Source organism: Urocitellus parryii, chromosome 4 (assembly GCF_045843805.1).
Source record: "Urocitellus parryii isolate mUroPar1 chromosome 4, mUroPar1.hap1, whole genome shotgun sequence".
In the NCBI taxonomy this organism is placed as follows: Eukaryota; Metazoa; Chordata; class Mammalia; order Rodentia; family Sciuridae; genus Urocitellus; species Urocitellus parryii.
In genome coordinates, this window is record NC_135534.1 from 119348859 (window position 1) to 120502291 (window position 1153433).

Sequence of the window (1153433 nt, forward strand, 5' to 3'; positions counted from 1 at the left end):
ATTTTGTCATTTTTAAATGCAGAGTAATACTCCATTGTGTATAAATGCCACATTTTTTTAATCCATTCATCTATTGAAGGGCATCTAGGCTGATTCCACAATCTTGCTATCGTGAATTGTGCTGCTATGAACATCGATGTAGCAGTGTCCCTGTAGCATGCTCTTATTAGGTCTTTAGGGAATAGACCGAGAAGGGGAATAGCTGGGTCAAATGGTGGTTCCATTCCCAGCTTTCCAAGAAATCTCCATACTGCTTTCCAAATTGGCTGCACCAATTTGCAGTCCCACCAGCAATGAACAAGAGTGCCCTTTTCCCCACATCCTCTCCAGCACTTATTGTTGTTTGACTTCCTAATGGCTGCCAATCTTACTGGAATGAGATGGTATCTTAGGGTAGTTTTGATTTGCATTTCTCTGACTGCTAGCGATGGTGAGCATTTTTTCATGTACTTATTGATTGATTGTATGTCCTCTTCTGAGAAGTGTCTGTTCAGGTCCTTTGCCCATTTATTGATTGGGTTACTTGTTGTCTTATTGTCTAATTTTTTGAGTTCTTTATATATTCTGGTTATTAGGGCTCTATCTGAAGTGTGTGGAGTAAAGATTTGTTCCCAGGATGTAGGCTCCCTGTTTATCTCTCTTATTGTTTCTTTTGCTGAGAAAAAACTTTTTAGTTTGAGTAAGTCCCATTTGTTGATTCTAGTTGTTAACTCTTGCGCTATGGGTGTCCTATTGAGGAATTTGGAGCCTGCTCCCACAGTATGTAGATCATAACCAACTTTTTCTTCTATCAGATGCCGTGTCTCTGATTTAATATCAAGCTCCTTGATCCATTTTGAGTTAACTTTTGTGCAAGGCGAGAGATAGGGATTCAGATTCATTTTGATGCAAATGGATTTCCAGTTTTCCCAGCACCATTTGTTGAAGATGCTATCCTTCCTCCATTGCATGCTTTTGATTTTGTCATTTTTAAATGCAGAGTAATACTCCATTGTGTATAAATGCCACATTTTTTTAATCCATTCATCTATTGAAGGGCATCTAGGCTGATTCCACAATCTTGCTATCGTGAATTGTGCTGCTATGAACATCGATGTAGCAGTGTCCCTGTAGCATGCTCTTATTAGGTCTTTAGGGAATAGACCGAGAAGGGGTCAAATATAAGATAGTTGTAGTTTTGTGGATTGGTTACTGTGTCCTCTATTCTATACCATTGGTCCACCCGCCTGTTTTGGTACCAGTACCATGCTGTTTTCGTTACTATTGCTCTGTAGTATAGTTTGAAGTCTGGTATCGCTATACCGCCTGATTCACACTTCCTGCTTAGTATTGTTTTTGCTATTCTGGGTCTTTTATTTTTCCATATGAATTTCATGATTCTTTTATCTATTTCTACAAGAAATGCAGCTGGGATTTTGATTGGCATTGCATTGAACTTATAGAGAACTTTTGGTAATATCGCCATTTTGATGATGTTGGATCTGCCTATCCATGAGCAGGGTATATTTTTCCATCTTCTAAGGTCTTCTTCTATGTCTTTCTTTAGGGTTTTGTAATTTTCATTGTATAAATCTTTCACCTCTTTTGTTAGGTTGATTCCCAAGTATTTTATTTTTTGGGGGGATATTGTGAATGGAGTAGTTGTCCTCATTTCCGTTTCAGAGGATTTGTCGCTGATATACAGGAATGCCTTTGATTTATGCGTGTTGATTTTATATCCTGCCACTTTGCTGAATTCATTTATTAGCTCTAATAGCTTCTCTGTAGACCCTTTTGGGTCTGCTAGGTATAGAATCATATCATCTGCAAATAGTGATAATTTAAGTTCTTCTTTTCCAATTTTTATCCCTTTAATTTCTTTCGTCTGTCTAATTGCTCTTGCCAGTGTTTCGAGGACTATGTTGAACAGAAGTGGTGAGAGAGGGCATCCCTGTCTTGTACCAGATCTTAGAGGGAATGCCTTCAATTTTTCTCCATTCAGAATGATGCTGGCCTGTGGCTTATCATATATTGCTTTTACAATGTTGAGGTATGATCCTGTTATCCCTAATTTTTCTAGAGTTTTGAACATAAAGGGATGCTGTACTTTGTCGAATGCTTTTTCTGCGTCTATCGAGACTATCATATGGTTCTTATTTTTTAGTCTATTGATGTGGTGGATAACATTTATTGATTTCCGTATATTGAACCAGCCTTGCATCCCATGGATGAATCCTACTTGATCATGGTGTATAATTTTTTTGATATGTATTTGAATCCGGTTCGCCAGAATTTTATTGAGAATTTTTGCGTCAAGGTTCATTAGAGATATTGGTCTGTAGTTTTCTTTCTTTGAAGTGTCTTTGTCTGGTTTCGGAATCAGGGTGATGTTGGCCTCATAGAATGAATTTGGAAGTTCTCCCTCTTTTTCTATTTCCTGAAATAGCTTGAAAAGTATTGGTGTTAGTTCCTCTTTAAAGGTTTTGTAAAACTCTGCTGTATACCCATCCGGTCCTGGGCTTTTCTTAGTTGGTAGTCTTTTGATGGTTTCTTCTATTTCTTCTATTGTTATTGGTCTGTTTAGGTTGTCTATATCCTCCTGGTTCAATCTGGGCAGATCGTAAGACTTAAGGAATTTATCTATGCCTTCACTATCTTCTATTTTATTGGAGTATAAGGCTTCAAAATAGTCTCTGATTATCTTCTGCATTTCTGAAGTGTCTGTTGTGATAGGGGTAGAGATAATACCATGCATCTTATCTGATCATAATGGAATGAAACTGAAAATCAATGATAAAAGAAGAAAGGAAAAATCAAGCATCACTTGGAGAATGAACAACAGGTTGCTGAGTGACATATGGGTTATTGAAGACATCAAGGAGGAAATTAAAAAATTCCTAGAGTTAAATGAAAACACGGACACAACATATCGGAATCTATGGGACACATTGAAAGCAGTCCTAAGAGGAAAATTCATTGCTTGGAGTTCATTCCTCAAAAAAAGAAAAAACCAACAAATAAATGATCTCATACTTCATCTCAAAATCCTAGAAAAAGAGGAGCAAAACAACAGCAAAAGAAGTAGAAGGCAAGAAATAATCAAAATCAGAGCTGAAATTAATGAAATTGAAACAAAAGAAACAATTGAAAAAATTGACAAAACTAAAAGCTGGTTCTTTGAAAAAATAAATAAAATTGACAGACCCTTAGCCATGCTAACGAAGAGAAGAAGAGAGAGAACCCAGATTACTAGCATACGGGATGAACTGCATTCTTAGCTCTTTTTTTTGTTTTGTTTTGTTTTGTTTTGTTTTGTTTTGTTTTGTTTTTTGAGATGGGGTCCTGCTAAGGTCTTGAGTTTGTATCAAACTTGTAGTCTTCCTGCCTCAGACTCACATGTAGCTGGGATTATGGTTGCATGACACACCTCCAGCTTAATGTAAGTTTGATATGACAGAAGAACTTTGATAAATTAAGGTCAAGAAGTTGGGGAAAACTGAATCTTTGGGACAGTCATATAGAAATATGATCAAAGGACCAAAAACATCTGATGTGATGGTAAGAAACTTGTGGTAACTTAGCAAGGCCTGGTGATTCAGCTTTTTCCAAATGGCCCTATATGACATTTCTTTCTTACAAGTATGGTGAGAACACCTCTGAAATAACTTATTTTGGCTTATCTGCTAGGCTTTATGACTTGCTTTAGGGAAGAATAGGCTAGAAGGACTCTTATGAGATTTAGTGTCCCAGTTCCACAGATTTCTCAATTTCCTTCAACTCAAAATCATCAGTATGTCAATGTGCCTTACTTTGGATAGCGTACACTGAACCCTATCAGAATGTTAAAAATTATAAGTACTTTGAGAAAAATACAAAGCAGGATCAGTAATTTGTCATGTTCCTCTCGACTAAAACACTCAGGGTCACTCCAGGTGAACTGGGATGCATGAAATAATCACACTAGAGACAGAGAAACATTTTTCTTTGGGTTCTGTGATGGCTCCTCTGACCTTAAGAGTCTGCAGAAAGAGGGGAGAGAGAGAAAGAGCACATTTTGATCCCTTTTATTGAGGAGAAGCCGTTCAAATGAGGCAAGGGTTCAGGTTTCAGGGGGTCAAGTCTAGCTTCCTGATGACTGCTGTCAGCAGGTTGACTGACATCTAGGAAGGCCACACCAGGCAGAGCAAGAGAAGGGGACACACAAAGAAAGCTTCTCTGGAACATTTTGTCTCAAACAGGGCAAAGGGGTAGTATTACAAAGAAATAGGTTAGTGTAGCTCCTGAAGACACACCCTCTACTTCCTGGGCTGGGACAAGCCCAACTCACCAGGAAATGTAATGATCAGTTAGAGCCTGTTGCTTCAGGATGGAAGGCCTAGGTCATTCAGAGTGACTCCCACAGTAATTTAGACTGCAGAAGGCTGGGGATGCAAATTTAGATGAGATCACCAGGGTAGGCCTCATTTGAGGGAAGACGGGAGGAGGTGACATGCAGATAGGTGGGAGAGGAGCACTCTAGTTAGAGGGAAGTAGGCAAGGCAATGCAGTGAGGAAAGTAAGAAATACAAAGTGACTGAGCTCTGGGCTTTCTGTTAGATTGTATATATTTTTAGAGGAAAAACAAGCTATCAAGAAGAACTCTTGTCTGAACAACTTGACAGACCAATCTTCTCTCCACTGGAAAAGGAAAGAACAAGAATAAATACATTATGGGGAGAAGATCAGGGGTCCAACTTTGAGCATAGCAAGTTCAAGATGTTGATTTATATCCAAGTAGAGATGCTGAGATGGAACTTGAATATTCAATTTGATGTTTATAAGAAAAGTCTCCTGAAGACGCAAGACTGATATTGTTTGAGTCATTGGCAAATAGACTAAAATAGTCATAAGACTGGATGAAGTTATTAATAATGAGAACTCGAATCAGAGCCATCCAAAATTAAGCAATTATATAAAAGATGAGGAATTGGCAAGAGTAAGGGAGAAAACATAGCTAATTGGGAGGAAAATCAAGAGACTTTGGCACTTAAGAAATTAAACAAATAATATGTAACAAGGAAGAACAAGAATATGTAAATGAAGAATATTCAAGCAAGGTTCTCAAATGCTGTAGACAGGTCAAAGGCAGTAGATCTGAGAATTAACCATTGAATGTAACAATGTGGATGTCATCTGTGACCTTTATTGAAGAGATCATTTAAAAGAATGATGAGCAAAAACCCTCTTTGAGAGATCTGAAGAGAGAATGAAAAGAGAAATTTGTACAGCTGACATAGGTAAATAACTCTTTGGAGCTTTTTTAGCAAGGGGCTCAGAAAAGAGAGGGAGAGGGAAAGAGAATAACATTATGTTTGTTTGCTCATGGAAAATACCCTACAAAAAAGAAAAAAAATGATGTAGGAATGAGGAGAGAACTGTATAAATAAGTCCTCAAGCAAGGAAGATGAAATGGGAACTAATATAGAGCTGGAGAGAGTGGCTTAGATAGGATAAGTAAGGAATTTCTAAAAACAAGTCTTGGACATTCCCTTCCATTTGAAAACTTTTAGTCATAACTGAGCATTACTTTACATATTGCTCGGACACCTATTTAGGTTATTATAGTATTCTTTTTATTAGTATATTTGAGGATTAGCTTATCTTGTGTTGAACATTGCAGAATCTCATGTACAATTATCTTTAACATTTTAAGAGCTTTGCTTCTGTGTTTACACGTTAGATTCGCTTATAATGTTTTATGGTCATTGTCCAGTTTGGGTCAATATTATACTACTGCTTAAAATTAGTCAGATAGTTTAGCCTTAAACAAAAATCTATACCTAAAACAGTCTCTGTAAGGCAGAAATTATCTCTTTATTGGAAATTTGTTGAAACTTATAAACTATTCGCAATTCTTTTCTATGGTGAAAGCTCTAGACAAATGGTTCAATTCCTTCATGATTATTAGTATATTTATATTTCATGTTTCTTTTGGAACCAATATTGTCTTCTGTATAAATAAAATATACATATTTATTATATATTAAATGAAATATATTATAAAATAACTGAAGGTATATATTATATAGATATGTATTTCATTTTATATGTTAAATGGTGGTGGAAACAAATTTGTTCAATATATTGTCTCATCTGCACTATAGTTATGTCATATGTTTCATTTTTACTGTATTGGAAAATGCATATTGGAATATAATGTTTTAAAAAGTATCTTATCATCACATTCTTTTTTTTCCTTACATAGACTTATGAAAAATATTATCACACAGATGTTATTTCTAATTCCAGGAGAACTTATATAATTGTCTCTGATTCTTGCAAGATCTTTGAGAACTGAATCAGAAGACAGATATAAAATGTGTATGGGTAAATTAAAATATTAATAACTAGTGTAAAATGAGAATATTTGATTTCTGACAGGTGACAAAAATTGTAATAATCATGACCTTGAAACTAAGAGGAGAATTTCTTTTAAGTAAAGCTAAGAAAGCAATTTTATGACATAAGTTTAAACCTAGATACAATTTTAAACATTTTACTAGATCTAGCTTAAAAGCCTTTGTATCTACAAGTTACTTAAAATTTCAAATTATTTAATATTGAAATTAGTAGCCTATGATTTCTTCCAACTTTAACCAATACCAACTCAAAGTACTTGGGATTTATACTATTCTACTTACACTTCTTCCACCCCCTCCCTCTCTTGTTGCCATATGCTTTCTATTTTTTTATTATTTACAGAATCAACTTTTGGTTTCATTAAAAATTTCTATAGATTCATTTAGTTTTTTGTACAGATTATTTTGCTTTTGTTTTTTATTACTTTATTCATTTGTGGTATGTTTTTCTTAGTCAGGATTTGTGATTGAATGCATAAATCATTAATGAATAACTTAAGTTCAATAGTTTTTTTTAAAACTTGCACATTTAAGTCATAAAATTCTCACTAATTTCTACTTTCACTGCAACCTACAATTTGCATATATTGACTTTCTTTGTTATTTGTGTCTAGCTATATATAAGCCTATTGTGATTTCTTCTTCACTTCATGAGTCCTGGACATCTTTGCTAGGAAAAGGACTCAGTGCTGCCCTCATGGATATTTCAATCAAGGCTGGCAATTTTATTAAGTTTCAAAATGGAACTGGGTTGAGTTAGATTTGGATTTTGCAACAAGAACCTCAGACTTCTAACAAATTCTTGCATTCCTTTCTTCTGTGACATATGCTCTAATAGTTCTTTTACTTCAGTATACATTCACTACATATATCCAAACGTCTTGTCCTCTTCAAAACATGTCCTCATTTCCCAGTTCATTCAAAATCAATGTGATAGACTTTCACTGAAATCACCCTCAACTCCTTTTCTTTCCTTCCCTCATATTCACCTGGAAAGGTTCCTTTTCTGGCACTATCCAAATCCATGCCTTTTCTGTAACTTTTCCAGAACAATTGGGAGCCACCAGAGAAATAGCCAAAACTTATTAACTGAATTTATTTATTTTATTTATTTGTTTATTTATTTATGGTACCAGGTATTGAACTAGGCACTCAACCATTTATATCCCCTGTCTTATTTTGTATTTTATTTAGAGACAGTGTCTCACTGAGTAGCTTAGTGCCTCACATTTTTGCTGAGGCTGGCTTTGAACTTGTGATCCTCCTGTCTCAGCCTCCCTAGCTGCTGGGATTACAAGAGTGTGCTACTGTGCCTGGCTAGATTTATTTGCTGACCTGATCCTCAGGAACACTTAACATCATCTGGAAATTCTTCTAATTTATTCTTTTATTGTACTTAAATACACATAACATGAAAATTACCATTTTAACAGTTTTAAGTGCAAAGTTCATAGATATGAACTTTTGTTGTGTAATCATTACCACCATTTATCTCTAAAATATTTCATCATTCCATACTGAAATTGCACTGCATTCCCTACAGAAAATTTTACTTATTAAATTACTCCCCTCATTTATCCTCTGACCAGCCCCTGATAACCAACATTTTACATTGTCTCTATGAATAGAACTACTATAAGTACCTCATATGAGTAGAATCACACTATGTTAGTTCTTTTATGACTGACTCATTCCAGGTAGCATGCTTTCCTTAAGGTTTACCGGTGTTGCAACATGTTTCAAAATTTCCTTTCTTTTTAAGGCTGAATAATATGGCATTGATCTTTCATATCACATTTTATTTATCCATTCATCTCTCAATGGACCCTTATGAGGTTTCTAACTTTTGGCTGATAAGGAAAAGACTGTTATATGCATGAGTGTATAAATATTTGAGTCTCTGTTTTCAGTTCTTTTGTTTATATCCAGATGTAGAATTGATAGATCAGATGATTAAATTTTTAAGGAATCTCTGCACCACCTTCTACCATAGCCACGTCATTATATATTCCCACCAGCAATGCATAAAGGATCTAATTTCCTTATATCCTCAGCAGTACTTTTCTAGGTTTTTTGTTTGTTTTTGTTTTAATTCTAATGTATGGGTAATGATAACTCCCTGTGCTTTTGATTTACATTTCCTTAATAATTAGTAATTTTGAAATCTTCTTATTTGCCTATTGATCACTGTATATTTTCTTTAGGGAAAAATAACCATTCATGTTCTCTTCCCATATTTTATTTATTTGTTTACTTTTTGTTGTGTTGTATATAATATTAAACATATGATTTGCAAATATTTTCGCCCATTAAATGTTTGCTTTTATACTATTGATAGTGACATTTATTTTTTTAAAATTTATTCTATTTTTTTAACTTAATGTGCTATTGCTATTTTTGTGTCATTCCCAATAAATCATTGCCATACCTAATGTCACCAAATTTTCCTCTAAGTGTTTTACAATTTTAGCTCTCATGTTCAGGTCTTTAATCCATTTTCAGTTATTTTATATGTGATTTAAGGTAAGGGTCTGATTTTATTGTTTTCACATGGATATTTAGTTTTTTCATCACCATTAATTGAAAAAACATCTTTCTTTTCCCGTTGAATTCTCTTGGAATACTTACAGAAAACCTTTTGACCATATACATGAGGTGTTTGTTTTCTCCAGACTCTCTATTCTATTCCATTTGCCAGTATGTCTACCTTTATGACAGCACCATTCCATTACGTCGCTTTGTAATGAATTTTGAAATCAGAGAGTGTGAGACTTTCAAATATGTTAATTTTCAAGAATTTTTTTTTCTTTTTGCTGTTTAGAGTCATTGAAGTTCCATAAGAATTTTAGCATGAAGTTTTCATTTCTGTAAAAAATGCCTTTAGAATTTTGATAGAGTGGTTCTATTGGATCTGCACATCACTTTGGGTAGTATTGACATTTTAACATGAAGTCGTATAATCTATGAACATTTATTGACATCCTCCAATTTCTTTTAGCAATGATTTATAGTGTTCAATGTACAAGTCTTCTGCTCTTTGGTTAACTTTATTCCTGAGCATTTTATCTTTTTTGATATAATTGCAAAATGGGATTGGTTTCTTAATTGGCTTTTCTGATTGTTCCATTACTGTAGAGGAATGCAACTGATTTTTGCAGGCTGATTTGGTATTCTGAAGCAATACTGAATTTATTAGTTTGTGTGTGTGCCTGTGTGAAAGAGAGAAAGAAAGATCAATTTTTAGGACTTCATACATATAAGATCATGTCTTCTGCTAGCAGATAATTTTAACTTCTTCCTTTCTAATTTGAGCACCTTAAATTTATCCTTCACTCTTTGTAGCTCTAAGTAGAAATTCATGTACTATGCTAAATCAATGCATTGAAAGTGGGTGTCCTTGTTTTATTTTTGCTGAAAGGAGAACTTTGTCTTCCACCATTGAGTATGATGCTAATTGTGGGGTTTTCACATAAGCTTATGTTAATGAGGTAGTTCCCTTTATTCTTAATTTTTTGCATGTTTTTATCATGAAATGATTTAAATTTTTCAAAATGCTTATTCTGCATCAAATGATATAAACATTTTTGTCTTTATTTTGTTGTTATTGTTTATTTACTTGATAAATTTTTGTATATTGAACCATTCTTGCATTCTAGAAGAAACGTCTACTTGGTTGTACTGTAAAATCTTTTTAGTATGCTATGCATTTGATTTATTGGTATTTCATTGAAGATTGTTGCACCCTATTTATCAGGAATATTGTTTTGTAGTTTTGTATGCTTGTAATGTTTTTAATGTGTCTTTTGTATCAGAGTGAGGTTGACTTAATAAAAGGACTTACTATGTGTTCTCTTTAAGTGTTTGTAAGAGTTTGACAAATATTAGTGTCAATTATTCTTTAAGTGCTTGGTGGAATTTAATGTAACAATTAGGTACAAAGCTTTTGTTTTTTAAGAGGTTGCTAATTACTTATTCAATCACTTTACTAGTCATAGGCTTTTTCTGACTTTCCATTCATTCATGATTTATTCTTCCTTGTTTATTTGTTGTGGTTTGAATCTGAAAAGTTATTCAAATGCTTATATGTTAAAGACTTGGTGACAATTCTCAATGTCCAGAAGTAGGGAGTTTGGGAAATGATTGAATCATGAGGGCTCTAATCTTACCAATGTATTAATCTATTTGATTGATATGTTGGTTGATCTGAATTGTCGATTTGATTGGATTAAGAGATGCCTAAGGTTAAAGGTTTCTAGTTGTGTCACTGAGAACAGTTTTAGAAATGATTGGCCTTAGGGGTAGCAAACAGGAGACAACTCACCCTAGGTGTGGGCAGCAGTCCAATAGGTTAGGAGCCTCAGTAGAACAATGTCAGAAGAATAAGGAAGCATCAGCAGAGACAAACTCAATTCTTCTTGGGTTGTTGCTTGGGTTGCTGCTGAGACCCCCTGAGGACATCAGACTCCAACTCCTTCACACTTCCAAAGTGGATTCTGACAAGTAACTCTCCCAAGAGTTTCCAGGCCTTCCATCCTGGGCTGGGGCTATATCCATGGATTCCTTTTGTTCTGAGATTCCAGTTACTTTGACTGAACATTTACTTGTTCCTCCAGCTCTCCAGCCTGCAGCTGGCCAATGTAAGACTATCCAGTTTTGCTCCTGTAAACCAATCTAATAAACATCCTTTGAATATTCATACCTACATGTAAATCCTGTTGGTGCTGTTCCTCTGGAGAACAGAACAATGGATTGATCATTTGAGTGGACTACTGGGAGGAGGTGCTTACTGTAGGAAGGTTGGTCATAGTTGGAGGAAGTAGGTCACTGGGGACTATATCTTGTCCCTGCTGGCTTTCTCACTTTCTCTGATTTTTGGATGACATGAGCTGTGCAGCTTTTCTCTACCACAACTTTTCACTGTGATATTCTGCCTCATTTGAGACCTAAAACAATGGAGTCACCCAACCATGGACTGAAGTCTCTGAAACCATGGACCAAACAAATCTTCCCTCCTCAGGTATTTGTCATAGTTAGGAAGAGCTGACTAACAATTTTCTTGAAAATGTTTTCATCCAATTTGGATTATCTTATTTTTTGGTTTTGTTTGTTCACATGATTATCTTCCATACTTTGTTTTTCTCTAAAATCACTAGCAACATCCCCATTTTCGGTTTTAAATTTAGTTATTTGAATCTTATCTTTTTTTTTCCTTAGTCATTTTACCTAAATTTTCTTAATTTTGTTGATTTTTTTTCCAAAAAGCCAATTCTGAGTTTCATTGATTTTCTTTATTGGTTTTATCTCTTCTATTTTGTTACTTCTGAGTTTTTATTATTTCCTCCCATCTGCTAGCTTTCTGTTTGGTTTGTTTTGTTTCTCCCCTCTTTCCTCTTTCTCTCTTAAGATGTAAAGTCAAGTCATTGATTTTAGACCTGCCTTTTTTAAAAATGTCAGCAATTAGATCTATAAAACTATAAACATCTTTCTTACATTAGCACTGCTTTTGCTGAGTTCCATACGTTTTGGAACGTTATGTTCTCATTTTTATTTGTCTCTAGACATTTTCTAATTTCCATTGTGAATTCTTCTTTGGGCCTTTGATTATTTAGGAATATTTTGTTCAATTTCCATGTTTTTATAAATTTCTCTTTTCCTCCTAGTTTTGATTTTCCAGCTTCATTTCATTGTGACTAGGAAAGAACCACTGTATACTTCATATATGTGCGTGTGTGTGTGTGTGTGTGTGTAGGTATATATATATATATATATATATATATATATATATATATAATTTATTACAACTTGTTTTGTGGTCTAGAATATGATATATATTAGATAATGTACATTCAAATAATATGCATGTGTATTGTGCATTTGAGAAAAATGTGTACTCTGTTAGTGTTGGTCAGAATATTTTGTATATAATTATCATTAAATACTTGCATATATACACATATGAAATGTAGATCTATAGTATTGTTCAAGTTGTCTATTTTTAATGATATTCTGAGTGTCTTATACATTATTGAGTCACCCACTTCTATTTTAAAGCTATATATTTCTTCCTTAATTTTAACAATATTTGTGTCAAATTGGAATTTAGTGCATGTATGATTGGAATTATTATATCTTCCTGATGAATTGCCCCTTGTGCCATTTTGTACTATTCTTTGTGTCTTACAAAATTTAATACACTAAATTCTATTTTTTCCTGTAGTCATCCCTGTTCTCTTTTAGCTAATTTTCCCATATACTATATTTTTCTCATTCTTTGTCTTTCAACATGTTCAGATATGTGAGTCTAAAATGAATGTTGCAAAGCAAATTGTTGGATCCTGTTTTTCTCCCCCTAAACACACAACTTTGTTTTTCTATTATTTTCCTCTTATGTGTATAGCTTAGTGAATTTAATCTGTTTAATTTGATCTCTGATAAAGAAATACTTAGCATTGTAATTTTTCTCTTGGTTTTCTTTGTGTATTATAAGGTTTTTCTCTCATTTTCTGTATTTCTATCTTACTTCGTGGTTCTTTGCTTTTAAAAATATATATATTTATTTTCTAGTTTTAGGTGGACACCATATCTTTATTTTACATTTATGTGTTTCTGAGGATTGAACCCAGTGCCTCAAGCATGCAAGGCCAGCACTACACCACTGAGCCACAACCCCAGCCCCATCTTTGCTTTTTTGTAGTAACACATTTTAATTGCCTTCTAAATTTTTGTGTGTATTTTCTACAGATATTTTATTTTTTGAAATGTTTTATTTGTTTACTTTCTTTGTGCATTCTTCCAAAATGCATTTTGATACATCATATATAAGGGAGTATAATTTCTCATTCTTCTGGTTTTACATGATGTAGAATCACATTGGTCATTATAGTTATATATATGCTCATAGGATAATGATGTTGGATTTATTCTACTATTCTTTCCACCCCCACAACCTTCCGCACCTTCACTTCCCTCAACCTAATCTAAAGTAACTCTTTTTCCCTCGCTTCTTCCCACTGTGAATTAGCATCCACATACTCATACATTGCTGATGGGAATGCTAATTGGTGCAACCACTATGGAAAGTGGTATGGAGATTCCTCCAAAAACTTGGAATAGAACCACTATTTGACCCGGCTATCCCACTTCTTGGTTTATACCAAAGGAGTAAAAATCAGCTTATTTCAGTGATATAGCCACATCAATGTTTATAGCAGTTCAATTCAAAATCACCAACCTAGGTGCCCTTCAATAGATGAATTATTTAAAAAAATGTTTTACACACACACACACACACACACACACACACACACACGATGGAATATTAATCAGCCTTGAAGAAGAATAAAATTGTGGCATTTCCCGATAAAAGGATGGAGCTGGAGAATATCATACTAAGTGAAATAAGCCAATCCCAAAAAACCAAAGCCAAAAGTTTTCTCTGAAATGCAGATGCTTACAGATATTTTCTTTTTGATTGCTATGTGAATTACATGTAACATCTGGAAGTTATAACAACCTATTATAAACTAATACCACCTTTAATTCAGTTGCATAAAAAATTCACTACCCTATAATCCCACTCACTTGGTGTCATGTTATTTAGATTAATAACTATATTTTCACGCATTATGTAATCACTGAAAAGATTTCTAATTATTTATAATCTATGCTTTTATTTTAATAAAAAATTAGAAGTGGAGTTACAGACTTACTTGCAATAATATTTTTATGCTTTTCTTTGTATTTATACTGACCAAGAATCAAATCTATTCATCTGCCTTAAGTTGTTATTCACTATCCTTCCATTTCAACTCAAAGAATTCCCTTGACATGTCTTCTGGAGCAAATGTACTAGTAATGAACTCATTCAACTTGTGTTTATCTGGAAATGTACTGATTTCCCCCTCATTGTTGAAGAATAACTTCAAAAAATATAGAATACTTGGTTGATGGTTTTCTTCTTTCAGCACTTTAAATATATCATCTCAGTGCTTTCTGGATTTTACATTTTCTGCTGAGAAATCCACTTATAATTTTATTCAAGTTCCCTTGTTTGTAATAGTTTGTTTTTCTTTTACTGTTTTCATGAATTTTTCTTTGTTTCTTATTTTTAAAAGTTTATTATAGTGTGCTTTGCTTGGATATTTGAGTTATACTTGAAATTGTTAGAGATATTTGCATTTCTATATCCACGATTTTCTTCAAATTTGGGCAGTTATCAGACATTATTTTTTTCAACCAAACTTTCTGCCCTTTTCTTTCTATCTTTCTCTCTCCTCTTGAAGACTCCCATTAAATGTATGTTGGAAAATTTTGATGATGTCCCATAAGGCTCTTACACTCTGTTGACTTTTTCTTCTCAGACTCAATAACTTTATGTGGCCTTTCTTCCAAGTTCAGTGATTTTTTTTTCTACCCATGTAAGTCTGCTATTGAACTTCTCTAATAAATTTTTAAATTTAGTTTTTGTATTTTTTGGCCTCGGTACTTCTATTTGTTTCTTTTTATGATTTTACTTTCTTTGCTCACATTTTAATTTATTGAAATGTTGTTTTCCTGATTTTATTTGGTTATTTGTGCTTTTTTTCTTTACATCTTACATCATATTTAAGTCCATTGTTTCAAAGTCTTTGCCAATCAAAGGTCACATATTTTCTCTGATATTAAGAAGCTAATCCATAATAAAGCAGGGGATAAAAATAGTAGAAGACCAGAGGAGTAGATAAAGGGGAATGAAAGGAGTGGAGGAGGGATAGGATAGGTAAATTTAGTGGAATTATGAATCAGACCTAACTGTCTTATGTATACATATGAATACACCACAATAAATCTCAGCATCATGTACCTCCACAAGACACTAATTAAAAAAAAAAAAAAAAACTAGAAGTACATAGCAGAAGGATCAGTAGAGTAGAGAGAAGGGAACAGGGGGTGGAAAGAAGAGCATGGAAGGGGGAAATACTGGGGGCTGCATTAGAACAAACAATATTCCATGCTTATATAATTATGCCACAGTCTATTCCATTGTCATGTATAACTAAAAAGAACCAATGGAAATGAAAAAAAAAACCAACAAATTTTTGTCAAGTAAGTCATGCCTGTTTTTCTTCAAGGATGATTTCTGGAAAATTATTTTGTTCTTTTGAATGGGCAATGCTTTCCTGCTTCTTTGTTATCATTTTGTTTGTTACCATTTATTGAAAGTTAAGCATTAAAAATTAAACATCCGGGCATGTTGGTGCATTCCTATATTCACAGTGCTAAGAAGGCTGAGAGAGAGCATTTCAAGATCACTTTGAGCAATATAGTGATTCTGTTTCAAACAAAACAGAACAAACAGAAAGCAGCCATCGCTACAAAGGCTTTGTGTTCTGATTCCATGCAGCAAAGGCCTTCATTAATAAGCAGGGCATATTCTAAACCTTGAGATCATCCGAGGGGAAAAGCTTAAATTAGCTTAAGGTCTTTTTTGATCATGTATCCAGGGTATATTTTTTGTGTGTGTGGGGTCAACTTTTAAAACCATTATTTTTCTGTGTGTCTGGCTGGGCATAAGGGTCCTGATTTTCTGAACAGACTTAACCCAACTTTTCTGGTCTCATATGTTTTGTTGTGTTTGTTATCTGTCACATCTCATCCAGGCATCTGTGTATTTGCATTCTTCCTGAAGCTTTCACGGATGTACTACAGCCTTCTCTACAACTTTTTCCAAACTGTGGTGTCAGCTTTGCCACTATTCCCTGTCTATGCTCTTTGTTATGAAATACAAAGACCAAGTTTTTAGGCATTCCACAGAAAATTTAGATCATTGTGAATCATATCTAGTCTACTCTTCCATCTCTGGGAAGGAACCAGGAGCTAGGCCACCTCCAACTGCACTATGCCAACCAGGCCATGGGACAAGGGAAAGTAAAACTGTGATAAAATTCACTATCAGTTTGAATGTGCATTTTCCCCAATTGGGTGTTTATGTGGATTCCGTAGATATTTTTCTGTTTTTAAGAGTTTCCATAAAGTTAATTAGCCTGTTTTTAGTTGTGTTTTTAATGTTTTCATGGGGTTCCTGAGTTCCTGAATGACTTCCTAGTCTGTGCTGATGTCACTATTCCCCACTCGTTGTTCTTTATGTTTTGTGGATGATTACTTTACACATTTCCTCTCTTAAATAAAAATTTTCAATACCCTCTTCCACCCCTCACTTATAATAACAAACAGTTCACACTAGAAAAATCTTTGTTGAAATGATGTTTTGAGTAGCAGTGCTCCAAATACCAAAGATACATTCATAATTTTTCTATATTTGCGTGCATGCGCGCGCGCACACACACACACACACACACACACACACATACATACACACCAACAGAAATAAAAAGCATAGCACATCCATGAAAATATTAGGTATCTCTGTTGTGGGGCATACTGTATTATATGGACTGAATGTTTTAAGTTCCCTCACAATTGATATGTTGAAATCATAACCCTGAAGTTGCTAATGTTGAAAGTGTGGTCTTTGAAAGGTGATGAGGTAATGAGTTTGGAGCCTCCATGAATGGAATTAGTGTCCTCATGAAGAGACCATGTCCTTACAGTAAGGATACTACCATCTATGAATCCAGAAGTAGGCCTTCAGGAGATACCAAATATGCCTGGGCATTCTTCCTGGACTTTCCAGACCCCATAACTGTGAGAAATGAATTTATGATGTTATTAGGTATCCAATATATGGTATTTATTATAGCAGCCCAAATATACTCAAACATAGTGACATTGTAAAGCACAACTTGCTACATTTTTTAAAAAAAATCCATCACACTAAACAAGAGAGATAGGATGGGTGTTCATCTGGTCTCTGTTGATATTTTACTGCTTTCCAGAGTCAAAACCATGTTTGCATTTGGTAGGTAAAATATATACTTGATTTTGGAGTATTGTTTTAAAATATTCATTGAGTCATCCAGAGCTTTCCAGAGAGTGTTTTGTAGTAGATTCAGAGTGCATTACATGCTTTTCTGCCCCAGGACTTTTATAATTCAGGTACTAGAAAATATGGAATAAATGTCTAAAAATTTTTTGACAAACTCCAATACAAGCCACAGAGCAGATACCTAAGATCCTGGAACAAACTATGACTTCTCTACTACCTTTAACATAGAGAGTAGCTCATAGTAAGGTTACTGGAGTATAACAGATATTGAATACCTAATCAGAGAAAGTTAAATGACTGTAAACAGCAATAGCAGATGAGCATGATGCCAAGTCCAAATGCAGGCATAGCTCAAACTTTTTTTAAGTTTTATCTGCTAAGTAAGTCACACATGTAACTTAAAGGCAAAGTCCAGGAAAGTAAATTCTACCCACTCTGAGGGCAAAGTACATTTAATAATCAAGTTTGACACCAGTGGAATTCTCAAGTGTACTACTTTGACATAGGTAGAGTGCTAAAATGAATATTTTTAACAATAATATATCACAACTACCAAATTATTAAACTGGACTGACTAAGCTGAAATTATTCATGGAATAGTGAATAGAATTTGGCCCACATTCAAGCAGATGCAAGAAGTACAATTATGTTTCACAAACAGATGTTATTTGTATTTTATATCATACCTTTGGTCCCTCCACTCACACCTATGGTCTCATTGTGAAGTGAGAAGTTTCCTATGGCCATCTGACAAAATAGCAGAAGAATTTGATTTGATTTCCAGGTATCAGTAAAAAAAAAAAATTTTGGCATTGTAAGAAATAGACACTCGCCTCATCACCCCAAAGGCATGACAAACAGTATTAAAGGGAAACCTTTTGGGGGGTAGAACTAATCATCTTGCATAGAGCGGAGAGCTGTTCAGAAGGAAAGGTACAAGCTAACTCCTTAACAAATGGCTTGCATGATTAGTTAGCAACGATAGGAGTAAGACTAGATGTTTATAAATAAGGAGATTTGGGGATAAAATATGTAGATTGTCCTCTGGAAAGGAATACGAAGTATCTTTATCTCTTCTATCTCTATTGATGCCCAGTAAAGAGCATCCATGGCAGAGAGCTTCAAAGAGAAAAGTTGAGGAGAGCTATCTACATAGTGCCTCTGAAAATATCAGAAATAGAAACATGACACAGTTTCTTGGGTATCTACAAGTCATTTGGCAGAAATTGAGTCCATTTAACTGTTTCCATCTTGGAGAAGCATTAATTTGCCTTTATTTTAGTATAGATAAATATGTCCCTGCATCTCTACCTATTCCCACCCTCCATGGCTTACAGCATACCTCATGTGGACACATAGTATCATACAAGGATGATTTGTATCAAAAAACATATTTAAAACCAAAAGATATTTGGCCATGGTCTAAGGACCATAAGTTTCAATACTTTCATCTATTTTATCACCCAGAAGGAGTCAGCCCAAAATATTAGTGGAACAGTTAACTTTTCAAAAGGTTCAGCGGAGGCACACTATATGACTACTTTCCTCCATGAATCAGTTTGTATTATACCAAGCATAGATGCATTATTCTGTTCTCCAGCAGCTTAATACATGGATATAGGAACCAATGGCTTGGAATAGGATGGTTTCTTTCAGTACCACAACCAGTTAGTATTCCAGTTGCAGAATTTCTGTTTTCTGTCTCTTCAACCTTGAGTTATCTTAAGATAGAATTTCCAATTCCCAATCTATGGAGAATTGGAGAGTTCTTCCAGGAGGTACAATTGTCACCTTGTTAATTTGGGCTTCTCATGTGAGGGTGAAACAGAAGGGCAAAAGAAGTTAATAGAACTGGTGGGGTTAATTGGCTTTGTTTATATGAGGGGATAGAATTGGTCCTGCATAATAAGGATAAATTAGTTGGTTACTTCATTGAGATATCTCTTAGAACTCCAATGCTTAATAACAATGGTTTAATAATCAGTTATAGAAAACACACCCAAAGAAGTGCAGAAAAAAAAAACTAATCTCTTGGATCCCTTGGGGAGTCAGACTCTGGATTATGACAGGCCGTCCATGGGTTGCGTGTAAGTCACTGCACATAGAAGCCTAGTGGATAGAAACATCTGATGTCTGGGAATGACCAGTGAACATTTTCTCTGGTCAATTGGGCAGGGACATTGTGAATTTCTATACTTATCTGCCATGACCCACAACCCCTGAGATATGACCTGCCAAAATACCAATCAATCTGCATGCTGCAAGACCTTATCCTTGCCTTTGATGTACTCCCTTAAATAAACCACTGGAGCTATCTTTCTTTTGTCTAGTTCTAGCTCTTGGGTGGACTGGATGTATCAGGGGCTCCACTTTTGTAAATGTATTTCTGACTCTTAACCTTTTGTTCTTTACTAACTACTTTATAAGTTTTCAGATGGCTTATACCTTCCTTAGTGGGAAAAAAAGAACCCCCCAATGAGACACTGGCCATCACCTCCATTACTGGATCACCCTACCAGATATGTACCCCTGGCCAGAACAGTAGTTGTCCAGGAGTAAGGTGAATCCAGAATTGCTGGAAGAGGAAGGAGATGATGGGGATATCCTGTAAGCTTGGGACCAGCTGCAGTGGTGGCTGCTCTCCACCATCTACCTAGTTTGCTTAAATTTTTCAAGAATTCACAATGCAACAAAACCTTAATGAAGACTTTCAAATTGCTAGACTTGTGTTCCCACTCCCTGACTTTAGGGGAAAGTGCAAAGGTGTTATTTTCTCACAAATCACACATGCACAGAAGCATGTAAAGTGTACCTTTTCTATTAAAGGAGGGGAATTCAATATAATAGGTAGGCACCTATTATATATAACACTTACCTCTACTACTGTCCTGCCGCAAAGCTCTACTCCTCAACCACTGTCACAAAACTTCATTCATGGAGTGTATAGCCTCTACTAATGCTTCCCAACTTTGATGAAACACCGTGCTTTAAATAATAGGACTCACTCCCTAAGTGGACATTAAAGTGGTTAGATGACCACTCAAAAGTACAGGGATTAGCTAGGTGTGGTGGCACATGCCTGCAATCTCAGCAGCTCTGGAGGCTGAGGCAGGAGGATTGTGAGTTCAAAGTCAGCCTCAACATAATAAACTCAGTGAGACCTTGTCTCTAAATGAAATACAAATTAGGGCTAGGATGTGGTACCAAGAAAATAAAAAAAAAAGTGCAGTGGTGTTTATATTATATAGCAAACTTGAACCAATGGAAAGCAGGAAATGGAATCAAGCTGAGAAGATACATTCCCCTCATCCTTCTCCCAGAGGACTACTTGGATGCAAAGTTTTTGAGTGTATACCATCCAATGAAACCTGTGTTAAGTGGCAGTAAACCTAGAGCAACCTGCTGTCTTGTCCACCCTCGCTCACTGTGAAGCAGGAGCCAGCAAGGTAAAGCATAAAAGCATTGTATTCATTTAGTTTGTTAGTATCTTATTGTTGCTCTGCACATTTTCCTTATACCCACTATCCTGTGTCTGTAACTCCCAAGAGGAGATTCAACAGGTCTCATTGTCTAAGGAATCCTGGCCAAAAGTTGAGCCTTCTTCTGCACACATCCATTTCTACTTCCTTCCTCTGTCTCCCCAAATGAATTATACATATTTCTAACAAAAGACAACTCTGCTTCACAGTTAGGTCCATCTATGTTTTGCCTACTTGTCTCACGTCATTGTTTTCCAATTATTGTCTCTCTTTCCTGAATTGTCTTTTTCCTTCTCAACTGAACCATTCTCAGCAGATCTCAAACATGTTGCAACACTCCCATATTTAAAAACCTGTGCCTTATCCTCACCTCCTCCTCCAGCTACTGCCCATCTCTGAGATATTTTTTAGCAAAATTTATTTAAGTGACACTTGTTTCTACTTTTCTTATCATCTATTATTTTGTTAAAACATCCCAAGATTCTGTCCTCAGCACTGTATTTTCTAAAACTTCACATGTCAATATCCTCACCTTCAGAATAGAATTTCCCCCCACAAATATGTTGGTCAAGTTTCATTTGATGTAGTTGATGGTTGCCTCTTTCAAATACATTGTATTCTGGGATACCACTTGTCCTTCCTCTTCCTACCTCAATGACAACTCATCCTCATTCCCTCTTTCTTGATTAACCTCTTGTTCCTTGCCTGTGAGGGTTGCATTACAGATCTCTTCACTCTCTATTTGTGATTTCTCATTAGGTTATTTCTTCCAGATCCTGTTTTTCTATTTATCTATATCCTGATAGCATCCAAATTTTTGTCCTCAGACCCAGTCTTTCCACAACACTTGCATGTCAAACAAAAATCTCTAATGAATCCTACAAGCCTGTGTACACACACACACACAGACTCCTATATGTGCACACACACACACTGAGAACACACTCCTTTACTCACTTCCAGAACAATGTAATACCCCTTTTTGATTTGGTCTCATTGGAAACTTATGAGGCATTATTGATCACTCTTTCCCAGCATAATCTATTGTCAATACATCATTAAATCTCATTTGCATTCCTAAAAATAACTTTTAGATCCTGATTTTTTTTATGGTCTCCACTGAGAGCATGTAAGAGAAGTCACCAAAATGTCTAGCCAGGATGACTGCAGTCATTACAAATCTACCTCCTTATTTCTTCCCTCCCTCCTGCCTCTTTACTTCCTTCCTTGCTTTTACTTTCTTTAAATTATAATGATTTTCTTTCAATTATAATTGATATTTTACTTATTAGCCATTTTGCTTCAAATGGTAGATTAGATCATTTTATTATTAGTTTACAAACTTTCAGTAATTTCCCAGTTTACTTTGATAACACAAAACAAATTAATATTCTTATTATATTTATAAGATCTTACTCAGTCAGGACACTGGCAACTTTTGTCATTTCATCAGTTAACTGTCTTAGGCAGCTTGGGCTCAAACCCTTGGAGTTTCTCCAACATGCAAGTGTAAACCTGTCCAAGGAGTTTTGCATCTCCTATTTTGTGTATTAGTAATTCATTTTCCTAAGATCTTTATGGCTTGCTCTTTACAATATTCATATCACTGTGCAGTTTATCTCCTCCTTTTTGGTTTTTATAGTAATTTATGTTTCTTCGTTCTTTATGTTTCTAAATAGCATTACCACTGCCAATATCTTACATATTTACTTAATATATTCTGTCTTTACCTTAGGTCCATGAGAATTGACATAATGTTTGTTCATCTTTGCATCCATCTAGCACTTAAAGAACTAATTGTATCATGGTTGGCATTGATAAGTATTTGCTGAATGAATAGATTACTAAATGAAATGACTTAATTGTTCTTTACCACTAATACACATATTCATGCTTAGATTTATTTATTTATTTATTTATTTAAGCCATCTGCTCTTTTCCGTGTGCTTATTTAAGTTTTCTTACCTTAGGGATTTTAGGCTTCTACCAATCGCTGCATTTTTTTTTTCACATTAAATATTGCAAAGTTGAATTTTCTTATTTATTTTAATGTTTTGAATTATGAACTCACTTTGCAACCATTTTCCTCTGTGAGAGCTCCCCCTGTTCTGTGGATTATCAAACCACTTTTAAGAGGTAGTTTCACAATTTCTTTGCCAAATTGTTACTAATTTTGCAGATTCAAAACCAATTCTACTTAATACAAAAGTTTGAGTTTTGCATCCTACTGCAGTCCAGACTAGGGATTTCTTGCAGCTATCATTGTTTTATTGTGGTCTAGACAGAGGTATCACATCATGTTTTGTTTTGTTTTGTTTTTTTCAATTTGAAGGGGTTTTCTTTGAGTGACAATATTTTAAGGCACTTAGTTTTATTAAGGAAGAAATTTCAGCTGCCCTATACACACGGGACTGGCAACTGATTGGCATTGCATTAGTTGTTAAGGCCTCTATAGTCTACATCTTTTCTATTTCTCATCACTAGTTCTGTAATTTCAGCATCTATACACTTTGTCTGTGTTTGGAATAATGGAGTTAGTTTCTTTTTTTTTTATTTCCAGTCTCAGTTACATAATTTATTTCTTTTAAAATAATTTATGTAGAAATGTTATGTGTTTGAATTTGAAGGTGGCTTCTGATATTAGTTCAGAAGAGTCTTGACTAGAAACCTCTACCTTCATTTAAAATTTCTGGGATAACTCCATGGACCAGCATTTCTCAATGTATGATTGATGGTTGAAGAGTGGTACTTCATGGTAGATTATGGTGAGACTCTGAAGAGACACTTAGTATTTGGAAAAATTTCCAATTATCTGAAGTGAATTAATAGATGGTGTATTAGTTTTTTTTTTTCTGGCTGGTGGAACAAATTACCACAAATGTGGCAATTTAAAACAATATGTGTTTATCTTCTTACAATTCTAAAAATCAGAAGTCAGAGAATCGGACATTATTGGGAAGAATCATAGTGTCAGTAGGATCACCCTGCCTCCAGGGGCTCCAAGGGAGAATCTATCCCTTGCCTTTTCCAGCTTCTGGTGGCTCATTGCCACATCACTTTAATCTTGAAACCAGAATCTTTGAATTTCTCTGAGCTTCATCTTCACATTGCCTTTTTTTCTATGTCAAATTTCTCTCTGCCTCCCTCCCATAAAATACTAAGGTTTGAATATCCCCACCAAAACATATGCTGAAATTTTATCTCTCTATTTGATATTAAGAGGTATAGACAGGTGGGACTTTCAACAGGTGACTGTGTCACATGTCCTTGGCCTCATGAACAGATTAGTCTATTCATGGATTAATGAGTTAATAACTTATCTTAAAGGTGGATCTGTTATAAATTTCAGTTTGGCTCTTTCTCTTGAACGTATCCATTCAATGTGATGTCCTCTACCACCTCAGGACACTTCAGAGAGTCCCCCACAGCAAGAAAGGTCTTTTCAAATGCAGTTCCTCAAACTCCCAGCCTTCAGAACTTTGAGCTGGGTAAACCTATTTTTTTAAAATAAATATCTAGTCTAATTTATTTTGCTATTGCAACACAAAACAGACTAAGGCATATGAGTACATATGATTGCATTTAGAGTCACCTGGATCAACCAGGATAATCTCCTCATCTAAAGAACCTTAACTTAATCATACTATAACCTTCACCCCCGCTTTTTCATTTGTTTCTTTTTAGTTTGTTTCGTTATATAAGATAAAGTTTGTAGACTCCAGTGTTTAGGACATGGATATTCTTTGCCAATTTTTTTTTTCAGTCTATCTACCACAAATGGCACTGGTGAATTTGAACAAAAAAAATATTGTCCTACCTCTCTCAGCATCCCCAAAATAATATCAGAGGGAGAATGCAGGAATGATCAAACATATGTGAACAGAGACCAGGAGAATGGATCTATACAGAGGGGATAGAAAAGGATATGAGCCGAATCACAATGAGAGTGCATATCAGAGAAATTAGTGTTTTGAGATGATCCTGTTACAGGGGAAATTCTAAGATAAATGTTGAATACCAGGAAGATGATGGAACTTCCTTTGACATCCCTCATTCTACATAGCTTAATCGATTTCTTGACAACACTATTTACTGGTAGAATTAAAACAGTTAACACTAGCTATGAATAGCTAATGGGGGAAAAGCCTGTAAAACTTGTTATGTCGTGATCTTCTATTTGAGATTAGAAAAGTAAAAGTCTACTACTTTGGAGGCTCTCTGAGTGGTAGGAAATAGAGATGATGTTGAGATATGAATTTTAATTCATCCTAGACCACAAATTCCACTATTTTTCCCCAAAGTGGCAGAAGAAAGTAGATCAATTATTTTCATTCTCTTTGCTAAAAGGTATGTTGCCTAGTTTTAATATTCTATCTCAAGTAATTTTAATGCATTTCTTGGAATATTCCTCCCTTTTCTCTTTTGTCTTTAGGGACTGTCTCCTAGTAATTCCAGAAGCATAACAAGCTCATAGATCCTGAGGACTGGGGCTACACAGAGATCAATACATTCATTTCAAGTTCACTAGGATCAACCAAAGGTCAATGAAGGTCCCTCAAAATAAATTGAGACATTTTCTTCTGGGAAGAATGTATTTCCTAAAATTGGGGAGGAGAGAGAGGAGGACCCCAAACTACAGGGGTCACATAAAAAGAAAGGAGGGATCACATAATGTTCAATAGACCGCAAAGTTCATCAAAATAAAAAAAAAATAGAGATTAAGTCAGAACTCTAACAAATTAAGCACACTAGGAGATATTTCCTGTACAGAAAAGAGAGAAAATTCTCAACAAATGCATTAAAAGTATTTGAGATACAATATAAAAACTAGTCAATGTACCTTTTAGAAGTGAGAGTCCAAATAATTGACCCACTTTGTTCTATCACTGGGGAAAAAATACTGGGGAATCAGTGGTCTAGGATGCAAATTAAAAGTGAAGGAAAAACCTTTTCTCTCAACCTTTTAACATGATCTCTGAATATTTCCAACCCCTTATAGGGCCTTCAAGGTAGCGGAGGTCTTCTTTCTAAATGTAAATAAACGCTGAAAGAGCAAATGTACTGGTCATTTGCAGACTTCAGTGTCAGTATCTTGGATAAACTAAGCACATCTTTTCTCCACTCCAGTTCTCAGGACTAAAGTAAAAACTTTTTTCTTTCTTCCCTCCCTTGCTCCTTCTCTTCCTTTCTCTCTATGTCTTTTTTTAATTAAATAATAATGTTTATACATCTTTATGGGGTACAGTGTGATGGTCTGGTATATTTATATAGTATGTAATGAACATCTCAGGATATTTAGGTTATCCAGTGTCTTCAAACATCTACCATTTCTTTGTGATAAGAGAGTTCAAATACAGTACAATGTTGTTAACTATAACCTCCTTGTGTATGTAATAGTAAGCCAGAACTTATTCCTCCTATTTGGTTATGACTTTGTGCCAATTAGCCAGTCTCTCCCTGCATCCTCTCTCCCCTATCCTTCCTGGCCTTCAGTGAGCACTCTTCTGCTCTCAAATTCTATGAGCTCAGCTTTTGTAGATTCCCAAAATGAGTGAAATCATGCATTATATGTCTTCCTGTGCCAGCTTATTTCATACATTATGATCTCTAGGTCAATGTGGAGCACCCCTAAGAAGAGAAAAAGAAAAGCTAGACACTGAGGCTGTGAGCTTTAGTCAGCTTCCAAAAAGAAAGGGAAACTCTCTATCATGTACCCAGCATACTCATGGAAATTATCTCATTGAAATTTCCTCACCAACTCTGTGAATGGTAGGACTACTACATTTTATAAATGGAAGAGAACCTCTAAGGGACACAGACTGTTTAGGGTCATGGTAGGCAAGAAGCCCAACTATGTCTCTACATCTTATATCATGGTCAGGAGCATTCTCAGCAGGGGTTTTGGAGGGGCTGGATTAGAAATCACAAAAGAAATGGTAATTTGCATTTCAAGTGGCTCACAAATTGGATGAAGGAGGTAGTTAAAATCCTCTTCCCTTATTTTGCTCCCTTTGCAAGGTGGGGTATGTATTCCCACTTTCTTGATCTTAGCAACATTGCTTTATGTTTAAATGACCCTGTTCTAACTGCCACCCAGGGCAATTTAAGGACAGGAATTGTGTACTATTCAGTGTGACCTGTTCCTGCTTAGCACAGGGTTGCCTCAAAATAATTGGTAGTAAAATGACAGGCTCTATGAAGGGATGAGTGTGGCAATAGTTCCGAGCATCATTTGTATCCAGCCAACAGTTATAAAGTGCCCTCTGCTCAGGCACTGTGCCAGGTGCTTACAGACAAGTTTTGTTCATTAATTCTCACATAACACTATGATACAGTTATGATTATTATTAATTAACAGATGAAGAGACTGAGGTTCAAAGAGATGAAATGATTTGCCCGGTGTTTCATAGCAATTGAGGTTGTTAGGATTTGAGCATGTCTGTTTTGTGGCTCCTACTGAATATCTTCCCTCTGTGGATACAACTCCCTATCTGAACCAGCAGGAGAAAACATGGTCTTGCACAATGGGAGCTTGAGATAAAGAAAAGAAAGAAAAATACCTAGGGATGCTTTAAAATACATCATGTTCAATGCCAATAGGTAAAGGGCCAACTGACCAACACGCTGGGGAGCCATGGGAATTTGAAGCGATCCTGGGTAACTGGGGTTAATCAGAGAAGGCCAGCCTTCCTAAAGGAGGTGACATTTAAGCCAGCAGAGCCAGCAGGTCTGCAATGCAGAACTCTCTCGCTGAAGAGCACGCTATGCTCACTTGGAAGTGGGTGTAATTAAGTCCTTCCCTGAGCAGCTGCAAAGCATGCAGGTTGCTGGGACTGCCGCTGGTGTATTGCTAGTGCCCCCCTGTGCACAAAGGAAGAACTGAGCGGTTGATGGGGCAAGCTGGGGTGGCACTGCAGCTACCTCTTCACTTCATCAGGAGCATGCATTTCATTCTTGACTCTCCCAAATGCCAAATTTTGAAACCCCTCCTTTAGTCTCAGCAGTGAGACTCCCCTTTTCTGCCTCACCTGATGCAGCAGCTAGCAAGCTTCTGTCCCTAAAAGTGCTTTCTGAGTTGTCTCCTGCATGTTCTCCTTTTGTAGGTGTGCTCTGGACTGGATAAGCTGGAGATTTTCCCCAGGGACAGAGCAGGATTTTTAAATCCCTGGCCAGAGGTCCCTGCAACAAAGACAACCTGGATTCCTTCAAAGAGCCCTGGGCTAAGCTCCAGAAAATGTGAACTCAAAATGTTTGTGTCTTGCCTAACTGTTTCACTGGGCATTTGTTGTCTGGATTGCTGTTTCTCCATCTACAAAATGAGCACTGTCTCATACTGGAGTTGACCTGTCTTCATCCGGTGCATTGCTCCCTTCTACATCTTTCTTTAACTTGATGTGACAGTAGATTTTCTCACCTCCTCTCCCCCATTGCTCCTCATTCTCTCCTTCCATTTGAAATCAGTAATAACCAAATGAATGTTTTAATGGGTTAGATGGTTTATTTAGACCAGAAAATAAAAGAGACACTGAGATTTCTCTGGCTTCAGTGTTAGATTCTATGTAATAATTAGCTCCCACCGTGAAGATGACCACACTTTTGTTCCTTCATTTAGTGCAGTTCAACATATATGTATTCAGTGACTGTTATATGAAAAATGAAGTACTTCCCTCTACCTCCCAGCAAACTGAGAAGCTAGAGGAATTCACCCTTGTATCTTGATCACTGTGATAAAGTTGTATCTTCACTATGTTTACAGCTCTGTAAAACAATGTATCTATCTAGACAAGAGTATGAAAAAATGTGAAAAAAATAATAAAATGTAAGAGGCATGTTGACTTGATAGTGTGTTGGGAAGGTAAGAATGGACAGCTTTGAGCATTATATTTTTTTTCTATGCAAATATACACATGGACCATAGTCAGTATTTATGGGTATAATAAGTTTAATAGATACAGAGTACCAGAAAATTGTGGCAGCAGGGAGCCACTTTCATAACAGCATGTAAAACGTCTCTGTACAGATGGCCCTTCAATGTCAGCCTTGATGGAGGAAGTTCACATACTCAGTGAAGCAGGCCAGGGAAAAGAATGAATAAATGGATTCATTCATTCATTTATTTGTTAATTCATTCATCTTGGAGATATCCACACAATTAATTCATAGTCCTTTCCCTGAAGGAAATCATAGTGGGAATCAAACACAAAAGAGTCAAGAAATGTTCTTTGCCAGGTGAACACAAACCCAAGATGTGTTTTCTAATTAACAATTAATGGTAGCTTGCTATCTTGACAGCTCATTGTTTATAAGCAATCTTCCAGTAATCAGTATTATTATTTATTATTAATATCATTATTCACTCTGTTATCTATTGTGGTTACTCAGAGAAGGGAAGTGGAGTAAAAGAGAGAATTAAGAAGAGGATATTTTAAATGGAAATCTGAATAAGGATTATAAGCATGAAAAGAAATCGCCAACTCTTAACATGTAAATGAGCCCCAGAGTCACGCATTAACACCTTAGCCTCCCTGACCTCTACTATCCTGAGGGCAGTAAATGGGGTGGTCCATATTATTCTCCTCTCTCCTTCCCTGAGAAACTCACTGCAGCTTCATCTCCTGCTGTTGGGCTGTGCTGACCAAGGCCTGATCTTCCCCAGTGGTTCAGATGCATGGGACGTTCTTCTCCTTTCACATACTTTTCCTATTTGCCTCTGATCCAGAATGTTGGCCAAAACTGAGGGGAAAGGGCTGGAGTGCTGTGGATATCAGCAGGACTATCTCCTCACCTCCTTATTAGATATCCAGGGCAGTGCGGGGAGAGACAAATCCCATCCTCTGTCTGCATTACCCACTAATGTCACCAAGGAAACTTTACAGAGGGACAGACTCCTTAAAAGGAGGGGTTCTGCTGACTCTAGCCTAGGAAGACACCACTTGTAAGCTTTCCCCGTTCTACTTCACTGGCAGTGCAGAAACCTGGGCACTGAATAGAGGCACTCTCAAGTCACTGAGCCGCTCCATTCTTGGCTTCCTTTGGGTTAATGTAAGATTTAGTCTGATAAAAACAGAAAAACAAAACTCCAACTTAACCCCATTTCCACCTTTACTACCAAAATTCTTTTTCTCTCAAGGACTTTAGGTTTAAAGTTCATAGGAATAAAATAAGTCCCTTTGCCCTCTTCCCCATCCCACTTCAAATAGCATTAAGCACTCCTATAACAAAAAAAAAAAAAAGTGTGTCTTTGAAAAGTCAAGAATTGTTATTATATGGTGTGACACATGCTGCCATCTTTAATAATTTTTTTTACCTTAGTCTACAAGCAAAGTTTCTATAAGAAGAATGAGGAAATTTGGTGGAGAAGACTGACAAAAATCAGATTTTCTTTTTCTTTTAAGAAATGTATTGAGGCTGAAAACAAACAACAAAATACCTTTTAACAGAGAGAGGACATCACAGAAGCACCCCCCCCCCCGACATCTATTCATTTCATGTTTTAAAACAAGTATATCTCAGCATTAAAACTGAACATGGGAAAAATAGAATGTGGGGCAGAGCACGACAAGGAAGGGTTAAACACCTCTTTTCTTCTTCAGCGAGATGCTCTGGGGACACTAGAAGAACCCTGGTCAATAGACAGATATATTGACTTGTTATTATTTAAAGTTGTTTAACCAGGTAGAGATAAACGAAAGCTTTCAGCAGCTGAACTATCACACAAATCACAATTAAGGTGGCATATGTGTTTGGAAGACGTAAAATCAATTCCCGCGAAGATAATGTTTTAGTCTCTATTTGAACTTGAAAACAGAAGTAAATTTTCAGCGGCAACAGCTGGGCTTGCTCCATCGAGGAGGCTCTCTATTAACTGTACAAGAAGGGCTTTTATTACTTCTTCTAATGGTTTTCCTCTATGGTTTTGTCTTCATCAAAAAAGCCAAATTGATTGCTGGGGTGCTGTTTACGGATGTGGCCAAGAGGATGGAGGCAGCTGGGCATCAGCTCACCCCAGTGCTTGGATAGACCTGCTTCTTTCCTGCTGCTGTCTATTGTTTATAAAAGAGAACAATGCAAGCCTGGGGCTGCTGGGTTGATGGGGTTGGGGAGGGAGGGGTTTTGTTATCTTCTCAGCTTTACCTCCCTAGATACTGTCTTCCCAAGAGCTTGACTGAGTAGGGGCTTGTGTTAGGAAAGGCAGGGAATTTGTACATTTAGAAGAGCTTTCAATGACAACTCAGCAACAGCATATGAAATCATCTGTGCTACTGCTCATAGAACTCCAATTCATGTCTATTTGGAGTTTGATGCTTATCCTGATCGGAAAATAGAATAAACTGCAAGGCCTGATGTGGCTAAAATGAATAATGTTTCCATATTTATGCTGATTAAGGGTTGAAGTATTGGGAGTGGAATCTTTATAGTAAATGCAAGTGTTGGGACTGGGTGAGTGCAAAAACAAACAGGAAAAAAAAATTGATGATGTAAGTGGTCAAAGTCTTTTGAGAATCATATACCCATATTTCTTCCAGTAGAATGTGACCTCTAAAGACTCTTCCTCCTACATTTAAAATTTTAACCATATGAAATTGTACATGTATGAGTGTGTGGGGGGTGTCCTCTCAATTTTATTTTACACTCTTGGAAGCAGAGACTACATTTTGTGCCACTAGAATCTTTATTGGATCTAGAATACTGCCAGAACATAGCAGATACTCCTAAAAGGGGGCCATGGAAACTGGATTATTACTGGTCCAGTGACCTATATCTAACTCTCCTGAGTTAGCCTTTGCATTCTGTATAAACAATAGTTCATGGGAAATACTGCCAAGCTAATGTCTTGCTCACTTTTTGTTACCCCTGTACATAGGCATGATTGAAGACTCAGTGTATGCTGGATGGAAATGAAGGCAGGACAAAGGTGGTCCTCTTGGGGGTCATAAGGCTTATTGATGAATAAGAAGAATAACCCTCTGGGGAAATAGCAATGAACCAGGAGCCAGGGAACCTGGATGACAGCTCTCCTCTGCCTCTGACTACTTGTGAGATGGGGACCAGTCATTGACCTCTGTGTTGTAGATGCTTATCTAAAAACTACGAATGCTGACACCCAAAATTCTTATAAAATAAATTGTCACAAACATAAATGGTTAGTATTACCATCCAAGATAAAGCAACAAAGAAAAAGCAAGAATAAAAGAGACTCTGTGCTCCATTGCTCCATTCAGCCCTAATTCCTTTCAGATAAAGAAGCCAGTGAGGAGCATGGAGGTTGCCTTCTCAGCGTCTTCCATATCCATATGTTTCTTTCAACATCTTGACCACTTCTGCATTAGACACTCATGGTCACAAACAGGAACCATGCAGAGCACGCTCGCTGCACCTTCTCTACACTTCTGGTTCTGAATTTTTCCTTTTCATTCTATCCACTATATCTCTACAAGGCCTCTGCCCAAAGGACTGTTTTGTTATGTTTTTCTTCAGCTCAAAAGCCCTGAGTTCTGGCTGGAGTTGTAGCTCATGGTAGTACACTTGCCTAGTATGCAAGAGGCTCTGGGTTCCATCCCCAGTAACTAACACAGAGAGAGAGAGAGAGAGAGAGAGAGAGAGAGAGAGAGAGAGAGAGAGAGAGATCACACCAATGCAGGTGTTGGAAAAGGAGCAAACATACAAACTACCTGTTGTCTTTTAGCATGGGGCAGTGGTGGGTGACCAAGGAAAAATGATAAACAGATGGATACAAGATGGACAGAGAATTGATGATAGAGAGGCAGATGGAGAGTTGGGTAGATATAAGATATTTTATATAGAAATACACACTTAAATTATATAATTATACCTCAAATCAGTAGTTCTATTTGCCTAAATGGAGTAATATCTAAGTCAGTAATGTTTTGTAGTTTATAATCTTTCTATGCTGCCATTTTTATTAACTTTTCTTGTTTTGTTCAAACTAAGAAACAGAAAAAAAAGAAAAACTATTTATTCTTAATTTTATGACACTCTGTTGTGCATGTAGAGCCTGGAATTAACTATTTCCTCTCTTTGGTTCTTCATAGGACTGCAAGGTTCCCTCTGATCTGTTGTTTCCCTGAGGCTCTCAGAATCCTGCAGAGTTCAAGGGCTCACATGAGCCAACACCACAGAGCTTGTTCCACTATGAGAAGATGGACAGGGTCAATGCAGAACAGCACAGCCATTTCCTGATCCTAACCCTGGAGCCAAGAGATTGTCTAAAAACTTATGTGTTTTCTTCAAATAGATAGAAACCCCTGACCTCCTTTCTGGAAGCTCACAAAGAAGGCAGACTTACCAGAGACTTAAGCGACCTGTTCTGTGTTCAGCAAAGAGTGTCCAGTGTGTTTTGGAACATGAGGTCAACTCTGCGGCCAGGAGGCAATTTGGTGTCGAATTGGAAAGAGCATCAGTTTGAATCAGATGGACCTGCCTTGGATTTTCAGCCTTGTCAGTCTTTGGCTGGGAACCTGAGTTTCAGTAAGGATAACACATGTCCCTTTGTTTGTTTGTTTTTTTTTTTAATACTATGTGAGCTAACACACATGAAGACCCCTCACCCAACTTGTGACTTCAGTGTGTATGTATGTATATATATATATATAAATGTTAGCAGCTTCTGCTCTTCCTCTGCTCTCCCCCACCTGCCTCTTCATGTACACACACTGTAATCATCACACTGCTGTTGTTCAGGGATGTGTCTGGTGAGTTATGACATTCTCCGATAGACTTCATCATGGCACTGCAACGAATCAGGTGTCCCCAGCCAGTATCCCTCACCCTCACAGCAACTTCTGTCTTTTGTCTTAGTGCTTCCTTAACAGATTCTCATTTCTTAAGGTAAGAATGAAGAGGAGGAATAGGAGCAGTTTGAAGAGTGCTGAAATTGCCTACAGAATAGAGATTAATACAGGAAAAAGTGAGACAGGGACAATAGGGATTTCTGAGAGTAACTCAGCAAGAAATTCACATCAAAAGGCATATATTCAAATGAGCAGACTAACTCAGTACTGGAGACTGGAGCCACTTTTTTTTTTTTTTTTTTTTTTTTTTTGGTGGTGCTGGGGATTGAACCCAGGGCCTTGGTGTAGGTGAGGCAAGCACTCTACCAACTGAGCTATATCCCAGCCCCCTGAAGCCAGTTTTGCACAAACTGGAAACTATGAGACAGAAACAAATTGCAAGTGTGTTTGTCCATGCTGCTGTAGAACTGAGATTAAGACTGGTATACAACTGAGATTAAGACTGGCTGCATTAAGAAGAGTTGGTACCTGTGTATCTGAGGACCTCCAGTGAGTCCCTTTACTGTCCTTGGCCAACTCAAACACATAGGGACTATTTCTCTATTAAGCTGATTCCCCAAAGACCTTTAGTCACAAAAGAGATAGAAACGGAAGTGATTTGGTCTTTCAACCAGAGCAACTGTTCTTGAAAATCCACCCTGTAGGAAACAAGATCACAAGCAAAAGAGCCCAATCTGCTGGCTGTGATCCTCAGGGACAGCCAACCAGGAAGGCACCAGATATTCTGTATGCATTTTTAGTTTGTTTTTTTATACTGAAATGACTGCACCAAAGCACAGGACAGGGGGAGAAAGGGAGTGATCATTGGACACACAGAATCTGGGCACTATGCTGGACTTCATTTCATGGGATCCCAACCACAACTCTAAGAATATGAACTTACATTATGCCTTCTGGACCATCAATGTGTGGTAGGTAGGAGTGGTTTGGAAGAGGAAGAAGAGAGCAAAAAATGAGGAATGACATTAAGGAATTGGCTACCTCTGTGACAAACTTCTATAGGCAAAAGCAGTGCCAGAGATCTTTTTTTTAATATCACATCTCTTCTTATACACACTGCATAACCTTACCATGGAGTCATTACTTACTAGCTCTGCTGGGTGTAGGGGGAAACTGAGGTTAAAAAACATTATACTATCAACTTCCAGGCAGAATCCGGACTTAAACTCAGCTTTCCCTGAGCTGAAAGACCCTGCAGCTTCCCCTTTTAGGCAGTATACACATGGACCTACACTCATGTGGCTATGTGTGGGACATATACTGATAAGGCCATTTGAATACAGCCAGACACCCTGGCTTCCTCTCTAGTACTAGGAGGATCTCTCTGGGAGCACTGAGTACAAATGGAACAGACTAAACCTAACTCTATATTCTTTTTTTAAATTTTTTTTTATTTGTTTTAATTAGGTATACATGACAGTAGAATGCATTTATGCACTTTGATATATCATACATAGATGGGATATAATTTCTCATTTTTCTGAGTGTACATGTTGCAGAATCATATTGATCATGTAGTCACATTTATACATACAGTAATAATGTCTGTTTCATTCTATTATCTTATCTATCTCCACATTCCTTTCCCTCCCCTTCCATCACTTCCCTCTACCTAATCTAAGGTAACGCTATTATTCCTTAGTGCTCCCTGCCTTATTGTGAATTAGCACTATATTCTTGAGTCATTCAAATGAAATGCATTCCTCTTAATCAGAGGTAGGCGCTCTGATGAGACTTGGAAGCATAAAATCCCTCCTTGAATTTGCAAGTAAGCATCAAACTATATGGTAAAATCACAAGTAGAACTTGCATCACTGTAATATATAGGTAAATTGTTAAAAAAATAGTCTGAATCTTCTCTAGTTTCAGTGGTTCTCACAAAAACCTAGTGGATAATGGTCTGACCTTTTGTGTAGCACAAGAACCAAATCCCATCTGGGAGGTGGGACAGCTGGGCTGTTTTCCTCCTTCCCTCCTTAAATCATCTGTTACTTCCTGACTGCCTAATCAGAGAACTGCTCTCCACCCTTCCAATGAAACAAGCAATAAAAAACAGTACCTTTTTAAGGCAAAATCAAGAGATAGAGGAAATGGAGGATGAGAAATGAATTGCAGATGGATGATCCAAGGAGCTAAAGTTCCTATGGAATTAAAGTGGGAGGCAAAGAAAGGAAATCAGGCATCCCTTGTGGATGGCAGTGGATATAATTAGATGACTCAGGAAAATGCTGATATTGCTTAAACATCTCCACCTGGAGGTTCTACAGATCTTTGAATATGCCAAAAACTGCATGGAATCATATCCTCCTTCTGAGTGTTCAGAATCACTCATCTTCCACCCATTTGGCTCAACTGAAAACATGGACTATTTCCCATATTTGGCATCCTCCATCACACCTGCCTCCAGTCCCTTCCATCAAATTACCCCTCTAAAAGCCATCCCAACTTGCCTGCTGCTTCTCATTTCTCCTCATCCCTTCTTACCTGAAATATCCCTAACATGTTTTCCTCCTATCATTTTAACAGATGCCTACTTAATCTACCTGTGGTCCGAGAGATCTTTCTAAATTGCAAACATAATCTGGTCACTCCACTGAAATCCTACAGTGTCTTCTCTTTTTCTTTTCTGGGAAAATCCAGCTTAATATTCCCTGTAAAGTTTTTGAGGATCTAGACCTTGCCCACCCTTTCCACTTTTCTTTTGCCATACTGCATTGGCCCTCCCCCTTCTTGGGGGTTGTCTGCACTTGTACTTTTTTGACGTTGCTATGCTTCTTACACCTCTATGTGCTGGTCAAGGATGCTCCTCTGCTGTTTGCCACTTGCTTCTTTTCTCTCCTTTTCCCCGGGGTAATTTCTTTAAGCCTCAGCACACACAACTCCCTTCCAGAAGAGTGACTGAAGTTCCACTATCTGGGTTATGTGAACTCTAATGGGCTGGTCTAGCCCTTGCATAACAACCTAGCATGCTGTATTGGGCTTTTATATTATTTTGGGGGGTTCTGGGGATTGAACTCAGGGCTTCCTGCATGTTAAGCATGTGCTCTGCCACTGAGCTTCAGCACCAGCCGGTATTGTACTTTTAAGTCTGGGCTATAACACTCTTGAAGATAGACCCTCTCTCCAGTTTGTATGCTCTGTCCTTGTCTTTTATAACTACATAATACCTTTTTCGAAAAGTAAGTTCTGTTCTTTCTATTTTTTTCTTCAACACTCTTATGTTATCCTACCAGAAAAATATCTAATTGATGTCAATTTCTAAGCCTGTGTCCTTCAATAATCCATGTCTCAGAAATATATTTCTGCTTTTTTTAATATTTATTTTTTAGTTGTAGTTATACACAATACCTTTATTTTATTTATTTATTTTTTATGTAGTGCTGAGGATCAAACTCAGGGTCTTGCATGTGCTAGGCAAGTGCTCTACAGCTGAGCCACAATCCCAGCCCCTGTATTTCTGTTTTTAATTTTAACAAAGAAATAGCATACAAAATATGAGTTTATTTTTCACAAATCAAATCTTATTGAAATGAAAGCTCAGGAATAGTGGCAACATTGAGTAAAGTCTGAGGGAAGAACACAAAAACTAATGTTTAATTTACAGCTAACTAATATGTACCACATACTATGCTAACTCCCCTATTTACATCTAATATCTAATACTTCTCATAGTCATTCTTCTGTGGTGGGTATTAAGAGCACCACATTAGCAAAGATTAGACTGAAGTCCAGAGACAGTAACTAGGTGGTCCAAGACAACATAACCAGTGTCATTTATTGGTCATAAATTAAAAAATAGTTTGGGCCAGAGTTGTGGCTCAGTGGTAGAACACTTGCCTAGCATGTGTGAGGCACTGGGTTTTTGATCCCTGGCACCACATAAAAATAAACAACAAAAATAAAGATATTGTGACCATCTACAACTAAAAAAAATTAAAAATAGTTCCCCGGGACTGCATCATACTATACTTCCGAAGAAAATATCTCATTTGAGGACTCCAATGTAAGTGAAGGGATGTATTTCATGGGAGATAGCAGTTAATGGATAGGAAAAAAAAAACAAAAAACTGTTACTATCTCTGAAGTAAGAGATGATTTTAAACACTTACATGCAAATAAGTCAAGTATTTTGTCCCAGACTACAGCATTTTAGGTAAGTCTTATCTGGAAAAGGTCAGCTTAGAGAAGCATTTAACAGGTCCACACTTAACCTTGGCCAGTATCCTTCAAGTGTGTGCCAGGATCCCACTCCCAGTTATGGTTTCCTCTTCATGAGTAGAGTTTAGGGAGCTTTGAGGCTCAAGGGAACATAATATGATCAGTAATCCTGCATGGGAAGGGAACTTTATATTCTACAGGTTTGGCATTCTACATGCTACTCTCTCTTTTCCAGGAAGTCTTGTACCACCTTCATCATCTACTGCAATGTAGACTTTTGGTCATTTATAGTTTTAACTCCTTTTGTACTGTTCATTAATTTCACAAATATTTATTGACTCCATCATAAATTCCTGAATATAGAATGCACCACGATCCTGTTAAACTTTCTTTTTATAGTCATATAGCTTTATGTTAATCTACTGCTTATCTTAGTTGTTTACATTCCAGCTTTTTATCCCTGGGGAAAAATCGGGGGAATAAAAAAGCTCTCTAATTATCTCTCAATATTTGTTTTGTGGTATGCAACCATTTTCTTACATCTCTATCATTATACTTGCAATACAATACTGTAATTTTTTCTCTTTATACAACTATTTTCATATCTTAAATACAAACTTTAAGATATGAAAATATCTTTCATATCTTTCCAACTAAATGTGATGCATGAGCAATGAATAAATGGAGAAATGTAAGGAAAAAATGAAGATTTCCTAATGACAAGACAAACATGTTTAAAGAAGGTAGTGTTATTTGTATCTTTAGCATTTTGGTTTTCAAAACTGATCATAGGGTTTAGTTCCAACTCTAATTGTTTGCCTCCTGAATTTTCAATAAAGTAAGTAATTTTTTCAACAGCAATCTAAACTGTGGAAAAAAATGGTAGTTGCCAAGTACAGTCTCTTGTGTTTTATTTTTTCACTGTAATTTGTTGTGCTCTTTGCTGATTGCAATCCTAGTGTTAGAAAGTTAAGCATGCACATTTGCTCATCTGGGTGTTTCCAATCCACACCCAATTCTCCATCCTCTTCCTAATTTGATAGGGAAATACATGCACTAAATATATCTCCAAAACCACTTCTCTATGCATGTGTTTTTAATAGAGTATATTTTGGTTGAAGATACTGAAAAACACATCCAATAGTTTAATGGCTATGCTTAAGAATAACTAGATAAATCCTCCCTTGTGGAATAGAGAGATAACAGCGAAGATTTTCATTACCTTGAAGTGGACTGGGAAATAGGAATGTCTGCCAAAGGCGAGTTGAAGGATGCTTGCTAGATGGATTGACAGGTAGGGAATGGATAGATGGCTTAAATAAATAGATGAGGAACAGTCACATTAGGGAGCTACATGATTGTGTAGATGAAATTAGGGTTATATAAATGGGAAAATAATATCTGAATGGCTAGGTGAGTGGTTAGCTGATGGAAGTACAAATCGGTACCTTGATGTTTGATGGAGCTGAGTGGCCAGATGGAGTGAAAGATTGATAAATGCCCATGCCAGCAAAAGAGCAGATGGGTGAGTAAATGTTGCAGTTTGAACAGGAGCAGAAGAAGGTCACCTGTAAAGGGGAAGAGGATGATGAAAAGGAAGGAGAACAAAGAGAGGGAAAGGGAGTACAGGAGGTATGAAGATGGTCAGGGGAATAGGAATCCCATTTCCTCTACATCCACAACTCATGATTTTACAATAAGCCTAAGGAACTTGGAAACTCTCAATCATTGGTATCTAGTGTTTACTTGCCATTTTCATTTACAAAGAGCATACATCTAGTCTATCAATTTGTCTATATTCCATCCCATGGGGGGTAGACTGAGTCATAAAAATTCCTGATTAGCCCTTGCCTATATATGAAGTTGACAGAAATATCAACCCCATAACTTTAGCTCAGGGTGTTTACCAGAAAAGGTGTTTGTGTTATGAAACTGAAGAATCTTAATCCACATTCTACTGAGTTTCCAAACCATTGCCAATCATTGTCTAGGCTTTATTTGGAGAAAGCACTGAGAAATCCAGTGGGGACAGGTTAAAAAAAAAAGAATTTGAATTAAAGTATTCAGCAGGGTGTAAATAAATTCACAAATGGTGTAGATGAGGAAGCAAAAGCTAAGATCAAACTTTTGGAAGTTCACATTCTTGGTTAATGGCAGAACTAGAAAGGCTTCATAGAGCTACAAATTATTGAAGAGAAACTGAATTGTAAGAAATAGGTTAATATTCATTCTTTCAGAAAAGCAGATGAATGTGTGACAAAGGAAGAGGAGTTAGAATTATTTTGGAAGAGAATGATGCTTTAGAAATGGCAACTAGATGAGTGAAGCATCTTCTCTAGGGCTCTCTCTCATGCTACTTATGGATATATATTCCAGCAAAGCCTAAAATAATAAAAATTAATCCCATGCACACACTTTCAAGAATAAATGTACATCATCATGTATTTGTTCATATCCATCCTCTTCAAAGCAGTATTACTTTAGTGGAACCAAGCAGCAGGGTTATTAAGAAGTGTAATGCCCAAAGTAAGCAGTATCTGGTCACTATTTTTCAGAAATATCTGTTCTGATTTCATTTTATCCTATGAAATAAATAGTTCAGTCTTCAAGGCTTCAACTGCATTTCATATTATTTGTAAATAGCATAATATAGAAAGAAAGTGCTTAGTAGGCTTTCTGCCCTCTGTGTCTTTGTGTGTGTGTGTATGTGTGTGTGTGTGTGTGTGTGTGTGTGTGTGTGTGTGAGAGAGAGAGAGAGAGAGAGAGAGAGAGAGAGAGAGAGAGAGAGAGAGGAAATAGGACAGGAAGGGAGGAAGAGATAGGGGGAGGAAGATGGGGGAGATTATTCTCAATTTTTGGATTGCATTTGGTCTTCAAAGTCTAAAACACACTCATGAGAGAAACATAATCTTCTTCACTGTTTTTTCATTCCTGGAACTCAAATGATATCCTAATAAACAGCCCCCTAAAAGTTACAAAGTTCTTCAAACTTTATTGATACACTGCACAATCACAACCATCTCATATTCATCCTGAATTAGAAAAGGTTACAACTACAATGTAACATGCACAAAATTCAGGTAGTATATTCACCCTTGATACAATTATTGACAGAAATCAAGTCTTCATTGAATTTTGAAGGAAAAATATATAAGAAAGAAAATAAAAGGAAAAATAACTCTAGAAGGCTGACAAAGTTATACTCCTTTATCATGTGATAAATTTTTAAAGCATTTGAACATAGATTTGTTTTAAGGATCATTGTGAAAATGGGCACACCCATTGTTGGACACGGCTATAACGGCACCATTGTTAAGTCATATATATATTTTTTTAAAACCTAGAGGACTCTGAACTTGACAGATACATTTTCGTACACCCACACATTCCTCACAACTGCACTTTACATGTCACAAAATTTTCTGAATGATCAAAAATTCTCCCTTTAACTAATGCAAGGGCAGCTATTATTACGTATCATTGTGATTATTGATATCCTTATACATCTGCCAAATAACATAGAATGTAGTCCCACAAGGATGGTAAAGGGTCCACAATCTTTCTTTCTCTACCCAATGGTGTGAAATAACTATGTGCCTTAAAAGGGCACCATTGGGGGGGGGGTAAAAGGAATCTGTTTCAAAATACTGGAAATTAGGTTTAGCTGACAACTTTCAGGATAAAGACAATTGCATCTAATTAAGTCCACCTCACATTCCTTTGGACTCAAAGTATTTTGCACCTGAAGGCTAAATTGCACTAGTTCACCTATATAATTTTGCTACATCTTTTAATTGCAAAACTATTTCTTCTTCCTTTCATTTACTTCTCTTCTCTTAAGAAAGAAATGAGGGAAATGAGACTGGCATTTTTATTTGTTTGCTTTTAGTGATCATTAGGAGTCCTCATCATATGGCATCTCTTTCAAAATGTTGTCTTCCTAGTTACACACCTGTGAAGTTTTACCACAACTGTTCAAACTTATTTGTCTTAAAAGAAAGAGACAGAGAAGCCTTGATGGGAGGGGAAGCAATTGGGAATGAGAATTTCCAGGAATGGGGGTTGTGCAAAATAAATATAAGACATTCTTGCCATTAGAGAAAAAAATGCATTTTACACAAAAGAAAAACTTTGTTGCTTCCCCTAATTCTAAAGGGAGTTAATTTTGTTTGTGGTGAGGGTGTGTTGGGGGAGTGCTGGTCCTGGTATTGCAAAGCCAGTTTTACTTTCTCAGTGAGAACTCAGGGTCCAACTGGGGAAAGAAACTCTTCACCAGGGGTCCTTCCTTTTAAGCCTCTCCCTTCCCTCTTTCTATGATGGGGCAGCCATGTGACAACTACAGAGAAAATTTGCCCATTGGCACCACAAATATTCGATTTCCATCCACTTGTGATGTCATGTTACTAATAAGCTCTCCCTGGGATCAACTGCCCACTTTAGAATTCTCTGCTCTTTTGATGTAATAGTTCTTCAGTGTAAATAGAACTTGCTACCATCTCCTTGTTCAGGGCAAGTTGACAGGTTTAATGCAGACTCAGACCCTGAAATTTGCCTCCATCATGGAGCTCCAAGAGTCTCAGAGTACACTTCCCAATTCACAGCCTAACTTGGAAAGTATCCTCCAGTAAGAGGTGTGAACTTCAGAGGGCAGAGGCCCATTCTTCTTTGCAACACCGAGTCTTCCCTCTTCTTTTGTTCATTTTGAGCACACTTGCAGCTAAAATACTGTGCACTGTACTCTCTATAAAAAATATGTGCATGTTTTGACAACTGCTCCCCTACATCTTCACCCTCCCCAATAAAACAAGAATAAGAAAAAACTAAATACACTTGTTTAGACTTGCAGATGACTGTATCAGGCACTTGGCATTAAACTACTGAAAAAACAGCTTGGCTGGAGCCTTAACACTAGCACTTTCATTGGCATTACTTTGGTGGTAGTACATATTAACTTTGGGGAAAGGGAAGGGTTTCAAATAACTGCTGTTGCTGAATTCTTCTCACCTAATCTGATAAGCTGCACTTGGTTTCCTTTGTATGTGGTAAACCCACAAATGATATATTGCCCAGAGACATATTTCTTTTTCCTGCCCTTATCCCCTTTTTACCCCCACCATTGGCACTCCGAACAAATCTGTCCAGCAGGCCTTATCCACCCACCCTCCATATGTAATGTTGAAAAAGCATGTGTAAGTGTGGATGCCATCTTTAGTAAACATTTACTATATACTTCAAGGTATTGGGCAACAGCTCTCATCCCATGGAGCCATTCCCACCAAAGTGATTCAAATAATACAGAAGCTGGAATATGTCCATTGTTACGAAAAGTCATTTCACTTCCAGTATCCCAGTTGCCTTGGGTCTTATGTTCTTGGTTTTCTGTATTTTAGAAAGAAGAGGATTGGACTTAGCATACTTTTCACTCTGAAACATGGCTGGAATAGGTATCCATCAGAGATGTTTCCTAATATCCAGTGGAACAAGACAGAGCAGAGTTCCATGGTGACCTTAAGCCCAGTATTGTTGGGTTTGAAAGCATACAATGATCTACTTGGCCAGAGGATGGACCCCTTGCAACATAACAGTTCTTAGAGTGAGGAACAGATACAGGTTGTCCATTCCAAGCACCATGTTCTCCAACACCATCCACTCCCCAAAGCCTTCACATTTATTTTACTCCAAAGTAACAATTTAGTACCAGTAGAACACTCAAATGACACATTTATTTCTCATAAAATGTCTGACACCAACCCAACTCCAGATGCTGAGTGTGGGAATAGATATGAAATGTCCATGCCCGACCTTAATTCTGAGTTTGTGCCGGCTCATGATTGTCTCTGGAAGTTGTAATCAAAAGGCTCTTTTCGTCACATCACTTATATTCCCAGAACCTGGTTCCTAGTAGCACACTAGGAAAAAAAGATGTCTGTTGACAACTGGCAAATGCAATATTAATTTTGTTCCCATTAGCTCTACTTCTTGTGACAGTGCCTAGCTTTCCATATGCCAAGGCAGTCTTCAATTGTACATATATTTCCCCACTCTGGGTGTCATATTCATGTTGCCATAGCAGAAAAACACAAAGAGGGCACTTACATTGGAGGAAGAGATCAATTAAGCACTAAGGGAATGGAACTCTATTATAGAGTTCATATTTATTCTCTATGATGTAGGCCTGAAAAAGATTTCCAACTGAGGCAGGGCAGGTCTGTAAGAAAGTCATTGTTGATGCATAGAAAAGCATCCCCTCTTTCTCATGCCCTCATGTGGTTTTCAATGCTGTGTTTTTGTTTTGTTTTGTTTTGTTTTTTGTTTTTTTTTTTTTTTTTTGAATCTCAGGCTCCCTTGTTGGCCGAGTCCTTCTTGTTCCAGGAGAGTGTGGAAAGATCTAGTCCACTCTTCTTTATATGCTAGGTCTGTTTGAACACAGGAAGCTGGGGACATCCTTCCCAAAGCCATTAGAGAAGCAGCCTGTATCTGAGGAAACTGTGTCACTTACACTCTCCCCCTTCTGTTTGCAGTGTTGTGTTAATCAAGTGCTTGGAAATTAAGTCAGTTGCTCAAGTGCCCTCAGCTCAGAAGAGCTTCCTGAAACAAATACTAGAGTTGTCAACACACCCGCCATGTAATTGGCCTCCATCAGCTTTTTACTGGGTAGTTTTCAAACAGATCAAACCAGAACTGGGACCAGAAAGGAAACACTTAGAAGTAGTCCACTTTGGAGAATGGACTGCTGGCTTTATATTGCAGACAGAGATGTGTGTTTTCCTTCATGTTCTTGCTCCTAAGGAAAATCTGCCTTGAAGAAGGTCTTGTAAGTTCCTGACATGCGCTTTCTGGAAAGGCTGAGAGAAGCATGAAAGTTGGTAGTACAATCCTTTGAGCACGAAAGAGGAAATGCAGTACTAATCAAGGTTTGTCCAGAGCTGATCTGTTTCCCAAGAAGATGTTTTAGGAACTATAGACTCTCCTGGGAATAGTGAGTGACTGGTTTACATTGCTACTTTGGTCCATCTGTTAACAGGGTTTAATTTGGGTGGATGGGTTTCCACATTCCAAAGAGTCCATGACACAGGGTACAGCTTTTCTATGTTGTTAGCCTGTGAGATCATTGGCTTTCACATGATAAGTTGATAGGAAATTTTGAAGATGCCAATGTCTGTTGATGGTAGAGGAGAGACAAAATGAAGTATAATAGACACAATATGATTAGAGATTAATATGGTGATGAACTGATAGTAGTGGGGAGAGAAATAAAAAAACGTGTTAGATAATTACATTGATAGATTGATAAATAGAGTAAATAGATCACTAGAGAGAAAGACAGGTGGGTAGACAATTGGATGGAGAGATAAATCAGACAATTGAGTAGATGAATAACCATATGATTACTTTTATAGATCACTTGATAAAACCTAAACAGCCATCTATTGATCATTTTTTATGTGTTGTAAAAGAGAAGTACTCCCCTTAATATACTTCCCCCATTTTTTAATTGTTGTTGTTTTTCTTTTGGTCACTTGACTTCTAAATGATTAAATTTTAGTTGCATGCGTAGCCCCTAGCTTCTAAAGCCCATAGCTAGTGGAAAAATGAATAGGACAAAGTGATTAGAGAAGTTGGCAAGATTTTATATGTACATGTGTGTCTGTTTGTGTATATGTGTGGCTTACACAAATACACATATTTGGATATAGTGAGATAACTCTCTAGAAAGAAAAGATATGGACCCTAATGAGATTTGACAATCATTTGGATGGAAGATATGTACATTATAATCAAGAAAATGATTCAAAGCTCAAGAGACAGAAGTAACAAGACACATGGATATAACTCTTACTGTGTATCAAATTATTAATCAAGTTGTGTCTTCAGGGTGTTTATGAGGCACATTTTCTTTGCTCACTTGAAACTTATGTTTTGGGGTGTGTGTTTGTGTGTGTGTGTCTGCATGTATGTGTGCATGAAAGTTGCTTGCTTGCAGTGATTATGGGAAGAGAAGCAGACAAAAAGGAAGGGCCAAGATTGCAGGAGCAGATTCCATTTTGGGACACACCAATAAATGATTATCCTACACATGGTAGAACCCTGCCCACCCCTCCCCCCAACCCCACTCATTCCAACTGGAAAAAAAAAATCACGATTAAAAGGAAAAACAAAAACCAAAAATATATCAAGAAGAAGAACAGAAACAAGTGAACAAAAAGAAGCCCAAACTGGTTTGCCCTCCGCAGTGTAGATTATAGTCTGTGATATGGAGAAGCAGGCGTTGCTCAGAGGACCTAGGGTTTCTTATCAAAATTTGATGAAGAAGTGGGCAAAGAGGGTCCCTGAGAGCCACAGACAAGCCAGCGCTCTAGAGGCCGAGTTTACACCATCAATGACTGCTCCAGGCCCTGCGTAGGGGAAAGAGAGACAGACCCATTAGCATGTACCCACAGGACACCATACTCATCTCTGACAAGCAAATCCACAAACATGCTTCTCTGTGAGCATTCCCCCAAGTCCAACCCCCTCCCTTCCAAGTCCGCAGAAATGGAAGATGCTCACTGGAAGGGATTGGAAACTTAAAGGATGCCCTGAACACTACAACCTGCTCTGAAAGACTGAGCTTAATAAATATATAGGGGAGCTGAGGGTAGTCATTTAGGCCCATGGGCCCAAAGGTTAGGGCAACAGACAGGGCTCCGTGGTAAGGCAAGACAGGCTGGCCTCTTTAAAATCAGGGCCTCTAATTGTCCTCTCTCTATGGAGATGGAATCCCAAACAGAAAAGGATGAAGAGGGAAAAGCTAGGCATGGGGGGGGGGGATATGGTTCAGAGAGGTGAGAAGTAGGTGGTGGGTGGGAAGAAGGAGAAAGGGATGGAGATATTTTACTATCAGCAGAAGTCTAGGTGCCAATGAGATGGACTTTTCATCTTTAGGTGTTGGGGGGAGGGTTCTCCTGAAGCTGCTGAGGAAGGATGGATAATTATTCTCTGGAGCTTGAAGAGTGAGAGTGAGTGTATCCAAACTGTCAGCAGTGCCTCTCCAACAGCATCAAAGAAGACTTGGCATCCCCGTAACAAACTGCCACCTGATGCTTCCTTGGCTGCTTCTTCCCTCCCTCTGGTCCTTTCCCATATCCCTACTGAGTCCTTCACATTCTACTGGGAAATAAGAATACAGAATCATGAGCACGATTTTTCTCCTCAGCTTCTATGCCTCAGGAAGAGAAACCACATGAATCTGTACTGTCCTAGTCTGCCTTGGCCTCAGTGCAGAGGTGCCAGTGAGGAATTCTGCCTCTGTGTTCCTCCTTCACCTTTATTTGCAGGCAGAGTGTATTCCAGGTGAAGCAAAATGGAATATGGTCAAAGGATTAAAAGACCAGTGACAGGAGAAGGAGATGCAGATAAATAGTGTTGCTCTTCCATTGTCTGAAACTAAGACTTTGCTGCAGTAAACTGGCCTGCTAGGAAAAAAAAAAAAAAAAAAAAAAAAAGCTTTAAAGAGCTAACATGGGGTGAGTCTTCTTGGACTAGTCTCAAGCCATTTGAATTGCTTTGCCTACTATGAGACTGATTCATACCTTTTGCTTAGTAAAGTCCAGGTCTCTCACTTCAGCAATAAGCATACAACTGTTCCTACCTTAAGGACTTCAACCTAGATACTTTTTCTCTGACTTATAATGTGCACAACGCTCAGGTGCACTAAAAATTATATTTACTTTATAGCTGAAGTCCAACTCATGTTGCTGTGCATTTTAGCTATTGAATATTCACAAACAAGTGCAGGATGCAGGTTCTAAAACAGTTGTCTGAGTTTCATGGAGGCTCCCCAACAATTTATAAGTATTAGCCTGATTCTGGATCCTCCAGGAATCCTGGCGCACATCCTAAAGACTAGCCTATATAATGTACTAAGTTGGAAAATATTCAAGTGGAAGCTCCATGTCATCCTCTATATTGTCTTCTGCAAAAGATGATGATTTAGGTTTTTAAATAAATTTATAAGGAAATGAGCAATTCAAATTGTTAAGGCTCATATGTTAATTTAAAAGCATTCTATATATAAATTGTCACACACACACTCACACACTCACACACATGTACACACACACACACACGCACACACATGTACACACACACAGAGTTGCTCCTCATTCTCTACAGGAGATTGTTCTAGGACCCTATATATATTTACCCCAAATCTGCAGATGCTGAAGTTCATTATTTTAAAATGCCACATTATTTTCAGAAACCCTATATACATCCTCTTATTTTTTTGTTTAATTTGAAGTACTGGGAAATGAACTCAGGGCTTCATGCATGCCAGGCAAATGCTCTACCAGTGAGCCACATCCTCAGCTTATCCTTCTGTATCCTTTAAATTATGTCTAGATTACTTATAATACCTAATATCATGCAAATGCTATGTAAATAGTTATTAAATTGAATTGGTTAGCAAAGAACAATAAGAAATAGATGTTCAGAACAGACACAATATTTTCCATCTATTATTGTTGAATCCATAACTCATAGATACAGAGGGATACACATGCATGGATACTGTTATTTAAAAGTATCTGCCATTTTATAAATATATATATATATATATATATATATATTAGATTAGTTATATGTATATACATATATGTGTGTGTATATATTCATTTATCATGTTTATATTAACTTGAAAAGCAATTAAAATCTATATTTCACTTTAAAGAAATGTAGGTGTAGAGATCTTATTTTTACTGGTTCTACCTATGGACTTAAGCATTTCTGTAACTGTAATGCAATGAGCACTGCTCTGGTTAGAGCTAAGTTAGAGAGAAGCATAAAGGGAAAGCAAAAACAAGTAAACAAAAAAAAAGTGATGTATGGAATTAGAAGGAAGTGGAACCCTAAAGAGAAATGAGTGTTTCTTGTGGTTATGGGTAAGATGCTTGGTGTTGATCAGTTGGAAGTTTATAGATATCTTAGGTTCTACTGAATGTACCATCAAGTGGGAACCATGAGGATGACTTAGAGGTATGTAGGCTGCCCAGCTTTCAGAGGATAATTGTGATGACACAGTACTGTGTTCTCTATCTCCAATTCAAAGAATCTAAATAGATGCTTTGCTTTTGATGTTTTCAACTCTACATCTTCTCTATAGAAAGTAATCATTTTCCCCCCAGTGGTCATAGCATCATGTGGTAACAGGAGCAACCAACTGGGGACACAATTTCTCTAGTGCCTTTGATATTTTCTAGTTGAGTAACACCTCTGTGGGCTTTTGTTCTTCCATCTGAAAAACGAAAGTAGGTGGAGTTTGATGACCTGTATGATTCTTCCCCTGTAAGCTTTCTGAGCTATCTTATAAATGGAACCTCTACATCTAGTTCTAGAAGGAATAGCTTATGAGCAGCCAGACAGCCTTCTCCACGTGGTATAAAATAATCAACACCTTGGCTTTTAGCACCACTGCATGACATCTCCTCCTGAAACATGAAATATTACTGGACCCAACAGTTTCCTTTTTTGGTCCCAATTCCCAGGTAGTTCCATAAAGTTGTGATGTTCTTTAGAAGACATGATGAGCAACTGCTCTGGAGCATCAAATAAAATTTGCTGCCAAAGTGCCTTTGGTCAATCAGACTGTGAAAAATGGCTGGGCTCTTGCAGCCAGAGAATAAGTCTAATCCATTCTGATAGAGATTAAAACCAACACTGCTTTCCTCATAAAGATTCTGGACATATTTGAGATTGGCTTCAGGGCCAAATGACAGGATTGTTAGAACTATTCAAAAGGGTTCTCAGGCTTTATTTAGAGCCGAAGACAGTGGCTCACATCTTTATACCACTCTCTAAGTTGCAGAAATGTGAGAAAAAAAATAACAATGAACTGATTTTTAAATCACATCTTTACAATGATCCTATTTGACTAGAAATGAGGAAAAGAAGGTACCAGCATTAGGTCATTCACACTGGACTTCAGTATGTTCTAGTCACTTTCTTCACTTGGGAAAATTCATAGTTTGAAAAAGTGATGGATTGCTGTGCTTTAATTTGGTGCAGTTTGAAGACCTTCGATGACCTCTTGGGGCTCACATTTGGTCCTTATACTGTCATAGCCTTTTGCATACTTGTTTAGTGAATCTGCAGAGCCAAACTCTGTACCAGGGGAGGGCTTGGCATTGAAGGAGCTCTTCACCCTGAGATCAGCAATGCTCGCATAAAACCTTGAACATTCATTTCAGAATCAGATTGAATACGTTTTTTATACACCATGGCTTCTTTAAGTGAAGGCTGCATGAATTTTCATGTTACCCAAGATTTCAAGACACTAACTTGGGTACCAAATTCATGGTTCCCAAAATGATGTCAATTTTAACTTTAATAAATATAGTAAAGAATTCATATGTTTTTTCCCCTTTTCTTGGCTTGTTGGAGTGTCTGTTAGTGGTAATAGGGATAAAGGTTAATTCTTACCTAAAATTTAGACTCCAAGATTTGGAAAAGCAAGGTATATTTTCAAAGAGGTTTTCTCCTTGAGAAAACTGACCCTGAGGTACATCTGGATAAAGGCCAGGGTTTTCAAGAAAAGGGACTAAAAGTTGCTTGTGGAAGCACAGGTGGGAAAAACATCCACTAGGAAGACAGGAAATATTCTCTGTGTATTCTGCCTCCTGGACCTCTCTGTATTATATATGAAACCCTAAATATTCTTTGGGATAACATCACTTATAATATGTAAGTGCAACTATTCTGACATATAAGTGGAACTAATCCTGGAAACTTTGGAGTCAGACCAATTTGGCTTTAAATCATGATTCTTTGGCTTGCCAGTTATGTGGTCTTAGACAAGATATTTTGTCTTCTTTTGTTGAAAATAGACATAATAATACAGAGTTTACAGGATTAAAAGATCAAGGTGATCAGTATTGTGCCTCTTGGAAAGTAGTTATGAGATAGAGGTAACTGCTGCTATGGGTTAGTGGTTCCACCCTCCCTCCACTTCAGTTTCTTAGTTGGGATTAATATTAGGTTATTTAAATCTTTTCCAAATTCATTGAAATTGGAGTGAGATTTGGGTAAAGGAGTGAATGAAGAAGTGTAGAAGTGTAATGGTCACATTACTACTGAGAGAGGCCATTCTTTGGGGGGCTTTGGAGGATGAGGGACACTGAGTAGGGAGAGATCTAAATCCAAGCTCAACAGTAAAGACCAATGGCAAAGGGGCAGTTCTGCAGAGAAAATGGATCTGGGCCAGACATGAAGAGTCATAGTACTTATTGGATGTCTCCATGTCCCAGACTCTATTTTCAGAAAAAAAAAAACAAAGATAGCCACAGTCTCTACCTTCAAAAAGCCTTTACTCCAGTAGGACAGAGACAGTTGGACTTTAAATAAACAAACAAGAAAAAAGACGAATCCTTTTTTTTTTTTTTTTTTTCAAATTCTCTAGGTTCTGGAAAGAAATTCATTTGAAACAAATAACCTCAAATGTCTTTCATCTCAGGAACATCCTGCCTATTTGGTAGTCTTAAAAGGATTAAATTCAAGAGTTAGAAAGAACTGAATTTTCATTCTTGCTACCCACTAGCAGAAAGACTGGATGAAGAATTTCTCTAGAATATTTTTTAATATATAAAATGGGGAAGGGTAGTTGCATATACCTTGTAGATTAGTTAAAACAGTATGCAATTGTAAAGTCCCTGAATACAAATAAAAGATGAATACATATAGAGCGAATTAGAATTAGGACCACAATGCTGATTTTGAAAATAGCATGTTGTATGGGGATCCTGTACAAAGAGATGCTTTGGGATACTAGGTTTTCAAACACTGCCAAATACCAGCTGAAAGCAAACTTGGCTGTAGTACTTGAGTGACCAGATTCCTTCTGGAGGACCTGAGGTGGCTGCTAAACATAGATAAAAGCTTCCTCACGAAGACCAGTCTTTCTGAGGAAGTGTATTCAGAAGCCCAATTCTTTCTCTGGGTAAATGCCACATTTAAGGAATCCTGCTCTATTTATGTTTAACAATGACTCAATTCAAGAAGAATGGCTGCTGCAAATATCAGGCTTCATTAATTTTTTTTTCAGGGAGATAAATTGACAGTGAGAACATGTAATTATGCCCTTTCTCATTATTCCAGTCCCTCCTCCTTCACCCTTTTGAATGCTAAAAATTAATTGCTTCCTTCATGCCTGAAGTTGAGCATCTTTAAAAATAAAAGCTGAAATGAGGATGCAAAGGCAGAAAACAAACTGTGAATGACAACAACAAAATGCCTTGAAAACCAATATGCAGAAAAATATAAGTCAGGTTTCAGCATATAGAAAAAAGAAAAGTGATTGACAGAAAAAACTCTAGAAATGGCAAAATGTCATAAAAGTCGATTGTTGTGTACACTATGGGCCAGAGGAGAACTATCTGTCCAGACTTAAAGCCCAGCAAGAACAAGACAAATAATAAACAAACACATAAACAAAATAAAGTCTATCTTTCAGAGTCCTACTCTGGGAAGCAAAGTATACTATATACTAGATTTTTAAGAAACAAACATGGTTGAGGACTTGAAATAAAATTAAGCCATTTCTACAAAATAGGAACTAGGAACATGTGTCTAGCGACATGCACTTGCTGCTTGCATTCAGAGTGTGGCTCCTCACCCTCTTTCGCAGCAGGTGTTGACAATCACAGTATGAGGACTCTGTACAATGCTCCTGGCAAAGGGATTCTCTCTCTCTCTCTCTCTCTCTATATATATATATATATATATATATATACACACACACACATATATTTGTATATATGTATATATGTAATATATATGTAAATATATATATACACACACAAACATATAAACTTCCTGATGAGATCCTACCTTTTAAGAAATTCTGAAGTTTAAAAATGTAATGTACATTACAAGGAATGAATGTATTAGAATGCGTCTTTATTTTTCTGTTCTGGGTTGTAGTATAAATATAGCACTTTCTTCTTCAACAGCAGCAGCAGACCAAGTAGCAGTAATTTTACTAAAGTGGCAGGTGGGAGAGTGAGCACATTAAAAAAAAAAAAAAACAGAAAGAAAAAAAGAAACCCACAGGCAAGTTGAACTTGTTGATAGCACAGTGAGATCAATGGAATATCTGAAGTCTAAGAAGATACAGTTTTGCTATGAAATTTGGATGGGTTTTATAAGTATAATTATGAACTGTGTGACCTTCCTAATGAGGAACCAAAAGGATAATGATGTTCTCGGTGATTAAAAGAGGAGCAAGGAAATCTAATTAGAGGATGTGTGTGTTACACTTGTTGGTGAAACAGAAACCTATTTTCAGCAGTGCTGGGCAGATGAAGGCTCCTCATTTCCCTTGAAAGGGAACTTTCCCTCCATTGTCTTTAATTACAGAGAAAAATGTGGCACTGTGTTGTTTTACAAGTAAGATTAACCGGGCTTTGCAGCGCAAGGAAAACGCATGGATCTGGAGGGAAGAAGGCAGCCATCTTCGTTTTCCTCTCCTCTCACACTCCCTGTTTTCTGTTCATCGCAAAGACAAAAGCTTAGCAAGTTAATACCAGAAGTTAATTCAAATCTGTAAGCTCATCACAAACCTGAAGGAGACAAGACTTTGTCTAAGCTGTGTGTCTGTGCTGACATCAGCACACACTGAATGCTCAGTGTGAAAGTCTAAATGCTTAGGCTAATAGCCAGATGTCAATGATTCACATAGAGGAGGGTGGGGGTGCAAGGCGATGACAAGGAACCTCATCAGGAATGAAATGTGAAATGTCTGCATTTTTCCCCCCTAATATGTTGACATCTTGCAGGTTGGGGAAAATACAAATGATTACACTTCTGTCATCAGCCAAAAGCAATGGTATTTCTCTCTGACTCATTCTCTCCCACCTGGATTTAAATTGTCAATTTGAAAAATAAAAATCATGTATGTTTATCAGCAGGAAATGGACAAATAGGTGCAGCATTTGATGTTTCTGCAAGAGTGCCTTCTTAAACAGTGAACTGAAATGTTTGATAGAGTCTCCCTCGAAAAGCAAGCTTGAGAGGGGACCCCTAAATTAAAATTAGAATTGGGCCAATGGGAGGTTGGAATGCGAATAAAGTAAGAGAAATAGTGATGTGGCTTCCCTGAGGGGAGAGAACTACAAGTCCTTTAGCGTACTTGGCCTTTCTTTGGTTAGTGAAGAGTTTCAAATATATGGAGGCTGTGACAGATGTCCCTATTGACTGGGAGATTTATTTATTAATTCCACAATCATTGACTGGGCAACAACCATTGCAAGATACAGTGCTACATCCTCTAAATGCAGAAACAAATACAAACAAAATATAAGCCGGAGGGCAAAGCACCACAAGAGCCCAAGAGATGAAGGATTTATTCTTCAGTGGAGCTCAGAAACGCTCTACAAATGAACTGCCATAGAGTTGAGTCTTGAAGGATAAATATGATTTTATCAGGCAGAGAAGAGGACAAAACCTGTATGTGTTACCCTTTAACACAGGGGAAGAGATAGAGTATATATTGGTTTGAATGAAAGGTGGGAATAAAGTCAGACTCCAAAACCTGGTGTTGACACTCCTGTGGTAAAATTCCTATGTTGGGGAAATTCTATTGCATCATTTGAATTCTCTAAGCTCTAGGCCCCTGTGAAATAGAAAGAATAACAGTTCTATCTCAAGGAACTCTTAAGTATCTGAAGGTGTGTGACAGTTAATAGATGGAAACTATTTCTTCACTCCTTTAGCATAGCACCTATCATATTCTATGGTAATGGTTTGTTTCTTTGTTTATGAAAGGTCAGAAACTCTGTTCCTCCTGATCCTCCATCCTAAATATGATTACTGGCATAAAGTAGGCACTAAATAAATATCTTTTGACCAGATGAATAAATTGATGGTTGAATTCAGAGTGAAAGCAGCTTCATAAAAGGTTCATTGTGATGACCTGGGGTATAGCCCAGCCTAGAGGGTGCTTGAAGCTATACGGTAGGTAAATCTGAGATTGCATACAGTCTTAATGTCATGCTTCTTTGGTAGGAAAGAGTTTTCAGCCAGGTAAATGACAAGGTTCATTCTGAGGTTTGGAAAGAATGCTTGGCCCTACTGGGGCAAACAGATTGGAGAGGAATTACCAAAGATGAGAGGACACATGAGAGCATATTGTAATTGTTCAGATGAGAATGGGGAGTGGGAAGTCGGATGAAAGATTGAGATCTACTTGTTAGGACTCATTGGCTCATAGAGTGAGAGGACGTAAGAAATGATGGTAAGGGTTCTAGGAAATGTGTGTAGGTACAAAGCAAGTCAAATGCTGAAGAGAAGGATCCCTTGGGGAGAAGGACTGAATTTGAAATTTCCAAGGAAGATTCTGGCAGGGACAGTGGTCTGTCACTCAGCATTCCGGAGAATGCTAAAGATACAGTTTTGGAAGTCATTTGACTACTGCTGAAAGGCTACCAATCTTCTATGTGCCTAAAATTCCCTTGGAGAGTTTGCTTTAAAAGCATATTCTCAGGGACATTCAGAAAGATTTTGATTAGGTAGTTCCAGGACAAGACTCACACTCTTTTTTTTTTTTTTTTTTTAAGCATCCAGAGTAAGTCCTATGTAGGCTAAGAAATAATTCTCTTAAGATGCTTGAAGATGTGGAAGATTCCTTCAACTCTCTGTGTAATCCTCCCCTGTACTGACTTATGGGACACAAAGGAAGTCACCTCCTGTTTACATCAGAAATGCCAGAAGTGGGGAAGTAGAGGTCACCGGGGTCTAGAACTGACAGAAAGTGGGTGTTGGGAGGGAGAGAGACCCTGGTAGCCCGAGGTGAATGGAGCTTGAGAAAGTGGTAATTGCAAATGCTGATGTGGTGATTTCCTTTTCTGAGAGGGCATGCTGAAGAGAAGTTTGGAGTCTTCATGCCCACTCTTTGCATTCCTCCTGGAAACACCTGGGGAAATGTGGAGAGGTCAGGACACTTTAAAGGAAAGGAAGGAGAAGATGGAAGCAGGAGTATGTGTGGGATGAGAGGAGTGTACAAAGGCAGAGATGCTAAGGCTCAGCCCACAATTATTAGTGGGGTGGACTTGGAAAGGACTCTAGTTGAAAATTCAGTTTGGAGATACAACCTGATATGCATATTTATTCTGGAAGAACAGCTATTAGCACAGAAAAATAGAGATTCTGCCCTTAGTCTTTCATGAGCTGCTTAGTTAGAATGTAGGCATAGCTGCTCCAAGGGCACTGAAGCTTTGCCTGAGGAAAAACCCAGAGCCCAGATGTTGCTTTAACTGGAGTATTTTGCCATGCTCATTTGCAGTGACAAGATTCCTATGAGTTGTCCCTGTGCCTGATACTTAACTCTTAATGTAACTAATTTGTGTTGCTCAAATTTCACAGATAAAATGTGAGAAATCTGTTTTTCTCTGCAGCATCCCCCCCTCCTTTTTGGCTTTGTGTGCGTTCTCTGTCCCTCTCCCCTGCCAGTTCCAGTAATCCAGGCGTTTATATGCCTCATTAAGCACATCGCACTCTCTGCAGTGCCAATGTAATCAAGTCCACTGTCTTCCTTCTGTGCACTCCAAGGACAGAGGGATTGGGCCTCTTGCTCAAGGCCCAGAAGAAGCAAAATGAGTTGGCATGTTGAGGGAAAGAAACAGAGTGGTAAGCAAGCTGATTCCAGCCACCCCTTTTTTTGCACATAGTTCTGGCAAGACTTGAAGGTGCCAGGGCTCTAGGTGGGCCGACAGTGGCTGAACCCACTCAATAAAGCTAAGGAACACTTGGAGCAAGCTCCTTTTCAAGAGCACAGGGGGCATGCCATCATCTCCAAGGTTATGGATCGCAGCTATGGAGGTCTGTCCCTCATCCTGCATCCTTAGTGCTTCAGTCTCAGGGAAGCATCTAGAAACCTAAAGGTAAATTGGGTGTTCTTGTTCTTTTCTTATATTTCAAAAACAACTGAGAAACAAACAGCATGAAGGCTTGTCTACCAGGGTCAGACCAGAATTCAGTCCTTCTCTCTATAGAAGCTGGTCTTTCTCTGCATTCTGTTGCCTCTGCACAACCTTTGGTTGCCTGGGGCTGAGGAAAGTGGGTGTCTAATTCGATACTTGAGCTGAATTCTACCTGGGCAACAGTCCTGTCTCTGTGGCTCTGTGCCAGGTAGTAATTGGTGTGATGAGGAAGAAGTGGTTCATGCAGATGCCAAACACTGGCTGATTTTTGGTGATCACCCACATGCTGTGTTGCTATTCACTTTTCCTAATCATTTCCTGTTTCAACCCATTCACCCACCCATTGTTGCCATAATCTTCTATATTTTTTGTTCCTTTGAAATTGCTTTTGTCCTATTTTTATTTTTTCTTTGCACGTAGGTGCAGAAATATACAAAGGGTATGTATGAGGGAAGCATGTTTTGCTGGAACCTATAGGGACATAGTTCAAGGGGCTTCTCAAAATATGGACTTACAGATTGTGAGGTAAATACAAATGAATACCTGGGAATAGTGTGTGTGTTTAGATAATATGAACATATGAATTTTAAATGTAAAATTTGTCTTTCAGCAGAATGAGTAGATTAGAGAAGGGAGAATTTTGCACAAGAGTAGAATCCAAGCAAATGGCTTATTTTTATGGGGTTCCATCCAGATCATCTACCATATCCATGATGGGTTGCCAAGCGTTAAGAATTAGTTTGGAAGTGTAGTAAAGCCCTCAGGTACTGAAATTAGAGTGTATGGTTGCAAATCACAGCTCATGTGCTTATAAATCAGTGAGATTGAGTTATCTGCCTCACCTCTCAATTTCCTGTGTACAAAATCTGGATAAATATGGTATTTATAGACTCATTCAGTGAGACAAACCATGTAAAATAGTTAGTTCAGTGGTGCTATACATAGTAAGTAGTTTGTGGCTATCATTAGCTGTAATTATGAGGCATTGAGCACTTGGATGAACAATCGTGGTCAGCAGAAAGGTGGGCTGGCTGGACACTATTACTCTGATCTTGTGCTGCATCTACTGCTACTCAATCCTAGCATGAGAGAATTAGTATGTGTGAGTTCCACAGAAGACATTTTACACAGAAGGCTTTTACTGATGCAAATACCAGGCCATCTGAGACTGACTTTCTTCAAGTCACTCAGCCAGCAAACAGCAGAGCCTGATCTTAAAGACTCTCTGAGAACTATTTCCCTATAGCATCCTGTCACATTTCATTCCTGGCCACTGAACTTTGGGCATCAGGAGCACAACTTTTTTTTTATTTTAGCATATTCGTGCATTCTTTCAGTCACAAAACTTTCTTGACCAGCTACTGTGTGTGGGTCTCTGTGTTGGATTCTAGGGATCAAGCCAGATATGGTCCCTAGTTCATGAAGCTTATAAGCTAAATGGGAAGAAGGACTTTAAATGAATACAATAGTTAAAACAAAAGCAAAATTGCAAGGAGAGGATTATGCCCCAGAAACAAGGAGCCTATATATTTGTCACACACAGGCAGAAACAAAGTATGGGAGTGTGTATAGTGGGGAAAACTGATTTAAGAAAGGTCAGGGAAGGCTTTCCTCAGGAACAGGTGATGACAGGTAAGTGGATCCTATCAGGTGAAGTGAGACAGAGTGAACATTAGGGACTGGAGTGTGCTGTAACTGAAGGTCAAAGGAGATGGAAGAAAGGAAAGCAGGTACAGGAATGGAAGCATGAGCCATGACAGAGAGGCACATACCAAGGGGATTCACAGTACCTAGCAGGTATGCAACAGTTTTCAGTTGGCCACATCTTATGAGTATTATCCTACTGACATTTCATAGTGACACTCTTTTATAAGCAGGCCAAGAGAGCATCATCCCAGTTTCAGCTCTACAAACTGAGACCTACCGTCTTTGTGTGTTGTCAAAGTCACACACCTAAACCTATCTTGGGGTGCCCTCATTTACCCACCTCATCAGCCTTTTAAAGCAAGCATTAAAATCCCAATGGTATATATGAGGTAAGAAATCTTCATCAAGTATGCAACTGACATGTGGCTGAACTGAGATGTAAATCTATGTCTTTGCTACAAACTGAATTTCATCCATCCCTCCAGAATTCTTAGGTTGAACCTCTAACACTCAGTGTGATTGTATTAGGAGATGGAGCATATAAGAAGGTGTTTTAGGTTAAGTGAAGTCATTGGAAAAACCCTGATCCAATACTATTAGTATCCTTATAAGAAAAGACACTAGTAAGTTTCTCTCCACTCCTATTCCCTCATAAAAACTCATCAGAAAGGCTACATAAGGAAACGGCAACAGGTGACAAGCCATGAAGCAAGCCCTTACTCAAAAGGAACTGACCGAACTCACATCTTGGATTTCTAACCTCTAGAATTATTAAAAAAAAAAGTGGTCTATAATTTAAGTCACCCAATCTGTGTCATTTTATTACAGCAGCCTGAGAAGATTCATATGGTCTTAGTATACATTGACTATTGTTATCTGCTATTACACATCTCTTTCCTTAACAGAAGAGAGACGAGAATTCAAGTCGTCTGTTTGTGGGTCCTAGGCCCTTCCATTGTCTGTTTTCTCTGCTACTGACAACCTTAAGAACTGAAGACGTAAGTTAAGTCACAGGCAGGACAGCACCCTAATTCTGCTCTTTACCTGCAGTGTCCTCAAGACTAAGGGATGTACAGTGAAGGTAATTAAGGTGTGACAGGCTATGTTAGTCTGTGATTGCCCTGGATACAGAGTTGTGAGAAGTGACAGTTGTAGAGCTGATTTTAGGTCTCTAAGATTCAAATGTTATCACTTTCCAAGTGATAAGCCCTACTTAGAAAAGTAGGGCTTTGAGTTTTCCATCTCTGGAAGAAGAGCTGGGCATTAACTGCTGCCTTTTCCAAATATACAATGGGTGTGTGTTGTGTGTGTGTGTGTGTGTGTGTGTGAATGTGTATGTGTGTGTGTGTGTGTATGTGTGTGTGTGTGTGTGTGTGTGTGTTTCTCTCTCCCCCCAGTTATCATTGCTGGGTAAATACTCAAGTACTTAATAAAGGATTTGAGTTTTACATCTGATTTTGTGCCTATTCCTTAGCTACATGCTTCAGTCTTTAGTGTCACACAACCTCTTTGGTCCTCCTTTTTCTTATCTGTAAAATGGTGTTAATAACCTGTTTTATGCTACTGGATTGATGCCTAAAAACTAGTAAATATTTGGCAAATAGTAGGTATAATATTCATATACTTCTATTTTAAAATAAAATTTTATAACTAAGTCAGTATCACTCTTTGCTTTGGGCTAAAAGAATGAAACATTCATACTAGGGTGACTTCTCCTTAAAGACAGTCATCTAATAATCCATTTGGCTGGGTTCCTCTTGAAACTTCTGTATGCAGAAATACTCCTTCTTGTTAGAGGCAACCAAGTAGAAGTTTATTATTTGGGGCTGAAACCACTTCCCCTGAGATTTATAATGATATTCTACAGCTGTGTGTGTGTGTGTGTGTGTGTGTGTGTGTGTGTGTGTGAAAGCCATGATGTTCTACATGCTTGTTATCTAAACTGTGCAAACCATACCCCTTGAAGTCTATCCACTATGGAGAAGTACATCAGGGAGGGGGAGCAGGCAAGCCTATCTTTGAAGAAGGCTTATATACAAAAGCATAAGCATTCAGGCAGGCAGAGGAAGGAAGGAACATGCTGTACCCACCTGCCACTGCTGATGAGGGGCTTATTTCTAAGACACACACAGCACAATGCACACACAATGCAGAGAGAAAACAAAGACATAGATCACACATTTCAGATGGTTGGTGGACAAAGTTTAGTTCATCTCAATGCTGAAAGCTTGTTCAGGGTCTGAGATGCACATGGAAATATGGATCCCTCCTCATCCTACTTACTGGATGCTTCCCTCTAACTAAACCACAGCAAAAAACACATACATACACAAGTTAAAAAAAAAATGAAAAAAAAGAAAGAAAAAAACCACACACACACACACACACACACACACACACACACAAATAAGCTGGCCCTGGCCCATGGTGTGAAATGTCAGACAAGAATATGCACACAGCAGGGTGGGAATATGGAGTGAAGAAAGGAAAGGGCTTCTAGAAGTCCAGTCATGGCTCCTGAGACCTAGTTCCTCTGAAGTACTTCTGTCCTATGGGAGAAACGACTTCAGAGGAGGGCCTCATGCTGGAGTTGTGAATGGAGCAGTCATCTGGTGAGGACTCAGACCTCTGCTCCATTCATCTCAGTGAATGAGAATATGGCACAGCAATCAACATGAGAATCAAGATGGCAGCAGTTGACTTAGTTTAACACCATAAATGAAAACTCCAGAATCACAGACTTTTATTGTAGAAGGTATCGGATCTTAAAATTACATCTGGTTCGTCCATGCGGAACTTAACAAGGTAGTTCAGTTGAACTGTCTGTGGTTGTCTTCTTTATGGGTTCCACATTCAAATGGATTCGAAATTTGGTTTAGTCCTTTAAAAAGGAACAAACTTTGCCTTTCAATGATCAGGAGAATGAATTACTTTGCAAACACCACCGTATCACATGCCAGGGAAATGACAGGGAGAAGGAGTTCTTAGCTAAGGGTGGTGATTTGAGTAGTATGGATGGACACAAGCCAAGCAGATCATGTTGTCCTCCCTCCTGGGTCCCTGGAGCTCCCCCATGTGGCTGAGCCCATTGCATCCAGGCGTTCTGCACTCACCATACAATGTGATGCTGGCATTGGTATTCCCAAGCTTGTTTGTGGCCACACAAGTATAGTTTCCATAATCCTTCTCTGAGACATTGAAGAAAGTCAGAGTGGATATGCGGCCTTTGTTCTCAATCCTCACTCCATCCAGGCCAGTGGCTAATCTGAAATAAGAGAAGGTACTGCTGGTCTGGTCCCACCAAAGGAAGGAAACAGCAGTGGGCACTGAGAGAATGCAAAGACCTCATACATTAATTCTGTAAAAAGGCTTTCTTTCCCAAAACCCTTTTCTCTAACTAACCAAATCCCTCCAACTCAAACCCTAAGTACCACGGACTCCACCAAGAGGAAAAATGAAAGGATAAGCCCACTCAACACTCAAAATGTTTTGATTTCTAGTCATCAGAGACTACCACATCTAAAACTCATCCCAGATTCTGAAACGAGATCAGTTCATTTTGTCTCTTTCCAGCTTTACTTCATTTTTATTCTCCTAGTTCTAAACAGAGACTCTGTCACTAAGGAGGCTGTAACACATTTTGGTTTTGCCTTATCTTTCTCCTGTACTTTATCATCTTCCTTCCATGTGAGGAATGGTCCATCAAATGTGCTTCAGAGCTGCCCTAGTTCAGAGGTACCTGGTGTCTTCCTTGAACCACTGGAATTCAGCCATCGGGACCGCAGAGGCTTCACAGCTCAGGATGCCCTTCTGACCAACCGAAACACCAGTATTCTTGGCTTTTGAGATATAGGGAGGGTCTGTGGACAAAATAAACAAGGAAACAAACAACAAAACCATACAGAGTGATTCCAGTGAAAGATGAGAGGCATGTCCAGCCATTTGCTGTGTCTGGTGACACAATTCCTTCCCAGTAAAATAACCAGAGAAAGAACTCCCTGTAAGACACTGTGATGACAACAGCATCTTCTTCTGGCCTTCAGACCAAGTCTACATTAGCAGTTGTCTCCACTGGCTGAGAGCTCTGAGGGTCTCAGGACGACTCCATGGACAGATGGCAATGGAGGCAAGAATGGGGCAAAGCCATCTGTAAAGAATCTTCCTGTTGGCAGCCCCTCGAATGTGGGTCTCTCTGCAAATGGTACTGCCATTCCCTCTTCTCCCCTCATCTCTATTCCCTCTCCTTCCCCCGAATTCTCGGACAGCGGGTCAACTCACAGTTTACAGTGATTTTTACTTTCCGCACATCGGGTGCGGCAACATCATTCAAGGCGCTGCATTCATACTCCCCAGACTGGTCCCGCTTAATGTCAGAGATCTCCAGGTACTCATCCTCACTCACAAAGCCCTGGCCTTCTGGGGAGAAAGAGATAGAAAACAATAGAGAGACCGTTAAACCAGGAACAGAGCCACAGTAGATAGAACAGTTATGGTCGTGACCAGTGGGTTTGAACAGCCCATCAATGATATAGGGAGGGCACTGTGAAGAGAGAAATTTCCTGCCTGAGTCTTGGATCAATGTTCTTTCAGCCAAGTCACTTTAACTTTTTAAAGACATTTGATAAAAAAGGCATATCAACATTTTTCTTACATGTATCATGTATTATGAGGATTAAGGATATACATAATAAATATCCTACCGCATTAAAAAAATTAGAGAATTGTCATGATGAATAATATTATAAAACATGTGGAATAACTTTAATTTATGTTATATGAGCAATATGCTAATTTTGCACTATGTAGAGATGTCTTTATATATAGAACACAAGCTATTAACTACTTCCAGAACAAATAAGTGAATATTTTACATTTTAAGACAAATAAAATAAAAACTACTGGTTTAGTTTCAAACTGAGGTAGAGAATAACTAGCTTGATTGAGGCATTTTACAATTAATATGTATTTTAAAGCATCATGTTGTATACAATAAATAAATACAATTTTTATTTATCCAATAAAAAATAAAACATTTAAAAACTGGTAAGGAAGAAAGAGTGAAGAATAACTGAATGAGAAAGCACCATGTGACTACTATGTATTAGAGTCTCAATAGCATTTGCAAACATAAATAAATGGTAGTTAGCTTCAAATGATAAATCTGTGGTTACTAAAACAGCCTAGGTATTTTAATACCTGATTTTGAACGCATTTGGGAGTTCTCCTTCTCAAACACTTGTGAAATTTGAAACTCATGATTCAAAATATTTGAGTACTGCAAAATTTGCTTTGCTTTCATCCATCATCACATGCTCTTGTGACAGCCTGGCTCCTCCCCCTTTCTCATTATCCCATTCCCTATAGTTCAGTGTTAGAGAAGAGCCCCTATGTCAAATTTTCTGAACTCTGTTGAAACATCTGACTGTGGTGAAAACCCAGCCAGCAGGAAGGTCAAGAAGGCACAGCCATCTTCTTTTCTCATATACCTGCTACTTGGTTCCTTTTGAGCTCAGGGCAATTGAAACTCTTTATAACTTTCCCCAATACCCTATAGGGTTATATTCTTGCCACCGGTGCTTATTCAACCATATCTAGGTCCAGCCCAGGTGTCTGTGGAGAGGAGCTAATGGTGGGGTTGGAACTCAGATGCTTTGGCACCCTGACTCTGCTATAAGTCCAAGCTTTGAGGACCTCCCACCTCTCACTGTGCCCATATCCCCAGCTCATTTGCTCTTTGGCACTTGGGGACTACCCATCTCCATCCCCTACCTTAGATCATATCTATCTAGGATGAAATGTCAGTCTTTGGATGTTGTTGGCAAAGTCATTGCTAAAAGGTATGGTACACCAGGAAAATATTTTTTTTTCAGGGCTCCTATCTATATAAAAATAGAAGTCATCACCACAAACACTACTTTTCTTTTTAAAAAAATATTTTTAGTTGTAGATAGACATAATACCTTTATTTTTATTTATTTATTTATTTTGTATGTGGTGCTGAGGATAGAACCCAGTGCTTCACATGTGCTAGGCAAGCACTTTACCACTGAGCCATGACCACAGTCCCCCATCAGTTCTTTTCTGATAGCTCAATCCCACATAATTTCATGGGGAAATATTACAGTAACCCAAAGGAATTTGTCACACCACCTTTCTAGAACCTGCACCTGGTGACAAGGCTCCAAGAACTACATGGGTATGATGTTCAGAGTCAATGGGGAACCTGGAAGAAACCATGCGAAGAGTGTCTGCCAGGTGCTGAAGAATGTCTGAAGAGTGTCTCCCAAGGGGGATAGAGTGACTTCACACTCCCGACCTAGCATGGGCATGCCTCCCTGAATGTTATCGCTCACCCCACCTATCCCTAGGGGTGAGAGAAGAGCTTATAACATTTTGCAGAAGAGCATCAGGATGTGGTACCTCCAGGGACCTGAAAGCGGGCCCCATTTGCTGAGATCTCAGGACAGTGTTGCTACTCAAGGACTCCTACCCCAACAGCCATTCTGTTACCAGACTAGATCATATTCAGTCTCCTCAAGGTTAATCAGAGAAATGCAAGCACCTTCTCATCCTTTTTTCCCCCTTGTTTTTCCTCTTAGAATCTCAGAGTTAAGGGGATTCAGAGAGTATTTATTTTGGAAAGTCTAACAAAGATAAAACTTACCTTTCCTTTTGGAACAATGCTGGCTGATCAATGTGAGCATTTTCAAGGATGAAGCAACAATAAAATCAAACACCAAAATGAATTTCCAGTCTCACTTCACTGTTTCTACAATGAATAACAATGGCAGAATGGGAATTCTGGTCTCCTCCTCCTAAGACTCCATTATTCTTTGAAAATATACCATAGAGTATTTGTTAGAAGTAACTGGACCACACTGCATTTACTCCAACAAATGAGCTATCTGCCCTGGACCTGGCAGGAACCTCCAGCAGAGTCACTGTTTCCCCTTCCTTGGGGAGAACAAGAAAGACCCACTCATGCTGCACAGTGGACACTGGCCATATGGATAAAAGCTCCCCAAAAAGCATCATCCATGTATGCCAATTAACTGAGAAATGTGTGCAAATCAACTGAGAAGTGCTGACTCACATAAAGGCATTGGGTGGCTTCAAAGAAGGAAGAGGCCATGAGCATTTGTATGAGTAGGACGGATCCTGGGTCCTTTGTGGAGAATTACCAGACAACATGACCAGTCTCTGGAATGTGGGAACTTATTTTCATTTGCCGCAATGCTGCTTTTATGGGATGGATATGTGACAGCAAAAAAAGGAAGGAAAAAAAATACATTTCATGCGAAATGGGGATCGTTATGATAATACTACCTCATTAAGCGAGAAAACGAATTTTGTCAAGTTTGTCCGATAAAGTAAGTGCTTCTCAGATTTTAATTTGCATATAAATTCCTCAGGGACTTTTTAGAAGTATAGATTCTGATTCAGTTGGTCTGAAGCGGGGTATGGGATTCTGCATTTCCAGCAAGTGTGCAGGTGCTGCTCCTGTTGCTGTGCGGGAGACCATACTGAGCACAGACATCATCAGGCAGCACACAGGACTGGACACTGGTTCACTCTTACTCACGCACTCACAATTAGATAGGTCTATGTGGTTGTTTGGATCCTAAATGTCACCTAAAGGCCCACGTGGTGGATGCTTGATCCCCGATTAGAGCTGTTTAGGAGATGGTAGAAACTCAAAGAGGTGGGACCTGATTGGAGATCAGGAGAGATGTGTCCTCAAAGAGGATAGTGGGATCCTGGCCCCTTTTCCTCTTTCATCTCTCTCTTCCTTTCTGTTTCTTGACTATGAAATTGAGTGGTCTTCCTCTGTCACATGCTCCCACCATGATATGCTGCCTCACCATAGGAACAAAAACAACAGGGACAACCAATCATGGATAGGACCCTCTAAAAATGGTGAGCCAAAATAACCTTTTTGTCTTAAAAAGTTGAGTACCTTGGGTCATTGGTCATAGTAACAGGAAGCTGACTAATATAGTCTATAAAGGGCATCTGGTTAAGAAAATACACTGAGCACCCCTCATACTGAGATTCCCGTGGAGTTTGCATCTCAAGAGACACACTAATTTAGGAGGTCAGGGCTCAGAAGATACACTGAGGACAGGAATCAAGACATTTGAAAATAAACGTTGGGGGCTGGGGATGTGGCTCAAGTGGTAGCGCGCTAGCCTGGCATGCGTGCGGCCCGGGTTCGATCCTCAGCACCACATACCAACAAAGATGTTGTGTCCGCTGAGAACTAAAAAATAAATATTAAAAATTCTCTCACTCTCTCTCCTCTCTCACTCTCTCTTTAAAAAAAAATGAAAATAAACGTTGCATTGATTCTTTGTGCTTAGAAATAGACAAACAAAATCCCCCATGAACACAGACTCCTTTCCTGGAAAACAGGAAAAGGCCCAGCAAAGGAGACTTATATGTTCTTAACTATTTTCAACGCTTGGCAAAATATTTGAAGCACAACCAATCTAGGTTGCTAAATACCTGGAGACCTAGGAGACCAAGAAGCTGGATGCTTGCTCTGTCCTCTCTGATTCTGGCTGCAGTATGAAATTTTGATTCCATGCTGCAGAGAAGGAGGTAGAAGTAAACCAGTGTTTGAATCCCCTTTGCTAGCTTCCAGGAAGCATCATTGCTAACTATGGAGTTACAGGTAGATATATGGGGCTGGGAGAAACATCTGAGAGAATCACAGGGGATGAAGAAGACAGGAGGAGAAGGAAGAATTTGTTGGAGTGAAAATGGGGAGAATGACAGCTGGGATAGGCAAGATGGCCCAGGTAGCCACCAGAAGATTCTGGGCACTCATTTAAAAGGGATTATTTTAAAGGCTACAAGACTATAGTGTGTGTGTGTGTGTGTGTGTGTGTGTGTGTGTGTGTGTGTGTACCATGTCTGCCCAGAGTTTCTCCTTATGGTGCAATGTCCTGTAATAAGCCAATAACCCAGAGGTATTATGAACCTGCCCTAAGCATCCAGGCATCTCACATAACATGACTGAAAGCAACAGAAAGCTTATTCTGAATGAGTAGCATAAATGCAGGGGGAAAAATGGGGGATGGGATGGTGATTGCCTTCCAAGGAAAGAGCACTTCAAAAAAAGATAAGTTCAATTCATTATATAAATGAGATTAAGATCTGCAAGGATACAAATAGTGCCATTTATCAGGGGATGTGGGAGGTCGGCCTCTCAGATATAGTAAGCATGCGTGGGGGAGGGTGAGCAAACTTGTGGATGCACAGTCACAGAATACAAAGAATATGCAACAGCCACAGTCAGGAACTGCTCCGTCTTACAGTGCAGGAGCAGACAGAGAAACTGGGTGAGAAAGAGAAGTCATTTAATTGATACCTGTTATGAGCAAGGTGTTGTGTTGGACACTTTGGGTGGTGGAGAGATGATTTAGGGAAAAGATCCTTCACCTTGGGGGGTCAGCAATCTCATGAATCCAGATCTTGAAGCAGTTTGTGTGTTTCGGTATTAGGTTCAATATTTCAGTTCTTTGTCACTTCTAGATCTTTCATATAAGGTAGAGTCGGTCAGAAAGGTGTGATACAGAGGGAATAGATCTAAACATCTGAGAAAAAGAGATCTACCAGGAAGCCCAGGGGACAATCCAGAAGCTTCTTGACCTGCTTCCCCTCTTGTGCATCCCAGGGTCCCCTGCCAGGGGCATCTTAGCCACTAGTCTTGCATCATATTTCCCTTCTAATTTCTCAGCCAATTCCCAAGAAGCCTAGATTTGGAAACATGATGGGTCAATGATTTTAGCCTTCACATTTTTGGATTAACATTCCTGATACAATATATTTTCTTCTGCCTGGAAACTCCTGGGAACAAATTTAGAGTGTGGCCTGTCCCCTTACCTGACTACGCACATCATCAAAATAATCATCCTCACCTTGAGACAAAACTCAACTGGCCTTTCTTTTGAAAATGACTGAAATTTGCACCCTAGTTGTCCCCATATTCACTGTCTCTGTATAAATGCTGCATACAGCTGTGGCTTTATCTATGGAAACTGCTTTGTGAGGTTAAATGCCAGCTCCTATCACAGCTTTTGCCTTGAGACCTGTCAGGAGGTGACTCACAGAGGAACATGCGCTGGAGTGATTGCTATAGAGGAGTGAACAGCAGATGAGATCATGGAGGAGGGCTGAGAGTGTCAGGTGGCATAAAAGACAGGAAAAATTACGGAGAAGGGGAACTCAGAGGAGGAAGAGAGAGGGAGAAGTACGTGGCCCGAAGGAAGCCAGAGGGAGTGAAGAGATTCTGGGCACCACAGTTGTCCATTTGGTTCAAATGAGAGAATTTCTAGAAAATAAGAGAATGAATTTCCCTGATGCCTGACAGAAAGGACCCTTATAGATGATCCCAGTTGATCTTGAATTTGGAAAGTTGGAACTATATAGACAGGCGATTGTGTGCATAATTATTTCTGGCCTGTTAAGCTACAATGAAGCTTTTTTATTCATGTTGGGAAATAGCCTTTGCCTACTGTGTACCAAAGCTAGCCAGCAATCCTAGCTATCAAAAAAGCAAAGACTTTGTGCCCACCAAGAGCATACTATGCTTATAATGACATGAGAATTGGCTGACATGCTGTGTATTTGCTGGAAATCCTGCCATGGAGGTCTGGAGCAAGAAAAGGAAGCACTCAAGGCTATCTGTGCCCACCCACCCCAAAGCTTTTTGCTTATGAGGTGAGTAGAATGAGGAAAGAACTCAGAATTTCTTGAAGGGAAGTGTGATCAAATCCACCCACTCTTTTTTTTTTCTGTTCAGGATATTGACCAACAAAACATCACCCCCAAAATAGCTCTGAGCAGATCAAAAGACCAGCTTTCTTGTCATTGAGCTGGACTAAATTCTGGGCCAGGGATGCAGGGCTGACATGGAGGTTTCTGCCTTTTCCCTTGTGTGCTGATGGCAGCTGGGCTTGCACACTGGGACACATGGCTTGGGTACTCAGCCACAGGTTAGAGTGTTAATGAGAGCCATATGGAATGTGGAGGGCAGGATCATAAGGTCTCTGGACTCAGGCAAATGTTGGCCAGGAAGGTGATGAGAAACAGGGGTGCTGTACTTACTTCTAGATAATTGTCTTATTCCATTTTAACTAGATCCAACGGATGTTCAAGCAATTAATTTAATATGTTCTTTAGTTAACCCCTTTCCATGGGGAGACAAAGAGTGAACAGGGTAGAAGGAAGCTACCTTCTTAAAATGTGAGTGTTTGGAATAGGGTTCTCCCTCCTTCCTAGAGATCTCCTGGCATGATTACCAATCATGACACAAGAGCTCTTATTTTGAAGGATAAAAACATTGGGACTATGCTTGCATTTGGAATTGGCATCAGGTTTTAGCATTTGGGACACAGTTGGGCCCACAGAATCTGATTATTATAGTGTTTGCTCCATACCATGTAGTAGTCATCCTGTTGTCTGAATGGCAAGCACCCTGAGCAGAAATGACATTTTCCACTACTTTGAAGTTCTTAGGGCATCTAGTGTGGGCTAAATATACAGCATATGTTCACATTATACCTAGTGGCTAGAGGTCAGGAATCTCTGTATCTGCACAAAAATCCCCTCTCTTCTTCTTGTTATTTTGACCTGTATTTTTCTCCTCTGAACATTGAAAGAGCTCCCAACACTTTAGCTCTCCTTAGAACCCTTGGCAGTAAGCAGTTCTTTCCCCCACCCTTAATTAAGCCAGGGAGTGTGGACAGCCTTGCCAAGCATCTTCGCCTGCTCCTGGCTTCCAGATCCACTCTTTCCTTCACTGCATTGGAGTTAATGAAAAGTGTGATAAACCCACTATTTCATTTTCTCTTAATTAATACAAGCAATTGAATTGTGCTAAAGTCATTTTGGTTTGGAGACTCAGCCCTCTGGGTCAATGTCTCACTTGCTGGCTGTGACAAAAGCACTTTGTCTTGGGCTCAGACAACCTTTCTCAGGCTGTGGCCGCCAGGATTTTCCCTGGGGGAGGGGTGGCCTGCCCCATCCAGGGCATTCTTACTGGCTGCCATCCCTGAGGCTGACAGTAAGTTGGCTAACGATAAGATCAATGTGTTCCCGTGAAAGTTCGTTGAGCTTTGAGTGGGGGAAGAAGTATAGCAATAAAGCTCCTTGTAGCTGGGGGCACAGAGAAATTCCCTGGCAGTGGTGAGTGTCTGAAGTCCTTCCCTCTATGAATGGGTGAGAGTGATGGAAGCAGTTTCTATCCCCTATCTTCTGAGTGGGGATAACTGAGAATGATACAGGAGGAGAAGGCATCAAGTGATTTATCTGGTTTAACTGGCCCCAAAGATAAAGACAGGGGAAGTAGAGAGTTTTGCCTGTTTGGTGGACAGGAGGAGGCAATGCCAAGGACCACAGCCCCCACATAATCAGGTCTAGTGTTCTCTGCCCTTGCCAGTCCCCAACACTGAGAGCCCCAAATATAACTACCAAGAACATAAAGACAAGAGTAGCTTCTTTCCAAACCACAGTGGATGTTTAGACACGCTGTGCTTGTATTTTGTTCTGAGATGGGATCATTATGTGTAGAAGAATTAGGATGAAACTAGATTCTAGGACTTTTGGCCCATTAGGGGTGGTCCTGAATGAGTGACTCTAAAGGATGCAGCACATTCCTTCTGAATGAAAGTGCAGAGCATGTGCCAGACAGAGAAGTGAGATTTGGACACACACATACATACACACACACAGAATGAAAATGAGGAGGGTGAGAACTGAAGCTTAAATCCATTTGTTGAACAGAGTAATGTACTTGAGTTAAAAATAAAGGAGCTAGCATTTACATTCTAAAATGTATTTTAATATAAACAACACAAACAGTTCAGATCAAAAAAATATAGAGGGAAAAGGGAAAAAAGACACCATTTTTAAATAGCAGAGTCTAAATAGCTAAGTTATTGACAAAATGTTCAAGGATATTTGAAAACCTGTTGTTTTACAGGTTTTCTTATTATTATTACTATTTTATTTGCCCTCTGAACCAACAGAGTTATTTCAGTATTGACAACTAGAGGCGAAAAGAGTTTTGAGCAGTAAGGCTACCGCATTTATAAAACAAAAACAAAACAAAATAAAACTCAATAATTGAAAAACAACAAAAAGACCTGATGAAGGCATTGAATGAAATACTGATGCTGTCATCTGTATAAATCTTAAGAGAGGTGGACTCAGTCTTACTTGCAGAAGCCTAAGCAGGCATTGACAGGCACCCAGGCCTAGTTTCTTAAAGAAAGCAATATTCTGGAGGAACAAAAATGTATTGAGCCACAGTGTTACTATCTAATCCAAGAATTGCATGAGAGCACTACATTTTTTGATACTTGAGGCAGAACCCAAGGGCTCTTTACCACTCAGCTACAACTCCGGTCTTTTTATACACTTTTTTATTTTGGGACAGGGTCTAAATTGCTGAGGGCCTTGCTCAGCTACTGAGGCTAGCCTAGGAATTGTGATCCTCCTATTTCAGCCTTGTCAGTTGCTGGGATTACAGGCTGTGCCATGGTGGTGGGATTACCTGAGGGCACTTTGTAAAAGTGAGTTCTTGATCCCACAGTAGACCTAAAGAGTCTTAGTCTGCCAGGGTTAGGTGTGTATGAACTGTTAGTATTTATAATAATACACCAATCTCAGTGTCAATGCTTTAGCTTTTGCAAGCTTTGGGAAGCATTAAAACACCTACTGAATCTGACTCACTTTCCCTGGAGATTTATTTATAGTCCTGCACCACATAATGATGTTTTAATCAACAATGGACTATATACATACAACCATGGTTCTATATAATTTCAAGGAGGTGCAAAATCCCTATCCCTAGTGATATTTTCCTTGTCATAGTGTAATGTATGACATGTTTGTGGTTAAGCTGATGTTCACAAACCTACTGTGCTGCCAGTGGCATAAAAGAATAGCATGCACAATTATGTTCAGTGCATCATACTTGATAATGGCAATAAAAAACTACATCGCTATGCTGGTTTATGTGCATACCATACTGTATTTCTATTGTTATTTCAGCATGTATATCTACTTATAAAAAAACGGTTGACTGTGCATCAGTATGTCCTGCTTTGCCAGCATCCTCTTCATACACTTGAGGTAGGTACACCACATATCTGCATTGCATCCAAAAGCCACATTGAGTGAATGACCACTAAGTACATTCTCTGAAGTTTATACAATGAAATCATGTAATCATGCACTTAATTAGAATATAGCATTGCTCAGACACAGCATTTAGGAACATGTGCATGTTTTTATTTTGACACCAATGACACATTTGTTGTTTTAGAGAATGGATATCCTGGGACAGTCCCTTTGACAACTGCTTTCCCAGCACAATTATTAACAGTCGTCTTCATCTCTTAAGGGTACACTGGCTGTATGATAAATTGGGCAGCTATGGTCCTACAGCCTATAGAAATTCTGCCATCTGGCCCTGGGTGTTGCTTGTTGCCAGCACCCATGCTTTTTAACCTAATGAGAGGCAGTGGTTTACCTCCAAGTATGCTTTGGACCTGTATATGCAGTACTCTCCTAAAGTGGTCAAGAAAGATCCTCTGTGTATGTATTCACCATAAGCTTGTAGGCCATTGGGAAGAGAGACAATAACAGGTGCCTGGAACCAAAGCCAACCAGAGAGGGCTGCAGTGCTGATGCAGGGTGGAAACCCAGCTAGGGTTCAAGGGATCCTGGCCCAAATCCCGGGCAGAGCAGATACCAGATCTATAGCTTTCTGAAATGGTTTGGATGCCCAAACTCCCAAAAGAAACAGCCCTGGGGTGTTCCCAAGCTATTGAAGAAAATGCCTTTCTATGAAAAAGCATGGCCCAGTTTTTGAAGATAGGCCTGGACTCAGCCTCATTCTTCTTGTTTCCTCCCTTTCTTTCCTTTTCTTTGATTTTCTCTCTTATCTTAGTTCTCTATTAGCTCCCAATAGAACAGCCGCATGACAATGCTGTTAATTATCAGTGTTCATTAATATTTTTGAAATGCTTGTATTAGCTTCCAGGCAAAATACCCACTGGCCCAGCCCAATTGGTATGCAGGCAACAGCCAGAGACATTCTGCACACTTCATGGAGCATAAAGGTCTGGGCTCTGAAGCATCACAGGAAGATAGCATTGCTCACTCACTCAGCTCTAGCAGCCAGCTGAGAGGAAAGGATTAGGAGCTGTGCATTCAGTGGGCACGGACTCTGCTCTTGGAGGCAAGGGTGTCCCATTGGAAACTTTCTTGTCAAGGGCAATTCCCATCTGTACCTTGGACTATTCTGGGTGACTTGATATCCCCTTTGCATGTAATTTGAACTAAGATTAAGCGGACCTCTCTCTAGAAACTTCCCTTTTTCCTGGCCTCTCCTAGCCTGGTCACCTTAGAAATGACTTCATACACATGACCTTCTACAACTCCATGCCAGTAGTAGGAACAATGAATAAAACCACTGAATTAGAGATCAAAACACGTGGATATAATCTTAGTTTTGTTCTAACACAATATGTGATTTTCAATCAGTAATTTTTAGCAACCCCAGCCTTAATTATTAATTTTTCTATCAAATACAAAAAGTGTATCAGGTTAGGTCACTATCAGTTTCACTGTTTTACCATCTTTGATAACCTAGCAATGTGGTCCCATGTCCAGGAATCTTAAATAATTCCTTAAGGTTTAGAAATCTGAAGATCATGGGGTTGATGGACAGAATTCCAGCTCAGCAGCTTAGGCTGCCTGACCTATCAGGTACTGTAAGGCCCCTGTAGTCAGGAAAAGACGGTGCAGAATTGCCCCAGGGTGCCCCCCGCTTTATCTGGTGTCTTGACAACTCAGGCAAAAAAATAGAGACACCATGTCAATTTTAAGGTAGCTCTCATCTGTCACTGTGCTATAGCTGTTTGGTGATAGGGAGGAAAGAGAGGTTTTGACAATTATGAAAGACTGTGTGTGTCTGAAGGTAATGTCTTGTGTTAATGGGGGAAATTAATTCTTTCCTTTCCTTTCCAAGTCTCCTATTCATGCAGATTTTGACAAGTAGCTGTTCTTTATTCCCTCTTCTTGATGGGTGGATTGGAGTAATGTCTTGTAGGTGTAACTAATCATCCACTTACATGATTTCAGGCCCATTTTCATGGGTTCGAGGGTACACTCAAAATGCAGGAAAATGATGCTTTTCTATTATTTCTGCCTTCCTCTTCCTTTGCTAAAATTATCTCTTCATAGTTGCATGGCTCACTTTGATAATCCTTCCAACTAGAGAACAAATATTGAGAGATGAGGAAAAGGGCATCTGAGGTAATGAAGATGCTTGGTACTACATAAATCATCCAGTTCATGTTCATCGACAGAACTCGTCCAGGGATACACCAGATGAGAACCAAGTGCTGAGGGGAGAAATGGAAGGCAATGAATGTAAAGTTCTGGTCTTCCCTCTATCATGAAACCAGCCAGGACCCCAGAGCACTTTACTTCACCTAGCCTCAGTCTCCTAATATAGAGGTGATCTGTCTATCTTATGATATGGATCCTTCAGCCACTGTTCTTTATTAATTCTGTCCATGATGGTCCTTCAGATCCAGTATGCAGCGTTTCTTATACCTGTCATCAAATAGCACCCAGCATTTATGTGGAGAGTGAAGTGTGAAGGTGTGGATTTTTTTTTTTTAATTTTGTTTCTACCCTAGGTACTTGGACTGGCTCTGTTTTTGGTTGGTGGAGCTGCTGAGCACACTGTAATGTGATGGCTCGGACAAGGGCTTACCAGCCTCTACAGCTCCACTCCCCAGGCCCTGGGTAGAAATCCACTTGCCTCTGCTGGATTTTCTTGTACTTAGTGGTCACTCCCCCTAGGTCTCTATTCATATTAACATCTTTCCTTAGAAAAAATGAAGAATCCCATAGACAACTGGACATCTTTCCCACTAGCTCCAATTCTTAGGTTGGGTTTTATTGCCTTGGAAAGCATGAAGCCTCCATCTTGCTGGCAGACGATGTTATTCTGTGTGAGAGAGACAAGGAGCATTGGAAGGGTGACTAGTCTCCAACACAATAAACCTGGACTGCAATATCCTCCATCAAGATGTGTGGGTGGAAAGGGTTGGTGTTTACCAAACCATACACAGCAGCTGCTGGGAGCCTCTTATCTGTTGAGACATGAAGAATTAGGGCTTCCAATGAAGGAGACTTTTGAAGGGAGTAAGCCATGATTGTGGCCTTGAGTTCACTTTACTTTTATCAACTCAAAGGTTTTTTTTTTAAATTATAGAATATTGCATATTGGTAGCAAATCATGGAATTAATGCAAATGACATTTGATATATATTTCTTTCTATATATTATACATGCATACAGAGACAGATGTATGTGTGGCCTATACAAGTAAAGTAGGGAAACATTCAACAGAGCAAGGAAAATTTACAGCTGTTCTTTTACAACTTTCTCATTTAGAAAATAGCATTGTACTAGATTGGTGAACAATCTATGTTCACAATTGGATAAGTTATTTAGCTACCCGAGTCTCCTATCCTATCAAAGATGAATACAAAGAGGTCAGTCTAGATGATTTCTAAAATGTGTTATTAGCTCTAATTTCTGTTAGTCAGTAGCTGGTTGAAAAATCATATATATTTCTTCTAACCATTGACACAATGGTGTGTGTGTGTGTATGTGTGTGTATACAGAAACTAAGGACTACATTTCACCTGGAATCTCATGAGAACAACCAAAGAGATAAAAAAAAAAAAAAAAAAAACTCCAAAAGGTTGGAGCTTAGCAAATCAGAAGGCAATTCATCTTGAGAAGAAAACAAGTGATATTTACATTATTAAATCACAATTACAAAGCAAATCAGCTGCAGAAAAGAAGAGATCATTTCCATCAATTATTACTGAACTGAACATAATTTTTCAATCACCAGCAGATTGTAAATGGGAGCTACAGCTCATCCAAGAACTCTTCTATTATAGGAGTTATTAATCAGGTATTAACTTTGTCGAATTAGCAAGGACACTGACGAGATAGTGAGGGAAGCAGGATATAGGGAGGACTGGAGGAGGCAGCCAGGTTAATTCCTGAGACAGGCACAGAGCACCCTAGAAGACCAGGGGTCAGATACCTATACAACTAGTCCTGCTGATGTGTTGAAGAAAGCACTTAGCTCTTGTGTTTACACTCCTAAAGAGTCAATGCATGACCAGGTACATATAAATAAGTAATGCATAATTTACTGGCTATTTGGCTGTGTCATTTGGAGCACTGCAATGCTGACCGTTTGCACTGAGACCTTTCTGAGTACTCTGAGTCTGGTGTTTAGCTCTGACTGCTGCTTTTGTCGTGGGTTCTTCATCTAGTTCCCTGATAGTCTGGGTGCTTCAGACTTATTGGAACATGTGGGCCATCTGCTCATCTCAGAGCCTCATGTAGGTTGGTGGAAATCTTTCTGTACACACCTTCCATGTTCTAAGGTTACAAAATGTCTCCTTACAAGTCTTGGTAAAACAAAATTCTATCAATTAAATGACTTTCCAAGTTCTTGGGGGCCCCTGTTTTCTATCTTCCACTATCTTAACCAGTTTTTCAAACATGAGTCCCTTATATTTCTATGCCATACTGAATAGCCTCTAATTCCCCTAAACTGCTTTGCTCACTCTCTGGGTTCAGTCCCTCTCTTCTTCTATAACAAGACAGGCTAATCTGCTGTGAAACTCATTTGTGTTTTGTTCTCAGAGCTGTAGAAAACTGGAAGGAAAGGGAGGCGTGAGCTCTCCCCCATCCCAACAGGTGCAAGGCTGGCTTTGTGTATTCTCCTTGCTGAGCGCCTTGCCTCCGGGTTGTTAATGACTTTCGTGTCATGGGGTCCAAGGCAGTTGCTAGGCACCCAGATTATTACCACCCAGGCTTTTGTTTCAAAGAAACAAGCAAACAAAGAGTCTGGGCTCATGGAGATGGATGTGGGACAGGCTGGGAGAGGATGGACAGTCTGGGCATGGGGTTCTAGAGGTGACACCTTAGGTGGCCAAGTACCTGTGTACTTCGTGTGCAAATCACCAGCAAGTGACAGCTCCTGAGGCTGTGTGACAATGAGGCTAGATCTAGAAGCCATGATCAACTTGCCCACCCGTCCCTCCCCCCCCCATTTTTTCTCTTTCTCCCTCCATCCCTGCCTTGTTCTTTTATTCAACAAACACTTTTTGAGCTCTAAGACAATAAACCCATTACTAGACACTAAAAAAGAATTGAGAATTTTTTAAGCAGTCTGTGTTTTTTAACAAGGGAAGGTAGTCTTCCCAAACCTGCCTTAGATTGCCTTCATCACCAGCCAGATGGATAAGGCCTGAAGAATTTAACTAGAAATTTACAGAATAGAAGTCATATGTGTTTCTTATATGCATCCTCCCCTCCTTCTTGACCCCAAGGAAACTGACTCAGCCTTCAGATTTCCATTGGGATGTCACCTCCTCAGGAAAGTCTGCTATTTGGAGATTTCCTTTTTGATCCTCCCAGCATGGTTCTCCCCCCACCCCACCCCCGTCCCCGTTTCATCTGCTTTTTTTTTTCCTGGGCATCTGACTTCCATGAGGTACTCCAACTGACCCCCTTGCCTTTGGATTCTAGGTGGCATGTCCAGTGGGACACCCGGCAGTTGATCAAAGGAAGGAAATAGGGAGCTCAGATGTGTTCACCTCTGAGGCCTGTGTCATTTCACCAAAACAGACAGTCCCTCTCAAGTCCACTCCTCAATGCAAATTTTCCCTTTTGCTTTCAGTAACTGCCTCACTTGCACCTTTGAACTCAGGGCCTTCAGTAGCCCTGCTGTTATTAATCAGGAAGCCTGGAGTATGGTTTATTCACACCTCCTAAATAATCCCTTCATTAAACCTGGCTAGTTTTATTCAGGGTGGAACCTGTCACTGGTTTCCTGCTAGGTCTTGAAGGACACACCTTCCTTGACCTTAAGGTCTTTGTCTGATGTTCCTATTCTAGACCACCATATAACCTGCATTTATGATTACACTAGTCACTTTAGAGTCGTGATTTTCAGCCTTGTGATTCTACCCCCAGGGGTCACTTGTTAGTATTTGGGGACATTTTGGTCACCATAACTGGTTATAATTGGGGTCAGGGAGATATGCTCCTAGATCAAGGAGACAGAGGTCCAGGGATGCTGTCAATGGTTCCACAGTGTGCAGGGGACACCCACGAAAAGGAAAAGTCTGGCTCCTAATGTCACTAGTGCTGAGGTTGAGAAACCTACAATGAGCATGGAGACACCTGTTTAATCACCTACATCTCCCACTACAGGGACAGAGATTCTGTAAATTCCAGGATCATCTATCTCATTTCCAGTGCCTAATGCAATTCCTGACATGTGGTATGGCCTCACAAAAGATTTGATGAAAAATATGAAAAGTAAATATTCACTAATGAAACCCAGTCCTAGTCTTGCATCATCTAGTGCTCTGAGAAAAAGACTGATTGTTCATAAATAAACATAAACCTAGCAAAAACTAGCCTCCCCCCATGCATGGTGTTTAAACCCCTCATCAGGGTTTCAAGGAAAGAGTATATGCTATACAGATGGGAGGGATGGGACAAAGCAAATCACTCAGTATGTGGAATAAATGGCATTCAAAGCAGACTTACAACATTCTCATTTCAACAGCAGATCTGGGATGCATAACAGGCAAGTAGGGGCATAGAATGAATAAGGTAGTGGTGGTAGAAATTGTAGAAATAATACTGTAGGTCATTTTATCATTTTTCTCTAGATTCCAGAGAAAAATTACTGATGATTCTTGGTTAGTGAATTCTGGTTCCAGAAGAAAATTATTTCCTTTTAAATGATCCCAGGGAAATTACAGCCATGCACCAACAGCTCTATCCATGTTTTGCCTTCTCAGGCCAGTTTCTCACTTTCACATGTTCATCAAGAGAAGAGTCATACTCTGCATGAAGACATGCTAGGCAACATAGTTTCTTTTCAGTTTAAGATACTAGGACTGGCTGAGTGTGGTGACACTCACCTGCAATCCCAGTGAATCAGAGGACAGAGACAGCAGGGTCATAAGTTCCAGGTGTTATAGTTTGGATGTGAGGTATACCCTAAAAGCATATGTGTGAAAAATGCAAGAAAGTTTAGAGGAGAAATAATTGGGTTATGAGAGCCTTAATCTAATCTGTGAATTAATCCCCGGATAATTAATTAATCCCCTGAGTGATAATTCAAGGTGGGTAGGGTGTGGCTGGAGGAGATAGGTCATTGGGGGCATGGCTTTGGAGCATGTATTTTGTATCTGGCAAGTGGAGTCTCTGCTCTGCTTCCTAATCATCATGTGAGCTGTTTCCCTCTGCAACACTCTTCCACCATGACATCTTGCCTCATCTTGAGCACCAAGAACTGAAGTCGGCTATCCATGGACTGAAACCTCTGAAACCTTGAGCCCTCCCCCCCCCATAAACTTTTTCTCCTCTATAATTGTGCTGATCAGGTCTTTCAGTCACAGTGGCAATAAATCTGACTAATACAACAGAGCAGCCTCAGCAGCTTTTTGAGACCCTGTCTAAAAATTTAAAATTAAAACAAAAAAAATTACAAAGGGGTTAGGACTGTAGCTCAGTGATAGAGTACCCCTGGGTTCAATTCCTACTACCATAGATAAATACATAAAAGACATCACGACTGCATCATTCAGTGAATGTTTATTGACTTGGATCTTCCAAAACACGTTGTTTTATAAGTAGTCTCATTTATATGGTCTATGATTTGAAGACTCCAAATGATGAGAGAGTCACCTTTTATGTCTATTTATTTATATATGAATGCAACTTCTTCCAGAGTCTATGAGAAATAAAGTTTAAGTAAATGAGCATTTGCATCCAAGTCCTAGGAGAGGCCAGCAACAGGAAAACTAATCTTAAAAGTTCATGATGGGAGGAGGATTTGAAAGGGCAAGGACAAATGCTCAGTGAGCCAGAGTCCACCTTTCCAAGGTGAAGCTTCAGTGAACTGATATCTAATCAGGAGCTACCAAGTACCTCGTTATCCTGCCCTCCACTATTGGGATGCACCGCTGCCACTTCCATATGCTGTTCATAGTGATAGCCCCTCTGAGGGCTTCAGGGTAAGCACTGAGAGCAGATGATACGAGGGAACCAGCACCAGGGGCAGGTGGGGGACTTGGCACTAGTTCAATTGCTGGAATCAAATAGAGTTTGTGGCTTCTTATAACTGATTAAATGGCATCTATTGCAGAGAAGTGAGGGGCTGCTTTCAGATATAATCAAGTCAGCTCTATAGGAAATAGGATGGACTGACTTGTAGGAAATCCATGCCAGCATATAAATTGCTTCGTGACTGTAGGGACATATAATATCTGCACATAGCCAGTATGCACACCACCTAGAAATGGTGTGATTTTCAGTCTAAAATGTCAATTTATTTTTTTCCACTAGGATTTAATAATCATGCACTGACCCTGGACTGAATAAACATGCCCAGGGCCCTGACAGTATAACATTTGACTCACCCTTTTCCTGGGAGACATTTGTAATTTTATGAACAGAGTGTAACACCATTATAATAGAATGTATCACATAAACTTAGATATATTACAGGTCAAACTCTATCTCCTAAAATGTAACAGCTACTTTCTTAAATGGCCTGATCTAAATCCCAAGCTCCCAATTCCGGCATTGTAAAAGAGTTTCATAGGATTTGTCTAAATAATCTCTACTTAATTGTACACTGCTTAAATTCAGCACAGGATGACAACATTCCCTTACCTTGCCAATATTCACACAACACATCATATACCATCGGATGGATGATTCAGAGAAGCCACATGGTTTGTTAGCTTGAAAAGTAGCCTATAGTATTCACTGAGCTGAGATAACCTACCTGCTACAGGTGAGTGGGGGTGTTAACTCAAGAGTCACTTTATGCTCACAGGGGAATGCCTCCACTATTAATGATTATATCCTATACATTTCTCATTTTTGGTATTGCACTTAATATTACTGTCATCATCCTCATGAACAGAAATCTACCAAGGGGCTTGGGAGGGCCATGGTAGCATAAGTGGAATACATCAGCTGCTTTCCTTGCTAGCTGAAAAGCTGAAGAATTTCTAAATCCTTTAGTGTCAGATATCTTGAATCCCTGAACTTTTCATTGATATTTCAGTCAAGCCCAAGAGTAATTTTTTTTTTTCATTCTGGGGGTAGTCTTAGTCTTCAGTCACCCAAACATTTGAGAGAAGTAACTACAAGACAAGAGAAGGAATGGATGGTTGCTTGAAAGTAACAACTACTTCTAATTGTGCAACAAAAACTGGAACAGATATCCCCTTTAGCAAAGGTTAAATTTTCAGATCTATTCATGACAAAAAACCCGCTAGAGCTGCCACCCAGGAGACTCGATTATATATCCTGTCTTGCTAGAGAGAGTCCTTGTTTACATCTGTTGTTCTGTTGAGATTATGAATGCTACTACTTTCATTTCAAAATAGTATCAGTTTAGATAGTACATTATGTAGTCACCCTTCATTCAAATCACTGCAAACTCAAAGAATTTCTCTTTTGGAGGGTTACACATTCTAAGTCAATTTGACATTGATGGCGTACAAATTTACATAACACCTCCTTTGTCAAATTAATTACTAATTCATTAATCCAACATAAGAAAGATTCCCTATGATACACCTAAACTCTATCCCCATGAATCTCACATTTTAGTTGGGGAAGAACAGTCAGCTGTTAACATAATAGCTGATATGAGTAAGTGGTTAGTGAGTGTACCAAACTTAAGTACTAGAATCCTCTGTTTGTGTCACTGATATCCTACATTAAAGATTCATTAAGTTATAAAAAGAAGGTGCTTTATTTGGATTGGGATATGGGAGTACAAGCCTAGGATTTTATTATCTAGTGTTTGCTATTGTTATGGTTTGAATGTAGTATCCCCTAAAAGCTCATGTGTGAGACAATCCAAGAAAGTTTAGAGGTGGAATGATAGGGATATGCAAGTCTTAACCTAATTGGTACATTAATCCCCTGATAAAAATTAACTGTGTGATAACTATAGGCAGGTAAGGTGAGACTGAAGAGGTAGGCTGCTCAGGGTATGGCCTTGGGGTTTATACTTTATCCATGCTGAGAAGAACTCTCTCTTTGCTTCCCAGTGCCATGTTCTGAGGTACTTTCCTTCTCCACACCTTTCCATCATGATGTCCTACCTGCCTGGGGCCCAGAAATAAAGAGTCTATGGGCTAAGCCCTCTGAAGCTATGAGCCTCAAATAAATTTTTTATTCTCTAAAATTATTCTTGTTCCGTGTCTTGTTCACAGCAGTGAAAAACCCAACTAAAACAGCTATCTCATCCTCATAGCAATTCACATCCTTCCCAATACGTTTTCTCTGTTCTTCAGAGAGGCACCTATGTAGGTTGAGAGGAGCCCTGAGAATTGAGGCTTTTGTTGAACTTCAGTTAAGGATAAACATTTTTCCCATTGTAAGGAGAGCACAGTGAAACAGAAGAAACAATACATAAACATATGAAACTTTAAATAATAATGAAAATTTAAGTAGCAAATCAGAACAAAAGAAAAGATGTCCAAGGCTTTGTGAATTAAATAGCTAATAATTTTCATAATTGCCAGAGGAATTTTAAGGCAAGAGAGGTCACACGGGGCAGGGGATTCTAAAACTTATTTTTAGTTAATTATTTTATGGTTTAAAGATTTTAACTGGAAGAAAACTCCATACAACTAGTCTAATATCCACATGATGTGTCTTGTTCATTTCCACCTACACTGTTGTCAGGAGCAATAGAAAATAGTTGAAAGTACTTTATGTCTTGCCCAAAACCACATTATTCATCCATTCATTCAACAAATGATAAATGATTCTCCTTGTTTTCATGGACAGGTAGGTGAGAGTGGGGGACCTACATACTCCCATCAAGAAGCACCATAATTCGCCTAAGGCATCACATGTGGGAGCTAGAATAATAGTTAGCATGTAAAGTGTATTGGATTTGTCAGAGAAAACTTATCAAATACATTTGTGGTATTATTGTTGTATTGTTCAACATAGTCTGGTTGAAATTATCTAAAGGTTTACACAATACTTTTTTATAATACCTATTTTTACAATTCCCTGGTTAAAGAAAAGCTTATTAATCATGATCATTAATCCAACAATGCCTGAGTTAAGCAGCAGGAATACAGATACTCAAGATAATCTCTCCCTTCAAGGATCTGGCAGTCTCCCGGTTTCAAAGATGATGACAAAAGAGTGTGATAAGTACATTAAAGAGTGAAGCGGAGCAGAGGAGCAGACAGAGGGCACAGCACTAGACTGGAATGGATGGTTTCCAGGGAAAGCTGAGCCTAGAGCTAGACCTGGAGAGGGAAGAGGAACTAGCAAAGCCAAGAAGTTTTGGAAGGGCATACCAGGCAGAAGAGGTGTTGGATTCCCAATTGACAATCAGGAGGAAGTCACTTTGGTCTGAGAGCATGAAGGGAACCCTGAAGCCAGCAAAACAGGTAGGGCCAGTCATGAATAACTATTAGGGTTTGGATGTAAGGTGACTCCCAAATGGTAATGTGGAAGATAATGCAATATCACTCAGAGGTGGGTGAAATGATTGGGTTATAAGTGTCTTAACCTAATCAGTGAATTTCTCCATTGATGGGATTGACTGAGTGGTAATTGAAGGTGGATAGTATATGGCTGAAGGAGGTAGGTCATTGAGGGCATGACTCTGGGGTATATATTTTGTATCTGATTAGTGGCTTCTCTCTCTCTGCTTCCTGATCACCATATGAGCTGCTTCCTTCCACCATTCTCTTTCACCATGATATCCTGTTCACCTCGAGCCCTAAGGAATGAAGCCACCTGTCTATGGACTGAAACCTCTGAAACTATGAGCCCTCACATGAACTTTTCCTCCTCTAAGATTTTTCTTGTTAGGTCTTTTAGTCATAATAGTGAAAAACCAGATTTTGAATTCTCTCTGAAGGAATGGCTGCTTCCAGTGTGCTACAAGAAATGCATCATCTGTTTAAAAATGTATGCAGTTTATGTGTTGAAGTTTTGGTACCAAGTGTGGAAGATTTGATAGCAAGCCTGTGGTGCTACAGGGAGGAAATGGAAACTTAAGAGATGAGGGCTAGTTGGAAGAAGCTATATCACTGGAGGCATCCCAGAAAGGGATATTGGGACCCCAGGCCCTTCCTGTCTCTCATTTTGCTTCCAGGACACCATACAGTGAGCATCCTACTCTGCACATGCTCCCACCATGATGTGCTGCGCCACCGAAGGCCCCAAGGCAATGGGACAAAGCAACCTGGGACTGAAACCTTTGAAATCTTAAGTCAAAATAAATCTTTCCTCTTTAAATTTGATTATCTCAGGTATTTTGCCACAGGAATCAAAAGCTAACTGTTTACAATGCAGTTATTGAGTGAGACTACAAACATACACCATGCTAAAACAGAAGTGGGATTAATGATAAAATAATTTATCCTTTCATAATATTTATTGAATGTCTACTCTGTTCCAGTGACTGATTAATTACTGATAATACTGTAGTTAATGGTACAAAAATCATGTCTTTCTAATAGAGGGTCTGACAGTAAGCATATAATGAAATATATAAATATAATACCAGACAGTAATAAAGACTATGAAGAAATGCTGAAACAATAATGATAAAACCAAACGAATTGAGTAATTAGTACATTCTAAGCCTGTGTCAAGAATTTTCTTGTTTCACTCTCTATGGTGAAGGCTGTTGTATGTGGCCCAGATTCCCACTTGCAGACTGTTAGGAGCCACAGCAAAAATATTGATACAGGCACCTTTGGATTTTATTGACTGCCAGCCAGCAATTCACATTCATATGGTAATTGGACTCATGCTGTCCAGCTGGGCCCATTTTCAGGACTCAGGTTACTCATGTCACTCTTGTAATGGGAGAGTTCCCATTGGTTGGGAAAGGATGGTAGGAGGGTGTTCCGGGGGAAGGGGAAACCCCCCGGCTCAGGTAGATCACACACGTGGCGGACCCACCTGTTAGGGGACGCACACGGCCTCTCTCTAAATAAAACTTTGTCTCAGTTTGACTGGCTTGTGTTTTTGTGCCCAACCGGGTTGCAAGATTGCAAGCCCGTGTGCACTGACAGCTCAGTAGGGGATCGCTCAGCAGGGGTGCCGCAGGCAGTGCTCGGCAGCAGGAGCGGGACTCAACCGGCCCGGGGCCGGGCAGTTTGCGGCATTTTGGTGGCCCTGTACTGGGAACGCCCAAAACTTAAAGGTGAGTAATATCACTCGCCCCTAAGGAAAGGCGACAGAATGGGTATTTCTGTTTTGATTTATTCTGCTCTTATTTCAGGCTCTCTAGCCTTACAATTTTTTCAGACGAGTTGGGATAAATGGCTGACTCAAGGTTTGAAGTTATTCGGCCCTGAGAGAGAGAAAATTGACATAATCATTTTCCTCCTCTCCTCTCTACTCTGTTCCAGTGACTGATTAATTACTGATAATACTGTAGTTAATGGTACAAAAATCATGTCTTTCTAATAGAGGGTCTGACAGTAAGCATATAATGAAATATATAAATATAATACCAGACAGTAATAAAGACTATGAAGAAATGCTGAAACAATAATGATAAAACCAAACGAATTGAGTAATTAGTACATTCTAAGCCTGTGTCAAGAATTTTCTTGTTTCACTCTCTATGGTGAAGGCTGTTGTATGTGGCCCAGATTCCCACTTGCAGACTAAAACACTCATTCCCTAGCTGCCTGCAGTACTGCCCAATCTGACTATCTCAGGGGATTGTGGAAGTGGGCTGCGTCATACAATGCCATTGTCCAGTCAGTGAATGATTCCATTTGACTAGTATTTAACATCTACTTTGTGCCAATCACAGTTCTATGCACAAGGGAACAGCAACGAACAGGGCAAACTGTCTGCCCTGAAAAAGCTTGGAATCCTGGTAGGCAAGCTGGTCAAGAAACCAATATTATCTAGTCTGTCAGTGTTCAGTGGTGCAGTAAAATAAAACAAAGGGAGCTGCAGTTGCTTGAGAACTATGGGAATGTCCAGACTTTCTAGGTGGCCAGAGAAGCCCTCATTGATAAGCTGATATTTCCAAAGAGATCTAAAGGGAATGAGGAAATGAGATCTTAGGATATGTGGGTGGTAGGGGAGGTAAAGATATTTAAGCAGAAATATAGGAATGATATAATGATATACAATCTGTGCACAAAAGAGCATGCATGGCTAGTAGAATATCCAGGTCCCCACTGAGATCTGACTTATCCTCAAATAAGAATGAAAGTTTCATAAATCTGGTTATGTTCCACTCCCTTCTCCAAGCCAACTGCAGTATAGCACTCCCAACCAGGAGCTAGAAAATGTGGAATCCAATCTTGACTGCAATTTAGTTATGTCTAGGAGCAAGGTAAGAATGATAATTTCTTTCCCACTTGCCTTAGATGGTAAAGTTCTGATGAGCAGAAAATATACAGGGAATAAGAATGAATTTACCACTGTAATGCAAATGTTATTAAATATTTTGTTTTAATAACCCACTGACATCTTAAAACATTGTTGAGGACACCTAAGAACACAATATTTGCCAAATTAGAAATGTAACTGAAAATTAAAATATTTGTATAATAATTCATTAAAACAATAACTATTTATTATCATAAATGTATACTTCTGTGCAAAATAAATATTTTCCAAAACAATTTTTTTAAAGAGAGAGAGAGAGAGAGAGAGAGAGAGAGAGAGAGAGAGAGAGAATTTTTTAAATATTTATATTTTAGTTATCGGCGGACACAACATCTCTGTTTGTATGTGGTGCTGAGGGTCGAACCCGGGCTGCACGCATGCCAGGCGAGCACGCTACCGCTTGAGCCACATCCCCAGCTCCAAAACAAAATTTGATGAGAAGAATTTTCACATTTTGGCAAATATCTTCACTATCTAAGTTAGATTCCTATATCTCATATTGAATACTTTAGTACTCAGGTTTTTATTCTTGTTCAAATATATGGATAAAATGTGGCCTTACATACAGATGTAATTAGATAAGAAAACTTCCTAATAGCATTTTCAGATAATTGTGGCTTTTCTTCTTTGTTATACACCCAAACTCAGCCCCTAGTAGTTTCCTGAAGTTTAGTCTCAATGTAGAATCTGAAATCATATCAATGATGATTTTGTATTCTGTTACTTTAAAATTTACTGGTCTGAACCTCCTGGTGCAGATGGATACCATTTTTTCCACTGAGGACCTGAGGAGAACAAAAAGGGAGAGGACAACAAGAGTGTCTTCTGGTTTGTCCTGACTGATTAATCTGGGATATTGATCTATTTCTGAAGTCTTTTACTCAGACTTACAACTTACATACCTGATTCTCCTTATTAAGGATAAGTTGTACGAGGCTGCTACTAGTGTAACATAGTATATTGTTTTAGACTAAACTGTTTTTTTTTAATAAGTAGGAATATACTCTAAAGTAGATAGGGAAAATGGTATGGTAACTACTTAACAAAATCCATAGTTGTTTCTTATAATTTTCAGGTATTTTATACTGTACACAATTGTAAGTGCTACACTTTCACATAACTAGCAGTGCAGAAGGTTGCTTAACCAGCAATCACCAGAAACATAATGCTTTGTGCTACAACTTTATGATGGCTACAATGTTATTAGGTGATAGGAAATTTTCAGTTTCATTATAATTTTATAGGATGATTGTCATAATATTGAGTTCATCATTGTGTATCATAAATATATAAAATGTAAATATTATGCCATGTGTATATACATACATTTATAAACAGACATGTATCATTATAGATCTTATTTCTCTTGAAGACCTTGAGTCATAGAAAGTTCGTCTTTTGCTCCACACATCATTTTGGAATAGTAACACTAATTATTAGAGCATCTTTATTCACTGAGATAAGCAGATCTTACAAGTGGTAATATACTTCACTGTACAATTTTTAAAAATTGGATCTTCTAGTATCATATGCAACCATACCATTAAAGTCTTTAGGCACTGAGAACCTGTGAAATTCATGCAAACAAATAAAGGTTTCCAAAATTTAATTTTAGCTGGGTAGCTCAAATTCCATTTTTGGCAATGAATGCTGTCAGTTGTTTTCCTCCAAGTGACAAGCCCTCATCATTCACTTTCAAGAAAATATTTGCCAAATTTAAGTGCAAATAACCATAATTTATTTGTCAGTTGTTCTTTTCAACAAGTATGCAGTCCTTGGCAAAAATAAAGTGGTTACTACAGCTGGCAACTCATACAATATAAATGATTTTTCCTTGAGAAAAAAAATGTACTTTGTTTTTGTAGACATAATTCTATTTCATCTGAGAAATTTCAAAAGTCATGTATTCAAGAGTTGAGATATAATAAAATTAATTTCTACTGCCTCAACTAAAACATTCTTAAGTTAAAATGACATTTTTTTTTAACCAAGCATATGTGGCAATGAGGAATACTATACCTACTAGCAGAGCTCAAGTGCATTAGCTTTATTGTTGCTAAGGTTCTAACATGTGTACCATCATTGCTTTTGTGCTAACAGGACAATTTTTAAAAAGCAAATAATTCTTAGTATTGCTGCAAAAATAATTTTGACTTCATAGAAAGAATAGTTTTGACCTCACAAACCCTCTGAAAAAATACTGGTGATCCCAGGGGTGAATGAGTTTCACTTTGAGAATTATTCTCAAAATAGAAGCTTACAGACATTGAAGTAGGCAGTAAGAAGAAGATGAACATTTACTAAACTAAGTGAAATTTGAGCAGCAAAAATTGTTGACTGATATCCTGACAGCAAGGAAGAATAAGGAAAAACTATAAAAAGCAGACATGAATTCAAAAGCATATCAATTTGAGGCTATCTTTTGCAGGAGCAAACAACCATGCACTTCAATAGTCTGGAGAGTTTCACTGAAATTCACTGTTGTACAATAAGCCTTGCTCAGAATGATGATCCTGAGTCATTAAAATAAAGTTATGGGATATAAAATGTACTATGATTAAGAAACTGAGAAAGAGAAAGATTCCTCTTAGGAAGAATCCCTTAGAAAGAATTCCTTATCCAATAATTGGAATTTTATAAATTGCTTTGAGGTTTTATTTAGGTATTTATTTTTGTGGACTACTTAATTTCAGATGGTGGATAAACAAAGCATCTCAGTGATTAAATAAAAGCCTAGGAAATTTGGTAGTATTATTTGTCCCACTTTATAGATCGGTAGTTGGGCTGCATGAGATTAATGAGGTACCCAAGAATGTGAGAATATAAAGTATCAAAAGAGAACAAAACATGGTTCAGGTTGTGAGGTTGTAAAATGTATATTTTGTTTCTGTCCCAGTTTCCTAACATAGGATACTTTATAAAACCCTTTGAATCTCTAGAGTGCCTTTTGTATGCTAATAAGATGATTGAGATCAGGGGGCCCCAGGGTACCTTCATGATGGGGGGTGGTCACCAGAAAGATCAAGGCAGGATAAGATAGTTGGAACTTTCAGCCCCTACCCCATCCCCCAACTCTTCACTTCTGCCACCTCCAGGGAAGGGAGAAAGTCAAGGGCTGAAGGTTAAATTGATTCTTAATGGTCAACCATGTGATCAATTCCACCTATTAATGAAACCTCCATCAAAGCTTAAAAAGACTGGGTTTTGGAGTTTTTTGAGATTCCTGGAAAGTGGAACCATACCCTTTCTCCCATATCTCTCCATATTGCTCTTTATCTATATCCTTTGCAATATACATTACAAATGGGTAAATGCAAGTTCCCCCCTGAGTTCTATGAGCTGCTATAGGAAATTAAACTCAAGAAGTAGGTACTAGGAATCTGGGCTTAAAGCAGATTGATCAATAATTAGGTGACAGAATGCAACTTGTGATTGATGTCTAAAGTGGAGGGGAATCTTGTGGGGTCTAAGCCTTTAACTTAGGGAACTGATGCTATCTTCAGGTAGGGAGAATTGAATTGAATTGAACTGAATTGAATTGAATTGAATTATAAGATTCCCAAAATGATGACAGGTATGAGCACTGCCAATCTAGGAACCCTGCATATTTCTCAAATTCAAAGAGAACTTAAATTCAAGCAGAGCTCAGCCCCAGGAAAGCCACGCAGCATTGCACAAGCACTTCATTGTTTTGAGTCTGTTTCTTCATCCTGAAAACAGAAATAATACTGAGTTTGGAAGATTAAATAATTTATGTAGCTTATGTAAATCACTGAGACATAAATGAAATGCACTATTTCCCAGTCTTCCTTTCATTTCCATGAACTCATCATCCATTTACTACTCTGCATATCCCCCCTCAAGGCTCTGCCCTTGCTATCTTTGGCCGGGGACATTTTTCCAGATAGTGCTTCCTCCATGCCTCCTTCAGGTCTCTCCTCAGAATTCATGTGATCAGGGAGGCCTTTGCTGACTACCCCATATAATATCACAAATATTCCCCACCAGGGGATCCCCAACCTTCTTACCTTATTTCTGAATTATCAGAGGACTTTGCACCATCTGGTGTTATACATGCACTTAATTATTTGTGTATTTTCTGATCCTTAACCCCATTCCACCCCCTGTCTTCAGAGTAACCAGGGTAATTTAAAACTTCAGGAGGGCAGGTACTTTGTTCGGTTCATTGCTATATCTCTAATGCTTGGAATAGTGCACAGTTACTTTACATTTGCAAAATGTGTCAAAGAATGAATAAATAGCTTTTTCCCCATTAATCATATCTATATATTCTAAAAGTTATTTCTAGTTTTTACGGCCCTTAGCTTCACAAACTAATTTATATCTAGGAAAATAAACAAATCATTGATGCTTCCTTAGGGTTTTCTAAATCAACTTCATATAGACTAAACTCCTCTATATATTAATAGCTAATTAGCCATATTACTGGCATCTGCATTTGTTTTTCCATTATTTCCTCTTGTGTAATTAGTAAATGAGTAGATTCATTGATAGAAGATCCAAACAACAAAGTATGTTCTACAAAATGTAAGAGTAGTTCTTACCTATAGCAACTCTTTTCATTCCCTTCCAAGAAAAAAAAGCAGGTTATCAGATTGTGGTGCATACAAATGTTACATGTCCTATGCAGTTCTGTGTATAGAGGTACATGTACACATATTGGATCCTTCTCTTTTACATAAGTGGGATAATGAAACATTTATTATTCCACAACTTTTTCATAGCTAAATACAACGTTTTCATGGAAACATACCTTTCCATGTCTATGTGTTTCTGCCTCATTCTTTTTATGGGCTGCATAAAACATATACTATAATTAATTTAAATGTTTTCCTCAGGTGGGCTTTTGGGTAATTTCTAATTTCTCCTCATCATGTTGTCATGCATATCCATCTGCACACAATGTATATTTGGTTATAGTACAAGAATTTCTTCAGAAAGTTTCTTTCTTAGAGGAAATGCTCAATTAAAACTTGATCAATGCTACCAGACTGAGCTACACTGAGCTTACAAATTTTCACTCCCAGCTCTGGTCTGTAAGGATGACTGCCTCCCTTCTGCTCACCAGAACCCATGCTATTTATCTACTTGAATTTTATTAAACTTACTGCTGTAAAACATCTTCTGGTTATAATTTGTCATGCGTTGATTTCTAGTGAAATCAATATCCTTTTTATCTTAATTATGCATCTCTATTTTTCTATTATATATTTCCTGTTTATTTACTCATTTTTCCCTATTAGAGTATCCTTTTTATCCTCTTTCATTAGATTATTTTGTTAGAATTATTTTCATATCTCATGCCTGGCTCCTTTTTATTTCTCATAACTGTTGTAGATATTTTCATCCAGCCTGCTATACATCTTTTAATTTCATTTATGTCTTTCACTTTAACAAGTTTTTTAATGGTTGCCAAATCTGTCAACTTTTTTAATACACCTGCACTTTGAGTCTTGCTGAATAAATTATTTCAAACTCAAGGTTATAAAAATATCCTTTTTCATGCTCTTTCATTTTTATATTTAAGTCCTTTTGAAATTCACTTTGAAATCTTTCAAATATACATTTTAAATAAAACCATTTTTTAAAATTTCTTATCACCAACTTATATCTGTTTTCAAAATTGAAAAATGTAAAGGTGAGGATAGGCTAATTTGTACCTTCACATTCTTTCACATTCCTGTCTTTCTTTTGCTTATGAATTAGACATCATTTGCCTTCAGCTTCCTCCAACATACACTTATCTAGGGTGATAAATTCTGATCTCAACTATGCCAGTTTCCCTTTCCACCTAAGTCCCCCTTCCCTTCAGACACAAATTGAATGCCTCTTAGAGAGAAGACCACAGCAAAGGGAGGTATTGTGAAGGAATAAAGTCAGATACTACACAGAAAAAACTATTTTCTCAAGCTGGGTCAATGCCTATGGAATAAGAAATGGCTTTTAAAAGGAATACATTGAAACAACCAATTAGTACTTTTGTACAAAATCAGCAACATAGTGACCCAATATCTTATTTCTTACTTGATATCTCTGAGTACATACAAAAATGAAGAGGTTCCTCCAGCAGAGGATCTGTAGGGTTTGTGGCATGTAGATGAGTCCCTTCTCTTCTTGGAGACTATGACCCCAATCAGCACCCAGGGCTGGCACAGAGTCTATATCATTAATATGTAACTAGCATGCATTCATCTGTTTTGGACCACATATTGAACAAAATAAACTGAGGCAGGTAATTTTACTTTTTCATGCACATTTGTATATTTTTATAGAGGTTCATTATAATAATGTAGCTTCAAATTTGAAAATGGAAGGAAAAGGCCACCTAATATCTTTTCCTTTGTGGAGAGGGAGAGGGCTGCACACAACAACAAAAAGGAAAAGATAAGACTATTCTTGGGCTGAGAAGTGTAAAACTAAAGGATAATAAAATTGAACTGATGGAGTTTAAAGACTCCTCATTACCTGGCCTGAGATATGGCACCCATTGTTGCTAGTGGCTAGAGATTATTTCTCAGCCTGCTGCAGGCTGATAACAGACTCTTCCACTGGCCTGAAGACTCATTGTTCTGCAAGCAGGGATGGTGCTTGGACAGAGGCAGAATTGTCCTTGGCTTGCAAAGCTCTGTAGCTTTGGCCCTTCTTCTTCTTTCAGTGGGATTACAAAGAAAATCAAGAGTTTATATCACCTGAGAGATGCTCTGGGACTTTTCCAATCCTCCTCCCTCAGCCTCCTGTGACCTAATTTGAATCAGGGTAATTCTGAAAATAAAATGCTGAAGTATTCTCTTCCTGGAGAACAATGTCACATTAGTCAACTTAAAAAGACTTGCTCACAGCACAAATTGTCTGTACAACTCATTTTGCCCCTTAATTATATTCCACCTTGTTTTATTATTTAAAGGCATCATATGAGTCAAGTGTTTATACACATTTAAAACACTAGAGTTCAAAATGGATTTGGAGATGGAGCTTAACACTCTCGTGAAATAGGCTGGCACATTTAAGCCCAGGCAGCCGTAAAGAAGATGCTCACGGGAGGATACTGAGTGGGGAAATGAACTTTCTCCTCCTGCTCCCCAAGGCAACACTGTGAGAAAGGGGTTTCTGGGTCAGGAGGAAAGGGAGCCAAGTTCTTTCACATTAGTTGAAATCATAGCCTTTCACACATCTTGTAACTAAGTGAGAATCAAGAATTTTAAAATGCAAAATTTAGTCTTTTCCATCCATTCATCCACCTGCTTCTAAAAGAGGGAGTGCTGGCTACTCTAGGGTGAGGTACCTAGCATGAAGGACAGGGAAGGTGGATTAGATAAATGTGAGGATTCCAGAGTCATCCCTTTGCCTTTTGACTCCACAGTTATAAATCTACATTTGCACCTGATCTTACCACCTACTGGTTCATAGAATGTGCCCCCTTCCTGTGGACAGAACTGATCTCCCCAGTTTCCCATTCTTTCTGGTTGCTCATCTAATAGCCTTCTTTCATCTTTAAATTGCTCACTCTTTCCTGGTTGTTTTTTGTTGTTGTTGTTTTTCAACCTTATAGATGCCAGACACCTTTATATCACTAGAAACAACTCCTTAAACTGCAAATTCCCCTTTAGTAGTACATACCTTTCTTTCCCTCGATGTTTGAACTAATTGTAAGATCATGTTCTATTATGATTTTCTATTATGCTCCATCATCTTCCAATGATGCTATAATTAAAATTATACACTAAACCACTAGTACCTTTTTGCATAAAATGTTATTTTTCTTTTTACAGGACTCTATAGATTTGTGATTTGTACTTAATTTAACTGTGTTGATTTTTAAAATCATTGCTAAAAAGTCACATTGCAATGATATCAAACATTTGCAGTGGTTTGACCACAGCTACAAAAATAATTATTAAGTCAATGTTAAAATCTTTAAACTATTTTTTTAAAGAAATTGATTGTATAAGACAACCTCCTAAGTATCACAAAGTAGCATTGATTAAAGTAGTTTCAGGTTAATCTATTTGCCGAAACATTACTTTATGTTGTAAGTGAGTAATTAAGAGAACACTTTGGATTATGGAATCTGCTGCACAGACTCAAGGAAAAATGACTCTCTCTTTTCCTGGGGGCTAGTGTTAGGGAGCAGTGTCACACTGAGTTGGACTATTTATAATGGATCTTGAAATTACATGTGCCTCCCAGAACTCTTCTACACTCTAGCAACATGGATCTAACTGCATTCCCTCCCAGTCACAACCAAATGCCCACAGGCACACCCCATGCAAGATGTCCAGGGTTACACTCTTGTCCTCATTATACCTTGTCTTCTACATTTTATTGAAAGTAATTATCACCCCAACCAGTGAGATCCAATTATGATTTTTTGTTTTATTGGTTTTTAATCATTAAAAAGAAAACAGAATGAGCACTTACTGTTTTCTGAGCTCCATTTATGCTAGAGATGCACAAATCAATAGAGATATAAGGCCCTTATTCATATAGAATTTAGGATCTATTAGGGAAATTTTGAAGCAAAATAAAGAAAAATATTTTTAAAACATAAGGAAACTAAAATAAAATCATGATGATGTAAGTAAAACAAAGTGATGTGTTAGACAATGACTGGGTATTACTGTAGATGGGAAGATCATGGGAGTTGACTCTGATGGTCAAGAAGGGAACAGCCATGTGCAGTTACAGGGAGGACATCACAGGTAGAGGATACAGCATATGCCAAGGCCCTGTTATGAGGATAAGCAATAGATGGCTACCAGAGAAAAGTTTTTTGAGATCACAACAGAGCTGGCCAAGCTCAGGTTCCTCTGTGTGTGTGTGTGTGTGTGTGTGTGTGTGCATTTAAGTTTGTAGAACATTGATAACAGTAGTGAAAGTAGTAGCAATGCTATGAGCCACACATGTTTATTGGGTGCCCTTTAAATGTATTAATAAGTACTATTGTTATCCTAACTATAGGATATGTAATTAAGTAATTTTCCCAAGGTCATCCCAACATCAAGTGAAAGCTCTCTCGGGGCTGAAACAGATTTTCTCCCTCCTAAGTGCATGCTCTTAACCACTCTACTCAATTGCCTCTCAGATATCACATTGTTTGTATTTAAACTGGAGGACTGTTTGAGATCTTTCATTAAAAGGTACATAGAAAGGAAAAGGTGTTCCAGAACTTTACTCTCCAATGACTTGACATTTAGCATATGAAAAGAAAAAAAAAAACATCTGGGACTGAAACAGAGCTCTTGAAATCTAGGAAGAAACTTATAACAATTGAAGGTCAAGAAAAGAGTGGCTCAAAAAGAAGAACATGATCAACTATTTGAAGTAAAATGAGAACTGGAAAGGAGGACAATGGATTTGTGACTCATTGTTCAATACTGATTTTGGTACAAGAACATTCAGCAGAGTAGCAAAGAAATGAAGCCCAGAAGCACTATTGGGAGGAGGGACATTGGCAGCAGGTGCAACACTTGGTCTATGACACACTGGAAATGTGAGTAAAAAACATATTTCTATCCTTATTATTCAGTTATTGATAGCTGCATAACCCCAAATTTAGTCTCCTAAAACAACAATAGTAATTTATTGTCTCTCATGATGTCGGGGATCTTAGGAATTTGGGAGTGACTTGGTTGAGGGTTGAGGGCTCTGTGGTCTTAAGGTTGTATTCAAATGCAGCTGGGGCTGTAATCATCTGAAGGCTTGACCAGGGCTGGATGACTACTGAAACTGGCCACTCACATGACTAGAAATTGGTTCCACTCTATCTGGCTCTCTGTATAAGGGTGCTTAGTTGTTCTTACAACAAAAGATTGAGTCAGAATCTACTATGTGCATAGGACCCAGCCTTGACAGGCACCCACCATTCCTGCCATTGTATCCTACTGGTCTCACAGCCCAGCTTATTCAGTATGGGAAGAGATTCACAAGAGCATGATTATTAGGAGTTGAAGATCACTCCATCCTGGAAGTTGATTATCAGGCCCTATCTAAGCAAACCCTGATTTTATTCAGGAAGCCAAAGACTCAAATGAAAACACTCAGCAATTCAGGCTGTCTTACAGCTGGGGAGGCCATGCCACTGAATGGGAACTCCACATTCAAGACTCAGCTGGGGATGCCTCTTTTAGGAAGTCTTCCTGACTAATATATAACTCGTGTGTGTGTGTGTGTGTGTGTGTGTGTGTGTGTGTCTGCATGTGTGGATGTATGACCATGACCCCTGACTATGTTTATGCCTCTTTTCATTTGGTACAGGAGTCCACTGCAACATTTTTAAATTGTTATTTATTTGGATTTTTATCTTTTGCTTCTTGATTGTATAATCATCTAAGGCAAGGCCAGTATCTTATTTGCCTCTGTATTCCCAGTGCCTAGCACATACTAAGCTCTACAAAGTTGGGGTGGGGGAACCTCTGTTGATTAAATAACTTACTTTAGGTCTATCTAGTAGATAGCCAAGGGTTAACACAATCCATTTCTAGCAGGCTTATCCATCCCTGGAAAAGCCTACCAAGCGCTCATTATGAAGGACAATGCTCTGTAATGAAGTCTTCTTGCATATCTTTGGTAATAATCATCATAGAGGGAGAAAATGAGCATCTCTCCACAATATTTATATTTCCTAGCAGCAAAGACATTCTCTTCTGTAATTCTGCCTGTAAAAGCAGCAAGGAAGCCAAGGATGTACAAGTTCTCCATGGTAACTAGGTCAAAGCAGCATGCAGCTTGGCCAAGACTTCAGATAAATGGAATACATGGAAGTTTGCTGCCAGCAGCAGGAGCTGTGTGGAGCACTGGAACTTGCACTGAACCATCTCACTCGTACCCACAGCCTCGGCAACAGTGGCCCATTCATCATCTCGACAAAGACAGAGAAACCTGGGCCCAATGGCATTTTGTCTCAGGACCTCAAAGGGTTTTGCTGACATCTGAGTCTCATCAAATCAACAGGCCAGCAAGTGAATCAACAGTCTCCAATCAAAGTCATTTAAAAATGACCTTTATGCTCTGAACATTAACACAAGAAGATCTACCCTAAGCCACCGAAGAACTCTTTCCATGGATCCTTAAGCTATTAGATTGCTTCTCTGAACTGCAAGCTAGAGAACTCACTCACTGGGCTTGATAGAGGAACCATATTAAAGCATCTGGTAAGAGAGAACAGCTGTTTAATGCATAGCAATGAAAACTTCTAATTCAAAGCAGTCAACCCTCCATCAAGAAAAAGAGGTGCCAAACAGTCACAGCCAAATAAATGACCGTCCTCAAAGCTATTCCTAGGGGCAGGATTCCCAGTCAATGAACAGCTTTATACAAATTAATTTGTGAGTTTCTAAAAATTCATGCAAAGGAAGAAATTAGATTTAAATGTGAGAAAAGAGTCCTGAAATAACCACAGACATAGAAACTCCATCTTTAGGGTACTCTTTATAGGACAGACCCAATCTACAAGCGAGGCAGGGGGGGCCTTGATTCCACAGATTTTAAAGAGCAAATCCTAAAGGAACTTGGTCAGTGATCCAAATCCTCCCTACTGGTGCTGCTCAGGAAGATGGGATGTAGTGGTCTTGGATGGGCATAGAATTAGGAACCTGATAAGGAGTTTAGATTCTGAGAGCAGGTACTTCTCATTCATCACCAAAGTCAAGATTCATAATCCATTAGTACAGTAAGGAACAGATTTATAAGGGGATCCAAAATCCCTGCAGAGGTGGAAGTCCAAACAGTGCCCTATGTTGGGAGAAGAAACCACCAACACTCTGCAACCCAAGGCCAATTAGCCAGCAGGAACCAGCAGTACACTTGCCAAACCTCAGATGTATGGTTGAGTCATCCCTGGAACAAGTGACAGGAAGTATGGGAGAGACAGATGACTTCAGGTGAGGGAGAGGGCCCTGTTGGTGTCACATGAAGGAATGACTGCCCTACATTTACCAGCAGGCAGACTGAATATGCATCAATAATCATATTCACAGAATCATAATCATGAAGTCAGAAACATTAGCAATGGAAAATGACCGATTTGCTTCGATGGCCTGCCTTTTGCCTTTGCAGCTTTACTCCCTAGAGTTAATTCCTTGACCCAGTATTTATCCTGTTTATAATTTTCAGTGAGAAGACACCAGAGCAGGATGCATTCTGGAACCTGTGGTCATGGAAAGATCACAAGAAGAAGAAGTTGGCCTCAAAGGAGAGCATAGAGCCCAGGGGATAGGAAATAGTAAAGTCAAATTATGAGCCAGGTCTCAGTGGCCCCCTGGGATGTCCTTGTCGGTCCTTACTTAATTCAGATGTGCTCAGCAGCAACATCAAGCAAGCACCCTCTAAGCCTTTCTACCTATAAAAATGGCACGTGACCCCTATCCTCCCTTTCTGAACTGATCTTTGCTATAGTTTGTTGCTATATTTTGGTTTCATATATCAATCCCCTGTTTATACTCGTGTCCACAGGATGCAGGGGTACTCCACCTTGAGCCTCAGCATGTTTGTTATATTGCAACAAGGACACTAGCCTAGGTTCCACGGGTTCTCCTCTGAAGTCCTGGACTTTATTGCAGCTACTGATGGAAAAAATGGACAGTCTTTCTTGGCACCTTGGCTTTGTGGCCACCTGTCTAAGAGGAATGTGCTGCCTGAGTGCACAGTAACTGTCCCGCTGGGCTTGGTTCCAGCCCTGTCTGTTTTAGCTTGCAGCTGCAGAGGTCCTTCTGCCACCATGATGAAAAATTTGTTTGCCATGTTGCTGGTGTATTTCATGAGCTCTGGACCTTCGGGTCTTTCTTATTCCCTGCTTCCCACCTGCTTGTGAGGTTGCTGCCTGAGACACAACAGAATCTGTGGAGTTAAAACAAAGGATGGGTTTTGGAGGGTTTTGTGTAGAAGCTCAGAAAGGGTCTACCAAATGCTCTAGAGCTATGTGGTTAGTTTACTTCTGCGTTTCTGTTATTGTATTTTACTGAGTTACTGAGTTTACTAAAACAAAGATGTTACTTGGAGGGGTATTGAAATTTGTCCTATACATATAGCTCTGGAGAACACACTAGAGAAATTCATTAACCTCCTGCTATGGGCTGAATTGCATCCCCCCACCAAAGTTCCCATGTTAAAATTCATACCCTCAGTACATCAGAGTCACTGTTGTTTGTAGACAGGATCTTTAAGAGGTGATTTGGATAAAATGAGGCTGTTAGGATGAGCACTAATCTGATCTGACTAGCATCCTTTTAAAGAGAGGAGATGAGATCACAGACACCCACACACATAAAGGAGTGGCCATATGAGGACACAGTGAGAAGGCTGCCACCTGCAAGCTAAAGAGAGAGGCTTCCAGAGAAACAAAATCTGCTAACACCTTGATTTTGGACTTCAGGTTCCAGAGCTATGAGAAAATACATTTCTGTTGTTTAAGTCACCCAATCTGTGTATTTTGCTATGACAGCCCAAGCAAACTAACACACCTCCCTCCAGGGAGAAAGACTACACACTCCCTAAGTGGTACTGTGCCACACCTTGGGTGAGTGCTGAATTCTCATGAAACTGCTCCACCTCAATGCAGAAACCTGTGTTGTCTCCAGCATACCTATGAATAGCAGATAGATATACAGAAATTCTTGTTTATATAAATTCACAATCGAATGACATGCACACAAATCAATCTGTGTAGCCCTGTATAAATGCCCTAACCTTTCTGGGCCTCAGCTTTCTCATCTGTAAAATGGGGATGCTAAGAGTATCTACCTCAAAGAATTGTTATGAAGTTTTAGAGAACGGTGAATTGTCCAGATCTATCAACTATAGAGTTACGTGTTACATAATAACATTTCAGTTAAAGAAGGGTCTCCTATGTGACAGAATTCCCATACAAGCATATCTTCTTGTGACAATGTAGCCATCTAGGTTTTGTGTAAGTTCAATGTTTGTACAATGCCAAGAAAACTTGAAATACATCACCTTGGTTAAGTGACTGTATATGTAATACATACACACCCACTCAGGCTTTTACCATGCACATTACACTTAGAAGTAAATTTAAAATAAAAAAATCATGTTCTTAAACTTGAGAGGAGGGGCTGTGGTTGTGATTCAGTGGTAGAGTACTCTCATAGCATACATGAGGCACTGGGTTTGATCCTCAGCTCCACATAAAAATAAAATAAAGGTATTGTGTCCACCTAAAACTAATAAATAAATAACTTGAGAGGACCTAAGAAACAATACAGCATTTTCAGTCTTTCCAGCATTAAGTAACCTTTAAAAAGAGTTACCCCCATGAATCCCATTTTTTTAAGAAATATTTTGTATACCAAACAAATTGTATTATAACACTTTTAATTGAGTGCAGATATCTTTTTAATCTAAGTCTTCGTTATGCTGAATTGATATATTTTTACTAAAAAAAGTATGTAAATGGGCCACCACAGACTTTGGTAAGCTTTTCAAACACTGAAAGTAATGGATGGGTTCTCATGACCAACTCTGTGGATTCCTGGGGCACTCCAACCTCTTGGGTTGAAGTCCACAGTTGGAGATCAAACCCTTAGCTTTCAAATGAAGATATTGAGCACCAGAATAACCTGCCCAAGATGGCACTTGAAGCCAAATCCCCAGATGCCATCCTCAAGGTCCTTGATCCATACTTTGCTCCTTGCTATTTACTCTTGTCCCCAGAGAGTCTGCATGCCTAAGGGCAGGTGCAGATGGAGCATGTATCATATCCACAGAGAATCTCTTCCTCTGGCAGAGTGACAGCCAATGTCCTCTCTCCTCTCAGACCAAATGAGGGCATGAAATGTTAGGACAAAGGCTTCAGGCAGGAGTGAGGAGGTTATCAGTCTTGTTGAAATCCTGAGAGTCTGCTTTTAGGGGAGAGCATGCCTGTTGTGATAAACTTAACTTTGGTTTTGGGAAAAATCACTCTATTGTTTTCCTTTTAATTGTGAACTCTTAGGTTATGTAGAGAATTCACTTGGAAAAGTTTGGAATTATAGATGAAAACATTTCTAAAATTCAAATCTTCTATCAAATTTATACATTTATTTCTGAGATAATAATAAAACAATATTTACTGAGAGATTGCTTTGTTCATTTTTAAATATGTAGGGTTTTAAAGGAAAAAAAAAAGAAATAATAATGGTAGATAGTTAAAACTGAAGACTTTAAGGAAAGTAGAAATCCAGAAAGTGTGGAAGGTCTGGTTGTGTATATATCACAACATTATCTACACTGAAGTGAAGGTCAAGGCATGGTGAAGTGTTATAACATGGTATATAATAAGTTTGTCTCTGTGATCAAGAAGCCCTATGATCAAATCCAATTCTTCCTCAGGTGCAGTTGTGCATACCTGTGTAACCCCAGCAACTCCAGAGACTAAGGCAGGAGGATCAGCAGTTGGAAGTTAGCCTCAGCAACTCAGCCAAGCTCTAAGCACCTTAAAGAGGCCCTGATTCAAAATAAAAAAAAAATGAAAAGGACTGGGGATATATCTCAGTATTATAGTGCCTCTGGATTCAATTCCAGGTACTAAAAACCAAAAACCCTAATTATTCTAAGTTTAAACTCTGCATTATTATATAAAAATTCAAATTTTCAACTTGTAAAATGGGTTAAAATTACCATTCCTACCTTTAAGTTAGAAAATCATTAAATCAATAATGCAAATGAAAGCACAAAACAGAGAGATACACAAGAAGTTCCTGATAAATGGGATGTATAAGGAGGAGAATAAGATGAGAAAAAAAAAATGAGTAGCAAGAAGAGACAGAGAAGAAGACATGCAAACTCCATTTTAACAAGTATGTTCCAAAGAGTCATTTGCATCAAAATTCTTGTTAGTCCATGTAGAGAATCTGAGAGCATCATTGGGGGGAATGAAGTTCTTAAAACTGGAAAACCAAAATACATAACTGTTCATCAATTCTCAACTTATTATGAACCATGTCTGTGCTGATCCTTCATTTCTTCATTTAGTGACTTGCTACATAATCACTGACAATTGTCATACTTATCACCAAAATGATACTGGCAGCACCCAGTAAAGTTATTAACTTTGGTTGTCTTTACTCCTTGGTTTTTAAGGTTAATTGATGTTGCATTTAAAGGCCCATTGGAAAGTGATAGAGTGCCAGGGATCCCAGCAGCCTGCAGCAGGGCCCGGAGAGCCAGGCCAACTGATTCGCGTGGCCTGCCCTGCGGCTACAGAAGGCGTGGCGCCTCAGTGAAGCCATTAATTGGCAAGCAGGGAGGTTAGGGAAGGCCATTAGGTGGAATCCCACCAGCCAAGCCCACACGGACCCTTGGGCCGAGCACGGGTTCTCAGAAGGGGAAGGAAGCGGTACAGTCCCATCCCCCACAGCGGACACTCCGCCGAGCCAGTCAGCGGCCACCATCCGGGAAAGCTGAAGGATACACCGCCACTCTCCTTCAGAGTGCGACATCAAAACAGGTCGGTGTCATTCAGCTCACCCCCCAGACAGCGGGAATTCGCATAAAATCTCTCCTAGGCTTGCCGGGAGAGGGAGTATCAAGCTGAGCCTCCATACAGGCTAGGGGGAAACCAGAGACACCTGACCTCCAACCCCTCCTCCCAGTAGCAGCCAAAAGGAAACCTGGCTAGCCAGCGCTGGGGGAGGGGCAAGCAGAAAAAATCAAAGTGATAGAGTGCCAGGGATCCCAGCAGCCTGCAGCAGGGCCCGGAGAGCCAGGCCAACTGATTCGCGTGGCCTGCCCTGCGGCTACAGAAGGCGTGGCGCCTCAGTGAAGCCATTAATTGGCAAGCAGGGAGGTTAGGGAAGGCCATTAGGTGGAATCCCACCAGCCAAGCCCACACGGACCCTTGGGCCGAGCACGGGTTCTCAGAAGGGGAAGGAAGCGGTACAGTCCCATCCCCCACAGTGGACACTCCGCCGAGCCAGTCAGCGGCCACCATCCGGGAAAGCTGAAGGATACACCGCCACTCTCCTTCAGAGTGCAACATCAAAACAGCGGACACTCCATCCAGGCAGTCAGTGGCCACCATCCGGGAAAGCTGAAGAATACACCACCACTCTCCAACAGCTTGTAACATCAAAACAGCCAGCAGCAGGACCCCGGAGATCCAGGCCAACTGATTTCCGCGGCCTGCCCCGCAGCTACAGAAGGCGTGGCGCCTCAGAGAAGCCATTAATTAGCAAGCAGGGAGGTTAGGGACTGCCATTAGGTGGAATCCCACCAGCCAAGCCCACCGCCCACGCCCGGAAGAGGCCCAGCGATCTGCCAGCATTGTAGTCACGACACCCCAATTGGAATAGGGACAGAGCAGAGCCGCCTTCCACTCCCGGAACAGGCCCAGAGAGCCGCCAGCGTGATAGACACGTCACCCCAATTGGAGTAGGGGCACAGCCGCCGCCCGCACCTGCAAGGGAGACTTTTCAAGTATACAAGAGCAACATAAATAAATATGGGGTAAATTTCAAAACACAACAGTTGCACCAAGCAGAAAGAAACGCGGGCAGTATGAAAAGACAAGGAAAGAAAGGACCACAAGCAATGCAGGTCAACTCAACTTTAGAAGAGGTAATAGCTGCAACAGATGGAATATCAGATAAAGAGTTCAGGATATATATGCTTCAGATGATCTGGAGTCTCAAGGAAGACATGAGACAGCAAAATCAGACAATGAAAGATCACATTGACAAACAAATCCAGGAAGTCAAAGATCAATTTCACAGGGAGATAGAGGTAATAAAAAACAAACAAATTGAAATTCTAGAAATGCAGGAAACAATAAACCAACTTAAAAACTCAATTGAGAATACTACCAGCAGAGTAGATCACTTAGAAGAGAGAACATCAGACAATGAAGACAAAGTATTTCAACTGGAAAGAACATAGACAGCTCAGCAAGTCTGCTAAGAAACCATGAGCAGAACATCCAAGAATTATGGGACAATATCAAAAGACCAAATTTAAGAGTCATTGGGATACAGGAAGGCACAGAGCTCCATTCCAAAGGAATAAACAGTCTATTCAGTGAAATAATACGAGAAAACTTCCCAGAATTGAAGATTGAGACAGAATCCCAAATCCTAGAAGCCTACAGGACGCCGAATGTGCAAAATCATAAGAGATCCACACCTAGACACATTATAATGAAGATGTCCAACATACAGAATAAGGAGAGAATTTTAAAAGCTGCAAGAGAAAGAAAGCAGATTACATTTAGGGGTAAACCAATCAGGATAACAGCTGATCTCTCAACACAGACTCTGAAAGCTAGAAGATCCTGGAATAACATATTTCAAACACTGAAAGACAATGGGCTCCAACCAAGAATCGTGTATCCGGCGAAATTAAGCTTCAGGTTAGAAGATGAAATTAAAACCTTCCACAATAAACAAAAGTTAAAAGAATTCGCAGCTAGAAAACCATCTCTTCAAAAAATCCTTGGCAAAACATTACAGGAAGAGGAAATGGAAAACAACATTGAAAACCAACAATGGGAGGTAGGACAGTAAAGGGGGGAAAGTAGTCATAGAGGATAACAAATCAGGTTTAGTAACATCAATAAACAAATATGGATAGAAGAACAAACCATATCTCAATAATAACCCTAAATGTTAATGGCTTAAACTCACCAATTAAGAGACACAGGCTAGTAGAATGGATCAAAAAACAAGACCCAACAATATGCTGTCTACAGGAGACGCATTTGATAGGAAAAGATATACATAGACTGAAGGTGAAAGGTTGGGAAAAATCATATCACTCATATGGACCGCGGAAACAAGCAGGAGTGTCCATACTCATATCTAATAAAATAGATTTCAAGCCAAAGCTAATCAAAAGGGATATAGAAGGACACTTCATACTGCTCAAGGGAACCATACACCAACAAGACATAACAATCATAAATATATATGCCCCAAATAATGGTGCAGCTGTATTCATCAAGCAAACTCTTCTCAAGTTCAAGAGTCTAATAGACCAACATACAATAATCATGGGAGACTTCAACACACCTCTCTCACCACTGGACAGATCTTCCAAACAAAAGTTAAATAAGGAAACTATAGAACTCAATAACACAATTAATAACCTAGACTTAATTGACATATATAGACTATACCACCCAACATCAAGTAGCTACACTTTTTTCTCAGCAGCACATGGAACCTTCTCAAAAATAGACCATATACTATGTCACAGGGCAACTCTTAGACAATACAAAGGGGTAGAGATAATACCATGCATCTTATCTGATCATAATGGAATGAAACTGAAAATCAATGATAAAAGAAGAAAGGAAAAAGCAAGCATCACCTGGAGAATGAACAATAGGTTGCTGAGTGATCAATGGGTTTTAGAAGACATCAAGGAGGAAATTAAAAAATTCCTAGAGTTAAATGAAAACACAGACACAACATATCGGAATCTATGGGACACATTGAAAGCAGTTCTAAGAGGAAAATTCATTGCTTGGAGTTCATTCCTCAAAAAAAGAAAAAACCAACAAATAAATGATCTCATACTTCATCTCAAAATCCTAGAAAAAGAAGAGCAAAACAACAGCAAAAGAAGTAGAAGGCAAGAAATAATTAAAATCAGAGCTGAAATTAATGAAATTGAAACAAAAGAAACAATTGAAAAAATTGACAAAACTAAAAGCTGGTTCTTTGAAAAAATAAATAAAATTGACAGACCCTTAGCCATGCTAACGAAGAGAAGAAGAGAGAGAACCCAAATTACTAGCATACGGGATGAAAAAGGCAATATCACAACAGACACTTCAGAAATACAGAAGATAATCAGAAATTACTTTGAATCCTTATACTCCAATAAAATAGAAGATAGTGAAGGCATAGATAAATTCCTTGAGTCCTATGATCTGCCCAGATTGAGCCAGGAGGATATAGACAACCTAAACAGACCAATAACAATAGAGGAAATAGAAGAAACCATCAAAAGACTACCAACTAAGAAAAGCCCAGGACCGGATGGGTATACAGCAGAGTTTTACAAAACCTTTAAAGAGGAACTAACACCAATACTTTTCAAGCTATTTCAGGAAATAGAAAAAGAGGGAGAACTTCCAAATTCATTCTACGACGCCAACATCACCCTGATTCCGAAACCAGACAAAGACACATCAAAGAAGGAAAACTACAGACCAATATCTCTAATGAACCTTGACGCAAAAATCCTCAATAAAATTCTGGCGAATCGGATTCAAATACATATCAAAAAAATTATACATCATGATCAAGTAGGATTCATCCCTGGGATGCAAGGCTGGTTTAATATACGGAAATCAATAAATGTTATTCACCACATCAATAGACTTAAAAATAAGAACCATATGATCATCTCAATAGATGCAGAAAAAGCATTCGACAAAGTACAGCATCCCTTTATGTTCAAAACGCTAGAAAAATTAGGGATAACAGGATCATACCTCAACATTGTAAAAGCAATCTATGATAAGCCACAGGCCAGCATCATTCTGAATGGAGAAAAATTGAAGGCATTCCCTCTAAGATCTGGTACAAGACAGGGATGCCCTCTCTCACCACTTCTGTTCAACATAGTCCTCGAAACACTGGCCAGAGCAATTAGACAGTCAAAAGAAATTAAAGGCATAAAAATAGGAAAAGAAGAACTTAAATTATCACTATTTGCAGATGATATGATTCTATACCTAACAGACCCAAAAGGGTCTACAAAGAAGCTATTAGAGCTAATAAATGAATTCAGCAAAGTGGCAGGATATAAGATCAACACGCATAAATCAAAGGCGTTCCTGTATATGAGCGACAAATCCTCTGAAACGGAAATGAGGACAACTACTCCATTCACAATATCCCCCCAAAAAATAAAATACTTGGGAATCAACCTAACTAAAGAGGTGAAAGATTTATACAATGAAAATTACAGAACCCTAAAGAAAGACATAGAAGAAGACCTTAGAAGATGGAAAAACATACCCTGCTCATGGATAGGCAGAACTAACATCATCAAAATGGCGATATTACCAAAAGTTCTCTATAAGTTCAATGCAATGCCAATCAAAATCCCAACAGCATATCTTGTAGAAATAGATAAAAGAATCATGAAATTCATATGGAATAATAAAAGACCCAGAATAGCAAAAACAATACTAAGCAGGAAGTGTGAATCAGGCGGTATAGCGATACCAGACTTCAAGCTATACTACAGAGCAATAGTAACAAAAACAGCATGGTACTGGTACCAAAACAGGCGGGTGGACCAATGGTACAGAATAGAGGACACAGTAACCAATCCACAAAACTACAACTATCTTATTTTTGATAAAGGGGCTAAAAGCATGCAATGGAGGAAGGATAGCATCTTCAACAAATGGTGCTGGGAAAACTGGAAATCCATTTGCACCAAAATGAATCTGAATCCCTATCTCTCGCCGTGCACAAAAGTTAACTCAAAATGGATCAAGGAGCTTGATATTAAATCAGAGACACGGCATCTGATAGAAGAAAAAGTTGGTTATGATCTACACGCTGTGGGATCGGGCTCCAAATTCCTCAATAGGACACCCATAGCGCTAGAGTTAACAAATAGAATCAACAAATGGGACTTACTCAAACTAAAAAGTTTTTTCTCAGCAAAAGAAACAATAAGAGAGATAAATAGGGAGCCTACATCCTGGGAACAAATCTTTACTCCACACACTTCAGATAGAGCCCTAATAACCAGAATATACAAAGAACTCAAAAAATTAGACAATAAGATAACAAATAACCCAATCAATAAATGGGCCAAGGACCTGAACAGACACTTCTCAGAGGAGGACATACAATCAATCAACAAGTACATGAAAAAATGCTCACCATCGCTAGCAATCAGAGAAATGCAAATCAAAACTACCCTAAGATACCATCTCACTCCAGTAAGACTGGCAGCCATTAGGAAGTCAAACAACAATAAGTGCTGGAGAGGATGCGGGGAAAAGGGTACTCTTGTTCATTGCTGGTGGGACTGCAAATTGGTGCAGCCAATTTGGAAAGCAGTATGGAGATTTCTCGGAAAGCTGGGAATGGAACCACCATTTGACCCAGCTATTCCCCTTCTCGGTCTATTCCCTAAAGCCCTAACAAGAGCATGCTACAGGGACACGGCTACATCGATGTTCATAGCAGCTCAATTCACGATAGCAAGACTGTGGAACCAGCCTAGATGCCCTTCAATAGATGAATGGATAAAAAAAATGTGGCATTTATACACTATGGAGTATTACTCTGCATTAAAAAATGACAAAATTATAGAATTTGGAGGGAAATGGATGGCATTAGAGCAGATTATGCTAAGTGAAGCTAGTCAATCTTTAAAAAACAAATACCAAATGACTCCTTTGATATAAGGGGTGTAAACAAGGACAGGGTAGGGACGAAGAGCTTGAGAAGAATATTTACAGTAAACAGGGATGAGAGGTGGGAGGGAAAGGGAGTGAGAAGGGAAATTGCATGGAAATGGAAGGCGATCCTCAGGGTTATACAAAATGTCATATAAGAGGTAAGGAGGGGTAAGTCAAGAGAATACAAATGGAAGACATGATTTACAGTAGAAGGGGTAGAGAGAGAAAAGGGGAGGGGAGGGGAGGGGAGGGGAGGGGAGGGGAGGGGGGATAGTAGACAATAGGACAGACAGCAGAATACATCAGACACTAGAAAGGCAATATGTCAATCAATGGAAGGGTAACTGATGTGATACAGCAATTTGTATACGGGGTAAAAGCGGGAGTTCATAATCCACTTGAATCAAACCGTGTAATATGATGTATTAAGAACTATGTAATGTTATGAACGACCAATAAAAAAAAAAAAAATAAAATAAAAAAAAAAAAAAAAAAAAAAAAAAAAAAAAAAAAAAAAAAGAGTCATTGGGATACAGGAAGGCACAGAGCTCCAACCAAGAATCGTGTATCCGGCGAAATTAAGCTTCAGGTTAGAAGATGAAATTAAAACCTTCCACAATAAACAAAAGTTAAAAGAATTCGCAGCTAGAAAACCATCTCTTCAAAAAATCCTTGGCAAAACATTACAGGAAGAGGAAATGGAAAACAACATTGAAAACCAACAATGGGAGGTAGGACAGTAAAGGGGGGAAAGTAGTCATAGAGGATAACAAATCAGGTTTAGTAACATCAATAAACAAATATGGATAGAAGAACAAACCATATCTCAATAATAACCCTAAATGTTAATGGCTTAAACTCACCAATTAAGAGACACAGGCTAGTAGAATGGATCAAAAAACAAGACCCAACAATATGCTGTCTACAGGAGACGCATTTGATAGGAAAAGATATACATAGACTGAAGGTGAAAGGTTGGGAAAAATCATATCACTCATATGGACCGCGGAAACAAGCAGGAGTGTCCATACTCATATCTAATAAAATAGATTTCAAGCCAAAGCTAATCAAAAGGGATATAGAAGGACACTTCATACTGCTCAAGGGAACCATACACCAACAAGACATAACAATCATAAATATATATGCCCCAAATAATGGTGCAGCTGTATTCATCAAGCAAACTCTTCTCAAGTTCAAGAGTCTAATAGACCAACATACAATCATCATGGGAGACTTCAACACAACTCTCTCACCACTGGACAGATCTTCCAAACAAAAGTTAAATAAGGAAACTATAGAACTCAATAACACAATTAACAACCTAGACTTAATTGACATATATAGACTATACCACCCAACATCAAGTAGCTACACTTTTTTCTCAGCAGCACATGGAACCTTCTCAAAAATAGACCATATACTATGTCACAGGGCAACTCTTAGACAATACAAAGGGGTAGAGATAATACCATGCATCTTATCTGATCATAATGGAATGAAACTGAAAATCAATGATAAAAGAAGAAAGGAAAAAGCAAGCATCACATGGAGAATGAACAATAGGTTGCTGAGTGATCAATGGGTTTTAGAAGACATCAAGGAGGAAATTAAAAAATTCCTAGAGTTAAATGAAAACACAGACACAACATATCGGAATCTATGGGACACATTGAAAGCAGTTCTAAGAGGAAAATTCATTGCTTGGAGTTCATTCCTCAAAAAAAGAAAAAACCAACAAATAAATGATCTCATACTTCATCTCAAAATCCTAGAAAAAGAAGAGCAAAACAACAGCAAAAGAAGTAGAAGGCAAGAAATAATTAAAATCAGAGCTGAAATTAATGAAATTGAAACAAAAGAAACAATTGAAAAAATTGACAAAACTAAAAGCTGGTTCTTTGAAAAAATAAATAAAATTGACAGACCCTTAGCCATGCTAACGAAGAGAAGAAGAGAGAGAACCCAAATTACTAGCATACGGGATGAAAAAGGCAATATCACAACAGACACTTCAGAAATACAGAAGATAATCAGAAATTACTTTGAATCCTTATACTCCAATAAAATAGAAGATAGTGAAGGCATAGATAAATTCCTTGAGTCCTATGATCTGCCCAGATTGAGCCAGGAGGATATAGACAACCTAAACAGACCAATAACAATAGAGGAAATAGAAGAAACCATCAAAAGACTACCAACTAAGAAAAGCCCAGGACCGGATGGGTATACAGCAGAGTTTTACAAAACCTTTAAAGAGGAACTAACACCAATACTTTTCAAGCTATTTCAGGAAATAGAAAAAGAGGGAGAACTTCCAAATTCATTCTACGACGCCAACATCACCCTGATTCCGAAACCAGACAAAGACACATCAAAGAAGGAAAACTACAGACCAATATCTCTAATGAACCTTGACGCAAAAATCCTCAATAAAATTCTGGCGAATCGGATTCAAATACATATCAAAAAAATTATACATCATGATCAAGTAGGATTCATCCCTGGGATGCAAGGCTGGTTTAATATACGGAAATCAATAAATGTTATTCACCACATCAATAGACTTAAAAATAAGAACCATATGATCATCTCAATAGATGCAGAAAAAGCATTCGACAAAGTACAGCATCCCTTTATGTTCAAAACGCTAGAAAAATTAGGGATAACAGGATCATACCTCAACATTGTAAAAGCAGTCTATGATAAGCCACAGGCCAGCATCATTCTGAATGGAGAAAAATTGAAGGCATTCCCTCTAAGATCTGGTACAAGACAGGGATGCCCTCTCTCACCACTTCTGTTCAACATAGTCCTCGAAACACTGGCCAGAGCAATTAGACAGTCAAAAGAAATTAAAGGCATAAAAATAGGAAAAGAAGAACTTAAATTATCACTATTTGCAGATGATATGATTCTATACCTAGCAGACCCAAAAGGGTCTACAAAGAAGCTATTAGAGCTAATAAATGAATTCAGCAAAGTGGCAGGATATAAGATCAACACGCATAAATCAAAGGCGTTCCTGTATATGAGCGACAAATCCTCTGAAACGGAAATGAGGACAACTACTCCATTCACAATATCCCCCCAAAAAATAAAATACTTGGGAATCAACCTAACAAAAGAGGTGAAAGATTTATACAATGAAAATTACAGAACCCTAAAGAAAGACATAGAAGAAGACCTTAGAAGATGGAAAAACATACCCTGCTCATGGATAGGCAGAACTAACATCATCAAAATGGTGATATTACCAAAAGTTCTCTATAAGTTCAATGCAATGCCAATCAAAATCCCAACAGCATATCTTGTAGAAATAGATAAAAGAATCATGAAATTCATATGGAATAATAAAAGACCCAGAATAGCAAAAACAATACTAAGCAGGAAGTGTGAATCAGGCGGTATAGCGATACCAGACTTCAAGCTATACTACAGAGCAATAGTAACAAAAACAGCATGGTACTGGTACCAAAACAGGCGGGTGGACCAATGGTACAGAATAGAGGACACAGTAACTAATCCACAAAACTACAACTATCTTATTTTTGATAAAGGGGCTAAAAGCATGCAATGGAGGAAGGATAGCATCTTCAACAAATGGTGCTGGGAAAACTGGAAATCCATTTGCACCAAAATGAATCTGAATCCCTATCTCTCGCCGTGCACAAAAGTTAACTCAAAATGGATCAAGGAGCTTGATATTAAATCAGAGACACGGCATCTGATAGAAGAAAAAGTTGGTTATGATCTACACGCTGTGGGATCGGGCTCCAAATTCCTCAATAGGACACCCACAGCGCAAGAGTTAACAACTAGAATCAACAAATGGGACTTACTCAAACTAAAAAGTTTTTTCTCAGCAAAAGAAACAATAAGAGAGATAAACAGGGAGCCTACATCCTGGGAACAAATCTTTACTCCACACACTTCAGATAGAGCCCTAATAACCAGAATATACAAAGAACTCAAAAAATTAGACAATAAGATAACAAATAACCCAATCAATAAATGGGCCAAGGACCTGAACAGACACTTCTCAGAGGAGGACATACAATCAATCAACAAGTACATGAAAAAATGCTCACCATCGCTAGCAGTCAGAGAAATGCAAATCAAAACTACCCTAAGATACCATCTCACTCCAGTAAGACTGGCAGCCATTAGGAAGTCAAACAACAATAAGTGCTGGTGAGGATGCGGGGAAAAGGGCACTCTTGTTCATTGCTGGTGGGACTGCAAATTGGTGCAGCCAATTTGGAAAGCAGTATGGAGATTTCTCGGAAAGCTGGGAATGGAACCACCATTTGACCCAGCTATTCCCCTTCTCGGTCTATTCCCTAAAGCCCTAACAAGAGCATGCTACAGGGACACTGCTACATCGATGTTCATAGCAGCTCAATTCACGATAGCAAGACTGTGGAACCAGCCTAGATGCCCTTCAATAGATGAATGGATAAAAAAAATGTGGCATTTATACACTATGGAGTATTACTCTGCATTAAAAAATGACAAAATTATAGAATTTGGAGGGAAATGGATGGCATTAGAGCAGATTATGCTAAGTGAAGCTAGTCAATCTTTAAAAAACAAATACCAAATGACTCCTTTGATATAAGGGGTGTAAACAAGGACAGGGTAGGGACGAAGAGATTGAGAAGAATATTTACAGTAAACAGGGATGAGAGGTGGGAGGGAAAGGGAGTGAGAAGGGAAATTGCATGGAAATGGAAGGCGATCCTCAGGGTTATACAAAATGTCATATAAGAGGTAAGGAGGGGTAAGTCAAGAGAATACAAATGGAAGACATGATTTACAGTGGAAGGGGTAGAGAGAGAAAAGGGGAGGGGAGGGGAGGGGAGGGGAGGGGGGATAGTAGACAATAGGACAGACAGCAGAATACATCAGACACTAGAAAGGCAATATGTCAATCAATGGAAGGGTAACTGATGTGATACAGCAATTTGTATACGGGGTAAAAGCGGGAGTTCATAATCCACTTGAATCAAACCGTGTAATATGATGTATTAAGAACTATGTAATGTTATGAACGACCAATAAAAAAAAAAAAAAAAAAAATAAAGGCCCATTGGTTGCCGTTAGAGTATGAATAAGGATAGTATCTACCCATGAATAAACAAAATGCTATGCTGAGATGAAGAAAATATAATTTGGGCCAAATATAAGCATCAGTAATTATTTTAATTGAAAAATAAAGGGCAACTCATTAGTTGACAACCCATCAAAAATGTAAGGAGCACATGAAAGTAACACACATGGAATTGGTTTTTAATGTCACTCTTCAGGATAGTTGTCCTAGTTGATCTGAGAATTAGCATCCAAGGAAAAACCAACTTTGTTTCAACAAATTAAAATGAACATTGTCCCTTGATTCATGACAAATGGTATACGTTGCATTATCTTGTAATTACTTCATTAACAAGTATTCACGATGACTCCTGTTTGGAGGTGTCAGCTAACACATCTCACCAAGCTGCTGTTTGAGGTAAAGTGGTCCAATTATTTCTGTTTCTTTGTTTTTACTGAGGCATAATTTACATAAAGTGAAATGCACAGATCCTAAGAGTTTAGTTTGGTGACTTTTGACAGGTGTTAGCACTCATGCACCTAGCAACACAATCAAGGCATAATTCATTTCCTTCTTCCCTGAGTTTCTTCTGGGACCTACCAGTCAGTTCCCATCCACCCAGCTGATACCATCTGTGCCCCACAGCTACAACAACTAGATTTCTATTAGGACGAATTAGTTTCACTGTTTAGAACATCATGTTAATGAAATCATATAAATGTAATATTCTTTGTCTAACTTTTTCTGTTCAAATTTTTTGAGATTTGTCCATATTTTGTGCATAAAAGTGAAAATTTTCTTTTTTCTTTTTTGTCGGATAGCATTCCACTGATCAATCTACCATAATTTATAAATTGATTCCCTTAGTGATGGACTAAACTTATATTGTTTCTATTTTAATCAACAGTTGTTATGAATAAAAGATTCTTATGCAATTTTTTTTGTGGACAGATCAATTAACTTGTTTTTAAGAAATACCAAGAGTTGAAGTTACCATGTTATAGTGTAGATGTGTCATTATGCTCTGTTGTGATTCTCAGTGTAGGAAGTTCCACTTCCCTGTCTTCAGCAACACTTGGTATTGTGTTATGTGATTTTAGACATTGATTTATGTGACAAGGGTTCCAATTGCTTTAATGTAGGTCTAATTCTCCATGGCCAAAAGAAGTGTTTCAGAATTCAGATTCAGCCTTTACAATATGTACCTAGTTAAGAAAACCTAATCTCAAAATCCAAAATCTGAAATGCTTCAAAATCCAAAACTTTTTGAGGATCATGATTAGTACTCAAAAATTTCATATTTTGAAGCATTCCAGATTTCAGTATTGTATTAGAATGATTGACCAGTACTCAAAAAATGCTGGTTCTCAACTCTTTATACTATGGTGAAAAGATGTCACACATATGTCACACAGTTGCCCTCGGTGACCACAATGTTGTAGGGATGCTGGGGAAGGCTCTCTGGACCAGCTGATATAGTATGGCCAGGAACTTGAAAGAAAGAATGATATTCTCCTTTTAGGTTACTCATTTATGAGTCAAGGGTACCTTAATAATAAGAAGAATGTGTCACAAAGGTTTTGGTGACCTCAGAGGACAGGGAAGGGACCTGAGGAATAAAATTCTTCATTGTGGAAACAAAACAAAGCAAAACCAAATACATTCTGAACTTAAGACTGGATTATTGAAACCTCATTTACAGTCTTTTAGAAAATGATTCTGAGGGAATATATTTGGAATATAAAGTGTATTCTTTCCCTCTCTTGGTGCTTATGAAGCACATTAGCCCAAACTTCAGCAAAATCCTAAAAAAAATTACTTTTATTAAGACTATTGCTTCCAATTTGTTTTTCTGAGCACCCCTTCTTTTCCCTGCACAATCTCCTTCATACTCAACATATTTTAAGAAATATTGATATAAAACATTGATGGCAAACTTAATTTTGTTTTCTTTTATCAGTCATTTTTAGCAAAGCATAACCAAGGGGAGTCTGTGAAATAAGCACGTTCTAAAGAGATTAAAATTTGGGTGATAACTTGTTTTTTTTTTCTTATTTACAAGCTCACTGGACAGAGGCCAAATCTAATTCAATGCTTATTGAGTTCCACTGCACATTAATGGTACTCAGTAAACATTAATTATTAGTGGTATTTGAATAAATGATAATGGTGATAATGATCATGATAATGCTATATTTTCAACTTTGCCATAAACCAAAACATCTGAGAGAAATCTTGAGACAGCCTGTAAAACCCAAACACAGCTGGGCTCTCTCATCTCCAATGGGGAATTTTCACCCTGAAACAAATAACAGTTGCTACATAGAGAAAAACAGGTTGTTCTGGGTCACTGAGAGACTGTTGCTCAGCCCATCATGTATCTAGTGACAAATTCCAACTGTCAGAATCTTGTAAGTGTGATTGAGACAGTCAGTACTACTGTGTGTCCCCAAGGGTTTGATTTCCTTATTATCCTCTGTTTCCTCCAGGTAGGGCCATTATGACCTGCATCACCATCTGCCACATTTGCTAATATACCCAAGGGGCCATCTCTCTTTTCTTCATTCATCTGTTTCCATATTTGTTCAATAAGCATTTTGAGAACAGATTGTGGGGTCCAGGTTGGAAGGTACAAGGCCACTGAAATGGGTGGCTCCTGTCTTTGCAGAGCTGGCAGTTTGCTGCATGAGTCACGTCATTCTTCCTTTCTCATCATGTTTTCCTTGCCAGGCTATCTTTTCTCTTCCTCCTTTTCCTTTAAGACCCGGTTTTACATTGAGTTCTACCAGGAAACATTCCCTGATCATACTACCTGGCTAGATGGAGTCACAGAAATGTTAGTGAGTGGGAAGAAATCTGAGAACTCTTCCATTTTAGTCTCATTTTCTGGTAGCTGAAGACACAGAAGACCAGAGACAGTTGAAGTGATGGATCTGGGCACATCACCTGTGGTTGGTCATGATCCCTACCTTAATAGATACATCACATTACTACATTCTAATATGCATTTTGGTGTTGCCTTCTCAAAATTACTTATAAGCTTTGAATAGTTTTAATCAATGTAGGTATGTTTATTTTACTCTTTTCTCACTGCTTCAGGATAAGATCTAAGCTTCTCAGCTTGATGTGCCAGGGTCTTATTAACTGGCTCAAACCTACCTTTCCAGCATTACCCCCTGTTATGTGACTCTTTCCATCTGATGCCTTGGACTCCCTGGGTCTGTCCTACCACACACCTTTGCAAACACTTATACTGTCTTTGCCAGTAAAGCCTAGGGCTTCTTTACCTGGAAAACCAGTGTTCTTGCTGAGAGTTCTTGTTAAAATATTATGTCTTGTGTGAAACATTATTTGATCACTTCTTACCATGTAGGCAAAGTTAATCAAGAAACTCATTCTACAAGGGTTTTTTTTTTCTTTTTGTACATTTTTTCCTATTATACTGTAATATCTTTTGCCAAGTTCAAGAGCACTTTGAGAATAGAAACTGCATTCCACTTATTAACACCTCTCCTAAGGACAACTTATTTTCCATGCTTTTATGAACATATTCTCGTGGTTTTCCTCCTACTTCCTGGAACTTCCATTTTGGTTCCTTTTGAAGGATCTACCTATTTCCTCTGACTTTTGAATGTTGAGATGCCATGGGACTCAGGATACAGCTATCCTGCTTATTTTCACCACTGACCTCTTTGGTGATATTACTGAATGTCATGGCTATAAGTATGTTTTTTTATAGAAATGGCCTCCATGTTTGTGTCTTCAACCCTGGCCCACTCTGTAAAATATAGCTCTAGATATTCTGCAATCTAATAAGTATCTCATGTTGGTCCAGTATGAACCACATTTTAATTTTTCTCTCAAAAAATTTGCCTGTTTCTCAGTGAAAATTACCAAGTAACTGGTAAGTCAGGTCAAAAACCCCAGACTCATCCTTGACTCACAACTTCCTCCATTAGCAAATATTAGTATTAGATTTCAAATATCTTTTAGACTCAACCATCTCTCAACACAGGCACGCTTCTTGCAGCACCTCAGTTCATGCTCTCATTTGAACCACTACAACCTCCTCACTTTTTTTTCCCAGCCTCACGTTGTTCCCCTCCTTCTGTTCATCACAGGTTTGAGAAAGTTAAAAAAGAAAAAAAAAACAAGTAAGCCAGCTTATGTTATTTTCCTCCCTAACCCATAATAGATACATTTTGTACTTGGAATACAATCCAAACTCCTTGCCATGGCCAAGACTCCTCCTGCTGGAGCTCCTCCCCTTCTTTGGGCTCATCCCACTATTCCAACCTCAATCACAGTCTTACAGACATAATGGCCCCCTTACTCTTTCTCAAGTATACTCCTTGCTCAGATTTTGCCTATTTTTCTTTCTGTTGGATCCCACAGCCCCTAAATACCTACTTGGTGCCCTGTCTGGTCTAATTTAGATCTCTGCTCAAATATTACCTTCTCAGAGGGCATCTGTGGTCATGGTGCATACACAACTTCACCTACTCACTCTATATCCTTCCACCTGCTTTATTTTCATTCATAGGATTGATCACTGCCTGAAAATATGTTATATATTTCATTCACTCACTCACTCACTTATTCATTCATTTATTTATGTCTGATTATGTGTTGAGTTCCTGTTTTAATTGAGGTACTATTCGAGGGGCTGGGTCTTTATCAATGGTCAAATCATGTAAAAGTCTGACTCAAGGAAATTAAATTTTGGTAGAAAAGGACAGATCACATTGATATAGAAAATAAATAAAGGATATTCAGGGATAGTAGGTGCTAGCAGAAAAAAAAAATAGATAAAGAAAGGGATTGGGTGTGGTTTTTGAAACTACCCGGTGACAAGTAAGGTTTCACAGGAAAAAGTGGTACTTAAGGAGAGACTTTGAAGGATGTGAAAGTGTGAGCCATCCACATATCCAGAGAGAAAAGGTAGCAGTGATTTCAGGCACTATGAAACTGATGTGGTAAAGATTTTAAACATACTTAAGTCAAACAGGGAGATGGGGAGGATAAAAGGAGTTAATGCCAGAAAGACATTAGCAATGAGGATACATGAGACCTTGATGTTCATTGTAAAGATTCTATCCTTGACTCTGAGAAAGAGGAGAGCTCGCTGGAGGGCTTTAAACTGAAAGGGTGTCATGGTTAGTCCCCTATTTTAAATATTTCATTTTGGTGTGGAGGGTAGAATCAGAGATAATGGTTCAAAGTCCCATGTGAATCTCTAAAAGGATGATAGTCTCTTGCATTGAAGAGGTGGGGCAGAGAGAGTGAGGTTTCAAATTCTAGATATAATTCGAGGGTAGAACCAGCAGGGTTTGTGGATATAAAGGTATAGGGTGTCAGAGAAAGAGAGAAATGGAGGATGACTCCATTATATTGTGGTCTGAACAAGTAGGAGGATGGATCTGTCTTTTACAAGGATGAGGAACATGGTTAAAAAGGCACTAGGAACTTAACGGTTTGATTTGTGGCATAGATATTCAATCTGAACCCATGCAAAGGCCGAGTAGGTAGATGAATATGTCCTGGGAATTCAGGGGAGTGGTTTGAGCATCATCATCACATGAGAAACACTTCAACTCATGATATGGGATTCATTCACCTTCTTTTGACCTCAACATGAGGGCTTTTATCTCTAATTTTCATAATAGTACCTGGCACAGAGTCAGTGCTCAAAAAGTAATTTGAATGAATGAATGAATACACTAATAAACTGCATTTATCTTAGGTACATTATAAATACTACTTGAATAAATGGTCCAGAGAGGCTAGTACAGTACCTGGCATAGAGTAGCTTCTCAATAATTAGTATACAAATGATGGAAAAATTAAACCTGATCCAATATAGAAATGGCATCACTTGTATAGATTCAGAATTGAGGACAAAGAGCTATGAAATAAGAGGTTCCAGCTAGCTTTTTCTGTAAAGCTAGAATAAGTTGGGAGGTTGAATCTCTGGGTAAAGCTGGATAGACAAGAAGTTTACTTGCTGATAATTTTAACTTTCCCATAGAATCAAGGGAGTGGAGAAGGATGGCCATGGCCAGCCCTCTTACAGGCTGGATACAAAGAGACAGCAGGGAGAAGGGAATGGAAAGGACTCTGAAGTGAAACCAGTTCCTCCTCTTATCAGACAACTACAGAGATGCCCTTTGCCCTTCCCTTTATACCAGCCAAGGAGGAAATGGACATATTTGCCTTAAGGGAGCAAAATTTTCACACTGATTCCCTGGTGTGCAAAATAAATATTCTAGGAGACTATCAATTTCTTGTCCTACTATTCCCCACTCTCTAGTTTTTAATTCAAACTGTTTTCACCTTCTGCTTCCCTGTCCGTGTCTCTTTATAGTTTTCTTGGTTTGTTGTTCTCTTTTGGGGTCTGCTGGCTGCTGTCTTTCTCCTCTCCTTTCTGAATTCCCATTTCTTTGTTGAAAAAGGCCCCCAGAAAAGGAGAAGAGGAGAAAGGATGCCTGTAGCATCCCACTGGGACAGAACTGTAGAAAAAGAATTGGCAATTTTGAAGAGCCTTTCCCTTTTTATTGCAATGTTTTGTGCCTGCCCATATCAAATCTTTAAAAGATATACTAACATTAATAATACATAGTTTGCTTTGTTCAATTCAATTTTATCTTGATCCAAAGGGCTTGGAATGCAAGACATAGGAGCTTGTTTATGCCATGCTTCACAAATAACAGGATGATTGCTCCTACCCTGTTTCTATATGCCTCTTTTCTCTTCTGTTTTGTTCTCTGGGTGCAAAATAATTTCAGTTGGTTGTAGAACCCCTTCCATCCTCTGTCTGGGCTCCCTGAGATTCATATCCTAGCTTCTGCCAGCCCTGCTCCCTATAGGGGGCCTTTTCCCATGACAGGGCTTTGGCTGCCTGCAAGGTCTCCTGACTTGTTAGTCTCCTTTATGATGTTTGCTATGTCCACCTTGGATCCCAGGAAGCTGTGGTATGTGTTGCCAACTTTCCTTTGAATCAGAAAGTTGTTCTCAAAAATATTTCTCTAGATGCAAGAAGGGCAATGTCAGCTGATAAGTGTTGGGTTTGTCTTCTCATATAGCCCTATGAATCATGTACATACCCTATGTGCTGCTGCTACTCAGAATAAACCTGCTACTTATAATAAACCCTTTAAAAATAGACACATTCCTCCTGTTTTCAGTAGTGTTCAAGGTTGGGCATTTTGCAAAAGTATGAAATAAAGTTGGCTTCTTCACACAGAGTGAGTTCAAGTAAATATTGGTCTTGGTGTATTTCTTTTTCTTTTCTCTTTGACAGCTGAAGAAAAACAAGGAAGTCTTTCCTCTCTAACCACATTTCTTCCCTTTCTGTCTTGTTCCAGATAGAAGTTGGTGAAACCCTAATGATTTTCTAAGAAGATGGTTCCACATGAGGAAGGGAAACAAAAACCTCAGCAACTGGAGTGTCTTCAGTCAGGAGAAGGGGAGGGGGAAAATAAAACAAGTAGTATTTTTGTCTTGGAATATTTCCATGTTTTTCTGACAAATAAACAAATAATTTACATCCATTATTAAAGATATGGCTATTCCGTGTAATTATTCCAACCAAATACAATTTAAAAAAAAAAAAAAAAAACAACAAGCATTTGTTGTAGAAACTGCTCTTCTTCCAGCTCTGTACATATACCAGACCAGGAGATGTCTCATGGGACTGGGACATGAAACCCTGTATCTTCAAGACCTATGGGCATTATCCTTTAGAAGAAACAAAGGGAAACTCTTAATTGACTTAGACTCAATTTAATACAACCTGTGCTTTGAGAAATAAACACCCTACAGGGAGCAAATTTCTACCAAAATGGATTTTCTCTCTATAACTGTGGTTGACTTTTTCCCCCCTAGAGTGCTTAGCTCAAAGTCCTACTCATTGTCACCCCCTTGGAAGCTTCCCTTAGCATTCATTTTGCATTTATATTACTTCAACCCACATTATTCCTTCTGTCCTACTCCATTCTGTTCCATTTTACTCAGTGGGCCCTTATTGAGCATCCATCCATAAGGTCTCTGTTTCTGACTTTTAGGAAGTCTCTATTAAGTTGGAGTGACAAAGCTAATAACACTGTTACTGATGACGATAACAAGACAACTACTACCTCAAATAGAATACTCATGTTTTAAAAGAGATTTCAAAATATATGCTAGAGATTAAGAGAAGGAAGTTGAAACAACTATGGATATGCTGTGTAAGGATAGCTTCTCAGAAATCGTACATATATGAATGAACATATAATCCAGAGTGCATTAAATTAGACTACATGTTCATCAGCTCCCTTTAGGAGAGCTCATGCAGATTTTAGCCTCACACACTCATATTTTGCAAGGATCCACATACATACAATTGTGAAATTACTTGGGGCTTATAAGAGACAGGTATTTTAGAGAGAAATTTGAAATACTTGCTCTACGTGATGGGTTAAGCCATGTCTCACAGTCCATACCACTATCTGTTGATTCATTTAATGGAATCTTACTGATGATGAATTTTGTGCTGTGATAGGTACTACAGGGAGAGTCACAAAGAATAAGGAAAAGCTGAGGTCCATAAGGAATGAGTAGTATTGCGCAGGTCATCAACAGGATGTGGAACAAAGATGTATCTGATGCTCCAAGACAGTCCCACCCCAACAGCTGTGTGCACCATACTCCTCAGAGCCTTCCATTATGGCTAGAAGTGCTATCTTGCAACAATGAAGTAACAAGACATGTGAAGGATATGTTTTGGGTGTATGACACCCACCCCAGGGAAGCCATACTTCTCTCATATGAGACAGATAAATGTCTGATTTTAAGCCATTACCTGATTGTCTATTCCTGGCATCCAAACATATTCATATGTTTATTTATTCATACAGCAAATATTTATTGAATTTCTACTAGTTGCCTGGTATTGTTCTAGATGCTAAAGGTAAGACACAATAAATAAGATAAACTTGGTTCCTTCCCAACAACTCATATTCTAATGTCGAGTACACAGACAATATAAATAAAATTCTCTGTGTGGAGGGGCATTGTAGTGTGAGCTTTTATGTGTAGGGGTGTGTGTCTGTGTGTGACAGTGACAAATTTTGTGGAGACCATAAACCAGGGTGACAGAGAAATGCAGGGCTGAGGCTGGAAAAGTTGCTATTTATGGAAGCTGGTCAGAAAAGTATTAAAGTGATCCAGTGAGCCACTAGGATTTGGGGAGAAATAATATTTCAAACAAGGGTGAGAACCAATACCACTTTGTGGAACTTCAGGGAACATTCTTGGAAAGCATGTTCAAGGAGCTCTATTGGTTTGTGTGGAGTGTGGAATAATGACACAAGAAGACCATATGATATAGGATGTTTCTGATGATAGTAAGGCCTTTGACTTTGACTCTGTCATTCCTTGAAGCAATTGTCAAAGATACAGGAGAAAATTATGACACTACACCAAGATGGGATGCAGCATATTCTGTACATTTTCTTACATACTTTTTTCAAACTCTGTGTGTAGCAGTTCAATATATTTGCATATAGTCAATATTCATAAACAAATTTCTCTGACAACTTTCAAAATATATTGACTAGAACTCTCTTTAATTGGATGGAATATGAAAGTATGGAAAGGAGTTCATGGTTTTAGAAAACATTAGACATTTGTCTAAATATTTTGTCTATTTTTATAGATTTCATTTAATCACTTTGCCTTAAATAAGGGGATAAAAGAGAAAAATATTTTATCCCAGTAATTTCACTTCAAATCAAATGAAAAGTATCGGTTGTGTTATTTAAGCAATGTATTAAAGTGACTTTACACAGGGTAGGCATTCAAAGAGAAATAAAATTTGGATGTTTTACACACAAAGTATATCTGAAAACCTAGATATCAAGAACAGAGACCATCAATCAGCTTATCTTATTTCTTTTCTTTTCTTTTTTTTTTTTCTTTCTTTTTTTTTTTAACCAGGGATTGAACTCAGGAACACTCAAACACTGAACAACATCCCCGGTGCTATTTTGTATTTTATTTACAGACAGGGCCTCACTGTTGCTGAGGCTGGCTTTGAACTTGTGATCATCCTGTCTCAGCCACCAGAACCACTGGGATTATATATATGTGCCACTGTGCCTGGCAGCTTATCTTATTTCTTATGAACCTCACAGCCTAGTAAATGAAAATAGCTGTCCACATTACCAATAAACTAAGTGTATTCATTATATTGAAAGAAATACCAATTGTTAACTCAAACATTTTCCATGCAACTTCAGGGTTGTGACTTGTCTATTAAATTTCAGACAGTAGAATTACATAACTTCTCCACAAGATGTTTTGAATAACAATGTCTATGGATGTTATCACCTGTCCAGATTGCTTGACTATATTTTTACTCAACAACTCCCCCATAAAGGAAGTTTCATTTTTAGGATTTTGGAAGGCAGTTATAAAGAGGGTCCTGATATTTTAAAATAATACATATCAAGACATAGTAGACTACTTTATTGGTAACAGTATACCTTGTAGATTTGAAGAGGAATACAAATTCCCATCTTGAATAAATTTGGTTGTTCCAAGCCTTAAGGGGAAAAAAATGAAATCCAGCAGAGTTGTGTGTGCTATACAGATGGATTTGAATTTAAATATGGATAAAATTCCTATGGAGATGCTATTTTAGTCCTTCTGGAGTCTTAAATAAAAAAAGCCTGCTTTTAGAATTCTGTGAGCTGGTGGTGATAGGACACCTTAAAATTCAGCTAAAGACTTAGATTATAGCTGGTCAAGCAGAGAAAGAATAGAAATAAACTAGACAAGGCCATTAGGGACTTATATAGAGCTGGGACATCAGTGTAGAATGGTGAGGAAAGGGTTCTTCTAGGCACAAGGTAGCACAAAGACAGAAGCCAACACTCAGCAAAGACTAGGTAGGCAGCCTGCAAAAACAATTGAAGCTTAGTTGATATGGTGCACTGATAGTCATTCCTAGGGATGGCCCCTAGTAACTGTCTCCTAGATCCCTCATGAGAGTTGAGACTGAGGACTTCTGAAGGTTCTTACCTCAGTACTAGATCATAGGTATCCTTGGTAGATCTGGCACAATGTGATGATCTACAAGAATGGAAGTCTAATAGTTACCTGTCCAGGGTGGACCAACTCAAGCATAAAACCATTTATCTTAGAGATGGGACATCATAGTTCGTGCAGAAGAGTTCATCCACAAAAGCTCAAACACTAAAACTTTAATGTTTGGTACTAAATCCTGTCTGACACATACTGCCTTGTGATATTTGGCAGTTGGTTTGCATTTCAGTGCCTAAGCAACCTAAAATGGCCAACAGGAATACTAACAGTAACTATGCTGTAGGGTTGTCCAGAGGATAAAATGGGTATTATTCACAAAGACATGCTACCAATGAAGAAGAGTTTAACAAACTTTAATTATTATACTAACTGCATGTGGTTAGCTTCAAGGTATGTTCTGTCAACACAGAGCAATATTCAAACAATAACCCAGCATCCTGAGACAGTATGCTAGTTCCTGGGAAGTAGAATGAAAAGAAAAACTCAGGACCTTAGGCATACAGGACTAAGAGAACCAAGGCATAAGCCTATTTATCTTGTTTTGGGCTTAAAGTCATATCTGAAGAAGCTGTGAAGATAAAGGTAATAAGTTGTGAAATGTAGCTCTAGACTTGCTTAATTACCTCATACATCAAATCAGGACACTGATTTTAAAGTGAAGTCTAAAAATGGGAGATCCAAGTAATTATTTAGAATGTTTAGGGAAATTATGTTTCATCATTAGAACCTTAAGAGTAGATATTTAGTCTTATATCCCCATTTAACTAAAATTATTCAAGTCTTTTAAGAATTGAGATATATCAATCTTGCCTTCTTGTTTGTTAAATATATAAAATCCTGACCCAGATTGGTTAGTCTGGGTCAAGGACTAAAATATATAAATTTATAGTAACATATAATATGTATAGGATCAGGTAAGTGTAGACAAATTTAGGAAATACAATCCCAGGAGAAAAGGTAACCCCTATCCTAACCATGGCTTGAGAGAAGAGCTTTCCAGGACAAATTACAACAAGAGACAAAGGGTTCTGAAGAAATAGGCTAAGTGGTCCTTGGGTTTGGTTGATTGGTCTCTTTACAGGTTGTGGACTTTCATGGTTTTCTTTAACCAACAGGAATCCGAGTCCCTGGTTTCATAGGGTTGAGGCCTGTACTTCAATGGCACAGTTTCTTTCTCTCTGTCCCTTTAGCTCTGGGACCTATTACTTGCAAGTTGTTCAAGTATCTTGGGCCTTCTATGCATATTTGCCCAAGATGCTGAACAGAGTTATGGAGAGTCTTGCATGCCAATGGGCACGGCTTTCATGATGAACTATGGTAGAAATGATCATAAGGTCACATGGCTGCACTAACTTCTAACATGAGCTCTGCTCCTTACCCAGCAACATTATCTATAGCTGATTTGTCTCTTTAAACCTTATAATTTTAGAAATAGATGATATGTTTTATGAACAGAATGGGCAAAAATTAAATAAAAAGAAACTGGACAGATAGGACCCAGGTGCACAGAGGGTTGGGTCCACCCATTTCCCTGCAGGGGCAGGACTGCCCCTTCTGACCAGTGCACTACCCTGCTAGAGCCAAGACCCAACCCAGACGCTCACAGCCCACCCAGGATCCATGATTTCAGTAGGCCGGGTCCAGTCCCCAACCCCGCCCCCAACCATCCTCCCTCCACCCCCGCCCCGGCTCCTGCCAAGGGGCAGACACTGCCAGAGCCTAGCCTTTGGTGCAGGACGGCCCCTTCCTACCAGCAGACTACCATGGGAGGTCAAGCCTAGTGGCCCAGATCCACCCACTCGAACTTTTGCAGGTCCCAGACACAGGATGCAGTAGCATCCATTGAGGGATACCAACAGGGTCTAGAAGCCCAACATCAAGGTGAGGAACAGACAATCTGCACAGGTACTAGAAGTATATAGGGAAGAAACTGTAATATCTCAGATCCACACTGCAAGAAAGGAAGACACATAGACAACATGAAAAGACAAGGGAGGAAAGTGCCCCCCCTCCAAAAAAAAATAGAACACTATAATTACAGAATCTATGGACAGCAAAGTTGATGACATGTCAGAGAAGGAGTTCAGAAGTCTCATAATTAAAATGATCTGTGAATTAAAGAATGACCTAAATGAGCAAATACAAGCAAAAATTGATCACTTCTACAATGAGATAAGAGAGCAAATACTGGTAGCAAAAGATTACATCAAGAGAGAGATAGAGACCCTGTGTGTGGGGGGGAAACAGTCTGAAAAACCTTGAAATGAAGGATACAATATATCAAATAAAAAACTCAATAGAAAGCATAACCAACAGACTAAATAACTTGGAAGAAAAAATGTCAGATAATGAAGACAAAGTATACAATGTGAAAAATTAAGTTAATCATTCAGTGAAGAAAGTTAGAGACCATGAACAGAACCTCCAAGAATTATGGGACAGCATCAAAAAATCAAATGTAAGAGTTATTGGGATAGAGAAAGGCACAGAGTTTCAAACCAAAGGAATGCACAATCTCTTCAATGAGGTAATATAAAAAAATTTCCCAAACATGAAGAACGAATTGGAAAACCAAATACAAGAGGCTTACAGGACACCAAATGTAGTAAATTAAAACAGATCTACACCAAGACACATTATAATAAAAATGCCTAGCAAACAGAATAAGAATAGAATCTTAAAAGCTGCAAGAGAGAGAAATCAGATCACATACAGGGGGAGACCAATTTGTATCTCAGCAAATTTTTCAACCCAGACCCTCAAAGCCAGGAGATCATGGAACAACATATACCAAACTCCAAAAGAAAATGAATGCCAATATAGAATATTATATCCAGCAAAACTAAGCTTTAGATTTGATGATGAAATAAAACCTTCCATGATAAACAAAAGTTAAAAGAATTTACAACTAGAAAGCCCGCACTACAGAACATCCTCAGCAAAACATTCCAAGAAGAGAAAAAAAAAAAAAAACGATGAAAATCAGCAAAGGGAGGAATTACACTAAAAGAAAATCTCATCAGAGGAGAAACCAAGTCTTGTAAAATACCAAAGATAGACAAAAATGGCTGGGAATATAAATCATGTCTCAATAATAGCCTAAACTCAACAATCAAAAGTCATAGATTAGCTGATTGGACAAAAAAAAAAAAAGACCCAACAATATGCTGCCTCCAAAGAGACACATCTCAGAAAAAGACATTCACACATTCACAGACTGAAGGTTGGCCAAAATCATACACTCACATGGGCTGCAGAAGCAAGCAGGGGTTTCCATCCTCATATCAAATAAAGTAGTCTTCAAACTAAAGTCAATCAAAAAGGAAAAAGAAGGACACTACATACTTCTCAAGAGAACCATTACACCAACAAGACACAACAGTTATAAATATTTATGCCCCAAACAATGGAGCAGCTATGTTCATCAAACAAACTCTTCTCAAGTTAAAGAGTCAAATAGACCATAACACAATAATTTTGGGTGACTTTAACACATCTCTTTCATCACTAGATAGATCTTTCAAACAAAAGCTGAAAAAATAAACTATAGAACTCAGTAATACAATCTATATATTAGACTTAACTGACATATATAGAATATTCCAATCCTCAACAAGAGAATATACTTTCCTTCTCAGCATCACATGGATCCTTCTCTAAAATAGACCATATACTATACCACAAAGCAACTCTTAGCAAATGTAAAAAAAGTAGAGATACTACCTTGTATTCTATCAGATCATAATGGAATGAAATTAGAAATAAATAATAAAATAATAAATGAAATCCACTCCAACACCTGGAGACCAAATAATATGCTACTGAATGAACAGTGGGTTACAGAAGACATCAAGGAGGAGATTAAAAAGTTTTTAGAGGTGAATGAGAACACAGATACAACATATTGAATTCTCTGGGACACTATGAAAGTATTTCTAACAGGAAAGTTCATTGCAGCATGGTGTTCATTCCTTAAAAGAAGAAAAAGTCAACAAATAAATGAGTTAACACTACATCTCAACACCTTAGAAAAAGAAGAACAAATCAACACCAAAAGCAGCAGAAGACAGGAAATAATTAAAATCAGAGATGAAATCAATGAAATTGAAACAAAAGAAACAATTGAAAGCCCTGACAAAACAAAAAGTTGGTTCTTTGAAAAAATAAATAAAATTGACAGACCCTTAGTCATGCTAACAAAGGAGAGAGAAAACTCAAATCACTGACATACGTGATAAAAAAGGAAATATCACAACAGACACCACAGAAATACAGAAGATAATTAGAAATTATTTTGAAAACCTGTACTCCAATAAAATAGAAAATATCAAAGGCATCAACAAATTTCTAGAGTCATATAATTTGCCCAAATTGAATTAGGATGATATACAGAATTTAAACAAATCAATTCCAAGTGACAAAATAGCATACACTATCAAAAGTCTACCAACTAAGACAAGCCCAGGACTGAATGGATACACAGCCAAGTTCCACAGACCTTTAAAGAAGAACTAATACCAATACTCTCCAATTTATTTCAGGAAATAGAAAAAAGAGGCAACACTTCAAAACTCATTCTATGAGGCCAATATCACTCTGATTTTAAAACTAGGCAAAGACACATCAAAAAAAAAAAAAGAAAACTTCAGACCAATATCTCTAATAAACATAGATAAAAAATTCTCAATAAAATTCTTGCAAATTGAATACACAAACATATCAAAAATATCATGTACCATTATCAAGTAGGATTCATCCCAGGGATACAAGATTGGTTCAATATATGGAAATAAATAAATGTAATTCACCACATCAATAGACTTAAAGATAAGAATCATATGATCATCTCAATATATGCAGAAAAAGTATTTGACAAAATATAGCTCCTTTATGTTCAAAACAGTAGAAAAACTTGGGATAACAGGAACATATCCCAACATCATAAAGGTTATCTATGCTAAGCCCCAGGCCAACATCATTCTAAATAGAGAAAAATTGAAGGCATTCCCTCTAAAAACTGGAACAAAACAGGGAAGCCCTCTTTCACCAATTCTATTTAACATAGTTCTTGAAACACTGGCCAGAGCAATGAGATAGACAAAAGAAATTAAAGGGATACACATAGGAAAAGAACAACTGAAATTGGCACTATTTGCTGGTGATATGATTCTATACCTGGAAGACTCTAAAAGTTCTACCAGAAAACTTCTAGAAGTAGTAAATGAATTCAACAAAGTAGCAGGATATAAAATCAACACCCATAAATCAAAGGCATTTCTGACAAATCTTCAGAAAAGGAAATTAAAACCACTCTAAGATTTCATCTCACTCCAGTCAGAATGGCAGCTATTATGCATACAAACTTCAATAAGTGTTGGCGAAGAAGTGGGGAAAAGGTATCTTCCTACATTGCTGGTGGGACTGCAAATTGATGCAGCCAATATGGAAAATAGTATGGAGATTTCTTGGAAAATTGGGAATGGAACCACCATTTGACCCAGCTGTCTCTCTCCTCGGTCTATATCCAAAGGACTTAAAAACAGCATACTACAGGGACACAGCCACATCAATGTTTATAGCAGCACAATTCATAACTGTGGAACCAACCTAGATGCCCTTCAATAGATGAATGGATAAAAAAATGTGGCATATGTACACAATGGAATATTACTCAGCCATAAGGCATTTGCAGGTAAATGGATAGAGTTAGAGAAGATAATGTTAAGTGAAGTTAGCCAATCCCAAAAACCAAATGCCGAATGTTTTCTTTGGTATAAGGAGGCTGATTCATAGTGGGATATGGAGAGGGAGCATGGGAGGAATAGATGAACTCTAGATAGGGCAGAGGGGTTGGATGGGAAGGGAGGGTGCATGGGGTAATTAATGATGGTGGAATGTGATGATCATTACTATCCAAAGTACATGAATGAAAACATGAATTGGTTTGAATGTACTATGTATACAACCAGAAATATGAAAAATAGTGCTCTATATGTGTAATAAGAATTGTAATGCATCCTGCTGTCATATGTAAATTAAAAAAATTAAAAAGAAAAAGAAACTGGACAGATGATTTTTAACAAATTCCTGGTTAATTGTGAACTAATTTCCAGGAAGTGTGTTAGTGATGGCATGAGTTCCAGAAATGATAAATAAGACTCATATTTGGCTATATCATGAAGATACGGAAATACATTCAGAAGATTGTGATTCTATGTCATATTTTTGTGTGAAAACAAAGAAAATCAAGGATGTGGAATATGTCTATACTGTTAAGTTATACCATAAAAACCTACACCGGGGAGATCAATAGAAAGCCGTCGTATTAGAATTTGTTTATGGTGATGTATTAAGCACACTGTTTATGGATCTGTACAGGAATTTCTTGAAAGATCTATTCCCTCCCTTCCCCGCCATTGCTCTGCTGACACTCAGAGCATATCTATCCCCTTGAATCCCCTGCTCTGTAATAAAAGAGTGTGTCCTCCTTTAGCTTCATAGTTTCCTCTGTACTCATCTTGTCATCGTTGGCCCTTTCCTTCTCCTTCCATTCTTACTTTTTCTCTTGTTTCCTAGGACTTTTTCCTTTCTCATTGGTGTGCCCTCTTTTAAATTATCCACAACCTCTCACTGGACGACCACCAACATACTTTCTTCTGAACAATTTTCCCTTCACCATTCCTTTTGTTTGCCAATGTCTTCCTCCGCTCCTCTTCCCCTCTCCCTTCCTTCCACCCTCCTCTTGCTTCTCTTGAGCTCCTGCTCTCCCTTGAACCTTTTTGGTTGCTTTCCTCAGAACTCTGAGGATGACAGAATGGGGACACTGAATACAGTTACAATATTGTCAGCAGCTCAGGGGAGAATAATGAAAAGGGGAAGAGGAAAAAAACAGAACATTTTAGTTAGATATCAGCGCTACTGACTCACACTTAATATGTAAAATTTTAGCCATTTCATTGTTCAGTGAAATAAGAGGTTTTTAAAATGTGAAAATGTTTGGGGGATGAGGAAGGATAATTAGGCATCCCTGAAATGTAAACCCATGTTTCACAATGGCAGCAAGAGGATTCTGCTCTACATAGGGAGTAGTGAGCCTTGGCTTAATATTACTCTCGATGATGATGACAATGGTCACAATGATGATGATGACCTGATTTTACTTTCACATCCTGTATGGCAATATTCTAAGTGAAGGGCTGATTGGCAAGCCCTGTTGCACAGATGATAAATATGAGCTCAAAAATATGCGTGACTTATTCCAGATCCCCAACTGGGAAGTAGAAGAGGCACTGGTAGCCCTTTCCTCCACTCTACAGCTTGCAGTTGTGGGATCTCAGTTCTAATAAAAATAGTGTGACTATAGAGGCAATATAAAGTGCTGAAGCTTAAAAAACTAATAAGTAAACTTTTATACTTTTATGTATCACTTAAGAAATATATTCAATGAAAATTTTTAAAATGTATAGCCCATCTGCTAATGACATGTTATTGTAATTTGGGGGGCTAACTCTATAGGTAGGAAAATCACTAGTCCCTCACAGTAACATGAGAAACTGTACTGATCACCTACATATTTTCCGGAAGTATGTATTTTCCTGTCCAGACTATTGCATGTAGTGCTTTACTTAACAACAACAACAAAAAGATTATATTTGCAAATAGAATCTAGTAGTGCATTAAACAGACATAGTGTGACTAAAATTCTTCCAAGAAAACAAACATGTTTTAATTTTCTAATTATAAATAGTCTTAGAAATTCCCAAAGTAATAAATTTAATAAAAATTCAATATATATGAATGATCTCAGTGAGATCACTTTAAAATTAGAAACTAACATCATATTTAATTGACAAACCACTAGTTGTAACTCAAAGAAAATAGAATAAGATAAAGAATGCCAGTTTATAATTATTAATAATCAACATTTTTGGTAAATTCTAGCCAATGCAATACAATAGAAAAATAAAGTAAAGGAATGCCTAAAGAATAAGGCAAAAATAATCTTTATTTAAAATTGAAATGATTTTCTATCTAAACAAGCCAAGAATTGTATATATTTTATCAAGATTGAAAACTTGAAGTGATATCTTTTAAAGTAACCTAGCATACTCAAGACAGAAAGTTATATTTTATGCACCCTCACTGAGAATAAGGAGAGACATCTGCTTCAAAACTGTATGGAAGTAGACAACCTTCCAGGTTTCTACTAAAATAACTTCCAAAAAGTTTTCTACTAAAAATGATACTCATATTTTTAGAAAAACTGAGATTGAGGAAAAAATTATTTTTTATAATTAAGCCAGGATAGTACTTGTGATAAGGGACTGAACATGGATTGAAATTCTTAATTGAAAATTATTATAATAATTTTCAATCATGATATAACCAATCTTTATGAAACTATAACATTGAAAGGGATAAGAGTTAGTATATACCTCTGTAAATATCTCTTCACTCAGGGAATGTCTTAAAACAAAGGAGAGGATTGAACAACCATTAGTAAAATAAGAGCTAACTCAAGTGGAAGCATTACTTAGCTATTGCTCAGTAACAAATCACCTTGAAACTTAGCACTTAAAACAATAAATATTTCTTATCTCACACCAGTTGGGAAGTCCAAGAAATTAAAGAACTGCTTAGGTTCTGGTTCAGGGTTTTCCATTTGGGTACAGTCAAGTTGTCATTTGTGGTTACAATCATTTGAAGATTTGATTGTAGCTGGAGGATCCCCTTCCAAAAGGGCTCACTCTCGCATCTGGTAAGTTAGTGCTGGTTGCTGGCCAGGGTTTCTCACCGTGAGGACTCTTCATGTCTTCGTATTATGGCAGCTGGATCCCTTCCACATGGATTGTCCAATAAAAAGGACAAGAAAAGGAACAAGCATGGTTTTTATGGCTTAGTCTTAGTTACATGCAATCACTGTGTGCTATAATCATACAACCTAATGCTGCTGCAATTTGGTAGAGAACTAAACAACAGTGTGAACATCAGGAGCAGGATCACCAGCAAACCTTTAGGAGGCAAGCTGCCACCATACCTTATCTCGGGAAACCCAATGGATTTGCACTATCAATGCAGTTTCACCACATTAGCAAATGAGTGTCTCCAATCCCTCAATAATTCAAATTCTTCCATCATCAATATGTACCAGAAATATCAGAGGACAAAGAAACAAGTAGTACTTCAAGGACACAGAAGCATAACAAGTGGAAGCCAGCTAGACACTGAGAAATGACTGAGGAGTTCTACATCTGAATATGTGTTTCAGAAGAAGCATTAAAAGGGATTACACAAAGGGCAGAAAATAGGGAGCAAGGCAGCATCCACTTACCCCACAGACCACACCATTTTTGAGAATATGTATTAGAAAATATAGAAGAAGAAAGAAAAAGGAAGATCATTCACAAAAATTCCGGGAAGAACACACTTTAAAATGACTTTCATTGCACATCAATGTGAATGGACTTAATGTGACTGAATTGCACATTTAAAAATGGCAAAGTGGTAAGTTGATTGCTATGTATACTTTATCACAATAATAAAAAAAAATGACTTTCAGGACCCTAATGAAATTGTTGAAAAATTTCTGATGACTCAAATGAAGCAAGAAAATATGGCCTCTGAGAAAAGACTGAAAGAGGCAAAAACTAAAGAATAATGAGCTAAAATTCAAAAAGAAAAGTTAACAAGATGAAATAAAATGCCCAATTTACTAAATATAGGGAGCAAGCCAAGGGGTCTTAAAAAAACAATAAAATTTAAATCTATATGAGATGTAAACACATTTGATGTAAGCCTTCAAAATATCAAGTGTGTGATTCAAAACCCAAAAACTCTCCCAAGATACACAGGAAAAGAAAAACATAAGGATATAATGAGGGGAGAGAAAAAGATGACTGGTAAGGAATGTGCACATACCGTTTCTTCAGAACAAGAATTTGATACCTACTTGCTTTCTTCTTCTGCAGAAGTTGTTTGGGCATAATAATTGGCTGACCACATGCTAAGAGAAATCAGTTGTTAAAAGAGACATTCATATGGGGAGTAGTGGCCCACACTTATAATTCCAGCAACTTTGGAGCCTGAGGCAAGAGGATTACAAGTTCAAGGCCAACCTTGATAACTTAGAAAGACCTTGAGCAACTGAGAGAAATCCTCTCTCAATATAAAAATAAAATAAAATAAAAAGAATGGGGGATGTAGCTCAGTGGTAAAATGTCCCTGGGTGGCTCAATACCAGTTTCAGAAAAGAGAGAGAGAGAGAGAGAGAGAGAGAGAGAGAGAGAGAGAGAGAGAGAGAGAGAAATCTCCACATCTTTAGGAAAGACTTGTGAACCCTACAGATGAAAAAAAAAAGGATATCTTCATAAATTTAGGCAATACATGGATTTTTCTAAAAATATTGAAATAAGAAAACATGCTCAGATTGCTGTACTTCATTACTAAAGGCCAAATACAATAAAAATAAATAAACATAGGAAATCTAAAGATAAATATTATTTTTCTTGGATTTTATGTGCCCATCATATTTGATGGTAACACAAAAATCTTTCAACATATACATTCTTTGAGGGATGGTGATGCTGCTGTTCATTATTGTGTCTTTTAGCACCTTACCATAGCTATTGTTGCAAAAACAGGTGTTCCATAAATGTTAGCTGTACAAAAGAAGACTGCATTCTAATCATCAGAGCACTCACACACCTTATCAGTAAAACTTCTCTTGAAATGCATTCCAGACAACTGAAGATGAAACAAAGGGAAAACTAGCTAATGGTGACTACCAGGGATGCCTGGCATGAAAGGCCCCAGTTGGGATCTGGTTTAAAGAGATGAGGCAAAGCCATTGTTATAAATCTAATAATTAAGCTAAATGAAAATACATCAACATCTGACTTGTGATAACAATTTCACAATGCATTTCTGAAAATCTCCAAGAAACACACTGTTAAGGGAGGAGAGAGGATGACAGAGAAGCCATCACAATTTTTGTCTCAAACAGGAGACATGAAAAACATTCACCAAGCTTAAATCATTAGATTTACATAGGCTGAAAATGCTTCTGGGAAATTTAAATCTAAGGACCAGCATGAATAAAAACAGGATATACTCATTTCAAAAAACTATGTAGGATAAAATCAAAGAAAATGTGTTTCAAAGAACAAAAGATATGAAACACGAAGGCAACTAGACAGAACAAAAAGCAGAAAACAAGAAGATGACAGGGAACAAACACATCAGTTTTAAAAATACCTGGAAGTGGGTTAAACTCCCCATTAAAAGGAAAGAGAGGCTCAGTTCACATTATAAAAGGAAAGAGATGCAGAGAAAAAGGGAAAAGAATATCTCTCTATTCTGTTTTCAAGGATACATCTAAATCTCATTAATACAGGTTTTTTTAAAGGATGAGAAATATATAAAAAATTGAAGCAAGAGATACAACAAATATAATATTACAGTTAGAAAAAGTTACGTGCACAACTGAAATCTTTAAATTACAATACAAAGGATAATCTTATATCGTTAAAGGTAGATATGTGGCGTCCCCCCAAAAGCTCATGTGTGAAGCAATGCAAGAAATTAAGATGTAAAATAATTGGGTTCTGACAGCCTTAGTCCAATCAGTGAATTAATCCCTTGATAAGAATTAATTGAGTGGTAACTAAAGGCAGGTAGGGTGTGGCTAGAGGAGGTGAGTCTAGGATTATGTGCCTTTAGGATATGTGTTTTGTGAACTGAGCTTATCTCTCTGCTTCCTGGTGCAAAGTATCCAACTGCTTTCCTCCACCATACACTTCCACCATGATGTTATGCCTCACCTCAGGCCCCAAAGTATGGAGTCCGCCATCTATGGATTAAGACTTCTGAAACTGTAAGCCCCCAAATAAACCTTTTGTCCTCTATTGTTCTTAGCAGATCTTTCCGTTACAGCAGTGTAAAAGCTGAATAAAATAACATTACACAAAATATTAAGACCAAATGTTTCAACATACCAAAATATGATACACTTATGTATTATACACATGGATCAAGAATGATAATTTTCAGACAGTCCCATTCCCCCACAGCGGACACTCCACCAAGGCAGTCAACGGCCACCATCCGGTAAAGCTGAGGGATACACCGCCACTCTCCCACAGAGTGCAACATCAAAACAGGTTTGTGTCAATCAGCTCACTCCCCAGACATCGGGAATTCGCATAAAATCTCTCCTAGGCTTGCCAGGAGAGGGAGTATCAAGCTGAGCCTCCATAAAGACTAGGGGGAAACTAGAGACACCTGACCTCCAACCCCTCCTCCCAGTAGCAGCCAAAAGGAAACCTGGCTAGCCAGCGCTGGGGGAGGGGCAAGCAGAAAAAATCAAAGTGATAGAGTGCCGGGGATCCCAACAGCCAGCAGCAGGACCCCGGAGATCCAAGCCCACTGATTCTCCCGGCCTGCCCCGGGGCTACAGAAGGCGTGGCGCCGCAGAGAAGTGATTAATTAGCAAGCAGGGAGATTAGAGACTGCCATTAGGTGGAATCCCGCCAGCCAAGCCCACACTGAGCCTTGGGCTGAGTACGGGATTTCAGAAGGGGAAGGAAGCTATACAGTCCCATCCCCCACAGTGGACACTCCACCGAGGCAGTCAGCGGCCACCATCTGGGAAAGCTGAAGTATCCACCACCACTCTCCGACAGATTGCAACAACAAAACAGGAGAAATCAAGACTAACAGGAGAAACCAGGAGACTAGAGGCAAGACCCTGGCCAGTGGGCGGCTGGAAACCGCAGGCCAGCCGGCCACAGTTCACCCACTGCCTGCATAACTGGGCAGTAGGAGAACGCCGCCCACAGACGACCGATCACCTGCCAGCGGCCTGTGATACTGGGCGGCTGGAGACTGCCTGCCTGCCGTGACTGGGAACCGAAATCAAACAGAGGCAGTCCAGTCACAACCCCCTTTAGGACACCCCAGCAAGGAGCCTGGGGCCCGCCATAGCAGAGCAGTGTTGTCACTGGAACTCGGACGTCAGAATACCCTTCCCAGCGGAATCCAAGTTAGCAGGCATAGTTTAACAACACAAAGGAGAGACATCAGAGTAATACAGAACCAAAACAAAGCTATAGAAGAGAGCAGAAACACGACAATCAAAAAGAGCTGGGAAGTAACGTGGACAACATGAGAAAACAAGGGAAAAAAGGAGTACAAACAATGCAAGACAACTTAATGCTACAGGAGGACATAGAAACATCAGAAGCAGGGATAGGGAAAGAACTCAAGGCATACCTAACTCAAATGGAAAGGAATATTAGAGAAGACGTGAGACAGCAAGTCCAAGAAATAAAAGTATATTTTGAAAATGAATTAAACAAACAAATTCAAATGGCAAAGCTCTACCAGGAGATAGAGATCTTAAAAAAAATCAAACGATAATCCTAGAATTGCAGGAAACTATAAACCAAATTAAAAATTCAAATGAGAATATTACAAATAGACTTGATCAAGTAGAAATCAGAACATCAGATAATGAAGACAAGGTTTATCAACTTGAAAAGAGAATAGTCAACACAGAAAAGATGCTTAAAACCCACGAGCAATCTATTCAAGAGATATGGGACGTCATAAAAAAACCAAATTTGAGAGTCATTGGGATAGAAGAAGGAACAGAGATTCAAACCAAAGGAATGGACAGCATATTAAATGAAATAATTGTAGAAAACTTCCCAGAGATGAAAGATAGAATGGATTGCCAAATCCTGGAAGCCTACAGGACCCCAAGCATTCAAAACCATAATAGACCAACTCCAACACACATAATAATGAAGATAGCCAACATACAGAACAAGGAGAGAATATTAAAAGCTATGAGAGAAAAGAGGCAGATCACATTCAGGGGTAAACCAAATAGGTTAACGACGGATTTCTCATCACAGACTTTGAAAGCGAGAAGATCCTGGAACAATGTATTTCAAACACTGAAAAATAATGGATTCCAACCAAGAATACTGTATCCAGCAAAATTGAGCTTCAGATTTGACAACAAAATTAAAATCTTTCATGATAAACAAAAGCTAAAAGAATTTGCAGCAAGAAAACCAGCACTGCAAAGTATTTTGAGCAAAATACTACAAGAAGAGGAGTTGAAAAATAGTGCACAAAACCAATAGCAGGAAGTAGCTCAGTAAAGGGGGAGGAAAATAACCAAAAAGTAAAATTAGCCAAACTAAAATAAATAAATAAAGAAGCATGACTGGAAGTACAAATCATATCTCAATTGTAACCTTAAATGTTAATGGCCTAAACTCACCAATCAAGAGACATAGGCTAGTAACCTGGATCAAAAAAATAAATCCAACAATATGCTGCCTTCAGGAGACTCATATGATAGGAAAAGACATACACAGGCTGAAGGTAAAAGGTTGGGATAAATCATACCACTCACATACGACTCTATTGTTATTGGTCTGTTTAGGTTGTCTATATCCTCCTGGCTCAATCTGGGCAGATCATAGGACTCAAGGAATTTATCTATGCCTTCACTATCTTCTATTTTATTGGAGTATAAGGATTCAAAGTAATTTCTGATTATCTTCTGTATTTCTGAAGTGTCTGTTGTGATATTGCCTTTTTCATCCCGTATGCTAGTAATTTGTGTTCTCTCTCTTCTTCTCTTCGTTAGCATGGCTAAGGGTCTGTCAATTTTATTTATTTTTTCAAAGAACCAGCTTTTAGTTTTGTCAATTTTTTCAATTGTTTCTTTTGTTTCAATTTCATTAATTTCAGCTCTGATTTTAATTATTTCTTGCCTTCTACTTCTTTTGCTGTTGTTTTGCTCTTCTTTTTCTAGGATTTTGAGATGAAGTATGAGATCATTTATTTGTTGGTTTTTTCTTTTTTTGAGGAATGAACTCCAAGCAATGAATTTTCCTCTTAGAACTGCTTTCAATGTGTCCCATAGATTCCGATATGTTGTGTCTGTGTTTTCATTTAACTCTAGGAATTTTTTAATTTCCTCCTTGATGTCTTCTAAAACCCATTGATCACTCAGCAACCTATTGTTCATTCTCCAGGTGATGCTTGCTTTTTCCTTTCTTCTTTTATCATTGATTTTCAGTTTCATTCCATTATGATCAGATAAGATGCATGGTATTATCTCTACCCCTTTGTATTGTCTAAGAGTTGCCCTGTGACATAGTATATGGTCTATTTTTGAGAAGGTTCCATGTGCTGCTGAGAAAAAAGTGTAGCTACTTGATGTTGGGTGGTATAGTCTATATATGTCAATTAAGTCTAGGTTGTTAATTGTGTTATTGAGTTCTATAGTTTCCTTATTTAACTTTTGTTTGGAAGATCTGTCCAGTGGTGAGAGAGGTGTGTTGAAGTCTCCCATGATTATTGTATGGTGGTCTATTAGACTCTTGAACTTGAGAAGAGTTTGCTTGATGAACATAGCTGCACCATTATTTGGGGCATATATATTTATGATTGTTATGTCTTGTTGGTGTATGGTTCCCTTGAGCAGTATGAAGTGTCCTTCTATATCCCTTTTGATTAGCTTTGGCTTGAAATCTATTTTATTAGATATGAGTATGGACACTCCTGCTTGTTTCCGCGGTCCATATGAGTGATATGATTTTTCCCAACCTTTCACCTTCAGTCTATGTATATATTTTCCTATCAAATGAGTCTCCTGTAGACAGCATATTGTTGGGTCTTGTTTTTTGATCCATTCTACTAGCCTGTGTCTCTTAATTGGTGAGTTTAAGCCATTAACATTTAGGGTTATTATTGAGATATGGTTTGTTCTTCTATCCATATTTGTTTATTGATGTTACTAAACCTGATTTGTTATCCTCTTTGACTACTTTCCCCCCTTTACTGTCTTACCTCCCATTGTTGGTTTTCAATGTTATTTTCCATTTCCTCTTCCTGTAATGTTTTGCCAAGGATTTTTTGAAGAGATGGTTTTCTAGCTGCGAATTCTTTTAACTTTTGTTTATCGTGGAAGGTTTTAATTTCATCTTCTAACCTGAAGCTTAATTTCGCCGGATACACGATTCTTGGTTGGAGCCCATTGTCTTTCAGTGTTTGAAATATGTTATTCCAGGATCTTCTAGCTTTCAGAGTCTGTGTTGAGAGATCAGCTGTTATCCTGATTGGTTTACCCCTAAATGTAATCTGCTTTCTTTCTCTTGCAGCTTTTAAAATTCTCTCCTTATTCTGTATGTTGGACATCTTCATTATAATGTGTCTAGGTGTGGATCTCTTATGATTTTGCACATTCGGCGTCCTGTAGGCTTCTAGGATTTGGGATTCTGTCTCATTCTTCAATTCTGGGAAGTTTTCTCGTATTATTTCACTGAATAGACTGTTTATTCCTTTGGAATGGAGCTCTGTGCCTTCCTGTATCCCAATGACTCGTAAATTTGGCCTTTTGATATTGTCCCATAATTCTTGGATGTTCTGCTCATGGTTTCTTAGCAGACTTGCTGAGCTGTCTATGTTCTTTTCCAGTTGAAATACTTTGTCTTCATTGTCTGATGTCCTCTCTTCTAAGTGATCTACTCTGCTGGTAGTATTCTCAATTGAGTTTTTAAGTTGGTTTATTGTTTCCTGCATTTCTAGAATTTCTATTTGTTTGTTTTTTATTACCTCTATCTCCCTGTGAAATTGATCTTTTACTTCCTGGATTTGTTTGTCAATGTGATCTTTCATTGTCTGATTTTGCTGTCTCATGTCTTCCTTGAGACTCCAGATCATCTGCAGCATATATATCCTGAACTCTTTATCTGAATTCCATCTGTTGCAGCTATTATCTCTTCTAAAGTTGAGTTGACCTGCATTGCTTGTGGTCCTTTCTTTCCTTGTCTTTTCATACTGCTCGCGTTTCTTTCTGCTTGGTGCAACTGTTGTGTTATTGAAATTTACCCCCTATTTATTTATGTTGCTCTTGTATAGTTGAAAAGTCTCCCTTGCAGGTGCGGGCGGCCGCTGTGCCCCTACTCCAATTGGGGTCACGTGTCTACCACGCTGGTGTCTCTCTGGGCCTGTTCCGGGAGTGGAAGGCGGCTCTGCTCTGTCCCTATTCCAATTGGGGTGTCGTGACTACCATGCTGGCAGGTCGCTGGGCCTGTTCCGGGCGTGGGCGGTGGGCTTGGCTGGCGGGATTCCACCTAATGGCAGTCCCTAACCTCCCTGCTTGCTAATTAATGGCTTCTCTGAGGCGCCACGCCTTCTGTAGCTGCGGGGCAGGCCGCGCGAATCAGTTGGCCTGGATCTCCGGGGTCCTGCTGCTGGCTGTTTTGATGTTGCAAGCTGTTGGAGAGTGGTGGTGTATCCTTCAGCTTTACTGGATGGTGGCCGCTGACTGCCTCGGTGGAGTGTCCACTGTGGGGGATGGGACTGTACCGCTTCCTTCCCCTTCTGAGATCCCGTGCTCGGCCCAAGGGTCCCTGTGGGCTTGGCTGGCGGGATTCCACCTAATGGCAGTCCCTAACCTCCCTGCTTGCTAATTAATGGCTTCACTGAGGCGCCACGCCTTCTGTAGCCGCAGGGCAGGCCGCGCGAATCAGTTGGCCTGGATCTCCCGGGTCCTGCTGCAGGCTGTTGGGATCCCCGGGAACTCTATCACTTTGATTTTTTCTGCTTGCCCCTCCCCCAGCGCTGGCTAGCCAGGTTTCCTTTTGGCTGCTACTGGGAGGAGGGGTTGGAGGTCAGGTGTCTCTAGTTTCCCCCTAGTCTTTATGGAGGCTCAGCTTGATACTCCCTCTCCTGGCAAGCCTAGGAGAGGTTTTATGCGAATTCCCACTGTCTGGGGGGTGAGCTGAATGACACCAACCTGTTTTGATGTTGCACTCTGAAGGAGAGTGGCGGTGTATCCTTCAGCTTTACCGGATGGTGGCCGCTGACTCAGGTGTTTTGGATTAACTGGATGGGTATAGCAGGGAAAATCATCTCAACCTTTATCTCATACCACACACATGAATTAGTTTATATGGGTTTTATACTTGAACAAAAATCTAAACTTCTATAATGTATAGAAGAAAACATAAGACAGCATTTATCACTTTTTGTTATATCTAAATTTTTGATAAGACATGAAAAACTGGAACTATAAAATGAAATAATGATTAGTTGGACTTCATTAAAATTAATGTATTATTTCTTTGAGAAGCATCATCAAGAAAAAGGAGAAGACAAGGCACAGTCTGAGAGAAAGTATTCTTCATGCATATATCTGACATAGACACATATTTAGAATATATAAATAACTACCATAACTCAATTAAGAATGGTCAAAATACTTGCAGCAATGTTTTACAAAAGAATATATATATATATATATATATATTCTTGAGATTTCAGGAAACTCGTAGTATATATATGGCAAATAAGCACTTGAAAAGATGTTCAACTTCATTAATTGCTATGGTTTAGATATTAGGTGTCCCCCAAAACCTCAAGTGTTAGACAGTGGAAGAAAGTTTTGAGATTTATAAGACTTTTAACCCATCAGTGAATTAATCCCCAGATGGGATTAACTGAGTGGTAACTGTAGGTGGGTATGGTATGGCTGGAGGAAGTGGGTTCCTGGGGACATGCCTTTGAAATATATATTTTGTATCTGGTGATGGTGTCTCTCTTTCTTTCTTCTGCCTGATCATCATGTGAGCCACTTCCTTCCATCATACTTTTCTGTCATGAGGTTCTGTCTCACCTTAAGCCCCCAAATAAACTTTTCCTCCTCTAAAATTGTTCTGGTTAAGTCTTTTAATCACAGCAGAAAAAAATGACTAAAACATTAATCATCAGAGAAATGCACTTAAAACCAAATATATTTTATCAAAACACCTATTAGAAAACATGACACAAAAGAGAGAATACTGTATGTTGGCAAGCACATGGAGCAACCGTGATGCTTACACAATGCCTATAGGAAAACAAAATGGAACAACTCCTTGAGAACAGTTTGGCAGTTTCTTATAAAGTTAGGTATGACTCCAATTCCACTTCTATGTATTTATTCAAGAAAAAATATAAACCTGTGTTCACAAAAGCTATGTACATAAATATTCATAGCTACTTCATTCATAATTGTCAAAAAAGTAAAATAAACCAAATGTCTATCAACTGGTGAATGAGTAAACAATATTGGTATATACATAAGATGGAATGCCACTCAGCAACAAAGACGAAAGAACTCCACAAAATAACATGGATGAAACTCAAAAGTTGAGTGAAGGAATTCAGAAATAAATATGTACATATTAGAAACTTACACAAGACTTTACATATTTTTCTAGAGTGTATACATATATTTTCTAGAAAATGTCTCATATAAAGTAGCAGAAAGCATAGTGTTTGATCAAGTGGGTATTGGAGTAAGTTTGGGGAAGAAGAAGGCTGCAACTATCTGAGTTAATGGTAGCATTCTATATGTTGTTTGGGGTCATATAAATGTATAAATTGTCAAAATTCACTAAAATCTATACTTATATAAATTATCATCACAAGATTCTTTTTTAAAGTTCACGTTCTTACCTTGTGCTCACTGTCTGCTCAGCAATTCATAGTTGACTCCATTTATATTTTTCAGGAGTCATGTAGAGACCAAAAAATTAATACACAACAACATATAACCAAAGATGTTTTCTTGGTTTTTAGGCTTAAGACTAATCAGAATAATAGGTAGAGCTGCAAAATGAAGGAATTAGGAGGAGAAACTAACTTTATTTATGCTACAAATCTGTGGAAATTACTACTGAAAGATGAGGGCATGTAAAATGAGAAAGGGGGAGATTCAGACAGTTTGAATTCTCATGGATGCGGAGGAAAAAGAGAAAAGTTTGCCATGTTGTAAATGAAATGGAAAAAAATGGCAGAAAGCATCCTTCAACTATTCTACATATTATTTAATACATTAGTCCATTTGGGATCACTTTAAAGATCTGGGTAAATTTAGGTTGCATTAAGCTATTTTTGTTTTCTTTATTGGTATGATAAAATCTGTTTCCATGCAATCCAATGTCATAATTAAACAAATGACAAATGAGCTAGTATTGAGTTACAAGTGTTTTGTACTTGGTGCTTCAAAAACACTTATCTTTTATATATCTAATGATAGGATAATATTTCTTTTTTTGTAAATTATCAATATTCTATTCTTAAATATTACTGAGCAGATATTAAATATTCTCATTGCTAAAACTAATGATAAATATGGGATGTGTTGCAAATGTTAATTAGCTTCATATTTCTAATTTCAACATATTTTATCTTTATCTCCACTGCCTAAAATACCTCTCTTCTCCTGCACCTCATCTGTATCATTCCTTCTTTTGACTTTTTCTGCATCAGGTTTTATGAGTCATTTTAGTGGTGCCTCTTACAGGAAGTCATTCTTGATTCTCCCAGATTTCATGCCTGTACTTAAGCAATCCTTTCTGTGCCCTCACACAACTTTGCTTAGATGACTAATGCATTTACCTTCACTTCCAAGTTACTATGTCTATGTCTCTTTAAACTGTGACCTTCTGGAAGAACTATAATATTAATTATCTTTCTTATTCCATTTTATGCATTGTACCTGATAGGTAATTGACACTCACTAATTATTTCTTTAAAGAATAAAATGAATGAATGAATAAATAATAGAAAGAATATTATTTCCAGTTGCAATCAGTTGAACCAGTCTAGGCTCTAATTTCCTTCTCTGTAAAGGGGCATATTAGTCCCTGTCCATATTTTCTTTGCTTTTATTAATTAATTAATTAATTTACCAATCTACCCTCTGATAGAAACCTTTATGAAGACAAAAAGAGGTGAAATCAAAGTGGCATGCCAATACATTTAAAGAATAATTGTGGTAAAAAAGTGATAAAATTGGCAATATGTCATCATATTATTTTATTAAACTGACACATACTTAAAGTCAATGTGAAGAAAGTCTCAAGTACTAAGCATCCAGCAGAAATAGAAGTCTTGGAGGGTTCCCTGATCTGAAAGAGTAATGGATGAAATCTAATGAGACAAAGCTAAAGGGTGGGTCTTTCTGAGCGTCCTGCTGGGTATTAGAGGGCCTGGGCTCCTGGGAAAACCATTCCAGGTAGAAACCATGTAGGAGGCTTCTAGGTACTTTACAACTTGAGGAAAATCAGAGGTATGGGACATCAGGACATTCTGAAACTGTGACTCAAAATATTATGGCATACTGCCTTCAGTCTAACTGCTTTCACATCCCTAGGGATAGGAAATCTTGCTGAAAAGCTATCTAAAAAGTTGTAGGAAGTTTGAAACTGGGTCAGGAGTAAATAAGAGAAGGGTGACAGGTAGGGGAGAGATTGAGGTACAAGTTGGAGTGCAGTGTAACCCAGGATGGCAATGCCCCAAACAGCTTGCCAGATAATTTCCCAGAGCTTCCTGTGGCCCATGGTGCTCTGCAGAAAAGACTCATTTCTTCATCAGTAGTGCCAGTAATATCTTTACCACCCATAAGGGAGAGAAACTATTTCACTGCAGATATAATTACTGCATCCGGTTCCAATCGTGAAGGGACAAATAAGCCCAGGCTCAGTGCAGCAGGAGGAGGCCCTAGAGAGGCTTCTGATGAAAGCATTTATGGAACTGTGATGGTGTAAGGAGCAGAGGTGAGCTAAGCAAAGCTTGTGGGGAACAGGAAGAGAGCTGGGGAAACAAGACGGGTAGTCTTGTTTTACTAAACATATCATTAAAACCAAACTATTTCTAGCATCCCCAGGGGTTACTCTCACCAATAAGTGATTCTAATGTAAGGAAGCTGTTAATATTTGAGAAAAAATAAATAAATTAAGGCATGAGAGAGGAGGAAAAACTAAAGAAAAGGCAGAAAAAACTACCCTGGCTGTCTCTATCAACTAGAGAGGCTTCACACTTTTTAGGCTACCAAGGGGAAAGCACAGCAAGAGAGGGTACCTGGGCTATGCTTTAAGTATTCTTTGGGAGATCAATTCCCTTACCTCCTCACTGAAATCCAGTTCTCGTTAGTGTGTGAGTCAATCACAGCCTCCAAGTGTGTAGCCCAGATTCAAAGTGACAATCAACTATTTTTGCTTGATGAAATCAGTTCCCCTTGACCCTGTTTACCTCCAGTTGAGGTTCTCTCTCTTGCTGAGGCTGGAGTACTTAAGACTGGAGAGCCTACTCAATTGAAATGTTCCCAGCAACCCTTGCCTTCTCATGTCCCTCCCTCCTCTGAATCTTATATGCAGTCAGACAACTAACCAACCATTGTTCTTACGCTGGAGAGGATATGATTCCTATTACTACCATTTCTAGAGTCATTTCTCAATCTCAGGCATATGGGAGCTAAGACTGAGCATTGGTGGAAACCTATGATAGCAGGTAATCTTAGGAGGAAGACAAAGAGAAAAAGAGCCTATAGGGATAGGAAAGCCAGAATTTTGGTGTCACACTGAGAAATGCCTGGTGTACGATGCTATTATCATTCACCCAATTTGTTAAGATCAAATTATATATTGAGGAAAGTCATTGCAAAGCTTGTTGGACCTCTCTTTATGAAGTTAGGGAGATTTCCTGCACAAGTCATACATTTCACACAAGAACTTTATTGGTCAGTAATTGAAGAATACATTTTCTCTCTCTATTCTATATATAGGTCACCATGATATAGAAACATAGACTAGGGCAAATGTTTCTACTTGGTTCAAATGTTATATAAAGAAGACATCACATAAGACCATTTGATATCCAGTCTATGTTTTTTTTTTTTCTTTCTTTCTTTCTTTTTTTTTTTTTTTAGGGAAAAGGGGACTAAGAATTGTACTGGGACAAATGTAAGAAGACTACTTTATATATAAAATTGCAAGTTCCTAAAGTCACTAAATCTTGGTGTGTCTTCTCCATATGACCTTACTCCTACACATCAAAAAGTCTCTTACCATCCTGTCCAGATGGTGCTTCCTCTATATAGCATCCATTCTAGGCAGATCCCCACTCCCTTCCCTTTCCCTTTATTCTAGCTCACTATAGTCATTTAATAGTAACTCTTTGATCACCTTTGAAATGCAAGGCATTTTGCTTCATGCTAGAGAAAATCACATGTATGCAAGCCTTATTTCCTTTAAAATCTGGAGCAAGACAAGATGTCTACTCTTACCAATCCTATTTAATATAGGTCCCATGTTCATAAATGGGCAGTACTAGAAATTCTAGCCAGAGCAATTAACCAAGAGAAGAAAATTAAAGGGATAAAAACAGGAAAGGGAAAAATCAAATTTTTACTGTTTATAGATGATATGATCCTATACATAGAAGATTCAAAAAGCTCCACCAAAAGACTGTTTGAACTAATAAAGTCAGCAAAGAAGCAAGTTATAAAATCGCAGCTTTCTTATATATCAAAAGCTTTCTTATATATCAATAATGAATCTACCAGGGAAAGAAATTAGGAAAATAATCCCATTCACAAGATTAAAAAAAAAAAGATAAGGAAAAAACCCAAGAATAAATCTAACCAAGGAGGGGAAAGACATCTGCAAATGAGAACTACAGAATATTGAAGAAAGAAATTGAAGAAGATATGAGAACACGGAAAGACCTCCCATGTTCATAAATGGGCAGAATTAATATATTAAAATGACAATGCTATCGAAAACAACTTACAGATTCAATGTAATTTCCATTAAAATACCAATGACTGTCTTCTCATAACTAAATAAACAAACAAAACTAACCCTAAAATTCATGTGGAAGAATAAAAGACCCAGAGTAGCTAAAGCAACTCTATATCAAAAAAAGCAATGCTAGAAGCATCACAATTCCTGACTTAAAATAATACTACAGAACTATGGTAACAAAAACTGAATGGAACTGGCATAAAAACAGACACATAGACCAGTGGTGCACAGTAGAAGGGACAGAGAAAAACTGCACAGATACAAAGGTGTCAAAAACAAACACCAGAGAAAAGAGAGCTTAGTAATAAATGGTGCAGGGAAAACTGGTTAAGCACATGTAGAAAAATAAGACCAGACACTTATCTCCCCCTGAAAAATGAATCAAAGACCTTGGAATTATACCAGAAACTATGTAGGGTCAACACTCCAGCATGTAGGTACAGGCAATGACTTTCTCTTTAGGACACCTAAAGCTCAAGAAATAATGCCAAGAATCAATAAATGGGATGACATCAAACTAAAATGATTCTGCATAGTTAAGGAAAACAATTGAAAGTGTGAAGAGAGAACTTGCAAAATTGGAGGCGATCTCTGCTAGGTACTCTTTTGACAGAGGATTAATATCTAGAATATATAAAGAACTCAAAAAACTTAACATCTAAAATGAAAAGAGAAAGCCCAGTTAATAAACCTAACAGATACTTCTCAGGAGAAGAAATATGAATGGCCAACAAATTTATGAAAAAAAATTTAAATCATTAGCAATTAGGGAAATATAAATCAAAACTACACTAAGATTTTTATCTCACTCCACTCAGAATGGCAGCCATCAAGAATATGAACAATAATAAATGCTGGGAGAGAATATGGAGGAAAAGGAACACTTTTATACTTCTGGTGGGATTGTAAATTAGTCCATTGTAAATTAAGAAATCAATATGGAGTTTCCTCAAAAGACTCAGAATGGAACCACCATATGACCCAGCTACACCACTCTTTAGCATTTATTTTAAAGAATAAAAGTCATTATATTATAGTGATACATTCATACCCATGTTTATAGCATCACAGTGGAGTTTTATTCAGCTGTAAAGAAAAATGAAATTATGCCAGTTGCAGGAAAAAGTATGGAGCTTGAGATCATTATGTTAAGCCAAACTCAGAAGGTTAGGGGTTGTATATTTTCTCTCATATGTGGAAGATAGAGAGGAAAAAGGAAAAGAAAGGTAGTGGGGAGGGGTGGATCTCATGAAAATGGAAGGAAGATCAGTGGAGTAGAGAAAGGGAATCAGGGCAAGGCAGGAGAGACAGGAAAAAGGTCAACACTGGAGAATTATATTGCACAATTTATAATGTTATGTTGTGTGCAGGTATGAACATGTAGCAACAAATCTCAGCATTTTATACAACTATAATGCATCAATAAAAACTATGGAAAGAAAAAAATACGTAAGCCACATGTACAGCATCTGTTCTCCAATGGCCTAAGTAGAGGGAGGGAAGAGAGGAATCCCATTTGGCCAAAGTTGGGCAACTGATCCCAAGTAAATGTCAGTGCATCAGTGAATCGATCAATTAGGACAAATTAAATCTTTGCTCCTTAGGAGGTTTGCCCAAAGCAGTGAAAGCTTTATAAGGACATGGCCTGGGTATATCTCTCAATGCCTTGATTATGGTGAGTGTTATGCTGTGGACATGAGGTGTCCCCACAGAGCTCCTGTGTTAATTTAGAACTATTCAGATGTGAACTTCTTAGATTATGAGAATTGAGTGGGTGGTAACTGTAAGCAAGTGGGGCACAGCCTGGAAGATGATTTCAGGCAGCACTCTCCCTACCTCTTTCATATCTGAAAGAGGGCTTCTTAGAGCTGGTTTGGCCCCAAACATTCTGCAGTGCAATGCTGACTTTACAGGTCTCTCCCCTGTCAATCTGGATACAAGTATAAAATGGGAACTATGTTCCACTTGCCTCAGTTACATAGTGTCCTGTACATTGCATGATGAATTTAATCAGAGCTACTTTGGCTGTAAGTAATGGAAACCCAATTTAAAATAGTTTAACCAAGGAAAAGTGATTTATAGAAAATTTTACTCTAGGGATGTATAGGTTTTTTGAAAGAAATAAAAATGCGTGTGTAAAAGGAACACCAAGGATGGCAGGTGGATGGAGCTGGACTGGAAGGTCTTTTAAATATATTCTCAAGGGTACTCATTCAGGAGGGAAGAAGAAAACAAACCTTTCTGAGGTTCCATCAACCTCTGGCCAAATGAAGGAGCTCAGTGTCTAAATTAAAGTGCATTATCTCCAGAGGTGGCTGCAGGATGCTAGTGTAGAGCCAGCCTGCTTATTATTTTCTATTGAAGCCCACAATTTTTGTTCAGCAGCAAGAGTCACTGTGGACCCACTGCTGAGGCCAATTAGATCTACAGTACTTGTAAAGCTGGTCTCAATTTTATCAGTGTCCAACTGATTTCAATAGCATAATTTGATATAGCAATTGCATAGAGAAGGCTTTGCAACAGACGCCAGGCAGCACTGGATGCCTTTCCAATTCCAATTTTACACTTGCTATGATACATGTTAATATCCATTTTTATATTATAATCTGAAAAGTATTTGGAGTAGATACCATCAGATTCCATTCTTCCTTCTTCCATTAAGAAAAACTATTATTACTAATTCCTTTCTGGTTAAAAGGCGGGGGAATGGAGACAGAGGTTTAGTCGATTGCCAGATTTACATAGAAAACGAATAGATCAGAAGTGAGCCATTCCTAGTTAAATATAGCCACAAGAACATCTTGTTTCCAAGCTCTCTTACTTCAAACTTTTTTGTATTTTTCTAGTGCTCTAGGAATAAAGACCAGAATCTTCATGGGCTCTGTGTGATCTGGTCTCCCATTACCCCAACTCAGATCCTTGTTTCTCCTGCTTTCTCTGCATTCAAGTGTAAGCTCTGTTTGTTAGGAGGCCAGCTACCCCTTTCCTCAGGACATTTGGACATGCTGTTTCTCACCTGAAACCATTTTACTCAGCAAGCCCCTCCATATGCTAAGATCTCTGTCCCTCTTATAGTTGACTTACATAATCTTTGATTGCAGTCAAATTTTAGTGCAGTCAAACTTTACCTTAGACTGGATCATATATCCCTGTTACTCATCCTCACAGGAGTCAACATACATTGAAATTAGATATTCTTAATCAAATTATGAATGATTATCTCCTGCTCTATATCATAAGCTCCATAAGGGCAGGAATGTCATCTATCTTGCCTATATCAATACTATTATTACTAAGAGGCAAAAGTGGATATTCTTAATGTGCCCAATGAATGCAGGGATGCATGGATAAGAAACAAAGACAGAGAAGTCTTTATAAAAATGAACAAAAAAAGATTTTCAATTCCAATTTTATATTTGAGTTAGTTGAATTTTTCACTATACATGTTAATATCCATTCTTATATTTATTTTCTAAAAGGTCTAGGGAAGAAGCTAAGCATCATTTTAATAAATGCACAGTTCATTTCCACATACGTAGTTTCTCAATTCAGTATGGGAAATAGTAAGTAAAATTATGAAGTATGCTCAAATGTCAAGAACCACATCTAAAGACATCATAGTTGTTTTCTTCGAGGTGAGTTAATTCACCTGGCCTAGGGCTTTTCCCCCTAGGCAGGCAGATAAGGGGTCACCACTAATCTCATTATAAATCTACACTTCCCCTTCTTCAATGGTTAAGATCCCACTCCAGAGCATGGGTTGGGGCATCAAGGGTACCATGAGTGACACTGGCTAACTACATCTGTTTGCCAGAATAGCTTGCTCTGCCCTCCCCCTGCTCACACAAAAGAACTGCAGCCTCCCAAGGAAGAGATTCTCAGGAATTTATGACTCAATCAAATCACCCAAAAGGAGCATAAATGGGATTAGTTTTAATATTGTTAAGTTGCAAAAATACAGGCATATGTGCATGCCAAAGCGAAAATGTACGCAAGCAAAGGGGGAAAACATATGGGCACCCATATGGTGAAAAGCGCATTGCTAGACCTTCATACACTTCTCATTTACAACAAGAACCAAAGTTAGTGAACATAAATTTGCTTTGCAAAAATGTGAGAGGAACAGCTTGTTTGCCCATAACTGTTCCACTGAGCAAGATATGTATAACCTTGATTTCTCATCTCAGACACCTCTTTCTCACACTGTAGGGATTAATTAGGCTCTAAACATGGCTTCAGATTAGAAACAAGGATCCTGGCTGCCTTGCAGAGACAAAGAAGTAGTAGCAAGACTGGATGATGCGGCAGGTCAACTAATAGGCAATTCCTATTAGTGGCTGAAACTTGTACCTGGGATGGCTCAGAAGAGAAATGAGGTTGGTAGGTCTCAGCAGGTTTATTTTAATTGAAGCAGAGGAACAATGGGGACCTACAGCAGACAATGGCATGAATGTGGTTTTGATTCAGAGACTATGCTTTTGTTAGAGCAATACTGTGTGGCAATAGAAAGTGCCTAGACAGAGGAAAGCTGGTGAGGAGTAAGAAAGGAAAATGTGAGAGTGTGGATGATGCTTAAAGTTAGTGAGCACTTTTGGGTGCCCCAGATAACAAAAAGAATTTGATTTAAAAAAAACATATCATTTTACATTGCACTTGTTGCAACCTTAATTCATGGGAGTCATATTTGTAGAGCATTAAAAAGCTCCAGATTTGACAATCAGGAACTAGGTTCTTTTCATAGATCTACAATTTTAGTTAGCTGTGAGTCATTTATCATTACTTAACCTTTCCATCTGTTTCCTTACCCATGAAACAGGCAGACTATTCCTTCTCTGACTTATTTTAAATAACTTCTATAAAATTGTTTGAGATGATGCATATAAAAATAGTTATAAATTACAAATTCTATAGAAGCATATGCACAAATAGGTTAAAAATAGAAAACTATAGATTAGTTTTACTTATAGTTGTATTATTTTGAACTAATCAGTGAATTAGAAGAAGTTGTAAAAATAGTAGACAGGTACCATGTACTTATCAATCAGCTCCTCTATTGGTGACCTTTTATGTGATTGAATGTATACACACACTCACACACACACACACACATATCACATATTCACATACATGCATATGTACTATAACTACTCTTTGGAGCTTATTTGGATTTAACCAGGTTTTGCATGTACTGTTTTTTCATGTCTGTGTATAGTTCTGTGACATTTCATCACACATGTGGATTCATACACTTAAAACAGCAATTAATATATTATGCTATTCTAGCACCAACTCCCTCCTGTGGGTTTCTCGTTCCTGTGCCCTAAATTCTGTCAATCATAGGCCTTTTGTGCATATTAAAATCTTTCCATCACACAAAAGCTAAGGAAGTGAAATCATACAGTCTGTTACTATAAAGTTTCAATTGATATGGACTCTTTTTATTCAGAATAATGCCCTTCAATTTCATCCATGTTGCTGAGTATATTAAACAGTTCATTCCTTTTTATTGATCCATAGTATACCATGATATATTTGTACCATATCTTGTTTAACCACTCACCCAATGAATAACTTTTGGGTTGTTTCCAATTGTGGATGTCACAAATAAAACAGATGTATTACTCCTGACTTTTAGGCAGAGGAACGAAACACTGAATCACTGAATGAATAATCCAGGAGTACCAAGAATTAAGACAGGAAGACAGAAGTAGAATAATAGTAGACATGAGCACTTTTCTCTCAGGGTTGCTGGGCCATTAAAGAAGTTAAAACATAAAGTGTACAGAAGAGTGTTTGGCACACAGTAGAAGCATTCATCATAATACCATCATAAGTAGTGTTTCAGAGAATGCATTGGAAGACAAACATGGCACAACTGTAATTTAGGAGGAATGCATTTAAAAAACTATTATGTATTTTCTATTTGTCTTCTATTTTCATCCCTAAAATAAATCTGATGTAGTCATCATAGAGTTCCATGTCACAGTTATAGGAATTGAAGATAATGGAGATGAAGTAATTTTTCTAAAGTCACTCGACTTCTTCATAACTTAGCCTAGATTTCAGGTTCAGGTCTGTAAGACTTTGAAGTCTGTATTCAACTTAGATCTAACACTACCCATCTGAAGGGACTGACACCTAACAATATGTGCAGGTTAGTGCTTCTTTTATTTGGACTGACAAGGACTTGACCATTTGTTTAAGACTTTTTCTCAGGAATTTGTACAGTAACAAATATATAAAAGCTATAGTATAAACAGTCATGGATCAATACATTTCTTAACCTTAACATTTGTCAGGGTGAAGAATAGAAGTTAGAATTGGCCAAACAGGTCAGAACTATGGAGGATACTATGGAAGTGTTCTGGCAACCTCACACATCTAAAACAATGCCAGCCATTACTTCCCAGACAGCTATCATCAGAACCATTCATCACAGTCATGATACCCTTTCCTCAGAGGTCCTCTCCCACCACTAGATTTACCCAAGATTAATCAATTTAGTTACATGGATTCTTTATCATAGCACATTAGAAGCAAATAATCAGAAGAAATGTGATTTTAAAACTGTAGATACACTAACTTCAGGAAGAATTAACAACACATTAAGACCCAAGTTTTCAGTTCTGCCAATATGTCAATGAAATCGACAAAGTTGCATTAAAATAGGTTGGAAATCATAATCTAGAACATATATATATACATATATAATTGTATTATTAATCATGATTAATATTATTATATAATTATTTTATATGATCATAATTAATATATTTTATAATATAATTGGATATTATTGTATTGTATTACATATCATTATATAATGCATAATATATAATACATATAATATAATTGTGTTATATTATGAGACATATTATAAAATATAATTACTATAATATAATTATATAACATATAGTATAATTATACATTATATAACATATTTACATTTTTAGAGGTGTTCCGAACTTGGGATAATAGGAGAAAATGTGTTAATAATCTGACTGGAGGGAAGAAATGAAAAATAGAGAAACTATACCAAACAGAACAATTTCTAATGGCTATATTTCTAGTCATCCCAGTCTCCAAATGCTGAGGTACAATTGATGTGTATAATGTTAATATTACAATATAAAGATGAGGTTAGATAGCATTCACTAGACTGAAGGAAAAGAGAAAATAACATGGTTCATTTTTAAAGTGCTTCCATTAAAAGTGACTCAAGTCAATGCATACAGGCATCAGCTTCAGTTACCTAGAAAATTCACCTCTGCAAAATAATTCACTCACTTGCTCCCTGAGGTATTACTGTGTATGAGTAGATTGTAGGAGCAACTCACTCACAGGTGAATGGCTGTCATCTTAAAATCTCAGTGGAGGGAAGAAAGAAAAGAAGACTTTATTATGTTTCCCAAACATCTGGCCTTCCCAAATATGCCATTGGAAATGGGGCCAGGTGCATAAGGCATTAGAGTGATCACTGGCTTCGAGGGAAAGCTGCTGTCTTGGAACAGTGGCAGCTTCCCATGGAGGAGTCCACCACTCCCAGGCAGCACTCTTGTTTTCACATTACTCCTGTGCCCGAAACTCATGATGGTCTGGCTCCCTTTCTCCTCTTCTTCAGAAACAGAACTGAAAATAATTCTTGAAACTTGGTAGATTCACAATAAATTCCAGACACACTGGCCACTGGCTAACCCAGTCACCTACCCTATTTGAAACCTGCCTACCCTATCCTGTGGAAATCCCTTAGAGAAAGCAGCCTGTGATTTTCTCATTGCCCTTGTTTCTTGAGCTTTGGGTCATTTGGTTCATGTTTCTAGATGTGGAAAGGCTTTTAAGTGCCATGTTCTATGGCAAATCCATATGAATATATGTTTTTAATTAAGCCATTATCTACTATTGAAAAAATTAAGTATAGCTTTTTATATTTAAAGAAAAATAATAGATATATGATCAATTGCTCAGTGGTTTGCATGTCAATAGAAAAACCCAAACACATATTTATAGACTACTTTTTTTTTTAATATGTTCATAACATTTCATCATGATCCTGTAAACTTTCCAGCTTTCCTCAGAAGCGAGTTAGATGTCATCACTCCTGGAAAGGTCATTTCTGAGAACCCTGGCATATTTAAATATTGCAAAGGAAACAGGTGGTCCAGAGGTTTCCAGCTGCCTTCTCAGTCTAGAAATCAGAGAAGCTGGAAGGCTTTTAGACCCACATCTGGAATCCTTGTGATTCTTCATTGTTTTTGTAAGAAAGACTTGTTGGTGATGTTTTTGTTGTTATGAGAAAACAAACCTGAAAAGCAAAGCCCCTTCAAAGAGGCTCCAGGAGAGTGGCAGAGATGGAAATACTGGCACCATGAGAACTGGTAATTGGCAACCAGAGCTCCCTTCAGTTTTATACATTTACCAGTGCCCCTTACCCGAACCCCTTCATTTTTCAAACACCTATCATTTTGAGATCATATCCCTATATTTTGAGTTGTACTTTCTCTTCATTATATTTATCAACTTTTTATATTTATGACCTTCATCATGATTTTGGACCCACCAAGCTACCATTATTATTCTCTAGTGTGATAATGGGTTTATTTTTACCTCTTCCTATAATTCCTATGAATTGGTAGCACATACATAGACAGTTATTTTGAACCATTAATATGAATATTCTTTTTAATATTTAGTCATTGTTCTATTAAAATAGTTTTTCCTAAATGAAAAAGAAAGTTATTTATTCATTCCTATTTTATAGAGCTACAAATTTAAGCCATGTATTAACATTTTGGGATACAGCTGTCCAGTAATCAGCTTACATGTAATCCTATTGAAATTTCAAAGGAAATGTCATTGCAACCTTTATTTCTTATTCTTCCATGCAGAACTAACCAGCAACTTTTTCTAAAAGTGCTGCTTGATGTTCAAGTTTTATTGGATGTTCCTCTAAACCTTTAAGACAACTCCCTATGTCCAAGTAGATGGAGCATTCTTCTGAATTTTTTTTAAATATTGGCAGTTACTTGGTAGATGCAAATTTTAAATTTGCAAACTCTCCAGGTTCCTAATCTATTCAAACTTTGGAAACAATGCTTTGAGTAGAAATGTTTAAATGGTATTGAAAGCAGGGAGGGGAAAGACAATAGTAGAAATGACAGATAGGGAAGTGAAGGCCTGGATGACAAGACAATGCCACCTCAGAGTGAACCCTGAGATTTAAAAAGGAGAAGATTCTTTAAATTTAGACTTTGCTCTGCTTTTTTGAGGCCAAATTGCAGCTATTACATTATATATAGATTGGGAATATTTGAATGAATCTCCTTTCTTTTAAAAAGGAAATTGTACCAATATACCATTAGAAAGAATTGCTTAGAAAGACTTATACTAAATCCAAATGCCTTTTAAAATATCTCTAGGCTTAGAGCACTATATATTTAGGATCAAATAAGTACATTCTGATACTCCAAGCATTTATAAATATATTTTACTTTACTAAACACATAAAAAGTGTTCTGATGGTTAGAAAATTTTTGGATAGATTAATTCAAAAATTTTCCCTGACTTTACAACAAAATCTCCTGGTGCCCTTCTCTTTGGGAACATATACTATTGATCTTTGTGATGTCCTTCACATATATTTTAAAATTATTGTTAATATTTCTTTATAATATTGACATTTTGGGTTTCAATACCTGAGGTCTTTATATAAAGATTGTTAACTAGATTTATTAGCATTATCTTTCCCTAATAATAAGACAGGGAAAGAAATACAAGTTCTGAGTTTCTGTGAAAGAAAAGAGCAATGCTTAAGTAGTGCTCCTAGTGATAAATCCAGTCCCTTATTTGGTGCCATTGAGATATTGATGTTCCAAATTAGGGAAAGAAAATCACGTCATTTTTTTCCTATGTGTCTATATTTATCTTTCAAAATGCCTTGAAATTTAATTTACACACAGTATAACACACTTATTTTTAGCATAAGGTTGCAGTAGTTTGAACTAATTTCAATACCAATGTAACCACCATTTCATTCAAGATATACAATTTTTCCAAAGTTCCCAAAATTCTTTGTACCCCTTTTCTGTTCATTCTCCCCAAAGTCCTACCCTAAGCAACCACTGGCATACCATCTATAGGCTAGCTTTGCCTGTTCTAGAACTTCATGTAAATGAAACCATGTAGTATTCTTATTGATGTTTTAAATTTTGATGAAGTCTGTTATGGGTTGAATTGCATCCTCCTCAAAAAGCACTTTGAAGTTCTAATTTTCAGCACCTCAGAATGCGATCTTGTTGGAAACAGATTATTTACAGAGATAATCAAGTTAAGATGTGGTCATTAGTGTGGGCCCTAATACAGTGTTACCCTTGCCCCATTAGTGTTTCCCTACTTTAAGGGAAAATGTAACACAGGAAGAATGTCATGAAAAGATGAAGGGAGAGATCAAAATGATACTACTAAACATCAAGAAATGTCAAAGATTTACATCAATCACCAGAAGTCAGGGGGGAAAAAAGCATACAAGAGATTCTCCCTCTCACCTATCAAAAAGGAGCCAAACCTGTCAGCACCTTGATCTTGGATGTACAACCTCCTGAAATGTGAGGAAATGAATTTCTGTTCTATAAGTCACACAGTTTTTTGATATTTTGTTAGGGCAGTCCCAGAAAATTAATACAGAGTATTTTTACCCAGTGTTGGGGTTTATTGTATCATAGCAGACCTTTGTCTTTCTCAAGGTTATTAAGATTTACTCCTGTGTTTTATTTGAGAGCTATCTTAATTTTACACATAAGGTACACTCCACATATTTTCCTAATCTCTATTCACTGAGTTTCATATTGAATTTTCTAATGTCTAAGACAGTACTTATTTCTGTTACAATTCCTAGAATAATAATAGTTTCTAATAGTCATGCAAATATATCACGTGAATTTGTGCCAATATTTTCAAGTTCAATTTGGAGTGAGTTTAACTTCCAAGAGGATAAGGCTCAATGCCCCTTTGGTTCCTTCCCACTACATTTGAGATGATCATAAATTATGTATTAATACTAATTTTTGAGTGCCCAGCAGAGTTCTGATATTATTTCTAATGTCCTTTTCTACTCAAGGTGGACTGTTTATGTGCGGATAAGACAAGTGTAGCTTTGGATTAATATTCACAAAGTTCTGAAGCAAGAAATCTCTTTCCTCTTGGATTCTCAATAATGCCAACATTCCCAATGACAATGTATCACCTTACCACCCTACTGCAAGAAAGCAGATATTACCTCCAATTAAAAAATTAACATCTTTACTGAAATTTACTTTTATAAATCTTTGTTCCTTATAGTTTAGAAAACAAAAACCTTTTAATGTTATAAAAAGTGCTATGAAAATAATTCAGTAAATTTCCTCTATAAATTCTTTTGGACTGGAATACTCAGCAGCTGACAGAAGTTCCTGTTTGATTTTTACATTGTTGTATTACAGATACATTGCTGTTTTCTGATTCTTGGAGTTCTGTTGTGTGTGACAGTCAAGACTTCAATACATTAACTCTGAATGCTTTCCATACATGAATACCTTACCCTTGACTGATAGGTGTCTCCATGTCACAGTTGGCTCTGGTCTGCCAATAGCAAGACACAGCAAGGTCACACTGCTTCCCTCATTCACGGTGATGTCTGAGGATATGTTCATGATCTGGGGAGGAACTATAAAGAAACAGAGAAGAGAAGAAACACCTGAGAACTATTCTTTGCACTTAAAAGATGCGTTTTCATGATGAATATTGTTCTCATTCACAAAAAATTTTATGTTGCTTGGTTAACTAAGATTTTGGCCACCATCAGCATTTGCGGTGTTCTCCTGAAAGGCAAAGCTCAGTATTTTATTAGGTTGAAATAGGAGACAGGGGCTTCTGTGTGGATGATGAGGGCACAGAGGAACTGAAGACATGGACATTACTGCTGTTGACTTAAGGCAAAATCAAAGCAAAAATACAAAGTCTTCCAAGGGCCCAGTCTATTCATATACTCATTCCTTGTATTGGAATCAATGGCTGAAGTGAGTAACCATGAGTAGTCCCCAAAGACCTTTTCAAAGCCCTTACCAAAAAGACCAAACACACTGAGATAGTTAAGATTTCCTAAGCATTCCAGATCTTTTCAAAAATTTTTGAACTTGTACAAGAGTAGTCCATCCTGGAATTTTCTTCTTCTTGTTGCTTAACCTAAAAATTCCTAACCACTCTTAAAACACACCCTTAAACACTCAGTGAAATTTTCTCGGACTCTTTCAGAGTTAGTTGGCTTTCTACCTGGACTCAACCAACAATCATTAATGTCCCTGCTGCTTTGGTCAACATGAAATTGTACAGACACTCTTAGGATGGGGTCATGTCTAGTAATACATTGAAACTTGAAAATATCCTAAGTCTAAAATGCATTTAATACACTTAACCTCCCAAATATCATAGTTTAATAACCCAGTACATTGTGGAGTATAGGTGGTTTCCCCTTGTGATCATATGGCTGATTGGAAGCTTGGCTCACTGCCACTGTCCAGCATAGTGAGTTTTATACTGTATAACATTAACCTGGGAAAATATCCAAAATCAAAATTCAAAGAAATATTTCTACTGAGTGACAATGTTTTCCTATTAATGCAAAAGTTAAAAAATATTAAGTATAACCATCATAAGTAAGGAATTGTATTTTAAAGGTATGGTATTCTAGTGGTCAGGGCCAGGGTTCTGGGTCCATTTACATCAAGATTTGAATCTTGGCTTAGCTCCTCATCTACTGTATTTCTTCCTAAGTAATCTTCCTTTACCTCTTTGAGCTTTGGTGTGCTCACCTGTGAACTGCAGGTGACACTAGCAACTAAATTCACAAAGTTGTGAGGTTTAAATGAATTAATGACATAGTAGAGTATCTGATTTAAAGGAAGCACTCAATAAGTGTTAGTTGCTAGGACAATCATGATGATAATGATGATGATGATGGTGGTGATGATGATGATGATGACAGCAACAATAATATCTTTCAAAACTATCATTTTCCACTCATGGGCCAACACCATTTCTGTGTATCTTTAGCACTGCAGAACATACACAATCCCTTATGTTACTACCTATCTTGCCTATCTCAAGCCTTGATTATCAATTCAACTCAAAGCTCATTATGGAGAAAACCTAGATTCCTTCTCAATTTTTACTCCACATCACCATTGTTCTGGTTGTGTTTCTCACTGATCTTCACAAGGACATCTGCAATACCCTCCAATCTGAAATCTTCCATTTGGTCTCTGCAGTTTTGGATCCCTCTAATCTATTCCTTACTAGTCTAGAGTGATCTTTCCAGGCAATAATCTAACCAAACTACTCTCCTTTGTACTCCTACAGCTCACTATGACCAACCAGATATAGACAATCTCCTCTGCATGACCAAAGGGCTGGGCACTCTAACCCCAAATCCACTGCCAAGCTTCCTCCCCAGGCACAGTTTCCTCTAACACAGCACACTGCAGAGCTTCACTCTGCCTGCAATATGAGAAAAGCATAGGTGCTTCCATAGTGTTGCTCCTCCTCCTCCTTTCTTGGTTCTTTTCTTATAAAGGTATCATTCAAGATGTATTCAAATGTCACCTCCCCTCTGCTGTTTTCCCTAACCTCTTCTCACATTCCAAAACCATATCTTCAGCTGCATCTTGTTCAAACCTGTGGCATTACAGGCAATGGTTTTATACCTATCTCTTTCCCAGGAGAGCAAGTGGTGGAGGTCAAGCAGCGATCACACACATCTCTATTTCCTCAGTGTCTGGCACAGAGGCTGGAAAGGTTGCATGCTTAATTCCTCTTTGAATGAAAGATTCAAAGAGCAGATTGAGCAGAATTCCAAAAACTAGGGTAGTTAAGATTTTGAATGGGAGATTTCAGACACCTAATCTTTTCTTTCCAATTTTCTTTCCGATCTTCAAAATAAAAGGAAACATAACAGAAAGAAGGCATACAGTCATGTTGATTTGTATGTACAGCACTTTAATTATGAATTATTAATTATAAAACAGGTAAAGCAATAGTAGATTATAAACCACCTTGAGTCAGTGACAAAAGAGAATTATGGCTGATGCTCAATTCAGACGACTATGCAGCCTGAAGTTTTATGTTGCTGAGACCTTACAGGTAAGTCTTTTCAAGGAGAAGCCATAAGTAATGAGCAGAACATTTGAGCTCTTAAGGGAATCCACATTAGCAAATAAATAAAAATTGCCTAGCTTATAAATCTGCCATATTTTGTATTATTTCTGCATTAGGAATTGCCCTGAAATTTCAGTGCACATATTTTACCGAAATACACAGTGGGAAAAAAATAGTGTACATTCTAACTACACTGCAATCTCTTGAGAAAATGGTTCTACCTGTTTTTCAGTATTTTCTAACTTGTTAAAAAATAGTTCTGGGCTTAGAAATGCCAATACTTTTTTTTTTTCACTTCTGTAAAGCAACAACTTCAGTGCAACTTCCAAAATATTCTCAAAATAATGTCTACTTTAGCTGGAAGTACTAGGCCATCTGAAGGTCCCTTTTGTAGACCCTAGAGACTCTCCAGGAGGAAGCTAGACACAGAGTGAGGAAGTACAGTCACGGTGGTGAACCACGATTTAATACATTGCTGCCATGGTGCTGCGGAATGCAGTGCTCAAGCACAATGCCTCACCTCAGAGCCATTATTTCCATGGACATTGTATCTCATTGGATGGTTTGAGGGATGGATGAAAAGATCTTTGTGAAATTCCATAGATGTTCATTATGATCTCCTCATTCTCCAGGAGCTCAGTCAATGTTACCCATTAGGAAAGTTTCCTGAAGTGGGATTGCCAGTGGCAAGTCAGACAGTCCTACTAAGTCCACAGTCCTATCTCTCCTTTTCTGCAACTGGATAATGATCTGTCATTTATCAAAGGAACAAGTAATTTCAAAGGTGTGAGTAGCCAAGTGGAGAAAGTGGTTTGGCTTTGTTTATTTTTATTTTTATTAATGCAGTGTTAAGGATCCAACACAGGGTCTTGAGCATACCAGACAAGTATTCTTACCATTGAGCTAGCAATCCCCCCAGCTCTCAGAAAGTGCTTTGGGAAGAAGGAAATTATTTTTATTTTCAATTATGGTATTCTTAGCAACCAATGTTAGTAGGTAGCTCTGATTGTAAACTGTCTTGCACATGCATTATCTCACAGATTACTTAAAATTAGGATAGAAATTGAATAAATATTCCATTAAAATAAAGAAACTGAGGCACAAGGGGAACTAAGTAAATTGTCCACAATTACAGAATTCATAAATGGCAGAGCACATATTATAGTGTCTTTTGTTTTAATCTCTTTTCAATCCCCCAAACACAATATTTATATTCATTCGCTTTTGCATATTGTTCCCTTGGCTTCCTAGTCATCCCAGAGCATCTTCTTTCAGAGCACTTGCCACAGTAAACAAAGTCCTCTCATTCAAGTCTGCTTCCCCACTCACCCCCATTGACAACAGGGATCCCTCTTAACCATCCTTGTTTCTCCAAGGCCCTGTGATTTTTTTTGCCAAGGGAGGTATTCAATAATGCTAATTTAAATCTGAAGCAAACTTGGCAATACTATTAAGACCTACTCTTGATTTCATGATAACTTTTTGCAGAAAAGATCACTTGAGGATGGCTTTAAATGATTCTCCATATTTTGGCAAGAGATCATCGTTCAATGCAGATGAGCATCTGTGGCAAATGAGTCTATATATCACGCTAGTGCTTATAAATATACAAATAAACACAGAATGAATAACAATCTTACTTGAAATGCCTAGATTACTCAAAGAAAATGAAATCTTAGGACCCGAGGAGCCTAACTAAAGGATTACAAATAACAGTGTGTTTTTAAATCATGCCCCAAAAGTTATTTACCTTCAGGAACATCTTTTTGGCTTTAATACACACACACACACACACACACACACACACACGTCTCTGTGTGTGTGTGTGTGTGTGTATATATATATGTATATATGTGTGTGTGTGTATATATATATATATATTCTTACACATACACAGTAATTTGTATAACACCATACATATTAGACATTTACTTATTCAACAAATCTTTATTATGGGTCAGCCATAGTTTTAAGTATGGGGACTATAAGTGATTTATAAAGTCTAACATGTAGTGGACCTGAGAGACGAGGGAAAAAAGTCATAATAATGAATACAAAAGCACAAAGCTGTAGAAGCATTCTGAAAGAAAATGTAAAGTCTAAGGAGTGATTGTAACAAGAGGATCCTATTGTACAAGAAGACATTTTGCTCTTCTGTTGATAGTGTAGGCTTCTGATTATCTTTTTACTGGGTGATGGGTTATAACAGTGTGTTTGCACAGGCTATGTATTCAGCTCAATTAACTACTATGGGACTTCAAATGTGGTCATCTTAGATAGATGATAGATGTATAGGCAGACAATCCATTACCAGATTATATCGAGTATTTTAAGGAAAGAGGCAGATTTGTGAAGGTGTCTTGGGGTCTGGGTCACCATGAAATATGCATGCATTCTTTCTATTTATAGTATGTCCAAAGACTCTTTAAGTACCCTAAACACATTCTCAAGCTTGACCCTTCTTCTCCAACCTCATTGCTATCGATTGAAAATGAGTAGAAAAGACAATTGTCTCATGTTTGGAATGTTACCAAAATGTGATCATTTTCTAGCACTACCTTATAAGCCAAATCCCACACACTTAACACCTGTAAATGTCTTGTTTTTACCTAAAACCTTCCACATCTGCTCTTTGGTAAACATGTAAAGGACAAACTTCTTGGCAGGATTTATAAGACCTTTTACAGTCTGGCCAAAGCCTAACTGCTAGCCCTTCTCTGGCAGGTGTCTCCAGGGCTAATAGAGACCTTACAGCCATTCTCAAGTGATCTTTTCTGTGCCTTCACATACACGACTCCTTTTGTTTGGAGAACACATCTCCACTTCTACTTCCTATGAACCACTGATACTTCAGTACTTAGCTCCTTCACAGTGCCTTAGTTGCTCTGCCTTCTCTTCCCAAGGCATTCTCATCCGTGCTCTCATTATATCATTATCTTCAAAAGTGAGCCTTTTCAAGGATAGGTCTGTTATCTTTATCCTTGTACTATACTATATAAGCCAATTCCTGACATGTACTAGCATCCTTCCTTCCCTAGGTGTAATGTATGTGTGCACAGGATTTTAATTAAGTACCACATCAAGAGTTTCAGGGAGAGGAAGGACAAATGTCAATCTCTAGGATGGAAATACTCAGCGCTCTTACATGATTTACTTACATGATTTTTTTTTCTGGACTTAGGTTCCTTTCTCAGAAATCTTTGATAATGGTCCTAGCTCCCCCCACCATGCCTGCCATACCTAAATCAAGTCTTCTTACTACATTCTCAGTTTAAACTTTCCATTTTTCTGTAGAATACTTATAATGCTTTGTGCTTTTGTATTCATTGTTATGACTTTTTTTTCCTTGTTTCTCTGGCCCACTAAACTTAAGCCTGCAGAAGCCATTTATAGTCCCAGTACTTATAAATATGGTCAGTGCATAATAAAAATAAAATTTTGTTGAATAAATAAATATCTAGTATGTATACTGTGCAATGCAAATTAATATGTACTTATAAGAGCAAGCTTGAATTAGAAAAGACTTTCCTGAAGGCAAATCATTTTTTGTGTGCAAAGTTAATTGAGGATTGAACTGTGTGACTTTGCACAAGTGAGTCCCCACCCTGTACACAGTTGATATAGTGAGATGGAAAAAGCATTAGAGAGGCCATGTACCAGATTCTGGAACCCAACAGACCTGCATAATCTGGGATAGGTTTTACTTAATCTAACAGAGCCCCTGAATTCTCATCTGTAAAATAAGGACAAAATTTTTATGTCTCCAGTTTTCTTTCTTTCTTTTTTTTTTTTTTTTTTAATAGCAAGGATTGAACTCAGAGGCACTTGAGCACTGAGCCACATCTCCATGCCTTTTTTTTGTATTTTATTTAGAGACAGGGTCTCACTGAGTTGCTTAGTGCCTTGATAAATTGCTGAAGCTGGCTTTGAACTCCCAATCCTCCTGCTCCAGCCTCCCAAGCTGCTGAGATTACAAGCATGTACCACTGTGCATGGCTTCTCTCCAAGTTGTTGAGAGAACTAATGCCACCGTATACAATACACTAGTACAGCAGCTAGAAATAAGTATTTAATAAGGTATCATGGATAAGTGTTAACAGTTACTGTTCTTTTACATACTCATTATTGATGTTGTTCATGCTATTTAGAATAAGAGAAAAGACTTAATCTATGCCTAACTGAATATTTTCTAAATCTCAGTTCCTTTTATGTTATGGATGGCTTGGGGAGCAGGAAAGAGAAGATTTCCTTATGGTAAGTTAAATTAAATATAATAAATAAATAAACTTAATTAATGATATTAAATTATATATATAATATATATAATATATGTAATTATATATATTATATATATTATATATTATATATATATATGTTTTAATTATGTAATACAATCGATAATTGCAATCATGTAATGTATATTTATATAATTTATGTATAAATTATACACACATATGTATATTATACAAATATTATAATTATTTGTATAATTATACAAATAATTTTGCAAATATGTTAATTCTACAAATAATATTATATAATTGAGTATTAATAATATAATTATAATATAATATATATTACAAATTATATTGTAAGCATATAATAATTATATTATCCTTATAATTCATGTGTATTACTATACAGAAATTTCATTATCTTTATATGTGTGTATACACACACACAAGCACATACACACATACTGGCTACTGAGTCAGTAGTTAAAAAATAATTGCTGGTGTCCTCCTCTTCGACAAAGCTTAATCAAATTCATCAGGCACATCTCACACACATGTAGAGAAATCACTTGGCTCTCCCTATATGTTTTCCCAGAGGGAACAGGGTACAAGGCTTCACCACAATGTCCTGCTCAGCAGGAACTTGTTTCTCACCTCAGCTGAGAGCATAGAAGCAAAATTGACATAAGGCAGACTGCAGAGGTGACGGCCAGTTCTCCAGGCACCAGCCTTGCCCATCCAATGAGGCCAGACATCCATCATTCTTACCAATGCAATAAGTAACCCTTCACATACAATAAATTATTTTTACTTCATTATCTTACATGAACCTGATAATATCTCTGAGGTGCATAACACAAGGTAAAGAGTTAGAAGTCTGTGAGTTTAGCAGGAGGTAGGGACACAGTTCCGTCCCAAGGCTCAGTGCCAACCCTGTTGAGATGTGACAGTGCAGCAGAACACTGGCCTTGGGGCACTCAGCTGCTGACTCTAGTACTGAATTGACTTTACTAACCAGACACCTGTGTGTAACTGAAATCCTCTGATCTCACTCATTTCCTGTGAGGTAAAGTTCATGACACCTGTTGATGGGGAGATGGCTTGATGTATGTTAAAATGACAGGTGCTTAGTGAATGCATGTCTTTTCTCTACCACAGAGAGTCCCCGACACGAGCAAGAATTCTGGGGAGATGATTTTTTGTTAACAGTAAGTGAGGTTTGGCCAAGATGAGGAGCCATTGCCTCATTCTAATGTTGGGCCCTATTTTGAGCTGAGCTTCAGAGTTCTGCTCTCACCCAAGCCCTGCTGCCCACTAGAAATGATTGCTCATGTCCTGTTCCACACAAATCTTACAAGGACAGTTTTCCCAATATGTATACTCTACCCTGCTTCTGTCTACACATAGGATTTGAGTCGTGAATGTTTTATTTAAGACTGCATGGCACAGTTTAAAAGCAAAAGAGTCTCTTGATTTTGAGTCATAGAGGCTGAAGTTTGAACACCATTTTTTCCAACTATTTCCATCATGATTTTTGAAAAAGTAACTTGAGCTATTAAGTTTCAGCTTCCTTGACTGTAAAATGGACATATGAATATTTGCCTCACAGGGATGTAGAGATTAGATTAGAGATAATGGTTTCAAAGTGCCTTAAATAGCTATTATTATTGTTTTCACTTTAATGTTATTATTATGCTCAGGGAATAACAAAATATTAAGAGACCACGTGAAGGCTAATAGAAATATGAAATGCTTTTCATTACAGTTTTAAACATTTAAGGCTAATTTATAAAAATAATACAGTAAAGGCTTTTAAGGATCTAACGTTTTATTCTTGTGGGGTTACCTTTCTGCATTTTAATAGGAGAGTTTATTTCCTAAACCAGAGGCAGGAATAAATTGGGAATTGTGGTATTTGTGCTAGGCTGGCTTATGTGATATGTTACATAAAATAGCATGGCAATGTACAGAGAAGTACTACATGACATGTAAGGAGAAATGGGTTCTAGTCCTCTTTCTTCCAGAAAGCTGTGTGATTTATCAAATTCATTAACCCATCTGACTAGTGCTATGTATAGGTGTGTGTTTTCCGTGTTTTTGTTTTGTTGTTTATTTATTTATTTGTCTTCAGAGTTCTAGAATGAGGGAAATACATTGTAAATTATCAGGTTTCTTCTGGTCTAAAACTCCTTAAATTGATTTTCTAGCAGCATTACAAGCCCAAATCTGTAAGTGTGCTACTTATGCAAGAAAGAGGATAACCCCCTACAGTAGCAACAAAAAACAGCTCACATTTATTTCTTTGAGCTCAGCATTGACACTATATATACTTTATTTTCTTTAATCCTCAATACTTTCATAGGAAATGTTCATTATTAAAAATCAACATAAGAGTAGGCATGTACTTTAAGGGAACAGAAATGAAAATCCAAAAATACAGGCTTACATTTATGGCCAATTCACTTTAAACAAGATGTGAGACAATTCAATGGGAAGAAGATAAAATTTTTAAAAAATCAAGTTGCTTGGACAACTTGATATTCACATGCAAAAGAATGCATTTGAACCACAACTTCACACCACATGTAAAAATAATAAATTCAAAATTGATCAAGGACCTAAATTTATGAACTAAAACTTGAGAAAAAAACAGTATAAAAAAATCTGTGATTTTTTTATTAGGCAATGTTTTTTATATCCAACATGATAATTGCAAACCAAAAAAAGAATAAGTTTGATCTTTCAAATATAAGAACTAAAAATGGGTAGTATTCATTTGAAAAGGTATTTAGCATCATTCTTCACTTTACAAGATGCAAATTAAAACTATGATAAGATTCCACTTTATACCCATAGGATGATTATAACTAAAAAGACAGATAATGTAAATCTTTGGCAAGGGTGTGAAAAAACTTGAAACCCTTGTACACTTTTGGTATGAATGTAATATGTTGAAACATTGGAAGACAGTGGGTGCTTCCCCAAAATGTTAGAGTTAACATAAGATTGAGAAATTTCAATCTCAGTTATCTAACCCTCCAAGATGAAAACACCAATGTATAATACATCTCGTACACAAATTTTCATATAAATATGAAAATAAATATTTATAGTAGACATGTTAAAGAACCCAAATATCCATCAACTGGTGAGTACATCCAAATAATCAAATATTATATAGCAATGAACATTAGTGCTAATATGTGTTCCCATATGGATGAACCTTTTAAGCACTATAAGTAGTGAAAGATGTTTTCTAAAAATGAACATATATTGTATTATTTCATTTAAATGGAATATCCAGAACACAAAAATTTAGAGGCAAAAAAAAAAAAATGTAATGATTTTACTTCTTGTCTGAAAGTTGGCAGAAATAGAGACCAATTTGAAGTGATTGCTACTGGGGTGGATTTATGTTTTTGTTGGGGTGATGAAGCTATTCTAGAAGTAATAGTGATTGTTGAATACCTTTGTGAACATGCTAAACGCCACTGAATTATACAGATCTTGCTGTGAATTTTATGGTTTGTGAATTATATTGGCTTACTATCATTATGAAAAAAAATCAGTTCTAGCCCAACAACTCTTGAAAGATGGAACCAGTACTACTTACACTATAAGGAGGGAAGGCAATTTAGTACCTATGGGTTCTCGGAATTCATTTTTATCAGTTATCGATTATTCATTGCATGATGCTGACCTTGAATCTTGATATCATTTAGATCTGAAGTATCCCCCAGAGTTTCATGTTTTATTAAAGGCCCGTTCCCAAGAATGGCACTTTGGTGATGGGAATGGAACATCTGAAGATGGGGCCTAGTAGGAGGTCTCTGACTCATTGGTGGCATGCCCCCGAAGAATACCCCATAATCTGGGTCTTTTCCTATTTTTCCATTTTTCAGCCATGATATGATTGATTTTGCTCGGCCCTGTACCACTATCTGTTTTGCTAACTTGCTACAGGCCCAAAAGCAATGGGATCCATTGATCATGAACTATAAAAACCTGAGCAAAAATAAAGCTTTTCTCTTTCTAAGTAAATTACCTCAGACATTTTGTTATAGTGACACATGTCTGCATAACTGTTTATCTCTCATTACTTGTGTTGATCAGCTTCCCATTGCTATGACAGTAACAGAGACAAACAACTTGACAAAATAACTGAAATAAACAACTTAAAAGGAAGATACTTTGGCTCCAGGTATTAGAGGTTTCAGTCCATGGCTCCTTAGCCCAACTGCTTTTGCCCTATGGTAGCACAGTACATTATGAAACAGTTCAGAATAGGCCTGTTTTCCTCATGATAGCAGAAAACAAAAAGTAAGAGAAAGGGTGAGCAATCCCAATATTCCCTTCAGAGGCATGTTTCTAAATAACCTCACTTCCTTCCATGAGGCCCCACCTCCTAAAGGTTTTGCCACCTCCCAAGAGCACTATCAAATGAGGATCAACCCTTGAACAAATGAGCCCTTTGAAGACATTTTAGATCCAAACCTCAAAAATTGAACAGTACTGATTCCCATTCTTTTCCCAAGGTAACCCATGTCAGCTTGTTTGGCAATACTCCAAACACCCAATACACATTGATAATCCTAGAACTTTGCATATGCTCTGCTCGCTGTTCATGGGCCTTCTTACCCTCTCATCCACCCTACCAATTTCCACTCATACTTGAAGACTTATACTGATAGAACAGCCAGTTTCCAACAGTTATTTCCATATAAATATAAGTCCAATCCACAGTCACTAATGATTTGATTATAGTTATTCCTGAGCATTTACCAAGTGCCTTTTATGTGCTTCGAATTATCCTGGGGGTAAAATAATAAACAGGTAAGGTCCTGCATGAATATTGTGAAGCTTAGTGTCTAGAGGAACACTAACACCAATAAATAATCACGCCAGCCAACGTAAGAGTGCTACTTTATGTGTGCCACATAGTGGGACAAGGCTTCAGGATAGCCCATAGTAGGGGTTTTGTCCTGGTCAGTGAGTGTGGTGAGGAGTTTGTTCTGGGAAGACCTGGGTAGAGGAATTAGCCTATGGAAAATCTTAGTACAGACAATGGAGCTTAGTCCACTTGGATGACTGTGGTTGAAAATAATAAAAATCCTGCATGTTGATGCTGGAAATGCAGATAGATGCCAGAAGTAATAGTTCCTGGAACAGGCACTAGGTTTTAAATCTTTATCATAAAAGTAAGTGGAAGACCCATTAAAATATTTAAAGATGGTGATGATGATGATGATGATAGTGGTGATGATAGTGATGACAGTGACAGTGACTAGGGTGATGGCAATGATGGTTATAGTATTGATGGCTGAGGATGGTGACAGGGATAGCAAGTGACATGGGCAGGAGACATTTTCACTGGAAATTGACCAGGCTATAGAGTAGCAAGTGGATGAGAAAATGGCCAGCAGGTTTTCCAGGCATAAGATGGTAGTGGTTTAGACAAATATCAAAACAAGAGAAATGGGCACAAATTTAAAAGACATAATTGGAGATAAAATTAATGAAGCTTGGAGATTGAAAGGATATGTGTTAAGTGTCAAAGACCTTTTCACACTGGTGTGTGGTTTCCAATGTTTCTCTCACCCACGAGAACAAGTATCCTTGGAATCAAGGAGAGTTGTTTGAGTTTTGACACAATGACTGGTATCTGGTAGGTGCTCTATTAATGTGTGCTGAACCTAATTACTAAGGCAAGAAGAATTATCAGAACGCATGAACTCTCAGGGAGTATCCAGCAAATTGGAACTCGGTCTAATTGACGAGGTCACATCCTTATGCTTGGAAGCAAAACCAGATCCATGATATTTGGTTTTATAGACTCTGTGAATTCACACTCCCTACAGGTCCTAGTTTAATTTTATGCAGGAGATGATCGGATCTGCTCTGTTTTGATTGCATTTTTTTCCTTCTTGTTCTATTTTGGTGAAAGGAATGATAGAAAAAAGAGAATAAATAATTATTGAATTACAGATACATGAATACATGTGAGGGGCCAGGTGACATCACAGATCACTCATGCTTCACCAAATTCATTTATAATGGCTGTCTGCACTGTGACTCTTGCAGAAGTTATTTATAGACTTACATACACATTTCCTTTTTTTAATTTGCACAATTCAAGCAGCTGACCAAGATCAGAAACCACATGCAGTAAAAGAGTCATTTTCATCACATTCTGCTCTTTCTGGGGCATGGAAATGCCCTCCCTCTGAGAAGCTACTTTTGTTCCATCCTCCCATGAGTGGTGATTGCCCTAGAGAGTTCTTCTGGCCACACACATATTTAGGATCATAGGGTTTAATTTACATCATAGAAGTTTCAAGTCAAAAAAAGACCTTAGGGATCACCCAACTCTGCCACCTCTTTTTGTGGAAAAGGAAACACTTTGGTTCCAGTCCCAATTCTGTCAAATATTTGTGATGTGGCAGCCAAGCCCCATGACCTCTGTTAACCCAAATCTCTCCCTCACACCAGGGACCCTCAGAATATCAGGTTTCCCAGGAACTTGTTTCAGACCTCTCTATTTCTCTACCTTCCCTCTTTAAAATTGTCATATCTATCTCTGATTAACACAATCTGAGCTCCCCCACTCTTATTCATAGAATGACCTTGAATGAGTTACTTAACTGCTTTAATCTCTGTTTCTCAAACCATAGAACAGGGTAGTGACCTTAAGTAACTATGAGGGTCACTGTGAAGAAAGAAGGGTAAATGAACATAAAAATACTTTAAATGTTTTATCATGGTGCTTGGCACATAGTAAATGTCAGTATTCTATGCTCTTCATTCAACTTCTAGATTTTTGTTTTTGCCAGAAACTCTCATTTATTGAGAACTTAATAAGTGTCAGGAGGCACCACACAAAGGGATTGCCATGCTTCACTTATTTTCTCCTTCAGAAAGCTCCATGAAGCAGTTTTAATACTTCATGTTTTAAGGATGAGGAAACAGAGGCGGTGAGGGTTAAATAAGTTTCCCAATATCATGCAGTGTGATAGAAATAAAGTTGAAATGGTTACACAGTTCTGATCAATGGTAAAGTCCCCAGTCTCAGCCTCCACAGGTCACAGCCTAAGATGACTCAAGTTTCCTTGGCATCCTAGCTTGCCAACCTCCAGTGTGGACACACTGTGGTATGTATTGAGGCATTCTTGCAGGCTTTGAAGCCAAAGTTTCTCTCACCCTGATGATTAGAAGAGCAGGTAATACTAGAAGGACCTGCCTCAAGGAGTAGATGTCAACATCAAAAGAAGTAAAGCAAGGAACATATTGCATCTTCCCATTATCTGCTTCTAGTTCCTTAATCTCTGATTTTGCTCTCCTGGGTCATGGATGATTAATGTGAGAAGTTGGAGAAGGAGTGTGCTAGTCATCTTTCTGGTTCTGTAACAAAATATTTGAGATAATCAGTTTATAAAGATGAAAGGATAATTTTGGCTCACAGTTTTGAGGTTTGGGCCAATGGTTAGTTGGCCCTGTGCATTTGAACTTGTGGGAACCCACTATATCATGGCAGGAGAACATGGTGGAGGCAGCACACTCACTTTATGGCAGTTAAAAGCAACAGTGTAGCCAGGCCCAGTGGTGCACAACTGTAATCCCAGCAGCTCAAGAGGCTGAGGCAGGAGAATTGCGAGTTCAAAGCCAGCCTCAGCAAAAGTGAGGCACTAAGCAACTCAGTGAAATCCTGTCTCTAAAGAAGACATAAAATGGAGGTAGGGATGTGGCTCAGTGGTTGAGTTCCCCCAAGTTCGGTCCCCAGTACCCATCCCCTGCCAAAAAAAGAAAACAACAGAGTTCCAGATGTGGTGCTGCACACCTGTAATCCCAAGAGCTCAGGAGGCTAAGACAGGAATTTTGCAAGTTCAAGACTGACCTCAGTAAATTAGTGAGACTTAAGCAATTTAGGGGGAGACCTTGTCTCAAAAAATAAAAAAGGGCTGGGGGTGTGTCTCAGTGGTAAAGTGCCTCTGGTTTAATTCCCAGTCCAACCCACGCAAAAATTAAGCAACAGAGTGAGAAGAAGGGCTGGCATCCCAATATCACTTTCAGGGGCATACCATAAGTCACCTAAAATCTCTCACTAGGTCTTGTCCTTTAAAGTCCCATCACCTCCTAACTGTGCCACAGGCTGGGGACCAAGCCCTCATAACACAGGCTTTTAGGGACACTATCCAAACAACACCAAGGGACATTTCTGTCCTAGAATTTGTTAGCTCCAGCTCTCTAGCTCTCCCTAAATCCCCTGAAGCCTCCAGTCTTCAGCCTCAGCTCTACCATACTTCAGGTTTTTTTTCTGTCCATACAGATGGCAGTAGAAGGTTGCAGAAGCTAATAATTAGGCCAAATGTTCCCATGCCATGCCCCTACCTGCCCTCCCAACAATGCCTGTCTGCAGGTGCTTTCTGATATGACTTACATGTGTATTACTTTCTGATGTTACTTTTTCTATTGCCCCTGTCTCAAATTTTTAGAAGGAAAGGGGTATTTTCATAACTCTCCTTATATGTCTGTCCTCGAACCCTGCCTAGTACCTAGTCTAAAAATGTCCTTTTCTAGATTCTATATGATTTCAATGAAAAAAGGTGTTTGTGGATGTATAACATTAGACTTGGTCTATAGATGTACTTTATCGTGTATATGCTTCAAATCACACTAGTGTGAATGCCACACCAATCCCTGGGCTAAAAGAATTGAACCACTGAAATCAGTCTGATCCAGGGCTGAGCACATGCTTTGAAATCCACATCAACAGACAGTAAACTCACCCAAACTCTCTGAGCCTCTGTGACTTGATCCAATTGATGGCCTAGTAGCTAGCGATTGGTAGTATTTGATCAACTCCTGCCCTGATGTCCACCACAGTCCACCCCAGAGCATTCCAAAGATAAGGATGGATTGCAAGTCCCTGATGAGCTCTGATTACTTGAGGCTCAGGTGGTGTCATGACTGAGCTGGCCACCCTGAGGAGACAGCCCGACATTTGCACTATCTATCAAGAATCAGGGGCACATGGGCAGGGGATGTGGCTCAAGTGGTAGCGTGCTTGCCTAGCATGCGTGAGGCACTGGATTAGATTCTCAGCACCACATAAAAATAAAATAAAAGATATTTGTCCACCTAAAACTAAAAAAATAAATTTAAAAAAGAAAAAGGGGCACCTTTCCCAGTAATTTCCCTCTTTGTGTCCTACTGGAGATGCCACCTTCTCTTACGGCCCTGTGCTTCCAAGATTATCTCATTATGCTTTATCCCCACACACAAGTTGCAATCATCATGTGCCCATGTCTGAGATGGAATTTGAAGGAAGAAATTATCTGGGAACACACAGAGAAACTCTTCATCTTGGGAGGCAGATGGGAACTGGAATATCTTTAAGAAGTGAGGTATCTGTCCGTTAGCTTGCTCATAGTTACAGGTACTGTGGGAAGAGTGATAGGACATGGAGCTGACATCTCATTCTTCCATTACTACAGGAACATGAGCAATGTTTTGTAGTAGGAAGATGATATTGTTTTTCTCAAAATATTCTAGTTATAAACAAGATGACAGAAATGTATATACTTTCAATAAGAAAAAATTATAAAAATAGATAATTAAGTATTATCATAAAAGAAAATAAAAGCTATATGTTGGGTTCCCAGAAATTCCAGTGGTTCAAACTTAAGAAATTTTTACTCAGTCTTGGGGTTGGGTGTGGCATTTGCAGTAATGGGATCTGAATCATGTACAAGATAGAGCACATCTATAGGCCAACTCTAATCTTATACACCCCACACACCTTTTTATTTCCTTTTCAATCATGTAGAATCTAGCAGAGGACAGGATTTCTAAAGTGAATGAACATCGTTGGATTTATAAATAGAAAGAAAATAGTCATTTGTCCCCAAATACTTAATAAATATGTAATTCTTACACAGTCTTTTTCCAAATCTTTAAAACCTCCCTCAATTCTAACAAACCTGGAGATTCTGGAAATAAGGATTTCATTTGCATGTTTTTATACTGGAAAAGGTGAGGGGGGTCTGTGACTGAATATCACTGATAAAAACATGATAACTGAGTCTCATTACGGCCAAAGACAAGTCTCATATTTTAGCATTTTTATTAAAGCTTTTTAAATTACTGAGTGTCTGGTATATTAAATACCAGCCTAAGTGATTTATATTAGTCTATCCCTAGATACTCCATCTAATAAATAACTTGGCAATCTCCTCATCCATAAATATCCCTGGCCCCAGCAAAAAAGCAATTAAAGCACGTTAAAAAAAAAAAAAGTGAATTCCCTGTACTCCAGACTGCAATGTCATTGGGTGCTTCCAAAAGAATAATTCACACTCTTTACCAAGGAGGGGTCCAGTGTCCTTACTCATCACCTGTCCATCAGGAATTGACACTCCTATTCCATAGAAAAGCAAAAGCAAGATACATACAAATCTGTCTTTAAACATTTATCTTGTCCCAAAGATTCAGGAATTTTAACTGTGTGAAATACTACTCCCAGAAATAATTGTTCTATAATATTTTAGACAGCTTAGAATAAAAATAATGTACAAAATCCTTTTGGAAATCAGTTGTGCCAAAAATGTCTAAAATACATTAAATACAAATGCAGGCGACTAAGAGGTTATTAGAAGCTCTAGTGTCACCAGCCCAGAAAATATTTCAGGTTAATAAGGTTTAACCTGTGTGCCAGGTAAAAAGCCATTGATATTTATGATACCACTGTAGACTCAAGTTCAATTCTTTTAGCTGCAAAGGAGGCTGCTTTCTGGAAAAAAAGAAAAAAGAAAAACGCCTCTTCACTGGCCTTTCACAACCTCCAGGAGTGTGTGAAGGAGGAAAGGCTGGTCCTCCCTTACCACCTCTGTAAATTAGTGTGCTCTGCATTGTGTACACTGTGTCAGCACCCCAGCAGGAGAAGAGAATCTCATACACCTAGATATCTCCTTACACTCAGGGAAACTGACAGGAGCATTTCCTAGAGTAGAAAACAGAGTGTCCCATCCAGGTTTTATAGGGATTACCCCAAATTACAATCCCAGTGAGTCCATGGCACACTCATCAGGAGTTACAGCGTCTTGCAGCTTTTCAGTCATCTTAATTTAATTCATCTTCTAATCATATCTTCAGTTGTTTCATTAAGCATTGTATTTTTATGTTCTTCACATTTCCAGATAATTGTCACATACATATTATCGGAAAAAAGGGAACAGTTGACTTTTATAATTTCACAGGAGCCTAATAACCCACTGTGTACAAGCTTTGCAGCTTCCGGATACATCAAAGAGGTAGACAGATGTTAGGCAATAGTAATGTCACTACACTTGAACTTGATTATAGGGTTGTGAAGTGGGGGGATTTGGAAAGAAAATATTGTTATCTTTTCATTTATTATGAAGAAGAAAGAGCAAAAACTAAGTCTCATTTCCATAGCTAGAGTCAGAAGATTTGGGTAATAAAATGAAGGGTTTGATGAATAAATATTTTATGTTTTTATTTTTGCATAGAGACTTATCCTTCCTTTTCTCTGTATATAAGAGATTTATTCCAACCAGGTTCTCTGTACTCACCAGAACTCTAGAAACTGCATAGTATCTTTTCTTTCTTAAAAATTTCAAATTATTTGATTTTTTAAAGAACTGAATATGGTTATAGGGTTACAACACCAGCCTATTTTCAAAAGTACATACAGTTTACTCCTGCCTGTAACACCCCATCCCTTTTTTTCCCAGTTCCTATAACTTTTTTTTATTTTGCTTATCATCCAATGCTTAGTTATGTAAAGCAAGCATAAGTAAATAAAATCACCTTTCCTGATACAAAACACAAAAGGCAGCAGAGTAGACATATGTACTGTTTTCCCATATTTATAAAAATATACCTCTTCAGAGCTAAGTAGTATTTCTTTGTATAAATACTTTATAGTTGATGGAACTAGTGCCCTATCCACAGCAATGTGAGCTGATTGCAATTTTAGTTTGTTGCTGTTACAAGTCCCCAAAAAGGTATGTGAAAGCCTGCGTGTGGAAGAATTCCCAAAAAGGGACTAGTTTGAAATATAAATGCATCTATAGTTTTGATGGTTGTTGACAGATTTCTTTCCATGAGGGTTTTACAGTTTTTCACATCCACTAACAATGTGAGACAACCTATTTTCCCAAAAGTCCTGTCAGCAGCATATATTTCTAAACTTTGGAATTTTTGCCAATTGGATAAACGGGAAATGGTATTTCATGTGGGTTTGATTTCATCATTGCACATGTGTCAGGGTGACTACTAGTATTGTTTTCTATTAACTCTCTGTTCCTGTCCCTTGCCTAAGCGTGCTGGCTTCCTAGTGTCCTTTTTAATAAGTAATCAATCCTCCTACATGAATTAGAGTTGATTTACTGTGTTGCTTAGCTCTCCATCTCAGGAGACAGTGGGCCAGGCTGCTTCCTGGCTCTTTCATTTGCTGCCTATGTGATTTGGGGGAGTTTCTTAACCTATTTGTGTTTCAATATTTTGAATCTATAAAATAGACACACAGTTAGTACCTAAGAGGTAGAACAAGGAATGAGTTGATTCTCATGAAGTAATTAGAACAGTGGGAGTCAAGGAGTCAAGGGTCACTGGCCTCACATATTGCTTCCTGCAAATGTTCCCAGGGGCTCTCTGTTGCCCTGTGGCTTAGACATTGGTCTATATCCACTTTGGGCAAAGAAAAGGCTTTGTGGTTCTATCTTCTATTCTCTTGTAGACAAAGAATTCACCCCAAAAGATTCAGCCTAGCAAACAGTCTCTGTAAACATGCACAGCTGTGAACTGGCGCTTCTCATAAACTTAGGTACAAATAAATGTAAAGGTTGCTTTAAATTTATGTCACCAGAGAAAAATGTCGCATGCTCTCAGGACACAGCAAGATGACAAGGGTGAAAATGTGCTGGCACATACTCAGTAGGGGCCTCGAGCCTTCACTTTATTTGAGCTAAAATTAATGAAGTTCTTTCCTCTTTGGAGAGAGCAGAAGAAATACTAAAATTTAACTGAGGAAAATGTGATAATTAAAGGCAGAAGAGGGTGGGTGAAGTGGCAAAGTTGACCCTGACATATGTATTTATTGCTTCGCTAAATATTCACCTATCTGCCAAGACAAAGAGGTGGGGTGAATCAAAAATACAAGGGCTGACCCAGGTGGCACATTCCTTGCCACCCCAGTTACTGGAGAGGCTGAGATAGGAGGAGTGCAAGGTTAAGGTCAGCCTCAGCAACTTAGCAAGACCTTGTCTCAAAATTAAAAAAAAAAATTTAAAAGTATTGGGGATCTAGCTAAGTGGCAGAGCATCCCTGGGTTCTATTCCCAATAACCACAAAACAACAACAACAACAAAATAATAAATAATGAGTAAAAAAGAGTAAACATATGCATGTTATAAAAAGGGCAGAAAGAGCTCAGGAGGATTCCTATATTTAAGGGTTTAATAGTGGTGAAGCAATATGGAAAGGAGATAGCTGTGCCCAGAGATTCATAGAAAAGACAGAGACAAGAAATCTGTTACTGTGAATAGCTAGGTTTCCAATGCAGCAGAGGGTAATTTGTGACTTGCAGAAGAGATGAAGTAACCTTCTAAGTGTAATGGCAAAGGCCTTCATCCCATTTATTTTTTTAGGAAAAAGCCCCTTTGCTAATTATCCAACTTATTGGAAGATTTATTGCTTTGCTTTGGTTTTGGTTTTTACCTCTGAATGAGGTATCTCCTAACTTCTTTTGAAATGGAAAAGATGAAACCTCCATGTATAAAGTTGTTTGACACTGTCACTCCTGCTGTGACACTACATTCAGCCAGTGAGTAGAGAGGGACTCCTCTGTTCCTGGAGAAAGTGTCAAACAATATGTGCTGGTGTCCTGATACAGCCCAGTAACAGTGAGCAATCAGATGCTGGTGAATTTCCTTTCTCCCAGGGGTGTAAGCATGAGAGCTTAGATAGGGAACTTGCTGCAGTACTTCTCAAAGTGATAAAAACTCATTACCATTAGATACCATACCATGGGAAGTGCCAGAAACAGTAACACAGTGTTTGGGAGGATTCCAAGTGGAGCTGGGATTACACAGGGGCTACCTGTATGTGGCAGAGACTCAAAATCATTCTGTCAACCCACTCCTCACTTGCCCAGGGCTTGTACTCTGGCCATTTGTATTGAGGCTGGGGGACAGACTAAAGAGTACATGAAGTAATTGGGAATAAAAAAACTGAAGAGGGAGAGAGTCGGGTCTAAAGAAAGTATAGGCAGAGGGAGAGTGGATCCTAGCTTAGAAACAGGTACAAAATTCCTGTCTCCATTCTTCCCCCTCCCATACACAACCTGCTCCAAAAACAAAGAAGAATGGAAATAATGAGGTCCTTTGTGGCCCTGGAAAGACAAGTGAAGGGCAGAAGTGTCACTTCCCACCCCAGCTCATTTACATTCTTCTATTTATTTTTCCTCTAAATTAAGTGGCATCTAAAAAGCTTGATAAGGCAACAGACAAGAATTAGTAATTACTGACCAAAATACAATAGTTACTCAAAGGCAACAGAGTAGATCCAGGCAAGGAATAAACTCTCTTCTATCCATTTATCTTAAAATATTTTATAAGTCCAGAGATTTCCTGGTTTGGGAGGGATGCCTACCTCTCAAAGAGCAAAGTGAACGTCAAGGCTCAAATCATGTTAAACTAAAGCTGAGATCATTTAGCAGGTTGTACCATTTTATCTGTGTTCCAGGAGTCCGCCACAATCATATCAGTTTTACTTTTTCTTTCATTATTTTCCCTTCTTCAACCTTCTGCTGCATACAATGTCTAGCGGTACATTAAGAATGCAGACATTCTTAAGTACTCATAAATTGTATACAAAGATATAGTAATATCTTCCCCCATGAACTTGACTAAAAAGTATCCAACCCAACAGGTGAAATCATATCAATCAAAGTCACCTTACAAACACAAAAATAGTAGCCAAGGAGATTGACGAAAACTAACCTCATCTTTGATATTAGCATTTCCACATGAATCCCACATAAGTCAGAAGTAGATATATCTGGAAGCACAGAGAACACTTCAAGAGAAAGAAGTGCCCTGAATGTAGATTTCACCTGCCTAATTTAAAAAAAAAAAGTTGTTGAATTGTGTGGATTAACCAATCCCAGAATAGCCAGATGCCAGGAAATGTTTGAATAGTGCAATTATGTTCCCTTTGCTTCATTGTGTGATTGTGCCACAGTGTAGTTGGGTTCAGTTTAGTCTTTGTATGGGAAGAAAAGTGGGTGAAAGGGCAGATTCCTGGTGCTAGCCAATGCAACATTTTGGCACATTATAAGTCAGTTAATGGCATTTGAGTTTCCATGTTGGTTCCTGGAAGTTCCTTATTGTGAACTTTCTAGACACCTGACCATTTCTCATTGCATTCAAAATAAAATTTCTGAGCCTTCAGAATCAAGTGCCACATGAGGCAAAAGGGGATCTACCTTACGTTAAATATAAATTGTCAGAGGCCTTTGTTTTAGATGAATCATTTGTACTGGATCCCAATAGAGAAGGCTCATGGAGTCACTCATGCTAATGTCCCATCCACCACACTGCACTGAAGCTAAGTCATTTATCTGATCCTTAGAGAAATCAGGATTAAAACAATAATAATCATTTTTCAAAGAGACCAGGTCCAATTTGGTATGAGAATGATGTTCCTTTTGCCTTCATCCTTTCATTAAAAAAAAGGTATCCTGATTTAACTGACACTAACCAGTTATTTTTCAGTTGTTCTGTCTCCCTTTTTTTGCTTTACAAGGAAAGCAACTTGAAATGATGAATCTATTTGTTGTCCTTTGCTTCTTCTTTCATTATCCCTTTTCTGTCTATAAAGCCCAGATTTTCTGTTTTGCTCATTGGAACATTTGTTGTATTTTATGAAGAGCTGCCCAATTTGAGAATTAAAAATAAACCAATTAGAATTTTAAAGGCAGTTGTTACAGTTTTGTCTTTTGACACTAATAAAGCTGACTCTGCCCCAGTGTGACTGGTCAGCTCATCTATGCCACAATCAGGAAATGGCGTAGAGGGAACCAATATCTTCCTCTGTCAGGATTTCCCTCTGAGTCTGGGGCCCTTATCTGTATTCTCAGAGAAGTGTTTCTCAAACATGAGAGGGCATTCATGTCACAGGGATTGCTTGTGAGACAGAAGGCAGGGCCCCTAAACCCACAGGTTTTGGGTAGGATCCAAAAATTTCTTCTAACAAGTCCCCAAGTGATGCTGATGGTGCTGTTCTGGAGACTACAATTTGAGAACCACTGTGCTTTACAATAAAAAATCATGAACCGCAATGCACCCAATTTAGAATTAGTAAAATGGGTCAGGCATGACATCGCACCACTCCTCCAGTCATGTGAGACTTTGTCACCTTGGGAGGAAACTAAATGTCAAAAATTGGAAGTATTCCTCCTTTCTGGAATCTATTCCTCTCCTCTTCTCCAGTATCCCTGGTATTTTATCTCTATATCGATACTCTATGTTGATACCACTTCATCTTCCTGAACTTTTTCTTTCTTTCTCATGGAATAATGGAAGGTTTTCCTTTCAATACACTAAATGCAGTAACCATGTTATCCCCCAACCCATGTCTCTGAAAGAGATGGAGATAGGCAGACATTCTCAAGTATGTGGACAATACTACAATATCCTGTGTCTACAGCATATTTATCCATTTCTCTCCACTTAGAGAACTCCTATTCATCCCATTAAATCGTTTAGGTATGATTTACCTTCTACAGTCTTCCTAGACTCTCTCTAACCAAACTGAATTAAATCCTCGCTTCTACTTCTCTACACTGTGCTTTCTTCTATTGATATACTTCACACAATAAATTCAACTTAGGGCCTTTACCTATTTGGCATTCCTGATAAATGGGAAGCATCTGTTTGCCTTGGCTAATGGATAGTAACCACTTAGAGGGCTCTCTTTATAATCCCCATTTCCACACAAAGCATCCTCACTTAACAGACATAGAATAATTGTTGCACATACAAACTGAATGGTGGACTTCGAGTCAAGCTGAAAATAAAGTTGCTGATTTAACAGGCTTGGTTATTTGTTTTTCCCTGGAGACATCCATTTATTCCTAAGTCACTGTGGACAAAAGATTAGAAGAAAGAAAGGGAAAGAGGGCTTTAAACTGATGCACTGACAAATGACACCCCACAGGGAAGAATGCAGCAAATTCACCACAAAAAAAAGGAGCTAAAAAATGTGGAAATAGCGAAGGGCATAGCTGAGTGGCATCTCTGTGAGAAAAAGAAAAATAATTAATTTCTGTTAAAAATATGATGATATTTCAAGATATGATTAAAATATAATCAGGATATTCTATTCGGGGCAGAGGTGCCAATGACACACTTTAACAAAATATATAAATATAGTTCAAAGTTAAAAGGAAGTTTGAGTGTTCAGAAAGGAAGATGCAGGTATCTAGAAGACTCACTCATTTGGAACATCTCATTATCTGATAATGTGGGATGAATAATGCATTCCTGTACATTTTCCCCAGATTGCCCCATATTCTCTCTTTCCAAACTCTCTGCCAATCTGACTTCACAGATGAAAGTGCCCGAAGCTGAATTGGATCTACTCCTATGTTGGATTTTGAATGCAAAATGAGAGGAGAAAAGATATTAATTTGGAATCACCATCTAACACCTCCTTCTATCCTCTTCCCCCAATTTTTTGCTCTTTATCATTTTTGTGCAATCACTCAGAGTGAAGAGGTAGGCTGTGGAAAGCCCTCCTGTCGGTGACCTCTATAGGAAAGACCTGCCCAGCTGCAGCCTACTGGGGCCTGCAGATGCAACAGCAAAGAGGATGTGACAAACCTAAAACATAGATTACTAAACTGGAGGGGGAAATAAACCACCTCCATCCACAATTCTGGCTGACAAATATCAGCTAAATCAAATTTCCTTGGTTCCAAGTAAGATTCTTGTGTCATAGTCATCAAACTGTGTTTATAAGTTGATATTGTTTTAATCTGAGCAAACACTGGGCCAAAGGTATAGGGGTTTTGGTTGGCTCCTATTTACTCTAAAAGCCTCAGACCCTGGCATGATCCTTGTATTTGCTCTTCAACACTGTGTCTAATGGGAATCTCTCAGGGACAGAACCAACCTCAAGAAGGATAGCAAATGAGCCGTTTCTAGCAAGTTTTCACCAAGCAAGTTAGGAACCAGCTTACTCCTAACACCAGGAACAGACGCATGAAGCTTCTCTGTGATCAGAGGTGGTCACAGGAGAGACAATCTGGCTGAGGTATATTGAAGACAGTGGGTTTCTTGGCCCAGGCCTGGTAGGTACTGTTCTCATGGTTTAAAAAAAAAAAAATAAAAGAACCTCTTCCTGAGACTTGTAGTTCACTAGACACTATGGTATGGATGTTGTTTGATCATGTCCCCCAAGATTCATGTGTGGGAAGCTAGGTTCCCAGTATGGTAATGTTGAGGTTGTGGAACCTTTAAGAAATGGAGCCTAATCGTACCTAATTAGATCATTGGGGGCACTGCCTTCAGAATGTTGCTGTTGGTCTGGTGAGATTCTCTCTCCGAAAAAAATGGGTTGTTGTAAATGATTTTGGTTCCCTAGATTTCTCTCTAGTTTCCTATCTCTCCATATGATCTCTTCTGCATGCATTCCCACCATTGTGATACCATGGGCCCTATTAAATCCAACCAGAGGTCAGAATCATGTTTTTGAACTTTGAGAATTATGACTTCAATAATCCTATTTTCTTTATAAAGTATCAGTTTTGAGTATTTTGTTATAGTGAAAGAAAATGGCCTAAATTACAAGTCCAACTAACCCAAACCTTAACTGTTTATCTAGTCATAAGAATGACCCTATAAAGTCTCCTTAATATGTATATATCACTAAGTCATTGACTGTCCCTTTAACTGTAGGTGGTTTACACGAAACATTTTAAAAAAAAGAAAGGCCAAAAAGGAGAGAATACAAGCTATTCTTTTGCTTAAGCTTTATGTCCAAATTAGCCCTAGTTGAAATTTTATGTTTCTTCCTATTTTGGAAGATTTATGTGCCTTACTTGGGTTTCCCATGATGAGAACACAGCTCCTAACACAGCTCTTCAAGAATATTGCCTTGAGGAGTCCATAAGAAAATGGTAGGATCACTGGATGATTGAGAGCAGCCAGACCCTTTGAGAGGGTAGGGGATGAACATTGGAAATGTCAGCAATTATCATGTTTGATATATTTGCTAGATGTACTTAGGCAAAGAACTGTTTGTTTGTTTTGAGGGGTACAGGCAATTGAACTCAGGGACATTCAACCACTGAGTCACATCCCCAGCCCTATTTTATATCTCACTGAGTGGCTTAGTGCCTCACTAAATTGTACATCCTGGCTTTGAACTCATGATCCTCCTGTCTCAGCCTCCCTAGCAGCAAGGATTACAGGCATATGCCACCATGCCAGCTTGGTGTCTTATTTTTTTTTTATGAAAAGAAAACAGCCAATCTAAGTTATTTTAAATTTATCTTCAGAGGCAGCTCAATCTTCAGAAATGTTCATAAGATTCTCCTGGCTGACAAGTCCATTCTGAAGAAGGGAGGCAAACGACAAAGGTGCACAAACACATAGATTTCTCAGGATATGGTGGTGAGTAACCACATCCCCTCACCCAGTCACTATGAATCAGAATTCCGGGCCCTTGTCATCACCCAGGCCGGTCAAATAACTGTTTATGTGATCTTATTCACATAAGTGCTGCATCTGTGTGTAAGGTTGCATATCTCTTGTGAAGTGAGATAAACAAGGGATGACCTCTTTACAATGTAAAAATAACTTCACAGGACTGTATAAAATATTTTTTATTCTAATAAAAATTATAGTCAACAATAAGGGAACCATATTATACTCTAAAATGGGTATATTGTCACTTACAAAAAATACAGGTCTCACTTGATTCTTCTCCTGGTGTTGTAGTCTGTGCTAGTCAGCTTTACATCACTGTACCAACATACCTGAAATAATCAAACTTTAAGGAGGAAAGGTTTATTTGGGCATATGGTGCCAGAGTTTTCTGTCCATGGTCAGTTGGTCCCATTGGGTCTGTGGTGAGGTAGCACATGATTGCATGAGTACCTGGTGGAAGAAGCTGCTTATTTCAAGGTAGTAGAGAAACAAAGAGAAAGAAAGGGGCTGCAGTCAATTACCTTCAAGAATATACCCCCAATGATCTACCTTGCTCCAAGTAGGCCCCCAACTCTTAAAGGTTCCACCACCTCCCAATACTTTCTGGCAACTAAGTCTTCAATACATGTGGGACACATTGGGGACACTTAATAAAACCATAACACAGACCTAGGCAAAGATCATTGAAAGCACTGAGAACATTTTGGGACTTTGCTTTGAATTATGAAAGCATTAAATTTTAGAAATGACTGACACATTAGAAATTTCCAAGAGATCCAGTCCTCAGATCCTGCAAATCAGAGGACACTTGCACAAGGTCACACAAACCAAAGGGTATGTGGCATCCAATCTCATTAACCAGCCTCCAGAAGCTGAAGAGAAATTTCCTTGGAATGCAGGAAGGAAAGATGGCTCTTTCAAATTTTGAGAAATAGACCCCAAATTCACAAATACACATTTCCCATTGCCGTTATCAGGAAGAAAGGCCTACTCTTTCTTCCTTCCTGTGATTTCCTATCTTCTGCTGGCTGGTCAATGCTGTAGCCCCTGTGGTCTGTGACCATCAGACCCTCCATCACCATTTCAAAGCTTCTCTTGATTTTAGTATTAAATTTGCCTATATTGGGCATTGCTGACTGGAGAAGTTTGATTTGAGTTGGGCCCGGATCTACATGTTGAATATTGGACTATATTTTGGCCATTGAACTACACTGAACCTGAGGATTTGACCCACTTGAAACCCACAGGGAGGAGAGTCTGACTTTCTCTCACAATATATGTGTGTACTTAGGACTCAGTGTTCTCTTGGCTGAAAATGAGTCCTGATTTCATAGGTAATACTGATTGTATGGAAAGAGACATTTTAAAATAATTCATTCTTACCCTACTCCACCAGGTATATATGAAAAGAACAGAGAATGAATAATAATAAAATTATAACACCATCATTTTGCCCTTTTATTGTCTTTAAAGCTGTTGTTATTAAGTACGATGCTCAGGGAAGGTGCCAGATTAGATCAGTGGGAGCTGGAAAGCAATTTAGATTCCGCACACAGAGGAAGTTGTGGCTGCCATGGTGGATTCCAAGGTCTTTTCCCCTCAATCATGGAGATAGACAGAGGAATCACATCCATTAGAAAGAAGCTAAAGAGGCATCTATATAAGCTAAGCTAAGTAGAATAAGGATTTGGAGACTCTTGGTTTTCTTTATTTCTTTTTTAAAACCCTGGAGACAGAAAAGCCTATGCTTGCCTTCAGCCTGGTCCCAGGATGTTGCTTATGGCCCTTAGCCCCCGCTCTTGGAAAATGGAGTGCTTGCTAATACTGATACCTGGGCTTCCATTATGACTCTGGTGGACTGCACTAGAAGGGGACCTGACTCCAATGCCTATTTCAGTCTACATCCTTTATTTTATTAAAAATTCAATTCAAAGTTGAACTCTTCAAGAAAACTTTTCTTGGTTAACCTTGCCTGATTCACTACACTCATTAAATTGTGTCTTTTCTTAACAAACATTTACTAAGCACCCTCCCATATTCTAGGAACTGTGCCAGGCACTGAGGAAATAAAGACAAATAGGATTCCATTCCTACAGTGCATGCCGTGTAAGAGGAAAATGTGAAGGGCACACAAAGTGTGTTGGGCACTTTACAGAGGTGTTATAGGTACAGGGAAGTCAGGAAAAGCTTCACGGAACAGTTAATACTAAGAATTTTTCAGGAATATATGTAGATAGCTAACTTTATTATTTTAACATTTCCACTCATTTCCTTATGGGGAAAAAATGTGTTTCTATTTGATGGAACAAATGAAAAAAAATGAATACACACACATAAAATTAGAGGGTATTTTTTTTAGTCCCTACTAACCAATGAGGGTACAAATAGATAAAGAGGATTTAGTGAGGAAAGTCTACCTGTGTGTTTCCTGCTTCCCTAGTATTTCTCCTATATTTGAACTCCCTCCTCCCTTTTCTGCAATTAAGCCCTATTCACTTCTTCACAGCCCAGTTTACTTTCTTTCCTCTCTATAAGATCTTTTGAACCCATTCTGGTTCATATTTGTTTCTCATCTCACTATTTCTTAGAAGATAATAAGCTTTTTATTTAATTCATTCATTCATTCATTCATTCATTCATTCATTCATTCATTCATTTTGCAGTACTGGAGATTGAACCCATGGCCTTACTCAGCAATAAAAGAGAATAAAATCATGGCATTTGCAGGTAAATGGATGCAGTTGGAGAAGATAATGCTAAGTGAAGTTAGCCAATCCCCAAACAACAAATGGCAAATGTTTTCTCTGATATAAGGTGACTGACTCATCGTGGGGTAGTGAGAGGAAGCATGCAAGAGATAGACAAACTCTAGATAGGGCAGAGGAGTGGGAGGGAAAGGGAAGGGGCTAGGGGTTAGCAAGGATAGTAGAATGTGATGGACATCATTATCCAAAGTACACATATGAAGACATGAATTGGTGTGAGCATACTTTATATACAGAGATATGAAAATTGTGTTCTATTTGTGTAATAAGAATTTTGATGCATTCCACTGTCCTATATTTAAAAAAGAGAAATTTTTAAAAAGAATAGGAAAAAAGAAGATACTAAGCTCATAATAATGACAACAACAAAAATAACTTTAAATTGACCTCTGCAGAGTACAAGTATGTTAATATGAATATACCATTTAATTCTCATATTCTCATAATATCTGCTTTCAGACTCTAGACTCTTCATTTTGCAGACTGAAAAAAATGCAAATATAGCTAACGATTAATAGAAATCCAACCATACGTGATTGCTGTAAGTCACACAGAAGTAGCTCTGCAAGAAACTGAAGTATTGTCTGGATATTCCTTGCCTATGCTTTCCCATGACCTGGGTTGATTATCATCTAATTGTTGAGCGTTTTACCTCTTGAACCGTCCCTTGACTTCTATAGGAATTATACAGGCAAGAACACTCTTTTAGACTCCTTATTGTCGTATGCACATGCCCAGTCCCATTAGAGCCCAGCTCAGGGTAAATCATGAGCAAGTAGTTAATTAACACTTCAAAAAAAAAAAAACTGATAGAGGTTACCATTTCAATCACTGATTCATAAGATGATCTCTATTTATATTTAATTTGAGAAATGGGAGAAAGATGAAATCTCAAAAGATAAAAGGAGAGAGAAAAAGAGGGCTAGAAAAGACAAAAGGGAGCCAGGCACGATGGTGTATGCCTAAAATCCTAGTTAATAAAGATGTTGAGGCAGGAGGAGTGCAGGTTTGAAACCAGGTTGGGCAATATAGCAATACCCTGTCTAAACATGAAAAAAAAAAACGAAAAGGACTGGGCATGAAGCTCAGTGGTAGAGCATTACTGTGTTCAATCCCTAGTACAAAAACAAACAAACAAACAAACAAACAAAACAAAATAAAAGATGAGAAAGGGAATGGGAAAGAGAAGCAAGAAGGGGAGAAAAAAGAAGAGAGAGAACAAAAGTGAGGGAGGACAGAATAGTGTTGCCTATCTCCCACTCCTAAATCCATCTTGGGTCTTAAAGGGAAGCAGGTCTACAGAAAATCAAGCAAGTGCTACAAGGTTATGAGGAATAATTGATGTTTTTGTGGGGCAAAAGGGAAAAGGAGGGGTTGAAGATGAAAGAAGTCAGGAGGGAGATGGAAAAGTTTTCAGGGTCACAGGATGCATTTATCAGAAGCTTTTAAAGAAGTGTTTAAGAGCAGCTAAGCTGTTGCTATGGAAATAGGTAAAAGCTAATCCATTATCTGCAACCTCTGGGTGCCACCAGCTTGCCGCTGGGGGGCATTCTGCTTTTTATTAATATTTCTTTTTCTTTTCTCTCTTCTATTTTTTCCCTATCCAAACACATCACTAGAATTGAAAAAAAAAATAATAAAAGCTGGAGGAAAGGGAATTCGACTCCTTCAGAGATTATATTAACACATGAGGGAACCTTCACCCTATGTGTCAACTCGTAAAGACAGAGGAGATTATTTCAAGAAGATAAGACAGAAAAAAAAAAAAAACAACAATATATGAACACCTGGAGGGATAAATGTCCTGTCCCTCCTGGAGCCACTTGTGTCCTTGGATACATCTCTGAAGTTTGAGCGAAAGCCCACAGAATTCAGCAGATGCCTCCTGGTTTTAGACCAAAACTGTGAACCTTCATTGGAGCCATTCAAGAGAGTTTGGAGCTTCAGAAAGAAATCAGCAGAAGGCATTTTACAAATATCCCTAACTTCACGGAGAAGCTGTGACTGAGCCATAGGCTCACTCTGAATCAAATGTATGTAAAGTTAGCATCATTTCCCACAAAATTACCTGTATAAAATATAGATCTTAATCATTCATACCTTACATAAGTATATCTGTGGTAAATGCTAAATATGTCTGATATGCTGTTATCATTGTTATTCCATAGCTTCCTTCTCCAACTACCTTGTCTTGTCACAATTTTTTAAGCAATAGAAATTTCTACCATGATTTTGGGTGAGTAGTTGTGATTTCACCCCAACAACTTTTGGAGCTTGGTTACATTTTTCCATCTGCTTACAGAGTTGCAGGCCCAACAGTTGCATACAATTCTTAGTAACTTCTTGGCAATACATAAAAATTCAAAATCACCTATCGCCAATACCTAATCATTCATTTTTATCCCCTGTATGCTTAAACCTGAAACTTAAAGCCAATTTAGTCTTTTCTGACTTCTCAATTCCAGCACCCAGCAGGTCACTACATCTTGGTCATATTTATTATATAAGATGACTTATATCTTTTCATTCCTCTTCATCTCTACTACTGTGATCTTAATTGGGACTCTTATCCTTTCTTAGATGAATTAACTACCTTCTAACTGACTGTCTCAAGATTTTTCTTTAGAGAGCAATATGTCTAAAAAGCACTTGGATGAGCTGCTTAAAATCCTTCACTGGGTCCTCAGCTCCTCCCCTACCCTCCTTAGGATAATCAGGTACTTCACCCTTTACCTCTGCCTATAGACATTTACAGACACTTCACTTACTCCACTCCTACATGTGTTCTGGGTTCCAAGTTTGCCTGTCTTTCCCACTACAGATAAGCTCTGTGACAGCCAGGCCACTTCAGCAACTTGGTCAGTGTCTAGAAAAAAAACAGGTGAGCAATAAATGCTAGTTTTGGGTCAGAAATAGGGATTCATGACCTCACTATGCTAATGAAAGCCAACATGCAGCTGATGTTTCAGTGGACTGAGAAAATTATTCCCATCCAGGGCTCCTCTGTAAAATGAATTAATGTGTTACTTAATCAGTTCTGTGAATTTAAATTCTGAATCATGAGCTCACTTAGAAGGAGATGTAACTGCTAAATACCACATGTAACTCAGTGACCAATGACAGCACAGGCAAGCAGGACTGTGGGCAGACAAATATATCTATTGATATTAAAATGTAAAACAAATTATGTTCCATTTTGCAGCAGATTTACCTTTCCAATTGAAATTACTGGGATGTAGAGCTCCTAGTCTAGTATCCACACAACCACATCCTTAGCAATTCTTTGAGAGAAGCACAGTTACAAAAGGGTCACACTTGAATTAGACAAAACTGAAGGCTTCCAGGGTTAAAGAGAATTCTTGCAGGCATTTACAGTAAATTTCCTTTCCTCCCAGTCATGCATGAAGTGAAAGCACTGACTGGGGAGAATCAGGAAAGAATGTACTTGAGTTATAAAATGTGTTCTTGTTTGAGCACAAATGATTCACACTTCAAAATGAGGGCCTGGCAACATAGGTCCCTCAAAATTAAAGAACTGAAGCACTAGAAATTGATGTTTTCAGGGTATGCTCTGTAATTACTTAAAGTTTCTAGAGAAATGATGGATTCAGAAAGGGGGTAACAAGATTTTCTGTGAAGCACTGCGTAGAAACTAGGGCTCTCAGAAATAAGGAAAGGCTAGTGGGGGAAACATCGGAGGTAGGACCCAAGGGAATCACTTTGTTGGAGTTTGTTGGGCTATAAGGAGAGCCGTTTTTAACCTTTCTGTGACTAAGAGGGAATCTGTAGACCAAGTTGAACAACTGTCATTTTTACTAGGCCAGAAAAAAAAAATGATCTCAGGTTAGAATTGAAAAATGGAACTTGAATTAATAGTGAAAACCAGAACTACATGTCCATATTATATCTTATTTATATATAGGTTATATCTCATGATTCTCTTATTCATTTAATAGCCCAGTGTAATGATATATTAAGATAAAAATAATGAGGAGTATGAGGAGGGAAGGCAATGTCTATGAAACAGAGATTTTCATCATGGGTGAGTCCTGGCAGAAAGTTATCCAAGCAGGACGGGTGCTGTCCGGGAGACCTTTTGGATGGGAGGCACATATCACTGTATAGCTAATGACTACTTGGACTGGGTGAATCTAATATTAAGATGAGAACAGGCAAAACTCAAATGCCATCAGTGATGGCCCAAAACACTGGAAATGCTTTCTGGTTTCCTCATATCCACTGGCTTCAGTAAGAAGAGACAGAAGTCAGTAAGACATTTCTAGCCAAGACTGCCCCATAACCCCTATTCAATTTGCTACTTTTCAAAGCATCTGTCTCTCTTTGGTGACAGACAGCTCTCATTATATTGGCCATGACCAATTTTTTTTCTATTTATCAAGATAAATGCTTACATAACATTGTAACTCCATGTCATGCTAACACTCCTCTGAGAAATATGTTATTAACCCTCAACCTACAGACAAGACATATGTAGCCAGTTCATCTCAGACATAAAATTCAAAGCCAGGATGCTTGACCTCAAGCTTATGCTTGTTAACACACTGTTATGCTATAGGACAACATGGTGTTTAGAGCATAAAGAATTTGTGTTAAGTTAGCAGCTGTAAATGAGAATCAGGAAGTGTGTATGGATGACTGTGTATTTGGAAGGTGGCCATATCTATCTCCCACTACCTCTGAGTCATCTGTTGGTTTTCTCAAAATTCACCTTCTCGTTGGGGTAAAATTGTTTAATGAGTACAGAGTTTCACACCAGAATGATAAATATTTTGGAACTAGATGAATTAGTACTTGCACAACATTGTGAACTGTTCACTTTAAAACAGCAATATTTTAAATATTACTAGCGATGTCCTGGGTGAACATGTGCAGAGAGTCACACTACCATGCAAAATGGAGAATTATAGTGTCAGATTGTTTAGAATCATCATCCCACTGCTTTGTCTCTTCCAGAAGAAAAATGAGACTAAAGGAACAACTTGACTAAAAACACAAAGAATGTTGGTGGTGTCCCAGGCCATGGAAGCCAGCTCTCCACATTGATTCTAGTCTAGGGCTCTCTTGATTGGTTTATACTAGTTGCAGTGGCCCTTGGTTTAGCATTACTTCACCGGAGTGGACAGTTTTCAGATTGTAAGTCCTCCACTGTTTGTCCACTGGAAGAAGGGCTTAATAGACATTGTTCACTGACTGAATAATGCAGGTTACCATTTTAGGAACACAGTATAAACTGATTACACCAAGGAAGTAATCCTGCTGTACCCCCTAAGGTTTTCTAATGAATGTGACAGGCACTTAGAAAGTAGGTTCCTGAAATGATGTGATGCGAAGGCATTCATTTGCAATACTCCCAAGGGAGTTTTCCCTTGTGCGCATGCATTATGCACTCCACAGTGTTGAAAGTCATAATTATGATTTCTGTAGTTGGGTTTTATATGCTGGGTTAATCATGCTAGGCAAGCTCACTAGGTTTCACCTTCCTGGTGACTAGACAAAACAGATGTGGAGTAGTGGATAAGACACCTAGAACTCCAAGTCAAAAGACTACTATTATACTTCTGTCTTCTTCATGTTCTCTGAATACAGCCTTATGCATGCCTCTTATTATTGGAGGACTTCTGTTTTCCTAGTGTACAAAGCAATAAACATAGTAAATATCACCATTTAAAGTTGTGGTGAGATTGCAACAAGAAGGTAAAAGTCAAAGTACTTTACCAACTGTAAAAGAATGAAAAGAAAGAAAGATAGAAAGAAACTGTAAAATTCTTTTGTTATTAAATAATCATTACAATGTCTTCATAATCTGTCAGAACTATACCCTTGAAGAGTAGAAATGGATAGCATCTACTAAGGCATTTAGCACTAATGTTTTTCTACCTCATAGGGAGGCCTCTGTGTTGTCTTCTCCTTTATTCACCAGATCTGTCCCTAAGTCGTGCATTCCCTCTTCTCAATGTCTGATGTTTCTTTTTTTCTTTTTTTTTTTTTTTGTTTGGGCACTTGGGATTGAACTCAGGGGCACTCAACCACTAAGATATATCCCCAGCCCTATTTTGTATTTTATTTATAGACAGGGTCTCTCTGAGTTGCTTATTACTTCACTTTTGCTGAGGCAAGCTTTGAACTCACGATCCTCTTGCCTCAGTCTCCTGAGCTTCTGGGATTACAAGTGTGAGCCACCATACCAGCCAATGTTTCTAATCATACATGTGAGTGTTCAGCTTTTCAACTTTAGCTGATGTGTGCCTTGAAAATCTACCAATAATTTCATAGCAGTTTCAATACTTGGACCAAGTTCTCACTGCTCTTTACTCTTGAATATTAATTTAGGAGTGACATACTTGCATTACCACCACCCCAGCTTGATTTCTTTTGGCCACTAGCTCTCACATGACTACACTGAATAATACCCGCAGAAGTTAACAAACTTACAAACTCCCATCTCAGATCTATCCCTTGCTCAGGCCCATACCTGGGCACCACTATATATCAGGTTTGACATTGACTATTGCATAATGAAACTTTCTCATGCTCCCAAAACCATCCCCTTGCCTGTATTTGGCATTTCACAAGGCATGCAATAAGCTCTTAATTTTCATTTAATTCTCTAGATATGTAGAAGAACACAGTACTTTCCACTATTATGTCTTTAAACACTTGCCTAGACATGTTTAAACAATTTGTTTCCTAATATTTCTCATTTATCTGTCTGATTATCATATATTAAGCATCCAATGATGACAAAGCATGGCATTAGGCAATACAAGTAAAATAATTTGTAGGGCCAGGCACAGTGGTGCATGACTGTAATCTCCGTGGCTCGGGAAGCTGAGGCAGGAGGATCCTGAGTTCAAAACCAGCTTCAGAAAAAGTGAGGTGCTAAGCAACTCAGTGAGACTCTGTTTCTAAATAAAATACAACATGAGGCTGAGGATGTGACTCCATGGTTGAGTGACCCTGAGTTCAATCACTGGTACCCCACTCTCAAAATAATAATAATTTGTAGAGGAGAAATATTAAGTATATGTTAAGAATTTGGAACAACAAACTCAAAATGTTTTCTTTTTCCTTAATCTTTGGTGAAAAACTTGGGCCAACATTCACACCACATTATTGTTTGTGTATAATTAAGGAAGTTAGAGGTATAGGGTTTGATGTTTGAATTAGTTTGTCTTTTTGAGCACAGCATAGAGGAGGAGGGTATCTGGATATTTATTTGTTAAAACTTCTATTCCCTCAGTATAGCTCAATTTATGGGTGTTTTACCCTGAATCACCCTAATAGTACATCAAAAGAGGTATACAGCTAGAAAAACTACTTGTTAATAGACAAACTCACTGGGCCAAAATGTTCAAAATTATTACAGAGATCTAAGTAATGTGTGGAATGTCGCAAATGAGTTTTTCAATTTATACTAACAAAATTTTTTGAAGGATCACTTTGTTCCAGGTACTGTAATAATGTTAGAAAAAAAACAATAAGAAGGGCATTCCACAGAAAAGCTATTCACTGCTGGGAGTCACCAGGCTGCATTTTCTGTTGATTGATGTGAGTATTCTCATTGACTTTGGAAATACAAGGTAGAGAAATATGGTGGAGGGAAACCTAACCAATCCTGGAACATCAGGGGAACATCTCAAGGAAGTAAAACTTATCTAAGTCAAGATACAAATAAGTTGGTAGTATAGGAGTAAAACTGTGGTATCATGCTGTTAATTAGATGGGAAGTGATAAAGGATATAAGGTGAATTCAGCACTCCAGGTTAAGTGACCAGACTACACAGAATCCAAAGGTAGAAAAGCATGTGGTGTATATGGCAGCAGCATCAGTAAGTGACGATGAAAGGAGTTTAAGCAAAAAGGAGAGTTTGAACATAAGAATACAAGCTGATATCCTAGATCACAAGGGAAGAAACAGAGTGGCTCAAGGAACAGAGAGGGATCAGGGAAATATGCAGAGTAGGAATCCAGGAAGTCTTCTCTCCCACTAACCTTCCTCTGTTTCTGAACCCATCATTCTTCTATTTTTTTTTTTTTTTTTTTTTTTGCTTAATGGTAAGAAGGCTTTCTACCATTTTCCAGGCCAAATGTGGAAATGACTATAAACAACTGTGATGCCATCCCTTCATTGGAAATGGCTAAAATATGTTTTGGCTCAGATTTCAACTTCTTCAAGAAAGGGAGTTGTTGGCTTCACCCTGATCAGGTGCTACCTATAACCCACTGAATACTGTCTAGGAAATAAAGTCATATGAGTCATATGTTTGGACTGGGCACCTGCAAAGGGCTGCAGACCAGACCAATGTAAGTTTAATCACAGTAACTGAGAATTGGTTGGTTGCAGGAGGCCCTATTATGCATTAAGTATGTAAGACACAGACAATTAACTGGTTGATGGCCTCAGCTGTAGCCAATTAAGTTTTCTCTAAGCCCCACTTCTGTTTTTCTATAAATTCTGTGTGATCACAGCATTGGGTGGAGTTCTCAGAACCTACTCTGGTTGCTGGGAGCCCTCCAACTTGTGAATTGTGTTTTATTTTGTTCTAATCTGTTCAAGTAAACTATATTTGACATAATTGGCCTAAGGAATTTTCCCTTTCAACATAACCATGTCCCAGGGTGGAGAGACTGGGGAACAATAAGGAGAGATGGTGCATTTGTTTCAAAGGTGGAAAATATGGTGAACTAGAGAGAATAGTAGATGTGTTTCTCTTATAGGAAATCATACATAATCCAATATGGTCATGGCTTGTATCATAAAACTTATTGTATTGCTAGAGGGGAGGCCAGGTCCTAAAAGGACTTGAAAAATACATTTGAAAGAATAGAATCTAATCTTGAGGATGATGAGAAACCCTTGAGGTATTTTTTGAAACACCTTGAGGGGTGGCAGAGAGGGTTAGATAATGTTTTATTTTTGTTTATTATGAAGTTTGACTCAGAAACAGATTAGATCTGACATATCCTCTAGAAAGAGCACTCTTGCTGCAGTTCCAAGGAGGGATTGGAGGAAAGTAATAAGCTGTAGTCCAAGATGACAGTTTGGTAATTAAGGTACTGGCAGAAGGCTGGTGTTGTGCATAATAGTGTATGTGAGTTGACTTTGGTCATGTGTATGTGATGCACAGACAGAATCCTGGGCAATCAGTGGCAGGGTTAAGGAGTATAGTGCAATTGGGAAGCTAATGTAACAAATGGGAATGGATCATTGGTCAGGATATCAGGATAAAAGAAAATTATTTCCTTTCATCCTTTTTTCTGAACCTCCCCCCCTTTCTCTGCTTATCAGAAAAGAAACTTCTATATAGAGCACTGAACAGTATCAAATAGGTATACAAATGCCAAGAGACATAGAAGGAAACAAGACCTAAAATTAATAGCATTAATCAAACAACTTCAGCACCAGAAATTTATCCCATGGAAATAATCACTCACATGCAAAGCTCTTTATGCATGGCTGCTTATTGTCATGTTATTAATAGAAGTAAAACGGCCTAGAATCTAGAGGCAACTTATATGTCCAATGTTTATGGATTGATTAAGTGAATCATTTCCATAGGTTAGAATATTATGCAGCTGTGCTGGGTTGAATATCCTCCAAAATTCAAAAGAAAGAGGAAATCAGAAAGTACAGCTGACATGATCAGAAGGACATTGAATATATAATAAAAAGTTCAAAGGCATGGTGTCATGGGCTAAATCATGTCACTCCTCCAAATTCATGTGTCATATTCTTAAGCCCCACACCTAAGAGTGTGATGAATGTGACCATCCCTGGAAAAAAAAATCTTTATTTATAGAAGTAATTAAGGTTAAAATGAGGCCATGAGGGTGGGCCCTAGTGTAGTCTGGGTAATGTCCCTACAGGAAGAGCAGATGAGGACACAAACACACAGAGATGGGAGATCATGTGGTAACACTAAGGCAAGACCACCATCTATAAGCCAAGGACAAAGAAGAAACCAACTCTGTTGACACCTTGATGCCAGACTTCTATCCTCCCAGATTTTCAGAACTGAGAAGTATATTTCTGTTGTTTAAGCAACTCAGCCTGTGGTTGGCTATGTTATGACAATCCAAGAAAATTAACACACTTGAACAAAGAACAGGAGGGTCAGTATTCACAGGACAGAAGTTCGTGACAGATAGAAAAGAGAAAATATTTGAGGAGAAAATGGCAAAGAATTTCCCAGAATTAAAGAAATTCTCCTTAGAGTAATGGGTGAAAGAAAAAGAGAAAAAAAATCTTATTGAATGTTGAACCAGAAAGTTAAAAATAAAACAAAACTAGAATATATTTCTAGACGTAATGAGAATGAGGAAATTTGCAGGATGTCATAACGAGAAAAATCACGAAATCACCAGAGAGAAAAGAGAGCTCACATGAAGCAAAAAAAAAAAAAAAAAGACAAATCAAAAGATTTCTCAGTGTATTCAGAGAACAACAATAACATAACACATCCAGGTGACAGGAATGGATATAAGAAGCAGAAGTGAAAAATCAGTAAAATACAGTTAGTTTAAATGTTGATTAAAAGAAAAATTGTAATTTTCACATTAAAATGCTGATATTTAATGTCATAAATGAGCATGTCTAAAATTTTTAGAAATTTTCCATGGCTATTTTCATGTACAAATGCGTTATTGAGGGAGTACCATAAAAGTCATGTGGACTTTGAAAATATTTATTTGTTGGTCCTTTCCAGATAAAGTTTTTTTGACCTCTGGTCTAGATGAAAGTGATATGGAAGTATATGACAAGAGTAAATATTTTGAAGAGAATAGGAACTTGAAAGCATACCACCCCCCTCATCTTTGGAAGGAGGCATGATATGCTGACATTCTTTAATGTCATTAAGAACTATAAATATAACCATGCATGCAGACTGAAATCTTAAAGGTAGTGGTGGAAATAACAGGAACAATCTATTTTATTCTTAAATTAGTAAATTTAAGAAAATGGGATGAGAATAGAGTTTTAAAATCTTTATAAACTAACAGAAAGTCAAAAAGAGGGGCAAGGAAACTAACAGAATACATAAAACATATAATATGTTTAATGCATCTTGTGCCTTTTAAGTATTTTAAAATATGTTGAAAGTGTTGAGAGGAAGAAAAGTGGGAAGGAAAGAATTCAAAGACGCCATCATGTTTCAATTTTTTTCCAATTCATATTTTCAATAAAATTTTGGTGTATATATACACAGTGGTATAAACACTTGACATGAGACCCACCTCCTCACTACATTTTAAATTTATAATATGACCGTAGGTACAATGACAGCATCAGAACTCTATAGTTTATTCATCTCAACCAAAACTTCATGCCCATTGATAAAGTATTATTTTATTCCCCCTAACTCCTGGTAACAACCAACATAGTCTCCAATTTTATGAATTTGACTATTCTAGATACCTCATATGCAGAAAATAATGCAATATTGAACTTTTTGATTCTAGCTTATTTTACTTAACTTAATGTTCTGAAGATCCATCTATGTTGTCACATATTACAGATTTTCATATTTTCTTTTATGTGTGGTACTAGGGATTGAACCTAGGTGTACTCTACCACCAAAATATACCCTCATCTCATCTTTTTTTGAGACAGAGTCTCCCTAATTTGCTGAGGAAATTATTAATTTCCTCATCATTGTGATCCCCCTGCCTCAGCTTCCCAAAATGTCTGGGATTACAGTCTTGCACAGCATGCCTGGCAAAGTTTCATTTTTAAGGCTTTATAGTATCTGATTAATAGCATATGCCACATTTTATTTTTCTAACAATTTCTCAATGAACATTTAGGTTGTTTCCGCATCTTAGCTATTGTGGATAGTGCTGCAATGCCCATGCAATTGATAATAACTCTTTGAGATCTTAATTCCAATTATTTTAGGTATATACCTAGAAGTAGGATTGTTGGATCATGTTAGTTCTATTTTGATTTATTCTTATAGTGCCTGAGTCATTTAACATTATCACCAACAGTTCCCATTCCTCCACACTCTCACCAACACTTGCTATCTTTTCTTATCTTTTTATTTTTTCTTCCCCTCTCTCTTCCTTCTCTCTCTTACTCTCTCTCCCCACCTCCCTTCCTCCATTTTTTTTTCTTTTTTTGCCATATATATATATATGTGTGTGTGTGTATGTGTGTGTGTGTGTGTGTATTTATTTTTTTTTGAGACAGGATCTCACTAGGTTGTTCATGGCCTTGCTAAGTTGCTAATTTGCTGAGGCTGGCCTCGAACTTGTAATCCTTCTGGCTCATTCTCCAGAATTGTTGGGATTACATATGTGTGTCACAACACTACACTTGGCTACTTTTCTTTATTTCTTTCTTCCTTTCATAATAAGAAGTTGATATCTCTATCTCACTGTGCTTTTGATTTGCATGTCCCTAATGATTACAGGCAATGAACATTTTTCAAATACTTGTCTTTTATTTGTATGTCTTCTTTGGAGAAACATCTATTCAATTTTGCTATCATTTTCAGGTGATTTGTCCTTCAAAAATTCCTGTGTTTTGGAATTTTGGCCTAACTTCAAGGCCATCCAGGGCAACTCAGCAAAGCCCTGTCTCAAAATAAAATAAAAATGACATTTGCTAAGAGTTGCTTTATGGCATATTATATGGTTTATTTTAGAGAAGAATCCATGTGCTGCTGATAAGAAAGTGTATATGCTTGATGTAGGTTGAAATATTTTATATATGTCAGTTAAGTCTAAATTATTGATTGTATTATTGAGTTTTATAGTTTATTCAACTTTTGTTTGGAAGATCTATCCAGTGGTGAGAGAGGTATGTTAAATTCACCCAAGATTATTTTGTTGTGGTCAATTTGGCTCTGGAACTTAAGAATTTGTTTGATGAACATAGCTGCACCATTATTTGGGGCATATATACTTATAATTTTTATGTTTTGTTGGTGTATGATTCCTTTGAGCACTATGTAATGTCCATCTTTATCCTTTTTGATAAACTTTGGCTTGAACTCTACTTTATTTGATACAAGGATGGAAACCCCTGCTTGCTCCCGCAGTCCATGTGAGTGGTATGATTTTTCCCAGCCTTTCACCTTCAGTCTGTTTATGTCATTTCCTATCAGATGAGTCTCCTGAAGGATTGGCAGCTATTATGAACACACAAAAAAAACAATAAGTGTTGGTGAGGATGTAGGGAAAAAGGAACACTCATATATTGCTGGTGGGACTGCAAATTGGTGCAGCCAATATGGAAAGCAGTATGGAGATTCCTTGGAAATCTGAGAATGGAACCATCATTTGACCCAGCTATCCCTCTCCTCTGTCTACACCCAAAAGACTTAAAAACAGCATACTACAGGGATATAGCCACATCAATGTTTACAGCAGCACAATTCACAATAGCTAAACTGTGGAGCCAACCTAGATGCCCTTCAGTGAATAAATGGATTTAAAAAATGTGGCATATATACACAATGGAATTTTACTCAGCAATAAAAGAGAATAAAATCATGGCATTTGCAGATAAATGGATGGTGTTGGAGAAGATAATGTTAAGTGAAGTTAGCCAATCCCCCCCAAAAAACAAATGGTGAATGTTTTCTCTGAAATAAGGAGGTTGACTCATAGTGGGGTAGGGAGGTGGAGCATGGGAGAAATAGATGAATTCTAGATAGGGCAGAGGGGTGGGAGGGAAAGAGAGGGTGCAGAGGATTAGCAAGGATGGAGGAATGTGATAGACATCATTTTTCAAAGTACGTGTATGAAGATACGAATTGGTGTCAACATACTTTATATACAATCAGAGATATGAAACATTGTGCTGTATACATGTAATAAGAATTATAATGCATTCTGCTGTCATTTATTTAAAAAATAATAAAAAAGAAATAAAGGACATAAGAAATGTAAAAAAAAAAAAATGGCAGAAGGTGTAGCAAAGTGGTGGAGTGTCCCTGGGTTAAAATCGCCAGTGCCTTGGGGGAAAATAAAATAGATCAAGGATCCTCAGTGTATTGGTGAGACCTTTAAGAGACAGAGCCTAGCAGGAGGTCATTGGATAAATGAGGTTTCAGGCTGGTTCTCCTGGAATGCTAAGTCAGTTCTCATGAAAGCAAGCAGTTGTAAGAATGAGCCTGACCCCAGATCATTGTCTGGCTTCTACATGGTCTCCTTTTTTGAGCATTCTACCAGATCCCATCCAACATTAGTTTCTCACCAGAGGCTGAATAAATGGGTATCCTTATGGACTTCCAGGCTTCAAATTGTGAGCTAAATAACCCTTTTATTTTTCTATTTAATTTATTTTTGTTTTAATTTATGTTATTCCATTATTTTTTTTGTATAATTAAACTTGGGCTTGATTTGTTCTTTTCTTACTCCTAGAAGTACACAATTAGGTTGTTCATTTAAAATCTCTCTCTCTCTTTTAAAAATAATGCACGTGTTTATTACTATGATCTTCCCTCTTCATATTGTTTTTCCTGAATCCCTTAAGGTATTAATAATTCTTCAAATTTTTCTTTAATTAATTTTGTTTAAAAGTATGTTTAATTTACACTGTTTTGGAAATTTTTCAGTTTTCCTTCTTCTTTGGCTTCTAATTTTATTCCAGTGTGGTCAGAAAATATACATGACAATGTCAACTTATTTTTTACACTTTGTTGATTTTTTTTTTTAAGCTAACCTGGTCAATTCTGGAAAAAAAGATCTATGTGAACTCAAAAGATAATGTGAATGTTATCATTGTTAGAAAATTCTTTAATTTCTGCTAGCTTTATTTGGTCTGTGGTATTGGAAAAGTCCTCTGTTTCCTCGTTAATCTGCCTAGAAAATATATCCAGCGTTAAAAGTGGAATACTGAAATATATCATTGGTAATGTCTTGCTGTCCACTTCTCCCTCAGTTTGTCAGTCTGCTTTGTATATTTAGGTGCCTGATACTGTTCACCTATATATTTACAATTATTGTATTTTCCCGATATAATGTCCTTCTTATCTTTATTTAATGTCCTTTTTTTCCAATTTACACTCCATTTTGCATTTAGTGATTTTATTACCTTTAGTAACTATTTGCATGGACTTTTTCCATCTATTCACTTTTGATCTATGCTTTAAGAATTTGAAGTGAGTTTCTTGTAGGCAGAATATATGTAAGCTGTTTTTTTTTTAATCCATTAGGCAAAAAAATGCGCTTTAATTGTTGAATTCCATATATTTAGATTTAAAATCATTATTGCTAATGAAGTTCTACTATTGCCATCATGTTAGTTGATTTCTTAGTCTTTTAGTTCTCTTGTATTTTCCTCTTTTGCTGTCTTGTCTTTTGCTAATTTTTCTCTGATATCTATATGATCTGATTCCTTTTTAGTTTTTCTGTAAATTCCATAGATTTTACCTGTGTTTCCTTTGGGGGGTCACATAAGTGTCTTATAGAGACAATAGTCTCCTTTACATTATTAACAATTTGTGTTCAATTACATGCAAAAACTTTGCACTTTAACTCCCATCCTCTTTGTTATTATTCTCATAATTTACATATGCTAATATTATGTATTTTCAAACACATAGTTAATTGTAGTATTTTAGTAGTTTTAGTAGTTTTGGACTTTTATACTAGAACTTAAGTGATTTACTCACCTCCATTACAGTAATGCAGTATTCTATATTTGTTTATCAATGAGTTTCCTATTTTCTGATGTACCATGTTACTTTCATTTCAACTTGAAGAACTCCCTATAGACTTTGTTACAAGACAGGTCTAGGGATGATGACCTCCTCAGCTTTTGTTGTTATTGTTTTTGTCAGAAACTCTTTTTCTCTCTTTTTGGAAAGAAAATTTTGTTTAGAGTATACTAATTTCAGTTGACAGGGTTTTCTCCTTCTGTCCTACACCCTATGGCCTATAAGGTTTCTGCTAAAAATCCCTTCATAGTTACATGGAGGTTCCCTTGTAAGCGACCAGGTGCTTTTCTCTTTCTAATTTCAAAATTATATCTTTGTCTTTGGTTTTGACAATATGACCACAATGTGTCTTGATGGGGATATTTGAGGCTTAATTATAGTTGTTTAACTCTGGGATTCTTGGATTTATATGCCCCTTTCCTTCTACAGAGTTTGGATTTTACAGTCATAATTTCCTTGAGGATCTGGTCCTTTTTCTTTTTCTTCCCCTTCTCAAACTCCTAAAATGGTGGAATTCTATAGGTTTCTTAAGCTTTTTTCCCTTTTCTAATTAAATTTTTGCTTCCTCTGATTGACTTATTTCCAATAACTTATCTGAGTTTGCTGATCCTCCCTTCTGCTGTCTGCTGTTGAATTCTGTAAGTGGATTTTTTCAGTTCAAATATTGTGTTCTTCAGCTTTTTAATTTCTGTTGACATTTTTAAAAATATTTTATATTTCTTTGCTGAAATCCTCACTTTGTTCATCTAGTGTTCTATTGACCTTGGCCTGCATCTTTATGACTGTTATATTTAATTCTGTCAGTTAAATTATATAATCCTGTTTCCTTGGGTCAGTTTCTGAAGATTTATTTTGTTCCTTTATTTGGGATATGTTTTCTTACTCCTCGTTTTCTTTCAATCTTTGAATTGGTTCTCCCCTAGAGCTTTCAGTGACAAACATATATAGGAATTTACACCCCCAACCCTCAGTCTGTCCAACCAGAGACTGTGGAGGTCTTACCAAATCTTTCCTGACTCAGGGAGAAGCAGGCAACTGTGATTTTAGTCAGCTTGTTATACTGTGATCCAGGAGGGAGAGCTTATGTGTTTACTAGCTCAAGTTGCCACCTCCATTACCCTCCAGGTTTCTGAGTTGTGATGGGCTAGCTCAAGTTCCAGGACTGGGAAGCAGAGGTCAGTCTTTTGGGGGAGCCCTTTCAGGAATGTTGGGGTTCCAGTTATACTTACCAACCATTCTTCTCCCCTGAAAAAAGCCAGAGGCCAATGGGTTCTGTGCCAGAGGCAAGAACTCCCTGAATCTCCCTACAGCTTTAGTGGGTCTGGTTTGCAGGAGCTTTTCACTTAGTTTCTGGATTGCTAAAAAAAAAGGTAATTTGTTTATGAATTGTCACTGAGTTGGTGAAAGATGGTCCAGGGCTGCCTACTCTGCCATCTTGCTTATTTCACTCCTTTTTTCCTTATTTAGGAAGAAACTAAGCAAAATGTCAACCATTGTCAATTTCTGGATATGAGGATTAAAGGTTTTATAAAATGTCATCTTTAATATTCTACAATTTTTAATTTTCTGGAATAAGACTTTATAAAAGATTGATTAGTAGTGTGATTGCAATTTAACTCTGTCTATAGGCTCATATATTCATAAACATACAAATAGCACATGGGATGCATTTACATCAAACTTTAACAGCAATTCTCCTGCAGATCTACCATGTGAAACACAGCCATAGCAATGACTATCCTGAGAATGGTAAATTATGAATTAGTTTAGTCCTTTTGTAAGTTGTGTGATAATCTCAAGAGAAGGACCAGAAATGAGACAATTTCCTTAGTTGGGTGACCAAGCTGTTTCTTTGATGAGATCTTAGATGGTGCTTACCATCTAAAACTACAATCTTCAGACTACAATGAATTAGTTACATAAGTGGCCATGTTATTACTCAGTAAATCTGTCTACAATCAACCCATGCTATAAACTTGTTCTCATTAGTGCTTTTTTTTTTTTTTTAAGTTTTAGGAGTTGACGGACCCCAGTCTAAATGCTTAGGAAGGGACATCCTTCAGTGAATTAGCTATATTTGAGGTCATACTGATACCAGTACATAACAGGTGATGAAACAGGTAATGTCCCATGACAGCTCAATAGATTACTCTATATAAAGAAGCACATGTAAAAGAGACATTGAAAAATAAATCTGTAACTTAATATTGGTGTTTTTCCTTGCCTGTGAAAGTGAACTTTATCTAATGTCTAAGTCTTATGCACATAAGAATGTCTCTCGAGTTTGCATTTCTGGGCTTTCAACAATGAATTAATTACACTGGCTTCCACATAGAGATGCCCAGCCCACTTAGCTTTTACAGTGATGTCTCTTCTGTTTGTTTACAGTAGCAATTAGAGAATCTTGTTTTCCAAATTGAGTTTGCTGAGTTGAAAGTAGTCTTCAACCAATGCTTTGAGATTACAAATCATATTCCAAAGGAAGAGAAAAGAAACCCTCATTGCAGCAGAAGCCTGAAGGAAAACAATAGCACTAAATTCTACCAGAGGCAGAATAGAAGGCTTTGTATCCATCACTAAGCAAAAAAATTGAAAAATATATATTTTAAAAAATAAAAATAACTCCTGATTCATTCTTAAGTCCTAATGGTATCTGTTCTGCATTTGTGGAGCTTTTCTACAAAAAAACCTTTGTCCACAACTTGTATTCATTTTAAGGTACAACAGCTCCAAAGCCTTGGTAATGTACAAGCTGTCCTTTTTGAATGTAACATATTAAACAGTTCGCTAGGCTTACAATGGTTCAGAATGTCAAAAATAAAATTGTACCAGTAACTCTCCCGGTCTTTGTGCCAAAGCAGTACAGATGATTTTTGAATAAGGAAAACAACAGTATTCATCTGAGCTTGCTAACAACACCCAATGACACATGCTGCTGTACAATACTCTGACTCTATCTCAAACACCCATTAGGGAGCATTATCATATGCAATATTACATATTCAAGAACTGACAACATTTGATGCATGGCTGGAAAAAAACAAGATACTGAAGTCACACTTGGGTTTTACCCTGTGGAGATTACTCTGCAGGCTTAATTTGTACTTCCCTGAATCAACAAGCTCCAGTCCCTACCTCACTGCGTGGAAAGGAAAAAAAAATAAAAAAGCAAAAATTTTGAGTACCAAAATTTACTACTTATTTGTAAAAGAATAGTAATAAACTTAAAATCTACTCTGACTTTATCTGTTATTTTTCTAGGGCAGACAGTAATAATTGAGTGAGGTCCTTATATGAGTCAAATAAATCTGAGTGTGAAACACAGAATTAAGGATGCCAGCAAATTGTCCAGTTGTCCATCTGCATGTGACCTCTTCCAGACAATAGCTGCTGTGCATTTTCTACTAGGTGACAAGGACAGTGGTTTCTCGTAGACGAGTATTTTATCAACAACCACTAATTACAAATTCACGTTTTTGACTTGAGTGAGCTTTATCAGGGACATAGCTTAAACAAAGGAGAGAGGTTAAATTTTATACACATGTGTGATGAGGGAAGTCTGGAAAAGTGAGGGTACAAGCATATGCATATCAGGGTTGACTCTCAAGCATGATGGTGATACATGGTTCATGTGCAATTGAAATGTAACTAAAAAATGTAGACACACCCAGTGATGCCTTTGACGGAATGCCCACTGGAGGACAGAGGCCTTCCTGCCCAGTTTCAGAGGCAGAGCATCCTCCTGCTCCAAGGTTTGCAGAGCCTGAAGAATCCATTTGCACTCACTCCATTAAGAGCTGTTGCTCAGTACAGTGGCACATGGGGACGAGTTGTTCTAAGAAAGACGATCAAGCTCTGATAGACTGAGACACACTGAAGACAGAGTTGAATCTCAGCAGTCTAATGGGCCCAGTGAGGCAGTAAATTTCACAGCAACTTGACACATTAATATAGAAGTACAGTCTGTTATATCAAAGGGAGATTGTCTTAGTCCTTAAGGAGAAACCAGCAATCCAAAAATGAAAAGTGGGCACTGGTGACTTGTGAAAAATGTAGTTAACACTGAAAGCAGAAGTGCAGAGCTCAAAGCCTTTCCTGGTTGGAGTTCTCATCAAGGTCAGGCTCCGGCCCCTCCTGGAGACAAGGCATCCCACAACATCTACCTCTCTTGTCTGGGCTGTTGGGAATCTTGCCATCTTTGCAGCCAGGGAGAAGGAGAACCAGCAGTCTCATGGACAATATAGGCTCTTTCTAAATTATGTTTTCCCTCATACTTTTGTTCCACGGTAGTGCTTGGATCTATTCTGGTACCATACCGCAAGGGAGGAAAAACTTAATTACCCAATAATAAGGAGGTATTTTGGCAAATTGCAGAATATCCACAGGATTAAATGTGATGAATCTGTTTAAATTATCATTATAAAGATTAAATAGGAAAAATGGGAAATATTTATGATTTAATGTTCAATGAAAATGCAAACTACAACACTACCAGAGTAAATGTAAAACCATGGATTCATGGCAGTTAGAGGATTGGACAGTAATATGTGAGGAGGGAACTAGTTATATTGGAAAAAAGATATTATGTAGGGTATTTTTTAATCATTTTGCAAATTCATTTAACAGTCTTGTAATATTATATTCTTAGTCATATATTTTTAATGAACTATCGGAAATAGGAGTTAATTTATTAACACCTCTCGCCTTTCTTGCTTAGTCATTATCTAATTCTAATATATTTAGGAAACAAACTTAATTTTATCTCATACCTGTAGCTAAAATATAACTGGAGTGGAAAAGTACTTTCTTATGTCTATAATTCAGTCCCTTCTCACTTTGCTTTACTTACTTCTCAATGGCTTTAAAAAATAAACCTGGTCCTGCATAACATAAAGTTAATTTAACCAAATCAATGTGAACTAGTATGGCAGAGGAGTGAGCTACTTAGGGGAGCTTTCCATCATTCTGTTTTATTCTGTTGTGTTTTTGTTTCCAAAAATGCTCTAAAAGATGCTTATCACCACGGTAAGGTTGATTGAATGATATTATCAGCTTGGGTTCTAGGGGTTTTGAGACCAATACAGGCTGTTTTATGCATTCTGGAAGAGAGTCTGACTGACACATATCTGGGGTGAAAGCATCTTGAGTCTTAAAAGAAAATGATCTTTAATGTGCCAGGATTAAAATAGAGAGAGACAACTAAGTGTGACTTGCCCCAATTAAGGAAAATGTCATTCCTTATACCAAGAATTGTATGATGCCTCTAATCATTACAAAGACTAACCAACTCTCTCTCATTTACATGGCTGTGGGATGATATTATTATTTATGTGGATGCCCATCAATATTTTAATATCAAGCATAGTCAGGCTTTAGTATAAGTGAGCAATTTAATTGAGCTCATCATATTATATCTCCTTTGTCTGAGTATGTGTTTAATCCATACTGCAAACGAGCTAGTCAGATCATAAAAACTTCAAGCCAATCTCTCTCCTATGCTTTAATTTATTTGTGATTGTGCATACAGTTACTGGATGGCAAGCAGTCTTCCAGAGAAAGAGGAACTACGTTTTCACCTACTCTGTTCTTATATGGGTAACAGAAATTGTTTTGAAAAGTGAACTGTTTTGCTGGTCTTTGATGGCTAAGCAATGAGGGTAGAGTAGGATGTGAAGCAGAAAAGAAATCTCGGCTCCTTATCGTGTTCCTATATCCCCAGCTGTTAAACCTGAATGTGGACTTGACAGATTCCACAGGATTCTTGTGAACAATCGTAACTGTAGAGACACATTTTTATTTAGAGAGAATCTTTTCCTTTTTACTAAATAATAGAGGTAATATCTATGGGGAGAAACTGAAAAATGGGGCTTCCTCTGCTTGAGTTTGAGGCTCAGGATTGTTGGGGAGCACTCTAAAGCCCTAGGGCATTATCTCCTGAGAAAGGAATTCCCAGGCACTCTAGGTATTCTTATTAAGACAGTCACCTGTCAATAATAAAGACTGCTCACCCCAACCCCAGAAATGTGTGTAGAACAGTAAACAATAAACCCTCAAGCTACAGCTTTGAGTGAAACCAATGGGTCTTAGATTTAGCAGAAACAGATCATTCACTTCTCAGTGTCTATACAGAGCTATCTAAGCATAAGCAAAATGAAAAGAAATGATGTGGCAACTATGCAAACGTGTGTATATGTATTTGTTGGGCGGGGGGAGGAAGAGATTGTACGGAAATATATACAAGATTCTTCTAGAACTAAGGGTGAGAATGATTTCCCACATTTTTAACGATAAAACGATAAAAGAATGTTTTGGGCTGGGGATGTGGCTCCAGTGGTAGCACGTTCGCCTAGCATGTGTGAGCACTGGGTTCGATTTTCAGCACCACATAAATGTAAAATAAAGATATTTTTTAAAAAAGAATGTTCGTTTAATAAAACAGAAATTTATACCAACACAATGACATTAAAAAAGAAGATCACAGACAAGTAAGCAAGCAGAAGGTCAAGCAGTGCACATGTAGAAAATATCTAAGTAATATCAAGAAATAGAAATGAAAATACTAACTAGGAAGGTTGAAGTGATACTTTTCATTCAACCAACAGCAACAATGGCAGAACCAAAGGTAGAAAGCTGCTAATACATGTAGAAGGCAGGCGAGGATCATCTATGGTAAGGCTAGTAGTAGAGTTCCTGTAATATTCAATTAAATGAATGAAATGAGAAATATTTTCAAAGATAAAATGTGAGAAAATGTCACCAAAATGAAGGCAGAACTAATTTGAAAACTGGAGGACACACTGAGATACAGGAAGTTTTTATGGATAGTAGTCAATACTGAGATATGCTTTTCATTTAAGTAATGGATTTTAAAGATTTAAAAAATAATAATTGTTCAGCCATGTAGACAACAAAACGAATAACCTACAAGAAGGAAATAATCAGAGTGACCTCAGGCTTTTTCCTTAGTAACAGTCACTGCAAAGTCAGTGGGAAAATATCTTTAAAGTTCTATCCCAAAATAAGTCTGCTTGATCTAACACTATTGTACTCAGCCTGGTTTTTGTGGTTCTCCAATAAAATGTCATACAAGTATTTTTCAAATAGGAATGAACCAAGAGAATACAACAGCTATGAATAGAATCCTACATGATAACAAAATTCAGTAAATTAATTCATAACTCAAAATAAGTGACTTGAATAATGAAGAAGACATGACAAGAAATACAAGGGTAGAGTCATTTAAACAACTTTGAGAAATTGCGTCTACAGAACATTTATATATTTGAATATATAAACAAAAGCAATCAACAGATACCAATTGATGTAAAGAGGGAAGACGGGATAAAATGTGGACTAAAGAATATGCTTATTATCTTAATTCTGGTGTTGATTTTATAGGTGTAGATATATTTCAAAACCTATCAAAATATATGCTGTAAATACCAATTTATTGTATATCAAGTATACCTCAGTAAGGCTTTTTGCAAAATCATGTCCTCATCTTTATTGGAGAGAATTGTTTGATAGTATCTAAATTTAAAACACATTTATTTGTTTTTTAAAAGGAAACCTAGATACAGGGAAACTAGCATCTTAATGATTTTTATAATCTTTCCTTCTTCAGAGTTAAGGGACATATTAAGTGTGTTAATATTTTTATTTAAAATAAAATATAATTTCAATTCTATAGCTTAGAATAACACATCCATTTATACAGCTAACTAGTTCACTGCATCTGTTTGGGTGCATGGTGCTAGTCTCTGTGCACCAGGGCAGTCTATGTAAAATGTTCTTACAGAACTGTTCTCTCAGTGAAGATGGTCAGAACCCACAAATAATAACTGATAGATAATAGAACTTCAAATAATAGAAGCCAGGTAACAATTAAAAATCATCATAAGTAAAATGGGGACAATTGTCAAAATGAGCAACAAGGTTTAAATGGTACTAAATGAGGATTCAAATTTTCAAAATTGGAGATTTGAATTGATACATGATATCTTAGAGGCAAGAGAGACAAGTTTTCCTTAATTTGTACATTTCAAAGACAGTAAGTGTATGACCAGGAGTCTAAGGACAGTTACCATAAGTTATTATCTCTCATCATTTTCTTAAATATTAAAATAATTTAAGACCCAGAATCCATTAAAGGATTTAAATAAGCTAGAACCATACAAAACGCTGGCAAATGCACTTGGACTTAATAGTGATTCCTTCTGTCCTTAGAGGGCTCAAAACTCAAACATCCACATATTTACTAGAGAAAGATAAATCACTGAATGTTGAGTCTGAATTGACATTGACAATCAGGATACATGCCTGCCTTCTAGAATGGAACCATAGGGATTTAAATAGCTTCCTCTAAAATACCCAGTGCAGAATGGGTGCACTGAGTCTGCAAACCTACATGATGGTTGTTTACCAGTTCCCAAATGTGCCATAGGATGGACAATTGTTACCTGGTAGAACAAACATGTGGTTTCTTTGCCTATCAACAGCTACCACAGTAGAAAATATCAAGTAAAAAATCTTCATACCTGCCCTGCACCCCGCCATTTAAAATAACAAGGGAAAATCAAATTTATTTCTGAGATCCTCAATTTCAGAGACCTAAAAAATATATAAGTTTTCCCTGGCATATCCCCATTTACTTCAGAATTCTTTTCCCTACAATAACCAGATGGGTCATGACTGATTACACTTAACTTCTATGAACTTAACTCTTATTCCAGATGCTACACTAGATGTGGTATCTTTGTAAGAGCAGATTAAAACAGACTGGGGGGCTTGGTTTGTGACCAGTGATCTAAGGAATGAATTCTTTTTCTTTTCTGTGAGAAAGAAGAATCAGAAGCATTTTGTATTCTCAGGGGATGAACAATAGTGTACATTTGTGGTGTTCCCAGAAACTATGATAATTCTTCAATCCTCTGACATAGTCTGAAGGGCCATAGAATGTCTGGACAGTCTGTGGAATGTCACAGTCATCCACTATATCAGTGACATTGTGCTCAGTAAAACAGGCAAGCAAGGGGTGGTAAGCCTATTGGAGGTTCTGGCTGAAAGTACTTACTCCATAGAGAAGAAATAAACCCTAGAAAGAGTCAGAAGTCTACAACATTCATTAGTGAAACTTTAAGAGATTTGGTATTCTGAGACATGCTGAGGCAGCCTCTCTAAAGTAAGAGATGAATTGCTGCATTTCACACTTCCTACCACCAATAAAGAAGCACAAACAAGGCTTTGGAGCCATCTGCAGTTTCTGGAAGCTGTACTTTCTGCACTTGGGCATACTGATCTGATTCATCTACTGGGAAAAAAAAAGAAGGTGGCAGCCTTCTTTGACCAAAGCCCAGAACAAGAAGGTTAAGGTGCAAGTATACCTTATGCATAAGCTATAAGACCAAGAGATGGTATGGTATTAAATCTAGCTACTGTGGAGAAACACACTGGGTGGGTGTGTTGAAGCACCATAAGGAAATTTAGGGTTTTGGATTAGGTATGCCTTCTCCAACAAAGAACTACACACCACTAAGTAGGAAACACAAACTGGCTTTCCTCCCGCTCTCACGCCGTAACCATCAGGACCGAAGACTTCTGTGACCCTCAAAAGGTACTGGGTTTCTCCCTATCAGTAAGCATGTAATTCTGCAGTAGACTCCAGTTGAGTGTCCCCTGATTTCATCAAATTCTGATACAAGCCACCTGGAGATAGGGTCAGATGCCATAGTTTGTGATTCAGTCTCCATGAATCCTGTGCCACTATCTTTGAATGCCAATCACAAGCTCCAGGTTGTTTAACTTGCACTTCTAACTGGCCTGCTATAAGTCAGGGTTCCCCTAAACCCCTCCTCAGATTTATCCAATTTCTTAAAGCAACTCACAGAACTCAGGGAACGCACTGATATTTATCAGTTTATTACAAAGAATGGTACAAGGGGTGCAAATAAAGAGATCCGGAGAGTAAGGCTTATGGAATGGAGTCCAGAATGTCCTTGACCTCTTAGGATGTGTCATCCCTCTGGCATCTCCACACGTTCAGCTAGCTACACAGAAGTTCTCCAAAGCCTGTCTTTTGAGATTTTATGTAGACTTTATTACATTGGCAGGATTGATTAACATTTTGTCTATCAACGATCAACTTAACCTTCAGCCTCACTGACCTGTCTGGAGATTGGGGGGTGTGCCTTGATCTTTCTGGTGATCAGTCCCCATCTTGAAGTAACCTGGAAGCTACCATTTATCAGTAATTGCATTAGTTATATGAAAGACACATCTCTTTGTAGATTCCAAGAAATTTAGAAGTTATTCACCAGGATATAGGACTAAGACGAAATACTTATTTTACAATATGCCAATCATTCCCAAAATAGCTTCAAGAATGCTATTTGGTCTGGGAAGAGATGAATAATCTGCCTATAGGACATCAAATGACCATATGTTCAAAACTGAACATCAAGATCTTGGTTCTTCAGGAATATCAAGTTGTAATACTCAGTATCCTGAGGGCAGTCAATCATAAGATCACACACAGGCGTGATCACAGGAAATGAGAGAGCCACACAATTAGTGGCTGTTACCAGATTCCCATCACGGTTGCAGTGGTGCTCCTCTCTCATCTCACTAGCAATATTGAAGATTTGACCAGCTATTAGAAGGGGACAAGGGACTTGCTCTATTCCTCAATAAGTCCAGGTATGTGCTCCACAGGCAAGAAATCTTGAACATTTCCTTGAATTAAAGTAGTCACTTCAAAACAAAGAGGGTGCTGCGATGGACACAGGGCCATGGGAATCTTAGGATTCTATCACATTCTGCATTTCCCTGAAGCCTCCCATCAAATGGAATTGTGAATGGCCTCTTATAACTTCAGTCAAGGTGTCAACCTGGTAGCAATACTCTGTAAGAACTCTAATGTATGGGGCAGATTTTTCAGGAGCTGGAATACCTGGGTACGGAATCACATGACATAAGTAAAAGTAACTTTGATTCTCATCACTAATAGCAATTCACTTGAGTAATCTCTCTTTCAGTTCATGCAACTTCAGGTAGTTGGTGTAGATGGTCTGGCTCCTAGAGGTGTAGCGCTTCCACCTGGCAATACAGAATGAGTCCCACCATGCTTTAAGCCATGCAGGCTGCCAGGCAGCCTACCAGGTTACATGTAGCTCCTCATGCTAAGAGATCAGCAAACAAAAAAAAGTGATCATATTGATATTGGTAATCAATTCTAATCAACAGGGAGTGGTAGGCCTGCTACATCATGTGGGGATCAGGTAAGACTATGTTTAGGATACAGATGGTCCACTGACTCCAAAGCCCTTGCTCTTAGCCATGACTCAAATGAATTAAACAAGTGGCAGCTGCATCACATTGCACAACTGCAGAATAAACAACAGAGTGCAGGATGGGTTGTGGTGTGGACTGTTGTCAAAGACATCCCCACTTCTGGTTGTACTCTGTTTACTGGTGCCCTTTGCTCTGGGGCCTCCTAGAGACTCTGTTTCCTTGGCAATTTATCTGACAGCTTGCTGAACACTAAACACACATTTTATAAAAAGATTTTTTTTTTAAGTTTTTAAGGCTAAGGTAATTATATTGGTGCTTTCCATAATTCTGTGGAAGAACTAATATCTCCCAGAAACCTCTGAAAAACAACTTATTTAAAACCAATTTCCTCTCAGATCATAGATTGCCTGTATTTCTCCTCACTTCCCTCTGCTCTCCTTTTCAGATTTGCACAAAGCAAGATTGTTGTTCAGTAGGAATCTATCTCCTTCTGCTTGTTATCACTGATCTGATGTTATATAATCTCCTATCTACGGTGCTGTAATCATTTCCACAGCAACTCAAATGGGTGGATTTGAGAAGTCATGAGGAAGCAGCAGGAGGAGAGATGCTTTGAGAAATGTAGATCCTCAAATCAGGCAGGTGCTCTTAATCCCAAAGAATTTGAGTTCAGACACGAAACCATTTTCTCTCTTTCTCTCTCTTCAGAAATGTATTTCATATACTCAGTGGTTCTTAAATTAAACACTGAAAAATCTGCCTCATTACGTGTAGAGTACAAGAGAACTGCACTTTGTACCTTTTATGTCTGACCTTTCTATCAATTTCTTTTGGCAATATTAAGCACCTGATTCTCCAAGTTCTAAGAGGTTTGATGCATGGCATGTTCTGAAGATCTAATCACAGGATTAGTGAGTTTGTCACCATGAATTTTAATCCCCCACAGTGGTGAGGAATCTCCTTCCATACCATATTGAAGAAGTCAATTCATCTCTTTTGGTCTCAGTCTCCTTATCATTAAAATGGGAACTACAAGGATCATGTCTCTATGTGCAATGATGGGGACTAATTAATTTAATTATTAAGATGCTATGTAACTGCTATGTATTATTCTGTGTTTTAACAGAAAAATAAAAGGAAACATTGTTCCTGCATTTCAAAGAAATGTTAGCACCTATACATTTCACTAGAGACATTTATGTGTCTGTGTGTATATAAAGAGAGGAAGAAAGATTGATGGGCAAACAGATTGATACTATATAGTGCGGAATAAGGCTGTGCCCAGCTCTACGGCATAGCAATCAAATGTGATATACTCAGGTGGGGAACAGGCTGCGAGAGGAGATGAACACTTGAAAAAAAAAAACACAGATTCTGTTTCTAGGCAAGTGTCCTTAATAGTAAAAAATGAGAGAGTAGAAATACAGAAAATGTGTGTTATATAAACAGAGTTGTTTCCAAATAGAAAGCTATACAAGGAGCAATATCAACTCATCAAGCTAAAGTAAGACAGAAGCCTCTCTCCACGCTTTGTCTAAGTAAGGGATATTTTCCAAATGTGGCAGGAGCCATGAGCTGCTCTTAATACCCAGCATTTTCTTTGGGTATAGCAGCATATGTGCATGCATGCAGAGGTATTGTGGGAGAGGTTCCAGTGCACTGCTAAGCCATGGAGTTAAGGGAAGGGAAAAGGGGGACCATAGACCTTTAGGGGAAAAACCCAGGCCAGGTTCAACCAGGGGGTTTGACTGTCATCAAGGAGGAAGAGGAAGGATTATAGGATTACAATGTGAGACAGAAGCTGGGGGCCCAAACTGCTGAAATATTTTTTATTGCTTAGACTTAGGCCTTGTCCAGACTTCAAGCTAGCTATGTGTATAAACTAGAGATCTACCTCTAACCGAGACTGAGTTCGCGGGTAAATGGCAGTACCCATAGCAAAGGACCCACCAAGCATGCCTCATTGATATCCTTTGCTCAGACTTTCTGAATGCAACCTGGATTCTCAGAAGAGAGCTTTCTCTGCTACACAGCTTCCAGAATTCATCATGTGAGGTTTGAAACAAGGGACTTAGTCAAATGATGTCCAGTCAAAACCAGTTTGTGATAGGCTGCTTGGCCTTAACTGATGATGAGGGTACATCTTGATAAGCCTTTCCTAAGTTGAAAATGTCTAAAGTTGAAAATACATTGAATCCTCTTAACCTACAGAATAACTTGACTTAGCAAAACACTATAATATAGATATCAGTGGCTTTCCATTGTGTTTGTATGGCTGACTAGAAGCTATGGCTTGCTGCTTTTGACCAGTATTTTGAAAGAAGATTGTATTGCATACCACTAGCTCAGGAAAAGATCAACATTCAAAATTGGATATATGGTTCCTTTTGAATGCATGTCACTTTTGCACAATCATAAAGTCAAAAATTTGTTAAGTCCTAACATCCTAAGAAGAAGATGTTTAATTCTCTGTGTACTTTGAATGTGGTAAGCCCACAAACTATTTGCCCTTTTGATCAATAGTGTCGATTATCTACTGTGTTACACATGCAGTGCACCTAGCAATACACAATAATACACAATGATATACCAATATCATTATAATAAATGTTTTAACAAACATTTTATTTATAGGATCACTCTTCATTCCTCTACTTCCTGAAACCTTTACATTTAGTTTTACTTTAAAAACCTTAATCCTAACTTTGACTTTCTTATGACAATTCCACTATGACCAACACATGCAACTATTATCATTCCAAGAGATATCATGTTCATGAAATTCTAGAGAATGAGTGATAGACAAGGAGCACAAGAAAACCCACACAGAAATGAATACAATTTTAGATTGTGATGGGCAATTAAGAAAGTAGAAGTGGGTATATCATGTCAGAAGGTTAGGCAGGGGAGGCACATAGGTGTCCAGGAGAAAAGCATCCTGCGGAAAGGTCTGGGAAAAGGACGACTGAGGAGCAAGTTCACTGCCCCTCATAGGAAACAGCTTGGAGAATGTGAAGACCAGTTAGAATACTAGTTGACTGGAGAGATGAAAGTTTGGAAGTGCTCAGTAGAAAAATAAATGATAGAAGGTAGGCAGAAGCTTATCACTCAGAATCTTGTAGATCATGACATGGAAAACACATTTTATTCTAAATGCCATGAGGTAGCAGTTAATGATCAAAATAATATAGCCTGGTTAATATTTATACCAACCAGGGTATCGTGGAGAGGTATTGTGGGAGAGGTCCCAGTACACTACTTGTAGTATTCAGAATGGACCGTGGTGGGGCTGTCAGGAGAGGTGTAGAAAAAGTGAAGCCAGGCAGAAGATTGAGGAGATCAGGGGGAGAGATAATGGCTATCATAGACCCTGGAGAGAAATGGTGGGATTCCAGATAACATTCAGAGGTATAGCCAATGGGACTCTTCATAGGTCAGGTGGTAGTGTTAGAGGCTTGGGTAAGAAAAAAAAGATGACTTCTAGGACTCATTGAGTACACAATCAATTAAGAAATGGCTAAAATAACTAATTGGTTAATTAATGATGTTTGTCCTAGAACTCTGAAAAACAAATTCAAGAGGAAAGAAAAATTCATTAGGTTGAAGGAAAAAAAATATGATCATAATGATTAACATTTTAAGAGGATTTGCTAGTGTGAAAGAGTACGCCAAGTGTGTAAATATATTTTCTCATTAAATTTTCTCATAACAATCAAGAAGAAAGTTGTATTACACTCTGCCTCTGCAAGCTTAGAGAGATTAACAAACATTTTTAATGCCACACAATTAATGAGAGAAAGAGAAAGGATGGGTGCCCCAACCTATTCTCTTTATTATAATCCTATAATGTCTCACTTTCCTGGAAAGATACAAAAATGTTGAATATGCCAAGAATTATGTGAATAAGTACAATTTTATCTGAGAAGAGATAGGATATTTTTTACCATTAGCATAAAAAGGCATATTAAAGAGACAACATTTAAGGTCATAAATACTAGAATAAATGAAAATTAAATGATACTAAAATAACAACAGTTTTCACTTATATAATTGCCAAAAATATTTTTAAGTGATTACATCCAGTCTTGGAATAGATATGGGATATTGCAGCTCTCATGTGCTTGTTGAGTTTCTAAACTCCTTGAAATATATGCATAGGAGAAAACATTGAGAATACAGCAATAGCTATAATAATGACATGATTGAGTAGTAATATTTGTATATTTAGAATACAATGAGACACAGGCTTTTGTAATTTAAAATGATCATTTGCATTCAGTTTATAACAATTTTTTGTAAAAATTTTCATATCTGCAAATTTCTAATTCATGAAGTTCTTTGTCAAATAGTGAGTACTCTATTCATTTCAGGAAATTTAATGAACATAAGTTATGGAATCAATATCACACATCCAGGAACAGAGAAAAATAGTGTACATTTCCAAAGGGATGGTCTGGTTTGCCTCAAGAGATTCTGTAGGTTAGGGGTGAATATCCAGTTTTATCACCATGTCCATACTAGGTACAAATGTTTTTGGAAAAATGAGTAAATCTGTTCATCAATCTAACACAATGCCCTCATTTTATAGATAAAACCCATGTCCACTGGGTGGACACTTCTAGCTGATGGCAAATCCAGATGTAACTGGTATTTTTTATTTCCCATGTTTTCCAGCCCCTGGTTCAGAGATTTCTTTTGCTCTTTTACAAATGTGCATGTATCAATAAAATTAAACCCATATTTAAAACATTTTCTTGAAAATGTTTGAATATGTTTTGCCCTGCATTGGAAAATACCACTTTCAGTAAAGATGATCAGAGTTTCATCTAAACTCGGGTACTATTCCTATTGGTGATGACTTTGATTTTAGTCTTGTGGTTTATAGCAAGGTTGAGAAAGAATAGTCACATAAGGAAAGAGGAGGAGGTGGTGGTGGGGAGCATACTGAGAAAAGTATCCAAGGAGAGGAAGATTTTAAAAAGTAAATTAAAAAATAAGGCAGACTGTGCAAGTAATAATATTTCTACAAAATTGATAGTAGAATGGAATGGTCCTAGCATCACATAATAAATGTTCCCCTGTTCTGATGCATGAAAATCTATGGGTAAGTTATTAACAAGCAGATGGTTCTCTCTAACACCTGTCTGTACCACAACCCTTCTACTTCTTTTTTCTTTTGCTGAATTGCAGAATTCCATTAATGAAAACTCTGAAGATTCTGAAACCTATTTCAGCTCCAGCAACTGCCCACAGACAATCAACTATAGTACTGAAAAGGTTCAGGAATTTAGAGGAGATGGGGCATTCATTTATTTCAGAAACTCCACAGAACTCCCTAAGCCCCAAAGAATTAGGACCTGTGCATCCATAATAAAACAGAAATACCCTTCTATGCTATTTAAAGGTCTTGGAGGAAATTAACACCAGCAGTTAGGCTGTTAGGGCTTCAGGCATCAATAGGATGGATCACAGGCAGTAGCCAGAGGAACTTTGAATTGACTTCCTCTCTTGGGCTATGCCTAACCAGTGCCTCTGTTGTTTCTCCTTGTGAATGACAAAAGATGATTCCATTATAAGCCATAATACTATGGTTTGAATGTGTCCTCAAAAAATCACATGCTGGAAACTTGATCCTCAGTGCAACAATGATGGGTAGTCCCCCTAATGGAGAGTGTGTGACAGGGCTCCAGACCCATGAATGGATTAATGCTTATTTTAAAAAGTTTTGTGGCTGCAAGTTTGATCCCATGCTCATCTTGCCTTCTACCATGTGCTATGATGCAGCAACCAGGCACAAATGTGGCCCTGCAATCTTGGCCTTCCCAGCCTCCAGAAGAGTAAGCCAAAAAAAAATTATTATCATTATAAATAAACCAATCTATGGTAGTCTGTTATAGCAGCATTAAAATGGACTAAGACACATGGACAGCATGTGCCTGAATTAGATTTGGCTGCAGGTCAAATATTGCTTTTCCTAACAGCTACTTACCCTCTATTGTTGTTGGCCACAGTTTCAATGAGTAAATGCTACAATAACAAAGTTAAGAGAAGTAGTTTCAAATCACTTAGCATTGGATATGGTAATGACTCAACCACTTGTTGGCTGTGTGACAATAATCAAGGGATTTAACTTCCCAAACAATGGATTTCTACATATGTATTACTGAAATTAATAATATTGTGTCTATAAGAGTGTCTTTTTGCATGTTGAATGAGAAAATGATTGTGACAAGGCCTATTACAGAGTTACGTAATCAGGAAAATTTAGTAGTGATGATGATGACAATGATGATGTCATCTAGCTAAATTATCAATTGCAAAAATGCCTAAAAGGCCAGATGGTTTTGAGCAGATTTATGTCTGTCACTGTCTATATCTTTGTTTCCTTGTGTCTCCCTCTTTTTTTTTTTCAACAAAACTGCCAGTTTGATTCTGCCTTCCAGCTTTGTTTCTGAATGACAGTTATTCTATGAAAGAAAATTATCTTTTAACTTTTGTGTTGAGGCCAGTAAGCAAAGAAGCATAAGAAGAGAGAAAATGATAAAGACACCGAGTGGCTTTCCATACCTACCAGCTACCACAGTCCTCCAGGCTCATAGTGAAAACCTCTAAGGATTCACTCCATCAGTGGAGTTGTGCTTGGTCTCTGGAGAGACACATGATTTGGGGTACAGGAGGTGGGGAGGATCCTATCTTGCTTCTGTGATTAGCAGATACGTTTCCCATACTGGACAGAGCTTCCAGTCTTGGGGAAACTATCTCCCTTACTCTTAAATCCTAAGCACCATATCTGTCTTTCACAGAAGATGTGAAAAAGGCCTTTGGTTTAAAATATAGCAAAAGGGTCCACGGGAATTAGCTTCCCATTGACATAGCTGTGCTGCAAATGGACTAGATTGCTTAAGAGGATTCTGGAGGCTGTAATCCTTCCTCCCAGGTAGCAGGGATGATGGTTTTGCCCACATAGCTATCTACAGCATACCTCCCTGAATCACTTGAACCTCCAGGAACTGTATCACACCCCCTCCACTCTACCTGTGCCTCTTCTCTATTATACGGGATCTGTGTAGACAGCATGTAGTATTTATTGAGACACCATCCTTTTGGCTAAATATAGAACACACACAGACATGTCTACTCAAAGAGTGTGATAATACATAAAATCAAAGAAAGAGAAAGAAAGAACATGCTACTTAGTCTATGAAGTCTAAACTGTTATTCTCTCTATTCTTCTAGCAACTTTTCCCAGACACTTTAGCTTTAAAACAGCTTGATTTCAACTTATTATTACTATTCCTTTTCATAACATGCCATATGCAAAGATATTAAATAATGGAGGAACATTTTCTCATTGTTAAATTTGAATAAAGCTGAAACGAAAGAAGATAACATAAAGGCATTGAGAAGAGACTATATTTAACCTATCTCTAAAGGCTTTTATCATATGGTTGACTTACATATGCCTGGCCTATGATTATTCAAAAGATCCTACTGGCCTCTTATTCTTAATTCCTTCCTGCTAACAAGCTTTGGAATAGCCCCACATTTTATCAGAACCAAGGGAAAAAGTAAAGAGACAAGATCAGATTCCAATTGGTACTTTAAGCTCCTAAAAGGTTTTGTGGTAAGTATTGACAATAACTAGTGAAAAAAATGATGAACAGCAAAGCCTGAGAAGCACAAGATTTACACAGAACACAGCGACAATAGAGATGGCAAGGGCTGTTAGCAGAGAAGATGGGAAGCAGGGCTCGACCACAGTTAACCCTACAGAACCAATGGGTTCATGAATCCAGAAATTTTGAATTGCCATATATAGTATATGTAATATTTGGACAAAACATAAAACAATAATGTATATATATATAAGCAAGCAACATTTACATATGTGTGTTACTTTACCGTATTAAAGGTATTCCTTTAAATGTTGTGTAATTTTATTCCATACATTTTCCTTAAGCTTTTTCCAATAACTCAAATTCCACCTGGAATTTTTACTTGCTTTTTTAACATTTTAGTTCTTTCTCCTTTTCTTTCCTGACTAAAATCAAATGCTATATCTTCCATGAAGATTCCTAGAACAACTCTTACTTCATTCATAGCTTTATCCACTGTCTTACTCAACATATAATTAATAAACACATCCCAGGTATCAGAAACTATGATTGGAACTTTGTGTTAGTCAACTTTCTTTTTTAAAAAAAATTTTTAGATGGTGATGGATCTTTATTTTATTCATTTATTTGTATGTGGTGCTGGAATCAAACCCAGTGCCTCACAAGTGTTCTACCGCTGAGCCACAACCCCAGCCTTGTTAGTCAACTTTCAATCACAGTGACAGAATACAAATAAAATACTTGGGAATCAACCTAACAAAAGAGGTGAAAGATTTATACAATGAAAATTACAGAACCCTAAAGAAAGACATAGAAGAAGACCTTAGAAGATGGAAAAACATACCCTGCTCATGGATAGGCAGAACTAACATCATCAAAATGGCGATATTACCAAAAGTTCTCTATAAGTTCAATGCAATGCCAATCAAAATCCCAACAGCATATCTTGTAGAAATAGATAAAAGAATCATGAAATTCATATGGAATAATAAAAGACCCAGAATAGCAAAAACAATACTAAGCAGGAAGTGTGAATCAGGCGGTATAGCGATACCAGACTTCAAGCTATACTACAGAGCAATAGTAACAAAAACAGCATGGTACTGGTACCAAAACAGGCGGGTGGACCAATGGTACAGAATAGAGGACACAGTAACTAATCCACAAAACTACAACTATCTTATTTTTGATAAAGGGGCTAAAAGCATGCAATGGAGGAAGGATAGCATCTTCAACAAATGGTGCTGGGAAAACTGGAAATCCATTTGCACCAAAATGAATCTGAATCCCTATCTCTCGCCGTGCACAAAAGTTAACTCAAAATGGATCAAGGAGCTTGATATTAAATCAGAGACACGGCATCTGATAGAAGAAAAAGTTGGTTATGATCTACACGCTGTGGGATCGGGCTCCAAATTCCTCAATAGGACACCCATAGCGCTAGAGTTAACAAATAGAATCAACAAATGGGACTTACTCAAACTAAAAAGTTTTTTCTCAGCAAAAGAAACAATAAGAGAGATAAATAGGGAGCCTACATCCTGGGAACAAATCTTTACTCCACACACTTCAGATAGAGCCCTAATAACCAGAATATACAAAGAACTCAAAAAATTAGACAATAAGATAACAAATAACCCAATCAATAAATGGGCCAAGGACCTGAACAGACACTTCTCAGAGGAGGACATACAATCAATCAACAAGTACATGAAAAAATGCTCACCATCGCTAGCAGTCAGAGAAATGCAAATCAAAACTACCCTAAGATACCATCTCACTCCAGTAAGACTGGCAGCCATTAGGAAGTCAAACAACAATAAGTGCTGGAGAGGATGCGGGGAAAAGGGCACTCTTGTTCATTGCTGGTGGGACTGCAAATTGGTGCAGCCAATTTGGAAAGCAGTATGGAGATTTCTCGGAAAGCTGGGAATGGAACCACCATTTGACCCAGCTATTCCCCTTCTCGGTCTATTCCCTAAAGCCCTAACAAGAGCATGCTACAGGGACACTGCTACATCGATGTTCATAGCAGCTCAATTCACGATAGCAAGACTGTGGAACCAGCCTAGATGCCCTTCAATAGATGAATGGATAAAAAAAATGTGGCATTTATACACTATGGAGTATTACTCTGCATTAAAAAATGACAAAATTATAGAATTTGGAGGGAAATGGATGGCATTAGAGCAGATTATGCTAAGTGAAGCTAGTCAATCTTTAAAAAACAAATACCAAATGACTCCTTTGATATAAGGGGTGTAAACAAGGACAGGGTAGGGACGAAGAGCTTGAGAAGAATATTTACAGTAAACAGGGATGAGAGGTGGGAGGGAAAGGGAGTGAGAAGGGAAATTGCATGGAAATGGAAGGCGATCCTCAGGGTTATACAAAATGTCATATAAGAGGTAAGGAGGGGTAAGTCAAGAGAATACAAATGGAAGACATGATTTACAGTAGAAGGGGTAGAGAGAGAAAAGGGGAGGGGAGGGAAGGGGAGGGGAGGGGGGATAGTAGACAATAGGACAGACAGCAGAATACATCAGACACTAGAAAGGCAATATGTCAATCAATGGAAGGGTAACTGATGTGATACAGCAATTTGTATACGGGGTAAAAGCGGGAGTTCATAATCCACTTGAATCAAACCGTGTAATATGATGTATTAAGAACTATGTAATGTTATGAACGACCAATAAAAAAAAAAATGATAAAAAAAAAAAAAAAAAGAATACTTGAGATAATTAAATTATAAAGAGAAAATTTCTATTTTTGTTCCCAATTCTGAAGGTCTCAGTCCATAATTGATTGGCCCTGTTTCTTTGATGGTGAAGCAGCACATCACAAGGAAAAGAGAGAGAGAGAGATATGAGGATCCCTCATCCCTCACATTCCCAATGACTTAAGAACCACATCCTAGGTCCAGCTTCTTAAAGGTCACACCACCCTGGAGAATATGTGGGCCTTAGGGAAAAAATTAAGATCCAAACTATCATTTGATGAAATAGAAGTATAAGAGATACTTAACCTAGCTTTTGCCCACATGGAATCTGCAGTCTTGTTTTCTTCTATTCTCATATCACTGTGAACTGACCTCTTTTCTATTGTATTTATTGTCATTTTTGATATGTGTATCTATTTCCCCTATTGGACTGTTTATTGAAGTTAGAAACAATGTTTTTAAAACGTTTTAAAACCATGTGCAAAGCCAGTTCAAACCCAGTCTCTCTCTCTCTCTCTCTCTCTCTCTCTCTCTCTCTCATACACACACACACACACACACACACACACACACACACACACACACACAAATCAATCTATCTACCTATTCTTAGTCTCTTAGTCCTAAAATACAATTGGCTATCAAAAAGCTTGTCAAAATAGAAGAAAATCAAAGAAGAGGCGAAGAAGACATGTTGATGCTCAGTATTTCTGATTATTAAAATAATTTTCCAGCACACAATCTCTCTGAACATGAAATTGAATATGCAACTAATAGTCACCATAAAAACAAGTATCAACACATTTTATTTAAGAAAAAAAATGCTCTCCTTTTAGCTCTAAGCAGTGCTTAGAAAATTTCATCAACACGTTGTAATATTAATCAAGAATAAGTTGGTACATAATGTTTCGTGTTCCAAAAAATACATTTGCACTATAATTTGTTTCTTAGAGGGGCCATAGAGAGAAGTGCAATGAGAATGGCCTGCCTCCGAATTTAATACAAATAACTCCCTGATTGATCCTCTTTTATAAATTGAAGTTTGAGTCACTTATTATTCTTTTCCCCATAGTTCAGTCAATATTTGTGTGGATTTTCTAGTTTCCTGCCTGCCTCTCTCCCTCTCTTCTGCCCTCCCTTTCCTTTCTCTTTCCCGTCTTCCTTTATTCCTTCCCCTTCCTTCTGTCTTTTCTTTTTTTCCTCCATTTGATATGAAAGCCAATTTTTCACAAGCTTCTCTTTAATATAACTTGGCTTTTATTTGGGTAGTTATTTTTTATTCTTAGCTCAGTCCTAACTTTTAAGCAGGGGAACTTTACCTGCTCTGTGATCAATTTTATCACTTGTCAGCAGATATAAAATAAAAACCTAAGCCAAGCACAAAACAAAGGTCTCTGACCCAGAAATAAAATCCACAGTAGCGGGCTCACATTTCACTTTCTCTACTAGGCTTTGGTGGACTCTACTTATTCCATTACCAAAAGGTCAACTTGCAAGAAGTCCCCCAAGTGCCTACACCTACTTGTACATAAAGAAGTCTACCATGTTGATTTGTATGTATTGTTACACTAATGGGATAAGGCAATATACATGGTATTTTGTCACTTGTTTTTTAAAAACTTAACACTATCACTCTTCCCCTATATAACAGCATATTGATCTACTTCATCCTTTCTACCTGCTCCACTTATCCATAGCAAAACTGAGCCATGGCATATCCTAACATCCCTATTCAATTTGTTTTCTAAATATTTATGGATATATCTTAAACTTATATGAATGAATAATCATTGTCTATGTCCAAATGAAATGTGACTGAGTTCTCCAGACACAACATGATAAATAAAAGGAAAGTTGCCACATTCAAAGTCAAACTTCAGAAAAGGAGTATGGTAGGCTCACTTTAGGCTCCCCCCTGAACTGTATACCTGACTTCTCTTGCAGCAGCCTCAGAGATACCTTGATTGAATCTAGATACGTCTACAGCTTAGGCTGGTAAACCTGAAGAATAAGGAAAAAATGTCCAATGATGCTCTGTTCTAAGAAAGCATCTGACAAGTTTAATTTTCCTAGAGACCAAAGGAGACACTCATGTTGTGGGGGTGGGAGCTGTTTAAACAAACATTTTTGATTTAGTATTTAATTTGAGATATTTACAAAGAAGAAGATTCTGCAAATGACAACGTGTTGACATTATGGAAACAGTCCTCACATATGCATAAATGTGGAAGGACAGAAGGCCATAGTAAGGCATTCCAGCCTTGCCAGGTGGAGGGTTCTCTCTCATTATTTGAGATGATGAGTGGCTGTCATTTATTTGATATGAAATGGATTGTAGGAAGAAGTCTTTTATTGCAGCAAATTCATCTTCCAAATTGTTTTCCTGAGGCTAAAAATAAAGAGCATTTCAACTTGCATGCACACCAACTGACAAAAAAAAATGTCAGCAACCCTGATATACTGTGCATGACAACAAGAAAATAATTTGAGCCTAAAATTTATTTATATTTCAAAGGGGATAATTCATACACTGTTAAGTGAGAAACTATAAGAGTAGATATTTTTCCCCACAATAGGTAAATTCCAAAACTCTTTAATGTATACCATACTTCATAATTCCCAGTGAAAATTCATCATTTTTGTGTGGAATCAAGTAGTTTACATTAATCAAATTTGTTTTCCAGTTATAAGTATCTAATATACACAAAGAAAACACACTTGAGGGGATGAAGGAAGATTCATTCTGGGGTTCTCTGTTCTTTTCCATTCTCTTCTCTGGGGCTACTCTGTTCACCCATACTTACTTTCAAGTTGCTCAGAGAAACTGATTGTGAAATGACCATTTGGGGTTAAAAATATAAACAAAAAAATTCTGCAGCACCAACAACTATCTCTAAAGTACCCTTATTTTTTTTTAAGGAAACAACCCCATAGTTAACATTACTACACAATCTCAGTTCTTCCTAGAACTGCTCGGTTTTGTAGTAATCAATCTTACCTTATAAATAAATTCATATGTCAAAACATGCTTCTTGGTTAGGAAATGTAGCCACAATATCCATGCTTTGTAAGCAATCCTCCATACTTCTCTCCACTTTACAAAAGCCAAAATCACCATCCTCTCCAAAAAGACAACTGGAAAACATCTGATGAAACTAAACCTTACCAAGAAGAGAATGACTTAATCAGCATTAATTGTGTTGTAAGAATAGAGTTCATACAAAGCCATGAGTCTCTAATTCTAGTAGATATGTATTGATTGGTCCATAAAGATCTTCCTAGTTCCCATCTAATTCCATATTACCTAACCATAGATACATACAACTTACTACTATTTCTACATTTAAGTTTCCAAATACAGTAATATTTTTTCCAAATGGGGTATGGATTGGGTGAATATCTGTTTATATTTATACATAAAAAGAGAAACTACCAGAGTCCATGGCATTTTGGGTACACACAATGATTACATTGTGGCATTCTATTGTACCAATATTTCCCTATTGTCATTAATGCTCTTAATCATAAATATTCCATGCATTCTCTATTCCCTCCAGGCACTATGAGTCATGTCTTCTCAGAAAGACTGTGTTCTCACGGGCTGCCACTCACAGTCATTGTGAGAGACAGACATTTCGGCATGCACTATGCGAGTGTTTACTGAATTCACAAATAGGAGACAGCTTCACAGAAACACATATCCCAGCAGAGCCTCCTGCACAGATGTCAGATTTCTGTAGAAGCCTCCCAGAGGCTCTCAGATCCCACAATGGACTATTTTTAGTCCTGATAATTAATATTGGAGGAGAAAGGGAGGAGGATGAAAATGTAGCTCTGGCAGAAAGGCAATTAACATCTATACCATATATTCTCACCTATGAGCTGTGTTGTTTCCAAAGAAATAAAAAGAGAAATCCTCCCTGAACCTACAGATTTTTATATTACACTTACTATGAAGTACATGTTTAATTCTTCCCCTTCAAAATTCTAGAAATAGCTTGGTCTTCTAGATTAATTTATGCAGCAAACGTTATTACAACCTGGATTTTACTACTACAAAAGAATCTCTTTGTTTCTGAGTGTCAGAAAATAAGAGATAGCTTCTCACACATTCCAAGTCATCTGGATCAATAATTGCTATGAGATAACTTTGGCAATGCTTTCCTGTTCCTTTGCATGTAGTCCCAGTGTCTTATTTTTAACATATTTCACCATTCCCTTCCAAATTTTCTCAGATTTGTCTTGTGAATGAAGACCTTTGCATTGTCATCAAATTCTCTTAAGAAAGGGTGCTTTGGTGCCATATATCTTAAATCCAGTCCACATTCATATATAAATCAACCTTGAAGTCCCCAGGGTCCAGAAACACAGTGAAAAGGATCAGGGGCCGGCAGGTGTTGCACAATGAGGCCAAACTGCTATGAGGTAGAGCTTGCTTCAGTTAACTAAACCCACAGCGCAGTGCTGAAATCTTAGAGGGTGAAAATATACATCAGAAGGATTACTGACATTTTAGATTCCTTAACATAGTCTTTTATAATGGAATTTTGGATCTTGACCTCTCCTTGGAATTCTGTGGTCTCCTCCCTTATATGAAACTTGTGGAAAATCCAGTTTTTCTGACAGCCTCTCCTCTACTTTCATTCCAATCTGTTCTTCCTCTGGTTGCCCCAGATATGTTGGGGTTAATTAGAAGTCAGTAGGTTTTCTAAGTCTATATGCCCAGCCTAAACTTCACAAAGATTTACATTTGTTTATTTGTATGTCTGCCAGGCATCTCCTAGTGGTGCATCATAGGAACCCCAAACACAACACATCACAAACTGATCTAACTTTTTCCTTTAAACCAATTCTTACTCAAATGCTCATACCTCAGTTGCTGCTACTACAATCTTCTCTATCACCCAAGATGGACCTGTAGGTAGTTTCTATGGCTCCTTGCCATCTTCCTCCACTTCCATTTTACCACCAGTCCAAGCAATTTCATCTTCAATAGCTATTTTACTTTTTAAAGGGATTTGTGAATACATATATTATTCTGTATCTATGCAATCATTCTTCTGATTCAAATCCTTATCATTCCTCACTCGGATGACTATAACAGCTTCCTAAACTACCTTGCCATTTCTGCATTCTCCAATTCATTCTCCTTCTGCCAGAGGGATATTTCTGAAATATCATTTGAACTATATATTTGCCCAGCTTAAAATCTTTCTGTGGTTTCTTGTCATATGAAGGATAAAATCAGAACTTAGCATGGTATATAAATGGCCTCTGATTTTTACTCTAATCTCTTGCATGGCTAAGACCATTCCTGCCTGGTATACTGTACTCCAGCAATAGTGAACTGTTTGAAGATACTCTCATATATCTGCTTTTATTATGTTTTAATTTGATCATGTCTTTCTAACTAATTTAATCACATTATATTCCAGAATTTTCAGTGTGATCTTTTGTCCTGTAAGCTCCTGCTCCAGATCCTTCCCTGAGAGAGTTCACCTAAAGCATGTGCCACTTTGTGCTAGCCCCATCACTGAACTTACAAAGTGAAGTCGTCCACCAGAACGCAAACTCCACCAAGGCAAGGACTTTGTCTTATCGTGGTTATAGACTCCATACCTGAAGCCCTGGTTTATACTCTATACTTATTATCAAACATTTGCAAATATCCTTTAGGAAAGTAAAATCCACAGTATGAAGATGAGCAGGAGCCTGAATGCATGTAATATATTGGGCTCCATGACTATACTAAACACTAAAGGAAAAGTCCCTAAAAGTAATAGGGCAAATTAAGGAGTCTTAGTTAGGAAATTAAATTATTCCCTTGCTTCTTTGTGTTTGTTTTTCTAAGAATATGTAAGAAGAAATCTATGCTTTTTCTCTGGGCTCTCCTTCCATTTCTTCTATATCTATACTTTCCCATAGCAGATCCTTGAGCTTCCCTGAAGATTTAATCTGGGGCTCTCTGTTCTCATGCCACTTTCTTTTCCTGGGCCTCCTCCTTCATTCTGTAACTTCAGCAAACATTTCCTTTTTGATGGCTTCCAAAATCAGCATCTCTAGCTCCAACCTTCCTTCTGAACATTGATCCATTTCTAACCAGAGGCCAGGCAGTGCTCCATCAGAATATTCTACCTTCAATTAAAACAAGTCATCAAAACAGAATTTACCCTTTTCCCCAAAACCTCCTCCTCAAGGCTTTGTGTTTTGTTTCATGGAACCAACATTCTAAATCACTCAGCCTTGAAAATACAAAATCAACTTTGTCATCTTCTTCTTCTATGCCTCCCACATTTAATCAGGAACAACAGCCTTTTTAATTAATATGGATGTGGGAAAATTAACGAAGTTTTCAGACATGACAAGTAGGCTGATTTAATTGATGTGGAGGGTATATTAAGACACTGACAGAATGCAAGACCAACATGCAAACAGAACCAAAGGCTGTGGGAGCTTTGAATTCTGAGCTAAGGAACTTGGATTTTATTCAAAAGGACATTTTGAAGACAGTTTACTATTATAAGAAGCAACTTTTAGTAAAAATTAATCTGATTTTGGCATGTAGAAGGGTTAGAATGGTGGGAAGGAAGCATTTAAAATGAAGAATATTGTAGTATAATCACACACTAGTTGTGAGTCTCTGGTCAGGCATTTTCTCTGAGCTTAAATATTCTCTCTAGAAAATAAGTCTAAAAATATCTATGTTAGTAACATTTCGTGGTTTAGACATAATGCATACAAAAGTATCTGTAATAGTGCCAGTATATTGGAGGCCCTAAACTATTTGTTCACAATGACTTGACAATATTCACTGATAACCAGAGGATTTTCTTATATCACAGATAAAATTCAGTCTAGCTCCAAGGAATGCAAAGAATTTTCCTGGACACCCTCACCTTTAATCAATGCCCTCAAGGACCTGCTTTGCATCTTTGGTTTAGACCATGAACTATTTCATAGCAACAACCATGGGAGTCCATCCCCCATCTACAAAACATAATTAGCACCCAATGCACAGTGAGAGTTCATCCTATATTGATTGAGTGGATGCATGAATGAGTGAATGAATGAATGGAGCCAAGTTCATGCTTGTCAGTGACCAGCTCCCTTTCATCTTTGGGTATATTCACAGCTATCTGAGCTAAAGCATAATTTTCCAGTTCTGTGAGTACTTTAGAGCTACCCTTGACACCTGTAAGCACATATTATCTGGTGCTTGGGTCCCTTTTCTTCTTCCCAAGTGCTCTCGAGTACACTCTAAAGTTGTTCAAATTGGCAGAAGGAATTTCCTCTTATATCTTCAAGAAATAAGGTAATAAGAATGCTTCAGTCCTATTTACATTAAAAGTTAATGTCTTTATTTATTCATCTCCTTTTATGGATCTATTGTGCCTTCTTAAATCCATCTTCAGCTCTTTGGGTTTCTCTCTGGACAGAGTTGCCCTTGCTTAAGCCGGATATATATATAGAAATGGGCAATTAGCAGCCTCATAAACTGCCTGTTGGGGAGACACTCTTCCTGTTCAGATAATGGCAGCTGTCCCAGACCTCCCAGACAGACTCTGACTTCCTTGACCTCTACCCTGCTCTTTTTAGACCTCAGCTGCCTGCTTCCCCTACATTTGTCTGAGCAACTTCTTTTGCGGGATAATGTCTGAGTGATTTGGCTTTATAATTTGAGGGAAAAGGCAAGGAATATTAGGCTTTTCCCAGAACAGTTGACTTCAGGTGACCCACCACCATCACCCAGCCCTCCTTCCGTGTCCACATAAAGTAAAAATACACTGAAAATATCATATTCCAAGCCTTTCTCCCTCCCAAAAGTTCCAAAGTTATGGAACTATAACTCCATTCAGAATCCAAACAGGACATGCTCCTGAACTTAGGAGCTAAAGAAAAAGAAGCTGTAAAAATACATTAAGAACTAGAATTGGAAAAAAAAAATCTGGAAGTAAAATAAGAAAAAATCTCTTGGCCTTTGGACTAGAATTGATTAAAAAAATGTGAGAAGTTCCCACCACACACACTTATTATTTTAGTTAATGCTCTTATAGTCAGTTTGGACAACCACATATCAAAATTGCTTCCCAGGAGTTTCTGCTATTAGGTTTTAATTCCATAAGTAAGAGTAATGTGACTTGGAAGAAAGAGGTTACTGCTTGGCTTGTGTTAAAATTTTGTTTTCAGACTGATCTGAATTTTAATCATATCACTATTCAAGTAAGTGAAGGAAGTTACCATCATGATTCAGTGGCAGATACCCAACAAATACTGGGACACCTAACAATTACTATTATTATTAGTAATCTCCTATAACTACTAATATTTTGTTTTCATTATTATTTTGGAAATTAAGAAATGTGTTCTTGCCAGGGAGGATAATGTTCACTAGGGTGAAGAAGCACCCCATCTGTAAGGGCATTATGGGATTCTGGTGGGGCCTGAATGGATTAATCCACATCTGAAGTATATGATGTTTAAGAACAAATATTGAGGCCATGATGTTTTCCAATGAGCTTCTTTTCTTAAGAGCCAGTCACTACTTTGGGCAAATAGCAGGAAGTATACAATAAATACTGTTTGAGCCAAACTGATTTTAGTCAGGACCTTGATTCCTGCATCCTAGTGTTATTTGTCTAGTATTCATCATAAAGAATTGGTACTAGAAGTCCACACTGTGTATTTGAATCCCAGAAAGAATAGAGACAGAGACTCAAAACCCCTGCTTTCCTACATTGAAGTATGTCACATAGTGGTTAGGGTATGGATTCTACCATCAGATTTGGTTTACAGCTCTGCCTCTAGTAGTTCATTCATTGTGTGATTTCTGTGTAATTTCACTAACCTTTCTAAGATTCAGTTTATTTTTATGTAAACCAACACCATTGATGGCAATGCCAGAAAGGCAAAAAGAATATTTACAGGAACAATTAAATAAATCAGTACACATAAAACATAGACAAGAGTGCCTGACATGAAGCATGTACTCAAATAAATTCTGTATGTTTTACTTCTATTGGCAATTGGAGATCTGTGCATTTAGTTAGTAGCCAATTTCTTAAACGTTCAGAAACACATTGTTCTCAGAGATACAATAGTATTTATCTTTTTTTTTTTTCTCATTCTGACCACCAGTTCAGGGATAAAGGAATGCTATTTTTATTTCTTTGAACATAGGAGGCTGTTCAAACCCTGCCATTGAAGCTTGTTTCCTTGAGTTTAATTAAGTGAGGCTTTACAGTACTTCCTTCAGTAAAGCCAGTGTAATAGACAGGAGGTTAGCTGGTTGAACTCAGACTCCAGGGTGTTAGTCCCAGCTTTGCTGATGACACTGGGAAATCTAACTCGGTGTCTTGAGGTAGAGAAGAATTAGTAAAAGTGACTGTGTAGCTCTTTGCAAATATACTTTGCAATAGAACTAATCAATGACAATAATAGAGGACTACAGTCTCTAGGGAGTAGACTTGCTTTTATCAGTGGGTATATTTTGGAAAATAGATCTCCCTGTACACGACTAAGAGCCGTTGGTGCTTAGATGCCATCTGGGTATTCCAAATGAATGTGCAAGATTTCTTTAGAGAGTTAAAGGAATTCTCTGATCACTGTAGAATAATCATATAAATTTTGATTCCTTCCCCTATATTGTAGATCTTAATTTTGTCACAAATTCTAACATGTCTGGAATCTATTTATTTCTTATCATTGCCACTAAAATCACCCTAATTTAAGCCTTTAATTCTCCTTGTAACATGGCAAAAGGCTTATAACTGATTTCTCTGTTACTGCCTCACTATAATGGAGGACTTCTTTCATACAAGAGAATGATATTTTTAATAAGCCCAGAATTAACCCCAATGCTTCTTTGATTTAGGATCCTCACTGTTGCCATCTCTTCTTGAATGAAGAATAATCATCTGATCTTTCACTTGCATGGCATTCAAAGGAGGGAATGTCAATTGGAACTAACTTTTAAGACTGCATATCTTGTGTCAGGAATTTTCCCCAATGACATAATAAAACAAGTTGTGTGATTATTTTCATATACAGTTCAATGGAACTGAGAATCAGAAAGTTTTGGTAATGTGTCAAACACCTTACAGTGAATATTTGACTCATATTATCTAAACTCTGATTATTTCCACCAAGCCTCACTGCCTCCTTTGCAAGCTATTCATGGAAGACTCCAGTTGACATTTTTAGCCTTATCTGTTTCTCTGCTAAACAATCCACAATTTGTTCACCAGTATGTTAATATTTATACACCACACCCTTGTACAGAGTGGTATGTCTAGCACACCTTTACTACCACACTCCACCTCCACACTAGCACTGTGGCTTAATTTCTGTTCTTTCTCTAAAGAACCAGTAGAATGTCACTCATTTAGGAAACCTTCCTCTATTTACAGTAGCAACCCACATCTGTGTTATTACTTCATCATTGCAGTTGTTTGTATGTCACTTGATATTATGGTTTAGATATGATGTGTGCCCAAAAAGCTCATGCATAAGATGATGTAAGAAATTTAAAAATGAAATGACTAGGTTACATAAATCAAAGCCATTTCTGTATATCACTGACAAACCATCAGAAAGGAAAACTAGCCCATTTTCAATAGCCTCAAAAAAATAACAAAACTTGGGAATCAACTTAATGAAAGAGGTGAAAGGTATACATAATGAAAATTACAGAACCCTAAAGAAATAAATCAAAGAAGACCTTAAAAAAATAAAAAGATCTACCTTGCTCTTGGATAGGCAGAATTAATATTATCAAAATGACCATACTTCCAAAAGCACTATGCAGATTTAATGCAATTCCAATAAAAATCCCAATGGCATTCCTCAATGAAATAGAAAAAGCAATCATGAAATTCATCTGTAAAAATAAGAGACCCAGAATAGCTAAAGCAATCCTTAGCAGGAAGAGTGAAGTTGATGTCATAACTATACCAGATCTTAAACTATACTACAGAGCATTAGTAACAAAAGCAGCATGGTATTGGCACCCAAACAGACTGAATAAATCAATGGTACAGAATAGAAGACACAGAGACTAACCCACAAAACTACAATTAACCTATGTTAGACAAAGTTTCCAAGAACATATATTAGAGAAAAGATAGCCTCTTCAACAAATGGTGCTGGGAAAACTGGAAATCGATACACAACAAAATGAAATTAAACCCCTATCTCTCACCATGCACAGAACCCAACTCAAAATGGATCAAGGACATAGGAATAAAACTAGAGACCCTGCATCTAACAGAAGAAAAAGTAGGCCCTAATCTCCATCATGTGAGATTAGGCCCCAACTTCCTTAATAAGACTCCTTTGGCTCAAGAATTAAAATCAAGAATCAATAAATGGGATAGACTCAAACTAAAAAGTTTCTTTTCAGTAAAAGAAACAATATGTGAGGTGAATAGGGAGCCTACATCTTGGGGGCAAATCTTTACCCCTCCACACATCAGATAGAGCACTAATCTCTAGGGTATATAAAGAACTCAAAAAGCTAAGCACCAAATAACCAAATAACCCAATCAATAAATGGGTCAAGGACCTGAATAGACACCTCTCAGAAGATGATGTACAATCAATCAACAAATATGTGAAAAAATGCTCATTATCACTAGCAATTAGAGAAATGCAAATCAAAACCACTCTAAGATTTCATCTCACTCCAGTCAGAATGGCAGCTATTATGAAGACAAAAAAAATAAGTGTTAGTGAGAATGTGGGAAAAAAGGTCTACTCATACACTGCTGGTGGTACTGCCAATTGGTGCATCCAATATGAAAAGCAGTATGGAGATTTCTTGGAAAATTGGGAATGGAACCATCATTTGACCCAGCTATCCCTCTCCTCAGTCTACACCCAAAAGACTTAAAAACAGCATACTACAGGGACACAGCCACGTCAATGTTTATAGTAGCACAATTCACAATAGCTAAACTATGAAACCAACCTAGATTCCCTTCAATAGATGAATGGATAAAAGAAAAAAAAGGCATATATACACAATGGAATATTACTCAGCAGTAAAAGAGAATAAAATCATGGCATTTGTAGGTAAATGAATGGACTTAGAGAAGACAATGCTAAGTGAAGTTAGCCAATCCCAAAAATCCAAATGCTGAATGTTTTACTTGATATAAGGTGACTGATTCTTAGTGACAGGGAGAAGGAACATGGGAGGAAGAGACATACTCTAAAAAGGACAGAGGGGAAGGGAAGGAGCATGGGGTTATTAATCATGGTGGGATGTGATGATCATTATCATCCAAAAAACGTGTATGAAGACAAGAATCGATGTGAATATATTTTGTATACAACCAAAGATATGAAAAATTGTGCTCCATATGTGTAATAAGAATTATAATACATTTTGCTTTCATATATAAATAAATAAATAAAATTGTATATGGCCTCCTGCAAAAAAAGAAAGAAAGAAAGAAAGAAAGAAAGAAAGAAAGAAAGAAAGAAAGAAAGAAAGAAAGAAAGAAAGAAAGAAAGAAAGAAAGAAATGACTGGGTTACGAGTCTTAAATAAATCAATTAATTAATCCCCAAATGGGATAATTGGGGTGGTAACTATAGGCAGGTAAGGTGTGACAAGAGTGTGTGGGTTACTGGGGGGGTATGCCTTTGGGGTATATATTTTGTTCTGGTGAGCAAAACTTTCTCTGTTTTCTGAACATCATGTCCTGAACTGCTTTCTTCCATCACACTCTTCTACCATGATGTTCTGCCTCACCTCAGGCCCAGAACAATGGAACTGGCTATGTATAGAATGAGAGCTCTGAAACCATGAGCTTTTCCTTGTCTACAATATTCCTGTCAGGTCTTTTGGTCACAGAAGAAAAAAAATGATTAAAATACCTGGCCTCAAGTATTTGATGTGTGGGAACCATCTAATCCATAGCTATATCTATGGTCTCTGATATAGCACAGGGAGATTGGAATATGTTAACTCTACTTTGGGTGAATAAAAATAAGTGGAAAATGATATCTGAAAATTACTCTTCTCCTATACTGACATTGCCTGGTTTTGTAGTCACTATCATGCAAACATTTGTTTTTCCTCCTTACAAATTCAGGTTAGGTTAACATTTTTCAAATAAATTTAGCAAGGATTTTTTTTTATAAATCAGCTCTATATGAATCAAGTAACCATGCATGTGCATGAGTATCAGTTAATAATCATACCACTTTTTAAATATAATATTTCTACTACCACTCAAGTCATTATAAACTAACTCAAGTATACCAATGATCAGATTTTCAACTCTCCTTTACATAATAGGACACAGTAAAATATAAATCAAAGGGAGGATTTCTTAGATGTTCCTTGAAGTTGGTAAAATCACTCTGGAAAATGCACTGAAGAAGGAGTCAAACTGCTATAAAATAGATATCTGATTAGAAATCCCTTTCCAGTTAGTTTCAAGTAAAATAAGATGATGTGTGAAAGCTCTCTCAGTTTGACCTTCAGCAGCACAATTCTAAGTTTCTTGTTTCCATTGATTTCATAATTTATAATCAAGTCCACTGACAGAACAGGGTTGAAACCATGGTCAAGAGCCATTTGTATCAGGTTATCTCAAGGGGTAGTTAGCTACCAACTAGCCCTAGGGAGAAATAAACTTATTGAGAAGAACATTTGCAGGAACTGCCACTGAAGAATAGCTTGTAAGTGGGGACACAGTAGGAGAGGTTCTATTGTATTTGTCATGACTTACAGCCAAAGAAATCACATCATTATTTCCAAAGGAGACTCTGGTCAGACATTTCATTTGAAAACTGTCATTTTACAAATGTTTAATTACTTTTCAAATGCAAAGGATGACTGCAAATTTGTAATCTGTCATGTAAGAAGCTATCAACCTCTACCTCCTAGAGTCATTGGAAAGAAAAACATTTTACATACAAAATTAAAGTGGTTTGATCACTTTGTATGCAAAGTGGTTTTTCTGTCTTCCCTATGGCTTTGTTCTCTGATCTCATCTGTACCTCAGGGGAGATTTCCAAGTTGAAGTCCCACAGCGAGGAATGGCTTCTTTCTCTCTCTTTGCTCTGTTCATTTCAGGTATTCAGGATTTATTTTAGTTCAAGCTGCACAGCTAAGAAATCATTTGAAAATTAGGTTCTGATTTTAATTAGGAGAACTCCATGGCATTTCTCCAGAATTCTTTGAAGACCTTGCTCATTTAATTTTCATGTAAAATTTGAAGTTAGGATAGTTTTTAATAGGGGTAGTTGTGATTCTAATGATGTTGTGTGTTCATTTTAACTTGACAAATATAACTTAGTCATTTAAGGCCCTATATTTAAATCCAGAGTGGCCATAAAACAAGTAAGGAGAGACTCTTGACCTTGATGCTCTGAGTCCACTGATCTCTTCTTCCAGAATTTACTTCCACCACCAGCACTGATTTCCCAAATCTGAATACACTGTCATTCAGTTCAAATGCCTTTCTCTTCTCAGAGCTTCCCATGGTAACCAGACATAGTCATGTCCTTCAAATGTCCACAATATTCTCATGCCACGGACAGTCAACAAGCATGGGATGTGGTCAGTTTCTTTGTTATTCTCTCCTCAATTTTAGTTTTTAAGTTATTTGAGATCAAGCTGTACAAAATACAAATTTTGTATTTCACCAAAGACAAGCATGCCCTAGGCACTTAAAATATGAATTACATTAATGAAAGAACAAATTTCCTCAGATTATTTATGTTCTAATTGGAAGTAAATGGAGAGAAAGGGGAGGAATACATTTTGAAGCAGAGAATGATTGGTTAGTATTATGAGATAGAATTCAAGGTCTCTATAGATCCAAACATAATGTAACCAGAAGAACAAGAAGTAACTAAGGCTATGGTGATCAACTTTCCTGCTTCCCAGGAATGAGAGGCTTCTCAGGATGGGAAAACCCGGCATACCTTGGGAATTGGTCATCCTGCTCAAGGCTGAAGCCGATTTACCATAGAGTGGGAGGTGACAATCCATAGGGACAATAGCCTATTCATGATCAGGGGAAGGTATCCTTTTCTGAGGAGGATTCTACATAATAGAATCATTAGCATAAAGTATATTCAAGGGTGTGGTGGAACATGAGATTAGAAAAAAAAGAGAGGCTATATAGAGATAGGTCAGGGTATGACATACACCTTTTGATAAGGAAAGGAGGCATGGAACACAGGGGCAAAGAGGCTAGTAAGTCATTTGTCTGGATTCACCTGAAGACTCTTTTGACACTTTACTTCAGTACCATGGCTAATACTAGTTCTTGTACATTCCCATAAAAAGGAGAGAGAGAGAGAGAGAGAGAGAGAGAGAGAGAGAGAGAGAGAGAGAGAGAGAGAGAGTATTAGTTCAATATCTATCCACTGCCTGGAAAAATGGATTCCCTTCTTGTTCATTGAAGTTTTCAGTTCATCCAGGAGTATATGATGATGGGAAATGAATAGAAATCAAGGTTGACAGAAGTTCTTGTTCCAAGCATGCTGTTTGGAAACCTGAGAACTTGAAGGCTAGCCAATGTTTTGTAGATATCTTGCTTCATTGCCTTGCACAAGAGCAGTATAAACCCACACTGGTCACAACTGCTTATCTGTTCACTGAGGAGGGGAGAGCAGCCATTGCTCAGGATTGCAGTTCAACTTCTAAGGGTTTAAAAGGTAGAACATGGAAAATAGAAGTCCTGTTTATGCATAGACTCCATTCTTGGAAGAAGCAAACTTGCAGCCCAAGCTTCTGACTGTGAGGCTCAATTTGTACTGCCAAAATTTGTATAATTATTTCCTGTAAGAATCTCTATAGCTATTAACAGGCATGGTAATGGAATAAGGACTTACAAACTGACTCTTCATTTGGCCTGCAGATGTGCAATGGATAACTAAAAATGGAATAAAACATGGCATTTCTGCCTTGAAATTGCATCTGTCTCTTTTTGCTACACTAAATTTTGAGTCAAATTCCTTCTCAATTCTGCTTGCATACATGTTAAATATTTCAGGAGTATTCATATATATATCTGGTAATCTTTCCTCTTCAAGGCTGAGGCAAGATTTTCTGGAACATCATAAACAATAGATTGTCAACCAACAGCTTTACAATGGCATGTTCCAGACCATCAGAGCAATGTCTAGAAGACTAGTCATTGTCCTAAACATGAAGGAACTCTACCTTGCCTTTCTGATTTTTTGTTTTCTCTGTTATTTTCTTCTCCAGTCACCTTGGATTCCAGAAACAACACATCTCATTGATAAACATCTTGTGACTCTTCCCAGGGAATGTTCTTACAAGGCTCCATGTGGCTATGCTCAGACAAAGATTAACCAGACCAGTTTGACCAAGACTGTTTGGCCTTGTATATTTCTTGACTCCCCATTTTTGTTCCTTTTCCTAGATGAACCTAAATATCTTGTTAACTTGTCAAAGTCAGGGCTGAGGATGCTTGTCCCCTAATTCTTCCCAGAATGGCTATACTCAATAAATTCCTTTTTACATCACCATTATTTTTTTCCATTGTGTTTTGGCGGTAACTAGCTGGATCTGGTCTGTTAAGGCACCCTAGAGTTTGGCTTCTGGCCTTGGACACCATTAACAGTAACTAGCTGCTTATTATTTACCAAAGGCTACAGAAGCACTTATTAAATGGACTTTCATTTCATCAAGAACGATTGAGGAAAACATTATCTTACTCTATGCACTACCACATTACGAAGTCTTTTTCTGCCCGTTGGAACTGAAAGTTTTGGTGACAGTTTCTAAGAGAATTTTCTTGGTACTGAGCAATGAACATACACTTATTCTCATTGTGTAAACAACTGATGTTAACCAGACAATAAAATGAATAATACTTACAACTTTGTGCCCAAGTAGCAAACTGAGCCAATCATAACTCATCTTATTTTTCTCAAGTTTTATATCAGTAGGATACTCTGAGACTCATTTTATCCCAAGGATCTTTTCAATGTGCTAATTCAATAATTTATCAGAATTGGAGAATTTGGGAGAAGAGCGTATAACAGAAGTGGAAGCTGGGAGTTGATAATAGGCAAGGGCAGAAGACAAAGCAAGTAAGATGAAATTGGATCAAATTGGCAATGAGTAGTCACAGCAGAAGCAGAAACTTCAGAAGTCAAATAAGGTTAAACCAGAAACATATGTTGCCCTGGAAGGTACAGAGACCATAGGAAATCAAAATGGAATGGACCCGAGGAATTTCTCATTCACAGAGTGAACAACCACATATTTGCATAGGGCCTGAACAATCTTGATAGATGCTAAGATTGCTGTGTTCATTCTTCAATTCTTTATTCTGTGAGCAGGAAATTCTACCTCTAGAGTACCATCAAAGCTCTAAAAGCAGTTGCACATAGTATTCACGCTCACAACCTCATTTTATCTAGATAGCCAATGTGAAGATGGTCAGAGGTAATCTGTGACTAAGAAATGTGTTTAGAGGCTTATTCCCAGACAATATCATATTACTAAAAGGTGATTTAAAATTAGATGGTGCAGAATGGATTGAAAAAAAAATGGTGAAAAAAATCCCTTTTTTTATGCAAAGAAAATGGCATGGGTTAGGCTATGGCTCCGAAGGGATTTCCTGCTTTATCCATATCTAGGTCTCCTGACTGATAACTCTTACCCTGGAGAAAGACAAAATATATCATAATTCTGCTCCTGATAAAAATAGCACACTTGCACCCTGATAAACTTTTCCCAGTTTACATACAGACACACACCCTTTTACAAAAGTAGGAACTCATTGTTCAAAAATCTGAACTAGGACATCCTCATTGAACCCTGAATCGATTCCAGCAAACCTCAAAGACAGCTACATTTTCAGATTGTTGCAAGAACTGCAAAAACTCAAACATGCCTACAAAACAAAACTATCTAATTGATTCCATACATGTAATCATTCACCTATAAGACAACTCTCTTGAGATACTCCTCTGCTGAATGGTAAAAACACTCTAAAGAAAGTCAAGGAACTAGATATTGAAATGTTGGCTGTTTCTATCACTTCCTGGCATAACCTATTTTAGTGAGGAATAGCTGTTCATGTTGAAAGATAAAGCAAAATAAAGAGTTTTTAATCAGGTTTGAGAGGGAGTGGTCATACACGACCTATAAAACCCCAAATATACTACCTATATACATATACCATGTACACTACCCAAAATGATGAATCTTGAAAAATACAGAAATGCCTTACACATGAATCAATTTATTTGAACAGTGTAGAAGGAAACAAATCATGCTCTCAAATGCTTTCAAAGGTAAAGTCTTGAGAGTTGGCATTGATGATAAGATAGGCATTTTCCCCAATAAAGTTTTATTAGAGATCTTAAAAGCCAGAGGTCATATCTGAGAAAATGTATGCACATGGAAACTATCCATTTTCATAAATATTTGCTCATTGGACATTTTCATAAGTCTAATAATATACTGAACTTTACATTTTTATCACCAACTGTTTTAACACTGATTACTTTAACAAGTACTTCCTAATGTTCACCACTATACTAAGTGTTTGACAGCTTTTATTGCCAGGGGACTGATTAGGTATAGCATCTAATTAATATTAAAACTTGACACATTCATCACACATATAAATAATGCACATATATTTTCATCAAGAACACTTAGATTCTATAATGAATTTTAAAAATTGGCAAAACAGTTTTTGAGCCTCAAGATGATTACCTTTTAATTCATCAACTTTTAAATTTATTTTAGATGTGCTTAAGGTGTAGGACACAGCAGAGAAGATAGGGCAAAAATAAAATTTTTAAAGGGCAAGAGGAATAATGACTCCTGCAAAGGATTTACAAATGTGGCATTTGTGGTCTCTGAGACAATCATTATAACAGAAGAAAGAAGAGAACATAAATTACAAGATCCATCAGAACTTAAATAAGTCCTTACTCTGCCATTCATTAGTTGAGGAATCCTGGGGAAACTGCTTTTCTCCAAACCTTGGTTTATTCATCTGTAAAACAAAGCTAATAATGGTTTTGTCCTAAAATGCAGGGGTTGAATGAAGCAATCCATGAAAAGTACCTCCTAAATTTCTTAGCAGGAAATCAATGGACATGGGCTTTTATTAGTTTTAGGAAGAACCTATAGAAAAAGGTACATTTTAGTTGTGGGCAGAAAGTGAATAACCAAAGATAAAGAAAGATGGGGAAAAAAAGTGGATTAGTGAGTGCAAAAGCCACAATACAAATTGGTATAAAGGCTAATTTAAGTGAGAGGAAGAGTCAATGAATATAAACTCCACTTGAAGAAGTGGTCTGCTTATGTTTACCTGGTTCTCTTAACACCAATTTGGGTAGAAATAAAGAGATTACAAATAACATTGTTTCTGAGATATCAGCTCAGGTAATGCTACCTGTACTCATTAAAAATGTTTTGTTACACTTCTTCTCTCATTCTTCCTCTTTGGAGGCATGGCTTGAAGTGTGGGGGTTTTGTTTTTGTTGTTTGGTTGGTTGTTCTGGTGCTTAACCACTGAGCTACATTCTAGCACTTTTTTTTTTTAATTTTGAGAGAGGGTCTCACTAAGTTGTTTAGGGCTCACAAAGTTACTGGGGTTGGCTTTGCACTTGTGATCCTCCAACCTCAACATCCCTTCCTAGGATTATAAGTATGCACCACCATGCCCAGCTCAAAATGTGTTTTAAAACTGGAGATGAAGAACAAACAAAAATTTTATATGAAATATCCATGGACACAAATATTCTAAGCAGCAAAACAAAATTCACCCAGCCATTATATGGTTAAGTTTTTATACATACATACTTGCTTAAGAATGCACATATTTTTAAGAAAAATCCATAGCTTGACTACTCAAATATAGTGTCTTAAAGCTACAGAACATGACTTCTCTTCATATTGCCAGCAGAGTTAATTCCATTATATATATATATATATATATATATATATATATATAAAATGTAGGAGCCTGAACACAGTATTAGTATATGATTATTATGTAATTTGTGTATTAGCCTAAACAAGTCTATCCTAAATGGGACTCAACTAATGGTAGGATGCGGTTGAGCAGGTGACATATGGATGCTGAAAGGAACCTGGCTTAGAACAAAAATATGTCCATCTCTGTGGGTGAATGTGGATGCAAGCAATTTTCATGAGATCTAATCAATCTGATATTTATATTTCTACAATATGAAATAAATGGCTTATAACTTGAGTGCCTCTTATATTCTCCACCCTCTGTAAGACTTTGTACTGACCAAGAAACTTTTGTGAATAACATTTGTAGCCCCTTAAATGTGACAATATAACCATATGTGTCAATCTACCTTACAACATTGTTAAAAACTTAAAATAGAAATTTTGTTACATTTGTTTCTGTATTTCCAGTTCATATTAGACCAATGGAAGATATCCTATAAATATTTTCTGAGGAACTGAGTATCATCCATCCCAGATCAATCACTGTACTCTATAGCTACTGAGGTTTTTGAAAGAAAGTGATCACAGTTGCTGTCTAAACCTTATTCTTCCCAGAATTCCTTATAAAAAATAAATGTAGAGATTTATTGTTCTTCAGGCCACTCTTCAGTTTAGAGTGGGATACTATTAGCGCCAAAGTCCTTCTCCAACTTCAATGCAATGATGAGGACGGGGCACAAGCAGCTTCTCCAAAATACCGCCCCATATACCAGATCCAGATTAGAAATCTCCTGAAGATAGAGGCCATTCCAAAAAGCAATCAACTGATAGCAGGATATGGCAGAAGAGGTGATTCATGGACCCTGAAGAACCTGGCTTTAAACATGGGTATATAATCCATTAGTAGAAATGAATCTAGACTCAAGCAACTTCCATATGGCCAATGCCTAACTGTCCTGTGCACTCCTGGTGCTTTCTTGGGACCTCAAAATCATTTAATGAATGTCTGTGGAAATATGAAAAAATAATAGACCTAATATTTACATACCTTTCTATTTATGGTAGAGCTTAAATCAATGAACAGAAGTTAGAGCAAACGCCAAAATCTAAGATGCCACTCTAGAACCAGTAACATGCAGAAATGAAACTTTCAGAGTAAGCTGGCAGCAAATACAAAGGACAGAATCTTGCTGAACAAGGGCAATTACTTATTCCATGGGCTAATATTTTTTTTCTTTGAAGCTGAAATTCAAAGGTAGTAACTGAAGCCACCAAAAGATGGAGGTTTCCGAGTCCTGACCAGCCTTGTCAGCAGGACTAATTTGATATACACTTAGAGGTTGGTTGGCATGAGTCCAGATATTTCCCTGGCTCTGGGAGAGGTCAACATAAAAAAGTGAGGTTGACAGGTCTTGATAATCAGGCTTAAGAATTAAGGATTAGGAAAAATGCTGAAATAGGGAGGAAACAGGCACATCATTAAAGGGACAATTGAATGTATCTCATAGGCTTGAGATTTTCACCCAGATAAGACTCACAGGAACAACAGCTTCAAATTCAGTGGGAAAAAAATCTGGTTATTTTTCTAGGTTTAACAACCACAGAAATAAGAAATATATAAATGGGTAATATGAGCTTCATAGAGTCATCTTTCTTTGTGCGGAAATGCTTGGCTAGTTGATGGTATGTCTTCGAGGAAGCCAGATTACATAAATGATATTCAAATAGCTTTGCCAAGAAAGCAGATAGTAACTCAACTACATTTTTCTACCAAGATATTAAAACCTTTGAAAATTGGTTCTTTTTTTTTTTAACATTGCAAAATTGGATTTTTTTTGGGTTCTTTTCAGGAGAAGAGAAAAATATTTATGAAGCTTATTAGTGAGCAGACAGCATTTTACCTGATAAATATAAACTATCCCTGAGCTTCCCAGTGTCTTCTTTACCATCTCCCAGGGGAACAGAGCAGGTTCTTACACATTAAAATAAATCTACAGTGCTTTATCACCTTGGGTCCTGAAGGGGTTGAATGCAGTGTCAAGAAGATTATTCAGAGCTTTTTCTTTTCCACTCAAAGTTCTGTAACCTTAATTTAGTGTATCATCGCATTCACTATTTTATTTCTAGGAAAAGTGGAATAAATACATGTCAGGATGCACCATATGGAAAGCTCATTTGCTTGGACATATTATCACCGGACTGCCAAGGATCTCCTTCTCTATTCTAGGATGTGTTCTAAGGAGAGGCTGAGACTGCCCAATGTTCCTATGTCCAGGACTGGACTAAATAAATGAAGTTCAAAGCTATGTCAACTAGCGACCCAGGCCCTTTCTTCTACCAAAAAAATACCAGAATCATGAAAAATATCTTCATGGTTCTCTATTTACCTTGAATAGCTCAGATAATTGTTTTAACCCTGCATTTCACTTAATTATTAAAAATCCATTCATTGAAAGACTTTAGAGAGGTTTGTTTCAATCTAGATCATAAGGCAATACAATTTTCCAAAGCCTCATTTATCCTCAGAAAATTTAAACTGATTTTACTAAAATAAATAAATAAATAAAAGTCATTACATAGACCCTAACATATGAATTTAGCAAACAGGTAAATAGGTATGCACAACACTGATTTGCATATCCAATCAGGCATTGTGAAAGCATATGTCCAATTGTGCATGTAAAAACTGGTTTTATATGCACTTTATGGCTTCAAACAATGGGCAACCTATATCCTAGGGCTCTGTTTTCAACTTCTAACTTTATACATTTACCATTTCAGCTGTCTTTCCCTTAAATGTGAATATGGTCTGAAGGCTACTTGCTTAGGTTCAACATTCTGCTGTATGGCTTTTGTTTGGAGAGATTCTAAAGGATGACTCAGGATCCTCATCCTCTGGCAAACTTCCTGGGGCTTCCAAGGGCAGTGGAATAGAGTGACTCGAAAAAAAGAAAGCACCCACTCCAAAAAAAAAACAAAAAGAAAAAAAAAGAAAGAAAAAATGTTAAGTTTTAAGAAAGTACTGCTTGTTGATGGCAAAGATTATCTTGTTTGATAAAATCAATTTTGTTGACAGCACAATCTGAGATCTTCCTTGAAGTTGATTTTATCAAGTAATACATTAAGTTATGTCTGACAGTAAGAGTTTGGTCAACAAATTTTATTTTCTGTCAAATTTCTCTGCTGGGCAAGGCAGGCATTATGAATTCTTGTCTTTTATCTCTAAATATAGCTCCATTTTAGAAAGGAAAAAAATCATGACAAAATGTATTGAGAAAAAAATGAGTCTTTTTCCCCCCAATTTATTTGCTTCAAAGAGGACTTTTTAAATAAGCCATCAATCATTCCTAAGCCTTATCAGCATTTGAATATGTTTTTATTCTTTATGAGTTTTGGGGGTTTTTTTTGTTGTTGTTGTTTTGTTTTTTTTTGTTTTTGCCTCAAGAACAAGGGGTAAGAGAAAGCAGATTAGAAATAAATTAAGTGTCCTTTAAGACTTTTCATATCTATTCCAATTTTCGTTATGCAATGGCAGAAGAGCTCTATCTTATTTGAAAAATGAACTGATCCCATAGTTTTAGACTGAGGAATTTAGATATTCACAGTGTACTCAACTATTTCCAAGAAGGGGGACCTCTAAATTATTGCTTGTCACCATTCTAGATCCCAAAATGATCCAAAAGGACTACCTTATGCTGTGTTTCTTTCTCCCAGTAAAAAAAAATAATGTTGGATGGCCAAATACAATTGCACATATCTTATACCACTGTGATCTTTTGGAAAATGTTCCTTTCTGAAATTAAGCTTGTTTACAGAAGATCGTGTATGCAGTAAAAGAGTAGGAAGGTCTTAGCTTGCAGATAAAGTTTACTTAGAATCTTGGGTTCTGATCCTGAGTGTATGGGCTTAGTGAATCCTCACTAACAAATTGGGTGATAGTGGAAAACAGCTATTTCACTCTCTAAGAACTGGGTTGGACATCTTCAGAGATGAATAAACAGGACTAAATAGTCATCAAGGTCCATAACTAATATACCATGTATCTGTTCAATTGATGACCCTATTCACAAAGTAAAAACTCTTGAAATTTGGGCTTAGGTATGACAATAATATTTAAGTTAAAGTCTTCTTTTACTTCATTTTATTTTGGACAGAATAAGGAGAACTAAAAAATGTATGACATTATTAGAGGTTCTGGTCTATAGTTTGCTATAGCGAGCTATTTCATTCATGTAGATGTTTTTGAAAAACTTTCATATATAATCACAGCAGATATTATCACTTCTCTCTTCAATAGCTATTCCCACCACCAATAGCAATCTTCTTTCTAGACAACAGAGGCCAGTTTCTTCTAAAGAGCTCAAACACCAGGGACTCATTTTTCTGAGGCTGCCTTGAAGGTGGGATATAGACAGATCATCAAATTTTAATTAGCATGGTAGATAAGTGAAGATGCTTTCTCTCCCTAAGAAAAAGAGGCATGGGAGAAAGTCTCCCTTTCATTTATTATTCTCCTAAATATTATCATGTCCACATGTTTGCCTGAAACAGCTGCTACTATCTTATTCTTATGGTTCAACGCACATGCTTAGAAAACAAGAAAGAATCTAAGTCTCAGAACTATAATTGCAGTCCTGACTTCCACCCTTCTCCTAAATTTGAAGTAGTATCTTCATTTTAAAACCCCTTTTAATTGGTGTTGGTAGGAAATATTGCTGCTATCTTTTTTTTTTTTTTTTTACTTGAGAAAAACTATCAAGCAATACTATGGGCTTTTCTCATCATCTTCATTTACTGTGTTACAACTCCCACTCTGCTCTAGCTTCATTTACATCCCTCATCATTAGGAGAGGAGAAATATCTTAATTTGATGAGTGATCTTGGATGGAAAAGCAACATGCATAAACCCCTTTCTTGCTCGTGGTCCATGAACAAACCTTGGACCTGTGCTGCATGATGGCAGAAACCAGCCTCCCTTGGGTGCCTGAACTCTCCTAGCTCTTCTTGTGACCAGAGGTATGGGTATCTGATTCTGACATTCAATATTGGAAAGCCCATATGCCTGAAGATATAAACCATAGTCCACTTTTTTTATTCTTATCAGAAATAAAGGTGCAATTTTTATCTCTATTTTCTCCATTTATATCTCTTAGGCTGTTCTGAACTTGAGCAGTACAAAGAGATATTACTGATTGCCCTTCAAACTTTAACCATTGCGTGTTTTGTTGTTTGCAGCAAAAAACATTTTGGTATGTTTGCACATATTTTCTGAATAGACAAGGACCACCTTTAAGTCAAAATTTATTCCCTTAGGTTCTTCTGTCATTGTGTTCAGAACCCAGATCTGGTATAATCCTGGTTACTGAATAACTCTATCACTTGTCATGAAGGCACCCAGGGAATAGATCTGACATCTTGATTTTTTTTTTTTTTTTTTTTTTTTACAATATGGCAAGAACATCATTAGTTAGGTATGCGGTAGATGTATGGAAAAGGCTGAGCCATCATGCTTCTTTATGTTCTCTGGTGAAGAAACTCCTCCCTGCCCATCTGAAGAGTTGGAATGAATCCAGCTTTGAACAACAGCTATGCTGAAGGCAATGACTTACATGGAGATGTGGAGATGATCAAATTTGCATAGTTTGGCTAAGTGACAACTGAGAGGCGGATATGACAGGGGAGATATACACTTCACATATCAAAGAGAGAGAAAGTGATTACCTAGCCTTGCTGAAGGTGGGGAAACAAACAGCAAGAATAGAAAAAAATATACATTCAGGATAAATATCATGGAACCATTTAGGAAGAGACTCTTTTGAGGCTACCTTATGTCATAGTAGAACGAGGATGAAATACTGAAAGTAATATAGCTACTAGAGAAAGACAGACCTTAGTTCAAGTCTCAGTTCCATAACTTAAAAGATATCTGACCTTACAAAAATTACTTTACTTTTATGAATATAAATTTTATCATCTTTAGCCTGGAAATAGTATTGCCTGCTCTTCTATGTCACAGGCTTGTGAAGGTCTAATGAGTTAATGAATGCAAAGGAAATGCTTAAATCATAAATGGCAGATAATGATTTGATTGTAGTTCTGCAAATTTCAATCTCCTCCCTGATTCTCCGCATTCAACTACTCTGTCACTTGCTCTGAAAAAAGGTACTAGAACAAGGATGTCTGAAGACTTAACAAGATACTGCCTAATTCTTCATGTGGCACAACCATGCTGATTCTCTCTCCTAGGAACATTTACAGAAGGGACTCATTCAGGCAGAAAACACGTTTACAGCCAGGTCAGTATGACTGCCAAATTTTCATTTCCAACTATGTGCTTTATTAGTAATCTGAATATATAGACAAAACTTACATACAATTCAATAGCCTTCTAAAAACTTTTCAAAGTTTTGATTGTTTACAGTAAATACAACAAAAGAGTTACTAATTTGACATGTTTTTAACAAATATTTCATGATACATTCCACATAGCATTTAAAAATATTATATCTTCTGATTTTACTTATGTATTTATTCAGGTACTGGGAATTAAAGCCACTGAGTTACTGAGTTAAGTCACCAATCACTAGAATATTTTTTGTTTTTGTTTTTTTGTTTTGTTTTGTTTGTAGACATGATCTTATTCATTTGCTAAGGCTGGCCTTGAACTTGAGGTGGAACAATCCTTCCACCTCAGCCTCCCAAATCATTGGAACTACAGGTGTGTGCCACCTGTTTTCTACTTTTAAATATATTTCCTCATATTGCTACTCTACTGAAATTTTGGTAAAATTTTTATCTTATTATAGTAGTTTTGAATAAGCAGAGTTAAAATAAATATATTTTGTTGCTAAATTAGTTTCAGGATGCTTATCTTGGTTTAAAAAATAAATTTCCCAAAACCTATGGATAAATATATGCTAAAAATTTATGTATATGTACATGAATTATACCTAACTTCATATGAGGTTGTTTTCATTTTTTTAACATTTAAGTGTTTAACCCACTTCTTAATTCATTTGGACTTTTTTTCTTGAAATAAAATTTACATACCACAGATGTTAAGTGTATAATTTGATGATATTTGAAGTATTTATGTACTCAATAAACCAATACCCAAAACCAGAAAGAATATTTCCTTAGAGCAGTCTCTTAAAACTTTCCTTCAGAAGCAGCTAGCATTTTGATTTCTATCGCCATATATTCATTTTGCCTAATTTTAAGCTTTATGTATATGGTTTTATATAGTATATATCCATTGTATCAAGTTTTATAAATTACGATAATGTTTCTAAAATTCTTTGCAATGCTTACACAGTCATGTTTTAATTATTTTGCTGAATAGTATTTCATTTTATGAATATATAACAATTTATTTTACCAATGCCTTCATGTATACCGGGTTGTTTCCTCTCTTTTTGGCTTTAATGAATGAATTTGTTATAAACATATTGTACAAGTCTCTTTGTGGACATATGTTTTCATTTGTCTTATGTAAATACCAAGGCATATAATTGCTGAATCATGATAGCAATGCATGTTGAGATTTAGTAAAAACTACCAAATGTTTTAAAAATCATTGCTGTTTTTCACTCCTACCTGCAAGAATCACAATTACTTTGCCTGTCATTTATACTTTATTTCAACAGTCTTTTTAGTTTTAGCTATTCTAACAGGTGCTGGTGGTATTTGCTCTCTCAACTATGAGAATACATACACACACACAATTTGTGTCCTGCTCTTTTAACTTATCATTGTAACATACACATTCTTTCATCTTACCAAATGTTCTTTGCAATTTTAGTGGCAGTACAGTTAGCCACCATTTCTTTCCAAACTAGAACAGGATTTATTATTATTTTTTAGTGTCATAAACAACAATGTGAAGAACATTTTTTATATGTGAAATGCTAAATTTTAATTGTTCCTTATAAAAATTTAGCAGATTATCATCACTGGCTTCAGAGATCAGAACATTTCAAAGGCCCTGGGTATATACTGCAAATTGCTTTCTCAAATAACTTATGCCATGCCAAAAATGAATGGCAATGTCTTTTCTAACTACAGCTTCCCACTACTAAATGTTCTATTTTTTAAATGCCAACATAGTAATTGGAAAGTGACATTTTAATGTGTAGTATATTCATAATTAAATAAATTATATTATTTTGCAAATATATTGGATTAATAATTCTTATATCTTTATTTGAAATATGTATTGATTTCTTATTTCCTTAATCTACTAGTGCTTTTATTTTCTTTAAATCAATAATTATAGCTTACTTACAGAATCATAATATTAACTCCCTTTTTAACATTTGCAATCAATATTTTTTCCAGCTTTCTTAACTGTTTGACTTTAACTGGAACAAACTTCCACAGACAAAAGTTGACATGTCATAAACTAAAGAATATGGTGACCTCAGGGCTGCACCTGGGTCCAATGATGAAAAAAAATTAAGCAAAAAAAAAATCATTTTTAGATGTTTCTGACATTTTGAAAAGATATTTTTGTTGGCTTAACTAAAAGGAGTGCTTATTTCTCTGTACTATATTACTAATTTCTGAAAGTATCTTTAGAATTACCTTCTATTTTTATATGCAATAAGAACATCATTAATGCAGGAAATGTGAGTTAGTTGATCATATTTAAGATGGTGTTTGTGTAGTCCAAGTATCAAGTGGAGGCTTCATTTTGTTGTATATAATTCTCATAGGTATTTATGTTCTGACCAGTTAGGTTTCATAAACATGCTGTGTTGTAAACTTAAACTGAGCCATATGTTGCTTTAACCAGATTCTGGGGATTTGTTTTAATCGGATAATGTAAGACATGCAGACATAGGAAAGACTGTCACAAAAGAGAAGGTCATTATACTCATAGATTACTAGAAACAGGGGGAGGCATGCCATGCTGTGCTTCATGGGAAAGCACCAATGTTGGTCAGGAGTCAGAGGGAATAAGGAGGAATCATGGGCAAGAGCCATTATTGTCATTTCCATGGGAAGGAAATGGCAAGGCAGTGTGATCAGTATTAGTATTGGTTGTTTTGAATAATTTCAGACTTAATGCACATGTTTACAGAAACATGCTTCTCACATTCCTGTATGTTTCAAGTAGAGTTTGAAAAACATTCTTTCTCACAGTTTGCAAATAGGAAAATCATACTTTTCTTCTTATCTGAATAATCTTCAATTCCATTCATTTCCAATTCTTGTCTTCTTTCTAACCTGTTTCTCTTTCTCTCATCATTCCTTTCCAGGTTACTGCCACCATTCCCATGATGCCTTCTTGCTTCCTGTCTTTTCCTCCCTCAACTCTGCTCATACCTGGGGCAATCTAATCTTTTGTAAATACTGCTTTTCTTTACCATATACCTGCTTATAAATTTGTCAATTTTGCCCTATTTTATATCATATCAAGCCCAAAATTTCCAGACTACATCAAAATATTCTTTGTAATTCTCTTTTTCCTATTTGCCTTGACTTTTCCAAATATTACCCTTGATACAAGGCCTAATGCAAGCTCCACCTCCATCTCCAAGCACTGACTTATTTTCACCAAAATTTTCTTCTCTGGGTTTACAAACATCAGCTCTGATTGGGTTCCCCCTATTACTGTTTATTGTACGTGCAGGAGCCTTCTCTGACTCGATGCTCTCTGAGGGATTAATGTACTATTTGGTTTGAATTATTCTTTTCTTTCTCCCTTAGAGGGCACTTTACATTATACCTACAGTTTAGTAAATCCAATCGGTTTATTTGGGATGTTAGAACTATTAGATAATTCACATCATCTCCATAAGAATTCCTTCAATAGATATATAGAGCTCTAGGCCATTATCTATCTTATATCTCCTGTTCCTAAGTTTTTGAAGCAATTTAATAAGCATTTCCCTCTAGTCTGTAACCAAAATACTCTTCTAATTGCAATAGATATATAATGGATCTGCATGTTTTTCTCTCTAGATTTATATTTCATTCTCTATTTATAGCCTTTCAGTGTTGGCAGGTGTGGTGTTTCATCATTTGACTATATTGCAAAAAAGGTCATTTAAAAAAAGTCATACATATGTGTGTGCATATATATACACACATATATATATTTAGAAACTTCTTTTTAAAATGTTCTATATTCAAGAGGTATTTTCAGCAAAAGAATAAATCTGAAAGCGTATATAGTCCAAAACCCAGGCAGCTTGAGTAGTAAGTACATTTTAATTTTTTTTCAATCTATACCAAAGAGCAATGAACAGTTTGCTTGAATTCTAGAACTGCTTCTGCTTCTTATTATGGTAGAGCCATTTATTTAGCCACGTCAAGATGCCCCGATTGAATCACTATGTCCAAGAGGAAGGCCTATTCATATAGATAAGCTGATTTTTCATATTTTTACCAGCTCCTTCCCTCATCCTTTGTGCACATTATCTGCATTCATATTAAGATATGTGTATTTTTTAAATCAAAATCTAGTCACATTAATCACATTTTTCTCCCAGTTTAAAATCTTTTGCTGGTCTCCAAATTTCTTATCTTCATATTTAGTTTCTCATAGTATCTTACTTTTTCCTTTTTGCCCACCTTTATCTGCCCTTCTGTGTTCCAGTCCTTCCCACTCCCAGAGAATCTTGAATAGGCTGTGCTGCTCACAGATGCATGCCTGCAAACCCCACTCTCCCTTGCCAGTTGGGTTTGCTCCTAATCATCCTTCCAGAATCTTATAGACTTTTATAAAATGTTTCCAGTTGTCCCCACAGAGGCATGACAACTTTCTCCTCTACATCCCACTGTACTCTCTTCAAGCATCTATTAATATTACCTGAGGTGTTTTATCTATTAATGGTTATTTATTTTATTTATACCAAGTGCAGTGTGCACCTTGAAGAGTGGGACTACATGTGGCCTGGAGCGTTACTCATAGGAGAAATTCAGTTTCCTAAAAATTTAAGTGGTAACAGGCATTTAATCATAAAAATAAAATACAGTACAACAAATGCTACCACAGAGATGAGGTCGACATGCAGAGAAGCTAGCTCTAACAGCTCTATTCATAACATTTCATGTTAGTCAGGGCCTGCAAAACTCCTAAGACCCAAGAAAATTAGGCATCATGAAAGACATTGGCAGGCGTGGCCACAGCCCTCCCAGCACAAGCATGCCACCACTCTGTGCAAATCCTCTGGCAGTGCACTGTTGTGAGTCACTTTCCGTATTACATAACCTGACATTCAAAGGTCACTTGCTATCTTGTGCCACACAGACAAAAGGAAGGTGAAGCAGAAGAAAAATCATCAGAAAACAAAAGGCAAACAACAACAAAAACCCAGGAGGCACAGATGAGGAGTCCAGATGAGAAGCCTAAGACTTGTATTAAAGCCATAATTTTGCATATAAAGGAAAGTATTCAGGTTATTAAAAGTAGAAGACTTAAAAAACATATTGTGCTTATAGGAAAAAAGAGACAGAAGGGTCTAAGTTGGCTTACCGGCTTTTGGCTTTGGTGACTGGCTAGATTATTTGGTTCCAAGCTAAAAAATAGCAGCTTTAATTAAATTTGGATTTAAATACTGAATCTAGAAAATTCAAATTCCTTGGATACTCTGTTGTTTTGTTTTTGTTGTTGTTTTCATTGCTAAACCTGGAAATTCTAATAGTGGTTTGTTTGATAATAGAGAACAGAAAAGAAAGAGCCCAAGAGTAGGTATGGAGAACTAAGAGATTCACTTTGGACATGTTGGGTCAAAGCCACTTGTAGGATACTCAGGTGTTGTGACTAGTAGACAACTGCTCAGGAGCTCAGGAAATGTGTCCAGGCTGTTGTAGTGATGACTAGGGCTTGGACTGAGGAGGTCAACGTGAACAAGTGCATATAGAAAGCAGGGGAAGTCATGGTTGAAATTTTGAAGACACCTATCATCCAAGGTTGAACATAGGAAAAACTATAATTGAAAGAGAATGAGAAGTAGTGGGGAGATGTACACAGACTGTGGAGTGCATGGAGTTATAGAAACAAGGAAAGAGAATATTTCCATGGGGAAAGAACAACAAATAGCTTTAAAGTGTATTGAGAGATTAATTATAAGAAGAAATAATATCAGTCACTTGGATGCTAATAGTAACCTTGATATGAGCAATTTCTGTAGGAGTGGATTTAGAAGCCAATTAAACATGCTCTTTCCCCCTCCTCAATTCTCATAAGCACTTAAACCTGGTGAATGAACTCATTTGCCTGTAGTTGTCTTTAGGTAAATCACATAGTTATGTTTTCCATGACAGGATAGTTTTATTAATTAATATATTAAGCTCTGCAAATAAATGATAAATAATTGTTGGGACAGTACATTGCAAATATTTCCTGAGTATCTATTATGATCTAGAGGGAATGCTAAGAACTGAAGATATGGCTAAATTATGTTAAAATAATTCCTAGACTAACTGTCTTAATTTCAGAATTAAAAGTCTAAATGTCTGAAAAGAGCAATTCAACTAGAGGTCATCAAGTGACCACTAGTAATGACCTCTAGTGGTCATCAAATATCAAGTATTTAGTGTACCTGTACAAAATTTGTTCTGTCCCTAGTAAGGAACAATTCTGACAGATCTTTCAGGACAAGTGAAAGAGATTCTTGAATCTTATTTTTTAAGCAAAAAAGTAACCATAGGAAAGCAATTTATTTTTACTGTCATCATCTTAATGTATTCCAACCAGGCACAGCTGTCCAGATTGACCCTATGTGAAGGAAGCCAGACCTAGGCATTCTTGGGAAAGTAGCAGCCTTGGGCTGTGCCTGCCCACCCACACATTTTCAGGGTACATCAGATGATATATGATATCCAGCCCTTCCAGATTTTCTCGTTAAAACAGTGTATATAATAAAATGAAAATAACGATGTTATACCTACTGTGTAACCACCTGTCAGTAAATTTATGAACAATTAGAAAATGAAAGTACTTTCCAGGGAGCAATTTGTAGAAGCAATAAAATTCTCATATTTTTTTCCAGAAATATAATAGGACAACAACTTTTTACTTCCCCCCCACCCCCGCAAAACGGCTTCTGCAATAATTAATCAACTCTGGGTTTTGTTGTTATTTTTAACATTTCAGTTCTTCCAAATGCACTGGATAGGCACAGCTATGGGCAATGAAAGAGTCATTTCAAGTTTTTTAGGAGAAATGAAGCTTAGCGCCCAGGATATTTCATGTTTCCTAGGTAGTCACACTTCTCAATAAAGTTGGGTTTATGCACACTGTCTCGGGGGTTTTACCACTCTGAGACAGAGGCAACCTTTTCCTAGTGAAGCAAACATTAAGCCCAACACATCCAATCAGAACATATGTGCTCTTCTCCTTTAACTTTATTAGCAATGGACCCAAGGTCTGCAACAACCTACAATAACAAAAACTGATGATAATAATTGCTAAATTTTATGTAGTACTTTACTGTGAAAGAAATGTTTGTTGAATATTATCTCCTTGGCATGATTGCCAGAGATTATTTCTAATTTAGAGTTGAGGAAATTGAGGCTCAGAGAAATTGAGATGCCTAAGGGTACACAATAAGCAAAAGAACTAGATATCAAACCCAGGTTTCCAACTCCAAATCCTTCACTTGGTCCACTGAAGGAAGATATTTTCCTCATGTCGATTAAAACTGATTAATGCTTTCAAACAGGATCCACAGAAGACAAAGACACAATAGCCTGCAAACCCAAACATGCTACCTTGGCCAGAGAGAGAGCTGTCTTCCTGGCACCCTAGTATTCCTTCGAGGACCATGAAATCCGAAAAGCACGTTCATTGTCTTCTTGGGGCTTCCTCTCCATTGGGGTCCTGTATGGTTACTGAGTTGTCAGGAATGGCTAGCCAAGGCCAACAAAGAGGATGGCGCCAGCCTCCTGCCGCTGCGAAAACATCAATTTTCTAGCAAAGCTGTGTATTTCCTTAGAGCAATTGGTTAGTTCCTCTCTCTCTGCTATTTCACCCCTTCCTTTTAATCTTTTTTTATTTTTATTTTTCATCTCAAGTCCTTCCCTTTTTTTGGTGCATTTCGCTTTTTCAGTGGCCTTTTTATAGATTTCCACGCTTCTCTCTCCTCTTTTCATGTTTGGCTCTTTTGTAATAGGCCTTCTTTCTTTGCTTGTCTTTGTTGTTTGACTCCTCTTTTGAGGATGCCTTTCCCCTCTGTTCATTGTTATTCTCCCTGAGATTTTTCTCTCGTCACTGGATGGACTTGAATTTTGATCTTTACTGCTGGACTGGAAGCTATGTTATCTTTCTATGGTTTCTTTGTGAGTTTTTTCCCCCCTCATCGTTTTTCTTGGTGTAAAAAATCACATATTGTTTAGCAATCTATGGAATTCAGTTGGCAGCTTGTGTTTGGCCTAAACATTTGTTCTGTGTTTGATAATCAATTATTTTAATTGCAACTGTCAGGGCTTAGAGATGGGAGGAGACAATGACGGGTCTCTTTTCTAGTAATTGAAAACCAGTTCCGTTCTTGTAGTTTCTACAGATTCCATAGAGGGGAAACTGATTCCATGATTCCTAAACATAATAGCTCAATGGACAAATCCCAAAACAGTGATGCTTTCATTCACATGTTTCCATGACAACCTTAATATTTACTTCATAAAATCTTAGGGAGTGTTTTAGGTTTTTGTTTGTCTGTGTGTAAATGAACGCCAAAATTGCATGCTGAAAAAGAGGCAGATTTTAAATGTGCAATAAGATGAACTTCTACATGGGTATTCACTCACCTAACTATCACATGGATTAAGATATAAAAACATTCCATCATTCTAGAAGCTTCCATTTTGTCCTTTGCTATTTAATATTTTCCCAAGAGATTACCCCAATTTCTGACCCTCTTGAATTTCATATAAACAGTATCATATAAAAAGTACTCTGTCTTCTTTCACTCAACTTAATACATTTTCTATTATTCCATGTTATTATGTTATTATGTGTTTGATAACTGGTGTTCTTTGTCACTGTTTTCCATTATGCATGTCCCTTAATCTATTTATTCCTATTCTTTTATGATGGACTTTAGCTGGTTTCCAGTTTGGGGCTATTTTAAATAAAGCTACCATAAACATTTTTATTTATATCTTCTGATAAATATACATATACTAATTTTTCTTGAGAAAATACATGGAAGTTAAATTTGGAGATGTGAAACAGGTGTAGACTTTAGATTTAATAGAAATAATCCAAGAGTTTTCTAAGATAGTTGAGCCAATTCCCAGCAGCAATGTTTGAATATTTCAGTTGATACATTATCACCAAAACAGTATTGTCAGTCTTTTTAAATTTGAGCCATCTGGTAGGTAAGAAAGAAGGTTAGAATTTTAAAGCTAACTATATTAAATATGCCAATATTCCAAACTATTGTGTATCACACTTATCGTACGTAGGTCCTTAAACTCATCTGGTTTCCCTGACTCCTGAACCTGTGACTGTTTGTTTAGTGTCCTCTGCCACTGAAACTGGACAGTTCTGTGCTTGACCTTGTAATTCCATCATCTGAAGTGATCAGCGGAGCCCTCAGATGAAATCATCCTTTGCTATGTCCAAGCTCAGATGAAATGCAATACTTCAGGGCATGTAATCTGGCTTCAATAATGGTTGCGGCATGGGCCATGTACTGTCCCTGTTAAGTCTAAAGCAGTCACAATCTATGCAGAAAACTTACACCAAAGGAAGACATGGGATGTAATGAGGGAACAAGGTCAACAAATTTTCTCTACATCCTTCCTGACAATGGATGGTTTCAAGGCACACTCTTTCTTTACAGCCTGTTTGTAGACTTCCTGCATGGCTGAGAAGAAATGCTTGCCAAGTTGCCTGCTGAGTCTCCTCGTGGTCCACTGTTGCTCTGCAGCATCAGGAAGGTATCACTGTGTGTTGCTTCTCATCCTCTTCTTCTTTCTCTCTGCCCCCACTTTCTCTGCCCTGGGATTTTTCTCCCAATTTAACATCAGCATCTAATTATTCCTTCAGGATCTATTTTTTAGAATGAAGATACTTTGTTAAAACATTTCTTAAGATCTTAAATAGAAAAGGATGGGAGAGGAGGGGAGGAGTAGGGAGGATAGGAAGGGCAGCAGAATAGAATAGACAATATGATTGATGTATGTACTTTCCATGTATGTATTATATATCAAATTGCATTCTACTGTCGTGTATGAGTAAAAAAAAATAAAAATTTTTAAAAAAAGATCTTAAATAGATTTGGTCAATATTACGGATCTATCCATCAAGACAGTATTGTCAGTCTTTTTAAATTTTAGACATGTGTTAGGTAAGAGAGGAGGTTAGCACTTCTAGAGAAGAACCAGTATGTTAACTTCATTACCAGGACTGAGAGAGTGAGAAAAACAACTTACCTGAGAGTTTAAGTGACCATGTTCTAGTCTGACTTTTATACTTGTGAATTACAATGCATTACTCTGTGGCTCATACTCAGGTTCATTTTCTTGTTAAAGCTCTCAAGGACATAGTAGAAATGTCAGCAATACCTTATTAAGGGAAAAGTAATAACAAGTATGCTATCATATGGAATTTCTTATCCAGTGTTTACCATTCATATTGGTTTTTCTTGACCTTTCTTTTAAAGAAAAGCATGTTCTAAAATTAAGACACTATTTTCATCAATGATATTCTACTATTCCATTATCAGTAAGATATTTTATAGGTGACATATTAAATGGACTTGATGCCCAATGAATAAATAATACAATGACAAACTAATTACGACCCTACTTCACTCAGATGGGAGCCTAGTTCTCTTTCTTTTAGGCTATTTTTACTGTTGTTTTCATATTCTTTTCTTCCAAGCCATCTTCTGTATAGCTCTGATTGCAACCCTTGCCGGTGCTGTTAGCATTCATCTGTTCTGTCATTATTTATTCATCAAGTGTCTAATAACACTAGGTGATAGGTTTGGTCCTAGGAACAACACAAGGAACATAAACAGCTCAGCCTCTGAATTTATGAAAGTTGAGTCCAGTACAGAGAGACGTTTGGCCAAAAACTCGGAAAATATAGGCAATAATAGAACAAGTACTTTGAAAAATAAAGAGGGAAGCCTATCAGAATCGGCTTTTGAAAAATATTAATAGTTAACTAGATGAATGGAGTTGGAAAAACATTGAAGGGAAACAACAACATATAGACATTGAAGAAGGAGAGGACTTAAGAATCATTATGCTCTGAAAAAGGACTATTTGGGCTGATAAGAGAGCAAAATATGTAGGGGCTGTTTCCTTTGTATCAGCCAGAGAGCCAGCTGTGAGTCACAGCTCTGATGAAGTGAAGGCCATCATAAGGCTATCATAGTCTTACTAGAAGCAATAAGTTCTAGACAAAGTTCTTTCTGTGTGTAGGGAGGGGGTGCACATGCAACATGGTTAAATCGTTAGACTTTTTAAGGATACCAACCTGTTTGCAGGGGTAATTCGAGGTTGCTAAGATGTGAAGTCATTAATAGGGGATGGAACAAGGAAAAGGTGGGGAGTTATTGTTTAATGGGTATAGAGGTTGAGATGATGGGAAAGTTCTAGGGATGAATAGTGGGGATGGTTGCCCAATACAGTGAATATACTTAATGACATGAAATTGTACACTTGGAAATGGTTAAATTAGCAAACTGTTTCACTAAAAAAAACAACAACAAAAAACTTTAAATAGGTTTTGAAGTAATTCACATGAGTGACAATTGTTTCCTATACCAGACTGTTGAGTAGTAAAGTTAGAAAGATATGGGAAATTTTTAAAGATTTGTGAAATATTTTTAAAAAATAGTATTTAGTATGACAGCAATAGACAAATTATTCACCAAAATCTTAATTTTGCTGGCTACATGAAGGTAATCTTGGTGACACATGAAGGTAATCCCAGTGGCTTAGAATGGTGTGACAGGAGAATCTCGAGTTCAAAGCCAGCCTCAGCAACCTAGCAAGGGTCTAGCAACTTAGTGAGAACTTTTATCAAAAATAATAATAATAATTTATATATATATATATATATATATATATATATATATATATATATATATAAAAAACTGGGGATGTGGCTCAGTGGTTATTTGCCCCTGGGTTCAATCCTTATTCCCTTAGTCTTTTCTTCTTGTGCATATAGCTGGACTATGTTCCAGACTGTTGGGGAGTTAAATCAAAGGAATGTAGTAGCCTGCTCCTTCGGCTAGAAACCTGGCCCATAATAAAACAAAGAAGCAAACAAAATCTCTTCCCTCCAAAAAAATCACTGCCTTTTTTCTTCAGGCTTTATCTACTTTCAATTGGCCTGCTTGCTGTCTATGACCAAAGTTGATATTGTTACCATGTCATCATGTTTTGAAGATGGCAGAGCCTCCTTGAACATTCATTTCTGAATGACCGCATGGAGCCTGTCTGTCCCTTTGTTCTCTGCACCTATGGTTCCATCATATGAACAAGCAGTAGAGCTTAATTGCATTAAGCCGCTAAGATCTTGAGCTGTCAAACATTTGATTTACTTTACATGGTATCTGTTATGGAGTGAATTGTGTTGCCCAAAATTCATATATGGAAGCCCTAACCCCTAATGTGATGGTATTTAGAGATGGAGCCTTAGAGGAGGTAATGGAGGTCAAATGTGGTCATAGCATAAGTTCCCTAATTTTATAGGAATAGTGTTTTTCTATGAGGAGGAAGGAACCCCACAGATCTCTGTTTCTGCATGCACAGAGAAAAGGCCATGTGAAGACTCAGAAAGCAGGCATTGATGACAAGGCCAGAGAACATGCTTTCACCAGAAACTGCCAGGATCTTCATCATGGACTACCAGCCTCCAGACAGTGAGAAAATTAATGCTGTTTAAGCCACCCATCCTGTGGTGTTCTGTTATGGCAGGCTGAGAAGACTGTGATTGGCTAAAGGGACTAAAAGGAATGTTGATGTCCAGGAAAATGCTCATGCTTCTGACTCATGTTCCTAGATACATTGAGTTTCTAATCACTGGGAAAGGAACACTGGGTATAATCCAGATTTGAGCTCAGTTCTGGAGGTGTTGACTTGAGGTATCCCGAAGACACTCAAGAGAAATTATCAAATCAGCCTCTGGAAAGCAAATAGACATAGGCATTTCATAGTGTATTTGACTTGTTTTTCAGTTGAAGAAATTTTCTTAATTGTTTTTTTGAATATTTGATTTATCCCCTCTCAAGAATGAAAATCTCCTTGGACTTTTCTTCATACACCCCACAGTTTCTAACAGCATAAATAAATAGCTAATTTAATTGATTTCTTAAGAAGTGTCTGGGTATCCAGTTGGAATAGAACTGCCCAGAATTTTCTTAGGATGTTTAGGGTAAAGCTGTGCTAATAGTTTAGTCATTCATCTGCAACAGCATTTCTGAACATAAAAGTGTTTTTCACTCTTAATGAAAAAGAAAACTCAATAATTGTGATTACCTTCTCCTTTGCCAATCTCCTTGCTTCCCATTAAAAATATAAAAATAAGGGCAAACATTATAGTGGGATTCAATTTAATTCTATTAAGGAAACATTATTTCGAGCTATCATCCATATGGCACACTTCAGGGGCTTGGGTGGACACAACCAATCTGTCCTCCAAGTGCTTAACATACAGTGTGAGAAGGTTTAGAAAAAATCCTATGAAGGAAGACTGATGGTTCTTTAGGTTACCCTTGGTATGTAGTAAAGAGCCTAATGCAGGGATGATGATCAATGAATTCTCAATGAATATATTTTCATATAGTACTTTTTTTTGTTTTTTGGTACCAGGGATTGAACCCAGGGGTGCTTAGCCACTGAGCCACATCCCCAGTACTATTTTTTTGCTTTGAGACAGTGTCTCACTAGGTTGCTTATAGTCTTGCTAAGTTGCTGAGGCTGGCCTCAAACTTGTGATCCTTCTTCCTCAGCCTCACAAGTCACGGGGATTACAGATGTGTGCCACCACACCTGGCCACATAATAGATATTAATAAACATTTGGTGAATAAACAAATGAGATAGTGGATAAACTGTGAAATTAATCTTCATATCATATATACTTATATATTTATAAATGCAATGTTTATTATCTTTCCACTTGTTGAAAAATAATGTACAAGAAAATGTCTACTCTCAAGAATAAAAATCTAGAACTTCAGACCAGGAATGAATTTCAGAGACCACTACACCTTCATCTTATACAGTATGAAATAGATATTGGAAAGTTATTCTTTGTTCTAAGTTAGCACAAGCAATGAATATTGGAGTCATTTTCTAGATATTTTGACTCACAACACATCTCCTAACTGTGTGATTATTTTCTACAAAGGGAGCTCTGGACCCTTGCATTTAGAGGATGCTGGCAAAATGATGCCACTTCAGGACACTCCATTGCTGGAAAGAGTACCTTTTCAACATAGAAGGAAAGAGAAGCCTAGCTGGTGGTCTGAGCCCTGTTTTAGCAAAGAGATGTGCTGAATTTACTAAAAGAGAGCTGAGGTACCTAGGAAACTGATTCACTGAGGAGAAAGCTCCAGTAGCTTGCCAGAGGGCATGCTATCAAAACTGAGAAGCAGCATCCCAACTTTTCACCTAACTATGTGCAAGGTGACACTTGGGGAGATGTGAGAGCCAGCAAGGCAGAAGCCCAGCTGGATGACTTTCTAACTTGGAGCTATCCCTCTGACACCTGGGCCCATTACTCATTACCATAAATCAAGCTCAGGTATTCCACTCTGGAAAAGCAATCATTACAGCCCTTCTACCTAGTTGTGTTGTAAGGAACTTGAAAGTTGTTCCTGAATCCAAACAGATTATTTTCACTACTAACAGCAGAACTTTGCATAATCATCATGTTTACAGGCCAACTAAATGTAAATATATGCAAATGCTTTGGCAAAGTAGGCTGGCCCTCAGGCCTTCCAAAAAGGCCTTCCTTGCTGTAAAAGTTGAGCATTGCCCATTTAGAGGGAGAAGGATAAAGAAACTGGTAGGAGAAGAGAGGGGAACAGGTAACTGTAGAGAGTGATAAAGTAGGGAAGAACAGGTAAACAGAATCCTTGTGTAAATAAGCAAGGCATGAATAAAAAGCAAAGCCCTCCCAACCTGGCTCATTTCTTTTTATCCGCAGTGGCTGGAGCCTGGGGACCATTTACTCACATAAGACAGAAAATCACTGCAAGGCAATAGTTTTTGAGAGCAATGGGAGCATGTTACACATTGCATAATATCCAGATATTGGTTCCCCTTCCTAAAGTTAGAGAAGTCTATAAAACCACTCTTGCTACAGCCACAATAAGGACTTGATAGTTGATGTTTCTGCTAAACCTTAAAAGAATCTGTTCATTCTGGCAGAACTTTCCTGCCAGTGTACCCACAGACTTCTGCAGCAGAAAGTGAAAAGGATGAAAAATGGATGGATATCCTAAAACCTGAGCACTGAAAACCCTGGTGATTAGCACATCATCTCTAGCAAAATGCAATGAGCAGTGTGGGTGGGATTGTAAATGCTGGTGGCTGGCTTGCTGGATGGAAGAAAGAATTGGGAGTACTGGAATTAGCACAAGAGTATGTCTTTACCACTCCTGAATCAAGAATTATGTTAAGTGAAATAAGCCAGACATGGAAAGACAAAAACTGTATGATCTCACTCATGTGTAGAATTGTAAAAAGTTATCTCTCATACAAGTTGAGAGTAGAATAATGGTTGCCAGGGTCTTAGGAAGAGAGGAGTGAATGGAGAGACCACTGGTGCAATGGTATGGGTAGAGAGGAGAAATAAGTTCTGCTGTTTTACTGCATTGGAGGGTGACAATAGTTATCAATAATGTATTATATATTTCAAAACAACTAGAAAGGGTTTTGAATACTTTTCCTTTAAAGCAAAGGTGGTGAGTATATGAGATGATGAATTACTAATCATCTTGATTTAATCACTACGTATATATTGAAGTATTACTGTACACCAAAAATATGTAGAATAATTATGTGTCAATTAAAAGAAAACAAAAAATAGAATTGGCTCACAGTTTAGTAAGAAAAGATTCTAAGGTAACACCAGCAACACTTTACAGTACCAGCTATATAATAGGTGATTCTACATTATTTTTCCAGGTATATATGTGTCTAAATCAATTTGTTTCCATTTTTAAATAATATTTTCATCCCATTTATAACTAAACATGTATTGAATACTTGCCAGGCTGATTTAATAAGCATTTTTGTGCATCTAATACATGTTAATCCTAGGAATACATTGGAGGTTAACCATTCCTTTGCAGGGGGAGGGGTACTGGGGATTGAACTCTGGAGCACTCAACCACTGAGCCACATCCCCAACCCTATTTTGTATTTTATTTAGACACAGGTTCTCACTTAGTTGATAAGTGCCTCAATAAATTGCTGAGGTTGGCTTTGAACTCCTGGTCCTCCTACTTCCTCCTCCTACCTCCTCCTCCTCCCTAGCCACTGGTACCACAGGTGTGTGCCACCATGCCCAGTGGGGTAAACATTTTGGTCTCCATGGAGGTAATGACTTTGTCACCATCTTTGTGAAGTTTTTATGTTGGAGGGGAAGTCACACAAGTATCACTGAGGTTACAGTATGGTATGACAGAGTCATTCATTGCTAGGATTTTGGAACTTTGAAAGCCTGAGCTCAAAGAGCATGTTCAGATATTGATAAAAGCAGGACCCTGCACTAGGCAGCCAGAAGTGGGACACTGAGATACCATGAAGGTCAGAGAGAGGGAATGATCTGGGATCCTCACTTTTCAGTCAATAAAACAAACATCTGAAATACACCTGAAATAATCAACTTATAAAGTGTTATTTTGGCCCACGGTTTTAGAGGTCCAGTTGTGACCCAGTGACCTTGTTGTTCTTGGCCTGTGTCTAAACAACACACTGTAGAGGAATCATGTAGCAGAGCAAAAGCTGCCCACCTCATTACCAGAAGGTAAGAATAAAATGAGAAGAATGGGATTCCTCAATCCCCTTTGAGGACATACCCCAGTGACCCAAAACCTTACACTAGGTCCCACCTTTTAAAGTTTCCACTACCTCCCAAGAGCACCTGGCTGGACACTAAGCCATTTTCACATGGCTGTTTGGAAGATAACCAAGGTCCCAACTATAACATGGCCACCATGACCTTAGGCCCCCATGACCATCTGGACACATTGGTGAAGACCAGGAACAGGATGACATCTGAATGGCACATTGACCCTCTGTTCTGAATCTTATAATGGGAAAACAAGCCATTCATTGGTCCCTTCACTGAGCAGCCACCTTGTCAGCTCCACATCCACCAATTCACAGTCAGCAGGCATCACCCAGATAGAAACGGGTGGAGGTGCATGGTGGGCCTTTGTCTCAGAGACAACTAAGACTGCCTGACTCAGCGAACTGTGCCCTGTATGATGGTGAAGCACCTTTGGATTTGACATATTATAAACTCCCAAATGTGTATTCATTGGGGACATATTAGCCAAAACAGGAGTCAAAGCCAATGCAGCTGAAATGCACAGAAGCAGACTTCTGATGCTGACCAGAGCCCACTCACATCCCATCAGAGGACCTTCTCACCTCAGACTCTTCTCCCTTCTCACAGCTTCCATGGCTACCTCTTCTGGCAGCATCTCACTGCAGGGCTTTTGGGTGTGAGGTGCTTCTACCTCCTGCCTGGCACTTTTTCAAAGTGAGTTTCCTTTGAAAGTTGCCTGGGCTCCTGCTGATTGCCCCCTGGTCTTTCTCAGAGCTATCCTTGGGCGTCTTTTTAATGGTCTGACCTTAATTGCATTTTCCTGTATGTGCTGTGGCAGTCAGCATGCAGTTTAATAAAACATTTTCAAGCTGTTGGGGCCATTCTTCCCTCCCTACCTACATCTTATGCAGTAGAAGATTTTAAGCCTTATTTTTAAGGTGATTGATTTGGTGTGTTTTCCACTTTCTTTCCTGCTGTGGGGACATTTTGCCTCTATGTGTGATAATTTTTTTTAAAGGGACTTTGATTTTCTTGTCCCCTCACTTTCTACCCTGCTGTTGCAGAACCAAGGACTGGGAAGCTTTATTCCTCAAGTAGCTATTTTGCCTTCTCTGATTCTGTTAATAGTTGTTGGTGCTTTGGATTAGCCATGGTCAGGGCTCAGGGCTTGTCATTCAACACTCACATGGATGGGGTGTTTAAAGTGGGCACTTGGGGATGTGTGTGCTGTGGTCAGAGCTTTTTTCTTTTTTTCCTTTTAAAACCGAGAAAGAGGTTTGAATCTTATTTTATTTTTGATGTAATGTCAGATAAGGGGAATTAATTCCAAATAAAGAGATTCCATTTAGGATGTAGTAGTGGACCCTAAAACATGTGCTAATGCAAAGGTCTCTACTTTTTTTTTTCATAACATAAGGTCATATTGATGCTAAGATGGAAGGGTGGTTCCTAAGGAAAATAAAACCTCTGTAGAAAGCTTTGATAAAGACTCAGTGTTTATTTCTTTTTTGGCTCAAAGATGTCTTCTTTGTCTCTTGATGGGGGAATAGTTTCTCTTCCTCCATCCAGGGAGGTGACCAGGGAACAGCAGGCCATGTGCTAACTGCCCCTGTCTTTTCTTTTCCTTCCTGTTAACATTCTCCTCCTTTCTTGGCCCTATTCATTTTCAGTCTCATCCTCCATTTGTAGCTCTGCGGCTTTCTGCAGGCATCTTGAAGATCTTCTTCCATCTCATTACTCTCCTCCTTCCTTGCTATATCTTCCAATCCCAACCCTCCCTGCTCTGCATTCTTGGGCTCTTTACACTCTTTATCAAGAGTATAATCCAGCATCAAACTCCCCCCCACACACACATCTCTATTGAACAACCTCAGTGTTAACTTTTTGGAGAGCTATGTGCCAAGGACTGTGGATGTTTTGCTAATAATAAATTGAGTACAAAATCTCTATCCTGGGTAAAAAAAAAAAAAAAAAAAATTAACATTAACTTTGTCACTAAAGATCAGACATTTTTGTCCTCAAACAATTTGTGCTTTGGAGATGATACACATTCCACACTGAGATCAGATCCCAGGCCACAGAGGGGTTTTCAGACAAAACTTAGTTCCATTTAAATTTACCCTTTGACATTTCTGGAACACAGAGGATCTCTTCTACCAGCCTATAAATTTATTTACAATCTGTTCTCCCCCCTTAAAAAATTCTAATAACTAAAAAGATCCAGTAACAATTACACAGTTCATGATTATCTCTATAAAGCTTATTCTTTCCCAGTACTAACCACAATTTAGGTGGAATCTTGAGGGCTGTATATCTGTAGCTTTATTAATCACCATTCATACATCAAGCAAAAGGAATTCCCCTCTGCTTTCAACTAACAAAAATCCCATAATAAAACTCCAACTCTCAGAGGATGCATGGCTCACTTGCCTGGTGACTGTAGATCACCCAAGTAGCTGTTCTGTTGTCTTTGAAGGGGAAGAATCTATCTGAACAGAAATTAAGAAGGAATTAAGACTTTAAAAAGGGAAAGACAAGTGAGAAAAAAGAAGAAGAATTGGGAGAGGATAAAACCTGTATTTCAACAATATCTTCTTCTAAAGCTGTTTATGATAAAAAGAAGATTAGGTAGCTTGCATCCAGGCAATATTACATTGAATCCTAGACACCTTCTCTCAGATACATTCTGGCCTGAGAACATCAACCCCATCATGACAAAATAGCCTTTGGGAAAAGGAATCCTCCTGGCAGTACGCCATCCAGCTCTTATAAACTGTTAACCGTGGTAATGAACCAATCCAAGAGACATATTAATAATGACATGAAGAGACACATTTATTGTTGATTGTTGAGATGGTGGCAGATTTATTGCCAGTTTGCCAGGAGGGAGGGCTTGGCCCAGCAATGGTGCAATTAAAAACAAATTGAATACAGGAACAAAGAATCAATAATCTAACAGGGCAACTTTTAGTTTGCAAAATACAAATATAAATTAATTGACCTGAACACAGTTGCTAACTGGTCATTAATGTCTGTTTGCTGGCCAATCGGAGCACATAATCCATCCCATTAAGTTGATTGCAACAGCCTGGGTTCCCGCACTTCCAACTCACCTGCCAAGGCTCCATTGGGAGCACCTAGTTTGAGGTGATTTCCAACACCACTGAAGGAACTCTTCCCAAGTAGGTCTAAATTATAGTCTCGTTTTACAGGTTTCACTAAGAACTTCTTTATTCAACAGATATATTTTTGATGCCTAGAGTGTACAGCAATCTATCCTAAGCACAGGGAAGCAAAGGGAATAAATCCAAGCTGTATGTTACTTTTTGTGGTATGGTCTCCATTTATCTCCACTATTTCTCCCAGTAAAGTCTGTCTTTGAGATGCTTTTAATCTTATAAGAATGGTTGACATTTATTTTCTTGATTTTTGTAGAAAATGTTAATAAAAATATATTTATGGCATATTGGTATTATTGTTCTAGATTTGCAAAAGGTAATGTAAACCTCTTAAAGAGCTATTTTTGCGGCCATGCTAATTCAGATTGCTGTCCCTGAGTTGTGCCTTATGAAAAGTTATGGAGCCATCTCTGGTTTTTGCCTTCAAGAAAATTGTAATCTAGGGGGAAAAGAAAGTTAGACCGAGCAATAACTGAAATTTTCAAAAAAGAAAAAGAAGTAGCAGCAGCAGCAATAGTGTTGGTGGCTGTGGCGAGGAAGCTGCTGCTGCTAAAGGTATTAGAAAGCAGTAACGAGGTAAAACAGCAAGTGGAATTTCAAAGAAATTTAGCAGCTTGAGTGATTTAGCAGTTCTGTAACTGTGTTGTGCCATGCAATCGCCACTAGCCACGTGTAACTATTTCAAGTTAATTAAACTTAAATAAAACTAATAATTCAGTCCCTCGTTTGTACTAGCTATAATTCAATCTCAGAAAAGCCACAAATATAGAGTATATTCATCATGACAGAAAACTCTATTGGGCAGTGCTGCCTTAGGTAGGATTGGAAATCCAGAGAAAAGAAGAATATTCAAGACAGATGAATTATGTAAGAAATGGAAAATAATCCAGGATATTGGATATGAGGGGCTGTATTCTTATAAATGCAACTATGTGTTGTATGGCATGCAAAAATGGAGAAACACAAACCAAGACTGAAAGAGCAGGATTGGCCCTGGGTTTTTCAGTGCCTAGAAAGATGATCTAAGAGGTTTTGACAATTTTATTATCAAAAGAGAGTCACTAACAATTAATTGCATATTTTAGAATAGCTAGTCAAAAGGATTTTGAATGTTCCCAACACAAAGAAATGATAAATGTCAGAGGTGATGGATATGCCAATTACATTGATCTGATCATTACACATTGTTTACATATACTGAAATGTCACACTGCACCCCATAAATATGTACAATTACTGTGTCAATTAAAAATAAGAAATATGTTTTAAAAATCATGAGGAGAGGAGACACGATCAGATGTATGCCTCAGTAATACTTTAGCAACGTTGTTAAAATGAATTATAGGAGAGAGAGACTGAGGATTGGGTGTCAATTAGGTTGTGACAGTGAAAAGACAGTAGAGAATGAGATCCTGCACTTGATGATAGTGGTCGTGTGAACAGAAAGGAAGAGAATGATTTTATTGGACATGGCATCTGCTTTAACCGAGAAGCAAAGAGAAAGAAGAATCAGAGCTTAAGCCTAGGTTTTACATGAGGATGGTGTTTCCATGAATTGGAACGTGATTTAAAACAGGAGAAACAGGTTGGAGTCAAGAAGACAAATTCAGTGTGGAACATGTTAAGATAACACTGTGATGTACAGATTGAGGAGCTCAGGACAGAATTAGAAATAAGATATTAGAATTTGGGATGAAATTAAGGACTGGGAATGTAGATCCAGAGCTGATATTAACTATGAGAAAAAATGTATAATTACTCAGATAAATAAAATGGAAGGAGAGTAAAAAATTTAAGGTGGACAGATTTTTTTTTTTTTTTTTGTATCAGAGATTGAACCCAGGTTGCTTAACCCCTAAGCAATATCCCTAAGTCCTTAGGGCCTCTCTAAGGTGTTGAGGTTGGTCTTGCACTTGTAATCCTTCTGCTTCAGCCTCCTGAGTCACAGGGATTAGAAGTATGTGCCACCACACTGCAAAGAAACTAGACAGAAGTTTATTATGCAGAGATAACCTGACAAGGAGTGCTTACCTATGTGTCACTCTGAATCTGTTCATTTAAAGGTATGGAATGCAAGCAAAAGGGCTGAGGGCAGGCTTTCATTGTAGACTGAGCTGGGATCAAGCCCTCTACTTATAACCTGGTGGCCTAGAACAATTTCCTTAGTCTTTCTGAGCCTCAGTTCCCTAATTCAAAAAATAAAGAAAATGACCAAGTGCAGTGGTGCATGCCCATAATCCACACTGAATTAAAAGCTGAGGCAGGAGCGTCACAATTTTGAGGCCAGTCTCAGCAACTTAGCAAAATGCTGTCTTAAGAAAAAAGAAAGGAAAAGAAAAGATTAAAAAAAAAAAAAAACTCAGCATCACACTACAATGATACATATATACCCATGTTGATTACAGCACAATTCATAATAGCCAAATCATGAAATCAGTCTAGGTGTTCACCAATGGATGAATGGATAAAGAATATGTGGTATATACACAATGGAGTTTTATTTGGCCACAAGGAAAAGGAAATTATGTTATTTTCAGGAAAACAAATGGTATATAAGATCATTATGTTAAATGAAATAAGTCAAAATCAGAATGTCAAGGTTGCTATGTTTTCTCTTATTTGTGGAAGCTAGAGAGGAAAAAGAAAAAGAAAGTTGTGTGTATGGGATCTCGTGAAAATCAAAGGAAGATCAGTAAAATGAACAACAGGGATTAGTGGGTGAGAGGAGGGGTGAGTGTGTAATTGCTGGGGAGTGATATTGACCAAATTATATTGTGATATTGTGTGCATGTACAAATATGTAACAAGCACAAATTTTAAAAAGTGTTGGGGGGGGACTGTGGTAAAGTGCTGCAGGGTTCCATCCTTGGCACAGAGAGAGAGAGAGGAGGAGGAGGAAGAAGAAGAAAAGAAGGAGGAGGAGAGGAAGAAGAAGAAGAAGAAGAAGAAGGAGGAGGAGGAGGAGGAGGAGGAGGAGGGGGAGGAGGAGGAGAAGGAGGGGAAGGGGAAGAAGGTAGGGAAGGGGAGGGAAAGAGATGAGTGGAGAAAATTAGGGAAAAGAATCCCAACTTCTGGTGATTAACAGGAAAATATGATTGGGTCTTGGGAGTTAGCTCCTAGTATGAAGAAAGCCCTGAGTTTGATCCCTAGTACAGTAAAGCAAATAAACCCTGAAAATGGAATTGGGTAATATCTCTAAAATGATTGCCATAGTTTATGATTATTAAAAAATAAATCCTTGAATCCTTTTCCTATGATAATCTTACTTCACTTCCATTGCTCTTCAATTACTCTACCTAGAGAGGAGAATTATTAGTGAAAGAATAGCCAAAGGGGTTTCAATATGCTTGTAAAGAACCAAAATAGGAACAAGAATTATGGACAGTTATTGTTGTTAAGACACTATGTTTAAGTGTAAATGTCAAATTCCCCAAATATGTATTTACTTGCTACATGTAAGAAGACATTACTACTCTATATTCCATTAGTCTTGATATTAAACTATGACCAGCCAAACTTGTGAATGGTGAAGTATACTATGTGACTGTTATTATAGTCATATGTTACTATTGATGGTACAATGGTACATAACATATGATATGAGAGTCATGCTGAACTTTCATCTAAACATTAGAAGACTTTGTAGACATTTACTAATTTACCCTTCTTCTAAGGTACAATTGCTCCTTTGCTCTCAGCAACAGGAACATGTGAAATCAGATTGCTGTATTTACCAGACCTACCCGTAGACTGGCTTCTTAGGAAATAAGCTCAGATCACCATGTAAATTGACCAGAACTGTAACAGGCATTTTAATTTTTCCTTCATCTCCACATCAGTGATGATTTTGAGAACAAGCTTTATTATGAGTCTTCTGTTTATTTAATTGTATTGCAAAGAAGGCAGATGACAAGCCCAGGCCTTGACACTTCTCTTTTTGGCTTCTATATGTATCACCAAATCACTGGCAGCACCTTCTTGGATCAGGTTGAAGAGAATTTCTGCTTTTGCTCAAATCAAGCCCACACACTTTCCAAGCCAGGACTCTCAAACAGAAGGGCTCTCCTCTTGGCAGTTAGAACCAGTCATTGTCAGCCATGGCAAGGAATTTATCCCACACTAAATTTTGTTTTGGTGTTGTTCACCTTGGAAAATATCATCTCTTATTAGTCTTACGATCAATAGAATATAAATGTTATAAAATGAGGATGTCCCCCCATTTCTTTTGTAGCTGGAGGCTGAACCTACATGTTTAGTGGAAGGTGGGATGAAATTCAAGAAGCTACAGAAGAAATAGCCAGGAGGCCTGTGAAAACCTGAGTATGTGTGTGTCTGTGTGTGCGCGCACACAAACGCATGCACATGCACACGCATGTAGCTGTGGGCTTAGCGCCTAAGCAGAGCAAAACAGTCTCACATTTCTCCTTACAATAATGAGAGAAGACGACTGATAAAAGGAGAAATCATCTTTATTTATAAATGTGTTTTGAACTATGTTGTCACCAACTATACAACACATCAAGAAAGGTATCGCTACCCAGGAGATTTGGTGGCAGCAAACATCAATTCTGTGCTGGCTACAGGAGGTGTCAAATTTAGGTAATAGCTGAGTAATATGATGTGAGAACAGGGATAGATGGTTGTCCAGAGTACTAGACTGAGGGTCTCATTCTACCTGAAGGTAGGAGAACAGGACAGGCATAGAGGGAGCCTGCAGGGCGATACCCTTCTTGTGAAGGAAGATTCTCAAGATATCTTTTCTTATAGGATGCAGAGGGTATTCTGAAGACAACAGGGCATTTTTGAGTCCTTCTATGTTGTAGTTGCTTCCTTAGTTACACTAACCCTTCGATAAAGGGTGGATGGATGGATGGATGGATGGATGGATGAATAAGTAGACAAACACACACACACAATACACCCCCCACCCTCCACCCTCCCACACACACAAGTAAAAACATTTGATGTAAGTTGTGGAGCTTACAAATGTAAGAGAGGAACTGGGAAGGACAGATATCTTATTTTTCCAACTTCACTAACCAAAAAAGCCAAGAATGCTCAGTCACCTCTAACTAGCAGTATCAGCAAATCCTAGGAACCCTAGAGAAAACACAAATAGGAAAGAGATTAAGATCAACGTTCTCATTGCTCTGCCAGAGGGTAAAGGTAGAAGATATAAACGGTAGAAGATCCTGGTCACATAAAATTTCTAATACAATTTATGTTTAAAATAAATAAAATGGTATACCTAGAAAGGACTTCCATACCATAAATTCAGCCCTGACATTTCAAAATCATGGAAATGAAACCTAGAGAAGTTCTTTAATTATTTTGCTTGCATAATGTTTTATTTGTACATATATATTGAATTTGCAGCTTAGGGACCCTTGTCAAAATATTTTTCTTCCAAGTGGAAATACATACACATACACACAGGATTAAAGAATGCACATATGCACATAAATAAAACCAAATTATATTAAATTCTATTCTTCATCCCAGGAAAAGAAGCCTAGTAAAGCAATGTCCTGAAGACACAGGCTTGAGATGCTCAAAGTTGAGCTCAGGCTGTGGAGTGAGTGTCCTCACGCCCAGACATGTTCTCTTCCACTCTTCCACCCTGCCTCTGTGAAGAACAAGTATGATTATAATTTAAAAATAGAGGCTGAATAAATTACATTTATTTCAGGTTGACTGCTTGCTTTTCTTTAAGCTCATAATTACACATGTTAATTTAAATGACTCTCTAATATTTGGGAGAAGAAGTGGAAATAACTGAATAACTGGCAAAGAAAGGGAGGGAGGGAGGGAGAGAGAGAGAAAGAGAGATTTGTTACAAAAGAAAAGTTGAAAATAGTTAATTCCCTAAAGAAAAGCCCTGTGTTTCTGTCTCCCTTACCCTACTGTAAACACTGCAGGCTCCCGATGCCCCCACCCCAGAACTGTCTCCTTGATATCCCCTCTTCTCTGTAGCAATCTAGAACTTTTTTGTTTTGTTTTTTCTTACATAGGGGAACATTTGCCTGTCAATCTACTTAGCTCTGAATTAGTAGTATGGTACAGGCAAAACATAATGCTTGGATATAGAGTAAAAACAACTGGCATTGAAAAGATGGTTGGCTACTTTCTAGCCAGTCTGATTCTTCCAAATCATTTTCAACTCTCTGCATCTCAATTTCTTGTCTTATGACCTGGTGACTTCCTGCTCTGTCTTCCAGGGCTTTTGTGAAAAATAATCCAAAGGGATAATGCATGTAAAGTGCCTTGTTGACTGTTGTAGTTTGATAGCTTTTTTCCGAGTAACAAAAACTTAACACAACTGGATAAGTGGAATGAAGTGAATTTAAAGTACTTAGTAGTTCCATTACCTCTAGCTAAGTTTTCAATCTTTCTAAGCCTCAGTTTCTGTTTTTGAAAGATGTGAAGATGATGTATATTTTGTAGGCTAGATATAAGGATGTAAGATGTAAGGTTAGATGCAAGCCTTATCTAAGATAAGGCTTATTATACTTAATTTGACTATGCAGAACTTGGCTGGAACTCAGGGAAATCTAGGTTTGGGCTGGTTGGGAAATCAGACTTCTTAACGTATTAAACTAAACTTGGCGTAACACCCAGTTTCCCCATGAACCGACTCTAAAGACCCAAAGTCTTCCATATATATGGAAAGTGCATAAGCTTGCTGTGGAGTCTTATATGTGAGAATTCATAAGAATGCATCATTTTTAACCCTCTGAATAAAATTGGACTTCATCAAAGGTGTCCATTCCATGAAAGAAAAGAGCTCACAGTAAATAGATTTCTAACCTAGCCAAGAGAGAAGATTGAGAATATCAACATTAGAGGAACAAAAACAGACTTGGCCTTCCTGTTGCATCCAGCCCTCCCTAACAAACACCAGCAACAGCAACACACCACGGGCAGGCATAGATCTCTGTGTAGTTTCAGAAGGCTGAAGAAGTAATGATGATTAGAATGACAATTAGATTCTGGATCCTCAAAGGAGCCAGGGTTTTCAGTACTTACACAGGATAAAGTGGAAACATTTAAAATGTGTATCCCTGGAGGCTTGAGCTACTAGAAAATTAATTATCTTCTTCTTCCTTGCTCTCAGCCTCTCTATACCATTTATGGTAGGTTTGGAGTCCCACCCTCATTGTTAATTCCCTTTGCTGAACTTTGTAGTTTTGTCCTTAATTTCTGTTGGCACAATGCAATGTCGATAGCAGAAAAAAGAGAAAGAAAGAAAAGAATTCACAGAAAACCTGGGAAATTTCTATCAATCTGGAACAGAAGTAACTGGACATGGTTGACAGAGGAGGGCATTGGTGTGTGCTGGAGAGACACTAACCTTGGAGTCATATGGCTGTGGTTCAAGACCTTTCTCTGCTACTTACTCACTGGGGGCCCTAGAGGGTCTCCTAACCTCTGTGAGCTGTGGTTATCTAATTTTCAAATGGAGAGAACATTCAATACACTCCAACCTCTCAGGGCTTGTTGTGAGGATCAAATGAGACAGAGATTGTGACTGTCTTTGTAAGTGCTAAATAAATGCATGGGTTTCATGTTATCCCTGCTATAAAAGACCTCCTTATGCATCACATTCAAGATCTCTTTCCCTCCAAGGAACTTTCCCCATTGCTGTCTACACAATGTCATGGGGACAATTTCAGACTCACCCCCCACCCCTGCCTACTTGCAGAGGTGTCATGATCACCATGCCAGTGTGCTATCACAGTGGCAGAATCAATCCATTCTTCTGCTGACCTTACAAACAAACATTTTCTCAGTGCCTATATTGCCTCACACAGCATGCTAAATCTACTTTCAAACTAGTAAATTCATGTTGAATCTCAAATACCCCCTAAATTAAACCTGTGCCCTTATTCCATAGTACCAATGTGATCTCTGTGTTTTCTTTATCCCTAAACCCAGTGAGCCAAAAACTGTTCTTTCTGAGTGTACAGTATCCAACCTCCCCAGTTGCTATAAGACCACCAACATTACCCCAATCTCAAAAATATGGGTGATATCATTTAATCCTTCTTCTTTAAAGGCACTGAGATCAATGTTCTCCATTTTCTTGGGAGAATATCTCTTCATCACTTCTCTATTTCTACAGGTGGACTCACAGTCCGCTCTCATCACAGCATTTAGATGGTGGGAGCAACCTGTAGCCTCTCCTTGTTCCTCCAGATCATTCCAGACAAATGCCAGGTGGATTTTCCTACCCTGAATGGCCTGATCACAGTGGCACTCCCCTTATTCTGGGTTTCCTTAACACCTATGTATGCCTTCTAATCTCATTACCACACATGCTCACATGGTGACTTGAAATGATCCTTTCAGTGGCAAAATTACCTCAGGTGTCAGTGATCAGATTTTAATGAAGACAGCTTCTTGCAAGGAGATGGACTTAGAAATCAATTCATCAGATATGTGGCAAAGGCTGCTTTATACAGTAAAGGACAGGCACTGAGGTTAGCCACAGAGTATCTCTCAGTTCCTCACATAGAAGGAAAAAGAAAATAAAGCTGGGAGTCCTGTGGGAATCATCTCCTCGTGCTAATGGCACCTAGTTGGCAGAAATTATGAGATATTAACATTCTCAAATGGACAAAAGATAAATAAACATTTTTTTAAAAAACAGACAAGTTGCAGCTCGGAAATTTTTCAGTTTTTCTCATTGCAAAATCAATATCCATCAGCAGTTTGAAATTAAAGGCAAGATTAGGCCTCAGTTTTATACACACCTTATTGTATTCCAAAAGCTTTCTACTCAGTCAGATAAATCTTCTTTAAGAGGATTAGGAAACTTTCATTATCTTTATCTAACCTGAACTAACACTAAGTCTAAAAAATTAATCTATAGACTGGACAAAAGCTGATAACTCCTGGGAGGAAGGAGAATGCTTGGGCTTCTGTCTCATTGAGCAGTGGGGTCTCTGCATCCATTTCTGTAATTCAACTGGTTTCTAATGTGAGAACACATTGTCACATTGCTACCAAGACAGAAGGGAGCACAGCTCCCAATTTCCTTCGGTGTTGCCTCTTTGAAAAGAGAAAGACCTATCTGTCTAGTGTTCCAAGAGCAGAGCTTCCCCTTCCACCTCTACTCATCCCGATGTTTGCATTTGGGATTCATAGGCTGCCTCAAATGGCCAGAGTCAAGGAGGGCTGAATCTGAAATGTGAAGACTGTGAGGAGCTGACCTTTGGGCTAGAAGAAACGGCTGCCTTGAATCTCCTCCATCCTCACACTCCTTCTGACTAGAGGCTGGGAGACCTCCAGAGAGATACCATAGGCTTCCTCATTCCTGTCCAAAGAACTGCTCAAAGTGCATTATAAAGAACATCATCCCCCAAAGCCCAACATCACAAACTCTTCATGGCCTGTATTGACTTTGATGTGCTTACACAGTCTGTCTCATTCCTTGGAAAGCAATAGCTTTGTTCTATTTGAGTCTGTTTCTGCACAGTGCCTGACAGTTATTTTTTATTTCAGTGCCACATTTCCTGAATGTGAAGATGACTTTGTTGTCCAGGCCACAGAAGTGCCACTGACATGTCATTTCCAGTGCTGAGAATCTCAGCTCCTCTGGAACCAAGCCCAGGTGGTAGGTGAAGTAGCTAGAACTGTCCCATTTCCTACATTCTCAGAAACTTTCTGCAGACATTCCAGCTCATCTCTTACAATTATCCCACCAAGTGCCTCCCCCATCCTTTGAGATGTATCAGATGTGACTGTTGTCTTTATCTCCAGATGTTAGGCAGTCTTGTAGCTCCCCAAAAGTGATCATTGCCCAGCTATTCCCCTGGATGGGACATGAATGGAGAATGGGCACAAGAAGCACCTAGAGGTATCTGTCATATGGCAGTGTCTGTATCTGACAGCATGTGGGGGTGAGAAAAGGACTCATAGGATGGATGGATGCCATGCTTCAAGCAATATGGCTGTCCCAGGGACTGCTGGGGAACAGAAGTTGCAGCAAACAGATCCCTGGTCCAACACATCCATTACAAATTGCCCACAGAGGGGCTGGGGATATGGCTCAAGCGGTAGCGCGCTTGCCTGGCATGCATGCAGCCTGGGTTCGATCCTCAGCACCACATACAAACAAAGATGTTGTGTCCACCAAAAATATTGAAAATAAATATTGAAAAATTCTCTCTCTCTCTCTCTCTCTCTCTCTCTCTCTCTCTCTCTCAAAAAAAAAAAAAAAATGGGCCACAGAGGCAAACCTGGATGCTGTGCTAGCAAAGAGTTGCTCTGTTCAAAGAAAAAAATGGACATTCTGAATTGTGGAAGTGACTTAATGTGAATAGATACTAATACCTAATGAGTCACTTGCCATGAAATCAACTGAAATGAATAGGATATTTTTAAAAAAAAAGCAGAGATGAGGAAATTTTTAAGCAAAGATGTAGTACACTCTCATAATCTTAAAGAAAAAAAAAACTGTTGACTTGTTGGCAGATGTGATGTTATAAAAGGAAGTTGCTAAAAACTAAATTACAAAAGGAGATCTTAAGAGCTCAGTGTATGTCCCAAAGATGTCAACCAAGGATGCTCTGAGAAATGTCCATCTAAACCTCTCCTTTGGTGGAGGAGGGATGTCCCTCTAGATGATGGAATTTGTCTGCTTGGAACTTAATCCCTACCATGAGACAGTATCTCAGAAAATGTTTTGCACAGTGATGGCAATTGGATCAGTTGAAAATAAGTTCATTTTGATTGCTGCCTTGCCTCCAAAGGGTTCTCAAATTCTCACAAATTCTACCTGAATGAATTTTTAATTCTTAATATTTAGTACCTAATATCTGAGATTATGACATTTCTTTAATTCTGTGTTTTTATGCTACGAAGAGTAACTTAAATTTAAAACTATTTTAAAAAGCAAACATGATACTGTGCCTGATCTATACTAATTATTAATTAAAGAGAGAACGAGAATTCATCTATTCCTCCCATGCTCCCTCTGGCAGAGGGGTGGGAGGGAAAGAGAGAAGGGGCAGGGGATTAGCAAGGATGGTCGAATATGATATACATCATTATCCAAAGTACATGTATGAAGACACAAATTGATGTCAACATACTTTATATACAACTAGAGGTATGAAAAATTGTACTGTATTGTAATTCATTCCACTGTCATTTTTTTTAAAAAAATCAATTAAAAAAAGAGAACAAGCTAAGCCATTCTACCTATGTCCTATATCTTTTTAATTACATGTATTTGCTTCCAACATTGACATGGAGATATTTGACTAATGCTCCTCTTGGCTCTAGGCTCCATTGTAGAAATGAAAGAGTTTAAACATAGCAGCAATGCCAGGCAGAAACTTTTTGACCAACATGAGGGTCCAACTCAGAATATGCACAACCAGCAGCTATGCAAAAATAAAGTCACATGATTTCACATCAACATTAGCCTTTTATTATAAAACAATACTCGAAAGGCAATAAAAAGTGTCTTGAGTGCTACTGCATTCATATATCATTGAATATATCATTCCCCATCTCTAGCATGCTAAGTTACTTAAGAGGTTTAACTGGTAAAGACAAAATAATTTACCATTGAGAACAGAAGGACTAGAGACAAAATATATTTAAAAAAACTTTCAAAAGATATTCAGTTCTCAGTCTATGTATTCAACAAAGCAAACTTTTGTGCCTTTTAACATTACAGAACAAAGACTAAGATCCCTCTTCCCCTCCATCACTGAACAGAATGTCGGCCCTTGGTCCAGGTGTGACTTACCTTGCACTATGAGGTGGACCCGGGAAGTTTTGGGATGATTGTCTGTCTGAACAGAGCAGGTATACGGACCTTCATCATACACATCCACGTTTTGGATCATGATGCTATATTGGGTCGGTGTGTTGACTAAGATGATCACACGAGGGTCTATGGACCACTTGTCATTGCCAGCATAGAGGATTGTGCTGCGGTTTAGCCAGGCCACCCGAGTGACCCGATCATCTATGGTACACCTGTGAGTGACATGGGGATAGGATGGGGAAAGAGAGAGGAAGAAAGGAGAAAGAGAGAGATGATAAGAAATTATATTATCAATATAGTAGTGTATATCAAGAAGTAAATGAATTTACATAACAGTGCTACAAGGAAACAATCAATTATATATGAAAAGTCCTAAGTATAAGGTAAGAGAGGTTTGAATCATTCTGAAGAACTGATGATGCAAAATCATTTCTATTTGATGTAGGAACATATTATGTGAATATCTTCATTGCGCACTTGGTTTCCCTCTTATTTTCCCCTTAGGCTTATGTGAAAATTAGTTTATATTTCTTGAGCACATTTACCATCTTGTGGGAGAAATGGCCCAGAGGCACAGGGGTGCAAAAGTGGATCAGTATTTCAAATAGGTCACAGATAATCCACAAAGCAAATACTTAACTTTTAGTTAATCAAAACTTGAACTTATTTACTTCCAGACCTCCCAGGTGTTGATAATCTCCTTGTACCCCTAAGCTGCCCAAAGCCTGTGAACTACAGTTTATTACAGGGATTGTAAAATTCACCTTGGAAAAGCCAACATTTTCTGAAAAAGTCATCATTGCCTCAAGATTTTAGGGCAGGGAACACAGAAACTATCAACAGCACACCCCTTCCTTTATGTACTTTTCCCTCTGCCCAGTTGAGAATGAAAAGAATGTGATTTTCAATGTGGAGAGTCAACCCCCTACTCCGCCCAGGCTATATATGCAAATGGAATTTGCTTGTTGATATGTATGACCTGCAGGCTATCAACCCTCATGCAGAAATAAATGTACCTGCAGGTGGGGAAGAACATTTGCAGATGTACCATAGGAGTTTGAACATGAAAATAGAAACAGGAGAAAATGGACTCCTTTATAAAAGTGGGTATGCTCTGAAGGACCCTGGTGTGCTTACTTGCTACCCGTGGCTTTGTACAGACATATGCAATGACAAATAGCAATAATGACCTAGCACGGAAAGGAACCTGAGAACTCCAGGGAACAAAAAGGCCTTAACTCACTATATCTGATCTATCACTCAATATACAGCAGAGATCCTTCAGATAAGGTTCAGAGATAGGAGAACAACAAAGAGCAGGCATTGGCAAAGAGACCAACCTGACATTGCCTGAATGACCCAGGGTCTTGAAAAACCAAAAAGACAGCTTTTTTTTTTAAGGGGTCAAGAAAGGTCCTCTCCCTCACTGGTAGAAGAGATAAAAATAATGCTAGCCTCCAATTACCAATGTTTTCTTCATCCCAGCCCACCTGTCACTCTGCAGGTACTGGTGACTGTGAAGTAGGGATGGAGTGGTTTTCATAGGGGTGCTGCCTTCATACTGTGGTAAGGAAAAACTGTTCTTTACTAAATCCTTTTTCTATTTTTCCATACTATAAACGCATAAAAACAAATAAAAAGAATGTTTAAACATGTGATCAACAGAAAGTGAATAATATATGTGTATAATACAAAGATCACAAAAGAAATCAAGCTTGTCTTTTCTTCTTCGTCAACTTGCAGTGCCCTTAAGTTCTTGTTTCATGGACATCTTCTCATAGACATCTATTCACATGTATAAAGCTTGTGTTGGCTTGCTTTTCACCTGAAGTACATTCATGTGCTTATATTCCTATTGAAACTCTAATTACAGATCTAATTCTGAATCATTTCCAGGCAAGTCTCTCAGATCAGTGAGGTGAGTTTTGGAGGTCCAGTTGCATTCATTATTGGAACCTGATAATTAAGGTGCCATTGAATGATTCTTTCCTATCCTAACGGGTAAATCACTGGTTTAGGTATACCTCCATATCCTGGGGTCCTAGTGAATTTTTGTGCTCAGTTTTCTTTATTCTTTATCAATCTTCCATTTTCCTTATGAAAACTGAAACCCTAATGGATCTTCCTTGCTCCTCACTTTCAAAAACATTTCTTAGAAAAAAAATAATGAAATTATTCCTTCTCAGTTTTCAATGATTAATAGAGACTAATGTAAAAGATTTCATAAGGATGGTTATATTTTCATAAAGACCAAATCTCTGTTTCAATACCTCCTCCAAAAGAATGAAGTTCTAGTAGCAGAATTCCAGGAATGGGCATTCGTTAGAAGTGGATAAAAAATTGGGACACGGTGAAGAGGGTCACCTGCCAGTCTCAGGTACCATACATATCCCATGTGCAAATATTTTTTTTAAATTTTTATTTTGGTTAGCTATGTAACCCGTTACACATGTGTAAATTGGCATAAAATTTATTTAAATTGTAGTTTCAAAGGATTTATTTCTTGGCCAGTAGAGAATATGTTCGTTTTAAAATGTAAAAAGTCACAGAATTCCTTGTGCATGTGTGAACATCTGTGTGTTCAATGAAATTTAAACACCATAGTGATTGACACTCATGATTATCCACTTTCAAAATACATCTAAAAGCTCTTCTTTAAAAGTCATAAAATGTGCATTATTTTCTTTTAAACTTAAGAAAAAATTATATTTCCATTATATGTTCCCTGCAGAATATATTTTATACTTGAAAATCTTTTATTGATCACCTATCATATTGATTTGCAACAAAAAGTTTAGAGATTGAAATCTAAATTTCTTTTATATCATGACTATAAACTTCTAATTTATAATATTTGCTTTTAAAATGAGTTATGATTATAAACATAAAATAGATAAAGCAACAAAAATATATTGCACATTTTAAGTAATAATCAGACATATAAAAGTTAATTTTTCCTGTAAATATAGCTCTTAATTACATTGATAAGTCTTTTTATATCATTAATAAAAATACCACATACTGCTAGAATGAGATGGAGTTTAGGAGCAATTCTATTTCTCTTTTTGCTTTTAAAGAAACCTTTTCACATAAGCACAGACATGGAAATTAAAATTTTGTGTAACAATGACAATCAATTCTTCAGATACCTCCCAAGATATATACCAAAAAAACACATAGGAATATAATTTCAAAAATTATTTTAATAATCTCAGTGCTGACAACTCCATTAGTTCCTCTTTCAATTTCTTTTAAAGCAATGAATTGGAAAATACCTGATATGTAAACAGGTTTAAACCTAGTATTAGATTCATTCAATTTCTTAAAATCTGAAAAGTATACTCATAACACCTTCCCAGGTCTTATTAAATAACTATAAAACATCAGGGGCACTTAAACACTGAGCATTCATTCACCTGGAGAACCTTGTTTAACCCAAAGCACACAGTAATATTGGGGAAATCAGAATACTGTTTATATTAATGTGTTAAATCCGTCCTCAGTAAGACAACATCTCTGATATCTAAGTTCTAATTTGATGACAGAGAATTCACTGGCTTTGCAATGAGCTGATGCAATAATGTGCTGTACCATTGTCTTTGGTACTTCTCTGCCTTACTTTTGTAGGACTCTCCCACAAGAGTGACGTATATTCATAAGACTGGGATCCTAATTAGAATAAGATAGACCCCAAATTTCTATAAATATGTCAAAATTGGCTCTAGTGTCATGTATAACTAAAATGAATACAAAAAAGTGACACTGTACATAATAGGCAGATGATGGATTTGACAAAAAAATTCAAGGAATATTATGTCTTGGACATTTTGTAATGTGGGAATTGTTAGAAGGGAGAGGCAGAATTCAAAACTAATCTTATGGAATGTCTCAAGCAGAGCAATTTTAGAGTTTCAGATCTTAAAATACATTTCCTTAAAGCTTACAATACTTTTGTAGAGAATGAACAATTGTAGATTGATCACATGGAGCACATGCAAATTATAATGGGGTCCAGAAGGGGACGATGGCTTTGAAACATATCAGTTCAAATATATTATCTCTGGTGAGCACACTCTGTAAGCCTGGCCACATAGCTCCCGGCAAGGCTATGTACCACTTAGTATAAAATACTCCAGATGGATGGTCATGGTCCAATTAACTAGCTCTTCAACCTGGACCTCATTAGTGGACATGGAGAGAAATAGAAAGGAGTAGCTGTGTAGTCCTCTCTGTGATAGGGCAAGAATGGTTCATCAACATTATACAGTTCACAAAACCTATGGACAATCATGTTGGCCGAGGAGAGTTACTGTTCTCATGATGTTTCTGTGCTGGAGAAGAAAGTGTAGCTTCATAGCTTCTTGTTCTCTTCTACACCATAGGACTCTTCTATAGCCCTATGAACAGCAGGAGAAGGAACTCAGGGAAGGACTTTAAAAGTCTGCTTAAGTGACCTTCTAAACCTGTTCTTTCCCTGCTGTTTGGGGCAATAACCTGCATTCCCTTTAACAAGAAACATATATGGGGCATTTTTGATATTAAGGAAGACAGCCAAGAGGCAAGTTGAAGAAGGTTAATGAAAACTTTCTGATCTCCTGAGAACTCTTTCAGAGATTTTAAATCCTTACTTTTCAAGCCAACTCTATCTACAGATCCTTGATAATATAAAACTCATTAAAACTCTTACATACAACAACTAACCTTATATATTTCTTGTACTAAGAACTTTACATATATCAAATTGCTCATTCCACATAACTACCCATTGATAAATGTTTTATAACATCCACATAATACAGATGAGGAAACTGAGGCACAGAATAATTCAGTAATTATCCTAATATTGTAGCAGATACAATCATAGCAGGGGATTCAACCTCTGTAACATCCTGGGATTGGAGTTCCTGTACTTATCAGGTAGGAGAACCTAAGAAATAAGACCAACCGGATTTGACTGTTATCGTTCAGTTTTGCTCAAATTATTAATACTTATTTATTTTTATTAAAATAATAAAATAACTCAAGAAAAGGAAAGCTATTTAGAAGTGACTTTCACAAGTTTTTAAACCCCATGGAGTCACATGAGGGTAAAAGGTAGAAATAAGAGTCTGGAAGAGCAAAGAAAAGCCTAAAAGACTTCCAAAGGCAGAGATCTAAAGGATCAGAGAGGCAAAGTGTTATTTTGCACTCCACTGGATAGTGAATAAGAGATTAAGATGTGGGATATTTTGTGTTGTATTTATTGTTTTTTGTTTGTTTTTGTTTTTTACTTTTAAAGGAGTAGATGCAGTTGGGGAAATCCATGTATTAACACAGTGATTACCTGCTGGGCATGGTGGTGCACTCCAGTAATCTCAGTGGCTTGGGAAGCTGAGACAGGAGAATTATGAGTTCAAAGCTAGCCTCAGCAACTCAGTGAGCCACTAAGCAACTCAGCAAGACCCTGTATCTAAGTAAAATTTTTAAAAAAGGGCTGAGGATGTGGCTCAGTTGCTCAGTGTTTAAGTGCCCCTTGGTTTAATCCCCTGTACCAAAAAATAAAAAAGAAAAACAGTGGTTGCCAAACTTTGGTGTGCATCAAAACCACAGAGTGCTGAGCCCAACACCCAGAGTCTCTGGTCAGTAGGCTGGAGGAGATCTGATAATCTGCGTGTTTGACAAGTACCCAGCTGATGTTAATGCTGCTTATCTGGGGATGCTTTCTTGAGAACCACTCACTTCTTAAATCAGATAAGAGGCAAGTTCAAATTTTGATTAAAATAATAAATTGCTTTGAAAAGAAATCAGAAAGATTTGTTTTTAAAATTTCCTTAATTTTTGTTTTTATTTTTATATTTTGTCTCAAAAATGCAACAGAAAAAGTTCTATGATTCATTCAACTGATGTTTAGTGAGCACCTAATGTATACCATAGAACTCTATAGGAGTTGAGAATATAGCAGGGAACAAGCAATTTCCCTTCCCATGAAGCTATACCTACTGAAAGACAATGAAACATGGAAGTGTAAATATATTCACTTCAGAGAATGACACATGATAGAACACAAAGCAGGATAAGGAATGGAGAGGGCTATGCGGACTGTGAACATATTTGGGACACAATGATCAGAAAATTCCCTGCTGTGGCCTGTGTGCCAGATGTTGAATATGGACAATCCTAAATCTGAAGGCAGTAAGATGAATGTCTGAAAACCACATGTAACTTAAGAATAAGTGTCACATCTCACACATATGCACAGATCACTTAGGTAATTTGTATAGCTGAGAACCAGTTCTTTTAAACTAGCTGACAAATCATCTCCTACTGTATTTATAAATTTGTAGATGTTAATGTTGAAAGGATGGTTAATTGATATTTTGGAAAAATGGCAATTCATGAAAATATACTTATATTTCTGCCATTGTTATTGGAATAATACCTAAAATATGATGCACACCCTTTGCCTGAGTAGACAATGGAGAATATAACTATACATGTGCTTGCCTGTGAATTTTACACTACACACACACACACACACACACACTCACAAGATCAAAAGATCTCTATTTTTTTAAATGTAATGCTTTTGTCTCTATTATAATCTAAAAACATGTAATACATGCATATTCTGGAAGTTATGTAAAAACAATTAGATTTAACTATTCAAATTTGCACATTATCGTTAGTGGGGAGGGGGCTCCTTTCATTTGTCTCAGGCTAATAAGAAAAATATAGAGGTGACTTGCTGTGTCAGTAGTATGTTCCTGCCAGTGAATGCTGAATGATGCTGGATCTGCCATAGTAATGAAGGCCCCAAAGGACTGGAATGATCCCACAGGGAAGGAGGACATAATAATAGTATGGCCTGTGCTAAATTAAAAAGTGATGGCCTATGGTTGTCAGTGCTATGTCCACACTGCCACTTGAGATTTAAATTTGAATAAAACATCATCTGGTCCATTATATGAAAGTTGCAAAATTAAATTTTAGTGATTATATATGTATAAAATTTATATTTTCAGAATTGAGTTACACAGGTTTTGAGTTTAAGGCATTAATACCTAGTTTTATGATTTTATGTATATAAAATTTTTAAAATGTTAGACTGGGAATCTATGAAAATATCATCTCTCCTGCCATGTCCAGTCCCTGTCTTTAAAATGGACTTCTATAGAGTCTTGAACTTAAGAAATACTGATAAAGATGATGAGTTAAATGTGAAAGTCTTGAAATGCATTTCTCTGAATTTCTTTTGCTAACACACCTTAGTGTTTTTTTGTCTTATTATTTGCTGTTTTTCATAAATCAAGACCTAAGTGAATTTCCATTAAGAAGAATCTTAATATATCAAATCTTACTATGTTACGTGATACAATCTATCAAAATATGTTATTAATGCCAGTTCAAAAAATGGAAAGAAGATCTTACTTTAGAAAACTCGTAGAGCAATAATAAATGATTTTTTTAAAGGAAAGGAGAATAGGCAAGCCAAAATGAAATATTTTTAGATCAACTCCCAAGGCATTCTAAATTGCAAAAGCTGTTCTCCTGGGAGGCTTTAACTCCTCAGTTATTTCCTGAGTTACAAATAGAGCCAACTGTAGAGCATCAACAAGACCTTAAATTATGTAAGGGAAAACTTTATGATTCAGAAAGTCGGAAATTCAACTGGAGTAATAACTCTGCTAGAGCTAATATTTGCTGATAAGATATTGGTAGGGAATATATCTGAAAGACTCTGCAGAAGCATGGTGAGGGACAAGAGTTGCTTAGAGAGTGTATGGCAAAAAAATATTTCAGTGGTGCAAGAGGTTGACTTGGAAGGCTGGTATGTATGTGCCATCTGCAGCTTGTTCTGCAGGGAAGGCAGTGCTGCTCTAACACCAGCTGGAGTGAGAACATCGCACTAGAACATAGAAAGGGTGAACTTTCCTGTGTCTGTGTGCACGTGCATGTGTGTGGAGTGGAAGAGATATTTCCAGAGGCAGCATACACTCATGCATATAGGGTGAGAGCTCTGAAGAAAAGAAAGGAGCTGAAACCCCACACAGTAGTGCAAACAGTGTCACCTGAGGCAGAAAATCAGCTTCAGGATGATGATGTGTTGTGGTTTCAGCCATGAACGATGATGTATGAGTTCACCAGAACAGTACTCACTGTGTCCCTATATAGACTTCTTGTTCCCGAAGCACAGTGAGAGCTCTTCCTGCATACAGAGAGAAACTTCACCCTCTGCACATCCCACATGAGGCAGTGGACTGGGGGATAGTTCAGAGGAAATAAAAGGGGTGTCTTACATAAAGAGATGGTTCTATGAGGCAATCAGGAATTGCTTTCAGCTACAAAAGAAGGCATAACCCACCTGGCTGGGGAGGAGAGAGGAGATCTTCTAGGTTGGTAACAGAGAGAAAGCATAGGGTAGCAAAACATTAATTATGAAAAGAAAAGCTAGCAGAAAGGCAAAAGAAAGCTCCCTGAACAAAATAATGAATAATTGAGATAGTTTACTTACAGTCTTTAAGTCACTCTGTAAATCCAGAGTGTGTTTTGAACAGATCATTTTGTCTCCCAAGGGGACAGGGGCAAGGTCAACATGGAGAAAACAACAAAACCCATCAAAATATGAGAGCATGCAAAGACATCCTATCACATCTAAGGGAACCATAACAACTATAAATTCACTCCCTCCGCCCCCCTCCCCCATATAAAAGCTATTTATTAAGCTTCTACTATTTGCTAGATACTCTTACTACTAAGATGCTGAGCAGAGAGTTATGGTCTCTATCCTCATGGAACTTTCAGCCTGATTGAATCAATATGCAATAAACAAAGTGAACAGACCTCCCATTGGAAGACAAATAGAACAAAGAAGATTGCTGCAATGATCATGTAAAGGAGGTGGCTTGGGAAGCCCTACTCAGACATATAGTCTAGAGATACGCCTAGAGATAGATACGCCTCTTTGAGGAAGTAACTACTTAACTGAGGTTAGAAACTGAGAAAAAATTCAGGCACAAATATTGGGTCCAGAGCGTTTTTTGATTGAGGGAAGCTGGTGTGCAAGTTCTGGGATAGAGGTTGGCTCAGGTGAAGAACACCTGGAAAACAGAGTGGCCCAGGTGGGGAGAAGGGAGAGGTGAGAGCACATGTAGGTCCCATAAAGCTAGGGAGAGGCACATCTTACTGAAAAGTGTGCACTTTTTTCTAGTTGTAAAGGGGAATCACTGAATAACCTTTAAGTGAGAGGCATGGCACGATCTAATTTATGCTTTTTATAAGAATAATCTGGACTTTCTTTGCAGAATGAATTGTAGCAGGCCAGAAGCAGAAAGCAGTGAAGGGACTCTTGTACCCCTGCCATAAAAAGTGTATGCTCATGTGACAAGAAAGTCTGCACATTAAGGAGGGTTGGGGGAACCTGCGTGAAGGAAAGAGTGAATAGTGGGTAGGGATTGAAGTGTTGATGCAAAGTTTCTGGCCAGCCCTTTTAAGGACTTTGGAAACCAAGGGGGGAAAAGACATGAAGATCATTTGTTTGTTTTAATATTGGAAAGAGATGGGCACTAATTCATTTTGCAAATATTTAGTGATTACCTACAAATTACCTGTGCATTTTATTAATTTGCTAGGATTGGACAAGGACTAATTCTGCATTTCTGAATGCTCCATAATTATGCCAATGTGCTGAAAACCAGTTGCACTTTGAGTAGCCTGACTTTAGGCACTAGAGATGTAACTTGGAACAAGACAAGAATTCAGCCTTCTTGCTTTCCATAGGAGAGCATATGTAGATGAGAATGGGAGCAAGTGATGATACAGAAGAAAGAGAATAACTCACCATCAGAAATTATAGTAAAGCAGGAAAAGCATTACATCTAAAGCACATGAGAAAGTAAACTTAATCTAGTGTTTCATAAGTGAAAGAAAAATACTAAAAATGTGCATAGCCTTGTCTACAGGAATAAGAAAGCAAGGAGGCAATTGTATGATGGTTTCTAATTTCTTCAAGTATATGGCAAACTTGTCAGTTGAATGTAAATGGGAAGATAAGAGAGGGAGATGGAGAATGCAAGAAAATGTAAAAAAAAAAAACTATTGCAGAAAATGAGAGCAAAATTGCTATGGAACTGTTCTATGTATAATTAGCTGGGTGTGTTGTGGTCCCTTTTGCATATGAAGGTCAAGAATATCTAGTGGTAACACTCAGCCTGCTTTGACTCTCTGGCAATGCTCAGCTTCAGGCATAGAAAATGGGATGATTGGTTGCTCCAGTGTTGGGTATGTCAGGGGAGCAAGAGAGAAGAGGCCAAGGATGAGGGGAATTAAAACCTATTAAGTAAGAAGTGAAGATAGCAGCAGCTGATGGATAGAAAAAACATGCTACACTCAATGCACTGGAGGTCTCAATGAGGTTCTTGAACAAATGCAGTAGAATAAAATTACACATGATGGAAGTAGGAATATGTGTTGACCATGCAGTGGTGGCCCTTGTCAATGAGGGAATCAACTTACAAGCCAATAGAGCATATAAGTGGATTTTGACAATATTGAGAATGATATTGGTAGCTTAGATTTCTTTATGAGATTTGATGACATATACATAAGTTGAGTATTATATAGACAGTATATTGTGTTGCTAAGGAGAGACCTTGGCATCAGACAGACAAAGGCTCTGCTACTTACTAATGGAGGGCACAAGGACAGGCATTTTAAAATATTTCTCAGAAATTCCATTACCTGATCTGAAAAGTGGGATGGAAATTTTTACATTACAGCATCAATCAATGTTATTATGAGGACTAAAGGAAGTTATGCATGTGCAAAAGTCATAATATGCACTGGGAAACAAAGACAGCCTGCTCTGTAACTACTATCAGAGAACTCTGTCTCATCATTTGGATAAATACAATTCAACATCTGTGATATGGGAATCCGTTCAGGTTTAACCATGTGTTGCTGAGTGTATTTGCTTGTCATCTTCTGAAGTCTTCTCCTTCTGTATTCAAAAATTAGATTTCGAACCATAATGGTGATGAACACCTATAATACTGCTTCTCAAGAGGCTGAAGTTAGAGGATTGAAAGTTCAAGGTGAGCCTGGGCAACTTAACAAGACCCTGTCTCAAAATAAAAATAAAGGAATCTGGGGATGTAGTTCAGTGGCAAAGCACCCCTGAATTCAATCCTTTGCACCTTCCTCCCCTCAAAAGAATAGATCTTGGGTTGGGGATATAGCTCAGTTGGTAGAGTGCTTGCCTGCCTCACATGCACAAAGCCCTGGGTTCAATCCCCAGCACCACAAAAAAAAAAAAGAAGAATAGATTGATTTAACATTGTTGAATACAATTTCAGAACAAATTTATTCTGCTAATAGATCAGAAATAATATCACATTTATATTTTTAGCATTCCCTAGCTAATTGATGCAGTACTTTTCCAGTCCACCTATAAATCCTTATCTACTTCCAATAAGATTCTGTTTTGCCAAAAATGCCCCTCTCTTCAGTTTTCTATATTCAACCTATATGAAGTCGGTAGTAGGATTTCATTTCCCTCCAAGGTTCATTTCTTTAGCTGAAGCCAGTGAGACAACTTTAACTTTTAACTTTGTATTTTTATCAGGCCCTTTTCACAGTGTGTTGACATAGTAGTTGATGGGTTGGTTTCTAGATTGATGACTTGTGGTTGGTAAAATGCTGTATTCCTAAAAATACATAATTGGGAGATCAATCAATACAATTGTGTGCACCTGAAAGAGAATTCAGTTGGTCCACAGGCCCTGACAGCTCATGCAGCGGTGTCCTTGTCTCGGGAAGCTTCACTATATAAAGAGGACAATCCCCAGTCTAGAACCATTCTCATGCAGACTGAGACAATACTGAAATCGGATGCAAACTGTCCATGTTGATGGCACAAGGTAATGGAGTGAGGTGGATGGAATAGGATGACAGGTGAATGGGCTAAGATAGGTCACAGATTTACAGAAATACACTCCATCCTCTTAAGAGACATTGACTGCACAGATGCATCATGAAAAAGTGAAAATGAGTCCTTAGGGTCTTTGTTCCCAAACCAAAGACACACCTTTAGCTGGTCAAGTAGTTTTACAGTGAGAGAAATAGGACTGCATCTTAGAATGGATGCACAGATTTCTGCAAAGAATTTTACTACAGAAAAATGCATTGGGAAAGCCACTTATGTAATATCATTTCTTCTTTAAAATTCACAATATGGCTTTGAGAGGCCTCCTTTTATCCTCCTTCTTCTGTTGTGACTGATTTAAGGCAATGCCATTTCAGGAGCAATAAGCCCTCTTTAATGAAGAAAAGCGTCTTTTCAAGGTGAGAATCATCAAAGAATCTCCTTTCTCAATAACCAGGTCCATTTCCTTGCCCCTCTGGTCTTCGCCAATGGGGCAATTCCACGTGGAGTTGTAACACATTGACTCCCACACCTGCCAACTTGTCTCCTACAGTTGTTCCAAAAGCTGCCTACTGGCTGGTCAAGGATGCCTTAAAAAAGCTACTCAAAACAATTCATAGTATTTGTTTGCCACCTGCTCCTTCTCTGCCCTCCCTTCATCCACAACTGAACAGCTTTAAAACTCAGCCTCCCAATTTGTTCATTATACTTGGCAAAGAAGTGAGCAAAATGAAATTAAAATGTTTCCAAGCACACACCATTCTAATTCCATTCAATAGATTATCCTGACATATTTACTCATGGCCATGTCTGTCTCAGTATCATCCAAAGAAAAGTATAAATTAAAATTTTAAATTAAAAGCAGAGAGTCGGGGGAGCCTGATATCTTTTTGAAGAATGGTGCAAGTCAGCCACAGGCTCCCTGCATGAGTATCGTGGGAGCAAAGACTCCGGCACTGCAGAAATTACAGCCCACAGATTTCTCCACAAACACCTTCCCACATTTAATGTACAGGATCACAGAATACCAAAGACAGGCTAAACCTCAAAGGTTATTCTTCTTCCTCCATTATTGTTCATAAACAAACCCCCCCCCTCTTTTTCCTGGCTCAGGTGAAACTTATCTAGAACTACTAAAGGACTGATTTATCTATTAAATCAAATAATGGGCTTTAAATTGATTAGCTTGTATTCTATCTGTAGGATTCTTGTGTAGCATATGGGTTAAGGGAACAAATATTTTAATAAGAAGTACATGAGTTCCAGTACTCCCAAACCTTTATGAGCATCAGTTTTCTCACTTAGAAAATGGGAAACATATTTTTAAAAATCATAGACTGTGGTGAATATTTCAAGAAACAGTCCTCTCTGATATTATTATCATTGCACTGACCTGCAGTGAATGGTCACTAAATATTTGCTATTATATTTCCTTAACTGCTGAAAACTAATGATATACCAAAGGTTATAATGATTTTGAATTTCCCCTAAAATTCATCTCTCAGTCTTTAGATATCATGGATTATGTAGCTTGGAAAACAGGGCATCCATCTCCTTGGCTTCTAACCCATAGACCATGCTGTGTCAAATTTAAAAAATAGAGATTTTATGTGTTCATGTGATCCCGGTTTAATGGCCAAGTAGGAGACTGATAAGTTTGTTTGATTCATCATGTGCCATGCTAAATAGATGGCATATCTGAACACTACCTTATTTGAGTTTTTAGAAAAATAAATTCCCTCATTAAACAGACAGATGGGCAGGGACAGATTGGGGAGAAAGGATGGGAGATGAAGCTTTCACCATTCATACAAGCACTTCTTTAGGATGTCAACTTTCTGCCTGTTTAAAAATATATGTTATGTATTTTTAATAAGCCAATCATCTTTCCCAGAATAGTGGCTTATTTTATATAGATTATGCAAGCTATCTCCCCTTAAAAAATAAAATAGAAGGAAGGCAAACTTCTTTCCTTCTGCCATGAAAGGCCCAGAGAGAGAGAGAGAGAGAGAGAGAGAGAGAGAGAGAGAGAGAGAGAGATATTCCCTCAGGGCAATAGAGTCACAGGGTTAACTTCTGCAGATGTTTCCAGTTCGGCCCCCAGAGTTGCTGCTTTCAATTTATGTCATGTAGCCTCCTGAACCCCAGGTTTCTAACAAGGGGAGGAAGAGGGTATTCTTAGCTCCTGGGATTCTCTAGATTGTTCGGAGGGAACCAAAACAGCAGGAAGTTGGACCTGAAAGCAGCCTGAATTACTCCAGCCTTCCCACTGTTACTCCCATCTTGAGTAAAGCGTGGAAGCATGTATGTGATAATTCTCAACAGTATGTACAAAGCCGTAATAAAAGCTGAGCCTACAGATCGCCAATACAGATCGTCCTTGCATAGACACTTTTACTGAGGGGTTTGAAAGGCAATGGCACAGAAATGAAATTTGTCATCATACATAGCGAGAGTTGAGTTTTCTGAATATGTATTTTAAATAAATAAATAAATTGAGAAAGTGGGAAAGAAGAAGGGAAAGAAAAAGAAGGAGAAAACTCCAAAAGAAAAAAAAAGAAAAATTAAAACTTTAGATTGGATGAAAATATAAAATTGACAGTTCACAGCAGATGTCCCATCCTGGCTGTGTTCTACTGAGGTGAATATTGTAAATAATTATGCACTTCCTGAGCACACATGAACTACTGATTGCATTTTTCTTTGACAATTCCTCTGTAATACTTCATTACTTGGCATCCAGTGGATCAGCTGCTGGTGCTCTTAAAACTTGACCTCGCACTGACCTTGCTGGTGTCTGTCTGGGCCTCCCACTCTCCTTTTCCCACACACACCTCAACTAGCACAAGCTTTAGTTAGGCCACCTGTCCAGAGAGAAGAGTCTCCTACTTAAATTAACTGTGGGAAAGCAAAGCAGAGTCTGGATAAGTTAAGCCCTAGGGGATTCCAGCAGAGTGGAGAATTACTCCTGTCTCAGTTCATTATAATGAATAATAAAGAGATAGTTACATGTGCTTTTTGTTAAATTATTCATCTTGTGCACTGAAGAATCAGGGCAGTAATATGTAAAGGAGACAACTGGTATGTCTGGGTTCCTATACATACCCAGTACAAAGCATTTCCCAAGATCCCTCTCCTTCCCTCATTAAGGGTAGAAGTACTCAGGGACCTTGGATAGAAGAGGCTGCCATCCCACCCCTCCGCCTCCCTCCTTGACCTCTCTGTGCAGCTCTCTTGAAAGCTGAGACTGTTCATAAAGTACTTGCTGTTTTAATGCAGCTCCAAAGTCACTTGAAGCAACCTGAGGAGCTCAGGGGCTCTCCTGCTTTCTTTGCTTCAGTCACTATCAAAAGGTAATCAAGAGAGAAAGATTTGTTTCCAAACCAATAAGTCTTTTCAGGATGCTCCACCATCCATAGCTCCATCTTAGCCATGATCCTTGTCCACTAAGAATAGAGCAATAAATTCCCACCAGACACAACAATCTTGATTCTTCACCCTGGTCTATCTGATCCCACTGTTACTGTTATTCGCTCATGCTTAGGACAAGAAATCTAGAAATCCTTCATTGTGATCTTCCCGTCCTCTTAATTTTTAGGTAAATGGACATAGGGAATGGAATATTTTGGGGTTAAAGGATTTACTCCTCCAAGAAATAAGAGAATTTGTTCTTCCAAGACTTTACTAATAAAGCTTTGGAAAATGATATAAGACTCCTAACTATCATTTGTCCTGTTCATACTCTAAATGATTCATACTTATTACCAATGAAGTTAATGTTATTAGCCTTAAATCCTATGGTTCATACAAGACGCTTTTCCCAGAGGATGCTTAGCCCCATTTCCTACTGACTTGTGCCATCGTTCTTGATATTGTGGTCAGATTATTGTCCACTTGTGACTTTGTACTGACTTCAGGAAATGAGGGCAAGGCTTCCATCTAATGTTTGTGTGCAAAATCATATCTAACACAGAATGTATAGTGATGATGATTGTTGACCAAGTAGAGAGAAATAGAGCAAAGAAAGGTGGAGATGGGTGGGGCACTGGGGTATCACAGGACAGGAAAGATCTCTGAGGGTCCTCAAAATCCAGAAAATGAAATGAGTTCATTTTTTCAGCAATGAAAATCAAGAACCTGGGCTGGGGGATGTGGCTCAAGCGGTAGTGCGCTCACCTGGCATGCGTGCGGCCCAGGTTCGATCCTCAGCACCTCACACAAACAAAGATGTTGTGTCTGCTGAAAACTAAAGAATAAAATATTAAAAAATTCTTTCTTTCTTTCTCTTTCTCTCTCTCTCTCTCTCTCTCTCTCTCTCTCTCTCTCTCTCTTTTAAAAAAATCAAGAACCTGAACAAGAGTTCTACATGATGTTGATGATGCCACTGATGACCATTTGATAGTTTTTGGTTCACTACCCAAATGTGTGTTGATTAGTTGCTTTTGTGCTCTGATGGAAGTCAGGGGAATTAGAAGAGAAGCTCTGTTTTTTAAGCAGAGGGACTTCCTCAGAGTTCCAGGGGAGGAGCACATTCTACTTTGGCCACTGGGTGTTGGGAGCACTCATCAGTAACCATTTAGGAATCCACAGGAAAAATATTCTCACCCATATTTTCCTACCTGATAATGACCTCTCAAAATATCAAGTTTTTTTTTTTTTTTTTTTTTTTTTCAGAAGCAGAGTAGGGACTAAAAACTAAATAGCAACTAAAGAGCATGAGCCTAAAGGGTAGAGGTCTACCCCATTCTGTAAAGTTCCTCCATCCCATCTCTTTCCTCACTCCCTTCCCTCCCTTTCCATTCTCATTAGCAATTTACCCTAAGGCGTTTCTTTATCTGTGCTACCCACATTCTCCACTTTTCCAATTGACCAGTATTATGAAAATCTATATCTTAAGCATATAGGCAGTATATGGGTGAATAGAGTTCTTCAAAGTATTTAGATAAAGCAGACAATCTCTGACAAAGCTAGATAATAAGACAGGCCAGGAGGTTTCCCCTTGAAGGAATCTAATTAAGAACAAAGCAAATTTACATTAACATTCTCCTCTAGGCATTGCATTCACCTCTGAAGGTATTTTTGTTGTAAAATCCAAAAGAGAAACCTTAGTGTTAGGGCAAAGAGGGGAAGCAAAAGCAGAGAGAGTTCGAGAGGTTTGTAATTTTGCTGTAAGTGGAAGGGCCATCTAGGGAATGGAAATTCAAAGGCCTCTGATACAGGAAGCATTTGAAGCTCCAGGAAGCTAAGCAAGGCTCAACAGATGGTAGGGGAGGGAACCTGGCCTGCCCATTGAAGGCTGAACATTTTAGCTGAGTGAATGGCCTCAGGGAACCATCAGATTTATTTCCTTTTGTATTTTTTTCAATGGAAAATAGGTCAGTTACACTTGCTGATCTCCAACAAAGAGGAAGTGTCACCAAAGTCAGCACATACAAGTTAAGAGACCCATGGCAGAGTGGCCTTCCTCTTATAAAATCAAATGAATTTCAAAAGCACCTTTTATTGACTTTGTGGAGTGACAATTGTTGCTTCACTTTATTAGTTTATTAAATACTTGTGATCGTAATACATTATATAGGTGATTCAGGAAGCTTATGAAAAGGAGCTTATTAAACCAACAAGGGACTCATTCTCACATGGAATACTTAGGATTTTTAAAGACATTCTTACAGAGTCACCCTCTCTATAGCCTTCCCACTCATTCTAGCTCTTCCCTGGGGTCCACAAATAAACACGTGCTTCTTCCTCATGGCAATTTTGTAAGTCAGATTTTTATCACTGTCAACAAAATGTCTGACAAGAACTATTTGGAGGAAGAAAGGTTTATTTTCACTCTCACTTTCATAGGTTCTGTCTATGGTCAGAGAGCTCCAAGGCAGAAATATCATGGTGAAAGTGCATGCAGCAAGAAAGCTGCTCTGCTCCTGGCAGCCAAGGAGCAGAGGAAGAGGAAGCTGGGGACAATATAAGCCCTTCCAGAGCACACCCCCAGTGATCTGCTTCTTCCAACAAGGTCCCAACCCCCAATAGTCCATTCAGCTATCCGAGCCCTCATGCTCCAATCATTGCTTAAACCCAATATCTGAAACTTGCTGCACTGGGTACCATGCTTTCAGCACATGAGTCTTTGGGGGCACATTTCTTCATGAAGATGAACAAAATTATGTTATTTACTTTAAGTTTTTTCATTTTGAGGTTATGTTTTCCCACTTATTGTGTTTAAGTAAGCTACTATTAATGTGTTCTTTGTTCATATGCAACAGTTCATATGGATGTTTACCCTATGGGAAGAGAGACCAGCCTTGAAAGGTGAGTCATATTAGAAAGCAAGTAGAAGTTATAACTTAGTGGTTTCATTTTTGCCGTGTTAAAATTTGAGAGCACATATGTAAATTTATTCCAAATATTTGAATATACACAATATTTCATTCTGACAATTTTCAAAATGCTTGGACGTATACACATACAAGCACATCCTCTCATATAAGACATATAGCTCTAATTACACTCTCATCTCCTTGAAGGTGATATTTAGTTTAAGTACATTCTGGATATATGTAAGCATTTCTATTCAATATTGTATTGAAGGTTGTAGTAACTGCAATTGAAAAAAATATATTTTAAAAAGGAAGAATTTAAACTATCTCTTTTCAGATGATATATACTGTATGTAGAAAACCCTAAGGAATCAAATAAGACAAAAAACTATTAGAATAAATAAATAAATTTATTAAGATTGAAGAACACAAGATTTATATATAAAATTTAATTGTTTTATAGAGTATCAATGAAAAATATAAAAACAAACTTAAGAAAATTATCCTATTTATAAAAATATCATCAAATGAATAATCTACTTTAAAATTTTTTAATGAAGTATAAAACTTATACTGTAAAAACTAGAATTTATTGGATAAAGTAAGAAATCTGATATTCAAAAATTTAAAAAAATATTTTTGTCAAGATGGAAATAATCTCCAAATTGATCTACATCTAGTGCAATCTTTATCATAGTTCCTGCTGGCTTCTTTGAAAAAATGGACAAGGTAATTCTAAAATTCATGTGAAAATTTAAGAGATCTAGAATAACTATGTGCTCTTGAATAAGGAGAAAAATGTTAAACCATTCCCACTTTCCCATTTCAAAACTTAACTAAAAAGCTATAGTAATCAAGATAGTGTATTGACATAAGGATGAATATATAGAATGATGAGATAAAATTGAGGGTTCAGAAATTTTCATATTTATGACAAAATGGTTTTTGACAAGTATACTAAGTCAATCAAATGGAGAATAGGTAGTCTTTTAAATGAATAGTGCTGAGAAAACTGGATATTCACATGCAAGTCAATCAAGTTGTCTGTTTACCTCACACTGTATATAAAAATAATCCAAGGTGTATCAAAGTCCTAAAAGTAAGAGTGAATGTTTTAAAACACTTAGAAGAAAATATACAAATAAGGTTTTGTAACCCTGTATGAAATAATGATTTTTAAATGTGACACCAAAAGCATAATCAACAAAAGATAAAAAAAACAGATAAATGTTATTTCATTAAAAATAATAACTTTTGTACTTTGAAGAGCACCATCAAGTAAGTGAAAAGAAAATGCACAGAATGAATTTTGTTCATATGTCTGAGATCAACATACTGTAGTAAAGGAGTCACAACAATGTTTATAGTAGCCCAATTCACAATACTCAACTTATGGAACCAGCCCAGTTGCCTTTCAACAGATGAATGAATAAATAAAATGTGATATATATGCAGAATGGAGTATTAGTCATAAAGAAAAATAAAATAATGTCATTTCCTGGTAAATGTATGGAAATGGAGAACATCATGTTAAGTAAACTAAGCCTGACTCAGAAAGTCGAGAGTGAAATGTTTTCTCTCATGCAGAAGATGGAGCAAAATAAGAAAAAAAAATAAGGGATAACCCCATGAAGATAGAAGTGAAATCAATGGAATACAAGAAAGGGATTGAGGAAGAAGGAGGAGGGCCACAGAAAGGGAGAAGCTGAAAAAACGCACCAAGTTATGCTATGTACTATATTATTATAACATGGTAAATTGTACCTTTATGAATATCTATAAATCACCAATTAAAAATAAATAAATAAATAGAAGAATGACCAGTAATAGAGGAAGGCAAAGGGGGAGGAAATGGAAAGAAAAAGTAAGTACTGAAGACTAAAATGGAGAAATTTATATTTCATGTATACCAAAATGAAACACACTATTATGTGTGACCATAGACACTATTAAAAACATTAAAAAAATACACAGAATGAGAGAAAATTTTATATCTGATAAATTGATATGTTTCTGGAATATATAAAAGCATGTCTCAAAACAACAACAACAAAAAAGAATTGAATTAAAAAGAAAAATAAATATTTCCCCAAAGATAGGCAAATGACAAATAAGCATAGGAAACAACCCTGGTTATTATTAGTCATAGGAGAAGTGCAAATCAAAGCCATTATGAAAGCTGTTTTTTAACCACAAGACTTGTTGACAGAGAGAGAGAGAGGGAGAGAAAAGAACCAAATGAACTCAGGAACAAGGCAAAGATGTTTCCACTCATCACACCTTTACAGTTTTGTACTGGACATCATACCAAATGCAGTAAGATAAGAAGAGGAATGAAATTGAGGAGAAAACACAAAAACCTCCTTGATTCACAGATGACATCATCACCTTTGTAGAAAAAGTTTGAAAGAACTGATTTAAAAAGAAAAAAAATGCACCTAGAATGAAAAAGTAATTATGGTAAGGTTGCAGGATAAAATAGACAAAAGTCAATCACTGTCCAATACCTCCCAGAAACAAGGGCAAACTGAAGTTAAAAACACAACGATGTTTTTATTAGCACTTCAAAAAATTGATAAAAATTTAAAAGTTCTGCTCTATGAAAGATGCTGTCAAGAGAAAGAACAGAAAAGCCATGAATTGGAAGAAAATGTTTGAAGATATATATCTGATAAAAGTCTGGTACCTAAAGTAGGTGGAAAACTCTTAAAATTTAACAATAAGAAAATAAATTATGCCTTTTAAAAATGAGCCAATGACCCTAAACAGACAACTCAGCAAAAAGACATACAGATGGCAAATAAACATTTGAACCAAATTTCCACATCATATATAACATCAGATAAATGCATATTTAAAAAAAAGATATACAATTATTCAGTTATTATCCAGACCAAAATCCAGAACACTCACAATATTACAATGTTTTAAAGAAACAGAGAATTCCATTCATTGCTGATCAAGCAGAAAATATAAAATGGCTCCCTCTAATTTTCACCTTCAATTTTAGCTGGTTAGGTTACCTGTGGTCAACCATGCTCCAAAAATATAAAGTGAAATATTCCCAAAATAGGTAGTTTATAAGTTTTAGACCATGTGCTATTTTGTGTAGCCTGATGAAATTTTGATTCATCTTAATCTTTCCTTCTGAAGATGTGAATCATCCACGTGTCCAATGTACCCATGCCATATACATTATCCTCCCATTAGACATTTAGTAGCTGCTTCACTTATTAGATCAAGTGTCACAGTGCTTTTATTGGAGTAATTCTTATGGTAACTTACCACTGCATTACAATGACTCATCACATAGGTACTATATCACTTCATATCACCAAAAAAAGAGGGGTGAACACAGTACAAAATGATATTTTAAGAAGAGAGACTACATTCATATAACTTTTATTTTAGTCCATAGTTATAATTGTTTTATCTTATTATTAGTTATTGTTGGTAATATTTTACTGTGCCTAACTTATAAATGAAACTTCACCATAGGCATGTATGTATAGGAAAAAATACATAAATAGTTTTCAGTACTGTGTATGGTTTCAGGCAACCACTGGAGGGTCTTAGAATATATCACCTAAAGATAATAATGGACTAATGTACAGCCAACTTTGAAAACAGGAAGTTTCTGGGGGAAAAAAAAAAGAAAGGAAAGGAAAGAAAACTAAACCACTTCTATCCTATAAACCCACAATTGGCCTCCTTACTATTTTCCCAAAGGAGTTAGGTTCATGCACACGAATATTTATGACAGCTTTCCTCAAAACTGCCAAAACACAGAAGCAATCAAGATGTACTTAAATGAATGGATATGTGTTAGTCAGTCTTCCATAGCTGTGACCCAAATAACCGACAAGAACAACTTAGAGGATGAAAGATTTATTTTGCTTCATGGTTGCAGTCCATTGTTGGCCGACTTAGGGCCTGAAGTGAAGATGAACATTATGATGAAAGTGCTTGGCAGAGGAAGGCCGCTCAGCTCATGGCAGCTGGGAAATAGAGAGAAAGAGGCGGGAAGGGGTTCAAGAGAAGATAAACCCCCAAGAACACGCCCCCAGTAGGTGCCACCTCCTTTTAGACCATTCAGCTATCAGTGGATTAATCAACTAATAAGATTGGAGCCCTCAGGATCCAATCATTGCCTGAAAGCCCACCTCTGAATTTTGCTGCATTAGGTACCATGCTTTTGACATGAGACTTGGGGCACCTTCCAGATCCAAATAGTAATAGGTTACAAAATCTCTGTACATCCAGATAACAGAATATTATTCATCACTAAAAAGAAATGAGCTTTGAAGCCATGAAAATACATGGTGATAACTTAAATGAATTTTACTAAGTAAAATATATCAATCCAAAGGCTAAATTACATGATTCCAATTATATGACAAAAGTATGAAGATGGTAAAAATATAGTGGTTGCCTGGGGTTAAGGGGATAGACAAGATGAATAGGGGGAGCAGAGAGGATGTTCAAGACAGCAAAATTACCCTCTATGACACAATAATGGTGGATATATGTCACTGTGTATTTTCTCAAACCCATTAAATGTAAAAATACAAGACTAAACCCTAATGTAAATTACGAGTGATTATGATGTCACTGTAGGTTCCTCAATTATAATGAATTAGTGGGGACACTTACAAATGAATAGGCTCACTGTGATGCCTACAATACCTTGGAATTCAGCAGAGTCTCCACAAGAAAAAAGGACCTCACCAGATGGGATCCCTCATTTTTGAACCTCCAGAAATATGAGCTGAATAAACCTTTACTCTATGAATAATTTAGGTGGTGATCTTCATTTATACCAGAAAATAGTCCAAGACACTTGGTGAACCAGTAATTTCACTTCTAGGTATACATCCACGGCAAATGAACATATATGTCTGTACAAAATCTTGTTCAAAGATGTCCATAGTAACATTTCCATAACAGACAATAGTAAAAGTAACACAATTGTTATTACCTGATAAATGGATAAAAAATCATGGCATATTCATTCAGTGAAATGTTATTCAGCTATAAAACAGAATAAAGTACTGATGCATGGTCAGTATGAGCTATACAGCTCATATTGATCATGAATGAGCTTTAAAAATATGCTAAATGAAGGAAGTAAGCCAGTCTCAAAAAACCACATATTACATGATTCCATTTAGATGAAATGTCCAGAAAGGGCAAATCTATAGAGATACAAAGCAGTTTACTGGTTTCCTAGGATTGAAAAAAAGAGGATTAGGAGGAAATTGGGAGTGATTGCTAAAAGGCATGGGGTGGCTAATCTTGGGAGAAATGAAAATGCTAAATTTGGCTGTGTAGATAGTTGCACAACTCTGAATATGTTAAGAATGAATGAAGTGTATAATTTAAATAAGTGAAATTATGGTTACATAAATTATATTTTTAAAATTATTATAAAAAGGGAGAAACATGCCTATACCACAATGAGAATTGCTGTTGAAAGAGACATTCTCAGTGCTCACTTGATGTTCAGGTGATCACTATTGTGATTATGAACTAGGATTATGAACATGTGTCTTACATGATGGCTGTCCTTGGGAACTATTTGGGAAATACACTAGAGGCTGAAAAATACCATGCATTTTCAAAGAGAAATACAACTGGAGAGATAATTTTTACTCAGTGTCTTTCTCTTCCTATTTTTCTTGTCCTTTGGGGATTCAAAATGCTTTACAAACCCACATGTATTTCAGAATGTGCTTTATTGTTTGCCTAGGATTGGAAAAAGATTAGGAAGAAATTGGGAGCTAAAGGCTGTTATTGCACATGGAGTTGTGTTAAACTCAAGTTCTGCAAACAATTCTGGTTTATATATGGAGCTGAATGGCCATTGCCCACCCTCTGAGCAATGGACATGCCTCTCACTCATCCCCTCAGGTTTGGATTCCAAATGCTCCTGATCAGACATCTGATCTAATGACTCCTATCCAGGCTTATGTTCACCTTGTTGTTGGCCCATATCCTCTTGGGTAACCTGTATATTTTAGCAATATTCTTGTCGGGGCAATTATCAGCATTACTTCCTATAAAAGATTAATACTGATGGGCAATAGTTACTCCAAAATAGGAGAGAAATTGTGCCTTGGCAAGATGATAAGTGATACCCTACTAGTCAGCAACCTCTCCATGTCCACATAAAGACAGTCATAATATGCCTTCTTCAGGGCTGAGAAAGAATTTCAAATTCAGAACCATAAAGAGAAAAGGGCTCCAAGTGAAATCAAATGAGAAAAATGCATGATCTAGGGAACCAGAATGGCAGTGGCCAAGCTAATTCAATATTGTAATGATTATTCACTTATGCATCCTAATTCTGAAGTTTCCCAAGGGATTATTTTCTTTAATATCAACAATACTGGCAATACAGTTGATCAGCTCTTTCTCTTACTGTTTTCTCTGGAAAGCTATTAGGCAGGCCCCTGATTGAATCAATGTGGTGGGTGTGTGCCCAGCTTCATCAGTGATGTTGGTAAGCCAGACCTTTAAGTGAAGGATTCAGTAATAGAAGCCACCTGCTGGCCCTTAGACACCTCTCTGCTTTCTTTCTCTACTCCAGGTGGCATCCTCACTCAGTGTTGGCAAGCATGGTATTAGTGATAGTAGAGAACCATTTGGAATGATCTCCAAAACTGCCAGCATTTCTTCACCCAATCACAGTCTGAGATTGTCTCCCCAAGAGTGGAGAATAAATAATTGGAAGGGAGTGAAGTTAAATGATTATTCCTCATGTTTTGACACTACAGGACTACCCTGCCCAAGGCCTATTTTTCTGATGGAATTTCGTACCTGAGCTGAGAGAAGCACTAATAAAAGAAACCACAAAGACCACAAGAATTCACATTATGCAGAAGGGGCTGTGAGGAAACTTCTACATCTCATTTTTATTTTCTAACATACCATCTTAAAAAGAAAAACCACTACCTTCCCTGTTTTTTTTTAATGTTAAGAAGGTTAAAGGGGGGAACAGGCCCTTTAAAACATTTGCAAAGAGAGATGAAATCTGAGAATTTGAATTAAGAGAGAGCAATCAACTTGGGGACACTAATTAAGCACCTGCAAAGGAGAAATTGTGATCAGAGCCAAGGGCTGCCTATGGCAAACCCAAAGCATTTTGTGCTCACAGAGCAATAAAGAGGTGCCAAGGAGCTAATTAGCCATTCGTCTAGAAAGCTGCCAGAAAGAGAAAGAAACGTTGGGGCCCAAGACCTGTGGAAAGGACCTACGTTATCTATAAGTAAAAGTTGATCTCAATAAGATCTTCCTCATACTATTTGCATAAAAAATCTAACATACTAATTTCTTTTCTCCAAGATTTTACAATGTGTGAACCTCTTTCAAGTTGTGCCCAAAGATGGAAGTTCCATATGTGCAGGAGCCAACTGATTGCTTTTCCTTTTCACCCACATGCACCAACATTGCAAAGTTTCCCCATTGTTCAGACTGGGACATAGAAGCAAAATATGTTGAGGTCACCCAGAAGAACTAAGCCTCAAACTCATAATTCTCTCTTTATTACAGATATGAAGTCATTTTAATATGTAACAGATATGAAGTCAATTTAATATATAACTTAGATATGAGCAGGTACAATTTTCCAACAGAAGTATATCTCAATATAAACAAAACAATTAATAAGAAAAAAAGAAAGTTGATAGAGATATTACTCCTTGAGGAAGAAAATCTCTGTGTGTGTATGTGTGTGTGTGTGTGTGTGTGTGTGTGTGTGTGTGTGTGTGTTGAGTTTGAAGTGGTCATTATTTCCCAAGATGCATCTCCTATAGTGGAAGTATAGGTCATTTAGAGTCACAAAAACTGATATCAAGCCTAACCCCTGCAACTTACTAAATGAATGATCTTGGGTAACTTAATTGAAACTCAATTTCCTCATTTCTAAAACTGTGATGACTTCATCCAGAACTGGAATGAAATGAAATAAGGAGTTTCTATGAGAGGTTTGTAAACTGTAACTCCTGAGTCCAAGTGGCTAATATTTCTCTGATCCTCACTCCCTGTTTAGACGGTAGACTATATTGTTTCCCAGAGTTCAACTGCAGGAAACCCAGTGATCAGATGGCAACCTGCACCTGAAAAGATACAAAACAGATCACTGAGGGGTCTTTGACAAGTGATCTTAGGCACACCACTCTGCATGGATCTCCTCACCTGTGGAATGAAAAGAATGTATTGTAACATATCTAAGATCCCACTCAGTTCTAATATCCTATGATTCCACTTAAAGGTACTTCATAATTTTGCTTCCTTGCCTTATCCCTTTCTGAATGTTCATCTCCAATTTTTACTAGTTTTAACCCCTTTTCGTATTGTTATCATATCACCATAAACTTTAATTAAATACTGAAACACTGGGGAATGATGTTGGCCAAATTATAATTTTTATTGTGTACATTACAAATACGGCTACCAAATCTCACCAGGATGTATAATTAAAAATATTGAAAAAGCAAAAATACTGCATACTGCAAGACTTTAAAAAATACTTTTATGAAAAAAAAATTAGCAACCAAATACTGCCAAGCAGTATGAACTGAAAGACTAAAAATAAAGAACTTCCCATATCTGTCCTAAGGACTTTAAACTACTCCAAATTAATAATAACAGAAGTTTAGCTACCAGTGTCTGGCATTTGTATATGTCAGATATATGTAGGTAGTATATATATATATATATATATATATATATATATATATATATATGAACTCGACAATGCATTCCAATCATTAAGGTGCTTCTCTAAACATCTATTAGTGATTTTATTCTCATTTTATAAATTAATAAACTGAGTCTTGGTAAGGTCAGGTTCAGGTTATATAGTTAGCAAGTGGGACAGCTGGATTGACTATGAAGCTCATGTTTTTATCCCTAATTCATATTACATCTTTCTATAATAAAGGAGACTATATTAATTGACCCACAAGAGTATTAAGTCATTTCCATTGGGGGACACAGTAAATCTAAATCAAATTCCTTCATTGACTGGTAGAAATGTTAATTTATATTTTTTACCTAAACAAGGAAAGAAGCAAGGTCCCAGGGATATTATGAAAATAAAGATTATAATTATAAAACCAGTGAATTCATGAATAAAACAAATATGTCTGAAGTGCCTACTATGTACTGTATACCTCTTATGCACAGAGAATTAACAGTGAAAAATGGACATAACTCTATTCTTTTGGGGCTTTGCCTTTGGTATGTATTTGCTCAAAAACCAACCAACAGACAGACAAATAAATAACCTTGTGGTCACTCTTCTGAGATGATGAATGTCTTCCCAATGCTGATTTTCTTTCCTTGAATTTCCCATTTATCTTAAAACTATAGGGAAAAAATATGTTTGGGCTCAAGATTGGTTACAACTATTAGATATTTAAGACTCTTAATCTCTTGGTACCTACCAATAACTCTCTCATCATCTTCACCTATGTAACAAATTATCTTTAGAATATTTATACTCATATGGGGTTTATTTTTAATTTGATATCTGCACTCACTAATGGTCAAATCTGATTAAATTAAAATTTAATAACTTTTAAGTGCATAGTTTTGGATTAGACCTGCATCAAAAATTACTCCTAATTCATTCTTGCCTTCCATGCTTGCATCAGTCCTCCATTATAATCCATAAGAAATGGATTTTCCCTTTTAGTTTCTGTGGTCAGTGAAAAAGCTCTTAAATACCTCTGAATGATGCCAGTCTTAGTTGAATTCAGAAATACATATGACATCTTCCCCTTGCTACTTTGACAGACTTAAAATTAGTCATCTTTGGGAGATTGGCTTTGGTTTCCTGAGTGCTTTTGAAATAAATCATAAAATGCTTTATCAAATTTTGAAGTCAAAGCTTTAGTCTTCTCTCACCTACATCTATCTTGTCCTATCATTTTTCATGACACACCTCATCATGACATCCTGGTTTGGAGTCACTGTTGCCCATAGTGCAGATTCCTCTTCGACAAGCTGCAAAAAACTACAAAGACCAGAAATGTTCTAAAATGAAATGTAGCAAGCATCCTCTTTGAGAAGAAAACATTAATTACATTTTTGAAGGAGTTATAATTGGATTTTACTTCTCCCTATTTTCATAGTTATTCAAGCTATGGCATTAACACACTCCTAACATCTTTTATTCAGTCATTTTGAGAAAAGGAAGAAAGATTTATTTGTAATTATCAGAAATAAACATAGTTCCCGGGAAGTAAACACAAAGGAACAGAACCTGGCTTGAATCCCGCCTCGTTAAAGATGCAAATTAGGAACAGGCCATCAAAATGGGAGGTTTCACTAATCCTCTCTCAACAATGTAAATCATTAAATTAGCCCCTGGTTCAATGGCATCTGCAGTGTGTAACTTTGGATTTAATACAAGGGATCCCAAAAGGAAGAGCAACTTCCTTTGGGCCTCCATTATTGCTCTAGTTGGTATTTATTTTGAGTCATGGGACAGGAGGGTTATTCATTTAATACCTGTGCTTGCCTGCTGTCATTTTATTGTCTACCTATCCTATAGAGCTGTCCATTCCTTGATTCTGGTCCATCTGTGATCTCACTTCGAGCCTTCTGGTATATTACCGGTTGATCAGCATCAGGCTGTCCTTTGGGTGTTGGCCCCAGGTTCCCTGAAGCAGATGTGTGCAGATCATCAATTCTAACTCAGACCGTGCAACTTGCCTTTGGGGGACATGACAATTTCAAATACAACAACACTGAAAATGAAAACAGAGATCTCAATGTCTCACATTGGAAAATGGAGTTTTAATAACGATCTTCAAGTTTTCTCAGTAAAAATTGGCAGAATCAATAGAAGTCTGATCTAGCCTCCCCAAGAACTCACACAGTGTACCCAAACTGACTTTAGAGAAATTTGCAAAAAATAGATTCATATAGAGTCAATTCATTGAACAACTTCTCAAACCCCTACTCCAGATCAGAAGTTGTTCCAAAACATCAAATGCTATGCAAACAGTTTTGATTTATGGAAAGTACATGAAATCTCTAGAACAAAGTATACTTTACCTCTTATTATTCCAAATCCTTTATTACTCAAAACACTTCAGTGGGAGAAAATTCTATTCCTATCTCCCAGTGTTCTGAGAAGATTCCTTACTTTTCCATTTATCTTAGGTTTTCTAGGACTGTTAAAACATCATATTTTTTTTTAAGTTATCTGTTCTGTCATATTGATGTCCTATTCTGGACACATCAACACAGGTTGACCACTGGTGGTTTTCTTTCCATCCAAATCCTTTTTCTGAATAAAACTCTCCTTCTTGAAGGATATTAAAGTTATAAGGCTGTGAGACAGACCTGGTTTGCAAATTTGCTGCCTGCTATACTAGAAAATAGATACCTATCTTGGATATCAGGATCATTTTTATGCTAATAAGCTGCCCCAAGATATTTCCAGCTAGTTAAAGCCTATATTTTAGTTCCATAAGTCACACAAATATTTTAGGGTTATTGGGCATAGACCATAACTAATCCCATTTTAAGTAAAAGCTATTGTAAGTGTTGTAGGCACTTAATGAACACTGAATAATAATCGAATGACAATTTCCTTAGGAAATGATTTTACTGTCTCAAATGTATCACTTTTTGGAATTTTTACCCATTACTATGAGAGCAAATTTTTCCTGATTTAGCTTTATCCTGCTAAGGCCAGTTTTACCATACTAAATATGTTGATTTGAATGCTCTGCTCAAGGCTTGGACTTCTATTGCTCAATCTATGTAGTTCTATAAACTTCTCTGCCTTAAGGCTGTATGTATAGATGTATCTTTTTTCATCTGGATAGCAAGAAGTGCCATAGCATTGATTTGTGATTTGAGATCCCTGACACAAATCCTATGCTCCTCTGCAAAATTTAATACACAGCCTTCCCTCAGCATAGAACCTATTTTTTTAAATTTCTTCCTTTTCTATTCTTTTCTTCTTAATCCCTCAAATACTCAGGGAATTAAAAGCAAAACTCATATTTAAATCAGCTTCTCCTATCTTAATCTCACCATTTTATGTCATATCATAGTGTTTTCCATCTGAAAGCAACCCTCCTGTTTGTCACAAAATCAACTTCTAAATTGAAGTACTAAGTACTAAGTATTTAGAAAGTGATTTGGTTCTTGTAATATCTCTCGTCTAATTTGCATCCACTGCTGTACTTTCTTTTGCAAGCAACTGAAAAGCAGAGGGCTAGACTTTTTTTAAGTTAAATGTTTGATATAAAACAGATATTCTGCTAATTTGCTTTGCAAATTGAGTTCTCTGTGATTTACTGCTTAAAGCACTCCAAGAGACTTTAAAAATCTAGGGATAACTAGCTGTGCAATTTACACAAAGTCACTTACCCATTCTGGTTTTCCCTTTCTCCATCTGGAAAATGACAGTTCTATCACCTATTTCTTTAGAAGGGATGTACATGAGGATTCTAAAAACAGAAAAGATGTGTGGAAATGCTGCCTTTTTTGGGTATAAGTCATCTGCAAAGATAAGCATTCTTGCTTTTTCTGTTTGGGAATTATATGATTTTTTCACAATTATGGACAAAAATTAAACTTGAAAAAATACCCACTTGTCTAGTCTAGCCACAACATCAACTATTTTTTTAACAAAGAAAAAAAATGCTGAATTGGATGAGTACATTTTTCAGCACCTGTCTTCTAGGACCAGGCCAGCAAATGACAAAAATAAGATGAAAACAAGAACACTGAACTAGTACCCACAATTTAGACCTCTCTTTGTCACGAACTTTGAAACATGGGTATGATCTTGGAAACCAAAAGTTTTTTTGAGCCACAATTATCCAATCTGAAATACAGAATATTAGATGCAGTGGTTGCCATACCTTTCCAATTAGAGGCTCTAATTTAGAATCCATCTCTTTTAATCTCTTTCAAGGAGTGATATTATATTCCATGGGACCTGGAAATAACAGTGGTATCACTGTTTTTGGTGGAATTCATACTGCATAACCTTTCATTAAGTAGAACCAGGCTGCATTTTAAGCAAAAGAGCTTCTAGTAGACTCAATATGTGAAAAAATAAATAAATAAAGGTTCCTTTTTGTGCATTTGACAAACAACTTAGTAAAATGAGTCAACTGCGTTCTTTGAGCACCTAAGCTGTCCCATGGATTATATGTGACAGGTAACAAATCCTGAGACTGCCATTTCAGTCTATAAAACAGGTCTCCACAATTATTTTCAATACATTTCTAAGCTTATTTCCAGAATATAAAAAGAAAATACTCAATAAGATAATTTAGATTGTGAAGGGTAATTTGACTGTTATGTCAGGATTTTCACAGGATTATATGGTGAAGTTTCTTCACTGGAATAAGCCCCATCTTTGTTTTCTCATTGATTTGGAATGACAAATTTATGAAGAGTAAAGATTGTTTGGATGACTGACAGCCTAAATTTTGCACTAATGGTGATGGTTTTCTTCTGAGGAGCAGGGCAAAAACTCTGTATATTGATAAAACTTTAATTCTAGAAGTCAAACCAATCCCATTCCTAGCTAAGGGTACTGGAAGGAAATGAAATGTCTACAACCTCATCTCTTGGTTCAAACCAGACATAGTTTCAGAGACAGCTCAGAAGAAAATTTGCTTAGCTATATATTTGAGTGAAATTGTTCAATTTCATAAAATGCTATTTAACATCTCTGGAGGGCAGGCAGGAGGTGTCATGAGGCTTGACAGAATTCAAGAACACTGTCAGTAGAGTCAACTCAGCCCTGTCATTTACTTACCTGGAAGATCCTGTGTAAATGAATAAACCCTAAGAAAATCTTATCTCATGAGCTAAACTTTATAAAAGATATCAATAGAATGGGATAGATACATTTTGCTACACTGCATGTATTCTATAACTTCTCTATAAATATGTTAGCAGAAGATTAAATTGCCTAATATCTTAAGTAAGCATGTGTAAGTAGAAAATTATGGGAGTGTTCATACCTAATCCTAGGAAATCATGACTTTTCTTGTAGCAGAAGCTACATTCAAAGCAAGTTTCCTGGACCTGCTATAGAATACACTTCATTACACTAGTCCAAGAATATTAACCAAAATATGGGTTTAGATTTCACTTAGGCCAGGTTTCCAAACTTTAGTGTGCATACTCTGGAGAGTTTGTGACAATAAGATTCCTTGGTCCCACGTCCAGAGTTTCTAAATCAATGAGACTGTAGTGAGACCAGAAAAATTACATTTTTTAACAGGATTCTGAGTAATGTTGATGCCACTGGTGTGGCAAGAAAATGTTGGGAACCAAAATTGTAGATGTATCAAAATCTCCCATTGCTTCTTGTTATTATTAAAAAAAATCACCATTGAAATGGGTCAACAGAAAGCTCAGAAGGATCCCATTGCATGGAGTGACTGACTTACTTCTTACTTTCTGAGTTCCAGAGCTTGAGGAGATAGAATGATAAGTGTATCAAATCACTCCTATTTCTGCTTCCATGGGCTATGTATAAATATATTCATTCAATCACCCATCCAAATAGTATGTATGCATGACGCATGACATGACTACACGTGTGAGTGCTGAAAAACAATATGTGCATGTATATCAGGTACAGTGCTCAAATCCAGGTTAGATCATAAAAGAAGAGAGTCCATGACATAGCCTCACCTCAAACTTCAACCAACAGGATTCCAGAATATGCTGTATACCTTACCTAGACAGTAACTGTTTAAAGGGAAACATCATAAGAAATTAGAGACCTTTTATAGAAAAGTTCACTTATATAAAGATGACATGTTAAACAGTCATTTCAGAAATTTTCAGGTTGATTAATTCAGAGAATGATAAGATCAAATTTTGATAAAGGGCTTACTAGGAGGAAGATAGAGTTCTGCACATATTAGTCATTTTGGAGCTAAAATAATTTGAAGAGGTAGGTGCTACATTTCCCACTGGGACAGGAAGAAACTGAGGCATTGCTTATAAATTGTTTACTATTCAGATCATTTTACATATTATAAAATATTTTACTTGAGAAACACATTTGAGTATGTAAATTATTTTCCTTCACTATTCATAGCTCCTGATCTTCCCTCTTATAGCTGTTCCCTGGCCAAAATTGCCATGAGCCTACTAGAAGCTCTCTGGACCAATTGGAGACTAGATTAGAGTACTTGCAGAAAAATAAAGGTTCATTAACTTTCACAGAATCACCTAAGCTCTTATTTCCCAATCTATCTAGGTCTGTGTTATTTCTCATAGTAACTAACTCCATTTTATTCCCAGTCAGATGGCCTCTAAAGTGTGATAGAGTGTACATAGTATGCATTTTTAGAGTATAGGATAACAGTCATTGACTGTTGGCTACATGTCCAGTGCTGGCCCACACCATCCAATGAGTACTTGATGTACTCCCATAGGGAGTTTCAAGCATTTTGGGTGAACAACTCATAATTTTTTATCCTATTAGCAAATTTGATCCCCTTAAATGGAGAATAAAAGGCCCATGTACATCCAGTGTCATTACCAAGTCTGAATAACATGTTTATTTTCATCATATAAATATTCGTGTACTCAGCATAAGAAGAATACAAGAATTTGAAACCAAGGTTCTTATTTCTCCAGAAATCTATTCCTGTGCTTGTGACTAGCTTAGGGTACTATTTTAAAGAGTGGACTGAGAAATCTAAGTGCCAAGTTGATGGTATTGACAGATTCAAGGGTGTTGATTAAGGGACATGATATGGCAAAATACCCTCCTGGTTGCAACATAGTGTTTGCAGAATCATAAACTTGCAGAACACGTGCTTCAATCAGCTGGCTGTGTAAGAATTCAATCAGCGTTAATCTAACACAATGCAGCACCTGCTCCCCAACTGATTTCTAGTGTTCTTCAATCAAAAGCAGCAGAAGAAAAGCATCATTTATTGCAAGCAATGTTAGCAGACCTGAAAATTCAAGAACCTGAAGTTCAATAGGAAGATCAGGTTTGCCTTTGCTCCTCTTTCTCTCCTTGTGGATGTGTCAGAGGAAAAAAAAATGAGCTGTTTTTCACAAAGAAAGTGGGAGAAGGTTGAATATGTCCAGCACAGAATTTACTCCATATGAAATGAGTTCTGTAATTAGGTGATGGTAATTAACAGTCGTTGCCATGCCACTCATGCATCTATAGGATCATGCATCTTTGGGGGGTTGGCAGATTTTCTCTATGCTACATCACGGACATCACGGAACAGAGAGGACAGATGATATTAGTAGGCTGTATTAAAGAGAACTTGAATATGTTGTTAAGTCTTGGAGCTAAATCCAGCTGGCCAATTGGGTGGAAATTAATAAACTGCTATTTTGTCGAAAATTAATAAATCATCCAAGGGAAATATTTTTACTTCTATAGAAAGGAAATCACAGAAATATCATTCTCCTTCAATGTTAAGCTTCCAGGAGCAGGAACTAGCAGGTCTTATTCAGAGCTTCATCCCTGGTAGTTAGAAAGATGTGAGGCTCAAAAGGGGTGCTCCAAGAATGTTTGCTGAATAAATAATTAAGTAAAGCAAAGATTTTTCTTGACACTCACATACCATGCCAAAATCAATAAAGAAAAAAGAAAAAATAAGTGCCCACTGACTACAGTGTTTTAATTGACCATGGAACATCATTTTCCATTGCCTTTAAGGTTCTCCTGAATAGAAATAACATAATTTTACCAAAGCAAACCCATATTAAGAATGCAATTCATACTTTGTAATCCAAATGCTTAACTTGATGATATAATGAACATTATTTGACTTAAGATAGAAAAATCTGTGACTTACAAGTAATGGAGAATTTGGGATCATTGGAGAATATGTCCTCAGTTCTGGCTCTTTGCCCAGAAGGATTATTTTATAGCAGGTTGAATTCTCCACTAATTATCTTCAAAACAGCTGGACTACTGGATAAACTATTTTAATGCACAGTACAAGAGCAAATAAGGATAATTAAACTTTGATTTCAGACTAGACTGACAAGTAGAGTAAGTAGAAAGACTGTGTTAAAAGATAGAAGGTACAGGAAGACACTATAGGAATTATCTCATAAAATCCCCCATCAATGCTAAAAAGTATAACTTAGTATGCTACAGCTAATTTTAATAAATTTCTACCTTAATCCTGATTATTTAGTTTGCTTTGGGGAATGCCAAAATCTATTCTACTGGGGCCCTAAATGATTCAAAACAAATTACTTTTAAAAATCACTTGATTCTGTCAAAAACATACAGCTAAACAAATTTGTACCTAAGTATCCAGTGGGCAAAAGTAGTAGTAATAGTCTTAAAATGAACTATATATATGCACACATATATATACCTACACACACACATACACACACACACACACACAAAGATTTAGCTGAGAGATGGATGTTGAAACCATACTTCATGGGAAATGTTATAAAGCATTCTTGCCAAATGAGAAATCTGTAAATTACCTAGGTAAGCAATCAGCTCCAGATTATAATTGCCAATTTGAGAAAATTTCACCAACAATTAAGCAAAATCAAATAACCCATTTGAGGAAGTGGAGTGGTGACAGGCCACCACCTTCCCCTTCTTGTTAAGGTTTACTGTAATTTGTTTTTATTTTCCTTTAGAAATTGAAATTCCATTTTGTTTTATTGGGCTTGAAATAATCAAAGAGCCACCACAGAGAGAGCCAGGCACATCTGAACAGTAGTCTCTAAGTGATTTGGTTTCAGATTGAAAATAAGGGTTATATAAGGCTGGCTGGAAATTGTTGTGATCCAGTAATAAGAATTTTAAACTCAAAACTACAGAAGAGCACACAATTCATTATTCCAGTTTATCATACCAGATTAGTTCCAGAAATTAGAATACAAAATAAATTCCCTGCAGGATAGTTGATAGAGGCTCAGATTTGATTTTCTTCCTAAAACTTCCCACAGTTCTGCCATATTTAACTTGAATCTCAGTGAGGTCATTTAAGCTTTTTGGAGTTCACCTTGTGCCCAGCCGGGTTGCGGCGGCTCATGCTTCTGTGCCCAGCCGGGTTGCGGCAATAAAGAGTGAGGTTCCTTCTATGTCTGTAAACCAATGTTTTTTTTTTCCCCCCTATGGAAGCTTGTCGTGTGCCAGGTATTATGCATAGTCAAAAAGAAACAAAAATAAGCTATGACCTTGTGTTACCTACTATTAATTTCTTCCTAAATCTCTGTGTCCCACTTCTTTCTTTATGAAAGAAATCCAGCTGATGGGCCTATAACAAACACATTTCTTCCTATATTTATTTCAGCAGAGGTGATCATGTGATCCAGTTCTGTCCAGTGAAAAGTAGATGGAAGTCTACCAGGGAATTCTGGGAATTTTCTTCTTCCAGACACTGCATTTGCTACTTTCTCCTTCCTTCATTTTGTTCTGGTCTAGAGTGAAAAATCACAGATGGATCTTAGGCAGGCATCTTGAGACAAGGAAATGATAAGCACAGGAGTAAAATCCATAGAGTAAAGTTGACATAGAGAAAGGGAAGACAATGCTTACAGGCATAAACCAACTTCTACCTAGTTCTTCAATTCACATCCTCTGTCATCTTAGTTGAAAAATCAACTCATATTTAATTCTGCTACACTATTTGGGTTTTTTCATTTGCAGCCAAATGCAACCTCAACTGACCCAATGTTTCTAATGCCCTTGGAACATTTAGGGGATTATAGGCAAATACAGAAATTAATTACAAAAAAATGTGGTGAAGGTTATGAAAAATATCAGGGTGGCAATAGACCATTATTCAGTAGCACTGCATCTTAACACTTTAGTGAATTGCCTGTCCTTTTGGGTCTGGAGGTCAAGTAAATGTTCCTGAAATAGAGTATGCTTCATAATCCTTGAAACAGAAGTGCTGTTTTCACTCTGTCAATGAAGAAATTATCCTCATCCATTTTCTGTTGCTAATATAGAATACCTGAGATTTGGTAATCTATGAAGAAAAAATATTTATTTTGGCTCACAGTTCTGGATGTTCAAGAACTCAGTGCCAGCATCTACTTAGCGTCTGGTAAAGGACTCAGGGTGGAAAAGAGAGGGGAAGTGCACACAGGAAGAAGAGAGACTGTGTAGTGAAAGAAAAAAAGGGAAGGTGCCAGGCTCATGTTATAACAATCTAATATCACGATAGCTGCCCCATTCTGATTGGAACTACATGAACCCCCTCATGAGAGTGAAGACTCTGTGACATCATACCTCTGAAAGTTCCCAGCTCTTATTGAAATGGTTAGATTGGTAATTAGATTTCAACATGAATTTTGGAGGGGACAAATTATACCCAAACCATAGTAGAGATAGAAGATATGGTACATTCTAAGCAAACAACAACAACAACAACAAAATTGCATAATGAAAGACATGAATGTGAGGGAGGCATAGGCAGTACTAATGGGCACATGTGATTTGAACTGGCAATGAACCAGGAGATAAGGGGGTTCAGCCCAACAGCTTATATAATATATTAAGAAGCTTGGTTTTACTTTGAAGGAGATAGACGCAGAAGGCTTTCCTGAGGGCACTTAATAGCTTCATTCCTCTAACCTAGGTTTAGCCAACCCATGGGAAATGCATTGGAAGATTGGACTGCACAGTATACTTATTAAAAGGCACATAGGATGAGAGGAGTTGTTCTCAAACAAGACAGAAAAGCCAAATTAAGAGATCTCACTAGGCACATATTTTGACTATTTCTTCTTCCTGATATCTGCTAAAATTACAGGAAAAATACAAAACATGGTCACAAAACATCAAAGGGCACAGGAGGACAATGAACACAACAATCTTTCAATAAAATCCTGATAGTATGGATAATGATGAAGAGAAGGAGCCACAGCTCGGGAGAACGCTCTAAAAATAATGTGATCTTGTCAAACAGAATTCCAGAGCAGCATGGAATTAAGGAAGAGGTATGGAAGGCAAGAATGGAGAGTGGGGTTGAAAATAGCGTAACCAGTCAGTTACTTCTCAAACCCTTCCTTTACTTCTTTTGCATGTAACACACAGGCAGCCCACTATTGACCCTGACAAATAGAACAAATTATTACAAGGAAATGAGCTTCTTGAGAGTTATCCCTGTTCTAGCATTGGAGAATGCCCTCTCCTAAAAGTCACTTCTACATGTATGGTTAAAAAAAAAAAAAAAGTGCGACCTGACAATATATCAGCTTAAGCATTTGTAGTACCTAGGTAATTTGGATTTCATTGGAGGAACCAGAGGGGAAAAGACATCTAGACTACCAGTAGCAGAGAAAACCCACACTAGCTATAGTGAAATTTGATTCAGTTCATCACTAAGTGTATATAACAATTACAAAAAGAAAGTCTGTAATTATTTTTTAAAGGCCAGGATAAAGAGAATTGCCTTTAGAAGGAACAGGGAACCGAAGAGAAGATATTTCATTTAAGCATCTCTAATTTGTATTCTCAGAGATTTAAAGTGGCACAGTATCAAAATTTTTTTAAAAAAGATAATATAAAAAGGTGACAATAAGTGAAACATAATAATCCCATGAAATTAAAAATATTACAATTGCATTAAACTAAAATTAATAGTCTATAAGAGAAACTAGAGAAATTCTCTCAGAATAAGAGAAAAAAAAAAGACAAAGATGGATAACACAGTTAAAGAAGCAGAATACAAAATGGTTAACTGTGGAACCAAATTCCATGGAGTAGAATACAGCTAACCATTCAATGGTTTAGTCTTTTATCTCATGTCCCTTAATTTCTTCATCTTTGAAAGCTTGATAATATTAGTACCTATCTTATAGGATTGTTTTATTTTAAAAAACTTTATTTTATTAAAGATATAAGAGGTAACATAAGTGGTGTAGATAGAACAGTCCCATGTAATAATATTAAACACAAACAGAGATATAGTCACCCAAGAAGTCCAGCCTTGAGCCATCACTGTTCCAGAATTAGCATGGAGAACCCTGAGAAAATTATTGAAGGATTAATGGACAAAAATATCTTCTAAAAATCTTACAAACTGTATAACAAGTAAGATGAAAGTAAATTGACTTAAATAAAAGTATGTCGGGGCTGGGGATGTGGCTCAAGCGGTAGCGCGCTTGCCTGGCATGCATGAGGCCCGGGTTGGATCCTCAGCACCACATACCAACAAAGATGTTGTGTCCCCGAGAACGAAAATAAATAAATAAATAAATAAATAAATAAATAAATAAATAAATAAATTCTCTCTCTCTCTCTCTCTCTCTCTCTCTCTCCCCTCCTCTCTCTTAAAAAAATAAATAAATAAAAGTATGTCATTATGAAAGTCCAAAACATGAAGAATTAAGCAGCAATAACTTCTAAATAAAAATAAATATATCTGCATGCTCACATGGAGAGATCCTCTGTACAAGATACATTATTAGGAGTGACACATTTTTTTAAAATTTTGAATACTGGATGAAAAAAGTTAAATGAGACATAACTAAACTCTTCCCCTACTCCTGTTGATTTAGTTATAATCTCAGGTATTTTTATATTTAACAACGGAAAATGGATGAAGATACTTTCTTCATCTACAGAATGAAAACAGCACTTCTGTTTCAAGGATTATGAAACACACTCTATTTCAGGAACATTTACTTGTATATTTAAAATGTTCAGCATTCTGTTTTTGATATATGTATGCATTGCAACATGATTGTCACAATCAAGCTAATTAACATGTATGTTGATTCACATAGATACCTTCTCCTTTGGTATGGTAAAAACATGTAAGTTCTACCCTTTGAGCAAATTTTAACTTTGCAATACAGTATTGCTAACTACATTTACAATGTTATACATTAGATTTCCAGAACATATCCTTCAATCATAACTCTTTGTACCACTTGAGCAATTAATCTCATTTTGCTTATCTGCCCCTCACCCAATACCAACTCTTAGTAACCCCCACTGAATTCTCTGTTTCTATAAGTTTGACCTTTTTTACATTCTAGTTAGAAGTGAAATCATGGAGTATTTTGTTTTTCTGAGCTTGATTTATTTCACCTAGAATAAGTTCTCCATGTTGTTGAAAAGGACATGATTTCTTTCACTTTAAAGATGGAATAATATTTCATTATTTTATTCATCAGTGGACATTTAGGTGAATCCCATATCTTGATTATTGTAAATAATGTTCTTTGAACACCAGAGTGAATATTTCTTTTAGGATAATGACTACCTGTTTGTTGAATATATGCAAGTGTGAATTCTGGAATATAAGGTAGCTAGCTCTACATTTGTTCTCTTAAGGACCTCTGTAATGTTTTCCATAATAGCTTTAGCTATTTACATTCCACCAACAGTGTAACAGGGTTCTCTTTTCTCTATTATGCTTAACACTGGCATTTTTTTTTCTGATAATAGCCATTCTAAAAGTTTTTAGGGAATTCCTCATTGTTGTTTTGATTTGCATTGCCCTAATGATTAGTGAAGTTGAGGTTGTTGGATTTTTTTTTATAGTTCTGTTTTCATATACTTGTTGGTCATTTGTATGTCTTATTTTGAGAAATATGTATTCAGGTTTTTTGCCCACTTTTTTTCCATAGGGTTCTTTCTTGTTATTAAAGTGTTTGGTTGCTTTACAGATTTGGGATATTAACTCCTTATCATATATATAGTATGCAAATATTTTCCCCCTCTGGAGGTTGCCTTTTCAATCTTGATTGTTTTCAACGCTGTATATGAACTTTTTAATTTGATGTAATCAAAATGTGCCTACAATTACATTTGTCTATTTTAGAGTAATATCCAAAAATGGTTATACAACCAACATCTAGCAGCTTTTTCGCTATGTTAACTTATAGTTATTTTACTGAATCAGGTCTTCTCATTCAGGTCGTTTTGAGTTGATTTTTATAGATGATTGAGATAATTGTCCAAATTTGTTCTTCTTCATGTGAATATTCAATTTTCTCAACATGATTTATGAAGCAATTATTCTTTTCTTCTTGTGTGTTCTTGGCATCCTTTTAGGAAATCAACTGATCATAAGTGTAAATTATTTTTAGGGTTTCTATTCTCTCTCATTGGTCTATGTGTCTGCTTTATGATAGCAATTTAATATTTTGGTTGTTGTAGCTTTTTAGTAGATCTTGAAATCAGGTATTGTGATATCCTAAGCTAGTTTTTCTTGCTCAAAACTGCTTTGGCTATGCAAGATCTATTGTGGTTCCCTTTGAATCTGAGGATTTTTAAGTTTTTAAAATATTTCTGTGAAAAATTCCACTGGAATTTTGCTAGCCATTATATTGAAACTGTAGATTGCTTTGAGTAGTATGGACATGTTAATATTATTAATTCTTCATATTCAAGAACATGGGATAGTTTCCCATTTATTTATCTTTTTCATCTTTTTTTTCATTTTTGATTAATAGTTTTCAGTGTATAGATATTTTACTTCCTGGTTAAATTCATTCTTGAAATTTTTAATGCTATTGTGGATGGATTTGTTTTTATAATTTTTCTTTCCTTTTATTATTTGGTAGTTTATTATTAATCCATGAAATTTAACAGATTTTTTTAAAAATTAAGATGTCAATGGACCTTTTTTTATTTATTTATATGCAGTGCTGAGAATCAAACTCAATGCCTCACACATGCCAGACAAGCACTCTATCACTGAACCACAACCCCAAACCTAACTGATTTTTTATGTTGACTTTATATCCTACATCTTCCATGAATTTTATTATTACTTCTAATAGTTTCTAGGTAGAGTCTTTAGGATTTTCTATATATAAACATAAGTTCTATATTTTTATATACTTATGTAAGATCATGTGACATGCAAAATTGATAGTTTTACATTTTCCTTTCCATTTCAAATGCATTTAATTTCTTTTACCCATCTAATTGCTCTGGCTATGGTTTTCAATACTATGTTATATGGAGCTTATATCTTTTCTTGTTCTGATCTTAGAAGAAAAACTTTCAGCTTTTTGCTGTTGAGTATAATGTTAGCTGTGGACTCATTATATATGGTTTTTATAAGGTTTAAGGGCATTCATTTTCTACTTAAGTTATTAGTATTGTTTATCCTTAAAATAAGTTGAATTTTATATAATGCTTTTTCTACATCTATTAAGATAACCATATAATTTTGTCCTTCATTTTGTTAATGTGGTGCATCACACTGCATTGATTGGCATATATTGAAGCATCTTTGCATTCTAAGGAGAACTCTCATTTAATTAGGTTGTCTGAGCCTAGTGATGTGATAATGAATTCAGTTTGAAAATATTTTATTGAAAATTTATACATCAATGTCCAACATGGATGTTGACCTGATATTTTCCTTTTTTTGTACTGTTCTGGTCTTGCTTTATTATCAGGATAATTCTGGTCCCATAAGATACATTTGAAAGTGTATTCTCCTCTTCAATTTTTTAAGGTGAATTTGAGATGGATTCCTTAAATGTTTTGTAGAATTCACCAGTTAAGCCATCAGGTTATGAGCTGGTTTGGATTGAGATTTATTTGATTATTGACTCAATATCTTCACACATTTTTGTTTTGTTCAGTTTTTCCATTTCTTCGTGATTCAGTCATGGTAGATCATATGTTTAATTTATTTTTCAGGTTTATTCAATTGTAATGTTATCAATTTCTTTTGGTACTTTATATTTTTACAATACCAATCATATTGTGTCCTCAATCATTTATATACTTTATTTTAGATATGTCTCCTTTTATTTAGTGTAGATAAAATTTCATCAATAAATTTATCTTTTCAAAAAAATAATTCTTAGTTTTGTTTGTATTTTCTATAATATTTTAGTCTCTGTTATTCATTTCTTCTCCAATTTTCATTATTTATTCCCTTCTGCTAAACTTAGGTTTATTTTTCTTCTTCTTTTTTTTTTTTTTTTGATGTTTGGGTTATACAGTTGTTCATTTCAGATACTTTGAATTTTTTCTTCTAATATAAACTTCTCATAATGCAAACTCCTAATAAACTTTTCTATTAAAATTGCTTTTGCTGCATGCCTTGCAATTTTGTGTTTTTCTTATATAACACATGTAAGAAAATATAAAACTCAAGTTTTTAAGCATATAGTCAAATTGAAATGCTTTCATACAGTCATCATAGTGGTACATAATGTGATTTTTCCCTTATTATTTCAATAATTTTTAGAAATTTATTTATTTTTCTTCTCTGACCCAAATTATTCAGTTGTGTGTTTTTAAATTTCCATATGGAATTTCTAATTTTTCTCCTAGCAATTATTTCTATTTTTATATCATTACTATTGACATCATAAAAATCAGTCTTTTAAAATTTTTTAAATGTTATTTTGTGGCAAACATTAGCTCTATTCTAGAGAATCTTCTATGTGTGTTTAAAAGAAAAAAGTAATCATAAGAAAACTGTTGTTATTGAAGAGAATGCTTTGTATATGTCTCTTAGGTGCATTTGTTTTATGTATTTGGTCTATAGAGTTGTTAAAGTTTGTTTCCTTAATAAAATTTTGTCTGGATCATGTATACATTATTGAAAGTGGATCTTTGCTGCCCATTTCTCCCTTCAGCTATGTAAATATTTGCTTTGTATATTTAGTTCCTCTGCCGATGTGGATGTGTACATATATTTGTAATTGTTATATTGATGAATTATCCACATTACTATTATAGAATGAATGATCTTTGTTGTCCCTTGTATTTTACTTAAGGTTTATTTTGTCTATGAAAAGTCTAGCTAGCCACCCATGCTTTCTTTTGGTCACAACTGACATGGGATATCTTTTCCCATGCCTTCAATTTCAGTCTATGTGTTTCCTTAAATCTAAAGTGTGCTTATTGTGGGAAAACTATAGTTGAATCTTTTTTCTTTCTTTCTTTTTTTTTTTTTTGGTCCTATCAGTTATTCTATGTCATTCAATGGGAATTTAATCAATTTATACAGAACGTGATTATTAATAGTGAATAATTTCTTATTGTTCTTTTGTTAATTGTTTATTATGTTGTAACTCCTTTATTCTTTGATCTCCCCTTTGTTGTTTCCTTTGTGAATTGATGAGTGTGTGTATGTGTATATGTGTTGGCGGGGCAATGTACTTTGATTACCTTCTCTTTATCTTTGGTCTATCTACTACAGTTGTTTTTTCTTTGTGGTTACCATGCAGCTGGCATAGAAGATCTTATAGTTACAACAGTCTATTTTTAACTGAAAACAAATTAAATCACATAAAAATTTCACACTTTAACTTCTTCTTGTCCACATTATATGTTGTTGAAATAATTATTACTGATATCACAATTTACATATTATATATCCATCAAGAATTATTAAACTTATAGTTATTTTCAATTTTTGTGCTAGAGTTAAAAGTTATTTACATGCTACTATGACAGCATTAGAGCATTTGACTTTGACTATATTCTTACCAATTTTAAACTTTCTTACAAATAATAATTATAGTTAGTTACTGTTCTTAGATTTTAACTTGAAGGACTGCCTTTAGCATTTCTTGTAAAGTGGGTCTACTCGTGATAATTTCCTCAGCAATTGTTTCTCTTGGAAAGTGTCTATGTCTTCTTGTTATGTTTTGTGTGTGAGGTGTCCCTCAACAGCTCACATGTGAGACAATATGAGAGGGTTCAGAGGGAAATTATTGGGTTGTGAGAGCTTTCACCCAATCAGTGAATTAATCCCTGAATGGAATTAATTTAGTGGTAACTGGAGGCAGGTAGAGTGTGACTGGCGGCAGTTGAGTTGTGGCTGGAAGACTTGGGGTATTTGGGACATGACTTTGGAGTATATATTTTTATTTGGCAAGTGGAGATCACTCTCTCTGCTTCCTGATCATCATGTGAGCCACCTCCCTCTGCCATACTCTTTTGCCATGATGTTCTGCCTCACCTCAAGCCCTGAGGAATGAAGTCTGCTGTTTATAGACGGAGACCTCTGAAACTGGGAGCCCTAAAACAAATTTTTCATTCTCTACAGTTGTTCTGGTCAGGTCTTTTAGTCGCAGTGAAAAAACTGACTAAAGCACTTCTTTATTTCTGAAGGACAGCTTTTTCTAGTTATAGTATTCTTGTTTAATCGTTTCCTTTTCATAGCCCTTTAGATATGCCATCCTACTGTCTCCTGGTCTGCAAGATTTCCACTTAGAAACTGTTTGTTTTTTTGTTTTCAATATTTATTTGGTTGTAGATGAACATATACCTTTATTTATTTCCATGTGGTCCTGAGGCTTAAACCCATGGCCTCACATGTGCTAGGCTGGCACTCTACCCCTGAGCTATAGCCACAGCCCCTATAATCTTAGGAGGAAGAACATACTATTATATGAGACCAATTGCTGCTTCTCTTTTTTCTTTTTTAGATATCAAACCCAGGGCCTCACACATGCTCGGCAAGTGCTGTTACATTGAACTACACTTCTAGGCTGATGGGACACTTATAATGTATGAATAAATCACTTTCATTGGGTGTTTCCACTTATGAATTATTTATTTATTTATTTATTTATTTATTTATTTATTTATTTTTACTTTAGGATGATTCAAAAGTGATATGTATTCAGGAACCATACCTTTCATTCTGAATGTTGATCTTTTGTTTGGCCATATGCAGAATGATAGTCCTCTGTGATGTTGGGCAGTGACAGTAACCTGCAGCTCCCAGTCAATTTCATAGTCTGCTGAGTTAACAACTGGTACTCTATGGTGTACTATACTGCTAAGCTGAAGTATTCAGAAGGTTAAGTGCATTGAGTGCATTTTTGACTTATGATATTTTCAACTTATAATTGTGAATTTATTGGGACTATCCCCATTGTAAATTGAGGAACACCTGCATTGGTTTGCTTGATGATGTCTTAAAAGTACATTTCACTCATTTAGTTTTCTTTTTTACCTCTAAATAGATAATTTATAATGACATATTTTTGAGACTGATTATTTTCTCTGCTTGATTGAGTCTACTATGTAAATTGCCATAGCTTTCTATAGATCTAGAATTTCTATTTCATATTTTTGCAGGGGGGAGACAGGTAGGGCTCCTATATTTTTTATTTAACTTGTAATTCTGTTCATAAATTGGTTTTCTGATTTGTTCAGCTATCTATTTGTGTTCTCTTATAGTTTACCCAGTTTTTTTAAAAAAAATTATTCTAATTAGTTATATATGAGAATAGAATGCATTTTGACACATTGTACACAAATGGAACACAACTTCTCATTCCTCTGGCTGTATATGGTACAGAGTCACACCAGTAGTGTACTCATACATGTATATAGGGTACTATATATTCATTCCTCCATATACTCATTCTTCCATCCTTTCTACTCCTACACCCCATCCCCTCTCCACACTCCCCTCTGCTTAATCCAAAGTTCCTTCATTCTTCCCTACCACTCCCCATTATGGATCAGCATCCACTTATCAGAGAAATCATTCTGTTTTTTGCTTTTCTGGGTTTGGTTTATTTCACTTAGCATGATATTCTCCAGCTCCAACCATCTACCTGCAAATGCCAAAATTTCATTCTTTTTTAAGGCTGAGTTACTCAGCTTGTTAAAGGCAATTATTTTTTAATTCTATTTCAGGTAGTTCATAGATTTTCATTTTTTAGGTTAGTTGCTAATATTTTATTCTCTTGCTGATGTCATGTTTCCTGATATTCATACTCCTCATGACTTTGCATTGGTTTCTGTGCACTTAAAGAAGTAGATTCTACTGTCATTCTTTATGGACAATTTTAAGAGGAAAATCTTTACCAGGCAACCTGTCCAGAGATTCTGGAGGGCTGGTGAACTTGTTGTTAAAATTCTTTGGTGGCATAGCCTGGTTCCTGTGTCTGCAGACAACTAGATCTAGTGTTTGGTTCTACAGGACTGACCTGGAACCTGTGTCTTCTGAAGTAGTCATGGAGCCTGTGTCTACTGGGGTAGGCCTAAAGCTTGGATCCAACTGGATGAGCCTAATGCCTGGATCTAAAGTGGGCATACCTGAAGCCTGAATCCACAAGGACCAACCTGGCCATAGGGTAAGTTCAGCCTCAGTCCATGGGTCTAGCCTGGTGATATGACAGTTCTCATGGCTATTGGATCTATAGAGACAGACCTTGTCATGAATCTGTGTGGTTCAACTTAGAGCAAATATTCATAGGAATGGACCTGGTAGCTAGAAAGATGAGAGGGCAGATCTGAGGTCTGAGTCTCCAAGTGTAGGTCTGAGTCTTGGGTACATGGGGGCTGACCTGGATCCTAGGTCTGCTGAAGCTTGGAGCCATAAGGACTGACCTGTTAGTGAGGTAAACCTGGATCTTGGGGCTCCAGGTGCCAGCCTGTGTCCATGAGAAACTACAACTCAATTATAATATGCAATGAAAGGGTAAAAAAGTAAAAGTTATTATATAGCAACAACAACAAAATCCAGTTACGCAAGGAACCAGAAATTGTAGCTACCTGATATATTTTCTATGTATATTACTTGAGGAATAACTGAAGACAAATTGGCTTTAAGTAAAAAGAGTCTGCCTTGTACTAAATAAGGGTAAACACAAAGAGTGTATTATGGAGTGAAATAAGTGGTGGAATTATAAGAAAATTAATGACAATAATCCTAAACTAATAGCAGAATTGCAGGCCTAGAAAGCAGCTAGCCCAGACATCAACCAGATGTTAGTGGGCACCCCAAAATGCCTTTGGTATATTGTTCTCAACATTGGAATAGAAAATGAAAATAAATAGAAAGCATTATGGATATGTTGAAGATGCATGCATTTTCTTGGCAAAAACAAAAACAGTTGTTTAGATACTCTAAGCAAACATAAAAGGTGAAAATAGTTCAGGTCAAAGTAAAGGTTCAGACTGAAATGTGGAATAAATTTGAGCAATTAATGCAGAGTAGGAAAAAACAATCCATTTAACATGGCTGGTAAGAAAATTTCAATTCAAATGGTTAAGAGACTGTGGCTCTGAAGCTATTGAGAAGTAAAGTCATTCTACAGAAAGCACCATTTATAAAGTTCTAATATAAATGCTCTTTATTGACTTTAAACCTTTAGAATTGACTGAGAGACAAAGCAATAAAGTGAAATCTGCTTACAGACAGAAGGTTAACATCGGTGAAAGTTAATGTTCAACCAGCAGAAGCTGGGAGATGGAAAGAGTAAGGAACACAGAGAGGCTGTTCCAGTGCTCAGATCTCCACTGTATAAGTGGTGTATAAATAGGCCTGACTGAAAGTTAAAATATGCAGAACTAAAGTGTCTATTTGTTTTACCTTGCACATGCATTATTTGGATAAAATAGAAAACCACAAAGTTGAATGCATTGCACATAATTTGCTAGAGTCAATCACCTTGACACCTACACAGACTCCAAGTCTTTCTGCCACTCAAAACTAAAGTGTACAAAAAGCTACTAAAAAAGAGTAACAGAGTATGATGATGATTTTCAGTCCCATTCCTGGGTACAATTGCCCTTCTCTGGTCTTTAGAAATAGTTTTTCATGATACTTCTTCCTAGATGTTGAAAAGGATGCTTCCTAAAGAATAGAAGAGCTATGTTTGAGGGCAAGTGCTGTTTAAGAGGTAAAAGAGATAGGTGTGTTCATATGATGTACTAAAATCCCATTATGCAAGTCTGTTCCCTCTCCTTGAACCACACCCTTTGAAGCCTCCACTTCAACTCTGCATAATTTAGCATTCCCCCTCCCTCTCAGAGGTCCCTGAATGAAGTACATGGATTTGGGGTGTGTGAACCCGCTAAACTGGCAGTGTGTACATGTGGCTGAATGAGTTCATCTAATTAGGGGTTTATTTGTTTGAGTTGTACATGAATATACCAAATTACATTATCAGATCATAGTCCTGTTTCTGATTTATTCCTTCTTTGTTCTTCAAGGCTTCGTACATCTAAGCAATTAACCTCTCAAAGAGCTGGAGAACACATAATTATCCTCATTTGTCTAAACGTCGCCAAGATGGCCGCCTTTCAATTAACCTTCTGGGGATGGAAGAAAGTTGGAGTGATATAGTGATCATTTTTAACCTTACTATATGCTTTTTTAATGTAATTTAATTGAAATAGCCAGATGATAAAATAGTCAGATACTGTTTCCACAGGTAAAAGGATCAAGGGGGGTTTGAGGGAGAAATGACTATGGAAAGTTGACAGAGCTAATGGAATAGATGATGCATTGTATGAAAAAGAACTTAGGCACAGCAAAATATGGAACTGTATCAATGTGTTTCAGAGCCAATGCCCAATGGAATGCCAGAGCCAGATAGCAGCAAACACATATGCTCTAGCCTTTAATTATCTCTAGCAGACCCGGGGAGATCAAGGAATAAATGATATGATTGCTCTAAGCATGAATATTAAGGAAGGAGAAAGAAATTGTTATTAACCACTTAGTATCAGCCAGCATTTTGCTAGGCACTTCAGGTCCAGGATCCCATACATCATGTTTTAGTCACTTTAATGTACAAATAACATCTCCCTGGTGTCCTTAAACAGACACAGAGAATAAAATGAAGGCACCCTGATAAAGACTTTTTGTAAAGATACATTATTATACTCAGCAAGTACATAGCTGAAAAATGGTTCAAAGGTATGGTACTTTGATCAATCTGCAGAATTATTTCACCAAATAAGATCAATTATTCTAGTAGAGCTATCTACAATAGCATATCTTATAAGTGTTTTCCTTACATATACTCTGGCTGTGTGTGTGTATGCTTTAATGATGATACATACAGACATATCACATGCTAAAATTGATGATGACTCAGATTTCCAGTTCTGAGTGGACTCCTAAAGGGGAATATTAACTTATGAGGAATATCAATAAACATGAATATTTCTCCTAACCATGTTATAAAATAATTCATGAAAGCACTGTATTTGTTGGGCTTGAAAATTTTTAACTTGGGACAGATTTGATAGCTCTCTTCAAGGAGATAAAGGGCTGTCATGTAAAAGAGGAAAAAGACTTATTTATAGGAAGTAGTAAAATCAAAGGCAGAATTTCCAAGGTGATAGAAATTGCAAATTTAAATTTCACCTAAAATCAGTGTTTCAGTGTGCCGTGACAGAATGTGCCTCATGTCTTGAGGTGCTATATTTGGAGTTGTTCCCCCTACAGTTAGTATTTGAAGGTGGTACTAAATGGGCATTTGGGTAAGAAATACTGACAAATGTTTCCTATACTGCATAAGGAGACTGAAGAGCTTATCTAGCTCCTTTTGATTCTTTAAGTTATAAATCTATTATTTACAATGCTCACGCTCACAAAGCTAATGATTTTACCTATAGGTATTAACATTCCTTTTCTTTCCCCTCAAATGTACCTTCTTAATTCCCTCAGTGATCCCTAGCCTGTAAGGGAGTACCATTTTTTTTTCCACAGATACACCATGAATAACAACAGTAAGCGACTCTCCAATGTCAATTACAATCCCATACTTGCAGGATCTCACTATGTAGGATGCAACTTGGTGTGGAAAAATAATCCTCATTATACTTAATACTCAATTCTGCTCCACGGGCTTCTAGTATATTAAGTGAAGAACTGAAAACAGCCAAAAATGGGACAGAGGTAAAACTCACCTGGATCTATCTTACCCTATTGGTGTTACTGGAGAATAAGAAAGTTAGAGAAGATGGATATGTTTTTTTACTCCTCTGGATATATTGAAAATTCAGTAGTTGGAGAATGTAATAAAGTTGGGGAATTTATCAGTTAATCTGAATAAGGCAGTTGCAGATAGTTCCAGAAGTTAAATACAAATAGTAACACCTTTTCTTTACACATACATCATGGCCACCAATATCATCAGATATATAAAAGCAGACTGAAAAAGGCTTAATGCTTTCACAGAATAATGACTTTTAATTAAAAAAAAAAACTCCTATCATTTCTAAGCTTTTTAAAATAGAATAGGCATCCATCAGTTCCTACACCAAGTTTCTTATTTTTAGCTTCACAGGTCATAAGTTTCACCTGCCTCAAAATAGAAACGGAAAGTATTTAACAAATTTTAAGGGATTCTCACCAGTTGTCACTTTTCTCTGGAGTATTCTTACAAGCTGTGTTCTAACCTCCTGCAATGATATTCATCAATAATGTAGAGTGGATAACCCAGTGTCTCCACCAACATCCATGGAACACCTTTCACTTGCCTAATGGAAACAGGTCAGCACCCAGTGTGGTTTGTCATAAGAGGTGAAACCTATCAAGCAGACTTTTTCTCATGTTCTTAAAAAAAACTTTTAATTTTGACATATTTTTAGACTTATAGAAGGTTGCAAAGACCATATACAGCACACCTGAGTACTCTTTATTGATTTAACTTCTGATATAATATGATGTTAAAATCAAAGGACTTTAACATTGGTTCTACACTACTAACTAAACTGAAAGCTTTATTCATATTTCAGCATTTTTCTTACTGATCTCTAGGACCCCATCCAGTCACAGACACTGCATTTATTTGTTCTGTCTCCAAATTATCTTCCAATCTATAATAGCATCTTGGTCTTTCCTTGTCTTTCATAACTTTGGTGTTGAAAAGTAGCAGGCAGATATTCTGCAGAATGTCTCTGAGTTTCTGTTTGTCTGATAGTCCCTCATGATTAGACTCAGGAAGCATATTTCAAAGCAATTCTTCTTATTGTATCGTATCAGGACATACATAAAATTCATGTTACATTATTTGCAATGTCAACTTTGGTCAGTCGGTTCAAGTGGTGTCTGTCAGGTTTCTCCACAGGAAAACTATTTTTTTCCTTTCCACTGTTTATGTAATTGAAGGCAGTCATTAAGTCCAGCTCTAAGGGAGAGAATTAAGCTGCACCTCCTGGAAGAGGGGATATCAAAAACTTTGTAAGTCATTAAAACCAACACAATGGGGGAGGAATGTAGCTCAGTGAGAGAGCATGTACTTAGCATGCTCTTGGTGCCCTGGGTTCAATCCATAGCATGCACATGTGCGCGCGCGCGCGCGCACACACACACACACACACACACACACACATAATACACACACACACATATTAAAAAGCACTAGGGGAAGATACTTTGATACTATGCAAATATCTTGTTTTTCTTTTAAATTTTGTCCACTAATTTGAGCATTTATCAGTGGATCTTGCCTCAAGCTGCATTATTTTTAACCCAATTTCACTTTAATGGGATACATGGATACATTTAAATAAATTACCATATGACATTATCTCAATTAAGAAATGAATGCTTAGTGTTTACTAAATATCTGTAATATAACCAGTAATCTTATAAGCATTCCCCATTTGTAATACAAGGGCACAGTTGAGTGTGTGATAGTGGATCTCTAACTCTAGTGTGCACTGTTATCTTCAGTGAACCTTGTTAAAAAGGAAAAGACTTGGCCATGAGTATTTTTGCTGAACATGTATTAAATGTCAGGCATATTTAAGTGGACTAGAGTCAGATGTAAACTACAGAGTGAGAAATGGCTGTCTATTAGGAAGAGCCTGCTTTTTTCCCAGTTAAAATATATATCAATGACACAAAATAAAATAACAGTTGTATTCAGTCATGCAACACCTCACAAGAAGGATATGTCCTGAAAAATGCACCGTTAGATGATTTTATCATTGTGCTAACATCACAGGGTATACTTATGCAAACCTAAATGTAGCCTACTGAACATCATGTTATATGGTATAGCCACTGGTGTATATATGATTCATCTTGAGTGAAACGTGCTTACAGTCATGTGGGACATGACTATAGTTTAGGGTTTATGGTATTTATTTTGGATACAAACTTCCTAAAGATGAAAGGCATCTAATCAGTACAATAATCAATAAGTAACATACCTGTGCTGTGATTAGCAGGGTGACATACATTATAGAAGAGATACAACATATATATAAGATACAACTCTACTTAAAGTTGCTCATAGTCTAGTTGTGAGAGATAAAATGATTAGTTAAGTAACTGTTTACTAATTGTATAATGGGAAGTCTTTGTACTAACCCTAACAGTAAACAGAAGGGAGATATAGGAGAAGCAGGATAGGCTTTGTAAAGGAAGCATGATGAAAGATGAACTTTATGTGTGGTAAAGGGTAGAGAGGAAACATAGGAGGATGCAAGAACTGAGTCACATGTTCAAGATTGACCATGCATAATCAATACCAGGACTTAGAGGCAGGTAGATGAATTGTATCTTCTTAGAAACACACTGGAAGTTCAAAAATATAATCACACTTGATGTGAATAAAACAAGGAACCAAGGGCATACCAAAGGGACAGCCTAATGTCAGAGGTGCTTTACGAAAAGCCACCCATTCCTTACTCCCTTTCTCTCTAAATAAACCCTCATGTGTTTCTCTACAGATTGATATGGTCATCTGGATAACATGGATATACTCAATTAATATGGATGAGGAATTGATGATATTTGATGACAAAATGATCTTGTCAAATAGAAAATATAGAAAGAACCCAAAAATGTTAACTTCAGACCAAATATAAGCAAACACTGTTGAAGGTAAGGTAAAACTGCCCAAAACATAGTAATAGAAATTCAATCAGAAATTTTTCTAAATTGATACAAATTGATAAAGCAACTTAAAATGAATTACCTGATTTTGAGCCAGTTTTATGTGTTTATTTACCTATGAGAAAATCAAGGCTCAGAAAACATTGTACTTTGTCCAGGCCAACAGAGCTAACATTTGGCAATCAGATTTTTTAAGGTCAGACCATCATGAATTGTTAAATTACAGAACATTGTTGTTTTTATCTGAGTAGGTGTCCATATGAGTATAGATATGCATGTATACATGCATGAACATGTATATAATATAGATAGATATATGGTATGAGCATACATATGGGTTGTATGAATAAGTGGTATATATGTTGTATATGCATAATGGCATATGTAGTATATATATGCATAAGTGGTGTATAAACGTTGTGCTTGTGTATAAATATATACACTGCTATATGTGTGTTCCCTTCCCTACCCCTTTCATCTCACTTCTTCCTTAAAATAACACAACATATATGTAATAGTGTGAAGCAAATATTGCACCAAATATCAACAATCTTCCTTAAATACACGAGATTACTCTGTCTCTCACAACTGGCAGAACCTATTTGAAAGAACCTGAAAGCATCATATTGTTTCCATGTGTCTGCCCTTCATTCCTCACTTTCTAAGCCTTTGTCCCATGGGTGGTGGTGGCAGGAAACCATTCCTGGGGAGGAGGAAAGAGGTGGGAGTACAGCTGTATCTCACAGAAATGTACCACGGAAAATGAGATTGGATGTTGTTTGCAATTGATTTTGTAGAGGCGAATGAGAGGAAGAATATAATTAGCGGAACCACAGGATACTCAGGATTGCAGACGGACTTTCTCGAAACCCATAAAATGCTCCACAGGTACCCCCCCCCACCTTCTCCCACATCCCTCCACCCCAACAAGTGATCAGGTGCAAGCTCGCCTTTCTCTATGGAAAGAAAGGAGGTCACCAGTTAATATAGCTCCCCCTTGGAGGAAGAGCTGTCACAGTGAAATTGTCTGTATTTATTTTAATAAAAGAAAGGTTTGGTTGTGATAGTGTCTGACACTGGGCACATTCTTTCTCTCTTTTAAGCTGTATCGTCTAATAAATATGTATCGTTTCTAACAGAAAGCACGGGGTCAAACTCCCACCCCAAGAACATGGGATTAAGAAGAAGCTATGCTGGCTGCTATTGCCAGCTCCGCCACAGCATGTCAATAAAACTCTGAGGTTCATCACATTTCATTCGCTGACAAGCGTGGCCTTCCAATTCATCTCTGAGCTACCGCTTCCCGCTCAGCATGAAATCGGACCCTCCAAAAAGCAATTTCAGTTTCTGCTTCTTGCAGTTTCCAGTTTTGATGCGGAGATCTAGCACTGGGCAGCCTGGCGGTCAGGGAAGGAGAGGGGAAATAACATGCAGTTTACAAAAAAAAAAAAGGTTATAAATGAATTTTAAAATCCTTCCAGCTCAAATCAGCTTAAAGAACATCTCTCTTCCTTTGTAGTATAGGAGATGTCTATCTTTCTCTAACAGTGTGCAGCATTAAACAAAGTTCATCTTTGCTTATCCCAAGGCCAGGGTCTGTGTATGCACTGTATACACCCAAACTGCCCTCATTTAAAGAAAAAAAGGCACACGAATTTCCTGCCTGTGTTCCTAACTCCCTTTCCCCTTAGTTTCCAATCTTCTATATGGAAGAGCTTGGGAGTTCCTGTAAGATTTTTGAGGGAGCTCATCACTGTTTCATTCTGCAAATGTAATGTCATCAAGAAAAAGATGCTTTATCATAAAATTATAATGGCACTGTACTTCATAATTCATCATGTGCTTTATTTGCCGATTCAGTAATTAATCCATCCAAGATTCCGGGATAATGGCCTCTAATTCTACAGGTGCAATAGTTTGCCGTAATTGCTCTAAATTACAATTACCTTTCCAGTTTCCAGGAAGGGTTTGCTAAGAAATCATCCCATGTATCAATAAGCTGAATATCATTGTATAATAAGAGACATTAAGAGTGTTACAAAGTGAACTTTCTTTATTATTATAAGTCAAAATTACTTTCTGGTCACCTAAAGCACAGCATGTTCTTTAAAAATAATTTAAATTATAATAATGATCTTCCATCACTGTAGAAAACTTAAAACATAGAGGAGCACTAATCACCCCAAATCTCCCAAACTAGATATGTACAACATTTTCATAGATTATACCTAAGATGGGCTCAGCCAGAAGCCTGAAACTAACTAAAGATCTGGAATTCTAGCCCATTTCTTGTACCATTCACTGTCAACACTTAAGTGCATAAGTTGCCAACATGTGCTGCAGGCAGGCAAAGAGAGGCAGTTATCCAGGGCCATTTGCATATGTGCTCGACCTGTGGAAAACTGTTTGCAAAAGCTATCAAGATTCTAAAACATTCACAGCTATTGTCTCAGTATTTTTGTGCCAGGAAAGCTTTCCTACAAAAAGGATCCTTTTTTCATATTGGGCCTGCAAATAAATTATAGAAAAAATTATTAAGGTGTCAGTCATTGCAATGGAAATGACCTAAGTAAACAGTGACAGAGAACTGGGTATTTAGATTACATGATCTCTCCAGGACAGAATACTGTATAGACATTTGAAGACTCTTATTAAAATTGTGAATGATATGTAAATATTTGTTATAGTATAAAGGGGTAAATATAGGATAACTTGTACTGTATGAAAATACAGCATGCAAGTCAAAGTATATCCAGCCAAATATTTTTTTGCCTATCTAGCTGGTGGGACTAGTGAGAACTTCTCTTTTTTCATATTTTTCTTCTTAGGATGTAAAGACATTTCAAATGAAAACATTTCTAATTTTTTAAAATTCAGAATAAAAAGCATAGTAACTGTATTGTTGCACAAACAACAATGCCACTAAATATCTCATCTCCCTAAGTGATTATCTGCCTGTAAATATTTTTCAGTTGATTTACCTAATATGCTAGTCACAGAGTAGAGTGTTCACTAGAAACACCTGGGAGGATGCTGCAGAACCATTTCTACTTCTACATTAACTGCAAGCACAGGAGTAAGAAAACTGCAGAAATCTAGAGAGCTGTGGCCAAGCTCACAATGCAGCGACATAATGAAAGTGTAAAAGTTAAAGTCAAAATATCAATTGATAAATCTTGACTTTGGGCTCTGAAGCTTGACAGGAAGCCTATAGTTGGTGGTGTTGGTGCTGGAGTGGAAACAGGCCGAGAGCACTGGCTTATCGAAGACTCTTTTTAATGTTTTATTTGAGTAATGGGCCTTGCAAATTAGCACCCCTGCGGCCTGAAATACATATCTTTTCAAGGACACACTGGTTTTCAATTCGACAGGTGATACGGGAAAAAATCCCCAAGGGGAGCTTTGATTTCTGTACTTTACAGACACGGTTATATTTTATTCCAGCTAGGATGATGTGGAAGATAACAGAGAGCTCTGAGGGTGATCTGAGGGCTTGGAGAGTAAATGGAGCAGAAAACAGCTCACAGTGGAAAGGAAGGGAATACTCCTGGGAGGGAAGGAGGCTTCAATCCCTTCTGCAATCTTAGTGACACCTAATGGGGTCTTGGCCATCTTCCCTGCTCTTGGGCAAGGGAAGATGGGCAGGGAGCACACACCACCCATGGCCTTAACCCTCAGCAGGAGTGGTTACTCTCACTATGGCTCCTTATTATTGGATGCTCTCCATATAACTCTTGCCCTCAAACCTGTTTCTCTCTCTCTCTCTCTCACACACACACACACACACACACACACACAAAAAAAAGCTGTATTTAATGCTGACTTTTCATAAAAGATATTTTAATTTCCTCCTTCATTCACTAATCCATTACAAACATACTTACTGAGCATCTACTATGTGGTGGGTATCATACTGAGTGTTACATATATGTGGGTGAATAAAATACAATTTCTGCCTGTGAGCCATTCACAAAGTGACATTGTGACATAGTGTCAAGAACATATGGAGATTTGGATTTTATCCTAGGCTCCTCTACTGCTAACTCAGTAACAGAGATGTTGAATAATTTATACATGATTACTAACTTCCTGTTCCAGACAAGGTTTTTGTCCTTCCAAAATTCATATGTTAAAATGCTGACCCCAAATGTGATGCTGCTGGGGAGTTGGGACTTTGAGGAAGAGATTAGTTCCTGAGAATAGAACCCACAGTACCTATTAGTACCTTTATAAAGTGAGATGTGGGAGTTTGCTTTTGCTTTCTGTTTTCAGCTAGGTGAGGATTCAGAGAATTTTCAATCCAGAAGAAGACACTTCTCAGAAAAAAACAAAAACAAAAAACAAAAACAAAAACAAAAAAACACTGGCACCCTTATCTTGGACTTCCAGTCTCCAAAATAGTCAGGAATACGTTTCTATTGTTCTTAAGCCATCTGTCTATGGTATTTTATTATAGCAACCTGAACTAATCAAGACAATTCTCATTTTCTCATGTATGAGAGTGGAATAATGAAACCCCCCCCACAAAGTTAGAGGGAGCAATAGAGGTAAATATATGTAAAGTAAATGACCCATGTTTTATGCTCAATTGATGGCATGTTTTAAATCACAAATCTATATGACTTCCCAAACAAATTTATGTTACTTTAGAAGAAAAGTCAGTATCAATTAATTTTCATATCTCTCTCTGTGAGGTGATTTAGCACAGGAAGTAGATTCTAACTCAAAATGTATTTACAGAAAGAAAGGTAGGAGGAGGGGCCATTCCAGATGAGAAAGCTGTTCTGACATCTTACCTGCACCCCTCCCCTGATGGGCAGGTAATGAGAGCAGAGTGAACCTAAACTCACTCCAACCTTGATCCCTAGTGTATACTAAAGTGCAAATCCCAGAAGCTCAGCACTAAGAGGCAAAGTGCAGACTAAGGTGACCTGTACTCCAGAAAGAAAAGTCCCTCCCAGCAGACAGGGGAGGCAAAAATCTATCTATCATCTATCTATCTATCTATCTATCTATCATATGTCAATCACCAATCAACTGTAATCTAACCTGGGAGGGTATTTATAACCCACTAACTATAATCTAGAATGTACCAATTTATTATCACATACTGACCACAATTATAATCTAACCTATTACCAATCTACGTACCTAACTACCTATTTATCATGCATCTATCACCAATCAACTGTGACCCAAGGTATTTTTTATCTATCATAAATTTATGATCTATTTAATATAATTTATTCTATTATCTGTCTGTATACCTATATACCCATCTACCTGTCTATTTATCATCTATCATCTATCTAAGTATCATCTATTTATCTGTGTATATATCTAACCTGTAATGGCTTTCATAATTCCTGAAAGTATTGAGAAAAGTGGGCCCTATGAAAGATTATATGTAGATAAAAATTGTATCAGGAAAATTTAATTTAAATTACCTCTCTGGGAGATGCAATTTAATAGAATTTCCTTAAAAAATACATACTCTTCCTATTTGATGTAACTTTAATACATACATTTTAAAACATCAGAGGCTGATGTAATTTATTTTTTAAAGCCAGCACTCTGTGGCTTAATTCTATAATTTTAAATTAATTTTTTAGGCAAATCTTAAACTGAGTAAACATTTATTAAGAACATGTACAGACTCAGCATTTGGAAAGAACCAGGTGAGACTCTTACATAAACAGCATTTAAAATGCCCCCAAGATATGAGATAAGAAGTGTTCTTCCTTGTATTTATTTTTAAACACTATCCCCAGAGAAATATGGAAACAGGGCATCAAAAAAATTCACAGAAAGAAGAATTTATTGTCTGTAAACATCTAAAAAATAATCTTACTCATTAGCAAGAAGCCTAAAATTTTAAAAAATTAAAATGTTGAAGTAATTTGTATAGCTATCATACCATAGTAACAAATAGTGATGAATAAATAATAATAATACAAAAATGACGGTAATAATATTGAGCAATGCTGGGAGGGCCTTGTAGAACTGGTACCAGTTTCCAAGGTTGACAAATACATAAGATGAACTCGTTAATTCTAACTGGATGCTTTTGATCCAATGATCTTACTTTTTGGAATTTAATTCAAGGTAGTAACTGGAGATGAAAATATAGATTAATGTCCAAAGATGTTATCAGAATCTAATTCTATTAGTAAGAAAATGAAGATAATTTAATATTTAATACTATATAAGACTTGAAGAATCATATCAATGTTATAAAATAGCATGCTATATTCTTTTTGTGGCAATTTTGAATAGTTTTTAAAAATATTCATAAGGAGGAGTTCTTGTTATCTATTGTCTTGGGTGAATTTTAAATGTTGTTTATATAAGGGACATATTTGGTGTTATCCCAATGCCAAGCCTGTACCATATACTTAATTAGTGATTACTCAATTTTAGACAAGTTTTAAGTGATATTTTACAACTTGAGAAATGTCTACAGACTTGACTAAAAAAAAATCAGAATTCAAAATACTATGCATGTAACAATTATCTTATGCAAAAAACACAAAACATGTATAAAGCAAGACTGGTAGGAAAGATTAAAATTTGAACAGTGGTTATCTCTGATTGGTGAGATTCTTAGAAATATTTGTTTACTTCTCCCTACTTTCTATACTTTCCAAATGTTCTAAAATTAACACAAACTACATTATAATCAAAGGGTTAAATTTATAAAAGCCCCTTTTTGTCTAAAAGAAGTGAACAAACTTGAACATAAATAGAAGGGAAGAAATAAAAGACATATAAATAGAAAGGAAGAGCCCTTAGAAAATGTAAGTAGTTCGAAGATAGGATCATTCCACAAAGTAGATTTTCCCCTACCTGCAAAATTTGCCTCTTTTGTTCGAGAGAAATAAAGTTTGAACTCTGAAAATTTATGGTTTTTGAAAGATAAAAACCAGAGACAAAGAGTTGTGCTGAATTAGGAGGCTAGGATGGTATTAGCTGGGAATCTTTATGGGTGAAATTTACCAACAAAGGGCAGATAGAAAGGGTCTAGTGTTTCCTTTTGCACTCTAAACTGGGTGAAGAAAACCTCCCTTTTCATACTTATCACAAAGTGGAATGACCACACACCTCCTCTCCCAGACTGCTGGAGAGACAAAGAAATGAGATGCAGGGACCACTTGCAGTCTTTAGAGGACTCAGGTTTTGAGGACTTAGTGACTCCACTCGAAGTTGCTGCCTACTTCTTCAACTGTTTCCTCTTCAGCCCCTGGATGAGGCATGCTGCTCTTTCTCAGATCTCAGAAGTAAATTCTCCTCTATCACAGGAGTGGAGCAGACACAATTTTGTTCATTATAATCTCTAGCACTATAGGTAGGTTCAGGTGTTAGGTAAATCTGCAGCTGTTAAAATTTGGTAGAATTATTTTAACAAAAAGAAAAGAAAGTTATTAGTACTGAATGAGACACAAAATGAGTATGCAGAATGAAAAATCACAATATATCACAACGTTTAAAACATCGTGGGGTGTGTTTTTAATTATATATCATGTGCATTCCTGACAAAAGATATTTGTTTTGACTAGGTATTTTGTATGAGAGATGAATCCTGCCTGCATTAGGAAATTTTTCTCAAGATGTTTGGGAAATGTTTCACCATGACTAGCCTCTTTCACTTTTACCCCAGTACCTGAAGTGACCCTGCACTTTTGATGCCAGGTAAGCTACTGGGGAGCTAGGTGGAGCTCACCACTTACCAGATCAGCAAGGACCTCACTGTGTTAAAAGTGCACAGGGAACACATAAGCATGGGCTTTTCCTCATTCAATTTCCTTACCTGGATCCCATTTTAACTCCACCTGACAGAGGTAGAGGGAGGTGAGAAGAAGACAGAACCAGAATAGAAAGAGACAATGATCTCCTAGCAGTAAAATATCCTTTTTACAAATGTTACAAACAGATGACCATCTGGATGCATGACCTCAGGGTCTTGGAAGGAAATGATTGACTGGAAACAGCATCATGGCTTTGCAATGACTAGGCTCTCCCCCAGGCACAGGGAGATGATATGAAGAATCTGAGTCTTCCACAGCCTGACACACAAACAGAGTGTTGTATGAGGAAAGGATTTCCACTTGAGCAAGTGGCTTCAGTTAGCAGGACCACGTGTTATGGGTTGGATCTGGAATGTCCCCCAAAGTCTCATATATTCAGAGGTGGGGGTTTGGAAAAAAATTGGATCATTATTGACCTCATCAGTGGATTAAACCATTGTGGGCTGAATGAACTACTTGGAAATGGGACCTAGTTGTACGAAGTAGGTCACTGGTGGTATGCCCTGAAGGAATTTATCTTTCTCATTCCCGAAAGGTTGGCCTTCTATCCCTGCACCCCTATTGCTGTCTTCTTCTGTTTCTTGGCTCCCATAAACTTAACAGCTTTCCTCTACCATGCCCTTCTGCCATGTTGTTCTGCCTTACCTCAGGCCCCGGAGCAATGGAGCCAGCCAACTATACACTTGAACCTTGGAAACCATGAGCCAAAATAAACCTTTCCTCAAGTTGTTTGTGTCAGATTTTTTTGGCCACAGTAATGAAAAGCTGATTAACACACTGAGGGCCTGTCAGTTCTTGGCTTGTTGGTGTGTACATGCTATCCTAGAAAAGCCAGTAGGTCACACATGCTTTCTGAGCAGTCAGAGGGAGCAGCATTCTTCTGTCTTTTCAGAAAGAGAAATAAGTCTTGGTCTATGTATTGTGAAGGTACATCCAGCCCCATAAATGGTTTGCTTTTTTGTTTTGGTTAGTATTGGGAAGGGTAAAAGTAACATCTTCCTCTCCTGAATTTGGAATTCAGTGAGGGAATGATGGAGTGAGTAGAGGTCATGTGTCAGTTCTACTCCTGACAGAGGAGGTTGTTTGACTGTAGCAACCAAGGATTCTCTCCTACTTTTCCCCTGATTGAAAATAATAGTATCATCCCAGGCAGGTGCCCAAGGCGCAGCATCAAGCAAACTGAAATGTGTGTGTGTGTGTGTGTGTGTGTGTGTGTGTGTGTGTGTGTGTGCTGTGATCAGGCTGCCTGAAAAAGAGGACTCAAAAAGGGTTGGTGGCCACAACGGCAGATGCTTTCTCACAGGTCCAACGGCATAGAGCTCCTTCCTCCCTGAGGAGTAAGCAAAGAATAGGGAGAGAGGCAAGGAGCTATGCTCTCTCAAAAAATCCCTCTACAATGACAACAACAACAACAACAAAAAGCTGGAAAAATTGATGTGTTTTCTTAACAAAACCACAATGAGATGATCATCAAACTTTAGCAGATGGAACAGGATAAACTGGGTCCAGGTTCTATCAACTGCTACACTAAAAAGTACTCCCTGAGTGTAAACTCTGCCTGGAATAGTCCTCTCTCCTGAATGCAGTTCTACAAAGGCTTAGGGTAAGCTCTAAAAATGTGTGGAATTGGATACACATATGGGCCAGTCACCTGCTTCTTTTCCCAAGATCCACAACAGTCCAGACACAGCAGAGAGAAAAGATACAATCTTAGTAAAAGTTACATAATTCCTAAGTGAGCCTGAGGAATTCCTGAACTGAAATAGAAACATCCCCTCGTAAATGAATAAAGAAGCCCACTGGTTTATATGTTAATCTTATGAATATAGCCCAGGTACGCGAGATTGATTTATTCTGGATATTTGGTTCAAGTGAGGCTATAATCTGATAGGACTGAAGATCGGAGATTTGAACCATATATTGACCAAAGTATAGTCCTTGCATCTGGGAGTGGGCAGCCAGCCCTGCTCTGGCCACACCCTTCTTCCAAAGGTACTATTGTCTCTCTTCTTGGGCAGCTCTAATAAGCCTTCCTTTGAGCTGTTTGCTTTGCTGTATTTGCTTAGTGCCAGAAAAAGATAAATAGTCATCCATTTTAAATTCCAAACTCATTTCCCCAAACATTTGTTCTAAAGTCTCAAAAAGCTACTTGCAGTTAAAAACTGGACTTTCTTAAAAAAGCCTGTCAATTCAAAGTTCTTGATGAATCCAGGCACTTAAAAGTCTCCATGAGTTCACTGGTGTGGCTTTCAACAACTCATCAGAACACATATATTTCTCTAATTGGCTCACTATTTACCCAAGAATTCATTCTGGATGGAATTATGGAGATACAGTTTCTAAATGTCCACTTTATTGTTAACTCTAATTCTACAGCTAAAAACTGACCTAGGAACCAATTATTGAGATAACTGGCAAGAAAATTAGCTGGAAATACAGCATAGTCAATGGTGACCTATTTATAAAATTCTTCCTCAAATGTCACACAACAACGTACGCCATTACCTTGCACATGTAGACTATTTTATAACTACAATTCAACACATACTTGTCATTTTTTTCTAATAGCCTTATCTTCAGCTTTTTCAAGTGAGGCAAAATTATATCTTAGAATTTTGGATAAATTAATTAAAATGATCTACAGAGATAATTTAGCCAGAAATAATTTAAAATTATATTTAAATTCTAAAACCTTCATGCAAAGTCTTCATTTCTTTTCATGACATTACCCCACATTGATTGACATCTCAGGATCTAAAATACAGTTTGATGTCTCATTCATTCATCCATTTATTCTTTCATTCTCTTGTTCATTCACATTACGTGCCAGAGCAGTTGTTTAGCAATGGAGACAATAAACTAAACTCTGGGTGAGACCAGAGCTAATGCCGGTGTGTGTGTCTTGCAGGACACTTAGTGCAAAGTGATGCACAGTATAATGCTCACAGTATATATGTATGAATGGGGGCTGGGGATTGGAAACATTATAGAAAACTTAATGCTTCAGATGCATTCTATAGTTAGCTAGGAGACAAGTGAACCACACACAAAATCATCAGGACAAATGTTTGGCCATGTGCAAAGCAATGGTTGGCTGAGGAGGCTACAGCTGGTAGTAAAATCAGCATGGCATGGTGAAATATGAGTGACAGGTGGCCTAGCAGCAAAGGCTGCTTTTAGGAAAGGGTGAAGACCTCAGATTCCAGGAGAAGGGCTGCAAACTCATTTTTTGGAGCAGATCCACAAAAGGAAGCTTTAATCAAAGAAGCATGATTATTTTGAAAAGATTGCTCTAGTGGTAGAAAAACGGATGGCAACAGAGGAAAATGTGAGGGACAAATTGGGGACATCTACATCTGCAATGTGGATGAGAAATCCTTTGCAAGCCTGTGTTGATGCCATGGTGGGGGGAAAACTGGACTGCAGTCCAGGAAGCCTGGATAGGAAATTAGAAAGTAGTGGCAAAAACAAAACAAAACAAAATAGCCTTTCTGAGGGCTTTCAAGACACGTGTAAGTGAAAGAAAGGAGAAAGAGAGGGAGAAGGACAAAGAGGACAGAGAGAAAGGCAGAAAGATGTGACAAAACTGTGAAACTTATTAAGGCTATTTGTTTTTTATTGGTTTTTTTGTTTTGTTTTGTTTTTATATTGGAGATATTTATGCAATGAAGCAAAGAGAATTTATGGTCTCTTTCTTCTTTCATTCTAACAAGTACCTAAACTCATGTCAAAAAAAAACACTTTATAAGTTGTTTTTTAGAGGGGATGCACGCTGGCAAAGAAACTTTCTGTATTTATAATAGTTTGTAGATCTAAAATGGTTGATTCTTATCATATTTAAAAAAGAGAGAGAGAAGAAGAGAAAAAACTGCACAGATAAATACATAAATTACTCCAATCAGCTGGTTCTCTCCTATGTCTGAAATGTAGAGACAGCCATGGATGTGATAGCCAAGCTGGACAGTCTTGAGGGACAAAGATGGTCAGTTCTCACTTGACAGGTCTACACTCAAGGAGAAAGCACAGTGTCTTGGGAAGAGCCCATTAGTTCACTGTAATGTCACCTTTAATTGGCATGCTTGCTTTTTATGTTAGCTATCTATCATGTTCCTTGCTTATTTATCAAAAGTCATTAGCAGTTAGAGGGAGATCTGTAAGTCACCTGTCAGCCTTCCATGGGGCTGGGGCAAGATTTAGAAGAGAAGGCCAAGTGCCACGTGGAAACCTCCAAGGCCTTATCCTTACAGGTAAAGGTGAAGAGTTTTAACACCATCACTGTAGTGTCATGAAACTGTCACATCATCACTTTATTTGCTTCCCTACTATTCATGCAAATTTCACAGCACACTATTAACATGTTGTAGCTCAGTAAAAATATACCAAGGGAACAATGAGAAGTGGAAGTGGATTAAAATGCACCAATCTGACCTCAGAGATGATGTTCTGGAGCTGCCTCCACTAAATCCCAAAGAATTGACTATACTAGAACATGAGAGAGCCTCAACGTTCACTTAACCTCAAGAGACCCTGGTATACCAAGTCTACTGAAGAAACAACAGAACAAAGAATGAGATAATCACTTATATTTCAAAGGTGTTCAAACCACAGCATCCCTTTATATAAAGAATGACAACAGTCAATTTGAAATATACATTTACTTACCAAAATTATATTTTCAAGTCAAACTGCTCAATAATATTAGGGGAGTATTGACCTGATTTTTTTCTTGCACAATTTCACACATTAGGTGAGGGAGGTGTGACAGCAAAGTGACTCAATTCAGCCAAGTGATCTGGGTTGAGATCCAAGCGCTGCCATTTATTACTGTGTAATGGAAGCAAGTTAGTCACTCTCTAAATCCCTCAGTAATATAGGGGTAAACACTAGGAGAGTCAATTAGGTAAAAACAAACAAACAAATAAAAAACACTTAGCACAGATTGTCATGTAGTAAACATTCAATAATTCTGGTGGTGTTAACCATGAAAGGTAAGGCAGGAAAGTGTTTTGGAGTATTTACCAATGTTTCATTTCCTACTAAATATAGCTACATTATCTTCCATTCTCTGTCCTCTTTTTTTTTCTTCTCACTTTCTTGAGGCAGCAAAGGCATTCCAGGCTTCCTGCCTTCCAGGCATGATTGTTAAAAACAAAAATGCAAAGACATATCACATACCTTAATCCCTGGCCTTAGAGTTTCTAAAGTAGACATCCTGTATAAAATATTTGTAAGCCTACTCGTGGAAGTACACTGCTCTCCAGCTTTCTCCTCTAGCTTCAGATGAAAGGAGAACTCCCTGGGCGGTAAGGTGAAAACTAGAAAAGCACAGATAATGTAGTCTGCTCCAGGCCATGGGATACACATTAGAAGTGGCTGCATGGGGTGTTTAGGGGACAGGACCAGACAGTCATACAGAACCTCCTAAGAAAACCACCAGACTATTCTAGCTCATAAGTAGCTGAGAAGAGTCTGTGGAAGCCTTTTAGGGTGTCTTATGTACGTTGATCTGCAACTCAAGACCACATAAGTACAAGGACAAGGTACAAGGATCTATCAAGGGATAATTGCCAGATCAGTAGGTTCCCAGAAACAGAACCCTCCTGTACAACCCTGTCTCCAATGTGGGGCATTAAGTAAGTGCCCTAAACAAAAAGGACATCAGAAAAAAGTTGGGGAGAAAATACTGACATGATCTAGCTCCTTCTGAATTTGACCAAGAATAAGCTGTAGCCTCCAGAAAGAATGAAGACATGAGACAAATGTTAAGTTCAGTTTTTAAACAACAATAATAATATAATAATGAAATTTTAATTTTGCAGCTTTGACCTTATAAGATTCTTTCCAGTTATAAAAGAAATACTGAGCTGATTCCCAGGACTCCTAAGGAAGAGGTTAGGTAGTTTAAGAAAGTGGGGGCTGTCAGGCTGCAGGCTAGAAAAATCAACTGCTATAGCTAGAAACAGGATCATGAAAGATGAAACAGATATTCAGAATGTGGAATTCTTTGTGATAAAAATAATGAGTCTGCTTTTGCCTGTTTTTATTCCTTTAAGTTACAGCTCATTCAACAGACTTAAAGGACATAATTCCAAATGCCAATAGTTGCTTTAATCCCTCCCCTTTCCCTGCCAAACTCCTCCCTCCTTTTTACTTTTTCAGTATGAAGGAATCTGAAACTCAAACTCAATTTCATGTATCTTATATTCAGTTCTTTCCTTACCCCTTGCATCACAAGCCTCTGTGCTTCTGTAGCACCTGGCATATACTGCACATTCATCAACACTTATCACCACACTGATCACTAACATTTATTGGGGACCTACTTTGGACTAGACACTGTCATAAGCACTATATATATACATCAATCAACTAATTCCCTCATTATTTGGAGGTGGGTGCTCTGAAGAGCTCCTTTTTTCAGGGAAGAATACCAGCAAAGATGAACTGTGTCTCTCTCCTGGGGCCCTTGGGTTAGACCAGTGGACACGCAGGGGTTTTAAGTCCAGATCCCTGACTTTCAGAACCATGCTATTTACCCTTTCACTGGTACCTAGAGCTCTAGGGAAATAGAGCTTCCTTTCTTTATTTTTGCCCAGTAACTTGAGCTCCTTCATTTATCTCTTCCTCAACAAATAGGTTTTGAGTGCTCTTTCTGTGCAGGATACTAACTATTCTTCTTGGGAGGAAAGACCTCTTTTGTCAGGATGCTGACAATGCTGTGGGCCTTTGGTGCATTCTGCATAAATGGGATCCTAATGTCTCTCTTCCAGACTCAGTCATTCTCAATTTCAGCTGCACACTGGCATCATCTCAGCATCTTTATAAACATACTGACATGGGTTTGGGATATAGCTCAGTTGTAGAGTGTGTGCTTTGCACATTCAAGCCCCTGGGTTCCATCTCCAGAACTGTAAATGAACATACTGACATACGGCACCATATCCAGAAATTATGATTTAATTGACCCCAGATATGTACTGGGCATTGTGATGGTTTCCATCTCCCAGGGGTTGAAATTTCTGCTCTGGAACCTCTACTCTGGAAAATACTCGCAGAATGAAATATCCTTCTATAGCCACATGAAATTATTTCCTGAGATAGATTACTTCCTTATCTTATAAAATCTCACCCTTTAAAAAGAAAGATGGGCATAATATCACACTTCCAGAGAGGCAGGGGTGAGGATGAGGGCAGGATGAGAACCTGAGACTTTTGTGGCTCCAGGCCCCGCAGACCAGTGTGACAGGTGGGAAGAACCAGAGCTGAAGGCGAGTGTCAGGAACTCATTTCCAGGGCTGGGAGGGAGGGAGGAAGAAATGTGTCTGTCAAGCAGCTCACCCGAGACCTTCAAGAGCAGCATACACCTTTGATTTATAGGGGAAACTGATGAAAGAAGACTTCTGCCCCCTTCCAACAACCAAGGTCCCTATGGAATACACAGTCGACCACCAGGACTGTTTCCTGTCTCTCCCAGCCAAGCTCCTTTAGCTCTGGGCAGAAAGAGAGTTGTGAATTATTTGAGAATATGCTGAGAGTGTCCTGCCTGGGTGACAGGAGTCTCATAAATCATTCCTTTCTGTACTTGATCTCTCTTTCAAGTGGAGTAATGTCAACTCACTAAGGAATCTGATGCCCAGGAATCAACATGAAGGCATGATTTGGGTGTGTAGAGCTGCAAGAAATCACGGCAAGGGAAATGGTAGAAGAACCAGCAAGAAGAAAAATGTAAAACAACACTATAATAACAATAACTACAAATACTGCCAATCAGTCCACCTTCTAGTAATTTTTATCACCAGCTAACACGTAAATTATTTGTTTTCTGAAGCTCTCTCCTCACTTGAACATAGACTCCTCCGTGATGACATGCATATGGCTTGTGCCTGCTGTAACCCAAGGGCCTAGAATAGTATCACGTACACAAAATGCATAGAAAGTCACAGTTAAATATTTGCTGAATTAATTAGGTACAATAAGACCGATCTGCCACACATTTAGCCCGCAGGAATTCATTTAATCCTTGTAATGATTCTGAAAGGTACACGGTACTGATGCAAATTATAAGTGAGGAAACAGAATCATATGGGTTATAAGAGTCCTCCAAGTTAATATGTAACCAAGTAAGTATTTCCATATGAACATTTTTTGCCACCAAACTCATGTTCTTTGTGCCACCCAATTCTATGTCCCAGTGAAAAAAGAAAAAGGAATAAGAAGGTAACAGGAGGAGAAGAACGAGAATAAGGATAAGTATATGGTGGAGATGGATGAGGAGGAGATGAAATAAAAGCATATGGAGGTCTGGGGATGTGGCTCAAGCGGTAATGCGATCTCCTGGCATGCGCAGGGCGCTGGGTTCGATGCTCAGCACCACATAAAAATAAAATAAAGATGTTGTGTCCACCAAAAAATGAAAAATAAATATTTAAAAAATCTCTCTCTCTCTCTCTCTCTCTCTCTCTCTCTCTCTCTCTCTCTCTCTCTCTCCTCTCTCTATCTCTAAAAAAAATCACATGGAAAAGGAAAGAGAATAATTAAAAAGTTCAATGTCAAAAGAAATGCTGATGCCTCTGGTGAAAGCACACTCTCAGATAAAACAAATTGGTGAGTGACTCTGGGTCAACGTGCCTTATGCATTGTTTTATATAATAGTATTATTTGTTTGTATATGTGTTTTATATAGCACACACAAAAGCAGCTATACCTCATACATACCCTGGCACCTCTTTTAATGTTCCTAAAGAACTGACATTTGACAATACTTACAATACATATTCTGCTGCAGTATTTCATTATGTCCTGGAGTTGTAATAAGGCAAAACTGAATGCTCCCACTTTGCAGATTTACAGGCTACAGTGGTATTAAATTGTGCTTGGAGAGACCAAAGATAATCTAGGAATACTCACCAGCCAGGACTCAAGGGCCTGGGAGACAGACTGCTGCCCTTTCAAAAAGAAAGGCAATGGGAGCCTCAGATGGCCACCAGAATTCACTGCAAATCCCAGACCCTCAAGATTATATACACACATACACACACACAAGGTTAGACAAAGGTTAAATGACTTGACCAAAGGTTGAACAGGGGTCATACCTGGGTTAGCACAGAGTACCAAAAGATGCTTATTGTTATTCCAGGTGCTATGTGTTCTGGTTCTCCCTGACAAATGTGTTGTCTACTATGTTCTAAGGTTCATTAGCCACAGTTTAATTAGACATTGGCTTTTGGAAAAAATTTTGAACCCATTGTATCTGTTCAGTCCAAAGTGGTACAGATGAAGAAAGGATTTAATCCTGGTATTAAATATTTCTAGAGATTAAATTACTAGTCAATGTAGTTTGCAATCAAGTGACTTCTGAAGGATAGTCATGGTTTTACCAGGAAGAAAGAGACACCTTTGGAGGTCCTGAGCAAGGGCAGCTGTCAGGCACTGATGTTCTACAAAGAGGATGAGAAAACAAAAGGACACTCTCCCACTCAAGATAAGAAGAATTTCTCTTGTTTCGCCTCAAATGGACTTTTTTTTTCCAGGACACAGTGCTCTGAGTCATCACCAGGAAAACAAACCAACTGCTTGTGTGTTGCTTTCAAGAGTTCAGATCGTATCTACTATTGTGCCTTCTATCAGCCACACTGGGCAGAGAGAGAGCTGTGCCAGGTCCAGTTGACTAATAGAAATACTTTTTTCAGTACTGAGGATTGCAGGGCTTGTTGCATGCTAGGCAAGTGCTCCATCACTGAGCTACATCCCCAGATAAAAGTATGTTAAAGTAAGAATGTAAATCTACATGAGGCTGCCATACAATGCTTTAGAGATGCAATAATAATAATTCAACTAAAAAAGAAATAAATGTTAATTAATAGCACTAACCCACCCATGTACTAGAAACAACTACACAACTTAACCAATCAAGTCCCATGTTTGCAGTTCTCTAAATATTTCCATGAAATTGTCATAGGTGCATCAAAATAGGTTTGAAATCATAATCTATAGAGTTTATATATCATATATGTATATATATGTATATATATGCACACATAAATGCATATACATTCATTTTCAAATGCTGTATCCATTCAACTATTACTTTTCTCAAAATAATAGAACTCTAAAAACATGCATTTAAAGAATTACCACAAGTAGTATATGTGTTGCTCAATTTAAGTTTTTATAGGTGTCCCCACATCTGGGACAATGGAACTTAATGTATTAAGATTGTATTATAATGTTAATTACCTCAATGGTAATGGAAACAAACAAACAACTAAAATAATCTTGTCTTAATAAAAAGGTAGATATTGGCTAAAATGCTCTAAAAGCAAGTGAAGAATAGTAGTTAAGGTAAAATGACTCTGATTCTCCCTTGATAGATACTAGGTCAATTATTTTCTACACTGTTAAATGTAATTTTGATAGTACAAAAATGTAGTGATGGAATTTAAGAAGATCCCTCTCTGGAGAAGGACCCAAGTAATAAATTCTTGAAGAGATGATTCTCTGCAGAAGAGAGCTGATCTGGTAAACCTGGATCAGGGGAAGCTAGAGTGTTTACTGGGCTCAGGAACAGATGTTATCACTTCTGTGCAAATAAACTGAAACTGTGAAACAGGCACAAGGTGTGGACAGAAAGTGACTGAAAAACTGCTGGACCATGAAAGGAGAGCCCCAGGAACTGGCCATCAAGACTCTGCTGTTTACCAGTAAGATTAAAACCTAAAGATGGCTAATCACATCACATGAAGCTCACATTTGCAGAAAGAGAATCAGCTGATGAGTGGGAGAATGAAAAACTAAACATGCCCAGGAAGAATTTTTAAAAGATCATTTTTGGGACATGTGAAGTCTAGGGGAGGAGCCACATACACATATTCTCTGGTGGAGAATAAAGGTATTCTCTGCTTTATTTTATTATTGCTATTGTTAAGCCATCCAGGAAAACTCCGAGGTATAATGAAATATTGCAGTCTGTGGTATCCAAAAGGGTCACCACATATGGTTATCGGGTACTCAAAATACATGTGACTAAGGAGCTACGTTGTTCACTTTAAATGATTTACATTCGAATTAAATGTAACTCACATCTAGTGACAATTGTATTGAGAAAGACAGATCTTAAGACTCAAGAACCAGCATAAGACTCAAGAAAGAAAACCATTTGCTTAGAAATTAATTTGGTCCAAACAAGATGTACTGAAATAATTATGAGAAGGGTCTAATCCTCCTAATATGTCTGATAGTGATGCCGATCCATGTCAATTTTAGTTTATCTAAAATGCTTGGTTCTCTTCAATAAAACTAAGACAAATAAATGTACCACTATTCCCCATAACCACAAATGATAAGCCACTAGTGAAACATGATAGCAGAATGCATTTGGATTCATGTACATAAATGGAGCACAATGCTTCATTTCTCTGGTTAGATGTACAGTTGCACCACATGTGCAGTCATACATATTCCTAGGGTAATGATGTTCATCTCATTCCATCATTGTTCCTGCCCACATGTCCCCTCCCTTTCCCTCCTTCCCCTTTGCCCAATCAAAATTCTTCCATCCCCCCCCCCCAATTATGAATCAGCATCCACTTATCAGAGAGAACATTCAACCTTTGGTTTTTTGGGATTGGCTTACTTCACTTAGCATGATATTCTCCAACTCCATCCATTTACCTGAAAATGTCATAATTTTATTCTCTTTGAATCCTGAGTAATATGGAGCCATTGTGTATATATACTACAGTTTCTGTATCCATTCATCTATTGAAGGACATGTAGGTTGGTTCCACAGTTTGGCTATTGTGAATTGAGCTGCTATGAACACTGATGTGGCTGTGTCATTATAGATGCTGATTTTAAGTCCATTAGGTATAGATCGAGGAGTGGGATAGCTGGGTCAAATGGTGGTTCCATCCCAAGTTTTTAAGGAATCTTCATTCTTAAACTGCATTTTAAATAGATCATTGTGTATGCAAAGAGCATTATCAATTCTGTGTGGTGGACAATGAGTATGCATGGTAAAGCTTGGCAAATGAGGGTAGGAGAATATGTATGGGCAGTTAGAGGACATAAAAGACTACTTTTTAAAACTTTAAATGAGAAATGATACAAGCCTAAATTAAATCACTAGTTCAGAACTTAAAGAAGTGAATGATTAGAAAATATTTAAGATTACAAATTTACTGTCCTCACTGACAACAGAGGTATGGGTGATTCATGGATGGAAGATTCATGGACAAATCTTAGTTTCTGATTTGAGTGACAGAATGAGATTATGATGTTATCGAGAGAGAAAGGGCTTATAGATGAAGTAAGAAATGGGGAGATATTTGATGAGTTTCTTTTAATTATATTGAGTTTGAGGTTCCTGTATGAGATATTTCCATATACACATCTCAGGAGAGAGGCCTACACTAGGAATACAGATGTGGCAGTCATTGAGATAAAATGGCACTTGAAGTGATGCTGAAAGAGAAGAATTCTGAGGGAGGCTAAGTAAAACAATGGTATCTGGTCCGGGCCTGACCTCCCCTGGTAGTCTGCTGATGGGCAGGAGCAGTCCTGTGCCAGAGACTGGGCTCCAGCGGGTGTCTGCTGGTGGCGGGATGGACCTATGCCTACTGTGAGCCTGGCCAAGCTCACAGTGTGGGTGGATCCATTTTATACCTAGAAGACCCAAAAACTTCCAACAGAAAACTTCTAGAACTAGTAAATGAATTCAGCAATGTAGCAGAATATAAAACCAACACACATAAATAAAATGCATTTCTGTATATCAGGGACAAATCCTCAGAAAGGGAAACAAGGAAAACTACCCCATTTACAATAGCCTCAAAAAAACACAAAACTTGGGAATCAATGAAAGCAGAGAAAAGTCTATATAATGAAAACTACAGAACCCTAAATAAAGAAATCAAAGAAGACCTTAGAAGACGGAAGCCTCTACTTTGCTCTTGGATTGGCAGAATTAATATTATCAAAATGACTGCACTACCAAAATCACTATACATATTTAATGCAATTCTGATCAAAATCCCAATGACATTCCCCATCGAAATAGAAAAAGCAGTCATGAAATTTATCTGGAAAAATAAGAGACCCAGAATAGCTAAGCAATCCTTAGCAGGAAGAGTGAAGCAGCTAGCATCACTATTCCAGACCTTAAACTAAACTACAGAGCAATAGTAACAAAAACAGCATGGTATTGGCACCAAAACCGACTGGTAGACCAATGGTACAGAATAGAGGACACAGAGACTAACTCATAAAACTACAATTATATTATATTACACAGAGGCACCAAAAATATGCATTGGAGAAAAGAGCCTCTTCAACAAATGGGGCAGGGAAAACTAGAAAACCATATGCAACAAAACAAAATTAAAACTCTATCTCTTACCATGCACAAAACTTAACTCAAAATGGATTAAGGACCTAGGAATAAAACCAGAGACCCTACATATAATAGAAAAAAAGTAAGCCCTAAACTCCATCATGTGGGATTAGGCCCCAACTTCCTTAATAAGACTTCTTTGGCTCAAGATTTAAAATAAATAATCAATAAATGGGACGGACTCAAACTAAAAATTTCTTCTCAGCAAAAGTAGCAATCTGTGAGGTGAAAAGAGAGCCTACATCTTGGGAGCAAATTTTTACCCCTCACACATCAGATAGAGCACAAATATATAGGGTATATAAAGAACTCAAAAAACTAAGCACCACAAAAACAAATAACCCAATCAACAAATGAGCCAAGGACCTAAACAGACACTTCTCAGAAGAGGATATAAAATCAATCAACAAATATATGAAAAAAATGTTCAACATTGTTAGCAATTAAAGAAATGCAAATCAAAACTACTCTAAGAGTTCATCTCACTCCAGTCAGAATGGCAGCTATTATGAAGACAAACAACAATAAGTATTGGCAAGGATGTGGGGAAAAAGGTACACTCATACACTGCTGGTGGGACTGCAAATTGGTGAAGGCAATATGGAAAGCATTATGGAGATTTCTTGGAAATTGGGAATGGAACCATCATTTAACCCAGTTATCCCTCTCCTTGGTCTATACTCAAAGGATTTAAAAACAATACTACAGAGACACAGCCACATCAATGTTTATAGCAGCACAATTCACAATAGCTAAACCTAGATGCCCTTCAATAGATAAATGGATAAAAAATATGTGGCAATATATACACAATGGAATATTGCTCAGCAATAAAAGAGAATAAAATCATGGCATTTGCAAGTAAATGGATGGAGTTAGAGAACATAATGCTAAGTGAAGTTAGCCAATCCCCAAAAAACTAATGTTGAATGTTTTCTCTGATATAAGGAGGCTGATTCATAGTGGGGAAGGGATGGGGAGCATGGGAGGAATAGATAAACTCTAGATAGGGCAGAGGGGTGGTAGGGGAAGGGAGGGGCAAAGGGTTAGAAATGATGTTGGAATATGATGGACAGTATTTTCCAAAGTACATGTATAAAGACATGAATTGGTGTTAATATACTTTGTATACAACCAAGGATATGAAAAATAGAGCTCTATATGTGTAATAAGAACACTAATCGTTTCTGCTGTCATATATAAATTAAAAATTAATAAAAAATAAAAATACACACAAAATTATTGTTAAGATAACAGAATTCTTAAAGCAGAAACTTAATATAGATGATGATTAAAAGAGAGACCTTGGCTAGAATCTATATAGAAGTATATTTGAAATCACAGGAGGTACATGACTCAGATAAACAATATAATAGAGAGTGTGTTAGTCAGCTTTTCATCACTGGGACAAATACCTGATAAAAACACCCTATGGAAAAAGGATTTATTTTTGATTCATGGATTCATATTTTTCAGTCCATGGTTCCAAGACAGAAACATCATGGTGGAAGATCATGATGAAGGAAAGCTTATCAGCTCATAGAAGCCAGAAAGCAGAGAGACAGAGAAAGAAAGAGGGGGAGGGGCCAGGGCCAATGACATATACTCAATGACCTACTTCCTCAAAGTATATCCCACCTGCCAACAGTTTCTGTCACCTCCTGATAGTACACTAAACTATCAATGGATTAATCCAATGATGAGGCAAGAATCCTCATCTCACTTCTCCAAAGTTTCTTCTCCAGAAACAGCTATGCTGGAGCCCAACCCTTCAACACATGAGTCTTTGGGAGACATATATCCAAACAATATCAAAGATCAAGAAGGTGAAATGATAATATATGAAGGAAGAAGAGATAACTGATGTAGCAATAATCCACAGCAGATTAGTGAGAAGAGACTTATAAGAGAAAGTGTATGGTAAGAGATGCAACATCTGGAAGAAAGAATATGGGTATAGATAAAACTTTTGGGCATGTTTATGTGGTTGAGAGGAATTAGATCATTCCACTTACTGAGACTAAGGAGTGTCAAATGGAGAGTTCAAAAGATAAATGAAAGTCTGAAATGGGAATTTGAAGAATGCGAGAGAGATCTGGCCATAATAAAAGAAATAACTGTTGTGCTACCTTGAGGACCCAGCTGAGGCCAGAGGCCACAAATTATACTGTCACAAATCCAGAGTGTGTGATAATTTACTCAGCTGTGCTCAGCAGCTTAAGTATGGAACAGAAAATGTGACTGTCATGTTGGTCCTTTATGGTGAGTGTGGTAGGAGAACAAGGCTACAAAAAGAAGGAGATATGCTGAAAAATACATGAGATGATCAACAACTGCATCAGAACTGAACAGGGAAAGAAATTAGTTGAGCAGAGGTGCATGAATTGGAGAAAAAGAAGGGCTTAAAATCTCTAAATTTTAAGACATGTTTTTTTTAGGATGGAGCACATGAGAGCCAAAAGCAAAGGAGAAAATCACTATCAAGTTAAAGGATAATAACTTTTATTTCATAGTTTTAATGAATACTAAATAAAATAATCCAACTAAAGCACTTATCATAATTCATGATACATGGTAAATATTCACTAAATGATAAGAAACAAGCACATCTCCACAGTGGAGTTTCAGATTCCAAGGTTAAAAAAAAAAATTGTGATAGCCAGTCCCTTCTAAAATGTCCCTTCAACAATCCTTCCCTTCTTACATAAAATATTCCTATGCTAAATCCTGACTGGACTTGAGCATTTAACATAATGTTTCAAAAGTCATGGTGTCTGACCCACAAACCTAGGTCATAAAAGGTGATCCAATTTCCTCTTTGCTACCTCGTGAATCATTAAAGCAACCAAAAAGACTGCACATTCTATCAATAGCCAGCACCCATTTGCCAGCCATATAAATGAGCCACCTAACAAGTGAGTGCTCCAGCCAACATTGTGGTTTCACATGCAGACATCATGACTGTATCTTCATAAGAAACACAAGCCTGAATAAACCCATCTAATTCATTCTTGATTTCCTCACACACAGAAACTAATATGGGAGAATGAACACTTATTGCTTGGATCCACTAAGTATTGGAAGTAATTTACTACCAACAACAAACCCATAGTATAGAATTTGGTACCTAAAAAGGGGGCACTGCCAATAATAAAGGGGATATGAGTGTAGAAAGGGTATTGAAATGAGTGAACTCCTGAAGATGTTCAAAGAAAGCTATTGGCTCTTGAAAAGGTCATGAGTGAGAGTTTAAAGAGAAGCAAAGAAAATGTTACAAGAGGCAGACAGAAATGTGATTAAAATTATATGAGGCAGAAAGTTTAGTGTCACTGTTGCCTGCAAAAATATGACAAGTTCCAAATGAACCTAAAGAACTGTTTGATCTAGATAAAATTTGGGGCAGAGCATTGAAGAAACCACCTAAGTTTTTCATGTTGTTTATAATAAGATAAGGGAGATAGGGGAAGGATTATTACATATAGAGTACCTAGGTCTTACTAGTGTTGTACACTCCCAGATTCCCTACGTAGCAAATGATGTTAAGATAAAAAAAAAATCCGAGGAAAAAAAAATAAAACCTATTGGGTAAAACTTAATACTAAAGATAAAACAAGAGTATGGCTTCAGATTGATTCTTTTGTTGGGTTCCTTTAAGATATGAGAAAAATCTAGATTGGTATCTCACATAACCTTCCAGTGAAGGAATGGAGCTTCTGAGAAGCTTGAAAATATTGTTCTGCAGTAGAAGCCCAAGACAGATGGAATCTTGTCTGGAATAAATTTTTTAATTCTTTTAACTCCAATAATATTTGCAGGAGGTCTAACCATTGTTTAAAAAATTCTATTGGTAGAAACCTTGCTATTGTTGTGCTACCTTGAGGACCCAGCTGAGGCCAGAGGCCACAAATTATACTGTCACAAATTCAGAGTATGTGAAAATTTACTCAGCTGTGGATTGAAAAGAACAGAGACAGTAAAAAAATGAAAGACTTCTTACATCTGCACATAAGAAGGAAAAATAAAATGTTCAGCTGTAAAAGTAGACTATGTTGAATGGAAAATGAAAGATGAATGAGAAGGTATATTCAAAAGCCTAGAAACCAAAGTTGAATCACTGCCAGTTGTTCCCAGGTTTTGATTCTGAATTGAGGAAATGTCATTGTGTATCTTGTTGGATTTCAGAATTGTTATGAACCAGTAACTTCTATATACATCCCTTTTTTTGAATAGGCCAATCCATACTGATTATGCCATGTCTATTCAACCATTGTGTATTGCATTTTTGTAAGAATGTGTGTGCATATGTATGTGTAATCACTGTTAATGATTCTTCTTTAGTTCTCAGTCCTTCTAATTGAGAGAATCTATATTTAAGAGAATATACAAAAGGAAATACACCAGAGGAACATCATCATCACCTAGACCTAAGATAGATAATGAGATGCTGCGTTTCAAGTGCATGCTGAATAGAAACTTTTCAGTGCACTGTGAGGAGGTGAATGGAGCATACATTTCAGAGAGACGTGAATCAGTAAGGGACAGCAAGTGAAGTATGTTAACTAACTTCTAACATGCACCCAGCCATTTTTGCTTAGGTAATGATGCCCTTATGTAGAACTCCCCCCACACTGAATTATGTTTGATCAGTGTGTACAGTAGAATACAGAAGTGACAGTGTATAACTCTTGAGCCTATGCCATAAAATACAATAAAGTTTTCACCACAATCTGTCTGATCAATACCATGTTATGAGAACACTCAGCAGGCCTTATTGAGAGGACCACATATTAAAGAACTGAAGTCTCATACCAATAGCCAATACTAGTTTGCCAGTGTACAAATTAGAAGATCCTCCACCCCCATTTGATCCTTTACAACTGCTGCCTTGCCCAATATTTGAGTATAACCACTTCAGAGTCTCAACTAGAAACATGCAGCTAAGTCACTATGGACGCATGCCTGATCCACGGGAACTGACTGATATGATAATTGTTATTTTAAGATGCTAATTTTTAGAATACAACATATAGGAATATCAAATAAATATGAGTTCCAGATGATGAAATATTTTATGACTACAGAATATGAATGATGAAAATGAAATGGATTTTGTTCCTTGGAGTTGAAGAGAACATCTCAAAATCAAGTGGATGGATTATCTGTACCTGGACAGTGTTGCCTGCTGGAACATGAAAATGGCCTACAATATAAAACTGTACTTTCTTAGTCTCAAAATTATTCAGTGAGTAGGGGTAGGTGAGCTGGAAATAGGTCAAGGTCTATAAAAATGAAGAAAGAAGGCATAATATAACAAGGTTAGGAAAAGATGGACCTCTTCCCTCTTTGTTTTTATAATTATCAATGTTATGAATGTATTTTGTATATCATGGTATTCAATGTATTTGATCCCTTCAATTTTAGTTGTTTCACAAATGTAATAGCAATCATAAAGACAATGAGGATGAGAAATACACAATCTCAACTTTTTAGCACATCAAATATTCTTTAGATCTTGTACATGCTAATATTTTGTAAATAAGTGGACTGAAGATGTAGCTTAGTCCAGGCCCTGAGTTAAAACTCCAGCACAACAAAAATAAATATGTAGCATGTAGCGTATATATGTGTGTGTGTATGTGTGTGTGTGAGAGTGCACGTGCATAACTGGAGAATAAATTTATTATTTTCCTTTATATTGATTTCTCTGCTATAATCATTTACATACTACTATTATGTACTTTGTATATTTTACTTAAAATAATTCCTTGAATAAATATAGAGTAATTTTCTTGGTCATTCTCATATTGCTGACTTTTACTTTTTCACCAATTAAAAATCATGCTGTATAGAGAGCTTCTGACTTTGAGTTATTTCTTAATGAAAATTTTTCTTGGGTGAAATTACTGGGTTAAAAAGACCCTGGGTCATTTTAAACAGAAAAAAAAACGTAAATTTATTCCTTTTTCTTTATTCTAGTCTAGACTTAGAACAAACTATAAAACACCATGGGGATTAGCTAAAATGGGGAACAAGAAGGAATTCAAACTTCAGGACATTACTATTTGCGATCTCAGAGATTAAAGGTACAAACTGTGACATTTGTTGGATCAAAGCCATTGGTTCTCTATATGCTTAGAATATACTTGAGAATTTTTCCAAAATCTCACTTTAGTAAACTGCCATATCTTCCATTTCCTCTCCCCTCATTTTATTGGTCAGTGTTACTCAGGCAGTCTGTATTTGTAGAACACCTGATCAATCACCCTGGGCAAAATTATCAAAAACACATGTCCTGATCATCAGGCAGGCATTGGGCCCATTGTTGTGTTGCTCTCCTCACTGTAGAAAACAAGGCAGAGGCTGAGAAGTTAAGCAGATTGCCTAGATTTGAATGATAAAAAGTAAGTGAAGCCTGGATCCAAACCACAACACTCATATCTGTTCTTTTACACATTCCAAGTCAGTGGGATTTAGTGCCTTATAATCAGAGCTAATCTAAATAACTTGTTGATTCCTTTCTGAACTTCAGAGATTGGATTATGTGAAAGTTCTTTTCTTAAGTCTGATAGTTTAAATGTCTATTCATGTTAATTTTTTCAATCTTTCTTGTGAACATAGTTTTAAGTGGTGGCATCTCTACTCCATATCTAGGAACTGAAAATTCAAAGTTCCCTAGAGTTACCAGCTCACATATTGAAGTTCTCATACTCCTTTGTCTAAAGGTTTAAGTGCCTTGACCCATAGCACAAATACACACAAGTATATGGACCCACCTCTACTAGTGTAAACTTCTATTGTATTTTTCAAATTTGAGCTGTACAGAGAGTACCTTTTTTTTTTTTTTTTTTTTTTTTTTTTTTTTTTTTTTTAGTACTGGGGATTGAACCCAGCAATGCTTTACCACTGAGCTACATCCCTGTCTTTTTAAATTTTTTATTTTGAGATGAGGCTTCAATAAGTTGCTAAAGCTCAAACTTGTTATCCTGCTTTAGCCTCCTGAACTGCTGGATTGCAGGTGTGTGCCACCATGCCCAGCAAGAATGCTAGTTGACTTATGAAAATAGCAACTTGAAGAGTAACACATACAAAGAAATATACAACCTGTCCTCCATAAGTCTCCTAGATTCCTATGTTTGGACTTTGTTTTCTGCTATAGTTTGCATTCAAGAAAGCAGCTCCCTACCTTTTCTATACATTAAATGCTGAGTTTGTCATACTGTAGTTATTGACTACTTGTAATGTTTTAAAAATACCAGATGTATCCTTTATTAAAAGTGGCATGTTTTGTAGTGCATTGACTATTTTACCAATGGATCAGCTAGTTTATATCAATTAAAGCAAAACAAGCAAAAAACCATAGTGATTTGTGGTATGTTCAACGGTGCATAGGAAACTGTCACAAAGGTGAAAAAGTCCAGAAGGGTTACTAAAAAGGCAACTAAAATATGGTGCCTTTTTTGGCATGGGTATTACTTGGAGCTAAAGACTATAGAGGAACAGCAGAATATAAAAAAATAATAATAATAAAATTTAAAGAAATCTCCTAACCTCCCAGTTGCCTATAAGCAGGTTTAGACAATTACCCGAGTTAATTTTAGATTCTTATTGGCCGGACATGACTTCAAGCAGAGCTACATGGCAAATCTTGCTATTACCTTCCATTGATCTCCCCTATGTATATGCATCTTCCCATATCTATTGCCCCTTAGCCTAAATCTGTTTTCCTTCATCTTGTCAATTCTATAAAAATGTATAGTTCTTTGTTAAAATACTACATAAGTCCAAGTTCTAATAATTCCACTGAGTAGCTGTTTCTCCCAGACTGCATTTGCAAATAAAATTTTTAGGTATTTTTTCTTGTTAATCTGATTTTGCAGGAATTCACTCAATGAACCTAAGTGGGTAGAGGGAAATGTTTTTGCCTCCAATATACTAGAATTCTGGAACTAGCTTCCCTAACAGTTGAAATACTGGAGATATAAGTGACCATAGACCTGAAGCCATGAACTAAGTTGTTGCAGATGCACAAAATACCATTGGGGCAGGGCACATACCAACCTATTAATTTCCTCCTGGAAAACCCTACCAGCTGATAGCCAGATAATATGCATGTCATGCATTTCACAACAGCCAAGTTAAGAGAACAGCCTTAACATCAACAGAACAATGGATAAAAAAAAAAGTATGTGTGTGTGTGTGTGTGTGTGTGTGTGTGTGTGTATAAAATGGAGTTTTATTTAGCTTTAAAGAACAAAATTATTATGTCACTTTAATTAAAATGAATGGAACTCGATAGCATTATGTTAACTGAAATAAAATAGATTTAGAAAGTCATATGTTTTCTCCCATATGTGGTAGTTAGAAAGGAAAAAGGAGTGGCATGGGCAATCTGATACAATTAGAATGGAGACTAATAGAGTAGAGGAAGGGGACCATGGGGAAGGAGAAGGAGAAGGAAAAGTGGAGGTAATGAGGAATTAAATTGATCAAATTATGTTATGTGCATATATGAATATGTCACAATGAATCTCAGTATTATATATAATTATAATGCACCAATAAAACTTTAATTGAGAAAATGATGTTATGCATTTGTGTATGCTGGCATGGGAAGACAGTTGTGTAATAAGAAGATTGAAAAGGAATGATGAGAATAAAAGTTTTTGTCCATAATATTTTCTGAATTCTTAAATGACGTTATTTTTCAAGTGTACTAGAGCCCAAAGCAAACTTATCATCTTCATCATCATCATCATAATCATCATACTTAGTAATTTCTCTTAAGTCAAAATAAGTTGCCAGGCCCAATCAAAATCAAAGCTCTGTTATACCCTCTCAGCTTTGCTACTTAGTTTAATACACCTCGGTCCCTTGATCTCTTTTCTGCTTCTTCAAATTATTTCAACAAATACAAATTAAGAGTGCAACCATGAATAAGATGGATTATTGATTTGATTTTTGTTTAATTTTCCCCCTTAAAAAAGATCTTGGTTGGTGTTTGGGTATAATCTGTCACTCCTACATTTCCATAGGGCTTAGAAGATTCAGATGTGATGGAGACAAGCCTGTGCAGAGGAAAATAGTCAGGAAAAGATGTGAACAGTTGAACACACTTATTTCTATCATCTGCATCTTTTTTACAGCAGCTTTATTTGTTTGGTTTTTTAGAGATTTTTTTAACTCGTTTTTATTAGTTATACATGACAGTAGAATGCATTTATGTACTTTGATATATCATACATTGATGGGCTATAATTTCTCATTTTTCTGAGTTTACATGTTGCAGAATCATATTGGTCCTGGAGTCACATATATACATACAGTAATAATGTCTGTTTCATTCTACCATCTTTCCTATCCCCACTGAAGAAGTGAAAAGATCAGTAGTAGCTCTATGATGTATCTATTTACATGTTCATTTAATTAATGTCTGTTCCTTGCCTGCCCCTTGATGCCAGAACCTAGGGGAGGAGGACCAGGTAAGCTGGATTCCCTGTGTTATTCCCAGAGCCTCACTTTGTGCATGATACATCATAAATGTACACATTCTATTAGTTTATATTTGTTAAATGAATGAATTTGATATTAAATAAAAGCACTTGAATATGGGTAGAAAAAGCAGCCCCAGGTGTTAAGGTTTTCTGCCCTGAGACATTCTTCAATGTTTCTTCAGACTATTTCTGTACCATCTGCACTGGTAGGGAAGAAAGGCCCAGGGAGCTCTCTCAGTATAATTTATTATATTTATGTAGCACCTATCACCTTGTTACTGGATCTAGGTCAGTGATTCCCAAGGTTCATTTTGTAATATGGCAGAGTATCTCGGTGGGGCCATAACTGCTTAAAATAATCTCAAAATAAAATTAACTTCATTCTACTTAACTTTTAAAAAAATAAACATGGTCCATAAAAAGGGGGGAATTGCCAACACAAGAATATGATTTTCTCAACTACAAAATTTCCAGGGATGCTGGTCACCAGAGATCTGTGCTTTCCCAAAATAGTAGCTGATTCATTTATTTGTTTATTTCTTCAGTAAATATTTATTAATCATTTACTTTGTGCCAAACATCATATCAGGTACTTGAGATACAACAATGAGTGGTTCCCATTTCCTGCTTGAAAGTTCTTCATTTAAATGGCAGAGTGGTGGGAACACAATGGAACATAAAACCCAAAGATTCATATCCAACATCAACTGGGAGGCAATACCGGTAATAGGGAGTGAATTATTCTATGCATCTGACCTTTCCTTGGCATCTAAATTTCCTCAAAATTAGCACTACCTCACGATGCAAGACACTTGAGCAAAACTTACCTTGTCTCATATATTCACCTCTGTTCAAAGACACTAAGATTGAGGTAACCAGACTCAGTCCCATAGTCTGCCAAATAAGAACAAAGCTAAACATCCTCATCAGAAAACCAATTTTGTTACACAAATACCTGCTTTCTTCTAAGCACATCTAACTAAAAATCTGATGCTTTATAATATAAGAAAGCACATGATCAGTTATCAGTTCAAATCTAAGTCTGCCTCTTACGCACCCTGAGCTACATAACTAGTTCTTTTCTCCCATAAAAAAAAAAAAAGTAGTTCTAAGCTCTTGGCATTATTATGTGAATTAAATGAGAAAAACATGTAAGGCTCTTAAAACAGTTTCAAAGATAGCGAAGTTCAATAAATATTCTTTCATTCACAGAACAGTGTAAATCATTATAACATTATAATTTACAATTATATCCAAACAATAGCATAGTTCTAAATATATTTTAAGTTGCTCATTCATTTAAACACCATGACATTGCAATAACTAAAAACTGACATACTTTAGTGAACGATGCAAGATAATGTTTTGGTTCTCCATGCTGTGAATGTCTGGTCAATGATGTCAGAGCACCATCCACATAGTACAGACATAACAATGTTCTTACTAAGTTATTACACTTAATAAGGTATGCATAAGAGGGGGCATAAGAGCCAGACCTAGCATTTTTGTGATCCTCCTCCAATGTTCACATGGTGGAACACTACCCCTAATTAAATTGTATTATAAGACAGGTTTTAGGGAAAATAATTAGGTTCAGGTAAGATCGTGAAGCTGGATTCACCGTGAAGGAATATGAAGAAAAAAGAGTAAAGCATGTATTCTCTAAGCCATATGAGCACAGCCAGAAGGTGGCTGTCTACAAACCAGGCAACATGTCTTCATTAAACATTGAATATGCCAAAACCTTGGTCTTGGATTTCTGAGCCTCAAGAACTGGGGAAAATAAATCTGAGATTGAAGTCACTTGATCTATGTTATTTTTGTTACTCGTCCTGAGCCAACTAAGACATTAGTAATGCAAAAACTGTAATGATTCAATCACATATTTTACATAATATATGATACATATTTGTGCACTTTATATATAGGATGCATTTACTAAGTACATACATGCATATAGGTAATAACTCCCTCAAAATATTAATACATACTTTTGCAAAAATTTATATTGAGGTACTTGTTTCCAACATTAATTCAAAACAGATTAGGTCAGTATTCCAGGTAACTTATATGTCACAGTAAAGATTTTCTCTAAATTTTCCCTGTGTCTTCTGCTTTCTTCTCAACTTCTTATGTACTCCCAAGACAAAGGCAGTCATCAATATGATTGATCAGATGGTGGGGCCATGATCCGGTACAAGGTTCCAGTGCATTAAAATGTCATGCACTTGAATGAACTTTCTTTTTTTTTTTTCCTACTATATGTTCAGAAATTGGTAAGCTGAGCCAAGGCCTTTTTTCTTGGACTCTCCCTTTCTCTCTGTGTGAAAATACTGGTTATTACTTCCAGTTACTGAACCATATGGCAAATGGCACATACTTGAGATTTAGGCTCAAAAGGAGGTAGGAAGCCCCATTAAGGACATGCACACCCCATTTCAACTCTACTAGATTTCTGCATTAGGATGTGTTGGGAGCTAGAACAGCCAACAATAAAACAACACTTCCCACCCACCTGCCTCTATTCATCTCTTGACATCTCCCTCCTAAGTCAGCCAAGAAAGAGATTATGGGAAGGGCACCAGATCACATCAAAGATAGAACAGCTTTCTGCCTGAAAACAGCTTTCTGCCTGAAATCTGCACAAAATAATTAGTAAGATCGTGGAATTTTTTTTTCTTAAAACAATTTTTTTTTTCAAAAAGAAATGATCCTTCTTAAAACCTTGATCTAGTTGGAAGAACATAACTACTTCTTTTTCTGGAACACAAAGGAAAAACTAAACTTATGTATTAGAATCCAGAATAAGATATAAATCAATCAAGCATGCTGGTCTAACATTTCTCGGCACATTCCTCAGAATAGGGAACATCTTCTTGAGGTTAAATTCTAATTGCTTTCCACAGAGATTTCCTTTCATTCTTACATTAAAGAAGCCTTAAATGTTTCCCATCATAACACTGAAGTATTTACATAACATAAAGGGGAAAAAAGTACCAATACTTATTCCTACCTTGCAATAAATTCAGCTCATGTTCCAGGAGACAAGCGAATGTGTGACCATTTTGCTAGGCAGAAGGTCTTTACAACAGTGAAAATTTAAAACAGTGTATATGTTATAATGCTTTCTTTCAGTAATACACACCTGCTCTAATCACCTCATGTCACAAGATTCTTGAAGATTAACATCAACTTTGCTCTGGGTACCTAAGTCACATTTGCCTATTCTGCCCACAGTTAGCATTCACTACATTTTTAAATGTGTTATGGTTTGTGCAGAGATAATAAAGAATAAACAAAAAATGTGGCAATAGAAAATGTTATGTTGCAACTCCTCTACTGATTTTTGGCAAATCACCTACCCTCTCTGCAGTTCAGAGTGCTCCCAACCCATTCACGTCCTTTATTGTGCATGAAGACAATCCATGAATTATAGCCAGAGTTTTTCCTGAAATCACCAAGACTCCCCTATATTACTTGTGTTTCGTTGTTTTGTCTCCCTGCTTCAAAATCTTATGACTTCATTCTGATATCTACTTCCAGTTCCTTGAATTGGTTTGTCCTAGTTCTTAAACTCAGCTCACTCCTGAGAATTGTCTCTAAGATTTGTCTTGGCTCATTTCAAACTCTCTCTCCACCTCTAGCCATGAGTAATGCCAGCCTGGTGGCCATGGGCAATAGTACAAAGTGTTGGGTGGAAGGTCCCAATGCTAACTACTTAAGTAGATTCTCTTTTTGCCTGTTATTGAGAAAGCAATAAGTAGCAGAGGTGTGTAGGTGGCACACAGCAAGCATTGAGTGTCTGATGCTCATTGAACAACAGTCAGGCTGCATTGGGCACTGCTAGGGAGATCCACACAGAATACCCCACTAGGAAATCTATAGAGGTTGAAGAACTCAAGCCAATAAATAAACATGTGCAAATGAATATAGTACAAATGGAGCAAATAAGTGCTGAGGGGACACAGAAAATATAAAGAGAAATGATTCTCCAGAGAGTGGGAGCTATAAATACTCACTAGAGGCTACATTGGTGAAACGCAGTCTGACCTAAAATTCATGAGCATGTTTACTGAAGTGAATGAGCTTATGTAAATATTCAATATATGGAAAAGCAGGCAGTTCATTGATAAATCACACCACCCCAGGAGAAATGTTCTCAAATACATCCACAGAATACACACATGTTGTTCTACCAGTTGTTTTACTCTGTAACAGGACCACACATACCTTCACACACACCGTGAACTTCATGACTGTTGACTGCATTTTAGGGACCCTAACTGACTCACAGAGATAGGCAGCTGAAGATAGTTTCTCCAGAGTCAAACTCCTTTATGCCAAGGCCTGTGGAGCCATGGTCCAGCATGCCAGGCAATTCATTCCAACTTCCCAATAAGAGTTCATTTATAAGGCCATGCTCCATAAAATCCATCGCACTAGTCTTTGACGGAGATGAATTATAGTTTACAAATGATTAAAATATTGTTAATGATGATATCAAGATACTTGAGGCTCTGAAAGGGGAACTTTGAAAATGAGACATTACCAGGACCTCTGAAGTCTTAAGCACTTGTCAGTTCATGTTTTTAAAAAGCACATTAGTTTTATCCAGTATCCATATAACCTTTTTCCTCTCCCTTGCTCTGTTTCCCTGGCAACCATTTCAAAGTACTGCAAAAGGCCCTGCTGTCTTGAAAAAAGAACAGAAAAAAAGGGACAATGGTCTTAGGCTTTCTCCCTTTCTTGAGGATTTTTCTCCATCTTCCCAACCACTTCCCTGGCTCTTGGAGGTTTCAGTCTCCAGAGCCATCTCACCTTCAGTGTGTGACTACAGGTAATTAAGGAGGTGGGTGTTAGGCCAGGTGGAAGCAACTTCTTTGAGATGGTGGTTAGACATTCGGGGTCAGCTGGGAGGCCTTGAAACTGGGCTGGAACAGTACTTAGCACAGAAACAGTGACAGAAGCTTTCAGCAAGGCTCCTCCTGCTTTCAAACCTCCTATCTGAGGGAGAGGTGTGTGTGAAAGGCCGGGATACTGGCTGTCAGCTGCCACTCCAAGGAGCCCACCCAGGGATGACAGACGAGCAAGTGCTGTCCCAGGAATAGAGCTATGTGGAACCAGTAACAAAGGCACCTTCCTGTGCCCTGCCTGCCCGGTCTTTTCCAGTGATTTCTTTTTTCTTTTTTAATAACAGAAAATTTTATTAACCCATCCACCCGAACTTTCCTGGCTCCAGAAAACGTACAAGGAGAAATGCAATGTTTTACAGGATTCCCTATCATACTCAGGACAAAGCCTCAGCTAACAAAGGTCAAAACTAGAACTACAGGCTGATGCTAGACAGGTGTGCACCTGTAATCCCAGCCACCAAGGGGCTGAGGTAGGAGGATTACAAATTCAAGGCAAGCCTTGACCCTGTCTCAAAAATGTAAAATAAAAATGGCTGGGGATGTAGCTCAGTGGTAGAGCACTTGCCTGGCAAGTAATAGGTCCTGGGATCAATCCCCAATAATGCAAAAGACAAACAAAAAAACAAACTTGAGGCTCTCATTCACCATTCTGGATCAGTTCTGTTAAAGACCCCCTTTTAAGGAAGAAGGACAGATATGGACTCCCCTCTACCCATGTGCCAGAAACCAGGCCAAAAGATTTATGCCAGCGATCTCTCAGAATGCCCCCCAAAAAATCTCCTCCCAAAAGCTCCATGACTAAATTCTATTCTCATTTAGCATTTGGATTTACCTCTGCCCACCCACCTCCCATTGCTTACAGACTGTGTTGTTTGCCCCAGGGCCAATAACAGTTCAGGGTGGCCTTTAAACCTAGCTGTTTCTAACTTTTAAAATGCCATGGTGTTTCTGGGAGGGCTTGCTGCTTTCTTGGCATCCCCTGTAAGGGCTGAACTGAGAACAGCCAGAGGATAGGATTAGGAATTTCATGTAAAATAAATCTGGGTAAGTCTTTGTCACTCACTCACCCCAGGAAAATATATCCCCCAAAGAGGATCCTAGGGAACCTCCTTCTTACTGATGTTATTGCAGTAATGTAGCCTCACAGAAATCGATTTTAGACAATATAGATGCATGAGTATATATTTGACACTCCGAGAAACAAACAGAAGAAAGAGATACAGTGCTGACCTTTCAGCTGGGGATGTAGCCCAGTGGAGGAGCACTGGTCTAGTAATGTGGATAAGGCCCTGAGTTCAATCCCCAGTAACACACACACACACACACACACACACACACACACACAGGTACTGTCCCTCCAAAAAAAGGTGGCTTAAGGCATTTGGTGACAAAAAAGGCCTTGGATATTCACAGAGCAGGTAGGATGAGTGCTCTACCACCCACTGACTATATCACCCTGAACAAATTCTCGGAGCTTCAGTTTTCTTATTTATAGAATGACAATGACATAAAGTCCCACCTCAAATGGATAGAAGCATTAAGTGAGATAATATGAACAAAGAACATGTGAGAAGATAATGGCAGACACTATTATTAGTAGCTCATATTATAACTGTGGTCATAAGGTACAAAAGAAAGAAAAAATAGTAGAAGGTTCCACAGCTCAAAGTTCATTTTTAAGAATTTTCAGGAAAAAAAAAAAAAAGATGAACTTGAACAGACACTGAGTACAAACTGATATAGGAACTGAGCTTGACTCTGGATTTTTAGAGGCAGGAAAGAAGACATGCGGACTTTTAGGCAGCTGGGAAACACATAAATAAAGCTACAAAGTTGAGGAGAATTTTAGAGGAACCAGTTTGGTCATCGAAGAGTGACAGGCTCTTCTGAGGAAAATGGAAACAGAAAAAGTTACAAGATGGGCCTGGTATGGGAGGCCTTAATGTTGTTACTTGTTCCCATAGATGAGACCAGATGTTACAGCCATTTGTCAGACAGGATCCCCATAGAGCATCCTTAGTAATTACCAATCTGTGGAAATCTCTTTCAGTCACATTAAACATTGGGACCAACCAGAGCTCACTAGAAGATGATGAAATTACGAGGAATCAACCCAGTGTATCTTCTTCATTTCTCAGATCTTTAACTCAGCAACTCAGGTGACACACAGAACATCAGAAGACAGAACTCCAAAATGGAGGGGAAGTTATAAAAAAAATGAAAAGATAACTAGACCAAGCTAGTTGAGCTAGAGTTAAAGAGGTATTAGCTGTGTCAAGAAGAATCGGTTCTCTGAAGTAGATTTCAGAGAGGTTAATGGAGGGCACCACATGCTGTCTTGGTGACTTGAAGATATTTTAATGGGTTTAGCAAGCAAGTGCTTGAAAGGGTTTGTGTCATCCTATACCAAACCCTTATCTTACTCCAACAGGTTCTTCTGTTTTAGTCATTTTATTATATATTCTTTTATCCTCCAGCAGCCTGTTTTGGAAAAAAAAAAAAAAAGCAACAGTCGAAAGCAAAATTAAACCTGAGATTATTCAACACAGATTCTTTCAGTGAAGTTACATAACAAATTGGTCTTAGGAGGGGTACAATATTTCAGGGAATTGTGGAAACACTGACTAACACAAGGTTCTAGAGTTTGGCTGATTTTAGTTAGCCATGTTGATCCATTTGCAACCAGCATCATAGAATCCTATCTCGTTCATCACTTATTCCTCTCTTCTATACTTTCACTCATTCACAAATATTTAGTAGATACCTGTTTACTATAAGGTGGTTTTCTAGGACAGGAGACACAGGGAAGACTGCAAGAAAGTATCCATATTCATGGCACTGATTTGGGAGAAACACATTAAAATACACTAAAACAATAAATAAAATAAAAGAACACCCATATATTTTCTTCATAGCTGAGTTTGGACTGTGGTTATGGGAAACACAAATGAATGTGGCTGGGGAAGGGTGAAAAACAGAATGAAAGAAAATCCATTAAGTGCTGCACCTGTACAGGGGAATCTACAGGGCCTGTGGTCCATTCTTAGGAATGTGTCCCCTGCTCTGACCAAAATGGAACACCATTGGATGATTCTGAACAGAGAGGAATTACAAAAGGCTGTACTTTAACAGGATGGTTCCTCTGCCCTACTGGGAGGGTATATGAGTGGAAGCAAGAAAAATAAATAGGAGTTGACTATACACTCCAGGAGAAAGACTATGAGAACTAAGATCAGGGAGGTTGAGATGAAGAAACTAGTAAGTGCACAGATCTCCAATATATTTCAGAGGTAGATCTGGTAAGACTCATTGGTTGATTAAACATAGTTTATAGAAAGAATGTTTGTTGACCCCTAAAAATTTTACATGTTGAATTATGAACTCCCAAAGTGGTTTTGTTAAGATAAGAAGATTGTGGTGGAGCCCTCATGCCAGGGATCAGTGTCCTTATAAAAGGAACCTTACAGAGTACTGTTGCTCTCTTTCTACCATGTAAAGATTAAATGAGAAGATGGATGGTTATATGCAACTTGGGGAAGGGCATCACAAGATCCCAACTATGCTGGACCCTGATCTAAGTCTAAAATTCTCCTCCATAACTATAAGAAATAAATTTCTGTTGTTTATAAGCCATATCATTTGTGGTACGTTTTGTAACTACCTGAGCTGAAGAAAACAAGGTATATGATATAAAAGGAGAGCCAAAGACAGAATTAGGCTGGCTGACTAAGCAATAAGAAGGATGAAATTATCATCCAAGGAGATGAGGAGATGGGGGAGACTGCCAGAGGAGCGGGTTGTCAGGGTGTTTGAGTGGGTGGCAAGGTACTGCAGTCTAAAGACCCAGGGGGTTAGCTTTTGATAAGTTAAGTTGGGAAAACCTGTTAGAGATTTAAACAGAGATGTCATGTAGATATTTGAACATGCAAGTCTGGATTTCAGGAGATATTTCAGGGCTGAATATATAAATATTCAGCACACAGATGGTATTAAAATCATGAAACTGGATGAGGTCATCTGAAGAGTCAGCAGAGACAGAAAAGCTGACGGAATCAGAACTGAGAAATCCAATGTTTCAGCATTGGAAAATTAAGATTTGGTGAAGGAAACCATTAGTTGAAAAAGCAAGGAGATGTGGTGGATGCCCCGTAGCCAGGGAAGTGGTAATTTTTAAGAAGCAGCAACAAAATCTGCTTAGACCACTGAGTTGGATTAGATGGAAGTCATAAATGGCATTGTCAAGGATAATTTTGGTTAAAAACAATAGGCATGTATTTAGGGCTAAGGTTTATGCTCCCCTTGCAAATACACACACACACACACACACACACACACACACACACACGTATGTAGGATCTCTAACTACCAAAGAGATAAGATTTAGACCTGGGACCTTTGTGAAGTAATTAGGTTTAGACAAGGACTTGAGAGGGGCCATCATGATAGAACTGGTGTCCTTGTAAATAAAGACACCATTTCCTCTCTTCCTATCTCTTCTCTTTCTCTCTCTCTTTCTCTATCCATTTCTCTCTATCTGTATCTCTGTTCCTGTATCTCTACCCTACTTCATGTAAGGACACAGTGAGTGACCATCTCAAAGTCAGGAGGAAGTGTGCTTTCTAATGGGAACAATCCAATAGAAAAAAAAAGATATTTATAAGATTTATGATGCAGAAAGAGATGCCAGGATCCAGAAGCTCAGCTTCAGATAAATTTGACTTCACCATCCATTCCAAAGGAAAGGAAAGCAAAGTACTTGGGTTGATATGGTGTCAAAGACATGTGCATGCTTCTTGTGTGATGGCAGCCACATACTCAAGGAAATAGCAGCAGGTCAAGAATGAGAAGGGGAAGGAAAAATTGGAGATCTAAAAACCATTTTAACGTAATTTATTCACTTATTCATGCACACCTATTTGTCTAGCAAATATTTGAATTTCTGTGTGAATCCATGTGTAATATTTTAACAATAAAAGGATAATAATAGATATTAAGCTTTTGACAGTTATCTACCTTGGCAATATAGAAAAATTTTGTAAGGAAAAGTTTCACCCCACTTTCCTCTAAAAGACACCCCAGACCTGTCTTTGGGTATTATCACAGTATATTTTGTACAATTCTGAATACAAAACTCATGTTCATTTGCTGGACAATATCACCTACTCAGTGTCTTTTAACAGTTCATAAATTGTTTAGAGGATAGAGCACCAAAAAAGAGGGGGATGTTCTTTAGAGCTGTCTTTTCACCTCTTCTCTTGGGGACTCATTCAGGTATAGAGCAAATCTGATTATGATGCCTATTCTAGTTTGAGTCAAAAATTCAACCTGCATTGTGTCTTCCTTTAACTGAACACAGATCTTCCACTTTACCATATCCAGTGTCCTTTTATTCTTCATGGCTTCTGGCTATGTTTTGGGTTCACCTTCTGCATACCCTGGGTATCCATTCATAGAAGTTACAGATTCTAGTCCTAAGATGTCCACTAGTATTTAATGTTCAGTGACATCTTGTGATGCAGAAAGACACAGCTGTGGGTGAGGGGAGACAGGATCTGGAACACAGGCAGAAGTTCGGCCCATGATGAAAAACAAGATTGCCATCCATTCCAAAAGTAAGGAAGGCCAACACGTGGCCCTCAGACATCCATTTGAAAAAGGGAAATACAGTGTTGATGAGAGTCAAAATTCATAGCTATACATATTTAGAGACTATTACCTTGAAATTTTATCAAATACCAGATTCATTGCCATTGTATTAGTGGACCAGAGGCCAAGGACCTGCCTATGGTAAAGGATTATTTACTAAGCATTTTTCTTCACATTTTTAAGGGGCTGGGTTCAGAAAGGTAATTAAAATACATGATCTCATTTTATCTTCACTCCAAATTCAAGAAATAGAAATAATTAAACTGATTTTACAAATGAGGAGCCTGACACTCAGACAGGATGCAACTTGGGTAAAGTCAGGCAGCTACTAAGTACCAATGCTGGAATTCAACCAAGTTCTGTCTGTATCCAAAGCCCTCTGCTCTTAATCACAGCTTATTTTCTGAGTCTCTGAGCCCTTCACTGAACTATTTTGCAAGCTTTGTGTCTAGAATAAAAGTGCCTCTCAATACTTGAGTTGCTCAAGGAGGAAAGTCCACCATTTCAGTTTCTCAGCATATGTGCTTCCAACTATTAAAGGGGAGAAGCTAGGCTTCCCCAAAGAAAAGCCCAGTAACACTATCTATGCATTTCAGTAAGTGGGTTGGGAATTGGACTCATGGTCTAATCAACCCACACACACGCACCGTATTTAACAGGCACAAATACTACAGAACAATACTTCTCTAGAGACTGGATGTTGGCAATGAACAAAAGGCTAAACAGCTGAACCAAGGACCCAAGAACACAAAAGCAGGCTTGAGTGTGATCAGGCATGATATGTGCATGGGGAGGAGTGTTTTTGTGTAGTTTGGGTGATAGATTGGTTGTGTTAATTAATTGTGTATTTTGAAGTTTGTTTCTACTTCACACCAAGCGTTTCCTTAAAATAAGAAAAAGAAAAAGAGATACAAAACAAAAAGCCTAATCTAATATTCAACAAACATTCTGCACCCAAACAGCACATCTTTGTCTGAAACCTTAGTTCCAAGAACCACTTACAGGCTTTCATCACCACATTATAATATTAATCAAGACTCATAATGCAGAATGATTTGCATGCCAACAAATATATTTACACTGTAAATTGTTTGTTGAGAAGCCTTGGAGAGAAATGCAATTCATTGCCACAGAACTGAATAGTAAAGAAAATCCCCTACTAAAATCAGGAGAAAATAAAGCATCTGTAGATGCAGATTCTCCAGAGCCTTGAGTAAGAGATTTGTTAGCATTCCTCCCAACTCCTTGCAAAGAATTTAGCTCCCAATGATTCAAGAAAAATCATTTTCACTGTAAGTTTTTCTCCTCTTACTGACATAAAATTGTGCTACAGCACAATTATAGCTTTCATAGGGAGAAAGGTGGATAGATTAACAGACAGACAGACAGACCTCTTTCCTGAGGCATACCTGAACAACTTAGGCCTCCCAATTGCACCTTGTTGAGTACATCTTTTAAAGACTGTGTCAAATTTATCCACTTCTCTTCATTCCTATAATTACCACTATAGTCATCACCACCAATCATCTCCTTCCAGGACTATTGCAATGGTAGCCTTCTGGTTCTCTGCATCCACTCTTGACATTTGTTTCCAATGTAATCATTTATATCACCCAAATGCAGTTAGGGTGATATGAGCTTGTATGATAAACTGCACGGTTACTCTTCTCACAGGGTTCTTCATGATCTGGCCACTCCAGTCTGCTTCTTGCCGCTCTCCTCCTCTCTCTCTGACCTTCTAATAGCACCTCATAGAGATGACACTCTTTCCCTGGCTCCCAGCCTATCTCACGGATCCTATTGATACACTCTCTCAGTATTCTACTTCAATTTCAGAGCACTTATTATAGTGAGCAATTAAATAATCATTTTTAATTCATTTAATTTAAAGTCTATCTTCCTCATTCTGATTCATTTCCATAATATATTCCTGAATTATAAGAAATGCAAAGTCCAAGAACAATATACTAGGAAAGTGCTGTTGAAAATATAACTGTCTTCATTCATTCTCTCCTATGGCCAATATAAATTTAGTGCACATTATCTCTAAGTATAGCTACCTGGTTATCTAGACAGATGCATACATATATACCTACATAGCCATACACATACCTATATATCTATATGGATAAGATAAAATAACAGATGCAAAGAAGGTGGGAGAAACAGAAAAACAAAGAAGAGGGAGAAACAGACACTTTTTTTTTTAATCTACCTAAGTGCAATGATGGTATACACAGGTATTGAGTCTCAATGGAGGTAAAATTCATTTTGGAGTTGTGATCAGAGGAAATTTCCTATGGAGGAAGTGGACCTAAAAGGAGCACTAAAAACATCTATTGCTTGACCAGCACACCCCAAGATCTCTACTGCACCAAAATATATCACAGGAATTATGGGGAAAATAAAATAATCCTTTAATTTCCAGGTGCTTTTGATTTTGTATTTACATTTGTCTTCCTGAGTTGTAACATTGTGCCCATTGATTTTAATTGTATTTCTTAGCAGGCAAAGAAAGGCCATGATGTTAAGTGGAAAGAAGACTTGCTTGGATTCAAAACCTAACCTTTACACAGTCATTCAACAAACAGTCATGCATTTAACTTTGATCCTGTGCATGTGCTGAGGGCTCACTGAGAGATGGCTGTTGTAAGCTGGTAAACACAGAGCAGGGAGCATGTCAGCCCTTCAGTCATAGTGAAGGGATGCTTCCTGGAAATACAAAGGCTAATAAGGGATTGCTTTGAGGGACTTAATGGATTAGGGAAAACAGACTAAAGAAATGGGTGTAATGATGCATAAGGTGCAGTGCAGAGTTCTACCAAGGTGGAGGGTGAGGGACTATGATATTGTTGAAGGGGCAGACTCAGATGACTTCAAAATTCATGTGACCAGGAGCTGACTGGAATGTGAGTGGCTTTCAGAGTGGTGCAAGGAAGTGTGATGTGCTGGAGAAAAGAGAGATCTTCACAAAGTCATAGGGGTCTGTGTGGCTAGATTCTGAAAAGCAAGTATTTCAACAAGGGCATGGAACTGAAGCTCCACAGAGTTCTTGGGTGGGTAGGTGGGAGAGAAAGAAGCATGCTGGAGAAGTTGAGGTGGATAAGAGGGCTTGGCTGACTCTGTACCCTACTTGAGTGTCTGGAAGTTTTTTCCTGTCGACAACAGGCAACTTTGGAAAAGTTTTCATTAAAATATCAAGTGCACAGAAAATTAGAGACCAGTCAGGCATGGTGGCACTTGTCTGTAATCCCAGCTACTTGGAAGGCTGAAGCAAAAGGATAACAAGATCAGGGACAGCCTGGGCAACTTAGTGAGACCCTGTCTCAAAATAAAACATAAAAAGGATTGGCGATGTACCTCAGTGGTTAAGTGACCTTGGATTTAAGGAAAAGTAAGAAAGAGAAAATTGGAGACCAATATAACCTTGAACCATAGGAAATTGCTGTTTTTAAGTTAAAAATGATCTCATATCTGCATTTTCCTATTGTTCAACCTAAGTGTAATGGATACTTGTACACCATAATTTGGATTTGGAAATTTCTGATATTTTGTCATATTTTCTTCATCCTTTTAACTGAAATATTTTAAAGTAAGTTATAGCAAGTATGTCATTTCACCCATAAATATTTAGGATGCACCTTTTAAAATTTGATGTTTCTACAAAAACACAATATGTTTATGTGCTTAATATAATCAAAATATAGCCATCCTTATCACCTGATAGTTAGTCAATATTTAAATTTCTCCACTTACACAAATGTACATTTCACACCTGCTTTATTCAAACCTGGAACTCATTAAGAACCATAGATTTTACTTTGTCATTACATTCCTCAAGTAAAAGAATACCCTACAATATTGTTTTTTGGCAAAGCATTTGGAGTAGCTGTTTTATCTCTGAAATAAGGATTTAATATATTTTAAGAAATAGAATTACTTAAACAAGTAATAGATTCATCCCTGAAGAAAAGAATTATATGTAGTAACAATCTACTCATTTTTCAGTTACAGAAACTAAAGTATGGAATGGTTACGTGACTGATCCTAGATTTGTTAGTTATATGTCAGTATTTTCAAAGTCTTTTACAGTTGAAAAACACAAACAATAAAACATAGTATAGATTTGTTATTGTCAAGTTACAGTCTCCCACACGTCTCCAAAGCATAGAAATACCATGAACAATGCTCCCCTCTCACACTGTGGCTTGGCCTTGGCTTGGCTGTGCCATAGAGCAAGTGGCTAAAAGCAGGCAGTCTGTCCATCTGCTAGGTCAATACAAAAAGCACCATGTCCCTAATCTAAGCAGTTAATTGAGAAGCCATCCCTCTGTCCTCAGAATCCTATAAATGGGTTATAAGAAACCATGCTTGGGTAAGATAAGTGTTAGAATATAAAGGTGCTCCAGACGTGATCTGTGACTTACTTGTCCCTGTGACCAGGGTAGCAACAGCTGTGTGGTTCAAGCATTGGTTTCATGACTCAATTACAATTAGTACTAATATTACAATAAGTACTTGAGTACTACTAGTAGTATCCTAAATATCTCTATACATGCATATGATAAAGTGTAATTTATAAATTGAACTCAATAAAGATTAACAACAGCAGGGTGTAGTGACCCACATTTGTAATCCCAGCAACTCAGGAGGCTAAGGCGGAAGGATTACAAGTTTGAGGCCAGCCTCACAACATAGTGAGGCCCTAAGCAACTTAGTGAGATCCTATCTCAAAATAAAAAATAAAAAGGCTGCGGGATGTTGCTTAGAGGTTAAATGCCCCTGAGTTCAAGCTCTGGTACAAAAAAAAAAAAATAGATTAACAACAAAACTTATGATGAAATTCTATAATAATAACAACACACTGTAACAATGCTTGCACATTAGAATGATTATTCAGTAAAATAAATGTTACTTGAAGACAAGCACAGTAATCCTGTGATGAATAATGGGCAGGTAGCATATACAGCATGAATACATTGGACAAAGGATGATTAATGTCTCAAGTGGGACAGAATTGAATAGCCCAAGATTTCATCACACTACTCAGGACAATGCACAATATATGGCTTAAGATGGTTTATTTCTGGAATTTTCATTTAAGAGTTTCATACCATTGTTGACCTTAGTTAACTGAAACTACAAAAAGCAAAAATCACAGATGTGTGTAGGAGTGGGGGGCATTCTACTGAATACTCATAAGAGTGAATGTACTTTCCTATCTAGTTTTTGAAATAATCTGATGTTAATGATATTAAAACTCTGAGAAGAATCATTATATTAAGAGCACAAAAAAAAGTAATTAGACTGCAAGAAATAATTGAGACACTTCGAATGAAATGTTAGTATTTTTGAATGTTAAATTACCTGGGTTTCTTGGAGGCCAAGACAAAAAGAGACATGCAATGAACATATAATTTCTCCAACTTATATTTCCTTTCATTAAAAATGTTAGTATCATGGTAATCACCACCTTCATCACTTACCATCATCATCACCATCATCATGATCATCATGATTATCATCCTCATTGTCCTCTATCATCATTACCATCACTACCCACCACCATCATCATTATTACCATGGCACCATCAGGTCTGTGTTAGTCAGCTTTTTGTAGCTCTGAACAAAATACCTACCAACAACAACTTAGGAGAAAAGACTTATTTTGGCTCATGGTTTCAGAGATTCAATCCATGGTCAGTTGATTCTGATGTGGAAACATCAGAGTGGAAGGCTATGGCAGAGTAAAGGTTGTCAGCTCATGGCAGCCAGGAAGCAGAGAAAGAAGAAGGGACCAGGGACAGATATACTCCACAAGGCTGCCCCCTGACAGTGACCCACTTCCTTCAGCCATGCTTCATCTATCTATAATTTCTGCCACCTCCAACAAGTCCATACAAATTATTATCCCACAAAATCCACTGGTAAGATCAGACCCCTAATAATCCAATCCATCTTCTAAAAGTTTAACCTCTTTGACATTGCTGCATTGCCTAACATACAAATTTCTAGGGGAACACTCCAGATCCAAATCATAACAAGGTACAGCTATGTTTCACACTTAGTAGTAAGGAAAGAACCTACCAAGTTCACTCACTCACTTTACAAACCTGTGCTCTTTGTGTTAAGTACATGGTATTATGCCTAACAGTATGAAAAATGAAATGATGGACATATATATGAAGTAAATGAAAAACAAAACTACACCTCTTAGATAAGATGTGTTGGCAATCAAATAAATAATTTCTATATTACTTAAAATAACTCCAATTTACAGAATACCCTACTAAGAACCATAACTTGTTCAAAATCTTCAGACCTATTCCTTTATTTAATCTATACAATAACACTATGAATGCAGGATTTAAGAGCTAGAATACTTAGACAATTTCCAGAGTTAATTGGTGGAGTTGGGAATACACTTACATTTGCCTAACGTGCAAAGTGATGCTCTTTCTATTACACTCTATAGCTTCCTGGGATCACAATGCTCTTTGGGGATGTATCTCAGTGGCTTTCCTAGCATAGACAAGGCCTTGGGTTCCATCCCTAAAACCACAGAAAAACAATTTCCTTTTAAGTTACATGTTCAGGAAAATTAGATGAGTTCACCTCTAGGGAAATCTATTAGTGATGCATATAATGACCATATTTGATGGCATGACTTGTAAACATCTGAACGGAGCCTACTGATTAGTACAGAATAAGAGAGGGAAAGAAGAAAAGCTGGCAGAAATCATGTTACTACAGCATCTCAGGTTTTCAGATGAGAGTCTTGCAGCCTGCACTGGTCATGTCAACACCATGCTGCCTAGCTAAGTGAAAGGGCTGTCACTCTCCATGATTTAGTCACCCTGCTCTTACTGGGCCATTCCTCACCTTCTCTCATTTCTCATCCTATCACAAGGACAATGCAATTGGTTCTGAATATGAAAACCCAATGTTAAATAAATCAGCCTGTGAATAAAAAACAACTACTTCTAATCCCAGAAAACTTGCTTTGGCTGGTGATCACCAATGCTCCAGAGCTCTAAAACTCAAAGGGATGATGGCACTGTTATAAGGAAATTAAAGTGAATATTTTGAGATGTTCTTTAAACTGTTGGATGACTGATTAGTGGGAGGCATTGATCTTGCAGCACAGAAATGCTCAGAAGAGGGAAGAGGGAAATAATCAGAAAGTGAAAGAAATCCCTCTTGTCAGCTTTGCTTTGGTTTTATGTGCTGAATGAGGAGTCCTTATTCATATATCTTGGTCAGGACCAGCTGGACACTGGAGACAGGGATAAGATGATGTTCAATATTTGGTACCTCCTGCCTTGAGGCAGGTCCACCCACTCATTGCTTTCTCAACCTAACATGCACATGCTCATTCTGGGCATGATTTCCTACTGGTTTACTTTGCCCTATCTGCAGGAGACAGGACTCCCTTGAGACCAGCAACATCAGGGACTGACCACATGCCTCTGCAGACAGAACACCTAGGTACAGACATTGCTTTCTACAATGAGCCATATGATATGGCTTAATATTCAGGGGTCAGTCTCCCCATCTATAAAACAGCGCTTTTAATATCTACTTTGTAAGATTATTGTGAGGATTAAACCTTGTAAGACATGAAAAGTTCTTGTCATAAAATCCACAAATACTAAGTGATTTAGGAGAATTATGTATTTTCTCATTCTACCCTGTTTCCATAGAGGACTCCCATTCCATTTAGCAGAAGAAAACAGGAATGGACAAAAACATCTTTTCACTCTTTTCCAACCTCTTACTCACTCCTAATGAAGAAGCAGTAACTTCACTGGTTGGTGAGAATCTGTCTTTACTGGGGCCACATTTAAGGGTAATGGAGTTTAATAGTGACCTTGTATGTTCCCCTTGTCCCACCAAATTCACATCTTAGCAAGGTGGCAGTTCTGCTCTATCAGGGCTTCTTCAAGGCCAGCAGAGCTGGCACATGGCCTCACACCTGCTTTCCTACCCTGGTGTGAAACCTCCTTGACTTTCAGTCTTATTTTTTCTCACTGAATTTGATGGGATACAACCCTCTGTTCCGATGGCTGGTGTGAGCACCTGGCTCCTACTGATTTCTCCCCAGGGAAGGCCACAAGATCTAGTTCCCATGGAGGTAACATCTTCTAAAAGTGATGCCAGGAACTGTGGGCTTCAGGGTAATAAATGTCCACATTCATGTTTCTGCTCTTAGTTTCCAAAGGACTTGAGCGGGAAGGATGACACAAGTAAAAACTAAACGAAATGCTGCGCATGGTGGCTCATGACTATCTCAGTGGCTCCGATGGCTGAGGCAGGAGGATCACAGGTTCAAAGCCAGCCTCAGCAGCAACTTAGTGAGGCTGTCTGTCTCAAAAAAAAAAAAAAAAAAAAAGAAAAAACAAAAAAAGGTCTGGTGGTGATGTGCCTCAGTGGTTAAGCACCCTTGAGTTCAATCCTCGGTACCAAAATTAAAAAAAAAAATCATTAATCAGAACATAGTGAGAATAGCCTGTGGTATAATTTCAAATGTTACATATGTTAATAATTACTATTATTAATAATATTAATTGTAATTAACACATCACTCATAAGTATAATATTAAACACAATAATTATAATTGTGGTTAGTATCTAATAATAATATTTTTGTTATCCAAAACATTCCTTAAGGGAAGATACTACCAGGAGCTTTTGACCTTTAATGTGAAATTTCTAAATTTGTGACAACATAGACCACAAGCTCTGAGAATTAATAATAGTTATTAATCCCTTCTGATAAGGCTCCTCTTTGTATTTCCTGACATGGACAGACAGTTATTCTGTTCCTCTCTGAAACTTTTTGCTTCTTAGCTAGCAAAAGAACCCAAACCTGGAGTTGAAAACGTTTCTAGGCTTACAGAGAAGCAAAGTCCAAATTTTCAGCAATCTATTTTATCAATGAGTAACCTGAGTTCAAAGATGGGACAACAACAGAGATTAAAATATTCTAGAAAGAAAATTAAAAAAAAAAAACATTATATCTGCCTACTTCTACTTTCCAGACACAATGATATCCCAGTAACAAAAATCACATGTGGCACTCTGACCTTTGTTTCTAAATGCCACACCCTACTCCAGAAAACCAAGACTCCTTGAAGGAATGCTTGACTTTCGGACTGGGCAAGAGAAAGCAGAAGGTGAATTTAAAACATCCTGTTTCAGAAAGAAAGGAAGTGCTTACAGAATGATGAAAAAACATATATAGAAGAAACAGGGAACAGCTGGGTGGGACACCAACTGACCAAATGTAGGCCCAATGAACATCTAAATAAGTAACTCAAATGATTGTAACCCACCAAATAAAATAAAATTTCAGAAGCATGTTGGAAAACTGAAAAATCTTTCTTACAGAAACAAAATACCTAATGATGTATAAAGGATGATGAGTCAGAAAAAAAATCACCATTTCATCATCATACCAGTAACAATTAACCTAGGCAGGAATTGTCAATGGATGTTAAAACAAAAATTGGATGAAGACAAGTTATTTACACTGTCTCAAAATATTTTGTCAGAGATTACTCATTTCAATAGACAAAACAGTAACATTAAAGTGGAGTACCCTGGTGACAGCAACCTACCCAAGCAATAAATATTAACATCACCAATTATGAGGCAAACCAGTTTCACATGACCCTTAAAATGACATATCAAGAAAGACACATCATATGTCCAGTATTCCTGCAGCAAAACAAGTCCAGGCATAAGGACATACCAGAAGACCTTGTTCCCTGTAGCCTCACATTAAAGAAGGGGCTGATATCTTTGGGACCCTTTTATAACGGCACTAATACCATCAGCAAAGGCTTCATCCGCATGAAAACAAAATTTCCCAAAGGCCCCACCTCCTTATACTCCCACATTGAGGATTATAGTTTCAATATATAAATGTTGGGAAAAGTCAAACATTCAGAAAATAGGAGGGAAATTCTACCAAAAAAAAGTCAATATCCTGAAAAAAAAAAAAAAAGGCTGAGACTTAAGAAAAATGAAAAACAAATGGACTGTGTGCTCTCTTACCAGATCCTGGATGGAAAATAAAAATGCCATAAAGGTCATTGGTATGAAAGTTGAAAAATGTCTAATAATAACCTTGCATTAAATGATAACATGGTATCACTGTTAAATATCACTATTTTTATAACCATAAGAAAATAAACTGTTTTTAGAAAATGCATACTGTGGTGCTGAGGAAACTGGGCCTGAGGTCTTCAGTTGACTCTGCAATAGCCAGAAAAATACTGTGCATGTACATACATTACCTGTGTCTGCCCATCTGCCTACCCATAGAAAGCATGAGAAAACAAATGTGACACACGATAAGAGTAGGACAATCTTTTAGTGAGTGTTTTTTTGCTACTCTTAGGATATTTCTATAAGCTACAAATTATTTAAAAGTAATAAGTTCAAAAGGAGCTTATATGTGTAGATTATAGTTACCAGAGCAACCACACATATTAGTTAGCGTGTTTCATCTCTCTAAGAGAGTCTTGGGTGGTTTTCGAGTGTGTGCTCACATAGGCTGGTTAGTCATATCTTCTCATTGTACACATAAATAAACTGAAGCTTAGAGAAGCTATGTCATTTTGTCTGAGATCAATAGCTAATATTAGCACATGAACCTGAGTCCGCATTAAGTATACCTTAAAAGCTCTCTTAGCTAATTTCTGCTTAACTGCATTTGACTGACATGCTGCGTTAATGGGTATTGTCCATTCTTTCTCTGGGTCATATAGTCTGCAGTCCATAGTATGCTGAGTTCCTTTTTTAAAAAAAAACTAATGAGTTTCTCTCTGGTTTACCAGGCACTAAGGTATTTAATATTTGAGCCACATGCTTACCAAGAGTTGGTTTCATCTTCTCCCAAACCTGTTCTTAAGAGGTTTACTTATATAAGTAAGTTATATGATTTACCTGAATCCCTCATAAACTGATACAACATGAGCATGAAAGGAGAACCGCTGTGTCCATAAAAACTAACCTGAATGTTTTGGAAAGAAACAAGCTGGGAAAAGAAAAAAGACGGAAATTAACTAGATATGGAAAATAATGCAGCATAGAGGAGAAAAATTGTTAAAAATCTAGAAGTATTTTGTACTCAGATTGCTTCACAAGAAGAACCTTCATGCTTGTCTGTAAAGAAATCCACACTAGAAAGCATGGGTGGTGACTTCTGAATATTGTCTGTTCAAAAAGATACCAAGTCCTCATCAGCAGATTCACTCCCACAGAGGATTTGTGCCACACATCAAATGAAGGTGCATGCATATGTGCTGGTTTATTTGCAATGATTTTCCGTCAGTGGTTAAGAATCACCACTGTATGTAGCTCTTTTATCTTGTTTTAAGAACCTCCTTGTTGTATTTGAGACTATAAAAGGAGTTCTATTATACTTATTTTTAAACTATCCCCAATTCCCTGCAACTCCATTCTCCTAGGGTTAGATTACGTAACAGCACTAGACATCATCTATGATTCAGACTTGGGGAAGGACATGCTCCAAATTCTCTGTATTTATATATAATGCCATCAACTCATTTTTGGCAGGGTATTTTGTGATCCATTTAAATCTTCCCCTTGCCTGCAGACCACTGAACTATTCATTCTCCAAATTTCAGTACAACTAAAGCAAGATGGGAAGCACTGTGGTTCCTGCAATCTAGTGGTCTGCTAATTAAAAGAATGTAATTACAGAGATATATATGGAGTCCTCTCATCCTTTGACCTGGGAAATAATTAATATGTGTTCCTTCTATTTTTTAAGCATTTGGGGGATCTGCATAATCATCATATATTTACTTTGTTTTGGTCTGACCTAGAAACTTACAAAATGCCAAGAAGAAACTGAAGCATTTTGAAATAAAAACAAGAAACACCTTTGTACACCTTCTTTCCCATGAATGTCTGCCTAAATAAAAGAAGAAAAACAGAGTACACACCTTTTGCAGTGGACATCAGTCTGGCTTAAGGAGTCAACAGGCCTTCCAGATGATGGTCCCTAAATTTTGCATTTGTGAGTGCTACTTTTGTGTCACTGTGATCAAATACCTGATAAGAACAACTTAGAAGAAGAAGTTTATTTGGGACCCTACTTTCAGAGGTCTAAGTCCATGGTCAGCCATGGTAGAGAAAATTTACTCAGCTCATGGCAGACAGGAAGTAAAGAGAGAGAGACACACACAGAGACAGAAAGGGAGAAAGAGAAAGGAGAGAAGCTAGAGACAAGATACAGTCCTCAAGGTCATGCCCTCAGTGACCCATTTGCTCCAACCATGCTCCTCCTGCCTATAATTAACACACAGTAGCTGATTTAAATTATTAATTCATCAAATGGATTAATCCACTGATGAGGTTACAGCTCTTGTAACCCATTCTTCTCTCCTCTGAACATTACTGCATTACTCAATACATGAACTTTTTTATGTGTGGCGTGGGCTTCATATCCAAATCATAACTGAATTATTGCCCCATGCAAGGCCATGGGGTTGATGGAAGCAGACAGTGGTGGGAGGAAGCAAAGAAGAAAGTGAGGTGTTGGTAAAAGCAGCAGTTTATTTGATAAAATTGTAAAGAGCAGCTTGTACTGTGGAGAAAGAATCTCCAAGTAATCAATGTCAGGTTTATGAACAATTGAGTCTCTCTATTCCTGAATGAAATTGCTCTTTAAGGTCAGCACCATAAGTGCTCCCTCTGGTGAGGAGGCTGCTCTGCTGAGTAGGTTTGTGGCAGCCTCTGCAGCATTGTGAATGAGGAGGAGGAGGATGTGGGGGTGTCAGTACTGTATATTATGTTACTGGAGTATGCTGAATATGAGTATGCTGAGTATTTTACTGAAATATGCTGAGTTGTTTTAAAAAGGTAACATATTCAGGCATCATCCTAAAAAAATGCATGTAACTGGAGCCACTGTATGTGATCATTTAATGCTAAAACTATACCCACTCAACAAGACAAAATAGCCTCCAGATTTTTGGTCCCATAGCTGGAACTCACTTCTCAATTAATCAGATAATTTTCATTTCAACATCTACTCCAAACCCTCAAAGTAGATGCTCCTGTTGGGTATTAAAATTAAGGTACACTCACTCATACATTGCTGGTGAGACGGCAAATTGATGCAACTGCTATGGAAAGTAGTATGGAGATTCCTCAGAAAATTGGGAATGAAACCACCATTTGACCCAGCTATCCCACTCTTTGGTTTATTCCCAAAGGACTTAAAAATCAGCAAACTATAGTGATAAATCTACAACAACATTTATAGCAGCTCAATTCATAATAGCTAGACTATGAAACCAACCTAGGTGTTGAATGGATAAAGAAAATGTGGTATATATACCCAAAGGAATATTTCTCAGCTTTAAAGAAGAGTAAAATCATGGCATTTTCCAGTAAATAGTTGGATTCAGAGAATATCATGCTAAGAGAAATAAGCCAATCTCACAAAACCAGAGGATGAATGTTTTCTTTAATATGCAGATACTAGTTCACAATTAGGAGGGGAGCACTAGGGAAGAATAATGTTAGATTAGGTAGAGGGAATAGGATGTGGGGATAGGAAAGACAGTAGATTGAAACAGACATTATTACTGTATGTATATGTGTGACTGCATGACCAATATGATTCTATAACATGCACACTCAGAAAAGTGAGAAATTATAGTCCATCTATGTATGATATATCAAAGTACATAAATGCATTCTACTGTCAGGTATAACTAATTAAACAAATAAAAATTTAAATAGTATAACAAAGCAACAGAAATCCTCAACATGCAAAGGGAAGAACAGGCCTGAATAAAAGCAGGCAAGAGTGTGTGTTTGTGTGTGAATATGCATAGCCCAAGACTGGTTTTGACAGGTTAAGGTTAAAGTGTTATATCTCCTCTTCTTATATTTGTATGCTAGGATCAAACAGAATTTTCATCTCATTGCTTCATCATATACAGAGAAAGAAGATGGTGGAATATGGATTATGAACATTTAAACATTCCAGAGTATTGAAGCCCAGCAACTGAAACATAACAGCTTATCTTCAAATGCTATTCTGAAGACATTTGCAAAACTGGGGAGGCCAGAACAAGGTCTCAACTCCAAGCACTTGTGTTAATGAGTATATGTCTGGGAAAGGGAAGGAAATGATAGCAATTCCTGGTGATTCCAGAGCAAAATCTTTCTGATTTGATTTTGGGGGTAATATTACAGACAGAAAAACAGTCTAGAATTTCAGCTTCTATTTTCAAACATTATTCAGAAGTCAACAATCACTTGTTGAATATTTACTGATTCAAACATGATCTTAGATGGTAGGAATACTTTAGTACAAAATGGATATGAATTACTGCCCCATGGAATTTGAAGATAAGATGAATGTATTTAGCCTTGTTATACTCTTGCTAAAAAGAAAGCAAGAATTTGAAGTCAGTTAGCTTCATGCTGAAGTAACTGCTTTCATAACAGGAAGAAAAGAAGAAAGGATAGAAGGAAGGAAGGAAGAGGAAAGAGAAGAAGGGAGGAAGGGAGGGCTACCAGGGAGGAAGGAAAGAGTGTTAGCTTTCCATCACTTTGACCAAAACACCTAGCATCAACAAATTAAAGGAGGGAAGGTTTAGTTTGGCTCATAGTTTCAGTCTATGGTTGGCGGCTTCATTGCTTTGAGCCTGAGGCAAGGCAGACAATCCTGGTGGGAGGTCATGGAGTAGGAAAGTTGGTAAGCTCATTGCAGCCAGAAGGAACTGGGGTGAGAGAGGGTGGGGGAGAGAGAGAAAAGAGAGTGCTCAGCAGAAGATAAACCCAGGGCGTGCCTTCAGTGGCCTACTTCCTCCAACTAAGTTCTGTCTCTCAGTATCCAATTCTACCACCAGTTTAATAGATTAATCCACTGATGAGATCAGAGCCCTCATGACCCAATCTCTTCCTAAAAGCCCTACCTCAGAACGCATGAGACTTTGGGAAATGTTCCAGGTCCAAAGCACAAAAGATGGAGAGAGAGAGAGAGAGAGAGAGAGAGAGAGAGAGAGAAGAGAAGAGAAGAGAAGAGAAGAGAAGAGAAGAGAAGAGAAGAGAAGAGAAGAGAAGAGAAAGAATAGAAAAAGAATAAGAAGAAGGAGAAGGAAGGCTGGCAAACAAAACATAGATAATTAAATCTGTCTCTACCCTGGCAAGTGATCTGTCCCCAACTTCCCCCATACTGGCATTGAGGTTTACTTGCTTGCCAGCATGCAGAGCTAACAGTACAATTGGTTTTCCTGCCAGGGTAGCTGAGTCAGAGGTGTCTAAGCCACATGCTTTAAGGTTAAGAAAACACCTTCCCTGTATCTGTGTAAGCAAAGGCTCTCTCTGTATCTTCGTTGCACTGTTCAATGCTGTGGCCATTTTGAATTAAGTTCCAGAGGACTTTGGTAGAAGCAGTGGCAGCTGGAATTAAACAAGTGACTGCAGAAAGAAGCCTGTGATACAATTTAGTGCAAGAAGAAGTTGAAGAAGGGGGCACTTGGGGGGTTCAGTGACTGACACAATAGGAAACAGAGATGATGAGCAATCCTGTGAGTTGATTTGTTTTTCCTAGGGTTACTGCAGCAGGGCCTTGATAGACCATATGGTCTGGCCTTGACCCTTAAATCTCTGCATGCCCTCAGAGCAGCATCCCTCACTGTGGCTGGCTTCCACTTCTTGTTATTCTTGGCACTAGGAGTTCTGATCACAGGGTGGTTCAATATCATAATCCAAAGAATTAGATAGAAACCATCTGGAAGAGCAACCAACTTTAACCTTGAGGGCTATTTGAAAATAACCTTCATCCACGGAGCCCTGTGTTCACATGGAAAAAGAGGTTATTTAGAGCATATTTCAAAAATCATCAGGGTCTTGGGAGCCATCCACCTCAGAAGAGACCAATATTTAACCAAGAGAGCTTTGATATCTATAGAATGCATTTTTCCCTATCTGCTTAGTGCCAAGTTTCCAGTTATGTGCACAATGGGGATGCAATAAACAGGGCCAAGAAGGTAACAAAACTCACTGCAGGATGCTAAGGAATAGAAAGCCGAAAAGCCACGCCTGTAATAAATCAATTAGCCGCTTATTCAATAGAGGAAATGCAGCTAAATATACCAATGGTTCTTTCTATGGACTCAGAAGGCAAAAAAAAAAAAAAAAAGGAATAGCTGAGAAACTGGAGATGAGCAATTTATCCTTTTAGTATTATTATTATTTTATTCAGATGCTCTCTAGATTTACCCCTGAAGTTTTCACTCAACATGTTAATATCTACATACGCTTGTATGGCAACTTTCATGTACCCAGCATTCTCAGCATATGTCCTATTCCCAATAAATCTGTGAAACTTCATCAGTTAACAATAACAAAGTAGAAATATAATTCTCCATAAAGCCACAGAGAAAGTAAATGAAAATGCACAGAATATAAACTCAGAGTTCTGTTTTATGGTTCTCTGACTTAACTGTGGCAGGCAGTGATTCTTCACAAGAAACTGTTTCTTGTCAAGGTGACTCTTCAGAAAAAGAGTTTTGTGCTCTTAGGGAAAAAAAAAAAAAGGTTGCATCTCACGTCTATTTAACACTGCATGAGATAGGCGCTAGTGCTGCCTCTTCTTCTAAATGAAGCATAACTGCTCAGCTAGGCAGGATGCCGGAGCAGCTCAGGAGTGAGCCAGGAATAGTGCCTCTGTTCTTTGGATTCAGGCCAAGCAGCCCAGAGCCCAGAATTCTTCCTTGGGTATCACCATTGTAGGGTTGCCATTTTCCACAACACCAACTCTTAAGTTCAAAACCTTGCTCCTATCTGCATTTCTGGGAGATGACATAATGGGGAAGATAAGATACCTGGATAAACTCCCCTTTCCTACCCCCTGATATAGCAAAAGAAGGAACAAATTACTAGCCACTACTATTTTTTGCCAAAATCCTCCTGGAGAATAGTAAGGACCTTATTGTCAAAGGGCTAAGATTAAAATCTGTATCCTAATTATAAACAGATTGGAAAATGCATGCAAAAGGAACACTCCACAACACGGTGCATAGCATGTTATGATGATTAAGAGTGAGATCTGTATCAGGAAAGAGAACCCGTTCTTTCTGAAAATCTGGTAGGGCCCTACCTTAGAACACAAGGGTCCTAGTGAAAACAATATTCCTGCCAGGGACAGGGCCAACTACTGTTGCTTATTGGTACATTTGTGTGACTATAAGGAAGGATGCCTATTCATCCAGGATGTCAAAGCCAGGTGTCCAGGAGCAAGGCTGCACAATGGCATGTGTGTGGTGGCTCTGGGTCCTGGGAGATAGAGCAGCTGAGTAGGCTAACTTTATGTCCCCTTTACCTTCTTCCTACCCCTGCACAATTAGAACACATCTACTTCTCTCTGGTTTATATAGTAAGATTATCAATGATATTTTACAGAGAATGATTCCACATTTAAATAAAAACATCGAAGGCCACTGTAAGAAATAGTGGTTGCTCTACATTTCAAAATGATCCCTGAGGGATCAGAATTAGCTAACTTGCAAAAGATATATGCATAACCTGGGAAGAGACTCTGGACTCAAAGTTAGAGTGTGATCAAAACTCAGCTTAGTTCCCCTTTACTCACTTAATTCCCATCTTGTCTTGAAGACCTGACACACATTGGAGAAGCACTGTTTAGAGCTGTGGTATCAGAGCTGTTGTTCTCTTGCTCTGTCTGATAGAAGATAAGAATTCAGGGCACAGAAACAAATCACATAACAGCACAAGGAAGGTAGAACTGACTGGCAGGGAGGGGCTGAGACCCAGGGAGGGCCAGAGCGACAGACAGACAGCAACAGAGGCACCCTGAGAGGTGACATATGATGACACATCCTCTTTTCTCAGCCTGCAGCTCCCTTCTAGGAAGGAGGCCAACATAAATTCTTCCACTCAGCAGTGCCTAGATAGACCCGAAAGAAAACAAAAAGGGGATTAATCTCGGCATTGCAGGTGCCCCTCAGCCACTCTGCTAATACCCGCCTTCCAGGGAGGGTTTGATTTGAGGAGGACTTTGCCAGGAGCTGAAATACCAACTGCAGACTCCCCCCTCCTCCCCACACATTTCATTTTATTTCTATCAAGCAGAGCTTCTGATTGCCTCACTCTGGAGGGTTGGCAGCGGTACATTAACCTGCCGGATCGTGGTGAGCGACGTGGGCTGCCAACGTGGCTATCAAAGGGCCTCTTCTGTATTTGCTGGTTCCTGGAGATGCTGACAAAAAGCAGCAATAGAAAAGCTTCAGCTTCATGGTGGCATTTTCTTGACTCATAATTAACCTTCACATTGGTAAACATTCAGTGAGGTTTGAGTCGAAACCATTCTCCACCCCGATACTAGAAGCTTCTTCACTTCTGAAAATGGGCACAGCACATAGTTCATAGGGGACTAACATCTTCTATCCGCTCTCCTTCTTGGATGGCATGAAGCTCAATTCTCTTCTATGTTTCCTTTCTTCTAGATGTTATCAACTGCTCTGGCTTTTAAATTTTATTGCCTCTCTTCTGTTCTCTTCTGTGCATATGTGCTGTAAAGGGTTAAGTGATCCGCTGAGCCTCAACACACTTAGAAATAACTCCATCAATCACCATGGGTGTGCTGAAAGGGGAGATTATTGCCCATGCACATTTTAATTGAGTTTATAAAGAGAAAGGGAAAAAAAGGCTCAGAACTTAGCATCCACTAGTCTGTAGTCACAGTAGAATAGGAAGAATTTGGCTTTCAAAGATTTCTGTTCCAAAATTTTGTCCTTACAACACAGCTTGCCTGAATGGACTTTGGGTCATGCTGTCACATTTTACCTATAGTGGGGCTCATTTTAAACAGACTACTCTGCATGTTAAGCTTCACCAGGGCCCATTCCAAATGAAGCACCTGTTAGAAGGTTACCTCACACATACAAATGCAGTACTGATTAGGTTAAAAATATGCAGCTACTCACTTCCTCTCTACTGCTCTGATCCACACACTGAAATAATTTCCACTTATTAAGTCTATTATTTTTTTACTAATGTTTAGAGACAGGGTCTCACTGAGTTGCTTACGGCATTCTATCTGCTTAAGAGCACTATGTTACCTCATCAGGTAACCATACACTAACCTCAGTATGGCCTATTCACTGTATAGGCAGTGACCATTAAGAATGGGCAATGTTACATGTAAATGATGAGGTGGGAAAGTAGGCTTAGTGCCTCATGCCTGTAATCCCAGCAGCTCAGGAGTCTGAGGCAGGAGGGTCACAATTTCAAAGCCAGCCTCAGCAAGTAAGTGAGGTCCTAAGTAACTTAGCAAGAACCTGTATCCAAACAAAACATAAAAAGAACTGGAGATATTGCTCAGTAGTTAAGCACTCCTGAGTTCAATACCTGGAACCAGAATAAATAAATAAATAGATAGATAGATGGAACATCAAGGTAAACATTCAAAAGTGTATCTCTTTCTTGGGTTTTCCTCCTTACTATTAACATCCACCCCAAGCCTTTACGTTCTTCAAGCTCTGTGTGTAGACTGGAGTTAAGATTCACCACTTCTAACCTCAAAAAGTAGGGAGATTACAAATGCAAATTTATTGTGCAAGCATGTTACACAAAATTTCAGCTGACAAAGTTTGATTTCCAAGCTACAGAATGAATTGGCTCTTTTTTTCTGAGATCATCTTCATGGCCTCACCATGTTCTTCCCTGTCCTATTTCTACAGAAGTCTGTGTGTCCCTCTAAACAAGGATCATTGTTTTCTGTTGCTCTGGGACTATGAACATCATCAGGGCTGAGCATATAACAGGTGATTTTTTTTTTTTTTTTGTCCTGGAGGTTTAAGCCAGGGATGCTCAACAACTGAGCCACATTCCCAGCCCTTTTTTTGTATTTTGTTTAGAGACAGAGTCTGACTGAGTTGCTTAGGGCCTTGATAAGTTACTGCGGCTGGCTTTTAACTTGTGATCCTCCTGCCTCAGCCTCCCAAACTGCTGGGATTACAGGCATGTGCCACCGTGTCTGGCATGATTAATATATACTTATCAAATAATACAAATAAGATCACATTGATTGACTGCACAGTATTTTTTACTAATTCCTTGAATACCACTTAATCCAATTTACTTTGGAATATTTTATCCCCAATCCAGCCTTACAAGTATATATTCTGGGCATAAGTGAGCATCCAGGAAGGATTGCTGTTGGAAAGAAGAGAGTGGTTGTTTTTCTGCATTCAATTATTCTAATTCATGGATGATCTGAGCATATTACTAAATATTAATTGAATCAGATGACTTACTAAGTACCTAGGCAGCATCTTTCTGGATGCTAAATTTCCCAGCTAGGCCTAGAAAGCACATCAATGACTACTGTAGCTGGGGCACAAGAGTTAAAGAGCTGATTGAAGGCTATCAGAGCTACTTGTAGTTGGAGTTTTGCTTGATGACATTGAAGGTTTGCTTGCTTATTGGGTTTGATTATTTGCATTGCGTGATTATAAGGTATATTGCTCTCAGAATTGATGTGATGTGTTGTGATTGCAACAGCTTTTTGTTATGTGACCTGATAACTGATTGGTTCAAGTGAATTTCTCTGCAGAATTATGTATCCATTTTCCTCCCATAACTACCAAATGCACACCTAAGAACTGATTGAGAGAAACAAGGACAAACTGTACATATGTAACATCCATCACCCAAGTCTCCCTGGCAGTGTGAGATAGGATTACCACTCCTGGAACAGACCAGCAGTCAAGTACCACTGCAGAGTCTCCTCTATGTGTGGGTGGCAACATATTGCCATTGAGATTTCTGTCCCAATTAATGCAGCTGCTTCTCAGTTGACAATCATTACAGTGCCACAGATGCTGGACCTACATACCCTGTAGAGTCTCACAGAGTACAAATGGGTTCCTTGGCCTCTTTCAAAAAATGGTACATGTGACTCCATGGAGACATAAGATCTGGGACACTGTACCACAGGGTAGAAATATTGCCTACCACATTTAGCCACAGAACACTGCAAAATACCAAATAACAATATAAAAGACAGGAGGGGAGATGTGATTGGGTTGCATCCTATTTTAGGAATATTTCTGTATGTTATTTAATATTTTATGGCATAGCTACAGGAAGCATGCCTTAAGCATTCATGTATAGACACCTATATAACAAATCCTGGTGGTAAGTGTATCCATTCATTTCACAAAGATTCTATGGCTTAGAAAGTTTATGTAATTTGGTTGCCATGTGCAGTGCCACTCTGTGCAACTGGGGAGGCCAAGTCAGAATGATCACAAGTTCAAGATTGGCCTTGGCAATTTAGTGAGACCCTGTCTTAAGGAAAAGAAAAAGAACTTGGATATAGCTCAGTGAGAAAGTATTCTTGTGTTCAATAACCAGTACCAAAAGAGAAAAAAAAGGACAACAAAAAATGTAAAAAATAAACCTTACCATAATTTGGTAAATACAAAACAGTTATGGAGCCATAGGTATGTCCCAGGTCTGTGAGAGCGGCAACAGCTGTGCTCTTTGAGTTCTGGAGAATTTCACCAACATCCAGAGGGATTCTCTCATTAGCCCCATTATCATCAAAGGCATGTAAGATGCAGAAAAGCAATCTAACAGATTGCACAATAATTAGCTGCCAAGTTGGAACACTTCTCACATTACCCCCCTTACCACAGTCTAACACAGACTTTGTTTCCCCAACTAAATAATATGCTTCTGAAGGACTGGATCTCCTTTATTTATTCTGTTATTCTCTCCAAGCACTCATAGAATATTATATACAAAGACCCTCACCAGAAAACAATTATTATTTACATCCTAAGAGAAAAGCACCATCTGTTGAGAACTCAGTCAAAAATTGTCCATTCTAGAAACTTCCATCAATTCTACTCAGGTGCCTACACTTCCCTTAGTCTGTGTCAGGGTTGTTTGACTCAGGGGGTAGATTCTCAGAAAGATCCAGTAAGGGTACTGCACAAAGTAGTCTTAATAAACATAATTTCTTGATGTCCAGAAAGATGATGCCTGAATTGAAAATAGAATGGAATAAAACCAGTGGGTCTTTCACCTGAGAGGATTTGGGACTCCCAGGAGGACATCATCATCCAGTAACACGTGCTCAATGCCTGGGTGTAATATTAATATGTGAACTTTGCCACTGTTCATTCGCCCAGCCCATGCTGTCTACTGATTTTTATACTATGTTGCGTAATTAATCTGTCAACATCCTGTGACAGGGTATAAATATTAATAATATGATCACGCAGTTAGCTGTTTTCTTTAAAATTCAGTGCCAAGGAGATAAATCGGCCATTTAATCTTGCTAGATTCCAAAAAGGGGAGGAAGGAGTGGGAGAGGAGGTGAAGACAGGAAGAAGAGGGAGTAGAGGGGGTGGTGAGCTAATTGACAAGGGAGCTTTCTTATTTGAATCTGGTCTCACACTTGTACTTTCAGATGGATGTTTAAAAGCAGACCACTTTGAAACTAGCGTCCTTCTTTTATTCCCGTGTAATGAGATAAACCTTTTTTCTCTACTTTTCTCTGTACTCAAGGGAAGGAAATCTCTGGTCTCTCCATCTGGCATTCCTCATCTCTGGATCTGCATGAAGAGTATAAATTCCAGGGGAGACCTAAGCCAACCATCCCCTTTGTTTCCTGAAAGAAGAGAGGTTTATGTTCTCCTGGAAGGCTGACCAACAATAATTTAGAAGATCCACAGGGCAGCAGCAGCATTGAAATGCAGATGTGATTAGATAAACCAGGGAGAGAATGCATGTTGTGTCATTATAGCTTTACATAAAGTGTCTTTTCCCATTTGGCTTGCCAAGTGTTCTTTGTTTGCATTAATCAAACAGCCCTAAAAACTTACAGTTTCTAAGAACTCTGCAGAATTGGGCTTCCAGCATCACTGTGCTGGCCCTAGGCTACCACACTGGCTGAAGCTTTTGGCCCTTTTTTCTCTTGCCACTCTACATATGCATTTATTCAACCAAGAATATTTCTTGATCATGTACTTGGCAGTTAGTACCATAACAAGAGACATAGAACATTAAAAAAGAAAAAGAAGAAAAGAATCACATGCAAATCATGACTTCAGGGAACATAAAGTTTAGTATTAAGATAAATATGAATAACAGCAACTGTTAGATAGAAAAATTACTAGTAAAGCAAGAAAAATTCTGAAGCATTTTACATCCTTTTTTTCTATGGAATTTTGCAGTCTTGTTCTGATAATCATATTTTTGTTGTACCTTTTGTTTATTTGTGCGTTTTACTACCACTGCAATTCTTTCTCAAAGGCACCATGAGCAAATAAGAATGTGTAAATGAAAACAGAAATGGACCATTCAAGATCATACAATTTTACCAAATTATTTCACAGGTGAGAAAAATCAAGGCCCAGGAAATTAAATGAGTTGCACACACTCCTCACTCACAACGGAGGTAAAATTCGATACAGGCATCAACACTCTAAATTTATTGCTTCCAGTGCGAACATACTTTTGGATAAAAATATAAATAAAATAATTTAATTCTAATATATGATTAATAATATTGAATTGCATTTAAGTTGTGTATTTCTTTAAGTTAAAATGAGCCATGATAAAAGTCCCATTGAAAGAATCTGAGGACACTCTCCCTATAATATTCTTACATATTTGAGGATGGTATTGACTTTCCCTCACTTTTACTCAAGGTCCATTTATTAGCTTCTGGGGGTCCCTGCATTCCCTAAGTTGTGTTCATATTTAAATGGTTAGTTTTATAGGCTTATTTGAGGGGGGAGAAGAAATTGGGAAATGCTTCAGAGTTTTTATCATATTCTCCAAGTTATGGGTGATGATAGATAGATAGATAGATAGATAGATAGATAGATAGATAGATAGATGATAGATAGATCGATCGATAGATACATACATACATACATACATACATACATACATAGGAAGGAAGGAAAAGAGAGGAAAGAGACTGCTTGCAGGTTTGTAGCAAGCTGGGAGAGACCTGGAGGCCACCCAGGCTTTTCTACTGGAGCATTCAGCCTGAATGTGTGGTCCCTGACTGACACAGAATGCTAATGAGGCCAGAACTCCAGTCTGTGTATTACAAATAGGAACCAATGGCAGATCCTGCCATCAGCTCTTCATCACTTTGTTTTACAGGGTACAGAAATGAAAGGGTTGCTTTAGATTAAAAGATTTGTTTAATGGTCTGATTAATTCATTCCAAACAGACCAAAGCTGTTCTGTGATTCTCCTTTTGCTCTTAACCTTTCCAGTTTGTTTTCATGCAGGCTGACTTTCCTTTCTTCTTTTATTTATTTATTAATGTTTGCACTTTATTATTCAGTAACTGCTACTATAAACCTGGTGTAGATCATGTGGACTCTGAGTATGTGAGGGTGTGAGAGAGAGAGAGAGAGAGAGAGAGAGAGAGAGAGAGAGAGACAGACAGAGAGTGTGTGTGTGTGTGTGTGTGTGTGTGTGTGTGTGCGCGCGCGCGCATGCATCCCAGGAGAAGAGTCCAAAGGTTTCTTAAATTCAAACTTGTCATCATAATGCTCATCAAAACACATTATTAGGCCTTAAACAATCACTGCAGAGCTCACTACAATAAAAGAGCATGCGCCTGTCCTGACCTTCTGTACTGTGGACATGAGTCCAATTGCTTGCTGCAGTGTGCAACATTAATTAATGGTATAGATCTCTGGCCCACATTGTGCATAAGACACTGAGGGATTTGCTGGCTCTAATGAATGTGAGGGGTTGTAAGAAGGATCAGCAGGTGTCAACAGTAGGAGGACCAAGCACAGAAGCTTTTTGATGGAACATTCAAGGGCTTTTTCCTTAGTATATTAACAGTGAGTTGTTTGTCTCTCTTTCAGATTTTTTTTCTTTCTTTTTTGGCTAAATACCCTATTCATACCCTTTCCAAGTTTGATATCTGGGGAAATGGCTATAACCATTGCTTGATGCTATGAGATTTTTGGCAGTCAATAATAGGAAAAATTTAGATTAAAAATCACTATTTAGCTTCTGTAAATTCATTAGTCTACAGATGCAAATGGAATCATGACAGATCTGAGAGTTACCAGAATATAAGAGGTAGAGATATTTTATAAAAACTGATAAGCAGTTGAGGATCACATGTAAGTGGAAGGTTGCTAGTCCACAAGTCCACGTAAGTAAGTGTGTGTTTGGCAATATTTTGGTGTTTCCCACACTTTGGCAAATGTGAGAGAGTCTAGGCTATTTCATGTATATACTTTTAGAAAATCAATAACTAATTAATTGCAAATAACTTAATCATAGAAGGACAATGAAGAGTATATCTAGTTTATGAATTTTAAATTTTTAACTAAAGGGATTTATAAACAAAGACTCATGGGGAAAAGTTACCTATGCAACACAATTGTAAAAAATATTGTGCAGCATGTCAACTTTATTTACCTATTATTTACATTTCCCCACTTATTTCTTTATGTTCAGTCCCTCTCCAGAAAGGCTTAAAGAAGTTCATCAGGAACTAACTATTAGTAAGGACTATTTTTAGAAGTTAACATCAAAATAGTACACATGAAAAGCAGGGGAAGAAACTGTGGTGGTTCAACCTGACTGGGCCATAGAGTGTCCAGATATTTGGTCAAGCATTATTTCAGGTGTGTCTGTAAGAGTGCTTTATTTATTTTGAGTTAATATTTGAATCAGTCAACTATGTAAACCAGATTGCCTTCAACTGAAAATCTCAATAAAACAAACAAACAAAAAACAAGGAAGAGAGAACCTATACCTAATTCTATGAGCCAGGCATTGGTCTTTTCTCACTGTGACTTCCAATTACAAAACCAGGTCTTTCTATTTCTCCACCTGCAAGACTTCAGACTGAAAATAAAACATCAATTCTCCTTGGTCTCCAAATCTCCCACTGTAGGCACTGAGAATTCTAAGCCTCCATAATCATATGAGACAATTATTATAATCATATGTGTATGTGTTCACAAATGCATACATATATATTTGTCGCTTATTATCCCATTGGTTCTTTTACTCTAGAGAACCCTGACTAAACCAGATGGGTGTGAGCCAGAACAGTGATGATCAGTTTTCCAAACATAATATAGGAAGTCTACGTGACAGAGAAGGAATTCAATCACCTTTTTGAAACCATGAAAAAATAATACTGAGATTAAATAAACTTTTATGTCAGACCTCAGTAGAAATTTAATAACCCCAGTTATCACAGATTCACAATTAAATGGTGTCTTCTATTAGATGGTGTCTTCTATGAACTTAAATTATAGATATATACTTTAATAAATTATATATATAATTTCTCCATGTGTATCTTGAAATAAGCTATTTTTACTCTTTTGTAATATATTATACACCCATATGTGGAATTTTTTTTTCAGAGAAGGAGCACCCAGAATAATTAAGTCATTCAATCCAGAGAGAGCTGTCATGTCTTTAGTTTCATCTGTAGCATCTCTATACTATTCTAAGTCTCTGCAAATTTTTGAATTGGAAGTTTCATTTTTTCCCTCATCAGAACCTTGGGATGCTGTCTGGAAGAGACAGTGGTGACAAATCGACTCATTTAATAAAAAGAAGTGAATGAAGTGAGGGGGAGGAAACAAATGTGCTGAGACTTAAGAGCTGCAGGTGTGTCTCCTTATGGAGCCATCACTCACTACTCACAGATGCCAACTGGGTTTCCATGGAGACAGCTGGGCATGCAGGCACCCAGGCCAGTCTATCAGCCCCTAGCATAGCATCTGCATACTTACCAATAGAGATGGATTATGCAAATGAGGGCCAACTTTTCTGTGGTCCTCATAGGTTCAATTTTCTTCTTTGCTGCAGACTAGAGGTTTCTTAATAAAGTGAATGCTCAGCAATGAGAGTAGCCTACGCCACAGAATGCTAATTCTGGAAAGGCATTTAATTATACTAAGATATGACCTCACTTATACATGAGATCATGGTTCTGGCTTTTCCCCTCTTTTTGTTTATTTTATTTGTCTTTCTTTTTTATTACTGATAAAATTTGAGAGCTATAAATTACAAATGTCTTGTCAAGTTCTTCCTTAACTTCTGAGAAGAATAAATGTTTTCTCTTGAATATTTCTTCCCTTAATTTTGGGTAAAAATACTATCTCATCTCTTTACAATAGGTAGATTGATGCAAAGACTCAAAGGACTAATGTTATTGTTTACTATATGTATATAAATATACACATTTATTATATAAATTTTTGTGCATTTACTTTGTATCTATATATGTGTATACACAGGTTTTATATTTATTACTTTCAAAGAGACATAAGAGCTTCTCAGGGTAGAGTAGAAATCTAATTTCTGCTTTTGAATTTTCTTTTATTTCACTGTGTGAACTTGAAAAGGTCAACTGACCTCTTTGGATCCCAATTTATTCATTTAATTCAAACATTTTGGAATAAACACATCAACATCTTTCATTTCTAAAAGTTTTAAAGTCCCTACTTTCTTATGTGAGACAAGCAAGAGCAAAATGCTCCAGGTGGAGCATTCAAAGCTTCCTGGTTACAGTATGAAAGCCAATTACTAAACCTGGTCTTATTTGTCTTCATGATGTCGGGAGTCATAAATTTTCCAAGTAACATACCTCTTTACTATTTCAGCATATCAAAGCTTTACCTTAGTGGAGTCAAGTTATATGCATAAAAGACTAATGCCCCAAAGGCAATAAATACAACACAAGAGGCCAGATTTAAATGCCACCTCATAACAATTCCACAGTGTATCATTACCCTGAAACAATTAACTCTGGGTTTTCCTAGGTGGCTTGTTTCTTGCCAAATTTGACTCCTAAGCAACTTAATCTCTATCAACTAACAGATTTTGAAATTTTGTTTTTACCGGAAGTCTCCATGAACACAGTTCAATCACAAATTATCCTTAGCAAATATTTAAATACAGTCATTGCTCAGTAACTCTGTATCCATGGAAGAGTGGCTTGGAGAATCTCTCAAACAATTCATGGATTCTCAAATCCCTTATATAAAATGGTGTAGGATTTGCATATATAACCTATACACATCCCCCCCTCATACTTTAAATCATCTCTAGATTACTTAACAATGACCAATAAAATGTAAATACTATGTATATAATTGTTATATTGCATTAAGAAATAAAGGCAAGAAAATCTGTATACGTTCAGTAAACACATTTTTTGAAATATTTTTGATCTATTGTTTGTTGATTCTGTGACCATAGAATCCAATACATATACAGAGGCATTTGATACATTCTAAGCAAAAAATATAAGGAGAAAAATAAAAGTCTAATACTCCCCAAAGACATTAGTAAAACATTACCTAATAGTGTGTTCTCTTGTATCATCTAATTTATCACCTCTCCCCCCACTTTTAAAACATAGAATTATTAGCTAAATTTACTAAAAAGTCTAAATGAGACTAAGTAAAACCTAACTCCAAATCCAGTGGAGAAAGAAACAGTATGCATTAAAATAAGGTCTGAAATCAATTTGATTCGAAATACTTATTCATTTAACAACTACTATGGGAATATGTTTTTTAAAAATCAATGCAATATTATAAGTTTTGTTAAAATATTTATAACTTAAAGCAATTTCTAAGTCCAGGTTTTAGTCACTCTGATTTAAGGATCACAGAGACATAATTAGCCAAATTCATTTGATACTGTTATGGTTTGGATGTGAGGTGCCCCCCAAAAGCTCACGTGTGAGACAATGCAAGACAATTCAGAGTAAAAATGACTGGGTTGTGAGTCTTAACCCAATCCTGATTGAGATTACCTGGCTGGTGATGGAAGTGGTAGGGTGTGGCTGGAAGAGGTGGGACTTGGGGGCATGGCATTGGGGTATCTATTTTGTATCTACAGAGTGGAGTCTCTCTCTGCTTCTTGTTCATCATGTGATCTACTTCCGTCTACCACACTTCCACCATGATGTTCTGCCTCACGTGGAGCCCTGAGAAATGGAGCCAGCCTTCTATGGACTAAGACTTCTGAAACTGTGAGCCCCTAAATAAACTCTTACCCCTCTATAATTGTACTGTTTGGGTCCTTTAGTGACAGCAGCCAAAAAGTTGACTAAAACAGATACTAATTACTAATATAATAGGAAACAATATGGAACAGGCCAACAGACCATATGCAAAAATAAAACTTACCCACAATTGCAACAACATTCTTATGAAAACATCCCATTATCTATAGTAATCAGCCAGGAAATCCAAGTGCTGTAAGTCATACTTGGATTAAGTATGATCACTATTGCTATCGACAATCCAAAAATTTAAACAATAATCATGGAGACCATCAGCCCAACATGGTCAAGAGGTCAGGACTTAATTCATAATGAACAGCTCCCCTAAACTTTATTCCCAGTTCTAATTTAGGGACTAACTAGCAGAGAGCCAAATATATACACTTAACCAATCACATATGATGACCCTCTTCTAAGGAGGCCTGTCTACAGCTTCCCTCTATGGAAACAACCTCCTCTTGGGGCCCAACAGAAGCCTTCACTTCTTATACCACAAAGTTTCCCCAATTTTCTGCCTGCCAAAACGCAACTGATGGTGGTTGACCCTATTGCTCCAGAAAGATCTAAATAAACAGGGGTGGCTTATTCTCATTTGATTTGACCTGTGTTTATTTCTACAGTGATATTTTTGTTTGTTTTATTTTAAGTAGGCTATGAACTATTCTTAGCATCATGTTTGTGCAATTTATTTACCTAGGCAATTTCTTCTTACATTGCACCAAAAGAACCTGAAGTTGAGTCCACAGGGCATTTTCACAAATAAGAATGACAATGGTGAATACCAAGACAAAGATCAACCCATTCAATATGCATCACAGCTCTTTGCTTTGAATAACTAATTTACTTCTCAGAACAGTCCTATGAGACAGGGCTGTGTTAGCTCTATTTAACACAGGAGGGATGGAGTGGCCAAACCTAGGCTCAGTCTCACCAGCTCCTGTAAGTGACCATTACAACATTCCAAACAGCGCACTGCTTCTGTTATCTGTGGTTTGTGTCCATATACCCAATTTAATGATGCTTGTAAAATAAGACGAGATGCCCGGTGAAAGAGAAGTTTTGCAGAAAGTTTTCCATAAAGTAATAGCAAATATTCGTTTTCTTCATTTAATCGAGAAAATTTAGGGGAAAAAAAGTGGAAAACAGATACAATGTAATGTTTTCTATTACGTGTAAAACAGCAACCACAGTCATCTATAGAATACAAAATATTTTTAAGTGATCAAAAAGTAAATTTTTGCCAATATTCTAGAATTCTTCTATCTATAGCAGAATTACATGGAGCATTTGTAGCATGCACATGACTAAACCTTACCCCAGACCTCGAAGGTTTAAACTTCTGAAAAATATGAGGCAGGCAGGTATATCTTAAAAGAAATCTCTGTAGATAATTTTGATCTTGTGGAGGAAAAAAAAAAAAAAACCCTCCCTAGATTGAGAGATCTCAACCTAGAGATGAGGAACTCAGATCTAAATTGTCTAAACAGATGATCATATAAATGGTACAGTGAAATGATCAAATTTTTGTTGTTGTTGTTGTTGTTGTTCTGGGGATTGAACCTATTGCTGAACTACATCTCCAGCACTTTTTATTTTTTATTTTGAGACAGGGTCATGTGACTAGCCTCAAATTTCTAATCCTCCTGACTCAGCCTCCTAATTTGCTGGGATTACAAGCATGCACCACTGATCAACTGACATTAAAAAAAAATCATATAAGGAATTTATGAATTTGCCCAAACACAGAACCCAGGCTTGAATTTCCACTGTTTTATAGAGCTGAATATGGAGTATGCATTCTCTGCTTAACTGGACAACAAGAGAGGATATGAACACTGGAAACAGCATCAGAAGTTCTCTCTACTCACACCCCATCCCACTTCATCTCACAATTCATCCTAATTTAGCTCCAACTGCTCTCCTTACAGACCAGCAGGGCTTGTAGAGTTTTCTCTTTATTGGATTTTTTTTTTCCTGGCTTTGAAAGCTTTCACTATGTGGTTGTCGTGGAAGGGAAGAGTAATGAAAATTGTCATTAATGAAAGTAAATACTGTTCATTACATCAGCTGTAACTCATCGAAAAACTAAAATGACTTCATAATTAAAGTGCTAGCCAAAATTAGGCATTAGAGTATAATAATTAATTTAAAATTGCACACAATGGTACAAATCTAAGGTAATAACTAAAATGAAAAGGAAGGGGGAATGATATTAACATCATAGATATCTTTTGGATAACTCAAATAAAGTAAGCAATTTCACTGTCACTTCTAAGGAAAATGAATAGCTTTGATTCTGACATCTGGCATTTCCCAGTGTGGTTCCCTTTACCTTTTCTTATCCACCTGGCAGGTAAAGATAATAACATTTACCTTTTGTGCTCCACGGGAATATTAATATTTTAGAAGGACTTAGAGATCACTATGAAAAAGACTCATTAGGGAAAATAAAATTATTATGATATAAGTTTAGGTTCCTATAATTTGTGGACTTAGGTTGTGCCATGTAGGGTTTTTTTTAATTTAGTCATCAGAGGCAAGCATAGTAGGCACTGAAGCAATGTCTGCTGAACTGAATATAGTTCACATCTTACATAAAGAATGATTAATTATCACTCTTCAAAATTAATTTCCCACCACTTAGAGATACACAGAGAAACCTTAAAGTCTTTTAAGTTCTATGCTCTTCTGAGTGTACACAGGAGTTGGGATTGATGGGAGAGGAAGCAGGCAGCATAAAGAACAGAAAAGTTCAAGTCTAGACTAGTCTAGACCATAGCCTCAGGGAGTTACACACTCACCTGGGGACAGGCAAACTCAGACTGGGCCACATGCCAGAATTTCAGAATCAGTAGGTTGAAGGTAAGGCCCAGGAATTAGTATTTCTGACAAATGTTTAAGTAATTCTGATGCTGCCTCTCTGAGGACCAGACTTTGAGAATCAGTGATTTCGGCTGAAATAAAACTCCAAACTTTCCTGTTAACTGAGGTTATGCACTCTGGCTTCCACTATGCTATAAATAGATTGTACCCCAAATTTAATATGCACATTAGTGACAAAAATTCTAACGTTCAGTTCAAGTCATACTGTGTGCTACTTCTTTGGACCTACATTTCTTTATCATAAGCAAAAATATGCATCCAGTTAATGAATGGACACATCAAAAAATCGTTCCTTTTACTAATTAAGTCTTCAGTTATTAGCAAAAAGCACTTTGTGAATATACAAATAATTCAGTTTTTACTATTTGAGGACAAATCATACATCTTTGTTCCATTTTCTCATCTGTGATATGGGGACAATAGTCCTTGCCTGGCTATCCAATACAGCCATTGTGAGAAATGTATCAGCTTATGTTAACAAAGAATTCTTGAATATTGTAAACTGCTTTATAAACTTGGTATACTTATTGAAACTTACTGAATGAGTATTGTAAAGGTACGGCGAAATGTCGGAGGGAGAGACCACCCAAGAGACTGACTCCATGCAATTGGCAAAAGGGGATTTATTGGGGATCCATTCCAGCGCGCTGGGGCTCCGTGCTCACTCAAGAAGGGAGAGCAGCCCAGAGCCCAGAGCAAAGGTCAAGCAGAGCTTAAGTACACTTTTTGGGGAGGGCAGGAGGCTTTGCATACATCAGAACAAATCATCATGAGGCTCAGGGAAATTGAACAACAACTCTGAGACGTAATTGGCACATTCATTGGTGGGAACAGATTGGGCGGGGGTGATTGGTCATTCGTAAGCGGGTTACACATTCAAACTGATTGGTCCGGGCCCTGTGAGGAACTGCACAGGGCCCTAGGCTAAATGGCCAGTAGGGTGTTGTCTTAACTATCTCAGGAATCTGGGTGTAACAGAGGAACTTAATAATACCTAATCTTTTACATTCAAGCTTTCCAGCTTAGAAACTTTACCCTTTCAGTATAATGTGTTGTATATACTCTCAATAACATTTTTATATGCCTATGTATGAGAAACTGATGTGATTCCATTTTTGAGAAACCAGCCTCTACCTCAGGGCAAAGCCTGTCCAAGGAAGGGAGTGTGGCCCTTGTCCTTGGAAAACCCCACAGAGCACTCCTAGGTATATACCCACCCTGCTGAGTTGTTTGTCTGCAAATAAAAGGAGACATCTGTGGCGCCAGGTGTCCCTGACTCAGGCTAGGTGAGGACCCATAGCAACCGCATAGCAACCACCAATCAGCATGAGACAGGGAAAATACCTGGGATGCCAGATGACCCTCCCAGTACTTTATGGTGGTTGATAACATGTTGAGAAACCATGTAGTTCAGCAGGTATTCCACTTGTGGCTTAAACCGATCAGTTCAAAGGAATCCCCCTCTTGTACTAACCAATCACCCCTACCCAACTTGTTCCCACCAGTTAATGTGCTAATCAATGTTAAGAGTTGTTGTTTGATTTTCCCGTGGTGTGTGATGATTTGCTAAAAGATTCTATGATGTATGTAAAGTCCCTGCCTTCCTCAAAGAGGGTATAAAACTGCTGCAAACCCTGGGCTTGGGGCCTCTCAGCATCACCAGTTGCTGTGTGCGTGGAGGACCAAGATAGCTCCCAATAAACGCCTCTTTGCTGCTTACATCAATCTTGGTCTCTGGTGGTCTTTTGGGGGTCCTGAACTTGAGCATATCATGTACAGATAATAATAAAAAAGATATCTCTCTTTAACACAGCAGTGTTTTCAATTCCTTAATATTCAAGTATTTTAGAACTTAGTGTCGGGCCCTCTTCTCTTTTGATTATGCCCAAGCCTGCCCAATCAAAACCCATTGCTAAAAATATATTTCTTTGGATAAATTTTTTTTTTGTGCTCCTGATCGGTATGTCCAAAAAGCTCTTCAATCCTGAACTCTTGCTCTTTTCCCTAAAACCCTACCTTCCTCCTTCCTAGTTTAACTCTATTTATTCAGTTAATCTTGCCAGAAAAAAAATGGAAATCTTCCTTGACATCTCTCTCACCCTCAACCTCACATTCAATCCATCATCAAGTCTATTGACTCTGCCTCCCAAATATATAATCTATTCACTTCTCTCCTGTCCTTTCACTGCCACCTAGATCTAGGATAACAGTAGCTGTATCCAGGACTAGTAACAAACAAACAGCTCTCCAATTCAGTAGCTACTCACTTCTCCTCTTTTCCTGATAGACCTGTTCTTTCAAATTCACCCCTAGGCAGAAGATACTGAAATCTCTTTGAATGGCCAGTATCATCACCATCATCATCGTCATTATCATCATCATGATAAATAACACAGCACTTTCTATAAACAGGCATTTAACTCAAACCATTTTTTCCTATTAACTTATGGAACAACATTATAGATGCTCTATCATCTCACGTTTTTTGAGAAGAACTGAAGCACAGAGAGTTTGATTAACTTGCCCACAGTTATGCAACTTGTACACACAAAGCTGCAATGCAAACCAGGCAACCTGACAGGGGCCATCCCTGTTATGTATTCTATACCATCTCACATGTCCCTGAAATGTCACTGCTTAGATTATACCCATAATGGCTTCCTATTCTTTTTAGGATAAAAGCTGTTGTCTTTACCAGGAGTTTAGGTGCTTTCTACAACCTGGCCTTGCCACTGAAATTCACCTAGCTTCACCTTCTGACTCGCTCCTTCACATGCCACCATCCAGCTATGCTAGCTTTATTCCTTCATGGAAAGATGTCAGGTACTCTTCTCCTTTGGGAACTTTGAAGATGCCATTCCAGCAGCCTGAATCTCATCCCTTGGGAGAGGCTTTCTCTGACCCTACAAATCTAAATTAAGCTCTTTTCATGTTTATTATATGCTGTCTTTGATAGCACTCAACATATACATATGTATTTATTCTATTGTTTATTTCTGATCTGGCTCCAGGAGGGCAGGGACAGAGTTTCTCTTGTTCACCACTGTCTAGGCAACCTCAAACTGAGAGTACAATATGAATAAAAATATGAATATCTTTACAGAAAACAATAATAAAGAAAAAAATATTTTTAAAAAATAAGCTGCAAATCGGGTGAAAGGAAAGGTGATGGATACTTAGAAAAAAGAACTGAAAATGAGAAAAAGTGGAGTTTACAAGGGATCAATCATGTTGGATTAGATAAAAGATGAAGAAAATGGAATTTGACACTGACCTCCGCTTAAGGCCTAGGAAAAGAGATTACATGAACTATTTCTGGAAAAATGGACCAAAAGAATCGTCCCATGGAGCAATGTGGGTTTGATCCTGGAGGTTGTACTTGAATACCTAAGCAAAATAGAATCCTTCCATGGGGAGGGAAAGTGGAAAGAGCACCAAATAACCACGAGGGAATGAGGTAAAAGCAATATACAGAGAAATAAACCTTAATTTACTTTCTGTACTATTCAATGCAAGGCTTCCTGCAACAGACACCCTTAAAAACCAGTGCCAGCATGTGTCTCTGATCTGACTGAGCCATTATTTAGCTAAAGGCATAGTACTGTCCAGTGAGGAAAAGGAGTTCCCAAATCTCCCATCTATACACTGACTTAGTGAAGTTACATTGGGCCACAGTGACCTCCCCACAGGTTGTTACTTCTGAAAAATTAAGCAAGGTGTCTCAGATGTTATGGTTTGGGTGTAGTCTGAGTGACCATTATGGGTCTATTATGAATAAAAGTTTGTTCCCCTGGTAGTAGTCTTGGGAAGTGCCATGAAATCTAGGGGAAGTGCTTGGGCCATTAATGGCATGACCACTGGAAGTAGATCTTCAGAGAGGGTTTTTAGAAAAGTCAAAATCTGTCCTCTCCAGTTTTCTCTCTGGTCCAATTAGTGATAGAATCTCTTGCATGCTCCTGTATGTGCTCCCCCCATGACCATCTGCAGCCCTCCCAGATTTGAGTTATTGAAAGCATCATGCCTTAGAACCTCTAAAACTGTGAGCTAAATAAACTTCTCTTTTGAAATTAGTTGTCTCAGGTATTTCATTGTAGTAACTCAAAGTTGCCTATTACTCGGGACTTGCCAGGAATTAAGACCAGAGTGTTCCAACTTCTTCATAAAGATGGGGAATAGGAAAAAAATATCAATGGAACTTCATAGAATAACAAATGTGTTTACTTTGGCTGTGCTTTCACTTGTTACTTTAGAACTCAGTAACTGAGCAGTGAAGTAGTCATTGCACAGACCAGTCTTCCAGTAGGATGACTGTCACTGATGGCTTTACTTAAAATGGTTTGGCAGCAACTCTCAGAAAAGGCCCACTGTTGCAACAGATGCTAGGAAAGTTCTGTTTTTGCCTCTCCAATCAGAAATGTGCATACATGCACCTACCTGCCAGGTAGCCATGAGATGCATGAGGACCAACATGTATAGCTGGCTAGAGCATATCCCTTCCAATCCCTTTGGTTATGCTGAAGAGTGAAAAAAATACTATTCATCACAGAAACCATCAAGAAAACTGGGTGAGAAAGAGAAGAGACTTTGCTACAAGGACATAATGGAAAAAACCCTATAACAATAACTATAGTTATTGTTTCAGAACAGTAATTTGTACATAAATAGAAGCAGCAGTGACAACAGTAAGATCATTATTACCTCCTTATGCTTACCTGGCATAACATAGTTTTCAAAAACTATCATGTTAATGGATTGATTGTGAGGAGTGGTAGAGTCCCCATCAGAAGCTGAGATCCTGGTTCCCATAGGTCCTGAGCCATCTGCAGCACAGTTGATATAGAGTGCAATAGACTTGTCCAAAATCACACCATTCAACTGCAAAAGACTGCTGCCATACATTCTTTGGGCAACTCATCTGAGACTGTCCCTATTCCTCCAGGTCATATCATCTACCACCCACATTGAGTATGTATTAAGTGATCTTCTTTCCTGCTGAAGTCTGATGCACTGGAAGGCAGCAATAGGTGTGTTCAGTGTTTGATGATTGTGATTAGTGTTACCACATGATTGGCACCCATTTTTGTGAAAAAAAGGAATGCATAAGAAAATGAACCATAAATAAATGGCAGGTTGTTTGATTATGAGCCCAGATATCTCAATGTCTCTACATAAGAGAACACCCTTGGAACTGTTTTATTTGGTTATAAAAGCCAGATAGTGAGAAGCCCCTTTATTTCTTTTCTCTTTTGTTTTCTTTAAAATGGGACTTTGTGGCTATTGCCTAATCCACCTTTACAACATAAAATCCCAGGGCATTGTCTTGTGTAGAGAGACAATTATTGCTCCCTGTCATCTGTGATAGAGTTAGCTATTTCACCTGCTTGATCCTCACATCCAGAAACAAAGGAGAGAGAGAGAGAGAGAGAGAGAGAGAGAGAGAGAGAGAGAGAGAGAGAGAGAGATGTGTGCAGGAGTGTATTGAGTACAGAGAATTAAAACATACTTTGACCTATTTGTTGTAAACACTTCATTATATTGAGAACTTTAACAGTCTCTTTCAAAGCCAACTTAATTTTGAAGGAGAAGTGATGGATTTGAAGATTGATGTCATTAGTGCTTTTAGGAAACTCCTTCCTAGCTTTGGTGGCTGACTGCCCCTCCCCCACCAGCTGCCTATTTTCCTGACAAAGATTGTGGACATTAGTACACGTTTTTATTTCTTTTGCTGGGATGTTTCCCTAGGTTTTTAATAACATCATGTCTTTGCAGGTCATGAGAGGTCTGGAAGAAGAGCAAGCCAGGGTGGAAGGGTGCAGAAGGTGCAGAGGGAGGGATTAGCAGCTGCACATATGCCACCCCCCAGTAGCAGGATCCAGTCCCAGGTGAATGAAGTGGAAAGCCTGCCTTCCAGAGCTCCGTGTGTCACATTCAGCTGAGTGAAAGGCTGGCTCCAGCAACCCGTGCCTGTCAATTGTGTTTGTCTCCAGTCCATGGAATTTTCATTATTCATTATTCGCTGGGCTTGGGCAGCATAGGAGCAGCCGCTTCTGTCTAATCCTCCCCTGATAATGTATTTCTGATAAGCATGAGGGAGCCAGTGCTCCTGACAGGATTCACATTTCCAGCCGGATAAAGTGCCATTTACATGAAGCAGGCTCTGTGAATTCAGATCAGGAAGATAAGGGCAGGCAGTGGACTCAGAGCCACTTCTCACTGGGATTATAGACTGGGGCTTAGGGGTGCTTCCAACTCCATCACCCCCCAACATACCCAGAGGATCACCCCATGGGCCACTCTGAGTGTTGGCATGAGGGGACTGACAGGGATTTTCTGCCCTGACTCAATGCCCTACACTTGAGAACTCTGTCATAGGACAGTGACAAGAATTAGATTTGAAGTTCTCAGTTGCCTTTATTTTTTATCCTAGGATTGCATACCTCTTCATTTCATTAAATGGATTGAGTATTCTGATAGACTGGGCAGAAGAGGTTGGCTCTATAGACAGAGAAGAGCTACAAGAATCAAGAACAAAGAACAAAAAGCAGGTTGGTTGTTTCAAAATTACTTTGCTTTTAGAGGGGAAAGGGAGACAGAACAACAGAAAAATACTGATTGGTAAACATCAGATTACCTCAACTTAGTTTTTTAAGGATTAAAGAACTAAAGGCTGAAAGGATTAAAGCAGAGGGATTAATTTTCATGTTGTATAGTCAATTTCGTCAATTTGTCAATTTGCCTCTCTCATTCTCCTGATTTCTTGATAGGTTAGATAATAATTCTGTTTCAGTTTGCAAGGGACATTAGCATGAGTGACTCCATTTTGACTTTTGGGATGGTCTGTTGAGACTTAGTACAAGAATCTAGTCCAAAGCAATAGCCCCCTGCAATTTTTAATTAACATCCCTAATAGGTGGAAGCAGCCACAAAGTCATTCTAAATCGGAGGGGAATGAATATGTTGTTTTTTCCTCAGGGCAAAAATCCATCCAAAGAAATCACAGTCTCGCCGGCACCACCGTGGCTCATACCTGTAATCCCAGTGACTCAGGAGGCTGAGGCAGAAGGATCACAATTTCAAAGCCAGCATCAGCAACTTAGTGAGACCCTGTTCCAAAATAAAAAAAATAAAAATGGGCTGGGAATTTAGCTCAGTGGTTGAACGACCCTGGGTTTTAACCCTGCTTAAAAAAAAAAAAAAAATCAGAAAGTCTTTACTCTCAATTCATAATTCGTAATTTTGCATATGCATATATATATTTACATGAATTCCTTATAGTTATGGCTTAGATATTAGGTGAAAGGAAAGCAAGGAGAGACAGGCGAGTGAGAAATGAAAGACAGAGACCAGGCGGAGATACACAGGAGAGTTTTTTTTTTTTTTTTGTCAGGCTGACAAATAAAGGCAATCCCTTTATAGGAGAGAGAGGCAACACTGACTTGGGGTTGGAGACTTTAATGGGGGAGGCTCAAGGATTAGAGCTGGGTGGGTCCTAATGTGGGCATAAAGGGTTGGGTTGATATGAGGGAGTGGTGAGCCTTTCTCGGAAAGGCCCTTGGGCTGAAAGGGAAAGTTTTCTTAAGATGGCCATCCAGATACTAAGCAAGGACCTTACATTAGGTGTCCTCCAAAAGCTCAAATGTAAGACAATGCAAGAAGGTTTAGAGATGAGAAGATTGGATTATAAAATTTTAACTTAATCACTGCATTAGGCCCCTGATAAGGATTAACTGAGTGGTGACTGTAGGCAGGTAGGGTGTGGCTGGGAGGTGGGTAGATAGGGATGTGCCCTTGGGGTTTATATTTTGTCCCTGGAAAAGGGAACTTTCTCTCTGCCTCCTGGGTGCCATGGCCCTTCCTGGTTTTCTCCGCCAGGCACTTCTGCTATGATGTTTTACCTCCAGCCCTGAGAAATGGAGCCAGTTGTCTATGGGCTGAGGCCTCTGAAACTGCAAGCCCCCAGATAAACTTATCTTCCTCTAAAATTGTTCTTGTCAGGTCTTTTGGTGGCACTCCAAGGTAGGAACCTCATGCCAAAGCAAATGCCTGGTGTATCTTGACTATTGGACATCATTTGTGAAAGGAACAGGATTAGCACCAGTCAAGGGAATCCAATCAATTCAAATTACTTGGGAGTGTTAAATGTTCTTTGGGGCATACAACATATTCTTTATATTTTTATAACTTAGACCATAGTCTGAAAATCAATCATTTTGAAGGTCTTGATCAATTGTCAGCCCACCAGTGAAAGCACACACTCATGATCCAGGGTCCTAAGTGTTTCTCTGTCCTCCCATCTCTCCAGTCACATCCCTATACTTGGCTAGGTATTCCTTATCTTCCATTGAATTCATGCTAATAGAGTTTCATATAGGTTAACAAAGGGGATACATTCTGAGAACTGCATCTTTAGGTGATTTTGTCATTGTGCCAACATCACAGGATGTACTTTACACAAACCTAGATGGCATATGTCAATCAATTTGTCTTCCTGATGCAACAAAGAGATAGAGGAAACTAGACACACATGAGGTTGTTTCCAGTATAGTACAGTGCACTATTCTATGGCAAACTTTTTATATATATATGTAAGAATATCATCTAAAATAATAATTAAAAGTGTAGTAAATAACCAGTAAAAGAGTTGTTAATTGTCAATTATTGTGTGCTGTACATAATTGTGTATACTATACTACAATATGACTAGCAGTATAGTAGGCTACACTGATAACCCCATAAACACATTATATAATGTATTGCACTACAACCTTACATCAGCAGGTGACAGGAATTTTCCACTATATTTTAATGTTATGGAATCACCATCATATTCATAGTTCTTTATTGACTGGTATGTGGCACAAGACAGTAATTTGTTATTTCAATCTACAGGCCTCAGATATCGCCCTTCAATCTCTGCCTTTTACAACCTCTATACCTTCCAGGTGGCACAGGGGCCTGGTTGCATCTAGAGCTGCTTTATGCTCCGTGGTGGCTCCCTGTGCTCTCAAGTGAAGACAGCTACTGAACTAAGCCACGTAAGGCCCTCAGGCAGAACCAATTCCCACTCGGATCATACCTTCCGTCTCCAGTTAATATAATGTTTTTATTGTTGCTGTTGTTTTGTTTTGTTTTATTGCCTTAACAAGAACTATATAAAGAATGACTCCATTTGGAGTTCCCTATGTCCACTGTGCAGCTTCCAAGCACACATTGTTGTTGTCCCCTCTTGTATATTGCTAGCCCCAGTTCCCTCATGTTACCAGGAAAACTTCTTCTCAACGTGGACACTGCAGCTGAATTACTGTCTCATTCCTATGCTCCCATAATACATTGAGCATGTTTCACCCTGGCTCTTCTCACATTTTATTCTAATGTTCTCAAGAATCTGTTTCTGTTATGAGAACTCAATACTACATATTCTTAACATCTTCAGGGCCCAGAGCAAGAGCTCAAATAGAGGCCCAGCTTCCAGACAGATCTAAAAATGTAAAATTTAAAAATCAAGATGTGAAATCACTTATTAAAGTATCATTTTTGATGTTTTTACCTTGATAAATAAATTCCTTCGTCATGATTTACAAACCCAGGTTCAAATTTAAAGTCCTTGGATTCCCTAGGGTTCTTCATAGGAATGCAGTCATACAAGGTGAACTGTCCTGATTTCTGGCTCTCCTCTAAACTGTCCTGTCCCCTGGATTCATCTTGTTCATGAAGGGCCTGGTGTGAGACTGCTCTGCCCACTGTCCCTGCAAATAGCCATCTCTTGTGCCTGGAGGTCACACAGCAAGTCTTAGTAGCATGACCTTAGGGAAGAGGCTGAGTCCATGGAATAGAGTTGGGAATGGTTCTAAAATGTAATTTGGTGATCTCAGACACAGAGTGTTTTATAAAAAAAGATGCCATAGGCTTCAGGTGATCATTTCCCATGTTCTATATTGCCCTACTTCCAAGAGATATATAACACAAGGATTACAGAGTGTGGCGTCCAAGGTGTGCATCCTTCTTTCCTAGGCCAGGAAAACACTATACTAATCTCTGTCTAACCAACTGCTAGCACCCAAGAAGAGCTCAATAATGATTGGATTAATAGCCAAATGAAAGAATGAAGAAATCATTATTTGAAAGCACATAGGAAGTTGTACCATGCTGGATACAAATAGGTAAAGCAAAGTCTATCTTTACCATTTAAGTATGACGATGGGGCTCTGAGTTTGAAAAAAAAAATGTGCATTTCAGCATTATAACAGAAATTGCCTGTTAAGTTTAGTCAGAGAGATAAATATTTCATACAATTAGGAGTTAGCTCAATTTTGCTTTAAGGTGATAAAAAAAAAGACATAATGGGAAGAACATTGACTATAAAGCTAGGCTTAATTCTTATAGACCTTAGTTTCTTTACCTGCTTGGTGGGAATTACAGTATTATACTTTTAAAACCTAAGCAAAACATCTTGCTCTAGATGTGGAAGGTATATATTGTTTTGCTCTTTTCATTTTCTAAACCTTGAAGAACTATTTTATTAGTAGCCAACAGTATGAGTAGCAGAGTAGCTACTCTGCTGTTCGTTAAAATTCAATAAACTAAAGAATAACAAATGATGAGAGACCTATGGTTAAGCAACATGGTAAACTCAGGTAATAGAGTTATTTTATCATTCTGCAGACACATAAAAATATCTAGTAAAAGTATAATAAGGCCAAAATAATTAAATATCCATTTGATTACAAAGGAGAAAGATAAAGAATCACCTAGTACTAGGGAACTCAGCATTATATTTCATGGACACTGAGGGCAGCCAGGAGGGCCTGTAACCTGGATATGGAGTCTCTGGGGCTGGAAGATGAGGTTTTGGCATCCATGAAAACACAGATATGGTCATCCATATAAAATAGGAAACAAAACTAAGACCCTTTCATGAAGTCACCGCTCTCAGACATCTGTCAGTGCAATGAAGGTTGAAGAGGGGGCTCTACTTATTAACCCAGAGAAGGAGACTCTGAGTCACAGTATCTGAAAAATCACATCCTTAAAAACATAAGTCATATGTGGACAGAGCGTTGGAAATTACATGATGCAAAAATCTCCTCCCATCTAGGTACTTGGATATACATTGCAAAATATGTTCTAGATGACAGTTATAGCCTAGGGAATACTGACTTGAAACTTCAGCTCCTATCCATATAACTCAGAATCTCCCTGCTGTCTCTGGTCTATTCCATTCTGCATTAAGTGAGCTGTGGATTTTTATATATGTTCTTTATGAAGCTGAGAAAATTCCTTTCTATTATGATTTGTTAGGGGTTTCTATCATAAAGAAGTGTAGGATTTTGTCAAACCTTTCTTTAGTGTCAATGAAATAATTATGTGGTTTTTCTCCACCATTCTATTAATAAGTAGATTACATTAATTGATTTTAAGATGGTAAAATTTGCATTCTTGTGATAGGTCCTATTTAGTTGTGGTATACATGATAATCCTTTTTATATATCACTGTGCTTAGTTTGCTTGTATTGTTTTGAAGATTTTTAAATTTATACAAGAGTTTTTTGTACTTTTCTTTAATATGAGGCCTTTGGTTTTAGTATCACAGTATAATGATATCATAAAGTGAGTTGAAAAAAATACTTCCTGATCTTCATTTTCTTTTTTAAGTTTGTAAAGAATTGGTGTTTATTTCTTTTTTAATTATTTTATAGAATTAATCCGTGAAGCCATTTGGACCTAGACTTTTCTCTGAATAGTTTTTGTTTTGTTTTCTCATTATAAATTAATTTACTTTTTACTGGTCTACTCAGTTGTTTAGTTTCATCTTGAGTCAATTTTAGAAGTATGAATCTTTCTGGCAATTTTTCCATTTAATCTAAGTTATAGGTTTTATGGATTTTCAGCTGTTCTTTGTATTCTGTTATAATTCCTTCTGTCTGTTAAGCGTCATTAGTAATGTATCCTCTTTGATTTCTGATTGTAGTAATTTGAAACTCCTCTCTCTTTCCTCTTGATATTTCTAGATAAAAGTTTGTCAGTTTAGCTAATTTTTTTAAAGAATCAACCAGTAGTTCTGTTTTAGAAAAGTTTTTGACATAGACTTTCACTTCATTATTTTTAAACCAGAACTGAGGAAGATCTCAAGACTCAAAGTTGGTGAGAACATTAAGAGTTCAGCAGATCTCTCTCACACTATGTGCAGAATGAGCAGTAACTAATTCCTATATAGTCAAATGTAAGGGGAACACTCAGAATTCTTAAAAAACTTCTAATCCAAAGAAACAAACTTCATTAAATATTAGCAATTATAAGAAGCTCTCAGATATAATTTGAAATGTCTTACAGAGGAAAAGCAAGCAGACAGGTACTTTCTCTTTTTTCCAGCTTTCCTATTCCTGTGCTTAAAGAAGATGCTACATATTGATGTCTCTCAAAACTATTCTCTGAGTCTATGTTGCAGCCTATTCTCTGAGCTTCAGACTTGAAAATTCATAGTATTTATTAAATGTTATTATGTGACACACAACATTCTTTGTGTTTTTATGCAGGACAGATGACATCCCTGTCCTCAAAGAGACTATTTTTTGAACCAAATTGAATGTTTACCTTTGGACATGTCCCTGAGATGTTTGCAAGTCATTTTAAAACTAATATTTACCAAATATTACTTGATTTCTTTTCCTCCCATTCTATCACATCTCACTATGGCCCCAATCACCTCAACTCAGGCTTTACCATCTCAGTAAACAGCACCATTGATTACCAAGTTCAAGACAAAAATCATTCTTGGTTACTCTCTTTTTCTCATGATCAGTAGAAAATCTTGTAGCTTCTGACTCAGGTTTGTATCAGGAATAAGTCTTCTCCTTGATTTTACTAACCCATACCCTCACTGTGATCTCTGTACTCTAATATTTTCCCCATACTTTACCTTTTACCCATGAACTGTTCTATACCCAGAACCCAGAGTCATCTTTAAGTGAATCAGACCTCATCGCTCCTCTCCTTACCAAAAGCTTCTTTGTGGCTTCCTACTGTACTTAAGTGCTTCAGTTAAGCCTGAAGTCCTTGATATACGTAGACTTAGCTATTCCATCCCTGTTTGGCTTTCCAGCTTCATTGCCCCATCATGAATCACCTCTTGCTTACTCAGTAAATCTGTGCTCACTATCCTTCTGAACTGTAAGCACTGTTCAATGAAAGCGATAACTAATCAACCCCTAAGAATTTCCTAGAAATGGTTTCTCAGAACTCCTTTGTAATCCAGTTACAACATCTTATTATCTCCCTATTAGAGTTTCTGAGTCTAACAAAATAAATGCAAATTCAGTGTACATCACAGAAATTTCACTGGGTCATCCTAAACATCAAAAGCTGTGGTATCAACGATGGGTGTGTATTCCATCCTGAGTACTATGGCAGTGCATCAAGTCAAAGGCATTTCAGAGAGTAAATTTTCTCCTGCTTCCAGAAACACAGTAGAGCAAAACTCCTTCAATTTCCTCTAGAAATAAAGTCTCATTTCCATAGGTGGACAGCAAAAGGAACAAAAAGGTCTTTGAAGCAATTTATTGTGCTATTTCCCACCTGCTATTGAAAGTTAAATGCTTTTTCTTCCTAGCACTTAGAGTTGACTTAGAATTAAAGTTGGAAAAATAAGATCCATAACTACTTTCTTCAAATGATCATAACTGCTTGATAGAAGGTCTTTAACATGCTCCCACTCTAACAAGTGGCTGTTGTTTTCATGTTTTGGAATGGCTTAATTCTGTACATGAGAACATCCTCAAAAAGCAAGTGCATTAAACTGTGACAGCTTTCCACTGACCTAAGCAATTGCATTAGGAAAACACCATTAGCAGCTCTCTCTCTTCATCTGTTCTCCTTCCTCCTCCCCACCAGTAAAAGCTATGCTCAATACTACTATTAAATTACCCTTAGAAATACGCTCCTCAAAGAAAATCAATGCACATGTGTTTTAGCACTTGTCACAGATAGATCAAACAGCCAATCTAGTATATATTATTCCACCCAAAGGTTTACATTTTAAATGAGTTTCTTCTCTTGGCACATTTTACAAGCTCACATCCAAACTAAGAAAAGGAAAAAAGGGGTGAGTGAGGATGAGTAAAAGAATAGAATAGTATTATTCCATGTTTTTCCCCACTGTGGCTCTGTAGTATTTAATGATGAATATAGGACAACCCAGTGGCAGGAAGTAAAGGGGTGGTACATGGTAGCAGGGAGTCAAAGACTTAAAGCTCAAATATGCTATGGTTTGACTTATGATATGCATCTCTTTACTCCAGAGTTTGCATGCACTCCCTCTTATGATCATTTTCCCCTGTTTAGCCACAATTCATCTTCTACCCGCAGAAAGCAAAATACAGTTGTTAAGGAATTAGAAATAAAACTGGTGACTTAATACTTTGCAAATATTTCAACTTGGGCAGTTCATTTAACCTCTCTGGGAGTCAATTTCTCTATTTAACAATAGGAACAGTGACAGTATCTAACTTAGAGAGGTATTTTGAGAATTAAATGAGTTTAATAAGTAAGGCATTAAAAACAATGCCTGGGCTGGGAGTGGAGGTCCATGCTTGTAATCTCAGCAGCTCGGGAGGCTGAGAGAAGGATCCCAAGTTCAAAGCCAGTCTCAACAATGTTGAGACACTAAACAACTCAGTGAGACCCTGTCTCTAAATAAAATATAAAAATAGGGCTGGGGCTGTGGCTCAGTGGTTGAGTGCCTCTGAATTCAATCCCTGGTACCAATAAATAAATAAAACAATGCCTGGTATATGGGAAGTCACACTGACCATGTGCTATTATTATTCAGTGTGCTTATCAAAGACATAGATATCATCAATAATAAGGACATCTGATACAAATTATATGAATACTTTTGACTTCTAGTCATACAGAGTAACTAAATGTATTGAATTAGCCACTACAGCCAAAAATAACTATGAAATATAGGATACAGCTGCTTTCAGGCAATGAAAATCAGAGAGTACAAGTTTGAATGGCTGAGAGAAGGTAAGCCCCACAACAATCCAAGTTGTCCTGAAGAACAACTCCATAACCACATTGCAGAATTCATCATCAGTCAGAGCAGAAGCATTATGTTCCTGCAGAGCTGAAGTGGTAGAGATTACAGTTCAAAGCAGCTGGAAGTGATGGGATTCATAGGGTGGCAGACTGGAGAGGAGGAACCAGTGCCCAAAGGAAGCATCCCAAGTCTCTCTGGGAGTTCCCTACAAGTCTGGGATGATGGAGTCCCCACAGGGAGAGACACCAGCAGTTTACCAGAAGGCAGCTGCTATGGAATTAAGAGTAGAACATAGCTACTGTGGGCACTGCTGGGGGAAAAACAGTGCTTGGAGATTTTGGAGTTTTGGCTCTGCTCGAATGATTAGATCTGCTTCTTAACACACTGAGCTCTAGCTGAGACAGCAAACAGGGGTCCCCTAAGAGTAAGGACCACATACAGAGCAAACCCCATGCTAAGTCCTCTCAGGCAAAGTCTAAAATGAAAACCAGACAAAATCCAAAGTGAACATAGAGATTGGAGACTGAGTCTTGGCAAATTAAATTCGTCTCATCAGCTGGTAATTGAACTGCCTGCTAACACAAAAATCAATAATCTTCAGAGTAAGGTAAAGAATCTATAGACTCTGCAGTATGTTTTCCATAATACCAATGTACCATCAGAAATTGATACTCACCAAAAAAAAAAAAAAAAGGTGACCTGACCTATGTTTAAGAAGAAAAGCTACCAACAGAAACTGAACCTAAAATAACTAATGTTGGACTTAGCAGAAACATATTTAAGTCAATTACTTTACATATATTCAAATAATTACATAAAAGAATGTTCACAAAATTATAAGAGAATATAAATGAACAGAGGTAACCTCAACATACAAAAGGAACCTACAAAAGAACCACATGGGAATTTAGAACTGACAAGTATACCACTGAAATTAAAACTCACTGGTTGAACTCATTAGCGTATTCAAAATGGCATTTTAAAAGTCAGTGAATATGAAGACAGATAAATAGAAATTATCCAATTTTAAAACAGAAAGAAAATATATAAGTTAAATTGAGCCTCAGGGACATATATAAACTACCAAATGAGCTAATTTAGGGGCAACTGGGGTCCATGAAAAAGAAGGGAATGATATTAGGCACATATTTGAAGATACAATGGCAGAGTACTTCCAATTACTATTTTCTAAATTAACAATCTATTGATCTTAGAAGTTTCAGCAAGCATCAAGAAAGATAAATATAGAGAGACCCAGTCACACATAGGCACATAATAGTCTAACTGCAGAAAACCGAATTAAAAGAACACATTGAATAGTTAATAACACCAACAATACCCTGACTTCACATCAGAACAATAGATGGTGGAAAACAATGGAACAGTCTCTCTAAATTGCTAGAAAGAAAGAAGAAAAATCAACCCAAAGATTTTGCAGCCAGCACAAATTTCACAAACAAGAGTGAAATAAAGACTTTCCCACAAATGAAACCTTAGAAAAATTGTTGACAGGAAACCTGCACTATAAGAAATCTTAGAAAACATTTTCAATTCCAAGAAAAGGGATACCAGATGGAAATGGAGGTCTAAAGGCAGAAATGATAACTAAATAAGTCAACATAAATGACTACGTTTACTTCTTGCAGCTTACATTATAAAGATGACTCTTTAAAGCAAACAATAACAGATTAAGAGTAGTTCAAGAGAAAATAATCACGCAGAAAATAGGGGAAGGTAAGTTACATGGAAAATAAGAAGTGAGAATTAGTCAATGCCAAAAATAAAGAGTAAAAACTTAAAGAAATATACCATTCGACATAGAGAACAACTAGTAGTAATAATAATATAGTTACAGATAAGAAACTAATACAAGAAATAAATTGATAAATTAAAACTACCGGACTAACTTAAAAAGGAGTCTGGTCAAAGAAAAATCAAAAAGAATAAAACAAAAAGTACACTTAAAAAACAACTGGCAATATGGTAGATTTAAATTAAACAAGATAATAATAAATAAAATGTAAAAGGATTTAAAATTACAATTAAATGGCAAAAATTGTTATGCTAGATTGGAAAACAAAACCTAACTACTACCTGTCTACATAAGACACATTTGAAGTATGTAGAAATATACAAGTTGTATGTAAAAGAAGATATATCATGTAAAGAGCATGCACAGAAAAGCCGATATAGCTAAATTAATATCAGATAAAATGACATCAGGTAAAGTGCATTGCTAGAGAAATGAGAAATATTACACATTGCAAAGGAGTTTTCCTGATAAGTATACTAATATTACATATGTATTCACAAAATAACAGAGTATCAGAGTATCAGAATCCATAAAGCAAAGACTAAGTTGAAGGGAGAAAGAGACAAACCACAATAAAAATTGTATACTTCAATTCTATTTACACAGTAATTATCAGAAAAACCATGGGGGGAAAAGAGGAAGGAAATGGAAGATATAAAAACATTATCAACCAACTTGACTTAATATACATTCTTGTAAAATGTACATGGGTGTTCACCAAAGTATATATCATATTTGTGGCCAAAACATAAGCCTAATTATAACTTTGAACATAAATAGTAAAACACACATACATGCACACACACAACACACACAAGCTAAAACCACGTAGTTCTAAATAACCCTCAGGTCAAAGAAGAAATCACAGGGAAATTACAAAATATTTACAGCTGAATAATAATGTGATATAACATCTCAAAATTTGAGAGATGCACATAGAGCAATGCTCACAGGGAACTTTATAACTTGGAATATCTCTATTAGAAATTAAGACATACAGTTAAAAAAAATCTGTATTTCCAAATTAAGCTGCTAGACAAAAAGAACAATTCTAAACCTAAGTATATAGACACAAAGAAATAATAAGTATACCAGAAAATATTAATGAACTAAGGAAGAAACAATAGAGAAAACTGATTAAATTTTGTTTCATTGAAAAGATTAGTCAAGTTGACAAAAATTCCAACAAAGACTAATCATGCTGAAAACAAAAGGCCAAATTACCAACATCAGAAATGAAATTGGCATTGTCACTAAGGAGTCCATAGATATCAAAAGTATGGACAGAAAAAGCATTCACAACTTTCCCCCTATATTTGACAACTTGAATTAAATTTTTAAATTCCTTGAAAAAATACATTTTACATAAAAACCTCGAACTCCCATATAAATTAAGTGGATAGAGTTAATCAGTTTATGGTAAATCCTACATTTATTTAAGGAGGAATTAATTACACCAACTGTTTCAGAAAATTGATAGAGAACTCTCTCCATTTCTAAGAAAAACAGAACTCTGATTCCTAATCCTGACAAAAAATATTACAATGAAACAAAATCACATACCGCATGCATGAGTAGAGTGGCTCATTCACTCATTCATTCAGCTCAGATATTTTTAATAGTTCTTTATGACAGCAATGATTAGATTCAACTATATGAAGCTTTCATCTCATATAGTAGTAAGTTAAAAAAAAAAAATCAGGTCTGGGGACATTTCCAGTGGCACAGCATTTGCCTGGCAGGTGTGAGGCTCTGGGTGCATTCTGCAGCACCACTGTTTTAGTCACTTTTTTTGCTAATTAACTAAAATACCTAACCAGAACAATTGTAGAGGAGGAAAAGTTTATTTGGGGACTTACAGTTTCAGAGCTCTAACTCCATAGGCAGATAGCTCCATTCCTCTGGGCTCCAGGTGAGGCTGAACATAATGGCAAAAGAGTATGGAAGAGGGAAGCAGCTCACATGACCAGGAAGCAGAGAGAGAGAGAGACTCCACTTGCCAGATACAAATATATAGCCCAAAGCCATGCCCCCAATGCCCCACCTCCTCCAGCCACACCCCACCTGCCTTCAGTTACCACTCAATTAATCCCATCAGGTGATTGATTTACTGATTGTGTTAAGGCTCTCACAACCCAATCATTTCCCCTCTGAACCTTCATGCATTGTCTTACATATGAGCTTTTGGGGGACACCTCACATCCAAACCACAACAATCACAAAAATAAATCAATTAATGAAATAAAAATTTGAATATCAACAGTTAAATTGGATTCAATTTCCAATAAGAGGTGGGAACCAAATACAGTTCTCTACCTAAGAAAGTTCACAATTTACAGAAGGGCATGTGTCTCCTCAAATGTCAACAAGAACATGTGATAAATGCCCCTGCTATAGTACATCAAGGCACTTTAACAGCATGACTAGTGAGAACATGAGTGAGAAATCCCAGCCAGTTCTGTCTTGAAGTGCAATGTAAGCAAGTGTTCAGTAGACAAAGAGGAAAGGAATTCCTGGCAATGGGAAAAAAAATGTTCAAAGGCACAGAGCTACAGAAGCACAGCTGGTCAGGGAATAGAACCATGCATCTTTTTTACAGTAGAGTTGATGGAGCATAGGGGTAAGACCATTGCTCTGGCGGTAAAGGCCAGAGGCTGGATCCTGAAGAACAACAAGTTGTTTGCTTGTTTGTTTTTCCCAAAGAACTTTAATGAACATTTTTGGGATCATATCTTTCACTTTTGGAAGATACCCAAATCATGAAGTTTCTACTGCACCAGTTAGAGAAAATGAAACAGGACTATTGAGCAGGCATGATTTTTTCTTTCCTTGTTTTATTTTCTCCTGAAACCTACCTGCTGCTGAATATTGAAACAGATTTACAGAAATTTTGGATTACAATGAATTTCTCTTGGCAAAGTACATAGGATTTGAGAGCTAACAGGAATCATCCTAAAAAGCGGTAACACATCATTGGTTACCCTATTAATATGATTTTGAGTGTGCATTGAAAGGGTCTCTTGGACCTCTGGCCAAACTGCTACACTTGTGAACTGCCTAAAGCTTAAAGATATGAATATAATTCATATGCCAATACTTTGTTATTTTAAAACTCAAAGAAATAAAATTTTGCTTCTTGTGGGAGGAGAGAGTTGCCTCTCAAAGAAGGCTACTCTCAAAGAAAAAAAATAACTGTCTACAGTGTTGAAGTGCTACTCACACTTTGGATTTGAAAGGAAAAAGAGAAGAAGCAGCAAAAATTAATTCTAAAATAATTTTAATCAATAATGCTAATGATCTTCTTGACTACATCATTCACGGAGGCCAAGAAGCAGCACAAATGACTGATTAAATATTCATTTTCCTTGTCCTCTGTGATTGTGGTTTTAATAGTCAGTAAAATAGCCAAATGAGGTAGGAAGACAGAAGGAACAGCCAGCCCAAGTTTCAGGGGCCTCAATAACCCATACATTAGACTCTGACCACTCCAACTCTCCTCCCATGTGAAAGGTTGAGTTAGGAACCTCAGTGGGACATAGCAGCCCCATGGCATGCTCACTCCATGCCAGGCACAGTGCTAAGTGCTTCATCAGGATTGTTTCATTTAAGGTCATGTGGGCATACAGAGTTTATCTGTCTTGTTTAGCATTGTAGATTATAAATCTTAACATTTTTAATATTGTATTTCTAAATGTTCCTTAGGGTTAATAAATGACTAGAGTATCCAGTAAGTATAATACACTGATAGCCCATTTATTTAAAAAAACATCTTAACAAATAAAAAAGTTTAATTAAAAAGTGCCATCTCAGAGCATTTATTTATGATTTATAGCTAAATTCTATGAACCCAGTCTCTGAGTGGTGCAGGTTCTTCCCCATTTGATACATACTGACTCCAAATCGGGCTGGCTTGGAAGCCAAACATTGTCTCTGTGTTCTTCGATGTGGGGATGTCACTATCCAGATTTCTGTCCCTCCACCTTCAGAAGTAGGATGTTGGTGCCCAATTATTTGTATAGGTTGCCAGACCCAAGTGAAGTGAAATCAAATCAAAGATAAAAGGGAAGGTCAGACCTCAAGTAGAATTCTTCCCTGGGAATCATTTGGTTTGAAGTTCAGAATTTGACTAGGTGGATACAGAGGTGGGCAAAAGGAAGGGGTCTGGGTTTGAAGAATTCTCAGCACCAGCATGTCTAGGCTTGGATAAGAAGAAAATACCAAAGAGTGATGTGGAAAATGGAGTTGGTGGCTCTACCTTCAAAATATCTGCTTTTGGGTTCTCAAAATGGTTTCAGCCTGAGGGGTGAAGGAGGGAAGAGGGACACTGATATATACCCCAATCGTCTTTTTAAAGCCCATTCTTCATCTCATCTTGGCTTGCATTTACTGGATTTGTTTCCTGTTTAGATAAATATTCTAGGGGTGGAAAAAGAATGGAAATAATTAATTCCCTTCTTGGGCATTCATTCTAGTGTTTGACAATCTTCCAGGTGCTTTTAGAACTTAAACTGACTGATTGTCACAACCAGAGGGCTTTATATGTAACATCTGGCTCAGTTGTAGGTGCTCCAGGAGTGGTGTACTAACCCCTACCAGCTCTGCAAATAGGGTTTAGTATCTTATAAGAGCCCCCTAAATACTACTTAAACCAACTGAACTGCCCCCAGCTGCAATCAGAACTCACTTCTTCTGTAGGTTGGAAATGTGGTCATTATTCTTCCTATTAAAATCCTGCCTAGAAATAAAGATGCTTAATAAATCCCTCTTTCTTCTCTTTTTGACATCAAGGGACTTCAATTCTGTCTGCCTTTCCTTAGAGTTGCTATTCATAGAATGGCAGGTCCAGAAGAGACTTAACAATATAACCCAATCAATAATTATTTCCAGGGCTGATCAGGACCCTCGCAGCTCTCCTCCCCTGCAGTGCTGTCTCATCCAGATGCAGCTTCGTACAAGAGTCTGATTAGGCCCCAGGAGAGTGTGCAGGAGGAAAGCAGGGTCGCTGTTTGGGCTTAAAGATCTGCCCTGGACACGTCAACACCTACTCCTTTCGGTGATGGTTTTGTGTGTTTTTTTCTTATATTTATAATTTCGTTAGATACCAGAGTAAGGATGAGACAGATCCTTTGCTGGCTAATTAGAGCCCCACGTGTTAAAAAACCCCCACCACTCTGTTGCCTTACAGTGTTGGCAGCCCCACAAGAAATTAATAAGAGCTTTAATCACTCAGAGACTGGAAAGGTCAGTGCCCACTAAAGGTTCAAATGCAGAGACAGCAGCACAATATACCTTATTTTAAAAGTATAGCAACAAAAACCATCAGTGTTAAGAGAAAAAGGCTCCATCAACAGGCAGATGGATAGAAGCATCAACTTGATCATGGGGCTGAAAGAACAAAATCACAGAACTGTTAGCTGCTGTGCTCACATTATATATACAGCAGTGTTGGCATCTCTTCTACATAGTTAATTGCTCCAACTTAGAGGCACTGGCTTGCAGCATTAAATACCTATACTAGGAGGGTCCTCTGTAGTTTTAGCCTAACTTCTCTCATTGCTAGCTGTGAAATCATAAGGAGTAAATTGGATGGTGAAGCAGCATGTTCATACTCAGGCCATTCCCTGAGCAGCTGAGGCTACTTCCTCCATGCCAAGAACAAAGATCCTCACACTGTCCATTTCACATTACACATGAGTTTTCTAGGTTGCACTACCTGTGGAGGAAGTTGAACTTGAACAAGATACGGCAATCAAAGGCAGGAATAAGGCAGAATACAATGTGTTGCACTCAATGTTTCCATCCACACTACAGAAGGAAGAAAATACAACCAAAGAAATCATCTTGATACTTTAAAAATTAACATTAGAAACCAAAGAGGGAGCAAGTTTTAAAGTCAAATAGTACAAAGAGGATAAGAACTGAAAGCTGAGGAAAGACTATTAGAGATAGCAATTAGAAGGTTATTGAAAATGTTTTAGAGTATAGTTTCAATAGCATGATAAAGTAGAAAACCAGATGGTCTTCTCTTTTCTTTTATTTGCCTATTAAAAGTGGCTCCAAGATTTAGAATGCAGCTAATATTCCACTTCCAGCTATATTTAATTGCTTGCTCCTTAGAACTACAATGATCTTGATTATCTTATCACTAATTCATATCCTACTCTCCCTTATTAGAAAGATTGTGTCATTAGTTATCTTTTTGTGTATATCTCCCTCACTAACTTGAATTCTCCCTGAGGGCAGGAGTCTGTTTTTACTAGTACTTTTCCTATTTCTCTAGCATTTAATACAGTGATGTCCACATTGTATGTGCTTAAAAAATATTTGTTGAAAGAAAAATGGATTTGATCTACATGGAAGTCCTATAATGATATTTTGCCCATCTACAATTTAATAAATGAGCCTGCCCTGAAAATACTAAGTAGTTCTGTGTAAGTTAGAAACTTTCAAGTTAATTTAAAATACAACTGGTTAATATATATATATATATATATATATATATATATATATATATATATTCTTTGCTTTTGAATTTAATTTCTATGAGTTTGGAACATGTTAATTTTTAGGCAATGTCACATTTTGATGGTATTTTAAGAAGATCTTGGTTCAGACTTTTCAAAATCCAAAGGTCATGCACATGTGCATAGTTCTTAAATAAAAAACTTATACCTGGAAGCAATTTCTAAATTATAATTAGGTAGCATTTACAAAGTCCATTTTTTAGGTGGTAATTAGAACTCTGAACATATTTTCCTACCAAAAATGTATGAAGATGGTCAATTAATTTGCTGGCTGAGTCCACTGAAGCTTCTTCAAGTACTGGAACTACACAAGTACCAGTCAATGATAGAAAGCATCCACCTACAGCAAATGGTTTATTGTATCATGGTGAGTACATGTCCAACAGTGGGCATCTCACATTTCAGTACAGTAGTATTACCAAGTAGGAATTCTCTTCTATGCACTTAGGTTAGGTTCCTTTCTAATCTGACTCTTCCATATTTAGAAAAAAAATTCTTTAAAGGGCCACCATTTCTACCTCCTGATTCAAATCCAAATCCTTGGTGTAGATACATGCTGAGCTCTATGCCCAGCTCTACCACTCATATTTGCCATCTATACTCTTCCCTTCAGCAACATAGAACTCCTGCAAATTGCCAAACTCCCTGCCTTCTCTCACATCTCTGCTACTTCCCTGTTGTATTGCTCTCTTCAATAAACCTTCCCTTGGATAATTACTATTTGCCCTCAACCTCATTGTAAATACAGTGTAATTCAGATAGCCAGCATTTCTTTTCCTAAAAGGTCCAGATATTGAAGGCTGGGTCCCTGTAGTGCTACTGGGAGATGATGCTATTTGGAATGGTGGAATCCTTTAGAAGTGGGGCCTAGTGTGAGGTCTTCTGACACCCCTAGTGACATCCCTGATTTATTCTTCCTTTTATTTTTTGCTTCTGGAAATGAGATGACGGCTTCCTCCACCAAACTATCCCACCATAGCAATTGCCTCGCATATGCAAGGCCCTGGGTTCAAATCCCAGCATTGTAAAACAAACAAATACCAACCAACAAACAAACACTATGAAATGCCTACTATGTACCAAGTTCTATGTACTAGAAACTGGAGTGTAATTAGTTAAACTCATTGCTTCCTGAATTAATCAGTGTTTTCCATTGCAACAGAAACACTAAGAGATTAGATACAGACATAGATATACTTGTAGATACATATATAGATGAAAAGAGACATAGACACAAATAGAGAGATAAACTGATTTTTAAAATTAGTTTATGTAATTTTGGATACTGGGAAATTTTCTAATCTGCCATCTGCAAGCTGAACACTCAAGAAACTCTGGTATAATTCAGTATTAGTCCAAAGACCCGAGAATCAGGGGAATCAATGGTATAAATCCCAATCAGAAACTAAGAGAAGATGAGATAAGATGCCCCAGGGAAAGCAGTGATGCAGAAAAAAAGGAAGGTATTAAATTCTGTATTATTGACATTTTGTTCTATTCAGATCCTCAATGGATTGGATGGTGCCCACCAACACTTGGGAGGGTTGTCTACTTTCCTAATCCACTAGTTCAAATGCAAATCTCATCCTAAAACACCTGCACACACACATACCCAGAGATAAAGTTAAATATGGTTATCCCATGGCTCAATCAAGTTGACACTTACCCTAATGGTGTTTGTTGTAATGAGAATTTGCTACAGGGAATTATGGGAAGATTAGAATTTTAGATTTCTGACTCTGACAGAATAGAAGATTCTTGTGACTGCAGCTCCACATGAGGCAAAAATACTATCTCCAATAGTATACAGTTATTCATAAATGTTCTGAACTGAATGGAATATGACTCTGTTAGAAGTGAAAAGGTTACACTTAATCATTGTGAAGTCTTTATTATGAACTTAAAAAGCATCTTTCCCCAAAGAGCTAAGTTTCATTTCTACCTGATTTTAGTGACCCCCATAAAATCCTTTGCTATAAAGTTGAAGCCTTTGCCCTACCTGGACGATTTTACCAATTTCCTAACTCGTCTCTTTGTTTCCAGGCTCACCAAATTAAATCAATCCCTCATTCTTTCATGATTAGTCTTTCTAAAATATCTATCAGGTTGTGTCTTTTTTCCTTTTGATGACTCACTAGTCTTTATAAGAACATCAGGTTCATCATCTTAACTCACAGGCTCTATGACTATTTACAGGATCCTCTACTATATATAGTTCACATGGCAGGGACTTCTTGTGATGTATGTGAGGATGTGAAGGGGCTGCACAAACATATAATACATCAGAAGAAAGGAGACTCAGGGGATAAAGATTGAAATGTTTCCAGTGACTGCACTTCACTGTTAAGATCAAGTTCAAAGCACTTAGCAATGATATTTTAGGTGTCTTTAAGCCAGATCTGACCTCCTACATTAGATTCTCCTCATCCCCACTCCCAAAACATGATGCATCTCTAAGATTTCTGTGGATTGAGAAATGAAGGAAACCATTAAGAAGAGTGAATATAGACTATCCTTCCAAGGAGGTTAGTTAGGCATGAGAAGAAAAAGAGAAAGAACTGTGGCTAAAAGAGGACATGGTGTAGAGGTGCTTTTCAAAGTTCTTATTCACTGATGTTTTACTCTTTAAAAAAATATGTTTACACGTTGTGATAAATATATATGTGTGTGTGTGTATATTCTATTGAAGACCCCTTTTATGTATATATACATATATAGAGACACAAACATATATATACATGTACACATATATATATACACACACACATATACATATGTATACATATATACACATCAAGGTTAAAGGGGGGGTATTTGTTTGAATAAAATCCTGAAAGATAAAGAAATAGATGCAGGTTGAAAAATGAGACTTAAATGCTAAGTTGAGATGTTCTGAAGGGTGACAACTTGGGCATTAGATACAGATAAGACAAGGGGAAGAAAAGACAGCCTGGGGTGGTTTGTGTGTTAATTTTCCTCTATGTGAAACAGAACATGAATTTAGTGGATGCAAGTATAAAGGGTATTAAGAGATGTTTGGAATCTTGAGTAAATGAAAAGTTTCAAGATGGTTCTACTGGAAAATGAGAGAGGTGTTAGCCTGTGGTCTCAGAGGGTTTTTAATATGCATAAGAAACCATGTAGGATGGTATTGATTCCAGTATGCATGGTGTCGTAATTAAACATGACCGTAGACAAGTGGTCACTCCTGGGTCAGTTTCTACTTTAGAAAAGAATTGGAAAACTCCTTCTTCAAAGAGCTGAAAAGCAAATCCTATAGGCTTTGCTGGCCATATAGTCTCTCTTGCAAATAACTCAATTTTTCCATTTAAAAGCATCCATGGATAATATGTAAATTGATGAGTGTGGCTTTGTATCAATAAAACTTCACTGATAGATACTAAATTGGAACTTCATATGATTTTGCATGTTATGAAGTATTCTCTTAGATTGTTTTCAACAACTTAAAATTTAAAAAACATTTCTATCTCATTGGTCATATAAAAACAAGAAGAGGGCTGATTTGCCTCTTAGCCATAATTTGCCTATCATTCTCTACAATATCTCAAATGCTTTTCTTGGTTTTTCAGGCACTTTTACCTTCACAACTGTTTGGTGATTATGTTTAATTTATTTCTCATTTATAGACCATCTGGACTTTAAAACAGACAAAATGCACTTACCCTAACTATAGGTAAGAACTTCTTGTTTATTCCTTCAAGAAGGGATAGCCAGATGTTTAGGAAGCAAGGAGACTACTCATCAGGTAAAATTGAGAATCACAAAGCAAGTTCAAGAGGCCTGAGTAAGTTGTTTTTCTGTTGTGGGATTGCCTTATAACATTTCCACAACCAAAATATAACACCTATGTGCAACCTGCTTTTTCTTCATCTTAAGACTGCAGATAAAAATCTTCCTTCTCCAGAGCTATATTCTCCTTTTTCAAAATCATTGCTATAAATGGGAGGGAGATATAGTGGATTGAAAAACAAACAAGGAGAGCTTCTGTTCTTTATCAATATCATAAAGTCAGAGGTGAGTAGGGAGCTGGCATCAGGAAACTCCAGAATCAGAAAGCAACCATTTACCCTCATGTATATAATTCTGCATTCCTGTCCTCTCCTAATAAAAAGGATAAGTCCCTTTAGTTTACCTGAAAACTCACCATAGAAAGGAACAGGCCAGCACAAGGAAGCTGGCTGAGGTGGCATGAGATGCAGGTAGCTCTTGTAAAGATGATGGATGTTGCCAAATGGTAATTTGCTCTGTGTGGTGGCTATGATTGATCTGTGGCTTGATGCAATAGTTGAGACTTTCATATTCAATCTAAAAATATATCATGTCATCATACAATGGGAGTTTCAGATGACTGGAGGAGAGGGGCTGGGATATTGCTGAATTATTGAAGATGATACATGTTGAAAATAAAATATTTCTTAAGACTCAAATCTGCTAAACTAATGGAAGCCAGTGTATATAACTGTATTAATATAAAATTCCAAAGAAATTGACTTTGTATCTATATTGACTCTATAGTCCTAGATAGGAAATTGAAGGACTCAGGGCCACAGGTGGTATTTTCATTGCTTCCTTTTTTTTTTTTTTTTTGCCTGTGGAAAATAAAAAAAGGATCTATGAAGCAGACAGCTGGCTGGGGAGATGATACTCAAGGAAAATCAGGTTTGCTGTTCTGGAAATATGCCTAGGTTATCAGAGGTGATCTTGTATCAGGGGCCGAGAACATCTTGTAATTCCCTAAAATAGAATATCAAATTTGTCGGGAGACCACTCGGCTTTAGCAAGAGGACTGGGCAAAAGGCAAAGGTGAAATTATTTTAAGGAGATAATAAATATAACATAATAAAAAAATTGTAAAGGAGGAGATACCTAGCAATTATCAGGGGAAGTACTTATGTCTGCAAAATTCTATACATCAATGTGAATAATATTTGTAATACAAGAATGAACTTTAAAATATTGGTCAATGAAATAATTTATGTGTTACCAAGATATTTTAAAATAATGACCATATTATGGTGATGTGCAAGGGTGGGACTTATTCTGATTGGAGAGCAGGTGGAGAGATGCAATTTGTGTTAGGAATGCATAAACCTGGATTAAATCCCACAAAACTGAGATAGCTATTTCACTAATCACATTAGACCATGTAGGAAGTTAGGACAAGAGGCTCCAGATTCCAGCCATTAACAAAGGAAACAACTGCAGAAATACTGAGCCTGAAAAAAGAGAAGATCTTTGTTTCATTTTTTAGATTTTAATTTTCTATTAAAATTCTCCATTCTTTGATCCATTTTGCTAATCTCTTCCTTTATCTCTTAAACATGTTTAATGTGTCAATTTGGCAGGGCCACAGAATCCAGATGTTTGGTCAAAAAATTATTTCAGATATTTATTTAAGGGTGTTCTGGGATGTAATTAATATTTAAAATGATGGGCTCTGATTAAGGCAGACTGCCTTCCATACTGTGGGTGGGCTTTACCTAATCAGTCAAAGTGTTGAACAGAGCCATGACCGAACTATCCAGAATAAGGAGAAAATCTGTCATCAGATGACCTTTGGACTTGAACCACAACATTGCTTCCTTCCTGGGTCTCCAGCATATAGGCCTATGGACTGTGTCAGTCCTCATGATCATGTGAGACAATTTCTTTCAATAAATCTCTCTCTTCTCCTCTTCCTCTTTCTCCTCTTTTCTGTTTTTCTGGAGAACCCTAAAAAGCATGTTAATCATTACCTGCTAAATCCACTAGGGATTGCATGTGGGTCTACCTCTATTATCTTTTGTTTTATCAATTATCAATTATATTTTTTGACTTTTCACACATTTAGTATTTTTATGCTAGATATTTTGTGCATAAAAGAAGGAACAAATGCTTTCTGGAGGAAAATATCTGCAACCTTATGACTTCTTTGTGTTCAACATGTTGTATACACTACAAGATTACTAATAGCTAACTGGGAAGAAAATAAGCAGACCCACAGCTGACACTTAGAGACAGCAGACAAAGACTTTGATTAAATATGATTTTTTAAAAAAATTGAGGAAGAATAGATGTAACAGATGGAAAAAAATGAAGAATTTTAAAGGAGTTAAATGTTGACAATTTTGAATTGCATGAAATTCCAGAATTAAAATATATAATATCAAAGGTCATAACTCAATAGGCAGATTTAATGGTGATTGGACACAGACTAACCAGTCTGGAAGATGGGACAATAAACCTTAATCAAATTGAAGAATGGAGAAGAAATAATTTAAAGAGTTATTCTTAATGTTGCCTTTACAGGAAATTGCATACTATGCTCTCATTTTTGTTAAGACACAACATATATATATCTGTACATATGATATCAGTACTTATTTCTGAGTTGTAAGATAAGCAAGTTTTACATTTCTTCTTATAATTATCTACACTTTCCTCAAGATATATAATGACAGATATCATCAGTAAATTATTTCAAGTATATTTTTATTTCCAAAGAATAAAACATAAAACTCAATAAACAAATATATTTGTAACTTGGAGGCTCTTATGCTGTTCATCATGGTCAGAAGGAAGGATATGCTGAACCTTCCTGCAGTGATGTATGCTACCCCACAATCTGCATAGCCTGGCAGTCATGTTGAATGCTGATATTCCTCTTCTCCTTCCAAGATTTCCCCTGTCTGAATCCTCAGCTGAGAGAGTTGAGAGGGTCTTACCTTCATGGTGAACACAGGAAAATTTGAACAAATGAATAAACAGGTGAATGAAACAAAGCATAATTTTTAAAAAAAAAACAATTAAGGTAAGAATTTTCTTCCTGACATCTTTAGCTTGCAAAGGTCAATAATAAGCAGGGCCTTCATCTCTAGGTAATGAGGATCTTGCTTTCATATGCAAGTCCTTATATCCTATTATCACAAGAACTTGGTATGCCCCTTGTCATCATTCTGCCAAACCCAGAGTAGGAAAAAAAAAAAAAAGAAGCAGTTTTTATTTCACAGATAGGCATTTGAGGGAAATCTAATTAGGTTCCCTAGTGCATGTGCAGAGCACTAGCAGGTATCTAACATATACCTGGGATATCAATAGAGCTCTGACTTCAAGGAAGCCACAGACTTAATATATACTATATACTATGTCATGTAGATGCATGTGCAATCTACCTTTTGAGAAAAATGTTGTCAAATGCTACAAGTTCCTTTATCTCATACTAATTCACTGATATGTGCCATTGGACACCTGGGAATTTGACAGTGTGGTGGTGGCAGATGGAGGCAAAGTCAGGACTTGCAGAAATGACTGAATTCATGGCACACATCCAAGCAGTTAAGTCTCAGTTATGTCTTTGGTGATAGGAGGAAACACTAGCAGTACAACAATTAAAGCTTTACCAACATTATAAACTAATAGGGCATTCTGTACCTATTTTCACCATATTTGGTTTGTGTTTCTTTTACATTTAACTACTCTCCTCAACCTTGTCCTTTTGAAGGGGTCCTATTAAGATACTTGCCAAGCAAAATGGCACATGCCTATAATCCCAGCTGCTCTGGATGCTAAGGCAGGAGGATTACAAATTCAAAACCAGCCTCAGCAACTTATTGAGGCCCTAAGCAACATGGTGAGACCCTGCCTCAAAATAAAAAATAATAATAATATAAAAATAAAGGACTGGAGATGTGGCTCAGTGGTTAAGTGCCCCTGGTTCAATCCTGGTACCAAAAAAAAAAAAAAAAAGTGTATGTTCACCCCAGCCATTTTAAGTGTTTGGATTATAAAACATTAAACATTGAATAACACAAATCTATACTTGTTCAATCAATCCAATTGTACATCACTTAAATATATTATCAACAATCCATCTCTGAGTGCTTGAGACCATAAGGAAAGTCATTCCTGGCTGGAGAGGTAGGGTGGGAGCTATAGACTGGACTGCTCTTTTGCCCTTTCTGGCATACAAATGTGTCAGGGTTCCAGGTAAGTGCTTCTGAAGCACTTCCAGTGGTATCTTCACCATTAGTATGACAGAGGCAAGATGAAACTGAGCTTCTGTTAGCTAAGACAGCTTGAGCCCAGGGGATATCCCCAGAGTCCTTTCACATCTCTAGTGAGGAGCTCCAGACATCCCTCAGGCACAAGGCAAGATGCAGCAGAGGCTCCTCAGGAACCAGCCACAGCTCTCCCCAGATGCATATTCCCCAGCTGCCTCTGGAAGGAGGGGTGGGAGAGGGGAGCCACCCATTCTTTATGCTGATTGGCTCCCATGTGCCAGACAAAGCAAGAACTTTGGACAGCTACAGGGAAGAACAGCCCATTTAATGTGCTCTGATTCCCTCCTGGAAAGACTAGGAAATTATCTGCTTGCCTCAAATATCTTCATTAAAAATGCATTTAAGCTGTGAAGCTCTACGAAGGAGAGACCTGTAATACATGAAAGATTAGCCCCAGATTGCTGATTGGACTATTTTACATCATTATGGTAATTAAGCTAGCAAAGCTGTTGTGCTGACTCCAACACTTTCCATTTGCCTTTGTCTCCAATTCAAGGTATTCTCCCCCTCTTTCCATCTTTCAGCCTTCTTCCTTTCCAGCCCTCCCCACCAAACATCTCCTCAGAGCCTTGGCTAGTCTTGCCTCATGCATATGCATTGTACACCATCTGATTCAATCTCCCATGGCTTCTCTGCCAACCTTGTCCTGACTGTGCAGAGCAAAGGGAAGAAATTAATGGTAATTACAAGGTGTGAGTGGGTATTACAGTTCTCTATCTGATTGCCAGTGAAACCAAATAAAAATGGAACATAATCAGACAATTATTAAAACACAGAGTAAACAAATGGAGACTCCTCACTTATTCACATACTTTCCATCCTCAACCAGGAAGCCTAGCTCTAGGTGGTGATTAGAGACCCCTGTGATATGTTTTGCATAACTCTCTGGGAATCCATGAGAGAGCAAGCACTACACAAAGTATAAGAGCCACCTTCCCCCAGGAGATCCAGAGAGCCTGTTCAAAGACCCTCTGTGATCACATGCCACCTCTGCCCCCTGCCTCTGCTAGAGTCATCTATGCTCCCAAATCCCCCCACGGAAAGAAGTACATCCAAATTTCTCCCTATCATTTGTAAATACGTGGAAAACTCCCAGCAGTGGATGCAAAACACTGCACTCAGAGACTAGGCAGATCTGTGACATCTCCCTGAAGGATTGGGGTCTCTGAGGCAAGGAGAAATAATAAGAAAAAGACTTTTCATCTGTGACAGGTAAGAGAACAAGTGAGTGTGTATGTGAGTGTGTGTGCACATGTGCATGCGTACATGTGCTGGTATACACAAATAGATCTGCCCCCCGGGATGGCCCCCTGCCCTGGGTACCTGCGAGTCCAAGGATGGGAAAGGGAAACAGACAAAATCCCCAAATAAGTCTTCCCCTTCCCTAATGTTACCTGTTGTTTAGAGCTGAAAGTTTTAACTAAAGTACCATAAGTATAGGTCAAACCCACAGCTCAGTTGTATTCTGAGGTGGCTTGGCATGTAGGTATGAGTCACATTCTCTGTCATTAAGCACACAAGTGCCTTCCCTTTCTGACCAATTTGCTAGCTGTGGGGCCTTCTGTTAGCTTCCTTCCCCTCTCTTAGTCGCAATTACTTCATTTGTAAATGAAGACTATAACACTATCTAACTCATGAAGTTGTAAGGATTAAATGAAATAATGCATGCAGAGTGCACTTAATGAATATGCATGATTATTATAGTACGATATATGTCTGTAGTAAGTCAATTTTTAATCTCTGAATGTATTTCTTCATAGTTCATACTGAATGCCAATTATTTCAAGCAAATGCTTTACCTTGCTTTTAGGATTCTAATGGGCAGCCACCTAGGTCCAATCATCATATGAGACTTTGCTAATATGTTTGTCTGTTTGTTCACCCTGTTTCTTATCATTTTTTTCCCTTTGGACTCTCAAACCTTCACACATCCTCACGCCCCACCCTTCCCTCCTTTTCAGTAAACCCCATTTTATTAACTCTTAAGAAGACAGAAACACTCACCCTGGGAGCACCCTGTTCTTCCCAGTGATATATTTAGAAAGCTTTCACTATCACTTGCCCTGTATCCCTTCCTCCCACTCGTTAAAAGAGGTGGTGTATCTCAGTCACCGTCAGTTGCCAACACCTCCCCTGGAACTCTAGATTCCAAGCCCTTGCCTGCCTGCCAAGTGCAGTGTGGACACTGCTCCTCTCTCCTGCATCATTAAAAGCATTAAAATATGCCTCTATGTGAGCCCATCCCCATCAGCATTCACAGATTATCTAGGGTACCTCACCTTATAAAGAAAAAAAACAACACAAACAATCAAAAGGATTTCTTCTTACAGCTTTTTCCAGTTACCACCTTAATTTCTTTGCTCTGTCTCAGAACAAAACACAACAGAATTTTATACACTGTTTGTCTCCACTTACTCTCAATTCAATTTCCCCTGAACATGCCCTGTCAGCCTTTCATCTCTACCTCTCCACTAAAATGATTCCCTGAGGTCATCAACTACCTCTCTCACATGGAATGTGTGTGCTCTGTGCCCTGAAAGCAGTATCCTCCTCAGAGGGCCATGCCCATCATGCTGGAAAGCATACTTGTGTTTCTTGTGATGCAACACTTTTTAGTTTGCCGTCTACCCTACTTCTTGGTCTTTCTCTGCTTTCCACACTGATGGCTCCCCTTCTGCTGTCTGATATTTGTCTAATTGCTGAAATGTTTGAGGATATAGTCGCTTTCCTCTACCTACATCCTTCTTCATTGATCTAACTCAGTACCATTAGCAAACATACTGTAAGCTGTTGTCTCCCCAGTTTAAATCTCAGCCCTGGATGTGGACTAGATCTCTCCATTTCAGCTCATTTCACCTAACATCTTATTTGGTGAACAATCACCCAACTCTCACTAAAAATATTAGTCATCCTTTATGGGTTTTCTCACTGAATTCAACTACCATTCAGACTAACGTGATCATAGCCCTTTGTTTCTCTCTTTCCATTTTATTTCATCCACATGGAATCCATCAGTTGTTGGTCCATTGCAGCACCTATGTATATCCACAAGTTTCTCAGTTCCCTCCATCCCCTCTGTTATTCTTCCTGGGCTGAGTCAATCCCAGGTCCCACTTGAACATTGCAATGGAATGGTCCCACTCTATATACAACGCCAACCAGAAGGGGCCTTTCTACTCTGAAAAACAGAAAGCATTTCCTTGAAAAAAAAATTATAGTGCCTTAAACATCAATTAGGAAAAAAATGTGTATATATATATATATATATATCTTCCTGTGATTTCCATTTCTCCTTCTCTCTCTCTGTCTCATACCTCTTTTCCTTACACAGTGTGCTCATCTCACACTTGCCTTTAGGTTATTCCACCTGCCTAACACTTAAGCACTCTACTTCCTGTGTCTAGAAGGCTCTTCCTATATATTGTTGCACAGGAAAATGCTCCCTCTGTTTGACATGTCAGACCTACAAGAGCTGCTCTGAAACATCATCCAAAGGTGCACTCTACCCTGCACCATCAGTCTCTGTCACATTGTTTTTCTTTCTCATTTCTCACTACCATTATCTGATATTCACTTTCAATCATTTAAAGTAGCCCCCCATCTGTCATTTTACCTTCCCAAGTTTCAGCTACCTGTGGTTAATCGTGATCTGAAAACATTAAATGAAAGATTCCAGATAAACTGTAAAAAATTCACAACTTTTAAATTGTGTGCCACTTTGATCAACATGCTGAAATTGCACCATCTTGCTCCATCCCACCTGAAGCATGGATCACTCTTTTGTCCAGTATATACGCTATCCTCATGCCAGTCATTTGGCAGCAACATTCATTATCAAAGCCACTGTTATGATACCACAGTGCTTGTGTTCAGTTAAACCTTATTAATAATAGCCTCAAACATAAGAGTAGTGAAGCTGCTGTTTCAGATATGTCATAGAGAAGTCATAAAGTGTTTCCTTTAAATGTAAAGGTAATATTATACAGTAATATGATATTTTGAGAGAAACAGAGAGATACAGAGACCATTTTACATAACTTTTATTGTAGTATATTGTTTAAACTATTCTACTTTTATTAATCATTTTTGTTAATATTTTACTGTGCCTAATTTAAAAGTTTATCACAGGTATGTATATATAGGAAAAAAAGACATAGTGTGTGTATATATCTATATACTTGTTACTTTTTAATGTCTCAGACATCTACTGGAGGATGAGTGGGAACTATTCTATATCCTTGGTTATTATCTCTTCCCTTACTAGATTATGAATCTCATGTCACCTGCCAATTTTTGAACCATCTCCGAATGTACATCTACTTGAGAAGTATCTGGAGTATAGTCTAATTTAAAACATATCTTAGTAATTAAATGAAGGGAAAACTATTTAGAGACTAACACCCTGTCAATATATGGGTCTTCAGATACTCAGGATTCAAAGGATTTCCAGAGATCAGATTGAAAACCTTCAAACCACATCCTCCATAGCTTCCTCCCTTCATCAAAGTGCCCAGTTAGTCAGGAGAGAACTAGACTTAAATTCCACTCCCTCTATTAGACATGGTGATAACAAGTTCTTAAAACCCTTTTATGCTTCCATTCTCTTAAGAGTAAAAGTACCTATCTGAAATCCCATTGTAAAGGTTGATGATAGAAAGTTTATAATGCTACTGAAGCTGGCACATAATAGGCTCTCAATACATTGCATCGAATTTCATCTTTCTTCAGTGTAGATGATCTTGGCTTGCCCTTGCAAGAGTGGTCAGAAAAAAACAACTTTAATTAAACAAATTTAACAACAACATGTGAATGACTCTTAACACTTTAGACTTCCCAGAAGAAGCTTATTAACCTGAATGCATTACTAATTGGTCAAATTTCTGTTAGTTTAACAAAGTAAAGGGACAAGTGCAGTCAGAGAAGGGTATATACCTTTGAGCTAGGTGTCATAAGGGAACAACTGATAAACTTGCCAATGGTCCTATGGGGTCACCTTCCAGTCAATAGCTCCGTCTTTTTGTGATGTTTTCTGAGTGTGTTTGTTTTGTTTTTTCTCTTTGTCTATGTTTGAACACACTACCTCCCTAAGCACTAAAGTTGGTTTTGTAGACTCTCTCAGAAGGAAAGTTTCCACAAGTATCCAGGGCCCAACGATGAGGCTACTCTTTGTTTGTATGTAGTAGTTGCATAGAGTGTAGGTCCTATCTGTCTCTGAGAATTGTGGGCAGACACTGTCTATATATAGGTAATTATATGCACAGGTGTGCTTTCATGTGTGCCCGTACACATTAAGTATTCTTGCTTGTCTGTCACACAGTTAGCCAACCGTCAGAAATTTCAATTCAAGACAAGCTCCTGTTGGCCTGGAAACTATGAAAAATGCATTTGAGAAAGCAAGTTTTTGATGACAATTGTCATTAACAACTTTATTTTCAAACACATTTCACGGTGCATTTCATGCCAGGGAGGGCTTCTTATCTTCTGAACTTTCAGCCTGCCAGGCTGAGTGGAAGGGTGACAGCTTCCTTTGAACACAGGCAGTGACAGAACCCCAGTGAATGGCAAGAGCAAAGAGAAAATGCAAAGCAGGGGTAGAAGAATGTCAAGGCATCCCTGTTGCCTTTACACGCACCTCCAATAGCCACTTGCGCCACTGTTCCTCCTTCCTGTTTGTCCCAAAATTATTCCACAGAACAGAAAAGCCTACTTTAGATAGCACTGTCAGGGTACATCCCAAATGGCCTCAGCTGCTGTGGTTGTCCATTTGTCTGATCAGAACATAATTCTCTTAATTACCTACCGTGCATTGTTCCCTCTACAGTTTTTATTCTATCATGATTTTTTTGAGTCTTGCTAATAGATAAGGGGTTTGTAGCCATAGTAGAGATGATATTTCTTATTACTCTTGCTCTAATAAGAGGAAGAGTCAAGGAAAAGATGCACTTGTATGAACACACACAAAGAGAGTGTATCTCAATACTGTTCATGTCAAAAAATAGCCTTTACTAGAAATCACTTCTCATGGAGCCATATATTCCAAGGAAGAAATGTAGGTACAAACCAAAGGGGATGGGGAGACAGAAGCATAGACCAGAAAGTTTCTAAATATCTATCCTTTCAGAATCTGATCACCAGATCCTTCCTAACACTTTATATCATAATTTTAAATCTAAAGTTTTCATGTCCCATTTTTGTTTCCTTTTGAGGACAGAGATTACCTTTTTTTAAAGTTCCATGAATCATTGAGAAAATGAAAATAAAAGTCACAGGTTGGGAGAAAACATTTGCAAAAGATATGTATCTGTTTAAAGAATTGCTTTACCAAATATAGAGTATAAGGGAAAGGGAATAGCAAAAGGAAAGATAGTAAAATGAATCTGACACAATTTTCCTACATACATATGTGAATATACCACAGTGAATCTCACCATCGTGTACATCCACAAGAAATTAACTTAAAAAAAATAACTGAGTAAATGGCAGAAAGATCAATAGTGGGAAGGGAAAATGGGGTAGGGGTAGAGAAGGAGAAGGAAAGGTACTGGGGACTGAATTCCAACAAGATATATCCTATGCTGTTATTATGTCAAATGGATTCTTCTGTCATGTATAATTAAAAAGAACAATTTTTTTAAGAATAAAAAGCAAATAATAAGAAACAAATGACCCCTTTGAAGAACTGGACAAAAGATCAGACATCTAACTAAAGAGGATATAAAGATGTCAAATAAGCATGAAACAAGCTCTATGTTATACCTCCCTAGGGAGCTTCCAATTAAAACAATGACAAACCACTACATACCTATTGTCCCTGTTTATAGAAGACATAATCTTCATAGTCATGTGCCACACAGTGACATTTTGATCAACAATGCTTTTATACACAATTGTGATTCTACAGAATTATAATAGAGTTGAAAACTTCTTATCATTTAGTCTACAACATTATGACAGCTACTACTGTCAGTCATATAAAAGTACAGCACAAACAACTATGTGCAGTATAGAAAACTTGATAGCAATGATAGGTGATCATGCTACTGCTTTACACAAGTTTTTAAAATAATGATAATATCTAAGAAAAATATTTTTATCATTACTTTAGAGTATATTCACATATACATATAAACTTTTTAGATATATAAAATATACTTGTCCATATGTACAAACACACTACACATATGTGTTTGAATAGTGTTAGCTATAAAACAGCCTTGGACTGGTCCTTCTGGATGATTCCAGAAGAATACACTTCTCTCATAGAAGATGGCAGCTCAGGGAGTGTTGTTGCCCCTGACAACTGTCTAGTGGGACAAGATGTAGAAGTGGAAGACAATCATATTGATGATCTTGATTATGTGCCGGTCTAGGTATGCTAGTGTCTTGTTTTTTAACAGCAAAATCTTAAAATAGAAATATAAAATAAAATAAATAAATTTAAAATCAGAAAAAAAAGTTTGTAAAATAAGGATATAAGGAAAGAAAACAATTTTGTACATCTGTACAATGTTTGTGTCTTAGGCCAAGTGTCAAAAAGTTTAGAAAATTTGTTTCTAAAATAGAAAAAAATACAGCAATCCAGAAGAAAAATTGTTTCACTATAATTTACTGTAGCCTGGAGTAAAGTTTCTATAAAGTCTATAATCATATACAACGATATCCTAGGTCTTCACATTTGTTCCCCATGCAAATTACTGACACCTAGAGCAACTTCCAGTTCTGTAAGCTCCCTTCATGGTAAGTGCTCTATAGAAGTGTGGTTCCGTATCGTCTATATTATTATCTTTTTGTATTTTTCCTATGTTTAGATGTTTATCATTGTGTTACAGTTGGTTATAGTACTCAGCATTGTGACATGTTGTACAGGTTTGTAACCCATGAGCAAAGTGCTATACCAAATCTCCTAGGTGTGAAGTGGGCAATACCCAAGCATAAGTGTAGCCAGTGATGGGTGCACAGAAGCAAACTTTCCTGATTCATTTCTCAGAATGTATCCTTTTAATTAGGTGGTGCATAATTGTGTATAGAAGTCCCTGAAGATTTCAGTAAAAATCTGTTAAAACTAATACATTTAGTAAAGACGCAGGACTGAATATCAACCTACAAAAATCAGTAGTATTTCTCTATATTAATAGTGAACAATGTGAAGAAGAAATTTTAAAAAAACAACATTTACAATAAAAACAAAAATAAACAAAATATTTAGGAATAAAGTTAACCAAGGAGGTGCATACTGAACACTACAAAAGATATATGAAAGAAAAACTGAAGAAGAGCCCTTCTTTTCCAACTGCCTGGTGGACTGAGGGCCCAGAGAACACTTGAAAACTTCATGTGGAAGGAGTTTCAAGATGGTGGAACAGAGGAAGTCACTTTCTTGGCTGCTCTGTGGCATGCAACTAAGAAAGCAGATAGGTAGCTTCTTAGCAAGGTGGGTGCAAAAAAAAGCAGGGGGAGGAGGTTTACTTGGAATTAATACTGGACAGTCAAAGCAGATCAGAGACTCAGGAGGTTGGATATAATAAGGAAGAAATCCCCAGCACCACTGCCACTGCCACCATCAGTGGCACCACCCAGAGAGGTTCCCCCACAAAAAAGTGAAGAGATAAGGGAATTAAAGGAACCCGCATTTTTAGGAGGCCAGAGGCATGTCTGGGTACAGAGAAATCAGAGATCAAAGACATTGCCATTCTAACCTAAAAGGCATGCTGCATAATATCCTAGTTCTGGAAAGAAACTGCATTTCTTTTGGCTGCCCAAGGAGCACAGAGGGGGCAGGCATTTTGCATCTGTTGCACAGGGTCTGGCAGCTGGGGGAGCCAATTCCTGGCAAACCCATACAGGGCCCAAAATACAGGTGTGACAAACCCACACTGCATGACATTTCCTCCTGAGTGACCAGGAGAAAATCAAACACGGAGAGGTTGTTTACAGAGGGGAATCCCAGTCCTGTTAACCCACCTGGCTCTCTCCTCCCCATTAAGTCCCTTGGCATGGAGGACCAGCTGGGAGAGAGGAGTCCAGCTGCAAATTTGAAAGGGACAAGAGTGATTGGATTTGGAAACTGAAACTGAGACCAGGAAACCCAGAGTTCACAGGTGATGGAGGGGATTAAGGATTGGCTCTTCTGCTGCACAAGTGGAACCCAAGGGAGATCCCTGGGGTGCAGTCTCCCAGCATGACTGGCAACTGCTGGGCCCTGGAGGTATGCCTATTTAAAATCTTCAGACTAATTGCCATTCAACACAAAACAGGGAGCCTACCTAAACCTAAACCTGGCCTCCAGGAGCTCTGCCTACAGTATTTCCTCTTACACTCCAGTGACCCCACCCTAAGGGTGGAGCAAATATCACACTCTAGTCCAACCCACCTAACACTGCTGATAGGGGAAGCCAAGAATTTCTGCACTGCAATGGAAAAATTCTTTAACTTTTCATTAAGATTTTTTTTCTTTTTTCTTTTTCCCTCTGTTTAATGGTGACCTGAATGGTTCATGGATACTTATATATATGTTTCTTTTATTCTCATTTCTAACATTTTTTGAAAGCAGTTCTTTTTTATGTATTTTAAGGACTAGGAGGTTTGATTAATTTATTTTAGTTTTGTTTTGTATTCTTTTCTTGCCTTTGATTTGTATGTTACACATTTTTTCCCCTCACTTTATCTGTTTCCCTTGATTCTCTTTCTCTCCTTTCTTCAATAACAGCCAAACTATATTGTTCTCTCTTTCACCCCTCCTTTAATTTTTTATTTCTATTTTCTCTCCTTCTATTTCATAATCATCACATCCCACATCTCTTCTGTTCTCTCCCAGTTTACCATTCAAAATTATAAACCCTTTTGCAAACTTACTGTTTTTACTGGAGGTGATAACTGATCACATCATTTCTATTTATCGTGATAATTGACATGATAGATGTCATAGCAGGAACTATTTGGTTTATTGCTGTATATTATTTTTATTGGTGTTATTATTTCTCTCCGCCTACATGGTGAGGTACTGCAAACCTTCAGCAACATTATACGTCCACAGTATAGACATTCTACTGCCTCAGATCCTTACTGTTAGATGGTTAGACACAAAACAGAATGAAAAGGCAAGGGAATACATTGCCCAAAACAAACCAAAATACTTCAGTAACAGAATCCATTGACACCACTATGGAAGAAATCTCAGAGAAGGGGTTTAGAATAATCATAGTTAAACTGATCTGTAAGGTGACAGGCAATATAAGGAATGAAATCAGACAGAAAAAACAGGAAGAGAAAGATCACAAATGAGAGATTCTGTAAAATAATCAAGCAGAAAATTGAAGAAGATACAAATAAATTGAAAGATGTTACATATTTATGAATTAGAAGAATTCTTATAGTTAAAACATCCATATTATCCAGTGATCTGCATATTCAAAGCAACCCAATGACAACATCAATGGGATTCTTCACAGAAATAGAAAAAAAAATCAATTCTAAATTTTCTCTATGAAAACACACATACACACACACACAGACGACACACACACACATGACCCCAAATAGCCAAAGCCATCTTAAGGAAGAAAAAAACTAAAATAAAAAACAAACAAAAAAAAAATGAACAGCAACAACAACAAAACACTGGAGGCATCACACAACCTCACCTTAAGATATACTACAAAGCTATGGTAACAAAAACAGCATGATACTGTCATAAAACATGACACATAAATGGATAGAACAGAATAGACAACACAAAAATAAATCCACACACTTACGATCAATTGATTTTTGAAAAAGATGTCAAGAAAACACAATGGAGAAAGGAAAGTGTTCAATAAACAATGCTAGAAAAACTGAAGATCCAAATGCAGAAGAATAAAACTAAACCCTTTTTTACAATATACAGAAATACACTCAAAATGGATTAATGATTTAAATGTAAGATTCAAAATGATTAAACTACTAGAAGAAAACATACGAGAAATGTCCAATAATATTAGTCTGAGCAAAGGATTTTTGGATGAGATCCAAAAAGTACAGGCAACAAAGCAGAAATAAACACACAGAATTATATCAGTGTAAGAGTTTCTGCACAGCTAAGAAAGCAATCAGCAGAATGAAGAGTCAGCCTACAGAATGGAAGAAAAATTTGCAAACGATGAATCTGATAAGCACCAAATATCTCAGTAGCACAAAGGAAAAAGAACAACAATGATAAAATATCCACAAATAATCCAATTATTTTTTAAAAAGCACAGAGTTTAAATAGCTTTCCCAGTGATACAGCCAATTGGGAGAATTAACATTCAAAATCTGATTATCCCAACTTTACAACTCAACTGCTTCCACTAAAATGCTTGAGTTCAGATAATATTTACTCTTGACTTTGAAAAATGAGGGCTAGTCACTTTGCAGTTTTGAAGAAAGGGTTACCTTATCTTAACATGGTGATAATTCAAATGGAAGATGAATTTAACAATGACAGCTGCTAGGATATATGAGGTGCTTATCATGTGCTAAGTGCCTCATATGAATTAACACATTTAGTCCATGTTGCAACCCTTGAGATGGAGACCATCATAATCCTTATTTGACAAGTGAGGACCTGGAAGCAAAGCAAGAATAACTTAAGTGAGGTTATTTACCTCATAAGTATTAGAAATAATACATGTACAGTGCAATGATCAGGGTGGACACAGTGAATGGTAGACATTATTATGAATAAACCAGAGTTAATACCATTGAGTGAGCCAGTAAATGAATGATGAAAGTGTAGGGTAGAACCAGTAAAAAGCCCAAACCTGGAAACTTACATACTAAATAGCCATTCTGTGCAGACAGTATTGGAGAAGCGACCTTGGCCTACCTGATTGACTCATCTTCTAAAGAAAAGCCTATTTCAGAGATCTATGGCAAAAGATCCTGCTTCTATCCCTTCTATCCAATGTTGGCCTTCACAAACAGCCTCTCAGCTCACCTCGGACAATACTCTTCATCTCTCCCTGCCTTTCCTAAACACAGAATTCAGTGGAGGGCTCTTTAGTTTTCCTCTCATTTTAGTTAGGTAAAAATCACCCTGCTTTAGGATTAGAGATCACAAGCTATCTTTCTCATAAATGGTCTGAATCCTCTCATCTGGGTCCCTATCTATCTATCTACATCTGCTGTTATGAACTTTGTATTAACAATATACTTTAATTATTAACTCTATTTTATATTAACCATATATTGATAATTCAGATTTCAGAGGCAGTATAGGCAGAAAAAGAAAATACCCCACATTAACATTTGTAATAGTACAATGATAATGTGGAGATGTCAAGGTGTACCTAACCTCAGGTTTACATATGCTGGATAGAATCTTTTTTTGGATCTTGTTTATTTTCCTCCAATTTGGGTTATTTTCATATGCATATGTTATATTCATATTGTTTCATGTACTACTTCTCTTCTTGATTCATCAGTTTATCCTACATATTTTTTAATCAACTGGCCATAAGGTCACTCCCCATCTGATGTTTCACTCAGTGACTATGGGGATCGAACTTGAGTTGCGACCTCTTCTCAGCAATATTGGTGAAAGAAAATGCAGAGGAAACATAACTAAATTCAATAGGTTTGATGCCATGGGATATATTTAGAATATGTCTATTGAGGCAAGGTCTCTTTAAGTTAGATTTCTCCCTAGAGTAAATATGAAATTTACAATTTCATCTCAACATATATTTACAACTGTTTAGACTCTGTCTTCTAGTTGCATGGAATAACCTCTGCCTTGTCGTGTAAGGTTGGGGGTGGCAGAGCATTCCAAATACCAAATAGGTGCCTTAATTTGATTAACCAGCTCTCAGCTTGCAACTTCCTTTCATGGAAAGATTCTTTCTTAGAGTTGGCTCAGCATTATTTCTTCTGCATTTCTCACTTATCATCAGACCCTTCATATTTGCTCTTTCCTCCAAGAATATCAGAAGCCAAAATCATACCACCCAATTATAGACAACACCAGGAGGTGCTGGCTTATGGATGGAACCCAGAGAGATTTCCAAGGATTTGTTTGCAGAGCATAACCCATGAGAATCAGAGGGTTCTTTGTGTGTGTGTGGAGAGGATCTTTTCTGTAATGAATTCTGTCTCTCTACCTTGTCTTCTGAATTGTACATGTGTCTTACCTTTTTAAGGACAAGAAACATATGTGGGTGCTTTCTTCAAAATGAAAACTAGAAATATGTTTTAATTTAAAACTACAACAGACTGCATCTCTTCACAGAACAATCTTGATACTCAGCAATATTGGTGAAAGAAAATGCAGAGGAAGCATAACTAAATTCAATAGGTTTGATGCAATAGGATATATTTAGAATATGTCTATGTGAGGTAAGGTCTCTTTAAGTTCAAAATCAAATTTCTCCCACCTGCATTTTTTTTTCTTATAACTGAGCTACAGTCACAGACTCAGATAATGAAGGCTTAATTTTGCTCACTGACTCGTATATCCCAGTATCATAAACCTGTCTCACTGCATGTACATGAAAGCAATTGGGCAAATCACGGCAATTACACTTGGCATTAAAAAAAAATCCACACAAAATACAAGAGGAAATTTCAAAAGCATAAGGTTAATATACCTCACTATCACCCAATGAACAGAGGTCCAAACTCCAAACAACAAATTGGTGTTTAAATGCTCATTTAGCAGACAATAGGAGGCAATGATTCAACACCCTTGGAAGAAGCCAGGTAGAAATGATTTTCAGTCAAAGGGGAATAATCTACATTCATAAGCCCACAGGTGATGCACCACTCTCTACCACAGCTCCATCACAGGCGATGAGAACTGCTATTTTCAGCCACATTAATGCAGCTGTGTCAGTTTGTAGGTGAATCAGTCTTGCTTCATCAGACACATCAACAGCCAGAATTGGCGCTGCCATTTTCCCTCTACTTAGACATATTTTCTTAATTGCCATCCTTAAATAGTTACTCTTCCTCCTGCCTCTCCAAACCCATCCATCATGACTCCTAATGGGACTGGAAATAACCACTGTGGTCATTTTTTCTTGACCGTTTCTCCTGACTCCCCCTCACCCACTCAACATCCTCCACACAAACTGCTCCTTTCCTTTCCTCCCTTCAAGTTTTCAACACTTCAAAGTTAGCTCATCAAACTTATGTAAGCACGGAAAACCCTGTATAGACCTTGTAGCAATGGAGATCTTCATTGTCATTTGAGCAGGGTGTTTTTTATTTCCCTTTTTCTTTTGTACTGTCCTACAAAATATGGTCCTTCCATAGCACCTCTGTCCTTCCAAGTGCACCTCCTGTATGCCATTTTCATATCACTTCTGCCACCCCTTGACTTCTACTAACCTCTTACTTTTCTTCAAGGAGAACCAGGCATGCCTTCAGTATTTCCTACAATGCTTACTTCTCCTGTGGGACTTTGGCAGCATGACATTGCTGGTACAAACACGGACTGAGTATCTACTAGTCCTGCTGAACCACAGTCTGCCACTGCAAGTCTTCCAGTGGCTAAAGAATCCCCAGCTCATGCTGAGATTCTACAATCCTCAGCTACATCAAAAAGAGATTCATCATCGAACTGCATGTTTATTCTCATTCTCCTCATTCCCCTTTATTTTTTCCTTGCAATAAGGGGGAAAAAATGATCATATATTCACCTAAACTCCCAAAATCAACAGTCCAAAGTAAAGGGAAAGAAAATCAAACCAACATCCTTAAAAGCTAGAATCTAAACTTTACAGCATAATTGGAAGAGACTACTTATATTGAACTTTGATACAGGATTTCTCTTTGTCTTCATTATTCCAAACAAAAGATAGACAATCTTCACATACTATTATTCAGCTCATATGGACTGTGGACAGGCTTCTGAAATGATGTGCCACTTACACAAATGCACACCCACATACGCACAACATCATAATAGTTTTAATCAGATTTTCAAAAGAGCTGATGTTTTTCAGCTTTTTTAAAATCAAAATACACAAATTCCCATAAAACAATGATTCATACCTATTCTTTTTCTTTTTTTAAATTGATTTTATTTTTTAAATACATAACAACAGAATACATTACAATTCTTATTACACAGATAGAGCACAGTTTTTCTTATCTCTGTGTATAAAGTATGTTCACACCAATTCATGTCTTCATACATGTACTTTGGATAATGACGCCCATCACATTCCTCCATCATTGCTAACCTCCTCCCCCCTCTAGCAATTTGGGGTTGGCAGGACTTTTTAAATATGTATAGGCAACACTATACAAGGATTTAAGAGGTGACCACAGTTTGGGGAAGAGGGTCTGATCAGAAAAAAGAAATAAAGTATGCAAAGGCAAAACTGCCCACTCATCCAGGCACAATAAACAGTTTAGAACAAAAAACAAGAGATGATAACACTTGACCTACTAGTGCCTTGCTTATAGAGAATTTTTTTGAGTAAAGTTTAGGAGATTTAATGAATTATTACTTTAAATTTCTAGGTCATCATGTCCTGGCTCACAGCTCTTTTTCAGAGAGTTTGTCTGACGTTTGATGATAATCCACTTAATAAGCAATAAGCCTTCTTCACAAATGGGCAAAAGAACAAAAGAACGTACTGAAAGTGAGAGGAGATAGAGAAAAAATGCCTGCAGGGTCTTTGGAATTCAACATTACCTTTTTCTTTTCTGAGCAGACATACATATGCAAACAAGTTACATGACCTCCAAGTCCAGTTTGAAGCTGACCACCACTTTCTGTATGCATTTCCTGGCTTTACCATAACAAACGACTGTAAACTGAGTGGTTTAACACAGGAGAGATGTATAGTCTCACAGTACTGGAAACTGGAAGTCTGAATCAGGGTGCTGTTGGGCACTACCTTCTTCCTGGTGAGCCCCCAGGGGAAGATTCTTCCCTGCCTCTTCTAGCTGCTGGTAGCCCCAGGCATTCTTCAGTAAGTGTCAAGAGAGCTATGATCTCTGCCTTCATCTTCACATAGCTGTCTTCCTTCTGTGTCTGTGTCTTCACATGGTATTCTCATCTTTCTATATGTGTCCGTATTTCCCTCTTCTTCTTCTTGTTCTTCTTCTTCTTTACTGATGACAGAATTTTTATTTGCAAAATAAAAAGTGTTAACAAACAATAAAATAATTCTGTTACTGTGTACCTTATGATAAGTAAGAGAACAAACAATTGGAACAAAAGCTTTCCAACAATCTTCACTTGAGCCTGACAGCAGGACTATTCAACTTATTTTCCAAAATATTCAATCATCAAACCTATCATTTACTCAATTTTCCACTGACCATCATGTCAGGTGTACTTTTCTTTTCAACAATATCAATAATTACTTAAATATAAAATGAACTAGATATTGTATTTAAAAGGTATAAATGCTCAACATATATAAAAAGCAAGAGATGGCTATATTTTCTATACAGTTGTCACACTTTAGATTTCAATACACCAATAGGTTAAAAGCAAAAGATGGGAAAGTAGACATGAGAAATCTGAAGTACAGCTATTAATATAAAATACATATTTTCCTCTTCTTATAGGGACACACATCATATTGGATCAAGTCACACCCTAGTGGCATCATCTTAATTTGATCACAAGGCTATTTTCACAAAAGGTCATATTCGCAGGTAAAATAGATTAGGACTTTACCTCAGCAGACCTTTGAGGGAACATTTCAACCCATAACACCTTGTTAGCTTGAAATTTTCTGAGTGCAATGACATTAATATTAAACAGATAAATTTGGGGTTGGAGCTGTGTTGCAGTGAAGTTCGTAATTAGGAGGAGAGGTCAATTAGCCATTTCAGGCAGAGTCCCTGGGGTTTAGGCAAGAATGAGGCCACCACCTTGCAAGCAGGGCCTCCACTGTGTTTGGGTCATAAAATCAATTTCATCAGTTCAACAAAGGTGATCAGGCTATGAAAGATTGATTCGTGCCCACCTAACTGACAGAAGACAGATTTATAAACCAACATAACTGTGTGTTCATTACCAGTGAGGAATCTCCCTGGTCTGAGAGATGGAAGTTCATGCCCATGGGACATGTCCTTCTCCTAGGAAATTCCACTTGGAAAACAAATTGCAGATTAGCAGACTGCTATTTAAGGATTAATACAAAAAGAGTTAGAAATGGCCTCGAAAAGACATTGAAGTTATAAAATGTATCTCATTCTCTTTTGTCACATTCCTTTTTAAGAATGTTACAACTAAATAAGAAATTGGAATATATAGTATATAGTAAGCAATTAATAATATGTATATATAAAGTAATTAATAATGCTCAGTGACCAGATTAATGATGTCTAGAACTAGAGTCTCTTTCTCCTTGGTCTGTATCTGAGTTCTAGTGGCCTGCTCCTATTCTGAGTTTCCTTTTTCTGGATTCCAAGTAGCACTTTTATTTGCATTTGTTTGCAATCCAGGTGAATGTTATTCATCTCTGCCCCTGACAGACTATAAACTCTCCGTGAGATGCCCATACTGCACTCATTCGTCAATTTCTGGGTCCTGAAGGAGCCCCTGATGCAGGAAACATTTCACTGTGCGTCCAAATTGAAGTGAGCCTTTGTACCCCTATTCCTCCTCCATTTCTCTCCCCACTCTCTTTGATAGGAACATCTATGTAGACCAAAATATCTTATCTAACACAATAATCAAAAACATTGTCCTTTATTTGTTTTTTTCTTTTCCTACCAAGAATACGACAGGCCTTCATGCACACCATCTACATATAAGTGTCCAATCTTTTATCCGTATTCTCTATCCTCTTTGTGTAAGTAGAAGTGGCAGAAATCCACTGTCCAACATTGACCCATAGATGTGTCTGCATGCTGGCTCCTGGGCCAGGCTGGGTGAAAAGGGGCATGCTTCAAAAAGCAAAGTAGAGCAATGAGAACACATAACTAGGCAAGCTCTCCACTACTGAGCTACATTTGCAGCCCACACTGCTTACATTTCTTGACAGGGAACTTAAGCAGACATATCTAAAAGGCTTAATGCCTGTATCCATGGTGTCTAATCCACAGATAAATATTATGTTGGCCTTTCCCAAATAGTGAAAAATACACAAAGGAAAACACTGTATAGAATCTCATCAGTGTTAGAAAAACTAATACCCTGCCTTCTTGGTATTATCTACTAGGTTAAATTGAGTGTTCTGCTGAGAATTATTTGTACAGTATGAGCCAGCTCTGGTATCATCATGTGACTTCTGTCCCCTTAGGATTCTCTGAGAAATGACATATCTGTTTCAACACTCTGAAGTTCAAGATGTATATGATGTGTGCATATGAGATTTTAATGGAAGTAATTAAAATATTATAACTTTGAGGGGGATTGCTGGTGTTATTTCATCTGTTTGAGGATAAATTTAGCCTCATTGGATTGTGACAGCTCAAATCAAGAGTTTTATGAATATTACACTAGCATGAGCCCTCTTTTCATCTCTTGGCCACCAATACATTATCTGCTAATATTTGTTCTATATTAATACAGACATCAAAGGACAGATAAATTCAACCACTGAGAGCTGGAAGCAGAGATGTGCAGAGTATGTGGAATAAGACTTGAAATTTATTTAAGCCCAAGCAGGAAAATCAATGAGCAAGGAAGTGTAGACCTGGGTAAAAAAGGGGGCATGGTGCTATGTGTACATTGGGTGGAGAGAGGCAGAGGCAAGGGCATATAGAAGGTAGAAGTAAATTAGAGGTGATTTTAAAATTTATTGGATGAGGACAACTTTAGACCAGCAAGCTTCCATAAAATGCAAAAGGAGCCACCAGAAAATAAAGTTAATGCCTGTGAATATTTATTTGTGACATGGAGAAAAAGGAGAAATAGAAGTTTTTAAATAAGAATCATGAAATCCTAGGAAGGGAAGAAGTTTTCCATGTTCTTCAATATCCTTCCTTTATATGTTTATCCATTGTTAAATGTACCAACCTAAACATTATGTGCAAAATTAGATATTCATCTAATTACCAAGAAGTCACAATTGGTATCTATTCTAAATCCTGTGTAAAGGGGGAAAATCATAGTATCTGCCCCCAAGAACAATACAAACAGTACACTACCAAGGAAAATATACAAACCAATGAAATAAAGAAAAAAGGTCTGTTCCTAGATATTAATGTAAGCATGTGCAAGAGACAATACAGTCATATAAGGGCCAGGATCTTTAGGGAGAGGAATTAAGACTTAAGAACAAACACCATCCACAAGAAAGACCAGATGAAAGTATAAGTAGGCAGAGGGGACACTGTGGGCAAAGATCCAGGCTGAGCAGTCTCAAAGCCACTATGGGTACATTCATGCCAAGACACACTCTTCTGCTCCTTCTACCACTCAGTTCTTCTGAGAAGGTTCCACCTTCTCCACCTGACTTTTGAAGACCCAAGGGCTTCAAGCTCTAAATGAAGCCACTGTCCACTCCCTTATCATATCAGTAGTCTTTGAGCTTCCAGCCTCCAGGAACAACATGTCAGTTCTAAAAGTTGGAGAGATTCTGTTGATCCCACACTGAGAGATCTTCCTCTTTGTGCCAGTTATGTGCTGAATTGTGCACCCCCTGCCACATGCACAATAATCCTCTGAATGTGACTGTATTTAGGCATGAGGGCAGTGTGAGTGAATACGAATGGGACAGAGAAAGAGGGACAAAGGTTAGTGGAAACTACTAAGTTACATGGATTAGTTAAGGAAAGTATCTCCAATGTCATGCTGATATTTGTCCTAGATAAATGACAGATCCTGCTTGGAGGTAACATACAATTTTATAAAAGGGCCATCTGTTGAATGTTGATGAAAACAGAGGAAAAGCTACCAGTTCTGATAATGAACTAATAACTCCATTATATAAGACCCTGGAGAGTATTACTTGCCTAGTTTTATTTCTGATAGGCATATGATAACACAATCACAATCAGCTACATTACACTTATGTTCAGAAACCAGACTTTTAAGATTTATTTTTGTAACATGCCAGTATTATATTAAAGCATTTCCATTTTGAGATGTCCAGAAAGTATACAAAGTAAGAGAATCATTAAGTGTCTGCGACTTTAGTTCATTGGCAGAGTGATTGACCTGCACATGTAAGGCTTTGGGTTGGATCTGCAGCACCATCAAAAACAAAAGTTAAAAAACAAAAACAAACAAACAACAACAACAGAAAAAAAAAAAAAAACATTGTAAGTTCCTGAGAAGAGCAGTCAACCTGTGAAGAGAATATGCAGGGCAACTAAGCACAAGGCCTTCAGCATCCTCTAAGAAGAAACAAAGAAATGGGCCAAGGATATGGTTATTAATATGTAGAAGGAAGGAGAGCCTAAAAATATACTCAGAGTCATTACCAACCACACACCAATAGAGAACAATGTTTTTCTGCAATATACTTTCTCACAAACAAGAAAACTGGTCTCCAGAGAAAACAAGGAGCATGATACTTAGCCTCCCAAACATCACATTTCCCTTAAGAGAAAAATCAAGGAAAAATCCGCTTGTATGTTCCCATAGGGAAAGCATTTTCATCAACTTCATAGCCTTGGAAACCCTGTTTGTCTTGTCAGAGGAGAGAGGTGGGGGTGAGAGAGATCTTGCAAAATTTTGATCAAAATCTTGAAATGGTCTTGAGAAATCAGGTGGAACATCGGTCTGCTCCACTTACCATCTGCCTGACATTTTAGCTCAGCAGAGATCACAGGAGAAGATCATCAAAGGAGGGCCACTGTCCAGAAGAGTGAATACAGAACCATGGGACCTTCAATGCTGAACACCAGAACCCAAGGGCAAACTCTTGGCTATTGCTTGATGACACCTGGCTTGGTCCTCTTGGACACCACGCACTTGGTTGGCTTCGATGGCTGCTTTTCCTAATTTTCCAACATGCTTAAATTAGGATTGTTAGAGATTTATTGTAAGTTTGTGCAGGCTGCTAATTAAATGCTTCTTGCCACCCATTCCATATTAATTCATATGAAATTAGGGCAAGACTACAGAGGACCACTCCTGCAGTCTCCCATACTGACCTACCATTCTGCTCATGTTGACACTGATTATTTAATCTGAAATCTTTTCCCCACCCAGCATCCCTCCTCCTTCTCATCCTCTGAATAAAATATGGATCAGATGCTACAAAATTGCTATTCTTAGGAGCAACAGATGCAAATAGAGTTGCTTTTTCAATTATTCGGCAACTGATCCAATGGTTCCAAGACAGAAGCTAATTAAAATCTAATTGAAATAAAATCATTTCCAATTCTGTTTTCCTACATCGACTGCCTGAGTGGAGGTTTTTTTTTTTTTTTTTTTTTTTTTTTTTTTTTTTTTTTTTGCTTTGTGGACAGAGCCTCTTCTCTCCTATTACTTCTTTCTGCTTTGTAAATAGCCATTCATGATTATATCACAGAACATCTTGGCTCATTGGAGGAAGGAGCACAGGCAAGGAGGAGGAAGCTCCTGGGAAAACTACAGTGAGAATATTTACTGTGAAAATGGCAGGCAAAAACAACGGAATGAAGATGGTGAAAGAAAGAAATGAGAATAGGGGTCAGAGCTATAATCAGACAACTCAGGAGAAGGGACAGGAAGCAGGGAAGTCGCAGGGTCTGGTGTATAATATGAGCCAGTGGCCTTGAAGCAGGATGCAGCTTGCAAGTGTGGTGTCCTGGCCTCCCCAGGGTGCTTTTCAGATATGTCAAGTAGTAAATGACATTTAAAGATCAGGGCATTTTACTTAACTATGCAGATTTCTGGCTTCCCTTGAAATATTAGAAAAATCAACAGCCCTGTGCCTGCATTCCCATATGGCAAGAGGGGGTTGGGGCCAGGAAGCAGCTGAACCCTTGTTGAGGTTGAAGACAGTGCCCAGGTTTTCCAGCTCCCCTGAGCCCTTGTGTTGATCCTCATTCATGATGATTTCACAGGAATTTGAATTTTAAGTTTTGTCAGTGAGTGGAAAGTCCTTTAGAGTAAAAAAGGGACAGATTTGAAACTAGTCTCTGCTAATGATTTTGGGAGCATCCTGGGAAAGTATTTTAAGGTCTCTGCATAAGAAAGAGTGGGATGAAGTTATTATCACAGGTTTTTCAAATCAAAAGTACTGAACTGTCTTTAAATACTCAGTCAATTGTGAAATGTTACCATTTTTTTTATTTTATCTTTTTTCTGATTAACTTTGAGAATTAATTCTCTTTTGTGGAGGACAGTAGGATGTGCAGAGAACACTGGTAGGAACTGTGGAATGTGGTTGGAAGAATGTTGACAAGGGTGCTAAAAGAGCTCAAAACAGCAGGGCATGTAGCAGGCGCAAGTGGTAGAGGCCAGTGGACTTGCAGGGGAGATTTCACAGGGCATTACTTCTCATGGACCTGGTGATCTGAGCGAGGTATGGTCTCAGAACTTAAGTATCTTCATTGTTGAAGAAGGGCAAATTACACCTATTCCACGGGCTGTTTGAAAATGAAGGGTGAAAAGTACTTATAAAATACCTGTCACAAGTAAGGGCTCCATAAGCTTCAGTGGTTAAATTACTCATTAACGAATGCTGTGTGCAATTATCCACGACTTCATGCTGTGTTAGAGGGGAGAGTTTCTTTCTCAAGTCAAAATAACACATACTTTTCCCCCCTTTGAAATATAATGCATATGTGTAGAATTTATACACCTAGCACCTAAGGACCCTATCGCTCTCCCCACACTAATTATTACTTTCACCAACAAAAGGAATGGAAAGAGAAGTCTTTCAGGGAAAAAGAGTGTAAATCAAAATCATGAATTTTTAAGTGTCTGGCGACAATGGAGCTGACTAGATAATTCTATAGCTGTGGCCTGTATGAGGGGCTGCCTGCCCAGGGTGTTTCAGCTGAGAAGTCTATGAATGCACTAAAATCTATTGGGTTTTATATCTTAAGGGGACAAATTATATGATACATGAATTATATCTCAATAAAGCTATCTTTAAAATATAATTAAAAATTAAAAAATGATTTCTGCATAGCTATTGATTGAAAACCTGCAAAAATTTCCCCAGGCTGGGAGAAAAGATTGAGTATACGAGGAAAAAGAGTGCTCCTCAAAAATGCAATATGCATTAAAAAGAGGAGGAGCAATATCTATATTAAGAAGTTATATTAGTTTATTTTTATATAAAACAGTTCCAACCAAGACAAGATATCATCTTACCTATACCCAGGTCAAACAATCTGTGTTATATTGAAAGAATGTACTTTTCAAATTTCATCGTATGGAAAATGTTTAAGAAGACAGCCTTCAAGAGCCATGAAAAGGAAGTGGAAACTACAAGTACTAAAGCAACAAGCAACTACCATTTTCCTGTTCGTGAACTTGACTTTATTCCCTCCTCAGGTATGTGTTTTCCTGTACCCCACTCCCTGTTTTCTCCCCTCATTCTCCATCTGGCCTTCCCATATAATCAGTTAGAGCTCCCACAGGGAGCCTGTAGCTGAGTCTCCTCCTGCACTGTCCAACATTTCCCTCCAGTGAATCATTCTCCATTACTAATCCTTCTAAGGTCACTGAGGATCACATTGATGAAATGATATCTGTATTAACAGGATCCTGGGAAGCTGTCAATGCATTACTCAGTTGCCCAAGCCACAGTTTTCCCTCTTTCCAGCAATATTTGCAGTAGCTTCCGGGCTAAACAAACTTGGTTTGAGGACCAAAGAAGGAAAGCAATTTGCCTCTGCTGCTGCTATTAACCATGGGGTTTAGGAAGGCAGAAGCCCTCTAGCTCTAAGGGAAAAACCCTGCTGATACCAGAATTTAAGAAAGACTCGGAACCAAGTATTGGACAGTTCAGTGATGTAATATTTGCTTGTCAAAGTTGTTTTTTGTTTGTTTGTTTTTTTAACCCCTAGGCACTGTTTTCAAATCCTTCCTGTATAAGTAGAACAGATTCCTCTCAACATATGGATTCAAAAGTTTGTGCCAATCCTGGTTACAGGTGAAGGATCTGTGTGAATACTGCCAACAATGCCTATGAAAACGTAGATGTCCAGCTGTGTCCCATCTTACACAGTCTTCCTATGTCATATTGTTCTACATCAAGGGTTTCTGGCTCATACTGCCTCCTCAAGGTGGGCCATAGGAACTAGAATTTCCTTCCCCAAAGTGGGTCAAAGAAACTAATCTTCACTGCCTTTCTATCTTGGAGCTTGTCATAAAGAAGCTACCTTTTTGACCTACCTTATCTGCTAGTAGCTAATAAAACTTGCATTTGAGAAGGAGTCCACACCCATACCCAGGAGGAAGGAATGTTAAAGATTCTGGATGGGCTTCTCCAGGTCTTCCCACCCAGACTGAGCATTAGATCATTCCCTTTTTGCCTAATCACATCTCACACTGTTGACTGTTCTTCCATAGTGCCTTTGCAATAAAGGCTCCATGAAAAACCCAAAAGGACAGGGTCAGGAGAGCTTCAGGATAGCTGAACACATGGGGTCCCCAGAAGGTAGTGCACATAGGGAGGGTATGGCAAATCTGTCCCTTCCCACTGTCTTGCTCTCTGCATCTCTTCATCTGCACTCTTTGTAATATCCTTTATGATAAACTGGTAAATGTGTTTCACTGAGTCCTTTGAGTGACTCTAGCAAATAAGTAGAACCTGTGTAGGTAGTTGTGGGAACCCTGATTAAAAGGAGGTTGATCCAAAGCACAAGTAAAACCACCTGGGGCTTACAAATGACATTGGAAGATGGAGTCCTGGGGATTGAGCCTTCAAGTTAGGTGCTCTGATGATATTTTCAGGTAAATAGGGTCAGCATTGAATGGCTTTGGAGGACAACCAGCTGGTGTCCTCTGCAGAACTGACTTGCTGATGGGGAGAAACCCCAACACCATTTGGGTCATAGGAGCCACCTGTGTTGATTGCTGCTATGTGAAAGCAAACAAAAGCCAGTTTCCTTGCTCACCCTTCAAACCTCTTCTTTGACACATGAGATATACTCATCCTAAAACATTAGGATAATTTAAGACACTGAGAATGAGAAAAGTCTAATGATGTACAGACTAAGACTGGTCCCTGGGTATATAGATTTTTAAGACTAGTCACTTTTGGGTCATAATTGGTTTTTAAAAGATTGTTAATCAGTTAATTGAAGACATTGCATTTCTTTATAGAAATAATTTGGCAAGAACTATTTCCATTAGTTTATACTTCTTCCCATTTTAAAGTGTGGTTCTTAGTCAGGGGTTGTCCTTTCTTTACCTGAAAAACATTTTTCCAAATAAGTTCTATCTTTGAGATTCTGAAGCAACAGAGCTAGAACAAGGTACTAGACATTTGCCTAAGAAGAACAGCCTTTGTTTAAAACATAGCTGCCAGTATTTTAGAAGCATGTGTGTATGTGTATGTAGCTACAACACCTATATCCATGACATTTGGAAAAGAGCTTAGCACATACATGGAAAATAGAAACACAAGCAAAACAAACAAACAAAAAATCAAATATATCAATTGATATCTGTTGAAGAATAAAAAACAGCTTCCCCAAAATACTTTAGTCTACCAAATGCTGACCACAGTTATTAAGATTCAAGCAGAATATTTATATGTGTTATAAAAGTCTATAATACTATAAAGGACAGAGGACCTGCTGTTGACCACATTGTTCCTGGTCACATCTATATAGGCTTTGCTGAATTGGTGTGATAGTTTACAACAAAGGTATTCAGGGAAGGATTAAAGAAGTATGGTTCCGACAGCTGAAGACCAAGCTGAAGACCACACAGCTAAATGTATGATTTAACTAGTGACCAGTGGGGGCTCTCAGGGACACACCTGGAATATTGGGAGGAGCAGTCATTAACTGATTCATTATATATATATGTGTGTGTGTGTGTGTGTGTGTGTATATATATATATTTTTTTTTTCCCCCCTTTGGTCAGTGGCAGAAACTCTGGTAGGCAAATAGTGGAGGGGTCAAGGCTTAGAGAGCTTACCATCTATTGGCAGAAAGAAAAACAAGTAAGCTAACAAATTTTAACTGGATTCCTAAGTGACAAAGTCTATCTTGGAGATATGCACCGGCATGCAGTGGGAACATAGGGGAAACTGTGGGAGAGGTTAGAAAGATTTCCAGGTGGAGTTTGTACATGAACATAGTTTAAAACAAGGGGTGATAGAAGAAGAAATCTTGTCTCAAACAAGTGAATCAGTATTTGTAAAATTACAGGGTCAGGAAAAGAAAACATGTTCCATGTGGAAGAGTGTAAAATTAGTGGGAAAAAGTAGTAAAAAATGGACTTGGAGAGGCTGAATTGTCTTGGACATCATGCAGAGTACTAGGTTTTATTCCACAGAGAATAAGAGGAAAGTGACATAATCAGAATTAGAAAGATTTCAAAGCAAAATACAGTGTAGATCAGAAAGATAGAAGACAAGACCAATTTGGAGATTTTTGTAATGGATCCAGATGAGAAATCATGACCTAGAGGCAAGATCAAATTGAAATATTTTCTGTAAAGGGCCTGCTAGTAAATACTTTACATTTTGCAGGGCATGTTTTCTGTTGTAACTGTTCTGCTCTACCAGTTGAAGTTGGAAAGGAACAATAGAAAAAAAATTTTTTAATGAGCCATTCTGTACCCCTGCATAACTGTTTACAAAAATATGCTACCATGGACCAGATTTAGTCTGTGGGTCATGTTTTCCCAAATCTTCCCCAGTCCAAGAGATCATTCCTCCTTAGTCACTGAATACTGTATTACTCACTTAAGAACCCGTATAGTTGGTTAATTTCTATCCACATTAAGAGATAGAATGAAGGTATGCAAATAAAAGAAATAAATTTTTAAAATCCCACTATAGTTTTGGGAAGGAATCAAAAGCTTACACCTGTGTAGACAACAAGCAAGTGCTCATTTCCACAAATATACATCTGTTCAGTTCTTCCTCTTAGTGGTATAGAATCATGCCATGTACAGAAAGTCTACAAGATTATTGCTAGAGAACCAAAAAATAGGAAATTGCAATCTGGCTCTAAACTCACTATTTATCATGCATGATTCTCATGATCTTTGAGTCATCAAAGACTCAAATTTATTTGTGATTTTTTTTCTCCTAATAACTACAGCACTGAAATTTCTGCACACTGAGTAAGCTCTGCATTGCTATTTTCCTTATGTTCAGGCTACCTCAGTTATTCATCGTTGATTTAAAAAAACTCCTTCTTAAAACTTAAAAGAGTTACACCTAAGGAAAAATATGCAGTAAAGAACCATGTACTCAAACATCCTAGTAGGGCCTTGAATTCTCCCTCTGTTGACACCCTGCAAACCATTTCTAAAGCTTCTTATATTCAATTCCAGAAAAATTTCCCTTTCTGTCATCCTGTCACTAGTACACACACTGAAAAATCACTTTCTCTAGTTCTTCCTTCTTTTCTCCCTACCCCTGACAAAGAAACCCCTTTTTCTTTTCCTCTCCTTCCTCCCTCTTCCCCTTCCCTTCCTTCTTTCTCTTTCCCTCCCTGTCTTCCCCTATTTTTCTTTACTATTATTTTTCCACTTGACCCAGTATGATTTTGTGTGCATTTATCTAGCCCATTTCCTGTTTAGTTTTCTATGCAATGAAAACTCATTCTGTTTACTGGCTGTAATACAACATGGAGCAACTGGATCCAGCCAAGCTACCTGGGTCCAATATACACACTTGACATTGACCTTTTCTCTATAATGCTTTAGCATGCTGAGAGCAATATCCCATAGAAATTAAAAGTTTATTAGTGCCACAGAAATTAAAACTTAATTAAGGAGAAGACCAGAACACATTCACATTAAGTATCCTAACACTTGGAAGAAAATTCATTCAGAGTTTCCTTTACAGCTGCTGTTGACCAGGTTCTTCTTTCCTGTATTACAGTGCACTCCCTGGAAATATCTCAGAAAACAATTTTTACAACCAAGAGTTTTATTGTCTCAGTGTACTGAAGTGTGACCACACAAAACAGAACCCTCATCAAAGGCTGAACCCCCACATGTAGGGCTGCCACCCTAAGCCATTTCCATTGCAGCACATGAACATTAAAATTGTTCCCAAGATTCACTATTCATCTAAGCCAGGAATTGGGAAATAAACTCAAAAGTGATTGGGAAAGATATACTTTGTCTGGCTTGTGGGAAATATTTTTACTTCTCCCTCATAAATATTTTCTGGTTAATAAATATTAGAAGGAAAGATAAGTTTTAAAAAATTCTACAGTAGTCAAAAAAAGAGAAAATATAAGATAATTTTTAAATTCTACCACACACTATTCACATTGGAAAAATCTTAGAATTATAATAGCTTTAGCATTTATCTATTGCTTAACATTTTCTCTTAACCTATTAAATGGTTTTGTAGTCATTGGGCAATACATGACTGTTGAGAACTTATTATGTTCAGGCACAATGTAAAATGCTGGGGTTGGAAAAACAAAATTCCCAGCATAGCTATTGTACTCTCTTTTTGTCAAACTGTAGTGACAGGGAACTTCTTGTGTATACCACTTCTGTTGGGATGGCTCTGTATGTCTGAGTTCTTATTTAAACAAATCACTTAGCTTCCATTTATGGATCGTAATCCTATCACTTGCAATCCACACAGTATGACTTTTCTAATTTTAAGTTTTTTTTCCCCCAAGTTGGTCTCATTCTCCTTCTTGCCAAATTACTTGACAGTAAAGGTAGGATATATGTCAATGGAGTTCCCCATTGACAGGAAAAGCACAAAGCATGTCCTTCTTAAAGTGTTATAGATAATATGACCATGTAGGGAGCTAGGTTATTCAACACCGTGTCTCAGAATCAGAGGTCAGTACAGAGGATAAGGTAGTGGTAGAGTGTGTCATGGTCAAGTACAGAATAGAAAAAAAAAACTAAAAAAAATCCTTCAGAACCATAGAACTCTAATTCCATCATTTTATACATTTTTTTTATTGGAATGCTTCCTTTGTTGGGCAAAGGTATATCCACTATATTAGAGTGAGAGGTATACATTCCTATCAAGATGTCCTTGGAGTAGGACTCCAGGGTCATACTAATTTGAACATAGTTATTAGAATTAAAAACATCAAGAAAGATCACATTTCTGAAACTGAATCTAATAGAATTCAAGGGCCCTATCTCCTTTTGATTATAATAAATATTAGTGTTAGTGGTTTCTAATACTCATCTTTTCTTCCTTATACATCAATCTTTCTGGATAAATACCTCTCTTGACTCCTTCAGGGAGAAGACAAGAGAAAAGACAGGAGGTCATAATTGGATCCTAACAATGGGATTTTCAATCTGTTTCAGGAATCCCAGATATCACTAAAAATGCTGTCTTTTGGTAAGGTATTTGAGCCTGAAATTAAAGTTGTGAAGTATAGTCTTTGGAGAATTCTGTTTCTTTTTTTCTTCCCCTTTTAGTATTGATTTTTCTCCTTTCATTTGTTGGTGCTACTTCTTTTCTTGTTGCTAGGGATTTGTTACAGCCACATCTGTACATGATTTCTTATTTATGTTTGTTTTGTACATAAGCACCAGATGCTTCAACTTCCAACTCCTCAATCAGTCAAAGGAGAACTATGAGTAGTCAGGGCCATTGCTCAGATAGAATGAGGAATCCACCCAATCCCAAGATAGGTTCATCAGAGTAGAGGCATCAGCAGTGGGTTGATAAAGTGCCTACTGTATTAAAAAGTAAAATGGTAAAAGCATGCAGCACTAACTACTAAGAACTTGGGAATCTGTGATTAACTAAATTTTATAAGGAGGAAATTGAAAAAAAGTTTATAAATATTCCCGAGACCATGTTTCTCTAGAGAAAGCACTAATGCTGGGGATTCCATGAGAACTGTATTTATTTCTATAGCAAATTGTACTGCTATTTTACAGGTATGATGTCACCTTTAAGGAATGTCCTCCTTTTTGTGAACATGGTTTATACAATTCTAGAAAGGTGATGGATGATGTTTTCCCTTGCGGCATATTATATATTCACACACGCATGACTTCCTACTCACCTTGGAAAACAGCAAAGTCTTCCCTTAAGACATCACAGGCAAGCTCCTAGGCTGAGGTCTCTGTTTAGGGTATGTGTGTGGAATAGCCTGGAGATCCCTGTGTGTGCTTGGGCTCCAGCCACAGCATCTCCAGGGAAATATGTGAGAATTGAAAGCATGCTCCTATTTTCCCTATAATTTTTGGTTGAGAACAGAGAAGCAAAGTGACTGGGCCAGGTTAAGATAGGGCTTGAGTTTTGTGAGTATGAAACACTAACAAGCCAAGATCTTTCCTGATTCATGTGAACAGCAGTCAGTGAAATATTAGGAGATACTTATATCCAACCTCTTGTCCTAATCTCCTCTGATAAGCTGGATGATTTGGGTAAATCACTTCACTTCTCTGCTTTTACAATGTTACTCTGACAGTTGGCCTTCCTTTTTTACAGAGTAATTGTAAAAACTAAATTAGATCATGACTACCAAAAATCTCTATAATGTCTAAAACAGAAGCAGAGGCAGGACTGTGGTTTGGCAAAATTGGTGAAGATAGCAGCTCCACTTGCCCTGCTCTTGTTTTGCTCTCATACATGCTCAAAGCATCAGAGAACTGGTTTTGTTCAATGGGAATGTGATGGAACTATGACAAAGAGTAGGTTTAGAATTTGGACTTTGCTTAGAAGAATACTAAAGAGTAGCTTGCAGAGTGACAGTTTGCAATGCTCTTTTATTGGCATAGTCTTTTATTTTTAATTTCAAGACATACTAATTTCTCTATTTCATAGGCATGAAACCTGATGTTAAGGAGAGGATGAAGAAGTTGTTCAGTTGCAGTGTTGGTTATTAGGAGAATTTAGTGTTTAAAGGTAAGAAGACTCCATATGATCCAGCATTGTCATATGAGGACAAATATTGTCTATTCAATTCACTTACTTATTCATCCTATTAAGCACCATCTTTCTTTTTTCTTCTTTTTCTGTATTTCTTTTTGTTTTGTTTTGTTTGTACAAGTTTTGAAGTCAGGGGAACTTAACCATTAAGTTAATTTTCCAGTCCTTTTATTTTTTTAATTTTGAGACAGTGTTTCCTAAATTGCTTAGGGCCTCACTAAATTGGTGAGGCTGTCATGATCTTGTGATCTTCCTGCCTCAGCCTTCAGAGTGGCTGGGATTACAGACCTGCACCACCACACCTGGCTAGAAAGTTAATATTCTAAAGAAGGATATCTGATCACAACAAAATAAACATGGAATTAAGTAGTATGTCAAACGCGGATATGTGAGATGAGTGAAGTGGGGTCAGGGGGGATAGATCAGACCAGAATAGGTGAAGATGCCATCATGTATCCTGAGGAGATTCCTAGTTGAGAAAGCTACCAGGATGCAGAAAGCTGGATGAAGTTAAGGAGAAGCTATGCAAATATCCTGAAGACCAGCAAGCACCCAGCAAATGTATAGTTCTTGAGCAGTAAAGAGGGGATAAGTTCCAGGACCAGCAGGAAGCAGAGTGGTCACAGCAGGTTGGCTGACTGAGGGAGTGTAAACAAGAGAAAACAAGTTTTTCTTGACCACAATATGGCATATTTGGTTCTGAATCTTGGGGAAACTGTCTCATAGATCTCTGAAATTCTTTGCTGTTTTCATTCTATCAAAGGCAATATCAACACCCTCCAACCCTAACAATTTGAACCTGTGTATGTTAGACATCTCCCTAACTGCTTATATTTCTAACCTGAGGGTAAGGCTACTTCGGTCCCAAGTAGGAAGTTCAAACTGGTTGTATGGGTTTTATCTGAAATCTTGTATTTATCTCTCCTTCTAAGTGAAATAATCCTCCAAAGAGACATCCACATTACTAAGCAAAGTCTAAAGTCCCTATAGGAAACCTCTCCTCCCCGTCAGGATTCACATCTCATGCAAAGAAAATAAGCCCTCCTACCACCGGTGGTGATGGATGACTGTCCCTACCTCATCCCACTGCACCAATCAGGTGCCACTTAATATGCTCCCCAGCCATCTTGAGAAATTAGATCAATCCCCCTTTGCCCATTAAAAGGCTCATAAACAGTTGCAGCATCAAATTAGTGCTGGTAGATTTCTCCAGCTTGGAACATGTTAAAGTGCACAGTTGGGTAAGGAGAATCAATTAGGGCCAGACAGGGTGTTAGAAGTTAAACCATTTGTTTATCTTATGATTGTGCATTGTGAAGTGTGTGTGAGTGTGTGCGTGGTGTGTGTGTGTGTGTGTTTACATTTTGGTTCAGATTTAAAATCACTCATGTGTATAGTTTGTATAATGCAATCCATGATTGGAGTGGAAACTACTCATGGAGGTTATTGTGTGAAAAGACAGAAAAGGCTTGGATTTGTAAGTTGGTAATTTGTAATTAAGCTTATTGTACCTTTCCCACCTCCTAAACCTCTGTCAACTGAGCTTAAATTCAGATGGGAAACTAGCAATTATTCAGCAAATAGACCATGCATTCACTAACCATAACCCAGATAAAAACAACAGACCTGGTAGTTGCCTCTTCTCCCAAATTTATCAGAGTATTGATAAGTCCCTAATGTCTTTTCTGCCTTTAACATCTTTTCTAAATAGAGCACCCCCCAAAAATAATAAAGGAGATAACACAGAATAGAGATTACTAACAAAGAAATCACAGGCCTCCCCAGGAATCTTTGAAGAAAAGATTCAGGGAGGTCTGTCCATTTCAATGGAGAAAAAAATTACAATTTTATTTTCACTAACCTCTAGTTGAAATGTAACATAGCCCTCATTTGTGACAATAGGGAACCAATCACAGTAGTATCAGTGGTGCCTGTGACTTTTCACCCAGATAAATCACAGTTATTTTCATATTATACTTGTTGCCAATATTTCGAAATATCCTTTCATTCAACACTTCTTCAAATTTATGTTAGTTTACAAACTCACTGCTAGATTTAATTTAATGCATTAATCAGAATCATATCACATTTAAAAATATTTTAATAACTTCATTTTAGGACAATTTTTTTTTGTAATCCTATGCACATGTCTAGATCTTAAAGAAGATAATGAGCTCAGGTTCTAGGAGAACATAGTACTGTCATTCTAAAGGACTCTGTCATTATGTCCAGTGTGAGACAAGGGCCTCCTGAAAGCTCTTCTCAAAGACTTGCCCCCTGCCTTGCTCTTCAAAATATGTAAAGTCTACTAATATAAGAGTCCATTTTTTAGTATGATATTCCTTTCTTGCACATATTTTATAGAAACAGGAAACTAATTCATAATTAAATAGAAAATTAGAACATAATTGGCAACAAAGTAGTTACTATTCTGAGCACTCTGCTAAACATCTACTTAAAATCTCTTTGAGTTTTCAAATCATTTGAGTGTGCTCTAATATCCTCCCCATTTTATGGATGAGAACACTGAGATTCCAAAGAGTTAATGCCTTGAGCCCAGTCACATTCAACTAAATCATTTCTGAAGTGAAGTCAACCAGGGAAACTTGATGTGAAAGGGTGGGATTAAAGGTATTCAGACCAGTAAGAGAGTTTAGGACATGTGACTCCAGGCTGTGCCACTTTAGTGCATAGGCTGTTTTGAACTAAAAGCATTTGAAAATCAGGAATTGCAAGAAGAACATTCTGACTTTTCCCTTCCTTCCTGAAAGCAGAACAGGATAGTCCCAAGTGAAAGATGGACTCCCAGAACAAAAGGAAAAGAGTTGCTCTTATCACAGGGAGGAGGGGTTGATACCAAGTAAAATCTGTGCCAACAGCCCCTGTTTAAGAAATGAAAAAGGGAGAAGGGGAAGAATAAGGAGAAAAGGAAAAATAAGGAGAAGGAGAAGGAGGAGGAGGAGAAGAAGAAGAAAATATACCTTTATCTTCACATATATATTTAGTTACTCTTCCAAAATTGCCTTTCTTCCTCAATTAGTGTATAAACACACTATTGTTTTTATTTAATGAGGACTCCCATGTCTATGTAGAAATTACAAAATTAAATATGTATGGTTTTCTCTTGTTAATCTGTCTATATCAGTCTCTATACTAGCAGTTTTCAAAATATGATCTGAGATCACCAGGACTCCCTGAGAATTTTTTGGAGGGCTTATGAAGCCAAACCAATTCTTTGAATAATTCTAAGACATTATTTATCTCTTTAATTGTGTTAAAATTTGCAACCAATGTGCTAAAGCAATAGTGTGTAAAACTTCTGGCACCTGAGCATGAATCAAAGCAGCGGCCTTCAACTAAACTGGTAATCACTGTATATCACCATCCCTGTATATCACTATATATCACTGTACATCACCATCCCTATTAACAAAGATGGAGGGGATAAAAGGCCATCTCATTTAACAATGTCCTTAATGAAGCAGCAAAAATAATTTTAGTATATATTGGCCCTTAGCTACACATTTTTAAACATTTGTGTTGTAAAATAGGAGGTATACATGCAGTGCCTCTGCATACACGAATATGACAGTTATCCAGAAGTTGGGATTGGAAGCTATGGCCTGGGGCCACATCTGCCATGCCAGATGCTTTTGTTTGGCCCTTGAATTAAGGTGGTCTTGTTGTCATTGTTGTTTGTGTTTTTATTGTTTTATTTTTACAGTACTGGGAATGGAGCCCAGGGCCCCATACATGCTAGGCATGTACTCAACCCCAAGCTACATCTTCTGCCCCTTTTAAAAAAATGTCTTTAAAGGACTATAAAAAAGAAAAAAAAAAGAGATTATGACTGAAATCCTATGTAGTCCACAAAACCTAAAAAAATTTACTCCCTGCCTTTACAGAAAAAAAAAAAGTCAGTGAGACAATAGCATATGTGTGATCATTTGAACTAGGAGCAGAAATATCTGTGTTTTTTAAATAAAACACTATTTTTTCCTAGAATGAATTCAGACAAACCACAGATATTCAGAATTGGTATCTCACAGACAGTATCTCAAATGAATAAAGTGTCCCTTCCAGGAAAACAATTGATATTATTTGTTGGCAGTGATAACATTTGAGCTTCATGAGGAAAATGATAATTTTAAAAACCTTAAATTCTTTATCATGAGCTTGACAACTTCCCAATATTTAAAGACTTTTCAAATGAGAGTGGTAGTGTTGTTAATACACTTTATTTTTGTGTTTCATAATCAAAGTGCCAATATTTGAAAGGTCTGCATAGCCCTCTGAATCAATATTTTCCAAATGACTACTGTGTGATTTTACAAAACTGAACCTGATAAAATATCCCTTCAAAGTCTAAGTGGACCAGTTGATGAATATGGAGGTAATACTTAGCATAAAATTCACCCTTTTTGAAAGTTCAGTGTTTTTAGTGGACATAGTGATGATTGCGCAACTATCACCATAATTTTATTTAGAACACTACTATTCCCCCACAAAGTAAGCCCATGACCTTTACAAGGACTCCCATTCCCACTACCAGTCTTAAGCAGCCACTAATCTACTTTTTGTCATTATAGATTTGCCTTCTTTGGACAATCTATATAAATAGAATTGCAAAGTATATGTACTTCTGTGATTGACTCCTTTCATTTATTACAGTATTTCCCAGACTTATCCATGCTTTATTATGGATTGCTACTCCAGTTCTTTTTACTGCCTGTATGAGATATGGAACACCTAACAAAAGTGGGTTTTTTTGTCGTTTTTTTTTTTTTTTTTTTACTATCATATTTAATGCTTCTGGTGACCAAAACATTCAGGGACTTGTGAAAGAAATTAAAATCAAAGGACACTGAAGACTGAGGCATCCCTAAAATATTAGGCAGAGAAGACACAGAGAGACCATAAGTCTCCGTTACATGTACCTCAGAGAACTTTTGACCCTGTGCAGATGTACATACCTTTCCCAGCATGTATTAAGAGCCCAGCAGGACAAAACTTGCTGTCCTTAGTTTTTGTGCTGAGAGCAATGGTTTTCATTAGTGTGGAACATTCCAATCCTGTAGCTAACTCTCAAGGTCATCTTTCCCCTTGCCCTTTTCCTTTCCCAGGAATTTCTTTGTTCTTATCCTTGTCCTCTCCCTAAGAACTGCTTTATGCACGTTCTTTAAATTACTCCATTTTTGCAAGACATCTTTCCACCTTGCCTGCACAAATCTAAATTCTTGGCAAACAACTGATTTGGTTCCCCTCCCTATTTGAAGTTTTGTCCTTTCAAATGGTGGAAATCAGACCCTGAAGCACACAATCAAGTCTGCTTGAATCTGTATTTTTCTGAACTGCAACTCTGATCATCTCTAATAAGCTCTTTGTTTCTTAATCAATGTGTGCCTCAGTTTCCTTCTTAAGAGTTGACTGAATTTTCCCCACATACCAAGATATTCTCTAGTGGCTAACAGTTGAGTTACCTACAATTTAACTCAATCCTGATATTATTCACCTAAATTCAGCATCAGATTCCACAGGTAAGCGCTCAATCCCACAAGGCTGCTCCCACTTCAGATCCAATCCCAAGTACTCTACAGTCTGGTCCCGCTGAGATCTACAAAGACAGAGCTCTCAAGAACCCCTCCTTGGGTCTGATAATTTGCTAGGATGACTGACCGGAGTTTAAGAAACACTTTACTATTGTCAGTTTATCACAAACAATATTTTAAAGAATACAAATGAACAGTCAGATGAAGAGATAAAGAAAATGAAATTCAGAAAAGTCCAAATTGCAAGAGTTTCTATCCCCATGCAGGTGAAGAATACCACCCTGGTTAGCATAGTGATATGTGCTTGTGCATCAAAACTGAAGCTCTCCAATCCCTGTACTTTAGGGGTTTTATGGAAGCATCATTGAACAGGCAGGTTTGATTAAATCACTGGCCGCTGGTGATCAATTCAACATTCAGTCCCTCTGCATTTCCCCAGGTGGGGTGAGGGAAATTCTGGGAAGGGTAGGACTGAAAGTTTGAAGCCTGAAATCACCTGGTTGGTTTCCTCACAACCAGCCAGCCAAATAAACACTGCTGGGTACTAGTTAAAGGCAATGGGAATGACCCGTCTGAAAGGGTATGAGCTTTCATCTAGAATTTGAAAAACTCCTTCCAGCCCCCTGCAAAAAAAAAAAAAAAAAATCTTATAGGGCTTTTGGTGGGAAGAATATTCGCTGTGCTATCACAAATGCATATCCAAGTCCAGACTAACAGTCATTAGTCTGAATCTGATTTTTTTATACACAATATGAAGGTTATGAATTTCTCTCATGTTAACTGAAGAAACACATAGGCAAGTGTTTTTAAATGCAAAACTCCATCAATATAATTTTCTGTTAATACATCTAAAAGCACATTCTAATATCTAATTCAATGGGCCCTTGTCAGTGTTTCATAAACTAACATGAATGAATCTTGACCATAGGGTAATGCAGCATAGAAATGCAAAAGATTTTAAGTAGCATTGTTAATATATATATATAGGCAGAAATCAGAAGAGCTTTCTATAGCCTCTTCATTTCTGAGCCAAGAATACTTTGATTAAATTAAACATTGAAGCTATCTCTTTTCTCTTTTTCTCTAATGGGCTGGATTTCTCCATGAAATATGAATATTTACTTTCTTCATTTCATTTTAGAATTTGCTTAGAACCACAAAGGGAAAAAAAGCATGAAATAATGCAGCTGGAATTTTTGTGATTTAAAATAATAGTGATATGATATTCTTGACAATGAAAGCACATATATATTTGGGAAATGGCAGACTGAAGGAAGAATTGGGTGGATAAAACTCAATTGTAGCCTCAAAACAACAAGTAAACCTTGTCTGCTTTGCTGAGTTTCATGACCCTAAAAGAAGTACTGAGGACTGTAACAGGTTTTCAAAGGTGAGGCTCCTCACAGGAAAGATTTAGGCTACCATGTCTTAAATGCCAATAACTATATTGGAAGAGAACCTTCAACTTATTTCGTTGCCTGACAGCGCAGAGAATCAATTTCTAAGTCAACTGGTTCCCAGACTATATACAGCTGTAGAGATTAGATATGATACTCTGCAGCATATATATTTTTTTTTTTAGTAATAAGGAGACTCATGTGGACTTTGGAAATGAGAGAAATATTCTCTCCCTAAGAGTGTTCAAGAGTATCATCTTCCTTCACCGAAGAGGTAGACCAGAGTCTTGATGAGCCTGAATGTGATGGTTACAGCAGCTACATACTTGGTCAGACAAAGCTTTCTGGAAATTTCATGAGACTCTAATGTCAAAGGTCAGCAACAGGCTAACTTTTTGTAGGAGGTGATCAGGAGGACAAAGAATACAAACACCATCGTACTCTTAACTACTCTTCACATTTCAGAGAGAATTTTCAACATTAATATTTCCAGTATTTCACCTTGTTATTAATTTCGTAAAGGTTTGCTGCTTCTAATATGCCTATTTATTTCTACCATTTCCTCAGCTATACTATGAGCTAGATTATCTGTAAATATGAGATGTCAGCTTCTAACATTAATACTAACCCTTTCATTTTCTGCTTTCCATTCATTAAAAAGGAGGGCAAGTGAATGAAATCAAGCATTGACATAATTAAATGCACAAACACTGCTGTACAAAGATCCACACACAGCTGAAACGAGACTGTTGGCCCACAGACAACACTTCATGAGATTCCCCCAAAAGGTTAATTAATCAACTGTAGTAGGAAGGGCTGATTTAGCATATGGAAGCAGTTTACAGGAGTCAAGATATAATTATGCAAGTAAATATTATTTTTAAAACTGAGTGCATGGAAGTCAAGGATTCCTTACTGGGATCGTCTATCAATGTTATCCTCTTTCAGGGAATTTACTAACTTGCAGCCACGGGATTCCTCACATGCCTGAGCATGACTCTGAACAGAGGCCTGGGGAACCAGTTTTCATCTCAAAACCTGAGTTATAGTAAGTGTCCACTGGTTTGTGCCCCACTTGCTTTATTCAATAACTGATTTTTAAACAGAACAACATTTTGATGTGACTGTTTTCAAAGGGTGTTCTTAAGTCATTGTATGGAGGGAAAATATGGTAACCTTATTAAATTACCTGCCCTTGTAGACTGGATAAGGTAACAGGCCTGTCCCCTGAAGGCCTGTATTGAGACATGATGCATGGAGAAAGCCATCGCAATCTGCTGTGTCCAGCTTCAAGGTGAATATGACAAGAAGAAAACTTTCCCTTTCAAATCCCCTGGAGGAAAGCTGACTCAAACTGGAGGGATCAAGACAGTAGGAAAGACAAAGCTTAGGGATATTTTTAGCTTTACCGAGTTAATTGTAACAAAAAAAAAAAAAAAAAAAAAAGCAGACTGAACTGTTGGGGACATTTAAACAACTGGGATTCATGTTATGTCCTTAAAGGTGAGCCATCACAGTCCTGCCCAAAAGGTTTCATAATCATTCCCTCCATCAACTCTCAAATTTGACACAAAATGTCATTATGCAATTAAAGGTGTTTAATAAGTATTTGCTTACTTCTTTCAGGTAGGAGGAAGAATATTTTTTCCTCTAACATGAAAAAAAGTCTCAAATCCAAAGGGAGTTGGAGAAAATGTAATGAATATGCTGTACTGTACAAGCCAACAACCTGCCAGAAATTTTGTAGATATTTTCATTTACTGTATCTGATTTAATCCTGACAATAGTCCTTTGAGGTCAATATCTTCATGTCTTTTTACAAATAAAGAAATTAAATCTCAAATTATTAAATAACTTGTATAATTTATTTAAGTTGATTTTAATAGTTTATGAAATTGGGCCCTCAGGATCTCAAAGCTCTTACTTGAGAAAATGGGGTATAATGGAAAGACAATGATTTTTGGGGCAAAGCCCTGGCTTTCAATCTGAGTTTCCTCATTGATGAGCTAAGAGACATCAAATGAGTTACTTCTGAATCTCAAGTTCTTTGGCTGTAAAGAAGGGAAATAATGCTTATGTGTTAAGTTGGTATTAAGTATTCAAAATGACAATGTATTAATAAGCATATGCATATACACATAAATACAAATATGGGCATTTTCACACACATATGCTTAACACTTGCATGTATATGTATCACTGTGTCTGGCACAAACTAGGAGACCCACTAATTACAATTTCTTTTAATTTTACTCTCTCTTTAAACTCACGAAATTGCTTTTTAACCCTCCCTTATCTATGGTCCCCCTTATCTTTGAAGGATACATTCCAAGACCCTCAATGGATGCCTGAAACTGCAGATAATATCAAACCCTATATATATTATGTTTTCCTCATACATGCCTATGACACACTTTAATTTATTAGTTAGGCACAGGAGAAGATTAACAACAATAATTCTTGATGAAATAAAATAATTATAAAATAGAGCAATTATAAAAATAGGCTCTGATATTTTATGTGAATTTTGTATATCTATAAATGTATAATATCCTGAAGTGGTACATCTGTTATGTGAATGTGTTCTCTCTCTCCAAATTTTATTGCACTATAGTCGCCCACTTTTGTGTGAGAATGTGAGATGATACAGTGCATACATAATGAGATGAAATGAAGTGAACAGCTGACTAAGCACTGACCATACACTGTGGCCCTAACTTTTCCAGTTTGAGGTGCTACAGAAAAATAAGCACAAATTTATTTCACCATTTCACAGAAGATTCCCTCTCACCATTGATCTTAGAAATCTGAGTAAGTCAAGAACTTTCACCTTTGCATTTTAAGGATGCACTCTTGGGTTCCCATTTAGCATATCCAAATTGCCAGCAAAACTGCCATTGCTCTGTGAGGCCATTATTAAGTATGATAAGGGTTACTTGCACATAAGCACTGTGATTCTGTAACAGTGGATCTGATAATCAAGGCAGCAACTCAGCAATTAGCAGGTGGCACCACATACAGCATGGGTATGCTGAACAAAGGGATGATTTGCATTAGTGAACAGGGTAAAGTAGAACTGTGCAAGATAACACCACACTACTCAGAACACCATGCAATTTAAAACTCATGAATTGTTTATTTTCAGAATTTTCTGTTGAATATTTTCCAAACACAGTCAATCATGGGTAACTGAAGGAGGGATTACAGGATCCTATTGGAAGCTGCCACTTGTTCAGCCTTTTGTGTTTTCCCTTCTTTACATCATTTAAGTTAAATTTTATTTTTCTGTATACACTCAATATGGATTACCCATCATTTACCATTCATATGTTTGCCAACTTTGTAAGTAGGAATGCAGCTTTGCACAATAAAGGCAAAAGGCAGGAGAGAATCCAGAACAATCTAGTGTTTAAATAGCTGGCAAGGGAGCATTGTGATTCTAGAACCATGCATTTTAGAGATGTCTTTTCCTTTGTATTATTACTTTTAGTAATTAGTATTTTCCAAAATACCCAGAGATTTTTATCACTTATGCATGCAAGCTGTTTGTTTATATTTACACCCCAGATGGGAACCACAAAGGTTTGGGTAATCTGGACTCATCATCTGTTTCTAGTGTGGCTTTGTTTTAAAATATCCCAAAGTATCTGAATTTCCTACCAAGGAAAGTAACACAGAAAAGTTCTTAAGATTCATACAGGGCAAGGCTGAAGAGGATCTTGAAGATTATCACATCTAAATCTTTAATTTATTGGAAAAACACACACAAGAGAGAGATATAATGGCTTCTCATAAGTCAAACTGCTATATTCAGGACACTTTAGGGAATGAAGAAGGAAAGTTCAGTTTTGTTTTGTTTTGTTTTTTCTCACTGTGTATCCAAGTATCTTAGGTAGGATAGTGACAGCTAACGAAGACAGTGGGTTAGGGAGAATATTTTGGACATGGAGATACCTTAACTTCAAAGCAAGTTAATAAGATTTTAATGGGCCCCATCTCCTAGACCATACTAGCCTTCACTTGCCACATCCCTAAGAGTTATAGAAAAAAGGTCCTGGCAGTTAAATTCTTCCCTAAAGCTTTTCTTTTTGGATTAAAATATTTCAAATCCTTAGACACAAGTGTGACCTAAAGTTTCTAGGAGATTCTTTCATAAAAGAAGATTATAACTTATAAAGCTAAACCTTTATGCAAAATCTTATCTTGGATGGTTACACTAAGATATTTCTTTGAGGTTCAGAAAATATTTTCTCTAGTATTGCTTTTACTACTTTCAGGATGACTCCCAGAGTAAAATGTGTGAGCTGCTGTTGTTGGGCTGAAGTTGGAGGCAGGATCAATATCACTCCACAGAATAGTCACCACGGCCAGACTCTGACTACATGCAGTTACACTGCATGGAGCATTATTTGCCTCTGATGTATTTGCTGCAGAGAATCCTGAACCCATTCAGCTCACTCTGCCCTTTTATGGTGACATGAATTAACAAACCTTAGAGGAAACTGAACAAATAAACACATTGAGTTCAAAGTAGGAATGGGTGGTGAGGATACAGAATATGGCATGGTATATATTCACGCCTTTCCTGGTACAGGGCTTTAAAGTCAAGAGAGAAGAGTTGGGTTGAATGGATCTTTGATGAAAAATTGGATTAGGCTCTGGAACCAGCCACAAGTTCTGGGACCAAGGTGGTGAAATGCCACACAAGGTCTGTCTTTCCCATCGCCCCCATTTTTGCTCTGCGTTCACAGAATGGGGTTGGTAACCTGAGTTCTTGGCCAACTGCCAGCAGGGCATGATTGTGCCCACAGGAGCAACATGATGACAGAAGAAACTGGCAACTGAAGAGTTAATGAAATGATGAAATCAACAAGAACAAAGGGATCAGACTCCATCCAGGGCAGGTGTGCTGCAGTCCTAGGAGGGCTCCTAGGAACCTAGATACCCATGTATCAGGCTGGAAGACCTGTGTCAAAATGCACAACATAACTAACAGAATTAAGGCCAGCTCCTCCGTGCTAAGCAACAACAATGACCACAGGTTGATTAATGAATTGGCCTGAACTGTTTTCATATTTTAAGCTCCATCCATCTTTTGATTATATCCTTGAGTTGAACAAATCCTTGGCTTCTGGCTTTATTCTATACTTGCCCAAAACACAGAGAAGTGAACTCTAACTCATCCATTCCACGGCTTTTCTCCATCAGTGTGTCCTCATGTCCCCTTCATGCCCCTTCATTCCCTCATGTCCTCCATGATCCCATCATTTGCTCCCGGTGTCACTATCATGTCACCATTGTGTCCATCTCATGTCCTAATCATATTCCTCTCATGCTCTTATCAAATTTCCATCATGCTTCTCATACCACCATTATGTCTAGTTCTTCACAGTTAGCCTCTCTGTTCTTCCACCAGTTCACATGCCATGAGTCCATTTCTTCCCCTACTACCCAGAGGCTCCCTGTGTCCTTTCTTCTACTTCCCCTTTCCTTGGTCACCTCTACACCCCCATTTTGCGGCTGTTGTTTTCAGTGTTCAGAATTCCGATTTATATCTCCCAGGTTTAAGCCTCCTGACAGTCAGAGGCATTTCTAATACCTGGATTGTATTTATTGACAAAGAGAAGCAAGAACCTGGTGCCTCCTAGGTATTCAATAACATTTTTGAATTGGTTGACTGACTGAAAGCTTCACATATTTTGAACTGCGGTTCTTTGTAAGTCACAGCAGCCAAAATGGCAGGACATCAAGAGGCAGTAAGTTTTCTGCCAGACAGACACAGGTGAGTTTAGAGCTCAGGCAGAAATATTGTAAAGTACATCAAAGAATCAGAAACTGTCTTGCAGCAATGTGGTGTCATGGAGACAGCACTGGATTTAGAGACGAACGATGTGTTTAAGACTCAAATCTGTCACCAACTCACTGTGTAACTTCAGTTAAATTGCTTAACATCTCTGAGCCTCAGTTTCCTGATCTACAAAATAAAATCAATTATATATATATGCTTCCTTTCCACAGTGCCTGAGTAGTGCTTTGAATTATCAAACAGAATCATTTTAACTGCAAAACAGTAGGTAAAGATCAAGTATGAAAAATCCTTTGCCATCAGACATCTATAAATAGTAGAGTCTAATTGAAAATGCAAGTCGGAATTCAATAAATTTGAATAAAACTAGAAACTTGAGACAGGATAGGAAAATGTACTTCAGAGTACCAAAAAAAAAAAAAAAAAGATAAAATCTCGAAGGAAAGATCTCATTTGAAAATGAATCTTTGGTCATTCAAAATGTTATTTTTCTAGATTGGGCTCTTTGGGAATCTTCCCTAGGATAGCTAAACAGAGCAACATAACAAGGGAAGCCCTTAGAGCAGTGGCCTGAAGGGGAGGGAAGAAGAATGCTGGCTACAGAAGGTGTGGAGAAGTGTCATGTGAACCCAAGCTTGGTCAGTCCTGAGCCTTTCTGTTATGAGTCAGCATTTCAGGTTCTGATTTCCTGAAACTGGCATTGTGATTCTTTTTTAAAGAATCTTTTTTAAAAACATTATTCTTTGTGATTCTGAAAATGAGAGTTTTTTTTTGTTTGATTGCTTTTTCAAGGGGACAGGTAGGTAAGTAAAGGATAGAATTCTAAATATGATGGATTTATTGAAAACACACCTTTTGTGAGGATTTTTAGAGCTCAACATCCAAAAGAAAAGAAAGAAAGAAAAGGATACACACACACACACACACACACACACATATGTATACACACATCTATATATACATTCATAGTCATGTGTTGCTTAATGACTGCAATACATCCTGATGAATGCATCGTTGGGCGGTTTCATCATTGTGTGAACACCAGAGTGTGCTAAACCTAGACAGTGTAGTCAATCACTCAATGTGGCGTCTTGATGAAATCAAGAGATACAGTAAACAAGAGATGTATGAGGCTGCTGCCAGCATAACACAGCACACTGTTTTACAGTAAACGTTTTCCCATAAAAACAACTACACTCTATAATAATATTGAAAAGCATAGGATAGTACATACATATATCTGTAACATAGTCAATCCTTATCAAGTATTATGTACTATACGTGCTATGCTTTTATGTGGCTGGAAGCACAGTAGATTTGTCTGCATACAGCATTGCTGTAATCATATGAGTAACAAGTTGTGTTGACCTTAGGACCGCTATGATAGTACTTAGCAATAGGAATTTTTCTGCTCCTTTATAGGTTTTGTGATCACCCTCATATATGTGGTTCATCATTTACTGAAATGTCATGTAGCATGTGACAATATATATACACACATATGTACATGTGGATATATATATGTATTTCTCCTTATGCACTGAATTTAGTAACAAGTAAATAGCACAGTTGTAACTATCAAATATGGCTTGTTCATCATTCTCCCATAAGCATTTTTCAATTCAAAAGGAATATTTTTGAAAACTGTACAAAGAGGAAAGTGTATTTTTCCATTTCTGCTTAGGAGGCATTTTTGCAAACACTATAAAAAAATCCATGAAAAATGTTTACTACGTTTGAACAAATAGGAGACTGAATCATATGCTCAACCCAGCAGAGGAAATACAGCTCCTGGGCAGCCACCGTCTCTTCTAGTTCCTTCCATTAGCATTTAAACAGCAGAATATTTTCATGGTGTCTCTGAAGCTGCTAGAACTCAGTTTATTGTTGAAAAACCAGCAATGTTATGAAATGCTTGTAACACCAGTGTAGATGCTAATGTGGTCCTCTATAGATTCAGATCAAGCAATAAGCAGATTGGGGAGTCCCAAAGACCAAAGCCAAACAGAGAATAATCATCCGAGAACATGGCCAGTTGTAATTACGATGCAGCTCAAACCTATACGTGAGTGATTATAGCTCAGTAGCCAATTTCAGTGGTTTTATTATTATTAGGAAAAACTCATAGATAATGTAGAAGGAAATGGCAGGTCATCTGGCCCCCGAGAGTATTTTATCCAGTTGAGCAGTAAATGTTTCTACCACTTCCTGAGAGAGGCAATTCCACGATCTAATAATGGCTCTTGCCAGGAATCTGTTTATTCCTGTTGGTCAGCTGACATGTTTTTTTTTTCATATTTCACTTTATCCTGTTACTCTTACGAATTCCAACTCCTTGGACTCTTAATTTCAGCACTAGCCCTCATTTTCTCTGCCCCTCAGTAAGAAAAATAGCCTAAAAATGATAGAACATAAGCATGAATTCATGTTAATGAGATCTTAAATTACAGTGACCATTTCTACAGCCTTGCATGTAGAGTCGCTTTTGATTCTTACATTATGTGGTCAAGTTACAAAAGAGTATAAGTTGTTTTATTCATGAGAAAACCGAGGCAGAAAAAGATTAAATTGTTTGTCCATGTATATTCTTTGTGAAGCTAGGAATTCCACAAAACCAAAGGGGTTGTGATGAAGTCCATCCCTAAATCATCATATGCTACTTCTGATCATACTAAGCTACAAATACACCTTTACTCTATCACCTAAGCAGCGAGGCAGATGGCTCTTCTGAAGCATTGTGTCGAGAAAAGATTCCTGATTGGTCATCTGCGAGTCTTACTACTTTTTTTTTTTTGCCAATTTTTGACTTTTTCAACTGGAGTTGTAATGCAAAGAAGGGATGAGGCAGCTTAATAGACAAGGGACAATTGTGAATTTTGAAATCCTTATTTTCTATGTTGTTTTGGATACATTACTTTTTGTTTGCTGTGGATTTTCCTTTGTTGTGAGGTTTAGTTTCAACTAACAATGGTAATAATGATGAATGCTTGCACAACACTTTAGATTACACAAAGGACTTTCAAATGCTATCATACAAGCTATCGTTTCCACACTGTGAGGTACATGGAGGCATATTTGATTTCATTACTCTCAATTCAGAGATGAGTATGTAAAACAAGATTCCGAGACACTTAACACCTTTCTTGAGGTCGCAAAGCTCTGAACCTGATTCTGTATATTTTGATTTCAAATCCCTTGTCCTTCTTTCCACATTATGCCTCTGCTCATTTGTATTCAGAGATAAACTTCTAAAGGTGTGAGAAGCAGCCAAGAGGACAGTACTAAAAGAAAATAGCCAGGTCCCAGACATTTCCTTAACATATCTCCTGCCACATCTCCTTCACTTCCCCTTGCTGAGGTTTAAACTCCTTGTACTTTAAAACTCTGTCATAATTTTTGAAAATTTTGGTTCAATTAGAGGGTAATCTCAAAAAGTTACAGAGAAGCAAAGTCTCCAAGTTTTTCCAACCACATAATTCAGTAATAATCTGAACTGCTTTGTGCACAGCGCCATGTTGCAGCTAGTTTTATTTTACATCTGACATCTTGATGGTTATGGAAATGGACTGATGTTGGGAAGTGTGGCGCTGGAAGAGAACTCAATTCATTAAAATGACAAGACGCTGCTTCCTCTGTCACAGACTCAGAGTCTCAGGCACCAAGATGCAGTAGCAGAAAGTGCTGAGAACAAAGGCGATCTGACTGGTGACTGTAGATTAGCTAGAATGGGAACCTCACCAAGATAAATAGAAGTTACTTTCATTGAGGATGAAATAAAATGGTTGTTTTGTTTTGGGACTGTGAAAGATGATATAAAGTTAAACCCTCTGCCAGCAGAGCTTCAGGAAAAGCAGACTGTCAGACACATTTAATTGATTTCTTTATGGAAGTAGCTGAAAATAGAACATGCCATGAATCCACTGCAATTTTCTAGCATTTTAGACTGGGCATCCAGGAAGAGAGGATGGAGAGACCCACGAATCTGAGGGGTTACTCATTTCTGGGGCAGGGATGGAAACCTAGTTAGTGTGCTGGCTCAGGAAATTAGAACTAACTCTTGCCCCTAACTCTCTGATCCTCTACCCACTTCTCTGTTAAGCACAGTGGTCCTCATGACACTTTAACTCCATGGAAGGATGCTTGATTTAATAGTGCTGTCAAGGTATTTGGAGTTCCCTAAATGAAAGGTAGTGGAAAAGTTCAAAATGGTGTTATTATCTAGGTTAATAAGCATGTAGTTGCACAGCATAGTGGAGAGGGTCATAGAAAATAGCACCAGTGTGCATATAGAGAAGTGACAAAGGAGTTCTTCTCTTGGGGCTCCATGTTCAGGCCACTCTTCTTTATTAATAATAGATGTGGTAATGCCTTGATGTTCTTTAGTGAAAGATACTCTGAGAGTGCAAAGTGCCTTGCTAGCATTAAATTATTAAGTTTCTCCACTATTGCTAAAAATCGGGAGGGGGCATTATTTTATCAGTTTCACACATGGAGAAACCGAGGCATCAACAGCTGTCTTTCTCAATTTCTCACATTTGGGCAATGAGGACAGAAACAGTGGAAGGAAGCACATTTTTAGCCCATGAGATCATGCTTGGCTTCTAATATTTTCCACTGTTTCCATGATATTATGGTTTAGATATGAAGTGTCCCCTAAAAGCTAACATGTGAACCAATGAAAACAAAATTCAGAGGTGAAAGGATTAAATTATGATAGATGTGGCCTAATTAGTGCGTTGATCCACTGCTATGGATAAACTGGGTGGCAACTGTAGGTAAGTAGGATGAGGCTGGAGGAAATAGGTCCCTGGGGTCTTGCCTTTGAGGTTTATATTTTCTCTCTGATGACTGGTGCTCTCTCTTTGCTTCATGGTTACCATGTCCTAAGCATCTTCTCTCTACCATGACATTCTGCCATGATGTTCTGCCTCACCTTGGGCCAAGAGCTATGAAGTCACCCAGGCAATGAACTGAACCTCTGAAACCATGAGCCAAAATAAGCTTTCTCTCCTCTATGCTGATTTGTCACATCTTTTAGCTACAGCAATGAAATAGCTGACAAAAACACATGAGTTTTAAAAGATAATAAATAAGGACATGGTATATGTAGTTGGCATCATAGACTACATTAACTTCAGTAAAATAAAACTATATGAATTATCAGATGATTTGTACCCTAAATCCTGACAAGCCTTAGTGGATTTTGAGTATCTAATCAACTTTTCTATGTGGTGTCAATGTAAACATTATTTAAATAATTGAAATAAAATTTGTTTTCTTCCTTAATTGGGTCTCATGGGAATGAGAGAATAGTCCTAGTGAAGTGTAAAGCAGATTCTAAGATTTTTTTCTTGGTTGTGAGAAAGAAAACTTTTATGTCAAATTTCTGTTTCAGAAGACATTCTAAAAGGTCACTGATTCTCTCGGAATTAGGACCACGGCTTGGGAACCTGGAGGTGATAAAAGAGAGGGTATGAATGGTCCTTGGATACATCTTGTCGAGGACAATCAGACCATGTGATACTATGAAAAGAATAGACTTGTATTGCTTATGTGGATTTGGCTGTCTTGTTGTTGTGAATTTTTTGATTTTTGAGGGTTAGTGGACATGTGTATGTATGTGTTTACTTGATCTCAAATTCACCTGCAGAGCAGGTGGAAGAATGTGCTGCTGTGGATCCTATAGTAAGCATTAACCCTTTTGAAGAAGGACAAACAAATCAGAGACCACAGATGACTTCTACAAAGGATGGGGAAGTGATCACTCCCCGATCACATGGAGAAAGGGCTAGTTCATAAAAAGAGAGAGCTGGAGCTCAGAACAGGAGCTGAGAGAAAAAAAAAAAAAAAAAAAATATATATATATATATATATATATATATATATATATATATATATATATATATAGCAGGGCACCCATTTCTACCATTCCTATGCTATGTGGCTGGCAGGAAAAATGAGAAGTTATATCAGACTGTCTTCCTTTCTCAAGAGCACATGTGTTATAGCAAGAAGGTATATCCAGGGCCTGACCTAAAGCTGTTAAAGAAGTGAATAAATATTGAATGTCCATTTAGGTGACAGACCCAAGAGTGAAGAGTTGATGCTTCCACATTCCCTAACACAGAAATGCCCAGGGAAGAGGAAGAGGGCTTGGAGGGAACCATTTGGGTTGTATAGGACTGTAAGTGAAAGCAGCACACAAACATCTTTGAACATTATGAGAGTAAATAGATAAATATAGAGTTGCATCTGAAAAAAAAAATCCACAACCTATGAGGAATGACCCTGAATTGATAAATAGAAAGTGGTGGGGTTTGGAAATGTAGCTCAGTGGTAGTTCACTTGCTCAGCATTCACAAGGATCTGGGTTAAATACCTAGCACCACACACAAACACACACACACACAAAAAAAAAAAAGAAAGAAAGAAAGAAAGAAGAGAAAAAATGGTGGTGGTATAATATATTGTTTTATTTACCCTTTTCGCTGCTGTGACCAAGAGATCTGACAAGAACAATTTTAGAGGAGAAAAAGTTTACTTCAGGGCTCATGGTTTTAAAGGTCTTAGCCCATAAATGGCTGACTCCATTCCTTAGGGCCTGAGGTGAGACACAACATCATGGCAGAAGAGTGTGGTGGAGGAAAGCAGCTGGGAACATGGCACCCAGGAAGCAGAGAGAGACTCTACATACCATGGAGAAAATACATACCTAAAAGTCACCCCTCCAGCCACAGCCAACCAGCCTACAATTACCACCCAGCAAATCCCTGTCAGTGGATTAATGCACTGATTAGGTTAAGGCTCTCATAATGCAATTATTTCTCCTTCAAACTTTCTTGCATTGGCTCGCATTTGAGATTGTGGGCTACCTCATATCAAAACCAAAACATGGATCTTTCTTTTTGAGGGGGCACTAGGGATTGAACTCAGGGGCACATGACCACTGAGCCACATCTCCATCTCTATTTTGTATTTTATTTAGAGACAGGGTCTCACTGATTTCTTAGCCCTTCACCATTTCTGAGACTGGCTTTTAACTCACAATTGATTCTCTTACCGCAGCCTCCCAATCCATTGGGATTACAGACGTGTATCACTGCGCCACCTAAAATGGGTCATAACTTAAACATAACATGATAATATGGGCTTAGTAATACCATCTCCATAATGAGAAATACAAGAAATTTCATAGCCACATCTCTACCCCTCATTTGATTCGATCTACTACCTCACATTGTTAATGATATTATGTGAAATGTTTTCTCAACTAAATTCTTAAAGGATAGAGAGATTTTAGCAAATTGTCTGCACCTCTTGATGTATTCCAAGTATACTTTGCACAAAGGAGGCCTGGTAATTTGGTACTTCATGTTCAGAAACATACTAGGCTGCACTGGCAGCTGAGCACAGATGTATGTACCATCCTTCTTATATACATTTTCAAAGAATGACACAAAATAATGATATATGTTTGAGAAAAAAAACAAACATTATATTTTCAAGTCCATGTAGAAATCATAACTATTACTGCATTCAACATTGATTAGGATTAGGAGTTACATTTATATTCTCTTATAAGCTGTGACACTAGTTAGATCTTTTTACATGACATTATTTCAGTGACCATATCCAAGAGATTTCAATTCCATTTTAAAGGTAAGAAAGGTGACATTGTGGAAATTTAAGTACATTGCTAAGGGACAGAGGCCTAATAGGTCCAGAGAGTCAGTTTGATTCTATTCCTGTATAAACTCTTTCCAGCAAATGTAAGATTGAGGCCTCCACACTGCCAATCCACTTATCAACAGTAAATTAAGCCAATAACTACCATATTATTTACTCATGTGTCACAATGGCTATTATTTAAAAAAATGAAAAAGAATATGAAAGTGTTGGCTGATGTGTGGAGAAAAGGGATCCCTCACACACTGTTTGCAGAAATGTAAAATAGTATAACCATTATGGAAAACATTATTCCTCAAAAATTAAATATATAACTCCCAGATGATCCAGTAATACCACAACTGGGTATTCAAAGGAAATAAACTCAGTATGTTGAATAAATTTCTACCTCCTACTGTTCATAATTTGCAACATTCAGAACCAGTCTAAGTGTCCACGAGGGAATATATGGATAAAGAAAATGTGGTACTCATACACAATGGAATACTAGCCAACCAGAAAAAAAGGAGGAAATCCTCTCATTTGGGACAAAATGGGTGAGCTTAGGCACATTGTGCTAAGTAAAATAACAGGCAGAGAAAGATAGAAGCACATAATCTGACTTACATGTGGAATCTAAACTAGTTGAAGAAGCAGAGAGTTGAATGGTGGTTAGCAAGAGCTAGGGGGATGGGGATGGTTGGAGAGTCGTTGATCAACTGATACAAAATTTCAGTTACAATAAACTGGAAGGATCTCTGTGCCAAATGATGACTATGATTAATAACAATGTCCCACGTTCTTGACAATTACAGAAAATAGATTTTAAGTGCTCTTTACACACACACACACACACATAAATGATAACTGAGGTAATACATATGTAAATTAGCTTAATTTAGCCATTGAACAACGCACACATATTTCAAAACAACATATTGTACAAGATAAATATGTACAATTTGCATTTGTCAATTAAAAATAATTTGATTTTAAAAGCTATATTATTTACTTATTTGTTACATCCATTGTTTAGTGTCTGTCTCCCTCTGTGGGAATAGTACCAGGAACATGGGGTACCTTCTCTGTTCATTTCCTGCACAGGGCCTGGCTCTGGTCGTACACCCATTTCCTGGGTTAATGCACTCTGAGGCTCTTCTTGGAGTTGCCTTGCCTCTGCAGAACACTCGAGAAAAGTAACCATTCTCTGTACTTCATCAGTATCTCATCAATATATTTGTAACCTTATTTTGCTTTTATATCTATTGTTAAATAAAATTCGCTTTACGGTATCAACAACCTTTGCCAAACCTGTTTCTGGCTGAATTTTCCCATCCACACTGAAAGGTCTTCCCTACCCACTTTACACTTGGTTTTTCCTCAGTGGCACTAATTACTTTCTATCATACTATGTCATTTTAAATCATTTATCTGTTTTCTTCAAGAGAAGAGCTTTTATCAGTTTGTTTGCTCCTAGAACATTGCCACATTGTTTGTACTGAAAAATTATTTAAGAGGATGAACCAAAGGAAACATACTTTTCACCTTTTAAATATATTCAAAAGAATATAACCTGTACTCTAAAAGAATATTAAGACAGGAGTTGTTTTTTTTCCTAAGTATTCTGCCTGTGTCATTAAATTCACCTCCGGAAACGTGACTGTTTTCCAAGAGACCAGATGCATTGCGCTGCTTCAGATCAGGCATGTTCCTAAACTAATCACAAGTCTAAAGGCTTCTGTGTACATAATCATTTGATGAGACCCTCCCCACCTGGTAAGCTGTAAGGTTACAACAGGACGTCACTCAACAAGGTGCCAGTTTGCATAGCTCATAACTGGCAAGGCACAGGCTTACATTTTAAACCACTGGATCCTTTACAAGCCCTGAAGCCAGGCACTGCGTTCATTCTCAGTTCATAGGAAGAACTTTAAGTCTGTTGTTAGCCAGATGCAAAAGATAAGAGATTGCTGATGTTTCTGACTTTAGAAAATTATCTTAGCTGCTTTTCTTAGGTGTCGAATTTGTTTCTGTAATATGATGATGGAGTGAATAAAGGAACCTATGAATAGGGCTTTGCATTCCTGATTTTGCTACCATCCTGATTACTCCATTGCTCTTTTTGTCCTGCCACTTTGTTTTCTGGCATCACTCAGTACCATTAGTTACATCTTAGAATGAAAGTGTCTCTGTTCAAAAAAAAAAAAAAAAAAAAAAAAAAAGCACCATTACTTGGGAAATTCCCATGGCCAGCACTGCAGAGGCAATTTACACCCACCCCACATCATGTGTTTCCTTGCAAGCTCTGTTGGCTGTCCTAAAACCCAAGCCCTACAATGGGGAAGTGTCCATAATATCACATCCCATTTGTTGTCTTATGAAAGTTGAGGACTTCCTTCAGGTTGAGGCTCTTATTCTGTCAAGAAAGAAGCTATGTTTTTCTTCCAAGACTGGCTACCAATTTAAGTTTCATGAAAATTCCATTTGAACGACTTTGTAATTCTGCTTATTGTTCTCTTTTTCATCAATATTTCTATACGTTCAAATTAAAAATTAAACATTTAAATAATGTTTGGGACAAATGAGTCTAGAAACAAGCTAGGTGATATGCTTTCTCTCAAGTAAGCCATTTTAGTTTCTTTCTAGGTCCAAGGGCCCCTGCATGTCTAGTTGACCTACCAGACCCCCAGTGCCCAAGTGCTTCGGGCTCCTTATTGAACCTTGGTCCTCAAAGAAAATAGACTGGATTGCACATTCATCTGGGATTGTCATCATTCATTCAGGGGACAAAGCATTCCTTGTTGCCCAATAGGGTGGTAGAGAGGTATGGCACAGCAAAAAGAAAGGGACATATTTTGTACAAGATACAAGCAAAAGGGAAGGGGAAGGAACACAGAAGAGGAATAAGGGGGAGAAAAACAGTACAAAGGAGGCCAACACAAACTGTAGAAAACTGCCACGGTGGTGCACGTCTGTAATCTCTGTGACATGGGAGGCTGAGGCCAAGTTCAAAGTCTTCCTGGAAAATTTAGCAAGCCTCCACCTTAAAATTAAAAAGTAAAAGGGGTGGAGTTGTAGCTCAGTGGTAGAGCACTCCCGGGTTCAACCACTAGTAACCCCCACCAAAAAAAAGTTAAATGAAGAAAGATAAAAAATTAATCTGAAGAATGGGGTAAAAAAATTCAGGGAGGAGAAAAAAGGAAAGATAGTATTATTTTTTTAAAAAAAAAGCTTTTGAAAAAAATTCTAAAGAAATATGAAAAGAGATGAAAAGTGACTAAAGCAAATAAAAATATAAGAGAAAAACATATGAGAGGATTGAAATACAATCAAAACATCAATAGCGTTCTATAGTATATTTGCTTAAAAATATAAAAAGTTGCTTGATATAACAAATTTATCTCTCTTCCATGGCCCTGGGGCATTTTAAAAATGATTAACTGAAGAAATAACTAATTACCCTGTCATACCGAATCAAGTGTCTGCTTTCACACCTGCCCTGGTTAAGTTTCCTGTTATTCTCCATTAAAAGAGGGATGTGTCCTTGCAGGGTACACGTCCCCCTCCTGCATCTCTATCTATATTTAATGACTGCAATCAATTATATCCTTCTTTTCTCCTCATGACATTTTGTCAATCATAACTGGTGTGGGTATTTTCACTATTATTATTATTATCATTATTATTTTCAGTGATAAACGATCAGAGCCTGGCTGGGATGATAGAAAATCTATGTGGATCCTGGCTGTCAAAATGGCATTGCTGATTACATTGAAGAAACCTGTACAGAGTTGGCAGAAAATAGTCACTGAAATTATCCAAAGGAGTAATTAAGGAACAATCTTTCCTTCTCTCTCTCCCCCCACCTCCTCAATTTTCCTAAAGGAACAATTTTTGTTGTGCTTTGACCTCAAATTCTTTGGGAATATTCTCAGAAGGAATGTCTGAGTTTTTTCCTTAGGAAATAGTCTGTCCGTGTTCTTGCTTCTGAGTCTCAGGAGAAAACAAAGTTGTTATCACTGATGGGAACAGACAGGTAAAACCACCAGGAGATGGGCCTTGGTAAGGCAACATGGGACTGAAAGAAACCTAAGAATAAAGCCTTAAGGTGGGTTAATGAAGAAAACTGCTCTGACAATCTGTTTTCAGGGCAGCAGCCTGACACGAACAGAGCTCTGGAGCACAGGAGTGTACTAGAAATTAAGGGTGTTCACTTGGAGTGAGTCAAAGTGTAAACAAAGGTTGAGAAATGTAGATACAGCTCAACCCAACTAAAAAAGGCCTTTATTAATCACCACAGAGCCCATTTCCCACTTCACCAACTCCCAGGTATGATTTAAGACAAACACCAGCCCAAGTAAATGTTTAAGGAGTAGTCTCAGATTCCTAATGGAGTTTTAAGATTTTCTGGAATATAATCAATATAAACTGTAAAGCCTGCCAAGTATTGTATTTTAACATACCTAAAGAAAAGGGAATATGTTTTTTGAAATCCATGCAACTTTCCATTTTTGCACAAATTACTATTTGCTTTATAAAAATAGAAAATACAAGTTATTCATGCTATATTAAGGAGATGCATACTTTTGAACCCATCTTTTTCTTTGCTAGACTGAAAATTGAAATAGTCTTGCATGTAAACCCTGTCTTCATTGTCAAGTCACTTCTGAGTTCATTCTTCTGCACAATGTAAATAAGAATATCAAATTTGCAATTTGTTAGATAAATCACTGATTATACAACATTATAGGTGCTCAAAAAAATAGCTACCATTTGTTCACTCATCCATTTATCTGTCTACCCATCAGTTTTTTTTAATTAGTATTTATTAAACTTCTCTTCTGTCGCATCCTTTGGGCAATGTCATGCTTTACCATAACAACAGTTTGGGTTCCTCTGTTTTTTTACTATCAGGCACCAAAGGTCATAATGACATGGTATTGCAGCCTGGGTGTCAATAAATAATTGTTGAAATTTGCACTCAGAAGCACAGATGGGGTTTATTTTAACAAATACAATTTGAGAAACAATAGAGAGTTTCAAGTACTTTGCATAAGATTCTTTCAAATTTAAAACATAAAAATGCAAGCCACAGTTCTTTCAGGTCCTGACAGGACATAGTTTTCAGGTTCTCACTACTGCCCAAGTCCAAACTAAGTCCAATGTAAGCAAGAAAAAAAAATCACACTGGTTTTGTGGAAGTTGGGAATCAATACTTTTTGACAATCACTTCTTTCCTATAAATCTTAAAGCCCACAGCAGGTCCTCCTGGAGAGGAGGCTCATGCCTCACAGAGGGTAGAGCATTTCCAGGGCACACATATTGTCTTTTAAAGCAACCAGTAAAGTATCCTAGCAACTCCACAGAACAACCCCTTAAGATCCTAGTTCAGGGCCTTCCAGTTCTGGCTCTTTAACACTGTCAGTCAGGGCTACACAGAAAACATCATTACTCAGAATTTCACCTTGCAAATAAATAGCTCTGAACGGGAGCCAGAAGCAGTGGAATCTCTCAAAGACATTATCTGGAAATAGTCGGTGGACGGCACCTCAAGTCCCATTAATCATCCTCACGCTTATAGTTCTTCTTAATGGCTTTTATGGTTTATCCTTTGAACGCCAACAAAAAGTGTGATTTTTTTCCTGGCTTATTCTATTAAACAGAAATCAATATTTAATATAAATGTGCCGACAGTAGGGTGTTTAGAAAGCCCAGGAATGAGCTGGTACCCTGGCTTTATCTCTCCCTCTCCAGAATGAAGTGTGGAGATTGAAGATTAAAAGAAAGGGTAAATATGGAGTGCCTTCAAGGAATCAGAACACAACAGCTTCAGGAAGGAAGGGCAGATGTACCACAAATGACTTGGTAAGGGGAAAGGGATGTGGTTTTTGCTTTTCAAGGTAGGTAGGGGCTGGAAGTCACCACAGACTGTTAGAGGAAACAAAACAAATGATGCTTTAATTTTCTCTAGGGAGTGATTTTAAATAAGGAGACAGGACTGGCAATGGTCATCCTCCTGGGAGAAAAGCAGAAGCTTTTGCCTCAGAATTGTCTGATGATCAGGAGCAAGTGAAAGCTGGTGTATCCACCAATCAGTTCTCAGCATGCCAAGAGGCAGCGGTAGCCTTTTAAAAGTGATGCATGTCCCACAAAGTGAGAAGCAGCAGCCACATTCTTCAGAGATGGATGTGCAAAATGTGAGATCTGTCTTTTCAACCTGCAGGGAAGGTTTGAACTGATCGGTTCTGAAACTCACGGTCAGCATTTTTGAAGGCAGTCATTGACGAGAACTAAGCCGGCCAGCAAAAAAAGACCAAAAACCAAACAAACAAACAAAACCCCAAAAAACAAAATTAAACTCTTAGGTCAGAGCCTTCTAAAAATCTTGGGAAAAGGGTAAAAGAAAACCAAAGCCGTAAAAGAGTATAAAGAATTAAATCACGGAACCAAGTAATGAACTTGACAGTCCAACACGTAGCACTGGGCTCCCCAGCTTTGCTACAATTATTCCTGGTAACCCAGGTGTTTATCTGACCTCTCAACGCTTTATTTTTTTACTTGTAGAAAAGGAGAGCAATGATTGGGCTGCTTACTTTTTGAACTTGTTCTCAGAGTTTTAATAGGTACAATGCAAGAGATTAAAAGCTTGGAACTCAGATTGCAGAATCTCTCACAGCTGAAGATGGCAGTCCTGCATGGAGCTGGCTGGAATGTGGATGTGGTTCATGTTCTTCACCATACTCAGGGAAAATTCTGTGAGGATCTTCACAAATACCCTTGACTGACAGAGACATTACTAGAGCAATGAAAATTCTTACTAAGTGTAGACTTATGATTTTAGGAATATCATCCAGAAATGTTTATTTCTAATTGCAACTCATTTTATTGATGTCTCTGACAATATGGATAGCAACATTAACTCATGCACCATTTCAGTAAATGCTTTTAATTGACTGGAAGTTTGTTTTTCGGATGGTGGCTATTGTGGTGGTTAAATTTTGCAACTTGAGTCATGTGCCCAGACATTTGGTTAGACATCATTCTGTAAGGACACTGTTGAATGGAATTAACGACTGACTTGATAGACTGAGTAAACAAGTTGCCCTCACTAGTGTGGGTGTGACTCATCCAATCTCTGAAGCCCAGGTTGAAGAAAAAGGCTGAGGAAGGGAAAATTTGCTTCTCTGCCTACTTGCCTATCATCTAAAACACTGGTGTTCTCCTGCCTTCAGACTCAGGCTTGAATAGGACCCATACCAACAGCTCTCTCCCTGAATTTCCCATCTAATTGAATGCAGAACTTAGGGATAACTCTGTGTGTGTGTGTGTGTGTGTGTGTGTGTGTGTGTGTGTGTATGTGTGTACATATATGTATATATGTATGTGTATATATACATACTTATATAGAAAAACAAAACCAATAGATTTCTTGATATAGACAAATATAGATTAAAAATATATTGATATAACTATAGCTAGATATATGTTTCTTTAAGTGTATTTAGAGAGAAAAAGAGAAAGAGAGGAGAAAGATCTTCTATTGGTTCTTTCTCTGGAAAAATTTAACTTATGCAACTACATAAGAAATGCTGACCATAATTTTCAGGTCTAGAATGCACAATCATCCTATGCTGATATTATGACAAGTACAGCTTAGATCATGATTTCAAGGATTTGTGCATTGAGTGCTCCATATACAATTTTGCATACTCTGGTTAAAAAGTGAGCTCATCAATGGCTCAGAGGTAAATTGAGTGGCCCATGCACTTGTCCGAAATTATTACTGAATACAGGAGGCAAAAGGTAGCTGAATAACATTTTTCAACATGCCCTTTGCTTCACATTACTCAATAGTAGAAAGTTTTTTTAAAAAAAGAAATTAGTACAAATAAATTATTCTCTTTAGAGTCAAAGGCCTAAAACAAAATGTACTAGAAATCACTGATTGTGTTTAATTCCTATTCCACAGATATTTATAGTGAATTTACTATATGAAAGTCGTTGTACTCAGCACCTGGATAAGAAAGACATACAAAATAATAGCATATGTCTTATATGTATGTGTGTACCTGTTTTTATGTGCATCAAATGATATGCAAAATATTGATAGTGAAAATATGGAAAGTATGAAGCCAACACTATAAAGTCCTGAAATAATTTGAAAGACAAATGAGGTAGAGACTGGATGAATGAACAAACTAAAAGCCACAGTGACTTTCTCCACCTCATAGCTTTTCAGAAATCAACAAGTTAAAGAGAGGCAGAATTTTCAGAGCTTCTGTGCATTTCAAAAACAAGATGAGATGTTATTAAAAAGGAAGATTTAAAATAGAAGTCAGACTTCACAAGTTATTAGTAGCATCCCATGATCCAAATTACATTTTGCAAGAATTAAAGTGGGAACGATACTGGGAAAGTGAGCTTCTCCTTCCAGAGCGACACATTTGTGATAAAAATATGATGGGTGAGAATAACAAACTTCAGTGTGAAGTTACACTGAACAGCTATTAAAACTCTTGTACTGAGAAACTAAATCTGCCCTAGGTAAAAATGATCCTCAGGAAGAGCACAATGAATTAACCCTAAGACTAGTCCAGTTCAGGGGTAATGAATAGCTTGCTTTTTGAATTGTATTTGTAATAACAGTGGGACATTTCTAAAAGCCTATTTCACTCATGGGCCATTGTGGGAAAACAAATATATAGAAATACATATATTGCACCACCATATCTTCTTTATGGTAACTTGGTCATTTGAGGTATTTTACTTCACAGGATTCCAATTCACAAAGTGAGGCTTCAGTGATATACAATTACACATTTTCCACCAGCCTGTAGAACTGTAATCCAGCTCTGCTCTATCATGAACCCTCAAAATCTTCTACCTGCCCTTATACTCTTTACTTCCAAATCTTTTCTCTATTCATTGCATTATGCCCTCTCGTCCATTTATTATTTCTTAACTTCTCTCTTATTTAGCTCCTCCATTTTTTCCAATCAATTTGTAAAGTCAGTAAGAACATGAAATTAAATAATTAAAACCAATTAAAACCTGTGTTCTTACATATGTTGATCACATAAACCACACAGGCTCTCTTCTGATCATCTATAGCTATTATTAAAACCCTTAAAATCTAAGTGCATCTGTGCCTATTTATCACTCCTAGATTGCAAACCCAGTGGGCCTTATCTTCTTATTAACTTGGTATACTACTTTACACTATTAAAATATCACAAAGATATTCAATGTTTAGAAAAAAGGCTTAGTTGACTATGACAATAATTGAGATGCAGTGATTAATTTGAATTAAGCAGCAACTATGTAGATACTCAAAACAGAATTCAGAACACTGTGTTGCCTCTTCTCCCCTCAGCCCTAGGTAAGGCTATGGAATGCAAACCACTGTTAGCACATTTTACAAAAAAAGTCAATTAAAATGTATGAAATAAAGTGAACATCCAAAAGAAAATGGGATTTGGGAAATGAACTGGTTAGCATTTACAGTAATTACTAGCGATTACTACCAAATTACTAACCAAATTACCAGCAGAATGGTCATATTATTCTACTCCTTATAATAATGTTGCATACCAATTTCAAGTAATTGTACATAATTCCCTTGAGTGAGTCGAGATAGTCATTTGAAACTGATCTCTATCCAGTGTCTCAATACTTCCTCCCCTACCTTTGAAATGGAGTCTGATGTTGCTTTAACCTGAGGACACTACTCTCTCTCCTCACCATCCATTCCCAGCCTTTTGCCACTTTGGGCCAAAATAATAGCAGAGTGGAACACAGAGGCTGAATGTTTTGTTGTTATAAGCCCAACCTTACAACTGTGACACTAGTTCACATGACACAATTTGAGAAGGGCACAGGCAAGCTGTCCTCATCCCTCTGGGATCATGACTGTAAACGCCACCATTTACACTTCAGTTAGGATGAAGCACTAGAAAGTAACTGCCTGACCCACTTACACTTGAGAGGTTGAGACTTCTAGTTCTGAAAACAATCTTCTAAATGGAATGGGAAACTGGGCTTCAAGATGTTTGGTAGGGATAAGAAAAGAAAGGAAGCAGGACCCTCTGATAGAAAAGAAAATCAGGGAGCATTGCAAGACTCACCCAGTTGGCAGATCTGACAGAAGATCTGGGGCAATGATGCCTGTCATGGTTGTCTTACCATGAGTCAAGGTGGCCTGAGTTAGAAACCTCTGAGCTTCCCAGGAAGGCGTGGGGATGAAGCCACAAAGGAGGGCAGCTCTACTGCAACTGAAGTATAGAACTGAGTATATGTAGGTCAGCTGTAGCCTGTGCTGACCATGCTCCCTCACCTGGGTAGAGATATGGGCAGAGGCACATCTTACCATCATCAGGCAAGGGGCACTCCCAATAAATGTCTACTCTGTGGTTTAGGTGCAGACTTCGTACAAAAGAGCTGGGAAAGATCCAAAATTTACAAAGGAAAAAAAAAAAAAAGGCTATCTTTAGAAAACAAGAAATGGTACGACCAGCTCTATCATAAAGGATACACCAGTGATTGCAAAACTGTTGTTGTCTTTTCAAATCAGACTAAACTGAATTTTCAAATTAGCAGCCCCAACTGTGACTGCGCAGTTGCTTGCATTTGTAGTGCTGAAAAGTTGTGTTCACAGATAAGAGAGAACCATCTAACATAAGGCTACCACATTTCCCCCTTCTCCAAATCTGGGAAATGTGGCTGATTTGCATATTTAGCATACATTTGCATTCTGTGTTCAATAGCCCCTAACTCTAATTATGTAAAATAAGATAAATTAGTACATTTCACTGCCATTGCATTCTAGGCCTGTGGTTAGGGGCTAAGGAGACTCAACCCAACTTTCTTCTCCTACTTATGAGACCAAACTCACTTGGTGTTTAGGTTGGGGACATATTAAAAAAAAAAAAACCTAACTGGAGGGAGAGAGAGGGAAGAAAAATTAATAACCAGTGAGATCTAGAAATAAGATTGTGGATGTTCATATCAAACAAGTAGATTTAAAATGCCAACTCAAACAGTAAATAAAAGATGAATTCTGTAAATATTTTGATAAATAAGTACAAGTCAAAGCACCTTTAACCAATACAAAACGTAGCATAAAACTAAATGTTGTACATCAACATTTAGCAATATGCAAATTCAAGTGATCATATTATTCTACTCCTTATTATATTAGGAAAGAAAAGGATAGGTTTGCAAATCACAAGTGGTTCTGAACCTTGAAGGAAGGCAGACAATGGCCATGGGAAGGTTATCTTATATCCCAGTCCTTCATTTTTGTCTCATTGATATTATTCCAGGTGATCTTCATATCCCACTGGAGAGATACATGATATTTCTGTATCATTTGGAAACCAGACATTCATTATCATGTTCTTGCTGTCTCACCCCCTTTTCTTCATTTGACTAATATTTGTCTATTCTCTATTTTATTGTTCTTTTTAGTTACACATGACAGTAGAATTTATTTTAATATAATTATACAAGCATGGGATACATCTTTTTCTAATTAGGACCCTATTCTTATAGATGAAAATGATGGTGGGATTCACTATGATGTATTCATATAAGTACATAGGAGAATTGTTTCTGATTCATTCCACTCTCTTTCCTTTTCCTATCCTCCTTCCCTTCCCTTCATTCCCCTTTTTCCAATCTACTGAATATCTATTCTTCCCCTCTCCCTTCTTATTGTGGTTTAGCTTCCACATATCAGCGAAACATATCCAACCTGTCATTTTGGGAACTGGCTTATTTGACTTTGCATGATAGACTCTAGATCCATCCATTTACTTGCAAATGTCATAAAGGCATTCTTCTTTATGAGTAAGTAATACTCCATTGTGTATACATGCCACATTTTCTTTATCGGTTCATCTGTTAAAGGCTGATTCCATCATTTAGCTATTATGAATTGAGCTGGTATAAACATTGATGTGACTGCATCACTGTAGTTTGCTACTTTTAAGTCCTTTGGCTATATACCAAGAAGTGGGATAGCTCTGTCAAATGTGGTTCCATTCCTAGTTTTTGGAGGAAACTCCATACCGCTTTCCAGAGTGGTTGCATCAATTTTCAGTCCCACCAGTTATGTATGGGTGTACCTTTTTCCCCACATGCTTGCCAATATTCATTGATACTTGTATTCTCACTCCTAAGAACAAGAAATACAAATGGCCAACAAATATATAAAAACATTTTCAAAGTTTCTAGCAATTAGAGAAATTCAAATTAAAACTACACTGAGATTTAATCTCACTCCAGTCAGAATGGCAATTATCAAGAATACAAACATTTGACTAATCTTTATGAGGCACTTTGTGTGTGTTAAGAAGCCTGCGGGGATTGAGAATATGAAGATGCACAAGAAATATAGACCCAGCTTGCTAAAAATCCACATGGAAACTGACTGAGGAATACAATACAATAAGCATAATTAGAGAGGTGAGAAAAAAACACAACAAATACACATGACACCAAATACTTTGATTTGCTTGAGAATGATGGAAAAATAGGGATGATGGACTATGAGAGGTTTCCAAGAGGTTTCCCAATGCTTCATTGGGCTCAAACTGGAAGAGTAAAAACAAATCACTGGCCAGAGGAATGGAGCAAATAGATTTCATGCAGTGGGAAGTATTCATACCAATGTATTTTCATCCAGGTAATTGAAGTCCAGTGAAGGGATCTGAAAATATATAATATGTAATATATAATATTCAGACTGGTTCAACTGAATCCATGCAAAGGCAGAGGCAAAATAGAGAGTGAGTTACCTAAGAAAATAATTTACACATGATAGTGGCCAAGCTCATTTTATTAAATGGAGCAGAGGAAACAATCATATTAAATATTGAGATCAGACACCACGGTGGGTATACATCTTTAATCATTCTTCATGGAAAACACAGACAGGTAAATTAGGAAGTTTCCAGACAGAAAGTACAGGATGAATGGGCACTGCAGACCAGAAGGCTGCAGTGGAGCTATTGTAATGTTACAGGTGTGAAAGGACGAATTTCCAAGCCAGGACGATTCCACTGGGAATAAAAGTAAAGGACTGTACAAATGGCATTTTAAAGATGGTCTTAGAATGAGTCGGGGTAAGTAGAAAAATCACAAGAACGGGAGATTTAGGATGATGAGGGAAGGCAAGAGCAGTGGAAATTGGCATTTATTATGTGCTGATTATATTTTTAGTAATTACTATAATTTTATGTATTCTAGTTCAATCAGTGCTTACAAAAGTCTTCAAGAAAAAATATTTCTTGCAGATGATGAAATTTCCAATCAGAGGGAGTTTGCAAGTTGCCCAGGAGCACAGGGCTAGTAACTTGGAAAGCCAAAACTGGATCCTCAAGCTATGCACTCTAAATTCTGCAGCCACACTTCAATATGCCTAACATGTTCTGATGAGAAACTTAATGTGTTTGGACTTAAGATATGGTGAGTTTGAGATGATAGTGGAATATCCAACAGGAAATATCTAGTGAGCAGTTATACTTAATAGGATCACAGATTTATAGACCTGAAAGGCATCTTAAAAATTATATAATCATAGAACCAAAGTTATAAAAAGAGATTAAAGCTGGGGTTTTCCATTTGGGAGAAATTCATACACTAGGAAGTGAATGAAATCACCATATGAGAGGAAATATTTATTAGAAGGCTAATGACTGTCCTTTGGATGTACCTACCTTTCAGGTCAGGGAAAGGGAAAGAGCTCACTAATGGTATAGGGCAAAGTCTTCCCGAAAAGTGAAGATGAGATGTCTCCCATGTCAGGAGGGCAGATGAAGAACAGGTGGGTATTCAATGATGCTGAATGTCTTCAAGCAGTCAAAAAAAATGAGGCAGTTGTCTATGGCTGTTCATAGTCTTAGAGGCTGTATTGACTGCCTTGGAGAGACCTTGTCAAATAAAATAATATAAGGAGTCAAATTTCTAGGTGAGAAGGTTTGCTTGTGTTTTTTTTTTAATTTGACTAGTTTTTGGAAAATAAAATACAAGATTCCAATGTTGGCCAGAACTAAAGTTCTATGTGCTTTTTGCATATATAGTAATGATGGGGAAAATGTAGCGATATTACTAAATTATTTCTACTAAAACATATAGGTGGATATGCACAAAGATGCTATTTAACAGAACTGAGGATTGCTCAGATTCATGGCACATCAGTTTCCAAACTGGATTCTAATAAAAAACTGTTTGCAAAGGTATAAAAAATTAGTCACATAAAACCCTTCCTGGCTAAGCAGTGACAGAAGTACACAGGAGTCAGAGTTGCATCTGAGCTCTAAAGTTTTAGCTGTGACATTCATCATGTGCAGTAAACAGCATCCACCAGGAACATAAGCTACCCCTTTTCATCCAGCTCCCCCTTCCACCATATAAATTAACTTACCAATGAGCCACAAATGCACCCCACCACCGAATGTCATGTATCTCCATGAGAGCCATGGCATAAGCTCTCTTCCTAAATGGACTGTGACATTATCTGCACAGCATCATGGTGGATGCCACTTGCAAGAGATGTCTAAAATGTGGGAAACTGGTAAGGTCTGCATTTCACTGGGCTGTAAAACACAATATGGGTATGTACTAGAAAAGCACTAGTGCGTTCAATAACCTAAAACCACATCTTGCTAATTACCATTCTCTTTGGGTGACTGACTTAATTTCTGCCCGTAGTTAAACATGCTGTTTATACTGCTTTAGTTGGGGGTCAAGAGGTACAGAAAGAAAATATAATTCCCTAATAATATCATCTGTTTCACATAACATCACATTTTATATTACTTTGTGCATGACTTGTAGGACTGAGCTATAGAGAAAATTAAATTGGTATGGAGGAGTATGAATGTTTTCTCAAATATTAAAAATTGGTTTTAATTATTTTGGGGCCACAGTTAAAATATATAATTTCAGCTGGTATATAATAAAGAATTTTTTTTCCTCTTTGGAGGTAGAATATAGAGATTCCATTGCCTTAAAAATTTTGGAAGCATTAACTTCAAAACAATTCACACTTGTGGAGGAAAATTAAGCGGTAGAAGAGAGGGTTGCATGAGCAATACATTTGTGCTGATACCTAACATTTTCTGTATCCTTGTTCTTCATTCCCACACTCCAGAGTTGACAATTTAGTCATTTTTCTTTATTTGTCATTTTAGAAATTTATTCTTTGTTTTGTTTTATTTTGTTTGTGGTGCTCGGGATTGGCCCCAGGGCCTTGTGCATACTAGGCCAGTACTCTAACACTGAGCTACATCCCTATCCCCTCCTTCCAGAAATTTCACATGTCAATAAACCCACAGTTTTCTTTTCCTTATTTACACAAACACAATTATAGAACATGCAGTGCTATGAACCAGCTTTTCCCATCTTGAAAATGTCTTATATAAGTCTTTCCATAATAGGTATACAGATAGATCATATTCCTATAAGGGCTACAGACCAGTCTATTTTAAGGATTTCCATAATTTACATAACCAGCCCTATATTGATATGCCTTTTTCAAAATTATTTTATTATGTATGAACACTATATTAGCATTTTTTATTACAACCAACATTGTCCAATTTTTTGTTGCTACATAACAAGTCTCTTCAAACTTATGAACTTAAATAGCAACTACAATATCATAGGCACATACATTTTTAAAAAGATTTCTGGAAGTATAAATGAATTATATAAAACTGTTAACTCTGGATAGTAGGCATAAGGAGTCAGTAATTTGAACAGGGTAGGGATGACTTACCTCTGCTCCATAATGTCTGGGGCCTTGGCTGGGGAGACTCAAATGACTAGAGACTAGAAAAGTAACTGGTCCTAGGAATATGGTGTTTTCATTGACATCTCAGAATTTGGCAGGGAAGATAGGAAGGTCTGGTTCCATCTGGAGCCTCTGGGTAACCAGATTGTTTTTTAGGTTGGTGGCTCCTCCAGGTGAATGCCCAAAGTTAGTTGGGCTGAAGCTGCACCACCTTTTCTTGCCTAACCTCAGAGTCATGCAGTGTCAGTTCTACTACATACTACTGGTTATCAGCAAGTCATAATATTAGACCAGGTTCACAAAAGAGAAAATGCTATGCTGGGTACAGTGGCACATGTGTGCAATCCCAGCAGCTTGGGAAGCTAATACAGGAGGATCATGAGTTCAAAGCCAACCTCAGCAAACTTAGTGAGGATCTAAGAAACTCAATGAGACCCTGTCTCTAACTAAAGTAGAAAATAGAACTGGGGATGTGGCTCTGTGGTTTAGTGTCCCTGGGTTCAATCTCGAGTTCCAAAAGTTAAAAAGAAAAGGGAAATGCTGAGGGTATAGTGGCAAGGTCAGCTCAAAGAGGAGCAAATAAGATGAAATGTGTAGATACAACATCTTGGGAAATGTAATCTGCCACAAGTGCCTTCAAAACATGTGTCTCTGCTTCTGTCCTTAGCAAAACCCTTCCTGCCATCATAAGTGCAACTACAGACAAGATGGTTTTCTTATTCCTCATGTTTGCATCCCAGAATGTTGTCATACCCTACTTGGAGAATAAGTACAGCATATTAGAAAGGTCATTATTCCCCCAAGGTAAGTAGACATGGATACTTGTCACTATGTAACTCAGAGACCACATTTATTAGTAAAAGAATGTTATTGATCTAAATTAGGTCCAAGACCCTTCTCAATTATAAAATTCTATAATTAAAAGATCCTATCTATGTATTTCAGCTTCAAATTCCTTGATCTATGAAGAAAGGGTAGAAAGTAGAAAGGTTAAAAGCAGTTCCATAATACAAGTGGAAGAAATGATTTACAGTAGAGGGGGTAGAGAGAGAAAAGGGGAGGGGAGGGGAGGGGAGGGGAGGGGGGATAGTAGAGAATAGGATAGACAGCAGAATACATCAGACACTAGAATGGCAATATTTAAATCAGTGGAAGTGTAACTGATGTGATACAGTAATCAGTATATGGGGTAAAATTGGGAGTTCATAACCCACTTGAATCAAACTGTGAAATATGATATATTAAGAACTATGTAATGTTTTGAACGACCAACAATAAAAAAGAAAAAAAAACAAAAATAAAAAATAAACATTTTCAGGGTGAAATTCTTTATCATTTAGTGTATTTACATGTTTACCATCCCCAGCATTTAGTTTCAGAAACCATTTTAGATGAGAAGGAATTAGTGCCCGCTACCAGTTTTTCCTTTTTTATTTTTCACATAGCTCTAGGCAATGACTTATATGTGTTTTGGATTTCTGAATTTACTTGTGCAAAAAATTAAATATAATATTAATTGTAAATCAAAAAAAAAATAAAATAAAATAAAAGCAGTTCCAGTTTTCTGATCATTTTGTATTTGCTCCAAAGACGTGTCTCTTTGAATACAAAGAATGACAAATATATGGTTTGGGTTTTTAATATTCCCTGAAAAGTTCATGCATCAATGCAGGAATGTTCAGAGGTAAAATGATCAGATTATGATAGTTGCAACCTAATCAATGGATTAACTAATTTGTCACCTTAGTAATATGAATGGATTAATGGGCAGTAACAGTAGGTAGGTGGGGCACAGCTGGAGGAAGTACATCACTGGAGGCATGTCCTTGAGGATTATATTTTGTCCCTGGCTCCTCTACCTCACTCTCTGCTTTCTGGCTGCCAAGAATGGGCCAATGCTACTTCATCACACCCTTCTACTATGATGTGTTGCCTACCTTGAGCCCAGAGCAATGCAATTCACTGACAGTGGATTGAACCTCTGAAACCATAAGTCTAAAATATTTTAAACTTTTTCTCCTTTTTGTTTTTTCTTGTATGGTATTTGAAAAGCTAACACAGAAATTGGTTCCAAAAAATGGGGTTATTGCCATTACTAGATCTGACATGTGGTCCAAAAGCCTTTGAAACTGATTTGTAGGAGGAGTTTGGGAAAGTTTTTGATATGCTGGATTCAGAAATCTTAGAATTTTGTAAGCAGAGCTTAATGGGTGATGCTGGTGGGAACTTGGAAGACCAGAATGCTGATAGGAACGATCACAGTAAATACTGTGCTTATGAGATTTCAGAGGGTAAATAGGATTCTATTGGGAATTGGACCAGAGGCCATTCATGTTACATTCTAGGGGAACGGCTTGTCCATGCCTTGAGATTTTTCTATGAGGCTGAATTTAAAAGTAAATGACTAATATCTGGCAGAGGAAGTTTCAAGGAAGCATAGAATTCAGGCAGAAGCACAGAAATTACAGACAGCTTTTAGCCAGATTCACTGTGATTTGAAAAACTCTTCCGTTTGACCAGAAAAGAAGCAGAGAAGATTGGGGGCAAGGAAAGCATGGTTGCTAAAGAAACTACTGACACTAAAGGGAAACTAAGTAATTTGCACAGACACCAGGATAGATGGCTTGAGGAAACCTTGGGAATCATTAAGAACACATATATAGCAGGACCAAGGGTGTAAAAGTGAAAAACCCTTTGAGAAGATACCACGTGGTGCCCTTCTTGCACAGAGGTGCTCAGGAAGTTCTAGCCTCAGGATTCATTTCACCATGCTCAGCCCTCAGAGGGTTCCACAGCCATGAATATGGGGATGTGACTACTACTTGCCCTGGAAGCAGACCTCAGCATTGTTCTTGTGGTGCTGGTTCTGCAGGTGTTATTGTTTGGATGTGAAGTGTCCCCTAGAAGCTAACATGTGAGACAGTGCAGGAAAGTTCAGAGGAGAAGACTGGGTTGTGAGAGCCTTAATCCAATCAGTAAATTAATCCCTTGATAGGAATTAACTGGGTGGTAACTGAAGTGGTAAGGTGTGGCTGGAGGCGGTCGGAATTGGAGATGCTGTTTGGGGGTATATATTTATATCTGGCAAGTGGAGATCTCTCTCTACTTACTGATCATCATGTGAACAGCGCCCCTCCACCATACCCTCTCTGTCATAATGTTCTGCCTCACCTTGAGTCCTGAGGAACAGAGACAGCCTTCTACGAACTAAACCTCTGAAAGCATGAGCCCCCAAATAAACTTTATCTCCTCTGAAATTGTTCTGGTCAGACATTTTAGTCACAGCAATGAAAAGGCTGAATAAAGCAGCAGGAATGCAGAATGCTGGAGTTAGGGTGGCATGGAGGCTTCCACCAAGATTTAAAGGAAGGCTTTGGAAGCCAGGCAAAGTGTAACTGGGTCAGAATCCTTATAGGCATTCCCTGAAAGGGTTATATATGGAGCTGTGAAGGTGAAGCCAAAACTCAATAAAAATCCCAAGGATTAATAGATGCCAGAACATGGAAAAAATCTGCCAAGGAACGTTGCTGGCTACAGACAGAGACAGCCTGAAACAGAGGCCGAACACTGGCAAGGACATAGTGGTGAGGCTGTAGAAGTCCTTGGAAGATCACATCATGTGTCCATGTACCCCAAATACTGGATATGAAGCTAAAGAATTTGTTTGCCCAGCTGGATTTTGATCTTGTTTTTCTCTCATCCTTCTTTTTTTAATTTTTTTTAATTTTAATTAATTTATTTGTTCATTACAGCAGAATATTCTCTGATTCATTATACACAAATGGAACACAATTTTTTTACTTCTTTGGTTGCACCCAAAGTAGGGTCACACCATTGGTGAAATCATACAGGTACCTAGTGTAATGTTGTCCCTCTCATTTCACCATCTTTCCTACCCCTAGGCCGCCTCCCTGCTTCCCATTTGCCCCATCTAAAGTTCCTCCACTCATCCCATGCACCTCCCAACATTAGGGATTAGCATCCACTTATTAGAGAAAACATTCAGCCTTTGGTTTTTGGGGGGAGATTTGCTTACTTTGCTTAACATGATATTCTCTAACTCCACCCATTTACCTGCAGATGCCATGATTCTCGTTTATTGCTAATATTCCACTGTGTCTATATATTACAGTTTCTCCATCCCTTCTTTATATGCCCCCATCCCTCCCTCTTGAAATGACAGTGATAATCTGTGCCATTGTACACTGGAGATATATATATATATATATATATATGCTTTTATATATATATATATATATATATTATATATATATTTGCTTTTGATCTTTACAGGGGCTCACAGTCAAAATTTGCCTTGTGCCTCAGGAGACTTTATTCTTGAACTTTTGGGCAATATTGAAACTGGTAAGACTGTTGGGACCCTTGGAGATAGATTGAATATATTTTGCATTGTGAGACAGGCACAGTTTTTGGTGTCCAAGGGTGGATTTCTAATGTCCTCTGAAAAATTCATGTTAATGCAATAATGTTCAAAATTGTAATTATTAGATTATGAGAGTTATAACCTCATTAGTGGATTAATCCTTTGGATGATTAATAATTGGAATGGGTGGTAACTGTAGGTAGGTGGTCTTGGCTAGAGGAAGTAGATCACTGAGGGCATGCCACTGAGAATTATATTGTCTGGCTTCTGTCTCCCTTACCCCTCCCCACCACCTCTCTCTCCTGGATGCCATAACCTGAACAGCTTTCCCCAAGCACACTGTTCTGCCATGATGTTTGGCCTCACCTCAGCCCAAGAGCAATGGATTTGGCTGACCATGAACTTCACCTCTGAAATTGTAGTCCAAAATGAACTTTTCCTGTTCTAAGTCGTTCTTGTCAGATATTCTGGTCACAGTGATGAAAAACTGACTAACACAACAATACATATGACACAATCTAAGGATGATTCCAACCCCGCCCACTGTCAGCAATGTAAGATGGCGAGACTAGTCACATTTCTAAACTTGTCAATGAGGATAATGAACTCATTCTGGGAGAATCCAAGAGAGAAAATGGAGGTTCTAAAAATTTCATCTTAAAAGAGTAATCACTTTTCCTTTCCTTTTTCGAGCAAGGAATTGAGGAATGGAAGAAGTAGGTGGGGTTGGTGTGATAAGAAATGCTTCCTAAATAAAAAAAGTGTGTTGCAAACATAAGGGATTGCTATTTTAAAGAGTCCCTGTTCACACATGAGCTTCTCTGCCATATTTTATACTACGTTTAGCTTTGTTACTTACTTTGCCTAACTTGTGTCATGTAAAGTGTATTTCCAGTCCCAGAGATAATTGCTTGCATGGGTGTATATTTATCAACTCAAAACCAAGCCAGCAGGCAGCCTCTTAGTAGCCTAGGTCTCCTTGCTTTCAAACCGGGATAGAATACCTCTTTCCTTTTATGGTAAGAATTGGGAGATATAGAGAAGAACCTTTAACCTTTGACTAGCACTGTTGAAGAGAAATTACTGGCAAAGAGAAAAGGTGGATAAAGGAAAAAAGAAGGAACAAAGAAAATTAGGGTGTAGAAGCTAATGTGCCTAAGAGTACACAGGTGACTAGATGTCTGATTCTTGCTGTCAGTCAGGACTGTGTAGAGAGTCTCACCCACAGCACGCAAGCAGATGAGCCAGACCAGGGGACCCGAGGATAGATGGGAAACATTCCAGGCTTCTCCTTATTTTCCGGGCTCAATGCATATTTATTATTTAGATCAGACTGACTGGAATGGATAATATTCTCCAGAGATCAGAGGCTGTGTGTCCTCCTTCATGTGTGACAAATAGAAGGAAGCACAGCCATGTCTTCCACATGCTATGTGATGGATGGACAGTGAGAAAAAAGGAGAACTCATCTGACTTACTATTTATTTATTTCACTTTATCCCCCACCCATCTTCTATCCTTGCAAAGCCGAAGAAGGGAGGGGAAATGTCGTTTCTCTGGAGATGCATCAAAAGGTTATTTTGCTTCAGGAGAAGTCTGTCTTAAATAAATGAAAGTTATCCATATTGTTCATTTGTTTATTTGGTGTTTTTTTCCCTGACTCCTTCTTGTGTCACCCCATAAATCATAAAAAAAAATCACCTTACCATTCCCCAAACTTGTAGGAATCTCTTGTTGCTGTGCAAAGGCACAAGAATGGGCCAAGGCAAACATCTCTAATGTCTTCTTTCGAAACCAAAATGCATTTTAATAATTTAAAGCTGCAGCTCTTTCAGTCACTTGATAAATTATTCACAAATTTTACAAGAAAAAAAAGAAAAAATATGTTCCCTTTACAAGTTCTGGAACATTAAATCATGTCAGAATAGATGAAAAGGACAAATCAACCCTAAACTCTTTTAGAAATCATACATTTTCCTTCTTTATTTGAGAGCAATGCCACATTTTATAGGGTATTTGGCACATGAAGATGGCTTCACATGACTTTGCCCAGGCACAAAAGAAGGATGACATTATAAGAATGAGATGTGGCTTTCAGTGGATACATAACAAAACATTGTGCTGTTTGCCTCAGGATGGCAAATTTGGGTACCATTTCAAAAAGATCCTCAAAGAGAGACAAATGAAGGAAATCTCAGGAAAACTCATATAAACTCTGAGCAAGGGAGGAAATTGCAGTAATGTTAGCTCTCATTGTTCCTGTGATCTAAGTAAGACCCCCTTACATCCTCCTACTGAGCATGGGCAAGTATTAGAAGGATGAATACTGTACAATTGTCCTTCGAGCATAAACGTCAGCTGCTTAACAAGCAGGTGCTTCTGACCCCATGGAATGGAAGATCTTCACCTAGAAGAGACTTTGTAATCCTGAATGATACCCTTGACTCCCCACTCCTCAACATGTTCACCTTGCAGCTGAGGATCTTGGAACCTTGCAAGCATCTCCCATCTTGTTAGAAAAACTAGCCACTCAGAGTTTAAAGTGACAAGCATCTAAAGATACAGGAGACCTTGGGCTGGGGTTGTGGCTCAGTGGTAGAGTGCTCATGCTTGAGGCACTGAGTTCGATCCTCAGCACCACATAAAGGTAAATTAAAAATATTGTGTCCACTTAAAACTAAAAAATAAATATTAAAAAAAGATGGAGCAGAACTATTAGATTTTCCTTCTAGATATTTCTTACCAGAGATATCTCCTTCCTATGGCCAGTGGCCACTTTATTATTGCCATTAACACATTTTGTCATTGATATTTTTCTCCTCCAAATCCTTGGTTTCTTTCTATTCCACTACAGCTGGGGTGTTGGGGGGCAGTCTTGAAGGAGAACTCATTAGGATGACACTCTTCAATGAGACTGGGAGTGAGGTTTATCTGAATAAACATTGCCAGTACCAGTCTAACACATAGCTCATGTACAGGGGATATCAATGAGTGTTTGTTTCCTACGGAAATAAATGAACAGAAATTGCAAGTCAAGTCAAAGATTTTATTTGCCCTTTGCAAAATAGACATAAAATGCTGTTGTACCTACCATTTTAAGAGGCAGAAAGAGACTTAAATTTAGTAGCAAAATCTGAAATAAATTAATATTTTAGGCAAAGGATTCTGTGGTCATCAACAAAGAACTTTTTTAATCTTTGAGGAGCTTTTAAAATTCTCTTTTACCTTCTACATTTCTCTTCTTTTAATAATCTAGATTTTTAAAAAATGCCCCCAATGTTAATTTTCAAATAATTCAGTGATCAGGAGTATTTCTGCAGACATCTGAGTGTTCGTTAAAATATCTTATCTTCACTTCAAAGAAGTTTTATACAGCTAGAACCATCTCTGCTGACAATATCTTTCTTCACCCTCCAAATCTCATGCTCAGCTTCCAGGAGTCAAGTTACAAAAAAAAAAAAAAAAAAACCTTTTAATGGTTCTTTAAGTTTAATTCAGCAAGAGTTATGCAGACCTCCAGTATTGGGAGATCAGAAGAATGAAAAAGCAGAAGAAAAAAATGTAGAGTTTCTAGAGTGTACTATTTACTTATTTATATGTACAATGTTTTACTCTACAGAATTTAAAGGTGGTTGCAAAGATGCATACAAAACAGCAAGATAAATTAAAAATAAGACAGAAAAGTGACCCTAGGATAAGAAATAAAAGACAGAGTTGGAATTCAGTGATCTCAACAGCATTAATATCCTTCACATGTCCACTTTTCCCTATGGTATGCTGGCATACTCTTACCATGTTTGTGTCCCACTTGGTGGGAGCATGCAATTTATAAGCATCATTCAATGTTATCTGCTTTATGAGAAATCAGTATACATAATTCAGAATATTTAGAGAAATCAGGTAAGGTGGTTGGAATGATTATTGGTGAATTTTTGGGAAGTGTAGATTACAATGAAAGTTTGTTCAATTAATAAATGAGTAAACAACTGAATGAACAAATAAAGAAATATTGGGGGCAAAATTCTGCCTCATCTACTCTGGTTTAAAAACTACCTTCATCATGTTTATTATCTCAGTGAGTTAACTGCATACAAGAATTCTCTTAGCATCCAGCCTTTTCACTTCAATGCTCACCTGCAAGGACATCCTCTTTGTCCCTCCACCCCTATAGCATGATCCCTGCTGCAATAAACTGCAGTGCCCTCTTCCTGCCCTCCATCCTCCATTGTACCCCTCAAGCTGCAATGAACTACAGTGACCCCTCTGTCTGAGGTTCTTACTTCCACTTGTGCTCTGGTTCTGCCCTTCCTTCCTCTATAGGATCTGCTCAATTAATTCAACTTACCAGCTCCCCTTCCTCTTGCTCTTTTCCAGTGGCATTGGAAAATTCTATGTCAAAGCAAGCTAAAACATGAATGTTTAAGACCATCTCTTCCATCCTGTGTTTTGTCCCCAGCATCATCATCTAAAAAGGTCTATCACTGCATTGAGTAGTACTGATTTAAAAAGACATTGGAGAGATGAAGAGGTCAAAACCAGATGAATCATCAGTGCAAAACACAGAATGTCCCACCTGGAAGAATAGAATCAATCCTAAAAGCTGGAAAGTCAAGAATTTATTCCAACCCAGATTAGAAAGACAGTTCAAGGTGATAGAAAAGGAAAAGAGAGCTGTGTGGGGTGGGAAATGTGATGGGCATATTAAATATTGAAAGAAATACAAGAAAAAACAATACTAAGATACTTTTATATGTATTAAAAACACAGAGATCCTTTCTGATTTTCAGAAGTAAATGTTCAACTGTCTTCCAATAGTATTCATTATTGATCTTTGCAGGACTGCTGTTTATTTATTTGAATGGAGTGTACTAAAGAAGTAGGCGTAAGCTAGAAGCAAGAAAGTGTGGCTTTGTTTAGTTTCACTCAGATGCTGGCATTCCTGAAAACAAAACAAAATCCCTTCCTAGAGCTGGTATATTGTATCTCTCTTTACCCCAACTTCTATAATGGTGGTACCCAGTCACTTATAATTCCTCACTTCCCACACCCACTTCACCTCTCTTGTATCAATCTTTCACCCTCACTTAGTTCTTCTTGAGATCACCAACCCTTTTGGCTAACTACAATGGACACATTTGCATCCTTAATTCTTAGGGTACTGAATCATTTGGTTATTCCCTTGGACAAGATCTACAAATCCCTATGCCTAGTCTTTATAGTGTGACTCACATCTCATCCTCAGGAAACACAGATCTCTGACTATGGCTGAGGGGAGTGCCTTTGCTTCCCAAGGCTGCCCTATTTTCTGCTACCACTTGGCCATTGGCAAGCCCCCTATGTTCTAGTTTTGCTCCCAGGGATGGGGTTATCAAGCTCTGTACATGGCCTCCATATACCTTCTTCATCTGGTATTGGGTAAGGAAGAAACACCCTCCACAACACATCACATGGGAGTGCATCTCACAGACCATCAGGTGTTCTCTGTGCAACAAGCCATAATGCATCTCTGTAAAGTCCAACTCCCTTTTGTGTCAATCTCTTTTGGAGGTGAGAAGTGAATATTTAGCAAGATTTTTAACCCAAGTTTAGTCAACTGTTTTGCAAGTCATTGCCAGTGTTCTAGCACCGTGCTTTGAAACTCAGAAGTAGTTAACACTCACTGTTTGGGGGTCTCGGTCAAAGCTGAAAGAGACTCCTAGAGTAGACCATGGTTTCCAAAGATGGTGTGAGGCGCCTCTCTGGTTTCATAGACTCCAAGTGGGGCTAGTGGTTGTGACATTCTCACTTACCCAAATGCTGAACACTTGTTTCTTTGTCTGTCTACATTAACCAGTCAACTTCCAAATGATGAAGACCTCTTCAGGTTACTCACACACAGACACACTTACACCATGCCACGGTTTACTCCCCCACTCCTACTCCTGTATTTAAACTTCTGCTTCTTTCCTCCTCTAAAGAGCCCCATGTGTTGTAAGAATTGTCATTGTTTACTGTCTCCACCCTTTCAGCTTCTAACTGGTTGTTAGCCTACTTGAGTTTAAGTTCTGTCTTATTCTTAACTGAAAGATGCCTCACTGATGCCATCAGTTATCTTGCTATTTGATTAGTCATTGTGCTTGAGTGACCAGCAAGCATTTGGGTGTCTGAACAATTCTCTCCTCCTAAAAATCGTTCTCGGGCTTATCATAGTTAGAAAGGGTCTTGCTTCCTATTCATTTTCTCACTGATCCTTACTTCTTTTTGTTCAAGTTCTAGCCACTAACTACCAAAGATTTCCAAAGGTCTCCCCAGCTCTCTCTCTCTCCTGTATTAGTTTTTATTTCTCTTTCACAGATCCAATCCCTGCCCAGGACACTTGGTGTCTCACATTGCATAAGAGTCCACAAGTTTCCTCTGAGCATGCAATCTGTCTGTTTTGCATTTCTTTTAACAATTTTTAACTCCTAGAATTCAAAGAAGCCATGTCCAAAGCAAATTCATGATGTGCTCAGGATGTACTCCCTCAGTTGGGTCTTAGTTCTGTACTTTCTATTTCAAAGAATGTCTCACTAACCATTCAGTTAGGCCTGTGAAAAACTGGGTGTTCTCCCTAACATCTCTCTTTTCTTCTTTAATATCCAATGTGTCACCTAGTTTTTTTAAATTTTATTTTCAAAAATAAAATGGGGCTTTCAAATAGGTGTGTTTTTCTCTGCTGCCACCCCCCCACCATTATTCCAGTCTAAGCCACCTTATCTCATTTGAACAATTATTGCATTGTATGGCCAAGGGTCCCCAGGTGTACACAACCTCCTTCATATTAGTTTGTCTACACTACAGCCAAAATGTTCTTTATGCAGAAAAACATTCATTCCATTATTCTACCTACACACCATTCCCACTTGTTTCCTTTGGTTTAATAAAATGAAGCTCCCAAATGTGCCATAATAGACCCAATATTGTCTATGTGATCTCTAACATCTAGATACACTGGCTTGCTTTTCTCCTTCTGACCTCAGGGCCTTTGCACAGTCTGTTACTTCCAATATGAAGCCATCCCTATCCAAATTAAATCATTCAGCTCTGCATTTGGAGAGCTTTTAACAAGTCCAAGTTGTTCCTTGAAATCCTTCTTCCCTATTATATGTAACTGCAGGTAGTTCTCCATTCAACCCCACAGTGTCCTTGTAATCTCATTAGTACATGCAATTATTTAAAGTCTATCTCTAGTTTTTGGTCCATATTTTAGTCACAGTGGGTAACAAAGTGCTTGGCATTCAGAGGAAGCTAAACATTGGTCAAATAATTAAAGCTCACCAGGACAAACTACAAATGAACAACTCAGAGTCTTCTTGAACTAAATAAATGATTGGGAAAATTTTAGATATTCTGAGCCTCAGTTTCTTAAAGTATACAAGGAGAAAGTAATTAACACAGATCTGTTTTAAAGATTACATTAAATAATATAATCAACAAGCTAGTCATATAATAGATTTTCAATAGAGGTTAGATTTCTTTGTCCCTGCAGAATATTCACACTGTATAGCATGGATCTAGGTGATAAAGTAGAATTAATATTTGGGAGAATAAGGGCAACACATTTAGAATGCAGATTTCCCAGTACTATGAATGTCACTCTGGATGCTCCATTTTCCCTAGGAAAGTCCTTGTCAATGGTGAGCACTATGCATCCTCAGTTTTTTACCTTGTCTGTTTCTCTGTGACAACAGAAGAGTCATCAGAAGCAATGAAAGATAAAAGATACAGAGACATAAAAGAATAAGAAATGACAGTTTCCAAGAATGGCAAGTAGATTATTCAAATGCATCTTGATTTACAAATGACAGATGTGTTCCTGAAAAATATGTGTAAACTGAATCATACTTTGAATTCACAAGAGAATCTTGGTATTTAAAGGAAGCCTCTATTGAATCCTTTTGGAAAAAGAACCACCAACAGGATAACTAACCTCTCCTGTTGAGTTTGTATCTTGAGCATTATGTAATCCCTTTTCTCTCCAGTCTGGGGTAAATCTATGTAAGGCTTATGCAAATGAAATGCTTTTAAATGTTAATTTCTGATGGAGAACCATCAACAGGGATACCAGCTCAGAGGAAACATTCAGTAAACCAAAGCTCAGGATCCCAGTATCTATGGATTTTAGCTATTTGGAGCTTTCCTGACCTTCCCTTAGAGTTCTGAGAGTCAACATTCTTCACTGCAAATGGAGACTGAATGAGCTAAGGGCACTTGCTCAAAAGTCACAAAAGAAGTTGTTATCCTAGCAGGGATCAGGCTCAAGAAGTCAGGCTTGAGAATGAGTTAGTTAATAGCTCAATTAGTTTGGAGGAAGTAAAAATGAAGAGCTTCTTCCTGAGGGCTTTTGTGAGTAAGACACTCAGTGTGAAGTGTCTGGCACTTGGTGGGTGTGCACTGGTGTTATTTCTGTGACTCAGCTACATAGCTGCTTGAATTTACTGGGAACCAAGGGAAAGAAACCAGAGAACCAGCAAAGGCTGTGACCTGGGACAGATGGGAGGAAGGAAAAATTTAGAAAGAGATAACAGATGTTTTATCCAGATACAAAAATAAGACTAGTGTGCTCAAAGACTGTCCAGAGGTGGCCAGAGAACAGGAGATCTTTAGATAATATTTATGCCATAAAAATGATACCAGGTTGAGATCTGTAACTGCACTGAGTAGTTATTATGTCCCCTTTATTTATTGAATTTATTGAATTCCTCCAGAAGCCTGACATTACTGTCATATGACACATGGCTTCTACTAGGTAAGAGCCAATGGTAGAAAGAACAGCAGGATAGGAAGCATACTTGGTCATGGGTGTGACCTGCCACCTCCAGCAGAGTGCCCCTGTACACGCCCCTACTCTCTCCTCTCTGAGCCAGAGTTCTAACTCATCACATGAGCTCTGATACATCATCTAGCTGTAAGAATTTGAGGAATTTCTGGTAAGAGGCACAGAGACTCAGTACAAATGGATATTCTTTCAAAATGAGTTATGATTACTCAATTTAGAAAAAAAAAATAAGAGAAGAGGGAAGGGCTCAACTGGGACTTTGAGGTCAGTGTATCACTGCTCTCCTAGCCAAGACAAATGATGCAACATTACAGCAGCGAGACAGGGAATGTCCTTGGAAATGTTCATTTCCAACCTCCCCACTCACTGCTATTCAGTCTCTTCCCTCTAACATAGCAGGGAAAAATGTGTGTGTGTGTGTGTGTGTGTGTGTGTGTGTGTGTGTATGTGTGTGTGTTTTCACTGGTAATAGTTGATAAAAGTGGTGTTAAACTGCAGTTCAAACATTTGTCTTTGATAGATGGTCTCTCTATTTGAAATCGGAACGTGGCTATATGGCTTCCAAAAAACGTATTATCTTCTAACACTTTAATGTCAATATATAATCCTGGGTGACTGCCTCAGGGGCTGGCGTTTCCTGGTGGATCCTGGAAGTTTTGCATTGGGGCTGTCAAACAGATTAAGCCTACAGCATCAGGGAGGGGGAGAAGAGAGAGAAGACAGACCCTCACTCAGCTAGAAAGGAACTTGGACACACTTTTTGAGTTCAACAGTTATCTATCTGCCCATTTAGGACAGAGTGTTCATTCATTTGACCATTAATATAACATAAACACCAACCAGAGGAGGATGCATTTCTATCTAATGCAGTGGCAGATGCCATGAATTGCCTGGCTCTCATCCACACCCAGCTTCCCTACTGCAACAAATTGTAAAATAATAATAAAAAATCTAAATAACAACAGCAGCAGCTAAATTATTCCTTCATTCCAATTGATTCTTTAGATGGAATGTCATCTTGACAGATCTATTTTGATCAAGTTGTCTAATTGAATAGAGTTCTCATTGCTCTTGAATTTGTGACCTCAGACTGCTGTGAAATAAATGCAATTTGGGGAATTATTCCCAAACAACAACTGCTACTCCTCTGGGAACTTACTGGTTTTTGAAATTGTTGGTGAACCACCTACTGACTAAGCCATTAAGACTAGGTGTTTTGTTTGGATTCCAGACTAATAGTTCTATAAATTCCAAAGCATGGAACACTGCAAAAGGCTGCAGAAGACTGCAGAAGGCCTGCACTTATGGGTGGGAGACACAAGATTGCTGGTCAGGATCCTGGGATCCCCTGGGAAATCTGAGCGGTGGTAGTTAGAGCTATCTGTGAAAAACTTGTCTGATGGAAGCCCTTCAAAAATAGCAAATTTGTTTGGCTATGTTTTTTTTTTCTAGACCTAAATCTTAGACTGAACTTATTCAAATGCTCAACAAGACAAAATATTTTAGACACCCAAGAAAGCTCAACACATACTCAGAAATGCAGCATCCCTGCCTACTGAAGCTGAGATGCCTTTATCTTCGGAAATTCTGCTACTTCTTTGGAAGACATTTACTGGGTTGTGATGCTCTGGCACTGTGTGAGCTCACTCCCTTAGTTTAAACACCACTGGAGGTGCTAATACCGTACCAGTTTTAGAATTATTAAGGCTCAGAGACACCGTGTGACTTGTTCAGTGTCTTTCAAGGATCAAGAAGCAGAAACGAGAATTAGAAAGATGTTCAGACTCCAGAGTCCAAAGAATAACCCTATGCTATGTAATTAAACCTAAGAGACATGATGAACAATGGGACATACCTACCTTCATGATAAAAAAATAAGAGATTGATATCACTTACCCTTCAGTAAAGGTAGGATAATATAGTTAGTTATGTAAAAATAAAACAAGCAAACAAAAAAAAAAAACATGGGCTCTTGAGTCAAACTTCCTTTTCATAAATTCTAGGTCCAACACTTTCTTACAATATAAACTTGGATAAGTTATCAAATGTTTCCAAGCCTCATTTTTTTAATTTCAGGATTGTCTGAGAATCAAAAGGACTAATAAACATAAAGGCAGAGGTCACTACATGGTACATAGACAATGCTCAATAAATGAGAACCACAACTTAATTAATGGTATATGTCTTAGCATTCAGAGCCTTCAACAATTTCTCAAATGCACACATTTTCAAAATTACAAGTAAGGTTTTAGAATGTGAGCATGCAGCCTTTATTTAGGTAGGAGGTTTTGAAATGAGGCATGAAACGTGATTTTTTTTTCTATACCACAGTTCTCTTCTTTCTTCTTTCTGCTCTTTCTATACTCTCTTTTCTTCTGCCCCAACCAGAATGGGGGCACCTTTCATCAATACATTAATCCGTGGTTCAAATATGACTCATGGTAAGAATGCAAAGGAATATTCTGCCTGTGTAGCAAGCAAGGGCCCGTGGGGCAGATTCTCATTAGAATGCTTTACAATAATATCAATCAGTATTAAAAATGTATGTTCTACTCAATTTTTAAAACATCTTAAATAAATCTTTAAATAAAGCTATTTTGTTTTATCTTCAGGGCTCTGTGAACAATCAGCCCTAAGGGGCCCTTTTTACCCCAAGTACAGGCCCTGAAGTGCTTTCTACAAAAGCCAGACTCAGTATATGGCTTCCTGGGGGGTCTTCGTGCTGGTGAAGTCAAGTCTTTGGGGTAATGTTGATTCTTTGTTTGGTGGGCAGCACATTACCAGGGGAAAGGAATATATTTCCATTAGACTCATTTGCCATTCAGAATTGCTCACAAAAAGCAGCAAGTTAATGCACCCCCTTGAGGAGCAAATACTATTCTTTTAATGCCATTGGAAAGGTCAGTGAGTCTACAGGACAGAAAAGGAAGGCAATGCCCTTGTTACAGAGCTGGGAAAACTCCAGAGGAAGCAAAAATGGAAGTAGATATTTCCAGAACGAAGCATGCTGCCTCTTTTAGAAATATGCCTTTTGGTTGGCAAAGATTGCTTTCTGCTGTATCCCAAGTAATAACACACTTATGGGAGCTCAAATGCCTGCAGGGGCCAGAGAAAGGCTGGTTTGGCGCAATGCAATAGAGAGTAGAGGGGATTGAAACAAAATGTAGAGTGTAGGGTGGCAAAAGACATTTACATTTATTTAGGCAAAAACAACATCAACGATTTTTTTTAATATTTATTTTTTAGTTGTAGTTGGACACAATACTTTTCTTTTATTTAATGTATGTGGTGCTGAGGATCGAACCCAAGGCCTTGCACATGGTAGGTGAGCGCTCTACCACTGAGCCATAACCCCAGCCCATCAACAATTCTTTATATGTCCAAATATGTCTGCTTCCTGGAAATGAAAATAATTTCCTATCTTCCTAGAATAATACCACAATATTCTCTGCAAACCAGTTTTCCTGCTTCTAACTCTCATCCTTCCCAGTATATCTTATGAATTGCTATCCATTTTTATTTCAAATGCTGCTATCTGTTCCTCTTACTGGCTCCCAACAGAGGCGTACAGTTCCTTTTGCAATATGACCCCTGCATATGTTTTTTAGTCCAATCTTCTACCACTTTAACCAGTAAAAGCTATTTCCCATTCTTTGGCTTTCTGTATGTTTTTGTGTCTCTATGCTTTTCCTTTTGTGTCTGTAGGCTTTTCCTGGAATGTGCTTCCTTCCCCTTTGTTCTTTGAATGCTTCAAGAAATTCAGCTTCTTGTAAATGTGACTTCATCAATACAACTTCCCAAAATGACTTCTTCCCTTGACCAATCTCTGGGTTGGGCAAAAGAAACCAACTGCTTATCCATGCTCCAATTACTCTTTGGACATTGCTCTTTACAGTTCCTGCATGCTATAGCCTAGGATGTAGTATATGAGTTTATTACTCCCATCAAACTGTGACATCCAGGAATGTGGAGGCTTTGTAGAATCCCCCTAGTTGTCCTACTCCTAGCACATTGGCAGACCCATGGAGGACAGCTGGGATATGTTGAATGAGCCAATGGGGGAGAAAAATGAATTAAATAAGTTCCAAAAATATTGTGTTCCAAGAGGCTATTTTGTAGCTTTGTCTGTGGAAATCATTTGTAGTCAGGGATTCAGTTCAGAAACAACTATTTCCAAAATGAAGCCAATGGTTACTGTCACCAGTAGTGGTATGTATCACTAGGAGACAAAACAAGAAAACCATGGAAGTAAAAGCACGAGGAGTTTTAGAAAGAGAATGGTTTCTTGTCAATCAGGTATGGCCTGCTAAGTAACCAGAAGACTGACAAATATGTTATAAAAAACAAAATCAATGACATCAAGCTCTTTGCCACAAGAAATATAAGTAGTCCCCCCCCCGTCTCTCTTTTCCCTCTCTGTCTCTCTCTGTCACTCTCTCTCTCTCTCTCTCTCTCTCTCACACACACACACACACACATACACACACACACACACACACACAAACACAAACACACTCACATAAAAATGGAAGCCAGCAGTCCCACATTTGGATTGTCTCTTCCACCAAGTAGCTGTTTAACTTGGGGCAAGCTATTCAATCTCTCTGAATACGTGCATAAACATAAATTTAAAAATAAATCTAGTATATGGATTCTAAGTTTCTTTCTTGCTCCACAAGTTTATGCTTCTAAGTCCTCTCCCTGGGTTTTCCTGGTGGCCCTGTAGGTTCTTCACTGTGAGATTCCTTGTGCTATTCAGGCTAAGTGGCCTAAGTTCAGGAAACTAAGACTGCAACCCTTGGTTGACAACAGTCCTGCCAATCCTTACCAGACTGTGAATTTCGATTATTGTAAACATGGGTACAAGGTGCTGCTTTGTGTTAAAGAACAACTTTTTAAAAAATTAAGCTAATTGATTTGTAGACACAATAAAATTGTATTGGTCTTTGCTCATTCATATTAATAAGTGAACACAAAAGAGTCTCAGACCAGATTCTCCTGGATTTTCTAGAAATTGTGTTTGGGGGGAGTCACAGCTAAAAATGTTTAGCCTCCAGAACATACAGAAACCTACTGCCCAATGGGGCAGTTACCTTAAGGAATCTGAACCACAGGAGTTCTCTGCCACTGGAATTACAGATGCCCCAAGTCCTATCAACCCATTAGAACATTGTTCTGGTGTTCCTTCTCCATGGTCCTTCTTCAAATGTCTCTGCATTAGAGACAAAAATGGCCACACAGAGTACATGTCATTCACACATGGCATAGATCTAGTAGGTGAAACAAAATTTCAGCTGTATCCCTCAAGTGACAGCTGTTTCTCCATGTGAAAATTCACATGTGGTTGATGGGTATGCATTTCTATATGTCACACACTTATCAAAAAAAAAAAAAAAAAGCAAAAACCTAGTTTAATGGTATGTCCATCATTATAGGTGGAAGCCCAGACCTCAAATATTGAATGTAACAGACACAGGTCAAAACACTTAAATGTGTTCTATAGGTCCGAAAGTAGAAATGGTCTTGAAATATAGCAGAACAGAGGAGATCATTGCCTCGAAATTTCTTATAAAAGAAATGCCTGAGACCAGAAACACCACCGCATTATGTGGGTAAAGGTTGCTGGATGACAGCACCACACCTACAACCAACAGTAGAGTCAGTGGCAACTAAGACCAGCAACACTTCTAGTGCAGCCATCTGCCAGAAGCACCTGCCAATTGACCACTGAGTCAGATTTCAATCCCTGTGGAAGAGTGAGAGGGTGACGGCACCAGAGGACATGCTTCATAGGGCATTTCTTTCAAGTGCCAGCCTGTCACATCAGTGTCAGACAATGTCACTCCAAACAGGAAAGCATTGGGGCCCAGAAAATGCCAAGAAAATGGCAGCCACTGGGCAGGGCAATTGCCAGCCTCCTCTTGTTAATGTATGCAGTGGATGTGGCATTTCTGACAATATTGCTTCTGCCTCACTTGCCATTTAATGTTAAGAGGCTTCTAGAGTCTACTGCATTTAAAGAGTAATGACTGTTTTCAGGGTAAATGCTCTGTTAAATAACCCTGGATTATTGTGTCGTGTTATTACATTTATAAAATGGCATTTCAAAAATAATAATTGTTTTAGAGCTAATTGATGTTTTTAACCATCACTGTGTGGAGAATTTTTTATTCAGCAGACAGGGAGTGAGCAGGGGAGAAAGAGATTTCCATCGGGAGAGCCGGCACTGAAAATAGAAACCATTCCTGCATGTGAAATCCTGGTACTGAAGGCCCTCCTCCTCTGAGCAGTGCTTTCAATGAGCTCTTTTCACTGCAATTAAAGCAACCACAGGACAAAGGTAAATCTCAGCCATATTCCCGAATGCAGTCTGCAGGCGTTGGGACTGGCAGTGGTACAAGGGACCACTGGGGGACTTGGCACGGATTCCCTGGCCATTATCACCCCATGTGGGCAAGCCTGGCCCCTGAGCAGCCTGAAGCAATGGCAGGGACCTGCAGCTCTGCAGAACAGTGACTTTTCAGATGTGAAGTTAATTACACGGACGAGAGTCTCAGAATCTCATAGTGCCAGAGGCAGAGTTGAATGCGGGGATATTACAAAGTATATCTTGGAAATTCCAAAATCTCCATATTGGGAGGATGTAGATGGTACATAACCCCGAACCACACCCCTGTGTGGTGGGGATGATGTCACTGTCTTCTTTTTATCAAAATGCTTCCATCCTTCTTTTCAAGCTTATCCACAGGGAAGTACCTCCTATCATGTAAAAGATTATCTCTTCATCACATGGTTTTCTCTGCAAAGTAGGGAGTACATATTATTTTTAAGATATAAAAATGCACACACAGATGAACTCTAGATAGGGCAAATGGAGGAAGGGGAAGGGAGGGGGAATGGGGATAGGAAAGATGGCAGAAAGAGATGGACTTTATTACCCTAAGTACATGTATGAAGACATGAGTAGTGTGACTTTACTTTGTGTACAACCAGAGATATGAAAAATTGTGCTCTATATGGGTAATATGAATTGTAATGCATTCTGCTGTCATATATAACAAATTAAAATTTTAAAATGCACACACAGAAGACAAGGTCCTTTTTCACTATCATGGAGCTTGATGGAGAACATAATTCTTTATATTTACAATTTATTCCTATTTCCATTATATGTACATGCTGTCCAGTACCTTCACATAAACCTTCAGAACTACTGTAGCTTCATGTCAACAATGAGATAATAGCAGTAAGTGAACAAATACCCAGACCAAATTTGGAAAACTAAGTTGTTGGAATGTAAAGGTAGAAAAAATGATGGAGATGATTTAGTGCAAACCCCTAATTTTTTTTTTAAGTTTTGTTTATTTTATGTGGTGCTGAGGATGGAACCCAGTGCCCCACACATGCCAGGTGAGCGCTCTGCCTCTGAGCCCCAGCCGAAACCCCTAATTTTTAAAGATGCAGAACAATCAAGAATGTTAAACTTTCCAACATCATACTTTTAGATATTAGAGCTAAAATAAGAACTCACATTTTCTTACTGCACACTCATCATATTTTACCCTAGTACTGCTCTACCATTCTATATGAAAGCCTGCTTTCATGCTTGGAAACCATGTCCACTTTCTCCCTTGCCATCAATTACCACCATCATAGTTAATGTGCAGCTTCTATTTTGGAGAATTATAAGGGAATTTTGACTAATTCCACAGGTGGAAATCAGTCATGTGGGCAACAAATACCTCAGTTTCTTGAACTGCCAAATAACCAGTAGATGAGTCATCCATTCTGTGAAATAGAATAGCCACACAAATAATAATTGGATGATGCAGAGAAAGACACAGCAAAAGAAAATTGGACTCTATTAGCTCCTAAACAAAGTGCAACTGGCAAAAGTCCCAGGTTTTGCACATATTCATCAAGATATCACTGAAAAGAGTTTTCCTGATTGCTTTGGTCACTCTCCAAGGGTAGGTGCTTTGACATGATCTACAAAAACACAGAGACTAGTAGGCACCATCTGAAAACAGAGATGTCAAGTAACTCTCTAGTTACACAATGTGCCATGGGTTTTGGCACCACATACATGGTAGGCCCACTTGACTCGGTCAACATATTCTGTGGCCTCTTTAGTCACAAGGACATCCAAATAGTATAATAGGTCTTAATGACTATTTACACAAAGTCCTCATCTTTCTCTACTTAGTTTCTAAAAATGGCAATTTTTTTTAAACTCCATCTCTGTGTATTAAATATAAAACACATTATAGACCTGTTGAGGAGGAAATTCCAAGAGTTGGAATTGTTCTCCCTCTCTTCCAGGATCCAATAGTTAATTAGACTCAGAATGTATAATTTTGAGGGATTTGGAGAGTTATCCCTGGGTTCCTCTTCTGGACATAGTAAATGGAGAAGGTAGAGCTTAATCATCTTAAAAATTGGGAACTAATTGAGATAAATGAGATGGAACCTGGAAATTAAGCTCTGAGGACCTTTGGAATGCATAGAGTAGTGGGACAACATGGGATCTTTTGCACACTAGAGGAAATAAAGTCTTCCAAAAATCCAATAAAAAGAAAGAAAAGACAAACAAATAGCTAAGACTGCAGGGCTCTCAAATGTAATATTAAAATTCTGACCTGATATTTCATAAAGCTAGAAATTTTATGATGGTAAAATATCATAAGAAAAATATTTATAGAATATGGTAAGCTGTGAACTCAGTAGGTGATGAAGATAGTTTTAGATGAAGATAAAACTTATATGTGGAGATATTTATATATCTCACCAGGACATAATGAACTCCTTCCCACTTCTTGAGAGAAGGCATAACAATTAACTTCAACAATGACATCATTATCAATATCATGAATATAAAATGTACATTCATATGAAACTCTTTATAAAACAAGTTAAATAAATACTCGGAAATCTGTAATCAACATGCCTTTAAAAAAAATGAAAGAGACTAAAATGGATTAGAAAAATGACATTTCAAAGACAATGGGTTGGTTGGATTATTATTGCCAGGTACTGCCAACGTGAGAGGGTACCTTATCTGACAGCTCTTTAAATATTATGGTTGTGTCAGTCCTAAATCCAGTGATGCCAATATTTCCCATTATAATCTTATCTGGAATTCTTACTTATCTCTAAAACCTCCCTCTCCTCTTTATTTCTCCCTCCCATTTTTAATTTCTCTTTTCCTTTTAATTCATTTCAATAACTTCTACTATATTTATCATTCATAAGTCTGAAGTAAAGAAAACAATTTCAAGTTACAGTGAGAGAGTGGAAGAGAGAAAAATAGAGAAAAGATGGGATCTTTGCAGTTGTATGATGAATACTAGCATAGTAAGCATCAGTACTAGTGTCAGATCAGTTGCTGGTTACAACAGAAGGACTGGATTCTCTCTTTACCAATAGATCTCAGCCCACATTGCTCCTTCAGCCATATGCTGCTGCCAGAATGATCTGCTAAACATTGTGATTTTACTTAAAACCTTTCAGTGTCTCCCCAAATAATAAAAAAAATTCATGCCAGATCTTCCAAAGAGTCTATGGAAAACAAATGAGCAAATTATCAGACAACTTTTACCTTACACAAAATGTATTTGATACTTCCATATTTATTATCTTAACTAAGAATAATCCTACAAAAGAGGTATCGATGCAGTTAAAGTTGCCCAAAGATACAGTTTGAGGACTCATATATATATATATATATATATATATATATATATATCCTTGCAAATATTTAGGATGACACAAACATAATATTTAATACTCTTCCCTGCATAGTTTTATTTTATTATTTGAAAGTGAAACACAAACAAATTATTTTAGACTGTCATAATCACATTGATTGAAATTGATACACAGCAACACTATGAGATTTTATGTATTTGCATTAGCAAAAGTACCTTAAAATCAATGATTTGAAGAGAAATTATTCAGGAAATCTTAATGACTTATTATAGTAAAAACACTTATAAGAGCATCCATTAATGGAGGACGATTACTGGAAAGTTAAATTTATTATTCAGGAAATCAATTAACTAGTATTTAATTACTTAAAATTATGATCGTTAGTAAACATTGGTACACTTTGCTTAAAAATATCACTTCTCATTATGGTTCATCAGGAAACAAAATGGCTAATGTGATGTCATGGGAAGTGATTTGATGCATTTCATATTCCTTCCTTCTTTCTCTGTGAATTATCATTGTGTAAAGTCAGAGACCATTAATGCAGACAGGTACACTGAGGTTATCCCACCCCCATTCTTTTCACAGCAGAGGTTGGTGCTCTGGTCTGCCTACGGCTCCACAGCTCATTCAATGCCCTCTCGGGACTAGAATAAAAATCTCCCCTACGCAGTCCTTTTCTGATCATGGTTTTTCTTGAAATAATCCACAACTCAGAGAAGAAACCAAAGGACATACACCCTCTTCTCTTTTCTTTTTTATTTGGAACTAGTGAAAAGCCATGCATGCTTTAGAGAGTCACAGGGCCAAAGCCAGTCACTAAGCTCTAGGAGAGAAGGTGAGTTACCTAGCTCACCCAGCTGACTCCTCCCTTCTCTGCCTCTGCTACAGTTTACTAGGCATCCTTTTGACTCATTTTCCGGTGTTTTCTGCGTTGCTATTGGCATAACATCCTATCAGTGCAGTTAATTACATCCACTTGGAGTGTGAAGGACAACTTGATTGTCTCAAAGAGCCACAGGCCATATAATCCATCTCACTGCTCTCACAAAACACGTTTGCAATTGTCTCTGCTGTAAGGAGGTGAGAGGGACTGATGATCCTTGGCAAAGTGCTGGCACCTGTCCTCTGCCTCCAAAAGGAGAAGTCACAAAAGAGGTATCCGTTTCTCCCACTCTGTGGGCAGAGAACTGACTGCCTTGCGGGTTTCTGCTCCAGATCCACCACTGAGACTCTCCTATGCCTCCACATCACATGGCATCCTTCCATTTATAAGTCAATGTCTTAGCATCCATTCTGAACTTGGCGACACCTTGATGTGGCTACATTCACACATCTGCTTACATAGCCTGATTATTTTTGTAACTCTTCTGGAAAAAGAATAGTGTGGTTATTTATCTTACTGTGTAATATGGCTAATCCCTTGTGACCATGTTTCCTGTTCCAGCATAACATTTATGTAATCAACGTCTTGATTCTGTAGAAAAAAAATTGACTAGAAATTCAAATAGGTTGCTATTGTGGCCACAATAACTATTATCCCTTTCTTTTTAATCTTTGAATTTGAGAGCAGGCTGAGAAACCAGAGTTTGAACAGAGAGAGTAAGCTACTGTTCTAGGGGACAGCTCTGACCTGATCTAAATTACATGAAGGATTACCTCTCTAGAGCACTACCTCTCTAGAGCTCTACCTCTCTAGAGCACTGGGCAAGACCAGAATGTTAAAATGCTGATAGTTTGGCTGATTACCAACAAACCCATAGTAGCCACTGAGTCATGAATAAAGCTGGCCCAGGAGATGGGGAACCCCTGGGTGGTGAAGGCAGTCCCCTAAGGAGCTGGTTAATAATGTAGTGCTATAGGCTACTATACATACCACACACCACAAGGTATTTTGTGGCTCTCAAGAAGGTGTGCTATGGACACAGTGTGAGAGAGCATGATTTATCTTTATGAGGCTGATATTGTAATTATGGATCCCATTGCTCTCTGGGTTTTTTAAAGCCACATGGTCCAGTGCATCACCTCTGTTCTTCTCTTTATGTTATTACCTTTATTTTATATTTTTTCCTAAATTTTTCAAATTTCCTCAATGTAATATATTCCACATTTCTATAATAGGGATGTACACAGAATACCCACTTCCCACCTTTCCTTCACCACCTCTCAGCAGTCCTGTTCCTTATTTGTATGTGAGCTACCAAACCCCATCTTCAAACCCATCATCAAGCATTATACATGTGCGAATGTATGCACACATGTATTTGTGTTTTAAACATTCCCATGTACTGTATACAATTTGTTTTCACCTTCCAGTGAGGTGTGCACTTTCCATATGTCAGTGTATCCTATGACATCTCATCCTCTGCAATAGTTGCAAAGCATGATATAGAATATTTAGCCATTTAGATGGCTTCCACTGTTTTCTTCTGGCCACCATTTCCCATGGGCTAGATCCTTTTGGAGGGCTGGGGAGGTACTAGGGATTTAACCCAGGGGTATACAACCCTGAGCCACATACCCAGCCCTTTTAATTTATGTTTTTTTATTTTGAGACAGGGTCTTGCTAAGTTACTTAAGGCCTCAGTAAATTGCTGAGGCTCATCTCAAACTTGCAATCCTCCTGCTTCAGCCTCCCAAGTCCCTGGGATTACAGACAGGCACCACCACACCAGTATTGTTTTCTAAGTTCCCTAAACTGATATTGGGACTGAAAGCCAATCACCATTTAAATCCTTAACTTTTAAAAATATTTGTTTAATTGTTGATAGACCTTTATTTTATTCATCTTTATATGTGTTGCTGAGAATTGATCTCAGTGCCTCACTCATGTAAGGCAAGTACTATACCACTGAGCCACCTAAATTCTTATCTTTTAAAGATAAGATAATTATCTTCTCCAAAAGATTCATGCCTTTATATATGTATCATTAATGCCTCAAAAATGACTTATTCCTAGGGTCGTCACTAACACAAACTGTTATTTTTTTTTAATTACTTTTTATGGGGCAACTTTTTCTTCATGATTTAATTTGTATCTCACTACTGAGGCTCAGCATCATTCCACATATTCACGCACTCTTTTATTTCAGTGAATTGCTGATTCATATCCTTTGTCTGCTTTCTTTTGTATAATTTGTCTGAGTTCATGGTGAATTGTAGCTATTCTTATATATTCTATATATTAAAGCTATAACTATTATTAATTGTTTTTCCCAGTACACCAGTTGCCTTTCATATGCTTATGTTTTCTTTTTCTTTCAATCTATCATATTTAATGAGGTCCATCTATCCACATGTCAATCTTCCCCTTTTGGAATTGGAATTTTTGTTGTGATTACAAAATGTTTCCTCACCCCCAAGATCCTGTAAGTCTACATGTGTGAGTATGTAAAATTCTTTATTTTTACAATTCCATCAGCAAATACATATTTATATTAATATGCAGGTCTCTGATCTACCTGCCATTTTGTTTTATGGAGATTTTCAGGGGGTGCTTAGATTTTTATGTGTGATAAGCAGAAAATCTACCACTAAGCTACACCCCAGTCCAGTATCCTTTATTTTTCATTGTGGCAGAACATGTAATTTCATCAATTTCAATTTGATAGCAACACATGATACATATTCATTCTTACAAATCTTTCTGTACTCCTTTAAAACAAGAGTCACCTTTACAAAGCCATCACTTCCAAGAGAGATGACTTCCTACCAAGAGTTTGTGCTAATAGCCCCCAAGGGCCCCTTTTCTCCATGACTTTGGGTCTCCACAGTGCAGCCAAACCATGCCAAAGTGAAACAGGAAAACCGGAGTCCTGTGTCTCCTCTCCTTCTTCTGTCTGTGCACTAGCATTCTGATCGGATATGGGTGCCACTGAATTTTCGTGTAATTATCAAGACACAGAGAGGTCAGTAAATTCACAGTCCCTAAACCTGAATGTACAACTTAAGAATCCAAGACAATAAGCCCCCAAAGAAAGCAGGACAACAGAAGATGTATATGAAGATATAAAAACAGAGTAAGTACATAAGTACATAGTTTATTTAGACCTCCAGAAGCTAAAGGAATATGATGGAATGAAAGAGGTATAACATTAGTTGAAGGAAAAGTATCCTATGTGAGAGTTAAGTAGAGAATCTCATGGCCAAGACTCTGTAGAGACACCTGAGTGGGGAATGTAGAAAGAACAGAGTTGAGGTCACCCTGGAACTGTGTCACCATCATGAAGGGGTCTCAGGATACAATGGCTGTGGGCAGTACATGGCAGTCCAAAGACTAGGCCCTTCTAATAACTAGGAAACTAAACCTTAACTAAGGCAGCATTATTTTTCTCATCCTTATTTTATTGCAAACGGTGATAGGAGATTCACATCCAGCCCCTGAGGTTGTTTTGCGGATGCCAGACCCTGGAGATGAGCCCCCCACGCCATAGAGTATGCATGGCTCCCAGTAATCAAGCCCAAGCTACCGTCACTAATCCATCATCTGTGGCCAGCAAGCCTGGCTCCTGTGTGTCAATGTGGAGTTAATTAGACAAATATTGTACGCTCAAGTCCAATTGATTATTAAGACACCATAACGAGGATTTAACACCACCACATGTATTGGAAACGCTGTATTATATCTTGCACGTGTCTGCTCACACTCGGAAACTGACATCAACTGACAATTAGCATTCAATAGCAGCTATGGCCTGTTTTTATCATAGCTGATTTAATAAGACAGTTATTATTCTCTCTGTTAATTAATATCTATGGATTAAAGTTGAAGGCTGGGTATCAGATATATGTGCGTTTGCTTAACTCCAGGGTAGTTGGCCTGTTTCCCTCTTAGCCTGGCTTCCTACTTCTTATCTATGCTGAACGAGGCTTTCTGGCTCTGAAGATACTGGACAAAGAGGGCATTGACTGCAACTGATAGAGCTAGAAGACAGGGGCTTCTTCCTGAGAAACAGGGCAAGAAAAATCATGCAAAGGTGTTCTAAGGTACCAAGTGTCCTCTAAAGAAATTCTAAGTCTAGAGGCTGTTGATTTTCAGGTTACCATGGTACCTAGGACTAGATTAGTCACTTTAAACCTTCCTTGGAGTCCATACCAGGGGGTTTTTCTGACATCCTTAATATGCAGAACAATAGCTGTGATCATCAATCTCCACCTCTTGGGCCAGGTTTTCTACTGTGGTGATGTTAGTGGTTAATGTAATTCAAGGACCTACTCAGATCACTCCAAACTCTCATACCTGTACCTTAAAATGAAATAAATGGAACTTTAGTTTTACCGTTTTTTTATGGATAAAATAAGCTATTAGTTCCTGGTGTTTCATGATTTTTGAGAGATGCTTCTACACATTCTCCCCCATTTCTATATGGAGTGGTCACATTATTTTTTAAATTGTTTTAATATGTTTCCCTATTTTATGATTAGGGTTAATTCTATGTCACTTGAAATTTATCTCACAATAAGGTAAATGCACAATCTAATCTTTAATTTACTAATTTAATTACATGAATAAAATCTGCCTTTCCCTTTCTTATAATGATACTTTTAACATTTAGATTTCAACTATTTTGCATATTTTTGGTGTTCTATTTACTGAGAAATAACATTCATCAAGTAAAGATAATGTAAAGGACACTTATAATCAATCAGAGTAGCCCCATGATTTTTTTCACATATAAAGACACTGTGGTACCACACCCAAGTCAAAATATAAAATACTCCCACAGTGCCACAAGTTTTCCTCACACCAGTACTTAGAACTACCCCCAAGCCTCTTCCTACCACCTTCTGTGATAACTATATTGATGTCTATCATCATTGATTTGTTTTGCCTCTTCTTGGGCTTCCTAAAATTGGAGTCATGCAGTGTGTATACTCTATTGTCTGGGAAACATTCATTTTTAAAAGCAAAAATAAGAATATCAAAGCCACTGCATCTTGAATTTTTTTAATTCAGTTGACCTCATTTTATAATATTTCCAATAATCCAATCTCTCCCCCCCAATAAGTTTAGATAAAGATTTTGGTCTTTCTTAAATTTGTAAAAACCTAGACATTCTTAGCGATGGTTCCCAATCACCACCAATCATACAAGTGGATTCAATGAGAACATTTAAATTATAAAGGTTATAGAGGTTTCTATTTCACAGTTCCTTCCCAGTGCAGTCTTGCCAACATAAAATGCCAGAGTTTGTAAAAAGTTGCCATCTTTGTCATTATAATCACCTTATGAAATAGTAAAGCTAGGAGCAGGAAGTATAACAATGGCATGTTGGGCTGGCCACTTTTTTTTTTTTTAATCTTTGGGCATTGTTGTATATGACTCAGTTAACTACGGAGGTGGAAATGTTAAGACTAGATTTGGCCTAGGAGCTAACTATAGATTTTGGTGAGATGTACAATAGATGGAATTTAGCATACATGATTAGTGGGGATCAGAGGAAACCACCAAACTGAGAAATAGGCAATGTTTGGGAGTGTAAGCAGACAGCTGGTGATGTGGGCCTCAAATCTTGAGCCTGAATTTATTCACAGGCTTGAATTCTTGATAGGAGACTAGTGAGAGAAAACAAAGGCCTCAACATGAAACTCCAAGTTGCTAGGCTTGCTACCAAAGAAGAGAGCAAAAGGGAAAGGATATATTCTAACAGGGTGATTCTCAAAGTATGATCCTTGGACAAGCAGCATCAGACTCACCTTGAAAAGTACTAGAAATATAAATCATCAGTCCTACTAAAACAAAAACTCTAGGTCGAGGCCCAGTAATCTGTTTTATTAGCATCTGTGGACGATACTGTACAGGTCAATGCTTGTCTAAGCAATTAGCTAGGGTGCTGAATGGAACCTACTCTCGAGAGTGCAGGGACAAAGTTAGAGCTGGGATGGAACCATGGAAAGCAGTGCTGAGTACCAGGGCAACAGGCTGCAGTCCCCTGAGTCTCCCCAGTGTAAGGGTTGCTACTTGACATGAAGAGACTGCTTGGACAGAACCATCAGTATTAGGAAGAGCCTGACTATACACAGGGACCTTTTTAGAGAAGTCAAGCACTTACCATGATTTGAACTGCTTCTATCTTCCCCCCACCTTGAAATCATGTTTTTTTTTTTTTTTTTAAAGCTAGAGACCATGCCTATTCATCTCTATTCACAGTGCTGAACAAAACACTTGAACCATGGCAGGAGCTTAAAAAAATGGTTATGGAATGAAGGAGAGAGCAAGTGAACAAAAGAATGGATAAATAAGAGAATTTAAAAGTGAAGTGTATATTGTATGAGCCCATGTAATGAAATGTCCAGAACAGACACATTCATTAAGCATGGGAGGTACTTGATAGGGGCTAAGTGAAAAGATAGCCTGGGGAATGCCTGCCAACAGGTATGGAGTTACTTTAGGGAAAGGGGTTAAAAAAGGTCCCAGCATTACAAAGTGGCAATGGTTGCACAACCTTATGAATATACTAAAACCCACTGAATTGTACACTTTTAAAGGGTGGATTTTATGGTATGTGAATGATATCTCAGTAAAAATAATCATTTTTTTTTTTTTACTAAAAAAGCAGAATGTGTGAATATCAAGCAAGGCATCTCGGAAAAAAAAAAAAAAAAAGACATTTCATAAGCCAAAAGTTAGGCTGGGAAGACGACTGGAGTTTTATGCAATGAAACTTAGCAGGACAAAAATAAAAAATATAAAAGGAGACCACTGCATTTAGACTGCAACCCCCAACCACCTCATACATGTTTCACTATCTCAAAAAAGTAATGGTAACCAGGTTCCAGGCTGCAAGTTGGTCTGTAATAAGCTGCACCAAAGGCACTGGTGTTTCTAAGCAAATGTTTTCAAAAGTGGGCACAGAAAAGCACCCAAGATCAAAGCCAGCATCAGGAGAAGGGGATTCTAGAGTCTGCTCCTTCCCTCTGACTTCTTATCTATAGACTGAAGAAAAGCATACCAAACCATTCCCCAGGCCTTGTGTGAAGTCATGTGGGCTCATTCCTGGGGTCACACTTGGTGAAGTCAAAAACAAGACCAAGCGCTGATGTTTTCAGATGGTGTAAAAGAGTGAGAAGAAAAGTGTGGCCTAAGAAAAGGCTCTGGGCTTTTCCTCTGCTCTCTGTACAGTGGAAAAGGACGAGAGTCTGTGTGGATTCAGCTGCACCCTCCAAAAGTAGAGGGACCAAACACAGCCCTGAGTATAGACAGTAGCCAGAGCCCAGGGTGAAAGAGACAGCCAGCTCTCGGGGCTCTTTATAGCCATCCTTGTTATTACCACCTATTTCTTTTTATGCTACTGCCAAAACACCACCATTAATCTTTCGCACTCCCTGAAGGCAAAACACGGGTAATTGGATTTATCTGGTTTTAGAATTTGTTAGGTTCCGTTACTAAATAAATAAATAACTGACCTGCAAAGCGAGGGGCGTCTTGGTGGCTTCACGCTGTCATGTCTGGGCTCTCGCCCACAGGAACGTGCACAGTCCGGGCTCATTAATCTCGGCTATCTCCTCCCGGCACCTTTCCCTCCTGTCCTCCAGCCAGCCTCCGGCTTTACCTCGGCTTGATTTAGAAATGTCCCCACCTCGCCCACTGCACTCCCCAGGCTCCTTCCTGGGTGTGTTATTTTCCCTGTGGTTCCTAGTGCCTCACTTTATTTGCTTCTCATCACTCTTTTCTTGTCCCACCTCCTAACACCATGGCTGTTTTCTTTCCTGATTGTTCTAAGTAAGGCTGTTTCAAGCATCGTTTTGACAGCCTGAAAACTTCCTGTTTCTCCTCTTCTTGTTACTTCAGCTTTTCATTTTTTTTTTCTTTTTTAAACGTGGGCTGATTCAGGTATCCTGGGTGATGAAATGAAACCAGTGAGCCTCTGTTTTCCTTTTAATCAGGATGAGACCACCACAGTGAGCAAATTCAACAAGAATTTTTGCTTTACCCTTTTGTCAAGTCCTGTGGAAAGCACCTACTAGGGGACTGAGAATTTTGACCACCTGCTCTTCCTCACCATAAGAGATACATGTAGCTTTGGGGCTGTGTATATTACCAGTTCAGACCTACAGCAATCTCCCACAAGTACCTTGCTGCTATAGCCTACCTACTGTTATATGGGCTTTAAATTCCAGATCCCCTCTTTCTAGGCCCACTCTTCCAGCCAGGGCCAGGACCTATAAGGCGTCATGGCCAATGAATCAACAAGGCAATCTGCGGCGAGGGGCCTTCCAGAGAATATTTCGAATAAAGATACCCACAAGCCTTAATCACCGATTTGTTGAATGAAAATGTGATGCCTAAGGTGGCTGCAGCTGGCTTGAGGCTCTCTAGCGTCCTTACTAAGTGAAAAACTATAAATATTGCTATTATGCACATCATCATCAATGTCGTGTTTTATTACTTGGTGATAAAATCATCCTGTCTTATATGTAATAATTTACTCCTAGCCATGATCTGACTGGACCAGGAGTGGACATTCAACCTAAGCTGGGAAGTTAGGTTTTATCTCCTGGGAATTTGAAAATGAGATAGAGAAATACCAATATGTGGAGACTTGCTGAAACTGATAACCTGTGAACTCAGAAGACGTACGTAGAATGGTCATATTTTGCCCTGTGAGAGCAGAGTAAACCACAAGGACAGAGAAGCATATGTGTAGGAAAAGGTGACAAAGGAGCATGTAACCTCATTGACAGAAGCAGATGACATGCCAGCAGCTATCTATATTCTTAAGAAGATCGAGTCCCTGTCTCTTCTCCTTTCAAAATTCTCCTCTTAAGTTCCATGGTCTTGGTAGCACAATCTACTTCCTTGCTTAAATAGTTTGCATTTTTGTAAATCTTAACAAAAACAGTAAGGGATAAATTATGTTATACTCAAGACTGGCACATAGAGATTAATAAGATATTTCATCTGCCTCTTAGAAACATAGTCTTGTGACTGGGAGATGTGTAAATACTGTTGGAGAACTTGAGAGGTTACCTCACAGGAGGCTAGAAATGCTGGGAGTATGAAAAGAGGGACAGTTCAATCCCTGCACAGGCCCCAGTGAATAAGGAACACTAAGAAAGGTCAGACACAATATTTCCAAAGAAGAGTACACAGAACTATCATTGGTGAAATGAAAATCAGATTCATGAGTGAGTGTCTCAGCATTACTGATTCCGTGTATATAGAGTTCGGACAGGACTCTGTCTTGTAAAGCGTCTTCCTGGTCCTTAGTCTTGGGAAGCTTAGAAACTATTGAGATAAATATTTTATCAGGAAAGATTAACCAAAAAGGAGGAATTATTTGAGAGACCCAAATACTAAGCAAAACCTGTCATATTGTAGACAGAGATTGGGAAATAATTTTCAGGAAGAGTAGAAACAAATTGCAAATCAGTACCATAAAAATCATTGATTTTCATTACTATTTTCATTTTTGTTACATTTGTAAATATACAAATGCCTAATTGTGCCTATTTACACAATTAGGAGGAAGAAGAAGACAGAGAAAGATGTAACATTCCTGCTTTGTTCAAGTTCAGCACAGCATTGTAGCAGGGGCTTGAGACAACAGCATTGATATTCTATTCCTGCCCTCGACAAAGTAACACCTGATTGAAGAGGAACAACAACAACAACAACAAAAAACCCTGTGTGTCTGTGGGGGCCAGGGGCAAAGAACAACTTGATTGTAGGCATAGGCTCAGCACATGCTAGGAGATGGAACAGGTGCAGTATGGTCAAAATTAGTTTGAGTTAATCAAAACTGCCTGCAATTCCTGATCCATGACCCTGTTCTCCAAAGAACTTCTTTTAACATTTCATGGAAGGCAGATCTATTGAACACAAATCCCTTCAATTTCTGTCTGAGAAAGTCTTTATCTAGGTTGGTGATTCTTTTCTTGCAACACTAAATGTTTCACCTAACTCTTGTCCTGCTTGCATGGTTTCCAAACAGAAGGCCAATATCATTCTTATTCCTTGCTCTTCTATAGGTGAGGTGTTTTCCCCCTTGAGTTTCTTTTAAAAGTTTTTTTTCCTCTGCATTTAAATTTTTTTCTGTTAATATAATATACCTAGGTATAGATCTTTTTTTTTTTTCATTGTTTCTTCTCAGTGTTTTCTGAGTTTTCTGAATCTGTAGCTTGGTGTTTGACACTAACCTTGGGAATGCTCTCAGACTCTGTTGTTGTAAACATTTTTTTTCTCTTTTTCTTTCTTTGTTTCATCCTTTCTGAATTCGCATTACATGTTTTCTCTATCTTTAGAAATGATCTCATAGTTTCTGGCTTTTCTGTTCTTTTTTCATATATCTTTACTTCTCATTTTGGGTAGTTTCTATTGGTGTATCTTGAAGCACTCTATTCTTTTATCGACTATGTCCAGTCCACAAATAAGTCCTTAAAGACATTCTTTATTTCTGTAAACTTTTTAACTTCTGGAATCTCATTTTCATTCTTGGAATTCCCATCAGTATGCTTACATTACTCCTCCAGCTTTGCACTTGATTCATTTTTCCCATTGGTAACCCTAGAATATATATCATAGTTTTTATAGATCCCCAGCATGATCATTTCAATAAATCTGCCATATCTGAGCTTTGTTTTGATATTTGCTCTGTCTCTTCAAATTATAGTTTTTGTTTTTGTTTTGCTAGTTAGAGGAAGAAGGAATTATGTATTTCCTATATTTCCCTTCCAGAGAATTTGTTTTGACAAAATACTTGAGGGCAGGCTTTACTTAAAACAGAATTCTTTATGCATATTTCAAACTGTTACTTTCCTTTTGCTGATCGTCCGATATTCATTCTGAGAACCTGGTGGGTCTCCTTGGGATAAAATTCACAAAAGTGCAGAGATTCCCCCAATACTCAGCCTCTGGAGTTTTTAATGCCTCCAGTGAGTCCACACTTAGTTTTTTTAGTGTCCTAGAAAACCCTCACTCCAGTGATGATTTGGGGGTGACTTCTGACCATAATATTTTATTTATTTATGTGGTGCTGAGAATCAAACCCAGTGTCTCATACATGCAAGGCAAGCACTCTACCACTGAGCTACAATCCCAGTCGCCCCCCTCCCCCGCCATTGCCTTTTGTTGGACTACTTCTGCATGGCTCATGACTCACTTTTGCATTTTGATCAGATTTCTTCTCAAATGTCACCTTCTCAAACTGTCATCAACAAACAGGTTATTCTATTGATCTTCATAGGAAAAATAGACATACCTGTCCCTTTTGTCTAATTTACTCAATTATTTTTCCGAGTACAGATTATTATAAGATGATAATGTATTTTAGAATGGGTATCTTTTTTTATGATCTGACTTTATGCCCCATATTGCAGCTTTGTGCTGTCAGAGGCTTGGTCTGTTTTGATTAGCATTGTAACCCTCGTTACTATTTCACTCCCTAGCATATACTATTTAATAAATATCTGTTAAATGTATGAATGTATAAACACATCTGTCCTCCATGATCTATAAGAATAGTCAATGTGAAAAATACATAAAGACACATAATGATATACTATTTCACATTCACTAAAATGATAAAAATTATATAAAAAATGACAAAGCTCAAAACAAAAACAAACAAAAAAGACTAGGGAAGCTGTGAAACAGATGGAGCTCTCATGAATTATCTATAGAAATTTATTTAGGTATAAACTGGCATAACAATTTCAAAAAATATTATGAAAGCTTTTCTAAAAATTACTTTGTCCACACTTATCATTTGACCCAGTGATTTTACTCCTAGATATTTCCTAAGAAAAATTAAAATAGATTTTTTTATAAACACATACAGTTAAGTACCACTGTAACTTTATTTAAAACAGCCAAAAAGAAGAAATAATCCTAATGTCCATAAATAGGTAAATGGGTAAATAAATTTGGTATGTCTATACAATGGAATATTACTGAGCAATCAAAACCAAAGAACTATAGGCAATAACATGCACAAATATCAAATACAGTATGCTTCAGAAAATACTTCAGATACCAAAACAAATATGACATACCATCATTTTATTTATATATAATTTCAGGACAGAAAAAAAACAAAAGAAACTATTGTTCTTATGTCTATGATGTCACAAAGAAAGAAAGAAAGAAAGAAAGGAGATTAGTGTTTACCTAGGGCCAGAGGATTGACCTCAAGATAATAGAGGGAAATGTCAGCAACATGGAAAAGGAAAGCCCTAATTTCTGAGATTTATAGCAAACAAGAACATGTTTAAAAAAAATTTTTTTTAAAGGTATCACTTTAAATAGTAATAAATTTTAAGGAGTTTTTCATTTATTGCTACTCTACTTCTCCCTGATAAAGAACAGTGAGGTTTGTGGAAAGAAGCGCCCTGACTCTATCCTTTCTATAAAACAAAGCAGGGAGGACAGCATTTGCAAAATTATGACCTCTTTGCAGGCTATCTAAGGTTTTCATCTATGTGATGTCCAACTCAGGGTTCAAACCAAAAGCCACTTGAATCTCAGGCAAGGGGAATCTATGATAGGCAGCAGGCACAGCTCTTTGAGAGCTACAATAGGCCTATGAATATACAGTTGCCTGGAGCAGGAGATTATTGCCAGAGGAATGCCAAAGCATCTAAGAACCCTAAGAAGAAATTGGGATGAGACCCTTTGAGAAATTAAGGCATTTAAAAATAGTCACATGCTAGGTCTGCCCCACAACCCGCACCAAAGCCTAGGCTAAGTTTAGGACCAGGACTGCCCCGCCAACTGTCAGACCCATGCTGGAGCCCAGGCCTACCCCACCTCACTCTTGGGACACTGCAGTCATCACCATAGCCCTCCCCATGCAGCAGCCTCAACCTTGGAACAACAAATAGGCCCTGGAGGCAGCTTAATCTCCCAACAGGCAACCCACCCTTTCAGTTCCATCTGTGAAAGTGGTTGCAGTCATCTTGGGACACCCCCACTGCTATCTTGAGTTCTCTCCACTATTACCATCACCAATTTTAGTTGCAGTAGCATTTATTGTGGGACACCACCCAGGGACTAGAAGCCCAACACAAAGAGGAGGTACAGATAATCTGCAGGTATACTACTAGATTATAGGGTAGAAACTATAATACCTTTGATCCATACAACAAGAAAGGGAGACACATAGAAAACATGAAAAAACAAGGCAGGAAAGTGCCCCAAATAAACCAAGATACTACAATAATAAAATCCATGGACAGCACAGTTGATGAAACGTCAGAGAAGGAGTTCAGAATGTACATAATTAAAATGATATGCAAATTAAAGAATGTCATAAAAAAACAAATATAGGCAACCATTTATTACACCAACAAAGAGATAAGGGAGCAAATACAGATAGCAAAAGATTATGTCAAGAAAAAGATAAAGATTCTGAAAAAATAATCAGAAATTCTTGAAATGAATGAAACAATAAACAAAATAAAAAACTCCAAGAAAGCATCACCAACAGACTAGATCATTTGGAAGACAGAACATCAGATAATGAAGACAAAATATACACTCTTGAAAATAAAGTTGACCACACAGTGACGATAATAAGAAACCATAAACAGGACATCCTAGAACTATGGGACAGCATCAAAAGACCAAATCTAAGATTTATTGGGATAGAGGCAGGCACAGAGATTCAAACCAAAGGAATGCACAATCTCTTCAATAAAATAATATCAGAAAATTTCCCAAACATGAATAATGAATTGGAAAATTAAATACAAGAGGCTTACAGGACATCAAATGTACCGAATTACAACAGATCTACACCAAGGAACATTATAATGAAAATGCCTAGCATACAGAATAAGGATAGAATCTTAAAGGCCACAAGAGAAAGGGATCATATGACATACAAGGGGGAGTCCAATTCATATTTCAGCAAATTTTTCAGCCCAGACCTTCAAAGCCAGGAAATCCTGGAACAACATATACCAAGTTTTGAAAGAAAATGGGTGCCAACCAAGAATCTTATATCCAGCAAAATTAAGCTTCAGATTTGATGACAAAATAAAAAACTTTTAATGATAAACAAAAGTTAAAAGAATTTACAACAAGAAAGCTTGAACTATAGAGCATTCTGAGCAAAATATACCAGGAGGAGGAAATGAAAAACAACAATGAAAATCAGTGAAAGTAGGAACTACCCTAAAGGAAATACCAATCAAAGAGAAACCAATTCAAGTTAAAAACCAATAATAAACCAAAAAGCCTGGGAATACAAATCATATTTCAATAATAACCCTGAATGTGAAAGGCCTAAACACATCAATTAAAAGACACAGACTGACAGACTGGATTTAAAAAACCACCCCAAAATACATTGCTTTCAAAAGACTCATCTCAAAGGAAAAGACATCCACAGACTGAAGGTGAAAAAAAAATGGAAAAAAAAAGTACCACTCACATGTACTATGTACCAGATACCAAGCAGGGGTTTCCATCCTCATATCAGATAAAATGAACTTCAAACCAAAGCTAGTGAAAATGGATAAAGAAGGACATTTCATACTGCTTAACAAATTCATGCATCAACAAGACATAACAATTATAGATATCTATGCCTCAAATAATGGGGCATCCATGTATATCAAACAAACCCTTCTCAACTATAAGAACCAAATAGACCACAACAAAATAATACTGGGTGACTTCAATAAACCTCTCTTAGGACTGGACAGATCTTTTAAATAAAAACTAAACAAGAAAACTATAAAACTCATACAATTAATACGTTATATTTAACAGACATATATAGAATATTCCATCCAGCAACGAGCCAATACACTTTCTTCTCAGAAGTACATGGATCCTTCTCCAAAATAGACCATATTTTATTCTACAAAGCAAGTCTTAGCAAATACAAAAAAATAGAGATATGACCCTGCATTCTATCTGACCATAGGAAATGAAATACTATTGAAATACAGAACACAATTAGAAACTATTTTGCAAATTTTCTAGTAAAATAGAAAACCTCAAAGACACTGACAAATTTCTAAAGGCATATGATCAACCCAAACTGAGTCAAGAGAACATACGCAATTTAAACAGATCAATTTCAAGCAAGGATAGAAGATGCTATCAAAAGCCTACCAACCAAGAAAAGCCTGGGACCAGACAGATTCACAAGAATTCTGTAATAATTCTACAAGAGTTCCACAAGACCTACAAAGAAGAATTAATGCCAATATCCCTCAAATTATTCCATGAAATAGAAAAGGAGTGCACAATGATCAAGTGGGGTCCATTCCAGGAATGCAAGGTTGGTTCAACACAACAAAATCAATAAATGTAATTCATCACATCAATAGACTTAAAGATAAGAATCACATTATTATATCAACTGATGCAGAGAAAGCATTTGATAAGATACAGCACCCTTTCATGTTCAAAACACTAGAAAAACTAGGGATACTACAAACATACCTCAACATTGTAAAAGCTATCTATGCAAAACTCAAGGCAACATCATTCTAAATGGAGAAAAAAAAATGGAAGCTTTCCCTTTAAAAACTGGAACAAGACAGGGGTGTCCTCTTTCACTACTTCTATTCAACTTAGTCCTTGAAACTCTAGCCAGAGCAATTAGACAGACAAAAGAAATTAAAGGGATACAAATAGGAAAAAAAATCAAATATCATTATTTGCTGATGACATTATTCTACACTTAGAGGATCTAAAAAAAATCCACCAAAAAACTTCTAGAATTAATAGATGAGTTCAGCAAAGAAGCAAGATATAAAATCAATACCCATAAATCAAATGCATTTGTATATATCAGTGCTGAATCCTCTGAAAGAGAAATTAGAAAAATTACACCATTCACAATAGCCTCAAAAATATTAGGAATCAACTTAACAAAAAAGGTGAAAGAGCTGTATGATGAAAACTATAGAACACTAAAGAAAGAAATTAAAAAGACCTTAGAAGATGGAAAGATCTCCCATGCTCTTGGATAAGGAAAATTAATATTGTTAAAATGGCCATACCACCCAAAGTACTATACAGATTAAATGTGATTCCAATTAAAATCCCAATGTCATTCCTTATACAAATAACAAAAGAAATCATGAAATTCATTTGGAAAAATAAGAGATCTAGAATAGCTAAGGCAATTCTTAGCAAGTAGAGTGAAACGGGAGGCATCACAATACCAAACCTTAATCTATACTAAAAGCTGTAGTAACAAAAAATGGCATGATATGCACACCAAATAGACATGTAGACTAATGGTACAGAATAGAAAACACAGAGACAAAGCCAAATAAATACAGTTATCTCATACTAGACAACGGAGCCGAAAACATACACTGGAGAAAAAAATAGCCTCTTCAACAAACAGTGCTGGGAGAACTGGAAATCCATTTGCAGCAAAATAAAACGAAACCCCTAACTCTCACAAAACTCAACTCAAAGTGAATCAAAGACCTAGGAATTAGACAGAGACCCTGTGCCCAATAGAGGAAAAAGTAGGCCCAAATCTTAATCATGTCAGATTAGGCCCTGACTTCCTTAAAAAGATTCTTATAGCACAAGAAATAAAATCAAGAATCAATAAATGGGATGGATTCAAACTAAAAAGCTTCTTCTCAGCAAAAGAAACAATCAATGAGGTGAAGAGACAGCCTACATCTTGGGAACAAATTTTTGCCACATGCACATCAGATAGAGCACTAATCTCTAATATATATATCAAAACTTAACACCAAAAAACAAACAACCCAATCAATGAATGAGCTAAGAAGCTGAACAGACATTTCTCAAAAGAAGATATACAATCAATCAACAAACATGTGAAAAAATGTACATCATCCCTAGCAATTAGAGAAATGCAAATCAAAACTACTATAAGATTTCATCTCATGCCAGTCAGAATGGCAGTTATCAAGAAGACAAACAACAATACGTGTTGGTGAAAAAAGGCACACTCATATATTGCTGGTGGGACTGCAAATTGGTGCAACCAATCTAGAAAGCAGTATGAAGATTCCTTTAAAACCTTGGAATAAAACCAACATTTGACCCAGCTATCCCACTCTTCAGTGGATACACAAAGGACTTAAAATCAGCATACTATAGTAATGCAGCCACATCAGTGTTTACAGCAGCTCAATTCACAATAGCTAAACTGTAGAAGCAACCTACATGCCCTTCAATAGATGAATGGATAAAGAAACTGTGGTACATATATACAATGGGATATTACTCATCATTAAAAGAGAATAAAATTATGGGATTTGCAGGTAAATGGATGGAGGTGGAGAATATCATGCTAAGTGAAATAAGGCAATCCCCAAAAACCCAAAGGCTAAAAGTTCTGATAAGTGGATGCTGATCCATAATGGGGGAGGGGGATATGGGGAAAATGTAGGAGCTTTCATTGAGCAAAGGGGAGGGATGGTGAAGGGGGAATCTGGGCAAGAAAGATGGTGGAATGTGACAGACATTATTTCCCTAGGTACTTGTATAACTGCACATATGGTGTGATGCTACATCATGTACAATCAGAGAAATGAAAAGTTGTGCTGCATTTGTGTACAATGAATCAAAATACATTCTGCTGTCATATACACCTAATTAAAATAAATAAATAAATTTATAAAAATACTAGTCATGTACACAGAGTAACTGGAGAAAGACAGCACATATACTGGACCAGTAAAGATGTAAGTCAAGAAAAGACTGAAAGGAGTCTTCATAGGATATTGATTAGTGATGATCTTCCTATCCTGGAGGTATTCTCCTGAGATAGGCAAAGATAGCTATTTTTTTTAAATGCCCAGTTTTCAACAAAGCATCACAAGGTACACAATGAAACAGGACAACATGGCCCTTTCAAAATTGCTGAAATCATTCCTGAAGATACAGGCTTTGAACATACTTGAAAGAACTTTTAAGTAACTGTTTTATTTATGCCCCCAAAGCTAAAGGAAAACATACAAAAATGAACTAAAGATAATAAGAAAAATAATATATTAACAAAATTAGAATACAATTTAAAAAAAAATACAATTTTTAAAAAATAAAGGAAATTTTGTATTTGAAAATTACAATAACTGATTTTAAAAATATCACTAAAAATGTTCAACAGTACTCAAACAGACTGGAAAAACAATTTTTAACTTGAGTCACAGTCATTGCATAACACTGAATATGAAGAGTAAAGAAAAGGAAAATAAAGCTGAGCCTTAGGGGCTTGTGAAACACCATCAAACAGACAGACATGCATTTGAAAGTTCCAGAAAGAAAAGAAATTTCAAAGAGGGGAGAAAGCTTAAATGAACATATAAATTAAAAAAAAATAATTAACTCAAAGTAGTCTGATTCCAAAGATAAGCACTCTGAAATACAGTAAAACCAAACTGTTAACAGCCAAAGACAATGTACAAATCTTAAAAGTAGCAAAACATCAACTTCTTAGGTACAAGGGAACCTCAATAAGATCCTCATTGAATTTTTCAACAGAAATCTTGCTAACCAGAGGTAGTGCACTTAATATTTAAATTGCTACAAAGAAAACACAAACAAAACCATCATTGTAAAGTTCTATATTCATTGTACATCATTGTAAAGCTCTATATTTAAAAGTGACCTTTTAAAATGAAGGAGAAAATTAAGACATTTTTCTCTGATATAAAGTGACTGACTCATTGTGGGGTAGGGAGAGGGAGCATGGGAGGAATAGACAAACTCTAGATACAGCAGAGGGGTGGGAGGGGAATGGAGGGGACAGGGGGTTAGCAATGATGGTAGAATGTGATGGACATCATTATCCAAAGTACATGTATCAAGACATGAATTGGTGTGAACATAATTTATATTCAAAGTTATTTCAATTAAAAAAAAGACACTTTCAGATAAATAAAAGTGAGAAAATTGTTACCAACAGAACTGCCCTCTGAGAAATTCTAAAGGGTATATTTCAAATTGAAATAAAAAGAAGTTAGCAAATAAACTAAACTGTGTGAAAATAAAGTTATTTTTAAACATGATATATAAAAAAATAGGAAAAAATTATAATTTTGGTTCATAACTACATTTTTATTATTTTATAGTATTTAAAAGACAAAAATATAAAAGAACTATAAGTGTATGTTTGTGGATACATAATATATAAAATAATATTTATAGGATAAATAACATAAAAGGGGATCCAAACTGCAAGGTAATAGCATTCTTGGTTCTTTTTACTTATACATGACAATACAATTCATTTTGACAAAATTATAAAAGCATGAAATATAATTTTATCTAATCTGTCCCCAATACTTTCCCTTTCCCTTCTTTCTTCCCTTTCCCGTTCCCTTCTCTCTACTAACCTTTTGCTATTTACTTATAGTTTATTGGGGGTTTTTTTCTAATTAGTGTCTTATATATGTACAGGGTGAGATTTACTGCAATATTTGTACATAGGAATGTTATGTCATATTCATCCCACTGTCTTTCCCTATCCCATTCCTCCTCCCTTCCCTACACTCCTCTTTGTCTCTTTGTCTACTCTATTAATTAATCTATTTTCTATTCTTTTATTTTATCCTCTTTCCTTATTTTGGATTAGCTTCAGCATATTAAAGACTACATTCACCATTTGACTTTTTGGGATCAGCTTATTTCACTTATCATAACAGTCTCTAGATTCTTCCATCTACCTGCAAATGTCATAAATTATTCTCTTTTATGGCTGAGTAATATAGCTATATATATATATATATCTCACATTTTTGTTATCCATTCATTTGTTGAAGGGTACCTAATTTGGCTCCATAGTTGAGGACAGTGCCAAACATATTGTGTTCATCAAACAGGCAATCTCTCCTGCCACTTTCTGGCCTGTTCTTCTGAATTAAAAGAGATAATGTTAACAGTGCCTGGGATATAACTTTGTTTATTGAGCATTTACTATTTTTATTTGCTGTGTATTTTTTTTCAAATAAGTGTCATACACTTATATTTAAAACAAATTTCCACAAAATGTGGAAAAGACTATCAGTATTATTTTTAGAAATATATTTGAATTAAAATTTTAATAGCCATTAATAATATTTATGAACAATTTGCTGCATATTGTGGTGCATGTCTGTGATCCCAGTGACTTGGGAGGCTGAGACAAGAGGATCACAAGTTCAAGGACCATCTCAGCAACTTAAGGAGACCCAATCTCAAAAATGGGCAATTACCAAGAATAAAAATAACAGTAAATGTTGGTGAGAATGTGGGGAAAAGGGTACTCATACATTGTTGGTGGGAGAGCAAATTGGTGCAACCACTCTGAAAAGCAATATGAAAATTCCTCAAGAAACTAGAAATGGAACCACCATTTGACACAGTTATTCCGCTCCCTTGTATATGTCCAAACAATTTAAAATCAGCATAATATTGTGACACAGCCACATTAATGTTTATAGCAGCACAATTCACAATAGATAAGCTAAGGACCAGCATTTTTGAAAGTGCCTGTATTTACATCAGACACGAGAAAGGCAATATGTCAATCAATGGAAGGGTAACTGATGTGATACAGCAATCTTTCTACGGGGTAAAATTGGGAGTTCATAACCCACTTGAATCAAACTGTGAAATATGATGTATTAAGAACTATGTAATATTTTGAACGACCAACAATAAAAAAAAGAAAGTGCCTGTATTTATTACTATTTTAAAATAAATTGTTCTAAGCTAGGCATGGTGGCACACGCCAGTAATCCCAGCAACTCAGAAGGCTGAGAAAGAAGGATAACAAGTTTGAAGCCAGACTGACCAACTTAGAACTTATCTCAAACTAAAATATTACAAAGAGCTAGAGATGTTGTTCAGTAGTTTGAGCATAGGCTTATCATGATCAAGATCCTATGTTCAATCTCTAGTACCATAAAAATAAATAAATAAATAAATAAATAAATAAATAAATAAATAAAATAAAATAAAATGTGTAAGCGAGGAGAATATGCCACACTAGGAAAATATCTGTAGAGTGTACATACAAGAGGAAATGACAGAAAATCAAAATGTGTCACTACAAAAGAAAATCAACTAAACACAGGGAAAAAATGAAGGTAGGAAGCTGTGCTGAAAACAAATAAAAAACTGCCATAGTAATTTCTTCCTCATTGTTAATTTCTTTAAATATAAATGAAATAAACACCCCAATCAAAAGACATAGATTAGCAGAATTGATTTAATAATAGCAATAGAATCCAATAATATGCTGTCTATTAGAGACTCATTTGAAATTGCTTCATACATAGGTTCAAAGGGAAAGGATGTTGAAGTATTTCCATACAAATTAAACTAGAGATTAGAGGTAGCTATGCCAAAATGACAAACTTTAAGAAACTCTTACCAGACATAAGGTATACTATATTATAATAAAAGGATCAATTTACCAAGAAGATACAATAATTGTAAACATATATATAACAAACATCAGAACATGTAATCATATAAAGAAAACATTGGGAGAATTAAGGGGAAAAACAGCTCCTATAACAACAGTAGAAAACATTAATGATCCACTTTCAGTAATGGACGGAACAACACAAACATCAAAGAGGAAATAAAGGATGTGAACATCACTATAGAGGTAAACTGGACCTAACAGAACACTTCACCTTCCAGAGGCAGAGTATACATTTTCTCAAAAATAAATTGAACATTCTTCAGAATAGATTATATACTAAGCCACAATACAAGTTTTGATAACCTTAGAGTGAAACCATACAAATTTTTTTTCCTGATCTAAATGGAAAAAATAAATAAATCCATAGCAGAAGGAAAAGTGAAAAATACACAAATATTGTGTGAATTAAATAGCACATTTTTAACCAATGGATGGGGGGGCAAGGTAAAAAATTTAAGATTCTGGGGAAAAATGAAAATTACCAACAGATATGAAATGCAGTAAAGGCAAAAATAAAATGGAAATTTATAGCTTAAACACCTATAAAAAGAAAAAAAGTTCTCAAATCATGAACCTGACTTTAAGCCTTAAGGAATTAGAAAAAGAATAAAATAAACATAACTTTAACAGGAAGTGTATATAGATATTGCTATATATTTATATATGAGTAAAGATAAACATCATAGAGAAATATAAAAATATAAAAAGTAAAGAAAATTAACAAAACCACAAGATTGTTCTTTGAAAACATTAACAAAACTGATAAGTTGTTGGCTAGATTGAATGATCCAAATAACTGAAATCAAAAATTAAAGGGAAGACATGGAAATGTTAGAACAAATTCTATTCAAACAAGAAAGATAATAAGTATTATGAACAATGCATGCAAAAAATTGGATAATGTAGGTGAAATTGAAATAGTCCTGAAGAATTCAGCCTACCAAGAATGAATCATAAAGAAATAGAAAATCTGAATAAATCTATGATTGAAAGGAGATCTAATTACAAATCAAAGTATTAGACAAAGAGGAATAAAGGAAAGAGATAGGGATGGGAATAAGAAAGAAAGTAGAATAAATCAGACATAACTTTCCTATCTATGTTCATATATGAATACACGACCAGTGTATCTCTATATCATGTTCAACCACAAGGATGGAATCCTAATTATAATAAGTTAAAATCCACATATGTACACTATGTCAAAATATACACTAAGGCATATATATATATATATATATATATATATATATATGACACAGTGATATATATATATATATATATATATATATATATATATATATGACTTAGTGTATATTTATATACAACAAATAAAGGGGGAAAACCTCCTAACCAAAGAGAAAAGAAAATCCCAAGACCAGATGAATTCATTGATGAATTCTACAAATTATTTACAGAAGAGTAATAGTCCACTTCAGATTCTTCCAAAAATATGAAGAATAGTGAATACTTCCAAACCAAATCTGTGAGCCAAGATTTTCCTGTTAATAATGAAGCAAAGACATTTTGAGAAAAGAATAGTAAAAATTATCACCTCTTATGAATATTGATGCAAAAATTATCCACAGAATTCCAGCAAACTGCTTTTAACAGCATTTTAAAAGGATTATACACTATGACCAAGTGAAATTTGTTCCTGCAATGCAAGAATGGTAAACCTATGAAAATCAATCCACTTGCTTCATTAACAGGTTGAAGAAAAATAAAATAAAATAAACACATGATCATCTCAATTTATGCAGAAAAGAAAAGTCATTGGAAAAATTCAACACACACACACATACATACACACACACACATTTTCAACAAAGTAGAAACAGAAGGAAACTACCTCTTAAATATGAAAATCTCACAGTTAATAACTCAGTGGTGAAAAACACAAGAGCTTTTCCTCCAACATCAGAAAAAAGACAAGATGCCTGTAGCACTTCTAATCAATATAGTTTTAGAAGTTTCAGCAGGAGCAATTAGGCTACACAAAGATGATAAAGCATCTGAACTGGAAAGGAAAATGGGAAATTATCTGTTTACTGATGACATGATTTTATGTTTAGAAAACTCTGGACTCCACCAAAAAACCTACAACTTACTAGTTCTAATAATTAACTGGAAAAGTTACAGGATACAAAATCAGTACACAAAAATCAGTTGCCTTTCTATACACTAAAAATGAACAATCCAAAAAGAAAATAAGACAATTTCATTTTTGATAGTATCAAAATGAATAAAATGGGAATAAACTTATTTAAGAAGGTAAAAAAAATTCGTGCTTAAAAAAAACAAAAAAATGCTGCTGAAAAGTTGAAGAATGCAAAAATAAATAGAAAGATATCCCATGTTTGTGGCTTGAGAGACTAAATATAGTAAAGATGTCAGCATTCACAAATTGATCTATAGATTCAATGTAATTCCCATCAAAAGTCCAATGATGTCTATTTTTTCAGAAATAGAAAAAAATCTATCCTAAAATTCATGTGAAATGGCAAGAGATCACAAAACAATCTTGAAAAAGAAGAACAAAATTGGAGGTCTCACACTTCCTGATTTAAAAACTTAAAACAAAGCTATAGAAATCGAAAGAGCCTTGTCCTGGCATAAAGACAGATTAATAGACTAATGCATAGAAATAATCCTTTGTTATAATGATTTTCAACAAATGTATCATTTGTTGAAAGATCATTCAATGAAGAGAAGACAGTCTTTTCAAAAAATTGTGCTGGGAAAATTAGATATCCACATGCAAAATGGAGAAGTTCCACTCCTACTTCATATAAAAATTAAATACATTGGACTTAATTATAAAATCTAAAACTTAAAAAAAGGGGAGGGGCAAAGCTTCATGACATCCAATTCGACGACAGTGATTTCCTGGATATGACATCAGAAACATAGGCACCCAAAGGGGCAGGGGATGCATGAACTAAAGCAAAAAATGAAAACTATTACACATTCAACATCCTATCTACACAGAGAAAAAGCAGCCCACAGAATCAGAGGAAATATTTTCAAGTCATATATTTCTGACAAAAGATTAACTATCCAGTATCCCAAAACCCTCAACTCAACAACAAAGAACTTATCTCTATAAAAACAAGTGCGGGGAGGGCAATCAACTTGAGTAGGCAACTCTCTAAAAGAGAATACTTTATACGAGTCAATAAGTATATCAACATCATTCACCAACAGGGAAATGCAAATTGAAATTGCAATGAGATACCAATTTAACCCATTATACCTGCTATTATAAAAATTAATAAATACAAATAGAAAACAAAAAGTGTCAGCCAGGGTGTACAGAAACGGAAACCCTTAGGCACAGCTAATTGGGAATGAAAAGCAGTGCAGTTACCATAGAAAACAATATGTAGCTCCTCAAATAAATAAGTAGAAAATTATCATATGATCCAAAATTTGCACTTTGAGGCATATACAAAAAACATTGAAATCAAGGGCTCAAAAATATTTCTACATTCATGATCAAGGCAGCACTATTTAGAATAGGAAATGCAGCACAAGTGTTCATCAAAGGATGGATAAATGAAGTACAGACAATGATTTGGTCTTAATTAAGGAAGGAAGTCTGACACATGCTTCAACAGGAATGGACCCCAGCAACATTATGCTAAGTTAAACAAGCCAGTCGCAAAAGGACACATTTCATATGGCACCACATGTCTGAGGTATAGTCAAAATCATAGACACCAAAAATGGAATGGTGGTTTCCAGGAGCTGCAGGGAGGGAAGAATGGTTGGTTATTACTTAATGGATATAGAATTTCAGTTTGCAAAGGTGAAATAAGTTCTGTAGATGGATGGTGATGATGGCTACACAGCAATATGAATGTACTTAATGCTACTGAAATGTACATTTCAAATTGGCTAAAATGATAAAATTTATGTTAAGTATATTTTACAATAAAAAGGGAGGCACAAAGAGAACTTTGGGGTGATAAAAATGCTCTCTACCTTGTGGGGTGGTAGTTACATGAGTGAATATATGTGTTCAAATTTATTGATATGAACACTTAATTTGGGTGTATTGTATTTAAAACAAATTTGCTCCCTCCCTCTATTTTTCTCCCTAGTTTTTCCTCCCCATTTCCTGATTTATGGGCTCTGTGTTCTGCCAATATATTCACTATATGTGAATGATTAGAGAAGAGAGCTTGAAATTAATTCAACTTTAAAATGCCCGAGCTGTCTAGAGTAGTGCTTGGCATACAGTGGGCACTAAACAAGTGTTGCTTGTTTGAATTATACATTCAGAACAATTATCCAAATCCTCATATTCAAACAATAACAGCTTGAAAATATTTTTAAATCCCATATACTAAACAGATAAACAAATTTTTCTTGTCATTATTCCTTAAACAATATAGCATACAATTCACATAGTATTTACATTTTATAGATATTATAAGTGATCTAAAGATGATTTAAAGTACATGGAAGAATATGTGTAGTTTACATTCAAATACTACAGCATTTTATAGATGAGACCTAAGCATTTACAGATTTTGGTATCCACAAGGGTTCCTAGAACCAATCCTCCGTAAATACTGAAGAATGACTATAACCTATTTTTCTGTTTTGTATTTTTTTTTGTATTTGTATTTTTTAAGTAGCTATTGTTTACTGCAAGCTTGCTACAATATCAGACTTTAGCTCTTTGCAAATTCAATGTCGTTTGCTCTCACCCAATGACTCAGTGAAGTGGGTATATAGTCCCTGGTCTTTTTAATCAGGAAATTGAGGCTTAGAGAAATGGAATCCAACCACATGCAGCTATTACTTAAGTAGTAGATTTGGGATTCGAAATGAGTCTTTTGGACTGTAAAGTTGCTGTTCTTAACCTCTTGATAGAGGTTATACTTTATCTTACATTTCGCTAAGCACCCATTGACTTGCCAATTGTAAACCAGAGCTTATAATCAAGAGCATTCTATAAATTGTTTGCACTGCACAGGTGCGACATGAAGCATGCTTCTGAGGCACGTTCAGAGGCATCACAGTGGGTGCTTGTTACAGAAGCTGTGGCACTTCAGATAGCCAAGAAAATGGGTCCATAAATCCCTTCATCCCAAGATGCCCACTGGAATGTTAAGAGATTACTCACTTTGGCCTTTCTATCCTCTAAAGTTTGCAGACACTCTTCCAGAATGTGCCATCCTCGATTATGGAAACAGTGAAAAGGAAGGAGCAAACCTCCCTGGCGTCTGCTCAGCATTTTCTGCCAGTGGCTTTAAGAATATTGTGAAATTCACACACACAAAAAAACACATTTCTAACAAGCAAGAGACAGGACAAGTTATATACCAACCATTTAGGGAGAGATCATTATCTCAACCAGAATTCAAATGCCAGAATCTCTGGTTGTAATTTCAGTGACTTCCCAATTACTTCAAAATGGTGAAAATATCTCCATTAGAATAGATAGCTCAGACGTCAGTGCATTTGTGTATGTGAGTGCACCAGTGTGTCTATGTGAAAAGGGAAGAAACTAGAAAAGAGAGAAGTAAAGGAGAAGTTAATACTTCCTTTTAAAAAGCTTGGAGTGCCTACTATGCATTAGGTATTGTACTGAACACTGGGGACCCGGAGACATAATGCATTTACGGCATGGGAGAAGCAAAGGAAATGACAATGAGAATAGGAATATCTCTAGAGACAGTATAAAAAGCACAGGATAGTATAAATTTGAGTACCATAATTACCTTGCTCTTACACAAGGTAACTTACAGCCAATATCTCAATGTGAGCATGGCCACTCCGATAAAAGACTGGACTGATTCAATTCCCTGTATATATAGATAGTGGCTCCTTATATCCCCCTGGGAAGTTCCAACCAGCCAAACAGTAAGCAAGAAGCTTATGTCAGGATGGCATCACTAGGTGGTCAAGGTAGACAAATAACTGATATAACAAGCCATATATCTGAGAATGAACTATGTAATTAATTGTAAAGGAGCAGAGCAGACAGGAGTAACCGTGAATTGGTCTTGACCACTATTGAAGAAGTCTGCAAAATAAAGAATTTGCGTTAGCAGACAAACAGTAAGCATTCAAAAGACGCTTAACCACTAGGCTGGGACAAGTGGGGTCAAAGGCAATTCTTGTCACTCTGAGGGGAGGTCCTGGAAGGACAAGCCAGGGTGACTGATCTCCCAGAGTCTGGTATAGCTTCAGCATACATTATCAAGACATGGACTAGGACTCAGTGGCAAGAATATTTACAGCTATGGGTCAGGTGGGAAGCGAGTTTCTGATAGAGTTAGCAATGAGCAGAAACTTCCTCTTTAAATTGCTCTTGCCTCTGCTGGCTCTGCAGATGCTGGACTTCAACATGTGTGTGGGCCTGTGTCCTGGACACCAGAAACTTGGCAGGTGACTAACAGTGATTCTTATCATTCCACTCTCTTTCCTCCATCTATTTTCTACCTTTGACTATTCAAGAATGCCAGTGGAAGCTTTTTGTCCCTTACATGTATACACATTTCCCTGCTCCTTAGTTCTTCCCTTTATCTTTCTTCAATTCTGCTTTGATACCTTCAGAAAATCTCTCTCCCCCTTTCTCTTGTGTCTTTGCATTTTTTATCTTTCATTCCCTGTGTCTTTCTTCCCTTCCTTGTTAATGTTTATCAAAATACCTCTAACCATCAGACAAATATATTGTGACAGATGTGGGCATGGATCCAATAGAGTGAGCGCTATGCATCTGAAAATTAAATTTGGCTCAAATAGAAACAATACTACAAACTCCAAAAACTTCTGAAAGTATTCAGCAATATCGTTGAGAAAATGTCTCCATATAATCTTCCTCTAATTACACCTACTTTTCTTCAGCGACAGTACTCACAATAAATAGAAAATTATCATATCCATTTTTTCTCTTTTGTGTAATTACTTCTACAACAACATTATTTCATATTATTCTTCATTGCTAGTGTGTAGCATTTTGGGTAATTGTGAGTTAAATCATCTTCGGTGGACCAGCCAGAAAACTTAACAACCACTTATAACATTCTTTGTTCCCAATACACAATGAAACTTTGTTAACCGAGCTATCATAAATCTTTAGACTTGATGAAAATGTTTAATATTCAAAACCAATTTTTAAAAACTTTATTGATCAGCACTTTTATGGGAAGCCAGGTCAAGTCCTTCAGCATCTCTTTGATGAAGGAAAATGTACCGTTTCCAGGGAAAAGGAGGTTAAAATAGGTCGCATGATTTTCTCTAGAGTATGAATCAGCAGCAAGGTGAGGAGAAGGCCAGTGGGTATTTTCACCACCTTAATGGATTAAATTAAAATGTGAATATAAAAATGGAGAAGGACTACAGATTGAAATGTTTTAGGGTTTAAAGAAACTACTTCTTTTTATTCTATACTTTGGTATAGAATGGTGGATTCTTGCCAACAAATTATCTGATCAGATTATTTTGTTTTAGTTCACAGGCCCTTTGAAGTACTCTGTATACAGTAGGAGGTAAATAAGTGGATAGTAGGACATTCAGGGTAGGTTCACAACCAAGAACACCAATGACCCCCTCTAAGGTATGCTGAACCCTTTGGTGACCATCATTTTGTGCAGTGTTCCCAGCACACATTATTTCTAGCTCCAGAAGGTGGGTCAACATTTACTTAAGTGCAGATGAGGGAAAGGAGACCCTAAATATTCTACAGAAGACATTTAAAACACTCAGCTTAAATGCAGATTTCCTGGACTTTCAATCCAATATGTGTCCTGGCAAAAGAAAGAAACCTTTTATTTGTTTCTGCTCAGAGTGCATGGAAACCTTCTCTGATCTCTATATCAGGGAGGACAGGGTAGACTGTATAATTGAGAAGACGCAGAAAGGTCTTCTAGGAGCAAATCTGAATTCCATCACGTAATAACTATGTGAACAAAGGCAAGTGGCTTAATTTCCCTAAACCTCAATTTCCTAGGCCATTAATTGGGATTGTAATATTTTGAAAGTTACATTAAATGATAGGTCATTTATAAAGGCATATGACACACAGTAAATCATAGATAATAGGGTTTTTGTTTTAAAAGCACCCCACTTCCTCTCCCAGAGCCTTGATAGTTTTATTAAAGGGCCTGTGGTCCTATCCTATAGGGAGAGTGATGAAAGTGTCAAACCTTTCCTTTCTTCACCTTCTCTACCAGGAAAATAAAGTGCAGATCTAGACAGGGCAAGTCCTGAGCAGACTAGACATTGGAACTTAAATTTTCACTTATAAAAAAATATACCAGCGTATAAGCTATACTAAATAGTTGTTACTATTGGGAGATGGGAACGGAAGGAGAATGGACCAAAATGAAAAGAGTCCACCCTTTTCCCCAACATCTACTCCACACTAACTGTAGCTCTGATTTCCTTAAGTGCAACATCAGCAAAATAATCTTACTGCAGGGCAAACAAAAATCAAACATATTTGGAATAATCTGGGGCTGTCTTGTCTGTATTTAAAAAAAGAAAATCAAGAAAGGCTAATACTTAGTTCCTAACTTAATAGGTAATGCAAACGTCTACAGATGTCTTAAGATATAATTCCTCCTTCTTATCTCATGACTATGAAGACAGCTCCCTGTTAATAAAAGGCAATTTTTAAAGATCTCCCCTGGGAAGGTCAAATAGAAGCTACTTTGTTTTTCCTTTCTGATGCATCTCATTTTTGGATCCCATCAGATCTCTAACACCAGGATCCCCATAGTTTGCCATGATAAACACAGTAAGGGGGTCATGGGCAGAGTCCTTAACAAAAGTTGGAAGGAAGGGAAGTGGAAAGACAGAACTAAACTGAACCCAAGGGCCAGATTTACTAAAAGAGGCCAAATAATTACTAAAGGGCTTAGATAAGAATTGCTGAGTTTTTCCACTATGGTTCAAGCAGTCTAGGGGCCTACATTGTTAATGCTTTAAAACAGCTTCTTCCTTTACATTTTTTGGTCTGTGGACATGTTAGGTATGTGTATGGGGAGGCAGACACATCCCTGTCAATCAGAGATGTTAGAGTGTCACAGACTCAAACCAGCCCTACTCATCCTGGCCTGGGCGATCCTGCAGCCATGTGCCAATGTGGGACACTCTAAGTCCTCAGGCAGGATTACAAATTTCCTTGCTCAATGCATCTCTTTTTCTCTATGATAAGGAAAATCTCTGCAGAAACATGACAGCCTCCTCTTCCAAATGTGTTATTTTACTGCTGCTAAGAAGATTCCTCTTAACTCTGCCACCCTGCTTGTTGTCTTGCCCTTAGGGATATTGAAGACTTCTGTGTAGTTTAAGATCAGATTGCAACCACTGGTGGATTCAACTGTCCCCTCTGACAAGTAATTTGAGTAGAATCCAAAAATCCTTCAGCCCTCAGGTCCCTGAGTGTTATGCCTGAATGCCCCAGCATCATATTTTAAAGAGAATAAAACTGTTTAAATATAAGCAGTTCATTGCTGTAAGGTAATACTATATTAGAAGAGGATGGGTCTCATTAAAATGGTTCAAAGAGTCCCACCAATACTTAATATTTTTAATCCCTAGTACCCAGTACAATATCTGCACTCAACACATAAGGCATAAAATGCAGGAACTTGCAATGTAACAGTGACCACATATGAAGAAATCACAGGTCCACAATGTGTCTCTGTTAAAAGAGGGGTGTAGCAACTGTGGCTGGAACCCAGATGACGGTAATTCTTAACCAAAAGCAGGAAGCTGAGTGGAACTGGGAAGAAACTAATACAATTTAAGGTGTGTGTATAGGTGAAGAAGGAGACGGTAGAATAAATGAAACTAGGAAAAAATGAGAATATCAATTATTACTGATGAGTTCCATTTGGTACTAGTAACAACTAACACACATAGTCAGCCCTCTGTATCCATGGATTACATCTGCAGATGTGCAAAACTTCAGATCAAAAATATATTTAAAATTTTTAATTGCATCCATATTGAACAGGTACAGATGTTTGGTTGTCATTATTGCCTAAACAATATAGTATAACAAATATTCACATAGCACTTACATTGTATTAGGTATTATAAATAGTCTAGAGATGATTTAAAATATTGGAAGGATGTGTGTAGGTTATATGAGATGTGATCATCTGAGAACTTTGGTATCCAGGGAGCCCTGGAACAAATCTCCCATGAATACCGCTGAGGAATATACTGCTGCTCTAAAACTAACAGAACAACACCATATACTTTGTCTCACCTGATATTACAGGTCTGGTGGATATCATTCCCTTCTATATACAATTACACTGAAGTGCTCAAGGCTATGTAGGTAGTGAGAGGTGGAATGAGAATCAAACTGAAGCACCCAGGCCCTGAGCCCAGCACTTTCTAGAGCACTAATGTAGCTAATAAGGTGGCTGAATGTATGGAAGGGACACTTCAGTGGGCAGTAGGGAGGAGGGAGAGACCCTGGGCACCAACCTTGCTCAGATGTTATAGGGCATAAAGGCTTCAGAAGAGAGTTCATCAACTCTGCTCCAAACTGGAAATACTGGAAGAGATACATTAAATACCCATAACTCCAGAGATGTTGATTTCTTTGGTTTGTGAGTTTGGCATTAGATTCTTTGTCTTTTGTTTGTTTGTTTTGGTGTGGAATGAATTCACTGCCTCACATACTCTAAGCATCCTCTCTACCACACTAAGTTATATCTCCAACCCCAAGTGGAATTTTAGAAAGCATTCCAGGTAACTTCAAGGAGCAAACCAGTTTATCATAGTGATAAGGGCTCATAGTGAGAGGGCTCTTCTGGACCTGGACCTGCTTGTAAGTCTTTTTATGTCTCCATTTTCTTAGCTCAAAAACAGTGCCTTTACACTTGCATAGTCCTTATTTAGCTTAGGCACCTTAAACATTGAAACTCAAAAAGTCATGCACATGTTTTGAATAATCTACTGGCTGCTCTGAATTTCCAAATTTAAGCCAGATGACCAACTGCTGACGACAACTGAAAAATACAGAAAACCACCCGGGTGGACAACAGAACATTGTACTCAGGAATTCTATTGCCCAAGTTGCTTTGGAAAAATCCCACTACTCAGATTACTCCTTGGCAGCAGTTAAACCTCACCTACTTGTTCTGAATGGATTAGTTCAGAACTCCAAATGAAAATGTTGGGACAGGGTAGAAATGAGCCTGTAAGCATAATCCCATATCAGCAAGCTAGGATTATCCAAATTTTTTATCCTATATTGAAAAATAAAATAAAAAATAACAAAATAAATCACCATGTTGGTGGATACTTTTCCCATTGAGTAAAACATCCATAAGTAATGAATACAACCACTGTTTTAGGGTATCCCTCAAAATGTCTATGTACTCAGATAATGTGGACTAACAGAAAAAAAAAAGTAAATTTAGAGGTATCAGAGCTTCATGAAGAAGGTTCAATTGGTGGGCATCTGTGTGTCAGATGCCAGCTGATAGGTTTAGGATGCTAGGCTCCTTTCCTGATGCGGGCACTGATTCAGACAAAGGATTCCTAGATACTTGTTATATCTAATCTAAAAGAAAGGCACAGAACATTTTTAACCCAACAGCAGATAATTGTAATGAAATGATTCTGGCCAAGAGGGCCCATTTGTAATAATGAATTCAAATCAGATTCATAGAAGCTATAATTCAACCATAGTGAATAGCACCTTCATTTTCCATATCATCTCTCTTCCAAAAAGGCAAAATAACTCAATATTCAAATAATTATTTTTACTTTTCAAGTAGCCTTGTGAAGTAGTTATGAAGAAGATAATATTGCCTCACTTACATAAAATGAGTTTCAAAACTTCAGTGTCGTCTTTGGCACATCACTTCCTAATGTCTCTCACTGTAATCAAAGACCTGTCACAACAAAACTGATATCCCAAAGGAAGGAAATCATTCTGCCTCTAAGCTGTACAATTTTTCATTGGAGAGTTTGAAGATGGACCCAGGTTTCTTGATTCCTTTCCTTTCCCTACTAGGACTTTGCTTCTTATCTGACTCCATTCAACATTTAGAAACAGACTGGAGATAATTTGATCCAGGACAGTTACATTTAAAAAGACGTTCTGTGGCTGATAGGTATAGACATCATTTAATTTTTTTTAGCACATTCTGAATATTTAATGCATTTGGAACACTAAATTCCCAAGCAATGAATTCCCAATGAACACTTTTAAGGAGACCATAGAGTGACTAAAGAATTAAAGAGCTAGGGATGTAGCAGAGTGTCATAGCATTTGCCTAACATTTGTGAGGCTCTGAGTTTGATCCCCAGCATGACAAAAATAAATACATAAATAAGCATGGTTTTAAAAGCAAAAAGAACCATCAAATAAAAATTAGTACATTTATCTGGGGTTGAGGGAAACTGTGGATTTCCAATGACTGGAAACATGGGCTCTCCCTCCAAGTACTGACAAGTAAGTTTTTTGTTAAGATTAGAATGTGCCTGTTTGCCTCTAAAGCAAAAATGTATTAAAAACTGAAACAAACAGAAATTTGCAGGAGATGTTTATGTTCTTTGAAGATACATTGTCTCCAGTGAAATCAAAATCTGTAAAAATCAGGGAATAATAAGAATTAAGTGATGAGGAAAAGAAAGAAGGAAGAAAATGAATATAAGGCAAAAGCATGCCACATAAAGACACCGATAAAAGTAAAGAAAGAAAGCCATAAGAGAGAAGATTGCATAAGCTAAAATTTAGAGGATAGAGAGAGATTAAAATGTGAAACAATATGCTAGATTTATCTCTAAAATGCACAGAAAAGACACGAAATCAACTTAGGATATGTGCTTACTTTTTTTAAAAAGCAACAACACACAATCAGGTAACAGATAATAGTTGTATTTGATTATGTAAGTTTTTTTCCCCACAAAGCACAAAAATCAAGTATTCAGCTTTTCCTTTTTTATTCCCATTCCCATTACCAAGCCCAGCTGCTAAACATTAGAATTGAAGATCATGAAAACAGGCCACTAGCTAATAAAAAATGGTAGATCTAAGCTGGCCCTCTGCTGGTAGAATTGTTTCACTGCATCAGAGAAAGCAGAAAGCTCAAGTTTTTAAGTTTCTGCTTTAATTCCAAGGGGCAAGAAGAGGCCAGATGATTTAGCAAAGTTCAACACTGAGTCCCTATTCAACTCTGGACCTCTGTGCCTCCAGTGGAAGATTAGAAGATAAAAGATAAAAAGATACATACTAACATCGCATTCAGACTACTAACATTTGTCCAAATTTCCTCCATGTGCTACTCAGATCTTTGAACCAACTGGTCCACTGCAAATGTACATCCCACGAGTCATTTCCCAGGGATCAGACTCAGGGGTCTTATTTGAAGCAACTCTTAAATTAGTACACTCTTGCCTGGGACAGGCATACCAGAAGGACTTGTCTTTCCTGCTGTATGTGAAAGACATCTCTGTCCTCCTTCCTTATCTGTCCTTCTTGGGCCTCCAAGCACCAGAATACAGGGGATCTGGAACCAGTACTCCAGCTCAAAAGAAGATTTAGCTAAGAATCATACAAAGTTGCAAACTTAACATTTGGGTTCAAGAAAAGAATTGCTGGTTTCCCAAAGGCATTCATTCTTTCCCCAGGGAGATGCTTATCTCCACATGGAGGGTTCCACAAGGAAAGCCAAAGGAAGAGAGGGAAGAAAAGCCCACCCTCATTTTCCTCTTGCAGAAAGTAGGCATTTTGGCTACAGAATCTGGGTCAGAATGTTTTATTTTCACCATAACCATCAAAGTCACAGGCAGGACAAATGTATTCACCCTGTGTACATCAGGAGGCATAGTTAAGCTGGGACGTCCCTGAATCTGTCTCCTAGGACCAGACTGCCTCATTAAAGGAATAAAAGATGATATCTGCTGAGCTGGTGGAAAGTGGTGGCTGCATTTTTATTAAAGTCTCTGCTGCAGCGGGCCTAGTCCCCAAAGGTTCATATTCCAAGAATCTCCACCCCTCTGCCTGGAGTGTGTAAGTGATTCTCTGTAACTCATTAAGGTAAAACAAAAAGCTTCTGTATTGTGCTTCTCACACAGAAGTGATGTCGTTGCATAAAAGCTACATGTTTCCTCTCCTTTGCCCCAGCTGGAAAAAATAAAATGGCCCTCATAATTTATCACACAAGGTTGGCATGAGTGGCTGCATCTTCAGCAAACTCTTCACAGGCCATGGCCTGGCCCTGGTAATTCCAAAGCCTTCAATTGTTAAGAATCCCTCTGAAAGGGACAAGTCTAGCCATCCTGAGGATGACTCCACTTCATCACATATCTCCTGGTCTGGGAGAGAGGATCCAAGGGGCTGGGTGACCACTCAGTATTTCAATTTCAATGCCCACATGTTTTTATCTTGGTACACACACAAAAGCGAATCTAGCCATGTCATGACTCCATGTATACATGGAGTTCCAAATGCAGACTTCCGGCCAGATAACAGACCAGAAAAGCCAGACCAAGTGACAAACCTGTCCAAAGAACTGGTATCATCAACCACAGGATGCAAGTTGCCACCTTTTGGGCCTGCAAAAGTCCCTCTCACATACTCCAATCGCCCACAGGAGCCTTCCATTCTCTCCCTCAGCCCCTCCCCATGAAACCACGCCTGAGGGGCTCAGTCCCCCTTTGAAGGATAACTCCCTACCTGAGGGTGGCGCTCTCCCCTTGCCGGACCGTCACGTTGTCCATAGCTTTGGGGAAGGTGGCATCTCCGCTGCGCACGGGCACTCCTGTGGGTACAAGGAACAGCAGCCTGAGAGACACGACCACGAGGCACTTCCAGGGCAGGAACAGGTACCCACAGACCCCCATCCTCGACAGCCACAACTTCCCAGAACTCGACAGCAGCACAGTCTTGGTCCCCCGCCACGCACACCAGCCGGTTTCAGGAAGTGGTGTGGGGAGAAAGGAAAAGAGAGCACACCCGGAGCAGAAAGGGGGAAGAAGGAGAAGCAAAGAGTCCAGGCTCTCCGGAGTCTAATAATTCTTCCTCAATTCCTGCCTCAGCTTTCCAGCCTAGCAGAACCAGATGCCCCCTCCTGCATCCAAAAAGAGCTTTCTCGACGCTCCCCTGGGGAGGGGGTAGACAGCTGGGAAGGGAGAGAAAGAAGGAAGGTGCAAGGATGAAGGTCACAGATTGCGCTTTTTCTGCCTCTCTCTTCAAGATGCTACTTTAAGATTCAGTTGGGCACGTTCTGCAGAGGTCTGGCATCAAAAGTTTATAACCCAAAGAAGGCAAGTGTCTCTGACATAAAGGAGATGTCATAAAAAGCTCCTGCTTCAAGGAGAGGAGAAAATGTTTTATTAGATCACACATATGTATAGATATATTTATAAACCAGCCCCAAGTCTCGCATCTGGAACCCGAAGGCGATAAAAAGTTCCAAGCTGGGACACGCAGCCGGTGCAGACCAAGATCCTCCGGTCCGTGTATGTCCTCCCCGCAGCCCGGTAGGAAACTCGCGGCCAGCCTGGCCCGCGCTCGCCAGCCCGCGGAGCGCCGCCCGGCGCAGGCTCTGGGCTCACGGGGAGCTGGGCGGACGGCGCCCCCGCCTCCTCCGGGGACGCGGCACGGGACGCGGGGACGCGCGGACGCCACGCTTAGCGGCCGCCCCTGGCCTCTGCGCCGCCTTCCTCCCGGGAGCAGCCCCGACGCGCGCGGGCCCAGACCGCCAGGGTTGTCATGGCAGCAGCTCCATCCCTGACCGTTACTTTCTCCCAGTGCCGACTCGGAGCTAGCAGGCGGGCAGGCTGCGCTGACTGTGCGCTCATCCCGACCCGGTGCAGGGCGAGGGGCGCAGGCGCCCACCAAGTCCCGCTGCGCCCACCAAATCTGGGAATCCCTGCGGGGATGAGTCCGGCCCCTCAGAGGGCTCCACTCTCCCCCTGATAGCTGAGCAAGCCAAGAGAACGTCGCGCCCCTTTCAGTGGCTCCCTAGGAATCAAAGCGGGGATGGGGGGTGAGTAGGGGGAAGGAGGAGGAGAGAGGGAGAGGGAGTTCTGGGGAAAGCAGCAAATTGAAAACTGACACTGGCATCTTCCCTCCCTCCCTGATGCCAATGCAGAAGTTGCCAAACCCCGCCCTGGATACTGAACTACATTTCCCACTCCAGGTAGCTGAACCAGGCTTCCTGGTCCACCAATCTGCCGCTGGATTGCACCTAATCAAGCTACAGTTCTGTGGCGTAGCTTTCCTGGGCCTATGCAGAAAGCCAGAATGAGAAGCTTCCTACTATGATGACCTACCTCAGAGACCTTTATGCCCCTACACTTGATGTTTATCGCTCAAGTGGGCAAGTGTGCATTTCTTCTTACAACACAATATGCAAAGTTGCCCCTATTGTCCATGCATTTTATTTCAGTAAAAAGCAAGAGCTGAGGAAAACATGGATATCCTTTAAAAAAAATAGTAGGAATAATCTTTATAAATCCATCTATAGCTTTCTGATCACAGGAAGGGTCACCATAATAGTGTTAGAAGGGGAGATGGGGGCATGGTATTTTTAGAGGCCAATCTCTGCATTTCTTTGAGCTCAGATTCATTTTCTTTCAGTTCTAAACCTAAGAACTCCAGCTTTCCTTGGGTTGGTCATTATTCTTTTTCCTGCTTTGCCTGACAGAATCCTCCCTCACTGCGTGGCTCTCGCTCTTGTATCCTAATTTAATGGTTGCTATGTGCATCTGCCCTACTGTATTCTTTCTCAAAGCCTTTTGTTAAATTAGACTGGGCTCTGCACAATTGGCAAAATGAAATGTAATTCAAAAATAAGCATTAAGCTCTTAGTGTTTATTATTTTAGTTGCTGAAGGATACAAAGGCACACTACCTGCTCTCAGTTCTGAGGAACTGAGCACAAACAAATATTGCCCCAGTCCCCCTTGTAAAATGGTTTAGCTCACATATATGTTTATGTTTAAAAATTTTAATTAGCACATCTTACCTCAGGAAGAGAGACTACTTATCACTAGTCATATCAGTTATGGCAAAAACTTGTATTACATCCTTTTCAGAAAGCAGATATAATTCAGACAAGAGTGGGAGATGACATTTCTCTGTGAGCTCCAGAGGTATAAGGCTAAAGGGAACAGTGATGCAGAAAAGAGAGACTGGGGCTCTGGAAGCAGACCCACTACATATTTTAGGATCACCCCATAGTTTTAATGACACATGCCTTTCCTCAACACTTGAGCATCCTTGTGTTTTCTGTAAAAATGTCATACATAATCCTCACAACTCTGTGATATGCTGGTCCAGTATTAACAGAAAAGGCTCTTTTTCTACTTCAACCTATAAAAAGCTGAGAACATGAGATATGTCTTCAGTCACAGGGCTTGTGTCTTTAACACAAGTGGGTAACAGCAGTGACATCTGGTCAAGTGGCAGCCACATCATGAGTTTCCTGCAATTCAGTTGTAGGATGCTCAGATCTACTCTTGCCCCTGTTGGCCCTGTTGTTTCTCAGGAGATGAAAGATGGCTGGAGATAGGAAGAGTTAATGCAAATTTAAAAGAAAGAGAGAATAGCATGAGATTCCAGATGGGAAAAGAATATCTAACGCAAGAAGTTGGGGGTGGGGGGAGAGACAGAAGCAAGACACAAGTTGTCTTAATAATGTATAGTAAGTCCTGTTCTTGTGAAGGAATAAATGAGGCACTCCATTTTTTAAACAGCTGGATTCCCCCAACCAAAGGCATCTGAAGTCCTAAAGCATAGGATAAATGTCTATCCTCTTCCATTAGACTGGTTCCTAGTTCAATATCTGTAAGTGAATAAATAGTCTGAATTTAAGGGCCAGTGAATAAAAGAAATTTCTGCAATGGTGTGATCTTTATGTTAATCTGTTAATCCAAAATTTAATGGAGGAAATTTTATTTCTCTATAAGGCACTGCAATGGAACAGTGTCTATTTATAGAATATAGGACCTAAACCAAATTGAAATTTGAAAAAAAAAGAGTTAAGGTTCACCATGAACAGGACTAAATAATTTATGTTGGGAATATCCAACTGCTTGACTAAGTGCCATGATAAGGTGGTCCCTACCTAAACCTTCTTAGATATATTAAGACATATATAAAGACAAATTAATGTAGAGTACTGGTTCAGAAGTTAGGTCATCTGTTCAGATACTGACTCCTCATCTCTCCAGCTGCAGTACCAGTACTAGTAATTTTCATATCACCTATTTTATACAGATTTGGAATCTTAAAATATACCTTGAATTTCTTTTTTTTTTAAATCAAGAATAGTGAGATGACAGAGACACTGCCTTGAAAGAAAAAATTCATGGCTTACACTTTCTAGGAAAAGGAGGCACACTATCCCATGCCATGTAGGGAAACATGCAGAAGCACCAGGGTTTGTCAGGAGTCAGAAAATGTGAGGAGAAAGCATGACAGAGAGCCTTTATTGTAGTTTCCATGGGAAAGAACAGGTGCTAAATTTCAACACATTTAGGATTACATCATTTGAATATTTTCAGCAGGCTCTAGGTTTTAGGGACAACCTCTAGTTATTCTGAACCGGAATCTGGGGTGTGGAAAACTTGCCTCTCTGTGGGAAGGTTAGAATAAAATTTTATTTGGAACGTGGACTTTGGATTGATTGGATTGCATTTGAAAGGTATGCTCAAAGATAAGTTGTTTACCATCTCCAGGAATTAGATGGTTCTAGGAGGGGCCAACTCTTGTTAAGGATGCTTTGAGTATCAAAGCATCATATAATACAGAAAATAAAACCAATGATTATTATAGGGAACAGTTAATGAGATAATGCATACAACATATCACCAAAGAAATTTGGCAGGTTGGAAAACTTCCTATATTATAGTTGGATTGCATAATCCCCATTTTCATGTGATAACAATTTGTAAAATGAAAGAAGATATGAGTGAAAAGATGTTCAATGCCCTCTGAACAAACAAGAGTTGTACTTGGACCTACAGAAGTCTTGTTGTTTATGAAAATTTGTAACAGAAAATGCAAAAATTTCATTCAAATTTCAGGGATATTTCGGTCACAAGGTGAAGAGACTTGGTTAGCCAAAAAGAAATAATTATGAAAGTCTTAAGAATAGGGATCCTGACCAGAGGGCATTTTCTCAGGTAACAGAAAAAGAGGAGTAGAGAAAGCAAAAGGAAGGCTTTAAAGAACTTTGCGTATTTCCAGTCATAATTCAGGTGACTCTAACAAATTAAAACCAAAAAATAGTATCTACAGCCTACAGAAGATCTAATGGCCCAGAAAAGCTGTGTAAAAAGCAAGAAACCACATGGGAAAACACCTTTTGTAGTAGAATCACATTGGGTTAAATTGGTTTAAATGAGATGGGGTTGCCATAACTTTCCCACTTTCATGTCAACTGTGCTTGGTGATTGAACCTTAAGAGATGCATCCTGGCAGAAGGAATGAGCAAAGGTGAATACAGAAGTTATTCCATCAAAAGAGCAAACAGTAATAGGGAAAGGAAACACAGAAAAAGTCAGTCTTTATAAGGTAACAACTTCTGCTCAGAACCTAAACAATTGTCCTGACTACAAGCTGATTGGAATGATAAGCCCTGATACAGCTGCCTAAGTATGCCTCGATGCCTCTCACCAGTATCAGGAGCTATGCAAACTGTCTTACCTATGGTGTGACGTTACCTGCCTTATGTTCCTTGACAGATCACTCTCACTCAGAAGGGGATAATCAAGACAAGATAATAATCAACAAACCTGGGGCATGGGATGTGGCTCAAGCGGTAGCGCGCTCGCCTGGCATGCGTGCAGCCCGGGTTCGATCCTCAGCACCACATACCAACAAAGATGTGTCCGCCGAGAACTAAAAAATAAATATTAAAAATTCTCTCTCTCTCTCTCTCTCTCTCTCTCTCTCTCTCTCTCTCTCTCTCTCTCTCTCACTCTCTCTTTAAAAAAAAAATCAACAAACCATTGAAAAATGACAGAAAACTTTCACACTATTTTCATTTATTTATGCACTAATTCATTCACTAATTCTGTTATCATGTGTTACATGTCTATTTTTTGTGGCAGGCACTGTTCTAGAGACTGGAGATGCAGTGGTCCGTGAGAAAATCATTTTTTGGGGTGTGCTTTCCTTCAAGGGTGTGTGACTAGTGTAGAGATGAGGGGGAAGAGATCATAAGAAGTACAAATAGACTGCTGTAAGTAAAGAAAAAAATTGATAAAATTTGATAAGATACAAGAATGAGAAATTGGATAGTCTAGGATGCCTCTTTGAAGAGGCAGTATCTGAGGAGTGACCTCACTGGTCAAAGGAGCTAACCAAGTGAAAGGTGGAGTCAAGCAAATGACTTCAACAGAGGCAAATTTCAGAGGACCTTCACTGGACCAAGAGATAGAAGAAGGCATAGTATCACTGGGCCTTAGAAGTCACAGAAACCGTTTCAGAGTCAAAATCTAAATGTGCAAATAACTTTGGGAGATTTTCAGCAGGTAAGTAACAAAATCTCATTGATAAAATTTTGTGAAATCACTTTGACCTGTAAAGAATGGGTTACAGGGGTACAGAATGAAAACAGGGTGTATCAGATGTAGAACATGCCAGGAATGATGGCAGAGGGGGAGGGGGAGAAAAAATGGTTTGGAAATGGGTATCTTTGGGGATTAGAAGAATTAGGATATCCTGAGAGTTGTGTTGTTGGAATCGAGTAAAGAAGCAGTATTGAGGATGAGTTTGTAAGTGGATAGGCAGCATCCAATAATAAGAGATAACCCCAGAAGAAATGAGCGTAGGAGGAAGGATCTTGAAGCATGAATGAAGAGTTCTGATTAAGTTGTGAGTATCTTAGCTCAAAGAAACAGCCAAATATGCAAATGTTAAGATGGCCAGGGTAGAAAGCAGACTGGATTTTTACAGTAGAGGACTAAGGGAAAAAAGTCATTTTCTCATTCAAAGCCTACTTTCCTATTGACTAGTAAATAAATAAATAAAACTCTGCTGTATGCATTTTACTTGGGGGTGTGCTCTTCCCATCTGGACCTAGAAGCTCCTCTACTTTTGTTTGTATTTCAGCAATAGTCCTGTCCATCCCACCCTGTAGGACATAAGCTCTTCCACTTCATTGAAAGTGTCTGTTGCTGGCTTGGTGGCATTTCATCTTCCGAGTAGACTCTAATACTGATTGTGGATGAGAACATGAAGTTATCATGACATTTTTAAGAAAGCAAGAAAATGGTGCTCACTTACCCTTAATGTAGATTTATGACCTGGATATACTTTAACTTCCCTGCTGTCATCTAGGAAAACAAAGCCTGTGTTTTATAGTGTCCTGGGGAAGACCAGAGATAGGATGCTGTAGTCAGAGACCAGCTTGCCTCTCAACTTGACAGCTTCCTATCTAGGGAACTAGGGAACATTACCCCTGTTCCTCAACTTCACTGGTCTTCAGCTTTCATATCTGTAAATGGAGGCAATGATATCAAAACATTTGCACAGTATTTGTGAGTGCCTGTTCATATCAGCTCATGTTGCCATAACCAAATTCTGTGGACTATGTTACTTAAACAAGAAAATACTTCTGTTTTACAGTTTGGCAGGCTGGAAGGCTGAGATCAGGGTGCCAGCATGGACATTTTTTGAGAAGGGCTCATATCCTGGCTTGAGACAGCCACCTTCTGGCTGTGTTCTTACATGGTGGGAAGACAATACTCTCTTTCTCTTCCTCTAAGGTCACCAATTCTGTAGGATTAGAACCCCCAAATCATAACCTCATTTAACTTTAGTCTCCTTCTAAAAGACCTGTGTCCAAATATGGCCACATTGATGACTACAGATTCCAAATATAAATTTAGGGGAACAGACTGCAGTCCATATCAGCCTTAAATAAAATACTACATGAAATCAGCATCATTCCTGACACACAGTAGGCACTAAATAAAGGCTAATTCTTATTACCTATGAAAGAAGCCTAATACTTTCCTCTCCCAGGTTTCTTCTTTGAAGTGTTTCTGGGGATAGATGTGCTATAATAAAGACTGAGGTAGAAAATTGTCCAAGGTGTCCAAAGGTTTCTGTATTTGTCTGATTTTAAAGAAGAAGTGACTTTAGAATTAGAAGACACCTAAGGATGAAAAGATTTATGTGGCTATTAATAAGCTCCCATTTTACCCTAGAGGAATTACCTAGCTGAGGATGGCTACTGGGAAATTTGAGATCCCACAGAAATATCCAAATTTATCTAATAAAATTTATATCCAGTAGTAAAAGCAATTTCAAACTGTGTCTTATTCATAAATAAGGAAAACTTGCAGCTTGTGTTTATCTGAGAGAATATTGTACCCAGCTGCTCTGTATGTACATTAGGAAGAAACATGAAATAAGATGTTCATATTTGACGCATATTTCTACTGCAGAAATGTACCTAAGTTGGTGTGAACCCATGGAGTGGAGCAACTGAGGAGACATTGTGACTTAGCTTGATAAAGTTGGCTTCCTTGGGGCCCTCGGGATGTGGAGGAGAATAGAATAGAAGTGTGTTGCTAGTGAACAAAGCCCCTTTTAGACTAGGAAGTTACACAAAATGAAATCACACACCAGAACAAAATATTGTGGATAAGGTGTAAGTACTGTCTCCTACAAAACCCAAAGCAATCCTCATGTAGTAGCCACGACATGATGGATATAAAACATCAATGAAAAAACTCACTCCTCATTCTCTTTTTGCACTCTTACAAACTGAGGTAAATATATATTAAATGGTTTTCCTAGTCACCTACTGAGCTGAGGTCAGAATTCAGGTCAATTGAATCCCGATCCTTTCTCTTTTCCATTGTAGATCACATCACACAGTTTTCAAGGCAGGACACACCTGCCTACACTACAAAAGAACCAATACTGGACATGAAATAAAGTGCCTGGTTTCAAATCTCATCACTGCCTCTTATAAGCTCTGTGATCGTGGGCAAACTATTCATCCTCTCAGTTTGTGTCTCCTCATCAGTAAGCAGTGTTAATAAGATCTTCTTCACAGGGTTGCTCTGAGCATGATGACACACATGGAAACTCCTATCAGAGTCCCTGGCATAAGGACAGCTACCAATGATGGGGGATATTCAATTCCTCTTCCTTGTCCTCAATACCAAAATGATAAAGTTGACAAAACCCAAACACACAAAGAAAAACAATAAACATAACCAAATGGACAAATAGCAATGACAAAATGAAAACTCTTAAGATAAGCAAACCAACAGAAAAATATAAGCACACAAGATCTACATTATAAAATGATATCTATGAGGTTACACAAGACTGAGAGAGAGTAATATACTTAGAAAGTGATTTCACAGCAATAAAATAAAGTTGCTATAGTATCAGTCTTTTTTAATACTCTCTTTCCTTCCAAGTTTCCATGTTCATCACATGCATTTAACTATCTCTCTCCCAATAGAGTTATCCTGATTCCACTACTACTGTCTAGAGCTGGGCACAGGGTTAAAAACTCAGCCAATATTTGTTGAATGAGAGAAATTCATCTAGAATTTCATCTCCATCTAGAAATTCTGTCCCTCCACTTTTGTTTAAGGAACCTGGGTCATTGGAGGATTCCTGGCATGTTGAAGGATCTTCCCTACCTAGGCCATGCAGATTCATATACCAGCCTCCTCCTGAAACACCTCCTAGACACACCCAAAATTAAAGCCTTACAATGTTTTTAGGTTTTCCTTAATCTAGCCAAATTGACATCTAAAATTTATGCTTAGTTTTTTCCAGAGTTACAGGTCAAAATGATAGATAGATAAATAGATTGATAAATAGGTAGACTTGTGAAGAGAGAGGGACAGAAGAATGGAGATTGATTAGGGGAATTGGCCCTCACAATTATAGAGTCTGAGAAGTTCCACAATATTATGCCTGCAAACTGAAGAACCTTATGTTGGAAGCATGGTTGGGTCCTATCTAAGTCTCAGTCTAAGTCCAAAGGTCCTGAGAACCCAGGGAGGCTGCTGATGTAAGTCCCTATACTCCAAAGGTCAAAGATTGGAGTTTTGAAGTTCAAGGAGAAGAGAAGAATATAACAGCTCAAACACATAGAAAGAAACATTTGTCTTCCCTCCACTTTTATTCAAGGGACTCTGGTCATTGGAGGATTCCTGGCATGTTGAAGGATCTTCCTTACCTAGGCCATGCAGAATCATGTGCCAGTCTCCTCCTGGAACACCTCCTAGACACACCCAAAACTAAAGCCTTACAATGTTTTCAGGTTTTCCTTAATCTAGCCAAATTGACATCTAAAATTAATGCTCATATTTTGAAGAAGCCAAGCGCACAGACCTAATGTCATCCCCATTAAGAGACTCTTGGTAACCTTATCCTGCCTTCCCTAGTCCCCAAACACTCTGACAGTGGAGAATCACAAAGCATCAACCACATTAAAGCATCTCCATCTAGAAAGACTCAACACTCCAATAAATAGACCATTCCTTGGGCCATTAAAACAGAATCAGCCTCATTATTTTATAGTGACAAGTTTTTGTAGTTCTGTAAATTAAATAGCCACAACCATTATATTAAGATTTCAAGACATTAAATGTGGTTTTTTGAAGTCCGATAGTATTATCCCTATCTTACCCACTCCACATTCTCACTGGAGTCTCCACTGGAAAGATTGGAACAGGTGGAGAATGGATTCTTCCTCCATGAGAAACTCAGGGTGCAAAAGAATAATATCCTTTGAAAATCAACCTTCCAAGGTTGCTATGTGGACCTGCCAGATGGGAGCTAGGGATCTTTGGCACAGACCAGCTTTCCCTGAGCCCAAGGTTTTTCATTGGTTAGATAGGGAAAACAATATTGACATTTTTCCTTTAAAGAATTGAACAAGTTGTATGTAAGAAATCTTATATGTAAGAGACCTTGGCAAATAGTTCTCTGTGAGCAATTATTCCCATGAGCTCTTTTCACTTCCTGTTAAAATGATTCAGTTATTCCTTTTTTTTTTTTTTTTTTTTTTGGTGGTATCGAGTATTGAACCCAAGGCTTTGCACATAAGCGATCTACCAACTGAATTACACGCCCAGCCCTTTCTTCCTGTTAAAATGAATCTGATCTCTCTGGGGCTCCAGAAAGAATCTAAAACTTGAGTTTCATATTATATTTTGGTTACTTGCAGTCTTATCACACTTGCCAAACCTTTTCTGTATGCCTCATTTCTTCTGTTAACTACTTTATTGATTCATTCAAAACATTTTTTTTTGCACCAACATTATTGAACATGTAGATACTTTTCTGGGCCTGGGGAAACAGAGATCATGATATATATATATATATATATATATATATATATATATATATATATATCAGATAGCATAGTATGGTGTGATAGGATTTAAAATAAAAATATGTATAAAATGCTAAAAGATCTCAGTATCAGACCATCTAAATGAGGATCTTGGGAAAGCAGCTCAAAGAAAGAAACTTCTAAGTTCAGTTCTAAAGACTGAGTAAGATGTAGGCTCCTGCTTGGTTTCTGATTTTGGCAACTGAGTGGATGATGTTACCAACCACAGAGACATATTAAGAATAGTTGATACTAAGTGGAGAGCGGGTGTTAAATGTTGAACTTGAGGTGCTGGTGAAACATCTAAGTGAAAACATGTTGTTGGCATTTGGATGATTAGGTTTTGAGCCTGACCAATAGACAATGCTTACATCTCAGGATTTTGGAATCATCTTTGTATAAGAATAACTGAATCCCTAAGTGCTAATGAAGTCACTCAGCAAGAGCAGGAGAGTAAAAAGGAATAAAATATTAAATGTGGATTCTGGGCAACACAAACATTTAAGGTGTGAGCTGAAGGAGAACTATTGAAGTATTCTGAAGAGTGGCAAGAAAAACAGAAGGTAAGCCAGGAATAACCAATTGCAAGGAAATCTAGGGGAAGACTTTTAGGAAGAAAAGAGTGGTGAACAGTGTCACATACTAGAGAATTCAGGTAAGTGAAGAATGCACAATCATGTGTCCAATCTCGCATAGTGGAGGTCACTGGTGGATTTTGGAGAGCAATATCACCCTGGGGGCAGAGGAAGTGAGGTAGTGAAAGCTGAAGAATGTTGGAACCTGAGGAGTGGATGTAACAAAAGACAAGTTTTGCTATTAAAGAATGAACAAGGAGAAAGCACAGACCTCAGCCAGACAGGAATGTAGGTCTGAGAGCGATTATCTTTGTGCTTAGTTTTATTTTATCTTCAGTGTCAAAGAGTGACATATCTACCTATGTTGGCTGAAAAGTAAGAGTTCCTTGAAGACAGAGTTGCCTTTGCCAAAGACATGATATATGCACATAGCCAATGATTAATAAATACAGAACTAGAAATCAAGATCAGAGATTGCATCTCTGGACTTACACAGTGGTAAATAAAATGCTATGGTTTGGATCTGAAATCCCCCAGAAACGTACATGTTAAAGGTTTGGTCCCCAAGGCAGCATTGTCCAGAAGCCTTTGGGAGTGACTGGATCATGAGGGTTGTAAGTTCTTTGATGAATTAATCCATTGATGAAATTTAATGAGTTGTTAGGAGTTGATGGAAACTTTAGGAGATGGCAGCTGGAGGAAGTAGTCCATTGGAAGCATGCCTTTGGAAAGCTATATTTTGTCCCCAGTCATTCCCCTACTCCCATACTTTCTGGTCTTTATGAAGTAAGCAGCTTTGCTATACCATGCACACACTACCATCATGTTCTCACCACAGGCCCAGAAATAAGTGAGCCAAATGCCATGAACTGAAATCTCTGAAATCATGAGCAAATATAACCCCATCCTCCTTTTAAGTTGTTACATTGTTTTTTTTTTTCAGGTATTGTGTTACAGGGACACAAAGCTGACTAACATACCAACCAAGCAACATTTTTAAAATAATGGCTGTTATCATCTGTCCCAGTGAGGAAATTACTTCTCCAAAATCCACCAAACACTAGGATAAACACTTCTCACACACTATGTAATGTTATCCTCTTAACACCTTTAAGAGAAAGGTATTAATTATTAAGTAAGAAATCAGCACATAGAGAAGAAAGATTGCTCTAAGTCATTTCTAGGAACGCAAAGTAGTACATGCTAAATCTTTACTCACTACCCTCAAGATTCATTGTTATATCACCAATACCAAGAACAGTTCCTGGAGTAAGTTTTCAATCAATATTTATTCAATTAATAATAAAAATTGTGATGTGTTTCTAACACTTACCCTCTAATAAGCTCACAGACATTTGAACTATTTAAGATTCTCAAACCAAACATCAAAAATCAAAGATATTTGTCCTCATTTGGACATTGGGGAGATTTTATTGGTAGCAATTTAGCTAGAGATAAAGAACAAGAATTAGAGTAGTTCAATTTGAATTACTTTAAAATTCTTGTGTCTGTGTACTCCTGTGTTGGAACATGCTATTATTTATATTTCGAGAAGTTAATCATGGTGGAAAAGCAGGTGGCTGTACCACATGGCTAACAAACAATGAAGATGGGCTTCAGATATGAGCATTCTAGTCATTAAAATATAGCCAAAAACATAGCTCATGATTTACATAATCATTGTGATATACAGCAACTTGGCATCATAAGCAAGCCTCTCATAAAGTATGATTACTGATTGCCTTCCAGAGCCAGCCTGTTCTCATGTATTTGTACATACTCTCAAGCTCTCCCATGTGCACTTGTGTGCTGGTCACACTTGAAGTGTTATTTTTTCCTGTGGGTTTTGCCCAAAAGGTTTGAGGTACATTATATAGGGACAACTTCTACAATTCTGCTAGCTATAAGCAGCAGCAGCATCACCACCACACCTAGGTTAGACACCAATGTCAAAATAGCCTCTTTTTCTCCTCTAGGGCCACCCACCTGCCCCTTACCCCAGCATTGACACTTTCCTGTGTGAAATCCCTAAATTCCTCTTTCATCTCTTCCCAGCCACTCCAGCTCCCTGTCACCTGGATGGATGGAATCGGTGTTATCAAAATTGAGTCAGGAGAAACAGAAACAATCACTATGGGTCAAGAGGCTTTAAACTGTCTATGGTGGTAGGAAAGGAGTCCAGAGGATTGGGAGGAGACAAGATTCTCCTTCCTCCAAGCATCAGGAAAGTGGAAAGTCTAGGGCAAAGGCAGAAAGGAAAGAGAGCGGATAAGAAAAGGCAAGGAGAAAGGAGCAGGGAATTACAGGGGAGGGAGGAGGAGGATGAGCCTCTGGTATTACTCAGGGATTTCCAGAGAATAAGACCAACAGAACGTTTCATATGCATAGAGAGAGATAAATAAAATTTCATTGAAAATGTGTAATATATACAGAGAGAAAAAGAAGCAGAGAAACTGGTTTATCGGAAGGAACTGGTTTGCATGATTGGGGAGACTGCCAAGTTCACAGCAACATGGACAGGCAGGTCAGAGATCCAAGAAAATTGATGCTGCAGTTTGGGCTTTCAGGCCATCTGTTGGAAGAATTTTGTCTTCCTCAATCTTGGTTCTATTCAAGTCTTCAACTGGTTGAATAAAGCCCACCCATATTATGGAGGGCAATCTGCTTTTCTCAAGTCCTATAATTAAAATGTTGATCTCATGTTTGTTTTTTTTTTAAATAGCTTCACATAAATACCCAAAACAATATTTGACCAAATGTCTGGGCACTTTCCAAGCCAAGTTGATACAAAAAATTAACCATCTCAAGTCACAGTGCCCTTTTCCAAACAGCCCTCCTACAAAGATTAACTAAGTATTCTTTTATGAACATCATAGAAAAGTAAAGAGAAGAAAAGGGCCCTGTCCCTCTTCCCCAAATACTTTTTACCATGGACAAATTAATTCCTAACATTTGTCCCTAAAAAGACAAAGCCAATTAAAGTTTAAAGAGTTCAAGTTACAAAATGTTTAGAAAGAGTTAGTGCATTAGTGTGAACAGATTTTATCCAAAGTGCAGCTTGTTTTTCTCTTTCATAAGTGGGGAAGAGGTTCTAAAGAGGTACAGAGCAAAGGGTCAGATGCCACCAAGAGCAAAGAAGAAACGAACTATAGAACTATAGAGAGGACAAAAATAGCTTTGTAAGAATCATAATTATTCACAGGGCTTCAATTTACCTTCATCCGCTTTGGAAAAAAAATCAGAATCTTCACCTGACCCTAATACATGGCCCAGATTTAAATGTGGCACTTTGAATTCAAGGATAGAAAAGAAATTGGAAAGAGAAGATATTAACAGGGCCCACCCTGGCACTATTCAGCAAAAGGAGGGGAAAAGAGAAGCCAGATCAGTCTCAATGCACACATAGTAATCTCCATTGTTCTTTCAAAGTAAAGTTGGATGATTGCCTGCATTATGTTCCAGAATGGAGGATCATCCAACAGATTCACTACTGCAGGGCAACACTCCAACCATCAATTAAGAAATAGAATTTGGGAAACATGTGTCTGTCTTGGCTCTAAAACTGATTTAAACACACTGCTTCAGTCTCTCCATTTTGATCACAAAGACTGAACTACAAGATATAGAACACTAGAGAGACAAGTTAAAATCTCCTATTCTTGCTACTGCAGTTAGTCAGTAATCTATCACCGCGACAAAATACCTAAGATAATCAACTTAAAGGAGGAAATGTCCTTTCTGGCTGAGAGTTTCATATGTTTCAGTCCATGGTCAGTTGGCCCCATTGCTTTGGGCCTGTGGTGCACAGTGTATCATATCAGACAAGGCTGCTCATGTCATGGTAGCCAAGAAGCAAAGGAAGAGAAAGAAGAGCAGACTGGGGTCTCAATATCCCCTCCAGGGACATGCTCTCAATGACATAACTTCCATTCCACTGGGCCTCACCTCCAAAAGTTCCCACTACCTCCTACTAATGCCCCACGTTGGCAATAAAGCCTTTAGCATATGGGCCTTTGGGTGACATTTAAGAACCAAACCATAACTGTTAATAATGAAAATAAACAACTTACTGAGTTAAACAACATACCAGATTCTAAGCAAAATGACTTGCATTCATATTCTCACGCAGCCTAGAAAATTAATGAAGTCAATAACCCTAGAAAATTTGAAGTGGAATGGGGTCAGTGACTTGCACTAGATCTGAGTGTCAGGAGCCAAGCTCTTCCTGCACAGCCCAGCCCTTTCTTCTTACCATGGCTATATAAGAAGATTGCCACTCTCAGCATAGAGAATGTTTCTTTCTTCCGGAACTGGGAATCCCATGTGTGTGTGAAAAGCACAACTGTTATGGTGGAAGTGGGAGTATGGGGGGAGTCCAGGAGCAGGGGTTGCTCATGGAGAGGTCAACAGGGGAACAAAAAAAGAGAGGCTAAACAGGATCCCTGCAAAAGCACAGGCTGCTTCAGCAGAGGGTAAAGCAAGGCTGTGAAATGAAGCTGTGTCTCAGCTCTATTTTCCACCATCTCCCTCCCCCTCTCCATCTGTCTGTCTCTTCCCTTTTCGTTCTCCCTCTGTTTCTTCTCCCTTTGCAAACCTTCAGCTGCTAATTTCCATCCAACACGTTTATGAATTAATTTCAACACTTCTCTCTGTCAAGATATCCTGCTTCCTAACATCCCCCACCTTTGGCAATGTGCACATTTTATTCCACAGACTGTTTGCCCGACAATTCCCTGACGTGGTGATGTGCTCTGACATCTTTGTATATGCAATCAACCTGTGTCACCAAGGGCCTGAAGAGAATGCAGGAGACCAGATCTGCAGCTGGACAACCTTGTAACTGCTGTGGGACTGAGGACACAGCGGGGCTGGGAAGGAGAAGCAGGAGGTACCACAAACATCCTGGGCTGCTGGCTACTAGTTTCTCCATCTGGAGCGAAGCTTACTCCCTAGATCTCTAAATAGAGCATGTGTGACTTTCTTCTGCAAGTGGCAAGGGTCTGTCAAAAATGAATCCCCATAGTCCTCATCTTAATTAACGTAAACTAATGATGCTAGGAATGAATTCCTAAAAATAGTTTTCCTGGACAAACTGAGACAGAAACACAAACAGCATTGCAAGCTGTACCCCTGTGTCTGTTCAACTTTGAAACAGTCATGCTAGGCATACTGAAATGTTTGAATAATGGATCCTAAGGGGTTTTTTTAACATCTTAAATCAAAAAATTTAATCAAAACTTTTTTGGTGATAAATGTACTGTGCTTATGGAGTATGGCAACAGGAGGGTTGAACAGGAAATCTCTAGTCTATATTTGTGATTTCTATAAATCTAAAATTACTCCAAAATAAGACATTAAAAAAGAACTAAGAGTGCAGCTCAGTGGTAGAATGCTTGCCTAGCATGAACTAAACTCTAGATAGTCCCCCAGCACCAGAAAGGAAAAAAGGGAGAGAGAAAGAGAGAGAGAAGAGAAAGAAAAAGAGAAAGAAAAGAGGGAGGAAAAGAAAGAGGGAGGAAAGAAAGGAGGAAGGAAAGAAAGAAAGAAAGAACATTTTAAGGATAAGCAACACAAGGAAACTTAGTTCTAAAACGTACAGTATATTAAAAAAAAATAGTTCCATAGATTGCCTGTCAAAGTAGTCTCTTTATATGTGTTTGATACTGATCGGTGAGCTGATGGATGCATTTAAGGTGTAAGAGTCAAGAGACACTATTTGTAGACTTGGCAAGAAGAAGAAAAACCAGTGCCAGGCACACTGATATGAGATGCAAGTAATCCCATTACATAAATATGTCTGAAAAATGGTAAATACAAATACACACACCGAACCAGTGTGAGTAACTACATGTATTCAGGCTTCAGAGTTGGAAAAGCCAGTTCAGTTCTCCTGCTTTTGCTTTCCTCATCTGCAAACTAAATCTCTGCACCACATGATTTGCAAAACCCCTTTTGGATGTAACAGACTACAGATCCATGACCACTGCTGGACCATTAATTATCCTTTGTAGAAAAATGTTCACATGTCTATCTCTCTCTGCTTTATCTTTCTCTCCCTGCTACTTCTCCCATCTGATATGTCCTCCTTTGTGGATTAAATTCCAGACTCACCCTGAAGGCCCACTTCAGATGGTACTTCCCTGGGCAGCGAGTTTCCCAATGTCCTTGGCAAAAGCAATTCCTCCCTCTTCTGGACCTCCTGAGAATTGTACTCTCCTTTCCATAATCTTTATAAAATGCATTTGAACTGGTTGAATACAGGACATTTTCTCTTTGCTAATTTATTGACTGTATGCTCAGTACCAAACACAATGCTTAGCAAAAAGTCAGAGCTCAATAAATGCTAAATGAATGAGTCTGACACCTTCCTGCAGGAGGCCCATCTTCATTGTGTCATTTGTTTCCAACTGGATGCTTGCAGAACTGTACAATAGAAGGCCAAAGAAGCTGCTTGATGAATCATCTCAGGAAGGAAACTGAACAAGGAAAAAGCAAACCACATGAAACTAGCCCAATTATCTCATCCAAGTGAGGCCTGGGTTCTCCCCTCCTGTACACCCTCCCCCACCATGATGAAGACAGTGTTCCACAAAGAGTGTGCCTGGGAACTCACATTCCAGTGCAATTAGCAAGCTCCCACATGGTAAACAGACTAATTTTGCCCTGTACATCAGCAGTTTGCCTAATCAGTGATTTCCACTCAGAGCTTGAGGAAAAGATTTTAAGTCTAGACCATGGTGTGAGAGAATGAAAAATTGTGGTCCAAAAGAATGCCCTGCTATTATTCTGATATTTGTCACAGAGGGAGCACCAAATTAAAAATATGTCATTTATTTCTTTAAAAATACCTTCTCATTGTGCAAATCTGCCTATAAAATGACTTCCCATGCTGACCCTGATGTCTGTTGTTATGCTCAACTGTTCAGAGCTGGAAGACTATTCTCAGAGAGGGCTCAGACCAAAGCTGGGGGAAACACTGTTAGGATTCATCCATTCACTGGCACACGGATAAATGCATTTATTTTTTTTTTCAGTCTTGTGCTATTTTGTATAATATTTACTTTAAATTTGGAGGTCCCCGGCTTAGTTTTTCATTTCAGCACCTCCAACCTCAGGAACACTTCATCCCTACCAGCCTACCTTCCCTCAGTGGAGGGGAAAACAGGACCAAGATCATTTCTCCGGTCAGACAGAGCAGGAGTCCTGCCTAGTAGAGAACAGAGAAATCCACAGCTATGTCCCTATAATTATGAAGCTAGACACTGGCCCTTGGGCATCGAATTGGCATGTCCTTATCCACCTCCCATTGAAAACCTCAGATGCATGTCAGAACTGCCCCCAGATCACTTGCGAAATAGCTGTCATAGAATTTTGAATTTGGGAGAGGCCTTAGACATCATCTTTAATATATGAAGTTAATGCTGAAATCCCTCAGGTGCAAATCCTGATTCATGATCCTCTGATTTTTCTTGAGCATTTCTGTGAATTTGGGAATCAGGATACCACAGATTGTCCTATGATACTGGCTCTTGTTATTCGGGTGTTCTTCCTATCTCCACTTCTTCCACCATTCTGACATAGCAGAAGGGAAATGAAAGGGGTCTCAGATTGCCAAAGTCCAGGCTGGCAGCAGCTATTCTAAGCATTATTTTGGTAGTATGATTACTAATTGTTCTGTTATTATTGCTGTTTCATTATTGTTGATTATTATTTTGCACTTGACCACTGTCTCTGTCCTCATTCTATTTATCTCCCAGCCACATGTGAGGGCTACAGACTGAGACCTTAGGGCCACCAGCTGTATCTTGAGCCTCTGTTATTACACACTTAGAATTGGATTTAATTATTTCCTCATTCAATATCAGTTCAGGTCAGCAAATGTGTATTGCAGGGTTGAGTCTGTGCCTTCATGAAAGTGGCATCAGTGTGGGGGAGGGAAGCCTCTATCTAGCCGATAGATGCTTCTGCATTGTATCCAAAGGGAAAGATACATATCAAGCCACTGAGAGGAAAAGCACCATCCAGGAGTAGCCAGGGTGGAGAAGGGGTAGCAATTGAATTTGAATAAGAAGGGAACATAGGTGAATAGGAAGAGTCCTTTCTACACAGACCTAGTCAGAATCTGACTGACCCCCAACACTTCTGGAAAAATTATTTTAACTAGAAGAGAGAATCACCAGTTAAAAACCTGTTTTGCCATTGCATGCAACACTTCTGCCTCTCTTAACAGACATGTCATGTAACAGATATGAGCATGGCATTATGGTAAGAGTATGGATTTTTAATCCTCACATATTGATCCAAATCCTGGTTTTGCCATCAAGAAACTATATGAACAGGTAGATCTCAAAACCTTCCAGAGATTGTTTTCTCATCTGCAAATTGATATAGTAATAACACCTGTCTAGACAATTGTGAGTTCATAAGAGCATACGAAAGGTCTAGAATCTTAGCAAACCTACTCACCAGTCCCTCCAGCTATCTAGCTTCTTCCTCCTCCTTCCCAAAGCATCACTACAATTTAAGACCCAACCTAATTCCACTCCTCCATGACCTTATACTTGTCACTGAGATCCTCTGATCCCTTCAGCAGGTACAAATGGATGACTCAATTTCACATGTAATAGTAGGTATTATTGTGCCCTGCTATGTGTAGTCTCCTGTATCCTTCTGTAGGCAAGAGAGGAAAGTATTATCATGGCCATTTTGAAAAGGATAAAACAAAGGATAGGAAAAGGTTTTATGACTTGCTCAAAGCTATACATCCATAAGGCAGTGAATTCAAAACTCAAGACATTTACTTCAAATCCCTCCTCTCCTTATATTATAACATGCTCTATTTTGCATCTTATTTCTCAAGAATGTTATTCTTATTTGTTTAAATAAATTCTTAGTCAGCTTCCCATTGCTGTGACCAAGATACCTAACAAGAGTAACTTAAAAGGAAGGGTTTATTTTAGGCTCACGGTTTCAGGGTTGATGTACTACTTTGTACTACTGAGATGAGACAGAAGGGTGTGGCAGAGGAAAGCTGTCAACTCTTAGCAGCCAGGAAGCACAGAGAGAGCAAGGAGCAAGACACAAGATATAGTCCAGAGGTTACACTCCCCATGATCTACTTCCTCCAGTCATGCCCCAACTGCCTACATTTACTATAGAGTAGTCCATTCAGCTATCAGTGGATTGATCCATTGGCTTGATAGATCAATCCACTGATAAGATTGCAGCTCTCATTATCCAGTCTTTCTCCAAAATCCTCACCTCTGAACCTTGCTGCATTGGAACCATACTTTCAAACATGAGCTTCTTTGAGAAACAATTTCTTTCATATCCAAACTATAACATAAATCATTTGTTTATGATTTATAATGATCATAATTATGAACTTTGTAAGACTGTTCTCTGACATCAAAATTTCCTTCACACATTTATTGTGAGAGTTAAGTAAAATACTAGGTACAGCCCCCCATACCTGGTAGATGTTCAGTCAGACAGGAGTGACAGAGCTAGAGAATTTTATATTTAATATTTCATAGTAGAATGAACCATAGTGCAATTGGCTTGTGATGCTAGAGTATGGAATTGATGTTCTGTAAATGTGGCACCACATATTGACCACGCTTTCTAGATGCCCGAAAGGAAGTGTTGCTATCTCCCAAATCACTTTGTCATGAACCCACATTCTATAAAATCCTTTATTTTCACTGTACTTGAATGGTTTATAGGTACTTATTAGAAGTTCTTAAATGCTCATATAAATGGTTTGGCATTTTTGTGCATATTATATTTCTCATGGTGGCAATTTTTGCTTCTTTTACATCTTCCCACCAAGAGCAATGTTTCAAATACTTGCCTATAATCTTTTATGGAAAAAAAAAGCAGCACAGAAATAAGTAAACTAAAACAAATATTTTAGCAATAGTAAGTTTTGGGGTTTGGATATAATGTCATATCCACCTTGTTTTAGCACCACCAGATCCCTCTAATTCTACGTGCTGAAAGAGAAAGCAATTGTACATCTGAAAAAAATCCATTTCCCAATGTGCATACCTACCACAAAAGTCATTGCCTTTTACTGGAAGGCTTTTCACTGTTTGCCTTAACGTGCTTCCTCCCCATGGTAGAAATGTGGAATCATTAAGGTCAGTTTACCTTCACTTTGGAAGGCAAAAGCAAATAATTCTACCAGACCCAGCAAGAAAGACTGAAATTACCTCATCTTTGTATCATGACAACAGGTCCCAAGCCACTACATGTGCTGAATCTTTTGTCTCCTGAGCAGTCCAGATAGAAACCCAACCAGTTTCAACCACATTAGTGTAGTCCAACTGCAATGGCCCCTGGCAGAAAAATGTGGGAATTGGAAAAGGCATAAACTATGGAAGAAGTTTCTAGATAGAATAAACTCTAGTCACTATGATGGGAAAAAGAGAGAAGTCAGCATGATTCAGCCTTTCTTTCAGTGAATCTTCAAGGTCAATGATGAGTGTGCTAAACAAGAGAATGAAAATAGTAACGATGGGGTTTGGTTTTAAGAGAGTTTGGGGCATGCATTTGGGGTATATGAAACTTAAAATGCTCAACAGAAGAAAAATTAAAACTGATGGATTGCCTTTAGATTTCTAAAAGTAAAGTTGATTATTAATAAAGGACACAATTGGCTTAGAAGAAAATGCAAGGAGAGAGAAGGTAGAAGACAAAATCTTAAAGATCAACAGCATTCAAGGAGGGAGGTAAAGAATATGATCCAGTGAAGGAGAGAGAAGGCAACCTCAGACACGTAGACTGAGAACCAAGGAGGTTGCCGAGAAATGGGCAAAAGAGAATGATAAAATTGCATAGGCAATTCTGCCCCATGGTGAACAGAAGGTAAAGGTAAAGGGCAGACATGAACCACATTACTTTGGAACTAACTTAAGGAGCCACAGTTTCCACTATGGGAAGATGAGATAGCAGTCCTAGGGTGAAAGATCAGGTTAAAATGAGTTTAAAAATCCATTTAAGCTGAAGTATAGAAGATAGAGTTTATTCTTTCTAGAGATTTACATAAAGAGAAAGAAAGAAATAGATGAGCACTTTAAAAACAAGGTGCTATTCTTTTGACATTAGGTGTTCCCCAAATTCTCATGTGTGATAGAATGCAAGAAGGTTTAGAAGTGAAATGAAAGGGTTATAAGTGCCCTAACTGAATCAGTGAATTAATACCCTGATAGGATTAACTGAGTGGTAATTGTAGGCTGGTAGGGAATGACAGAATGAGGTGGGTCCCTGGAGGTGTACCATTGAAGGATATATTTTGTCCTTGCTGAGCAGAGCTTTCTCTATGCTCTGTGATCATCATGCGAGCCACTTCCCTCCACCAAATTCTTCCACTATGATTTTCTGCCTTATTTTAAGCCCCAAGGAATGGAATTAGCTGTCTATGGAATGAGAACTCTGAAACTGTGAACGCCTAAATAAAATCTTTCTCCTCTAAAATTGTTCACCCAGGTCTTTTGGTCACAGCACTGAAAAATATGACTAAAACACAAAGGGTATTGAAAACTCTGTTGTCATCCTTTTTGCATGTTCAGGCTTTACCTTACTTTGGAACCTGAGTGTGTTTGTAGACAAAGGAGGAGAAACAAGCAGCAAATGAGTTATAAAAGAGGGAGAATTATAAATGAGGCAGCAATCTAGATGGGATGAGGTAAGCAGGGATGGTGGAGATTACAGAGAATAGTTTGGATAGAGGGAGAAGGCAGTGGTGAGACGGTGACACTGCAGTCCAATTTGAGGGCAGTTCAGATTCCCCATCTCACCTGCTCATCATGCCATGACACTGTGGGGCAGAGAGAAATGCATATGAGATCCATGTGACCCCTGGATACTGCTTGGTACTCTTGTGTATAGTTTTGATAATGAGTGAACTCAGACCCCTCAGGGATGAGTATCTGGGTCCTACAATCAGGGATGAGTATCTGGGTCCTACAATCAGGCAATCCCTGGAGAACAGGAGAATGATTAGCTGAAGGTGACAGTATATAAAATGGACAGTGGAGGAAAGAGATGATGAGTATACATTGCAATGCCAAGACTAGTTACAGATCTTGGGGGCTCTAGTTCATCACATTAACATTTATCCTCTAGGTTTCCTCCAGGAAGAAAGTCCCACCATAATCCTGGAGATAACTGGTCTCTACCCAAATGAAGAACCAGGTCTGAATGGCAAAAGTGTTACAGATCTTGATGGAGATGTACTGCCATATGGTTTCGGTATGTTTCACTGTGTTCCCCCAAAGGTTCATGTGCTGAATCCTTTGTCTCCTGCATGATAATGTGGAGAAGTAGAAGAAGCTTTCACAAGTGAGACCTAGTAGGAGATAATTAGGTCAAAGGGGGAATTACCCTCAGGAGAGATTAATGTTACATCATTATAAGACCCTGCTTAATTTTCACAAGAGCAGGTATAAAATGAGACCACCCCCATTCAATTGGCCCCTTAGAAATACAGCTCATTCCTTTTCCATTTCTATTCCATGTAGTGGCACAGAGAGGGGTCCTTATCAGGATGCCAACATCATATTTGGGACCTCTAACCTCAAGAATTATGAGCAAAGTAAACATCTTTTCTTTTTAAACTTCCAAGCTTTGAGTATTTTATTTTAGCAAAAGAAAATGGACTAAGACCCAGCTCAAACCCTTCTTTAAAGAAAAACATATAGCCCTGCTAAGGGGTAGAGTGTTATCTACCTCTTCAGAGTTTACCTCAGCTTTAGAAAACGGCCTTGTGCAAAGTCATATAAAGAGAGGCCCTTGATTAATGCCTGACTGTGATGAATTTAGAGGCCCATTTGGCCCTAAATTCTAGAACTCCTAGTGAAGTCAGTGAAGCTGTTTCTTTGTTGAAGAGCTCAGTTTCTCCTTCTGCCCAATTTTGCTTCCTTTCTCCTCTTACCTTCTAGGAGGCACTTTGAAATGAACATCACTCATTAAGCTATGATATATATGGAGATATTATGTAGGCTGATAGGAATTGAAACAATATAAAGTAACTGACATAACTGTGGCTTTAATTTTCTTAAAGTTAAGGGATCAGGATCATTTTGAAGAATGCAGAAAGGATAGGGGGTTTGCAGACGGAAGTGCATGTATGGAGAAAGAAACCACCATTGAGAGTATAAACGGGAGAGAGTCATGCAACAGTGCTGAGAGTTTGGATCTCATGTTTGTGTTTCATTTCAGTAGAATTTCCATTACATTAAAAGATCAATAGGAGGGATGAGGATGTGGCTCAAGTGGTAGCTCGCTCGCCTGGCATGTGTGCGGCCCCGGTTCGATCCTCAGCACCACATACAAACAAAGATGTTGTGTCTGCCAAAAACTAAAAAAAAAATAAATAAATAAATACTAAAATCTCTCTCTCTCTCTCTCTCTCTCTCTCTCTCTCTCTCTCTAAAAAAAAGGATCAATAGGAGAAGAAATCTTTAAATAGTAACCATGGTGACCACTAGGACTTTACCAGTTTTATGAAATGTTATATCATATATTTTCCATGAATATTTTAAATCCAAGACAAAGGAAATCCACGTTTTAATTGTTTGGTGTCATCAAGCTTCATTTCTCCATGAAACAGAACCTATAAGCTTTCCACTCATGCCTTGGACTGTACCACACTGGCAAGGTATTAGCATCTCATACCGGACAGCCCTTGTGAAATCCCAGAAAGCCATTCTCAGAGTGCATGTAGCAGATCAGAAGTGCTAATAGCATCTCCATCAAAAATGGGCACAAATCAGTATTAAAAATTTACCCGTTCTCTACTCTTTCTAGAGAATGATTCAGTATATGTCCCATGCCATCTCCCAGAGGTTTTGGAAGGGTTTAATTTCCAGTTACTCACTCTGGTAGCTGGCTAAATGATATACTCTTTGTAAAATGTAGAGTGTATTATCTTATCACTTTCTCATTTCCCTATGCCTGGTGCTTTTACTTCTCTTCAAGAGTGATTCCTGGCCAGGCGTGGTGGTGCACACCTGTAATCTCAGCAGGCTTAGAAGGCTGAGACAGGAGGATCGCAAATTCAGAACCAGCCTCAGCAACAGTGAGGCATAAAGCAACTCAATGAGACCCTGTCTCTAAATAAAATACAAAGTAGGGCTGGGGATGTAGCTCAGTGGTTGAGTGCCCCTAAATTTAATACCTATTACCAAAAACAAAACAAAACAAAAAAGTGATTCTTGGTTTTAAATCCCAAATACCCCCTTTTCTTTCTCTCTTACCATATATATGTAGACACACACAAACACATACATACAAAACAACAACATAATTTTATGGAGAAAAATGTTGCATGCCACACAACACTGGCTTTTAAGTTGTGCAATTCAACAGTTATGAATATAGTCAAAGAATTTACAGCTCAAATAACAATTGATCTTGGAATATTTTCATAACTTCAACAAGAAAGGCCAAACCATTTAGCTATCATGCATAAAAAGGCTTTATCTAAACCCAAATCACAAAGATTTACTCCTACATTTCCATGTGCAATTTTTATATTTTCAGCTTTTACTTTTAAGTTTATGATTCTTTTTGAGATCATTTTTGCACATGGTTTGAGTAAGTAGGCCAATTTCATCCTTTTGTATATGGATATTCAATTGTCCCAGTGCTGTTGCTTGTGAAGGATATTCTTGGCACTGTTGTTGAAAATCAAGTCACTGTAAATGTGTGTGTGTGTGTGTGTGTGTGTGTGTTTTCTGAAGGCTTTAGATCATTCCATTTATTTACAAATCTATCCCATGTTAGTTTCACATTGTATTTATTACCTTAGTTTTGTAAAAAGTTTTGAAATTGGAAGTTGTGAATCTGATAATTTTGTTTTGCCTATTCTAGTTTCCTTAAATTTCCATCTGAATTTTAGGGTTAGTTTGTCAAAGAAGCCAGCCAAGATTTTGAGATAGAGTGCATTGAATCTGCAGATGAACTTGGAGAACAATATTAAATTAACATTATTAAGTCTTCTAATCCATGAGCATGGGGTACTTTTTCTTCTATATTGGTCTTCTTACTTTTTAAAAAAAAACTTTAATCGATTTTTAAAAATAAATGACAACAGAATGCATTATAATTCTTATTACATATATACAGAACAATTTTTCATATCTTTGATTATATATAAAAGTGTGTTCATATCAATTTTTGTCTTCATACATGTACTTTGGATAATAATGGCAATCCAATTCCACCATCCTTGCTAACCCCCTTCCCCTTCCCTTCCCCTCCCACCCCTCTGCCCTATTTAGAGTTTGTCTATTCCTCCCATGCTCCCCCTCCCTACCCAAATATGAGTCAGCCTCCTTATATCAGAGAAAACATTTGGCATTTGTCTTTTTGGGATTCGATAACTTCACTTAGCATTATCTTCTCCAACGCCATCCGTTTACATGCAAATGCCATGATTTTATTCTCTTTTATTGCTGAATAATATTCCATTGTGTATTTTGCAAGTAGAAGTTCTGTACTTTCTTTGTTAAATTTATTCCTAAATATATTATTATTCTTTTGCTTTTATAAATGTTGTTTTAAATTTCATTTTTTAAAATTTTTCATGTGTAGTTTACAAACAATCAACTAATTATTTTGTAATTGATCTTATATTCTGCTCCTTGCTAAATTGTTGTGTGTGTGTGTGTGTTTTAGTTCTATTCATTTTTAAATGTATTCCTTAGGATTTCCCTTAATGCAATTTTATGTCTGAAAAGAGATACAGGTTTTGTTTTTTCTTTCCAATGTGAATATCTTTAATTCATTTATTTATTTAGACTTTTCTTCCTGGCTAGAACTTCCAATGTAATGCTGAATAAAAGTCATTAGACATGGGTATGGCAGCACACACCTGTATCCTAGTTACTCAGGATACAGGGGCAGGAGGATTGCAAGTTCAAGGCCTAGGCAGCATTGTTAAGACCTTGTCTCAAAATAAAATTTTTAAAAGAAGGCTCAGTAGTAGTGCATATACTTAGCATTTACTATGCCCTGGCTTCCGTCCACAGAATGGCAAATTAATTAATTAATTGTAAAAACACAGAAAATGTCCTGAAAACAGTCATCATTTTCTTTGCCCAATTTTAAAGGGAAGAGTTCAGTTAGCTCTGGGTTTATTTTGCAGATATTCTTTATAACAAGTTGAGGACATTCTCTTCTATTCTAATCTCTTCAGTGTGTTTGTCTCATCGTCCAATATTGGATTAAAATTTTTTTTAGTTGTAGATGGACACAATACCTTTATTTTATTATTTTATTTATTTATATGGTGCTGAGGATTGAACCCAGTGCCTCACACATGCCAGACAAGCATTCTACCACTGTGCCACAACCCCCAGTATTGTATTTTGCCAAATGCTTTTTAGGACTCTATTAAAATAGTTCTGTGGGTTTTGTCTTTTATTTCATTGATGTGGTAGGTTATATTAATTGATTTTGGAATTTTAAACCAATATTGAATTCCAGGGATAAATTTCCTGGGGTCCTAGTGTATAATTCATGTTATACATTGCTTTAGTCGCTCTTCTAATATTTTAAAGGGTTTTTGCAATGATACATTTTATTGATATCAGTCTGTAATTTCATTTTTCATGTCTTTTCCTAGTTTTGGCCTCAAAATAATATTGGCCTAAAAGAATGAGTTTCCTCTTTAAAAAAAAAAAACATGTTTTTTTCTGTACTTGTAGATGAACATCATGTGCTTATTTTATTTGTTATTTGTTTGTTTTATGTGGTGCTAAGCATTGACCCAGTGTCTCACACATGCTAAGCAAGTGCTCTGCCACTGAGCTACAGCCCCAGCCAGAGTTTCCTCTTCTTGTTCCTAAATTTTATTTTACTTTCTTCCCCTCCACTCTTGCTTTCCCTTACCTACCTTTCTTTATTTTGCTTTCTTCCTTTTGGAATAATTATATTAATTCTTCCTTAAAATGCTAGGTAAAATTCACCTGTAAAGTCACTGATTATAGATTTATTTTTCCTGTGTATGGGAAATTGTAAAATGACTAATTTCTTGTCTGTTTACACATTTACTACTCCTTGAGTCAATGATGGTAGTGTGCATCTGTCTGGATATATGACTATTTTATCAAAGTCATCTAATCTGTTGGTATTAGCACTTGCTAACAGTATTCCGCTATAATTCTTATATATATGAGGTCATTAGTAATGTCCTTTCTTTCATTTCTGGAATGTAATTTTAGTCTTCTATTTTGTTTTTTGTTTTTGTTTAATCTAGTGAAAGTTGTGTCAATTGATTTGATATTGTCAAAGGATCAACTTTTATTTTGCTTACTATATTTTATTCTCTATCTTATTCATTTTCTCTAATCTTTTCCTTTTCTGTTAACTTTAGTCTTAGTTTCTTATTCTTTTTCAATGTTTTAAGTTGGAAGGTTAGGCTGAATTTTTCTTCTTTTTAAATATATCTATGAATTTATCTCTGAACAAAGTTTTAAATCCATCACACTTACTTATGTCCATTATGTCGTCGTTTTCACTGATAAGTTATTTTTTTCTAATTTGCCTTATGATTTCTTCTCTGATTCATTGGTTATTTGAATGTGTTACTTTTCAGTTTCGCAAATTTCTTTCTGTTATTGTCACCCATTATAATTTTATTATGCTCAGATACCATATGGCATATGATTTCAGCCATTTAAAATTAATAAAAGCTTCTTTGATAGCCTTCCATCTGATCTATTCTTTATCATGTCTCATGTGTACTTCAGAATAATGTATATTCGGCTGTGGTTTATTGGAGTGTTTCATATGTATTTTTTGCTTCTAATGTAATTGTAGTGTTATTTATGTCTACTATTTTTTTTGTATCTTCTTCCTAGTTTACACACACATATACCATCATCATCATCATCATCAAGGATGGGGTATTGAAGTCTCCAGATATTCTTGTATTTTTTTTCCTGCCAGTTTTTGCTTTATGTATTTTAGGGCTCTGTGATTTTGTGCCTATATTTTTTTGCATTTTTTATAATTTCTTAATATACTGGCTCCTTAATTATTACAAGATGTCCTTTGATTTATAACATAGTTTATGCTTTAAAGTATATTTTGTTGTATCCATTCTAGCTTTTTAGTTGCTATTTGCATGGTCTATAGTTTTCTATCTTTTATTTTTTACCCCATGTCTATATAAAGTGCATCTCCCATGGATGGCACATACTTAGATCTTTCATTTTATCTAGCCTAACAACCTCTGCCTTTTGATAGGACTTTAAAAATCAATTCACATTTAATGATATTATTGATTGTAGTTAGATTTCCTTTTCTTCCTATATTTCTCACATCTTTTTTCTCTATTCCTCCTTTACTACTTTCTTTCACAAAAATGAATATTTTCATTATAATGAATTTTGTGATTTTCAGTCTATTTGAGATATTTTATTAGTACTTGCTCTGAGGCTTACCATGAATATCTTAACTTAATGGAATCTACTTTAGATATATACTAATGCACTACTAAAGTGTAATACATGAGGCAGTTAATTTTATAGAGAGAAGGTTTATTTATCTCATAGTTTTGGAAGTTCAAGGGTATGGTATCTATATCAACTTGGTTTTGCATTATCAAGTTCTGGTGAGGATCTCAGGGAGAATGGTAGATGGCAATGTGAGGAGCACATGTCAGAGATAACAATCACATTTTGAGCCAGGAATCAGATAATATAGGAATTGCTAAAGTTGCTCCTTTTATAGTATTCCTCTCGTGATTATTAAAGAGATTGCACAAGAACTATCAAGGGGTCACATGCAAACTACCTCATGCCTCTAGTGATGTAAGAAACACCCCCAGATTTGACTATCCTGGGATCAAGACTAAAATGAACCCTTGGGGAACATAAACCATATTCAAATCACAGCACTACTTGAATTCCAAAGAGATATAGACACATTAATCATGTAGAGTTCTATTTCCTCTCCCTACATTTGTGCTACTATTCTTATACAGTACAATAATATACATTATGGCCCAATAGTGAATTCTTTGAAATTATTATTTTAATTAATTATATGAGTTTTATAAAAGCTAAAAAATGAGTGCAACAATGTATTTATAGTTTGTTGTATCAATCATCTTATTTACCATTTCAGCTTTTTTTATTTGTTCCTATAAATTGAGTTACCATCTGGTGTCACTTCATTACTCCAGTAGAGCTTTGCTCCTGCCCACCTCTCCCACTGCTGTTATCACTAGATATATTGCATTTTTATATATTATAAGCAAAACAATACAATTCTATGCATATTGTCTTCTATAATGTTTTAAAATCATTTAAGAAAGGAATAAGGATTTATGCTATCTTTTATCATTCTTAATTACTTTTATCAGTAATATTTGTGGTTTATGTGTTGATTTGAATTTACTCTCTAGGGACACTTTGTTTCAAATTAAATGGTATCTTTTAGTAGTTTTGGTTAGGTGGTAAGCAAGCAACAGGTTCTCACAGTTTTTGTTCATCTAGGAAGGTCTTTACTTCATTTTTCAATTAAATAGCAAATTTTTAGAACAATTTTAGTATCACAATAAAATTGAAAGAAAAAGAGATATCCATATAAACTTATACCCATATGCATGCAGAGCCTCTCCTGTTATCAACATGCCCTATCACAGTGTTGTATTTGTTTCATTTGGAGAAACTACATTTATACACCAAATCACTTGAAGCCCATAATTTGCATTAGGATTCACTCTTGATGTTATACCTTTTGTGAGTCTGACAAATGTGTATTGACATGTATTCGTAGCCATGGTAATGTGCAGAAAAGTTGTACTACCCTAAACATCCTCTGTGCTCAATTTGTTCATACTTCTCTTTCAAACTCTGAAAACCACTGATCTTGTTACTGTTTCCGTAGTTTTGTCTTTTCCAAATGTCATATAGTTGGAATCATACAGTATGTAGCCCTTACAATTTGGCTTCTTTCACTTAGCAATATGCATTAATGTCTTCTCTGGGTTTTTCATGGCTCAATAGCTCATTTCTTTTTAACACTGAATAATATTTTATTGTCTGGTTGCACCACAATTTATTTATCCATCCATCTACCAAAGGACTCCTTGATTGCTTCCAAGTCTGAGTAATTATGAATAAAGCTGCTATAAACATCCATGTGCAGGTTTTTGTGTGGACATAAGTTTTCAATTTATTTGTGTAAATACTAAGGAGTGTGATTGCTGGATTGTATGGTAAAATATGTTTGGTTTTGTAGCAAACTGCCAAATTGTCTATCCAAAATCTGTCCCATTTTGGATTCCCAAAAGCAATGAATCAGACCTCCTGCTGCTCTCCATTCTTGCTAGGATTTGTTATTGTCATGTTTAGGATTTAGTTCATGCAAATAGGTATACAGTGGTATCATATTATTGCTTTAATTTGTATTCCCTGATGTTAGATATAAAGCATCTTTCCACATGTGTTTTTGGCTCCTGTATATCTTCATTGATGAGTTTTCTGTTAAAGTCTTTTGCCTTTAAATTAGGTTCTTATTGTTGAGTTTTAAGAGTTCTTTGTAAAAATTGAGTATTAGTCCTTTGTCAGATATGTCTTTTGAAAACATTTTCTTACAGTATGTGGCTTATCTTTTCCTTCTCTTGACAGTGTCTTTTGTCAGTGTAGCACTTTTAAATCATAGAAGGTCCATTTTATCAATTCTGTCTCTCATGGATTATGCCTTTGGAGCTACATCCAAAAATTATCACCAGACCCAAGGTCATATAGATTTTCTCCTATCTTATCTTGCAGGAGTTTTGTAGTTTTGTGTTTTATATTATTATCTATAATTTCATTTGAGTTAATTTTTGTTAAGGATGTCAGACCTGTATTTAAATTCTTATATTTTAATACCACACAGTATTGATTTCTGTAGCTTTATAGCAAGACTCAATGTTCTGTAGATCAGTTCTCCAACTTTGTTTTTTCTCTTCACTGTTTAGTTGGATATCTTGGATCTTCTGTTTCTACATACAACTTAGGTATGTGTTTGTAGATACCCATAAAATAACTGCTATTTGAAGAGTATATGTATTTTAGGTAACACATTCTAACATCTCTAAATAATGATTCTCCACCTTAAGAAGATTTTGGGTTTTTTTTTTTTGTTTGTTTGTTTAGTAATTTGCCTCTTTCCCTGTAGATGGTTTCCAGTTCATTATGCCTCCTCAACTTCTGTCTTGGAGGGCCCAGGTGCATCCAGGTATCTCCTATTTCATATGTCCTTTTCATGGTTTCAAAATATATCTTGTCACTTTAAAGTTTATCTTATTCTTTGAAAATCCTCACAACTTATATCAGCACATACAAAATACTTTATGCATCTTTAGAAATGGTTTGCCTAAAACACAAGCACCTTTTAGGAAAGGTGATTTTTTTTTTACTTTTATTTTTCTTTTCAAAAATATTGTATGCTTTTTCCATAATCCAGTTGGAAGGATCTGGCATTGACAGCAGGCAGATGGAATGTCGTATGATTGTCAGCATGTTTCAGCAGGAAGATTTGGTGACCACAATTTGGACACACTTCAGGTGGCATCCTGGGTCTTTCTCTCTAGACACTAAGAGTGGCCGTATGGGTGACTGGTTTGAGGTGCACTTGGAAAAGTCTCCACACTTTGGTTCTCTGAGAGTCTCCTGGGTCCAGATCAGTGGGAGTTGTAGCTGCACACACATAACTGAGCAAACAAGAAAGGCCCTGACTCCCAAGACCTGGACTAGAGAGACTTTCATCCTCCTATAAGATCCCTAAACCTAAAGTGCTGTCATCCTTTTCTTTCCTTTGTCTGTCTATTCAGCTTCCTACCCAGTGGGGCTGTACTTCATGCAGATCTTCACAGGGAACATTCCAGGGGCAGGGACAGATGCTAAGGTCTGCATCACCATCTAGGAAAACCTAGGGGACACTGGGGCACAGTACCTGGACAAGTTGGAGAACAGTACCAACAAGTTTGAGAAAAGAATGGTATTCAGGGTGTGCTGAGTTCACCACCCCCCTTCCCTTCTATTCCCTGGGTCAGTTATTTGAGTACTAGCTCTCCTTAGTGCTGAGGGATGTTCAGGATGTTTGTGGGGTGTTGTGAAAGCTCCTTTGGGCTTTTGCCCCTTGCCCTTCTGTGCAGCTCATCCTCCTCCCCCAACAGATGAGGTTGGGTGGGGCAGAAGATGGAGCTTGAGCTTCAGGTTTTTGGCTACATAGGAGTGTCTCAGCTTCACTATGGGTGAATCAGGCACATGGAAGTGAGGGCTTCAGAGTGGCAGGGGCTGACAGAGGCTTGACTTGGGGTTCTGAATGCCTGGATCTGCTATCAACTAAAGGTGTGTTATAATATAGAGAATTACTATGGTTTGTTCCCCAAAATTTTATGTGCTGGAGGCTGGATTTGCAGCATCAAGTTGATCTACTATGGAATGGCAATAGCTTCACTGCCTACAGAGTATATTCACAATTATCTTAATATTCATGAATCTTTAAAATAAGAATCTTACATTTTCCCAGCTACTAAAATTTTATTTTTAATAAAATCATATCCATGAATTTCCTAAAAGCTCTCACTGCAATCAAACATCATTCACTGTCTCCCATTTATATTTGTCCTTATGTTCTTTCTCCTACTGAGGATGATCTTATTTTTCCTTTCTATCAGAGCCCATTCTGCCTTTCCTTCAAGACTTAGCTTAAATCTTACCCCCTCTGTGAAAGCCTCTTCCACACCTCCCACTTAAGAGATCTTTCATTTTTCTTAGCTACTATAGGATTTTCCCCATTCATCTCCATGTACATCTTCCCCTTGGCAGTTAGGAATTCACCACCTTGAGTCCTCTATCCTTTTAAGTCTTTGCCAATGAAAATGTGTACTAGAACTTCCCTGCCACCTTACAGGTCCTCAAGTGGACTATGACCTCCTTTCCTACAGTGGCACAGTCTTTATTTTTGTTTCTATCTACATCCCAGTGCTAATGAGCCTTTAACCTTTAACATGTAGTGATCAGCTGTAATAAAAAAATATTTTCAATAGTGAGAAAGAATGCAAAAACTGTATCTTTTAAAGTTATTTCTGGTGGGAAAAATACATTCTTTGAGCTGATGTCTCTATAAGATCAATTTCCTAAATTTCCTAAAGGACAAAGATGAGATATTATTTTTATTTTGCTCTAATAGCTAACACATAGTAGGTTGTCAGCAAATATTGAACAAACCTTCCCAGTGGTTCGCATATACTTTATTGTGTAATTTGTTTTCATGGGTTTTTTTTTTTTTGTCTACTGAATAACATGTGTTTTTAATGTGTTAAAACAAACAATATTAGATCTTACGGTTTTATCAATGTCATTTGCAGGTCTTCAAGTCCCCAGTAAGTAGAGTCTCTCTTTATGTGGTTCTGTCTAACTTTATGTGTTTAACCCCACCCTAGTTCTGGTTTTTCTGCAGTGTTGATGCTCTCTGTGCTATAGTTTTTCCTTAACCTGATAACTTTAAACAGGAAATTGGAATAGCCCCTCAGTGGAACATGCAGTGGCTAACAGTTTTCTTCCCCTTATATAACTCTTCACAGGTGACATGACAGTAAATGAAGTGTAATGACATATAGCTATCAAAACTCCTGGGATGCCCTGTCCACTGTTGTCCTGAGGCTGAAGACAGGCTGCTTTGTCATTACACGCTCACCCTCCTTACTTTCTTCTTCAGTTTCTTTCCCTGCTCCTCCAAACCACACCATTATTGGCCTCATTATGTACTTTCAAATCTGGATATCCTAAAACCACTAAGCCCCACTAATCCTAACCTATCATGTGACTTATCTTGCATGTAACTTACTATACTTCAGGTACTTCTACAAGAGCCACCATGCTGCTGCCCCTAATGCAGTAATTCCTCTTGTCAAATATCATCATGGAGTCATTTACTTTTTGGGTGTTAAAATATCAGAAATTCAAGAACTTAAATATTTGTTGTGTCCAGGACACAGAGAGAGGAGTCGGGGCATCCATATTGGTGCTGGTTATAAGGGCAGATGGGCAGACCAAGTGTGCTTTCCTGGTCAAGGCAGCATCTCAAGCACAATTGTTTACTAAGATTGGTAGCTTCTAGATTTGGGGAGCTTTGATTAGGAGAAGTGGCAGCTTTGGGATTGTAATCTTTGGTGTGATTTTCCTAAAGTTTGACCTGTTTTGTAAAAGCTCTCAATGACTGTGCAAGTCATCCCATGCCCTACAACAAATGTCTCTGCTAAAACCAGTTGCTAGGTATTCTGTTTTCTACAAATGTAATTTGACTGATACAAGAGCCCACCACCTACCTACTGGGGGTTGTCTGAAAGCAACTGGCAACACAGTTACCATGGTCCTATTCATTGCTGAGTGAAAATGCTCCTCAACATGTCAGCATAGAAAGCTCCATTATTCATTTTCTCGAGCTGCATCTCCTTGTGTGCATTTTTATTAAAGCCATCGTTTGTCATGTTAAGCAGCTGTTGCAACATAAAGAGTAACTGTCAAATAATATGGCATTTGGAAATGGTGACATTTTCCTTTTAATGTCTTTTTCTCCATTTCTCTCTCTACCCTCTTTCAAACTATCACTGCAGTGGTAATGTGCAAGGACCATCAGCCTGACAAGGGGCTCTGTTTGCTGCCGAAGAAAAAGAAAACTGTGAACAGGCCCCTCCTTATTCTCAGTAAGTTCTGCAATCTTCATGAGAAACTATAGCTCCTTGCTGTCTCTGCTTGAGGTACTCAGTGACTGGATGCCCTTACATTATGGACCAGAGGTTGGTTATCTGTGGCTCAGAATTTGTTGATGGAAAGTGAGCCCCTTCACCACTTACGGTTGTCTGCCACCTGGAACCACAGGTAGGAAGTATGGATGTATCCAGGTCGAAGAAGAGCCTCACACGGCCCATGCCTGGCATCAGGTTCCAGCTATCACTCTACACTAAGCTGTGCCAGCAAGTATGACAGTTTTGTGTTTGTTGCTTGTTTGTTTTTAATCAACTTGTGTGCTACTGCCAGAGCCTGCCTTGGCAACTGTTTTCTACTCACTGATGAGGCCTCTTCATTCGCAATTTGAAGCTGCATCCTGGCTTAGATTTTAAGATGCATGTTCTCACTCTAAGGGATTTTATAGAGTTCATGGTGCTAGTTTGGCTCTGAGGAAGCAGGCATTGTCACAAAATACAATTAGTGCCCCCACATTCAATGTCACTGATTCAAATACCCCATGTTTTTGACACCATTCCTTGGCTTCCAGTTTGCTTGTCCAACTATTCCCACCACAATACATCTTTCATTGCTTTGAGACTTCCTGACCACTAACTCCTCTATTGTACCTCAATTCCTAAGACCTCTACTCTCTTCTCTCTGAATCGAATGTAGATTTCATGGTTTATAAATATAACTGACTGCCACCTTAGTCTCCCTTGTTCACTAAAGTTTTATCATAAATACGTCACCACATTACAACCAGATAAACTCAACTTTCTGCTTTCTCTGAGTGTGCAGTTGAGAAGTCCAGCTCAGTCAAGGGCACATCAATGTTGACTGACTCCTTTATAAATTCATGCTCACCCAAATCCACTGACCCCTCAACTTTATTGCATATTTTTTTTCTACTAGTCTTTGGTCAACTCAGACTTCTCCTTTTCCACATTCACTTTAAAAATTATTCTTCAATCATCTCAATCCTTTAGGAAAATCTCCAATCATCTCAAAACTTTGACTCTTCCATCTCTGCTAGCATACCTTCCTGTTTAAAGAAGAGGAGAAATCACTGAGAGTCCTTTAACCATGACTTGCCAAGCATGCAAACATATCTACATGTGGACCTTTTGTCCTTCCTGGTTTTCAGGAGGAGCCAGTCTTCTTCATATATTGACTAATATGTCCAGCTGTGTTTTGAATTTCATCCCATCTTGATTTCTGAAAAGCATTAATCTAATTATGACTTCTTGTCTCAGTTGTACACTGTACCAAATCTATCCTTCCTAAATGGTTTTTCAGTACATGAAAAAAATACATGAAATACATTTTTTCCTTAGACTTTAATCTTTCAGCCATCTCTGTATTACTCTCTTCCTCATCAGCCAAATATCTCAAATAGTTTTCCTAATATTCTTATTCCCATCTCTTATCTTCTGTAATGGTTAATTTGAATTGCCAACTTGATTAGCTTAAGAGATGCTGAAGATTAAGGGGCTTTTGGGTGTGTCAGGAGGGTGCATCTAGGAATTATTGACATGTGAGGGACCCTCCCTTGGCTTGGGCAGCACCATCCAACAGGATGGTGGCTTAGATGGAATCAAGTTGGAAGAATAAGAAAGCTGCAGAAAATGCAAGCTCAGTTCTTTTTGAACGGGTTCTTGGTTGCTGCTGTTACAGCCTGAGGACCTCAAACTCCCACTCCTTCACTCTTCCAAAGTGGACTCTTGTCAGTGACTCTCCAGGGAACTTCCAGAGGCCTTCAGTCTTAGACTGGGGTAATGCCAATGATCACTCTTGTTCTGAGGCTTCAGCCTCTTCCTCCAGCTCTCCAGCCTGCAGATGGCCATTGTGAACTATCCAACTTCTGGTTGGGTAAGCCAATTCAATAAATTCCCTTTTTATAATCATACTTCTTGTTTATTCTGTTCCTCTAGAGAACCCTGACTAATATATCTTCCAAACACACTTCCACACATGACAATATGGCCTTGAACTTGTCATTCCACCAAAGAAATTCTTCCTCTGGTCATTATTGGGTGATGTCAGTAATGTAAATTCTGTTGAATATGCTTAAGTCTTTATCTTGAATTCTCTCAGTCCTTCTGTGTTTTCTCCTCTCTCATATCCTACCTTCTCTTGATTTTTTTTCTCAGCTCTAAGCCTGTTTCTTCATTTTCACAGCAAACTTATCTTCTTCAGCCTGGCTTTGGAATGTCATGGTTCTTCAAGACTTTGTCTGAGGTTCTCTCATTTTTTTTACTCTATATTTTCTCCAAAGCTTACAGATTCTTAATTACCTAAAAGCTGATAACTCAATTATTATTCTCTAAAGTCTGGAGTCCTCCCACTGTGATTTTAACATCTTTTCTGGGGCTCATTCATTCATTCTCTTAACAATTGCTGAGCATCAACCATAATCCAAGTATTGCTCTAAGCTCCAGAAAGAGCAGTGAATAAAATAGACCAGAACTTTGCCCCATGAACCACGAGTCTTTTGTAGAATGATAAATAAAAAACAAACAAGAGATGAAAAATAATGATAGGAAGTTCTGAGTCTCTGAAGAAAAGCAAAGCAGGGTGAAGCAAGCAATGTAACTTTTGTTTTTAAAAAAAATATATGTTTATAGAAGTCCTCTCTGATGAAGTGACATTTGGTCAAAAACTCAGAATTAAGGGAGTAAACCACAAAAGGTTTTGGAGTAATAAAATTCCAAGAAAAGAATACAGCAAGTAGAAAATCATTAAGTTGCAACAACAACTAAGATTCCCTTAGTTTATCCAAAGTATCCTGTTTTAGCTTCAGTGTCCTTCCTCATTTTCAAGAAGGAAAAAAAAAACCAAACTTTTCATATTTAATCATTGCTAACTCCTATAAAATGTATCTCTCTGAAAATTCTATTTTGATCTACTTAGTTGGACATTTCCTGTTGCTAATAACTGTCTCTCTTTCTTTCTTTCTTTCCCATGTGCCAGGACTTGCCCAACATAGCAGGTGTATCTTATGGTAGTGGTCTCTCTCGATTTCTGCCGGTAGATTGCATTTAACAATACTTAGGTAGCTGTGTCTTGGAACACAAGATTGAAGTTATGTTCAATATATATGCTGATATATGCTTTGGACTCTTCTACTTGTCCAATATTAGATGATGGCTAATGGGGTAATAAGACATTCCTTGGATGTACATTTTATTGGAAACTCAGAACCAAGGTAGACTTGCCCACAATGTTCACCACATTTGAATGTTGTTGAATAATGGAGTTGAGTAGAAAACTTGAGTAGGACAGCAGCTGGGGGAAAGACTCAAAGAACATAGAATTTCATTGCCTCAGTACCTGTTATTTTAATGAAGTAGTATTTGCTAAAAGAAGGAATTTTTCCCATCAGGAATATCTCCTCTAAAACAGATGGCCATCTATTAATCTTTAACAGGTGATGTGACCAATATCATGCTGCCTCTGACTTGCAGTTTATTTCCCTGGTGGAGGCCAATGATAAGGTTAGCACGTACAGTAGCAAATAGCTCAAAACTCCCATCATCAGGTGTTCTAGTTGATTTGCAGAAAAATGGGATGATGATTTTATAATAGCTAATAGAGTTTCTGATTTAATGCAGCTGCTAGAAATTAGCACAGACTCCATTGAAAGCTTCCCAGTCACTTATAATAACAGGATAATAAATCATTCCCAGCACTTTCTGGCATTTATGATTCTATTAGAAACCTAAGACCTGGTTCAGCTACTCTTCTCAGTTTAGTTTTCATTTATTTATTAAATTACCTTTTAAAGTTCAAGAGACAAAAAAAAAAAAACATATTGCTTTCACTTTGCTGCCAAACATGTGAATGAGTGATAGTATCTGTATGGAATTCCTTATTTCAAATGAGCAGGGAGTGAAGAGAGAGGATATTTAGATGAAGCCAAGGGGGACGTTTTGAAATGTGGGGACAATGTGATAATTATACAAAGCACTGATGTATGGGAAGAGTCTTGTATTACACATTTGCCTAGGTGAAATGGGTCAGTTTCTCAGTATCTAAGAGTTTTTAATTCTCCTATTTATAAGAAGTCAAATCATAATCTCTTCTCAATATCTACTTGCAAGGTTGTTGGTATGCCTAATAAAATAATAAATGTGAAAATCATTTTTTGTAACTTGTTAGGCTCAATGGATGTTAGTTATTTCTGTTTATGAAGGGCTTTGTTTTTTTGCTTGTTGGAAACACTTATTCAAAATAGGAAGCCCTGATTGCTAAGCTATTTACAGCTGCTTTGTTCTCCTGCTCTGGGCTCCTAAGGAAGACCTAACTTTCTTTCTCTGCTGGATCTCTGTGCTGAATTTTCAACTGTGTCAATAACAACTAAATAATACCCCCAAAATACCCAGGATCTGGAACTGGGCCAGCTTTCTACTAGATTTAGCTCACAGACAGCTATCTATTCACATTGCATTTCCCAAATCTCACACACACGCAAAAAAATGATGCGTCACACTCACCATGCATGCAGCTACACATTCACTCATGTGGCCATGTGCTTTTTTTTCATATTCTCATAAATACACTTCAGCAGAACCTATGTCATCTGGTCCTTGACTTGTAAATCTAACCAAGAGATATTTAGGAGCAGTGGGAACTAGTGTACCCACCAACAGCTGGCAGACAGAATTATATAGAGCATGTGTAGGAGTCTTTGGTGACCCACCTGATCTATGAACTTGCCAAAATAGGAAGAAGTTTCAATATATTTAATTCCATTCAGGAAAGTATTTGTTGAAATGACTCTCCACAGCTTAGTGCTATGGTGAATAGAAAGAAATGTGGTATGTTACATGGCCCTAAAGGAGTATGTAATATCATGGAGAGATAAGATGTGCATGCAGGAAATCACTGGAGGACATTGTGAGTTGACATATGAATCACTAAGAGCTGAAATGGGCCAGGGAACACATGGAAGTCCTGGTGGAAAATATAAGAGCTGCTGAAAATGGTTTGTGGGTTTGGGGAGACTCAGAGGAAAAGAAGGAATAGGCAAAAAACTGTGTTAAACTCGGAAAAGCAGAAATGAATACTGAAGGCAGCAGGACTAATGAGGAAGATTCCAGTCTGACTGTGGCAGATAGGGACATCACATTCGGAGCAGAAGTGATGTAAAGAAATGCAAGTGGTTGATGACCGTTGAGGTGGGAGGTCGGGTAGGAAATAAAAGTTGGAAACTAGTTTGGATCAACCTTGGAAAGCCTGAAATAATTTGACTTTTAATCTTTAATAAATGAAAAGTCACATGAGTTTTTAAGAATGTCATGATCAGATGTTGGGTTAAAGTAGTGACACTGATGTCACAATGGAGTAAAAATATTGGCAGCAGGGAGACCAATAAGGAGGCCATCCCCACTGGGAAGGTTTCAAAGCTTAAATAGAATCAGCTGTAAAGCACGAAGCACTCTGTAAAACAAGGACTGTTCATTTTGTAATTTTTTTTTCCAGAGAGTTTCCACTTAAAAGGGTTATGATGTGACTAGATCCCCCTGAGGGTGGGTGCAACCTGTGGCTCTGCAGAAGGTCAGAATAAAACATATTTCTAGGATCATGAAGGAAAAGGTTTGCAACCAACCAGACATTCAGGGTGAGGGAGAAGGGGCCAGTCCTTGACTCTCTGTTCTTTCTCTATGTATCTATGTACATGATCCCATTTGGTGACCTCATCTTGTCTTATGGCTTCAAATGTAATTGCTGTCTGTGACTCAAATATATATATATATTCTATATATATAATTACTCTCTGTATAAATATACATATTTCCCCTGCCCCCCTCTCTCTCTGAATTCCAGAACTGATTATTCATCTGCTTACTCACCTCTCCTCTTGGATTTCTAGTGGGTATTTCAAATTTAACATGTCCAAACTCAAACTACTCACTTTCTCACATTTCCAGCTTGCATCTGCCATGTTTCCCATCTCAATATCAACTTCATCTTTTCAGTTGTTCCGGATGAAAACATTGGAATCATATTGACTTCTTCCATCTTCTTCCATCTCACACTCAATCCATGACCAAAAGCTGTCAGATCTACCCTCCAAAACACACTCAGTATCCATCCCTTCTTTCCATCTCTATTAATATCAACTTGCTCTAAACTTTTCTCACATCCCACCCAGATCATGGTGACAGCCTCTGGAATGGGTGCTCTTGTGCATGTTCTACAAGACCACTAAATCTCACCACAGTAGTGAACATAGTCTATTTAAAGTGGGTCAGATTGCATCACTCTTTATCCCATGACCCCAGGTCTGGGGCACAGCACCTTGCATGACCTGCTCCTCTTTTTCCATCTGACCTCTCCTCCTCTCTAGTAATGCTATTCCTTCTTATTCCTCAGACAAACTATGCACATTTCCGCATCCACACTTATAAAATACCATACTGCAACTCATAAATATGTTCAGTTACTACATGTTTAAAAAATTAAGTTTAAAAACTTTAAGGCAAAGAAATTACTAATTGTGCTGATTTGTTCAGTACACATTATAAATCTTGTGATTTGTATCTGTGATGTCCCCCAAAAGCTCATGTGCTGAAGGCTTGGTCAACAGCACAGTAATATCCAAAGGTGGAACTTTTAGGAAAGTATTGAAATCATGAGGGCTCTCACCTCATCAGTAGATTGATCCAGTTGATGGATTTATAATTTGGATTGATTAATGCAAGATGGTAAGCCGAAGGCAGATGGGATGTGACTGGAAGAAGTAGGTTACTGGCGGGGGGGGGGTATCCTTGGGGATTATATATTGTCTCTGGCCATGAGCTGAGCAACTCTTCCACTACATTTCCACCATGATGTTCTGCCTCACCTCAGGCCTGAAGCAATGGAGCCAGCCAACCATGGACTGAAACCATGAGCCAAAATAAATGTTTTCTACTCTAGCTTGATTTTTTTCAGATAGTGGGAACAAAGAGCTAATATAGTATACATGTTTTTAATTATCACACCATATCCCATAAATGTGCACAATTAATAATAATTTACAAATAAGAATGAAAGAAAATAAAGCTCTCTTCCTCCCAGCATCCTGGCTGGCTCTATGGTGAGTTTTACTCTAACATCACCTTCTCAATGAGATCTCCTCTAATTGCCACTCTCCCACATTCTGTCATCCCTTCTGTTCCTTATCTTTCTAGTGCATATTGTCACCACTAAGACTGTGTTTTAGCTTGTGTATTTATGAATCAATATATTTTATTATCTTTTCCAGTGGAACAAAATCTTGCATAATATCTCAGCACTCCATACATATGTGGTGCTGGATAAGTAGACTTGATGGTCATTAAAACATTTGAGGCTATGGTAAGTCACATATTTACTCAGAAAAAGTTGGGGATAGAAAATAATATTTAAAAGAACTGGGAAGAAAAAAACTCTAAAGCAGAAAGAGAAAGGGGTGTTTTAAAGGTAAGTGGAAAATTGATTATTCAGACTTAAAGGGTGAAAATTTTTAAAACAAAAGATTAACCATTTTGTCAAATGTCCTAGAGATATGGAGTAAAAAATATATGAAAGATAAAAGCCAGGCACTGACTAAATTGAATGTGGAGTTTGAGAAGAAGTTGCCACCCTTAAGGAAATTAGTTTTAGGTGAGTAGGGCAGAGACCACATTCTAGTGACTTGGAACATGAACACAGGATAAAGAAGTATAGATACAAAAGGTGGCCCTTCCTCTCTTTCACCAACTTTGAGAAGCTGCAGAAGAAGGCACACTAGATGCTGAGTAGACAGGCGATGGCTGGAGATCCCACCAACCTCTGTCTGGAACTACAATTCATATGTAGGAAAAGAAAGCCACAGAGGTCTTTCCTGGATAATAAAACAGACATACAATGTAACCAAAAGAGGTCCCTTAATTTCTTAATTTACCAGTTAGGTAATTCAATTCTTGCAAGAGGGATTCTTTAAAAGTTTGACATCTATGTTATTATTAAAAATGTCATATTAATAATAATCTTGCATCTTTAATCCATTCAGCTAAAAGTTATTTGTTTCTTCTAAAACCCAAATAGAGAGTGGGAGCAAAGCACAGTGTTTTTATTTGTTCTAAGTATTTCTTATTCTCTATAAAACATAGGCCCTGTGGATTTATTACTGATAAGTACCTTGTAATGAAGTGTTAGCAAGGAATGCACTTGAAGTGCCTTTAGCAAATTTAATTTTTAAGTGCATTATATAGTCAGAAAATTGACATTAAAAACAAGTGTGTACTTTTTCATCTCCATTCTCCCTTGGTGGTTTCCAGACCATCTCTGCTCAGTTCGCAAGCAAGAGATAATTTAGTAAATGGCACTGTCACAAACAACCCAAGTGTTTCCTTCAATTTACTATGTCCCTGTGGACAAGAGAAGAGAATCTGTTCTGAATTTTGAGGTAAATGGTGGCTTTATTTATTTCAATAGCATAGATTAGGCATTTATGTTATGTCCTGAACAGTGCCAGGCATGAGGGAGGATACAAAAGGAACTGAAAAGGTATTCAGTTCCACAGCAGCAATAAGATGGAGCAGATGCAGTGGAATGATTAGGAAGTGGTCTTCAGACCCAGCCCTGTAATGTTGTAATGTAGATGAGCCATGCTGTGGTTATAGAAAAGCCAAAGGTGTCAGGAATCACCCCTGCATGGCAGAAATGGGCTCTGAAGGCAGAGTTGTGTTGAGATTAGAGAACGAAGGGGAAAAGCTATCATAGCTAATGGAGAACATGAGTTAGGATCCACATGTGTGTTCATTATATCAAAGAACACAGCTAGAATGGGACTGTTAGGAACTGTGAGGTTTTATAGGAAAGGGGAACAAAGATAATTGTTGGGCGATTGCATAGCTACCAAGATGCATGATGTTGGTCAGGACCTGAGCTGATTGATCATTATATCAGGACTGGTTCTATGAAGCTACAGGGAAGTTGCCATCACTTCAGGGAGGAAATTTGGGGGGAGGGGCAGTGAGGGATAAAGTGGTATGATAGGTAGGGTCCTTGATTGCATAAGGAATAAATGATTTTTTATGATGAGTACCAAAGGGGGGGCACTCTATATTTATAAACTGTTACTTATTGACTACTGGCTACTTAAGAAAACACTAATTTGATAGTTGCTTGTATAAGTCAGTAGATAAGAGAGGTTTTATAAGGGAAATGAAAAGATAGAAATGACTATAATCTTGGTTTATGAACTGATCTTAAACTTAGCTAATTCTAGAAAAAAAGATACAGGTAAAAGATAAGTGACATCTCCAAATAACAGTGGACAGAAAACCATAGTAGCTGAGTCATTTTAAGTTTCCAACACAAAGTAATGAAGAAACAGATAAAATCTAATTTTTATATGCTAGCTATTATGTTAAACATTTCACATTTTATCATATTTTATGATACTTATTTTTGTTCATATTTTAAAGAACAGCCCAGTCACTGACTTGACTATTCTATTTGTCCCTCTCTGACTCTGTTTGCTTCTATTATTTTTCCTTCTATGTTCTTCTGAGTCACTCTCTCTGTGGTTATCTTTGATATCAAGATCAGCAGGTTTGATTAATAAATATCTTTAGGATAATGAACTGAAACTACCCCAGCAATTGCAAACCTCACAGATATATCACCCAGTGATGAGATTGTTCCCCTAGTGGAGAGCAATTGCCCCATGATGGGAACCAAGGCTGCCCCCTAAGCAGGGGGTAATTATCGGAACATCAATAGTCCCTGAAATGATGGCAACTTCCCCGTAGCTTCATAGAACCAGTCCTGATATAATGATCAATCAGCTCAGGTCCTGACCAACATCATGCATCTTGATAGCTATGCAATCGCCCAACAATTATCTTTGTTCCCATTTCCTATAAAACCTCACAGTTCCTAACAGCCCCTCAAAGACACTATACCTTTTCCTATTCTTTCTTTCCTGTGTGGCTGCACTCATTGAATCTTCTTTCTTGCCCTTCATTACAGCTCATCTCTTAATTGACATCTAGAAATGGGTGGCCAGATCTAGTGTGTGGGGATCCCTAGAGCTGGGGCCTTCACCCTACACCTCTGGTAACATCTCCATAATGAACGAGTAAGAAGAAAAATCAAGGTTTAGAGTTCTAAGTTATTTGTGTGCTACTAACTTAGAACTGAATCACATATCCCAACATCTTTGTAGTTGAAATTCAAATGCAGGCTTTTTGGCTCCAAGCCCAAGACTCACTCTATGATAAAAGTTCTTCCAGCAGTAGGCCTAGATTTTGTTGCTCTCATAGATGCATTTACACTTTCTACATCTTCTTTATTACAAGTTCCCCATAGCCTAGGCCAATTCAGCTACTCTTGCTCCTCAGGGAATCACCATTTTCCTATGTCTTCACTATTATTAGAACCCATAATTTTCTATTTCTCTCTCTTCTCCTTTCCTTATGTCTGTGAAGATGTAAAGTCTTGTGTGAAATATCATTCATCCTAGGATTTTTTTCCTTTTCTCCCAAATGTCTATGATCACTCTTTCCTTTAAAGTACTTCAGCCTTTCTCCACCTCCATACTTTATTTATTGTGCAATTGCTTGTGTATCTGTTTCATCCAAAGTATTAGACTACAGACTTTTAAGAATAAAACTTTTGAATGAACTTCATAATTCCATTGGAAAAGGAATTTGTTGAACAACAACAACAAAAAGGGCCAAAATAGTTGGAGGAGAAAAGGGATAAGATTTTTTTTTATTGTTGGTCGTTCAAAACATTACATAGTTCTTAATATATCATATTTCACAGTTTGATTCAAGTGGGTTATGAACTCCCAATTTTACCCCGTATACAGATTGCTGTATCACATCATATTGCCTTTCTAGTGACTGATGTATTCTGCTGTTTATCCTATTCTCTACTATCCCCCCTTCCCTCCCCTCCCCTCCCCTCCCCTTTTCTCTCTCTACCCCCTCTACTGTAAATCATTTCTTCCACTTGTATTATCTTGTCTTACCCCTCCTTTCCTCTTATATGTAATTTTGTATAACCCTGAGGATCACCTTCCATTTCCATGCGATTTCCCTTCTCACTCCCTTTCCCTCCCACAGGGATAAGATTTTAAGAAAAAATATGTTATAGCTACACAAGTTTAAGAGAAAAGCAGGTTCAATGTAAAATGTCCCTGATTTTGGAAGAAGGAAAGCTGGGCTTTTTGGTCAAAATCAACTTCACTACTCTGAACCTTAGTTCCATCCCTGCACATTACAAGTGTTGGACAACTGGCAGTCTTTAAACGGTGTTTTCCTTTAATATTCTGTTGCTGATATTTCCAGTCAAAAAGTAAAACTGCAGGCCTTGATTACTTTGTTGAACTCAAACATTATCACTTTTAAAAGAATCAGCTTAACTCCAACAGTCACCTTTAATAAGACAGCTCAGCTGACCCTCCAGGGTGGGATGCATGCCAGAATATTCTCCAGCCCTGGGTCCCTTGTAAATCAGAGTTGATATTCCTGTTCCCAGCCTGTGTAATGTGCTGTGGCTTATTTGCATAACAATTACACGCATTAAGGAGGCTACTGATTGGAGCGCTCCTTGCCAAATTATGATGGCTCTTTGAATGAAGCTGCCTTTCCTGTCTCCGAACAGCTGCTGGTGGTGTGCTGGGTCTTCAATCACCAGAGGGAGACTGGCATCCACGACCCCCTTCCCCCAGCTTTGAAGTTGCTTTTCAACAGATAAGCTTCCTAGGATCTCTGCACATCCAAATCTCTGCTAAAACCATTGCCAAGGGACCTTTCCCAAGCAGGACAGCAAAGACCCTGACAGGGCTGAGGTACTGGAAGAAAACCGGAGACTGAGCCAACTCTCAAGAACAATGTTGGGCCTCTGGGGTTGGTTCAGGTTTGGTACCCCCTTGATTAAGTTTCCTTTAACAAAAGTCGCTTACTTAGAAAATAAACTGTAGCAGACACTGGTCACAAGATATGAAACAGACACAATTCTAACTCATGCAGCATAGTTGGGTGAGTGAATGCCCATGAGCCCCTTAAGCATGCTATCCAGGTTCTTCTTGTTATGTGGTGGTATAAATGTTTGTGTTCCTGTCATGTATTCTGTATAAGCTCCTGGACAACACAGAACATAACACGGTTTTTTTAATCACGTCAAACCCCAAACAATAGTTACATAGCTCAAGGACTTTGAGAGCAAGATTATGTCTGATGTTTATTCTTCCCTGTTTCCTAGATCACTCTCTATATATTTAAAATAAATATGTCAGCATATCCTGCAACATATGACTATGTGTTGTTAGGAGGCTGAACTGATTATGTTGTCCATTACTGTTTGATTGGTAAACTTAAAAGAAAGAAAAATAAAGTGGATTGTGTTAGTCAGTTTTTTTTGTCACGGTGACAAAATGCCTAAGATGATAAATTTAATAACAGAAATGGTTTATTTTTGCTTGTGATTTCTAAGGATTCTGTCCATAGTCAATTTTCTCTCTTGCCTTGGGCCTGTGACTAGGCAGAGCATCATGGCATGAGTGTGTGACAGAGGGAGGTTTGACTACCTCATGCCCATGAAGCAAAAAGAATGGAGAAGACAGGGTGCCAGTACTTCATCAAGGGCACATCCCCAGTGACCTAACTTCCTCCAACAAAGCTCCATCCCCTAAATGTTCCACTATTGCCCAATAGTACCAAAGGTTGGTGCCTGGGTCTTGAATACCTAGGCTGTTAGCTGAAATCTCAGAAGCAAATTGTAGCAGGGATTAAGGAGAGCACTCAATCATCACCTAATTAATTAGTATCACTGTGGGGCAGCCACTTTCCCAAGTTCTAATCTACTGAATTTAGAATCATCTGTATTCCTCACAAGTTTCCTGGAGGGTCATGTACTTGTGTTACACCTAAGGCCTGATAAATCTACCGCATTGCCTAAGTTTTGCATAAGTTCTTAATTCGGGAAAGCACTCTTCTTTCAGTGGGGTTTAGAGTCATGCTCCACATGATCTTCGTCAGTGTCAGAAAGCTGTGTTATCTATTGCATTTACCAAGATTTTGGTAGGATATGATGCCATTTGTACCTGTGGCTTCTACCTGCTAAAAGATAAAATAACTTCCAATTTTAGTTTAGTTTTATTGAATGCTTATTATGTTTTAGAAATGCAACTCTTGGAATCCTTATACAATTCAAGATTATTTTCACAAAGATCTATTAAGTATTTATGATATAATCTCAATAAATATATAATATGGTCCTCAGTTACTTACTACATGGCACACTGGAGGAGACATATTAATTAATAATTACAAGTTATGAAAATATTTATGATCTTATTTAATCATTAAAATGCCAAGCAATTGACATTATGGAAAATCATTTTCCATTTTTATAGGTAGATAAGGAAAATAGGGCCTTAACATGTTTAACAACTCATCCGGAATAAAGGGCAAGTAGAGTCAGAGTTGGAACTCTGATAGTCTAAGTGCACTGCTCATATACATATTGTCTCTCAACCTTGCACCAGTAAACTTCATAGAATTCCAACCAAAGGCTACTGATTTCTGATTGTACCCCAAACAATGAGAATCACCCAGCTTCAGAGACCATATATTGCCTCCATACTCATTGGCTTGAAAAAACAGTAGGTGATAGCAACACTTGGAATCTTGAAAGTCCATCTAATTGAATCAAATAACTGTCACTGTGTTACTGTTTAGTGTGAAAGCCCCTTCAGTTATCTGTGCTTTCTCACATTTTTAATCCATAGTGTCTGTACCCTGTCACTCACTTCCTCCACCTGTTTCCCCATTGCCTCTTTGCACTGTGCATGGTAAATCTGCTATAAATAAATTCTCCTGCAGGCTTAGCTAACAAGTATCTCTGCCCCAACCTCTCCTTAGCTCTTCCTGAGACCTGATTTTTCTGACACATTGAGAGAGTTGTTTCATCTACTCTTCTCTGCCCATAATAAGTTTATCATCTTCCATTTACTCCTCAGAATATATCACTGGGCCTTTAGTCCCACTACTCCCCTGGAACCTCCCTGACCTGGACACCTAGGGCTTCCTGCTGTGAACAAAGACCTCCTACATATTGACTTGAAATCATACAAATTTGTTTTGTCACAGATTCTGTGAATCAGGAGTCAGTTAGATCCACTATGAAGGGTATCATGAGGCTAAAATCAAGGTTGGATTAGACCAGGCTATGATTCTCATCGGAGACTCTGAGTCCTCTTTTAAGATTCCTGGTGGCTGTCAGATTTCAGTCCCGTGCAGTTTTAGGACTGAAGTTCCCATTTTTATGGAGGCTGGTAGTGAGGCACTGTTCTCAATAAATAAAACCACCCTGAGGTCCATCTTCACCATGACCACCCTCCATCAGTAGTTCACAGCACAGCATGGCTGTTTGTTTGTCAAAGCCAGCAAAAGAAACCCTGCTCACCTCAAATCTCTCTTTCAAAAAGCTTACCTGCAGAAGTCAGGCTCCTGTAGGATTAACTAATTTACGATTAGCTCAAAATCAATTGATTATGGGCCCTATGATGGTTGATCTTGGCTGTCAACTAGACTAGATTGAGAGATGCTGAGAAAATTGATAAGTAACACTTGTGGGTGTGTCTGTGAGGGTGTTTCCAGAGAAGTCTGGCATATGGGACAGTGAACTGAGTGAGAATACCCATTTTGAATTTGAATAGTACCATTCAAGGTACTGGGAGGTTAGATGGAACAAAAAGGAGAAGGCAGAAGCTAAGGGTGTGATTTTGATGCGGCCATTGCCCATGGACATCAAACTTCAGATTCTTCCTGCTTTAAAAATGACTTGCAACAGTGATTCTTCAATGCAGCTTCCAGACCTTCACCTCTGATTGGTTCTCTTTTTCTGACACTTCCAACCTTGTGGACCAAACAGCTATCGATTTCCCTGGCTCTCCAGCCTGCTGACAGCCATTGTGGGAGACTACACAGCCTCTGATGACGTAGACCAAGCTACAAAATCTATAAATCCATAAATGTGTGTATGTGCATGTATATAGATATATGAATTCATGAGCTTATATATCTATACTATACCTATATCTATATCTCTATCTATCTATCTATATATATATATATATATATATATATATATATAGTATACACACACACACACATGTCTGTGTGTGTGTGTATGTGTGTGTGTATATTTGGTATTTTTGTTCCTCTGGAGAACCCTGATGAATACAGACACTAATGCATATGAAAAGTCCCTCCCTCTTTCCCATCTAACCTAATCATGAGTGTGAAACCTTGCCATTCTAAAAAATCCCACCCATAACCAAAAGGAAAGAATTATCTGAGGAACTTACACTAGATCCATCTTAGAATTCTGCTGTTGCATATTTTCAATTCACTTTTCTATGTTCTCCCACTGGGCGTCTTTCCTTTTCTTCACATGAACTACTATGTTCTCCTAATCTAAACAGAATCTCTTGGTATTCCAATTGCCTTTCTGGCTTTGTTTTCTACCCTTTCCATAGGTTTTGCTTTTCTGTGCTCTTTGCTGAGGAATTTTTTCACCTAAAAGAATTTTTGGGGCTGAGGATATAGCTCAGTGGCAGAGCGCTTACCGAGCATGTGTGAGGCACTGGGTTCGATCTTTAGCACCATATGCAAATAAAATAAAGGCATTCTGTCCTTCTACAACTACAAAAAAAAAATTAAAAAGAATTTTTTTATGCTTCAGATTTGGAGCATACTTTTACCTGTGCCTAGAATGTCTTTCTGAGGACTTCTTCCTCTGATTTTCATTCAACCTTTTGAAGTCACCTTGAGTATGAACTATACCTAGGAACTCTTTTTAACTTCCCCTCTCCCTTTGCTAACAGAAGTACCTGTACCACCTCTAGGCCCCCACAGCATTCCTTGCAAATTCTAACTTAATATTTATTTCATTGTAGTAATCACTGACTTACTCCTCTATAACTGTGAATAATTTTTTTGAGATCAGAGAATTTAAAAGTCAAAAGTTGTATGTTTTCTCTCATATATGTGAGTTAGAGAAAAAAAATTAAAAAGGGATCTGTATTAGTCAGCTTTTCCACTGCTGTGACTAAAAGATCTGACCAGAACAGTCACAGGAGGAAAAGTTTACTTGAGGGCTCATGGTTTCAGAGGTCTTAGTCCATAGAAGGCCAGCTCCATTCCTTGGGGCTTGAGGTGAGGCAGAACATCATAGTGGAAGAGTACAGCAGAGGCTCACATAGTGATCAAAAGAGAGAGAGAGAGAGAGAGAGAGAGAGAGAGAGAGAGAGAGAGAGAGAGAGAGAGAGAAAGAGAGAGACTCACCAGATACAAATATGTACCCCAAAGCCATGTTCCCAATGCCCCACTTCTTCTAGTCACTACCAAATTAATCCCATCAGGGAATTAATTCACTGACTGGGTTAAGACTCTCACAACTCAATCATTTCTTCTCTGAACTTTCTTGCATTGTCTCACAGGTGAGCTTTTGGGGAACACCTCACATCCAAATCATGATAGGATCTCATGAAAACAGAATGGAGAACAATTAAAAAGCAAAAAAAGGAAGGCCATCAATGGGGAAGGAGTAGGAGAGAGAAAAGTGGGGTACGAGAGAATGAAATCTACCAGATTATACTATGTACATATATGAATATATCACAAGAAATTCCACTCTTATGAATAATTGTTATGTACCAATTAAAAAATAAGTAGAAGGAGACCAGTAGAGAAGAGGAAGGGGATGCGGGGAAGGGAGGAAGGGACAGAAAGAGCAAGTACTGGGGAATTATTTGGAGCAAATTATATGTGAGTGTTATGGTTTAGATATGAAGTGTCTCCCCAAATCTCCTGTGTTAATGCAGGAATACTCAGAGGTGAAATTATTGCATCATGAGAACTGGGCATCTGTAACCTAGTCAGTCCACCCCAGTTTGAATGAACTGACTAGGTGGCAATTGTAGGCAGATGGGGTATGATTGGAGGAAGTGGCTCACAGGCGGCATTCCCTGAAAGATTGCATCTCCCTATGTCCCCTGCCCTGCTCCCTGGCTGCCATGATGTGCTGACTCACCTTGGGCCCAGAGCAATGGAGTCAACCATTTGTGGACTGAATCTTTGAACTCAGGAGCCAAAATAAAATTTTCCTCCTCTAAGTTGTTCTTTTTTAATATTTTGGTCACAGTAACCAAAAGCTGACTAAAACAGCATTTCTGAATATGTCAAAATGAACCCTATTATTGTGTATAATTATAATGCACTAATAAAAACAAAAACTTGAACAAAAATTACTTGTCGAAGAAAAAATATAAACTATCTCAGAAGTCTCTCAAACACAATATGAATGAAAGAGTGATCATTTTGTAAGTTAAAAAGCAGAGAATAAGTAAGGGTTAAGTAATTCAATAAATATCACATATTCGGCAATGAGTAGGAGGGAAGAAGGACTTGTCTAACAGATTTTGGGATGGTCTAGCTATTTATAACTGCAATTGCTATGTCACTGGTTTACGAATGTGGCATGACAATTACAAAATTTAATCTTGAAATTAGAATTCCTAACAATATTTTGCCTGGATCATAATAAATAACATACACAATAAATGTTTTTGAATGAAATCACTGAATATTAAAACAAATAATCTGAATAGGGAAACAGTATAGCACATTAAATTTGTGAGGGTTCTGGATCTATGTAGCTTTAGAAAGTTTCTCTTCTATTTAAATAGAAATTGAAACTTGCTTTAGAATTTGGAATCCTGAAATGTAAATGGTTAATAGTTAATTATGATCAGGGAAAAAGACAAGTCCAGAAAATTAAAATAGGAAATTCTCAATAGATTCTCAGGACCCTGTAGAGGCAAATTAAGCAAATCTACTAAAGATGTAGAAGGAATTCCAATAATGAGCCTTGTAAAATTTGAATCTCTTAAGCTCTACCTAATAAATAATCTTACAGGTTATCCAAACCAGCACTGTAACCAGGGAGGAGCCAATTGTAAGCCAATGAGATGATGTGAATATTGGAAAAGCTACAGGCTTTCAAGACAGGTTTCAAAATCTTCCTTCTCCAGGAGACAATGTGACTCATGCACACTCTCATTCATCCTCTCACTTATTTGTTTCTATATGCTTTGACACAGTTTATACCAATAGTGTGCTAGGCACTGGTGATCAGGAACTGATTCCTTTTCTCTAGAAACAGGCTGTCTTGTGGACAGGATCGGTTAGTAGCCCACTAAGGGTGCTCTGAGAAGAATATTAGAACAGTCTTTAAAAAGACAGTTTTTTGTTGAAGAGAGGGATGAAAGCAGGCATTTGGAAAAGAAATGCTTCTACACTGAGGCCCTAAGACAGATGGTGGACCACAGGGAAGAAAGCTTTTAGGTAGAGAACCTACAGGTTCTCACATAAGTCTGGAACGGCAAGTGGTTCAATGTGACTGAAAATGGTAGCAAGAAAAGGGGAGAGTGACCTTGGCCAGACCTGAGAATGCAAAGTTAGACACTCAGAGTAGTACAGATAAGAACCTTGTGTGCTAGACAGTGTTTCAATTCTGAAAGCAAGATTGAGCTATGGGAAGGTTCACAGCTGAGGTGAGAGTGACTATAATCAGATTTATGATTATAAATGATTACCCTAGCTACAGTTTGGAGAATGGATTTTAGGGGGCAAGAGTGGAAACCAGGATGGCTCTAGATCAAAGGCAGTTGTCATGGGAATGGGTATGGGGAGAAATGAATTATTTGAAGTCCTGTAGAAAATTATTAAATTGCAAATGGAACATGCTAGCACTTTACCTTATATGTTAGTTGCAAAATTTAAATAAGAGAGTGAATTTGAAATTGCCCTGTGAAAATAATGTGCTGCTAGTTATTGTCAACAAGGTCAGAAATGTGGAATTTTCTCTTAAGCAGCCCGAATAATGAAATAATGAGAGTTCTTTTATGCTTTTGAAATATTTCCATCTCTCTTTTTATCAGGGAAGTTTTGATAACAGCAAAGGAACAAGATTCTCCACTATAAATGAGGGTGTTCCATGTTCCAGCAAGTGACCAGGTTGATATTCAGCTCTCTAGTCAATGCTGTGTTCTTCTCCTCTTGTGTTTTAACCTCAGGGTAAAATAGCAGTTTTATTAATATTAATACACTTGCATAAAGTGCTAATTTACTCCATCATTTTCCTAATTAGCTCTATTGAATTGTGAGACTCATCTGCATGAATAATGAATCCCTATATGCTTTTTCTAATGTCTGTCTCATCTCTGTAAAAGGGAAATACAGGAAGAAAGAGGAACTCATATGTCATTCTTTGATTATTTTGGAAAAAGTATAGTCCACTCTCTGAGAAGAAGGTGAAGACATTGAGAAGGCACATTGGTTAAACCTAGGCAGAAATGGGAAGGCTGCACCATCTTTTTTACAGAGGAAACAAAGAAGGTTTTCCTTTGGATTTGGTGAACTCTGTCATTTCTTTTGGAATATACTAATGGATATAGCCTCCTCTCCAGTACTGACACAAAGTAATTCCATCTGCTAGTACTACAGGAGAAAAGATTAAAAGCAATGAGGTGAGGTCAAGAATAGTGGGTTTATTTGATCAAAGGATGGAAGAAATTCATGCTTCCTTTTTCCTCTGGACTAATTATCCCAATTAGATTGAAAATGGAGCTATTTATAAAACTGACAAAAATCAATGTCAAGAATATTAAAAGAACTTTTAAAAACAAGTCAATGAGAAAAGCACAGCAATGTAGTAGAAAAATGGGCAAAATAAATGAACAAATAAAACAGAGAGGAAACACATGAAAGTTCTATAGATCCTAAAGACAACAATACCATTGCATTTTACACAGAAGCAATTGGAAAATATTAAAATGCTGGACATTACTAAGTACAGGAGAAGTGATGATTACTTGGGATTTTTATACATTGCTGATGTGATTAGAAGCTGGTGTTTCGGTGAGCTATTTGGCAATACTTTCTATATTTAAATACTCCCAGAAATCCAACTTCTCAGTTTATATATTCATAGTAACCTTGTTCACAATAGAAAAAAATGATGGAGTCAACCTAAATACCCATAAACATAAGAGGGGATAAATCAACTGAGGCATATTCACAAATTGGAATAATATACATCAGTCAAAGCAAATGAACTACAGAAATGCAAAACTATGGATGTTTCAAGTATAACAAGTGAAAGAATTACCCCAAAGCACATGTCATAATGCATATCCTAGCTATGAAAATGAAAAAGAGCAAAAAATAAATAAATAAATAAATAAATTTAGAGACTCACAAGCAGTAAAAATTACTTAAGAATGAAAGCAAAAAAAATGAACACAGAATTTTAAATTATGGTTTCATTGGGGTAGAACCTGGAAAGTATCAATATAAGGGGATCATGTGAGAGATATGTAGGTCAATACTCAGGTCTTATCATGTGTGTGCATGCATGTGTGAATGTGTGTGTGTATGCATGTGTATGTGTGTGTGTGTGTGTGTGTGTGTGTGTGTGTGTGTGTGTGTGTTTGGGGGAACAGTGTTGTGAATCTGTGATGGATTATTCTATTACTTTGTTTTTTGATAAAAGGGAGGTCTTGGGCTAGGGTTGTGGCTTAGCGGTAGAGTGCTTGCCTAGCATGCATGAGGCACTAGGTTTGATTCTCAGCACCACATAAAAAAAAAAAGGTTATTGTGTCCACCTACAATTAAAACAAACTTTTTTTTAAAAAAAGGAGGTCAGGCATAGAATACTGAGAAAACAGAAGTTCACAGAATCATGAACTATTGGCTATAGTACAATTCTGTATACATTAAGTTCATTTTAGAAAAGGGAAAAATTGAACTAACAGATACCTTTTATGGTGTTTTTTTAAGAAAAAATAAATTTTTCTCCTTTGCCATTGACTTAGCTCCCTAACCAATGCAATTATTTTAAGATCCTTCAGTGGATTTTCCTGCTGTACGAAAATTATAGCTAGAAAAGACAGAAAAAGCCACAGTATGAAATGATGTGTATGAACCAAAAGGTCAAGGTTGGCTGAATCCTGAGATACAAGGAAAGGGACACAGCACTCTTGGGGTGATCATAAGAACTGGAGGTGAGGGAAATGGGTCAAACAGGTCTCCATACAAATTACAAGGTTATATAGCAATGACTTAACACAGGTTGAGAAATTACAGAAAGGTGTTGTCCAGAGGGGCAGAATCTCAAGCAAAGCTTCCTAGAGCAGGAGGTTAAAAGGAATGTATTCAGTTGTCAGTGTGCTCAGGATATCCATGTTAGATGTGTGTAACTCAGAGAGTGCCTGCACTTAGTTTCAGTCTCTAACTTGCTGCAAAGAAATACTCCTACAACATTCATCTCAACCATCTTCTCCTCCAACATTTCTGTCAGAGCAACTTGGCATAGAATTGAGAGAAATGATAGCCAATACTAACAGCAGCAACAATAGCTTATATTTGTATAACACCCTCCTGTGGCTGTCAAAATGATTCTCACAACAATCTCAGTAGGAAGGGATGGCATTTTGTTTTCTATTTGTCATATGAGGGAACTGAGATCTGAAAAGACTTCATATTGGACACCTAGAAATAATAATTCTGATCACTGGTACCTATGTCCCTTCAAAAATGCCACCAGAAGTAAGGGGCTGGTAGAAATCGGGAGCTCAGACCAACATTTATTGAATACATGGGTCAAGTGCATTGTAATCTTTATCTAATTTGATATTTACACTACCCCATGAAGTAGGCATTATCATTATCTCTGCTGTGTGGATAAGCAAATGGAAAATGCAGAGAACTTCAGTTATTAGCTGTGTAACCTACAGCAAGTAGCTCAAGCACTCCAAAACTCACTGGTCTTATCTACAAAATAGAGCTGATGATAGTAACTATCCTCATAAAATTATTGGGTGGATTAATGTGATGAGATAGTTAATATGTTTACTTTAAAAAGACAAATTGCACAAAGCTTATAAATAATGGAAGTATGATTACACCCATGAGTACCTGATTCTATGTCCTGCCCTTTCTACCAAGTTGTGCTGCTTTATTAGAAAATCAGAACAGATAATGTAAACAGGTTAGATTTTACCAGCTAAGGAAACCACAACCACAATCCAGTTCTCTGAGATGCACTGCCCATTGGATTGCCATAAGAAAAATGTCTACAACTAATTCTTACCAGATACCTTTATTCCTACCTGCCAGAGCTTCACATAAAGCATCTCCCCTCTATTTAGCTATTATTAGAACCACAAACCAGAAAACCTTTTGACTGGCAAGAGACCAAGACATAAATTTTCATCCTGCATCTGCTTGAAAGAGTAGGAGTGAAGTTATATTACCAGTGACATTTTCTCACTGGAAAGATTGCCTGGATCATATTTGTATTCATTTTCCTAAATGCAATATACAAGCCACTAATAGAAGAAAATCTACTAATTAAATTTCATTCAATAATGCATTTTTCACCTTAGATTAGTGGTGTCCTTGTACATTTCTGCCAGTATAGTGCTAATAATATCTTATTTAGCTTATAAATGGTGCTAATCATTAAATTTGAAAAATTAGCAAGCATCAATGAGCATAAAGTGACAGCACAGTAAATAATTTGAAAGGGCTCTACACTGTAGACCTATTATTATTTTTTTGCTTAATTTAATTTATTTATTAAAAATTAAGCATATGGATTTGGAAAAATGCTATATCAGATGCCATTGCAGCACAAATCATCAGCATATACTCAAAACAGGAGATACAGAAACAGCTGCAAATCTGAAGCTGACACTCTTGAAAAGGAATGACACTTTTTATAACCTCTTCACATCATGAGTGGAAAATGCGTCCTTCTCAAGATTCATTTTTGATCTGTTTCCATTGTAGTTGACCTTGAGTGGTAAGACCTTTGGGTCAAGTGAATAATCTAGAAAAGGAATACAATTTCCATGTTCCTCCCTGGAAAATATTATAATTACCCACATTGTAGACAGTGGTGAAGGTGTCTGTGTTCACAGGTTGTGTGTGGTTGGGCAGGACCTGTATAGTTCAGTCAATGCAAAACCTATTGCGAACTAATCTGTGACATGTTATCTCATGAAACCCTCAAGGGTAGGTCAGGTAGATCATGATCATCCTACTGTAATGACAAGGCAGCTGAAGTTCAGAGAAGCTATGTTTACTCCCCAAGTTAAGAGAGTATCCACACTTTGAGTCAATTCAGAATACCCTCCCAGAGCTGGTATTTCATGAGTTTAGGCATCTGCATCTATACTCTTTGCTCTAACAATGCACTTATATATTTTTAGAGGAGAACTGCTATTAATTGAGATAATGTCTCTGGCCATTTACTGACCAAATTTCATTAATCCATGCACTTGTATGATTGTCTGTTCAAAACAAATTTTTAGCAAACACCTACTTTATGCTAAGCAGTGTTTTAAAGCACTAAGTGTGTAGTATTGAATAAAGATTCCTGAGCTCTTGTAGTTTATATTTTAATATGTTCACCTGGGGTGGGGTACTGGAGGGAAGACAATAAACAAAATAAATGAAAATGTTATGTGGTAGATTAGAGAGTGCTAATTGAAAGAGAATGATAAGTGGAGAATGGGAAAAAGGAGTGCCAGAGGAAGTGTGGAGGTTGTGATTAAAGGGCAAATATGACAAATTTAGAATCAGTTAATTTTCCTTTTTGGTTGGCATCTAACCTTCCTCTTCCCCATTACATTTATACCATGAACTGATCTCTGTCTAAAACTATCCTGAATATAAGACAGAAGAATATTGGGATTTGTTTGTTTCTCCGATTGGCTAGAGCAATGTTGACATCCAGTGGTGAATTTGATTAATCACAGGTGCCCACAAGCTTAGTCTACATTCTATGTATAAGAGGATGGCTCGGATCAGTACTGGTTAGTAGTTTATACTGCAGTTGAGCCACAGGGTTCCTCCACAGATGCATACCCTCCTTGGCTCTTGCTTCCCACTACCCTTCTTCCCCTGTCTTGACTTAGTTTCAAGAGTGTGCGTGTTACCATAGCAATATGACTTTGACAAACCCAGTGCAAATCCAAGACCTGTGTGTGTGCGTGTGTGTGTGTGTGTGTGTGTGTGAATCAACTCACCTTGTGTTCAATTATACATGCCTGCATTGAATGTCTGTGTAAATCTGCATGCAGTTGAATTTCCTCCATTACATACAGATCATGAGTCTGAGGCACGTTGTTCTTCCTCACTTGTTACCCTTTCTGTCCTCAGGAGCATGGTGTTAGGAACTTGAAGTGAAAATCACCCTGCATCCTGATGTCCTTTTCCATCTGGCTGATGTTACAGTGTCAGTTTCTAATGAAGCAGAAACAAGCATGGCTGCCTTGGGCTTACTTCCCTCTTGATCTGCTCACAGCAGCTCAGATGTCAGCAGAAGCGTGCAGTTTATTCATGAATGACAACAGTCTAGGAGGTTTTTCTTCCTTGACTCTGGGAAGCCCGCACACTGTCCAAACTCCCTACTAGGAGAGGGCAAAACACATAAGACATGGAGCCCCCTGCCCTTTTAGGTGCTAGAGTTTGGAACTACCATAGACAGACTAGAAAAAGATCCAGATTTTATCTCATCTTTAAATTCGGCAACTATCAAAAATGTCATGCCACTATTGATTGATACATTTTATGTGTTCAGATAATTTCTATTCAGCATTGACAATCTACTGACGGTTTTCCCACTGGAAACAGAGGCTCAGGCCACCCCACAAACCTACATTTTGAAATCCTTTTTACCTTTCGGTTCGGGAAGGAAAAAAGAGGCACTCTAACGCGTTTAACACACTACACAATTAAATATTGATTGGAAATTCTCCCTGAGTATTTTTTCCTCCATCTCCCTGCCTCCACAGGGAGATGTCTAGATGTGATTCCTAAGCTGTCCCCATCCAGTGATTACGTTCATTAGGACACCAGCCTTGTGGTTAAAGCACTTCCCTTACTGCTGCACGGTTAATTAGACAACTCTTCCCCAGAAATTATTTATAGCCAGGCTCCAGAGCTATTGTTAGTCCGAATGTAAATAAGATTCAGGGCGGGAGTCCCAGCGCTCTGCAGTGGCTGGCACACTCCTACCATTTTCAGGCGCCCAGCGCGCTAGCCCAGGACCTCAGCCAGAGCCTTAACCACCACAACTCAGGCTATTAAAAAACCCAGGCGCGATTTTCTAATTAAACTTTTGATACAGGACCACCCAAAAGACTAAATCTAGCATGTCAGTGTGTGCACAAGGAGGTGGAGGAGGAATCTAAAGAAAAGCAAAGGGCCAGGGGAGAAGAAAGGAGCATCCAGAGGGCTGGCGCCGGCAACGGGGGTGGGGTGGGGGGGTAATCCCTTTGTAGGGCCAATTTCAGGGAATTCAGCTTCCAGTGTGTTCACAGATCCTACCTTAACAGAGACTTCCCAGGAAAGGGTACACATAAGTGCAATAGAGGCAAGTGGTAAAAGGCCAAGATAGAGATGTTTCATGTGTAAATGCACGTTTATAACCCAGGAGGGTTCACATGGATACAGGAGGACCTGACTTGAACTTCAGTTGCGTACATGGCTTCAGTTCAGTTTAAATTAAAAGTGCTGAGCAGCTTCTAATTGCCAGGCATTGTACTTGGTGCTGATATAATACCAGCTGAGTGGAACGTAGACCCTGCCCTCAAAATGCTCACAATCGTATTTAATAAATAACAACTTGTAATGAAATTAAGGAGAACATAATAAGACAAAAATATGATAACATTGACAGCCACTATCCATTGAACACTTACTAGGCATGGACACTCTGCACATCTTGCTTCATTTAATGCCTACAACCACTGTAGGTACAGAATGTTGAGAAAACTGTGGCTTTAAAAGGGTGATCTTAGGGTCTGGGGAGTGTGGCTCAGTGGTGGAGCATTGGCCTTACACATGTGAGACCTGGGTTGGATCCTAAGCACCACATAAAAATAAATAAACAAAATAAAGATAAAAAAAGAAAAGGACAATCTTAGAGTTATTTATAATGCTATTAGTATATGGTTGGCAGCAAAACCCAAGATCCTAACTATCTTTTAACTGTCTCCCGGGGCACTTTAGTAAGTTCAACAGAACCAAATGTGTAAATTTCAAGCAAGATTGCATAAAGAACAGAATGTTTTAGGTTACATAGGGAGGTGTTGATCAGAGGGAGCTTTGCCAAGGAGACTAAGGTTGAGTTGGGCATTTGAAGACTGGATACAAGTTTGTTGACAGATGGGAGAAAGAGGGCAGATGTTATTGTTGGGCCGTTATCACAACCTCCATGTTCTGTACTCATGTATAAAAACATGGTTCAGAGCTAGGGGTATAGTCACTAGTGTAGTAAATATTGTTACTAGTAGTAACAATGATATTAGTAATAACAAAAGAATATAGAAGATTAGATTGGAATTCAAAATGTTGAAGACACTAAAATCTCTTCTTTCTCTTTTTATTCCTCTATTTCTCCCCCCTCTTTCTTTTCTTTAAATATTAATTGTATTCATATATGGTTAAGGAATGGTAATAAAGAAATAGAGGGGAGGAGAGCTTGAGGAATATAATTAGATTCCTTCAAAATACAACGTAAAAACTACCCTCACTACCTCACTACATACTCACTTTGAATGAGAATTCTACATAGATGTCAGCATAATTTTAATAAACGCACATCTTCATTGTAGATTGGGTTATTAAGCATGTTGTGCATCTGAAAAATAAAGGCACTGATATTGTTGGATCTGGAGTTTTCCCGTAAGGTCCATAGGTCAAAGATATGGTACTATTCCATGGCACTATTGGGAGGAGATGGAACTCTTTGAGGTGGGACTAGAGAGAAATTAGGTCATTAGGGTTGTGGCCCTTGAAGTGTATATTGACTTTTGAGGGGACCCTTGACTCTTTCCCTCTTTGCTTCCCAGCCACCATGAGGACTCCAGCTTCCTCTGCTGTACAATTCCACCATGATGGACTGTAATGCCCAGGCCCACAGGCAATGTGGTCAAGTGAGAATGGACTGAAATGTCTGAAACCATGAGCTAAAATAAACCTTTCCTCTATAAGCCCATCGTGTTAGTAATATTTTTGTCATTGTGAGAATATATTTGAGAAAAAAAACTTTAAGAAAAACTTATTTAGCAGCACAGGGCCCTCATATTTTCTGTCCATAGTTGCCTAGTTCCATTCCTATGGGCCTGTGGTGAGGCAGAGTCACAGGTTAGTCATGGTGGAGGGGGCATGGTGGAGCAGAAGTGCTCAGCTCATGATGGCAGGGAAGCAGAGAGAGAGAGAAAAAAAAAAAGGGTCCTGTGGTAAGAAAAACTCTTCTAGGACATGCCCTCAGTTACCCACTTCCTCCAACTAGGTCCCACCTTTTATAGTACAACCATCTGCCAATACTGTCATCAGCTAAGAACCGGTCAGTGGATTAATCCATTGATGAGATCCCAGCTCCCATAAGCCAAAAAAAAAATTCACTTCCCCCAAATTCCAGCTCCAAACACTGCCACTTTGCAGTCCAAGCTTTTAACACAGGAACCTTTGGTGGACATTCCAGATCCAAATCATAACACTAATTATCTCAGGTATTTTGTCACATTGATGGAGAGTTGACTAACACAGGCATGGTATAAATACTTTGCCTAAGTCTTTTTTTATTCCAGTGGCTCATCTAATGGTTTAATCCTGACACAGGATATGAAGAAAAACTTGTCAGTGGGAAGAAGGAGGAAAATTAAAACTTAACTCATGACTCTCTATGTATTTTTTTCTTTCCTGTAACTACAAAACAGACAATCAGGCCAGACAAGTCTATCTAGGTAATATTTTAGTCTGTCTGGTACAGACAGACAGAGAGAGTCACTCTTCTGTTGCTACCTCTGAGGCCAGTCAACACCGTCATATCTCTAGTAGGAAAGATGCGGATGTCTATTATTTTAAACATATAATTGATTCTAATTCAATACTTATCGCTCAGTGACAGATTTTTATATAGTTTATTATCTCTACAGCAGCACAGGGCCCTGAGGGGCCGTCTCCTATTGTTCCACATTTCCTGGTACAGCCTCAGCTTCAGCAGCTCGTGGTATCTGTCTGATTAAGTTAGGGAGTCTGGTATCTTGGGGTCCCCAGGTAACTGTCAGTATTGCATTTCCTCCAATTGCAGGATTAAAGGAGGCTTTCACCCCTCTATTCCTTGACCTGTCTGTCACAGTGTGTCTTCTTGTTTGCTGATTAATTTGGGACTATGGGTCCCCAGGACCTGGGAGATAGCTATCACTCTTGTCACCTCACCCTCACATATATCTGCACATGAGTGCTCACTCCCAAGGCTCTGGCAAGGGGACAGGGACATGAGAGTAGGGAGGGTGGGGAGGGTAGCCAACTGATCTCACTGCTGACTGGGTTTTTGTGGCTTTTCTGTCAGCACAAGCCACCAAATATTCCATCAGGTTTTCCCTTGCTGTGAACATCTTTCTGTTCTGTATTGAAGAACCAGATGCATTTCTCTCTCTCAAGAGCTGGGACCCTGCCATGTGTGCTATTTTTCTTTTATCTGCCTCTTGATTTGCACAGCCCAGACACAACTGGGGACCCACTAGAGAGTGCTATGCTTATGCACATGGGATCCACATGGCAATGCCAGAGACTCGTGTGTGCTCCTTAGTCAGCAGGAGACAAGCAGGATGCTTGGATGACAGTGGAGGTTGGGAGGGGACCCTCATCACAGGTGACTCTCAAGAGAATACTCATGGTGTGGTGGCCTACAGAAGCTATGTCAGGCTGATCTTATTTTTGATTTCTTCAAAGAACCCAGTGTGTTTTTCATAGATATTAATTTCTGTCTCATGAAATTAACTTTTCACTCTTGGATTCTTGACCCAGAATAATAGCATCTTTAAGGTGATCCTGGAGGCAAGTTTTATATCCTCCATTTCACTGAAAATACCTTTTCCCTGCACAATTCCTTTAAATGCTAGTCAGTTTGAGGTCCCAGTGGAGGATGTGTCCTGTTCACATTTTTTTTTCCAAGCACTTTCTTGATCATTACAAAGACTCTCCTGCTTCCTTGTTAGATACCACCCAGATACCACATTTTCACATACTTTCATCATCTAATCTGAACATCCTGTGTCCACTTGTTCATCCTTAAAGACCTAGTTAAAATAACCAGTCTCCCTGGGGATCCTATGTGCATTCCCCAAGAAGCATCTCTATATCTGCTGCTCTGTGGCACCATTATTCAGTACACTTGTGTTTACTCATCAGTATGTGTACTGTGGGCCTATTCCTCCTCCAACTCCTTCCTCTAGAAGCTTTTCTTTCTACTCCAAAGGCTCTTTAATCCCTTTAGCTTCTTTGGGGCATCTCGGTATTTGCCATTTTCCATCAGTACAAATAAGCAAGAGGGTGAAATACCCATCCCCCAAACAATTCACATTGTGTATAGGCATGCATTCAGCATATTTTTGGAAAGAATCTTGTTGTAATTTGAATGAATTTTAAAATTTTAACCCTCAAGGTGATGGTATAAAAAGGTGGACCCTGGGTAAGTGATCGGTCATGAGGGTAGAATCCTCATGAGTGGGGTTTAGAGGACCAAGAAAGACCTGTCACCCTTTCTATCATATGAGAACACAGTTATAAAGCACCTTGCCTTGATGGCAGGCTTTCCAGTCTATGAAACTGTGAGGGAAAAAAATAAAAAACTCTGTTGTGTATAAGCTACTAAGTTTATGGTATTTTGTTATAGCAACTGGAATGGACTAAGACAAATCTTAAACCTCCAATATGCATGCAAGCTTTATGTACATAAAAGATCTCTGAAGTCAACCAGCCAAACTGTTTTTTTTTTTTTTCTACAAATGATGAAACAAAAATCAGACCATAAGAAACTTGTCCCAGGTCAACTAGTTGCTCCTTGGTACAAAAAATTCTCTTTTTATAAATACTGTCAGAGTGGTTCCTTGCTCCCAGCAGCCTTGCCCTATTTGACAAGAGCTCATCTCAGCTCATCGTGGGGATAAGCTTTGCCTCTGGAATTTGAGTCTCTAAACCTACTATCATTTCTCTTCCAGAGCTCACCCTCCCCAGGTGGTGAGCCCCCTCCTTCCAGGCCCCCACCATAGCAATGACACTGCTGTTTTCTACAGCAAGTGTAAAGCACACACAGACTCAGTTTAGGGACAGTTAATTTCCAATTCTTTCCAGATGGGTTGGAATAATATCCCCAGGTGGTAAATACATTATTAAGAAGGCAGTTTGGTGTGAAATTGGCTATTAAAATATAGATAAAGTTTAATATATTGAGCTCCTTGTCAGAAAAATCACTTTAGAGGGAGCTTATTATTTGTTTGATATTAAAAGAGTCACAGCTCTGCTCCAAGTGACAAATGGGGGGGAAAAATGCCACCGGTAATGAACAAAAGCTTTTTAACATTTAAATTTAGGTTTTTCTTGTAGCTCTGCATGCTGCCATGAGCATGCCCATGCGGTGCAGCCAGAGGCAGGCGTCAGAAATGTCAGGATTTCAGGAACCAAGGAGGCTGCCAACCTGGCTTTAAACAGCTTGAGTCTCCCCAAAAGAAAGAGCTACCAGATAGCAAAAAAAAAAAAAAAATGGATTTCAGGTGGTTCCCTTGGCAACACTGTGGAAAAGAATGAGGGATCTATCACAAGACTGACCATGGAAGCTGAGCCTCTCAACTTCTTCCTAAACATCCGAACTTCATGCCACAAAGTGTTCCCTACTCATGTACAACCTGTTCCAGGAAAGCCTGTCTGCACTAATTCCCAGACTCAGAAACCCATATTCCCTGCACAAACACTCTGCTGAGCCAAATTAATTTTAAAACAAAACAAAACAAAAAAAATAAAGTTGGAAAAAGAGAAAAGTATGTTACAACTTCAGAGTACAAATCTAAAGCTATAGATTCACTATAAAATATACCAAGCCAAGTACTTAATAGACAGCAACCATGCTGAACAACATCACTTCTCAATTCTACAAGGGAAGTTTCAGAATCCGTAGTTAGAGCCAACTTTATTCTTCCTCATTCTAGCAAAGTCCTCCAGGAAATATGCAAAACTCCAGAATGGGAGAGTAAAAATTGTGAAGAATACATAAAGGCCACAATTCCATTTTATTCAACGAATAGGCCAAGAGCCCCCAATGCTGGGGGATGGTGTTCTCTGGAAAAAAATGGTGGGAATATGGCCAGGGTTCTTTCAAAAGAAAATAATAGCTTGGCATGTTGGTGCACACCCGTAACCCCAGCTACTTGGGAGGCTGAAGGTAGGAGGATCACAAGATCCAGGCTAGCCTCAGCAACATAGCAAGAACCCTACCTCAAAATATAGTAAAAACGGCAGGGGAGGAGCTCACTGGCAGAATGTGGGCTTAGCATGTGTGAAATTCAGGGCTCCAACTCCAGAACTGCAAAAAAGAAAGAAAATGATAATAGTAACTAACAACTAATCACTATGGTCAACCTGGTAGGTTCCCTATTTTTCGTATGTAGTGCACACATGCCTATATGCATACCCAGAGATACCTGGATGCTCCTGATGGGGTGGCCTCTGCATTCTTAAGAATGGACATTTGTAACAAGACAAAGTGGTCTTTAGTTTTTAAGCTGAACTGATAGAAGGACATCTCAGCAAATCTGAAGAGGGTTGTGCTTTTCACCTAGACTCTACTGTTATGTGACTTAAACTTCAGTCTTTTCTTAACACCATAGTCACTAGTTGTAAAGGAACAGTAGTGATATCCAGGCCAAACCTTTCCTGTTTGCCAAAGCCTGGAAAGAGGATGTACAATCATGTGACACACTCAGTATGACCAGTAAAGAATAAGTGAATGAGGCCATCTTGAGTACCAAAGTTCCAGATGCACTCTATCAAACATTGTACAAAGAAAAAAAAAGCTTTCCTCTCAACCTCAGAGCACTCAAGCACTGACCCCTCTTTCAGCTGAACTCCGGATGAACCATGGCAACTGTGTAACTTCTGCCAGGAGAGGTGTGCGCTTGAAAAAACCTGCACGATCTACAAAGGTGTTCATGGTGCCCTTGCGCAATGTGGTATAGATATTGCAATAAGTGCCTTCCTAGCTATAAGCAATACATTTTGTCTTTAAGTGACAAGTGGCTGAGGTGGTAATTTAAATTTTTACAAACAGAAAGACAGAAAACTTGAATGCAAGTAGTTTAAAAGGGACCAAAAAAAAAAAAAAAAAAGTGAGAGAAAAGAAAGTAGGTCAGATGCCAAGAGTGGGATTGAATCTCTTGAGGTCTAGAAAGACAGGAGTTAAAAACTAAAATTAAAATAAAAACAAAAACACAATACTTTCTGAAAGAAGAATTCTGGAGACCAGAAATGACATTTTCCTTTCTACTGAATGTCACTCAGCCCCATAAAGTATGTTCTGTTGTCCCAGTTTGATAGATAAGGAAGGTGGCACAGAGGTTGCATTAGACAGCTTTTCGTCACTGTGACAAATATCTGAGAAAATCAACTTAGAGGAGAAAAGATTTATTTTTGGCTCAGGATTCAGAGGTCCATAATTTTCTGGCTTCAAGGTAGAAATATTGTGGCAGAAGGGTGTGGCAGAGGAAAGCTGCTCACCTTATGACAGCCAGGTAACAGAGAAAGAGAATGAGGAAGGGGCAGGGGACAAGCTATATCCTCCCAGGGCACGTCCCTAGTCACCCACCTTCTCCAACTAGGCCCCAACTCCTACAGTTTCTACCACCTACCAATAATGCTATCAGATTATTAATCAATCAATAGATTAATTCACTGATAAAGTCAGAGCCCTCATGATCCAATCACTTCCTAAACCCCTCCTATGAAACTTGCTGCACTGGGGACCAAGTCTTCAACACACGAGCATGTGGGGGATATTCTAGATCCAAACCATGGGTTTGTAAATGGCCCAACTTTCAGAGTTAAGGGATAAAGCCAAAGGTCAATCTGATCTGAATAGGTAAAGTGCCTGTTCAGTTGTCACTAAATCAGACAGAGAAGAAAACTTCCTGAATGAAAGTTCTTCATGCAAGTGTTCATAAAGACTGGTGTTTGAGTCACTGCTCATATCCTAGGTAAGTCTCTGAACATTTTCTATTGGGGAAGGTTCTTCCATTTTTCACTATAAAATGAGTAGGATAATGCCAGTTCTATGTGTCCCTGGGGGTATTGTGAGGATTAAATAAGATGAAGGCTGTAAAGGTTCTCAGTAAACTCTAAAATGTTAAGACGTGCTTGTCAGATTATTATTGGTCACCTCTAAATAGAATTATTTTCCATAAGTAACACGGATATGAATGTGTAAGTGGAAGGAAGCTCAGGAGAGAGCAAGCACAAGAGAGGGGCAGAGAGAAATTGAGAAAGGGAGGGAAGAAAGAGTGATCAGTTGTAAGTCATTCTATCAATTAATCAATCTGAGAAAATCTTAAACTCAACTTTGCAATTGAGTGCTGGATAGTTTGGAGATGACTTGAAACCACTTGATCTCATTTGACCTTTAAAAAAACCCATGATTATGGGCACCATCTTTTTTTATGCCAGTAGGGAAATAAAGTGACCTAAAAGTCATAGTGCCTTTTTTGATAATACTATAAAACATTAAGCACAATTTCTTCATTCATCTGTGAATGCTAAGATATGTCAAAGATTTGAAAAGAAAATGTGAAAAGAAAATTTACCCTATTAACTAAATTCTTCTTTAAATTGGGAAAATGTTATAATTGATACAATTAGCGTTTTTTTTTTTGTTTGTTTGTTTGTTGTGTGTGTGTGTGTGGGGGGGGTGCTGGGGACTCAGCCCAGGGTCTTGTGCATGCGAGGCAAGCACTCTACCAAATGAACAATATCCCTAGCCCTTGCATCAGCTTTTATAGCTGATATAACAAATTACCACAAAATCAGTGGCTTGAAACAACAGACAATTTTCTCATGGTTCCAAAGACAAGAAGTCTGAAATCAATATTGAACCAACATCAAGGGACTTGATGCTTATTTCTGGGACTCATTTTTGCCTCTTCCACCTTCTGCTAGCTGCTACCATACAGGAACTTGTAGCTACCTCAACCCAATCTTTAAGAACAGCATCTTCAAATATCTCTCTGTCTCTGTCTCTCTCTCTGGTATTTCTTCCCATCATCACTTAAACCCTCTACCTTACTCTTATGAGGGTGTAAGTGGTCATTTTAGTAGCCACTCAGATAATGCAAGATAATATCCTCATCTAAAAACCTTAATGTACCCATGGAATCCTATTTTGTTGTATAAATGAACATACACAGGTTCTAGGAATTAGCACACAAATATCTTTTTTGAGGGGAGTGTCCTTTTTTAGCTTACCACATTATTCTTCGTTTTGCACCAGCGTGCTAGGAAAACATTCCATCCTATTCTTCTAGTAATGAATTAAGACCTCTAATGCTTAAATATCTTAAGTTCTGGAGGCCACAGAATGAACTAAAATCTGAGCAGTGAATCAATACAGTCCTCTTTGTTCTGTTTCCAACACAAGACTTCTCTTAAGAGATGGATAAAGAATAGAACAGAGATCTCCTCTACTTGCAATACATTTTTGTGCTCCCAACTTTTAACAAGTGTCAGAATCCACTCCTATCCCCACATGGAATTGGATGCACCGGTTATCTGTAGCATGACATTAGCCTGTAAGAAATGGATCCATCCAAGAAGTCTCTTTTCTTCCCAAGATGTGGACTCATATCTCTCACCTCACTGAATTTGGGTGGAAATGCCAGCTGGGAAAGAGGAGGCGAAGAGGCAAAGAGCAGGGATGCTATCAGCTGTGTGCTAGTTTGGAAGGAAGTTGGACACCCACACTTCTCAACAGAAGAAGCAGAATCCCTGAGAGTGAATCTCACTCCTCTGCCATCTGATCTGAGGCCCTCTCCATCTGCCTTGCCTGGAAGTCAGTTCCCATAGTCAGTGCCCCTTGGGACCTGTCTCCTTAGAGACTTCAGGGAGGAAAGAAAATGTGATTTTGCTATAACTATGACTTATTTAATTTTTATTTTATTTTTTGCTCCTTTGGATGCCTGTGGTGTTGATGTTTTATTAATCATTCTGTTTTCCCTTTGGAACTAGGTAGAATCCTGTCTATCAACTGGCAGTTGGCAGCTGAACACCAGCAAGGCAGGGAAGGGGAATCCGTGGTGTGCTTGGTAGAGGCGAGGCAGAGAAATTGCAAATTGCCCTCTGCAAATGACAATGATTTTACCTTGGTCAAGCCACCTTCACCTCGTAGCTCTTCCTATAACTGCCTAGAAGCACCAAGGCAGGCATAACCCATTCTAAAGGGAGGCTTTCCTCTTTCTGGTCATGTTCAAAGCCACCAGAATTAATAGCTGCACTGGAGATCAGATGACAAGGGACCCATGCTTCTGATTTGCCTTAGAACTACCTTAGTTTTTTTGTTGCTGCTCTAACAGAATACCTGGAACTGGGTAATTTAGGAACAACAGAAATTTATTTGGCCCATAGTTCTGGAATCCGGGAAGTTCAAAATAAAGAAGCAGACATCTAGTGAGGACCTTCATGATGCATAATCCCATGGTCGAAGATGGCAGGGCAAGGGAGCTTCAAGACAGACAGGGAGGGAGCCAAACTTAATCCTTCTGTAGGAAGCCCACACCCAAGATAATTAACTCACATTTGTGATAACAGTGTTAGCCCATTTACAAGGGTAGACCCCTCAGGCCTTAATCCTTTCTTTTTTTCTTGATTTTCTTTTTTTAAATACATGACAGTGGAAGGCATTACAATTCTTATTACACATATAGAGAACAATTTTTCATATCTTTGTATATAAAGTATGTTCACGCCAACTCATGTCTTTATACATGTACTTTGGTTTTTATTTTTATTTTGCATTACAAATCTTATTACACATATATACCACAATTTTTAATCCTCTTCTTAAAGATCACAACTTGAATTCTGAGGAACACATTCTCTTATTGTATGGATATGAGGTATCCCTAAGAAGCTCAGGTACTAATGTATTAATATTCAGTGGTAAAATAATTAGACTATGTGAGCTGTAACCTCACAGAATAATCCATTTGATGGAATGATGATGATGATCATAATGTTGATAATAATAATAATAAACAATAAAGTGAGTGCTAACTATCAACAGGTGTAGTGTGCCTGGAGAAAGTATGGCACTAAAAGCATGACCTTGGGGATTATATCCTGTTCCTAATTTCTGTCCCTCTTTCTTCTTCTCAGTTACCTTTGAGCTGAGCAGCTTTCCTCCACCATGCCCTTCTGCCATGATATTCTGCCTCACTTAGGATCCAGAGTAATGGAGCTGTCCAATCATAGATTGAGGCCTCTGACACCATGAACCCAAGATAAACTTTCCCTCCTCTAAGTTGTTCTTGTCAGACATTTGGTCACAGTAACCCAAAGCTGACTAACACATATTTTAGCCATAGCAAGGATCAATGTGAGTTGATGTGAGTGGACATTTGCCATCTACTGATTAGGTCTACATCAGACCCTTGAATGGATCAGGCTCAGAAGCTAGACCACAGTACGTGCTTCATCTAATATTTGCCCTAACTTATTCCACCTTGGTCTGAGATGAATTGGTTCCATGCCATTGCCCAAACAGAAACCAATTGCTTGTGATGTTTCTGTTCATTTATTCCTCAATAAACTCTAAAGAGTCCCCTCTGATGCTTGTTCCCTCCCTGTCATCTCTGTGTTTGGAGCTAGTTGAACACTACCATTCCTATTTTGTCCCTGCTCTGGATTCTCCATTTTTGTTCTTCCCATTCTTCCTGCTACCTCTCCCCTTTCCTGACACAGTGAGAGCCTGCAGATTTTCACATGTGCCACAGCCTCACTAGAAACCCTATCTCCTTTAATTTCTTTCTTAAGCATTCTGTGGTGTTCATTGTAGAGATCTTTCACCTCTTTTATTAAGTTGATTCCCAAGTATTTTTTTTTTTTGAGGCTACTGTAAATGTGGTGGATTTCCTAGTTTCCCTTTCTGAGGATTTGTCACTGATGTACAGAAGTGCCTTTGATTTATGGGTGTTGATTTTATATCCTGCTACTTTGTTATATTCATTTATTAGTTCTAGAAGATTTCTGGTGGAATTTTTGGGTCTTTTAGGTATAAAATCATATTGTCGGCAAATAGTGGTAATTTGAGTTTTTCTTTTCCTATCCCTATCCCTTTAATTTCTTTCGTCTAATTGCTCTGGCTAGAGTTTCAAGAACTATGTTAAATAGAAGTTGTGAAAGAGGGCATCCCTGTCTTGTTCCAGTTTATAGAGGGAATGCTTTCAATTTTTCTCCATTTAGAATGATGTTGGCCTGGGGCTTAGCATAGTTAGCTTTTACAATGTTGAGATATATTCCTGATATTCCTAGTTTTTCTGTGTTTTAAACATGAATGGGTGCTGTATTTTGTGAAATGCTTTCTCTGCACTATTGAGATGATCATATAATTTTTATCTTTGAGTCTATTGATGTGATGAATTACATTTATTGATTTCCATATGCTGAAAAAAACTTGTATCCCTGGGTTGAACCCCACTTGATTGTGGTACACTAACTTTTTTATATGTTTTTGCATTCAATTTGTCAAAATTTTATTGAGAATTTTTGCATCTATATTCATTAGATATTGGTCTGAAGTTTTCTTTCTTTGATATGTCTTTGGTTTTGGAATCAGCGTGATATTGGCCTCATAGAATGTGTTTGGAATTGTTCCCTCTTTTTCTATTTAATGAAATAGTTTGAGGAGTATTGGTGTTAATTCTTCTTTATAGGTCTTGTAGAACTCAGCTATGTACCCATCCAATCCTGAGCTTTTCTTGGTTTCTAATGGCATCCTCTACTTCCTTGCTTGAAATTGATGTGTTTAAAATGTGTATATCATTCTGATTTAGTTTGGGCATATCATATGCCTCTAGAAGTTTGTCAATGACTTCAGTATTTTCTATTTTATTGGATACAGAAATTAAAGAAGACCTTAGAAGATGGAAAGATCTACCTTGTACTTGGATAGGCAGAAACAATATTTCAAAATGACCACACTACCAAAAGCACTATACAAATTCAAAGCAACTCCAATCAAAATCCTAATGGCATTCCTCATATAAATAGGAAAAGCAATCATGAAATTCATCTGGGAAAATGAGAGACACAGAATAGAGAAAACAATCCTTAGCAAGAAGAGTGAAGCTGGTGGCATTACTATTCCAGACCTTAAGCTATACTACAGAGCAATAGTAACAAAAGCAGCATGGTACTGGCACCAAAATAGACCTGTAGACAAATGGTACATAATAGAGGGCACAGAGACAATCCCATATAACTACAGTTATCTCATATTAGACAAAGGCACCAAAAACATATACTGGATAAAAGATGGATTCTTCAACAAATGGTGCTGGGAAAACTGGAAATCCACATGTAACAAAATGAAATTAAACTCCTATCTCTCACCATGCACAAAACTCAACTCAAAGTGGATCAAGGACCTATGAATTAAACCAGAGACTTTGCACCTAATGAAAGAAAAAGTAAGCTAAAATCTTCACCATGACAGATTAGGCCCCAACTTCCTTAACAAGACTCTTATAGAATAAGGATTAAAACCAAGAATCAACAAATGGGATGGATTCAATGCTTCTTCTCAGCAAAAAGAAACAATCAGTGAGGTGAATAGAGAGCAGACAGAATGGGAGCAAATCTTTATCATAAGCACATCAGAGCACTAATCTCTAGGATATATAAAACACTCAAAAAACTTAACACTAAAAATAAATGGGTCAAGGAACCGAACAGACACATCTCAGAAGAGGATATACAATCAATCAACAAATATATGAAAAAATTTTCAATATCTCTAGCAATTAAAGAAATGCAAATAAAAATTACTCTAAGATTTCATCTCACTCTAGTCAGAATGGCAGCTTTCAAGAATACAAACAACAATAAGTTTGGTGAGGATGTGGGGAAAGAGGCACACTCATACATTGCTGGTGGAACTGCAAATTGGTGAGCCAATCTGGAAAGCAGTATGCAGATTCCTTGGAAAACTTGGAATGGAACCAACATTTGACCCAGCTATCCCACACCTTGGTTTAAAACATCATACTACAGGGACACAGCAGCACAATTCACAATAGCTGAATTGTGGAACCAACCCAGATACCCTTCAGTAGATGAATGGATAGGGAATCTTTGGTATATATACACAATGGAATATTACTCAGCATTAAAAGGGAATAAAATCATGGCATTTGCAGGTGAATGGATGGAGTTGAAGAATATAATGCTAAGTGAAATAAGCCAATCCCAAAAAAAACAAAGGCTGAACATTTTCTTTGATATGAGGAGGCTGATTCACAATGACAATGAGTGGGGAGCATAGGAGGGATGGAGGAACTTTAGATAGGGCAAAGGGGAGGGTGGGGAAGGGAGAGGGCATGAGGATAGGAAATATAGTGGAATGAGTTAGACATCATTACCCTAAGTACATGTATGAAGACGTGAATGGTGTGAAAATACTTTGTGTACAACCAGTGACTTGAAAAATTGTGCTCTATATGTGTAATATGAAATGAATTGCATTCTGCTGTCATATATAATAAGTTAGAATAAGCAAATAATTTAATTAAAAAAGAGAAAGAAACCATATCTCCACTGCCAACCCTAATTCCTGGGAGGAGTGCATTCTAAAAGGTTGTAAGGCATGTACAATAATGAATGAATAAGTAGCTAGAACCTCTCCCCCATAACTCTAATATGATTATAAGTGTGACGCAGACACTCCTGACAAGTGCAGTTTCTAAAATTCTAAGATTTCTGTCAAAATTAATACTTCCTCAGATCAACACCTATGTTCTTAATTTCCCCTCCCACTATTCCTGTAGCACTTGGGGCATCTGTCTCTCTGTAGGAACATATGACAGGTCAAAACTGGGTAAGAACTGTGCAGCTTATTTTCTCTGCATTTCCATAAATGAAATGTACTTTTAAAAGAATGTCTTGGGAGGTTATTCAGATGAGAATTTGGGGATATAGTGAAAGATATACTGAATCTTTTTTTTTACTTTTATCTTTATTAATTTTTATTTATATATGACAGTGGAATGCATTATAATTCTTATTATACAAATAGAGCACAATTTTTCATATCTCTGGTTGTGTACAAAGTCTACTCACACCAATTTGTGTCTTCATACATATACTTTGGATAATAATGTCCATCACATTCCACCATCATTTCTAACCCGTGTCTTCATACATGTACTTTGGATAATAATGTCCATCACATTCCACCATCATTTCTAACCCCATGCCTCCTCCTTTCTCCCACCCCTTGGCCCTATCTAGAGTTTGTCTATTCCTCTCACGCTCCTCCTCCCTACCTCATTATGAATCAGCCTCCTTATATCAGAGAAAACATTTGGCATTTGGTTATTTTGGATTAGCTAACTTAGCATTATCTTCTCTAGCTTCATCCATTTACCTGCAAATGCCATGATTTTTTATTCTCTTTTATTGCTGAGTAATATTCCATTGTCTATATATGTCACATTTTTTTTATCCATTCATCTACTGAAGGGCATCTAGGTTGGCTCCACAGTTTAGCTATTGTGAATTGTGCTGCTATAAACATTGATGTGGCTGTATCCCTGTAGTATGCTGTTTTTAAGTCCTTTGGGTATATACCGAGCTGGGTTAAATGGTGGTTCCATTCCCAATTAAAAAAAAAAAAAAAAAGCACCGAAGAGTAGTTGGAATGCAGGAAATGCACATGAACTTTTAAAATTCAAATGAGTGACTCTTGAGCAAACTTCCCCATGTACTTGTTCAAGGATAGGAGGGCAAAACATTATCCCAAGAAAAATTGGTGCAAAATTGTGTGACTCTGCCCTGACTTCATCTCTAGTTTAGCCCCTGCGTATTGTACCTCTACAAATATAACATGGCAGACCAAGGAGGTTCTGTTTCTCCTTCTGGAAATAACCCACATTCTCCCTTGAATGTGTATCTGCTTTCCTAAATAACTGTGTATCTCGGTCTGACATGTCTGAATATTTTTTTTCTATTACATACATCCAAAGTTTTCACCTGTTCTGAGTTAAAGTCCCCCCTCTGCTGTATGATCCTTTTTATATGGACTGTGGACATTTTCCAAACATATTTCCTACAATCCTCCTTGACTTCTAGGTGTTTGAAGAAGAAAACTATTAGGCACCAATAGACACTTATCAATATATTTAACACATCAAATCCAGATTTTTCTGTGGACCTCTTCTATAAATCTGAACAACTTCTTCTTCTTCTTTTTTTTAACTTTTCCTATCTTTCTTATCACACTATTTCATGAACTCCTTCATTTTAGGAGATAAGCATTCCCCAAGCACTGTGGGTCAGAGACTGAGGATTGTTACCCAGGATCTATTCTTATCTTTTCTCTTTATTATAGAACCTGGAATTTCTAGGCATCCCTTGGGTTAGCTGCAACCTGGTAACTAAATTCAGGCACAGAGATTATAGTCAGCTTCCAGGAAAAGTTCTTCAAATAAGGAAACCCCTTTCCTTGCCCTTTTCCCTTCCTTCTGTCTGCAATATGGAGCAAAATTAGACATTTGGGATCCTACAGGGGCACTGGCAATGGAGAGATGAGTAAGAGTAAGGCACAGAAGAGCAGGAGACCTGATTCTCTGACTCTGTGTTACTGCAGAACCTTGAATGAGCAATTTAAAAGAGCAAGAAAGAAAGTTCTAGATTGCATAGTTATCATACTTCTTGTTTTATTAAATTAATCTGAGTTTAATAACTCGGGAATTTTTTGCTATAGGTGTCTGCCGAAAGTTACTGGCTGCACTTTGTCCACTGACTAAACTTATGTGAAATGCACAGGGCCTGGAAGGCAGTTGGCCCTTTCTCAGTTCTACATTGTATCTGCCATTTCCCATTTCCATTAGAATTGCCCCTACATTGTGTCTTCCTGTACTGTGAGGTTTGAACACCTTTTATTTGCCTGATGTCTATTCTATATATGCTCCAAGTCATACTTTTCATCTTGATGTGAGAAATGCCCTGGGGTGGTCAGGCATAAATTGCAGGTCAGCGTGAGTAGGTCTGTAGCCACATTCATAGACCTACCTGGGACCAGACAGGATATATAAAACACTTACAGTCAGAACAAGAGAACTGAATCATAATTATCTGCAAAATACCTGAGTTCTTAATTCTTCACTCACAAAAGCAATCATATTCATTAAATTTAAAACTGAAGAGGAGAGGAAGCAAGAGAAGAATTGTTCTTTTCTTTCTGGATTTTTCAGATCAGATGTCAAACCACTTCAAGGGCAGATGCATCCCAAAGCATTTTCCCCCACATTCATCAGGTATCTCTACAGATTGAGCCCCACAACTTGTGACCTTGGGGATGTTGCCCCACCTACCACAGAACAAATTATTTGAAAGTTCTCTTTTTCCTGCCATCCTCCCTTTGTTTTAGCACTTCCCTGTTATGTTCCACATACCTGAGATCCTCTTGCTGCTGTGGAGTACAGCTCCATCTGTAAATGACCTCAGCAGAACTCAGGATTGATTTAACCTCCCTTATCTGTGTGATTAGCTTAGCAACAGAGCAGATACTTGGTGCTTATCGGCCCATTAAAGAGTCAAAGAATGCTGTTACCAGTTTTTTATCTCTAAAATGCACACAAAGCCCTGCTGATTATTCTATTAATTTGTTAATGAACCTGTCCACTGACAGATTCTCTATTCCTTTGGAAGGGAGGGTAGGGAATTGAACAATTAAAGGGGTTTCAGCCTTCAGAGGTAAAGCTTAAAAGTTTGGAAGTCCTTGTGGAAGCTGAGATATACATGCTTATTTTTATTGTGTTTTTATTCTCCCTTAATCTTTTACTGAAATAGCAGGCACACAGAGGGACAGAGAAAAATTAGGCTGGGAAAAAATTCATTGTCTGATGGAAGCAGATTCAGGCCCATACCGACTAGAGGAACAAAGATGCCTGGCAGAGACATTTTGAATAGTTTAGCACATGTATCAGGATTTCTTGGGGACAGATCTTTTCTTGGCTTTTTACAATTGATACATGATATGGCAATTCTATTCAAGCACAAAGGATTCTGGGGGAAATGGTTTGATTTTGCATGTATTGTCCCATATGTGGTAGATATTGCAAATGTTTGTTTTATCTCCTCAGAAATGCAGAAAATTTCATGAGGGTAAACACATGCCTACATATGCTACAAGAACACCAGCAGTGTTGTATCAATAGAATCATCTCTTCAGGGTTGGGTTTGTAGCTCAGTGGTAGAGTGCTAGCCTAGAACATGGGAGGCCCTGGGTTTGATCCTCAGCACCACATAAAAATAAACAAATAAAATAAAGGTATATATTTTTAAAAAAGGAATCATCTCTTCAGTGGGATCATGTGGTATGGTGACCTACATTGGAAGTGCTTTGATTTTCTAAGGTTTTTACCTCCTGCTACAACTCTTTATAAGTATTTTGGGCAGAAAGATGGCTAACAAATGGCATCAATGGCCAAGAAATATCTGGGCCAATGAATTGCTTGCAGAATGAAGCAGACCATAGTTGAACCATTTGCAATTTACAGCAAGAAAGTGAGCAAGTCAATCCATTATGCCTGGCAAATAGTTACAATAGGAATGTGGAATGAGTGTACAAGGAATCTGCATCATCAAATCAGAGCACAACTTCAAGCAGAAGTTCAAGACTGTGCTCAGGATATTTACATCCTGATTTTTTTTTTTCTGGTGGTATAGTGTATACCATGATACATTGCCCAGAATACACTGAATAAAGGGCATAAATTTCCCCAGATTCCAGGAATATTGGCGAGAAAAACTGAGCCCCAAGATCTGTCACCTTGCTCTCATTTGGGGACAACTTTGAAGGTCATATCAGCACCAGAATCTCCATAGGATTCACTGAGACGTCTGATACAGTTACAACAATATCCATCATTCCCTTGTCCCAATTCTGAGCCCTTCCCTTACCACAGGTGCTCTTCCTGAGAGCTTTCTCTAATAAGCTTTTCATATGAGTCTGTTACCACTGAACCCAACCTAATAGATTTGTTAATATGAATAACATGTGCATAAACACCCTTGGTTAAGGAAACACACAACAAGGCTAGGCAAATTTCTACTTTTCTAAAGACATTAGTAGGGATCATATACTGACACAGATTGGCTGCTATTTGCATCTCTGTATCTAAAGCTTTGATTGCCTAACTAAAATCTGCATGTTTAGAAGTTTCCACTGGGGTTAGACACATTCTTTGATGCTGTATTATTTAACCTAGAAAAATGATTTTGATTATCATTTATTTCCTTTTTTCCTTTCCAGAAAAATGTACAATGAACATTTTACACATTAGACAGGATTTCTGATCTCCAAAAAATTCAAGCATTGCAAGTAAACAGACATCAAAATATAGTGTTAAGGTGCTGAGAGTGTAGCTTAATGGTAGAGAGCATAGGTAGCATAAGTGAGGCCCTGTATTCAGTTCCCAGCACCCCAAAAAAATGTCCTCAAAACCAAAATGTAGTGGTACACACTAGGAAGACCTGGCTAATGTGAAGAGTAATAGAATCTAGAATAAAAATGATGTCCCATTGCTCAAATACACCAAGTTAATAAGACCAGGAACCCATTAAGAAAGTCTGGCACTTTATTCTGCCAAATTAACTGTACTGATGCAAGATTATTTGACTTGGATTAAGAGTCAAAATTCAAAATACCCAGGAGATTTACTGCACAACATAGTATTCAAGCTAAGCTAGATGTCTTTTCTATACTAGTTGCATAGAATAAAGTATTGTTGGGTTCAGAAAATGATACTCCCAAATATGGCACCCTGGTGTGCTGATTATTTTAAAGACCTTTATATGTCTAAAGACTAGATCTGTTAAAGAATAAAACAAGTACCTCTGGTTCTTTCTCAGGAATTTTTTTTGGGGGGGGTAGTGGGGATCTAACTCAGGGGCACTCAGCCACTGAACCACATCCCCAGCCCTATCATGTATTTTGTTTAGAGACAGCCTCTCACTGAGTTGCTAAGTGCCTCTCTTTTGCTCAGGCTGTCTTTGAACTCCTGATCCTCATGCCTCAGCATCCTGAGCTGCTGGAATTACAAGCGTGTGCCACTATGCCTGGCTATTCCTGAATTTTTATTAACTAAACTCATATCTTCAGGAATTGAAGTTAAAAAATGTAACCACACTTGAACAGATGGTGTCACAAGCCACTGTTCATTTCTTAGGCCCATTAACTTACTAAAGAGAATCATTCACTCACTATTGTCTGTGTGTTGGGTCCACTCATTCAAGTAAAATCATTTCTGCCTCAAAACTGTCACCGGCTTCATCTCGCTTTCCTGTCTGAAGAAGGGGTAATGAACATCTGAACTTTATTGGGTGACAACACCGCTGTGATCGTTCTCCATGCTCATTAATAAATGTGTGTGCTTCTTTCTCCTATTAATCTGTTCGTTGTCAGTTGATTAGAGTCCACCTCCATAAAGCAAGAGAAGCTTTCCTTCCAATCCCTCAGTACTATCTTCAGTTCTGTATGCCAGCATTAGAAGGCACGAAACCACAAATGGTAAAAGATGGGGAGATACATTCACTTCAGAAACAGTTTTAAAGTTCCGTCTCCCACTAGGCCCTTTTTATATTCTGCAATTCCAATTAAGAATTAAAATACAATAAAATTCCTCTTTCAATGCCTGTGCATGTTCAGCCCCCTGTCCTGTTAACCTCTCCTCTTCTCTCTTCAAGGATTGGCTTGACAGTTGCCTTCATGCTGAACTCAGCTCCTCCACACCTGGGGAGTTGGTGGGTCCCTTCTCAGTGTTGTTGGGGAGCAGTGTGTTGAAACCCACATCACAACATTCTTCATTGCTCTTTGTCTCTCTCCTGGTATTAAAACAAAAGGACTACAGGGTATGAGAGCCTTGTAGTTCCAGCATCTAGTGGAATGTCTGTCACACAGCATGTGCACTTTTTGATGAATAAATAAAATTTGTGAAATAATAGGTAACAAATGAATAAACATTCTCTAAATGCAATAAAAGGAAGCTTGGAAGGGAACACACTTACAAGAAGTGGAAGATTTTTCAACTATTTAAAGAGGCATTAAAGTATCCTTGTAACACAATAAAGAAATATAGACTGAATCATGGTTTTATGGAGTGAAACTATAATTAATTTAATAACTGTGACCAAAAATTTCTGATTAATGAATTAGTGGCAGTGTGAAAGGTGGCCGTTGGGATGGCTTGAAGAATCTATGTATTTTCTTATTCTTCTTAACATATTTATCAAAGTCTTAAATAAAGATACAAAAAGCATAGTTGCCAAAAATTTCTGGATAACATGAAGCCGGGTAGAATAATAAATAAATTGGAAAACAAAAAAATAGGATGCAAAAATATTTCATGAGCCTAGAATTATGAACTGGATTTGCCAAGTTGACATTTGAGAGAAAGAAATAGGAATCCATGCCTTCATATCCTGAAGCAACTATAAAATAGACAATGGAAAAGGAGAGGCTGAGCTGCAGCATTTGTAATCCTCCACGGGAACTTAGTTGAGTCTAAGTTTTTAATGACTTCATATGATGAACCCACTGGAAAAAAAAGTGAATGCAACTTTAGAAAACGTGAAGGGTAGCAAAGTATCTGCTAATTTTTTAGAAGGATATGAGATAGGAGTATAGTTTTAAAAGTTGGTAACCAAAACAGTTAACAGAAAGGCAGTACATATGCTTTGCTTAAGATAAGTGACAGGGACTAGAGTATAGGGTTAACCTTTAAGTTGGAGATAGTTAAAAGAAAAGCACTGCAAACTTTATATTTAACATGTCCTACATCCATTTCTCGAGACAAACAAGAAAGCATCAAACCAATAGAAGCAGATTTGACTAAAACTCCTTGACAAGAGTAACCAGGACACCCATTTAAATACATTGTCATGTTAAAGGATTTACCCAACAGGGAGAACAAATACAATTTTAGGCACATTTTGGATCATGTGCCAAAATTTTAAACATGCATTTACACAGGCACAATGAGAGATTGCCCAATAGCTTATAAATATGTTAATTTATAGTTCAAGAATTTATAGATACTGTTCATTCCTTCACTGGTTTGCTATTCTGGCTGTGAGGTGATCATCTTCCCTTACCAGCCCAACTAAGGATTAGTTACCTTTCCTTGCCACTCTGCCTCTGGGATAGCCATCTTGTCAAAAGAATCTTTCTAACCTCTTTGTTAGCTGTGTTTGATTTCTGTCCTGCATGAGCTAAAGGACCCACTGATCTGAGAACAGGTGTAGATAAATTGTGTTCAGAGCAAAACCATCAAGCATGGCAAGAGTTTTTGAAGTCATGTGGTTTAAGGAAATAAGAATCTGGCAGGGTAAATAATATGGAGACAGGAACATTAAAGAGGGATCCTATTGTTAACTTAATAAGAGCTGAATGATTTGCATCTAGCAAGTGAGATCAGGCTCTTCCTGTAGATTTTAAGTGGTACAATGATGTTAATGGCAGCAGGTGTAGAAAAATTGATTTCAACTTGATAGAAAAAAATTTTAGTCCCAGCTATTCAACAACAGTGTAGGCTATAGTGGGAGAAGTAAGTTCCGTTTTGATTAATTACTACAGCTATTGAGTCTGTAGCTTTGGGTAATAACAATAGGGGACCCCCTGGTGCAGGTTCATGTATGGCATAGAAAATTGCAGTCCATGATCTTTGGATTCCTGAGATTCTGCAATTCTACCCAAAGGACATATGCTGTAAAACTCCAGAAAGCACGATGATGCTTAATTTAAGAAAAAAGAAAATTACACTTATTTAAAAATTGAAGAAAAGGCTAATATTATGGTTTAGATCCAAGGTGTTCCCCCAAAGCTCATGCAAAAGACAATGCAAGAAAGTATAGAGGTGAAATGATTGGGTCATGTGCCCACTTGCTGTGCGCAACGGCCCATGCCTGTATGTAATTCAGCCCCTCCAGAGGTTGAGGCAGGAGGATTGCAAATTCGAGACAAGGCTGGGAAATTTAGTGATATCCTGTCTCAAAAAATACAAAGCACTGAGAATGTAGATTAGTGGCAAAGTACCCTTAGCTTCAATCCCCAGTATTGTGCACCCCACCCCCCAAAAAAGTGTGTACCTATATTATGATATAGGATTATTTACAAAATGGGCGACTGTCTAGATTTGGATTATGAGCTACAGTTTGTCAATTCCTTCTCTAGGTAAACGTTCTCTACTGGGGGCAATTTTGTCCCACAGAGAAACTTAGTGTCTGCAGAAATTTTGTTTACCACAGCTGTGGTGTGTGTGTGTGTGTGTGTGTGTGTGTGTGTGTGTGTGTGTTGAAGGGTATCATTTTATTGGTATCTAGAGGATAGAAATTAGGGATGACCTTAAACATGTCATAACATCCAAGACAACCCTCTATAGCAAAAAAACTACCAGATCAAAATGCCAACACAAATAATGATTTGTGCTTATCCAAGATGCTCAGCATCAAACTCAACTTCATGTTTCACTTTTGGAACATAATCAATTGCAAAAATCCTAACAGATTTGGATTGGAAGCACTTGGAAAGCAGAGGGGACATGTGAATGTCCTTGTTAATTCATATCAACTATAAACCAAGTCAATATAAACATTCCTTAAACAGTTTTCTTTGATTTAATAATGGTGTCTTTCACTGAGCAGAAATTCAACTCATAGTTTAATTAGGTTTAAAACAAAAGAAAATGGAGAGATCCTCCAGTGCTGATACAGACAGGTTTGCACTTGGACTTTCCCATAACATCCTGGGTAGTGTTAGCATTCAGACCAGGACCAGAATGGCTCAGCTTCCAAAAGACTTTGGATGTTTATCTGCATCTGAATGAGACTAGGATTTTATAAAGGAATTAACACCAGTGTCATTTAATCCCATCAGATCCCCCACTTGCCCTTGCCCATTCTCCACACAAGTGAGGAGTCACAGGAGGTAAAGTAATAGGCTTTTGGTCACTTGGCTACTATTTAATGGCAAAACTGATAGCAGAACCATTTTTCCTGGAAATACTCACTTAGCTTTTCTTTGCTGTGCGGATTCTGCTTTATAGAGGAAAACATAGTTAATTTTTTCTAGATAAAACCACTCCTAGATTTATTAAAAATACAAGAAACTTTCCTTTTTTTCGTGACCTAAATCTTTTTGGTTAACCTAAAATATCTCACAAATGAAATGTTTCAAGAAATACAATGAATTAGTTTAAGCATTGTACACATCCAATTTATGCTAGACCCCCAAATAAGGCCAAATTTCATTAAAATGAAACTCAATACGGCATATCATATTTAAGTATTCTAACAAAGGTTTATTTAAACATTTTCTTTGAAGATGAAGTATTTAAGGATGATAAAGATAATTACTCATTGTAAGCATAATGGCCCACTTGACAGAGAAATTAAATATAAGGGTAATTTCTAATAAAAATGAAAAATTAAAAATCTCTCTTCTTCCACACTGCTTTGTAACATATTTTAAAAGGATCATGGTCAAATATGCCCCTTGTTCTACATTCTCATAACTTCAAACTCCTGAGTAGAGAGTCAGGGTTTCTCGGGATTACTTAATGAAGTGGAGCCCTGTAGCCTACTGAGTCGTCAAGGTGGTTATCTTATACCTCCAGCAGGTTGTGAATTGATCTAAGGCAAGTGTCAGAAAAACTCAGTGCTATAATCAATTCCAATCATCACATGTGAAAGACCACCCCAAAATACCAAGGTTTGTTGAACCAAAGACAATTAAGAAGATGCAGACGCAGTCAAGTTTTCAACACCCACCCCCACACTTTTTTTCTTTTCTTCTTCTTCTTTTTTTTTTTTGTCAGAAAGAAAGACATAGATTTACCAAGATAAAAGCTAAGCCAACCCCCACTCTTCCAGAGGTACAAAGGTTAACCACTAAAGGCAATTTCAGACCCTTCACTTCTTTGATTCAAGATGATACCCATGCTTTACTAACTAGTCTTTTTCTGCCATTTATTTGCTTTCCTTCAAGTTGATGCCTTTAGAGACTCAAGTCCTTTTCCTTTGTCTTGTCACATCTCTAAAAGTACACTGTTCTTGGTTGAAGGTGCTGTATAAACTGGAATTCCAAGGCTCCTCTTGAAGAACTATTCACTCCCTGTGTGTCTCCCATGCTTATGTGTGATATACATACTAATACATTTCTTCTTCTTTTCCTTCTTCTTAATCTCTTTTGTTGCAGAGGTCTATTTCAATGAACAGACATTTGAGGTGGATAAAACATTATTCTCTCCTAAAGCTACAAGATATTCTGTGCATGTTGCTTCTATATCTTAAGAGGATTATTCCATCACAGCCACCTTCTTCTTACAAGAAGGAAGGGTAGGCGGCTTCAGAGGCTTCATAGCTCACTCAAGTATTTACCAGCAGAATTCAGAAGGCTGTGTCCCAGAGTTGTATTTCCATGAAGGAAAAAGTCTACCACTCTTCTTCTGTGATGAACGTAATGTATTGATATTTTGAATTGCATACTCTGCTCTGCTCTTCTAGACCACAGCTAGATGAAGATATCATTTGTGTGAACACAATTATAAGATCCAGTAAAAGAGGGAGGAAGAAATATATGATTCTAATCTGAATCGAGCAGAAATGGTTCCTAAGTTAGACATTTGAATATTGATCCTGGCTATTTTATTTATCCTATGTTTCTAGACTGGCCTCTTCAACACTCTACTACTGCCCTAGAACTGGTGCAGTATTTTCTATTAGAAAAGAACTCTTGCCTAATCTTCCTGTGTTTCTACAGACAGAAGAACTGAAGAATGCACAAATATATTACTGTGTGTATACTCACTGGAATAATATACAGCAATCATAGCAAATGAAATATAGCTGCAGGCGACACTCCTGATGAAACTAACAATGCAATTACAGACACAATAGATTACAAACAGCGTGATGTTCTCTTCTTTACAAAAAAAAAAACTGAATGGTATACAGTTAAAATGAACATAGTATAACAAAACCACATACATAGATATTTTGAAAAATAGATGGCTTGATACACTGATAGAGCAATCAATTAATCTGTAGAAGACAGGAGGATAGGGAGAACAGCTACAGATAGATATAAGTTGCTAGAGCTTTGACTTCTGTGTTGGGTGTAGTATTAAAAGGTATGCATTATATTAGAAAGGAGGAGAGAAGGAAAGGAGGAGGAAGGAAGGGAAGAAATGCCATTGTACCTAACAATCACCAAAGCATGACAAGAAACTCCACTATCAATGCACTGAAACAGCTGGTTTTATAGTCCTTGCCTCTGTTCCAAACATCTTTCTTTGAAAACTCTTCCTTTGTAGGAAAAGAGAACTAGATGCTTGGAGATGGTAGCCATGGCAGGAGAGCCATTCTGTGTGCCTTGCCTGGGTTCCAAGTGGAAACACAAATTTGATCAGTCATGCTCCTGTTTACTTAAATGCAAGGTATTGCCCCATATCTTGTGTATGATTTGAAAAAATTCTTCAACCTCCTGACTGCCACCTATCTTTCCAAACTCACACATGTCTATGTATTATAAGTTTTGACTGGTGACTCCACTCTCCCATTTATGACAAGTACCCTCTGACCACTCCACCCTTTCTCCTATTTCCACTGCCTACTCTCTCCCACTTCTTAACACACTCCTGTGCACACTCCATGACCCAGCCCATCCCACTCTCTGAGCTCCCTCTAACATCAGCACATCAAACAAGAATGATCCCTTTCCAGTTTCATAATTCTTGGTGCTCATCTCCTTAATAAATGCTTTGTACATCATATTTTAATTGATTGTCTATCATTGGCCTCTTCTGTATTGTGAGATTTGGAGAGACAGGACTATGTTCTTCATAGCAATTTTCTACTATGAAATGTATATACTGAATATGGCAGGCAGTTTCAAAAATGGCTTCCTCAAAATGTTTCATAGTATAGTATAAGATGTTTACAGTGTAGTAGTTTGTTATTTCTGTTTAACAAAGTACTCAATATGTAGTGGCATAGAACAGGTTATTACTTCACAATTCTGTAGATCAGAAGTTCACTGGACTTTGCTAATCTTTCTGTTAGTGTCTCATGAGTTTAAAATCAAGGTGTTTGCCCGGCTGGGCTCTTTTGGGGAAGCTCAAGAGAAGATGAGCTTTCAAGCTTGTTAAGGTTGTTGGTCGAATTCCTGGCTGTCATGGAACTGAAGTCTCCAACTGTTTGCTGGCTGTCAGCATTGGACTATATCAGCTCCCAGAGATCATCAGCATTCCTTGGGACGTGGCCCCCTTCATCTTCAAAGTCAGCAAAGGCCTATCAATTCCCTCTGGTGCCTCAGCTCTTTCTGATGTCTCCTTCTGTCACCAGCTGAAGAAAGCTTTCTGCTTTTAAGGGTTTATTTGATGACACTGGACCTACTTGGATAGTCTAGCATTCTTTTCTTATTCTAAGGTTAACTCTGCCAGAGAACATTAACATAATCACAGAGTGATATGTTATTATATTTATAGGTTCCTGGAATCAGAATGAAATATCTTGAATAAGACAGTTTTGAAAGTTTCCCTGCCATATTCAGTTCTACCACAGTTAATAAAGATAAAAAGAGAGGACAAATAAGTCTCTGGAGATGATTTTATCACTTTATACTTTTCCCACACATGCACACACATGCATTATCACATACAAATATACTGCAAACAGAGTCCACTCTGTTTCTTTATAACTAGACCTATGGTTTTGGTCCAAAGAGATATTGTAGATATGTCCTTAGAAAGGACAAGAAGTGAGGATGCACTTAACCTGGACTGCATTGTCCAAGTGAGACCTAGGAACCATTTCCATGAGAATCCCCCCCAATGTTTTTGTGAAAATGCAGAGGTCTAGACCCTATCTCCCAATGAATGAATTACAATGTCTTAAAATGTGCATTTTAAACAAGCTCTGACTTAATAACCTCAGTCAATTATAACAAAATATTATAAATAGGTGGTTTAGAGTTTAGAAGTCCAAGGTGCCAGAAGGGTTGAGTTCCTCCTGAGACCCCTTCCCTTGTTTACACATAACTATCTTCTTGCTGTGTTCCCACATGGCAGAGAAAAATAGAAGTTGCTAGCTAGCTCTCTGCCTGTGTATTGAGGGGTGGTGGGGGTATTGGGGATTGAACCCAGGGGCACTTTACCACTGAGCTACATCCCCAACCACTTTTTATTTTTTATTTCCAGATGGAGTCTCGCTAAGTTGCTGAGGGCCTTGTTAAGTTGCTGAGGATGGCCTTGAACTTGCAATCCTGCCTCAGCCTCTGGAGTTGCTGGGATGACAGGAGTGTGCCACTTCCATTTTCTTATATATAAGACAATAATCTATTTAACTAGGGCTCTACCATTATGCTCCAATCACGTCCCAAAGACCATATCTCCAAATACTAGCAGATTGGAACTGGAATTTCAACCTGTGGATATGGAGCAGGTATAAACATTTAGTACATACCAAACTCCCTATGTGATTCTTAGGTAATCTAATATTTGCAAACCTCTGTCTGAGCCCCTTTATTTTCTGTATGGTATTTTATTCTTCAGTGCTTTCTTTTTTTTCTCACATTTTTTTATTGGTGCATTTTAATTGTACGTAATGATGTGATTTGTTGTTACATATTTGTACATACACACAATATTCATCTACAGTGATTTCTTATGATACCTATTAATGTTCAATTGGGCAATTGATGCCCAATTTTTCTTTTCACCTGAATTCCAGCATAACCAACTCTACCGCAGTCTCATTGCTTGCTAGCAATGGGAGGAATCACAACATATATGCTCTTGGAATGATCAAGCAATAAGTGAGCAGGAGTCATTGTGAGTATCAATCTCTATTTTGGCAGAAACTACACAATTGATGAAAATAAAGAGCTGGTGTTTATGTTATAGGTTGTACAGCTCTTGCTTCTGAGTGTCTTTTTCTTAGGATCTTTTCTTCTGGGCATGACTGGAAGAAGTAGGTCATTGGGGTTTACCCTTGGGAACTGTGTCTTGTCCTTGATGCCTTTCTAAACCTCTCTTTCTCCCCTTCTTGGCTGCATGATCTGAGCAGACTATCTTAACCACACCTTTCCACCACCCAGAGCTTGGGCCCAGAGCAATGGAATTTGCTGACCATGAACTGAACCTCTGAAACGATAAGCCAAATTAAACTTTTCCTTCTTTAAGTTGTTAAGGGCAGGTGTTATAGTCACAATAATGAAAAGCTAACTAACACAATTGAGCAAAATGGTCTAACATAGAGTTAGTTTATAATAAAGTCTTGACTATTTCAAGTTATTTATTGGATACTTGTATCCAAAAAATACTGACAACACAATACATGGTAGTTACACGTTGTTTTCCTCTCATGATGACATGGCTAATTAGGAGCTGTGGCTTGCAGTCACTGCCCAGCAGCAAGATTAAAATTCAAATTGCAAAGAACAGTTTCTATTGAATGTGTATCACTTTCACACTGTTGTAGTCAAGAAAGTGTTAAATTAAACCACTGTAAATAATGAAGCCAGGTTTAAAGATAGATAGATAGTGTACTTAGGTGAATCAGTTCTGATATCCAGTCTAAGAAAGAAAGTGGTGTCCATAAAGAAAATAGAGTCAGATCTGAGCTGGGAAATCAGAACTACACCTGGGAGATTGAAATGGAATGTCCTCAAGGCTCAGTCCCATTCTAAAGAACTACTAATGAAGTCGCTCCCAGCCAATAAGGAGGTGCTAATCAATCCACCCTAGGTCCTTCCTGCTGGGATCACTCCTTCCCTGCCCTGTTGGCCCACCTGTTTTCCACCTTTTGGCCTTCCCACCTGCATCCCCCATCACAAGCAAGATAGAGGGGAATAAGCAAGATAAAGGACAGAAATGTAGGAAGAGCCTAGATATAAAAGGGAAAAGACCTCTCCATCACATGGATCCTGCCTTTCAGATCCCTTTCCTCCTGGTGGAGGCAGGGGGGGTCTTCTCTGCTATCCTTTAATAAAGCCTTTTACTTTCCATTCTATACGTGCCTCCACGGCGGCGTGGTTCTCTGGTATTATACTTCAGCATTTGGGGAAGCAAAAAGTCCTCAGGATAACTGGCAGTATCAATAAGAGTCCACCTGCCTGTGTATGTGTAGATAAATGAATACAGATGTATTTTTGCACATATGTGTACACAGATATAAAACATCTGTACACAGATGTTCTTAGGCAGATTTATATATATGAATCTATATGGTTTCAACATATAATGAGTTTAATACCCCAATAAATTCATCATCATTTGAAAATATCATTAAGTGCATTTAATAAACCTAATCTACTGAAGAGATTGTGTTTTTTCCCCTTTCTTTCTTCCTTCCTTTTTTCCTTTGTCTCTATTTTCTTTTCTTTTGAAATATGGACAACCAGAGTAGGAAAAGCATAAGCAGAAACACTCCCACCCACCTTCAAAATGCACAATCTCAATTCAGACATGTCCTTTGGCCTCTTAGGAATATCCAACCTTCTTTGAAGTCAGATGACCAGTGCAACAGGAAGAAAAGAGAAAAGAACTATGCTTGAGCTGCATTGAGAGGTCAGTCTTTGTGCTGCTGCCTTTTCACACCAGCCCTTGAGAAGCCAGGCAGTATAAAGAGCTCCAACTGGGCTTGTGCTGGTAAACAGTCTCTTCTGATGGCAGAGGACAGAAGTGTGCGGGGCCACGCTGCATTTGGATGGCCCTCTGTCACCCAGGCAAATGTTGTGCTCTCACGGCAGTATGCCTCAAAGACTGCTACACTAATGTGGCGTCACCAGGGTCAGGCCTTCGTTAAGCACTGACAAACCCAAAGCTCTGTCCAGTTCTCATGAGCCACTGGGATAACTCCAGGAAACTGACTGCTTCTGGTTTTCAGTTTGTGGAGTGAGTTTCAGCAGAGCCTTATGCCCCCTGTGTCCTCCTACAGTTCTTACCGTCGCTGGGCTTTGTACTTAGAGATGACGTTACTGTAGATGATTATGATCCCTGAGGCTTGTGAGACAAAGGAGTCCAGAATGCTACTGTCTTGCTTTTGTTTCCTGAACACATGGAACCTGGCCTGTGGATGGGGGCTTTGTTTTTCTTTGGGAAAGCTAGGCTGAGAAGAACTGAAGCACTGGACTCCCATTTGCATGCATTATGACACAAAGCTGCAAACCAGATTGCAGCAGAACTACCACCTACTAGCCAGCCTCATGCTCTTGGGAAATTGAAAAGAACCTCTAGACATCTAAATGCAGTTTTGGTGGGAATGGCAATGTGATGGGACGGGAAAGTTGAGATTTGGCCCAGCCCTGAGGTGACCTCTGAACTAGTCCCTTTGGTGAGCAAAGATAAGTGGGGTCAGGCAGCTCCTTCTCCATGCCTTCCCTCGCACACTCCGCTTGATATTTGAATCTAAAGGTTAATTAAGTGCAGCTGCCAGACAGAAAGGCCACAATCAATTATCATGTCTTCTTACCCATTTCAGCCTATTCTTAATTATGTTCATTGGGTTTTGGAAAGGAGGTCTTTCAGCCAAGTTATTTTTTCTTTTTTTTTTTTAAGGAGCAATTCTGTTTTGAACAGACAGATCTGTCCTCCTAGATCACAGCATTCATCTCGGTTGCCCTGTGGTATTCTACAAACCCGTCTGTCACTGTGTCAGGACAGCATCCCTGGATAGCCCTATGGGCACAGAACAAAGGGCCCATCTAAGGTCTTCCTTTCAGGGATTTTCTGATATAGGGACCACTCCTGTGGAACCAGTGGTAGCTCAATAATATTCTCTGGAATTGCCCTCCCTGGACATACTGCAAAGCCCAGGCTCACACACTAGCTGAGGATTATATCAACCATCCATAGGTCAGCTCATGTGTACATGCGTGCTCATTTGTGCACATGCGTGTGCACAGACTGACCCTTTGTCATAATTAACTATTTAAAATTCCACTGCTGCTAATCGAAGCAGCATGGGCTGTGTTCTCATTAAGGAGATCAATTCCTGTTGAATATTCACCTCCAGGGGAGGATGCAGTCGGAATAAGCTGATGGTTTCTGTCTGGCCCGCCAGAGTTAATGAGTGGCTGCTGCCATTACAAAGCAGTCACTCGCCTGTAATCTGTCAAAATAACAAGCCCTAGCTCCTTGCAGGGATGCTGGGTGTTCTACATAAATATACATAGAAAGACAGTTGCAAAAATGGACTGCACATCTCAATGAGTCAGGCCTGAGGTGTGACCACCCTCTATGCTCTTGGAATGAAATAGACTGGGAGCCCACCTCCATTTTGAGTCTCAGCTATACTTCATCAGTGTCCCATCCCTTCCTTCACACTCTGCATGGCTGTCTGACACACCCACTTAAGCACCTCTGACCTAATATTTTCTATTCTCTAGTCTATACCTCAAGAGGATCACCCCAAGGAAGCCTCACGAGAAAGTGGCCTGAATGCTCAGAGAGCTGGAGCTCCAATGACCCTGGGAATGCTTTAGTTGGTGGCTCCATCTGTCCTGAGCTGTCTGCATGGCAGAGAAGACAGCTGGGATTCTTTTTCCTTAATTTCAGGAAACTCAAGTTTGCAGAAGTTAGTGAGCAAAGGCATCAGGGAAGGGGGGAGTTCAATATAGATATAAATATGCCATCTTTGGAAAATCTTGGCTGGTATCTGGATACATAATTGGGTAATTTTTCTAAGCTTTGGAGATGAGACCCCAAAGAAAAATTCAGGGTCAAAAAACATTCAGAGACAATGCTTTCCATTTCAGATTTGGGTCCATGCACACCAACTATGACAGATCCCATTAAGAAATTTTTTTTGTCTATATCTTTTAGAAAATATTGCATTAGTGACCTGAGCAAGACACAGATTTTGTTCATTTCTCTCCTCTGCTTCCTACTTGGCATACATGGACTTTCATAAACATTGCTCCAACTGATGCATATGACATCCATGACATTTAACCTAAGATTCAATTGCATTCTTGCTCATTCATTGACATTCATTTCTATGTTTATTGTAGAATGCATTTGCTCCTCACTTTGTTCCTTCAATGCAACTCAGTTCACAAAATGAGGACTTAATTGTATTGTGTGAGCAGCATTTGTAGCTAGGATTTTTCTCAACAGCAATTAGGTTTGCTGCATCAACTGAGAGAGGATAATCAAGTGGGCAGGGACTGCACAGCTTCCTCCCTTGCCACAATCAGAAGGGAGATGCTTGTTCACTTAAAGGTATGAGCCACATGTCATTGGAGAAAAAATGACAATAAGTGGATGTCATTGCTAATACCGCTTCTCATGGACAAGACTCAAGACAGCAAGGAAATGGGAAATGGCAGCTGGTGCCACTCAGCATTCTGGCTCACCCATCCATTGATCCTTACCATTAGGAAAGGTAATTAAGCCCGTGTCTTGCTCACACAGCCAATACTAAGTTGGTTGAAAATAATCTGCACCCAGTGAGCAAAGCAAAATACAACACTCTGAGTCACAGGCACCAAGGGACACTTCAGCATCCACTTGCCCATGACATGGCAGTGTGCTAGGTCTTGTGCTACAGAACAAAGCAGATCAAATGCTTACTCTTTCAGATTCTGCTATCTAAGCACAGGCAATGATCTGAATATACATGCAAAGGTCAAATTGCAGAAATAAGGCCATTAAAGGAAGTCATGAATGAGAGAAAGGTACTGACACCCTACACAGGATTAAGTTGGTTGGTTGTGTAGGGGAGGAAGAATCTGGAGTGCTAATTAGCAGGAGGTCCTGAGAGACTCATCACGTGGTTTTCTGATTTGGGTTGAAAGGAGCCTGTGTTTGTTTGCTGATAGAGATGGCATGTTTTCCTGGAGGTGGTAGAATTTCAGAAGGTGTCAAAATGATGAGAAAAATGACCCCATACAGTAAACACTTGAAAGAAATAATCTATAAATCTTGATGACAAACTTCAGTAAGGAAAGCTTAATAGATGAACTCATCATTCTTTTCTACTCATATCCTTCCTGCCTTCTTTTTTGCTTTTTAACCAAGCAGTGTGTTTTTAATATCTATCATTGTGTTTGTAAACCAAGTAGAGGAAAAATCTAGGTTAAAAATTCATCATAGAGGGTTCAAAGATGGGTCTCCAATTTTTGGATGAGACTTTCATTTTATTTGTGGAATAATAATCATAAGCAATTTGCTTGAATTTATACAATAGATATGATAGATAAATGGCAATGTGATCCAACTTAAAGTACTGCTTCCCTTGAGGATAGCCATTCTGCTATATTTGTCTTTTTTTTTTTTTCAATTAACAGAGACAGGAAAGAGTGCTTTGTACAGAGCATGCTTAGAAGCATTGGATCATCATGGCAATATAGGAAATGAAGTTGTTACTGCTGAACATGCCATGGATGCATGGCATGGGGCACTTAAGTGCCGTCTCAGAAGGGTAAGCCCTTCCAGCTGACCAGTTCCATTGCAACCCTGAGCTGGTGCAGTGGTTGTGAGATTTAGCATCATTAACTGGAAAAGAGCCCTTCGCACACTGGTGGGCATTAGGTGAAAAAACACACCCCCACTTCAATCTAGGCAGCTATAATTGTCTCCTTAAAATAGCTTTGGCTGGTCAAGGGTTTTCTTCTGGTATCCCAAGCTGTGGTGCAGCCCAGCGGTGTGGCTATATAACTCCTGCATTTCACCTGCGGGGTGGGTGATGGATTTCTCCATACAACGTCATTACGTCTGCGAAGCACTTCACCAAGCTTGGGGATGAAAGGAGTTATAAATGAAAGATATTATTATTAATAAGAATGTAGATGAACAAAGGGAAAATGTACTGGCCCTCACTATCCATCACCTCACCACATTTCACCTAAAGCCCATGATCTGCAGGAGCCTCAAGGAAAGCCTATTTGCAGAAATCAATAACTGGTTTTAAAAAATAGATCTCAGCTCCGCTGGAGCCAACTACTCAGGGGTTCCTCATAATTCTATGCAACAGTCAATATTAGCTATCACTGCCTCAAATAAAGATTGAATTCAAATTTAGTTAAGACTAGTTTTGTATGCTAATCTACCAACTGATTATTAAATGTATTTGCAGAGGGTTTTGAAAAATAGGCTGAGGGGAGGGAAAAAAAAAAAAAGGACAGAAAAGCCTTCATGAGTTTACTCGATATGAGCTATGAGGCTAACAGATAGGATGGCCTCGCATTAGTTCAGTTCTCCTGCTCTTATAAAATTAACACTCGAGGAGATCGCGTTTCATTCTGCAGGTGGCATGAAGCATTTCTACTCCATGCATCATAAGGAGAAGGAAGAATAACAGTCACCAAGTCATTTAGCAAACTGATCAAGCCCCTACTTGGCACAGAGGCCCAGAGCTAATTGTTGTGCAGAATGTTGAGTTATATTTTGTTAGATCTTACGAAGAAAGGAATAGACAGCCCTGTCCCTTAAGATTGTCATGGCCCATGAGAAAACTATGTTAAATATCAATTTACATGTGTGTGTGATAGAAACATGTATGTTGAAGTTGAGTGTCTTTCATGTGACATGTTTGGGACCAAAAGTGCTTTAGATTTTGGATGGCGTTGGATTTGGAATGTTCCTATATATATATATATATATATATATATATATAGATAGATAGATAGATAGATAGATAATAAAGTATTTTAGAGATGGGAGCCAAGACTAAACAGGAAATTCATTTATATTTCATATATACCTTATAAAATGAGGCAAAAGATAATTTTATTCAGTATTTTTAGTAAGTACTTTTTTAAGGGATTGGGGACTAAACCCAGGGCCTTGTGCATGCTAAACATGCTCTCTACTACTGAGTACACCCCCAGCCTTAGAGCCTAGGTTTTGACTGTGATCAATCACATGAGGTAAGGTATAGAACTTTCCATTTGTAATATGCTGAAATTCAGAATTTCAAAGGTCTGAGAGTATAGCAATGGTAGAGCATGTCTACCATACACCATCCCCAGCAACACATACACACACACACACACACACACACACACATACATATATACACACAATTACAAATTTGGGAGCATTTCAGTTTGGGGGTTTGGGATGCTCATTTTGTATTGGCAGGGGACATTCAACACTTTTTTTAAAGGAAAGATGAAAAAACTCAGCAGAGAGGAGCCAGGTTGGAGAAAGAAGAAGGAAAGGAAGGTTTCTAAAGCAAGAGTATTGAAGGTCTGTTTTGGGAGAGAAGTATGCTATTAACAGGTGAAACAGCAGACATAGCCATTGAATTTATATGTTATATGAACTAATTCATAGTTCTTGAGCCAGGTATAAGAGTTTATTGTAGTATGCACCCCCACATTCTAATACACATGTGTATAAAAAAGACCCAAATTGGATTTTGGGTTTGGGCTTTGTTGAGGGTAAAACAATTTATAAGGATATATCTGAAGAGGTATAAACATGGAGAAATCAAAGGTCAAGAGCACACAGAAAGAGGGGTAGCCACTCACATGGCAGAGAGGGATGGGTTTCACAGTTTATAAGATACACAGTTTAAGAGATGCTCATTGTGAGGTTTGTGAGGCTAGGGATATATAACTCAATGATAAAATACCTGCCTGCCATGTGTGAATCCCCAGGTTCAATCCCTAACACCACAAACATAGACACAAAAATGTTCTTTGCCTGTTATAAAATCCCCTTGCATTTAATTCATGTACAACAAATAACTACATAGGAATGTTTTGCTATGTGAACATGTCAAGCAAATCTCATACTTTCCCTGGATAATACTGACCATGATGAAGACCTTTGGTCAACAGAAAATTTGGTAGGGCCAGAAAGTTCTTATACTATACGTTTTTGCAAATACTTTCACATAACTTCTAGTGCCTGTGATTATATAAGCTATAGTTTGCCTATCAACAGGTTTTTATATACTGTTTGCATAACTAAACTTATCTGCAGTGTAGGCCTTTGAATCTGCATTTTAACACAGCCCTGATGATTCTGAGGCAGGGTGTCCTGAAGTTGTACTTTGAGAAATACTTCTGGGCTGATGTGCTGAGATGTCTATGCAGACCTGCATAAATAATCTGTTAGCTCATTTTCCTCCATAGAGAGAAAAATGGGATTGATTTGGAAGTAATTAGAATATTAGACTGCAACATACAATCCACTGTTAAGTATAAATATATAAATGTGGAGTGACTCACTCTATCTATCGTTCACAGAAATGTAAATTAGTTTTATTTGTGCAAATATATGCAGTCTCTTCTCACTTGTGAATTGCACCTCCACTTATTGGGACTGTCAGTTTTTAATGTTGGCATTTCCATGAGTGAATATAGCTATTAGTTCGTTCTTGATTATACAGCTTGTTGTCTATTGACTTGAAACCAGTACTGAGTAAAAGTACTTCCAAAACTTATGACTCACGTGAAGTTTGGATAACTGCATTTAAGAAATTAAAACTATGTAAGCCTTAACTATTTTATAACCCAGTCAATAATCTTTCAGGAACACTGAATTCATTGGTTGGAAGCAAGACTTGGAAAAGGGTTTTCTTTGGGCATTTGGTTTTGTGTCATTTTAGTTTGATTTCTGATGTATTTTTTGATTCTCTCACTATAAATTGATGAGCAGTATGGGCACATATATTAAAGTTTTCTTCTATATGTAATAACTCACAGAAAGCACCACCTATCGAATGATTTTGATTTCAGTAGCCTTTTTAAGGTTAATAAAAGTCATAATTCATAGTTCTTGAGCCAGGCTATGGGAGTTTATTGTAAAATGCACTCCACATTCCAATACACATGTGTATAAAAAAGACCCAAATTGGATTTGGGGTTTGGGCTTGGTTGAGGGTAAAACAATTTATAAGAATATTTGAGAGTTGTTCACGTGTAGTTCCCAGATCAGTGTCTGGTGGATAAGGGAGCACAACACCTGCCTCTCATCTGTATCTTTTTTTTCTCTTCCTTGTTTCCTATTTTGCAACCTTATTCCGAACATTCTCCATACAGGAGTGTTGTTTCTACATTTCACTTGTTTTCTCACCTTGCAATCTCTCCTTCCCTAGCATCTAAATCTGGCTTGGTAGATCTGATGGTCCTTCCAGTTAATGCCCCACACTTGCCCTGTGCTGTCTCACCCCTCCCCTCGCTGCTTCACATGTTCTTCTTAAAATTCTCACAATGTGTAACACATGTTTAGAGGTCACTTTATCTATTTTTTTTTTTTTTGTGGGAGCACTGGTGATTGAACCCAGGGCACTTTACACTAAGCTACATCCCCAGTCTTTTTTGAGACAGTGTATTGCTCAGTTGCTGATGGTCTCACTAAGTTGCCTGGGCTGGCCTTGAACTTGAAATCCTCCTGCCTCAGACTCCTGAGTGCTGAAATTACAGGTGTGTGCCACCATGCCACCTGCCTATCAGTTTTATCTTTCCAGCTAGTGCGTCAGTATGAGGACTGTGTATAGTGCTTGTATACATTGGGTTTGTGCTTTGAAATTTAAAAAGTATTCTACTGGATTTTTAATGCATTAATTTTTTCCATTTCTAGTTGATATGTTATATGGACAAATATGTGAGGATGTGCTGATATACCTAATAATTTATAAGACATATCACTAACCTTTTTACATATTTATTTTCATAGATTGATCATGGTGGGGAATTGTAATGTGGGTCAACCAGGTTGCAGGGGCAAATGGGAATTCAAGATTGTGGGATTTGTATTTGAAACACTTGGGTAACATTAAAACTTAGCTCTACAACTCATTAGCTGTGTAATCTTCAGAAAGTTACACAGCCTGTCTGTGCCCCAGTTTGTTGGCTACTCACTTGTCTCAATTTGTCTGGGGTTTTCAGTTTTAACCCTGAACATCTCATGTTCCTCGAACTCCTTCAGTTCCAGGAAAACCAGGATGTTTGGTTCTGGTGCCAGTTTCCCACTCTGTATTTAACAAGGAGGATGAAAGTAATATGTAATACACAGGGTTGATATGAAATTCATGGTAAATGCTAAGAAAAGTGCTGAGAAAAGCTTAACTTTATATATCATAGGCTCCACTCAGATTACAAGGAAGGAACACACCATAGACTCACTGGACAAAGCCAAAATGAAGACCTGGATAGTTGACTTAATTCCTGGGCTATGTACTGCTATCTTCACTACACAAATGTGCTTTTCCTGCAGCAGAACAGTTCCTAGTGTGGCTGGGGTGTGACCGTCCATACACATCTGTGTGGTCTGTTTCCTGGAGCTCTGCTGTCAATCCACCACCCATCTGATGTGATGCAAGGACCAGGAGGCTGCAGTGGTGTGGACAGTGATCCCTTTGGCTGTTCTCTGTTGCGCCAGGGAATAATGCTCCTGTCCTCCATGGAGCTCTGTCTGGCTAGGAAACCTCTTAGTCCTCATGTGGATTCTGATTAGCCTGATTCCTTAAGGAGGAAAGTGAGGCCCAGAGACTTCAGTGACTTGGTCAGTGGCACATTGAAAGAAATGACAGGAGGAATTATGATCTGCAGATTTTGAGGAGATAGATATGTGTGTGTAATGATGTGTGTGCAGTGTGTGGAGTATGGTGTGTATATGACCTGTGCAGTGTAGTTTGTGTGTTTGTAGTATGTATGTGTGGTATGTGGGTATGGTATGTACGTGATGTGTGTGTGGTGTGTACATGGTGTGTATGTGTGTAGTATATGTGGTGTATGTGCAATAAAAACCATGTCTGTATAAGGAAATGCTGATGGACACTCATAAAGTCCAAGTCAGAACTCCAGAAAGTGTCAATATGCTTTTATAAATCTTGCATATATTGAATAAATTTATTTAAAAATATAAAAAAGAAGAAGCTACTTTCTAGCTACATGGGGATTTAGCCCCTCCTTCAGGTATAAAAGTGAAGTTTGAGGAGGGTGTTTAAAATGCGAAGTTTCTCACACCCTTCCTCAGTAAGTGATTCTCTCTCTTTTTCTCTCCCTCCTTCCCTCCCACCCTCTTTCCCTCTCTTTCTTTCTTTTTTTTTCTGTTACCTTTCTCCAAATGTAGACACCACTCAATGTGATACTTTTGGAGAAGTGTTTAAAAGACACTTCAAGTATATTTAAAGGTCAGTTACTAATGGTGGAAAGCCAGGTATTGTGACAGGCTGAAGAAGGATTATTTGGAAAGAATTTATTTCTACATTGAAGGTGGTACCCTCATTTGCTCTGATGAAACTTACTGAGATAATTATCCTTCCAAATCCTACCATGCCATTCATTCTGACAAGTACATACACTGCTTTATACAAAAGTTTATCACATGCATAAAGTTTGATTTATTTGTTTGTGTGAAAAAATGAAGAAAAAGAAAGAGAAATTGATGCATGAATAAATGGCTGTATTACTTAGCTCCTCATTCAGTTCATAAAGCCTTTTTGATACCTACAACAATCTGAGTAGGCAGTGCTTCCTTTCATATCGTACAAGAGGGAGATAAAACACAGAGAGAGGAAATAACTTGGTCAAGTTCACTATCATCTTGAGAGTCACTATTTGGATCTGGGTCCTTGGTTTGCTAGCTAGTTCCAAATGCCTGCTCTTGCTGTCTTCTTCACCATTCCTTAACACTAAGAGCATATTTGGGAGAAGGTCACACTGAATTCCTGGAAACTGTTTTTTAGCAGGCTCTCTCAAAGTGGAAGTATTTCTTGGATATAACAAAACATTACCAGGTCACACCCCTTAACAACATTTCAATACTAAGGATTGTATTATAGACAAAGGCAAAGTAAAATCATTGAAACACAAGGTTAAAGCAAATATGTGCAAAAGGTCTAAAAAGTGGGTAAAAATATGTGCCTCCCATCTTCCCATGCTACCCACTCACCAGCCCTCTGAGGTTCAATAATTGTGAAGGGCTCTGTTCTTATTCTGACCCAGCCCCTCCTTATCCTCTAAGTCTGAACCCTATACTCAAGGTAACTTAGCTGTGGTTTCTTAATTTGAAACATAAGAAGAGTCCTCTAACCTAAGTACTTAACTGAAAGATGGTGAGTCTTTGAGAGAAGAGTCCATACGAGACCACGACAGTAAAGTACAAGGTATTAATATTCACCACACTCATAAAATAAGGCAGCATATAAAATACAGACTACTGCTTCATGAATTTTACCTAAAATTAATATGCTAGCAATGATATTCATTAAACATTTAATTAACAAGACTGTTCTTTTTAGATTTAAAGGGTTAGTTGAAGATGATTTTGATGGTCTGGCTCTCTGAAAAAAGCTATCCAAGGAAGTTTACACTCCTACCTATTTTTTTCTAAATGGATTTCTCTCTATCAATCCCAAATTATTCCAGTATAAGAATTTATTATATAATTGCACTGTGCACAGTTTTGAAGGTTTATTTTCCCCCAATGAAAGCAATATAACAAAACATATGTGAAAGTTTAACTAAAGCTTGAACTAGGGAAGGATGAAGAAAGGAATTTTTACTGTATCTCTTTATAAAGTAACTTGAGCAGAATATAAACTTCAAAAGATGATTTCACCGTTTAACTCCACTAGGCAGGAATTTTGTTTAATGAATGATTGTATGGCCAGTACTTAGCAAAGCTTCTGGTATTTAAGAAGTTCTCAAAAATGACCTCTTCAAGAAAGGAAGGGATGTATGGGTGTGTGGATGGATAGATAGATGAGTGGATGGAACGGTAAATGGGAAGATAGAGGGTGGACGCATGCATGAATGAAGTGGATAGATAGATGGAAGGAGAAATAGGTTGGTTCATGGATGGGAGGGTGGGTCAGTGGGTAAGGTGGAAATGGGGGTTAGGTGGGTTAGGTGGAAAGGTAGATGGGAAGCTGCCAGAAGGCAAGTAATAATGTAACAGAAGAGGTGGCCCTAGATCTTTGTTTCCTTGATGGGTTGCTGAGGAATTGAGGGAATTTCTAGAATTATTACAACTACTATAGGATAGTACGGCTTAAAAATTATTTATTTCTACTTGTTTTCTCCTTAAATCACAAGCCAGTTAGAAACATTAGACCAAGCTATCAAATTAGCACTTTGAGCCCTCTGAAGAAGAATTAGAATATCAATATCTCTTTGGAACTAAAGGAATTAAAATTTATTGAGTGTTTCTTCTGTCAAACACAGTATGTTATATTTTATGTATGTTAACTCATTTAATCTTCTACCTTATGAAGGAAAAATTACAATTGTCACTTTTCTTGAGCTAAAATAGAACATTCTCTGCCCAACATCACATAATACAGAGTGAATAAACAGTCACTTAATCTGTCCAATATCCTTTCATTTAACCTCTGAGAACAGAGTTTCTTCTCTTTCTTCTATACTTATTAGGGCTGGCCCTACTCTGAACATAAATGGTCATGTGACCTTGATCTAGTTAATTATATTATTTATCTCTCTGGCCACAATGACTGGTCAAAAGTTGGGCATTTGACTCAAGTCTGGCCAATTAAACAACTCTGTCACTTGTCTCCAGTCAAGTAGCTCCATCTGCACAGAACAATGAAATTCATATAAATGTACTGTACTGGAACATAGTCTTTATTGGTGGATTCAATCATCATGCAGAACATGGAGCTGAGCACACTTTTCCTTTGCAAATTCACAGGTGACAGAGAAAATAATTAAAATTGCTACATGTTCCCATAGACTTTGGCTGTAAAAGCCTGGGGATATCATTTGGAAGCTGATTCCTTAAGTTTGTGTTGGAATCTGGAGCAACCAGTTCACGACTCACAGCAGCAAATGACAATAGACTTTACATAAGCATGTTCTTCTGGTAATCACCCCACACATGTGGTCAAGGAGGCAAAGAACTTCAATCTGTTTTTAAACCAATAATGTAAGATACTAATAAAAGAAGGCTCTCCCTGGACTCTAACTCCCCAGGACCCAGTTATCACCTGGAGCAGTTTGCTTAGTGGCTAGTGTACTACTCTGACCAGGCATTTATTCCAAAGCAATAGCTCAATTACAAACATTTTGCTCACTTTCAGAGCTGGCATTTCATATGAAACTTCCCAAACACCGGCCCAGCACCCTGTGGCTTCTCTGACTGCACCAATTCACTTCTGAAGAGAGTTTTATCTCGGCTCTGCAGTGAGCATACTGAACATAAATATATATAATTACTCTACATTAATATAATTAGTCTGTCTCTCTCCTGATCCAGAAATGGTTGTCCATTTTTAGCTGCTAATGGTTGAAATTATTTATGTCCATTTGTTCAAGGACTAAAAATGGATTCATAGAAAAGGAATGTAGCAATATTACCCAGAAAGAGCCCTTTCATCTTTTCCATCTCATTGCTTTAGTTTGGGTTCCATCTCCTGTCTTCTTGAGAATTGAGTGTGGAAAATTGGGGAGATTAGATTTGCACAAGACCTTCCCTCCATTTGTTCCCTTTGATGAATTAGCAGAAAGCTGACAAGACAATGCACTACGGTTGTTCCAAGGATGGAAGCACTGGGCACAGCCCTCCTTCTGTGCAGGGCAGGGTCAAATTCAAGACAAAGGGTGCACTTGCTAAGAACTAGACAGCCATCACATGCTCTGCCACTGTCTAGCTCCTGTGGCTATTTTAGAAATCTTAGACACTCCAGATTTACATGTATCACTCATATCCATACATTCTGAAATGAAAACCAAAAGTAGACATAAGAATATAATTGTATATAAATATCTTCTCATTTACAACTAACAGGGGTGTAGCTTTTCTTGTAGCTCATATAACTTTAATTTGTTGGTCTTCACATAATAGCTGCCTTGTCGAAGCCACACTGGTTTTTGCATCTATCATTTTGTTATTAAAATAAATTGGTGACACAAAATCACTATGCCCATTTTATAAATATAAACCCTGAGGATAAATAGTTAAAAAACCCCCACATATTCAGCAAGTGGTATTGAATACAAAATCAGACAAACATGGATCTGAATACCATCACGAGTAGCAACCTTGCGGCAATATTAAGTGGTTAAGACATTCCCACTTTTAAAGATAAGAAAACTTTGGTTCAGAAATTTATGTCATTTAAAAAGGCCATCTCACTGATATGTGCCAGATGCAGAAGATCCAATTCTGTCTCCAAAATGAATAGAGTTAACCATTATCCTTTATTACCTCTTTGATACAGAAAATGACTTAGTTGGTATTGAAACAAGCATAACAATGAATTTCAGCACAGCCTAGAAGAGCACTTTTGCCCATACATGATCACAACCATGCCCACAGCAACAGTGGGCATGGCCCTCCTGTAAGGAAGGGGAGGGATTGGTTGTTGCTCTGGGAAGTGAGCCTACTGTGGTCAATCATGAGATCCTATCATATCTCTGTTCTCTCTAGGGTTCTTTTGAAACAGCAGATCCCAAGGAGCTACCCAAAGCCCAGTGGCAATACTTGGGCTGAAAAAGGAGTTGTGTGTGTGTGTGTGTGTGTGTGTGTGTGTGTGTGTGTGAAAGACGGGGGGGGGAGAGAAGGAGAGAGAAATACACGTAAGTTCATGTATATAGCATTGAAAAGTCAATTCCTCGTTTTTGACCAAACTGTCTCCTGTCCATTCCTTAATAAATATAAGGGTTTATTCATATAGAGTACAGCATTTTAAAAACATAGATGGGGAAATAGATTGGGTGGAATTCAATGACAGTTTATTCTCTTTCTAACTTCATAACCTTGGTCATACTGCTTTACCTTCCCATGCCCCAGTGGGCTCCAGAGACGAAGGCTGCTGCATCTGGAAAATGGAAGACAGTGTCTTCCTAGAACAGAGCCCTGAGGACTGAATGAGATACAAAGAACATCTAGAACTTTGGCTGGGCTTAAGTCATATTTTAAAAAGTTATTTGTCTTCTTCCTCTCCCCAGCCTTCCCTTACCCTCCCCTCCCCTCTCCTCCCCTCCCCTCTCCTCTCCACACTTTCTCTCTCATTGTTATTAAAGCATAAGAACCAAGACTGTAAGAGGCATGCACTGCATCATAACGTGGAGAAATCCACCATTTTGAACCCTGGGTCTTCTTCTTCTTGAGCCTCACCTATGCTCTGACAGTGCAGATTCCCACAGGCACACACAGAGGCACGTGCCAATCATGACATGATGCAGTGGTAGCTTTTTTGCAATCATCATCATCCTTTCCATCTTCTCCTGCAAGGACCCTTCTCTCCAGTCAGGTGGATGTGACCTTCACCACCAGATGGATAATGCCCCAGGCAGGCAGAAGAGATATGCTGGGAGAATAGCTTTCGATACCCATTATCCCTTACTGATTTATGTGGAGGGGCGAGCAGGGTGGATGTGCACGCATGCTCATAGATTATCTCCATCCCTGCTGCAGGCAGCTGACAGGGGAGGGGGGTGCAGGACAGCCTGGCACCCTATCTGTCACATTGCTGGCGGCAGTGGCAAAGCTGCCTCTTCCTAGAGAAACTTTCTACTTCATCAACCACAAAAGTAATACTGCAGGTGCATATTCATGGATTTCTTCAGCAAGCTCCATCTTCAGGCCTTTTTCTTGGATAAAGAGTGCAGAGTAAAGAGGAAACAGGACCTACAGACCCAGGCAATACACTCCAGCCCATGCTGATAGAAGGAAACAGATACCAGGTACCTTCAGAGAGAAAAGGACAGTGGCCATAAAAGGCCATGAGTCAGGAAGCAAAGCCAAAACATGTCCAGATTATTTAACAACTCCCTTGTGATCGCTTGTTCACAGGCTTAGTGCCGCCACAGACCTCTCAGTCCATGCACATTCTTTTCCTTTCATGCCCTAGAGCTCAGGGCTAAGTCATGTCACCCCCAGATTCATGTGCTGCAGTCCTAACCTCCAGTAACTCAGAATGTAACCTCATTTGGAGATCAAGACTTTAAAGAGATAATTAAATTAAAATGAGACTTTTAGGATGGGCTCTCATCCACTATGACTGGTATCCTTATACAAAGAGGGAATTTGGATACAAAAAGAGACACCAGAGGCACAATGACCATTTAAGGACAGTTGAAAGGAGACCAACTCCCTGAAAGTCAAGAAGAGAGGTCTTGGGAATAACCAAACTTGCCAGCACTGTAATCTTGGCCTCCCAGCCTTTAGGATTTTAAAGGAATCAATTTCTATTGTGTAAGCCACTCAGCCTGTGGTATTTTGCTATAGTAGCCTAGAAGACTAAAACCCCCTGTGAAGACCAGGTTTTCTCAAGGAGCTAGCGAAAATTGTGGTAAGTTAAAAATTCAAAATCTACTGACAAAATGAGAGTAGAATAAAAGAGAGGTTGGTGCCTAGGAGTGGTTTGGGGTCAATGAATGATGGTACAGTGAAATAAAACTGGGAATATCCTTAATGCCTATTCTTTCCCAAGATGATGTAAGAGTGTGTACGTTTGTTTGTTTGTTTGTTTTTTTTAAAGCAAATATAGAGCAAATTCTTATCTTCTAGATACTGTTCAGCTGCCAAGGTGGCAAAGATCAATAAAATATTCTGTGGTCTAGTGAGAGAAACATTTGATTTTATTGTTAACATTTTTTTCATGCCCATGTGCTGTAATTAGGTGATTTGATATTTTGTTATCTTCTCCTTAATACATATTCACCAAACTTTGTGTGTGGTGGTGGGGGGGTAGTATTGGGGATGGAATCCTGTAGGTCACCATTGAGCTGCATCCCTAGTCTTTCTTCATTTTATTTTGAGATGGGAATCTCTCTAAGTTGCCGAGGTTGACCTTAAACTTGCAATCCTACTGCCTTAGCTTCCCAAGTAGTTGAGATTACAGGTGTGAGCCACCACTATGCCTGGCACAATAGTTCTGTTTAAGCATGTTGAATATGTTTCAGGGTTCTGTACTTGGCACTGCCCTATTGAATATGTAATTGAAATAATGACATTTTTTAAAGTTGCTAATAGATCTTTATTGTATTTATTTATATGTGGTGTTGAGAATCGAACCCAGTGCCTCACACATGCCAGGCAAGTGAGCTACCACTGAGCCTCAGCCCCAGCACTCCTATTGTTTTTCATAAACCACATAAAGCAGGGGGAAATGGTGAACACCTAGGAAAAGAGAACTATGATTCAGAAAGATCTCAATCTCTGGAAATAATGATTCAAGAAACTGTGGTATTGATCCAGGTTTATTCCTACATTTGATAAAGGGACAAGCAACGTAAGTCTTTGTTGGTGTGGAGAAGAAGAGTGGCCTAGTTTATCAGTATGAGAATAAACAGGATCTTTAGTCATCCCTCATCTTTTTCTCCCCCTGCCTTTTTTGTGGTGCTGGGAATTGAACCCAGGGCCTGGGCATGTGAGGCAAGCAATCTACCAATTGAGCTATATCCCCAGCCTTCCCACTTTCATGATTCATTCATTATATTTTGGTCTCTCTCATTTCTCTGCACCTCTGTGATGCTCTGCATGATTTTCCTGGATGCACATTTGGTCCTTCCACCCCTTTCTGTCTGGTTTCTCCCAGCCAACCCATCTGAGTTGACAAAGAGCTTTCCCTGGCCACTTCACAAGGTGCTGATGGAAAGTGTCCATGCCAGATCTACCCAGTGGCCTAAAAGAGAACCCTGGGGATAGCGAAAGTTTGAAAATTATAGGCAATGGCAAAATACATAGAAAATGAATGCAATTGGTAAAATAAAACTTATTTGGGTCAACAGAGTGAACTCAGAACACTGCTACAATGATGTGGACTATAGTGAATTAAGATGCAATCCCCACAGGTAAGAGTTACAGCAAACCAAAGCTGAGAGTCAATGTAAGAAAAAAAAAAAAAAAAAGACGTGCAAAAAAAATTTTTTTTTAATTTTCCAGGTGCTAAGCTCTCCATTATTGCAAGTATTCAAATTGAGGCTGCAGGACCTCAATTTTCAGGGGCCAGAAAGAGGCTGTAGGCTCTTGTAAAGGGAATTCTTACATTGGATAGTGGGGAGGTCTCAACTTCTAAGTTTGCTTCTAAGTTCAAGATTCTCTTCTAACCTAGCTTGACTGTAATTTATTTGGCTCTGGAATGGAGTGGAAAGTGCAGGCCCCTATATAAGGGTTCATTTTGCCACTGTTTCAGAGAGCCAGTAAAATTTATACTTAGCTCAAATGTCAATTTTAGGAGTCCACAGCTGCTGGGTAGGAAATTCAGATCTTGCTAAAGGAAAGGAAGGCAAACCAGCTGTCTTTGACTCATCATTGTGTTGTGTTCTCAAGGTTACTGTCACCTTGCAATTAACACTCACCTTCAAAGAAAAGCAAACTCATCCTCTGAGCTACACTGGGTAAAATGCTCAGGGGGTGGAAAAAAAAGGCCAAGACTTTGAAATTATTGGAATTTGTGTGAATTAAGATAACCTGTGGTATTGATAGGTTTTATCATGTCTTGAGTTTTATCATGAGTTTTATCATGTTTTTCCCCTTTTAGCTGTGAGGGACTAAGTCCTTGAGAAGAGGCCCCAATTGAACTCAATGTGTTGGACTCTTAAGCATCAAATGAGTGCACACCAAGGAGGATGGTGTGACTTCTTTCACTATAGTAAGTGTCATGTTTCAGTGAAAGGATTTTAGAGACAACTTAACTATTGGCCCCCGATTCTGCAAAATCAGGCCAGCTCTCTTGATGAATCCGCACTCATAGGAACCTCTTAGGGCAAAGTATAGGAGGTCTGAGCACTGGCTCCATTGTTATCTTCACATGCCCACCTCTGCAGTAGGGGTTGTACACAGGATCTGGATCAATTTCTTGTACCTTAGCATTGATCCACCCAGGAGTTGTTTACAGTTCAGATGGGACTCTTCTCCTAACCCTTTTTTACTTCTCCTTTTACAGACCTACAGAACATCTTTGGGCCTCAGTGTCTTTATCTGTAAAATATGGGAAATGTAGTTGCTTCTCTAACTCAGGGTTCTTAGTTAAGCAACTTGGGTTATTGTCAGTGGACCACGGTAATCAATACATAAAACTTGACCTATATAAAAGGATTTATGATCTTTAAATACCTTTTCTAAATTTTAACAACTGAAATTAAGTTTCTATATGTTACCAGACATTTGGCCAAAGTATCAGGCAATGTCTAACTTAGCTTCTTAAAAAATCCCTGTTTGGAGGTTTTATTGCTACCTTTCATTATGAATGAAGAACTTGCCACAGAGAGAGGTTAAATACATTTTGGAAGGTCACACAGCTGACAAGTGGCAGGACCAGCTTAGGAACCCACACCTCTTAAGTGAATGCAGACCAAGATTTTAAGAAACAACCGGTTGTAATAGTCAAGGTTGATCTACTTCTTCTTCTTCTGACTCACTGGTTGCCTTGAAGTTGCCAAAAGAACCCCGCTGCTGTTTTTGGTCGAAACAGCTCCTCCCTCAAGCCTCTGTGATCTTGGCAAGGGTGCCAGACTGAGCTCTACAAAGCATCCTGCCATTTCATGCTGCTTCTCATCTGTGACAGTTTCAGGAATCAGCGGGACCCACACCTGTCTCTTTCCTTTCAAGGCAGTTAGCAGTTAAGTGGCAAATGCCCCCGTCCCTACTTTCCAAGCTGGCTGGGGCAATTTTTGTTCTTGTTTTTTGTTTTCACCAAAACTGCTGCATTGGCATATTCCGAAACTCCAAGATCTAACCAGTGCCTTCAGAGTGCCTGTCATAGGTGGAAGGTTTGAGGGGAAAATGCAGGGGGAGGAAGAAGAGGAGAGACCTGATCCTACCACAGCTTAAGGTCAGTATCTTTGCACCTGAGATAATGAATATAAAGGTAAGAGCAAAACCACACAGTCCAGCAGTGCAGCCTCCTGCACTTACCTACCTTCCTATTTGGGGAGCACCTTTTTCTCAAATAGCCTCAACATGGCTTAGGAGAGTCATGCTTGATTAAGGGAATATTCAGTTTCCTTCAGTTTTTCCCTCTCTTTGCTTTCCATACACCCCAGTACATCTCAGAGTCTCAGGTTTTGAGTGAACTACAAACAATAAATGGAGACACCTCTGCTCACTGTTCTCTCATCACAAGTCATTTTTAAAGTGGCAGGTACAGGAGTTCCCCTCTTGTCCATGGTTCTTCTTTCCAGTTTCAGTTACCCACAATCAAGTTCCAAAAATATTAAAGGGAAAATTCTACAAATAAACAATTCATAAGTGCTAAATGACTTTTATTAAAATATATTATTATAATGGTACTAATGGTTCTGTTATATTATTAGTTGTTGTCAATCTCTTACTGTGCCTAATTTAAAAGTTGAAATTATGTGTATACAGGAAAAAAATAAAACATGGTATTTGGTACCAGGGTTTGGTACTCTGTGAGGCTTCAGGCATCCACTGGGAATCTTGGAATGTGTCCCTATGGATAAGGATGGGGGAGTTAACTATATCACCTGAGAAGTGATAAGGCTGGGAACATGAAATTGATAGTGTTTGTTTTCAGTACATAGAAGAGCCCAGAACATCTGGGAAGGGTGTTACAAGGGAAGTTTCTAACAAATAGAACCAATACAGGGATACCAACCACATTGTCCTTTTGGTCTATCATGGGTGGCTGTGTCTATGTCTGAATTGTCTATCACTGGACAGAGGGCACAGCCCAGAAAGAAAGCTTGTCCATCAGGTGAGTGTTAGGGAAGGGAAATTCCCCACTTCTTTCTCTTCTCAATCAGCCACATGGAGAATGTACAAAATTACTGATGTCCTCAAGTCAACTCCTGGATCCCAAATGTTAGACAGAAGGTGATAAATGTCAGTACTCTCTTAAACCGCACTCTCTGTCTCCTTAACTTAAAATACTCTCCCTTTTGAAAATGTCTTGTATCACCTCTGGTTACTGCATCCTCCATTGTCTATTCTGGTCCTTTCCAAAATCATTCCTAATATTTATCCAACATGCTCACACCTATCCTAAATTCATCTCCCTAAAACACTGTCTTTTTACCCTCAAACATCCTCAATAACTTCCTATTACTTTGTGTTTTTTTTTTAGATAAACTCTTCTGCTCATCAGTCAAAGTCTTTCTGTAATTGACCCCTCCTGCCTTTCAAATTGATTGCAGATGACTTTCCTATAAGAATATTTAATTTTAATTCCTGCTTGTGTGTGGAGGGAAGGAACAGATGTCTGAAAAAGGTTTCAGAGGACTTGGCTTTGGGAGGAATATGGAAGGACATGTGGAATCTACCCTGCCGTGGAGTGGCAGGAGGGCATTCAGACTGTTTCCACCAGGAGTGAGCAAGTGCTGTGTGGAAGGGGTCTCTGGTCTGCTTGGGGGCGGTGAGTTATGGAGAGCAGCACTTATTGGACTGTCTTTCCCTGCAGGAACTCAATAAATGCTCTCACATTAATACAAGAATAAATACCACCAAAACCAGAGGAAGAGAAAGGGTACAGTACAGGGAGGCATATCAAATGCTCCTGGAAGTGTTTGTGCACTTTAATAAAAACCACACCTGTAGGTCTCATAATACAAAGAAATGAATGTAAAACCAGACAGAATATCTTCTTACCTGGCAGAGATCAGCAGGGAAGGAATCAGAACTCTTTATGGGGGTCTGGATTATAAAAGCCTAAGAAACACTGCAAGTTAGCTGGAAAAAAGCTCCATGATAGGATTAACTATTTGGACAGCTTGAGTTCAAACACCAGGTTCTTATTTAGCCCTCGGGCATTTTTTAGTTGTGACCTTGAAAAAGTTATTTAGACTTTCTCCATTTAGGTTACTTATTCATGTGTGTGTGCTTTGTTTTTAATCTGTGTGATGGGAAAACCAATAGTACCCACTCCTTAGAGTTGTTGTGATGATAAAATTAGAAAATGCTTATAAAGCATTTGGCATACATTGCTGGCACATGGTAAGTGCTCAATATATCAATAAATCTTCAGTGAAGGCATCATGTTATTAATATTGATTGAATCTATTTTCAAACAGAAGCGACACCTTATGGTTTGAATCTGTCTCTTGATGTGCCTGCTTCTCATTTCTCTGGGTTTGTCACTGCCTCCAAGTATTCCTGCTACCTCTCCGTCCCTATGTTGTCTCTCTCTGCACTTGTTAATTGCCTTTAAACTACTTCCTCAAGAAGCAGATGAGGAATAACTTCCAGGGAAGGAGCAAGGCATCATGGCCTGTATTGTTATGCATCCTAGCCTGACCTCTTCCAGCAACTGGATTGCGTATTCCCTCTGTTCAAAGACAGTTTATGCTTTTTAAAAGAAACATACTGTGTGACCCATTTTGTTCTATCTTCCTGACAGCACAATAAGAAGGCATCCCTGGGAATATAGCAGAATAGAAAAGGATGCAGTGGGCATGATGGTGCACTCCTGTAATACCAGTTACTTTCGTAGCTGAGGCAGAAAGGTAGAAACTTCAAGGCCAGCCTCAGCAACTTAGCAAGACCCTGTCCCGGAATAAAAATTTAAAGATGGTTAGAGTTGTAGTTCTGTGGTATAACACTTGTTTAGTATTGTAAAAGACCCTGGCTTCTATCCTCAGCAACACACACACACACACACACACACACACACACAGGATTGAAGAATATACTAAAAGGACTCTATACCAATCAAACTGATTATTTGGGTTTGGTGAAGAGGTTCCCAGTTGTCCTCTCCAGCCCCAAGGCACAGCAAGGATCCTTAGCCCTCTGGTTGTTCAGAGCTATCCGTGAAGGCATAACTACAGTCATTCCTCAAGAAGGGGCTGTGACTTGCCTCCAGATCTCAAGACCTGGATCCTTGGATCAATATTTAGTCCTGTTGGCTAATGACCTTTTCATCCCCCTCATCAAATGCATCATTCAGTAAGTGGGATGGAAGTGGGGGTAGGGGTGGCTTGCTCATTCCCTTGCTGGACACTGACTAATCACCGTCATTAGGCCCACAGTCACATGTGACAAGGAAATGCAGAGAGGCCTTTACTGGTTCTGATTTTATAAAGATGGGCTCCTGGGGTCTGGCATGGCTAGTTACAGGCTCAAGGAATGACAATGGCTTCACCCACCCACTCAGCCCTTGTCTCACCCCTCAACTGCCCTCTTCCATGCAAAGTAAACTTTCTGAACGTTCATTAGAAAGGGTCCTGGACACGTAATAGATAAAAATGCACTATGTTTACAAATTAGAGAAAATTAAGTAAATATGCAGCCCTCATCTGCAAACACCAGACAATGTAGAAACTCTGTGGCCGACATGCTCTCAATCTTTTCAACAATTCTGCTGGGTAGTGGTGTCATGACCTTCACTCTACAGAAGGGGTCAGAGAACTTCAGAGAGGGGACAAAATAGTGTGATTAGTAAATGTGCCATCAGATGTCTGCCTGTTTCCACCGCTCTTTTGATGGTCTCATGGGAAGGGCTACATTCCCACCAGCTGTCCCCATACTGGTTTCATGGAGCTCAGGCTGTCCCCACATGAGCTCAAAAGAGAGAGATTAGTGAGTTGTCTCTCTGACGTCATTGTGGCCCTGTGCCTTTTGTATTTCGCCCAGGCTCTGCTGTGAAAAATTTTAGGGGAACCAAATGGTTAGAGCTTGGCTAGTTTCCACAAGTATGAAAGGGCACCTTTAAGTGCTGGGGTTGACACTGGGACCCTCAGTTTTTCGCTGAGGCAGAAAGCCTCAGCATTGCCGAATCATAGTTCTGTCACAGGATGAATTTAATTCTGGAGATGTTCAAACCGCCCCCTCTATTTTTGGCATCAACCTGTTACTGTAATTTAATTATCAAGGGAGAAAATTAAGGGATGAGATTCAGAGAGAAAAGAAAGTGTCTTCTAAGTGCAATTCCACCCAGAAAAGATTTCCTGTAAAACATTTACAGACATGCCCTAACTTTTCTCTGAGGCAGAACTTGCCACATTTCCGCAGGCATCTCTGCCTATAGGCCCAACACAAACACACTTGAATCCCTGCATGACCAAGACAGCTCTAGCAAACCCCAGATGAATTCCCTTCCATCTTCTAGATCATCGACTCTCTTCCTGTCTGAGAATCTTTATTACCAGGGAGGATGCAAGAGGCAGAGAAAGCCCAGCTGGGATTGGGGGCCCAGGTGCAGTGTTCTGAGATGGCTGTTAGAAAAATCCTATTTTGACTTGAAACTGGCCTAAATTTTCCCTGGAATTGATCGTGAGAGAGCACATATGAAACCCCACCAAGCCAACCTAAAGGATCCATTCTTCTTATTACCTCCGTCTTTGTGGAAGTCAAACTGACCAGGGCCTCCACCTCGTTGGGCCCCTCTGCTCCTCAGCTCCTAAATTAACCAGCCTTCCCTTTCTGCCTTCCTCATGAACCGCCTGCTGTTCTCCAAAGTGTTAGGTGACAGCTGTGCACACCCAGGAAAATAGATTTCCCGCCTCATTGTGATATTGCTTTAGGAGGCTCTGGGCTACAGTCTGCAGCCTTGGTGTGTGGGGGATTTGACAATATGCATTCTGACAAACAGAATCAGTCCTCACCCATACCGAGTCTTTTTCTCATACATTCTTGTCCATCCTCTGATGCTCCCAATTGTGAGTGATTATGTGTGGTTGTTTTGTATGTGTATTATGAAAGGGACAGGGGGAAGAAAAGGACAGGAAAAAAATGATGGTAGAAAGACAAATCATTCACAGCAGATAGTGCTCAAACAATTGTGAGCCAGGAAATACTTATGACAAAAGAAATGTATATAAGGGTGACTGCATCTGTTGATACATTCATTCATTTGTCCATTCAGTTAATAAATAAATAATTCTGTTTGCTTTTCAAGTGCCACACATTGTGCTGGGTTGGGGGGATATAACAATGACGGTTCTCACTGTGGTGTTTAGAATGGGAGGGAGGAGGGGAGTAGGCTAGCCTGGTTCAGAGGACTGAGTCACACCACTAATTGGAAGCTCTTCAGAAGAGAAGCCCATATAAGGGCCTAAGAGTGAGCAACCAGAAGTTAAAAAGTTCTATTTATTGAATGTGTACTGTCTGCCAAGCAATTTACATGTTACCTCCTTTAATTCATTCTCAATTCAGGAGATAGGCATGATTATTATCCTTATTTTACAGATGAGAAGACTGAGGCACAGAGAGGTTAAATAACTTGCACAAAGACACAGAGCTAGTAACATAAATAGCCAGACTTTGAATCCTGCTGGGCCAATCTGGAGTCTGTCTTCTTAAAATCAGTTCCATACCAGAGTAGTATAGAATGTCCAAGCAATGGGACAGTCACAGAGTCACTAAACAACAATGAAATATGGGCTCTAAAAACAACTCGCTCATTTCAAAATGAAGAAAGTGAAGACTAGCCTTGAATCGATTAAAAATGAAACTCTCCCAAGTGCTTCCTTACTTGTTATAAACAAAAGAATAATGAAAATTTCCAGAATCCACAAAAATTGTCTTGAAGGAACATTTGACCACTGTTCAAAATCTGATTGCAATCCTCAATCCAGCATATAAGCTAGCAGATAGAATCTGTGAACCTCAAACTTATCCCTTTACTCTGCCGCAAGGTTAGAGTCCCTCAAGCAATTACTCCATCAATTCTGGGTTCTATTAGTTTACACTGCTGGAAGGGTAGAGTCTAACACATGTCACATCATTTCACATGTATACATTGTTTCTTCAGGTAAAGGCTGGCTCTTTAAGTGCCTGGGAGACATTTTTGCATTTTGTGTGTGTTTTGTTTGCGTTTATATGTGTGTGTGTTTCCATGGTTTTACATAAAGTTCTGCTGCAACAGACACTTAATAAGTGCTTGCTGGATGAACAAAGGGTCCACCCACCTCAGAGGGACATTCATAGGTGGTTTAATAGCTTTCCTCCTGAAAATACAGTTGCTTCTGGACCAGATCCCTGAAACAGAGCAACAGCTCCTCAGTGATGCAGCACGGTCCTGGGAGATGGAGAACTGGATAATCCAGTCTCTCTAAAATAGATGATAGGAGATAAAGAGTCACGGTTCCACTGCCTGGTCAAGGTAGGATGTGGTTTTGCAACTAGATAGCTATACTCTGTGAATCAATTCCTAACACCTTCTTGCCTCTGCCCAACCAGGACGTCCTCTATAATCAGATTCCACATTTAGAGAACTACATACAACCAGTGATGTCTGCATTCTCTCAAATGTTAGAGACATTTACCCTGAACTTTTCTAAATTAGCTGAAAGATGTGCACAAGTCTCCTTACTAAGAGACAGCTTCATAATGGTTAGACAGGCTGCCAAATCTTCTTTTTTAAAGTAACTTGCAAATTAGGACACAGTAATGGCTCAATAGTCAACTGCTTCAGCTGGCTGCTTGTAGCCAAGTGAGAGGTGAACCAAATTCCTGTCTGTAGGAGTTCCTCCTTTAACACAAGGCTATAAGATGCTCATCAGCAAGAGTGTTATATTAAGGGAAGATAGCACTGTTTTCTGCTCCCGTGGGATGTGACCAGGCTCCGAGTTTTCTACATCTGTTTTCCCCTGGAGACACCTGCCTCAGAGATTGCTACAAGATGCATATGAGAATCTGTCCTCTTTTTGGTTCTTGACTTGCTCTGTGTTCTCAAGGGACTTATTTAGACTCTCTGGGAAAACTAAGAGGAGAACATCATACCCCTGGTCAATATCTTTGAAAATGTTCCCAAACCTTAAATGTTTAATTAAGTTCCTTGGAAGGAGGCAGTGTATATGTGAATACAAGTAAGAAGCAGTAGTTCATATTTGACAGACTGAAAATGATGGATGACCAAATTTACAAAAGGAGCTAGTCCACTAAAGAATATCATATTCAAATGTCCTTTCTGCCCGACACTAGAGCTGCATGCAGCTGTCTCCCAGTTGGTTCTTATATTCCGCTCTTGAATGAATGAGCCATGGTCTCCCTCCCTTTGTCCTCTTATCCCTTGTCCTCGGCTAATAGATTTCAACACCAGGACACTTTCACATAACACTAGAAATTATTATATGCATCCTATGAAAGGAAGTTGGGGTACAACAGCACAACTCTAGGCATTTACCAGCTGCCATACCAACCACATTCTTCTTCATCTTATCCATTGGCATTTGGGGTTCTGTGCAGTACAGGCTTTGAGATCCCCACACATTGGACTACTCTTCCTTTCCCTTTGCATTATTTTCTCAGCCTGTCTTATGGTCCATAGCATTTGAATGCCACAAGGGGAAATTTACAAAATTAAAAAAAAAATTCTGCTTAATAGCAGTCTCCTCCCAGAGATGTAAATATTCATAAACATATCAACTCTTCCAGACCCATCACGAATAGAACTGCCAACGACACCCCTGCTGCCTTAGGCGTTGTTCTAATAAGTTAGGAGCAGGAGAGTGGAAGGGGATATTTTTAACTTTAGATTTTTTTTTTCAAAAGCCATTTTAAAGTGCCCCGCTGGGAGCAGAGCTGGAAAGAAGCTGTTTTCTGGAAACTGAGAATGCTTCCAACAGCGTTGTAGGTCAGATCTGAAACAGTGATTGAGACAAGGTGATCATATCATGTATTTCCATAGCACAGGCCTCATGGATGATGCTCAAGAGAACAAAACTGATCACAGATTCACGTGGTCTAGTGTGAAAATGTGTGTCACCTTCTCAGCACACAGGGCTGCCTCAGTCTGAACAGAACATGCACTCCCAGGGGAAACCCTGGAGAGCTGACAGGACAAGATAGAGCCTTGAGTGTTCCTCTGAGTTTATTCCCACACTGGCAGATCTCTGCACAGAGATGCATCTCTGAATACAGCTGAGACTCAGCTTCCCCACTGGCGTAGCCACAATTGCATTACCTGGGCACAAGTGCTTGATAAATATGTTTCCTTGATTTGGTGGTTATTTATTATTCAATAACTGTCCTATTAAACTAAAATAAATGGGGTATTTGGGATCCATCCCCGGATGTTTCTTTCACTTGCTACTGTCAAGGGAATTCTGCCAGATCTTTAATAACACCCAGCTCAGGGCTGTCACCGCAGCCCACATGCATTTCAATCGGGGTCCCTGGGCGTGTCTTTCACAGTTGTAAACGGATAGCTGAGGGACTGCAGGCTGTGGATCCCAAGCTATCCATCACTCCTGCTGGACTCTACCACCCTTGTCTTCATCTCTCTGCCCCTTCCTTCCTGAGCCCACTCCTCAGGGAGCAGCTTGAAAGATTACAGCTTGGAAGTAGACAGGGTGGGAAAACGAGAAGGGATTAGAGAGAAAATAGATTCATGAGAAGACAGATAACAGAGTTGTTGGGGCTCTGTTAATTAAAAAGCAGCAATTTGTCTGAATTCTGAATGTGAAGAATCCCCTGGGAGATATTAGCCCGGCTTCCTCTGAGAATTAGACGTGCTCAATTTCTGTGTTGGAACATGTTATAGCCAGAGGACTATGGGAGGAGGTCTACCCTATTTGTCCTTGTTCAGAAACCTGAATGTCCTTGGAGAATAAAGGCCACAGTGGCCACTGCCCCAGAGACTTTCATAGGGGCTGAGGGCCTAGGCTTCTGAAAGAGTTTAAGAGTTACCTTTTCCTAAATATGACATCCTATTGCCTCCACAAAGGAGGCCAAACACTCCGTGAATACTTACTGAGAATGTTCTCTAGGTCAGTCATCCTCAGATGATTTTCATAGTTAATGCATTTTAATTCTTGCAGCAATCCTACAAGGCAGATGCTCTACCTGGGCCCACTTTATGTATGGACTCGATTGACTAATAGATGATGAAATTAAGTGTCAAACACAAGCAGAGTGACTCTGGAGTAGGTCTTATTAACTACGACACCCTACTGCCTATCACAAGGACTATCTATGGCACTGAGAGCTTTCTAAAACCCCATCAAAGGATAGAGCCAACACAGAGCACTTAGAGACAGAAACTGCACACTCCAAACAGAAAGTGCCCCCTGGATAAAGAGCAGCTCTCAGTTTATTGCAGGTTAATTAATCTTGTGACTTTGTGTTGCCTTGAAAGGAAATGAAAGTCCACTTTTGTCTGTGGCATTTACTTATTTGGAAATAAAACAAAACGTTTTTCTTATGGGCTCCTACCAACCAGCTATCCCAGAACAAAGAACTACACAGTACCTCAGAGTTAAGACTAAGAGATGTTTTGCTGCGGTACCCCAGGGAGACATTCCCTTTCAAGCTCTGTTCCTCCTGGATTACTCTGGGCCATGGCTCTTTGAAGATGTTTAGGATACGTTCCCCAGGTTGACCAGCATATGTAATGTACATTTTGACCAACAAGGTGCAAGGAAGCTAGTACTATTAATGAACATAATAGGTTTAAATGCTAGATGATCTCACTTTACAAAACTCAATGACAGAAAAAGTGATTCCCATTAACTTAGCATTCACGTGTTCATAAAGCATTAATACTTATACAGAGATATTTATGGAAAACCTGCTATGTGACAGACTTTATTCTGAGTACTCTGGATACAATAGTAAAGGGCACAAATAGAAATTCCTGCCTTTGTGGGACTCACATTAAAGTGGTTTTCCTTTGAATAAGGAACTTCCTGTGAGCATAACATTGTATTCTGTGTGATTTTCAAATATCCAAGATGACCAATTGCATAGACTAGAACTTATGCGTGGATGTATTCATCACTATGCCCAAAATACCTGACATAAACAACTTAAAGGAGGGAGACTTTACTTAGGCTCATGGTTTCAGCGATTTTAGTCTGTGGCTGGCTGGCTTTAAGGCAGAAACATCATGGCAGATGGGTGTAGTTAAGGAAAGCTGCTTGACGTGTGACATCTGGGAAGCTGAGGGGGTGGGGGATATGGAAACAGACAGAGAGGAAGGAATTGGGGACAAGATATGATCCCCCAAAACACATCTTCAGGGATCTACTTCTTTACTCCCATTTCACATACCTTATGAATCCCTCAATAATTAATCCATTGATGAGGTCAAAACTCTTACAATCCAATCACTTCCCAAAGGATTCATCTCTAAACACTACTGTATTTGAGGACCAAGTTTGCAACATGTGAGCTTTTGGGGGACATTATAGATTCAAACCATAACAATGGAAAAGAGCAGCCCATTGCCACAATTTGAACACAGACTCTTTAGGTCATTTCCTAGTGTTTTAGACACTCAGTAGTAACTGAAAATGTCACTAGGGAACACTTAGCAAGTTGTGTCTTATGCCAGAGTGGTGGAGTGAGCCCAGAACAAGTAGTCGAGAGATCTGGACATGTCCAGTCTCCCACATAGTGATCATGTGGCTTTTAGCAAGTGGTTTAACTTCTATGGCTTAATATCTTTGTCTGTAAAATAAGAGAGAATAATACCCACCACATCAATTTGAAATATTGTATAAAGCTTAAAACAAAACCAAGAAGACTAGAAGTAAATTACACATGAGAAAATGTTTGGGATCTGTGAAACTACATGGAAATATGGATGTGTTAATATCAATAAAGTAATGGGTGGGTAGGTATGACAAATATAGGCATCTTTTAAAAATTTGACACAATATTTTTATTTATTTATCTTTATGTGGTGCTGAGGATCGAACTCAGCGCCTTGCACGTGTTAGGTGAGTACTCAACTGCTGAGCCACCACCCCAGTCCATAATAGGCAGTTTTTTCCTTAAATATTTATTTTTAAGTATTAGGTGGACACAATGTCTTTATTTTACATTTATATGGTGCTTAGGATCGAACTCAGTGCCTCATGTATGCTAGGTGAGCACTCTACAGCTGAGCCACAATCCTAGCCCCCACATAGGCAGGTTTATAAAATGATCTGCTGCCTTGTCAATGTCAATAAGGTCATAGTCCTTGTAGAAGCCAGCTTCCCCCCTGTCCTTTGCTCTCCACCAGTGAGTGCTTTTTGATGTATGAGCTTGGTGGGGATGAAGGACAGTCCCCAGAATTCCTCTCCTAACAGTGTTTGCATGTAGCCGAGGAAAAGAAAGAATCACTTAGGATAACTGGAAAACAGACCAGAAGTTCCCATTGTGTAGCACATAGTCAGTCCCCTTATTCACAGATTTATTTTCTGTGGTTTTAATTATCTGTGGGCAATTGATGTAAAAAAATAGTAAGTGGAAAATCCCAGAGGGAAAAAAATCACACTTTTTAAATGGAAATGTCTTTGTCAATGGCATGATGGAATCATTTGCCATCCTGCTCCATCCTGCTCTGTCCAGCCTGCAATGTGAATCATCTGTTTATCCACTGTATCCACACTGTATATGCTACTACTGTTAGACACTTAGCAGCCATAACAGTTATTAGAGCTACTATTGTGGCATTGCATTGTTTGTGCTAAAATAAGCTTTATGTCATAGCCTAACACTACGTCCCAGTGTCTGTGACATTTACCTCTCTTCCTCTCATCACTTGGGCACTGTATTATATCAAATCATCTCAAAGGTGAGTAAACACACACACACACACACACACACACACACACACACACACACATATATATATATATATATATATGAAATACATTGTATTTATAGCTTAGTATTCTCCTTGGATGTTGGCATCTTCTGGAGGTTCTTGGGACGTATCCCACACAGATGAGGTACATTATTGTACATGCATCTTCTCCCAGTTATTTAGTCAAACAGTAATCGAGGTTCTACTGTAAAGGGAATTTAAGGATATAATTGAAATCCTTATCAGTTGACTTTAAGTTAATCAAGACACAGATTATCCTAGGTCAGCTGCCTTAACCAGCTAGAAGGTTCTAAAAGAGGGCTTGCTTGATCCTTCCTGAGGAAGAGATTCTAAGCAGCCCAGGGACCAGTGATGGCTTTCCTTTCCCCAGACTGTCTTTCATGTTTGCCTCCCATATATGCAAGCTTTAGCAGACACCTATGGAATTCTAGTCTACTCAAGAACTTTTCTTCCTGATTCCCCACCTAAGAACTATAGATGTGATTAGTCATCATCCACAATGGAGTGAACCATCTGTAGCAAAACCCTACATCCACTTACATATGTATATATTTCCTTCTAGCTGTGTTACTGTCATTGAACCCTGGTTTCTAGTGGTTTTCTTGTAAATATAATATTATTCTTACCCATGCGTGTGCTTGTATTTAAAGTTGGCCTTGGTTTCCAAGTACACTTGGGAGACACAAGCCCCTGGCAGATTCCATTCCTGGGTAATGAGTTGAAGAACTAAGCCAATTTTTAATGTAAGAATTAATAAAGCATAACAAGATAGAGCCCAGTGACGACTTGCTTTGGAGTCTTTGTTTTCAAACTCCACCATGAGGGAAAATTCCCTGGATTAACAATGTCCTGGATATAGTGTTCCCTTGTTATGGTTTTCAGTGAAAGCCTAAGTGGTCCACCAGCATTTTTTCCCCAGTACAGTTTGTCCTGAGCAATCAAGATAGATAGCCAGCTCAGGTAAGTTTGTGCAATAATCTCAGAAAAAGAAACACTAAATCAATCTATTGGGGAAATATTAATGCCCTCATTAGGAGGCTTAATTATTCACATCAGCCTCTGGTTTTTTCCATGACATTAATTCCATTTCTGACTTCAGAGCAATTGCTCTGCTCAAACTTGCAAGACACCCAACAGGTGTTCTCAGTTCCCAGAATGTTAAAATATTTTGCATATCAGCCAAGAGAGATCTACTGCAGAACCAGCCTTCCCTCCTCCTGTTCCTCTTTCCCCTCCTACACACACACATACACACACACACACACACACACACACACACACACACACACTTACTTGCCACAGCTCTTCTCCTCTGAATATGGACCAAAGCTCATAACTTATCCCATGTAAACTCAAAAATACATTCCTATCATTTTCCCATTCAACCTAATAACAATGGAACAAACCTACATATATTGATTTCTATGTGCCAAGCACTGTTTTAAATGCTTTAAATATATCAGCCAATGTCCAGTATCTATGAAGTAGTACCATTTTATTATCCATATTTTATCAGTAAGGGAATTGAGACACAGACAATTAGCATCTTGTCTGAAGTCTCCTAACTGGAAAAGGAGGAGTGATGGGGTTAGGGTTTGAACCTTAAACCCTAGAAAGCATCCTTTTAATATTTAGAATAATGTGCCACTCCCTGTACAGGACAATTATCACACTATACGTCTCAGGTATGCATCTCCTCCTATATAAGGTTTTGCTACGTTGAAAAATACCTCTCCATCTCCTCTTGACTGCTCCTCTGCCTCCCTGTTTCTGCTAGCAGCACACAGCCATTTCTTAATGACTGTGCATCAGGTTTACACAGGACAAGATCAGCCTTCTGGATTTTTCATTATAAGCCTCCTCCCACAATCATTGAACAGAACTCAAACTTCTTTCTGTACCATCCAAGGCCCTTCAGCATCCCACATTGACATTGCGCATGAAAGGCAACATTTCAAATCATCTTCAAGGAGAGTGGGAGCTCCTCTCTCCACCCACAAGAGCCAGCGTTTTCCAGATGGATAGTTTTGCCACAGGCACTGCGACACAAAAGCAAATACACCCCAAACAGCTTTTTGTCATGTACCTGTTTTTCCCTAGAGCCCTGCCTCACCTTACAGAGTCAGTGGGGAAGAGATAAACCCCCAGGGGTTAAACAAAGCAAAGCTTCCTTAGAATTTGAGGGGATTTCGATTCTGACTAAACCTCCAGGTTCATACCCTTAGGGGACATCACAGAGAGAGTTGGAGTTTTTATACCAAGGCAGTTTTCTCCCCTTTGAATAAAATAACATCAAAAACCCTGTTCTGATGAGTAGGACATTAATCGAATGCACTGTTTCCAAATAAACCGAAGGTTTGGGAGAATCAGAAAACTACAGGTAGGAAAAATAATAATGAGTTTCAAAGGCATGAAGAGCTCTCCAGCTAAAATTAAAATTCTAAGTGAATAAATCAAGCTAAACAGGACAGCATTATAGAGGGATCACTGGAGGTCACTCATTTATTGAGTAAATACGTTTTTTTTCCCAACCTGATCCTACACTGTGCCAACCACTGTACTACAGCCTGCCTCATGAAACTTATATTCTGATAGATTGGAAGGAAGCACACCATGACACTAGGTGAAAGAGCCGATATCCCAGTAATTCATGATTTGGTAGACTTTCCTGTTCAGCGTGCCTTCTTTTAATAATAGCACCCAGATATTTCCTTTGGAAAGCAACTTCTATATCACTATTGGTCCTTTTGGCTCTGAAGACAAGAATGTGGGCCAGGTTCAATGAGACCATCATGTGCCCCTGGGGACGTTGATTGCTTCAGAGATGAGCAGGTGGCTAAAGTCATGCAATCAGAGTTATCCAGCCACTTGGGACTTGAAGATTTTCCAGTCTCTGGGATGTAAGCCATGAGTTGTTAGAGATGGCCATGTGGGGATATGTTCCTGAGAAGAAAAGCAGCAGAGCGGAAAGCACAGTCCAGTGGTCTAGAGGTACAGAAAATCCTAATTACACTGCTTGAGTCTCTGAATCCAGTTACACTGAAAAACATCTACTTTGGACTTTTTTGTGATACGTGAATTAAGCCTTCCACCTTGCTCATGACCTGCAGTTAGTCAGTTTGACTTCGGATTCTATCCCCTGCAATTAGAACAGGTCCTGACTAAGGAGAGTTAAGAACTTCATTCACTTTCAGCTAGACTTTTAAAGGGAACATATTTATCTGCTGTGTTGGAGAGACTGATTTAGAGTCAGACACCTTAAGGCTGGGATCCCATTTCATTGCTTAACAAGTTCAGAGCCCTGGTTTCTTGTTTTTCTCACCTTCAAGTTTTAGGTAATAATATCAGAGCTTTCTTTATTTTTCTGGAACATGCAATGGGGTCAGGGATGGCACATGGTAAGCACTCAATAAATGGCAGTGAGTGTCCTTCTGATGATAATGGTTATTATCATAATTATCACCATAAACATTTCAAACCCTCTCTTGGCCCCCTGTCCTCTACTCCCTGATCCCCTTCAGTAAAACTATTTTTAAAAGATCAGGGATTCTCTTTGTTTTGCTCATTTTACTTTCTATCCCCCGATTTCCATCTACTCAAATCAGACTTTGTTCCCATTATGCTATTGAAATTGCTATTGTCAAGATTGCTTACGAACTTCATCTTACCAAAAACAATGATTAAATTTTCTCTGATATTCCTCAGCCCTTTGGTGGCATTTATCACAGTGGACACATTCCTGCTCTTGAGGCATTGCCCTCACTTGGCTTTTGGGACACTGAACACTTGGCTTTTACTCTAGCTTATTAATTTCCACTATCCTGGCCTTTGCTGGCTCCTCCTATTCATGATCAATTAATTCTCTGTGCTCAATCCTGGTCATCTCATGTAGTCCACACCTAGGAAAATCACTCAGCATTAAATGGCCTGGAAATGTATTCCTCCAGAATTTATACACCTAACCATGCATATGACAACTTCACTAGAACAGCCAATGAAACCCTTAAATAAGCATAACATGAACAAAACTCATGGGTGACTCTCCTTCCCTGAAATCTGCTTCTCCTTATGGGGTCTCCATCTTGGTAACTAGCATCAAGTGCTGACTCTGTCAGCCCCAAACCCTAGATGTCAGCTTTGACTTGGCTCTTTTCTGGGGACCCCAACTATCCATTAGTAGCCACTGTATTCCACCTTATTTGTTCCACCTTTCCATCTGAATCCAAGCACATGACCCCATCAATAGTGCATTGCACACTTATAGAAGAAGCTGCCGCCACAACCTCCACAGCTTCCCAGTACATCTCGGATAAAATCCTGTGATGTCAATGTTGTATGTGGATTCGCTTCGTCCTTGGATTACCACTCATAACCTTCTGCCTGCCTGCTCCTTCCTCATCACACTGCAGACACACTGTGTGTCCCAGGAGCTCTTACACAAACCACCTTGGGCTCCCTGGCTGCTTCTCATCATTTAGCTCTTTTTCCAAATGTTTCCTCTCCACAGAGCTCTTGCCCAGCCATGGCTACCAAAGGAGTTTCTTTCTCGCCCCCATTCATTCTGTTTCTCTTGTATTCTGCCTTCGTTTCTTCTTATTTGTTTTTGCCTGCGGTTTGCCTTCCCTGGTTGGATATGCTATTACATAAGTATCGATGAATGACTTACAGGGATTTAAAATCAATTGCAAAAACTGTTCCTGACTAACAGAATAGGCAGAACATCTAGGCTTCTCCCAGAACACCTTGGAGAGTCTTGCTGACTCCTTTCCAGCCTAGTCTGTACACTTGGGATTAAAGAACATGTTTCCAAGTGTGAAACTTACCCAATGATGATTCCACCTCTGTTGTAGAATATTGCCTCTTTTGTAAAAGAAACAACAATAATTTAAAATGGCATTTAAACAACTTAATAAGCCCAATTACCATGGATTAGGAGAAACAAACAAACAGAGAGGTGCGGGACACAGAGAATGAGTCATGAATAATTTTTATTCTATATGTGGCATTTACTAAAATGTCACCACTGGTCACTTCTGAATGTCAGACATAAAATTGATTGTAATTTCACAAATTACCTTGTGGCCCTAATAGGGAAAAAAAATGGGTGACTGAGACAAGCATAGTGAACATGAGTACAGAATGATTAGCTGCATAAACATCTAAATCAATGCTTGTTTAGAGTCCCTGGGGAATTGGAAATCAATAGGGTAAGCCAGACCAATGCTAAATCTCTCCCAAGATTGAGTAAATCTCACAGTTGAATGTCTCTTTCCTCGAAAAGAAAAGTAAACTAGGACACACTAAAGAATAAATATATTGTGAAATTAACTGTTATTCAGAGATTCCCCAAATATTAAATATCCAGGGGAAAAGTTTCTTCCTTCAGTTGGTGTAATTTTTCTCTAAACTCAGTTAAACTGGACTTTATCCTAAAACTAAGATGTTACCAGCTGATTAATTCAATCTGATTCTAATCACACCTAAGCTCTGCCAGTCCCCAAGCATGTGCAATATTCAGATGATTTTATATTAATTTTTAAATGTCACCTATGGATTTGAAAGTGAAAAAATCTCATTCCTGGAAAGTGTTTGCTTCATAAAACACATGCCAACTTCTTGACTTGGGCAAGGTCAAAGGCAAGCTAGATTTGAACCAAACACACACACCTATGTGTATTGGCTACTCTCTAACCGCTTTTCCAGATTTATTCTCCACCTCTTTTGTCTTATTCTATACCCTTGGAAATTGGCCTCTATAGTTTCCACTACCCAGGTTTGCCTGGCCGGGAGCTTTAAGTTGAGTTTTGCCAATAGAATTCCCCAGCAGGAAGTGGGAAGAGGGAGAGAGGGGGGAGGAGTAAGGACCTATAGTCCAGCTCCTATTGGGCAGTCCTTCTTCCAACACTTTGGCAATATCTGTTCTTGTCCAGTACTCTTCTCTCTGCCCTTGTATGACAGACATGGTGACAATTCCCACTGTTACTGGCCACCATCATACATTTTCTTCCCGAATTTTGCCCACCACTCCATAATTGTCCTTTCATTACACATTCTTCCATTGAGTCCACTGGGGTTTCTATAGGGCTCTCTCAAGTCTTCAGTGCCCTTTTGTGCCCAAAGAAGGTTATGCTCACTAAGCAAAAATGTGTGAGCTCCTACTATGCATAAAGCAGTATTTTGGATAATTCTAATATGTAAAATTTATTAAAACCTTCTTTAACACTATATATCTGTTTTCTTTAAGATGTATTATAACATACTCAGTTTTTCTAGTGTATGTCTACCTATAGGATTAGTCATTCCTTGAGTGCTGGGACTATGTCTGTTGTTTTTTATATATTCCTAGCACCTTAAAAGGAGTTTAATCTGAGCTCACTTACATCTGTGAAAGTTCTTAAAATTTAAGCTGAGCAGTAAGATGTGTGTCTGTATGTGTGTGTGTGCGCATGTGTGCATGTGCGCGCACACACACACACACACACACACACAGAGAGAGAAAGATAAAAGTTTAAAAGTAGCATGAATAAAATTGCCAAAACATAGAGGGAAGGAAGGACTTGATTCTGATGTGTTCAGGTAGAATGAGAAAAGAGATCATAGAGAGGAGGAGAAATACATCATGAGAATGTAAAGGCTGAGTAGAAATTTCTATAAAGAAAGTGAATAAAATAAAAGTGTTCTGATTAGAGGAAGCAACCTTAAGGAGGGGCATCAGAGATGTAGAGGACCCTGATATTTGGAGGAGTGAATATCTTTATACACACTGAGACATGAGGATTCCTTTGAAGAGAAGAGGCAATGCGATATGAAAGACAAGTCACATTGAGAATGCTGTTCACTTCTGACTCAGGGAAGCTATTCTTGCCTCAATTTCTATCTTATGGTACAATACCCAGGGCTTTTGCTTTTCAGAAAGAAGCTAGTCACCATGGCATCTGGAAGGAGTGACCTGTCTCGGAGGCTACTGTTGTTATAGTTAGCAATGGCACCCAACCCCTTTCTGATTCTCCTTTGGGCTTCTGAGTACCTCCCACTAAGGAACAGAAGAGTTTTCATTTCTACTTATGTCCAAGTTAATGTCAAGTGCTGAGTGTCTATCTATAACCTCAGTATTTTAAAGATAAAAATAAAAATAATATAGCAAGATATCTTAACAGTCACTAGACAAATGTAACACTTGTGCTTTTGGAGACAAAAGAAGCCTAGTGTTTGAGACACCCACAGTGTACATTCCAAGTTGTTGCAGCCTTACTGACCTATGCTACCTTCACAGGAGTCCTAGATAAATCAGGAAATGAGAATTCCAAGGAAACTTTGCTGTAATCTTTAGTCACATGGTAATTTTTCAAGGACCTTTATTTTTTACCTTTCCTTTCCTCTCTGTCCTCCTTAGGTTTCACAGGTTCTAAGTACATTAGTCAACTTTTCATCACCATATATCTGAGATAATCAACTTATAAGGAAGAAAGGTGTTTTTTTTTTTTTTTGGCTCAAATTTCAGAGGTTACAGTATATGGTTGCTTAGCCCTGTTACTTTGGGCCGATGCTGAGGCAGAACATAATGGTAGGGAGAATATGATAGAGGAAGCTGCTCACTTCATGATAGCTGGGAAGCAAAGAGATAGAGAAAAGAAGGTTCTGGGGTCCCAATGTCCCTTCATGGTTATTCTCTCAGTAACCTAACTTTGTTCATAGGCCTCACTTCAAGTTCTATCAGCGAATGCTGGAGTTGTGGCTCAGTGGTAGAGGCACACTTGCCTAGCATGTGTGAGGCACTGAGTTCAATTCTCAGCACCTCATGTAAATAAATGAATAAAGATCTATCAACATCTAAAAAGCACTTTTTTAAAAAAAGTTCTACCACTTCCAAAAAATCATAATGGGATGGGGATCAAGACTTTAACATTTGGTTCTTTGGGGGACAATTATCCAAACCATAGTCCTTAGCTTCTTTGCAAGAAGAAAGGATGCTTGCTATTGGAATAAAGAGAAAAAAAAAATAGGAAGATTGCCAAATGTTGTTGCAGACAGCTACATGTAGACCAGCAGTGCTTCACTCTTAAAATACCTCTCAGCACCTATGTGCAGATTTGTGTTGTGACTCATCTGCCACGTGCTCAGGGGAATGTCACCCCTAATGGCAGAGGGAGATCCTGGGTTCATGCCAAGTGTGGAGGGGAGGAGGCAGCCATCCATGCTTGAGCTTTGCAAGTTCCACCATGTTAAGGCAGCTGCAGCCATCCTATGGTGCAGCCTGATAGACCCTAGTGGGTGAGAAAAACAGATATCCTGCTGAGGGGAAAGGCTCCCCATTCAAGACAGTAAGTTCTTATGAAGGATGATGATAAAGCCCTAGAGTAACTTAAAAGCAAGGCCTACAAGGAGGCTCAGGAATACTGCACAGCAGTGCATCACCACTTGCAGAGTTGATGAGCATGCCAAACTCTACCCAGATCCAAATTTGCATTAGGCAGTAGGACCATTGCTTCCAGGAACTGCAGAAGTGACCTTTGCTAAGTTATACTTCCCCAACAAGATCTGTTTTGCCTCCACTAACTTAAGTTGCAGTTGAATTCCCTTAGAATATAGGCAAGGGGATACAGGGTGAAGAAAGAAAGGACACTGGTCTCTTTGGTTGATTTTCTATAAAGAAATAGACCTCTCTGTGTTATTTTCTTCTTTGTTCAAAGCTGTCTGATTAAGTCTTCTAAGAGCTAAGGTGCTGTTGGCAGTGTCCAAAAGGGTTCTGCCTTCTCTTTCTTTCATTTACACACTGCAAAAACTCCTGCCACAAAGCAGAACTAATCATACAGTGACTGTTTTGCTTCCTTATATCTCAGTATGAAGGAGGAAGGAAAGTGGGAAGCGAGAATTGGGAACAAAGCAGGCAGGGATGCAGAGAGTTCTGGAGACAGACAGGAAACATCTTTGTGGGGCTAAATTGCATTCAACATAATAAACTATCATCGTGAAATGAGTGTTCCAATTGAGTTTTGATGTAAACACTAATATTTCCTCCACTCTGCTATTCTCTTCTCAGGAGAGCTCATGTATATTTCACTATGTGTCCTACCTACTATTACACTCATACATCAAAGGATCTGAGGACAAGGAACCTGATTTTGAAAACATTATTCTTTTAAAGATTTATCCTCTCATCTTGACCACCTCCTTAGCTGAAAGGGAGAGGTTCTCCATAAATTATTTTAATGTGCTCTGCAAAAGGGATCTTCTCACCCCTTCTTCCAAAAACTTTTTCACAAGTAAAATTAGAAAGGGCTCCCGATTTCATTTCCTTTTCTTTTCTTTTTTTTTTTTCCATCCAACCGCACTTAGGGACATTTATAAATGGTACAAGAAAGAAAAACCTAGGTGGAGGTGGGGATTGAAAAATCTGAGCATTTCAATGAAACCTTTGAGGACACCCGATGAAGGTCTTATTTAACTGTAAGAAGGGTCACAAATGGCTTTTGAATACATTTGCTAGAAATGGATGTAAAGACAACATTCAGAGCATTCCCTTCAGACTGGCTTATGTTCAGTGTCATTTCAAAGGTGTATGTTTTGCTCATCTCAGCAAAACTCAGAACCCTACCTCTGTAACTACAGTCTACAATGTCAGGACAGGAACCCTCAAACTACATCACAAACACCAGACCCTAGTAAGCCCAAACGTCTCACTCCAGATGTCTGTTATTGCTTCTTCCAGAATGGTCAAACCCTGAGTGGAAGGAGGTTTGTGATCCCTTGCTTGCTGAGCTTTATGCATCTTAATTCTCACAGATCCTTACTATGTAGACCAGGTCAGTTTCAATGTCTTCTTAAGTCTTCTCTCTCAGACCCTGATGGGAACCAGTCGTATTTACAAACAGGCCTGTGAAGTGTCCCAGAAAATAAAGATAGATTCTCACAAAGCAAGGGTTCAGAGTCCTCCCTGCAGTTTAATGTCAGGGATTTGGGTACAGTTCTCATCCCAGAATGTTACACCCAGTCCAGTTCCATAGTCTTCCTTGTAACTTTCTCCATAAAGTCTCCTGAGCCCCACCTACGAATTTAACAGGTCATTAAGACCAGAACTGACTGAACAGGCTCCAGGGAGACACTGCCACCTCATTCTGGCTGCTAGTTCAGCTATAATCTCCTATCTCATTCTGATGTGAGCTGCATCAGGAGTCACATCACTGCTCCCAATTTCAGTCACTGTTTCCAAGAATTGCTGCTGCACCTGAGACTCTGCTGTGGTCAGCTGGGTTCCACCCCAGTCTCTCCTGAGCAGATTTCTGCCTTTTTCCTATTACCACAACATGTAACCAGCTGTGAGCCAGAGTTCAGTACCAGGTGCTAGATGTCCTTGCAGGACACTGCCGTCTGTAGAGAATATCTCACCATCCTTGTGTCTGCCTAATGCCCCTTGTCACACCCAGCCTGGGTCTCTAGGGATCATGTAGTCCTCTTGTTTTATTCTAGTCACTCACACATCACTTGTGGTAGTGTATGTCCATCTGAAGATCAGTCATCCGGTGGGTAGGTCCAGTTGCTGTGACCAATTTTTCCTCTTTCTGAGTGCTTCAGCATTTAAGAGTTTATCAAGATGGTGAGGGTTCTGAGTTGGGACAGATAGTTTGTCTCACACAAAGGGAGAAGGAAGTAATCAAATAATTGATACCTTGGGCCCCTGGATACCCTTTCACTCCTCATTTATAATATAATAGACTAGACAGCAACCCACAGTGTCAAAGTGGAGCAAAGGTACATTGTACTTATGTACAATGCCTTACAGAGCCATAGTCCATGGGCCCTACACGATTTTCAGGATGCTGGCACTGGGAGGCACATCTGCATCAACACTTGCTTTACTAGGATTTGAATGATGACTTTGAGTCATATTTATCTGCTGTGAGATTCTCTTCAGTCTCATTTTCAAAAGGGGGAAAAAAAGGTCATTTACAGAGCAGTTTGTGATCATTAATATGAGATAGATCTTCAAAGCAGTTTCTGAATTGAAAAAAAATTCCTGGATGTTTTCATCAAGCAGGCTAACCGTGAACAGGGTTTGATCACTTGAATGTGTCAGCTGGAGACAGGGCTGAAAGATATTGCTTTAAAATCTTGAAAAAAATTATTTTCTCAAGCCCTTGTGTTGGGGTCTATTGAGGGTACAAGGCCTGAAGCCAAAAAAAAAAAAAAAAAAAAAAAAAGAAGAAGATAGCCTTGTTCCTTAGGAGGCAGAGTAAGAGGCAAAGGCAAAAGGGCAGAAAGAGAGAGAGCCTCCTGACTGCCCAGTGTGCAGGGTGTGTGGTTGTCAAGGCAGGAAGAGTCACCTGAGTGAAGACTGCAGAACTGAAGTGATACAGACAGGGCCATTTCTTGGCTCATTTATGGAGATTTGTCTCCACTTGGTGGGCATTCTCTAGAACTGCATTCCACTCCTCCTGGATTGCAGTTAAGGACCCAGTGCAGATCTCTTTTACAAAGAATATTCCAGAAGCCAGAATCCATTAGTCAAACAACTTGTGGGTTGTGGGAGGGCTCACCACACCTGGAGATAGTAGCACAACATCAGTCTGTGGCAGCAGAACAGGATGATTAGTCAAAGGAGACAAAGTGACTCTGAGCTGAATTCTCCCAAATACTGTTCCAGGGCAGTCAGTCCTCTTGCAGCCAATTTCAGAGGTCAATTTCTTTAGTGACCTCGTTCCCATTCTGGATTGCCCATGCAATTGGGGACATGTATTGTGCTGTGGGTACAGTTCCCCAAATCATTTTTCTTGAAAGACCTGACTCCCATCCAACTCTTTGTGAAGAATGAATAGATGGAAATTAGGGGTGTGGGATATATAAGAGAAAGTGTTTAGAAAGAGATCCCTGGGAGGGCAAACCAGATTCTTATCTGTGTAGTCATATTGGCTGGTGTCCAGTGGGTAGTCAATTTATGTAATAAAATTTTTATTCATTTATTTAAAAAAATACTTGGAAGCCTACTGTGCTAAAGATACAATATTAAACAAAAAAGACCAAAATCTTTTCCATGGAGCTTTATTGTGTCCATCAAGTAGACAGTCACCAATGTACACATGTGAAGTATAGAATCAATTGATTGTAAGAACCAGGAGAAATATAAAACAAGGAAGGGGAGGGAGTGGTCAGGTATGGAGCAGGTGAATTGGAGAAATGGTATATCCCTGGATGACAGATCCCTGATATTCCTGTTGGCCTCACTTCTAGGTGCAGAGTAAATGCCTCATTATGGTGCTTGGAAAGTCAGGGTCTTTGTTAAAGCTTATTTTGAACAATGTGACATACCACAGGAAGTACATTCTGCAGCCATGGAAAATCCACCGATGCACTATGCTGGGACAGGAATCTTACCTAGGGCCTCAAGATATAGGAAGAAATCCTGGGGGCAGCCCTTCTAAACCAGGTAAACAGATTCTTGCCATGTTAACAAGCTTAAAAAGAGCAGTGCCTTGTGGAGAAGGGGGTGCTATGAATATCACCAATCCTTAGGGGCCACCTAGGTTCCCTGGGAAGAGGTAACTGTCCTATAGTCAGACTTCCCTCCAAGATTTATCATCTCCAGGGCTGTGGCCATAGTCAGAGGTGCCCCAGAGCACCTAGCAATGGCTAGACACAAGAAGTTGTTTAAATGTCATTTCTCCTAAGTATATATGGTATAGTTTGAGTACCTCTTATGCAAAATGCTTGACACTGGAAATGTTTTGAGTCACATATTTTATCTTTTCAGATTTTGAAACATTGGCATAGACATAATGAGATATCCTAAAAATGGGTCCCATTTCTAAACACAAAATTATTTGTGCTTTGTATACATCTTATACACAGGACCTAAAGCAATTTACACAATATTTTTTAATAATCTTGTGCATGAAACAAAGTCTCACATTATACAATTTTCTACTTATGGCATCACTTCAGTGATCAAAAATCTCCAGGTCTCCTGGTTTCTGGATTAGGGATGCTCAACTTGTATTTCTTTCTCTCAATACAGTGGCTGAAGTTTAGAGTCAACTTGTGATAAACCTCTCCACAGGGTCCTTTGGTCTATGATAGTCTCACACTTGGCTGCAGTCTCACCAGGCAGGTAACTCAGGACTATCTGCTGGGCTCTCTCTTGGGTGTCCCCACTATGTGGACATCCCGCTTCAAGTGGGTTTATGGGGTGGAATTTGAATGATTACAGAGACAAAGTTGAGACAATCTCTGGGTCTACTATGCCTGAGGATGCACAGAACCACAGGCAGGTCACAACCCTGCCTCCTGCATGCCTCCTATGGATGATCTTTTGCCGGGAATGTCCTCCTGTCTCTCCTCCACCCATCCATTCACATCCTAGATGAAGTTTTTCTGACCCCTTGTAATAATAGTGCTCAGAAGCCAGATCCCACACTTACAGCTTGGTACCCCATCTTGCCTTGCTTTCTATCTTCTCCTTCTGACTACATCCTTCTCCTCAGGGTATATGATACTTGAGGGGACAAGCTATTTTTCTCTGGTCATAAAAACCACAGTGGTCTACTTTATCATAGTGCTAAAAAAAAGAGCTACCCACTCAGAACCATTATGTCAGCAGCATCCTATCTACCACACTGCCTGCCAAGGAGAGGACCATAGCCAGTGTGCACGAGAAAGTGACTGGGACCCTGGCAAACACCACATCCACTCATAATAAAAGCTGTTCCTCTTGGAAAGGAGATCAATGCCATATCCAGTTCTCAACTAGAACTTTCAACCACAATCATCTCCTCAAGAGTGGAAATATTCTTTGAACATTCAAAACAATGAGCTAACCGTGCTAAATAAAGTCTGAAAATATGCTGCCAGATTAGCCCAACACTTTTCTTTTATATATATAAGTTTGCTCAGATGCAGCAAGGCTATAAGACTTGCTGAGATTCAATGTTAGTTCAAGGAGCTAAGCCAGGGTGCCTGCTTTGGGTTTTGCGATGTTTTCATTGTACCAGGCTGAATCCAATTCCTTATTCTAACTATGGTATGCAGGAACAACCAAGTCAATCTATGTCCTGTGCAATAGCTTAGGCTTCATTCATCTGTCAAATGAGGCTTCTACTTCATGCCCTACCTATCTCCCATGGAAGAGAAAACCACTAAACAAAATGAAACCATTATTAATTATAATGATCTGCAACATTTGGTTCTAAGGAATTATCCCTTTTTCATTCTTTCCTTGTTGCTTACTTAAGGTATAAAGTGCTTTTGAAATTGCACAGCATTTCCATATACAGTAACACATTCTCACAACAATATTTGGAAGATGTATAACTCATTCCATTTATCAAATTAAGAAATGGAGGCTCAGAAAAGTTAAGTGATTGCCATTTAGTCAGAGATCAACAGCCAGTAAAGAGCAGAGCTTGGACCTGAATAAACCCAGGTTCTTCCTACTGCAAATTACTCCTCATGTTAAAATAGCCACCAGTTCCTTTTTATTTGGGAGGGTTCCCTGGGAGTTGAAATAAGGAGCTCTTGAATTCGGGAGGTCTCAGGTTCAACCTTGGCTGAACCATTGAAAGCACTCTGGAAGAACCAGATTTCAATTCTTTTTTTCAAGTAGAATGAATCCACAGAATAAAGGGAAACTTACTAGCCCGGTTTTCTTATCTTATGAACATGTCCACTGATATCCTTGGAGGCGAGGTGATTTGAATCAGTAGTATAAACTGCTCTTCTATACCCATCATACATGTTGGCAAAGTGGCCAGGTACATAAACTGGTTTCTTGTAGCTTCCATGGCTCTCTCACTGTCCCAACACGCTGTCATGTTAGTTTTTCCCTAGAGGACAGTGAGGTCATCTGGAACCCCATGTGGCTAGGTCCAGATCCACTCCATCCCACAGTGAATCCCGTCTCCCCACCCCTCTTCCAAATTGGCTTCTACTTGGGCAAAGAGTCATGACATATTTAGGCAAAGTCCTATCAACTCTGTCCCATGATATGTAGCAAGAGGCTTCGAGGATGGTTATCTTTGAAAGTGTAGTTATAGATAATTGTTATTTTCTTCTCCATATCTTCACCTATATTTTAATCTTAATGATGAAACACATTTCTATTCTAAACATGAAATGATATGTCTCTTTTTAGGCCTTTTCTTAGCACATTGTCAACCAAAATTGACCTGATACTTTTATTTAGAATTACAATAATATATTGTTTTAATCAGTCTTTTTTTCATTGCTTTGACCAAAAAACCTGACAAAAACTATTAGAGGAGGAAAAGTTTATTTTGGCTCAAGTTTCCGAGGTCTCAGTCTGAAGATGGTCAGCTCAAACAGCCATGCAGAAGGGCATGGTGGAGTAAAGCAGCTCAGAACATGGCAACAAGGAAGGAGAGAGGTAGAAAGGAAGAGGGGGGAGGGGGGAAAGGGAGAGGGGAAGGGGGAGAGGGAAGAGGGGAAATGCATGCCAGAGCGCATGCGCAATGGAGAGCACAGGTGTGCACTGTGCCTACCAGTGACAAAATATGAACCCCAAAGGCATGTCCCAAGCTACCTGCCTCTTCTAACACACCCTACCTGCAGTTACCACCCAGTTAATCTATTTCAGTGTATAAATGCAGTGATTAGGTTAAGGGTCTCACAACCCAGTCATTTCACCTCTTCACTTTCTTGTATTGTCACACATGAGCTTTTGCGGGATACCTCATATCCAAACCATAACATGTATCAAGGGCTGATACTGAAAAATGATTTTAATTATAGATTCAGCAGTGAAACTTTGTGTATTTTCTTAAGTCAAATTGTGAGCTTCTGAAGTGAACTCCAGTCATTCTGGTTTATTGGGAATATAGTTTAGCACTTTGGGCACAGTAGGAGTGAGTAAAAAGAAGATGAAGAAGATCTTAAGCTCTGCTTGGACAATTGGTCCCTAAATAGCCATATAATGATTTTTTTTCCCCTTAATGGTTCCAAAAGAAAGAAAATCCTTGTCAGATGGATTTCCACTTACATATTGGAAATTTACACTAGTAGCAATCTTGTTTTATGTTATAATGGTAAAAGAGAAGGCCAGCTCTCACCCTGGCTTCTGAGCAGAAACCATCCACAACTTTCTCAGTACAATTCTTGTATCAAAATTCATGCACCTTGTTCTCTCAGTTCCCTCCTATTTGGGTTCTGATACCTGTTAAACACATGCTAGTCAATTATCTGGCACAAAACATTGACATGTTGCCCCATGTAATATGAATTTACATGCTATCAGAAGGAGCTGTCAGGATAACTTGAGTCTAAGAAGTTATGTTATTGAGAAAAAAAAAAAAAAACCCTAGGTACCTGACATAAATGCAAGAAATATTCTTCAGCAGATGCACATTTTGGCATTCCCTGAATATAAGTATACATGAATTAGCATATCTGGTTGACAATTCATTGTATTGGGATATCCTAGATTCTTCATAGACTCATTTTTTTCCATGATGATGTCAAACAAAACAATCGTGGGTCAAGGTGCCCTAGAAGACTATAGGAGACTAAAGAGGTAGACAGCATCAGTCAAGATTCCAGCATGTAACTAGCTGAAACTTAGTTCACAATGAAAGATACAGACAAACAGAATCAGGGAATAGTTACTTACAATAATCCTAGAATAACATCATCTGAAGCTACATGGATTAAAGAACTGAGAGCATCAAATCCTACATCTTGAAATGTAGTAGAAATAAAAACTCAGATTTACAGAGATATTAGCTAGGAGACAGAATGGGATAGTGAAAAGAATGTGAGCTTGGGATCCTGGAAATATGTTTGAATATATATTTACTCATTATTTACATGTTTAATAAGTGAAATAAACTTGGACAAGATTTTTGAATCCCACAAAATCTTGATCAACAGTTATGCATAGGAAAATGAAACCATGTTAAGTAAAATGCCAAGCATTATGCCTGATGCAGAATGGTAACTTTCTTTTCTACAATTTGATAGAACTTTAACTAGAAACAATAATAATCCTGGTCAGTGTGGTTCCCTCACCCAGGGATGGAAGTTTTGTACCAGAATTATTTGGAGGAATTTTCCCAAGCACATGGTTCATCTCCTCCTATTCATGAAAGAGTTAGAATCATATGTTGGATTGGAATCACAATGGTGGTTTGTATGTGGTTGAGGTTGTGTGTAGAGACCAAGAGGAAATGTGTAGAAGACTGTATGAAGACAGGTGAGCCTGTAGCAATGCAGATGCAACTTTTCATGGGAGGAAGGGGGTGTGAACCTGTGAGAGCCCTGGTACGTACAAAACAGTGTGAGAGAGGGTATGTTCATGTGCGTATGGCTTGTATGTGCTTACCCCCACACTTGCACAGCACCTCCTCTGTTGTGGGCAGGTGCACATTCCTCCAAGTATGGCTGATATCACAAACACAAAGGCAGAGGTGACAAAGACCATTAACTCTTAGGAGCACCATATAATAATAACAAATATGATAAAACTGCTATTACATGGTTGAGCCTAATTTGATAGCAAGCTCAAAGGAGGAGAAAGAAAGACAAGTGAACAGTTCTGGCATAGTCCAAGCTGGTACTGTGGCTCTGGCTAGGTGGAGAAAAAAATGCTGCCACCTCCTGATGCACAAACACCAATCCCCTGGTCTCTGATAAATTCCACTTCTAACAAGTAGTGGGGGCTGTTTAGTTGGTGTCCTTAGTACTTATTAACAATAAATAAAGCTTCAATAAATATGCAAAACGAAAACTAATTTAAATTGACATTTGCACCGGGTGGGGTAAGAGAGAGTACCCTTATACCATAAAATGATTTAGGATATATTACCTCGGGCATCTGCATTACAAATTTACCTCTCATTACAGCTATGTTAACAGGAAAAGGCAGCTTCTCAACAACATTCAAGGCAGAGTTTATTAGCATAAATTTGCATAATAATTAGCTCTGCAGCAAGCAAAGGCTGTCGTGTCTTTCAAACAGGCAACTTCCAATGTCAATTTTCTGTGCTTCACTGCTTGTCCCTGTTCTGTCGAAAGCTCCTGCAACCCCCCTTGGCCTGCTTCTGTGAGTTGCTTAGCTTCTTTCCTACTGGTTCATTTAGGCTCAGAATTTCACAGTCTTTACCCAGCTTCTCTTGGGAGGAAGCGGATGCCAGTCTTCAGTTGAGGATGGAGGTGACCAGAAGCCCAGCTGGCAGTTTGCCAGCCCGCAAACCAAGAGGCATGGCCTCCAACACTCACTCTCCACTCTCAGAGAGTAAAGCGCTACGGAGAGAAATATGGTGTGGTTGGTTCCTAAAAATGGTGTGATTGTCAGTAATGTTTATTTGATGTTTGGAATGCCTAAATCCGTATTGTTTATCAGCAGCTTCCTTGTGTTGTGTTTAAGCTAAAATAATAATTAGCTCTCATAGCCTGGATACATACTGGCTGGGTGGTCAGGGCAGGCTGCTGAGAGTATGAGAAGGAAAACTGTACCAGGGAAAATGTAAGGAAGCAGGGGCTGAAGGTCCACTGATGCCGCTCCCCAAGTCTCTGTCAACATGGGGATGTTTCTGAGAACTCAGTGACAGCCATCAATCTTCTAAGATACAAGACACATTACTCTCCAGCACAACAGGGCCCTTTCCACCTAGTGAGATGAATGTGCATGTTCACCTGCACAGGAGCTATGGTAAGAGAGAAGTGATGTCCCTGTAGTATACATTATCAAAGGGTCAAATGAGACAGGGTATTTAAGAATATATCCTAGATATGTTTCATCCAGAAATATAAAATATTACAAGTTAGTTAGTGTATGCCAGATGCTGGGGAAGATGAGCATCTCACCAAAGATTATACATGAGCATATACATAATTATCAAATATATGCAAATATGTATACAAGTACATATTGACACATATATGATAAATATACACAAAGTTCCTACTAGATCAGAAAAGTTTTACAATTTAAGTGAAGTGATGATTAACATATATTATTGAGTGTTTACTAGGTCTGAGACCTCCTTTTAAAATTATCATATTGTCCCTAAGAGGTAATATTATTAGTTACCCATTTTGATGTGTAAAATGATACTGGAAAAGATTTTTAAATTCCAGAGTACAGATTCTGTGAGAAAGATAGAAGAGTCTTAAAGAAAAATGCCCAGCCAAGAGTTGGAGACATGCTCACATGCTCCTGTGTTAGTGTTACCTGTCATGTGATGTGGTCTAGTCACCCCTGGAAACTAAAGTCTCCCAAATCTAGAACTACAAACAACAAAATGTTGGAGGTAGAAGAGGTACTTTATTATCTAGCCCATTGGTAGTTAATTTTCTAAGTGATGAGTGTTAGACTCTTCTCTAGTTTTGGTAAATATTTGGAGACTTCTCCAGAAAAAAAAAATACAGTTAAAAATATCCATTCAAAATTTTGAGGACTGAGCATTCATAGGCTTCCTAAAACTGTCTAAAAATCTTGCAAATCTAAGAGAAAATCTTCCTGATATGTTCCAATGCTATTCATTTTATTGATGTAAGATGTGTTCAGAGAAGACAAAGTATTTGCCCAAAGTCACGGGATTAGTAAGTAAAGCCAGAACAGCCTTGTTCCACCATTCACTGCATGCTTCTTTTTAAAAAAATATATTTTTTAGTTGTAAGTGGATACAATACCTTTATTTTATTTATTTATTTTTATGTGATGCTAAGGATTGAACCCAGTGCCTTACACATGCCAGAGGAGCTCTCTACCACAGAGCCACAACCCCAGCCCCACTATATGCTTCTTAAAGAACATTGTGGACTTATTCATAATACTCAGATGAGTTAGGCATAACAAAATTAACCAATGGGAAGTTTAAAACCACCTGTTGGGAGGTGGGTGTGGAGTGACAGCTAATGGGTGCTGATTTCTTTTGTGGTGAAATATTTCATCTTCTGGAATTAAATAGTGGTGATGGGTGCACAACCGTGTGAATATATTAAAAACCACTGAATTGTTGACTTCAAAATAGTGAAGTTTTATGGTATGTAAATTATAACTCAATTTAAAAATACCTACTGTGACAATCACTCAAAATGCTATTAAAATGCTTTATATTTAAGGAAATAAATGAGAGACTAAACATTTAAAATAATTCAAAGGCAATGACAATATAATCCTCCTGTGCATTTTAGGGAGGAGGAGAAACTGTTAAAAAGAGAATACAGAAAAAGCAGACATGGTTAACCATACCAAAATCAATTGATCACTACTTGAGGCCTATGGGCTATTAGTCAAAGGAGAACTCATTTTGAAGTTAACCACACTTACCTCTGGGGACCACATGATGATCAATGTGAAATAAGTCTTCAAAGGATAAAATGTATTTTGAAACTACTTTATTATTACCAATAAGAGAAGTAGAATCCTCTGTCTGGTAGAAGAGTTACATGTTCATGGGACCACGTTGACTTTCAGCACAGTGCCAGTCAAGAGAGGTTACAGAGCAGTGTGCACTGCAGTAATTGGGGACAAATCTCCATGGTGGGTCTGGGACATGATGCATCACCAGATCATCACTCCTCAAAAACACTGGGGTTCTACATAACCAAAGGGTGAGTTGCAGAGAGCTTAGTAAAGGCATTGATTCAGTGTTGTGAGGTAGCCTTCCCTGATACACTGTGTCAGCTGGAAGAAGAGGGTTGATATGAATACATCATATTTGGAAGTGACCCCAGGTAGCAGGTGTGGGAGACTAGGAAGGATAAAACCTGGAAGGGGTGATCTTGAGTTAGTTACCACATCAAAGCTGAGAGCTGAGGTTCAGGTGAGGCTTGATTTTGCAGAATCCTTCAAAGGAATTATTTAAGATTCCCCTTAAAATCATCTGCCTGAGGAATGAGGGGAAGAACCACTTCCACCATTTGTAATGGTTTGTTATTTTTATTTGTTTCAGGCATGGGTTAACATCTGAGTGCTCCCTCTTTGCTGCAGGCACAAGTTAAACTTTGGGACAGAAAAGCTAGGTATTACCCAGGTGAGATGTTTTTGGTTTATATTTATGAGAAGCCTACTATGGCACCAATGGCTGGGGGAAAAAAAAAAAAGGACAGAACAGATATGACAGAGTGCAGGTGCTGGTCTGATGAATTTTTGTAGACCACAGAAACTAAAGAGGAGCAATGCGAAGTAGCCTCTCTTACAAGACTCCAGCAATGAAAATCGAAGACCTCCCAGGTTGGAGTGGAAGGGAATTCCCAGCACCACTCAAACTACTTGCCCTTAGAAGTGAAGTCTGCCAGTCTCTGTTCTGCTGGTTGCATAAACCACCATGGAATCTAGACTGTAGGCTTCTTGAGGGTGAGGATTAGTCACCTCCATTTGCCCCTGTGTTCTCAGCATGCAGATCTGTGTCTGCCAAATAACAGCTCTCAATAAATAGCTAGTGAGTACAAAGTCACCTCATTGCAAGGGATGTGAAATATCTGCTGGTCTTGACATTCTCACCCTCAACAATGCTTTTGACAAGCAATTATAAGCAATAGCACTAGCAATTTACTATTTATTGATGCAGACACACTGCCATGTACTTTATATACATTATCTCACTGAAAACTCACAAAACCCCTTATGAGAAGGGCAGTAAATTATCATCTTGTTTTGTGAATAAGAAAACAAGGCTTAGAATATTGGCCCAAGGTCATGTAAGTGGTAAATAGTGCACCCAGGATTGAAAACCAGTTTAACTTTTTCCAAAATGTATATTCTTAAATATTAATCCGTCCTCCATCCCATGCCATCTATTCTCTACATGAATGACTCCAGTAATGGGAATCTCATTCATTATTTGCCGAGATCGCTCGTTCAATCTTTAGAGAGCCCTTGAGGCCATACAGAATAAGTCAATCCACATTTCTTTCTCTCAATATGCAAATCTACTTAAAACATCTCTATCTTTGTAGAGCTCATTTCAAATGATAATCTTTCATTTTTCTAAGACCACCAAGTGAGTTACTTTACTTCCCTGACATCTGGCCTCAGATGTCATATCTGGGATTTATGCATCACATAAGAGCCACACTAGAGGACCTCTAAAATCTCTTCTGATTCAGATATTCCACCCTTCTTGTGCTAGTAAAATAGTGGTTCCTCTCTTTGCTTTGGATGCTAAGAAGGCTCAGAGTTTCAGTAACTGTAAAGTAGTAAGTTCATTATGATATATTGTTGTGGGTTCAAGTACCCTTTAGGGGAAGAAGAAAGCTCTAATGCTTACCCTGGGTGTGAGAGAGCATTTGGAGACTTGTAAGTCCAGATATTAAATATCATTTAGTTCAGCTTCCAGGAAAAAGGAAGCTGAGGTCTGGAGATAGTGAAGAATAATCAACAGCTAGGTAGGACTACTGACCCCCAGGATCCTTATCGAAGATTTGGATCCCAGACTGTAAGCAGTAGGATATTCTTAATTGTTCATTTAGTCTTGCAAAATTAGAATGAGTATCAATAAATCTGTCCCTTCTCATAATTATGTATCCTTATCTAATCCTTTTACAAAACAAACTTCTAAGCCCTTTGATGCTGGTATAGGTGAAAACACAGCCATCAGAAGCCACAAGTTTCAGTTGCACTTCAAAAAAATCATCAAAACCAAGGCACAGAGGTGAAGAATCAAGCACAGAATCATGCCCTGTCCCTGTATATCTGCCCTCATATGTCCTCACAGGTATCCCTGGCTCATTTAGAAATGAGTCCTGAGCCAAATATTTCAGGACCAAAGGTTAGAGAGAAGAGAGAAAGAAAGCTAGAGTGACTTGATGTCAACATCTCATGTGGCCCTACCTCTTCTATCAACATTTGTCACAGACCACATAGAAAACAAAAGCATACCCCCCTCTGACTCACTCTCTCTCTCCCCCACCCCGTCTTTTCTCCTTTCTTTCCTGAAGTACCTGCAAGAGTGCAAAATATTGACACTGACAGATATCAGAGGTGACTGTAGGATCAATATTTCGACGACAGTGTCAGGATCGGTTTGGCAATCTGCTATGTGCTCACAGCCTTTCATTACTAGGTCATGCAGAGCCACGTTTCTCCAAAGACAGAACTGAAACAAGGTTCAGTGGGTCTCAGAGGCTTCTTTTCAATACACCTTTCATGTGGGCAAGGTCCTAGAGCAGGTGAAACCCTTTATTCTTTGGACACTTCTCTAAAGAAAGGATGCCATTTCCAGAAGGCACTGGGGAAGTTCAGAGCAAGGCGTGGGATCTTGCTGCAGCATGTGCTGCAGTCCTGTTGCTGCCCGGGAGGCCTTGGCTAGCTGATGCTTTGCTGCAGGGCGTTCTTCTCTGAAGCTGGACACCCCTGTGTGCACACACAGATTGTTTTATTGAAAGTGATGCCTCTCAAACCTGAGGCCTATAAACAAATCTTAGCGAAGAAAAAACATGATCCTTCTATTCTGGGGATTTTGACTGCTTAATGCGGGAGGGGGGGGGGAATTCTTTCTGGAAATCCCAGGATGTGGGTATACTCCTAATTCTCATGTTTCTGAGGTACTTTTTACCTTGAGGAGCTGCTAACAGAGAGCCAGTGACCAAGGCCATGGGCAGCTTGGTCCCATCAAAGCCTGAGCTCTTGGTCATTCATAAACCTATGTAAGAACCAAAAAGAAACTACAGCAATGGATACCACCAAAATCCCAATCTTCATTCTTTTTCACTTATTTGAATTACTAATTTAATACATGCTGTTTGACATAATTTAAAAAATATGAAGTACAAACTGTAAATTCCATAGTCTCTGTTTTTTTCATATACTTGGATATTACTATTTGGGGGGTGTATTTTGGGAATATACTGCATATTCTTCCATAATTAATTTTTTCTTGCATAAACTATAAAATCTTTGCACACTTTTTTTGTATTTTGTTCATACAGATAGGTTTATAGAATATATATTATTTTATTTGCTTAATATTTTGTAGACATCTTTCAAGTTAATGCATATATTTTTTGGCAAACAAATTGGATATTTCTGTCTATACTTATTTTTCCAAATAACTTGCTCTTCACACTCTATTCCAAAAATGCTTCTATCTGAATTCGTCAGGTTTTCAAAAAAGCAGGCAAAGATCAGCATCTCTCTACTTCTCTCTTTTGTGTAGACCTGCATTCTTCATTGATTCATTTGAATTACTCACTTCTACTTGCAAGGAAAAAAAAGTTTCTGGCTTTGGAGCTTCATTTAAGATGTGGGAGAATAAGATCCTTGAGGGACTTTATAAAGAACTGCAGAAGTGAGATCCAGAAGCAGTTTTAATGTCATGTAAACATAGGCAGCAGTCTGATCTTGATCTGCCTTACCCTGGCTGGCTTCCTCATCTGTAACACCAAAATAGTTCCTCAGTGCATAGTCACCAGGCTCCAGTGAGATAGCCCCATAAAATCATGTGTGAATGCAATTTTCCATCATCATCATCATGATTATCATCCTCATGAAGATACTAAAGCTCAGAAACTCTAAGTGACTCTCAAAGCTGGTCATGGGTTTGTGATGGAGCTGGGTGAAACACAAATCTCTTGACTATTAGTAGTCATCTTTTGTATTCTGACATGCTTGTTTCACCCTGCTTTCTTCCTTCAAGCAGATGAAGGCTCATATGAAATAGACTTAAATCCTTAAGCAATCCAATTAATTTTCTAGTGGCACAATATTTAAAGGCTAGAGTAGGAAAATAATTTGTGATCAGGTATTGAGAGTTGGCAGTGAGACAGGAGGCAGCATGTGTGACTTGTTTTACAGTCCCCTATCCAAAATACCTACAACAGGTGGCTGGTGCCTTGTCCTTCAGGGAATTCTGTAGCCGGCCAAACCATTGTTTTCTATACACCCAAAGCCAGTCTCTAACCAAGTGAGGTTACCTGGAGTGAGAATAAGAAAATTGGGCAAGGTCAACTTCCAAACTTCATATACAACTCTGTGAACTACTTAAGGACTCTACCCTGCCTGGAAATTTGGAGGGCTGAGGTTGGCCAGAAGTATCTAGAAGAGATTCCCTCCCCTAAGCAAAGGTACTAGGATTATTCCTGTGACTCACAGAACTGTTCCTGTGGAATCAAGTGCTATCGTTCTGCCCTTATTTTCCCTGCTGGATCAGCGTGATACTTTGTGTAAATAAAAGGTAGGAAGCAATCTGAAATCAAGATAAAATAAAGCAATATTCTTGCCTAATGTCATTTGCAAAGCTGGATTCTTCATGATTTCAAGGTGGAAATGTGAAAAAGTAAAATTATAAAATCAATAGAAGAAAATGTTGAAGCATGTCTTTGTGAACTAGGAGTGGGGAAGAATTTCTATAAATAACTTCAAAAGCAAAAAGCACAGGAAAAATGATGACTGAATATGACAGAATTAAGGATTTCTGTTCAATGAGAGAACTATCAGAAATGTTTTAGTATTCAACTTTTGGGGAGAAGATGTTTGCGATGTATAAAAATATCAGGAAATTAATACTGTGTTTCTACAAAGAAAATCTTCAAACCAATGAGAAAAAATCATAACAGAATATAGGCAAAAAATATGAGTAGATGACTTAGAGACAAAACCTAAATGCCTATGGGCTATAAGAAGGAATTCTCGGCTCATTGGCAATCAGATAAATACAGATTAAAATAATAAGAATATGTAATAAAATCACTTTACACGTAAATGATTGGAAGAAATCACAAAGCTGGACAATGTCAAGTGGTTGGGGGGATACAGGCAACATGAGAAACATTAGAGAGGCTGCTATTCCAGAGAGTGATGTGATAACATTTAAATTAAGTAAATTATAATCTTAGGACCTAGCAATTTCACTTCCCCCCAATAAGTGTCCTGAAGGGGATATCTGCAGGGACATCTCCTGTAGTGTTGTTGCAGGGAAGGGGAAATGGAGACACTGGAGGGGCACAAAAATGGGTGGATAGTTGCAGATGCACAAAACACAGCACAGAGGCTAGAAACAATCAAGTGGATGCACATAGAGCAACAGGGATGATCTCAGAAACATGTTACCAGGTTAAAAAAAAAAAAAAAAAAAAAAAAAAAAAAACAAGGGGACAATGAGATATCGAACACAGCATTTCTTACCTGTGTTAAAATGGGTACACATCCATGCATGATTAACAGCAGACATACAGGCTCAGCCATACAACAGACACATGACCTGTGTATGGTCATCAGAATGGAGAACAGGGATAATACAAGTGGATGAAGCAATGAAGGAGTGAACAGGCCTATATGTGAACTGCTGATAATGAAAGAAGTATGACTCAGTCATTAGCTTGTGCCTGGGTAAAAATTAAAAAAAAAATAAGTGAAGTAAAATAAGATAAAATAAACTGCAACATGATTTAAAAGTATAGAGACTTGGAGTTCTACACTGCCCTTTCACTCATCCTGAGTAGCTTCTTGCTCCTCTTCCATCCAGAGAAGAGGAAGTAAGCCACCCTTTAAGTCATCTCCAGGTTGACTTCTAGGAAGCCCTAGGCTCAGCTTCTTAGCTCATTCTTTTACAGAGCTGTATTGCCTATAGTAGGCACAAGAGGGCACTCCCTGCTCATGGATTTTAATAATCCTGGCTGTCACTCCAAATTTAAGACATAAATGTCTCATTTCAGGATGACGCCCTGCCGCCGCCGCCACCACCACCACTACCACTACCACCACCACCACACACACACACACACACACACACACACACTTCATTCTGTGCTGTTGAAACACTAAGTATACACCTATTCGGAGTTATAAGTAACAGATTTTAGAGAATTACTGAGCCACATTAATCCTTTTTACTGAGAGAGGTGTCCTTATGTTCCCCAAATATGCCATGCATTTCTTCCTCTCACTCTTCTTAGGCCACCCCCACTCCAATATTCTTCTGATCCACCCACAGTTCCCATCTTGTGTCATCCAGTCTTCTACATGTACATCTGCCTGTATTATCTCTTGGCCTCTAACTCCCTCCAAATGAAGACATTTGCTCTAGCCAAGCTTATTCAATATGTAATTGCATAGATTTTGAGATGTATTTTGTGCTAGTTTAAGACAATGGAGGCATATTTCAACTCAATAGAAGGGAAGAATTAATGAATAGACTGTTAGAACTCACAGTAAGGTTATCTCATTAGATAGTGATTGCCCCTTTTCTGAAAGCATTCGAGGCCATCCATCCACAATACAAGAGTGACTGGGAGGGCCCAGATGTTGATGGCTATCTAGAGAAGAGGGTATTTAAGATTATTTCCAACCATTATTTATTTTTTTAGATGAGCATTCAACTTCTGATTTGCAATCATATTTCCTTTCAGAAAATAAAAATTTCCTTTTAAGAATAGAAAGAAGGGTCAGTTGTGAGGATGCACACCTATAATTCTAGCAGCTGGGGAGGCTGAGACAGGAGGATTACAAGTTTGAAACCAGCCTCAGCAACTTAGTGAGGTCCTCAGCAACTTAGTGAGACTCTGTTTCAAAATGTGAGAAAGGGTTGAAGTTGTGGCTCAGGGGTAGAGTCCCCTGGGTGCAATCCCTGGTACAGAAAGTAAAGGAAGAAAGGAAGAAAGGAAGGAACGAAGAAAGAAGGAAAGAAGGAAGGAAGGAAGGAAGGAAGGAAGGAAGGAAGGAAGGAAGGAAGGAAGGAAGGAAGGAAGGAAAGAAAGAAAGAAAGAAAGAAAGAAAGAAAGAAAGAAAGAAAGAAAGAAAGAAAGAAAGGAAGGAAGGAAGAAAGAAAGAAAGAAGTTTCATGAGAACTCTAAACTCATTCTGGGTGAAGGACAAATGACTACAAGACTGTAAAGTACATAGCTGGGGTGGCCACAGGTGATAGATACCTCAGGAGGCCCTGAACTGTAAGTTTGTCCCTTGTACCAGCTCACTGTATGACCTCATAAATTCAGAAACAACCACCCTTTCACCTCCAATGGCTTGTTGTCAGGTAAAGCGGAGATCAACTACTATGTATGATCCCCAAAGTTCCTGCCACCTTCACCCTCTCAATCTTCTCCAGCCTGCTTCAGGCTCTGCCTCTGCCTGTGATGATGCCCAGGACAAGCTAAGTGCCTATCCAAGAGAATGGGAAGACTGGCACCATTCTCTTCTCTAAATGTCCACAGGGAATGCTTTTTGAACTTCAACCATGTCAGCAAAAAAATTTTGCAGAATTAATGTGATATAAGAAGGAGCATTTCACTAGAAGTGTCAGAACCCATCACTAGCAGTGAATAGGGAACAGGGCAATGACACAAGAAGAAAACTCCTCATAGACTAAGAGCAGGGCTCCCACTCAACACAGTCTATCATTCCAGGGCCAGAGCCGCTGGCTACAGCACCTCAGCCCAGTGCAGATGCCTAGCCATGTAGACCTGACTTTGAATCAGCAAAACTAGGATGGCAGGCAGTACCTAGCAAACTGAAATATCTATGCTAATTACCCATTGAGGCTTGCTAAAACATGGGCTCTCTCTGCTTCAGTCCATCAGGGACAGGACCTGAGTCTCTTCATTTCTAAAAAGCTTCCCAGTATCACGACCACAGCTGTGTGCAGACTGCACTTTGAGTAGGAAGGCCCTCTAGGAGGGAGGATGAAATAGAATGTCAACAGTTATATGCTCAGAGTGGAACCATAAAAAAAATCTTCCTCTCTTTCTTGGTGAAAAATTTTCCCCCTTAATTAGGCTTCTGTCTCATCTATGGAACATTTTAGGTATGTTAGTAATTGAGACTAAGGGTTCTCAATTGAAAGGATGGCCACAGGCCTGGGATTCCATAGTCCTATATTTCATTCAACAGTTTTCTTCCTGCTCTCAAGCTAGAACCATACCTGAATTTAATGTGTCCATTTTTTAATTTATACTATTAAGGAGCCACCAAGCACCTTGAAGATGGAGAAAAAATTATAATAAAATTTCTTGTTGCTTTGGAACTGGATGGCATATAGCACATCTGTCCACTGAATACACAGCAGGTGTCTGTTTGCTTCTCCATTCATTCACTGCTTACTAACCTGGGCTGTCCTCTGCATGGCAGATTCCATTCTGGGAGTTGAGGGTTTGGTATAGAATAAGACTAAGCTAAACAGGTTAGTGGGTGTTATGGCTTGGAAGTGAGGTGTCGCCCAAAAGCTCACGTGTGAGACAATGCAAGAAAGTAGAGGAGAAATGATTGGGTTATAAGAGTCTTAATCCAGTCAGTAAATTAATCCCCTGGTAGAGATTAACTGAGTGGTAACTGAAGTGATAGGGTGTGGCTGGAGGAGGTGGAACTTGGGGGTGTGGCATTGGGGTATATATTTTGTAGCTGGAGGGTAGAAACTCTCTGTCTGTTTCCTTATTATGATGGGAGCTGCTTCCCTCTGCCACATTTTCCCACCTTGATGTTCAGCCTCACTTCAAGTCCTAAGGAATGGTGCTGGCTTTCTGTGGACTAAGACCTCCCAAACCATGAGCTCTTAAATAAACTTTTCCTCATCTACAGTTGTTCTGGTTGGGTCCTTTTAGTCACAGCAGTGAAAAAGCTGACTAAAACAGTGCGGGTGCAGGTGACTGGGAGAGAGTGCAATGTGGGGAGAGGACTATATAAAAAAAAAAAACAACAACATTGGCCTCACTAGCTTTTGGTGGGAAACATTATATTAATAACATTAATATGGCAACATCATATTAATAACATTAATCAGAAGTTTTAGAATTAGAAGGATCCCAGGTTGAAATATTCACTATAGCTACTCCTTGTGGGGACCTCCTAGAGCATCCCAGTCTATGATGAGGGTTTCAAGGTGATGGACCCCTCTGGCATCCTGGAGAAGGAACCTTACAGAAGGGGTAGGGTGACAACAATCTTACCTTATATTTATATGATCCCTTTTGGATGGACCAAGGCTACCTGGTGAAATTTCTTCCATAATGATTTTCCTCTGAAACACTCTGGCATTCTTGGGAGAGTTCATTTTCCTTTCCCTATAGGAGGCCATCACACTTTGTACACACATCACTTAGGATGTTATATACTCAATTAACTGAGTGCCTCCTCTGTTAGATTCCAAGTTTGAGATTTAGGGTCTGAGTCTCATGCTTCTTTTGTATTCTTAGCACTGCCTGAGCACAGACTGTGATCTAAAAGCTCAATGAAGCACTGATGAATTCACAGGTGGTTGAGGGAATGAATGACATGCTTTATGCACAGTAACATATTTGGTGGTTGCAGACCATCTTCTGTTTTAAACATGGTGGATTGGGAGTAGATTTAACTCTTTTCCTAAAGAAGCTTCTATCAAAATCTCCCATGCCAATGCTGTGAAAAGGCCAGTGCTGTACAAAACACATTCCTGATATAGGGTCCTGTGACTGGACCTTTCTCAGAGACCCCTAAGCCCCAGAAGGAAGCCTTGTGGTGTATTTCAATGGTACTTACACTCAGTCAAGCTTATTCCTAGGAAAAGAAATAGAGGCCAAAGTAAGAATCTTACTCCAGCCTTTAACATGGCATGTAAAGTCCTGGACACTGCCCACCCACGTTCCCACGTCTGAGTCCTGCTGCTGCAAACCCACCACATAACAAATTCCCCTTTCAAGCCTCAGAGTCACTCTTCTGCATCTTTGCCTGTGGAATTCTGTGGCTGAAACATTATGTTCTTAACAAAAAGTCTATCCATCCTCCCACCCCCTCTGGGGTGTCACGTCCTCTGGGAGCTCACCCAAGATCCCCAAGAAGTTCTTCCCACCTCTTGCAGACTACCATACTGACTTCTATGTCATTTCTACAACTGTACCCGTTGCTGAGAACTCCTTGAAGTCCACGGATGATGTTTGCCTTTTCTGGAATATCTAAGCCTAGAAAAACACTTATCTTGCAGCATTGGTCACTGATGCCTCCTAGAACTGATCCAGCGAAGGGCTAGCTGGGCTCCTGGCCTTGGCTTTAGCACTTCAGTTCCCACTCCAGCCTCTAGAGGGAGGCCTGCATCTGTATCCGCCAAGAGAGCCCCTAGCTTACTCCAAAGCACCGCAAAGTAGAAATTACTGACCCACCGGTTCTTTACACTGAAGGAACTGGAGTGCGCGGAGAGAGGCAGGAGGTCTGCTGCCTCTCACCCCTGCATTCCCAGCGCACTCCAGTGTGAGCCTCTGGGAGCCACCCAAGACCTGTCGGTGGTAATTGCAGCGGGAAGACCCCTGAGCTCCCGCCCTGGGTCAGCGAGGCCCAAGGTGCACCTGCTCTCAGCTTCAGCCCAGCCCCCAGGGCGAGGCAGCGAGTGGAGCTTAGGGGCTGGGTGGTGCTGGCAAGGCCTCTCCGGGGCACAGGTGCTCCCCGGGAACCACGCCTCCCCCTCTTCCGCCCACTGACCCAGTGAAAATTCCCTAGCATGTCTGGAGCAGGGCGCCTTATCATGAACCGACCAGTCTTCCACGTCAAAATCAGCTCTGGACAAAAGCACAGCGAATTCTGGTGGAGCGACTCTCTGAGTGCAGGTTTCTCCGAGGACCCGACAGCACAGGGTCAGCATGGCCGCTGGAAGGCGCCATCGCAGCCGGCCCCGGATCAGTCTGGGACAAAGGGACAGTTAAGCCGGTTCCCCGGGGAAGGCCAGCCTGCCTTCAAGCCTGCGTGGAAATAGGACGGCCTTTTGCCCTGTAATTGGGCTTTGAAGGCTGAGGGAGCCTCGTGTCAGGGAGAAAGTTTAGACCAATGCTAGTACTCTCTTGTCCCTTCCTGTCTGTCACACACAGATACACTACCAGAATATAAACACTGCATACACACACCATACGCCACACACACACACACCACACACACACACACACACACACACTACACACATCACATGCACACAGCACACACACCAAACATAACACACCATACATACACCACACACAACGCACACATCATTCATCACTTTGATACCATATACACCACATGCATACACCATAAATAGCACACACCACTACACACACAAAACACACATAACACACCTATTACATACAACACACCACACACATATACCACACATATTACACAGTGCACCCACACCACATACCACACATACATGGCACACAAGCCACACACCACATACACATCACATACTTACTCCACACTTACCACACATACCACATAAACACTATACCACACACATATACCATCTCCAACATATTTACACTACACCCAACACACAGAGTACACACATCACACAAACACCACACACCACAGATACACACCACACACATACTGCAAACCACAGACATACACACACACCACAAATACATCACAAACCTCACTTGCACCATAGGCATACACCTCATGAACACACACACAAACCTCCATGAATCCTGAATCAGCATGGAGACAATTTTCTTTTATATCTATCTCCACTGATAAAGAGGCAATATTAACATGCTTGGGTTTACCCCACAACTTGACATGTTCGTTCCTTGAGAGAGCTCCTCCCCATGATCTGGAGGGACCATAGTCCACAACTGCTGGGAGGGCATGGAGCAATGGGTGGGGAGAGAATGGTGCTGTTGTCTCTGGTCACTAGTTATAGAGAGCAGGCCTGAAGGGAAACTACCACCCCATCCATGGGAGGAAATCTGATCAAAATGATGAAGGGACCCTGAGTCCTCTGATCTGCACTCAACCCCGTGGATTCAGTGGTCTCCAAGTCAAGGACTGTATCCCTGGATTTTTTTTTTAACCTACTGAGTTGGTAAATTTACATTTTTTTTTAAGAACTGAATTGAGTTGCATTTTTGCCACTTGCAATCAAAAGAGAACTGACAATGCAAAATTAATAGACCAAATATTTTATGTTCTGGATATTCTTAGGTATATTAATGTGAACATGGCTTTGTTTTTAGGAGACTAGATAATGTATCCGACTAGCTGGAATCCCAGGTAGAATGTCAGACACCAGGGGCTGCGCCCTGCCTGGGCTGTAAGGATCCAGGATGGTTCACTTTGGGGGCAGGAAGGATTCCCCTCATGGAAGAGTATTGAATGATGGGGTGATGAATTTGGTAGACATCCAAATCTTAGATAATTTCTCCTTTCTGTGAATTCTTATTGTGTAAAGAATTCATTTGGCAATTAATCTTATACAGCCTTGTGACATCTTTCCCATTGTTGTCTGGAATTGTTATTTTAATCTTTTGTTACTAATTAACTTTTTGCATGCTCCCAACTTGTCTCCCTAACGAGATGGCAAATTCTTTCAGAGCGAAGACCTGTCTTGACTATTTTTAACCAGCAAGCAGAGACCAGATTATACATTGCATCTATCCTGCAGGGTAGGGCTTATTATTTTCATTTATAGACAAGGGAAGTGAGTAATGGAAGGTAATAGCTTGTCTAAGAATGAGTCAACCAGTACAAGGCAGAACCAGGATTTGTACCTGGGCAGTCCTCCCAAGCCCACATCCCAGATCCCTGTCCACTGCCCTGCACATGCCAAGCACTCAATAAACACTGTTTGCTTCTCATCATTCTTAACCATCAATGTTTTAAGATGTATAATTAAAATTTGATGAAGGTCAATTTTCAAATTCAAGTTTTAGTTTCCCATAAAACTGTCTTAAGCTTCAGCTGAGAGATTCAGCTCCAACACAGAGAACTTCATACCAGGGAGGCAAATATTGACCCAGGCATTTCCTGAGGGTGTCTAAATTTGAAAATTTGAAGTGCTTCATTCTATAAAATGAAATCGAAGGAGATTAGGCTCCACTTGATAGCCTATCTGGGGGCGTGTAGCATGTTACCATGGAAGGGATTTGAGGGAGCCCGAGGCAGTCAGGGGACATTTCCTTGCCTGGAGGAGGGAGGCTAGATTCTGCCTCCAACATTTCTGTTCAGCCTCATGGATCTGCATGTCCCTCTGTGGGTTTTATAACATAATTCCCATATTTTCTATTTAAAACATCACCATTTTAATTTTTATTTCATTTACTTCTATTTTATCTGCTGTGCTGGAGAAAAAAAACTCAGGGCGTTTTGTGTTCTAGGCAAGTGCTCTACCCCTGAGCTATACCCCCAGCACTTCATTTTAAAATTGTACTTTGGACTGGGTAGGGTAGCTCAATGGTAAAGTGTTTGCTTAGCATAGAAGAGGCCCTGGGTTCCATTCCCAGCAATTGAAAAGAAATTTAAAAATACAACAAATTTAGAACTCAAACACTAATCCAAATGAAGATGATCACTCACAATACAATAATAGACCTATTACAATAACCATAATCTAAAAATATAGACATCAAACTCTAATAATATGGGATGGAGATGTAGCTCAGTGGTAGAGTGCTTGCCTCACATGCTCAAGGCTCAGAGTTCAATTCTCAGTACTAAAAAAAAAAAAGTAAAGTGGAGAACTGAGCATATTACTTCTCTGCTCAAAGTCCAACTTTGCTTTAATTACCTACAAAACAAAGATTAAGTCACATTGCATTATTCAAGGACTGAAATACCTTTTCCTACCTACTTTAACAAATACAACCCCTTCACTGTCCCTAAATGTAAGATCCAATTAAAGGGACTCCATGTTATTTAATGCAGCTGTTCATTCCTCCTTTCAGGTTTCACATCCTTCGTGCCTGTGCCTGGCAAAATATATTCATCTCTTAACTGATTTCATGCATTTCATGAGAACCTGCTCTGTGCAAGGTATTGTGCTTCACAGGGGCCACAAATCTGTCTCACAAACATGGTGCAGACACTGTGATCACATGCTCCTCTTCATGAAGCTCCACCTAGTTGACTCCCCAACAGGACACCCCTCTGTCTCTTTTCAACAGCCAGGCTGCGTGCTACTTCCTGTTATAATTAGCTGCCTGCATGCCATTCTTCACACTGGGCTCTAAGCTCTTGGAGATCAGGGATGGTGTTTTCTTTATCTTTGTGATCTCTTTGGTAGCAAAAACTATTTGTTGAATTGATTTGAAAGAATATTCAATACATTTGGCAAAACAAACTATACCTAGCAAATAACTAATGAGACAGTGCTGGAACCTATATATTTTTATATAGAATATATATATATTATGTACATTATATATATATATAATATCTATTTATATTCTCATGTAATCAAGCACCAAAGCATGTGCTATTTATGAGAAAAGAGCAATATGTAATAGAGTGTTATAATAATAAAGAACCATATATACCAAATAAATAAATAAGAAGTAAAGACCCATATGCACCTCAAAAATGAGTTGGGATTTGGACATAGACCCAAGTAGATATTCTGTGTTGGAGAGAAATTAGAAGATAATAGATATCCGGGGCCCCAGTATAATACAATGAATTATAAAAGCAGAACATAATCTGGAAGATCGTGTATATGTTAAATTTGCAATAAGAAAGCCATCCTTGAAAGTTAGCTGCAATGTTTAATTAACCTGTCCGTTCACCTATTGTTTAACTCAGTTCTTTGTTGCTGTACTTGTACTCCCTCTTCTCTTTTTCAGTCCTCAGAGAAACAGAAGCCAGTCAATGATCCTCCTCTGTACATTTCAGAAGATGGTATGAAACAGTGCCAGAGAAAGCTTTTTAATAATATATTTCAAATATGCAGATCCAGAGGTGATAATTCAAGTACAGCTTTAAGATTTTTCAAATACCTTATTCCATCTGCCTTGCTCTGATGGTTCCTATGAACACATTTTCATTTTCTAAATCTGGAATTAGTAGAATCTACTTGAAAAGAGATATTACAGTCAAACAATGTTCTCAATTCGAGGTGTAATTATTTTTTCCCCATTTTGAAAGCCTAACATAAAATGTGATGTGATTTTTTTTCCTAGCATTGCAAGGGACATCAACTTTTTTATGAGTTTCATTTTTTTCCCCCTCTGGGCATCCTAAAACTTGAAGAATAATATAAATAAAAAAGGAAATGCACATAAGTTTAATTTCTAACTTACAATAAAAAGTCAATTTATTACTTGATAGATGCCCTCCTCTCTATCCCATCTTCTTCTTGCAGCTGAACACACTGCTTAAATAAATGAAATATTTAATTAGAAAATAAAGGTACAGTATATCCAACACATATAATATGATGATTTGATGTGCATGTATGTTGTGTAATGATTACTACACTGAAGTTAATTCACACATCCATCACCACCCTCACTGGACATTAGATCCCCAGAACTTGTTCATCTATGATTGAAAGCTTCTGCTCTTGGACCAATGTCTCCCATTCCCCCCACCCCCCGCCCTGCCCCTGCAGGCTCTGGGAACCACTGTTTTATTCTCCACTTCTATGAGTTCCACTTTTTTTAGGTACCTCATAAAAGGGAGAATATGCAGTATTTGTCTGTCTGCGACAGGCTTGTTTTACTGAGAATAATGTCCTACAGGTTCATCCACATGGTCACAAATGGCAGGATTTCTTTTCTTTTTCTTCAAGATTATTCTCAAGTCAAAGCTCTTATGGATGCTACATTAACCCTTAGAACCCAAATACACACTTGAACCTGCCTCAAATGAGATTGCACTTGGTGTCAGACATCAAAAATGTCAGCACTGAGAGGAGCATTTGAGGTCATCTAGTTCAATCTTATAATTTAACAGATGACAAACTTAAGACCCAAAGAGGTTAAGTGACTGAATGACGGTCATGCTGCCAGAGAGCAGGGAACAGAGAAACCGACTGAGTTGCTGCTTATGTCTCTTTTTCTACATTTTATTGCATTTACCAATGTTTTCCAAGTTGTGTTTCTTAAAGTCACAACTTCCAAGCATTTAATGAATTAATAAGTATGAATTAATAAACATTTTAAGTTAATAGAAAAAATGTGCTGGACCAAATTAATTTACCGAATGACATTTTATCCAGAGAGTTTAATACATCAACTTTTGTGATTCTCCAAGACAGAATATGTCATATATCATTGAGCCCAATTTTAACTATGAACATTTTAAAATTTATTTTTAGGAGCATCTCTCAATACTGCTCAAATCCTATTGTTTGGGAAAAATCGCCTTCTAGAATATTGCAGGAGGATGGGTTTGGCAGGCAAGGGTTGATGCTTACCAGCTCATTCCCATATTCACTAGCTGAGGAATCTCATATGTAGATTACACTCTGTGCACCTTAGAGTTCTCATCTGTGAAGTGGGAACTTACTTATCTTGCCAGAATATTAGAATATACTATAAGTGAGTAAAATGTGTAATCTGGAATGACCAAATTCAGTCTGTGACAGCATGCAAGTGCCTGCCATAAATACAATATTACACACCACACACACACACACACACACACACACCACAAAATGTGTGTCAAGACTATAATGGCAAAAAAATAAATTACAACAATATTTAAAGCTAGTAAAAAAAGGTCCATATGATACGACAGCATATTAATGTAAATAGAGGGTGGTGTATTTGACCATGTTATCCACCTAAGATATAAAATCACCATTACCTACTATAGGTCCACAACGTAACAGTGAGCCCATTTCTTAGCTTTTCTCTATACTGAAACTTCCCAGAAAACACCAGAGTTTTCTATCAACTTTTAAGAACACACACTCTGAAGTCACATAGGTCCATATTTGCCTCTTTCTTGTTTACTTAAATAAAATACAGAAGGTCTATAAATCACAATTTCATCTTCTAATCAATGGGTAAGCAAACATAAGTGACCATGAGTGCCATGCCTATACCATGGGATAATTCAGTCCACAACCTTGAAATAGTAAGTGACCTCACAGTGAAAGAGGGCTACTGTGGACACTTTCCTCAATGACACCCTGTTACACAAAATTGTTTTTATCATCTGTTTCTTATGCCATTGACTTAGCTTACAAAGGGGATTGTAATAGAAATAATTTGACATCAAACTAAAATATACAGTTGTCTTAATTTAATTCAAATAATGAATTGAGTATATAACCTGGATTAATGACTTTCCCTACAATTGGACCTGAATTGTCAGTGCAACAATAGAATAATACAAGATGTGTTTCTAGCAAACACCTGGAATTCAGGTAGTTTATGTGACCAGGTCAGATGTTTTGGTGACCATTTGTGTCAAAGGTAGGATTGGTATTGCTTATAAACTTATAAAACAGAGATAAAGGATAATTAAGCCTCCATATTCTAATATATTAAGCATGACTACCATAATTTCATCCTAGAAAACTTTTGAAGCAAGTGGTATCAATCATCCAATCAGGTAGAGTATATCCAAAAGTTCCCATACAATGGCTAATATGACATAATGTATTTTCTGGGTGGACTAGATACTGATCATCAGATGTATCACAATGTAGTGGAATTATCTAACCCACAATATAAAATTTTGGGACCTAAGCTAACTACATTTTGAAGGACCTGTGTCAAAAAAACAAAAAACAAACAAAAAAAAAATGCTGATCCTGAGCAATTCTTGCTGATATTAGTGAGTGAACAGAGCCAATTGCTTGTTGAGATCATTGCTGCTTTGTGAAAAATGTAGACACACAGATAGTACTGAGACATATGTCAGATAGGCATTTATACCAAAAGAGGAATTTTGTATATTCTAAGCAATGAATAGATGTTATTAATAGTATTAACATCTCCCAGGGTAATTACTTTGATAGGAATTTTACTTACCTAGATAGATGTTATTTTTATAAGTAAAATTATAAATAGTTTTCTTAGGCTCCTTATTAATTACAAACCTCTTAAGGGCTAAGCATTAATTGTATTAATTAATGAATTCACTCATTTGTTTGGAGATATGCCTGAGCATCTAACAGGCAATAGCAACATTCTCTGTGCTAAAGGCAAAAAAAAAAATATTCTGCTGACAAGATTCTTGTTTCCCAAGAACACAAAATTTAGTTGTTTTGGGAGTTACATAGCTGAATTTATTAAGCAATAAGAAAGCATATGATTAAGAGACTTGAAGAAAAGCAAGAAATAACTATTTGTTGAAGTTTTCAAATATTGGATACCTTTGTAAAACTGTATAAGAAGACTTTGCTGAACAAGTGCAACTTCAACTAGTCTCTTGCCATTTCCAATGGCTTATCTTTGGGATAGGGAAGGGAAATGAAGGAGAAAATAAACCTCTAATCTGGAATCTATGTCTACAGGCTGGATTTCAAGTGTCTCCCAAAGATCCTTGTATTAAATGCTTGATTCCAGGGTAGTGCTGCTGGGATGTAGTAGAAACCCTTAAGATGTGTGGCTAGAGGAGATCTCCAGGTCATTGGGGGATCCTGGCCCATTTCTCATCTTCTGCTTGCTTCCTGCCCAAAGGGTGAGCATGTTACTCCACCACCACCACGTATTTCCACCATGATGTGCTTCCTAGTCACTGGACCAGGTCAATGGGAAAATCAGTCCTGAACTGGAAGCTTCAAATTTGAACTAAAATAACTTTATTCTTTAAAAGTTGATTATCTCAGGTATTTGTTATTCAATAGAAAGTTATGTAATATACCTACTTTCAACGATTTAATAAATATATTTATTTAACATAAGTGTTAAGAATAAAATGGTGCTCAAAATTTGGTAAGATCTCTATTTTTAAGGAGATGGCTTTCTAATGGGAGATACAATAATTGTCAAAATTTACAAGAACTTCCTCTATTACCATACTTTATTCAGGCTTCTCTGAATCCTCTTCTATACTAAGCTTCATCCTTGGACCAGTTTTAACAAAGAATCCTGCCAAGCCATTCTATTATGAGCACCACCAAACTGTCAAGCTCCTTTTCTTCTATCCTTGATACTTAACCAAGTTTTCATCAGTAATTTTACATTCACTCCCTTCCTTTGCTCACTTGATATAAATCTCTGTCATCTTTGTTATATTCAGAGTTGAGTTCAGTCTCTTTCCCCTGGAATTATATTATCTCCAGTCCTACAGTTTAGAGCATTTTGCCTGGATTAAGATTTCCCTCCACACTATGTAAAATTATCAAATTCTACTATATAAAATCCTTGAATGGATCCCACCATCTATATTCAACCATCCATTCCTTCACATTTCAGGAAAAGCATTTCAAAGTATACAGCCTTTTTTTTTTTTTATCTTTTAGGACAGCATTCCTTCTTTTTCATGGAGCCTAACAGGGCACTCCAAGTAGCAATAGTAAAGCACCAGGAATTTCCAAAGCCATCAGCCTTTGCCTGTGTTTATATTCTTTCCTATACCCATCATCAACATCTCCTATGTACACAGGTATGTGTGCACACATCCACATTACCCACACACTATGTTGTTCAGCACTCAGCTCACTTCCTGTGTAAGTCATGAACTAACCTATCCCCACCAACCCCAACAACAGTTAGGTGTCCGTTTGTCTGTACTTTCACTTTTATACCTCTCTTTAATATAACTTTCAGCAGACTAACAGTTAATGCTGTGATTGTCTGCCTTACTAGACTTCAATTTAAGGATAGAGATTTAATTTTTCTGTGTTTATGCACTCAGATTCTACAGTAATTTAAACCAATAATCCATGGTATGTTTAATCTGATAATAATCTTTTTCTTTCTTGAATTGATTTCCAATCTACAGTTGTATAATCTTAGTGTCCATGTGTAGACTATGACTGCTATTCTGTCTACAGTTAATTGGTGTGATGGTCCGAATACCTCCCAAATTTCAGTGTTAAACTTAACTGTCCATGTGATAGGATTCAGAGGTGGGAGTCTTTAGGAAGTGATTAAATTTTGAATGCAAAGCCCTAAATAATGGGATTAGTGACCACATAAAAGGGCTTATGAGCATAAATTTGACTCTTACATCTCTTCTACCATGTGAGGACACAGTGTTTGCCTCCTCTGAAGGACATGGAAACAAGGTGCCATTGTAGAAAGTAGTGCTCATCAGAAATTAACCTGCCACAACCTTTGTTGCGGACTCCCCAATCTCCAGAACTGTGAGGAATAAGTTTGCTTTTGTTTCTTAATTACCCAACAAATCTGTGATTTTTTAATAGCAGTGCAAACAACTGAGATAGAAATTATTAGTAAAGAAGGATGCTGCTGAAACAAATATCTAAATACGTGGAAGTGGCTCTGAAACTGAGTAATGAATGGGCAGAGACCAAGAGAGTTTGGAGGAAATACTAGAAAAATCTAGATTGCCATGAACAGAATATTAAGAGAGATTCAGTGAAGGATTAGAAGAGGGAAGCTGTATGGAGAGCTTAAATTTTCTTAGAGATTATCTAAGTGGTCATAGACAGAATGTTAACAGACATATGGACAATAAGTACCATTTTGATGAAGTCTTAGATGGAAATAGAGAATAACTTATTGGAAACTAGAGGAAAAGCCATTGTTTTTTACAAAATAACAATGAACTTGGCTCAGTTGTGCCCATGCCCTTGTACTTTGTGGATAGCAGAGAATGATGAACTAGGATATTTTGTGGAAGAAATACCTAAGCAAATTGTTCAGGTTGCTGTATAGTTTCTCTTGTTGGCTTATAGTAAAATATAAAAAGAGGGAAATAAATTAGAGACAGAATTTATCATTAAGAGGGAAGGAGAACTTAAATATTTGAAAAGTTTTCAACCTGGCAAAATTGCAAGAATAAAATAGCACATTTGGGGAAGAACACCAAGGATGCAGCCAAGTTCCTATTTGGTAAGATTAGTATGGATAGGAGGAAACCAGACACTATTCATCAAGGCAATAGAAGAATTACCTAGAAGGCATTTCAGAGATTGTCATTTCTGCCACTTCCATCATAGGCCCACAGTGTCACAGCCTTGAGGGCAAAACAGTTTCAAAGAAGTGGCCCAGGGCATATATGGCTCAGTGCTCACTGCTCTGGGCTGCCTTCTGTCTTTGTTTCCCACATTACAGCATGACACTCCCTGGCCACTGCAGGCTCAACTCAAGTTGACCTGAGTGCAACTTGTGCTGCCACTTCAGAGAGGACGATAAGTAAGCCTTGTCAGTCAGCACCATGTGGTGTTACCTCTGCAGCTGTGTAGAATGAATGAGCAGCATGGGCATGGCTGCCTCCATCTAAATTCCAAAGGATGCCCCAGAGAGCCCCAGAGTATTACCACAGAGGAGGGGCTACCACAGAGTGTCCCCACTAGGGAAATGCCTAGTGGAACCATGGGAGCTTGGCACCCATTAGGGCAGAGCCTACAGCATACAGTGACAGTCTAGGGAAGACACATGTATGCAACTTCAATGCATGCAACCTAAAGCATAGCTCTACCAGCAAGGCTTAATCCCTGCTCCAGCATTTCCACAAGGTGAGATATGAAGTTAAATAAGATTTATCTCCAATGACATCCATTTATGTGCAAATGCCATGATTTTGTTCCTTTTTAATGCTGAGTAAAATTCCATTGTGTATATATGCCACAATTTTTTTTATCCACTCATCCACTGAAGGACATCTAGGTTGGCTCCACAGTTTAGCTATTTGTGAATCGTAATGCTATACACATTGATGTGGCTGTGTCCCTGTAGTATGCTGTTTTTAAGTCCTTTGGGTATAGTCCTAGGAGAGGAATAGCTGGGTCAAATGGTGGTTCCATTCCCAGATTTCCAAGGAATCTCCATACTGCTTTCCAAATTGGCTACACCAATTTGCAGTCCCACCAGCAATGTATGAGTGTACCTTTTTCCCCACATCCTCGCCAACACTTATTGTTGTTTGTCTTCATAATAGCTGCCATTCTGACTGGAGTGAGATGATATCTTAGAGTAGTTTTAATTTGCACTTCTTTAATTGCTAGAGATGATGAACATTTTTTCATATATTTGTTGACTGATTGTATATCCTCTTCTGAGAAGTGTCTATTCAGGTCATTGGCCCATTTGTTGATTGGGTTATTTGTTTTTTTGGTGCTTAACTTTTTGAGTTCTTTATATACCCTAGAGATTAGTGCTCTGATGTGTGAGGGATAAAATTTGGCTCTCAGGATGTAGGCTCTCTGTTCACCTCACAGATCCCCAAAAAACAAATGCCGAATGTTTTCTCTGATATAAGGAGGTTGACTCATAGTGGGGTAGAGAGGGAGAACATGGGAGCAATAGATGAACTCTAGATAGGGAAGAAGGGTGGGAGGGAAAGAGAGGGGGCAGGGGATTAGCAAGGATGGTGGAATGTGATGGACATCATTATACAAAATACACGTATGAAGACTTGAATTGGGTGTCAACATACAAACAGAGATATGACAAAATGTGGTATATATATGTACTAAGAATTGTAATGAAAAAAAAAACAACAAAGTACATGTATAAAGGCATAAATTGGCATGAACATACTTTATATACAGAGATATGAAAAATTGTGCCTTATATGTGTAAGAATTGTAATGCTTTCCACTGATGTTGTATATTTAATATATATATATATATATATATATATATATATATATATATATATATATATTCTCTCAAAAACTAGATTTAATTTTGTTTGCTCTGGCGAGTTCTAGATTTACTTGGGATTCATAAACTTTTTCTTCTTTCCTATTTATCCTTTTTGGAATTTGAATGTCTATCTAATGCCTGACCCATTATTATATTTTGGAAACATAACTTGTTTGATTTCACAGGGCATGGCTGGAGGGGAAGTTTGCCTCAGGATGAATCACACCTGGAGTTTGCCTCACTTCAGACTTCGATGAGACTGTAGACTTCAGATTTTGAGTTGATGATGGAAAAAGTTAATATTTTAAGGCTGTTGTGATGAAATGCATGTATATTGCATATGAGAAAGACATGAATTTTGGAGTCCAGAGGAGAATATGATAAGCTATATGTCCTAAATTTGTGTGTTGAAGCTTAATTGCCAATGCAATACAATACAGGTGGGCCTTTCAGAGGTGATTATGTTACCAGAGTAGAGCCTTGATATATTAGTGACCTAATAGAAGGGATTGAAGGATGAGTTTGCTCCCTGCATCCTTCTACGATGTGAAGAAATGACATTTTTCCCTAGTGGAAAACACAGCAACCAGATGCCATGCTAGAAACCCTCACCAGACTGCAATCCTGCCAGTGCCTTGACTTTGGACTTCCAGGCTCCAGAGCTGTGAAAAGTAAATTTGTTAATCGTAAATTTTCCACTCTGTGGTATTTTGGTAGAGCAGCAAAACTAAGATAATTGGTCAGAGGATTGGCACTTAATACAAGGTGGAAACATAACAACCTTCCTTGATACATCTGGATAGAGAATCACAGAAAATGTGAATCAATCAATCACCAGATGGAACTCAAGAGCTATTAAATATCTTTTCTTTACATGTGAGGATGGATGTCAGTCTACAATATATTTTAGAAAATAGACACATATAAGGGAGCAAAGGAAAGTAAGAAGGGAGAAAGGGAAGAGAGAGAGGTGAGTTCTGGTAGCATAATTTGAGTTCCTAGTGCCAGTCATCTTTGAGGCCTCCTGTGCCCATTTTCATTCCAAAGCCTGGTTATAAAATTATCCAGTATTCATCCAATAAACTTCATTCTCTCCCTATAATTAGCAATGCATAGTAATTATATAAACTATGATTTATGGAGCACCTGTTACATGTCAAGTAAAAGCTTAGGAAATTGATGATTGGAATCTCAATCTCATGCTCATCTGTTATTGGTATTACTCTTCAATAATAGAGCCCAAATTCAGCCCTAGTTCTTTTTGTGTCAAAAGCCTGTAACAAGACAATAATAGGCATTTATGAAATGTAATTTAGAGCATGGCTGAAATCCAAGTGTTTTGGGAGGCTGAGGCAGGGTAAGTCCAAGTTCAAAGCCAGCCTCAGCAATGTAGCAAGTCCTGATATCAAAATAAAAATAAATAAATAAAAGGGCTAGGGATATGCCTCAGAATAAATAGATTTTCATTTTCATCTTATAGGAGTATAATAATTAGGCAGACATAAAATATGTGTGGATGGATATGTTTGGCTCATTAGTGGGATAGTTTTTATTTCTGCTAAGCTAACTCTAATGTGAGTGCTAAGAATCAGAATCCCTGGTGTGTCTAAATATCAGCCTTATTTAAATGACATTATTCTACTTCTATGGACATGCTATAAACTATTTCTTTAAGAATATATATTTAGGAGCAGCTATAATTATGTAACTCTACTGGATGATATGGGAAGATGGCTAATTACTTTGACTTTGAGGTTTTCAGATCAAAGTTTCTTTAAATGAAAAAGTAGCATTTGAGGTCAAGAAGGTCAGTGATAGCAAAACATTTAACATGAAGTACATTTGGCTGAATTTGAGTTACTTAAGGGCCAAATTTACCATACAAAGTTTAGGACTCTGAGTATTCTGTAACAAAATCCACAATACCTGGGGCAAATACTTAGATATGATTTTTTAATTGTACAATTCCTGGTAATTTCATTGAAGAACTGTGTTCAACGTTTCCGCTCCCTTTGTAGACCCCTCCTATTATCAGCTCTGGCAATGTTGCCGTCTCAGTGACCCAGGGCAGGGGGCATGTGGTATTATTGTTTTTATAAGCGATAATTGTTCCAAATTTATTTGGATTTGTTGGTCTTGTTAGTAAACTATATGCTGCTACTTCTGTTTTGATGCAAAGATATAAGTGAATGTTCAAATCACCAGAAGTAAGTTCTTATTTATTAAATAACAGAAGACAGCAAGGCAGCATCAAATAATAACATAATAAGGAATCAATGTTTGAAATGAACTGTATGTCTACACATTCAAACACCTGCCTTAAAGTTCTCTTGAGATGCTGGCAATGAGTTAGTAACAGCAGTGTTCTGAATCAAGTATCTAACAGATGTTTGAGCTTTGGAAGGAAACATCATGACAACATGAATGTAAAGATAGTACTGGGATATAACATTCAATATTTTCCCTAGTAATGCAGGTCATTTAAGTATCAGTGTGCTTGGGCACACAGCGCTTTATCTGGTTGCTAGCATTTGTACATAAAGTTCAATTATTATGCACTGGAATTCAATTGTCCTGTCATATAGGATAACTTCCCAAGAGGAAATCAACAATGTCATTAGATATTGGAGAAGTACATGGCATGACTGTGTACACGGCACACTGTTTATGTGGCTGTTCTCTTCATGTTAGATGATATTTCACTGGAAAAATGTAAAAAGATTTGTATGCACTTTCCACTTTTACTAAGTCAAAGGTGTATTTAGCTACATCTTCTAATAAAATAGTTCTCTTGACCCAATTTCCTGAGACTGGAATGATCTTAGCATAAGTGCCTTTTGCAAGTGCAGGTATGTTTTGATCAGCATGAATAGTATGGAATAAAGACCAAGGAAGTTAAAAGGAAGCCAAAAAAGGAAGAAATGAGATCTTCTCAGAATTGAGTTATGAAGAAAAATTAAAGGGAAACTATGATACTGTAAGACACCAATGATTTAAATATTATTTGATACCCAATTATAAGTAGGTATTTTTCAGAGAGACATTAATTTAAAAAAATGAAAGAATGGATTTAATAAGATCTGAATGAGAATTCAGAAAAAATAGTTATGAATCTTGCCCTTACTCTTCTAAGGTAGAGAAAAGTTTACAGTTTACTTCCCAGGTTCAAAGGAAAAGAGAAAATTTATCTGCTATACTAACATGGAAGATTTTATTTGGAACTATTGATGCAGTAACCAAAATTCTGATAACATGCCTAAACATCCATATTCAAATCTCATAAAATCAAAGATAACAAAATAATCTTGAAAAAAAACAAAGGAAAAAAACCACCATGACTATAGAAAAACATAAGAATTACACAATGTTGTAGTTTGGATATACAGGAAATCTCTATTTCTGTTCTTATATTGCTGTGAACCTAAAATTCCCCAAAAGTTCCTGTGTTAATACAGGAATGTTCCTAGGTAAAATGACAGATTATGAGAGGTGCATCCTAATCAGTGGATTAATCATCTTGAAGAATTAATAATTTTAAAGAACTGTTATACTGGGTGGCAATGGTAGGCATATAGGGTGTGGCTGGAGGAAGTAGGTCTCTACAGGTCCACTCTTGTGGATTATATCTTGTCCTCTGCCTATTCCTTTTCACTGTACTTCCTGGTGGACATGCACCCTTCTGCCAAAATGTTCTACCTCACCTTGGGTCTAGATAGTGGAGCTAGCCAAGCATGGACTGAAGCTCTAAAATCATAATCCAAAAATAATTTTTCCTTTTCTAAGTTGCTCGTGGCATGCATTTTTATCTTGGTGATGAAAAAACTGAGTAAAACAATGTTCATATTCAGAATTTATAAAATCAAATATAATAAAACAATCTTGAAAAAATCAAAATGATAAAGACTACTGTACCGGGGCTGGGATTATGGCTCCCTGATAGAGTCCTTGCCTACCATATGTGAGGCACTGGGTTTGATTATCAGCACCACATATAAACAAACAAATAAATAAAGGTCCATCAATAACTAATAAAATTTTTTAAAAATCACCATACCTATAAAAAAACCCAATTTTTTCTGACTTCTCAGAAATAATGTAAGCACAAAGAGAGCATAATGAATTAGGTAAAATGTAGAGGGAAAAACCCCAGCATCTAAGATCTCTATACTGAAAAACTATCCATCCAAAGTGAAGGATAATTGAAGACTACCTCAGACAGACAAAAATTGGGACAATTTTCTACCAGTAGACTTGCCTTGTAAGAAAGTTTTAGAGTTCTTTAGAGAGAAGACAAATTATATAGGGCAGAAAACTAGGGTTTTTTTATTAAAAAGTAAAAGCATTAGAGAATGAATAAATGATAATCAGATACAAACTTTTAGACTTTCTTATTCCTAGTTGATCTGACAGCGATTTGTTCAAAGTAATGGTAGCAACAGTGGGAGTGTGTCTGTGTTACATGTAGGTAAAATTAATGACACCAATAACATAACGAACAGAGGAAGGAATTAGGGACATTTTGTTACAAGATATTTACACTACTCATGAGTGGTATAGTATTATTTGAAAGGGGATTTGAATTATTTGTGACTGTATAGTGTTAACTCTAGGGCAACCATAGAAAAAGTGTTTTTTTTTTTAAAGTACTATATATTTGATACGTTAAGAAGATGCTAAAACAGAAAATGGCAGCATGTAAAATGATGAATTAATATGCAGAAGGTAGAATAGTTGTGGAACACAAAAATAGGAAAGAAGAATATGAGCAACGAGTAGAAAGCAATAACAAAAATGGCAGATATCGATCCAACTATATCGATAATCATTTAAAATATTAATAATATAAACATACCAATTAAAAGACAGAGGTTATCAGAGGATTAAAACTAATACTCAACTATAAGTTGTCTATGAATATCTTCTTCATAAGTAAAGACATATATATATATATATATATATATATATATATATTAAAACTAAAGTTATGGAGAAATATATACTAATACTACTAAAAAAGTGAGCAGACTTTAGAACAAAGTACAGGTGTCAATTCAAGAAGACATAGAAATTCTTAATATGTATGCACTTAACAGCAGAGCAGCCAAAAATATAAGGCAAAAACTTACAGAATGTCAAAGAGAAATAGATGAATCCATCACTATAACTGGACATTTTAAAACCCTTCCTCCAGAAGTGGACATTTCAGCAGGAAGAAAATCAGTAAAGAAAAAGTTGAACTCAAAATGGATCATAACTGGGAGATAACATAAGAAAAAACCTATATGACCTTGAATACAACAATGGTGTTTTAGATATAATACAAAAGGCATACTACATGAAAGGAATAATTGAAAAGCTGTACTTCATTAAATTAAAAAGTACGACTCTATGAAAGACACAGCCAAGGCAATGTAAAGATAAGCCACAAACTGACAGAAAATGTTTATAAAAATATTGTTAAAGGTTGTAATCTAAATTATACCAAGAACTCTTAAAACTCAATAATAAGGAAAATGAGCAAAAGACCTGAACAGACACCTCACAAAAGAAGATATACAGATGAAATGAAAGCATATGGTTAGATATTTAACATCAAATGTCAGTAGGGAATTGCAAATTAAAAGGAAGAGACACATGCTACACACAAATTTGAATGCTAAATACAAAACAATGAAAATACTCAATGCTGATGAGGATGTGGAGCAATAGCAGCTTTCAGTCACTGATGGCAGGAATACAAAATGGCACAGCTACTCTGGAAGAGTAGCTGTGCCATTTGTCAGTTTCTTACAAAACTAAACATACTTTTACCATACTATACAGCCATCACACTCTCTGGTATCAGCCCAAATAAATGTAATACTTTTGTAAACACCAACTACTGCTCATGGAAGTCCACAACATCTTTATTCATAACTGCCCAAACGTGGAAGCAACTAAGTTGTTCTTTGGTAGGTGAATGGTTAAGTAAACTACAGTATTTATGAATCATTATTCAGTACTGAAAAAAAAAAGCTACAAAGCCATAAAAGCATGGAGGAAATTTAAACAAATATTGCCATATGAAATAAGCCAATCCTAATAGACTACATACTGGAAAATGCAATATTATGGAAATAGTAAGATAAGTGTTGTCAATGGGTAGGAGAAAGGAAGGCAGAGATAGGCAGACATCAAGGGCAATGAAATTCTCCCTTCTGGTACTATGGTTGATACATTTGTATACATATTACACATCAAAACCCATAGAACCCATAGGGTCCAAGAGTGGACCCTAATGTTAACTACACACTTTGGGTGGTGATGATGAATGTGTCAATATAGATTCACAAATTATAAGAAGTGTATCACTGTGGTTTGGGAAGTTGATAAAGGAGAAAGCTCAGTATATGTGGAGATAGAGGATTTAGAAGAAATCTCTGTATTTCTGCTCAATTTTGCTGTGGACTTAAAATTTCTTGGGGGGAAAAAAAAGCGAAACACCCTCATTAAGTTTAAGAGAATTGCTTAAGGACGTCAGAAATTCTCTTAAGTACTATACTGGGAAATTAAAACCTTAATACTAAGCCAGGCTTGATTTTAACTATTCAAGTTTTTGTGTCTGTGTAGATGGAAACTGACATCTCTAAGTGAGATAAACTCATGGACATGGGCTATGGAGCAGGAGAGTAGAATGCCGGTGCCATAACAAGTTCTCACCAGCTAGCTAGTAAACCCACTCTGAGGAGTCAAGAGAGACAGGAAAATATTCCTCTGATTATTATCATCAACTTCTCAAACTTGTTTACAAAACTAATAACTTAAAGCAAATCACTTCTACATCTACAATTGACATAAAGCCACAACATTGTTTTATTCTAATGCTTTTTTGGGTTTACATTTAGACAAATTTTATATATATATATATATATATATATATATATATATATATATACACATACATTTATTTGTAGGTGGACACAATACCTTTATTTTATTTATATGTGGTGTTGAGGATTAAACTCAGGGCCTCACACGTGCTAGGCGAACCCTCCATCGCTGGGTTCCAGCCCCAGCCCTAGACTCCAATCTTAATTTATGCATTTGTTTAGGCCTATATTAAATAATTGTGAAACTGCAGTTTTACAACTTATTCCACTTTGATCAACTTTTACACATCTACTATTTTCTCTGTGTAGTACTTTGAAACTTAAAGCCTCTTCTTTTAATAGAAAGAAATACCACATCCCCCAAATACACATTGCATTTTGGGATTAGTCAAGAATAAAATCTAAACTATGCCTCCAACTAAAAAAAATGCCCCCTGTATTCCAGGAAACCTAAAGACTGGGAGCCTTAACAATGCTTTACATTCAACTTGCAGATTCATAGCAGATTTTGTGAGAGTTGGGATCAAAGGAGGAGGGCCAGGCATGGAGGTGTAGATTAGAATAAAACAAAATGTGACGGGAAAAAATTACAAGGTAAAAAGTCTTTTGTTCATACAATAGAACGTAATTTTGTAGTAGACATTTTTAAAGCTTGTATTGTATCACACAGTGTTCCTTTGCAAGATTTCATGTGTTGTTGTGTTAAAATGAATTTCATTTTGTCCCAATCAATGAATCTCCCCACTTGCTATTACCTACAGGCCTGCCTAGCAGCCAGAGTTCTGGCTACCCTCCAATGCCAGGCTGGCATTAAAATAAGTAAAGTTGCTGGTGTCTGTCCAAATGCTCAATCGAGGTAGCAGGAAAATGTCACCTACACCCGGATAATTTTTAAACTTCTTTCTCTTTCTCTCTTTCTCCCCATGCTCTGAAATTACCTCTAGCTTATTTGTCTGGCTAGAGGTTAATGGAACACTAATGATGTTAATGAGCCTTTCACAGTGCAAGTTTTTTCAAGAAAGAGATATAATAGCTGTTTTCCTTCCCTTTTAATCTTTTTCATCATTCAAGAGTTACAGGCTGAGACAATTAGAGACTTGTACAGCTCTGTCTCCCTGCTCAGTCACAGCCCAGTGGGGCAAAAAGCAGGAGCCCATTAGACAGCTTCACATGTCCACAGGTGAGATCTCATGGATGGATGCAACACACTGCTTTCTGCCAGAAGGCATAATGCTATTCAGGGAGAAAGGAGGGAAATTAGCAATCTGTTGATAAAGCTTTTCCAAGGCAGGCAGGCTGGCTGCAGGAGCTGTCCAGGGTACTGAAAAGGCCTCACAAATTCCTCCCCTTTCCCTTCATTAGAAAGAGGGGGTGTGTGACAGCAACAAAGCTTGGGGATCACAGAGTCTGTTTCACCAAAGCATCCAAATGTTTAGCTACTTAGAGTAAACTCACCGTGAACTAATAGGGATCCAAAGAAAAGAAGGGCATTTTTATAAGACAAATTATTTAACAAAACTTCCCAATTTCTTGGGCATTTCTCCATCTAGTGGTGCATTGGCATTCTGCCTCCCTCAGTGCTTTGAAAGTATACATCCTAGATTCACATGGTAATTAAAACATGAACTCATAGTGCCACTAAAATGGAAAACCATTGAAAGTATAACATGTCCAAGATTTGAACCAATCTTGGTACTGACTCAGCTGGTGCTAGGTTTTATTTCTGGTGAAAAGGGTCTATAAATGCTTCCAGCAAATGCTTCAAGAAGAAATTCAGAGCACTCAAGGGAGAGAGCTGAAGAATGTGACATTTCACTTTTTTTTTTTTTTTTAGAATGTTGATTTCTTTTGTCTCTGAAAGTGGATTTTAATTAAATGGATCATGGTTCACAACCAAGCTACATAGAAAAATACTAAAGGCCTAAATCAAAATCAGGAACTGTGAGCATAATTTTCCTATAAAGGTCATTCTCAATCAGAATTCAACAATTGATACTAGCTAACTCAAGATATAATATAAAGCAAAATATTAAGAGGCCAAAATGATTTTGAACAAATGATATGTTATAGATATATAATGTGTTGTTAGACATTAGACACATTAAGAGTTTTTGAGGTATCCTTTAGCTTTATGGTTTCAAGATATGCCTAAAAATGATCAAAAGATTGTTGCCTATCTATCATGTATGTTCAACCTATTCTACCATAGGTGGTGGCCAAAAAATGCAATGTGAGGTTTGGGTCCATGACTATGGGGATAAATGAATGTATGAAATAATTAAGACAATATCTAATTATATAACTGTGGTGTTGCTATAAATACAGAGTTCAAGAAAATGAGTCTTTTATTTATATTAAGAATAGTTATTAAGGGTTTCATTGAAGAGGTTATAAAGTGTAAATAAGATACTTTAATAATTAAATGATATAAAGAAAAAGTATCCAGGTGTAGAAAATGAAGGAACATGTGGATTTATAAAGTCATTGAGGTACATACAGGTCAGAACCATTGTTTAGCACTAGTGGATAGATGGATTGAAATGGGCAGACATCAAAGGGATGGGGATCACCTTAGAGATAGTTGCCAAAATTCAAAAATAGTTTTAAAGCAAAGATGAAAATAATTGAATGTTGAGAAAAATAAGAATAAAACTCTTAAGACTTGATGACAGAGTTGATTTGACAGAAGAGGAGGAAGAAATACTCAAAAAAGATTTGGAGAATTTTAGCCAAGGCAACTAGAATTACTGGGTCACAAATAGAAAATGAATCATTTTGTGAAAATCAGCATGTTCAATGGCACCATTTTTAAAATAGCTTAATATTTTATCTAGATCCATCATCAGTCTAGCCAAACTGAACTATTTTAATGTTTTAAAATCCTGATTCCCCAGCTAACAGTCGCTCCAATTGCTCAATAGGACATATGTACTCTCACGACAATTTAGAAATAATTTTATCAATTTACTTCTGTCAAAAACTCATTAAAGTAAAAGATATTTTGTGGACTGTGCAGTTAGATATCATTATCAATGTATGCTTACACCATCCACTCAGCTCTACAGGTTTTTAGAAGGCAAGCATTGCACCCATTTAGCAAACTCTGACACTCTGTGTAGAGCACCATGCAAATACATAACACAGACTTTCTGCAAGAAATGATGATGGTAACTAGAAATAGTCCCAAAGAATTTATCAAGTGCTTTAGATGGTAAAATCAGCACTAAAGCTTTTATGCACATCGCATCCTTGTTTTCTAAAGAAATAACGAACCCCCCAGCAGTGTAAGGAACTACATAATTGTGTATATGGGGATGCAGTGCTAACAGCAATGTGCTACATCCAGATGGCAAATGGGATGATGGTAAAGCCAGGATGAGGAAGCAACTAATGATACTTCAAATAGCAATCCGCAAAGCAAATGTAAGCACAAATGACATACCCAGGACCAGACAATGAAGCACATGTCAAAGTCAGCTGCTTGGGTTGGGGGAGGAGGAGACGAAAATAAAAAGTAAATATACACTATATAAACATAAATATGAATGCATGATACTACTTCAGAATCACTTGCTTCTTTGTAGATCAGCCTTCATTCCCTATGCTTTGCCGCCTCCTCTCCTGTCCCAACCACACTCAACATAGAAAAAATCACAAGCTGCCTATTTCACCACAGGCAGGCATGGGCTCTTTTATCCATCACCCTGAGGAGAAAATTACGCAATAAACAGTTACCTTAAACTTAATAAGTAATCAAATTCTTCATAATTTATTCCCAATATAGGCATTCTCATTTGGAAACTAGGAAAAACAAAGCCAAGGGCCCCCAGGTAAATTGTGCCAGGATCAAGAGAGACAATTTCCTCTAGCCTCAGGCCAGCTTCTCTTCTCCACTCAAGAAAATGCTTGCTAAGGACACCTAACCTGTGGTGGAACCTCGGCCCCTTTGGAACATCAGTGGTGGAAATAGGGCTCCCTATTTGGATAGAAATGTCATGGTACCTATAAGTAAATTATTAACTGGTATGTATAAGGACTGAAGACTTCTGTTTGAATTTCCATTAGAGGGTATCTGTCTGCATTTAAAGCTGCTGCTTTCTGATATAGAGGAGGGAGAGAGCTCTTTGGAATTACCTGGACAAGCACTAAGATAATGCTTCTCAAGCAGACAAAATGCCCTCCCTGATTTATAGAGCCATTGCTGTCCTTGTCAGTGCTTCTGGAGCTCCTGATACAGGCTTCATGGAGAAACTTCCATCAAAAAATGGACATTTCTGGCCCCAACCTATTTACCCAGACAACCTGTCAATCTACCAGAGCCAAATTTTCTGTTGACATGGACAAGATAAGACAATAGCTGGGATTTCTTCTCTTCATTTTTGTTACTCACCTTTCCCTCCTCAGAGTCATGCGTGCTTTCTCTAAGCAATAATAAAGATCCTCAGTGACTCAGTTTCCATTTTCATAGTATCATTTCCTTCACTTGGCTATATATTTATGATTGCCGCTATAAAGTACTTTTGTTAAAGATACGATTATAGCATAATGATGCTCTCTTGACATTGAAGATTGGAATGTGCACAAATGTTCTGTAACAACTCATTTTAATGTTTTCCTACTTGTCCTAATTTATTTTTTATTTCTGATTCTTGGTGTACTGGAGACAGAGGGAGGTTTGCTTCAGCTTGGGGAGATATGCCACAAATCTAGCTGAGACCACAGATGGTGTGGGTTGGGATGACTTCCTCTTTTTCAGGCTTAGAGTAGCTATTGGTATGCAGCATACAGTCCCATGTTCGCATCAAGTTTGTTAAAGGATAGGGTTCAGGATGCAAAAAAGCAGAGCAGCCAAATTATTCTTGTTTATGGCAGGAGAGAGTTCACTTTAGATCAAGACAGAAGTATATTAACAAAGAAATAAACCTTGAATAAAAACTTCCTCTTTTTAATTTCAGAACATTTCAGCTTGCATGGGCTGATCTGTGTCAAGGTATATTTTTATGTAGGGCCAAGAGGTGAATTTGCTGTGAATTAATATGCAATTCTATGTTCAGTCTTAGTCCTTAGGAGGCTGTTATTCTTCCCAGTGATCATCTGTTACTAAATCATAGAATTAAAACTATACAAATGATTGACTACACATTTACTGAGACTTTTCGTGTAAAATCATAGAGCACAAATTCAATCCTTCCTACTAAAATTACAACTAACAATGCATCATATTGCAAATAGAAAAGACCCTTCAGTTTCCCATCTTGAATTGGGTGAAAATATTCTGTACTAGCTTAACATAGAGGTAAAATCGGAGCATTGGAGTTCTAGTGAAGAAGCCACTTTATACACGTGATTGGAAATCTCAAAATGAGCCTCTACTGAGAATTGTCTAATGCTTCCTCAGTTCCCTATTGACCCTTTTCTATTGATTAAGTACAAACGTACAAAACACACTAGATTTTAAATCCCACCAAGAGAAGTGTTTTGTTTAATTAATTTTCATCTTGCCAAAAATAGCACTTTGCAAACTACAGTGATCAAAAATAGGTGTTAAATGCATAATGAAACATGTTCTATTAACCACACTAGACAGGAAAAGGCTTTCACTGAGTATTTACTGCAAGTATATCTCTATGTGCAGGAAGCCTTGGGAATTCCATAGCTTAAGGCTCTTTAAAAGCCTCAAGGCTTCATCAAGTCTCACTTCCCAAGCTGATGCTTCAAAACAAGTCTGTGATTTGCCTCTTACCTTTTCTACTCCCTGTTTGCACTTTTAGGTTTTCTCTGACATCCTCACTGTTCTTCCTTGTTTCTGTCTGGGTTAATTGGTTTCTGTAGCTCACAAAATTCCCCTTCTGTGTTCCCTAGTCTGTATCCCTCATTGTTTACCCTTTTAGCTCCAAAAGTGTGCTTTTGGATTAGTATACCCAGGTAAATTAACCTTCTCAGATTTACCCATGAATTTTCCTCTGGAAGCATTGTTGAGCCATGAGAGATCAGACCAAGAAAAAGAAAAATGAGTCTTTGCACTTAGGAATGGGAAATTAAGTGTTTATCTCACCTAATCTTGTATTTTACAGATGAAGAAAATGATATGGGAACCAAAAGCAAATAGAACGGCTGTTACTTTGAGCTGAGGAAGACTCTAGCCTGGTTGTTTTCAACCAAGGGCAATTTTGTCCTCCATGGGATATTTGGCAGTCTCTGAAAACATTTTTGCTTAATATGACTTGAGTAGAGGATTCTCCTGGAATCTAGTGCACAGAAGTCAGGGGAGCTATGTCTTAAAATACATAGATCAGTCAGCCACCTACCCATGAAGAATTTTGGGTCCAATACATCAGTGGTAATAAGGTTGAAAAGTCCTGTTCTAGTTGATTAAGGCAACATAAAGCCAACAGAAAATAGTGGGATAAAAAGGCAAATTACGAGTTTTGGCTACTGGTTGTGTACACTCTCCACACAGCAGGTACCTTAGTATAATACATGCCCTTAATAGTGATGATTATGAGATAGTTCTCACATATTAATGAGCACAAGTAATGCATGGGAAACCTTACTTTAACCAAGTATAGAAATACAGCCTCCTGAATGCTGCTCAGACTGTTTTCTGTAGCATGAACTTGGCAAGGTTAATGTAACTTGGGCTCTGGGCATGTAGTGGGGGTCACAGACTCCTGTGGGTGGTCCCACATTTAGTCTGACCCAAAAACTTGGTGGCCATATTAACAATGAAAATCAGTGTTTTCAGATGGTCCTTGACCTCAAAGTCCATAGATCAGGCTCTCAATTCCAGCTTAGATGCAAACTTTTTTTTATGTGACAGGGACCAAGTTGTGATTTCTCCACTCTGGACTCAATATACTCTTCAATTTGTCAAATGATAGGGTGACTTTGACCTCAAAGGTGATAGCTTTCAGTTCTGATAACCTACAGAATTGTTTTTCCTATCAGGTTATAAAGATGTTATGTAACAATGTTTCCACTTTTATTAAGAATAAGAAAAAAGGGCCAGGGATATGGCTCAGTGGTAGAGTGCTTGCCTAGCATGCATGAGGCACTGGGCCCAATCCCCAGGACAACATAAAAATAAACAAAGAAAATAAAGGTATTGTGTCCATCTGCAACTTAAAGAATAAGAATAAGGAGAGAAAGGCAGAGGTATGTGGGACACAGAAGCTAACCCAGGAAATGTAGTGTGATGGTTAAGAACATGAGTGCTTAAATCCTTTGGGATTAGAACCCTTATCACAGCCTCTTATTAACTCCATGTTGCCGAAGAGTTATTTACCCTTCCTGATCCCCAGTTTTCTCATCTGTGAAGTGGAAATGATAATAATACCTGCATATCTGGTTTTGGGCAGGAAAAAAAAAAGAAAATATGCTCATAAGGATCAGAACAGCCCCAAGGTAAAGAGATAAGTCAAAGAGACCAGACTATATGACTTAGTTTCTGAGTCAAAGGTTAGAAATATTATTTTCCTCCCTGAAGTTGGGTTTTTCTTTGAAAAAAAAATAGAATTCTGAACATTGTTTTCTGTAATATATTTAAATCTGTGCAAGTGAGAAAAATGCATGAGTACATATATTCCTAGCAGAATCCTCTTGTGCCGTATATAATACAAAAATAAAAGAAAATCATTTACCCACTGGCACTGTAGCTGATTTCTCTGTCTATTCTGGTTCCATATGCCACTTCACTATGATTTAGATTTAAACCCGAGTGTCTCTGGGAAAATATTGCTCCCTTTCTTTTGCTTATGGCTACGGAGAGAGGCTTTCCAAGATCATACTCTCCGTGTCCCTGTTCTCCAAGAGGTCACTTGGCTCTTCTTTTGGCATGTTTCCCCAATGTTAGTTAGTGCAAGTCTTTTTCAGATATCAGCACTCTCATTAGTTCTATTGGTTTCAACAGCTCCATGGACACAGTAAATGTAATATTTAACACCCAGGAGAAAAGTGTTTCACTCGAATGAGTCTTTCATCATCTCTGCCCATCTGGAGCTCCCTTTAAACTCATGTAGCACCACCTGCCTAGGAAAACAATGAACTTAGGTCACTTTTCCTTTTCCATGCTGGCAGCACTCCCATAAAATAAAGTTTGTGCCAGGAAAGGTGTTTTTTTTTTTTTTTTTTTTTTTGCTTCTGTTGTTTTTTGAGTGGGTGGGTGGGGAGGAGTGCTGATCCTTTATAGATCATATTGGTCCTATCATTTTCTGAAGAATTGCACTGAGATTTGATTAGATTTCCACCTTTGATTGACACCTGTTAATAACCTGCAAGATGGGTGAAGGATGCTAATATTGTCAGCCAGATTTATCTATGACTTTATTTTTCATCAGCTTTGTCACTCAAGGGCAGCAGTGAGGATATTATTTTTTTTTCTTAAAATGTTGTTGTGGATCCACAGACACTGGACTAGGGAAATTGCCCTGTACATCTACCTTCACTCTGGTTCTTAAGAAATATATTGCCAGGATTGTATGTGATATTCAAATAATTCATTTATACAATTTTATTACTTGGGTTTTGATATTGTGATAGACAGCTTGATGACAAAGCTATTTATTCCCTATATTAATCTTGGGAGCATGGTTTTCTTCAAGCTTCTTTTTAATCAGATTTATTTACTTTAAAGAAAGTTCTAAATAATGTCCAGACCTTGAGAAATTCAAGTTCATTGACTCTGAGCTAATAAAAAAGAAAGAAAGAAAGAAAAATAATGCTAAAAGAAATAAAATGTCTCATAATCACTTAAACAACCCAGTCATACAAATGCATAAAAACAACTGTTGATATTAAAACTCAATTGTTATGGTGCTGAATATATAATAGATAAGGACTGAATAGAGAATAAATAAAATATAGTACAAAATAGAAAACACAACTGGATTATTCTTGAATTTTTAAGCAATTCACTATATATGCATAAAAAAGAACTATCTGTGTGATATTTCCACAGATGAAAAAATAAGACTGGAATTGTTTATAAAAAAGTGGTCAGAGTTGAGCAAGCCAACAGAAGACCTGCAACAAAGGGTATTTATTTGCTCCTTATTTTTTTGGGTGGTTTAATATCCCCAGGTTTAGTGAGGCCTATCATTCTTTCAATGCAGCAACACTTCCTTCTACCCCTTCCTACAAAGTGGCTCTTGAAGAGCATACATCTAAGAAACCAAGCTTAACCAAGTTAAGGACATGAAGGATCTCTATTTACATGAGGCTCAAGAAAGAGATGCCCTCTACTTTTGGGGTGATTTCACTGCCCCTACAAGAAAGACCCTGAGGACAGATGCTAGGATACATGTCCCCTTGCTGTAGTTTATGATACCAACCTGCAATTCATCTGCAACTACTGAATGCATATGCTCTTTTCATTTTCCCCCATCTCCCTGCTAAGGTAAAAATATGTCAAATACATTTTTAAACAACTCATCTAAAGTCCCGAGACAATGCTGGCTTTGTTTCTAGTCATGCGAAAAAGAAGGCCTTTTAAATGTCTTTACACAGAGCTAAACTGAATGGGTATAAAATTTTTCCACCTCTTTTAATCTGCCTTATTTTGGATCTCTTTAAATATTTGCCATGTTTTTTTTTTTTTTTCTCCTTTTGGGATTATCCTTCAAGTTGACTAGTGAGATTTCTTCTTCATATTTTCTTAAAATTGAATAAAACTTGAGGTCTCTTTCAGGTTTGTCTTCGTTCTGTTAGTATGATTTTGACTTGGCAGTCTTCAAAAGCAGGACCATACATTGCCCCAGTTGAATTCTGTTTACTAATCATTTGTATATTTTTGAGTGGGAAGTCAAAGAATATATCAAAACTCTACATGGACATTTGCCTATATACTTGTTACTTATTCCCTGGAGCTGTTCAATCTGCATTTCAGCCCTAGGGACACCCCACAACGGTATCTGGCCTGACATCATTCCCAAAGGTACTGGTCAAGATCACGAAGCCTCATTGCCTATCAGATTACAAGATTGCTGCGTTGACACCCGGTATGCTTTCAAAACACTTGCATGCTTTTAGTAGGACCTAGAGGGTGTTCTCTTTAAGGCCTTTGCAAATATATCACATGTGCCTGTCCAGTCTATGTAATAAGGAGTGCAAATGAGAGCACCTCAGAGACTGACCACCACTGGAGGAGACATGAAATGTCTGAATTCTCCGTTGGGCAGTCATCCTGAGAAAAGCCCAGAAGACCTCACATGGTTACAAGAAGATAATCTTGTAATGTCCACATATGCCTTGGAGACATGGGAGACTTTTTCCTTTGCATCACTCTGGAAAACACTCTTTTTCATACTTAAAAATAAATTATAAAACAAATCATCTAAGGTGGCTCAAGTTCATTAGTATATAATTAAAAAATTCAAGGAGATGTCTACAATGTCTGCCAGATAACTTCATGAAAATTCACCAAGAATTAGCCCTTTAGCTACTTTTCTTTACCATTTGTGCTTGCACTCTGGGTTTCTTATATTTTTATTAATAATTTAAGATAAATTTGAGCCAAAATGTCCATTTCTCTCCTAAAGTATTTCAGTGTTTACTTTCTGAAAGTGAGGAAATCTTTTATATTACGATAGTATGATTTTCAAAATCAGGAAATTTTGCTATGAATTTAGTACTAATGACTAATTCACAATTTATATGCAAAGTTTATGAATTTTTTTTGGGGGGGCGTAGGCTTTAAAGCTTTCTGTACTGGTTCAGGAATCAATGCAGAAGAGATCGTGACATTTAGCTGTCAAACAGCTTTGGTCTCTATGGTCTGAAGCCATCCTCAGTGAAATGGTAGCTGGAAAAGGAACATGGAGCTCTGAGGCGGGGATGTGCCTGAGCTACCCCAGCCTCTTCTCCGATGGCCTCTTGGCCAGTAGGATTGTCTCAGACTTGGCTGAAGGGGTGAGGCATTTCCAGAACCTGGGGCATGATGGCTATAGTAGTTGCCTGAGTCGATGCTGATAAAAACTTGCCAAGCCCTGGCATGGTGTGATATTTATATGCACAGTTGGCCTCTAAAAAAAGTGATTATCTAAAGGAAGTAATTGTTTAGAGCCTCGCATTGAATTCCAGTCCTCCTTTGGCCTGTGGGACTAACACTGCTAATCAGTGCCAAATCACTGCTATTTTAATTCTTGAATTAAAAACCAGACCAGCCATTTGCTCAGTGGAGGGTCTTCATGGACCTCATCCATGCCCGAGTCTGTGCAGGAGGGCACTTTGCTAAGCTCCTGGCTGCCAGAGATCACTTTGTGGAGAGGAGGAGGCAGGGCCAGGAGTACTTAGCTGTTGGCTAGATTCTACCTCCCCAACCTCAGGGAAGAGCTGCAGAGTGGTTTTCAGGGTAAGTAAGGGTTCTGTGCTGAGAAACCAGGAGTGGATAGGGGATGAATAATTGTAACAAATCCTGAACTGGGCACTGAGACACCCAATGTAGCAATTTAGTTGAATATTCATGAAAAACGTGTGCTTTTGCTGGAGAGAAAAACCAGTTAACGGATGTACAGTAGTCCCCTTTCTTCATCCATGTTTTTTCTTTCTGCAACTTTAGTTGGCTATAGTCAGCTGCAGTCCCAAAATACTAGATGGAAAAGTCTAGAAATAAACAACTCATGAGTTTTAATCTGGGTTCCATTTTGAGTAGCAGGATGAGATCTCATACCAGATCCTGCTCTGTCCTGCACAGGACATGAATCATTCCATTCTCTACTGTATTCATGCTGTATATGCTATCTGTGCATTAGTCACTTTGTATTTTTTGGTAATCACATCAACTGTCTTAGTACCACAGTAAAAGGATTCAAGAAATCCTTATAACAATAACCCAAAAGTTCAAGAGTAGTGATGTTTACAATTTTATTACATCACATCATCACATTATTATAATTGTTCTATTTTATTAGTTATTATTATACTCGTGCTGTGTTTTTTAATTTTCAAATTAAACTTTATCATAGGTATGTACATGTAGAAGAAAAAAAACATAGTCTATACAAGTTTCCACACTATCCATGGTTTCATTCATTCTGGATTTTATCCTTTTCTCTTTCTTTTTTTCTTTCTTTCTTTCTTTCTTTTCTTTCTTTCTTTCTTTCTTTCTTTCTTTCTTTCTTTCTTTCTGTGGTATTGGGGTTTGAAACAGGGGCTGGTACTTGCTGGACAACACTCTACCACTGAGCTATATCCTCAAGCCCCGTGCATCCACTAGAGGTCTTGGAGCAAATCTCCCACAGATCAAGGAGGAAGACAGTAGCTCAAAACAGTGAGCATGTTAAAGGTATGCCTGGATTTTGTGGGACACTTTCAAAGAGTAAAATTCATACTGGGGAGAGAAGATGAACTAAAGGAGATAACTGAGCTATAATAAGAGGGACAAGAAGCCTGACAGAGAAGAAAGGGAAAAGGCAAACTTGTTCAAAGGGTAAGAGTCAGGATAGGAAAAGCTGAGTTCCACTTTCTTGTAAAGGAGTGGGCTGTGGGAAAATGTGGGACAGGCAGGAAGGACTAGAGGGAGAGACGCGTGTGTGCTAACAGCAGAATAGAACAATTACAAGAATATACTGAAATCTCTTTAAAAAGTCAATTCTAGTATTAATATTTTCCATCTGTGGTTGACTGAAGGATAGGGAAACTCGATGTGTTTGTCAGCTTTTTGTCACTGAGACCAAAATAACTGACAATAATATTTTAGGAGGAAAAACTTATTTTGGGTTCGTGGTTTCTGTTGTCTCAGTCCATACCAGCCAAGACCATTATTCTGGAACTGAGGTGAGATCGAGCACATGCTGAAGAGCAAGGGAAGGAAGCTGCTCAGCACATGGCAGCTGGGAAACAGTGTCAGGTGGTAGGAGAGGGGGAGAGAGAGAGAGAGAGAGAGAGAGAGAGAGAGAGAGAGAGAGAGAGAGAGAGAGAGAGAGACCCTGGTCAAAATGTAATCCTCAAGGGCATGCCCCCAAGATACTTAACAGGCTCACGCCACACCCTGTTTGCTATGGTCACCAACCATTAATTCACTCAAATTATTAATCCATCAATGAATTAATTCATTGATGAGTTACAGCTCTCATAATCTGATATTTTTACTTCTGAACATCATCGCATTGCCTAACACAGGAGGTTCTCATGGGACACTTTGTATCCAACCCTAACACTGAGAAAAGTTGTCTTGGGTACATATTTGTATATGTAACAGGTGGAATTTACTGAGCAAAGTGCCTTTCATCTAGCCAGTGTAAGTCATTTGCATTGTAAAGACCACTTTAGTTAATACATTACATTTATTAAGCAGCTACTATGGGCCAAGCACTTCTCTAGTTATTGGGAATAGAGCAGAATCCATGTCCTCGTGGGATTTTTAATGTAGTTCAAAAAACTTAAGTTTTCCTGAGCACTTCCACATGATGGACACTGTTGTAAGCATTTTTTATGAACCAACTAATTTGATCCTCCCAACAACTCTACAAGGCAGGCATATTGCCTCCCAGGTCACTTACAAACTGAAGTACAGACATGCTGAGGATGTTGCCCAAGGTTTCCCACCTTATAAATAACAGCTACTAATTAAACTCAGGAAACTTAGCATGAAGTGATTCTGTTCCTGAAAGGAGGAATACAAAGATCAGAGAGGCTAAGTAATTTTGTGAATCCTACTCAGGAATTGTGTTCTACATCAAAAACTCATTCTTTAGCCAGTTTGCTCTAATCACATGCTTCCTAAATATCTTTTCAGTTAACAATATATGGTTTATTCCCAGGATCAGAGCTTCCAATGACAAGATACTAAACACCATCACTTATTCTGGTAACTGCCCATAATTTTACTAATTTGCTGTAACTCATTGAACACCCATGACATTTATCTAGATATTGGATTTGTATACCAAACTGTAGCATTTCAATTTATCTGTAACTGCATGAGGTCATTTCCTCTGAATACAAGAACTCTTTTTGAAGAGTTCTTTGTCAAATCATCACCACCTGGATTTTCTACTCACCTGTCTCTTTAGTGAATGTCTAGCAGGTATGTATCATGTGGACATGTAAAAGCTGTCTTCGGGATGTCTCTATATACCTGGGTGGGAGTGATAGAAATCATGTACTAGGGCTTAGCAAGGAGAAGAAGTTAAAGCATGTTATATTTGCTTATTTTCATTTATACAATTCTCTTTTCTTTTCAGTACTGGAGATGGAACCCAGGGCACTCTACATCTGACGTATATCCCCAGTCCTTTTCATCTTATTCTAAGACAGGTCTTGCTAAATTGCCAAGACTGGACTCAAACTTTTAATTCTCCAGTCTCAGCCTCCTGTAGCTGGGATTAAGGCCATCTTGCCTAGCTACAATACTTATTTTTTAAAGGCACAATCTATTAGTTTATACGTAATAAACTGTTATTTGTTTCTTGACTACTTATCTAAGGTTCTTGAAATCTGCCAGAATATTTTTTACATAAATACTATTTCATTTCTTGATAATCCTTAAGACCTCTTAAACTTTTCAAGATTAAAACTCCTTTATGTAGGGAATAGGGGTGGGAGGGAAAGGAGAATAGCAAGGATGGTGGAAGGAGTGGTCATCATTATACAAAATACATGTATAAAGATGTGAATTTGGATCAACATACTTTATATGCAAACAGAAATGTGATAAATTGTGGTATAAAGGTATATTAAGAATTGTAATTCAAAAAAAGAGAGAGAGCTCATGTATAATGGCATAAATGGCCATGAACATACTTTATATACAGAGTTACAAAAAAAATGTGTTGTGAATGGATAATTATTACACATTCCACTGTCATGTATGTAAGAAATAAATAAAAAAATTGACAAAAACTTCTTTATATGTACATAAATATTGAATATAATTATCTCAGAATAATGCCCCGACCGACTTCCAGTGTGAACATTTTTTTTTCCCCAGAAAAGTGATAACCTGTGTTTTATTTTTTACCCTTAGGAATTTAAAAAAAAATACTCATGTCATCTCCTTATGTTTATTTTAAAGATATACCTCTTGTTGTAAGAATTGGTTAAATGCTTATTTAAGATTAATATTTTTGAAGTTCATAAATTCATGATATTCATATAACATTCTGAAAGCAATTTTGGAATAGCATAAACTTATTATTTCTGATAATGTAGAGATACTTCTAGCAAATTCAGGCAATTATACTTGATCATTGCAGTGTGTTTTTAAAAAGTTCTCATATGATGGTGATGGTATAGACATGAATGAAGCTTAGGAATACTCAATTTCAGCCCCAGTTTTTCCACTAACAGGGTGCTTGACTTAGGGAGGAGTCTGGCAGAACAGTGGTTAATTTTCTTGGTACTTCCATTTTCTTGTCCATAGTAAGAGTGGTTGGGTAAAATTACCTCCACGGAGAATGGGGTTTGCAATGTCATGATTCTGGCCAGTAATGGACTCAGTGTTAGGGAAGAGTTGTCCTGAATTCTGAATCCATCTTCTAGTCCCAAAATGTTAGCCTCAATTTCCTCCTGCACTTCTGGGCAGGAGTCCTCTGATTCTTGATTGCCTTTTCTTTACCTCCTCTTTGTTACTTAGGTTTTCTCATTTCTGCACATTTTCCTGATTTGCCAGTGGTTCTTCATAGAAAGGGGAGGTGAGTAGCACAAGGAGTAAATCAGGGTCCCATGGGGACCTTCTACTGAAAATGCATTTGTCCTTCTTTCACCTTTTCTTCTCTTCTCCAGCATAGCTTAGGCTTCAATTATGTGGAGAGTTACCTATTTGTTTCCAGATGATTCTGACATGCATCTGTAAATTCCACCTTAAAGAACCTCAACTAGGACATTCAACACACCTGCTTCCAAAGGTAAATTGGAAATCTTATGTCTTTTCCAATAAACACTTGGCAAAAAAAACTTGCTGGCAGAGCTATGACATTTTATCCTATGGTCGGTAAGTCTTTCTTCTATTCACCAGCTGCTTTCTTCCCTAGAAGGTATTTAAATCCTCTTTTTCACTTGGAAATCTCTAGCAAGTACTTCCAAATACCGTGAAGAAGATTTTCTACAATTTTCTATAATTTTCTTAGAGGCTTCTTAAAGCCAAAATTATGTTTCTCCATGACTTCTTCTTAAGAAGTGACCTGGAAAAATATTTCAATCGGCAGAATCAATTCCCTCTCAGACTACTGTGTGTACACCAAGAGGACCCCAAGGACACAAATTTGAAGGACAACTTTCTCCTATGAGATCATTCAGTAAGAAATTCCCTCAATTCCAGACACTCTATTGATTATATGGTTTTGGATCAGCCAGTTCATTTGGGTGACGGATGATTCTTGCCCTTGTGTTACCCTTGCATATCTCAGGCTTTAAAAGATTGTGAAAGGATCATGAATATTAAACAGACAGAGACCCTGGGTGGAGAAATTCTTATGCTAGACATCATATCCTTGTTTATCAAGGTCTGTTTGTGTTTTACTCAGACGTGTATTTGCTGGGCAGTCTTTTTTATTATTTGCCCTGGTAGAAATGACAACACATGCACACACACAAAAATTTTGCTTTTAAGATTTAAACAAGGGATGCACCAGAGCCAAGGGCAGCACGCCTCTGAGAGCAAAAAGCTATTCTGGATAGGTTCCCTGCCTCCCTCCTCTGAAGCTGCTTCATCAAGGGCCATCTGGTCAGCTCTGCATGCTTGGAGGAGCGACGCAGGGGTCCAGATGGATGGGCTCTTGGAGAGTTCTTTAAAAACCCATGCATTCAACCCTTGAGTCACCATATGCCAAAAGGTCACCTCATCCTGAGTGGCATCCTTCCCGGGTCTTTCTCTGTGGTTTATCATGTGGAGTTGGCACCCTGGTGCTTTCAGGGGTTATAGGTTTTAATTAATGCATCATTATAATTACTCTAAGTACTAGCGAGCATCATTGATCTCAACTTCATCTCATCTGAGGTTTTGGAAAATAAAACTAAAAGGAGGAGGTGGGGCATGCTGAGTGGACCCTGTGCCAGGTAAAAGGAGAGTAGTCTGTGGTGAGTTGGCAGCAGGGGTTGAAGGTTTTTAATTTGGTCACTGTTCTTCAACAGGAGTACCAGCAATGGCTATCACACCTTTGAGGCATAGAAAGGGTCTTATCTCTGCTCTGCAGGTGGGTAACCAAAGGCTTAAGGAACTCAGCGGAAAAGAAGAGTACAAATGAGAGGGAGAATTAGTCCATTTTTCCAATAGTTTTGTCTTGCCCTCAAGGAATTAGAAAAAAAAGCATTTTAAGACAGTGCATTTAGTCTCTGATTCTCTGAAAGTGCAGCTTTTCCTGCAGGTAAAAGGTTAAGCAGTATGACATTTACAGTTCTTTCTCAGCTCCAGGCTCCCCTCATCCTTGGTCTCTTTGCAAAGCACTCAGCAAATCGGGGGGACAAGCTACTATGGAAGCCTGGGGCCCGGACATCTTCTCTGCCCAGGAGTCCTAGGGCCCCTCTGCATGATTTATCTGCTTCATCACAGATTCAGTGGCCCTTTCCCAGAGTGGCAGGTCGATGTAACCTCAAGCTGGTGTCTTACTGTGAGTGGCACACGCTTCACAAGAATCCCTAGACAGTGTGGGAAATCTCATTAAAGCCTGACATTTGCTGAGCATCCCCAAAGGGCAAAGGTGCCCGTTCCAATCACAGGGCCCCACTGCAGGGCCCAGCAGGCAGTGTGGTAGCATTGAGGTGGAGCTGTCATTCCTCAGTCTCCATCACCTCCTGCAGCCCTGAAGGGCTCATGCACCTTCTGATTAGGAGCCTGAAAATATTCTCCTGACCCCATCCTCTTTCCCTCCCCAACATCTCCTCACACAGCTATGACGTTGCCTGCAGTTTGTTCAGAACAGCACCAGCACGGGAACCTGAATAATCCTCAAATCCAGTGCTTTTTGACTTGGCCATGTGCAGAAGACCTGAGTGACTTGAGGAAGCAGGGTTCTCTCTACAGATGCTCAGAGAGAAGCCATTTCACTCTTGGACACATCTGGATGTACTGGGCAGTTATGTGTGGCTAAACCTCTCAAGGGGCAGGAATTAATGCAGATAAAGAAAAAAAGCCCCGGTGGTACATGAACCCTATTGTCCAAGAAATCATGTGAAATGATAGTTGTCTCCAATGAGTATACACCAATGAGTTATACTCTTGGTTTCCAGAAGTACAGTGTGGGGAGCAGCTTCTTTATTAGGCTTCTAGACATGTACAGAAAGTATACAGATCAGCCTCAAATTGATCTCAATATCAGGCTTCTGTATGTACACTTTCAGCACCCAGGATCTATTTTCTCTAAGTGAAATACAGCACTCACACACTACATAACATTTCAGACCACATGTAAGGTGGGGGGGGGGGGTCCCATAAGATTGCGATGGAGCTGAAAAATTCCTATCAGCTAGTGACATCATAGCCATCTAAAAATCATAGCACGGTGTACCACTCATGTGTTTTGGCACCTAGGCTGCCTGGCATATTAAAAATACAGCTCATAAAATTACCTAGATGACACAATGCTTGATGTTGATAAATGATTGTCATTGCTTATATATTTACCATATTATGCTGTTTCATTATTTTACAATATACTCCTACTTATTGAAAAACTTACTATAAAATAGTATATTGTGTTATATCAGCAATAGATGCATTCGTCTCATGTTTGCATCTCTTGATTTCATTAAGAGGCCACGTGAAATAATTGATTGACCTATATCAGCTAGGTCACTCTAAGTATGTTCTATGAAGTTGGCACAATGACAAAATCTTCTAAAGGTAAATCTTTTTCAGAAAGTGTCCCTATTGTTAAGTGAAGCATGACCATAATCCCTTCCCTTGGGTTATTTTTGGTTCATGGATCAAAGCCATTCTTCAGAACGTATGTTGGGTTTTATCTACTTGAACTTTTTATAATTCAGTCTCTTTGAATGCAGCATAAATACTGGCACCCACTGTGCCTGCTATATATTCATGTTCTACATACAGAATCCCTACTTTTTTCAAACTCTTCGAGATATTTATTATAATCCTGTCATTTCTCCCTTAATGTTTTTAGGTGAACTGTGTATTACAGTTCTGGAGAGAAAGAGGGGCGGGGTGGGGAGAAAAATTGGATTACAGAGACCAAGGTGGCTCACATTTTGACAGGCTGGAGAATCAGAGAATCTGATGGAGGTAATTTGATCTGAGTCTGAAAACTCCAGTGAGAACAGGAGGAGTGTCAACATGCAAAGTTATGAGAAGAGGGATGCTGCCACTTAAAACAGAAGGCAATCCGCCCTTCCTCTGCCTTTTCATTCTCAAGTAGGCCCTCCAGGGATGGAAGAAGGTCCACTCCCGTTGGTGAGGGCAGATCTTCCTTACTCAGCCCTTCCAGTTCCAATGATAATTTCTTCCAGAAAAACACTATCACAGACCCACCAGAAGTATATGTTTCACCCATTCTCTGGTTGGCCCTTAACCTAGTCCTGTGAACATATATTCACCATCCCAAGTTTCATACAGAAAAACACAGATGCACGCTAACAAGTGTTATATTTTTTTTGCCACGTTTACTTGAGAATTTTTAAAAGAATGAAAGAAATTCTGATAGACAGAGTTGGTCTGCTTTGAATTTCAATCCTTTCAATTCTACAGAGGCAAACACTTCTATAAAGTTGGTGGATATCTTTTCAGTCCATATATCCATCCTCATCTTTAAAGAAAGCATGAGGCTGTGAGAGACTCAGAAACTCATTAAAGGCCAAATGAACAACCTGGAACTGGAATGACAGTTCCCTCCTAGAATCTGAGCCAGGGTCATGCACAGACACCTGCAGGAGGTTGACAAAGGATTAGGAATGGAAATGATGAAAAAGCAGCATCTTGAGATTAGGGAGCCCAGAAGTATGGCAGGTAAAGAGACATGGTTCTTTTGGATTCAGATTTCTGGCAGAAAAGTGACTGGACAGTATTTTGGGCAGCTTCCACATGTTTGTCCAACACTATTGGCACTTCTTTTGTCCCATTTCCAAACTCTCAAACATCGTGATAGCATCTGTGAACCCAGGGCTAACTTTCAATCTGCCTCCTTTCCCTCTCTTGATCTTTCATCTTGTTCTTACAAACTCATGTATGTTTTTTGTGATGTCCTACTATGTCCACTCAATAAGATCTTTTCTAGTGTAAAATGAAATGTTTTAAGGTTTGAAGATCCAACCATTTTGGACTTCCTTTGTATGTCTATTGAATGATGGCATCTCACAGGTCATTTGAAGAATAAAAATCATCTACTTAATAAGTATTTACTAAGTAGCTACAACTTACAGAAGCTTGTCCTAGTAATTGGAATACAACTGTTAACAAAGAAAATTGTTATTTTCATAAAACTTATAATCTACCTGAGGAAAAGAAAAAGCAAAACACTTAACACTACTAAAGAAGGGTCTATGCAAGCATCAAGGAGGGGTAGCTTATACAGACACATGAGATAGGGGAAGCATCCAAATTTTTCTCTGTGGGGATTTCTGCTTGGCAAGGAGAAGGAAAGGATGACTATGTGCTTGGGCCACCACAAAAGATAATATCATGTTTAGGGCATGATTCTATGATGTAAATAATCATCGATCTGCATGCATCAGCATGGAATGACCGTTTCGCTTGAATTTTTTCCCCCAGAAAACTTATGAGCACTCTTGAGCTCTCCTCCATTGGCTCTTACCCCAGCTCTCCTCCATTGGTCCTTACCCCTTATATTTTCCTTTACACTAAGTGTGCTCATAACTTTCTCTCCATCATCTTACAGTAACTGCTGAATGCAGAGATATGATAAAAACTGATGAATGAAGGAACTAATGAAGAATGTCAAGTGGCACGGGCAGCCCTTCCCTTTATGATTAAGGGATACCCCAAACACGTCTGTGAAGGTGGAATCCAGATCCATTGCTTCTCTTACAGTGCTCTTGAACCAGCCTTCTTAATCAATCTGTAGGATCTGGCAGGTGTTTTACTGAACTTCTTCACCCTTTTCAAATTAAAAAAAAAAGTGGAAGAGAAAACAAAAGGGGGGAAATAATCCCCAAACAATTCTTTTATTTTTTTAGAGCCATTTTTTTCCTGTATATTTTTCTATGCAAAATTCTCTACTTCACAAAATAAACTCCTCCCTCATGTGGTGGACATAACTCTGATTTTCAGAAGGTGAAATCACTAGCATGAAAAAAACCACTGGAGGTATCTCAGAATAAGAGTAAGTCAGAGAAAGAGCTTCAGTTACTACTTTGTTTTCAAAATAGGCTTTTGTCCACCAAGTGAAAACTCTAGGATAAAAAAGATGCGAACTTCCAAGTTTACTAACATACCCCACTACCCCGGAGAATAATCATTTTTGAAATCAGCTTTCCATTGACACCAGGAATAGAAGAACTATTACTAGGACCGAAAAGTGGAAAAGCAATGCCAATTAAATGAAGCAGTTAAGCCTCTCTTTCTCATAAGCATCTAGGAAATTATCTTTTTATCAAGAGAGTTCTGCTTCTGACCAAAATGGAGTAATCGGTTCCAGTTTTGCCCTCCTTCCTGAAACAAACAAACAAAAAAAAAACCCAGAAATATATGAAATAAAGATTTTCAAGTTTTTAAGTATTAGGTCATGAGAAACAACATTCCATGAGAGATGGTAATCAAAGAAATTACCTAACACAGTTGCTGCAGTTTATTGCCTTGAAAGTTTACAGGCAACAGTTGAGGAAAAGGAAACAGATGAAACTTGAGGGACACTTTGAATTGAGATAAAGTTGGGAATCTAGGGAAACTAAGGCAGTTAGAATTTGCACAACAGAGCACTACAGAGGATAAAGTTAGCTAGCCAAAGAGCAAATTTCTGAGCCCTGAAGGAGTCCACTTAGGTACTCAGCTGAATAACACTCAGTTAATGCAGGTAAGGAAACTGCCTGAGTCAGAGGAAATCATTCAGACAGATTAGCAGTAACAGCACGCAGGCAAGGAAAAGTGCCTGAGGGCAACCACATGACCCACAGGATATTGGGTAGCATATGCAAAAAGATCCTCAGTACTAAGGACGGATTAGACTTAGAGTGAGCATGACTAAACTTCTGTCTAATAAATTTTTAAATCAAATCCCAAGTGCATCAATTTTTCCACATAATTCAAATTCATTCAGAACAAAAGTCAAGAATATTTAGGGAAAAGCAAAAATATTTAGTGTACAAGACAAAATTTATAATGGCTAGCCAATAAAAATTATCAGGCATGTAGAAAATCATAAAAATATTATCCATATTAAGATGAAAAAGAAATCCATTGAAAACAATCTAAAACTGACATATATATTAGATTTAGTAACCAAGAATACTGTGATAGTTATTCCAAATTTTCAGAGACATGAAACAGATGAAAAAAAATTAAACTTCCAGAGATTACAAATATAACATGCAAGATGGAAAAAAAAAACCCACACTGGGTTGGAATAATGGCAGATTAGACAACAAAGAAGAAAAAACATAATAAACTTATAGAATGCAACAGTACATTTCTTATGAAGCATAGCACATAGGAAAAAATAGTTTAAAAAATGTATAGGACATTAGTGATCTTCAGGATATTTCTTATGTCCAAATGTAAATGAAATTTTGAATGAAGGTTGAGAAATACATTAAAAAAATTTTTAAAATGTTGACAAAGTATTTTTTAATCTTTGCATTAGCTCTGAAAACAGAAATAGTTTGATATAAATATAACCTAAAATTTAGGCCTGTATCTTCATCATGTCATATTAGGCCTAGATTTCCTTAACAAGATTCCTAAAGCTCAAGAAATAAACTCAAGAATTAATAAATGGGATGGATTCAAACCAAAAAGCTTTTCAGCAAAAGAAACAATCAATAAGGTTAAGAGAGAGCCTACATTTTGGGAGCAAATTTTTGCCACACACACAAGATACAGCAATAATCAGATAGAGCAATAATCTCCAGGATATATAAAGAACTCAAAAAACTTTACACACACACACACACACCAAAAACTCCAATCAATAAATGGTCTAAGGAGCCAAACAGACACTTCCCAGAAGAAGATATACAATCAATAAATATATGAAAAAATGTTCAACATCTCTAGTGATTAGAGAAATGCAAATCAGAACTATTCTAAGATTTCATCTCACTCCTGTCAGAATAGCAGTTATCAAGAATACAAACAAAAGTAAGTGTTGGTGAGGATCTGGGGGAAAAGGCATACTCATACATCTCTGGTGGGACTGCAAATCTCGGTGCAACCACTCTGGAAAGCAGTATGGAAATCCCTAAGAAAACTTGGAATGGAACCACCATTTTATCCAGTTGACCCTCTCCTTGGCATATACCCAAAGGACTTAAAATCAACATGCTACAGTGATGCAGCCACATTGATGTTCATAGCAGTTCAATTCACAATAGCTAAGCTATGGAACCAACCTAGATGCCCTTCAACAGATGAATGGAAAAATAAATTGGAATATTACTCAGCATTAAAAGAGAATAAAATTATGGCATTTGCAGGTAAATGAATGGAGTTGGAAAATATCATGCTAAGTGAAGTAAGCCCATCCCCCAAACCCAAAGTCCGAATGTTCTCTCTGATAAGTGGATACTGATCCATAATGGGGGAAGCATGGGAAAAAAATGGAGGAATTTGGATTGGGCAAAGGGGAGGGGCGTATTGGGGCAGGAAAGATGGTGGAATGAGATGGACATTATTACTTTAGGTACATCTATGACTGCACATATGGTGAGACACTACATCCTGTACAAAGAAATGAAAAGTTGTTCTGCGATTGTGTACAATGAATCAAAATACATTCTGCTGTCATATATACCTAATTAAAATAAATAAATAAATTTTAAAAAATCAATGTGAAGAAAACTACATAGTGCTGATCAAAAAAATCAAAATAGGCCCACATAAACGGAGAGATAGATATACTGTATTCATGGATAGGAACTTGTATTATTTGACTTTCCACTGATGTGACAAAGTACCTGAAATAAATCAACACATAAGGAAGACCAGTTTATTTTGGCTCATAATTTGCAGATTTCAGTCCATATTGGTCCTTTTCTTTGGGGGCCTGTGATGAGGCAGTACATCATGACAAGTATGCGGTGAAGGAAACTGTTTACCAGGCAGCCAGGAAGCAATGTTGGAGATGGGGGGACAGGGAGAGAAAGAAAGAAGGAACATCCAGGGTCCCAAGATCCCTTTATGGGTACATTCCCATCAGTTTCTTGCAAAATTAAACATAGACATATGCTATGATACAGCAGTCCTACTTTTGTGATTTTCCAAATTAGTTGAATACCTATGTCCACATAAAGACCTTTCTCTGCGTGTTTGCATTTATTTTGAGACCTCAAATTTTAAGTGCTTTCATAACATCTTTGAAACTCAAAGAGCTTCAAAATCTAAATTTGTGTCCCTCTGGGTCATTTTATGAACAAAAAAGTTTTTGACAACTAGTTTTTTGACAAATGTTTTATAGTGATTCAATGAAAGAATAATAGTCCTTTCATCAAATTGTACTGGAAAAGTTACAAATATATGCAGAATAATGGACCGGAATCGATATATCACATTACATACAAAAATTATCTTAAAATGCATCATAGCCCTATGCAAACCATAAGAATATAAAATATTTAGAAGGATTTACAAATAACAAATTGGTAATTTGACTTCATCAAAATTAAAGCATATTTTTTATCTTCCCTTAATCCATTTTGGAGTAACTTTCACATATCAGAGAAAACATTCAACCTTTGTTTTTTGGGAACTGGCTTATTTAATTTAGGTTGAGAGTCTCCAATTCCAGCCATTTTCTGGCAAATGAGATAATGTCATTCTTCTTTATGGCTGTAATACTCCATTGTGCATTTGTGCCACATTTTCTTTATTCATTGATCTGTTCAAAGAAGGGGAATAAAGGGAAAGGAGAGGAAATGGAATATGAAAATTCAGTGGAATGAATCTGACCAATGTATATGTATGAACATGCCAGAGTGGATCTCATCATCATGAACATCCATAAAACACTAATTAAAAAATTACATAAGTAAATAGCAGAAAGATCAGTATAGCAGAGGGAAGGAAAAAAGGGAGGGGAAGAGAAGGGAAAGAGGAACTACTGGGGACTAAATTAGAAAAAATTACATTTCATGCTTTTATAATTATGTCAAAATGAATTCTATTGTTAGGTATAACTAAAAAGAACCAATAAAAACTAAAACCTATGTTTGAAAGACACTGTTTAAAGAATGAACATATAAGTGAATACTAACATAAATATTTGAAAATAACATATTTTATGAACATACAATATATGAAAACTACCATAATTCAACAGTAAGAAGATAACAACTCAATTTAAAAATAGAAAAATATTTCAAAATATTTGACCAAAGAAGGAACACTGATGGCAAGAGAGAGAGAGAGAGAGAGAGAGAGAGAGAGAGAGAGAGAGAGAGAGAGAGGCAGAAGAAAAAGAAAAAAGCCCATGAACAGCCCATGTCCAATATCATTAGTCATATCAGTAGTTATTAACAAAAATGCAAATTAAAACCTCAATGAGAAACCACTACAAATTTATGCAAGTAGATAAAATAGTTTAAAAGATGGAATAACCTGGTATTAGTAAGGTTGTGAAGGATATAACTTTTCATGTGCTGATGGTGAGAATGTAAATTAACAAAACTGCTTTGGAAAAGAGTTTGGCAGTTTCCTAAAAAGTTTAACATGCACCTTTCATATGAGCCAGCTTTTGCTCACCTAGGAATTTACGCAAGATAAATAAAGATATGTATCCATAAAGACCTGTACACAAGTGTTCATATCTACTTAATTTTTAACAGTTCCAAACTGAAAACAACCAAATATCCACCTTGGGTGAGTAGAAACCACCAATGGCTAAGTAGAATCCCTCTTGTGGCATGTCTGTACAATGGAACACTATTCACCAAGAAAAAAAAAAATGACATTTAGCTGAATCTCAAAATTATATTCAGAAAAAAAGTACATGTTCCATGTACTTTTACATATTAGAATATATGTATATGCTAAAAATGTGAGCTAGTTGATTGTAAAAGGAGGGAGAATGGTGGTTGCCTGGTTGGAGAGGAGGTTTACAGAGGAAAATGTCAAAATTAGGAAAAATGGCTGATATGTTCTATATTCATTACATTAATGGTTACGGTTTAGTGAATATGATATGACTTACCATTCTACATTTTAAAAATGTACACTTTTTACATGTTAGTCATACCTGCATAAAACTATTTAAAAAAAAAACATAAAGCAACTCAGTGGATTTTGCATTAAGTTACATGTGTGGGTTGGGGAGGCACAGGATTCCACAAAGTTACTCAGGATCCAAGCATAAATGAAGTACTTGTGCATTGGAATGACCACTGTGAGAGCTTAAAGCAAGTCAGGGAAATCAGAAAGTGTACTTTGGGTTGTTGGATGGTTAATAACTGTCTAATTCAAATCCTAGTAGCAAAGTAGGCCTCACAGTGGAGGAGAATCTCTGTTTTGTTTTGATGCAGACTGCATGGTTCCCGAGTGTTGCCTAATGACAGGCTTAAGTTGGATGGATAGAATAACTTCTCAGATCTGACATCATCTTTCAGTGGCCCCAGGCCCCAGAGTGGAGGTGGGGCTGCAGTCTGGTTCAGAAGCAGTGTCCTGATTGTGCAATCAGAGATAATTGGTTTCTAACTCTGATCCCATTTGTTCTTCCCATCTTCAGCCAGGAAAAGCTGCCTTAGCTCCTTTGCTTTTAGTCTCCAAATTTTCTTATGGTCAGCTGCTAAACATTTCTGTCTCCTTCGTTCATTCATCCACTACTATCTCTTTTTTTCCAGCTCACATACCCCTTCCCTCACTGTTCATTTTTCCCACCGTGAAGTCTGTCTTAGTGTGCATAACCCAATTCCACAATTCTCCTTTTCAAAACAATCACCCATCACTTTTAAAAGTAGTATCCCCTTTGTGCTACCCTGAGGGAATGGCAGTAACTTCCCTTGATTGGTAGCCACAGAACCAATCAACAACCCCTCACACTTGATTAATAAAAAATACATACCCTTGCTATTTCTTTAAAGATATATTTTTCTCTTACACCAAGCTGTCAGCTTCCTCATGGCTTTCCTGACCAGCTTCTACCCCATCCACAAGATCCTTGTCCTCACTGAAAATGACACTAGTTTTTTGTTGTTGTTGTTGTTGTTTTTCCCCCCAGAAGCTGAGTAAAACAGAACTCATTCATTCAGGAAAAAAAGCAAAAAGCAAAAGAAAAACCTAGGTTGCAATGACTTTACACATCAATAAGACATATGTATGAAGCTGTTCAAGTTGTTAATGATTCACCATGAAACATCCAATACCATGGGGGACAAAGCACCTTACTAACCATTAATGAATACACATACACAGAATATGAGATAGCTCTCTATCTCCTTTCAGCTGCTTTGATAATACAGGCTCCTGTATCATCCCTGCTATATAATGAAAACCCCAGCCTGAATTGTATCAATGCAAATCACAGGAGCTGCCTGCAAGCTTGTGTATTATAACTTATCTGTGGGGCCAATAAAAAGATATCCCATTATCGTCTTTGTCCACTTAACTATTAATGAGTCTGCTTCAGTCCTTTCATTCCCGTTCCCCTCTCCAGCTCACATTGCTAGCACCAAAGCTTGCTCAATGTCCCCGCTGGCAGACGTTACCAGGGAAAGGTGCACGGGAACCATAAGTGTCTACAAAATGAAATCTGTGTAAAATAACACAAGAATTCTTTGATGGTACTCAGTCTTTCATATCAAATACTGAAGACACCCCCCTCCCTCGTTCCAATCTACAACCTTTCAATTCCTCAGAAAAGTCTTTTTCAGGTTTTGGGTCAGGGTACAACCTTGCTTCTGGGGGCAGTGAAGGCAGGAGGCAAAGAGGGCTGGGCCACCACTGTTTGGGGACTCACTCTTGGCCCTCTCTTCTGGCTCTGTGTCCTCCACCATGACTCATTTCCTGACACTTCCTCCAGTGCTCTATTCCTGCTCCTCTGTCTTTCTTGCTGTTCTAGGAAATCATGCAAACTTCACCAAAGGCAAAGGGAGCCTGACCCAGACCCAAGTGAGATAAGACTCCCTCCTGTTATGATGGCCCTACACCCGCTGACCTGCACCAGGAGGAAGCAGAGTCCCCATGCTATGAGGCGGCAGTGAGTTTCTTTGGTTCAGAGCTTTTCTGCATCATATAATCACAGCTCTCTACCACGACCCCCTGGAGCATTTTCCACGTTTCCAGACCCTCTGCCTCTTCATTTCTTCGCATGGTTCTACTACATGTTTTGCCCAAATTTACTAACTTCCTTTTTTTATTGAAAACAAGTTCATATTCATTTTAGAATTAAGTAAAATGCCTAGAATGGCATAATCACTAAAAGGAAATTTCTGGAAGAAAAGTTCTAGAAGGCATTTTTCTTGCTGGTTAACCTAACTTTCTACGGCTGGTATACCACTCTGGCTCATTAAAAACACATAGGACTCATATTTGATGGTATTTTCATGCCTTTATTGTCTCTTGAGACCTTCATGACAATATTCCTAATAATAAATAACAACTTAAATGTCACTTATCCCATTGACAGTCAGAATCACCTTCATGGGTGGTTTGTTGGTCAGTCCCTGTTTTGGTCTTGTTTCTCCTTCAATGGCTTTGGTTCTTTGTGCAAGAGTTAGTCAGGGGGACTACTCCTCTGTATTCATAGTTCTGCCTGAAGCCCTTTCACTTGCAATATTTTGTGCAATCCTGCTAGTATTTGGAAAATGAGACTCACAAAATACAAACACAAAGCTGAGGTTCTATGAAGTTAATGTCCCTAATAGAATTGATGGCAGGGTCTGTGCCTCTGACTCCTAGAGTAGAGTTCCCTTTTTACTCTGATATTTCTCTCCAACCCATCACCTCTGCAAATAGCAAAATCAAAAGTAGGCTTCTTTGTTTTATTTAGGAAAGGACATGAAGAGTAAGTTATCTTAGAACCACAGGAGAAACAAGAGGTAAGCAGAATGTAATTACCCACATTGGAAACTTGCCATAGCCAACAGCTGCAGAATTCCACCGTGGGACAAAAAAGCAATATTGACCAAGAGATAGCATATTACCCTTCACAAACCCATTCTGAGAGCTTGTTCCTCACTCGTATTTATTCAAAAGACCTCAGAATCTACCTACTTAGTATGAGAAACTCATTATTGGCATTTGCAGATGCTCAGGGATATAGTGTCTGAGATTGAGAGTAGGAGATGGGTAAGAAACATTAATAATGCATACAGTAAAACCTATTTCGTTTTTTTTACCTGTGAAGAAGGGCTCTTGTGAGTCAAGGCAGAGCAGTCAGCGTTTGAAATGAGACACATGTGGAGAAATAAGGTGATGGCGGGATGAGAATCAAGCATTTGTCTGTGATGCGCAAGCCACTTCTGCCAAACCCAGAGCTACCCTTGCTTAAGACAGAATGGGCTTTCAGTGCACAGAAGAGCCTCCAGCTCTTCTCACTGCTTTGAAAATGGAATTTGTGAGCACCGCAGAGGCAGAGTAGGATAGTGGCTACATTAAGCAGGCTTCCAGATCAAGAGTGAAGCCTTTGCAGCACACCAGGAGTATAGAGCAGCTTGGGAAATTCCAACACTAAAAACCGAGCTGCTTCTTGGTTGAATGGGGAAGGTTTCAGGAGTCAGAGGTGAAAGGAAGGGTAATCCCAGAAGAGGGAGTCCTTACACAGGTTTGCAGGCTGGAAAGACAGAGAAGAGGAGAAAGAGTAGGATTAAAGAGAGGGAGAGAGAAATATAGGATTCAGGAAAAGAAATTGGAAACTTTTTTTTAAATTTTTTTTTTTAATTTTCAATATTTATTTTCTAGTTCTCGGCGGACACAACATCCTTGTTGGTATGTGGTGCTGAGGATCGAACCTGGGCCGCACGCATGCCAGGCGAGCGTGCTACCGCTTGAGCCACATCCCCAGCCCCAAGAAATTGGAAACTTGACATGTGGCTAGATTTCAAAGGACTTGGAATGTGAGGTCTTTTTATGTCTGTTATAAAAAAAAGCCACTACGGTTTCTTTATGTGAGTGGTAGGGAGAGACATTTTGAAATTTTCAATGTGGACATTTTAGGAAAGAATATTTTTAACAGAAAGGGATGATCATCAGAACTCTTCCCTTAAAAAAAGGTAAATTTTAGGGGAAATCAATTGTGACAGATTCGCTCAAAATCATTTGTATATCTTCAGAACCAAAAAGGCCAAAATTTCCACCAATGTGAATGGTTATTTTGTCCTCTCTGGTGTAGCCACCATTCAATCACAGGAAGCTCTAGGTATTTTTGGAAAGGTTTCAGGATAAAATTTATAGAGCATTTGTTTGCGCATCTCTTGAAAAACTTCTCTAGTTCTGTGCTTTTCCTAATGAGTTTGGGTCTGCCTAATATTCACTCTCTTGGGAAAATGTGGAACCTACTTAGGAGATAACTGTGTAAGCTGTGTTCTTAAATTTGTTTCTTCATTTATTTTGTTTAACTCTACTTACAACAGGCTTACATTATTCTGAGATTTTACTTAGGCACAAAGAAGAATGATGTAGGTTCAACCTTTCTCTTTAATATGATGTCACTTGCTGCTTGTGTGCCTTATTTTACCTAGAAGGCTCATGGATTCACTGCTCAGAAGGAAAGTCAAAGTGTTCCATGTGTCTCTTACCTAGAAAGAACTTCAATAGGAATCAATATCATGCTGGCCATATGGCTTCTGATATCTATACAAGCCATAAATTGAGATTGGGTATTGGGGTATCATCCTGCTATTCTGTTGTGGTAATCAGCTTCTCATCATTTGACAGAATACCTAAGGAAAAAACAATTTAAAAGAGAAGAGATTTGTTTGGGTTCACTGTTTCAGAGGTTTCAGCCAAAGGCGGGCGGGCTCCGTTGCTGTGGACCTGGGGTGAGGTAGAACATCAAGGAGGAGAGGCATGGTGGAGAATGACTTCTCACTTCACAATAGCAGCCAAGTTGACATGGGGATGAACAAAGCCAAGAACAAGCGGGAGTCCCTCAGGGCATGTTCCTTCAACTATGTCTCACCTCCTACAATTTCCAACACCTCCCAATAGTCCATCTAACTATGTATCCGTCCTGAATTAATCTACTGATGAGGTCAGAGCCTTCACGAACATGAATTCCACCTCTGAACATTGCTGCATGAGGGGCAAAACCTTCAACACACAGGCCTTTGGGGGACATTCCAGATACAAACTGTAGCATCAGTCATTTTGTCCCTCTAAATCCACTCAGAATATCCAGTGTGCCAGAAAGAGGCAGGGGTTCTGGTCTGGAGGGAGGCTTGTTTCACTTAATATTCTACATCTTGCCTGGAGAAAAGAACCTAAATGGTACAATTGTTTCATATTCCTCCCCTTTCCATTTAGGGCAAAGTTTCACACTTTAGCAGCAAATTGCACTTCTAGCAATATCTGGGCTCTTAAGCATGTCAGGAAAAATCGACCTCCGGCTAAAGTGGGAAAAGTCTAGAGAGGTTTACAAACAGCAAATTACATGCACCAACAAGCTAAAACACAGGTTCTCTTAAGGGTACTTTGTAGGAAAGTAAAGGCACTTCCATTCAATCAAGTTGGTGATATGGGGGAAGGAGTTCTTGGAAACCTGGTGCCTCTCCTCCTGCATGTGCGCAGCTCCTTGGCTTCTAGTTTGGAGCAAGCTTGCTGACCTCTCCAAATTGTTTTTTATGTGAAAAAAAGAGACAATCTTCTCAGTATTTTGTGTGTATGTGTGAGAGTGTGAGAGTGTGTGTGCGTGTGTGTGTGTGTGTGTGTGTGTGACTTCTTAATACACAACTTGCTTTCATAACTGTCCTCTTCCTCTTTGATTATAAAATCCCACTTATGTCTAAAAAGAAGAGTTCCTATGCCAGATGTAATGGACATCTCCCATTCCACCCCTGAATGATGCTGTAGTTTCTCCAGGCTTCAAAGCTGCATCTTAGAACCAATTCTCTCTGGACCCCTCAGTTTCACTCAAGTTGCTCCTGGACAACATTCTTGGAGATTTTCACACAATGAACTTGTCTTTCCTGGGGCCACCAAGCATTGCCAGGGATTATTAAATGATGGAAAGTCTCTTACCATTCAGAAACTTACAGACTGTCTCACATCAACATGAACTACCCAAAGAATGCTTAGAATAGTGAGAACAAGATGTGTTCCCCTAGTTATATGATGTATTTCAAAGGTTTTGGTTAATTAATTTTATGGAGCTCAGCATGCATTTTTCCAGATGAGCCATAAGTAATTGTCAAGGTTCTCTACTGGCCCATCAAAATAATAATAATAATGCTTCTGAAATGTTCTTATAATGGTGTTACTACTACTTAAGTTTGTTTGAAAAAAAAAAAACCCTGCATCTGATTACTCTTTTCACAGCAGAGCAACTGCGAGGTTTATAAAGGGATATTAATTAAAGTAATCCTCGTGTCAACTTAATGAATTAGGATGATTATTATAATATTATTAGGATATCCACTTTATAGGAAGAAAACTGAGACCCAGAGAAATTTCCCATTGCTTTAGTTAGGAAATGGTAAAGCTGGAGTTTGAATCCATTCTGTCTACCTTCAGATTGTATACTCTTGCACAGAAAGCTCTAAAGAGGCAGTTATTGAATGCATAGATGTAAGGAAATAGCTTTGTTTCTTTGTGGCTTCTGATACTTTCAATTAAGAATAAATAATTAGAAGAAGTGAGATGGAGATTTTTTTGTTGTTGTTCTGCCTTTTCTGAGGCAGGGTCTTTCTTTGTTGCCTAGGCTGGCTTTGAATTCCTGGGCTGGAGTGATCCTCCTGCCTCAACCTCCCAAATACATGCCTCCAGACCTGACAGTAAGATCAGTATTCTTCAGAGGGGGCTGTGGGTGGCTTAGGAGCTGGAGAACTGGGCATATCACCTCGGTTGTTTCTCATTTCACTTGTGAATGCAGAACCTGAGCTCCCCTCCACATGAGCATCACCAAGGCTCTTCTCAGCAGAATCAGCCATGATTAGCCTTTTATATTTTCCCCTCACAAAGGGAAATATAAAAGAGAGCAAGTGTGATTTTCCTGAAGTGACTGGGGAATTGTTAGCAAAAACAAGAAAGGATGGGGAAAAGGGAGCTGAAAGTGAAAGCATATGAACTGGAGAGAGCTTTCCTCCTGAGGTGAAGAGACTGTCACTACAGGAGGCGAAGGAGAAAGAAGCCAAGGGGAGGATGTCCTCTGTGCCTTGTCTTCGTCCCAGCCTGGGCCACTCTCTCACATCCCACCCAGCCAGTGCACATTTCTCAGTGGACATCCTTCACTCTTGCTTCTCAATCCACTCCTAACAATGAACATGAGTTTTTTTTTTTTTTCTTTCTCTCTCTTTTGTTCTCTCTTTCCCTTTGGTCTATGTTAACTGGGTATACAGAATTGCTTTCAACGAGTGTTCAAATGTTATTGGATAAAATGTTCTCTGCCTCTTTGGGATTCCTTAAATGCTCCCTCAACAAAGGCCCTACTCTATCTTTCCCCCACTCTTCTTGAGCCCTAATTCTCCTCTCCTTCATTATCTGCAGAATATTGCACTTCATATCTGTTACTTCTACAGAGATGCTTTCCATGTCTTTAATGAATCCCTTCTTTCTTGCTGCCTCTTGGGTCCTTCACCTGGATTTTACCAGACCCCCCCCCCCAAAAAAAAAAAAAAGAAATCTGCTTTCTGTTTCAGGAGAGGATACATTCTTGTACTAAATTACCAACATAGCTATTACTTTCATCCTCTCCCACTTGAAACTCAACATATCAGAAGTTAAAATTAATTGCTCCCTCCTCCTCAAATATTGTCTTAATAATTTCTTAAATGATTTTTTCTTATGTATACAGGATAAAAATGAGGACTAATGTTTCCTATTTCCTTTATCTCCTAAATCCAATCTATCAACAAATGGGATCCATTCTTTCTTCAAAATATCTACCTCATCCATCTTTCCTTCGATTCTCATTACCACCACCTTGACTTCCAAGCTGTCTTCTTAACCATGCCAAGTCCCTAGTATTTGAGGCCATGGGCTTCCTGGGTTAGAGCCCAAGCTCTGACTTTTATTAGAGCAATTAAATAAAATAATACTAATAGCACATACCTCATAGAGTGTTTGATGTCATTAAATGGTCACATGCTGAAGTAAGTTCTCAGTACGAATTGCTTAATATGATTTGCTTCCCTCTACTCTCGCCTATAATCCACTATGTCCTCTACCAACAGAAGAATTTTTTTAAAAACATACAGTTCTGAAAATATGACTTTACCAATTCAGAGTTACAAAAAGCTTCCCAATGCCCAATAAATAAAATCAGACTCTGTAGCCCAGCACTCCTTGTCTTCCCCAGTCCTCTAACCATCTTCCTTCTATTCTGGTTTGAGTGATTGATTTACTGTTCTCAAGATTTATGCCCATACCACTTTTGCTGTTTGAAAGTCTACACAGTCTCTTCAGTTTGGAGCATGAGCTCTCCTTATAACATTCACTGATCTCCTCTACAGTCCCTTCTTAAACCTCCTCTGACCCTGTTTTTCTTTTTTTTTGTGTGTGAGTATTGGTCACTCAATGTGAGCTATGAATTGTCTTTGTTATTTTTAGCTCTAGACTCTACATTTTATAGATCTGGTATTACTTATAGCTACAGTCCTGGCAGTACATATCACATGGTAGATTCTCAATGCTCTTAGCTAATTAAAAGTATAGGAGATGCCTATCTCCATTGAATCACTAAGGGGTTGGTAAATGAGGCATATGTGATGATAATTCTGATGATTTCAGGCCCAGGTCAAGACTTCTTTCTTCAAAGGTCCTGCACAACACAGTCTGGACAGAGACCAGTAAGTGTCTTTTCATATTTCTGACTTGTATATCCTTCCATGTGAATATAATCGTGCAGTTCAGGATCAGTCCACAATGCTGGTTATTGTCCTTAGATGTGGTCGGACACTGTAGTCCAATCCCTCCAGAGAACATGTGCTTCACAAATATCTTTTCCACATGGGAGGCTTAGCAGGTACATCTGATTCCAGAAGACAGCCTGAGTTGGAATGGATGGAAGTAGCTCTACTGCCCCCAGTGGCTAGATTGAATGATGAATGAAATTTGAATAGTAACCTACATTGACTAGATCAGGGATTGGCTAGATGCCAGATCCATTTCTTTTTCTGGTGCATACATAAACTGTATTCCATAGCTCCCTTGAATTTAGGTGGGACACTATGATTGGTTTCCCTGGATAGAATGTGAGTGGAAATTATGTGGCCTTTTCAAGCTGAGACCAAGCTGAGGACAAGTGCTTTCTGTCTTTATCTCATTCTTTGTGTGTATATATGGAGGAGGGCATGTCCAGGATGAACTTGAAACAGACTGTTTGCAGACAGCTACGTTGTGGCATAAAAGAAGTCTGGGTCCCAGAATGACTGCACGGAGCAAAAGCTCCTTGCTCACTCACACAGTATTGTGATGTGCGGAAGAGCTAGGACAATTATTTTTGTTGTAATCACTAAAATCCAGCTTTTTTTATTATAACACTTAGAACTGTTTAGACCCACTGATATACTGATTATTTCCCCCAATATCTTATCTCAGTTGAAACCCAGAGCAAACCTAGGAAAAGGAGAGATGAATCTAATTTTGTCCTTTTCCTTATGAGGTAACTGTGGACAGGAATGCCTATTGGTTTGTGTTAATCCCACAGCTAGAAGCTGTGACTTTGGAAAAATCGCCTACTCTCCCATACACTCTCTCTCTCATAAATATAAAAGCTAATTTTTAATGGATATGTTATTTTTTTCCACACATTGCTGTGGCACAAGCTGCAATCTAGGCTTATCAACCACATCACTCTTTTGAAGAGGGAGGAGAGAAGGAAGGCAGAGGGCTCTTGAGACTTGGCTCCATGAGATGGAGGAGCGCAAGCTGCACTTGAGCACAGGCTGTTGTGTTCGGTTCTTGTTTTATGTCTGAAAGTGAAGAGACACCACTTAGTCAGGGTCTGCCTGTCTCATTGTATCTTGTCCTCTTCTCTTCTCTGACAAGAGGACTTTGAGGGGAACTTCAAGATGGGAATGTGAAGGAGGAGCAACTTCTCTTTCCTCGCATGATGGATACTTCAATTGCCTGAAGAAAAGGGGGAAAAAATAGCAGTCCCTCTCCACTTCCCTGTGCCCAACTCCTGGGCTGCTTCCCAGGGATTCAATGAGGATCTAGTCCCAATTCTGCCTGTCATTCTCCCTGCCACCTGCCTACCACAAATCCTGAGCAGAGCCCGGCTCAGACCCAAGAGGAGACACAGGCCAATGCCATCAAGCAGCTCGGCATTTTTCCCTCTTGGAGGGTGACTTTTTGCCATTTTCCAGCAATTGTGAGGTAGCTGGTGTATCAGTATCAAATACCTCCCAATGCAGAAATGAGGGCAAGTAGAAATGAACACAATTCAAGTGGACCTACCTGTGAGGTCACGAGGCACCAGCTATGCTGTTCGACACACTTAGCATTTAGCAAAGTGGCTGGCACAGTCAAACCTTTATAAATGTTTATTGAGTCAATAAGTGATTGTGATTTTGGTTATGTTCATATTTCCTATAAGTGTATATCCATCATGTTCTTTATGTCAATCTTATTTCAAATGGAGAAAGATGGAGAGTGTAATTCAGTGGCAGAGTGCTTTTCTTGCATGTATGAGGACCTAGGTGTGATCTCCAGCACTGTTAAAAAAAAAAAAAACAACAACAACAATAAAAAAAACAAGCAAGTGAACAAAAAAAATTGATTGAGCTGAATTATCAAATACTTGTAGTATAACAAATGTAGTTAACTTTATGTGCTATCAGGTTATATGAGGTAAGAGATGCTTCTCTCACCTCTGGTGCAAAGAAAGAAAAGCTGTGGATCAAAATTTGATCAATAAGTCAAAAACAGTACTCAGTCACCTGGATCACAGACAAAGTTAGCACAACAGAGTGGTGAATTAATTTGAGTTTCTGATAGGCAGCAAACAGCTACTTCTTGTGTGTAGAGGTAAGAAGTATCCTGGGCTCTTAACAACAGTGGAGGACTAGACAGATACTGAGTCTTCAAGTCCTTCTGGGAATTGGCAGGAAATGGCAGTGAGTACCTGTGAGAATTCATTGCAACAAATATGCTTGCAACAAAGAATGGCCAGATGTGGTGGTATAGTTTTAGCCCCCAGGAAGCTGAGGCAGCAGGGTTACTTGAACCCAGGAGTTCAAGGCAAGCCTAGAAAACAGTGATACCCTATTTCTGGAAAAAAATGATCAGAATTTTATCAATTTCTCAATAAACAGAAGAGCTAGAGTTGCTTACTATGCATTAATCTAAGGCTGAGTATAATTAATGATGAGGGCTATAATAGAAGTACAGACCAATGTGAGAATGATAGAGGCAACCATTTTGTCAATGGTGACATGAGATGACATTTATAGGAGATGGGATATACTTTGAAAATTGGACATGATGCCTGCTTTCAATGATGGAAGATAGAAGGAAAGGTGATTATAGCAAAAAGGAATGTCTTAAAAATAAACCAGAGAGAAATAACTATTAAATTGATTTGCAGACAAATTATGTGCAGAGATACAGGTATGAGTGGAGAAAAAGATGTGCAGGAAAGAAACCTGAAAAGTTTGTCAGCGTTTTCCTTTAAATGCAATGAAGAACCATCCAAAACTTGTGAGCATAACAGAAAAATAATAAAAGAACTACAATGTAATACAAAAGACACATTGAATAAGGAAGAGCTTAATAGTAGGAGGATTAATTTGAAGGTGTAAACATGGCCATGGGACTCTGAGCTGCTGCAGCGTCATTGGCATTGTTCTGATGGGGGCTCTGCACTGAATGAAAGGTAACCAGTTTGTCTGGCTATGGTTGCTGAATGAATGTAGGGATGCAAGAGAGGAAGACATAGATGAAAATTCTGAAAGTTTGAACTAAAATGACAAGGAAAGGCAGGCAGATAATGATATTAAATAAGTCAGAGGAGAAGGGAGACTGACTTCACAATGGATGGATTCCATTTTTTTTTTTTAGAGTAAGGATAGGAGTTCTGAGTTGAGCAAAAGGAAGATTGAGACAGCTTTTGGAGTTTTAATAAATGGCATATGCTTGGAGCACGTATTGAGAGTTTGATAAGAGGTTAATTAGAAGAAAATAAAGGTAATAAAGAATTTCCCTCTATTTTAAAAGGCTGATGGAATTTGAGCGGCATTAATTGACAGTGATGTACACCTGTTGAGGGACCTCCTACCATGGAAGACTAGTACCCACCAGGAGAAGACTGCTCTTGCTCTCCGCTGGAGAATGTGGACTCCTAATGATGTACACAGCTCTTTTTAGCATGCACCAACAATGTAGCTCATCTCAAATAGCTTGACAACTGGATCAAGATAGAGTCTCATTGGATGTAACTCTCTTTGGATTTTACACATTCCCATATAACTCCTTACAGTTTATGAAGTACAGGTGGTTGAAAAGAATGAAAGAAGTACTGTGTTGGACACTTTGAGGGTCATACTTTTTTGATAAATACATATATAACCATTACCATCCTCCTACATCCTAAGAAGTTAGAAACCTCTGTGCTAAATTTCAAATATGTGTTATTCAAAGATAAGCAAGACCATGTGTTCTTGGTAAAGACATAGCCAGTTATTTTGTTCATATAGAATTCTAAGAGTGATAGCTCTGGGAGAACATCTTATTGTTCCCATTTTAAAGTGCTATCAGAGATCTACAGCTGAGGCAGGGAACTAAAATTCGGAGAGTTGGGAATTTTACTACTGGCTCACTACTCACTGCCTGCATGCTGCCATATAAATTACTCAGCATTTCTGTGATTCTGACTGCATGACAGAGAAATGGGGCTACTAATGCCTGATAATGGCCTGCTTGATAAGGACATGGAGATGATGAATGAGCTGATGCTCAGAACTCTGGAAAAGAGAAGCCACGATCAATTAGAGTGCAGAGATAGTTACCACCCCAGCTCTATCTCCCACCCTTGTCTATCTCGTACAAAACTAGGGAACTCCCTCTCTGGGCCTAGTAACATGACAGGAATAGAGCCAATGTTCTCTGTAGACAAGGGGAGAAAAAAAATCACATTTAAGATTAAACTTCAGAAAAGAGTTGTACAATTTGTCAGCTGTTCCCCTCCTGACCTTTGCTGAGTACTGAGAAGCTGAGGTGCCTCCACAGCACAGGTCTTCTCTGTACAAGACTCCAGTGATGGAACACACTTAAATAAATGCCTTGAAGGAAGCCCTATCAAATATTAAAAGCACAGAGCTCCCTCAGTCAGCAATACGTCATAGGACCCAATCGGTGAGAGTAATGGGCTCCCGCCTTCTCTGATCACTAAACTTCAAGTAGCTCCCAGAGCTGCTTACTAGGTTCCAACCCTTTGGCCTGACTTTCTGAACCATATTTCATATGCTGAATTGGGCTTCAGTATCTTCAAAGAAGCACAGAGGATAAAGCATGCCTGCTGATCGCTGAGAAGGGGAGAGACCAATATTGGGAGCCAGGGGAGGCAGAATGTCATGGGACATTTGAAAAGTTATCAGATGAAGAAGTAGGTTAAGAAAGGCTAAAGCTAGCCTGAGAAACCCTGTGCACAATTACATCTGCACAGGGAAGACAGGTAAATTTGGGCAGATATAGATAGAAAAGTCTCACCTGCTTCAAAATAGGAAGGACTTATCACCAGAGCAGGAGATAGGTGATTTTAACAGCATTGAATTTGACAGTGGCAAGTTTGTGTGGGTTTATAAAATGGGGATATTAATATTTACCTGGTGGGTTAAATGAAGTGTTATGGTTTAGATGTGATATCCCCCAAAAGTCACATATGAAACAATACAAGAAGGTTTGGAGGAGAAATGATTGGGTTGTAAGAGTCTTAACCCAATCAGTGAATTAATCCCATGATATGGATTAATTGAGTGGTAACTGAAGTGGTAGGATGTGGCTGGAGGAGATGGGAAACGGGGTGTGACTTTGGGGTTTATATTTGTATCTTCCACCATGATGTTCTGCCTCACTTTGAGCCCTGAGGAATGGAGCTGTCCTTCTATGAACTAAGACCTCTTAAACTGTGAGCCCTCAAATAAATATTTCCTCCCCTACAATTGTGCTGGTTGGGTCCTTTAGTCACAGCAGTGAAAAAGCTGACTAAAACACAAGGCAACATATATAAATCAGTGCTTGACACTTCCTAGGGGTTTAACAAATGCTAATGTAATACACCTTGCTCCTTATTTTACCATATCCTGCCTCCTCCATCTTTTTTTTCCACAATTAAGAATTTATGTATGTGCAAAAGCACCCTGAACAAAATTTGAAAGCAAAGCATGTGGAAAGCTCTCTTTGCAGCATTTCTTGACAAATAAAAAATAATATTCTTCATAAAATTACAAATGGATAATAAACATACCAATATTAAATAAATAGGAAATTCACAAGGAAAGAAGTACAAATGGTCAATAAGCCTGTGGGAAAAAAAAAAAAGTCAGTACCAACCAAGTGCCAGGCACCATATCAGGCAGGTCCTGGTTTTACAAAACAGCATGGGATAAAATTTCTGCCCTTGAGAAATTTGACAGCCAACACTTCGTTAATTTATCCATTGTGCATACTCAGCTGGTTCATAACCTCCATTACTTCATCCGCAAAAATGGAATGATGATCACATTTAACTCAAAATCACCCGGTCTACTGCCTGCCTTACAGTGGTCACTCAGCAAACACTTTCTTCCATTTGCCTTTCTCTTGTCCCCTTTGTAGTTTCCTGTCTGTTGTGTGGGATGGGGTATAATGTTCAAGGTGAGACTGGACGATACTGACCTGATGGGGTGTGCTAGCGGTGGCCTCAAGGGATTTTCCCTGTGGAGACCAGGGAACCAAACTGCCAGCTTTGTCTTTGTCTGACCCAAAGTCACTACCTTTCAGAAATGACATTAGGAGATTCCTCCTAAGGCTAAACACATTTAGAATCCAGAAGTTTTGCTTCACTCTTCCATTCAGGACATTCACTGGGAGCCTCTGTTCCTTCTTGTTCTTGACTTACTTGGGCCTCTCTTTCATGGACGGGGTGCTGTGAGAAGGGTTGCTCAGAATCTCCCTCAAGCATTGACTGAGACTGCTACCTAGTGCCATCGATCAGAGACCTCAGAGTGGTGGGTTTGGCAATGAGCCCCTACTGTGATTTAGGGTTGAGGATCCTTATTAACTAAGCAGGCTGGTACAGGGGATCTTGGGAAGGACAGCCAGGAAAAGATGAGGGTGGAGATGAGAAGGAAAATTCCCTCACCAATTTCCAGCCCTGGTTTTCCCCTCCTCCTTGGGCCACCACGATTCACCTGCTCTCTGAAATGGGAAAAGCAATAGACACAGACAACTACCTCAATTCTACTTAGCAGTTTAAAAATCTAAATTGATGGCTTTCCTCTTCTCTTCTGAAGGTCTTTTATTTAGGTCTTGTGATTTGTTCCTTCTAACTTTGTTATGCACCATGATACTTGCAAATGGGGCAGCATAAATTAAGAATTGGTAATGATAACATTTGGAGCAGGTCCTTCGGGAGACTCAGATGAATCTGGTTTGTGGATATGAGAAAAATCTCCCAGTTTGACATTGCAGTATACAACCCATATATTTCCCCCTGCAAATTCCATTTCCTACTCTGTCAGCCTACCTCTTTGAGTCAGTGCAAGGAGAAGCCCCAGGCAACTCCAATGCTTCCCACTTCAAGTAAAGCAAAGTTAATTTACTTGCAAGAAAGATGCAAAATTTAAATCTCCTCTCTTTCATCCTCTGTACTATTCAGGTTGTTTCTGATAAGCTACTTGCCCCTTCCAAATTCCCTCAATCCCCATCCCATTTGCTGCTGTCATGGAGGAAGTAGCTACCAGTTTTTCATTTAATAATCAGCTGTGGACACCTGGTCCACTTTGTTATTACAACATTTGCAGGTGTGGTGCTGTTCAGACTGAAAGATTACTGAACTGATGGGGTGCACTCTGATTTGGATCCAGAGCCTGACCATTTGGAGGAGGATTGTCTGGGAGATAGAAGGGGAGCCGTCTTTGGGGGCTGTGAGATGTTTATGTCAGGGGAGACAAGCATAGCTGGTGAGGAGCTGTGATGTGCTTTCACCCAGCACAGAGAAGGAGAAGCATGTAGAATGTGTGTGAACTCTGTCCCTGTCTATAGAGGGACTGCTCCCCTCTGCTTGCTCCTTCCTATATGGGGTCAGCCCCAAAGCAGAGCAGTCTTCTTTTGTTATCTTATTTAAACCTGAAATAGTGACCTTGGGAAATATTCTCACACTTTTCAAATGAGGAAACATCCTCACAGCAAGTAATGTGCTAGAAACACACATCTAGTAACATGACAGCATCTAATATCTGTTACACCCCTACTTTATGATGGGGACTGTGCTGAGTGCTATGTGTGGCTGGTCTCACTCTATTCTCCAACAACCCTGTGAGGGCTTCTATCACCATCTTCATTTCAGAGGAGAGGAACCTAAGGCTCAAAAAGGTTATGGTGTTCCTTGCCTGAGTTCACACCATTACTGTATGGTGCAATTGGGGTTTAAACCCAGGCTAAAGCTTGTGCTAAATTTTAGTTGCCACTTCAGTAAAAAACAGAATCATGGCAATTTGAACCCTTACCTTCAAAGTCCATGCACTTCAAACACTTTACACTGCTTCTTGGCATTCTGTTTAAAAGGTAAAAGCATATAATGTTTTATCACTTGACTCTCAACTATGTTCCAGCAGCTCTTGACTGTAGGATATCGGCTGTCTTCGGACATTATAGTTGTCCCCTGATAACCACAGGACTAATCCCAAGAAAACCAAAATCCTCCCATATTCAGTTCTCTTACTGAAAATGGCATTGAATTTACATGTAACTTATACACATCCTCCTGTATACTTTAAATCATCTCTAGATTACTTACAATACCTAATACAATGTAAATGCCACATAAATAGCTGTTACACTCTATTATTTAGGGGATAATGAAAAGGTGAAAAAGTGTGCACATGTTCAGAACAGATGCAATTTTTTCTTTAAATATTTTGGATCTTCAGTATTTGAATCCACAAAAGCAGAATCTGCAGGAGTGGAAGACTGCCTTAGTCTATAAGAGTCCTACCCCACCCTAACCCAGCACCCAAGCTGCAAATCTCTGCAAAGTTGCTCAGGCATCTTGCAAAGCTTTGCTCCCCTCTCCTCTTTTACCAGCTCTTGCCCTTCTAATGCACCCCATGGACCTGATCAGGAGAGAACTTCCATCCTGAGCGCTGCAGAAGGGACCAGGCTGTGCTAAATGGCTGCAAGGCTAGGTGAGTGGGTGGAGGTGCTGGCCTTGGAGAAGGACTGAGGGATCCATCAGGGAGTCACACAGTCCCCTGCCATAGAACCATTCTCAGGAGAGAGTGGCTTCTGAAACTATTTCAAAGACATTAATAATTCATCAGCCCCAGAGGGGAAAGGAAATTTTTTAAAAAGAAGAAAACAAAGATCTAATGGGCCTCAGAGACTCCCACACAATTGGCAAAGGCTGTTTTTATATTCAGCTGCTGGAGATACAGAAAGATGGTAAAGAAGGGAAGGAGGATGGAGAGGATATATTTGCTTTAAAAAGAAAAAAAACTCAAACATATCTTTTTAAAGTGAAAACAGCCTATAGCAATATGATCTTAAACTTGTACCAAATTTATTAAATTCTTTTTGTATATAGATTTTGATTCTTAAAAAAAAAACAGGATGAGGGAAGAGTAGCTGTAATTAACCTATTTTTTTCAGATTAGATTAGAAGAGTTTGCACAGGCCCAGATCCTGGTCTTCCACAGCTGAGTCCAGGAGGCCAGTATTCACACCCTGCAAAATCCCCTCCTGGTCCCTATCTTTGCTCCAGCCCAGGAAACGCTAGCGCTTCTGGAGAGAAAAGCAAAAAGAACAAGGTGGGTACCTGGTCTAGGGTTCTCTAGATTTCAGCAAAGATCTCAGCTCTGATGCCCAAAGCTGAAAACACACCCTAGGGCCACAGAAACCATCTCTTTTCCATTTAAGAAAACTGTGGAGAGGGTTTTCTTGTTCTGCCTTGGGAAGGCCCCCAAAGAAGAAAATTCTGCTTACACTTGAACTCCCAGAGGATTTTAGTGATTCCTATATGAAGAAAAGGTGATATCTTTGTTCACAGTGATGGGAAAAGAGACAAAGATTTAAATTATAATCTATCGTAGGCTTACTTTATTTTTGTTATTGTTCAAAGCTGTCAAACCTTATTTTTAACTGTTAGTTCCATTATACAAAGTAGAGAAACTCTTTAAAAAGAGGTTCAAGTACCCCATATGCGTTAACTTTCCATCACTGTAACAAAATACCTGAGATAATTAACTGATAAACAGAACAGGTTTATTTTGGCTCATGGTTTTAGAGGTTCTAGACCATGATCAGATGGACCCATGGGTATTAGGTTTCTGGTGGGGTTACTAGATGGCATGATGAGCGGCATATTATCAGCAAACTGCTCATCTCATGGCTAGGAAGCAAAAGAGAGCAAGAGGACCTATATTCCCATAATTCCCTTGAAGGCACACCTCATGACATAAGTATCTCTTACTAGGCCCCACCTCCCCTAGCACCACCCTGGTGACCAAGCCTTAATATATGAGCCCTTGGGAGACCTTCAACATCCAAACTATGGCACCCTTCTATCTTCCTCCCTTTCTTCCTTCCTTGCTTTCTCACTTCCACTATGATTCCCTTACTGAAGAGAAATAGGATATTTGCCTTTTATTTTGTGATTCCTATTGACAGAAGGACTCTATTATTATTACAGCTTTGTGTCATCATTCATGTGATTTCATGTATTTTAGAATTTAGAGGTCCTTAAACAGGTTGCCGCAGCAAAATATGCCATTACAGTCTTCTGTTTTGGTATAAACCATGAAGAATGTCTAATTACCAGTATCTTTGAACATCTCCACCAATCTTCACCATGCAAGCCATCTTCACTTCTGCCTTAGACTCAGGTAACCCCTTTCTTCCCAATCCTCACCACAAAGTGGTCTGTTTTGACTCTGCCTGGTAGAGATATTTCTTCAGTAATCTGAGAGTGTTAATGTACTAATGCGGGTAAATTGTAATTAATTTTTCTCTAATTGATGCGTGGGCCTACCTAGGCCCCTCATTTTCCTCCCTTCATTCCTTATAAATATATGATTTGACAGGTTAATTTGAAAGCAAAAGTTAGATGCTTCACAGCCATCTAAGCAGAAGCCCCAGCACGCCATTTGCTGTCTAGTTGTGTGAAGCATAATAAAAGGGTTGAAGTCAGGTTATCCTTTTTTTATCGTCATTTTGCTAATTTAATCTTTTTCCCCTTCATAAGGTAATAAAATATTCATTTCACAGCCTGAAAACCTTGGAAGCCATTGGTGAGGGAGTAGTATCCACAGAGTACTGTGTGTTTTGCAGGGTGACCTTCTCCCAGGTGGGCCTTGCAGCCGCAGTGGAAGGGGTGTATGGGCGGCTCTGGGGGTGTTCTGCTTTGGCATCTGAATCAGGACTGAGTCAAGACGCCCACATACTGGTGCAGCAGAGAAAAGCACTAGAAATTGCTGGAGCTTCTGGAACTGCAGGGGAACCAGCCGCACAGTCAGGTACTTGCAGCTGTTTTCAGGAGAAGGGGGAGGAGGAGGCCATCTTCTGTCAACTCCTGCCTGAGCTTAGGGTGGGCTTATGGATATAAGAAGGCAATGGTGGAATCACAAAGAAGACTTCTCCACGGGAGAACTAATCCTCCAGAGGGCGAGAAGAGAACTCAGCTGCCCAAATGGTAGGCTCAGTTGTTACTCAGCTCTTTGCAATTACATGGAAGTAAGGGGTTCTGAGGGCCATGTAGCCTCCCCACATAAGTGAATGTCCCCTAGTGCTGAGATTGCCTTAAGTCACTTGTGGCATGGCTCCCTGCTAGATTGCTAAAAAGCTCTCTATACCCAGGCCCGCTTATTTAAGAGCTTGTCTGACTGCCACTAGCCAACCCATTTGAATATTTCAAGATTCTACCTAGCTGAATTCCTCTTTCCAAAGACATGGTCTAACAGCAGAGGGTAGAAGCATACCTGGTCTTCCACTTCATTCTTTCCTTATTGTCCAAGTGCAAAAGCAGGAGCAAGAAGGGAAAAGTGCAGGTTGTTCTTGCAAAGTAAAGTTCAGTAAAGTGACCTGCCCCCTAGGAAATAAGCTTCTCTGTCAAATACCACACACAAAAGTTCATTTAGATACTGAAATCAAAGTCCCATAATGTTAAATACATGTACAGGCATACCAAGGAGACACATTCACCCCTAAACACTGCTTCTCTCTGTAGATAATGGGGAAGTGCCCACTATTTGGTTGGAAGAGGATTTAAGTCTCAGGAGGCAGGCGACTGACTGATTAGGACTCGGTAGTCACCATGCTTACCCTACAGACATAATGAAAAGGAGCAGCTCTTCCATTGAGCTCTGGCCAGACAACTGTTGCTCAACCCAAACCACTTGATGGTCCCCATCTGTGGAGGTTCCTTAGGGAATGTGCTGAGCAGCCCAAAGCCGGGAAGGAGATGAATGTATACTTCCCTCTTCACAAATGTGTTCATGTCCTGGATACTTTTTTATCTTTTAAAATTTATTTTTTAAAAAAAATTAAAATGAGTAGATTGACCTGGAAAAGATGAAAATGTGACAAAATAAGTGCTCTGATAAATGCCTTCAAATAACTAAATTTTTTTCTAAATTTTATACAAGTTCATGATTTACTGGTTATATCACTCCACCATTTTTGCATGTCATTAGAATCTTTTATTTTCATAACAGATTATGCAATTGTAACTATTCTTCCACATAAAATTTAGTTTCATTCTTTCTGTCCAAATATTTGGGGAACTTCATTCATTAGGAAAAAAGGTCTCTTTCACTCACTGGTATTTTTAATTATCAGCATTAAAATATCTTGAAAGGCTCCCTGAAAATTGAAGAGGAAACCATTTATCAGGGAAACAACTCAAGCACATCAGAGGGAAAATACTATAAAAAAAATATGTCAAGAGCAGATGAACTGAAGAGACACTGAGAGTGGAGAATGAATCGAGATTGAGAGGTGGGTGATGAAGGGAAAGAAGGAAAGAGGAGGTAATCATGGTGTCCAACAAGGAAGAGTAGTGAGTAGGGTAATAAAATGCTGAAGTTTGCAGAGGACAGTCCCTGGGTTTCTCTGAAGGGAAGATACACTGTGTCACCTTGAATTTCAGTTTTCTTATCCCAGAGAACATTTTATCTGATTGACTACTCAATCTTTGAAACACTCTCCTGCTTTGATTCCTCCCGATTCTTTCAATGGCTTCTACTTTGGTTTTCCTACAAAATCTTCTCCCAGTTCTTCCATTACATTCTCCCTTTCATCTTTCCTGAATATTTACAATTCCTTGCCTATGAGTGCTCTGCAGTCATTCTCCACCACCACTTCTACTTCATGCCAATCCACACCCACAGTACCAACTATGCTGATCAGACTACTATATATAATCTATACATCTATATGGCATATCTTATATGCAGGCTGGAAGTCTTTTCTAAACTCAAATTTATTCATCTGCCTACTAGACAGGTCCACAGATCCAATTTTAAACCTACATCCCCCCATTCCTCAATGCCTGCTCCCAGCTTGTCCCTCCTACTCCAGTCCTCATTTTGAACACAGCTCCTCATCCACTCAGGATTTGGAACCACAATTCTGGGATCAATCCCCACCTGCCTCTCCCTCTCATCATCTGTTAGTGGTTATCATTTGTTGATGAGGATTGTGTTTTGGGTTTGGGTTTCTCATCTAGGACTCTCATTTATATTTTGTTTGGAAACAAATCATCTTCAGGTAGCAAGGAGAGCATTCATTTCAGGAATCAAATATGGGAACACTAACAGATCCTGATCTTTCAGCCCGCGGATTGCCTCTCAAATTTCCCTATTCTCTGATCCCATGATCTTTGTATGAGGTCAGGATCTCACCTGACCAGAGAGCCTACTAACTAGTCACTCTGCCAAAAGAGTTAATTTTTTGATAGCCCATTCTCTTTATTCTCAAAGCATCTTTACAAAACATGAAGCTAATTCCGTCACTCCTCTGCTTACATGTATTCAAAGTATGCCTTTAACCCTCAGGATAAAATCCTAATTCCTTAGCTTGCTGGGCAGAGCTTCCATTTTTTGAATGCTCTCCACCTGTCCATCCTCATCTCTTTGCTCCACCTCTTACCTCTACCCTCCACTCTACCCATCTCCCATCAATGTCCTTGCAGTCACAGACAGGCACACATTTCCACGGGACTTCCTTTTCTACCTGACCCACTATTTCTCAGCCTTTATGACTCAGTGTTTACCACCACTGTCTGCAGGGAACAACATCCCCTTTCGGTGATTTCTAAGTTCCTAGAATTCCAAGAACCTTTCCTATGAGCCTACCTCCCACACCCATTTCCATCATTTCTATTCACTTATCTGATCAGCCCACTTGACTTAGAACTTCTTGGGAGCAAAAACTGGTTTTCTGTGTCATCCATTCATAGGGTATCTGTCGTATAATAGATGCTAACAAAGGTTATTTAACTGTTTATAAAATAAAAATATAATATTTTGCCACAGAGCTGCCTATAAAGAATCATGAAGAGAATCTAATATGTATTTAAAAGGTGTTTTACAAGTACTATTCTGTGGGTCAATGATTAATTTTTCGTCCCTAAAGCAGAAAAGTCTACTTCTAATATTTAAAAAGGCACCTTCAAAATCAAAACAAAAACGAGAGTGAGCTTGTTTTTGTTGCTGTTATAAAAACAGAGCTTAAAAACCCTGACTCAGACACCTAAGAGTTTATAATCAGCAATAGCCCAGCCTAAGAAACCAGGAAACCCTGTGTCTGTCAATCCATTTCAGCAGCTCTCACGGTTAGCCTGTTCCCTGTTCACCCTGCATCTCTTAGTCTGTGAAACCACTTAGAAAAATGCATCCTCACAGCCCTGGAGATATCAGATGCTGGGCTCCAACTACATTTGCACATTTGCATTCTGCTTATCAGGTCACCCAATGGCAAAATCTTCAGAGGGAGCCGGCAATTTCTCCCTCATACTGAAGCTAATGAGCAAAATAGCTCTCGCTGAAGGACAAGAAAAAGTCGGAATGCGCTGGTGTACTGCGGGCACCACGGGCAGGCTGTCATGATTATGAAAAACCATCACGAGACCTTACAAATTAAAAGCTTCAGAGAAAACTTTTGCCCTATCGCGTTCTTAAGGAAGCATCTCGCCATTCATCAGGGCCAGGCAGCTGCAGTAGGAGCTCGTCCGGAATGCTGACGGGCCAGCCATCTCCCACGAGCTCCCAGAGGGGCACAACATCAGCTGTCAATTTCCAAGGAAAGGGAGATTGTTTTATACCCACTTTGGGCTGTCCTTTCACTTCCAGGCAGGCCTCCCAGAGCTGACTTTTATTACCAGGTTAATCACAGGCAAGCTTAGCTCAGTAGTAATAAGCAGTATCCCATTGTTCTTGATCCTCTCTTTTCTGCCTCTTCTCTCTTCTCCTCTCACTTCAACCCCCTTCCCCAGTTTGCAGTCTTCCTTGGCTGCTGCTCTGCGCATCTTCTCAACCAGCTCACATAGAGAATGAAGGAAGCTCATTTCAGAGTCAGTAATCAACTCCCCCTTTGGATCAAACTGCAAACTCAAATTGTACCAATCTGTCTAAACAACCCAAGGAAATTGGGACTTAAATTGCCCAATTTTGGTGTGTCCACATAACTTGCTAATTTAATTTTACTTCCCCAAAACCTGAGACCCCAAACTGCCTCCTTCTCTGCATTGATCAGGGAAAATGTGAAAAGAAAAAAAAAAGCACATCTCAAAAAACAAATCATTCTGCTGCCCTGTGGGGCACTGGTGATGCAAGAGGCTGATTCTTCGGGATCTGTATTCAGGTCTCCAGTGAGGACCAGCAGGAAGTACAGAGCCATCGGAATTGAAAAATAACAGGGGAAAGGAAAAACAGGAATTTCAGCTTTATTTGAAATGTGTCATTGAAATTTGGCTTTGGAAAAAGATAAAGATAAAGATAAAGGTGAAGACAAGCATTTCCAAGCAGTGGCATATTTTTTTGGCTTTATTTGGGGATTTACCAAAGGGAGCTGGATTCTTGGACTTTTGTGTCCTACACCTAGTTTAGAAAGGTGGGGCAAGTCCCTTCCCATATTTGATTCCTGAAATGAATGCTCTCCTTGTTACCTGAAGATGATTTGTGTTTCTGAACAAAATATAAATGAGAGTCTTAGATGAGAAACCAAAACCCAAAACAAAATCCTCATCAACAAATGATAATTACAAGGAAGGTGTCGAGAATATAAATACTGTATTCCTAAGTGTCTTAGATTCATTTCTCCAAATAAGCTTCAAGAGGTGTGAAAGCCCCTAATTAGAAAGGGAAGGGAAGTCCCAGAGAACGCCACACAGGCAGGGTTGACTGTCTCACTCCTGTCTACAAGGGGCCATTCAAACTACCAGTAAGAGCCAGCAAACTGTCAACACTTCGTTTCCCATCATTGACTTGCACCAAGTGAAACAAACACATCAGCAAATAATATACTCAGATGTCATGTCCCCTTCATCACAGATCTGTTAATAAGAAGAGTTTCATTATTGCCCAGTTTCAGAAATGTTTTGGGAACACTCCCTTCCATTTTCTCCTTCTCTACTAAGGTGATATCCTGATCCTACATGTGAATGATACCACAGGATATTAAAAAAAAAAAAAAATCTTCACAAGCTAGGCATTTGAAAATAAAGCCAGCCCATTCTCTGGATTCCAGCAAACACTTATGATTGGGATGCATTATTCCCACCTGTGCTCTGCATTGTATTCTGGCTCCTGTGGAAAGATAGAAGTCAGAGGTCTTAGGGTGAGAGGTACAGATTAATCAGGATAAGCAAAGTTATGCTGTGATAACAAATGGTCCCAATTATTAAAGGCTGTAATGAACAAACTGTGTTTTTTTGGTTTTTTTTTTTTTTTTTGCTCATGAGTACTCATTCCTCTGTTTGGAACTGAGTTTGCTATGCGCGGAGACTGATAGAACAACTACAAACTGGCATACTGCCATTCTCATGTTAAAGCAAGATGACAGCATGGCAAATAAAATATATGTTCAGAATTGATGGCCATCTCTATTCACATTACATTGTCTAAAGCCAGTCATGTGGTCACCCTTGAGTTCAAGAGGAAAGGATAAATAGGTCTTCAACAGAGAATGAAAGCAAGTATTTGCAAATCTTGTATTGTGAGAGTCAGTGTTCTGTCGTTTTTTTGGAATATGGATGTCCCCAGCATTGTGGATTCTCTCATAAACACATTGTCCTATATCTCAATGAAAAATAAGCATACAGCCATGTGTCCATCCTAATACATCCCAGCATCATGCCCACAATGTCTCAGGGCACTTTGAGTTATCAGTGGGGTTCCAGTCTTCTCTAGAACATTGTGACTTTGACTTCTTCCGGGGTCCCTGTGGTTTCAGCTGTGTTTAGGAATATAGAATCAAAGACAGGGAAGACCAAACTATGGAGAAATAACCACCAACCAAAAATGTACTTTGGCAGAGGAAGGCAATTGGGTCAATGACATAATGGTTTTTAAACAAACCTGACAGAAAGGATTATGTGCTCTATTAATTTTTTAGTTCCTTTAGAAACTCAAAGTTATACTAATCAGGGAACTTCTAGGAAACTTTAATGTGAAATGTACAGCCGAAAATTATGTTCAAAACAGCTGAGCCCACCCAGACATTTCCATTAAAAGGAACAAAGTAAATCAATCCACAGCTAACAACTATTCCCATAGTCTGGTGGCCCCTCGGCAGGATCAGAAGAAACAGAACAGATAAATAGTTGATCACTTACTATGTGCCACTGGTTATCCAGTCCTCAATTCCTGCCCTAGGAGTGACAGATACTCAAGCATTAATGAAGGGCCCATCAGAAAGGTTTTCCCATAAACTGACATGCTTGCTATGTTAGTCATGAGCCTCTGTTGGAGTTAAAGCATGATTTGTCTCATTTGTTTCTCCTTTTCTAATCCTTCTATTGAGCTCAGGTTTTCTAATTCATTGGTCTACCAACTTGGTGGGCTATTTTATCTTACACATTGCTTCCTGGCCTTCTTCCTGCTTCCCAACCTTCCAGTTTTCTATTCAGATGCACAGTCTCTAAGGACCAAGAGCCTCGTAAAGAATAAGATCTGGCCCACCACCCTACCAGCTCAGGTAGACTTGACTGAACTTGTCCCATCCTGGCAGAATGCTCAAGCACATTAGAATTAGGAGACATAGTTGTTCCTGAGAGAGCTCTGAGAGGTCTGATGGACTACTGGAGGGCAACAAAGCCAACAGAACATATGGAGGGCTGGAGCACCACATGGCTTGCCTCACTGAGCAAGCAGACTGCCATGTCCTGCATAGCACAGGGCCTCCCCTGGAAATAGCCCTGGCCCAGGTACCTTAAGCCTAACAGAAATTAGGCAAGAGGCCCAATGAGGAGCAGGCAGTGGGCCGAGGGGGAACAACATGGATTCTGCCTTACAAATGACATGCATGTTAGTGGAATTGAGAGGAGGGAGAGAATTTTTCAAATTGAAGTGGACTAGGGATATAGCTCCATTGGTAGAGTGCTCGCCTCATGCGTACAAGGCCCTGGGTTCAATTCCCAGCACCACAAAAAAAAAAAAAAAAAAAAAAAAAAAAAAAAAAAAAGAAAGAAAGAAAGGGAAAAAATTGAAGTGATGATATAAAGGATTCACAATGAAAGTAGAAATAAGTCTGAGAAGATGAGAATCCCTGTAGGTGGGCAAGAGTGGGGAAGGCATTCTAAGAAATGAGTCCAGGTGTGGACAAGTGCGTGGGATGCAAAGTAAATATAAGAGGCAGTTGGCAGGAAAAGAATCTGTCCATCTGTCCATTTGCATGGATAAGTGAAACCTCAGGCTGGCAGGATAAGTTAGGGGGCATTTAGGTGGGAATCTTAAGAGTTCTCTCAGCTTTTAAAAATGTAGGTTTACCACATAGAGAATATGGGGTGGAGCTTTCACTGTAAGTCATGTCAAATTGAAAAATTTGAAACAAATGTTGTTTTGTAATTTCATTATTATTAACTGAAAAGGGTGTGTATCTATATATGCATATATATATTATATACATGTATATATATTTATATCTCATCTTAAAAGCCTCAATGGGCAATGTTACCCATATCATGTAACTTCTGATGATTTACTAGCCTATATATAAATAATATTTTAACCCAAAAGGAAATAAAGCTGAAAATTAGTGTGATCAAGCCAGAAAACATTTTTCAAACATAGCACAGTGCCTGGCCTATTGGTGGCACTTTCCCCAGCCAGATCAAAGACCACAACAAACAGAATTATTTTGAACTTTATGAGAGTAAAGAGGTTTCTTTATTCTTTGCCTAAGTTGGTGTTACATACACATCTGTTAATTGTTCACTTCTTAAAAATATTGAAGAGATGGGGAATTTTTGTTTCTTACAATATGAATAACATTCAGTACATTGTCAACCACACCTAGATCTTGCCAGGGTAGGGTGAAGGGGGAAGTGCAGGCAAACCGTATAAATTGCAGAAAAAAATCAAAAGAAAATGAGAGAGTGTTATGGTTTGGATGTGAGGTATCCTCTAAAAAACTCACAATGAGACAATGCAAGATGGTTCAGAGGAGAAATGATTAGGTTATAGTCTCAATTGAATAAGTGAATTAATCCCTGATGGGATTAACTGAGTGGCCATGGGGGTGTTGCTGGAGGAAGTGGCTCACTGGGGATGTGGCTATATTTTGTATCTGGAGAGTGAACTCTCTCTCTCTCCCTCTCTCTCTTTCCTTTCTGATCATGATGTTAGCTACTTCCCTCTGCCACACTCTTCTGCCCAGAGAAATGGAGCTGGCCTTCTATGGACTAAGACCTCTGAAACTGTGAGCCCCCAAATACACTTTTGTTCCCTAAAATTGCCCTGGTTGGGTCCTTTAGTCATAGCAGCAAAAGAGTTGTGTAAACAGAGAGGGAGCTCTCAATTAAAGTATATGAATGATCCTTGAGCCTATAAACTGGACTATATTTTCCAAGACACACAGGGCAGGACCAATAAGGAATAAGGAGTATTCTCAACATGACAGGTTGACTCTGCCCTCCACCTACTCCCGCATTTTACTGTGAGGTTTTATTGGTGCAAAGGTGAAACAGAACACTTCTGAGTTACAGAAACCCTAGTTCTTGTTTGCTTTTTAAAAAATGTCCCATTCTTAAATTTTCTTGCTTAGGCTGGGGGACAGCAAGATTTTTCTCTTTTGAGCCAGTGCTAGTGGTTCACAGAGAAACTAGAGATCTGGGATGCTGCTGCTGGCTTCTTAGAAATCCACCCACTCCTGGCTATACCAAACCAGACTTAATCCAAGTAAGTAGATGTGGCATTCACCATGAGAGTGTCCCCATGCAAGAAACTTTAGTGACGACCAAAAGGGAAGAAGGGAGAAGGAAGAAGATCAGAGGTCAGGTCAGCTAGAAGGTTAACCTAGATGCAGGCACATGGTTTCTGTTGTGCTATGAATTTTATGCACATACCTTTGCTTCCTTACTGAAAATCCTGGATTAATCTTTTTCACCAAATGTATACTATAAACCAAAGTCCTCTCATGGTCATGAAAGCATTTGAGGCTCAGAAAAAGAAAGCTGGAGTTCGGATCCTGATGCTGTTAGTAATTAACCTCTTGATCTTAAACTTCCCAACTTGAGCCTCTGTTTACAGTTCTACGAAATGTGATGTTTAATCACAAAGGTTTTCCTAGACCAGGAGATCATTGTGATGATAAAGTGATAACATGAGCCATATATGTGAAAACCTTTTGGAAATTATTATCCAATGTAAGATGATCTTGATTCAGTAATCCCAATTGTATTTATTGGTGCACTGAATCACCATATTTTTTTGTGTGTGTTTTGTTGTCTTTATGTATTTTGGCACCTTCTTTATTTCAGATGGCAAGCAACCTCTGCAGATGCCTCGCTTTCTTTAATTTGAGGACATCATCTCATAACACAGTACAAATGCTAGAGGATATTCAAAGCACATTCTTAAAGAAATGATTTATACAATATTCTGAGACCATTGAGTTATGGCCAAGGTGAAGTGTGCACGGCGATAACTATAGGATAAAAGCTGGGTAGATAGAAAATGTAATAAACCTGAAAGTTATTGATCCTGGAACACATGCCAAGGGAATATGATGTAGGACTCAGAAGTGAAAATTTTTCTCCCTTCAGTCCTATGAAGAAAGCAAAAGGCTCATCCATATCAGAGCTGAAGGTGCATGTCCATGGTAGTTTACAAGGCAGGAGTGATTCAGGAATAATAGTTTGTTTGAAGGTTACAGACCACTGCAAAAACTCGTGAATGAATTTCTTCCTGTTGGATTTCCGAATATGGTGTTGATTGCCTCCTCCTGGTCTTTCTGGCTGTTGGGACAGCACCCTCTAGTGGCCCCTTTCTCTCCAAACACTTCTGCATGGGTGATGAAGGAAAAGATCGCATTTAAATTCAGAATGCCCTCCCCCCAGCCCACCCATTTTTTATCCTTAGCAGTACAGAGAAGTGTCTATTTTACTCTGCTATAATTATATTAGGCAGAGAAATAACAGCTGTACTTCAAATGAGTAGGCACCATTGCTCCTTCCCAAATTTCATTTTATTTTTGCTATCACAGCAACCCCAGCCAGACTTTCATTTAAAATCTAAAGTAAGATTCTTGACTTAAGTGTCTCTGTGTGATCTGGAGAAATTCTCTCCTGTTAATGAACTGAATAAGGTTATCTCTCTCCTACTATGAATAAGGGTCAATGTCTTACCTAAAACTTCTCTACTTAAAGCTCAGCAGTTGTTCTGTCAATTTCACAAAGGGCAGAGCACCGAAGTGGCACAACTGCACAAGCTAACTTACCCCTTTATTAAGTGGCGTCACACCAAGCTGCTACTAAAGATTTAAGTTTTCCAAATCATAGCAGCTACAGTGCAGCACCCCCAAGAGACCCTTCATGTAGAATTCATTTGCCTCAGAGAGGTACAAACAGACAGGTAGTTTTGGATACGAGAACCTCTGAGACTTGTTTCCAATCCCCCTCCTCCCATTTCCCCATATGTGAAGCAGACTAAGTGTTATCTCATAGAATTAGACTAAGTGTTAATACCCAGAACTGAGGCCTTTAATACATATCTCTCAAATGCACAAATAAGTATTGAATGGATTATTTGCTGAAGTTTGGACACATTATCAGTATTTTGAAAAGTCTTCTTAGCCTAGGAAAATGTTCAGGGAAGTGGCTGAGAAAGCTTCAGAGTCAAAAAGGTAGACCCCAGTGTCACCACTTGAAACCTCAGACAAAAAGAAACCCTTTTTTTAGACCCTATTTGAATAATGGAAATTCTGTAGTTTGGATCATAATTTGCCCCCAAACCTCAGGACTCAGTCCCCAAGGTATACTATTGGGAGGTGATGGAACCTTTAAGAGGTGAAGCCTAGTGGGAAGTCTTTAGGTCACTGGGGGTGTGCCCTGGGAGGAAACTGTGAGACCACACTACTCCTTCTCTCTTTTTTACTTCCTGGACATAATGTAAGTGGTTTCCTCTGCCCCATGCTCCATCAAAATGTGCTGCCTCACCATAGGTCTCAAGCAACAGGGCCAGCTGATCACAGACTAGAAATTCCAAAACTGTGTACCAAAATATAACTTTCATCTTTTTAAGTTGATTATGTCAGGCATCTTGTTATACTCATGGAAACTGACTAGCACAGGGGACAATTCCTTCCATGCAAGCTATGGGATGTGATACATTAAGTTCCAAAGCCTAATGGCTGATCTATAGTCTGTGTACTATACATATTATCCTGTGTTAGGTTATTTTCTCAAGAATCCTGAGGTAAACTGAAGGCTCTCTGCTAGGTTCAAAGTGGGCAGAAGCAGAATTAATTTTCCACCCTCTCTGTACTGAAGGGAGTGTATCTTTTGTCTAGTTTGGGATCTTTTGCTTTACAGAAATATCTTATGAGAGTTTTAAGCCACACTAGCATCCTCTGAAACTCTGAGTCCATTGCTCCTGACAAAACTGTAGCTAAGGGGAGAAAAGAGTCTTTTAAATGCTTATTAAAATGGCTAGAAAGCTCCTTGGATGCCTAATGTTCTTAAACAGCATTTTAATGATTTAACGGTAAATGAACTAGAAACCCATGGATTTAATTTCCCCTGAAATACATATACATTTAAAAATTAAGGGGGAACAAAACATATCAGAGCAAAACATATTTGTGATTTGGGCTCAGCCAGAACACTCACAGAGTTAGTTGAGCCACGGTCCAGCAAGCTGCACATGCAGCCATGCATGCCCCACTCTCAGCAGGAAGCCGTCTTGTCTGCAGTGGGTCTAGAACAAAGGTTTTCCTGTGCCAAGGCTGTGGCACTGTGCCTGTGCAGGAAGCTCCTATGGAGCGCTATGCTTCTGCAGCAAAACGCAGGGCTCAGAGGTGGGGGTGGCTGCTCATGCCCCAGAAGCCCATATCTGATGCAGCAGCAGGAGCCTGGTGAAAGTTCTTCCTGTTGGGAAGTCTCATGAGGACTTTTAACATCCAGGGTGAGGGTGGCACCTGTGGGGTTTTGTTTCTTGTGTTTCTCGCTTGTTTTATTACAGGGCATGGATCTGAAGAAGACAGAAGCTACATGCTTGGGTGAGGCCTTCTATCCACTTTGGGCTCTCTAGTACTGGCCTATCATTTAAGCTCACTTCTAGTGTGTTCTCTGGGGTGCTTCTTTGACATTTGTAGACCATACAGGTCTCCAGACCCTAAAATTCCACACTAGATGGATTCAGTGGAATCAATCAACAATGCAGGGGAAGGCCTTGATGATGAAGACAATGCCTTATATTAGGAGTGATTCAGTAAATGCCTACTTTTTTTTTTTCAGCCACTATTCTGCAAGTTTTACATACTCACTCACTTGATTCATTAATTGTCAGACACTGCATTAGTCACTTAAGGATGAAATTCACTTTTCTTTCAACCAGCAGTAACTGAGCATTTTTTCTATGCCAAATTGTGCTTTGGGGAAAACCACAGAAATGCTGTGGAATGACCCATGCCTCCAAGATCCTCACAATTCAGTAAAAGAGGCAGCTTTACAAAAAATTTGTGAGCATAACTAACATCTGTGTAGTGATCTCTAGGCACCAGGAGCTGTTATATATTCTTCTGTGTATTATCCCATTTAATCCACACAATAACTTTATGAATGATATAAATGACCCTCCCAAGGTCACACAGCTAATAATGGTAAAGCTGGGATTCAAACCCAGGAATTTTGAGTCTAAAATTTGTGCTTTTAATATGGCTCTGTGCATAATGAAATTTTAATGTTACAATATTGGCATATGTCATGGGAACACAGAGGAAGGAGCAATTACATCTACTGAGAGTAGAGACAGAGGTAGCAGGAGACTTGCTGAGAAGAGTTGTATTGAACTTGACCACATGGGTGTGTGATACACACAAGCTCCAGGAGCAGAATAGCTCTCAGCCATGCCCTGCACTACATCAGACTTTCCCTCTTAACAAGGGACAGCGTGTAGATCTGGAGACTGACCTGACAAACTGGAGAAGCAAGCCAATTTGGATACTAATTCAGATGTGAAACAGATTAAACTCATTTGCAATGACCAGACCTGTTCCCCCCAAAGGAGGAACATTAAAATCTCTTAGCAATTCAGTTCAATGAGTATTGGCATTGTTCTGGATCACTGCCCTTGCATCGTTTGCATGTTATCTAGAAGAAAATTGTGTGATTAATGGCAGATACGTTTGCATTTTTCTCCCCAGTGTTTTGTTGTCCCTATCTTCTCATTATCAGTCTAGGGTTTTCATCAGAATAGCAAAATATCAGTACATAGAAGCAGAAGGTAAAAACAGTTAGGCTAAATAGCCACAGAATGATTAAGAACAGGTTCTGAAAAAGAAGAGCAATATGCAGAGTCTTTGGTACCAATGATAGGATCCAGAGCTGGGTGGGCAGGGCTGAAGTCTGTTCTAGCATTGGGGTGTGCATCGTGCATCATGCATGCTCATTCCATTGAGACTCTGTTTGTTTCACTCATCTCTAATAATGGAATAATACTACCTAAATTGCAGAGTTGCTGAGAAATGTGAAATAAATAATGTATGCAAAAACCACTAGACGCATGTTAGGAGTTATTGGTAAACACAATCCTATTTTCTTGCATAACTCAGTTGAATTCCAAGCAGATCTAAAAGCTGGTTGCCTTCTAATTTGGGTCAAAAGGTCTGACCACGGTTGAACTTGTTGAAGGCTGCTGCCACAGGCTAACAATGTCTCTGGGAATTTTTTGCAACAATTTTCTCTCTTATCCTTTTACTCAGGCTACAAATATGCTTATGTATATAAGTTACTCCATTCTTAAAAAAAAAAAAAAAAAAAAACAAGCTCAATCATTGCTGGTTTCCTAGATTTCAACTTAACCCTCTAAGCCCCAAGTTTTCAGTTTTGTGAATACTTCAATGAAATTGACATGGGTGCATTAAAATAGGTTGGGAATCATAATCAAGAGTTTATTACATAATTTATTGTCATAAATAATACTAAGGATGTCATTAGACATTTGATGAATATTATCATCAATCATTCACCTATTGCTTTTAGCAAAAGAACAGCATTCTAAAAATATATTTATCTCAAAGTTACCATGAATGATATATTTATTGCTGAAGTTAAGTTTTCTAGGTGTTCCATAAATGGGACAATAAGATGTTATGGCTTAAGAACTCTAACCCCTGTGCCTAACCTCCAGCATGACTGCCTGTCCTGTGGGATCGTGAACGATTTCACCCATGTGTTGGAGGCTCTCAAGCCTGAGTTTCAGCAGAGACCTCTTTATAACAATTCTCACTGATGTAATATCTGACTCCTCTCTTCTGAGGTCTTTTCTAGTTTTTTCTATCTTGTTTTGTGTCTACACCACCCACCCACAAACTTGACCAGAAACTTACATGTTTTTTTGTTCCATCAATTTCCTTTCCTTTCATTTTTGTTTACTCATTCATTCTGCTTTTGCTCCTACTCTCTAGGTAATGTCAGAGAACAAATTCCCCCTTTAGGAATTAGATTCACTTATCTTGTATTTTTAAAAGAATATAAGAAAAGTAGGAGGTGTGGCTCTGAACTCCCACAGGAAAAAAAAAAAATGAGAAGTAATTCTGTCTGTCCCAATAAGAGGCAAGGACTTCACTTGATTGCAGGTGGCCATTGAAAGTTCTATGTCACTTTCATCTTCCTTGACATCATCCTGGTGAAATGCCTCCCTGAATTACAAAACAGAACCAATGATATCAGGGAGATGGCCAATGATATTCTTTCCTTCTAGAATGAGATGTTTTGCTATTGGAGAAAGAACTGTCAGCAGTAAGACCTCCAAGAGGTCAGATACAAGAGGAATGGAAATAGAGTCAGTGGGAGGAAAGGAGAGTGGGCCAGGAGATCATGGCAGGATGGTTCTGCTTTGTCGGACTATTATAGATCAGGGGGAGACAGTCATCAAAGTTTTAACTTAGCCCAATGTGCAAGGAAATGGTGTTTGGGAATAGATCACGATCAACACTGAGTAACCAAAGTTTGTCCTGAAAACAAGAAAACCTTAAATCTAAATAACAAAGCTGAGGTGGAGCTGACAGAGGCCCTTGAATAATCAAGTAAAGAAATACACTGAATGGTACAACCCAGGGAAGTCTCGGGGAATTACTTGATAGCAAGCTTTGATTTATTCCATCTTGCCGAAGGGTAAATGGGCCACAGGCCTTCAGAAACCCACAGACCTTCCCAGAGTCAAGTCCAGGAGCGGGAACACTCCAATGACATGCATTTACATCATGTTTTTATATTCTAAGAATTGTTGTAACTTCTTCACACATATCAACCCATCTGCTTATTACCAGAGCCCCATAAGAGTCAATTTTACTATTTAATTTTAATGATAAAGAAACTGGGGCACTGAGAGAGATCAAGAATATTTCCAATGTTGTATAGACGCAACGTGATGAGAGTTTAGATTTGCACCTAACTAGGCTATATCTATATCCATATAATTTTTTAACCATTTTGTCACATTATCTCATAAAATTACATGATAAAACAGAGTAAATATTCCTAACCTGAATTTAAAAAATCAAACAAAAATAAATAACAAGCACAGATGGAAGAAGCTAAACTAAGTGACTATTTGGCACTGATTTCTGCCAATTATCAGTCAAAAATCTCACTTTAGAGAGTACATTAGAGGTACATTATACCCCAAAGGAGGGAGCAATCATCCATTCCTGAAGAAATCGGGGAAGGATTCTTGAAGAAGGTATAAGATTCATTTTAAAGAAAGGATATGAGACTTCTCTTCTTTGGGGGGCATGTTACAATGTTGAGATACTTATTTGAAGAAAAATATGTCATATCAACATTTTATATTTGGAATGCAACACAAATATTTAAAAAATAATATTGGCACCCAAACTAAAACTAAATAGTATAATTTTTGCTGGTGAGATATGAAGAAGATCAGAGAACATTGTTTGTTTCTGTTTATAAAGGAGGTAAAACATTCCAAAAGGTTGAGAAACACTTTTTTGAAAAAAGTGGGGCAACAAATACCCAACATGACCCTTACAATCTATTCTGAAAACCAAGAAATATATGTATAGTCTGTTTAGAATAAAAGGATATAGCCTCTCTTGACAGCAAACCAGATGGATCATGATTCAGAAAAGGAACACAAATACTGTGGTGAGTGGGGGTTAGTTTCTCCAGATTTAGCAAATAAAAATACAGGACAACCAATTAAAATTGAATTCTAGTTAAAAATGCCTGGGATATTTACACCAAAGAAGAAACATGACTTGATTATCTGTAAGTCAACTTTAACTGATTGTTCTGTATTTTATCTCACTATCCCAGAAAACGTAGAAGCCACTATCCTGTGAAGCTCAAAAACAAACAAACAAACAAACAAACAAACAAAAAAAGAAAAGCAGAGACATCCTGCATCCATGAACCCTTACACATATAAAAGGCAGATCCTGGAGAAAAGTGGGGAAAAGGCTGGGCAGCTTACACTCTATAGAGCAGCAATTAGCCGATTCCTCATGTGAAATGAAGGGTTGATAAGGAGATATTTGGATTCAGACTCCCTGAGTGGAATCCTTGTGTAGTTACTAAGCAGTCAGTCCACACAACTAGATTAACAGCTCTTTGCTCTGTCTTCATTTGTATCAACAAATATCTGCATCCAGTGCTAGGAAATAAGTGGCAAATATAAAGCACTTAGATCTTGTAATCATTGTCTAAGAATTCTAAACACAATTAAATTGATCATTATAAACATAGATAATCTAATAGCAAGTAAAAGTGAAATAACAATAGTTGAACAAGTGAAGACTTTAGAAATTGATGAACTCATCAATTAATTCACTTAACAAATATGTGTTAAGTACCTATTATACCTAAGCACTGGGGAGACTGTGTTCCACAAGGCCCATGAGGTCCTTTTCTTGGAACCTACATGTCAGGGCAGTAGGCACATAATTCACAAAAAAAAAAAATAGTCAAACAAAACCAGTCTAGAAAGCAATACACTGTGCAAGAAGAACAACATTGGTAGATGTGGAAGATGGTATCCAGAGGTTGGGTGCTGATTCGGGTTTGATTAGCAGGGTTCCTTAAGACACTACTTTCAATTGAGCCTTGAAGAATAACAAGGTTCCAGGCTGTGCAGATCTAAGGTCTGGAAAATTCAGAAAGAACAGGTACATAAGCCCCAATGGTACAAATACATATGGCATGTCTGCATGAGAGAAGACAGTTCAGGGTGGCTGAAGCCTTGCAAAAAATCGGGGTGGGGGTAGGACAGGGGAGTCTGAGGTAAGACAGGCCATTGGAGAGCATCATAAAAATATGAGATGTCATTCAAAGTATGACATAAAGCTTTAAAGATTTAACTTTCAAGTTGGATAGTGGCATGATGTGATTTAATCTGAAATAGGTTATTGTAGCTACAGAGTGCAGAAAAGATAGTGTATAAGCAAAATTAAACAAAACTACCTGTTAAGAATATATTTCAATGATCCAGGGCATATTGGTAGTTGGGTTTAGATTGTGGCAATGGATATGGAGAAAAATGCATGTGTTAAGATATAGTGGGGAAAAAGAATTAAGAGGATGGTATATGAGAAAGAGAGGGCTACTGGGAGGCCAGGGGTAGTGGGTGGGAATGAGAAATTGAAGCTCCCAAACAGCTATGTCATTTGCTGAGATAAAAGATTGCGGAAAAAACAGGTTTGTGTTGAGATTAGAGATCAAGTGTTCTGTTTTCAATATTAAGTTTTCTGTTTTCAGTTATTTATGCATCTATTTATTTAGCAGTCCTGGGGATTAAACCCCATACCTCACACATGCTAGGCAAGTATTCTACCACTAAGCTACATACTGATCCCTTAAATATCTTATATTTGAAATGTCTGTCAGATATCCAAATTAGGTACCATGTAGACATACACATGTACCCATGATATGTATTTATATATAATATACAGATATATAATATATACATACATAATATACATTATATGTTAATAAAATATGTATTACTATGGGAATAAATATGAATTTCATATTATTTTCATTATGTTTTGGATGTCTTCAAAGCAGAGATCCTTTTTAAGGTTGTAAGACTGAGTGAGTTCCTCCAAGGAAACAGCAGAACCAGGAGCAGAGGACCGAGGATATAGGTGATGCAGATCCTTGTTGAGTTAAAGTCGACTCTTAAATATCTGACTTGAGTAAGTGCTCAGGGGTAACTTCATTAACCAAAAATAATTAGAAGGCAAGAAACAAATTTTGAATTAAAGTGTTCCTTTCAGGCACACATTCAGTTAGAGTTGCCTATGGTAAATACGGGCAGAAGTCTTCCGTGGACAGTTTAAGATAATGTATGATTGTACAGAAAACTGGACTAAAGGATCTGTTTGAAAAATAGAGAAGGTCAGTGTGAAGTGTCTAGGCATAGGTCTCGACCTATCTATTCACAGTGAGATGGACAGTAAAATCTATAATGAAACCCTTACACTGAATTGACCAAATACTTGTTGAAAGCGTGGTATGACCTAAAGACAGAGTATCAAAGAATAAAAGAGCAAACAAGTGCTAAGCTTAGGCCAGTTACAGGTCATGAGGTTGGGGACTGGAACAACAAGAAGGAGGGAGAGTCAACCATCCAGAGGGATATCAAATGCAGATGAGACATAAAGAACTAGGAAGTTGTCAATATAGGGATTCATTTGACCAAAGTTAAGAACCCAATCAGACATGGAGGGCAAGAGGAGAAACAAACATCTGGAATAAGAATTATCTTTGTTGACTGACAGCAAATGCTAAATTAAAGTCAGTTGGTAAACAAATGGGACTGAAATAGTGTTCTTGAGCATTAAGCAAGAGTTCCTCCAAATTCTCCTGTAAAAGAGAATTTAATATGAACTGTGGGGATGGGGTTTAGTCAATCAACCTTGACATTTGGAGCCTCACTATCAGGAGAGCTGGAGTCATCCACAGATAAACGCCCAATTAAAGATGAGATTCTCAGAGAACAAGGTAGACCATGTAGCTCACCAAACTCATAGTTTTCACCTACTTACAGTTTAACAATCCTAGTGTTACAAGAACAACATAAGAGTTATTTCTGGTTTTCTTTGCAAGGCTATTATCTCTGTTTTTCATTATCTCACTGGATTTGTTTCTGGATGTTTTAGTAGCCCACTTTTTCCAAAATGCTCTTGTCTTGCCATTCCTAATGCCTATTATTTACCTCTATCTACTCCACTTTCTGAAGTCCACTTGAGGACCCCTGAAGGACAATAGTATACTTCATCAGTCTCCTCTCCACTGGAATTTTCGCCTAACCCATGATGCCAGAATAGCTGTCACTTACAGCATTTTTAGTTTTTCAAATCTCACTTTTCATTTTTTCAGTGGATGCCAAGGGGATGAGGAAAATGCTGTAGCAGAGAGGGAAAATCAATATCCCACAGGAAGCCAGGGCTCTGACTGTTTGCTCTTGTGTCTGATGCCAGATCGTCTAGGGAGAATTTCACAGTCAAGATCTGAGACTGCTTGTCTCTTCCCAAAGTTTAGTGAAGAATCCTTCTAAATATGTGGTCTCCCAGTAGAAGAGGCCAAGACATTTAAAGTGCTTCTTAATGCTGAAATTCTTGAAATATGTCAAGGAAATAGGTGCCTGGAAGAATCTTTGCTCTTTTCCCAAGGTGTAAAAACCACCCCAGGGGAGAGAAGAGATGAACAAGGTGTTTTGCCGAGGAGGAGTTCAGGGGCTAGAATGTAGCTGCTACAAATATAGCCAGCTTATACTTTCATTCTCAGAAAATTTATGGAAATTGATTTAATGTTGGTCTGCTCCTTCTGTAAATTTGAATCATGGTGGCTGCTTATTTGAATGTATAGCAGAACCCCAATGTATGAAAAGAGCAAGTAAATTCAGATGCTTTGAACTCAATTGGAAGAGTTCCTCCTCCTTCAATTTCAAGTGTCCTTTCAACTGTTTTTGAACTCTTCTCTCTTGGAATTGGCTTTGAAGATAAATTCATTCATTCAGTGAGTGCAGGACTGAGCACTTACTCCTTCATCTACAAAAGTCACTGGAGATATATATGTGATCAATATGAGTTACGGAAACATAGTAGTCCTGGATCTTTATTTACAATGCTATATGCTAAATGGCTATGATGAGAACAATACCAGACAACAATAAGTGCTTAGAAGAACCCTGTAAGAAAGGCAGGGAGGGTTAAGGAAACTTGTTGGAAAGGGACTCCTACTTGAGACCTGAAGGATGCATTCTAGATAAAAAGCTGAAATAAGGGGAGATGGAACATTTCAGTCAGAGAAAACCACATGGGCCGAGGTTCAGAGGGAAGAACTCAAAAGAGCTCAGCAGGGCTGGGGCCAGAGCATAGGATGGAATAAGTGGGAGATCACACAAGATGCCTGACTTAGGCATCTCTAACCATGGTGGCAGTTACTCACAGGAATCAGGCAGTGGGAAGAACAGATCTGAGTGAGAAAACATTCAGCTCGATTTTTTATTCTGATTTTGAAGTTTCTATAGATTGCCTACTAGTTGATGTCTAATAAACAATGTGTGATTCAAAAACATAGGAGAAAGATCTGTGCTAGAAATAAATAGATTAATACAATAATAATAGAAAATTATCCAGATACCTAGAAGATGCAAGGCATTATGCTAAATATATTATACATCATCTCATTTAATTTTAAAACAACTTTATGAAGTAGGGAATAATTTGAAATTTTAAAAAAAGCAATGTTGACTTTTTTGCCTGACATTCTGATTTGGAAATTATGAATCAATGTTTCCTTAAAGAGTTCCATGCACTGATAATCAAATATCATTTAGATCATTCTTTAAAAAGTTATTATTAGTGAACTTGATCTTATACTTTATCATGGAGTGGTTTCCAAGTAACATTAGCTATTTATAATAACTAAATTCAGGACTATAAAAATCATCTATAGTTAATACATTTAAAATAATGCTTCACATGAATTATCAATATGTTAACTTCTTCCTTATTTGCTTTAAAAGTTTAGAGATAACCTGCATGACTTTGATCACTTATAAGTATTAGCATTATTACAGCTGCAATCACATGGTTATTTATTTGGTGCAATGTTTAATATGTCTTCTCCCTGTAGATAATAAAGGAATTCACAGCACTATAGTATAGACAAGCATATAAGACCCAGTATATCATGAGTAGTATTAATTTAAAAGAAGAAAAATTGAATAAACATATGGATAAATGAGCATCCATCCGGTCACGGATAGATTTTTTTTTTTAGAATGGGCAGTAAAATGTTTCTGACAATCCTTTTTCTCTAAAGGAACATTGCAGTGGTAAATTGGTTCCCCAAAGGAGGAAGCCACCAGCATTCAAACCACATCATTTTACAAATCACCCCCTAGGTGCCTCTCATTATAAAAATTAGCAGTAACTTGAAGAGGCTAACATAGGGGTGGATACCTCCCTGCAGATAATAACAAGTAACATCAGCACTGATTTAGCTCCAATCCCATAGAGTTTTGAGAATCTCTAAGAATGCATAAGCAAAAATAGAAAAAAAAATAGATGTATACTTTTTTTCTTTTTCACCATCTCAGCTTCCATAGCAAAATGACAGAGCCTAAAGATGCAGACATTGAGTTTATGAGGCAAATAATGAAGTTGATAGATGAGTCTTGCACTCTGAGGGGTGGAAGGAAGATTGGACCAGGGGCGGCCGGCATTGGAGCAGCCCTGTCCCTTCCATCCATCCTACAAGGATCCCTAGTCAGCCAATGCACTGAGACACTGACATAAATCAGGGGCAACAACGGATGAGCATGAAGAAACGGCCTGGCAAGCGCTATGCTACAGCCATAAATCAGGAACTAATTCAATCCTGTGAGACGCCTCGTTTGATTAATTTATGTCAGCATTTTCAGTGTTGTCAAGCTAGGTCCCTGTGTCTTCACTTCCTTCTCATTCTCTACCTTATTTGGCACAATGGGGTGGTCCCCTCCCCTGAGATGACAGAATGAAGGAAATGGAACTCCAGAACATACCTTTAGAAGACTAAAGCACTATGGCACCAAAACTTCTTGAAGAGATAGGACAGGTCCTTCTAGTGAACACAGGTTCCAGATCTAGCTGCTCAAAAGAACAGTTTCCTGCACTAAACAGTTAAAGAAAGTAACCGAGCCCTAGTCCCCTACTGTAGAAGACAGAACAGTTTTCTAATCAGAGTTAGAAAAATACATCATGGTTTAGTTACCATGATATAATTATTATTATAAACATTACCATTGATAACAGTGGAATGAAAGAAACAACATAGGTACCCCCAAATAGTAGAAAAAAAAGTGTGCTATTCTATTCAGTAAGCATATGCATTTATTTATATAGAAAAGTGTTCTTGGAATACTATTTAGTTAAAAGTGGCAGGGTGGTTAAAATTCTTAAATGTATAGTGTATTTATTTATTTTCTTTTTGAAAATGTAATCTAAAAAATACAATAACAACGTATGACTATCATATTTTCATCTTTCTATTTTAATCGGTTATTCTTTATCTTCTAATTTGTTTGTAATTAGTACATATTTCTTGTGCAGTGGGGAAAAATACTTTAATAATAGTCCTGGAAGTAGAATTGTAAGTCTTTGTCATGAGCTTGCTAACATTATAAAAGATTTACTTGATGTTACAGTATCGGTCTAAGCAAATGTAAAAAGGAGCCTGTGTTGTATTTGAGAAGACCATGGGCTGTGTGGGCAGACAGAAGAAGACCACAGCTCGATTCAAATGGAAAAGGCAACGATCAGAAAGGATGTGGCTGAGAGGATGGACTTTCATCTGCTACAATCCACTGCAGTCATGAGTAATAACAGCACCTTCTATTTTAGGGCTGACGGTAGTGAAGTCCTTTCAAAGCTGAACAAGTGATTTCTTCTACTGCTTATTTATTCTTGTTATTGAAGATGTTTATACCTTACCTGCTTTGGTATATGTTTACAAGTATAACTGAAGGGGAATAAAAGGGAAAAAAAATCAGACCAACTAGGTTTTCCATTATGGACTGCAGTACACGACAGGTAACATCTATCAAGAGCACAGTTTCTCTGTTCACACATTTAATTAGGGAACTTGAAATTGAAAGGAAAGGACAGGAAAGGACGATGAGCCCTAAAACAAAACTCTGTAATTCACTGGTTTTTGTTTATTTTCTTAAGAGGGTATGGATTTAAAGGGTCTCTAGATGATCAGCATTAGATAGAACTAACCCACTCAGGAAAGGTATTCACAATGCAAATGGATATAGTTGGGAATCTAAATCCTGTCTTCCTTTGTGAAAAGGCAAATAAAAATGTGCAGCGAATGAGACCTGTATATTGGGAGCTGAGTTCTTCATTCCATAAAAAAAGTAGTGCCTTTGGGTTATAAAAAAAGAATGTTCAATTAACCTAGAATAGTTCAGTTCCCACCTGAAGGATTGTGGGAGAGCAGTATTTCTCAAACCTCGTTGTGCATCAGTAATATCTATGAAGGTTTATAAGAATATAAATCTCCTGGGCCACTATTATATCGAATTTCTATGAGTCTGGCAGCCTCAGAGTCCATGCTGTAGAATGGATTTCCATACAATTCCATGTTCACTCAGATGGGGTAAATACCAAGTTTCATGCATTTGTTGCTATTTCAAAAACCAAACGAAACTCTTGTATGGAAGTTATGGAAAGCCAATTTTTAGGATGGAATAAGAAGTATTTTTAATATAATCAGTATAAACTTGAAGTTGTGCAAATCTAGAATAAATGCTTTGGTAGATAAAGAGTCTCTAGTAGAAAAAGAGAATAATGCAGTAGTCTTCCACTTTTTGTATTTGTGGCACTAAATCAATACAAGATTTTCCAAACAGCATTAGAAAATTATCAATAATAAACACACAATTTCTACTGGGGTCTAAAATGAAATCTCCTTGTCTCCAAGAGCTCCACAGTTGTCTCAAAACACCTTCTTGGTAGACTTTGAGCAGAGCTGTCTAGTGCCCTGACTCTGCAACCATGGTCTTGCATGGTCCTAAAGTAAAGTTTTTGCATGTCTTAGGTATATGGCTTGTCTTGAGCACCAGCTTCAGCTTCACCTGTGCTCTTACCCTGCACACTGTAACCCTCTCAGCACTGTCACACAACACATTCAGGCAGTGTTCCAAGTGTCAGGCATCAACAGAACCCCACATGTGTGAAGGTTTTGTAAAAATAAAGTTTACTCACTTATTAATATTTAGGAGCACACCTGTGAAGGGCTCAAGGCACACTGATGTGTGTCTGTGCACCTGTTGAGAGTCACTGATCCAAGCAGGGGCTGGATAAATGCCTAATGGAGAGCTAATAAACGGTGGGAAATAAGACTGGGTGACTTTGAAGGCCTTTTTAAGATTCCATAATTCAAAGGAAGGAAGTGGAGATGGCTGTAAATTCTGGCAGAACCCTGAGGAAATCAGTAATCTTGAATCACTAATGCTAATTTATGATTTTGGACAGGTTGCTTGAACTTTATTAAGCTTAGCTAAATCCACTGAAATGAATGAGAAAATAAACAAACAAATCAAAATCCAGCTCCCCCCTGGACAGAAAAGACTGTGCCAGAGCTCAGCTTTCCCATGGAGAACTCAAGAATCTTAACTAGTAGGATAGCAAAGAAAACATGAGTACAACTCCAATTCTTTCCCCCACCCTGCTCATCACTTGATGTCCCCAAAGAATAAGACATCTCAGAACTATCTATCAAAATCTCAACAATGATGGGTGCTACACAAATGTCCACAGTTTTTTCCAGCTGCTCCAGCAAATGTGGAATCTCATTATGGAATCGGGGCCACATGCTCACTGAAATGGCTGCACAATTTGATATCAAAGCATCAAATTAAACATTCAAAATCATTTACTGCAGACTTTCATTTACTTCGTGAGGAAGAAAGAAAAAGAGAAGCTGGTGCGTGGGGCCATCTGGCCATTTTCAAGATGTCTCTGTTCTTTTGAGCCACATTGAACAAATGAAAGCTGGCAGGAGGCGAGTCCAAGGTTTACGGCAGGCTTACAATGGCTCTGACCATACACATATTCTAGGATCTATTTTGATCTGTAGAGTGGTATCATCTTCTAGGACAGATGACAATAGAGAATCAAATTCATTAGCACTTTAATGTCAGGAGCCCTTAGAATTATAAGTGTGAAAATGCATGAAGGTCATAAAATATCCTTGGGACTCAATAGCTTTAGACACAAAATGGGAATGACTCTCTGTACCACACAGTCAGTTGTGAGAAACTGACTTTTAGAAGCACAGACTTTCCACTCTTTGATCAGGAAAGGTCAAGTGGTGAATTTCTCTGCTCTCTCTCTGTATGTGTGTATGTGTGTGTTGGCGCTCAGGAAGCAAGACAACTCCATGCTCATGGTGCAGGTTCACACCTCCACGACACATGGTTGACAATGACCTTCCCCACAGCTTGTCCCAGCCTACAGAACCTTCTGCAACAAAGACAGTTGTTCTTCAAATACACCAGAAGCCTGTAGGCTAGATGGAAGAAATAGGATATATTCACATAAAAGCAAGGAAAAAGATTGAAAGAAATAGTATTATGAAATAGAGGCAGAAATTATGCAGTTTAATGTCACAAAGAGGACAGTTCATACCTGAGCTTGAGTCTGAGTCTTTAAGTGAGCAGGACAGACAGGAAGAGGCCAAGGGTTTCAGAGAGACAGATCTAGTATGCAGAATATTCAACTGAGGAAGATTCTTCCATAGAGATTTTAATTAATAACTTGGGGGAGTTTAATAAGCATAATTGAGATAATTATTGCTCAAATTCTGAGACAAGAAGACTAATTTAAGCATGCAGAGATTATACAAACACATGTACAGTATGCAGATGTTTCAAAGAAAAATTAAATTTCTAAATTGCTCTCCCTTACTGTCTCTAAAGACTGTGAAAACTCATTCAGTTCCTCTTAGGTAGGCAAAAATACTGTTTTCACATGATTGACAACCTATCTTTTCCTCTAGGCCACACCCACTGTTTGCTAACTTCCTGGTCATCAGATTTGAGATCCCTCTCAGTATCCCTATTAAGATTAGTTCGAAGAAATTTCTAATGTCTATTCATGTGGCATTGTGTTGGTAAAGTGTTTGTGAAATACACAGACACCTGAAATATACAAGTAGGAGGTTAAAAGGAATCAAGCAATTAACAAGTAAAATAATTAAATAGCCAATGAAAGAGAAGGTAAAGTAACCTATGAGAAGAGCATTTCTGGGGAGGGAAAGTTTTACAATAATGATGATGATGATAGACATTCCAGGGGATGGGTGGCATTTCCGAGGATTGGCAAATGCCAATAAATTGCACTGTGTTAATGGAACGAATCCTCTTCTCTATACATATATCAAAGGACACCACAAGAGACATGGAGAAGATGACTCCTTGTGGATTAAGAGAGAAAGATAATGGTGAGCAAAAACCATGGGTCTTCCCAAGTCCAGGATGAGAGGCTGACTACGTGGGACCACCTGATCTGAGACTTTCTGCCTCCAAACTTTTAAGCTAAATAAACCTCATTTCTTGATATATCACCCAGCTACAGGTATTTTGTTATAGTAACTGAAAAGGGATGGATTGATACAGTTGGTGAGTAAGCAAACAACATTGATAATGCACCTTGAAGGTGAACTAGAAATTTGCTAGTAAGCACAGGGAAAATAATGCATTTCAGAGAAATGAAAAGCATTGCAAAAAGTAGATAAAAGCAGGATATGCTCAGGTAACCATGAGAAGTTTGGTGGCAGCAGAATTGGGGATCTGCTGGCAGTGCAGAGTGGGAGAATTGACAAGGAATGAGGGTGGAGTCAAAAAGTGAGATCAGGTCCAGGTGATGGAGGGGCTTTAACAATAGAACATTTGTTTTAGGCTACTAGAAGCCTGCCAAAGATAACCATAGGACTGAAAAGTGATCACAACCCTGCTTAATAAAGACAACAAAAATAAGAAGGGGCTAGAAGACATAAGTGACAGTGATGAATATGACAATACCATTAAGGAATAGTATCAAGTGCAGCACTTTACACTCAATCCTTCCACAGTGTCACCACCACCATTAGTGAGAAGGAGTCAGATGGATCCAGGGAGCCAGTGTCAGGGTGATTGTACTTCCTACCCTGCTGCATCCTCACAGCTACCTTCAGGCATGATCAGTCCCTGAGCTATTCATTAGTGAGGCAGTGAATCTTCTCTAGTTCCAGCCCGAGGAAAGGATACCCGATCGGGAGAAGAGGCTGTTGAGCATGATATTCTTCCTGCCTTAGTTTTCTCATGAATGAAGTGGGCATGAAACCGTCATGTGGGTGAGCAGTGAGAGTGGGAGAACTGACAAGAGTGGAGGTTGGAGCGTTCCTCACCCTCATTAAAGGAAAGTTGTGAAGACTCTTAGTGAGAAGTCAGAAAGTGTGTGGGAAGATAGGATTTTAAAACCTTGTGCGAAAACATTATATAGCAACTTTATTCTTAAGAAGCAAGAAACTGGAAGCAAACTAGATGTCCTTCATCAGGTGATTGGTTAAACAAACTGTGACATGACTACCACAGTATACCACTTAGCAGTAGAAGTGACTGAAATATTAGGAGAACAATCAAGATCAATATCAAACAATTCTGTGGAAAAAAATCCAATCCAAAGAGTTTCATACTGTAGGATTTCATTTAGGTAGCATTCTCATCATGGCAGAACTATATAAATGGAGATTAAGTGAATGTTTTCTATGGTTTAGGAGTAGGGGTTGGGGAGCAGGAGAGGTAGATGTAGTTATGAAAGTCCAACACAAAAATCTTTGTTGGGTGAGATACAGGAGTCTACAGGTAATAAAACTTCTTCGGACTACGTACATACAACTTTGGACAAGAAAAACTAGGGAAATTTGGATAAGATCCATTGATTTTATGAAGGCAATATTCTGGTTGTGACATTGTACTATCATTTCACAAGATTCAACCAATGGGGGGAACTCAGAACATGGGATCACTTACAACTGCACTTGAATTGACAATGAACTCAAAACAGGAAAATCATGAAAAATGACATGGGTCGGGGGATAGCAGCATTTTTTCATCAATGACAACACTTTCTGCAGAAAAAAAAATTATTTTTAGTCTGAATCATGAGTCTCAAAACAAAACTCTAAGGTGATTCTTCTTTCCTTACTCCTCAGAAATACTTCTGTCTGGATTGAATATCAGCTACTAAAGCTGCACATGGATCCCTCTCAAAGCTGATCAATGTTCCCCAAGTCTTCAATTTGGAGAAAAGATATGATTGGCAAAAAGCTGCCATCAGACAAATTACTAATCCATGTGCTCACATGCATGGTGAGGATTTACATAAATTGGACATATTTCACACTCTCTTTACTGGCCCTTACTCAAAGCCCCATCTTCAAAAGGCAACAGCCTAGTGCTGATCCCTCAGCAAAGTAATTGGATGGGTGCCCCATGCTGCATCCACCCTTCATAGTTGGCATAGAACTGTCTCTTACAACCTTCCCCTCCATGGTCCAGCTTCTCTTCTGGTCTGTCTTCAACAGGGCCAAACATAGCCCTGAAATGAAATGAGTTTTTCCAGTGGATACATTCCAAATATGCCTTCTTTGAAAAGTACTGTTATGGCTCCTTCATTTCTTCCCTTTAGGTGTTTAATACCTTGAGATTTTAAAGACCAAATGTGATATCATCCCTAAAGCCAAATAATTTTACTGCTCTTGGATGATGACATATCTTTGGTGCCTCACAGAGGAAAATCCGTGTATACAAGAATGAAAAAAAGGCTTTCTTTGCAAGATGTTAACCTTCCGAGAGATGCCTAATCTCCCGTAGTTGAAATGCATGCTAAAATGGGTCCAAAAGATTAGCCATTTCATTGATTTCTTATTATTTTGGTGCTAGAAAAAACACCTTAACCTTTTTTTAAACATAAAGAAGAGATGCAGCAATGCAATTTGTGTGTTTATCTAAGCTGAACAGATCTCTTATTCTTTCCTATTAATACCAACTCAAGGCTAACACAGTTGCCAGCTGACTGCCACTCATGCCCTCTGAGAAAAACATAGCAGGAATGAAAAGAAGTGGTGATCCTTTTCTAAAGAAAGCAGCCAAACTGGATGCTTAACTTAGGAGAATATTAGCTCAAAGGGGGTATCATAAATCTCCAACAACAATATCAGGTGCTGAGAATTCCCCAGGACTGCCAATCATGGCAATGCCACTGTCAGAAAGCAAAAGTGCCAATTTACTGAAGGGCAGTTCACCTACAAGGAAAACAGTGATATTCCAATCAAGTCCCTGATGATGTGTGTGTAAGAAAAGGGGTTAACCAAGCTGCACATCAAAGGGATGTAAAGAAATTAAGGGGTGTTGAAGCAAAAGCAGAGGAATAATGGTGGAAATTGAGGACGGTCATAGATGCCTGCTCTTTTAAAGAAGAAAGCAATAGTATCATGAGGGAGCCTGGTGGTAATGGAAATGGCTAATCTGTGGTTCTCGCCCACAAACAGCCTCAAGTGTGCCAGGGAAATTGACGATGTGCTGATATTGTCAGCACTGCCATAGGAGGTAGGCTGGTAGAGATTATATGGGACCATTTTTAGCTCAAAATGAAATCCATTAATACGACTTTCTGTGGATCCAAATCTCCTTTATAAATATGGATAGAAAAGAAAATCTCATGAATCCCAATCTTATGGGAATTCTAGGTAGACATAAAACTAAAAACTGAAATCTGCTTTGAGCTAAGTCTTTCTGGACTCTGCCCAAAACAAATAGAAAACACACACAGGCTGCACAGTTTCTGCTGGCTAAGGCAGAGAAAGAGAAAAACTCTTAATCCCAAACTGTGTCTTAAATCTAATCTCATTCTATAAAATTACAACTCACTGACTAGAGCAACATTTCACTGCACAAAGGAGAGTCCCTAAACCTGTGGAATTTCCCAAAGAAAAGAAAAAATTCTGGTTGGTAGTAGAATTCCAAGTTGAGGAAAAAGACTGCAGTATTGCTGAATTACTATCACATGACTGTGAATTATTTTGTTCTAACTACTATTAGATAAGTACTATGACCATAAAAAACCCACTATTTACAACTCTGTTCTTCTCATTAATTAAGGATGTACTATACTGACAAAATTGCACTTAGATTTTTGAGACTGTATTATATATGAGATGATGGCCTTGTTATTTTAAGACATACAAAGAATTATAAGGCTTTAGTATTTGCCTTCAAGGTACTCAGAATGTTTTTGGAGAGAGTAGACAAACATTCAAAGCACATAAATAGAAGTAAAAAGTAGTGTGATCTACTGCCAAAAACGAGCTATTCACCTGGCGAATGTGAAACTTAAGCCATAAAGAGAAAATGCACAGTTAAAGAGCTGCAAAGAGCTTGAAAATACTTTCTGCATTCACTCTATGAACTAACTCTTTGGCTTCCAGTTATGCCCAAGTCTCTTCTTACTCATATTGAGATTCAATTAACCAGTTTTTATCTATGGTCCACTTTTTATGCAGCATAATCCTATCAGTTTGTTTGATAAAATTCCAGTTATCTAGCTCAGCAGAGATGATCAGAGATTGGATATGTAGGGAAAGAAAATATTACTTCAGGAGATAACCCTAATCCTGGAGAGGAAGCCAAGGTTAAAAAAAAAAAGAGATGTCTCAGATCAAGATCAACTAGCATCCACAGTCTGCAATTCATTCATTCATCTATCAATGGCTTCCTTCACAATGAAGACCCATGTTGTAATAAGACGCCACTAGATATTTGGGGAGATACTAGTAATGAATAATGAGGAAATGGGAAAAGTAATAACTGCTGCCACAGAGTATAAAATTTCATATCAAAATATTTTTGGAAAGTTCTATGAAGTCAATATAGTAGTTGATACAGAAAGGAGACTATGAGCTGGGCGTGGTGGTGCACAGCCGTAACCCCAGTGACTCAGGAGGTTGAGGCAAAAGGATTGCAAGTACACGGCCAATCTCAGCAAATTCACAAGGCCAATCTTCAGCAACTTGACTATACCCTGTCTCAAATTAAGAAATAAAATATTTGGGGGATATAGCTTAATGGTTAAGTGGTTAAGTGCCCTTGAGTTCAATCCCCAGTACCTTCCAAGAGGAAAAAAAAATGAAAGAAAGAAAGGAGATTGTCAGTTTAAGTTCCTAGAAAAAGGAGCTGACTTGCTGACTTCATATGATGAGGCTTTCTGGAGAAGATGATCTGTAAGCTCTCTGCCTTTAAGGATGAGAAAGTTGTGAATGAGATATAATCTGGGTGATTGGATTTTCCATGTGGAGGGAAGAAAGTGAGCAAAAAAAAAAAAAAAAAAAAAAAAAAGCTAAAGACCAAAGGGGAAAGACTGTGCATGACAGAAACATTTGTCTCTTAGAAGTGCATTCTGCTGCCCTTCCATTATGCACACATAAAAATCACCATTGGCAGATCTATAAAACCCAGGTTCATTAAATTAACTATCTAGTTAAAGTCATTAAGACAAGGAGGTCTATCTACTTCAGTTCTATAGGACAGTAGATCTCTGATACCAAATAGGAACCTATTCACAGAGGACATATTGATGGCAGTTATTAAATTTCAACAAATATGTTTTTAACCACATGTTCTTTAGCATAGGGCAATGACCTTATCCAGGAAATATAGAAGCCTTTTCCTAGACTGGTAAATTACTGCCCTGACAAACACAGAATTGTTTTCCACAGGGCATTTCCTAGTCTCATCCTAAGTGTTTCTTTCCTAAAAACGGTTCCTTTCATTTCCCGTGGGAATCTGGGTGAGTGATAAGCACACATTGCCAAAGGGAAATTTTGTTTGATGACTATCTTGACTTTTCCCCAATCTTGACTCTATCATGGTTCACTGCAGAAAATTTTTGGAAACTTCTACAAAGTTGATTCAGCTTTAAACCTCAAAAAATTGGGGGGGGGCACAGAGAAGCCAAATGTAAAAGAAAAATGCAGCATATTAATGACAATCTTCACACTTTACAGAGAGTAAGTATCAATCTATCAATCAGTAGATCAACCCTAAAAAACCGCAAGAAAGGCCAGAACTGACACCCATAATCAAAGTTAATCTCCAATTACATTAGGATAATCATTGTCCGGGCCCATTTATGTTTGTATAAGATTATTTGATTTCCTACACTAAAAGGTCTTTTATTACCAACCATCAACACTGTAATAGCAGTCCTAGATGTGAAGAAAAACCACTTAAATTAATACAGCTTTCTGACTTCATTTCACTGTGTCAGCAGGGCCTCTCTGGGAGCTGCAGTGTGTACAGCCAATCGCAGGCAAAGAGACAGCTGCAATTAACGAATCCCACAGGAAGACCAAATGGGCGGGATGAGTGGGTGGAGGAACTGGAGCACAATTGCACATAGAGAATAATCCAGAAGACTAAGCCTGCTAAGAAAGCACGATAAGAAAGGGAAAGGTAGAGAATAGGTGGGAAGCACTGAATAAGAAAAAAGGGAAAGAGTGTATTTTGTTTCTCTGGTCCTCAGGGCTATTTATTGCAGAGGGAAAAAAAAAATGGTTCACAGTTGCTATGGTGCCTTTTCTGGTAGATCTCTGATCAATTCATTCCTTCCTTTCCTCCTACTCCCATTTTCCTAGCAGTGTTTGTTCCTAGCAATAGACAGCACTTGCTTCCATTCCACTGATGTAGAAATTTAACTACAGGTAGCTTCTGATCTTTTTTTGTTTGTTTCTAAAAATTATTGTATATATTTAAGGTGTTCAATGCAATGTTACAAGATACATATATAGTAAAATAGTGGGACAAATTAACATAGCTATCAACTCTATAATTATACATCCATTCCCTGTGGCTGCTGTAATCTCACTTAGCAAAAATTATGAATAAAATACAAAATTATTAACTGTAGTCCTAATGTTCTGAATTAGACATTTTGACAAGTTCATCCTACATTTTTGAACATTTTATGTGATTTGACCTATGTTTCCACAATTCCTCTCTCCCACCCAGTCCCTGTTTTATTCTCTGTCTCATATGTTGACTTTTTTTTTAAGATTCTACATATAAGTGAGATCATGCAATATTTTCCATTCTGTGACTGACTTATTTCACTCAATGTGTTCTATAGCTATCTATATTATAGCAAATGGGAAGGTCTCATTTAAGGCTGAATAATATTCATATATATGTGTATATACATATGAGATGTGTGTGTATGTATGTGCTTCACAGTTTCTTTATCCAGCAAAGTTGTCTACTCATCTTGGCTATTGTGAAGAATGTTGCAGTGACTGTGGGAATGCAGGTGTCTTTATGAGGTGGTGATTTCATCTGCCTTGAGTACATTCCTAGAACAGAGATTGCTGGGTCATATGGTAGCTCCATTGTTAATTTCTTCAGGAACTTCCATACTGGTTTCCATAGGCTTGTGAATTCTATAAAAGGCATGAGGTCTGATTACAGAAAACAGGGTGTTTTTGTTGTTGTTGTTATTGTTTTTTTACATCAAATTCTCAGAAGTCATATGTAAGTACCATTTTTCAAAGAAGTGATTCTGAGAGCATATATTCTTATTCCAACAATGCCACGACCATGATTCTGGACATCTTTAGCTTATCATTGAGTATTGATTGTTTATTATTGCAGTTACTTTAGTTCAGGTCCAAGGAGATACTATCCAGCTTGATTACTTAACTCATTTATCAGACGAGGCATTCCATAGTGTTTAATCAGCCTCTCAAAAGTGAGCCTGCTCTAAAAGATTTGTTACTTCTGACCATATGTCAAAGAATAGACTGCAAACTGAACATGTAGCTCCAAAACAAAAGTTTTCTGAAAATTACATAATATAAACACAACATAAAGTACCTAGACTTTCTGAGTGTCTATTTTAAGGGCACATAAGTCATTTGCTTGCAACAAGTTATGAAGCTTCTTTCTTTGTAAATATTGCCTTTCTGGCCATAGTAAGGATATATTTAAATAAGGTCAATTTCCTGTGTCAGGTAGCCTCTGAAATGGATACTCACATTGGGTAGGCAAATGAAGACATAGGACAGACGAGGGAGAATAGAAATAAGGGAGGAAGAGGAACTAGGGGAAATAGTGGTTGGACAAAGGAAGAGGAAAAGGACAAGAGCTTGTCTTCCACATGCCCTCTCACTAGTCTTGCCTCCCTGCAGATTTATGACCTCTGCTCTCAATCATACAAGTAATATCCATGACGCATCTTCTATGCCTTGATGTTCTAGATGTTTGGGATGTCCATGAACAAAACAGGCAAAAATCATTGTGCTCCTATATTCTATTTTATAAGGCACAGGCAAGCAATAATCAATAATGTAATAAGTAAGCCAATTATACAGACTGTTGGATGGTGTCAAGTGCTGGTGAAAAGTTTTCAAGCAGAGTCAATTAAGTGGAGGGAATTGAAATTTTAAATATGATTTTCAGAGTAGACTTCATTGAGAGGTGACAAGTAAGCAAAGATGTGAAGCAGATGAGGGAACTAGCCATGAAAATATCTGAGGGAAGGATATTCTAGAACAACCGAAGTGAATTCTCTGAAGCAAGAGTATGCCCAGGGCATACACATGATAGCAAGTGAGTCAGTGTGGCTAGAGCATTGTCAGAGGGTGTAAGGGAGGAAGTTAAAGAGAAATTGGTGATGGTGGCAGGTGAGGAGCAAGGAAGATTCCTAATGATGTGGTTTGTTAGATCTGAGCATTTACTCTGAGGGAAATAGAAAGTCACTGAAGAATTCTGAGCAGAGGATTGGCATGATCTCATTTGATTTTAAAAGATGCTGTATTGAGAGTATATTGCAAGGAAAAAGAGTAGGATCAGGGAGAACAGTCAGGATGTGATGGCAATAATCCATGTCAGCATGGTAGTGGTGGAGTGGGGCACAGTGGCCAGATACTGGACTCTGACTTGTGTATAAGCCACATTGACATACAGATGCTCCTGTTCTCACTTATCATATATTTCCTTCATCTTTCCACCCCAGCATGTCTCCTCAAGGTTATTTATCCTTAGCTATCAGTTCTAGTTCTGGCATGAATTCCATAAGAAATGCATGGGGGACCCATACCAAACTTCACAATCAGTTCTGCTTCATGTTTCAGTCCTGAAGATTTTCATTCAAAGTGCAGTCTGTTAAAGGCTGGACCAGCTTACTGTCTGCCCCAAACTCAGACTCAAACTACTCAGTGCATTATTTTTGCTGGGTCTACCTGTTTGTTTGACCTGGTCTCTACTCAGATTTCTCTCCCTGCCCCATCTCATATCCTTCTTCACTGAGGAAGAGCTGTGGGAGGATGCCAAAAACAACAACCAGAGTTTAAAGAAGTTGGGACTTTAAGCTTTCTCACAAAGTAAGCAACCATCAACTGTACAATGCAACCTACAGTTACTGCATTTAGGAAATCTGAAAAACCATCTCTTTCTCAGTGTTAGGTATAAAATCATGCATACATTTTGTGTACAATGATGTATAAAGTGCCATCATATTCTTTATTTCATAGGATCTTTGTAGTGTCCTTGTAAAGTAGGTTGTACAGATGGAACTGTCACAGGTTTTTTTTTATATATATATTTTTTCTCTCAACTTATAAAGTGGGAAACTGAAGATCAGAAGGATGAAATAAACTGTCCCAGACTAACCACACAGCTGACACATGGTGGAGTCAGGACACATTTCCAAGTCGTTTTGCTCCTGGTGCACAACACTGTCCAAACACGAAGTCAGCTTTGGGTGATAATAGGAAACAGATTTGGTAGCCCTCTGGCCCAACTGGCGGTCAGAAAATATTTTGTCTGATTTCTGACCGATAGGTCTTACTACTATTTTCTTCGCAAGAGTAAATGACACCAATCAACAAACTGCTTTTTGTTTGTTTGTTTATTTGTTTTGTTTTTTTCCTAGTCAGGTTCAGTGGATAGCAAAGAATGAATTTATCTACCTGGAAATAGTTATTGCAATTATCATTAGGACTTTATGGAGTTCCTCTCTGAATTCTATCACACATCATAAGGATCCTATGAACATTATTCTACCTCCAGGAGCAAACAGTTTGGGCCATCTCTTTAGGCATGCTTCTGTTCACTTCTCTCCTAACTCTTGGCTCCTTCTCTGAAGTTCAATATAAAATGGTTTCATCACTTGCTCAATAATTCTCTTGGGAAGCAATAGAGAAAGCAGTTCAAACTTGCCTTCCTGTTATCTACTTCATGGCTATTTGTATTGCCGCAGGTTAATTCAAAAGAAAGAAAAATAAGAGGAAATATCTTAATTCTTTTTCCATACAAAATAGGAAATTGAATTAAACTAAAATGTTTCAGATGTGTCCTATGTGAAAGATAAGACAAAAAATCCACAGATGCAGGGGATAGAAAAAAATGTTGTTTCAAAATGTATTTAGATGAAAATATTTTCAAAATGCTGAAGACCAAGTTTCTAGAGTTTGGGGAAAAAATTAATAATCAGGAAGCAAAGGGAATCTTTTCTTTCTCTTCCATTTTTAACTAAATATATTTTATGTTCTCTGAAATTATAGAAGATCTGCAAATTATCCTCATCAATGAGGTTCTGCTGCATTTTGAGCTGACATAATTAGTGTACTTACCTTGAATGCATTCCCTTTCTACCTCTCACTCCTTCCCAGACCTCATTTCTGCTCTTTGACACTAGTGGGAAGCCATTTCAGCAATGGACTTACATGTACAGCTACCATGTATTATATCTACTGATATTTTAAATGGCACCCCAGAATTAACTTAGTGCATTCAAAACAACTCTTGTCCCTGGTCTCCCACTGTTCCAATTCAGTTTCCCATGTGAAAGATACATCCTTGTTTCCTCCACCTCCCTCACCCCTGATTTCCTTCCTATTCATCACCAGGTCATATTTCTTTTTCTTTCAATGCTTTTTTCTTTTCGTTCTCTCTGTTATTTTCTTTTTGGTACTGGAGATTAAACTCAGGGGCACTTAACCACTGAGCCACACTCCAGTCCTCTTTTGTATTTTATTTGGAGACAAGATCTCATTAGGTTGCTTAGGGACTCACTAAATTACTGAGGCTGGCTTTGAATTTGAGATCCTCCTGCCCTCAGCCTCCAGAGTCACTGGGATTACAGGCATGTGAAACTGCACCCAGCTCCACACATATTTTTAATGGGCTTTCTTCTCCCCAGCTATGTCAGCACCGTTGCCTGAATCCCCATCCGCCCTCTTTCACTTTGAATAATACAATAGCCTTGGTGACTGGTTCTTCCTCCTTCAGTTTCCCCTTTAAATCCGTCTTCCACAAAATAGCTATAGTGATCATTACTAAATGTAAATCAGTACATTTTTCTTTGGAATGAAAGTCAATCTGCCCGCCACAACTTTCAACACCTTCTATTACTGCTTTCATCTCCAGCGTCCTCTCACCCCTCTCCAACTAGGTAGGCTCTCACCACATGTCCGTCCTTTTACCATGCTTTGAAATTGCATTCTTCCTCAGGGTGTGTGAACTTGCTTTCCTCCCAGCTCCTTTGTCCCTCAAGACCCAGAAAGACTGGCTTGCTCTTATTCTCCAGTGTTGACTCAGATATCACCTCTACAGGGAAGCCTTCCCTTAGCAAAGCTGTATTGGCATCCAGTCCCAGTCCACCAATCACCTTGTCTGTTCCCTTTGGTGTAGTCTTCAGACTTTATAACTTGTGTATTTGGTTGCTTGCTTTTTTTCTAGTATCTACTCCACGAGAGCAATATAAACTCCATGAAGTAATACAGTTTTACTTTTGTATTCCCAGTTCTTAGCATTATGGCCACCATATTATAAGTGTCACATATATATTTGCTAAACTAATTAATGAATCAAGACCTACATAAAAAAGAGCAAATTAGTGTGAGTTCCCAGACACACATATTTTGAATATTAGGCTTGCAAGTTGACCTTAGAATTATCTTGACTCATCTGGGCGTGTGCCACATAATTCCTATGATTTAGATGGCTGAGACAACAGTATCCCAGGTTCAGGACCAGCATCAGCAGCTTAGTAAGGCCCTCAGAAACTCAGAGAGACTCTGTTTCACAATAAAAAGTAAAAAGGATTATGGATGTAATTCCATGCTAAATTGAACATGGATTAAATTCCCAGTACCTAAAAATAAAAATAAAGTTACCTAACCTCAGTCCTAGCTAAAACAAAACAAAATAAATCTCTTCCTTCAGAAGAGTCCAATGCATTAGTATTAGGTATCTGGTTTACCTGGAGGATGTACTAAGTTCAAAAATTCCCTATTTTATCCCTCCTCCTCAACCATTGTTATCTGTTGGCTACTTTATCATATGATATGCAATCGTATTATTAACATAAATTATAGAACATTTTCCAGGTAAGCTTCCAATCCATTCATGGTTGATTCCAAGAGGAAACACTTGTCTAAGTAATTGGGGGGAAAAAAGAAGCCATGGTTATATCACATCTATCTCTGAAGTCTGCTTACAACAAGGGCAACTTGACTCCCTTCTCACTGAATAGGAAAAACCAGGAATAGTTGCTGCCTTGTATCAAACAGACTCCACACAGATGCTTCATCCTTCCCTAGTGGAACCTAATTGTGTTTTCACCAGATTCTAAATTTTCATTCCAAGGGGCTTCATCATTTCCATATAGTTCCCTTTGGTCACAGGCAGGCAGTATCAATAAAGATATAATCTTACAGACAGCAGCAAACACAAATGTTCCTGAGGTTTTCCAATCCTGAAAGCCAGAGTCCAAAAATGCTGTGACCAGCTGGGAATTTGCTTTAAGCTATCATCAATTCCCAACATCTAAAATTCCCGATGGAAACAAAAGATGAAAAAAAGTTATATACAAGCTTAGTTCCATCTTGCAAGGTGGCATGCTGGAAACATAACTGCTGCCTTTTCCAGAGCCATGCTAAGGGATGGAAAGAATAGGGGAGAAGGGAATCAGTGTGCATTAAAAATGTTCTGGTGATATTTTAGAATGACTATCAACATGAATTCATTCTTTTCTTTTCTATTTGATTCTTTTATTTCCTTTCTTCCTTCCTTCTTTCCTTTTCTCTCTTTCTTCTTTCTTTTTTGTATTTTGTTCTTTCTTTCTTTCTTTCCTTCATATAGCCTTATTGAGGTATAATTTATATACCACAAAATTCACCCATATGAAGTATTCATTTCATTGGATTTGGTATCTTCACTATGTTGTATAACCATTATCACAATCAGTTTTAGAACATTTCATCATCTCCCCTAAATAAACCCTAAACTCTCCCATTTTCTCCATCTCCTCAATAATAGTCACCATCAATATACTTCTTTTCTCTCTAAATATGACTTTTCTGGACTTCATATATAAAAAGTGTCATACAATATGTGGCTTTTTTGTGAATAACTTCTTTTAATTGGTAAAATGTTTACAAGGTTCAACTGTGTTGTAACTATATCAGCATTTCATTTCTTTTTTATGACTAAATCGTATTCCACTAGTGTATATATTACATTTTATTTATCCATACATGCACATATCCATTAATTGGGTGTACATTTTGGTTGTTTCCACTTTGGTCCTACTATGAATACTGACACTTTGAATATTGGTGTAAAATTTTTGTGTGGACATGTTTTCATTTCTTCTGAGAGATTCCTTAGAGTAGGATTACTGAGTAATATGGTAACTATACTCAAACTTTTGAGGTTTTCTAAGAGAACATTTCAAAAGAACTGTACCATTTTATATTCTCATTTATATAAGGCTTACAATTTCTTTACATTCTAACACTTATTATTACTTGATTTTTAAATTTTAGCCATCCTGGTGGGTATGTAGTGGTATTTCATTCATTGTGATTTAGATTTTCATTTCCCTGATTAGTGATGCTTAGCATCCTTTCATGTACTTATTGACTACCTGTGTACCATTTTTTGAAGAAATATCTATATGGATCCTTTGCTCATTTAAAAGAAAATGGCTTGTCATTTTATTATTAACTTGTAGGAGTTCTTTGCCTGTCACATTCTTCCAAATGATACTGGCAATTTAGAATGTTCGATGTACATTTCTGCAAATTAGCAATCCTTTGAGACAAAATAAATTCCACATTTTGACTAAAGAATGGAAGTGTCTCTATACCTCTTCTTATCTCCCAAAAGCTCACAGGTCCCCACTAAACATGTGATGTATGTTGGAACCTGTGAAAGGAAGGAAGGAAGGAAGGAAGGAAGGAAGGAAGGAAGGAAATAAATAAATAAAATAATCAAATAGGAAAGAATGAAATCATGGTGATAATCATTCTGAAATATAACCAGAACATGTTTATTGGACATATTTGTAAATGGGCAAAAGTTTTGCTGAATAATCAGGTTGTCTCTAACCCAAAGTATAGAAAACCTTAGAGCTTAATTGATCTGCTACAGCTGTCCACTGTTTAATTCTGAGGCAAATTTGAAGACATATTCTTTTGTGATAAACATAGTTGAGAGAAAGAGAACAATGAAACTTCATTACAATAGTGAGTGCTCATTAAATATTGGTTGAATGAATAAAATGCATGTAAGGCCTCCATGAAGCACTGATTTTAAGTGCTTGCTTTTGTTCATTTAATAAAAGCAGATGAAGGGGCAGAGTGATTTCTTTCTTGGTTCAAGAGGTTTTGATCTTCTGAAGCCAGAACTGATAATACTAACATCTTGATGGCCCTGAATGCTTTTCTAAATTTGGGCAGGGACAGAAACTCATTTGCAGATTGATAGCCCTATCTACAAATGAGTCCATTTCCCAGTGTATGTCATAATATATACATGAGATGGTTTTTATCTAGTTTGGAAGATAAACATATCTAAGTTGTATGTGATTATCAGACCAACTGCTTACTCATAAGAGCCAGAAGGATGCTGAAAGTCATTCCTTCAACAATTCTACTGCCCTTGTAGCTAGCACTTGCTCTTTAAAGATTAATTACATACCCTTTACTTCTTTTGTTTCCACTTCTAGGTGATTGTACCTTGGCCCATTGTCTTGTCTAATTATAAATACTAAAATAATATAGGGCTGCAATTTCTGCAATGCAGTAGCTGTTTAGTTGCGGGCAAGTCACTTAACACCTCTGAGTCTTTGTTTTCTCTTCCATACATTTTAGATGTTAAATATAACACAATTCTTTCTTTCTCCCCAGTATTTTTTTGTGACAATCAATTAAGATATTAAAGGAGAGCACCTTGCAAAAAAGTAAACTTAAAAACCGATTTTAGTAGAGGTGGTCTATTCATCTGGTAGCCTCAAATTAACCACATGAATTACTTCTGCTTTTTCTTTTTCCATTTCAACTCCTGTTAACACAGCATTTGAAAACAGTTTAAATAAATTACTAAAAGAAGGTTTGAAGATAAATGGCTAGGTTTTCAGCCTGTGTTTCTTTTCCACTAACACAGAGCATAGGAGAGTCTTCTGGAAACTGCTCCCTCTATGCTTAGACATTGCTTAACCTCACCCAAATGAAAGAAAACAAGGGCTTTTGTAGATGGTGACCCTTGAGATGCAGGCAAGATAAGGGGAGCTACTGTATCATTCCTCTAAGCTGGGCCTGACATACAGGTGTCTTTCTAACTCACAGATGGTGGAACCAGAAAAGTCCTGTTTCTGTATGTTTTAGGTTCTCATCCCACCTCTCCTCAACCACTACAGATGACATAAAGGAAGGCAGCTCTGGTCAGCCTGATTTCCTTTTAGTTGGCCAAGAGGAGAAAGCCAAAGGACAAGTAAAAGTCTCCCCCTGAAGAAATGACATAGTTTTGTTTAAGTCACTAATTAAGAGAAAGTCTTGAAAGGTATCAAGCCAAAGCTACTGCAGTTAAATAATGAATAAGTCTCAAGAAGCAGGAGATAATGCCAAATTTTGAAACAAGCTGGAAAGGGGAGATTTCCCCTATTATCCCACTTGAAATGCAAGAGAAGTTGAATGACCACAAAGACAATATTTTCCAGGAAATGAAAAACCACTAATGGGCATTATTTTGGTAATTCAAATACTTTCTTTCATGATAAACACCTGCTCCTTTTGGAAACACATTTAATGATGATGTTTATCCATTTATATTTGTATACTGCTGAGCCCACTGACAGCACTCAATAAATAATAAATAATGATAATAATAATCCTGATCCAAAGTCTTCAGGAGGAAAAATAAGACCCAAAGATTTATTGTTGGCATATCCTGTAAAAATCGATCCAGTTCTTTAAATAGAAGCAGTGCCTTGAGGAAAGAGAATCTGTTGATTTATGATTCAAAGAAAATGTAATTTTAAGAATTACAATAACAACAACAATAATCAATGTCTTTTATGTCCTGTAATAAAAAAAGGAGAAAGGAAAAAAGGAAAAGAAAACGACACTCAGAATAATGCAAACTATTACTTTAGAAAAAGAGGAAGTTTTCAAGAGCATGATACTTTTAAGTTACAGGAGTCAGAAACAAGGTCTGTCCCAGATATAATTACACAGTTTTATTTGGTTTCAGAGGAGATAGGTCACATGGCTTAGGTGAGGAAAAAAGATGTTATACCTCTTTCTAACTCTCTAATTCTACTGAAAACTAACTCCCTCAGGGAGTTAAGTTCATGTCCATGGCCGCAATTATTGGTAATGGCCACCCCAGCTTGACTTCAGGCCATGTCTTCTTAGAGTGATGAAGTTATAATGAATTATAACAACCTCATGATTACCTCCCAGACCTAGACTTTTCACCTTCAATACATCTTTCACATTGCTTCCACAAAAGCTTTGTGATACACAAAAGTTCCTCTTCTTGAGATCCCTAAATTTTGTATTTACTATTGAATAAAATTTGAAACCTGTACTGATGACCTGGTCCCACCTTGGCTTCTTGTCCCAGCATATTTATGCCTTCAGAATCTTTAGCCGCTGACACACTCATGCTTCTCAAACTGCATGCACTTTCATCTGTCTTTGGCTTTGATCAAATGATTCCCAGCTTGGAGTTCACTACTTTATGTGCAGAGCTACTCCTTTAGGATACAGCACAGATGTCAGTTCCTTCATGTAACCTGTCATCATTTCTTTATTTAGTATTTATTCTTGCTTGCCTTGTACTCCAGTAAACTCACAACTTTACTTATGGAAAATTTATTTGTAGAAAAGTCTACATACGGGGGAGTCATTATGAGTTAAAATCATAATCGAATTTTTATAACATTTAATGTTAGTTCTCCCTTGTATACAATTGAATATATACTCAATTCTCCCCTAGTAGGTTGTAGGGTTAGAGAGTGCTTGAGTTTTTCATGTAGTAAACACTTAATATGTACCTACTAAATTCTACTGTTAGAGCAAGGCAGATAAACATTGGGGGGAAAATCTAGAATCTTCAAATTTTGTCATCTTCAGCCTTCAGTAAAACTCTGATCATGTATGTTCATGTAGCATCATCCTGACATTGACAATAATTTCTCAGATGCATAAAAGTTTCGCCATGTACTGTACATGGCATGTAGTAGGTATTCAAAGATGTTGGTATCCTCAACATGTTCAATCTGTGCCTTTGTGTAAAACCCGTTTGTCCTTGTGAAACCTCATTCTGACATTGACAAACATTTCTTAAATATATTTAAGTTCCTTTGGATTCTATTTCTGTCACTCATTATGGCACCCAATCAAGTGCCATTGACAAAATCAAAGATTATATACTGCCATCAATCACACAGTTCATAAAACATCTCCATGGTATCTATGTAGGATTAAATTAGTTCAGGAAGAAGTATGGGATTAAAAGTTATCATAAAAAATGGTCTTTATCTTCAAAAGGATTACATTTACTGGCATATGTTAAAATTCTCCTCTTATGAATCTTTACTTCACTACTAAGTTATAAACTCTATAAGGACACAGGCCACATCTATCTTCTTCATGGTTATATTCTCCAGCACTGAGCATAGTCTCAACATAAAGTATATGCTCAATAAATATTTGTTACATGAATGAAGTAAATCAACAGTGGCCCTGAAGGATAGCACAATAGATCAGAATATTTCTACATTTTGTAGAAATTTCTCTTCCTAAGTCAGAGAAATACTAAAAACTTTCTTGAGCATAATGGAGCAGATAATGTAAATTTAAGGTAGTGATTTAGGACTTTTGTTTGTTAAGTTCCTTTGAAAGAAACTTTAGTTTTCAAATATTCATGAACTGCTGAGATCAGTGTACACCTGTGTCTTAACAAATTGAAGAAAGAACTAAATAGGATCAAGGAAAATAAATGTAGAAAGAACAAAGGGGCTTAACTAATTCTTCATAATGACTTTGGGGTATACTGCACCAAGACAGGTGTGGAATTTCTTGAACTACCTTAATCGATTCTGCCCTCGAGCCTTGCAAGGTGTTATTAGTGGATTTCTTAAACATGTTGATGATTTTTAATATCAGCTTAATGTATCCATTCAAGCAGCTGTTCCCTCTTTTCTCTGTCTTTTCTCTAGGGGACGTCAGTGCCTGGGTGTCTACCTTCCACCCAACAGTCTTCCCTAAGAGACTCTTGGGAGATGCTCATGCATGTTAATCTTTGCAAAAAAGAGAAGGGAAAATGTAAGCTCCTTGATGAATGCTATTTTCTAACTCTCTTTCTAGGCAAATGTTTCTTGATACTGGAGGGGATAGCTTGGTGACCTAAGCACAAAATCTGAAATATAAAACATATGTTGCCCCTTAATAGCACCATTCACTGAAAGATTTAGGGACAATCAAACATTATTTCTTGCCTTTTACGCAGAAGCTATAATAGAGTAATGGAAGAAAAGAGCAGGATTAGTAAGAAGGGTGAGGGACAATTGAGACCTTACCACAGCAAGAGCACATAAAAGGGAGCCCAGTCTGCCAGCAGATGCATGGTCCATCACCCTGTTGTACTGGGGTTGGACACTTGTAATTGATGAGCCTCTGAAATGCTAAAGAGCTACTTATTTACATGTCTGAGGCATAAAGATTTGTTCCTGTAACTGCAGTGACCCCAAAGGCTTACTGGAAGCAGGCACAATGAACAATTTGACATTCCCCAAAGAGAGGGCACCCTGCCTTTTCTAATAAAGGCAGGGGGAAGAAATTGCAAAAGCAAGAAAACAAGCTCATCAACAGAGAGAGACCAGGCTTGAGAGTATTGTCTGGATCCAAATCAGTATACTACCAGAAATGTGCTATCTTACTTTAAATGAAGTTAAGCTTTTCCTATACTAGAAGACGGAATCTATTGAAACACCTATACAATATTTTATATTTATTGCAAACAATATAGCAGTGTAGCAAAAATATTTTACTCCCTTATACTAACTCCCCTCTTCCTAGCAGTCTGGTCTACCATCTTGGAAATTTGTTATATAAAATCTAAAAAGGTTGGAGAGATGTAACTAGTAAGTGTAATTTTACTTCTCTAGTGAAATATTGTCCTTTCCCTAGGATTGGATCAATCCTTTGATAAAATATCATTAAATCTTTATATGTTTATTCATTAAAGGCAGAAACCATGTCACTTCAAAGCTCTGTACCATACTCAACACATGGTACTGGCCAATAGATGTGACAATAGGAGAGCTGTCACGATATTAAGGCTGCTAGTCTGAACTCATTTCCATATCTCACTGCTTCTCATAGGTGAATAAGGTCTGGAAAAACCCCAACAATAAGCCATCAATTATATGGGAAGGACAGTCAGGGGATCAAGCCAGGCTTTAGGTTGGTCATGGGACTCTTTTCGGTGGAAGGCTGACAAATGGTGTTTATGGCCATGAATTCCAAGTCAATAGCTGCACTGCTGTACTGGCGATTGATCTTGTGAGAGCTTGAGATCCAGTTAGTCTGAGTCATCATCTCTTTCACAAGAACCTGTGTGTGATCGACTTTACTGATTCTTGTTTAAATACGACAAGCATGATCTGAGCAGGACAGCTCCCCCAAACAGCCTTTAGTCAAAGAGCAGGTAGGTAAGGGAGAAAACAGGAAGTTTACAGCCCACCAATAAGAGGAGAGTTGGACATTAAATGACTTCTTCCAAGAGGCTTCACTGTACATCTCCCAAGCCTGTCTTGAAATCATAATGGTCACCCAACAGACAAAACTGTTTCTATGGTACTCCATCCCCCATTTAAGTCACCTATACTTTTTTAATACTACTGGAAAATTAATGAAATTGGCATCTTTCAACTTTGCTGAAACAAACAAAAACTCACTTGGATATTCCTCCAAAACAAACTCAAGAGTTTGCTATCCCACACAATAATTTTTGTGTGAATGGATATGATAAAAATTTAAAGCGATATTCCATTTTGAATGTTATAGATCCTGTGCAATAACTTAAAAGACTAGTGGGGACATGGGCTTTCATGGCCCTATGGGTGAAAGATCCTTCAGAGTTGTCTAGCATTATCATGGTTTAAAAATGAAGTGGCTGTTGAAAATAAGTGAATTTGGTCATAGATTACATTTCATTTACATAGGAGGTACATCCAGCAAGTGAAATACCAGAGCAAAAGAAATAATACTTACACTCTACTGCACTTTGGTCAGACCACATCTGGGGACAACATGTAAAGAGGCCTAGACAAACCATGGATATGGGGAAGAAAAGAGACAGACCTGACAGGGCTTCCTCATCACACACAGGTGATATGAAGAAGGGCAGTGTCAGGAGAGACGACTTAGTGGCCTTCCACATGTGAAGAGTTGCTGTGAAGAAGGATAATTGCACTTCTGTGTGACCACAGGGTCAGCGTGAACTCAACTGGTCGGCCATGAGTGTGCCACTGAAGAAGGGCCATTCCAGAGGTCCCCGCTTCACAGAGTGGCCTGTGTCCTGTAAGTTGGTAGAGGGTTCTCAGGGATGCTCAAGTGAAGGCCCTTTGAGTACTTGATGGAGAGGCCGCTGAGGACATGCATATTGAATGGGGAAGCATTGGAAATGATGAGCTAGGAGCTTTATTCTAATATTAATAGTATACGAATCCCTGATATCCATCTCTTTATATCTTAAAATAGTTTGTATGAGAAGGTACATAACGGAAGGTGTTAGAATAAATAGCATATTCTCCCATACACAAAGAAGTACAAACAATATGATGGATAAGAACAGCAGGATTTCTTTTCTCAGAGGAAAAAATAATGCATATCAAAAAGGGGACGGAAAGTCTTAAGCTGGATAACTGTGAAGAGCAGGAGCTCTACTTCACACAGAGATTTGGGCAGGCCAAGGTCTTCAGGAGAAGAAATTCATGAAAAGAATGTGAATAGCCTGACTGATGCTGTGGGTGGGGAGAAGGTGGCAAAGGTGAGTGTTAGGTGGAGTTCTGTAGAAGAACTTAGGATAGCTTAAAATTAGCTCTGGCGGGGTGGGGGTGGGGACAAAGCAGAAAATATGGTACTTTTGGAAATTATCTTTATTTTCGTTATTTTTTATAAGTAATCAAATGTTAAAAGCTTTAAGATAATGCCCCCCCTCTCTCTTTAATAAGCTTCACAGTTCAGTGCTTCAACACAGACACATGATTCTCCAGTCACCTAGTGATAGAAATCCGATAACACACAGGAGAAGGAAATAGCTAGCTAGACAGAGGAGCTAAACAAATTAACCCTCTCTCTCTCAAAATGGCTGAGAGCAGAGTAAGCACCACAGCTCTTTTGATGTTGATGTAAAGATCTTGGCTCCACCTATACATCTCCCTTCCCCAAGTAGTCCAAGAAGTAGGGAGTATCTAAGTGGTTCTCACTATACATTTGAATGCTTAATCCTTCAGCAACACCTTGATTCTTCCTAAAGATCTGTGGTGCTTAGTTAATGCCAACAACTAGCAACTCATATTGCAATTTGCTATCTCTTGTCTTTTCAGAGAAGAAAAAATAATTTTTTTCAAGTCTATTAGTTTCAGTGTTATCATGTATTTTTTTTAGTCATTAAATCATCAAATTCAGTAAAAATCTAACACTAGTAGCTGTTAAAAATGTGTTTATGAAATACAGGATTAATGTGAATCAAACTCTATGCTGACTTCACAGAAGCTTCTGGAGAGAGAAATGTTCTTCAGTCTGTCCTTAGACTATCTTTCTGGCCTTCCTCATGTCTCCACTAAGCACACCTATTGCTCTTTGTTGTTCACGTGAGTTCTATTTTTTTCCCAGCTTGAATTCACCTCCTATCTTCCCAGAAACACCTATATCTCTTCTGAACTCCTGCGTAGCCTTCAAGAACCAAGTCCAGATTCTTCTGAGAAAGTTTTGTTGGGGAAAAAAAAAGCCCTTTCTTCTTTCAGTGCCATAATATCCATAACATCCAACTCATGTCCTGTGTATGGTGAGTTGCACACCAACTTGTAATTATTTGTATGTACCTGTCTTTCTGAATAAGAGGACATGGGCTTGTTTGAGGAGGGAAGCAGAACAATTTCAAAGATCTTCACTGTGAATCATTTCTACTGTTGTGTCCTCTTATTTTTATTTTTTTATTTTTAATTTTTATTTTTGGTTGTTCAAAACATTACAAACCTCTTGACATATCATATTTCACACTTTGATTCAAGTGGGTTATGAACTCCCATTTTTACCCCGTATACAGATTGCAGAATCACATCGGTTACACATCCACTGATTTACATATTGCCATACTAGTGTCTGTTGTATTCTGCTGCCTTTCCTATCCTCTACTATCCCCTCTCCCCTTCCCTCCCCTCCCATCTTCTCTCTCTACCCCATCTACTGTAATTCATTTCTCCCCCTTGTTTTTTTTTCCCTTTCCCCTCACTTCCTCTTGTATGTAATTTTGTATAACCCTGAGGGTCTCCTTCCATTTCCATGCAATTTCCCTTCTCTCTCCCTTTCACTCCCACCTCTCACCCCTGTTTAATGTTAATCTTCTTCTCATGCTCTTCCTCCCTACTCTGTTCTTAGTTACTCTCCTTATATCAAAGAAGACATTTGGCATTTGTTTTTTAGGGATTGGCTAGCTTCACTTAGCATAATCTGCTCTAATGCCATCCATTTCCCTGCAAATTCCATGATTTTGTCATTTTTTAAAACTGCATGGTACTGTACCAAAACAGGTGGCTGGACCAATGGTACAGAATACAGGACACAGAGACCAATCCATGAAATTACAACTATCTTATATTTGATAAAGGGGCTAAAAGCATGCAATGGAGGAAGGATAGCATCTTCAACAAATGGTGCTGGGAAAACTGGAAATCCATATGCAACAAAATGAAACTGAATCCCTTTCTCTCGCCATGCACAAAAATTAACTCAAAATGGATCAAGGAGCTTGATATCAAATTAGAGACACTGCATCTGATAGAAGAAAAAGTTGGCTACGATCTACATACTGTGGGGTCGGGCTCCAAATTCCTCAGTAGGACACCCATAGCACAAGAGTTAATAACTAGAATCAACAAATGGGACTTACTCAAACTAAAAAGTTTTTTTCTCAACAAGAGAAACAATAAGAGAGGTAAATAGGGAGCCTACATCCTGGGAACAAATCTTTACTCCTCACACTTCAGATAGAGCCCTAATATCCAGAGTATACGAAGAACTCAAAAAATTAAACAATAAGAAAACAAATAACCCAATCAACAAATGGGCCAAGGACCTGAACAGACACTTCTCAGAGGAGGACATACAATCAATCAACAAGTACATGAAAAAATGCTCACCATCTCTAGCAGTCAGAGAAATGCAAATCAAAACCACCCTAAGATACTATCTCACTCCAATAAGATTGGCAGCCATCAGGAAGTCAAACAACAACAAGTGCTGGTGAGGATGTGGGGAAAAGGGTACACTTGTACATTGCTGGTGGGACTGCAAATTGGTGCGGCCAATTTGGAAAGCAATATGGAGATTTCTTGGAAAGCTGGGAATGGAACCACCATTTGACCCAGCTATTCCCCTTCTAGGTCTATTCCCTAAAGACCTAAAAAGAGCATACTACAGGGACACTGCTACATCGATGTTCATAGCAGCACAATTCACAATAGCAAGACTGTGGAACCAACCTAGATGCTCTTCAATAGATGAATGGATAAAAAAAAATGTGACATTTATACACAATGGAGTATTACTCCTCTTATTTTTAAATTACAAATGTTTTTCTCATCATATGAAAGCATTGGAAAAAATATTAAAGTATATAAAGCAAAAGTTCCATCCTCATTGATCCCATTCTTTTAGAGGTGGCCACTTGTATCAAATTGTTATGTACTTTTAGAGGTATTTTTTAATGTTTTTTTTAAATTAGTTATACATGATGCAGTTTGATGTATCATACATAGATGGATATAACTTCTCATTTTTCTGAGTGTACATGGTGCAGAATCATATTGGTCATGCAGTCACATATATACATACAGTAATAATGTCTGTTTCATTCTACTATCTTTCCTATCCCCACATCCCCTCCTCTTCCCTCCCATCACTTCCCTTTACCTAATCTGAGGTAACACTATTCTTCCCTAGTGCTCCTGCCTTATTGTGAATTAGCATCCACATATTAGAGAAAACATTCGGTCTTTGGTTTTGTGAGATTGGATTATTTCACTAAGCATGATATTCTCCAACTCCAACCATTTACTAGCAAATGCCATAATTTTGTAATATTTCATTGAGTATATATACCACATTTTCTTTATCCATTAACCTATTGAGGGACACTTAGGTTCGTTCCATAGTCCAGATAATTGTGAACTGAGCTGCTATAAACATTGATGTGGCTGTGTCACTATAGTATGATGATTTTAAGTCCTTTGGGTATACCAAGGAGTGGGATAGCTGGGTCAAATGGTGTTTCCACTCCAAGTTTTCTAAGGAAACTTCATAGTGCTTTCCAGAGTGGTTGCACTAATTTGTAGTCCCATCAGAGATGTATGAGTGTACCTTTTTTCTCCATATCCTCGATAATATTTATTATTGTCTGTATTCTTGATGATTGCCATTCTGACAGGATTGAGATGAAATCTTAGAGTAGTTTTGATTTGTATTTCTTTAATTGCTAGAGATGTTGAACACTTTTTTCATATATTTGTTGATCAATTGTATTTCTCCTTCTGTGAAGTGTCTGTTCAATTACTTAGTCCATTTATTTGTTTTTTTGGTGTTAAGTTTTTTGAGTTCTTTATATATCCTAGTGATTAATGCTTTATCAGAGGTACATAGGCTCTCTCAAAATCTATGGTATATATCTAATCTATAAATATATACATAGATATGGGCTTGGACCTAGACATGCAGGTATGGACATAGATACATTGTGATGATTTAAAACCAAGTTCTTAATACATATGTATACCAAATTATAAATTATTTTTCTTCTTCACTATGTATTGTGGATTTCTCCCATGTCATTACAGATCAAAACAATTTGTGTTTCTTTTATAGTTGAACACGATTACATAGCATTCCATATTTTATGGAAGAGTAAATTATATAAAATATATTTCCATCACTTCTGTATATTTTCAGGTTCATTCATAAAATATACTAGACACATAACAAATAACCAGGTCTAGACTACAATTCAAGGTGGTCAAACATTTTTGATGATTTTTTTTCTTTCCAAATGCTCTAAAGCTTTTCTTCAAAGTTTGCCATATCTCATTCCAGTTCATCACTTGTTTTTGATAATCTTAAATTAGTGCACCTTACAGAGAAACTTCTTACAGTAGCAACTAGCTCAGTCATACTGCACCATACAGATAAGTAAGTTGCATTCAACCAGAATGTTGACCATCCAGTGTGTCAGGAAGATGTACTGTTCTAAACCAGAGAAGAGTACAAGACAGGTGGAACGAGAAAGAGTAAGTAAAAGAGAAAAGGAAAAGATGAAATTTTCTGGAATGGCATACATCTGCAGTGACAGAGTAGCAGGAGAGAAGTGTCTTGGAAGACTTTGCTCTTCTGTTGTATCTGCCCCAACTCTCTAAAGCTCATGGCACCAGGGCATAAGGATGGAAGGCTCCAATACCTCCACTTTTACCTCCTTCCCAGTCTTTTCTTAGTTCAGTATCTCATATCATTCACATAGTCAATGAACATTTGTTGAATATTTATTAATTTCTGTAATCCAGGTCTGAGATTCTGCTGTTATCAGAATGAAATCCCTGCCTTGCTAGATACTGTACTACAGTAGAAGAAGCAGACAACAAACACACAGTAAAACATATAGTCTGCTCCCAGGTACTGGTAGTCGCTAGGAAAAAAAATGTGAAACATAAGAGGCCAAACAGAGAAGTCTTGGGAATAATTTATATTCTCAAATAAGGGTCTCGGTGAAGGTAAGTTTTACCAAAGATTGGCATGCAGTGACAGTCCCATGCCTGACAGAAGCCATCTTTTCTTCATTTGTTAGATACAGTGGAAAGGTGGCTGAAATTTTACCTGTCCCCACCTATCAACTTAACCCCTCCTCCATTATTTCCTCTCTGCCACATATTGGCTATATAAGATTGACCAATATTTCTACTCTCTGTTTTGTTTTCATTGTGGGTCAAATAAGGAATCAGATTGTGGCTTCTATGGTCCCTCCATCAATAACAATATTCTACAGTGTCATGTCTCTAGAAGATAAAATTACTGTGAGAGGAATCTCAACCTCTTATCCCTTCATGTATGTTTTCCTAACACAGAAAGAATCGGGATGCCCATTCAGCAGTAGAACGTGTAAGGATCTTCCTAAGTGCCAAAAATGAGAGCAGTCCTCTAGTATCTTCATTTGTTGTTTTTTGTTTGTTAATGAGCTCAAGGTAATACTCCTTACAGAATCCTTCTTCTAGTAGCAACCAGCTAAGTTGTTCTGCACTTTGGGGTACAATAATTTGTGTGGAAGCTCAGGTGGGAGCCGGATTTAGTTGACATTGACTGGTATGGTCACACCTCCCAATGAATCCTGCCAAGACCCAACATGCTGCTTCTTTTCACTAGAAAATCTTAAACTCAGGGTGGGGACACGTGTAAGAGAGTGAGTGAGAGTGAAATGATATGTATGGGCTTTTGAGTTTCCCTCTAGGACTCACATGGTAGTTCCTCTTCTTCCTAGCAGTATGATCTTGAACCACAATTAAAACTAACTAGTGTTATAGTATAGTACTTCCTGTGTGCCAGAACCAAGCATGTAACTCAAATTGATTGATAATTTAGCACAGGAACATGATGATGTTCTATTACTATGTCACTGTTATATAAATGCAAGTTGAGGCTCAGAGAGAAAGAGATAATAAATTACCTCCTGGTAACTGGTAAAATTAGAATTTGAAACTAAAAAGCTCCAAATTGAACCATCTAAGCAAGTTCCTCAATCTCCTTGGAGCTGTTTCCTTATCTGTAAACCAGGGAAATAACAGCCATCTGCTAGGCAGCAAGAGACAAATGCACAGAGCACGGGTAGATTCTCAATTGTCTTACGCTTGTTCTACTCAGATCCAGGCATTGGAAGTGTTTCTTTTTCTGTTGTCTCCCCTCTCAGTCTCTGACTTGCTGGGTTTACTGGGTCAGGAGTGGGTGTTCTTGCCTCTCAGGTAAAAGCCACAGGACTCTGGGTGGAAGAGTGGAAAGATGGATGGGTGCTCAGCTCAGCAACTCTCAAGATTTTTTGATCTCAATATATAGCCTGTAGATCATTGCAAATTATCTTTATAAAGAAGTGGATCTGGGAGATGAATTATCAGAAAAGGTAGATCTCCCACACTCTCTGGCTAGTCCTGACTATGAATGATTATAAAATTCTTAACTATTCTACACTTGTGGAGGCCAAGTTAATGAGGCATTACTGTATCTATCTGTCAGATTATGCTAAGCCTTTTAAATAACATAATTTCTATTCATTGCTGGGTAGTTTAAAAAGATGCAGTGGACAAGAAACTTCTTTCATCTTAATGAAGAATTGGCATTTTCAATTAGGAAGTATTTAAACTATGCAAAAATATATATTCTGAAAATAACAGGATAAAAAAGAATTTAGGCAGGGTTATTATTATCTGAATGTCAAAAGAAAAATAATAAACTGATCATTTGACTTACCATGAAAATTCTTTGCAGGGCCAAATTTGAAATCTCTATTTTTATATTTGCATGTGTGGGTAGATTCTCCCTGACCTTTTAGCTAATTCTCCATTGCATGTTAGTTTGAATATGAAAAGGAACTGGCTTAGATGCCTTTCAGATCACATGTGCCCATCAATCTTTATAAAGATGGATATCCTGACTTCTGAGTGAGGATGTAAAGGTTGCTTGTGGGCCAACAGTTCATCATGACCTTGTAGCCTGAGTATAGCATGGCCTGAGATTTTCACCAAGCATCTGTGTGATGCATATACCTCCACAACCACACTAAAGAGTGTGTGCATGTCTGTTGCAAAGAGGGAAGCAAGATGGTGACACTTAGGGGCTGGAAATACACCGATTCAATTAGTTTCCTGTTTGGCCTTGACTACAAGATATTTCCTAAAGAGCAAAGGCAAAGCCTTTTCCAAAAGGCCCTATAATGGCAGGTTAGGAACCAGAGAGAATACTTGAGTAGCTACAACTTTCTCAGAAGTGTGAAAGTCAAACTTTATCAGTTATGCTGACTTTAAATGAGTGTAGGATTAAGAAGTATTATTGTTTGAGCTTGGTGTGTGGACCCACACCTATACTTCCAGTTCCCTGGGAGGCTGAGGCAGAAGGACAAGCTTGAGGCCAGCCTTAGCAATTCAGCATACCTTGTCTGAAAATAAAAAGGGCAAGGGTATAGCTTAGTGGTAGAGCATCCCTAGATTCAATCCCCTGTACCAGGAGAAAAAAGAAAAGTATTCTTTTTATTATCCTTTACAATGAAAAGTTCCAAGGGGATGCCACTTGGAACAAATTGTACTTTGTGCTTATAAACTTAGAGTCAAGCATAGTGAACAAGAGCATCACACAAACCTGAGTTCAAATTCAACCTCAAAAGTTTCCATGGTACAATGGCTTAGTGAGATTTCTGATGGAAGCTTGTCTCTAAGTCTTTTCTAGCTCTATAATCTTGCACAAATTACATATGCACCCTTTGTATCAGTATCCTGGGCCATGAGATGGGGATTCTGGTACCATTGTAAGAAATAATAGAACTTGCACATGCACATGAATAATTTGGAACAGCATTTCATGTATACAGTAAGCATTTAATAAAATGTTATCTGCTATTCTACAAAACAGGGCTGAGAATGATAACAGTTGCAATTCTTAGGATTATTTTAAGGCTTAAAAGAGACAATGACAAAAAAAAATGTTTCATTTAGTACCGAAACACATCAATGGTCAATGGATAGGGAACTATTACTATTAAAGATGGAAGTAATCAATGACAGCAAATAAAACTTGCCATAGTTACATCTGTTCACACCGCTCTTTTGTAGAAATGCCCATTCCCTTAGTTCTGCATTTACTACCTAGTAGTTATAGACGGTTAAGGAAATTGCAACTTCTGGGATCTTCAGTTTCCTGAGCTATAAAATATAAAAGCTTAGATTATCAAAGGGCATTTCAGCTCTAAAACTGCTGGATTCTATGATTCTTCAGTTAGAGTTCTACAAATGTGTTAATAGAGCAAAGGAACAAAGAGAAGTCACTGTTTCTATTACTCCTCTGGTACATCCTGTGCTTCTAGAAACATTTGCAATTCTAAGCCATTAAATAAATAAAGGGAAGTCAGTTTAGAAGGCCATTCATAAGCTAATCTAAAAAGCAAGCACCCAGTGTTACCCTGAGAGATCAATGGGCTGGGCAAAGGTTGTGTTCTGGGCTTTGTGTGCCTTTTACCCATCATCACAGGTTATGCTTGTGGACCAGCTGCTCTCCTTGGCCCAAAATGGAAACAAGAAATGCCCTGACTCAGGAATCTTCTGGTCAACAAGTTTATGAATGAACACAGCACACATTTTTATCCTGGCTGCTCCCAGGAATTACCATGTCTGTGACTGGGAGGTTAAGGGAGCCTGGTTCCAAAACTAAGAGAAATCTTGAAAATGTTGCCCTGTAGTGAACACACTCGATCTTCCAGAAGAAAGCTATTGAAAAATCTCATGTAGGTATGTGTTTTATGTTAACAGGTTTTAAGTAGAATGTTAGCAATTAAATATCAGAGCTTTTAGATGTTTCTTCTATAAGATCTTAATTTTAACTTTAGATCTGCCTGTATTTATTTTACTCTCAGCAATTTGCTGTCACTAAGCCTCAGTTTTTTCACCTGTAAAATGGCAGGGATGGGGATATGGTCAGTAGAAGGTGACTTGTGAGTTGCCGTTCATTTCTGATTCTAATCATATTCATTCCAAGAAAACTATTTCTGAGCTAGTCATTCATTATCAGAGAAAAAAGGCACTAAGTACATTCTCAGAAGGCAGTCTCAGTCAAAGAAGAAAAAAGATTGCCAAATGCTATTATTATATCCAGGCTTTGGAATGCAATGCTGTCACTATTATTATCTTTTAATATGAGAAAAACCAGACATTTCTTATGACATCCTTATTTCTTGCCATTGTCCTCTGTACTGTAGGGTAGTCACATCGAACCTTGGAAGATGTTCTGTGCTAACCAGTCATCACTCATGCTGTTCTTTTTCATGAAAAAAAAATTTCCTTTCCTTCTTTATTACTCCATCTCTACTTAACATCTCCAACCCATATAATTAATAACTCAGGCTCCATTCAGCCAACTTGGGGCCAGGGTAAGCGTCCCCCACTCTGAGAACTCATGGGATCTCATATTTTCTGAATTTAGAACGTTTGCCATGCTATATTGAAATAGCTTATTTAATTGTGTGTCTTCCTAACTCAGTCATAAATTCCACTGGGGAAGGGACCCTATCTTGCTCACCATTGTATCTCAGGAACTTAAAGCATGGTTTGGCAAAAAGAAGAGACTTAAAATGTATGTGGTTGTCTTGTGTTGTGCTGCATTTTATTCTATTGTCACGTATAAATACAAGTAAGTAAATGAATATAAGACAGCCTAAATCATGTGTGTTCTGCTAAGTCAGTGGGACATAGTGGAAAGAGACGATCAGAATTTTGGATCTCTCTGGAATTAACTGTGGGAGGAGATGTGCTGCAGAGTAGCTCATTAAACCTCTCTTGATCACTCAATTTTAGCAGGAATAGATTGGAATGATAAAGTGAAATGAAGTATGTCGGCAGGGCATCATAAATATAACACGGATGCTGGCTATCCATGCATGTATACTAATGAACCTGAAATAGGAAAAGTTGGTCTTTGACGTTCATTTGACACATGTCATTTTCTAGTTACCCTTTCTCTGCTGCTAAACCTCATAAAACTCTCGTATCCCTTTTCTGAAGGAATTTGTGTTTGTTAACTATCCCAGAAGATAGGCCATGTGAATACAGATACTATAAAACTAAAAAAAAAAAAAAAAAATCAAAAGCAATTGCCTTCTCAGGACCAAAGGAATACAGCAAGAGCTGGTTATAGTTTGAGATATGGGGCTTCTCATACCTTATAAATCATGCCACTTCATAGCTACCTATTCTATCTACTCTCAAGACAGCTCTACTTTAATGTCCTTCATTGGTCTAATAACCAAACCAAAGCACTCTTTAAGAAAAGACATGCTTATATGAGAACAATAATAACACTAAAAACCTTACCTGAATATTGTCCTAATATCCTTCTCGCATGAATAACTCAAATTGCAGACTTCATTGACCAAAAATGACTTTCAAAAATCTCCCTCTTACCCAAAACTATGTTGAGAATTTATTATCTACTTTTAACCCATTCCTCCCCTTGTCACCATATCACTACACTACAGTTTAATGAAATATTATTTGTATAATGATTTGTTTAATGTCAGTTTCCTTAATAAATTAAAAACTTTACGAGGACAGGGACTGCATGTTTACTCCTGGAATTTCAGCATCTAGTACAATACCTGGCTAGGACAGGATGACCAACAGGTATTAGTTGAATGAATGTTTATGGAAGGAGACAACTTTTGATAAGCAAAGTCAAGGATACTGAGCTCTTGCTTGCCTTCCTCATTCTCAGTCCCACCAAAGTGGAAATGACCAATGGAATTTGTTTGAATGGAGCTGGGGGCTCACATGAAAAGTAAGTCTCTCATTCTCAAATTCTCAAATGAGAATGAGAAAAGGCATATTTTTCAGCTGTCATCACGCCACAGCTTAGGTTTGAAATTGGAAATACAAGCATGCATACTTTGAGAAAGAGTTTAGAATATGACACACCCACTGAGATAAATCTATAGGGGCAGATTCATATTGTGTTCTATTATCCTGTGTAAATACAAGTAAGTGAAGAACATAGAATTTGAATGACCTCATATCATTCTTCAGAGATATTCTGGTAGAATATATAACACCCTCTGTTCTACATATTTGGATTTTGATGTATTTGTCTTCTCTACCAGATCAGAAGTTCTGACAGAGGATTACTGCTCACTCAGCTTTGCTCTGCATGTGGCAGAGTATGCTTCCATGAAGTATCTATTGAATGAATAGATGGATGGATGGATGAATAAATTAATGGATGAAGATATCTAAAGCAGTGAATAAAGAAATGAGCCTAGAATGTAAGGCCAAACTCAGTCATCCATTAATTCCTTCACATTAGGTATGGGAAAACATATCCACTTCCAAGTTTCACCTCTATTTATTATTAATAAATAACTTCCATAATAAACATGACTTGTATTCAGAAAACTACTAGATTTTCAAGTGGTAGCAAGTGCTGTGATGAATTGGGAAGGAAAAAAAAAAAAACTAGCATCTCTCCCAGGAGCAGGTGCCTTTCAATTTAGCTTAAGTATGCATGTTCGCACGCCCGCTCGTGCACCCCCATGTATGCTGCAGTGACAATCCATAAAGTCTCTTTCTCACTGCATGTCTCTGACAGATGAAGCCAGTGCCAGGACGCATCTCATTTGGCCAGGCTGTCACTCACCGTTTTATTCATTACAGGGAAATGAAGTCCATTTCCAAGCATCGGTGGGACCCAGAGTAATTGGGCTCTCCAAAGCCTTTTCACTTAATTTGCTCAAGTTGTATTTATTTTTTAGAGAATTACGTGCTAACAGTTGATGGATAGAACGTCAGAAAAATGAAGCCAAATAGACAGGATAATAAAGAAAATGATGTGACTCTCGCTCCCTCTCCTCCCTTGTCTTCTCTTTTCTGTATCAGCCCGTTTTCTTTCTTAGTGCAGGTTTGCTCCACTGTTGGATCAGGATTCCTTCTGGTCTGGGCTGCCTTTCTCTGATGAGTTTATCTTTAAAGTTTTTGTGTCAAATACTGATGTGCATTGTGTATCTTTCAGTAAATCTCTCTCTTTTTTTTTTTTTTGATAAGCAAAGCCAAGGATACTGAGCTCTTGCTTGACTTCTCATTCCTAATTCCACCAAGGAGAAAATGATAAAAAAAAATGGTTTCAAAGGAGATGGTGGCTCCTCCATGCATTACGGGTTCCCCCCCCCCTTATTTTGGGGGAGCTTATAAAATGAAGGTGGTGTGAAGCTGTTTTCAGTGAAAAATCTACCTGCATTCTAACTCAGAAAGATCAGAACTCAGATTCCACTTCTGAGTGCTAGCAGATATATGATCCTAGGGGATTACTTAAGTTCTCAGAGCTTGCTGTACCAAATACACTACTTTTATGAGACTACTGAGGATTCAATGAAGTGCTGGTATAGAAGAGCTGCACTGGAAGGATTTGGTCTCTATATACTTCTTGTTGCCCAGACTTTTAATCATTGCAATATTTTCCTGACGACATACGAGGAAAGGTTTTGCTAAAAACAGAAATAAAATAATATGAGCAAAGAAACTTCTCTCAAACTATAACTACCTTCTAATAGAGATGAATGAAGTATCATTCAAAATGGAGGTTTGCCTACTACAACTCAACAGAGTTGATTGATGAGCATGCCTGATGGAATCAGATGTTTCTGCAAATTCTAAATATGCAGCCTGCTGATTTCCTTCAGGGCTTGACTTCCTGGGGCCCTGGGAGTGAAATGGCTATTATTTATTATTCTCAGGGATACTAAATTAGACTACAGCATCTAGCACCCAAAAGTCCATTCTCTAGGCATATAGTTCCATTGATTTATTTAGTGATTGAACTGTGGAAGTCTGGAGTCTTCTTCTTCACACACCTAGAGCAATGGAACTTCAAACTTCATACCTGTGATAGATGAATTTCCTACACTATTATGAGACACTGTCGATAAATAGTCTTGATTCCTTAGAGATAAATATTTTTTATATACAGTCTGCATATAAACTGTGATGGGTTGTGAAAACTATGAACCTTTTCAAGAGTTCTGTAGGCACGGGATGATGAAATATCAATAGAATGGAAGTGTGATCTCCCAGAAGGAAACTGAAGTTCTATGAATGTTGTATCAAAAGGTGTCTCTAGGGCATTGAACTGCCCATTTTGAGGGCACACAACTGCCCATCTAGAGTGCGTGGATTAAATCATCATGATCTAGAAAGAATAACTTTTAACATTAGTAGAATAACCATGGTTGATAACAAGTAACTGTATTTTTAAAATAGAAAATAGGTTTTGAATGTTACTGACAAAAGAAATAATAAATGTTGGAGGTGATGAATATGCCAGTTACCCAGATCTGATTATTACACATCATCTACGAAAATTAAATATCACACCATACCCCATGAATAGATATAAGTATTGCCAATTTTACATATAAAGTATATATATTAAAAAATCATCATCATCAATATTACTGAAACCATTTTCACACCATACTTTTCATGAAATCTTTAAGTCTCATAATAACGCTACAAAATAAACAAAGCTAAAATTTAAAGAATGTGAGAATTTTATCCAACTTACAAAGTAGAGAGTGAAGTAAAGTAGGGTCAAAGCCTAGACTGTCTACACCAAGAACTGAGATCACAAATACTATAGAGCAGTCCACATGCTCAAACAGCATCTAGAAGTCAAGGCCATTAGATGGCAAGCCTAGTGTACCCAGACTGGTGACATAAGACTGCCTGTGCCTAAGGTCACCTTCACAATCATCATCACTATAAGCAGAGCCAAACTAGCAAGAACAACAACAATGAAACAAATTTGTCATGCTACCAACCCTACCCCAAAACCAATGAGATGTATCAAGTTCTCTCAAAAGTCTAAATGGCTAGTCTAAACTGTCTCTTATCTTCCCTGTTACCTTTCAGGTCTCGTCTTCTACCGTTTGTCCCCATTGTCCCCGAGTTCCAGCCACACTGACTATGCTACATATAAAATAAGTCAAGTACACTTCTACATCAAGACTGTTGTGTAACCATTTCCTCTTCCTGCAAGGCTGTTTCTTCATGCTTGGCCAACCCCTCGCCTTCTGTAAGTCTTTGTTCAATCATCTCCTTGTCTAGAAAGCTGAACCTCAACTTCTTATTGCAATTGCAACCCACTCTCCTCACGTCACTGCACACTTCACCCCCACTTTACTCTGTTTAACCTTCCTGTTTTTCTGAAGAACTTGCATCTTCTCACATAATCTCTATGGTTTACTGATTTACTATGAGTATTGTTATTATCTGCCTCCTAATAGTGCAGAAGTTCCATGATCACATGGCTCTTTGTCTAATTTATCTATATGCCTAGGATAGTATCTGAGTGGATACATGGACTAGGGTTCAGTGGTGTCCTAGAAGATTTCAGGCCCTGTGGGGCTAAACTTGTCCCCATTGAGAAAAGTGATTTCACAACACAGCATCCTTAGTATGAATTTCCAGATATGCATCAATGCATCAGCATCATTCTTTTCATTCATACATCAAACCATCATTTTGTGTAGTATCTCGAAAAACTCCTAAAATCACAACATTGATATGGGGTAGACCCCTTAAAAGCTGGCAGTATACAGCAATGAAACATAGAAAACTGGAAGAGTCCTTGTATAGCCCTTTACCTCCACTGCCTGCCACTATCACCCAGAACAACATCAGGGACTTTTCTGTGCCTCAATTTTCTCATTTCTCAAGCTTCTTTCTTTCTTTTTTTTTTTCTGAACATGCAACATCTTGATGAATTAAGGAAAAAGAAAATGTTCTAGAACACAACACAATAGAGAATACACAATATTCATAGATAATGCACTTTTTTGCCAAATATTGCTCATAATGCTTAAATTATAAAGAAAAAATATTAAAATCAAGCAAAAGGATAGCCTTAATAGAGTAATAATAATAATAATAATGAATAATTTAAAAGATGCTTTTTCATGTGCAGCCTCATTGGGTAATGAACATGTGATAGAAAGAGAGGTCCATAGGTTGGAAATTTATTTTTTTTAGAGCAGCATCATTTCAAATATGACTATTCTTACAACAACAAAGTGCAAACATCCTTTATAAATTAATTGCGCAAACTGAGGGACTTTAGTAATAAGTTGGGGGTAAACTGTACATAAAGACATAATATTCCAATTTTAATAATAATAAAAATGAAAAACAATACCCAGAGAAACAAATGAACCAGTATTTTAAATTAAATTATAAAGGCTTTTTTTTCTAGCCCATGTTTTCAAATTCAAAAGAAGAAATTTTGCTCATGTATAGTGCGTGTGTGTGTGTGTGTGCATGTGTGTACACACACAAGTAATCATTTATCGAACATCGTTACAAAAACTTAGGCTAAATTTATACACTTTATGTGGTGTGTGTATAAATGCATGTATTTATTTGAATGTGGGTATAATTATTACTGAATTGTAGCTTTTAATGGGAAGATCATTAGGGACAGTTAAATCTGACTGCATTTAGTTTTCATTGAGATGCTGAAATTATTTTTTCAAAATGTTCAGCATTTTTAAAAGGCAAACTGTGTTTGTCTCAAATAGGCTGTCCTTAATTTTTCAGACTGGTACTTTAAGGCAAATTTAATCCATATAGTTCATATTCATTTACACTTAAATTATCCAACTAGAGCTTTTAACAGCCATTTAATATCCCAGGCACCTTTTGAGCCTTTAAAGTGAGCTCCTAAAAGCCTTTTTCCGTCTCTTCCACCCTCCTCTCATCCGCTTAAGAGGGTGCATTTTGCTCAGAGTAAACAAATTGAATATTGAAACTTTTGGTTATTTTTCCTCTCGGTTTATGACCTATGAATGTAAAGTGGCTTTCAGATGTGACATAACTAATTTTCCCATCCCTGCAAACCAATAGAGGGTGTGTGTCACATTACACTTACTTATGAACAGCTATATAGCCAGCAAATGAGGCAATCTCTGGACTCCTCGTTGGGCATCCATAGCATATAAATAGATAATTACAGAAACTCAAACCTCTATGACATTTTTCATCTGAAAATTGCCAAGGCTGCCTTTAGAATGGTATAAGTATATGTCTTAGAATTTTCCATAGACACAAAAATGCCTAGTTATAGACCTAAATATCTCTACCTTTTCACAGATGGCAAATGCTTAAGCAGGTATAAAGCAGCTATAAAGCAGGGAACCAAAGGTCCTGCCGTCCATGGTTATGATCTTTTGAAGCACAGAGGAGTTTTTTAAAAGATCATATTTCAGGAATGTGTGTGTGTACATGTATGTATGGGTGTGAGAGACAGAGACAAAGACAGAGACAGAAATGGAGAGGAGAGCCTGAGGACTTAAGAATCAGATAAACACTCATCTCTTAGGAACTATGAAGCTTCTCAGAGCTGGAGCTTGAACTTTATGAACTCTAGTCATATTTATATGATTTGTTTTCAATTTTTGATTAATATGTATTAATGGCATATATTAACAGTGTTCAGTGGGATATTTCAACTTATGCCTATAGTGTGCCCTGGTCAAATCCAATCTCCCTTTATTCTCCTATCACCTTCCCTTTCTCAACCTCTAATAATCACTGTTGTGTTCTTTATATAAAAAATAACTTACACTTGATACTTGTAGACATTATAACTGTCTTCCTGTGTCTAGCTTAGTTCACTTAACTTAATATTCTTCATTCCCATCCATTTTGCTGTAAATGACAGGATTCCATTCTTCTTTATGGCTGGATAATATTCCACTGCGTATAGATACTGCATTTTCTTTATCCATTCATGCATTGATGCTAACCTAGGGTGATTCTATATCTTAGTCATGAATAGTGTCACAATACATATGGATACACAGGTATCTCTTTTTGCATATTGATTCTCTTTCCTTTGGATATATACCCAGGAGTGAACAGTTAGATCATAGGGTTGATCTAATGTTAGCATTTTGAGGATCTTCCAAACTGCTCTCCATGACGGTTTGTCAATTTACATTCCCACCAATAGTGTATGAGAGTTCCCTTTTCTCCACATTCTTGCCAGCATGATGTTTTTGTCTTTATAATAGTAATTCTTTTTAACAAGATGAGCCTTCATAGCTACTGCTCATGTTATTTCCACCTATTCTTGTGCTTTCCCCTTCCTCACAAGCAGAAGGTATCATCTTCCTGAACATTTCAATGTCACTTTGTAAGTCACCTTCCTAATTCCCCTTCCTTGCTACCAAGGTTCATCCTAGAACTCGGTGTACTCTATGTTCTACTCCCAGGGTCTACTATAACATGTTTTCATATCTTCAGATTGGTAAAAATAAAGTACATATCAAGAATGACCTGGGGGAACATTCAGTGAGGTCAGGAAAGAAAGTCTTCTGGAAGGAAGCTCAGAGAAAGCAGACCTGCTAGGCAGGGGCTGACTAGCATCAGGACTTGTGCTTTGATCACAGGAGGGAGCTGGAGTCCAGGTTGAGCTGACCTGGCAGGAGGCAATGCAAGCGTGCAAAGGAGAGTCTCTGCTACCTGCAGAGTACCCAGCCCTGCCCCTCTTGCCACCTGGAGTGCAGGCAGAGCAGTTCTGGATGGCTGCATTTTCTTAATAAGACTTTGCACAAACCACTAAATGAGGCTGGCTGCCCGGTTGAGTTCAATCCCAGCCCCATTTCAGTTCACCCATTCGCTCAGAATGTAATCTCACCTCCTCACTATTGGATTCCTACAGGGCCTTGTAACGGATAAATAAAGGCCACCAAGGATGGGAGGGGGATTTAGATGTCCAGGCAATACAGCAATCACAACACCACACTCAGAAGACACTGTCTGAAAGAGCCAGAGAATGTTTGGGGTCAAGTTGCACAAGGATTTCAGAAAATAAGTAGTGCCACTCTCATCTGATATTTGAAGCAGGTTTGATTTATATATTTATTTATTTATTTATGTGTGTGTGTGTGTGTGTGTGTGTGTGTGTGTGCGCATGTTGCTAGGGATTGAACCCATGGCCTTGTTCATGTGAGGCAAGCACTCTACCAACTGAGCTATATCCCCAGCCCTCATGTGATATTTGAATTCCCACATCTGGTGGTCTTGCCTTTCTTGAAGCATCTTATGTAACAGGAGACTCAATGCCTCCAGGACAACTTTCCAGGAAGAGTTTCTTTGTACAAAGTTGACATTTACTTCCCTGAAATCATGTTTTATAAACCACAACAGGGAATTCCCTCAAATAATCACTCAGTTTTAAAACAGAAATGAGTTGTTCTTGCTTAAAAAAAAAATTCCTTATGAGGTTTGTGGGATGTACATATTGGATGAATGTGTTTCAAATACCCTAAAACTCAGGGTAGGGTCACCAACAGCTCTTAACCTGTTTCTTACCAAGAGAAGGGGGTCCATTCTTTAACTTGGTGTAGTAACAGAAATGTCAGTAACATAAATAGCTGTATCTGCCACTTATCACTTATTATGCATATTATATAATCATTTTCATATTCCTATAACATCTATATGGCATTTAAGTGTATCACTATTCCTACTTTATGGAGAAGGAAATTAAAGCTCAATTACATAATCCACCCAAGGGAACACCTTTGCTAAATGATAGAACTGTGATTCAAATTGGAACTATTTGAACTATTTAAATGTAAAGAATATGCCTTTTTCAATGCTGGGTAGAGTGGTACATGCCTGTAATCTCAGTGGCTCAGGAGGCTGAGACAGGAGGATTGCAAGTTCAAAGCCAGCCTCAGCAATAGCAAGGTGCTAAGCAATTCAGTGAGACCCTGTCTCTAAATAAAATACAAAATAGGGTTGGAGATGTGGCTCAGTAGTCAAGTGCTCCTGAGTTCAATCCCTGGTAACCCCCCCCCCCGAAAAAAAGACTATGTCTTTTTGACTATCTAATAATAATGTCTCTATATATTCATGTATACGACAAACAAGCATATACAAATAATTTATCTTTGATCATTTTTATTTTGGCACATGTATTTAATTCTAAAAAGTATACATGCTCATATGTGTATATGAATGAGTACAGAGGTATCTATGGGCAATATAAATATATGCATCTATAAAAAATGCTGTATAAGTAACAATTACATGAATCTGTAAATAACCATAAATAAATACAGGTTTGTGTCTTAGAAATAGAGCTAATCAGGGTGTGGAGCCTGCCTTGATTTAATCCACAGATCATATTGAAATCTGTTTTTCACCCAAGTCAACTAGCTAAACACATTTGGGGTTTTTTTGGTGGAAACTTCTCATTCCATCACAGAGCAGGAATGGTCCCTTACCTGAAGCCCTCTTACACTAAGCTCACCTGTCCCTCTCGTTCTGGTCACCCCCAAAGAGTCAGACTTTACTAGCTCCTGGTCTATTGCTATAGCATCTTGCTGCCCCCATGAAATCTCCCTCGTAAACAAGGTCCCCATTGAGAAACTCTCGTTTTTTATTTCACTCATTCTACTTTCTTTCCCCTCTGGGAAGAATCAGGGGTCCACTGTCTTGTTCCCATCCAAAGAATTCTGGAGCCCCCTGAAAATGAACATTTCTGAAACTTACCTTCTTGTCAGATGTTTTTAAATACTTCTGTATATATTTAAACAAGGGGCTCACTGAGGGGTTTGACAGAAGAAGGACATTTTTTACTGGGTTGTGGAACTGAAGATGACCATCAGAGCAGTGATCTGCTTTAGGCCACTTCTATGAGATGGATGCTTGGTCAACTGGCTAATGTCCTTTGTATTTCCTTATTTGGTGAGGCCTTATTTAGCTTGTCTCCAGCAGGGACAAATTGCATTGAACCTACCAGACTTCCTGATGGAGGCTTAAGAGCTTTTTACCATGGAACAAGCATCTCTGGAGACTGGGCTTCTTCCAGAGCCCTTGATGAAACTGCTTCACTTTCATGCTGGGGTCTCATACAACTTGAATGGGAATGCAATGTATATATATATTTTTTTTTACATTTTATTTGATTTTTGGTTGAGACAAAATCAGAAAAGACTTGCCAGGCTTGGTATAATCCAAATTGGAATCAAGATAAGAAGCAGCAGTGAAAAACCAATCCAGGAGCACTTTTGATGTTGACTGAGTCTGTCCAGCTCCTGACACCAATAACTGAATGTGGAAAGGAGAATTATAGTTTGTGTTGAAATATAAGTTTTATTGATAGAAAAGGAATGAGAATGGTAAACACTAAGTAATTTCATTTCAAAGCCAGTTAGCTAAAGAAGAAATGTCCTATAACATTCAGCTATACAGAAATTTTAATTTATTTTCCAAAAAAAAAAAACTGAGGCAAGTATAAGAATCTGAGTTCATCAAAGATGGGAGATGGCAAACTGGTATCATTCTGGAAACTCAGATTAGGTGGTACTGGCTATAGTCTAGGTTCATGGAGAAGAGAAGGATTATTACTTAGTGATGTCTGCAACTGGCAGAGGAGGAAGAGTTGCATGAGGAAGCACTCTTGCAACTGCTTAAACTACTTCAAGGACTGCCTGGAAGTTTGGTGTTATTAATATCATTGTATTTTACTCTGAAACTGCCATGTTCTGTTCATGGATTTCACAGTAAGAACCCCCAAAAGAGGTCTTAGAAGTCTTTGGGATGAGCACTTATCTGAGTACCACAATGCATACTGACCCTTAGAAATGACATCAGAATGAGCTAGCCTCCATCATATCACCATAAAGTCCAGTGTCTCAGCAAAGTGCCCAAGAAACCATATGCCTCTATCCCTTTGTTATGGCTGGGGTGGTGGTTGAATTTGTGATTTAAATTCTCTCATAGCATACTGCAGTCATATAAGATTTAGGCATTCACTGAATGATGTGTTTTATCCAAAACTTTATGTTTCTCTGTCCAATTGCCTTGAATAGTTACCATAGTAGTCTCTAGGAAGATAAGGGCTGTTAAACATACCTTATATGCAAACATAAAGAAGGAAAAATTGTGGCTTCTTTCAGCTCACTTCTATATCCAGCCATACACCACCAAAAGGAAAATGGTGAATAGGCTACAAAAATAAGAAAGAAAGAAAAAGAGAAAAGACAGTCTCATAGCCAAAGGAAAAGCCTTGTGGCTCTTTTTTTTTTTTTTTTTTTTTAGGCGGGTGGGTATTACCAGGGATTGAACTCAGGGACACTCCATCACTGAGTGACTCACCAGCCCTATTGTATATTTTAGTTAGAGACAGGTCTCACTGATTTGCTTAGTGCCTCACCATTGCTGAGGCTGGCTTTGAACTCGTGATCCTCCTGCCTTGGCCTCCTGAGCTGCTGGGATTATAGACTTGTGCCATTGCGTCCACCATTTTTTTTTTCTTCTTTGGTTCTAGAGGTTGAAACCAGGGGCACTCAAAACCCAGGACACGTTCCCAACTATTTATTTGTTTGTTTGTTTTTAAACAGGGTCTCCCTAAGTTGCTTAGGGCCTTGTTAAGTTGCCGAGGCTGGCTTGAACTTGCTATCCTCTGGCTCTCAAACTGCTGGGATTACAGGTGTGCAACATCATGCCCAGTGTTATGGTTTGGATGTGAGGTGTCCCCCAAAAGCTCACCTGTGAGACAATGCAAGATGGTTCCTGATAGGGATTAACTGAGTGGTAACTGAAGGAGTAGGGTATGGCTGAAGGAGGTGGAAATTAGGGTATGGCTTTGGGTTAGGGTATATATTCATATCTGGCCAGTGCACTCTCTCTTCCTGCTTCATTACATGATAACCGTCATATAGATGCTTCCAACCCTATTCCACCATAATATTCTACTTCACCTTGAGCCCTGAGGAATGGAGTTGGCTGTCTATGACTGAGACCTCTGAAACTGTGAGTCCCTAAGTAAACCTTCCCTTCTCTACAGTTGTTCTGGTTGGGTCTTTTAGTCACAACAGCAAAAAAGCTGACTAAAACACTCAGCTAGGCTTATCGTTCTTGGAAGCATCCATATTTGGTAGCAACTTCATTATAATATGGCCCTATAAAAGTTTTGCAATTATGGAAATGTTCTATAACATCCTGTCCGGTGGAGCTGCTTCAAGTTCCATGTGGCAATTTTTTTTTAGAGCATTATAGTTATACATAGTAGTTGGGTTCATCCTGACAAAATTGTACATGCATGGAATTTGATTTCAGTTCAAGTTTCCTTCCTTTTCCCTCCCCTTCTCTTTCACCCATTCTCCTTCCTCTATTGTACTGATCTTCCTTTCAATCATTTATTTATTTATTTTTATTGGTTCTTTCTACTTATACATAAAGGTGAAATTCCCTGTGGTATATTTTGCATATGATTATCGAGTACTTGAAATATGTCCAGAGCAACTAAAAAAGCGTTTTGTTTTAGTTAATAAGCAAGTTAGGTAGCCACATGTGGCAAGTGGTTACCTTCTAGCAGGGATTCACTTTGTGTTCCTTAATGGAGGCGCCCAAGGTCACGTAACTCAGTGGTTCTCAGCCAGGGACAACTCTGGAGGACATTTGGCAATGACTGCAGACATTTTTGGTTGTCACAAATGGGGGTCAAGGAGAGCTACTGGCATCGATTTGAAAGAGGTCTCATGGATACTGCTAAATATCCTATAATGCACAGGACTGCCCTACCCTGTCCCAATAAAGAATGATACTACTTAAATAATAGTACCGAAGACTCCCCTAACCACTCGTACCAATTAGGTACTGGCTGTGAAATTGGTTACAGAACACTGTTCCTATTCAGTGTTAACCTGTGTCCTTGATAGGCTTTGATTTTATTCCTTGAACAGATATTATAATGCCATTCCTTCCTTCAACTCCAAGACAGTTCCAAGCTGAGAAGGTGAAAGCTGGCCCTGGAGTATGGCACCTGGGTTTCTCCCCTGGGTTTCCTCACTGTGGGATAGGGCAGAATGCACAAGGAAACCAGGTCCCAATAGATCACTGTTAAAAGAATGAAAAGTTTTTCCAACAAGAAGGAGCTATGGCTTCTTGATCTAGTCTCAGAAAAGTAATAAATGGGTACCTAATTTTTGCATGCAAATCACACCAGCATCCCTCACCGGGAAATGTATTGGAGGCATGAAACTGAGAAGTGCATTAGGACAAAAAATAGGGGTATGCCCATAGGAAAGCAAAGATCCATACAATTCTTGTAAAGGACAATCTCTTCCATGTTGTCTGAATGAGCTCCATAGCTGCCTTTGACTTTCCAGGGCTTCTATGCTGTCGGACAGGAACCTCCAATACCCTGAGTCCTGAGGAGTCTGAGGTTGGAGTGATGAAAGACCCCCTTAACATCTCTATGTCTTCTAGATGCGAAGGAGGATTAAGTTTCCTCAGGAGATACAAAGCACATTAGCTTTTTAACAGTAGCAAAACTTGGATGTTTTTGGTCTTTCTAAGGATGTGCTTCTTTCAGATCTTAAAACCACATAGGCAATATATGCCACCTTCTGCTTCCACTAAATTCTCTGCCAAAAATCTCAAAGTCCTGCCTACTTTCTTCATTTTTCTCCCCTCTTCTCCATTTCTAAGTGGACATCTCAGGAGCTTCAGAATTTCTAAATGCATAACAGTCCCCCTAGTTCAGAGCCCCTGTGCCCGTTAGAGTCTGTTTACAAACCAATGTGCAGCGGAAGATCCCCAGGCCTCAGTGGTGAGTCACAGATGTTAGATTGGTCGGAACTAATCTCATGGTTATATGGCCCTTCCATCTTTTTTTTGTCAGAAGTGAGAATCTGAGATCATTCAGCAACTCTCATCACGGCCGGAACCTGCTTTCCTTTTTTAGACTCCCAAACTATTTTATAATGCTCAGAAGGCCTTTCTGAACGCAGCTGCTGTCTCTTTATATGACACAGCGAGGGATTGACTGTTACCATTTTGAGTCTTTGGCTGGTCATACTCCATCAACTGCCCCCTTGGCAGCTAAGGACAGAGACAGTCCAGTGCGTGATGGCTTGGTGACAGTCGATTAGCTCACCTGAGGATAGCAAGCTGTGTTTGCAGTATCACCAAGTTGAAACAGATGGGCACCTATAAGGAAATCTGGGTCCCTGAAGACATCTCAGCCTCATGTTTTCTAATCCTTTCTAAAGCATACTAGTCTTCCCTCTCCTTCACATATCAGCTGTGTGATTTCAGGTCAGACTTGTTTTCCTCTTCTTTAACATGGAGCTGACACTGGTACACTGAGCTGTTGAGACAGTCTGAGGTGCAAGAAGTGATGATCCCCAAGCAAATTCCAAATACCCAAAGTATGTGAAACCTGGACATGGGGACAGTTAATCCGGAACTCTGCTAATTCCAAGTACCTTCCTCCCAGCTTGGTAACACTTATTCAGTGCCTCCTCCAGAACAGGCATTCTAGAAATGCTTCTGAGGTGTCCATGCCACTAGCCTCCAGCCTGGGACCTGCCCTGGAGGTGCAAGAACACGTCTCTGAAGAAGAGGGAGAGACATCTGTGGAAAATGTGCCGCCACTCCCTCTGGATCATTCTGAGGCACCCAGGGAATTAAGTCAAATGTGCGTGACTACACACAGAATGCTGTATTATTACAGAAGGCTGTTTTTACACTCTCACTAATGAGTTTTGACCTGTGTGAATTTGGTCTCATAATTACCCAACTCACATTTCCTGTTAGCCAATCAGACAAATGCTGTGATTTCAGCCATTTCAACAATTCTTGATTATCAGAGCAGACACCAAAGACTGGGAAAAATAACTAATGTTCTCCTCTTTTGAATATGTCTCAAGTGAGCTGAGCTGGCTTCCTGGGGATGCAATGTGAAAGAGGTTTTCTCTTCCTATTTATCAACTCCAGCTCTACCCACTTCCTTCGATGCTTTCCAAGGTCAGGACAACAGGGGCAAGCTTTAAAACCTTAGAGTATAGGTTCTGCTCTCATTCTATGTCCACCAGGATCAGATCCATGATGCCTGGGTTCGGAAGGGCAGGGCTGAAGAGGTGGGACAGGAAAGATGACGCTTATATAAATTCAGAGTCCCATGAATAATCACATCCCCACATGAAACGGAGATGCACTAGAAATGGAAGCAACACACAGGTCAGGTGTGAAAGAGAAAATAAGGGAGGAGCCTCCATAGATGCAGGCTGGGGCAACTGAAGAGCATACTGGGGCTGGCCAGATAGCAGTGGAGGCCCTGGGCCTCTGTTGCATGACTTAAAGGTAAAATCAACAGAATGAGCTGCAGGATGTGGAAGCAGGATGCTGCCCTTTGCTGCAATGCATGCTGCCTCTAGGGAGGTGTAAGATTTGATGATCTCCAAGCAAATTCCATATGCCCAAAGTATGTGAGACCCAGACGTGGGGAGAGTCAATCTGGTATTCTGATAATTCCAAGTACCTTCCTACCAGCTCTCTCCTCTCCTCCTGTCACTATGCAGTCCATGTGTGATCAATGATGGACAATGCCCTGCCTCCTTTCCTTGCTTGTGCACCCTTGTCCACTTCCACGCATGTCTATTTTAATTCTTTCCTCCTTCTTTTGGCATCTGGTTCATTTTGTATATAAACTGCTGATGCAAATGTTCAAAATAAATTATGCTGAATAATAGATGAAGACAACTACATTATTTATAATGCTAGAGGCCAGGCAGAGCTGGATGGGCTGGGTTCATGCCCACACCCACATCTTGGCCACTTTAACATGATCTACTGGCGTTTACAGCCTCAGTACTAGAGTACAGGAGGCAATACCTGGGACACAGGTCATCTTCTATGTCTTACCCTATAGTGACTCTGAATTTCCCTGTTCAAGCAGCAGTCAAGATGTAGGTGGCCCAGAGGTCACCAGTTCAGCCAGGAGCAACTGTGCCTCACTGAGCCTTGGCATCTGTACTTAATGGAGTATACCACCAGGCCATGGCCCTTGACCCTGGAAGGGTCTCTACTATCCAGTGCCTGTTTGAAAAGTTCAGTGGCATGCATGGTTCTTGTTTTCCACCCAGTGCAGTGATTTCATATCTAGAAATGTGTTTGGGCATGAGCCTTCTTTATGCAGGAAAGCCCTTTGTAACAAATCCTAAGGCACTGATGAGGAGGATGTGAGAAAATCAGGGCAAGGCAAGGAAAGAATAAGTCATTCTTCTTGGGTCCCAATCAATTGTAGCTTTTGGTAGAAATGATTAAGCATGCATAGAATTTTGTTTGTTTTTGCTATTTTTTAAATCTATTTGAAGTCTCTGATCCCTTTTCCCCATTCACATCTTATAGCAGAGGAAAAAAAAAAGAAAAAGAAACAATGTATGGGAGAAGGATACAGAGTCAGAGAAAACATGGGGACAGGGGTCAGAGGGAAGAAAGTGTGCCAAGGGAGAGCTTAGAGAAAGAAGACCAGTCACATTTCCAAATAATCGGTGAAAGCTTTTGTTTTGTGCTTCTGAAACCTGCAGGGTACGACTGGAGACAGTTATGAAGTACAAGTTTTTCTATAGCAGAAAGATGTTTCCATTGTTTGAAAAAAAAAAAAATGCATCCCTGCCTCTTCTTACCTAAGGGCCAGGGAACTATCCCAGAACAGAAATTCAGTGATGCAGCCTGTCTCATGCCATTTCACTTTTAAAGGCACTCCCTCAGCCACATGGGCCACATCAGACACACCAGCTCCTGTCATTAGCATCCAAGTGTTAAGCCAGAGGAACTCAATCTGGGAACACCACCAATGTGGCCAGTAAGCCACAATTTAGTTAATGTGCACCCCTTGTAGTCTCTGGCTTTGGCCAGAGTGTGCTTGGGTACAGTGCATGATGGTGGTGGTGGGACCTGGCGAGGAAGGGGAGGGTGAAAGTCTCATTTGCAAGAACTGCCCAGCTGAGATAACATTTAAAATGAAAATGAGAAGGTCCAATGCTCTGTAATCCTTTAGCAGCTGCTGGTTTTGGGTTGAGATCGAAAAGGAACATTTTGCCATTAGTTAGTAACTGAGCCAAAAGTGTCCAGCAATGGTTTCTGGTCTCCCTAAGCCACCTCCAAGGGGATCACTCAGCTGTGTCCTAAGGACTCAGAACAAGAAAAAAAGAACAAGATTGCTTGTAGGCTCCATCCATGTGTCTGGCCCCTGGGATGCCCCTGCAGATGGGCCTGGTTGGAGACAGTGTTAGCTTGGACTGGTTCACTGTAGCTCAGTGCCCAGGAAGGGCAGCTGGTGGCTTGTTCCCCTGTTCTTCAGCCTGTCATGTACCACTCTTAACAAGTTATGTGCATCCCAGAGATGCAGATTATCCCTCGGTGCAAAGGGCCAAGTCTCCCTCTAAGAGATGGAGCTTGCAAGAGAGCAGCCAGGATTCCTGGAAGCCTGCCCACATATTGCCTGCAGGGAGCCCAAGGAGCTGATCTTTGGTTCACTATCCAACCAAAAGATCACCCAGGCTGGATGTCTTCTTCCCCAGGCCTGTAGTTTCTCCCACTTGAGGATGAAAAAGTTTTTCCTTTTGCAGTAAAATGACAACTAAAACTAAACTGACTTTAAACATATTAATGATACCAGATGGCTTCATAAAGTGTAAATAGAGCAATAAACATATAAATGAGGCCCTCCCAGTAATTAACTTTTGATTTGCACAGTCCAAAGAGATTTGGATCAAGTATTGCCTTTCTAATGTATTAGGTGATAATCCATGCTCACTCATTCTTCTAGGCTTGGCCTTGCTGGTTTTCTCACATCTCTTCTCTGACCTTCCATTCCAAGATGAGAGGTACTTCTAAGTTTCATGGAACTGAAGAGTTGAAATAAATGTTTGCCCTCATCCCTTTAGAATGTGTCAACAGGCTGCCTAATTAGGATACCATGAAATACTTGGGGGACACAAAGTATTCCACAAATGCACATTATTCTTGTTATAATCATGACACAGTAATAATAATTCAGCTTGTTGGGGGCATTTTCACAGTAGCAATATGTTCTCTTATTTATTTGGCAATCATGCACTTTGCTATTTATAGATGCTAACAATTCTCAGATGCCAAGTTCAGGTCACTGGAGAAGGCCAACAGAGGACAGACACGCTGATTTCTAAGTTCACCCCACATTCAGGAAGATTCACAAAACCATAGTAACAGAAAAATTAAATAAATAAATAAACAGGACAGCTGCTTCTGCTCCACAAGCCCAGATTGAGTAGTGAAATACTCTAGATCTGAATATTGTTTGTTCCACCTAAGAGGTGGGCGATATTGGGCAGGGGAGACTTTCTATATCTCAGTTTCTTCACCTTCAGAAGGGAGGTACTGATGTCAAGTTCTGTGATGGAATTTCTGTGTGAATTAACTGAATTAAGTGAGACACTTAAAAGTGTACATAGAACATACATGTTCAGTTCATGTATCTGCTTGCCTCTGTGGCTATGGACACCGTGATGGGACTAAGAATCCTCAAGAGATCTGTTGGTGTGGCCCCCACAGGACAGAGAAGAACAAAACTGAGATCTACAGACAACCAGAAATTTATCCATACTCACAATTACAGTTTTGATAGAGCATCTGGGTGACCTGTGAGGCCCTTATAATAGAAAGAGCCTTATGTTAGAGCTAAATTGACTGCAACTTTTTAAAGATAGAATTTCTTATCTTAATGAGTCATAGGATGGATTAATGAAAAGAAAGATAGAAACAGCATATAAAAACAACAGCAACTCACATTTAGGTAATTATGATGGATACCAATTATTCTTCAGCTTTTCATACAGTAAGGCATTTAATCTTCAAACAGCTCTTTGAAGCATGCATTATTAGAACTGGCCATTTTACAGATGAGGGAACTTTACAGAAAGTTTTAAGTTACCTGAACCCAGGTTGCATAGCAGTTAGATGGAAATGTGGGATTCGAAATTTTCTCTGGTGCATGTAAAACCATCTACACGTGGGATAATTCAGGGAAGAAATACATTGGATATACTCCCATGTGCTCTTCTAATCTTATGATTCATTCAATAAATTTTTCCCATTTTCACACTTCCTATACTCCCCCTCGGGCACTGGAATAGACCCTAAGGATACAGCATTAACCTGAATCATGGCTCTTGTCCTTGTGGAACTTCAGCCTACAGCTCTAAAATGCTACAACTTATGTGTTTGTTGGGGTGGAGGTACCTTGTTACATGTGAAAGGGTCAGGATTGAGATGTAGAAAAGCACATTGTAACAAAATCTCCTGACTCTTTCTTGATTCCCTGAGGGAATCCCATCTTGATTCAGTGGCCATCTTCCCTTAATTAACTAGATATTTCACAAATGATAGCCTCAAAGGCTGCCAGCATCCCTTTCTCTGTATTTCCAGCTCACTATGGCAATGGCAATGATGAATCTAGGTCAATCATATGCGATATTTTAACATCTAAATTAAATGGCAAGCAAGTCCAGAATCCATTACCTTCTCCATTGCTACTAAAAACAAGCTATCAGGACAGATTCAATTTTTTTTTCTTCTTATGGATGGAGATGGAGAGGGCACAAATGCCAATGAAGACTGAGGCAACTCTGTTCTGGGGGGAAATGAAAAGTGGGGGTGCTAGATAAACAGTCCGCATGGCCCAAAGGAGCCCAAAGCAGCCCTATTATCAACAGCAAATCCCACGTCCCATCCAGCACCCTGGGAAGAGACAGACCCTTGGCAACCACACTTAGACATTCATAACATTCTTGTCATGATCCTATCTCACTGGAACAGATAGTGAGTTCAAAATATATTTCATTTTATCAATTCCAGTCAAATTATTACATCTGAGGAAAAGAAATTTACCTTTGCTGATGCGGCTATGCCAGTTCAAACCTGTTTCAAGGAGACTGAAGTGAGCAATAGCTGCTGTCCTTGCAGGTTCCTCACCTACACAGCATGGGAGTTGCTGCCCCAGCTGAGACCCTACCAATGTCTCTGAAGGGCCCCATAAACTTTGAGGGCTGTGCCATATTGAGGGGATCTTTGATTCAGGCTGCACCTCGCACCAGCTCCTCAAGGGCCTCTTGTGAGGCACAGTCTACATTCGCATGTCATCTTAGCACATAAATCATCTGTCAGCTGCACACCCAAATATCTTCATTCTCATGGTTTTGTCAGATCATCACCACTAATAGGATGTTGAAATTTATAAATGCATCTATTTCCAGTAATAGGCCTATGTCCTACCATCTCCCAGTTTGCAAAGAGAGAGGATTTTCCTGGGGACAGGAATGCCATACGTCTCGAGAGGGCACCTGGCTTACTTGAGTTGGGGAGGTAATTTCCTCCCGCTGTGATCTTTAATACTGGAAGTTTAAATATATCGGTGGCTGTGAAGCATAGCCAGCAACCTCAGAACTGCTCAGGAAATCACAGGATTTTAAAGCAAGGGGAGAAGAAAAGGCAGTTTCTTTTTTCCCCTCAGGCTGGGCTCCCCGTGGCTTTGTCTAGAAATGCTGTGGCCTCCAGCATGAAGGGCATCTGCAAAGCCAGACAGTAGCCAGGGGTCCGCCTGCTTCTCCCAGACGTCTTTCTTCTCTTCACAAGGAACAGTGGGTACAGTTTTATTGGGATTGAAGCAATGAAGAGCAGAACTTAATCTCTCCATCTGAGACTTCCTGAGGCACAGTAGCTGGGCTCTATGCCATATATTCAGGAGACTTGGGGTCAGGTATAACCTACTGAGGTGCCCATTTCCATTTCCTGGGTGCCAGTGGAAGATAGCAATCAAACCAGGAGACTCTACCTAGGTTGCTGGGATCCGGTTTCTTAGTTGCTGGTTGAGGCCTTTTCCTTCACTGGGAGAACATTGCCTTGACATTGCTTGAGTAGGTGGGTAGATAGGTAGACATGAGCAGAGGAATGGGGAAGAAGGAGAACAAGTCTGGTTTTATCTCGGGTGATGAAAAAATCATTCCATCTCAGGTGATGGAAACCCAGCCCATAAACGTCTCCTCCTATATGGTCAAGTCAAAACGGCCTTCTTAAATTAGTAGTTAAAAAAAAAAAAATTAAGAGACTGTACAACTTTAGAGCATGTGCAGAGCACTGAGGCACTGTCATTTTGGGTACCCTGCTTCATTAAAATATTTATATTAGAGTTTTGCCAACCAGAAGGGTTTTTCTCTTGATGGGAAATTTTTCAGTGTGGAGAAACTTGCACAGGTGCACCAAGCCACGGAAAGAAACCACAGTAAAGCCCCAAATACATAATAAAAATGGCAGCAGTTCCCCAGACCAAATATAAAAACCCACCACGGGGAAAATCCCAGGCAGTTTTCTCTCCTGAGGCAGCCCAACCCACACATCTTGGAGCATACTTCCATTTCACTAAATAAACCCTTTATGCTTATTCTTTCTAAGTCTTTTGACTGAAAACTTTATTAAGACAAGAGGGGAGTAGTGATATCGTACAGTAATAAGATGACACTGTCTCATTCATTAATTATACTACAATGGCCCTAGGTATCAGAAGAGTTTGGTTCTAGGTCACCTACAGATATGAAAACCAGGGATTCCCAAGTCTCTTATACAAAATGGCATACTAATTGCATGTAACCTTCATGCATATTCTGCTACTTATTTTAAAATCATGTCTAGATAACTTATTATCCTTATACTATGTAAGTGCTACAAAAAATAGTTGTTATATGGTATTGTTTAGGGAATAATGACAAGAGAAAATAAATTCTGTCCATATTTGATAAAGACACTTTTTTTCAAATATTTCTGATCTGCTTTGGGTTGAATACATAAATGCAGAACCTGTAGATACACAAGGCCCACTCATTCACTGTGATGGGGTAAGAACCACCAAATTAGGTGAAAGCTACCCCAATCATTGAATTCCAGTTCTGTTGTCACCACACACCATTCATTTGTACAGCACTGCATTCTACTAAACCCTTCCAAAGCAGCTGTTCAGTGGTTCCCCTCAACAACACCATGAGGTGAGGACAGCAGGGAGAAGCCCCCATGTAGGGCACTGAAACAGCCTCCATGGTGAAGATCTGGAAGCTGAGGTTTGCTAGGTTTAATGTGGTGAAGGTCATTGCAGCAAAAGGGCTTACCCAAAAGGACCAGATCCCAAGTTGTCTGCTTTGGATTTTTTTTTTTCCTGTGCTTTGGAAATAAAATCACATTGATAATTTTCAAGTTCATTCATACTTTAGCCACACAGTACCTGCCATGGGCCTGCCCCAAGCTGAGCTGCTTGTTGGTACTCAATAGTGCCAGGAAGTATGTGGGGCTCCCAGGACCCAGACCCCGCCAGGCCTGCCTTTCTTCTTTCTACCTGATCCTGCTGGGTCAGGCTCTCCTTTAGCTTTCGCTGCCAGGCAGCACGGGGCCTCCCACGAATTTATGGAAAGAGATTGGATCCTGCAGGGCCCCTCAGCATGAGCTCAGGAGGCTGCACATGAAAAATGATTGCACCTCACACACAGAGGCTGTTTAAACCTGTCACTTTAAAATATCCCTTCTCCTCTGCCTTGGCTGGGCCAGGAAGAGCAGGCCAAGGAAGGGGAAATCAGTTTAAAGTGAGATTCCTGACTTTCTGAAGCCAAACCCTGGCACACTTGTGGCAGAATCTTTGTGTCATGAGGTCTCAATTTAAAAACCAAGGGGTCCCAATGGAAACCCATAATTCTCCATAAACTTTTGTACCTCGTTCTCCAGCCTTCTGATCAGAAATAGTCCAATAGTCCAACCAGCTTGGAAGAAGTTTCCTCTTCATCTTGGAGCAAGCCTAGCAAAGCAGGCCTGGGGCAGGGAAGGAACAGCAAAGGATACCCCAGGGAACCAGTGGGGCCTGCTTAATTGCATTTCTTTTCTTAAATCTGCTATTAGCAAGCAGCCTGGGGTAAGGACTAACTGCTCAGCATTCAATAAAATAGATTTCATTATTAGAAGAAGATTCTTATCCCTAAGCCTAGATATCCAGTAGAGGTCTGTAGTATCCCCAAAGGGTCCAGTTGATTGTCATCTCTTCCAGGAAGCCTTCCCAGACTAGCCTGAAGTCTTTACTATATGCAGCTGATATGTGTTTCTCTGTCGTTGTATTATGTGTATTCATGTGACCAAATGCACGAGTGTATTTATTGTTTCTCACCAGAAAACTCTACTGTAGGCCTGTATTCTCCCTTGAATACCTAAAGCAGTATCCTTTCTCTATTAGGTATTTCATTAAAATGGCATGCTAAGACTTTTAGGCAGAACAGTGAAAATTACTATTTCATAGAATTAAGAAAAAAGATCTCTCAACACATCCCTTTCTGTATTTCCACTCTCTCTGTTCCCAAGGCCTCGTTTTGTCCATGCACAAAGTGAGGTGCTTCATGATTTTTGTTGAATGAAGAAATCATGAATTTGCACAGAAGTAGGAATACATGTAGGGGCTCAGAAAACAATACCCCAAAATATAAAACTTTGGCATGAAGAGTGATTTCAACTGAAAAAAAAAGGGATGTCTTTCTGTCCTTCTCCAACCACCTCACACTCTCACCCAACTTTTCTTCCTGGTTTCCCTGAAGCTTCCCTATCTACAGAATACTTCAGAAGGTCAGAAGATCAACTTGCAGAAATACAGGCTACAGTTGACATCACAACTAGAGCCCACGTAAACTTTGTCCCAGGTCATTGTCCATTCTTTTGGCCCATTCAACTCTCCCCAAATCATTTTCTCTTCTTCAAATATTATCTACAGCCCCCATTTTCCTCTCCCCTATACAGACAGTATTTAAATCTCCAACCATCTGGACCTTCTCTGAGTTTCATACTTTGTGTGACTCCAGTGAGCTTTCATGTTAATAAACGTATATACCTTTTCTCCAGTTGTTAGAGTAGGCACAGAGATAGACATGAGCAAGGGAGGTGGGGAAAGGAAATTCAGGCTTTTCTTATTGGCAGCACCTAACTGGCCGTTGTACCACCCAAGGATAACCTTCTTGTGATCAGACAGTTCCCTGTCAATCAGGAGAAAATGAAAACAGTTTCTGCTGGAAAATTTCCAACATTGTGAAATTGGCACAGGCACACTAAATGTAGGTGGGAAATGGCTGTAACTACCCAAGTGAAAATTCATGCGGTGGGAGGATCTTGGAGCAGGCCATAAAAATCCACAACATGGAAGCTACAGGGGCACTTCCTCTCTTAGGGTGGCATTCTCCATGTTCTCCCTGGAGCATACTTTCATTTGAATACATAGACAATTTATGCTTTGCTTATCTATGTCCTTTGCTGAAATCTTTCTATAGAGAAGACCAGAACCAAGGAATCCTCTGCATAGTTGTACTGTCTATTGTCAGTTTGTTATAGGCTCAAATCATTGAAACTTCAGAGACTGGAAAGAAAGTCCCTTTTGTCCCTGAAAACACCACTTTAAATGAAGTAGAAAGGGGAGCACTCATTGGCTGCCTGGTGGGAAGTGGGGGAAGTAGAGGGGCAACTGGGGCTGCTGTGACAGACGTGTAAATGTCAAGTGACAGTGCCATCTGAGATCTGGATCCTGCCATGGCACTCATGCTCCTATCCTATGGTCAGCAAGGCTCTGGAGCTCCAGAAGCCTCTGTCTCTCCTTCCTTCCCCTTTTCTCCCTCTTACTTTTTGGTAGACCAGGAAGGGATTTTTACAAACAAAAATCAAAGGCTTTAAACCATAACTAAAACAAGAGACTTTCCCAAGGGGCCTTTCTTTCCCTCAGGTCACTACTGAACCCAAATTCACTTTGTTTGTGAGATTATTAATTTTAGCACACCATTGTCCAGCACTTCACATTCTTAGAATGTTTGGTAGTCATAGCTCAGTTAATTGACTACATACAATCCAGGGCATCATAAAAGCAGATGATCTGCAGAGAGTGAACCTGTCTCAGCCTGGCCTCTCCAAACTCCCACTGGCAAAAATGAGGCTTGTTTCCTCAGGGATAAATCCACTTCCCTGAGCTGTCCACTTTTGCAATGCACTGTATCCCCAAGTTGCAGGACACTGTTCCATAGCTCGGTTGATCTGTTCTTCATATCCTTACTGTATCTGAAATGTGAACAACCAGTTAACAAAAGAGAGAGAAAAGGGAGAAACGTATCTAGAAGCTTATGATTCAGATCCATGATCTGCTACTGTCATAACCAGGGGGCTGTGCAGGAGACTTTGCACACATTTGCAAATAGACTTAATAATAAGGGGCTGTCTGCCTCAGCATGTCAAACTCCCTGCTAGCTGCACAAGACACTACCAGGGAGGGAGATATAATGCAAAGCAATGCAAGGTCATGATCTTTTCTTTTGTCTGTTCTAACATACGATATGACTTTCTTCCAAACAGAGATTTTTTAGAAGTATAAGCAACCACCTAAGGAGTGTCTAGGAATAAAACATTGGAGAACAAAAATTAAGCTCCAAGGAGATGGGAATAGCAAGCTGTTCTTCTCATTGCCCCTTAAAAAATACAGACAGGCAGTATAGCAAAGTGAAGTAAAATCAGGTCCTGGACCTCAAAACCTGGAATCCATATTCTTCATAAGTCAAAATGGCTTAACCTTTCTTACCTTCAATTTAAAAAGAGGGTGTGGGGGTTGGCAGCTCAGGGCAGCCTCTACTCACTTTTTGACATTTTGTGATTCCTCGATGAAAATGTATGGTCTTGTGCTGCACAAATGTTCATTCATCATTTTAGAGAAATATACTCCTTTGGGGAGTTCTAGTAGAAAATACATCATCTTTTTTCTTCTCTTTGGGCACATCTTATAATACCGAGCTCAGTGGAGCACAGCTGATAACCTCCTAGCCAGATGTTGTTGTACACCATCAGTGATGAAGATCTGGTCTCTGAGGTCAGACTTGTAGCTCCTCATCTCCCGTTCTTGGACCTTGGTCCAGATGCAGAATCAGCTAAGAACATGATTTACTTCAACCATGATTAACCTCAAGGTGCGCTAACTTTACTTCCATATTGTGGGGATTAAATGAGATGGCACCTATAAAGAACTTGCAAAGAGTAAGCTCTCAGTGAATATCAACTATAAATATTAAAATAGAAAGGGACAAGAGAAAGGAAAAAAAGAGAAAAAGAAAAGGAGAGAAGAAGGAGAAGGAGCAAGTGGTGAAGAATGGAAGTCAGTAGATCAAGATGAACACAGAGTGTAAGAGTCTCCTGTGGAAGAGACCAATCATGGGCAATGTAGTTGAGGTAGAAGGTAAAAGAAAGAGAAGAAAGCCAATTGGTTGTGGTTTCTGGATTTACTCAGAGATCTGAGCTTCTGGTCACCTTGACCATCATTTTATGCTTTCACAGCAAAAAAGTAAAAGCCAGACTGTCCCAAAGCTTGACTGAGCCCCAGCCCAAGATGCTCCTTGAATGTCTTCTATCAAGAGCAGATTTACAGTGCAGAAAGCTCCATGCTTTTTTTCAGAGAAGAGAAGATACAACTACTCTTGGAAAAGAAGCTGAATGGTATAGTAAAGAAAGTGCAGAATTTAGACTGGTTTTTTGTTTTGAATTTCTGATATACTGACTGGGTTCCTAAGAGAGATGGATGACAAAATCTTCAATATTCTGTCCCTTCATCAGAGGTATAACTAACCTCATAGGTTTATTCTGAGATATAACTTACATGAAAAAACATGGAACCAATTCACAAAATGTAGTACAGTAAAAAGTCATGCTAATTGTTAGGACTTTGTGTAAAGTGGAGAGACTATAAGGTTGTAAAAGAAGATTCCATGTGCGGATCACATTGAAATGAGAAAAACTCACTTTTGAATTAATACTATTACTTAACACAGCACATGCACATACATGTGCATGTACACAGATATGCACTTGCAGAGGCTGGTGTTGAGAAGATGACTTCTGACATTGCTTTGATAGATTTATTTATTTACTTATTAGATAGTTTTGGGTATTATAATTTCATAAATGTTTCAAACAGGAGGAAAAGGGTGGGGAAAGAGACCCTCACCAAACAGTTCTGACTGCCACCAAGTGAATAAAATTACCTTCTAATCAAATGCATCATTAAAAGTACAGACATTAGAGCCTGATTCTGACAGCTTTATGAGCAAGGCATTTGCAGTTAATTAGGATATACTGCCTTTGTAGTTGGAATTGCGTCAGGGGTGCCGTTTGACTCCAGCTAAATAACACCTGCCTCTGTTGTCAAGCACCTGGGTACTTGGACTGTTCTTTGGGTCTTCCACCAGAGTAGTCTTGAAGGTAACCATGGATTGTGCTTAACCTGTTAATGCCAATCTTAGATCATGTAGCAGCTAAGTTTCTTTTCAGAGAACAGTAACAACTTTTGTGGACATATATTCAGAAAAATTGTGTACCAAAAGAGGCACTGAACTTCCAGGTTAGGGAGAAGTACATGCACCTGCATTTCTCAGTTGCTGCACCATCCCATGTAGAAAGGATGTAATGAGGATCAGAACACACCATCCCAAAACATGCCACTTCGGCTTGTTTGGAAAACATCATAGGAAGGAAGGGTTCTCTGCCTAAAAGCAGGGCAAAAATTTCCTGTTTGAAAAATGCCTCTCTGTACCAGGAAGAGGAGGATATTTTTATTACAGGAGTTGGATAGTCAAAGCCACAAGGAATCTGCCCCAACAAACCTACTCAAATAACCCTCATCTTCCATTAGTTTTCACCATGTTTCCTAGTCACCTATGGTTTATTATCCCTATCCTAAACCTCTTTTTTCTTTGTCTTGTCACATCAGCACATTGCATTGCTATTTGTTAAAATGGCATATGAGTCCTCATGTCTTGATGCTTTTTTGTGGTTTTCACATCTATGTAGTCCCCCTATCACATAAAAATATTAACCTCAAATTAAAACTTATATGCTTTTCTTGTGTTAATTTGTATTTTGTTGGAATAATTCATAGGCCTCCACTACAGAGACTAAGATGGTAGAGAAAATGTTTTTCCTCCCATGGGATGTCCACAGAGTGTCACCCTCCTAGAGCTCTACACTGCCCACCTTCTGAAGAGCCTCAGAGCAATAAGAGGCAGCAGATATCTGACTGCTCATTTGTTCCTGCAGCTCCTAGATAATGGAATGTTTGCAGAAGCAAACTACCATCTGCATTAACTGGCAGAGGGGAGGCTTGCAAAATGTTGTCCCTTGAATATAAGAAGACATTGGGAATATTGTTATAAGAATAAGGATTACAATTGTTGACTCTTTGCCCATATCAATGGAAACTTACAGTCTCCTGAACCCTACTCCACTTGCAGAGTCCAGTTTCTTTCCATTCTCTAAACACACACAAACACACACACACACACACACACACACAAATTTCAGATTTCATTTTTTTCTAAAATTTGTAGGAAGGCTTAGCAGCTTCTTCTGTTTCAAAGTAGGGCTACACTAGTCAGTGAGAATTTGCCCTTTGTAATTTAATCACCATTTATTCTACTGACTCAATAGAAATACAGAAAATAAAGCAGGCCATTCAGTATAAAGTCCAGAAATCTAAGAGATGTGGCCAGCATTACACAGTTGACTTACAGTAGAAGGGCCAGGACTAGGAATGGGCCCTCCACCACTTCCAGAACTTAGTGTGTGTCTTCCACAATGTCCCTTGTTTTAGCACCAGTATGGTCTCAGCAGCCTGTCATCTTCCACCTCCTAATTCCTCCTATACTATGAAGATAGTTATTAAATCACCCCTCAGTCTTCTTCTCCAAGTTAAATATTACTAGTTCTTCACTGTTTCTTTGATGGTTTTATTCTCCAAACTCCTATTAAGGGATTATTATCTTGGGATTATTCCAAGTCATTTTTAAACACTGTATCTGGTCTAAAAAGGGAATTGACAAAATCTTAAAAGTAGCAAAGAAGCATTAAATCATTTGATAGAAACACTTAGGAGTAATGATCAAAGCACAGAGGCATCTCTGGCCAAACCTATTTCCATGGTGTAGATGGTCTGTTGCCATTTCAGAGGTGCCACACAAGGAAGGTGGCGAGTTCCATCCTAATGCCGTATTAACTGCTGCTGCAGACATTTGTGGAGGTTGCTGGGTAATTGAATGACCGACAGCAGTATCGGAACTGTGCACCAAGATAAGAGTAATCAAATTTCATGCTTCAGGGGCTCTGCAGCTTTAGCTGGCCACCTCAGGGGTCACAAAGAATCCCTACCCCCACACAACCACACTATCTGTTCCTACACATAGTTCTACACAATTGGTCAGTTGCGTTTTGTGCTTTTGTGTTTTCTTCCGAAGAGTCTCCCAAAGGCAATTCCTGGAGGGGAGGAACCCTGGGCAAGTGACTGATGTGGGCCAGCTGATCAGACACTCCAGCGGTCTCAGGAAAATGAATTCTTATTGTTATCCACCCCCTTTCCTAAGGAGGCAGGTGATCATTGATGTAACTCTCTGACTAGACATTTACGTGGGGGGAGGGAAATGAGAACAAGGGCAGGAAATAAACTGTGGGGAAGAAAAAGAGGAGGAGAAGGGAAAGGAAAAGTAAAAAAGGAAGGAATTCAACATATTTAATTCAAACACAAGGCAGAATGAGGATTGCCCTGTCAGCACCGACACCCAAGCTGCTTTACAAGATGTGGCAAAAGTCAGAACACATTGCACACAGCTGACACAAGAGCTGCAAGGGATCGGGTGGTTGGGAAACTGAACCCTGACTCATCAGCCTCCATGGTGTTGCTCCCTGGATTTCTCATCAAATTGGGCACTCAGGAAGAGCCTCCTCCCTCGCTGGTACCTGGATTTTCTGTCTTTTGTTGTTTTTAGTTGATTAATTCAGAGACCTAAGATTCATGGGGGAAGGGTGTCAGGAACAAATCTGGATTCAGTCACCAACTTCAACAGGAAGGACCTGAATGCTTGCAGCCTCAATTATCAAAGGACAGGTGGGCAAGGTCCACATGAAGGCAGCTGCATCAATCATCTTTCCATTACTGTAACATATACCTGAGATAAATTGATTTATAAAGAGGAAGGTTTTATTTAGTCTCATGGTTTTAAAGGTTTCAGTCCATGATCAATTGGCTCTGTTGATTTGGGCCTGTGGCAAGACAGCACATCATGGCAAGTACTGGAGAACTATTCACCTCATGGCCAGGTATGAAAAGGAGAGGAAGGCACTAAGACCCTAGGATTCCCTTTGGAAGCAGGTCCTCAATGACCTACAATCTCTTAAAGGTCTGTTCTCATAAGGGTTTCACCACTTCCACCAGTTCCACAAGCCAAGGACAAAGGCTTTAGCACATGGTACTTTGGGGGACAGTCCAGATCCAAACTACAGCAGTACCTTCCGCATAAAGAGCTACAGGATTGCAAGAAAGAAGTCCCCTTATTGAGTTGAGAATCTTTAAAAATGCTAACTAGTAGGGTCTAAAGAGGTCTCTAGAGGCAATGCTTTTAAAATAGCCCAGCTTGCATAACCCAGACTGCTTCTCATTTTAAAGAACTTTTGAGGGCAGGAATTCCTGGCATGGGTAACATCTGGAAACACTGAGTTCTGGATAAGAGCTCAGAGCACCCTGCATGTGCATAGATAGAAGTAGAGGATTGGGCCAGCAAACCTCTGGCAGTGATCTCTGCATTCTCCTGTCATGAACTACTTCTCTGTGGACTCAGCAAAGATTCAATAAGCACTTATTGAGAAACTAATGTGTTCCAATTGCTGTATTTTGAACAATTAAAACAAAGGGAGAATGAAGAAGTGCCAGAATCCTTAATGCAATATCCATGGTTGGAGAGAGAAGGACATCATTCTAGACAGACAAGAAGTGAAGTAAACAAAGGCAGGGGACACAGAACATGCTGACATGCTTGGAAGCTTACATCATTTGAATGGCAGACCAATTCAGACTAAAGGTGGGCAAGAGATATAAAAACTCTACTAGTCTTAATAAGAGATAGACAGTGGAAAGTAGTCGCAAGGGACAAGGGGGTATAGAAATCACCTTAAGGTCCCAGGCTGCCTTCATTCTCCCAGTATTCAAACCATGTGACACTGTAAGGGCCATTTGCCCTGGCTGTGTAGAGCTACAAGCACATATTTAAGCAGAAGACACAGGTAATACATGGGTTGAGGTTATGCAAATCCATCTATCATGCTCACTGCCCACATCCAACCAACCAATGCACAGTTAGAAGTGAGATGTGTGATACCCATTGAGGATGAGATATAGCCAGGGCCCTGAAATACATTCTCAACCTTTCCATATGAAAATATCAAAACGTTTTTGCATTATTATTGCATGATAGGCACCATACTAAGTGCTTTGCAGAAGTGATCTCATGTAATTCTCATAAAAACTGAGACTTTGGAGATAGTGGCATTCCTATATGACATCAGGGAAACCCAACTCAGTTGGATTAAGTAATATGTCAAATGTCATACAGCTAATATTTCGAATCAGGATTTGATTTTATCTCTGTCAGATTAGAGACTATACATACGATCATGAACTACCCTGCTCTATGAGCCAGAGACCCAGCTAACAGAACTAGGTATCTGAGACTTCTTTCTCAAAGTCCATTATAGATCTGTGCTCTTCTGCAGAGTACCACTGACCACATGTGGTGTTATGGCCTGGATATGAAGTGTGTCCCCAAATGTTCATGCATTGAAAGCATCCAATGTAGCAATGCTCAGAGGTAAAATGATTAGACTATGAGCCACATAGCCTTACCAGTAGATCAACCCATTTGATTGATTAGTAAATTTAAATGGACTACTGGGTAGTAACTGTAGGAAAGCAAGCATGACTGAAGTAAGCAGGTCACTGGGGGCATGACTCGGGGAATGCCCTTGCTCTCTGCTTTTCAACTATGATGAGCTAGTACCTTTCTTCTATCATGCCCTTCCATGATGATATTCTGTCTCACTGGAGCTCAGAACAATGGAACTAGCTGACTATGAACTGAACCTTTGAAATTGTGAGTCACAAATACTTTTCCTCCTTTGAGATGTTCTTGTCAGGTATTTTGGTTACAGTGATGAAAAGTTGACTAACACATGTGGCTATTGGGCATCAAAAATGTTGTTGGTCCACACTGAGATGTGTTATAAGTGCACTGATTTCAAAATCATATTACCAAGAAAAGACAAGATACTAAATTTATGTTGATGACTTGTTAAGCTTCTAATACCTCAGCTATATGGTGCTAAATAAATATTTAAACTAATTCCACCTGTTTCCTTTTACTTTTTCAATTCATGTATGCAATTAACTTAGAATTGCATGAGAGACTTTTATGGTATTTCTAGCTTGGGATTCCAACTTCATATCCATCCATAGGGGCAAATCAGGTTCTTTCTCTGGTGGTCCAAATAGACTGCCTACGTAGACCAAAAATGGCCACTGTAAGATGGAATTTCCCTTCCTCTATGTCATGGAGCAAAGTTTCTATTTAAATCCAGCCTCTCAGAAAGGCTACTACCCCCAGACCTTAAGGGGGTAGGGAGGAAGGCAGTATTCTGTGTTCATTAGTTAATATTTGTAAAGTGCTTTGAAGATGAAATGTGTTACATAAATGCTAATAATAGTCTGCTGTACTTCTGGGAGCCTTTCATCTGGAGATTTCAAAGTCCCCATAACAGGCAGGCATTATTGTTCTATTACTTTAACATTAATTGCACCTCACTGGGGCACTGCATCATTATCTTCCTCCATCTGGCCCTAGGGAGACTGAGAAGACACCACTCAGTGGTCAGGGAAGAGTGGTAGCTGGTGGGGAGGGAGCACACAACTTTAGATGCATTCCAGTCCAGGACTCCAATAAAGTTAACTCAGAAGACTTAACTCATCCATATGCAGGGAAGGAGCATCTTCTAAGGAGGGTGCTGGAAACTTGCTCTAGGCAATACCTTTCTTGGGAATCTCTCTGCTGTAGCCTTGATATATTCATACCTCCTAATCACACGCCAAGTACAATTGGTCCCTGACTTAACAATTGTTTGACTTCACAATTTTTCAACTTTACAGTGATACAAAAATGATAAACATTCAGTAGAAACTATGCTTTGAATTTTGATTTTTGATTTTCTTCTGGGCTAGCGACATACAGTGCAATACTCTCATGGTGCTGGGTAGTAGCAGGCCGCTAGGTCCTCATCAGCCCTCCCATCTCCAGGGAAAACCACAACCACCCCACAGTGTACTGTGTTGTTTACACTTTTTGAATATTGTGTTTTGTGTTTTCATAATGTTTACAAAATGCCCATCTGTGTGTGTACACTAGATATTCAACACTTTGTTATAAAATAGGCTTTTTGTTAGATGATTTTCCCAACTATAGGCTAATGTGAATGTTCTGAGCATGTTTTAGTTGGCCAGGATATGCTAGGATGTCCAGTAGATTTGGTGTATTAAATACATTTCTGACCTATGGTACTTTCAACCTACGATGGGTATATTGGGACATAGCTCCATCTTAAATAGAGGAGCAGGTGTTCGCAATTAGTGCTCACTGGTTGATGGAGCTGTTTGGTGGAGGAGGTATGTGTCATTAACCATCCATCAGCCTTGATGGTAGATGTGACAACTTTGGAAAGGGAGGGCCACAGTGCTTAAATGCGGGTCTCAGTTCAATCCAGACCATCCCTCACTTGGACCCCTACCACTTTCTGTAGTCTACAGCTGGTTGACACAAGGAGACTGACATCTGGTACTGAGCTTAGTCAAGCAGAGAGAAAAAGCCTACAAAAATAGAAAGGGGCATGGGAAGAGCTGTGCTTCCTGCCGCCCTGGTCTCAGCCCCAGCCTCAGGTGCAAAGTGCACCAAGGCCTTGAGGAACCAGGCCCCCTCAGAGTGGCCTCTGCACCAGATGCCACATCCCCTGCCTGCCAAATGAGGAGGACCAAAAAGTAGGTTTGCCCACGAGGGGAAAAGCCTTGGTGCAACATCTCCTTGGAGGAGAAATTCCTTTATGCTAATTACAGCCACCAGGAAGTCAGACAGTGTGAGATGACACAGCTGGATTCCCCCACTGCTCAGGAAGAACTGCTGGAGATGCCTAATCTTTCTCACCAAGAGAGAAGGGGGAGTCAGGGAGGGCTCAGGAATACAAAAGAGCAGGGAATGACAAGTCCTCCACTACCAGGCGGGGGTTGGGTGCGTGTGTATGTGAGCTTTTATAAAAAGGAATAAAATGTGTCATTTCAGATTGGATAAGTTGAACATTACTAATTAAGAAATTACTTAATTATGGAGAAGAAAATAAAATGAAGGTATTTTGCCCTTGAGGGGAAAAAAATCTTTGATTTGCTAAATCAAGGAAATGATTAGATTCAAACATTAAATAATTGGAAAGGGCTCTAACAAAAGCACTAGAATGTGCGTGCTACACAGCCCTCCCAACCAACTCTGTCTTTTCCTCCAAAGCCACTGTCTTACATTCTGGCTTTCTGTAAATAAGTCTTGTCTAGAATAGAATGAATATCCCCATACTTTTGGCTTAAAGAGGGGCAAAAAACAGATTTGCTTGAGTGCATCTCTTTCTATGCTAAGGATGTCTACCCATAATGTTTTATTCATTATTCCTCAACTATTTTTTTTTCCTCCTGCCCACCAAGTGTGGGTTTTCCCCAAGGCACGGTTGATAGCTTGCTTCTTCCCACCTATGATCCTTCAACCAATAGATGACCTATTGTTTCACTAGACCAGAAGCCAGCATTACAGTGTGGTAGTCTCTCTTTTGTCCAACTGGCCTTCACTCCATGGCCCAGAAGTATCCCCATCATAGATTAAAACAGCAAGCAGCCTGCCCACCAGGCCTCAAATCAGCAATATAAAATTTCAGAATTCCAGCATTCTTTTTAGAAATGACATATGGAAGGCTCTTTTGCATTTCTTTTGCTAAAAACTGATTTTGCTCCAAGACTTCACCTCTATATGGATCGTTCTTCTCTCCCTAACTAAGCTCTGCCTCTCTGTCCTGCATTTGCAATTGCCCAATTATATGTTCCGAGGTCACCTCAAAATTAATATATTCAACATTCGTCTAATCACCTTCTCTTTATGAAAAAGTGTCACCTCCTAAAACTTCAGAATAATTTCAGGGGCTGGGAAGGTGTGGCTCAGTGGTGCAGGTTTGCCTAGCATGCATGAGGCCCTGCATTCCATTCCCACAGCACAAAGAAGGATAAGGAAGAGAATTAGGAGGAGGAGAAAAAGAAGTAGAAGAATTAATTTTAAAGTACTTGAAGATACCCCAGATTCTTACAGCATGAAAATGCTGCTCTTACTTGTCTTTCCTCCATATGCAGTCATAAAATTCCATCAATTCTTTCTTTAAAGCATGAAATCTTATATTTATTTAGCATATAGAGATTCCAAACATTTTCCACACATTTAACTCCTCAACACCCAATATTTTCTCCATTATTAACACAAGACTGTTAGATCAATGACAACAGTAATTATTCAACATCAATTCCACATTGTTCCAGAGAGTGACTAGAAGATGCACTAAACATGCACTAAATCATTCTCCCATGAATGTGTGCATGTAATAGAATAAATGAATGAGCTTGTATTCCTAAAGTCACGTAGGTAGACCCAGAGACAATAATTGAACTGAACTGAACTCTCTCTCTCTTTTTTTTTTTCCTAATGTGATTTGAAAAATCTCTTTGACAGGTGTTTCTAGTGTAATATGAGATTATCTTAGGGCATTTATTTAAATCATTATTTTCTTAGTGCATTGTGTGTTGCTGTAACAGAATATCTAACTCTGGGTATCTTATAAAGAAAAGAGCTTCAGAGATATAAAATGCCCACAATTCTCGTTTGATGGTTGAAAGTTCCCCTGGTGGAAAAGCAGGTGCATGCAGAGGGAACATTTGTGTAAGAGAGTGGAAATAAAAGAGCAACCCAGAAAGCCAAACTTGCTGTATGATAACCCATTTTAATAGGAATATATCCAGTGACATGAGACCTGACCTAATGCTGGAGGACATTAATTTCTTCGTGGGGTGTTTCCCTCACAACTTAATCACCTTCCACCAGACTTCACGTCTTAGCATCTTGAGCTTCCAAGCATTTCCCATATGTGTGTCTAGTTTGAGACACTCTCAGTACTGTTACATTGGGGACCCAGACTCCAGCAAATGAACATAGGGAGACAAATCAGATGCAGACATTTACTTGTTCCCAATTGTATAATAAATGCAGTCTAAATTTCCCAACATACTTAATTAGCTCTCATTCTTTTTTTAGCCATGTTCAGGAATCTTGTAGCTAAAAGAAGTCATAGATAATGAAGTCCAAATTCCTTCCCAATGGAAGAAACTCTTCTAGCTCATAGGGTTCCCAGAAACTAAAGAGAAGAATTCCAGGTGCCAGCTGCACTTAAGGGGGACACCTTCAACCTCCATGGTGTGCTCCATGACCACTGTTTTTGTGCATGTGCATATCCCCAGTGCCTCTTTCTGCTCCTTGAAAAGCACCAGCCATATTGAATTTGGGCCCTGTCCCCTGAGCTAGCATGAATTTGCTCAAACTCTTCCCTCCATTTCAACCTCTTAGATCCCACTTATCCTGTGATCTCGCTTCAAGCTTACTTGCAGCAGATTTTTCCTGGTACCCCAGAAAATATCCATCAACATTCTTTCCTGCAATCTCTTAAGATGTATTTATCAATACTTTTCCACTTGGAATGAATTATATATGTAATTATGTGTGTGTATTTGTGTGTGTTTGTGTCTTGCTGGTTCTGGTAAATATTTATGACTTATATGATAGCTAAGTCATAAAATTTTAGAACCTTGCCCTTCCTCTCACTCCCAGAAAAAAAAAAAAATCACCAAAGGTACATTAAGAACCTCTGTGCCAGGCCCTGTGTTCAGGGTACCTTTGTGCACATTCTGTAAACGTACCATCTTGACATGATTTAAGGAAGGATTTTACTACTGGGTAGTTAGATACAGAAGACCGAGTTTCAGAAAGATAAAATGATATACAAAAGATCAAAGAGAAAGTTGAATAATGTAGCTGTGATTTTAATCCAGGTGCCCTGATTCATACTACAGCGTTTGTATTAGTCTGCTTGGACTATCACAACAAAATACTACAGATGGTATGGCTTAGACCATGCAACATTTTTCTCATATTTCTAGAGGCTATATGTCTGAGATCAAAGAGTCAGCAGGGATGGTTTCTTCTGAGGCCTCTCTCCTGGGCCTGCACAAGACTGCCTTCTTGCTGTGTCCTCATGTGACCACTGTTTCTGTAGATGCACACATTCCAAATACTTCTTTCTGTTCTTTGAAAGGCATTAGCCATATTGAATTTAGGCCCCACCTTTAGGATACCGTTTCATCATAATTGCCTCTTTTAGAAAATCCTTTCTCTAGACACAGTTATCTTCAGAAGTAGTGGGGGTTATGACTTCAACGTAGGACTTTTAGGGAGGAGTGAGACAGGGGGACACAGACAGTTCCACCAATAGTCCTTCCTATTGTACTCTGAGATAGAAACTAGCTAAATATTGTTGAGAGGGTACCTGTAATTGTTGGAGAAGAAATATTGTACATACTTTTGTGATTTCATTTTGGTTATTTGCATTTATTTATTTACTGGCATTTTCTTGCTCTATTTTAAAATAACAATAAACATTTGGATGATTCCTAAGGTCCAGATCAAAAGAAATAAGAATATGCCTTAAAAATAAGGGAAGAAAAAAGTTCAACAAAAATCAGGTTGTACAATTAAAAGAATTTTACACCATTGCCTTTGTTTTCTTTGTTGTTTGCCTTTGTTTCCCCTGTATTCTCTTTACTATGGGAATGGGGAGCTCATGATGTGTTTGCTGCAGACAATTGCTTGGAGTCCAGAAAGTCCTATGAAACTCTAGCGTCTCCTGAAACTTGTAGGAGTCTGGAACTCAAGGCAAAGAAGATATTTTAAGTGACTGTTTTCTGACATGCTTACAAGGCTGAGAGTGTCTGGTTTATAACTATAACCCCAGAGGGTGTTCAGCAAATATTCTATGGATGTGTCTTGAGTAGGGTTTCTGCTGTGGGCGTGGGAAGAGCCTTTCTTGGAAAGGTGTAGGCTGGGTTTCCAGGAGAGCTGCACTGAACAGAGTGAGCTGATTTGCCACTTTCACCTGCAGTTATTTTTGTTGCAATAACCAGCCGCCAAATAACTTGATCCAGGGGACAAGAGGTGAGAACCATTTATCCTTCCAGGTGCAATGGAGCGAAGTGCAGTGACTTATTGCAAATGTGTTCACAGCAAGGTGACAAGGCCCTGCAGAGAAGACCAGACATCTGCTTTGAGAAAGGTCGGAAAGCAGATAATTCTGGGAGGCAGAGGAAGGCTAGAGGAAGCCAGAGAAGCCAGAGACCCCCCACAGACTTCAAAGTCCATGCCATTCTCATTTTTTGCTTTCTTTAGAGCGTTGGTAATTCTTAATCCTGGGACTAGGCAACAGTCAGTAAGTTGTCTGTTGTACTCAGAAGCTGACACTGAGATGAGGATATGAAGACAAGTTGTTATTTGGGAAGGAAAAAAACAAAACACCTGTAGGAAAAGCAACTGCTGCCAGCTAGTTGGTGTCAATCCTATCTGGAGAATTCTTCATGCCATCACACAGCTCACAGCTCAGACTTGTCCCAGTCAAGTGAGTGTGGGAGTATAGTGTGAACATGCAACCTCCTCCAGTCAATGATGGGGCTGCTGTGGGAACTGGTGGGCATACATTTATTCCAAGTCCTTCCAGCAAGCTTCCTGGGAATAGAGTGAGCTCCAGCTCTGAGAAGATGGGATCTACCTTCAGGCAGAGACACACAGGTGCCGACAGCAACATGTCAAAGGATGTACATGGACACAATGTTCATATATAGCCCATTGGAACAGAGGAAGTAAGAATACTAACTTTGCCACCAGAATGCCTGACTTGGAATTGCAGCTTCTCCATCTAATGATGGAATACATTAAGCCAAGCCACTTGATCTTTCATATCCCAAAGACCATGAAGCCTGTCAGAGAATTGGCTATCAGGTTCCCACTGCCTGGGAACTCTGTGCTCTTGGAATAGCCCACAAAGGGGTGGGGAATACCTCCATAGGCCTATCTTCTTCATGATTTTGCTTGGTCAATCGCAGAGAGTCTGCTATTGTGTGAGAGGTGACTTTCTGAAAAGTTCTGATCAGATCTTAAACACATCTAGTTCTTTGAAGTATGTAACTGTACACAGAAGTGTTCAGCTTTCCTCTCATTTAATTCTCAATACTCTGCCTTATGGGAAAAGATAAAAGATGCAGGCACAGACTTTTGGATGATTTAAAAATGTTTGACAGTTAGCTTTTAGAAACTTTTTGGTATGACAGATTGTCTTAAAACAATATTACAAAGAGTCACTATTTTTTATGTATAGATTAACTGGCATTAAAAGGGGTCAAAGCCTTGTGAATGTCCAGGGATACTATTTGGGACATTGCTGTTGCCACTGTCATTGGTATAGAATAAAACCCCATGAGCAATCCGTGTAGCCTCAGGAAAGAATAGAGTCCTGGAGTGTTATGATCTCCCTGAGGCCAATGAGTCAGAATTTTCTGCATACTCTTTCTACAGTTCAATAACGGTAGACCATGCATTCATTCTTTTACCTCAGACACATTAAGAATTTTTTTCAATTAAGAAGCTTGATGATAAAAATTTCAATTATTTTACACTGGGGGCACAAAAAGAAAAAGTTCAAGTTTCACTAAATGTACTCTTACTAGATGATGAATACCTTGAGTATTAGGCTTTGAGAATATGCAGTCTCTGCCCTTCAATTGCTTATAGTGGAGGTACAGAGAAAGAAACATCATTAGAGATGTGATAAGCAGTAAAGCAGAATTAGAAATGGAATACTAGGAAAAGGAAAGAAGAGCACATAGCACATGATGGTCTAGGAAAGTCTTTCCTGCATTGATAATTAATGAACTAAATTTGGAAGCAAGAAAAATTATCCAGGCAGAAAGATGAGTTGGGGGCCATAGTAGGCACACACTGGGTTGATGAAACAGTTCGTGCAAAAGTAGTGAAGCATGAGAACATACAACATGCTGGGGGCCATTAGTAGCTCAGTGCAGTTGAAAGCCAGGGAGATGATGGAGTGAAGAGGAGGACTAAATCCATACTGAACTTAAGTGCATAAAGTCTTTTGCATTTCTTACCAAAAGTACTCAGAAACTTTTCAGTGATTTTAAGGAAGGAACTATATAATTATAATTCTGTCATAGAAAATAGATTGAAGATGGCAAGTTTGGAGGCAGGGAGACAAATTAGGAAACAATTTTTCAAGCATGAAATTATAATGATAGTACCAGAGGGGATGGCCAAATTAAAAACCTATTAGGTAGGTAGAATGGGTAGGATTTAAGAACAGTAGCAATAATATGGAGGACAAGGTAGTAACTTCAAATGCCTGTCAGGCCTCTTGGGCTTTTGTATTTCAAATTGTGTCAGTAGACATGATTTGGATGAAAGACTAGAAATAAAATAGAGATGATGAGTTTTGCTTTTGAAGACATGAATTAAAGCATCTAGGTCCAGTAAAAAGTAGGGTAGATAGGTTTAAGCCTTATAAAAGTGTGAGTGCTTGCATCCACAGTCATAAAAATGATTTCATGGTAACTACATCTTGAAGAATGAGAAACGAGAAGCTAAACTGATACCCTGAAAACCAATAACATGTAAATGGGAGGACTAGTGAGGGGAATTAAATAGGAGAGCTCAAAAGAGTAAGAAAAACACTGGGAGAGAAAGCAGTGCTATATTTTCCATGAAAATATTTATTGACCCATTCATTCAATTAAATATTAATTGCATACCTACTATGTGTACAAAGTACTGCAATTAGAATGTCTGTAGAAATGCATAATAGGAAGAGATGCATATTGGTTCAATAATTATATAATCAATTAGTTATATAAACAACTTTTACTTCACTTAATGTCATGGAGAAGAATTACAAAGTGTTTAAGAGAAAAGAGATGAAATTGTTATTAACATCAATGACAGGGAGAAGTGAAGTCAGATAAGTGCTAGGGCTGGGCACTGACCATTCTTATTTTAATGAAGGTAATATGAATAAAGAGGCATATAAGGAAGTTAAGCTGCCCCATATTGAGGAGTTCCAGGAAAAAAGAAAATGGGAATAATGACTTCAGATTACTTTCATTCCTTGGGTTAGAAAGAAAGAGATAGTCCAATTACAAGGAATGGCAAGTTGTAAAGATAGACAAGAGCTGAGCATGTATTTTCTTTTTTTAAAGATGATAACCAAAAAAGTGATTTTAAAAATACAAGAGAGCATATGGGCTCATTAACAGGAATGGTACTCACATTGGGTGGGGCTTATCTTCAAGAAGAACATGGGACTTCAGTTTGATTGAGGTAGGAGAGAAGGGGCAGGGTGAATAAGAATACATACAGTTTGTAGTTGGTGGAAGAGTATAAAATTTCAGAGAAGTCATACTTGGCCCTTTATTCTATGAATTTGAATATCTCCAGAGAATTATCTTAGTCCAATCTCTGTGGCTATAACAGAATACTCAAAACTAGGTAATTTCTAGAGAACAAAGTTTTGTTTAGCTCATGGTTCTGAAGGTTGAGATTGAGAAGTTCAAGATTAGTGATGCACGTAATGAAGTCCTTTTCATTGGTGGGGAACACCCTGCTGAGTCCCAAGAGGTAGCTCAAGGCATCACATGAAGAGAGGAGTACATACAAAAAAAGAGTTTTATAGCAGACCCACTCTTGAGATAACCCATCAATCCATTAATTGAGGAACGAACCAATCTACTCATGAGGATAGAGGTCTCTTGACACAATCATCTTCTAAATGTTCCGCCAATCCCACCTCTTAATACATTACAATTGATTTCAACATGGGATTTTGGTGGGAGACATTCAAACTATATTAAGATTAAAAAGGATATATAGGAAGCTTGATACTATAAAATTCATAGGGCTCAGTGTAGTCTAAGTACATAACTTTATTGTATCAGTCTGCATACTTAAACTATCTTCTTGAAACTGCTCAGAATCCTGAGTGCAGAAGAAGACATGATTGTGTGGATGCTCAGCGATAAGGATTAACAATGCACTTTTGGCAAAGAAATGGGAGATTGTTTAAGTTGAGTGGGTGTGTTCTAAGATGAAAAGAAGAGTTAAGTGAAGCCAAAAGAAATCCAACAGATTGGGGGAAATGGAGCAATCCAGAGACTGGAATCTTAGTTATGGCAAAAGAGGAAATGCCAGAGAAAGGGAAATGTTAGTATCGGAGAGTGCAATGAGTTTAAGGTTCTAGAAGTTTCAAAAAATTAAAAATCCCAGGGACAAAAGAGGAAATCACTGAAAAGGAGTGAAGGTGAAGGTTTTTAATTCAAGAGAACTAAGTCAGGTGTTAACGTATCTAGAGAAATGCCAGGACCACATTCTCCTGCACTGAAGAGCTGTTTGGCAATGCAAAATCAATTTTTTATTCCAGTTCTTTTTACTAAACCACCTAGAGTCTGTGCATCAAACGCTACCAAGGAAGTAGCTGTGGGCTCACCCTCTCTACCTGACCCTTGAACAGGCCACCCTCTGTGATGCACTCTCTGTTCTAGAACGGGCATTTACCACAGGGGTGAGGCAACCAATTTAAAGGCAGAGGAGGAAAACCTGGCAATGTCACCACCCATTTCTGATCTTTCTGACAGTTCATATATTTTAAACTTCACCTACCAGAGCTGTCAATTCAATCTAGACTCCCTCTGAAGATATGATTGGAACAAGACAGCTCCATGGTAATCCCATCATCATTAAGCAGTTCTATAGCACTTCAGAATGTCAAAGCACTTTATGGCTGTGCTTATTAATTTTCTCACATAACAATGCCAGAAGGCAGTCCAACAGTCAGAGTGAGACTTGTCAGAAATGTAATGAAGAAATAGATTCAGAAATGGACTCTGGGTAAAGCTGAGGCCATATCACAATATAGCTAAGAAAGAAGCAACACAATTCAGGTTCCCTGAGCTTGGGAAATGCCAATTAACAACCCCAGAGACAGGACTTTTCTGGTCAGAAGCAATGAGGAAGCATGCAAATCCCTGGTTTATCTTAAAGATTATCATCATATAACTCAGATAATTTTTTTAGATAATAGGTTTTCAGTAACATAATAAACACATCAAGACAAACTGAAACCCCTGTTTTTGACAAGGATATGTTTACTGCTTGAAAAACTTGATTTTCGACAGACCCTTAGCCATGCTAACAAAGAGAAGAAGAGAGAGAACCCAAATTACTAGCATATGGGATGAAAAAGGCAATATCGCAAGAGTTAACAACTAGAATTAACAAATGGGACTTACTCAAACTAAAAAGTTTTTTCTCAGCGAAAGAAACAATAAGAGAGGTAAATAGGGAGCCTACATCCGGGGAACAAATCTTTACTCCTCACACTTCAGATAGAGCCCTAATATCCAGACTATACAAAGAACTCAAAAAATTAGACAAAAAGACAACAAATAACCCAATCAACAAATGGGCCAAGGACCTGAACAGACACTTCTCAGAGGAGGACATACAATCAATCAATAAGTACATGAAAAAATGCTCACCATCGCTAGCAGTCAGAGAAATGCAAATCAAAACCACCCTAAGATACCATCTCACTCCAGTAAGATTGGCAGCCATTAGGAAGTCCAATAACAACAAGTGCTGGCGAGGATGTGGGGAAAAGGGTACACTTGTTCATTGTTGGTGGGACTGCAAATTGGTGCAGCCAATGTGGAAAGCAGTATGGAGATTTCTTGGAAAGCTGGGAATGGAACCACCATTTGACCCAGCTATTCCCCTTCTAGGTCTATTCCCCAAAGACCTAATAAGAGCATGCTACAGGGACACTGCTACATCGATGTTCATAGCAGTACAATTCACGATAGCAAGATTGTGGAACCAACCTAGATGCCCTTCAATAGATGAATGGATAAAAAAAATGTGGCATTTATACACAATGGAGTATTACTCTGCATTAAGAAATGACAAAATCATAGAATTTGGAGGGAAATTGATGGCATTAGAGCAGATTATGCTAAGTGAAGCTAGTCAATCTTTAAAAAACAAATACCAAATGACTCCTTTGATATAAGGGGAGTAAACAAGGACAGGGTAGGGACGAAGAGCTTGAGAAGAAGATTTACATTAAACAGGGATGAGAGGTGGGAGGGAAAGGGAGTGAGAAGGGAAATCGCATGGAAATGGAAGGCGATCCTCAGGGTTATACAAAATGACATATAAGAGGAAAGGAGGGGTAAGACAAGATAATACAAATGGAAGAAATGATTTACAGTAGAAGGGGTAGAGAGAGAAAAGGGGAGGGGAGGGGAGGGGAGGGGGGATAGTAGAGAATAGGATAGAGAGCAGAACATCAGACACTAGAATGGCAATATGTAAATCAATGGAAATGTAATTGATGTAACTGATGTGATTCAGCAATCTGTATACGGGGTAAAATGGGAGTTCATAACCCTTTTAAATCAAACTGTGAAATATGATATTTCAAGTTAGATGTAATGTTTTGAACGACCAACAATAAAAAAAGAAAAACTTGATTTTCTTAATAATTCTAACTTATTTACTCTTCCATATCTGTTATAATTCAAGAAGTTTACCAAGTATCTATGAATATGAATTACAAGAAAGTGAGGTTTTCAAAGTTTTGAATAAAACCTATCATTCTATATCAGTCACAGTATCATTCCAGAGCTTGGGAGAGAAAACTAAATTTTCATCCAGAAGGAAGAAAGAGAGGGAGGGGAGGAGGGATGAAGAAAGGAAAGAAAGAGTAAGGGATAGACAAAGGAGAGGAGGAAGAAAGGAGGGAATTAAAAATCTTTTGGAAAATTCAGTTTTTAATTGTGACAGCAAATGAACAGAGTAAAAAAAAAAAAAAATCCCAAATGTTAACTCACTCCCTCGGACTGAAAGAATAGTGTTTACCAAGAACCAAATCAGAGGAGATTCGCTTAATCAGAACTTTTTCAAACACATGTAAAGGGCACCCGAAAGGAGAGAAAACATTTTTTAAAGAGCAAGGAAGAACTATATTTGACAGCTCTTCTTCCATTTAATTACTATGAAGATCATCAGCAATGGCCCTCTAGAGTTCAAAGCTCTTGCCAGTCCTGAAGTTGCTCCTATCTGCTTCTCATTCCTGCTACACCTGCACCACAACACCTTACCACACAGGGCAAGAGCCAGTTTTCTCCAACATATTTACTGGGGCTGAAAGACTCTGCTGTGCTTCCAGGAAAAGACACTCAATGGAAATAAAAGAAGACTTTTGCCTCTGAAAAAAGGACCCATGGGCAATCTGATGACCCTATCAGGTCTATGGAGAGCATTTCATACCCAAGTGCTTACTCTAAAAGATTATTGAAAAAAAAGAAATTCTTCACTGCTAAGGCAGGAGTCCTCAGGGTACTTAATAAAATATGCTTCACAAGAGTCAGCTATAACAGAAGACTATGTAGAGTATATTGTAGATGTTCTGAATTTGAACAGGAACCATTTTATAGAAAGGAAAAAAACTGTTAGTAAGACAAAATTAGGGATCAAGCAGTAGCGCCGGTGTCCCAAGCAATAGGGTATCTATAGCTACAGAAATAGGTGACATAGAATTCTGGTCCTGGAGAGAAAAAGACACTTTCTCTCTCTCTCTCTCTCTCTCTCTCTCTCTCTCTCTCTCTCTCTCTCTCTCTCTGTCAAGTGACAGATAAAGGTAAATAGCTACAGTTTTCTTTTTTTCCTTTACCCTTACCATTCAAGTACCTTCAAGAACCACATCTAGTTTTGTAGTTTAGGAAGACCTGACAGGTTTTCTTAGGAGGTTTGAGTACAGGAAATAATGTAGTTGGCAAAATCACAATTTCTCAGGAAACTCAATACCAAAGAGTTTGTGGAAATCATATGTCAGATAATCTAAAAGTACTTGGCATTAGGAGGTGCTAGGTTTTTGTCATTTAGCCATCCTTTACATGAAGGCTGATAATTATTTTCTGGAGTAATGAAACGCCTCTTGATTGTTCAGGGATATGATGTTCAGGGATAGGAAATGGATGAGTCTTAATTTCTGATGCTATAACAGAATATCTGGTGCTTGGTAAAATATAAAGAAAAAAGTTTGCTCAGGAAAGCAGTTATGTATGATGCTAAGGCATTAAGAGATATCTCTCTATAGTATAGGGAAGAAAATACTATATACAAAATAACTCTTTACAATGCCTTTTTTTTAAAAAAAAGATTTATTTGGGTCATAGTTGGGGACTAAAAGGCAAAGAGTGGGTGGCCACAGCTGATGGCCTCTGGTGCATGGCTACATTACATCATGGCAAATGGCATCATGGTGGGAAGATGTGCAAGAAGGATTTGCAGCATGTTATGGAAGGGAGATTCAAGGGAGGTGCCAGCATACAAGTCTACAACGACCCCTACCTATGGGATTTCCCTGGAGAGCAAGAACAAATTCAAAGCCCTTGCCAGAATGTACTCCCTCTAGGAAAGCATTACGGTCTCCTAAAGCACTAGTCACCTCTCTTCAGGGTTCCATCTCCTCAATACTATTACATTGGGAAATTAAGCCTCACAATGAGTGTTGACGGGGACAAACCACATGCAAAACATAGCAGGGTGCAAATGCTGTTGCTATTAAAAGACTAAGCTATTTCAGACTGCAGAAGGTTCAGGTAGATGAGAATGTTATCCTTCATCTAAGAGAGATGCTGTGGAGAAGTTCTGGTCTGATTTCACAGCTGCTGTTCAGGCAAGCTTCCAGCTAGGGTCCATGGGAGAGCGGGCCTTTAGGAAAACTGGTGCTTCAGGCAGGGAAATTTCTAGAGGGATATGAGAAAAAGCCTACCCAATACAATCTTTGCTGTAGTAGGAATTTTATTTTTAAAAAATAAATTCTATTGGGTATCAGCAAGGTTAATCTATTAAGACATCAGTATTAATTCCTAATGAAAATTTATAAAATACACACACACACACACACACCATTAAAGTAGGAGAGACAAGTTAGGCCTAGAATAAATAGGAGATGGATATGGTGCAATTTTCAGTAAATTTCTCATAATACTTAATATTAACGTTTCATCCAGTTTAGGTATCATCTAATTATGGGGTTGATGAAGCTTCTCATAAAGTATGCAGTGGAGTACAGAATCACATTTCCCTTTCCTTATAAAGTATATATTTGGTTTATTTTCAAATTTGCTGTTGCTCAACATTCTTGTAAATTAAGTTGTCACCCATCAGCAAGTTAAGTCACCTGATCAGGTGCTGTAATGCTTAGCTGGAGACGAAAAACCTCTGGAGGTTCCATTTCTGATTAACTCTCGTAGTTCACCTGGTTCTCAGCAACTCCCCAGATGTTTCAATTCTGGATATCTTGTTCTAGCAATTTCATTAGCATTAGCTACTGGCCAGTGCTCCATAAAACCTCCAATCTGGTCTTCCCATTCCCCAACATGACTAGTGTGAGCCTGCCAGCATCTCAGACTTTTCCTTTAATCCCATTCTGTTTCCTAAGTGGGGGAAAGGCTAAGGGGAGTTAAATTCACTTTCTTAAAGAAGTGCAGCAAACACACACACACACACACACACACACACACACAGAGAGAGACTATGCTAACTCCAGATGGTATAGAAAAAGTCTTTTCTTATCTTTAACATGCATTAGAATCAGAACTGGAATGAATGAAAATAGACATGACCATGTGACTAATGATGACAATTATAAGTACCCTTTTGGGATCCCTCCATATGTTTGATACAGGGCAAGTCAGAGGTTAAATCTTCATGACAAACAAAACTTGTAAGACAGCTTCCACATCTGGTTTAAAAGTTCTTTTATATTATTTGAAATCAATAAGCAAATAAACAAGTAAAACAAAGCAATAAGTCAGGAAGAAGCTGATTGTAATGCAGGGAGGTACTTGTTGAAGATTACAATTAACCATCCTACCTTGCGTCCTTCCTTCCTTCCTGCCCTTCCTCCCTCCCTCGATTCTGCAAAGGTATATTGAGAAACACTTACTCACAATGTGTAATGAGCATCTGTTTACTCAACAGAGATGACTGTGATGCTGGCCTTACCTTAAAAGACATGAAATCAGTCAAGATGTAGCATAACATCAACTCATTGAGTACAAATTGTACAAATTGTAGAACTTGGGAGCATTTCAAAGAAGTGATCCTTATATTGGGCTTTGAATAATGTGTAGGACTTAGGTTTTCAGATAAAGAGGGAAAGGAGTGGCGTATACAATCTCATTAAGAAACAAGTGATGAGGGAATGGTAGGAAGGGACTTTGCTTCCTGCTCTACCCAGCTCAAGACTCTAAGGTACTGTGAGTTTAATGTGCATAGTCAGGGAGGAAGAGATTGCAAAGGTAGACTGAAGTCAAAACATGAAGATACCACACCAAAAAATTTGGATTTTGATCTCTAAGCACTAGTGATTCTTCAAAGGGAAAGGCAAAAGAAATGCTCTCATAAGAGAGCTTTGACAGCAATTTGGGACTGAAATGGAGAATAAGCCAAGTGTTGATCCTATAATGATAGACTGGGGCAAAAGAGATGGCCATGAATCCTAGAGAACCTGCACAGAGAAGGTGTCCTGTAGACTGTATTTGAATGTATACTTAAACTGTGATGAGTGAGGGAGAGAGGAGTCACAGATGAATTGACAACCTCTGACTTGGGCACCCCGACACCTGGGGACAGGTGAATGTGAATGGAGACCAGTTTGTATGAGAATGTACTGAGACCACAATAAGCAGAGGGTGACCCAGGAGCTTGCACACTTTTCACTGCTCAATTATTCCATTGAGGCCCATGGAATCTTCATGAGAAATATTAAATTAAACATAGGTTTGACAAGCCCATTAAACACAGCACTGAGTTCAAAAGAAGAGAAAAATCAGGCCAACAGACAAAATAATTGGCAAGAAAACTAAATTAAGAACCTACCTTGATTCAAAGATATGCTGGATTTTTTAAAAATCCACAATTGTAATAGGACATAATGAAGATTTAAGCTTTAAATATAGCCTCATACCCATCTAATTAAAATAATAAAATTCAAGGAGTTGCTGTGCCATCAGTATGCTAATGGAGTTCAGCTCCCTCCTCTGCCTTTTTTTTTTTTTTTCATGCTCCTATTTTGAAGCCCTCCCATGACTGGCACAGGCTAGTTAATAGATCAGAGTGGAAGTACAGAACTTGAGCTTAAAACTTTTAAAGAGGGATGTCTTCAGCCATTGTCATCTGGAGCCTTTTAATGGTACAACATGGAGAGGGTCAGGGCATGGTGTGGATGGGGATCCCCATTAGATTCTGAGACTTGCTAGAAGACACACCTTCGGGCCAGTTTTATTTGGGCCTATCTAATGGGGTTTTGCACCTCAGTTCTTTGCACTTTAACCTGAGATTGAAAAAAGCAGCAGCTTAAAAAAAAAAAAAAAGGAAGATAAGCATGTCTAATCGATTACATAACAAACTAAAACCTTGTAAAAATACCCAAAGATAAATATAAGAGATGGTGAGGGAGAGGTTGGGGCAGGGGAAGTACATAGCAGATTCCATACATTAAATATAAAACAAAAAATTATACTATTTAAATTAAAAAGAGGTTATTAATAAAAATAAATAAATTTGCAAAGGCTTATTCACAGAAAAATGCAAATGGGAAGCATGAAATCATGCTCCTATTCACAAGTAGTTTGGAAATACAAATTAAGAAGCTATTATTTCATACTTTATTAGATGGGTAGTCATTTTAAAGGCTGATTATGCCCCTATTTGCAGGAGAAAACATATTTTAATGTATATTTTATAAAAAAATGGGGTTTCTGCACATTTTTGTCTATAATTTCCTTTTCTTCTTTAAAGATGCTGTTGGAAATCCTTCCAAGTTGTCTGGCATAATTTGAATCCATTCTTTGAGAAGACTGTAATTTCACATGGCAAATGTATAGTCTACCATTCACCAACTAGTAAACATTTATTTTTTTTTCCTACTAAAATTGGTGAAAGCTGTAATAACAAATATATATTCTTATTTATATTGATTTTATTTTCATGGCATAGCATCTAAGGACTTCCAAGATTTAGAATTGCTAGGGCAATTCTAGTATTATATGTATTTTTAGCTTAAACAGAAGTTGCCAGTTGTAGCAATAAAGTATACTTATGAAGAACAGAAACTCAAGAGCCTATTGCCTAGAATTCACCCTGGCTTTGTTGCTAAAATTAGGCATGTTTAAACTCTCTGCTGCAGTTTCCTTATCTATAACATTCAGATAGAATCTCACCTTCATCAATGGAAATTTTTTCAATGGTAAAATAATATATGTAGCCATTGCATTGTACTAAGGTGCATCTGATTACATGTGCATGTTGTATATTTAAGGTCCTGATACCTCGTTCATAGTAGGGTTAGAGGGACCTTTGCTCTTATAATATCTTAGAAGATACTGAAGATTATCAGAAGAATTTATTTAAAGCCTTTATTGTACATTGCATAAACATCTTGCAGAGTGTAAGTTAACTTGAATGGTATATGGTGGGGTTATTTATTTATTGCAATTTATTGCAGGGCTATAGATACAGGTTAACATATATAATCTAAAAATCCAAAATCTGAAATGCTCCAAAATCCAGTGGGTTTTTTTTTTTTTTTGAGCAACAGCATGGCACCACAAATGGAAAATTTTACATCTCATTTCAGTCAAAACACTCATGCATTAAAAATATTGTATAACATTACCTTTGTATAGTTTACATGTGTAAAGTATATATGAACTTTGTGTTTAGACTTAGGTCCCATCCCCAAGATATCTCATTATATATAGGCAAATAATTCAAAATATGAAAAAATTCAAATTCTAAAAACATTTCTTCTTTTTCAGATAAGGGAGACTGAATTTGTACTATATTTCTTTTTTTCCATTTACGGGAGTAATAAAAATTCCTTTAATAATACATATTTTTAAGTAAAGACATGAATAGCTTTGATTTCAAAATAGCAAATATAATAATGTAGGTTATATACAAATATGGTAAAAAAAATGTGACATTTGGGAATGATTAGTATTTTGTATTATTATCATGCATTTTCTCCAAACATTTTTTTGTGAAAAAACCCTCTGAATCAATTCTTTAACTAGTATCTGAACAATGTGAGTTCTATCCAATGAAAGTCTGGTAAACCCACTCCTTGGAAAACAGAAAAAGAAAAACTCTTATTTGTAGTGTTTGCTGATTTCTGCGAGGTAAGTACTCTCACCAGGGCCAATTTCAAATTACCAACAATTTAATTGGCCTATAAAATTCCTGAATATTTAATAATCATCTCTTTGCACCCAATATGAGTTGTTAAAGTCAGATTTTGGTAAATGAATTGGACAAACCAAGTATGAAAAAGGCATTTAGAATTCTGTCTCAGTAAGTTGAATTTCTATCTCAATGACCTACAATTTCAAAAATGTTCAAGAAAAGGTTAGTCCTGAATAGGCATCCAAGTGTTTAGGAACAAGTGAGTATTCTTAAATTAAAGGGCAACATTCTGAGAAAAGGTGGCACCATGGGATGATTCTTATTTTACTGTGCTTTGAAACAAATTCATGGTTTTGTGCAATGTGCCTGTCCATAGTAGAAATGTGCGGCATCCCAACCTATTGTTTCTGTACCTGTGTCATGTGTTGGGTTGTGTGTGTGTGTGTGCTCCAAGTGTAGATTCCCCAGCTTCTCCCTGCTCCCCTGGCCTGGAGTTGTTTAACTACTATATCCATATACCAAGCCACACTCCTTATCCACATGACTGGGAGCATCTCTCAACTCCTAATGTCCTCCCTTTTCTATTCCCAGGGCCTGGAAGATGCATACACTCATAAACATTTGTGGTGTAGAGGAATAAACAATCATCTCTTAGATTTAGCAGGAGTCAAGAAATTTTCCAGTTTGATTCTCTGATATTATAGATGAAAAACCTGAGTTCTTCTGCAATTAGTGATTTTGTCAGAGGTCACACTGTGGGACAGCAACAGAACTATTGTAACCTTTTGTTACAGCACATGGCTCACCTGTTCTTGTTACCCAAAGAAGTTTAAATGGGTGTCATTCTGGTGACAGTAACAATCCTTTTTTGACTTATACCTAATAAACATTTATTGAGCATCTACTCTATGCCTTCCTTTTTCCCACCTTCCTTTCCTACTGTCTTATTTTTTTCTTTCTTCCGAGAGATGAATTTAAGTGAACACTCGAGCTTTTAGAAAATACAAGGCCAAAAATTAATTCCATTGATTACTGGAAAAGTTCATGGGCCTTCAGATTTACACCAGGATTACATATGAGAGTGATTTAAGAAACTATAGCAGACGGCTGCTGAGGATTCAAATGTTTTAGCATGTGCCCACAGTCCCTCTGTTCTCTTGTTGGCATGGCAAGCCACAGACAGCTACAGATCCCAAAGCCTCTCCCTAGGGTCTCCATGTCTGAACTCGTGCAGGCTGTTCAATGGCACCAAGGGTAAAGAGGAGGATAGCCTGGCACAGCTGGCTGGCTCCAGTTCCTACCATTTGAATGACATCCAGCTTTGGAAGGCCACACACATCACAGTTAGTTGAGAGTGACAAAGATCCTTTTATTTCTGTGAATGGAGGATAGAGGGAACAAATTATATGAGTAGGAAAGAGTGGCTCCACAAGAGCTTTACAGACAGACAATTTCTCAACACTTGCGGAATTAGTGGGCACAGTAAGTGAGGGTAGGAAAGTATGCCTACAGGCGTACGAGTTACAGGTACCATCTTTCTTCATCACATTATTGAGTGGCAATTAACTCATTGTCACTTTCAACAAGAGGCTCACCAGATGTCGCAATGATTCAGTGTCTGCAGGAGTTTCTCCTGAGGAGGTAACAGAAGCCCAGACAGCATGTAAATTTGGGTTCAGTCCATTCTTCCATTGTACCACCCAGAAGTTAGGGTGCATCAGTCAGCATCCTGTGCATTTTCTGGACTGGATCACTAGGGACTTTTGGCTAAGACTTGTACAAAGTCCTCCTGAGTCACATATGCCCCTGTTGCCTTCGGCCCACACCATGCACATCCATAATGCTGCAGATCCAAGGCTCTCCCTGCTTCTCTTAGCCATGCCAGGAGCCCCCGCAGCCTTGCCTGCGCAGAGTGCTCCTCGGGGGCTTCTCAGAACACTTAGGAGGCATCGGCTCCACATTTCAGGAAAAATCTCTAGGGGAACAAAAGGCCCTGGCAGTCTTTGAACTTGAAATCTGGATAATCCATTTGAAACCTCAAGGTCTGAGCAGAACTAAAGTAAAAATTAAATTAAACCAGAATCACAAAATCTGTCTTCCTGGCTATAAGATAACCTCACCTCAGACTTTGAATGTTACAGTGGATAAAATCACAGTCAAAAATTATTCAAGCTTTTTTACTCCCTCTCCATTTTTCAGATAGGGATGTTGAGGCCCAGTGAGAGGAAATGATTTATTTGTGGTACCAGACCCAGAAAAAGGAAGTGCTTCCCCCCCAAAAAAAAACCCATATTTTTTTGTTTGCTTATACACTAGGCCTAGTTTTCATAACTTTTCAAGTACTAACACATTAGCAAATTCAATTCTTAATTTAAATTCATGAGATGATAGCCTTAATCCTATCATTATCATTTCTGGTTTCCGCAAGCAGAAAGAAACTAAAGCACAGAGAGGTCTATAATTTACTCAGTTTACACAGTTCATAACTGACTGAGCTGGGATTTGAACCTTGTCAGTGAGGTTATAAAGTCAAAGCTTTTCATCATTGCTAGACCACTGGAATTTTTTTTTTTCTGTATATCTTCCCCATTCAGAATAAGGCTAGTCCTTAAAATTTGAAATTTAGAAACTTTTAATGTTATGAAAATCCATGTGTTTTTTTCTCTAGGAAAGAAAGAAAGAAACCCTCAATCAATTTGCTAGAAAAAAAAAAGCTAATTACTCAATCTTTGATGCATACATGAGAGAAGAAAAGTAAAGAGGAAATCATAATTTAGCGCCTGTGTTCATGTGGGAATATTCAAAGGTAAATAATTATATTACAAGAGCTGTATTCTAATCAGTCCACCCTAGTCTGGTCTTAATAGGTGCTAACTGTAGGCAGGTGGGGTGTGGGTGGAGAAGGTAAAATACTGGGGATGTGCCTTGCAAGGGTGCAGCAGCCCTGTAGCCCCTTCCCCAGCCCCACTCCTCTCTGCTTCCTGGCTGCAATCAGCTAAAGCTAAGGAACTATCCTTCTCTAGGATATCCTCACCCTTGGGCCCTGAGCAATGCAACCAGTGGACCATAGACTGAACCTACAAAACTGTGAGTCAAGAGGAACTTTTCCTCCTCTAAGTTGCCTTTTTAGGTGTTGTGACCACAGCAAGGAAAAGCTGACTAACACAACATCCTTTGAGATTACTTCAGACTAGAGCTATTGATAAATGTTGAGGAAGCCTTCGGTGTAGGACCAAGGCCAGGACCTCATTAAAATTCACATCCTGGCTCTCTGAGTGAGAAAGAAACTCCCCTTCCAATTCCTAAAGTGTTTTCTCTGGGCCTGTAGGTGATTGAGTCTTCCCGAAGTTCACATTTCTCTTAGAGATTGGAAGATCTGCTCCTGAGCTTGCTTTCCAAGCTTGTCTAGTTTGAAACATTTTTACTGGCTGGATATTAAGAAAACCATGGTGTTTTCACCTTTGCTCAGAGCATCCTTGGAGGGAAGAAGTGTGAAGATATAGCATGGTCCACATCAGCCTTGGCCTTTTGGGAGGCTCTGTATACTCACTAGTCCTGACTCCTGCATGCTGACCTCTGGAATGGGGAGCTCTCAAGGTTTTCATGCACTGTCATGAGCTCAGTATTTAAGGGAAAACACACAATAGATGTGCAATGTTCCTTGTGAGAAGAAATAAATGATGGAGAAAGGAAGAATGAATGAAAACATAGAAAAAATAAGTTTTTTTTTTTTTTTCTGTTTCAGTAGTCTTCCACTCACAGGGGCCAGCTCAGAGCATGCTTTGGCCAAGGATAGCATAGGTGGAATGCAGTGGTTGCATCAAGGGCTGAGCAGGGCATACTCTAGTCATCAGACTGCTTCCCTCTGCCTGCCATGGAGTGTGTCGATGTTCTTTTGTTTGGTTGTTTGTTTTGGTACTAGAGATTGAACTCAGGGGCACTTGATCACTGAGCCACATCCCCAGCCCTATTTGTATTTTATTTAGAGACAGGGTCTAACTGAGTTGCTTAGTACCTCACTTTTGCTGAGGCTGGCTTTTGAACTTGAGATCCTCCTGCTTCGGCCTCCTGAACCACTGGGATTACAGGCATACACCACCGCATCTGGCTTCGATGTTCTTGATTCCACCCCTGTACCATTCTTCCTATTTTTCTTAATGTGTGATAGTCCCACTGCTTGACATGGGAGCAAAGTTGCTTAATTATTCTTAGCCTCCATTTTCTTTCTGATTTTTAAAAAATAATTATTTATTTTAATAGACAAATAATTGCATATGTGCATGGTGTACAACACAATGCCTTGATGTATGTGCACAATGCAGAATGGTTAAATCAAGCTACTAAACATTTGTATTCTTATATATACTTTTTGTGATGTAACAATGCCTTAATTTTCTTAGAAATCTAGCTAGTAGGATGACCCACATTTAAAAAACATTCACTGAATCAAATGTGATAATGCATTTAAAATGCTTAGAAATATCTTTGTGTGTAGGATACTTTTAATGTTACTGCCTATCCTCACATGAAGAGTATAAAGTGTTTTCTGGTATAGAAAAAAAAGATGGGGAAAATGGAGAGACTGGGGCCAAATGCCATCTTTCAGGTATTCCTGTAGTTCTTACCACAGGCTTGGAAAGCAAACATTCAATCCATTCCACTGATGAAAGAACTGAGGCTCTGCAACCTAAGTCTCACCCTCAGAATCACGCAGTGGATAAGTGGGTGGTCTGGGATCTATGCCCACATCTCTGACCCAGACACCCTCGCATCACACCTGCCACTTCATCTACCAATTGTTTGACTACTGTTTTTTAGCAATCTTCTGGGGATTCCTATTCAGTTCTTGTAGGCATGTTCCTTTAAAGTGCTTCCTGAAGAGAATTATACCAGGATCTCCTAAATGCAGAGTAGGAATATGTACATAGAATAGCAGATGGTCATTTCTGCCAGGGGAAGAAACTGCAGCCCTAAGAATAGGCAGGCTCACAAGAGAGGCTAGTATCAAAAAGGGTCTTGTGCATGCTATATGTCAATGGAACATCCAGAGATAACATCTAGAAGAAATACAATACGGCCATAGAAAATGGGAATGGCAGTAGGGAGAAATTTTGACCTCTGAGGATAACAGAGAGAATATCTCATTTAAAGTTACAAGAAATGGGTGATGCAATCACAGAGTGGTCATGTAAAAGCCAATGTACAGAATATGAAATCAAGCAAACATATTTGGACCTTGGTTCAGAAATGTACCACTTATGTGACCCCTCACAAATTTCTTAATTTCTTGAGTCCCCCAAGTAGAAGATGGATGATAACATCATCTATTTGCCAGAGTGACTTTTAGAGATTAAGTTTAACAATTTATGTAAAGCAATCAAGCACTCAAAATTACTCTGCCCTGGATCATTACATTTTCCTTGTGAGAAGTGAGCCAGGGAGTATTGCAGAGTCACCTAGCAGACTACATCACTAATGGACCTCTGGCCAAGGAACTGGCCCAAAGGTAAACTATGGGCCTTAAGATTTGCTGAGACGAAGCTGGGAACAGTGGCGCACACCTGTAATGCCAGCAGCTTGGCAGGCTGAGACAAGAGGATTGTGAGTTCAAAGCCAGCCTCAGCAAAAGCAAGGTGCTAAACAACTTAATGAGACTCTGTCTCTAAATAAAGTACAAACAGGGCTGGGGATGTGGCTCAGTGATCAAGTGCAAAATAGGGCTGGGGATGTGGCTCAGTGGCTGTGTGCCCGAGTTAAAGCCCCTAGTAGCCCCCTCCAAAATGAGATTTGCTGAGATGCAAGTGAAAATTCACCCAGGAAAAGAAAACAAAACCCAGAAATTAATGGCACATATTTCCTTTTATTCTTCACTCAGATACAAAACACACATGCACATATAAAAAAACAAAACAAAGAAACCTGACATATTTTTGCTTTCCAAGCTGTGTTTGGACTCATTTTGTAAAGTTCTTCATGATGCAGTTTGGGAGGACTCAGCCAAAATTCCCATTACATAGACTGTTCCCAAGACTCCATATCACATTTAAAATCAAAGAGTGAAGAGAGATTGTTTTACCTCTTGTTTTTGTCTTTATCTTTCTTTTTCTCCCTGCTGGACTGTGGAAGACATCAACAATAAAAAAAATCCCACTGGAAATTAATATATTGATACTAAAAAAATAGAAAAATCAACCAGTGAGCTGCTGAGCATGAAAGGTGGGGAAATGGGAAATCTGAGAAACAAGAAGAATGAGAATAAAGGAAAGGACCAAGGAAAGTTAATACCTGAAGGAAAAGAAACCCCAAAGTAAACCTGGATGCTGAGAAGAAATGACTTCGTTCAAGAGGTGGAAACACCTTATTGCAAATTATTACATGCGGGACAGGATATTATCGTTTCAAGAACAAGAGCATGTTCTCATCTCCTGGACTTGATGAAACTGACAAATGCAATCAAAGCCTTCCTCAGTGAATTCTCAGGAGGGTACTGCTCAGGAGAGTGTGCTATCCTAAAAGTGAGAGTAACCTGAAAACTCCTATGCATACTCTTGCATCCAGCAGAGACATATAGACTCCTAGCAGGGGGACCCCATCTCTGGGTCCTTGTCTGTTGTGGCAGACAAGGCACACGTGGCTACTACACATCCCACATCGTGGCCACGATGGTGGTCTTACACACTAGAATTAACCAGAAATGAAAGCATGTATGACGACTGCACAAGAGCTCATAGAATCAAGTGCAAGACTCAGATTCCTTGATGCTAAAATCAATATGATAATAATACCTTCTTCACCTAATTCACGGAGCTTTTTGCAAAGCAGTAGAAAATAAAATGCACATAAGAGTTCTTTAGAAAATGTACACAGCTATACAACTGTCATTGATATGTCATAATTAATTATAAATAGTGCAGAGAGAACATTCAGTAAACTAAGTGCTTTAAGTAGGTAGGATTCTAATATCTGCTGCATGTAGCAGACCTCTTAAGTTAATTATATGTTAGAATTCATCTGCCATCGTTATCTGTATAATGCTCACATCTTCCACAGGTGTGAAGTCAAACTCAGATTTAAACTGCCTGGCATCCTATAGAACTTTGGGAGAACTGGGTTTAAGTTCAGGTCAGCTCTTTGCCATCATCCACTTAAAAAGGCACACTGCTGATAAAGAGAGTGACAAACGAATGACATGACTCAAGATGACTTTCTGAAAGCGACAAGGCATACAGTGCAATTCTGTGACCAGCTGCCAGAGAGGAGTGGAGAGGAAGGGGATGGGCCTCAGGTTCTTTATCCTCAGCCCTCTCTCCCAGGCACAATATGTCCCTGCCTGTTGCATGGGCTGTTCCCTCCTTAATTACCATTTTTGCAATGTCTCTTGAAAGTCTGAGAGAAACTGTCTATCTCTGACACTGTGATGTGCATTCTGTTTTCTGTCTTTCTAGAAAAAATGCAACACCAGGAGAAAAGGCTGAACATTTACTATTAATTTCTCCTTTGAAAACAAGTAAGAAAAGAAAGTTACCATTAATTGTTTCTGACAAGTGTTGAAGAATATACTGTCCCCAAGAGCAAGTTAAAGTGGAATATGATTAATTTGAAAGAAGACAGAGAACCCAAGGTTGAGGAATGGAGAAGCAGCTTCCATTCAAACAAGAATCCAAACACAGGCCGGGTTCCTATGATAGTGGGATTGGTCCAGCATCCCTCCTCCTGCCGGTGGGTGAAGATGTGTCTGAAAGAGTCAGAATGACTATCAGAGATACTGCCAGCCCTCCTCCCAGGTGTCAGATGATGATGAGTAACAGTGTAAGGAAAATAGTCACTGGGATAAATTGCTGCTGCCATCCCATAAAAACTGAAGGGGAAAATATGCTGAAAGCAATCACGGGCTTTGAGAAGCAAGGAGACTTCATGGCACATCTTTCAGCCAATCATCTCAGATGGCTTTGCGGGCATCAGGTAATTATTTCCAACAATTTCACTGTGAATATAGTATTAATAGATCTCCATTTACACAAGGGGAAAGACGTGGAGTAAAATGAGACAGCTGGCCAAAGATCCAAAGAGCAAGCTGATAACAGAATTGGAAAATAAAAGTCATGTCAGTAGACATCAGATTCGAGGTTGAAATCACCAATCCCAAGTTTTGACAAACAAACCTGTTGAAGAAACCAACAGATGGATTTTTACTCTATGCAAGACCAGGACTTGAGGACATCCTGAGCTGGCTCCCATAGCTTTCCTTCTTAACCCCCTCCTACCCCCACACAGGTGGGACTCTGGCCAGACAGAATTTCCAATCAAATATTTCAAATTCCTGCTCATCTTCACTCCTTCAAACATGCAGTTCCCTCAGTGGTGGGCCCTTACCTGCCTCTGTGACCTCCAGCCTCTCATAACTTACTTTCACCTGTCCTCAGGTGCTTCCCCAGGTTTCCTCTCTAACTTCTAACTCCAGATGGAATGAGCTCCCAGAATGCACTGTTGTCTCATATCACAGTTTTTGCCACACTCCTTTGCTGTTTTTGCCCAGGGACATCTTCCACAAAGTATATGGTCAGAAACTTGTGTCTCTCTTGCTCAATAGTTTATCTTTAGGGCTAGAACATTGCCTAATACCTATTAGGATCTCAAGAAATAAGTATCAAATGACTGGCTGAAGACATTCTCCTTGCCTTAAGGAATTGTTCGATCAAGGGAGTAAGACAAATATGTACACACAGAATGAGAATGTGGTGAGTACAAAATAAGAATAGAACTAGAAAACTTTAATGCTCCAAACCGGAACATTATGGTTAATATGATGGTGTATGTTATTGCTTTAGATTCAAATCCTATCCTGATAGGTTCTTTTGTGCTGGACAGCTTTCACAGGCTTCAGGGCAGGTGAGAGGTCTAAATGGAAGGTCCTTTAACATTCCATCTCAAAGACGTACCTGTCAATCTTTGGACAAATAAAAACCTTCCAGAGACACCAACTATAATGTCTATCTTAAAGGGAGAACTATGATTTTGCATCATCCACTTAAAAAGGCACACTGGTAAATATTTAAATAGTTGTTTGTTTTTCTGAAAAGGCTGTTTAGTATAACAGTTAGGACTTTGTAGGCAGTGGAAGGCAATGTGTTGGAAAGAACATAAGTTTCGGAATTAAAATGACCTTGGCGCCAATCCCAGCTTTGCAATTCACTAGCAGTGTGATTTGGGCTAAGTTACAATCTCTATGACCCTTACTCTGAATATTGTTACAGAGTTGTACAGATTAACATTATATTACAGACTTGAGCCTCAGTAATTTTTATCAATGGTACATAAAACAAGATTACATGTCCTTCCTCTGCTGCCTTTTGGCTACATGCTCTTGAACAAGAGTGCTAACCTGTCAAAGTTTTGGTTTCCCATCTATGAAATGGAGATGATCAAATTTTCCTTGACTTCCTAATGTGAGAATGAAATAATGATATGTATCTGAAGTTTTTGTTTTGGTACCTGCATAAAAACAGGCACTCAACAAATATATGTGCTTATTATCATTTGTTTTTCATGTTAATTATTATAAAATTTTGTCAAATAATTGTTTTGTCCTTATCCACAGTAAAATGGTAGAAGGTTTTCTGACTTTTAAATTTTTTTCTCTATATCCCATCCTATAGTTAAAGTATGGTCCAAGCTTCTCCACCTATTGATATGATAATAATGGTCTTGACATTTTCCTTGACTGCAATTCCTCCTGTCTCTCTTTTCTAACCTAGTCAAGGATTTCGACTAACCTCTTTAGGCTGGAGTGGAGAGCCCTGGATAGTCAAACCATATTTAAGGGAAATCCTTATATCCCACTGACTTCACTGTCTTGAAAATAATTTAGACATAACATTCACCAAATAGTTGAATAGACCCTTCTCATTCCACTCAGCTGTTAGAATAGTGTCACAATTCACAAGCCGCTAGAAGTGACTAAAAGGAGCATTTCCCTAAACATTCAGATTTTGTTCCTAACTGAAGGAGAATTAGGTTGTTAACATAAAATTGTTCCATTCAGTCTTCTGTGTCTCCTTTATAGAAAAGAGAGCTGATTTCCTTTTTAGATCCAAATATATTAAAGTTCACAATTAATTTAGATAACACCATATGAGCTGATAGTAAAATGTCTAGCAATTAAATAATGAATGCTAGGGAGCCACAGTCATCAGAGATATCAGAATACACCTTTATTATAATGATGTAAAATCAGTGTGTTTTCATATGATTTAATTATAGATTGACAGGAAAAGGTGCAAACCATAGATTAACAATTTTTAGGTAATGCATATATTAGAAACCCTGTTTCCAAAACTATGATTAATATTGAACATGCTAAATTCACCATCTTATAAAAGAACATTTGTAGATTTTGAACATAATAACTTAACATGAATGGAGATAGAAGAGCTCTGAGTGTGATATGAGCAGATAATCTCTCTTATAACATGGAATGAAATGAAACTACTAAGCGATGCATGCGTTTATCTGAAGGCAGATTTTACCAGCATACATTTTTAGGTTTTATAGTAGAAAATGTTGGTCCAGATGGCTTACACACCATGTAAGATGTAGAACCAAATAGTATTGTATTTTTGTACAACTGTAGGGAGTGCCTCTTCAGTAAGTGCTCAGGAGAGCTGGTAGCCCCCAAACCAGTACCCTACCTCTTCACAGAGATCATAAGATCTATAAGCTCAGATGCAAGCTAGAGACACAAAGATTTATGGGTTCTTTAGATGGAAGATTTCTTTAGGTCTCAGAGTGATGGTACATTTACCTGGGAAGAGTAACACCTCTGCGCTCTAAACACTCTATATACCTGGCATTTTCAATGTTACCACCAAACACGAGAGCCACTGAATTGATCAAAGCCCAAACTGGAAATTCCCCAGGGGTAAGGAAATTGGGGCTCAAACATTTTTCAGAGAAAATGTAACTCTTAACTATGAAGAGAGACTGTTCAAAGAACCTCAGAATGGGAAGGTGCTTTCTTTCAGGGGCAGACTAAACAACTAGTTTGGGATTCTATGACTTTCTTCTTGACGTGCTGTCTCCCAATAACCGTCAAACAACCCACATTTTCACATTGAAAGAGACTTTATTTTCTTTACTACTTATTTTTTTTCTGGTCAAAGAAAAAATAAAGATGAACACTGTTCATTTCATTCAAAGTCACTTGCTACCATTTCAGGTAGTGGTAAAAAAGTAACATTCACTAGTGAGACCGAGCAGCACACAGAGATTGAATTCCTTGTTAGATGTGGACAATGATGTCAATATGCACTGAGAGCAGAAAAACATCTCTCTAGCCAGGAAAACACTGTTGGTAAGATTATCACTGTGAAAAAGTAAGAAGACTATCCTGTCATTCTCCAAAAAAGGAGAGGGTCTGGGCAAACCTCGGTGCCCCTACAGGTAAAATCTTTCATGATAATGACAGAAATGAATAAAATGAAAATACCTCCAAGAGGTGTGATTTCATACATTTTATTTTTGTAGCTAGTTAAATATAAGGTATTACTACAAAATAATACAGGAAAGCTTAAATAAAATATGATTCTTGGGAGCATCTTCTCATTGACTTCTGAATCTCATTCTCACATCATCTGCTATCCTTTCTGTGTAGAGGTACCAAAGATGACAGCAAAGAAACAAATAATACATTAATCATTACTTTCTTAATTTTTGTGTTTAATTTCAAATTTCATTTTTGCAGTTTTTGTTGAATTGATTGATGGGAAGAAAAGAAACCAAACCTATCTTTGAGACCCATTGGGTATACTGTGGAATATGATACAATATAATACTTCCAAATTTTTTTTTTCCTGTGGCCTCATTCCATGAGCTTTAGCTATATGGGAAATTATGCCACTAGAGAACTAAAAAATATTACACAGTTGGGATAAAGGAAAGAACTTCTCTACTCATCTGAAAAATGACAGGGCTGCATAAACGATCCCTCTCATCTCCTCAGCAACTGGAATTCTATATTTCTTTGATTCTTGGAGACATATTAGGAAGTGTTTCAGAAAAGAAATACTAACCACCACAACATATTTTGGGCTTCCATTTCAAATAGGTATCCCAATACCTGTTTATTCTTTCAGACATGTGCATTGCCAAAGTAATTTTTTTTTTTTTTTTTACAGCATGGAGTTTCACTGGCTGACAGATTGAAAACATTATAAACAGCTGGCTTTAGTGATTTGTGTTTAAATGATGCAGAGGCTCAGACTCTCAGACAACCAGAAAAAGGAAAAAATCCCTTCAATTAAATTTTTATATATATATATATCATAGTCTGTTTACTATAAGTACGACCCATCCAAGTCCAGAGTCATTGATATGATCATGTAAGGGACTTCCAGAATCCACCTTATGGTCTCTACAGTGCTACTGATTTTACATGGAAGTCTTCAAGGCCCAGAAAGATCCTTAGAAATGCTTGTCTGAATGTGAGTGACTAAAATCAAGACTGCTGTGTCCTAGTTGAGACCTATGAGTGTGATTCTGAATTGCCCTCTGAAGTAGATGTACTGAGTTGACATTTGCCCTAAGGTTAACAAAGAAGAAAGCACCAACATAATCAAAAGAGAGTGGACTTTGCAGCTAGGAATGCTCAAAGTCACCATTCATTTAATGTATGACGTTAAACAAGTTGTATACCTTTTGTGCCTAAATTCCCTAATCAGTAAAAATAATAACATGATGATGTCTACCACAAAACACATTTCACAGGGTAACATATATAAAGTTTCTCACTATGCCAGAACCTGGCATAGCATAAACTGTCATTAAATAGCCATCCTCTCTAGCCCTTTTCAAAGTTTTAAGCTTTGTATGTAAACACAGAGTGTTCTCTTCAGTTCTTATAACTTGAGTCCACCCCTCCACCTCCTCCCCATCCCCTCCACCCCCTCAGTGTTAGGGATTGAATCTAAGGCCCCATGTAATTTAGGTAAGTGCTCTACTCCCAAGCTCCATTTCCAACCCAAACTTTAGTCTTTGCCTGAGGTTGATAGATGTTGCCTGAATCTAAACATGACAGGTCTTAAACATATTAAGGATAATAAAATTTTCATAGAATTAAATGGTAGGAAGTGAGGAATCATCACAGCCATCAACAATAATGATATCAATTACTTCCCATTTGATGAGCACTTACTGTCTGTATGACACTATGCAAAAGACTGTGTTACTTCACGGAATGCAGACATATGACACTAAGAAACAATGTTGCTTCCATTTTATCAAGGAAGAAGCTGAAATTTAGGAACTGATTGCTAGAACTGATGTTCTTACCTAGTCTATGACAATGTACCAGAAACTACTACAAATATAAAATTGCCACCAGAATTATACCTGTGCGGAATATGCATTGATAGACTGCACTGAATCCAAACTGATTTTCTTAGTCATTTGTATACCCATTCATTCTACAAAATTAGGTTATAGGTAACAACAGTTAGGATAGGTAACAAGTTGCAAATTGAAGTAGTCTTTATTTAAGCATCTGTGGATTATTTGAACTGGAAAAAAACTAGTAATGAAAAATAAATGCACTTTACTTGTAGAACAGCAAGAAAAAAAATGCAACAACCCAGAACATCATGCAAATTGTAGTTATTTATTATCAGACAGTGTAGTACAAGATTATTGACTAAATAAAATCTGCTGCAGTGAGACCCACAAAGCACTATGTTATAGGGCATATATCAGAATGTAGTTTTTCTTTTCTTCTTCTTCTTCTCCTCTTTTAATATACTGAATACTACTTTGAAACAGTATTTCTTGTCAGGAAATTAAATTTGTATTTCTGGCCCAGCCTGTCCCCTGTGGGCACATGAAAGAAAGGCAGAGTGATTCTGTTTCAGGCTGGCCTGGCCCAGTAATGCTGTGGGCTGTGTTTGAGTTCAGAGAAAGGGAGGTGTGGGACAGGAGAAAGTGGTTTGGGGGAGGCCACTATCTGAATACACAAGATTGCATGCTGAGTGCACAGCTTTCTTGTTACCAAACTCACAAATATGCATCAGTTTGTTTCCTTCCTCAGTTTCATTCCATTCCCTGCTGAAGAACATCTCCTTGGGAAGAAAGCATTTGACAAAATATCCAGGCAGAAAAGAACACTCAGATCAGGAGAAGCCAGATTTCTACAAAGCAGTGAGTCAGCAGGGAATGGAAGAAATGTTATCACTTCTATTCCTTGTTGGAAAATTAAGGACCTTCCTGTAAATCAAAATTTCCCTTTGCTCTTAATGAGATGACAGTCTAGAACACTAGGCCTGCTGCTGAGAGAGCGACGTCCCGCTGGGTTTAGATTACTCAAGAGCTCTGCATTTAATCTCAGAAGGCTGCCTGGGTTTTGAGGAGGGCTGAGAGAGCAAGAGACTGCCGCCATCCACTGGAAGGAGTGTCCCATGCTAAGAAATCAAAGCTTGTGAATGTGTGTGGCCTTCTGATTTCTTTTATTCTAGCTGACATCAAAGAACAGTCACAAACCAGCACTGTCTCTGAAGTACCTAAGTGACCAAGAGGGTGGGGAGAGGTTAAAAGCAAAGAAACAGCCTTCTGATCAGGGAGGAAAGAACAGCAGACCTCTAAGCACTATGTTACAGGTGTCAGCCAGTTGCACGCCCCCAGAGTGAGGACAGGGCTGTGAAATCAGCCACAAGCACACAACAAACCTTTCTCCCAAGTCAAATCCCACTCCCAAGTCTTGCTGCATCCTGAAGAGCTGAAAGCTGACCCCACACCCATCAAAACAACTTCCTATTGTCTCATTAAGCCTCTCCATGAAAGGTCAAGATTGTAATAATGTGAGTCTGTTATGTTCTTTCTCTTGCAGAATCAGATTTTAAGAGACAGACATTTCTTTCTGGCAGAAAAAAATATTTTTTATTAACCAGTAAAAACTCTTCCTAGACTTCAAATAGTCCTCCAGGTAAGCTGCTAAGCCAGCAGCTGAAGAGACATGGTTTTCCTCATTCTACAAGTAGAAGGTACCATGTTTCATAAAGAAGCCACTTTCTTATCTTGAGGCCCTCCCAGTGGTAGGAACCCTAGATTGTTTTAGGAGGAACTTCTTCCAATTTAGGCTGATTTTCTTCAGTAGCAGGAGAAACTTTCATTGAAGGGAAGTTTCATGAGTGTGAAAAATTGAAAGATCTGCAGTCTTGTGCAATTTTATTATTTCTTTGAGATTTGTGTCTTCCAAAAGCATACATTAAAAATTTAATATAATAATAACCATTATACATACTATTATATATACATGTATTTAATACAATTTAACTATTATACATGTACGTTACATGTGTATTACATGTAATATACAACTATACTTTATACGCTTTCTTATATTTTATTATATTAAATACATATATCTATATCTCTGACTCTATTTCTCTGTCTACCTACATCTATATCCATATCTGTGTTAAGCACTAAGGAAAGAACATACCATTTCCAATATCTGTCATCCACACAAAGTTCCATCAATGGTATTTTCAAGAATCATTTATTCATGTGTTTATTATTGATGACTTGTTATGGATTGAACTCTGACTCCTCCCAAAAGACATATTGAAGATTTAACACTTCAGAACCTTAGATTGTGGATTTATCTGGCTATAGGGTCTTGGCAGATATATGTAGTTCCAATGAAGTCATATTGGTGTAGGGTGGGTCCTTAGTCCAATGTGACTGGTGCGCTTATAAGAAGAGGAGAAAAGATACAGAGACCAATGAAAGTCATGCACAATAGAAAAAGAGAATTGTGTGCTGCGCCTGCCAGCCAACAAACACCAAAGATTTTCCATAAAACACCAGAAGCTGAGATGCTGCTCAGTGTAGTGCTGACCTAGGATATGGGAGGCCCTTGGTTCCAACTCCAGCACTGAAAAAACAAAAACAAAACAAAACACCAGCACCAGGAAGAGGCAAGGAAGTATTCTTCCCTAGAAATTTCTGAGGCAGTGTGCTACCATCTTGCTTTTGGACTTCTAGCCTCCAGAACTGAGAAACAATAAAACAGTTGTTTTAAGCCACCCAAGTGTGACACTGTGTTATGATAGCCGTAGGAAATATCACAGAACCTCTGTACTAGATCTGGGTAGAGTGAATGATTAACATGCCTGATCCCCAGCTTCCAGGGGCCCATGGTTCAGCTCACAGTGGCTCCCACCTTACTATTTCCTCTGGAGTAACGAAGCTTTTAAAAAGAAGTAGTGAGGTTCAACTCCAAGTTTGTTTTCCCTTGGAATTTCTTTTTTGAAAACCATGGAACACAAACAGCCAGAGGTAAAAAGAAATTGTAGAAAGAAAACATCTTTTCTTTCCCATAAACACTGGGCATCCTTTATATTAATTTGCTTGGTTCCCTCTTTCAAACACAGGTCTCCCATTCTTAGGGTCAAAGCAGCAGCTATGATTTTAGATGCCTCAAGAATATTTCAGAGCCAGGCCACAATTAACAAATTAAATTGGTTTGCTAATAAGCTTCCTTAAATTTGTGTGGCAGAATCTAAAGTCTATAATCAGGCAAAGCGAGTTGGGAAAGTAGAAATCCATGTAAATTGCATCAGTTGTCAACAGCCTTCTTGGATTATGTCCACTGGGAATTTTCTTTTTCTTAAACAATATGTATTTTGCATTCTCTGGACCATTTTTAACAGAAATCTCCTGACTTTTGGGTTGTATGGAACAGCAAAATGTGAAAAAAAAAGCATTGAACATTTTATTTTGCCAAGAAAAATTACCAATTTTCTTTCATAATTAATTCTTCAATTCTTTAATTTCACAAAAATAGAGGGGACATAATCTCTTCTTGAAGAACAGTGATTGCCATGACAGGAAGTAGATGACCTCCCATGGACTATTCCCCTTATTTCCTTCACTCACAGACTTAGGGCTTCATCATAGGGTAGCATCAGTTCATGGATCACCATTTTGAAACCATAGACCAAGACAATGTTATCACTGTCCATCTACACATGGATGAATTCTAGTCCCCTGGAGGAGAATGTCAATTTGAGATTAATATACCACAGTTGAAAATACTACCTCTCTCTCCTGGAAACTAAGAATGCTGTCAGCTACAGATCTATTTATTTGCCATTTCTTTACCCTAGCACTCAGCAAAGTGCCCAGGACATGGGTGTTAAATAAATAATTGTTCATGAAAGTAATGAGGGTGCTGTATGAATAACAATTGATGTTATTATTTCCTTCCTGGACACTGCATCATTAAACTACTAAATTATTATCATTTTTATCCCTCTTAGATATTTTCTTCTTCTACTTCTGCTCATCATTGAGTGAGTATGTTCTCCATGAGATGGTTAGGTTGCCCACATCCTCACAAATGTAGATAAAAGAGATACAAAACAAATATAGGAGATGGTTAAGGAATAAACAGTGGTCAAAGATTTAAAGATAGAATTAATTCTTAGATTCAAATTATATAAGGAATGACTTCAATAATCATAAAAAATTAAAAATGCAACTCTCTATTTCAGATAGTTTTATAAATGAAATTATCATATTTAAAACCTCACCCAGATAAATCAGTTTGATTAGAAGTGTACTTTTTGGTAGAATGTAGGTGGTTCCTTCCATGACTCAAAGCAGAACACTGAAAAAATATTCTGACCTTGGCAACTGATACATGCTACTTCAATAAAATGAAAACAACAATAATAAGTAAAATAAGCCCAGAAATAAAGGATGGAAGGATGAGCCCTCACTGCTCAAGTATCCATTCTGGTTCTGGAGAAATTCCTGCTATTTTCCCTGCATGAAAGTGGACTCCTTATGCTTCTCCCTCCCTCTCAGAGAGGATCCCTCTGCCTGTGACTCAGAGCAAAGCCCAGTAAATTCCCTGCCTTTGCCCCTTCCCTTTTTCCCTTGCTTTGGGCTCTTCCAGCTTAAAAGATCATGGTCCACTCTCACTTATAAATCTTCAACCTCTTCCACTTTTATTTTTGGTGGTGCTGGGGGTGGAACCCAGGGCCTTGAGGATACTAGGTAGAACTCTACCACTACACCTCCAACTCCATTCTTTATCCATCCTGTGAACATGCTCAGGTGTCAATGTTTCTTTCAAAGAAAGAATGAACAAAAATCCAGACTCTCTCTTTCATTTTTTATCTCTTTGTGTTTAAGCCTTCAAAAGAGTGCTAATGGTTTTACCTCTGTGTTCATCTACTCTATAATCCCTAAGGACACTGGCATTTGAAAATATTCTAAGTCCTTGGTGATTCCCTAATTTTCAAAGATCTTTTCTTTTTTAAATTGATTTTATTATTTTTTAAATACACAACAGCAGTGGAATGCATTACAATCCTTATTATACATACAAATCATAATTTTATATACCACATTTTTTCCCTTTTTTTAGTGTCCAACTTTTGATCATCCCTTCTTAAGATGTTTTGCATGCTCCCAGCACCACCAGACCACCACAGTTTGTTTTTCTCTGATGAGTCTGTTTCTTCACCTACTCCTCTACCTCAGTAATTTTAACAGTTACTCAAGATCTTTGAATGACCTTGTCCATTTCAATGGCTTCACTCATTTCATCCGCATAGAAGATTTCCATGTTTCTCTCAAGTTTCAAACATATGTTCAAGTTTGTAGTTTATAGATAGATGGATATAGATATGGATGTAGATATAAATACAGAAATGAATATGGATACGGATGTAGCTACGGATATGAATATAGATACAGATATAGCTATAGACAGATGTCCTTAGGTATTTTAAATTCATCTACTCCTTTACTTTATCCATGAGTTCTACTCCTGACATCCTTAATTCTCTTTATTGCAATATGCTTCAGAACACTCTGTCCCCAGGCCTAATTACTCAGACTCTAATATTTATTCACCCATCACTCTCTTCTGTTATTGAGTAACTCACCAAACACTTGTAACATCTGATCCTTTCCCTTTAACCTACTATCAGTCCTCTAGCTCCAACCAGCACAGATGCAGTTCATTTGCTCACCTATTCAAAAGACCTTGTATTCTTAGCAATTTGGTTTTTCTGGAATAAAGAAAATGTGCTGTTGATCAACACAAGGGGTTGACAGCCATACATTTCATAGCAAATAAAATAGAAGCCATTTTTTTTTTTTTTAGGTGTGAAAACCTACAAAAAAAAATCCCTTTTCTGAATCATGAATTATGTTAATTTAGGCATTTGGGTCAAACTTCTAGGCAAAGTTATTACATCACTCGGGAGAAAATATTACAATGTGAATGCTGCTGTCCATTCATATGCACTTGGACAATGATCTGTCTATATTGCTCTCAAATCACTCACCTTCCGGCTATGGTGGGGCTGGGGTCGGGGTAGGGTGGACAATTGGATGATCCTTTGTTTTACATATTCCTTTCAGATTCTGTGTACGTACATCTGGTCACTTTGTACTGTCAAGACTTTTTTAGATAATTACTTTATTTGTTCCTACCAATAATAATAATTATTATTGTCCCCATTTTACAGGTGTGGAAAGTGGGATTAAGAAAGTGAACATCTAGGTGACTCTATGACCAGTGTGAATGTGCAATCTGTACAATCAGAAAAATGAGAATTTATACCCCAATTGATTCAAATGTATGAATTGCCAAGATCATTGTAATGTCATCTGTAGCTAATAAAAAAATCATCCATTAAGAAAAAAAAAGAAAGTGAACATCTGTCAAAGGTCACTAAGCAAGCACATGGTAGAGATGGAATTGAAGGGGGCATCCTAACCCCAAGTTAAAGGCTATATCTGGAATTGCTACAGCAGCCTTTCTAAATTCTGGAGTTATATAAGTGTGATCTCTCAACCCTGGAATTCTGCAGGTAATCCTGGGAAATCTTAACCTTCATTTCTATATGCTCTTGCAAGTCTGCTTGAACATCAGGCTTGGATCTTTTGGCATCCAAATTCAGTGGCAAAGAGAATAAAACCATGAGTATCAATTTTTGCCTTCAAGTCACTATGAAAACCAATACAAAGAATAGAAAAGGAAGGACATGTACAATGACTAGAATTTCTTGTTGTTGTTATTTTCTTTACCCTTAGAAAACTAAAAGTGCTTCATAAATCAGATCCTTTAGGGATACATAAAAATGATAAGCACTATCAATAAAATAATAATGCTATTAATGTGGAGAGCCAGAAGCTATTTGATTCACCTTTCTCATTGTCAGCTTAGACTCCTTGTTGTGTTTGTATTAGGGAGTCTGTGTATCCATGCTAGAAAAATCCATGTGTGCACGCATGTAGAGTGTAGGTGAAGGGCACAGCACTGAGTGTTGTGAAAAGGACAACACTGAGTCAGGAGGCTGTAATTCTGGCTATGTGAGTTTCATCCTGGGGATATTAGGAAGTCTAATTTTAAGCTGAAGATCCTAGTTATATTCTCTAATTTAACAACAAATGGCAATATAATTCAATTTTTTTTTTGTTTTAAATCTTCCTTTCCTCTACTTCATTGGTTCTAAATTCAGTGGTGAGGAATAAAGAGGTAGGATTGACTCTAGTATCCCTAATTCAAGTCTCATAGGAACTCCCTGAAGTCAGCCTTATCCTCATTTTACAGTTGAGAAAACTGAGGCTTACAGCCTTTAAGTAACTTGCCTACTTGCTCTTGCCCAGTCAACAGCAAAACAGGAATTAAAACCCAGTGTGTACAACTCCAAAGCCTGTGCATTCAACCGGTGAATTACAACACTGGTGCTTAAATCTGGGTGATTTTAGAGTCAGGGTCTTGTTCTCCAAACCTTGCCACTGGTAACCCAGAGCTGATCAGACAACTGAAGCAGGATCCTCAGTGATTCCAAGCCTGGGCTTCTAGTCATTTAGCAGCCAGTTAAGTAAATAGCAGCCATCTCCCATCAAAGGCATTCACATAGAAAATTTTACAGGGCACGCATCTCTCTATCTCACACATAGTCATTTTGTTATGGTTAAATTATCCCCAGAGCTCTGACTCTCTCAGAACAGGTCACTTCTTTTCTAGGTCTAAATTTGTGCAACAAAATGTCTGGTGCTGCTCTTTGAAAGCACAGAGGTGTGGCCAGGATTTGGTGCTGTGAGTTCTCCCAAGCAACCATGGACAGCTTAACACAAATGAGCCTACAATCCAACATTAATTTCCTGTCTTCCCGTCTGAGGGCTCCTGATAAGCAGTTGTCTGGCTAAGGACTGAAGGCAGATTCAGGTTCTGGTCTTAGCAAACTCACCACTTTGTTCCTCCCTGCCAGAGTTCTTCTCTCCAACTATGGTTGCCTGGAGCTCAGGATTCCTCCTAAAACAGTTTTCAAACAGAAGTCCCCTCCTTTTCTCCAGCTCACCCCCACTTCTGGCTTCTGTTGGTGTCTCTGCCAGCCTGGCCATTCACCTCTTCAGAGAATCTCAATATATTAATGAAAAATGTCTAACCACAGGCAGAGAAATAAAAAATTCTCCCTATTTCAATTATTTCCCTTTCTCGAATATAGAAATGAAAGTCAATTCTGTTAAAAAATAACATATCTACATTTTGTAAAATTAAAATTTTACTCTAAACTTAGTACAGAAAACAAAGGTGTTAAAGTAAATACTGGTATACAATGAATTAATTGTTCATTCGGAGGAAACAGTCAGAGGGACATTACCAGATCTCTTCTTCTTATCCCTCAATCTAGGTAAAAATTAAAACTCAGGACTGGAATAAGAAGTGGATTCTGATAGGGAAGAAGTATGTATGAACCTTACCGGTGAAATAGTGTACAGGCCTTAGGAATGTGTGTTCTTGATGAGTTCATACTCATCAGGTAAAATAGTTGTACCCATCTCAATTTGCATATGAAGCCACTGTATGTGTTTTATTGTAACTTTCCACTAACTAAAGCCTTGAAAATAAATTCAGTCTTTTTTGCCAGCCTGTCCTTTTCTTTCCTTATAAATAGTATGTTCAGAATTTTGCAGAATCTTAAAGTATTTATTGCAGTTTAAGAATATAAACATCATCAGATATTACAGCAGAAAAATTTTGAAAAGGAAGTGATCTGAATTACTGTTCACTCATGAGAAGGGAGAAAGTGGTTTGAATGAACTAACAGATCTTCTGGTCACTTCAGCTAAAGCCAAATTACCATATAGCTTTTGAGAAACATTCCATTAGGAAAGCCAACTCTGTCCTCTTTACATTTTAAAACAAAAATAAATCATCTAACAGTATGCATATCTGTTCTGCTGACCATCAATTGCCTGAAGTACCATGTTTAAATATTGTATTTCCTGTTCCTTGCAGAGTGATTGGCACACATTTCAGGAAATGGTGGGTGTGTAATCAGGAGGGCAATGCGCATGGGATATGACTATATGGAATGGCATTACCTGTTTCCCTAAAAACAAGGTAATGCCTCTTAGAAATTCTGTGAATCATAATACCCACTAGGAATCTGGTGCTGAGGGTGGTAAATATTTCAAGAGAAAAAAAGATTCCTTGTGAGTGGGAACTAACTGCTAATCACAATTGCCACTGGTGAGAAGGTAAGAGTTTTTACAAATTAGGTAGGGGACAGTAGTCAAATATAGGAACTCACTCCCTAATATTCTCATCCATTAGAGAAGATTAACCCAGGCTGGCAGCTAAAGATTTTTTTTACAGAGGATCTGGTGCAATTATCTGACAGGAAAAGTGATGAACTGTACTGTTCTACCAACTCTGGCCCTCACTGGGAGTCTTCTTTCACTGCAGGGACATTTTGGAAAGCTTAAATCAGGGACACACTGCTAGGCAGGATAAGCCACAGGTGCATTGCTTTGTGGCTGTCACCCTAGCCAGCAATCTAACAGTTCTTGGAACCGGATGGTTTTGCCTTTTAGCACAGACCAAAGAAAGAATCAAAGACTGACGGTGGGAGAATAGTGGCTGGAGGCCACCAAAATGATGCTGGGCATGGTGTTATAAACACTATACCATGTCTTATGAAATTCATATTCTGATCTGGGCTCAGCTCTAAATACCTATAAACCCTTGGGAAACCACCATCTCCAGAGCTTCTTTTATTCATCTGTAAAGTGAGGAGTAAAGTCTGACACTCTCCCAGACCTCTTCCCCCTCTAATGTCTAAAAGTCAAACCCAAAGAACCTTCTCACTCCTCCACTTCCTGGCATCAGTCATCACCCAAGCTCTTTTACCAAAACGGAACATCACTGGAAATATTAACGGGAGAGGTCAATATATTGAGCTGTGTGGCCTTTTCCTGTTCCGAGAATATTTCATGTCTTTATGTTCTTACACTGAGAAAAGTGTTCTCTGTGCCAGTCTATGGCAGGGGGAGGCAGGAGGGAGGAGGAACTTAGGCAAAACCTGTGATCCAGGCCTTTCAAATGGCAAACTCATTATGACCCAGCACTGACAGGCTCAGGGATGGTATGTCTTGTCAGAGGCCCTTCCAGGCAGCTTCCAGAGCTCACACACAGCCCATGTCATGAGAATCACAGCAGGTCCTGGCAACAGATGCTGAAAATGTCAGAATGTTAAAGGGGACGTGAGGGAGATGTCATTGAAGGCTGGGGGAGCAGTTGCAATGTTTGCAGTACAAACAAAGCAACAACCAACCAACTAGGACAATGACCTTTATGATCAGGGAGGTGGGACAGGTGAAAAGGAGGAAGAGAGGAATGGGGAGGAGCACCAAGACAAGTGGGGAAGGATGAGACTTTTGTAAGGGAAATTAGAATTCTTGTTAAGTATAAAATTCAAACATGGGAGCAGAATCCTGGGCATCCAGAGAAAGAGTCATCAATGAGTAATTTGACCTTGCCTATTTTAATTTTTATTTTATTTGCTGCCAGCTAGGAACAGAAGGTTTAAATTTGAATTAGGGGAAGTTAGCAAATTTCAAGGAAAAGTCCATCAGCTTTGGTGCAGAACACACCTAAGATTTAAAACTTGGCTTAGCACTTGTCAGTTATGATTTTGTGTAATGCCAAAAATCTCAGAGCCTCCATTTCATCATATCTAAGATAGGGATAACAACAAAGTCCTGTAAGAGAATGAAAAGATAGAAATAAGAAACTACAAGTAAAATAAGAGTTTACTCTCTAAATGTAAGCTAGTACACGTGGGTCCTCACTAAGTCAGCAGGGAGTCTAAGAGTGGAGACATCATGATGGACGACAAGCAATAATCACAATTCAATATGCTATTGGAGACAGAAAGAAAGTAGAATGGGAAACAGTGAAGTTATTAATAAGAAGCTTCATAAGGAAGGGAAATAAGGAAAGAATTTCAGGCGAGGATCCAAGAAATGAAAGAGGACATTTGAAATTGGAGAGGTGAGTCAAGAAAGCTGTGTTTTTTTCAACTGAAAATATGTTTATGGATAAGCATAGGGTATGTGGGGAACACATGGGCCAATGTGAATTCTGTAGGTGCTATTTGACACAGGCAATGATGGATTACTGAAGACTTTTTCACCCTTGGAATGGCCTTGGAAATAGCACTTAGCTGCCAATTTGAGGAATAAATTTTAACGATGGCTGGACAGGAAGAAGAACTTTGGGAGATCCCTAAGCATACAATTCTTGTCACAAGGTATGCGTTAATCACTGGGATATATTAAAAGCCTTCATTTGGAGTAGTGTGATACATTTGCCCATCAATAAAATCACAGCCTGATCATCAGAATTCTGGAATAAGCAAGGAAAACAACAATAAAGGAGAAGGGTTATGGCAAAGGATCGACCTTCAATTGTCAAAAGAACTCAGTGTGATGACAGGGCACTGAGTTTCCCTTTACATATAATCCATGTGTGGTACACTCTTCATTAACATAGCTTTATTTACATGATTATTTTTAAGCTATTAATAAACTTTAAAAATTCTTTCCAGTTGGCAAATGATTTAATACCTTAAAGAAAGTTTAGGAGATTTTGCTACTTTATGAAATCTCTTAAGAAATTGAAGTGCATTGGCATAGTCAGTCCCTACTGTATAAGGCACTGAACATCCCGTGAGTCTTCAGTACAAAGAAGAGTTCAGTGAACTATTCGGTCCTACCTAGTAGGAGTTGACTGACTCATTGGGGGCACATTAATACACACCACTTGCACAGAGCCATTCAAAAGACAATTGACAACTCAAAATTATGAAACTAATGATATGCAAAATATATGCTTGCCAAATAAATGTATTACAGAGTTCCCCCTAAACTTAGACTTGGGAAAGAGAAATGACTGAAAGGGATTGGAAGGGTAGCAAAGGCAGGCTTCCCAGAGAGGGAGAGATGAGCTGAAGACTTGGTAGATTTGGTGACTGGGAGAGAAGGGCCACCTCCAGCCTTCCAGTACCTGGTTTTTAGTCTGTTTCTCCCTACACTTAAACAAACTTCACATCTCAAAAAATACTCGAGGCTAAATGCCGTATTCAGACATCCTCAGTTTTCATTTGATTTTTCAGTGACTATTTCCTATTATTAGGTATTTTGCCCACAAACTGATGGAGGTGTGTTTCGGTGTGAAGATCCATGGTTGATCCTGGCCTCCTTGCTTCTTTACTCTTAATGTGATACATTTGCCCATCAATAAAATCACAGCCTGATCATTTCAACCTTGAGAGTGTGCAGATAAATGCATTTATAAATGAAATGCACCCAAAGTACTCTAAACTCTTTGAAAGAAAGAAACAATTTTGATTTTAAAAGGTCTATATAATGTCATGCTGAATAATGCAGAATAAATAAAAATTTCATAAATAAACCAATCCATAATTATTTCTTGGTCACCTATTCTGATGTAGGCATGTGCAGAGGAAGTTTTGAAGAGTCATAAAAAACAAAATATGTCACAGACAATCCAAGAGTCAGGGCACTCTCTTGTTCATTTTTTTAAAATCTCAGGCACAGTACCTGAAAGTAGACTGTTGGAAGGTGAGGGCAGAAGGAGAAGATAAGCTGTAATCAGAAGCAATGGACAGAGTAATATCTGATATTTTGTTTCATACTGTAGACCAGAGTTATTCCATAGAAATATAATAAGAGCCATGTATCTTTTTTTGCCACAGATATAATTTTAAAGGTCTTACTGCTCATATTTTTAAAAGTGAAAAATATGAACAGTGAAAGTATTTTGTCATATTTTATTAACCACATATAATAAAAAAAATATCATTTCAGCCTATGTACTAGCTTCATTTCAACTTTCTGTAGCTCCATGAGGACAGTGGCCCCAGAAGAGACAATACAATTAAAACTAGTGACTGGTTTCTTTCATTGGATATTCAGCAAAACAATAAATAGGTGCATAAATAAATACATAAATAAATTACATAAAAAATTAAGTGAAAAATTATCTAAAGGGATGTGCAGAGAGGGCTGTAAGAGTTCATATAATGGACGCCCAGTCAACTGTGGAAGCCTGGGAAGGCTTTCCAGGGAAGAGACCCTGAGTAGTACCTTTTTAGACCAGTAGGGGAAGCTATAGAGAAAAGAAGGCAGAGGATCTGCTTGAAATTACTCAGAATAATGGAGGTATGTTTGGGGATGGTCAGAGATAGAAGACTAGAAAAGGAAAACATTAGATTCTGAGGAGCTTCTTCAGGATCTGGAAATTGTATTGCATCCTGAGTGAAAGGGCAAGGAGTGGGGCGGACCCCATTAAACTGGCTTCTGGTCTCCACTGGGTTACAGGGACCTCATTTCTGGCTTAGTTCCCTCCCTGACTTCGCTTCCAAGAAGGATGAGAACTGAGAGGGTTGAGTAAATTCCAAGCATTTTATTGAGTGTCAACGATAGGAGTACGGCTTCCCAGGATAAAGGAAAGGAATAATGATGTGAACCACTGTGAAGAATTCTCTCTTTAAACTCTATTCTTCTGCAGACCAAGGTTGGCATAGAAAGAAGAATACTGGAAAGATATTGAAGAGGCTCCTTGCCTATCTTCCTATTTTCTCTCTTTCTGGACTTTTGTTTCTGGGTTTACACTGAATTAGAAATATTTCTTTTAAGAATTGTCCCACCAACAAAACAACCCAAGGTCAAGTGGCCTGGCCCAACATCTAAGTACTGGGAAAATTCTATAGACAAATAATTCTGAGTCCCTCAGCATTTCTTCTACCACAGTAGTGTTTCCTCCCAAGAAGAATGCTTTGAAAAAGAAGGGAATGACCCATCTTTGAGCCAGAAATAGGCAATAAAGATAGTTTGGCACCGAAACCAGGTTATAATCTATGTAAAAGAATTCCCAACCTCCTTGGCGCTCAACCTTGACTGTACATTAAAATCATCTGGGAATTTTTACAGCACACTAATGCCCAGGCTGTAGCCCAACCAATTAAATCAAGTCCTCAGGGAGAGTTTCAAGCACCACTGTTTTGCTTGCTTGCTTGCTTATGTTTTACAAATCTCCCAGGTAAATCCCATGAAGAACCAGAATCGATAGAACCCTCAGCTCTACACAACTGGGCTAGTTCAGAGGATTAACTGTATTGGGGTTTAGACCAAAGACTCATGGAAATGAAGAATGTGTATTTGCCTAACCTTGTACCATAAATTATTTCTCTTGGGAATTTTGAAAGGGTAATAAAAGACAAGACAAAATACCCATCTCTGCAATGGGGCTATTGTGGCTCTCTGTACTTGTGTTGAGCTCTTAGAAATAACACCCTCATAGAAACTTGGGGACTAATTGAGGGCACTGAGGAAAGGGACAGAAAATCACAGTCACAATTCAGATAAGAAATAACGAGGAACAGAATTTTCCTAGTATTACATCATGGTGTTGTTTGCTTTCATTGAAATGAGAGTATAGAAAAGAATGGGTGAAGTTGATACTGTTTGTTTATTTGTTTTGGATGGCAACAGTGATTTAGCAGACTGTCATAGAAGAGATAAGGCAAATACTTATGATTTCAGTCATCTTTTCAAAAAATATTTCAATAGCAATTTAATTTGATGTTAAAATAGTCATATAATTTGCATGACCTTATCATCAGTTAGAGGGCAGACCAGTTTTGCTTACTCCTTACTCACAGTTAAGGAATATGAGCTAGAGACAGTTGGGTTGAACTGGGTGGACTGAGGCCACACAGCTAGTTAATGGACTAGTTTGGACCCAAGCTCACATTCTTGTTTCTTTTTCCTTGGTCATTTCAAAATTAGAAGAGTCCACAGGAGCCTATTGATAATTCTGCCCACCACTGCCTTCAGATAACTATAAGGAATGCTGGGTCTTCATAAGTTCTGTGAGGATCAATACCAATTTCCTCTCTGTGTCATTCTAACCAAGCACCAAACCCTGCAAAGGTACATAAGGAATCTTGGAATAAGATGTGATCACAATCAAGCCTTTTTTCCCAGTCCTTCAGCTTGGAAAACTTTTCTTTCTAACTCACTGAGAAAATCTGCTCTCATAGCTCCACTCATGACAGTGACATGGGCCCTGCACAAAAGAAGCCTGCAGGAAAACCTGTTGAGTGTAGCATTTCCAAGTTCCACCTCCACAGCTGGACTGTGTGGTCCTGGCATTCAGGTGTACCTGGGCACCTCTGAAGGCCTGGAGGGTCCAGCATCTAATGGGGATAGTAAGCATTCACTTAGTTCAACAAGAATGGGCAAAAGCTGGAGTAGAGAGGTGACCCTTAACAGAGAAGGGTATCTGTAGTTCAGATTGCCTTTTGGCTGCACAGGAGCCTCAGGATGACTTTGACTGCAAAAACTAAAGAAAAAGCTTGTTCCCTGTCCCCTCTATGGATCATCAGAAAAAAAAGAGGCTAGCACCTTTAGGAATTTCAGTGCTGTGAGGCAGTAATAAGTGGAGTTAGTTGCAGGAAATAAGCACAGCACCCTGGGCAGACGGCTGCTCTCCACATCAGCTTCAGCATCACTGTGAGATGCTGGCACCTGGGTGGGCACCTGTTCTCAGGGGAGATAATCAAGAAATGGGACCACAGCCAACAGAAGGGGAAAAGCAGGAGATAAAAGACAGCCCCACCCCCCACCGACATGGGAAGACATGGCTTGGCTTCCAGAACTCTCTGGGAGGATTTCAGAAGTGTTTCCATTTGGGGTGGAGACAGAGCCTAAGAAGGACTTGTCTGGGCTATTATTGAGACTACTTTCAGTCCTTTACTAGCAAGGCCAGAGGAATGGAGTTTCAAGAACAAATAGTAGCAGGGTGCAGTGGTGCACGCCTGTAATCCCAGCATCTTGGGAGGCTAAGGCAGGAGGATCATAAGTTCACAGACATCTCAGCAACTTAGCAAGGCCCTAAGCAACTTAGCAAACCCTGTCTCAAAATAGCTGGGAATATGGCTCAGAGTTTAGGCTCCCCTGGGGGCAATTCCTGGTACCAAAGGGTGGGGGGGGGGGAGAAGAAGAAATAGTAGCTCTCAGGGACACATGACATGTTCTGTCTCAACTTGTTATGATGAGTACTTTGAGCAGAGGGATTTCTGGGCAAGGGCATTTCCTAAGCATTTAAAATCACATCCCTTAAAGAGTTGCCTGCTTAGCTTGAACACAATACCACCATCACTAGATCCATACCTGTGCAAGGCTGAATGGTCAGATAAAAACCTGCAAGGAAATTTTGGCTTTGCTTTTCCCTAGCTGAACCACCCAAGAGGCAAGTTCTGGTTTTTATTTTATGTTTTGGATGTTGTTATTGATCTCTTTAGGGGTGTTTGTTTGCTTTGTCAACTTCTGAGGTTATTTTTTCATGTCTAAAATCAGGATAATATGTGATCCATGGGGCATTCTGGGATTAAATAAGATGATGCATGTCAATTGTGAGCATGGTCACTGTCCTGGTGCTTTTGAATGTTGGCCATGAGCTGAGTTTGGTCCAGATTGTAGAGGCCTCCCTCCACCGGTTTAGAGTACACACTTCTATGGCCTTGGCATCTTCACCTTTCACCTTTTCCCCTGGCAGTCAAGGTGCTACTGGAGAGTAGAACGGGCCATATTCTACCCCAGGGAAAACTAGTATCTACCCCGGCTCCTCCAAAAGGTACCTGAACTTGCGGCAGTTTCCGCCTACACCCTGAGAAGCCAGCTTGCCCACTACCAGGCCCTCCCCCTGCTCCCAAGTCCCTGTTTCTTGACCCTTTGGCAAATGGTGAGATCACAGAGGCTTAAACCACTTTGGGAGGGTTTTCCACAGCTGCTCAGTGAACACCAGACATCCCAGCAGCAGCAGCATCTGAGCACAAATTGAGCGATGTTAATGAAACATCCAGTCTCAGTATTTTACTCTCTGCTGCTCTTCCAAAGTGTTCATAGGAAACTTCAGGTGGTTGCTTTGAAGGTGTATGCATAACACACACACACACACACAAAAAAAAAAACCTTCCACCCCGTGGTTGGCTTGTGTGTGAGAAACCAGCTGGCTCTGGATGTGCGATCCGCAGTCTGTGAAAGCACAGTGGTAGATTACCCAAGAGAATGGCCTTACAGTTTTATAAACTATTTATTAGGCCCGTCCTGGAGAGCGACATCAATATGGCCGTCGGTGAAGCAAAGCAGAAGCTATAAAAATATCATCTATCCCAAACAAGCTTCATAATCAAACAAAGCCCCGTGCTGGCTGGGACAGGTTGTGTTCTGACACATAAGGGCCCTTTCCATCTTTAAAACAGACCATTAAAACACCAGAGCACTTTGGCTCACAGAAGTCTAAATCAAAAAGGAGGGGGAAAAAAGAGAGCTCTTTTCTCCAAGAGTAATAATGCCTTTTTCAGCTCCTGGAAAAGCTCATTGCAATAGAGATGCAATATTGCTTTTTTCATTGTAGCTTCTCAGTTTCTTTCCAACATCCAGAAAATCTCCTAGAGGTTCAAAATGTCCCCTTCATCCCCTCCAGGAATTTCTTTTTTATAATCAACATATGCACAGTGACTAGGCTGTGATCCCCTCAGTATTATTTTTTGAACCTTTTCCCCAGCAAAAAAAAAAAAGATGCAGTTTCATGCATTTACCAGAAGGAACATAATAATAATAACAATAATAACCTGAATTAGAATGATATCAGCCAATGCTGTGCTTCAATTCCCCAAGGCAGAGGTGAATAGAATGCCAGTCAACACATTGGTAGTTACTATGATTAACATTTCCAGCCAGTGACCCCTCTACCTGGCTCCAAAACATGTCTTAATATACTGCATTCCAAGTATCCTTGTATTCCTACCTTATTGCATCTGCTAGAGTGAGATAATATGTGGACTCCAAGAAAAATTATATTGGGTGAATGAGTTGCAGACTTACATAAGGAAGCTAAATCTCATTCCCCACCACTTTGCATTCTGCTTGTGACTTCTCATAATGATTCCAGAAATGAATCTGCAACTAAAATTCACACCAGAGATGCTCTGGTCTGGACTGAACTAGGGGAGGAGGGTGCATAATATTGAGAGCAAAAGAAGAAAGAAGGGAAGAGAGCTACAGGGGGTGTTTCACTCCAAGTTAGCTATTTGTTCTATAAAAAAGTCTGAGAATGTTGATATACACAGCTTAATAAGCCACAGCTAGCCAGATTATCCTGCGCTTTAGTCTGGGAGAACTTTTGTCCAACATTTCCAGTAGTTTTAAATTTGCATAAAGTTTATGGATAGGGAAGGAGAGGAACAAGATAAAAACAGGAGCCCAAGCAAACACACACAAAGGAGGAGCAAAACTTCCCACTTTCTTTCTTTGAGCCCTCATCCCTGTCTTCATGGATTTCCATCTGTCATTCTGAGATACTAGCTCTGTGATGAAAGATAGTGCATAGCTGGAGAGGAAGCTAGTGTCTGGGGTCACACTTCATCTATTCACAAAGTATTTTCTGTTTTTCAGAACTTAAAGTCAGAGAGCTGATTGTCTCAAAACAACATGAGCCCTTAGGTAAAGCAAGTAGATTTCAGACTAATGGGTACTCATCTCATGTGTATATCCCACAGGTCATTCTTAGAAATTTGGGGGATCTTCATGTAATTGTAGTAAAAGTTGGTTGCTAAGAAATAAATAACCAAACATTTAGGATCTACTCTTCATATCTTATTCCTGCATCTGTCATTGAAGAAGCTAACAAACAAATTGCAAAATAGTAAATAGAGCTGGACTAAATGCAGCTGATGTTCACCTTTACTGTCTTGGTTAAGTCAACCCAACTGGTGGATCCCAATTCACATCAAAATACTAAAGTTCAGGATGACATATAGTACCTAATAGCAATCATGAGATCTGATCTCTAAGAGAATCCCACACAGGAAATCCAGTAGCACACAGGTGCCTATTAGGGTGTAAGCAAGTCAGTGGGAAGTCTTAGTTGAAGAGACTGATTAAAAACAAAAAAACTCAAAAATTAAAAAAAAAATCCAGATGGTTTATGAAGAAGAAAAATACTGGAACTTTTCTTTCACTTTCAAACTTGTCTCAGTGGCACAGCTGGGATTTCCTTAAGAGAGGAGTTAGGGAAATCTCAGTGAGAACTGCTAAGTGTGAAAATTATATGATTTTTCTGGGAAGTGGTGGAAAGCGGCACCTCCCCTCTGAAAAGTCATCAATATGGGTCCTTGTGGCACCACAGCTCTAGCCCACTGAGAGGGATTTTCATCAACAACAGTAGCATGATGCAGAGTCATGCAGAAGCAAATAGGAACACGCAGAAGCAACACAAACACATCTGCTGGGTGTCAGTCAACCCATGGGTGGAGCAGACCAACAGGCTCCCCTGAGGCTTGATCAAGATGCCACACCAAGGAGGCATCCTACAGCTCCAGGGCAATGCTCACATCTCTCTTCAGCTTGAGTCACCCTTTTTCATCTGGCCCCTTCTTCTTTGGGGAGATGGCCCCAATCTGAAGAGTGAGTCCCTTGATACATATCCACATTTGAACAAATACTTCACATAGCTAAGATATTATGACCACATCAGTTTTCCATTTACATGATCAACCATGATATCTGAGGAATGTTTCTCCAAATAGTCTGAAGAATTAATATGGACAAAATGTTACAAGGGCAAAAGAAAACAGAAAGTTTCAAACCAATATTCTTCCCCATAGAAGGGGTATTTTGATAATGTCACTCAGTAAATAACCAGAATAAAGAACATCTAATTAATGCATAGCTTTAAAGATCTCTTCATTTGTTGGGCAAATCTTTCTTATGAATCTGTGCTTTTCCATGTAAATATTAAAAACTCCTTCTTTTATTATAGGGGTGAAACCAGGTATTCCAGGAATTCACAGAGAAACTGGGGTAGGTATGTTTACCAAATCGAAGGCAGGTGGAAACTACAGACTTTACACAGATCTGAACTTTAATAAATAGAAATGTAGATAATTAGAACCTGAAAAGTGGTAGATGGTGACTTCCTATTTTAAAATCCATGATTTTAAGTGTATAAGTACATTAGAATGAAGCAAAAATAATTATTGAGCATCTTCAGTAGAAAGCAACGTATTTTTTAAAGCACACCCTATTGGGTTATTTCATTGCCCTTGAGCTATTTTGCAACTCTGGAAATTGCAGATAATTGATAGTAATGCAAAATAGTTTTGTCTATAGACATGAAAATAAATTCTGTCTGGGTAAGGTTTCTTCAAATTCCCTTCTATGGGGGTGGGGGCGGGAACAGTTCTGTATCCATTTATAAATTGATGTCAATTCCATGTCCATTTGCATGACTCTGATTTACATTTTGGAACATATAGAACATCTTCATGCTGTTTTCATTGATAATGAGTTAAATAAAATATTTAATACTTGTTCATTTCCTATGTGCACAAGAATCAGGATTTTAGTTTTTCTAAAACTAATCTTTTAACAAGTAAACAGAGATGCTCAATTTATTTAGCCTCACAAAGTAAATAGCCTAGATATGTAGTGCTGTGGTGTAAAAAAGTGTTGATGAGTAATATAGGACTGGAAGGATGAAGGAAGGGCTTGTTCTCTTAAAGAACTTCCTTTCGCCAAACCTGGTCAGTGTTTCCATTGGTCTGACAGGGGATAGGGGGATTTCCAGTATAAATACTCAAAGTATATTACTATATTCATATGTATATATTCTATAGAGCCAGGACTACAGTAAATTTTTTAGTGTACCACCATAGTTTGTTCCAGGGACAGATTCAGTCCTTGTTTGCTAGCTCACATTTTGGCCTTCACAACCAACTGAAAAACAAAACCAAAAAACCCAACCAAACAAACAAACAAAAAACCCTTCAGAAGCTATAGGCTAAGGTTCATGACTCTGGAAATCCTCTCCACAATTCCATTAAAGACTGATCCTAATGATCCTAGAGTGGATAGCACACTTCTGCAGTAACTTTTATGGGAGGTGCATTAATGTGCCCAAAGCTATAGACACAGAGAAAATATATCATTTCTGTCCTCAGAATGGAAGCGTCCACTGTCTCTCTGCATTTATTTTCTATGTTCTTTAAACATTGTTTTCAATTATATCTACATATATGTATATATAAAAGCATGACAAACTCCATAATTTGGAAATATGGTGCTAATTGAACATTCGCATACCCAACCATGGTACAAACTGGTAAACAAAATATATTTAAACCTTTTTTCTTTTTTTTTTAAACAAAAAGGCAAAGGTATTTGTGATGCCATTGGTAGAAATTAAATTCTTAAAATTCATATAGATACTTTATGAAGTTCATTTTTATTAGGTAGATTAATATAGAATTCTTGAGAACCCATATACTCAGTTGATGTGTGGAAGTAAAAAGCTGATTGTTGTTTGGCATTCAGTTCCCTGTAGTTTCTCATAATTGTATCATTGACAAGGATCCAACTCTTGCATTCCTTTTACCAGGAACAGATGCAAACCCATTAACAGTGAACAGCCATACCTTGATATGCCCCGCTGAGCTGCTGGAGCCAAGAGATGAAATAGAAGCACTTGGGCAGGATGAATAGTAACTGGCCAAAGACAATCTTCCAACATAAATGAGAGCTGGGGAAGTCTCTGAGCTCTCTCCTGAAGAAGCTCAAAACAATAACCAAAATATCACTTACCTAGGAAAAGACAAAAGGAAAAGGAATAAAGAAAAAAGTGAGTTTATTGAAATTACATCATGGTCCATTGAGATGATCTATTTTAATCTAAGTGCTGCTTAATGCATTTCAAAGTTCTCCACAAGCTCCAAGTAAAATCCAGTTTTTAAATATTAAGACCAACTAAAGGTCAGTTGGGCAAATGGTACATTGTTGCAAAGTCATCCTGCTGTTTTTTTTTTCTTTCTTTCTTCTGTCCTGATGTTCTTATATAGTGCATTTAACTACTAGAACATGGGCCTGGTAACAAGAAACTGGCTAGGGAGTCGGTTATCTGCCAAGGAAAAGGGAAAAATTGCATACGACCCAGCTGCCTTAATGATTATGGAGGTTCTGTCGCTATGTGGTTCAGATGCTGAGAAGATTGAACTAATAAAAAAGAAATGAGAGAACTGTCATCACAGATTACATGGTATTTATTCCAAAATCTGTTCATTATAGAAATTTGCAAGACAAATGGCTTTTTAGCCAGGAATGGCAGCATTTTCCTCCTAGTAAGTGCATAACGAGGCACCCAATTTGTCTAGAGCATGGTCTCTCCTCCCCCCCCTTTCTTTTTCTTTCCAAATATGCATGGCTCTAAATCCTAGTAAAATTTCTAAAAACATTCATTAGAAGGTCAACAAAAACAAGTTGAATTTGTAGCACTCTATACAATTTATAAAGGATTTTCATAGACGCTATCTCCTTTAATTTTCATTGCAGCATTTTATTGTGAATAGAACAGCTATTATCCTTTCTCTCTCCTCCTCCTTTGTAAAAAAAAAAAAAAAAAAAAAAAAAGAAAGAAATAATAAGTAAGCTGGGGCCCAGTTTGATTAGTCAGCTTGCCCAAAATCACATGTAGAGAATAGTAGTTCCAGAATTGAGTTCTAGTTTCACAATGCTTTTTCTTTTTCACTTGATTTAAATCTCAGACCCAATATAAACATAGTTAAGAAGAAAGACATGGAGAATAAGAGAAAGGAGAAGGAAGGAGATGAGCAAATTGAGGAAGAGAGAGATAGTAAAGGGAATAAGGAGGTAAGAGAGGTGGAAAAAGATGAAGGTAAACAAATATTAGAAGCAAAGTCTTCATTAAATAACATTATACAAGTATAGGGCATGGAAACACCCAACCCATATAAAACCTCATTATTCTTTCCTTTAACCCTATTGATCTAAGGAAGACTTGACTAGAACAGAGGATTTCATCTGACAATGGCTGCTTTTGATCCATCTGCCTTATTATCTAAATGATATTGGTCAGGGGAGGAACTGTGTCAGAGAAATGTCATTCTGCAGAAAAAAATCCTCTAAAAAAAACCATTTTCTGGTCATATTTTAATCCCTCAGAATTGATGAATGGTTAATTCCTGGCCTGCTCACCGCCAACAAAGTACTTGGCATTTTGTTGTATCCCAGTAGTTCTAATGACATCTTGGCTTTCTTCCCAGGTAATTCCAAGAGTCTGAAGCTTACCTGACATCTGCATTGCTTGTCCGACTACTTGTGTGATAACAAATGCAGCCGTAATAAATGATATAAAACAGGCTATGCACTGTAGGTTCAGAAAGGCCATGACACATTAGAAAGAGGCAGTTGTCAGCTTTCATGCATATCCATAAGATTCTCAATGACACAGCTATTATTTGGCTAGGGAAAGGAGTTCTCACATCCACACCAGTGGGGGGAAGAAAGGAAAGGGAACTTGGGGTAGTATCATGGGATCATGTTTGGAGATTTTTATTGGAAGGTAATTATAGCCTTATTCAATTTATGACCCAGAATGCACCTAATCCTCTCCTAAATGCTTCTTATTCACCACCCGCACTTTCTGACGCTGCTGGCCAAATAAATGGTGGCTGTTTCTACCTGGGTGATGGCAAGGCTGTTAATTGTAACACTCCATGAAACTTAATTATGCAAAGCAGAGAGGCAACTCTGGAGCTATTAATCAGAGGTTTGATTCAGAAGTAATTTGTTGTTGGGACCCAAGGAACTGTTCTTCTAGTTCCTTCCACTGTGATACACTAACAGTTAATCCCCTACTTTCATGGAAAGCTGCTGGGGTTGAAGTTAGGAGCTTGGTGGTGACACGGCAGCTTATGAACATCACCTTGCTTATTAATGGGCAGATACTTAATTTCTTCTACTTAAGTCATCTTTAATCATAGCATCCAGAAACTAATATCATTCATTGGACCATCAAGAGCAAGTTGCCAGTCCCTGATTTCCCAACTGCCTAAAAGCAGAACAAGATACATTGGGTAGGTTATGAAAAATGGCTGAACAGGAAAGTGGAAGTGAGATAAATCATACCTGAAACTGAGAGAGGAAAATCATTTACATAATCTCTAAATGTCTTTAGAAAGAACATACTATATATAGAGAGAGAGATTTCTAATAGTGCTGATTTTAGTGTTTGCCCCTAAGTAGAAGAAGGGTAAAATTATTAGACTAGGCCAAAAGGTGCCTGAGAAGTTTCACACTAATTTGTGAAAGAAGAGCATAAAAATGGAAAGGAAACTAGAAAAAGGGTCACTACCTGAAAAAATAAAATTAAACAAGTACCAATACCCTCACCATCCCACCTCCTTCACTACTTTTGCTATTATTAAAGAACCTTGGGTGAAAGGTTGATTAAACCTATATACCATTCATTCAAACACCATTTGTTGTGCATACTCTGGAAATTACACCCTTTGTTAATAAAATTCTGGAGACACAAAGGCACACATGGCATGACCCTTTCTTTCAATGAACTCATAGTCTAGTACAAAAAGTTCTGCAAAGTATAGTAGTAAGAACAATAATGCAGAAGAATAGAAATCACACTGGCAAGACAAGAAAAGTAGAATTTGAAGAGAATGTGGAAGTATATTCATAAAACTTATCAAAGGAGGAAAATAAACAATGCATCATGGAAATTGAAAGAGGATTAACTGACAGAGAAACTGGGAGAGAGGTAAATACAGTAGAAAGATGTGGAAGCTCAGCATAAGGAAAAACCAGAAGTCTAATGTCAATCTTATCCCACTGCTCTCAGTATGAATGTGGTTTAAAAGCAGGGTCATATCCTTTTCTGTCTTCCAAACATCTCTCTTCATTCATCCTCCAAATTCTTGCTGGTGTGGTACCTGTCTGGAATGCCTTCCTCCACGTTTCCAATTTCCCCCTATCTTTAAGGGTAAGGTTGTCTCAAAGTGAAGTGACTTCTGTGTCTTCTATTACTTTATAATGGTTCATACACTTGTGGATTCTGAAACATAATATTTCCTGCTATGGTTTTTAATTTCTTAAGTGCAACTTTTTTATTTTTTAGTAATTCCATAAATACTTTAAGGCCATGGATAGAATGGCAGGCAGTAAGGAAAGGAGTCTGCAGATGTGGTAAAGTCAAGGATCTTGAGATGGAGAGATTATTCTAGATTATCTGGGTGGGTACTAAATACCATCACAATGTCCTTATAAGTGAAAGGAAAAGCATGATTTCATAAAAACAGAAGAGGAGGAGACCTGTGGCCACAGAAACAGACACTGAAGGTATGCAGATATAAACCCATGAACACAATAGTAACTAGAAGCTGGGAAAGCAAGAAATGGGTTCTCCCCTAGGGTTCCCAGAGAGCACAGCCTGTCACCATGTCACTGCTGCCCAGTGCCACTGCTTTAGTGAGGAGTGCTGGCCTCTGAAACTGTGTGATAATATATTTCTGTTGTTTCAAACCATCAGTTTGTGGTAATTTGTTGGAACCTGATCCAGATGTTATAGGTGACCATCCATCCATTTTCCCTGGACAATCCATCTGTACCCATCATCTTGGCATAATTATAATAGCTCCCCTCTCATTCTCAAAACTGTTCTAGTTTGGTGATAAATTACGTAGTCAACCCAGATATAGATGGCATTTTAGTCTTTTACATCATCCATGGTACAATTAACACAATGTCATATCTATAATAAGCATGCAATATGCCGTTTAGTTTTTGAAGTAAAGAAAAAACTGTCATTTTAGAAATGATTTACTCACAAGCTTTTTCACAAAGTTTGGAAACAAGGAACTATTTTGGGTGACTAAAGAGGCGAGAGAACCTTCTCAGAGATATTTGTTGCTGAACGATGAAATTTCAATATTGGCCTGACTTAAATCCTGATTTAAAGTTTGTCTTTAAATGAATAAAGATTTCAATTTAAGATCAGATTTTGAAAATCAATAACATTGATATTGTTTGGTAGAAATGAAGACATATTCCCTATATATAAGTTTTAAATGCTTTTAAAGGCTTTCTTGTATTTATTTCAGAGAAAATAGCTATGTAACCTTAGTTGATAGATTAAAGTTGAAGAGCCTATTTTTAATGATCCCTTGACACCCAGCTTAGACAGTGTACCTCATTTCCCTTACAATAAATATTTGCTTCTTTGTGCATATTTACATGAAGAAGGTAGGGAAATAATCGGGAAACTATTTAATCTAGGCACTGAGTATATATGAAATAGCACAAAGATCCATTTTTTAAAATAAGTAAATATAGTTACTGATAATGATATCCTTAGGATCGATAGAAATTATTCTACACAAGTAATAAATATTGCATGAGTATAAATCACTAGGCACTGAAAAATGTAAAAAATAGAAGATTTAGTCCATATGCATAATTTTACTGGGAACAAGGAAGGCTTGGAAAGGCACAGGATAAAGTAATACTTTATTGTGCTAAGACATATAATATTGACTATAAGCACCAAAATAATCAAGAGAAGGGAAACTTCATTGTGAGAGAGGACAATTGTTAAAAGCTTTCTCAGAAAAGCAGTGTGAATTCTGTGTGGAATTCACATCAGTGTTAAATAGGGAGGTGAGAGCAGGCAAAGCTGCTACAGGTAACAGTGTATGCCAGAATATTCACCTGGCACACACAAGAAGCATCACACATCACCTCCATCATCTTCAGTATTTATAATCTGTGTCATAAGATTTCTGAAATCTGTGGAAATTAGAACTCCTTACTGTCTAATCCTTGGGCTGTATGAAAACTTCAACCTATTCCCCGAGTCAACATTCTTGAGAGTGGAGTTGTTTAGGTAAGATTCTCATGAGTTAAAGGAATATGATGCTGTTATACATTAGGATATAGCAATAAAAATTCTTTTAAATAAATTTAATTTAAAAATATCAACCAAAGCTTTTCCTTACCCTGGTACCACAGAACTAAAGCATCTTAGAAATGATTAGATAATTTGCTAACATACCAGAATTTCAAGCTTTTCTGTTAAATTGCAGTTTTCATAAAACAAATATGTTTCACATTTGAGCACAATACCTGAGCACTGTATAACTTGAGTTTATCTTGGTTGTGAAATAGTTGCAAGTAAGTAACTATTGAAAATAAGAAATCTGAAAAAGGAAGTGTAACCTGAATGTAAATACACCAACGTCTGTTTTTGGATAATGAAGTTGGAGAGAAAGAGGGAAATTGTGAGGCCCTTTGCTACATGGGAAAGACAATTAAGAAACAGAAATGGGAATAGGCATAAGGGGGAAGCATCACTTGGAAAGTATTTAAGCATGTAGAACCAATTTCCTTACTGGGAGGCAATCATACATATTGCATTGGAAGAGAAAACTCTTAACAAAAATGTGCCTTATCACATACTCTCTACCCTCATCTACCTACTGCATAACAGAATGCAAATGATAAGCTAGATGGTTTCATGATTGCTGATTGCTGAGTCTGCTATTCATTGCAGTTGGCCTGTTGATTCCTTAGTGTTTCACTAAATAATAGAGCTAGAAAGTCTAGCAAGAAGACAAAGAACACCTGGATCTATTAATATCTTGCATCATAATGAATGTTCAAATCCTATCTGATGTTGAATGACTTTCTGAAAATATACTACCATATCTATAAAGTTGACATTGACCCTTGTTGTTGGCATGCTATGGATAAGCTGATATCAGTTGTTTCTAAGTTAGCACAAATTAATTGTCAGAGAGCAACTTGAAACCTGGGGAAGATAACTCTTAGAAAGCATGCAAAAACAAAAAAGATGAAGAGATGATACCACTGAATAAAAGAAAAGTTACAGAGTAGGGCCATCAAAGACAAAGCATGCACATATAGCAAGTTTCTTTATGCAATATGGTAATTAAAATGGAGAAGAGACTGAAAAATTTATCACTGTCCTATTATATTCTTGTTTGTAGATTTAAACTTTAATAAATATTAAAATAACTTTGATGAAAATGACTCTTCCTAAGTCAAATTTATGTGTAAAAATTTTAACTGAGAAAATTGATAAATTTGGGTACTGTCATTTGAATTTTATAAAGATCTTTGAAATTTAGAGAATACCATGTGCTACATGATTGAATTCACAAGGGAAGTAAGAGTCCACAGCCCACAAGGACAGACTTGTAAATGCAGCAAATGACTACAGTTAAATGAAGCATCTATTCACCACCATTTAGCCCCTTGATCATTAAGATAACAAAAAGCCAAGTATCTGAATAATAAGCATTATTTATGGAGCTCAACTCTGTGCCCTTTTTTCTTGGAAGAATACCAAAGACCTGACAGGTCACAAAATGAACATAGGGAACTCAGTACATACCAGATGCTCTGCTAAGCCATTTACAACAGATCTCTGAACTAGGGTCTATGTGATTTTTTTTTTATTTTACAGATGTGGAAACAATATCCAAAAAGAGAAGCTTTAGCTCTAAAATGTGCACTTGAATATAAGAACCATTCACTTAGCCATTCTATGCCAAATTTCTGGAACTCTCTCGAGTGTAAGGGAATGAACCTATACCAAGATATATACTTGCCAGATAGACATTGTCTCTTGACTTTGTAGTTCAGATGGGGGAAGCAAACCCTCTACCTTACAGTTTTCTATGTAGAAAGCAATAAGGAGAGTATGCTTCCAACTCTGTTCTACCTTATTATAATTATTTTCTTATCCTGTTCCCATCAAAGAAGGAAAGTGCCCTTTCTCTGAATACTTATCTCACAGAGATGTTGAGTATGACATAACACACAGAAAGCATAGTGACTGTCTTAGAATCAATAATACTTATTATTATATTGTCCTTCAGACCCTCCTGTACCCCACTCTAAGGATGATCAAAACAACATGAGCATGCTATCCTCAGAAAAGGATGGCTGGCTCACAAATATTTTCAATGTATGTAGAAATAGGCAAAGCCCTGTGGGAGGTTGAAGAGCTTTCCCTTCAGCTACAAATGCAGAGAACTGGAATAAAAATACCATGAAATATAGGAAGTCTGACTGTGAGGATCATTTAAGTGCCTTGCACAGGGATGTGCAGTTACTTTTAATTAAATCAATAGTTTTAAGTGATTGCCTATTACAGTCAGGCTTATCATTTTCCTTAATCTTTCCTTGAAGGCCAAATTTCACCACTCTACACATAGATTTTCTGAAGTATAGATTTACGTCAGGGTTTTCCCCAACCCTACATATGCACACAGGTGTCTGCCTCTCCTCTTCCCTGAATAATTTAATACCCATTCATGTTTTCAGGCCATCCTGGGAACTTCTTCCACAGGCATTCTCTCAGAGCAGCAGTCCTTTTCTGTAGATCATAGGCGGTTCGTCTTAGAATTACATGAGCGGCAGCCAAGATCAATGGCAACCTGATTTACAGCAGCTCTTACCAACAGCTTGTGGAAATTAGAAATAAATATGGGGTCAAATGACTCACCAGTAATTTGACATTGGTAAATCTGGCTTACTAAGAAGTCTTAAATAATAAGGACCTTATCGCTATAAAGAATACCAGTGCATTGCCTGAAGAACCTTTGAGGGCAGAGAAGGTGCTTTAAGGTATATAACTATTAGAAGCATTTTTCTGTTCTCTTAAATATTGCAACATATATAAATTGACAGTACAATAGCATAACCATTCACAGCCCTAATCAACATACAGCAGTGACATGCCTATTGGGTAACTGCCATTGGTCCTAAAATCATGACTGCCACCCAACTCTGCATGTCTCTTTTTTCTTTTCTTTTCTTTTCTTTTCTTTTCTTTTCTTTTCTTTTCTTTCTTTCTTTCTTTCTTTCTTTCTTTCTTTCTTTCTCTCTCTCTCTCTCTCTCTCTCTCTCTCTCTCTCTCTCTCTCTTTTTTTTGCAGATTGCATTACAAGTGAATAAAACAGGTATCTATATTTCTGAGTACCCTGAGAGTCAAGAATGCCACAACAAAGTAATTCAGAAGCATCATAAATCTAACTGAAGAATAAATGATGCAAAATATAAAAACTAATTATAACTTTATATATAACTATACTATTTTAAAGAAATTACCATGGTACTTATTTTAAATGGTGATTTGATTTGATCAGTCCAAAGTTGATGTTGGTTTTGATTTTACAAATGAGAATATCTTGTCTTGGAATTGCTGTAAAATATGAATTTTGAACATATGAAGTGATCTAGCAGAGGTCTAAAATAGACATGGGAGCTGTAGCTTTGATTTTCTGTGAAGTTGCACTGTGATACACAATGACAAAAAGGCAAATACTACATTTCAAAATAATCAAATAAGAATGGTTCTTAAGGAGTTTATTCACTACATTTACCTCCTATCATTTCAGTTAGGGGATGAAGGGGATAAAAGATGAAGGGGTAAAGTTTTCACAAGGAAGGACATTCTATAATTCCCTGCCAGTTCATTGTGTGATCAAGGGCCAAGTTCCTCTTCATGCCTACCCAAACTTTTTCATGTAGGAATTTTACTCTATTTCTTCTCTGATTTTATACCTAATAGAGACACATACAGCTGGCCACATTCTAGGTTGTTTTACAATTGAATATTGTCTGGTCAACTCCAGGGCAGTATTTATGTGATAATTGGAGGATGATGTATCATTCATATAGTGAATTAGTTATGATATAGTTTACTGAAACTCAAAAACTTGGTAATGATACAGATTTGAAGCTAGAGTTGATCTGTGGCAACTAAGCTGTGCCTATCTGCCACAGGTCAGCTTTCCTCTACCTCACTCCTCCATTCCTCTCCTTCTTTCACCTTTGAATTTCATAGGAATAGAATCTCACAGAATTTATCAGTCTATTGCATAATTGAGGTTACACAGCTAATCAGGGATATAGTCAAAAAGAGTAAAACTGCAAATTTTGTTTTTTATGTCATTTTGGTTGCATTATATTGCAAAGCTTCATTGTGCACAATGTACATGCATATAATATAAAAAAGAGTTGCAAGGAAAAGACTGTAGTAGACAAAGTTTTTGTTTTAGGCACCACTTACCTTTCCTGAGCATTTCTTTGGATTGTCCACATGTCTATGGTAAAAGTTTCTTATTCATCCTGACTCAGGTCTTTCTACAGTTTGGATCTTGAATGTCTCCCAAAATCACATGTAATCAAAGGTTTTATTCCCAGAGTGGCACTATTGGGAGGTTTGTAGAATCTTTAAGACATGGGTTTAGTGTGAAGTCTCCAGGTCATTGTGTCCTTGAAGGGGATTGTGGGACTCCAGTCACCTTCTTGCTCTCCTTTGCTCGCTAGCCATCAATTGAATGGTTTTGCTCTGCTATGCACTTGCACCATAATGTACTGCCTCACCTGAGGCCAAAAGCAGTGAAGCCAATCAATTCTGTACTGGAACCTCCAGAACTGTGAGCTAAAATAAGCATTTTCTTTTCATAAGTTAAGTATTTCAGGTATTTTGTCAAAGTAACAAAAATCAAACACTGGCCACATGTCAGCTTTTCTGATCCTATGAAATAGTCCTGCCAAATGAAAAGAACTGTTTGTTTCAGATGTACCTATTAAGTAGCAAACTGGGACTTGAACTCAGGTCTGTTTGATTTCAATATCTGCACCTTAGCATTCATAATGACTAAGATGATTGAAGGAGTTGATCTTCATAAAGTACTCAATGCAAAGTAGATCTGTAATCTATTCTAGCTATTTTTTCTTGTTTCCAAGTTAACTTTTTATTTTTTATATCCCACCTGCTAATTGTCATTGACTCATTTGTTCATTTTTATTAATCAAAAATTTAAAAAAATAACTATTCATTGAACATTTATAAAATTATGAATCAGGTTAGTGCATTAGAGACTTAATAACTATGTGATAAGAACCAGATTGGGAAGCACATTCTATGCAATACCAAACACTTGAGCTTTTTATCTCATGGGCTGTAGGGAGACATTGGAGAATTTTAAGTAGTGAAGCAACATAATAGGATTTTTATTTTAGGTGAATCAACCTAACTTGCATGTGAAGAATGGATCAGAGGTGAAAAATAACACTAAAGATACAAATTTAGGTGGTCCCACCAGCAAAGAAATAAAGAATTTTAGCGTACATAGAAAGTTATTATAAGAATAAAAACAGCTGTACCCAAGCACTGTACTATTAAATATATATTAAATATATACATATATATTATCATAGGGACATAGGTTGACAATTCTGAAAGAATTTCATTTGCATGTTAGACTTCAAAATAAGCAAATTCATTTAAAATAACGAGTACTAGATTTCTCTCTTTTGGAGAAAGAGACTTCAAATAAAAAAGGGGGAGACTGGAATAAACTCTGAGGTGGTAAGCAGAGTCAGAGGTATCAATATAGATTCATGGAATTTAAAATAGATATATGGTTGACAGGTAAATAGAGAGATGGATGTATAGATATAATTCTGTATCTGTGCATGAGTTAGTACACATTTATATATTTTTCCTAGCCCCATTCACTGAGAGACAATAAATGCAACCAACCACCTAACCAGCACCAAAATGTTGGTTCTCAATATTATTTGCCAACAAAAGGAACCTTAGAGGGCTGGGGATGTGGTTCAGTGGAGAGTACATGATTAGCATGTACAAGACCTTGGGTTTCTTTCCCTGCACTCCAAAGAAGGAGAAGGAGGGAGTGGGTGCAGAGGAAGAGAGGGAAACAATCTTACAGAACTGGTAGATTTTAGGGAAAGGAATGAGAAAATATAAATCTGCAACATTTTCTGGTGCCAGGAATGAAGGAAATGTTTTAAAGAGAGAGAGAGAGAGAGAGAGAGAGAGAGAGAGAGAGAGAGAGAGAGAGAGAGAGAGAGAGGTGTACATATAAAAACATACGACAACCAACCTGAAAGAGCTCCCAAAGAGTAAAGTTGGAACAGTGTGAGAAACCAACAAAATAACAGGTGAAAATAAATATCTATGATTCCATACTAATAGATAATTGAATACATAAATAAGTGGAGGGGGAAGTTACTCTGCCTTAAAGAATTCCAGTAAATGAATGTAGAAAGAACAAGAGAAACTGAAAATCATTAGAAGTCTAGATAATCATTGCTTCAGGCAAGAACCACTGATCAGTGCTAACAATAAGGGGCATCATATTAAGCAGAAACAGGAAATGTTTTTCTCCTAAATATTTACAAAGGGAAAAAAGCAACTTTACAATGGAGAATTCTGGCAGACACTAGACTCACAATGAGATCAGAAATAATATCACCAGTGAGTGACATATGTCATTATCGAGTACTGGCTGCTGTCATAAACTGTAAAGGGCACATAGCCCCTGAAGCATATTTTCCATTAATTCATGATCTCATACTAATCATAAGAAAACATCAGTCAAAGTCCAATTGTGGGATATTGTACAAAACAATGAGCATGTACTCTTTTTAAGTGTCAAGTGTTTGTGGTGGTACATGCCTATAATCCCATCTATTCGGTAGTCTGAGGCAGAAGGATTTCAAGTTCAAGGCCAGGCTTGGTGACTTAGCAAGAATCTGTCTCGAAAGAAAAAAGGAAAAAAAAAAGTGTGTGTGTGTGTGTGTGTGTGTGTGTGTATGATTGAGTATAACTGAGTATATAGTTAGTGGCAAAACTTCTCTGGATTCAAAAGAAAACTTGAAACAAACGTGTCAAGGTCACACACATACACACAAAAAAAAAACAAACAAACAAACAAACAAACAAGGAAAGACTACAGAGCTGCCACAGACTGAAGGATACTAATAAGTGCTGAAAGCTAAATGAAGTGTGGCTTCCTGGGACAGATCTCAGGACAGAAAACAAAACAGAAAGATGTCATGAGTGAAAAAAAAACTGGTGAAATCTGAATATGTTCTGCAAATTCATTAATAAGATTATACCCAGGTTAATTTTAGTTTTAATAATAATTCTGTTTGACATGATGAGAAACTGGGTGAAGAGTCTGAGAGATTCCTAAATTTTTCAAAATAATAATCAAGGAAAATTGTAATCTCTGGAATTGGTACTAGAAAGAAGAGAGGGTAACTGAACCCACAAGACCAGTGATGTATATGATGTCCAGTGTGGGGAGAGGTCTGACTCCAGGATGAATGTCTCTCACCAATGCAGGAGATTAGGTGGGAGTATAGGCTTAGAGGACAGTGAAGATTTGTTCTGAGACATGCTGAGCTTGAGGTGCTTCTGGGACATCCAGATGGACATGTAAATTAGGCAGCTTGATCAATGTGTCTAGAGTAACGAGAGACATGTAAATTGGAAATATAAATTGTGAAGTAGTCAGAATCTAGAAATTTGCTAGAGGCATGAAGATGGATACAATCATAAAGAAAGAAAATGAGGAGTCTGAAGATGAAAAAGTCTGATATTGAAACTAAAATTTAACTCTTGTTCACATTACTCTTATTTTAGAAACTTTTGTGGAACAGAGAATATGATGTGGCTTATTTATTTCTGTATTCTCACCACTTTATATTGTGCCTGGCAAAATATGTGTGCCCATGGTTGTCTATTGAATGTATGTTTGCATGAACAGGTTCATAAAGAAATGTATCGGTCTTTTTGGACATCAGGATTATATGGAGTTTAAATCTTTATGTATGTTTCATTCTGTCAGCTCATCAGGCCTGAATCTCAGGTTTCATTTAAAAGACATTTCTCCCCAGTTTAAAAATCTAAGTAATGATCCGAATTGATACCTCAAGTCAAGTCATAGTTCATGGTATAACATCAGGCTGTATCTGATCCATTTATTCCCCTCATTGCTTCTAAGAGAATGGAGAAACCATCAACGAACAGTCTTATCAAGAAAAAGAAAAGAAAAATGTATGAAATGATTTGCTTGATCCTCTACTTGGAGCCTCATCTAGAACAAAGAGGAGCTCATTTCATTTCTATAGTCCTTTCTGAATGCTTAGGCATCATTCTTCCCTGCAAAGACTGTTCCTAGCCAGGAATCAGGTGGAATGAATCAATCCATGTCAAATGAAAACCCTCAACCTGAACTCCCAGCTCAAATATAAATGGAACAACTCACTCTCACCTACAAGTCCTCCCATTGAAGAGTTACTATCTTGTGCTTCTCAGCACTCCCCTCCTCCAACTCTGTGTGCTATGCAAACATCCTGCTAAAGTAGTTTGCTTTGTTCTGGAAAACAGTGAAATATAATGATATTTAAAAGGCTGCCGAAATCCCCATAACATCGCCCTATTTGAGAAAATAGAGCTTACCTGAATATTTTAGGCTTAACAATTGCCAACCAGATGGCAGGCAGCAATATAAAAGGTATTACAAAGCTCCAGCTCCTTATGTGTGTCATTTAGTAGGATATTGCGCTCAGAATCCTGTTCTGTCATTGTTGTGTTAGTTATTCCACACCCTCCCTCCTTTCAGTTTGATTTTCTCATGCGAACACTTCATGGAAAAACATCATTTTAAAGTATTGCTATGGATTACTAATTTATAATCTTTGAATTTACTGGCTTTTTCTATGAAGTTCTCCCAGAAATAGACAATGGGGAGGAGAGGTGGTTAACTGGGGGGAGGGTTAAGATGTAGAGCTGGAAAAAAAATACAGGACTCATATTTATTCCTCTTGTTATGTAACCATACTGCTTTTCCTCCAGTTTGTTAGAAGCATTGAGAATTTGGCCCAGACATTCTAGAGATTGCAGGCAGGCAAAACGGCATCATTAGTGATGGTGACTTAGAATTCTGAAAGCAAAAGTTTTAGCTGATATTCAAACAGAAGCTCGGGGGCAATGGGATGGTGTGTTTTGGTAAAATCCAGCTGCAGGAGATGAAACAAATTTTAAGTAGGAAGACAGGATAGAGTGTTCCAAGAAATATCTAATTCAGAGGGGTCAAGTAAAAGAGAGTTCAAGCAATTTAGGAGGCTTCCATAGGGTTTGGCAGGCTGGCCACCCTAGCCGTAGGTAGAAAATCCACACCTTGGGCTAGACTCCAGTGTCTAGAGGAAGGGAATAGTCAAATCAAAGTCCAACTTTTGAAGAAAATTCACCATAGGAGAAATTACTAAATCAGGCATTCTGGCATGGAAACAGGGCAGTGGCAAGATATGAGGACAGTGTTACAGCTGTATGCTGTGACAGCAGCATCATCATGCTTCTCTATGCAGAGCTGTGGAGACAGTAGAAGTGGCACAGAATAGGCTCCATGCTGATACATATGATTTAATCAGTGGGATTCACTAACTCCCCATGGCAGTATCTGTCCAAATGCTCAACTGGGAGCTGACCTGGCAATATAATCTCTGACCAAGGTGATTAGGACAGCAAAATAAAGACATAAAATGAAATCATAGGACACATATTTTAAAAGGTAGTCATTTGAAGGCTCATATGCTTTATCCCTTTCTTCTGTGGTAGTCATGAATCCATTTCTATCCAAATTCTCTCTAAAATATGCTATGGCAAGCATATTCAAGTAATGAATGTATATAGGTAATGAGGCACATCTAATTAACCAAAAGGAAAAAAAATATGACCCTCCTCAAAATAAAAAAGAATAGCCATCACCACAAAGGACATCACCACCAACAAAACACTGCATTGAGAGACCTCTGTTTTGCATGGATTCTCTGATCTCTCTCTGCTCCTTCCTTTCACCCAATCTTGTGTATATTGAGCTTCTGTATCTGAGCAGAGAATGAAATAATAGAGAATGAGCTGCAGCCCTGAATAGGCTGTTTAAATTAGTTCCAAGGCATGGGTAATTGTCTAACTCTTCCCTCAGCTAAGCCTGTGTAAACACAGATTTAAATGATTGATCAAAGATAGAATAGTCCCATAATGATCAAAAGAAAATTAGTCGAAGCTCAAAGAAATTGTATTATCTCAGGGTTGGAGGAAAATTAAGGGTTTCAAACCCCAGCCCAGTCTTTACTCTCTCTTCTACAGCATACAAAGATGTGACTCCCTACCTTAGTAAAACAAGGAAAAAAAATTTAAAGTTTAATTTTAATGGTATTCCAGAACTTTTAGTCTTATTTGTCTTATTCACTCCCACATGATAAAACAAAATCACACAAGTAGTCATTAAATTTCTTGGAGCCACAGTTTTCTCATTCACAAAGTAGAAAAACACCAACTATCTCATATTTATGTGTTATTAATAGGTAGGTGGTATATTAAAACCCTTTATAAGCTGGGAGTGTAGCTTAGTGGCAGAATACTTGTCTAGCATATGAAAAGCCCTGGCTTTGATCCCCAGTATTGAAAAGTAAAACAAAATAAAACAACAGCAACAAAAAAACACTTTATAAGGCCTTATTAATTTTAAGTGTCCCAGTGTCATATTTGATGGTGACATAAGTGAATGAATGAATGAATGAACAAATTATATCATGGTTACAGTGACTGAGAGATTTCTACACTTGATAGCCTAAGTCTGTCCTACCATTCATCCTTTGGTACTCATCCCCATCTGACATTATATAATATATTAATTTATATACTATCTGTATTCTCTACTGCAATATAAATGTCTCTTGGGCAGCAAATTTGTCTTATTCACTGTCATATTCCCAGGGACTAGAATAAAGCTTAACACTTAGTAGGCATTCATTGAGTGGTATGGTTTAGATATTAGATGTCCCCCAAAAGCTCATGTGTGAGACAATGCAGGAGGGTTTAGAGGTGAAATGATTAAGTTATAAGAAACTTAACCTAATCTGTGCATTATTCTCCTCATAGGGAATTAACTTCTTGGTAACTGTAGGCAGGTAGGGTGTGGCTGAAGGAGATGGGTTCCTGAGACTGTGCCTTTGTGATAGATATTTTTGTCCTGGTTTAGTGGAATGCTCTCTGCTCTCTCTACCTGCTGGTGCCATATTCTTAGCTGTGTTCCTCCGCCACACTCTTCCACCATGATATTCTGCCTCATCTCAAGCACCATGGATTGGAGCCAGCTATCTATGCACTGAGACCTCTGAAACCATGAGTCCCAAAGTAAACTTTTCCTTCTATAATTATTCTTGTCAGATCTTTTGATCACTGTATTGAAAAAGCTTAATAAAACAGTAAATATATGTTACTTGAATGCATAAATGAAAGAATTAATGAACTGGTTAAGTTTCAAATCCAGATCGATTCCAAAGCTAGCATCCTTAATGACTAACTCTGCATGAATAAATATGCTCAAAGGATGCAGGCAAATTTTATACAACACCACTAAATCTTACATAGTTTTTGTAGGTAGAAAAATGCCCTCCAAACATATCTACATCCTCATTCCAAGAACCTGTGAATGTGTTACTTTGCATTGTGAAAGAAAGGTTGTATGATGACACACTTAATATTAAGAATCATGAGGGCTGGGGATGTGGCTCAAGCGGTAGCACGCTCGCCTGGCATGCCTGGGGCCCGGATTTGATCCTCAGCACCACATACAAAGATGTTGTGTCCGCCGAAAACTAAAAAAATAAATAAATATATATATATTTTTTTAAGAATCATGAGATGGGGGATTATCCAGGATTATCCAGTGGACCCAGTTCATTCACATGGGTCCTTAGAATCATCCTGGTACTTTTCTGGGATACAGTCAGAAAAAGAGATGTGATGGCTAAAGTAGGATGGGAGAGATATTGACACTGGCTTTGAATATGAAGAAAAGGGCAAGAGCCAAGGAGTGTAGGTGGCCTTCTAGAAACTGGCAAACACAAGGGGATGGATCTTCTCCCAGAACTCTAGAGAGGAATGCAATCTTACTGACACTCTAATTTCAACCTAGTGAGACCCAAGTCAGACTTCTGACATATAGTACTGTAAGAAGACAAATCTGTTTGGTGTTCAGACACTAGATTTGTGGTAATTTGTGATAGCCAGGACAGAAAACCAGGATCATTGTAGAAAGGACATTATTATTATAAGGAAGTTTGCTGCTTACTTGTTGTGAGAATATGATTTTAGATTAATTTTTTTAAAATTATTTGAATTAAGTAAGCTAACTTCTTATTGAAGACCACCAACATTTGTGGAAACATGAGACAATTTTAAATTTGGGGCCCACTGTAAATTTGTGGGTTGTGTGTGTGTATGAGTGTGTGTGTGTGTGTGTGTGTGTGTGCATGCATGCACACACGTGCGCTTGAATCAGCATATGCTTCTAAAATAACCTTAGTGGAGTTTCTTAGCTGTGGAAATACAGGATGGCCTTCACATACTATTCATTCATCAGTGGGCAGTATAATATATCCACACAATATATCCAGAGCCAAAACCTTCCTCTACTACTCATTCTTCTGCTGCCCTTCATAACAGAAAAAAAAAAAAAATCATGCTGCCACCAACTCCTACCTTAGCCACATCTCTGAAGCACACACATTAGTGCAGCCCTTACAGGCCAGGGACCTGGTGTGACTTCTCTGTAACCGAGTGGCTCAATTGTCTCCACCACAGAGCCATCAGGCATGGCTGGCTGAGACACTAATGCTCTAGGAGTCCACAGCTCCCAAGTAATGGACATTGCTGTGAAAAATGAATGTGCATCTGTTCATCACTGCAGACGGTGGAAAGAGTGGGCTGTGATTTTAGCTTCTATCCCCCAAATAATGTTTGCTGTCGTGCTGAAATCTTGGCAATCAGTGTAACAGATGAACATATCGTTTCATTTGAAATATTTGCTAAACACGATAGGACCTTGAAAACCACACCTCAGCATGAGTGTGTGTGTGTGTATGCGTGTGTGTGTTGGAGGAGAGACCATGTGTGTTGGGTAGACTGCAGAATTAAAAACAGAATCTAGGAAAAGCTAGCTGAAAAGGTAAAATGGGAACCTTGCAATTTCATTAGAAATAAATTACTTACTTATATTTCCTAAATCTTTTTCTAGCAGAATTTTGCTTAGAATATGTGTTTTTTACCTTTAAAAATGAAAACTTCAGACAGATCCAAGAAAACTATGCATCTACATTTCCTCTTTTAAAATATGAAACTTAATGCACGTGCACCTTCTAAAGTGGAATCTAATGGCAATAAAAATCAATTGGCCCCTTCAGCATTGCACATATTACTCTTGTGACATTATATTAACTTCAGTGCTATGAAACTCATTTGCTTATGAAATAGCTTCAACCACTGAATGGACTCTTCATTTTCAGAGTGGACACACTGGCATATATGTTTGATTGACCCTTGGGCTAACCATTCCCTGATATTAAAATAGGAAACTTTTTGTTGAAGTCACCCCAAGGTAAAATTCACATGTAAGGCCCTTGCTAGAGAAGAAACTTTAAAAACATTTCAAATCCTTCTTCATCTTCCTTTAAATTAAAAGTAGCTCAGTATCAATACTTGGTCACCAGTGAACTCATTCAATAATTATTTATTGAGGTTCCACTATGTGGTAGTTACTGTTCTAGATTTGAAGGCTGTAGCAAGAATAATATATTCAAGAGTTTTTGCTTTTATTAAGCAATCATCTAAGGGGAGCTACCAATGAACAAAATAATAGAGCTTTCTAGGAGTAATAAATGCTAAATGGAAAAAAATCTAAAAGGAGAGTGAGTGGTGGGAAGTATAGGGAGTAGGAGGGAGTACCGGGAGAGAATGAAAATTGGAGTGCATAGGCAGAACATTCAAGAAAGATGAGACAAGCAGGTTTGTGCAGCATTGACCTATTCCCTGTCCTTGAATAGAAGCAAAACAAGGTGACTGGAGCAGAGAGAGGAGATTGGCAAGAGGTAACGACAAACATTCTAAAATAGGCAAAGAACCAAGTCCTCTAGCATGAACAATGTACCATTTCTAGACCGAGTAGTCATGAGATCCTTTTTCATTTTGTTCAAGGGATAATAGCAGACAAATTAGAAACTAAAATTTAAGATCTTTAATGCTTGGATTTAAACACTAGGTTTTGGGTTTGAGTTTTACTAATATTATGGGGATGTGATAAGGTATAAATATATGCTTGTGCATTACAGATGTGAGAATACTCAGCACTAAAAAATCCATGATCTAATAATGAAATCATAATTTTATCACCAAGCCCCATGGGGACATTTTTTTAACTACTTGATGGCTATTTTTCCCAAATATGTTTCAAATACTATATTCCATCAAATCTAAGATGTCATTTTTATACATCATTATTTTATGAGTTTCAAAGAAAAAAATACCTACAACATGCTGTCAAAAGCACATCACAATTTTAGGAATGTTTTAAACATTGAAAACTGTTTTATTATAGAATGAATTAAACATAGTACAATTATCATCTCACCTGATCTATATAATGCATGAACTTTTACTTATCTTGATGTACTGTTTGTGCAAAGCTTGTCTGTTAACCTTGACTCAGAGGAAGATATTGCATTTTATTTCTTTTTCCTTGGGCCTACTTGTTGAGAAACAGAAGTTTTATATATATATATATATATATATATATATATATATATATATATATATATATATAAAATACATTCAATACATTCTCATTGATACATATATATATCATTGGCTCTGCCTGGCCTAATGCCAAATTTAAAAAGAAATTGAATTTAGGTGAAGTGGGAGTATAGTTTAATGGTAGAGCAGTTGCCAAGCATGTATGAAGCTCTGGTTCCATCTCCAGGGTCCACAAAAAAAAAAATTAAAATAAATAAATAAACAAAAGTAGATGAGAAAGTTCAACAACAATCAGCATATTAAGTGATAGAAATTGACTTGTTTATTTTGTATCCACATTAGTAGCTTCTAGATACTAGCAGAATATTGAAATTCTGTTTCTTGAACTTTTTCATGTGCTAAACATGAATGAGTCAGTGCTAACATCGGAACTCATGGTGATATCAGATATTTCTATGGTTTGGGTTATAATACTAACTAATGTTCATTGCATGCCTATTATCAGACCTGCTTCTAAGTACTTAATGTGCACTTAAGGCTCAGAACTACCCTGTGAGGTAGATCCAGTTATTTTTATTCCCATTTAGAGATGAAAAAACTGAAGCTCCGAAAGGGTAGGTTATTTGGCAGCGAAGTCCTAGGGAAACTGCTGACAGGTTAGTTGTCAGACTTAACATGATGACCAACAATTTTACACTTTCTGTCAAATGCTTCGTATGAGGTATTTTATAAAAATCATATTGTTGTACCTGAATATGCACATTTAACCATTGAAAAAACATTCTTTGCTTTCCAAATATTAGACCCCTGAACACTCTCCTAGGCCTATCTTTATACTTCCTTGTAAAACCCAGTTTAATCAAAGATCTTTGCTAAGCCAGTTTAGCAAGAACTCTACAGTCTCCATATGTGATCACCTTCAATATTCCATTAACTTCCTCATCCTCTACCATCCCTATGATGACGTCCAATCAACCTGGCCAAGCTTCTGGGAGAATCTTGTTAGGTCAGTTTAACCAGAATCTACTTCACCCTTCATGATTCCTCTAAGTAATTTTCTATCCATTGATTTCCACACTGCTCCTTGGTTATAAATTCCCATTTGCCAAGATTCTATTCCGAATTACTCCCAGTTCTATACTGAGGTCTCTTTTCTCCTGTTGTAATAGTTGTGAATAAAATCTCTTTGTGTCCCTTTAACTACTGTCCCACTCTGGTTTTCTTTGACAGTATCTGCTAGGTCACCCTGTCTCATTCAGCATGGTAATGAACACAAATACATTTGTTGAACCACTTTGATTCTATATGCTGAAAAGTACACATGCTAGATAGCTGAGCCAAATATGCTGTAGATATTCAAGATTGCTTTGCCCACGGTCCTAGTCATTTCACTGGTCTAAGATTAGAGTTAAAACCTGATCATTTTAACCCAATACATTAATCAGTGCCTTCTGTTTAAGATTCATGTCATGTCATGTTGAGAAGTCAAGAGGTTCAAGCAGCCCAATCTGGTTGTGCAACCAGGTGAGATGCCTGTGAATGGAAAATAGGAGCATCCTTTCTCACCAGTGCTGCCTCTGAATTGACGGCACACAGCACAGTGCACAGGCCACCCAGCTGTTGCTTAACCCTCCCTTAACAGTAAAAGGCTTCTTTTGAGCTCCTGACAGGGTGAAAATGCTTTGCTTAAATTCTTTTCTCAGAATGGTTTGGAATTTGTTGCACTTAGTGGCAACCCTGCTGCGCTCTCCCCAAAAGGGAAGATTACCCATGAATTAAAACATCACCACCATCAATCCTAACACTTATTTTCTGGATCCTTTAACCATCTAGACCTAAAAACACACCAAAAATAACAACCACAAAATACCTCCTTTGTTTTGCTTTATCTTCTCTTAGCTCTTTCCTACCACATTTTCTATTCTTCTAAGTCTGAGCCTGCCTGGGCTTTAACTGACTTGAGTGTTCACTCATCCAGTGAGTTCAAAATACAGGTGCACAGCAAGAAACAGAGAGGTGCCAGTGTACAACAGTACCCAAACTAGGAGAGTTCAGGCTTACAGCTAGCAGCTCCAGGTGACAGCCCTGAAAGAAATGCTAGGACAAAAGTATCCTTGTGACTCTATAGTACTGACAAAATTCTTTGGCCAAATTCATTTATGTAGTTTAGGAAGGAAGGATTTTCTATGATTTTGAAGCCATTTGCAGTAGGTTGTTATGGAACCACATTCTTTAACCTTCAAAGCTTCAAGGAAATGGCTTAAAGAAACCGGTATTTTAATCTGTTTTGCTCTTGACACTGAGGGAGTGCCAAGAGAAGCAGTCTCTGTCCTGTCTTGGTGCACACTAAAGTGGTACATTCCTCATAAAACATTTTCCCATTTCTGATGGCTTCAGATATCTCTGAGATTATACAAATTTTATGTCCCCCTAATATATACCAAAACTCATTGAATGACACACTTATCTTTATAGCTTTACCATTTTTTGATTTAATCAATATAGATGATCTACTTGAAAAGAGAATCTGAAAGATTTTCCTTATTGCCTTCTCCCTCTCTCTGTCCCCCTCCTCCTCAGCTGTCTTTTCTGGTCCTATTGACCTGGAGGCAGGCTGGGGGAACTGGTTTTGAGTCCTGGTTTTGCCACTCATTTTATATAAGGCTTTTTTTAAGAAGTTCACTTCTCTGATTATTTATTCCTTACACATAAAATAGGAATAGTAACCCTACCTAAACCGGAGTTTCTTGTTGCAATTAAATGAGATAATTTGCATGGAGAATTAGAGTGCCTGACATAAACAAGTTATCATGAAGCAAGTATCAGAGCGCCAAATCATAAACATTTAATAAATGTTGCTCTGTCACCATCTTTCCCCTTCATAAATTAAAAAAGAAAGTTACATATTTTTGCCAATTCCAGAAGTATGCATCTGATAATTTAAAAAATAAATTCTTAAAAACTTATGTCCTTTTCTGGAAATTCTCCAATTGATCCACTTTGCCAATGTGTAAATAAATGGCATTGGTCACCCCACAATTTAGAATTGGATACTTTCCCTGGCCCTGTGGCCACCTCTCCTTACTCCCAAAACAATGTGTCTGCTAGAAGCATAGTCTAGGAAGATTTTGTGAGATCTATGTGTCTGACCGGCTACATAGTATAATGGTGAGAGTAGAGCAGAGCCAGCTTGGGTTTGAGGGTGTGGTCTTATCATCCAAGGTTTGGCTAAGAGATCAGAGGACCATTCTCCTTCGAGAAATAGAGTCTAACAGAGAATCCCATAGCTCCTCTTATTAAGGGTCTCCTTAATTATCTTTAGCCTGGTCTTCACCAAGGAAGAAATCACGTTGTCTGATACAACCAGGAGCAGAATTTAGGCTATGGGGGAACAAGTATGCGTGTTGTCTCAAGGAAAGATGAAGAGGGGGAAATATTTTTTAAAAACAAAACATATATATTTTTTTCATTTTCTGCACACTATCTAAATACTCTTCACTTCCTGGAAGGAAGGTACCATACCGGACAGGGGAAGATCTCCGGCTGCTGTCAGAAGCTCCATAAGCGCTGCATTTACAGAGGAAAAGTGGCTTCATATGCTTCATTTCTTTGTAGAGTTTAAACATCTCTAAAAAAGAGTATTGATTTTGGACATTTTTGTTTGGATGTTTAAAAGATACATCATGTAAGACTGTCAGCATGTATGAAATTGTGTGTGCATGCATGTATATATATGTGAGAATATTCATGGTATATATGTGTGCATGTATATATATGTGAGAATATTCATGGTGTATATGTGTGCATGTATATATATGTGAGAATATTCATGAAAGTGTATATGTGTGTACACATTTGTGTGTGGAAGTGCATGTGTCCAAATGTGTATGCATGCATTTGTGTATATGTGTGTAAGATATATGTATGTGTGGGTAAGTATTGTATTTTGTGTACATATATGTGTGTCTATGCCTATGTGTGTGCATGCATTTATTTCTAAGCATTTAGTCCTAAATTGGTAGGATTTAGCCTTATTTCCTGTGCAGTAAACACCATGTGTCCTATTACCTTACATTATAGCAGATTAGCTATTGGCTAGCATTTAGTTGAAATAAATAATATTATAATAGACATATGTATTAAGTGCCAACAAGTCATTAGAAACTTCAGTTTGAGCCCAAAGGTTAAGGGAGGTGGCTCATCTAGAAAATAAAAATGCCTGCATGACTATTTTAAACATGAAAGTAGGTGTGAGTACTCTTGACCGCTGTATTTGACTGTAAAGCTGAAGTGGGATGGCATTTGGAAACCATTCATTCTCAGAAATGGCAATGCCAAAAAGAAGATCTCTGCCAAAATGTACTAGAAATTACACATGAACATATGAAGCAAATGTGATTTATATTAACACATAGCATCAACTTTTGATTATTTAAGTGAATGGGATTTGTTAGTTTAAAAATATGAGAAAAAGACATTATACTTTTGAGAAATTTTTTTCTCTGATTATTAATTCTTTACACATAAAATAGAAATAGAATCCCCATCTAACTCAGAATTTTGGTATATGTTAGGGGAAAATAAAATGTGTATGATTTGTATAACTTTAGAGACATTTAAAGCCATGTAAAATGAGAAAATAGTTGGTGAGAAATGTCTCTCTTTAGTGTGCTCTGTAACAGGGACAGAGACTGCTCCTCTCTTGGCAATCCCTCAGTGTCAAGGGAAAAACACATTCAAAACCTGCTTCTTCAAGACCTTTCCTGAAAGGCTTTGAAGTTTAAAGAATGTGGTTCCATAACAACCTAATACAAAGGCTTCGGAATTCAGAAAATACCTCTTTCTCTTAACTCAATTTGGCCAAAGTTAGTACTGTGGAGTCACAAGAGTCCTTTTGTCCTAGTATTTCCTTCAGGGCTGTCACCAGGAGCTACCAATGGCAAGCCTGATGGCTGATGGCTAAAAGATGCCTCATAATGTCTCACTCAGCGTGTCTGTCTACTTATTTAGGCTCTTTTCCGATCAATATTAAAATCAGTTTCATTTTCTAAGCAGCTTCTGACTGATGGTAATTTGCCAGTAATGAGTTAAATGTAGGTACTTGGAAAACTCAATTTGAGATTAAAAACATGACATGGCCAGGTTCAGTTGCACACACCTGTAATCCCAGCAATTTGGGAAACTGAGGTTAGAGGATCACAAGTTCAAGGCTACACTGGGCAACTTAGCAAGACCCCTGTCTCAAAACAAAAATTAAAAACAATTAGGGATGTAGTTCTATGGCAAAGTGTCCCTAGGTTCAATCCTCTGTTTAAAACAGAAAAAAATTCAGAGTTGGGTTACACAGTTACACATGTCCATCACAGACACACATATTATCACATTTATTGTGACACTTTTTGCAGTACTCTGTTCTTTTAAAGGGATATGCAAAAAAAAAGTCACCCAGGGATCTTTTTCAAACACAGATGCTTATATTCCACTACCCAAATGTGGTGATTTAATAAGACTGAGGCGGTCCCCAGGCAATTGGGTAAAAAAAGAAAAAGTAAACTCAGTTGATTCTGATATCTCTGGTTAAGTAACTGCACTAAAGACCAGAAAAAAATATGCTTTTAAGCATTTGAGAAGAGCCCATCTGTCTTTCCCAAGACACATACATAGTCCGTCATTGACCTAATTGCTAAAACTAACAATATAGAAATAATAATTTATTATACACTTTCTTCTTTAAGTCTATCACTCAGCAGTCTCATTCTCCAAAAATTTCTCAACACTGTGTATCCAGTTTTTTTTTTTTTTTTTTTTTTTGTCCAAGCTGGCATCCATCCATCTACCCTGCTGTTTTATTCCTGGAAATTAGCAAAGTATTAGACACAGAGTATCTGCTCAAGAAATATTGTTGAAAAAAATGGACAACTGAGCAATTGAAAATTGAACTACTTGTGTATGACCTGGTATTTATAAAATTGAGTTAATATCAAAAGGCATTGAATTAAAAATACAATTTCTATAATGTTGAATTGTGGAGCGCATGGCCAGCATTAGATTATAAGTAGCAGGGAAGACAGTCATCACAGATAACATTGTCCACCTCTAGGCCCCAGGGACACAGATACCTGTGGTCCAAGGCTACCATCTCCTGTTTCACTTCAGCTCACAACAGATGAGCTGGGGAAATGCATGTGCCAGAACCATACCAGCAACACAGTCCACACAGGGGTATCTGGTGGCAAAACATCAATTATCACCTCCTTATCTGAGAAGCAGAAGATTGGATTTCTAGTAGGTCCTGGGGGCCCACTTGAGATCTATTCAGTCTGAATGCTTACGTAAAACACCCTCCCTCCTAGCAAGGGAGAAAAGCAATGAAATCACTGCTTGGAATGAAACAAATAGAAATGACAATTAAAAAGGTAGTATGATCTGAACTAAAGAGGTAGACACTATACAAATGGGCATCTCTAAAAAAAAAAAAAAAAAACATGCATCCCAAAGATACCTCAAGAAAGCAACCATTAAGTGACCATTAAGGAAGGAAAAGTTCTAGGTCCAAGGGCGATTTTTTTTTTTTTTTTGGCCACGCTGCTGGTACTGATGGGTCAGCACCTTTGTTTAGGAGACAGAGTTTAAGGCAGCAGGTAGAACTAATCCCATCTTCAAGTGGGCTGAGGCATCAACCAGATCACTAGGCACAAGAAAGGAATATCAACCCCAGATAGTTGTGGGTGACATATGGATGGAACCATCCTCCAAAAAGCTCCCAAGACTGTGGATTTGAGATAGATAAAGAGAGTTTGGGGAAAAATTTTAAAAGGAGACAAAATTAAAAGAATTGAGTGGCCACTCAGGGGTGATCCTGGAAAATGGAGCATGATTCTACCTTCCAACATCCCCCAAACTTCACTTGTGTCCCCCAACCCAGCAGGAAGACAAAGGAAAGTAAAGGGGCCCGGGTCTCTGGGATTCAGTTAGAATGTTTATTGTTTGTCGTCCAGGACTCTAAATCACTCAGAAGGGAGCTTATTTGTTCTCTCAAGTTCTCCATTACCCCTGTGGGGGCTTGAGAAAGAGCTTTGAACTGAGAAAAATCCCTGGCAGTAATTAAATACAAAAGCCTCCCAGCGGCTGCCTGCCTGTGCCTTCATTTTGGCAGCCTGCACTAGCCGAGCAGAAGGGGGAAGATTTGATTTTAATCACACAGATTTCATATTTTATTTTGCTCATTAAAATTCCTGATAAGGATTTACTTCAGCATTTTATGGCATTCCCTGAATATTTGAAGAGGGTCTTTTTGTGTGTGTTTGTTTGTTTGTTGCTTTTCGCTATCAATGTTGTCTGATTCGACAGTCTGAAGAGATTGCTGTCCATGTTGCTCAAATCTAAGGTGTGAGGCATTTCTGGGGAAAAAGAAAAAAGAAAAAAAATCTAGGGACACACACCCCACTCTGTAATGATAGCTGTACTCAGCCAAAGTGAAGGGATCAATTATCTAAAAATGCAGGCTGGAATCAAGATGAAGAAAAACATTACTATCCAAAGTTTTTTTAGAACTTCTAAGAAAATGAGGAATTTTATATCTATACAAAACCATATTGCTTGGTTAGGGAAGAAAAATCCTTTTTAGGAGGCATGACCAGAGAAGCCTAGGTGGTTGTGACCACACCCCAGTCTGCTGGCCTTTCCAGGGACTGTCAGAACCCCCTGGGAATCAGTTCCATGCAGCAGGATTTATTTCTGTGCTAATGTCAGTGTCAAAGTGTCACCACCCAGGCCTGAGTAGACAAGAGCTGGTACTATTTTATTCCCTTTTTAAAATATACCTTTATTTAATTAATTTATTTTTTTAATGTGGTGCTGAGAATAAAACCCAGTGCCCCACACTGGTGAGGCAAGTGATCTGCCACTGAGCTACAAACCCAGACCTGTTTTATTCTTTAATAGAGCATCAACTGCAAATCTTTTTTGGCCCACAGAGAATCAAATTTTAGTTTAGATATATGTATAAATATGTACTCATATATGTGTATATACATTCAATATATATAGAACCGGATCTATGTTATTACATATATACATAGAGAGAATATATGTAGAAAGTACATGTGTTTTAGAGGAGAATAGTACATAGTGTTGAAAGTTATATACTTGATATACGGACAGACTATATAGAGAATACCATACGGTGGTATAGATATTATTCTATAAAAATATATTCTATATATAGTATCACATATACGCTTCCTTTATACATCTCCACATGCCAGGATTTCCTTCCATGCATCTATGATTCTGATTTGCAAGTATTATATTTCCACATTCCAGATTCTTGAAGGTTTGTCCATGTTCTCTGGATCAGGTCTGCCTTCCAGGTGCACGGAGGAAGTGGGGAGGCAGAGGCCCAGGCCTAGTGCCCAGTAGTGGTGCACTGCTCTCATACTCACTGAACCATCAGCAGGGATGCTCTAGAATCAAATCCAGTGAGTCTGCACTGGGTTTTGCTTCAGATTTGTTGAGTTCTGATGTGGCATAAATATATACCCAAAGCACCTTTTTTTCCCCTATATACATACAAATTTTAGATTGCCAGATTGCATTATTTGGGAGGATCACTCTCATTCCATGTTGCAATAAACCAATTCTGCTGGCTGAAACCCCTATAAGTGTGATTACTCCAGTGGTTGTCAGTTTGTTAACTCTCCCTAGCAAGTGGAGACAATTTACCTTTTTGTCTCTTTCTCCATCAAAATTCCATTTCCACTGAAGTGATTTTTAACACTTATTCAATGTGCAAAAATTGAAACAGAAAATAGACATCATGTGTGTGTGTTTATACGTATACGTCCTCCTTTTAGCATGTATTAGAATACATGTATGAATGTTAATTTTTAATAGGTATAAATAGTAATGCGGTTTTTTTTGTTTTTTTTTTTTTTTAAAGAGAGAGTGAGAGAGGAGAGAGAGAGAGAGAGAGAGAGAGAGAGAGAGAGAGAGAGAGAGAGAGAAATTTTAATATTTATTTTTTAGTTCTCGGAGGACACAACATCTTTGTTGGTATGTGGTGCTGAGGATCGAACCCGGGCCGCACGCATGCCAGGCGAGCGCGCTACCGCTTGAGCCACATCCCCAGCCCAGTAATGCAGTTTTAAGCTGTCCCAGAAACCCATCCTTGGGAAAGCTGATCAAGTTGCTCTAGGCGGGAGGAATGATTCCTTGCCAAGATACACAACATGTTTCCATGCTCAAAGTGTTCATATGGAAGAAAACTAGGACTTACAGATTGAGAAAGACATGTCCTTAATCGACCTCCAGAGAGCTCATCTGGGAAAAAAGTGGGTCCCTTCTCTCCTATATTGCCAGCCTCTGCTTTCTAAGTTACACCCAGAGTTTTCTGCTTCTCAGTTTTTTGTGTGCTAATGCTGTTTCCTAAAGAACAAAATCTTGTCCATCACAACGGGAATATGAGGCCCTGCTCTTGTTTGCATTCCAAGTACTCCCACTTCCTGCAATCTCTCTACTTAGCTGCAAATTTCCCTTCATTAAAATTAAGCCTCATTTCTTACTCATCTTTTCCTGTTTTCTTCAGCAAAACTGTGTGCAATTCTTAAACCTGTTTTTCTCACTGCTTTATTTTCTTGTCACTTCATCATGAAATCTTTCCTCCAAAAAACAATTAAGAAATTTATTCCACCCCATTTTCCCCTCCTTTTTGTGGGAAACAAGAGAAAGAGAGGATGTGTGGTGAGTGTGTGTGTGTGCATGTCTGTGTGTGAGAGTGTGTTGTGTGTGTGTGTGTGTGTGAGAGAGAGAGAGTGAGAGAGAGAGAGAGAGAGAGAGAGAGAGAGAGAGAGAGAGCAGGTAGGAGGATAAGAAGTGTTTTCCTAGGCCAAGCAACATGGTGCATACCTGTAATCCCAGTTGCTTAGGAGGCTGAAGCAGGAGGATCACAAGTTTAAAACCAGCCTCAGCAAAAGTGAGTCACTAAGCAACTCAGTGAGACCCTATCTCTAAATAAAATACAAAATAGGGATAGAGATGTGGCTCATAGGTTGAGGGTCCCTGAGTTCAATCCCCTGTACTCCCTCCCCCCAAAAAATGAAGTGTTTTGCTAAGTTCTAGAAGGTACTAGAAGGCTTCACTTGGTATATTTTGGCGTGAAGTTTTTGCCCAGATGCTGGGATTACTGGTTATGCTCCATATATTATGCTAATTGTAGGGATAATATGGCCTTATATATCCATCTGGAGTGGTGGCAGCTCAAAGAAACTCTCCAGGGTCAGATTTCAAGATAGGGAGATAAGAGAAAAAAAAATCGTGGGGTGAGCATTGGATTCTCTAAGAGAGGAGCTCTAAGGCTCTGATAAATCTACCCCGACATATAGCTATCCTGTCTTCTCTTTATTTTCTTTTAACTCTTTCATTCAGGTTATCCACCTAACTTCTTTTTTAGGGCCAAAATACATACCAGGAGTTCTGTGAAACTAAACCTTCATAAGCCCCAGATGCTCTGGAAGCATCTAAGCCTCCATTTTCCTGGCAGATACAGAATTGCCATTTAGTGCTCTCTAGCAGAATCTGGGACTCAGGTGTAGCTTCTACTTGGAAGCCAAGGAAAATAGAGTCTACCAAAGACTGGAAGTTACATGCAATAGGGTCCTGAACAAACTGACAGGGAGGATCACAGTGAGATGCTCTCTCTTCTAGGAGGATTTAACTATGATCATTAGAAAGACACTTTGAGGTACTTATGGACAAAGCTTCAGAGGACACTATAAGGATGTGGTGGCAACTTAGCCATTCTTCAGTGCACATTTAAACTTTCTTGACTCTTGGGCTTACTGAAAAACTGGGTACTCATTAAATTATGGTTAAATACTGAAAACTAGCTAGGTAGCCTTGGGGAAGTTACTTCTAAGCTTGATTTAGAAAACAGGATAATAATATTACAAATCTGGTGAGTATGTTTCAAAGATTAATTGATAAAATCAGAGTAAAATGTGTAGCATAATTCCTGACTTATTGCAACACAATACTCAAAAACTTGGCTTTTATTATCAGAATTATCAGGTAAGCATTGAAGACATATCGTGAACAAAGGCAAACAAGAAACGGTGTGTGACCTCTCAAAATTGGGATTTGAACCCAAGTCCAAGTTATTATAAAAGATCTCCCTTTCTCTGTCTTTCAAAGAAATCAGTGTAGATAAAGTGATATTTATGGAATGAAAATGAAAGACAAAGGGATTTGGTCACTCATGGACCTTTATGCTCTACTACCCCAAAATGACGAAGGTTCAAGAATGAGCAAGAAATGAGAGGCACAGACCCAGCAAGAACCAGCCTTATGGAATCAGGATTTCTGAAATCCCACTTGCCTTGTGGGCCTTGATCAACAGGTAAGTTTCAAAAGGAGGGGTTGGCTGTGGATGGTAGCTCTATCCACCAGCCCAGGAGACTCCCAACTCAGATCTTTACTAAAAAGGGCTGGCAAGGATAGCTCCTTTCACCAGGCCTCTCCTCCCAGGAAGAACACTGCCATTTAATTGTGTCTCAGAACCACCAATTGCTTTTGCTTGCTTCTAGCTGCAATTTGTTTTTCTTACTATTTTATATAATTTTCAGGTACTAGCTTATTTTATTAAAAGGGAGAGAAAAAAAACACAATATTTTAAAAGCATTGCAATAGTTTCCCTCTTCTAAATCTCATATACATTTATTTTTGCTTTGTTTATTTATTTATCTGTTTATTTACCTGTTTATTTATTGGTGCTGGGAAGTTGAACCAGAGCCTTACACAGGCTAAGCATGTACTCCACCACTGATCTATAAGCCCAGCAACTTTTGTTATGTTTAACTAATATTATGGGTTTAACCTTTTGTTTTAATCTTTTAGTCTTATACTTCATTGGCTTCCAAAGCCTTTTATCTTGTACCTTTGAATTACATATATTATATACTATTTTGCTACCCTCAACCTTTTATCTTTATGGTGGCTTGAGATCTAGGTTATTTAAAGATTTTCCCTTATTTCTGTCTACACCTTAGCAACTGTAAAGAATTAACTTCATCCTATTCTTAGACCATCCCATCTATTTATCTATCTATATATCTATATATGTACACATACACACGCACACACACACATACACACAATAACATTTATCTTCTTTTTCCTGATTTTTACTGTTTTATTTTATAGCCAGCAACTAAACATATGACCATTCTTTTTTATTTAAAGAATTTTACCCACCAGACATTAGGTTTCAGAATAAACAGAGACCAACTACCAAGCAGCCTACCAATGGTCAAGAACAAACAGCTAAATAATCAGTGTACCATGGTAAGGACTAACATGTAGGCTGGCAGGTCTCTATGGGAGAGGATTGTAGAGGCCTCTCTTTGGTCAGTTTCGGTGGCCTCTGGGAAAGACATGCAAGGGAGCAACAAGAACAAGTCCCTTGATGATGTGGCCCTTTCTCTGCTTACTTACTAGTGAGCTCCATGGGGACCAGGCTCAGTATGTAGGCTAATATCTGAAACGGAATAAGTGAATACATTTCTCCACTTGAACTTTGGACATGTTGGATTGGGCATTGCTTTGTTCTCCCATATCTGTGTTATACAACCACTATAAGCTCTGCTTCTTCCACGTCTGCTTCTTTCACATCCTGAGTCCAGTGGTGACAACTGTGCATATCTCCAGGCATTGTGAAATGTCCCTTGGGCAGCAGATCATTCCCCCCTGAGAATTTCTGATTTAACCCTTTTAGCCACCTCTTGTGATGGGCAAGAAAGTCATCATCACTCTTTGTTTTGTAAGAAGTGATGGTGAGGCTGAAAGATTGTAATTTTCCCAAAGTTACACAGAAAGAGAATGTCCTAAGCCCAGATCCAGCTCTCATTTAATACTTTGTGTCATCAATTCATACCTATGATTGACTTACTTAGGACTAGCTCACCTACTGGAGGCTGTCCCAATGAAGTCAGAGCCTCTGTCCGTGTGACTGTTGGTGTAGGCTCTGTGTCTCTGTGTAGAGGAAAGGAGGGTAAGGGTCCTCAATTTCATTGAAACAAAGATTTCAATGAGGACCTCTGAATGTGAGGAGAAGTTGACTTTTAATGAGAAAAGTAGTAAATTCAACTCTGGAATAGCATCACTCTCCTTCTTTTTTCTAAATATTCTTATAACAGATTCTTGGACAGTTACCTGGGCCAGAATGCAGGAAAACTAAGAGTGGATGTGCATGCTAAAAACAAGTATGATTTCCAAGAACCAAACTCATAACCTGTTGAGGTCTAAATAGAAAGTTGTAGTTCCTAAATAAAAGTCCAGGATGTCCTATCATGTATAGTATACAACTCTGATGGAAATCCTGAAACAAAGGATTCTTTATCATGGGGGTCTCTTTGAAAATAGAAGAAATGAGCCAGAGATAGAGTTTGGCTCATTTCTTCTATTTTCTGGAAGGAGAAATCAACAAAAGCTAGTTGGGATACCTATAACAGGATGAAACCAAGGGGTCAGTTCAGAAAATGGAATCAGTATCATTAAGGAAATGGACTTCAGAACAAAGAGAAGCTGGCCATCAGAACCAAAATATGCATTCAAAGGTAAAAAGCAAAGCCCACTTGATTGAGAAGCCACAAGTACAGGGAAAATGTGAACAATGTCTCTGTCTTAGAACAGTGCTGATCTTGGGAACTGAATACAATGAACTCCCGGAAGAACTCAGGAGGCCTACAAGGCATGAAAGGTCGAGATCAGGAAACAAAGAGATTCTTATAAAGAAATTTAGTCTCTGGGTCTCACAGAATTTTAAATTCTTCCTAATGAAAATATAAAGACAAATAAATTCGAGTATTAAAATCTAAGAACTGAGAGTCTGGAATAGAGCAACTATAGGTCAATGTTTGTATATTGAATAATTACATGGTCCTAGAGAAGTTCTTAATGTCTCTTTAGATGTGATTTCATTGCTTTTAAAATGAAAGTCAGTAAACAATCTCTTTCATAGAGTTGGGAAATTCAAATGAGATAATAAATAGGAAAGTTCCAATGCCCTAAATATAGTAAAAATTCAGCAATAGTAGCTTTAAAAGGAAATGATTTTTTCCTCACCTCAATTTAGCACTTCACTTGAAGTGAGAAGAACAAGTTGAATAGAAAAGCAGGTTACTGCTGCTGTCAGAGGGTCTAATTTTAGTGACTGTCCTTGCTCTTAGTATCTCTCCTTCCTAACTTCCTCACACTTCTGTATGTTAGTAAAAGACATTAAGACTTCCCCTCTCCCTTTTGTGACATTGGAGGATTTCCTACACCAGAGATATTTAACATTCTCTTGATGCTCAAGGCCAAGCATTGAATTAACATCACTACACCTGGGTCTGGATCTGGAGACAAACTGCTACTCTATTATAGAACCAGTGAGAAACATCCAATTTTTAGTTGTTAAACTTGGAAAACAGAGAACCAAATGAATGTGTAATGAAAAACTACTTCACATGGGTACAGCATCTGGTCTTAGAGGCAAAAGAGAAATGCACACAGATGCATGCATGCACACACACACACACACACACAAACACACACACACAAATTCTCCTCATGCTCTGGAAAGATAGTTCATGAAGGTAGATACAGTTGGCATAAGACTATAGGGTTTAGATATGATAAGCAGGATATGAAATACCAAAATCATTTTTATTTTCCTAAAGTGAGTGATGCTAAAGCATCTGCCACCTTTCTGAGAACTCTTCTGAACACCTGTCACCTGTATACCCTCCTCTGAAAGTGTTGAAGACACAAAGACTCCTTTGGTTTCTAAATGCAACCACCTGCTGGCCCACTCACCCATCACACTACTTCTGATAAACATGCACTCAAAAGATGACTGGTCTTCCAAGCACAAGAAACAATTCTCTTGTTGCCTGGGGAACCCATGGATTCATGCAAGTTTCTAGGGTCTGCCTATGGGGCAACTGGGATAGCAAGCTCAGTTTCCCTCAGCTTGTGACACTTTCTGCAGATTCCTGAGCTATTTGGGGAAATCAATAACCACTTTAGTACCTTTATCTGATGGTGGAGGAAGGAGTCTGGCATATTCTACAGTCAATTGAATTCAGAGTAAAGGAATCCAGCCTTCATTTCCATCAATTCTCAATCCTTACCTCACATACTTTTGTAGTGGTTTGCATCAAAAATTGTAAAAGTGGCCTTCAAATAGAAATGAAAAGAAGGATAATTGGGGTGAGTTTCAACCCAGAGCAAAATCTGGTATATAGATATTCTTTTTCTCTAATTTTTTAATATTTATTTTTTAGTTATCGGCAGACACAGCATCTTTGATTGGATGTGGTGCTGAGGATTGAACCCGGGCCACATGCATGCCAGGCGAGCGCACTACTGCTTGAGCCACATCCCCAGCCCAGTATATAGATATTCTAAAGTCACTCTAGAATTTTGTAAACACTGAGCTTAAGTAAAAAAGAGAGGATTATAAAGCAATATAAAATAATAAAAATATCAGACTGTATTTTGAAATTGCAAAGTCCTACACACTATTTTTCTACCAATTGCTTTTGAACATTTTCTGTCTCCTATTTGGGAGAACTTTGGGCTACTGTGCCTGGCCCTGCAACCAATCCTGGGTCAGGCAGCAGAGCAAGGAACCCCTATGTAGTTTATCAAATCTCTGACTCCTCTATTACAGGGAAGGAGGGTTTTGTTGCTTTCTCCTTTTCCATCAGCTTAGCTTCTGTTTCTAAGAATCAAAAGATGCCTGTCCGTGGAAAGGAAGTTTGTTTTCTTCCATTGAATGCAATTGTTTAGATGACAGACTGTGAGTGCTGCAATCTTGCAGGCCTCAGACACTTCATTCATCTCAGATGTGATATTGCAAACAGCACAGAAGGCTCTCACCCGCCACTGGCTGTCTTGCTAAAAAACTCCTGTTTCCATCACTCAGGGCATTGTTGACTAACTCAGCTGGCTGAAGCCTATGTCAACTGGGAGAGGGAACATACCACAATTGTGTCGGATACCATGCTATAGACAAAAGAGAATCAAAGTGGAGGGCCTCTATTGGCCGGTGCCTGGGGTCTCCCTGCCTCGCTCCTAAACTCTACTTAAATACTCTCCTATGAAATGGCCAATAGTGAAACCTCTCAGCTAGCAAATGTATTCTGTGCATGACATCCATCAAAAATGTTCTGAAGGCAACATTTACCACTTTTATATGGCTGAAGCCACTAAGATAGATCAAATCAATGGACAGGGGCTCAAAAAATGCCTCATTCCAGGCCCGCTAAAAGAATAAACAAATATCCTCAGCCACCCCTACAATATTCCGGTTGATAGTTACAGCTCCAGAGAGAAGAGTTTCTGCTGGAAAAGCTTAGTCAGCTCACCAGTAACTTGGCCTGGCCAGTAGCATGAGGAACACTATCTGTGGATTCTCAGCATGGGAGTCTGAAAACTGGGAAGAGACGCTCAAAGAGCTGGCTCTTCTCAAAAGAAGGCTTGCCAATCCCTTTCCCAAATAACTCTGAGATTTCTCTCATCATACTGGTTCCCGTTGTTCCCACCCAGCTGCAAGTCCTGAGTGAGTCCAGAACCATCAGAACAAATTTCCATAACACAACTATTATCATCTCCTCTATAAGACTACAACTCTTTATGACTATCTGCAACACCCTCTGCACTTTCTACAAGAAAATGTGGTTTTATAATTACTACAAATTGTTCTTTATGGAATGCTTAATATATGCTAGGCACTTTCTTATAACTTTGCACGTACTGACTGCTTAGTGACTAGAGCAACGTATTTATTTTAAAGATGAAAAACCTAAGACTCAGCAAGGTTGCAAAACTTTCCAAGATCACACAGCTATATGTTGTGGGTCCACATTTTAAACTAGGTAATTGTTTTCCACATGTTCCCCATATCCCTAATTCCTAAACTCTCCCCATGGCATAGAAGACCACAGGTGGATTCTCCTCACTATGCAACTTTTTCATCCATAGCTTCTCTGTGCCAAGGCACACCCCCATTCATTCAGTCCAGCCTCCTCATTGTCTTATTACAAACCATTCACTCCTTCTCCTATCTTGCCTGCTCTGTCTTACCCTTATCTGAATCCTAACCCTCAAATGCTGGCTTAAGTCCTTCTAGCTTTCTAATGTTCTCTGAAGGACTCAAACCCACCCTCCTCTCCTTGGAAGACATGTTCCTCTGTACTAGGCCCCAGTTGGTTTATGTCCCTGTACCACCTTGCTATAAGAAACTATGTCCCATTTAAGAGAAAGAAAAGTATCTTACATTATTTTGTAAACCTTGCCAATACAAGGAACGTAACAGGAGCCCAGTTGAATTAGATCAGTATAGCGTGTGTCTCCTGAGAATATTCTAAAGCCTAAGTCTTATAAAAATTTTGTAGAAGAAAATGAACATTCTGGTTAAAATCCCTGAGCCTTTAATGCCACACACAGCATACTTGGCCCTGAGTGTTGCTGTTCACTGGAATCTTTGGTGCTTTGTTTCAGGTTAGAAAAATAAAAGTTTTCTTTTGGACTTTGAAGAACACCCAAGTATACCCATAAATGCTGTTCTTTATCTATGGGACATAAAAACTCTAAATTACAATAGCAGAACACTTCCCCCTAACATGCTGGTCTCTGAGTACATGTTAAAAAGAAACTTGGAATCAACCTCCAGGCCCTAAAGAGTGCCCTGACTCTGGATGATTCAGATGTGGAATGCTGACCAGTTCCAAATATTAAGGATGCACTTCTCAGTTCCATTTCTGCCTACCCTAGCACAGACCAGGAAAGGATGGCTGGGGACTATTCACCTTGAATTTATCTGCAGTCTGCAAATCCTATACTTTCCACCAACCTTCTTTTTTTTTTTTCTTTTTTAATAGCTGATTTCTGTGTAACTATTCTAGCCCACTAATTAAGAGTGTGTGCATACGTGTGTGCATGTGGGGGTGTGTGAGAAAGTGAGAAAGGCTTAAATGTTTGGATAAGAAAATGTATATTTCTAAGTGCTTATTTCTATAATGAAGAGTAAAAAAAAAATTTATGAGATTCAGGGCCTCTGCAATTGTCTCCTCTGAGAGGCCACATGGCTCACTCCTAAGCCTCCTTCACCTCTCAGTATTCCCATCACTTTCTCTCTCCCTTACTAGTTTTCTTCATAACATTGATACTGTGGCAACACACACACACACACACACACACACACACACACACACACACACGCCTCTCTGCCTTCATACATGTTCCCAGAATGTAAGCTCCATAAGGGTCCCTGCCTATTCAATTCACTTCTAGATTCCTACTACCTAGAACTCTGCCTTCCCAGTGTACAATTGGAACTTAAAAGAACCATAAACCAAAAATTATCAAACAGAAAAACTAATTCTAACAGATAGATAAAAAGAGAGTCCTGAAAATTAAATTCTAATTTAAACTAACTAAGACTGGGACTTGCAAATACAAATCCATCTCTGTGGACCTCAGCCCTCTATTGGGTAAAGCACCTAGACAGGATAAACAATCTATTGCTGTACAATTTTAACTCTACTTATGTCTCCTTGACATAAACAGAAGATACAGGAGGCCCTATCTTCTCACTGACTTTCAGGTGACCTTGAACATGAAATCAGGACTCTCAGCTTAGCATTCCCCAAGAAGGTTTATCTGGAAACTTGCTTCCACAGACAATCTCATATTGCTTCTTTTTGTTTTATAGCAGGAAGAATTGCCTTCCCTTAAAATGCCTATGCAAATTATTCCTATGAATGGGAACCAGGAATTAATGCCACTGAGGCTAAAGAAGCAGCACTCTTTCTTGAGACCCACAGAGGAAGACTCTTAGAAGGTGCCTGAACTCTGTTTAAGGAGTAAGCAAGAATGTGTTTCCAGGGGCAGCAGGAGGAGGGTTTGAGACTCCTGAATAATATCTCTCAGTGAGGCATTAGCTTCCAGAGGCATCAGAACCAATCACAACAGTTTTGCGGTTCCCTTTTCAACCATCCCTAGAGGCTTCTATCTTTCTGAGACCCCCAGAGAGAAGAGGAGAATGAATGCACTAGAAATAGCTGTGCTTTTGACGCAAAGCACATCAGCAAACAGGGCTAAGATGGATCACACAGCCCAGCACCACCATCACTCCATGAGCACTTGAAACGCCGCGCCCCACGCTCATGGTTATGCAATGCAACAACTTGATAGAGTGCCGCTGTCTCTGTACTAGAAATTGAAAGCGATCTACTCCTACCTGTACATACAGCAGGGAAAATCACTTTCAACTCATTGAGAGGCTTCAACAGCAAAAAGATTGATCAAACCGATGAGGAGCAAATCTCCCTGCCACCTACTGATGCCAGACACATAAACATGCCTGGCTGCAAGTCATCTCCCAGGAGGAGCTGGTGGTGAGGCTGGGTAAGACGTGCGTAACTTATGGAGCGTGTGAAGAGAGAGGACAAAGGGCAGCAGTTTAGAGGCAGGGGACTGCCCAGTGTTTGCAAAGATGGACACTTCAGGTCAAGTCTCCTGAAACAGAGCTTACACTGGCACAGGATGGTGCTGATTCCAAAAAGGTATAAGGGAGTGAAAACCTGAAGCTTGTGTTTTGCCTGGAGGTGACTATACTGGTACCTTTGACCTTCATGGAGATTTTTGCTGAGAATCATTCATTTTGGCTATTTGTGAGGAGAAAGTGGTGTATTTCTGAAACCTGCTATTCTGGGGGAATAACAAAGTCCAAATCCATCCCAATGACACTTGGATGAGTCTCAAGAAAGGGAGAAGTGGCAGCGTCTCTGGTGTAGCCACCTGTCTCTCTTGACTGTGACTCACAGTGATTTGTGGGGTCTCTTAGCTCTTCACAGGGCCCAGCTCATCCTTTAGCTATGAGACCGACACTTGTCATCTTTCTGTCTACCCATGTCAACTCAAATATCCCTCATAAATGGAAAATTAAATTTTGTTAATTAAAGCAATGGAAATCAATTAACCTTATCAGGCAACAAGTCCTGTTGAAACAGAGCCAAACCTTATATTGCAATTTTCTTCTGCCTGAGATCGGAGATAGAGCCATGCGATTTGACTCTCTGAGGGTAATTTTTCCATCCTGGGAGAGAGAAGGAATTTTCTCTCCTAGGGCTAGGGAAGGAGCTAAGCTATTAACAACCAGGTTATTTATTTCAAAACTATGAGCATTTGGATTAAATTTCACTGACATTTAAAGATTCAATTAGTTTCTTTTCAGCTGTCTACCTAGCATTGCAATGGATTTAATACAAATCAAGAATGTTTAAAAGGAAACTCAATAACTTGACAAATGGAATAAAGAAGGGCTAATGCAGAGTGGTTGTGTTTTTTTTTTTTTTTTTTCCCTTCTCATCTTCTGTACTACATCTCCTCAGAACAGCTTGAAAATTCATCACTTTTATAAATATCTCCATACAATTTAAACACAGTCATTATTTCACTTTAAAAAAAAAAAAAGTGCTGTAAATGCACAGACTAAAGTCTCCTGAGCAAAGTCCCTGCGGTTTCCTCAGTTTATTTTGAACTAATTGCCAAAGCAGCATGTGATGAAATCCCTAATAGCCTTCGAGAAAAGATTAAACCCTGTAAGGAAACACATTTAAAAGGTGAGCTGCAGACTCCGAAATTCCTCCCACTTTGGCAATCTACGATGAATGCCCTCTCCATTAGGCAGGATCCACGGGGCAATCAGCATGTTCTCGCCCAAACTCGTGGCTTAGTCACACTTATACAATAGCAGCCCAGGCTCAGGTCGAGAATGAGGGACAGGATCTGGCAGTCCCAGGTTATATTCTCCTGCTGAGTCACTGCTGAAAAAAACTAAATCCAGTGGCAGTCTCTCTGAGCTTAGCCCCTGGAGCCAATTTCTGACTCTGAAAAAGGGAGTTGTTACCTAGCAGTTTAGTCCTGGTTTGTCACTCTTCTATGACTTGTTCTTCTCCACCTAAGGTCCAGAATTCCCTTTCTCTAACAAACATACTTTGAACATTTCACTCACTATCCAGTTCTCAACAGAATGTAAGAAATATCATTCTGTTTCATTCAGATCTTTAAGACCCTTCTTCCCTTCCATCTCATAATATCAACAACTTCGTTTCCCCCTATGCTTTGCAAAATGTGGTGCTCAAATTGAGCTACCTCACTCTCTTTCCTTCACACGTGGCATGCCGACCATCATCCTTGCCCCAAATAAATTAAGAATTCTGACCTTTTTTTCTCTGTTTGAAAACTCTCTGTACCCTTCCTGTATCTCACTGTGGCACTGTGCACATCAGAATTCACAATGCAAGAAGAGTTTTCTTGCATTTGCTGCAGTGAATGTATGGAGACTAGGATCTTACTAAAGGAAAACTACAACATGATGCTACTTTCATTCATGATAGAGCACTTTGAGGAGCACATGAAAGTTTTTAGTTCTAAAACTTAGCACCTGAAGACTGGATTTATGTCCACTCTAAGAACAACATACCTTCCTAGGAAAGGGGCACACCTTGGTACCACTCAAAGAAACACCCAGGAATTGACAGCAATGATCCTTACAGAGTATTCTTCATGTAGACCAGGGATATTAACATATGTTTTTCCCAGTCAGCATGGTCTGCATGACTCCCAACACCTCCCTTTAAAAATCAATTCAGATTATCATATTAACCTCATAAAACATAAGTGAGCCCACCCTATGTCACACTGGGAACAGCATAATGTTGAGAAGTGCTAGCATCACAACAAAGTCATGTCTGTTTTATGGATTTTGGTATTTAGTATTCAGTCAAAGCAGGAAAGATATGTAAGACAGTATTTTCCAGTGGGTATGGAAAAGGTAGACATATGAAATTGTACTTTGAATAAGAGTCAATGGGCAATTGCCAAATGCATTTGAAAAAAAAACCCGAATTAAGATAAATTAAATAAACATATTTACTATTTTAAATATAAACATGCATCTCCAAGAGTGAATGCATTATGTTTATTTCCCAAATGTATTTATCTTGCTATTCCCCTTTGTAGTGAACAATCATATAGTAGTAATGTTCCAAAGTCCCAGCCTAATCCTTATTCAAATGTTCCACAGTGTCATTCTGGGTTAATAATTTGCTCTTTGTTAATATCTACCATCAGAGAACTTACTATTTGTGACTTTTCACTATAACTGTGTTCTTTTCTTCATTGAACCAAGATGTGCTTCTTTGAAACTTCCTTCTCATGCTTCAAGAATTGTCCTCTGAGCCCAATAGAGAGCAAACTCAATCTTACGATTCATGAAGGAGACTTCTATGGTGCTTCTAATACTACCCTCCAGGCAAAAATCCACCCAAGTCTTCAGTGATTACTCTGGTATGTTTCCCATTCTATCATCATTTTGGTTCCTTCTGCTGGATGCGCGTTGGTGATCAGTACACCTCATTAAGTACAGTGGCCATGTGGACATAGGCTTTCTACATCTGTTTTATTCAGCATAACTTAAAACAAGACATTCTTTTTACCTCTGGACACCAGTGTATACCAGTCAGACATCAGAAGATTTGAATAGGATAAATCAAAAATTTTATTTTTTTCTAAACTAGATCTTGAATCAAAATTGAGGTTATTTAGGCAAATACAGATAGAGGAAATTTTGTTATCCCTATGAGAAAGGTGACCTGAGTGTTAAGACCCTAATAATTTGGTATAGACCCTTATAGAGCACTATACTGTGAATTAGATCCCCCTGGCTATAATGGACATTAGTTGTCAACATTGCCATTGTCCTAGGTAAGAGGTCAGAATCCATAGTGGGCATCAGCAGATTTGGCTCAGGTTGATTCCTCCTCTGCTCCTCAGCAGGTAAAGCATCCCTGAATGCCAAGCAGGATGCTTGAGAGTCAGCCAAATCCCCACTGTCAAATAAGCATCAGCATGTGACAGGCAATTCCCATTATTTTGCTGAGTAATTCTTGCTTCCAAAAGCAGAAGAGAGAACAGAGGCCAATATCTAGAGATGTGAATGGTGCTAGGGGACTGCAGAAGAATAGAAATGCAAATGCAATGTTTGAAATGCACCCTGCTGAACAGTTCAACTGAAAATATGAAGGCATATAGGAGGAAATGCAGTCACCAGGTATCTAGTCTCCACAGGACCATGTCAGCTTTCAGAATGACCAGCATGAATTCGACAGGTACTTTAGGCATATGCGTTTCCAAGCAGACTAAAGAAAATTTGAAAGAAAATGGTAGTAATGGAAAAAACACAGAATTTTGCATCAGCAAACTGAGGTTCCAACCTTAATTTGATCCCTCACTAGTTAAATAAACTCTGATAATTCACTTAACCTCTCCGAAAGCTCATCTATTAACTCAAAATTCTGAACTACCTATTAGCTGTGATATTTTGGGCATTGTTGTTTTTGATGCAAATCTTCTATGATGCATTATAGTATGCCCTATTAAAGATTATCTTTTCCCTTTCAGAAGGGATGGCCTCATGTTATTCTTAAAGGCTAACGGAGTACAGAATGTGTGGAGTTGAAGGAAACTAAAAACTTAATTAAACTCTTGCTTTAGGTTAAGCACAAAGTTTTTATTTTATTTTTTCTTGTTGGAGAATTCATTAATTATGTCATTTCATTTCTTTGCTCTTCAGATGTAGTTTGAAATTTGTGCCTTTGCTTCAGTTTTAAGCACATTAAAAGGACCCATGGCACAAGAGTATCCTCATTACCTCTTCACAGTGGCTCTCACAGTTCCCTCTTGGCAAACCTTCTCTTGGGAACTGCACCTAGTTGGATATGACATAAGATTTGAAAAGAGCTCCTTGGAGATCTTCGACATGGAGGACCTTTTCTTAGTCACACCCTGGGAAGATTGCAGGGTGATGAGGGATCCACATTGAGATTATGGTGACTAGATACCAAAAGTAATCTTGCATCAAAAGTAGCAACACAGGGCTGGGGATGTGGCTCAAGCAGTAGCGAGCTTGCCTGGCATGCGTGTGGCCTGGGTTCAATCCTCGGCACCACATACAAAGATGTTGTGTCCGCCGAGAACTAAAAAAAAAATATTAAAAAAAAATCTCTCTCTCTCTCTCTCTCTCTCTCTCTCTCTCTCTCTCTCTCTCTCTTTAAAGAAAAAAAAAGTAGCAACACAGCATGAAGACATTTAAGGGTTCTTATGAGGCTTTTGTCCTAATCCAATACATGACTGATTATTACCAGGTGACAGGGAGTTTATAGATAGATGTAGGTTGGCCTTTGAAATCAAGGATAAAGATGAAAAGTAGAAACTTCTAGCAGACAAAGATCCTGTCTATGTTTGGACACAGCAGCAAGCTATTAATTTCCTTTCCAAATAATCAGAGAGATCACCTTGACTTGGAAAGTCAAGATTCTAGTGACCAAAGTCTTCTTCGACTTATGGAGCTAGAAGTGTCTATCACTCATCTCAACATTGGTTAGGTGTACTTGTAGGTGAGATTAAGGATGAAACAAAATGAATGATCCTCAAATTACCCAAATTACTATAATCTTAGTATTTTCAGGTGTCCATAAACAATGGTAATGAGTGAAAAAAGAGGCAGAAAGAGGAGAATCCTGAAAAACAGTATGGCGGCCAGGGCAAACTGTATTAAAAGCCAGACACATAAAATGTGATAATATACAAATAAATGGTACCCTGTCACTTTTGACCCAATAGCCAGTTGTAGATGCATCCTATTAATCAGCTGACAAAAGCTTTTCTTTCTCAGGGAAGGAGAAAGAGCTCAAGGCAGGAAGAGCCATAGAATCTGTCTTCTTTGATTAGTCACTATGACTAAAGTCTCTGTTATGGAATGTGTGCGCTCAGTGACCATTCACTAACTGCTCCATGATTGTGATGAATAAGATTGACTGCAAATGAGAGCATTGATTCGCCAGAGCCCAGATGTCAATGGAGTCTCATCTAGCACATCTCAGCTGTGAGCTGCTTGTGGGCAAGGACCGTGCCTAATTCATCTTTGAATCTGCCCAGTACCTAGTACAATGCCTTCCACAGAGCAGGTGCTGGATAAATGTTTGGTGGGAGATTACTTTCATAAATGAAGGGGAATGTTTGGCAATATAATCCATGAAGAAACCATAGGTAAACATTTAGAAAGGCTTATTTCTCTGGTACTCAGTCTGCTGGAAGAAAATATATACTCCCAAGCCTCCCCTAATGATGTTGCAGAAAGAAGCCATTCATAAAGAGATGATCAGGCAATTTCTGAGAGTACTTGGAACTCCAGTGTGAAGATCTAAGAACTCATGGATTGCTGCAGAATTTAATAACAGTGGATAGAAAGTGCTATATTAGGAGGCTGAGGATGTAGCTCAATGGTAGAGCACTTGCCTACTATGCACAAGGCCCTGGTTTTGATCACCAGCACTACAAAATAATAAAAAAGGAAATAATAAAAAGGAACGTGTTATTTGTGCTGTCAGCTAAAGAAAGTACAAATTCATTTCAGTTAGCATAAAAGCGTCAATACAGAGAATGATGAGGGAAACCATTTCAAGAGGACACTGACTATGTGGGGCAAGTTCAGTCATACTTAAAAAATAATTATTAAGAAAATAACATGAGGAGGATGGAAAGGTGAGGTGGAAATGCCCTTGAGTTCACAGCCTGGTAGGAGAGAATCAGAACCAAAGCAGAGACACAGGGAACACAGTCATTCATGCGGCACATGGGCCTTAAAGGCAAAGGGCCCAGGTCTGAGTCTGGACTGTGTGCTTTAGCAACTCAGTGGCTTCAGCAAGTGACCTGACCTTCTGCATGTCTCACTTTGTAGCACCTTAAAAAACATTAACTGTGTTCATTTCATACTTGCCACACATTGACCCTTCAAGCAGTTTATGTACCTGGTAACTTTTCAATAAATCTAATCTTTCATGAGCAGATAAGAAAAGCAAAAACAGAGGAAATTCCTTTAGTTATACCTGGCAAAATATTTTACAGTTCCCTCTTGAATATGGATTGGAAATTAATATCATTCTCTCTACACATTCTACTACAAATCTATGATTAAGGGAAATGCTCACTTAACTGTCGGCAGCCTCAAGGAAAATTTTTAACATTTTAATTGCTAGTTCTTTATGTAGCCTTCTGCTACTTCTTGTCTTTTATTTTAATTCAGATGAAAGAAGTGGAATCAAGAGTGAAAAAAGGAGAAAATCAGAGGGGGAACCTCATGAGAAAATAGAAGGGATACCAACAGAATAGAGAAAGAGGTCAGGGGGTGAGGAGAAGCAAGGGGAAGGGAAAGTACTGGGGAAAAAGATTGAACAGATGATATCATTATGTTGTGTGCATGTACAAATATGTAATAACAAATTCCACTATTATGTATAATAATAATGCACCAAAAAAAGAGAAAAGAATCCTTCCAGGTAGGATTATGAAAAATACCTGAACAAGGTGGTAAATAAAAAATAAAACTATAAATGGAGTTCAGAGGTGATAGCAAATAGAACTCTTCACAGCAAGAATTTTGAGCTAGATCTCTCCTGAAAGAGAATACCCCCAAACAAGTGGAGAGCATTATCAGCTGAAGAAACATGAGGAATCCTTTCTTACTCAGGGGCACAATTTTCATAGAATCTATTTAAGACACCTGGGTGAGCACAGTCCTGGTGTCTTTCTTCCCTAAAGATTTTTTTCAGTCTATGGCCACAGTCCCTCGGAGAAGTTTCTTTCTGAAGGTGAAGTGACAGGAAGAACACCATTGTGCTTTCAGATATCAGATGGAAATAACAGAATATGCTATGCAGCCAGAAAAAAAAATATTTTGACTTACGTATGAGCACATTTTCACTAGAAACTACCAAAGAGAAAGAGCAATCTTTTTTTTTTTTTTTCCTGAAAGAAATGCCAGAAATGCCATTTCTTTCCTGTATCCCAGCCTCCTCTTCATAATCAACTTTTCATTGAAGGGTAAGTGGTGCACAAATGGTGGACTGGACAGATGTGCACTGCCTGGCTGGCCCCATGTTGGAGCAGATGCAAAGCAGTTAACGCTCTTACCGAGTGCAAAGGAGCCCAGAGTCTTGCTCTTTTTATAATTCCATGACGATTTGGATAGAAAAGTCAACCCTGCTGTTTTGATGGCTTAATTTATTTTCCTCAGTCACTGTAGCAGTGGCTCTTCTAAAAGGACCAACCCCCTCTTCTGTGGATACAACTGCATTGGAATTCTGCTAAATGGCACTAAACGTCTACAAAAATCAAAGGGAGAATGTAATTTAAGTGCCACTCAGATCGTCCCACAGTTTCTCTGTACCCACACACTAGAACACTGCCTGGTGACAGGCCTATAGTTTAGGGTAACACACAGTGGAGAAAAAAATGATGTATTTCCATGTATTTCAAGAAACTGACAATTTTAATAGCACATTTCCAGTGGAGAATCATCCAGACTTTTCCCCCTTTTAGGTTGAAAACATCAGAGGGTTGTGAGAAAGCAAGGTATTTGTAAGGAAATTAGCATCTGTCTTCCTTCCAGAAATGGAGAGTCACAGATTAAAGGTAGAACAAATAATAGCATGGGAGTATTATTCGACCAAAATAAGAGCTGAGTTAAGAAATTTTGGTTGGGAAAGGGAAGAATATCATACTTTTCTCTCCAAATGACTATACAGGGAACACTACATACTCAATACATAGTACATGACCTCAGTATCATTATTCAAACTTAAGAACAAGCAGATAAAGATTAGAAAAGAATTGAAAAGAAAGAATTGTATTCCATAAAATTTAATAAGTACTTACTATGGACTAGTCATACATTCTTGATGTGACTTTCTGTAAAGTCACATGTTAGTGAGTCTGTGCTATGGTCTGTATATATTTTGTCCTCCAGTGGTTCTTGTGCTGGAAGTCTGGTCACCAGAGTGACCATGTTGAGGAGGTGGAACCTTTAAGAGAGAATGACCTAGGGGAAAATAACAGTATCACCCTTGGAAAGGATTAATATAGTTCTCGCAATATTGGTTTAGTTCTCACCAGAGCAGGCTGTTATAAAGCAAAGCTACCAGGTGCTTTGCCTCTTTTGGATTTGCCTACTTCCCCGTCTGCTTCTCCATCATTCTGTGATAAACCTGGTGTGGGGGTGGGAGGATGCCAGAGCCTGGTACCATGCTGCTTGAAATTTCCAACCACCAGAATCGTAAAACAAATAAACTTCTTTCTTTATATGTCACTCAGCATTGGGTATTCTGTTACAACAACACATAACGAACAAAGATAGTTCCCAATATAGAAACAAATGTACATAGTTCTATGTGGGAACTGGATAATAGTTCATGCAGAGATAGCAGTCATAAAGATCTAGGTATGGACCAACATAGAAAGGTGGGAGGATTATAAAGGCATATGAATAAGGAGTAGATATTACTGAAACTTATTATGTTTCTATCTCCATAAAAGTAAAATGTGTGTACATCTTTCAGGTCAATAGAAGAAATAGCTTCCTGATAGTGAAAGCTGTTTAAAACTGAACTGAGTTACAAAACAGGACCACAAAATTGGCTTTTCCTCCATTTACCATGGTTATTTTAGGAACAGCAAATGGCTTTTCAGAGTCTTGTCAATATCTAGCTTTTGTGGTATAGGACTAAGTGTAATTAGGAGTGGATTGAGAAAAGCGGTGTCTATATTCTCCATCTCTCCCCTTTCTCACCTCCCATTCCCTTCTCAACCCACTACAATTGAGCTCTCAACTCCTTCTATTCCAACAAAACAGCTGTTATCAAGGTCATCAGCTACTCCATCTTACCAAATTGCCAAAAGTCATTTCATCTTCCTATTGTGTTTATCTTTTCTCAGCAGCATTTAAAAGAAATACACTGTCCTTCAGTGTCCATGGGAGATTTGTTCCAGGACCTCCTGCGGAACAAATCTGCAGATGCTCAAGTCCCTTACATAAAATAGTGTAGAATTTGCATATAACTACCCACTTTCTCTTTTATCCTCTAAAGATCTCTAAATTACTTTTAATATCTCATACTGTGTAAATGCTATATAAATAGGTGTTATGCTGTATTGTTTAAGGCATAATGACAAGAAAAAGAAGTCTCTACATGTTCAGTACAGACACAGTTTTTTCCAAACATTTTCAATCTGCGGATGGTTCAGTCTGTGCATGTGAGAGGCACAGATACACAGGACCAACTGCACTTTCCTCTTCAGGCTACTGTGCCACCACACTGTTTGTTCATTTACTTGCTAGATGCTCACTCCTCCTTCGTCATCTCCACTTCTCCTCTTCCTGACCTCTAAGATAAGAACCTCTCAGGGGGTGCCCCTTGGTCCTCAACTCTTCTGTTCTTATACTCTCTCTCGGAGGCTCTTGTGTAATTCCATAGTTTTAAATGCACTTTATATACTGGTTATTGTCAAATCTATACCAGAAGATTAGTCCATTTTCCCAAACACAAAGCTTATACCTCTAAATGCACACTTGAATCCAGTCTTCTAAAATTTAACACACACACACACACACATACACACACACACACACACACAATGTAATTTGATACCATGCCACGCCCTCTCTATAAATACCACTTCCATCTTCCCTGATACACTTCCATCATTGCAAACAGCATCACTATCCAGCCAGTTACTTGGGCCAAAAAGAGAGGAATTATCTTGAATTTTAAAAATTTTCCTTTCATTCTATATTAAATTCAAAGAATATATCAAGTCTTCATTTCCTTTTATTTTCATTGCTATTTTTCTAGTTGATGCAACTGCCTTTCACCTGGGTGATTGCAATAGTCTTCTAACTTATCTCCCTCCTGCTCTTTCTCTCCTTTAATCCAATTCCAGCTAAAAGCCAGGGTTATCTTAACACTTAAATCAGACCATTTCACTTTAATGTTGAAAACTTTCAATTCCTAACTATTGCATTTCGAATAAACTTCAAATTTCTTACCATGAACTGCATCACATCACCTTAGATAACCTATTTCCTGAAACTTTCCAATTTTCATTGTGTTTTTGCCATTTTAGCCTTTTTTCTGGCCCTGGAACAGGCAGTGTTTCTTGTTATCCTGCCTTTTGTACCTTTTAAGAATCAGAAATGCTGTTCCTGAGATCATGGCATAGTTGTCTGCTCACACTAGCTCTTTCTGAGCTTTCTTTGAATACTGAACTGAAGTCTACGGCCATACCACCCTGAACAAGCCTGATCTCGTCTGAATACTGAACTGAAGCACCTCAAACTCTTCATCAATGATGTTTATATCATTGCCTTATGTCATAGACAGAATTGACACATGTGTTTTGCATGTTTATTACATATTTTACATTAATGGAGATTCTTTTTAAAATATTTTATTCGTAAGGATAAGAACTTCATCTCCTTCCTTGCTATACCCTTGTGTTTACAATACTCTAAGAAAATAAGTGAGTGAGATTTCTCCAAACACAAGAGGAGTGAGAGCTAGAAGACTGGGTAAACACACTGTGATCATTTCTAGTAATATTTCATAGGATTAGACAAGTTATTGGAAATACTAGACTTTGGATCTGTAGGTCTATGTTCAATATTAATTGTTTGAACTTGGGACACTCCCAGCCTATCTGGCCTTCAATTTCTACATCTTGTAAATGAAAATAACAATGCTTTTATTATGATGGAGCTTAAACAAGATAATTGAAAACTCTCTAAACTGAAATAGATGTTCAATAAATGTTGCCTGGTTTATAGGCTGTATATCTAACTATGTATTCCCACATTTTAAAATTCCAAAGGTGGAGGCTTTAGTTCTTTTCCTTAGAATCAGTCTTAGAATCATATCTATCCGAAAGATTCTTCTTTTATACTGTAAGCCCCATTTTTGGCCAATTTTCTTTAGGGATGGAAGGGAGCATCTGGCTAGGCTTAATATTTTAAGTGCTTCGTCCCCATGCTAACGGGGCCACAAAAACAGATGACAGGGAAGGAATCAGTCTGTGCAAATCCTCTGGTCTCTTTTCTCCCAGGAAATCAGTGAGCTCAGTGTCATCTGCTCTGCCATCATCTAACTGGTAAGATCCTCACTTGGCAGGCAGGAGCCTGCTCTCTGCTTCCAGCCACTCTGCCACCAAGCCAGATTCTTTCTAGATTGACTTTATCCCAGGGCATCACAGGGTTGCAAACTTTTGTATGATGTGGATCAAATAAAATTAACAGGATTTATGCCTGGTCTTCCTTCAGTTTTCCAGAAAGGAGCTCAAGTTATTGAAGTTTACCTTCCAGTGGACATGGTGACTTAGGTGACACCTCTAAACCTCCCCGCCCCAAATAGACCTGTTACCTCATTCTTGCCCATTTATTACAGTCCTTGAAGACAGATTTTTTTTTTCTTTTATGCTTGTACCTTTTGCCTCTGAGTCTTCTATTATACCAATCCAGGGTAAATGAAAATCCTCTCTTGACTACACCTTTATTCCAGTTTTTAAAGTTTAAGTCTGCTATGATTTTTTAGAGTTCCAGATTTAGGCCTGTGAGACTCACAGGTCATTTATCCAAAGTTTAAGTAGTTACATATGTCTTGTTTGTGCTACTGCTATTCAACAACTGGATAATCCTGGTGGTGATGATGATGGTGACAGTTGTGGTGGTGGTAATGATGGTGATGCTAGGGATAATGGTGATGCTATTGGTGATGGTGATGCTGGTGGTGGCAGTAATGATAATAAAAGGAAGAAGAGAAGAAAACTAATGCTTATCTAATTCTCCCTGTAAGAGAGATATTATTATCTTCATTTCACAAATAAATAAAGAGGAAAAGAGATGTTATAAGTATTGCTTGGCTCTTAGGCTGCACCACTGGGATTCCATTCCAAGCAGTCTAATCCCAGAACATCAGTTCAAGCAACAGACTATTTTAACTTTGTTCAACTTTGATAAGTACCTCCACTCTGCCATTTATTAACTGAGAGTAATAACAGCTGTCCCCTCCCATGGTAATATTTTTCTGTGTATTCAATATTTTGAGAGCTGTGGAAGAAATATGCTTAGTAAGTAGTGAAAAGTTATTAGATTTCAACATACTCTTCTAAATCCAGGATCAGTGGTTTCAAAGTGAAACAGCATGCATATTTACAGAAGGCAAGGTAGTCAATTCAAGAAGTTGGCTCTGTAAATGCCTTAGCAATAAAATTGACTTGGTATACATGCAGAATATGAAATTGTAAAAAAGATAAGTTCTCCTCAAACAAGTTGTGGTGGGAAAAAAAGAAAGAGTAGATAAACTTCTAGGTTTTCTTGAAGAAATACCATGTCAGGTTAGAGAAGAACAACGATGGGGTGAAAGAAAGAGGAAATTACTAGCTGCTAAGTTGTACAAATATCTCACCAATCTCTTGATTTCATTTACCTACAAGTAAAAGGTCATAAGGTTTAACCTGCAGAACAAAGGTAATAAGTACTTAATAAAAGGTTAAGAGCTTTGAGTTAACTGACTGAGAGGAGTTCTACAAATTTGAAGTCAATGCCAATGACTTTTCAAATTAAGTCTAATAGCAGCTGCCCACATGGAATAGATTTGGAAGCCTCAGTCCATTTTCTAATTGACCGAACAAAATGAGGTCTCTGTTGCAGCTCATCCTTCTAGCATTTCCTGTTTCTCACTTCCATGGTAACTGCTAATAGACTTAACCAATTTTCACATGTACTGAGGCCTAACACAAATATATCTGGCAGAAAGCAGGGAGCACTGGTTTCAGAATCAGAAATCCAGGATTCCCCACTCATGTCCTCCACGAACTAAAATTATGACCATGGAAACAGAGTTGGAACTAAGCTTCTGGGTCATTGAGCGCACATCTAGTACTTAACACATGAAGAGCTATGATTCTGGGGAAGTATGTAGTCCACGGACTCCTACTATGCTGGGCAGATCTGAGATTGGAAGGTCAGTCCTGGTGTCCCTTTGCCCATCACCCTTACTATGCCACTGCATTATTTCAGTAGTCACTTTTAGCTCTAGAAGTCTAAGAAGTATGTGAAGTGGTTCAATGTACCTTGCTAAAAACAAGATGGCATTTGATAAAAGGGTCTTAAGAGAGTACCTCTTCAGTAATTTAAAATAAATTTCGGTCAAATTCAGTACCAGTCCCCAAAGGTTAAAAAAAAAAAAAATGTGGTTGTAGGTAGTGAGGTCTACAATTTAGAGAGTCCCTATTGTGCAGACAAGACCAGTGTTTATAGTTGCCATACTAATCAGCTTTCTTTTTCTGACAGTATTAGAAGAAGGACCAGGGGGATAAAGCAGGCATTCAGAATAATCTTGTGGATTTTGTGAGCAAGTAAAGAAAATTTCCAACAGCTTCAAAAAGTTGGTAGGCAGAGCGACTGGGTTGTAAACTAGGAAGAAAACAACAAACAAACAAACAAACAATTAGAAGTGCCAGTAGATAATTTAGGGCAAACTTGCGTTTCTCACCTCACTGCAGTCTTAAAAACACTAACACAATTCTCTGTCTCTGTCGATAACAACACTAAATTTATCCTAATAAGAAATATCATTGGATATCTCTAAGTGCCATGGTTGAGTCATAAAAATAACATTACATTCTAGGTGAAGAGTGTTTTTTATTTTGTGGGTTTGTTCCTGTTTATGCTCTGAGCTGTTAAGTTTCCTAATCTAACAGAAGTTGTACTAAAACAAGTTTGCACATGTAAATAGTAGAAGTGAACTGAAATTACTTCTTATAATTACACAGCCATATCAGACTTAGACATGACCATGTAAGGAAAAACTCTGGGTTGTCAGGTGACTTGTCACCATGAGGACAGAGGGTCCCAGCAGCTTGTGGTCTCCCTCTAACACTTCTCTGTGTTTAACTTGAGCCAATTAAGCCCTGCACTATCATTAATTGTCAAACTAGCACTTTTAGACTTGAGAAAACCCATCTGGCAATCACCTTTAAATTAGCCTTCAGCCCCTCTAAATAGCTTTAATTAAAGTCACGGCTGGCATAGAATCTGTCCAGGTTTTGCTTGTGGTTACAAATTCATAGTGTCACAGGTGTGGCAGGGACAAGACATATATTAATTCTGGAACCTCAGGGTCTCATGCAGGCCAGGCTCAGATGTTTTGTAAATACATGTCCATGCAAACTGTCCACTGGACAGGCATGGCACAGAGTTCACCTCCAAGTGCCCCCAGCAGAAGGAATCAAGACAAACTTTGTTGTATACTTAGAAACTGATTCATTTAAAAATGTACCTGCTGGGGATGAAATTCAGTGTTATAGCACTTGTCTAGAATGAGTGAGGCCCTGGGTTTCATCTCCAGCACAGAAGGGGAAAAAAATAAACAAAACAGACCACTAATACCACTCAATCAAGACAATGGGCTCCTATATCCATACACAGATATATTGAAAAAGTCAGGATATACACTTGAATTGTCATTAACAGTTCACACTAGGAGCAAGGAAGAGAAAGGGATAGGGAAAGAGATAAAGGGGTTGGGGACTAACTGACTATGACCATCATCTGCAACATTCTTAGAACCCGTTTGGACAAGGAGACCCTAAATATTACTATACCATGTACTGTGCCTATCCCAAGATCACTGTTAAGAAAGCATCTCAGAGAGTTCATTTAGGAGAGAATAAAGCCTAATAAGAAGATACACTGACCATATGCTTTGTCCTGGTTTCAACCCACTTCTTCCAGTAGCTATCTAATTCTGGTGAACTCAGAATAAATGTATGCAGATAATAATCCTTATCTCCATAGGGTAGTTGGAAGAATTAAAGTAGAAACAATACAAGGAATGTACAGTAGAGTGCTGACACATGCCAGTGAATGATAAACCACAGCTTTATTAAAGGGGCATATGATGGTTGGGGACATCTTTCATGATGCTGCCATATGCCAGTGCTTTAAAGATGCCACTGAACATTTTTGCTCAGGGTATATAGTGCCATCTTCTAATTTCTTTTCAAATGTTATCATTTTATTCATTGATAATGACACCAAATCATATAATGAGGGCCCAAACTCTCCTCCAAATCAAAAGTGTCCACACCTTGGGCTAGGGTTGTGGCTCAGAGGTACAGCACTCTCCTACCATGCATGAGGCACTAGATTTGATCCTCAGCACCACATAAAAATTAAACAAAACAAAACAAACAAACAAACAAACAAAAACAAAGATATTGTATCCACTACAACTAAAAAATAAATATTTTTTTAAAAGTTTCCACACCTCAAATCATCCTCTGTGGTGATTCTGATAATCTTTTTCTGAAGAATAAATTCTCTGCACTTTATCCCATACCTTCCTGTCTCCTCCATGATCTTCTTCTGTCAAATCAAGTGAGGGGTTAGCACCTTATTTTCACTTAACTCATTTTATGCCAGACTACAAATATGTTCAAATCTGAACCCTTCCCCAAACCAAAGATTAAATGAAAACTAAATTAAAACCTCACCCTTAAGCCACCCCTTCTCAATTCTCCATTCTGCCTGGCCAACCTTCTGAGAGTCATCTGCACCCACTACCTTACTTCCACATACCTAGCCAACTGCACACCTAGGACATTAAGTGCTTGGCCACTTCCCTGCTTTCTTCAGCCTTGCCCCGTACCATTCTCAACTCTAACAGTCACAACCAAGATGGAAACAGATTTCACTTTTCCTTCTCCTTCATTTCCCAACCGGTGAACTGAATGACTAGTTGATGAAAATGCTTATTGTGCTAACCTATCCATGTATTCCACAGTACCCTTATTTCTTCAGTCTCTTTATTGTGCTCTCTTGTAATCACCTGTCATGTTGGTTTGGTCCTCCCTAGAGAACTGTAAGTTGTGGAAATACACCATATATTATGTATTCTCAGCACTTGCTACTGGGGGTTTGACATGACACAGATATAACAAACCAGTAGCCACAGAAATCACTGCTCTTTATTCCCACAAGGCTTTGGTTTAGGGCCTCATCATCTCACCTGCACTACTAGATAATCCCATTATATATTCAGTGTTGTATTCAAATGATTCATTTATTCAACAAATATCTATTGAGCACCTTTCTATGCTTGACTATTTTCTTGGTTCTGGAAAAAAAAATGAAACAGAAATGTCCTGCTCTCCTATAGTCTAAAGTTCAGGGAGCCAAAGCAAATGACACAAATATGAATGGGGGGTACTAAGTGCTCTGAGAGTAACACAGTAGGGCAAATGTACACAGACTGACAGGCAGTGCTATTTTAGAAAGATGTTCACCAAAGGCCTTCCTGACTCACTGGTGTTGGAGCAGAGATACAAATCAGGGAAGAAGAGTGCCACCCAAATATATGATCAAAGTGTTCTACCTGGAGGGAAAAGTCAGGAAGTGGCTCCAGGGGCTCATGAGCAGCAAGGACCCACAGGCTGGGGTGCAGTGTGTGTGTGTGTGTGTGTGTGTGTGTGTGTGTGTGTGTGTAGGGGGCTGGGGTGGCAGGAGATGGGCAGTAGGTGGAATGGGGCAGAGACTTGCAGGCCATAGCAACAACTTTTGAGTTTGTTCTGAATTATTTGGGAAGCCATCAGAAGAATCTGAAAAGGAAACATAATTTTGGATCCCCCAATACAGCTCTGATCACATTCTTCCTTTATTAAATTCGTTTAATTTGCTTGATTTCCTTTAATAAATAAATTCCAAAAGCCTCTGCTTAACCTTTCAAATCCTCTGTGATCCAGATTCTTATATTTCCTACCCCAGCATCCTACGTCTCATCTCCTTTGTTTCTTCCCTGGCCATGCTTGTGAATGTCTATGCCTGAGCATGCTGAAATGACGTATGATCTTCCCTACATTAAGAATACCTTTTCATATTCTTTTATGATCATTCACATTCATTAGGATTCCCCATAACAAGTTATGAAGTCTTGGAAGTTGAAACCTCCACAGCATGGTATTGATGACTTTGTCTGATTAGTCACGATATCAGCTAATGTCACCTTAGCATGTACTATGTGTCAGACACTCTGCTGAGCAATTCTCATTAATATTTGTAACACTTCTGAGAGGTAGGGCTATTAAATTTTTCACCCTTCCTTTACCCATGAGAAAATAGAAGATCAGAGACATTTAATAAGTTCCCAAGATTACACTGGCAGTGACCAAAGCAGCATAAATTAGACACCAGGCCCTCAAATGCTCTTCCATCAATTTGCATAGATAGTTATTTATGAATGTTTCCAAATAACCATATGCTCCCTCATGGTCTCTTGGCATGGACTTTATTTAATTCACCTGTTATCCTTAGTATTTAGAAAAGTAGTTGCTTCACAATTACTTGCCACTATGAATAAAACTTTGAGAATGATAACCAGGGGAAGAACTCAGAAGATTCTTCCATGAAAAACTTTTTTATTTGCTCATACTTTATTCATTCATTTAATTCTGTATCCATCTGTGCAATACATAAAGGCAAATTTTTTGTACTATAGAAAATGCAAAAACAAACACAATGAGCCCTAACCCCAAGTAGCTTAAAATCCAATCAGAGAAAAAGTTGGAAATTAAAATTTATTGAACATTCATAATGTGCCAGGTACTATGCTAGGAATTTAACATCAATTTTCTTGTTTAATTACTAATCAGGATGGATTATTACAACCAGAAAATCGAATCCCAAAGAAAGTGAACACATTTCTTGAAAGCACATGGTTAATAAATAGCAGAACTGAGATTTGATCATATCTATGGCCAAATCCATAATCTCTTCTTTTCCTACTATGCCACATGGGGTTCTAAAATTCTAAATATGCCCAGATAATTATATCAGAAGCCACAGTGAAGTTCTAGCACAAATTTCCATGCAAATGTTTTACTCTTAAAAAAAATGCAAGGGCACAAAAATGCCCACAGATGAAGGACCTAAGGATGATGATAATTTCAGTACTGAGCTTAAAAATGGAGAGAAGGTTCAGGTAACTTTTACTTGAGACAGAAATTGTGGAAAGCACAACTTTTAATAAATGTTGATAGAGGAAGGAAGGAAGGTAGAAAGAAAAAGAGGGAAGGAGAAGGTATAGAAGGAGAGACAAAATAGGAAGGGAGGGGAAGAAAGGGAGAAGGAAGACAGGAAGAAGACAGGGAAGAAGGAAAGAATGAAGGAAGAGAGGGAGAAAGAAACAGAGAGAGGAGGGGAGGGACTGAGAGAGTGAATCAATGTTGCTGAACTTCATTGATAAAGTCTATCTGCTCCGTGTTTCTTCCATCCTATTATGCACTGCTTATACCTTACTAGCAGTTGTATAGGGGGAGGTTCATGAGCATGGATACAAGGGTCAGATTCACCTAGGTCCAAAGTCAGCTCCAGCTCTTGTACAGCTTGGCCAAGTTATTAAATATCTCTGCTTTCTCATTTCCTTCTTTGAAAATAGGGATCACAATAGCCCTATTTTAAGGGGCACTGTGAAGATCAAGTGATTTGCCACCATGCCGGTGACATAGCATTTGCCTAAATAATGACAGCCTGACACCATCTCACTTGACTCCAGGCTACTGCCCTACCATCCTTCTCTGCTTGTTCTGTTCACTTAATCCCTTCCACAGAACTGCCCTGTGTCCCTAGACCCAGAGGGTATCTTTTATGGCTTCTGCTTGTCGTAAGCATTAAACCTTCATTCTCTCACTGTTTGACCCACTGGAGTTCATAATCCCCCCCAGAAAGATATTATTATCTCCATCAGAAAATGTGTGGGAGTTTTCTGAGCTGGATCCTCCTTGAGTGACCATTATTCAGAAGAGAAGCTCATAGATGGAGGTAAATTGGGCAGCACAAAGCTCTCTGGCTGCCTGGAAGCAAGGATAATGTGGCCTAACAGAAGTTAGAAAAACAAAGTCAAAGAAGAGACCAACCTGTATCTGAGGGAAAGTGTCACTATGCCAGTCACTCACTTGAGGCAAAACCCTGAGTGCGACAGAGGATTTGGGGACAGAATTTCCACCAGATAGGGGTCTCAGAAGTTTTCTCCAAGGGGATAGTGGAATTTTATCTCAGCCTGGACAGATTCTTAAGCCACCCCCATCTTTTTTTTGTTGGTGCATGGCAATTACTCATAATGGTATGGGTCATTGTTACATATTTACATGCATTCAATCTATCTATGTACTTTAGTCAATATTATTTCCTAGTATGCAGGTTTTTTTTTTTTAACTGAACAGAGTTTCTGGACACATTGAAAGAAAAGCACAAACAAAAATTTACTAAAGGACAAAAAAGCAAATTTATACACACCCTGTTATGGTTTGGGTAGGATGTCCCCCTAAAGTTCCTGTGTTAATGCAGGAATATTCAGAGATAAATGATTGGATTGGGAGAGAGATAACATGATCAGTTCACCCAAGTTTGGATGAACTTACTGGTTGTTAACTGCAGACAGGTGGGACTTGACTGGCAGAGCCGAGTCACTGGCAGCATTCCTGGAAGGGTGCATTTTCCCTGCAGCCCTTTCTCTCTTTTGGCTTCTATGTTGCCATGTACTGAGCTGCTTTTTCTTTTTTCTTCGCCATGATGTTCTGCCTCACCATGGATTGAGCAATAGACTTGTATGACTGTGGACTAAACTTCTGGAACTGTCAACCAAAATAAACTTCCCCTCCTTCAAATTGCTGTTGTTGGATATTTTAATCACAGCAATGTAAAATTAACTAAAACATAACTGAAAGGCAAGTTACAGAAGTCCCTTACCTGTCAGAGAAGATGACTGACATACCCAGGGTTGAGCTTTCTGAATTTTCCTTGGAAAATGCAGTTTCCCAGACAAGCTTTTTTGAAAATCAAGTCCTGTGTCAATTATTTGTTACTTGGGGATTAGAATGTTTCTTCATGGATAAACAGTCTAGCCACGAATCAACTACAGGTACATTGTGTAGGTATTTGAATCTGGTGAAATTTAAATTATATTTTAGTTCTAACTGATCTGGTACCAGCATATGCTGGAGATTTTGTTTATCTAAAGAGATAAGCATTGGGCTGGGGTTGTGGCGCAGCGGTAGAGTTACTCGCCTAGCACAGGTGAGGCCCTGGGTTCGATCCCCAACACTACATAAAAATAAATAAAGATATTGTGTCTAAAAAATGAATACTTTTTTTAAAAAAGAGATAAGCATGGCTGCTCATATTTATAGATCTGGGTCTATATTTACTAAGGGTCTCTTTCTCTCTCCCTGAGAGACTACCTATCTCAGAGTGACAAAGGGGACAAAAACAAATCTCCTGCCTTCCCACTGTTTGTGACTAGAAGAGAAAGAACTTAACTGCAAGATGTGAAGACTTGGCCCACCCTGCCACACTGTGGCCGGAGATCCAGAGAGTCATCCTGCACCCACGAAGAGAGCCACCCCATGATGGGGTTCCTTATACACCAAAGCGTGTCTCCACAGCCCAACATACACTTGAGGCTGCCACCACTATGAAACTGGAATATTGTTGCTTCTCTCAAGGGACAAAAAGTAGGACCTGCTAAGGTGTCATCAAGGTCCGTGTGGGCCTGGCTGCACCAGAGGTTTCTCTTCTAGGGGTGCTAACATTTATCCTGCTACTGAGGTAACAGGGAGTCTTGCATGGGATTGCCTATCTCTTGTTTCCCCCACTAACAGCCAGCTTCTTATGGTTACCCTCTCACTAGTCATATAATCTAATACCTACATATTGTCACATCTTACTTCGTATACATCTCAGCCACCTCCCCAGTCCCCCTTTTCTATCATTAGAAACTGTTAACCATTACTCAAACCTATTGACTATATGGTAGAAGATAACTGAACTTATCATTTGATTATAGTGATAAAACTTTAAATGTAAAAATAGAAGCTACCTGATATATGGCTGCATGTTGGGTACATTGAATGCTGTAATATTGATCTTTCCTTTAAAAGTGAGGTATTGGTAACCTATAGGGACACTTATCAGACAACAGGGCAAAAGCTGTAATACCTCCGATCTACATTGCAAGAGAGAAAGACACATAGACATCTTGAAAAAACAAGGGAAAAAACTGCCCCAAACAAACCAAGATACTACAACAATAGAATCCATAGATAGTACAGTAGTTGAAATGTCAGAGAAGGAGTTCAGAATACACATAACTAAAATGATTTGCGAATTAAATAACGACTTATGTGAGCAGATACAAGCAAAAATAGATCACTCCAACAGAGATAAGAGAACAAATACAGGCAACCATCGATCACACCAAAAAAGAGATAAGAGAGAAAATACAGGTTGAAAGAGATTACTTCCAGAAAGAGATGGAGATACTGGAAAAAAAAAAAAAAACAGAAATCCTTGAAATGAAAGAAACAATAAGCCAAATGAAAAACTCAATAGATAGCATCACAAACAGGCTAGATAATTTGGAAGACAGAACTTCAGACAAATATAAAATCTTAAAAATAAAGTTGAACTTACAGTGAAGATAAGAAACCATGAACAAAATATCCAAGAATAATGGGATACCATCAAAAGAGCAAATTTAATATTTATTGGGATAGAGGAAGTTTCAGAGATTCAAATCAAAGGAATTCACAATCTCTTGAATAAAATATTATCAGAAATTTTCCCAAGCATGAAGAATGAATTGGAAAATGAAATACAAGAAGCCTATAGAACACCAAATGTACAAAATTACAACAGATCTACATCAAGACATGTTATAATGAAAATGCCTAGCATACCAAATAAGGATATAATTTTAAAGTCTGCATGAGAGAAAAATCAGATTACCTATAAGGGAAGACCAATTTGGATCTCAGCAGATTTTTCAACCCATACTCTCAAAGCCAGGAGATACTGGAACAACATATACTAAGCTCTAAAAGATAATAGATGCCAACCAAGAATCCTATATCCAGCAAAATTAAGCTTCAAATTTGATGATGAAATAAAAAAATCCATGATAAACAAAAGCTAAAAGAATTTACAGCAAGAAGGCCTGCACTACAGAACATTCTTGGCAAAATATTCCCTGAAGAGGAAATAAAAAACAACAATGAAAATCTGCAAAGGGAAAAACTACAATAAAGGAAAAGCCAACCAAAGGAGAAACCAAGTCAAGCTAAATACCAAAAATACACAAAAGTGACCAGTAATACACATCATGTCTCAATAATAACCCTAAATGTTAATTTGGAAGACATTGACAGGTAGATTGGATTAAAAAAAAGACCCAACAATGTGCTTCCTTCAAGAGACTCATCTCATAGGAAAAGACACTCACAGACTAAAAGTGAAAGGTTTGGATAAAATATACCATTCACATGGTCTACGTAAACAAGTAGGGGTTTCCATCCTCATATCAAATAAAGTAGACTTCAAGCCAAAGTTAATCAAAAGGGATAAAGATGGATATTTCATAAAACTTAAGGGAATCATACATCAATAAGTCATAACAGTTATAAATACATATGCTCCAAATAATGAAGCATCTACATTCATCAATCAAACTCTTCTCAAGTTCAAGAGTCAAATAGACCACAGCACAATAATTCTGGGTGACTTTAATACACCTCTTTCACAACTGGATAGATCTTCCAAACAAAAACTAAAAAAAGAAATTATAGAACACAATAATGCAATCAATCACTTAGACTTAATATAGAGTATATTATCCATCAACGAGCAAATTCAACTTTCCTCTCAGCAGCACATGGACCCTTCTCTAAAATATATTATGCCACAAAACGACTCTTAACAAATACAAAAAAGTATAGATATTACCCTGCATTCTATAAGACCACATGGAATGAAATTAGAAATCAATGATAAAATAAAAAAAATAAAAGATACTCCAACACCTGGAGACTAAATAACATGCGATTGAATGAGCAATGGGTTGCAAACGATATCAAGGAGGAGATTAAAAAACTCTTAGAGGGGCTGGGGTTGTGGCTCAGTGGTAGAGAGCTCGTCTAGCATGTACATGGCTCTGGGTTCAAACCTCAGCATCACATAAAAGGAAATAAACAAAATAAAGGCCTTGTGTCCAACTACAACTAAAAAAATAGAAAAAAAAAACTCTTGGAGGTAAATGAGAACACTGATATAACATATCAAAATCTCTGGGATACTATGAAGGCAGTTCCAAGAGGAAACTTCATTGGATGGAGTTCATACCTTCAAAGAAGAAAAAGTCAACAAATAAATGGCCTAACATTACATCTCAAATCCCCAGAAAAAGAAGGACAAATCAACTCCAAAATAAGCAGAAGACAGGAAATAATTAAAATCAGAATTGAGATCAATGAAATTGAAACAAAAGAAACAATTGAAAAAAATGACAAAACAAAAAGTTGGTTCTTTAAAAAAATAAATAAAATTGGTTTATCAATTGATAAACCATTAGCTATGCTAATGAAGAAAAGGAGAGAGAAAACTCAAATTACTGACATCCATAATGAAAAAGGAAATATTATGTCATACACTGGAAATACTGAAGATAATTAGAAATTATTTTGAAAATTTGTACTCCAATAAGATAGAAAATATCAAAGGCAATGACAAATTTCTGGAGGCATATGATATGCCTAAACTAAATCAAGATGATATACACAATTTAAATAGAGCAATTTTAAGCAAGGAAATAGAGGACTCCATCAGAAGCCTACCAACCAAGAAAAGCCTAGGACCAGATGGATACACAGCTGAGTTCTTAAAAGACCTTTAAGAAGAACTAACACCAATACTTCTCAAACTATTTCATGAAATACAAAAAGAGGGAACACTTCCAAACACATTCTGTGAGGCCAATATCACCCTGATTCCAAAACCAGGCAAAGACATATCAAAGAAAAAAAACTTCAGACCATTATCTCAAATAAACATATATGCAAAAATTCTCAATAAAATTTTGGCAAATCAAATACAAAAATATATCAAAAAGATAGTGCACCACAAACAAGTGGGTTCATCCCAGGGATGCAAGTTTGGTTCAGCATACAGAAATAAATGAATATGATTCATCACATCAATAGACTTAAAGATAGAACCATATGATCGTCTCAATAGATGCTGAAAAAGCATTTGACAAAATATAGCACCTCTTTATGTTCAAAATACTAGAAAAAACTAGAGATAACAGGAACATATCTCAACATCATAAAGGCTGTCTATGCTAAGCCCCAGGCCAACATCATTCTAAATAGAGAAAAAATGAAGGCATTCCCTCTAAAAACTGGAACAAGACAGGTATGCCCTCTTTCACCACTTCTATTTAACAAAGTTCTTGAAACTCTAGCCAGTGCAATCAGACAGACCAAAAAAAATAAAGGGATATAGATAAGAAAAGAACAACTCAAATTAGGACTATTTGCAGACAATATGATTCTAAACCTACAAAACCCCAAACATTCCACCAGAAATCTCCTAAAATGAATAAATTCAGCAAAGTAGCTGGATATAAAATCAACACCCATAAATAAAAGGCATTTCTATATATCAGTGATAAATCCTCTGAAATAGAAACTAGGAAAACCACCCCATTTACAATAGCCTCAAAAAAATAAATAAATAAAATATTTGGGAATAAACTTAATGAAAGAGGTGAAAGACTTCTACTATGAAAACTAAAGCACACTACAGAAAGAAATTAAAGAAGACCTTAGAAGAAGGAATATGTCCCTTGTTCTCAGATAGGCAGAATTAATATTGTCAAAATGACCATACTACCAAAAGTGTTATACAGATTCAATGTAATCCAAATCAAAATCCCAATGACATTCCTCATAGAAATAGAAATAGCAGTCATGAAATTCATCTGGAAAAATAAAGAGACCCAGAATAACTAAAGTAATCTTTAGCAAAAAGAGTGAAGCTGGTGGCATCACCATTCCAGACCTTAAATTATACTGCAGAGCAATAGTAACAAAAACAGCATGGTATTGCCACCAAAATAGACCCTTAGGCCAATGCTACAGAATAGAGGACACAGAGACTAACCCACATAACTACAGTTATCTTGTATTAGACAAGGGCACCAAAAATGTACATTGGAGAAAAGGTAGCCTTTTCAACAAATGATGCTGGGAAAACTGGAAATCCACATGTAACAAAATGAAATTAAACCTCTATCTCTCTCCAAGCACAAAACTCAACTCAAAGTGGGTCAAGGACCTAGGAATTAAACTAGACACCTTCCACCTAATGGAAGAAAAAGAAGGGCCAAATCTCCATCATGTCAGATTAGGTCCCAACTTCCTTAATTATACTCCTATAGCACAAGAATTAAAACCAAGAATCAGTAAATGGGTTCGATTCAAACTAAAAAGCTTCTTCTCAGCAAAAGAAACAATCAGTCAGGTAAAGAAAGAGCCTACAGAATGGGAGCAAATCTTTACCACAAGCACCTCAGATAGAGCACTCATCTCTAGGATATATAAAGAACTCAAAAACCTTAACAACAAATCAATAAATGGGCCAAGGAACTGAACGGAAGAAGATATACAATCAATCAACCAACATATGAAAAAATATTCAACATCTCTAGCAATTAGAGAAATGCAAGTCAAAACTACTCTAAGATTTCATCTCATTCCAGTCAGAATGGCAGCTAAGTGTTAGTGAGGATGTGGGGGGAAAGGCACACTCATACACTGCTACTGGGCCTGAAAATTGGTGCAGCTAATCTGAAAAAGCAACATGAATATTCCTTGGAAAGCTTGGAATGGAACCACCATTTGACTCAATTATCCCACTTCTTGGTTTATACCCAAAGGTCTTAAAAATGTCATACTATAGAGACAGCCATATCAATGTTTATAGCAGCACAATTTATAATAGTTAAATGGTGGAACCAACCCAGATGCCCTTCAGTAGATGAATGGATAGGGAAACTTTAGTATATGTACAAAATGGAACATTGCTCAGCATTAAAAGAGAATAAAATTATGACATTTGCAGGTAAATGGATGAATTTGGAGAATATTATGCCAAGTAAAGTAAGCCAATCCCAAAATCAAATGCTGAATGTTTTCTTTGATATGGGGATGGTGGCAATGGTTGGGGGGAGGAATGGAGGAACTTTAGATAGGGCAAAGGGGAAGGAGGGGAAAGGAGGGGTAAGGGGGTAGGAATGATGGTGGAATGAGTTAGATATCATTACCCTAAGTACTTGTATGAAGACACAAATGGTGTGAAAATACTTTGCATACAATAGTGATTTGAAAAATCGTGCTCTAAATATGTTATATGAAATGAATTGCATTCTGCCATTGTGTAAAACAAATTAGAATAAATAAATAATTTAATACAAGACACATATTAAAAAAAAAAAAGATGTGAAGACTTTATGAATCAATTCGTATGAATGTGATCTTAGGGGAAGATGTGCATTCACTGTGAGGGGGTGGTTTGTTAGCCTATGACAAAGCCATCTCCCTTACCTGACTAGGCACCCTGTCATGCTCACCTTTCTAGCCCCACAGCACTTGACATAGTTGCTGCTCTGTAGAAGGCAAACAGGTGTATTTTATTCAGTCTGCCCACTCTTGCATAGCTACAGAGAGAAATTCAACACAAAAACTGTGCAAGATGGCAATGTAATGGGAGGCTCAGCCTTTACTCTCAAGGGAGACATGGAGCTTTGTAAAATAACAACAGACCCTTCCAGAGCAATGGTGTCAATCAGCATGGGATAGCAACACCATTATTAACTGAGGAATTTACAAGGCACCTTTCAGAGGCAACCCAAGGAGGACTATGTGTTAGTATCAAGGTTCTCAATGGACAGGTCATTGGGCTGGAACCTTAGATGTCAAACCATAAATGAGTAGGAAGCTACATCCTGAGCTTTGGAATCTAGGGCAATTCCTGAGTGAGTTTCCCTCCAGCATCCCAGAGTTATTGAGATGCTGTGGGATCCCAGCATCCCACCCTCATAGAGCTGATCTAACAGACTTTCTGGAAGGAGGTTGTTACTGGGGATTTTGAAAATGAGATCATGGGGAGAAAGGGTATTTGATGTGAAAAGATCAACAAGATTTGTGCTTGGCTCAGGAAGCAAATTAACTACCAAGAACAGGGGACTCTGCATAGCTAAAGGAACCAACTTTAAGCTTCCTGTGCACTCTCAATGTGCCTTCTCCTCCCGGCCTGTGCTCCTCTTCCTCTCTGTCCTTGAAGGCTGCCTGCCATCAAAAAGGACTTCTGGGTCCCATCTCTCATGAGAATGGAGGTTCAGGGCTGTGAGCCCATGACTCTGGGCAGTGTGAACTGTTTCCTTGATGCCTCACAAACAGGATTATTTACTTGGAAAAAGTAAAGCTTGTCAAGCTGCCAGGATCACAAGGGAAGATTTCATCTCCTTCAGATGGAAATAAATGTCACGGGAGACATGGGGAGGAAGAGCAGGGCTGACTGAGGGAATGAGGTAAGAAGCATCTAGGGTGGGGGGGACATTAGTCGCACATGTTAACCCTCCCTTAGGCTGAGAATCCAGAAATGAGAAGTAAAGTAGGCCAGATGGAGGGGTAAGAAGAGCACAGTTCCAGACTCTCAGGAGACCCAAAGGCATTTAAAGAAAGCCCCCAAGGCAAGACAGTCCACACACTGTCTTGTTCCCTGGCCCCCCTCCTGACTCTCCACCCCACTCCATATGGCAAAGCCATTTCTCCTAAAGAGGGCAGAAAGGGGCAGTGCCATAGCAAGAGTCCAGTGCCCTGAAGTGGCACAGAAGAGGATGGAAAGAACAGAGCTCTCCTGCACTGTGTTGTGTTTGATAGGTGGATCAAACACATTTCTGATATGAGATATTTCCAATTTATGATAGGCTTATTAGGATGTGATCCCATTGTAAATTAAAGGACATCAGTATTTATATGGGACTAAATATTCTCAGATGGCAGTTTAGTTAATTAGGGAAGGTTCTGAGATAGAAACTGCAGGCCAGATGGATGTCACAAGAATGGGTCAAACACTGACCCACAGAAGGACCATTCAAGGGAGGGATTTGACTGGCTTGTTAAATGGCTTGTGCAGACAGCTGCAAGTGATAATTTCTTCAGGGCTAAAAGAGAACAGAAAGGGTCCCAAGGTCACTGGAAACCTCATCATGTCACTGAGCATGGGGTTCCACTTTGCTTCTCAGGGACATGAGAGGATAGCTCTTCCTACATATACTTTAGGAGACTTCCTGGGGTGGACAGAATATGATAATGGAAAAGATACTCCACCAAAACAGCATGAAGGGCCAAAGGCTGAGACAGAATGAACAGCATCATGATGAATTGTCTCACTGAGTGGGGCCAGACATGGCTAGGCTTACCTGGTTGAGGATAAATTCTCCATATGTGAGAAGATGTCTCTCCCGTTAAAAAAAAAAAAAAAAAAAAAAAAAAAAAAAAGTCAGGTGTTTTTGGCTCTCTCCTCTCTGCTTCTTTAATACTACTTGAAAGCAATGTTTTTGGCTATTACTGTAATAGAGATGTCCATTAGGGCTATTTCCTCCTTAAGAGATGCTATTGTGATAGGGAGATGCAAAGACACAATCTTCCTCATGCAGGTGATTCTCACCATCACATGGAAAACTGCACTTCCAGCAGATGGGATATGAGGGGAATTGTGGCAGGGCAGAAGGGCAGGGAAGAGGAAGGAGTCACTCTCCCTATACTGAGAAAAACCCCATGAAGGTCAGACGGTCAACCTGCCAGCCCGCTAGGTCTGGGAAGCTATATTCTGAGCCAAACAGAAGGGGCTGTGACTTCCACCAAGAAGAGTTGTCAAGAACCTTTGTCATAGGTAACCCCAATCACACACTTAATTTCTTCCCCTCACTTTATCGTTCCTGTTGGCCACGCAGAGGTCTCATGTGACCCTAGCATCTGTGGCTATACAACATCTCCATTTTCATGCACACATTGTCTTCATACAGGGCTACTCCATGCCCACTTTTGTTCCTCTGCCCAATAAATGCTTCTTACCCTTCAAGTCCCAGCTCAAATGTTTGTCTTTTTTGTGATTTCCTTCAGTCATCCATGTCTCCTTCTCTTTGTTGAGTAGCAGTCCTTTGTAAGTAGCAAATATAATTATCACATTTTATTTCCATCATTTAAAAGTCTATTTCCTGCACATGCACACACACACACACACACACACACACACACATACACACACAAACTACCTCTATTACCAGCTATCTTGTATTAAATGTCTACTAAAGTAATTCTGGCAAATAAGTAGACATTAATATTTTCACTTCTCAAATTTAAAAAGCTAAGTCTAAGATGTGCTATTTATACATAACTACCTACTAATGGAGTTTAGAATCCAGCTCTGATTCTCTTTGACTCCTTATTTTAGGGAGTTCAGTTTAGTGGAATGCAGAGATTCTGAATTTAGACAGATCTGGCTACAAATGCAAGTTTCAGCAGTGATCTTAGAGAAATTACTGAATCTTAGACTAAGCTTCAGTTTTCCCATATGTTAAATAACAAAGGAAAGAAACAGAACTATTTATTTCACACTATTACCTGAAGCATCAAATAGAATACTGTATGTTACATACTGCAAAACCTACTTCCTCTTAACCAAAAGGCCAGGAAGTGATAAATACTGCAAAATAAATACACATAAGAATATAAGCTTCAGCCCTTGGTTTTATCTTTATTACCCCCATCCTTAGAATAATGCCTGGCTCTTAGTGAAGACTCCATGAATTTTTGAATAATGAATACATTTCTAAGAAGTAGATTGGACTCCCTGGAAGGTGAAAGTGGCAGATTGCTGGGTAGAGGCAGGAAGGGAAAGGAGCATTTACTTATGGTAAATTTTTTATTTATGGTAAATGCAATTGACAGGGCTAAAACTAAAATTTTGAAAATTGAAAATTGGATTCCAGGGAAGCTTTTTCTGTCGTGGATGAAAAGCTACAATTTTCCCAAATATTTTATTTTGGTAAATATTTCAATAATTTGCCTTTTCTCTTTCCTTTTCATCATTATGTCTCTCTCTACCACTTCTAATTTCTCTTTTTTCTCTCTCTCTCTTCTCTCTCTCTCTCTCTCTCTCTCTCTCTCTCTCTCTCTCACACACACACACACACACACACACTATGTACACATATATACACACATATTTCTTATACCCTTATTCATTCACTCTAAGTTACTAGGAACCACTTCTTTGCATCTGTTTAACATGTTAAATGCAAAATCAGCAGGATCACATTGGGGATACAAAAAGGTGATGCCAAAATGACTCCAGGATCATGCCAGGACCTTGCCAGGATCACACCAGGCCTCCAAGGATACTCAGAGAATCTCATTGTGTTGTACCAAACACCATTTAGGAATGCTTCTTACTGGAAATAGCAACTTTTGTTTTCTTAGTTTGGAATGCAGTAACAGAATACCACAGATCCATAGACCAAGTGGCTTGAACAATGAACATTTTTTTTTTCTCAAAGTCCTGAAGACTAGAAGTCCAAGATCAAGGAACCAACGAATCTAGCATCTGATGAAAGCCCGCTTCCTGGCTTATAGATGGTTGTCTTCTCCTTGTTTCCTCATATGACTGAGAGAAGCCATATCCTTCACATTTCCTCTTATAAAGACTAATCCCATTCATGATGGCTGTAGCCTCATGACCTAATTACCTTCCAAATATCCTGCTTTCTAATATTACCACATTGGTGGTTAGGATTTTTAGAAAGTTTTATTGGTGCATTATAATTATAATTCATAGTGGGATTTATTATTACATATTCATATTTATATTTCCCACAATGTAATTTGTTCAATTTCATTCCTCAGTACCTCTCCTTTCTTTCCTCTCCTCCCTCTTCCTGGATATTTTCCCCTATTCTCCTGGTCTCCCTTTAATTACTTTTCATGAAAAGTCCCTGAGAAGGGGTGGGGTATCCAGCGTATAATACTCATATACAGTAGGTCAAACAGATTTTTCTCTTCTCACAGAACATGAAGTTTGGGTAATAAAAGTCACCAGTGTTGAGATATACTCAGGGTAGTCATCTGCTGTCTAGGCACTGCCTTTCTATCCTCAGCTTAAGGCTCTTGTGTTCAGACTATTCACCTCTTGGTTATAAAATGACTGCTGACATTCAGGCAAGAAGGAAAAAGCATAAATGGCAGTAGTCACTCAGCTTTTCATCCATTACAGAAAAAGCTTCCCTGGAATCCAATTTTCAATTCCATCCCATTGGCCAGAACTAAGCCCCAGGGCCACCCCAGTTGCAGAGGAGGCTGGGAAATGATGGTACATGATCAGTGCTTAGGACAATGTCACCTGCTGCTCCACACAAAGGATCTTATAATCAAAGAAGAGGGATGATCATTGTAGGCTACTGGCAATTTCTTCTACACTCCACGTCTTTTCCTCTTTTCATTTTACTTTTCACTTAGAGAAGTCTGTTTGCAGAAACACAGACTAACAGTCAGAGAAATATGTTGGCATCTTATTCTCCCTTTCCTTCTCAACAAATGTTTTGCCATACATATTATTGGCAGGAGGGGAAAAAAATGTAAATCAGGTCACAAATACAAAAATCCCACTGGGAGAGTCTGGCAATGCCGGGAGCCACCCCTGCTGCTGTTTATTGAGGGCCTGGGAGGTGAGCAGGTCATGAACGTGAGGCTGCATGACTTAGTGCCATCGCTGTGAATGTCAGCAATTCTTTTCAGGGGATCAGAAAAAGGAAGGGCAGTACGGCTCTAGCTAAAGGTGAACTCTTCACCCCTTCCCTATGGGAAAGAAAAGAGCTCAATGTGTCTGAAGACATGATAAAAACTGTCAAAACAAAGGCTGGAATTATACCAAGCTAGGGCTTGAAGTCAGCAAGGAAAATAGTAGTTTTCTTCCTCTTCCTTCCATCTCCAACCCATAGCTGCATGATAGGAAATAAAAGGGAGGGAGCCAAGGCAGTTGAAGAAAGTAGAAATGCCTCTAGTGTAGGTATCACAGCTCCCAGACCAAGTACAGAATAAAATGGGATAATATTAACTTCCTCCTCTAAATAATAATAATAATAATAATAATAATAATAATAGAGCCAAATTCCTACCATTTAGCAGTAGCAACAACATTTTTCCTATCATATTTGTAATGTTTAGTTTCTGGAAGAATTTAGTGTTGAGACTGCTTAGTCTTCAGAACCTACACATGTAAAAACTGCCCATTTAAGAGCTGAGCATGACACTATGATGCTAGAAAAGATTCTACTCAACACACACCAATGCCACAAGAGCAGGGGAAATCAACTGCAGGCATAGGTAGGTGCAGTAGGGTGGACCCCAAAAGGATAAGTTGAGTGTTCCCCACTTCATTCATCTACCTGTGTCCAATCATTAATTCAAAGCATTATATGTGCTTTCTAAGTCAGGAGAAAAGTCTCCTCAGGTAATTAAAGACAGGGCATGCATGTTATTCTTTGTCCCTATTTGCATGTGCCAATCAGCAGCAGCTCATCAAGGGAGACAGGAAAGAGATGGCTAGAAACAGGACAAGAGGAAAAAAGGACAAAACAAGAAACAGGACAAGATCCAGAAGGTTGGGCACAATCCATGCATGCACTACTTCCCCTGGGGCTGCAGCGTAAGTCCTAATAAAGCGTCTTTCATATGGGGAATGGAGGGTTCAGAAAGTCACTAACTTCACTCTGTGAATAGATTGGGAAACCTCCCCACATTGACATTCATGTCCACCTTTGGTTCACCATCCCCACTTCTTTCAGCAACTGTTATAAGACAGACAATTAAAATTTGACATCTTTGCTGGGGGCAGTAGTACACTCCTGTAATTCCAGCTATTTGGGAGGCTAAGGAAGGAGGGTCACAAATTAAAGGCCAGCCTCAGCCATTTAGTAAGACCCTGTCTCAAAAGAAAAATATAAAGCGTGGGGGGATATGGCTCGGTGGTAGAATGCCACTAGGTTCAAGCCCCAGTATCACATTTTTTAAAAATTAAAAGTAAAATAAAATTTGACATCTTTGCTCATTCAGTCTACCTTTACTGAAAACTACAGAAACACAATCAGGGCTTTTAAAGTAAAATGATACTTTGGGGGAGGCAGAGCAGTTACAAGTGGTTCAAATTTAGCATCTAATAATAGCTCAATTAAGTCACAGATCCCATCTGTTTCTACTTGAGGAGTTTTGCAGAAGTCAAAGACTAGTTATTTTTTTTTCCTTTTCTCTTAACTTGTGTACACTAGCCTTTCTTTATCACCCTTCCAAACACCCACAGTGAACTCAACTTCCCTCCAGGGGAAGGACCTCTGCTTCCTATTTAGCACCCCATTAGCCACTTCTCTGGCAGAGCAGCCCAGCTTTTGAGCACAAACATGGGGATACTGGGTGCTATGTGGGTCTGTTTCCTGACTCAGCATGTGTCTGAGCTGTGCTTGTAAACTTGTCTCACTGTCTAGCTACAAAGATAGGAAATTGCATTATTTGCTCCTCTCACCTCCCAAAGGCTAGGTGAAAATTGATGCAAAGTAGTTCAGCAGTCCTTGGAGGAAGACACCCTGCCAGGGTTGGTCACTGTAATTTCTGTGGTGTTGCTGCAGGTAGGGAAGCAATGTGAAAAATCCTCACACTTTCACTCCCTTTGGTTCTTGTTAATCCAATGTGAAAGCAGGAGGAGGATAAGAAGAGGGAGACGGGGGAGATGGGAAAAGAAAGGGAAGGGAAAGGGAGAGAGGGGAAGGTAAGCATGAAGGGTTAGGATGGACCATCAAGGTCAAAGAGTACCTAGCATCAAAATAGTGTTTAAAAAAAATAGCTTAAAGGGAAGTGTTTCCTTGCTACTTTGATTCAAGGCAACTGTGCCCCTGTCTCCCTAAGCCTATAATAAAATAGAAAAGGAGCAGATCCTTGGATCATTTCCCAACCATCTTAAACACTTGGAGGCAGACTGTGAAGGGAAAATACATTTCCTCTACTTACAACAGCACTACAAAGCTTCCAGTTGGATTTGTTCTCTTTCTTACCTTCGTGTTCCTATAAATACCTATTTCTATCAAAACAAGTTATTTTCTTCCCATCATTTTTAAAAACCCAGAACCCTTTGGATATTCATTAAGGAAAACTCTGTGTGCAGTTATAGAAACATTAATGAGGTATACAGTTTGAATATTACCCCTACTTTTAGAATTATGCTCTTAACTTCCCAGCATATTATTCTATTTGTCATAGTAAAGCCATCTATATTTAAAGTCTCAAGACTTTGTCCTAGATATCTGATTCCTCACTTGACTTCTCTGTATCAGAATAACATAGCTATATAATTAAAATGAATTAAAAATTTCTAGAAGAAGCCCGATTGGACTTTCAAAAGAAGGGTGACACTAAAAATCTAAGGCATTCTTGATCATGGGCAGAAGGCCAGGAAATTCCATCGAGAAACAGAACAACCAGATCTGGTGCAGCCAAGTCTCAACTGATTGAAACAGCTACATAAACTCCAAGGGCATTAGTGTGCCCTCTTGTTTCCAAGAAAAATCTTGGACCCTGCCTGGCTTAACTTGCAACAAATGTAGTAATTTGTTATGCAATAGCATAAGTGGATTAATCATCTTAACAAGGAAATTTCTTGTCCTTGGTAAAAATACTTAGGATTAAGCACAAATGAGAAAAGTATTACTAAACACTTGATGTTAAGCCAATCATTTCACTCTTAGTAGACAATGCTACTATGACTATCACCTTTAAAATCGTCACTGGGGAAGAGCTTCCCAAAAGAAAATTCCAAAAGCAAGAAGAGGACGAGTCATTAACTTTATTGAGCTGCAGAAGACAAAAGGTTTTTAACTGAGTAAGAGTAGTAGCAATAAATAATCAAATCAAAGCACAGAGCCGAACACAAAGTTACATCTGCACTTTCCAACCACACACACATACTGACATAGATGTTGTCACAAAACACGAAAGTTGAGAGCTGCATGGAACAACACATCTTCCACAACTCCATGCCACATACTCCAAATTCCATGCGTTTGAAATGAATCCCCAGTCATGTACTGTTCAACACACACACACACACACACACACACACTCACATCTATCAACTTCTTCACTTTCTGCTATAGCAAATAAAGCAAGAATGGAAGGTGAAGAATGTGGGGAATGTGGGCACTCCCACTCACCAGTCATAGGGAAGGGGCATTTAGTCAGTTGACTGAAGTTAAGCAGTGGCTTCCATACCCATCAGCACTGTGATTATAGGCATGTCATGGTTGTGGAATAAGTTAAAGAACACTGGCTTTAGAACCCAGGTCTAAAATATGAATCTCAGAGAGTCACCATGTGTGTCTTTGTTCAAGTTATTTAATCTAATTGAACTCAATTTCTTCATCCAGAAAATGGGTAGGAAGAAAGAAAATCACATCTGAACCCTGTTCTTCTTCCTGAGATTGTTGTAAGAATTAAACAATACACATGAATGTTCTTAGAGAATCTTTATGGAGTTGTACTAATATTTGTTGTTAACTTAAATTTAACTTTTATGAAGCTCACTATTATTGCTTATCAAGTTGGAATTAAAATGAAATTCTTCTCCTGTCTCCTTACAGGGTTTTCACAGGCCTATCCAAACTAATGTATATGGGTGTGTTTGGAAAATGAGCAGGCATTCTTTATGTGCTTGTTATGATATTAGATTAACCTTGAGATTCCCAGTATCATCCTACCTAGAATAGTTGGGTCCTCTCAAAGCTTCATGTCCTTCATTTCTCCATTTCAGTGGCCTTGTACCAAGGAGTCCTCCTGACATAATAGCAATCCAGCAAATATTGCCATTCTTGAGTACCCCATCTTTCCTTTTCCAATTTAAATAATTGTTTGCATAGATCTGCATAAGTTATACATCATTTGTTACTTTACTTAGGCATTGAAGTTGAAAATAATCAAGCTATTATTAACACTCATTCCTGGTTGATTTTTTTTTCATTCTATGTACGAAAAAAAGAAAATGCTCTTCTCTTTCAGGGAAAATTATATATTTCATAATTTAAAAGTTAGTAAAAAAAGAAAGAAAAATAATGCAGTGCAAAATGATAATGATTTCTTTCTTATTTTGTACATTCACATACTCCAAAAGCTGCCTCTACCACCAAGAGACCACACAATTAATTAAACACTTTATCCAACTCCCCTTTCCAACCTCCAAATTTAAAATAGCTTTAATTAGTTTGGGGGAAAGGTTGTACAAAATTTGCGATGGGGGGAGGTGTTAACCCAGGGATTGAACTCAGGAGTGCCTAACCACTGAACAGCCTCTCCATTTCCTCAGGTTTTATTACTATTGTTATTATTACTATTTATTTATTGATTTTTTTTTTAAATTTTGAGTCATGGTCTCACTAAATTGCTTAGGGCTTCCAAATTATTGAGGCTTGTCTTGAGTTTGCAATCCTCCTGTTTTTCCTCTTACATGGCTGGGATTACAGGCATGCTTCACCACTCCTGTCTGTGTAAAAATGTTTCAGCTTCTAAAGAAATTAAAGAAGACCTTAGAAGATAGAAATATCTCTCCTGTTCTTGCATAGGCAGAATTAATATTGTCAAAATGCCCACACTACCAAAAGCACTCTACAGATTTTATGCAATTCCAATCAAAGTCCCAATGACATTCTTCATAGAAATAGAAAAAGCAATCATGAAATTCGCCTGGAAATATAAAAGACCCAGAATAACCAAAGCAATCCTTAGCAAGAAGAGTGAAGCAGGTGGCATCACTATACCAGACCTTAAACTATACTACAGAGCAATAGTAACAAAAACAGCATGGTATTGACACCAAAATAATCTTGCAGACCAATGGTACTGAATAGAGAGCAAAGAGACAAACCCACATAAATACAGTTATCTCAAATTAGACAAAGGCACCAAAAACATATACTGGAGAAAAGATAGCCTCTTCAACAAACAGTGCTGGGAAAACTGGAAATACATATGCAGCAAAATGAAATTAAGCTCCTATCTCTCACCATGCACAAAACTCTACTCAAAGTGGAGCAAGGACCTAGCATTAGACCAGAAACCCTACACTTAATAGAAGAAAAAGTAGGCCCAAATCTTCATCATATTGGATTAGGCTTCAACTTCCTTAACAAGGCTCCTAAAGCACAAGAAATAGAATCAAGAATCAATAAATGGGATGGATTCAAACTTAAAAGCATCTTCTCAGCAAAAGAAACAATCAGTGAGATGAAGAGAGAGCCTACATCTTGGGAGCAAATTTTTACCACATGCACATCAGATAGAGCACTAATCTCTAGGATATATAAATAACTCAAAAACCTTAACACCAAAACAAACAAACATATAACTCAATTAATAAATGGGCAAAGGAACTGAACAGACATTTCTCAGAAGATGATATACAATTAATTAACAAATACATGAAAAAATGTTCAACATCTCTAGCAATTAAAAAAATGCAAATCAAAGCTATACTGAGATTTCATCTTACTCCAGTCAGAATAGCAATTATTAAGAATACAAACAATAATAAGTGTTGGAGAGGATGTGGGGGAAAAGGCACACCTATATATTGCTGGTGGAACTGCAAATTGCTGTAATCAATATGGAAAGCAGTATGGAGATTCCTTGGAAAACTGGGAATGGAACCACCATTTGACCCAGCTATCCCACTCCTTGGTTTATACCCAAAGGACTTAAAAACAGCATACTACAGTGAGGCAGCCACATCAATGTTTATAGCAGCACAATTCACAATGGCTAAATTGTGGAACCAACCAACGTAGATGCCCTTCAATACGTGAATGGATAAAGAAACTGTGATATATATACACAATGGAATATTACTCAACATTAAAAGAGAATAAAATCAGCCAGGCGTGGTGGCACACACCTGTAATCCCAGCAACTTGGGAGACTAAGACAGGAAAATTGTGAGTTCAAAGCCAGCCTCAGCAACTGCCAGGCACTAAGCAACTCAGTGAGACCCTGTTTCTAAATAAACTACAAAATAGGGCTGGGGATGTGGTTCAGTGGCTGAGTGTGCCCCTGAGTTTAATCCCTGGTAGCAAAAAGAAAAAAGAAAAAAATCATGGCATTTGCAGGCAAATGGATGGAGTTGGAGGATATCATGCTAAGAGAAGTAAGCCAATTCCCCAAAACCAAAGGCTGAATGTTTTCTCTGTTATGTGGATGCTGATCCACAATGAGGGTTGGGCAGCGGGATATGAGAGGAATAGAGGAACTTTGGATAGGGCAAAGAGAAGGAAATCAAGGGAATTGACATGGGAGTAGGAAAGATTGTGGAATGAGATGGACATCATTACCCTAAGTACCTGTATAAAGACACAAATGGTGTGACTCTACTTTGTGTACAACCAGAGACATGAAAAATTGTGTTCTATAATTTCTAGAATTAAAGTGCATTCTGCTGTCATGTATAAAAATGAGAATAAATAAGCAAATTTTTAAAAATGCTTCAGCTTACTTGAAAACAAAGTTAAAATATCTAAAAGTACAACCAACTTACCAAAATTGAAAAATAAAATTTTACAAATGTTCTTAATATTTTGAAGAATATATAATATTCTAAAATCTACCAAACTTCTCATGTGTGGTAATCTTTCTGCCTCATGCATAAATTTATAATTATCATTTTTTTAAATTCCATATTTTCTATCACATGTGTGTATCATAATATATTAATCATTTATTTAACTAACTGCTATTATTTTAGGAATATAAAAATGGTATACCCAGGTTCCCTAAATATTTAAATGCATGCCTGCTATATGATTTAGACATTTTTCTTCCAGGTATTACCTAAAGGAAATGAATGCATATATCCATAAAATCTTGTACACAGATGTTACTAGTAACTAATTATTTGCAATAATCAAAACTGTAAGTAACTCAACAATGCATCAATAAGTGAATGGATAAACAAATTTAGGTACATCCATAAAATATAATAAAAAAGAATGAACACAATAGCATCAATGAATCAGGCTCAGTTGAAAACAGCCAAACCAAGAAGAACATACAATATGAATCCATGTATATGAACTCTAGAAAATGAAATCTATTCTACAGTAATTCCAAGTAGGGGACTGGTGATGTAGCTCAATTGTATAGCACTTTTCTAGTGTGCACTAAACCCTGGGTTCAATCTCCAGCACCACAAAAAAACCAGAGACTAAAACAAAACAAGGATGGGGGTTGGGAGACAATGCTGCAGGGAACATTCTAATGAACTAATGGAATTCCCTCCTTGGAATCTGTTTGCCTTTGGCATTGACTACCATGATAGCTTTTATTTTATTTTATTTTTTTTAATTGACCCTGCTGCTACTAACAGGACTTTCCTGTAGACTATTCCAGTAGCTGAATGGCTTCCTAAACACAGAACTTTTCATTTGCTCATTAACCAGTACATTTTTTATTTAGTTAATTCTCCACATAAACTCTTCATCTTAGCAACTGAGCCCATAGCAATTTGGCCCCAATCTCCCTTTCTAAGTTTTTTCTCTCATTTCCTACTTTCATACAGTCCATGTATCTTTCACAAATTGGGTCAACGGGGGCATCATGAAACAAGTCTCTTCATCTGTAAGACTCAATTTCCTCATCTGTAAAATATAAAGTATAATAAATATATAATAAATTGTAAACTATAATAATTATAATCTGACAAAATAGTTATTAGGAAAATTAAATACTTTTAGGAAGAATTTTAAGCTCTCAGTTGACACCACGTTAATCTATCTAGACATCCCATGCTCTCTCATTCCTGCAAAGCACACACTCCGCGTTTTAATTTTGCATAGGGTATTTCTGCCCATCCTTCATATGCAGCTGAAAACTTTATTCTTTGGAGTCCTCCTCTGAATTCTCATGATATACTAAATGTACTGGCCTTATTAGCTTGTGTGATTATCCAATACATAATTCCCTGTGATTGTCTCATATATAAGTAGATGGTTTCTTTTCCTCCACTCTGGACTGTAAGCTGACCTCCAACAGGACTGCCTAATTCATCTTCACATTCTCCATTGTGCATTGTAGATGGTGTGCCATAAATATTTAATCACAGGTGAAAAGAAAGAAGAATCATAGGTGTCCTGTCTTCTGGCATGAGTCATTGTTGCATAGACCTCATTTCTCAGCTTCCAAGAAAAAAACGACACTAGAGATATTTCTAGAAAGGACTTGAGAACTAAACTTTAAGACCTCATATCCAAAGGACAATGTCCAGAGTCAGGATTGTTACCTGACATGACCACATTGTGTAGCCTGGATATAAGGACTTCACCTGGGGTCTCCTCAGTGTATACCAACCTTCATCTGCTCCCTATAGTTACACTTATCTATCACTATTTGGGCTGTTACTATGGCTTTAACATCTATTAAATTCATTAATTTTTTATAGACTCTTGCCTAGTTTTCTGTCTAATCAAACTGTCAATCTTCCTTGGACAAACTCAAGTCTGTTCCTATAGCAAGTGGTGGTAGGGACAGAAGTCACTGGATAAATATTGGTTGAATTGCATAAGATTGAAATACACTTGAAAAGTACCTCAGAAATCTCAATGCAAAAGTATATGTTTCTAATTGTTCTTTACTTCCAAAACCTCTGAAATTTAAAAAATGATATTTTGATTCAAGGAACAAAGAAAAGAAGCAGAAATTATACTGCCAGGTATATCCACTGATATTTTGTCATACAGAAAGAGTTTGCTAAGGAAATCAAGAACAGAAAACAAAATAAGCTGGATTTATTGTGTATTTCACAATATCAAGAAAGAAAGCATTGGATTGGGGCACAAAAACTCAGATTCAGTGAAATATCATAGGTTTACATAAGAGTTAAACACTTCGATAATTTTTAAAAATGTGTCTTTTGTAATAAAAAGATACCTAGATATTTTGTCTATTAAATGGTTATAAATGTGTGAACTGAAAAAAAAGACAAAGAATTTATTCTATTATGATAACCAATAGCATATACAAATATTGATAATAGTAACAATTTCTATGTAACCACATGTCCAGTGATAGATGATTGGTTAAATAAATTATTATACAACCATATGTTATAGTATCATTTATACATTAAAAATTATTATGGATGATTTGTGATAAGAAAGATGCCATATAAATAAAAATTGCTAATAATTTTTTAAAATATTTAAAAATCCATTTGTGATGAACAATAGAAATGTCAAAAATACTTATAATTATTTATAAATACATATTTATGATTTTGAACATAAAAAATGACTAGAAGATATTTAAACATTTGATTAGTGATGATTGCTTGCAGGAGAGATTATATATGAGCTATTTTTAGTCTTTTTGTTTATCCATCTTTTCTAAATTTTCTCCATTAGATATGAAGTACTTGATAAAGGGAGTAATTGGGAAATCTGTAAATCTGGACATAAGCCATCCAGAGGCACAAAGAAACGAATGCAATGAAGCTACCTAAAGCAAAACAGCAATGACAGTAATAACCTGTTCATATTTAAAACATTGAAAATTTGGCATTAAAGGAGCATGGAAGGAGCAGTGAAAATTTGGTATTGAAAGACCAGTTTGCTGTAACCCATTACAGTAATCCTGTCTACAGCCTTCCCATTTATAGGACAATGGGGAATGAATGGAGGTCAAAAGAGGAAGGGAGGGAAAGAATAGAGGGAAGAAAAAGGAGAGAAAAGATGAAAAAGCAGGAAGAAGGAGGGAGCAACGCTACCTCTGTGTTTATACATGCAAGTGTAAATGTTAGTGCAAAAGCTGATCAGGAGCACTGAGGACTTGCTGATCAGGAATAAATTTGGGCTGTCACTTCAGGCAGAGAATCCTAACAGGTCCAGGCACTGTCTCGGGGCAAATGGACTGGGACATGGGTAGTTAATGCTAGAATGAAGCATAAAGTGGCTCTTTCACATGTATGTAAGAGGTGTGTGTGGCTCCTTAAAGGATAAAGGGGACAACTGTGTTGACGACTGTCTCTTTAGTCCTGATGCATCCTTCTATGCTTTTCCCTGTTCTGGGTCTGGAATGCCAAAGACTATGTTTTTCAGCTATTTCTCCCATCAGCTATCTCTTAAATTTTGCCATTGAAGATACTAAAATGGAATTGAAGAGGTGCAGGAGGATGCTTCCTTTCTTTTCCTGCACAGTTTATATGGTCTCAGCCATGGCATAGATCCCACATCTGCAGGTGCTAGATCCCAACATCCAGTTTCTTTCCTAACTCCCAGAACAATTCTCATCATATGCTCTCAGAGGAGCCTGCATTAGTCAGTTTTTCCTTGTATGATGGAAATACCTGACAATCACAATTTAGAGGAGGGAAAGTTTATTTTGGCTCATGGTTTCAAAGGTTTAGTCCATGATCACTCAAGTCCATTCCTCTGGGCCTAAGGTAAGGCAGAATATTATGGTGAACACACATGATGCTAGCTAGCTACTCAGTTCAAAGCAGCCAGGAAGCAGGGAAGGGAAAGGAAAGTGTTGCAGGAAAGATGAGCCCTTCGGGGGCATGCCCTTGTTGACCCACCTCCTCCAGTTACCACCCAATTAGTCTGTTCAAATTAGAATAAACAGATTAGGTTACCGCTTTCATAATTTAATCATTTCACCTCTAAATATTTCTGCATTAACAAGAATATTTCAGGAGAGACTTCATAGCCAAAACACAACAGAGTCCATTTTCATAAAAATAAGCACTAATTCCAAAGGGCCTCTCCACTGAGCTCCTATGACCTAGAAACTTCACCTCTGCCTTCTATCCTACATCTCAAGTGGTACCTACTCCCTATGGTGCCTTTGGGATCCTCAGTGGTGATTCCTGATAGCTCACTCTTTCCCACATCATCTGCACAACTAATTCCTTTTATCAAATTCTCTCTATTTGAAATACATGGTATAGTTCCTCTTTCCCAATTGGACTTAGGTTCATATAGAGGGAAAGAGGGAAGTGGCTTCAGACCATGGGTGTGCCTGCTGTGTGAGGGGTTTGCAAGCACACTAATTTATTTGAATGACAGGCAGTTGATTCAGAACTTTCAGAGTGAGCCAGTTTTTTGCTGGACATTACTAGTTGTTAAAAAGTTTAAAATATCATATCAAGCTGAGATCTGTCTCCCTATAATTCCTAGGCATTTTTCTTTATCTGAAACTGTAAGCCATATAGCTTATCCAATTTTTCTTTTTTGTGCTTCAGGTGTTTGGAAGAAGCTATACCTCCCCAAAGTCTTTTCTTTTCCAAATTAAATATCTCAAGTCCTTCCAAACATTTTTCTTCAGATACTATTTTCATTTTTTTCCTTCACCTTGCTATATTTTATTCCATTAAATAAAATCTTTGTGTCAATATAACTCTCAAATCATACCCAGAGGAGAATAAAATACTTCATATTTTGAAAGGCCTTTTGAAAGACAGTGAAATCATCAACTTCTTTACTTAGACACTAGTATGAAATTACTTGATAATTGGTAGTAAATATTTTTATTTATTTATAGGTGATGGAACAGAGTAAATCCTACTTGTCTCTTGTATTGTGGTGTCAGTATCCCTATAATTTTTCTTCTCTCCACATGCAATGAAATCAGATCTTTCTCATCCCATACCTCTGCAAAGTTTAAAGTAATTTTAAATATTCATCTTTTACCTCTACTTGCTTTCATTTTGAAGCATTTTAATCAATTACTTTCAGCAGTTAAAATTTATTCCTGACTTCCTTCTCCAACATATTGTCAACCCAGATCATTGCTGTGTGCAAATTTGATAATCACACCCTTTATTTTACCATATAATTCTTTAACAAACAACAACAACAAAAAGGTCTACATCAAAACACATGGTTAATAATTTTCAAAACTAGCTACCCAAAAAAGGTAGTTTACACATACAATAAAGGAATTTTTGTGCCTTCTAATTAGTTCACACACAAGTTGCCTTGCTTTTGTCCTGAGCTATCAAATCTCATCTCTAGATGACATTCTCTCAGTTCCTCTATGTCCTACCCTATGTTTCTGTCTCTACTTCCTTGCTATGGGCTGAGCTCTTCAGAAAGCATCCTCTGCAGATGCATGCTCCCCGACCCCATTGGGTAATTTTGGGATTCTGTATTAAGAGCTTCCCTATCTTTTGTGGCTCTCATCATTTCTAACTTTTCTGTGAATTTTAAAACACATAATTTTTAAGGTCAGAATGTATATCTCAGTGTCTGATATCTTCATTCACCTCATGAACCCTCATGAATTAGTTTTCAGGGTTTTATCCCTTTTACTATAATTTCTGGCACTTTTTATACTATGTGCCATTTTTCTAAAGGTGGGTTCAGTTTAGCATTACTCAAACTATGTTTTATAACATGTCAACTCATGTGGTGCAAAACTTATCTGTATGGTCAAAATGATTTTGTGAATTCTTAAATATAGCTAGCATTTGGTGATATACAGTGTACATTAATATTAAAGGCTCTAAATAATTGTAGATTTAAAAAAAAAAAAAGTCAGCCTAACTTTATTTACGTCGCCATCTCCCCTGTTAAACCTCAAAGAACTTTTTCTGGAATATGTATTCATAGTGGAGTTCAGGCTCCACTATGAACTTTCTGAATACATATAACACAATTTGGTCCAGATTGGTTTAAAAGAAATTTTCTGTTTCTGAGTTCCTTCAACACTTACTAATTATGTTCTAGAGTCGGTAAGTTCTGAAATACAAATATGATAACCCCAAGATATCCCTGCCCTGATATTACTTACAATCTGGTGACAGGGGAGAGAAGTACAAATGACCAGAATACAAGTGGATGTTCAAGCAAAATGCAGTGGGCTCATCAAAGAAGATGATGTTGAGTTCAGATGAAATGTACTAACGAGAGTTTAAAGAGGTGATGTTTCATTTTTACCAAAAGGAGTAAAGAAAAGTTCAAAGGTCCTCAAAAGGTAAAATGGGTGGGAAGGACTCACACAATTTCTGTTTAAAAAAATATTAAGAGAAATAATTCCTTCAATAATTCACATATATTTGGTTTCTTTTTTAATGTTCCTAATTTATCTATAATAAACATGCTTTTTATTTACTTCTTCACAAACTATAATATTCTTAATGTAAAATCACATTCTAATGTAATATGGCTAACAGAATAAATGTAGATTATCACCATATTTCTTGTAGATTATGTCAGTATTGTCTCAAATCATTTCTGCTTTTTTGGTAATGATAGACTGTGGTGTCTTAAATTATGCTTATTTTCAGTAGAAAAAATGATTTAATTGTACCTTAACTAAACCATAACTCTTCTCTCCTACATCTTTCTAAATATTATTTTTTATTTTAAATAAGAAATGTAATTTCATAGTTATTACTGTTAAATTCGTTATTATTAAGCATTCAGTTCCTAGATTGCCAGTTTCACTTTTTTTTGTGATTTTGCCATCCAACATAACTAGGCTCTTTCCTAGCTTCTTGTTATTCTTGATCTTGGAGGTGTGCTTTATATAATGTTATATAAATCTCTGAATCATTTAGGAGATTTTTTCCAGTACAGAAACCTGAGGTTCTAGGTACTCACATCTAGACAACACCATAAATTAGACTTGAAGATATACCTCATCCAGATAAGGCAATCGGCCCCATATGGAAAGGGAAAGGAAAAAAGGTAGAAGTGTAGGAAATGGGTTAAGTAAGTTCAATGCAGAGTTTGAAGAGTCATCAGGGTGATATGCATGAGCCTGTCAGTGTGGATGCTCTGAAAAGCTGGGAGTAGAGAACCATGCCGCCTAGAAATGGAAGACTAGGTATATTCACTGGATACAGAGTTAGGGGTTGAGAGACTTTGCAACAGTATAAAAGAGACAGTGGTGTCCTGATCTTCGTAAGTAGCAGAGGAAGCCTGCAAAGACACAGAAATTGAAGCAACAGAGAAAAATGGCATAGTCCAGACGAAATCTTATGTTTTCGTACCAGGGGGGTCAAGTAAATGTATGCTAGGAACCAAGCAATGTAAAAATAAAATTTCATCATGATGTATATTGCATTAGTGGTGTTATAGAGCTCATACATCATGATGTTAGTCACATCGCCCTGACAAAGACCTGGAACTCAGAGAAAGATGATCCTGGACAAATTGCTTGGGGAGACATCTCTGACAACTGACTTCATGTAAAAGAGCACAACTCATTCCTAGAGAAAGACTGCAGAATAAAATGAAGAGGACAGAAGAAAGAAACTTCAGGGTATTTTTTGTTTGTTTGTTTGTTTGTTTGTTTGTTCAAAGTAGAAGATGAGAGAGAGTAAGAACCCAAGGAAGATAGACACAGGCATATAAGAAGTGAGCACTATTCAACTTGCCAAATGAACCAAGTTTTCCCAGGAGTGACTGCTTCAGGATTTATTTTTCCAAGTTCATCTCAGTGCTTGAAATACTTTATGTGGACATGTTCCTAATGGGGTGTTTCACCACCTATTTAAGTTTTAGGGTCTGGGTCTTTTTAAAAGATCCTGAAGTCTGGAATGTGTCATTTTCATTCTCCATAGCTGCCTGCACCTCTGAGCCTGCTCAGTGTCAGAATCCACCTTCCAAGGTAGCTGCTGCTCCTCCTTGGAAGGAAGCAGGGACAGCTACAGCCTTGGTACACTGCTGACGATGTGAACCAAAACAAGTGCCAAGTTGCTGTGAGCCCTCTCATCAGTATGCCTTTTCTCCACTTGCCTCCAGCTGCCAACTTATTTCAGGAGGCGGAGGGATGGAAGGTGGTGTTATTGCTTTTGACTTGGCTTACTGTTTTGGTCTTTTACACATAATCTGCCCCCTGACCCAACATTAGCATAATGCTCATTAATCAAGCTCTGGCCTCCAATTAATGGCCAGCTGTGTGGATGCCATACATTTAATAGATTCTGAATCAGTCAGGCAAAAGGTTAGGCAAAGGATTTTGGCAGGAGGGGTGGGGAACATCCTAATTCTGAAAAAGCCCGGAGGCATCTACCCGTATAGTAAGCATGTTTGATCTCATTTGTGAGTGACTGGAGAAGAAGGGCAGGAGGGGGCTTTGGCCAGTCATCCTCCTCAGTCCCCCTTCCCCCAATCCATCCCAGATGGCCTGAAGACAACACTGTCTTGCATCCTCTGGCCTGGGGTTATGCACCCCCACATCCCTGCCAGGCAACCAGCCAAAGAAGAAAGCCCTGATTTATTGTTCTTGGCAGTGTCTAGGCCGGGCATTTCTATAACCCAGTGCTGGGGCTGACTAATAAAACATACACTCAGATTCTTCCCTCAATAAATGTCTTTCAACCTTTAATCCTATTTGTTGCAGTCTTTAAGGGAGCATTGATTCAACGGGCAATGAGGGCTTTTCCTCTCATCTATCTCCTACCGATCGATGTTCTGTCACCCTACTCCACCCAGCCCGACAAAGGAGAGGCCTCTGAGGGAAGAGGAGGGCATCTCTCCAGATTTATTTCACTTCTCATGAAAGGGGTTTTTAAAACTTCCACCAGAATCCCACTCCTAGATAGGTTTTCTGATCCTCAGTTATTCTTTGTGACCTCCTTAGAAGTGCAGAACACAGGGCCTAGAATGACATGGGCACTAACGAGTTCTTTGTACGACTCATCCCAAATGGAGTGACACCTCTGCCACTTTCCAGTCTTTACTCCTAAGTCTCCTATCTCAGTTAAAATCACCAACTTGTCCCCAGTCACCCAGGGGACACAGCTAAGCAGTCTCCATTCCTTTCTTTCCTCTCTGCGTATCATCACTGCCTCTGGAATTCATATCTTTCTTTCATGCCATTGTCATATCCTCAACCAGACTCTGCATATCTCTTATCCAGAACACTGTGAGAAAGCTCAACCGTTGATCCACATTATTCAAATCTCCCTTCCCTGCCACCAAATACCTTGCTGGAATTGTGATGCTGCTCTTTCTAAATTACAAGTCTGGCCACACTGGTCCTCTGATTATAAAAGGTTGAATAACTTGCCTGAAGTCATAGATCTGGTAAGCATTTGTGCAAGGACAGGAAATGTGTCCTGCAATCTCTACTGTTCCATGTGAGACACTAATTCCCCTCTGAATGTGAACTGTTTGAGGGCAGGGATCAAATTTTATTTTGTTTTTGTGACAACCACATGTTTCTCAGTATCGAACACAGAGCCCAACTTATTACTGATGTTCACTAAAATTTGCTCACAGAACTTTATGGTATAGAAATGAGTTATCCTCGCAAAGCTCATATATGAGATAATGCAAGAATTTTCAGAAGTGAAATGATTAGATTCTGAGAGGCATAATCTAATCAGTGAATTAATCTACTGATAGAGATTAACTGGGTGGTAACTGTGTGCAGGTTGGGTGTGGTTGGAAGAAGAAGGTCACTGTGGATGTGACATTGGCATTTATATTTTGTCCCTGGTGAGTGGATCCCTCTCTGCTTCCTGGCCACCACATCCTATACTGCTCCCCACCCCCCACCATGCCTTTCACCATGATGTTCTACCTCACTTAGGGACCAGAACTAGACAGCTGGCCCACCATGGACCAAATCTCTGAAACCATGAGCCAAAATAAAGTTTTTCACCTCTAAATTGTTTTTGTCAGGCATTTTGGTCACAGCAATGGAAACTGATTGAAACACATAACAAACTACATATTGAAGTTAGGTCAAGAATGAATGACATGCATCTTCAGACATATCTCTGGGGCATTTGTTTCAGAGTAATCATCAGAATACTAAGTATCATTAAAAATTCTTAGAGAGAGATCTGTAAGATCTTAATGGGGACGGAATCAACCATTCAGTGTTTAGCTAAAAATAAACATGAAAATGAAAAAGATCTCTGCTACAGAGATGAAGAGGAAGATGGACACCAAGGCAAATTGACTACTCTCTCTAGGTCCAGAAGTGATGTACTAATAGTGCTCAAGGACCGAATAGTGCTCACCCTCACTCATCTGACAATCTGTTTTGAAAGTCATTGCCCCACCCACTGGACCTCTTCAGTTTCTTTAGTGGTTAAGACAGGCAAGTTTATCAATGGTCTGCCACTAAAAATGCCAGCCTACCTCAGCTGTGTCATTGAACTGGCACTGTATCCAACTTCTAGACTTTTGACATAATTTTTCTCAAAGTCAGGTGCATCATTGAATTCATCAAAGGCAATTCTGCCAAGAAAACCAACTATCCAGAGTGCTTCCCTGCCTTCCACTGTTTACTCCTGCCTGTAACCCACCTCCCCTTTCTTTCCTTTCCAAGTCATAGGTCAGAGAAGAACAGAAATTATCCAGAGTTAGCCTTGATATTGACCTTATGTGGAAAGAATTAGGATCTCCCTCAAATGTTGGCAAGAAAGACACTAATAGAAAGAAGGAGCCAACCCAACCAGATGAGCAATGGAAGTCAATTAGCTCTGTGATGATGTTTTCCTTCTCCTTTCTGGTGTTAAAAATCAAGTTAAATCCTATTCTGTTACCTTCATTTTCTATTGATTCTAACTCTTGCCATTTACCACGGAAGGAAGCTTCATAGTCCATTGTGCCTTGTTCTAAATCTTCTCCAAAGCATTTCATAGCCAGAGGGTTGAAAGCATGGTTGGGACCAGTCTGAAGTACAGATATAATCTTTCAAAATACAGCTTCTTGTTCCACTTATCCTTGAAACAGTCCTCTTCAAAATCCCTCTGAAGTGGACATTGTCCTATCCCCTATAAAATTGGGTCTGAGTAATTCTGCAAAACTCATCTTCCCAGAATGCCTGTGCTGGGTAACAGATTGATGGCTAAACAGAAACTATAGTCGTAACAAGGTCTGAGTCTAGTCTGAGCACTGTGTTGTGGAACCCCCTTCTTATGACCTGTGGGAAGAATTTGATGACTTGTAATGTATACATGGGGCGGAAGTGAGGGTGTGGGCTCACAGACTAGTCATAAACATCAGGGATTCTACTCTCTTCCCTTATTCTTCATCACTCAGGGAAGGCTGCCTGTTCCATGGAGATGGTCTCATTTGGTGAGGAGCTGAACTTCAGCTGACAGTCCCACAAGTGGTTCTGTGTATGAATTCTCAGGTTAGTGCAGTCCCCATTGGCACCAAGATTGCTGGGTCTTTTGGGAAACTGTGAACCACAATTATCCAGAGGAACAATCTTAGATTCCTGGCCCACAGAAACCGTGAGGTAATATTTTGCTGTTTGAATCCTCTCAGTTTTAGGCTGCCAGGCTCCATCACTTGGCAGACCAGGGGCCAAGCTGAAAAAGAAAGCCCATGGTTCTGTCTTCCACTCCAGTGCTGCAGTCTCAAAATTAAAGAAGGAAAGAGACACTTAAGCAGCCTGCATGCTTCAGTCACCAGGTAATCTCCTATGATAAGCTTGAGTGCTTTTAATTTTCGTGAGGACTCTTCCTTGACTGATGAAGAAACTGAGACCCAGGTCATGATAACCTGTGGTGTGTAACAGAGTTCTTGTTCCCATTGTCTTATCTCTGAACTCAGACCAGATGCTCAAAATACCAGCTACTGAATCTAAGAAAATCACCCTCTTTCTTGTAAAATATTATCTGTCTTACATAAAATACTCAGGCTTCTAGAAAGAAAAGAGAAGCTGGAGAAACAACAACTTGGCTCCAAAATTGAAATCCAGATGTTTTCTTTTCTTTTTTTTCTCTCCCTCGCACTAAACATCAAATCAGGCACAGCTTGCAACTCTCTGTGTGGCCCAGCTGAAGAAATTCTAAACATTGCTTCGAGGATCTAACTCACAACTCATCTTTAAACCATCACAAGAAAACTCCCATTAAAGAGGGAGAGGGGAAGTGTGTGTTAATGAGCTGAAGTGTGAGAATGGGTATGAATAAGCAGACACAGAATATAGCATGGGAGGCAAATGAAATAATTACCCAGCTTACCATTGTTACGACGCAATAAATTTAATGTGATTCCTAAAGGCCAATCCATTTTTTTTTATTTTTTTCTTTCTTTCTTTTTTAAACTCCTTTTTACATTTTCAGAATTATACTTTAATTAGCATAACATTTAAATTAGCGAATGGAATCTTAATTAGCGGAAGAAATAGACTTTTGTTGGAGTGGTAACTAAAACAAATAAATCTACTTCCTCTTTCAAAAGACATTTGCTTATGGTGCATTTAATAGCCTAGTGTACCATAAACAATTTGAGGGAGAGATAAGTAATTAAATTAGAAGACATACTGGCCAGCTCCCAGCTCCCTAGAATGGCTCTTCTTTTTCCTCACGTGGACTCCCTCCTTTCACTCTTTATCCTAGTGAATCTCTGTCCTCTGAGAACAAAGATATGGTCCCCTCTAGACTTGTTGGATGTGACCCCAAAATTACAATTTTTTAATAATTGGAAAGTTCAAAAACAATACTTCAACTCCCCCTCTTTCCCTCTGAGGGGAGCTAATTTCATTCCCTGAGTCAAAGAAAGCTAGGCAAATCCAATGTAAACAGTGACTTGCTACAAGGCACCTCTCCCATCCTTTCTCTTCTTCCCTTGACACTTTCCAGAATGACCATACTTCACTCTGCTTTGAGCCACTGGGAGAGAGGAGAAGCCTGACTGTATAATCTAATGGAACATTGCACAGTTACAGGAGCGACTCCTGGAGCTGAAATTATTCTTGAAGGCTACAGATGGTCCTACCTACCCATTGATCTCAGATGAGAAAACAGGTTTGGGAAGATGGTGGGGCTGGTTGCAGAATGGCCCAGGATTCTGCTGCCCTCAGTTCAGATATTCTGGTTCTCATTTTGGGCTCTTTGCATCATATTCTAGATAAATGTTCTTCAAATGCATGGCCAGGAATTCTGAGATGATTTCCTAAAAAAGGACTATTCTTGGCTTAAATTTGAAGAAAGGACCATGCAGGCTTAGGACTCAACACGGCCTTTTTTCCGGGCTGGCCTACTTCATCATTCTATTCTCACCCAGTGCTCAGGAACCTAACTATGGCCCCCAGACAGATTCAAGATATCATCTGGGTGCCATCAATGAGGTCAGTGTTTGGCCTTTTCACAAAAAGACCTTAAAAATGAAGGAAATAACCATTAGCTGAGTATTTGCTGACCTGCACCCTGACCCTAACTTTTCATGCACGTGTGAGCAAGTCATAGGCTTCCCTAGGCTTCTCTGACTTCTTTTGGGACTAGGTGGTCACTTGGTACTTCTCTTATTATCAAGGTTCTCCTAGGAGAAGTTACTTGAGAAACTCACCAAATGAATGAACAGAGAAAATTAATCCAGCCCCCTAAGTCATCCATTTGGTTGATTGATTCCTTCATTCAATATTTTTCTTTATTCTATAAATATTAATTCAGTACTTGCTATATTTCAGCTTTCCCTGGGTAGAAGCATAGGGTGAACAAGACAGACAAAATTCCTGTCCACATGACCTGTGATTCTAATGAAGAAGTAGACTACAAACCAACATGATCATATGCAGTGATAAGTGCTGTAATAAAACTGAAAATTGTAGAGAATGGGAGTTCAGAAAGTATGGAAAGAAAGCTCTGTCTAAGGTGATAGCTTCAGCGGAGATTTAAATCCAGTGTCGATGGGACACTGAGGACCAGAGAGAGCCTTTTCCAGGCAGAGGGACTCCACGTGCCAAGATACTTAAACAGGAGCCAGTTCCTTATGTTTCTGGTGAGTAACAATACAGTGATCAGAGGAGGTGAATGATGTTAGAGAGATTTGCTATGTATAGATCCCATTGGGCCTTAGAGTCTGTAATTATTTTTATTCTGGGTTTTAAGGGAAGATCTAACATGGATATTATGCCTCATATCCCTACTTGGCACCATTGGTCAGTCTACCTACACCATGGCTAGCCCCATCCCAAATGCCCAATAAAACTGATGATAATAATTATATATGTAACTATAAATATTATGTTCTAATAAAGTCTATAAGGAGACTGGTTTGTTAAACACACAGACACATATATAGAATGACTGTCACATATGTTTAATTTCCCCTGCCTGTTTCAATTTGCATTCTGGAGTAAATGAAGTATCATGGAAAGTTTGCAAGGGTGAGGATGTTTGAGGAAAGATTTGCCTCTTCATTCTCATTCCTGTTCTTTGGGATGTGTCAGGACAAAGGTGGGGGCAGGGGATCTGATAAACCATACCTGGATACCTGGGAGATCTACAAGAGTTTCAGATGCTTTACATCATAGAAATAATACAGGGACAATTAGGTGATGAAGAAAGCAGTGTCTCTCTCAAGGGAATTGTAACCAAATGTTACATTTTAGCTTAGCCTTAAAATCAGAAAGTCTGCTCAAAGGATTCCTGATTTCAACAAGGAATGTTGAACATACTAGATCTATAGTAATGAGAAAATAGTTTCTCCGACAGAGAGACTCTAATGAGAAATTTGAAATTCTCTGCTCTGCTTTGGATTCATTTCAGTGAATTCCAATGCCTTGGAACATGTGTCTTTCTTCTCTCCGACTATGAATGCCTCCTTAATTAAATTATTGTATAATGATAGCTTTTACCCCAGATTATGAGGTTAAATGTGGCAATATGTATGAATGACTTAGGATACTTGAAAAGAGAGATATTAAAATTTAAGTTTTATTGAGAATTTATTATGTGTCAAGCATAGTCACTAGTATTTGAGATGTGATGACTTTCACTTGGCCCATGCTAAGCATATAATTAAGTTCCTTAATCATCCCCAGGTTACAGATGAGAAAAGTGAGGCACACAGATGGTGAAGGGCAATTAGTTAATAATAACTAGCAGAAGCAATAATTGAACCCTGAAATTTTAGATTTTAGCCTTAGTATTTGTCCCTCAAACATTATTGGTCAGCCTTTTTTCTTTCTTTGTCGAGACCTAAATACCTGAAAAGAACAACTTAAAGGAAGAAGTTTATTTTGACCCACAGTTTCCAAAGTTTCAGTCCATGGTTGGCTAAATGTTGCTCTAGGCCTGAGGTTAGGCAGAACATCAAGGCAGAAGGGCATGGTGGAGGAAAGCTTCTCCACTCACAGCAGTCATGAAGTAGAGAGAATGAGCAAGCAAAGTGGTAGGCACAAAATATAAACCCCAAAGGCACTCCCCCATAACCTACTTCCTCCAGCCACACCCACCTGCCTACAATTACTACCCAGTACAGTAGTCCATTCAAATTACTAATCCATCAAATAGATTAATTAATTGATGAGGTTACAGCTTTTATAACCTACTCAATTTACCTCTGAACATTCCTGCATTGTTTCACACATGAGTTTTCAGGGGTCGCTTTATATCCAAACCATAACAAACACTTTGGGGTCTTACTTTCAATCCCCAGCAATACCGGAGAGTATTATGGATGACAATTGTGGAAGTGATTTCATACAAGGTGTGCATTGTCAAGATTCCTACACCTGATGATAAAATCTTACAGCCCATCCAAAGCTTTCATTCCTAAAATGTAATTGTGTATGTATGCTAAACTAAACATCAACTTGAAATTACTTGGAAAGACAGAGGATTATGCAAACCCTCCTGGGGTTGACAGATTTTCAGTGAGACAAAGAGAGAGAATATATGATTTTGTACAGCCTCAATCTCTCTTCTAGCCACTTGCTGATTGCATAAGCACAGGACAGTCAATGTATCCTCATTGAGCTCTTATTTCCTTAACTGATCACACCCGGCTTAAACCCATCTTGTGAGATTTTTATCAGGAAAAAAAATGAATAAGCTCTGTATTTAGCACAGTACCTAAATAAAACAGATGCCTAAAGATTGTAATTATTATTACTATTGCTGTTGTTGTCACTGTAACTGTTTTCATTATATGCTGAATGTTACTGTGTTGACAACAGATTTTTCTTTAAGCTTGGGTCTTAGTTTAATAAGTGATCACAAAGTCCAGGTAAACCTGGGATTCTAGGTACTGTCAGGGAACACTGTCTAAAATTATCTTCTGTACTAAGCTGTGAGCTCCACAGATGCATAACCTGCGTCTCTGTCATCTCAGGTACTTCCGTGTTGTTCCGAACATAGTTAATATGCAAAAATGACTGCTTCAGATTTACAATGAATGAGGAGGTCTTCTTACAATAGAAACCATCCATAGCTATCTGTTTCAGTAAAGGCCCAATGAAAGCATGGGAAAAAAACTGAAGTTATTACCTGATCGCATTTCCCTTTTTGAATCTGGCATAAGAACATCTGCAAACTCTTCCTTCAAGATAGGTATAAGGGTACCTCAATTGCCACTTGAACCTGAGCAATATTTAGTCACTGCTTATGTTGAACTAAGGGATTTCTAAGCATTCCCCCATGTTTAGTATTATATACTTTTAGGATTTATGACTAGACCATCTGAGACCTGACTCAACCCAAAGAGGTAGCTGCAAGTGTAAAAAAAAAAAAAAAAAAATAGACAACTAAATCTGGTATGAAGACCACTGAGATAAGAAAGATTTTGGGTTGAGCCAACCAAGTAAGGGAAGTCCACAGCCTTCATTTAATCAATAAAAGAAGACTTGGCAGAAGAGGTAGGAGTTGATTGAGGTCTTTATGGAATGGGAAGGCTAAGGATGCAGTGCAAATTATATGAAGAAAGTCAAAAGAGTTCAGTGCAGTTTGGAAAAGGGGTAGGACCAAAATGAGGAGACTAAACAAAAGGAGAATCTCTTCTCTTCTTCCCCCCCATACTCCCTGTGAATAAGCCAATGGGAGAAAAAGCTTTTCGAGCTGCAGGCCTCCTCAATTCCACTCTGGCCAGGCAACTGCAGAGAGCAATAAAACTTTAATGGCTCCCAGTGGGTCAATTCCACAAGAAGGAAAGTGCTATAAATCTCACCCGATGCTTATGTGCAGCTTAAAAACAAACGGCTCCAATCACACTTAGTAGAGCCAGCCAGTTTCCCCAGAATGTGGATGTAGCCGAGGAAGATTTACCCATCTTTGTGACTTGGTGGATAAAGAAGTTTGGGGAGAATTAAGGTCAACTGTAGGATGAATGTCAACAAGTTTGCAATGGATGGTTTACTGTGAAGACATGGCTTACGCATGGTGGGCTTCCTGAGCAAACATGGACGGGAAGCCAAGATAAATCGTCATGAGCATTAAGATGTACCCTTGGAACCATATTTCTGGCTGCAAAGTGACCTCCTGTGTTGGCTTTTGCAAGCTCATAGGGAGATCCATCTGTCCCATCTTAGTGTCCTGTTATTCCATTTTGTCTCCCAGTGTCCACAGAGCACCTTGGAAACAGTGCATTTTGTCAGTAGTTGTTCTCCTCCTAGAACCCCAGGGACATTTGAATTGGAAGTATTAGGAAGTAAAAAGCCTAGGAAACCTGTGGATAATCAACAGAACTTGACACTCCAGCTCTACCCATCTTTTGGCTACTCAGTCCTCAGTTCTCACCTTTGGAGTATTCTGCAAGTCCACAGAGAAATCCCTCTATCTCAGAGGAAGACACATGCCAAGGTTGCATTTTGTTAGAAAGAAATTTGTTAGTGAAGATAATAAATAAGTCCAGAAGCTATAGAATATGCTGAAATGCACTCTCAGAAATACAGTTAACATTATTATTATTATTATTATTATTATTATTATTATCATCATCATTATTTTAAAAATAGCAAATATTTTTCAAGGCTTATACTGTGTCAGATCCAATGTTAAAGTGCTTTCAAGTTCATTATATCATTTAACACTCCAAACAATCTGAGAATTAGACTTTATATTTTTTTCTCTTTAAAACTCAGAAAGTTCAGATTCAAAGAAGTTCAGTAATTTGTCCAAAGTTACCCGGATCAAAAAGAAGAAGACTGAAATAGAATTGAGATAATCTGACTCCAAAGTTTATCATCAATCATTAAACTATATACGGAAAAAACCAAAGGTTACTTTTCTTTCCAAATTATGTACAAAAACTTTAAAAGTTAATGCATACTGATGTTGAGGTAAGTTCCTTCTTTCCCTCAACTTTGTAAGGGCTATATACATGACAAATGAAAAGCCAATATCATAATGAACAAAGAATAACTAAGAAAATTTCCTCTAAAATGGGATAAGGCAAGTATGTTCATATTAACGAGTGCTATTCAGTATAGTTCTTGAAACTAGCCAGAACAATCAAGCAAAAGAAGGAAATTAAGGAGATATAAATAGGAAATAAAGAAATAAAACTTTCTCTATTTGATGATGACAAGATCCTATAATTACAAGACACAAAAATCTCCACCAGAAGACTTCTAGAGCTGATCAACAAATTCAACAAAGTAGCAGGAAACAAGATCAACATATAAAAAAGTCAATAGCTTTTCTATACTTCAATAATGAATCTGCTGAGAAAGAAATCAGGAAAACAATTCCACTCACATTAGCCTCAAAAAATAAAATAAAATACTTGGTAATAAGTCTAACCAAGGAGGTGAAAGAACACTACAGTGAAAATTATAAAACAATGAAGAAATGATTTGCTAAATTATTTCTTTAGCAAATGGAAAGACTTTTCCATGTTCATGGATAGGCAGAATTAATATTGTCAAAATGGCCATATTGCCAAAGATTCAATGTGATCCCCACTCAAATACTAATGACATTCTCCACAAACTAGGAAAAAAAGCCATAAAATTCATATGAAAGAATAAAATTCCCCAAAATAGCCAAAGCAGTATTGCACAATAAGAGTGATGCTGAAAGTATCACAATACCTAATCTCAAATTATACTGCAAATATATAATAACAAAACCAGTATGGTATTGACATAAAAACAGACATGAAGACCAATGGTATAGAATAAAAGATACAGAGACAAATGCACCTAGATAGAGTCATTTAATCCTTGAAATAGTTGTCAAAAAATGTATGGCAGAGGACTGGGGTTGTGGCTTAGTGGTAGAGTGCTTGCCTAGTATGTGTGAGGCACTGGGTTCGATTCTCAGCACCACATATAAATAAATAAAGTCCATTGACAACTAAGAAAATATTTTTTAAATAATGTGTGGCAGAGAAAAGATAGCCTGTTTAATAAATGATGCTAAGAGAAGTGGATATCCATATATAGAAGAAAGAAACTAGATTCCTATCTCTCATCATGCACAAAAATCAACTCAAGTTTGAAATCAGACATAGGAATTAGACCAGAAACACTGCAACTGCTAGAAGAAAACATAAGGTCTACATTCCAACATATTTGCACAGGCACCAACTTTCTTAGTAAGACTTTGAAAGCTCAAAAAATAAAAGCAAGAATCAATGAGTAGAATGACTTCAAATTAAAAAGCTTCTGAACAGTCAAGGAAACAATTAAAAGCATGAAGAAAGGTCCTAAAGAATGGGAGAAGATCTTTGCCAACTACACTTCCAACAAGGAATTATTAACAAGATATATAAAGGACTAACAAATGACAACAATAACAACAACAAACCAAGTCAATAAATGGAAAAATTAACAGACAATTCTCAAAAGAAAAATACAAATGGCTAACAAATATATGAAAAAAATGTTCAACATCTTTAGCAATCAGAAAAATGAAAATCAAAATTACACTCAGATTTAATTATACTCTAGTTAGAATGGTAATAATTAAGAATACAAATAATAAATGCCTAGGAGGAAAAAGGTACACCCATGTATTGTTGATGGGACTCAAATTAGTACAACTACTTTGGAAAGCAATGTGGAGATTCCTCAAAAGACTAGGAATGCAACCATCATATGACTCAGCTATTCCACTCCTTAGAATTTTCTAAGAACTAAAATCTTCATACTATATTTACACATGCATACTAATGTTTATGCCAGCATTAACTAGTCTAGATCATTTGCTAATCTATGTGTCTGTCCATAGATGAATGGATAAATAAAATGTGGTGTGCTTATGCACAATGGAGTTTTACTCAGCCATACAGAAGAATGAATTTGTGTAATTGGCTAGCAAATGGATGGAAATGGAAGACATCATGCTAAGTGAAATAATCCAGATTCAGATATTCAAGGGTCAAATGTTTTGTTTTTGTTTTTCATATGTGGAAGCTAGAGGAAAATGAAGCACTCAAGGAAAAGGGGATATCGCCAGGTGTGGTGGTGCACACCTGTAATCCCAGTGATTCAGGAGGTTGAGGCAGAAAAAAAAAAAAACAAGTTTGAGGTCAGCTTGGACAATTTAATGAGATTTTGTCACAAAAAAAAAAAAATTATGCTCAGTTGTAAATGCTCCTGGCTTTAATCCTCAGTAAGGGCATGTTCGCACATGCACGCGCGCACGCACAGACACACACACACACACACACACACACACACGTGCACACGCCACAGAGTAAGAAAAAGGGGTAACATGAAAATAGAAGAGAGTACAATGGAGTAGAGGAAGGTGATTTAGGGGAAGGGAGGATGAAAGGGAAAGGGAAATAACTGCAGAATAAAATTGACCAATTTTTTTTACTTCTTTTATAATTATTTTTATTTATTTATTTGTTTAGGGTACTGGGATTGAACTCAGGACACTCGACCACTGAGCCACATCCCAGCCTTATTTTGTAGTTTACTTAGAGAGATGGTCTCCCTGAGTTGCTTGGGGCCTTGGTAAGTTGCTGAGGCTGGCTTTGAGCTCTTGATCCTCCTGCCTCATCCTCCTATGCTGCTGGGATTATAGGCTTGCTCCACTACACCCAGTTTAATATATATATGTATATGTGTGTGTGTGTGTGTGTGTGTGTGTGTGTAAAATTATAATGCACCAATTTCTAAAACAATGAATAAATAGAAGGCAGACCACCAATAGAGTAAAGGAAGGAGATCAGGGGGTAGGAGGAGGGAAGGGAAGGGGAAAGTACTTGAGATTGAAGTAAATTAGTTATATTCATTTATGAATATGGCAAAATGAACCCTGATATAATGTGCAACTATAATGTAGTAATAAGAAACATTTTTAAAAGTTAATGCTTACTGAATATTTACCATATGACTGGCACAGTATCAAGCTCTTTATATGACTTGATATATTTAATCTTCACAAAAACTATAAGAAGTAGAGCTAACTCTTACTTTCATTATTCAGATGAGGAAGCCCAGGTTTTAAGAAATAATTTATAGAAGATCACAATATGGGTTAAGGATCAGAAGCAGTTATGAACATGAATCTCTCTGATTCTAGAAACTTCATTAAGGAATTTCCATTTTCCTATTACATAGAAATCTACACTTTGTTGTTGTTTGTTTGTTTGTTTAGATTTTATTCAAACTAACAGATTTTGAGGGCAAGAACTGAATGAGGTCCATCTTCATCACCCCTCCACAAGGTACTCATAGTAGAGACTCATGTCTATTTATTGAAAAAGTAAATCGTGTAATAAGAATTGTAATGCATTCCACTATCGTATATAAATAAAAAGAAAAGGAAAAGAAAAAGCAGATCATGGAACATTTTCTTGGCAATCAAATAGTTGCAATAATTAAAACTTATTTTTCAAACAGCTGGTCATTTTTAAGTAAACGTGAGTGGAGAAGGAATGAAAGTGTCAGTGTCTTCCCTAGGTAAGCTGATATCTTTCAAGTTCATAACTTTTCATTTTCCTGTATGTCTCTTCATCACCTGGTCTAGGGATATGAAGTCTTTGGTACTTAAAAAATATTTCATTTATCTGATGGAAAAAATAAAGAGATGGATTGGTATACCAGTAAACTTACAAAAAGAAATATCACTATCAGATTTGTACTTTACCTATGGGCTTCTGGTGACCTAGCCACGTAAAGCAAGTATTTTAAGGATAAGTCAAAACAGAGATCATCTAGAGGGAGAGAGAGGGGATGTATCAAATATCCAAACCAGGCAGGTAACACTTGGGTAATACATTTTGATCTGAGTTTGTGCCAGTTGAGGCAAATGGAAAAGACATTGGTTTATGTCATTTATTCTCTAAAAATCAGAAAGCATACAAATTCATCAGTCAAGACAGCATTTTCCTTGGAACCAAACTTAAGCAGAACATTTACTGTGAGAGATACTGTGGAGTTGCAATCATCAAGATTTATAAAAAGGACTTTGAGTGACATAGTGGAAAAATACCTTCAACCCCATTTTTACAAAAGATACAGAAATGCTGTTCAATTGCCAGGTCTCATATTGATCCCTTGTAAAGGTAGAGGCATTACATTAAATCCCATCACAGCGAAGGCATTTCTTCAAGGAACTCGATGCCGTTTACCCATCATTAGTATGGCATGTTTTCTGAAATGTTTTTCTAGTCGTGATGGTGAATTCCAGCTTATCCAACCCTACGCTGTCACCTAGTCCTTTCAGTTGCCAAGGGCAAGTTCCAGCAGAAGCCTGTCTCTGATGAGAGACCTCATCCACTGTCACTGAAACAAAGAGAGGCTGATTGCTGAATGGGAGAGCCTAGGAAACACATAATCCTAATGAGTTAATAAATAACATTGTCCAGCACAAAACATAGACCAGCATCATGGCAAGGAAGACTCATTGCATCTACACTTCCAAGCTTTGTCTCAGATCTTAAATTTTGATGGTGACTCTCCTGTGCCCTTTTCTGTCCAGTATGGTCTCACAAAGCATCATTTAATTGACTCTTCACAGGCAGTAAGAATATCTGCTGTTTTTATACTCTATGCCTATTACAACATGGGGACCATGGTGGCAACTCATGGTGAATCAGTGAGATGCTACTTCTCCATTTCTCCAGGAGAAAATATAAGGAAATTTTGCTAATGTTGCATCTTAATAAACATATCCTCCTTCTTTCAACCCAAAATGACAAATATCTTTGTGGGGAAGAAACAATCTAAAGAAAGGGAAAGATGCAACATTTAAAACAAACTTGAAGCAATATGAAGGTCTTTATTATCTCTAAGACATACTGAGTATAAATCTTTCCTAAGATATATATAAATAATATGTATATTATTTATGGAATGCATTAAAACTCTTATTACATATACAGAGCTCAGTTTTTCTTATCTCTGGTTGTATACATGGTATACTCACACCAATTCGTGTCCTCAAACATGTACTTTGGATAATAATGATCATCACATTCAACCATCTTTAATTACCCCATGCCCCCTCTCTTCCCCTCCCACCCTTTTGCCCTATCTAGAAGGAATGAAAGTGTCAGTGACTTCCCCAGGTAAGCTGATATCTTTCAAGTTCATGACTTTTCATTTTCCTGTATGTCTCTTCATCACCTGGTCTAGGGATACGAAGTCTTTGGTACTTAAAAAATATTTTATTTATCTGATGGAAAAAATGAATAGATTGATGGGTATACTCTATGCCTATTACATGTTCCCCCTCCCTGTCCCACTATGAATCAGCTTCCTTATATCAAAGAAAACATTTGGCATTTGTTTTTTTAGGATTGGCACACTTAGCATTATCTTCTCTAACTCCATCTATTTACCCGAAAATGCCATGATTTTATTCTCTTTTATTGCTGAGTAATATTCCATTGTGTATATGTGCCGCATTTTTTTAATCCATTCATCTATTGAAGGGCATCTAGGTTGGTTCCACAGTTTAGCTATTGTGAATTGTGCTGCTATAAACATTGATGTGGCTATGTCTCTGTAGAATGCTGTTTTTAATCTGATATTCTTTGGCCAGGCCTCATTCCCCCTCTTCCAATTACACAATGCAAACATCAGCCAATTGTTTCTCATCTTTTTATGAAGACTGTACTCCTCACCAAATCTAAGTTTTTATTTCCACTATTTTCCCCCATATAAATTGGGAATCAATATTCAGAAAAATTCTAGAGTATAGATCTCAAATCCATTCTATATGATTTTTGTATGATAAAGGACTTGTTACTGATAAAGAACAAGCCTTCTCAAGCAAAAGGAAAGAACAAAACATCAACACACCTACTGAAAGCAAATACAAATATATATTCCTAGGGGACAGGAATACACAAGCAATTGCATCTCTGTTGGAATAACTGAAGGTGACATTTTGGTATTTATGACATAATTTTATAGTTATTTTTACCACCTGAAATTATTTCAAATATGATTTTTAACCCCCTGTGAAGAAGAATGAGTTTTAGAAAAGAAACTATAATATAAAGGGGAAGAGGACAAAAGGAAAATTATGTTTTTGTTTTTGTTTTTTTAATGTAGATAGAACCCAAGGCCTTGCACATGAATGACACATGCTTTGCCACTGAGCTATATTTCCACACTCTCCTCCTCCCAGTTTCTGTTATCCATGTTGCTGTTGTTTTAATTTGTGGACTTCTTTCAGCAAGAACTAGAGCAGGCCTGCTATTTTTATGAGGGTACAGAGTTGCATTTAGGCTTAGGAATAAAAGGGGCCTGGGTTTGAACCCAGCACTATCCCTTACTGGTTATATGACCTAGAGTAGTATGCTTAGCCCCATTAAACTTCAATCAATTTAACAGTGCTTATAATCCCAGCAGTTTAAGAGTCTGATGCAAGAAGATCCCAAGTTCAAGGCCAGCCTCAGTAATTTAGTAAGACCCTAAGCAACTTTGTGAGAACCTGTCTTAAAATTAAAAAAAAATTAAAAATTGTAAAAAATGGACTGAGAATGTATCTCCAAGGTAAAATGACTCTGGGTTTAATCCTCAGTACTAAAAAAGAAAGAAAGAAAGAAAGAAAGAAAGAAAGAAAGAAAGAAAGAAAGAAAGAAAGAAAGAAAGAAAGAAAGAAAGGAAGGAAGGAAGGAAGGAAGGAAGGAAGGAAGGAAGGAAGAAGAAAAATTAATCTATTACACTTAGATTGCATATCAGCTATTTTATTGCCTAGACTGTGATATTGGTCCATAAAATTTGAAACAAAATCCACTGTTTTTTAAAAGGACTACTCTTAACTCTAAGGCTTTGCACTTATTGCTAAACCATCATTTGTTTAGCTTAGCCTTTCTGTTAAATATCATTAGATATTGGTCCAAAATACAAATTAAGAAAATAAAAGAATAATGTTTTACTCAAAAAAAAATTAAATATTAAATACAAAAATAAAATAGCTTTCATGCTTTTCAAAGTGCCAGATATTCAATAAGCATGCAATGAGTACCAGCAGTCTTCCTTGTCACCATCACTAACACCTACTCTTCCAGTGCACTTGCAGACCAATTTCACTGCCAACATACACCTTGTTCATGAGTGGAACCAGGCAATATTAAAACACACATGTCACCCCACCATTCTCCTTCTCTAGGTGAGTAAAGGATGCAGATACTAGATACAAATGGCCATTCTCCCCATTCCCCTAGAAATTTAATTTCACAAGAACACAGTGTTTCCCAAAATAACCATGAAGAGCATCCCCAGAGACCCAAGCCACTGGATTTCTCCTCCCTTAAGCAGCATGTTGTTTCTACATTTGTCTTCTCCTTAATCCAATTTTCAAATTTTAATCAGATTAGAAAAGTGTATATTGTCAATGAATAAAATGCTTTCATGCATTTATCTACTAATGAATAATGCACAGGAAAGCTCTGTATTGCACTTCGGAAGCAAGACAAATCTTCCTTTGAACCAAAGATGGAAAACTCAATCAGAATAAAGTTAGAAAACCACACACCACCTATAAGATCATCAAAACTCTGTATTCTAGAGAGCTCCTTTCCAAATCTTGTTTTTAGACCATCAGGCCACTTGGGTTCCTTTCCATGACACTTCAACTTTTCTGACCCACATTATTTCAAATGTCCAGCAGGAGAAAATGACTAGACTCAAGTGAGGAAATGATCAATGCAAATGTATAGAAAGTTTAACTTGGACATGACTTCAATTATTACAGGCAATCCAAGGGGCATCTCCACTAATTTGAATCCTTCAGGGGAGATAGTTTTTACTCAGCCTCCTCAAACCATTAAGAAGTTAAGCAACCTTTTGGAGGTGATCTTTGTCCCTTTTGCTAAATTATTGGGAAATAAGGGTCATAACAATATTTTTGCATTCCTACAGTGTGCTACACTCTTCTAAGAGCTTGCACAGAAATGATTTTATTTTTCTCTAAAAAGAGCCCTTTTCAGTTCTGGAGATAAAGAATAATATTATTGCATAATGATGGGAAGGTACTTAATGCCACTGAATTGTACATTTGTAGATGGTTAAAATGTGTAATTTCATGTTTTTTTAACTACAATAAAAAATTTTAAATGAGAAAATAAAGATGAATGGGCAATACTGAAAAGGAAAGTAGCATACTGAAAGCAAGAAATGCCTCAACATCCAATTTTCAGCTCTGCTCTCTTCCCATTGAGATGGGGGAGCTCTGAGCCTTGCACAGGATGTCTGCATTCAGATGCTGGCACTCCTATTAGATGCCTAAGATGGTAAGTTCCTAAGAAGGCTGTCCAACATGGTACATTAAATATCAGACAACTCAATCACACTTCGGTTGTTGTAGGTAAAACAGATATGGCATGTGAGTAGAATGAAATAATTAATACGAATGTGCAGAGTTTCAAGGAAGGAAGAAAAGAATTAAATACCCTGATCTTCAGACCACTAGAAAATAGAGAAAAAAATGAATAATTCAAAAGGGCAGAAAATCCATATATATTTTCTGAAAAAATAACTAAGCTTTGTACAGTGTTCTACAATTTGCAAAAACATCTTCATGTACATTATCTCATTTGAAAGGTCTATGAAATAAACTAATATTATGATGATGATTTCCTTTTTATAATATGGGAAACTGAGGCATTGAGAATTTACATTTTCATCCATGGTCCTAGATGGAAAGTGGTAAAGCTGGATCTCATCCCAGGTCTTTTTACATGCTGTGTTGATATTATTAATGTTAGCATTTTTACGCAAGTTGCAAGTTGAATATTAAGGGGATCGATTTTAATATGACTGAGACTTGAGAGATTCACTCCAAAGAGCAACAAAAAAAAAAAAAAAGAAAGAAAGAAAGAAAGAGAGAGAGAGATAAAGAAAATCACCTGGAGAGTAGCTGGGAAGATATCTAGTTTCCCCGAGGCTGACTCTCCCACTCATAATCTCCTCAAAACCAACTACCTACTAAAAATAGCCATTCTCTTTCAGACTTGTCCTCTTTCAAGCTGTCAGTGAGTGGGGAAATGGTTGAGTGTAAAATTTTCAAAGGCCACCTCTGGGAAGTCCACTGAAGCTGGAGACAATACTCACAGCAGTGACTTCTCAGTACTGCAACCAAGCGAATTCTATACCAGAGTAAGTGCTGATTACCAATCTCTAAAATCAATTGGGCCAAGAGCAAGTGAAGCCTCATAGACTCCAGGAAGATAGAAAAACATTCCCCAAACAGTGCATTGTAAGGATTTTAATACTTTAGAGCTAAAATCTAGAGAAGGCAGGTGGTTGGTCCTTCCATGTAGGTGATTCCTCTCTCTTAGTCACATGGCTTTGCATCCTAAATCTCATCTCTCTGAAAAGACCAAGAAATGTTTTACCATTTGCCATAATCCTTTAGGCCTGTTTTTAGTTATGAAACCACAGAATCTCCTGGATCAGATAAGACCAAGAGAAAAAAAATATGCTAGAGTCTGAGACCATGGGAGATGCAACCTTGGCCCAGCTCAGGCCCTCCTCCAACTTTTGCTCTTAATTGAAAATGCTGAGTAGGCTGCTGACCTTGTGGTTTCTGCCCTGCAAGAATTTTCAGAAACTCCTAACCACAAAAAAATACTTCTCAGGTGGCCCGACATCTGAGGCCAAACCTGAGCAGGTGTTGTCATGTTAAATAGTCAGGTGCTGCTGTCTCTTCTCTCTCTGCCAGAGCTGATACAGGACAGAATTGAATTGAACAAATAAGCAAACTTTTTAAAATTCAAATGGTTGAAACATAAAATAGACTGATAACCTCAATTTCTACCAAAATTCTGTTCTCATGTTAATGATCCAAAAAATATCCATTGTCTAAAATCTACCTTCCATTTCTTATCCTATGTGTTGTCTTGGGTGACCATGTCAAAAGCCAAGATTACTTGGTCTGTAAATTACCACAAACTGCATAGTTTTAAGCAACAGATGTTTCTTCTCTCACTCTTCTGGAGGCTAGAAGTTCAAAGTTCAGTTGTGGACAACGGGAGGCTCCTTTTTGAAACGCCAAGAACTGTTGAATGCTTCTTTCCTGGCTTCTGGTATTTGCCAGCACACCTGGCTTCCCTTGGCTTGTGGACACATTACTCCAACCTCTTTCTCTGTCTTCATGTGCTCTTCTTCCTGTGTTGTCCTCGGTGTTTTCACATCTTTCCCCCAAGTGTGCCCCTACATCCAAATTTCCATCTTCTTATATGGACAAGTCATTGACTGAGGATTTATTCTGATCTAGTTTGGACTTATCTGAGCTTGGCTCACTCTACAAAGACCTTATGTCCAGATAAGGTCACATGCATGGGTACTCAGAGTTAGCGACTTGAACATTTCTTTTTCAGGGACACTACCCAACCCACAATATTACCCTTCAGGATTATATTGAGAAAAATCTACCACTTATGTAACACCACATGCCAGGCATTATTCCAACTAATGTGCTACTCATTACTCATGTAATCTTTCCTGGAATCCTACTCATCTTACAGATAGGAGGAACTAGAAATAAAGTAACTTCCAAAGGCTATATAGCCAGGTCTCTAACCATTAGGCTACATTGCCTCTTACAGCTTACAGACAAGATGAGGCCTATTCTGTAATAATAAGAGAAGCACAAGTACAACAGGAAACCAAAGGATGCTAATCCTGTGTAGGTTGAGGACATCTGAATTGGGCTTTTATTTAATTCAACTTAAAGGTAAACAAATATTGTCAGGTGCCAGGAGCAATACTAATTTGATGGGATTCAAAAATTTCAATAAGCTAAAACAACAAAATGACAGGTCCTGCTTTGATGAAGCATAGTCTGGAATAGTATAAGATAAAAGCAGATAATCACTATACAACATGTTAAGATGAATCATAAACCTTGGAAAAAATTATAAGAATCATCACAGGAACATGGGACTTGACATTTTAGAGTTTCCTTTTGTATGTGTTTCCACACCCCAATCAGATTACAAATACCGGGAGAGATTCTCCATTTCATCATTATTCATCCTAAACTGGCTTTCAGAGGGCTTCCTGCACACAGGACACTCAGTAAAGATGGCTATTGAGGTTGCTTGCTCAACCAAGCATGTAAAGAAGAAGACAGAGCATAAATCTTGTTGTCCCCCAAATTCATAACTGCCCCCAGCAGGCTGAATCCCCAAGAGAGACAGGTGAGGCTCCGAGGTATTCAGCACAGGAATACAATATTCCCTCTCACAGAGTTTCAGATGCTGAACAGAGTTCTCCAGGAAACCTGTTTCCTCTGAGAGTGTGGGCTGAGTCTTGGGGTATATGAAGTACCAGGCAGACAGTGTCTGGCAGCCACAGGCTCAGGATTGCAGCTCCTTTTCCTCTGCCCACACTTCTCTCCCCTGCTGTGATTTTCCTTGCTTATCTACATGTTTTCTTTCTGTCCCCATCTGCATTTGTATCTTCCTTCTCGACCACATGGGATATGAAACAAAAAAACAGTCAGCACAAGGGAAAGGATGCCCCAAGATAGAAAACCTGCAAATTCCACATTTTATGTAAATCCAACTAACTCTATTGCCAGCGTCTCACCTCACCTGTGTCCCTTTGCATGTTCTGCTTCCAATACCCTGGTAGGAGACCTTCCATGATAGCAGTTTGGGCCACTAGCAGAGACAAAAACATCTGGTTTGGACCTATATCCAAAAAACTTCTGAGCCTTTGCAAGATCAGTTTATGTCAGTCCTTGCAGCTATAATATATATATATATATATATATATATATATATATATATATATATCCAATTTCTTGTCTCCCAACCTACCATTCTCTTGCAAGCCCTCCAACCCCAGGCTCAACATCCCAATTGGCTAAAAAGTTTCATACCCAAAACAAAATCTTCAAGAAAGCAGAGCCTAGGCTATGTGGCCCAAGTAAGGCAGAAAGTTGGCCTCCACTGGCCACTGCTCAGAAAAGAAATTGTTTCTTCCTTTCTCTGCTCTCCCTGCAGCTCATTTCTATGGCTCCTTTTGTTTGGGGTTTGCCTTGCTTCCTCTTACATAATAGGTCCGCTGGGTAGGGACTGTGTCTAATTGCATGCTGTTTGCACTGCCTGGCACATTATAGTACTCAATAAACACGTTATTATTATGATTATTGTTATGATAGATCATAACAATAATCACAATTCAGTGTGCATTCCTCTAAACTTCAGGCTGCTTGGAGAGCCAGGAAAATACACATAGTCCCTTGGATATCCCTAAGTGCTTTGGATAAGGATCTAAATTTAAGGGGTGTGTATCTGAGCTGCACCTCCAAACCTGTGGAGATCGGAGGGTAATTACCTGGTATCCACAGAGGAAGCAGAACATGAGACCATTCTCCTTCCATGCAGAAAGGGAGAATAAAAAGTAGTGAGAGATCAGAAAAGATAGAGAAAAGAGAAATTGTATTAAACCATAGTTTTTTTTCAGAGACAGCAAAGACCACAGCTCGTGCTGACCCAGTGGCAAAAAACCTGTTCAAGCAATGATAAGAAAAATCATTTACTGGGCACATTAATTTAAGTTGTGGGAGCCGGGCTTCCCTAAGGTTGCCCATTGGATAAATGCTGTCAGGATATGCTGTGAGCTGTTCCAATGAGATGTAATAATTGAATTTGTTTTCATTTAATTTGGAGGGCCTTTAATTAAAAGCCAGGCTTGTGTGTGCAGAGAGATAAAGCTGGGCACATGGAGACTGGGGGTAATTTGGGTGCTGAATGCAATAATTAATTGTAAATTCAGAGGTCAGGAGACTGGCACTATCTTTGTGAAATCAACACAGCGAGCAGGCCATCCGGCTGGAATAGGCTCAGGAGTGGCAGAGGAAACATATGCTTAAGTGATTTTTTGAAACCTTAATCACAATTATAGAGTAGTGTGGAGGTTAATTGGCAAAGTTCATTAATCAGAGAAATAAACACATCAGCCATCACGCAATGGAAGACAACTGGAAAATCTAGTTTTCCAACCACAATTTCCCAAATCTCTAATTTCGTTTCAAAATGGTGAGAATCTACTTTGTGATTACTTTTTTTTCCATTGAACTGTCAAGAAAGGTATTTCTCTCCATTAGATCTGAGTTTAAGCCTCTCCACCTGACCACCTCAAGATGATTCAAACACACATTAGAAAGATGGGCTTATGTTGAAAATAAGCCACAGAATTCTAGAACATTCTATCAGCACTCAAGAAATCAACACCTATAGTTAGTATCAGAAGACAATGCTTGAGTTAATGCCCAATATTAATCTCTGGAGTTAGGATTAGAGGGTTAACAAGAGTCATCAATCTTCAGATTTAGTTGAATTTCATGATATAAAACAATCAAGTAAAGATTTTGTGCTTACAAGTGAATTTTCTGCTCTGAAAAATGACATTCCATTAGACATACATTTTGTGCTTGAGAGAGCTTTATTATGGAAGCATATCCCAGCATGCAACAGTGGAGCTAATAGATGGTTGCTTCCTTCCTGCCCTCCACATGGGGTGGAGAGATGGGATCACAGTCACTCCATCACCACCATGCTCAAGGATTCACAGTGGGTGAGCTCCCCACCGCAAACAACGGGTTGCCACCTGATGACAAATGTGTGCCAATGTTTGTGCCCAGACATACATCTGGAAGTTTGTCACTTTCAACTCCTATTTCTCAGGGTTATAATCGCTCCCTAGAGAAAGGAGGTTTCACAAGTTCAGGGAAGGGAAAAGTGGACTAGATCAGGAAGAGCCCAGAAGAATTGCTAAGGAAGATTTAAAAAAAAATACACAATCTATTACCTTTCCCTAAACCTTTGAAACAAGGACCTCAGAGGGCTGAGACCCAGGTGATTCTAAATCACTCAGCTCCAAGGGAACTACATCAGCTCCAAGCTCTCTCCAAAACATGAGTCTTGTTATTCTGGGCTGCACTTTGAGGAGCTGTGCACTCACTAAATACTTAGCAATTTGCAGTCCTAGAATGTAATCATAGCATCCAAGGACTAGAAACTTTAGTTTAATCACTTCTCATCCACTGAATTCTGCCAACCAGTGTCTATCCTCTGTTGATGTCTTGGTTTTTCACCCACTTAGCTGCCAGTGATCCTAGGTGTCCCTGGCACATCTGGAAGAGCAATAGACAATTGCATGTTCCTGAATACATACTAGACCAATGTGGGCATAAAGAATCGGAGTTGCTAAAGAAAGGAGGTAGTGACCCTCAAGGACAAGTCATATTACAATGCCTGCTCCGTGGATGCAGAAATTGAGGCACAGAGAAAAATAATAGCTTGCCAAAACTTAGCTTCAGATGGCATGATTCTTAACCTGGACTCTTATCTGTGTCACAACAGTACTGTTCTCTCTTCTCTCTCGAGGGCACTTTTGTAGATAAGTGGTGAGTTCAGAAAACCTGACAGAGGAAATAAGGATGTGATTAAAAGAAAGAATTTAAAAATCTTTGGGGTGAGGTGTGAAAAGGCTGGTATTGCCAATGAGAACATTTACTCCATAAATAGAAACTAAAAGCACCTCATCTCTCAGCATGAACAGAAGATACCAGCAACATCAACAAAATTTTCGTGAACACCAGCTGTAAGCATCATAATAATTATTACTATTGAGCTCCTATTACATGCCTTTTATATACATTTTATCCTTAGATTTTTTTCTACCCACCATAAAAGATATTACTATCTCCAATTTATGGCTGATAAAACAGATTTGGGCAGTTTCCTACAGTGCCATTGATAGTTATAGGTCTAAAGGTCTCCATTGCCTATTAAAAACAAGGAATTTAGTTTATGGAGTTACTGACTTAATCAAAAGTAATCAAGTAATAGTCAAATGTCTCCTAGGTACTAGACACAGTGCAAGAAACTGCAGGACACATAAAAAAAATGAAAAAAGTCTCTGCCCTGAGGATCTGACAGTCTAATCAGTAAGGCAGACAAACAGAAAACTCCGTAGCCTGTGATTAATTGCTATAACAAGGAGAAATACTGTGTGCTCTAAGAAAACACAGGTGGAACTTAAAGTTTCCACAGCAGGTGGGCCAGGGTTAGGCAAAGAAAAGATGCACTGGAAGGTGAAGAAGGAGGTAAGAATGGGGCCAGTGGAAAAGATAGCATATTCCAAGCTTTGAAAATGAAAATGAGAACAATAGAGCTCAGAAACCTGTAACAGCCTGATAATAACCAGCACCTGCCTGCAGCATATTGGAAAATGCTGAGAGATGACACTAGAGCATTTGTTACAACTACTGAAGGGTACTCCCAGTTATAGCACAAGGGCCTAGCACAGTGCCTTCCTGGCCTATTTTATTGGGGTCAGTGTATGAAAAAAAAAAAATTGGTGTTAGGCTGCATCAAGATTCCACTCTTATCTCTAGGTGTCCTGATTATTGTCCAGAACTCATCTGACATTCCTAATACTCCAATCTCCTTAGGGGCCTGGTGAACAGTTTTTGCTATGATGCAGTCTGTGGCTTGTAGGAGGCAGGAAGGGAGATGCTTCTGCACTCGGACCCGTTTCTAGGAGCCGTGCACTCACTATGTCTTTTTCTCTAAGTTGTAATTGCTCCCTTGAGAAAGGTTGCATAGCTCACTTTGGTCTTCCTTTCTCTCTGTGTCTATTTCGGGAGCTGGTTTAGAAGTTGTGGGGTTTGGTTGCTTTTTCTTTTTTCTTGAGTGAAAGCATATGTTAAGGGAAAAAAAAATCATTCCCATCGGCTCTTTTGACGTTGCTGGGAGACAAAGCAAGTAGCAGCAAGTCTCCAAATGGGCTTTAAAGAAGAAATATATTTTAAATAAAACCCTAAAGCAGAAAACATCACTTGGCGACACGTTGTGCATTCTGATTCTCCTCCTGCTGCTATAAGGAAAAGACTCTCCTGTTAAAAAAAAAAAAAAAAAACAATAATAATAATGTACAAGAGCCTCATTTGATTCTTAGAAGTAGCAGGACCACTCATTCCAATGATCTACACTGAAAAAGAAATGCCAAAAGCAGATATTGTCCCCAAAAGTTATCCCAATCATCTAATTTCTTCCCTCAAGCATTAGAATCTCCCTTGGTTAAACTCATGGCTGGATGAATCTCCTCACAGGACCCTGAGGAATTAGATGGATATCAGAAGAGCTGTGGTTAATGGCAAAGTAAGGGGATGCAGAACCTGAAATAAAGACATTAGTGGGAAGTACATGATCTAGAGCTCAGGAGAATACAGACTCAAACTGAGATTTAATATGAATTAACTTTTTAAAACAGCTTGCATGATACCTGAGTTTTTGGAGCAAGGTTCACAAGCATTCCTTGTGAATTAGAATAAAACCATACTAATTCTTCTCTGAGCTTGCATTTAAAAACATCACTGGGCATGCCAACATAGTACTGGACTTCCTCCCACACACACAAGAAATGGGAGCCAGGCCAAAGGAAAAAGGTAATAGCCTACAGTTATGGAAAAGGAACTGATGCACAAAATGCAGCTACCCAGGCCTAACTGGCCTTCCCTATGTAGAGAAACTACTTTTGGGGGGTTTCACAAAGTTTCTTTATTCTGGGCCCTCTTATAACTCTGCCTTAAGAAGCACTTCTGATGGTTTTTCCAATAGCAACTTCACCAAAATTTGTTATTATCATAACAAACATGAGCAGTAGGATGGGCAGATTCAATATTATTATTCCAATTTATCAGTGAGCAACTCCCAGGCTCACCCAATGAAGCACGGGATATAACTCAAAGTCTCCCAAACCCTGGATTTTTTTATACTTCTAGGCTATTTGTGGTGGAAAATAATAGGATAATACACCTCCCCTGTAACTGTAGCCTTTCATATTATATTTAAATAGATATCATCAATGTAAGACAAAACTTAAAGGAAAAGTGACTTTCCCTCACACATTGACCATCAGAAGGCACCATTTCTTGCCTTGAATTTCATCAACACCCCAGTCATATCTATCGTTTATAACTGTACCACTCAGAGTCCCAGGTGAAAACACCTGGCACTTTCAAGTGGACTAATTTGAGGAGAATACAATGAAGATACTATCTCAAAAACAAGGACAAGTGTAAGTAAACCCACTGGTGCAATAAATCAAGTCCTTAGAATTGGTAAGTCCAAAGCACTGCTCTCATCCCTTCACCCAAGAAGGAACAGTTACTGAAACAGTGAGCTGGAAGGAACAACTGGAATTACCCACATAGGAGAAGCTATGTTCTTCAGTTGAGAATAAAATGACCCTAGAGGGAGAGATGGAAAGAATAAATACCCAGAACTTATTTTTCTCCCTCCAAACTCTCACCCTTTGTCTCCATTAGCCAAAGCAATTGGAAACCAGATCAGGTCAAAGAGCATATTGTTATCACTCCCATTGGTCAGTCACCAGGACATAGAACACTTTAGAGGTGGACGTGAATGGTGGCTGGCAAAAGCTTTATCTTCCTCTTCAACATCATTATATTGTTGTTGGTATCTTAGGGTCTGAGCTTTTTTGAGACTTATTTCTATAAATTAGAAGTTGCTTCATTACCACCAACTCAGTCTATAAAGCAAGAATGAAATAGGACACTTGTCTTCTTTCTTTCCTTCATACCCCAAACAGAGTTCCCCAGTTTAGTTTATTGTTTGTTTTTTATTGATGGTTTCAGCCTTGATTTTGGAAAGGAAAGATGATAAATGAGATTGCTGTCAAATAATAGAGTGTCTGGGAAGGGAATGGAGACAGACATCCAGTGACTTCATGCAGGACAGAATATTCCAAAACTAGTAAATTTGAACTGATTTGAAGAATGTCAAAGACTATTCTTCGTCAAAGATATCTCCTCTCATGGCTTGATTTCCCTTCTCTCATCTTGAAAAATCTACAAGTCTTCTTTTGGAGGGCTTGTCTTTCAATTAGATCAAAGTATGACTTAGGAGCATCACTACATGGGATAGTTAATATACCCAAGCCACTGACCTTCAGCAGAGATTAGTGGCCTACAAGGAAAGGATACAGAATTTTACTGGGGAAAATTTGAGAATATGTAGTCTATAATGGAAATTATAAGACATTGCTGGCAGCTCTGAAGACCTATAGAAAGTCTGGAGATGCAGAATTAGGGGTAGGGGTTGTTCAAAGTAAGTATGGAAAAACACTGAAGTCCACATTCATATCTACCTAGTTTAACCCAAGGCCAGTCTCAAGTGAAAAAAAAAAATGTAAATGTTTCTCCTCCTGTGTTAGTCAGCTTTCTGCCTCTGTGACAAAATACTTGAGAAAATCAACTTAAAAGAAAAAGGATTATTTTGGCTCACAGATCCTGAGTTTCAGTCCATTGTCACTTGGCTCTGCCTCTAAACTTTCCACAACCTCCCAATAGTGCAGCCAGTTGAGGATCAAGCCTTCAACACATGATCCTTTGGGAGACATTTCAAATCCAAACATAGGCCCCCCTTCATCATGGTATAAACTTTACCGATGGAAAACTAGAAAGGTTTTGCCTGGATTTCTTTGTTCTCTTTCTCTTCCTTTACTCCAAGCCTGTGGACTTAAACAGGATGAGCACTAGCTTTCTGCTGCTAAAAATGTGCTTAATTAAACATTTTAATTAAAACCTACAAGAGTGATTGCGGCTGTCAGTTGGTGAAAAGAAAGCTAATAAAGTTCCTTACATTCAGTCCAAAGGGCATCCCAAGGACATGCTTCAGGAGTGAAGGAAGAGGAGCCTCAGGAGTGGTGGGGCTGAGCACTATGGTGATGCTTCCTCCCTTCAGAGAAAAATGGGCAAGGGGAAATGTTCTTTTCCTTCTATCACTTCCTAAGGTGACTAAAATCATGTGTTTGGTGAGAAACACAGCAGGTTCCAGATGGCAGAAATACAATAATTTATACTCATTGATGTGTTTTCCTTTCAACAGATATACTTACCTACAGCCTACCATGTACAAAGGACTCTGCTCCTTGCTTGGGTATGGGCACCAGAATGAGCATATCAGAATTTCAGTACCATTAATCATCAGGGAAAGAGAGTCAAGAATATGAAAGACTCCACAACCTCTCACTCTAAAACATTTATTTTTTATGCTAGGCAAGCATGAACTTTTAAAAGATTTATTAAAATCACTTTGATGGCCTTTTTCAAATTATGCACTAGGTTCTCAGAAATTCTGACATACTATCCTAAAGTCAAATTGGGATGGAGGAATGCATCAGGGGAATTCCTCAACACAACTACTTCAGCTTGCATTCCATCATTCTTCAATCTATACATCTACCTCAGACCCCATGGGCGGCTGTTGGTTATAGACATATATCCTTGTCCTCAGGTATGGTAGTAACAAAAGTAAATCAAGAATTACTATCATAAAGTAAGGTTTGCTTTGCATCATCCTCCAAGTCAATCAGGCCTTGTGTATTTAGAAACATTTCTACCCCACAGACTTTTAGATGGAAATGATTCTTAGGCTTTGACAACTCCCCATGTAGCCCAGCTTGCATCTTGGATTCACAAACTCCCAGTTCCTGGCTCTTCTGTGCCTCATCAGCATAGTGATTTGAACAGACTGTGCCATTTAAAAACACTTCCCTCCTTTGCCTTTCACCCCAGGGTTCTGTGCACCTTCTACCCCTTGCTGGCAGTGACATTGTGACCTTAAAGAATTTCAGATTCTACAAACAAAGACTCAGCCCCCAGAAATGGTATCACCTGCTAAAAGTGATCAGATATAATAAGAAAACTTGGTGCTCAATGCAATGAATCTGCTTGATCAACAAACTCATTTCAACAAAACAAAGAGAATTTAAATGTTGTAAGTTCAGAGGGAGATGGGAACATTTGTTATTTAGAGTACTGTTTTACAAACTTTAACATTCTTGTGAATAATCTGACAAAAATGCAGATTTTCATTCACTGCGTCCAAGATGGGCTTCCAGTTTTCAATATTTCTAATCACACTTTGAGTGGTGAGGATTTAGAGAGCAACAGAAGGTACATGACCTAAAAGCCAAATAGTGTTACAGTCAAGGAGGATCAACCAGAAGGAGGGGACAGAGGTTACCACCTATTATAGGTGGAACAATGGCCACTTAAAGATGTCCATGCCCTATTCACTAGAACCTGTGAATATGTCACTTTGCAAGTTTTGCAAAAGGAAATTTACAGATGTGATCAAGGATGTGACCTTCAGATGAAAAGATTGTCTTGGATTAGTCAAGCAGTCCCAACACAATCATATGAGTGCTTAAAATCAGAGAATTCTTACTGGTTGAGTCAGTAAGGATTGCATGTCCCTTTACTTCTGAGACATAGAGGCCCATGTGCAAAAACAGAAGAGAGGTCCTTAGAAGATTATGGTGGCTACCAAGAGAACAGATGCCTTGGTCTTAAAATCATGAAAAATTGACTTCTTGCAATGGAGATGATTCTCTCCTAAAGCCTCCAGAGAGGAACACAAGCTTAACTGTGCCTTCATTTTTATCCCACATGAAACTCTGCACTATCAAAAATACAAGATTTTAAAAAATTGTGTTGTCTTAAGCTACAAATGTGAAGTCTTGCTACAACAGCATACAAAATTTATACACAATCCTTCTGAAAGCCATGCAAAGAAGAAAATTCTACATCATCATCCATATAAGAAATCTGATTTCTCTGCTTCTATGATGTTTTTTTTTTTTGCTATAATTGACTATACATAGCAGTGAGTGAAGGAAAGAGCACTCCCTAATAACAATCGTATCCCACCCCCATTTATAATTATTTTATTGCTCAGACTACTTGACAGGAATGAAGTATTTTATGATATTCCCTTGCTTAGTTATCAGTCTATCTTTGCAGCATAACCCAATATAACCACCTGTCTAATCAAACTAGCTTGACTTACTCTAACTTACCACTCAAGCAGGTGATAGGTAGACACATAGGCTCTGAGCTTTGGTAAAGTCAGTACCAAGAGGAATGAAAGAGGGAACCAGCCATCTTACAAGCAGCTTTGACTGGAGATGGGGGACTTCCAAAACAAGGAAAGAAACAAGGAGTAGAGGGAGTGGTAGAGACGAGGAAATCATATGAAATTACTAACCAGGACAAAGGGCCCTTCAGGAACCACAGACCTTGATTTGTGCTTGTTGAAGCCTAAGTCCTGGATGTTGTTACCAAATCCCAGCATCTCATAGGTCCTTTTTATGGTTCCTTTGCTCAGTCTATTTGTTTTCTAGGGCTGCCATAACAAATACCACAGACTGGGGGGGGGGGGTGTTAAACAACAGAAATTTTCACAGTATAGAAGATGAAAGTCCCAAATTAAGATGTTGACAGGATGGCCCTTCTGGGGCCTCTCTTCTTGTCTGACGGACGGCTGCCTTCTTGTTGTGTCATCCTTTAGTGTCTTGTGTGTCCTAATCCCTAATTCTTAAAAGGACACAAGTCATATTGGTTTAAGGACCACCTATCTGATCGCTTTACTTTAATTACTACTTTCAATACTTTATTTCCAAATATATTAATATATAAGGTACTGCAGGTTAGGGTGTCACCATAAAAATTTTAGCGGAAAGCAATTCAGGCTATAAACTGCAGGTTTTTATTCATTTGTTTTAAAAAAACTTCCTTCTGAATGGCAAATTCAACTTGTTTAAAATATTTTCGTTATGGGGGCTGGGATTGTGGCTCAGCGGTAGAGCACTCACCTACCATGAGTGGGACCCGGGATCCTCAGCACCACACAAAAATAAAGACATTGTGTTCTGTCCATCTACACTTAAAAATATATATATATATTTTAAAAATGGTTTCATTATGTCATGTTGCTGCACAAAAGCCATCAATAGCTTTCATTCACTTTCTCTGATTGAATGTTCAAGGCCCTAAGATCCACCTCTTCCACTAATGCCTGGACTTGATTCTACTAGATAAATGCCTTGTCTCTCTGTCTCTTATATTCTGTGCATGAGAAGATCATATCAAATATTATATTATATTTTGCATGAGAAGATATTATATTTTGCATGAGAAGATCATATAAATATTTTCATCTTATTTTCAAAATGTTTCACGTAAAGACATCTTGTTTCCTTACACCAAAAATTCCCTTAAAATAATAACTATATCTTAGGTTTCTTTCATATTCTGCTCACTGTAGGTGTCCACTTATATCAACAGCCACTGCACAGATACCATATTCCAAGGACTACACTAGGTCTGAAGTAAGTAGTCATAAGAAAAATTCATAAAGAAAAATATAATTAATACATTGTATAAAAAAAATGGTTTGGGGAGAAAGAGAACTAACATGTATTGGGTTCCTGAAATGGTCCCAATATTTCATCAAAAGTATGTGATTTAGTCTTCCCAATAACTCTGAAAGATAGTTGTGTTAGCTGTTGATTCTGTGATCAAAACATCTGACAAAAAACAAACAAACAAACAAAAACAATTTCAAGGAATAAAAGTTTTTTTTTAGGTGCGTGGTTTCAGAGATTCAATCCATGGTTGTCCCACTGTATTGATACTGGCCTGAATAAGACAAAACATCATGGCAGAAAGGTGTAGCAGAACACAGTTGCTGAGTTCACGATAGCCAGGAAACAGATCTTGAGTGTACAGAGCCAGGGATAATATAATATCCAAGAACATGTCTCCTATGACCTACTTTTTCCAGCCACACCCTACCTGCATACAGTTAATCACCTATTAATCCATTCAAATTTTCAACCCATAAATTAATCCAATGATTAGGTTACAGCTTTCATGATCTAATTATTTCTCTTCTAATACATTTCACATTGTCTCACACATGAGCTTTCAGGGGATACTTCCTATCCAAACCATAACAACAGGCACCATCATTTCCATCTTACAGATGAAGATAGTGAAATGTGAAGAAGTTGTATACTTTATCCAAGATTATAGAACTAAAATGTCACTGTGACCTGGATTTTAAAACTCATGTCCTTGCCACCAGCAAATAGGGGACAAAACTGCCAATTGAATCTTTACTCATTTACATGTCTTTTGTAAGGGGCTCTGTGTATATTTCATTTAACTTGAGACAAATACAAACAAGTGGTAGGGAGCCAAGAGAAAGAATATGTAACTCCTATTCAGAAAGTCTGGTAAAGCTTCACATTTGAGTTCTTCCTTGAGAGACAAATATCATATCCCCCAATGGAGAAGAGTGGGAATAACATCATAGGAAGAGAGGATGCTTGAATAAATAGCACAGCCTGTGAAGGATGCTATCAGTACAGTGGAGAGTGGCTGGAGATGGAGTAATGTACAGAATAGCAAATCAAAAGGAAAACCTGGACAATACTCTCCAGTGTCTGCCACCATGGAATGTTTTCTCAAACACCTAATAATTATGGTGACCAGTATCTAGTTTTAAATCAAGCAAAGTACAAGAGCAACATTAAAATGACACAACAGATTCATGAAGGAGGGACAGTGCAGAAATAATCTAGAGTTTCTAGTCAATAGAGAGGAAGAAATTCAAGAGCTATTTCAAAAGCAACATAAATAGGAATTGGAGACTGGGGGTTTTAGAGCTGTGAAAAATGGAATCTGAAATGACTTCTTTTTTTCTAACTTGTGTGGCTGGGAGGAAGGGGAATTATAGTCACAGTTGGGGGAGAGTAGATGTATTTGGTTTGAAACATGTTGTTTGTGAAACCCAGAATATTCAGCATAAATTTTTTTAAAAGGCCTGAATCTCAGGAGTGAAGTCACTGATAATGTGTACTTAGGTTGCTTCAATAAGACTTATCAGAGCTCATTTAAATTTTTAGAAATTATATAAGCCAATTGTTAAACATAGCCATTATTAAATTTGAATTATGTCAACGTTGGATTAAATAAATTATATTTTAAAAGGCAATGAATACTCAAAAGTCATCACATCTTAATTATTTTAACATATTTTACTGTTATCTATGTTCTTGAAGTTATATCCACTTTCTTTATATGGTGAAAACTCTGTAATGGTATATCACTCTGTTTTTTCCCAATTGTTTTTAGTGAAATAACCTGAAAATTGACTATGGTGAGGTTTAGACGATGAAAATGAGTAAATGCTAAAAACCAAGGCTTGACTGTTTTTTCTAGACTTAAGAAAGGTATAGAGAAAATGTTAATAATAAAGACAAAACAGTCTGTAATTATTATGGTATGAATACCACAAAAGTTGTAGAAATATTCTTTGGTTATTCTAAAATTATTATCTAATTCAGCAAAGAAGTTGTTAAGATAGTTAAAGAAGTCTTTTAACTAACAAAAGAAGCTCAGACTTGTCTTTGTTTTGTTTCATTTTTATTTTACTCCATGTAAGTCAAAGTATCAACCAATATTCATGTCATAACTATACTTGTTCATCATAGATTAGCTATTAGTATATAAGAATTTTGCAAAAGTCAAAGCATTATGTGAGAATCAATTACCTTTACTGAATTTACAATAAAGAGTATTGTATATTCATTTTTTTGTAAATAATGTGCTATACATTCTTTGCCTCAGTCTGTTTTTGTGGCTTTAACAAAGTACTTAAACTGGATAATTTATAAAATAAAGAAGATTATTTAACTCACAGTTCTGAAAGTTCAAGAGCATGGAACCATTATCTGCTCAATTGTGGAGGTGGCCACATGGCAGAAAAGAGAATGAGTGAAAGAGGGATTGATTCAGGGGATATGCCAGACTTCCCTAAAACAACCCATTGTCATGAGAACCAATCCAGTCTCATAAGACCTGAAGTAATCTCTTCTGAAGATGGAGTCCCAAAGTCTAGTCATGTTCCCTTAGGACCACCCTCTTAAAGGTCCTAGCACTTCAATACTACCACACTAGGGAACAAGCTTTCAGCCCACAAACTTGGAGGACTCACCATATTCAAACTAGAGCAACCTGTATGCCAGTAAATATTATAGTGATCAAGTGTGTACACACACACACACACACACACACACACACACAAACACAATTTTTTCCCCTTTAGAGATCTGGTAGTTAAACATTTACTAGCATAGCACTGGTCACAGATTCAAGGATACTTCTGGAAGGATACTTTGGTATCATGTGTTAATTAACTTAATTCACAGATAAGATCCCCCTTACATATCCTTTGGTGTTCTTGTCTTTCTTTAAACCTCTAGACACTAGTTGGATTTTTAAATCAGCTTGTTGTTCATTCCCATTATATACAGAATATCAGCTGAAACTCAATTTGCTTTCATTTCTATTTTTCCTCTTGTATATTTCTACTTCTTTAGAACTTTTATTATTTTCTTTCTGGCCTCATTGATGTTAACAACTTTTCCTAATTTAGATCCATCTGCAGACGTCATTAACATGCTATTTACTCCCTCATTAACACTGAAACATTATCATTTATCATTATCTTTGGTAATGATCATGGGATTAAGGGTGTGAGCGCCTTAGGAAGTTTTGGTTCTAATCAGCAAGTTGAAAAGGATGAGTCTAGACAGACTGTGAATTGTTCAATGGCATGCCAAGAAGGGCTTGGGGACTAGGTTTACCAAGTAACTGGAATTTAGCTTCAAGTTGAAATTCAATATTCCCCATCATAGTGTTATTTGAAAACCAGAAGGAACATAGGGAGATTTTATACCAAGATATTGTTATGTCCTGGAAGACAAAATAGGTTCTATTTATATGAGTGTCCCATGAGTCTTCAAGGAAAACAGTTACAAGGATCACAGTGGCAGACGATTGGTGTTAAAAATAAGATCTTGGAACAGGTGGGTGCATAAGTGGCAAAAGAGCACATGAGCAAGAATCCAGCTAAGATGGGAGAGAATTGTTGGGTCTAGATTTTACCTTGAGATTTTGCCTGGTTATTTGAGAGCAAGCATAATTTGGGGTCAAAAAGGCAGCATTATCAGAAATGTCCTTCAAACCCATGTTAGGAATTCCTGCAAGACTCTGTAAAAGGATGAATTTTGAGGAAAAATGTATAATGATAGTCTTCACTTGCAAAAGAAAAGGTGTGTTTCAGGAAGCAAGATCAAAGTCGAATTGCATGGGGTGAGTACCAGTGAACTCATTGTTGAACATGAGTGGAGACACAAAGTTTGCAGAATGTGGTCAGCCAAAGACAATTCATTTAAACTATAGAGGAAAAGATGACACATCATCAAGGGGCAGATCAGGATGCCATTCAGCGATTATGATAAGGAAAATCAGGAATTGGGCTATATCTGGTTCTTACTATTTGTTTGCTTTTTTAGCTATCTACACACTTTTCTTTTGTCTTTCACTCTTCAGCCTTGGCCCAAACTGTTGCAATCCATAGTCAGGATGGTTGGTTCAGCTACTGGGAGAAAATTGAGCACTGGGAGTTTTAACCTCAATAACCCTGGAATGCTTGGCTCAGTCATTCACTGTTACTTTGCTTCTGTTAGGTCTAAATGAATCCTTTATTTATTGAAACTGGCCTTCCTTCTTGTGTATTAAGGAGTAAGTAAGATAAACATCCCAGGAAACAGTCTGCAGGAATGACAACAACAGTCCTTAATGCTCTAGATATCAATTGCTTTTAAGTCTCCCGGCTGAGTCTCCAGGCACCATGGAGAAGCCACAAACCATCTCCACTATAACTTGACCGACCTCCAGAAACTGTAGGAAATAATGAATATTATTGGCTTAACTTCCCAACTAAGGGGTGAAGGTAGGTTGTTAAATATCAACAGAAATCTAACACACCTGCAATCCCAGTGGCTTAGGAGGCTGAGGCAGGAGTACTGGAAGTTTGAGGCCAGACTCAGCAACTTAGTGGAATCCTGTCTCAAAAAATAAAAAGGGCTGGAGATGTAGATCAGTGGTAAAGCATCCCTGAGTGTATTCTTCCCCAGTGCCAAAGGTGGAGGGAAATAAAAGCTCTAACTAGAAATGCACTGCAGCTTCAGCAGGAATGACTGACATTGAGTTATGCAAAAGGACTAAATTTTCATGGTGACTAATTAAGAACATAAGACACTTGTTTCTAATAATATAAGCATATATGAATTCATCACTCAAAACCAAAGACAAAACCTTAAAATAATCAATATGTAACTACTTGGTAGTCCCAAGTCTACCTCCCTCCCTACCAGTAAGAAAAACTACACGCTAACCCCATGTTAACAATGCAATTGTTTTCTTTTTTTATATGTGCTTAGGGGGACATGTCATGTTATATATTATAACTTAAAATTTTATGTCATCATTTGATTTTAGATTGCTAAAATGTATTCATGTTCTTTACTATGTTTGTTTTGACCATTATATAATGTTCCTTTGTGTGAATAAGCCATAGTTTGTTTAGCCATTTGGATGATGGACATTTGAGTTTCTGTGTCAAAAAGGCTTTGAATTTCTGAATAGTACTATATTAAACACCTTCTAATATTTCTCTTATTATACATGTACATGAATTTTTCTTGGGTATAGACCTAAGAAGTATAATTGCTGGGGTTAATTTATAATTTTTTAAGAAATGTCTTTTGTGTTTTTTAAGTACCTTATAGTTCAGAGTATATTAATACCTATTTTGAAGAGTTTCACAATTTTAGCTTCTATATCCAAGTATTTGATCCATCTGAAGTTGATTTTTGTTTACTGAGAGATGGATTCTAGCTTTTTATTTTTCCTTATCAATATCCAGTATTCTATTTCAATGTTTGGAATTAATTTGAAATAACACCTGTTTTAGTCAATTTTTTCACTGCTATGACTAAAAGATCTGACCAGAACAATTTTAGGGAAGGAAAGTTTATTTGAGGACTCACAGTTTCAGAGGTCTTAGTCCATAGAAGACCAGATCCATTCCTCTAGGGTCCAAGTGAGTCTGAACATCATGGAGGAAGTGTGTGGTAGAGGAAAGCAGCTCATGTGATGGTCAGGAAGCAGAGAGAGGTCTCCACTTGCCAGATACAAATGTATACCCCAAAACCACTCCCCCAATACCCCACCTCCTCCAGCCACACCCCACCTGCCTCCAGTCACCAATTGGTTAATCCCATCAGGGATTAATTCACTGATTAGCTTAAGGATGTCACAACCTAATCATTTCCCCCTCTGAGCTCTCTTGCATTATCTCATACATGAGATTTTGGGGGACACCTCACATTCAAACCATAACACACCTGTCTTATATTAAAGCTTCATGCATGTATAAGTCTGTTCTTGTAATCTCTATTGCATTCTCTTGGTGGGTCTCTCTACCTCTGTGCTGACACTTTATTCTCTAATAAGCATATCTATCTAATCCATCATAATATCTGGTAGACCAAGTCTCTTATTCCAGTTTATCTCTTTCAATTGTGTCCTTTATTCAAGCATGCATATTTAGAAAAAGAAAATTATTAGGATCCACCAGATGACCTGCAGACATTCTCAATGAATAGTATTGAATCTCTATACAAGTTTGAAATTTCATAGCTATATAATATTGTCTTTTTATTCATGAATATGGTGTATGCTTCCAATTATTTAAATTTTCTTTAATATTAACTAAAGAAATCAGATAATATTTTTCTATAGAGAGTTTGTACATCTACTGATAGCTTTATTTGTACATGGTTGGTATCTCTCATACTATTGTAAATAGTATATTCTGTTAGGGTCCGTAAACAAGTCAAGATGGTGCCTGGCACTTTGCCAGAGGGAGTGGTTTCCAGTGAGCCATTAAGATGATAGAGATTCCTTAATGACTGACTGCTGTGTCTAGATTATGTCAGTTAAATTAAGCTGTGTGTAATCATTAAGATGATGATTCCTTATTGGTTGACTGCTGTATCTAGTTTATGTTAATTAAGATAAGCTGTGTGTAATTAGTTAAATATATATATCCTTGCTGTCCTACAATAAAGCGGCTCCCGCTCCCACTGTATCAACCTTCACAAGTTGATTGTCACTCACCTCCCGATTATTTTGCCCAGCCAGCCGGGCTGCAGCATATTCTTTTCCATTACAGTTTCTAGCCATGGGGGTACAGAAGAGTTTCTGACTTTCTGTGTTTTATGCTTATACCCAGCTACTTTTCCAATGCTCCACACACACATGAATTTATAATTATCTTACTATTTTTTTTATTTATTTCTATGTAAATTATTATATGATCTGTATGTATATTCTAATTTACAATCTGTATGTCTAATTTATTAATTCTTATTTCATTTTACTAAATAGGACTGTCAAAACAATTTTGAATATGGTACTGATAGTCAATTCTAGGTCTCAATTGAATTTTAGACCAAATTCTTCTAGCATTTTCCATATGGTATGATAGTTGCTCAGGGATTTTTTGTTGTTGTTGTTGTTGTCATTGGTTATCTGTTTTATATCTTAGGTACTCTTCATGATGGTTCATTTTATGAGCAACCTGACCACGACCAGAGCATACCCAGATATTAGGTCAATCATTATTTTTGGTGTTTTGTGATGGAATTAATATTTAAATTGGTGAGCTTTGAGTTAGGCACAATGTCACCAGAATGTGAGCAGGCCTCCTCCATTCAGTGGAAGGCTTTAATAGAACAAAAAGTCCAGCCTCCCTTAAGCAAGAAAAACTTCTTTAGATGGTTCAGATTTTATGGGCAACATCAGCGCATTCTTACTCTCTAGCCTGCTTGCCCATCTTGCAGATCTTGAACTTTTTAGCCTCCATAATTTCAAGAGTCAATTCCTTATAATAACCCCCCACCTCCCACACACATACACACAAATGCTTTGGATCTGGAATGTCCCCCTAAAGGCACATTGTTAAAACTATGGCCTCTGATGCAACAAGGTTCAGATTTGGGGAGGCTTTTAGGCAAAGATTGAATCGTGAGGCTCTGACTTCATCACCAGATTAATTTATTTGGATTAATCTGTGGGACGATGGACCCAGTTAGAGTAAGTAGGTCATTCAGGACATCCCATGGAAGGATTTATCTTTTTTTGGTCCACTCCCTTTCTTCTCTCTCTCTTTCTCCCTCTCTCTCTCTCTCTGTCTCTCTATGTTCTGTATGTCTATGTATCCTGTCTGTCTCTGTCTTTCCTGGCTGCCATGAGTTGGGAAGCTTTCTTCTGTCACACCTTTCCTCCATGATGTTCTGATGCACCTCAAGCAGAAATCAATAAAGATGGCCAATCATGGACTAAAACTTCTGAAACCATAAGAAAATAAACTGTTCTTCCTCTAAGTTGTTCTTCTCAAGTATTTTGGTCATAGAAATGAAAAGTTTATTAGCACATATAGAGTAAGATAGATAAACACACATATCTTTGTTTCTATGAAGAATTCTAATACTTTTTTATCTGGCTTAGGAACTTCCTAATACCATACATAGTATATTTTCTTAATTATAAATGGGTATTGAATTTTATTGAAAAATTTTTACACATCTATTGAAAAGTCCATAGGCTTGTTTCAGTTACAGCAGTCCCTTCTTTTCCAAAAACCTAAAGTGGCTGTCCAAAAACCATATATAGTACCAAACAATATAAATACTATTTTTTTTCCTATATTATTATTCTTTCATTATTTGTGGAAGATTGGTTCCAGGCTCACCCCCATGGGGTTTGAAACTTTTAGCTGTTTAAGTTCTTTTTATAAAATGGCATCGTGTTTGCCTATAACCTTGCACATCCTTTCTATATTTAAATAATTTCTAGATTACTTATAATACTTACTATAATCTAAATGCTATGTAAACCATTGTTATAATGCATTGCTTAGGGAATAATGACCAAAAAGGTCTGTATGTATTTAGTACAGATGCAGTTTTTAAATTTTTTTAAAATCAGTAATTGTTTAAATCCATGGGTGTGTAACCCACAGTTATGAAGGGCCATACGTATGCATACATACCTACGGTAAAATTTAATTTATAAATTTATCACTTTAAGAAATTAACAATGATAGCTTTTACTAAAATACATAAGTTACAATATACTGTAATAAAAGTTATAGGAATGTGCTCTCTCTCTCTCAAAATAGTACATTATAGTATATTATAGATATACTTTGACCTTTTTCACTCAGAGGAAGTACTTTATGGCTGCTGTTTGAATATCCAAATTACCAGTATCACTACTCTTGTGCTTTGAGGCCACTATTAAGCAAAATAAGGGTTACTTGAACACAAGTACTGCAATCTCTACACAGGTAACCCAACACCAAGATAGTCACTAAGTGGCTATCCAGGGACACAGCTAGTCAGTTAAGAGTCCATTCTGCTCTTCAGAATGGCATACAATTTTAAACTCATGAATTGAATATTTCTGATACAGAATTTTCTGACTTAAGTTAACTAAAACCTCAGAAAGTAAAACTACACATAAAAAAGCATTTTATGTACATACCTCATAAATTTTCCAATAATAAATAATTATTGAGCACATTGGATAAGCCCAATTTGATGATGAAATAGTATGAGATTTTTTTTTTTCTAATACACTCTTGGACTCAATTTCCTAACATTGTTTTGTAATGTTGCTTCCTTATTCCATGTTAAAATGAAGCAGTGGTTTTTCTTCCTAGTTTTTCTTTCCTTCTTTCTTCATCTGGGATTAGTAAAATAGTGATGCCACCATTTTAAAACAGATGGGAGAGTACTTCATTTATTTTCTACCTGTAGAAAATCTGAGGTCAAATAAGGACAATATGTCCTAAAAGTTTTTTCTACAAAACAATATAGGCATACTTTTTATTCCAGAAACTTTATTAATTTCTTTCTCATTTTCTTTATTAGGTGGAAAGCTATTCATTGATTCTTCTTCAGTTAATTTTATTGAGCTATACTTCTAGAAACTCATCTATTTGGTCTAAATTTCAAAATAATCAGCATATTATTTTGATGAGTTTCTGTCATCTTTTAAACCTCAGCTTTGTTTATATTTATGTCCTCCTCCATAATAGTATTTATGTCATTTTTTTTCTTTTTGATTAATTTCAACAGAAGTTTGTCTATTTTAATAACATTTACTTCTATGAATAACTTTTGACTCTGTTAATACCAATTACATTGTTTTTCTCTCTCATTTATATTTGCCATATGTTTATTTTCTCTTTCCCCTGTAGTTTTATTCTCTTTTTTTTTTTTTTCTTATCTTAAACTCTAAAATCGCTCACTTTTTCTAGGGGTTGCTTCCTTTCTATTATAATAGTCAGCACTGTGAATTTTTGAAGCACCACTTTTGCTAATTCTACAAGTTTTAAAATGGATAATGTTTTTTTTATTCAGTTGTTGAACCACTCTGCAAGCTGGACAAGACCTATCAACTCTCAAGAGATAAGTGTTGACATCTGTCCCTATGGTAGAGAGTTTTTCCTGTAGTTCTATCAGTTTTTCTCCATATATTTTTGAAGTTATCGTAATATGTGCAGATATTTAATGTGTATATATCTTTTGAGTAACTTGAATAATCTATCATTATAGAATGTGACATTCTAGTTCTAATATTCCTTTTTTATCCTGGTCTTAAAATATTTTTCATCCAATATTAAAATGGGCATATAAAAATAACAGTTAGCACATGCTTGATATGTCCATTTTCCTTTTTATACTTTTAAATTTTTCATATCTTTATGATCTTATGCATCCCTTAAATAGCTGTGTATTTTAATTTAATTAATCTTACTTTCCAATATAAAACTGGGTCATATATTTTTACTATAATTTTTATTTTGTTTCTATAATCTTAATTTATTTGTTGTTTCTACATTTTCTGTTTTTTATTAATCCATACTGCTGGGGTATTTTTTTTCTTTTTATGGACATAAATATTGTTTTATTAGTATACCTCTTAAATCCTTTTTGATATACATAACATCCGGTATACAAATGTTCACTTTATAGTTTTAAAATACTATAACAATGACATTATAAATGGATCATTGGGTATAATATGACTAAGTTGGAAACATGAGTGCAAAGTTTTGAATATTTGTCAAACTTAGAAAATAATGCATTAAAATCATTTTGTTATTTGCAATTAAGCAACAGAACTTTAAGCATAGTATTTTTCTGGAATTCGTATGTTTCTATACATTCAAAATAAGATTATATTTTAGAAAGAATGTAATTATGTGTAACTTTATGTTTCTGAATAACATTATTTCAATTTATAGAGTAATATATATAACTTTAATAATCATGATTTAATATAAAGTATGAATAAGAATTTAGTGTGAGGAGTGCACTTCAATATTTAGAAACAGAGATATGTACAAATTTTATTCCAAAATTTACAGATAACTAAATATTGGAGGTTTTGTAATTAGAGAATCATTATTTTCTGCATTGCAAAATATGTGATAAAATAATGTAATTTATGAAATTTTTCAAAAATTTTATGGTATAGACTTCACAGTTACAAATATTATGAAAGAAATAAATACATATGCCTTGCTTATGTCATATGGCTACACAATGCTCCATATATCTAATACTGTAAAACATTGTGGGGCTTATCTTAAGAGTATTTTGATGTTAGTCAATCTGCAAATTTTCATTAAAAGTTTGATGTACTCAACACAATCTTAATCTTAAGACTTCAACAACAGTGGAACTTATGATTCTCGCACTTAAAATAAGATTTGCGTCTCTTTTCTCAAACCGAACGTTTTTGTCAATAAATACTTAAATAAATGTGATATTTCATTGAAACTACGTTAATGTTTTTCTTACAGTTTTCCCTCTCATAAATATGAAAAGGAGATAGAGACTACATTGTTTTCCATTTGAAAGATAGTGAGATTCTTTATTTACAAAATAATGCCTGGGCATATGTGGAAATTGCGGTGATAGGTCAGTTGGAAACATATTGTCTATTTGTGAGGATAGGGGTAGGGTATAGTAGTATGAAGTTCCTCCTATATGATAATATTAAGATAACAAGTAAGCTTTATTGAGTTTTAACATTTAAACATCATCAGAATTTAGGGAGAATTCTAAATAAAACATAAGACCCACCCTGCTTTGCTTCTTTTTTTTTTTACTCTTGGGGTTTATATTTATTTTGAAAGCTATAAGACTACATCTGATGAAACTTTAATCTCCCCTTTCTCAGATGACTATCATATTGACAGTATATTTACCAGTGCAGTCCAGCTAAAATATAACTCACAACTGTAAGCCACAAGTAAAAAATTTAAGTTTTCTAGTGGACATAAAAGAAAGTATATAGAAATAAATGAACTTTCAATTATATATGGGGACTTCCTGATTTCTGACATTTCAACTTACATTTTTTTTCAACTTTACAGTGGTGTGAACGTATGGTAATTTGAGTGGAAACTGTACTTTGAATTTGATCTTTTCTCATGATATGTGAATATGGTACAATACTTTCTTGCAATGGTAGGCAATAGCAGTGAGTCACAGCTCCCAGTCCCATAACCACAGGGTAAACACCTGCTACACTACCATGGACTGTGTTGCTAAGTTATAATATGTTGTAGGTTAGGTAAAACTAGGTATTGTGTTTTGGATCTGGAATGTCCCTCAAAGACTCATACATCCAAAGGCTTGGTTTCCAAGGTAGCAATGTCCAGAGGTAAGGCTTTTGGGAAGTGATTAGTTCCTGAGTACTCTGACCTCCTCAGTGAATTAACCCATTGATAACTGTTTTAATGGCTCTTTCATCTCAGAAACGAAAAGAACAATACTGAGGAGTAAAACTTTATTTTAGCTCATGGTTTCAGAGGTTCAGACCATGGTCAGCTGACTCCATAGTTCTGGGCCACGGTGAGGCAGAGTATCCTGGTGGAGAGGCATGATGGAGGAAAACAGCACAGGACATGAAACCAGGAAGCAGAGAGAACTCTGTTCACCAGGGACAAAAATAAAACCCCCAAAGGCATACCCCCAGTGATATATCTCCTCCAGCCACACCCTACCTGCCCACAGTTACCATTCATCCATATCAGCAGATTAATACCCTGATTAGATTATGCTTTGCATAATCTATTTTTTCATCTCTGAAAATTCTTCCATTATCTCAGTATGAGCTTTTTCAGGACATCTCATTACTAAGCTGTAAAAATTGTTGGACTACTAGGAGGTGGGACCTAGTTGGAGGAAATAGGTCAATTGGGGGCGTGCTGTGAAGTGCTCCTTTGCAGTCCCTTCTTCCCTCAACACTTTCTCTCCTTTCCGGACACTATGAGGCAAACAGTCTTCTTCAGCCATGCCCTTCCACCATGATGTTTGCCTCATGTCAAGGCCCAGAGCAACAGAGACCACCAACTATGGACTTAATCTTCTGAAACTGTGAACCAAAATAAACCTTTCATCTCTAAGTTTTTTTGTGTCAGGTATTTCAGTCATAGTAATGAAATGCTGACTAACACAAGTATATTAAAGGTATTTTCAACTTATATTCAATTTAAAATGGCTTGATCAGGACATATCATGTAAGTTTAAGAGCACCAATATTTTTTATTTAATATAATGTTTTCAATACATCATTTCAACATGCAATTAATATGAAAGTATTTATGACACATTTTACATTTTTTCATGATGAGCTTCTAAAATCTGACTTGTACTGTTAGCAACTTAATTTATTTTAATTCAGGATAGCTACATTTCAAATGGTTAATTTACACCATATTTGGATAAGTCCAGATCTAGACTTTTAATTCCTATTCTATTTTACCTTTGATTTTGGAAATTAAATTAAAAATCTTAACAAGGTATTTGCTTACCCTCACTTCAAATATCTCTTATGAGAACCTCCCAAAATCTTGCCTCTTATTTCAACATGTCACAAAATCTATTTAATCCAACCAATTCTGAGATCCTGACAGTTTCTGAGATCTTATATACATAAGAATATTTGGATCACACTGTCATATTTTAGTGAACATTTCATCCCTCTATAAGCTCCTAGGTTTTAAATGTTTGCTTTCTTGCATGCATTGTTGCTATTGAATATTCTACTAATCACTTCATTCTTATCCTTTTATCTCTGAAAGCTTTTTAATTTTTCCCTTAAAAAGACTTACTATTCATAAATGTCCTTATATCTCTAGGTGTAAGAGCTTTCTTTTCTCTTCCTTCTGACATTCCTTGAAGTTTTTCTTTTTATAATATTTTCATTGATTTTTAAATTCAAAAAACATATCTCAATTTTCTCCATTAAGAAAGATCTCATTTTGAGACTTCCATTTTCTAGATATTACCATACTTATCTCTATCCTTTGTATTTTTTAACTTTTAAAAAACATTCTGTTGTTTTGTCTTTTTATTTTCTTGTGTGTTGGAAATTCACAGTGAATTATTTGATTCTCCAATTATATTCACTCTATTTACTTTTTTAAACATTTGACTGTTTTATTTTTCATACTCGATATTCTCTTTGGTTATTCTGATGTTTTGTTATTCTTGATTCCCATTACTATTCTCTGTCAAACTAATATTAATTTTTTAGTTTAGCTGTTCTAATATTTTTGTCTTTCATAGAGTCTATAACCTGATGTCTTATATTTCTTTTGAGATAGTAACACTTCTCAAATAATGTGAGTTCATTTTCTTCTGGGGTTTGCTACAGTCAGTGGCAGTTCATATTCATCCACAATAGCTCTGAAGGTAAAAAGAACATGGAGACCAGACACCAGGAAAAAAACCCTCCAGTTACTTAGCATAACTGAAAACAACCCCAGTGAATGTTTCTCCAGCAAGGAGAAGCCATATTATGGGAAAATACAAGTTAAGCTGCAATTCATAGCCTCTTTTTATTTTATTTATTTATTTATTTATTTATTTATTTATTTATTTATTTATTTATTTATTTTGGTGGCAGGGGCGGGGAGTGTACTCCCTTCAAATAAAGAGCTTCGGCTGTATAAAGACTTTACATCTGAGCTATCCTATACCAGGGATCTGAGTTGCTGCAAGTATATCGTGGGAATCACTGTAAATCAAAGAAATGTGGTAGGAGGTATAGGAAGAGAATTCCACAATTCTTTCTTAGTTTTATCATCCAAAGCCACACTAGGCTGTCTTTTCACAGATCACAGATATTATGTATATAAACATCCATCAAACCTGTCCCCCATCCATCTATCATTGCTAAGGCATTGATCCTGGGAGAGAAAGCCTGCTGCAATGCTAGTTCAGTGTCTTGCTAAGAACCACTAATTGCCTCTTAATAATTATTTTATCACTAACAACCTCAAGTACATACAAACATTCCAAATCTTTACATATTTCCAGTCTGTATAATATGTTTAGAATAATGAATTCATAATGGAAATCTGTAATGTGCTGTATTACAAAACAAAAAAAAAATGTTTTTATGTTTTGTGCTTCTCAAAGAAAATACCCAAGTCTGGGTGACTTATAAAGAGGCTTATTTGCGGGGCTGGAGTTGTGTCTCAGTGGTAGAGTGTTTGCCTTGCATGCGCGAGGCACTGAGTTTGACCCCCAGCACCACATAAGAAAACTAAACAAAATGAATGTATTTAAAAAAAAAAAAAAGAGGCTTATTTGGTTCACTGTTTTAGTGGCTGGAGGACTTAGAGAGCATGATGCTGGCATCACAGAGAAGGCACGTGGCTGCATCATGATGTAGTTTAGAAGTGAAAACATGACTGTATGTGGGAGGAACACACATGAATAAGCTAGGAAATGAAAGGCTGGGGAGGATCCATGCTCCTTCTTCGTATAACAACCCACTCTGAAGAAAATTAATCTCCTCCTACCAGCCTTTATTTGCTCCCATAAGACAGAATTAATCCTTTCATGACAGCAGAGCCCCCATGATATAATCTCTCATGTCTTAAAGACTCCACCCCCTCAATGCTGCCACATTGAGAACCAAGCTTCCACTTGAACTCTTGGGTATAAACCACATCCAAACTATGGCATAAAATAGAGCAAACTATTAGTTAATCAAAAAGTATTCTCAATTCTGATTAATTCCCAATTCTCCATGTAAGAAATCTGAGGATTAGTGTGAAGAGACTCCTTCAAATACCTGAAGATCATTCAAATAGCTGATGGCAGAACTTGGACTAGAGTAAAATGCTCTGATAGTTTCTCATAATGTACACAAAATGTCTTACTTGTTGCCACCTTATCCTTTGCTCCATGCAATAATATTCTACTTTTCCTCTTCTTTTCTTTAGATTTCAAAGTATACCCTCAAATGCGTACTCTGGTATTGGATTTCTATTTGCCTTTCAGGATATTATAAACATTCATTTTCTCGCAAACTTTATCTCTTTGTTCTGAAGAATTTTTATCGTTTTCTTTCTCAGAACTCAAGGATCCCCTTGATCACACTAACTGCCCCTTTTGGAGCTTCTCTACCTCATTGTTCTGGTCTTTCATTTTGTCAAATTAAATTTTAAACAAAATTTGTGTTTACAAACGCAGTTCTGATTAATCTCCAACTACTGTTCTATACCTGTTGGCCATGGGCCTGAAGCAGCCTATAAATAAATGGAAGTAAGTCAATAACTCCAGGATTATTTCCCTAGGTGAAAGCTAATTTTAAAAAGTCAAATGATAAAGTATCTGTAGGTAAATCATTTAGATTATCTAGACTTTTTCACACTCCTGACAATAAGCAGGTCATAGAAGTTTCCAAAGGGAGAAAAGAATAACTAATGAGAAATTCTTAAGGAAATTCAACCCATAAAAACAACAAAAATCTGATAAAGATGATAAGAGTGTTAGTCAGCTCTTTGTTGCTGTGAGCAAAACACCTGATAAGAACAACTTAAAGGAGGGAAAGTTTATTTTGGCTCAAGATTTTAGAAGTTCAGTCCATGGTCTGCAAACTCCATTGATCTGGGCCCATGGTGAGGCAATACACCACAGCAGAAGAGCATGGGGGAGGAGTGTTTGTCTGCTCATTGCTGGTCAGGAAGCAGAGAGAGCAAAGGGAAAGAACTGTAGGATGCAACCTGTCACTGCACACAACCAGTCTCCCACATCCTCCAGTCATGCCCCCCTGCCTACAGTAATCATCCAATTAGTCCACTTGAACTAGGAGGGACTAATTAGGTTACAAAGCTGACAAACCAATCATTTCACCTCTGAACATTCCTGCATTAACACAGGAGATTTGGGGGGATACCTCATATCCAAACCATAAAATTAAGCAGTGATGAGTTGGTGAGTCAAGGAGGAATAAACACACCTGCTAAGCAGTTTCTGAGATTTTCAGTGTTATTTGTGGCAGAAGGGCCCTGAGGCATATGCAGTTTTTCTGATGTCAGGAGCCATGGCTATATTAGAGTCAGGAATGCTTATTAACAAGAGGAACCCTTGATAGTCAGAACAAGTTTGAACCTCCCTCTAACTCTCTCTTTCTGCAGAGAACTCTCACTTTGACTCTCCTGCCTTTGTTCTGCCATTGGCTACATGAACAGATTCCTTTGTCTTTGAGAAAAGGATAGGCACCTTTTCTCTTAGAGGGTAACTAGACTAGCCATAAAATTTTTATTATTACGATTAAAATAGTGTTTATTTTCTAATAACAACGAGTTTTATTTTAAATATTTGTAAAAAATAGAACAAAATACAAAGAAGAAAATAAAATCTATCTATAATCTCATAATCTAGAGATAAACATATGCATAACATTATATGTTTCCATTAAGTGATTTATAATTTTGTATAGCTGTGTAGTCGAGTTTCATTTAATTTGGAGAAAACTACCCACATAATTAGTATTTCTAGAAAATGCAATTTATCTACTATTACATGCTGTGGCCCAGTCATAATTTTCTTTCTGTTTGCCCATTTAAGATCACTGAGTTTACTTTATATTTTCTATTCTAAAAGTGCTATGATAAATATCTTTGTTTACCTTTTTACATGTCTTTGATATTCTGAATGACCCTGATTGCTGGTAATAAAACTGGTAGTTCAAATATTATTTTGAAGTTTTAGTACATATTGCCACATGAATGATGAACTTAACTTTACCAAACTATACATGAATCCATTGTGGCAGTAGCAATATGCCACAAATACTAAATTCAAATGGAAACAAGTCCTACCATAAGCTCCCCTGTGAACTGAAACTATCTACAGCCACACATTTTACAGTTGACAAAACAAAACTTTACTACATACAGAGCATCCCTAAACTGAAAATACAAAATGCTCTAAAACCCAAAACATTTTGACCATTCTCATTATGCCGCAGGCAGAATATTTTATTCATTAACATTTATACATATACATTTTATACATAAAGTTTTTAAAAATATTGTGCAAACTTAGTATCACACTATGCATATAAGATATATATAAAACAAATAAATTTTGTGTTCAGATTTTCTTCAGATCCATTTTGGTACATACAAGTATTTTCTAAAAATATTAAAAATCCAAAATACTTTTTGTCCCATGTATTTTGGAAAAGGGATATTCAACCTATATTTGATACTCATCATTAACATGACTTTACTATTCTAAGAAAGTATTAACCAAGAAAATGAGGTTGCAAATAACTTTATTATTTCAGGAACTGCTTGAAAATTCATTGATCTCAATAATAGATTACTTGCCTTCATCTATCTTTCTTAGAAGAATAGATTGCTCAGTTGGGATCATTAAATTATTTTCTCTTTGAGGTTTGCTTCAAAATCCTCACCTTTTGAGTCTACCAGTCCCATACATTATATCACAGCATTGACCCAGTCCCAAGCAGCCCTCTTTTTGCTTTCTGGTGAGGTAAGTAGTCTGCTTGGCCATATGGTTCACACTATTCTCATATGGCATCCCTGCTGAAGGACCATAGCAATGGGTCTGCCAGATATTAAACTGGAACTTCCAAAACCATAAGCCTAAACATTATTCTTCTTTATAAGTTAACCATCTTACATATTTCATTATAGCAACACAAAGCTGCCTAGTAAGTCACCATTATTCAAATGACCAAATATTGCATAATTAAATTTTGTTTCCTTTTTGAAAACATGGTCTCACTATGTTCCCCAGGCTGGCCTAGAATTCACGATTCTGCTTAAGCCTCTTGAGTAGCTGGGATGCTGGGTGTGCACCATGTAGGATACTCATTGCATTATAAATTCTACCCCAGAATATAATAGCTTCCACTATAGCTTCTACTTTATGACACCCAACTAGAAAAACTCCCTATTGATCAGTGGAGAACTGCTTCTCTTTTGCATTGCTGCTCATCTATTTATCACATGAAACAAGGGCACTGCCAGCACCTTAAGACATTGTGTAACAAACTGCAGCATCTTTTATGTACATATAGAGAAGTAGAGAGAAGAGTAAAATAAGGACTAATATATCCATTTCCTTGATTTAGCTACTCTACTCATTTTTTACCTTTAATCTAATTTTTGTGATATTGTGTTTTTATTATTTTCTCTTTGTTTCTTCACAAAATAAAAATTAAGACAACTTCCTATACAACTCCAATTATTTTCTTTTCAAAAACTGCTATTCCTTTGGCAACATGGAAAACATTTCCATCAATTTATGCTAAGAAGTCCAGCATTAATTTGGATTTTTTCCCACACTTTTCTTCCTACATAGAAATTCATCTATTTTTATTTTTCCATTGTGTGTATTCTGCCTCCCTAATCTCTCTCTCTCTGTCACTTACTGCTTGCTCCATTCCCAATATTAGAGGCTATGACAGTCCTTGGACTGCTGAAATTACCTCCTACTTAAGTGCTATATTATTCTCTGGCCACATAATAATTCTTAAAATACAGCCCTGGCCAAACATACCATATTGATTTGTAGACATATCAGTGAAACATTTTTTTATTTTATTATTATTTTTTTTTTTTACTAGATCAGCAGCTCCTGATGTCTCTATCAACTTTCTACCAAAGCGCCTATGAAGATACTGAAGGAAAAAAAGAAGAAAAAGAAAACACATCAAATCTCCCAAACAGACTCATACATATTCTATGTAGTATGAGAATCTGGGAACAATGTCCACACATTGGTAAGGTTGAAGTTGCACACATAGTAAAATAGCTCAGGCTCAATGGGATGTGCCCAGAAACTAATAGGAAGCTATACTCTCTCTGCCCTACAGCTCCGAGATCCAAAGACCCACATCAACCTAATACCTTGCAAAGTGGCCCAAGAATTCAGACCACAGATGTATTCAGAAAATGCTATTATCAGAAGAAGAACACACAGTGAGGAAACAGCTCTTCATTGGTAGAATAGAATATCTACATGTTTATTTTGGGGTTGTTATGTGTTCTTTTTCTCTCCTCAGTAGGAATGCTCCCTGGTTGATCATGTCACGTGTGATGGCAAGATGAAAATTTTCATAATCAGTAAATCTGAAGACTGAGATTTTACATCTCCCATAAAACATAAGTAGAAAGCTATGTTGGAAATACTAATATCAGTTAAAGTCAAATTTGAAGTATGAGGGAATGTCATATAGGCCAAATATTACAGTAAGATAGTGATATTTCTAAATGAATAATTTTCAAGTGTGTCTGCACTAATATACATATCACATGAAAATATACATGTTATATATAATTAGTTTATTAAACTAATTATATACAACATGTATATTTTTAGAAACATTATTAAAAATCATTTTTAGAAACATCACTCTTACTGCAATATATATATATACACATATATATGTCTATATGTAAACTAAATCAGTCTATAAACTACACAAATAGACAAATCATTTGAAAGTAAAAGGCAAAATTAACAAAAGGACTATTGCAAGAGATTACAAATCAAATGAAAATAGACCTTTAAAAACTATATGAATGTAGAGAATTTGATAATATAACTTACAGGTTAAACTTAAGTTCAAATGACTATAGGCATTAAAAAAAAATAGACCAGATTACAAAAAAAAAAAAAAAAAAAAGCATCAATACATTCTAAGGAGATAGTACATGGATCAAATTCTGACCACAAGATTTAAAAATGAATAAAAACGTATTCAGAGGGAAAATAAAAATCACTCCTCAAAATGAATAGAGATCACATGAAAACTAAAATAGATGCCAGCTTTCTAGGTACAAGACAGAACTGAAGATAAAAATTATCAAAATGGTAGGATAGAGAACTTAAATACTTTATATCAGAAGGAAAACAAAAATTTTGTAGTTGTAGATAGGCACAATACTTTATTTTTTATTTATTTATCTTTATGTGGTGCTGAGGATCAAACCTAAGCAAGCACTCTACCACTGAACTACAGCCCCAGCCCCTAGAAGAAAAAATTTAATAAGAGTCAAACCTCTTGAAAACTAATTTAAAAAATACTGGAGAAAAAAACAAAAATAAACAGAACACAAAATGAAAATGGGGTCACAAACAAAAAAATATTTTTTATTTATTTTTTTTTTGGGGGGGGGGTCCTGGGGATTGAACTCAGGAGCACTCGACCACTAAGCCACATCCCCAGTCCTATTTTGTATTTTATTTAGAGATTGGGCCTCACTGAGTTGCTTAGTACCTCACTTATGCTGAGACTGGCTTTGAACTCAGTTTTGTGAGGCATGTGCCACCACACCCAACAGGAAATAATTTTTAACCATAAGAAAATCCTATAAATAATTTCACAGTTATATAAACATTTTTTCAAGATAGATCATTTACTGCAAAAAAAAAATATATATATATATATATATATCCCTTTTAAAAGTAGTACAACACTGAAATGTACCAGTAGAGTTAAAAAATTAAAAAAGTTATCACAAAGATTTTAGAGGTTTGGGACCAGGAAGTTCTTCAACAATAAATTCTGCCATATTTCTTAGAAGGTCATAGATATAAAAATATGCATGTTTATGTATGTATACACACACACACACACACACACACACACACACTCATAGGCTGCTTTTATCCTAAGTATGGAAGAAGACAAATTGCTTCTCAGTGTATCTCATTAAAAGTGCCATAACACCAATTCCAACGTTTGATAACAGATTGAGATGGAAACTATAGATGAGATACTTTCATGTATATAGATAAAAATTCCTATTTAACAGTAACAGATTATATTTGATAACATGTTTTGAAAACTTTAATCATTTATAAATTTGGGGGAATTATTAAGGAAATCAATAGTCATATTAACTCAAGTGATACAACAAAAGTCAAAGGACAAACTTCACAACTCTTTTTCATTTTTAAAAATTTTTAGGGCTGGGGATGTGGCTCAAGCGGTAGCGCGCTGGCCTGGCATGCGTGTGGCCCGGGTTCGATCCTCAGCACCACATACAGACAAAGATGTTGTGTCCGCCGAGAACTAAAAAATAAATATTAAAAAAAAATTTTTTTTTTAGTAATCAGAAACTTAAGAATACTTCCTCAATATAATGAAGATATCCATCTTACATTAACAGCAACCACTGGACGAGGAGAAAAGGAGGAGAAGAGGACAGAGAAGCCAGCTATTTCTATTGTTACTCATCACTCTTATGGAAGTTTTAACCAAAGCTTTATAGACTGTCAAAAAGCGTACAGAGGGCTGGGGATGTGGCTCAAGCGGTAGTGCGCTGGCCTGGCATGCGTGAGGCCCGGGTTCGATCCTCAGCACCACATACAGACAAAGATGTTGTGTCCGCCAAGAACTAAAAAATAAATATTAAAAATTCTCTCTCTCTCTTAAAAAAAAAAAAAAGGGTAAAGAATTACCATAATACCAATTTAGAAAACACAAGAGAACCAACTGAAAATCTGCCGCAACTAATAAGATAGTTGTCAATGTTGTTACATACAAACTTGAAAAATAAATACCTATCTGGAAATAATCTTTAGAAGGTATATAATGGAGGAAAATAGCAACAGTAGAATATAGCAGAGAAAATATGTAGATTAAGCCATATAGGAATGCATTCAACAAGGACTATGTGAAATTATAAAAATATAGACTTACAAAACAGATGACAAAGAACAAGTAGACTCAAACAAATGGAGAAGCCTACCACATTCTCAGAAAGGATGAGTGAATAATAGAAAGATATTAATTCTTTCCAAAAGAATGTCTATGTATTATAAAATTTCAATAAAAAACTCAACTTGAATTTTCTTCTTTTAGAACATGACAAAGTGCTTTTAAATTTAAGCTGGCATAAAAAAGCTAAGAATAACTAAAGGGATTTTGTAAAAGAAGAATAATAAGGAAGACTTGCCTCACCAGACATGAAATATGTTTTACAAAATTTAATGATTAAATCAGATGTAACCGGTTCAATAATTGACAGGAAGATCAGTGAGAGAGGCAGAGTGTGATTCAAATGAGATTCTAATACATATAACAATGAATTCGATGATAGGAGTAGCACAGCAGATATGGAAGTGATATGGGAGTATGAGGAGGAATAAAAGTGTGAACTGGGGTGGTAGGAGTGCCTCCCTGAGAAGGTAATTTTAAACAAAGGTTTGAAGAACAAAAAGGGGTGACATGTGTACATATCTCGAAGGAGAATCTTCCAGGAGGAAACAGCAGCTACAAAGCCTCTGAAGAAAGAGTAATGCTGATGTGCTTAAGAGAGAGCAAAGAGACCACCAGGTCAGCCCTCTTGCTGATGTAAGTGAGTAAGAAAAGTAGGGGAAAATGAGACCAGAAGGGCCTGGGGTTGGGTTAGGAGGTTGGACATATAAATTACAAGGATTATAATTATAAGGATTTTAGCTTTGACCCCAAGTGAGATCAGAAGTCAATGGATGGCACAGGACAGAGACATGTCATGATCTGATTTATGCTTTTAAAGGATGACTGTAGTTTCTTTGTTTAAAGTAGACTATTAAAAAAAAAAAAAGTGAAAATGAGATCAGTTTAACACTATTGCAAAAATCCAGGCGAGATACGAAGAACAAAGGGCATCTGAAAAGGAAGTTTTGCAGAAGGTAAGGCTACAGGACTTACTGAAAGAGGGAAAGTGAGGTAGAAGAAAAGAGGGATCAAAGGTGATTACTCTAATGTATTTGGTCTAAGCACTCAACAGATTCCATTGGTTGAACTGAACCGACTTCATGGCAAACAGTTTTGGGAAAAAGATCAGGATTTAATTTGGGATATGATACATCATCATATCTGTATAGACATTCAGGTAAATATTGAAAAAGCTGTTGTATATATAGATTAAGAAATGGATACAGGTTATTCGTACCACCTTGGGAGTAAAAACATAGAAATTTTATTTAAGGCCATGAGTCTGGCTGAAATCATGGTGGAGTGCAGATAGAGAAAGAAGTCCATGGACAGGAGCCTGGGACCTGTCAGTATTAAGAGTCAGGATCATGAAGAAGAAACAAGCAAAGGAGACAGTGAAGGAATTGACTGTGGTTTTGATTTGCATTTCCCTGATGGTTAATGCTATTGAATATTCTTCACATATTTGTTGGTCATTTGTGTTTTTTTCTTTTAGACATTTCTATTCAGATATTTTGCAATTTTTAATTGGATTTTTTGTTGTTAAGCTTTTTATCATATTCTGAGCTATTTGGGGGTAAAGATAGATATATAGATAGCATACATTATATTCTGGATAATAATACTTTGTAAGATATGAAAGAGAACATGTGGCATTTGACTTTCAGAATCTGCCTTATTTCATTTAATATAATATGCTCCATTTTCATATATTTTGCTACCAGTGACAGAATTGCAGTCTTCTTTATAGTTTAATAATATTTCAAATGTAGTACATGCACCACATTTTCTTTATCCATCAATCCATTGATGGGCACCTAGGCTGCTTCCATGTCTTAGCTATTAATATGTGAAAGAAAAAAAAAAAGAAAAGAAAAAAACCTGAGATAAATGTAGAATAGTGATTACTAGAATTTGGATTACTGGACATATATCAATGCTCTCATGGAAAAAAAAGTGAAAAGTAAGCTAATATCAAGTGCATTTGTAAAGAAATTATTATCACAATCAATTCAGACAAATTTATTAATGTTCATAACATGTTACCAAAAGTTACTAAACTCTAAGATCAGTTCTTAGGCTCCTTATTGACAATGTTCTTTTGAAGGTCTGGTAGCAGTGTTATAGGTAAAATCTTCCCAGAAAGCTGATTAGATATAATCACTATCTTTAAAAAGTTCATGAAATTTAAGTATTAGTTTCACTTCTAAAAACTTATGTCACAAAAATAATATCAATAAATATGTATGCAAAATGACACCTATCATGTGATATTTATGATTTGGAAAATTAAACAGAAAGCATCTCTGAAAAATAAGAATAATAACTACCTCATAGAGTTGTGAATATTAGCATTTAGAAAGTACTTATAATGGTTACTACCAAGTAATCAAGTGTTAGTCATTAATTTAACAATAATTTGCTAATATTGGTTAAGCATTATTTACCAGTTGTTTGTTAAATAAATGAATAAAATAGTCATGCAGTATTAATTGAAAAAATGTAAGATACAAAACTATACTTACCATACAAATCTCAAATTTTTTTTAAGAGAGAATTTTTAATATTTATTTATTAGTTTTCGGCTGACACAACATCTTTGTTTGTATGTGGTGCTGAGGATGGAACCCAGGCCGCACGCATGCCAGGCAAGCGCACTACCGCTTGAGCCACATCCCCAGCCCTCAAATTAAAAAAAAAAAAAAAAAAAAAAAAAAAAAAAAAAAAAACTATACGTGCATTCAAAGGAAAACAATTGGGAAAAATATACCAAAATATGTATGAACATTTCCCCTCCCTTCCCCATAACAAAACTCACTGTTACTCTTAAGTTCATTCTGTGTCTGTATTTTTATGGTCTTTTTGATTTTGCTGTTCTGCAGGTTTGATACCATGCATACACACATGTATTTTATTGATTTATCCTTCTTGTAATTTGTTGTGTTTCCTGAGTCTATAGCTTTGGTTTTATTTCTGGAAAATTCCTCTCCCTTTCTTCCTTCTAGAACCCCAGTTAGCCATATGTTAGGCTCACCTTGAAGCCTTTTTAACTTGTTTTGGATATTTTTCATTTTTTTTTTAATTTAATAGGCATGTTTCCCAAACTATAGATCAAGAATTCCTGAGAAACTAGAGTGAGCTCATGGGAACACTGAAGGAACTGCAAAAATTTTAAGGGAAACTCAGCATTATATGTTATACATATAATGCAAAATATTTCTAAATTCTTTGAGCTTCACCCATAATGTTCATTGTCCTATATATAAGTCACCCATAAAAATTTAAGTTGAGCAATATGCCACTTATGGTTACTTTGAAATAAATATTACATTTTTAGAGTTGTATTCTTCTGATGGAAATAGAAGGTGAGTAATTAGAGTTTTTAAATAAATAAATATATATGAAGGATATATAAACTCCAGATTATAATTCCTGACCTAGTTTAATTCACCTGTGCTGATTTTATTCAAATTTTAGCAGAATTGAAAGCATGAGACTTAATGGGTTAATAAAAGAAATGCTTATTATTTCTTCTGCTCTACAGGTGTTATAAAAATTATTGAAGTTAATGTACTAATAGTACCATTAACTGAGGGAATTTTAGGAACCTTAATTTTACATTCTTAGCATATACTTTCTTAAAACCTATCTTCTGATTAGTTAACTGTTTCCATAGCTGAAACTAATTTGCTCTTTGTCTATCTTTTGAAATTGTACTCAATTGTTATGTATTATTTTAATTTTGAGAAATTTTCTTTGGTTATTTGAATAATATTGATAGTTTTTATGTTCTCTTGTTCCTTAATTATAGAGTCTATTTGTTTCTTTGAATAAAATTGACCATACATATGTTATAATCCACTTCTCTTAAACTGTAGTATCTGTAGTTTTTGTTCATGGTGGTCTGATTCCACATGAATTTGGTGAACTGCACCTCTTAAAATGTTGTGGAAATATTAGTGAGGGATGCCTGACTTGAAGTTCATTCTTTCAGTTGAGGATTTAAATTCCTATGCAAAGAACATGAAGTCTTATCAACTCAGTCTCATTTTAAATTTCCTCTTGAGATTATGGGAGCCATGCAAGAATTGTGAATTACTCTGAAATTTATGTGAGGTCAGTCTCATGGTTTAGGATGCTCAAGGAAGTCTCTCTTTCCACTTCCATCCAGAGGAATCCTACATACAGACAAGTATTCCCACCCTTTCCATCTCCAAGGCAAGTGTTTCCTCTTTTGCTTCTTTGGGGGTTTGTCCTTTAGGGTAGATGGCTCCAGGATGATATCTGCAATCTCTTTTCTCATCTTGACCAGGTCCCAGGCTTTCCCTACTATCTACACATAGTCCTTTAACTTCAAGATCTAGAAAATGAGAGATAAAAAGATACCTTAGAGCAGAGCTGGCTCCTTGTACAGTTTCTCTTTTTGAAGTAATTCTGTTTTATTGCCTTGTGCTTCTTGAACTTTCTCTTGCTTTCTTGCCAGATTGCTGTGCATTTAAAAATATTGTTTTAATGTATTTTTCAACTATTTCTAAATATTCTGGGAGTGTTTCTATGTATGCCTCATCTGCCATATTGCAGAAAAAGAAGAAAGCATTTCCTGTATTTTCTACATTGAGTATAAATGATCTTTAGAACTATATGAGAATATGCTATTCCCTTTTCCAGGGAGGTTCCCCACATCCTATCTTTGCTCATTCTACTTCCTCTTCTTAAAATATCTTTATCCTTGACACATTTCTAAGTCTATTATCAAAGTCTTGGAAAAGTGAAGCTGCCTTGATGAAGTCTTAAGGCTCTATCTCCCCTGTAGCTTCTGAATTTTCTTGGATTATCTGTACCTTTCCTTTGGGAATTTATAACTTTATACCCTGTGTTGATTATATAAATATTCAGGCCTTGTTCATTTGTGGCTTTAGAAGTTAGGGCCTTGACTATTTACAAAGACTTCAAATTTCAACATTGACACTATGATTTTGATGAGGAAAAATTTGAATCTAAACCTTATGTCTAATGTTCAGAGGTTAAGTCCCATAGCTACCAAGAGCAGCTATAAAAACCCTTCAAGGTAGTTTGTTTACCTGCATAGACACACTAATAAAACGATAGGACTTTGGTTCTTCCAAGGGAAAAAAGTAAAGGAAAAAGTTCCTAATAAGAAAATTTGCTTCTACTGTTGGTAATGAGCATGATGAGAAAATGAGGCGACGCAATCAAGTAATGTTTTGGTTGGGAAATAGATTTTTTTTTTTTTAAATAAAATTTAAGAGTGAAGATTCTGACTCTGCCATGGCTTAGACATGAAGGATTCCAACACATGTTATGTATGGAAACTGGGGAAAGCAATTCATGCAGCTAATTTAGCAAGTGCTCTGCATAGTGCACAAAAATAAATAAATAAGTGGCTTGAGTGAGAGAACAGAGTTTATGTTAATGGCGAGATTTATTTTAATAGCTATGTTACTTGAGCCCTGCATTTTTAAAATCATTGAGGGCCAAAGGGGTCACTTACATTTTTCAAATATGTTTTATTGCACTTTATGTAACAAATTATATGCTATAGTAGGATTCATGAATATAGGGATTGATGAAGATCTCAGAGTACACGCCTTGTGAATGTCAAGGATTTTATGAATGTTTCTTATGTCTTAAACATAAAATTCAGGTGGCTTAACATGATTTAACATCTATTCCTCACTTCACTGAACAGTGCTTTTCTCATAGTAGGGAAAGGCAGAGTTCTTGTTCTTATGGTGCTGTGCCACATTCTTGCATTTCTCCTGAGGTGAGTTTGTTTAAGTAATGTCAGGAGGCAAAAATGAGGAATATGGAGTCTTTCTTCAGTTTCCATTTGTGGAAATGTAGCAAATAAATAACATCCTCATTCATTATTAATAGGCTTTCTAGAGATCAAAAAAAAAAAAAAAGTGAATTCCACTTTCCAATGAATAATTCTGCTGGCAATTATTTACAGTTTAAATAAAAGGAAAGGCATTTTATGTGGACGATACAAGCAGTGGATAATTAAAATAAAGTAACCGATTTCCATAAATAATGAAGATGGGAAATTATCTCTGACTTCGTTTGCAAAGCTCAATTTCCAATTCATCCCCCGTGAAGAGGATTAACCACTTCCACTCTAGCCCCCACCTCTCCGTGGGGGGTGGGCACATGATGCATATTGCAGTTTTGTTCCAACAAGGTATAAGAGGGAGCTAATTTCAGCTGCTCACACTTGAAAACAAAGCACTGAGCCTGTATAGTTCTTTTCATAAATTCTAATTAAGAGCTATAAATAATGTTTTCAGAAATGCACGTGCACACTCTCACACCCACACCCACATGTTCAACCACATACAAACACATACACAAAGTACAGTTGGAAAATACCTAATTGAAAATTGAGTAGTTCAATGAGTAGTCAATGAATTTTATAACTAGTTGTTCATTTTGTACATTTAAAAATGCTAACATATTTACTACAGCAAGAACAACAAAATGGTTCATTGTTTTATTATTATTTTCAAGGGAAAAGAAATAAAAACCTAGGAGCAATTTGTGACAGAAACACATGCTAAAATACTGTAAATTTTAGTTACTCAATGTAATTCAGATATGGCCAAATGACATATGGAATCTGGTAAGGTCAGTCCTCCTGTCTTGAAGGCTTTTATTTTGCTAGAATTCCCCAACTCTGAATGAAGTCTAGACATGCATTAAAGTTAGAATGCCATCTTGAATGAGTTAACAGTTTCATTCTATTTACATTCCCAGTGAAGATGAGTTTTTCCAGGATACATAGGGCTCTGGTTTATCAAACTCACCAACATGATCTGAGAATTCCACATCTCATAGTAAGAGTCCCTATACTCATGTGTGTGAGTGCCAGAATATAGTATGTCTGGGGGCAAGAAATGCTCGTGAAAATCCACAGTTCCACTTTCCCTGGCTGTATGGCTTTGGACAAGTTACTAAAATCCTCAATTTCTATAGTTGTGAAGTGAGGATAATCATGAAAACTACCTCACATGGTTCTTCTGAGGAGCAAGTGCAATACTTTATGCATTACTTTATGTGAAAACCCTTGCATGACTAAATACTCCTAAACCCTTTCAGTTATTAGCACCCAGAAGTGTGTCAGAATGCTCTTCTATTTTGGTTCATTTACACATACTCATGGTTTCTTTTCTTCTCATTGAAGACTAATAATTATTTAAGTTTCTAGCACACACATCCAATTTATATGACATCATATTTTTCTGATAGTAAATTAATATTTGTTTACAATTAACTTATAATATTGCTGAAGGATCATGGCCCAGATTGCAGAATGTTATGCATTAGCAAAAAATAAATAAATAAAATTCAAATACTCTCATTAGATTGAAAATAGAAGACTGGTGCCTGTTCTAAGGGTCATTGATCAAAAGGGTGTCCATAGGCTGTGACGGGATGGAAATAAGAAGCCATTTCCTCTATCCACTCTCTAGATACACCCTTTTTAGTCCTTTCTGATGAAACAAGAGGTGTTGGGGTCCACAGAGTACATGTATCATCATGTGCCTTTGGGAAATCATCCATAGTGAAGTTCCATAGAGGACAATTACTACCTGGTACATAATTCCTTCAGAGACCTATCACACCTCAACTACATGTCTCTTCCCTTCTGCAAAAATCCAAGATAAACACGCTTAATATTTAAAAATACACCATGAACTTTAGTATCTCTGCAAAGTTGCTCAACGGCATCCTTGAGAACACCTTCCTACTCCACACTACTGACACCCACTCATTCTCTGACTAAAAATTTCTCTTTCTCCTAGAGTAAGCCATTCAGAAGCCACCTAAACTATGAAATGGTCCATCATGCTTTCCCTAATAGATTTGGTCACTCTTCTTTTTATCTATAATTCTTTTGACATTATGAGACATCTTCAAAGTATACACCAACATACTCTATGTGGGCACAAACCTAAATTTTACACATCCTTAAAGGCCCATACTGCTACCCAAGAGAATATAAGTAGAGGAATATCAATAAAAGGATCCATAAAATCCCTCTACTCCCTGAAGAGTTAAAAAATCTAAGTCCCTCCTCCTTAGAGGAAGACCATCATAAACAGATAAAACCTCGACTTGACCAAGGAGATAATCCCAAATCATATAAGAGCTGTTTCCATTTTGATGATTGTCTAAATAAAAATATGTAGATAATATCAGAGTTGTGAGGGGAAGAAAAGACATCAGATCCAACAAGAGTTCAAAATGAATTCAAGACATGACTTTTGGAATAGGAAATCAAGGATTTCAGAGCCCATAGTCTGTAGAAAAAAAAGTGTGCAGAAATGTAACTTGAGATATGTGTTTGAGTCTCTAAGCCTACTAACCTTTTCCACTGTACTCTTCTCGACTGGGGCAACTCATCGGGGTACAAAGGTAGTATTAATACTATTGAAAGGCCATTTGTGTGGGCACTGGGCCAGAGGCACAAAGAATGTGGACCCAGGAGAAGAACTGGTCCTTCAAAAATATGAGATATACAGAAAATCAAACCTACTTTGTCAGACCCCACCCAACAGCAATGAGCCTCCCTCCCCAGTCACCTGAACCAGATTATGATCAGGGGAAATATGGCACCCATCAAAAGAGAAGAAAAAAAATTCAAAACAGAGAAACAATTTAGACTCATTCACCATTTGAAGGAAAACAACAGAATAATGCAAACAACAACAACAAAAGCACTGAATGAAGCAAAGAAATATAAAGACTTTAAGTGTCCTTATAATTATTCTAGAAAATACTAAATCTTTAAACAGAAACAACTAGATCTTGGAATTTTAAAAAAAGGAAAAAAACAAAAAACAAAACAAAACAAAAAAACCCTAAAATAAAATAAAACATTACAATGGATATAGCTGAAGAACAACTTAGCTAGGAGATCATGCTAGGTTTCTCCTGGGGAGGGGGATCATAAATAAAAAAAAAATGAATAGAAAGTATGAGAACATTTAAAATGTGGAGAAGTGTTCTGGGAAAGGAGAAAACAGGAAAAAAAATAAAGGTTTTAAAATAACTGAAGAAGATGTTTACTTAGAGCTGAATAAATACATGGATCTTCAGACTGAAAAAGATCTACCTCATGCCAAAATGATGAGTTTTAAAAGATCCACAACTTTAAACATTATGATGAGATGTCAGAACACTATACATAAAGAGTAATCCCAAAAAAGTTCAAAGAACATATTCCTTAGAAGAATGCAAAGATTAAAATTGTATCTTATTTTTCAACAACAAAAGTGGTTAATGCAAGAAAACATATCAGTATTGCTAATTTGAACCCAGATTAATACCCTGTCCAACTTGCATTCAAGTATGAGGAAAGAATAATGACTTTTGGAAATATGAAGACTTGGAAATTTTGCCATCCAAAACACCTCAGGAAAAAAAAAATTATGTAAGTAAAATCCAATAAAATAAAATAAAACAAAAACAAAAACAAAAAAAAAAAAACAAGAAAAAGGAAACCAGAAAGAGTCGTGATCAAATAAAACACTAAAAGTTGTAGTTAAGTTTAAATAACTGTTGATGCTTGATGTCTTTTAAATGTATAAAATAACCATCTGGAACTAAAATACCAGATGTTCTCAATAGCAGATTCTGCAGAGAGGGTAGTGGGAAGTGTAAGAATACTAAAATTTTTATTATTATGTAAGAGAAAGATATAGATATTATGGCTGTTGACAGAATAGTTAAAATTGTGAAAACTGTATGCAACCATTTGAAGAGAAGTAGATACATAAATTCCAAATTACTATAGAAATTACAATAGGATATTATATTAGTCTCTCTTTCTCAAATATATATGTATATAATAGTATATATAATGATATTATAGATAATAAGCTAATTATATATAATATACTATAATAATAATTATATTACATATATAATGTAATTAACCCAAGAGAGAGAAAGAAAGAAAAGTATATCAGCATTAAGACAGTCACTAATATGCCATTATGTAAAAATGTGAGTATGTAACAGATGTGATTCTGCTATCTGTATTTGGGGTAGAAATGGAAGTTCAAAACCCAATAGAGTCAAATGTATGAAAGATGATTTATCAAGAGCTCTGTAATGTTTGGAACAATCAATTAAAAAAAATATATTAAAAAAATGTCCATTTTTACTCTGTTCAACTTCATGTAAAATACAAAAGGCCCAATGAAATTAAAAGACAGAGAATGAGTAACAAAATATCATAAGAAAATATATACAATATGATTCAATAAATACATATTTGGTCTTGCTCCCAGTTCCTGACAGAGAGTTCTTAAACCCCTTGCAATTTCCTCAGTGATAATAGTATGGATTGTCCTAATGAGGAGACTATTGCTCCAGGATAAGGACTGGTTCCCCAAAAGACCAAAGAATGATCACAGGGTTGGAACATTTAGCCACACCCATCTTCTCCCAAGACAAGGAATGGAGAAGATGGAGCTGAGCACTAATAGCTAAATGATATGATCAATCAGGCCTATGCAATGAAACCTTGGTAAAAGTCCCTGAACAATGTGTTCAGAGGGCTTATAGTTATAATCACAAAGTTATTATAAAATTATAACCACAGAGCTGGAGATGTGGCTCAAGTGGTAGAGCGCTTGCCTGGCATGCGCGGGGCGCTGGGTTCGATCCTCAGAACCACATAAAAATAAAGATTTATGTCCACCGAAAATTAAAAAATAAATATTAAAAATTCTCTCTCTCTCTCTTTCTCTCTCTCTTTAAATATATATATATATATATATATATATATATATATATATATATATATATATATATATATAACTGCAAAGGTTCATTTATTTCTTTCACCTTAGTTCTTTAACTATTCTTACATTTCTTGTGTGGATATGGTATAAGATAGAAGTTATAAAAGATTGCTTATGATACCATTATTTGCCAGAATTGGAACTCAGAATCAACATGCATGTCAGTAAAAAGGATTATGGTGAAACATGTTGGAAAAAATACATACAACAAAATAGTAATCAGTCTTTAATAAAAATGATACAGATTCATTCTTACTAAATTCATATGGACTGATAGGGAACAATGCAAAACTCACTGTTTTACTGTTCCAAAAAAAAAAAATTACAGAAACAAACATATTTATATTTCAAGAAGAAGAAAGGAGAGGAGAAGGAATATACGCGTGAGTGTGTATGCTTAGAAAAGAGATTGGAAGACATACACCAAGCTGTTTTCACTTTTACCAGTGGTTCCTGTTGAAGAGAGGAATAAAAGTAGGTTGGGTTTGCAGGTAAAGACAGGGAAAATATGGACTTAAACATTATACTTAAAATAATTAGCTACTCCTTGGATTCTCTTTACAGTGAGAATATATTCATGTGATATTTGTGAAATGAAGACAGAAATAAAATAAAGGAAAATAAAAGTGATGAAATCAAAACTGGATGCATAGAAAACAGACAACAAAATAAAATTTGAGATAGGACATTATTGTCATAGTTACATGCATCACACCAATTCAGGGTCATGACAGGGATACACAACACCTGGAAAATAAATGTGATAAATCAGTGTAAAGGTCCAAGAGTGCTTTAAAGAGTCCAAATCAATCATTTTGCTTCACAGCACCTACTTATTTTAGGAAAGTTGGGTTCTACACTGAGTGGTTTTTGATATATCATTGCTAAGATCTGTTGGCAATATAGCCTGAAGTTTTCAGATTCCCTCTCATTTTTCCAACATTAAACTGCCATCTTAACATAAGTCTGATCCTGAATCAACCCCCAGACAGATGCAGAGGAAGCTATCTTAGAACTTTAGGTTCCTCTTCTCCTTTTCTCGTTGACACATGCATGGCATTGCTCATTACAATGAATCAGACTCACAATGCTGCATCAGAACAAAAATAACAGGCCCTATTATATGTTAGTAACCAGGTTGCATTGCCTGTTCATTACTGGAGTTAACACCTATTTCCTCCAGGCACCAATATTTAGAATTAGGGTCATTCAGTTCTGAGGTGAGGTAAGTTGTTGTGCGAGCAGTGCGTCTTTTGTCAGGAGGGACTCAAGGTTGCTGAGCTTCTGTCCCAATTGTTGAGCTGCCTGCAAACAGTCAACAAAGATATCCACAGAAAGCACCCTACAATTAGAAGGGGGAACTTGGCAGTCTTATTAGCATGTAGTTACCATGCATCATGTCTGAAATACAGAAGAACAGAGGATTGCAACACCTCCATACCAGAACCACTCTTTTCAGTAGGAATCTCTGGGAACAGGGGCAACACCAAGCCTCTTCTAAATGCTTCTACATGCTTCCAGTAGAGGCAAGGAGGATTGGAGCAAGCAGGCTGCAACCTTCCTCTACTTAGTCCCAAGAATGTGTGAAACAGAGAAGGATGTAGGTAATGAAGAGTGAATTACTCAATATGTTTTTAGAGAGAGAAAGCTTAGTGAAATAGAAAAAAAATTATTTCTCAAGTCATCCAAGTATAATTTTTTAAAAGTCAAACATGATGATTCTATAAGTATTAAATGAACATATGTCAAGATTTATTTAACTCCTTAAGAAGCAAAGGGATATTAAAGCTAATTCAAAGATAATTTGTGAGACTGACTTAGTTACATATAGACTCTGAAAAAATTCTAGAATATGATTGTCAAACTAGAGCCAACATTGGTTATGTCCTAAAAAACAATAAAAACTTTACTTTTATGGTTATTTTTTCTTGCTTTGGTCAAGAATAATTGCACTTATATGAGTTTTATGAAGTTAATATTTACACTATGGAGTGATTTGAAAAAACAACTAATTAATAAGAACTTGTAAGACAAACAAAGAATCATATTCCAGGGGAACTAGGTAATGTTCCAACATCACATTGAAAAAACACACAGTTCTTCTTCTCCTCTTTATAGCTTTGGATTATTTTTTTCCCTACACATGTGTCCATGATGGACTTTGGTGGATGGACAGAGGATCCCCATAGCTCTTCTACAAGGTTAGAGTACAAAGGAACACTAAGAACTATAATGTTCAATTCCTGCCCTCCACAGTGTGGAGGTCAATGACAAAAAGTTGGTGTCATGTAAGATTATGTGTACAATTCAGGCATACCTGAGTTAAATCTACTACTTTTTAAAAACTAGTACATACAAACATAAAAATTATTTATTTTTAAACTAGTACATACAAACATAAAAATTATATATCTTAATGTGATAATGTGATATTTTGATACATGTGAACACTGTGTAATGCTTAAATCACTTAAAACCTATCTTATCTCCTCAAATATTCATTTAATGTATAATTAAAAACTCTCAAAATCCTTTCTTCTAGTTTTTGTAATGTACATTATCATTATCTATAGTCACCCCGTTGTAGAATATCACACAAAAAGCACTTGCTCCTATCTAAATGTACCTTGGTACATTTTCCCATCCCTCCCTCCCCATGTTCAACCTAGCTTCTGTTAGCCACCATTCTACCCTCAACTTCTGTGAGATGTTGAGAGTTTAAAAAAAAATTGTTTTTAAGATTCTACGTATGAGTGAGAGCACAGGGTACTTGTCTTTCTTTGTCTGACTTATTTCACTTAACATAATGATTTCCAGTTCCATCCACTTGTTGTGAATGACAGGATTACAGGATAACATCATTTATTGATGAATAGCATTCCATGGCATATATGCATCCCATTTTCTTTATCCATTCACAGTTGTTGGAGATTTAAGTTGTCTCCATTTCTTGGTTGCATGAATAGTGCTTCAATCAACATGGAAGAGCCACACTTGAAGGAAATTTCATCTCGAACATGATTTTCTCATATGTAGGTAGGAACATCACCACACTTACCTCAGAGAACTGGAGTGATAAGTAAATGAGAAAATCCAAGCAAAGTGTTTACCAAACTGCCAAGTATTTACTAAAGGGTTAAAAAATATTGTTACACCTTGCAACTAAATTCTGTCATCACTTGTGGTCTGGAGAATGTGGTCAAATTTAATTTAAGTTGGATTGCGCTTGAGGAAAGGAGGAAGAATTGCAAAATAAGAAAATTGATTGCAAAATGTATAATTTTCCTTCTGGCTAAAAAGATTTCTAGAAATGCCAGTGTACACTTTAAGCAAAGACTAGCTCAAGGATTATAGCCTAACTATTCATCCTTAGAGAATAGGAAAAGTGAAAAATGAAGTTGAGAATGGAGAGATGGGGTTGAGTAGGTAAATGGAGGTGGACCTCCCAAGACTGTTTAAAAAGTTACTTGTGATTTTACCTTAGTAATGTGTCTGTGGTTTATGATCTAAAAGGGGGCCAAAAATATCTATTCAGCCCACCTTACAAGGATATTATAAAGATAAAAGAAATAAAGAGAGAAAAGCTTTAAAAGTATGTTCTGCTCATTCAGCTAATGGGATTTTTTCCTTTTTATCTGCTTACTCAGTCAGTAGGAGGCCAAGAAACTCCGGGCATTTCACTCTGGGCTTTACAATGGTGATGAGATTTAAGCTTGTCTTTGACAAGAATCCCCCATTTTCCTTCATCCTTTTTGCAATCAGGTTTTGAGTTGAGATAGCAATGGGCACAGCTTATGTACTTTTTAGTTTGCATCTACATTTCCTGGGACACAAAGGTTAAATGATTTGTAGAATGTCTTTAAAATCATTTATTTTTACACTATTTAATTGAGGTTCAGTTTACATTCCATAAATCCAATGATTTAAATTAAATGTGTAGAGTTACGCAACTATCACCACAAACCAATTTTAGGATCTTTCCCTCAGGTAGAAAAGAGGCTCGATTTTCATTTCTGGTTACTCCCCATTTCCACCCCCAGCATCAGACAACCCTGGTTTACTTTTTCTCTGCCGATTTGAACATTTATGAAATCATGCAACATTTTGTCACTTGTGTCTGACTTCTTTTATATAGCATCATTTTTTCAAGGTTGATGTATGTTTAAACACATTTTAGCAGTTTGATATTTGTTATTATTGAATAGTACTTTATATGGAATAGCACATTGTCTTTAACTCCTTCTCTGGTTCATGGACATTTACACTGTCTTCAATTGTGATTTAATATGACTAAGGAACTTCTGTGTAGAAGTGTTTTTGTGACACTTTCATTTCTCGTGGGTAGATAACTGGGAATAGAATCACTGTCTCATATGTAAAGAATTTTTAGTTAAACCTTCAAATTATTTTTTCAAAGTATCCATACCACTTTGCAGTCCCCACCAGCAATGTATGAGAGTTGCAGCCTCTACACATTTTTGTCAACTTTTGTTATTGTCTTCTTTGTTTAAAATAGCATCTCATTGTGGTTTTAATCTGTGTTTCCCTAGTGAACAATGATGTTAAGCACCTTTGCCTGAGCTTCTCAGCCATTCAGATATTTTCTTTGGGTAAGTGTTCATTTAAATCCTTTGTCTAATTTTAAATGGACTTGCTTGCCCTATTATTATTGAGCTATAAATATTCCTTCTATAGGCTGTGTACAAGTCTTTCATAGACTATCACATTTGCAAGTGTTATTTCTCAAATAGTAGCTGTCTTTTTGTGTCCCCTTAATAATGGCTTTAGAAGCTTGGGAATTTTTAATTTTGAAAAAAGTAAAATTCATTGTTATCATTATTATTATTTTCTTTCAAGAATCATGCTTTTAGTGTCAAATCTGCAGACTCCAGGGTCATGATTATTTTCTTAAGTTTTGTTCTACAAGTTTTATAGTTTTAGCTCTCACATTTAAGCCTACAATCTATTTTTCATTAATTTGTATGTGTGGTGTGAGACAGGAATCAAGATTAATCATTTTTCAAGTACATATTCAATGGTCCCAGCACAATTTGTTGAAAGGATGACCCTTTACTCATCAAATTACCTTAACATCATTGTTAAAATTCAGATATATATATATATATATATATATATATATATATATACATATATATAATTTTTTTTCCCCTGTACTCTCTGTTCTATTTCATGAGATTTGTCCCAGCTTGCATCGGTACCACCCTCTCTTTATAAATATAGAAGATTCCAGTGACTTTTTTTTTCAACCGAACATCTCAGAATATATCATCTATAGATCCAAGACTACAAAAATGAATATTCCTAACATGCACTTTGTATACATAATTCACAAGAACGAGATGATCACAATGAATATTATGGTTCATAATTACCACTGCCAAATTTGTAATCTATTAACACATAAAAATATAGGGCTACTGATAATTTGTATTAATGCCAAAACCCACCTGGGAACCTGCAAATTTGATGAATTTCCTAGATTAAAACTACAAATGTGGATAATTAATGAGGATTAATTTATTATCATGCACAGTTCTTGTTTAGTCATTACATATACCTGATTTTTTTCGGCTGCCTGTCCATAAGCCATCCCCCATTACCCTTTTGCTAAAAAGAACTTCACCTGTAAATGTCACAATTTCATTCTTCTTTAAGGAAGAATAGAGGAACTTTAGACTGGGCAGGTAATGGAGGGAATCCCTGGTATGGTTCCTAGAAGCTCCATATACCTTGTATAAGTCTGCCCTATACCTTGTAAAATTTTTTTTTAATTAGTTATACATGACAGTAGAATGCATTTATGCACTTTGGTATAGCATACATAGGTGGGATATAATTTTCTGAGTGTACATGTTGTAGAATCACATTGGTCACGTAGTCAATAATGACTGTTTCATTCTACTGTCTTTCCTATCCCCACATCCCCTCCCCTTCCCTCTCATCACTTGCCTCTACCTAATCTAAGGTAATGCTATTCTTCTCTAGTGCCCCCCATCTTATTGTGAAGAAGCATCTCATATTAGAGAAAACATTTGGGCTTTGGTTTTGTGGAATTGGCTTATTTCACTAAGCATGATATTCTCCAACTCCAACCATTTACTGGAAAATGCCATAGTATTACTCTTCTTTAAAGCTGAGTAATATTCCATTGAGTATATGTACACATTTTCTTTATCCATTCATCTATTGAGGGATACCTAGGTTGGTTCCATAGTCTAGCTATTGTGAATTGAGCCACTATAAATATTGAGGTGGCTGCTTCACTAAAGAATGCTGCTTTTAAGTCCTTTGGGTATAAACCAAAGAGTGGAATAGCTGGGTCAAATGGTGGTTCCATTCCCAGTTTTCTGAGGAATCTCCATACTGCTTTCCATAGTGCCTGCACCAATTTGCAGTCCCACCAGCAATGTATGAGTGTATCTTTTTCACCACATCCTCGCAAACATTTATTGTTGCTTGTATTCTTGATGATTGCCATTCTGACAGGAAAGAGATGAAATCTTTAGAGTAGTTTTAATTTGCATTTCTCTATTTGCTAAAGATGTCAGAATATAAAATCAATACCCATAAATCAAACACATTCCTATACATCAGCAATGAATCCACTGGGAAAAAAATTACGAAAACTACTCCATTCACAACAGCCTCAAAAAATAATAATAATATTTGGGAATCAATCTAGCAAAAGAGGTGAAAGACCTCTACAATGAAAACTACAGAACACTAAAGAAAGAAATTGAAGAAAATGTCAGAAGATGGAAAGATCTCCCATTCTCCTGAAGAGGCAGAACTATTATTGTCAAAATGGCCATACTACCAAAAGTGTTATACAGATTTAATGCAATTCCTATTAAAATCCCAATGACATTCTTTATAGAAATAGAAAAAGCAATCATGAGATTTATTTGGAAAAATAAGAGACCCAGAACAGCTAAATCAATCCTTAGCAAGAAAAGTGAAGCAGACCTTAAATACCAATACCAGACCTTAAACTATACTACAGAGCTGTAGTAACAAACCAGCATGGTATTGGAACCAAAATAGACTTGTAGACCAATGGTACCGAATAGAGGACACAGAGACAAGCTCACTTAAATACAGTTATTTTACACTAGGCAAGGGTGCCAAAAAAACATTCACTGGAGAAAAGATAGCCTATTCAACAAATGGTACTGGCTAAACTGGAAATCCATATGTAGCAAAATGAAATTAAACTTCTCTCTCTCACCCTGCACAAAAATCAACTCAAAGTGGATCAAAGACTTAGACACTAAAACAGAGATCCTGTGCTTAAGAAAAAAAATAGGCCCAAATCTTCACCACATCAGCCTAGGATCTGACTTCCTTAACAAGACTCCTAAAGCACAAGAAGTGAAATAAAAAATAAATAAATGGTATGGATTCAAATTAAAAAGCTTTTCTCAGCAAAGGAAACAATTAATAACGTGAGGAGAGAGATTGGGAGAAAATCTTTACCACTGCCCTATACATTTTAAGGAACATCAGAACCTAGGAGACAGATAACAATGTGATAATACGGAGGCTCTAAGCAGGATAAATCATCAGACAGAAAGTGAATTGCCCCCTTCCAGTATCATAGGTTTGCATCCTGAGCCACAAATAGAGATAGCCCCATAAGGACTACTCCACAGTCACCTCACAGAACTAGAACTGAGAGAATGATCAGCCAGACCACAGTTTGAACAAGACTGTTTAATACTGTGTATCTCTCGCCTCTTGCCCCAGTTCTTCCTTTATTTCGCCTTATGTTCCTATGAACACCTTTAAGTCAGGGCTTAAATGCTTTGCTTCCCAATATGGCCAAGTTTAAAGTTCCTTTCCTGCTATGCACTTATTACTTTTTTTTGTTTGTTTATTTTGTTTGGGGGCAAGTGGCTAGACCTAATTTGTTGGTGTTCCTATAGTCAGTCCTCTGAACTAGGGCTCCAGAAACAACTTGAGTAAATGCACATTTACTTGATTAAAAATAAGTACATGCATTACTCTTATAGCTTTCTGCCTCTCAATGTTGTCATTGAAGATGTGATGTATATAGTGAAGGCAATCAACTTGTGACCATAGGAGGAACGGCAGAAGAATTACAGTGAAGCTAACTCAAAATCTTCCCATCACTGAAATATTAAGTTTACCAACTTTGCAGTTTCTGTACTTCTTGTAATGATTGATAACAAACTCCTATTGATTAATTTTCTGGGTTCAGATTTGCTTTGAGTTGTGTCAAAATCATCCCTGCTATTCTCTGAGCACAGAGAAGTTCTTCCTAAGTACTCTCAGAAAATGACAACTAGAGGCAAGTGTAGCTCAGGAAGTGGTTGATCTGCCCTGCAGCAATAGAAGACACACCAGTACAAATCCATTTTCTTTTCAAATTTTCTCATGCTGACATTGAATCACTGAGCAAGAAGGCTATAACCAACCTATCAACCTATCAACCTATTTAATTCTGGATGTAATATGGAGACTGGTTTACCCAATCTTGGAACACCTATGGGAGTGGCAATAATTCTCTGAGGGGGAAAAAAAAAAGTGGGACTACCAAAAAGGAACAAAAGAAAACAAAATGGGAATTATAAAAAAACAAAAAAAAGATTGCTTCCTTCTCTCTGATCATTCTGAAGATTAACATAGGTAGGTAACAATTCCTGTGCATCCTGTGACTTCCATGGGTAAAATGAGATCACCTCTTTAAGCAGAAGTAGAGACAATACAGGCAGATAAGGGAGGCTGTGGTTGGATAAGAGATGAAACTGTGTCCCTGGAAAACTAAAATCAAGTTCCAGGGATGCTGACAAAATAGAGGCCCCATATGCCAATCTAAGTAACAACATAAAAGGTGAATATACAGCAAACATTCTTAAAAGTGTGTTATATAAATAGATGGTTTCTATATTCTATGTGTATATGCCACATACTACATATGGGCATATGTAATATGTATAATCAAAATGTAGGTTATATAAAATTTTTATATTAAGGGTTCATTTTCTATGTCTGTAACATAGAAAAAGAGGACAATAGAATACAAAAATAATTTTTAAAATTTACTCCTGAGAGGAATCCATTAAAAAATCTACTCCCAACTTTGGCAATAAAAGAGCAGCTTCTAATGGATCAACCTTTGCACAGATAACATCTGTCAAAGCTGGATACATATACACCCACCCACACAGATACACACACACACACACACACACACACACAGAGAAAACTAAACTAAGGGGAGGCATTGAAAAGCATTGAAAGCAAGCAAAGTAGGGAAAAGTTGAGGGAAATTTACACTTAAATGAAATGACACTGGTAAATTTCCAATGTTTCATGAAATTTTGTCTGAAGGCAGCCCTGGTCAGCCCTGAGTGGAGTTACTAAAAAGCCTGCAATCTCACTGTCCTGTGAAACTGAGGCCAAAGTTTAAAGAGATCACAGCAGCTACCAAATAAGACAGAAATCCTAGAAAATAGATATCCACAGAAGGGAAACACTAAATTTTGCATTAAACATCGTTTTAAATCTCTGACTGACACCTGTACTCCTCAACTGCAGAGAAGACTATATGGTATCCAGCTAAGGCTAAAAAGGACTGAAGGATGATTTCCACTGCTGCCCATAAGATGGGAGGCCAATTTTAAGGTCTGAATATTGCTAAGTTAACTTACTGCTAAAAAACCAACTACAACTCAGAGGAGCAGAGTAGAATCCAGATTTTTGTATCATCACATTGTCCAGATATGATCAAAATTATAGACTACCTGGAAAATGTGGGCCATAATCAAAAGAGAAGGTGATCAATGAAGATCAACTCCAAGGCAAAGATTTTTTACAGCAGCTATTATAACTGAAGCCAGATTTAGACAGGCAGTCAGTATAGACAGGTAAATCGACTCAGGTCAGATCAAGGAGACCAATTTTGAGTGAGTCCAGGAAGTTGGAGACTGTCCCCAGAGGGATTTAAATGTTAATTCCTTCAGAGCCCTTCCTCCTTTCTTAAGGAGAACCTGCCCCAGTTCCAACTGGTTGCTAAGGTAACCAGTCCCAGGAATTGCCCCTCCCTACAGGGAGCTATAAGGTTGTTAATTAATGTGTCCTGGGCGGCTCTATCCTGCCCTTCCCCCTTCAGCCCACCTGTTTCCCACCTTTTGGCTGTCCCACCAAGCATTCCCAGCCTAGTCACATACACAGGAAGGAGAGAGATAAGGGAAAGAGAGCAGGAGAACAAAGAAAGCCTAGGACATAAAAAGGGCAGAATACCTCGCTTTTTGGGATATAGGAATATCAGCTATAGTTCCCTTCTCCCTTCTGGGAGAAGTCTGTTACCCATTTTTAAATAAACCTTGCTTTATATGCTTGCCTCAGTGTGCTTCTCTAATGTTCAAACTTCAACATTTGCAGGAGCAGAACTCATCACAGAACTCATCACTGGTAAGCAGCAGTATCATAACCATGCTCAAGGATAGAAAGGAGAAGTAATGAATAGCTAGGAAATCTCAGGAGAGAAATTTTTGAAAACTATAAGAAATGCACAAATAGTGGTAGCACTTCAATAACTTATTCTACATGTTTGACAAGAATTGCATGTCTGTTTTCTTCTTTTAAAAACTCATGTAAATTGGTCGCTCTAGTGTGATTATCTTAGAGATTAAGCAGCTGATGTAGTATGATAGTGGATAGTATAGTAAGAGCAAGTATGCACATTAAGTCAAACCAGATCTTCACTCAATTATGAAATTCTCTGCATGACATTAAGTGAGACACAACCCCAATGGGCCTTGCTGTGCTCTTCTATGTGAGGCTGGATCTCTTTTGATGAAAATCTAGGCAATATTGGAATATGGTGTCAAAACTAGCTAGGATAAATGTTAATACTAAAGAGTTCAGGAACATTTAATCAAATAAATACCATCTTCAACAATTTCTGTGTGAATTAATACAGAGTAGTACCAATCCCAGCTCCTAGTCTACCAAACACCTCTTCATGTGCTTCAAGAAAAAGGCTTTTAGAAGAGCATTAGACTAGATGCTCCAATTGAGATTCAACACAGATTATCACTTTCTCCCAGTCTAGATTTAGCAGAATTGCATTTGAAAATCAAAATAATTCATATTACACCAAGTTCCAGCAATTCCAAGCATCATAAATAAATAAATAAATAAATAAATACAGTCTTTTCCTTGAAGCCCATCAAAAATAAAGTAGGTGGTGCCTGAATTGAAAATTTAATCAGAATAAGGTTCTGTTCTTAAGTGTGTGCATTTTTAAAACCCATGTATCTAATGTTCTATAAACCTAGACAAGGGACTTTAAAACTTTTGATCAGATGCTGGAATGTTAAATGCTGACAGGAGGAAGAGAGCTGTTTGTTATTTATTGCTTTATTTTTTCTTTTCATGGAGAATAATTTATTTATTTAATTTCCCTAGAAGGATTTTTTTTCTTCCTCTGACAAAAAGTGCCAAAAATGAAGACGAGCCAAACATATAGATTGCTTAAAAATGAATGTGTATTTTAAAATTTCACTGTTTTTAATTTCACAGTGTGGAGCTGACAGCCCTGGCTACCCTCAGGGAATCTGTGGGCTGGTGTTGGGTGCACCAGCTTTCTAAATGTGGCTAAGCCCTGCTTCTCACTGTAGTTCAGGGCACTGCTCAGCAACCCCCAAATCCTCAAAATGTTCTTTTGATGTCTGTATCCTCACATGGCATAAGCTTTGCCTCAGATAAAGGGACCTATAGTCCACAAATAACACAGAGATATATCTTACAGATGGAGATGAAAGAAAGCCAAAATAAATATGAATGTTTAGGGACAAAATCTACATGTGAATTCAAACACATGGGTTGCCTAAAGTGATGATATTAATAAGATATTTGAATGTAGATGAAAAAAAATATGAACATACAGGAATCTAATGGGGAAAAAAGCAGAATTTATGTCCACTTTGCTTTCACAGAATCACATAACCAGGTTTGGAAGGAACTTTATGGGACATCTAATTCAGCCACATTCTCAAAGCAGGAATTCTGATAGTTACCAATTCTCCTTAGGATTATAGGAATTCATACTAGAAGAGCCAAATTAAGTCTCACTGGCTTCCAGAGTAATCAAAGTTGCAGAGCTTCCTGGAGGGAACTTTGATCTTAATTGGCTCAGAGTTCTGCAATCTGAGTTCTAAAAATTCATCTTCAACCTGTTCATTGATACTCTGTCTCAGACCTGAATTGCCAAAAATGTAGTGTTAATAGGTGCATCTATGGCAGGACAAGATAGCCCATCTGTTACCATAGGGTGCTGCTGTTAGTGAGAGAATAAAAGGCATGGCTGGTTTCTGCCATAAAAAGATTCATGATTTTTGGGTTAGCAACAATACAAATACAATCAAACACAGGCAAGTTCTTAAGTTCTTCTCCCAGTCAAAGTGCTTAGGGTATTGGAAAATATGATCAATATTTATTGAGCATTGACTAGGGTTTTGGAAATATTTAGCTGGGAGAATAGAAGCCTAGGGCAGAATTAACAATTTTCTCATCTATAATGATTTCCCCTAACAAGTTGCTGATTTACCATTATTAATGTTATTCCAAAGAACATAATGATAAAAAAAAAGAATATAGAAATGAAAGAAAATAAAGCATTAGCATCCTTGCCATGAAAGTCATGAAAGAGGTTATTTTAGGGGAAGCTATAGCATGATCTCTTCAGGTAACCTAAAGAATAAGGTCAAACATTCATCTGTTTTGATGATACTGAGAAAAATGCATAATGACAGGAAATAAATGTCACTTGCAATATCTCCTTCTGTAGTCTCATAAAAAGTAAGGAAGAGCGGCTCTAAGTTAGACAAAAGGAAAGAATGTCCCTTGAGAGTTAAAAATTTCCCCATGATTTTTTGTTGTTGTTTTTAGATGTACATGACAATAGGGTACATTTTGACATGCTATATATACATGGGGTATAGTCCTTTACATTTTTGATCCCATTCTTGTGATTGAACATGATATGGTTGTGTATTCATATATCAACATAGGAAAGTTATGTTCTCATCATTTAAAGAGATAAAAAGTAATGTATGTGCGACCTACCATTTTTCACTCACAATATTTACTTTCATCCTTAAAAGTTTGTATCAATGACTAACAACAGGTTTTCATATCATGTAATATTCACAATCTTCAACCCAAATCTCATTAGTCAAAACCCAAAGCTCATTGTCTTGCCTTATTCCCTAAGTTGAAGAACATGCTTTTCTTACTAAAAGCTGATAAAAGTTGACTACTGATTTTTTGGTAGGTTTAGAAAAATATGAATCTTAAAATACAATGTCTCAAGTCACTGTCAGACCTCCCTTTATGTGCTGTCAATGTTTCAGATCAGGAAATATCAAAAGAACGTTGTATGAATTCTCTTATTCTTTATTTAACCACCACTTTCTTTGGGAAACCATTCTAGTTACCAGAAGCTCCAACCTCAGTCCCATGGTTCCTGCATATTCTACTTCTAGATTACATACTAAGCACAGTTTTGGGGTTCCCTTCACATCTAGTGAATTTTCTCAGAAAAACAAAATGCCACCAAGTTGTAGGCAGTCATGCACATAGTGCAATTTAAGGGATGTCATTGAACCTACCTCCTCTCAGTGCACTCAATAAAAATAATTTTCCAGTTTGCTTCTAGTGTGACTGCTGCTTCTAACGGCCCTTAGAAGCAGTAAAAATGTGCTCATAATTGGAAACAATAACATCAGTAATAATATCATTGTTTCTATATGCAAGGCACTAATGTATAGATACCTCGCAGGCATGGTGTCAGTAGGATGGCAAGTTAGGAAGCTCCATATCATCCTTATTCCTCCACTGAAATATTAATAAAAACAACTATAGAGTGACTTAAATAGCTTTATATAGGCTCTGGAACCTAGTCTAAGATCTATAGCAACCAAGTGAATGCCTCTCAGGGGGAAAAAAAAAAGTCACAGTCAAATGGCAGAAAGCTTGGTGGTGTTTTTAACTGACTGATACATTACCTTTTCCCAGTATGGCATGTTTGGGAGGAAGTGGTCCAGTTGCCACTTTCCTCCTTTGGACTGGAAAGAAGAGTCTAGAAACACTTGCAGTGTTCTAAGTTTTTAGCTATTCAAGGTACTAATTTCTGTTCAGGCTGATTTAGAGCCAGCCAGTGACACTGTTTGAATCTCAAGCTGGTATAAGTCCTGGAAATTAATGGCAGATGGCATGGTGTGTAAAATCTTCAGTTCTATAGATCCCTAGGGACATGAGATCATGGACAGAGGAATATGGTAGAACGTTTAAGGCCTCAAGAAGAAATGGATTGAGATTCTTGGGCAAATTAAGACATTAAAAAGTAGCTATTACCGTGTGCAGGGCAGTGGCTGTTGTCTAAAACCAACCAACAGCAAACAAACAACCCCCCATATATCTTTAAAAGACCTCAAAATATCTTTAAATATAAAGTCTCATTGTGGGATGATTATAAGCCTGAGTCACCCACTGATCAGTGATGATCTTCTTCCAGGTCAACTTGCAAAGATTAAGACTGGCAGGGTAGATGAGTTTTCAATGCTTACTTTCAAAAACTATTTACAAGACATTAAAAACAAAAAGCCTCAGAAAAATATAGCCCAATCAAAGGAACAAACTAATTTCCAGAAACCATCCCTGAAAAGGCACAGGCATCGTACTTACCAGGCAAAAACTTTTAAAACAATTGTCTTAAGTATGCTCAAAGATCAACAGAAAAATATGAACAAAGAACAAAAAAAAAAAATCAAGAAAATGACACATGGAAAATAACAATATCAAGAGATATAGGAAATGTATTTTAAAAGAAATAAAATTCTGTACTTTAAAAAATATAAAAATTAAAGACAAAATTCATTGAAAAATTCAACAACATATTTGATCAGGAGAAAGAAAGAGTCATAAAACTTAAGGACTGATCATTTGCAAACATCAAGTCTGAAAAGTGAAAGAGAAAAGTATAAAGAAAAGTTAACAGAACATAAGGGGCTTTTAGTGCATTGTTAAGTGGGCAAAATGTGCAGTATTAGAGTTCCAAAAGAAGGGGAAACAGAAGCAGAGAGATTATTCACAGAAATAATGGCTGAAAACTTCCTAAAGTCAATAAAGATATGAACATGCAAACATAAGAAAACTCTAAGTAGAATAAACCCATATAGACCCATACCAAGGTACTCTGTAATCAAACTACAGAAAGCCTTTAGATAGGAGTAAGAAGTTGTGGTGTTATTTTTGCATACTGGGGGAATACAGATAGTGATAATAATAATAAATGATGTTTTAAAACTAGAAGAAAGAATTTTGAGCATTCTTTGATAAATATGATAAATATTAAGGAAAAAGATATGTTCAACTTAACATAATACTATATATATGTGTGTGTATATATATATGTATTAAAACATCATATAGTACCCCATAAATATGATATTTTTATGTATCAGTTGAAAATAAATTAAATTTAAAAAAAAACTGTAGAAATCCAAAGACACAGGGCTAGACAAAGGATGCCAGAAAATAACTCAAAATTGTATGAAAATATAAATTGTCCAGTAAAGGGAAATACATAGATAAAACTGAAAAACAGTGTCATTGCAATTCAGTTTGTAATTCCACTTTTAATTCTTACATAACATTTAAAAAGCAAAAGCATAAAATATTTATAAATCTATGTTAATGAGGCATAATATATAATGATATAATTTGCAACCTTAGTAATATACAGTAGAGGAGAGCTATAAAGAAGTAGAGCTTTTATATGTGGTTTAAGTTATATTGCTATCAATTTAACACAAATTGCCACTACTTAGGATATTATATATAATCCCACAACCACAAAGATAATATGATAAATGCACAGACACATAGATGAATGAGAGGGAATTTATTAGGAGAAATAGCTCTTCTGATTATGGATGTTAAGAAGTCTAAGGACAGGTCATCTGCAAGCCGGAAACCCTGGGATGCCAGTGACTAGCTTAGTTCAAGTTCAGAAGCCTCAGAATCAGAGAAGGTGTTGGTGTAACTCTCAGTTCCAGGTTGAAGGCCTGAGAACCCAGGAGGGCTGCTGGTCTAAATTCTGGCATCTAAAGCCTAGAAAGCCCAAAGTTCTGAGGTCCAAGGGCAAGAAAAAAAGATTCAGGACAGAAATAAATTAAAATATTAATTTCTCTGTATTTTGTTTTTGATGCTGTTCAATCAGGATCTCCATCCAATTAGATGAAGCCTGCCCACATTGAGAGAGCATCTTTCCCACTCAGTTCCCTTCTCTGGAAACATCCTCATAAGTACACCCAGAAGTAATGCTTTACCAATTCACTATTCATTCTTTAAACTCAGGTATGGGTATGTTGATACCTAACATTAACCGTCACTCCCCAGTGAAAAAACACAGTTTGGTAGAATGGATTTAAAGGTAAAATTTAGTAGAGTATGGTGGGGTAGGCCTGTGATCCCAGCAGCTTGGGGGGATGAGGCAGGAGTATCACAGGTTAGCCTCAGTGGCATAGGGAGGTCCTAAGCAATTTAGCGAGACCCTTTCTCAAAACAAAAAATAAAAAAGGCTGGGAATGTAGCTTAGTAGTTAAGTGCCCCTGGGTTCAATTTTGGTACAAAAAAAAAGGTAAAATTCAAGTATATGCTACCTACCAATAAGAGATTCACATTGGATTGGAAAACATTCATAGGTTGAGGACTAAAGATGTTAAAAAAAAAAAAATGTAAACACTAACCAAAACAGAGACAAGGTGAATATGAAATTGGAAAAAAATCAATTTTAAGTTAAAAAGTATTACAAGAGACAAAAATTGCTCTTAAATATTGATAAAAATTAATTTACTGAGAATATATAACATAAGTGCTTATGAGCATAGTACAAAAAAATCAGAGATCAAAAATATAGGTAGACCTGAAATAATTCAAGGCACAAATAGATTATTCTTCAAAAATAGCAGAGTTTTTAATATGGTAGTTTCAATAATGGATAGAACAAACAAGCCTGAACAAAGAAATAGAGGAACTAAATATACCATAAACTAATTAGACCTACCATAGAGACACAGACCACTCCATTCAGCAACAGCAGAACATGCTTTTTTTCCCCTTAAGTGCACTTGAAGCATTCCCCATGATAAACCATAATTTAAGCCACAAAATAAGTTTTAGTAAATTCATAAAGGATTCAAAATGTTATTTATTATTACAAGGGGATGAAACTAGGAATCAATAGTGGAAGTGACACAGACAAATTCACAAAGATTTCAAAATTAAACAAAATACTCTTAAAAAAGAAGAAATTACAGAAAAATAGAAGATCTTGAGACAAACAAAAAATTAAAATATTATATACCAGAATATATGGAATTAAGAAAAAGCAGTGCTACAAAGGAAAATTATAGCTATAAAAGCTTCCACTAAAAAAAAAAAAAAAGTCTCATATCAACAACTTAACTTTAGGCCTTAAGAAACTAAGACAATAGACAATTCCTTAAATTATCAGAAGGAAGAAAATTTAAAAAGATTAAAAAAATAGTGAATAGCAAAACAATAGAGAACATAGATTAAATCAAGATTTGGCTCTTGAAAGATCCATGAAATTGAGAAAATTTTGACTAAATTTAAAAAGAGACAAATTACAAAAATCAGAATAAAAGAAAGTATATTACTACTGATTCATAGAAAAAGAAAGATTATGAGAATACTATGAATAGCTGTACATCAACAAATTAGATAAATTAGGTTAAATGAACAAATTCTAGAAACAACCTATCAAGATTAAATTATAAATAAATAGAAATTTTGAATAGACCTATAAAAACTACAGAGATTGATTCATTAATAATTAAAAAAAATACCAAAAAGGAAAAACCCAGGTTGCTTCAGTGAACATTTAAGAAAAGTAATTCCAACCTCCTCAAATGGCCCCCAAAAATTAAAACAAAAGGCATGCTTCCTAACTCACTCTGGCACTAGCATTTTTCTGATAACAAAGGAAAACAAAGATAACCGAAGATATTTGCTTATCTATAACCCTTATGAACACTGATCTCTTATGAATACTGAAAATTCTAGCAAACATAACTTAGCAGCATATTAAAATGATTTCATACCATGACCATGGGAGATTTATTCCTGGAATTCAGAATGGTTCAATATATGAAACTCAATCAATGCAGTACACCACGACTAATGGGATGAAGGGGAAAATTTGAATCAAAAAGTATGTGACAAAAATTAATACTCTTTCATGATGAAAAAACTCAACAAACTACAAGGAAACTACTTTAAGGTAACAAAGGTCACAAATGAGAAATGTGGTCTAAAATTATACTCAATGGTGAGAGCCTGCAAAATTTTCTTCTAAGATCAAGAACAAGACAAATATGCCCACTTTCATCACTTCTTTTCAAAGTAATATTAAAAGTTCTAACCAGAGCAACTAAAAAGGAAAAGGAATAAACAGCATTCAAATTTTGATGAAAGAATAAGATTATCTCTGTTTGTAGATGACATGATCTTATATGTAGAAATCCCAAAAGATCACACAGACACATTATGGTTAGAATCAATCAATGAACTCAGTAAAGTAATAGCATACAAAATTAAGGTGCAAAGTTGTTTAAATTTCTATATACTAGAAATGAACAATCCAGAAAGGAAATGAAAAAAAGAAAACAACAGCTCCATTTACAATAGCACCAAAAATTAAGACATTTAGGAATAAACTGATCCAAGGATGCAAAAGATTTATACATTCAAATGATAAAATGTTTCTGAAATAAATTAAACATAGATAATAAAAATGCATCCCATGTTGGTGAATTGCAAAATTTTAAATTATCCAGATGCCAATACTACTCAAAGCAATCTAGATTCAAAACAATTCCACCCAAATCAAATGACATCTTTGTAGAAATAGAGAAATCTATCCTAAAATTTATAAGAAAACTCAAGGGACTGCAAATAGGTTTAAAAATCTTGAACAGGAACAAGGGTAGAGATTTCAAACTTCCTAAAATCAAAACGTACTATGAAATGATGGTAATAACAAGTGTGAGGCACAGGCACAAAGACAGACATATAGACCAATGGAATAGAATAGAGAGGCCAGAATAAATCATCATATTAATTGTTAGGACTTTTAACAAAGGTACTGAGACTATTCTGTGTGGTAAATGATAGTCTTTTCAATAACGCATTTGTCTCTCCCCATGCAAAACCTTCAAGATGAACTCTCATACTATACACTAAAATTAGCTAAAAATTTGTAGAGGAAAATGGGTAAAACTTGAGAGAATTGTGTTAAATAAAATAAGTAAAACTCAGAAAGCTAGGGGTCATATGTTTTCTCTCATATGTGGAATCTAGAGAGGAAAAATGAAGAGAAAGGGGAAGGGGATCTTATGGAAATAAAAAGTAGACCAGTAGAGTAGAAGAAAGGAACCAGGGAGAAGTACTGGAGAAGGGAAAGAAGAAATACAGGGGCACAATATTAATCAAATTATATTATGGTATTGTGTACACAAGTATGTAATGAGGAATCCCATTATATAATTATAATGCACCAATGAAAATATGGGAAAAAAATTAAAAATTGAAATGTGTACAGTGAGGGAAAAAATTTTGTAAAAACAGAGGAAAATCTTCTTCTTTTTTTTTTTTTAAAGAGAGAGTGAGAGAGGGGAGAGAGAGAGAGAGAGAATTTTTTTTAATGCTTTTTATTTTTTAGTTCTCGGTGGACACAACATCTTTGTTGGTATGTGGTGCTGAGGATCGAACCCGGGCTGCACGCATGCCAGACGAGCGTGCTACCGCTTGAGCCACATCCCCAGCCCCAGAGGAAAATCTTCTTGACATTTGATTTGGCAATGTTTTTTGGATATAGTGTTCAAAGTATAAAGAACAAACGAAAAATAAATAAATTGTAATCCATAATTAAAATTTTTTATATTAAAGGACACTGTCAACAGAATGAAAAGGCACTAGAAGAGGTGATAAGGAAGATTTCTTTGTTGAAGTAAAAGGTAATTTTAAGGAATAGTGGGAAATAAAACTAACCAGATAATTTGAGATTAAACTACAAGAATACTTAATACCAGGCCAACAAGTTTTAACTCATCTTCCTACAAATACTAGCCATGGTTTTTGTTTTGTTTTGTTTTGTTTTCTTACTTCAGAAAAGATAGGAAAAAATATACTTTTTCATATGTAATAGTAAACTTAGATTACTTACAATTAGAAACTACTAATACTTCAGATTCAGAACCCTAGACGACAAGAAGGTAATGGTATGGAGTGGGAAGGAGTAGTCTGGATCCTCACTGACATCTAGCAGAGAGGACAGGACTCAGGACTCCCCCAAAAGCATTTAATCCCACATAGCCTATAGAAGAAAATGGGAACCCACTGTTGTAAAGATTTTTGGTGTATTCTCTCTCTATTAGGGTTTTATTTACTTTTTTTTAAACAGGTGCATATATTTAGTTAAGTTCTAAAAAGAAAAAAAAAAGGAGACAACTCCTGCTATTTTTCCCTACCCCCCCCCCCGCAATTTTTTCACTCAAGGAAGCTGTTTGCTTTCTGCATCTGTTTTGCAGTTGAACATCTGTGAACTGTGAATTAACTCATGCTATTCCTGGTGAGGTTTGGGGACACACAAAGGCACCTCAGTGCATCCTGAGACAGTGACTTCCTGCCAAGGCATTGCCAGGCCCAGCATCAGGCAAAATGCACAGAGGATCCCTGCCTTCTGAGGGCTGGTAGTCTCCATCCTTGCCCTTCTCTCTCTGGTACAAAAGGTAACAAGATTCATGCTATGAATGGAAGGCCTCATGGATTTTTTTTTTTTTTCCTAGCCACTCTTTGGACTGTCTATAACTACCCAACTTAACTAGCCAATTGTTCAACATGTCCCCTCATTCTCAAGGTGAAAAAGCGGCAAGAAATTAAATTGATGAAACAATCTTTTGTCTGAAGCTTAGGAAACAGTGTGGTAGAGGGGAAAGAGTGACAGTTCTGTAATATAGTAAATTACTTATACAGTAATAGATCTGGAGTTTCCTCCTTTCCAGCCACTTGCTTCCTCTGGGATATTGGCAATTTGTCTGGGCAGTACTTCAGTTTTCTCATCTCTACAACAGGGATGCCTCATGGAAGATGCCTACAATCTGGCACAGGTGAAATGCTCTTAATAAATGATACCTTGGGGTAATAGGGCTGGCTGCAAACTTCAGCATTGTAGTTTAAAATGAAGTAAAAATGTTAAAACAAAGCCCGGAGTAGAGGAGCATCCTTCGCTTTTCATTGATGAACATTTAAGACTTCATATGATCCTTGCCAATACCCCCTCCACAGTCCATGGGACTGTCAAAATGCAGTACCGTGTTACTGAGCCCCTCCTATAGGCTAAATAAACATGGTTGTCAGACTCGTATTTACAAAGTCAAGGTTCTTTTGCTGTGCCTGAAGAAAGCATCCTGGGCGCAGGCAGTGGAGACTGAAAGCTGAGGGAAAACCACCATAAGGTAGCAAGTGCAATTCTTCCCTCTATTTCCATCATATTCATACCCTCCCAGGGCAATGCTTTGGCCCCTGATGTGGCTGCAAGGTGTGGGCAGAACCTTGGTAGGGAAAAAGGGGTTAAGGACAGATGACTGACTCTGATGCACTCTCAGAACCTCATGTAAAACTGACAGAGAAGTCCTGGGGAAAGTGTCCAAAGCAAACGGGATTAGAGTACAAACCATATTTGGCTTAGAACTCTTAGAGGCAACTTGGCGTAAGAGACAATGGGTTCTACTGAGATATCTAGGAGAAAAAGATAAACCCTTGACAAGCATTCAAGAGGACACCTCACAAATGCTCCTTCCCTCCCTCCTTTCACCTTTTGAAAGCATCTGAAGCAAGCTCAGCTCTGCAGGTGATGGAAGAGAACATTATGTATAAGAGAATAATTGCTGATAGCCAGTAACATGCATCTCGAGGTAGATGCATCACCCCACGTATGAAAGACAAGGGTATCCTGAGCAACTGAATATCCAGGCTGCTCCTATATAGAGACTTGCTGGCCCACCCTGACATAGCAGGTGGGAGTTGGTTTGGCTGCAAGTCCTCCCCTAATAAGGAAAGTGAAGATCTCATTCACTCTAAGGTGTAAATTACTAAATAAGTACAATTTCTATCAGAAATATTTGTATCTTAATACTCATCTTACTGATAAAAACTAATGTAATTGCCTCTGTCATTGACTTCCTCCATAACGAGAGCTCAGGAGTTTGTTTGTTTTTCTTTTCTTTTTATTAACTTCCAGGAAGAATCCATTGTTATAAATATGACGTCACATACCTCTGTCTGAACCCAATTGCCTTTTACATTTTTAATTGCACAAATTCATGGGGGCACAGTGTAATAATTCATATATATCCCCAATGTGCAATAATCAAATCAGGGTATTTATCATTTTCATCTCCTCAATTATTTTGGAATTTTTGTTAATTCTTAATAATTGTACTTGATTTCTTAAAGCAAGTATATACTAAATACTGCTCAAATCAGAGTACTTAACATTTCCATTTTCTTATCATTGCTTTGCATTTATAATCTTCTAGCTCCTCTTTTCTAGTAATTCATAAAATATATTATAGGTCCAATTGCCTTTTTAAGCTTCTCAATACTTTAACTTCCAACATAGAAGTCACCCTCCAACCAAACTGCTCCTTTCTCTATGAAGAAACCTCAGTCAGTTCTTTGTAGATCTCCTTTGCACATTTTTTCCTTCTACCTTTAATGCCTCCCTCATTTCTTCATCTTTCATGAAATCCTGCTTTGGTCTTATGAAGGCTTTCAAATACACCTCTCAGTAAAATTTTTCCTGAACTATCTTAGTCCTCAGTAATCTCTCCCATTTCTAAACAATTGAAATACTTGCTTGTCCATAACACTTAGAAAAGTATTGTCTTCCATGAGTTATCTTTTTTCCTTTAAATTAAGACCTTCTAAATTATGACACAGTAAGCAATTTGAGATTGCACACTGATTAACTCTACCCATCTTAGAATTCTCAAACAATAACAAAAAAAGAATGTTTCTACCATGTCCAAAAAGCCACCTCCATCAGGGCATGTTGACTGTAAGGAAATTTCAGAAACTAGAAATTTTTTTTTGTATTCCCAGAAGTCAAGTTTGGAATCTCAAAAAGCAACATGATTTTCTCACAAAAGAAAACACTCTTCACAGCTTTTGGCCATCATTCCCTTGAGAATGAGCTCAAAGACTGAACTAATGAGTCTATTAGAATTAATTAGACTAATGTGAAATTATTTACTTAATCTAGGGACAATCTCACAGTGGAGAAAGTCTCCAGGGAGGAGATGACCAGAGTTTGAAAAAGTAGCACAGCTTCCCCTACGCCCTTGTCCCTGTGGTTGATGCAGACACACACAGCTGGTCCCAAACAATCTGGCAAATGTCACTTAGAATGAGAGCAGGTGAGCAAGTTGGTGAAGTGTGATATTCCTTTTTCCCCTTGTCTCTGTAGCCCTGATCAGCGGTTGGATTTCTAGAAACCTAATAGAGTGCCATGATTCTGCCAGTCATCTGAAAGTGGCCTTGACCTTGAGCACATCTGACCTAGAGAACTGATCTTTTCTATTCTGCACTTTGTGCTTTGGCAGAACCTACTTATTGGCTGACTTTTGGAGAAAAAAAAAATGAAAAGAGCATCTAACTATTGAAGGAAAACAGGCATGGAAATGCTGCCCTTTATGCCTTGCTCAGGACAAGCACACATTTGCATTCCCACAGATGCCTGAGTAGGCTTTTTTTGGCTGGAGAGATCATTCAGGGTCAAAGCAAGCAAACGTGGGCCCTGACACAGGCTCTCTGGGAAGGCAAAGAATTGGAGGATTTTATTCCCTGAGTTGTCCATCAAATCAACAAACTAACTGTGTCCCTACTATGGACAAGACCCTCTGTTAGATATTGTAGTGTTTTAGATGCTACAAAGGAAGATATGACATGGTTCCTGTCCTTGAAAACAGTACAGTCTACATGAGAAGCTATGACCCAAGAACAATAAAAGCAACTAGCAATTCAAGGGATAAGAAAGTCAGAAAACAAACAGAATCTACAGCTTGGCATTGGGAGAGATCACTGGAGGTTGAAATAACTGGAGAAGGCTTCCCAAGAGAAGTAGCACTGAAGTCAGAACTTGAAAGAAGGATTTCACATAAACAAAAGAATGGAAGGGAGAAGCAATCAAAGGGATATGTAAAATAGAGTGGAAAATCACTTCATGTACTGATATGGAATGATCTCTAAGAATTGTTGCTAGATAAAAGGGCATGATGCAGAACTGTGTATATTATATTCTGTCATTTGTGTAAGAAAAGAGACAGAGGGAGAAAAATGAGGGGATATTTGCTTGTTTATGCACGAGAATTTTGGAAGGATACTAAAGATCTTATGACACTGAGTATCCTGGGAGAGAGGAGCTGGTTGTCTGGGGCATCAGGATGGAAGAAAGACATCTCACAAATATTTCACTGTATTCCCTCTGTGTCTTTTGAATTTCAAAATGTGATTTGAGAGAGAAAGAAGGAGGGTGAGAGAGAGGTGTGTGGAATAAGCAATAGAAAACTCACAGCATATTTTACAAACTACTCAAGCTGAAACAGAAGGATTATGCCAGAAAGATCTGGGGAAAAGCATAATGGAATGTTTCCATGAGATCACAATTGTTCTTGAAGGGGACTGAGAGCACATAGGTTATGTTCAGAATAGGGAGATGAGTATAGAAGATACAGACTAGTGTGGGAAATTTTGAGGCTACAGAAGGTTCCAGTATGGACCAGGCATACAGTTTATAGGTCTAGCTTGGCGAATGGGAGTGAAAATGGAGACTTAGATTTTTGTTGTTATTGTTGTTTGCTCCTGGCAAAAAGACAAATGACACACTTTCTTTCAGAGAAGAGGGTCTTTGAGTTGCTTTCTTCTTTTGCACACAGCACTTACCACTAATCCTCAATCTTCTGAAAATGCCAGAAGCTAGGCCAAAGCCTTTGCTTAGTGAAACTTTGAATGGCACAGTGTGGCCTTTTCCAATAGAAATATGCTGGTGGGACTGCAAATTGGTGCATCCAATATGGAAAGCATTAAGGAGATTTCTTGGAAAATTGGGAATGGAACCACCATTTGACCCAGCTATACCTCTCCTCGGTCTATACCCAAAGAACTTAAAAACAGCATACTACAGGGAGATAGCCACATCAATGTTTATAGCAGCACAATTCACAATAGATTAATTGTGGAACCAAACTAGATGCCCTTCAATAGATGAATGGATTAAAATATGTGGCATATATACACAATGGAATATTACTCAGCAATAAAAGAGAATAAAATCATGGCATTTGCAGGCAAATGGATGGAGTTAGAGAAGATAATGCTAAGTGAAATTAGCCAATCCTCCCAAAACAAATGCCAAATGTTTTCTTTGAAACAAGAGGCTGATTCTTAGTGGAATAGGGAGAGGGAGCATAGGAGGAATAGATGAACTCTAGGTAGGGCAGAGGGGTGGGAGGGGAAGGGAGGGGGCATGGAGTAATTAATGATGGTTGAATGTGATGATCATTATTATCCAAAGTACATGTATGAAGACATGAATTGGTGTGAATATACTATATATACAACCAGAGATATGAAAAATTGTGTTCTATATATGTAACAAGAATTGTAATGCATTCCGCTGTTGTATATATAAATAAAAAATACATCCAGTGTGAGAAACCAAAAAAAAGTATCTTTTATTGTATCATTAAAAAAAGAAATATGTTTCTCTGCATTATCTTCTCATAATTACAAAGAAATGGGAGGCAATGGGCTATGCATCTTAGAAGAAGAAACACAACTGACATTATCCAGGTTGGACACAAGAGACCCCTGGCAATATTCATGGAATAGCATATCAGAGAGTCATTGCCACCTGGGCAAAGGTGGAGAAAAGAGGCTTTCTACCATGGACCATGACATGACCCAGACAGGCAAACCCCAATTTTAGGCTGCCATTCTCTACTACTAAGCACTGTTTGGGGAGGTCATGGGAGCTCTCTGGATCACATCACCCTTTCTCAACAGGGTATCTTGCTGAATTTTAATTCTGAGACAGCCAGCAAAGCCCCCAATATTCCTCATTTCCGGAAATAGTCTGTGACAATTATGTTCATCTTCCTATTGCAAGGAATCCTTTCATTTTTTTTCCTCTTCAGTGAGGACTAATCCTCCAGTGTTTCTGGCAAACGAAAATCCAAGATTTGCTGAAAATATCTAAGCTCTGACCCTGCAGCAATTGGCAATGTCCTCTTGTGGGCATGAGGATTCTGACACCATCCTGTTACACTGAGCCAAAAACACTGCCTACAGCCACCCTGCCTGCAGACCTGTCCCAGCCCCCTAGGAACCCACCTTTATTCCACTTCCCCATACCCAAGCAGCCCAAGGCTAACCCAAGGGACAAGGAACCATAACTGTGGCTCATGGGACCATCTGTCTCTCTTTCATCCATTCTGGGAGCACGCAGAGACTGGAACTTCACATCACTCTTGGAGAAAAATGAATCTTACATGGACCACTTCTGGATTTTGACCTCTTACCTCAGGGCAGAAGAGGAGTGTTGAGAGCAGAGGACAACCCAGAAACTTACTCTGGACTCAAAGTTTAAATAAACCCAGATATGGAGGACTGGGGATTAGGAGAGGGCCTCCTTAGAAAACAAAAAACATGTGTCTGTCTGATAAAAGAAGGCTAGCTCTCTCCAGCAGCATCCCAGTCCCTGTGAAAATGTTCAGTCTTATTTTAAAATTGTGATGCTAAATAGGTTTGCTGACTTTAGAGTTGCCTGTGTTTTTAAATAATTTCAGTTGTTTAAAAAAGTTGAATTGCTGAGTCATATACTTAGAGGGAGACAAGGAAATAGGGGTTGGTTGGGGAACAAGGTTACTTCATACTTTGTCACTTCAGAAAAATAAAAAGAAGAAAAAGAAGAAGAAAGCAAGGGAAAAGGGAAAAAAAACAGGGGAGTCAAAGAGAGTTCTATGTGCATAGTCTCTCTGACTGTACCATACACCTCTCAGCTTTATGACAGGCTGGGCCTCATGCCTATTTCTAAATGAGTCATCAGAGAGAAGGAACTAATGCTTCAGTTGGCCACACTGGTCATTGGCCCATCTCTGCAGGTAACTTTGTAGCTAGTACATCCAAACTGCAGGAACTGGTCTGGGGAGAGGGTTGATTTTTTTCAAGAACTATCAGGAGAGTGATAGCCAGAAGGAAAGGAAAGCACTATCATGCAAATTTACAAAGTAAATGTTCACTCTACATAGCACAATATTTTGGGGAGGAACACTTTAATGAGGACATGATATTTGCATTTGGAATGAACTAAACTGGTTGAGAATAGGCTGAGCTTGAAATGGCAAAAATCAAAGCTATTACTGACTCATTAAGAATAAAATATTTCTTTAGTACATATAAATTTCGCCCAATGCACACAAATTTTTACATCCTGTTTTCTTTCTTCTACTTTTTTATTATTTATCTGTTTTTTTTCAATAAATAAATTAGCTCATATCTTTTCATGATAGTTAAATTCTTTATGTAAATATTAGTTTAGTATTCCCTGAGAATTCTTAATTTGACATTCCTTGCCTAAACTAAGGAGCCTGACACATGATCCCAAGGACATCAAGCATCCCAGAAAGAAACAGATTCCAGATAGTAAAGTGGAGAACTCCTTGGCACCGACTGTCAATCATTTCTCTCTCTCTCTCTCTCTCTCTCTCTCTCTCTCTCTCTCTCTCTCTGTGTGTGTGTGTGTGTGTGTGTGTGTGTGTTTTCATCAGCTCTACCTACTTTTCAAGTAAGTATCTAAAGATGTCATTCATTTATTGACTCAGAAAGCAATTATTAATCATCACCTGTTTACCAGCAACTGTTCTCAGTAGCCATAGCTATCCTCTAAGAGATTATAGTCTAATATAAAGGAAAAATAAGAAATAAATGAGCATACTATTCTATAGTAAGCTTAAAGGCAGGTGAAATCATAGGATGTCACAGGGTACTGTGGTTGCACAAAAAATCACCTCAATCTAACCGAGGCTAGAACTATGAGGTAAGATAGTAATTATTTTTGGAGAAGCAGAGTACTAAAATAGAGAAGTATTGAGGAATAATAGAGTGGCAAATCAAGAAAAGAGAAACATGTACTACATGAGGGAACCACAAGGAGTTCAGTTGACTTAAGGATTTTTAGGGTGGCTGGGTGCTGGATGGAGGGAGGCTGGTGGTAAATAAAGCCGCGGAGAGGGCTAATGGACGCCATGCACTGTAGTGTATACTTCTTTTTCCTAAAGCAGCCAGGAGTCTTTGAAGGATGACAAACAGGGCAGAGACCCATCAGTTTTCATTCCAAGAAAGCCATTGATAAATGATGAAGGGCACATTGGTTAGGGCTACACTGATGTGAACAAGGCAATCATGGCAGTAGATACGGAGAGAAGTGGACAACCTCCCAAATATTTGGGAGATTAAAATGATAGAATTTGATAGCAGATACAGCAAAAGTGAAAGGGAATGATCTTCAGGTTGTTTTTTTTTCTTTTTTTTCTTTTTTTGTTGTGGTACTGGGATTGAACCCAGGAACACTTTACCCTATTCCTTTTTAATTTTGATTCAGGGTCTTACTAAGTTTCCAAGCCTAGCTTTGAACTTGCAATCTTACTGCCTCAGCCTCCCAAGTTACTGAGATGACAGGCATGCACCAAGGCACCTGGCTCTTTGGGTTAATTTTTAATTTTAATTTCACATCACTACTTTGAGAACTCCAGAGTTAAAAGATTTTTCTATCTGCATGGCCAAAGACAGATCCATACAACCATGAACTCATCTCAGGGCATCAAAGTCAAAAAGTCAATAGGTTGTAAACACCCCAGAACCCAGTACACGCTGGTTGCCCTCAGAGACATAGCCTGAACCTATTTCTTTCAGATTCATTCTCTGCATGAAAGGACAGATGGCAGGGAAATCGGGGTGGGAGAGAGAATGGCAGAAGGAGGGAGGGGGTCTCAGAGGTGCTGGAACATTGGCCTCTGAGTGTGCACAGCGAGTGCCTGCTCCTTTCAGAGAGGATGATAAAGAGAAAGGAATTTCCTGCATGTGGGAGGGGCTGCAGCTGCAGATGAACCAGTCCTGCCAGGCAGCACTGGTACCTACCAGGACTACTTGCAAAGTTTCTGCTGCTCCCTGGGACATGCTACCTTTGTTCACACTTCAGTCCTAAAATAAGCTGTGCTCTGGCTGTTCTTGTATACGCTATTGCCACTACAGGAATATTTTGACAGACATTCTAGTTTTTAAAAATAATATCATTGCTACACAATTATTTCAGTGTTTGTTTCAGGACTTTTGTGATGGCTTTGTTTTTTGTTGTTGTTTTCCACTTGGCACCACACCCAAGATAATGCAGATATTTCAAGCCAAGTAGGATATAAATGCAAATGGAACAAACAGCTGTTCCTGGGATATTTGCAGAGCTCAGGAGAAGCACTTGCTGATTTCACTTCCTCTCTTTTCACCTTTTTTCATCTTCAAATACCCTCCATCTTCTTCTTTCTTCTTCTTTTTTTTTATATCCATTCTTCCTTCCTCTTGCATTTTGCATTAAATGACACGGACAGAGACACAGAGACAAACCTGCCAGCCTGTACTCATGGACTTTCCAAACAAAAAACACCAGGCAAAAAGAGCCCTCTCTGATCCACTGCAGTAACACAGAGGAGAAAAAAGGATTCTAGTTTTTGAGACACATTACAAACCTTTTCAAAGTGATGAGATTGCAGAAGAGATCCCATTTCTCCCTAAAACCTACCTGCTCTCACTGTTCCTTTTAGGTTCAGAAGATAACAGAAACATCAACAAGAGAGTTGACTGTTAAAATCCAGTCTTAACCTTTGAAAATATAATTTATTCAAACCCAGCATATTATAGAAATCCCAGCATGGATGGCAGATTAGATGGCCAAGACAGCTTCAGTGAATGGGAGAGGATCAACTGGGTGTCTCCCCTGAGATCATTCCTGCAGGATGGAAATGTTTCCAGCCAAGATACCAAAATAAAAAGACCCTCTTGGTGGGGGTGGGGACAGATGGTGAGGGTCAAGATGGTAGCAGAGTTCTTCCAAGGGCAGTGGGAAGAGAGAAACAAGCTGTGCTCATCTGGAAAACTCTTTGGGAATGAAAAGAGGATGAAAGACAAATGAGTTTCAAAAGATCCCAAGGACCACCAGAAAAAAACATGTCCCAGACAAAGGTCTCCCTGTATTCACACAGCTGTTATCACCCAATTGACATGACAAAGTAAACAAGAACCTAAGATATATAGAGAAAAATGCTGTCTGGGCCAAAAACCCCTTAAGGAAATTCTCAGCATCCTCCAAAGGATTGTATATAGCTAGTCTCTTGATGGGACTATAAATAGATGGACAGTTGAAAATCTAATTATTTTCTCAAAGCCTGATAAAATTGATGTGGATTGACCCACTGGTCAAATGGCTTGATTGAGGTACAGAGAAAGAAATAGGTAGAGGGAAAAAGAAATACTGACGCAAATTACAAGTAGGCTTTTTCTACTCTGTTGTGGGGTGGTTAATTTTTTCCTGATTCAAGATGGACTTCTCACTAGAAATTTAGTGGCAAAGAAGATGTGTTCAATCTCACAGTTAATATTTAAGGTATTTTTCTTGGATGGGAATAATTGGTAATAACTGGAATTTTGTTTCAGTAGAAAATAAGTAATATTTAGACATGTTAGATCAAGTGGAGGTGCTGTGGAATATAGTGGTGAATAGTGTCATCCTATTATGTCTTGTGCTCATGAAACATATAATCTAGCAGGAAATGCATAATTTGACCCGGTAGCCAATTATTACATGGTGTAATGGAGAAGGGCAAGATAGACGAACAGTGTGAGAGCCCAGGAGGGTAGTTAACTCTGCTTCCCTCCACACCTTGACTGATTTTCTTAGTCAGCCAAGCCATTACTTTAGAGTCTGAAAACACCTACCAGTCACTGTGTAAAAAGAACTTGACAATTCATAAATTATGGTATCAATAAAGCAACCATTTATGATTTTGTTCCATCTTTCAGGACCAGACTAGGTGCTATGGTGAGAAGGAAATGAGTCACAATTGGCAGAGAGCTCTGAATCATGCCCAACAGAGTCTTAGGAAATATTCAGCATGCCCTTGCATAACTCACCTTATCATTTACCAATGCAAGGTCAAGTACAAGCACAGGGGGGGGGGGGCACTGTGCCTATTGAGGAGATGCTCACATTTGACAAAGTTTTATCCCTTTTGATTACTGTTGTTCTTCTCCCACATTTCTCTTAAACCTCTTCTGTTTTCAGCATGAGAAGTGATCTTTGCCTCAGTTTGGCATAGCATTAGCTCTTAAAGGACATGAAATAATAACTGCCTTTGGTTCCCTTTAACCTATTCTGTGAACTTGTCTCTAAGGAATGGGTGGCTAGCAATTTCACAAAGAATAGACTCTTTGCACTTTCAAGATGGGGAATGCTCTGCCTTCTAATCCCAGCCAGCAAGCCCCCAGGAATATAACATCAGACATCCGTGGTCCTCAGCAGCCAGCCAGAGATGGCAGTGGGTGGAAAATGCATATCACAGCCATTTAGACTTCAAAAAAGCTTTGAATCTCATTTATTTAAATTTTTTTTTCTAAAATAATTGGTCAAAGTTTGGGACTTTTCATTTCTTTCAGAAGGGAAAATGACAGGCTTGTTCATATATGCATATTACACATTAATTGACAAAATAAATATATATGGTGATATTTCAATACATGTATATAATCAAAATACAATGATCAGATCAATATAATTGGCATATCTGTCATCTCGAACATTTATCACTTCTTGTTGGGACCACTAACCCCACTAGATGTCAACCAGTTACCCTAAAATGCTGTAGAACATTAAACATTATTCCTCCTGTCCAATTGATCCCCTGTGGATGTTAACTGTCCTCTCACATCTCTCATCCATCCACCCTTACTAGCCACTGGTAACCACTATTTTTATCTAATTCTATGAGATCAACATTTTTTTTTAGCTTGCACATAAAGTGAGAACAAGTGGTATTTGTCTTTTGTGTGGACTTATTTCACTTCACTTAATGTCTTTCAGGCTCATTGAGTAAATAAAATGATTTTTCTTCTCTGTAGCTAAATAATATTCCATTTTGTATATTCCTCATTTTCTTTTTGTATTAATCTGTCAATGGACACATAAGTTGATCGTACATCTTGGCTACTATCAGTGCTGCTACAAAACATAAGGAAGGACAGATATCTCTTTGACATATTAATTTTCTTTCCTTTGCCTATGAATGTAGCAAGTAGAGTGGCTGGATCATATTTTAGTTCTATTTCTAGTTTTTTGAGGAATTTCTATACTGTTTTCCATATGGCTGTATTAATTTTACATTCCCACCAACAGTGTATAAGAGTTCCCCTTTCTCCACTTCTTCACAAACATTTGTTATTTATTTATTTATTCATTTATTTATTTTTGTCTCTTTGATAGTAGTCATTCTGACAGGTGTGAGGGAATATCTCCTTGCAGTTTCAATTTCCACTTCCCCTGTGATTAATAATATATAGCATTTTTTCATATACTTGTTGATCATTTTCATGTCTTCTTTTGAGAATATGAACAGAATATTTTCAATGCTCCCCATGGTAAGAAAAACATAAAGAACTTTAAATTGGGACCTGGGATTTACCTGATATAAAGCGTGAACTAGAGGCATGGCAACTGTAGTTCAGTCATTTCTTAGTTTGGGGAAGACCACTCAAGAGAAAGGAAAGACTAGAGAATTTCCTAAGTTTCCTGGGGAGAAAATTTATAACTTTCTGAGAGAATTAATCAGCAAAAGTATCTACACCTCACCCATGATTCTCTATGGGAACTGAAAGATAAGCAAGTAGGAATTTTAAATCTTTACAGATTGGTAACCAAAAAGAAATTTTTATCTGCTGCTGTTATGAACCCAATTAGATATATTTGGGGGAAAGGGTGTATGTATATTAGATTTTAATTAAGTAGTGTTAATTATAATCTATGAGATGTGCTTACAGCTTATCAGATAATTATGAGAAAGCCAATTTGGCTGCTGGCTTGTGACTAATTAAGTGGAATTAGTAATGATAATTATAGATTTCATTTGGTTTGCCTTTATTGGAAAAGGGGCAAATCTACTTAGGCTGGGGTGGATCAGGGTAAAGGAGTGACATCCACAATTCAACTGAAGAGCATCCTAGGCTTTGAAAACATAGAAAAAGTGGAAGGATCGGGGAAATAGCCATCTGGTGTGGACTCATCCTGCCTTACCCACATTGACCATCTTGTTTGGCTGATTTTTCTCATCCACATAGTCCCATCAGGGACATTTTATTAAGGAAGAAGTTCAATGCACGTGAGAAACCTTAGTGATCTAAACAAAGGTCTCTAAGAATGAATTTGGGTGTCGATTCATAGATCATGCCATTGGCTTATGATGTCATGTAAAAGAGGAACAACCTAGATCATCCTCAATATCCCAACTCCCACCTTGCCTACTGTAATCCTAAGGGGAATCCTTGTCTTCTGTAAACTGATTGATTTATTTTAAACCACCTTTCTCCCAGAAGTTACATAAGGTAAAATGATAGAGATATAATTGGAGTATGGGATCTACTTCAAAAGACCATTGAGACTAACCTAAACTCAAGGCAAACGAAAAGAATAATTTTTGTCCTGTGTGTCTGTTTGATACACTATTTTGACATTTCCTTCACATGCTTCCTCATTTAACATTTGCTTCTGCCTGGCCTTCAATATTAGAAGTTGAATTCCTTAAGAGTGGAGGCTGTAACCATTTTTCATTTTTTTGTACTCTGTAAGCCTCTTATCTAATGAACTCCCTCTAGGGTTTTGCCATGTGAGACATGAGAGTTAACAGAAGGAAAAGTCACAACATCCTTATTGATCCCAGACCAACATTTTGTAGCATCATTATCTTGGGCAAATCATTAATCTACCTATATCTCAGGTTGTTCTATAGCTTTTTAAAAAATCTGTAAAATAAAGATAATAACAGCAGTCACCTTGAAGGACGCATAATGATTAAATAAAACAACTTTAGAGTTTAGTGCAGTACTCAACCCATAGCAAGCACTCAGCAAACCAGTCTTTCTCAGTTGGTTCATGAACCACAGGCAACTGAACCACAGAGGAGGACTATAACAAATGCCGAACTCTGAGCCCCATCCTTGACCCTTGATTCATCAAGTTGGACCAAGGCCCAGGTGTCTGCATGTCCAACAAGCATTCTCAAGGTGATTCTTGTGAATAATGGCCACATTCAGGGCCACTGTTAAACAATGTCAGTTCCATTGAGAATACCAGTATTAACAAACACACTATACCAAATAGAAGGAATATTCTAGGGTGTTCTTTCAATCACCTCTATCTTAGTCTGAGACAGGACCAAAGTAGGTTAAAGGCAGGATTAAGCAGGGTAAATTGACAAACTGGAAACTCTACTGTGTTATCACTGGCCAAACATGCAGCCCCAGCAAACAACCCTCACAATGTAGACTCTGGTGTGTGTAGAGATGCTCCACAGAGCAGGCCATGAAAGGGCTTTGCATGCTCAGAGGTAAAGCAGAATATTAAAGGCACCCTATAATGATTCAAAGTGTCATAGGATGATCCTGCCTGTGCTCAAGCTGGTGACAATGCTATTTGCCCATTTCAGCACCAACCAATTTGTGCATACTGATATCATTACTTGCAATTACCTGCACACCACAGTGGAGTACACATGTCCATCAAATGAATGTCACTCTATTGCTGATTTTTTTTTTTTAAATTTCATCCACATCATGTCACATCCCTGATCAAAGCCATCTCTAGCCTTCCTATCCACAGTGCTATGTCCTGGTCTGCAAAGAGCCTCACTCTCTGAATTCTAACTTCCTGGTTACACCTGCTTTCTAGGCACCACCAAAGGAGCCCACCCACATGCCTATCACTTCAAAATCATGAACATCTTTAAAAGGGGACCTTTCTTAACCTAAGCAATCTCTGAGCACTCTCTCTGTGGACCTCACCATAAGATGCACAGTGTTCTGAACCTCTGACCTCAGGACTTCCCTTAAGAGTTGGTATCCAATTATATCCTCCTCCATTCCTTTCGCTGGATAACTTGCTCTCTGTTACAATTACTTCAAACTACATCTAGCTGAAGCTTTTTTAGCAATTTCTCTGAGCCAGATACTGTTAAACCTTTGCCCTAGGTTAGCTCTGTTGAACCAGTCATATCCTATGAGGTAGGTATGTTATCATTGTCTTTATTTTACAAGTAATACTGGCGTTCACATGGATGGTTGCCTTGTTTTTATACCATAACTTAAGAGTAATAGAACCAGGCTTTGGACCCCATAGTAGTTTTCAGAACCCAGTCTTCCTCCTCTGTACCTGATTGCTTTCTGCCATTCTGAGGTCAGTGAGTAGCATCCTATCAGGTCATAATGTACTTAAGTCCATCCTCATCTGACTATGTTGTGGCTAAAGTGCTTTCTGTGTTCTGCTGCAACCTGATTGGCTGGTTTTAAGTACTCCAGGTGTGATGTAGGAACCATCATGTTCATTTGCTTCTGTGCCCCTCTTGAGAGTTGAATTATCCGTCAGGTAGCACCTCTCCATTCCTTTTTTCTGATAATAGAATCCCACCGGGTCTCTACAAAGTCTAGATTAAATCCCACATTTTCCTCAAAATACTAACTCCTTCCTCTGAAACCATTTTCATACTAACTTCCTCTCATGCATAATTATTATGCATATATTCCACTGTCTTCCAAATCTGACTTTCCTAAATTGAACGGATTGTGCTATATTTGTCTTTTAAGCTCATTGGTATCTGTCATAGAGCTTTACCTACAGCTGGTACAATATGAATGAGATGATTAAATAATTGGGAACTAAATTACCTGCTTGGTCTGGGGGTATGAACAAAGAGTCTTACCATTACATCTTGCTGAGATTATTTTCCACTTAATCACATGCACCAGGAATGTCAGGGCTTATGCTCACATTGAGGGGAGACTAGACACATAACAGGCCAGACAGGCATTGGCATATATAGATGACAAGAAGAATTGAGTCCTTATTTAAATAGCTCACCAATGCTAATAAAATAAAAAAAAAATTGAGATTTACCATATATGGATGTAAAGTTTGGGGCACAAATGTGAGGCCAGGATTTCATTATGAAACTAATTCAATTCAAATAATATTAATTGAACAGCTTCTATAAGCAAAAGTATGAAAGGCTGCCTTTCTCTTGAAAGAGTTTGCAATAATCAAATTTAACATTAGAAATATAATGAACCTTTAGAGAATAGGAAACTAATCACTTCATTTTGTAAGAGAGAATAGTGAAGCCTAGAGAAATGTTATTGACCAATGGCTACAGAGCTCTCTGAGATTAGTTGCAGTATTAGACCCCTAGTCTGTTTCATTGTATCACAATTCTTTTTCCAAAATTAAAAAAAGACTAGTGTTACAGTAGCAACAAATCCAGTTAGTGAAAAGAAAAAACATTCAGACCATGTAGGGGAGTTATTTTGTAGGCGATTCCCTCCAAAGATCATGTCCCTTAAGTCAGTGCCAAAATACATTTATTTAAAAATTTCATTCCAGTTTGTAAAATAACCTGTGACTACAATAAGTAAGTACTATATCAGAAGTGTATTTCAGTTAAGCTTCAGAACCAGTAAAAATTTCAAAAGACTGAGACGAGACAGAAAAAAAGGGGGAGATTAAATAAAATGACATACAGGACAATGTTTATAATCTTTAAACAAAAAAACAAAAGTATTAAATATCCAAGGGGATGAAGAAGCACCAAGGAAAGTTTTGTATGGGATATCAATGGTTTGTACGAAGGGGATGTCAGGTAACATGGCTGAATACAAAACAAGATTTCTAAGAGATGGGGAGTGATACTGAGTTCAGAACCTAAAGCACTTTGAATGTCACTCGAAGGATTCTAAACAATATGATATAGTTTATATGGTAGAGTCTACAAAATTAAGACTTGGGAGCTCAATGCTATCATGACCAGAGCAAAGCAGATAATCCTGTCACTATAGTAAACAGGCTAGGGAATGTAGGCCATGCGATGTCCAAGCACAGTGCCTTGGAAAAATTGCTGGAAACCATGAAGCTGAATTGTCAATTCTTCACAACGATTCAAATAATTATCAACAATAGTAAGAGTAGGTGAGTCCCAGGTATTTGAGATGATGTTCTCAGTAATGGTGCAACAACACAGGGGATGAAGAACATTTGAGAATAGAGGCGAGTTTGAATTCAGACATCCCAAATGTAAGGTGCCAGACAACACGCAGTTAAGAGTACCCAGCAATGTATTCCTTGTTAGAATACCAAGTTCTCTTTGTTTTCTGATTTCCTCTCCTAAAATCAACTATTGAGAACATGGATACTTAGAAGAGAAAAGCATGGATTTCACAAAGTTGCAACAAAAATACAGCAACATCTCTAATAAACCTCTGGAGAATCTGAACACTGCCTTGAATTTGAGCAGCTCAAATTGTATGGTTGGGAGAAAGACAGTGGCCACAATCTGAGATGGAGAGGGCAGTGGAGGGTAAGTTAAAAGGAGGCTTTCTGGTTCCCTCCCCACTCTGTCTCACGTTGCCTTCAGGCAAAATGTGCTTCCCTTTCATGGATGAAATCAGCTGTGAGATAAATAAGACGTAATTAAGATGGCAGCATAAATGAATGGGGGAAGGAAAAATGTTCTGTAAACTGGCTTACTGTCTATGTAACCCCACTGTCAAAATAAATGCAGAATAAAGTGAAATGAAAATCAGAAAACTTGAGTAGTAAACAGAAGAAAACAAGGAAGAATATCTGAATAACCAAGGATTAGAAAATGATTGTAGCATTATCAAGTTGTAGCAAAATGTTAACAAAAGTTTGTGAATTTGAGAGGATCAAAAATAAGAATTTACCTCAACAGAGGGTATGATGAGTGAAATTAACAGACATTGACATTAGGAAAGGTTTAAAATGTCTGAAAACCTACAAGACTACTATTTAGAATACACAATGAATGCATATAAGTAAAAAGACACTAACCTCAATAGAAAGCATGGGTGAAGAATCTGAATAAACAATTCAAAGAGGGTAAACAAAAATCTTACAATATATAAGAAAGAAATTAATTATTAATCAGGAAAAATTTGAAGTAAAACAAAAATGAGATATCAATTTATACCTGGTAGACTACCAAAATTTAGGAAGCTGGATAAAGTCAAGTTTTGAGGGAAGTGAAGGGAAGGACATGGCATGGCGCAGCGGGTGAGAGAAGACTGCTGCAGTGAATGGAAGGAGGGACAGATATGTATGTGTGCAGAGATGAATACATAGATAAATATATAGGTGTACATGGATACATACACAGATACCATATTTCACCACATAAAAATAATATGAGGTGTGACCATTATGTGAAGCTTTAAAAAAAAAAAAGGCTATCAGCATTTTAAAGTATTACTTTAAAAGTCATTTGTTACTAAACTATCTTTGGGGCAAGATGAGGATGCATAGAATAATCATGAATTTACATAAAGTGCGATAGTGAAATATTGTTTATGTGGGTACCCATCCATCCGTCAGCCACAGTCTGACCTCCCACATGCAACCTCATGTCCTTCTCTTCACTTTCCTCAACACTTGGATTAATCCAACTTCCTAAATTTTGCCAGCCTACCAGGGAGGAAGGAAAAATGTTATGTGAATGATGTCTCCTTTTGGTTTTACTTCAAATTTTTATATAAATTACAAGAATCCAAAAAAGTGGACATATTCATTTAAATGAATGGGTCTTTTGTGGGGGTGAAAGTGGAAAATGGGGATAACTACATAAATTTAAAAAAGAAAAGAGCCTAATTACATGGTCCAATGACTAAGATCCCATGTGAGATACTTATCTTCAACACCTTAGATTCTAAATTAAAAAAAAAAAAAAAAGAAAAGAAAGAAAAATCAACCACCAGTTGAGAGGATGAGTTGATAACTCAGGGAACTAAGATAGGAAATAGAGACTGGCAAGCATACACCTAGAAGAGATAGCCACATTCATGGTCAGGCTAATAAAAGGAACCAAGAAAGAAAATGACAAGGATTGGGGACACAGAAGACAGGAAAAATTGGTTAGAAACTTTCAAATTCATTTGATAATGCTACAACTCTCTTGCTGCACAATCTGACTAGAGAAAAAAAATCAGAACACTTTTACTAGATATTATGATGTAAAATAATAAAATGCAGCAGCATATGAAACATTGTACCATATCCAAGTAGAATTCATGCATACTAGAATATTTCAGCTATTGAAAAATCTATCAATGATGTCATTATATTAAAATATAAAAAGAAAAATCATGTATTGATATTATCAGATGCCAAACAAGCTTTTGTTAAAATTAACAAAGAGGGGGAAAAAGAGGAAGGAAGGAAGCAAGCAAGCAAGTAAGTGGGCAGGGCAGGCAGGGAAGGCAGGGAGGCAAAGTAGGAAAAAAGCAACTTCCTACTGCTCATGAAGTTTTATAGCAAAAAATTAACAAAACCTCATGTTAAATTTGAAACACAGAAGGCAATTCCTTAAATAGAGAAATGAGAAAAGAATACCCAATACTCTTCTAGGGATTTAAATAAACACTGAAAGAAGAAAAAGAGATACATCTATTATTATCTAAAAACAATATAATTGTCTTCCTAAAAATGCAAACGCCTCACTTAAAAATTATTAAAACTTGGTAAAAGTTCAATAAAGTGACTACATATCAAAGAAATATATCAAAATCAATAGTTTTCCTTTATTCCAGCAATAAATAGTCATAAAGTACTAAGGGAAATATAACATGCTTAAAAATTAATTTAATAAGAGCTTCACAAAACCTATGTGAATAAAACAAAAAAAAATTACAGAAGAACATTAAAAGAAAAAAAGTTCCTGAATGAATAACTCATGATAAACTATTTCTTGCTGGTCTCATCAAAGTTTGTACCTTGTATTGATGATCTATCTGGATCCAACCACTTCTTACTGTAATAAAGGCACCTCTTAGGCAAAGGTTCTCCTTTTTGCATCAAGTTTCTTTCTGTACTTGATAGTCCCAATTATCATGAAAACATACTACAGTATCACCAGTAGTATTAAAAGCAAACTAAAATAAGATCTTCATTACCATTCCAAACCTTTCAACAAAATATCTCCAGTGTTGCCTGTTTTTGGCACATTCAATCTTTCTAATCATGTGTTCCATATATGCAAATTTTCCTACATGCTAAAAATTGTTTGTGATCCCAAAATCAATGATCAGAGTTTCCCCAGCCATTTATGGACTTGCAAAGAGCAACAAAATATTTGAGCTACCCGGTGTGTGCATTCCCACCTGTTGTCAAATAAAGAAATGCTTGGATTTATTTTTTCTCTCATACTGTAAACAAGGGTCAGTTTCATTATCTATTTGGTGCCAAATTTTTCCATTTTTGTTGGTGAATTTTGTATAACATGGCCCCCAAGCAGAATACTGAGGTGCCGTCTAATGTTCCTAAGTGCAAGGAGGCTAGAATGTGTCTTATGGAAAAAATATGTTTCGTGAGGGAGCATTGCTTAGGCAGAGTCATGGTGCTGTTGGGTGTCAACTTAAAGTAAAATGTTTTTAAACAGAAGCACACATATCCCAATGAATAACCAGAAGCTTTAAGAAACCTAACCCTGCTTTTGTTGAAGGAGCTATGAATCTCTCTGTATTCACCGCCATAAGGTCCAGGGTGTTTTTTAGAACATTCATGCAAATGAATGAAAATTGACTGCGTTTCCCCATTTCATCATGCCTTACTCTTTTCTCAACTCCATTAAGGCTTTGTTCTCACTTCATTATAATTACTCAGTTGAATATCACCAATGGCTTCCATATTACCAGTTTCAAGGGTCTGAATGGTCTCTTCTCTTCCCTCATCATACTAATCACCAACACTCTACACAATAACCACACCTTCTCAAAACACTTTGTCTTCATCAGAACTGCACTATCAAGTTTTTCTTCCAATCTCAATTGTCAGTTCTCCACAGCCTCTTTTACTGAGACTTTCTTTCCTCAACCTCTATGTGGGAGCTCCTCAGAGTTCTCCTATTTCTTCCCTGAGAATCTCCTCCTCCAAACCAGTGACTTTACAGACATTAATATGCTGGTGATTCTCAAATGTCTATCACTAGTACAACTACCCCCCAGAACTTGGAACTCATCTCCAACTTCCTTTCTGCTATCCCACTTGGATGGTATTTTAAAGTCCACAAAAAAACTGTAGATAGATCCATATGCTCTACTCCCCTCCTATCTTCTCATTCAGGTAATTTCTTAAATAGAAGTGCCTGGAGCTGTTCCATATTCTCTCCACACATATACTTTATCTCTCTACAACCAATGTGTCAGAAAAACTCTGGCTCTACTTCCAAAGCATATGCCAAATCCATTAGCATCTCTCAAATCCACTGTTACTACTACAGTTCAGGGTCCCATCATCTTTCATTCTGATTACGTCAACAATTTCCTAAATAGCCTCTTACCTCCTCTCTTCCTTCTCTCAACACACAAGTAATCTATTCTTGTCAGAAACTAGAATGAGCTGGTAAACTGTAAACCACATCATTCCCTTTTACTCAAAGTCCTCAGAATGCTGTCTATTGTATTTAGAATAATATCCAAAACATTTATCATGACCCATAGGACCTTACATGATCTAATCTTTGACTATGTATCTGATGACAGAAGAAATACTTCATCTTGCTGCATGCAACCTACTGGTCCTTTTTGATTTCTTAAAACTGACAAAGTAGTTCTCAACTTAGGACTTTTGAAGTGATTTTTCTCTCTGTTTGAAATGCCCTTCTCTCAGATTTGTCCTTTTAGGCTGCTAATGATCAGGTTAGTTAAAATGTCACTCCCTCAGGGAGGATTTCCTGAATATAAAACCTAAAATAGGCTGCCCCTTAGTTGTTCTGTCTTGTCAACCTGTTATTTTTAATCTTCATAGTATTTCTGCCACCTGAAATGGCTCTTGTATTTCCTTTTGGTTCCTGATCCTCATACCACCTTCCAGAATGTAAGTTTTATGCAAACAGTAACTTTGATAATCTTATCTATCTCAAAACCAAGGTTAGTTTCTAGCAATGAGTTTTTATTGTTATTGTTGAGTATATATTTTTTAATTTTTTAATTAACACATAAAAATTTTACATGTTTTATGTTTTAATACACATGTTCACATTGTGTAATGCTTAAATCAAGGTGCTGGTAATGGGTGTTCACTATTGATTGACTGAATGTTTAAACTTATAAGAAAATCTCAGTATTATAGAAATACCAAATATGTGCATGTAAATTTAAAGTAATCCCTATCAGAATCTTGGTGAGGTTGGTGCAAGACTAATGAATAAGAAATCACTCTGGAGAAACATTTATGAAACCAACCAAACTACAGTTATCATAAGTACTATGACAAACTAAAGTGATAGGCAAATGGATTAATGGCATTAAAGAGAAGTTCTAGAAACAGACTGATGTATGTAGAGGAATTTAACAAACAGCAAGAGTGCTATTTCACATTAGTGGAGATTTAGGTACCTCATACCATATACATCAGTATCTTAAAATCAGCCATGAATGGAAACTTTAGACTCTAGAGTCAGTAATTTCTACACATTAGTGCTTATTTTTCTTCTTCAAAAATCTGGTCGTTACTAGCAACCATTGTGCCAAGGACTCATGCAAGACAGAACTTTTGAGGATGAGAGTGGAAACAAAGTGATCTGAGGTTATAACTCTCAGCAGGTACCCGACATACTGAGATTTCAATTCTGACCCACATATTAATGGGGTAAAGTTCCCAAAGAACCTGCTTTTTTGTTTAGTATTTTACTCTTCTTGTGAGTCCTTTGTATTTACATACCCATATGCTCACTTTACATTCCTTATTTTTCAAGTTTTGCTTTTCATATTTTGTAAGAAATAAGTATAGATAGGAATTGGTGAAATAGAGTGAGGCATAGGATAGCAGGCAGGGTTAGTTAAGTAAAATGAGACTCAGGAGAGTAGGTGCTAATGCCAAAGGGAGAATTCTCAGAAAAGATGGCAGTGCTTCTGGATGTGCCAGAATCAGCCCATTAAATGTGAGGCAGACCACATCACTCCTCTGAAGAAAATATAGCAGTGGTCTCCCATCTCAATTGTTTCTCATCTCAACCAGCATAAAAACCAATATCTGTGCAGTCTGTCTTCCTTGCTTGCTTCTTTCTACTCACTGAGGCCTCCTTCAAATACACAAAACATGATCCCAGATGCAGCAAAGGGGCACTTCTCAGAAGTATTCCTGGCTTGCTATCTCCAATCTCTGTTAAAATGTCATTGTCATCCACACTAGGCACCTGTCAACACTATTTTGTTCCACGGCTCTTGTCACCTTATACCATACAACGTACTTCATATGTTGTTATCGTATGTCTCTCCTTACTAGAATGAAAGCTCTGTGAAGGCAAGAATTCCTATGTGTATACACTGCTGTATCCTTGGTGTCAGGAATAGTGAGTGCCTCAGAGACAGGAGGTAGAAGTGTTCAGGAAGTGTTTATTGAATGAAAGGATGAAGAATCAGCAGTGTGAGATTCTCTTAGAAAGCTGGTCATTGAATATGGTGAGGGGTAGGCAGTGACTGCTGATGTTCAGGATAGTGACCACAGTGAGGTAAAGACAGGAGCCAGTGAATGTGCAGAAGGCAGCTTGGATGCTCTGCTCATGCTCTGGGCTTTTCCACCATTACCATTCCACCTAGGCCAGGCTTTCTAGTCACTCTGCCCTCACCCTTATTGTCACTCTGCCTTGAAGTGTTGCTCCAGTCACTTTTGGAAGGCATCCTTACACTTTAGGTGAGGGGAGAAAAGCACTTCACTTAATTGATTTCACTGTAATGGGCCCCCTGGGAAAAGAATAGGCTGGAAAAATCCTGCTACCTCATAATGGCTTGCTTCTTACTTGTGAACTAAGTCTTCCCTAGTGTCGTTACAACATTGTCTGAAGAATCCCCAATTTCAAATTTCACTAAGAATGTCAAGGAAGATTAGGGAAGGGGGGGTGCACAGGCAAGAAGTACCATAAAATGTGTGAAGAACCCCAAGAAACCACAGAGAGGCAGAATGTGACAAGGCGGATTATGACAACACAATGAGCTTTAAAATGTCTATGGATCCCCTTTAACTGACTGAACCTCCTTACCCGCTCTAATGCCATAAAGAAGAAGTAGCCTTGCATACACTCAGCCCTTCATATCTGTGGGTTCCTCACCCACAGATTCAACAAACCACAGATGGAAAATATTCAGAGAAAAAAATTACATTTGTACCAAACATGTACAGACTGTTTTTCTTTTCATTATTCCCTAAACAATACAGTATAGCAACTGTTTACATAGCATTTACATTGCATTAGGTATTGCTGGTAATCTAGAGATGATTTAAAGTCTACAGGAGGATGTGCATAGGTTATTTGCAAATACTGCACCCTTTTATAGAGGGGAATTGAGCAAGAATCAGATTTTGGTATCCACAGGGGATCCTGGACCCAATTCCCTGAGGATCCTGAGGGGCAACATTTTATACACACACACACATACACACACACACACACACACACACACACACAATAACTCATTGCTTACAGAACAGATATGCCAGAAGAAAAATCAAATCAGGAACATGAATCAGAAAATAAAATACTAAAATAGCAGGACTATTATATGTCTCACACATGACACCTTTCTATCCTGGGATCTCAGGGTAACCTTTACACCTTGATTAGAACTCAGAATAGCCTGGGGTAGGCAGGACAGGAAATGAGGTAAGTATACCTCAGTCAATGTGCTAGAATCACATACATGATTTAACCTGCTAACAAGTGGGAAATCCATGCCATTATATGATACTGCTGACTTTTCCATGATGTCATTTCCCTAATTTTCTGTTTGGCTCTAGGTAAAAACCTAGCTGGGCCTATTTTATGGAGAGACCAAACATAAGGGGAGGAAGGGAGAGTGGGTGTCACATACAGCCACAGCAGAACCAGCCGAGAATCAGCCCTGGTGGGGGGCATGGAGCCAGGGCACAGCTGGGGCTGCCTCCGGCTGCAACCATCTCTAGTTCTCTGGGAGAGGATTCATCTTGCAAATGTGTGCTGAGAACTGAAGGCTGGCTTTGTATGGGTGCTTTTTGCCCTTTTTTTCCTTTTAGTACTCAGTCCCCTAGGAGACAAACTCTCATTCTAAATCAGCTTTTCACCCTTTTTCCACCCTTGATAACAGCTAGTATATAAAAGCAAAGGGAGGAACAACCTGAACATCATGAGGATTTGAGACTAAAATCATTGATAAAAAGCTGCTCTGAAGGTTTTTTTCTTTCTTTTCTTTATTTTTTTTTTCTTCTCTCTGTCTTCAAATGGCAAACTACAAAACTAAGATCAGGCCGTATGGATAGAGAGATAACTCATTAGGTACTGAAACACATCCAAAGATTGCAGAAGAATTAAGTTGGAGACAATAATGCCAAGCTATCAAAGAGGAGAATAAGAAGTAATCCTGATGTTAATATCAGACAGGGAGGGAGACAGAGACAGAAAGAAAAAGAGCTAAGCAGGCAATTATTGCTTAAAAATTCTAAACTCAGTGCCCACTAAAATGTTAGCCTAAATATTAAGGGGGAAGTATATATGCACTTGGTGGTTAATGGAAACTTAAGGGGAAATAACCTGACTGTGAATTCTGTTAGATGGCAAAATAGTCTATTAGGCTCAGAAGGGGACTTCCTGGGGATAGGACAGCATCACCCTGTGGGGGTCATTTTCAATGATGTAGGAAAGTGTACTGCAGAATGGGCCACAATAGAAGCTTTGAGCCCCTTCATTGGGCAAGCAAAGGCTCAATCAAATTCCACTCCCTTCAGGAAGGATGACTTGTCCCTTGGAACCCATAATCTGAGATTTAGAGTCAAACTCTCTGACCCAACATAATGCCTAGGACCAGTAATGACAGGTCTGATGTTAAGCAGCTCATGTCTTTGACATCCAGAGGATCTTATGTCCTCTGACCATGAGCCTGTGACCTGTATCTTTCTAAAAAGAAGATAAAGGAAACTCAGGAAGCAGGCCTGCACAGAGCCTGAAGCCACACCATATCTGGTGTAGGTACATAGGCCAGCCACCTGCACCCTTGGGGGAAACTGACTCAAGTCTCCTGCAGTCATTCTTCTACAGTAACATGCATTTGTGGCAATCATTAGAAAGTGAAGCTAAATGAAACAAAACAGCAAAATAAAATTACTCTGAATCTCACCCAGTCACATTGGTATATATCCTTCACTTATATGTACATGTGTATTTTTTTTACAAAATCGAGTTATAATGTTTTACAACCTATAATATGTATCAAAGCAATAAAGACAAATTTATGTCTTAATCATTATCTCATTGCATAGGCATGTTTAATTAATTATTTTTGTTATCTGTATATGTCTTTGTCTACATTTCTTGAAAAAAAATTAATATCTCTTTGGTGGACAACTTCACAGTCATCTTTAATTATGCCATAAGATTAAGTCATAAAAATGGAACTGCTGTGTCAAAGGGTGTGTATAATATTTCAAATTGTTTTCATTCTTGTTATCAAAATGATTTTTAGACAGGCAATAACTCCCGCCAACAGTATATGAGAGTGCTCTTTTGGTGGTTGTTCTTGTCACCAGGAAATGCCCTCATGACTTTGTTTCTGAGAATGCATGAATGACATCTGCCACCTCAGGCCAATAATACCGAGAAGGAAAGAGAGAAGTAGGCCTCTTTAAATAGGCAGCTTGAGCTATTTCCCCAAAGAGAAGGAACTAAGCAAGAGCTTGCAAACTGTCTTAGAAGGAATAGGCTATCTGCTTGAAACAGCCAAGACCTTTAGCTCAAATCCATTAATCCTCTTTATTAAACCTGGGTCACCTCTGAGTCCTGGCAAATTAAGCAGCATCTCCCCACTGCAAGTACATCAAAAGGCAGCACACTGTACACTGCCTGTAATTTTCATGGACCGGGGCTCCGGGGTCAGAGGGCTTCCCAGGCGCCATCCCCTGCTTTTGTCAATTTAAAAGGGAACATCAGCTGCACTTGTATAAATTACAGGCCAAGCCATGCAGGGGCCTGGGGGCAAGGCAGCCTCTCTGCACCTTGGGAGAGGTGAAGAGAGGATGCAGGGCAGATGGCAGGCAGCAGTGGTAGCTCCAGGGCTCTCCTTCACCCCAAACACCTCTGAGTGGGTATGGGAGCTCAGAAAAGGTCTGGTTCAAAATCAAGGGTGGGCCTGGGTCTCTCCTCAGATCACCCTTCTCAGCTCATATGCACTCTTTCTTACCTTCTCCCAAAGCCTGCAAGGAAGAGCAGAAATTCTTCCTTTGTTGTAACAAGACAAGAAGTAGAGAAAAAGTTGGAGCCCAGTGTGAAAGAGCCTGAGACAGAGCAAGACAGAAAAGGAGACAGAGGGACTGATGCAGTGAAAAGCATACAGAAAGACCAAGAAGAATCAGAGGAAGAGAGAACATCAAAACCAGAGCAATATCAGGAAGCCTGGAACAAAACCACACAGCAACCTTCTTTGCACCATCTGAGCCACCCTGAAGTCAAGGCCATTTTATTTTGAAAATGCAACAGATACTTCTCGCCATCCCTTTACACAAATCTGGCTAATGCTCGAGAGCCATTCAAAGAACAGGTTAAATGAAGTCTGAAAGATCGGTATAGAATTGTGGACCCAAGCCTTATCGAAATGAGTCTCAGGGAGCTTGTGGCTTTATGTTTCACTCACTAACAAAGGTATGAACTCTGGGGAAGGCCCAAAGGAAAAATGCAAAACGGATGTAAATGTTAGGAATTAATTCTCCAAAGCACAGCAGAACAGAGAAGAGGCTCTGTGGCCATTTGAAGTATAATAATAACTATTTTGGATGACATTATGGACCCTGACTGGATAGAATGATATACCACTAACCAAGGATCAAACATATTCAGGGGAAAAGAAAAAGATTCTAGAAAGTTCTAAAAGCAAAACTTGAGTTTGCCACACTCCAAGCACTTTACTGAATCCTACAAATAAAGTGATGTGTGGGCACACTTTGCTGTCGCCTCTCGTCATTCCTCAAATCTCAGACTCTTCAGCGTTTGGAGAATCGTTCACCTTCCATCTCCTTCCTGTGCTATGTGGTTATGCCTGCAATAGTTGTGGCCAAACAGCACACACACGGCCTTTCATTTCTTGTCATTATTCTCCAAATAATACACTAAAATAAGTATTTACATAGCATTTACACATTATTATAAGCATAGAAATCATTTCAAGTATACAGGAGGATGTGCACATGTTTAATGAAAATACTACATTAAATTATTTTTAGGTTTTTATTAGTGCATTATAATTGTATGTATCAGTGGAATTCATTGTGACATACTCCTACATACACATAATTTGATCAGTCTCATTCCCTGTTACCTCCCCTTTCTTTTTCCTTTCCTTCTCCCTCCCTCTGATCACATTCCTTTACTGGTCTCCCTTCTATTATCCTATATTTTCATTTTAATTTTTTTATTTGTTGTAAATGACAATAGAATGTATGTATGTACTTTGATATATCACACATAAATGCAATATAATTTCTCATTTTTCTGAGTGTACAAGTTGTAAAATCACATTGATCATGCTGTCACATATATACATAAAATAATAATGTCTATTTCGTTCTACTATCTTTCTATCCCCACATCATAAGGTAATGCTATTCTTCTTTAGTGCCCCACCCTGCCTTATTGTGAATTAGCATCTGCATAATGGAGAAAACATATAGCCATTGGTTTTTTGGGATTGGCTTATTTCACTTAGCACGATATTCTCCAACTCTATCCATTTACTGGCAAATGCCATAAGTTCATTCTTCTTTAAAGCCGAGTAATATTCCATTGAATACACACACACACACACACACACACACACACACACATATATATATATATATATATATATATATATATATATATCACATTTTTTATCCATTCATCTATTGAGGGACACCTAAGTTGGTTGCTAGCTATTGTGAATTGAGCTTCTATAGACATTGATGTGGCTGCATCACTGAAATACACAGTGATGCATACTTCCATTCCAAGTTTTCTGAGGAATCTCCATACTGCTTTCCATAATGGTTGTACCAATTTGCATTCCCACCATTTAATTAGTGTAGTGTAATTATATAGAAAAGTGGGATTAATTGTGGGATATATGTATGTGGAGATAGCATAATTTGGTAGATTTCATTCCCTAATTCTTCTCATGGCTTCTCCTCCTGTCCCCTTCTCCATCCCTTCTGCTACTCTATTGATTTTCCTTCTATTTCCCCAAGATTTATTTTTTTATTCCCTTTTCTTCCATAGCTTCCACCTATTAGAAAAAAAGATATGACACTTGATTTTCTCTCTGGTTTATTTCACAGGGCATGATATTCTCTAGCTTCATCCATAACCAACAAATGACAATTTCATTCTTCTTTCTTACTGAGTAGAACTTCATTGTGTATGAGTACCACATTCTCCATACCCATTTGTCTGTGTCTTTGTGTTTTCATATAAAGAACTTGATCATCCATGGATCTGGGTGTTTGAAGAGAGTTGTCCTTCCATGCATACTGAAGGACAACTATATATAAATTTTTCCAAAATTATATGGGACAGGTAGTAACATTGTTGTCATTTTACAAGTGAGGAAAATAAGGCACAAGAAGGTACTAATACTTATCCAAGCCCTCAATCCCCAAGCCAGGAAGCAAGAGGGACAGGATTTGATCTCAAAAAGTAACTCCTGTCTTTTTCTACACAGGCAAGGATGGTAACCAAATCTCCCTCTCCACTGAGGACAGATTGAAGACATCCAGCTTTGCTGATCTGGAACCAAATTAGCCTTTACACAAGGCAAAAGTGAAGGGCCAAGTCTCAGGAAACATAGATACCATGCAGTGGGGCAGAAAGGGGACAAGATACTTCCCTTCTATGAAATATCTATCAGCATTCTAAATATGAAAGAAAAATAAGTGCTATTTCTTCTTAATATTTTCTTATGGTATCCTAACATATTATCACTAATATTTGCTACATTTTTAATCAGAATAAAATACCTATGTGGGTGAATATTTTAATGATCCTCTGCCTCCCCTCGGCGTGTGGAGGAATTGGAACATTAACCCCTTTGGCCACAGTGGAAATTCATTGCTTTGACCTTTCCTCAGACCCACGGGGCACCCAAGCTTTGAAATTCTGAAGTTCTTGTGAATTGACCCCAAAGTTCATTCCCATCCTGGAGGCAGATTCAATGATAGATCTGAGAAAGAATAAATATCTCACAAACTGGAAGAAGGGCTACACACCTGCTGCCTGGGAGTAGAGAGAGTTTGTGTTGTTGGTTTTTATAATCATTAGAAAACCTTCTAGGATATCAAAAATAAGTGATCAACAACACCAGCCGAAAATAATAATAATTTTTAGAAATTGAAGGATAATTTACTTTCCTGTCATCAAAGGAGAAATGACAAAAAAAAAAAAAAAACCAAAACACTGTTTCCTCTCATCTCAGCATCAGCCGCACATCAACTGTGACTGTGAATCAGGAGTTGGACCTGGTGCACTGAGACCCACACCAGTGGGGCTGTTTCTGCCACCCAGGCATGAATTGTGGACAGATTAGCTGCTGTCACCAAGAGACTCCTGGCTTCTGTCAGCTTCTCTCCCAGCCATTATGCTATTAAAAACAGGGGGTGTTTTGCATATTTAATCGCTCCAATGTCATTTCACTAACATAATGCCTTTTCCTGGCACTGCATGTATGTCTTGGGTCTCCAGGGTCACCCACAGGCTGAAGGGATGGCCAGGCAGGGAGCCTCATTCCTTTCTCACTGCTTCCACTACAGGGCTCCTAATAAGGACCAGAGAACAAAGCAAGATATCCACTGGTCATATCCAGAGCAGACTCCTGCTCCCAGGATGCTGGCCACCTGGAGGAGAGAAATTATCCCGCTCCAGTCATCCTCCTGCTTCTAGCCAATTTCTACTCCCTTAATTCAATTCAGCTCTTCCTGACCCCAGCAGGCTGGAGTTCCAGAGTTACTTTCAACAGATAGCACCAATTACTGAGGTGTGAAAATAGAAACCTTCGAATTTTGAGAACAAACCCAGAGAGGGGAACTTAACTGAACTGAGAAAGAAGGCTGGAGAGAAGGGAGGGAGGGATCTGAGCAAGGAGAAGGGATGACTCCCCAGCAATTAGGAGGCTTGCAAAGGATGAGTGCACAGAGGCTCTCAGAATGAGGAGACACCCAGATAGAAACCTCAGTGCACAAGAGTGCATGAGGGAGGAGCATTTAGAGCTGGCACAGTCTTTGTAGGAAAAGAAAAACAGACACTTTCCAGGCATGGTGGCATATGCCTGTAATCCCAGTGACTTGAGGATTGCTCATTAGAGGCCTGTCTTTGCCACTTAATGAGACCCAGTCTCAAAATAAAAAGGCCTGGGATGTGGCTCAGTGGTAGAGCATCCCTGGGTTCAATCCTGGTACCAAAAGAAAAGAAAAAGAAAAACAGACGCTTATAAGAGCTCCAGCAAGAGGCCTGTGAGTCATGCTGCCAGGACAGAGAGTGCTGGGGAGTCCTAATCTCTCTACTGCACACCCTGTAGTGAGCACATTGCCCACAACAGATCTAGCCAAACACAGAACAAGGAGAGGGACACATACCAGATTCACCCTCCACCTTCTCTATGCTGTCTGTGGCTAGTACAAACTCCATTCTCACTTGGGCGGGGGGGGGGGGGGGGGGGGGGCTTTGGCCCTCATTGCATACTTTCACAGGAGTCCTTCTCTTGTGCAATGCAGTGTTTAAAATACACACACACACACATAGAGGAACCTAGACACACTTTCAAAATTAGTTAATTATAACCCTGGTTTATGCTTTGATGGTTAAAACCAATTAGTCACACATTTCCTTTTTATTTTGGTCTACCATCCCCTGCAAAACTTAAATGAGGCAGGTGCCCAGCAAATATTTGAAATAATGTTTTAAACAAGATGTTCTGACTCTCTGAAAGCTGGTCTTCTTATGCATGGGATTTACTCTGGGATTAGAAATCAAATAAGAATATGCTCCCCTCCCATACATGCACCCCAATCACCTTGATAGGAAAAATGACTCTATATTTCCCTCACCCCTACAAGTTACTGAGTGAGGAGCTTAGTTCACAGAGAGCAGATACATAGCTTCAAAATATCTGTGCCAGGAAGAGACCAAGATATTTCTAAAAGTGTACAGAGATTATCTTTAATGGGAGTCTCATATTTCCTCTGCCAGGTATTCAAAGCTTCTGAGGCAGGGCCTCCCCAGCCTTGCTCTCCCCTACTTTCAAATATGGTATTCTTTCTGTCCAGCCACATGCCATTCTTCCTTCTCTTCCTAAAGTGTGTCTTCCTGTGGTCAATTCCTACAGGCCTAGCCATTATTTCATCTCTTCGCCAATCTAGCCACTTCCCCTCATACAACTTCCCCTTCCAGAATTTATTCCTGCTAAACTCTTCCAATGCTCAAAACTCTGCTTTTCCCAGCTATTAAAAGAAAAAGCAGGTAGAAAGTTTGCTCCCTGGAAATACAAGGTATAGGTTTGTGCCCTTTTCTTTTACCTCTAAGTGTGTTTTCTTATCTGCAGACTGAGTAATTATGCTGTAGAGTAACATTTTAGAGTTCTCTTCCTCTCCTGCTCCTGCTTATTATGTAAAAGAGACAGATGGAAATAGGGTGGCAGTTGACTGTCCTGGCCAGATGAGGACTCCCTGCTGTTCCAAGGATGCTAGGCCTTTCTTTGAAATTACATGTTAAGTTCCCTGAATGGGGAGGAGGGTCTACTCCTCTGTTCCCACCTGAACAGTGCTAAGGTTGAGACCAGAGCTCACCCACTTTTGTTGGATTGGTATGCCCTAAATGTGACTTGGATAACTGTTTCTGTGTGTGTGATATAAAACCATGGGCATGCCCTTGAAATAGAAACACAAATACAGGGTGAGTATCCCTTATCCAAAATGCTTGGGATGAGAAGTATTTTAGATTTTGGATTTTTTTTTTTCATTTTGGAGTATTTGTATATACATTCTGAGCTATCTTAGGAATGGGACCCAAGTCTTACCATGAAATACATTTATGTTTCATACACAATTTAAGCACATACCCTGAAGGTAATTTATGCAATGTTTAAAACAACTGGGACATGAAGCAAAGTTTGTGCATATTGACTTACCAGAAAACAAAGGTGTCATTATCAGTCACCCACATAGACAGTCTGGTTGTTTGGCATAGAGATAATTTTTCATTTTCCATCTTGTTGGTGTTCAAAGTGGAGTTTGGAACATTTTGGATTTGAGACTTTTGGATTAGTGACGCTCAACCTATTTCTCTTCTCCCTTCCAAGGATCAGCCTAATGAACACTATTCTCAGGGAAGAAATAAATCCAAGAAAGTTTGAGCTAGATCTTTGACTTTGAGAACAAGTCCTCAGGCACTTTATTGCTGGATCAGTTGTCTCCCATCCTGCTAAAGATCTCTACAATTTTCCTGAAAGGAGATGTTTTGCTGCTGCCTATGGTTTATGTCCAGTGTGATGTGTGGTAGGAATTTCTACTATGTACACTGCAGTTGGACTTGAGCCCACCACCTAAAATAAGAGAGAACTTAAAGATTTTGAACTGAATTGAATGGGACTAGCCCTCCTGAGACAGAGTTATAGAACTGTCCATTTTAAAATGAGGGCATTTCCAGGCAAAATGTGATGGATTGCACAACCTAGATATGATTGAATTTTTTTTAAAGTTCCCATACTTATGAGCATTGACAGAGTAGGAATGACACAGTTTGAAAGGACCCAGTCTAATGGGAGAGCTGGAAATACCCAGAGCTTCATATTCTAAGTTCTCTGATAATTTTCTCTTCTCCTTTTTACAGAAGGAGAATATGAGTTTCAGAGAGATGGTTTTTTGCCTAAGAGTCACGCTTCATTGCAGAGTTGCGTTTAAAACTCGGATCTCAAGGATCCCTACAGCCATGTTTTCCAGCTCCATGAGCTGTGTGGGAAGCATCACCATCTCCCTGCCCCAGAAACCCATATCATAATACAAGGCAAGGGCACTTTTGAGAAGTTTCAAAATCATGTAGGGTCAGTGGATTTAAACTGAGCTGGCCAACATCTTTTCCCACACCCTCCACGTTGTGGCCACAGCTCCTCCAAACACAGCTGTAAATCCTTTCAGTCTGTAAACACTCAGATACAGTTCCCTCCATTGCTTAGCAGCTTTGACACTAATTGCTCTACAGAGTGTGTGTAACTGGCAACACCTTATTAAAAGTGAAATATATTATACTGTCCACTTATTGCTGCTTTATAAAGATAAAGTATTCTTACTACATGGTAAGGCTGGCAAAGAAATTGACAAAGTGGTTTCTAAACAGAAATGTACACAAGGCCATTCCAGACACAGGATCTGTCTCGGTTATGCGGGGAATTTCCTTGATTTGACCTAAAGATTTTGCCTCCCCACGAATCTCTCCCGTTCACTGTCCTGACTTCTAGCTTAAAGATTAGCCTCTGAGAAGCAAGCCTGGGTGCTGAAGAAAAGACAAATGTGGTTACTCTCAAAGCTGAGAAAGCAGCACAGGGCCCATCTGCAGAAGCCATTCATCTCCTTCCTTCCAAGGAGAAAAGCAGGGTGGAGAAGAGATTGAACACAGGAAATGCTGGGCAGGAAAAACTTGGAGGAGGGAGAAAGGCAGATTTGAGCCAGAGAGTTCCAGATTTAGACAAACAGAGGACAACATAGGCTTCCTGGTGAAGACCTACCATGTCCCAAATCTACATTGAAAACAAACCTAAGATCTGCAACCACTCTGCAGACTTGCCATAGATGGTCCCCAGTTTATGAGTTTTTGACTCTGATGGTCAGTACGTGTTCATACAGACCATACTTAGACTTTTGATTTGGTTCTTTTCCCTGGCTAGCAATATGCAGTATAATGCTCTCTCATGATGCTGGATGGTGACAGTGAGCTGAAGCTCCTAGTCAGTCACACTATCAGTAGGGGAAATAAGTGACACCCTGCAGAGCGCTGTGTGGCTAAATTATAAGGCTCAGCAGGTATGGTGTATAAAACTTATTTTCAACTTAAAATGGACTTATAGGGACATAACCCCATTGCAAGTCCACAAGCATCTGTATGCTTATAACATCAGAGTATTTACCTACCACCTAACCCAGGCAAAGCCAACTATTTGACATTTTGTGATACAGGGTAAATCCATGCTGAAAAGGAACTAGATTAAACTCTTCAATTCAAATCCCCCAAAACACTTTCATTATAAACAACCCCAAATCCAAGATTACCTGCAACTCATATGGCTTGTGAGCTAAGAAAGGTATTTGCATTTTTAAGAGTTATAAAAAGAAAAATAGAGATAGAGATAGAGAAAGACCATATGAGGCCCACAGAGCCTAAAGTATTTTCTATCTGGTCATTTTAAAAAGACATTTGCCAACCCTGTCTTAAAGGAAAGAATCAGAAAGCCAAAAGAAGACTGCAGGCAGGTGCAAAGAAAAACTCTGGGTGAAAGGACAAGGACTGATGTAAAACTGCCATCAGGAAAATGATTCCCTGCTTCTAGCATAACAAACTTAGCTCAAGTGCTGAGATCTGAGTAATTGTGTTAACTGTAGTTTCTGGAAAGAGTCAGCCTGCGGGAGCCTTCGCCTTTTGTCTTGGCAGTGTTTTACTGCTGATCTCCACCCATGCCAGCATTGAGAAGTGGCCAAATGGGACAAGGTGGCCCCAGGAGCTAGCAGATAACAAGGGAGATGGAATGATGGAAAGAGGAACCTATTGTCCCTGCCACGTTTTGTGTTTCCGAGATACCAAATTGCCTGATCGCTTTGACATTTCCGAGACCAAATTAAAATGCGCCACCATGGAGACAAAATGTCATTAGCCTCATTATAAGTGATTGTGTTAAAATAAATACAAAAATAAAATGGGAATTAGTCCAAACCATTAAAATACAGAAGCAAAAATGGCCAACAGGGACCTTACATGTGACAGACTAAGAAAGGTTGAGACACCCCCTAAGGAGACAGGGAAGATGAATGTAATAGTCACAGTGAACGAGCAACAGGTTCTGCTGCCAGAGCTTGGGCACTAAGGCAATTGCAGGCTCTTCTGTGGCCCTGTCCTATGATGCATGGCCTTGCAGGGCACACTTAACCTCCCCAAATCCCTGAATTCCTTTTCTAGAAAGACAGGAGAGTAACATCATCTTTTTTAGGCTGTAAAGGAATAATGAAATGGTCTTTTGAGATGGACCCTCTTTGGGAGCTGGCCTCCTGGAAGAAAGGACTGGAAGCTTCTTGGGCAAGAACAGGGGTATGCTCACAAGGTGAATTCTTGGTTTCCTTCAGAGGGTGGGTCTGGCTTCCGGGCACATTCTTCTACTGAGAAAGATACCAGGTGAAAGGCACAGAGACTGAGGTTCTAGGGACAGCTCAGTCTGATTAAAGCTCAATGCTTATGCAGGGAAAAATCCTACCATCAAATGGCTCAGCCTCCCCAACTCGAAATCGATTTATTCTGCCGCTTCAATTCAACTGCACGTTGCCTCTTCCTTGTTTCTTTCACCTACATTCTTCTCTCACTGACAGCATGCATTCTCCATCTACTGAGTTTCTCATTGGCACTTAGTGCTGTAGTCTTTGGGACCTTATCCCTAGACAAGCAATGACTTGAACTGATGCCTCCCCCAAGATGAGGTCTTTTGCTCTCTTTTGTCTCTTACCATCTTAGGAAAAGGATATTAACTCTAATTACCACCACTGCCTGGCCCAACCATCCCCATGATGACTGCCTATGTTGAGTTCCTACTGCAGCTTCCTCCTCTCCCAACATATATTGCTAATCAATCATGGGCTCTTCAAATTGTCCAGGGAACAACTGCCTATTGATTGGAAGTTGGCACCGTTTTCTTCCTGTTGAGATTAAGAACTGTGGTTTTTGCCATGCACAAAATAAGTTTTTAAAATAAATATGAGTCTACTCAAGTGGAAGCAAAATGATAGAATAATACTATCTCACACGGCATGATATGTAACTCTGTTTTCTAAATTGTTTTTCCCATCAATAGCACCCTAGACCCACACAAAAATGATGTGATGTGATGGAAATAGATAATATCACTCATTTCTAAAATCTAAAAAAAAAAAGAGACTGTTGGAAAGAAAATGTCTTATGCAAGGTTTCACAGTCCATAGCCGAAAGAACAAAAAGCTCAGGTCTTAACACTAAGTCCAGTCCAAATTCTTGAATTACTTTGTCTGAGTTTTAAAGAGTAGAACAAAGAACTCCACACTAAAACTGTGAGAAGATTAATTCCCAAATGCCTGCAAATGGCTTGGCACATAAGGAGAGCCTCCAGAATGCTCAGTAGTAATGAGCAAAGGGGCTCAGAGGGTTTTTCTGACATGAGCTCACTAATCCTCCAAAGCTTCCAGCTCGGTCTGTGGCAGAGGATGGTCTTTCTATCTCTGCCTCTGTTCCTCCACCTGCTCAGTCATCATGATCCCTCAGGAAATGTGTGGATAAGTTAATAACACTTTTATTTCATCATTTCAAATGAGCCTGAGATAAGGATTCTGGAAAGACTGTTTGGTAAGACAGGAAGGGAAGCTTACACTGGCCAGCAGAAGAAAACAAGGTGAGGCTCATCATCCCTGATAAAATCGGAAACTGCCGTCACTGCAGAAGACAACTAAGGGAATTGCCCTAACCACATAATCAGAAAAACATTATCCTAGAATCCAAAGCAAGATGATTACCATTCCAGTGGTATGTACAAATGCTACTGACCACATGTAGTGCTGGGGATGGGGGCAAGAGCATGTGCTTTATGGATGCTTCCAGGGCTCAGGACTGACTGTTGAACTCTGAACTGGATCATGTGTCTCCATTAGAATCCATAGCTCCCAGAGAATCTGCTTTCTTTCTTCCAAATCCACAACAAACACTTGACTTCTCTGAAGTTTTTTTTTTTTTTGTCTCTGCCTATGGGCCTTCCCTCTACTTCCTTTTAACCACCTGTGTTAGTTAGATTTCTGTTACTGTGATAAAGTACCTGAGATAATCAGCTTACAAAGAGGAAAAAGTTTATTCTGGTTCACAGTGTAGGAGGTTTCAGTCCATGGGAGACTGGTCATGTCTCTTTTTATCCTGGGGTAAGGCAGCACACCATGGCAGAGAGTGCATGACAAAACTATTCACTTCATGGTCAGGATGCTGAAGAAGTGGAAGAAGGTGCTGGTGTCCCATAATTCCCTTCAAGGGCATGCCCCAACGACCTAACTTCTTCCTACTAGGCTTTACCTCTTAAAAGTTCCACCACTTCCCAGTAGCACCACAGGCTGAGACCAAACCTTTTAACACATGGGCTTTGAAAAATATTCCAGATCTCAACTATTGCAGCTGGGATTATCGATTTAAAAACTGAAGCCTATTTTCCCCTTTGCTCCATAAGGCGGGAATCATAACAGAGAAGACTTTTCTCCACTGCCCCAGTGGCTCATCTTGAGGGCCTGAGGACCAAGCAACACTGTGGACTGAGATAAGTTTTGAAAAGAAAAAAGAAAGAAAGACTTCATGAGAGGCCTGATCTCCAGCTGAGAAGACTGGTTTTTTCAGAGGTGGAAATCATGGACTCCCCAGGAGCAAGAGGTTGTGAGAAGCATGCTAACAGGGGACAGACACCAGGTTCAAAGCCTGGACTGGCTGCAATGAGTCCCAATTCCTGAGTGTTCATTAGAATTACAAAAGACCAGGGCTGTAAGGCACCTTACAGGATCACCTACTGTGGCCTTATATCATGGAGAAAGAAGTGGGGGTGGGCAAAGTCCAGGGGCAAACCCAAGACCATGCAGCCAGGCAAAGCCTGGGAGGACAGAGTTCAAACTGCTGACTCCTCAAGCTCCTCTCCCAGGGCCATGTGCACTCACCCTTGGTAGTTAGGAAGAATTCCTGTCCTCAGGTAGTTTACTCTGATCTTGGAAAAATTCGAAAGACAATTGCAGAAGTTATCAAAAAAGGAGTAAATCTTTGAGGTCCCACATGCTTCAGGGCTAAAAGGCATGTTATAATTTTTCCCCAACACTGAATATAGGCATCTCCAGAAAAGTTCTTCATAAATCCTGTTATCTGATGTCCTACTCTGATCAATTAAGAACCTGGGTATCAGGGCTATTTTAAAGTTCTCCCAGGTGGTTTCAATGGGCAGCTACAGTTGAGTATCATTGCTCATGGAGGTCAGAGAGAAAAGAGTTTGTTCTAGGAGAAGGTGGCAAGGAAAAGTTACTTGGAAGGTTATGTATGTGAGTTGGGTTTGGGATAGAAATCAGAGAGTAAGATAGACAGAAAGTACACAATTCTTCATATCTAGACTGCTGGTCCAAGAACCCTAACTTTTAGGAGCAAGACGAAAACCAAGAAATATTAGATGTTGGTGTCTTCTTTCTCTGAAACTTTGTTTCTGCTTTCTGCGTAACAATCCAAGTGATTGATGCTTTTCGTTTCCCAAAGGCAGCAAGTGAGGTGGTTTTAGAGAAGGTCCCTTGCCCTTAGAGAGAAGGGCCTGCGTGCTTAGCCCAAGGACCCTGGCTGACCCACCATCATGCTGTAAGATCAGCCTGCAGCAATCATCTGGGAGTAATGCAGGTAATGCTTTCTCTGGCTTAATAAGGAATTAGCCCTAGGCTCCTTATCACTTGGAGGAGTGGGAAGAAGAAAAGTAATTGCAAAGAGATCTTTCAAATGTCATCTCTCCCTTGGCTTTTCACCACAGAGCTCATCTGCCTGTGTCAGCAGCCTCATTTCTCCAAGTCAGATGCAGCTGGGCACAGACCCAACAGCCAGGAAAGAGCTGAAGGCTACTAGAGTCAGGAGTGAATATTTGCCATGCTTCCCACCCCTTGCTTGGCATTACCCCACTGCCACCCAATCAGGAGAACAGGACAGGCAGAAGGGAACAATGCTTCCCAACACTCTCCTGCTGGCTTTCCCAAGGTCTCTTTCTGCAACTTGGCAGCAGTGACAATGTTGTTCAGTATTTACACTGAGATTGTCTTAAAAATCGTCTAAAGCTTCATATGACTATTCTCAGTTAACCTTCTCCCATAGATCTACATCAGGGACTCCAATCTCTTTCTAGTCCAATACACTAAATCAGAGAGAAGGTATCCAAGTTGTCCAGGTATTTGAGTAGTCAGCAACACTGTGGTTCCTCCCCTATTTAGCTAACCTGCTTACATAAGATGTTCCATTAAGATATTTATTCAGTGAGTATTTATTGGGCATGCACCACCTTTGGGACCCACCTCTTTTCACAGGGCACATTACCCAAATTTCAGTAGTACTACAGGAAAAGTAGTGAGGGCTTCTGAGGAAGTTCTTAAATGGAGAATTCTGCTAAAGGTTTGCATATAATTCCATGCCCCTAAAATTTCATGCCTGTATCTATGTAGTCATTTGACTTATTCTCAGCTGATCACTGAGCAAGAAGCATCCTTTGGAGAAATGCAAGTTTCTGTAGGCAAGAAGCCTTGCTCAGGCTGATCTTCCACCACCCAGGAGCTTGTTCATGAGGCGGTTTTAGTTTTGTCATTTCAAGCTCAAAAAAGAGACCATCATATTTTCTGAATGCTATTTCTTTGGTAAAGTCCCAACAGGATGAAAGTGTACTCATCTGGGAGAAATTAGACCTTATTTATGTATCCTGTTTTCCTAAAAGTTGCTGTATGAATTGGTCCGATCAGTTCATTTTGAAGATATGAGCCTACTCATTTGTAAACCAAGCTTTGGCTTAAATGGTCCTAAGGTTTTTTATGTTTCTAATAATTTGTGGCATTGAATTGGCCTACCCATGTCTTGGGCTTCTCTTCATGCCCTAGTGTTAAATACTGAAGAGACTGTTATGAATGGAGTCTGTACTATAATACCATCTTGATTCCTTTAGTTGTATACTACAGTAATTTGGGATGACATGTGGTTCAGAACTTTGTGCCTAATCTAAGGCCTGCATGTCACTCATTCACTGCTTATTGCCTTGACCCACCCATCAGTTTACCCACGTTGCTATAGATGAATTGCTCATGATTGTATATAACCAATTCCCTGAGCTCATTTAAAGTTGACACTACCTAGAACTTAGTGTTTGCCCTCTTATCTTCTCTTTCTGCATCCCTTTTCCTTGTGGTTTCATGCAGGCTTATGAATTTAAATATTCCTTGTATACCAGCCACTCCATCTGCGGGACTCTGGCTCAGAAAATTCTCTCTCTCTCTCTCTCTCTCTCACACACACACACACACATCTCATTACATGTCCAACTACCTACTCAACATGTCCAATAGACATATCAAGTTCAACTTGTCCAAAATAAACTCCTAGTCCACACTCTCCAAAACCCTGTACCACCCATAAATCTCTATTGCAGTTGAAGGCAACTTTATTATTTCAATTGTTCCAAGTCAGAAAATTTGGAGTCCTCCTTGAAAACACTCTCGCCCACCTCATCTTCTGCCAGGCTGGTGACTCTGCCTTCAGCATACAGCCACGATCTACCACTATCATTTCCTCTGCTGTCATCCTGGGTCATGTTCCTGTCATCTTGTGTGTAGGGTACTGCAACAGCCTTCTAGGTAGTCTAACTCTTTCCACCTTCAACGGCCAGAGTGTGCTTTTAAATCAAGTGAGATTGTGCTACTCCTAATAACCATCTATAAGAATTCCACATCAAACTCAGAGTAAAAGCCAAACCCTTTATAGAGGATGTTTGTCAGCTTTGTATTACAAAGCAAAATACCTGAGGTAAACAGGCAAAGAAGAAAAGTTTACTTTGGAACATAGTTTTGGAAGTTTCAGACCATGACCACTTGGTCCCATGGCTTTGGATCTGTGGCAGCACAGTGTGTCATAGAGGAAACATGTGGCAGAGGAGGCCTATTACTCATGGCAGAGAAACAGACTAGGGTCTCAAAATCCCCTTCAAGAGTGTATCCCAATAACCTAAAACTACTCACTATCCACCCCCTTTTAAAGGTTCCACCTCCTCCCAATAGCACCAAGCTGGTTACCAAGCCTTTAACACATGAACCTTTGGAAGACGCTCATCTGAATTATAGCAGAGAACAACACAGCTCACTTAACAGAGTTCCCATCACTTTTCTGTTCACATCTCCTTGCTTCCTCTGCTTGAGCCACACTTGCCTCAGTGCTATTCCTTAACTAGATAGATTACACTCATGCCTTAGGGTCTTTGCGCTGCTCATTCTAGACATCCTTGCTTCCTTTAAGACTCTGCTCAGGTAAGACCTTCAGAATGAAGCCTACCCAGACTTGCTTGTCTAAAACTTCAGCTCTCTTTCTTAGTATTCTCACTGTTCATATCTCAATATACTTCATTCTCTTTATCCATATCCTAACATACCAAAAATTCATTTATGTATTGTACTTTCTGTTTATTATTAGATTCCCTCTACTAGTATATAAACTTCCCAAGGGCAAGAATTTTGATTTGATACATTCTCAGATGGATTCCAAAGTCAAAGAAAAGTGTTTGACCATGCTGGCTGGGGGCTTACTACATCTTTGTTAAATGAATGAAGTTAAAGAGCAATGGCCACATCTGAAAAGATAGAAAAAAATAAATGATTCTTCCTACTCTCACCCAGTCACTCAACACAGCACTTCCGACGCCAGTTATGAGGGGTTTATCTATACATAGCAAACAATTTGCCAGAGCACAACAGTTGGATATCCTATGATTCAGTCCCATTTCTACACTGTCTACCGTGAGATAGCACCAGATTCCACAAGACTCAGGGATTAATTCCCACAGAACTGTATCCTACATCAGATGCCAATTGCAATTCCCAGATTGTGAGCTGAGCTTCTGAATAAACAGGGGTTCCCATACCCCCTATTTGGGTTTGATTAGTTACTAGAGTGGCTCACAGAACTCAGCAGAATATTTTAATTGTATTTTCTCACTTATTATAAGGAATATTGCAAAAAACATAGACACATAGCCAAATGGAAGCGATTCGTAGGGCAAGGCATATGTGAAGAGATGTGGAAATCCACTCCCTTTCTGGGTAGCCCACCCTCTAAGCACCTTCATATGCTGGAAAGTCCTCTGAACCTTGTCCTTTTGGGGTTTGAAGGAAGCTTCATTAGGTGGCATGATCAATTAAATCACTGACCATTGGTGATCAATTCATCTTGCAGCCCTTCTCTGCTCCCCAGAGGCTGGGGGATTAGGAGTTGAAAACTCCTACTGTCTAATCACATGGTTTCCCTGGAAACAAGCCTTCATCCTGAGGCTGTCCAGGAGGTGCCCAACAGTCACCTCATTAGAGCAGAAGATGCTCCTATCACCCAGGAAATTCCAAGGGATTTAGGAGCTCAGTGTCCTATGCTCCTATCACTCAGGAAATTACAAAGGTCTTAGGAGTTCTGTGTCGGGAACCAGGAGTCCAAATGATTCCCTTGGCACCCCCATCTCCAAGGGTATTAGGAGCTCTATCTCAGAATATGGTGCAGTAGCCAATATATATTTCTTAATATATCACATTATTACACCAGGTTAATGAATTTCCAAGAACTCCATGAGCAATTACATATATCATTATACTGAAATTTGAGCACAACCTACAATTAAAAATATCCTTGAAGTCATGAAAAAGAATTTGATTTTATTGGTCCTGCTATCTAGAATTTATAAATGTAGGGGTTATAGTTCTATCTGGGTGTAAACAATATAGAAGATTTGAGAGAAAATGTATTATATCTTTGATAATGTATAAAACCCCAAACATAAAAATATAAGAATAATTATAAATAAAAACCTAAGGTTTCTCACACCCTTGACTCCATTCATAACATGGATATTTAGCAACTTGTGGGGTTATGGGAAGTTGAGACTTCACCAGCACTATCCATCATTTTTCTGACATTTAAATTACACAAACAAAATCTGCAGTGTGATGAGAATACTGCTGCATGGACCAAAAAGCCCTACCATTTTTCTAGACACTGCAATTTGGAGGATGGCAAGGATTTTTCTCCTACCTCTTTCCCACTGCTTTATACCCTGCCAGCTATTTCCCAGCCAATCCCCAGACATAACTGCCTGTGGTTATTGTGTTTCTCAGTTGGATTCTCCATGAGAGGATCCTCTGCTATACTTTTAAAAACCACAAGTCAAACTCCACCTCCTCTGAGAAATCCCAGGGGAGAAAACTAGTGAACTCCTTCATCTCCTCCTTTATGCCTTTGTAGAACTGTTTATGCAAAAGAAGGCAGACACAGCACATTGTGCTGTGTTAATGTGTACATAGGATTGTCTCCTGAGTGGAGGACTAGGGAGAGTGGACTGTCTCAGCCACCTACTCTCCTGAGCGCCTGACTGCTGGCAGAAAACAAGTGCACAATGAATATACTGCATGAAGAACTTGCAGAGTCATTGCCTATGGACTTGCTCACAGAAGTAGCTTCTACCTAAACCAAATTTGGCATTTATAATGGTTCATGAAAAGATCCTAATCAGTGAGCTAGATCACAGAGATTAACAGTTTAATTTTTAAAATATTGTTGTCAGGAACAGAGCAGCAAAGAGATCAGGCCAGTAATCAGCTGAGTATGGGAAACAATTATGATTCTGAATCCCAAAAAGTCAGATCTTATTCACCAAGTCCCCCAAGGACTCTGGAGGAGTCTGCAACAGTAAGAATCAGAGAGCACATGCTACAAAATATAGTGACACCAGCAGGTCCAGACCATAAGGAAAATATCCCAGAAATGCAGGTGGTTCACATCTCCAGGTCTTATGCTCTAGTATTGTCAGGGTTTATTGCAGGGGTCATAACAGACTTCGAAGAAATTGAGAAATCAGTATGGGAAGGCTGAGGAAGTAACTATCAGATATGCCTTCTGCAATAGTTACTTACTTCTAAGGAAAGAAGTAACTGCTTCCTAAGTTTGGAACCTGAGACATTGACCTGTTAAAAGTAGAATTTATGCTTTGGTTCCCAGGTTACTCCCAAATGGGATTATAGAGAAAAGGAAAAACCAAACACCCTGCTTTCTTTTTATCAGTTCCACTGCACCTGTGTCTGCTCTGGTATCCTCACTTGGAGCATTTGGCATTGGATATTCTGAATGTTCTGCAAAAGAATTTCCTTTGCACTAAGAGAAACCTCTAAAGACCCAAGTCGAGGAAATGGTTCAAATTGTCTTAGCATCCTTGACTGATCTCAAAAACTCTACTGCCATAATTGTGGTTAAGTCTACACTGTTGTTTACAACCTTCTATTTTTTAGATACTGCCTTTTAGTTTACTTTTAGATATTAGCCTATAGGAACCTTATCTAAGCTGTCACTCTCACTCCTGATTACCCCCAAGCTAATAGACAAAATCTAAGTGTGCCCTAAAGACAGTTGCTGGAGCAGTTTGTCTAATAACAATCACATGCTCAATGAGAGAGGCAGTCCAACTGAATAGCAATGTAGTCATGGTGCAAGATTTCTTGAATATGTTTTATTCTACACACGCCATTACATTTCAGACAACAACCCTACTACTATACCTAATAGTACTATTATCAAGCATGTTCTTATTGTTAGTCATTCTTCAAAAGTATTCATCTAAGAGCCCTTGGAAAAGATGAAGAAGTTGATTACCTGGTTTTACAGGTTCTGGATAGACCAAATTTCCACTGAAATAAATAAGCTGAAAACCAGAAGCTTCTCACAGACTTAAACCAGAGCAGGCCAGGGGTGTAGGCTGATGATACAAGAAGAGAAGGCCATCCTTTCACTAGCTGGAAGAAGACAGCTAGCATAAGTTAGAGGGGTTGCTAAGATACTGCACTGACCATTTAAAATCACAGAGCAGTAGTTTCCAACCTAGAATGATTTTGTCCCCCAGGGGACATTTGGCTATGTCAAGAGACATTTTTGAGTCTCATAACTCAAGAGGTGCTACTAGCATCTGGTAGGCAGAAGCCAGGGATGCTGCTAAAAATTCTACAACCCATGTGACAACCCAACAACAAAGTATCCTGCCTAAAATGTCATGTGTACACAGTTAAGGTACCATTCCACAGAAACATTAGGAAATCAAGTTCAAGAAGCTAATACAAAACCATAACAATTAGAAACAAACATTCCTGAAAGATAGAAACAGGTTTGTTTAAGTAGGAAATTTAAGGGGGCATGGTAAAAATATTTCATTTACTCCAGGAATAGGCCAGGGCTTGTGGATTTTGCCTAGGAGGGTTGAAAAAGCCAGTTTCTCTAGTATTGGAAACTGTAGCTTTCTCAGGGCTGTCCATGAGTCCTAGCTTAACTTTACAGCGTGGGTGGTATAACGTCAAACCAGAAAAGGTCGACATATGGAGGAAAACATTGGCTCACACGCCTACTTATCTCGGTCAGCCCAGCAACACTGTGTCAGGCTGGGTCCTCTGAGAACCAGACATCAAGACAAGTTTAAATGTGCAAGACATTTGTCAGGGGAAGCAACTGTGAGAGAAAATGAAGAAGGAGCCAGGAGGGCCAGCAGACAGACGGCTGTGCCAGCCTGGTCCATGTTGAAGGTGAGAAGGCAGGCGGGAAAGGGTGGGCGGAAGCAGACAACACAGTGCAGTTCCCAGGGACGTTGAGAGAGCTGCTTGCGAGCCTTCAGGTCAAAGTCACCCGTCAGAGGGGACCATGTCTCCCCAAAGTGTCCCTGATGTGGTATCTTTACCGCATTCAGTCATGGACTGAGAAACACAGGCTCAAAGAGAGCAGAGTGATAGACTTCAGAGAGCTGCCATTGAGGTTCTCAGTCAACCACACTTCCTACAGCCACATATCTGACAGCCCCACTCTCACGGCCACCACCAATTCTGGGCTGCACCTGAGTCCTCTCAGGACAACGAGGCTCAGGAAAAAGCAGCTGGTTTCAAATTTTCCTGTTTTGACTCTTTTTTTATGTATCACTATTAATATGTTTTAATAATATTTCTTTGAAAGAATTCTAACCTTGCCTCAGCTGGACTTCTCCCCGGGGGAACAAACACTTCAAGCCTATACCAGGAAAGCAAGAATCTCAGTGTCTCCGGGCTAGCTGGTACCAGCGACAGAGCCAGGACAAAGGGAGAAAAGGATGGGAATGTGGAAGGAAGACTCGTGAACAGTTGGAATGGATGGTCCCTTTCCTTAGTTTTTTCTTCTTGCAAAGGCTGTTTTACATTTATTTCCCTTCAATGGTCTTTTCTTCTTTTTCTTCTTCTTCTTCTTTTTTTGATAAATGAGGGACTATTCTGGATGCTGGTCTGTATCCACTGATGTGTTACCCATTTT

The 1153433-nt window shown here is 38.0% G+C and overlaps 1 protein-coding gene across 4 annotated transcripts; it reads right to left on the reverse strand.

The window, feature by feature from the left end:
* Positions 1 to 46045: 46045 nt before the first annotated feature.
* Opcml (opioid binding protein/cell adhesion molecule like) lies at positions 46046 to 570890 on the reverse strand. 4 transcript variants are annotated; one of them, XM_077797795.1, is made up of 8 exons: positions 570724 to 570890; positions 285220 to 285452; positions 160701 to 160826; positions 62626 to 62760; positions 62087 to 62207; positions 61461 to 61612; positions 60438 to 60464; positions 46046 to 46146 (listed from the first exon to the last, which is right to left on the reverse strand). In XM_077797795.1, the coding sequence occupies exons 1-8, from the start codon at positions 570888 to 570890 to the stop codon at positions 46046 to 46048; spliced, it is 1062 nt and encodes a 353-aa protein (XP_077653921.1). The 4 variants fall into 4 exon arrangements, with proteins under 4 accessions (XP_077653921.1, XP_077653920.1, XP_077653923.1 ...); XM_077797794.1 differs by having other exon boundaries at positions 62626 to 62763; XM_077797797.1 differs by lacking the exon at positions 60438 to 60464.
* Between the last annotated feature and the right edge of the window lie 582543 nt (positions 570891 to 1153433).

Bases quoted from the DNA above. Each gene is read 5' to 3' on its own strand.
- Opcml (XM_077797794.1), bottom strand. From the start codon at position 570,890: ATGGGGGTCTGTGGGTACCTGTTCCTGCCCTGGAAGTGCCTCGTGGTC. The intron at 285,453-570,723 runs GTAGGGAGTTAT...TGTCACTCACAG, and splicing joins GGGGAGAGCGCCACCCTCAG to GTGTACCATAGATGATCGGG. The intron at 60,465-61,460 runs GTGAGTGCAGAA...TGTGTGTCTTAG, and splicing joins TGCCAGCATCACATTGTATG to AAATAAGCCCCTCATCAGCA.